The sequence below is a fragment of the Phocoena sinus genome, chromosome 17 (assembly GCF_008692025.1).
Source record: "Phocoena sinus isolate mPhoSin1 chromosome 17, mPhoSin1.pri, whole genome shotgun sequence".
Lineage (NCBI taxonomy): Eukaryota > Metazoa > Chordata > Mammalia > Artiodactyla > Phocoenidae > Phocoena > Phocoena sinus.
The window spans coordinates 44,845,129-45,998,561 of record NC_045779.1 but is presented as its reverse complement, the minus strand read 5'-3'; the positions used below and the strand labels follow the sequence as shown (position 1 = coordinate 45,998,561).

The following is a 1,153,433-nucleotide window of genomic DNA, read 5'->3' as shown; positions in this document are numbered from 1 at the left end:
AACTAAATATTTCTTTTTCTTGATGTGGACCATTTTTAAAGTCTTTGTTGAATTTGTTACAATATTGCTTCTATTTTTTATGCTTTGGTTTTTTGACCACAAGGCATGTGGGATCTTAGCTCCTTGACCAGGGATCGAACCCACACCCCCCTGCATTGGAAGGGGAAGTCTTAATCACTGGACTGCCAGGGAAGTCCCCTAAACTAAACATTTCTTAAAACAATCATGTTGGTATTTAGAGTTTTTTCATTTTACTTCTAGCAAAGGAAAAAAAAAATAGAGGGAATGTAATTGAAAAATAATTCTGAAAAATTTTCAATCCACTGCACCTTTTCCAGTGGACACAGAGGTCTGTTAAGTGGCGTGACAAGCTGCCAGCACCCCGGAGCACAGAGCTTTCCGTCAGCAGCATTTACATTAGCAACGCTGTGGCCAAAACCCTAGAGGATGCATCAGACATTTAGCGGAAACATAATCTCTTCAAAAGACCCAAAGTCAGATGGAGCCTTAAATATTTTATAGGAAAATATTTGCCAAAAAATGTGACTTGGCAATAAATTACAAGATTGTACTCATTAAGGTTACTTGCTGACAGAGACAGCTGAAATAATGATCCAGGATCCAGATTATTTTGGAGCCATGAAAAAAATCTATCAAAAATATATATATTCTTGTTCTTTAATTTTGCCAAGACGAAGTGTTTTGGGATTGCGTAAATAAAGCCCTGTTAGCTCACCTCTGAAATTCAAAGAAGTGAAGTGACATGGGAGTGACACGCAGAGCCCTCACCCTGCTTATAAGCAGACAAGATGAATAGCCTCCCTACCCCTACAGTAATGCAGTTCTCCTTAAAAACTCCACCTCTGCAGATGGGGGCAGATCTTTAAGAATTCCTTGCCTGTAGACAAACCACAGTTCTGGTTCTCAGGGCTGGGAACCTCCTGGGTTCAGAAACCCATCTGGGAAATGTACATGGCACTCTGGTGCCAACTCTCTGGGGAAAACATTCCCAACAAACACTCACCCGGAAGTTTTAGGGTCCGGATGGTGGTTGTAACTGTGTGTCTCTACTGCAGAGAGAATATCTGAGTGCCCCTACTGCCCTTGGTGCATTCTTTTTGCTTACAGGCTCCACTCTGCTACCTTGGATGCCATGGCAGATGGCAGTGGCTCTGACTGAGAGCAGTGGTTCTCAGACTTTAGCTTTAGAATCACCTGCAGGGCTTATTACAGTATGGACTGTTAGGCCCCATCCCCAGAGTTTCTGATTTAGTGGGTCTGGGGTGGGATCTCAGAATTTGCATTTCTAATGAGTTCCCAGGTTATGCTGATGCTTCTGGTCCTAGGACGGTACTTTGAGAGCCCTGGTCTGTACTTTTTTTTTTTTTAATTAATTTATTTATTTTTGGCTGCATTGGGTCTTTGTTGCTGCGCACAGGCTTTCTCTAGTTGCGGCGAGCAGGGGTTACTCTTTGTTGTGGTGCGCGGGCTTCTCATTGTGGTGGCTTCTCTTGTTGCAGACCATGGGCTCTAGGTGTGTGGGCTTCAGTAGTTGTGGCATGTGGGCTCAGTAGTTGTGGCTCACTAGCTGTAGAGTGCAGGCTCAGTAGTTGTGGTGGCGCACAGGCTTGGTTGCTCCGCGACATGTGGAATCTTCCTGGACCAGGGCTCAAACCCGTGTCCCCTGCATTGGCAGGCAGATTCCACTGGTCTATGCTTTAATCTAAGGTGCCCCTCATTCCTCAGCTTGGGTCAGCCCTCAACACAACCCTACACAAACATCTTGGATGGGAGGGTGTGGTGCAGATATAGTTAACCAGACCCAGGGTCCAAATTTATGTATAAAACAGCCCTTTTCATTTTACATTCAGCAGAACATTCCAAACTATTCTAGAGGCCACTAAGGGGCAGGGATTCTGGCGCTGCCCCTTCCCACCAGCTTGCCCCTCTTGGGGTTCTCTCACTAAAGAGGGGCTTCACAGTGACCCTTAGGCATCCAGGTGGCAGTTCCCTCCCTGTGGAAGAAGAGCCTTTTCCCCTGGACATCCTGCCCCCCGCCCCTTTCCCACACAGCCCTTCCTTTGGTCCCTTTCTTCTGCTGGGCTGTGCATTGTTCATTTCCACCTTGCTATTTAATGGCTTCAGGACCTGGGGAGTGGGAGATGGAAAAAGGGAGAAGCCTTCTGTCTTGTCTGCCCTCAGGATGTGTTGTGTATAAGGTAATCAGAACTTTCATACTGCTTGATTAACAATGCAGTGGCTGGACAATGCCGTGGCTGTGTCCTGTGATGTTATGCTAAAGGAGTCTTCCACTGTCCCAGGATACAGGACATGGTGGGGGGAGGGGCAGTCTTGCTGTTGCACAGTAATGGGTCAGTGTGCTGCTCAGCTTCCTGGTAATGCCGCCTTATGCCCCAAAGGGTAGGTTTAATGCTGGGAATCTCTGCTGTTAGTAGCTGAGATGATTTCAGACAGGGATTTTTGTTACCCTCAGACTGCACCAGGTAGGCAGCAATTACCCTTACCTATGCCTGGAGGTGGCACACACATGGGACATATTAACCCTGATTAATAAATTCCCTAGCAGTGGTTTCCCAACCTGGCTGTCATCAGAATCACCTGGGAGACTTTTTTTAAAATGTACAGTATTCTAAAAAAATATATACAACACAGAAAGCAAGAATGTACTTGTTTTCTTAATATATAAAGAGCTCTTACAAATCAATAAGAAAAATATTGATAACCCAATAGAAAAGAAAGGACAAAAGGTATGAATAGGCCATTTATACACATATAAAAGTTCTAAATACTTATCAACATATGAAAATACAATTGATATCACTCATAATTAAAGTCATGAACATTTAAACTTTGGATATCATTTTCAACTATCAGATTGGCAAATTTAATAGTATACTGTGTCAATAACGTGGAGAAAAGGCATTCTCACATGTTGTTGGCGGGACTGTATGTTGCAATAACCTTTTTTGAATTGCAGTTTGTCAGTATCTATCAAAATGTTACAGGCATATACCTTTGACGCATTGATTTCACTGCTATGAGTTTAGCATAGTGATGTCTTAAGATATGTATGAAAAAGTATGTACAGGAAGTTCATAGTAGCATTGCTTGTAATGGCGAAACTCAGAGACACCCTAAACGTTTATCAATAAACAGTGGGTAAATAAGTTATGTCGTGGCTATACACTGAAGCTCTCTGCCATTTCGAAAAGGATGATGTCAATCTGTGTTCATGTAACAATCTCCAAGATGTGTTGTTAAGTGAAAACAGCAAGGGGCAAGAGTGTTGTAGTGTACTATCATTTCTGTAAAAATATGAGTGATATATACATATGTATATATATGCATATTCAGAAATATGTATAGATTAGTTTTGAAAGGGTTTATAAGAAACTGGTAATAGGTTGCCTTTGGGCAGGAAGACTGAGAGACCCTCACTTTTAATATGTATATATATATCCCCTTTGCATTGTTTGAATTTGTTTTTACAATGAGTATGTTCTATTTCATTAATTTTTTTTTTTTTAACCATGCTGCAAGGCTTGCAGGATCTCAGTTCCCCTATCAGGGATTAAACCTGGGCCACAGCAGTGAAAGTGCTGGATCCTAGCCACTAGACCACTAGGGAGCTCCCAGTTTCATCTAATTAAAAAAAAAAAAACATTCTTGGGCTCCCTCTCTAGGCCAACTGGATTTATGTCTCCAAGGTTGGGAGGCAGAAATTCATGTTTTAGAAAGAGAACTCTACTGGGAGAAATGCCTGGTTCTAGTCTGGGATGGGGAATACACAAGATGGGCTTGGAGCATCTTGTAGTGTCTAAAGTAAAAAAGTAGGGCATGTCAAAGGGACCCAGGAGCCAATCTGAAAAAGCTTCCAATGGCCAAAGCTGGAAAACTCAAGCAATAAAATAAATAACATAGCATTGGATTATAACCCAGAGTGTACGTATCCATGAGCCCATATTGGTATACATAAATGATTAAATAAATAAATGGGCAAAAAGAAGCCCATCTCCCTTACAGAAGAATTCCAGGGATTCCAAATAATTTATGTAGATAGTCTCCACTACAGGAAGGGAAGCTTAATTTCCACCTCTTCCTTTGGGTTATGCTTTGGGGGACTCTCTTCCAAAGAGTATAGTGTTGGGGTAGGGGAGTAATTTACAGTGAAGAAAACTGGCAAACACTACCTCCAGGCCAACTAATCAAGATTAGCGTCAATAGTGATAAATCTTGCCGAGAGTATGTACCTTTGATAAGGTGCGATAAGAATGGTACTTCACCTCTGTAGTATTCTCCCCTAAAACCTGTAACCTTAGTCTAACCATGAGAAAACCATCAGACAAACTCAAATTGAGGAACATTCTACAGGATAACCCGGCCAGCGTTCTTCAAAGATATCAAGGTCATAAAAAAAAGGACATGCTAATAAACAGACACAGACCAGAGAAGACTAAAGAGACATGATGATTAGACGTAATGTGGTATCCTGGATAGGATCCTGGAACAGGAAAAGGATATTAGTGGAAAAACTAGTGAAATCCAAATAAGTATAGAGTTAATAATTAAAAACAAAAACAGAATTCTACATGGTTCTTATGTAGCCAGCTTGGCTCCAGGCTGCCATTATATACCTGAGAGTCACTTCAATCAGATGGAAGTTCTCAAACTTTAGAGTGCAGTAGAATTACCCAGGGAGTTTGTTAGCCCTGTAGATCCCACCAATTCTGATTCAGTAGGTCCATGGTGGGCTTGGGGATATGCATTTTTTAAAAACAAAAGCCAAGTTTTTTATTCATATTTTTGCATTTGAAGTACTCTCTGATGACGTCCTTGGGATTCTTTGCATAGTCCTTTACTAAAACCACCCATCTGCAACCAACCTTTCTACAGGGTTTCCCCCATCTGTCAGTATTCCAGAGGCCTACTCGTTCCGCTAGTTTCTTATTGTCACGAACCTCAATGAGGTTGAGTTTTGTCAGCACAAATGGCCTCCACCTACTTGACATACATAGGCTCATCACAGTTGGATGTGATGCACTCAAAGATGGGCTTGGCACTAAGACATTGGCACCTTCACAAATTGCATGTGCTAGGTCATCGTGGAAGAAGGCAGCCTTCAGTGCCTCTAGTAAAGCAGTGCTAACATCCATTACACCTCCAGCAGCAATACTATGGTGGTGGGTTATGGAGACAAATCTTGAATGCCCCTGAGGCCCTGCCTCTGCCCAGGGGATGGCAGGAAAATGGGATATGCATTTTAATTATTTTTTATTTTTTTATTGAACTATAGTTGATTTACAATATTGTGTTAGTTTCAGGTGTACAGCAAAGTGATTCAGTTTTACGTATATATATTTTTTTCAGCTTCTTTTCCATTATAGGTTATTACAAGATATTGAATATAGTTCCCTGTGTTATACAGTAAATCCTTGTTGCTTTTCTATTTCATGTATAGTAGTTTGTTAATTTCATACTCCTAATTTATTCCTTTTCCCCTCCCTTTCCCCTTTGGTAAACATAAGTTTGTTTTCTATGTCAGTTAGTCTATTTCTGTTTTGTATATAGATTCATTTATATTATCTTTTAGATTCTACATATAAGTGATATCATATAACATTTGTCTTTCTCTGTCTGACTTATTTCACTTAGTATGATATTCTCTAGGTCCATCCATGTTGCTGCAAATGGCAATGTTTCATTCTTTTTTACTGCTGAGTAATATTCCATTGTATATATATATATACCACATCTTGTTAAACCAGTTATCTGTTGATGGGCACTTGGGTTGTTTCCATGTCTTAGTTATTGTAAATAGTGCTGCTCTGAACATTGGGGTGCATGAATCTTCTCAAATTAGAGTTTTCATCTTTTCCAGATAAATACCCCAGAGTGGGATTACTAGATCATATGGTAGATCTATTTTCAGTTTTTAAAGGAACCCCCATACTGTTCTCCATAGTGGCTGCACAAATTTACATTCCCACCAGCAGTGTAGGAGGGTTCCCTTTTCTCCACACCCTCTCCAGCATTTATTATTCATAGATTTTTTGATGATAGCCATTCTGACCAGTATGAGGTAATACCTCATTGTGGTTTTGATTTGCATTTCTCTAATAATTAGTGATGTTGAGCATCTTTTCATGTGTTTCTTGGCCATCTGTATGTCTTCTTTGTAGAAATGTCTATTTAGGTTTTCTGCCCATTTTATGATTGGGTTGTTTGATTTTTTTTTTGATATTGACTTGTATGAGCTGTTTGTGTATTTTGGATATTAACCCCTTGTCAGTTGCATTGTTTGCAAATATCTTCTCCCAGTCTCTAGATTGCCTTTTCATTTTGTGGATGGTTTTCTTTGCTGTGCAAAAACTTTTAAGTTTGATTAGGTCCCATTTGTTTATTTTTGCTTTTATTTCTTTTGCCTTGGGAGACTGATCTAAGAAAATATTGCTTAGATTATGTCCGAGAATGTTTTGCCTTGTTTTCTTCTAGGATTTATGGTGTTATGTCTTATATTTAGGTCTTTAAACCATTTTGAGTTTATTTTTATATATGGTATGAGGGGTATGAGGGGGTGTTCTAATTTTATTGATTTATATGTAGCTGTCCAGCTTTCCCAACACCACCTGTTGAAGAGACTATCTTTTCTCCATTGTATATTCTTGCCTCCTTTGTTGTAGATTAATTGACCATAGATGTATGGGTTTATTTCTGGGCTAGGGATATGCATTTTAATAAGTGCTGCAAGGGCTTCTCAAATGCCCCATTTTGGACACACTGTACTGGAAACCAAAAATCTGATATTCTATTCATAATTGCTATGTCTATCAAAAAGTTGTGAGTTCAGTTGGAACAAAACTCTGAAGATAGAAAGATCACGAACTTCCATTCATTATGTAACATCTCAGTCTATTTGGGGCACTCAATGAGTTTCCTAATAGAATTCTTACCGCCATTTGACATGTGATAAGTGTTAAATGAACAAATAATGAAAATAAGGAATTAATAGGAAACCTCCTGACACATCATCCCTTCTGGTCATCCTGACCTATTATAACCAGAAGAGTCTATTTCCTATGGCACTTAAGTCACATTTAAGGCATATTCTTTTCATTTTTGTTGCAGGCACAATGTCAATCATGAATTTGTTTGCAGAATTAGAGCTTGATGAATATCTTATACTTCTTCCAAAGGCATCCTGTGCACTCTTTCTTCAGGTTCTCCCTGCCCATAGTTTCCTCTCCTTGAGACTGTTCCTTGTTCCAAACCAATCCACAGCTCTCTCCAACCTCCCCGTCCCCTGCCAACACATTCCTAGTTAATTCCTGCTCAAGTCTTAGCTTAAAGATCATTTCCTCATCCAGCCTCCTGCACTGGTAAGGACCCCTCCAACGTGCTCCCAGAGCACATAGTCTTTCCAGCAGTACCACCGTTACTTAAAAGGAAAGTAAGCCTAGAATTCCTTTCTTAGTGCTTTGTTATTCTTTTTTAATCTATTGCTTGAGTTTTCGTGAGTTAGTGCCAATGCTGTCCAATAGAACTTTCTGTGATAGTGGAAATGTTCTTTATTTGTGCTCGTGCTTCAATCCAAGAAATCTGTGCCTCTTGACACCGAATAATTCATTGCTTCATTATAACTTACCTTTTTGTTAGGTTGTGTATTTCCTCATATTTCCATCCATCTGGCTAAGGGAGCAGGAAAGGCTAGAGGAAACTCACACAGGAGGTGATATTGGAGAAAGTCGAGAGCAGTGAAGAAGGGTTTCCCTGCAGAACAACAGAGACAGGTCCCGCAGGCAGATGGAACACCATGGACAAAAGTTCAGAAGCATGAAACAGCAGGGCAAAGTCTAGGAGGTCTCACAGTCAAAGACAGTTAATGTCTAAGGAGGACATAAAGGGAACCCAACACAAACATTTCATATAAGATATGGAAAAAATTGATTAGAATTTGATCTTGGAAAGTGAAAAGAAAAATTATAAAATTAATCTATATTGTTATTTATATGTAACAAAAGTTAGGTAATAATTGTAAGTCTTCCCTAATTTTTGGAATAGAAAACAAAGTTAGTGTTGATTTAGGGTTTGGGAATCTACTTTTAAAAAAATGTGTCTGGTAGCACATTTGACAAATAGGTTGAAGTCCTTCATTCTTCTCAGCCGCCCCCCTTAATCTATAATTTTCAAATATTCCTCTTTTGAAGATCCTATTAATGTCCATTTTTCCCTCTTTAATTGTTAACTTGTCTAATTTTGCAAGACTTTATCAGTGTTTGCCTGTGATTCTAACATTTCTTCAACATCATCTCCATCAGTTACATGAAACCCTGCATTAGTTAGGGTTATTCATATTATGATGATTTTTGTGTCCCAAACTAACCAGACACATTTGGATAATGATTACCAGGTTAAGAAGAACCTCCTATAGTTCAGTATGGCTGGAGTGTTGGGTATGGGGCAGGGAGCAGTGGGAAAACCCTGACATTTACCAGCTTCAGCAAGTAAGTCTGACTTTCTGACCTTCAGATTTCTTATTTACCTTGAGGCAGCTGTTGCAAGAGTTCAGTAAGACAGCACAAATGGAAACACCAAACACTGTGCCAGGAGCATGACTGTCCCTCAGCAAATACTCATGGTCTTCCTCTGCAATGCTTTGGATATCCCATATTACATTTGATTGATTGATTGATTTGTGCACGGATCAGATTTCTGTCTTGTCACTCTGTCAGATGAGCACAAAACCTGATAGATGAACTTGTGTGCTGCAGAGGGGCAAGAAAACGTTTGTCAATTTTTAAGACAGGGCTTCCCTAAAAGCTAGTTTTCCACTGAATAGAGAGATAAAGCAGAACAGGAATGTGAGATATTACATATGCTGAGGATGATATCTCTGAGACTATACAGAGCTCACATTTGCAAGACATGCAAAGATTTTTTATTCTAGGGCCGAGGGATTCTGGAATCCAGCCCTTCCTACTTGTCATTCATTCTAGAGAAATAAATAAATTAGGCAGTGAAACAGGAGAATCAGCGTGCCTCAGTGCAATCTTAAAATTGAATTTATAAATAAAAATTAGAAGATGGAGCACATCCTGGGCTCTTCTGAGGAATTATTGACAAATGTGGGACTCTCCTGACAGCTAATCTGAAATGCAGTTTTTCTGTCTATTCTTAAAATAATTTTTTTGTTTTTTATGGTACGCGGGCCTTTCACTGTTGTGGCCTCTCCCGTTGCGGAGCACAGGCTCCGGACGCGCAGGCTCAGCGGCCATGGCTCACGGGCGCAGCCGCTCCGCGGCATGTGGGATCTTCCCGGACTGGGGCATGAACCCGTGTCCCCTGCATCGGCAGGCGGACTCTCAACCACTGCGCCACCAGGGAAGCCCTTAAAATAATTTTTGAATTCATATTTTAATGTATTTGTTTTAGAATGTTTTATTTCCCTCAAGAACAAAGGGATTCTTTGGAAAGAATTATATGCAAAAATTAGCCGAGTGGTTTGCAACCATTTACAGTGGAAATTTATATGCAGTGGTGGTGGTCTAAACTGTAATCTTTACTTTATCATACGATTCCCATTACTTTGGAGATACCTCAGAGGCTAAATCTCATGGGACAGTTAAAGAGCAAGGCTCTGATTTTCTAATGAGAAACTGAAAACAATAATGAGATTTGTTAACAGATTAGAATTGTAAACTCACCAACAGAGAAAGAAACAAATTTGAGATTTTAATCTTTGTGTTCCACGTTCCAACCACATTATAATAGTATCTCAAGGGAAATTTCTTCTCATTCCTTAGAGGTAATATTTGCAGCTATTTTCCTGGTGTGGGTTAATTTCATGGAAACAGATCTCAAGGATGAATGATCATGTCTAAAGGAAAAAAATGCTGATAGGCTGTGTCTTAATCATACACATCTTTCTTGGGAAATGTTTAACCAAGAATTGAACATGTAAGCATTAAAGGAAATTTAAGGGAACTATTGATTTAAGAAAATTTGTTTTGGAAGGGCAAGGCTAGATACAGGGCACAGAGAAAATCTAAGCTTCCCAACACAAATGTCAGAAAAGATCTACTTATCCTCTGTTGCTAGCCATTTCTAATTTCCCCTACGGAAGAGTGTTCTTTTAGGTTAATTTTCTTAATATATAAATAAACTTGAATAAATCAGTAGGAGAAAGCTCAACCACCCAACAGAGGACATGAATAGGCAGTTCATAAAGAAAGAAACATAAATGGCTTTTAAACATGAAAAATGCTTTAGGCAATTGTTAAGTCAAATTAAAAATAGAAAGTTATATAAAAAATGCAGTCTTAGTTCACAACTTGGCTCAGCAACAAATAACATTTACGTAGAAATAATAACCTAAATGTTGAACTTAATATACCTGTAAGTAGCTTATTGAACAAGAGCAACTTGGAAGGTTCCAGCTGCAAAACTCTGTTATCTCACTTTTTCAACCCCATGGCTGAACTATCAGACAATTTCTATCATGTTTCTAAGTACTTTTAGGTTATTAATGAATAGTCTCCATTTTTTTTTCAGGTTATCCAAAGCTCTTATATCAGAACACCAAGCTCGTATCCCACAGCTCTCCCACAGCTTGGGCCTGACACAGGCTTAAAGTTTGCAGTGGGCAAGAAGTATGGGCAGGGTTGCCAAACAAAATACAGAACGCCCAGCTAAATGTCAGTTCCAGAAAGCAACAAATGCTTTTCGTAGAATTTCGTCCCAAATAGTGCAGAGGAGGTACTTACACTAAAGAAAAGCATTTTTATCTAAAATTCAAACTTAACTGGGCTTCCTGTACTTTTATTTGCTAAATCTGGCAACCCTAAGTAGAAGGTCAATGTCACTTTATTTCTTCTTGCTCACTATGCTGCCTCTGGCTCCCCTAGGGTCAGATGAAGACACAGAAAAGGTAGAATGAAGAGGAAGAAAAGCTCTTGGCCTGCAGAGTTGTCATCTGCCATGAGTGCCCTCTTTGTATGTATCAGTAATATGTCCAAGGTTGATTCATGAGAGACCCTTCATCACTGGGATGTTTTTGCTGTACTTTCCTTGACCTAGAAGATGCCTCATTTGGCTGGCCACTGACAGCTGTCCACTCAGCACCTGGCTCCTGCCTGTCCAGTCGTTGCTGGGGTCATTTTTCATCCTTCCAGATGGTACTGTTGTGTTGGGAACTTTTGAAAGCAACCTATTGGCACCTCTCTTCCACAGAATCCAGCCTGGCCCACAGAAAACCAGATCTTTGCCCCACCAATCCCTGGAAATGCTGGCCAACCTTGACTTTTTGTCCTGCTACCAGGCAGGCTGCTCCAGCCAGCTTCTGGCTTCAGACTTTTTTTCCAGGTGTTAGTGTCACCAAGTATGTGACTGTCCCTGCAAACTATCAGTCTCTCTGAGGATCCCCTTGAAGTCCCCCTCACTCAATTCAGGATGAGTGTAAGGCGTCTTCCTCCCCTCTAGCACTAGGGATGGGGTGGGAAACACAACACTCTGCTAACTCTCTCCAAAGCAATGCCCAATACAGGCCCCTTCAGCTCCCTGGCTAATTCTGGAGACTGGAGGTAGTTAGTAGCGAAGGCTGGAAGAATCACTTTGGGGCCACCTGATTCGCAAGCCCTGCATGGATTTCTAGAATCTCTATTTACAATGTGGGGTTGCTTTGTACCTATTTTTCTTAGCTTTGGAGACTCAATTGGATTTCAGAGACTTAAGACATCTATTTTAACAATCTATTATACAACTAAAAATGGTTATATAATTAAATTGTGAAGATGAGAGGGAAAGTCTGTGTGTGTATGTGTGTGTGTGTGTGTGTGTGTGTGTGTGTGTGTGTGTGTGTGTAGTGGGCAAGGGGTTGTCATAAACCAAAATCCTCATTGATCATAACAGGAAGGCAGACAAATGTGTCTAAAACTGATAGACCAAAAAGTAACAGTATAAGCACACTGCTTAGAAATATGGAGATAAATACCAGAGAGAAGATCCAAGTAATTGAAAATGCTTGCCTTTGCGGAGGGGGACTGGGGGTTTGAAAATAAGTGGAGACAAAATACTGCTATTTTTCATTATATGCCTTTTAGTACTATTTTTTTTTAATTTTAAAGAAAAATTTATTTATTTATTTATTTTTTGTCTGCATTGGGTCTTTGTTGCTGTGCGCGGGCTTTCTCTAGTTGCAGAGAGCGGGGGCTACTCTTCGTTGCAGTGTGCGGTCTTCTCATTGTGGTGGCTTCTCTCATTGTGGAGCACGGGCTCTAGGCACACGGGCTTCAGTAGTTGTGGCACATGGGCTCAGTAGTTGTGGCTCGCGGGCTGTAGAGTGCAGGCTTGGTAGTTGTGGCACACGGGCTTAGTTGTTCCGTGCCATGTGAGATCTTCCCGGACCAGGGCTCGAACCCGTGTCCTCTGCATTGGCAGGTGGATTCTTAACCACTGCACCACGAGGGAAGTCCCAGTACTCTTTTTTTAAACAAATGTATTACTTTGATAATAAGAAGAAATATTGAAAAAATAATTTTGCATAAACCAAAAAAATTACACAGTCATCAAAAAGAATGAGGCAGACCTACATGATAATGCTAGCTAACACTTATATAGTATTTGAGGAGTATGGGACATAGTCTAAATTCTGGGTGTATGTGTATTTGTTTGCTAGAGCTGCTGTAACAAAGTACCACAAACTAGGTAGCTTAGAACAACAGATATTGTCTGCAGGTCAGTCAGAAGTCAGAAGTCAAGGTGTTGGCAGGTCCATGTTCCCACTGAAACCTGTAGAGAAGGATGCCTCCTTGCCTCTTCCAGCTTTTGGTAGTCCCAGATGTTCCTTGGCTTCTGGCAGTATAACTTCCTTCTTCACATGGTATTCTCCCTATGTGCATGTCTGTGTCTGTGTCCAAATTTCCCCTTTTTATAAAAACACTAGTCAGATTAGGGTCCATCCTAATGACCTCAATTTAATTTGATTACCTCTGTAAATACCCTATTTCCAAGTAAGGTCACTGGATACTGGGGGGTAGGACTTCAACTATCTTTTGGGGGGAACACAATTCAACCCATAACACCATGTAAGGACCCAGTGAGGTGGGGACCATTATTAGTACCACTTTGCAGATGAGGAAACCAGAGCACAGAGAGATTAGGTAATTTGGTCAAGAATACATGGCTAATTAATGGTGGTACTGGAATTTAAACCCAGGAGACCTGGCATCCAAATCCTGTGCCTTTAGCCACTAGACCACACTCTCTCTCTTACACTAGGTGTACAAAGCAAGGTGAGAGTAAAGCATAGAGTATGCTGTCATTTGTGTGACACACTTGTGTGAAAAAAAATTGGAGATGACTATTACATACATGCTTACAAATACACAGTACACTTTTGAAAGAATGCCCAGGAAACTGACAATAGTGTCACCTCTGGGGAGGAGAATTTGGGGACAGGGAAGTGAATCTTTAATATGTGTTCTTTTAAAACTTTGAAGTTTTCTGGGACTTATTTGTTTGTTTACCATATGTAGGAATTAATTTAAAATATTTCAATTAATGCACCCAATATGGGAACACCCAAATACATAAAACAAATACTAACAGACATAAAGGGAGAAATTGATTGGAATATAATAATAGTAGGAGACTTTAACACCCCACTCACAGTAGTGGACAGATTTTCCAGACATAAAATCAATAAGGCAACAGAGATCCTAAATGATACATAGAGCAGTTAGACTTAATTGATATTTTTAGGATGTTACATCCAAAAAAACAGAATACACATTCTTTTTAAGCAGACATGGAGCATTCTCTAGGATTGACCACATACTGGGACACAAAACAAGCCCCAACAAATTTAAGAGGATAGAAATTATTTCAAATATCTTTTCTGACCACAGTGGCATGAAACTAGAAATCAACCACAGAAAGAGAAATGAGAAAAAAAAATTACATGGAGACTAAAAAGCATGCTACTAAAAAACCAATAGGTCAATGACAAAATCAAAGAGGAAATTTAAAAATACCTTGAGAAAAATGACAATGAAAACACAAACAAACAAAAATCTATGGGATGCAGCAAAAGCGGTCTTTAAAGGGATGTTTGTAGTGATAAAATATTTTAATTAAAAATGAAAACGGGCTTCCCTGGTGGTGCAGTGGTTGAGAGTCAGCCTGCCAATGCAGGGGACACGGGTTCGTGCCCTGGTCTGGGAAGATCCCACATGCCGCAGAGCGGCTGGGCCCATGAGCCATGGCCGCTGAGCCTGTGCGTCCAGAGCCTGTGCTCTGCAACAGGAGAGGCCACAACAGTGAGAGGCCCGCGTACCACAAAAAAAAAAAAAAAGAAAAAGAAAAAAGAAAGCAAGAGGAATGTCCTTTCACTAATGCCATCCCCCCAGGTTACAGGAGCTCCTTGGATAATATGCTATGGAAATGTGTAAGGGATCTTTTTTGGGGAAAATGTTCTAAGCGTTGGTTCCCAGACAGCTTCTTTAAGAAAGACAATTGCTTTGAAAGACTTTTTTGGTGGCTATATAACTTTGGGTAGAACTTTAGATAGTGGAATATTATGTAGCCATAACACTTTACATTTTCATGTAGAATTTAATGATCATGGGAAATATAGTTATAAAATATTGAGTGAACTTCTGTAGATAGATATTTGTCTCTCTTTAAAAGCAATGCTGAATAGAAAAAGCTAGAAGGAAATAGACCTAAATATTAACAATGATTATTTTGTGTGAGAGTGAAAGAATTATGGGTGATGTTTATTTTCTTTTTTGCACTTTTTCTTATTTCATTTATGTTCTAAGATAGAATTTAAAACATTTCTTAAAATGTGCTAGAAGTGTTTCCAATAAGCTAGATCCATTCCCACATGGACTGACACTGCTTCCCCTGAAGAGATTCCAATGACAAGATGAGTGTGTGTGCCCTAGAGGTTTCTCTCCTTCACAGTCAGCCTGGGAATCCATTTTCACATGTAAGCACTCCTACCCTTAAACTACCACTTTCCTAACTTGATTCCCCAGCAAGATTTTTTTAAAGGAGAATGAGAGGTATGCGGGTGGTCTGCAAGGTATCAGCTGTCATCCTTGGAACTCTATTAGGATTGTTCCCTTTCAACTGCCTGCAGGATGTAACTTTGTCCTGCCGGCCCAGCCTCCTGCAGGCCCAGCTGACCAACAGCAGCTGTCACTTAAGGCTATTCGCGTTGTACACTGTACAACTCAAGGGTGTCATTCACATGGATTGATGTGAGTAGTGTCTCCTAGTGAGGTGTGTGGGAACAGCCCTCATCATAAGACTTATCTGGTTTCCTGGAGAGGTTTGGACTTCTTCCCTCCCTAGCCCATCACTTATCAGCAGACTGCTATAATAACAACCCAGTGACAGCTCTCAGCTCAGCTTCCCCACCGAGGTTCTGTGTCTGCACGTTGGGCTTTCCTCGTGCCAGCTGGCACATGACTCAGACATCATTAAACCATCCTCAGCCCAGAGTCCAGCTAATTCTCTGGAGAGCTGGGGGTCAGGCCTTCAGGTCCAAGTCAGTGGCCAGCAGTACTTTTTGGCTTGTGTACTAGAAAGGACTTTTGTGGCATTCTCAAGGATGACTACGTTAAACATCAGACGAAAATAAAACCTGCTATGAAGTAAGGCAAGAGTCCTTCAGGGACTGGAAACTCTCTGATCTCAAGTGCTTTCTTCTGATTGGGCTGGGAGGCTCCCCTCAGCCCTGATCATTCTAATAACCAGAGAGATTTACGTAGCACTTAGACGTCTACAAAGGGCTGCTGACGTCTAGGTCACATAATGGAGTGGAAAAAGTGAATTACAGAAAAGTATTGTGTGCTTGATCCCATTTATGTTATGATAATCATAAATCAATATGATCCTAAATAGATAAAGAGATATTTAGAGGAAGTTCACTTAAAAATGGTCAGTGGTCATCTCTAGGTAGCAGAATTTGGTGTCGTTTTTTACTTTTTAAATTGTAATTCTCAGTCTTATAAGAACTTTTTTTTTTAAACCGTAAGCATGCATCATTTTTATAGACTAAAACCAGAAAAATCATTTTTCTAAAGAGCAGTTACACACATCTCTTTCGACATGAGTATAACCTTAGGCAAATTAGCTAGCTTCTCTGTGCCGCAGTTTCCTTCATTATAAAATGGAGATAATGATAGTTCTTACCTCATGAGACTGTGAAGATGGAGTGTGTTAATATATGAAAGTACTTAGAAAACTGCTCAAAACATTGAAATGCTCAGTGTTATTATTTTGGTGATAGGGGTGGTTGGTGTTCATTTTATTATTATTACTCCACATTATGCAATGACATCAGCAGGATGGGAATTACCCAGAACAAAAAGCCAAATTATTTTTACAAGGCTATGAGACAGATTAGTGATAGTTGAAAAGAAAGACATCATTGTACTGACACATTTCCACTGAGAGCCGAATGGTTTGTACAACTGACAATTAGTTTGCTAGTAAAACTGTCAGGGAGTAAAAAGGCTTCAGTCAGGTAACCTTCTAGGAGACAACTTTCCAGGAAAAAATGTAGTGATTTTTAGGCTGATGAACTTCAAAGAAATGTATGAAGGTCATAATGAGACAGGAACTTCTGTATGAAATGCCTTTACAACATAGGCTACCTGCAGCTACTCAATCTGTTTCATCAACACAGAACCTTCAGTAAGAATCTGGGAAGGATGGTGAAGTGATGCTGTGTATAGTAACCCCTTGGGTTTTTATTTGCAGTGGTGGGGGGGCTGTCTCTGCCTGGCATGTGTATGTTATGAAAGGCCCAGGAAGTTATGGTTTGTAAATGTGCACAGGTCAGGGCACCAGGTTCTCTACGTGGTTGAATGCCTGGAGCCTAACCCTGAAATACTTGCTGTGAAGCTCTCCCTAAGTCAGTTCCTGGCTCAGATGCCTCTGGCTTTAGCCTTCTGGTGATGGGGACACCCAGACTTGAATCCCTTATCCAGGCTCTTTCATCTGATGACAACTGATAGAGGATGTGGCAGCAAAGGTATGTCATCATTCAAGCTCATCTGAACCAGGAACCCAGGTGAAGAAACCAGTGTGTGTCCTAATCATCGCCAATAATAAACCAAACAAAGCTGCCTGCCAATTAAGGATATACCACAACAGAAATCCATTATCATTCCACTTAGAGGAATCCTGTGCTTAAAATTCCACAGTAAATGTAAGCACTTTTTACTAGCCGTGTCACAGCTGAAAAGAGGAATTCTTGTGAGGAGCATAAATAGATAATGTTTATGAACCCAGCCACAGAAGGGCGTTCATACATCTTTCTGGTAGATGAATTGCTTTGTCACCCAATGTCACCCCATGACAAAAGTAAGACATCAGAACCACCGGTAGAAAACAGACAAATACAGACTCTTCAAAAGGGGGGATACAAAATTATCTTTGTATGCATATGTTAGTTCTTATAAAACAGAAACTAAATACAAATATTTTGAAGTAGCACTTAGCTTAGTGACCTGCATGTGTGTTAGTTTGTTTATTTACAACATACTGAGGATAGAAGTGATTACTTAGAAAATAATTTGGAGCCTGGTCTAATAGAGACCATGGCAAAAAGCCCCAAGCCTCCACCCCCATAGCAGTACAGAAATTATTTTGACCTTGAAGGGTTTTAGAGCAGTTATACCAATGACCACCTGGGTCAATAAAAGAAAAACCTTTATTGATTTGAGCCATACAGCTTCTTGGAGTGGATTCCAAGATGAACAATTTGCAAATATTTGCTTGTCAGTAGTTGTAGGCTACTGAGCTGAATCCCAAGGGTTTGGAATAAGATGGTCCTCTGAGAGCTAAACTATAATATCAAAACATAATGGGTTGAAGTAGAAATATTCAAAATCACCTTAAAGAAAGAGAATGCTACCCAGGCCGGGCTTTGCTACCATAGAAAAAGCATAGAGGGAAATGCAAACAGTGTCCAGCCAAAGGGTACTGCCTAGGGGTACAGAAATCTTAGCCAACAGGTTTTGAATCATGACTTTTTTTTTTTTTTTTTTGCCTGGAAAGGACATTCCCCTGTAGGGATAGAAGCAGAAGATTATCACCGAGTATAAATGTTCAGATTCCTAGATCAAAACCTCCCTAATGTGAGCAGGATGTATTATGCTACGTGTGCCTAATAGCATGAAACATTCTTTTTTTAAATTAATTAATTTTTGGCTGCATTGGGTCTTTGTTGCTGCACACAGGCTTCCTCTAGTTGCGGCGAGTGGGAACTGCTCTTCATTGCGGTGTGCGGGCTTCTCATTGGGGTGGCTTCTCTTGCGGAGCATGGGCTCCAGGCGCTCGGGCCTTAGTAGTTGTGGCTTGCAGGGTCTAGAGCGAAGGCTCAGCAGCTGTGGCTCATGGGCTCGGCTGCTCCGCGGCATGTGGAATCTTCCCGGGCCAGGGCTCTAACCCGGGTCCCCTGCACTGGCAGGCGGATTCTCAACCACTGCGCCACCAGGGAAGCCCCTCCTCTTGTTCTTATTGCATGTTTATAATCAATCTCTTGCTTACTCTGGCTTCCGAGGTCAGTGTCTCTACGAAGAAATTTTGTATGGAGAATGTGGATGTCATGTATTCCCATGATGACAATTATTTTTGATATTGTGAGTGAATTTACTTGCTATTCAGTTTATGATTTGGCTTCCCGCACAAGTTGACTACAGGGAGAAAATGGGCTGCCCATGCCCACTTAAGTGTTCCAGTCTACAGTCTCCACCATGTTTTGATTTTGTAGCTTAAGTCACACTGGGCACTTTCATTTCCTGGTTCTTAGAGAATAGCATCTTCGTAGCCTCGAAACATTGATGAAAGCACGTTTGGAACATGCTTTTTAGTTAATCAGCACATTGGTGTTTTGGTTTTATATCTAATCTCATATACCTGGTTAAGGTGAGTGTAACTGACAAACCTAGGTTTCCAAGCCCGTAAGACCAAGGACCACCCAGCAGACCATGGAAAATTGCCAAAGGTAACAGGTGTCACTTGAGGCCTCCTGAGAAAGAGTCTGATTGCCTTCCCTGGAAGGGCACACCTACTTGTTTCTGGTGGGGGGAGGGAGGAGGGCAGATCATGCCTGTCATTTTTTTCCTGTGTAATCTTGGTCCTTATATAAATGAGCTTACTGGTCTTATGGGATTACTTGAGACAAACTAGTAAAGAGTTGAGAGATATCTACTCAAAACAGTGAATTTGGCTTTGAATAATTGATCTGAAACTGTTCTTTTTGGCAGTAATTAGCCATTAGGACTAAATGCCTGTTAAGGCCACTCTTGGATCATGATAAGTCCACATGTGTAGTCTGCATATAAGAGAATGTGTGTTTTTCTTTCTGCATAACAGGAAGTTATGCATCCAGCTGACCCAAAAGGAGTAAACATATTATTATCTAAGTCTAAAGGAGGAGAGGCCAAAACAAATCTCAGTTTTATCCTATCAGAGATTATTAACTGATCTTTCAACTTAGTCTGGACACAACTGAGGTCCATAAAGTCACAGCCCAAGGAAAAGCCTATAAGAACCACCATTTATATTGTTATGGACAGATTTCTCTTCAAGGTAGCAAAGAATCTAATAGTGGCTCATAGTGGAATAGTTACACCTAAACCCATGGCACCTCACGTAATGTACTGGCCTGAAAAACCCAGACTTACATTTTATAAAGTAAAAACTGGTCACCTTTTGCCTGGAACATCTAACAAATTAATAGATCTGTAATCAAGCAAAGAAAAGAATTTTCCATTAAAAAAAATTATTTATTTATTTATTTTATTTTATTTTTTTGGCTGCATCGGGTCTTAGTTGCCACACACGAGATCTTTGTTGCAGCATGCGGGATCTTTCATTGCGGCACGCAGGCTCTTCATTGCGGTGTGCAGTCTTCTCTAGTTGCGGTTGTTTGGGCTCTTGCTGTGAGAGAGCCAGAGAGTGCGGGATCAGTAGTTTGCACGCGCCATCTTAGTTGCCCCACGGCATGTGAGATCTTAGTTCCCTGACTAGGGATCGAACCCGCGTACCCTGCATTGAAAGGCCGATTCTTAACCACTGGACCACCAGGGAAGTCTTGAGTTTTCCATTTAAAAAAAAATTAAACTATTTGTTTTGAGCCAGCTGTAGATTTATATGCAGTTTTAAGAAATAATATAGAGAGATCCTGTGTCCCTTTCCCCAGTTTCTTCCAACAGTAATGTGTTGTAAAAGTATAGTGAAAGATCACAACCTGGATATTGACATTGATAAGTCAAGAAGCCCTTTCATAGCCACACCCACTTCCCTCCCACTCCCATCACTCCTTAATTCCTGGCAATCAGTAATCTGTTCTTCATTTCTGTAATTTTGTTATTTCAGAAATGTTATGTAAATGGAGTCATACAGTATGTAACCTTTGGGAACTGGCTTTTTTCACTCAACGTAATCCTCTGGAGAGTCATCCAAGTTGTTGCATCTATCAATTGTTGGTTCCTTTTTATTGCTGAGTAGTATTCCATGGTATGGATGTATGGATGTATCACACTTTGCTGAACTATTTACCCGTTCAAGAGCAAATGGGTTGGGACTTCCCTGGTGGCGCAGTGGTTAAGAATCCACCTGCTAATGCAGGGGACATGGGTTTGATCCCTGCTCCGGGAAGATCCCACATGCCGTGGAGCAACTAAGCCCGTGTGCCATAACTGAGCCTGTGTTCTAGAGCCCTCATGCCACACAACTGAGCCCGCATGCCACAATTACTGAAGTCCTCACGCCTAGAGCCCGTGCTCTACAACAAAGAGAAAGAGAAGCCACCACAATGAGAAGCCCGCACACCACAACGAAGAGTAGCCCCCGCTCGCTGCAACTAGAGAAAGCCCACATGCAGCAACAAGGACCCAACACAGCCAAAAATAAATAAAATAAAATAAATAACTTTATTAAGAGAAAGGAAAAAGGACAAATGGGCTGTTTCCAATTTTGTACTGTTACGAATAAAGCTGGTAAAAATATTTGTTTGTAGGGTTTTGTATGAACATAAGTTTTCATTTCTCTTGGGTAGATGCCCAGGAGTGCAATTGCTGGGTCATATGGTAGTTGCATGTTTAGTTTTGTAATAAACTGCCAAACCGTTTTGTAGAGTGGCTGTACCATTTTGCATTCCCAACAGCAATGACCTAGTTTCTTCACATCTTTGCCAACATTTGGTATAGTCACTATTTCTTATTAGACATTTTGATAGGTATTAGTGATATGTCTTTGTGGTTTTAATTTGCATTTCCCTGATGGATAATGATGTTGAACATCTTTTCAGATAATTTTTTGCCATTTGTATATCCTTGTGAATGAAATGTCTCTTCATATCTTTAGCCCTTTTTCTAGTTGGTTTGTTCGGTTTTCTTTACTATTGTGTTTTGAGAATTCTTTATATGTTCTACATCCTGGTCCTTTGTCAGATATGTGGTTTGCAAATATTTTACCCTAGTCTGTAGCTTATCTTTTCATCCTCTTATTATTTCACAGAGCAAAATGTTTAATTTTTATAAAATCCAATTATTAATTTTCCCTTGTATGGATCTTGGTTTTGGTGTCAAGACTGAATACTCTTATCTAGTTTTAGATTCTGAAGATTATCTCATATTTTCATTCTAAAAGTTTTATAGTTTTACATTTTATGTTTAAGTCTGTGATCCATTTTGAGTAATTTTCTTGTATAAGGTGTGACATTTAAGTTGAGGCCTATTTTTTGGCCTATGATGTCCAGTCAGTCTAGTACCATTTGCTTAAAATCTTTCTTCCATCGAATTCCTTTTCCATCTTTGTCAAAATCAGTTGGGCATATTTGAGTGGTACTATTTGTTGGTTCTCTAGACTGTCCCATTGATCTAAATCCATTCCTCCACAGGCCACACAGTTTTGATTACTGTTGTTATACAGTAAGTCTTAAAGTTGGGTAGACTGATTTTCCCACTTGATGCTTCTTTATCAAAATTACTTTAGCTATTTTAGTTCCTCTGTCTTTCTACATAAGTTTTATAATAATGTAATAAAATCTATCTGGGATTTTTATTGGAATTGCATTAAACCTATATGTCAATTTGCTGAGAATTGATATCTTTAATAAATTGAGTCTTCCAATCCATGAACACAGAATGTCTCCATTTATTAGATCTTCTTTGATTTCTTTCATTAGCATTTTTAGTTTTCAGCATTCAAATCCTGTACATGTTTTATCTGATTTATACCTAAGAATTTCATGTTTTGAGTGATTTTAAATGGTATTATATTTTTAAATTTTGGTGTTCACAAGTTCATTGCTGGTATATAGAAATACAGTTGTTTTTAAATATTTATTTATTTTATTTTTGGCTGTGTTGGGTCTTTGTTGCTGCAGGCGGGCTTTTTCTAGTTGCGGCGAGCAGGGGCAACTCTTTGTTGCAGTGTGTGGGCTTCTCATTGTGGGGGCTTCTCTTGTTGTGGAGCACGGGCTCTAGGCACGCGGGCTTCAGTAGCTGTGGCTTGTGGGCTCAGTAGTTGTGACTCATGGGCTCTAGAGTGCAGGCTCAGTAGTTGTGGCACACGGGCTTAGTTGCTCCATGGCACGTGGGATCTTCCCGGACCAGGGCTTGAACCCATGTCCCCTGCATTGGCAGGCGGACTCCTAACCACTGTACCACCAGGGAAGCCCACAGTTGATTTTTATATGTTTATTTTGTGTCTGGCAATCTTGATGCACTCATTATTTCTAGGAGTTTTTTTGGGGTGCAGGGATGAATCCCTCAGGATTTTCTGTGTAGATGATTATGTTATCTCCAGATAGTTTTGTTTCTTCCTTTCAATCTGTATGCCTTTTATTTCCTTTGCATTATCACACTGGCTAGAACTTCCAGCATTATGTTAAATAAAAGTGGTGAAATTAGGTATCTTTGCCTTGTTCCTTATCTTAAGGCGAAAGCATTCAGTCTTTTACCATTAAGTATGTTAGCTGTAGGTATTTTGTTGATGCTTTTGTAAGTTTGAGAAAGTTCCCCTCTAGTCCTACTTTTCGTTTTTTCTGAGAGCTTTCACTATGAAGGATATTGAATTTTGTCAGATGCTTTTTTTGCATGAGTTTGTATGATCATGTGATTTTTCCTCTTTAGCCCATTGACTTGGTGGATTACATTGACTGATTTTTGAATATTGAAACAGCCCTACTTTCCTTGTATAACCCCACTTGATCATGATATATAAATATTTTTATACATAGCTGGATTCTCTTTGCTAATATTTTGTTAAGGACTTTTGTGTCTATATTCATGACGAATACTAAATTGTAGTTTTCTCCCTTTTTTGTACTGTCTTTGTCTAGTTTTGTACTGTTATATAAATGAGTCAGATGGCCTCTGTGTATTGGCCTCCTAGGTTGTTTTTTTCTTTACAGCAGGCTGAGACCCATTAGCTCAAAAGCCCACTGGCACCAAACTCAAATTTTTACACATCCAACATCCAGTTATCTTAAAAATAGTCCCAACAAGCAAATATTTAGCCATTTAGGACTTCCTGCTTTGCACATCCCACGAAACCTCATCTAGTATTTGCTGACTCTTGATAAGATATAAGACCCCAAGCTGCTGCCGTTCAGACTTCTCTGACCCAGAGGCTCCCCACCATGCTGCTGAGTGACATCACATAGACATGTAAGCCCCTCTCTGATCACCCTTTCTTCTGGGGGTTCCCTTGCTCCCCTCCTCTTCTGGATGGTGGCCCTCTTGCCATAAGCCTCTGGTTAGTCACGTACTGAGAGGAACTTTCCCTCACATGCAACCCTGTCCAAGCACAGCCCAATAAAGCTTGCATGTTACTTCCTTTGTGGTTATATCTTTTTTTTTGATCATCCCCCAAATCCCTCAAATCCCCTACAGACATCAGGGTAATACTAGCTTCATAAACTGAATTGGGAAGTGTTCTGTATTCTGGAAGAGATCATGTAGAATTGATGCGAATTTTTCCTTCAGTGTTTGGTAGAATTCTCCAGTGAAACTCTATCTGTGCCTGGAGATTTCTTTGGGGGATCTTTTAATTAAAAATTCAATTTCATTGATGGTTATAAGGTTATTCAGATGATCTGTTTCATACTGGGTATGGTAAGGTTGCTTTTGTTTATCAAAAAATCCAGTACTTTTTCAGTGCTGTCCTCTTTTTCCTTTCCTTCTAGGAATCTGACAGTACAAATGTTAGATCCTTTGTTATAGTCCCATAGGTCCCTGAGGCTTAGTTCCTTTTTTTTCCTCCAGCCTATTTTCTCCCTGTAGTTCAAATTGGGTCATTCCTGTTTTTCTATCTTCAAGTTCGCAGATTTGTTCCTTTGTCCCCCATCCACTGAGTTTTTAATTTCTGTTTTTGTATTTTTCAATTCTAAAGTTTCTGTTTGGTTCTTCAACTTTTTTGAAAAGACTTTTTCTTTGCTGAGTCTATTTTGTTTTGTTTTATTTCAAGACTGTTCTTCATTGCTTACTGAAGCATTTTTATATGGCTGCTGTAACATCCTTGTCAGATCATTCTGACATCTCTGTCACCTGGATGTTCGTATCTATTGATTGTCCTTTTCCATTCAATTTCTGATCTTCATGTGTTTTGGTATGACGAGTGATTTTTTTAAATTTAAACCTGGTATGTTTGGGTATTATGAGACTTTGGATCTTATGAAAACCTTCTGTTTTAGCTGGCTTTCTCTGACATTGTTCTGTCAGGGGCAGTGAGGGTGCTGCCTCATTACAGCCAAGTAGGGGTAGAAATCCAGATTTCTCACTCAGCTCTGTTGACACCCGATGCGGGGAGGTGTTCCTCATTTCTGCTGGGTAGGGGTAGGAGTTCCAGCTTTCCACCAGGCCTGCACTGGTACCTCTCTTGCTTGGAGAGGTAGGGGTACCTCAGTACTACCCCACATGTGGCCCCCACTGACACCACAGGGTGGCGAGTGGCCGTGTTACAGCTGGGCAGTAATGAAAGTCCTGACTCTCCTCCAGGCCTCCCCTGACATCATTCCAGTGGGAAGGAAAGGGGTGCTGCATTACTGTGGGTAAGGGTGTAAGTCCAGGCTCCCCACATGGTCTCCACTGATCACATGAAGGGATCTGCCCCCTATTCTGCCCTCTCTCACATCACCTTGGCAGTGACTTTTAAATTTTACATTCACAGTTTACATTACAGCCTCATGAGGGTGGACATCTAGTCTCCCTGTTTAACCTTTGTTACCATTGGTAAGGGTGGGGACATAGTTCTTTCTATGATGTTTGGCCACAGTACAGCAGTTTTCAACTAAAAGTTTTCTCTTCTTGCCAGGCTGCCTCTTTTCTGGTTCTTTGGCTGAAGAGAGCAGGCTTTTTTTTTTTTTTTTCCTAAGCTTGTTGGCATTTCTATGTTGCTGGCTTCTTTAGCTCCAAGTCTGAGATATACGAGGCTAAGAGAAGCTCAGGGAACTCACCACTGTGCTGCTCTTTGGGGCTCAGTGTCCCTAACTGGTCTGTCTTCTACTCTCCATCTCTCAGTCTTCTTATGATTGTTTTGCATATAATGTTCAGAGTTTTTCCTTGTACTTAGTGGGAAGAATAGGAAAAAGTACATCTATTCCATTTTCCCAGCAGCTGAAGTCCCTCGTTCGCCATTTTGAAAAATGGACAAAACCCACACTCTGGGTCAAGCCAGACAGCATTATTCCCATGGAATCCATAAAGGTGACTAGGTTGATAATCATCTGAGTCAGCTGTTCTAGGTGGTCCTCCAAGTAACTCTGGAGGCTGGGAATCTCCTCTAAGCATTTATTCAGCTTGAAAATTTTGACCAACTATTTAAAATGAGCCACAAATACCAGGTTGCAGTCAGAGAAGGATCTGAGCAGTTGACCTTGTTTTGTAAATCGGTAGGAGTCACCCACGTCTCAAGTGGGAGCTTTGCCTTCACCACCTCAGTCACCAAGTTTATGTCTTTGCTAACTGTCCCCAGAATCTACCCTCATCACTGTCTCTGACAGCTAGATTCACAACCTCCCACTGGGATTTATAATTCCTACTTTTTTTAGGTGTTGAGAAATTTATAATAAGCTTCAAATCTGATGATATTTTAATCATGTCTATATCCTCAGCCTTTGTCATTGTAAGTATTTGGAGAGTGTCTGCCATCTTTACCAGAACACTCTGCCAGTAGAACTGGTTTTGGCTATCAGCAATTCGTTGATAATTGGTAAGAGAAGAAATTTCACCTTCAAAGGCAGAATTTTAAGTAGATCTCAGCCATAGGTCACCAATGGTGTTGAAAGTCCTTGGGTCTACCCTCCCCATTCCAAATTCACATGCATCCAGACTCTGCATTAGAAAGAGAGAAAAGATCCCTTTCCGCTTGATCCGGAATATTCATTCTAAAGATGGAGACTTTATCAGGATTAGACTCAGCTGCGAGTGACAGAAAAATCACAGTGACAGTAGCTTAAACAAGATAGTAATTTATTTCTCTCTTACATGAAAGCCTGGAAGGGCAGTCCAGCACAGGCATGGTGGCTCTGCACTGAGCAGGGACCTGCGTTCCTTTCATCTTCTTGCTTTTCCATTCTCAACATACGGCTTTCACGTTATGGTTCGGAGAGAAGTAGGACATATCCTTTCCCTATAATGGGACTTTCTTGAAATCGTGACTACCCTTTCTCACTGGTCAGATCTAAGTCACAGGGCTACTGTTAGTTGCAAGAAAGGCTGGGTAAGGTAGTGCTTATTCTGAGTGGCCAAGTGCCCATCTGTTCTGTTAACATTACTAAGAAAGAAAGGGAAAATGAAAAAAATCTATAATGATCTATAGATCGAAAAATCTATAATCTGTCACGGACCCATAATTAGCATTATAGATTCTTTTCACTGTTAGCCCCAGTGACAGAAATTGTTATTTGCCCCGAATATTCATTTTCCCTTTCTTTCTCAGTAATATTAACAGAACAGATGGGCACTTGGCCACTCAGAATAAGCACTACCTTATCCACAAACCTTCAATTTGCCAGAGAGCCAGGCCAAAACTGTAGGAGGTTCCAGTCTCTCTGAAGCCAGCAGAGATTCAAGGGCCCAAGCCACCCTGCTCTTAATTTCCCCCCAAAACATGGAGAGATAAATCCATGAATATGATGAGATTCATTCTGAAATCTGACTCAGTTGTAAGCATATAGGGTGAAAACCCACCTGCAAAGCCAGTGTTACAGGTTTTATAATTTTAGAGTACCCACTTGCTGTGGCCCCAAGGACTCAGAACTAAGTGACAATATCTGAAATTTACCAAAATCAAAAATCATCTGCTGATCTTGGGACTTCCCTGGTGGCGCAGTGGTTAAGAATCTGCCTGCCAATGCAGGGGACATGGGTTCTCCATGGGAAGATCCCACATGCCACAGAGCAACTAAGCCTGCGCGCCACAACTACTGAAGCCCGCGCGCCTAGAGCCCGTGCTCTGCAACAAGAGAAGCCACCGCAATGAGAAGCCTGTGCACCAGAAGGAAGAGTAGCCCCCGCTCACCGTAACTATAGAAAGCCTGCGCGCAGCAATGAAGACCCAACGCAGCCAAAAATAAATAAATATATATTTTTAAAGTATAAAAAAAAATTCTCAACAAAATCTTAGCAAATCGGGCTTCCCTGGTAGCGCAGTGGTTGAGAGTCCGCCTGCTGATGCAGGGGACACGGGTTCGTGCCCCAGTTCGGGAAGATCCCACATGCCATGGAGCGGCTGGGCCCGTGAGCCATGGCCACTGAGCCTGCGCATCCGGAGCCTGTGCTCCGCAACGGGAAAGGCCACAACAGTGAGAGGCCCGCGTACTGCAAAAAACAAACAACAACAAAAAAAACCCCACAATACCACTTGCATTAGCACCCTGCAAATTAAATACTTAAGTATAAATCTAACAAAATATGTACAGGATCTGTATGAGGAAAACTACAAAGCTCTGATGAAGAAATTCAAAGAGAACTAAATAAATGGAGAGATATTCCATGTTTATGCATAGGAAGATTCAATATTGTCAAGATGTGAGTTCTTCCCAACTTGATCTGTAGATTCAATGCAATCCTAGCAAGTTATTCTATGGATATCAACAAACTGATTCTAAAGTTCATATGGAGAGGCAAAAGACCCAGAATAACCAACACAATATTGAAGAAGAACAAAGTTGAAGGACTTAACGCTACCAGACTTCAAGACTCACTATAAAGCTACAGTCATCAAGACAGTGTACTGTTGGCAGGGGGTGGGAGGAGGAGGGATTTGGATGAAGACAGTCAAAAGATACAAACTTCCAGTTATAAAATAAATACTAGGGATGTAATGTACATGATAAATGTAATTAACACTGCTGTGTGTTACATATGAAAGTTGAGTAAATCCTGAGTTCTCATCACAAGGAAAAAATATTTTTTCTATTTCTTTTGTATCTATGTGAGATGTTGGATGTTTCACTAAATTTATTGTGATAATCATTTCATGATGTATGTAAGTCAAATCATTATACTGTACACCTTAAGCTTATACCGGGATGAATGTCAATTATATCTTAATAAAACTGGAAGAAAAAAAAGCATACTGTTGGTGAAAGAATAGACAGATAGATCAATAGAAGAGTAGAGGCACAGAAATAAACCCCCATAAATATAGACAACTGATTTTTTTTTTTTTTTTTTTTTTTTTTTGCGTTATGTGGGCCTCTCACCGCTGTGGCCTCTCCCGCCGCGGAGCACAGGCTCCGGACGCGCAGGCCCAGCAGCCACGGCTCACGGGCTCAGCCACTCAGCGGCACGCGGGATCCTCCCGGACCAGGGCACGAACCCGCGTCCCCTGCATCGGCAGGCGGACCCTCAACCACCGCGCCACCAGGGAAGCCCTAGACAACTGATTTTTGACAAAGGAGCAAAGATAGTCTCTTCAACAAGTGGTGCTGGAACAACTGGACATCCACATGCAAAAACTTAATCTAGACAGAGACCTTACACCCTTCACAAATATTAACTGAAAATGGATCTTAGACCTAACTGTAAAATGCAAAACCATAAAATTTCTAGAAGGTAACATAGGAGAAATCTAGATGGCCTGGGATATGGCAATGGCTTTTTAGATATAACACCAAAGGCACCATCCATGAAAGAAATAATTGATAAGCTATACTTCATTAAAATTAAAACTTCTGATCTGTGAAAGACACTGTCAAGAGAATAAAAAGACCAGCCACAGACTTGTAAGAAAATATTTGCAAAAGATATATCTGATAAAAGGACTGTTATCCAAAATATAAAAAGAATTCTTAAAACTCAAAAATAAGAAAACAAACAACCGAATTTAAAAATTACCTGATCAGACAAATCAAGATATAAAGTTGGCAAATAAGCCTGTGAAAAGATGTTCCACATCATGTCACCAGGGAAGTGCAAATTGAAACAACAAGATGACACTACACACCTATTAAAATGGGTAAAATCTGGAAGACTGACAACACTAAATGCTGGTGAGGATGTGAAGCAACAAGAACGATCATACACTGCTGGTGGGGATGCAAAATGGTACAGCCACTTTGGAAGATAGTTTTGTGGTTTGGTAGTTTCTTACAAAACTAAACTTGCTCTTACCATACAACCCAGCAATCACACTCCTTGGTATTTACCCAAAAGAGTTGAAGACTTATATATACACAAAAGCCTGCACACAGTTGTTTATAACAGCTTTATTCATAATTGCCAAAACTTGGAAGCAACCAAGATATCCTTCAGTAGGTAAGCGGATAAACTATAGTACATCCAAACAATGGAATATTATTTAGTACTAAAAAGAAATCAGCTATCAAGCCAGGAAAAGATGTGGAGAAACCTTAAACATATATTACTAAGTGAAAGAAGCCAATCTGGAAAGGCTACATACTGTGTGATTCCAACTGTATGACATTCTAGGAAAGGCAAAACTATGGAGACAGGGGCTAGAGAGGAGGGAGGCATGATTAGATGGAGCACAGAGGATTTTTAGGACAATGAAATATCCTGTATGGCATTATAATAATGGCTATACGTCATTATGCCTTTCTCCAAACCCATAGGCTGTACAACACCAAGAGAAAGCCCTAATGTAAACTGTGGACTTTGATGGTGATTTGTCCATGTAACTTCATCCTTGGTAACAAATGTACACACTGGTGAGTGATATTGATAATGGGGGAGGCCATGCATGTGTATGGAAGATGGTATTTGAAAAATCTCTTTACCTTCCTCTTAACTTTGTTGTGAACCCATAAACTGCTCTAAAAAATAAAGTCTTTAAAAAAAATCTACATTGTTGAGAGTGATACATCTGTGAAATGCAACATTGTTAAAAGTGTTGTCTGGGACAGTTGGCTAAGGAAACTAAGAGGAGGGGGTATATGTATACATATGGCTGATTCACTTCATTGTACAGCAGAAACTAACACAACATTGTAAAGCAACTATACCCCAATAAAACAATTTTTTAAAGAAAATTTTAAAAAAGGAGAATTAAGAAAATTTAAATCTTGTTATTATCACAAATAGTAGTTTCAAATTTGTTGTCTCAGTTGAGCAGGGCTATGAAATTGAGGCTGTGATCATGGAAGAATCTTCTTGTGGGCCAGTTGGTTTTCCTGTTCCAAGCCATAGATAAATCTTGCCTGTACAGACCATGGACTGATAGCTGTTGATTGATCAACATTAAACGGTCTCTCTTCTATTAAAATAATACCTCAAAGCACATCTACTGTTGATGGTTTGTGGTAGTGGTGCCCTCATATATAAAAGACTGTTTTACAGAATAAAATTTTTTCAGTGAGCAGTAGATAAATCACAGAAGTAATTTTTTTTTTTTTTTTTTTTTGGCGGTACGCGGGCCTCCCACTGCCGCGGCCCCTCCCGTTGCGGAGCACAGGCTCCGGACGCGCAGGCCCAGTGGCCACGGCCCACGGGCCCAGCCGCTCCGCGGCACGCGGGATCCTCCCCGACCGGGGCACGAACCCGCGTCCCCTGCATCAGCAGGCGGACTGTCAACCACCGCGCCACCAGGGAAGCCCAGAAGTAATTTTTTATTGAACTTGCTTCAATAATATCTAAGTGGGAAGTTCTTGGTTATTGTATAAGAAATGTACCTTACAAATACTTCTTTGGAAGTCTTTATCTCCATCTCTCTCATTAAAATTATATCAGAAAATGAATAGAGCTGGATATCTTACATGTCTTTTGTTTTCATTTAAAAATTATCCTTAATACTACTCACTCCTTTAAATAACAAAAGATGAAAGAAACCTAAGATCATCTAAACAAAATTGGCCTACATTCCCCAACCACTGATGAAAACTAAAACCAAACATTAAAATCCAGTTGCTAGGAGGGGAAACGGAGTATGGTTTGGAGTTGGGAAAAGTAGGTGTGTATGGGTGCAAATGTGTTCCCACTCAAAGGATCCAAGGAAATCAATCTTGATTCTTACTTAGATTTTGAAAACTGGGATGTGATTTTTAGTTATGTCTATGGTTTGAAACATTTTTTGAGTCATGGACCACTCTGAGAATCTAATGAGAGTGACGGACTTCACTCCCAGAAAAATGCAGGTAAACAAATACATAAGGCTTTGCGTATAATTAACCTTATTGCCTTGAAAATGCTTTTCTTTCCCTTAGAGAATTACAAAAAAAAGTTAAGTTTTTTTCTTTATTTTTGAATTTTATTTTATTTTTTTATACAGCAGGTCCTTATTAGTCATAAATTTTATACACATCAGTGTATACATGTCAATCCCAATCGCCCAATTCATCACACCACCACCACCCCACCCCTCCACCACTTTCCCCCCTTGGTGTCCATATGTTTGTTCTCTACATCTGTGTCTCAATTTCTGTCCTGCAAACCGGTTCACCGGTACCATTTTTCTAGGTTCCACATATATGCGCTAACATATGATATTTGTTTTTCTCTTTCTAACTTGCTTCACTCTGTATGACAGTATCTAGATCCATCCATGTCTCTACAAATGACCCAATTTCATTCTTTTTTATGGCTGAGTAATATTCCATTATATATATGTACCACATCTTCTTTATCCATTCGTCTGTCGATGGGCATTTAGGTTGCTTCCATGACCTAGCTATTGTAAATAGTGCTTCGGTGAACATTGGTGAGCATGTGTCTTTTTGAATTATGGTTTTCTCTGAGTATATGCCCAGTAGTGGGATTGCTGTATCATATAGTAATTCAATTTTTTGTTTTTTAAGAAACCTACATGCTGTTCTCCATAGTGGCTGTATCAATTTACATTCCCACCAACAGTGCAAGAGGGTTCCCTTTTCTCCACACCCTCTCCAGTATTTGTTTTTTGTAGATTTTCTGATGATGCCCATTCTAACTGGTGTGAGGTGATACCTCATTGTAGTTTTGATTTGCATTTCTCTAATAATTAGTGATGTTGAGCAGCTTTTCATGTGCTTCTTGGCCATCTCTATGTCTTCGTTGGAGAAATGTCTATTTAGGTCTTCTGCCCATTTTTGGATTGGCTTGTTTGTTTTTTTAATATTGAGCTGCATGAGCTGTTTATATATTTTGGAGATTAATCCTTTGTCTGTTGCTTCATTTGCAAATATTTTCTCCCATTCTGAGGATTGTCTTTTCATCTTGTTTCTGGTTTCCTTTACTGTGCAAAAGCTTTGAAGTTTCATTAGGCCCCATGTGTTTATTTTTGTTTGTATTTCCATTACTCTAGGAGGTGGATCAAAAAAGATCTTGCTGTGATTTATATCAAAGAGTGTTCTTCCTATGTTTTCCTCCAAGAGTTTTATAGTGTCCCATCTTACATTTAGGTCTCTAATCCATTTTGAGTTTATTTTTGTGTATGGTGTTAGGGAGTGTTCTAATTTCATTCTTTTACATGTAGCTATCCAGTTTTCCCAGCACCACTTACTGAAGAGACTTTCTTTTCTCCATTGCACATCCTTGCCTCCTTCGTCATAGATTAGTTGACCATAGGTGCGTGGGTTTATCTCTGGGCTTTCTATCTTGTTCAGTTGATCTAGGTTTCTCTTTTTGTGCCAGTACCATATTGTCTTGATTACTGTAGCCTTGTAGTATAGTCTGAAGTCAGGGAGTCTGATTCCTCCAGCTCCGTTTTTTTCCCTCAAGACTGCTTTGGCTATTCGGGGTCTTTTGTGTCTCCAAACAAATTTTAAGATTTTTTGTTCTAGTTCCGTTAAAAAATGCCATTGGTAATTTGATAGGGATTGCATTGAATCTGTAGATTGCTTTGGGTAGTATAGTCATTTTCACAATATTGATTCTTCCAATCCAAGAACATGGTATATCTCTCCATCTGTTTGTATCATCTTTAATTTCTTTCATCAGTGTCTTATAGTTTCCTGCATACAGGTCTTTTGTCTCCCTAGGTAGGTTTATTCCTAGGTATTTTATTATTTTTGTTGCAATGGTAAATGGGAGTGTTTCCTTAATTTCTCTTTCAGATTTTTCATCATTAGTGTATAGGAATGCAAGAGATTTCTGTGCATTAATTTTGTATCCTGCAACTTTACCAAATTCATTGATTAGCTCTAGTAGTTTTCTGGTGGCATCTTTAGGATTCTCTATGTATAGTATGATGTCATCTGCAGTGACAGTTTTACTTCTTCTTTAACAATTTGTATTCCTTTTATTTCTTTTTCTTCTCTGATTGCCGTGGCTAGGACTTCCAAAACTATGTTGAATTGATAGTGGTGAGAGTGGACATCCTTGTCTTGTTCCTGATCTTAGAGGAAATGCTTTCAGTTTTTCACCATTGAGAATGATGTTTGCTGTGGGTTTGTCGTATATGGCCTTTATTATGTTAAGGTAGGTTCCCTCTATGCCCACTTTCTGGAGAGTTTTTATCATAAATGGGTATTGAATTTTGTCAAAAGCTTTTTCTGCATCTATTGGGATGATCATATGGTTTTTATTCTTCAGTTTGTTAATATGGTGTATCACATTGATTGATTTATGTATATTAAAGAATCCTTGCATCCCTGGGATAAATCCCACTTGATCGTGGTGTATGATCCTTTTAATGTGTTATTGGATTCTGTTTGCTAGTATTTTGTTGAGGATTTTTGCATCTATATTCATCAATGATATTGGTCTGTAATTTTCTTTTTTTGTAGTATCTTTGTCTGGTTTTGGTATCAGGGTGATGGTGGCCTCATAGAATGAGTTTGGAAGTGTTCCTTCCTCCGCAATTTTTTGGAAGAGTTTGAGAAGGATGGGTGTTAGCTCTTCTCTAAATGTTTGAGAGAATTCACCTGTGAAGCCATCTGGTCCTGGACTTTTGTTTGTTGGAAGATTTTTAATCACAGTTTCAATTTCATTACTTGTGATTGGTCTGTTCATATTTTCTGTTTCTTCCTGGTTCAGTCTTGGAAGGTTATACCTTTCTAGGAATTTTTCTATTTCTTCCAGGTTGTCCATTTTATTGGCATAGAGTTGCTTGTAGTAGTCTCTTAGGATGCTTTGTATTTCTGCGGTATCTGTTGTAACTTCTCCTTTTTCATTTCTAATTTTATTGATTTGAGTCCTCTCCCTCTTTTTCTTGATGAGTCTGGCTAATGGTTTATCGATTTTGTTTATCTTCTCAAAGAACCAGCTTTTAGTTTTATTGATCCTTGCTATTGTTTTCTTTGTTTTCTATTTCATTTATTTCTGCTCTGATCTTTATGATTTCTTTCCTTCTGCTAACTTTGGGTTTTGTTTGTTCTTCTTTCTCTAGTTCCTTTAGGTGTAAGTTTAGATTGTTTATTTGAGATTTTTCTTGTTTCTTGAGGTAGGCTTGTATAGCTATAAACTTCCCTCTTAGAACTGCTTTTGCTGCATCCCATAGGTTTTGGATTGTCGTGTTTTCATTGTCATTTGTCTCCAGGTATTTTTTTATTTCCTCTTTGATTTCTTCAGTGATCTCTTGGTTATTTAGTAACTTATTGTTTAGCCTCCATGTGTTTGTGTTTTTTACATTTTTTCCCTGTAATTGATTTCTAATCTCATAGCGTTGTGGTCAGAAAAGATGCTTGATATGATTCCAATTTTCTTAAATTTACTGTACCTTGATTTGTGACCCAAGATGTGATCTATCCTGGAGAATGTTCCGTGTGCACTTGAGAAGAAAGTGTAATCTGCTGTTTCTGGATGGAATGTCCTATAAATATCAATTAAATCTATCTGGTCTGTTGTATCATTTAAAGCTTCTGTTTCCTTATTTATTTTCATTTTGGATGATCTGTCCATTGGTGTAAGTGAGGTGTTAAAGTCCCCCAGTATTATTGTGTTACTGTCGATTTCCTCTTTTATAGCTGTTAGCAGTTGCCTTATGTATTGAGGTGCTCCTATGTTGGGTGCATATATATTTATAATTGTTACATCTTCTTCTTGGATTGATCCCTTGATCATTATATAGTGTCCTTCCTGTCTCTTGTAACATTCTTTATTTTAAAGTCTATTTTATCTGATATGAGTATTGCTACTCCAGGTTTCTTTTATTTCCATTGGCATGGAATATCTTTTTCCATCTCCTCACTTTCAGTCTGTATTTGTCCCTAGGTCTGAAGTGGATCTCTTGTAAACAGCATATAGATGGGTCTCGTTTTTGTATCCATTCAGCAAGCCTGTGTCCTCTGGTTGGAACATTTAATCCATTCCCGTTTAAGGTAATTATCAATATGTATGTTCCTATGACCATTTTCTTAATTGTTTTGGATTTGATTTTGTAGGTCATTTTCTTCTCTTGTGTTTCCCACTTAGAGAAGTTCATTTAGCATTTATTGTAGAGCTGGTTTGGTGGTGCTGAATTCTCTTAGCTTTTACTTGTCTTATAAAGCTTTTGATTTCTCCATCGAATCTGAATGAGATCCTTGCTGGGTAGAGTAATCTTGGTTGTAGGTTCTTCCCTTCCATCACTTTAAGTATATCATGCCACTCCTTTCTGGCTTGTAGAGTTTCTGCTGAGAAATCAGCTGTTAACCTTATGGGAGTTCCCTTGTATGCTGTCATTTTTCCCTTGCTGCTTTCAATAATTTTTCTTTGTCTTTAATTTTTGCCAGTTTGATTACTATGTGTCTTGGCATGTTTCTCCTTGGGTTTATCCTGTATGGGACTCTCTGCGCTTCCTGGACTTGGGTGGCTATTTCCTTTCCTGTGTAAGGGCAGTTTTCCACTATAATCTCTTCAGGTATTTTCTTGGGTCCTTTGTCTCTCTCTTCTCCTTCTGGGACCCCTATAATGTGAATGTTGTTGCATTTAATGTTGTCTCAGAGGTCTCTTAGACTGTCTTCGTTTCTTTTCATTTTTTTTTCTTTATTCTGTTCCGCAGCAGTGAATTCCACCATTCTGTCTTCCAGGTCACTTATTCGTTCTTCTGCCTCAGGTATTCTGCTATTGATTCCTTCTAGTGTAGTTTTCATTTCAGTTATTGTATTGCTCATCTCTGTTTGTTCTTTAATTTTTCGAGGTCTTTGTTAAACATTTCTCGCATCTTCTCGATCTTTGCCTTCATTCTTTTTCTGAGGTCCTGGATCATCTTCACTATCATTATTCTGAATTCTTTTTCTGGAAGGTTGCCTATCTCCACTTCATTTAGTTGTTTTTCTGGGGTTTTATCTTGTTCCTTCATCTGGTACCTAGCCCTCTGCCTTTTCATCTTGTCTATCTTTCTGTGAATGTGGTTTTTGTTCCACAGGCTGCAGGATTGTAGTTCTTCTTGCTTCTGCTGTCTGCCCTCTGGTCTCTTTTTTGTTTTTACATTGCAATTGTCTGATATGTCTCTGAAGTCTTCTTTTTAATATATTAATTTAATTTATTTTATTTATTTATTAATTTTGCTGCACCTGGTCTTAGTTGCGGCATGTAGGTTCTTTGCTGTGGCAGACGAACTTCTCTTTAATTGTGGCATGCATGCTCCAGGGCCCATGGGCTCCAGAGTGCATGGACTCTGTAGTTTGCGGCACGCGGGCTTAGTTGCCCTGCAGCATGTAGGATCTTAGTTCCCCGACCAGGGATCGAACCCGCATCCCCTGCACTGGAAGGTGGATTCTTTACCACTGGACCAGTAGGGAAGTCCCAAGCTTTTCTAATTTGGGTTTTCAAGTAAACTTAATGCCCTCTTCTTGAAAAAAATTACAATAAATAAAAGTTGTGCACATATAGAATAAAAAATAAGTTTATTCTGTTTGAAATAATTGTAATAAGATGCTGCTCCTTTGGTTTATTTTGTTCTTTGTTTTTCCAAAAAAACAGCCCCCATTTATTATTTCAAGGTTTCTGTCGGTCAGCAGTCTGGGCACAGTAAAGCTGAGAATGCTGCAGTTGTCAGCTAAGGCTTGGGGTACCCTTCAAGGCCCATTCACATTGTTGACAGAATTCCATTATGGGATTGAGGTCGCTGTTTTCTGGATAACTGTTGACCAGAGACCATTCTCAGCTCCTGGGTGCTGCCTGCAGTTCCTTGCTACATGGTCTTTATAGGCAGTTCTTGGCACAGTTGTTTGCTTGCTTCCAGATTAGCAGGAGCATGTGTCTCTGACATTCTAAAGGGCTCAGTCATTTTTAAAGACTCACCTGATAAGGTCTGACCCAGCTGGATCATCTCCCTTTGGATTAACTCAAAAACAACTGATAAGAAACCTAGTCATGGGAATGATATCCTATCACAGTCACTCCCCTGCACTCAAGGGGAGGAGATTATACAAACTGTGTACACACCAGGGGCTGGAATACTTGGGGGTCATCTTAGAATTCTGCCTACCACAGCTACTTTCCCACCACTGCTTCTAGGGAGGCTTCTTTGGTTTAATAAGAAGTTGTGTGGTTTTTAAAAAGATGAGACAAACAGTATCATACAGTTGACATTAACTTTTGTTTTGATGGACAGGAAGGTTGAAACCCTGATTCACTCAAGTCTATGGTAGCAAATAGAATCGTGGCCAGTTAAGGATGAGCTGGGATCTCGAACACCAGATTTTCTACCACTCTTCATGTTGAATTCATGTTACTTCATTTCCTTTGTTCCCAAGTCATTGAAGTCATCTTTGGCAAAGCATACTTCCCTACTGCCATCTGTCAACAAGGAAAGGATTACAGATTTACTTTCCACTTGAAGATAATTTGAGCAGAAGTAACATTCAAAAGTATTCTGAGGGCTTTCAGGTCACTACAGTTTTCTGACTGAAGCTTTCGAAAAAGCTTCTCCTTTGTCACTCTCAATGCCAGCCTGTAGAAGCATTTGCTTCAGTTTTATATTATATATATATAACTGAAAGTCTGAAGCTTCATCCCTCCAAGTTATTCTTCTAAGTGTATAGGCTTGGCCAAAAGACCTTGTAGTTTTTGTTTTGTTTTTCAGAAGAATGAGGTTGGTGACTCCAGGACCTTGAACGGAAGGATCTACATCATTCACTGTATTTACCAAAACTATCTGCCTAATGAACCAAATTGTGAGCAAACTCCTCCCAGTAGAATTGCTTGGAGAACTTGCTTTCCTTTTATCTTTCTCTTAAGTGCACACACAACTTCTGCTTCAAGTTCAATAAGCACTTCATGACCTGTCTTATTCTATATGGTCGATAATATTCTATTATTATTTGACAAAATCTCTTGAAAAGATGGTGATTCAAGGCCCTGGTTTGGAGGAAGATGAAGCTATTCAGAGCTTAGGCAAGGCTGTTTGCAGGGTCTTTGGCATTGGTGCCAAACTACTGGCCAACATGCAGAGCTGCTTTCTTCTAAAAGGCAGTGTGACCAAATGGGCAGCTGAGCTTCCCGAGGTACTTCCTAGAACCTGAGATGGGAGTCTTCTTTTCATCCAAGTTTGCTTGGCAAAGTCTTTTCACAGTTTAAAAGGACTGAGTGGTAACTATATTTTCAAACATGAGCTCAGAAAACATGTTTTTTTCCTCTGAAGGCACTGGTCAGTAATAATGAACAAAACCCAGAAGGTCACAGAGAAATGTTTGTGGTTCATTCTTTTCCATGCCAAAGAGAAATGTTATTACTTTCAATTATTCAAAGATCTGCTTCAAAATACAAAAAAGGAATATTACACATTTTGGAGTGTGGTCATCAACTGACATATTCCACCTCAGCTTCAAGCCCCCTGATGACCAATTTCAGGGCATGTGGCTTTACCAAGGTCTTTCCAGTCCCACAGGGATTCTTTGGTTTGGCATGAGCAATAGCTTTGGATGAGCGATCTTGCAGGATACTTGAAAATAAGGCTCCTGATTTGAGATGAATCCATTTGATAAGATTCTGGTATTTCCAAAACAGGATTCTTCTCATGAATCCACACTATCTGAGATATATTTTAGGATGTAGAAGTGTCAGGTGCTCCGTCAGCTTCGCTGGCCTAAGGTTTACATTGGCAGAATCCTGCCTCATCCAGAGCACCAAGACTTGATATCTGATTGCATTCAGCAATAAAGTAAACCCAAAAAGCACAAATATTTGTTCGTACTGTGATTTATTTCTTTCAACATTTCCAATTTAAGCTAGGCATAACAAAAGCAAAGGCCGATATTTTTATTCAAAATGATAGATTATGTTTTATTTAATTCTCATCAGTGGTAAACAATTTTAGAAATCCTAGAATGGCAACAGTGACAATGGTATGTTACCCAACCACACACTCACTTAGCGTGCGATAAGACAGTTTAATAAGCAAGCGGAAGGAAAAATTTGGAAATTTATACCAGCAAACTGCTCCATTCGCTAATTACTTGTGTAATCAAAGAGGCAATTGCAAAAGCTTTTTGCATCTTCCAGAAATCTCCGGAAATTCCTCACTACTGATAATGAACGATGATATGCAGTTCTACAGGTTTAAAAAGAATCACATAGCTTCCTATGTGTTACACTTTCCGCTGCATATGTGTCTTTTTATATTGCCAGTATTTTCACAGATACATGAGTAGTAAAAAACAAAGAATCAACAGGATTCAGAAAATTGTGACGTTCTTTCATTTCCCTCCAGACTCATATGAGTAATCTAGAGGATGAGCATGGCACAGGCACATGGGGAAGTGACCTTGGCTTTTCTTACTTACACTTCACTGCAATTCTCTGTTAACTTTCCATTCGGTTAAACTTCCATGTACAGTATCGTAGGCATAATCTTGCATTCTATTCATACTGACAGTGATTTACTGCAAATAACTTGATAACCATGGAGCGCTAGTCTTGGCCATGTCTTTATCGTGAATGAAACTCTTTAAATGTAGATGTTTCCTGTGATCACCTTGCATAAATCAATAGCTGTTTTCTATTTCCACCATCAGTCTTCTTGTAAAATAGAATTGGAACAAGCTGAGTAAAATGATCTTTTTATCATGTCTTGCAACTATCCTATCTTTATCATTCCAATGATTGTGAATTTGTACACTTATAGAAATCAACTCATGAGTGCTAAAAAAATTGCTTTTATATACAGACAAAATAAGCTCCTAAAAGTAAGTGCGATTTTCCAAGAAAAATAAAATATTTTTACTTGAGAGTGTCAGGTACATTACACTCTTTTCAACTTGTCTTGAATGAGTGAAGGTAATCTATTATCAATGGTTTTACCACAAAAATCAATATTCACTCTTGAGTTGCAATGTCTTCAAATTTTTTCAACTTTTTCATGCTTTCTGAAATTTTTCAGTGCATCCTAAAATTTTTCAAAGCTATTTTCCATCTGAAATTCTTTGTGACTGATTTTTTAAAGTGAGATCAATAACTATCAGTAACAGAATACTGCATTCTTTGTAACAGCATATTCCAACCATTGAACAATTTTCTTAAAGCTTTGCAGTTGACCTGGAATGTTTTGTAATCTTAAGGTAAATTTGTGTTGATACTGCCAATCATGTAATTTCATGAACTTCAAACTATATGCAGGGTCCCAAGTGGAAGCTGACTCATTCTCTGGCCAGTAGATGAACTCTGATTAATTATTGGTGACGATAAAGCCCTCTATTGCATGTTGCTGTCTTTGGTGTCGTTCTTCAATTTACAATGGAATATTAGCACATGTTGTAAATGAATATAACAGACTTTTGTTCTGACAATGTTTTAAAATAACCACAGTTCCAAAACAAACAAAACTCACACAGGCATACACACAACTGACCACAGATGAAACAATCACACTGCTAAAGAAGAATAACAACAACAAAATGTGTGTACCAAGCCTTGCAGAATGTACAGTGCTGACAGGAACAAATAAGTCCACATGAGGACACAGGCAAAACATCAACTGAGAATGATGCCAGGTCTCATCATCATTTGAGGTGAGATTCTCAATAGTGCCATCTGAGTCCATTCAGGCTACTATAACAAAAATAACATAGATGGCTATAAACAACAGAAATTTATTTATCACAATTCTGAAGGCTGAAAGTCCAAGATCAAGGTACCATTCGATTCAGTGTCTGGTGAGAACACACTTCTTGGTGCATTGATGGCCAATTTCTCATGGTATCCTCACTTGACAGAGAGCTGAGAGGGGAAGCAGACTCTCTTGTGACTTGTATAAGGGCACTAATGCCATTCATGAGGTCTTCACCCTTATGATCCCATCTAACCCGAATTACCTCCCAAAGGCCCGACCTCCTAATACTATCACATTGGGAGGTAGAGTTTCAACATGTTAATTTTGGGTGGACACAAACATTCAGTCCATAAGGTGTCCCTAGTTTTCCTTTGATTTTTTTTTTTCTGTCTACATGAAAAGTTGGATATTTTTACATTTTCACAAGACAAATAGGACCATGACTTACATTTTACAATTTACATAGCTGGTTTGAGAGGTATAATTATTGTTCCCTCTGGAATGCTGGGTAGGCCCATGCTCACTGCACCCCCATCTCTGCCACTGCCCCACCCTTGCCCTACATTATATTTACACAGTTCTTCCAGAAACCGAATGATACCCACTTAGGCATAAATCTGGGTTTTAGTGTATGAGTTTTTTATAAAAGCTTATGTATTTTATTATTCAGTAGTTAGAAGGGGAGTTCGTGGTTTTCTCCTTTGAGGAGACAGTAGATTTTAAAGTATGTTTTCAAATGCATTTGGCAATGATTTCAGAGAAGAAATGACAAGATTACAAAAGGAGCTAGAAAGAAAGAAAGTAAAACTTAGTAGCAAAATATCAAGTGTCCTTATTTGCCACAGATCCACAAATAAATGGCAGGGACATCACAGGGGTCCAGAGAATGGTTTCACAAGCAATTATAGAGTTAAGAACTTTCAGAGATGAGCTTGAGACAACATGAACTATTTCACGTGCAAATCAAAATCTCAAAGCCAATGAAATTGATAGTGTATTACCCTTACAGAAACACTGAGGAGGGATGGCAATGTAACCACCTTAAATGGCCACTGTTATCTGCTAGTGACACCTCTTAGTGAGGACTGGGAACACAGCAATATCCACTAGGCTTATGGTGCCAGGTTCCAAGGAAGAGCTCCCTGACAGGTGTTATTCCTTGCTTCATAAAGTCTCAATGTCCTTTTGGGCCTGGACGCCCATTTCTTGCACAACAGTTGTACTCTGAGTCTAACCAATAGCTGATGTACATGGTAACCAAAGTGAAAAGCAGATATCTCAAATATAGACTAAGAATTCATGTTAGAACACAAAGATGAATAACACAAACTTTATTTTTTTATACTTCATGCTAATTTTATTTATTTTAATTTATTTTTTATTGAAGTATAGTTGATTTACAATGTTATGTTAATTTCTGCTGTACAACAAAGTGACTCAGTTATACACATATATACATTCTTTTTTATATTCTTTTTCATTATGGTTTATCCCAGGATATTGAATATAGTTCCCTGTGCTATACAGTAGGACCTTGTTGTTTATCCATTCTATATGTAATAGTTTGCATCTACTAACCCCAAACTCTCAGTCCATCCCTTCCCCACCCCCTGCCCCTTTGGCAACCACAAGTCTGTTCTCTATGTCTGTGAGTCTGTTTATGTTTCATAGATAGGTTCATTTGTGCCATACTTTAGATTCTACATATAAGTGATACCATATGGTATTTGTCTTTCTCTTTCTGACTTACTTCACTTAGTATGATCATCTCTAGTTCCATCCATGTTGCTGCAAATGGCATTAGTTCGTTCTTTTTTATGGATGAGTAATATTCCATTGTATATATGTACCGCATCTTCTTTGCCCATTTATCTGTTAATGGATATTTAGGTCGCTTCCATGTCTTGGCTATTGTGAATAGAGCTGCTATGAACATAGGGGTGCATGTATCTTTCTGAATTATAGTTTTGTCTGGATATATGCCCAGGAGTGGGATTGCTGGATGATATGGCAACTCTATTTTTAGTTTTCTGAGGAACCTCCATACTGTTTTCCATAGTGCCTACACCAACTTACATTCCCACCAACAATGTAGTAGGGTTCCCTTTTCTCTACACCCTCTTCCAGCATTTGCTATTTGTAGACTTTTTAATGATGGCCATTCTGACCAGTGTGAAGTGGTAGCTCATTTTTGTTTTGATTTGCATTTCTCTAATAATTAGCAATATTGAGCATTTTTTTACGTACCTATTGGCCATCTGTATGTCTTCTTTGGAGAAACGTCTATTTAGGTCTTCTGCCCTTTTTTGATTGGGTTGTATATAAAACAGACTTTTATTTATTTTTTATTTCTTTTGCGGTACGCAGGCCTCTCACTGTTGTGGCCTCTCCTGTTGTGGAGCACAGGCTCCGGATGCGCAGGCTCAGCGGCCATGGCTCACCGGCCTAGCTGCTCCGCGGCACGTGGGATCTTCCCGGACTGGGGCACGAACCCGTGTCACCTGCATCGGCAGGCGGACTCTCAACCACTGCGCCACCAGGGAAGCCCTAGAACAAACTTTTTACAAGATGCGAAATAGAAAAAGAAGCAAGGTATTCTGTGAAACATAATTAAAGGCAATAAAAAACAATTAAAATACAATTTTAAATGGATTTTAAATGTTCATCGATTGTTACGGTTGTTTTTTGTTTGTCGCTATAGCACTTAGAAACACTGAAAAATATTCAAATCATTTTTAGAACTTACCCAAATAAAATTCTTTGCCTCAAAAGTACACCCTGTGAAGTCAGAATAGTGGTTATCCTTAAGGGTGGCAGTGCCCAGAAAGGGCAGGAGAGGCCTTTTGGGGTATTAGTAAGGTCTTTTGCCCCTGGGACTGGTTGTGTGGGTGTGTTCCAGCCATGTGCTGGAGTCTGTGCAAATCATCTCTGAAAGCCGAGTTCTTATTTCCAGGAATTTGTGAGCTAGTTGTTAAACACAGCCATCAATAAAAATTACATTATGGAAACTTAAGATTAAATAAATTATATAAAACTTCCTAATTATTTTACTATATTTAACTGTTATCCATGCTCTTGAGGTTATTTATGCACATTGTATCTGTGTGACGGAAATATATAACATATACAGATATATATGTGTATATATATATATATATTACTACATGTCTCTCCCCAACTCTGCATTCAGTGACATCATGTTGGTAGTTTGAAATGGGCCGTGGTGGCTGATTTCATTTGCATCACAGAAATGGACAAACGTTAGAAGTCAGGGCTTAAGTTTTATTGATTTTTCTAGACTTAGGAAAGTAATGGAGAAAACATTAATAATTCAGATTGAACTTAAAAGTACATCACGTCTGTAGCCGTTACATTGTAAATAGAACAGAAAAATGAGGAAATAGTCTTTCAATATTTGAAAACTATTATCCAGTTCAGCGAAGTTGCTCACATCATTGACAAATAAGTTCAGACATACCTCTTCATTATTTCACTTTTATCTTACTCATTAATACAAAGAAAAATATTAACCAACATTCATGTTGAAATTACAGTCATTAGTTGCAAACTTAGATTGTCCACTGGTATAAGAAATAAGGGAAAATCAATTTTTTTCTCATAATTTCTTCATTTCTACTCCTTTGTTTCTGTTTTCTTTTTCTGTAATTCTAATTAATTATATTAATTTAATGCAAGGCCTCATTACTCTCGTATTTTCCACCTCTCTGTTTATTTGTTATACTTTCTGGGAGATTTCTTCAACTTTATCTTCCTTCTGTTGAATTTTTAAAATTTAACAATCATTTTAAATTTCCAAGACTTCTTTCTTATTCTCTAATTCTACCATATTTACAACAATCCTTTTCTTGTTTTAGAGGTGGAATTTTAATTTTTCAGATATTTCTGAATATACAAAAGGGTATTTTAAAAAATATTTATTTATTTATTTTTGGCTGTGTTGGGTCCCTGTTGCTGCACACGGGCTTTCTCTAGTTTCAGCGAGCGGGGGCTACTCTTCGTTGTGGTGAGAGGGCTTCTCATCGCAATGGCCCCTCCTGAAGTGGAGCATGGGCCCCAGGCCCGCGGGCTCCAGACCTCAGGCTCAGCAGCTGTGGCACACGGGCCTAGCTGCTCGGCGGCACGTGGGATCCTCCCAGACCAGGGCTCGAACCCACGTCCCCTGCATTGGCAAGTGGACTCCCAACTGCTGCCGCCACCAGGGAAGCCCAAAATGGTATTTTTTAAAGTTGTCCATGATCCTCTGAATTATTTGTCTCTTGTAGGATTGATTCCTCTGTTTAATTTGGTCCTTCTTTTTTCTTGTTACAGTCTTTTCTCCAATGTCTAGTGATTCTTGGTTGCTCATTTATATTTAAAAATGAGGCAATAGTAAAGCCTGTTCCTTGGAGCTTGACTGTATGTTTGGGCTTGTTGAATGACAGCCTTTGTCTTCAGGTGAGCAGTTGGAGATCAGCCAATTTGCTTGGGGACATTAAAATGCAGGGCTCCTGCATTGTTATCTTGTTGTCTCCTGGCAGGTTGGTCAATTTCCTCAGAGAAGTCCCTCCCTATTTACGTTAACCTTGGGAGTAAACAGTAGGCAGCCTGTGACCAAGGGCAGGTAAGGTGACTCTTCCATATACAGACTCCTGTTTTCTGCCACACTTCATTTCTGCCCTCTGTACTACCTGCTTTTGTTGAGACTTTGAGTCCTGAACCTCTCTGAGTTTCTATAGGCAAATCAGCTCCCTGCTCTTTGCAGGCCACTTCTTAGGAATGTCAAGAAACAGTTTCCTACACCCTGCTTCATCAGTTACCACCCCATTTCCTGGTTTTTGTCTTGAAAAAGTTTTAGAAATTCTCATCATTGTTCACTATTTTGAAACAGAAAGCTCAACTCATTTTTAACTGTTTGAGACTTCATATATAGGGCTGTTTCCTTTGGGTGGGGTAAGAAGAGTTATGGGTATGGGGGTGTTGTCATAATGTTTTAAAGACCTGAGCTAATATTTCTGTAATTATTGGTCCATGTAAGCCCTCTGTCTTGTTTTCTTAAATGTATTTATCCCCATTCCTCACTCCTCCCCCTCTCTTTCCACTGGGCAACCATTTTACTGTATGGGATGATGTATATATCCTTCTATTTGTATGTATCCCAGTAAAATAATGTATCATTATTCTCTGTGAACTTATTTTTTAATTTATACAAATGATATTGTGCTAAATATCTCATTCTGCTTTTTTCGGTCAGCTCAAGCTTATTAATTATATTTTCAGAAATTCCCGCATCTCTCTTATTTGTTATCTGCTTGATCTGTCAGTTAAAATCTCCAACTATAATTAATGTATCTATTTCTGTCAGTTGTGATTTAATATATATTTGTTTTATTAAGTGCTTATGTGTACATGGTTATATCATTTTGTATTTCATTTTGTATTTTTGTATTTGTATATCATTTTGTATTTGTATATCATTTCTTATTATTAGTATATATTATCCCTTACTAACTTTAATTCTACTCTTTACTTGAATTTTAGTTTTTCAGGTATTAAGATTGCTACCTGAGCTTTCTTTTAATTCTCTATTTTTGCCTGGTATATCTTTTTCTATCCTTCTAACTTTTCTATGCCTTTCTGTTTTATTTATTTATATTATTTTTGGCTCCATAATCACGTGAACCAAGTCCTTACAGTCAATCTATCTAGCATCTCTCTATGGTCTCTATACAGAGATAGTTTATCTATCTATCTATCTATCTGTCCTTTTTGTTCTGTTTCTCTGCCGAACCCTAATACAGTAACTTCACCATTTACATATATTTTACTTAATATTATATTAGGATTTGTTCCTTACATGGCATTTCTACTTTCATTTTTTCTTTTCTCTTTTTTCCTGCTTTCCTTTGAGTGGAAGAAATTTTATTCTCATGAAGCAAGTATGTCCTACAGAATGCCTCTCTAGTCAATGTTTTATCAATAAAATGCTTCTTGATTTTTAATATCCAAGTGTCATAATCCATAAGTACATAACGATGAAAGACTTTTGGGGGCTGATGTTTATGTAGGAAAAAAATTGGTATTTACATTCCCCCAACTAAGTACAATTTTTAAAAAAAATATTATTTATTTTTGGCTGTGTTGGGTCTTCATTGCTATGAGCGGGCTTTCTCTAGCTGTGGCGAGTGAGGGCTATTCTTCGTTGTGGTGCGCGGGCTTCTCACTGCAGTGGCTTCTCTTGTTGCAGAGCGCGGGCTCTAGGGTGTGCAGGCTTCCGTAGTTGTGGCACCCAGGCTCAGTAGTTGTGGCTCGCAGGCTGTAGAGCGCAGGCTCAGTAGTTGTGGCGCACAGGCTTAGTTGCTCCACAGCATGTGGGATCTTCCCGGACCAGGGCTTGAACCCCTGTCCTCTGCATTGGCAGGTGGATTCTTAACCACTGCGCCACCAGGGAAGTCCCCAGTACAATAGTTTTAATAATATGATGTGAAGGAAGTGTTAAGTTACATTCCCGATAAAATTGGTAAAATGTCCAAATCACGTGTAGACATTTTGAAAAGTGCACTAAGTACCAAGTAAAGGGACGTATGTTCCAGATGTTGCAGAAACAGAGAGAAGAGAAAAGAAAAATTTCAAAGCTGTAAAGCATATGGTGGAGTGTAAGACCTAGCAGAGAGGAGAGAGGTACTTTCATGCAGGACACACAATATGAACCAGCAGAACTCAAGAAACTGGCATGAGGACACAGGATGAAGTACAGGCTGCAAACAGTGGCAGAAAAAATGTAAAAGTCTACATTCTGAACCACTGGCCCCATTCCCAAGCTTGGCTCTCATAGCACTGGATGTTGGGCTTTTTCCTATTACCAGCTCCACCTCAGACAGTTCTGGAAGATTACCCTCCAGAGAAAGTGATCAGCCACAAAGAAGAAATTTCAAACTTTAATCTGAGAGGGTTGCCAAAAAGAGGCTGGGACCCCATCCAATTACTCTTCAGAAAATGCCATCAGAACAATCCCCAACCATTCAGAGCTCCCAATCAGTGTCTATCAAAATGATCATATGGCTTTTCTCCTTTCATTTATTACAGTAGAACTCTTCTAACCAACTTACATTTAACTGACCAATTGCCTCACCATCTCTCAGGAAAACTTATTGACAAATGTTTATGATATACTGCACGCTCATGGCTAGTAGGCTACTCTCTGGTATAATCACATACTTCCATTCCCACAAATTGAGTTATTTCGTTGTTTTTTGTCCTCAAATTGCTTTTTGCCACTTGTGCTTGTTATTTTAAATATTTAATCAAATATTTCTTAATTTGGCAAAATATGAGTGTGAAGCAGAAGAGCTGTTGATTCTGTTTAGAATAGGCAGAATTCTAAAGATTTCCCCCAAGATTCTCATCCCCTGGTTATTCAAACACTAATCTAGGTACTGTTTTATAGGGACTTCACAGATGGAATTAAAATGATTAATCAGCTGACCTTAAAATAAGGAGATTATCCTGGATTTTTCAGATAGGTCCAAAGTAATCACATGAACCCTTAAAAGCAGAAGAGATGAGGTATAAGGGATGAGCAGAAAGGTCAGAAGTGTAAGAACTCCCCCGCCATTGCTGGCTTTGAAGACTGAGAAAAGACGTCAAGAGCTGAGGAATGTGGGCAGCCTTTAGAAGATGAGAATGATCCTGGCCAAAAGACCACCAGGAAACAGGGATGTCAGTCCTACAACCTCACAGAAATAAATTCTGCCAATAACCCAAATGATTCTGGAAGTGATTCTCCCATAAGAGCCTCCAGTCAGGAACGAAGCTCTGGCCAACACCTCGATTTCAGCCTTGTGGGACTCTAAGCAGAGCTTACTGAACTCTGACCAAAGACCTCTGAGATAGTAAATGGGTCTTGTGTTAAGCAACTCAGGTGGTGGTAATTTGTTACAGCAGCACTAGGAAACGAATACACTATTAAAAAGTAAATTTATTACTTTGAAAAATATTGGTAAGATGAGTTGCTGAAAAAAGCTGTTTTTGAATGTGATGTGACCACAACAATTATAAAAGATTGGAAAGAAGATTGTAAAAATCTGCAGAAAAATACATTCCATCTGCTTCACAAATGCCCTAGAGGCTTCACTCCGCTTTAACAGCACCCTAACTAGAAATTTAGGGCAATACATGATGGGCATGGCTTACGTAGGAAAGACAACTCAGAAATCCATTGATCTATACTAAAAGAAAAGAACTTAGCTCTACATTTAAAGACTGATGTTAAGTATATGTAGTTCTAAGTTAGCCATATAAATTTGCCCCTGCATTTGAAGACTGGTGTTTATATGTTTTAAGTTAAAACAAAATGGATAAGGTATCTATGTCAATTTTTAAAGATTCCATGCTCTAAGCAAATTTTTTATTAACAGACAAATTATCAATCCTGATTGCCTCTGTTAAGAGAGTTTCTCCTGTAAACCAGTGAATCATCAACTGCTTCCCTAAAGTTCTAGGCTCCTGTTGTTACTGGTTATACTAGGTGTGTGCAGTGCTGTCTTTCACTATAGCTCTCTGCAGAATAATGCCTGTTATCGCGGGGCGGGGGGTCTGGGGGGGCTTTCCTTTCCTGTGCTTCTCCATCTTCAGCTCCCTATGTTGTACATGTGAGATAGTTTCATTGGATGCTATGAATTTTCACCAGAATTTTCAGTTTCCAAGTTGGCTAGGACCTGAAGTAACTTCCCCGCTGCACAGTCCTTGAATTACATGCCTACCTTCAGCATTTCCGGTTTTTACTGTTTCTGAGGCTGCAAACTGAAATGCTTTCAGGGTGAGGCAGGTAACCTAAATAAGGAAATCCTGAGAAAGGGAGTGACATGGGCTGGTGTAAGTAACAGGGAGTGGTAAGTCCAGTGATAAACCAGAGTTAGTGCCAAAAGAAATAAAGTGCTTGTTAGTGATTGCTGATGCTAATTTCATGCCCACTACCAGCTGCCTTTTAGATCTCCTTTCTAATTTTCATTTTACCTGCCACTTTACAAACTGACAGAAATATATACAATTTTACGAATGACAAAAAGATGTCTTAATTATAAGTAATTTCCCAAAGTAAAGTTGTATTTTGTAATATAGCAGAACATTTTCCGCAACATTTTGGTGAATAACTGATATGCTATTTTGTCATTGTATTGTACTCTTGTACAATGAGAAGGAACCGGAGGGTCTGAGAGGACCTACACATTTTTTAGAGAGAAAGTTGAGAAAAGAAAAGTTAAGGGGAAGTTGAAGAAGGTAGAAATAAAAACTGAGAGAGAAGAGCAAAGTAAGAATTTTGAGGCAATAGGAAAAGGCCTTTGAAATTTGTCATCACTAACTTGGAAATACAGTTTTCTAGATTGTAGGTAACAGCCTGCTCAAAAGTAAATTCCAATTATATTCAATGACTTTTTAAATACTGTTTTATACCCTGCAGAGGGTCATGAAAAATTTCCATGTGCTTTTGAGGAATTCTTCTTGAGAGATTCTTTTCTAATCATTGATGAGAAATCAATTTTAAATCACTCCCTTTGAGAAAAAGTTGCATATATTCTTTCCCACAGCTCAATTGCATTAGAACATTAGCACGGAGATATTTGGCAGAGCAAAAATCTAGTGTATTTTGACTATTTAGGTGTTAAAAGTTTTAGGGTGAGGTTTCGTTTTGTTCTAAAAAGTCTGCCAAATTCTGACTAAAACAAATAGGCCAGCAGTATAAAACTAGATACTGGTTACATGTCTTTTTGCATGAAACCTTTTGTAAGTAGATAATTGTATAAGAAGATTACAGGGTTGTAGTGTTAAGAATTTTAAAACTAACTATGTAACTAACTAACTAACTTTCTGAAATGCATCAGAACCAAAAGCCCAGATAGAGCTCTGCTTCGTGGCTCAAAGCAAACTGACCAAAAGATATAAAAGTTAATTCCCTTATTACATTATATTCTGGAGAGTTATTGAAGTTGCTGAAGATTAAGGATATTGAAACAATTATAATTTCAGATGCTGTCTTGTGACATTATGTGGTTTGAGGCAGGACGTGGTTAGGAGGGATTTTTTTCAGTAATAGGAAACAGAGGCAGGAATAGCTAGAAAGAGATGTTAGGATAATTGCAAACTGACAACTTGTATAATTCCTGGATTGATTGTTAATATTGAGGATAAAAATATTTGATAGTGTAACCTTGGTAACTAGGTGAAAATGAAATGTTACCCATAGTAGAGGATTTTAGATTTTTGACATTTTATGACTTGCTTGGATTTAAATAAGACTTTTACCATAAGTATTGGGTTGTTGAGTTATTTTAGGCAGTTTAAGTCAGGACAGGAAATAAAAGATTAGAGTTGTGTTAATGTCAGAGGCCTACAGGGGCCAGGCAGAGGACACAGTAAATGAGGGTGGCCTGGTATAAGAACAAGGGGAAATGTGGAGAGGGACCACCTGGGAGTGTGTGTTCCATCTGCAGGCGGCAGCTGTTGACATCTGGGGATGTGGGGTATGGGATATTCAAACATTTTTAAGCGATTTGGGGTATCTGGGTTTTATGTAACATCTCTTGATGTTTAATTCAGCAAATAATGTCATTGATAATCACTCCCATGGGTAGCAAAATGTCCAATAGGAAAAATGAACAAATCAAGGGATAAATGGACCACAAATGACCTAGCATGTAACTGTTGTTCAACGGTAATAAGGGGGGAAAATCAAGCATGAAACTGGTATATTTAACAAAACACACACTTATAAAAGACTGTGTGAATAACGTCATGTTTTTACTTAGCCTTGCTTGGGCAATTTGAACATGGAAAGGGCTCTCTGCATTTGTGGATTTGATTTCTTGTTCCAAATACTTGGGCTTTAGGAGATGGCTCCAGCCTCTTTTTCTGAGCTAATACCCTGTTTTTTTCTGCATTTCCACTCACAGTGAAGAGAGGGGAATGGATCTTCAGAAATACTGTGACTTACGGCAGGAATCTCCTCTCACAGCAATGCTGAATACAAAATTCCAAAAGGGGGAGGTTTTCAAGGACCTCTAGCTGAGTTGGTATTTATAGCACCTGAAATGTAGTAGGGATGCACTAACCATATAATTGCATTAAGAAGTTGAATTCTTTGCACTTTCTGCATTTTAAACATATATTGTGTTAAAATCAGAAATAAATGCTATTTTTTAAAGTTTAATCGATAGAAAACAGTATAGAGCACATACAATTCAAGCGTTAAGTGTGTAAACAGCTTAGAGAAACAGCTTTCCTGGACAACCTGCTCACTAAATATTCATTTATCCCACCCTTAACCCCTGAGCTTCTCAGATTTCCTGAATTCCACTGACCTTGGTCTCTTTGTAGACCCACTCTGGATACATTCTCATCGAAGAACAGGTTTTCTCTTGTCTTGGGCCTGGATTTCTCCAAGAGTACTGGCCAATGTGGGTGGGAAATTCCTTCCATATCCGCTTTGGTGGAATTGCCTGTCTCCTCTCTGAGACCACCACCCCTTTTCTTCTCTTCTGGTTTAAGAATCATTTGTTCAATTTCTATTATTTTCCTGGTTACTCTTAAATTTTCAATTAATCGTATGGAATTTGGCAAAGTCTAAGTCCATAAACACTGCCACATCTTTCTCCCTCTCCTAAAGCAGATAAGGACGGTAGAGCGACTTCACCCTGATCATTCTGCCCTCGGCTTACATATTGCCCAATGTTTTAGTCTCACTTTTTTATACTCCCCAAATAGTTGCTATTATTGTTCTTATTTTATATACTTATTTGGATTTTCCCCTATGTTTACTGATTTCTCTGTTCACCACTGCTTTTTTTTTTTTTTTTTAATTTATTTATTTTTGGCTGCGTTGGGTCTTCGTTGCTGCCTGTGGCCTTTCTCTAGTTGCAGCAAGCGGGGGCTACTCTTCATTGCAGTGCACGGGCTTTTCATTGTCGTGGCTTCTCTTGTTGCAGAGCACAGGCTCTAGGCATGCGGGCTTCAGTAGTTGTGGCATGTGGGTGCAGTGGTTGTGGCTTGCAGGCTCTAGAGCTCAGGCTCAGTAGTTGTGGCACACTGGCTTAGTTGCTCCACAGCATGTGGGATCTTCCCGGACCAGGGCTCGAACCCGTGTCCCCTGCATTGGCAGGCGGATTCTTAACCATTGCACCACCAGGGAAGTCCCACCATTGCTTTTTGAGTGCTACTCTCTCTTTCTGAGTTCAGTGTCCTTCTAATCATACTTTTTACTAGTCCTTTCAGTAAAGCTCCTTGGTGGGGGGCTCTCTCTTATGCCTGGAAATGTCTGTATTTCACTGTTTCTCTATCATGATAGGTAAACCAGGTTGGCAGTTATTTTTCTCTCTGCACTTTGAAAATATGATTCCATTAGTTTCTAGTTTCTATTGTTGCTTTTGCTACCAGCCTAAATGTTCTTTTGTAGGTAAACTGTTCTCTCTCTCTCAGACTCTTTGGTGTTTTGAAATTTCCTACAACATGTCAAGGTGTGGATTTAATTTTTATTTATTTCGCTTGGGACTTAGTGTGAATCTTGAATTTTCTATTGTAATTTCATCTTCAGCAGGCTTTTACCAAGAGAGCCCCTGTGCAACCTGAGTTGAAAGTGTATTTTTCAGAGATGTGTTTTTGGGAAGTGTGTGTGTGTGTGTGTGTGTGTGTGTGTGTGTGTGTGTGTGTGTGTTTGTATGACCTTCTGTGGGAGTCCTAGGTGTATCACTGACCTAGAACTACGTTCTATGTTAATGTCTTAGCTTAAAGATTTGCAAATCACAGAAGTAGGATACACACACTGGAGCTCCGATCTCCCTGGTGAGATAAGCGTTGGTGAGAAATGATCAGTTCTGACTCTTTTTATCCCCACCCAGAGCCTGGACTGAAACCTACATGCTTCCTGTCATCTCCCTGTGCTGGTGGGTGGGTATTTTCTAGTTCTTTCCTTCCCCAAGGACATAACCCTTCAAGGTTGTAGCTATAGACAGGGCTGTCAGTTCCAACTCTCTGCCTACTCTACTGTCCCCTTGTGGCCATAAGATCCCAAGTGCCCCGATTACCTGCATGGGGGCAGACACCCCCATCCAAGCTACTGCAGTGGCAGCCTTGGCCCTTTCTCTCTCATTTTCACTTCCATCTTTCCTCTGGGCCTTTGGAGATTTCTCTTGCTTTCTCAGGAGCTCCGCTACACATTTAAAAGGATGTTTGTTGCATTTTATCTAGCACTTAAAGGAGTTTGTAGCAGGAAGGTTTCTATGTTTTCTAACCTCCTCAATAGTTCTGGAAATGGAGTTTCTCTATTCTTCCTTCTTTTTCTCTTTCTCCATTGGATCTTTCAGACCAGACAAAGACTCCCATGTCTAGAATATGGACAGGAGTTCCAAACATGGTTTGGCATCTTTCTTACTCAATAAATCCACTGCAGATCTCCTGGATTCAATATTTTATGCTAGCTACAGTTAATTGTAGAGCACCAAAAGCCACCCCAGGGAATAGATTCCAGAGAAAATATCCCAAGACTTTTTTAATTCTAATTTTTACAGGTTCATTTAGAATTTATTTTTAAAAATCTTTTTAAAAAATTCATATGACCCTTATTAAGGTTAAATCTCATCCATATTTTAGAGATTCCCAGGAGGTGGGAAGGCATATTAAAATAAGTGGAAGGGCCTAGTTCACAAAGCTACCCTTTGACACACTCCTTTGATTTGCTTACATTTACCTAGGGTGAAATTCACTTTAAAAGAGAGCCTGACAATCCTGTTTGTTTGAGGGAATTTTGTTGTTGTTGTTGTTGTAGTTGTAATTGTAATTGTTAAGGTCAAGAAACATTGCCTTAGGGTGTGTTACTTTCACTTACATTAATTGGAATGACCCAGATGAACACTAAAGACAGGGAAAAAGATTGGGAGCTTTGAATCTGTAGAGTGAGGAACAGAGGAAAGGAGGAGGGAAATGAGTTAGGATTTCAGTGAAGGGGCTGGCAGGTGGATGGGCAGGCTGAAACCTTAGGAGCAGCAGGCTTTGGGATGTACAATGGTTAGGGGCCTGCCTGCAATCACATGGCGCTCCCAGAAGAGCAATTGAGTAACATTTAATGGCGGAACTATTTAGAAAAACCAACAAGACTTGGTGAAGCACTGGGGGTGAACAAGAACTAAAAGCTGTATCACCTGCAGCCTGGAGAGGAGAGGGGACAGTGACTGGAATCTGGGGAGAGCTGGAGCTATAGGAGACGGGCTTCTGCCGGGAATGCAAGCCCTGGGAGGGAGCTGGGGGCATAAACGCCTGAGCTCTCTCTCCTGCAACCCTTTGATCTCCTGCTAGTGCCAGCCATTGGCCTAACATCACTAGAGACCGAGGGCAAGGGAGTCCCATGGATGCAGTCAGGGGAGAGGGGTGCCTCCAAGGGCAAGAGCATTGCGGAGAAGGGTAGAGAGTGGATGCGGAGAGGAAGGGAGACTGTCCCGCACGGCTGGTTGGAGGACGTGTGGGTTAGCATGGGGGCAGGGCAAGCACATAGCGCATCAGGCACTCTTTGACTTCCTTCTTTTCATTTTTCACAGCCTTGCTTTCACACTGCTTCTGCTAATGCCTTTTCGTGTCAAAAGACTACCTTAATGACTGTTGAAAAGGCCCCAGTTTTGGAGCCTGTCTTCAGGAGGTGTAAATTCTTTCCCTATTCCTCGCGTGCCCCTCCCAGCTCCACTTCTCATGGAAAGATGACAGAAATCAAGCCTGTCCCTTGACAGGTTGTTCAGCACCTTGGTGACATCAGAGTGGCACTGAACAATAGGAACAGTAGTGAATTGCCCTCACGTGGGTTAAAACATCAAGGCAAATCTAGAACTCCACCAACCTGGCCATTTCCCCAGTGTCCAGGAGAATCAGGAGTGCAGAAACCATAGGCTCTGACCACAGAATCCAGTCTCCTCAGGCCACCCGTGTCTACTACACCCTCTCCAATTTAGTCTCTTGTGTCTCCATTTAATCGTTGACCTTTCCTTATCCAGTAGCTATAGAGAAAAGAGAGTGAAAAGGGGAGGAGGAAGAAGTGAAGAAAAGAGAGCGTATGCCCTTGTCCTCTTTCTCTCTTAATCATTGAAATAATGCGCTACTGATTGCCCTATGAATGGGACCATGAGTGCTGGGACTGGTCAACGGAGGGCTCCAGAGCCAACCTTTCATCATTTGTTGATTCAATAACCATGTCCTGTAATAGTATTCTCAGCATTTGACTATGACATTACTCATAATGATTGGTATCTTTGTGTGGGGCTGTGGCTTATAGACTAAGGCTAGCCTGGTGTTCCTTCTTAGGCTACTCATATAAAATCTAATTTTTAGTCTGTGGAAACAGACACTAATTGAAGCACGTGGGGCAATTTGAGAGGCTGCCGTTTTTGCCCTGTGGTAGATCACTTCCCTTCACCCCATTTCTGGTTGATCTATCTGCCCCTGTCATGTCACAGCTAATCACAGCTATGATGTTCCAATTCTGGTAACTGTGTACCGGGAGAATCAGGAGTGCAGAAATCACAGGCTCTGACCACAGGAACCAGGGCAGGGTCTTTCTTACACACAGGGGATCAAAAACATCTGTTGAAGCATAAATGAATGTTTTTCAGGGTTGCATTTACTGCACCGAGGTGAAAGGGTATAATGATAATACGACTGAGAATTTAAAAGCAATATGGGGGTAATTAATAACAGTATCAACTTACAGGGGTTTTTGAAGATGAAATGAACTAATATTTGTGAAAATGCCTGGTAAAACCTTAAAGCCCTACACACGTGTTAATTATTATCATCATATATTGATATTGTGGCTAACTAGTTTTTCTGGAAAGAGCACAAGATTTGGAGTCAGAAGATACCTCCCCCTTGAGGATGCCCAACTGTGGGACCTTGAAAATTTGCTCAGAGTTGCTCTCTGAGCATTATCCCTCTCATCTTTAAAGGGGAGACATTAATAGTGTTATTTTCCTTCCATATACAGCTCAGATGGTTAGTTGCAAAATGCTTTGAAAATTGTAAAGCACAACTTAAATGTTGGGTTTTATTTGTTTGAGTGATTAGAACACTGTGACCCAGTGGACAGAACGTCAACAGGATACATACCATCACCCACAGGAGTGATACGAAATTTGAGAATATACCCTTCTCAGAAAGTGTATCCATTTGGGGCCAAGGCAGTGTGGTTGTTGGAGCTGCAGACCACTCAAGGGTGGATGCCACGGCCTTGCTGCCACCGTGGAAATTCCAGCCAGCGGAGCCAACGGAATTACATTTGCGGAAGACTTCTAATGGTAGTATCAGGAAACCACTCTCCCATTCAGCTCTTGCCATGACTTCTAATGGATAGCAAAGTGGAAAACTTGCATTCCCTGAAGGGTTGAAAAGTAACAACACCAGACAGAATCAGAAGCTGGGTTCAAAACCCAATTCTCGTACATTCTGGCTGTGTGATGGCGGACAAGTCATTTATCATTGCTTAGCTGCAAACAGAGAATAATGAAACCTATTCTGCAGGACTGTTAGGAGGCTAAAATAAGTTTATGTATGTAATGTCATTTTGTAGACCAGAAAGCACTAAACAGATGTGAGCATTAGTATTCTTCCCAGACACTGAGGGAGATGATACGGAGCAGTAAAATCTCCTCACATGTAAATAGCAGAAGCAGAAAGGAAAACAAGCAAAAGTCCTGGGTAATTCACAAACTGGAATAACCAGCCTCTGAATCACATAGACTTGGCCAGGCCAGGTCCAATATTGAGCCCTGGTGGCCACTTCAGTTGCTGGAAAAGGGGCCTATGAGGAAGCTGAAGGAGTTATTTCCTCTACAGAAAATATACACGGGAGGGAAGCTAATGATTTCCAAGTACACACAGGACGGCTGTGGGAAATGTGGCCAGCAGCTGTGTGCCATTTCCACAGAAAACAGGACTTGCAGGTGGCCAGGATGAGGCTCTGTCGGGGTCAGTAGGACGGGAGATTTCTGTACCTGGGGCGATGGGTCAGGCCAGAGCCAGAGCCAGAGTGGCTGTGACCTGGTTATGTATGCAGCCAGACGGCCCCGCCCATATGGGGACCAGACGCTGTCTTGGGGCTTAATCATATTGTGCAAACGTGCCCCCTAATATGGAAAGGTTTATTTTTGTGAGATGGAACTTAAAGGTCCCCATGGGACAGGGACCTTGCTATGGTAAGTAGCTCACCCCAGACCTGAACTGCACTTTAATCCCTAAATTAGTTACCTGGGACAATTTACTGCAGCCTTACATAACCTTAAAGACAAACAAAATTTGGAGATAGTTCTCATTCACTCATTCATCCGTCCATTCATTCATTTCTTCTCCATTGAGCTGGTCCTAATGACAGTCACGCATTGGCAGAAGAACCCAGGTGAATGTGACATAGTCCTTTCCCTAAACAAGCCCACTAAGTGGAAGGAAGTTAAGCCTGGAAATTACCATGTAGATGGAGATGACAGTAGATGGAGAGAGAGGTATGAAGAGTGAATGGTGAAGGTTTGAGGGAGGGAGCGATCTCCCCTGACTGTGGAGGTAATGGATAGTATCACAGAGGAAGTGGCATTTAGTAAGGGACTGAGGGCGGGCAGCTCTGGGCAGGATGTTTGCAGCAGTGGCTATAGCATGAATCTTTGTGTGGAAGTATTTGATTTTTTTATTATTCATGGTTTTTATTGATTGTGTCTGTAATCAACGTGTAAGTAACTTAAGAATAGTGATAAAAAAAAAAGAATAGTGATCATGCCTTGCACTTCTTTGGTGACTGTGCCATTTCTACACAGTGCCCTCCACAGCTATGGAATGAACGTCCCTTCTCTCCAGCCTCTCTTCCACAATTTCTCCTCAGAGACTTTGTTCTAAACAAAACCCTTCCTCTAGGCTTTTATCTGTCATTCTCATGTTCAAATCATATCCATCTTGAGACCTTCTTCCCTTTTTTTTTTTTTTTTCCTGGGGAGAGATGGCTCAACCTCTCTCTAACTCCTGTTTGTAAAGCTGAACCACATGAAATTGTTGTTTCTGTAGATCAAAAATGGTCAAATATTGACAATTTTACGCGGTTCAACCTAATGTATTCTCTTCCGCTGACTCGGTGCTGACTTGGCACTCCCTTGATCTCCCTTGTCATTATTAGAGTTTAAGTGACCTGGTTTCTTCCTTTCTTGGCTTTATTCCTGCCTCCCACCCCCACCCCGACAAATGTGAGCCCATTAGAGCAGGAACTGTACTGTCTTATCTCTGCTCTATCCCTAGCTCCTAGACTATTGCATGGTACATGGTAGGTGCTCAATATTTGCTTAAGAATGAATAAGTGCTTTGCCCCAGGGATGGGCATTAGACAGATTTTCTCTAGTTGTGGAATTGGATGAGTCTCTCCAGGTCTTGCTTATCTCAGCTCCAAAAGCCAAGTTGTGAGGTACACTAGGTCAGTGGTCCCAAAACCTGGCTGCTCACCAGAGTTGCCTTTGGAGAGAGTTAAAAATACAGATTTCAAGGCCCACTCCAGACCAATGGAATCACCAATGGAATCATAATCTGGCAAGGGCTCCAAAATCTCTAGGTATCTTTGCCTCCCGTGAAGACTTTCAGGCAGCCACTGAAACAACTGTCAACTTGCACTTGGGAACCTCCAGACTCCATGAAGCCACAGGGAAAGGACATCATCTGTCTTGTCCACTGCTAGGCTCCTGGTTCATGGCACAATGCCTAGCATGTGGCAATCAGCAATGAACAGTTGTTGAATGCATGTGGGAGGCTTTCCCATTTTTGAGGGGCATCTTAAACTCCTGAGGTCCATTGGGTTAGCTGAAGAGTTTTCTAGGGTCCCCCTGGGCTCCCAAACTCGTGTCACTGTTTGGATTTGTCACTGGGCAATTTAACCTCTCTGAGCCTCAGATTCTTCTGTAAAATGAGGGCGTTGGATTAATGACCACTAAGGTCCTATCAGACTTGATCTTTCTTTCCATGATGACTCCACTAATTACTAACTGTATGACTTTGGGCAAGTGGCTTACCTTTTGTAAAAGTATCTGCAGCCCTATTCTCTCACCCCTTGCCACTGGATTGTAAGCTCCGTGAGAACAGAGACCTTGCCTGTCCCATTGCATCTATCTGTAATACTTAGTGCTTGGCAGACAGTAGTCACTCAATAAATCATTCTTTGGATGAATGGTAGAGACATTCTAAAATATGCAATGTGAGGGACTTCCCTGGTGGCACAGCAGTTAAGACTCTGTGCTCCCAATGCAGGGGGCCTGGGTTTGATCCCTGGTCAGGGAAATAGATCCCACATTGCATGACATAACTTAGAGTTCTCATGCCACTACTAAGGAGTCCATGAACCACAACTAAGGAGCCCATGTGCCACAACTAAGAAGCCCGCCTCCTTAGTTGCGCCTGCTGCAACTAAGACCCTGTGCAACCACATAAATAAATAAGTAAATATTTTTTTAAAAATGCAATGTGGGAATTCCCTGGTTAGGACTCCGTGCTTTCACTGCCGAGGGCCCAGGTTCAATCCCTTGTTGGAGAACTAAGATCCCGCAAGCTGCGCAGCATGGCCAAAATAAATTAATAAAAATGTAAAAAGCACTGAGAAGGTAGAAGCTAGCTTAGCTAATCAAAAATTGCATAAATCAATCTGAACTGAATACACTGCTAGTGGGAGTATGAAGTCATACAACCACTCTTCTTTCCTTTTTTTTTGAGTAACAAATTTATTAAGATATAATTCGCATGGCATAAAATTAATCCTTTTAAAGTATATGATTGAGTGGTTTTTAGTATATTCACAGAATTGCACAGTCATCACCACTGTCTTAATTCCAGAACATTTCCTCATCCCCCCAAAACACCCCATGCCCATTAGCAATCACTTCTCATTCCCTCGTCCTTCCATCCTCTGGCAACTGCTAATCCATTTTCTGTCTCTATGGATTTGCCTATTCTGGACACATCATATAAATGGAAACATACAATATTTGGCCTTTTGTGTCTGGCTTCTTTCACCTATCATACTGTTTTTTATTTTATTTATCAGTTTATAGACCTTTGGGTTGTCTCCATTTTTTCCTCTATTGTGAATAATGTTACTTTGAACGTTTGTGTACCAGGTTTTTTTTTTTTTGTGGTACGCGGGCCTTTCACTGCTGTGGCCTCTCCCGCTGCGGAGCACAGGCTCCGGACGCGCAGGCTCAGTGGCCATGGCTCATGGGCCCAGCCGCTCCGCGGCATGTGGGATCCTCCGGGACCGGGGCACGAACCCTCATCCCCTGCATCGGCAGGCGGACTCCCAACCACCGTGCCACCAGGGAAGCCCTACCAGGTTTTTTTAGTTTAGTTTAGTTTAGTTTTTGTTTTGGCTGCACCGTGTGGCACGCAGGACCTTAGTTCGCTGACCAGGGATCGAACCCGGGGCACCTGCGGTGGAAGCACGGAGCCTTAACCACAGGACTGCCAGGGAAGAAGTCCCTGTGGACCAGCTTTTGTGTGGATATAAGTTTTCCATTCTCTTGGGTTTATACCTAGGCGTGGTCTTATGGTAGTTTGACATTTTGGGAACTGTCAAAACTGTCAAACTGTTTTCTGAAGTGGCTGTTTCATTTTCCAGTCCCATCAACAAGGTATGAAGGTTTCAATTTCTCTACATCCTTTCCAACATTTATTATTATCTGTTTTTTTTCATTTTAGTTATGCCAGTGGATGAGAAGTATTATCTCATTGTGGATTTCATTTGCATTTCCTTAATGATGTTGAGTATCTCTTCATGTGCTTATTGGCCATTTGTATATATTCTTTGTCGGAATGTCATTCAAATCCTTTGTCAATTTTTTTTTTTCCCTAGGATTTTTTAAACTTTATATGGCACTATGGCATATAGTTTATCTGGGTATGGAGGCTTGACTTCACTGAAGACAACTCAGTGCTCTCTGATAGTCTTTTCTTATAACAGGAGCTTTAATTTTTCACCTTCACAATATTTATTTTCCTATATTTTCCATACTGTACTCTTTGATGCAGCAGTTAGGAGTAAAACATTTTGCCTTCTCTTTGCTACTCATTAGCATGTTACAGCTTTGCAAACCAAATGCTTTACTCTTTCTTATTCTTCTTTCATAAACTTTAGCTTATTTTCAGCCTCCTCTTTCTTCTTTGTTCAATTTTGAATTGAACTTTTGTCTTTTTATTGAGTTGTAAGAGTTCGTTACATATTCTGGACGCTAGTCCTATATCAGATATATGATTTGCAAATATTATTTCCCATTCTGTTACCAACACTATTGCCCCAGAATCATACCCCTGCCCCTCCCTCAAAAGGAAACCAATTGCTCTTAACTAATTTTCAGGTGGAAGCTGCAAAGAGAAAAACAAGAGCTGGTTAGAACCAACTAGACCCAAGGTGGCAGAAGATCTAACTTCCATTAGACCTAGAGCCACATTATACATTCATTTTAATACCTTAGCATGCTAAATGATACACCCACTTGTGCCATGACAGTTGACGGTTGTTGTGACAACAACCAGAAAAGCCCATACAAGGACTGAAAAGGAGAGTTGCATCAGTTCTGGGTCCAAACCACACTCCTGTTCTGGGATAATGAATATTCTTCCCACTCTTTCCAGTTCCCTCCCTTTTACCTATACATATGGTATAGGTCCTCCTATATATATGGTGTCTCTGCTGAATTGGGTTGAGAAGTTGATTTGCAAGTTAAGTTCCTTCTTTGGCCATTGAATTAGTTTTGTTATTGGCTGTGTGAGTCCTAGTGGAAAAAGAACCTCCCTAGCCAAGACAAGGGGTCTTGGCACAGGCTAGGACCCTGGAGAGGGTCCAGCTGACCAATTCGGTAACAATTCCATGGGATGCCTTTCTACTTTCTTGATGGTGTCCTTTGAAGCACAGAAGTATTAAATTTTGATGAAGTCCAATTTATCTATTTTTTTCAGTTGTTTATGCTTTTGTCTCTAAGAAACAATGGCCTTATCTGAAGTTAGAAAAATTTACTCTTATGTTTTCTGCTAAGAATTTTAAAGCTTTAGCTTTCACATTTAGGTCTATAAGTCATTTTTACTTAATATTTTTATACGGTGTGAGGTCGAGCCACTTAAAAAAATATATTTCTATAGTGAAATACATATAGAAAAGCACACAAAATAAAAATGTATAGCTAGGGGCTTCCCTGGTGGTCCAGTGGTTAAGAATCCGCCTTCTAATGCAGGGGATTATGGGTTCGATCCCTGGTCGGGGAACTAAGATCCCACATGCCGCGGGGCAACTGAGCCCCTGCGCCACAACTACTGAGCTCACATGCCACAACTAGAGAGAAGCCTGCATGCCGCAATGAAGATCCTGCATGCCACAACTAAGACCTGATGCAGCCAAATAAATAAATATTTTTTAAAAAGGTATAGCTAAGCTAAACAGATTATCATAAGGAAAACACCCTGTAACAACACCTATGTCAGAAAATAAAACTATTAGCATTCAGCAGGTCCCCTGGTTCCACTTCCCAATCAACACCTCTCCCTCCCCATGAAGTATCTGCTACCGTTTAAGGTAACCCCCTGGTTTGCTTTCCTTAGTTTTACCACCTAAACATGCATCCTCAACAATATAGTTTCACTTCACTGTTTTTTTTTTTTTTAATTAATTAATTAATTAATTTAGTTTTGGCTGTGTTGGGTCTTTGTTGCTGCCCACGGGCTTTCTCTAGTTGTGGAGAGCGGGGGCTACTCTTCGTTGCAGTGCGCAGACTTCTCATTGTGGTGGCTTCCCTTGTTGCGGAGCACCGTCTCTAGGCACACAGGCTTTGGTAGTTGTGGCTCACGGGCTCAGTAGTTGTGGCTCGTGGGCTCTAGCAGGCTCAGTAGTTGTGGCACACGGGCTTAGTTGCTCCGCGGCATGTGGGATCTTCCCAGACCAGGGCTCAAACCCATGTCCCCTGCATTGGCAAGCAGATTCTTAACCACTGCGCCACCAGGGAAGTCCACTTCACTGGTTTTTGAAGCTCATATCAATGGAATTGTACCATCTCTGACTCCTTTTATTCAACATTACTTTTTTGACATTCATTTAGGTTTTGCAAGTAGCTGTAGCTCATTAATATTTATTGTTGTACAGCATTACTTTGCATGAACTGACCATGATATTCTATTTTTGATGGTCATTTGAATTGTTTACAGTTTGGGGCTTTTATAAATAGTGCTTCTAGGGACATTCTTTTCCTTGTCTGTCGGTACGCTGTGCATGCACATCTATTTGGTGTATACTTTGGAGTAAAATTGTTGGGATTGTATATTTCACTTTAGGAGAAAATGACAAACTGTTTTCCAAAGTGATTATATTGGTTTATGCTCTCACCAGCTGTAAATAAGTTCTTGTTCCACACTCTCACCAACACTTTTTATCATCAGTCTGTTTGATTGTAGCCATCCTGGAGGGTATGTAGTGGTATCTCGTTGTGGTTTTAATTTGCTTTTCCCCGATGATGAATGAAGTTGATAAGTTTATCGATCATTTGTGTATTTCTTTTATGGAGTGCCTATTCTAGTCTTTTGCCCATTACAAAATTTTGGGTTTTCTTTTTCTTTGTAATTTCTAAATTCCTAGAAATGTAATTTTGGGTTTTCTTTTTCTTTGTAGTTTCTAAATTCCTAGAAATGTAATTTGCAGCAACATGGATGAACTTGGATGGTGTTATGTTAAGTGAAATAAGTCAAACAGAGAAAGACAAATACTGTCTATATCACTTATATGTGGAATCTAAAAAATACAGCAAACTAGTGAATATAATAAAAAAGAAGCAGACTCACAGATAGAACAAACCAGTGGTTGTCAGTGGGGAGAGGGGAGAGGGATTAAAAGGTACAAACTATCAGGTATAAAATAAGCTACAAAAATATATTGTATAACATGGGAAATATAGCCAACATTTTATAATAACTACAAATGGGTTATAACCTTTAAAAATTGTGAATCACTATATTGTACACCTGTAACTTATATAGTATTTTACATCAACTATACTTCAATTAAACAATGCAAAAAAATTAATTTTCTTTAATATCTAATTTCTAGGAATTTAAAAATATATTCTGAATGTGAGTCCTTTTTCAGTAATACATATCACAAATATCTTCTTGCATTCTGTGGCTTATTGTTTCAATCTCTTTTTTTGTTGTTGTTTGTTTTTATTTTTAACCATTTTTTAAAATTCAAGTATAGTTAATTTAAAATGTGTTAGTTTCAAGTGCATAGCAAAACAATTCAGTTTCAAATATATATATATATATATATATATATATATATATATATATATATATATATCCTTTTTCAGATTCTTTCCATTATAGGTTATTACAAGATATTGATAGGTCCTTCAAGTAGGACCTTGTTATTTATCTATTTTATTTTATTTTAAATTAATTAATAATTAATATTTTATTTTTGGCTGTGTCGGGTCTTCATTGCTGCACTTGGGCTTTCTCTAGTTGCAGCGAGTGGGGGCCACTCTTCGTTGAGGTGTGCAGGCTTCTTACTGAGGTGGCTTCTCTTGTTGCAGAGCATGGGCACGTGGGCTTCAGTAGTTGTGGCTTGCAGGCTCTAGAGCACAGGCTCAGTAGTTGTGGCACACAGGCTTAGTTGCTCTGCGGCATGTGGGATCTTCCTGGACCGGGGATCAAACCTATGTCCTCTGCGTTGACAGGTGGATTCTTGACCACTGCACCACAAGGGAAGTCCCTATCTATTTTATATATAATAGTGTGTATATGTTAATCCCAAACTTCTAATTTACCTCCCCCCTACCCTTTGCCCTGCTATCCCCTTTGCTAACCATAGTTTTTTCCAATGTTTTAATGTTGTCGTTTTGATGAACAGAAAATTTTATTTATAATATAGTCTAACATATTATCCTTTTTCTTTATGATTAGAGCTTTTATGCCCAGTATAAGAAGTTTACCCCTGTCCTAAGGTCATATAGGTATCCTTTTATATATTATCTTCTTAGAGATTTTATTATTTGCCTTTTACATTTACATCTACAGTCCACCTGGATCTTTGTGTATGGTATGGGTAGGGGTTAAGTTTAATTTTCAAAAATAATGATATCCAATCATCCCAGCACAACTTACTGCAAACACCTTCCTTTCCAAATTGCCCTTAGGTGCCTATGTTATCAAAGTCATGTGTTCATTAACCTTTGGTGTATGTCTGAGCTTTTTATTCTATTTCAACGATCTCTTTGTTTCTTCTTACATTTCCATATAAGTTTGACAAACAACTTGTGAAGTTCTACTGGGATGGAAGGATTTTGATTGAGATGGCACTAAATCTATAGATCAGTTTAGGGAGACTTTACAACTTCACAGTATTAGTTGTACCAGCCCATAAACATGGTATATTCCTCCATTTATTAAGATCACCTTTGATTTCTCTCAAAAATGTTTTAAAGTTCTCTGTGTAGAGAGTTTATACATCTTTCATTGAATTTGTTCTTAGATATTAGACATTTTATAGTTTTTATATTATTTTAAATGGTATTTTAAATTTCGTTTCTAATTCTTTGTTTTTTTGATATGTTAAAAACAATTGATTTTTTGTTGGACATTAACCTTATTTCCAGCTATTTTGCCAAAGTTGCTTATTAATTGTAATTTGTGTGTATTAAAACATGTCCTGTGAAAATAATGATGGTTTTATATCTTCCTTTCCAAAACATATATATATATATATATATATATATATATATATATATATATGTATGTATATATTTGGGGGATAAACAGTTTTTACTGGACTCAGGTCAGGAGTCTATGAGTCTTGAGGATCTCTCTTTGTTGGTTTTGTTCCCCAAGTTCTTCTTGGCCCATTTGAGCTACTTCTTCTTCATGTAGTGAATCTTGGCCTCATCCTACCTCTTCTTTTCCAAATTCATAAGTCAGGTGCCCCAGGGATGCAAACCTATGTGTGGGCTTAAGACACACGCATTTGAACAGAAATGATCATATGCTTTTTTTGGTCAGACACCTTGAGGTGCTCTAGAGTAGCCTGGTCATACTCGATCTTGTGGGGCAGCAGGCCTTGCACAGTCTACCTGAAGATGTGCTTTGGCACCCAGAAGTGGAAAGGACCATTGCACGGGTTGGTGTCTATGTGCTTGTAGGTCAAGGCCTGCTACCTCCATGTAATTTTGTAGGAGTTTGCAAGAAATGTTGATGTCCTCATAATATATGACCACCACTTTCTGGCCGAGCAGTACTCGCCTGGCCACTCTGGCCTCCAGGTGGCCCTGGAGATGGTTTCAACCATTGATTAGCATGACCTGTCCCTCTGACAACTTTGGCAGCTGCCTCAGAAAATTAATCCCTATACTTTAAAATTATTTTTCTTGTCTCGTTGCACTGGCTGGAACCCTTGTGCAATGTTGAAAAGGAGTGGTGAGGACAGACATCCTTGTTTCCAATCTTAGGGTAAAAGCTTTCAACATTTCACCATTACAAAAGATGTTTCCTGTAGGATTTTTAGGAATATTCTTTATCAAATTAAAGAAGTCCCCTTCTATTTATAGTTTGTTAAGAAATTTTCTTCATGAATGCTTACAGAATTTTGTTCCATTCTTTCTCTTACTCAGAATGATTGAATGATTTTTCTCTTTTATTCTATTAACATGGTGAATTACATTTGTTGATTTTTATATGTCAAATCATCCAACTTGTTTGTGATCTACTCCTTGCTATATCCTGTTGAATTCGTTTTGCTAATATTTAAGATTTTTTTTAACAGACTTTATTTATTTATTTATTTATTTATTTATTTGTGGTATGCGGGCCTCTCACTGTTGTGGCCTCTCCCGTTGCGGAGCACAGGCTCCGGACACGCAGGCTCAGCAGCCATGGCTCACGGGCCTAGCCGCTCCGCAGCATGTGGGATCCTCCCAGACCGGGGCACGAACCTGTTTTCCCTGCATCGGCAGGCAGACTCTCAACCACTGCGCCACCAGGGAAGCCCCCAACAGACTTTATTTTTTAGAGCAGTTTTAGGTTCATAGCAAAATTGAGAGGGAGGTACAGAGATTTCCCATAGACTCCCTGTCCCCACACGTGCATAGCTTTGCCCATTATCAACATCTCCCACCAGAGTGACCCAATTGTTAAAACTGGTGAACCTCCATTGACACATCATTATCATCCAGAACTCATAGCTTACATTAGGGTTCACTGTAGGTGCTGTACATTCTATTGATTTGGACAAATTTATCATGACACGTTTTCGCCATTATAGATCATAGAGTAGTTTTACTGCCCTGAGAATCCTCTGCTCTGCCTATTTATCTTCCTGTCTCCACTAACCTCTGGCAACCACTGATCTTTTTACCATCCCCATTGTTTTGCCTTTTCCAGAATGTCGTATAGTTGGCATCATACAGTATCTAGCCTTTTTAGATTGGCTTCTTTCACTTAGTAATGTGCATTTAAGGTTCCTCCATGTTTTTTCATGCTTTATAGCTCATTTCCTTCCAGTGCTGAATAATATTCCATTGTGTGGATGTACCACAGTTTATTTACACATTCACCTACTGAAGGCATCTTGGTTGCTTCCAAGTTTTGGCAATTATGGATAAAGATGCTGTGAGCATCTATGTGCAGGTTTTTGTGTGGACATAAATTTTCAACTCCTTTGGGTAAATACCTAGGAGCTCGATTGCTGAATCACTTGTTAAGAGTATGTTTAGTTTTGTAAGAAGCCATAAACTGTCTTCTAAGATAGCCGTACCATTTTGCATTCCCACCAGCAACAGATGAGAGTTCTTGTTGTTCTACGTCCTTGCCAGCATTTGGTATTGTCAGAGTTTGGATTTTTGAGTCCTGTTTGTTTATTCAGTCAACATTCATATACCTACATATTTTTCCTTTTTATTCTTCATCCATTTATGCCTCTCTGAGCTTACACTGGGGAATCATTTTCCTTTTACTTGAATAACACCCTTTAATATGGGTTGACTGCTTAAAATTTCTCACATTTCTTTTTCTCCCCTTCCCCGCCCCCCACTCCCCCACAGAGTATCTTTGTTTCTTTCATTCTTTTTTTTTTATTTTAATTTTTTGGCTGTGTTGGGTTTTCGTTGCTGCACGTGGGCTTTCTCTAGTTGTGGCAAGTGGGGGTTACTCTTCGTTGTGGTGCGCGGGCTTCTCATTGCGGTGGCTTCTCTTGTTGCGGCACATGGGCTGTAGGGCGCATGGGCTTCAGTAGTAGTGGCTCGCAGGCTCTAGAGTGCAGGCTCAGTAGTTGTGGCGCACAGGCTTAGTTGCTCCGCGGCATGTGGGATCTTCCCGGTCCAGGGCTTGAACCCGTGTCCCCTGCATTGGCAGGCGGATTCTTAACCACTGCGCAGCTAGCGAAGTCCTGTTTCTTTCATTCTTGACACTGTTTTTTGGCCTTAGGAGTGTGCTTTGCCCACAAGTGGGAAAAGCTTGAAGTGTCAGGGAGTTAACAACCCAGGAGCAATCCTCAACTATTGAGAGATGGAATTAATGGATAAATACCTCCAGTTTCCTCTCCATTCAGTGGGCTACTTCTAAGATATGTCCTACACAGTCTCTCAGATGATCCCCAGTGGGATTGAATTCCAGTTGTCCACACTGGTAAAACATTCATCAGCCCATCTTTTACAGGGGTTTCTCCATTTGCTGTCTCATTTCTCCATTTCCATACAGTGCTTCCTGTAATCACTTCCTAAATAAACTATTTATAGCCAAATCCTTGTCTCAGGGTATGTTTTGGCGGAAACCATATCTAAGACATGGCTTATTTCAGAGGTGCAGTCCTTTAGGGCTCCACACAAAGTAAGAGGAGCTCATTAGCACTCACCACTGCATTGGGGAACCTTGGACATTAATCCCTGTTGTCTTAGCTCTGAGTGTTTGTCAGAAGAACTGCTCAGCTTCTTGGCTTCTCACTCGGTCTTTCTGTAATTGGCATTCATCCCAGGGGGATAAGTGGCTCCAAACACAGGACTCACTTCCTTGGGTCTTATTCATCCCTTGGTTCCTAGTTTGGTAATTCATTATTATTTTGTTAACTCTCTTGTGCCTTTAAGCGGATTTAAAGAAATATTTTTGGTTAACTTTTCAGTTGTCCTCAAAGGGAGAATTAACCCCAATTGTTAGAAAAGAAGCCCACTCCAGCCTCCTTTTCTAGATTTGTATTGCACTTTAACTCTTCAAAAAGGTTCTGCTTGAACCTTGCTTATTTCTATTCCCTATCTGTACTCCCTCCTCCCCCATCCATGTGATGGGCTTGCACAACTCTGTGCTTTTACTCTTGTTTTTCCCTGTTCAAAGTGTGACCCACCAAAGTGCGGGGAGATGAGAGTTCTCCTTAACATGCCAGCCTGGACGATGCCAAGATGGTTGTCAGTCAAAGACCAAGTGGGCAGTTTGAATGGGTTGCCTAGAGTGATGAGACCAGCCTTTGACCAGAACAGAAAGTCTCAGTGGGTAAATCAAGCTGGAAGCAGGGTGGAAGCACAATGAAAAGATGAAGAAAGACAGATGTGGAAGAAAGAGAAATGAAGCAAAGTATGGGCATGGAGGTTGGAGTTTGTCCAGGGGCGCATCTAAAATGACTGTGTTTAAGTTAGATGTTCTATTTCCCCAGGACATTCTTGAAAGTTCAGCTTAAATGACTTCTTAATTCTCTTGGTTGGAACCACTTCCTCCTTTAACTTTCATAGCACTCTTACTGTATTTATCACATCACATTTTCCCATTGGCTTTGAATAGTCTGTTCCTTCTAAATTATTAAGTAGATGGCAGCTGTGGTATAGTGGAAAGAGCAATGGAATCAGAGTTAGATGACCTGGTTTTAAGTCTCAGCTTCAGCACTTACCTAAGGTGTTTGAGCCTCAGTGTCCTTGTCTATATAATGGGGATAATATTATTTACTCCATAGTGTGATTTGAGTATTAAAAGACATAAGCGTATAAAGCGGTATGTAGTCAAATGGTACATTTGTCAAGTGGCACATAGTGAGCAACTTGACAAATAAAAGCCTCCCTTTGCTGAGACTACTAAGTGTTATGAAGTGCTCTCCATGCTTGACATACATTATCTTATTTAGGCCTCATCAAAACCCTATGTAGAGGGCTTCCCCGGTGGCGCAGTGGTTGAGACTCCGCCTGCCGATGCAGGGGACACGGGGGTTCGTGCCCTGGTCTGGGAGGATCCCACATGCTGCGGAACGACTGGGCCCGTGAGCCATGGCCGCTGGGCCTGCGCGTCTGGAGCCTGTGCTCCGCAACGGGAGAGACCACAGCAGTGAGAGGCCCGCGTACCGCAGGAAAAAAAAAAAACCCTATGTAGAGCTATTACTACGGAATAGTTCACAAATGAGAAAAAAAGATGCTATGATAGGTTAAATGATTTAATCAAGGCCACATAGTTAAGTAGCAGAAACAGGGCACAAATTCAGGTTTGTCTGGCTCTAAAACTAGCAGTATCCATTGGTCTACCCTGCTTCCCAGTGGCTCCCATGGATTTCTAATAAATAGTGGCCTTGAAATCATTTTTTAGTCTAAAGTAATCTGGGCCATTTTGGAGCTAGTGACCTACAAATGTGTTCCATTATCTGTCTCAAGGGGTACCTACTCTATCCTGATTTATAAATAAATTTTCATATATTTTGTTCAAAAGAACTTCCTGAGCAAAAGTGTGTGTGTAATGCATTAACGGAAGAAAAGTGATACTGAAAATTAAGAATGTTTCACAGGACCCCTGATTTAACTGAACATACTGGAGAAGAGGCTTCATGTTTTCACTTTTTTCTCTTGAAAGAGGTACTTGATTTTTTGAAGGTGCCATGGAAGCCTTTGAGAAGAAAGCTATGAACTGGTTCCCTAGAAAAAAGCAAATAGATCTATTCAAGAATTAGCCTTTATGATCCCACTGATCATAAGCTGAGGAACGAAACACCTTTGTAGAACAGATGTATCATCTTTCATTTAAAAGGAGTAAAAAATCATGAATCATTTAAATCAGGAAATTGGTGGAAATTTCCACTTTTTGTCTTTGTGTGGGTATGTAATAGTGGTGGTGTTGGGGAAATTGGGGAGATCAGGGTGATAAAAGAAGGTGCTGTAAAGTCAGCTCTATGATCCTACGATTGGACCTTCTGGAAAGGCCCTTACATAACTACCTTACTTTTCCAATAAAAGGCTGTGTATTTCTTCCCCTTAACTGATTTTACACTTCCACTTTAAATGTAACTGAGGATGAAGGACGAGAACCAAAAACAAAAAACCCCTAAGGGTCCGCAAAAAAAATTAGGGTTGCCCCAGGGGAAATCAGAGCGAGAGAATGAAGGACCCCTCTTCCTTCCCACCTCCCCGGGGACACACTTAGCCTCCCTCCCGGACTCCCCGCCCCTGCCGGCTCGCCCTCCCCCGCCCCCCCCGCCTCCTCTTTCCCTAACACGTGCTCTCCGGAACACTCACTCCGGAGATATCCCACCCCCCCGGGGCGGGGGCTGGGCTCGGGAGCCGAACGGACCAATCCGCACGCGCCTTACAGCGTCGTGGCCCGACAACGTTGAGCTGCCCAATCGAAAGGGCCTTACCGCCCGTTTCCCGGAGCCCCGCCCCCTCGCAGCCGTGCCCCCGCCCGCCCGTCTCCTCCCTCCTCCTCCTCCTCCCGTTCGCCCCTCCCCCGCCGCTCGGGAGCGGAGCTTGCGAGACGGAGAAACTGGGGCAGAAGTGAAGATGGCGGCGGCGGTGCTGGCGGTGGCGGCGGCTTCTCGCCAGTGACGCGCGGTGCGGGCTCATCTGCCTCCCCACCTCCCTAGTCCGGACCCCGTCCGCCACCGGGACTACACCGGCCCCGCAGCCCGCAGCCCGTCCCGCTCGTACCTCCCTACTCGGTCCCTCTCCAGAGGCCCGGCTGCCGCTGGCGGCGGCGCGCCCCGGGTCCCGGCCGCCGGCCTCGCACTCCTGCGCGCTGTCGCCGGGGGAGCGGGCGGCGTGTTGATCCGCCCTCCTGCCCGCCCCGCCGGACCGCCGCGCCGCGGACACACGCCCGGCGGGGAGGCGGCGGCGGCGGCCCCTGCGCATTTGCTTCTCTCCATTTGGGGACTGGAGGGCGGCGGCGGCGGCGGCTGTGGGTTTTGGGGAGGGGAAGGGGTTGGGGCGGGGAGCAGAGCCGGGGGGGCCGTGCTCAGGAGGAGGACGAGAAGGAAGCACCATGACGTCCATCCATTTCGTGGTTCACCCGCTGCCGGGCACCGAGGACCAGCTCAATGACAGGTAATAGGGCCGGCGGGCGGGCGGGCCGGCGGGCTGGGGGAGGGGCGCCTCCCCGCCCTCCCCTCCCCCACGGGGCCGCGCCGGGGCGGGCGCCGGTGTTTACGCGCCGTCCGGCGGTGGCGGGGGAGGGTCCTCGCTGCACCAGGCTAGGCCCCTTCCGGGGCAAACTTCTGGTCCCGGGGGCCCGGGGCCGCGGGGGCGAGCGAGATGTGGACGGGAAAGCGCACTGCACCCTCCACTCCCTCGTCCACCCCCCTCCCCTCCACGAAGGAGCCGCGTTGAACTCGGTGGAGATGGGGGGGGGGAATCCGGCTCCCGGTGGGGGGGAGCTGTAATTACCGCCCGGCCCAGGCTCGAGGAATCCATATTAGTCAAAGTTGAATTGAGACAGACAATGCGGATGGGGGATGGTGGAGGTAAAAAGAGAGGGAAGAGGAGAAGCCGGGCGAGGGGCCCCGGGTTAGGCTGGGCTCGCCCGGGGCCCTGGGAGCTGTGTCCGGTGTGGTGGTCGGACCTGCGGGGCCTGGAGATCTCGGGGGAGCGGGGAGGGTGGGGAGAAGCTGATTCCCGGCAGATCGCGGCTGCGGGGGAGGGAGGAAGCGCCATGATTATTGTTATTATTATTAAATTTGAGCCCCTGCAGTGAGGTTTGCCAGTCCGGGGAGGGGATGAATTTGGGCGCGGGTGGGGAAGTGGATTAGCTTTCCTTGGCTCTGCTACTCCCGGAATGGTGCACGCAGCTCCTGCCCCGGCCCCTGTGGTGCGAGCTTTTTTGTTTCCTTTTTTATTCTAATGATAGTGTTTTCCTGAGTTGTAATTTGACAGCTGAAAGCCGAGCGTGGAGTCAAAGGAAAACTCTTACGTTTGCAGTTCGCAGTGCTGCTTTTCTTAACACGCTGTAAAATTTCTGGGATGGGTTTTGCTATGGGCGGAGGAGGAATTATGATTTTTTTTTTTTGCCTTTCATAAGAAGGCTGTTTTGGCCCTGGATTCCTGTCCTTCCCTCCTCCACCGTCCCCTGCCAGGTTAGGATATTGAATTGCAGGGCCGCATGTTCTCAGGGAACTGAGATAAAGCAGGAAAAGTTCCTTCACTGTTGCAAAAGAGACTCCGAGGAGGTTGAGGGAAGCCTCCATTAAAGCAAGTCTTAGAATCTAGAACTCAGCTCTAATGATGGCCTAAATGTTTACAGGGTCAGAAAGGGGGACATTTTAAGTCTCTTTCTATCCCAACACTTTCGCTGCTCTCTATTCATTATAAATAGGGAAGGCCATCTGGGCCCAAGTTTAGAAGTTAGATATAATTTTTGCTAAGTGACCAGGTGACATAAATTGCATGATGCCCTTTTTGTCATGCGCTTCCCGTCGGGAGGAAGAGGCCTAACTTGCTGCTAAGATACTGGCCTCTGTCTCGGAGTATCTAACCGCCTCAGGTGGGGCGGACAGCCTTTCAATCCGGGAAGCTGGAGGCTTGGTTTCTGGCGTTAGGTTTGGATTTGTCTAATCTTTGCTGTAACCATATAGCATTTAACATGTTTGTAAAACTTTTGGAATACTTTCTGAAAATACTAACCATTTGGAATTGTCACGTAGTTCCTTTAAATACTGAAATGTTTTAAGTCATTTATTTTAACATTTTGTAATGCAATCCTTACTTCGATTTTGTTTCATTACAGATCTTTTGTTAAGACTTTCACATAAGGTTTTTTGTAAATTTTAGAACCACGCTAGTAGTGTGGATAGCTGTACTGTCTGTCATTCACAGAACCGAATTGGTAGTGCTTGTAGTGCAACTTGTCTTGTAACTTAGAAAATTGCACCGGGAGAGAAGTAGGGTATGTTTTTTATATTAGTCCTAACTTTATATACCAAGAATCCTGACTAACTTACTCAATTTACTGTGCATGCCAAAACCTATTTTGCAGTTTTGTTGGGCACTTTGAATAATTTTTGAGCATTCCTTTTGTTTCAGCTAGTCTGGAAATTGACATGTATCTTTTTGAAAGCTCCCTTTTCTTTTTCCATTCCTGGTGTAAACAATCAGCTTTATTTTTGATTTCTGTAATGTCGGTATACAATATTAAGAATAGTTGGATCATCTTCAGTTTTCATTTCATGAGAAATGAAAGAGGTGGATCTGATGAGATCATAAAATGTACATCAAGGTGGCAGATATTTGAACAGTCGGAGAGGGCTGTAGGTAAAATCTTAGGAACCTCTAGTTTTATCTAGTAGCAGTAAAAATGTCTGGTCTGTTGAGACTTACGAAGGCATCATTTGAGGTAGTCATGCTTTTTTAGTTTAGAAAAGTAGTTGACTTGTGGTGGAGCTGTTCTGTGTCTCCCCTTCAGAAGAAAGTTCATATTTGCATACCTAGTTGCAAAGTAATAGGATCAACCTATTGCTGCATTGCTTGAGGGAAATCTGTTTCCAAACGAGGTTGGTTTTCTGGAACCTTACAACTTACTAGAATAAGCCCAGAATATTTTTGTCTTCAGGTAAAAATCTACCAAGGTTTAAAGTAAGTTTTGGTAATAGAAAAGAGTGTGTTACAATGGGTTGATTTTCTATGTATGATAGTCACAAGTGAAATGGTAAATGGTAGTTCGGGATGAAAGATCTATAAATAGGTAGACTTTCGTCTTTACCCGGAAAGCAGTAAGACTGGACAGGCAGCATGGTACTACAAATAAATTGCTCAAAGAAAACTTAGGGGTCTCAAAACACCAATATTTTCTTCTACAAATAAGTTGTCTTTTTAAAATAACCACATCCTGTTAAAAGTCATATTTTATTTAGTGTAATAGTGTGATGGCTCAAACATTTAAAGTGTACTCAGCATTTAAAAAAAATACCCGTTTGTATCTGATTTTTTTTTTCTTTGTGTTTTCATACTTGCTATTTCTGATAGTCTTTGTATATTGGGTTAAAATCTTTAATTATTGGCTCTGGGAGACCAAATAATGCAGTAGATGAATATAGGTGGGGATGGCTAGGGCAGAGGAGAGGAATTCAGAGAGCGTAGGATGTTGGTTGTAGCTTTCCAGAGTGATTACAAGGTCCCTGGTGCAGAGCGCTGGCCCTCAGCAAATACTCATTGTGTGCAATTGAAACCATTCAGTGCTCAGATACTTGTGTGACATTTTGATTTTCTTTCTAGTGAATTTCTAGAGTTAGTGCTATGTTCTTGCTTAAAACATTGTCTCGAGGAATAGCAAAAACCATAACGAGAACATGGTTCTAGGCATTGAGATTAAGGGGAGAGCTGGAAGTGCCAGCTCACCAAACCCTGGAAAGTGCCAAAGAAGTCATGTAGACCAGTTTTTTCACTGATGAGCTGGAGAATCAGGCCCTGAGCATATCCAGGGTATTGACAGATGAGGTCCACATGATGGGTCTTCTGATGTTTAAAGTCCAGGGCTCTTTTCAGTGTTCCACATGGTGTGTACTCTGGGAAATCTCTGCTTTCTGAGGCATCCCAGTCTTTGAGCAGCCACCTACCTGTCTTAGAGTTTTGATTTCCCTTTCCTCTCAACTGGTCCCTCCTGGGCTCCAAATTGATTTAGGCCTTTTGTCTTGGGCTGGACCCTCTTAACCCTTTCCTAGTACTAGGTTAGGAGAGGTCTTTTAAGGTGATGGTGTCCCTGTGACTAGTCCCTGTCTTGAATTACTCCTTGGGATGCAGGTGGCTACATTGCAAACCCGTTCTCGTTTTTGGTCTGTATGTGGAATTTTCCTGTGAGCTTCGCTTTTAGGCATTATAATGTGCTGTGTGATCATAAACAGTCTTGGTTGAGATTGTTATAGCAAAGGGTTTTTCTCCAAGGAGCTCCCCCTTTAGATGCTGTAAGGCTGCACAGTAAGATAGTGTAGACAGGGGTTTGAAATTTGGAATTCCTAAATCTGGGTTTGTCTCAGCCCCACTACTTATTAACTGTGTTGTGGTAATCGAGTCATTTAACCACTTACAACCTCACTCCCTATCTCTCCTCCTCCCCACCCCCTCATACCTCAGTTTCTTTTCTTTTTTTAAAAATATTTATTTATTTATTTTGACTGCACCGTGTCTTAGCTGCGGCACATGGGATCTTTAGTTGTGGCATGCGAACTCTTAGTCACGGCACACGTGTGGGATCTAGTTCCCTGACCAGGGATCGACCCCAGGCCCCCTGCATTGGGAGCGTGGAGTCTTGCCCATTGGACCACCAGGGAAGTCCCTCACACCTCAGTTTCTAAATCAGGTATAGTACACACCTCAAAGTTGGTGAAGAATAGTTGAGATAGTGGGTGGGAAAACACAATGTTATAACGTAGGTTCTGTGGAAAATATTATAAAGAGATGGTTAATTTTTACTGCTTTTACGTGTTGTCTGGTTTCCAAATAGAAAAGCAGGAACTCAAAGAAATTGCCCTGGAATATCCTTAGCATTGAATGCAGAATCCAGACAGTTGTTCTTAGATCAGTGATTCTCAACTAGGGGCAGTTTTTGCCCCCCAGGGGATATTTGGCTGTGTTTGGAGACATTTTTTTTTTTTTTTTCTGGGACGTGGGCCTCTCACTGTTGTAGCCTCTCCCGTTGTGGAGCACAGTCTCCGGATGTGCAGGCTCAGCGGCCATGGCTCACGGGCCCAGCAGCTTCGCGGCATGTGGGATCTTCCCGGACCGGGGCACGAACCCGCGTCCCCTGCATTGGCAGGTGGACTCTCAACCACTGCGCCACCAGGGAAGCCCCTGGAGACATTTTTTGATTGTCCCCGTTGGGGCATTGTTACTGGTTTCTAGAGGGTAGAGAGATGAGACCAGAGATGTTGCTAAACACCCTGCAATGCACAGGACAGCCCCACAATAAAGTATGGACCTGTCCAAAATGTCAGTTGTGCTGAGGTTGCGAAAGTCTGTCGTAGATTATCTTGAATGTACATAGATGTAAAACTAAATGGAATAAAGATGTGGCACATATATACAATGGAATATTACTCAGCCTTAAAAAGAAACGAAATTGAGCTATTTGTAATGAGATGGATAGACCTAGAGTCTGTCATACAGAGTGAAGTAAGTCAGAAAGAAAAAGACAAATACCGTATGCTAACACATATATATGGAATTTAAGAAAAAAAATGTCATGAAGAACCTAGGGGTAAGACAGGAATAAAGACGCAGACCTACTGGAGAACGGACTTGAGGATATGGGGGGGGGAAGGGTGAGCTTTGACAGGGCGAGAGAGAGTCATGGACATATACACACTAACAAACGTAGTAAGGTAGATAGCTAGTGGGAAGCAGCCGCATGGCACAGGGATATTAGCTCGGTGCTTTGTGACAGCCTGGAGGGGTGGGATAGGGAGAGTGGGAGGGAGGGAGACGCAAGAGGGAAGACATATGGGAACATATGTATATGTATAACTGATTCACTTTGTTATAAAGCAGAAACTAACACACCATTGTAAAGCAATTATACCCCAATAAAGATGTTAAAAAAAAAAAACTAAATGGAAATTCATGAGGAAAAATTCAAGCAATGTAAGTTAGTCTCAGAACATGACTTATTTAAATGGAAATTAATTAAAATGAAATAAAATTAACAAGTCAGTTCCATGGTAGCAGTGGCCACATTTCAAGTGCTCTGTACCCACATGTAGCTAGTGGCACCGATTGGACAGTGCAGATACAGAACAGTGCCACGATCACTGCAAATTCTTTTGGGCAGCGTTGACACAGAAAGTGCTTTTTTGCACAAGGCATGGCATTTAGTGAGTGCTCCTTTTTTTTTTCTTAATTAAGTAATTTATTTATGGCTGTGTTGGGTCTTTGTTGCTGCGCTTGGGCTTTCTCTAGTTGCGGTGAGCGCGGGCTACTCTTTGTTGCGGTGTGAGGGCTTCTTATTGCGGTGGCTTCTCGTTGTGGACTCTAAGCGCTTGAGCTTCAGTAGTTGTGGCACGTGGGCTCAGTATTTGAGGCTCGTGGGCTCTAGAGCGCAGGCTCAGTAGTTGTGGCACATGGGCTTAGTTGCTCCACGGCATGTGGGATCTTCCTAGACCAGAGCTCGAACCCAGGTCCCCTGCATTGGCAGGCGGATTCTTAACCACTGCGCCACCAGTGAAGTCCGATTGCTCCTTATTTTTATTAGGAACTGTTGGGTTTTAAAGACTCAAGTGTATCCTCGTCCACTCAGTAGGAGCCAGGAAATAGGCCAGGGATTACGTGGAGCCGAATGAACAAAAGTTGTGGTGGGTAGAGGTTATAATAGTTGAAAGCTGCCTAAAGTTTAATTGTGCTGCACCAAAAAACACAAGTATTAGGGTGGAATAGAGCATCACGTCACCAAACCAGTGGGAAATCTGACTATTTGATTGTTGAGATTGTTACCTAGAAACAACAATGCTAGAGTGACTTTATTGGGAAGGTACAGGCAAGCTTCACTAAAATGATTAAGTTGTTTAAGGAAAGTAAGATTAAAGACAGGGTATGAAATAGCCAAACCAAAAATTGAAAAAACAAACAAGGGAAGATCAGTTTTATAAATCAAGAAATCAGTGACTAAATTGTAGGTTTAGGAGTAAACAGACACTTGGGAAGGAAATTACATAGTACATAGGAGTATAACTGGGAATAATGGGATGAACTTTAGAAAGGTCAGGATTTTTCCCTTAACAATTAGGTTATTTAGGAAATAGTCTCTAAAGGAAAGTTTAATCACTGAAGACTGTGTCAAATTACGGTTAAGTAGATCTTGCAGGGTGTATTGAGGGGAGTAATTTTATGTTGCAGGAGGATGTACTCATGTCTTTTTGCCCCGTTTTTATCATACATACACTTGGCCCTTGGTATCCACGGGTTTCACATCCGCAGATACTGAGTGCAGACGATTCATTGTACTGGTTATTTTATAAAGGGACTTAAGCAACCGAGGATTTTGGTATCCGCGGGGGCTCCTGGAACCCATGCCCCTCGGAGACAGAGGGACGACTGTACTTCTAGTTAAGAAAACAAACTCCAATTATAGTCCGTGTTTCTCTCATTTTGACACCTTGGCATTCTGAGCAAATGACAACAGTCTGCCCTCCTGGGTCACTATAATTATGAAATGTTGATTTGTTTTTATAATTGATTTTTAAGTTTTACTGTGAAAATTATTTTAAAGCTTTTTATTATGGAAAATTTAAAGCATGTACAAAAGTAGAGGATGGTATAGTGTATTAACTCTATGTACAAGAGTTATTACCCAATTTCAACAGTTATCTACTCATGACCAGTCTGGTTTCAAGCTTCTTCCCTATTTATTCCTTTTCCTCAGATCATTTAATTGATGTACCTTCATTATGTATCTCAAAGATGAAAACTTAAAAAAAATTACCTTAATCTCAAAGTTAAGTCTGTTTAGATTTTCCTGTTGTCACATAAATGCTTATTTTTGATGACTGACAGTTTTGAAATTTTACATAATAAAACTGAGTTTTAACGTGTTAACAAAATTTAACATTCTTAAGAGTAAGAGAAAATTTGTTTGGATAATAGCCTTAGAAGGACAGGCAGCATCACACTGGAAATCTTAATGTTCCTTACAGGTTGACTGATGCCGTCATTTCTTAACTTCCAGTGTGATAGCATTTTATCAGCAAGTCGCTTGTAATAATGGTTATGTAATGATGGAAAGACAAGATTCTTGAAATTAAGTGATTTTCTGTGGGGCACATTGAGGAATAAGAATAAGTCGTGAAAAGTTTGCAGCATTCTTCTAAGTTAATATATAGAGGTAAGACTACTGGTAAATTGAACTTGGCTATTAGAAATTATTCTCTAGTGGGATCATATTTTACATTATTTTCTTGATAGATCACTGTAGTGCTAATAAACCCCTTCAAAGTGAGAAATATGGTAAATTCTTAGATAACTGTGGTTTGTGACATTCTCATTTTTGTCAGGATATTGAATAAAGAGTTAAAAATTAATGTTATTTCACATGTAAATAAAAATACAATTTGTTTTACCCAAACAGCAAAAGTAATGTTATTTGTTCAGTTTCCAGTTGTATCATTCACCTTAATAAAATGTTTTCAACTTTCTCTCTCCTTATGTATTTTGTAACTCAGCTTTATTGAAGTATAGTTTACATACAGTAAAATTCACCCATTTTTAAGTGTACAGTTTGATGAGTTTTGACAAATGTATACAGTTGTGTAACTACTACCACAATCAAGATATAGAACATTTTCATGACCCTCAAAAACTCCCTTGTGCTCCTTTGTGCCCAAAAGTCCCTTCCCCCCATCATGCCCCTGAAAACAGTTATTATTCTTTCTCTCACTGTAATTTTGCCTTTTTTAGAATTTCATGCAAATGGAATCATGTGTTTGGTGTCTTTTCCTTAGCACGTGTAGCAGTTTTTCTTCTTTTGTATTTGTGGTAGTAGTATTTCATTGTTTGGATATAATACAGTTTTGTAATCTGTTTTCTAGCTGACGGGAATTTGGGTTGTTTTCAAGTTTCTGGCTATTTCTTAGTTTTTATTTTTTAAAAATTCCTTGCTATAAAAAACATTCTTATAGAAGATCTGGAAAACAAAGATCAAGTTATAAAGTCTAGCAAGGTTGCCATCACTGGTAATGTTTTGGTGACTTTCTGGTCGCTTTTTTCCTATACATGGGTTTTTTTTTTTTTAATATAGCTGTGATCATGCTGGATATAATTTTATATATTTTGAAATTTTTCTTGACTCTAAAATGTTACGTTATTTTTTATAGGAAAAAGCTACTCAAAATTTTAAAAAGTACATTTTTCTCGATAGCAGATTTTCATGTTAATTAAAGTACTGGTATATATATAAAGAGATTATGTTTTGAAATTTCAGTAGTAATAGTGGTAGTCTAGATTGCTAGTTATAAAGATTACGACAGTGTCCAGTCTAGGAAGCACTGTGAATTCTCTTGAATGAATCAATAGAATTTTATTTCCATTCTCATCAGTTCAGGCCCCATTTTTTGTAGTACAGAAAAAACAGTGTTGAGAACCTACCATTTCAAGAAATTGGCTCTGCTCCAGCATGAATCTGCTGTTCCTGAATTCAGACCATAAGGTGTTCTAGCTCTTTTCGTGAACTCAGATACCAGGTTTTCCTCACAGACTATCTGAAACTCCAGAGATGGGCTTTGCATGAGCGGCTCCAAGACCCTGTTAGAGGCCTGGTGGAGGTTCACCTGAGTGTTTTTTCCTGGGACAGCCTGCTCTGTGACCTGAAAAGTCAAGGAGGATGGGTTTTGTACGCTTTAAGAAAAAGCCAAATTTGAGATGTGGAAGTTAACTTGATGAAGAAAGTCAAAGAAGCAGAGACAATATAGGGTTATTTTGATGTCTAAATGATGAAAGCAGGGTTTTATATGAAAAGCTTTGAGGAGAGGGGTATGTAGGCTTGTGCAGTTCATCATCTCTTTTCTTAGGTTGTGGGAGTGACTTTGTTTCCTGTCCAAAGGGAATTTGAACTAGTCCAGTTGGTGCTGTGTGTCATCATCTGCGTATGGAAACTTTAAAGGAAGCACCAGACAGGTGATTTTTCTTGTGTGCAAATCTAGTTTAAAATTCTCTTAGTATGCTTCTGTTTCTAGTGATATTTAAACTTCATCTCCGACAAGTCCCTTGGTGTTTTCCGTAAGTGATTGCATTTTTCTGCTTATCAGGTGTTCTGATCATTATAGATAAAGAATAATGAGAAGGAGGGAGTCCTTGGATGCTGTGGACAGTGTACCTTTGCTTTCTCTGGTTGTTGTTTGGGGAAGTATAGGAACTGCTTTTTCTTTGCTTCCTGCAGTTGCCAGTAGGGATGAATACAAATTGGTGCCACATGTTCCGACTGATTCTCTGTTAGGTTTCTGCCACTGCTGGGGGGATGCAGAACCAGGAACGGGTGTCTTCTTTTGGGGAGGTTGGCAACCCATGGTCTGCAGGTCGGAGATGACGTGGGGGCTGATTTTGTTGGCAGTTGCTCATCTTTCTGCCACTTCTGAGAGCCGAAAGATACCAAAAAATAAGTACAACACTTGCATCCAGAGACAGGCGGCAGTATGCGGTTAGCAGCCACCCCATACCATCCAGAATGTTTCTGGTTTCAAAAAACTCTGTTGAGTGGCGGGGACTTTAGGCCAGTTGGTCTTTTGCTTTACTTCTCCAGGGCGCTTGACTGCTCAGAAGTCTCTTTGGAAATGTAAAAAGCTTCTTCAGTTGGCATGAAGATTCAGTCTTTTCTTTGGTGAATTCTAGGACATTCTTGAGGGGTTTTTGTTTTTGAGCATGATAGTTTAAAACCTTTTTTTTTTTTTGAAATGGAAAGTCTTTCTGGCAATAGTGTTGAAGTGTTAAAAGAGTAACATAACCTAACCAAATTGTAGTAAAAACATTTATTGTGGTAGCCTTTTCGGATTAAGAGGTTCTTGGATTTAAAGTAGTGCTTCTCATAGTGTCTAAACAGACCACCGTCATCAGGAACAAAAAAGCGTGAGGACCCCTGTATAAAAGGCTCTCACCCACATTTCTTTGTTTTAAAATTAAGTGATGACAGCAAATAGGGCCAAGCTTGCCAGTTCCTCACTGCCCCCAGCCATCTTTTTCCCCTCAGGCTATAGGTTCTGAGGCTGTCTGTTTGAGAATGGGGTATTTTCCTGCCCTTTGAGGCTAATTTATTTTTGTTTGCTTTTCTGTTTTTACAAATGAAATTTTAAAAATTCGAATTAATTTACATAAATATTAGGTCTGTCCCGGAACTATAAGACGCTGAGAGGATAGCTTTTTAAAAACAGATGTCAGTGCTCATAGGCTTACAGTCTTAGCTGGGGGAGTGATGCCGATCCACAGACCAGTAGCAAACTGTGAAAGACTGGTGAAAGAGTTAGTCGAGTTTGACCTGTGTAAGTATTTGCCATGTGTTGCCTGCACAGAGTTTGAGCACAGTGTTAGGTTAGTTTCCTTTGTTCAGTAAATGTTTGTGTGCTTCTCAGACATTGTGCTAGGCCTGGGGTGGCTGCACCAACCCTTCCTGGAACTTGGGTTGAGAAGTAGTTGGAACTTTTTCTAGCTCATTGGGAAAGTTTGGAGAAGAGTGAGTTGACAGACTTAGTGGGCCCAGGGAGTGGTATCCGGTAGGTGGGCCATGTTTATTTATTTTTTAAACTTTTTACTTTGAAATAATTGCAGACTCACAAGTAGTTGCAAAAATGATGCAGAGAGGTCCCGTGTACTCATAACCCAGCTTTCCCCAGTGGTAATATCTTGATTGTGCCAAGTATTTTTCACATCCTTGTCAAAATACTAGAGATGGGAAGGTACATTTTCTCTATATGCGCTTTTGAAAATTGTTTTTTTTTCTGGTAAGATAACATAGATTAGAAGACACAAATTTAAAGAAAACTTGGTATTCTTAGATGATTTTGAATTGATGGGATATATAGTAGGCAGTCTGTCTGTCTTTGATATGATGGTAATGGGATATAAATTGGAGGAAATTTGGTTGGGGATTTGTTTTTTTCTGTGTGTGTCTGATACTAATTGGCCATGTGACCGTGAATAAATGATATAAATAAATGATATGACTCTCATTTGTAAAGTGAAAGAATTGGACCAGATTGTTTAGGATTTTTCTGCTCCAATTTCTGTGCTCTTAGAATTGTGGTAGGGAAGAGGGTTTTTGTATCGTAGAATGGCTCAGAGGGAGAAAGGACTGTGAGTCTACGGTTGCCCATGGTTTCTTTTACTTAAATTTTGTTTAAGTAAAAGAATCAATGGAAGAAATAAACAGGTAAAGTGGGAAATAAATTTTACTCTTTTACTCAATGAGTAGTTTGCTAACTAAGTTATATACATTGGGATGCAAAGATGATGGCTTCTCCCATCACGGAGCTTTCAGTTTAATGGGGAGACACATGAAAATAAAGAATTAAGTGCTAATAGAGACTATAAGTCACAGGGAAGAAGGACCTGATGATTCAACCTGGTGCTTGTAAAGGGCTTTGAAGACAAGGTTTCAGGGTGTGGGGGCTGGTTCATCCTCTTACTTCCATTCTCTTGAGTCTAATGAATTTTCATTTATAGGCATTGAAGATGCTGGTAGCAACTAGAGGTTCATCATAGATATCTGTATCTGATATTGATAATCAGAGTTTTAATAATAGTCCAGAACTCTTGCATTGTTTAAGAACAGTTTACATATAGACAGTGGCGGGGTTTTTTCTGTTCCTTTGCTTTTTGTTTGCAAAAGATCTGTCTAGGGGTAAAAACACAAGAGGATAATGGCCTGTTGGGGTGTGAAAACAAGTTGCTTCATCCTAATGCTTTGACTTAGTTTTGGAAGAGACGATATTGGGAATTGGCAAGGAGGAGGGGATACTTGAAGAGCTTATGTGGGTAGTCTGTGCTCCTTTCTATTCATGCCTGCACAGGTTGGGATTGACCCTATGGCTGCCTCGAATGCTACCAGGAGAGTAGTGTTGGAGCACAGAGACACTTAAAAATGAGACCAAGTGTTCTCTGACTCTTTCATTGTTATTTTCGTTGTTTAAAATGAAAATTTCATGTAGTGCACTGCCGATAAATATTTTAAGATTATTTATGGTTCTAGACATTCATGTGATAGATCTGTTTTAATGGATATAGAATTTCATATCGGATTTAAGACCCCAAGGTGAGATGAAATACTCAAAAATGTGTTTTCTGAATTTAGATGTATCTGCTTAATCCTTTAAATTTTATAATATATTTTAATCTGTCTTCAGGTTTGTTTTGTGATATTGACATTCATTATCCAGTATTACAGATCTTACAGAGTTTAAGAGTGTTACTGCGTACCTGAAAGAATTTGTGTACCATAGGCAGGCCCTGATGGAGAAGGAGCGCTGAGAACTGGAAAAATACTAGATTTGGAGTCAGGAGACTTGGTCCTTCTACTAATCAGTCATGTAATCTTGGGCAAGTCATTTCCTTGCAGTGAGTCTTAGTTTTAGTTTACTCATTTGTAAGATGAGGGGGTATATGTGACGTCTGAAAGTTCATCTCAGCTCTGAATCTGTGTGACTGTAGGCCTATAGATACTGTTTTATGAGTTGTATTTAATATATGTTAGTCAGCTTTGCCATTCTAAGGTTTGATTTTTATTCCTGCCTCAGACCTGCTCTTCTATTCTTTTGTACTTGTTCTAATGGGTATCTAGAAGCAGTGGACATTCTAAACTCAGAATACCTTGTTTGTTTAACTGGAGGGGAGCTCTTCAAAACCAGCCCAACTCTTCTGTGTTTTGTTTTTGTTAATTTTTTAACTGGTAGGGCTCATGTATTTGATTTGGCACAAATGAATTTAGTATAATTATGTTATCTTTTCATTATGCTTTCCATATAAATTTAATGGGGGACGGTTCTGGGTAGCAAAAGCTTATTTGAAATAATGTGTGATAAAGCAAAAACACATTGACAGCTTATCACCTCACCTCCTGGGCTTGGGAGTGTTTGCTCACCTTTGGTTGGTAGTGGGTTGGGACTCTTCTCTTTCGGGAGGCTGTTTCGGCAGTCCTCCTACTGTCGAGTGCTCAGGATACCCATTATCATGCTATATGGTAGACTGTAATAATTGATGTTACCTTTCGACTTGACTAGACTGGAAGTCTACTTGACTTTCCTGAGTAGAAAGTCATTTTTGAGATGTTCAAAATTTTACATCAAGGAGGATTTTAGGATTTTCATGTTTTACAGCTTAGGAAATTGAGGGCTGGAGTGCCCAGATGATTAGTGAAGTGGCAAAGACTAGACTCTGCATTAATTCAGCTTTATTGTTTTTCCTTTTCTTCTTGGAATGGGCATGGGAAGTAACTTGTTTTTCTGATACACACACACCTGTTAGTATATATATATCTACACACACACACCTGTTAGTGTGTGTGTGTGTGTGTGTATATATGCACACACACGCAATTAAATATGAATATGGGGGCTTCCCTGGCTATCCAGTGGTTAAGACTCTGCACTTCCACTGCAGGGGGCGCGGGTTCTATCCCTGGTTGGGGAACAGATCTTGCATGCCGCAAGTCGTGGCCAAATAAAAAAACAATCTATCATATAGAGCTATTTGTATGGGAAATTTTGATCAGTTTTTTTAAGAAATGTATCCTGTTTGCAAAGGCACAGTAAAGTTTCATCTTATAGACTATAGGCAATAAAGCTAACAATAAACCTTATTTGACACAAACCATATTCCCATTCTCTGTTCATTTGATCTTGAGAAAAGTCTAGTATGTCCAGTAGTTTCAAGGATATCATTTTAACTTAAAAGGTTCTGATATATCTAATTTATAAATCTCAGACTGATATAATAGAGTTTTGGAAAACTATAAGAAGTGCCTTGTTAATGTGTATATTCCTATGTAAAACACATTGCTTCTCCTGTGTATATTTTTTAAAATTAAAGAAACGCACATTTGAAAAAAAAACAGTAATATGTACACACAGTGTGTATGCCATTAAATAGTATCTCATCCTTTAGTTAAGCACATTTTGTGGGGCTTCTGCTGCATGTTGGTTCTAGTCTTCGGTGTATGATGGTAGAGCTTAGTCTGTGGGAAAGACAGACCATTACAGAGCAGTGTGATAATGAGCATAGGGAAAGAGGAAGTAAAGGATTCTTCACCAGAGGCACATACCCCAGTCTTGCAAAGAAGGAACAGCTTATTGGAAGAAGTAATGTTTAAAAGGAGGACCAGGATTCTGAAATGTTTAAAAGGAGGACCAGGCCGAGGAGCTGGTGGGGAAGATGTGTGATGTAGGGCAGGGCCTGGAGGACTAGAAGAGCTTTCTAGGCAGAAGGAACAGCATGCGAGAAGACCCTAAGGTGAGAGAATGCTCAGAGTAACTACATAGGGTCTCAAATCAGTTGAATAGTTCTCTTGTAAAAAAGAATACCCTCTTAACTATCTTCAGTAATGAGCTTGGTATTATGATAAAATAAATCTGTTGTGTTATGTCATATATTGGCTGTGACTAGTTAATTTAATGGATTAGACTTAGAGTAACTGAACCAGTGCAATAAAAGGTATGCATTCCATCCTAGTTTAGGCCAGTTGCTTGATCTCATGGCTACAAATAGCATCTTTAAACCTCTATTCAGCCAAGTTGTTGGTGTTTGTTAGTGTTAATGAAGACAAACAAGTTTGGATGGATGGTTCAGTTCAAAAATGCCTTATTGCTGTTGGGAAAACAGTGCAAATCCTGTAAACAGACCAATAATATCACTGAGATAAAAAGACTCCATTTTTCTGTGTAAAAAACAGTTCATGGTCTTAACCAGGTTAAAGATAAAAGTTTCATAAGAAGTGATGACAGTGTGCTTGTTTCTGGGTTGAGTGATTGCTTTTGATGTCTCTTAATATGTTTTAGTATTTTATATACTTTTATGTGAGTATATATTATTATTATTTTTTCAAGTTTAGGTTTGTTCACATTTTATTTTATTTTTATTTATTTATTTTTGGCTGCGTTGGGTCCTCATCGCTGTGCGCGGGGGGGCCCCCTCCAGCTGCAGCGAGCAGGGGCCACTCCTCACCACGGTGCACAGACCTCCCACTGCGGTGGCCTTTCCCGTTGCGGAGCATGGGCTCTAGACGCGCGGGCTTCAGTAGTTGTGGCTCGCGGGCTCCAGAGCGCAGGCTCAGCAGTTGTGGCACACGGGCCTAGTTGCTCCGAGGCATGCGGGATCCTCCCGGACCAGGGCTTGAACCTGTGTCCCCCGCACCGGCAGGCGGACCCCCAACGACTGCGCCACCAGGGAAGTCCCTATATTATTTTAATAATAGAAAAAGGGTAAATCCCTAAGAAAGTGTTTGAATTTAGTTAGCTATTCACCTAAAGCAGGAACATGAAAAGCATTGAATAAAGAATACTGATTTAATTTCACTAAAGTTTTTTTTCCCCCCTTTTTTCCCTCTAGAGACTTCTTACAGGGAGTGTAATTCTTTGTGTAAAACTAATTGAGGGACGATTCTACAAATAATTATTTTAAAAAGTTATTTTGAACTTTGATATTGAACAAAGCCATTAGGATCAAGTAGATATATGGGCATAATTTCCTCCTTGAGCTTACAGAATATTTGTTCACAGCCATGCCTCAAAGGAATGTTGTGTGATGAAAGCCTTTTGGGTTTTGGACAAAAATTTATCATTTCCGTTTCATATTCAGAGTTCACGCAGGGAGACGCTAGCTTGTCAACAACATTGTGATAAAATTTAAACACTTCTTTTCCTCCTAGTAAATTGACCAGAATTTTCACCATAACTTGAATATAAATGGACATTAAAAGAAATTCCACTTCGTTTCATTCATTCATTATTAGTCAGCAGATATTTATTGAGGGCTTGTTTTGGGCAAGATACTTGGGCTGTATCAGTGAACTAAAGAGGCAAAAATTCCTGCCTTTGAGGAGCTTACATTCTAGTGACATGCTTTTTGTGTGTTCATAGTTATGAAACACTTCTTTTGAAATGTGTGGTATTTAATTTCCAAATGTTACATCTGTCTAAAATGTATTCCTATTAAAAATGTAATCAGTTAGAAATTATGGGAAAGCCCACTGAATTAACTGTTCTTTGTATTATCCCTAAATGGTTTCTTAAATATTCTCATTATCCTGCAGGGCCACTCCTGCAAGTCCTTCCTTCAGTTTGAGCCTGTGAGTGCCATTCGGGGGGAGCTGAGAGGTGACCTCTTTGAAGACAGGCTCATTGTGGTCTTTGCATTCCTAGTACTTGACATATGTTAGTACATATGTTTATTAAATTAATCTGAACTTCAAAAGTAAGCAAAATAAAGTACTATATTTTACTAAAAATTAGTTCTTAGAACTATATTCCAATCTCTGGAATAAGGAATGAATTAAGTGTATGGATTTTTTTTTTTTTTTTGGAATGTACTATTCCAATAACATTGAAAGATACCACAATATTTCACCTGACCTCCCCCCCCGCCATATTTCATGTAGGAGACCTTCCTTAAATGGTGATCCTTGACTCTGTATGTGTGTATGTAATTTTGGTGAGGTTGATATTCTTTTCCCATCCAACATTCTATTGTAAACATCTTCAGACATGCAGAAAAATTGAAAGAATGAACAGTGAGTTATTTGGTTATCCACCTTCTCCATTCAGTAATTGTTATTTTGGTAATTGTTTTTGCCAAATTTGCAAAATATGCATGTATATATAAATGACTTTGTCGAGCGGTTTAGAAGTTGCAGTCATCATGATGCTTTTTTCTTTTTTTTTTTGCGGTATGTGGGCCTCTCAGTGCTTGAGCTTACAGAATATAAGCTCAAGCTTATATGTGGGCCACTCAGTGCTGTGGCCTCTCCCGTCGCGGAGCACAGGCTCCGGATGCGCAGGCCCAGTGGCCATGGCCCACGGGCCCAGCCGCTCCGCGGCATGTGGGATCCTCCCGGACCGGGTCACGAACCCGTGTCCCGTGCATCGGCAGGCGGACTCTCAATCACTGCGCCACCAGGGAAGCTCCATGATGCTTTTTTAATCTTTAAATACATGGGCTTGCATTGCCTAAGAATATGAACCTTCTTCTGTACAACCACCATTATCACTTCAGAAAATTAACAAGAGTTCCTTAATACCATTACTTTTCTCCACTTGTCTTTAAAATGTCTACACAATAGCTGGGTTTTTTCAAACCAGAATTCAGTCAAGGCCTACACATTGTATTCGGCTTCCTTTGAATTTAGTCATGGAGTCATTTTTACAAAAATATTTGTAGTTTTTCCAAGGACCACATTTAATTATTGAAATACTAAAGTCATTCTATTTCAAAGCACAGTTGTGTCATTGTTTTCAATTTTTATGAACTTTTAATTTTCGTTTGTCAGCATTGTGTGTTTTAATGAATTTCTCAGTGTTGCTTTTCCTAGACCTCAGGGAATCTTGGATTTTTGTGAGATTCGAAGTTTCAGTTTGCACATGTTTTGCATTGGATTACATTTTGTTGTCAGATAACATCCTGTGATTAGCACCAGCTTGACTTCAAAGGATGTGAAAGTGATAGGCCGGGTTGTGCACTTGTTAAACTTGCAAGGATTTTTGGAGACTTTTAATAAAAGATCAGTGGCTGATGAAGGTTTTGGCCTTGTCAGCTTTTGTTTCCTTATGTGGTCTCTCAACTGCGGGGATGAGGAAATGAGAACATTCTATCAGTATATGTTACCTGGGTGATTGATAGGCGAGTTGGCCTGTTAGTGTTGTATTAGTTACTAGACTATATAGAAGATAGGTTTTCTATTGATGCTACGTAAAGATTGGCTTTTATTTGAGCAAAGATTTACTATTCAGATGAGTCTAAGGTTAGGTAGATTTGTAAGTAAGATATGTGAAATAAACATTTAAGGAAATAAACATATTTAGGTGTGGGTAATATAGAGTTTTGGTTTTTAAACTTGGCCCAGTTAAAGGAAATGGGTAAGGAAGATATCAGAGATGAACCATAAATGAGGCTTTATTCATATATCAGTGGAAATAGGACCAAAGAAAATGCGGAGATTTCCTTTGATCATCATTCTGGTTTTTAATTGCTGTGTAATCAATCATTCCAAACTTAATGGTGTAAAACAGTAATCATTTATTATTACTTCTGTCGATTGACAGTACTCAGCTAGGTGGTTCTTATCTAGATTTATGCGGTTGCTGTGAGATGGTAGCTGGAGTCATCTAGGAGATTCAAACAGCTGGGATCTGGAACAGCTGAGGTTTCTCAGGCATCTCTACCTCTGTGTGGTCTCTGCAGAATGGAGTCTTCGAGGTAGCTAGACTACTTACCAGGTAGCTCAAAGTTTAAAGGTATGTGTCCCAAGAGGCAGAGAGCCAAGCTGGAATGCCTTTTCCTGACATAGCCTTAGAAGTCATGCAGTGTTTCTTCAACCTTGATCTTTTCTCAAGAAGCAAATCATAAGGCCCATATTCAAGGGAGGATAATTATACTCCACCTCTTGATGGGAGGAGTGCCAAAGAATTTATGGAGGAACTTCCCTGGTGGTCCAGTGATTAAGACTCTGCGCTCCGAATGCAGGGGGCCCAGTTTCCATCCCTGGTCATCAGGAAACTAGATCCCACATGCCTCAACTGAAAAAAAAAAAGAAAGATCCCTCGTGCTGCAACTAAGACCCGGCACAGCCAAATAAATAAATATTAAAAAAAAAAAGAATTTATGGATTTCTTTTTTTAACTGTCACGACCATTAAAAAAGATGATAAACTAACAGTAAAGTATAATAGTTCAGAAGGAGATTTGGGTACCATGAAAGTTTTAGAAAAGATTGATACTGTGTATTTGAAGATAGAAACAGTGAAGACTTGATATTTATGGCACTGGACATAATGCATTTTGTGGCAGTAGTAACTATTAATGGACATAATATTTCCAGACAGAAGTATTGTACTGGGCAGTTCAACAGCTTAATATCACAGAGCCCCCTCCAGACGCATCCAGGTCAGAATCATAAGGGGAGCCAATGTAAATGTGTTTCTTTGACATCACTAGTATTACTCATACAGCCAGGTGGTTGTTTGGGTGCATTATTTAGGAAATGTGAAACATTTGCTATGTTCTGAGACTTAAAAGATTGAAATGTGGGCCAGTGATTAGTTCTTCACTATGTCTCTGCTCAGACACAGGGTGTATTCCCTGCGAAACAGAATTTTCTTTGGACAGGAGGTACTTGGCTTCATCATCCATTTGATTAGTCAGCTTTAGGACTGAATGTTTTCTATTTCCAGAGACACATCTGTCTTGAAATGACTAGGTTTTGCTGCAGAATCTATATATTTTAATAATCATTTGCATACCTACTATGTGCGAGGCATTGTACTAGCTACTGGCTAGATATTGGCATTTAAAAGAAACCTTACAGGGCTTCCCTGGTGGCGCAGTGGTTGAGAGTCCGCCTGCCGATACAGGGGACACGGGTTCGTGCCCCGGTCCGGGAGGATCCCACATGCCGCCGAGCGGCTGGGCCCGTGAGGCGTGGCCACTGAGCCTGTGCGTCCGGAGCCTGTGCTCCGCAACGGGAGAGGCCACAACAGTGAGAGGCCTGCGTACCGCCAAAAAAAATAAATAAATAAAAGAAACCTTACAGACAGTTCCAAAGGAGAGTTCTAAAAATCTTTTGGGCAGGTCATTATTGTTGACATAAATGTGTAGCTTACCAGTATGGTTAATATGAAGATGATATGTATTTGCATGTAAAGTTTGTTAGAAATAGGCCTTATTATTTCATAGCTTTGCCTAAGGTGGTGTATTGTTTGTGGTCAGTTTTAAAGTGATATTAGTCATGTGTCATTTTTCTTAGTGTTTTGCAGTTTTTATTAAATGGAATATGTGATGAAATTGCAGCATCTTTTGTGTGAATGTGAAAAAGACCCTGTATTTATTTTGTACATGCAATACCTTTTGTTGTTTTGTCTGTTTCTAGTAAAAAGAGGCTTTGTTGTCATTATAAAATGAAGATTGGGATTGGACAGTGTCTGAGGGCCTTCCTAGGACTAATACTCAAAGCAAGGAAGAGAGTGGATTTCTAGATGGTAAGAGAGGAATTTCTAGACGGTAAAGATGGTAGGAAGTGTCAGTGAAGTGTCAGTTTAAGTTGAATCATATTTTGGACTTTCTGCAAGCCAAGACAAAAAGCAATGGCTGAAAAATTAACTGCTTATCATGTTATATCAGAGAGAAACTTTTTCTTAATCATGCTCTGAGATACATTTTTAGTGAATCTTTTTTATATTTAGGGCTACTAAGAAAGCCCAACGGACGGTGAGCTTTATAGTCAACACCGAAGTTTTCTTTATGTGACTGTACAGAGCACTGATAAAAGCTGAAGTCCTTGTTTTGTGGAGACCCCTCTATGGGAATTGAGGAGTGTAACTTTCTGGATTAGGATTATATAATGTTTAGAGGCTGATCTGGAAAATTATGCGGTTTGCTCATTTTAAACATTTTTAGCATTGTTACTCCTTACTATATATGAAGCACTACGTTTTCCAAACATCATCTCATTTAGCAGCCTGGCAGCACTGTTGCAGAGGCAATTTGAGGTGAAGGCAATTGAGCGTGGCTCCCAGGCTACACAGCTGTGGAGTGGTAGGTCTCTAAGCACGGGGTCCTTAGTTATTAAGGCCCGTTAACAGGGTCTGCTGCTGAGGCTCATGGGTTACTGTTATGTGAACTGAAGTTTTAAACATTTGTAGATAAAAACAAAATGTCGCAGTAAAGGACTGTGCTCCAGCCTTTAAAAGCAGTACATTAACTGTTACCTTGTGCCTACATGAATAAATTTTTTTTAAAATTGCTTTAAAATTTGATCTGTTTGCAGAGGACAGGCCCATCATCATGTGTCTTTTCTTCCTCTTGCCTGGGGTTTGGTGGAGGAATGAGGACCGTAAAGTGACAGTCTCCACGCTCAGTTGAGTGTTGAAACTAGGACTGTTCATTTCTGAAGCCAGTATGCTGGTTCCTATTGATAAGCCTTTGTTGCAGTCTCCATCTGGACATGCTAGGGTGTGAGATGGTGGACTGGGGACCCATTAGAATCATTACCATAGTGACACTAAATTGTTTCCATCCTTTGTGTGTCATTTGGCTGAGAAAGGTTGTGAACAGTTAGTCTCTTCTTTGTATGATATTCTAGTATCTTTAGTCAATCTGTGCAGTACCTGTAATGTACTAATACCCGGATGTGCAAAAAGTTAAGTCATGGTTACATCCTTAAGGAGCTTACTGTGTAGTTAGGAAAATAAAATAGAAATGTTAAAAAGTAGGATAGCAGTATAGAGACGAAGCAGTAAATGATAAATTGCTAAATTGAGTAGAATTGATGAGAAGTTCTGGAGGAAGTCAAAAGAGAAAGTGTCCACTGGGCCATAGTATCTTTATTACACTTTCTGTAGATATTTGATATATAACTGGGAAGGATAGAGGTAATTCTAAATGTAATTTGGAAAGGTTTAGATAACCAGGATTTTAATAGATGCTATGAATTCACATTATTTTTGCAGTACACATGAGCTAAGAAGTACAGTTTTATCCATGAACTTCAGTTACGTCTGGTTGGTCTTATGTGTTAGTTATGAGGTCTGTTTCAGACGTCTCTCAGTGGTTTTTAATGGGGTATAACGGTAGATATTTGGAGTCACTCTTTGCTGTCTTCATCCAAAGTGGTACTGCCCACCCATAATAGCTCTGGTTCCCCAAATTCCTTTTTCACCAGTTCCTACTTAGCACTCAGCACCTCCTTTTCTTTCATTCAGTCAGAAATGGTAACGCCAGTAATAGCAGGAGCCACTAATGTTTTGTACCAGGCTTTGTACTAAGCATATTGTATGCTACAGTACCCTGTTGGTTCAATGTGTAAGTAAACTTTGTCGTTACAGAAGTGAATTTATGGTCTAAATTATTTATTGGATGTGTTGAGGGACTCAATCCTTTCTTGGTATTTCAGATCAAAAATCTTGATTTAGTTTAAAGGTCAGGCTTTTAAGTTCTGATTGCTGTGGTTAGAGTTTTTCCGGCTTGTCTACGTTATAGACTATGGCCAAGCCAGTAACTTGAGACACTACTAAGAGAGCTTGAATAAGGAGGGTCAAGGCCCTTTAGACTTGCTGGTTTCAGGGAGAGTGTGCAAGTAATTCCTTCACAAGCCCAATAGAGCTTACCTTAGTTTTTTAAAAGAAATTTTTCTCCCTAGGGGTTTTTTGTTTCCTTTTCTTTGTTTGCTTTTGGTCTTTGCTCTGGTACTTGCTCTTCTCCCTCATCCCAAGCTCTGTCTTTGTGGACATTCAGTAATCTTTAGAATATTTAAAGATGTTTAAAGTTGCACGTATACGTTTTAAACACAAATGGTATGTTTACTTTTCTATCAGTTTTGTAGATGAAATGACAGTCACTGCTGTGAGGTCTGTTGGACAAGTGAGTCCTACATACTTTCTGTATCCCAAAAGGCAGGAGAGTGGAAGTTTTTTTGTTTTTGTTTCTAACTTAGTTAACTGTTTTGGTGACGTTTTAAGGAATTTCGGATCTAGTTTTGATAGTTTTAAAAGTTCTTTTATTGCTTATCCCTTTTCTGTCTTTAGTGTGTCATTTTTAAAATTTAGTTGAAAGCAAATTTAGTTTTTGTCCTTATTGTTATTTGCTAGGTATAAAATTTCTGGTTGGGAATAATTTTTCTTCAAAATTTTGAAGGCATTACATCATCACATAGCTTCCAGTATTTCTTTTAAGGAGTTCAGTGCCATTTTGACTCCTGATCCTTTTAGCTTGACCTCCCTTCCCCCCTCCACCTCCCCCCCACCCCCACAAAGAAAAAGTGCTTTGAGAGTCTTTCCTCAGTCCATGGTGCTGAGAAATTTCATGTTGATGTGCCTTTATGTAGTAGGTCATTTTCTTATTCATTGTATTTTGGGCCCCAAACACTTGGTAGGTGCCTTTATTCTGGAAGCTCCTGTCATTCCAGGAAATATTGTTGGAACAGTTGGTCTGTTCCTCTTTGCCCACCCTGTAGACTTTAGGTTTCAATTTTCTCTTGTCTGCTAAGTCATTTGCCACTTGCTCTATATGTTTCCAGCTTCCAAAAATTTTGTTGGCATCTCTTGCTTGAGTGCTCTAGCCTTCTCTCTTTTTCTTTGTCCTTGTAACTTTAAAATTCACTTGTCGTTTTAGGGGGGTTGTAGGAGGTGGTGGAGATGACTTATGTTTAACTAGAAGTCCTACACAAGAAAATTATTTCTGTTTATTCTGGATACACTGGTTCTCCATACCTGTTGTCTTAGTCTGCTTGGGTTGCTGTAACAAAATACCATAAACTGGTACATTTACTTTTCACAATTCTGGAGGCTGGAAGTCTGAGATTAGGGTGCCATAATGGTCGGTTTCTGGTGAAAGCCTGCTTCTTGGCTTGTAGATGACAGCCTTGCTGTTGTATTCTCTTGTCCTGTCTCTTCTCTTTTTTCATTTTTAAAATTTAATTTAACTTAATTTAATTTTTTACTGAAGTATGATTTACAATGTTGTGTTAGTTTTTGGTGTACAGCAGAGTGATTCAGTTACATACGTTATGTTCTTTTTCAAATGCTTTTCCATTATGGTTTATTACAGGATATTGAATATAGTTGATCACAGGAAGGCAGTATATAGTTTATTTTTGCAGTTGTATTTTGACTAGCAGACTGCTCTAGTACTATTGACTGTGTAGATGATACGTAAGAAAAATAATTTAAAATCTTAGAATCTTCTTGGCTTCTCGAGGTGTTCTGGAGAACTGTAGCTCTTTTAGTTGTGTAAGAGCCATTTTTTTTGTTTACTAGATAAATATTTATAAATGTTTTCACCGGGATGATGCCACCTTTTTTGAGATGATGAGTCTCAACACCCTTCAAGGCCCATTTCAAAATCCTGACTCCCCTGAAGCCCTGGCCCTCACTGACTCTTCCAATGCAAAATGAATTCTGCCTTCTCTTAGTAATTTTTGGTTATAGGACTCATCTTGGCAGCTAGTTTAGTGTTTTATTTTTTATTTGTTTTCCTGTGTATATCCTTTTTTTTTTTTTTGCGGTACGCAGGCCTCTCACTGTTGTGGCCTCTCCCATTGCGAAGCACAGGCTCTGGGTGCGCAGGCTCAGCGGCCACGGCTCACGGGCCCAGCCGCTCGGTGGCATGTGGGATCCTCCCAGACCGGGGCACAAACCCGTGTCCCCTGTATCGGCAGGCAGACTCTCAACCACTGCGCCACCAGGGAAGCCCTATCCTTTGTTTTTACAAGTAGATTGTACACTACTTGAGATGTGTGCATTGTATCAGCTTTTCTTTCTTCCTCAGGCTTCCTAAGGGGTAGATGGCACAGTTTTCTGTAGCTGTGGCTCATGATTAGGGGCAGCATTTCCAAGTATGTAGAAACCCCCTCAGGTGGTGCCACCATTCGTCTACCCTCCCTCCCCAGTGTATTTTATAGTGCAGCTTATTTCCTGTAATACTTAACTCTGGGCATTCAGGAAGTATTTGTTGATTGAATTGGACCCATGGCAAGTGTGATATGATGATAAGAATAGAGGCTTGGAGAGGTTTTGTCTCCCTCTCTCTCTCTGTCACCTCTTAATTTAGTAATTACAGTTAAATCAACCTCTTGTAGTTTTTTGTTTTCTCATGGAAAACAAAGAGACCATTATATCAAGAACTTGATATTAAATGAAAAAACTGTATGATTGTTTTTCTGAGATCAAATAAAAGTTAAGAAATATCAAACTGAGTACTGTGTTGGTGCCAGTTTCTAAGAAACTTTTCACAGTCTGGGTTAGGGAGAAAATTTTTTTATTTAGATTTGTCTTTTCTACTTTATAAATTTGAAATTTATATTTTAATGAAATATTGGTAGTTCTAGTTTGTTGCTTTTTCTAAATCTAGGCAAGATGAAAAGTTGGCAACCTTATGTTTATTCTTATAATTTGAAGGAAATTTATTTATCTGTTAAGTCTAGGAGTCAGAATGTGCTTTATGCCTTAAAACCTGTGACACCCCAGTTGGGGGACAGGTTTCTATATATTTATTTGTTAGACTAAGCTTGTTAATGTTCCTTTTTTTTTTTTTTTTTTTTTTTTTTTTTTATGCGTTACGCGGGCCTCTCACTGTTGTGGCCTCTCCCGTTGCGGAGGACAGGCTCCGGACGCGCAGGCTCAGCGGCCATGGCTCACGGGCCCAGCCGCTCCGCGGCATGTGGGATCCTCCCAGACCGGGGCACGAACCCGTGTCCCCTGCATCGGCAGGCGGACTCTCAACCACTGCGCCACCAGGGAAGCCCTAATGTTCCTTTTTAAAGTTTCTATCTTTACTGATACTTTGTCTGCTTGAACTATCAGTTTCTGATAGAAGTGTATTAAATTTCTCATTGGAGTTGACATTTTCTCAAAGGGTCAGTTTTTACTAGATATATTTTTGAGGTTATGGTATTAGGAACATTCAAATTCTTGCATGTTAAATGTTCTTGGTGGATTATTCCTTTTAATGTTATGTGGTGTCTCTCTTATCCCTATAATACTTCCTTTTCCTTCACTCTGTTAATATTTGACTTTTAATATGTGCGATGAACCATTTGAATAAGTAGATTTATTTCTACTGTCTGAATTTCATATTTTCTGAATCTTTTATTTTGCTGCCTTTTTCCCCTTCTGTTAAGATTCCTAGTTTTCTGCATTTCCTTCCTTTTTTCCTCCTCTTTTGATTGGAAGCCATAGATTGTATTTCTGTTCTTTTAGTGGTTACTATTAAGCTTTTCAGCCACAGTGTTCTAACAAAACCATGAGCCTAACTCCAACTTACAGGATGAACCCAGTCTTCCACTAGGGAGCACTTTGAGCATCATTTCCCTTCTGTGGAGATGTTTATCTTTTATTTGATCTCAGCTTTGTCTTTTGGATTTCTCTTTTACGGTTGTCTTTCATGGCTGTATATATAGAGTGGAAGAGGTTTTCCAGAGTGAGCACAGTATACCAACTCTACTCCAGCCATTCTTCCATCCCGCCATCCCACTGATTTGCATACCTGCACGTAATACGCAGTCAATATTTGTTAATTGATACATATCTTATGTCGATGCATCTTGTTCCTTCTGTTTGTTTTAGTTTTACTCACTTTACTTTTTTCAGCTTTAGATGGAAAGGAAAGTGGAGGGAACAGTCCCACCCAAATCTATGGAAGACCTTTTCACTAACTACCCACATCGAACTTGATGGAGTGCTCAGTGCTAAGAGAAGAAAGGAGGTGTAGAGAATTTAGTCGGGGACAAAGCAACTTTAGAGTCCTACTGTGAATTGATAATATTTATTGATAGTAATCTCATTGTAGACTGGTTCCATTTTGTTAGGTTTGTTAACTGTTTTGCTCTGTAAACACTACAGATGCCAATTTTTTTTTTTGAGGGAACCAGGAGAGCTACACTGTACGTAGCTATGTTGTAGCTATGATGATGGTGGCTGAGTTTTGCAAGCATTGCTGTTCTGACCTAATGTTTGCTAGGACAATCTGAGATGGTGGTGATTACAGGAGTGCCGCTCTACCATGTTCCTTTTTCAGGAGGTTGAAGTTAGTTATGAAGAGAGGATTAAACCAATAAACTTGTTAGTGCCTGATGCTGAAATATTGTATCTATGACTAGGAAGTGATTTTCAGGTTAAAAAAAAAAAACCCCAAAACCACCCCGAACCAGGGGAAAATACCAGCAGCCTGGGGATGATAATTAGGGATTGGCAGATAGATGGGCTAATGTCCTTTATATTCATTCCCAGGCTTAGCTCTCTAATATCATTATCCACACGCTACCTAAAAGCACCATGTTTTTTTTGTGTGTGTTTGTTTTTTGTTTAAGTGGTTGGCCGATACAGAGTGGGGATTGAGATGGGATGAGAGCCCTCTTTATCAGTAATGTCAATCTGTAAATCAGAGACTGCCTGTTGAATCTAATTCTGTTGGGTTGAGTACTTACTGTAAGGTGAAGAATTGGAAACATTTACTGGTGGATCCCATTTATTGGTAGTGGGGGAAGCCAGCCCTTTGCTATGGTTGCTGTGTTGCCAGAGGGGAGACATTTGTGTTTTTTTGTGTGCCATAATGATAAAAGGGATCTGGTAAGCCCTTAAATTTGACTGTGGTGGTTTGTATGTTTGACTTTTTTTGATGACTTCGATTTGGATCTCTGAATTAGATACCCAGTGTTAAGAACCCCAGTAGGTGCAGATTTCAGAGAAGCCATTTATTTGATACAGCTTTCAGACCCGCTCTGGGTACACTGATGATCATGCGCCAGGTAATAAGCAAGGTTGTTGGACAATTTGATTGTAAAGCCCACTTGGTTAGTCTGGCTTTGTGGGAATAAAGATGCCCAGGAAGGTCTGCTTATCCTGTAGAAGGGAAATATTGAAATCTATTGCTGTCTCCTAAAAGTAGATGATTTTGAATCATAGTTAAAGATCTTTAATTTTTCTACTTAAAGGAATAAAAATGCTATTGCCATGTTATTTGGATTAAAAAAATTGCTATAGATAAATGTTAACAATATAATTTTAGGCACAGTAAGATTGTTTGTTTATACGGTTTATCTTTTTAATCCCAGTAAGAAAATAGGGAAATCAGTTTTGTTTAGTTAAAGAAAAAAGAGAGGACGGGTAGTTTGTCACTACTGAGCTCTACCTTTTGGAGGGGGAGGGCTTCTCTGTGCTAGGTCCCCTCCACGGTTCGGGGCTATTACTTCTGGGAGCTTAGATTTCAGATCAGTGTCCTCTGGTTCCCTAAGACCTTACTAGAAAGAATGGCCTGTTTGTGTTCCATGTTTAGTGTTTCCCAAACAGTGTTCACTTCAGTTTGAAAAACACAGGATTAAGCGTAAACATGTTTATTTTAGGACTTATCAGAATCTAATAGAGGTATTTGGATTGTGAATTTCTAAGAGGGGGCTAGGGGCTATCCTAAGCAACATTTCCAGAACTTGAAATAGTAGGGTTATTAATGTCTCCCTAAATGGACTATTAATCTTGTGACTGTTTTAAGCAGTCCTTGCATGTATTCGTGGTATTTTAGAGTAGTGATTTCCAAACTTAGTTGATCATCACTTTGGGTTGCTTAGAAATTTTTTTTTTAAATTTTGAGTTGATAATATGTGATTTAAATTCAAAAAGTGTACATTGGCACTCAGTGAAAAGCTTCCCTCCCTGCTCTGTTTCCTAGCTGCCTACTTCCTTTCGTCATAGGTGACTAAATGTTATTCCTTCCAGAGACGTTTTATGAATGTGCCATAATTTATTTAGCCAGAATATAAATTACTGAGTCTTGTATTTGGAGATTTCTGATTTAGTAGGTTTGGGTGGGGTCTGGTAATATGTCTTTTAAAATATTCCTTAGGCAGTGGATGATTAGCCAGGTTTAGACACTGTTATTTCAGATGGTACACATTACTTTTGCATGTGACATATTATCCAGTTCTTAAAACAACTCTGAAGCAGATATGGTAAGCACCATTTTTGGCAGAGGTGGAAACATGAGAGCAGGAGATGTTAAATGACCTATTCAAGGTCACGCTCCTTTTTTAATGGTGGAGCTGAGACTCAAAAAAAACCCAGGGTTCTTTTGGGTATCTAGGTAGAACTTGGTTGGCACTAACTTTGACTTTTCGTGGCTACAATGCTGATGATTGGCTAAACAACCGAAAAAACAAAAAGAAACCCCAAACAAATTAAAAATTAATTATGGGTATTTATATCCAATTCTTCCTATTTTGGCACAGCATTAAATGTTGGAATATTTTATTGCATTACTTGCCAATAGATGTCCAGTAATTAGACTTTCTCTAGTTTGCATTTTAAGGTGCTTAGCCAGTTAGACTCATGTTATCAGTTTCAGGCACTTATACAGGCGAGTTGCACACAGACTTTTATCTGTACTTTTGCTTCCTGATGAGCTTGCTTTCTCTCTTCCCTTTGCTTCCAGCTTCCTTTTAGCCCCTTCAGTACATTTCCTTAACATCAACCCAGATTAAGCCACGGAGGAGGGGGAGGAGGGAGGGATGGGGGGAGGAACAAGACTGTCCTCTAAGTGGAGGGACTGGGAGAGTATCCCCAGCCGTGAAGTACGGAGTGATTTCCTTGTCTGTCTGGTAAACTCTTTCTGGGGATGATTCTCAAAGAAAGTTAAAAAAAGTTAAAGTAAAAAACTCTTCTTAATATTGTAGGACCGTTTGATTTGGGGTAGAACCTCCGTGGGGTTATTTTGTAGGACAATATTCCTTTGGTGTGTTTTAAAAAACCTAGTCTCATAATATTGGCCTCATAGCAGAACAGCTAAAAATCTTTAGAATGACTATGAAAAGAATAAAAAAGCTGCAAATCCACTATTTTGAAGCAGTGTAGGACTTAGAGCAGGGACATGAATGCCCATTCATTTGTTCAGCCACCCATCCATCGGCTGTCAGGTGCTGGGGATTTAGAAATTAGTAAAACCCGGTTCTTGCCTTCATAGAGTTTGTCAAGCCGTGAAAGAGACAAATATTTCATCAAACAAGTAGTTACAGCATAAGTACTGTGGAAGGAAGTATGCCCCAGGGGACTCAGAGAAATGCCTAGTTTAGCCTGGAGTGAAAGGTAAGTTAACGTTTCCAACGGGTTCTTTCAGCCTACCCTCCAGGGACTAGTAGCTATAGAGGTGTAGAAGGCAGTGGGGTATAGTTTATTCTAGGCTGAAGGAATAGGTGTGTACAAAAAAAACAAAATAAGGCGCTCCCTGGTGGTCTAGTGGTTGGGATTCGGTGCTTTTGCTGCTGTGGACTGGGTTCAGTCCCTTGTTTGGGGAACTAAGATCCAGCAAGCTGCGAGGCGTGCCCTCCCCCTCCCCGCTCCAAAAAAAGAGTACTTTGTGAGTATAATCTAGTGAAGGACTTGGGAGAGTATAGTGATATTTGGGGTATAGAGTGCCCAGGAAGAGTGAGGAGATGAGATTGGAGGTAGTAGGGGCCGGAAGAGAAGGAATCTCTCACTCTTGTGAAATAACGACCCATGCGCAAAATACACAGAGTTAGAGTGCGTCTACGGATTTCTGGTTCCAAGAATTCCCAGACTTAGCTGTCATTCTCTGGTTCCTCGGGTTCCTACAAGATCTCCAGATTCAAATTGGGCCCTATTTAGTTTGGCAACCGGTTCAAGCTAGAACTTGGCAGATTTGAAGCAGCAATATATAGAGCAAGCTATCCAAAGATGAAAAATATAGTTCAGTAATAATACTAATGGCTGCCATTTATTGAATGTTTAAGTGCTTGGCTCTTTCCAAGGTACATTACAAAATTACCTTTAATCGTTATAGCAGTCCTACCAGACAAGTGGTTTTATCTCCATTTAACAGACCAAGATACCTTCCAAGCTCTGGGAGGTCAAAGTAAGCTTGCCCAAGGTTACAGAGCCAATTAATGGAAGGGATGGAATTGAACCCAGGTTTGTTAGTCCGACACCACAGCCCATTCTTTTCCCACTCCACCATGCTGCCCCTTGTTCCCAGGGCAGATGGAATGGCAGCTCAGGAATGTAAAATGACCGTTTCAGAGGCAGTTTCATCTTCGATGTTAAAAGGGCAACAAGAAGCCATCACAGTATCTGTCATTTAAAGAAGCTTTCCTGAATTTAATGGCATCAAGATCCTTGGTCAGGAACCTAACCTCCTAATTGTCTTGTTTTATGGAAAAATCAGATTTCATCACAGGTATTTTCAGTTTAGAGTTCTATCTCAAGGACTGAATACCTTGCCAAATGGTAGTATTTATATTACGAAGTGTGTCAGTTGTCTCATGAGACCTTTGATTTGTATGTAGAGTTAAAATTGGGTTTGATGTTGCAGATATTCAGAATGTGGCTATGGCCTAAGGGTGAAGAAAAACCAAGACTTTTCTCTTGAAATTTTGGCTGGATGCTACACTTTTTGGACAGGAGCACTAAAGGAAGTCTTCTCACCCTGTTAGCACACAAGTTAACCAAGTTTGAGTCTTGTACATATGTATAGTCTTACTGTTAAGCAATTGAAATTAGATGAGACAGAAATACTTAGGAAATTATCAAGAAGAATTAATGTATAAAGGCCATATCTTTTATCTTTTCCTACCGAATTTCTTGTCCATTTGGCATGTGTATTTTCCTTTTCCTGTTTTGAATGGAGCTGAAAATAACACAGTTGGTTTTGCTTTAAAGGAAAATGACTCATTTTCTTGTGTTCAGCATTTAGTTTCTCAGAGATGTGTTTATCTTTCAAATGGCACAGTAGTTTGGGATTTTGGTCTCTTTTTCATTTTATTATGAAAGATGTTATTTATGGCACTATATAGGAATTTCTAACCAGAATATTTTCTGTGTTAAGGGAAGAAATTATTTGTAAGTATAATGTCTTTTCTCTATGATAGTTGCAGAGTGTTTCTATAACATGAATTTTCTCATCTTAGTTTTATAGAAATCTTTGAGCAGTTTCAACTGAAAACCATTTTAGGAGGAAGAATTAAAAGAATTTCCCATTTAAAATTTGTATCATTTTCTCAGTTTACAGTATTTATTTAGAAACTTCTGTTTTTTGGTCTTGAATGTATCTTGAAGCTGAATGTCCTGTATTATTTATTTAGGGTAAAAGGAACACATTTTATAAACTGGTATTTGTTCTCTCCATAGCACAAAGTATGTATAAGTCCTGCCTATACCTGATTATTCAGGAAGCTGACAGATGGGTTTTTTCCTCTACAAAAGCCATCATTGTGTGACTTGGGGTCTTTTAAAAGTAAAGTCAGATGTTTGCTACCTGGCACCATTTTTCCTTGGGTGGGCAAAAAAGTGAGAAATTGTCAAGTCAAATTTAAAGAAATAAAATGTGGTTAAGACTTACGTGTAAGCTAAGATATATTAGGGATCAACTTACAAGCTGGGATTTGCATTATAAAACTGAACAGATTACTCTTCACCAAGGAAATGTCCTTTTTTAGAGTGTGGGAGGAATAATCTTCTATATCAGTGGTCTCAAACTCAAATGCCTACAGGTGCTGGGCAGGTAAGGGCACCTCTAGTCACCACTAGGCAATATAAGCTTGGTTGCTAGATCTCATTTTTCAAGAGAAGCTAGAAATCTGAAAATCTGTCTGAGATTTTCCAGTTTTACATGTTGGCCAAGAATCTTTAACAGTCCTTTAACAATTTAAAATGCCATGTGATTCAGTATCATGTGTACATCTGTAGGGCGGCAGTTTGTGACTTCTCTTTCAGGTTCCCCCCTCACTCCTTTTAGTAATTGACTATAGCTTTTGCATATAAATCTTAAAGAGGTTCTTTCTGATCCTTGCCTCTACTGCCTCCCCCTCCCCTATTGAAATGATAAACATTTAGTTCCTCATGGGTACTAATACTATCAGGAGGGCAGGATTAAATTTTTCTTATGCTTTATGCTATGTTATGCTACATTGCTGTACCATTTTACATCTAAAGAGAATCATGCATGGGGGTAAATTTATTCAGAGTGCAAGACAGACCAGGGGGTTTTAGTATTAGCAGTATTAAGAGTTCATTAATAGGGTTTCAGATTCTCCATTCTAACCAACCTTTTAGAAACCATCACTTGAGTTTTGGTGTAGTGATTTTTTTCTTCTCTGTGTGTGTTGTCTAAACAACTATATTGTTTCTCTCATTAGCCACCCTCCCCCCATCCCCGATTCCTGAGAAATCCTGAAGTTGGGAACCCATGATCAGGGTTAAATTCACATAGAAGCAGCACAAAATGGATTTTTAAAAATGTATCTGAAAATTGAATGTCTTGAAGTTAAATTTCAGACCTACAATGAGTCTTTCGTAATCACACAGATGAAGGGAATCACCCCTAATCTGCTGGTGCTTCTTGTTTCGGCCAAGGCAACCCTAATCCCTCCAGGCTCTTCCCAGCCATCCTCAGACCCATGGGTCAAGGTAGCTGCTAATATTTTAAGTCACAACGCAGAGTGGGTAGGTGGGCTGAAAGCCTTTCTCTCGTCCACGCATAAACAAATCCACAGTGCAGCATGAGGAGGAGGCTCAGTTGACTTTCTTCCATTTTACACCCAAGACGCCCTCAAGGGCCTCTCCTTTGAGCATATCTTAGGTGGCTTGCTCCAGGATTGTGTGAAAAGGGATTTGGGGTTGGGATGCCCACTGTAGTGGATTGAATAAGCTAGCTCCAGGCTTTCAGTTTGCTGGTGGGGGTGGGAATGTGCCTGGCACAAGTAAATGACCATCTCAAAATGCCCTCTGCAGCTGTGCCCAAAGTACATCCTTTTCTCACATTACAGTGGCTGTCAGGCAGGACCATCATGCGATAGCTTGAATTTATTGTTATTGTTGATGATGTGGATAGTTGGCATGCTAGGAATGATTTCAGAGGGGCAGTATATATAGTGTGGTGCAGTAGTTTGTATAAAAGAACAGTGTTGTGGACGGACTCCCTATACTCAGGAAAGTGCATGAAGATATAGTGGAAAGACCATGTTCTGTGGTTGGAGGTGGGTTTGGCGCCTCTCTCTGCCATCTATCTAGTAACATAGTCTTTGCTCCAAGAGGGGAAAAAAAAAGTGCCCTTTGATTGCTTCTTCAGTTTTAAACTTTAGATAGTTTGCTTTTGGAGAAATGCCAGAAATATTCCTACAGTATTTCTTCTTCTGCAAGAAGGTAGTCTGGGTACATTTGCATTTTGGCAATACCTGCCTTCTCTGACGTGGATGACAAGAGGTGATCTTTAAGACGTTTTCTGCAGGAGTCTATGATTTAGTGTTGTAGGTAACCTTTCACTGACTGGCTGTTGTTTCTTTGTATGGATTATTAAACCCTGTACTCCAAAATGGATCTGTAAAAGCTTTATTCCGTGGATGGTTATCTAGAGAGTAGAGTGAGGTCACTTTAAAGGTAGTTTGCTAATATTATTGGTGAGTGGTGATTTATTAAATGTTTTCGCTGTGTTAACTAGTCTGCTTACAAGATTTATATGGGCGACTATCCTAAAAGAAATCTGTATATTCACACTTTTCTTGCTTGTTCTAAACTTCAGTTTGAGGTGGAAGACCTAAGGAGTAGTGTTGTTGAGTTGAAGATCAGGAATCTTTTCTGCCTCTGAAATGTATTGTAACAAGTATTATTGTACATTTTTCACTGTTGGAACTGTTATCTAAAGAAGTGGAAGAGTGGGGAAATACTTGGTAAGTTTTTTCTCTTCTTTGCTTAAAGTCTGAAGGTAGCTCAGATTGAAACACAAATGACCGTAGAATGTCAAGTAGACAGTAAAGGTCCTTTGTGAGGGAGAAGCTGTAGATTTATGTAGGAAGAAAATCAGAGCTACCAGAAAAGTACATGGAGGAGGTAGCATTTGAGCTGGGCCTGAAATAATAATAATGTTCCTGGAGGAAATGTACTGGGGGCAGATTATGCCACTTTCTACCATTAAAGTGAGTACTGATACACGTGAAACGTGGGTGAGTATGCCTGATCTTACAGTTCCAGGGATAGCAAAAGGATCATCTTGTAGAAGGTGGGCTGTCAGGAATATCCTTGTGTCCTGGAGAATTGGAGCCTTTTAGGAATCCAGATATACCTAAACTTTTTACCTTTAGAAATTTAGCTGGGAATTTAACAGGTTTCATTTTAGGGGTGTGTGTGTCTGAACAGATGGCAGGGGATTTAGGATTAGGGCAGGGAATTGTAAAACCGAAGAACCTGTGTTAAGTGCTACTGTCAATTGAGGGTCATCAAAAGATGACTAATCTTTGAAATTATAAGGTTAAATTTGGGGGAAATGAGACTGAAATTGTAGGGAATTTCAAGGGCAGCTATGAGATACGTTACCCTCTAGCAAGTACTGTTATACTGATTTCTCTATTAACATCAGTTTGCTGTTACCTTACCTTGGTGGTCAAAAAAAATTCCAGCCTCTCAATCTGTAAAATGTCTATAAATTTGAAGGAATGCAATAGGTTATTGAATCAGAATATAGAATAAGTCTTTGGTGTAGGAGTACTAAGGATTGTCAGAAGCTCACTGCTTACCTATCCATTGTGTTACAGCCACCTCACAAAGGCTTTCCTGCCTGTCTCTGAAGTGAGATTAAACGCTGAGTTAGGTTATTTTGTAATGTTATGCTGTGTTCTTAAAATTGTTTTCCTTCACAATCACATGTAAAGATTTATTCTGAAATGGAATTTGGTGAGCTGTAGGGTGGTTTAGATTTTACTTCAAAAACAGGGAAAACTTTTGTTAATATTGCTGTGAGAGGAAATATAGTTAATAACTTGAAGCATTGTAAGCTTTTGGAAGAAGATCCTTTAAATTAGATGAGTGCCTAATACTTTTGTAGAGACATTTAGTAACTCAGTAAATTTAAATGAATATGATCAGTGGCCTGTGGTTCTGGGATTTACATGTCTGCTGAAGACTCTATAATGTAAAGGGGAACAAAGTACTCCTTATTTTATAGTTAGTACCTTTTTTTTTCCCCCTTTGCTTGAAGGTTTCTTTGTTACTGTTATCTGGGATCTGTGTAAACTAATGTGTATGGGGCCAATTTAGTCAGGATAACTATCTTGAGATTTGGAAAAATACATTTTCTGTAAATTTTTTGCGGATTGAATTTAAGAAATTAAACAAATTTGATATTTGGGGAAATATTCTAAGTGTCCATGTAAAATTAATTTGTGTGTGAAAGTTTCAGATGGGTAAGATGAAATTGAATATGACAGTTAGTAAGTGCTATTTCCATATAAACATTACATAAATATCTTCCATTGATATATTTGCTTTTCATACATTCATAACAATTTCAGGACTGAAAAGAACCAGAGAGGACTATTAGTCTTTCTTCATGTAGATGTGACCAGAAACTTAGTGGGCTTAAATGAATCCAGTTGGTAGTAGATGAACTGGGAGTAAACCCCAGATTTCTTGCTATCCAGTGGGTATTATTTCCAGTACAAATGGGTGTACATTTCAGATGGAGTCCACCATGATTTTTTTCTTTCCTTTTTTTTTTTTTTTTTTTGCGGTACGCAGGCCTCTCCCCGCTGTGGCCTCTCCCGTTGCGGAGCACAGGCTCCGGACGCGCAGGCTCAGCGGCCATGGCTCACGGGCCTAGCCGCTCCGCGGCACGTGGGATCCTCCCGGACCGGGGCACGAACCCGTGTTCCCGGCATCGGCAGGCGGACTCTCAACCACTGTGCCACCAGGGAAGCCCCCACCATGATTTTTAATATTAGAAAATTTGATGTCAGTAAACATTTCTTCTGTCCCCTTCCTAACCTGAAATTTGCTTTTGAGTTCTTGACTTGTTATTTTCTAGCATCTTGATATCCTCAAACCTTACTTTAGTTTTACAGATATTATTTGCCTGGAATGATATTTGGAGCCATGAAAGCATCATTTAATTCTTAATCTCAGTTATTGTCCAGCTTTGAAAAAGCTTTGACAAGTTTTGCACCCCAACGCCCCCCCCCCCCCCCCCCCCCCCCCCGCCATATTCTTTGTGAAAATGCTAGAGACAGTGTTGGGCTAAGAAAAAAGGAATGGAAATGAATGGGTTTAGTTGTATGCTGGTGAACAAGTTATCTTTCGAAAGTGTCACTACTATGGCTTTTGGGAAATAAAACCTTTCTTAGTCTTTTCTCACAGTCTGGCTCTAGTCTGTAGTCTGGTGAGGAGTTTTATAAATTACTCATAGTCAGTGTGGGCTGAGGAGAATGAGAACTCCTGCCTCTGCTCCGGGTCTTCTCAGGGCTGTTGTTATTGCCCAGAATGGAGCCTCTCAGTTTGGAGCCTCCTAGTCTATTTTCTTCTCCCCATTTTCTAGTCAGCCTTCTCTCAGAGCTCATGAGTTCCACAGTGCATTATTCTTATGGTGTTTTATCTTGCCTTGAAACACAGATATGTGCCTTATAAATGAGCAAACTGGGATTTGGTCAAAAAGCTTGACTTTACAGGACTGAAGAAGACACATTTTTGTTAATGAAAGGCTAGAAAAATGAAAATGTATTATTGAGGGCCAAGTCACACATGATCTGATGTTATTCTTTGGGAGTGAGAATAAAATCACTAGTGAGTATTTACTTCTTGGTAGACAAATTAAATATGGCATCATTTGAAAGTTATTTTTGCTTAGAAATACGATTTAGTGTTGGACATTTGCTTATGCATATTTTAGTGTTTGAAAGATACTACTCATCGTTGAACAGTGGTTAGAACTTTACTGGATAAAGTAAAATTGAAGGACAACTGGCTCCTATTAGAATCTCTTTATCAAAATAATTAGATTATTTGGCCATATGTTATATGATTGGTGGTAGCTTTTAAATCCTAAGCTGGCTTTAAGGCATGATTAATTTTGAGTATGTATACCACTTTTGTCTGTTAGGACGAATGATTGAAATTTGATTTCATGTATTTTTGTCACTCTCTAGAAAGCAAAACTTACGGAATTTCCTGTTGATTTACTGTTCTAATTTTTTTCCCTGTTGTTCCTAAAATGCTCAGTTTATTTTTAAGAGAATAATTTCTGGAAAAGTTTTCAAAGGCATTTGTTTTGGGAATTTAATAGAATTGAACTCTTAAAATCTCTACATTTGAATACATCTTTGTATTATAAAATGGCTTCCTTAGGTTGACAAAAGTGCCCAATTTAAATGAGTATTACAATATTTTATATTAATTCAAGACTGTTTCTTTGAGAGAAACAGCAAAATCATAATAGATAACATGAGTAAATATCTTTCTGTTACACAGCCCTTTGAGATTTTTTTCTAAGCTATTCAATACTCTTAGAAATGTGAGGTGTTATCCTTATTTTATAGATATGGGTTTTAATTTGTACAATTATGTGTCACAAGGTCATTCGAGAACTTTTGAGACTATTCTCACCTTAAGTCAATTTGGCTTTTGCATTGTTTCTGCCTCTTTATATTAAATTCTTAATATATATGTGCTTCCCAAATATTTTCATTTCATCATGTACGTGTACATTCAAGAGTCTCTTGGCATATGTAGTATGGTGTTTAAAAACTGGCTTTCCTTTGGGCATTGGTTCAAGTACCAGTTCTACTGCTGGTTTTCTAAATAAACTCTAGAAGCTTCAGTTTCCTCGTCTGTAAAATACTAAGATGATGATGACTGAAGTTGCAAATGAGGTGGTGAGGGAAGGCAACTGCAGGGTTGACTGTGATCTTTTCTGGGACAGAAATCAAAGATAATATAAAAAACATTCTTGCTTAGTAAAATTTTTGTATGCTACTGTTAGAGATCACCAAATCAGAACTGTTTTGCTTACAAAGGCTTTGTACATGTGGTTTATTCATGTTTTGTTTTGTTTTTAAAGGTTACGGGAAGTTTCAGAGAAACTGAACAAATATAATTTAAACAGGTAAGAGATTTAAGATATTTTACATTTCCTGAAAAGAATGATTTTGTTTTAATTAGGAAAAAGTACTCATATTTAGGCAGCAGCTATTAAGAAAATTTTAATCTATCAAATTTTTATGGGTTGCGTTCATTTGAATTATAGTTGGTATTCATACTGATTTTTAAAAACTCTGCCATACCAAAGAGCTATAATGACTATGTAGATATAATAATTTTTTCAATTATTCCTTCAAAATATGTCAATATTAGTTTTTTAAAACAGGGTTTACTAGCAATTTTTTTCTTTTGTTAATTGGATTTTCTAAAAAACCCTAGGATGCATTTGCCATTTAAAAAATAATTTTGTTTGCATACTTTTCTTTATTTCCCAGCCATCCCCCTTTGAATGTGCTGGAACAGGCTACCATTAAACAGTGTGTGGTGGGCCCAAATCATGCTGCCTTTCTTCTTGAGGTAAACCGTTTACTCTACGGTAGAGAAATGAAAATGGATGTTAAAATACAGCTGTGCATCATCATGTGTCTTCCTTTTCAACCGTGGAAACAGCAGTTTCTTGCAGTAGTTCTTCCAGAGACCACCCAGTTCCATTTCCTTATTGTATAAATCCTCTGGCCCGGAGAAGGCTTAAATGATTTACTAGAGGTTGAAACTAGTTAGTAAGAGAATGGAGAAGTTCCTGATATCTAGTCATTTCCTTACTCTGAATTCTGTTAGATGGAGATATTTTAAATTATTTTTACTGGTTTTATGATAATGTATACAAACCATACTTCCCCAGCTCAGGTGTGAGTGCCTTCTAGAAGGGAGCTTATTTGTTGCCTTCTGAATTGACAGTGATAGGTACATAATTTGTTTGTTGAATAAATTCAAGTTTTAATACACATTTTTACTTTGGAAGTTTCTTCTATTTTCTTTGCTTCTAGGATGGTAGAGTTTGCAGGATCGGTTTTTCAGTACAGCCAGACCGATTGGAATTGGGTAAACCTGACAATAATGATGGGTAAGACATTATGTCCTCTCCATTTAATAAATATTTAGCTCTTAAAGGTATTATATTACACCTGTGTTTTGATTTTTGGGAACCCTCAAATTAAAAAAAAAAAGCATTGTAGAAAAGGAGATGCTTAAAATAGAGTGAAATGGTTACTTTGTAGTTTGATTTTAATTTTTATGCAAGCAGTGATTTATAGCTAAAATATTTGCATTAAAAGTAGCAGAGGAGTCAGTGATCACTTAACAGAAAGAGATTACCAGAAGAATGATGTGTATGTGGTAGAGCCCAAGATCTGCTCTTTGAGTGAACTGACTTTTCGGATCTTATTTTTTCCCTTTTAATATTCCCAAGTCAAGTAGCTCAATTTGAAAATGACGGAGTCTTTAAAATTTTGGCCTTTATAAGTGGCGTCATATAAAAAAGGTTGCTAGATAATGTATGATGACTTTCAGTTGACTGCTTCTAAGGAAAATATGATTACTTTAAAAAATCTAAGGAACAATTCATTTGCAGTTAAACCGTGAAAACAGTTTCAAACGGGAACTGGATTGTTATGAGGCTAGAAATTGTTAGGTTTGCTCTTTGATCTGAAGTATCCATTTCAGTAACAGTAATCAGAGAATTGTTAGGCTGATACTGTACCACAGTAAGTCTCAGAGTAGTGAGGCCTGGCTTGTTCCTAGGGATTTTGGGACTGTTCTGTGATTTTTCTACCTTTTGTTTTTTTCCCAGGTCAAAGTTGAATAGCAATTCGGGGGCAGGGAGGACATCGAGGCCTGGTAGGACAAGCGACTCCCCGTGGTTTCTCTCAGGTTCCGAGACTCTGGGCAGGCTGGCAGGCAACACCCTGGGGTAAGTTGTGGTCAGAAGATGGCATCCGTGGGTCTGGGTTATTGCTCTGTGAGTGCTCATTTGAGAGTTATCCAGCGATGGAGTGAGGGAACTCCTGCTCTCTGAGCAGGGGCTCCTGTCGCTCATGGTGAGCCACCATGATAAAAAAAACCCACATAGGCTAATCACAGCTAACCTAGGTTTTTATCCTTCTAAAAATGTATAATGGCTGCATGCATTTATCGTGTCATTTATGTTATTTAAAAATTTTCAGTGATACTATCTTTGGTCTCATTTGTGACTAATTCTTGGGTAAAAAAAAAATCCAACATTTCTTTCTAGTGTTCGAATACAGTAGTTCTTTCTGAATTAATTTAGTGAGGCTTGAAACGATTATGTAACTGAACTTTACAGCCTTTAATGAAGTTTTTACTTAAAAAACATTATAGTGGTATACTTGACACTATATAGTGGTATATTTGTTTCAAGTGTACAACATAACGATTTCAGTATTTCAGATTTCAAGTGTACGACATAACGAAACATAACGATTCAGTATTTGTATATATGTGTGACCCTTGAGCAATCTAGGGGTTAGGGGCACTGACCCTCTGCACAGTCAAAAACCCACTTGTAACTTTTGACTCCCTCAAAACTTAACTACTAATAGCCTCGGGTTGACTGGAAGCCTTACCATTAACGTAAACAGGTGATTAATACATATTTTGTATGTTATATGTATTATGTACTGTATTCTTATAATAAAGTAAGCTAGAGAAAACAAAATGTTATTAAGAAAATCCTGAAGAGAAAATATATTAACAGTACTGTACTTATTGATACCGTAAGTTTACATCATCTGTTTATAAGATGAATTGTCTGTCATTACCTATGACAGTATTGTCCTATATGATACAAAACTCTAGATGTTATATGTATTACTAACACTAGACATCAAAAAGGAAGAGATAATGTGAAAAATTCGTATTTATTTACAGGTATAGTGATTCATGAATTGATAGCAAAGCAGCAGCAGTATGATTACCTCATGGTAGCCTAACCTATACACTAATGAATGAATTGGTATAAAAATTTTATGGCATAAGTATCACATGATATATATAGTCATATTCATCGTATAGTATTAGAAACATTGTTACACTAAAAAAAAACACGCTGGGCTTCCCTGGTGGTGCAGTGGTTGAGAGTCCGCCTGCTGATGCAGGGGACACGGGTTTGTGCCCCGGTCCGGGAAGATCCCACAGGCCGCGGAGCCGCTGGGCCTGTGAGCCATGGCCACTGAGCCTGCACGTCCGGATCCTGTGCTCCGCAACGAGAGAGGCCACAACAGTGAGAGGCCCGCGTACTGCAAAAAAAACAAAAAAAACCCACGCTTACCTGTGATGATAGGCTGATATGCAGTTTCTCCAACCAAGAGAGAGAGAAGCATTATGTATGGTAATATAATTCTATGAAAGCAAAGGGGTAAAACAGTAAGAAAACTAACACATTATTAATTTTATATTAAATATCACCTTATGCCTATGTAAGCATAAACTAGTGTCTATAAATATTTTATGCATTCATGACCTACCTTTTTCTTAATTTTTTTTGATATTTCCAGGCTACATGATTCATCTGTGAGCTTTTTCAAATCACTGCAAATCTCCAAAAATTTTTCCAATATATTTATTGAAACAAATTCACATATAAGTGGATCCACACAGTTCAGTCTGTGTTGTTCAAGGGTCAAATGTATTGTGAAATGATCCCCACAAGAAAGTTAGTTAACATCCACCACCATATATAGTTACAAATTGTTTTTCTTGTGATGAGGACTTTTAAGATCTGCTCTCTTATCAACTTTCAAATATACAGTACAGTGTTGCTAACTATAGTCACCATGCTGTACATTATATCTCCATGACTTTATTTTATAACTGGAACTTTGCACCTTGTTTTTACTTTCAAAATTATTTGTAGAGTTTTTACTTTTTAAACTAGATACTCAACTCTTCTTCCATTTTATCTAAAGTTGATATGCTGTCAACTAAAGGAATCATATACAGATTCCAAGCCAGATGATTTTATTCATTTTATACCTTGATTTTTGAATAGCCAATTTTTCTGAAATTACTCATTTAATGGTTAGATAAATGCCAAGTCAGTCAAGTCAGCATATGTGTTCAGAGGCTGATCAGAGAAATATAACTAGAAGCAAATTAAATTGTTTGAAAATATAATTAAGGAGAAGATGTTTTTTAAACATTTTATTTTGACTCTGAATTTCTAGGTAAAGTTACATTTAAAAATTGAGGTCCCAAGGTACTTATTTTCTCTTTTTTGTTTTTATGCCGAACTAAATTTAATTTGAGGTCAGAGGGAGGTCATTTAGTTGAGTGCATCCTTTAGCTCATTCTGTGCTAGAACTGTTCATAGGAAACATAGCTCTGGTTTTTATTAAAATGTTAGATAGCTCCTTTTAATGGTTCTGTGCACACACATAACATAACAACAGTGTATGATAAAGAATTCTGAAAATAATATATAATAACAAATGGAATTTTTATTTGATAAATCTGCAAAAAGTTTGTTTATATTTAAGAAAGAATAAGTTATGTATGATACTATGTGAAACTTTACCTGTTTAGAGATTAAAATTTAGTTCTTTTTTTAGTTGAGGGGTTGTCAAATTACAGGCTAAATCCGGGGCCTCCTATTTTTACTGAGATACGGCCATGCTTGATGTTTTATTTACTGTCTGTGGTTGCTTTTGTGCTAAGATGGTAGAAATGAGTTATCATGACTAAGACTGATTAGCCTACAAAGCCTAATAAATAAATGATTTACCATTCTGCTCTTTACAGGAAAAGTTTGTTGATCCCTTATTTAGTTTATACATTTATGTAGTGGCATTTGTTCCTAATCCTGTATTCTTTATTTATTTTTAAATTTAACATTTCATTTTGAAATAATCTGACTTTAAAAAGTTGCAGAATGTCACCCAACTTCTCCAAATCTTAACATTTTACATAACCATAGTCCAGTTATCAAAACCAGGAAATTAACACTTATCAGTGCTTAATCTACACAGTTAATAAAGATTTCACTGCCTGTCCCATGCGTACCATTTCTCTGCTCCAGAATTCAATCCAGGATCCCATATTGCATTTATTGTCATGCTTCTGTAGTTTCCTCCAGTCTGGGACAGTTTCTCAATCTTTATCTTTCTAGACCCTGATGAGTTTGAAAACTGGCTGGTTATTTTGTGGAATGTTTGAATTTGTCTATTATTTCCTCACGATTAAACCCAGGTGATGCATTTTTTAAAAGTCTTTATTTTTTAAGAGCAGTTTTCAGGTTCACAGCAAAAATGAGAAGGTGGTTCAGGGGTTTTACATATGCTCCCTGTCCCCACACATGTACAGCCTCCCTTGTTATCAGTACCCCGCCCCCCCCCACCCCGAGTGGTCCATTTGTTACAATTGATGAACCTACATTGACACATCATCACCCACAGTCCATAGTTTACATTAGAGTTCACTCTAGGTGTTGTATGTTCTGTGGGTTTGCATAAGTTTATAATGACATGCATCTTCCATTATAGTATCATATCAAGTAGTTTCACTGTCCTAAAAATCCATTGATCTTTTTACCATCTTCTTAGTTTTGTCTTTTCCAGAATGTCATATAGTTGGATTCATACAGTACGTAGCCTTTCCAGCTTGACTTCTTTCACTTAGTACAATAGTATGCATTTAAGGTTCCTCCATGTCTTTTCATGGCTTAATAACTCATTTCTTTTTAGTGCTGAATAATATTTCATTGTGTAGATGTACCACAGTTTATTTACACATTCACCTGCTGAAAGACATCTTAGTTGCTTCCAAGTTTTGGCATTATGAATAAAGCTGTGTCCTGGTTTTTGTGTGGACGTAAGTTATCAGCTCCTTTGGGTTAAATACCAAGGAACATGATTGCTGGATCATATGGTAAGAATATGTTTAGTTTTGTAAGAAACTGCTGAACTGTTTTCTAAAGTGGCTGTACCGTTTTGCATTCCCACCAGAAATGAGTGAGAGTTGTTGTTGCCCCATATCCTTACCACCCTTTGGTGTTGTCATTGTTCTGGATTTTGGTCATTCTAATAGGTGTGTAGTGGTATCTTGTTTTTTAAATTTGCATTTGCCTGATGACATATGATGTGAAGTATCTTTTTATATGCTTATTTACTAGCTGTTGATCTTTTCTGGTGAGGTGTCTTTTAAGGTCTTTGGCCCATTTTTCCATGAGGTTGTTTGTATATTTTGGATAAGCCTTCTTTATCAGATGTGTCTCCCGCAGATATTTTCTCCCAGTCTGTGGCTTTTCTTTTCATTATCTTGACAGTGTCTTTTACAGAGCCAAAGTTTTTCATTTTAATGAAGTCCAGCTTATCAGTTATTTCTTTCATTGTGCCTTTGGTATCATATCTAAAAAGTCATTGCCAAACCCAAGGTCGTCCAGATTTTCTTCTGTGTTATCTTCTAGGAGTTTCATAGTTTTGCATTTTACATTTAGGTCGGTGATCAGTTTTCAGTTAATTTTTGTGAAGGTCTGTGTCTTTTTTCCATGTGGATGTCCAGTTGTTCCAGCACCATTTGTTGAATCAGCCGTCTTCGCTTCTTTGTATTGCCTTTGCTTCTTTGTCAAAGATCAGTTGACTCTATGGGGGTCTATTTCTGGACTCTTTTTACTACTCCGCTGATATATTTGTCCATTTTTTTTTCTCCAATAGCACGCTGTCTTGATTACTGTCGCTTTACAGTAAGTCTTGAAGTTGGGTAGTGTCAGTTAGTCAAAAGAACTTTGTTCTTCTTCAGTATTGTGTTGGCTATTCTAGGTCTTCTGCCTCTCCCTGTAAATTTTAGAATCAGTTTATTGATACCCACAAAAAAACTTGCTGGGATTTTGATTGGTATTGCAGGTGATGCATTTCTGGCAGGAATACCACAGAAGTGATGATGTGCCCTTCTCAGTGCATCGTATCAGGAGGCACATGGTACTGATATGTCTCATCACTGGTGATGGTTATACCTCTGATCACTTAGTTAAGGTGGTGTTTGCCAGACTTCTCAACTATAAAGTTACTGTTTTCCCCTTTGTAATTCGTATGTATTTTGTGGAGAGATACTTCATGACTATGTAAATATCCTATTTTCCATCATACTTTTTTTTTTTGTGGTACGCGGGCCTCTCACTGTCGTGGCCTCTCCCGTCGCGGAGCACAGGCTCCGGACGCGCAGGCTCGGCGGCCATGGCTCACGGGCCCAGCCGCTCCGCGGCATGTGGGATCCTCCCGGACCGGGGCACGAACCCGTGTCCCCTGCATCGGCAGGCGGACTCTCAACCACTGTGCCACCAGGGGAGCCCCTTCCATCATACTTTTGCTCATTAATTTTACCATCCATTGGTGATTTTTTGCTTTAGTTGTTACTGTGGTGTTGGCCAAGTAGTGATTTTTTTGTTTTGTTTTTGGCCATGCTGCGTGGCTTGTGGGATCTCAGTTCCCTGACCAGGGATTGAACCCAGGCCATGGCAGTGAAAGCACTGAATCCTAACTGCTGGACCACCAGGGAACTCCCCAAGTAGTGATTTTTAAAAACTTTTTTCATTATTTCTTTTGTACTCATTAACTGAAATTTGACTGTAAAGAAGAACTTTCCCTCCTTGCCCACTTATGTCTGTTTCTATTGAGTTATTTATATCATTATGGTCTCGTATATTTGTTTTATTTTATGGTTTGTAATCCATTGCTGTTTATGTCGCTCAAATTGTCCTAGATTTAAATCCTCTTCTCTTTATAAATAAAACTTGGATACAACCAATTATAATACACTGCATGACAGAATGACTGAGAGTAGTGGAATTTTATGACTTTGCTAATAACATATGCAACAAATATAATAATAAAGTAGTACATTTGAGCTTGAATAAAGCCTCAATAGACCTACTCCAAAGAAGGTTGGGGCTAATTTTAAGACTTTAAAATGTGGAGAGAATCATTAAAATTTGAGTCCCCCTTACTCACCCTGGCTTGCACTCCTGTTTGACTCATGTATTTCTGTCTCCCTCCCCCTCCCCCTCCCCCCTACAGTGGACTCTGTGTAAGCTTTCTTTAGCATTGGGTTTCTGAATTGCAATTTTGAAAAATGTCACAGTGTCCCACTGGCTAAGCCATATGTTTACCTTTATTTGGTCTTGCAGATGTCCACAAAATGTAAGCACTTATTAAAGGCTGATTGTTTCTCTTGGCCTCTCTGAAATTTTTCTCAGTTTGTTGATGGTGAAATTGTGATCCGTTATTCTGTAAATTAAGAAACTTTAGAGTCAAAAATACTATCCTTCATAAAAAATTTTTTTTCTTGAGTTGTATAGTTTTTTTTCCCCCATTTGTATTGATTACAATAAACTTTTAAAGAAGCTTGCAATTTACTATATGTGATAGAGAATCTAGAACAGACAGATCTTGAGTCCCCAGAGGGGATTTTTATCTGAAAATTTACCAAATGCAGTCATATGTGAAAGGGACTGTGCCCACAGACCTTGGTCCCCAACCCCTTACCTTTGGAGTCCTGGCTTGCTCCCTATGGGTTCAGAGAAGTGTTGTGAATTAGGGAGCAAGTGGTCTCTGAGAGATGCATTTGAAAGATTTTGGGATGACTGGTACTGTTTTTCTTTTCCATCAGCATGGATAATTGAGAATTGATCATTTATTATAACTAATCATTCTTAGGAATACATAGCAGTCAAAATTCCTGGGACTTTGAATATTTTTCCCTTTGGTGTTTTCACTAAATTGGCAGGTTTACGTGCTAAGTATTTCTAGCTGCTGTCTTTCCCCCATTCATAATTACTGAAATTTATCCTGGGAGATATTTTTAAAATGTCCTGGATATTTTTGTTAAACTTATTTCAGACCAGGTTAAGGGCAAGAACACCAACTTTATTTGGAGAAAAAAAGACAGTTTGTGTTGGACTTCCCTGATGGTGCAGTGGTTAAGAATCCGCCTACCAGTGCAGGGGACCATGGGTTCGATCCCTGGTCTGGGAAGATCCCACATGCCGTGTAGCAACTAAGCCGGACTACTGAAGTGAGTGATTTAATGATTCAGTGCCACAACTACTGAAGCCCACGCACCTGGAGCCCATACTCCGCAACAAGAGAAACCACTGCAATGAGAAGCCCGCGCACCACAATGAAGAGTAGCCCCGCGCTCACCGCAACTAGAAAAAGCCCGCGTGCAGCAACGAAGACCCAACATAGCCAAAAATAGATAAATATTTTTTTAAAAAGAGTTTATGTTTAATAGGATGTTTAAAATGGAAATATTAGTATCAAAAGTCTCTTTATTCTGTTGTTTGTTATCATTGGCTATAATAGATGATAGATAAGCTGCTTTTCATTGGTTTGAGCTACCATATTTCCTTTGGAGTTTAATTTGAGCTAATAGTACAGGATTTGAAAGGAAAAAGCCAAGCAGGCCATTGTAATTGTAAACAGCTGAAGCTGGCCCCAGTCTAAAAAGGTGGTAAGATAGTAGGTTGTAGGGCTTGGACAAAGTAAGTGGACGCCCCGTCTTTATTTAATTTAATTAAATTAATTAATTTTGGTACGCGGGCCTCTCACTGTTGTGGCGTCTCCCGTTGCGGAGCACAGGCTCCGGACGCGCAGGCTCAGCGGCCATGGCTCACAGGCCCAGCCGCTCCGCGGCATGTGGGATCTTCCCGGACCGGGGCACGAACCCGTGTCCCCTGCATCGGCAGGCGAACTCTCAACCACTGCGCCACCAGGGAAGCCCTTTTCCATTATTTTTGAGTTTAGTATTGAAAATTATATAACACTGTAATTATAGATAAAAAGGGGATTCCAGTACTGTCTTTTGTGACCACTAATAAACCTCTATTAACGTATACTTAGTCTAACACATTGCTCTTTCTCTGGATAGCAAGCTGGTTAGAGGAATGTTCAGGAGCAGTTGAGGCTGGTCAGCTGGTAGATTGTTTGGATTCTGATAGAAGAAATCCTGCACTGCGGGTGCAAGTGGGAAAACGTGGTATTCTCCATGGTAACAGTCAGGTTAATGAATGGGCAAGCCAGAGATATTTTGACCTTTGTCTTTCAACTAACCTCAGGTGAGGGTTTGTGTAGCAGAGATTGCAAATTGGCTTAAAGGCAAGAATTTGAATGTTCTGGATACACAGGTATTCTCCACTCTTCCCTGTCGTCTTGACTTTACTTAGAAATTAGTAACCTATCTACCTCTCGTGGAGATTTGAGTTTGTGATACCTGTAAGGTCTGCCAGGAATAGTTGTGTACTTGGATAGTATATCTGATCAGGTTTCCAGTATTATTTGCTTAGGGGGAAAATCATGCATTTTTCGGTAGAAATATTGAGTCATTACTTATATTTATTTTGGCCATATAATGTCTAAACAGGGGCGTTTTGGAGTGAAATGAATAATAGGCTCAGACAGTAGGCTTACTCTGGCATTATCTCAGGCAAACTGGGACATATAGTTACCCTAATTATATCTTTTTAAGACTCTTTAGTGTGGTTCCTCCTGTTTTCAAGTTGAAATAATATATGTAGCTTTTGACTGTTAAACGCTTCCAAAAGAGTGGTTCCACCTGACTTAATTTTGACAACTTACAGGAAACCATGAAGTAGAAGTGCTGATTTAATGTTTGATTTGAATATCTGTTTGTATGTTTCATTGATCCTATATTATTTTCTGTTGCGTAATTGTCACAAAGCATATAAGTTGAAAAGAAAACTTGTCTGTTTTTGAGAGTACTGCTTTCTTTGATAACACATGACTATATTTTTAAAATCATGTTTAAAAACATAACACAAAATTTACTATCTTTACGGTTATAACTGCACATCTCAATAGTATTAAGTATATTTATATTGTTGTGAAAGAAATCTCTATTATAACTTTTTCATCTTGTAAAACCGAAACTTTATATCCAATAAACAACTCCCTTTACCCCTCTCCCCACCGTCTGACAGCCACCATTCTACTTTCTGTTTCTATGAATTTGACTACGTTAGGTACCTTTTATATTTGTAATCATACAGTATTTGTCTTCTTGTGATTGGCGTATTTCACTTAGCATAATATCTTCAAGGTTTATCTGTGTTGTATTGGGTTGGCCAAAAGGTTTGTTCGGTTTTCCTATAAGATGACTCTAGTGGCGCTTAGTTGTCTTTAACTTCATTTGAAACAATTTTGTTAGATTGTATTGTGACAGCTGTCATATCAGCGTGCATGTAAAAAAACTTACCAAAATTGGTGAATTTTTGTGTAGCCATTTTAATATTGAAGATGGAAGAAAAACAACACTTTCGGCATATTATGCTTTATTATTTCAAGAAAGGTAAAAACACAGCTGAAACGCCAAAAAAAATTGTGCAGTGTATGGGGAAGGTACTGTGACTGATCAAACGTGTCAGAAGTGGTTTGCGAAGTTCCTTGCTGGAGATTTCTCTCTGGATGATGATGCTCCACAGTGGAGTAGACCAGTTGAAGTTGATAGCGATCAAATCGAGACATTAATTGAGAGCAATCAACGTTATACCACGCAGCTCTTACACATAGTGCTGCTATGAACATGGGTATGCAAATATCTCTTCTAGACTCTGTTTTCAATTTTTTTGGATATATACATAGAATTATAACTGCTGAGTCATATAGTGGTTCTATTTTTAATTTTTTAGGAAACTTCATACTGTTTTTCATAGCACTGCACTATTTTACAGTCCTGCCTACAGTGCACTAGGGTTACAGTTTCTATACATCCTTGCCAACACTTGTAATTTTCTTTTCTTTTTTTTTCATGGTAGCCATTCTGATGGGTGTGAGGTGATAGGTGATTGTGGTTTTGATTTGCATTTCTCATGATTAGTGATGTTGACCATCTGTTCATATGCTTACTTGGCCATTTGTGTATTATCTTTGGAGAAATGTCTGTTCGCATTCTTTCCCGTATTTTAATCAGGTTATTTGATTTTTTTTGTTGTTGAGTGTTGGAGCTCTTTATATATTCTGGATACTAACCTCTCATTAGATAAACGATTTGTAAATATTTTCTTCCATTCTATAGGTTGCTTCCTTACTCTGTTGATTATGTCCTTTGAGGGACAAAATCCATTGGGATATTCATAGGGATTTTGATGAATCTGTAGATTGCTTTGAGCAGTATGGACATCTTAACAATATTAAATTTTCCATCCCACGGGCACGGGTGTCTTTCCGTTTAGTTGTGTCTTTAAACTCTGAATTTTACTTTTTATGCTGCAGACTGTTAGTAGTTATGTCTCATAGGTCTTTCACGCAAAGGTGAGATGTATTCTATAACTCACTTTAGAGCTGTGACTAGAAATGCTTGGTATGTGGTTCTTTTAAAAATTGTTTTAAAAGATGGAAAAGGGTGGTATATATCTTTCTAAAAAGTGAGTTTATACTTCAGCATTTAAAAAAATTGGAACAGTGTTTTTTTTTTTTTTTGTGGTATGCAGGCCTCTCACTGCTGTGGCCTCTCCCGTTGGCGGAGCACAGGCTCCGGACGCGCAGGCTCAGCGGCCATGGCTCACGGGCCCAGCCACTCCGTGGCATGTGGGATCCTCCCGGACCGGGGCACGAACCCGTGTCCCCTGCATCGGCAGGTGGACCCCCAACCACTGCGCCACCAGGGAAGCCCGGAACAGTGTTATTTTAAAGTTCAGTTCTATTGTTCTGTCAAAATACTACTATAGCATATTATGTCAATTAGAAAAATAGCTTTATCATATTCTAAGATAATGAACATGAGACCCAAAGCGATCTTTCTGAATGATTGTTTAAAATGCTGTTTCTTTAAATTCTCCAATATTTAGAAGTCGTTGGAGTTCTGGAGTGGGTGGAAGTGGAGGAGGATCCTCTGGTAGGTCGTCAGCTGGAGCTCGAGATTCTCGCCGACAGACTCGAGTAATTCGGACGGGACGGGATCGAGGATCTGGGCTTTTGGGCAGTCAACCCCAGCCAGTTATTCCAGCATCTGTGATTCCAGAGGAGCTGATTTCACAGGTATGGATCTTGTAGAACAATTAACGTAAGATAGCAGGACAAGGTGAGGTTTAACTAAATATAGCAGGCTGTAGTCATGATTTATATCATGAATTGTGAAATACTCGTTTTCTGTATTGATCCTAGGAAGCTGATTTTAATAAAGAAGTTATGAAAAAGATAATTAGCATAGTACTCTATTTTTTATTTCAGGCCCAAGTCGTTTTACAAGGCAAATCCAGAAGTGTCATTATTCGAGAACTTCAGCGAACAAATCTTGATGTAAACCTTGCTGTAAATAATTTACTTAGCCGGGATGATGAAGATGGAGATGATGGGGATGATACAGCCAGTGAATCTTATTTGCCTGGAGGTTGGTTGATCACCATCATGGTTTTCTCATCTCTGAAGGGAGAGATTTTTTTTTGACTGGGGAATGGAATTTTAAAGTGCAATAGATTTACTGACCTTTCCAAGGTGGTAGATATTTCTCACTGTAGTGTTTGATTTGATGGTAAAATTCTCTTTAAGGGAAAATGTTTTTGCTCAGTGGACTTGTGTTTGGTCCTATAAAGACATGGATGTATGTGCATGTCTTTATCACTGGCTGACAGATGACTGGAATGTTGTATTTTGATGCCCTTATTACTGAATATGGAATAACTGAACTGCATTTAGATTTTGACTTTCTGTGATGTCACAAAAATCTTCAATAGTGATCTTTTTTTCTTGTGGTAATTTAGTAGTTAGCCCAAGCAACAATCATGCAATTGATGTTCCTTAAAATCTGTGTTAATAACGTTAACTTTATTTCCTAGGTAGTTACTGCTTTTCTTCTCAGGTTATGTCAGTAGTCAGTCCCTGATTTTAATGTTTTAATTTTCAGGGATTTTTCAATGGTCTGCAGATTTTTTTCTCTATATCTGCTTCATTTATATTTGTTTCTGTTTATAGAGGATCTTATGTCTCTTCTTGATGCTGACATTCATTCTGCCCACCCAAGTGTCATTATTGATGCAGATGCCATGTTTTCTGAAGACATTAGCTATTTTGGTTACCCTTCTTTTCGTCGTTCGTCACTTTCCAGGCTAGGCTCATCTCGAGGTAATTTTGCATTTATTTCTTTGTGATTGTTGGCTGACTCTACGGAGAGATAGTGGTAGAATTCATTGTATTTGAACTTTTAATATTACAGTAGACGAAATCATTGCTTGTTAGTGTTTTTGGATGCTTTGGCATTAAAATAGTTACTTTTGAGTTTGAAGAGCCACACTAGAACTTTAGAGATGATCTTATCAACATAGTAGCATATATGTAAAGGGTTACAACTTACCTAACTGTATTTTTAATTAGGAATATGGATTCTGAAGTAAAAGCAGAATTCTGCTTTACAGTGACATGCAGCATTCAGATAACAAGTCTCTTTAGTTTATTTGATTAAAATAAAGTGATTATTTTGTTCATTTTAAACCCTGGTTAGATGGAAGAGTGAAATATGAAAAAACTTATTAGAATGAGATTGATCAATAGTAAATATATAGAAATGCTTATCATACTAAAATGATATTTTCAGAAGTTTGAAATCTTGGAAAGGTATAGTACACAGTAGAGTTTAGAAAGAAGATTTTGAAATCATACAAATATAAACCTTTCACTGTGTATGTTGATATGGATTTAGCTTGCATTTTAACTTTTGTAAGTCAGTATTTTTACTTTCCAGAATGTAAAACTGCTTGATTGAAGTAACAGGCAAGAATCAGATATATTATTTACTTATCATTAGTAAACTGGAAAGGATGCTGTTTTATATTAAGACCTTACTGCAAATACCTAGTACTTGAAAGCAGTTTTAAAATAACAGACTTACGATGATCTTTTAGTGTACTGAACCTATTATGTAACAGCTTAAAAATTTTTAAAAAATAAGTGCATATTTTACTGCCTAAAATGCATCAAGTATTGCATTTAAGATATTCAATATCTAACACAAAACTCCTTCTAAATTTCTCCCTTTTGCTTTTCCTTAGGTCATTCTATGTGGGCATCTGTTTTACTTTGAACCATATGAAATTGGTGGTACTTGACCATGTTAGATCTGCATGGATGGCAGTTTTATATGGTTCAACTTAATATTGTTTTTAATCCTTACTATCCAAGTCTTGGAAAGTTTATTTTGGTTGCCTATTTAAAAAATAATATGTGAGCAAGCTAAAAAAACTGGTTTTAAAAAGTTTGTAGGCCAGTTTCAGGGGAAGCATTTTTGTAAAGTAATCTTTCTATAAAGATTCTCAAAAGAAAAATTCTGTCTAGTTTCTCAGAAATTTTAAGACTTTTCCATAAAAATCCAGCCTATAAAATTACTCTAAACAAGGGCTTGGATTATCAAAATTTCTATAGTTAATGGATTTTTATTTTACCCTTTTCAAGATTTGGTTGTTTTTTTTTTTAAATCTGTATGTGTAGACTCTCTAACAAATACTCTTTTTTGGTTTATGTATCTAACGTGTTAAAATTTTAATTTATGAATATTTTCTAATAAATTTAAGTTACGGTAAACATTTTTAATGAAAGCCAAATATTTAAAACTCCATTTAAAAAATCCAAATTCCAGTTTAAAATAAAGCAGTTCTGCTCTAAAAGCATATAGTTGGAATTCAGAAAAGTCTGCCTCTACATAGTGCTTAAAAATACTAGTTTATAATTTTCATACATTCACTTGAAAGAGTTAATGTTTTGAATGTTGCATGTCAAACTTATTAGATATACATTTACATTAAGTTCTTGTGAGTGGATAAACTGCTGTTAGTTGCATCCTGAAGGGTCTTTACTAGAGAGTGGCTTACTTTTATCCCACTGGTGTGACCCAATTGCATACCAGTTCTCCTTCTTCCCTTAGAGAGAGACTCTGAGCTGTTGCGTGAACGTGAATCCGTTTTACGTTTACGTGAACGAAGGTGGCTTGATGGAGCCTCATTTGATAATGAAAGGGGCTCTACCAGCAAGGAAGGAGAGCCAAACTTGGATAAGAAGAATACACCTGTTCAAAGTCCAGTGTCTCTAGGAGAAGATTTGCAGTGGTGGCCTGATAAGGTATTTGAAAAGAAACCCTACCCATCCTTTCCATTTTAACTGAATTCCTGGCACTCCCCTCCACCCCCCCAAAAAAGCTTCTGTTTTATTTCAGATTTTCGTACTGTCATTTAAAATGCAGACATAAATTCCCTGGCCGTCCAGTGGTTAGGACTCTATGCTTCCACTGCAGGGGTCATGGGTTCGATCCGTGGTCAGGGAACTAAGATCCTGCATGCTGCATGGCGCGGTCAGAAAATAAAAAATAAAAATAAAATGCAGACATAAAGTGATATTTTTGTTTTGTTTTAAATATAAGTAGATCATCTTTATTTGACAGTACAGGAGTCGTTTTAAGGAGATGTGTTCAGTGGTGCTATTTCTTTTTCTACTTGATGAAGTAAATCAGAGAAATAAGGATGGTAGTTCCAGATAATATATCAGCATTCTGTTTCAGGATTTCTTTTCTGGTGGTAATTATACCAGTAACAAATGGTATATTTCTTGGTAGGAATTTGTTTTGTACTGTCAAGAGTACCCCATTTTCTGCAGGGCAGGTTTCTGGTCATTGTTACAAGCATGCATGTCAGGGCAAGATTAGGGATCTGTGTTTCTTTGATTTTAGCTTTCCCGTTTGATGGCAGTGAATTCTGACAGGCCCTTTGCTCTAAAAGCTGTGGGAGACAAAGCAGGCTGAACAGGAATGGACTGGGGGAATTATGCTCTGCATCCTGAGTGGTAGTACAATGACTAGCTTCTAGAAAGCATGCAGGATTTAAGTTGACTTGAATCTGTAAAAATCCATCACTGCTACAAGTGAAACAGAGTTGACACATTCTTTTATTTTACTTTTATTTTTATTGGGGTGTAATTGCTTTACAGTATTGTGTTAGTTTCAGGTGTACAGCAAAGTGAATCTGTTATACAAATACATATATCCACTCTTTTTTAGATTCTTTTCCCATATAGACATAGTCTATTGATGGTGTGTAGGTTTCACTGTCCTAAGTGATTGGTAATTTATCTTCAAAGGCTCCTGTAGGAAGCCATGGGTTTTTCACCTGTTTTTTGGAGTGCCTGTTTCTTATTTCCAGAGCCAGTTGGATAGGAACTTTTCTAAAGTAGAAGTAAAAGAAGATAAGAACTTGAAGGTTATCTCTAGCAGATAAGGAGATTCTGATGTAGATTTCTTTTCTTTCTTTGAAGTTGAATTTGGGATATTAAAGGAAAAATATTATTTAGTGTTCTGAATTTGTTTATTTTTCATAGTTATTGTGACTCTTGATGTAGTTCATTTATTTTCCTCTGTATTCAGCTCATGTGGAAAGCTTGAATGCAAGAAGGAACATGAATTTCAATCAGCCTCTTTGTAAGCAAAAGGTTATTCTGTTTTCTTTGGCAGCTGACAGACTTTCCCTGAATTGCATTCTCTTACTTATTTCCATAAAACTAGAAATGTTCCAGTTTCTACTTTTACTTCATATGATAGGTGATTTAAACCATTGGGCTTTTTCTTTTTCATCTCTTTTTTTTCCCCTACATTGTTCTTTGTTTCCTGTTTCTCTTGCCTTGATCATGCTAGAACTGTGTCATATTGGCAGGAAGTAATAGAGGACTCATTAATCTTGTTTTAATAGTGCCATTGCATACATATTAGTGTAGGCTTCTTTGTCACACATCTGAAAGTGTTTTGAACAGTATGAGTTTAGCAAGCTTTTTCCCTGGCCAGTGTACCCTCTGTTAGAGTTAGCCGGTCTTTGTTGGCCTTTACTGATAGGCATGGTTTTGGGTATAGCTTGTTTTCAGAGACATTTACTAAATGCATCGTAAAATCTTGACACTGTACAGGCCTTACTTACTTAGTGTGTTATTTCCTTCGTTTGTTTAGACATTGAATGAAGGAGAAATAGCAGTGTGTGCAACAAAGTATATCCTACCTATACCTTTTTTTTCCTATTAAAGAAAAATCTAATTTAAAATGTCACTGAAGAACTACTTTTTATTAGCTTGTGATTGAAATTTAGACATCAAAAATTTCAGTTCAGGGAAAGAAAACAGCATAAACCTAATTAAGCTATTAAGCATTATCCCAGTTATCAACAAACCACTAGATGATTGTTTTGCAAGGCTGAATGCTGCAGTCAGAAAGAGAATGCAGAGAGTTGTTAAAGGGAAAAAAGACCTTGCTTTTAGAACAGTGTGCAAAATGATCATACAGGGGCATAGAATACATTCCACATGAAGAAACAGGCACTATGTGGGGCCTTATTAGTCCTCCAGAATTGGGGGTAGTGATCCCTGAGGAGGAGAAAAGGGTTTTGGGGCAAACTTGATAGGAGATGGAGAGGTAGGTGGAGAGAGCAGAGAGGTATAGGGCGTCAGCACGCAGTTTGGAGGTAGTTTCTCTGTCTCTTTTGCTTTCTCTCTCTCTCCCTTTTTTTTTTGTTTTTTGTTTTTTTGGGGGGTGGGGGGGGGGTGGGAAGAGGGTGTCCCAGCTTAATTACAGAAATGACCTAAATTGTAAGATTGGTTAGTGTCCATGGTATTTTTCATTCTTCCTTTTGTTAGAGTGCCTGAGAAATTCCACTGTTAAATTATCTGGAATAATTTTGACTTTCCCACCACCTATTTAGAGGAACGGCTACTTCTTCAAAATTTCACCATTTTCTAGGCTAATAAAGCTCCCTTAATGGTGGAATGAATGTTCTCTTTAAGCCTTTACAGTATAATCTTAAATTGAAAATATTTGAGGTAACCTTAAACTTTATTTCCATAAATTATTTTGATTTAAATGTCAAAACTAGTATAAAAGCATAATTGGTAACCCTTGTGCACTGTTGGTGGGAATGTACATTGGTTCAGCCACTATGGAAAACAGTAGGGAGGGTCTTTAAAAAATTAAAAACAGAGCTACTGTATGGTTTAGCAATTCCACTTCTGGGTATTTATCTGAAGAAAATGAAAACACTAACTCAAAATACATTTACCCCCTTGTCCATTGCAGCATTGTTTACAATAGCCAAGATATGGAAGCAACCTAAGCATCCATCAATGGATGGGGACACACACGCACACGTGATTGAGTAGCCTTGATTAAATGCATATTGTGTGTTAGGCCTTTTGTTCAGGTGTTAGGGTGAGAGTTTTGTAGAAAGGCAGAACAATGATGTTAATACTTTGGTGTAACTACCATAATGGAATTAGGTATAAGAGGCTTTGGGGAATCACAGGAGGCCAGAGTGATTACTAAGAGTTACTTTGATGGGAAGGTGCAGTCTTTCAATTAGACAGTTATCTAACATGGCTCCATTTTCACTTCTCATTTTTGGAATTTACTTTTCTCAGATTAGAAATTTAGTTCTGTGTTGCTGAATGTCTACATTTACATTGTAACTATATATTATATATATATATACCAACCTACTTCCAACAAGAATCTAAAGTGACTGATAAGAGAATAAAAAATGCAGCCACAATAGTAACAAAGACTGTTAAAAGTAAGAGTGCAAAGGTAAGAGCTAAGTAGTAAATGCTAAAGGGAAAGGGCAGACAAAACTTACACGGAAATCCATACTAAGTAAATCTGAAGTTGAACATAAAAACTTCTGCTTTGTGCCCTGTAACAAAACAAACCCTTTCAGATTAGAAAATGCACACATCCTTTATTTCCAGTAAGCTCCCAGAGAAGAATTTGACAGAAGTTGTTTGGTGGGTGATGAAGAAACAAAACTGATTCAGCAAGTCAGTATTGTTAATTTACAGTCGTATCGCTTACTGTTCTGGATCTATTTTCATATAGTTTAGGGAAAATAAGAAAATTTATTCTCCACCAGCCTTTTGAATTGTAGAGTTGTGTGTTATTCTCAAGTTTCTTTGAATGGTGTTGAGAGGAAATAGTCCCATGACATTTGGCTCCTTAAATTATTTGAAGCAGCCATCACTGTTGGGACCAATTGATCCAATTTGTTGGTCATTCTGCTTCGCCTTCAAGGTTCTAGAAGTGGAAATGGGTGAGGAAGATCTTTTTTTTTTTTTTTTAAATCGACATATGGAAGCTTCCAGGAAGTATCTGTTAAAAAAGTTGGCTAGGTGTGTCACAAATGTACTTTAATAATGAAGTAAGAGCAAAAGGAGAAGAGGTCATAAAGAGGAAGAGAAGCCAGGCATAAGGAGAAAATGGAAACCTAGATAGGTAAGGAGAAGTGAAGTGTGAATAAGGACAGTTAACAAATTGTGCCATGTAACCTGTAGTTGTATAACATCCATTTCAGCCATAATACACAGCACATTGCAGTTAGAATTGGTACTTAATGGGAAAACTAGTGTTTGCTGATAGTAGGAAAATTAAAAAAAAGAAAACCAAGGTTTGTAGGGAGAAATTTGGGAATAGTAAGACCAGTTTTTTAAAAATGTAAGTAACTAGGTGAAGTTAATAGGAGTTCATGTCGCTATGCTGAATGACCTTTTTCTTTTCTTTTTCTTTTCAAGCTTTGGCTTTTTAAGGTAATTATCATATTTTTGACATTTTCCATCTGTCTTTAGGGAGGGATTCCTCATTTGGTTGATCTTTAATGTTCAGACAGTTGCAAATTTATTGATTAGATTCAGCTTCTAAAGGATTCGTTTTGTTAAAAAAAAAAAAAATAGAGCTACAAACTACTGATCTTTATGGAAATGTGCATATCCACCTTTTCCAGTTGGGTTGAAGCAGGGCCCAACTTGCTCAGAAGCAGCCATTAGTATTTCATCAAAACGATAAAAGCCTTGTCTTCTATGATATTATGAAGTGTGTGAGCTAAAATACTGTTGCTTTGTGTGTATTTGATTGCTTTGTATTTCTCCACCTACTGATCTAAATCAGGCAAAAGACAATAGGTGATTTTTCCATCATCCTTTGGTTGGTGGTTTTGCCATCTCTCCACATTTGTCCATAATGGATTTTCAGGGCCTTCAGGGTTCACTCAGCTCATTCAGGACTAATGAGCTGGGGGACATTGGTCCATCCTTGAAGGATATAGGCAAGTCAGTTCTGAGAGTGCCTCACACACTATGCTGTGGCTATAGGGATGAATTGTTTAGGATTGTACTGCTCTGGCAGAGTTTTTACTCAAAAAGTTTGAGTTGAGATGAATTTGTTCCTTCAGTTGTCAGTGTGCTCCTACTGTGTGCCAAGCACCAAGCTGGCCTGTGGGAATGTAGAGGTGAATTCGTTATGGACCTTCCCATAGGCAACTCATTGGGGAAGAGAGACATTCACATACAATGAAATGTGTTCACAGTATGACCAGTGCTAGACTGAAGGTGTGAATACAGTATTTATAGGGGCTCAGAGTGGGGAATGACTAACACCACCTGAGAGATGTGGCAAAGACTTCACAGAGGAGATGACATTTAAGCAGCATTTTTAAGGTTAAGTAGGCATTAATCAGGATGCAGAGGCATTCCAAACATGTCAAGTATGGGCCTAGAGTCAGGAAAGGTCAGGGTGTGTTTGCGGAACAGTGAGAAATTCAGAATTGCTGCTCTGTGGTGGGAGAAGGAGAAGAGCAGGGTGGAGAAGACCAGAGAGCCCTAGACAACTTGCCAAAGAGTTAGGATGTTGTTCTGCCAGCAAAGTTCTTAGAGAAATGACGTGATGAGATTGGTGGGGTTTGGTTTTGTATATTTTTAGGGAGACGAGCACTATTGGCACAGTGGGAGAAAGATAGGAATAGTAAAAATCTAGAGTCAGTTAAGAGACTGGTAGAATTGTTGTAGAAGGGAATTGTGAGGCTCTCAACCAAAGCAATGACAGGGAGGATGGATGAAGGGAAGAATGTTCGAGGAAGTTGAGACAAAGTATAGCATTGGTTTGCTAGTCACCATCTGGTTAAGAGAAGAGGAGAAGTTGAAGAGAGGGCCCAGGTTCCTTTGTTGCCCTCCTGTTACAGGGTGGGTGGTAGATGTCATTCATGGAGATAGGGACTACAGGGGACATACAGCTTTGGAGGCGACGATGAATTCATTTTGGAGATGGTAGGGTGCTTTTCAGACATCCAGGCAGTTAATCTGCAGGTTAGTCTGCAGATAGAAGATTTACATGTTGAAAAGCGTGGCACCCCAGTGGATACAGTCACTTAGGCTGAGGGTGGAACATCATTTGAATAAACGGACAAGGACAGAATCTGGGTCAGGGAGTACATGGTGGTACAAGGGAGGTGGAGAAAATACTGTAGTCATGAAGATAGGAGGAAGACCAGTAGAGAGTAGTGACCTGTGAACAAGGGAGAGGAGAGGTTCTAGAACTGGTGATGAACAGGGTCCAACGGTTCAAAGAGTTTGAAGAGAAGATGGATTGGTTCAATGCACGGGGCATCGATAAGGCTGTTGCAAGAGCAGGCGTGGCTGTCAGTGCGAGCCGGTGAGGTGAGACGGACGCCGGGTGACAGTTCACTTCCCCGGGGCCTAAGGCTGAAGGGCAGGCGGGTTTGGACGGTTGTGGAGGTAATGAGAGAGGGTTGTATCCACTGTGTGTGGTGAGTTGTCCTTAGATAGTAGAGAGGAACACTTCTTTCTCTGAGAAGGGGAGGGGGAGGGGAGAATGGTGTTTTTTCATTAAGTTAGTCAGGATGGAGATGGAAATCGGAAGCTTGTGCCTTTTGGGTGAGTAGGAGATGAAGTCAGGGCAGCAGAGTAACCAGAGTTGAATTTGACCACTTATTTGTGCCAGGTACTTTAATATATGTTACTTTATTTGGTTTTTACCGCCCCCCTCCCCATCGTGTTATTATTATACCCATTTTAGAAGTGAAGAAATGGGTTCAGAGAAGTTACATAACTTATCTGAAGTTACCTACTTAATAAGTGTTGGATCCAGGTTTTGGACTCAACTTGGTCTGATTCTATCATCTCTTTAACCAAGGGGTCGAGAAGGAAGTGTGAGGTAGAAATGTTAAGATTTGATGCAGCAGCCCTGGAGAAAGTACACGGTGTTTTTCAGATACCCATGGTGAAGGGAAGAGTAGAATTGCTAAGTTGGAAAATTTCACGTTTGATCTCTTTCCCATCCCTCCGTAGATGTGACTTGAAAATAGAGCTGATTGGCACTGGTAAAATAGAAGATTAAAATTAGTGTTCTTCAGTATCTATAGTTACTGCAAGTTACTGTATAGTTTAGATTATAACAGAAAATGAACAGAGAAATACTGACTAAACCTATTGATCTGTCTGCTTATAAGTGAAAGATTGAAACTATCAATGACATGTTATAATAAATGAATATCTATAGCTTCCCACTGCATCAGAAACAAGTTAAATGAAGTCTTGTAAACTAATAATACATCAGCGCCATTTATTGGTTTGGGGACCATTTTAATTAATAATAAATGCCCAAAATGTAGAACTTTAACCAAAGACTTGTCCATTTTAAAGCGAAATGGGGATTGAAGGGGCTTAAAATTCCTGTTGTTTCTAATAGAAGTCCCTGAAGAACATATACCAAAGTGTTTGAGAACTTCATCCAAACCTACTTTAAAGCATTATGTGCAGTTAAGTTGTTATGACATAATTACATTGCATAATTGTTGGGTCCGTTTTCTTGAGCTTATAATGTACCTGGAAAATAAACCTCTTGAGGGAAAAAACAGTTCATACTGATTATTGGAGAAAGACTATATATGCAAGCAAGATCTTATTTTAAAGAGGTAACTTGAAACTCCAAGAAAGCACTTGATGTTTTAATTGTAGTTTTATAGAAAGTATTAATGCTTTTATGTATTTCAGAAATTTCGTATGTTAAATGGAAATTGTTTTAAATGTGTAAATATTTGAGTTTATGTAAACATGTATGTACTGTGCTAAAAGTCACTTGTGTTGGGCTTCCCTGGTGGCGCAGTGGTTGAGAGTCTGCGTGCTGATGCAGGGGACACAGGTTCATGCTCCGGGCCGGGAAGATCCCACATGCCGCGGAGGGGCTGGGCCCGTGAGCCATGGCCGCTGAGCCTGCGCGTCTGGAGCCTGTGCTCTGCAACGGGAGAGGCCATGACAGTGAGAGGCCTGCGTACCGCAAAAAAAAAAAAAAAAAAGTCACTTGTGTTTCGGTTCGTGTGTAATATTAATATGCAACTTTTGGTTTAAAATTTTTTCTTAAACAATTAGTGGCTTACATTTTAAAAAAGAAAAATCACCAGCATGAAACTGCAAAAAAAAAAAAATTAGTGTTCTTTCTATACAGCTCTGAGGCATAACCTGTAAGCCTTGACAGGCTTCACAGACTATAGCTGAGCACCATAACCCATCTGACCAAATAAGATTGGAACTTGACAGAAACCTAAAACGACGCCATTAGTTTAGCATACTCTGGAGCCAGAATATCAAACAGAGCAGAGAAGTTTTGCAGTGGCAAAAATACAACGTAAAATCTGTTATTGGCAAGCTTTGCTGTGAGATTTCTGGTCATTTTGGTCTTATGTTAAAAAAATTATCACTTTATCATTTATATTATTTATTTAATTTATTGTCTGCACTTTTTATAATTTAATTGCGTTCCGACTCATTGCATGTGCATTGCTTTAAAACTAAATGAACTTTTACCTTAAAAAACAACACAGACACTTGTTTCAGCAGCTTGGAATAGCCTACAGGGAAGGAATCTTGTGTTGATACTCGACTTTCCCCACTTCAACTCCTTAGTCTGTTTTTTCTTCATTTATTCAACACGTTTATTGAGCATCTACTCTGTTCACTGTTCTAAGAACAGGGGATACAGTGGTGAACAAGACAAAGCTTATATTTGAGTGAAGTAGACTATAAATGAGTAAATACAATATGTCAAGTTGTGAAGTGCTGTGAACTAAAGAAAGCAGAGTCAGGAGATGGAATATTAGAGTGCTGATTTTGTAGATAGTGCAGTCAGGGAAGGTCTCATTTGAGCAGACTTGATTGAGGAGAGGGAGTGAGTCACCTGAGAAACAAGGCAAGAGAATGACAAGGACATGGTGGGATACTGGCAGGAGCAGGAAAAAGGCCAATATGACTGGAGGAGAGTGAGTTCGGGGGCGCGGGGGGTGGGGCGCCCAGGCCACTTAAAGGAGGGCATTGCAGGCTGTGCTGGAGACTTTGCTAAAGCGGTTTGTGTGTTCACATAATTAATCGAAATTTGATGTAGTAATTAATGTGATGTATCCGAATCTTTAGGTTTGGCAGTTGTTATATTTATACCACTGTGTTATTTCCACTCTACAGGATGGAACAAAATTCATCTGTATTGGGGCTCTGTATTCTGAGCTTTTGGCTGTCAGCAGTAAAGGAGAACTTTATCAGTGGAAGTGGAGTGAATCTGAGCCTTACAGAAATGCACAGGTATTTCATTATATTAAATCTTGCTTTAAATAGCTCTTCAAATCAGCATACAAAATGGTAATCACTTTTCTTATGCTTTCAAAGAATCCTTCCTTACATCATCCACGAGCAACATTTTTGGGGCTAACCAATGAAAAGATAGTTCTCCTGTCTGCAAATAGCATAAGAGCAACTGTAGCTACAGAAAATAACAAGGTATGACACACTGTGAAAAACATTTCTTAAATTCTTGATTTTCTTCCTCTCCCTGCCCCTTTTCCATCTTTTCATTTCTATCTGTCTATCTAACTAGATCTGCAAATAACAAAGTGTCTCAAGCCTTAGTACAGTAATCCAATGTATAATCTTTTTATTGCTGGTTTATCTCTGTATTATAATTCCTTTTCAGAGATAGCTTTCTACTTTAGGGGAAGGAAAAAATATTCACGCTAAGTCCTGGCAAAAGAGGAGATATTCAAGAACTACAATAGATAGATTGAGGAAGTATGGATATTATATCTCAGATTATCAGTGTGACTTTAGAGTCACTAAATTCGTTTAAAAATTGTTGGAGCAGATATGGACTTTCAATTAATGCCTTAGAGATGACTTTAGACATTTATTTCAATAACTACTATTTTGATTGACTTGCGTGAAGAAAGTATTTTAGTTTCTAGTCTTGTTAAGAACCTTTTCTGAATTACTTTTTTTTCTAGCCTTTAGAATTCCAGTCCAGAGTGTAGGTATTCCTTGCCCTCGTTTTGACCACAACCCTTTTGAAAAGATTACTTGTTTTAATTTAATCCTCTGACGTTTTATCTTTAGGTTGCTACATGGGTAGATGAAACTTTAAGTTCTGTGGCTTCTAAATTAGAGCACACTGCACAGACTTACTCAGAACTTCAAGGAGAACGGATTGTTTCTTTACATTGCTGTGCCCTTTATACCTGCGCACAGCTAGAGAACAATTTATATTGGTGGTGAGTATCACAGAGGGGGGTATTTCATATCAGTGGATGCTTTTAGTACGCAGATAGGTGCTTTGAGTAGTGGAATACCAATAGAGAAGGTCAGTTGAAAGATAATGCTTTAGACTCACAGAAAACAAACATATGGTTACCAAAGGGGAATGGGGTTAGGGGAGAGATAAACTAGGAGTCTGGGATTGGCAGATAGAAACTGCTCTATAGAAAATAGACACACAACAAGGTCCTACTGTATAGCACAGAGAACTATATACAATATCCTGTAGTAAACCATAATGGTAAAGAATATGAAAAAGAATATACATATGTATAGAATATGAAAAAGAATATATATATATTTTGACCACAATCCTTTTGAAAAGGTTACTTGTTTTTATTTATATTCTATATGTGTATATATATTCTTTTTCATATTCTATATATAGAATATGCATATAATATTCATATATATTTCACATTATATATATATATATATAAAATGTAATATAATAACTGAATCACTTTGGTGTACACCAGAAGCTAACACATCATTGTAAATCAACTATACTTCAATTTTAAAAAAAAGCTAATGCTTTATAGAGAGGGAAATTTTCACTTTGGAGCAAAGTAACATTGGAAAAAACCCTTAAGATAAAGAAAAGCTTATAAAAATAATACATACTTAGTGACTATAATTATGAAATTTTTAAAAGGTATAAAGTAGAAACAAAACTCACCTATAATCCTACAACCGGAATGTAACTACTATTAACATTTTGGGAGTATTTTATTAATCTTTTTTTGTCCTATATATAAACGTGTACTTTGCTTTTACTTAATTAGAAACTTAGAGTGTTTTCCATACTTTTTTTACTTAACAGCGACATAAAATATAATTTTAAAGGTTATTAAAGTATGTCATTGTATGAATATTCTGTGCCTCATTTAATTATTCCTTTAATGTTCGAAAGGGGCTTCAAATGTATTTTCTGTTGTGTTTTAGGGAATTATCAGCAACTTTGCATTGGCAGAAGTAATGTATAGGGGAATTTACTAATGAAACAGAATTATTTGGAAGTAAATATCAAATGATGAATTTCCTGTGACTTTTAATCCTAAATGTTTAATGAAAGTGGACCCAGTTATGTATTATAAACCTGTGATCAAATTATGATTATTAATAAGTTATACATGCTAATATTATACTGAGGCAAAAATATTAGAGAAGGAATATACAAGTAATACTTAAATATAATGTGTGTAATTTCAGATTTATTTAATGGGCTTCTTCGCCGCTTATTTGTCCAATTTTTGCTTTTCCTTTTCAGGGGTGTAGTCCCTTTTAGTCAAAGGAAAAAAATGTTAGAGAAAGCTAGAGCAAAAAACAAAAAGCCCAAATCTAGTGCTGGTATTTCTTCAATGCCGAACATCACTGTTGGTACCCAGGTAAGTGGTTAGAATTAAGTCTGTCCTGAGACTTCTCTGGTGGTCTTCCTTGGGTAAGTCTCCACGCTCCCAATGCAGGGGTCCCCAGATTTGATCCCTGGTCGGGGAACTAGATCCCACATGCATGCCCGCCACTGAGAGTTCATACGCTGCAACTAAGAAGTCCGCGTACCTCAACTAAGAAGTCCGCATACTGCAGGCAAAATAAATAAATACATATTAAAAAAAAAAAAAAAAACGAATTAAGTCTGTCCTAAGGGACATTGTTGCTCATCAGAATCATTTCTTCCCTTGTAATTAATTCCCCCGTAGGCAGTTTTGTAAATGAATGTCATTTGAAGGACCTGGTTCCAGTAGTATGTATGTGCCACATCACTTTTTACTCAATAGCTGAGTAACAGATTCTGCCCTGATGTCAGTTGGTTTTCTTGTGGGACAGGAATCTCAGATTAGCCTGGTTTTAAGAATCATTTGGTACTTAAATGTAGAGTTTAAAAATGTAGAGTCTGGAGCCCCTTGCCTGAATTATCCTTTCAGTTGGTTGGTGGTAGGACGCAGGCTTCCTTATGTGTCACAAACATCCCAGATGATTCTTATGACCAAGCAGTTGGAAAGATACTGCTCTCTGGCGATATTGTCAGCATTAGTCTTCGTCAAATCTTCGTGTTTCTACTAGTTTCTGAGATGGTTTTAGCCTCTTATATATATATCTTATGGAGTGTGATTTTCTAGTGCCCCAATGGTTCTCAAGGTGTGGTCCAAGGACTCCTGCTGGCTTCTCAGCCCTTTCAGGGGATCTGAGAGTCCTTCTTTTTCCAGTTACCTATCTGTGTAAGGCTGAGTTGTCGTCATATACTTTAGCTAAAGTAACATATTACAGCAAATTGAATGCAGGAGCATACATGGGACTCCAGCTGTCTTCCATTAAATTAGACATTAAGAGATTTGCAAAAAATGTAAACAATGCCACTTTTCTTGCTGATTTTTAAAAAAATGTAGTTATTTTTATAAATTATATTAACATGGGGTTTATTAATATTAAATATTTAAAATTTTCAGTTTTAATTACTAATACATAAAATACCAACTATATATGACCCACATAAAAGATTTGGGGATCCTTGGTAATATTTAACGGGGGGGGACGGTCCTGAGACCAAAAGAGTGTGAACACTACCGTTATACTTCTAATTCATTAGATTCTGTTAGAAATTTATCTTTGGGTTAAAAGTTGACATTTATATTCATTATAGCAAGTGCTGCAATGAGTGTTTAAGGACTTTATAATCCCTAACGCTTAGACAAGTGTTGGGTTTTGTGATGTAACATGGCACTAATTTCCTCATCTAGCACTTTTTTTTCAATTCAGCTTTTTCTCGTCACTATAAGGTGGTATCATGTTTACATTACCTGTGTCTTAAAAAGTAATCACTACTTTAGCTGTTACTTTTCTCCAAAACTCAGCTTATGTACTTCTTATTTTTGTTTGGGACTCCCATTTGCTTTGGTCCTATTCATGGTTGTCTTGTTCTGACTCCTTTGTTGGCCTTCCAAGTAGGAAGTTTTCAGCAATTACCCATTATTTTGAATATTGTTGTTTAGTCTTCATTATTTATATCAGTTGGTTTGGACAGATCTCTCTTTTCTAGGAGCTCCCTTTTTCTTATTCAGTTCACATACTGATTTCTCATGTTTTCAAAGTTCCTTATTTATTAGACTCACATATTAGCAGAATATCCTGGCAGATGCCTTATTAGCATGTAGGATGACATTACTATAGACAGGGAGGGTAGAAAAATCCTTTAAAGATGCACTGAAGAAAAGTTTTAAGCAATAGCTTGGCACTAAATTGGTGAAAAATAGCAGCATATTCCAATACTTTGGTATAGAATAAGATTTTGTTTTAAAGTGTAGAAAACTGGAGGTTTAAGACAGTCATGGCCACATAATGGGGAAATCGTTCATATGTTAACATCAGAAAGAATGGTCGATCAGTTAAGAGTTTGCAGCCGCACCTGCACTCACAGATCATAATTGTGGAGAGTAGTATGTTTAGCAGATATTCATTTCATGTCTTCTTATATGCTGGATATACACCTCCTTGTCTCTAAGGTGCATTTATTTTTATAAGAAGGTATTAATGGATAACTTCTAATATATCTTGCCACATTTCTTTGACAATTATAGCCTTCTTTCTTGTTGATCCTCTTTCAGTATTTAAGCTTTCACCAGTATTTTCCAAAAATTTATGGATGAAACCTCTCTTTAAGTCAACCTAAGCAGGACATACCCTTTTCAAGAAGTCGGCTCTTCTGAACTATTCATTTTATGCCACAGAGCTATATTTAGTGACACACAACTATTCTTTGACAGAACTCCTGCTCTGTGTCAGTATTTCCAGTTCCTGTACTTCTCAAATGTACCACCTTCTTAAAGACTGTGTGACTTATATTTAATTATAAATTGACAAAAAACATGATTATCATATAGTCCACTGTCAAATATAACATAATCGTTAGTCACTGGATGACTGAACAGAAAGTAAGATTGGGCTACTTTAGAATCAAAAGAGATTTCCAGAAATAATGTTCATACCTCATTTAGAGTTACTGTTGGTGCATTTGGCAGTGTCACCTTAGAGGTTATTGGTTTTAGAGTATGACCTAGGGGTGCTCCATGGCAGTGAAGATTTATAGGTTATTCACTGCTGAACTCAGTTAACTTCTAACACTAATGTCTACATATTCTTTTTCTAATTTAAGAGAAAACTTATATTATTCAGTGAAAATTCTGGCTTGTAGGAAACAACAGTCTTCTGAGGGAAACAAGTATCAGTAGAGATGAAGTTATGGAGCCTATATATAGCATCATGAATTAAGGAAGAAAATAATTTCAAATTATAAGAAACAGATAAAAAAATGTAATTGTTTTGTTCACATTTCACTTTTTAAATAATAACCTTTTTAGTTTCTTCTCTGCTATTTCTCTTCTGTGTCCTTGTGGCAGAACGGTCAGGTTATTTGCTGCATGAAATTTTAAAGTTCATTTTTAGCAAATGTGCCAATTATTCCTGCTCCATAATTTGGGAACATGTAACTCCTCTAGTTTGTTTTAAAATTGTCATCTTGATGGTGATTTTTTCTTTTGTTTGCTAGGTATGCCTAAGAAATAATCCTCTCTATCATGCTGGAGCAGTTGCATTTTCAATTAGTGCTGGGATTCCTAAAGTTGGTGTCTTAATGGAGTCAGTTTGGAATATGAATGATAGCTGTAGGTTTCAGCTTAGATCTCCTGAGAGCTTGAAAAGCATGGACAAAGCTAGCAAAACTACTGAAGCTAAGTAAGTACTATGTCCTAACTAATCTCGATTTAACATCAGTTTCTAGTTTGCTCTGTATGTGAAGGGGGGTAACCAAGGAGACTTAGAGGTGTACAGTGACTTAGACAAGTTAACGTGAGGGGGTCTTATTAAGATCCCCATGAATTTTCAAAGGAATTGGTAAAATTTACTGTTTGCAAATTGGTTAATATTTGTATATTATAGTTATTCTTAATGTTTGGTGGCCAGAATAGCAGTGTAGAGTTCTCTTTTGATGTCTTTGTTTTGTCATTAGAGTTCATCCTTGGAAGGTGTTGTATAGCAGTGATAATATGTTCAGCCATACTGTCTTAGGCAGACTTTTTCCTCCTCTCTCCATGTATAATCATCTTAATTTCTACCAAACATCTTGCCTGCATCTTGATCACTGAAAGGGTTTTACAGGTTAATGTGCTTGGGGAGGGAATTTCTATAAAGGATTTGTAAACTTTTGGGTTGGGGGGGATATGTGAACAGAAATACCACTGAATTGTGTATAACCCACATTCTGGGGCTGGCTTATTGTTTGGGAGCCAGGTACACAGATCTTAACAACTGTACTTTTAGAAGCATCTACTCATCTTTATGATTTGGTTGTTTGGTACATGATCTTAAACACTTTAGTAAAGTTTCAAAATTACTTTTTTTCTTAATGTTGTAAAAATACATGAGCATTGTAGAAACGTGGAAGAGTAATATAATATCACATTCCAGAAATAGCATTTTAAATATTTTGGTATACTATTTTCTTTTATTCTGAATTATACAAGCATTGAAGAGAAATGATTGGGACTGTACTATACATATAGATTTTTTAAAGTTTTGAAATTTTTTGCTCAAATTAATGTAATGATTGTACAAGGATTACTGTTAAGATAAGTTTAAAGATACTCTTTTATAAACCAAAGCTACTGTAATTTATGCCTAATTAAGATTTTTTGCTTATTTTGTGCTTTGTGCTCTCTGTCTTGTTTTTATTTTTTAAATTTATTTATTTTTTTGTTTTAGAATATGTTTATTCAATTAAATGGATTTATAATACTTTATATTAAAGTGCAAGACACGGTGTGGATATTTTCCAAGCACATGAATTTCAGCTGGCACTAGATTTATAAGGAACCCGTGTAAGAGAAAAAGGTTTTTTAGAATCCTCTTCCTTATCTAGCCTGTATTAGCTGATCGAATTGAGCATTCTTAATAACAGACTCTAGACACTTGCTTTTTAAAGGCTTACTTCATTGCAGGCAAAGGCATAAGTGAAAATACCACATTGCCATCTCCCCTAAACTCCCACGTGTTATCCCAGTGTAGGTCATGCTCTTGGTCTGGGTGTTCAGCACGATGGTGGAGATGCTTGTTGATGGCTAGTGATACGTGACTTCTCTTAGGTCATAAGTTGATCCTTGCTTGGCAGCTCTCTTCCTTTGCTTCTTCAAAGGGAGAAACCAAAGTGTTGAGTAGGATGTGACATGCCATCTTTTTTTTTAAACATCTTTATTGGAGTATAATTGCTTTACAGTGGTGTGTTAGTTTCTGCTGTATAACAAAGTGAATCAGCTATACATATACATATATCCCCATATCCCCTCCCTCTTGCGTCTCCCTCCCACCCTCCCTATCCCACCCCTCTAGGTGGTCACAAGGCACCAAGCTGATCTCCCTGTGCTATGCAGCTGCTTCCCACTAGCCATCTATTTTTACATTTGGTAGTGTATATGTGTCCATGCCACTCTCTCACTTTGTCACAGCTTACCCTTCCCCCTCCCCATATCCTCAAGTCCGATCTCTAGTAGGTCTGCGTCTTTATTCCCATCTTGCCCCTAGATTCTTTTTTTTTTTTTTTTTTTTTTGTGGTACGCGGGCCTCCCACCGCTGTGGCCTCTCCCGTTGCGGAGCACAGGCTCCGGACGCGCAGGCCCAGCGGCCATGGCTCACGGGCCCAGCCGCTCCGCGGCACGCGGGATCCTCCCAGACCGGGGCACGAACCCGCGTCCCCTGCATCGGCAGGCGGACTCTCAACCACTGCGCCACCAGGGAAGCCCCCTAGATTCTTCATGATCATTTTTTTTTCTTTTTTTAGATTCCATATATTGTCTTGTTTTTTCCCTCTACTTGCATTGATTGTTTTTATCCTAGAAATAAAAGTAGCAAAATACATTTTCATTGTTTATGAAACTTTGTAAAGAGCATTTGAAATCTTTTTGATGTGCACAAATAGAAAACGAGATTAAAATAGGATGTGGTATTTATATCCTGTGATTTACTAAGTTTTTCAGAACCTTCCTTGAAATTTGCCTTCTTTATTAATAAACTTAGTAAAAGAGCTAAGTGAAATTAAATGTTAAGAAGATAATCATTTTCATGTCAGTAGACTCTTACAGTCATGGAAACGTGCTGACTTTAAGCGTGCTCATGATGAGTCAGTACTGGCTTGCTTCCACTGTCACAGGATTTGCAGAGCAGCCATGAGTGTTCATGTGTGCTTGTACTGAGAACTTTGCTAAGATGCTGGTAAAAATAACGCTGTTTTTCTATGGACTATTTCTAAACTCAGGTGAAATTCCTGGTGGGGTTAATAGCAGATGAGGGGGTTAAGATGATGGCCCTGATTATAATACATACCGGCATAATCTATATATAACAAATTTCTGAGTAATATATGACTTTTCTCTCTAAAAATTGACTTCTGCCTTTTAATGAATAAAAATATATTTTTACCATCTGTAGAATATTATGTAGTTGCTATAGTTATCTTCTCGAGTATAGCATTAATGAAATAACTCAAGGAAGAGGGATAGTTTATTAATACTATAATTTCTCATTTCAGTTATAGCAGGTGATTATTCTTGGACCATCTGGTGGTAAAGTTTTGTAAGCCATTGCAAGGAGAGTTCCTTCTTTGAACTCTAGGAAATTAATGATATAGTAGACTTTTTATTTATTTGCCTTTATCATCTTTTCAGTTAAATTGCAGTGTCCAAGTCAGGATTTACTGAAGTGTGAAACTTGTTTGCTCAAGAGGCTTTTGGTAAAGCTATATTGATAAATTGAGTGTAGCTTTTGTTGTTATTCCTAGATAAGGCTTATCTGAACCATTGTTCCATGTTGTTGATAGCTTCATATAGTATATTTCTTTCCTATTTTAAAACATTAAGAAAAATTTGAAGTATGCAATGTGTATCTTTTTCAGTTTGCATCCTAAAGAATAACAATTTTGTATAAGTTTTTACTATTTCATTCCCTAATGAGAATAAACTTGAGTCTTAAAAATAAGCCATTTGACAAGTTCCTAATGTCATTTTCCTAATTATAAGGAGAATCTTATTTCTAATTGCAGGCCTGAAAGTAAGCAGGAACCTGTGAAAACAGAAATGGGTCCTCCACCATCTCCAGCATCCACGTGTAGTGACGCATCCTCCATTGCCAGCAGTGCATCAATGCCGTATAGTAAGTTTTATGTGTAGTACACATTGGTCAAAGTAAGATCCCAGGCAGAGAGCTGTGTTCAGTTTGTTTCTGATTTGAGGCAACTCAGACCATTTTTAATATCTTTTAATATAAATTGTGTTCCTACTAGTTTAATTTTTTTCAATGTGCAACTTTATTTAAATAGAAAAACAGTATTTACAGTGTTGAGTATTCTTGTTGTTTTTGCGAGTTATAATTTGCTGCAATATGTAAAGTGCCTTGCAGTAATAGAAGGAAATAATTGCCCCTCTAGAATATCTGCCTACCTTTGTTGGGACTGTTACTGTAGATTGGTTATGGCTTGGTCACAACTTTCGCTCAGAATTTGTAGAATTTAAAAACCTAGATTTACTACTGCAGCTTGGATTTAGAGAGTTTTTTTTAAAAAAGCTTTCCAAAGTACATTTATTTTCTAGTTTTAATTGCTTTGTACTTGAGGAAATTGAAAGTTTTTAATAGTCATGTGCTAGTTTTAAGAACAGCCCAACAGATCCTCCTTTTTAAACATTGGTCCGATAACCCTAATTTTGAGGGTCCAGAATAAGTTTAAAATTTTTAGATACTTCTTTGCAGTTGTTTATAGTAGTGTTAATATTGTTAGGCATTAACGAACATGGATATTTTTCACTATGAATTCATTTAAAGTGGAAGTTAGTTATGAAAGCTCAATTCATAAAGCAGTAGTTCATGAAATTTATTTAGATATCTAAGTTATGTATCCCTTTACAAATGATCTTTTTTCATATATTTAGATGAAATCTATAAAGTCTCTTTCACATTTTCTTTTTGGTACTTACCATTTTGTTGTTGTCTAAGAACGACGACGGTCCACCCCTGCCCCAAAAGAGGAGGAAAAGGTGAACGAAGAGCAGTGGTCTCTTCGGGAAGTCGTTTTTGTGGAAGATGTTAAGAATGTTCCTGTTGGCAAGGTTTGTTCAGAATGTCTAAGAATTAGTTACTCACTGAACTATAATGGTATTGGTTATCGAAGAACTTACGGTTGGTGAGTGCTCATCAGCCCTTTCCTCAAGGCTGCTTTATTTATCACCTCTAATGATCTCTTTAGTCCCATCCTTTAATCTGATGCACATATCTCCTTTGTCCCTGACAGATGAACTGAAGATTATTATACCTCTCCTTGAGCATTTATGGTGATATTCTGCTTTTTTTAAAAAGTGTTATTTTGGAATAATTTTAGATTTACAGAAAAGTTGCTAAGAGATAACATTACTTTTTGATACAGTCCATTCTTTGGGACTTATACAGTTTTAATGGAGATGATCTTCCATAACATTTAAAAATCTTGCTACTGTCTTTAAGCTTCCACTTTCTCTTCCCTTCTTCCTGGAGAGGGTCTTGCCTCCTAAGAAACCAAGGGAGTAGAGTTCATCAGCTGGAATGCCGTTAATCTCACCTTTGTCCTTTCACATTCTTAAAAACAAAATGGGACTATAGCTGTAGAATACCTGCAAAGTAACTTTTCCTGATTGCTCTTTAGTTTGTGAAATGGGATGGTCTTTCATTTGGACTTAAAGGGCAGAGTAGATACATCATGTCCTGCAATTTACAAAGGCCTTTTGATTTCAAATAGAACGGTAGTTTACGGGCAGCTGTGTTTTTCTAAGACGATCACATTGGCTTAAAATCAAAAGCAGTAAGTAGCAGAGGTATGACTCAAGTGTTCTGGTTTCAAGTCCTGTGCTTGGCTTTCTGTGCATTGCTCACTCTACCTATGTTGTCTGTGGATAATATGTCATGGAAGTAGATGTCAACAGTATATTTGGTGAGTGTGTTCAGGTTACTTTTACAACTTGACGATCATTGAAGAAACATACTCATAAGGAATTAAATGCCTTCAGTGTTAAATTGGTTCAATGACTCTAACTTGCATATTGATTTCATATGAGTTAGTGTTAACATTTATCGTATTTACCTGTATTCTAGGTGCTGAAAGTGGATGGAGCCTATGTTGCTGTAAAATTTCCAGGAACGTCCAGTAATACAAACTGTCAAAACAACTCTGGTTCAGATGCTGACCCTTCTTCTCTCCTCCAGGATTGTAGGTTACTTAGAATTGATGAACTGCAGGTAAGTGTAGAGGACTCACTCAGCAGGTGAATGTCGGGACCCTGAGTATGTTACAGATTTGAGAGCAAAATTCCTTTTGTCATGCAGGTTGTCAAAACTGGAGGAACACCAAAAGTTCCTGACTGTTTCCAAAGGACTCCTAAAAAGCTTTGTATACCTGAAAAAACAGAAATATTAGCAGTGAATGTGGATTCCAAAGGTAAAAGATTTTGTAACTTTGCTAACTGGCATACTCCATGTTCTATTAATACTTGTGCAGTAAATGGGAATGAGATAAAGTGGTTTGGCGCATTTGGCAGTTTTTGTCTCCTGTGTGTAACATTATGGAATGAAATGTATCTACATTTGAAATGTGGCTAGAGATGTAAAATTTGGTAGGTACTTACTAGAGTTCACTAAGGATGTGTAACTTTTTTTTTTTTTTTTTTTAACATTTATGTGTTTCTGAAGGTGTGCATGCTGTTTTGAAGACTGGAAATTGGGTACGGTACTGTATCTTTGATCTTGCTACAGGAAAAGCAGAACAGGAAAATAATTTCCCTACAAGCAGCATTGCTTTCCTTGGTCAGAATGAGAGGAATGTAGCCATCTTTACTGCTGGACAGGTATGGAGGCTTATTTTTGCTTTTGAAAATTTATATGACAACATTGGCATTTTTGTGATGCTTAGGGTTTGGCTCTAGTTTGCTTGTTATTAAACATTGAAGAATTTAGAATATTCAACATATTTTAATATTAAGTTTCTTATTTGGTCACTATTACAAACATAAAATCTAATTTGAAAATAAATACAACTATTTTAAAAATCAGACATAACATTTTTGATTGGGAGCCAAACTTTTTAATTTTCACCTCTATTATAGGAGTCTCCTATTATTCTTCGAGATGGAAATGGCACTATCTACCCCATGGCCAAAGATTGCATGGGAGGAATAAGGGATCCTGATTGGCTTGATCTTCCACCTATTAGTAGTCTTGGAATGGGTGTACATTCTTTAATAAATCTTCCTGCCAATTCAACAATCAAAAAGAAAGCTGCTATTATCATCATGGCTGTAGAGGTAATCTGACTTTTGAAACTACTTGGCATTTCAATTCAGAAGGCACTGCTGGAGTCTAGGGAAACAATCTTGAATAGATCATTCATTGCCGGTTCCCTATGGGAACTAATAGTCTATTAGGACAAGAGAGATGCATATACCATTGATTACAGTGTGATTTAAGCGTTTGAGTAAGGCATGCATAATGTTGTAGAAGTACAAAAGGGAGGGCTGTAAATCAAACTGTGACTGTAGAGGCTTCTCTGAGGAGGTGATACCTGGATATAGTTTTAAAGAATCAGATAGGGGTCTCCTAGACGCAGGATGAAGGTAGGAAGTGTTATCCCAGGCACAAAGAGCAGCCTTTGTGAATCTCAGAATGTACATGTTGGGAGAACATGTACATTCTTTTGATATAACTAGAAGGTAGGGCTTATACGGATCAATGAGTGGCAAGTGATAAGGTGGGAGAAAGGCACTGGGGTGCCCTGTGTGTTAACCTAAGGGGCCTGAGCATTCCCCTGAAAGCTAGGAGGAGAAGGATTTTAAGCTGGTTTTTTTGTGTGTTTTTAAAGAAGATGAGCAGTGGATGGAGAACAGAAGTTTAGAGACCAGATAAAAAAGCTAATGTAATTATCCATGTTAGAAACAAAGTAAGCTTGAACTCTTTTTTTTTTTTTGTGGTACACGGGCCTCTCACTGCTGTGGCCTCTCCCGCTGCGGAGCACAGGCTCCGGACACGCAGGCTCAGTGGCCATGGCTCACGGGCCCAGCCGCTCCGCGGCATGTGGGATATTCCTGGACTGGGGCACGAACCCGTGTCCCCTGCATCGGCAGGCAGACTCTCAACCACTGCGCCACCAGGGGAGCCCTAAGCTTGAACTCCTGGAAATAAGGAAGAGGGGATGGATTTAAGAGATCGTAAGGAAGTAGAAGCTCTAAAGCTTGGTGACAGGATGTCAGCAGTAAATGAAAGGAAGGGGTTGTAAAGCTTCTGATTTAGGTGTGGCTGATAGGGAAATGAAAAATGGGAGAAACTGGAAATTCTCTGGTGGTCCAGTGGTTGTGGCTCTGCGCTTCCACTGCAGGGGGCACGGGTTCGTTCAATCCCTGGTCGGGGAACTAGAATCCCGCATGCCATGCGGTGCAGCCAAAAAACCCCAGAAAAATAGGAAAAACAAATGGGATAAGGGGAAAGGATGAGTTTAGTTTTGAACATATTGTGGTTGAGGTGTTTGTATTTGTTAGATGTGGAGGCAACACCATTGGAAGTTATTGGAGCAATTTGAGCAGAGATTGACCTGATTTGCTTTACATTTTTAAAAGGTCATTGCTGACACGCTGAGAATACAAGGGCGATGGGTTGGAAGTAGGGAGGCCAGTTAGGAGGCTATTAAAAGAATTCAGGTGGAAGGTGATGTTGGCTTGACCCAGGAGGTGGAATAATAAGTGATTAGACTCTAGATATACTAGATACGTTTTAAAGTAGAGCCAACAGGATTTGCTTATGGCTAAATATAGGGTGTCAAATAGAGGAAGCAGAGGGCAAAAGGTTTTGAAGAGTGAAGTTGCTGTTTATCGAGATGAAGACTGTAGGATTGAAGCAGGTTCTGGGGGGTGAGATCAGGAGTTTAAGATTCTTATCAGATATCCAAGAGGAGATGTGAATAGAGAGTTAGATGTGTAAGTTGGAAGACCAGGAGAGAGGGGACCAAGCTGGAGAAATGTACTTAGGAGTTGTCAGTATATCTGTGATATTTAAAGGACTTATACTGAATGAGATTACTAAAGTCTTGGAGGAGAAAAAAGATCTAAGGCCTGAGCCATGAAAATAGTCTCAGCATTTAAATACCAGGAGATAAAAAGAAACCTGCATGAGAGACTGAAAAGGAATTGGAGGGAAACGAATGAGTGTTGTCTTGGAAGCTAAGCAAAGAGCATGTGTCAAGCAGGATGTGTTGTTCAGGTGTATCAGATGATGCCGTAGGACAGTAGGGCGTGTACTGAATACTGACTTCTGCGTTTGGCTCCATCTAGGTCATGGTTGACAGTGGGGATGCAGGCCTGATTTAGAGTGAGCTAAGGAGAAAATGGGAGTTGAGGAACTTAGACAACTCTTTTGAGGAATTTTTCTGTAAAAGATAGAAATGGAGCTTAGAATGGGAGCTTATTTACTCTCCGTTAGTTGGAGGTGATAAGCAAACTTACTAGAACTGCATCTAAAATAATCTGAATCTAGGTGCTCCTGAAAGATACCCATGAGCTTTTGTTTAGAGGCACAGTGCTCATATTCTTAGTTTAGCTTTAATTGTTAACCTACTAGACTAGTGGTTCCAAACTGGTAGGGGTATGGGGTTGAAGGAGGTGGCCGTGGCCCGAATGTGGCCCCTAGAAATAGCCTTCACATCATTTAAAAATTCTTGATTTGTTGCCAGCATTCAAAAATCACAGGATTTGGGCTTCCCTGGTGGTGCAGTGGTTGAGAGCCCGCCTGCCGATGCAGGGCACACGGGTTCGTGCCCCGGTCCGGGAAGATCCCACATGCTGCGGAGCGGCTGGGCCCGTGAGCCATGGCCGTTGAGCTTGCGCATCCGGAGCCTGTGCTCCGCAACGGGAGAGGCCACAACAGCGAGAGGCCCGCGTACCGCAAAAAAAAAAAGAAAAATCACAGGATTTGTATTTAAAACTCAGATTTTCAGGTGCTCTTAAAGAATTAGAAGATAATGGTGATATTGGGCCATTATAAAAAACATTAAGTCCTCTTAGAGGCTATATATACATGGTGTCTCCAGTTCATTGCAGTTCCCACTGTTTAAAATTTGTTGCTCTAAGTCCAAATGTTAGTCACCATTTATTTATTATACGGTTTGTGTTACCTTTCTTACAGCCAGCCTCCTCCACTCACTTATACTTTTGCATATGCTTCTGTAGGCATTTGATTCTATGACCCCTGCACTTTGTCAGCATCTCAAGGGTAAAGACAAAATGTGCCATCATCCCAAGGGTAGCGATAAAGTGTGCCATCATTTATCTTTCTAAATAGCCTTCGTTTACTAGGGCTTGGTGCACAGTAGACGTGCAAGAAATTTTTGCTGAACTCTCTGCTTTGTGTTATAAGAATAAGTGACAACATACAGTGATGCAGGATAAACATAGTAAGCGTGGTATTGATACTGTCAGTGTGAGAGCCCATGTACTGCCCAGCAGGTTGGAGATGAGAGCTCCCTGTAGAGTAGCTGCTTCAGCCAGATGACTGGCTGATTGCTTGAAAACATTCTATATATCACAGCAGTGTGCAGCAAAGTATCTTAATTTTCGTTATTTTTCAGTGTACTGCACTTTTCATTCTTTGGAGAGACTTTGACATATTCTCTCAACATATTGATTAGTGCATATTTGCCACTAGACTTTGGCACATTTAGTCTTATGTGGCCCACCTCATATTCTTGAACTGGAGCTTGCAATTTATGGGGTCACTTCAGGATCATCATTCCACAGTCAGAATGGCTTATCTCACGTGTGTCAAGTACTGAAAACAATTTTTTAGCTGTATTTTCTTGTGCCCTTCTTCCCCCATTGTTACTTCCTCTCATCCTCATAAGGTTGGGGGAAGGGATGGGTTATCTAGGCAATTTGTGGAGAGCTGCCAAGTTCAAAAGCATCTCTCTTCTTTCCTTTGTATTCCCACGCATTCTTTTCCCACCTGCTTTCTTCCAGTTCTCAATTTTAGTTAAAATGAACAGATATGCTTGTTTTCCATAACTAATGCTTTACATTCAGTCGATTAAATATCCCATAACTATAGTTTACATTCTGAAAAAAGTACATTTGAACTCTTTGGTCTATTTATGCTGTGTCTTAAGTTTGTTTAGGCTGCTACAGACAGAGTGGCTTATAAACAACCGAAATTTACTTCTCATGATTAAGGAAGGTGGGAAGTTCAAGATCAAGGTGTGGGCAGATTCGGTGTCTGATGAGGGCCCTTTCACTGGTTCACAGATGACCATGTGTCCTCACACAGTGGAAAGGGAGAACTCTGGTCTCTTCAGCCCCCTTTAAGGGCAGTGATCACATTCATGAAGGCTCCACCCTCACCACCTAATGACTGTCCAGAGGCCCTACCTCCAAATACCATCCACATTGGGGATTAGGCTTCAACATGAATGGGGGGGGGAATATTCCATCCACAGCATGCTATTTCTCAGGTAGAAGATGATATATAAATACTTGATCATTACTACCATGTCTTTGACAATGAAGTACATTAGTTGTCACCTTTGGGGATTGTGTCTGTCGTTATTTCTGGGGGGAGTTGAAGATTTTGTCTTTCATGTACCATAGTGTGATGTAAATGTAACCTTAAAGAGCACAAGAGGTGAGAATAAGCTTGGAATAAAATGTATACCCTATGCTTAATTGGTTAACAATATTAATAGAGTTCTAATTTGATAGTTATATATGATGTAAATAAGGGTGCTGTATAAACTATGATCTATAGGTCCAGTCCAGTCACTCCCATTTATGCATTGTATATCTGGCTGCTTTCCTGCCACAGTTAGAGTTGAGTTAGTTGCAGAAGCTGAAGATATTTATTGGTCCTTTACAGAAGGTTTACCCACTCTTCCATTCCTGTCAGTTGTATTCTGTGCTTAAGGATACCTTCAAGTTCAGCTTCTTTTGCCAGGCCACCTTAAATTGTCTCTGTGTATCTGCAGAGCTGATTATATTATTGTGTTGGCCATGTGAACTTTTTTACATGTGTAATGTGCTGTACAAATTCATTGAAGTTTTTTTCCTAATTTGTCTGAGCACAGAAACAAACGTTAATGCAGCACATCCTACGCTGTGACTATGAGGCCTGTCGACAATATCTTATGAATCTTGAGCAAGCGGTTGTTTTAGAGCAGAATCTACAGATGCTACAGACATTCATCAGCCACAGATGTGATGGAAATCGAAATATTTTGCATGCTTGTGTATCAGTTTGCTTTCCAACCAGCAATAAGGAAACTAAAGAAGAAGAGGGTGAGATTCAGAACTGTAACATGATCTTTAAGAGGAATTTTGGGCAATTTTGAAAATATAAAAATTATTAAAAGAAAATCACTGTAAAGAATTTGTATGTACTTTTACTTTGCTTTGTAAAATCTAGGAGTCTCAGAAGGTAAAAATGCCTGTTGGGATGAACATGTAACATGAATAAATAAAATTTTTATCACTGTGTTTCTGTTGCCTTAAATTCTAATTTCTCTGTTAAGTACAAACTGTATATATGATACTTAAGAGCTTTACTGATTTTATAATTGCAGGTGACTTTTATTACCGTGGGAATTATTTAGCAAGTTAAGTCAAATTATATTGAGGCAACTCGTATCCCAATTTTCAGAATGTAGAGGGAAAAATAACCTAGTGAGTTGTTAGATGTTTTTGGAAAAGTAAGCTTTTTGCCATAAAGTTTTTAATTGGCTAAGTGAAGGGGGAAACTGAAAACCTAAAGTGTAACTGTGTAATTCATAATGGTTTTCCTTATTTTGAATTCTGCAGATGATATTCTGGTAACTACGTTTTTGAACAGTGGTTTGCAAGTTTCTGACCTTTATCTCGTTATCGTTGACTGACTAAAGGATTATAAGTAGTGTATAAATTAAGATTGAGGTACCGATATGTAGGCCTTTTCTTCCTCGGTAGTGAAAGCTAAATTTCAGCCTACTTGTGAATAACCTTATTTTTTATCTTTGGGGGTTTAAAAGTAAGGCAGAATAAGGAAATAATTCACATTAAAGGTCATAGTTTAATCTAGCTTAAGTGTTGCTCTAAGGAGGGAAAATTAAGCTGTTATCACTAGTATGTGAATTAGAATACTAAAACACTTAGCAGTTAATGACCTGTACATACTTCATCTCTTAGTTATTTTTGAAGTTTAAATTGATCCTAATTTTTTTCTCTTATGTTTCAGAAGCAGAGCGCTCTGAAAGAAATACATTTGCAGAAAGGCTTTCTGCTGTTGAGGCCATCGCAAATGCAATATCAGTTGTTTCAAGTAATGGCCCAGGTAATCGGGCTGGATCATCAAGTAGCCGAAGGTAATGTGATTTTTACCAGGAAAGTTTAATTGGTGGAAACATAATCCAAGTACAGAAAGAAGTGTATCTCTTTCCTATCATATGCATGAATTGGTGGGTCCTTTTGTTTTGTTTTTGTTCCTCCCAATATCAGCCTGGGAAAAATACCTGACAATATCTAGTTAGAGTTTAGGTGTAAAACAGTAGGACCTAGGATCCTTCAAAAACTTGAGGTAATTTAGACAAGTAGTTCAAACTTGATTCTTTGAATGTGTTTTAAACTCATCATTCATGTTTCCTAGGAAGTTATTTTCTTTAGTTGGAGAACAAGTAATATAATAATTGAGAGAACCTCAATCTTTTATTTTCAGATTGTTTACTTAGCTCAGTTTCTCAGATGTCCTAAAGATCTGGGAAGAAATGAAAGGCTGATGTATATTGTGAATGTTTGGTATTTTAAATTTTCAGGCTTTCTGAGTTGTGAGATGGACACTTTATAACACATTAAAAATTACTAGATGTTCGAATAGATGAAGACTATAAAGAATTCAGGATACAGCTGTTTGTAGTTTTTTTTTTTCCCCTGAAGGAAAACACATTTATATTAGACATGAGAGCCAAAATTCTTGGATACTTCACAAATCATTAATGGAAGCACTGCTCACTGTGCTAATGTGATAGGTTGTAAAGTCTACTTAAAACGAAGACACTCTTTTGCTTATTTTCTGTTCTATATTCAACTTTCCCTTTAAAAATGATTCTTCTAAAATTGGTTCCAACTTGATAGCTTCCCAGGTTCAAAAACATCCTGAAGTGAGGTTTATCAAAAACTAGTTATGGGTGACCAAATTATAATTTAAAATAGTACAGAAACATTATGTAGACTATGCAAAATGGAAATTATCATTTGTTTAGGACTACACTAGGCAAAATGTTTGGTCTAAACTGGAAAGCAACTTAAATTCTTCATGAAGAAATTAGTGTCTGAATTATTTCAGGTATTTCATTTCCTCAGGGAAAATACAGGTGCAAATCAAGTTGGACTCTGATATGGTTGGTCCAATGCCAGTGCTGCCATCTTTTTTTCATGTAAGGATTATTTTGAAGGCAAAGACTAAAAGGAGCTTCAAGAGTGGGTGATGTGTTGCTCACAGAAATAATTTGCAGAGTAAGCTCCTTTGAGGCATTTGCCGAAGATTTCACTGCAGTGCTCTTAACCAGTTCAAACTCAGGGCTGCCGGTTGAACAGATGAAAGCACAGGAGTCTTATTATCCACGCCGGGCAGTAGGAAGTCCACAGACTCTGCTTCATTGAAGTGAAACCCTCCTCTAGCCTACAATGGATTTTCTAGGCGATACCCCTTGATGAGTATGCAGGCTGGGATTCATGAGCTGTAAGCTCAAAACTGATGCAATTTCAATATTGAATGGAGTACTGTTAAATGCCTTCAGATGATGATTTGACTCAGAAGTTTTGTTATGTGACTCAATAGTGCCTGAGTACAAAGGGCAGATTTAGTGGAAAGCTTGATTGATGCATCTGATTGCAGGTGTATGTACTCTAGAGATTATTAATCTGGAAGACACATGACCTTCGCTTTTTTGTCACAGTGGTATGTTTGAACATGACTGGATTCTAAGGCTTCTGTAGCATGGATATAACGTGCTTACAAAGAGGAAATTACATCAACCTTGAATTCTTCCATATTGTCAGAAAATACGATGACTCCAGGCAAGCCTATACGAAGAAATGTCAAAACTCTGAATCTTAGCAGCCAAGGTGGTATCTCCTCAGTATTGTCCTCAGCCACTGAGGATACAGGTGAATCTTCATGAATTGTGTACAACATCTTGAAGAATAATTTTCTTTTTTTTGTTTTTTTTTGTTTTTTGTTTTGAAAGAATCTGTATGAGGAGCTGGGCATTGTACTTAAAAATGTTCCCAAGACCTAATGAAGAAAAGAGGTAGAGGACAATTTTTTTAAATGACAAGGAATGACCCCCTCATATAATATTGAATTGACTACATCACAACAACAAAGTTGGGAGTTTGCAAGTTCAAGATGAGACTATGGTCTCAATTTATCTTCATTTATTCTTAATGTGCTCTAGGCTAGAGGTTGGAGAATAGCCCATATATGTTTTGTTTGGCCTGTGCAATGTTAAAATTTTTTTTTTTCTTTAAAATTCGAATGCCTTTAGATGAGCATGTATGCCTCTAGTTTGCCATGACCCCCTACTTCTTACACCTGACTGCCCTTTCCTCAGTTTATTTTACTTTCCAGGCCCAGTAGGCATTGTGTTTGCGACCCTGGTGTAAGCATTCTTCTTGATAAGCCCAAAACATGCATTTATTTTCAGGTTATTTGCAGTGCCTCCCAATTACCGCTGATTTTTTTCTCTCTGTGTGTTTTGGGTAAGACACATGAGGATACCAAGTGTCTGTGTTGAGCTTATTTAAAATTGTGTAGGAGCATCACAGTGTGAAGTCACCCGGGTGTGTGCTGTTACTGGTAAGGAGCCTGCCATGCTCTTTGGGTGATATCTTGGACAGGGACGTGACCTTGACTGAAAGAATCATAATCACTGTTCCCTGCTCCCTTCCATATCATAAAAACTCTTGAACTAAATTGGGAGAGAGAAGACACCAGTACCATAAAAGAGTTAACTATAGGTATTTTTTAATAGTGCATACTATAATAGCTAGTATATTTTTTGAGACATTAAGATTTACTTTGCAGAATCTTCCAAAAAATGTTTCTCTTCCCCAAGGTACATCATCATACACAAGCCTTATAAAATAGATGGGTTCCTGAAAGTAGCTTCTAAATGCATTTTTAAAAAAGTTTACTCATAAAACTGAAAATGTATTGCTATGGAAAAACACACTTACCCTCGGATTAAATAGTAATTAGAGATTCAAAACATTAATACAAATATTTCTGAATTACTTATTTGCAGACATATAATGCTCACCTGGTAAGGTGTTAGGTTTTTCACATCAGAAATGTCATGTCTTTGGGATTAAATCTGCCTGGGAGAAAGCAGTCCCTTATGTGTTGCCTGGCCCTTAAAATTGAATTCTTACTCTTTATTCATTTAGAAGCTCTAAAATTGTGGCCAAGTGAAAGGCTTTGCCTTATGTGCTCTCTCTTAATTGCTGCTAGTTTTTAATGTGTTAATTTTGTAGCCTTTGTAAGCTTTTATTCAGAGGTATAGATTTTTGTACAGGTAGTTTACTAGTTCCCCTAATGAGGTCTGTGTTTGTGATTATTTCTTTATCTTTTTAGCGATGTGCACACCTGTATAGCAGGAGAAAAAAAAAATCACGCCCAGATAATTAATCTAACAACACATTTTACAAGCTCCAGTTTCATTCATTAATTTCCTTGGGATGAAGTTGTACTGTTAAAAAAACTTTTTTGTATAAAAAATAAACCTAAATTGATCTTTGTTTGAAAACTACTTACTGTGTGGATATTAGTTCCATTGCTTTTGAGAGCACAGAAAAGGGGTTTAGTGGGCTAACAGTATTGGTTTTGTGCTAATCAGTATGTTTTGCTAATGTCTACTATTGAACTTAATTCTTACTGATGATAAACAGGGGACAGAATTTTTTTTTGTTTTAATGTTCAGCTGTTCATTTATCTTAACTGTATGAAAGATTATTTCCTAATCTTAACTTCACTGCAACTTTTGTTCCCGGTGCTTAAGTTTCTGTGGGAGCTTAATATAGTGGTTTTAGTGCTGAACTGGGTACTAGGGTCCCCCAGTTCCATTTCTATCCCTTGCTGACTTATTCTGTGATTCCAGAATTGGCATTTGTACTTCACTTTCCTGCCTGGAGTATTTGCTTGTAGAACAAACTTTCATCTCAGATGAGAAGTTCTGTGCACCTTATCCTTACACTTAGACGTGGTAGTGATTTTGTCCATGTTCTTCTAGTTTGAGATTACGGGAAATGATGAGACGTTCATTGAGAGCGGCTGGTTTGGGTAGACATGAAGCTGGAGCTTCATCCAGTGACCACCAAGATCCAGTTTCACCCCCCATAGCTCCCCCTAGTTGGGTTCCTGACCCTCCTGCAATGGATCCTGGTAAGATCTGTTATTTTATTCAGTGTTTAACAAAAAGACAGGGTCGTGAAAGAAAAGAAATAAACATTTCAGTGGGATATTTAGAAATCTGAAATTGTTAAAATTAGCATAATGAGTATTATAACTAGCTTACATAGATTTGGTTTAAGATGTTTGTAACTTAAAAATTAAAATTCTAGAAAGTCTTGTTAGATATCCCTCTTCTACTGAAATACATATTTCTATACTGGTAAGAAGCTAGCTAATAATATATCAAGATAAGTTAATAGTTTGCCTAGTGGATTCCTTCTATTATAGTTTGGAAAAGAAGCATCCACTTAAGCCTCTGTCCGATTTGACTTTTGGCTTGCAGAGAAAAGCCTTAAGGCCAGTTAAAAGAACATGTTAGGGATATGTTGCCTATAATGATGTACATCCTGCTGTTCTGTTTACTGAAAGATGGTGACATTGATTTTATCCTGGCCCCTGCTGTGGGATCTCTTACCACAGCAGCGACTGGCACCGGTCAAGGACCAAGCACCTCCACCATTCCAGGTGAGAATCTCTACTATTTTATCTACCTAGGCATTTGGAAGATAAAACTAAACACTTTGTATATAGTGTTTATTTTACAGTTTATCTCAAGGAGACTTCTTGGCTTGAAAAATATCTAATTCTGTGACTTATCTTCTGTATATCAGTGAAGTTGTGGTGTGTATGTGCATATATTTCATCAGTTGAGATTTATAAAATGTGTTAATGTGTTTAAATTCTCTGTAATGAAGTTATTAATTTGTTACCAATACTCAAATATTTTTCTGGTGGTTTATTTGATAGATACTTGGTATATTATTCTAGAACAGTCTTTCACTCTGTTTTGAACATTTTTGTTACCAAGTGGATCTGCTTAATTACAGGTCCTTCCACAGAGCCATCTGTAGTAGAATCCAAGGATCGAAAGGCCAACGCTCATTTTATATTAAAATTGTTATGTGACAGTGTTGTTCTACAGCCCTATCTACGAGAACTTCTCTCTGCCAAGTAAGAAGTTTAATATACTTTTGATATGAAGATTTAGCTTTACTCCTTTTACTGTTAAGTTGATCTTGCAACATATGGAACAACAATTATCTTAATTGAATTTAAAATTTATCAGAATCTAGCATTGTATTTTCCGTGTTACTAAGTAAGCTCTCTCTAGTGAAAGAGGCCTTCTTGATATAATACAGGGTACACTAAATGAATAGTTTGATTTTATGTTAGCTTGATGAGGGTGTATATTTATATGTTAAAAAGATCACAGTATAGTTGCTCTCAAATGTTGAATCCATAAATTAGTTATATCACTGTCACCTGGAGAACTTTAAAAATTATACACATTCTTCCCCAAGCTCTACACTAGAAGTATAACTCAGCAGGTCTGAAATGGGGCCTGGAATCTGTATTGTGAAAATCCAAGGATGATTCTTATGGTTTCTTTGGAAATCTTGGCTTACAGAATCATCATGAGATCATACAGAGCTTTTGATAAGTATTCTGTTGTAAGTGCTCATTAACCATTAATAGGTTACATCTCTACCTGCAACTCGATTGTTTATCTTCCTTTACAAACTCATAATGATGAGTGTTTTTATAATAGTTATTAATCAGTGTCAAGCTCTACTTGCATTAACTCTTATTCTAGATACAACTGTCTGGAGTAGATAATATTATCTCCACTTTACATTTGCAGCAGTGGGCTTAGAGGTTAATTAACTTGCCCAGGCTCACAAAACTATTGAGTGGCATAGCTGGAATTCCAGCCCTGGTATGTGTCTTTATTACAGAACTGGGACTCCCAGCCTTGACCCTTATGTCACCTTCCCTATTTAGTACAAGAAGGTGTTATGAGTTTTTTTATCTTTGAGGGCGAGGGAGTTTTCATGTTTAAGTCTTACTGCCCTTTGGATGAAAATGACCAAATTTTTGAAATTATGATTTAATGAAGGCTGCCCCACACTAGTAAAATAAGTCATTGGATTATAAACAGAGTTATTATGACAGAAGCATCTTAATAATTTATTAGTGGTTTGAGGCATAGATAAAAATGGTTTATATATGGATACATACAGTATATCTTTCTGTTTGTATTTTCTCAGTTGTCATCTTTTTGCATTTATGGTGTTTTTAATCATACTACCTTTGTATAATTTCCTCGTGGTGGTGTCTAAAAAGTTATTTTATGTTCTTATTCCCTTTCTCTTTGTTGTTAATTCATTTTATATTTCTACAATTCATTTCTATTTCACTAGTGCTTTATTTTAGTACCCTCACAGTGCTTGACTTTTTCCTCCTTTATCTAAAAAACATATAAAATATCTGGAAAACACCCAGTATGCCACTGTATTCATAAGCTGATGTTACTAGGAGAGGCAGTGTTCTTTTGTTTTGCTCTACGCGGGCCTCTCACTGTTGTGGCCTCTCCCGTTGCGGAGCACAGGCTCAGCAGCCATGGCTCACGGGCCCAGCCACTCCACGGCATGTGGGATCTTCCCGGACCGGGGCACGAACCCGTGTCCCCTGCATCGGCAGGCAGACTCTAAACCACTGCGCCACCAGGGAAGCCCAGAGGCAGTGTTCTTTTGCCTGACTTTTAGGTGATAAGTATAGAGATGATCAAACTGGCCCTTTTTGCTTTTTTATACTACAGATACAGGAGAATTTCCTAGAGTTGCTAACACAGTTTCTTAAGTGATGTATCTGGGAATTATTTACCATGGAGATGACTCAGTAAGAAAAGGGTTTTTTCTTCTTTTTTTATTGAAGTATAATTGACTTATTATGTTAGTTTCAGGTGTACAACATACTGATTTGATATTTTTTTACATTACAAAATGACCACCACAATAAGTGTGGTTACCATCTGTCACCATACAGAGTTATTACAGTCTTATTGATTATATTCCCTATGCTGTCCTCATGACTTATTTTATAACTGGAAGTTTGTACCTCACCTATTTCACTCATTCTCCTAACCCCCTGCCCTCTGGCAACCACTAGTTTGTTCTCTGCATCTATGAGTCTGTTTCTGCAAGAGGCTTCCCTTTTCTCCACATCCTCGCCAACACTTGTTATTTGTTGTCTTTTTTGATAATAGCCATTCTGACAGATGTGAGGTAGTATCTTACTGTGGTTTTGATTTGCGTTTCTAGTGATGTTGAACTTATGATGACTAGTGATGTTGATGACTAGTGATGTTGAATTTATTCACGTGTGTGTTGGCCATCTGTCGTATGTCTTCTTTGGAAAAATGTCTGTTCAGGTCTCCGGCCCAGTTTTTAATCAGATTGGGTTTGTTTGATGTTGAATTGTATGAGTTCTTTGTATATTTTGGATATCAGTCCCTTATTGGATATATCATGGGCAAATATCTTCTCCTGTTCAGTAGGTGGGCTTTTCATTTTGTTGGTGGTTTCCTCAAAAACTTTTTAGTTTGATGTAGTCCTGTTTGTTTGATTTTGCTTTTGTTTTCCTTGCCTGAAGAGGCAGATCCAAAAAAGATAAAACTAAGACCAGTGTCAAAGAGCATACTGCCTGTGTTTTCTTTTAGGAGTTTTATGGGTTCAGGTCGTAAATTTAAGTCCCTAATCCACTTCGAATTTATTTTTTTATATGGTGAGAGAAAGTAGTCCAGTTTGATGCTTTTGCAGTTAGCTGTCCAATTTTGTCAACACTATTTATTGAAGAGACTGTCTTTTTCCCCCATTATATATTCTTGCCTCCTTTGTCATGGGTTAATTAACTTGCCCAGGCTCACAAAACTAGTGAGTGGCATAGCTGGAATTCCAGCCCTGGTATGTGTCTTTATTACAGAATGGGGACTCCCAGCCTTGACCCTTATGTCACCTTCCCTATTTAGTACAAGAAGGTGTTTTGAGTTTTTTATTTTTGCAAGGCCCTCTCTTCTGTTCCATTGATCTCTGTGTCTTTTTTTTATGCTAGTACCATACCATTTGATTAATACAGGTTTGTAGTACTGTTTGAAATCAGGGAACATGATGCCTCCAGCTTTGGGTTTTTTTCCCTCAAGATTGCTTTGGCTGTTTTGGGGTCTTTCATGGTTCCATATAAATTTGATGATTATTTGTTCTAGTTCTTAGAAAAATGTCATGTGTATTTTGATAGGGATTGCATTAAATCTGTAGATTGCTTTAAGTAGTATGGTCATTTCAGTAATACTGATTCTTCCAATCCATGAGCAAGGTTTATTTTTCCATTTCTGGTCATCTTCAATTTCTTTCATCAGTGTCTTATAGTATTCCACATATTCCAAGTACAGGTCTGCTACCTCCTTGATTAGATGTATTCCTAGGTAGTTTGTTATTTTTGATGCAATTGTAAATGGGATTGTTTTCTTAATTTCTCTTTCTGATAGTTTGTTTTTAGTGTATACAAATGCAGTAGATTTCTGCATATTAATTTCGTTTCCTGCAACTTTACTCAATTCATTTATTTGTTCTAATTGCTTTTGGGTGGCATCTTTAGGGTTTTCTATATGTAGTATATGTCATCTACAAACAGTGATAATTTTACTTCCATCTTTCCAATTTGGATGCCTTTTTGTTCTTTTTCTTATCTAATTGCTGTGGCTAGGCCTTAAAATACTTTGTTGAATGAAAGTGGTGAGAGTGGGCATCCTTTTCTTGTTCCTGATCTTAGAGGAAATGCTTTCAACTTTTCACCTTTTATTATGTTAACTGTGGGCCTGCCAATTTGTGGCATTTATTATGTTGAGGTATGTTCCCTCTGTACCCACTTTCTGGAGAGTTTCTATCATAAGTGGATGCTGAATTCTGTCAGAATCCTTCTCTGCTTCTACTGAGGTGATGATACAATTTTATTTTTCAGTTTGTTAATGTGTATCATGTTGATTGATTTGTGGATATTGAACCGTACTTGCATCCTGAGATAAATCCCCTGCTTCATCATGGTATATCATCCTTTCAATTATTGCTGAATTTGGTTTGCTGATATTTTGTTGAGGATTTTTGCATCTCTGTTCATCAGTGATACTGGCCTGTGATTGATTAATTAAAATGTTTTGTGATGTCTTGGGTTTTGGTATCAAGGCGATGCTGGCCTTGTAGGATGAGTGTGGAAGCATTTCTTCCTCTTACTTTTTTGGGGAATGGTTTGAGAAGGATAGGTGTTAACCCCTTAAATGTTTGGTAGAATTCACCTGTGAAGCTGTCTGGTCATGGACCTTTGTTTGTTGGGAGTTTTTAAATTACCGATTCAATTTTATTACTGGTAATCATTCTGCTCATATTTTCTATTTCTTTCTGATTCGGTCTTGGGAGATTGTATGTTTCTAGGAGTTTATCCATTTCTTCTAAGTTGTCCATTTTATTGGTGTGTAATCGTTCATAGTAAATCTCTTATGATCCTTTGTATTTGTTTGATTTTGGTTGTAACTTCTCTTTCAATTCTGATTTTATTTATTTGAGCTTTTTTCTTGGTTGAATCTGGCTAAAGGGACACATAAGTGTGCTTTGGAGTAAACAGAAGGGAGAAGTGTGTTTATTCTACAGTAAGCAGCTTCATGAAAGTGAAGTTTGAGTAGAACCATGAGAAATAGGGAGAAGAGTAGAACCATGAGAAATAGGGAGAACAACATGGAGAAGTCTGAATATTATGAGGAACAGTAATTCATCCAATTCAGAGTGGAGGATTAGAAAGAAGAGAACAACAGCCAGTGGATCTGAAAAAAATAGGTTAAAATCACTACTTTGGTCTCTGTTCTTTGGGCTTGAATCCTCTCAATAATGGCCTTTGTTAGATTGTAATAGTATCAAAGTGGGATTATGAGAATAGTAATGAGATGGTGGTATAAAAGAGATGAAAATAGGCAAGAGTAGAAACCAGAGTCAAGGCTATGTTTATATGTCTGTCATAGCCTTTAATATGTGTGTTGTAATAAACTGAACTATTGAGTTGTTGAAAATGGAAAAGAAAGATGAGATGCAGAAGTTTAAAAATTGCTTTAGAAGGAATACTTTGTGAAGAACCAAAATTTTTGTCTGAAGTTACTTGGGACAGTGATACTGTTGGGTGACATAGATAAGTCAGGTAGAGAGCAGGTTTGCGGAGAAAGATGATTTGAGTTTTAGGCACGTTGAATGTAAGATACCACTGGGAAATCCCAAGTAGGCTTATCAAGTAAACAAGTGTAGGTGTTGGAACCGTATTATTGTGAGAGAAGTGGTAGTTGCTATGGCAGAAGAGAGAGAGAGGCACAAACGGCTGAGGACTGACTTCTGGGAAATGCGAGGGGTCTAGGAGGAAATAGAAATTCAGTGAAGAATGTTTAAATACATTTTAAAGAGGAAACTCGTAATAATAATAGCTAACACTTAACTGAATACTTGTTTTTTGCTAGGCACTGTGCTGAAACCTTTTAAGTAATAATTCATATAATCCTCCTTACAATAGCTTGAGATAGAGCCTATTACTATGCTCACGTCTAGAAAGTATTAGTTTACTCCAGAGCCCTTGCTGGTCTATTCTTTAGTGTCACTAAAGCCAAGAAAGTAGACCATGGTTTAGAGAGACAGAGGTTCCACAAAGTGGCTTTAAGTGAGGTAATATGAGGCCAGAAAATACCACTGATGGTTTTCTTTGAATGGTGAGACATTATTTACTAAGACAAAACTGTTTTTTTGTTTCATCATGAACATGTGTTACTTTCATAATCAGGAAGGACAATAATTGATAATATTTTTATATACAATTTTTCTCATTTTAGGGATGCAAGAGGTATGACCCCATTTATGTCAGCTGTAAGTGGCCGAGCTTATCCTGCTGCAATTACCATTTTAGAAACAGCCCAGAAAATTGCAAAAGGTAATTTATTTCAACTTCTAAAAGGGTTGCTTATTTTTTAATTTGAATAGATTCTCTTCTATAATTATTCAAACCTAATTTCTGTATATGGAAATGATACTGATTAGAAACTATCAAGGTAATTCTTTTGCTTATGTGTATGAAATGCATATGCTTATACTTTTTTCAAGCATATTGTACCTTCTAACTTTCCATCAAAAAGCAGCTGGTATAAATTTCCTTAAATTAAAAAAAAATTCCATAATGGATTGTGTAATGATTAATCTTTTGAAAGAAAAGATGGATTATTCTTAGAACCTGTCCACGTGTTAATTCGTGTTAGTGATAAAATTTTATGGAAAGAACAGGCCAGAAGTCTTACTGTTCTTACTGACTTGGATTTACTGCCTAACAGAAAGCATTAAGGAATATCAGTTCCTGCCAACCAGCCTTTAAAAGATTTAGTAGTTATCTTTTAAGAAATACTGGCTATGAATAAATTATGTGACTGCCTATAATTTGTTAAGTAGAGCTAGAACTTGAATCTTAACTGCATGAGGTAGAGCTAATGACTCAGAAGGCTGATGTTTGATGTATTTGTATTGTCCTCATATGTGGTTATGATATAATTATGCTTTGCTTTACTTTGTACCAGAATTGACTAGATTTCCTTGCATTGTTGACTTTGTATGTCAATTTATTTTATTAATATATAGTAGTTTCTTATTTATACTATGTAAATGTTAGAGCTTTTCCATTTGAGGAAAGGAGTAGATGGCTGTAAGTCTTTTCTTGATGTATGAACTATTATGTTTTTAATCTTTTTAGCTGAAGTGTCCTCAAGTGAAAAAGAGGAAGATGTATTTATGGGCATGGTTTGCCCATCAGGTACCAACCCTGATGACTCTCCTTTATATGTCTTATGTTGTAATGATACCTGCAGTTTTACATGGACTGGAGCAGAGCACATTAACCAGGTAAGTTATTTTATATTTCCCTATATTTATGCTATCTAGGTTTTCTTTTCTTCCCTTTGACCATGACTAGAGTTACAGTTCTTAGCTTTGGAATTGCAAGTCTGGTATTTCCTTTTACTCCTGAGTTATAAAATTCTCCAAAGAAAATTAATTTGTATTTAATTCCTAAATAAATGAGGCAAAGGAGTTGACTGTTAACACCAGTTACGGGCTGTCATAAAAATTAGAAATCTTCGCTGGGTAGTATAATCTGATTCACAGCTCTTGATTTAGACTTTATAACAGTTATGCCTTTTTTTGGATGATACAGATTATTTTTGCCCTTCTGGTAATATTTGATTCCCATTTGTGTACCCATCTGTGACTGTTTCCCAGAGCACATTAATTTTGCTCTGCTGTTGTTGTGATTGAATTGTTTTAGAAAATACCAGAAATAATTATTGTGATGAGACATACATACCATTTTTCTAAAAAGTATATCCTTTTCATTTTAGGATATTTTTGAGTGTCGTACATGTGGCTTGCTGGAGTCCCTCTGTTGTTGTACAGAATGTGCAAGGGTTTGTCATAAAGGTCATGATTGCAAGTGAGTGTGACTTTAGTTTTCTTTAATATTGTAAACTACTTAGATTCATATTCCCATATTAAAATAATCTGTACTGAGTCATGCTTTGTTTCATAATTCAGAAAGCATGAGGTTCTGTCAGGTTGCCCACGTTAAGCCACTGTGTGTATTAAAACGTAGTTTTTGATTTAAAGAGTACTTTGCAATGTTTGTTTGCTAGTTCTACTCTTTACATAAAACTAGCCTAATGTGCAAGAAATATGTGATCATACATTGTGACTAGAATCAGTCTTTTAAGAAATATATATACAGAATGTTTCTGTCTGTGTTCTCCAGCCAAAGTCTCAGGCCCCCCTGTAGTAGGGTGTATTAGCAGGAAACCACTGAAGGCATTAAGGGAATCATGATTTGGCATGTGCCTTGTTTTTTTTTGGTTTTTTTTTTTTTTTGCGGTACGCGGGCCTCTCACTGTTGTGGCCTCTCCCATTGCGGAGCACAGGCTCCAGATGTGCAGGCTCAGCGGCCATGGCTCATGGGCCCAGCCGCTCCGCGGCATGTGGAATCTTCCCGAACCGGAGCATGAACCCGTGTCCCCTGCATCGGCAGGCGGACTTTCAACCACTGTGCCACCAGGGAAGCCCGTGCCTTGTTTACTTCTTAAACTAAATGTAATAACCTTCATCCAGCAATAGAGTTGCTATGGTTAGTTTCTTAGTTTTCACAGACCTAAGAAGCAATAAAATTATCCCAGCACTAACATTTGCAGTGCCTCAGAGTCCCAGTAGGGACATCAGCTATAGCTGTGCCACAGGTGTGTAGATGTAAAAATAGTTAATAGAGAATTGGTTTGTAAAAATCATCTATTGTGCTTTATTTATTTTCTTTTTAACATCTTTATTGGAGTATAATTGCTTTACAATGGTGTGTTAGTTTCTGCTTTATACAGAAGTGAATCACCTATACATATACATATACATATATATATATATACACACATATACATATACACATATATATACATATACATATATATCCCCATATCTCCTCCCTCTTGAGCCTCCCTCCCACCCTCCCTATCCCACCCCTCTAGGTGGTCACAGAGCACTGAGCTGATCTCACTGTGCTATGCGGCTGCTTCCCACTAGCTGTTTTACATTTGGTAGTGTATATGTGTCCATGCCACTCTCTCACTTTGTCCCAGCTTACTCTTCCCCCTCCCTGTGTCCTCAAGTCCGTTCTGTACGTCTGGGTCTTTATTCCTGTCCTGCCCCTAGGTTCTTCAGAACCTCTTTTTTTTCTTTAGATTCCATATATATGTGTTAGCATACGGTATTTGTTTTTCTCTTCCTGCCTTACTTCACTCTGTATGACAGACTCTAGGTCCATCCACCTCCCTACAAATAACTTCGTTTCTTTTTCTGGCTGAGTAGTATTCCATTGTATATATGTGCCACATCTTCTTTATCCATTCATCTGTTGATGGACACTTAGGTTGCTTCCATGTCTTGGCTATTGTAAATAGAGCAGCAGTGAACATTGTGGTACATGACTCGGTTTTTTTTTTTTTTTTTTTTTTTTTTTTTGCGGTACCCGGGCCTCTCACGGCTGTGGCCTCTCCCGTTGCGGAGCACAGGCTCCAGACGCGCAGGCCCAGCAGCCATGGCTCACGGGCCCAGCCGCTCCGCGGCATGTGGGATCTTCCCAGACCGGGGCACGAACCCGTGTCCCCTGCATCGGCAGGCGGACTCCCAACCACTGCGCCACCAGGGAAGCCCCCATGACTCGTTTTGAATTATGGTTTTCTCAGGGAATATGCCCAGTAGTGGGATTGCTGGGTCATATGGTAGTTCTATTTTTAGTTTTTTAAGGAACCTCCATACTGTTCTCCATAGTGGCTGAATCAGTTTACATTTCCACCAGCAGTGCAAGAGGGTTCCCTTTTCTCCACACCCTCTCCAGCATTTATTGTTTCTAGATTTTTTGATGATGGCCATTCTGACTGGTGTGAGGTGATACCTCATTGTAGTTTTGATTTGCATTTCTCTGATGATTAGTGATGTTGAGCAACCTTTCATGTGTTTGTTGGCAATCTGTATATCTTCTTTGGAGAAATGTCTGTTTAGGTCTTCTGCCCATTTTTGGATTGGGTTGTTTGTTTTTTTGATATTGAGCTGCATGAGCTGCTTGTAAATTTTGGAGATTAATCCTTTATCAGTTGCTTCATTTGCAAATATTTTCTCCCATTCTGAGGGTTGTCTTTTGGTCTTGTTTATGGTTTCCTTTGCTGTGCAAAAGCTTTGAAGTTTCATTAGGTCCCATTTGTTTATTTTTATTTCCATTTCTCCAGGAGGTGGGTCAGAAAGGATCTTGCTGTGATCTATGTCATAGAGTGTTCTGCCTATGTTTTCCTCTAAGAGTTTGATGGCGTCTGGCCTTACATTTAGGTCTTTAATCCATTTTGAGTTTATTTTTGTGTATGGTGTTAGGGAGTGTTCTAATTTCATTCTTTTACAGGTAGCTATCCAGTTTTCCCAGCACCACCTATTGAAGAGGCTGTCTTTTCTACATTGTATATTCTTGTCTCCTTTATCAAAAATAAGGTGACCATATGTGCATGGGTTTATCTCTGGGCTTTCTATCCTGTTCCATTGATCTATATTTCAGTTTTTGTGCCGGTACCATACTCTCTTGTTTACTGTAGCTTTGTAGTATAGTCTGAAGTCTGGGAGCCTGATTCCTCCAGCTCCGTTTTTCTTTCTCAAGATTGCATTGGCTATATATGGGGTCTTTTGTGTTTCCCTACAAATTATGAAATTTTCGTTCTAGTTCTGTGAAAAATGCCATTGGTAGTTTGATAGGGATTCCATTGAATCTGCAGATTGCTTTGGGTAGTATAGCCATTTTCACAGTGTTGATTCTTCCAATCCAAGAACATGGTATATCTCTCCATCTGTTTGTATTACCTTTCATTTCTTTCATCAGTGTCTTAGTCGTTTTCTGCATACAGGTCTTTTGTCTCCTTAGGTAGCTTTATTCCTAGGTATTTTATTCTTTCTGTTGCAGTGGTAAATGGGAGTGTTTCCTTAATTTCTCTTTCAGATTTTTCATCATTAGTGTATGGGACTGCAAGAGATTTCTGTGAATTAATTTTGTATCCTGCTACTTTACCAGATACATTGATTAGCTCTAGTAGTTTTCTGGTAGCATCTTTAGGATTCTCTATGTATAGTATCATGTCATCTGCAGTGGCAGTTTTACTTTTTCTTTTCCGATTTGGATTCCTTTATTTCTTTTTCTTTGATTGCTGTGGCTAAAACTTCCAGAACTATGTTGAATAATAGTGGTGAGAGTGGACAACCTTGTCTTGTTCATGATCTTAGAGGATACTGTTTCAGTTTTTCACCATTGAGAACAATGCTGGCTGTAGGTTTGTCATATATGGCCTGTAGGTTTGTCATATATGGCCTTTATTATGTTGAGGTAAGTTCCCTCTATGCCTACTTACTGGGTGGGTTTTATCATAAATGTTGAATTTTGTCAAAAGCTTTTTCTGCATCTGTTGAGATTATCATACGGCTTTTATTCTTCAGTTTGTTAATATGTTTTGTCACATTGATTGGTTTGCATATAATGAAGAATCCTTGCATTTGTGGGATAAATCCCACTTGATCATGGTATATAATCCTTTTAGTGGATTCTGTTTGCTAGTATTTTGTTGAGGATTTTTGCATCTGTGTTCATCAGTGATACTGGCCTGTAGTTTTCCTTCTTTGTGACATCTTTGTCTGGTTTTGGTATCAGGGTGATGGTGGCCTCGTAGAATGAGTTGGGGAGTATTCCTCCCTCCGCTGTATCTTGGAAGATTTTGAGAAGGATTGGTGTCAGCTCTTCTCTAAATGTTTGGTAGAATTCGCCTGTGAAGCCATCTGGTACTGGACTTTTGTTTGTTGGAAGACTTTAAATCACAGTCTCAATTTCGGTGCTTGTGATTGGTCTGTTTATATTTTCTATTTCTTCCTGGTTCAGTCTTGGAAGGTTGTGCTTTTCTAAGAATATGTCGTTTTCTTCGAGGTTGTCCATTTTATTGGCATATAGTTGCTTGTAGTCATCTCTCATGATCCTTTGTATTGCTGCAGTGTCAGTTTTTACTTCTCCTTTTTCTTTTCTAATTCTATTGATTTGAGTCTTCTCCCGTTTTTTTGTGATGAGTCTGGCTAACGGTTTATCAATTTTATCTTCTCTAAGGACCAGCTTTTAGCTTTATTGATCTTTGCTATTGTTTCCTTGATTTCTTTTTCATTTATTTCTGATCTGATCTTTATGATTTCTTTCCTTCTGCTAACTTTGGGGTTTTTTGTTGTTGTTGTTCTTTCTCTAATTGCTTTAGGTGTAAGGTTAGGTTGTTTATTTGAGATGTTTCTTGTTTCTTGAGGTAGGATTGTATTGCTATAAATGTCCCTCTCAGAACTGCTTTTGCTGCATCCCATAGGTTTTGGGTCATTGTGTTTTCATTGTCAGTTTTTTCTAGGTATTTTTTGATTTCTTCTTTGATTTCTTCAGTGATCTCTTGGTTAGTAGTGTATTGTTTAGCCTCCATGTGTTTTTATTTTTTACAGATTTTTTCCTGTAATTGATACCTAGTCTCATAGCGTTGTGGTTGGAAAAGATAACTTGATATGATTTCAATTTTCATAAATTTACCAAGGCTTGATTTGTGACCCAAGATATGATCTGTCCTGGAGAATGTTCCATGAGCACTTGAGAAAAATGTGTATTCTGTTGTTTTTGGATGAAATGTCCTATAAATATCAATTAAGTCCATGTAGTCTAATGTATCATTTAAAGCTTGTGTTTCCTTATTTATTTTCATTTTGGATGATCGGTCCATTGGTGAAAGTGGGGTGTTAAAGTCCCCTACTAGGATTGTGTTACTGTCGATTTCCCCTTTTATGGCTGTTAGCATTTGCCTTATGTATTGAGGTGCTCCTATGTTGGGTGCATAAATATTTACAATTGTTATATCTTCTTCTTGGATTGATCCCTTGATCATTATGTAGTGTCCTTCTTTGTCTCTTATAATAGTCTGTATTTTTTCAATTTTATTTTATTTTATTTTTTATTTTTTTAAATAAAAGCCTCTTTCTTTCTTTCTTTCTTTATTTTTGGCTGTGTTGGGTCTTCATTTCTGTGCAAGGGCTTTCCCGAGTTGCGGTGAGCGGGGGCCACTCTTCATCGCAGTGCGCGGGCCTCTCACTGTCGAGGCCTCTCTTGTTGCGGAGCGTGAGCTCCAGACGTGCAGGCTCAGTAGTTGTGGCTCAGGGGCCTAGTTGCTCCGTGGCATGTGGGATCTTCCCAGACCAGGGCTCGAACCCATGTCGCCTGGATTGGCAGACGGATTCTCAACCACTGCGCCACCAGGGAAGCCTAATAGTCTGTATTTTAAAGTCAGTTTTGTCTGATATGAGAATTGCTACTCCAATTTTCTTTTGATTTCCATTTGCATGGAATATCTTTTTCCATCCCCTCACTTTCAGTCTGTATGTGTCACTAGGTCTGAAGTGGGTCTCTCATAGACATACACAGGTCTTGTTTTTGTATCCATTCATGCAGTCTATGTCTTTTCGTTGGAGCATTTTTAATCCATTTACATTTAAGGTAGTTATCAATATATCTGTTCCTATTACCATTTTCTTAATTGTTTTGGGTTCGTTATTGTAGGTCTTTTCCTTCTCTTGTGTTTCCTTCCTAGAGAAGTTCCTTTAGAATTTGTTGTAAAGCTGGTTTGGTGGTGCTGAGTTCTCTTAGCTTTTGCTTGTCTATAAAGGTTTTAAATTTCTCCATCAAATCTGAATGAGATCCTTGCTGGGTAGAGTAATCTTGGTTGTAGTTTTTTCCCTTTTGTCACTTTAAATATGTCCTGCCACTCCCTTCTGGCTTGCAGAGTTTCTGCTGAAAGATCAGCTGTTAACGTTATGGGATTTACCTTGTATGTTATTTGTTGCTTTTCCCTTGCTGCTTTTAACATTTTTTTCCTTGTATTTAATTTTTGATGGCTTGATTAATATTTGTCTTGGCATGTTTCTCCTTGGATTTTTCATGTATGGGACTCTGCGCTTCCTGGACTTGATTGACTATTTCCTTTCCCATATTAGGGAGGTTTTCAACTGTAATCTCTTCAAATACTTTCTCAGTCCCTTTCTTTTCTTTTCTTCTTCTGGGACCCCTATAATTCGAATGTTGGTGTGTTTAATGTCCCAGGGATCTCTGAGACTGTCCTCAAATGTTTTCATTCTTTTTTCTTTATTCTGCTCTGCAGTAGTTATTTCCACTATTTTATCTTCCAGGTCACTTACCTGTTCTTCTACCTCAGTTATTCTGCTATTGATTACTTCTAGAGAATTTTTAATTTCATATTTTGTGTTGTTCATCATTGTTTGTTTGCTCTTAAGGTCTTCTAGGTTCTTGTTAAATGTTTCTTGTATTTTCTCCATTCTATTTCCAAGATTTCAGATCATCTTTACTATCATTATTCTGAATTCTTTTTCAGGTAGACTGCCTGTTTCGTCTTCATTTGTTTGGTCTGGTGGGTTTTTACCTTGCTCCTTCATCTGCTGTGTGTTTCTCTGTCTTCTCATTTTGCTTAACTTAATGTGTTTGGGGTCTCCTTTTCACAGGCTGCAGTTTTGTAGTTCCCGTTACTTTTGTTGTTGGCCCCTAGTGGCTAAGGTTGGTTCCGTGGGTTGTGTAGGCTTCCTGGTCAAGGGGACTGGTGCCTGTGTTCTGGAAGATGAGGCTGCATGTTATCTTTCTGGTGGGCAGGACCATGTCTGGTGGTGTGTTTTAGGGTGTCTGTGACCTTCTTATGATTTTAGGCAGCGTCTCTGCTAATGGGTGGGGGTGTGTTCCTGTCTTGCTAGTTGTTTGGCATAGGGTGTCCAGCACTGTGGCTTGCTGGTCGTTGAGTGGAGCTGGGTCTCAGTGTTGAGATGGCGTTCTGTGGGAGAGCTTTTGCTGTTAGATATTACGTGGAGCTGGGAGGTCTCTGGTGGAACTCGGCTCTCCCACCTCAGAGGCACAGGCCTGATACCTGGCTGGAGCACAAAGACCCTTTCAGCCCCATGGCTCAGAAGAAAAGGGAGAAAAAAAAAAAGAAAAAAATAAAGTTATTAAAGTAATTTTAAAAATTATTAAAAAGAAAAAATTAAGAAGTACTTGAAAGAAAGAAGAGAGTAACCAAACCAAAAACCAAATCCACCAACGATAACAAGTGCTAAAAACTATACAAAAAAAACCCAAAAACGGACAGAACCCTAGGACAAATGGTAAAAGCAAAGCTATACAGACAAAATCACACAAAGGTGCATACACATACACACTCAAAAAAAGAGAAAAAGGGAAAAATACATGTATATCGTTGCTTCCAAAGTCCACCGCCTCAATTTGGGATGATTCGTTTTCTATTCAGGTATTCCAGAAATGCAGGGTACATCAGGTTGACTGTGGAGATTTAATCTGCTGCTCCTGAGGCTGCTGGGAGAGATTTCCCTTTCTCTTCTTTTTTTCACGCAGCTCCTGGGGTTCAGCTTTGGATTTGGCTCTGCCTCTGCCTGTAGGTCGCCTGAGGGCATCTGTTCCCCACCCAGACAGGACGGGGTAAAAGGAGCAGCTGATTGGGGGCTCTGGCTCACTCAGTCTGGGGGCAGGGAGGGGTACGGAATGCTGGGCGAGCCTGCGGCGGCAGAGGCCAGGGTGACGTTGTAACAGCCTGCGGTGTGCCGTGTGTTCTCCCAGGGAAGTTGTCCCTGGATCATGGGACCCTGGCAGTGGCGAGTTGCACAGGCTCCTGGGAGGGGAGGTGTGGACAGTGACCTGTGCTTGCACACAGGCTCCTTGGTGGCGGCAGCAGCAGCCTTAGCGTCCCATGCCCTTCTCTGGGGTCTGCAGTGATAGCTGCGGTTTGCGCCCTTCTCTGAAGCTTGTTTAGGCGGTGCTCTGAATCCCCTCTCCTTGCGCACCACGAAACAATGGTCTCTTGCCTCTTAGGCAGTTCCAGCCTTTTTCCCGGACTCCCTCCCGGCTAGCTGTGTCGCACTAGCCCCCTTCAGGCTGTGGTCACGCTGCCAACCCCAGTCCTCTCCCTGGGATCTGACCTCTGAAGCCTGAACCTCAGCTCCCAGCCCCCACCTGCCCCGGCGGCTTAGCACACAAGCCTCTCAGGCTGGTGAGTGCTGGTCGGCACCAATCCTCTGTGAGGGAATCCCCTTTGCCCTCCGCATCCCTGTTGATGCGCTCTCCTCCATGGCTGTGAAGCTTCCCCCCTCCGCCCCCCCCCCCCCGCCCCGTCTCTGCCCGTGAATTCCTAGTGTGTGGAAACCTTTCCTCCCTCACAGCTCCCTCCCACTGGTGCCGGTCCCGTCCCTATCCTTTTGTCTCTGTTTTTCCGTTTCTCTTTTGCCCTACCCAGGTACGTGGGGAGTTTCTTGCCTTTTAGGAGGTCTGAGGTCTTCTGCCAGCGTTCAGTAGGTGTTCTGTAGGCGTTGTTCCACATGTAGATGTATTTCTGACGTATTTGTGGGGAGGAAGGTGATCTCCACGTCATACTCCTCCGCCATCTTGAATTTTGGCTAATAAGTTTGTCTTCCTTGTTTTAAATATCTGAAAGTGAGAATCACCTTACTTACTGAATGCTTACTAGGTGTACTCACTGTGCTAGATGCTACAGTGGTGTTTGACAAGACAGTTAAGATACCTCTTCTCATGTGTTGCTTTACAGACTTTACACCACTAAAGTAATCCTATTTGTTGCGTGAACAGTTACACTTTGCATTTAAAAGTTAACAAGGGTTCTGTTGAGTTTTAATGAGTTACGCCTCTGTAATTTCAATATAGACCTTTGTATTTTTAAAAAAATTTCTGTTTTTGTACTTGTGTATGAATTCTTTCTAGACTCAAACGGACATCACCAACAGCCTATTGTGATTGCTGGGAGAAGTGTAAATGTAAAACTCTAATTGCTGGACAGAAATCTGCTCGGCTTGATCTACTTTATCGCCTGCTCACTGCTACTAATTTGGTCACTCTGCCAAATAGCAGGCAAGTAGTGGGATTTTTAGGACATAAATTGAGTTGTAAAAGCACAGCATAGGTAAGTAGCCTCTCCCCCTCCGCATAACAATGTGCTGTTTTGCAGGGGAGAGCACCTCTTACTCTTTTTAGTGCAGACAGTTGCGAGGCAGACAGTAGAGCATTGCCAGTACAGACCTCCTCGAATCAGGGAGGATCGTAACCGAAAAACAGCCAATCCTGAAGGTGAGTTAATTTGACAGTTATGACATATAGGAAAAGTGGTATGTTCATTTCTGCCTTACCCACTATTTCTTTTCTTTTTAGATTCAGATATGCCCGATCATGATTTAGAACCCCCCAGATTTGCCCAGCTTGCCTTGGAGCGTGTTCTACAGGACTGGAATGCTTTGAAATCTATGATTATGTTTGGGTCACAGGAGAATAAAGACCCGTATGTATTCATTAACATTTTTTTAGAGTTATTTATTTCCCACGTTAGTGTAGGCAATTACAGTGCATTCTTTCTTTCCCCTCAAGTCTCAGTGCCAGCAGCAGGATAGGCCATCTTTTGCCAGAAGAGCAAGTATACCTCAATCAGCAAAGTGGCACAATTCGGTTGGACTGTTTCACTCACTGCCTTATAGTCAAGTGTACAGCAGATATTTTGGTAAGTCATTTGAATAATTATTTACAAGCACATGAAAAGGATGTTATTTTACGTAGTTTCCCATAATTTTACTAATCAAGCTCCCAAGTACCAGTAAGCTCTAATTAAATAGTACATTAAGGGGAATGGAATTTTGGGGGTGATTTAAATTTCTCATTTTAGACCAATCAATGAAAGCTCCTTCTTTCATTCTAAATAAAAGTCCTAGAGTGTATTAAAAATACAACAGTATAGGGCTTCCCTGGTGGCGCAGTGGTTGAGAGTCCGCCTGCCGATGCAGGGGACACGGGTTCGTGCCCCGGTCCGGGAAGATCCCACATGCCGCGGAGCGGCTGGGCCTGTGAGCCATGGCCGCTGAGCTTGCGCATCCAGAGCCTGTGCTCCGCAACGGGAGAGGCCACAACAGTGAGAAGCCCGCGTACCACACACACAAAAAAAAACAGTATAAAAATGTATGAAGCAGTGTTCAAGATTAATAGTAACTCAGTGCGAATTTTTTTTAAATATCTCTCTTTGCTGTGAAATTAGAAAAGAATATAAACTATAAAACCCAGTGCTGATGAGACTTGGACACTGATGAGGTGGCATTGCATTTGGTACTCCTTTGGAAAACAACTTGTCAGTGTCAAGAGCCATAAAACTAACATTGCCCTCAGAAGTTTTCATAAAGAAATAATCTACAATATGGGAAAGAAAAAGATTGTGTCACAGAATAATACAAAATTGAAAAACAAATACTTTTATGGATCCGATAGTAGAGGACTATTGACTCAAGTCAACCACTTACTGAAATGTAATGCAGTGATTTAAAAATAAAGGTTATTTTAAGTAACATTTAAAAAACAACAGGGAAAACAATGTGGAATTGGGTGTTCGCTGTAATTAATAACTTTATGATACACCATGTGTAGAAATGCGACTAGAAAGTAATAATGGTTAAGTGAGAGGGATGGGATTATGAATATATTAATATAACTATTTGAGTCTACTCTGATATTTTGGTAAGTACCCTGTACTGAGTGAAATATATTCTTTCTCTGATTTGATATATTAGGTTTTGTTCTGCTAAATAGTAATTGATATTCATAGGAGTTTGAGACGAAAAAACAAGAAATTAGACATTTGAGAACCACTGTAGGTCAAGCATAGTGGTCGTTGGCATGTGACATAAATTAATCACTGACATTGTAATTGTTTTGGTTAAATATATTGTGATGTTTTTATTATGAAATGTTAATAGCGAAAAAGTGTTAGAACTTTTTCCTTTATGAATGTCTAAACATCTTAGGAGATGTCTCAACATTAATAGAGTGGATTACTATTTTTAAAGCTTTTAGATACTCTACTAGGTACACTAGTGAAAGAACTCCAAAACAAATACACACCGGGACGTAGAGAAGAAGCTATTGCTGTGACAATGAGGTTTTTGCGGTCAGTTGCAAGAGTTTTTGTCATCCTTAGTGTGGAAATGGCTTCATCTAAAAAGAAAAAGTAAGGCATTCTTTTTTATTTTGGCTTCTATATAATTTTGCTCACATTTTTTTGTGATAGTGATAAAATTTTGTATATGAAAGGATTCAGAAGATTCCTGTATTTCCCTTTTTGCTCTAGCAACTTTATTCCACAACCAATTGGAAAATGTAAGCGTGTATTCCAAGCACTGTTACCTTACGCAGTAGAAGAATTGTGCAATGTAGCAGAGTCACTGATTGTTCCTGTCAGAATGGGTATTGCTCGTCCAACTGCACCTTTTACTCTGGCAAGTACCAGCATAGATGCCATGCAAGGCAGCGAGGAATTATTTTCAGTGGAACCACTGCCACCAAGACCATCATCTGATCAGTCTAGCAGGTAAATTTCTGTCTGCTAACAGATTCTGATTAATTCTTTCTCTGGAAATGTCACAAATGTTACTAAAACTCTTGCATAAGCACTCAGGTCCTGTACAGGATCATTTGTGTAACCAATGGTAAAGATTTTACTTAGTTTGGAACATGTGAAAAGCACTTTAAAAACTACATGTGTCTACATATCTAAAGTAATAGATCTGTAGTTGTGGGGTTTTTGTTTGTTTGTTTGGAAAAGCACTATTTTTATTATGCCAATAAAGTAATCTGGTAAGAAAGTTTACTTTAGACTTCTGTACTTCATTACTTTCTGGTTTTTCTTACCTTTATATGTAGCCTGCTATAAGGCCAAGTTGAAGAATGAAAAGCCTTGTTAACTTTCTCTGTGTCCAAAGCCTTGGGTTAGGGGGCAGCTTGTTATTATATAATCTAAATAACAACCAGAATGGTGGCATTTAAAAATATTCTCTACAACCATATTATATAGGATAAGGCTAAAACAATTCAATAAAAATGTTTCTAGTTATAAGATTACTTATTCTTAAATCTCTTTTTTCCGTTTGTTTGATAGTTTCCCTAACTAGGCTCTAAGTTTGCTGAGTCAGAATGTTTAGAAACTAAAATGTTCTGGTGTCTTTTATCACAGTGCTTCTCAAATTTTCATATGCCTGCAAATCACTTGGGTATCTTATTAAAATGCAGAGGCTGATTCTGGAGGTCTGTGTGGGGCCTGAGATTCTGTATTTCTTAGGAACTTCCAGGTAGGACAGTGCCAGTACTTCTGCTTTAGGGGCCACACTTCTGAGTTGCAAGGTTTTAGAGATCTTTTGCAAATATTTGTTTATTTTATTTGGTTTTCTCAAGTCTGATTTTGTTACTGTGTGCATGTGTTACTAGTGTTTTAATAAGGATCTTTTGGAGCTGAAGACCCTTATTCCTCTTTTCTGGAAAACAACTGTGTGTTAATAAAGCCCTTCTTTAGTATTTGGGCCATTTCCCAAGACTTGTTCTTTGGTTTTCATCTGTGTTGTTGTTGAGTGCTCTCTCTCATTATTCTCATTATTACTCCATATGCCAGTATGTATCCCAACTTTGCCTTTATTGTCTGGTCTCCTAGGACACCCTGGAATCTAAAGTCCAGGTTTGTCTATAAAAGTTCTCCAGTGGTAGCCTTGTCACTGATACACTTCCAGGATTTGCTGAAAACTGTAATAAATTGAGCTATATGTTTTCAGACTTGCCAAACCATATCTCATTATGCTAGCAGAACCTCTCTGTGTTCCGTGTGATGCTTCTGATCCTGATCCCCTGTGAGGAGCCCTCCAATTACTTATGTGGTATCACCTTGTGAATTCTTTGTACCCTTCCCTTGGTTTTGTTCTAGAACATAAAAATTTCTATCTGTTGAACAGATTTTGGGATCATCTCATCTATAAACAATGCCCATAGCCTGTTCCTACTGTTTTCAAGATTTTTTGTCAGCTTGCCCTGCTTCTTAGTCGTTTGATTAAAATACTGTGCACTCTTAAACTTTCCTCTTCATTCTTGGTTGGTTCTTTGGCCGATCTCTGGTGTCTTCCCAGAAGGTCTCATGATAATCAAGAGATAATAGTGCTAATGTTTTCTATAACTGTTGATATAATATAGAAAGTTCTTCATTGTAATAAAGTACAATCACTCCTCATAAGGGTGTATTTTGACCAGTGTTCCAAGAATGTATTTAAAAAGTACACACTTGACCAGTCTTTGGGATTTCCCATATCTTGGATGGTAGATGGTGTATATCAGCAGTCCCCAACCTTTCTGGCACCAGGTACCGGTTTCGTGGAAGACAGTTTTTCTACGGACCGGTAGTGGGGGTTGGGGGCGATGGTTCAGGCGGTAATTCGTGCAGTGGGGAGCCCCAGATGAAGCTTTGCTTACTCCCTGCCCCCCTCCTGCTGTTCGGGCCCGGTTCCTAAAAGGCCACGCGGACCAGGAGTGGTGCTCGGCCCAGGGATTGGGGACTGCTGGTGTTTATCACTCCATTGAGTGTAAAGTCTTGAGTTGATAGCTTTGCTTTTTATGTTGCTTCCCTCCACCTCTTTAAAACTCTTCTGTCCTTATTAATTAATCTGTTTCTACTCTACCTGCCAAATGGTGTGTTATTGCAGAATGCGGAGAACTGAAGGGAGGGACTGATTGGGGAATATTTCCAAAGGATGGATCTGGTGACAGTCATCCAGACTTCCCCGAGGATGCAGACATAGATTTAAAAGATTTAGATAAAATTTTATTAATAATGGAAGACTTAAAAAAACATTGGAAATACTTTTTTTCAAATCCCAGAACTGGGAGATGGCCATTAAAAAATACACAAAAGTTTTAAGGTATGTGGAAGGCTCGAAGGCTGCTACTGACAACACAGGTACAGCAAAGCTGCAGCCTGTCGCTTGAGCTGTGTGCTGAATATCGGTGCTTGCAAACTGAAGATGTCCGATTGGCAGGGAGCAGTCGACAGTTGTTTGGAGGCCCTTGAAATAGATCCAGCAAATACCGAAACACTGTACTGTAGAGCCCAAGGATGGAAAGAACTAAAAGAAATATGATCAAGCATTGGCTGATCTTAAGAAAGCTCAGGAGATAGCACCAGAGGATAAAGCTATCCAGGCAGAATTGCTGAAAGTCAAGCAAAAGATCAAGGCACAGAAAGATAAAGAGAAGGCAGCTTATGCAAAAATATTTGCTTAATAAGGAATTCAGTTTTGCTTAAATATGCATTGATTGTATAAAGCAAATAAGACAATTTAAGGGTTTTGTCTATTAGGTATGATCCCTAATGTGTTCTACCATTGTTTACAGTCTAGGAATATGGGTAGGGATTCACTCTTAATAGACCAGTGTTACAAAATATGGTGAAGTTGATTTCGTTTTAAATGGCTCTCTGCATTACTCACAAAGGATAATGGTGTCCAGTGTATTTTAAACTCCTAGACACATCTTGTTTTAATAAATAGATGAAAACTTTAAAAAAAAAAAGAAAAAGAACCACGTCTCATAATAACAGCGGTTACTGAAATTTTAGTATGAACTTGAGGAACTTTCTTAAGCATCATATATGTATTTAATCTAAGTATTTAATCTAAAATCTGTTTTTAATTTTCCCAATAACTAATAGATACCCACTATCATCCTAATTTTAGAAGTGAGGAAACTGAGGCTCAGAGCAGTTAGATAATTTGTTCAACGTCACACAGCTATTAAAGTTTATAGATATTTGGAGGTAATTCTAGATAGATATTTTCCTTTTTCCTATATCCCTGTATATTAGATGGCAGAGTAGAGAGAGAAATTGCTGCTTTGTGCTTACTGATAGTGTTGATGCATTGGATTAACCAACACCGAAGCCCACCCTACTCCATAGCACAGATTGCAGTCCTAAACTCTCACGGGTGCCGTCTTGTAATCAGAAGTTCTCTGAAGAGACTTTCTCCTGTCCCCATCTAGCCATGGCTGATGTAGGTAAATCTCTTGAAACCTGTTGCTCTTTCTTGATTTATATTTGGCTTTATGTATGTGAGGGGGGGACAAAAGAGGGGATCTCTATGACATAACTTCTATTTTGCTTAGACCCCAGACCTTTACCTGTGAAATCTATGGCTCCTGAAACTCTAGCCTAAGAGATACCAGCAGATACCTCTGGTGCAAATGGTGGCACCGTTATCACTAGGATAGTTGTGCTTTGTTTTTGTTTAAATATTTTATTTAGTATTTTTAGGTGTTCCGTAGCAAGAGGCATTTCTCTGCACAGTCTGGCAAACTGCTGGAAATAGGAGTCCCCAAAACTTGAAAGTATTTTAACAACTTCTGTTAGACTGGATTTCAGGACTGTGGTGCTTCGTTGTGGCAGGAAGTGGGGAAGAAATTAAATCATGGTGTGAAGAAAACTGAAGCTCATTTCTAAATGGGGAGTTATAATATGTTCTGTGTATTGGCAGTATCCTACCTACTAAGTTCATAACTTCTTAAAGTAACTACTTTGAGAACACTATTGGACTTGTGGTTGTTTGTTCCAGGATGTTTTTTTAAAGAAGAAATACTCATTGACTGTGGCTTGACATAATGTTGACTTTTATTTTTTAATATTGAAAATGTTGAAATCCTAGTGCTTGGAAATATCCTTATCTATTCATATTTTCCCTTTTTCAAAAATATTAATATATTAGTTTTGGGTATACAACACAGTGATTTGATATATTTATAAGGTGATCACCGAATTAAGACCAGTTACCGGGCTTCCCTGGTGGCGCAGCAGTTGAGAGTCCGCCTGCTGATGTAGGGGACTCGGGTTCGTGCCCCAGTCCGGGAGGATCCCACATGCCGCGGAGCGGCTGGGCCCCTGAGCCGTGGCCGCTGAGCCTGCGCATCAGTCCGGAGCCTGTGCTCCGCGGCGAGAGAGGCCACAGCAGTGAGAGGCCCGCGTACCGCAAAAAAAAAAAAAAAAAAAAGACCAGTTACCATGTGTTACCTCTTCAGATTTTCTTTTAGCCTCTTCAGTCCACTGTCTCTGAATTACCAGTTACTTAAGTTTCTAGTATTAAACAGCAAATTTCTGTTTATTTGAAAGCAGAGTGTCTAAGTTGACTTTTCACTTGTAACTGGTTTGATTCTCATTTCTCAGAGCCTCTGAGGTGAGGAAAGAACACTATCAGTGTAAACACTTAAAGGTCCTTTCATCTCTTTCAGACTGTGTTTCTTAATCTGTAAATAAAGTATAATAGTTAGGTCACAGGGTTATTAAACAACAATCTTCTGATCTCTGACCTGCATTTTAAACTGCATTCTCTGGTTCTCCTCTTTTATAACGGAGGCATCTGTCCATACTTGGCTGTTTCCAAGTCACATTTTTAAGAAAGTGAAACTTTTGCCACCAATCATCTTTTGTTATGATTCTATTTTAAAATCATACTTTTGAACTTATTTTTTTTCCCAATACTCATCAGCAAGTCAGTGGTTAATAAGCTGATGCAAAGTAGGTCATGTCAGTCAAGTCTTTTAAAAAGAGTAGGTTACTTGTAATAAACACACTTTCGTTAGTGGATGAATGCTGCTGTCAGAGCCTTTGGAAGTTGAAAGGTTTAGCAGTGGAAAAGGAAAAATTTTCCCCGTAGAAATACTTCAGTGGGAAGGACTCATAAAAGTATGTGCATTAACACAGATTTGAAATGACTTACTAAAAAGTAAAAACAGTTCTGGGATTTATAAGTTAAATCTCTGGTAAAATGATTTCTTTGGGGTTCATATTATCTGATATACTATAGATTAATTATTGTCGGTTTCTAAGAAATTTTAGGTCAGATTTAAAACAGCATCCTAGCAAGTGAATCACGTTGGGTAACACTGAGAAGCATAAACATCTGAGCTGTGTATCAGAGGTGTGGCCGCAGTATGCTCATAACCTGGTTCCTTACAGCTCCAGTCAATCTCAGTCGTCCTACATCATCCGGAATCCACAGCAGAGGCGCATCAGCCAGTCACAGCCTGTTCGGGGCAGAGATGAAGAACAGGACGATATTGTTTCAGCAGATGTGGAAGAGGTGGTTTTGATTGTTTTAATTGTGGTAGATGAGAGGCTTTTATTTGGGGGGAAGGGGAAAGTAGTCACAAGTTTATTAATAGCTAATAAACTACTATTAGGAATAATAGCTTACGTGTATATGCTTCCACCTTTTAGACTTTTGTTATATGTTCTCATTTGTGGTTATACATCTTAAAATATGTTAGTATGTTGATTTACTGGATAATAAAAAATTAGAAACATAAAGTTGTTCTACTTAAGGGTTTATAGAAAAGATATTCTCAATGTTAAAAGAGTTTTTAGTAGTTTTGTGCAATGTATTCGAAGGTAGACAGGGTACTGCATATTATATAAATTTTATAATTGCAGAAGTTTAAAAAAATATATACTCCCAATACAATTTTTATAATTTTAAGGTTCTGTGTATGGACAGTAATCATAAACTTTGGGATATGTGGGCATAATTTTTGATACCAAATTATCACTAGCAACTGAAAATTTTGAAAACTGCTTAGTGTTACAGTTCCCTATGGTTAGGGATCTTTGTGTTTTAGTTTACTAAATGCTGTGGAGGAGTACTGGTAGAGAAGTGGGTTTATTATGTACTTTGATTGTCTACAAATAAGATCTGGATTTAGGTTGAGGTGGTGGAGGGTGTGGCTGGAGAAGAGGATCATCATGATGAACAGGAAGAACATGGGGAAGAGAATGCTGAGGCAGAGGGACAACACGACGAGCATGATGAAGACGGTATGCAGATTATTTGAGAAATGATTCAGTATGAGAAAGTCGGGTACTTTTAAGAGATACTAATAGAGAGATAAGTGTATTTGATGTGTAGTGAAATGTTCATATTTCTGCTAGGGGATTCTGTAGTATGTGTCAGAATTTGAGGAGGTAGCTATATACATATGTAAACATAAATGTATATACTTTTATATATTTACATGTAGAAAATAATTTATTCTCTTTCCTTTTACCTTCTGGTTCACACTTCCTTCTTAAAAGGCTTTTAGAAATTAAAATAATCATAACCACATAACATTTGAAAATTAGAGAAAAGGAAAACAAATAACCCATAATCCCACCCAGATGTTAACAGTTTGTATTTTTACTTTCAGTCCTCCCCTGTACTGCCCCATTCCCGTGCATGTCTTTTAGATATTGTATGTGTAAGTTTTTTTTACTTTGTTTTTTTGACTTCGGCCTTTTTGCTACATAGTCATCATAACCATTCTTATCAGTAGCCGTAGGATGGACTTTTGGGGATCAGCTTTATTGAGGTATAATTGACATACAATAAACTGCACATGTTGAAAATTTATAACTTAATATGTTTTGACGTGTATGTGAAGTACAAAGGATACGTTTAACCTTCCCCTCTTGGAATCCCAATATGTAAAACAGATGAAAATGGAGCAGTGGAGCTACCAGAGCTCTGCCCACTGGCTGGAGTCCTCCTGCCTAACATTTTTTACCTAAGGCTATGCAGGCCAGATTTTGAATCTGTGTCTACTGAGTACCATAATTTACCTAGTCATTCTTCTGCTAAGCAGGCAGTCGTGCATACTCTAGTAGTTATCACTTCTCTCTGCGGGGGGGGGGGGGGGGGGGGGGGGGGGGGCGGACCAGACCCCTCCCAGTTCCCACCGTTATGATATTCTAGCTTATCAGCCTGACTTGATCCAGTGAGTTTGTACCTTTTCTTATTATTTAAATATATTTGCTAGGGAGTGACATGGAGCTGGACTTGTTAGCAGCAGCTGAAACAGAAAGTGACAGTGAAAGTAACCATAGCAACCAAGATAATGCTAGTGGGCGTAGAAGTGTTGTCACCGCAGCAACTGCTGGCTCAGAAGCAGGTATGTTACCTTCTCTTAGCAACTTTCTTGCTTATAACTAAGGCTATGTGTGTAGAATTGGTTAAACTGTGCTCAGTATAATATGCACAGGGGTAGCTAACCCTTTAATTAACTTCATTTCTCCATAGATATTAGTGAAGAAGATTATTATTTCAATGACTTTTTGCTTTTCTGGTTTTTATATAATGGATTATTTCTAAGGTTCATTTAAGAGTTCTAGTTAAACTGTTTCAATGATGGGTTTTTGGACTATTGGATACAGTCTGGCATTCTGTTTAATATGTATATTTTCCTGAATGAGGGGGTACACTGTAATTTTAGATATCAACAAACTCACAATGATTTTGGTTTTAAAAATTAAAAACTTAGGTGCGAGCAGTGTTCCTGCCTTCTTTTCTGAAGATGATTCGCAATCAAATGACTCAAGTGATTCTGATAGCAGCAGTAGTCAGAGTGACGACATAGAACAGGAGACCTTTATGCTTGATGAGCCATTAGAGAGAACCACGAATAGCTCCCATGCCAACGGTGCTGCCCAGGCTCCCCGTTCCATGCAGTGGGCTGTCCGCAACACCCAACATCAGCGGGCGGCTAGCACAGCCCCTTCTAGCACATCCACACCAGCAGGCAAGTCTGTAAACTTGGTGTTCCTAAGGTTTAAAAATTATGCATGTTCCTCTAGAGAACAAATTAAATAATTTCAGAATAGTTCTTCATTGTTTTGCTGAGTTCAAATACAAAATTCCCTTCCCTGAAATTAGTGTGGTTTAAGAAAATGCTCATTTACCACATTTACTAATGTAATTGATCTTTTAGCTTATTTAAATATATACAGTGTTAGTGAAACACAGTTAGCAACTAACAGCTTATTATGGTTGTCCTTTTTTTTTCCCTTATAGCAAGTTCAGCAGGTTTGATTTATATTGATCCTTCCAACTTACGCCGGAGTGGTACCATCAGCACGAGTGCTGCAGCTGCAGCAGCTGCTTTGGAAGCTAGCAATGCCAGCAGCTACTTAACATCTGCAAGCAGTTTAGCCAGGGCTTATAGCATTGTCATCAGACAAATCTCGGATTTGATGGGGCTTATTCCTAAGTATAATCACCTAGTATACTCTCAGATTCCAGCAGCTGTGAAATTGACTTACCAAGATGCAGTAAATTTACAGGTATGAAACCACTGCAAAGTTACTCATTCAAATATATTTTTTGGCTGTCTGTTATGAGAATTCCAGTATAATGGGAATTAATGTTACAAGTACTTAAATGTCTGTATCATACTACTCTATCGAACTTAACTTTATCTGGATAGTTTTAACTGTTTTAGTTTGGTCTTTGTAGAACTATGTAGAAGAAAAGCTTATTCCCACTTGGAACTGGATGGTCAGTATTATGGATTCTACTGAAGCTCAATTACGTTATGGTTCTGCATTAGCATCTGCTGGTGATCCGGGACATCCCAATCATCCTCTTCATGCTTCTCAGAACTCAGCTCGCAGAGAAAGGATGACTGCACGAGAAGAGGCTAGTTTACGAACGCTTGAAGGCAGACGGTATGAAATTCTTTGTTTATGCTTGTGTGTTTAGACAGAACCGTTATAGCCTAAAAGTTTAGAGCTTTTTGATTGCTATTACATAGGACCTCACTCTGTTGTAAAGGAAAGGAGGAAATACGTGCCTTGCATTACTTCTTTTAAACCGTTGTGTAGTTGAAGCAAAATAAATTATAATCCAAGCTATTTTAAAAAAATTTTTTAAAAATTCATTCATGTTGTAGTAATCTGATACTAAATTCTTCTCATTTTTGAAGTAGTTGGTCTATAGCCTTGTCTCATTCCCCAGGCCTCCCCCCTTGAAAGGCATATATTCATAGAAAGACTTATTTTGATCACGATTAAATATGAATATACTTTGTACTTGGGAAGGAGAAAGTCTGTGTAATTACCTAAGCTGCTCTTTGGTTTCTAAAATCAAATTTCTTTTTCTACCTCCTGTAGAATCATAATTAAAGTATATTTGTTTATGTATTTATTGTGTTCTTTCTAGTCAGTTATAAAATGACCTTTTTCAGGACTAGAAATTAGCCCACACATTGAAACTAGATTAGTGGCAGTGCTATATAGTGAAAATGTCCCATCCCTGAAGTCGAAGTCCTAGAATTTGGTTCTAGCTTTGGCTCAGGCTAAACAACCTTGCTACTTTGGGTGGACCATAAATGGAGGAAAGACAAGGGTCTAAGGAGACTGCTTAGGAAATTTAACAAGACTATGGTTGGAGTCTACAAGAGAAGTAATAGTCACCGAAGTAGGGCAGTGAAGGGCCAGTGAGGAGAGAGCGCTGAAATCATTACAAACAGAACTTAGGGCCGTGTTGGGGTATGGAGCGGGGAGGAGGCAGAATTTACATCGTCTGAATTTAGATTCTGAATAACTAATGCAAAAATTAAAAGAAAAATCTAGAGGAGTAGAGTGGACATACCTGCTTTTGAACATGTAGAGAACTGGGAGAGGATTTAGTGGAAATGTTTAATATGCAAAATTGAATGCTTGGCAAAAAGACCTGGATTAGAGATAAAGACTTGAGAGGCAGCAGCTTTCCTGTCCTAGGAAGCCTGCTCCACCAATAGACACAGGCCTTGTCTTCATTAGGCTAGTCACTACGCCAAAGAACACAGATTTCTGATAATAGATTTTCATTGGTGATAGGGTTCCCTTTTCTGTCTTGCTCCCACTCTCACTCTAATAGAATAGCTTTATTGAGATGTAGTTCACATACCATACAGTTCACCCATTTAAAGTATACCGTTCCATAGTTTTGAGTATGCTGTGCAACCATCATCACAATTAGTATTAGAATGTTTTATTCGTTTCCACAAGAAGCCCCGTACCTATTAGCAGTCACCTCCCGTTTTCCCCTACTTTCTAATCCTAAGCAACCACTGATTTACTCTCTGTCTCTATAGATTTGCCTATTCTGGACATTTCATGTAATGGAATCATTCAATATGTGGTTTCTTTTACCTAGCATAATGGTTTTAAGGTTCATCCATGTTTAGCATGTATCAATACATTATTTCCTAGTATTCCATGTCACATTTTGTTTTTCCACTCATAAGTTGATGGACAGTTGGGTTGTTTACACCTTTTGACTATTATGAATAATGCTGCTGTGAACAGATTGTGTACAGTTTTTTGTGTAGATAATGTGTTTTCAATTATCTTGGGTATATATCTAATTGTAGAATTGCTGGATCACATGGTAACTCTCTTTAACCTTTTGAGGAACTGCCAGACTGTTTTCCAGTGTGACTGCACCATTTTACATTCCCAATAGCAGAGTATAAATAAAGTTTCTAATTTCTCCACATCCTTGCCAACACCTGTTATTATATGTCTTTTGGATTATAGCCATCCTAGTGGGTATGAAGTGGTTTCTCGTTGTGGTTTTGATTTACATTTCTGTGATGGCTGATGAGCATCTTTTCATGTGCTTATTGGCCATTTGTGTATCTTTGGAGAAATGTCTGCTTAGATGTTTTATACATTTTAACTGGCCTCTGTTTTTATTATTGAATTTTATGAGTTCTTTATATAGTCTGGATACAACTTCCTTTCAGATACAGGATTTGCAGAAATTGTGCCCCATTCTGTGGATTGTCTTTTCATTTTCTTGAAGGTGTTCTTTGAAGGACATAGGTTTTTTAATTTGGGTAAAGTCCAGTGCTCTTTATTTTCTTCTGTTGCTTGTGCCTTTGGTGTCATTTTAGGCACACTTTTAGGTTCTCAAAGTGTGGTTCCCAGAATAGCAGCATCAAGGTCACCTAAGAGCTTGTTAGAAATATAAATTTTGGGTCCTACCCTAACCCATTCTTACTGAACCCATAGGGGTGGGTCCAACAACCTGTTTTCACAAGCCCTCCAGGTGATTTTGGTGGACACTGAAGTTTGAGAACCATTGTCTCTGGGGAAGGAGTACCTGCTGCCAATCCAGAGGACGCTGGAATTTCTTTCCTTTATAAATGTATACAGTACTGTAAATAATATACAATGGTTATATTTCTAAGGCAGAGCCCAGGCGTAATGAGGTTTTATTTATGGATAGTCTCAGTTCCTAATTTTGCATATTTATAACAGTGGTACATTTCACATTTGTGTTCTTTTTGTAAACATCTTCATTTCTTTTTACTCCTATAGACGTGCCACATTGCTTAGTGCCCGTCAAGGAATGATGTCTGCTCGAGGCGACTTCCTAAATTATGCTCTGTCTTTAATGCGGTCTCATAATGACGAGCATTCTGATGTTCTTCCAGTTTTGGATGTTTGCTCATTGAAGCATGTGGCATATGTTTTTCAAGCCCTTATATATTGGATTAAAGCAATGAATCAGCAGACAACATTGGATACACCTCAGCTGGAACGCAAAAGGTAGCCATACTTGCCATGAGATTGTTTTAAGAAATACTTGCTGTGGTCTCCATTAGTACGTTGTCTGATTTTTGGAGTAAGGAGAACATTGCAAACAGGAACATTTCATGTGGGCAGGTGGGCTTGAGTCCATCCAGCCACTCTCCATAGCTACTCCTCACTTAAAACATGAAACCTAAGAATCCAGTTAAGCTTTATGCTGGAGGTAGTTTGTCCTGATTGTTTTATCATGTTTTCTATTAGAGTTTGTGTAAGCACTCACTATTTCTTGGTGTGATTAGCCTTTTGCTTCTGTTGAACCTATTTTGTAGTTGTAGTACATTTGGCTGATTAGTCTACCATTCCCAGAGTCTGAAACTTTATCCCAGTGTTTGAAATTGGTTAGATACTAAACTAACCTTTTCAGTATTTTTTGCATCACCTTTGCTCCTGTTCATACAGCACAAAATACTTCATGTAAAATGACTCACTTGTCTTTTTAAAGGACACGAGAACTCTTGGAACTGGGTATTGATAATGAAGATTCAGAACATGAAAATGATGATGACACCAATCAAAGTTAGTGTACAGAAAATCTGCTAATCTACTTCAAGAAATGGCTGCCTCAGTATTTCCCCTTCAAGCTTTTTAACTTCATTATTTTCTGTCTGGGTGGGAATTTCTCTTTTCTTCTCTATGTCCCGTTCCTTGCATTTTCTGTCCATTTTTCCTTATATATCCTTGCATTAATTACTTCATAAATAAGGATGAGTTAAAGAAATATTATAAACTTTTTCAACAGTTAATATTTTTTCTATTTTGACTTTGTATCTCTCCTTTGCATTTCTCTTAGTTTTATGTTTACCTTTATTCTTAAGTGTGTTGGTACTACGTACATTTGAATAAAGTCTTAGCAGAACTTTTGCTAATACTGATGCAAAATAGACTGAGTCAAGAAAATGGAAAATACCAGTTATAACTCCCTATTACATCAAAACTCAACAGTTAATGCAATAAAAAAGAGAAAATATTCCAAATTCAAGAAATTTGGGGATTTTCTACACTCTTTTATTTGTAGCTTTCAGGTATAATTTCAAGTAGAATTAAAATACTTTTCTAGTGGGGTCAGATAGTCTGCTTGCCTGTTTCTTATTATCATGTAGTACTTTATTCAGGCCTGGGAAAGACAACTTAACTTTAACTGCTATTTTTTGAGAACCTAGCCATAGCTCACTGCTATTTTCACAGCATACTGTAAGCACTGACAAAAGTTTTATTCCATTAATGGGAGTTGGTGCTGGTGTGCTGATTTCCTGTTGGGATGCATGAGTTGCCCAGACATTTCTCTGTTTATCTTCTTCTATAGAGGAATCAGAACTTAAAAGTAAGCAGATGCTCAAATTTTAGCCCCTTTTGTGGAGTCATCAGTGAGCCAGGTCCTGAACATGCTCAGGAAACTAGCTATATTCAGGTCTAAATCTCTAGAGAGAGAAGAGGTGGATGTGGGTAGTGTCTGTCCAATACAAAATAGAACAGTATTTGTTACTGCTAATATTTTTTGCAAGTTTTTATTGTGTTAAAATACACATAAATGAAATTTATCGTTGTAACCATTTTAAACCAGTATTTTGAATTACCACTTTAAAATATTATCAAAATTTTGGACTATCAACTTGTTTTGAGTGGCATTAAAATTTTATAAAGAGATAACAAGAATTTTGGATTGAGCAGATGTAGATCCTTTTACCCTTCCCCAATAATTAATTTTTTAAAAAAACATTTTATCTCTTTATGTTTAGGTGCTACTTTGAATGATAAGGATGATGACTCTCTTCCCGCAGAAACTGGCCAAAACCATCCATTTTTCCGACGCTCCGACTCCATGACGTTCCTTGGGTGTATACCCCCAAACCCATTTGAAGTGCCTCTAGCTGAAGCCATCCCCTTGGCTGATCAGCCACATCTGTTGCAGGTGATTCACATAAACTAGGCTTAAGGTTTCTTTTTAGTTGAATTTACTTTTTTAAAGTGTTCAATGTAACTGTAATATTTTTATTAAAATTCCAGCCAAATGCTAGAAAGGAGGATCTTTTTGGCCGTCCAAGTCAGGGTCTTTATTCTTCATCTGCCAGCAGTGGAAAATGCTTAATGGAAGTTACAGTGGATAGAAACTGCCTTGAGGTAAGATAGTAGAAATCTTCGCAATATAATATTTGTGAGTTGAACACTTATCCCAGCGTCTAGTTTTTGGGAAATGCATTCAGAATATTGTATTTACCCAAATAACAGAAGTATCAGAAATTCTTGCCTTATGACATAATTAAAGGAATTCCAGTACTGTCAATAGTCTGCTTTGAGACTAACTTGCTGTGTTTGCCTGTTCCGGAGTTGATTGTTGTAATTCTGCTGAATATTTAAAATTTTTATACATATGAGCATATATAATATTGGCTTGTAACTTTTCTTTTTGAGTCTAGAATGGGAATAAAGTAATATTAATGATGATACCTAACATTTGTTGGATAATTCTATCTCCTGGGCACTGTCTCAATTAATCTTTACAGCCATGTTGGGTAGAAAACATTATTATCCTGATTTTATGGGTAAGGCTTGGAGAGATTACATAAATTTCACGTGGGAATGTCTGTTGTTGTAATACAACTAGTGAAATGACAGATCTAGTTTTTAGATGAAAGTCCGATTTGAGAGCCTGAAATTATACTGTACTGTTTCTCCAGTGAAAAAGTAATAACACCATTTAAGAGTGGGCATATAGAAGACATGTACTTGAATAGAATTTTCTTTATTATCTAAGTGATAAAGGAGAATTTTATGCACATAAGACACTTAAGTAACCATAGATATTATAAAGGTACCTTGAAAAGTTCTCTGAGGCTGCTCTGGTAAATGCACTGGAATTGGTGCTCATCCATGGGAATCAGATAGACAAGAAATAGATTGCATCTTTGTAGTTGAAGTGCCAGAAGGGAATTATTTAACTGCCATGTGATCTCTGTGGAGTATTAGTAAGTTGAAAAGGAAATCTAGTCAGTTTGTTTTTTAATATCTAACATTTAAATGTAAAAATTCATAGGTTCTTCCAACTAAAATGTCTTATGCTGCCAATTTGAAAAATGTAACAAACATGCAAAATCGGCAAAAAAAGGAAGGGGAAGAACAGAATGTAGTGCCAGAAGAAGCTGAGAGTTCAAAACCAGGGCCATCTGCTCACGATCTTGCTGCACAATTGAAAAGCAGTTTACTCGCAGAAATAGGACTGACTGAAAGTGAAGGGCCACCTCTTACATCTTTCAGGTACTTGCTAAGTGAAGATAGTTTTTCTATGCGATTACTTTATGGCTATTATAATTTTTGTAAGAGTTTTTATTTAGAAAATTTATAATTTTCTTTGTATTTTATTTGTATATAAATAATAGGATGAAATATTATTTGTGTTTTCCTAGTTTATAAATCAGAAATTTAGAGTTTTCTGGATTTTGTTTTTTTGTGACTGTTTTGTGATTGATTGGCATTCTGATTTTCTCCTCCTTTTACTGAAGAAATTCTGACTCTGTTTTTAACGTTCAGTACTGAGTTAAAGTATATATACATGTCAAATTGTCAATTATACACTTGTTAGCAGGAGCTCAGCTATGGGAGGGGAACATGTGAAAAAAAGAGCTTTATAGATTTGTGACTTTCACATTTGTCTGGGCTCACTCCTTTGCCAGGTTCACATTTAGCAAATCTCTTGCAAGTGGTAGGTTCTTTGCTTTCCCAGTAAAAATTTGCCTAGTATATACTGTGACTCAGTATGGCTGATCACCTAATGATTTGTTGAGTGTCTGCTTTATGCTGTATGATGTTTGGTTATGTAATGTCAGATTTTTTTTTTCTTTTTGGTTTGCTTAGGAGGAGTTAAACTAGTTTAGGAAACTGTATACATCTTGTGTACACAGTCTAACAACCATAAAAGGCAAGGAAGAATTAGGGACTGGGATGGCCCAAGCTTCCTAGAGACAATATGATTTGAGCTGAGATGGTTCGAATGTGTAGAAGCAGATAGATTGAAGGAGAGAATAATTAGAGGTAGAGAGACAAGCTATTATTCCTTCTGGCTAGTTGTTAAAAAGGGGGCTGAAGTAGAATATTGCCTTTGGGGATGAAAAGGAAACCATGGTTAGGAAAAGAAAACTTATGAAGGACTTGATCACTCTGGAGGGACCAAGGGAAGAATAAATTAAAATCTGTTCAAGTCCGTGCAGTAGGAAAATAGGTGGTACTATTGAAAGAAATCAGGAGGCACTGTCACTGTGGTGAAGAGTCCATATTCAGTTTCACCATGTTGAGTATGATTGAAGTGGATATATTTCACACAATGAAATTCTGGTCCATTGTGAACTAAAGAGGGGTCTGGGAATCATCTAGTGGAGACAGACACTGGACTTTAAGGAGAGGAGGTAAAACTAAAGATGAAGATGGAAGCCAGCCTGGGGATGTATCCTTACGTAAAGGACAGAAGGAATAATGGAGTAAAATTAAGAAGTTCTCCAAGGAACGAGTAGCTATAGAAAAGTGGTTTTGAATTACTTAAGATCTCAGAATATTAAAAGACCAAGTAATTACTGTTATTGACCAAAAACCAGGAAGTTTTTAGAGTTGCCTAAACTGCTTCCCCCTCTCCCCTTAAACTTCTTACAGGCCACAATGTAGCTTCATGGGAATGGTCATTTCCCATGATATGCTGCTAGGACGTTGGCGCCTTTCTTTAGAACTGTTCGGCAGGGTATTCATGGAAGATGTTGGAGCAGAACCTGGATCAGTATGTATTTTGAGCACTTTACATTCTATTCTGCCTGATAGGAACATATTTCAGAGGATAATTCTGTCATGCATTTGTTTTGTTGTTGTTTTTTTTAAGATCCTAACTGAATTGGGTGGTTTTGAGGTAAAAGAATCAAAATTCCGGAGAGAAATGGAAAAACTGAGAAATCAGCAGTCAAGAGATTTATCACTAGAGGTAAAGGTATTTAGATTTTCTTATCCTATACATACAGTATGCTATTTATATAAAATTTAAAAACAAATAACAATTTTGTTTAGGGGATATATACTATGTAATTAAAAATTTAAAGAAAATAAATGGTAATCATCAAATTTAGAGTAATGGCTGTCTCTGGCAGTTGGTTTCCTAACATCCTGTAATGATGAGCAATGGGTTTGTTCGTTTAAGTATCATTATGAATACATGGATTAAAACTGTTTGGATGTGCTTCATTTCATTGATGCTCAAATTATCTTTTCTGTGGCTAGTGAGAGTCCAATCTTTGACAACTTCCTTACGTTTTGATATGTCTCATTTTCTGTTATTTTCTGTCACAGACCTTAAATCAGCCATTTCTTCAAGAAGCCCTGCTTCCTTTTAGCAGGAAATTGTATTTTGAGATTATAATCTGGGCTCTAGGTTGCTCACTGCCTGTTGGGTTTGTCATTGTTTCTAGGCCTTTTAGTAGGAAATGCTCCTTTAAAAAAGGAAGAAGAAAATTATTTCATGAGTTCATACTGATACTCCTAATTCAAATTCAAGATTTAGGACCACAAGTTTGTTTTATTTTCACCTTTTAGTCTTTACTTCCTTTCTTCTGAACTGAATAATATCCAGCTTCCCAGCAACACTGATAAAATTACTCATTTGCTTTTATCCAACAGCATGCATACAGTAGTCTTAGAATCATAACATCAACACCACTACCAACAAAATGATTATTGAAAATAGCCCAAGATTTATTTGCAGTTTTTGTTCTTAGAGCATATCCAGTTGGAGATGTACAGTCAAACTACATTGTTTAAAGTCACTTGAAATAATTCCTTTTGTGTGGTTTTGCTACCTACCATCTCATCTCCACACAATTAGGGCCTTTCAGTTCATTTTGCTTTCACTTTTTAGGGATTGCTCTCTCCTTTTTTTGACTTTGTTATGTTTCATAGTTAATGTAAAATATCTACAGTTGCAAGGTCAACTCTATAGAAGAAGGTTGTATTCAGAGAAATCTAATTTCCATTCCTGTCTCTTTTACTTTGTATTCCCCCTGCCCCCTTTTGGGTTTTTGGGGTTTTTTTGTTCTTGTTTTTAGCTTACTTCCCTCCCACCTTTCAAAAAATATATAATCCTGTGTGTATTCATTACGCATCTCTCTCCCCCACTCCCACCCTGAACATGCTATTGTACATTTTACTCTATCTTGCTTTCCCCAGTTAACAGTATATCCTAGAGAGAAAGCCATGGCTCTATATATAGAGAGATGTTCTGCCTTCTTTTTTTCCAGCTACCTAGTGTTAGCACCACATTTTATGGCTGTATCAATTTTTTTCATCTGGTTTCCTATTGATGGACATTTGGGTTTGTTTCCAGTCTTTTGCTGTTACAAATAGAGATGTGATGAATAATAGCCTTATGTGTGTTTCTCTATTTGGCTAGCGTGTCTTTGAGATAGATAGACATGGGTCAAAGGGCATGTGTATATGTAATTTCGGCAAATATTGGCAAATACCTCTACATAATGTCTGTATATATTTGCACTTTCAACATGAACACAAGAAGGCCTGATTTTCCAAAGTCTTGTCAGCAGTTTGTTGTCAATTTTTTAGATTTTTGCCAGTCTGATAGGCAATATAGTTTAAATTTGTATTTCTCTTATTATGAGCAAAGTTAAACTTTGTTTCATATATTTCATATATTATGGCTGCTTCTTTTTCTGGGAACTGTTTGTTGATATTTCTTGCCCATTTTTCCTATTAAAGTGTTTTTTCCTCAATTTTTTTAGAAACGCTAGGTGTATATATACACTACGCATGAATCTTTGTCGGTAATAGAAGGTGCAAATGTTTTTTCCCGTTTGTCATTTTTCTTTTACTTTGCTATGGTATTCTGCCACCAAAGGAATATGCTATGTTTTTTTCCCTAGGATTCACTATTAAAAAAAAAAAAAATTTACATTTTGATCTACTTGCAGTTTATCCTGCTATATTACCAAATTGGTAGACCTTTTAAGAAAATGTTATAATTGAGTTAAATTCCATTTTCCTGATTTAATGTAAGATATTCTTGTATGATTTAGAGTGTTATTTGGAATATAAGCTTTTGAGAACCCAAATACTTCGTAGCTATTTCAGCTGTCAAGGAAAAGCTAAAATTAGATTTTCAGATTTTACATAGAAAAATTTCAAGGTGGTTTCCAACACTGAATTTACTACTTTTTGTTGTGTTTTAATAGGTTGATCGGGATCGAGATCTTCTTATTCAGCAGACCATGAGGCAACTTAACAATCACTTTGGTCGAAGATGTGCTACTACACCTATGGCTGTACATAGGGTGAAAGTTACATTTAAGGATGAACCAGGAGAGGGCAGTGGTGTAGCACGAAGTTTTTATACAGCCATTGCACAAGCATTTTTGTCCAATGAAAAACTGCCAAATCTAGATTGTATCCAAAATGCCAACAAAGGTACTCATACAAGTAAGTACTCTACAGGTAACAAGCACATACAAATTCTTACCTTGTTTAATGGAAACAATGATAATCACGGTTATATATGTTTACAGTGGGAGAACGTTAATGTATATTTACACTTTTATACCATTTTATTCTAGATTAATGATTTAATCATGTTTAAACTACTATAATTGACAATTTACCAGTTTGCTCTTTTACTGCCACACTTATTTCCATAAATGGTTGTGATTGTACTATTTTTTTCCATCTCAAATTATAATGTCTGGGGAGTGGGAGGTTTAAGATCTATGGTAATATAAAAATTCAAAGAGCAAACTGCAGGATTCCCCCAATCCCTGTATTTAATAAGTAGAGATACTTAGAAGAAAATGCTATTGTCTAGAACAGTGCTTTTCAAAGTATAATTTGCAGAGTCGTTCCAGTCTCCAATGAGATGGAGCTTGCAACCAAATGTAAGTTGGCTGTGTCACCAACTTCACTGTTTAATTTAGCAAGACTTTGTTTTTTGGTAAGAAGGTTTTCTGTATTAACATCCTGGTGTAAGCTTTGCCTCCTTGAGGATCAGCACTTTGGGGTTAGGATTCTTACCTAATTTTCAGGATTACAATTAGCATATTAAAAATGTGTGAAAACTACAAAAGGTTGAAACTGGGGGTTCATGTAAGGTAGGGGGCAGAAGATCGTCAGTCTTGTAGGTGGATGGATGTAGTAATTGAGGGAGAAGGAGTTACTAACAAAATCCTGTGTTTTACCTAGGCTGTAGCTGTATCTTACTGGGGTTCTGTAAACTGGCACCGTAAAAGCTGACTGAGGTCTGGAAAAAAACTGAATGAGCTCTGGAAAGAATTGAGGATGAAAAGATGGGGAGAGTACCTCAGCCTTTCATCATTAGTTTCACCATTTGAATTTCTATAGTCCTATAATAAAAAATTGTCAAGTGTGAATGAGGAAACCCGGGAAGTCATGATGTTTCAGAAATAACTTTTCTGCTTACTCCTTAGGAAACCATACCCTGGTTTATGCTTAAGGTTTTAAGAATAATAATAGCTGGGTGGCTATAATGCCTTTAATGCCAAAAACTAAGAATAGAGAAGATATTCAAATATGTAAGAAATCTCAGCATTATTTATGGTGGAACTAACATAGCCCCAGTTGCTACATATTATTTTACAGCTTTGACATGACAAGGGGATAAATTCATTAAACAAATACTGAGTGAACATTTATTACCTACCAGGTTCATTCTACAGAATCACCCCCAACCCTCAAAACCATACGGAGAGTGAGAGAAAGGCACTTACACAGATGATAAGGAAGATGATCTACAGTTGTCATGTTCTTATTATGTTTGTCTCATGTCCTCACATTGACTTTAACATTTAAAGTAGCTGCATTTACATTCATCTAAACAAAGTGTATTTCATATTTTTTTCCAGGTTTAATGCAGAGATTAAGGAACAGAGGAGAGAGGGATCGGGAGAGAGAGAGAGAAAGGGAGATGAGGAGGAGTAGTGGCTTGCGAGCAGGTTCTCGGAGAGATCGGGATAGGTGAGATGATTTTGTGTCTTTTATTGAGTACCATCTTTCTGGATGAATTGGAGGTAGGCCTGTAAATAAGAGTCTCAATTATGGACTTTTAGAAAATGAAAGTTTTAATAATTGGATATATGTATTGTAACTAAAAAAGTCTAACCAACTGTTATTAAAATATTCTGCTTTAAAAACCCAGAGGCAGTTGAAATTATATTGGCTTTTTATTTATCCCACTCAAGTTCCTAATTTTTTGAAATTTTTATTAACTTCATATCATGCTTTCCTAAATTTGTTTTAAAATTTTAATTGTGGCAATTGTGTTATTTAAACCTGTAATTTTTCATGTGTTAGGATGGGTAGCATTTTACTTTTGACTAAAATTTCCAGTAAATATGGGTGGACTTTTGATTTTTGGTATTTTAAGGTCCTTTTCCCTTAGAATCAAATTAACCTATGCATTGCAGATTTATGGATTTTCGAGTGCCAAAATCTAGATAATCTTTATTTCCCCACCATCATTCTTTAGGCATTCTTCCACCCTAGTACCATAACTGGAGCTAACTGTATGCTCTGGTTTTCCAACTTTGTTACTAGTTGCACTGATATTTTCATTTTGCAGACAAGGGAATGAAGTCATAATAGCTTTGTTCATCTTTCAGGGATTTTAGAAGACAGCTTTCCATCGACACTAGGCCCTTCAGACCAGCCTCTGAAGGAAATCCTAGTGATGATCCTGATCCTCTGCCCGCACATCGTCAGGCGCTCGGAGAGAGACTTTATCCCCGTGTACAAGCAATGCAACCAGTATGTATGGTGTACTTAGCTACCTCTTAACTGGCTGTGCCCTTTTTGGTTTTCAGTTAAGAAAAGTTGCCAGCTACTGGAAAGCCATGTGGTTGAGGACTGCAATAAAAAGGAAGCTTTAGGGAGGGAAAGAAGCAGGACTTACTGGAGAGTAATTGTATATAGCTTGATGTTTTTACTACCTATGCCAGGTTGGCATTCTACCTAGTAATTTCCTTGTGTGCTAAGGAATTATCTGTTCATTGTATTTATTTGTACCCTTATTTGTACAAATTATTGTTACTTTGCAGCTAGAACACATTGCAAATAGTGTACTTTACTTTTTTTTTTTTTTTTGGAGTAAAATTGCTTTATGGTGTTGTGGTAGTTTCTGCTGTACAATGAAGTGAATCCGCTATATGTACGTTACTCTGCATACGTATGACAGGAAGATTTTATTTTGAATATTCTGTCAGAGGTTTCTTTCATGGAATATGAAACATAACCTAGTTGTGTTTTTTTGTCTTTATACATAACTATATGTACATGTTATAGCAAAAGAATAGTAAAACAGAGTCAACCAATTATATTTCAGTGAATCCTTAGCCTTAAATATAGGCATCTTTTTCTTTCTCCTTCTCCCTCCTTCACTTCTTACCTCCTTTTTGCTACACTAAATGAAAAAACTGTTTCCAGGTCTCTGATGAGGAAGGGAAAAAAATGAAAATTGAGTATTTTTATGTTTACTCATGGGTATCAAAAACCTTTAAAAAAGGCTTGTCACCCAGTATTAAACTAGCTTTAATAAGACTGCTAGTGCATAGACTATTTAATTCCCTACCAAAGTTTTCTATAATTAAGCTTCCAATTTAATAAAATCTGTTACTGGTTCAGAATTTTTTTTTTCCTATTTGTTACCCAAGTTTCTTACATTTTCTTCTTCTTTTTTTCTGATAAAAGATTGCTGATTTAGACAAGAGGTTTCAGAGTAGAGGCAAATAACATTTGTTTGTCATTTACAGGCATTTGCAAGTAAAATCACTGGCATGCTGTTGGAATTATCCCCAGCTCAGCTTCTTCTTCTTCTAGCAAGTGAAGATTCTCTGAGAGCAAGAGTGGATGAAGCCATGGAACTCATTATTGCACATGGACGGTAGTGTATACAGTTGGGAAGACATTTTAGTTTAAACATCAGCTACTTTATTTTTAGGATGTGGCTGTCACCATATCTTAAAATTTATACTAAATAGTACAAGACTTTAAATGGCTTTTTAAGAGATGTCTTAAAATCCATGAGTGAGACAGCTGACTTCACATGTATTAGAAGGGCAGAATTTTAGCAGTCACTTTAGGTTCTGAAGATTTTTTACGAACCTTATTTAGAAACTAACTTATAAAGAAGTACATCTCATTCTCCACATGAATACCCCTAATGGCAGAGGCCAAATACCTCAAGGAATTGGGTGTAATCCCTGAGTCCTTGCAATAAACATGAAATTTCTTTTAGACCTCCTGATTTATCTTAAAAATTATGCAAGTTTTTGCTTTCTGTTGTGTAGTATATTTGTTTTAATATGAAACTTAAAAATATCTAACAGTTAAGTTACTTATCCTTCCTTTCCCCAGGTGACAGGTAAAAGGGACAGGAAGATATGCCATACTTAATCTGTGCCCTACTGGGGCTACTCTGATATCCAGTTTAAGGCTTTGAAGTGTTATTTTAGATGAAAATGTCTGTTTATTTTTCTCCTAGTCATGATATTGAATGAGGAACTTAGATTAGATATAGTCCTAGAGATGGTTAAGTGGGTAGGCTAAGCCCTGAAACTAAATAGCCACTTACTTCCAGCTGTTTACCTGTCTCAGAGCCTTTGAATGGTCCAAGCCAAAGACTATTGCTAGAAGTTTATTTTCTTTGCTGTTACTACTATTTTTCTTCTCTTGACTTTCATATACTATGTCTTTATTCCTCTTCCCTGTTTCTGGAAGTATCAACACACACTGATATAGCTTAGCCCATTATAGAAAAAGTTGCAAATAATGTGTTTTTGATAAAAAAGATATTTGTAAATATATGTAAGGGTTGCTAATTTAGAAGTGTTTTCTATTGAATGCAAGAATATAATATTGACTGCTTTCACCTGGCTTTACGGATTGAACAGTGGATTTATTAGTATTCTAGAATAATTAAATACCCTAGAGCATTTGATTCCTATTGTGGTTGCTTTCTGAACATTTTTCTGTTCTTTTACAATGCTTCCCCTGAGCTCAAGTTTCAGTTCCCCTATGAAGACTGCATTTATTTTGTCTTAAATCAGGTAGCCTTTAGTTCATTGTCTTGCATCATACATGTAGCATCCTGTGTTTTTGTGTATATTATTAACATTTTTGTTCCTAGAACTGCATTAAGACTAGTAAGTGTCCTAGATATTGTTTTACTTCAAAACTTAAATGTATTTATATATTCTTATAAATTTAAATGCATATGGTTTTCTCTACACTAAATTCTAGAATTTCAGTTATCTGAAATGTGAAAGTTGTTTGTTTGTTTTTAGGGAAAATGGAGCTGATAGTATCCTGGATCTTGGGTTATTAGACTCCTCAGAAAAGGTACAGGTAAGGGATGTTTTGTACATGTGCTAATAATAAGCACTTGGAATTTAAATTACAGAAGGGAAAGGAAAGCATATTTACAAAGAAACTATGTCTTTGTCAGTAAAATGCTTGATTACAGTAGAGGAAAAAGCAAAGATTAGTATAAAGGTGTCATATACAGAATCAAGACTGGTTGAGTTAGGGTTCAGTGTAACCCCACTCACTGGCTGCCTCCACTTGAGCACAGGCTGAATTAAGCTTAAATTAGAGATGTCATTAATTAATATCACTGAAGGAGAGCAGTCCTGTGGATTCCTAGGTCTCCTTCCTCCAGTAAGCAGCAGAGATCCAGAGAAAATGTGACATATGGTATAGCAGTAAGAAGGCTTTTTTAAAGTGCATGATGCATTTCAATTTGTAAGCTACCTGAGAATTTCAGTGCCAGCCAAGATATAATCTTATCTCTTTCACTGACTACAACTAAAGACTCTGGACAAAATACAAAAAGGAACTGCTTGAGGATTCTGAAAAGTAAACAACAGCACACCGATAGGAGGGAAGTCAAAATTTGAAAAACTGTTATTTTGAAGCGTTGTTTCAGGCAGGAGAGTAAAACTGGTCCCCATTACTCCGTCTTAACTGGAAGGTAGTACATGCTTTAAGAAATAAACTATAGTATAAATCACTGTCCAAGTCCCAGACTACCCCATATGGTGCATATGCGGGGCAGACGCAATAGTATAATTAAAAGGCTTTGAAAACTTAATTGGTAATGGAACCACTGCACACAGAAGATGACACTTCCAAGCTGAACGTAACCAGGTTATTGCCTACCAAAGCCAAAAAACATCAACATTCTCCATGTCATTTTAACAAGACCCAGAGTTTTACAACTTAGTATTCAAAATGTCCAGGACACACTCCAGAATTATTCAACATACAAAGAACCAACAGAGGCTCACTAATTCTCCTGGCAAGAGAACCAATAGATACTAGCCTTGAGATGACCCACTTGTTTGAATTATCAAAGACATTATTTCATGTTCTGTGAGATAAAGGTAAATAAACACAAATGAATGGAAAGGTAGAGGTTCAGAAATAGAAACTAGAGAACCAAGGAAAAATTTTAGAAAGTACAATGTATGAAAGAAAAAATTCACTGAATAGGTCAATAGCAGAACAAAGATGACAGAGGAAAATTCATCAGTCAGTTTGAAGATAGATAGAAATTATCCTTTCTGAAGAATAGAAGGAGAAAAGATGTCAAACAAACAACAGTTTTCGGAGACCTGTTGGACCATATCAAACATGCATGTCACTGGAGTACCCAGGAGAACGAGATTGTTACAGGAAAATATTTGAAGAAATAATAGCTGAAAACTTCTCAAATTTGATGCAAGACATAGATTTATAGATTCAAGGAGGTCAGTGAACCCTAAAAAGGATAAACTGAAAGAAAACTGTGTCTAGATACATCATCAAGCTGCTGTAAAACTAATAAGGAAGCAAAGAATAGTGCCTTACATATAGATAAACAGTGATTTGAAAGGCAGTGGATTTCTTATCAGAAACTGTGAAGGCCAGAAGACAACAGAGAGCATCATCCTTAAAGTGCTTTTAGAATTGTCGATCCAGAATTCTATATCCAAGGAAAATATATTTAAGGAATCAAGGTGAAAGAAGCTACCAGATTTTCATTAAATAGTTTTACTTAAATGGATAGAGAAGTTAACAGGCACAAGCTTTGTATATCACAATTCTGAAAGAATGAGTTAAAGTTTATTTACATTTAAATATGAATGTGGCTTTACCTATCAAACTTTACATTTAAGTACTTAGCGAACCAGTTCGTATGTTTTGCTGTTAAAAATCAATCTTGGGTAATGTCAAAAATATTACTGTTATTTTTTTTGGAGGGGGTATCTGGATTATTATTATTGTTAATTTTAAAGAGAGTGAGTTATAATGGCATTTTTTAATAAAAAATAATCCTTTTCTTGTAGACACATATACTAAAATATAAACAAATAAAATCAATCTTGGGTCTTAATCTCTGATACTCTATTATTAGGAAAACAGAAAGCGTCATGGTTCTAGTCGAAGTGTAGTAGATATGGATTTAGATGACACAGATGATGGTGATGACAATGCCCCTTTGTTTTACCAACCTGGAAAAAGAGGATTTTATACTCCAAGGCCTGGCAAAAACACAGAAGCAAGGTTGAATTGTTTCAGAAACATTGGCAGGTAAAATAATCTTGTATTTGAATTTTTTTTTTAATTTCAGTTTATGAGACTTTCTAAAATATATTAGTTTGTAAAATGTGTATATGTTCTACTATAAAAATTTCTCAACATATTTTATGTATATTATATATGTGTGGGGCGTTATGTGTTCTGGAGTTATTTTTGAATTTAAATACTATTTGCTTGTTTTTTATTTTTAGGATTCTTGGACTGTGTCTGTTACAGAATGAACTATGTCCTATCACATTGAATAGACATGTGATTAAAGTGTTGCTTGGTAGGAAAGTAAGTGATTTTAATGAACCTAACTGCTTTTACATTGCAAAAAATTTGTTTCATAAAATAATTATATATATAGCATTAAATTAGTGTTAAATTTTAAAGCATTATAGCCATTATAAATCATTTTCAAACATTTAATGGCATGGGGAAAATCTGAATACATGGAGGAGAGAGCATAGAAGAATGGGTGACACACAGGTGGGTTTGGAGGGTTTGACAGACCTGGATCCTGTTGCAGACAAATCCCTTGACATTTATGGCATATTTCCCCATTTATAAAATGGTAAAGAAAACAGTATAGCGCCTGGCACATAGTGCTCAGTAAGTTCTAGCAAGTAGTGGCAATAGAAGTAGTATTGTATTGAAAAGAGCATTCCCAGTTTCAAAAATATACACAAGATGTAGGTGGCTAGAGGGACAAAAAGATGTAAGAAAATATAGCATAGTATGCTTGATAATTATCTCTGGGTGACAGAATTAGGTTATTTTCCTTATGTGTTTTGATAGTTTGACAGCTGGTACATTCCTTTACGACAGGGGGTTGGGGGAGAGAAACGACATCCTTTAAATTAATGCATAATACTAATTATAATCACAAAACAACAAAATACTTTACAGTCTCTTCTAGTGATGCACAACACACATTGGATATGATTAGCATTGTTAAAGCTGGGGTCTTAACTTTCTTTACTCAAACCCATTGGTGAATATTATTTTCTATTATTACAGCATATCATACTATGATACATATTTTTTCCTCTTCTTTTTTTTTCTTTTTAAACTCTGACTCTATTGACTTCTTAAAGTGTTCCAGCTAAAATGTTCTTGTGCAGAGAAAGAACTGGACTTAAAGCTCAGCAACATAGAAATGTTGAGCCTTTAACAGGGTTTATGGAAAAGATTAAGGAATCAAATAGACTCAAGTTTAACCCAATGATGTGACCTTCAGCAAGTTACTGGATTCCTCTGACATCAGATTTATCATCTGGAATTAATAATCTGTATTTTATGATTATTGTCAAGGCTAAACAGGATGTGTATTTAGCTTAGGACCAGTTGCTCGGCATAATCACTTTGCAATAATTAGTGCTGGTTTCTACAAATAAATTACTTTACAACTTAAAAAAAAAAACCAGTATACTCCTGGTTTTAAATTTTTTTAAAATGCATATTTTTCATGCTTTGAAAATTAAATGTATTTATCAGAGCCAAAGACTTATTAAAATTTTACCTCTTTAGATCAGTTATATTTAGTGGAAGATAAGCTGATAAAGAATAATCTTCAAATTAGATAAAATTCTTTATCATAGATTTCAGCTTACTAATGAATTCAGTTAAGATGTTTCTTGCATAATCGATTTTCATATGATTACTTTCTTAGGTCAATTGGCATGATTTTGCTTTTTTTGACCCTGTGATGTATGAGAGTTTGCGGCAACTAATACTTGCTTCTCAGAGTTCAGATGCTGATGCTGTTTTCTCAGCGATGGATTTGGCATTTGCAATTGACCTGTGTAAAGAAGAGGGTGGAGGACAGGTAAAGCACATGTGTGGTTTTCTGATTCTGGCAGGAGAATTTGGTTAGTCTGTTGTGCTTGACATATAGAAAAACAATTTAGATAAATAGGGACCAAGAAAGAGACACACACACACACACACAGAGAAAAGACACAGTAGGAGATGGAGAGAAAGAGATGAATGGATGGAGAGTTAGTGAGACAGACTGAGAGGTCTAAGAGTTTATAGTTACTTAGGCCTAGAATGTTTGCATCCCTTAGATACTTGTCAGATACAGAATTGTCTTTAGATTTAAAATTTTTAGGAAATTGTTTTATGAACTGTGAACTTATTACTGCTTTGACAAAATTGCTTTTAAACAGCACTGCTAAATTTTTCACAGGTGGAACTTATTCCTAATGGTGTAAATATACCAGTCACTCCTCAGAACGTGTATGAGTATGTGCGGAAGTATGCTGAACACAGAATGTTGGTAGTTGCGGAACAGCCATTACATGTAAGTGTTTTCTGGAAAATGTTACTTGATCTGATGAGGCTATGTGTGTCTTCTGTGTTTTAAACTAGCTTACAGTGTATTCAGCTTGCTTATAAAAGGTCAAAAATTTTAAACCAAAATGAATTTACAAAAAATGTAAATTACACATGAATCCAGACCTTTCTTTTGGGTAAAACTACTTGGAAAAACCATGTAATCATCTGAAAGTAGATTTGATAAGGATGCTTTGTGGGACTGAAATGACTACTGTTTTGGGGGTCCTGCAACCACCCATACCTCTGGTGACTCACTAGAAGGACTCCTAGGACTTGGAGGCAGTTGTACTCATCGGTATGGTTTATTATAGCAAAAGGACTCTCACAGGGGGAAAAAAGTACATCAGACAGAGTCTGGAGGAATCCAGATACAGGCTCCAAAGTTCTCTCTCTGGGGGCATGAGTTGTCACAAAGAACATACGTCTTCCTCCAGCAGTGAATTACAGCAATGCATGTGCAGTGTTTGTGTTTAGGGAAGCCTGCTGAAGAGTCACAGTGCCCAGGGTTTTTATTGAAGGCCAGTCCTGTAAGCAGTTCAGACCCTCAGAGGAAAAACACATGTTCATCATAAATCACCTTCTTTGCACAAATAATCTAGGCAAGCTGGTACAGCAGGGTTTATTGTCCCAGGCATTCAAAATAGCCACATCAGTTAGTAATGTAAGGAAAATTCTAAAAACCAAGGACCATTCCTCCAATCAGGCTCTTCTAAAGAGCAACATCAGGCCTGCTCTTTCTCCTAATTGAAGAATGTTTATGAAGTGTTTCTGATCCCTGTGCTGGGAATAATTGTGTGGGCTCTGGAATCATACTGTCAGGGTTCAAATCATGGCTGCAGCCCCCTCTAGCTGTATGACATTAGCAAACTACTTAACTATTTTGTGCCTTGGTTCCCTCCTCTGCAAAATGAGGATAGGATTAAATGAATATGTAAGGTGCTTAGAACAGTTCTTGGCACATGGTAACTTCTCAGTAAGCTTCTAGATTTTGGGTTTGTGTCAGGGATGTTTGTTTTTGTCATTATCATACTCTTCCTAGGATGTTGACAGGATAGCACATTTGACAGATTGAAGCTATTCTTAATGACTAGCCTGTTTGCTATTAACATAATTTAAAAAATTATTTTTGTTAACTCCTGATATGTATCACTTTTGAACCTGTAGCCCTTTTTTCCCTCTGCCACTCTTTTGAATCTGTTAATAAGAAACTCAGAACATAGAACTTAATTTTTTAGTATTATTTAGAATTATTTAATATTCTTAGGCTGCTAAAATTAGATGTTGGACTTTAACAATAATAAATGCTATGTAGAAAATAAAGTACTGATAGTAATAAACAGGTTATTTTTGAAATCCTCTAGGCAATGAGGAAAGGTCTGCTGGATGTGCTTCCAAAAAATTCATTAGAAGACTTGACAGCAGAAGATTTTAGGCTTTTGGTAAATGGCTGTGGTGAAGTTAATGTGCAAATGCTGATCAGTTTCACCTCTTTCAATGATGAATCAGGTATGAAATTTTTTTAATGTTTATTTAAGGAATAAACTACATAGATAATTTGGTCGGTTTTCTGAGTTTCTGGTTCTTACATATTTACAGGAGCTTAGGAAATGCTGTATTACTCAGGTGTTTTTATATATATATTTTAAGATATGTTTGAACTATGATAGTATTAGGTCATTCTTAATTCTTTTATTGTTTAATTTTTCTAGGTTTTAACAAATGCATGGTTTAGTATGATACAAGTAAAAATTCCTGGTGAGCAACTGTGTGAAAAGGACTTTTATATACTATTAATAATTAAAAAATAATCCATGTGACAGTTCTGTTGGCCTTTCCCTATTCATGTTCCTTAAACTCTAATTAAAGAATTTGACTACATGATGTTTGCTTTGTAGAACCGGATCCAAAGCACACTTAGAAAGACATCAGAGCACACAAACACATGGAGAATCTAGAAAGAATAACAAGAGGTAGTGATAATCTTAGAGTAACATTCATCTTTAGTGCTTGATTTGTTGCAACCCTTCCTTTTCAAGTCCCGTATTCTAGGAATAGACTTTTTAGCTGTGACTACACAATAAAACACTGGAAGCTCCAAGAAATTCCTGAGAGGACTATTATAACTCTAGTACAAGATTATTGCATACATGAAGATACCAGTTTTTTCCCCTTTACTTTTCATACTTTGCAAACAGCTTCAGCCAAATTATAGTAAGTTAAATTTGGATAAATTTTCTTGTTTTTCCCTCATGCTTGGCAACGTATAGATCATTGTGTAGTAGTTTTTGTGCCACTTATTAATATAATTTTCAATACTTGTGAGATAAGAACTTGGCTTATTTACAAACCAGAAACCTAGAAGTGGGAAAAAAATACCTAAAGACACTCCCAAGTATGATCCTCAGATCATCAGCATCAGCATCATCTTGAAGCTTTTTAGAAATGCAGAATCTCTGGTTCCTTTCCCCTTTCTTGCCCCATACCTAGTGAATGAGAGTCTGCATTTTAAAAAGATCTCTATCCAAGGGATTTGTGAACTCATTAAACTTTGAGAAGCACTGGTTTAAGATCATAAGAAAACTCATGACTTACAGGTGGAATTAAAGTCATGTGATTTTTGAGGCTGGTGGTTCATTTTTCTTGTCTTGGTCATCTTGGTCATTAGGATTGATTAATGAACTCTAGAGGTTTCACATTATGTAAGTGGTCCTAACTTCCTCTGTTAGGGTTAGTGCCCCCCCATTTTAATTTTATACCTGCTTTTATAAGAAGTAATATTCTAAAAATACAACTGTTATAGTATATATTTTTAACATCTTTATTGGAGTATAATTGCTTTACAACTGATATAGTATATTTATTGAATTTATATTCATTTGTAGGAGAAAATGCTGAGAAGCTCTTGCAGTTCAAGCGTTGGTTCTGGTCAATTGTAGAGAAGATGAGCATGACAGAACGACAAGATCTTGTAAGTTAAGTTTCACAAGATTTGTAGAAGAAAACGTAAAAACCTTAAATACTATGTATGACGGCATTTTGTTTTCAATTTGTAATGGTTGGTCATTTTAATTTTGGCTAAGAAAATTATTGAAGGTCAGAAATAAAAGGCAGTTTTGTTTCTCTACTCTAGAACAGAAGTATGAGTAAAACTGTAAGCAGAGTGAAATACATCTTAGCTATTAAAATGCCATCCTTAGTCCCAGAAGATAATACCAGCTTATTGTTGAGACATGTTTTTTCCCCTGTAGTGCTTATATTGTACATCCTTAATCTTTTTGCCTCTTTTGTACATCCTTAATCTTTTTGCCTAGCAAATCTTTGCAAAATTTTTGAATAGTATCTTAATTGCTCTGTATACTATGAATAGAATAGCTTAATTATGAGTACTACATCTCTGATTTTAATCTTACTACTTATTATTAACTTAGAATCATAAATTAGATGATATAAACTTTGATTATATTGAAAAGTCTGTCAAGTCTGTGGAACCTATGTCCAACCTTGAGTATATCCAAGTCAACCTGTCCATTAACCTTGAAAGGCAGTCTAGACTTTCCTGTAGAAATTTGAGGGACATTCCTTACCCAGAAAATCTCACGAGATCCTTTCTATTCATATTCCTCATAGTTCCCTGTGACATTTCCCCTGTTGATGCAGCCTTAGTTCTCAATATTCTAAACCAGACCTCTTATGGAATGTTTAAAAATGATCCAATTTCTAGATATATCCCCCAGTTTCATTTGAGAGGGAGAAATAAGTTACTTGTGCATGAAAGCACAAAACTTGCTGTTTCCAATTTACCTGTAATTCAGGCAGTAACTTATTTTTTTTTGTGGGGAAGGGGTCGTGCATTTAGCATTCCTTCATCTTGACATGGCCCCAAGAGCCTTCCAGTATTTCTCCACTATAGCAAGACAGGTTGTCCAGCAGTCCTAGCTGTCAGCTGGGTTTTGTTCTTGGCTTAGCCATATGGTAGTTTCCTAGGTTGCTCCCTAGGTTGATTCCATATAATTCCATGTACTTTGACTTTCCTGATCTTGTGGACCAACCCCAAAGTCCCTACTAATGCTAATACCGTATCTGTCCCTGTTGGCTTTAGGAGTACCTGATAACGTATTAGGGTTCTTGAGTCAATCTTTGGATTCAGAGCAAAACCAATACATCCTCAGTGCAGTCGGTCAAGTTAAGTCTCACTGCATTTCTGCCTTCTACTGGAAGAGAAAGCTGTTAACTATTCAGTCTTTTATGAGAGAGAATTTCCCTCTGTAGGGGCCTCAAAATGTCTTAGCAGTAGCTTTAATTTGTGAGCTTTACTCTTTAAACTCCTGTTATACCAAGGTGTCTTTTACCTCCTCCTCTTCCCCTTCCCCTTTTGGGAGGTTATCCTTCACATATTGTTGGGTTTTTCCTTATGTGTCTCAAGGACAGGATATAACAGCGTTTCCTAAACTGTTTTCCCTTGAATTATTAGTCCCAGGATTGTGGGGTAAGACTATATAGTTTATTTCCCTCTTGGAGAGTCACAGGTCACTAGTAAAAGTTCTGAGAAGTCCTCTGGTATTTATTTCTCTTCCTCTAACTAACTTCTTGGAGGTCCAGCGATGTAGTCATCTGTCTGGTTAATCATATTTATCCTTGGAGAAACACTTTAAGTTTGTTTTTTAAGATGAGTAGATTGGGCCAGCTTTACCTCTACAGTACCTTCCAGCTCTTTTATAGTTCTTTGAAGATTTTGGAGACCCTGACACAGAGGTTGTTTTTCCTGCCTCCTTCTATAGAATTCTAGATGAGATTTCTCACAAAACTATGCTTCAGGAAATAGTTTAGGTTTCCTAGTCATTCTGGGATAATGAATATATTTTGCCTGTTTAGTTGTACACTATAAATGCAAGATTTTAAAAGCTTTACCTTAAGAGATAGGCACTCTCTGTCAGTGAGGAATGGTATGTATTAATGAAAATATTTCAGGAAAGTATATCTTTGGTTATATTTAAAGAAAAAGTAATTTATGGTATATTACACAAATTAGATGCATTTTAAAACTCAATGTTGGGACTTCCCTGGCAGTCCAGTGGTTAAGATTTTGCCTTCCAGTGTGCGGGGTGCGGATTCGATCCCTGGTCGGGGAGCTAAGATCCCACATACCTCGGGGCCAAAAAACCAAAACATAAAGCAGAAGCAATAATGTAACAAATTCAATAAAGACTTTAAAAATGGTCCACATCCCCCACCACCACCAAAAAAAAGAAATCTAAAAAAAACCCCAGATATGTTAACATGGCTTATTGCATGGATTTTGATGTACAGTAGATGCTGTCGAACACTTAATTACTATCATAAAATTATGTATCACAATGGACCACTGAAAATACTGGGGTTTTTTTTTTTGTTTTTTTTTTGCGGTATGTGGGCCTCTCACTGCTGTGGCCTCTCCCGTGGCGGAGCGCAGGCTCAGCGGCCGTGGCTCATGGGCCCAGCCGCTCCGCGGCATGTGGGATCTTCCCAGACCAGGGCACGAACCCATGTCCCCTGCATCGGCAGGCGGACTCTCAACCACTGTGCCACCAGGGAAGCCCCTGGGTTGTTTTGTTAGTAGATAAAATACAAAATAACTTAGATAACCTCTGTGAATCTTGAACCTTTTTTGGAGACCTTGTACCTTATTCTCACTAAGGGATACTCTGTGGAACTTAGCAACTGGAAAGGCCCTTAGAGAGCATTTAGTCCAATAGCCTCATGTTACAGATGAGAAACTGAGGCAATGAAACATAGTCACTTTTCTACATACCTGACATTTTTTTCTCTTCTGACCCTGAACCTTTCCTTTTTAATACAAGAAATAAATGTAAAACCCAGTTCAAAATAATAAAAGTAGGTTTTAACACAAGAATGGGGCTCTATGTATATATTGCCAGAGTTAAGGGTTGAATGTTAATCTTTTAAAAGCCAAACTTGTAATTATTATACTCCTGTTTAGGTTTACTTTTGGACATCAAGTCCATCATTACCAGCCAGTGAAGAAGGATTTCAGCCTATGCCCTCCATCACAATAAGACCACCAGATGACCAACATCTTCCTACTGCAAATACTTGCATTTCTCGACTTTACGTCCCACTCTATTCCTCTAAGCAGATTCTCAAACAGAAATTGCTACTCGCCATTAAGACCAAGAATTTTGGTTTTGTGTAGAGTATAAAAAGTGTGTACTGCTGTGTAATATTACTAGCTTATTTTGTAGATTTTTTTCCATTTGTCTATAAAAGTTTATGAAAGTTAATGCTGTCACACCCTGTGGTGGTACCTTAAAGAGATTAAATGCAAACATTCCTTGCTGAGTTTGTAGCTTAAAGGCCTGAGGAGCACTAGCAACATTTCACTGTAATGGTTTGCTAGTCAGCAACTTCTGGGTCTAACCCCAGCCAAAGATGACAGCAGAACAACATAATTTACACTGTGATTTATCTTTTTGCTGAGGGGAAAAAATGTAAAATGTTCTGAAAATTCACTGCTGCCTTTGTGGAAAGTGTTTCAGCAAAGGTTCTTGTATAGAGGGAATAGGGAATTTCAAAATAAAAAATTAAGTATGTTCTGTGTTTTCATTTTAACTTTTTTTATGGTGTTTAATTTGTGGTTGGCTGCAATTGTGTATCATGTATATGGAACTTGTAAAAAAAAAAAAGTTCTGAACATTCAGATCTTAGAGATGAAATCACTTTTACCTATAAAAACCACTTTTATTGCGGTTTGACTGCATTGAGCTCTAGGATATTAAATGATATCACTAATATTTTGCATGTAATTTGTTCATTTGAGTGAGGGCACTTTTTTGTACATATGATGGGGGCCAATGCACAATACTTTATCACAATCAACTTTTTTCCTTTGTATCCCTATTTCAATGAGCAGTCAAGTCAGGTGTACTGCACTTCAGTTCTAACTAGACATTTGTACTAAGGCATTTCAGTTATGTAAACTCAGCCTGGGCACTTTCTGATAACTGTAAAATGTTTTATAAGATCATGATTATTGAAGATAAATTTTGGAAAATTTTAAATGTTCGTGAGCAGCTTAACTACTTTTGTATCTAGCCTTTTTTAAGTATCTTGTTACATTTACTTTTTTAAATAAAGAAATTACAGAAGAAATGTCAAGTAATACTGAAGAAACAGTTTTTATTTATGTAGTTGTACATTTTTAAACTAAGGACAATATACTGACACGGTTATGTGCATAAAAATTTTGATTTAAAGAACTGAATGTACACATGGACTATAAGAAACAGAAGAAAATCAGTCCACATTTTACAGTTAGCAGAGAATCCTGAATGGCACTGGCCAGGCCACTTTTTCTTTTTACAAATGGGGGGAAGTAAAGTGAGCCTTACTTGGCATAGGAAGTTACTTCACTTATATTTGATAACTAAGTGAGAGGTATTAATTATGTAGCTTAGGACCATTATCTCTGAATTCTTGTGGTTTTAGTAGCTTTATTCAATGGCATAATAAGGAACACTGTTTTCTTCACCATGTCTTCAATAAAGTGACTTAAACCAGTCACTTTACATATTGAAAATGAGGAGAGAAATTCTCTGGAGTCTTTCCTACTTTTCATCTCCTTTATAGGACTCCTGGCCTTTGGGATGTTTTTCACGTTCAAAGGCACTATGCTTTATTTTTTATATATATATATATATATATATATATATATGTTATATATATATATAACTTCCTTCAGAAGACTGAACCATGTGATATTTTCAGCCCTGCTGACACAATAAATATTAAAAACTAAAGTGACAGTAGTAAAATTCATTATATTACTTAAAACATACACAACGTAAGATGTATGAGATGTGTAAATTAACCAAAGGTTACTTTACAAAATGAGACATTGGTTTTTATGTCTAAATGCTATTTCTGAATAAATGAAATAGTAATTAGAGTAAGAGCTGATTTTCATCGATGTGTCTGAAAGAGAGAAAAACTGTATGCACATGACGGAATTGATAAAATATTAAATGAAAACAAACTAGATATGATTAGGACATTTGAAACCCTAATTGTGAACTTATTTTTAATAGTTATTGAAAGAATGAAAGTATTTAAAATAATGCACAATGTCTTAAAGTCTTCCTAAATCAAAATTTTGGTTAAAATGCTTTTAGAAATATTAAAAGCAGAGGTTTTTTTTTTTAAAGTAAAGCATAAAATGGTTCTAAATGTAAAATAAAGTCATGTAAAATAAAGTTCTCTTTTGGTCTTGTTTAGTGATTAAATCTAATGGACTTGAAAACAAATTTAGGAATAGAAGACCAAGAATGAACTTTACTGAAGGTTTTCAAAGTTTTGCTACTTTTATTTCTTTCCCCTGAATTATCTGAATATCAAGACTACCCAGTATAAATGGCTTCCTGGGGCATACTTGATTTTTAAATAGCATAATTTCACTATTTAGTACTTGCCCCTCAAGATACGATTTCTCTCTTAAATATATTATTTTTGTGTGTTTAGAGGTAGTCAGCAATATCTAGGTCTAAACTCAAGCTGAGATCTTCCCTAGAGGCAGTACTTATGCTTCTGAATGTGATTCTCTTGTGCTTGTTAATAGAGATTCCTAAGCTTTGCTCATCCTCTCAATCACATTCTGATTCAGTAACTCATAAGTAGAGAACAGAAATCTTTATTCTTAACAGCATCCCAGGTGATTTCTGAAACACTGCCCAAAGAGCATTCCTTTTTTTCATGAATATAAAGCCCCCTCTTGGTAAACGCCCCAGAGCCAAACCTTTCCTTCTTAAAACCTATGGGAAGGTAATTCTGTTAATCATCTGCTCCTGGATTAGGTTCTTCCTCCTGTGCCTGGGTAGTGATTGAAAATATTTTCAATGTTTACATTAACCTAAGTAGGTAGGTAAGAACATAGAGATTAATTCTTCTCTAAACATCATTTGATTAATGTAGAAATGTATTTTAAATGTGACGTGTTTACTTATTTCAAAATACCTTGGATTAAATATAAGCAAAGAATCTTCTGTTACCTCCTGAGATTCAAAAAAAATTACTGGATTGTTATCACTGCAAACATGAAGTTTCTCTTAATTTTATTATTTACTATGTGTTAGGCAGTTTGTTAAGTGCTTTACTGTATTTCATTTTATCCTGAGATAGGCACTATTACCATCCTCACAGATAGGAAACTCGACACATTAAAACTTTTGCTCAAGGTTACACAGCTGGTAAGTGCTGAAGTGAGATGTCTCCAGGCATCCTGGAGCTTGCATTCCTGAACATTGGGCTACACTATTTTGTGGAAGATACGATTATAATTGAGTTGGTTATTAAAGGTCCTGAGCACCCAATTCCAGTATGTAGGGGTGTGTGTATGGAGGGAGGTTCCCCCATACCACCAAGCAATGCACAGTTCAACTCAATTCTGACACTATCTACCTGGAGATACCATCAGATTCCACAGGTAAAGGGCTCAGTCCCACAAGACCCGCCCTCCACTTAAGAAGCCAATTGCAAGCCCAAGTTGTTAACTATACTTCTGACTGGCTATATAAATCAGAGGTTCCCATGACTCTCCTTGGGTTTGATTAATTTGCTGAAGCGGCTCACAGAACTCGAACATTTTACTTATTAGGTCACTGGTTTATTATAAAAGGATGTAACTCAGGAACAGCCAGATGGAAGATAAACACTGGGCAAAGCATGGGGAAAGGGCGTGGAGCTTCCATGTCCTCTCCCCACATCTCCACGTGTTCACCAACGCTGAAGCTCTCTGAACCCTGCCTATCTGGGTTTTTATGGAGGCCTCATGTCACAGGTATGATTGATTAAATCATTGACCACTGGTGATTGATTCAACCTCCAGTCCCTCTCCCTGCATAGAGGTCAGGGGTGGGACTGAAAGTTCCAACCCAGTCAAGGTTGGTTCCCCTGGCAACCAGCCCCCATCCTTATGAGTGGTCCAAAAGTCACCTCATTAACATAACAAAAGCAACATTGTTCTCATCACTTAGAAAATTCTGAGGGTTTGGGGAGCTCTGCACCAGAAACAGGGATAAAGACCAAATATGTACTGCTTATTATAAATCACAGTATCAGTCATAGAATAATGAAATACTCCAATGAGAGTCTGGCTGATTTATGAAAAGGCAGAGTGATTCATATAGTTTTTGCTAAAGATTTCTAAGAAAAACTTTTGTCTTTTAGTAACTTCCCCTGAGGATAATAAGAACTCTGAAGATCTGTGAATTTTCTAAAATCAACCATGGTACCTACTTTTAAGTCTTAAAAAATGAAAAGCACCATACATAATGAAAAACTAATTTCTTGTTTGCAAGTTTTCTCATGAGTTGAAACGAGCTGCTTTCTCTAAAATAGTAAATGTCTTTCATGGGTAAAATAATTTTCTGAATCTTTTTCAGAATGTATTTTTGATTATTTCTAGTTGCTGAAGTGGATTCTTCGAATCAATAGTTTGTATTTTTACGTAGTGCATGTAGGTACATGCAGGAACTCTTCGGGAAAAAGAGCAGGCTGTGTATTTCTGTTTGAAATGCTTTCTTCAAGGGGAAGATGAAATTTGACTTTATGAAGATTAAATGCACTGTCTATTGCAAAATTATGGCATAGTTCTGATTACATTTGAGTATTACGAATTAGCCCTAGGAAAGTAACTTTGTAAACAAAGTGTCAAGCTCTCAGGTAAAAATTTTCAGATTGTGTAATGAAATCATAAGGTACTGTTTACTGCTTATAGAAATGGAAGGCTTATGTGATCATTTTTTACACATTTATTTAGTACCTTTAAATAACAAATACCTATATTTGTGTTATGTTTCATCAAGAACTCTGCCCACCTAAAAACCATAAGAATCCTCTCAATTACCAAGAAATGGATTGGGGTGGGGAAGAGTGAGTAAAAATAGTGATAACAGCTGTGTCAAAAAACAGGCACCAAAATCTAAGTACAATAATGAAAGCAGAGGCTTTGATTCCTAGAATGTTTGATCATTGGGTTTCTGCTTCACGACAGATTAGAAATGGCAAATTAGGATCAAGGAAGCTAGCAAACATTCAAAAAGTAGAATGGAGCCATTTAATGTAGAAACATTTGGTAGTACCAGGTCTGAAAATCTGAATACTGCAAACAATGTATCTGCTACACAGATGACATGGCAGGAGACCCATCCAATTCAAAAACAGCACCCAAGACTAACATTTATCAATACTTCAGCTCAGGATAACTATTCATTTCACTAAAAATGTCTGTATACACTGGAAAAAGGCAGAGAAGCATGCATTTTGTTTTAAAAGATACAAAGTTGGTAAGGTTTAGGATGTCAAATGAAATTCTGTAACCTGAAATACAGGGCCTGGAACAAAGTAAGCACTCATATATGTGTTGAATGAAAGAAATAATTTATTCCTTAAAGGCTTCTAATAGATAAGGAACTACTGTATTATTTACAATTAGTGAGGTAGTAAAGCAAGATAGAGAAAAGCTTGTCTTGGATAGGTATGTAAGTTTTCTTGATCATACGAACTTTCTGGAAGCATCTTAAAGATTGTAAAACAGATTCTATTAATTTTTAAATAAAATTTTAGCAGAACTATCTTGGAACATTAAATAAGGGAGGCAAAAACTTACTAATATTATTTCAAGGTACAGCAGCTGAAGGTTTAAGTGATTTGGGAAAGTGAAGGAGGAGAACCAAGATTTTCATACAATTTTTGTCATTGTGCACTTTTCCGCTACCACAATGCCTTAGACTTCTGAAAGCTCATGAGAATAACAAAGAACTCCTAGCCATTGCTTTCCTACAGCTATGACTTTACCTTTAAAGCTTCAGAGGCACAGGTGCAATTCCCACCATTCTTGGTCCATGCATTATCTGAAACTAGTTCACTGGCTTGTTGTCTAACTTATCCAGTGACCTCAAGAGCAGAGACCATCAGTAACTATCCTTGTTTACTTCTTTTAAACCCAGTGCTTAGAATGGTGCCTGGCTCAAATATAATTTATGAATCAATAAATCATCTAGGAGGAGAAGATGGCGGAAGAGTTAAGACGCGGAGATCACCTTCCTCCCCACAGATACACCAGAAATGCATCTACACGTAGAACAACTCCCACAGAACACCTACTGAATGCTGGCAGATGACCTCACACCTCCGGAAAAAAGGCAAGAAACTCCCCACATACCTGGGTAGGGCAAAAGGAAAAAAAAAAGAACAGAGACAAGGGAATAGGGACGGGACCGGCACCAGTGGGAGGGAGCTGTAAAGGAGGAAAGGTTTCCACACTGGGAAGCCCCTTCGCGGGCGGAGACTGCGGGTGGCGGAGAGCGGAGCTTCGGGGCCACGGAGGAGAGCACAGCAGCAGGGTGCAGAGGGCAAAGCGGGGAGACTGCCGCACAGAGGATCGGTGCCGACCGGCACTCACCAGCCCGAGAGGCTTGTCTGCTCACCCGCCGGGGTGGGCGGGGCTGAGAGCTGAGGCTTGGGCTTTGATCAGAGCGCAGGGAGAGGACTGGGATTGTCGGCGTAAACACAGCCTGAAGGGGTTAGTGCACCACGGCTAGCCGGGAGGGAGGCAGGGAAAAGGTCTGGAGGTGCCGAAGAGGCAAAAGACTTTTTCTTCCCTCTTTGTTTCCTGGTGTGCGAGGAGAGGGGATTAAGAGCTCTGCTTAAAGGAACTCCAGAGACGGGCGCGAGCCGCGGCGGACCCCAGAGATGGGCAGGAGACGCTAAGGCTGCTGCTGCCGCGACCAAGGGGCCTGTGTGTGAGCACAGGTCACTATCCACAACCCTCTTCCGGGAAGCCTGTGCAGCCCGCCACAGCCAGGTTCCCGGGATCCAGGGATAACTTCCCCGGGAGAACTCAAGGCGGGCCTCGGGCTGGTGCAACGTCATGCCGGCCTCTGCCGCCGCAGGCTCGACCCGCACTCCGCGCCCCTCCCTCCCCCCGGCCTGAGTGAGCCAGATCCCCCGAATCAGCGGCTCCTTTAACCCTGTCCTGTCTCGGTGAAAAACAGACGCCCTCCAGTGACCTACACGCAGAGGTGGGACCAAATCTAAAGCTGAGCCCCTGGGAGCTGTGAGAACAAAGAAGTGAAAGGGGAATCTCTCCCAGCAGCCTCAGAAGCAGTGGATTAAACCTCCACAATCAACTTGATGTACCCTGCATCTGTGGAACACCTGAATAGACAACGAATCACCCCAAATTGAGGAGGTGGACTTTGAGAGCAAGATTTATGATTTTTTCCCCCTTTTCGTCTTTTTGTGAGTGTGTATGTGTATGCTTCTGTGTGAGATTTTGTCTGTATAGCTTTGCTTCCACCATTTGTCCTAGGGTTCTATCCATCCGTTTTTTTAAACTTTTTTCTTAATAATTAATTTTAATAACTTTATATTACTTTATCTTTCTTTCTTTCTTTCTTTCCTTCCTTCCTTCCTTCCCTCCCTCAGACAACGAATCATCCCAAAATTGAGGAGGTGGAATTTGAGAGCAAGATTTGTGATTTTTTAGAAAACTTTTCCTCTTTTTATGAGTGTGTATGTGTACACTTCTGTGTGAGATTTTGTCTATACAGCTTTGCTTCCACCATTTGTCCTAAGGTTCTATCCATTTTTGTTTTTAATTTTTTTTCTTAATTTTTTTTTCTTAATATTTTTTAATTTAATAACTTTATTATATTTTACTTTATCTTCTTTCCTTTTTCCTTCCTTCCCTCCGTCCTTCCTTCCTCCCACCGTCCCTCCTTCCCTCCCCCCCCTTTCTTTCTTTCTTTCCTTCTTTCATTCTTCCTTCCTATCTTCCTTCCTTCCTTCTTCTACTAATTCCTTCTCTCTACTTTTTCTACTTTTATTCTGAGCTGTGTGGATGAAAGGCTCTTGGTGCTGCAGCCAGGAGTCAGTGCTGTGCCTCTGAGGTGGGAGACCCAACTTCAGGACACTGGTCAACAAGAGACCTCCCAGCTCCACATAATATCAAGAGGCGAAAATCTCCCAGAGATCTCCATCTCAACACGAGCATTAGCCACTGGGGACAGACATCAACAACAATGGGAACTACGAACCTGCAGCCTGCAAAAAGGAGACCCCAAACACAGATAAGCAAAACGAGAAGACAAAAAAACACACAGCAGATGAAGGAGCAAGATAAAAACCTACCAGACCTAACAAACGAAGAGGAAATAGGCAGTCTACCTGAAAAAGAATTCAGAATAATGATAGTAAAGATGATCCAAAATCTTGGAAATACATTAGACAAAATGCAAGAAACATTTAACAAGGACCTGGAAGAACTAAAGATGAAATAAACAACAATGAACAACACAATAAATGAAATGAAAAATACTCTAGATGGGATCAATAGCAGAATAACTGAGACAGAAGAACAGATAAGTGACCTGGAAGATAAAATAGTGGAAATAACTACTGCAGAGCAGAATAAAGAAAAAAGAATGAAAAGAACTGAGGACAGTCTCAGAGACCTCTGGGACAACATTAAACGCACCAACATTCGAATTATAGGGGTTGCAGAAGAAGAAGAGAAAAAGAAAGGGACTGAGAAAATATTTGAAGAGATTATAGTTGAAAACTTCCCTAATATGGGAAAGGAAATAGTTAATCAAGTCCAGGAAGCACAGAAAGTCCCATAAAGAATAAATACAAGGAGAAATACGCCAAGACACATATTAATCAAACTGTCAAAAATTAAATACAAAGAAAGCATATTAAAAGCAGCAAGGGAAAAACAACAAATAACACACAAGGGAATCCCCATAAGGTTAACAGCTGATCTTTCAGCAGAAACTCTGCAAGCCAGAAGGGAGTGGCAGGACATACTGAAAGTGATGAAAGAGAAAAACCTGCAACCAAGATTACTCTACCCAGCAAGGATCTCATTCAGATTTAATGGAGAAATTACAACCTTTACAGACAAGCAAAAGCTGAGAGAGTTCAGCACCACAAAACCAGCATTACAACAAATGCTAAAGGAATTTCTCTAGGCAAGAAACCCAAGAGAAGGAAAAGACCTACATTAACGAACCCAAAACAATTTAGAAAATGGGAATAGGAACATACATATCGATAATTACCTTAAATGTAAATGGACTAAATGCTCCCACCAAAAGACACAGATTGGCTGAATGGATACAAACAAGACCCATATATATGCTGTCTACAAGAGACCCACTTCACACCTAGAGACACATACAGACTGAAAGTAAGGGGATGGAAAAAGATACTTCATGCAAATGGAAATCAGAAGAAAGCTGGAGTAGCAATTCTCATATCAGACAAAATAGACTTTAAAATAAAGACTATTACAAGAGAAAAAGAAGGAAACTACATAATGATCAAGGAATCAATCCAAGAAGAAGATATAACAATTGTAAATATTTATGCACCCAACATAGGAGCACCTCAATACATAAGGCAAATACTAACAGCCATAAAAGGGGAAATCGACAGTAACACATTCATAGTAGGGGACTTTAACACCCCACTTTCACCAATGGACAGATCATCCAAAATGAAAATAAATAAGGAAACACGAGGTTTAAATGATACATTAAACAAGATGGACTTAATTGATATTTATAGGACATTCCATCCAAAAACAACAGAATACACATTCTTCTCAAGTGCTCATGGAACATTCTCTAGGATAGATTGTATCTAGGGTCACTAATCAAGCCTTGGTAAATTTAAGAAAATTGAAATTCTATCAAGTATCTTTTCCGACCACAACGCCATAAGAATACATATCAATTACAGGAAAAGATCTGTATAAAATACAAACACATGGAGGCTAAACAATACATTACTTAATAACGAAGTGATCACTGAAGAAATCAAAGAGGAAATTAAAAAATACCTAGAAACAAATGACAATGGAGACACGACGACCCAAAACCTATGGGATGCAGCAAAAGCAGTTCTAAGAGGGAAGTTTATAGCAATACAAGCCCACCTTAAGAAACAGGAAACATCTCGAATAAACAACCTAACCTTGCACCTATAGCATTTAGAGAAAGAAGAACAAAAAAACCCCAAAGTTAGCAGAAAGAAAGAAATCATAAAAATCAGATTAAAAATAAATGAAAAAGAAATGAAGGAAACAATAGCAAAGATCAATAAAACTAAAAGCTGGTTCTTTGAGAAGATAAACAAAATAGATAAACCATTAGCCAGACTCATCAAGAAAAAAGGGAGAGGACTCAAATCAATAGAATTAGAAATGAAAAAGGAACAATAACAACTGACACTGCAGAAATACAAAAGATCATGAGAGATTACTACAAGCAACTCTATGCCAATAAAATCGACAACCTGGAAAAAATGGACAAATTCTTAGAAATGCACAACCTGCCAAGACTGAATCAGGAAGAAATAGAAAATAGGAACAGACCAATCACAAGCACTGAAATTGAAACTGTGATTAAAAATCTTCCAGCAAACAAAAGCCCAGGACCAGATGGCTTCACAGGCGAATTCTATCAAACATTTAGAGAAGAGCTAACACCTATCCTTCTCAAACTCTTCCCAAATATAGCACAGGGAGGAAAACTCCCAAATTCATTCTATGAGGCCACCATCACCCTGATACCAAAACCAGACAAGGATGTCACAAAGAAAGAAAACTATAGGCCAATATCACTGATGAACATACATGCAAAAATCCTCAACAAAATACTAGCAAACAGAATCCAAAGGCACATTAGAAGGAGCATACACTATGATCAAGTGGGGTTTATTCCAGGAATGCAAGGATTCTTCAACATACGCAAATCAATCAATGTGATAAAGCATATTAACAAATTGAAGGAGAAAAACCATATGATCATCTCAATAGATGCAGAGAAAGCTTTCGAAAAAATTCAACACCCATTTATGATAAAAACCCTCCAGAAAGTAGGCACAGAGGGAACTTTCCTCAACATAATAAAGACCATATATGAAAAACCCACAGCCAACATCATCCTCAATGGTGAAAAACTGAAACCATTTCCACTAAGATCAGGAACAAGACAAGGTTGCCCACTCTCACCACTCTTATTCAATATAGTTTTGGAAGTTTTAGCCACAGCAATCAGAGAAGAAAAGGAAATAAAAGGAATCCAAATCGGAAAAGCAGAAGTAAAGCTGTCACTGTTTGCAGATGACATGATACTATACAGAGAGAATCCTAAAGATGCTACCAGAAAACTACTAGAGCTAATCAATGAATTTGGTAAATGTGCAGGCTACAAAATTAATGCACAGAAATCTCTGGCATTCCTATACGCTAATGATGAAAAATCTGAAAGTGAAATCAAGAAAACACTCCCATTTACCAATGAAACAAAAAGAATAAAATATCTAGGAATAACCTACATAAGGAGACAAAAGACCTGTATGCAGAAAATTATAAGACACTGATGAAAGAAATTAATGATACAAATAGATGGAGAGATAAACCATATTCTTGGATCGGAAGAATCAACATTGTGAAAATGACTCTACTACCCAAAGCAATCTACAGATTCAATGCAATCCCTATCAAACTACCACTGGCATTTTTCACAGAACTAGAACAAAAATTTTCACAATTTGTATGGAAACACAAAAGACCCCGAATAGCCAAAGCAATCTTGAGAAACAAAAATGGAGCTGGAGGAATCAGGCTCCCTGACTTCAGACTATACTACAAAGCTACAGTAATCAAGACAGTATGGTACTGGCACAAAAACAGAAAGATAGATCAATGGAACAGGATAGAAAGCCCAGAGATAAACCCATGCACATATGGTCACCTTATCTTTGATAAAGGAGACAGGAATGTACAGTGGAGAAATGACAGCCTCTTCAATAAGTGGTGTTGGGAATACTGGACAGGTACATGTAAAAGGATGAGATTAGAACACTCCCTAGCACCACACACAAAAATAAGCTCAAAATGGATTAAAGACCTAAACATAAGGCCAGAAACTATCAAACTCTTAGAGGAAAACATGGGCATAACACTCTATGACATAAATCACAGCAAGATCCTTTTTGACCCACCTCCTAGAGAAATAGAAATAAAAACAAAAATAAACAAATGGGACCTAATGAAACTGAAAAGCTTTTGCACAGCAAAGGAAACCATAAACAAGACCAAAAGACAACCCTCAGAATGGGACGAAATATTTGCAAATGAAGCAACTGACAAAGATTAATCTCCAAAATTTACAAGCAGCTCATGCAGCTCAATAACAGAAAATCAAACAACCCAATCCAAAAATGGGCAGAAGACCTAAACAGACATTTCTCCAAAGAAGATATACAGACTCCCAACAAACACATGAAAGAATGCTCAACATCATTAATCATTAGAGAAATGCAAATCAAAACTACAATGCGATATCATCTCACACCAGTCAGAATGGCCATCATCAAAAAATCTAGAAACGATACATGCTGGAGAGGGTGTGGAGAAAAGGGAACCCTCTTGCACTGTTAATGGGAATGTAAACTGATACAGCCACTATGGAGAACAGTATGGAGGTTCCTTTAAAAACTACAAATAGAACTACCATATGACCCAGCAATCCCCCTACTGGGCATATACCCTGAGAAAACCATAATTCAAAAAGAGTCATATACCAAAATGTTCATTGCAGCTCTATTTACGATAGCCCAGAGATGGAGACAACCTAAGTGCCCATCATCGGGTGAATGGATAAAGAAGATGTGGCACATATATACAATGGAATATTACTCAGCCATAAAAAGAAACGAAATTGAGCTATTTGTAATGAGGTGGATAGACCTAGAGTCTGTTATACAGAGTGAAGTCAGTCAGACAGAGAAAGGCAAATACAGTATGCTAACACATATATATGGAATTTAAGAAAAAAAAATGTCATGGAGAACCTAGGGGTAAAACAGGTATAAAGACACAGACCTACTGGAGAACGGAGTTGAGGATATGGGGAGGGGGAAGAGTGAGCTGTGACAAAGCGAGACAGAGGCATGGACATATATACACTACCAAACTAAGGTAGATAGCTAGTGGGAAGAAGCCGCATAGCACAGGGATATCAGCACGGTGCTTTGTGACCGCCTGGAGGGGTGGGATAGGGAGGGTGGGAGGGAGGGAGACGCAAGAGGGAAGAGATATGGGAACATATGTATGTGTATGACTGATTTATTTTGTTATAAAGCAGAAACTAACACTCCATTGTAAAGCAATTATACCCCTATAAAGATGTTAAATAAATAAATAAAATAAATTATCTAGTTCCCAAGTTGGAAACATGGAATCATACTCAACTTCTTCTTCTTCACCCCTACATTCAAGTTAGCCATAAAGTCCTCTAATTATTAAACCCTAATCTCTCGAATTCACCTATTTCTCTCCAGGTCCTTGTCTAACTAAGTCACCATCATCTTGCCTACATCAACAGCCTACTAGCTGGTTTCTCTGTTGTTTTGCTCCACTTTGATATGTAGATGGAACAATCTTTCTAAAATGCATATTAATCCTGTCACTCACTCACTTGTTTAAAATATATTGATTTCCCATGGCCCTTAAGGTAAAGTCCAGGACTCCTTAACACAACAGATAAGACCCTTCACAGCCTTATCTCTACTTGGTCCGTTGTTATACTGAAAGACTTGCAGTCCCCTATGGGTATGTCCTCTGTCACCTTGAGGCCTGTACAGATATGATTGACCTTACTGCCCTCTCTTCATGGCCCCATCTTGGAATGGTTTATTCCTACTCATACTTCAAAATTCAGTTTAGCCACCTCTCCAAGAAGCTCTCCCTCCATCCTGACAAAGCTGGTTTAGATGCTCCTCCTTTGTACTCCCAGAATAGCATATGCTTGCTTGATTTCCCCCTCTAGTCTGTAAGGTCCTTAAGAGTAAGAATCATGGCTCACTTACCTGTGCCTCTCTAGTACCCAGTATGTTTATATCTATTAAATGAATGAATAAATGAATTTCAGTGACCAACTTTAATCCAGTTTAGGAAAATACTGTTGTAACCTCACTGTTGATTTTTATCATCACCTGGAGCTCTGCACCTCTGAAATTTTAAGTCATACTATGCTACTCTGTGACCAAAAAACTACTACTGTCCTTCCAGTGCTCTCACACTTATTATAATGAGTAAAAGAAAGCAGCCTTGCTTCCATTATTCTGTATTTAGCTTAGATATGGCAGCAACTTACCCTAAAATAGTTAAGGGAAGAAAAAGTTGTTTTGTACTTTGAAACCTAAAAAAAAAACCTGCATTGCTTGCCAATTCTTTTGAGACAAATGCTTTATTTTTGGTGGATGTGCAGTATAGCTCAGTATGGCTTTGAGGGTGGCAGAGCTAGATCAGATCTATGGCTGAGCCAGTCACTTCTGGCCACATTACTACACACCTCCGGCTGGGTTTGTCGTAGGCAACATGATCTCAACATACCTAAACCTGACATGAAAAATTTCCAACTAAACCTTCACTGGTGAAAGGCATTGCTAACTGCCTAATCTCTCTCTCTACTAGAAACTTGTAGGCATCCTAGAATCATCCCTCTAACATACACTCCGTATCTAATCACTGATCAAGTCATCTTGAGTGTACCTACTTAACTCACATGCATGTCTCCTCCTTACATTCCCTACTGCCTTATTTCAAGCTTGTATTATCTTACACCTGGCCTATTTCAACTGGCTTTGAACTAATCTTGTCTCCAAATTTACCCTTTTCCCCCACATTGGAGGTCTTCCTGCGTGATAAATGAATGCCTCAAATATAGAAGAATCTACTCCAGTGCTTTTCAAAATAGGGTTTAGGATCTGCCAATTTTGTGCAAGGGTTTTTATTTTTATTTTAAATAAATATATATTGGATTATCAGGATGACCATTTATGATGGCACTGATGTCAAGTAATATTCCTGTAAACGACTGAAAGCTAAAGAGGAAAACTTAATATATAAATGATGCATTTGTTCCTCATGAAAGGCAAGTGATATACAGGAGAGCTGTTGTTGTGGGAAAATGGAGTCACCTATCCTATGGCTGGAATGCAGAAGGACACACTTCATTAATGGTCATTATAAAATTCCCACCTATGCAATATAGTTTTTGCAAAACATCATCCATTGCTTATTGTCGTAAATTTGAATTTTACCCTTTCTATAGTCTTCTTTGTGTCTATTTTTATTTTTTAGTTGTATAAAGCTCTAAGAATAAGGAGTTTATAACTGGTCTTATGTTTGTACATACTTATGTTACAATACATACAGTTTAAGTCGATACTAATTTTTTTTTTCTTTAAAACAGTTTGAGGGAGAGAGAGGGGGAAGATGGCAGAAGAGTAAGACGCGGAGATCACCTTCCTCCCCACAGATACATCAGAAATACATCTACACGTGGACAACTCCTACAGAACACCCACTGAGCGCTGGCAGAAGACAGACCTTCCAAAAGGCAAGAAACTCCCCACGTACCTGGGTAGGGCAAAAGAAAAAAGAATAAACAGAGACAAAAGAATAGGGACGGGACCTGCACCAGTGGGAGGGAGCTGTGAAGGAGGAAACCTTTCCACACATTAGGAAGCCCCTTCGCAGGTGGAGACTGCGGGTGGTGGAGGGGGTAAGCTTCGGAGCCGCGGAGGAGAGCGCAGCAACAGGGGTGTGGAGGGCAAAGCGGAGAGATACCCGCACAGATGATCGGTGCCAACCGGCACTCATCAGCCCGAGAGGCTTGTCTGCTCACCCGCCGGGTTGGGCGGGGCTGGGAGCTGAGGCTTCGGCTTCAGTCGGAGCGCAGGGAGAGGACTGGGGTTGGCGGCGTGAACACAGCCTGCAGGGGGTTACTGCGCCACGGCTAGCCGGGAGGGAGTCCAGGGAAAAGTCTGGACCCGCCGAAGAGGCAAGAGAATTTTTCTTCTCTCTTTGTTTCCTGGTGCGCGAGGAGAGGGGATTAAGAGCGCTGCTTAAAGGAGCTCCAGAGACGGGCGCGAGCCGCGGCTAACAGCAAGGACCCCAGAGACGGGCATGAGACGTTAAGGCTGCTGCTGCCACCACCAAGAAGCCTGTGTGCAAGCACAGGTCACTATCCACACCCTCCTTCCGGGGAGCCTGTGCAGGGTCCGGGATCTGTTGAGGTCACGCCATTGCCAGGTCCCGGGATCCAGGGACAACTTCCCCGGGAGAACACACGGCACGCCTCAGGCTGGTGCAACGTCACGCCGGCCTCTGCCGCCTCAGGCTCGCCCCGCACTCTGTGCCCCTCCCTCCCCCCGGCTTAAATGAGCCAGAGCACCCGAATCAGCGGCGCCTTTAACCCCGTCCTGTCTCAGAGAAGAACAGACGCCCTCCAGCTACCTACAAGCAGAGGCAGGGCCAAATCCAAAGCTGAGCCCTGGGAGCAGTGAGAACAAAGAAGAGAAAGGGAAATCTCTCCCAGCAGCCTCAGAAGCAGCGGATTAAAGCTCCACAATCAACTTAATGTACCCTGCATCTGTGGAATACATGAATAGACAATGAATCATCCCAAATTGAGGAGGTGGACTTTCAGAGCAAGATTTATGATTTTCTCCCCTTTTCCTCTTTTTGTGAGTGTGTATGTGTATGCTTCTGAGTAAGATTTTGTCTGTATAGCTTTGCTTTCACCATTTGCCCTAGGGTTCTGTCCCTCCATTTTTCTTTTTACTTAAAATTTTTTTTTCTTAATAATTATTTTATATTTTAATTATTTTATTTTATCTTACTTTATTTTATTTTATCCTCTTTCTTTCTTTCTAATTTTTCTCCCTTTTATTCTGAGCCATGTGGATGAAAGGCTCTTGGTGCTGCAGCCAGGAGTCAGTGCTGTGCCTCTGAGGTGGGAGAGCCAACTTCAGGACACTGGTCCACAAGAGACCTCCCAGCTCCACATAATATCAAATGGCGAAAATCTCCCAGAGATCTCCATGTCAACACCAGCACCCAGCTTCACTCAACGACCAGCAAGCTACAGTGCTGGACATCCTATGCTAAACAACTAGCAAGACAGGAACACAACCCCACCCATTAGCAGAGAGGCTGCCTAAAATCATAATAAGGCCACAGACACCCCAAAACACACCACCCGACGTGGACCTGCCCACCAGAAAGACAAGATACCTCTTCATACACCAGAACACAGGCACTAGTCCCCTCCACCAGTAAGCCTACACAACACAATGAACCAACCCTTAGCCACTGGGGACACACACCAAAAACAATGGAAACTATGAGCCTGCAGCCTGCAAAAAGGAGACCCCAAACACAGTCAGATAAGCAAAATAAGAAGACAAAAAAACACACAGCAGATGAAGGAGCAAGATAAAAACCCACCAGACCTAACAAATGAAGATGAAATAGGCAGTCTACCTGAAAAAGAATTCAGAATAATGATAGTAAAGATGATCCAAAATCTTAGAAATAGAATAGACAAAATGCAAGAAACATTTAACAAGGACCTGGAAGAACTAAAGATGAAACAAACAATGATGAACACAATAAATGAAATTAAAAATACTCTAGATGGGATCAATAGCAGAATAACTGAGGCAGAAGAACGGATAAGTGACCTGGAAGATAAAATAGTGGAAATAACTATTGCAGAGCAGAACGAAAAAAAAGAATGAAAAGAACTGAGGACAGTCTCAGAGACCTCTGGGACAACATTAAATGCACCAACATTCGAATTACAGGGGTTCCTGAAGAAGAAGAGAAAAAGAAAGGGACGGAGAAGATATTTGAAGAGATTATAGTTGAAAACTTCCCTAATATGGGAAAGGAAATAGTTAATCAAGTCGAGGAAGAACAGAGAGTCCCATACAGGATAAATCCAAGGAGAAATACGCCAAGACACATTTTAATCAAACTGTCAAACATTAAATACAAAGAAAGCATATTAAAAGCAGCAAGGGAAAAACAACAAATAACACATAAGGGAATCCCCATAAGGTTAACAGCTGATCTTTCAGCAGAAACTCTGCAAGCCAGAAGGGACTGGCAGGACATATTTAAACTGATGAAGGAAAAAAACCTTCAACTAAGATTACCCAGCAAGGAACTCATTCAGATTTGATGGAGAAATTAAAACCTTTACAGACAAGCAAAAGCTGGGAGAGTTCAGCACCACCAATCCAGCGTTACAACAAATGCTAAAGGAACTTCTCTAGGCAAGAAACACAGCAGAAGGAAAAGACCTACAATAACAAACCCAAAACAATTAAGACATTGGGAATAGGAACATACATATCGATAATTACCTTAAATGTAAATGGACTAAATGCTCCCACCAAAAGACACAGAATGGCTGAATGGATACAAAGACAAGATCCATATATTTGCTGTCTACAACAGACCCACTTCAGACCTAGAGACACATACAGACTGAAAGTAAAGGGATGGAAAAAGATACTTCATGCAAATGGAAACCAAAAGAAAGCTGGAGTAGCAATTTTCATATCGGACAAAATAGACTTTAAAATAAAGACTATTACAAGAGACAAAGAAGGACACTACATAATGATCAAGGGATCGATCCAAGAAGAAGATATAACAATTGTAAATATTTATGCACCCAATATAGGAGCACCTCAATACATATGGCAAATACTAACAGCCATAAAAGGGGAATTCGACAGTAACACATTCATAGTAGGGGACTTTAACACCCCACTTTCACCAATGGACAGATCATCCAAAATGAAAATAAATAAGGAAACACGAGGTTTAAATGATACATTAAACAAGATGGACTTAATTGATATTTATAGGACATTCCATCCAAAAACAACAGAATACACATTCTTCTCAAGTGCTCATGGAACACTCTCCAGGATAGATCATATCTTGGGTCACAAATCAAGCCTTGGTAAATTTAAGAAAATTGAAATTCTATCAAGTATCTTTTCTGACCACAACGCTACGAGACTAGATATCAATTACAGGAAAAGATCTATAAAAAATACAAACACATGGAGGCTAACCAATACACTGCTTAATAACAAAGTGATCATTGAAGAAATCAAAGAGGAAATTTAAAAATACCTAGAAACAAATGACAATGGAGACACGACAACCCAAAATCTATAGGATGCAGCAAAAGCAGTTCTAAGAGGGAAGTTTATAGCAATACAAGCCCATCTTATCAAACAGGAAACATCTCGAATAAACAACCTAACCTTGCACCTAAAGCAATTAGGGAAAGAAGAACAAAAAAGCCCCAAAGTTAGCAGATGAAATCATAAATTCAGATCAAAATTAAATGAAAAAGAAATGAAGGAAACGATACCAAAGATCAATAAAACTAAAAGCTGGTTCTTTGAGAAGATAAACAAAATTGATAAACCATTAGCCAGGCTCATCAAGAAAAAAAGGGAGAAGACTCAAATCAATAGAATTAGAAATGAAAAAGGAACAGTAACAACTGACACTGCAGAAATACAAAAGATCATGAGAGATTACTACAAGCAACTCTATGCCAATAAAATGGACAACCTGGAAGAAACGGACAAATTCTTAGAAATGCACAACCTGCCAAGACTGAATCAGGAAGAAATAGAAAATATGAACAGACCAATCACAAGCACTGAATTTGTAATTGTGATTAAAAATCTTCCAACAAACAGAAACCCAGGACCAGATGGCTTCACAGGCGAATTCTATCAAACATTTAGAGAAGAGCTAACACCTATCCTTCCCAAACTCTTCCAAAATATAGCAGAGAGAGGAACTCTCCCAAACTCATTCTACAAGGCCACGATCACACTGATACCAAAACCAGACAAGAATGTCACAAAGAAAGAAAACTACATACAGGCCAATATCACTGATGAACATACATGCAAAAATCCTCAACAAAATACTAGCAAACAGAATCCAACAGCACATTAAAAGGATCATACACCATGATCAAGTGGGGTTTATTCCAGGAATGCAAGGATTCTTCAATATATGCAAATCAATCAACGTGATACACCATATTAACAAACTGAAGGAGAAAAACCATATGATCATCTCAATAGATGCAGAGAAAGCTTTCGACAAAATTCAACACCAATTTATGATAAAAACCCTGCAGAGGGCTTCCCTGGTGGCGCAGTGGTTGGGAGTCTGCCTGCCGATGCAGGGGACATGGGTTCGTGCCCCAGTCCGGGAAGATCCCACATGCAGCGGAGGGGCTAGGCCTGTGAGCCATGGCCGCTCAGCCTGCACGTCCGGAGCCTGTGCTCCGCAACGGGAGAGGCCACAACGGTGAGAGGCCCGTGTACTGCAAAAAAAAAAAAAAAAAAAAAACCCTGCAGAAAGTAGGCATACAGGGAACTTTCCTCAACATAATAAAGGCCATATATGACAAACCCACAGCCAACAGCATCCTCAATGGTGAAAAACTGAAACCATTTCCACTAAGATCAGTAACAAGACAAGGTTGCCCACTCTCACCACTCTTATTCAACACAGTTTTGGAAGTTTTAGCCACAGCAATCAGAGAAGAAAAGGAAATAAAAGGAATCCAAATCGGAGAAGAAGTAAAGCTGTCACTGTTTGCAGATGACATGATACTATACAGAGAGAATCCTAAAGATGCTACCAGGAAACTACTAGAGCTAATCAGTGAATTTGGTAAAGTAGCAAGATACAAAATTAATGCACAGAAATCTCTGGCATTCCTATACACTAATGATGAAAAATCTGAAAGTGAAATCAAGAAAACACTCCCATTTACCATTGCAACAAAAAGAATAAAATATCTAGGAATAACCTATGTAAGGGAACAAAAGACGTGTATGCAGAAAATTATAAGACACTGATGAAAGAAATTAAAGATGATACAAATAGATGGAGAGATGTACCATGTTCTTGGATTGGAAGAATCAACATTGTGAAAATGACCCTACTACCCAAAGCAATCTACAGATTCAATGCAATCCCTATCAAACGACCACTGGCATTTTTCACAAAAGTAGAACAAAAAATTTCACAATTTGTATGGAAACACAAAGGACCCCGAATAGCCGAAGCACTCTTGAGAATGAAAAACGGAGCTGGAGGAATCAGGCTCCCTGACTTCAGACTATACTACAAAGCTACAGCAATCAAGACAGTATGGTACTGGCACAAAAACAGAAAGATAGATCAATGGAACAGGATAGAAAGCCCAGAGATAAACCCACGCACATATGGTCACCTTATCTTTTTTTTTTTTTTTTTTTTTTTTGTGGTACGCGGGCCTCTCACCATTGCGGCCACTCCCACTGTGGAGCACAGGCTCTGGATGCGCAGGCCCAGTGGCCCTGGCTCACAGGCCTGGCCGCTCCGCAGCATGTGGGATCTTCCCGGACCAGGGCACGAACCCACGTCTCCTGCATCAGCAGGCGGACTCCCAACCACTGTGCCACCAGGGAAGCCCGGTCACCTTATCTTTGATAAAGGAGGCAGGAATGTACAGTGGATAAAGGTCAGCGTCTTCAAAAAGTGGTGCTGGCAACTACTGAGCCTGCGCGTCTGGAGCCTGCGCTCCACAACGAGAGGCCGCAACAGTGAGAGGCCCGCGCACCGCGATGAAGAGTGGGCCCTGCTCGCGGCAACTAGCGAAAACCCTCGCATAGAAACGAAGACCCAACACAGCCAAAAATAAATAAATAAATAAATGTTTAGTTTTAAAAAAAAAAAAAAAAAAAAAAAGTGGTGCTGGGAAAACTGGACAAGTACATGTAAAAGTATGAGATTAGATCACTCCCTACCATACACAAAAATAAGCTCAAAATGGATTAAAGACCTAAATGTAAGGCCAGAAACTATCAAACTCTTAGAGGAAAACATAGGCAGAACACTCTATGACATAAATCACAGCAAGATCCTTTTTGACCCACCTCCTAGAGAAATAGAAATAAAAACAAAAATAAACAAATGGGACCTAATGAAACTTCAAAGCTTTTGCACAGCAAAGGAAACCATAAGCAAGGCCAATAGACAACCCTCAGAATGGGACAAAATATTTGCAAATGAAGCAACTGACAAAGGATTAATCTCCAAAATTTATAAGCAGCTCATGCAGCTTAATAACAAAAAAACAAAGAATCCAATCCAAATATGGGCAGAAAACCTAAATAGACATGTCTCCAAAGAAGATATACAGACTCCCAACAAACACATGAAAGAATGCTCAATATCATTAATCATTAGAGAAATGCAAATCAAAACTACAATGAGATATCATCTCACACCAGTCAGAATGGCCATCATCAAAAAATCTAGAAACAATAAATGCTGGAGAGGGTGTGGAAAAGGGTACAGTCTTGCACTGCTGGTGGGAATGTGAATTGGTACAGCCACTGTGGAGAACAGTATGGAGGTTCCTTAAAAAACTACAAATAGAACTACCATATGACCCAGCAATCCCCCTACTGGGCATATACCCTGAGAAAACCATAATTCAAAAAGAGTCATGTACCAAAATGTTCATTGCAGCTCTATTTACAATAGCCAGGAGATGGAAGTAACCTAAGTGTCCATCATCGGATGAATGGATAAAGAAGATGTGGCTCATATATTCAATGGAATATTACTCAGCCATAAGAAGAAACGAAATTGAGTTATTTGTAGTGAGGTGGATGGACCTAGAGTCTTTCATACGGAGTGAAGTAAGTCAGAAAGAGAAAGACAAATACTGTATGCTAACACATATATATGGAATCTACAGAAGAAAAAATGTCATGAAGAACCTAGGGGTAAGATGGGAATAAAGACACAGACCTACTAGAGAATGGACTTGAGGATATGGGAAGGGGGAAGGGTAAGCTGTGACAACGTGAGAGAGTGGCATGGACATATATACAACTACCAAACATAGAATAGATAGCTGGTGGGAAGCAGCCGTATAGCACAGGGAGATCAGCTCGGTGCTTTGTGACCACCTAGAGGGGTGAGATAGGGAGGGTGGGAGGGAGGTAGACGCAAGAGGGAAGAGATATGGGAACATATGTATATGTATAACTGATTCACTTTGTTGTAAAGCGGAAACTAACACACCACTGTAAAGCAATTATACTCCAATAAAGATGTAAAAAAAAAAATGAGTTTGAGGGGCTTCCCTGGTAGCGCAGTGGTTGAGAATCCGCCTGCCAGTGCAGGGGACATGGGTTCAATCCCTGGTCCGGGAAGATCCCACATGCCGTGGAGCAACTAAGCCCGTGCACCACAACTACTGATCCTGTGCTCTAGAGCCCATGAGCCACAACTACTGAGCCTGAGTGCTGCCACTAATGAAGCCCGTGGACCTAGAGCCCATACTCCACAACAAGAGAAGCCACCACAGAAAGAAGCCGTACACCGCAATTAGAGACAGCCCATGTGCAGCAATGAAGACCCAACACAGCCAAAAATAAATAAATAAATTCTTTTTAAAAAGTTTGAGACATCATTCAAGTTTGAGAAATGAGGATCTATCCATCTTATTGTCACACAATAAGCCACCAGTAGCTTGAAATTATAAGTTTTCTGTACCATAGGCTAATTTGCCTTCTTCAGTCATTACCACACAAATCTATGTAAGTGGAATGGAGGCTGTTGCAGTTACTACAGTTGCATAACAAATTATCTCCAAGCTTAGTGGTATAAAACAATCATTCATTATGCTCATAGATTCTGTGGATTAGGAATTTGGACATGACACAATCATGATGGCTTGTCTCTGCTCCATGATGTCTGGGGGTTTCAAGTGGAAGGAAGACTTGATGGCTGGTAGCTGGAATCCTCTGATGGTTTGTTCATTCACACATCAAGAAATTGATACTACCTGTTGATCGGGTGCCTCAGTTCCTTCCCACATAGGCTTCCCCATGTCATCTTTGTGGGCTAGTTTTTGGCTTCCTGTAGAATGGTACCTAAGTTCTAAGGGCAAACTTTCCAAAAGAGAGAAAGAAAACCAAGCAAAAGCTGTCTATATTGTCCTTTATGAACTAGACTTGAAAGCCATGGATTCTATTTGTCAAGTCAGTCACTCCAATGCAACAGAATTGAGAGCCCAGAAATAAACTCATGCATATACAGTCAACTAACATCTGACAAGGGAACCAAGAATACTGAATGGAGAAAAGACAGTCTCTTCAATAAATGGCGCTGGGAAAATTGGATATTCACATGTAAAAGAATGAAACTAGACCCCTATCTTACACCACTCACAAAAATTAACTCAAAATGGAGTAAAGACTTAAATATGAGATCTGAAACCATCAAACTTCTAGAAGAAAACATAGGGGAAAACCTCCTTAATATGGATCTTGGCAATGATTTTTCAGATATGACACCTAAAGCACAAGCAAAAAAATAAAAAATAAACCAGTGGGACTACATCAAACTAAAAAGCTCTGCATAGCAAAAGAAGTCATTAACAAAATGAAAATATAACCCACAGAATGTGAAAACAATATCTGTAAACCACCCCAAATATATTAAGTAATCATATAATAGCCAAAAAGCAAATAAACTGATTTTTAATTGGGCAAAGGACTGGAATAGATAGTTTTCCAACAGGTACATGAAAAGATGCTCAACGTCACTAATCATTAGGGAAATGCAAAGCAAAACCACAGTGAGGTATCAACTCACAACTGTTAAACTGGCTAGCATCAAAAAGACAAGAGATTACAAATGTTGGCAAGGATGTGGAGAAAAGAGGACCCTTGTGTGCTATTTTTGGTGGGACTGCAAATTGATACAGCCACTATGAAAAAACAGTATGGAGGTTCCTCAAAAAATTAAAAATAGGTCTACCATGTGATCCAGCAATTCTGAAACCAAGCAGGACCCTACAGGGTCTTCCCAGGGACAGAACCCCTGTGACCCCTGACTCTTGTTTGTAGAAAAGCTTTAGCCTCCTAAGCCTTCCCTGAGTTCCAAAGAGCAAATTTAATCAGAGATGTGAAAAAATGCAGAAAAAAAGGAAAGCAGTCAAGCAAGACAAAATAATAATAGTTTGGCTATAAAACAAAGTCAAGGACCTTTCATTCCTCTCAAGGGCTATAGATAATATCCTAAGCCATATCATTTAGTTATTCTGCAGATAGTAAAATCTCCATCAAGTGGAGGAAGTTAACTACATGCTGACCACCAGCACTAGACCCAAGACTGGCTGGAGCCAGAAAACTGATCATTGAGGTCCCTGAAATACCACCTTGTTACCTCACCCTCAACCAATCAGAGAACTGTGCACAAGCTGATCACACACCCCATGACCTTCTCCCTCACACTGCCTTTAAAACCCTTCCCTAAAATCCACTGAGGAGTTTGGGTCTTTTGAGCACAAGATGCCCATCCTCCTTGCTTGGTGCCCTGTAGTAAATGCTGTACTTTCCTTCACCACAACCTGGTGTCAGTAGATTGGCTTTGCTGCGCATCAAGTAAGTGGACCCAAGTCCGGTCAGTAACAATTTCACTCCTGGGAATATATATGAAGGAAATGAAAACATTTTGTTGAAGATATACCTGCACCCCATGTTCATAACAGCATTATTTACAATAACCAAGACATGTAAACAATCTAAGTATCCATTACCAGATGAATGGATAAAGAACTTGTGGCATATAATTATTCAGCTATAAAAAAAAGTTTGCTTAACATGTATGGATCTTGAAGGCATTATGCTAACTGAAATAAGTTAAGTCAGACAGAGTAAGACAAATACTGTATGATCTCACTTATATGTGGAATAAAAACAAACAAAGCAACAAAAAACAAACCCCAAACCCAACACCACCAAACTCGTGGAAAAACAGATCAGATACGTGGTTACCCAAGGCAGGGGAGTGGGGGAAGAGGGAATTGAATGAAGGTACAAACTTCTAGTTATAAGATAAAATACTAGGGATGCAATGTACAACATGATGACTACAGTTAACACTACTGTGTGATATATAGGAAAGTTGAGAGTAACTCTTAAGAATTCTCATCACAAAGAAAAAAGTTTTTCTTTTTCTTTTCTTGGTATCTATGTGAGATAATAATGTTAACTAAACTTGAGGTAATCATTTCACAATTTATATAAGTCAAGTCATTTTGCTGTACATCTTAAACTTATACTGTGTTGTATGTCTATTATATCTCAATAAAACTGGGGGAAAAAAGTAAGTCATGGGGCTTCCCTGGTGGCACAGTGGTTAAGAATCCGTCTACCATTGCAGGGGACACGTGTTCGAGCCCTGGTCCAGGAAGATCCCACATGCTGTGGAGCAACTAAGCCTGTGTGCCACAACTACTGAGCCTGCGCTCTAGAGCCCTCGAGCCACAATTACTGAGTGCACGTGCCATAACTACTGAAGCCCACACGCCTAGAACCTGTGCTCCACAACAAGGGAAGCCACCGCAATGAGAAGCCTGTGCACCGCAACAAAGAGTAGCCCCTGCTTGCCACAACTAGAGATACTGCACATGGCAATGAAGACCCAAAGCAGCCAAAAATTAATTAATTAATTATTTTTAAAAAGTATGTCACTAAGGATAGCTCACATTCAAAGGAAGGTGTTTTTAAGATTTTTTTTTTTGATGTGGACCATTTTTAAAGTCTTTATTGAATTTGTTACAATATTGCTTCTGTTTTATGTTTTTTGGTTTTTTTGGCTGCAAGGCATGTAGGATCTTAGTTTCCCAACCAGGGATCAAACCCACACCCCCTGCACTGGAAGGTGAAGTCTGCATTGGATCACCAGGGAAGTCCCCAAAGGGAGGTATTTTAGTCCATTGCAGTTGCTATAGCAAACTACCACAGACTGGGTGGCGTATGAAGAATAAATATTTATTTCTCACAGTTCTGGAGGCTGAAAATCTGGGATCTGGGTCTGAGCATGATCAAGTGAAGGCCCTCTTCTGGGTCACAGACTTCTTATTGTATCCTCACATGGCGGAAAGGGCGAGGAAGCTCTTTGGAGCCTTTTATGAGGGCACTAATATGCTATATTCTCTAATCAGAAGACACAGAATGGCTAAATAGATTAAAAAAAAAAAGACCCATCTATATGCAGCCTACAAAAGGATCACTTCAGATGTAAGGACACACACAGACTGAAAATGAAGGGATAGAAAAAGATATTCCAAGCAAATGGAAACCAAAAGAAAGCTGGGATAGCTCTAATTATACCAGACAAAATAGACTTTATTTAAAAAAAATTTTTTAACATCTTTATTGGAGCATAATTGCTATTTTTAACATCTTCAAAATAGACTTTAAGACAAAGACTGTAATAAGAGACAATGAAGGGCATTTCATAATGATAAAGGGGTCAATTCAACAACAAGATATAACATTTGTAAATTTTTATGCACTCCCACATAGGAGCACCTAAATGTATAAAGCAAATACTAACAGACCTAAAGGGAGAAATAGCAATAAAATAATGGTAGGGGGGACCTTCCCTGGTGGTACAGTGGTTAAGAATCCACCTGCCAATGGAGGGGACACAGGTTTGAGCCATGGTCCGGGAGGATCCCACATGCCACAGAGCAACTAAGCTCATACACCACAAACACTGAGCCTGCACTCTAGAGCCCGCGAGCTACAACTACTGAGCCCTCAAGCCACAACTACTGAAGCCCGTGCGCCTAGAGTCCGTGCTCTGCAATAAGAGAAGCCACCACAATGAGAAGCCCATGCACTGCAACGAAGAGTAGCCCCTGCTTGCCACAACTAGAGAAAGCCCGTGTGCAGCAACGAAGACCCAATGCAGCCAAAAATAAATAAATAAATTTATAATAAATAAATAATGGTAGAGAATGTTAATACCCTACTTATATCAATGGATAGATCATTGGGTCAGAAAAATCAATAAGGAAACATTGGCCTTAAATGGCATATTATATCATATGGATGAATATATATAAAATATATATAAATGATATATGATATATATAGATCTTTTATATATATATATACACATATATGTGTGTGTGTATATATATATATATATATAAAAGATTCCATCCAAAAGCAACAGAATACACATTCTCCTCAAGTGCACATGGAACATTCTCCAGAACAGATCATATGTTAGGCCACAAAACAAGTTATAACAAATTTAAGAAGATTGAAATTATATTAAGCACCTTTTCTGACCACAATGGCATGAAACTAGAAATGAATTAAAAGTAGAAAACTGGAAAATTTCCGAATATGTAGAGATTAAACAACATGCTTTTGAACAACCAATGGGTCAAAGAAGAAATCAAAAAGGAAATTTAAAAAATATACCTTGAGACAAATGAAAATGGAAATACCAAAACTTATGGGATGCAACAAAAGCAGTTTTAAGAGGGAAGTTCATAGCAATAAATGCCTACATCAAGGCACAAGAAAAATCTCAAATAACCTAACTTTATACCTCAAGGAACTAGAAAAAGAGGAACAAATGATGCCCAAAATTAGTTGAAGGAAGGAAATAACAAAGATCAGAGAGAAAATAAATGAAACAGAGACTAAAAAGGCAAGAGAAAAGATCAATGGAACTAACAGCTGGTTCTCTTAAAAGATAAACAAAATTGACAAACTTTTAGCTAGGCTCACCAAGAAAAAAAAAGAGAGGATTCAAACTCAAATGAAAGAGGAGACATATAACTAATACTTGAGAAGTATAAAGGATCATAAGAGACTGCTATGAACAATTATATGCCAACAAATTTGACAATCTATAAGAAATGTATAAATGTAGAAACATACAACCTACCAAGACTGAATCATGAAGAAATAGAAAATCTATTTCCAATTACTAGTAAGGCAATTGAATCAGTAATCAAAAACCTCTCAACAAACAAAAGTCCAGTACCAGATGCCTTCACTGGTGAATTCTACCCAACATTCAAAGAAGAATTAATACCAACACTTCTCAAAGTCTTCCAAAAATAGAAGAGGAGGGAATGCTTCCAAAATCATTTAATGAGGCCAGCATTATCTTGATACCAAAACCAGGCAAGTATGCCACAAGAAAAGAAAATTACAGGCCAATATCACTGATAAACATAGATGCAAAAATCCACAACAAAATATAAGCAAACCAAATTCAACAATATATTAAAAGGATCACACACCATGATCAAGTGGGATCAATTCCAGGGACGCAAGAACGGCTCAACATCTGCAAATCAATGTGATTATATCACATTAACAAAATGAAGTATAAAAATCACATAATCATCTCAATAGATCCAGGAAAAGCATTCAACAAAATTCAACATCCATTTATGATAAAAACTCTCAACAAAATGGGTATAGAGGGAATGTACCTCAACATAACCAAGGCCATATATGACAAGCCCACAGCTAACATCATACTCAGCAGTGAAAAGCTGAAAGCTTTCTGTCTAAGATCAGGAACAAGACAAGGATACCCATTCTCACCACTCTTATTCAACATAATACTGAAATGCCTAGCAAGAGCAATTAGACAATAAAAAAGAAATAAAAGGCATTCAAATTGGAAAGGAAGAAGTAAAACTGTCACCATTTACAGATGATATTATATATAGAAAATCCAAAAGACTCCACCAAAAAACCTTAGAGTAAATGAGTTCAGTAAATTTGCAGGATACAAAGTTAGTATACAAAAATCTGTGTTTCTATACACTAACAATGAACTATCAGAAACAGAAATTAAGAAAACAATCTCATTTACAATTGCATCAAAAAGAAAAATATCTAGAAATAAATTTAACCAAGGAGGTAAAAACCTGAACACTAAAAACTGTAAGACATTAATGAAAGTAAGTGAAGAGAACACAAATAAATGGAAAGATATTCCATGCTCATGAACTGGAAAAATTAATATTGTTAAAATGTCCATACTACCCAAAGCAATCTACAGATTCAATGTAATTCCTATCAAAATTCCAATGGCATTTTTCAAAGAAATAAAATAAACAATCCTAAATTTATGTGAAACCACAAAACACCCCAAATAGCCAAAGCAATCTTGAGAAAGAACAACGAAGCTGGAGGTATCATGCTCCCTGATTTCAAACTACATTACAAAACTATTATAATCAGAACATTGTAGTATGGCATAAAAACAGACACACATATCAATGAAACAGAATAGAGAGCCCAGAGATAAACCCACACATATTTCATCAATTAATTTGACAAAGGAGCCAAGAATATTTAATGAAGAAACAACAGTCACTTCAATACACGGTGTTGGGAAAACTGGACAGCGACATGCAAAAGAATGAAACTGGACCACTATCTTACATCATATACAAAAATTAACTCAAAATATATTGAGTTTTGAAATATATTTCAAATCATAAAAAACAGAGGCAGTAAGCTCTTTAACATCGGTCTTGACAATAACTTTTTAGATTTCACACCAAGAGCAAAGACAAGAGCAAAAATAAACAAGTGGGACTATATCAAACTAAAAAATTTCTGCATAGCAAAGAAATCCATCAACAAAATGGAAAGGCAACTTACTGAACGGGAGAAAATATTTGCAAATCATACACCTGGTAAGGGGTTAATATCCAAAATACATATAAAGAACCCATACAAACTCAGTAGTGAAAAACAAACAATCCAATATAAGGGCACTAATCTCATTCATGAAGGCTCTACTCTCAATACCTAATCACCTTTCAAAGGTCTCACCTCCTAAATATCACCTTGGGCACTAGGTTTTCAACTTAAGAATTTTGGGGGACACAAATGTTCAGAACACAGCAGAAGGGGAATAAGACTCCACCTTTTGGGCTTCCCTGGCGGCACAGTGGTTAAGAATCTGCCTGCCAATGTAGGGGACACGGGTTCGAGCCCTGGTCTGGGAAGATCCCACATGCCGCGGAGCAACCACGCTCGTGAGGCACAACTACTGAGCCTGCGCGTCTAGAGCCTGTGCTCCGCAACAAGTGAAGCCACTACAATGAGAAGCCCGCGCACCGCGATGAAGAGTAGCCCCCGCTCGCCGCAACTAGAGAAAGCCTGCGCACAGAAACGAAAACCCAACACAGCCAAAAATAAATAAATAAATTTATTAAACAAAAAAAAAAAGACTCCACCTTTTGATGGGAACAGTGTTTGGGATGAGAAATGTTTCAAATATATTAGGAAAATATAATATGCCACAGAATCTATGAAGATGTAGAATCCTCCTACTCCCAGAGATCTTTCAGTTGCACATATAATATTTTACATTTGCTCTTCCTGTTAACTTTAAACATCTTGAGGGAAACTAATACATACTGCCTACTACGCTTCAGGCAATATAATAAGCACTGAAATGTGTTTCTGCTGTATTAAGATTATTCAATTCTAATATAAAAATGGAAAGAAACTAAGTATGGGAGCAAATAGCTTGCAAGACATAAGGAGATTCATAAGACATGTTAAGTATAAATAGTAAACAAGTTATTAACCTGTGAGGCATGTTAAAGATAGAATAAACAGAACATAAATGTGTTGAACATAGACAAAAATAATGGAACAAATGAGAGTGTCACAGATAGAAAGGGCTGCAAGGACCAAGTAATTCTTAAACATTCATACTTTAAGGATCATGTCACTTCCAGATTGACAACTAACTATGTTACCGCTAAATCAACCACTAATTGGTGACATCTATTCTGGCCTCACATAAGCTTTTCCCAAGAAACACAGATAAAACTCATTGCTGCTCAGCAGGCTAATTTAGGCAAGTTACAGCTGTGACCAGGCCTACTTGCTCCTGCATCCCTCCGAAAGAGCAAGTGTATGTTGGCTCCACTGCTGAGAACCCCATGCTCATCCTCAACTCTGGCCTTTGTAACTATACCACCAGCCAGGAAGGCTGATGCAACAAAGACAGGATATATGAATACTGATTAACATTTGAATAGTATGGTCCTTCCACTCCCTCCCCTCCCCACATCCCATCTTAAATAGGTTAGCTACTCCATCTCTTTCCCCTTAATGTATGTTTTCAATTAATTTAATAAAACATGTGATTCGAGTGACTCAATTGAGCCTTCCTGTTCCATGACCTCTAGGATGGCCTGACTACTAGTGTACTTGAAAACTATCACTGTAATTTTCCACCCCAATAGGTGCTTTACAAGTAATATATTAGTAAATCCACACAACAATCTTATGAGGAAGGAATTGAGGAAACTGAGTCTCAGAGAAGCGAAGTAACTTGTCCAAAGTAGCACAGCTAATAAAAAAGGGAGCTAGAATTCAGGCCCAGGATGATACGGCTCCAGGATCCACGTTCTTTTCCACTAGTCTCATTCACTTTTGCATCTTCAATACGAATATGATGCCTGACATATAGCATACTGTTTGATGACTTTAAATGGTAGAATCCTTGCTCTTAGTTTATTTGCCACATGGCCTACGATGAATTATCTAACTTAAGACTCAGTTTCCTCACAGTACTTATTTAACTATTATTTAAAGTTACTATTTGTAAAAGTTTTTACTCAGCACTTGGCCCCTAGCAGTTGCCTAAGTAAGAAAGGCTATCTCTCATCCCCCAACTCTAGGACAGGTTTGAGAAGGAACTTTCATCGTTTTCAAAGCTTAATCTTCTACCCTGTTTTAACCACACTTCCCTCATCAGCTAATCACAGAACAGGTGCATGTTGTTCAAGGCATGACAAGGTTCCCTCAATATTCCAGCTTCAAAATACTTAAGGAAATCTCTCTTCCACCTCATTCCTAGTTTTTGGACCCAACTATATTTTCTTTCTGTGGGCAGTTATATTTAGATAGCTCCTCTGAGAGGCGGGGCCATCGGCAGCCCCGGAGTCTGTACCCCCTCCACACTCTGACTTTCGGCCTTGAAAAGAGCGTTTCGCAGGGAGCCTGGAAGCCTACTGCCTTCGGGCTGGGTAACCTCAGGGGTTTATCCCAAGCCCGAGTTCCTGGTCCGTAAGCGGAGGGGCATCGCTGTCTACGGCACAGGGGCGTCGCGGGACCCCGCGGCTCGGTTCACAAGGCGGTACGGCGCCCGTCACTTGCTAAGCGCAAGTATCACTACAAGCTTAGTTTGCTGAACCAGTTCCACAGAGCCTTCAAACCCCATCCCCGCCTTCCATCATTCGCCCCCCTCCTCACCCCGACGCCCCACCGACCCGTTCCCGCACACCTTCCGCCGACCTCTTCTCGGTCGCTTCAGGACAAAGCAGGGCAGCCTTCTCTCTTCACCAGTGGTGTAACGGTGCGGTCCTCTTTTCTCACCGAGAGCATGGCTTCTCCTCACTACCGCTCCACACGCGAAGAGCGCTCTCTCCTCTTTAGCTCCTCCTGTGTGTGGTCCGACCGCTACCTGGCGGTCTCTCAGGCCGAGTTAGCGCGACACACCGTGTTCCTGAGGCAAGGCGAGAGCTAGCTGGAGAGTCTCGACCAAGAGAGATGACCTGGCAGGTCCGGGCACCTCCTGGACCGCGCGACTAGAGGACAGCCTCGCGGAAGGGGCCGAAAGCCGAACCCCTCAGGCCACAGACTGGGGGGCGTGCCGAGGGGGGTGCCTGTGGGAGAGTTCCTCAGGGAGCGAGCGGGGGGCGGGGCCGGCGTGGGGGCGTGGGCTGCCGGAGGAGGCAGGGCCTGGAGACGTGGGAGGCGGGGCCAGCAGGCACAGAGAGAGACCTCGCTGGGCAGGCGAGAGATGGGGCCGGCGCAGCGGGGCGGGGCCCGGAGGCGGGAGAGGCGGGGCCGGCAGGCGCAGGGAGGGACCCTCATTAAACAGTGGGGAGGTGGGGCCGGCGCCGCGGAGTGGGGCGGGGCCGGCCGGAGCAGGCGGGTCCCTGAGGCCGGGGAGGCGGGGCCAGGCCGGAGCTGGGACGGTCCTTCAATGGGCAGGCGAGAAAGTGAGGTCGACAGAGTGGAGCGGGGCGGGGCCGGCAGGAGTAGGAGGGGTCGGGGCCGACTCAGAGGACCCGCCGGCTACTTGGTTCTGTCCCAGGTGGAGGTGGCCTGAGGCACTTGGTTCCCTCTGCTCTCTTAGCTCTGGCGGAGTCTGCGCGATGGGAGACGCGGAAAGGCCGGAAGCGTCCAGGCCCCAGCAGGAGGAGGTAAACATTGCTGCTGCTTCCTCTCCCGCCCCCAGTCACGACTGGCCTCTAGATTGCGGGTTGCGGCGGGGACCTGCAAGGTGCGGGAGCGCTGTGAGAAATTTTATTCATTGCCTTCTGAAACCTGGTGTAGGTCCGGCTTCGAGTCCTCGCTGCAGACGGGTTTCGTCTTTTCGAGCGCCCGGGAGGCAGTCCCCGGGGAGGGGTGAGGAGCGAGCCGGGTTTCTGCTCCACTGCTCTGTTCCGGGGCTACCCAAAGGCGACGCTCTGAGACTTCAGACCGGGGCAAAGCGCACCCCCCTCCCATCCTTCCCTGTTCTGGAGCCCTAGCCGGGGAAATTGAGGCAAGGGCCGAGGACTGGTGGCTCTGCTGGAGAAATGCATGCCATCTCTGGGATCGGTAAAAGGACTTGGAAGGATGCCTGTGGAAATTGACACAGGTGGATGGGGTGGAGATGATAGGTAGAATGGCGTCGGGAAATCCTCATAACAATGAAATGATCAGGTTAGGAGGCCAGTTTTCTCAGACCCGGCTAAACTAGCTGTGAATCTTTGGGTATCACTATCTTCGTTTATATGGTGGAAATGATACTTCCTTCACAGAGAATTAAGTAAAATGCTTTATGCAAAGTGCCACAGAAGTTGTGGGTGCTTAATAAAAACCTTAGTTAACGTGTTCATCTTCTCTGCTTCTATATTAGTAGAGGTACATAGCAACTGTAAATAAGCTGGGATTCATTAGATTGTAGGGTTGTAGGGTAGTTCAAATTTTTGCACTATAATTTTCATACCCTGTTATTCTGTAAATACTTCTAAACCTGTTGCTGTGTGTGGTATCTGATTATTTTAATAGAGTTTCAGTTCACAGAGACACTTGCTTGGCCCTACATTTCTTCAGAAAGTTGTAGATTCCAGATTTGGGATTTTATTTTATTTTATTTTATTTTGACTTTGTAAACATTTAATAGCTAGTTTACAAATTGTAAATAGCCCTCAAACTTTTTCTTCTCCTCTTGAAACAAATATATTTAGTATCAATTTCCCCACTGTAATGGGACAACTCAGATATTTTTGTTTGTGCTAGTAGTACCAACACTTATTGAGATTTAAGACCTGGAAGTTAATTTTTATTTATTATCCCTATCTTGATACAGACCCACAAAGACAGAGGCAGTACTTTAGATCTAGAAATAATTTTAGTGAGTACCTCTTCCACAGTTTTTAACTCGAAATGCAAGGGTGCCTTAAGTACTTTTTTTCTCTAGATATATTGGTGCAGCATGGGCCACCTGCAGCAGAATCACCTGGAAAACATTTGTAAAAAAATGTAAATTACTGGGCCTATGCCCCAGATGTAGTGAATCAAAATCTCTTGGGATGGGTCTGGGACTGCATTTTTAACAAGCACTTCAGGTGATCCTGGTACACATATTTTAAGAACACTGCCTTGAAGAGTTTATACCTTGAAGGGGGTTTATGACTCTCCTGAAGTTTGTAGATTTTGTATGTGCAGCTGTGAATCTCCTGAGAAAGGGGGTTCAAAGTTTTTATAGTTTCTCAAAATTAACTATCATTAATCTAATTGATAGTCCCTATTTTCAAGGTAAGAAAGTTTAGGCCAGAAAAGATGAAATGATATGCCCAGGACCACACAAATTAGTAGCAGAGCTAGGTTTAAAACCAAGTTCTCATTCCTAGGCCAGTATTCCATCTGTTTTATTAGATTTGGTGGGAATAGGAAAATGGAAACACCTACAAATAGTGTATGGCTCTGACAGCATCCAAATATTCTACCTCACCTGAAGAATAGGAGAGAGGTGAAGGCAAGCAAATGAAAGTGGTGAAATTGGAGGTGGGTAGGAGGAAGGGGCTGTGTAGAATGCCAGCCTAGATCAGAGCAGGGTGAGTGCTAGCTGGGGAATCTTGATCTAGATGGGTGCCCTAGCATGTCCTAGTAACTCTTGGGACCAGGTGACCAGAAACAGGAAGCACCATTCTGAAAAAGACGGTGGAATGTTGCCAAGGAATGACGATGAGAAGCTATTTCACATTCTCACTTAACACTTATGCAGTTACAACAAATTTAGTTGTCTACTTCCGGTCTTACCTGCTGTCCAATCCTGTTTACCACTGCCAAATTAATCCATCATTAAACCTGTGCCTCCGCGTCACTCCCCTCAAATAAATACTCCTAAAAGGGTCTCAGTTCCCACCAAAACCTGCCCAGCTCCAGCAAAGTCCTGTTCAAGCAGCTTTTTCACGCTAACTGCCACATCTTAATTCAGGCTGTCATTTCTACCTCTGAAATCGACACTATAGTTGCTACCAAAATCTATGTTTTTTCTTTTCTAATTTAACCTACACAGGGATGTCCAATTTATCTTTCTCATGGCATCCTAATTCATGTTAATTCCTACCCAGAAACTCTCCATGACTCTCCATAGGAATGATTTTTTTTTTTGGCCGTGCCGCGGGGCTTGTGGGATCTTAATTCCCCAACCAGGGATCGAACCCGAGCCCTCAGCAGTGAAAGTCTTAACCACTGACCGCCAGGGAATTCCCAGGAATGATTTTAAACTGTGCTCCACAATGAATGCCTGTGAGGAGAGTTGAAGTCTGAGCCTCCCAGCCCCCCAGATATTTGAAAATCTTTGGCGCAGAAAACTCCAAACATCTTAGCCCAATTGAAATCCACAGTGTAGATCCTTTCTGTCTCATCTGTTGATCCTTGCTTTAGCCAAGTCAGGTCACTTCTACCTTTGCTTTACATCCATTTCAGCCAATTTTAATCCCAGCTGGCTCTTCTTCCATCTGCCCTTTTTCTGTGAAGAGAGATAGTCTGCATTCTCAGCTGTGCTGCTGCTGCTCTATATGTTCTCCCTGAATAATCACATCCATCCTCTTGGCGACTACTCATAGGATCTCCACTCCATTAGGAAGGAGGGAGGTAGTGCCTCTGCCTACTACCATAGTGTTATATTTTCAGCTGCCTTCTGGATATCTTGAAACTGAGCCTATTATCTTTTTTATTGACCAAAGTGATTTTTTTTTTTTTTTTTTTTGCGGTACGCGGGCCTCTCACTGTTGTGGCCGCTCCCGTTGCGGAGCACAGGCTCCGGACGCGCAGGCCCAGCGGCCATGGCTCACGGGCCTAGCCGCTCCGCGGCATGTGGGATCTTCCCGGCCCGGGGCACGAACCCGTTTCCCCTGCATCGGCAGCGGACACGGCGCCACCAGGGAAGCCCGACCAAAGTGATTTTTAAAAGGCTTTTGTGTTTGTAACTTGTTATGGCTTGGGTTGGTGAGGGGAGTTAATTCAAATTAAGCTTTTGTTAAACATCTAATGTGAGAAGTAAGAGTTTTTGTCTGATTCAGTTATTCTCCAGGTGCTGAGCACTTTCTGAGTCTCTTATTTCTCATTTTGATCATCCAGTTGTTGGAGCTGGAAACCTCAAGGGCATCTTCAACTCTTCCTTATCCTGTTGTCCAGAATCCAAATTTTAGCAGGAATTATTAAATCTACTTTTGAATAGCCCTTAAATCAGTCTTTTGTGTTTCTGGAGCTGATATCCTCGTTCAGGCAAGAGATGGATAGTGCAATAATCTTTTCATTGTTATCTCCACCTCCAATTTCTCTTCTAATCTAGCCACATTTCTCCAAAAGTGATTATAAAACAAATCTGATTCTGTTCCTTACCTGATTAAAAACTTTCAATGGCTCCCAGTAGACTGCATGCTAAAGCCAGATGCCAAAGTGTTATATACCAAAGCAGACCACTTTGACCTGCTCCAACAGTTTCCAAAAAATCAACATCTTAATATCCATTTAAAATGCAAAAAATAGGCACATCCCCCTTAACCTCAGATAAAGCTTGGAGATGGAGTACATATTTTAACAGCTGAAAGTTAAAAAATGTTTTGTTTGCTTCTTTTTGTCAAAATGATGACACTGAGTAAAAAAGAAATTGTCAAAATAGTTGTATCAAATGGCGATAGGAAAATAGCTATGGCAAAATTCATATATATTTACATTCAAGGCCCTTGCATGGTTTAAAACCTGGGCCAATTTTCCAAAAAAAATCATAAGTACAACACTAATTGATAAAATTGACTTTTGTCTATTTTATTAGTATAATTTTTTAAGTTAATATACATAACATATATATTATATATAATAAGTTAATTAAGTTAATATATATAACTTATATAATATAATAAGTTAATATAATAAAACTTGTAAGTTATAATAATATATATTATTATATTATAATTATATTAATATATAATTGAATTAATTAATAATATATAATTAATTATATTAATTATTAATATAATATTACAATTAATATATTGATTATTAATTGTTATATATAATTAATGTAATTAATTATATATTATATTATTATATATTAATATGTATAACTTATATATAACATATATAATATATAATAATAAGTATAAAATAAGTATAAAGTAATAATATAACATATATATTATTATATATAATAATAAGTTAAGTAATATATATAGCTTGTATAATATAATAATAAGTTAATTAAGTTAATATATATAACATATATATTACATATAATATATTTTATATATTATTTTATAATTACTTATAAAATCAATGGAATAATAAGTCTGTTTTGATGAACCCATCACTTTAAGTTGGTGTATAGATGATAGTTGAAGATTTATATCAAACTTAGTAAAGAATTACCTCACGTATTTTTCAGAAGTTCTCTTAATTCACTACTGGCCAATTCTGTGGATTTATCAACCCTGTAAAATATGTGGATACCCGTAGCATTCAAAATGCATATGGCTAGTATGCTGCTGTCTGATGCACTCACGTACTTCTGTTGCCACCAGGATCAGCTGTCTCTATTTCCAGTGCTGTTTATACCAGTAGTACTTGTTTTGTAATGACTAATTAATTTATTCATTTTTGAATTTTTATATTTATTTATTTATTTTATTTTTGGCTGCGTCTGATCTTAGTTGTGGAACACAGGATCTTTTGTTTTGGTGCGTGGGCTCTTCGTTGTGGCATGCAGGCTTCTCTCTAGTTGCAGTGCTTGGGCTCTGTAGTTTGCTGGATGCGGGCTCAGTAGTTGTGGTGCGTGGGCTTAGTTGCCCCGTAGCATGTGGGATCTTACTTCCCCGACCAGGTATCGAACCAGTGTCCCTTGCAGTGGAAGGTGGATTCTTAACCACTGGACCACCAGGCAAGTCCTGTAGTGACTGTAATTTAATTAAATATGTGGAAGCTAGTAATATGTGAGTATGAAAAGAAAGTTTTTTCTATGAAAACTTAAACTGAGAGCTTTGGAAAATTCAATAAACATGAATTGTTAACAAATTCTGTAGAATTAGATGTAAGCAAACAAGTATAAAAAGATTGGGGAGAATCATAAAAGAGATAAGGATTTTGCACTGAGATTGTGCTACCCTAAGTGTGTTAAAACTAGAAAGTATAGGTGTTGCATTGTGCTGTCTTAATGTCAGAAAGTCTTGGGACTCCAATCAGTGTGACAACGACAACGTTTTGGCCTTATAGCAGAAGATTAGCAAATAAATGTAAATGTTTTAAGTGAAATCAAATAGTTTAAGGCATATATACTTTTCTTGTGATTCCTTAATTTAACCAGTTTTCAATTAACAGTTCTTAACTTCGAACAAGAGAGCTACTATTATGTTATTGTTACTATTAGCATTATTGTTTTTTTCCTTTTTGGTTGGTTTTGAAAAAAAAATCTTGGGTCATGCCTGAAAAATAGAGACAAATGTTTACAGGGTTTTTGTTGTTGTTTTTAACTGCCTGTCTTTAATCTCGTGTTATTCTTCAGTTAAGCAGAGATAGCTAGAGAAACTTTCATCTGAGTTCATCCAAAAAAAAAAAAAAAAGGACAACCTGGAAACACAAGTCCATGCATTAGTGGCTACCTTTCTGTATGGTATAAAACATTTCTGTCAGTTACTTTCATTACTGTTTTAAATGATTAAAAACATTATTTTTTAATTGAAGTATAGTTAATTTACAATGTGTTAGTTTACAGTGTACAACAAAGTGATTCAGTTATACATGTATATGTATTCTTTTTCAGATTCTTTTCCATTATAGGTTATTACAAGAGATTGAGTATAGTTCCCTATGCTATACAGTAGGTCCTTGTAAAAACACATTTTAGAGTGAAATTTTAAATCTAATGTTTGTGACACTAGAGGGACCACATAGTTCTTAAGAGCACACTTGGAAAAGTCATTGTGAAGTGTTTTCTGCCTTTCTGGTTTATCTTCTTCTGTCGTCCTCCACATACCATAAAGTCCAGATATAGAAAGTTACTTCCAATTCTTAAAAATGTCATATGCCATCATGCCTTTTTTCATATTGTTTTTTCTTCTAAAATATGGGTTCTTAGCCCACATCCACAGAGCATACCCTGCAGAGCCTAGAACTTTGGGATATGTGGTTCTCCTGACATTGTTTTAAAATGTGTGTGGATTTTTCTTAGCTTCAGGAAAATAAGCAATATGTCATCTCTAACCCAGTTCAAAAGTCTATGTTCGTGAAAGCCCCTCTCTTTACGTGGCAGTATCTCCTAATTCAGCTTCTTTTCTTAACAACCCTCCTAAACAAGTGATGATGATCAGATTAAATGACTTGCCTAAAGACATGAATAATACTTTGTGCTTATTGTAAGTGAACACAATTTTGTACTTTAATGAACAGTGTAGAGTGAAATATGGTCATTTGGTTCACTTCACATTCTGCCGTAGAGGCGGCAATTTCCAAAGTGTTGATTTTCAATCTTATCTTTACTGTCTTATCATTCACCTGTGAAATACATCCTCATCAACAGCACACTTCAATGATCTCATTATACGTAGTGATTTTAACCTGGTAAAGGAGAAGGCGAATGCATTTTGAGAAAGTTTTACTCTGAGATTATTGAAGCTTGCACCAGTTAAAAATCACTGCTTTAAGCCTTGTCAGTTTGGCTGGTAAGAACCAAAGGATCGCTTTGGTTCTTTCAACTTTATTTATAATGAAATCATTTTTATTTTCTTGCTTTTTCCTAAAATCAAATTTGGTGATTTCCTCCTCCTGTCATTTCACTGGTTACATCAGTACCATTTGTTAAATTAATTGTGCTTAGTAGGAGATATTACAGTTGGCCCTTGAATAACCTGGGGGTTAGGGGCACTGACCCTTGGTGCAGTTGAAAATCCACATATAACTTTTCAGTTGGCACTCTGTATCCATGGTTCTGCACCCACTGATTGTCAACCAACTGTGGATGGAATAGTATTGTAGTTTTTATGGGAAAATATTCACATGTAAGTGGACCTGTGCAATTCAAACCTGTGTTGTTCAAGGGTTAATTGTAGTGTTTACTCTTTTTAACTTTAGTTATCTCACTGTTTTGAATTCTGGTTTTTAGATGTAGGTGGCCCTACTAGCTGCCATCCATACATATGTATGGATGTAGTTTAAGGCAAGGCTTTGAGTTCAGACCTATCTCAGTTCTAATCTTATTTCTGCCACTTACCACTTGTGGGATCCTGGGTATGTTATTTATGTACTTCAAGACCTAGTTGTCCCATCTGTAAAATGGGAATACTGTTACTATTTGACTGACTTGTACAGATTAAGCAGAATAAGGTATATAAAGCATCTGTGTGGTGACAGTTCAAAAGCAGCCTCAATACCGGACCCAGAGGACATGGTCTTATGTGTATCTCCTGTTCTAGAGCCTGGAACTGCAGTGTCAGGATCTTACAGCTTTTTTGAGATTGCAGAGCCCTCGATGGCAACACAAACAAACAAAAAACTTGACCACTTCCGTTTTTAAAATTTGCTTAAATATTTGTGGAATGAATATTGAGTAAGTGCCAGGTACTATGCTAGGCTCTAGGGATTCCACAAGTGTAAAGTTGGTTTTTGCTGTTAAGAAGCATGGTCTAGAAGAGACTGTAGAGAAGTAACAGGGAATTAAATTGCAGTGAGCTACGTGCTATATTAGGCACCTAATCCAGGCCTTTGGTGTAGTGGGGGGAGGAGGAGATGTGAGGGCACTCAGAGGAGGCTTGCTTTGAGTGGTTATTAGGTTATTTCACTAATGTATTGTGGTCTTATGTTAAATTTTTAAAAATCTAAAGGTATCCAGTAATCTGAGCACAAGGTAAAGAGAAATTAACAGCCCATTCACTTACTTAGCTAATGTTTATTGATGTTACACTTGACACAGTACTCTGGGAACAACACAATATATAAAAACTGGTCTCTGCTCTCTTGCTGATTATTAAAAAAAAAAAAAATATATATATATATATACACACACACACACACACACATATATGGCACTGTCCCCTTTTAGAGTGCCATCCTCTTTCCAAGCAGTATGTATTTAGGTATGTGTTTCTTACTTTATCCCATAGAGCTTTCAGACAGCCCCAGTGAGACCATATGCAGTAAAGGAATGTTAACATGTAAATAGCAAAAACCAATTGGTACATGGGAAGGGTCAGACAAACAAGGGCTACTAAGTTTTTGGTAAGGAGTTTTCAGATAAGTATTATAATTTCAGTTAATATTAGAAAAGAAAACATTAAAATTTAAAAAGTAGCTCATAACAGTAGCCTATTCATGCCAGCATTCTGTCTCTGTGAGAGGCACTGAAGGGGCATTTTGTCTACAACTTTAGAAATTTGTCCACTGTGACGTTTATGGGTCTAATTTTATACTTATCCTCAAAGTAACAATAATGACAATAATATTTTGAGAGATTACTATGCACCAGCCTCTGTTTAAAACACTTTTAATCATCACAATTAACCTCTAAGGTAGGTATTATTTTACTGATGAGGAAACCAAGGCTCAGAGAAGTTAAGGAACTTCCTATAGCCACACAACTAAGCAAACACCATTAACCAGCTACCACATAACAGTAAGGATTCAAGCTGGGGACACTGGCTCCCAAAACGATGCTGTATCCCGAACTTCCCCAGATGTGTGTTTAGATGTGAATAAAGAGGAAATCTCTCCATAAAATGGGTGCTTGTACTTTATTTTTCACAGAGGTTATCTTCAGATACCAATGAAAATGAAGAGCCACTCCTAAGAAAGAGTTCTCGCCGATTTGTCATCTTTCCAATCCAGTACCCTGACATTTGGAAAATGTATAAACAGGCACAGGCCTCCTTCTGGACAGCAGAAGAGGTAAGTAGCAGCACCGTCATCAGCAAACATGTTCTCTAGTGCAGTGTTCACATTTTCTGTTGCAGGACATTAAAAATGTTTAACTTACATTATAAGGTACATTGAATAAGATCAGTTGTATAAGATAATGTTTGAAATACAAATACTATTTGTACTAAATAGTACTAAGTACTAAATAGTACTAAATACTATTAGTACTAAATAGTACTAAATACTAAATACAGGGTTCTGCAATGTTTTGTGTTTAGATTACTGTCTATAAACATGTTTTCTGCTGCAAAAATGTCATCTCAGTCTGCCAGAATTTTACCTCCAATATATTTCAGAACATTTTCCATTTTTAAACAGAGTTTTGGTTTGCTGTGACCAAATAAGACTAGTCTTTACTTATGGTTAGTGGAATAAATAAAATTGCAGCCATAGCTAAAGCATGAAATAGTGAAAGCCTTAGAGACCCTCCTTTCAGATGAGAGGCTCATCTGATGGTGCAGAAGGAGCTGTCACATGGGGAGTTTGCCTGGGCAGGGCACTCGCTTCTGAGGTGCTGGCCTGAATTCACGGTGCTCCTCCCAGCCTGGCCCTGCCCTCAGCCACATCAAACCTGGCACAGCTGTGCCGACAGGACAGCTGTGGAATGTTTTCTTGTAGTGTGGCAATTTCCGCCTAGGAAATGAGTTGAACACAGCAAATCAGAAGATCCTCGCTGGTTTGGTAAAAGGGTAGTTGGTCATGCAAGCGGTTGCTCCATAGTCTGCAAATAATCATTGTCTTCATTTTTGAATACGATGGATGATACCTGTATAGCACTCTGTTCTCTGTGTGTGCATATTTATCTATATAGATAGATATATCTATTTGTTTAGATATATTTGGATCTATTTATCTGTTTTTTGAGAAATTGACTCTTTACATATGCTGTTGAGAATGCAGACTCTGGAACCAGGCTGCCTAGGTACAAATCCTGGCTCTACCACGTTCTAGCTGTGCCACTGGCAAAGTTGCTCTGTGAAACCTCTCTGTGTATCCTCATCAGTAAATTGGGCTAATAGTACCTAGTTCTGGTTGTTAGGATTAACTAGAAGTGTAGAATGTTACTTGGCATTTAGCAAGCACCAAATAAATGTAAGCTATTATTTTGCACAGAAGGGGGGAGATTTATACTAGAAATCAGAAGGCGCCAATTTTGAAGCTTCTTTTACATTGATTTTACCCACCTACCCATCTTTGTTATTTTATATTTGTTAACGTTATTAACATCTTTGTTATACTGTAGTTGGCATGTAGAGCAAAAAACCAACCCAAACCCAAACTCAGCATTTTCAAATTGGGCCATAGTGCTAGGCACACCTGACTGTCTCTAACTGTGGTTTTTAGAAAGTTTTTTGTGAGATGTGGTTAAGAGAACAAACGGAGTACATAGGTGGCTTTTTCATTCATCATGTTAAAAAAATACTTGTGATACCTGGGTTTTTTTAATTCATCAAAAAATTTCTTGCATCTTTTAGGAAATGTAATATGTGTAGTACTATGACTTAAAAAACACTAATTTTTAAAAATTAAAATATAAAGTTGGTACATGTTTTATAGACAGCTGATAGAAAGATTCAAATACATAATTAATTGGGAAGTCAAACACATTTTTAGTTCCACATATTATTCATTTAAACAAATTATGTAAGTTACAGTTTAATCAACTCTAGATTTCATTGTTTTATCAGTGATTTAGCTTTATTCCTAAATATGCCTGATCATCGAAGCCTTGATTCAGAAGATAAAGTTCTGGTGTTTGGGTTTTTTTTTCAAAGCTACCCAGGCAGTTCTGTTAACCAGTAGTTTGTAATCAATCTTTAGATTGTAAAATTGAGAGTTTATTCAAATGAGATAAAGCTGGGGGAAAAGTTTTACCTTTTAGGAATGGAAAATGACTAATGTAGATAAGTTTAATATTTAAGAGAGAGCATATTGTAATATTAAAATTTAGTATCAGGAGTATAATACACAAAAACCAGGAAGATGTCAGTTAAACCCGAGTGAACTCTTAATAGAATAGGACATGATTTTTGGCTTACATATTTTAAAAGATGTATACAAATATTTCCTCTCTGCTCCATTGTATCCCCAACATTTAGCACAGTGTCTGGCATGTAGTTGGTGCTCAGTAAACATTTAAAAAATAAAGTAATGAGAAAAAGGACTTTGGAAAAGAACATAAATGATTGAAAGGATGAAACTTTAGTCTTTTTTTGAAATGGTGAAAGAGATTAGGGCTTTGTTAGAATAAATAAAAGAAGGACAAAAGACAATTACATATTTCAAATGTTTATGAGGTTATTATGAAACATACTTAAGAGATCTTCCTGAGACAAAATGATATCTACAAGGTACATTTAAAGACTATTTTACAATTGTAAATTTCACCAAACTCTAGAGTACATTTCTATTAATTCCAAGGACTAGTTCTAATAAACATTTTCCAAAATATTTCTATTTCCAGAGGAAGCCATATCTATAAATTGTTTTAAAACCCAGATTGTTATGTGCCTGACATTACTTCTGGGTATAAAAGTAGATTAGTCAGCAGTAAGGTAGCAGCTACAATTGCTTAGCAAGTGCCTAGTTATCTGTCTAACACAATGGTAAATATGTATAATATGTTAAAGAAATGGCTGCTGAAAGGCATTAGTTTATTCACCTCAGTTCCTTCTTGACTGTTTCTACTCTCTCCCCATTTTGCCCCTTCCTTAATTGCTTCCAGATTTTGGCTTTCCCCCAAGCTTTATTGATATAGTTGACATATAACATTGTGTAGGTATAAAGTGTACAACGTATTGCTTTGATACACTATGTATGGCAAAATGATTACCACCATAGTATAAGCTAACACCTGTATCCCATCACATAGTTACCATTTCTTTTTTGTGGTGAGAATAGGTTAATTTTAATATTTTGAAAGGACATCCTGGCCAGCTTCTCAATTAGCTAGAAGATAGATGTCTTCATAATGTTTTAATTTTGTTCTGTTCCTTTGTAACTTTCTTAGTTTGAGCTGCTATAATAATATCATAGAGTAGATAGCTTGCAAACAACAGAAATTTATTTCTCACAGTTTTGGAGGCTGGTGATTCTAAGATCAAGGTGCCTGCAGATTTGATATCTGGTGAAGGCTTGCTTCCTGTTGCATAGACAGCTGTCTTCTTGCTATGTCCTCACATGGCAGAAGGGGCAAAGGAGCTCTCTGAGGTCTCTTTATAGGGCATTAATGCCATTCATGAGGGTGACCTAATCACTTCCTAAAGGCTCCACCTCCAAATATCATCACATTGAGGATTAGATTTCAATATGGACTTTGCGGGGACACAAATACTCAGTCTATAGCAAGAATGATGAAATTTTTTTCTTTTTCACATTTTACTGCCAATGAGATGTCCTACCTTAACTTTGAAATGGAAGTCAGTTTTCCATACTTCGAGAAGAATTTAAGTTAAAACTTTCGAAAATCTTTTTACTTCAGGTTGATTTATCAAAGGATCTCCCTCACTGGAACAAGCTTAAATCAGAAGAGAAGTATTTTATCTCTCACATCTTAGCCTTTTTTGCAGCCAGTGACGGAATTGTGAATGAAAATTTGGTAAGATTTTTGTTTCCACTTTTGTTCTCATTCAGCAGTTAAATGATAGTAATGGTGGTAAGATAATCAGACTGAGTCTGAAAAATGATGTCTTAGAAATGAACTTAACTCTTGAAAAAATTTTTTCTGATGAAGTGTCAGAGGCAAGGATACATTTCTGTTATTTGACCCCCCAAAATATCATGAAATCAAGCATATTGTACCAATCAAAACTACTTACAAGGCATAAGCATGAGTTTGAATTTACCCTTAGATAGTAATCCTAATAGAGAACCTGCACCTTAATAATCTTTCCAGAGCTCTGCAATAGAGCACTGCGTCTGGCTTCCCATTTTTAAACTTCTATTATGGTTGGTTAGAAGACATGCTTTCTTATTAAAAAGAATGGGAAGATGCAAATTTTCATTATAAGCTTGTAGGGGCTTCAGTAGATCTACTTAAGGTCAATTCTACAAAGCAAAATAATTATTTTTGGTAGATGTTCTGAAATTTATTTGGCTTTATAGGCAGCATCTCCACCTAATAGGTCAGTTTATTTAATTGCTTAAGAATATAGTATGCAACTAATTGTGGAGGGTTGATGGATTAAGTAGTACTGCTTAAAATAATTCATAAGGTCTTTCTGACCTGTCTGTGGCATGACAGGTGATTTTTAAGTGGTAATTCTGATGTCCAGATTCTGATTTGCAGTGTTTAATGAGAGCCCATAGAATTGGATATATTTGTTTCCCTTATCTTCTTAGGTGGAGCGCTTTAGTCAGGAGGTGCAGGTTCCAGAGGCTCGCTGTTTCTATGGCTTTCAAATTCTCATCGAAAATGTTCACTCAGAGATGTACAGTTTGCTAATAGACACTTACATCAGAGATCCTAAGAAAAGGTATTACTGCTGGGATTTTATTTACAAAGGTTTATCCTATTGCTTGATTATGTTAATATTAAGGAACTAAATATTAGGGAACGATTATTCAAATATGGAAGTTTAGGAGTACAATATTTTCTATTGCTTAATAATGTGTTAGATTAAAAAAAACTTGTATAGGACCAGTAAATCTTTGGATAGTATATCTTAAAAAACTGTTCACACACTGTTCTGTTTAGAAATTAAATATTCTAATTTAGTCAATTTTGTATAAGACCAGATCCAAAGCACTAATTTGAGTTTTACTTTCACTTCTATATTTTATGGACATGCAAAAATACAGAAAAACTACAGGTCTGTTGCATACCATAGAATTGCATAGAATCAAATATAGTCTGATTAAAAACAAGTAAATTGGAGATTCCCTGGTGGTCCAGTGGTTAGGACTCGGTGCTTTCACTGCTGAGGGCCTGGGTTCAATCCCTGGTCGGGGAACTAAGATCCTGCAAGCCGTGTGGCGCAGCCAAAGATAAAAACAAAAAAAAAAACCCAAAAAAACCAAGTGAATAACTTTGCCATTAATCTTTTGTTTTTACAGGGAATTTTTATTTAATGCAATTGAAACAATGCCATATGTTAAGAAAAAAGCAGATTGGGCCTTGCGATGGATAGCAGATAGAAAATCTACTTTTGGTATGTAGCTTTAATTTATATATGATCAAATTAACCTTGGGTTATACAATGCTATTTTACATGGTGTAGTATCACTATTCCTAAGAATTAATTCGAAACTGGTGAAAAATAATCTAAATCTATTATCTATTCTGTTTATTAAATTGAAAGTTGAAAGGTTAAATGTCAGCGCATAATTACAGGTAAATAAGAATCAGTCACATAGACTCTGACAAGAATATTAGAGCAAGACTATATGCTTTCAGTAATGTTTATTTTCCCTAAAATAAAGCAAGTCAAAGTCTTAACACTTTTCAGGGAACAAATATGTAAATTAGTGCACTCAACTAAGGCAAGAAACAGTTTGCAATAACAGGCTTATTTTTCACAGATAAGTTAAACGCAAACACCCTTTTGGGTGAGTTGAGATCCAATAACATTTTTTTACGGAAGCGATTAACATTGTTTCTTATAATATAAATATTTATTACATTTAATTAAAATATTCAGATATTTAATTTAAATAGCTCTAAGTACCTTTCTTATTTATTTCACAATTGGTTGTCTTTACTTTCTGGTTTTATTCATCATGTGGGGAAAGAGGCCTCAAAATTTTTGGTCTAAGTACTCCTTTGCACTCTTAAAAATTATTGAGGACTGGTTATATCTATTGCTATTTTCATATTAGAAATTAAAGCCAAGAAACTTTCAAAATATTTAATTATTAATGCATATTAAATTAACAGTAATAACCCATTGCATTTTGAAATAAATAATGTATGTTTATGAAAAGAAACACTGTATTTTCCCAAAAAATTGGAATGGTCTAGTTTTGGCCATTCCATTCTCACTGGAATGAGGATGGCCTAGTTTTCTATTTTTGCAAATCTCTTTAATGTCTGATTTAATCGGAGGATAGCTGGATTATATCTACTTCTGCATTCAATTTGTTGCAGAATGTTGTTTTGGTTGAAGTATATAAAGAAAATCCAACCTCCTTCAGATATGTAGTTAGAAAAAGGAGAAGTATTTTACCAGACTTTTCAGATTGTTGTGAATATGTTGTGTAGCCTTTGGAAAACACCACTGTATATTCATGAGAGAATGATGGTAAAAAAGATAAAAGTGTCTTATTATTACTATGAAAATAGTTTTGACTTCACAGACCTCCTGGGTCTGTGGATCTCCAGGGATCCCTGGACCACACGTCGAGAACCAGTGATGTAGTGTAAGATATGGGCAAGATGTAGTGTATCAGGGAAGAAACATATATGTCTGCATTGCTTTCAGTTCATTTCAAGAATGAGAAAAGCAGTGATTCTCAGTGTGCATAAAATCATCTGGAGAATTTGTGGAAAAATCCTGCCGATTCCTGGTTCTCACCAGAGAGTGATCTGCATTTTATACCCAGCTGATTTTCTCACAAGTGGATTGAGAAGCACATTTTGAGAAACATTGGCTTTAGAGAAAAACAAAGGGAAATGTCAGGGTGTTCAATATGCACTGAAAAGATTAGTGTGGATAGAAAATGATGGACAGGCTCACAAAAAGCATGTCTTTCATGATACTACCAAAGAAGTAACCTAGAAATAGAGAAAATAGAGGAGGGTGGCAGTCATCCTGTGACAATCTGCTTAGTTTTTTTAAAAAGTGAGATATACTGCTTAGTTTTTTAAAATATCTTTAAAGAACTTTAAAACATTAAATATATAGATTCAACCTTAATATACGTAATGAAATTACATTTCAAACATCAAAATAAGTATGAGTTACACAATCTTATTGCATTGCATCATAGAGGTTAGCTGTATCTTAAAAATGCATCCTACTTTCCTATCTCTAAAATCATGAGGCCTTTACAATTCATTACAGCTTTTAGAAGAAATGTTTTGGAACATTTGTAGCTCACATCTATTCTTGAAAATTTGTAAAATTTACCCCTCATAATCCTTTAATCTTCTCCAAAAAGAATAGCCTTCTATAATTATTTCTGTTATGATTTTCATTCTGTAGCATTCATGTGAATGCGTAGAATAGTTAAAATGACAATGTTCCTCTTATTCAAAGTTTGTATAAAATTATAGTCTAGTTCCCTTATAGATGAACATTCACATGGCATCACATTTATGTCAATTAAAAATGAATCAATTATACCTATTACCTTATTAATAGCAAGATGAAAATATACTAATCTATGTTAAATTAATGATAAATCTCCATCCTAAAACAAATAAGTCACTAGTCTAAAGAGATATTTTTGTTTTCAAAAGGGTCAACAGAGCATAGTGTTCAAACATACATGTATGTACATATTGCATTCACAAACACGTACCTGCAAAAAAAAAAAACAAAGAAAACAAACAAACAAACACGTACCTGCACTCACAGGCACGTGTGGTGCACAGATATATCACCTCTTTTTTTGCGTGTGGAAGGCTCTCCTTTGTCCACATTCCAAGACCTGCAGGAGTCCAGTGTTGGACCTAAGACCTGAAGTTGACATACCTTTCTGCTCTAGTAGGCAGAGGTGGCAAACTTCCTCCTCTGAAGACTTGGCCGCAGCACTAACTTGTTGATTGTATTTCTTGGCAAAACAGTTGTGATATTATTATTAAAAAATATATGTAAAAGTATATATTATACATATATAAGCTTGAAAATGTCTGCAGTATATGATATTTCAGAAAGTGAAACTATTTTTTGTCTCCCAGGGGAAAGGGTGGTGGCCTTTGCTGCTGTAGAAGGAATTTTCTTCTCGGGATCTTTTGCTGCTATATTCTGGCTAAAGAAAAGAGGACTTATGCCTGGACTTACTTTTTCCAATGAACTCATCAGCAGAGATGAAGTAAGGAATGAAGTATTCTTCTACTTATATTTGTAATCATAGCTGCTGTTCATTTATCTTTCCTTCTGCTGAAAATACTTATGGTGACACAAATATCCTGTTAATTAAAATAAAACAGGAAGTCATTTCTTCCTTGGATATTAAGACTCTGTGTTTTCTTCCTACCTCTCTTACTGTTCCTCCTCAATCTCTGCCCATCCTTATGTACCAATGTACTCCTGGGTTCCCACTTCGGTCGCTCTCCTTCCCTATACATGACCTCCTGGCTGATCTTATTTATTCCCATGGAATCAGCTGCCACCTAGATGCTCATAACAACTAAAACTTTATCTGTAGCCTGGTTATTCTTTCCTGAGCTCCAAACCCATAAATTCAAGTGCATGATAGACGTTTTCTCCTGGAAGGCTCCACAGATATCTCAAACCTAGTATCAAGCTCATCATCTTTCTCCTGAAATGTGTTCTTCCTGTTTTCTCTGTCTCATTGAGTGCCTCTACCTTCTACCCAGTCATACGAATTTGAAATTTGGGAGTCATTTTAAATTGCTTCTTTTTTTTTTTCTTTGCTATATCCAGTCAGTCACTAAATCTTGTCTCCCTCTGTCTGCAACACTCTTTCCACCTTTTTTACCATTTTTGTTTTCATCTGTTGATTACCTTCTCACAAGTTGCCACTTAAAACTTTCCTACCCCAATTAGGTAAAACTGACCACTCTTTGCTCTATGTATTCCTTTGAAACCTGAACTTGTCCCTACCTTAGAGTCCATAACATGTATTGCACTTCTTTTTTTTTTTTTAACATATTTATTGGAGTTTAATTGCTTTACAATGGTGTGTTAGTTTCTGCTTTATAACAAAGTGAATCAGTTATACATATACATATGTTCCCATATCTCTTCCGTCTTGCGTCTCCCTCCCTCCCTTCCTCCCTATCCCACCCCTCTAGGTGGTCACAAACCACCTAGCTGATCTCCCTGTGCTATGCGGCTGCTTCCCACTAGCTATCTATTTTACGTTTGGTAGTGTATATATGTCCATGCCACTCTCTCACTTTGTCACAGCTTACCCTTCCCCCTCCCCATATCCTCAAGTCCGTTTTCTGGTAGGTCTGTGTCTTTATTCCTGTCTTACCCCTAGATTCTTCATGACATTTTTTTTTCTTAGATTCCATATATATGTGCTAGCATACAGTATTTGTTTTTCTCCTTCTGACTTACTTTACTCTGTATGACAGACTCTGGGTCTATCCACCTCACTACAAATAACTCAATTTCGTTTCTTTTTATGGCTGAGTAATATTCCATTGTATATATGTGCCACATCTTCTTTATCCATTCATCTGTTGATGGGCACTTAGGTTGCTTCCATGTCCTGGCTATTGTAAATAGAGCTGCAATGAACATTTTGGTACATGACTCTTTTTGAATTATGGTTTTCTCAGGGTATATGCCCAGTAGTGGGATTGCTGGGTTATATGGTAATTCTATTTTTAGTTTTTTAAGGAACCTCCATACTGTTCTCCATAGTGGCTGTATCAATTTACATTCCCACCAACAGTGCAAGAGTGTTCCCTTTTCTCCACACCCTCTCCAGCATTTATTGTTTCTAGATTTTTTGATGATGGCCATTCTGACCGGTGTGCGATGATATCTCATTGTGCTTTTGGTTTGCAATTCTCTAATGATTAATGATGTTGAGCATTCTTTCATGTGTTTGTTGGCAGTCTGTATATCTTCTTTGGAGAAATGTCTATTTAGGTCTTCTGCCCATTTTTGGATTGGGTTGTTTGATTTTTTGTTATTGAGCTGCATGAGCTGCTTGTAAATTTTGGAGATTAATCCTTTGTCAGTTGCTTCATTTACAAATATTTTCTCCCATCCTGAGGGTTGTCTTTTCATCTTGTTTATGGTTTCCTTTGCTGTGCAAAAGCTTTAAGTTTCATTAGGTCCCATTTGTTTATTTTTGTTTTTATTTCCATTCCTCTAGGAGGTGGTCAAAAAGGATCTTGCTGTGATTTATGTCATATAGTGTTCTGCCTATGTTTTCCTCTAAGAGTTTTATAGTGTCTGGCCTTACATTTAGGTCTTTAATCCATTTTGAGTTTATTTTTGTGTGCGGTGTTAGGGAGTGTTCTAATTTCATACTTTTACATGTACCTGTCCAGTTTTCCCAGCACCACTTATTGAAGAGGCTGTCTTTTCTCCACTGTATATTCTTGCCTCCTTTATCAAAGATAAGGTGACCATATGTGTGTGGGTTTATCTCTGGGCTTTCTATCCAGTTCCATTGATTTATATTCCTGTTTTTGTGCCAGTACCATACTGTCTTGATTACTGTAGCTTTGTAGTATAGTCTGAAGTCTGGGAGCCTGATTCCTCCAGCTCTGTTTTTCTTTCTCAAGATTGCTTTGGCTGTTCGGGATCTTTTGTGTTTCCATACAAATTGTGAAATTTTTTGTTCTAATTCTGTGAAAAATGCCAGTGGTAGTTTGATAGGGATTGCATTGAATCTGTAGATTGCTTTGCGTAGTAGAGTCATTTTCAAAATGTTGATTCTTCCAATCCAAGAACATGGTATATCTCTCCATCTATTTGTATCATCTTTAATTTCTTTCATCAGTGTCTTATAATTTTCTGCATACAGGTCTTTTGTCTCCTTATGTAGGTTTATTCCTAGATATTTTATTCTTTTTGTTGCAATGGTAAATGGGAGTGTTTTCTTAATTTCACTTTCAGATTTTTCATCATTAGTGTATAAGAATGCCAGAGACTTCTGTGCATTAATTTTGTATCCTGCTACTTTATCAGATTCATTGATTAGCTCTAGTAGTTTTCTATTGCACTCTTGTCTCTCTCCTCTACTGGACTCAAGTTCCTTGAGTGCAGAAACCTTGTCATTTATCTTTGTGTTCTCAGTGTTAGACAGTTATAGCCATTTGGGTCACATTTATTGACTAATCCTGGCTCCTTAGCTTATTTCTAAAGTGAATTTGTCAAGTTACTTAACTTCTCTGAGCCTCAGTTTCTTCAGTTATACACCTTAACAGACTTTTGTTAAAATGCAATGAAACAATATGTAAAAGTACTTTTTGGGAATCCCCTCATAGTCCAGTGGTTAGTACTCTGTGCTTTCACTGCTAAGGGGGAGCGAGTTCAATCCCTGTTTGGGGAACTAAGATCCTGCAAACCGCATGGCATGGCCAAAAGAAAAAAAAATACTTTGTATAATTACTTTGTGTTGTTTTGTGTCTTTAAATTTCTAATAATTTTTATTATTAATGTTATATATGATTATTATAGAGAATTAAGAGAATAAAATCATTCAGTCTCAACACGCAGAGATAGCCACCTTCCATATTTTGTATTTCCTTTTGGACAATTTCCTACATTTAAACCTATGTAAATATATACAAACATATTTTTATAATTTGAGATATTCTGCGTTTTTCGTATTTTTTTGAGCTAAGATCATCTTTTTTCACTAAGCAGAATATTATGAACATTATTCTATGACATTAAGCATTTTTCAGAAACAGTTTTGTTAGATTATATATTACATATCCTAATGAGTACATGTATCATTTATTTGACTATAATTAGAAATTTAAGTCGTTTCCTGGTTTTTTGTTTGTTTTGCTATAATGCAAAATGACTATCTTTGTATATAAGCTTTGTCTCAATTTCATACTATTTTCCTAAGGTAGATTCCCTAGAAATAAAACTACTAGAGTATAAGGCATGAACATTTTAAAGGCCATCATACTCACTTGCAGATTTCTTTTCAGAAATCAGATAACAATTTGTAGCCCTGCCTAACAATGTATGAACATGTCTTTTCTTACTATACCCTTACCAGATTTACTTGTTAAATATTGGATAAATTTGATAGGAGTAGTTAGTATCTCATTATTAGTTTTAGTTGCATTTATTTGATTACTGCTTAGATTGAACATTGTTTTCATAGTGATACTAGTCATTTGTCTTTTTTTCTGTAGTTACCTGTTCTGGTCTTTTGCTTTTATTACCGTCGGTATATATTCCCAATGCACAGTAACTGATTAGGCTCTTTCAATAAGTATTTGTTTATTGAGTTTGTTATATTTATCACATGAATATAATATAAAATATGAATTTTGTTATATTTACTGCAAATATTTTCCCAGTTTGTCATTTGCTTTTTAATTTTGTTTGTTCTATTTTTTTTTTTTTTTTTTTGGGTGAAGTAGATGAGGATAGCTTTATTTCTTTGCTAGGCAAAGGGGGACACAGTGGGCTCCTGACCTCGAAGAAAACTACATTTCTCTGTTCGAATCTGCCTTTGGAACTCAGGGAAGGTCATGGAGGCTGGAGTCTTGCCTACAAGAAATAGGGGACAAAAGGGCCTCCAAGCCTGGGAGCCCCACAGGGCCTCACTCAGTTTCACTCCACACTTTTCTTTGATATTCCTCAATCTTGAGGACAGATATTGGACAAGAAAGGGAACAATCATTTTGGATAGAGATGTTAATCATAAACAGAGGAACCCTGTTTTAGGGAGACTTGGTTTTAATCCTTACTTCGGTTTTTATCTTTCCCCAAATCTTTCAGGGAAGTGGGTGATGACTGTTCTGACTACTTCCTGCTCAGATGGGGCATAGTCCTGCCTAATTTTTGGGCAATAGATACCAAATTAAACATATTTGAGTTCCACATCCTGGATCCGAGTCTTATATGATTAAGATCTCAATTCCTTGGTCCGGTTAGAGGTAAGAGTGACAACTGGAACTTTAGTAGACAGAATGGATCTCATTCCCTTAGGAATTCAGGATAGGTCTGAAGGCCAGTTTGGAACTGGTACTTAGGAGAGACTTGTTGTAGCCAGTTGTTTCCAAACTATCCCTTGTATGGTGAAAACCCATCAAGGCAATCCTGAAGACCTGGAAATAGGAAGCTGACCACATATCTAGCAGTTAGAATTATCAAAAAGAATCAGCATATGAATCTATAGGTAGAAGGTATGAGAAAGGCTAAGAAAACAGAATTTTCATTCTGCTTGTCGGAACAAATACTTGTTTCCCAAAGGGTGAGATGTCCACTTCTCGGGAGTCTGCTCGCTGGCTGTAGGCAGGCTTGGCTGGTCAGTCTCTGGTAATCTTCTTACTCTGGTGTGATGTACCCATGGCTTTACTCCATCCCATTTTAGAGAGACGTGAGTAGTAAGAAGAATGTTAATAGGATCCCTTCCTAGGATCCCTTCTGTTTCTCTTTAAGCTGCTGCTTAGGTCCTTGCTCTTTCCATACTTTCAGCAGCACCTTGTCTCCTGCTTTGAAGGGATGCAAGAGAGCTTCCAGGTGAGGGGGAGACCTGTGGAACATAAACTCATCCATGCATACAGTTAACAATTGACCAGTCTGTTGTACATAGTGTTTAATTTTTTTCTTCCTGTGTTAGATGTTTCTCTTTTTTACTGTTACTACTTTTTCCCTTCTGGCTGGAAAGCCTTCTACTCAACCTTGATCCGGATGTAATCCTCTTAAATCTTTAGCCAAAATCTCATTGAAGAGGGTGAGGGAATTTTTAAATCCTTGTGGCATCTTTGAGTTTGACATAGCTCAGAAAATTCCAAGTTTACAATAATACAGGAATGAATGTGTCTGAAATCACATCCACAATGGTCATGTAGTTTTATCATAATTACTCCATTTTGACTCTCAAATGCATTCCCCATGTCAATGTTAAGGCAGACGTACAATGCACCTCTGAAAGGCCACAAAACAGGCCGCTTTTTACCGCTTTTTAAAGTTAAACCATGTATAGGCCAGAGTGACTTCCTCATACCTCAATATGTGCAGATTTTTTTCTTTCATTTCCCCTTTTGATTGCAAATCTTTCAGTAGAAGACATTGATGATCAAAATATCTGTCCCTTGGTGCCAGGGTGATTCAGCTGTTTGCCCCAGGTGTAGATCATGTCCCTTGGTGCTAGGCCTCCTTTGTATTTACCTAGTCAATCCACATTGGGGGAAAACTGATCAAGTACAGTGAACAAGCACAGAGGTATGTTAATGAGGACATGCTTTATAGGCTATACATTTTATCATTTATACCCAATTGTCACACAAGCATTGTACATGTGCTTTCAGCAATAGACCTAAAACAAGCAGTGGTACATGATGAGTAATTACACTCTGATACCTTCACTGGGTAGTTTTCCTTTCCTCCTAAACATCAGGGCAAAAGTGTGACTAACACAATAACTTTCATAAATTCAAACTTCAATTAACAGAACTAGAATTTCATATCTATTGAAACATAATCCTTTTCTCTAAAATTACCCCCATTTTCATAACCCAAGAGTCTCCAATTTCTGGAGGGACTAGGCAGAGATAAAAGAATATTTCAGTTTTTCCTACAGAGGTGTAATTTACCCAATTGTTCTAAGTCATAAGTAGCTTGAGGGGAAGGGCTTCCCTATGTCTGGGAAAACATAAACATTATTTACCAGCCCACTCAGTAACTAATCCTTTTGCTAACTTTTTATGAAGCCATCAGATTCTCCATTAAGATTTTAAATTTCTTAACCAGCTCAGCTGTATGATATGAAATTTATCAGAGAACCTGTATTTGTCAAAAGGGGTCCTTCACATAAGCCTTCTTGAAGATGAAGTACCTTTGCAAAGCATCAGAGTACCGCAGCAGAAAAGACTTAAAAGGGCTCAGTTAAGCATCTGACTGCAATGTAATTGGTAAGAAACTTGGTTACAATAACCAGGATTACATTTAACTTGACTGGATTACATTTAATTTAACATACCAAATAATCCTAGTTAAATATTTCTCTCTCTGAGATGCCTCAGGGGCCCTCTGAAGAATCTCAAAGTTAGCTGGAGATCAAAAGAACCTTTAGAAACTGCCAAACAATACTTACCTCATTTTATACAAGTGAAAAGATTTCAAGGGCAAATAGGATCTGGTCTTGCCCTAGCCACTCCCAGCAAAATCCATTTACCCAACTAGATTTAATCCAATCTTTGAAAATCCTGATCATGCACAACTTTGAAAACATGTGCTTTCTTGTGGAGAATTATTCCTAAAGAGTTTACCCAAAAGCTCTTATCTCACTTGCATTACTTAACATTGATGACTCTAAAGACATGTCTATGTTAATCAAACCAACAAGCTTAAGCCACCTTCAATAGCAGATATTAATTCAGTACTGAATATTTCCCAGATCATGTGGTCCTAAAATTTATCTTGGCCATTTTTCTAGACATTTAGATATAATTTGTAAGTGTTTACTTTTAAGTCAATTAGATAGAGCTCATTTACAAGTTAACTTTTATGTAAAGACTGAACCAGAGATCTGAGTTTTTTTGCTTGAGTTTAAAAAGGCCTTCTTTCCCTGCCTTTTTCTTCAGTCTCAGGAACTAGAGATGGTCTAGATAAAATAAGTGTTCTGGCGGGCCCAGGCACAGGGGGAGAGAAATAACAATTCCTTTTCATGGGGGAATAGCTGAAGATCTTCCAATTTTGTAAAAATACCCTGGGTGGGGTGTTATAAGATGGAACAGAGCTCTGATCACCCATAACAAGGCTAGTCCAGAAGGGAAAATCCCAACCAACATTCTGCCACAGGCCAAACCAGACACAATAGGACGGATTCCCTGGTGTTGTCACACGTGAGCCCTGTTAGTGAGCCCTGTTATTCAAAGACGTCTCAACCAGTCAATGTACTGACATGCATACTTACAACAAACATGGTCCCACGAACAAAACATGTACAACTCTTTTCTCAGTCTTCCTTATTTTCCTTTCCCTTCAGAAACAACCAGCTCTAGGCAAAATGACTTTCCTTTCTCTTTGTACCATCAGCTTGTTACCTAGCTGCTCACTTTTATTATGTAACTGCGTGAATGCTTGAAAATATGGAATTTCTCCTGTTTTTCTATTCCTGTGACAAAACAGCTCTAGCTGGAGAATAGTGTAATAATTTAGGCTACCATTCAAAGACCATCTTTCCTCATTTGGGCTTCCCTGGTGGTGCAGTTGTTGGGAGTCCGCCCACGGATGCAGGGGACACGGGTTCGTGCCCTGGTCCGGGAAGATCCCACATGCCGTGGAGCGGCTGGGCCCGTGAGCCATGGCCGCTGAGCCTGCGCGCCTGGAGCTTAAGCTCCGCAATAGGAGAGGCCACAACAGTGAGAGGCCCGCGTACCGCAAAAAACAACAACAACAACAAAAAAAACAAAGACCATCTTTCCTCATTTTCAAGAAATGTACGGTTGGCCAAACAGAATTACAATAGAATTTCATTTTTTTCCTAGTTATAGGTTTAGAACTATAGGTCGATGAGTCTGCCAAGATTTTTCCACAGGGGGCTATCAGATGGAGAAAGAGGAGGAGAAAGAGGGGAAGGGGAAGAGGAAGAAGGAGAAGGAGAAAAAAAGAAAACGGAGAAGAAGGAGAGGAGGAAGAAGGAGGAGAAGGAAAAGAAGAAGAAGGAGAAGAAAAAGGAGGACTTCCTATATTTGATTGATAGAACACTCACGAGCGGACTGAAAACAAAACAGAACCCTCGCCAGCAGACGGAAGCCTTATGCCAGAAAAAAACAGACAGCACAAAGCTCAGAGTGGTTGCTTCCAAGTCCTACTTATCCCATGACCTTAGTCTAAGCTGCGCCTTACAGATGGGATTTCTGAAAGAGAAAAATCCCCAGATGGGAACCAAACGTTCCCCAGATGGAACCAAAAGTTCTTCAGAGGGACAAAATTGAAGGAGCCTGAGAGTGCACTCCAAGGGACTTACCCAGATTCTGGCAGAGGTGTTGCGACATCAGACGCTATCTTTTCTGCTTCCCCCAAAACAATTCCTAGGAGTAGGACATCCAGGGCGGTCCAGGCAGGAGGAAGAGAGGAAGAGAGGAATGTCCTCAAGGCAAAAAGGGCCTCGGCAGTTGCTAGGGCGGGTCCCTCTTCCTCTGTCTATTCCCACCTCAGAGTTCCAGCTGCCAGGATGGCAGACAGGGTTATGACTGGGGGCTCGGCCTCCAGGCAAGGGTCCCAGTTGATCTGGCTTCTAGGGACACCCTCCCCGGACCGTCCCCGAGGCAGTCCCTTGGTGATCACCAAAATTGTTACCGAAAGCTTGGCCTCTCTGTATACCGGTGCCAAATCGAATCTCGGGACAGAGTTTTGGGTGAAGTAGAAGAGGATAGCTCTATTACTTTGCCAGGCAAAGGGGGACACAGTGGGCTCCTGCCCTCAAAAAATTGTGGTGTCCCTTGTTTGTTCTTTTAATGTACAAAACCCTGAAATTCGTGGGATCTACTTTCAGAGATGAGTTAAATAGTCACACATACTTTGGTTTTGGCTTTTGAACATTTAACTCTTTAATGCCATTGAAATTTCTTTAGTACAAGTATGGAATGTAATATAAATAAAGCATAGGATAAGTTAGAATGTAACTTAATTTTATTTCACACACTCTTCAGAAGTTTTTCCAATTCTCTTTAAGTAATCCTTCCTTCTCCATTGACTTGTGATGTCTTCTTTATTATATATTAAGACTTCAAGTATACTAAAATCTGTTTCAGGGCTTTTTCTTTTTCATTAACCTATATGTCAATATCATGCCATAATAAACTATTTTAATTATTGTAGTTTTTTATGTTTTGATAATTAGTAGGCTAAATCTCATAACTTTTATTTTTAAAGTGTTCTTAAAAGATTCTGCCCATTTAGTCTTCCAGATTAATTTTTTAACTTAAAAACAACCCCACTAGGATTTTGATTAGAGTCGCTTTAAACCTGAAAATTAATTTTATTCCCTTATTGATTTAACAATTACAAGTGCCTGCCTTTGACTTACTCATCTCTGTAATAGATAGCTAGCTGTCGGTTCTAATCAACACTACGTTGTCACCTTTCAGCAGTTCATTTGAAATGCAGCCTTTGGTAATTTGAAGTATCCTCTTGAGTCAAGTGGAGGGGGTATGTTTCGCTAGTAAATTTTCTAAGATTAGCTATTTAAAGAGGTTTTTTCCTAATGGTTTCTTCTGGGAATGACAATTTAACTAGGTAAATAATCCTTGGAAAACAACCCTTGATTTGAGTCTTATCTTTCAGTTGTCTGGGTTTTTGTTGTTCATTTAGAAAAAGCTAAGCAGCTCTGATTTGTAATCCTCTAAGCGTGTATTCCTTCCACCTTCTCCTCCCTTGTTGGCTTACAGATTCATTTCTTTTTCTTTGTAGTTTAGAAATGTTAATTGACTCTGCCTTGTTGTCAGTCTCTAATTGTTAATTTTGTTTAGAACTCCATCATCTTTCTATGTCTCTGACCTTTCTCTTTTGTTTTTTTTTGAATTTTCGTCTGTTTTCAGCTTTATACCATCTGTTCTGTGTTTTGAAATCCCGATTATTGTAGGTTGAATCTCCTTGCTCTGTTCTCCAATTATTTAATTTCTATGTCATTTCATATATTTGCATAACTATTCTGTTCTCCAATTATTTAATTTCTATATCATTTCATATATTTGCATAACTATTCTGTTCTCAAGGTATTTCACAATTTTGCTTTCTTTTGTCGTTGAGTTATCTGCAATGTCATTTCTGCTTTATACAGCTTCAGATGGTATCCTTAATTCTTCAGTTTCCATTTTCATTACACTGAATTTATTTTTATCTTGAGCCATTCTTGTTTAATATAACTTGTGTTTTTGAAATCTCTGAGTTTCACCTGTTCTTTAAATACTTAATTGTTTTTCAATCATTTCTTAATTTTTTAAAAAACACTAAAAATGAGTGAATTTGCATTTTGGTTCTTCTTTGTTTTCCTTTCCAAAATGCTTTTGGTTGCAGATTTGTTGTTGTTAATTAATTCTTCTTTCATGTTAATGAACTGAGATTTGCTGGCATTGAAAATTTTTCATTATAGGTTATTATAATTGGCATTTTAATAAGGCTTGAAGAAAAGAAGTTCCTGACTCTGTTAATCCTTCTTCTGTCTTCCAGAAGTTCAGTGTTGCATTCCTAACTACTTTATATAATGCCTGATACATCACTGTGTGAAAATAGCTGATTAAACGTCCTTTGACAGTGATATTTTTCTTCTATTTTAGGGGCTTCACTGTGACTTTGCTTGCCTGATGTTTCAATACTTAGTAAATAAGCCTTCAGAAGAAAGGGTTAGGGAGATCATTGTTAATGCTGTTGAAATTGAGCAGGTAAGCAGGAAAGTTTACATAATTAGCACGTCTCTCTTTCTTTGATGTTTGTACCATTATTTCATTAGGTTGACGCATGAAATTGCCATTTTGTAGGTCAAAATAGGTATCAGCAATATTATATGGTCAACCTGGCAGTACCAATAGATGTTGTATTGCAGTTATTATGTCAACTTATAATTTGGTTTATAAGTCAGTCTTTATTATATATTAAGATCTTATGTATACTAAAATTTGTTTCAGGACTATTTTTTTTGTCTCGTTGATCTGTCAAATTTCATGCCATAAAAAACTATTTTAATTATCTTAGCTGTCTAGGTTTTTAGCTGCTAGAGGGCAGTGATGGTTTCTTGTTTTGTATTCTTAAACTAGCAGGGTATCTAGTTCGAAGCATGCATCAAATGTTCACAGAATGAATAAATAAATGAATTAGTGAATAGTAAAGTATGATTTAGGGCATGTAAAGATCTCTAACTAGAAAGACCTGGATGCTTCACTTAGAGTACTTTTATCATTTTAAAGAACTAGTTGAAAAGTAAAATAAGTTTTTAAACTTCTTTTTAATAGTGCATACTTTAACAGCCATAGTTTTCATATTGAGAAGAGAGAAAAGGCATAAATCTTGAATCACTTTTAGAACTAAATCCAAATGGTTAATATGTTTTTATTTTTTCTTTATTAAAACTTTACCACTGTGTTTCAATATAATTGGCGTTCAGTTTATCTCCCAATTCCCAGATGCATTTCTATTTCTTTCTCATTTTCTCTATTAATTGAGCTTTCTCTCTTTCCCAGTTCCCTTTCATAGTCACGTTCCCCACAACAGTCATCTTAGGTGAATCTTTTTCTGGGTATTTCAGAAAAAAGTATCTCCTTTTTTTCTATTGAGAAAACATATAAATTCAGGTCCTGTAAGTGCTACTTTAAAAAATACCGGTAGTGTAATAGTTTCAATTTACTTTGGCTATATGAGAATGTGAAATAATAATGTGAATAGTAACACCCCAAACATTTTTAAGCAAATGAGCGATGTTTGCCATGTTGAAGAATTTATCCTAGTGTACTTTCCTTGAACAAGATCAGTGACTTAGAAGATTAATAAAATTAGAACCCTCTTTTTATTTGGAAAACACATACAATTTATTGTTCTTTCTTTCTACTTTATTCTGTTTTTCTTTATATCTCAGGAGTTTTTAACAGAAGCCTTGCCAGTTGGCCTCATCGGAATGAATTGTGTTTTGATGAAACAGTATATTGAATTTGTAGCTGACAGATTGCTTTCAGAACTTGGATTCTCAAAGGTAAGGTGTTTAAAACGTATCACTGCTAGCTAAAATGTTATAGTGAGGTAAGGCCTCTAAAATACGTACATATTTCACTGAAAGCTTTTGTAACATACTAGTCTATTTTTTTTAATTGTCCACAGCAGCCTTGTTTTACATCAACAAATTGATTTTACAAAATCCTTAAATGAAACTTAAATGAAATTCATAACAGAAGTACATGTTGATAAATCTTAGAACTAAGATTTATTTAGTTTAACAGGACTATCTTTAAGTAATTGGATTCAATATGCAAATATATGTTTACCCTCAGATAAATCCCCATGTGTCTATGTTATAATTTGTGGGTTAATGCTTTTAAATAGGAAATCATTATTAGGAAGACATTAACTGTCATAATTTGACTCTTTGAACTCAGTTGTCTTTAAGTTATTTCTGTCATTTTGTTTATCAGAGATAATGTACCTGAATTTACATGTGTGCTTTTCACATGACTTAAGAGGTGGAGGCTGCAGCCAGACTACCTGGGTTTGAATCCTTTATTCCACCACTTTCTAGCAATGTGACCTTAGGCAAGTTGCTTAACAACTGTCTCAGTTTCCTCATCTGTAAAGTGAAGATAATAATAATCCTTACTACAAATTATTGTTGATGAGTTGGTATACTTAAAGCACTTAAAATAGTGTCAGACATACAGTAAATGAACACTAAATGGTCATGTTGTATTCATCATAAATGGAACATTCACAGAAATTTACTATGTACTATAATATGTTAATTAGAAATTATAGGTTTTGATTTCTCAGCATGGAAATGGAAGTTTAAATTAATGAGAAGAATTATGAAATCCATGATGCTGAGGTAATCATTACCTTTCTTGGTAATACATTTATTTTCTGGTAACTACAAAAATACTGTGATGAAAAAGTCAGATGGGGCAAAGATTTTTTGTAATTATAAACTGTAAAATATCACTATTTATATATTTTAGTTGCAAGATCCTCTCTTTTTACTGATCATTAGTGAGAGAAATAAAGATTATAATTACATTAATATGATCTCTGAAATTTATAAACTATGTATTAAAAGAAATTGTTTTTTTTCCTAAGTTATACAATATGTTTGTTATAGGAAAGTTAATTTGTTTACTTAAACCTTAAAGTGAACTCACTATCCTTTAACCCACCACCATATCCTCACACCCACACATCCACATTCTCCTGCTTGTTGGAAAACTACACACCCCTGAGTCTAGTTTTTCCTTTGGGAACTTGCTAACTCTAGATATATAAAACATGCCTCCTAAGAAGAAAATCTGGATGTAGTATAAAACATTATTTTTCCACAGGCCTTCAAAATATCTCAATAAATTTCAAAAAGCAGAAATTATACTGACCTCTTAGATTTAATGCAATAAAATTAGAAATTAACAATAAAAGATTACCAAAAAGTTCCATCTTCTTAGAAGTTGAGACTATATTCTTTAAAACGAGAGTAAAAATGAAAATAAACTAATAGAAAATATAAACTAAATGGCATTAAGATTACTATATATCACAACTTGTAGAACGCAGCCAAACAGATCCTCAGAGGAAAATTTGTAGCCTTGAATGTCTATTAAGAAAGCAAGGGGCTTCCCTGGTGGCACAGTGATTGAGAGTCTGCCTGCCAGTGCAGGGGACACGGGTTTGTGCCCTGGTCTGGGAGGATCCCACATGCCGCGGAGCAACTAAGCCTGTGTGACATGGCCGCTGAGCCTGCGCGTCCAGAGCCTGTGCTTGCTCTGTAATGGGAGAGGCCACAACAGTGAGAGGCTCTCGTACCGCAAAAAAAAAAAAAAAAAAAAAAAAAAAAAAAAAAAAAAAAAAAAGAAAGCAAGACAATTTAAAATACATGAACTAAACTTTGAACTCAAGGCACTACAAAAAAAATTATTCTTATAATGTTAGTTTTTGGTAAAATAAGAGATTATTTAAATTAGCAAATGGTTGTCATTTATACAGAATTCTAAATAGAAGCCACATTAATGTTGTTTTCAACTTTTCTTTTAGTTTTGGATTAGTCAATAAATATTTGAGTACTTCTATGTGTCAAAACCAAGCTACTTAATTTAAGTTGGTCTTAGTTACTTTGTCCATGACATGAACGACTTGGATCAGATTTTTTGGAAGATACCCAGTTTTAAAATCCAGTGAATCTATGACTTGTTCTGTGCTCTTTCCACTGTATCCTGCTGTGAGTGATAACTTACCTTTTCACCGCCTCTTAGCAGTATTTCTGACAGGCAATTTCACAGAGTTCCACAGCTCAACCACACCCAGCATATGTATTTTTTTTGGAAAAAAAATACATATTGCCTTTTTAAGATATAAATCACAGAACATGCAGTTCACCTATTAATAAATGTACAATGCAATGGTTTTAGTATATTTGCAGAGTTGTGCAGCTATCACAACACTTTGAGAATATTTTTATCACCCCACAAAGAGACTCTATACCCATTAGCGATCAGTCATTTCCTTTTCTTTCCTCCATCCCCACCATAGCCCTAGGCATTATTAATTTTTTGTCTCTTTAGATCTGCCTGTTCTATAAATCCCATTTCATATAAATGGAATCATACAATATATGACACATACCATATACTGGTATATGGTATATACAAAGCCAGTATAATGTTTTCACATTTCATTCATGTTAACATGTATCAGTGCTTTATTCCTTATTATGGCCAAATAATATTCCATTGTATGATTATACCAAATTTTATTTATCCATTTATCTGTCGATGGAGATTTGGGTGGTTTGCTTTTTTGGCTATTATGAATAATGCTGCTATGAACATTCATATATAAGTTTTTGTGTGAACATATGTCTTCATTTACCTTGGATATATAACTAGAAGTGAAATTGCTGGGTCATATAGTAACTCTGTTTTTAATCATTAGAGGAACTACCATACTCTTTTCCAAAGCCACTGCATCATTTTACATTAACACCAGCAGTATATGAGGGTTCCAGTTTCTCCACATCCTCACTAACACTTATTATCTTTTTTCCTTCCAGTTTTATTGAGATATAATTGACATACAGCACTGTATAAGTTCAAGGTGTACAGCATAATGATTTGACTTACATACATCATGAAATGATGACCACAATAAGTTGTCTTTTTTATTACAGCCATCCTAGTAGGTGTGAAATGGTATCTCATTGTAGTCTTGGTTTGCATTTCCCTAATGGATAATGATTTTGAGCATCTTTTCATGTGCTTATTGGCCTTTGTATATCTTTTTTTAGAGAAACGTTTGTCCATTCAGATCCTTTGCCCATTTTTAATTGGGTTATTTGAATATATTCTTATCTGTGGTATTCCTAATTCCTGCTGGAATATTCCTAATTTTAAAAAATCCTCTTTTATTGTTTTTCATGGATCACAGAAATATCTCCATTTCTATCAAGCTTTATCTCCAGGCCTGCCTCTTGAATTCAGAAGCAGTAAAAAAGTTTTGTCAACTTATGTGCCACTTTTTGTTTGGGGTTACTATGGACAGCATTTATTCTGTCTTCCCCAATCATGGTCCCTTAACATCAATTTGATGATTATATGTTCTCTTATGAACTAAGAAACATATTTATGTCCACAGTACATTGTTGGTAATTTAATATTTTGTAGTATCATGTAGATGTGACTATCTAATGGTAATACCTGTGAAAAATGCCTATAATACCTATGGTGTTTTAGATTTCTCAAGCTGTGAAGACATTTTAGTCATTTTAGTTTGGCATTAAATCTTTCATTTTAAAATAGTCTTTTTTTTTCTTTCTGCTTCTTTGAATACCAGAGATGCTCGTATAGTTTCTTTAAGAGGTTAATAGGTGATCTTAGTCATCTTAAAATGTATCAGCCTTGAGTGCTTCCAGGACCCTAGGGAATAGTGTGATCTTAAGGTGACTAGACAAGTGTTGGGAGACCTGAGTTATCTATTGTTCTTCTTGTGGGATATAATTTAGCTTCTTCAGAATGTCTAACAATATTTCTTTTCTTTTCAGGTTTTTCAAGCAGAAAATCCCTTTGATTTTATGGAAAACATTTCTTTAGAGGGGAAAACAAATTTCTTTGAGAAACGAGTTTCAGAGTATCAACGTTTTGCAGTTATGGCGGAAACTACAGATAATGTCTTCACCTTAGATGCAGATTTTTAAAACCCTCCCCATACATATCTAAACTTATCATTGGTAAATAGCAGTCTATTTTTCTCTGCTTAAAAAAAAAAAAACCTAAAACATCTTCTTTAGGGCACAGGAGTTTGCTCAAAAGGAAATCCAAATATCAATCAAGTTGGATTTATAGAAATATGCTTTAATCTTCCTGTTTAACAGTCAGAGTATGACCTCTGAATGCTTTTGTTCATCACTAAAATAAAAGATGGCATTATATTTGTTAAGAGCATGGCGTGAGGGATCAGATAAGAGTTTGAGATTCTGTCCTACTCTGTGTGACCCTTGGTAAATCAGTTAATCTCTCTAAACCTCAGTGTACTTATCTTTAAAAGGAATGTAATAGTAGGTCCTAAATTCATAAAGTGTGTATGAGGATTAAGATGCAAAATAAGTTCTTAGCCAATACTGCTATTGCAGCCTCCTCCTCCTTCCATTTCCCCCTCCTATTATTATTATTGTTGTTGTTAGTAATAGTATTAATTGCAGTGATGTGATTAAAATACTCCCATCTCCTCAAAGTAATTGTGATTCTAGGTCCTAAGATCTAGAATTAGATCTTTGTATTTTTAATGTTTTAGGAAGAACATAAAGATTTCCTTAAAAAGATTATAATTTTCATTAACATGAGAAAAACTTCTTTGAATTTCTCAGTGTGTAGTTAAGAAAATTTAGTTCTAAGTTGCTTTGGGCAGGTTACTTATGGAGTGGAATCTAAGAGGTTATCATGATAGTTGACCTTGTAAGCAAAATGATTCTGCTCCTTCAGAAATTAAAAGGGTAATTTTAGTCAGACGTAGCCCTGGAATGTTTAAAACCAGGGTGAATTAGCTAGAATAGCATTTCCCAAAGAGTATTGTAAAAGCTGTTAGCCCCTCTAGATATTTTGTGGGGTGGTGGGGAGAGATTCTGTGGTCAAATGAGTTTGGGAAATATTGTACACTCCATTCCTCTTTAGAATGTATAGTCAGTACATCAAAGACTGAGAAATTCTGCAGTACATAAACTGATTTCCCCCTGCATATTGCAAACCTACTTAACAAAGATCTGTTTTTCACCTGTTAACATCTCACCTAACTATTGTTCTTCAGAACATAGGTTGGAAAAAGCTGGCCTAGATAACCGTTCTATACATGGAGGAAGGGCCTGTGGACCAAGCAAGGGAGAACCTGGTAGGGATTATTGAACCATTTCAACTTTGTGCCAAGCTGAGGAATGTACCTGTGATTGACCTCAGCTATATTTCTTATACTCCCACAACTCTTATATGCTGTTATGAAATTTAATTCTTTTATGGAACGATGCCTGCTGCATGATAGCAGATGGGGAAAGGCCAGCATACTGAGGAAAGGCCAGCATCTGAGAAGTCTGCTCCCTCTATTGTAGGGAACTGTCAAGAGGTAGCCTGAACCCAAGCAAGCAGTGGGGTTCCCCACTCACAGCAAATTATTTTATACAATTCTGGTTAATAAGGTTTAGATATTTTCTCTTTGCATAAATTTTTGCTCCATTCATTCCACAACTATCTAATGGATTAAAACTGGGAGTTTTCAAGCGGATGCAAAAGGAACAGGCCATAACTTTATATGTTAGAGGGGATATCAGAAACTTGAGCTATTTTGGCCTATAATAATACCATTTATCTGTTCAAGGCTTCATAGTTTGCCGAATGTTTTTGCATCACCTCATTTGATCTCACAACAGCCTTATGAGCTTGACATAGCAGGTAGTATTGAAATTTTTTTTTTGCGGTTTGCGGGCCTCTCACTGTTGTGGCCTCTCCCGCTGCGGAGCACAGGCTCCGGACGCGCAGGCTCAGTGGCCATGGCTCACGGGCCCAGCCGCTCCGTGGCATGTGGGATCTTCCCGGACCGGGGCATGAACCCGCGTCCCCTGCATCGGCAGGCGGACTCTCAACCACTGCGCCACCAGGGAAGCCCAGGATTGAAATTTATAGATGGAGAGAATGAGGCTCAGCAAAGTTCAATGACTTGGCCAAGATCTGCTCATACTCACTGTCCCTACAATATATTTTTTTTTCTTAGAAGTTGTCATATTTCTGATATTTAGTCCTTTGCCATCCATCTTCACTTGGTTTTCCCTATTTTTCCATTAAACTATCACATACTTTAATTAAGGTACCATATACATTCATTAAAGTATCATAGTATCATAAACATTTTAACTATATTCAGGAAATATGTTCAAAGACATTCATCTACTGCCATACAAAAACTTACATTTAAAATTGATAAAATATCGGTAGTAACATCAGAATGCAAGAAAAAAAGTTTTATATTGCACATTCCCTTTGTTTTGAATCCAAATCTTTCTCAGAGGTGATTACAGGTGCCTTAATATGAAGCTTATTTATCGTAGCAATAAACCTAACTGTATTGAGATGACATTTTAATACTGAAATACTGGATTTTTAATACACTGGTTTATTATATTCAGTATTCTATCCCCTTTTCCTGGCTTCCAGGTTTCATATTTATTTATTATGTTTAGTGTTTTGGTTCTTAGTTCTTAGGGAATCAAGAAGTTGTGGAATCTCTTTTTAATATTATCTGACAGGCAAAGAAAAAAATTCAGAGTATGTTTATAACTTTTGTTTTAACAGCACATGTATTTAAATCATTGCTATAGTAAAGTTGGTTATTTAAGAATGTAAAAACTAGTTGTTTGATGACAAATTGCATTTATTAAAAATATTTCCTTGTAGCCATGTAGAATCATGACTTGGAAGGACTCAGGAAGACTGATCCAGTGCTTTCAGGCAGGGCTGTTTTGCTGTTCAGTTACATACAATAATAAACAATTATTCTTACAGTTTAAGCTTACCTCAGTCATGTCTTTATATAGGAAATTTTCCCCATTCTCTCATTTTGGAACATTCAAAATTTTCAGCTCCTTTTGCCACTTTGGTTTTCATTTGTTAATGGAAAACGTAATTATAGAGAAAACACAACAACTTGTATATTTAAAAAATAAATTCTTTCATATTCAGAATTTTGCATTTTACATTTAAATATGCAAACGTCATACCACAGAATTCCCAGATTGCATTTGTGAAGATTAAGCTAAGGGCTGAATGTCACTAACTGATTTTCGGTGATAAAGAGGGCTGCTGCTGCTACAAGAATGCCAGTTTAATCCTGTAACCAGCTATTATGTTTTTGAACTAAGTTGAGTGAACTGGTAGCCAACTCAGGAACTCTTCCTCAGCAGAAATCTGCATGAGTAGCACAGAAGTGAGATCTGTATATCTTTGTTTTTCCCACCCTTCAAATGGTCTGCTCCTTTTTAGACAGCAACAGGTTTGAAGGAAAATCTGATATTTCTGAGGCATTAGGACAAAAGAATTTAAGCCTTTAAATTTGGGGCTTAATTCTGTTAAAGAAAATACAGGTGAAAATGAAAGGCTGAAGAATTTTTTTTGTACAGGTAAAAGCATAACAATTCAGTCTTTTTCTAAGTTTCCAGGAACCTTAACTTATGTATCTGTTTTACAACCGTGTTTTGATTTTTTCAAATGTCTGGTCATTTAGCAAAGCTAGTATCTACTGTTTACATAGAAAGGTTTATTAGGTGTGGTGTACTTAAATATTTTTAATGTATTTTACATTATGGTCAATCCAGCCAATCCTGCATATATAGAATTTGTTTTTTTCCCCAAAGAAATTAGTTGTTCTGTTATTTTATTAGTTTAGTACATTAGAATAAACTGTATCATAGCTACATCATTTTGTGTATGTCACTTTTGAGTAAGAATGTTTCTTTGTAAGTGCAGGGGCTATTCTAGTAAAGGAATGTATATATTTTCTATTTGAGTATACAGATAAATACATATTGGTATTACTATGTTTAACTATTCCTCCTACCACTCTTCTTTGACCTAAGTGGGAACCCCCACAGCTCTCTCTCATCTACTTTCTCCCAATCCATGAGCCTGCCTTTCTTTGTGTCTCTTTGTATCCAGCTGAGATTCTACAATCTATTCTATTACTAGTCGTAACATTCTCTATCAATACCCTGAACTGTGTTCTTCATCTGCATTTCTACCTTACACAGAAAATTCAAAGAAATTCCTCCACCCTGTTATGAAGCCACAATCCAGTTTTTCCATGTTTGCACCCCACCAGCCAAATACTGCTAGAGAAAAAGTCATGTAAGACAAATTGGATCTACTATACATTCATGATTACCTACTGTCTTAGTCCATTTGGGCTGCTATAAAAAACTACCGTAGAGAGGGTAGCTTAAACAAGACATTTATTTCTCACAGTTCTTAAGGCTAGGAAGTCTGAGGTCAAGGTGCTGACAGATTCAGTGTCTGGTGAACCTTGCTTCCTGGTTTATAGACAGCTGTCTACTACTGGCTGTGTCCTCACATGGAGGGAGTGGTAACGGAGCTCACTGAGGGCTCTTTTACAAGGGCACTAATCCCATTCATGAGGGCTCTGCCCTTATGACCCAATCACCTCCCAAAGGCCCCACCCCAAATATCACCATATTGGGGAATTAGGTTTCAACATGAATTTTGGTGGGACACAAACATTTAGGTTTATAGCACCTCCATCAGCATTGTCTGACAATCATACTACAATTTCCTGGTAAACTTGTTCTCCATTCTCCTCAACTGCTTTTTCACGCTGTTTCCTCTGTCTGCTCCTACCCTCACTCCCCAAAGAGGAACCTATATCATCTCTTTTTTCTTTTTGGACTAGGGGCACACAAGAGAGATTCTCAGAGTCAGCAGAAAATTTTGACAATTTAGGAGTTCTAAATCTAGAACCTAAGAACTTGGCAGTAGAATCCAAGATACCAATTTCTATGCATGATTTCTGTTCTGTGCAGTCATTACCATCAGAGTGATTAAGGAGAATATCTGTTTTGCCCTCCCTTCTGGGAATAACAGCCGCTTGATTCTGGGAGCCGTTGCTCCCACTCCCACCATGTGGTTCTTGCAGGGCTGCCAGTGCTACTTCATCTGCACAATGTGTACTTCATATGTTTGGGCACAAGTGTGAGGCATGTGATCCAGGCGGGGCTGGGTCCTTACCTAAGGTTTTCTAATTGAAACAAAAGGAAAAGGATCACTTTTATTCTAACAACAAACTAGAGAAAGTGTCCTACCTCTAACTCCCCCTGAGGTCCAATCTTATCCCAATTCTTTGTAACCTTTCATTGTCAAGGTAATAAATGCCTACATTTTGCCTAAGATAGTTCAAGTTAAGTTTCTTGATTGGCAACCAAAAAGACCCTAAAAGCAGAAATTGGTTCCTGGAAACAAAACAAAAACAAAGTGATTGGCAAGAACCAGGGTGATCATGTGTGCATCGGTCCAGGAGCTGAGAGCCTGGAGTTTGCACCTTGAGCCCAGGGATTGCACCTTGGGTGGACCCTGAGAGCCGGGTGTTTGAGTCTTCAGTGAAAGTGAAGTACTGTCTGGAGGACAAGGTGAAGAGTAGGGGAGGGAGGTAGAACTGAGCTGTGAGTCTCAGAAGAGCAGGGTTTTTACAGAAGAATGTAGTGTCCGTGGTCTGCACACTCATCCTGCAATAAAAAAAAACAGCTGTCCTTGTTTTACGTGGCCTTTTTAGGTGACTTGTGCATCTGGGCTTTCTGCAACCGTACGCCACCTCTCACAACCACATCTGCGCTCTGTTTGTTTCTCCAAGTTGGCGTGTTTACACATCATAGGGAAAGAGAGCATCGCCAGTTTGTGTGAGTAATGGTCAAAGAGAATGTTCTTGATATTGTCTCACCAGTAACAATAGTGTCCAAGTTCTAAGAGGAAAAATGTGTGCTTCACTGTATCTTGAACATTTAATTCTCAACAAAATAATATTTTGTACATACCTTAGCATTTATAAGGTGATTTTTGCAATCATATTATTCCAATCATTTCATTGGTTCCCTAATTTTATGAGGAACTACTGTGTCATAATAATAGTTTAATAAGGGATCTGAGGCTTAGACAAGTTAAGCTACTTGCCCAAGCCCATGCAACGAGTAAAAGTTAGAGGCAGGACTCCAACCCAGCTGTCATGGCTTTAAATCCCATCATTTTTTCACTGAGTGTACCCAAATTTCTATTCCTACTACTACTGGAAGCCTTTGGCTTCCTGCGGGTGGTACCTGCTCCGGAAGATCCTGGAAATGTTTTGCCTGAGGTCGCATTTTCTGACTTCCTCGTGGTGGAGCCCTTGAGCCACTGGTTTCTCAGCCCAGAGGCTGCTCCTTCGCTGCGGAGCTAAGGAGTTAGATTTTGAAAAAGACGACTGTTTCCAGTCCAGCTTAGGCTGCTTGGTCAGAGCGAGGCCTCTGGAAACATAGAAGGAATTCACGCTCAGCACTGGCCCTTTAGAAGGGCAAACTCCCAGCAAAAGCCCACAGGGAACGTGCCCCCTGGCTGGCTGTATAGAGATGAAAGTCTAGATGACAGTGCCACAAAGGAAGCCCTGCATTTTAGCACCAACTGAGGGAGGAAGATCCTCTTTCCATAAACGATGCCAAGCAGTTATGAAACAACTGACAAACCACACACCCTTGTGAGGCATCAGAGCCTCGGACTAGTCACAGAGTCCCTTTGGCTTCTCCATGAGTTGGAGGGAGGGTGTGGTAGAGAGGAGAGGGGATGGTGGAGAGGGGAGGGTCAGAAATGGCAGAAAGGTGGCACTTACCCTCTAGTCCATTCTGGGAGGATCTGGGGATGGAGGGAACATACTAGCTCTTGTCTATTGTACCTGAATAGGTCATGTGAGTTCCTTGGGCCCTGGATACCTGCAGCTCTCCTCTGCCTTGGTCTGAGGAGGGTGATCTATGTGGTCGGGGCAGGATGGGGGTATTTTCACAATTCGGAAATGGGAAGCAGGTTTCCTGGGAGTTAGGGGCCATTAAAAGATGCCTCATCCTATGAAGCCTAAATCTTCTTTTTTCCTTAACAATTCCTTTATTTTTGAGGCTTTAGGTCTATTACTTGGGAGTGAATCTGTGTCCAATCCTGTATTATTATTCCCTGTGAAGAGCAGGGCCCCACTGGCAACACTTTACACCTGCTGCACAGCTACAGGCTTGTTAAAACACAGAGTGCCGGGCCTCACAGTGTTTGATTTGCTGGTGTGGATGAGCTCAAGAACTTGCATTTGGAAATTCCACTCCTGGGTATATACCTGCTGGTCTTGGAGAGTCTTGGGGAGAGGCAGGAGGCAAGTGCAGCTCACCCTGGGGACATAGACACTGGAGGCAGCCACCCCTGGGAGCCCACCACTGGCAGGTACCATTGTGGAATCCTCCCTCTAGCCTCAATCTGTCTTGACCCAGTTAACTCACTTGCAACCCACAGAAAGTACCTCAAAATGTGGGACACTGCTATTGTGAGATGTGGCAGAGCACAGGCTTTAGAGCCAAACTACTTGATTCAAATCTTGGCACTACCAGTTCCTGGCTGGAGTTTGGCAAGTCATTATCTGTAAAAGTGGGAAGAAAAACAGTGTGGACTTCTTGTGTTGTTGTATAAACATGCAGGACACTTAAAAGAGCGCTCAGCACATAGTAAGCACTCAATAATTGACGCTATTGTCTTATAGCTTCTGTCTAGCACTAAAATTCTAACTCTATGCCTGGAACATTCCCATTAGTTTAGAGAGACCTTAAAATCAATAGTTCCTGTAAGGCTGAGCTATGGGCCTCTGGCTTTGTCACCTCTAACAATTTCATCCTAGTATAGGTTTCATTTCCATCTTACAGACTGATTTTTCAATTTTTTAGTATAAATTTCTAAATGGTCTTAGTATCTGGCCTTTTAGTTGGCTGGGAAATATATTTGTGTGTTTCCTTAGCAAATAAGACAGTTTTACTCTGCCTACAACATTAGGAGCAAGTGAAATTCAGTTCACTGTAATTATCTATAAGGTTTAACATCGCTTTCTGCTGTTTTTACGAACATTCCCTTTTAAGGCTAATGCACAAATCACAAGCCTTCATAATGAATAATTCCCATTTGGTTCTATGGGTAGCAAAGTCAAGTAGCTGTAGTGCCACAATATATCACGGCTCTAAGAAGAAACTTCAATCCCAGTAGATATTATCCTGCTGTTCCTACAATGGATTGAGAGCTTGAGGGTCCAGGTTTGTGGCTCTTCTGCCTTGAAAGCCACTCATTGCACAAGGTGGGATTCAGACTGGCTTTCATTTGCAGTAGGGACCTCAGTTTGAGCCTAGGCACCACCACTGGGATTCAGGCATGGCTGGTATTTTGAGAGAACTGGTGTGGTGGCTCAACTGAAGTTTCTTTGCATGGGGTCTCCTGAGAGAGAATCAACTCTGGGGCAGGGAGGAGACAGATCTGATGGGTTTGACCCAAGCACTTGGATGGGGCAGAGATTCTGAATGTAGCACGGAGGCCGTTATGCAAACCCTCCCAGGTAGGACAAGGGTGAAGCTAGAGTTTGAAAGAGTGCTTTTATAGAACCTTGCCCATGTTGGGATACAAACCACACCAAGGATAATACAAAGAGGAGAGGTCCATTCCCCTTTGCAAGCCATCTTGTAATCAACTTTGGTGCCTGGCAGAGCAAGGGGGTGCCTGGTTGTTCCACCTTCTTGCTGTTGTAAATACACACACACACACACACACACACACACACACACACACACACACGCATAGACATGTCCATATACAACTTTATACGTTTCCATGATTTTCCCCTGGGACAAATTGGGTCAAAGGATTGCAGAATTCTGAAGCTGTCCTATTTTTTTTAAAAAACTATGTATGGAAGTAAAATATGCATACAAAGACAGGTCTGTCTTTTTTTTTCTTTAAAATAATAGAGATGTTTATATATAAAACTTTCTTTTTACTAAAACTATAGATATATTCTAAAACCTTTTCTTTGGCCTCAGAAGAGGAATTTTTGTTTTTATTTTTGTTTTGGCCACATTTCTATTTATTCCTATGGCAGATATGCTTAGCAGTGACCTCCAAAGCCATCCCCAACCCTTGCCTATTTCCAATGACAGAAGTTGAGAAAGCCACGCACTTGCTTTCCCAGATTCCCTTGTAGCTAGGCGTGGCTAAGCAGCCCAGTTTGGCTAATAAAACGTGAAGGAAACCTGCTGGGGTCTTACGGAGAAATAAGTTTTCCTCTCTGGTGAGAGTGAGTCTTATGAAAAGAAAATCTCTGCCAAAAATGCTCCTTTGTGCCCTGCCTTCAAAGAGTTGTGTGAGGATGTAATCCTTGGATCAGTGGCAGCCATCTTGTGACCATGAGGCAACAAGCATGAGGAGAAACAAAAAGGGCAAGATATTGATGATGGGAAGAGGTAAAAGGCAAAAGATGCCTGGGTTTTGAAGATACTGTTGTATGGCTAGATCAGCCTTGGAAACTCCTACCTCCTGTTTTCCGTTCCATGAGACAATAAGTACCAAGGTTACCTGGGCTATTCTTACTCATGGCTTCTATTACTTATAACAAATGCATCTTAATTGAAACATGCTCCCCTGTTTTAAACAATTCAAAATGAGATCATTATCCTTCTCCTCTTATCCTGCATCCCTCACCCATAGCGTGGTTTCAGTACTCCCACTCTGATTACATTCTTTACAAAACATTTAAAAATGTTAAGACACCCAGGTCCATTTTTCAGCTATTATGGCATCCTTCACAAATGTCCATTCCCACCCAGCCCTGGTGCAGCTTGGCTTTTCCATCTTTTGGCAGAGGACACAAGGTAACCCTGAGCAGTCAGCTGCCTTCCTTGTGGCTTCACCCTGCCGTCCACCCAACTCCCCATTCCCCATGGCAGCAAGGCAAGAGAAGGTGTCCAAGGCACTCTTGGGTTCTGCTACTGGGCTGCCCTGCCTGCTTTTCATTTCAGGACTGAACCCTAGCACTCCTCCTTCCTAAGGAGGGGTCACAGTGGATGGGATCTCTGTGCTACTGCCTTTTAACTGAGACCATGTTAGAAATGCTTAATGTTCAAACCAGAACCTTTGTTCTGAAAATAGTACACAAGGTGCTCGTGCCTGGAATACAAAGAGCTCAGGGATTCTTTCAGATTCAAAGACAGCTGGATTCGTTTTCCCTTCCACAGGTATGTTTGGACTGAGAGAAATGTTTGATTGTGTTACCCCTGAATGGCTGGTTTTCTGTTGTGATTTAACTAATATTCAAGTTTCCTGTGACGGGAATAAATTACAGGGCTTATTCTATCCTGTAGCCCATACCTTTCACAGGTAGCCTAGTGGGAGACTGTGGAAGTGTGTGCCCATGCTGGGTGGGAAGGGGCAGGCAGGTAAGGAATGCCCCCTTTCTGGCTTTGGGCTCAATACCTGAGGAGAGAGTAGAAGGGGGTGGGGCAGAGGCTCAGGTGGAGATACTGCAGGTGCATTTGGCACCAGTATGTGGTACAGTGAAAACAGTACTGGGTTGGGAGTCACAGAGAGCAGTAAGGTGGAAAGATGAAATACAATGGTCAGACAGATGAGGAAGATCTCAGTTCTACCATTTATTGGCCATGTAACCTTGGGTGAGTGGCTTAAACCCCTCTGAACCTCAGTTTTTCTATCTGTAAAATGGGGATGCCTTTTGATTTGAGGTTTAAAAGAGTATGAGGTGAGCAGTTCACTTCAGTAAAATAAGGAACCCGGATCTGAGCTGAGTGTACAAAGGGAAGAGTGCTGAGCAAGTGGAGACAGGAGTAAGTTTGTGCCTGAGCTGGTCTTGGGGAGTTTTAATTGTTAAATAGTTTAAAGTGGTAGCTGACTCTCCTGTGGTCAGGCCAGGCCTTCCTTAAAGCTGTGTTACTCTCAGGATAACCACTTGCAGGTTAGAGAAGGAGACTGAGGTCAGAAAAGTCAAGAACCTTGCCCAAGATTCCACAGCTATTGCAACTGGAACTAGACCTAGGCAATCAGTTTTAACTTTAAATCTTCCTTGATAACTTGGCTTTTAAAACTTTCAGTCCACCAAGTGTAAAATGAATAAATTTCAGGCAATCCCCACCCTTGGTGCCCTTTCACCTCCCCTTACCCTCCAAACTTTCTCAGCTATGAATTTTCCCACAGCTAACCTCATACTCAGTAGAAAACTTCCCCCCAAACTCAGGAACAAGATAAGGATGCCCACTCACACCACTGCTATTCATCATAGTACTGGAAGTTCTGGCCAGAGTAATTAGGCAAGAAAAAGAAATAAAATGCATCCAAACTGGAAAGGAAGAAGTGAAACTATCTCTTTTGCAGTTGACAATTTTACATATAGATATGAATTTTTAAACGTGTTCAGAATAAAGTGTAAAAGGCTGATGACCTATGAGTATTTTCTCTCAGAAGTATTTACTCTCAAATCAGTGCAGTAAATTCTGCATGTGAAATTTATTGCATCGATCAGCTGGTACAAAGTTGTTTTTTTTTTTTTTTTTTGATACGCGGGCCTCTCACTGTTGTGGCCTCTCCCGTTGTGGAGCACAGGCTCCAGGCACGCAGGCTCAGTGACCATGGCTCACAGGCCCAGCCACTCCGCGGCATGTGGGATCTTCCCGGACCGGGGCACAAACCCGTGTCCCCTGCATCGGCAGGCGGACTCTCAACCACTGCGCCACCAGGGAAGCCCCAATCTTTTTTTTTTTTATTCTTAACTTTTCCATGGCCACTGAAATCACAGTATCCATGGAGTAAACTGCCCTGCCCACATTGTCACATATTGCGTCTTCCCAGGCCCCTTTCTCCTCTTTCTTTCTCCAGTTTCCTCCCGTCCTCCTCTTTTCACCTGTTTGAGGGAAGGATGGGCTCTATGAGTGGTTCTTAAAGTGTGGTAGCTGGATGAGCAGCATCAGCATTACCTGGAAACTTGTGAGAACACAAATTCTCTGGCCCTGCCCGGGCTTACTGAGTCAGAAAACCTGGGTTGGGGTCCATAGATCTGTGGTTTAATAAGCCTGCCAGGTGTTCTGATGCACACCCAAGTTTGAGAACCACTGGACTATGGAATAGAGTTAAAGCAGTAATTTATGTCTGTCAGAGAATGTTGGAATATTAGCTAAATAACGGTAGGAAATAAGTCAGTGGCAATACAGTCAGACATGTTGCACCTAGAATGCCAACCCCGGCTTAACTTGGCATCTTGGCAAGGGCTGCCTGTTGGGCTGTTGCCTGGGCCCTGCCCCGGCCCCCTAGAGCTCCTGGGCCTCTGCCTGACTCGCTCTTCAGCCCCTCTCCCTCTTCCTGGCCCTTCATGCACTATGGCTCTTTCCTAGGCTGAGGAAGATACCAGCCACCTCAGTTTGGTAACACTGTATTCTAGATAGCTTCCTCCTACCTATCACTCCAGATTTTGGTTCTGTGTCTCTGAAATCTTGGAGGCTCAGCATCTTGAACATTTAGTTCTCTCCTACAAGCACATGCAAATGATTGCACTGGAGTTCCCATCACTGGAGATGGTTCCTTTGTGTCTTCCCTGTCATTGGGAAACCCACATTTTCTTCATCCAATCCTCAGAGCAATGGCACCTGGCTTATCTGCCTACTTCATTTGTTCAAGGATCCTTGCACTACTGATCTCATTCTCATCAAAGTGCAACTATATGGAGAGTTATGGAGGCCCTCAGATGAGAAGGTGAGAAGGTGGAACTTTTGTTACCTTTGAGACTAGCAGCAGTAAGATTTTCTTCAAAGGTTATTCCTGCTAACAGAGGTAACTTGTGTGAGGAGAGGGACCTGGATAGTGAGCCTTGGCAGTCATGGTATGCAGATTTATTTTCAGCGTGGAAGTTAAAATATCCCCAACTTTTGGCTATATGTGCAAGCCTGGTGGTGTATTACTGTAAGTCAGTGTTTGTCAAAGCTTGGGCCTTAGTTCACTGGCTTAGGAAGTGCCTGAGGGACCTGCTAGAAGATTCTTGGGCCCCACCTTATATCTGCTCATTTACACTTTCTGGGGGTGGTCCCAGAATTCTCATGCTTGGAGAGAATCTGGAAGTAATTCGTTATGTACCCCAAGATTTGAGTAGGTGTTAGATTAATTCCAGTCAGGATTTGCCCCGGAATAATCCATGTAATGTGAGTCATGTTGTAACGAGGCTCAGCTGTTATTGTAAATGCCCCTATTTTGTAAGTGCTTCTTCTTGGCTGTCAGGAAATCATGGCCGAGTCAGTTTGTGGGCACAAATGAAGCCCCACTAAAGTCAATCTTCCACATTTCCTGCTCTTGACCTCACCTGTTCCTGTGAAATCCCCAGCCCCAGGTATTTTGAGAGGCTGGCAAAGGTTGCCTCTCATGGCTCGTGATCCAGGCACAGCCACCACAGGGGTCTGTTGCCATTTCCTCTCTGTCCCTGGCTCCCCCTGACACTGTCCTCCACTCAACAAGAGACTCCAGTGGTGCCCAGTGTGAAAACACCAGTGTCTGTGTCACGGTGTCATCTCCTGGCTCTGGACTTAATGCAGAGGTGGGGAGAATAGTTCCATCTCCAACTTTGTACCTTACTCATCACCAAGGTCCCAAAGCAGTGCTCTGTATGCATAATGTCTTTCAAATTCCCTCATGAAAACAGTTCCTCCAGCATCTGCCTCAAATTTTTCTTCAGAGGGGTTTAAAAATAGTCCTGGGGATTGGGTACATATTCTCTCTCTCTCTCTCTCTCTCTCTCTCTCTCTGTTTCTCTCTCTCTCTCTCTCTCTCTCTGTCTCTCTCTCTCTCTCACACACACACACACACACACACACCAACCACACACACAAATGCCCCTTAGGTCTACCAACCCATGCAGATAACCACCCTAACCCATGAGTTCTTCAAGGATCCAGACCCCAGATTCCAGTCAGAACTAAACTAGGACATCCTGATATTTAAATACATGCTGGACACTAAGTTTATTAGAGCATTTCAGGGCAGGAACACAAAGTCTTTGACTTTAGATTTCCCAGTGCATTGTCTAGTGGTGTAGCCAGGACTCCAGTAGCCACAGAGATCTCCCTCCTTCCTATAGAGCCCCCTTGCAATTGAGAACAGCTGGTAATTTTGCTCTGCAAACTCAGTTCCGCCCAAGAAGGTTGATCACAGTGTTCTGAGCACAGATGGCATCTTTGGAGCCCTTTGATGCTGAAGTTTGGCCCACCAGAGAAGAGGTACTTTTTAGAGATAGTTCTGTGGCTAGCAGGGAGAGTCTGAGCAGGACATTTAAAAATGTTAAGTAAAAATGTAATTCTAAGAATTCATTTTCATTGCATAGCTAAGTGTCTTGGTGTACGCGTCTCTCACTCATAGGGCTTTTGATTTTGTTTTTTTTGTGTGTTTTTTTTCCAACTTGATGTATTAACACTTAGTTCTTTAGCCCTGGGACAATTACCAACTTGATAGAATCATCACAGACTGGACCCGAAGGCAGCCTGCCTCTCATAGGGCTGTTGTCTGAGAGAATCCCGCACTGACCTTCAGCTTGGCTGACCACCAGGTCCTGTAGGGATCTGGACAAAGTTCACTACCCAGTGAATTCTGCTGCTGTCTTTACTATTGAATCTAGAAGGCGGATCATGGTTTTCTCTGAAAGTTTGGTCTCAATGCTTTTGTTAGGAAGGGAAGGGAAGAGTGGAGTGACTCTAAAATGGATGTAACTGGGGCTTAATTTCAAAGGTCACAGATCTGGCCATCAGATGCCAAAATGAACGTAAGATCAATCCCCCATACGCAGCATTAAGATAGGAAATTGTGCAGAACTGTTGCATGATGCTTGGGCCTTTTAGATTAAAGATGTAAACAGGGGTTGGAGTGGAATGAGGAGGTACCATGGGTGGATTTCTTTGGAGAGAAATGCTGTTTTGTTGTGAGCCCCCCTCTTTTGCGGGGAGAGGTGAAGGTACTTCCATTTCAAATCTAGCGAGGGGCTTCCATTGCACCCACTGGCGAGCTTGACCTGTTCTCCCTGCACTAGAGAAACATAGGGGAGGTATCTGTGTTCACAAGCGAGAGAATGCAAGTGCTGTGGCCCAGAACTGAAGTGGTTGTGCTGGGGTGAACTTGCAGGAATTCCCATGAACCAGGGAGAAAGAGATGGCTTGGATCTGCCTGAATCCTACCCAGGATGGCTCTTGCCAAAAGGAAGGGCACTCCAACAGTGAGGATATGTGTGGAGTGGACCCCCAGGAAAGCAGAAGCCGAGGGGACCTGAAAGCTACCAGATAGAGGAAAGCTGCATCCCTTACCTTGTGGGATTACAATTGTCGTCCATGGGGGACCCCTCCCCAAGTCCTCCCAAAGGAAAGAACCAGTGTTAAACAGCTGCCAGTCTGGCTGAGGGACGAGCCAGTTTCAGGAAGTGATTTCCCGTTCGCTACCACACCTCCGCCCTGTACAGGATGAGAGGTAGAGAAGAAGCCGGAAGTGCCCTGCCCAACAGCTTCTTCGTGAAAATTAGGGAAAAGGCTATGAATGTGAGTGGCGGCCCTCCCCCCAACGTTGTTCAGCACCCAGTTTGCACAATTGTAAATGATGATCCTGAGACAAAACCAACCACATCGCTTTTTGCCAGCGTAAGAAAATAGATTTGAACTGGGGGATGTCGGGGGGGAGGAGGTATATTTGGTGTATTTCATGCTGAATCAAGTTAAAAGTTTTAATTAATATCTTGGACTGGACGTTCAAATTATTCAGTTGATTTGTATTTGCAACTTATGGACACAAGGAGAGTGTATAACTCAAGAAGGAATAAAAAAGTTTTCATCCAGGGGCAGGGAAATAGTACGCTCATGAAATTAATTTTAAAATGTCATTGGGTGACAAAAATAAAGTTGCGTTTTGATTGCAACTCAATTTGTGCTTACTTAACGTACGAAGGAGGAAGAAAGGAGAGACTGAAATATTAAGTGAGTTGAACTGAATTTACCCTACAGGTTTGAACAATTGTCTATATCAGAAAAATAGCAAACAGGTTTAACTCATGTACTGGGACTTTTTTAAGTTGAAGAATTACAAGCAATGGATTCCAGGTGAAGGGAGATAAACTTGGACCCCTGGAAAGAGCCCAGTTGATGTTGCTGGGAGAGTGAAGATGAGGTTCTCTAGGGAATGGAATTGTCACACTAAACGTAAGAAATAGAGATCATGGCTCAAGGCCATCATCTTCATTGTGGGAACTGGTGGGTTGATAAATATCCTATTTGGCAGAGGACTTTGAAGAAAGGTCTGCAAGGAGAATGTAACTGCTGGCACTTAGTTCTTTTGCTGCTGGCAACCAGATACTGAGATCCCTCGTACACACTGGGTACGTGGCTAACCTAATTAAAGGGAGCCCTTACATAAGACATCAAGACTAACACCAGGTGCTCGGCTGGATTTGCCCAAGGTTCACTACCTAGGACTGGTTTGTGATATCTGAAGACATTTTTTAATGCTCCAGTCTTTGAAAACAACAAAAGGAATTAGCTGAGAGCAAAAACATAGCTATGGATGGGTGATACATAGTCTGCTTAAAAAAAATAAAGAGCATTCACATGTACGTGAATAAGAAATGTAATATACGTTACAGATGTTTTTGCTTAAATATCAATTCCCTCTCAAGATTTTGGCAAACTCTTCTAGCCATGAGTGCCTAATCTCAAATCTGATTCTAGCCCATTTTTTCCAAATCCTGCCCTTCTGGTCCGGGCCTGTGTTTACTGCTAGAATTTCACACTGATCTTTACCTCTCAAGGCCACCATGCTGCAGCACATTCTTTTTTTTTTTTTTTTTTTAACTTATTTATTTATTTTTTTGGCTGTGTTGGGTCTTCATTTCTGTGCGAGGGCTTTCTCTAATTGCGGTGAGCGGGGGCCACTCTTCATCGCGGTGCGCAGGCCTCTCACTGTCGCGGACTCTCTTGTTGCGGAGCACAGGCTCCAGACGCACAGGCTCAGTAGGCGTGGCTCACGGGCCCAGTCGCTCCAAGGCATGTGGAATCTTCCCAGACCAGGGCTCGAACCCGTGTTCCCTGCATTGGCAGGCGGATTCTCAACCACTGCGCCACCAGGGAAGCCTCTGCAGCACATTCTTAGGCAGCTACTCTGGCCTTGACTTTTTTGGCCTCAGGCTTTTCCGTTCTGGGCTTGCTTTTGCTCACATTTTCTTCCCTATTTTGCCCTGTGCATGGCCTCTGAAGACTTTTTCTTAGGCACCTGCTCATGAAAGCCAAATCTTCAGCCTTCAGATCTCTAAAGAAGTATATCCCAACCTTTTACTAACCATAGAACACCAAGAAAATGATATTTTTGTTTCCCACTGTAGATATGGAGCCCAGCAGAGGCTGCGGGTGACTAGCTCAGGGCTCCAGCCACTTGAAGACTGAGGGATCAGTGTCTTAGGGTTCACTTGCAGGGATCTTCTGCTCTAGGCAAGCCTGCCTTGGTCACGTAGCTATGAGCTTAATGTCTGTGCTGGTTTTCTAGCTCTTTTTAGTCCCGCTTACCTCCCTGACTGCAGTGGGCTCTGCTGTCCCACTCCGTTCAGCCTAGCCTCTCAGCCAGCTCTGGCCTCATACCGCCTATACCCTTGCTACTCTGAGGGTGGGCCCCAGGCCGCCACTGTAGACGTCCCCTGGGAGCTTGTTGGTCATGCAGAATCTCAGGTCACACTCAGACCTACTGATCAGGAATCTGTATGCTTTTTCCTACCCTACTGGTCATATACCTACAGTTTATTCTAATTGCCTTTCCCCATTTGTCTGTTGGTATGTTTATCTTCTCTGGAAACAGAGTAATACAAGTTCTGTCTTTGAGAAAGAAAAATAGAAAACAGGAATATGAGTCTCCCTTTAAGAAGGAAATCAGTTTAAATAGGAAAACTCTGAAGGAAACACTGGAACCATTTATTTCAGCACCACTTGTAAATTGCTTTCTTTTCTGTTTGCTGATAAGAAGAACCAAAGGATCCAATATATTTTTTACCTTCAAGAGCTAAGTATTTACTCATTACTCAGATGGAGACAAGGTCTTGATTAACTTGGTTTTACTCTTCTAGGTGGTAGTTCTTTGTCATTCGGTGTAGAATGGTAAGCAGTCTCTTGATGTCAAACTTACTCATCTGATATGTAAACTTACCATGTGTTTGTGCCCTTCAGGAACCATGAAGTATGTTTTAGGTAATTATAAGAAGTCACAAAACATGACTGGTATAGGAGGTAATAATGGTTAACTGTACTTGTTAGTCAGTTTGGATATAACTGAACTTAAACCTTCCCAAGAGTTTTAAAGTCTGTTCCTGCCAAAAGCTAAGTTCCCTGTTCTAACACTCTAAAAACCATGTTCTAAGTTCTGGTATGTGAAACACCAGTTCTCTGTCTCCCCTTGTGTAGTGGTTAATATAAAATTTAAAAAGACAAAGCTCTGTTTATTCTTTAGTTCAACACATTCAGCACACTGATCCTATCACCTTTGGCAGGAAAAAATATCTTTGAGACAGAGCATTGTTAAGAAGACTGTCCCTCTTCCCACCAAACTAAATTTATTATATTTTACTGTTTCCTTTTATTTATTTTTTTTATTTTTATTTTTTTGCTGTACGCAGGGCTCTCACTGTTGAGAGCACAGGCTCCGGACACGCAGGCTCAGCAGCCATGGCTCACGGGCCCAGCCCCTCCGCGGCATGTGGGATCTTCCCGGACCGGGGCACAAACCCGTGTCCCCTGCATCGGCAGGCGGACTCTCAACTACTGCGCCACCAGGGAAGCCCCCACTGTTTCCTTTTATAAACTTTCTCCTCTGTCTGTTCAGAACCAGTGTTTTAGAGCCAAATTCTGCTCTCTATGACTGATAGAAATTATGTTTATGGCTAAAGAAATGACATATTATTTTTTAAAGCTTTATGAATAATCCCATCTTCCTAGGTTACTTGTACTACTCTGTAAGGGAAATTCTAGAGATATGCACCAAGATTCTGTTGAATGAGGAAACATGACCTTAGGGCCAGTGTAGCCAATTAGAAGGAAACCAAATGTGGAGCTGGGCCCGGCTTGGACCCCCACAGTGCACGTGAGTGCCTGTATCGCATGAAAAGTCAATGCCACGAACCCTCCATCTGGAACGCTTGCCAGTCTCTTTTGAAAAAGTTGGTGCATTTATTGCTCCTTTAGGTTTTAGACTTCCATTGTGATTGAGGGATGAGTGTTTATGGATACAGTTGTTATTTTTTCCTCCCTTCTTTGGAAGTAATACAGCATAGTGGAAAGAAGAAGGAATTTGGGCCAAACATCTGGCTTGGGATCTTAGCTTTACCGCTTATACTGTGTGACACTGGGGTTATTATTTAACCTCTGTGCCTCATTTGTTAAATGGAATAAAAACAAGGCTGCTGTGAGGATTAAATAACATAATACATGTAAAGCACTGAGAACGATGCCTGGCATTACTGAGAGCTCAACCAGTGGGTTTTTTTCCTCTCCCTTTCATCTGCCTCTCTCCCCCTGTTTCTTGGCACATGGATATAAATATTTTTATTGAAGTACAGTTGATTTACAATATTATATTAGTTTCAGGCATACAGCATAGTGATTCAATATTTTTATAGATTATACTTCATTTATAGTTATTACAAAATATTGGCTATATTCCCAACATACACAATATATAATATATGTATAATATATATAACTTATGTATATATTGTGCTGTATAATATAGCCCTGTAGCTTATCTATTTTATTGTACCTCTTAATTTTCTACCCCTACGTTGCTCTCCCCTCCTTGTCTCTCTCCACTGGTAACCACTAGTTTGTTCTCTGTGTCTGTGGGTCTGATTCTGTTTTGTTATATTCATTTGTTAGTTTTATTTTTTAGATTCCACATATAAGTGATATCATACAGTATTTGTCTTTCTCTGTCTGATTTATTTCACTAAGCATAATACCCTCCAGGTCCATCCAGGCACATGGATATTTTAAGAAAGCAGATGAAAATGGGGCCCAGCACAGCTCTCCCTCTTTGTATTTTCTAGTATCTGTGTTCTCAAGTTCCATCTTTGGACCACCTTCTTTCCCTTCCATCACTGCATACCCTCGCAGAGTGATTTCATTTGTTTCCATGGTATTAACTACTTACTAATCATATGTTGGTGACTGTCAGATACTCTTCCTCTCTCCTGAACTCCAGATCCACCTTTCCATCTACTCACTAGATACCCAGCAGACCCAGATGCCATTCAAATGGAACTCATTATCTTCCCTATCACTTGCAACATTATATTTAAATTCTTTTTATCAGTATATTTTGCTGAATTGGCTCCATGATCTTTTGAGGGCAGAGATTTTTTCTTATTTAATTTTGAATGTTTCATGTTCAGAACAGAACTTTCTTTCATGTTCAGAACTTTTTATCTGAAAAAAAGTCTTTATTTTACTTCTTTTTTTGAAAGATGTTTTGCTGGCTGTAAAATTCTGGGTTGAGGGGTTTTCCTCCCAGTACTTTAAAGATATATCTCCATTTGGCTTGCATAGTTTCTGACAAGAAGTCTCTGTAATTCTTACCTTTGTTTCTCTGCATGAAATATGTCCTTTTTCTCTGGCTACCTTCAAGATTTTCTTTTTCTGTTTGGTTCAATATGTTTCAATATGATGTGTCTGTGTGCTTTTGGGGATGTGTCTATCTTATTTGGGAATTCTCTGAGATTTTTGGATCTATGGTATGATATATTTCATTATTTTTGAAAAATTCTTAGCCATTCTTTTTTCAAATAGTTCTTCTATTATATTCATTTCCTCTTCTCCTGGATTTTTAAATATATATCTATATCTATCTATCTATCTATGATCACTGATATAGTCCCATACCTCTTGGATGCTCTGTTGTGTTTGCTTGCTTCATTCTTTTTCTTCTGTATGTTTCAGTTTGGGTAATTGCTACTGACTTACCTTTCAGTTCACCTTTTTCTTTCCTTGACTCTCAATTCTACTGACGATATCATCAAAGGCATTCTTCATTTCTGTTACTGTGTGTGGGTGTGTTTACTTTCTAAGTATTTTTATTTGATTATTCTTATCATTTCCATGTCTCTGATAAAATTTTCCGTTTGTTCATGCATGCCATCTAGCTTTTCCACTAGAACCTTTAAAATATTAATCATAGTAATTTTAATTCCCTGTCTGGGTCACCTCTTGGTTTGGTTCTATTGATTACTTTGTCTTTTGACGGTAGATTATTTTCTTGCCTTTGTGTATATATATATATCTCATAATTTTTTATTGAATGCTGCCCATTGTATGTAGATCAGTAGAGCATGAGGTATATAATATTCGTGCCTGAAAATGGGCACACAATTTCTTCTGCTAGACCATTAGTGTATGTATGTGTTGGGGGGGTGAGTTGGGAAGGATGAGTCAGTTTAGTTAGGAGATGAGCTGAATTTAAGTGCTCTTGTTGCTATTATTATGTTCTATGTATCAGTACCATCAACTTCAAATTCCTCTGGTGTTAACCTTCCTAGGGTGGGAGCTGTGGTGCCAGAGAGTTTTCCTCAATGTTCCTGCTCTACTTTTAGCTTTCTGCTTTCCTTGTTCACCTGTGCCACAAAGGGTCTCTCTTCATGCTCTTTTCCCTAAGTGGTAGACTCCGGTTGTTTCTTACTTGGTACTTCCTAGTTGGTGGCGGGGTGGAGTCAGGAGTTTTCCTCTGTTATCCTGGTCTATTTCTAGTCTTAGGTCTTCTGTGTCAGCATTTTAGCTTGGAGATTCAGTCATCCTACTCCTTCCCAAGGAAGACAAACCCTGTCTTATATGTCTGGCAGATCTTGTGTGGGAGGGAGTTTCCTACTTCTCCACCAGTGATAGGAGACCTTTAATTGTATCGACATGGTATCCTGGGCCCAGGACTGTTTCCTGTCCTTCCCTCAGGGAAGCGTTCTTTTTCTTTTATGCCTTCCCCAGCTACAGTGAATCTTCGCATGTTCCTTGGGGGCAACAGAGTTTGCTGCCCCACACTTAGTCACTTAAGGCTTTAGTCTGGAGAGGTGAAGGATCTGGGCAGGGTTTTATGTTTTTTTTCCTAGAGTCACAGTGTCAGAGCTGGGGTGGGTATGGGGAGGTAGTGTCACTCTGATCTTTCTTTCCTCCCCCCACCAGTCTTTTGCTGGTGCTTGCCATTGGCTGAACCCGGCCAGAAGCCATGTGACAAGGGAACCTGGCAAGTGCAATCCACAGGAGTCAGCCTCCCAGGCCAAGAGCAGAGCAGGGAGCGTTGGGGATTGGAAGTGCAGGTGCAGGAGTGGAGAATAACCAGTGCACATATGCTTTTATAATAACAATATGAAAGTAAAAATAAAATAAGAAAGTCAGAAGTTGAGACAGTATCCAAAGGGATGGGCCACTGGATCTGGTTGGATTGGGAAAGATACAAAGATAGAAATAATCTAATGCAGTAGGAGATAAAGTAGAGGTCCAGGCTCTGGAGGCCTTAGTGAGGAGAAGGTTGATGAAATGGGAGTGAAAAATTGAGGGAGCTGGAAGGATCAAACAGTATGCTTAGGGAGGAAGATGGAATCTAGAGTTTATAAGATTCTTTCAGAATCGAAAGCATGGCCATAAGTAAGGATGGCTGAAGTGGGTTGTGAGAATCAAAGGATTGGTGAAGCCAGGATATTGGATGGGTAGTTTGCTTAGATCTTGATGGAATCGAGGATAATAATAGCACAGAACTAGAGAGCAGAAATTTGGCACCTGATATTGTCCTCAGGAAATACAGGGATGGAAAAAGAGATCTGATGTCAGTGACAGGGAGAGAAGGAGACAGGTATAACCTGTGTGTGAAAAGAGCTGTTTTTATATTACTATTACTGCTTCTACTCTTACTACTACTGTTACCACTATGACGAGTATGCTACTGTTATACTCAGGCCAACTTCCAGATAATAGTATGTGTTTTGTGGTCTGAAAGCATTAGTGGGGGAGCTGGGAGAGTTTTGACATGCTCCTTCTGGCTTGGTAGTTCCACTACCCTCATGCATTTCACACAGTATGCTCTGGCCACTTTGAGCTTGCTTTTCTTAAATGGTGGCCATTTAAGTTGTTTTCACATTTCTCAATGCCATAAACAATTCTGTGCTGAACTTCTTCACGTATATAGAGATAACTAACATTTATTACCAGGCTCTGTGTGGTGGATATACCCTGAGATGGCACCCATAATCCCTGGTCCTGGTATTGATGGCTTTGTGTCATTTCCTTGTCTTGAGTGTGACCAGGGCCTGTGACTTACTTCTAACCAATAGAATACGACAAAGGTGATGGGATGTGATTATGTTACATTCCATAAAACTCACCCTTGCTAGCAGACTCATTCTAGACACTTTCTCCCTTGCTGGATTTGAAAGAGTAAGTGGTTATATTAGGAGATCCATGAGGCACGGAGCTAAGGGAAGTATTTAGGAGGTGAGGATGTCTGCCATTCAAAAGCCAACAAGAGACCCTTCTCCAGTTGAGCCGCTGGATGAAAACCGTCTGACTGACACCTTGATTAAAGTTTTGCAGAGGACCCAGCTAAACCATGCCTAGACTCTCAACCCACAGAAACTGAGATAAGACATATATATTGTTTTAAGTAGCACACTCTGTGGTAATTTGTTATGCAGCGATAGAAAACTAATATTCTCTGTAATAAATACTTTGCAGATATTATCTCAGTTGATTTTCACAGCAGCCTTAAGAGGTTTATGATTTTATTCCAGTGTTTATAAATGAGGATTCTCAGGTTCAGAAAAGTTGAGAAACTTGCCCAGAGTCACACAGCAGGTAATGAGAAGGAATTTGAAGGCGGGCTTCCAACTCTAGAGCCCATGGTCTTAACCTGCCTTTGATAAGATTTCCAGATTCTTGGTTTTGGAGACACTGTACCGACCTTTCAAGAAGTTTGTATCAGCTTACAGTTTTACCAACAGTGGATAAGGGTACCTATTTCTCAACATTCTTGCCAGTATTGGTTATTTGTTTTAAACATGATAAATTTACAAGTAAGTAAAATCACAATTTCTAAAATTTGCTTTTCTTTGAATATGTCCTCAGAATTTTTTGTTTGTTTTCTAGCTATATTTTCTCTTTCGTGAGCAGTCCATTAATAGATAGTACTCTCTTGGGGTATTACGGTAAGAGAGGGCAGCTAAAGAGGGATGCATCTCTAATTTTTGTCTTTTCAAATAGGGAAATAAGTTTTAAATTAAATTAAACCCTTAGTGAAATGGCCACACAGAGAACTGACATAGAATGGCATTCTGAAACCTAAATGACCTGTCCATTTATAGTTTATATCCCGATTATAGAGCCCCTGGCTATCAAAGCACCTAAGAAAAACTCATTCCTATCTCAAGAAGGCAAATACACTCCTATGGATTCTACTTAGTCACTTATTAATGTATATTTTCTGTGTGCTTGGGTGAATGAATTCTGGAGTTTTGTGATTCATTTTTCTCCACTATGCCTTTCTGAAAAACACCATCCTACAAATTGTGCTTCACCCAGTACAGTTTGAATACGCAAATAAAATAGCTTAACAGTGATTAAATTTAGAAGGCAATATTTTTTATGAATTAAAATTTGTCTTTTCCCTTGAGGGAACCCTACAAAGTTACGACGTTTTGCAAATTTATCCAAGGAGGAAATACAAAATGACTGATTTCTGTGGTAATTTTTTCCATGGCATTATTATTGAGCAGATGTTTTCTCTTTCTGAATGAGGACAAAGAAATCGTTTCAGTTCATGAAATCACAAATTTCAGACACTTTTTTTTTTTTAACATCTGTATTGGAGTATAATTGCTTTACAGTGGTATAACAAAGTGAATCAGCTATACATAAACATATATCCCCATATCTCCTCCCTCTTGCATCTCCCTCCCACCCTCCCTATCCCACCCTGCTAGGTGGACACAAAGCACCGAGCTCATCTCCCTGTGCTATGCGGCTGCTTCCCACTAGCTATCTATTTTACATTTAGAAGTGTATATATGTCCACGCCACTCTCTCACTTTGTCCCAGCTTACCCTTCCCCTTCCCGTGTCCTCAAGTCCATTCTCTACATCAGACACTTCTTAATGAGAATGGAAATAGTTTGATTATGAAGACGCTCGTTTTTTTGGTATAGTGGTTGATGCTAAATTTAATGGGAAAAACAGGATTGCAATACCCAGATTTTTCTAAATAGAGCATTCAATCATTAACCAGTTAATTAATGAGATTTATCACAATTTTTAAAAATTGAAGTAGAGTTGATTTACAATGTTGTGTTAGTTTTTGGTATAGAGCAAAGTGATTCATATATATATATGCTTTTCCAGGTTCTTTTCCGTTATAGATTATTACAAGATAGTGAACTGTGCTATACAATAGGACCTTGTTTTCTATTTTATATATAGTAGTGTGTATCTGCTAATCCCAAACTCCTGGTTTATCCCTCCCGCCACCTTTTTCCTTTGGTAACCATAAGTTTGTTTTCTATGTCTGTGAGTCTGTTTCTGTTTTGTAAATAAGTTCATTTGTATCTTTTTTTTAGATTCCACATATAAATGATATCATATATTTGTCTTTCTCTGTCTCACCTACTTCACTTAGTATAATAATTTCTAGGTCCATCCATGTTGCTGAAAATGGCCTTATTTCATTCTTTGTTATGGCTGAGTAGTATTCCACTGTGTGTGTATATATATATATATATACATACATATCTATCTATCTATATATATATAACCACATCTTTATCTATTCATCTGTCGATGACACTTAGTATCATAATGTTTTTGAAATCAGAAATCTAGGATTTGTAATTATAGTAGGAACATATTTGTGAAAGCAAACATTACTTCCCCAGCCTGTGGAATGTTTCATGATTGAGCAAGCCTCTGTACCTCTCTAATTCTTTCTGTGGATTGGCTCATCAGGATGCTATGAAGATGAAGAACTTGATGATGATTGACAAAGATACCTACAACTTATTAAGGGTTTACCATGTGCCAGGAATACTATCTCATTTAATCTTCACCACAGTCCTATGAATAAGAGCTATTATTATCCCCAATTTACAGATGAGGAATCCAAGACTCAGAGAGGTTAGGTAGTTAAAGATCACATGGCTAATGAGTGACAGAGACAGCATTCAGACTCAGGTATGCTTGACACCAAAGACTTTGCTAGACGGAGTCATGCAACTCCACAAGCTTGTATTCATTTTTGAGCTACTCACAGGACTGAATCTCACATATTGACTCCAGGGACATGGCCAAGACAGGATCACTGACAAAGATCTTTTTATTTTCCTCTGTCTTGTCAGGATCACCTTTCAGGCATTTCTCTGACACCTGAAGATACAGAGGTGTTTGTAACCCTGCCAAAATCCTTATGACTTGGAAATACCTTGTTTTTATCCCAAGTATATTTGTATTATTAGATACTGCAGGTGAATTTCTTTTTTTTTTATTTTAACATCTTTATTGGAGTATAATTGCTTTACAATGGTATGTTAGTTTCAGCTTCACAACAAAATGAATCAGTTATATATATATACATATGTTCCCATATCTCTTCCCGCTTGCGTCTCCCTCCCTCCCATCCTCCCTATCGCACCCCTCCAGGCGGTCACAAAGCACCAAGCTGATCTCCTTGTGCTATGCGGCTGCTTCCCACTAGCTATCTACCTTACGTTTGGTAGTGTATATATGTCCATGCCTCTCTCTCGCTTTGTCACAGTTTACCCTTCCCCCTCCCCATATCCTCAAGTCCATTCTCTAGTAAGTCTGTGTCTTTATTCCTGTTTCACCCCTAGGTTTTTCATAACATTTTTTTTCTTAAATTCCATATATATGTGTTAGCATACGGTATTTGTCTCTCTTTCTGACTTGCTTCACTCTGTATGACAGACTCTAGGTCTATCCACCTCATTACAAATAGCTCAATTTCGTTTCTTTTTATGGCTGAGTAATACTCCATTGTATATGTATGTCACATCTTCTTTATCCATTCATCCCATGATGGACACTTAGGTTGTTTCCATCTCTGGGCTATTGTACATAGAGCTGCAATGAACATTTTGGTACATGACTCTTTTTGAATTATGGTTTTCTCAGGGTATATGCCCAGTAGGGGGATTGCTGGGTCATATGGTAGTTCTATTTGTAGTTTTTTTAAGGAACCTCCATACTGTTCTCCACAGTGGCTGTATCAATTTACATTCCCACCAACAGTGTAAGAGGGTTCCCTTTTCTCCACACCCTCTCCAGCATTTATTGTTTCTAGATTTTTTTTTTTTTAAACATCTTTATTGGGGTATAATTGCTTTACAATGGTGTGTTAGTTTCTGCTTTATAACAAAGTGAATCAGCTATACATATACATATGTTCCCATATGTCTTCCCTCTTGCGTCTCCCTCCCTCCCACTCTCCCCATCCCACCCCTCCAGGCTGTCACAAAGCACCGAGCTAATATCCCTGTGCCTTGCGGCTGCTTCCCCCCAGCAATCTACCTTACTACGTTTGTTAGTGTGTATATGTCCATGACTCTCTCTCGCCCTGTCAAAACTCACCCTTCCCCCTCCCCATATCCTCAAGTCCGTTCTCCAGTAGGTCTGCGTCTTTATTCCTGTCTTACCCCTAGGTTCTTCATGACATTTTTTTCCCTTAAATTCCATATATATGTGTTAGCATACGGTATTTGTCTTTTTCTTTCTGACTTACTTCACTCTGTATGACAGACTCTAGGTCTATCCATCTCATTACAAATAGCTCAATTTCTTTTCTTTTTAAGGCTGAGTAATATTCCATTGTGTATATGTGCCACATCTTCTTTATCCATTCATCCGATGATGGGCGCTTAGGTTGTTTCCATCTCCGGGCTATTGTAAATAGAGCTGCAATGAACATTTTGGTACATGACTCTTTTTGAATTTTGGTTTTCTCAAGGTATATGCCCAGTAGTGGGATTGCTGGGTCATATGGTAATTCTATTTGTAGTTTTTTAAGGAACCTCCATACTGTTCTCCATAGTGGCTGAACCAATTCACATTCCCACCAGCAGTGCAAGAGTGTCCCCTTTTCTCCACACCCTCTCCAGCATTTATTGTTTATAGATTTTTTGATGATGGCCATTCTGACTGGTGTGAGATGATATCTCATTGTAGTTTTGATTTGCATTTCTCTAATGATTAATGATGTTGAGCATTCTTTCATGTGTTTGTTGGCCGTCTGTATATCTTCTTTGGAGAAATGTCTGTTTAGGTCTTCTGCCCATTTTTGGATTGGGTTGTTTGTTTTTTTGTTATTAAGCTGCGTGAGCTGCTTATAAATTTTGGAGATTAATCCTTTGTCAGTTGCTTCATTTGCAAATATTTTGTCCCATTCTGAGGGTTGTCTTTTGGTCTTGTTTATGGTTTCCTTTGCTGTGCAAAAGCTTTGAAGTTTCATTAGGTCCCATTTGTTTATTTTTGTTTTTATTTCCATTTCTCTAGGAGGTGGGTCAAAAAGGACCTTGCTGTGATTTATGACATAGAATGTCCTGCCTATGTTTTCCTCTAAGAGTTTGATAGTTTCTGGCCTTACATTTAGGTCTTTAATCCATTTTGAGCTTATTTTTGTGTATGGTGTTAGGGAGTGATCTAATCTCATACTTTTATATGTAGCTGTCCCGTTTTCCCAGCACCACTTACTGAAGAGGCTGTCCTTTCTCCACTGTACATTCCTGCCTCCTTCATCAAAGATTAGTTGACCATAGGTGCGTGGGTTTATCTCTGGGCTTTCTATCCTGTTCCATTGATCTATATTTCTGTTTTTGTGCCAGTACCATACTGTCTTGATTACTGTAGCTTTGTAGTATAGTCTGAAGTCAGGAAGCCTGATTCCTCCAGCTCCGTTTTTCGTTCTCAAGACTGCTTTGGCTATTCGGGGTCTTTCGTGTTTCCATACAAATTGTGAAATTTTTTGTTCTAGTTCTGTGAAAAATGCCATTGGTAGTTTGATAGGGGTTGCATTGAATCTGTAGATTGCTTTGGGTAGTAGAGTCATTTTCACAATGTTGATTCTTCCAATCCAAGATCATGGTATATCTCTCCATCTATTTGTATCATCTTTAATTTCTTTCGTCAGTGTCTTAGTAGTTTTCTGCATACAGGTCTTTTGTCTCCTTAGGTAGGTTTATTCCTAGATATTTTATTCTTTTTGTTGCAATGGTAAATGGGAGTGTTTTCTTGATTTCACTTTCAGATTTTTCATCATTAGTGTATAGGAATGCCAGAGATTTCTGTGCATTAATTTTGTATCCTGCTACTTTACCAAATTCATTGATTAGCTCTAGTAGTTTTCTGGTAGCATCTTTAGGATTCTCTATGTATAGTATCATGTCATCTGCAAACAGTGACAGCTTTACTTCTTCTTTTCCGATTTGGATTCCTTTTATTTCCTTTTCTTCTCTGATTGCTGTGGCTAAAACTTCCAAAACTATGTTGAATAAGAGTGGTGAGAGTGGGCAACCTTTTCCTGTTCCTGATCTTAGTGGAAATGCTTTCAGTTTTTCACCATTGAGGACGATGTTTGCTGTGGGTTTGTCATATATGGCCTTTATTATGTTGAGGGAAGTTTCCTCTATGCCTACTTTCTGCAGGGTTTTTATCATAAATGGGTGTTGAATTTTGTCAAAAGCTTTCTCCGCATCTATTGAGATGATCATATGATTTTTCTCCTTCAATTTGTTAATATGGTGTATCACGTTGATTGATTTGTGTATATTGAAGAATCCTTGCATTCCTGGAATAAACCCCACTTGATCATGGTGTATGATCCTTTTAATGTGCTGTTGGATTCTGTTTGCTAGTATTTTGTTGAGGAGTTTTGCATCTATGTTTATCAGTGATATTGGCCTGTAGTTTTCTTTCTTGTGACATCCTTGTCTGGTTTTGGTATCAGGGTGATGGTGGCCTCGTAGAATGAGTTGGGGAGTGTTCCTCCCTCTGCTATATTTTTGAAGAGTTTGAGAAGGATAGGTGTTAGCTCTTCTCTAAATGTTTGATAGAATTCGCCTGTGAAGCCATCTGGTCCTGGGCTTTTGCTTGTTGGCAGATTTTGAATCACAGTTTCAATTTCAGTGCTTGTGATTGGTCTGTTCATATTTTCTATTTCTTCCTGATTCAGTCTTGGCAGGTTGTGCCTTTCTAAGAATTTGTCCATTTCTTCCAGGTTGTCCATTATATTGGCATAGAGTTGCTTGTAGTAATCTCTCATGATCTTTTGTATTTCTGCAGTGTCAGTTGTTACTTCTCCTTTTTCATTTCTAATTCTATTGATTTCAGTCTTCTTCCATTTTTTCTTGATGAGTCTGGCTAATGGTTTATCAATTTTTTTTATTCTTTCAAAGAACCAGCTTTTAGTTTTATTGATCTTTGCTATCGTTTCCTTCATTTCTTTTTCATTTATTTCTGATCTGATTTTTATGATTTCTTTCCTTCTGCTAACTTTGGGGTTTTTTGGTTCTTCTTTCTCTAATTGCTTTAGGTGCAAGGTTAGGTTGTCTATTCGAGATGCTTCCTGTTCCTTAAGGTAGGATTGTATTGCTATAAACTTCCCTCTTAGAACTGCTTTTGCTGCATCCCATAGATTTTGAGTCATCGTGTCTCCATTGTCATTTGTTTCTAGGTATTTTTTGATTTCCTCTTTGATTTCTTCAGTGATCACTTCATTATTAAGTAGTGTATTGTTTAGCCTCCATGTGTTTGTATTTTTTATAGATCTTTTCCTGTTATTGATATCTAGTCTCGTAGCGTTGTGGTCAGAAAAGATACTTGATACAATTTCAATTTTCTTAAATTTACCAAGGCTTGATTTGTGACCCAAGATATGATCTATCCTGGAGAATGTTTCATGAGCACTTGAGAAAAATGTGTATTCTGTTGTTTTTGGATGGAATGTCCTATAAATATCAATAAATCCATGTAGTCTAATGTATCATTTAAAGCTTGTGTTTCCTTATTTATTTTCATTTTGGATGATCGGTCCATTGGTGAAAGTGGGGTGTTAAAGTTCCCTACTATGAATGTGTTACTGTCTATTTCCCCTTTTATGGCTGTTAGTATTTGTCTTATGTATTGAGGTGCTCCTATGTTGGGTGCATAAATATTTACAATTGTTATATCTTCTTCTTGGATCGATCCCTTGATCATTATGTAGTGTCCTTCTTTGTCTCTTCTAATAGTCTTTATTTTAAAGTCTATTTTGTCTGATATGAGAATTGCTACTCCAGCTTTCTTTTGGTTTCCATTTGCATGAAATACCTTTTTCCATCCCCTTACTTTCAGTCTGTATGTGTCTCTAGGTCTGAAGTGGGTCTCTTGTAGACAGCAAATATATGCGTCTTGTTTTTGTATCCATTCAGCCGATCTGTGTCTTTTGGTGGGAGCATTTAGTCCATTTACATTTAAGGTAATTATCAATATGTATGTTCCCATTCCCATTTTCTTAATTTTTTTGGGTTTGTTATTGTAGGTCTTTTCCTTCTCTTGTGTTTCTTGCCTAGAGAAGTTCCTTTAGCGGTTGTTGTAGAGCTGGTTTGGTGGTGCTGAACTCTCTCAGCTTTTGTTCGTCTGTAAGGGTTTTAATATCTCCATCAAACCTCAATGAGATCCTTGCTGGGTAGAGTAATCTTGGTTGCAGGTTTTTCTCCTTCATCACTTTCAATATGTCCTGCCACTCCCTTCTGGCTTGTAGAGTTTCTGCTGAAAGATCAGCTGTTAACCTTATGGGGATTCCCTTGTGTGTTATTTGTTGTTTTTCCCTTGCTGCTTTTAATATGCTTTCTTTGTATTTAATTTTTGACAGTTTGATTAATATGTGTCTTGGCGTATTTCTTCTTGGATTTATCCTGTATGGGACTCTCTGTGCTTCCTGGACTTGATTAACTATTTCCTTTCCCATATTAGGGAAGTTTTCAACTATAATCTCTTCAAATATTTTCTCCGTCCCTTTCTTTTTCTCTTCTTCTTCTGGAACCCCTATAATTTGAATGTTGGTGCGTTTCATGTTGTCCCAGAGGTCTCTGAGACTGTCCTCAGTTCTTTTCATTCTTTTTTCTTTATTCTGCTCTGCAGTAGTTATTTCCACTATTTTATCTTCCAGGTCACTTATCCGTCCTTCTGCCTCAGTTATTCTGCTACTGATCTCATCTAGAGTATTTTTCATTTCATTTATTGTGTTGTTCATCATTGTTTGTTTCATCTTTAGTTCTTCTAGGTTCTTGTTAAATGTTTCTTGCATTTTGTCTTTGCATATTTCCAAGATTTTGGATCATCTTTACTATCATTATTCTGAATTCTTTTTCAGGTAGACTGCCTATTTCCTCTTCATTTGTTAGGTCTGGTGGGTTTTTATCTTGCTCCTTCATCTGCTGTGTGTTTTTCTGTCTTTTCGTTTTGCTTTTCTTACTGTGTTTGGGGTCTCCTTTTTGCAGGCTGAAGGTTCGTAGTTCCTGTTGTTTTTAGTGTCTGTCCCCAGTGGCTGAGGTTGGTTCAGTGGGTTGTGTAGGCTTCCTGGTGGAGGGGACTAGTGCCTCTGTTCTGGGGGATGAGGCTGGATCTTGTCTTTCTGGTGGGCAGGTCCACGTCTGGTGGTGTGTTTGGGGGTGTCTGTAGATTTATTATGATTTTGGGCAGCCTCTCTGCTAATGGGTGGGGTTGTGTTCCTGTCTTGCTAGTTGTTTGGCATAGGATGTCCAGCACTGTAACTTGCTGGTCGTTGAGTGAAGCTGGGTGCTGGCGTTGAGATGGAGATCTCTGGGAGATTTTCGCCATTTGATATTATGTGAAGCTGGGAGGTCTCTTTTGGACCAGTGTCCTGAAGTTGGCTCTCCCACCTCAGAGGCATAGCACTAACTCCTGGCTGCAGCACCAAGAGCCTTTCATCCACACGGCTCCTTAATTTGGGATGATTCGTTGTCTATTCAGGTATTCCACAGATGCAGGATACATCAAGTTGATTGTGGAGCTTTAATCCGCTGCTTCTGAGGCTGCTGGGAGAGATTTCCCTTTCTCTTCTTTGTTCTCACAGCTTCCAGGGGCTCAGTTCTGGATTTGGTCCCGCCTGTGTGTGTAGGTCGCTGCAGGGCGTCTGTTCTTTGCTCAGACAGGACGGGGTTAAAGGAGCCGCTGATTCGGAGGCTCTGGCTCACTCACGGCGGGGTTACAGAGGGTCACGGAGTGCAGGGCGAGCCTGCGCTGGCAGAGGCCGGCGTGACGTTGCACCAGCCTGAGGCGCGCAGTGTGTTCTCCCGGGGGAGTTGTACCTGGATCCCGGGACCCTGGCAGTGACGGGCTGCACAGGCTCCCCAGAATGGGGGTGTGGATAGTGACCTGTGCTTACACACAGGCTTCTTGGTGGCGGCAGCAGAGGCCTTAGCGTCTTATGTCTGTCTCTGGGATCCGCACTTTTAGCCGCGCCTCGTGCCCGTCTCTGGAGCTCCTTTAAGCAGCATTCTTAATCCCCTCTCCTCGCGCACCAGGAAATAAAGAGGGAAGAAAAAGTCTCGTGCCTCTTCGACAGGTCCAGACTTTTACCCGGACTCCCTCCCGGCTAGCCGTGGCGCAGTAACCCCCTGAAGGCTGTGTTCACGCCGCCGACCCCAGTCCTCTCCCGGCGCTCCGACTGAAGCCCGAGCCTCAGCTCCCAGCCCCGCCCGCCCTGGCGGGTGAGCAGACAAGCCTCTCGACTGGTGAGTGGCGGTCGGCCCTGATCCTCTGTGCTGGAATCTCTCCGCTTTGCCCTCCGCACCCCTGTTGCTGTGCTCTCCTCCGCGGCTCCGAAGCTGCCCCCCTCCACCACCCGCAGTCTCTGCCCGCGAAGGGGCTTCCTAGTGTGTGGACACTTCCTCTTTCACAGCTTCCTCCCGATGGTGCAGGACCCGTCCCTATCCTTTTGTCTCTGTTTATTTTTTCTTTTGCCCTACCCAGGTACGTGTGGGGTTTCTTGCCTTTTGGGAGGTCTCAGGTCTTCTGCCAGCATTCAGTAGGTGTTCTCCAGGTGACTTTCAATGACTCAAATGGTCCTCTTACTTGGAAAGACGATAAACCTAGCTATAAACCTAGTAAACCTACTTGGAAAGGTGATATACCCAGTTTACCCCAGAACTCCACAGCTCTCAACAATTAGAAACATGGTCATTTTCTCTGCAGCAGAAGCCCACCATGAGAATTATCCATGGTGGTTCCTTGAAGAACTCTCAAGCCATATGAGGACTTTCCAGTGCTAGACATGGTGCTGACTTTCTAGCTAGGCCTCTCTTTCTCTCTCTTTTCCTCCCTCCCTCCCTTTCCCTCTTCTCCTCCCTCTCTTTATGTATTAATTATATAGAGAGGTGTTACAGGAAAAAATATGTATATCCATCTAACTTATCCCCTTACATTTCAAATTTTGAGATTCTAATTTTCTGATTATTAGAAATAAAAATATGTTTATTATATGCTAAGACAATAAAAGAATGCTCTTTTAGCAGAAAGATCATAGGATATCTACCATACATCCAAAAAAATTTGGTGTCTTTTTTTTTTTTGCTGTACGCGGGCCTCTCACTGTTGTGGTCTCTCCCGTTGCGGAGCACAGGCTCTGGACGCACAGGCTCAGCGGCCATGGCACACGGGCCCAGCCGCTCCGCGGGCATGTGGGATCTTCCCGGACCGGGGCACGAACCCGTGTCGCCTGCATCGGAAGGCGGACTCTCAACCACTGCGCCACCAGGGAAGCCCAAATTTGGTGTCTTTAGATTAAATGTCTGTATTGTTAATTCTTCCATCCCAGGAATATAGATCATTATAGTTATAGGCCTACTTTAGTTGGATTTCTGAGTATATGGACCCCTCTTTAAGGAGCAAAAGAAACCACCTTACTGTGGTAGACTATATTACTGTTTACCCATAATTTTGGTGCTCCTCTGTATGGTGTCTGTGTCTATTGGAAGATTAAACATCTCTGCCCTGTTGCACTCAGAAGTGGCCATGTGACTTGCTTGGCCAATCTAATGTGGACCACTTCTGAGCAGAGGCTGTGAGAGCCAGCTTGTGTGGTTCACAGTGCCACAATGAGGCTTCTCCATTAGACTGAGACCCAAAGTTAAATTGAGTCAAAACAGTAGCTGGCCCTCATTGGACAAGTAGAAATAAGGGAGAAACAAACCTTTGTTGTTATAAGCCACCGAGGTGTTTAGAGCCATTTACCGCCACAGTATAATCTCGCCTATCATGACTGATACTCATCCACTCCCATTTGCCACTGCAAAGCTCTCTAGGGAAGAGGCAGCCACAAAATAAATTTCTAGTGGTGATAAACAGTAGACTTAGAATTTAATATAATAGAACCCATATGGATTACAAACTCTCAACCTTCTTTTCTCTCCTGCTGGCTAGAACACAAGGCCTCTTTTCCATGCTGGGATATTTCTCATAGCCCTTCAGGCCAGTCTTTGGGCTGCCTGTATTTCTTTGAGTAGGCTGCCATAACAAAATACCATCTATTGGGTAGCTTGAAGAACATTAATGGGTGCCTGGCATGCCAAGGAAGAACTGGTGGAGGTGGTTGTGAAAATTTTAGTTGCTACGCACAACATTTCCCTTTAAAAAACAACAAAGTTGCCTAAATTTGAAATGAAAGTCTAATTGCGCCTAGTACTAACGTACAATTAAAATAATTCCTTGTTTTCTTTTCAACTGTGTTTACTTTGTTAGAATGAATGGAAGTTTCAGATCTTTTTTTTTTTTTGCGGTACTCGGGCCTCTCACTGTTGTGGCCTCTCCCGATGCGGAGCACAGGCTCCGGACGCGCAGGCTCAGCGGCCATGGCTCACGGGCCCAGCCGCTCCGCGGCATGTGGGATCCTCCCGGACCGGGGCACGAACCCGCGTCCCCTGCATCAGCAGGCGGACTCTCAGCCACTGTGCCACCAGCAAAGCCCCAGATCTTATATTGGGTTCCCTTGGAAACAGATTCTGAGACAAGGAGTTGTATGCAAAAGGATTTGCGGGGGGTTGTCTTGGGACTCACTTGCCTTTGAGGAAGACAAGATTGGTTAGAGTGAGAAGCTAACCAGCAACATGGTTGTAGCTGAGGCTTCAGCTCATCGCTTGAGGAGCCCTGGAGGTGGGAAAGCCCTTCATAATTATATCACATGGAGGCAAAAGTTCCGGCCGGCCTTCATAACCCTGCATCAACCAGTCATGGCTGTGGGATGTCCTCTAGGTAGGGGCATAGCCTTGAGCAAGGCATAACCCTGTGGCTGGGGATAATGTTCAGTGAGGGACACAACTGTGAGTTGCCAGTGGCTGATATTAGCAGATCGGGGAATAAGTGCACTAGTGCTTGGGGGAATGGCCCCCAAGAGGAGATCTGGGTCGGATGCTGTAGAACCCATTGCAGCCAACCCTTGCACCATTCATATTGACTTACTTCTTTTCAAAAAACTTTTTTTTGATGTGGACCATTTTTAAAGTCTTTATTGAATTTGTTAACAATATTGCTTCTGTTTTATGTTTTGGTTTTTTGGCCGCTAGGCATGTGAGATCTTAACTCCCCGACCAGGGATTGAACCCGCAACCCCTGCATTGGAAGGCGAAGTCTTAACCACTGGACCACCAGGGAAGTCCCTGACTTGCTTCTTATAGTAAGTTTGCCCCACTTCAAAACAGCTTTCATGGGATTCTCGTTGGTCTTGTGTTCTAGTGTGTGAGGATAAGTGGGGCTACTCCTGCTTCTAGCCCTTGGTCTCCTGAACCCATGTATTCTTCCAACTGCGACATTGCTTCACACAGTGGTCATTGATTTGGAATGGCACTCGATCCTTTCAGTTTATTTTCTCTTTATTGGCACCTCAGGTACGTCTTTAAGAGGCCATTCTGCTGCTCAGGCTGATGGCTTCTGGTGGTGTGTAACGTGAAAAGACCAATGGATGCCATGGTTATGTTCCCGTTGCTCTACCTTCTTTTCTGGAGACGGAATCCCTCATTCTGAGGCAATGTTATGTGGCATCCCAACACTCCGGTAGATCAAACACTCTGCAAGTCCTTGGCTGGTGATTCTGGGCCAAGGCTCTGCAGGAAGGAAAGACAAACTTATGTCCGAAATACGTGTTGATCTCAGTCAACATAAATTTCTGCCTCTTTCAGGGTGAAAATAGTCATTCTCTGTGAGAGATGGTGTCAGTTCAGGGGGCTTAGCTCTGCTGCTGGCAGGTTGGACATTCAGCAGTGGCAGTAGCTAGATCAGTTTTGGTAAATGGAAGTCCATGCTGTTGGGCAGAACCTCCATCCCTGCCACCATGGCTGTCAGTCACGAGCCCATTGTGTCAACACTGGGACAGATGATGTTGGAGGCTGGCTAATGATACATGGCCAGTCATTCTGTCTGCTTGGTTGTTTAGTTCCTTTTCCATTGTAGATGATCTCTGTCAGGTGTTAGCATATGATACATTGATACTTTTACTCATTCCCATAAGCCCATATGTCTCTTCCTGAGCTCTTTTGACCCTGCTACTTTAATCTTTCTCTTTCCAGTTCCCTGACCAACCAGCCAAGCTGTGGCCACTCCCTATGGATTCATATATATTCTTACCTCAGGTCCCTTCTTTTTCCACATACAGCGGGTGACTGGGTACATTGTCTGGAATGCGGCACAGTGGGAGGACTGTCCTATCTTTCAGAGCCATTACTAAGTGGTGACATAAATCAGCGGCAGACTCACACCAACATACCAAGCTGTGTTAGTCCACTCAGGTTGCCATAACAAAATACCACAAACTGGGTAGCTTGAACAATAGGAACTTATTTTCACAATTTTGGAGGCTGGGAGTCTGCCATCAGGGTGCCAGCATGGGCAGGCTCTGGTGAAGGCTTTGCTGGCTTGCAGGCAGTTGCTTTCTTCCCTTCTCACGTGGTGGAGAGTGAGGAGGCAAGTTCTCTGATGTCTCTTCTTATAAGGGCACCAATCCCATCATGGGGGCCCTACCCTCATGATCTCATCTAAATCTAGTTACTTCTCAAAGGCCTCATCTCTAAATACCATCACACTGGGGGATAGGGCTTGAATATATGAATTTGGGGAGGATACAGTTCAGTCCATAGCAGAAGCCAACCCACCCATGAGCCAAGATCAGCCTGTTTCCCTCCTCTTCCAGCTGGTAATAAGCCTCCCCTCTTCCTTCGTGTAGCCACACACATGAACTGAAGTAGAGAGATTCTGGGCCTTCTGTCTCTGCTGCTTACTTGTACCCCTTGCTGCTTGGCCTGGTCCTTCTCCCTTATGATGGATTGCTCACCTTTGAAAGAACCTGTTTCACGATGGGCAGCTCTGGCTGCACGGTCACTTGCTGTTCCATGCTCCACCTCTACTAAGGTGAGATACTCTGTCCCAGCTAAGGCCTAGTAACATGCAAGTAGCTGCTTTTGAATTGTGCATAGTGCATGTGTTATCCATAATGACAACAAATGACTTTTTTTTAATGTAATTTAATGATTCAGAAAATGGCTTTCCATTACCTTCAAGATAAAGTCTCCACTCACTCTGTACAGGCAATCCAAGGCCCTCAAAGACCCAGTTCCTGCCAACTTTCTGTCTTCATCACTCTTACCACGTGCAGACGTAAGTGCTGTGTTCTAGCCCTGCGATTTCCACATAATCTGCACACTTATGAATCAGGGTGCTGGGAGGAAACAGATGATACACACAAAAGGGGTAATTGAAGAGTTTACTAGACTATTTACAAAGGTGTGGACAGGGTTTAAGGGGAATAAGAATGGAAGGTCATTACACTTCTAGGCCGGAAGGGCCAATGTGAGGGAGCTGTTCCCAGGACCTAGAATGAGATGGGTCATCCTGGAGAGCTGGAGCTGTGGCCTCCCTGCTGCTGTGCAGGGAGGGAGCTGGGGGGCTGAATATGGGAACTTTGTCTCCTACTTCCCTCCACTGTGCACCTGCTGTATCCCATTTGGCTGAACTCAATTAGAAGTCAGAAGGCAAGGGAACCCTGAAGATGCGTTCTGCAGGGGCCAGTCCCAGGGCACAGAGCAGAGTAGACAGGGGTGGAAAGTGGATCTGGAGAGGCAGTGCAATGTCAGCATATGCACTGCACTTCCTCAGTGAGCCTCTGCACTTGCTTTTCCTTCTGCTTGAAAGGCTCACCTGACCCCACCCCCTTTCCTGTCCCTTGTTCACGGAATAAACTCATTCTCAACCATCAGGACTCATGTCCAGCCTTTCAATTTGAATAGCAACCTGTGCAGATTTCAGTTCTCGCGTGGAGCACATTGCCCTGTAATTGTTGATTACCTGTCTGTCTCCCTGACCAACTTGGGCATTCATCCAGTACAGCAGCTGGGCCTTTTGTATCTTTCTATTCTTAGAGCCCAGCACTGTGCCGGCATCTAGCGGGTGCTCATTAGTTATATATTGACGAGTCTCTTTATATTCCTGAAAGTGGAAAGTCCTTTCTTTTTGTAGCTCTTTTAAATGTAAACTGCAAAAGCTTAGTTACTTCAGGGGAACAATATTCCCTTAATTGGGAACAACAATTCCCAATATTGTTGTAAAGTTTAAAAACCCTTTCCTAGTTAGGGAACAAAGCCACTTACCCAGCATCCCATCACTAGTGATGGCTGAGAAGTGGGTAGAATCAAGGTCTTCTGCCTCCTAATTCACTGCTCTTTGCTCTCATCACTAGATGTCCTTAAATGGAAGTGAGTGCATCAGGTGGCCCTGTGGAGATGGCTCACATAATTTTAACAGGTGGCAATCTCAGAGGGACGATTTGAAATGAATGAGGTTAAATGCCTGGTTGAACAAAATAACCCCTTAACAATTTTTTTTTACTTTCAGAACTTTGCTGGGTCATTAAGAATTGAATTCCAAGAAAGGGACTATCCAGTTAGATGGACCAGATTTTTTTCCATTTTTCCTTCCAAGGTGAAAACATGTAAGCTGCTCAAGGTCAGGGACCAAGCCTCCTTTACGTTTGTCTTCTGTCAGCCTTAGATCAATGTGTCAGAGGAATGGCGCATCATACAAAACAACCATATGAGGTCAATCTAGCAATGCTTTGCGTGACTCCTGAGATGCTTACTTTGGTTACCTGTGCACTCAGAGTGGAGTAGGGTGGAGTGGAGTGCAGTGGCCATTAGTGATTCGATGCTCAGCATCCATCTCTCCTTCTGACAAAAGCATCTTGAATTTCCTGTGAGAAATTACTTCTCCTATTTCCAGCTTTGTTTTTTGGATGGAATTTACTTCAAAGCCCAGGTTGAGGGCTGATTGGCTAATTAGCATATCATACTCTCTCGGTCCCATGATCAGTTCAGAAATGAGCCAATGATGTGCAATGATACAGTCACTAAGAATCCTGGGGAAGAGACTCTTTGTCTCCCCTTGCTGGACATGAAAGAATAAGGATGTAGTTGCTGGAGCTGCTGCAGCCATCTGTGACCCCCTGGGGTCAGAGGTCAGACTAGGACCAAGGAAGTGGAGACAGAAATGGAGGGAGTGGGAACCATGTCAAACGTGGTGACATCGTTTGAGTCCTAGATCAAGTTGCACCTGAGCCACGCACTAATGTGAGCCTGCATCCCTAGTCTTTCTTTAAGCCAGCGTGGGTTGTGCTCACTGTGGTAACTGGCATGTCGAGGGAAGCAGCATTTGTGGGTGAGAAGGAAACGAGGGTTTCCTGTGGCTTCGCAGGTTAAGCCAGGGAAATGGCTGGGCCGTGAATGAAGTCATGTAGCAGAATAACTCAGGGAGATTTGCAAACCACTCTAGCTCTCCTTCTGTACCAGGACCCATTCTAGAATCACTTGGAGTGTGTGTGTGTGTGTGTGTGTGTGAAGTTTAAAAGCCCTGTGCCAGGGATTCTGATGCAAACTAGTCCAGTCACTGGACCCCTTGGACTAAGAGTAGGTCTGATTTGACTGCCTGTACCCCTACCCTGAACATAATGCCTTGTTAGTTGTATGGGATCAGTGTGTAACTGAGGCCCCAACAAACCCTAGTTGCTAACTTTATTTAGGGTATCGAATACTCAGCCCTCTCCTAGGCCTTTGGTGGTGCTAAGCAGTTCAGTTTTCCTTTCCTTGGGGAGAACCACCTTGCTGTCTTTCACTTCCCTTTTCCCCCCATCTCTCCTCTTAGGACCTTATTCAGGTTTTTCTTTTAGGTTCTATGAACTCATCCAGCCACAGAACTAGGAATTAAAGGTGTGAATTCATAGTACAATTCCTACTAACAAGAACTGATTACAAGGATGCAGAAACACAAAAGAATAGATATTTAAAGCAATGAGTGGGAAGTGAGTACTGGGAAATAGGGCTTTGAAGCCTGGAGGTTTGGTCCCTTTCCCCCTCGTCCCACAGTGTTGCCACACCACTTCTCTTTTCTCTCTCTCTACAAATTATACTTGGTTAAGATTTTTGTAACGCAGTTTGGCATGATGCAAAGCCAGTTAATTCTTCTTGCACTTAGCTGATCCATCAGAACCAAAACACTGTTTCAAGGAACAGAGGAAGGGATGTGTTCTTGTACCACAAAAGTGAAAGCAGGGTGAATCAGAAAACAAAATCGTGAGCATAGCATCCTCTATTGAAAATGCACAATTAAGTAATCAGGTTCTCGATAGGGAACGGCTTCCAGGCCGCCTCCTGCGTGGTAGACGTGGTGGTAGCTGCTGGGAGACTTCGTGCCAGCTGAAGAAAGTATGCGGAGGATGCGGAGAAGAGAGAAAAGTGATTACAGGTAATCACTTCTCAGCTTCTCTGGAGAGGAAGTATCTGAAGCTCCAGAACATCTCATTTTCTTATTGGAAAAAGACTTCACAATAGTCTCTAAGGTGACCTAGCAGGACGTTTGACTTGACCCCATCCGTGAAAGGTGTCATTAGATTTCCTGGAGAATGGTGGATACTCCACAGGTCTCGCTAAAGTACCTTGAAGCAGGAGAGCTGCCAGGTGGGCCGTGAATACCTAGGAAGGTGGAGGAGGTCCTGTCAAACTTCGCACTTTGTTCTCGGAGCTCCCCCAGAGCACGGTAGTAGCAGCAAACACAAGCAGTGGGGTTCGCTGAACACCGTATATGAAGTAACAAAAATGACAAAAGGCCAAAATGCCTTAGTAGAGTCCTCTGACTAGCGTTAGATTCATTGCTATTTCTTGTCTCAGTCTTCTCCGCCAGATCACCTACAGGTTAGCAGCCACACCGAGAGCCAACCTACAGCATGGGCCATTGCCAGAGGGTAGATCTGCTTTTCTTCCTGAGACAGGACCAACTGTCTGTTGGCATCTTCTCCATTAATTATAATGCATGGCTGTGGTGGGGGGAAGCTAACAGGCAATTTATCCCATCTGGGTAAAGAAAGTCCAGAAATACTTAATCCCTGCAGTAGACAGGTCATAGATTTTTTTTTTGTTTTTTTTTTTTTAAATACATTTATTTTATTTATTTATTTATTTTTGGCTGAGTTGGATCTTCGTTGCTGCATGTGGGCTTTCTCTAGTTGTGGTGAGTGGGGGCTACTCTTCATTGCAGTGTGTGGGCTTCTCACTGCTGTGGCTTCTCTTGTTGTGGCTCGTGGGCTCTAGAGCGCAGGCTCAGTAGTTGTGGTGCATGGGCTTAGTTGCTCTGCAGCATGTTGGATCTTCCCGGACCAGGGATTGAACTCGTGTCCCCCACATGGGCAGGCAGATTCTTAACCATGGCGCCACCAGGGAAGCCCCCAGGTCATAGTTTAATAGTACTTTTTTTTTTCTTTAAGGGGCCGGGGAGTGGTCTTTAAGGACACTTTTCTATTTTAAAATTTTTAATTTATTATTATTATTTTTTGGCCATGCCAGCGGTTTGTGGGATCTTAGTTTCCGGACCAAGGATTGAACCTGAACCCTCGGCAGTGAAAGCATGGAGTCCTAACCACTGGACGGCCAGGAAATTCCCCAATAGTACTTTTTATGTCATATTGCCTTTAGTTTGTATATTAAGATATAGAGTACCCAAATACAAGTCCCTTCAAAGTTGAAACTATGTCTCATGTTATTTCTTTATTTTGATTCTCAAGTGATTTCATTTTCCTTTTTTGTGTTATTTGTACTTTCTAATTTTCTAAAATGAGCCTATATGAAATATATCTTTTTTTGAAAAAAAATAAAGACATAGTAAATGATTTCTTTATTTACTTTATCACATATCATAAATTCCATACCATAAAATTTACCCTTTAAAATGCACAGTTTAGGGATTTTTGTAAGTAGTTTTTCAACCATCTCCACTATCTAATTCCAGAAACATTTTTGTCATCCCTCAAGAGAAACCCTGCATGCATTAGCAGTCACTCTCTGGCCACCTCCACTCTCTGGCAACTACTGATGTGCTACTTGGGACCCCAGGGTTAACTAATCAAAGCCATAGGTCTCTGTGAGTCAGACTATTCCGATTACTGCTTTTCCTCTGTTGTCCATCATGGTAACCATGTCCACCCTACCTTTGGAGATTAAGTGCCACCATTTTGCTGGCAATATTCATCATCCTGAAGCAGCTGGCTTGATAGAATAGTGGAATGGCCTTTTGAAGACTTACTTGATAATACCTCGCAGGGTTAGGAAATGACCTCTAGGTTTCTGTGTATGCTCTAAATCAGCGTCCAATATATGAAGCTATGTCTCCCATAGCCAGGATTCATGAGTCTATCAAAGGGTAGAAATGTGAGTGGCTGGTACTCTACTAGCAAATTTTTTCTTTCCATCCCTGTGTCTTTAGGCTTTGCTGGTCTAGAGATGTAAATTCCAAAGGGAGGAATAGTTCTACCAGGAGACACAACAATGATTCCATTGAGATGGAAGTTGAGACCATCACCTGGTCACTTTGGGGTCCTCATTTCTGCAAATCAATAGGCAAAGAAGGATGAGTGATCCTGATTACCAAGGAGAAACTGGGCATCCATTACACAATGGCAGTGAGGAAGAGTATGCCTGGAATCCCTCAAGGGTGTTTCTCTGTACTACCATGCTCTGTGATTAAAGTCAATGGAAAACTGCAACAACCCAATTCAGGCTGGACTGCTAATGTCTCAGACTCTTTGGAAAAGAAGTCCTGGGGCACCCTACCAGGTAAAGAACCATGTCTTGTTGAGGTGCTTGCTGAGGGCAAAGAGAACATGGAATGAAAAGTAGAAGAATGTAGTTGTAAATACTATGACCAGGTGACTAGATGCAGAAACGAGGACTAATTGTGATAAGTACTTCTTCCTTAATTTTTATGAATATGGTTGTACATATGTTAAGCAAATATTTTGTTTTCTTCCCTCTCTTATCCCCTTATCATCAAACATAAGATGTATTTGTAAAAGGTAAATTTATATCACAGTATAGTGATATACAGTATAGAATAGAATATCTATATCACAGTATAGAATATCAAAGGAGAAGAGTAAACAATACCTAAGGACTTTGCATGCTCTTCTAGAGAAAGGATTAGTGCGATTTTGGTTGTACACATGATAATTATATCATGTCAAGAAGTATGACTTGTTACTGTCTTTATCTGGAGATTAAGTATAGTTTAAAGAGGTGCGTATGGGTGCCATGTTGACAAGGGCTGGACTGTGATGGTGTTTTTGACATGTCAACTTGACTAGGCTAAACTTTTCAGTTATTCAATAAGACCCTGATCTAGGTGTTGCTGTGAAGGTATTTTTTAGATATGATTAAAATCCACGATCAGTTGGCTTTAAGTTAAGTTTAAAGATTTTTCCCTAGATAATCTGGGTGGGTCTGATCCAGCTGAAAGGCCTTTAAGAGCAGAGCTGAGGTTTCCTGAGGAAGAAGAAATTCTGCCTGTGTGCAGTTGCTTCAGCCTGTGCCCCAGAGTTCCATCCTGTCCTTCCTTATGGCCTGTCCTATTGATTTCAGACTTGTGTAATCAGCTGCCACAATTGTGTAAACAATTTCTTTGCAATAAATCTATGAAAATATCTTTCCTACTGGTTCTGTTTCTCTGGTTGAACCCTGACTAAATGAACCTGGCTGAAATGATGTTTACAAAATGTTAACAATGATTATTTCTCAGAGATAGGATTGATTTTAGGTGATATATATATTTTTTACTTTCTCCTTTGTTTTTTCCTATAATGCTCAAGCGTTTTTTTGTTTGTTTTTGCGGTATGTGGGCCTCTCACTGTTGTGGCCTCTCCCGCCGCGGAGCACAGGCTCCGGACGCACAGGCTCAGCGGCCATGGCTCACGGGCCCAGCCACTCCACGGCATGTGGGATCTTCCCGGACCGGGGCACGAACCCGTGTCCCCTGCATCGGCAGGCGGACTCTCAACCACTGCGCCACCAGGGAAGCCCTGCTCAAGTGTTTTAAAAGAACATTTTAAAACAAAGACAATAGTTAAAAATCAACATTTTAAATAAAAATGATAGGTTAAAAATGTATAATTTCACAATATTACCTAAAGCCTAATTCCATTTACAAAATACAGAACTCTAGCAAGTTTTTATAAAACTTAGAATTTCTAAAAACACAATTTGAAAATCCCTTTGAGGAATTCCCTGGCACTCTGGTTAGGGCTCTGTACTTTCACTGCCAAGGGCGTGGGTTCAATCTCTGGTTAGGGAACTAAGATCCTGTAAGCCGCGAGGGGCGGCCAGAAAGAAAGAAAAAAAAATCCCTTTGGTCTTTTCCACAGAATTCAACAAACAAAAAAAATTCATCTACGCTATAATCTACCCTGTTTTTGTTTGTTTGTTTGTTTCTTGAATGTTAATGAGCCCAGGGATAATATCTTACTCTTCTTTAGTTCTGTTGTTGTGTCAAAGGGCTGAGTATAAGGTAGGTCCCTGTCACATATATATACACGTCTTAACTTCCCTTAACTTTTTTCCTAGTAATTACCAAAAGTATCCTCTTTACCCTTTCAAACTAGGATATCAAGCACTTTAAGTTTAAAACATACCAAACATTAAATTGTTATGTGCACATTTTCTTTATTTTATTAAAAATAGATAGACAGGCTTCCCTGGTGGTGCAGTGGTTGAGAGTCCGCCTGCCGATGCAGGGGACATGGGTTCGTGCCCTGGTCCGGGAAGATCCCACATGCCACGGAGCGGCTGGGCCCGTGAGCCATGGCCGCTGAGCCTGCGCGTCTGGAGCCTGTGCTCCGCAATGGAAGAGGCCTCAACAGTGAGAGGCCTGCATACCACAAAAGAAAAAAAGAGAAATAGACAGTACTTATTTTTATGGAGTTAAAATAGCTTTGCACTTATCATTTTGTACTTTCCTCTTGATTAATAATATTTCAAACCCACATAACCTTGAGTCAACACAATCCATAAACTTGTCTTTTTAATGATTATAGAGCAGTCCATCATGTAAATATGCCACAGTTTGCTCATCCACAGCTCTATTTTTAGACATTTGGGCTGTTTCCAGTTTCTTTCTATTATAAACAATGTGACTGTGAAGGCTTGTTTAGACCAGTGGCTTTTAAAATTATCTCTTGGGGGTCATTTCCTTAGGTCTAAATTCCTAAAGATGAATTCTTTGGGAAAAAGACATGAACATTTTGTTACCTGTTGCCAGATTGCTTTTACAGAAAGACTGAAAGGGTTTTACAGCATCACCAACAATACGTTTCCCTGAAGCCACATCCGCATTGCATTGTTAATATTCTTATTTACTTTTGCTAGTTTACTAGATATACAGTGGCATCAAAGTTGATTTGAGGTGCTGTGGAATAACAACCTTAACATTCTTAGAAGCTCTCTTGTTGGGGTCTGCAAGTCATGCCCTTAAAATTTCTAGAAGTATTTTTTGTCTGGCTTAAGGGGCTCTCGGGTACAACTTAAATCTTTCTAAGGTCTTTGCAAAATATCTTGGAGCTGCACCTTTGATATGAATTTTACACTGAAGCTATGTTTTACTGGCAACACCCTAGATTTGATCTTTGCCTTAAGGCCATTTCTTACTTTGAAAATATTTTGCTGCCTAGAAGATGTCCCTGGACTGTCTGTATTTCTTCTAAATTCTGCTCAAATAGTTCTTTATTTAGCTCATTCCTTTCTTCTTGTATTTTATCGTAGCGTAGGAAACTAAAAGAGGCCAGTTGACACTTTCAACATTTTGCCTGGAAATCTCCTTAGCCGGATCCACAAGTTCATGAGGCACCCTTTCTTTTTGTGTTGTTACCCCAGGCAACAGTTTCAATAAAATCTCTTCTGGTATACACATGGCTTACCCCTTGCTCTAGCAATCAGTAGCAATCTCCTCACTGCTCTGCCAGCCTTCTCTAATAGCCTTTTTCAAAGTCTTCAGGCCTCTATCCACCTTCTGCTCCCAAAGCCAGTCCTACATGTTCTAGGTTTTGCTAATGCAGCATTGCATTACTAGGTGCCAATTTTTGTTTCAGTTGTCTATCACTTTGTAAAAAATCAAAACATCACCCCAAAACTTAGTGGTTTAAGACAACCACCATTGTATTTTGTGTGTGTGAACTTGGTGGTTGATTGGTCTTAGCTGGGAGGTTGCTTTCTTCCATGGGATGTTATGGGGCTGCAGAGGCTAGACTGGGCTGGACTGTCCAAGACAGTTCATTCATATGACTGGTAGTTGGTGCTGGCTGTCAGCTGGGAGCTCAGCTGTAGCTGTCAGAGGGCCTGGTTCCCCTCCATATAGCCTTTCCATGTGGTTCATTTGTACAGTATGGCAACTGAGTTCCAAGAGGAAGGAAGTAGAAGCTTCTAGCCTTAAGGCCTGGGCTGAGGGGTCCCAGAATATGTTTCTACTGTGTTCTGTTCATCAAAGCAGTCCTAGGTTTTTCTTAGGTTAGAAAGAAGGAAAAATAAACTCCACTGCTCAGTGGAAGAAAGGCCCGGGGAGGGGAGAAAGTAATGGTATCATCTTTGGAGTCTGTCTATCAGGCCAGGGTGATGGGATCATTTATCAGCTTTTCTCAGGAGTGTTGTGGAAGGAAAAGACACCCATTACTCATTCTGGGCTCTGTTCTAGCCATTGTGGATATAATGGTGAATAAGACAAAGTCCCTGCTCTTGTGTAGCTTACACTCTAGCAGGGGGAAATTTTTAAAAAATATATACATATATTTAAATAAATAAGAAAAATAGAAGGCAGTTAGTTGTTGTGGGTTGAATTGTACCCCCCACAAAACCCTCTTTATGTGTGTCATTCCCAATAAACATGAAGTTCCTCCCAAGACCATTCATCTTCAGTCTTACAGAGGTCTCCAATTCATTGACCCCATCGCTGTCAAACATCCCATCACGACCTCACTTCTTTTCTTATCCAGGTCAGACACAGAAGTCCATTATTTCAAACACTCCTCCCTTGACTCTATTCCTCCATCACACCCACCTGGCATATTCCAAACCTAATTAAATTCAGTATGTGCTGACTCTATGACTGAACCCAAGCATGTAACTTGCTTTGGTCAATGAAAGTGATTCAAACGGATGTGTGTTATTTCTGAATGAAAACTTTAAAAATCAATGCACAACTCATCACTCTTTTTATTTCTGGCCCACTGCCTGACAACACTCCAAATGGGGGCTGCTCTGTAAGCCTGGGTGTTGGAGTAAGAAGAAATCAGAGTAGAACCCCCAGCTGACTCATAATGGGCATGTAGTGTGATGTCACTGAGATGTCACTTTAGTTTTTTTTTTTTTTTAAATAAAACTTTATTGGAGTATAATGGCTTCACACTACCATGTTACTTTCTGTTGCACAATAAAGCAAATCAGCCTTATGCATACACATGTCCCCATATCCCCTCCCACTCGAGGCTCCCTCCCATCCTCCCTCTCCCACCCCTCTAGATCATCGCAAAGCACGGAGCTGATCTCCCTGTGCTTTGCCGCTGCTTCCCACCAGCCAACAATTTTACATTTGGTAGTATATATATGTTGATGCTACTCTCACTTCACCCAGCTTCACCTTCCCACCCCATGTCCTCAAGTGCATGTTCTATGTCTACCTGTTTATTCCTGCCCTGCAACAAGGTTCATCAGTACCATTTTTTTATAGATTCCATATATATGTGTTAGCATACGGTATTTATTTTTCTCTTTCTGACTTACTTCACTCTGTATGACAGACTCTAGGTCCATCCACCTCACTACAAATAACTCAATTTCGTTTCTTTTTATGGCTGAGTAATATTCCATTGTATATATGTGCCATATCTTCTTTATCCATTCATCTGTCGATGGACACTTAGGTTGCTTCCATATCCTGGCTATTGTAAATAGAGCTGCAATGAACATTGTGGTACATGACTCCTTTTGAATTATGGTTTGCTCAGGGTATATGCCCAGTAGTGAGATTGCTGGGTCATATGGTAGTTCTATTTTAAGTTTTTTAAGGAACATCCATACTGTTTTCCACAGTGGTTGTGTCAATTCACATTCCCACCAACAGTGCAGGAGAGTTCCCTTTTCTCCACGCCCTCTCCAGCATTTATTGTTTCTAGATTTATTGATAATGGCCATTCTGACTGGCGTGAGGTGATACCTCATTATAGTTTTGGTTTGCATTTCTCTAATAATTGGTGATGTTGAGCATCTTTTCATGTGCCTCTTGGCCATCTATATGTCTTCCTTGGTGAAATGTCTGTTTAGGTCTTTGCCCATGTTTTTTTTTTTTTTAAACATCTTTATTGGAGTATAATTGCTGTACAATGGTGTGTTACTTTCTGCTTTATAACACAGTGAATCAGTTATACATATACATATGTCCCCATATCTCTTCCCTCTTGCATCTCCCTCCCTCCCACCCTCCCTATCCCACCCCCTTTAGGTGGTCACAAAGCACTGAGCTGATCTCCCTGTGCTATGCAGCTGCTTTCCACTAGCTATCTATTTTACGTTTGGTAGTTATATGTCCATGCCACTCTTTCATTTTGTCCCAGCTTACCCTTCCCCCTCCCCGTATCCTCAAGTCCATTCTCTAGTAGGTCTGTGTCTTTATTCCTGTCTTGCCCCTAGGCTCTTCATGACCATTTTTTTTTTTTAGATTCCATATATATGTGTTAGCATACGATATTTATTTTTCTCTTTCTGACTTACTTCACTCTGTATGACAGACTCTAAGTCCATCCACCTCACTACAAATAACTCAGTTTCGTTTCTTTTTATGGCTGAGTAATATTCCATTGTATATATGTGCCACATCTTCTTTATCCATTCATCTGTTGATGAACACTTAGGTTGCTTCCATGTCCTGGCTATTGTAAATAGAGCTGCAATGAATATTTTGGTACATGACTCTTTTGAATTATGGTTTTCTCAGGGTATATGCCCTGTAGTGGGATTGCTGGGTCGTATGGTAGTTCTATTTTTAGTTTTTTAAGGAACATCCATACTGTTCTCCATAGTGGCTGTACCAATTCACATTCCCACCAGCAGTGCAAGAGGGTTCCCTTTTCTCCACACCCTCTCCAGCATTTATTGTTTGTAGATTTTTTGATGATGGCCATTCTGACCAGTGTGAGATGATATCTCATTGTAGTTTTCACTTGCATTTCTCTAATGATTAATGATGTTGAGCATGCTTTTATGTGTTTGTTGGCAATCTGTATATCTTTGGAGAAATGTCTATTTAGGTCTTCTGCCCGTTTTTGGATTGGCTTCTTTCAGTTAGTAATATGCATTTTAGTTTTTTGTATAAATGTATTCATTTATTTATTATTTTTTGGATGCATTGGGTCACGGGCTTTTCTCTAGTTGCAGCGAGCGGGGGCTACTCTTCTTTGTGGTGCATGTGCTTCTCATTGCGGTGGCTTCTTTTGTTGCGGAGCATGGGCTCTAGGCATGCAGGCTTCAGTAGTTGTGGCACATGGGCTCAGTAGTTGCGGCTTGTGGGGAGCACAGGCTCAGTAGTTGTGGCACAGGGGCTTAGTTGCTCCACAGCATGTGGGATCTTCCTGGACCAGGGCTCAAACCTGTGTTCCCTGCATTGGCAGGCGGATTCTTAACCACTGCGCCACCAGGGAAGTCAGAAGAGGATACATATTTGAAAATGACTTTCCTGAGACTCCCAACCACTAACCAACCAATTCTCCACCCCAGGAGCTTGATTCTATCAGCTACCTGTGCGTCCTGACAGTTATATGCAGTCATATGTGTGTTTATATCCTGTATTTATAAATATTTCACTTATATACACACACACACAGGAATATTCTTTTCTTTTAAAACTAATGGTAGCATATTATCCACATTGTTCTACCCTCATTTTTTTAAATTTAAAATACTCATCATTGTTCTGTATCAGTATGCACAGAACCGATCTTTTTTCCTGTTTCTGAACTTAAGCTTTTATTTATTTCTGTTGCGTCATCAAATGATTTCAGTTTGAGGTAGTATTTTTTTTTAATTTTTGGCAAAATATACATAGCCAAAATTTACATTTTAGCTATTTTTCTTTGTACAGTTCAAAGGCATCGAGTATATTCACATTGTTGTGCAACCATCACCACTGTCCAGTTCCCGATTTTTCATCTTCCCAAATGAACCTCCATACCCTTTAAACACTAATGCCCTGTGTTCCCCTCCCCCAGCCCCTGGCAATCATCATTCTACTTTCTATCTCTAAGAATTTAATTACTCTCGATACCTCATATAAGTGAAGTTATATAGTATTTGTCCTTTTGTGGCTGACTTATTTCACTTAGCATAAAGTCTTCAAGGTTCATCCATGTTATAGCACGTATGAGAATTTCCATCCGTTTTAAGGCTGAATAATATGCCATTGTGTGCATATACCACATTTTGTTTATCCATTCATCTGTCCGTGGACACTTGGATTGCTTCTACTTTCTGGCCACTGTGAATAATGCTGCTATGAACATGAGTGTTCGAGTATCCATTTGAGTCCCTGCTTCCATTCTTCTAGGTATATACCCAGAAATGGAACTGATAGATCATATGGCTAGATAGATGTATGTTTAATTTTTGAGGAACTGCCATAACGTTTTCCACAATGCCTTGTTCTTTTAAGTGACTCCTTTATATTCTGTTGTATGGATGTACCATAATTTATTTAACCAATCTTATATTGATGGATATTAAGAATGTTTCCAGGCTCTTGCTATAAAAATATTGCAATAAAATTCCCTGGAAATTTTTTTTTTGTTTTCATAGAGAGGTATATCTGTGAGATAAATTCTTCTTTTTTTTGCGGTACGCGGGCCTCTCACTGTTGTGGCCTCTCCCGTTGCGGAGCACAGGCTCCGGACGTGCAGGCTCAGCAGCCATGGCTCACGGGCCCAGCCGCTCCGTGGCATGTGGGATCTTCCCAGACCGGGGCACGAACCCGTGTCCCCTGCATTGGCAGGCGGACTCTCAACCACTGCACCACCAGGGAAGCCCTGTGAGATAAATTCTTAATGCTATTGTTGATCAGAGAATAAATGAACTTTTTAAAAACAGATTTTATTTTTTAAAGCAGTTTTAGGTTCACAGCAAAATCAAACAGAGAGTACAGAGATTTCTCATATACCCTCTGCCCCTGTATACATACAGCCTCCTCCATTATCCATGTTCCCCGCCAGAGTAGAGCATTTGTTACAATTGATGAACCTACATAGACACATCATAGTCCCCCCAAATCCAGAGATTACATTAGGGTTCACACTTGGCATTGTATATTCTATGGGTTTGGACAAAATTGTAATGACGTGTGTCTACCATTATAGTACCATACAGAGTATTTTCACTGCTCTAAATATCCTCTGTTCTCTGGCTCTTCACCTGTCCCATCCTTGCTAGCCCCTGGAAACCACTGATCTTGTTAGTTTTTGCCTTTTCCAGAATGTCCTATAGTTAGAATCATACAGTATGCAGTCTCTTTAGATTGGCTCCTTTTGCTTAGTAGTATAATTAAGGTTTTTCCATGGCTTGATAACTCATTTTATTTTAGTGCTGATTAATATTCTGTTGTCTAGATGTACCACAGATTATTTATGCATTCACTTACTGAAGGACATCTTGGTTGCTTTCAACTTTTGGCATTATGAATAAAGCTGCTATAAACATCTGTGTGTTGGTTTTGTGTAGACCTAAGTTTTCATTCCTTTGGGTAAATACCAAAGAGTATGATTAATTGTATGAGAAGAATGTATTTGGTTTTGTAAGAAACCACCAAACTGTCTTCTTAAGTTGCTGTACCATTTTGCAATCCCACCAGCAATGTATGAGAGTTTCCATATATTAGAAAAGAAGAAAGATCTAGTTTCTTAAGGTGGAAACTCTTTGCACTGATATTAATTCTTTTGCTGCATGTCTAGGGTTTACCCACTAAGCAAGGTACTGTAGTTGAGATCCTATTTTATTGTGTTTAGGGATTCCCTGGGTGATCACTGAGGCCCTTCTACCATCGCTGGTCAGATCTCTTGTCTTTCCACCAGATGTGAGCTCTGGGGAATTAAATTAAATTAATTAATTACACAATTTTGAAAGGCTATACTCCATTTACGGTTATTACAAAATATTGGCTATATTTTGGGAACTTTATATTTACAACCGTCTGGTCATTTTTTGCCTCTCTGTGAAATTCTACTCTATGCACACCTAACCCAGCACTCATCAAAGACTCAGGCAGACCCATAAGCAAATTACTGAGTCTTCTTGCATTTTTCCCTTCAGTCCAGATGCCAGGCCCACGATTCCCAGCTGCCTTGGTCTCCCCAAACTCCAACTCCATATCTATTTCAGTGAGGCCAAAATGTTCTCTTTGACTCGACCTAGCTGTACCAGTGACTATGAAATTGCCTCTAGGTAACAAGCTGAGATAAGTATAGGGCCTGGTTGTTAGTTTCCCTTTTCTCATGGACCACTGTCCTGTGCTCTTTCTGTTTAGTCTTTATTCATTGCTCTAGGGATTATACTGTGCATCTTTATCACAATTCTCTTAGACTTTATGTAGAATTACTTCAAGAAAGATGTAGAAACCTTGCAATAGTCTAGTTGCATTTCCCCCTTTCTTTTTGCTATTTTTACCATATGTATATTACATCTATATATATTTTTTGAGATACAATTCACATACCATAAAATTTACCCCCTTAATGTGTACAATTCAGTATTTTTCAAATTATATTCAAAAAATTGTACAACCATCACCACTGTTTGATTCCAGAACATTTCATCACTCCAAAAAGAAACCCCATATCCATTAGGAGCTTCCCTTGTTTCCCCTCTACCCCCAGCCTCCAGCAACAACTCACCTACTTTTTGTCTCTCTAGATTTTCCTATTCTGGACATTTCTTATAAATGGAATAGTGTATCTGTATACATTTTAAACCCAACAATACTGTTATAATTTTTGCTTTAAATAGTCAAATATGACTTTTACATAAATTAAGAGAAGAGAAAGAAAAATACATAGTTTTAATATTCATCCATATACTACCATTTGTGGTGCTCTTCATTCTTTCCTGTAGATCTGAGTGAACACATGGTGTCATTTCCTTTTATTCTGAAGAGCTTCCTTTAGCATTTCTTGTAATTTTCCCTTTGCTGTTTAAGATTTTGTGGCAAACAGGGGCCAAGAAAACTGTCATGTACCAATTCCATTACTTGATAAGTATGGGTTTTTCGAGGAATTCTCCCATTTCATCTGTTACTGAATTTTTTGGCATAAAGATGATATTATTCCCTTATTATGCTCTCAGTATTGTGGTTTCTGTAGTGCTAGCCTTTCTTTCAATCCTGCTATTGGTAATTTGTGTTTTCTCTATTTTTCTGTTGATTAGGGGTTCATCAGCTGTGATCTCTTCAAAGAATCAATTTTTGGTTTTATTAATTTTCTGTATTGTCTGTTTTTCTATTTCATTGATTTCTGTTGTATCTTTATCATGTTTTTCTTCCCACTTATTTTAGTTTAATTTGCTTGTCTTTTTCTATTTTCTTTAGGTGTCATTGATTTTAAATCTTATTCTCTCATATAAACATTTAGGTTATAACATTCCCTTTAATTATAGCTTTAGTTTCAGCCCACAGATTTTTATATGTTGTATTTTCATTACCATTCTGTTTAAAATATTTTCTAATTTTCCCTGTGACTTTTATTCCATGGGCTATTTACAAGTGTGCTGTTTAATTTCCTAATACTTGTGGCTTTTCTAGTTATCAGTAAGGTATCTCCATTCTAGCTTTCCCAGCTGTTAGCCCTTTAAGATTCAATCTCTGCAGGGCCTTATGGATCTTGTCTTGAACATGTGCAGTCCAAATATGGTAGGTTGACTTCTAAGATGGCCCTCAATGGTCCCCCACCGCCTAATATTCATACCCTTATATAATCCTCTCCCCTTGAGTGTGGGCTGGAACTAGTGATTTGCTTCTAACGGATAAAATACAGCAAAAGAGATGACATATCACTTCTGTGATTAGGTTGTAGCCTGTCATGACTTCTAGATGTTAGCAGACTTGCTGGCTTTGATGAGCAAGCTGTCATATTGAAGAGGCCCAAGTGGCAAGAAACCGAGGGTAACCTCTGGCCTAAAGCCAACAAAGAATAATTCCCTCAGTCCAACAGCTCTGAAGGGACTGAATCTTACCAACAACCAGATATGTGAATTTATGAAAATCCTGAAAGAGAGGGCCCATGAATGGATTGATTCCTGAGCTACAGAAACTGCAATAAATGTGTATTGTCTTAAGCTTCTAAGTTTTGGGGTTAAGAAGAAATGGACAGCTAATACATTAACCCTTGGCCAAGGAGGTATAGTGAATGCTTATTTATACTTCTGGGGCCCTCCTCTGTGCAGCTCGCTCTTCTCAGGTACCCTGCCCTGGAAATTCCAATGGCTTTAGTAGCCCAGGACTCAAATCTTTGTGTATGTTTGGATATTTTAAGGGCAAGGATTGAGGTATAAACATCTTTGTATCCTCTACAGAGCCTAGCTGAATACCAAATTTCTAATGAGTGTTCCTTTATTATTTTTTGATTGCATGCTTTCCAAATTGAACTGCCCCAATACAGCCTTGACCAGGGGCATATCTCAATGGTAAGTAGTGAGAGTCTTTGCAGGGCTCCCCAAATTGAAGCCCCAGACCGTCGTGGACCACATAACCCGCATACAGAGCTCATCTATACCAAGTCACTCCTACTTGCAGATCTGGATGGAGTGCTATCCTGCAGATGTGGAATTTTGTTTTCCCAGTGGCCACCAGGGGGCTGGATGACACAACATGTTGATGCAGGGGGATAGACCTTAACGAACTGGAATTGGGAAATGGAAGTGAGCTGGGCAGATAAATCCCACTTCCTTTCTTCCCTCTATAGAATTCTTTGAGATGCAGTTCCTTTTTGCAGCCCTTCTAGAGAAGTTCCATAGCACCAGCAAATGAAACTGTTGAATGACCAGCTCTTTGCAGTTCCACCCTCACTGCCTCCTGGGCTTTGCACCTCTCAAAGAAAACATCCATATTTTAATCCTTGCCTCAGGCTCATCTTCCTAGAGAGCCTGGGCTAAGAGAGATGGCACTCATGGTTTATCTTTGCTTTAAGTGTCCATCTCAACTAACGATCTCTGAGGACCATACTTTAGCATAACAAGTTTGACCATGACTCACCTTTGATAATTCATGTAGCCAATTTCACATACTGTCTTGTGTCATGTTCTGTCATGTTTTGAACATCTTCCCTCAGTTTCTCAAACTCTACGCTAAAGGAATTGGATTTTAAAATTGAATGACTAAGGAAAGAATCAATTTGAAGGAAATGACTGAATATGGAGTTGGCAGTTTGCTTTGTTTGTTTTTCACATTAACTAGCTGTAGGGAGCTAAAATACTTTTAAAAAAGGGACAATTTTCACACTTACTGAGTTAAATTCTGTGTGGTCCAGGAAAAGCTTTTGCCTGCATCCCATCTCACCATCCTGCCATGGCGATTTGCAATTTGCGCCACCTCTGTTCAGTCCAGTGAGACATCAGGGGACTTGTTTAAAGGGAAACCCACAGACAAAGAAAGGCACAGACCCCTTCCTTCTCTAATCAATTCTGATTTTCAGCAGCACACCAGGTAGAAGTAAGAACTCAGAAATGTGGCAGGGCTTTTTTGCCCTTAAATTAATAGGAGTCTAGAAGAAAAATAATTGCATGTACGTGCCTGTTTTTCTCCTTCCACAATACTGTGTGCAGTCAGATGAAAACCGTTCTTCCTAAGCTTCTAACTTCATGTAAATTAGGTGCAATTTATTTTCCCTTTAGCCTCAAAGCTTGGTAAGTGTAGCCAGACCAACAAGGCTGTTACTAAAAGCAGACCCTAGACATTAAGAAAAAGTGAGTCTCTTCTGATGCTTTTCATTATATCAGAGCAGCAAATTACAGACTCTTTCATTAGCGTACACAGAGTTGAATAGAGGGTGTCTGAGACAGTAGCAGTTACCTAGTTTCTTCCCAACTCTCATTTCCCTGCATTTACTGTGCCTCCCTATGGTTTAAAGGAGCTCACCACAGTTAGGAGGTACCCTCATGGTTCTGGCAATCAAGTGGCCACATGGTGGTTAAAAGGGCTCTGATCCCCATATGCAGGAAACATTATGGGACATCAGAGAGGACCCTAATTTAGCTTAGGAGTGGGATAGGGTTGAGGAAAAATTAAAGGGACACACTTCCAGAGTTTGACACTGTTGAACTAATTCTTGAAGGCTAACTGGGAGCTAGCCATATAAATAAATGAGGGTTGAGGGAGTTCTAGGAATTCAAAAGGTATTCTAGAAGGAGTTTTGCTTTTAGTAAGTAGACCATGGCATATAATCATTCTTTGGATGTTGAGCTCTTACTTTGCCTCAGAGGCACTTTCTCTGGATGGTAACAGACATGTACATATAACAAAAATAAAATATAAGAAACTATTGTATTACCCTGGCTAAATAAATAAATAAAGGTGTATTATTCTCTTATGTTATTCATCTCTAAATAATTTTCTACTCAACTAGGCTCCTCTTAACCTACAAACATGTTCCAGTCATTCCTATCCAGAGAGAAAACTTCTTATATCAGTTAGGACTCCTTCAGGCAGAAGTTAAGGTTGAATAGGAAACTCAACCCTAATTGACTTAACTAAAAAGGGGATTTATGGAGATTGTTGAAGATCCAGGGTTACTGCAGCCATAGGGACAGCCAGTTTCAGTGGCTCAGATAATATCACCAGGACCTGGTTTCTCTTCATCTTATAGCTCTGATTTCTGCTATGTTGGTTTTATTCTCTGCTAGGCTCTCCCTGAATAGGGATAAGATGACTGAATAACTCCTGCTTCTAAGTTCTAAACCCAAACATATCTGTAATCACATTAAATGTAAATGGCCCAAACACTCTAATAAAAAGGCAACGATTGTCAGATTGGATAAAAGGCAAAACCCAATTATATCTTGCTTACAAGAAACCAATTTTAAAGATACAAATAAGTTAAAAACAAAAGAATTAAAATATATACCATGCTATTATTAATCAAAGATAACTGGAGTGGTTACATTAATATTAGACAAAGTAGATTTCAGAGCAAAGACTATTACCAGAGATACTGAGAATCATTTCATCATGATTAACTGGTCATTTAAGAGGATACAAACCTCCTAAATGTTTATGCATCTAGTAACAGCGCTTCAAAATACATGCAGCAAAAAGCAAGAGAACTCTAAGAACAAATAGACAAATCCACAATTATAGTCAGAGATACCAACACTCCTCTCTTAAAATATTTCTAACTTCCCTTGAAACTTCTTCTTTAACCAATATGTAATTTAGAAATGTGTTATTTAATTTCCAATTATTTGGGGACTTAATTTCTAAATACCTGAGATCTTCCAGATATCATTCTGCTGTTGATTTCTACTTTAATTCTGTTATGAGCAGAGAACACACTTTGTAAGATTTCAATTCTTTTAAAGTTGCTGAAGTTTGTTTCATGGTATAAAATATGGTCTATTATTTTTATATATTTATTTATTTTTTGCAGTACGCAGGCCTCTCACTGTTGTGGCTTCTCCCGTTGTGGAGCACAGGCTCCGGACGCGCAGGCTTATGGGCCCAGCCGCTCCGCGGCATGTGGGATCTTCCCAGACAGGCACGAACCCGTGTCCCCTGCATTGGCAGGCGGACTCTCAACAACTGCGCCACCAGGGGAGCCCCTAAAATATGGTCTATTATAGTTAATGTTCCATATACACTTGAAAAGTGTATTTTGCTGTTGTTGGGTGGAGTGTTCTAGGTCAGCTAGGTCAAGTCAATAGTATTATTTTTAGGACGTCTATATTCTTGATGAATTTCTGCCTATGATTTTGTTTTATTAGTTACTGAGAGAAGAGTGTTGTAGTCTCCAGCAGAGTATAGAGAGTGGGTTGAATTGAGAGGCAATAGTTTAATAACTGACATAGTTCATTCCGTTGGCTACTCAGTATTTATAACCATCTTTCCTACATGTTCATACTTCCATACAATAACAAAAAACTTCTTTATGCTTTCACCTAACTAAATGCAACTAAATTTTGTACAACCAAAGACATTCCTCACCGTTTCCCCAAAATGAAGAAATAAAAACTTCCAGCAGTCATTGAATCAATTTTTTAAAATCTTTTTTCATTGAGGTACGGTTGACTTACAATATTATATATGTTTCAGGTGTACAACATAGTGATTCACAATTTTTAAAGGTTATACTCCCTCTGTTTATAGTTATTATAAAATATTGGCTATATTCCCATGCTGTACAATATATCCTGTGAGCTTATTTATTTTACATAGTGGTTTGTACCTCTTAATCCCCTACCCCTATCTTGCCTCTCCCCCTCCCTCATCCCATTGGCAACCACTAGTTTGTTCTCTATATCTGTGAGTCTGTTTCTTTTTTGTTATATTCACTAGTTTGTTGTCTTTTTTAGATTCCACATATAAGTGATATCATACAGTATTTGTCTTTCTCTGTCTGACTTATTTTACTAAGCAAAATACCTTCCAAGTTCATTCATATTGTTGCAAATTTCATATTGTGGCAAAATTTCATTCTATGCAGCCTGGACCTGTATATTTTGCTTATCGAGGAAACACCACCTTATCTTGGTTGTTAACTTAAAGCGTAACTGCATCTTGTCTTTTTCATTCAGAGTTTTGTTTTCCAACTGGTGCTACAGTTGAGTATTCAACAGGCCATTCCACCATCCTATTAAGCCAGATGCTTCTGGGTGGTGGTGTGCATGGATTGCATAGGCATGAATCCACTGCTGCACTTCATAATATACTAGAACTAGAAACTAAGGCATTCTAATATGAAGGTCAGCACCAGAAGTAGAGATTGTATAACTTGATGGGACAAGAGAATCCTCAAAATATCATGACCTTTAATCCTAAATTTTGTGTCTCTGTGTCAGACCATCAGTTTTACTCCCATACTTTTCACCAAGATATTAAAAATATTGACCAAATCTCATTGTAATTGAACTCCAAATTATTTTGTTTATTAGAATTTCTTGAAATAAATGGGCTACTAGATGGATGAGACTTGTCATCATACAATTTTAATTACCCTAATTAATTTACTGTAGCAGGGATTCAACTGCTAATACCATGTAAGGATTAATCAATAAGAGTATTTCTGAATCTTTTTGAATGTCAAAGTTCCTAATACCAGTCAAGATAAAATGACATGTTTCTTGATCAGGCCACGGCAGATAAAGGTTTGTGTAGGGGTGCTTTTTAAGTGGAAACAAAAGATGTGATCTGTGAAGGAATTGGTATTTGAATCATAGGGTAAGAAGGAGGGTGGGCATTGATTCTCCTTTTTTTTTTGATTCTCCTTTTGATTTGAAATAAATTACTAGAAGACCTAAACCTGTCAGAGGCAGAATGCAACATAAAAGTGTCAGAGCTGATAAGTGTACTTTGAATTTTAATGGTTATCTTTTGAATGCAGTTCAGAATATTTTACAGCTACTCCATTTATTTCAATTCACCCTTAAAATTTGGCACACTGTCCCAGGACCCAGAAGACAATTTTTTCTACCTAGATATTTAAATATATTTTCTCCATTTCCAGTTCTTTAAACATGTCCATGATATAGTCTTGTCTTTCAACATAGTCATAAACATACTTTCCAAATAGATGTATGGCTCATAGGATCCATAGGAAAGAAGAAAGAATCTATATTTCAAAAGTGTTATCTTCTTAAAAGAATGAATCTTTACTCTGCAAAATCTATATATGGTAAGGGATCTAAATCTCTGGAAAAAAGTCTTATTTAAGAAGGAAAAATAGAGTATATTTTCCCATGAGAGTTGAAAATAGAAGATAAAGAAATATTTTCATTGTACAGGAAGATAAAGAAAGAAAGATGGGACCTTTTCCCTAAATCACAGCTTACATAAAAGCACAGACAGAGAGAATAGGTTAAAGCAGAGTTGCTCTGGTTGACTGAGGCCGGGGGGTGGGGGGAGAGGGAGGGAGGTGGGGAAGGTAAATCCAAATAAACATTCATCCCTCCATCCCACTCCCAGCCAAGCTGTGTGGGAAGAGGATTCTGTAGAGCTCAATGTTGAAATCAGTCTTAAGAAAAGAAAAATTATAAAATATTTCTCTTTCCAGAATCATAGGTTTTGAATGTATGGTTGAACTGATGGCAATGGCTATGTGTCCAGTCTTTTCGGAGCAACCTCATTATCTCTTCCTCTGCTGGTTTCCACTCTCTGTGTTTACTGTTGCACGTTGTTACTCACTCTGTACCCTCTGCCTCTCAAATTCTACCCATCCTTCAAGGTTCAGCTCAAAACCTACTTCTTCTATAAAGTCTTTCTGGTTGGATGTAACCACCCCCTCCTCTGAGGTCCAATCATTGCAATTCATTTATATTTGTATTGATTAATTAAAGATTTATTGTTGAATGCACAGGCGTGGCAATAGGTATTAGAGCTATGGTGGTAAGGTCCCTGCCCTTTAGAGAACTTACCTAGTGGCAGGCGGTGGTGGCAGAACAGACAATAAAAAAGTAAACAAATAAATGACCGAAGTACAGGTTATGATAACTGCCACAAAAGAAATAAATTGAACGATGTGGTAAAGTGTATCTGTACCTCTGTATGCTTGTGTGAATGGGGGCTGCCTTACAGTGTGGTGAGGGGCTGGCATGTGAGCTGAGAACATGGAAGGCTTTGGGCATGTGATATGAAGTCCAAAAATCTGAGAAGGCAGAAGCAAAGGAACAGGTCAAGTTAGGGTGCCAAGGAGCAGAAAAACTGAAAATGGGGGAGCAGCGGGGATCAAGGAAAACCATCTTGGCACAGCTCCCAAATGAGAGCCTCGATGCCCAGGGGTCCTTCTTGGAGGTCCCTCAAGGTCACAAACTTTTCTGGGAGAGGGCCCACAACCAGATTCATCCTTGTGTCCCCACAGAAACTAGAACAGGGTTTTGCCCATGGGAAGTGCTCTGTAATTGACGGTAAAATAAGGAATAAAGCCCCAATTAATTCCTTCATGAAGACTTCTCTGATTTTTACCAAATAGCCTCTCTTCCCCCTGAACCCCAGGGAGAGCTTCTAGTGTAACATACTAGGTTTTTTCTTAATTCTTTTATAGATATTTGGTACTTGAACTCCCATAGAGATTTAAGGAATTGTTGAAGAGTAGTGCTTGGGCGTGGAAGCTGTATTTTTCTTGGTGACTGACTGTCCTTTGTTTTCTGTCTTCATGGTCTACAGGCTGAATGGCATGAATCTGTGGTGCTGGTTTTCAAAAGCAAGTAAATAGACATAATGTCTCAAAATGCATACAGCCAGCATGACCCTTTGGTGTCCTGTTAAGCCAGCTTTGGGGGCAGGAGTGAGGAGGGGAGAAACTCTGATTTGTAGCCTTTGTCTATTTCTGTTGTGTAAATATTTCCACTGCCTTGCCATATTCCTATTATCAGTCATTTCTCACGACTCCAGCACACAGCTGTGACCTCAACATTGGTGCTCATCACCTTCGGCTGCCTTGTCAGAAGGATCCTCTCAGTGAACTGCACTTCATTCTGGTTGCCCCTTGACAAGAGACCCAGAGCACGTGTTGAAGGCTGGGAGATGAACTGCAAAGAGGATGTAATGATCACTGGCTGATGCCTAAGCGGTCAGGAGAGAGCCTCCATTTCACTTGCTCTCATGGTCTTGGCAGCTCTGCAGCCAACAATAGACAGCAAACATGGTCTCCTGTACCCTGAGCTGGATTCTCCTCTTCACTCATTCTTGAAGAGCTGCAGGCAGGGCAAAGCAGCAGCCTGGACATGCAGCGAGGGAAGCTATTTTCTTCTTTCTTTGGTATACTTGCCTTGAACGAAACCAAGTATGTTTTGAGGTATAACTGAATGCAGCAAACCTCTGCCTTCTGTCAAGGTTACTAGGTACTTCTTAGGTTTTCCTCCACCCTAAACAAAAATTGCAAGTCCGGGCAGTGACATCCTGGCTGATAGGATTAGTCATGGTGTTTGATGAAAACATTTCTTGCCTCTGATCATGGCACTGTGCGTATGGTTTTCCTTTGGCAGTTTGGGTCATGTTCTAGGAGAAAATCAGTACACAATGAATCTTTGTAGTTTGCAGATGAATTAAAGATGCTCTGAGAAATGCCAAGGGGATAGGGAGAAAGTACAAGGAGGGTCTCTGGGCGATGAATGAGGGTCGGAAGGCGGGTGCTGCCTCTAATAGTGGATGAGAATGAGGTAAGGAATTTAGGGCCCAGTATTCCAAGCTACCCATGCAAAAATATTGGCTTACATTCTTCTAAGTTAAATCTCAGGAAAAGGGTTCTGGAGTCAAAGCCTTGTGCTCTTAAATGAGAAAGACCCGGGCCTGTGTATTAGCTCCCTACTGCTGCTGTAACAAATTACCACAGACTTGGTGGCTTGAAACAACATAAATTGACTTCGCTGGTGGTCCACTGGTTAAGACTCCATGCTCCCAATGCCAGGGGCATTGGTTCAATCCCTGGTTGGGGAACTAAGATCCCACATGATGCACGGTGTGGCCTAAAAATAAATAAATAAATAAATTTAAAAATCACGAATTTATTATCTTACCGTTCTGGAGTTCAGAAGTCTGGAATGGGACTCACTGGGCTGAAATCAAGGTGTTGGCACGGCTGTTTTCCTTTCCAAAGGCTCTAGGGAAAAATCTGTTTCCTTGTCTTTTCCTGCTTTTAGAGGCCACCCACATTCCTCCACTCTCGGATCCCTTCTTTCATCTTCACAGCCAGCAGAGCTGCATCTCTGTCTGACTGTTTTCTGTAGCTCAGATCTCCCTCTGCTTCTTCTTCTGCTCCCCCTCTTCTACTTCTAAGGACCCTTGTGGTTATATTGGCCCACCTGGATAATCTAGGATAATCTCCCTATTTAAGGCCTATGGATTAGTAATCTTAATTCCATCTGTATCTTTACTTCCCCTTTGCCCTGTAGGGTAATATATTTATAGGTCCTGAGGATTAGGTCATCTTTTTTTTTTTTTTTTTTTGCCGTACACGGGCCTCTCACCGTTGTGGCCCCTCCCGTCATGGAGCACAGGCTCCGGAAGCGCAGGCTCAGCGGCCATGGCTCACGGGCCCAGCCGCTCCGCGGCATGTGGAATCTTCCCGGACCGCGGCATGAACCCGCGTCCCCTGCATCAGCAGGCAGACCCCCAACCACTGCGCCACCAGGGAAGCCCCAGGACGTGGTCATCTTTGAGGGGCCATTATTATGCTTAATGACCTTATTCTGGATTCCAACCCCGTATCTTCAGAGCTATGTAACCATGGGCAAGTCACCAACCTTTTAAAAAGCCTCATTAGATAGTGGGGTAATAGTAGTACCTTCCTCATGGGCTTTTGGTGAAGATTAGGTGTGCTAACATGTGCCATGTGCTTCAAAGGGTGCTTGGCCCATGCCAAATACTCAGTGAATGTTAGCTAGTTTTATTTCAGACCTTACTTATGCTTGCTCCCCTTGGGTCTGGATTAGAGAACCCTCTTTGAATTCCCACAGAAGCCTGTCCTTCCTGGACCATAGCACATCCCACATTGCAGTGTCACCATCTGTTTATGTGTCTCTTTCCTCTATTAAACAGAGTTCCCTGACAGTAGGGGGACTAGCTTATATATCTTAGTAACTCCTTCATGTCTGGCACAGAAGAGGCTTCCCAGTAAAAGACTGGGTTGAAGCGTGTTACCATTAAGAGTGAAAAATGAGTTTTTTCCTAATCATATAAAAACCACAAAAGTTCACACTAAAGTTTTCTCAACTGCGTCAGTTTCTCCCATAACATTTGCTTCAAACTTTTGGGACATCCTACTGTGTTTTTTCTATGGACACTTTTAGACTAAACAAAAATAGTATTACTAAATGTATCAATTGATGAAATTTTTTTATTTTAGAAAGTCATTATTAATGAGAACATTTAGAAAATAACTGATCGTTCAGCTACCACTGTCAAAAAATTACTAGCCTACGTTTTCACAAAGGTACTTTGGAGATGAAGTGTAGTACTGAAGTAATACTGTGTTGGCGGCAGTGAATAAGCCATTTTAATGTAAAAACTTTTATACCCTCCCTCCCCCCAGTGATACTGTGATTTTGCTGGGGTATGTAAGCATATTCTTAGCTAGTACGCATGAGCTATAATTAAATGAGGATGTATTATTAAACACACATGTAGGAGTTAAAAAACATGATCTAGATATAAGGTGTAAAGATGTGATCACCCTGATTGGAAACGAAGGAAGAGACACTTAAAAGAGGTAAGATCCTTTTACGGAGCTTGTTGAAGAGGAAAAAAGAGTTCTGAGGGGAAATTAAAAAGTCCTAATTAAGATGACAGGCTCAAATTATCTCAAGGGGAGTCCACAAATTTTCAGGCTTTATAACAAGAGGAAGACTCCTCTGTGGGTAAAATCCAGAAAAGACTGACTCTTAGGTGGCTATGAGGAATATAGCATCAGTTAGATCTCAGTAGGCAGGTGTTCTCTTCTTCTTCAAGGATCTAGGGAATTAAGAGCAGGTAGAGCAAGCATATACCTCCATTAGAGCATTAACACTGCATTGTAACACAGGCAGACGTGTGAGTCTTCCCCATTAGACTTAAGGTGGTGAGAGCACATACCGAGCTTTAATTTTTGTGTGTAGAGGGCCTAAAACTCCACCTGGCATACAGAAAACACTGAATAAATATTCGTTGTTGAATAAAAGAGCTGGTCTCATCGAATTTAAGAGCCAGAAGTGTGCAAAGAGACTAGTGGTCTCCAGATTGGTGGTCTCCAGATCTATGTGGACATCAGAATCACCAGTGGAGTGTATGTGTGGGTTCCTTTTAAGATACTGATTCTAGAATACATAGAGGATACACCACTTATTCCCTTCATGAGACACAACCCAAAGTACCCTCCTAATCAGACTGAATACTTTCCCCCTACAATCAGGAGTAAGGCAGGGATGTCTGCTCTTGCCCCTTCAGCATAGAACTGAAAGTTCTGGAAACTACAAAAAGATAAGAAAAAGAAATAAAAGCCATAGAGATTAGAAAAGAAGAAATAAAACTCTATTCACAAATGCATGATTGTCTTCATAGAAAACCCCAAGGATTCGACAAAGAAATTCTTAGAAATAGGGAGTGAATTTATCAAATTCATAGGATAAAAGTCTATATATAAAAACCAATCATATTTCTACATGTTAAGCCTTAAACAATTGAAGATTGAAATTTACATGTTCAGTAGCACACTGGAAAAGAAATACAGTTATAAGACTAACAAAAATGTGCAGGATGTTTATACTCAATAATGAAATAAATCAAAGAAGACTTAAATAGAGATATTTATCATGTTCATGGATTGTAAGACTGAACATTTTTAAGATGTTAATTCTCCCCAAATTGATCTATAGTTTTAATGCAATCACGATAAAAATATCAGTAGGGATTTTGTAGATAGTGACACAGTGATTCGAAAGTGTATGTGAAAAGGCAAAATAAATCAGAAAGCTAAGACAGTTTTGAAAAAGAAGGACAAAGTTGGAGGACTTGTATCACTTGATTTCAAGACTCATTAAAAACCCACAATAATCAAGACAGTGTGGTACTGGCAAAAGAACAGACACATGGATCATTGGAACAGAATTGTGAGTCAGAACTAAATCCACACAGATAGGGTTAATTGATTTTTGACAAAGGTGCAAGGTGATTAAATGGAGAAAAACATAGTCTTTTCAATAGTGTTGGAACTATTGGATATCCATAAGCAAAAATATGAACCTTGACCCATACCTTATACGTTGTACAAAAATGAACTAAAAATGGATCATAGAAATAAATATAAAACCTAAAACTATAAAACTTTTAGGAGAAAACCTTTGTGACTTGGGATTAGGCAGAGTTATTAGATACGATACCATAAGTATGATACATAAAGGAAAAAATTGATAAATTAGACTTCATCAAAATGAAAACTTTTGGCGCAGTGGTTGAGAGTCCACCTGCCAGTGCAGAGGACACGGGTTCATGCCCCGGTCCGGGAGGATCGCACGTGCCGTGGAGCGGCTGGGACCGTGAGCCATGGCCGCTGGGCCTGCGCGACCGGAGCCTGTGCTCCGCAGCGGGAGAGGCCACAATGGTGAGAGGCCCGCGTGCCACAAAGAAACAAAAAAAAAAAAAAAAAGAAAAGAAAACTTTTGCTATGTGAAGGATCATGGTAAGAGGATGAACAGATACTCTGCCCAGTGGAAGAAAAATATTTGGACCTGACAAAGGATTTATATCCACTATATACAAAGGATACTTAAAACTTATCAAAAAGCAAGCATATGAACCAATTAAGAAATAGAAAAATTTTGAAAAGATACTACAATGGAATTAAATAGGTGTCAAATAAGCACATGAAAAGATGCTCAACATCTTAATTATTAGGGAAATAGAAATTAAAGCTACTACATACCATTTAAAATGGTTTAAAACAAAACAAAGAAACAAACACCTAGCCGTATCACGTCCTGGAATGAATACAGAACAACTGAACCCTCATATATTGCTACTGGGAATGCAATTTCAAAGGCAGTTTGGTAGTTTCTTTTATAGGTAAACATACGCTCACTGTGGGAGCCAGCAAACCCAGTCCTACGTATTTACCCAAGTGAAATGATAACTTCTATTCACACAAAAACCTGTAGGCCAATATTTACAGTTGCTTTATTCATAACTTCCCTGAACTGGAAATAACCTAAACTTCCTTCAACTGTGAGTAGATAAATAACTTGTAGTACATTCATACAATAAGAAGGCATAAACCACTGATGGACTCAACAACACAGGTGAATCTCACATGCCTTATACTCAGTGAAGGAAGCCAATCTTGAAAGGGTACACACTGTATGATCCCACTGATAAGACATTTAGAACAGACAAAACTATGAGGCAAAAAACACATCAGTAGTTTCCAGGGGTTAGGGTTAGGAGGAGGGCTTGACTACAAGGGACAGCAGCATATTTGGAGCGATGGCACCATTTTGAACTTTGATGGTGGTAATGGATTTATCAAAATTTGCCGAACTGTTCCTTTAAAAAGTGACTTTTACTGTACATATATTTAAAAAATAAATTTACAAAGAGTCTTCAATGGCTTTGTATTGTTCTTAGAGTAAATTCCAAATTAGAATAAATTTTGTGTTCTTTATCCTGACCTGCAAAGCAGTGCATGGCCTGGTCCTGCCACTCTCTGACCACATTGTCCCTCACTCTCCCCCTTGCCCGCTGTATTGAACTCATTTTATGCACCAACTCAATGGATGATGAGACACCAATTTCCTAGAGCAAATCCAGCAATGGTCTGTGCTATGACTGTGGTCATGGAGCCAGGTTGCTGCTACTTCTGTCACTACCTTGGGTTGAATCTCTCAAGTTGCTCTTGGGTACATCCCAACAGTGCCGCACCTCCTGCCATATGCCTTTTGCCTTCCACCTTGGAACTTCCCTCGTCTGCCCATACACCTATTTGGTGACCACTCACATGCAACCAGGAGTGCTGATCAGTTAACATTGAGCAATGAGAGAAAGGAGCCTGCAAATAAATGTTCTCTCTCTCTACCACACCAGAACTCTTTCCCCTGACCCCCGACAGATGTTTGAAGCTTCAGAAGCATTACGCTGCTTCTCTGTAGACCAGAAATCAGCATCTTCCTTTTGAATCCTTCTTTAGCCTATCCACTGATACCTCCATGCCACCTCCTACAAATCCATGGTGCTTCCTGCAGACTCTGGCAACCGTCACCAGCTGTGTAACACAGTTCTTCGTAGTTGCTTTCCCTCTCTTCCTGACTCACTCCTCTTTTCTCTCCATCCTTTCCTGAGATTTCACTTCCCTATAGTCTTGTTACCTAACCATTTGCTTGGGACCCGACTTTCTAGGTAGTTCAGCCAAAGACACCCAATAAGCTTCAGTCACGTTAGGTTTCTTTGTGTTCTCAGAATAAGCTGTGTATTTCTCCCCTCAAATTAGATCTTTGGCACTCTGTTTCCTCTGCCTGGCTCTTTCCCTAGTTGTTCCAGCTTATCACTCTATGTGAATTCTTGACATAGCACTCATTTGCTATGGATCTTATGTGCTCTATCTATATATCTATCATCTGTCATCTATTTTCTATCTCATTAAGGTAGAAGCCCCACCAGAACATGAATCTTGTCTTGTTTAGCGCTATATCCTGAGAACCTAGAACAGTTTAAAGCACATTGGAGGCCCTTAGGAAATATTTGTGGAGTAGATGAATGAATGCATGCCACTATTGACCTAGCTAGCCCCAAATTTACACACTCAGTTGCTTCCTTGACAAAAACTTGCAATTAAGTGCCCAAAGTTGACCAAATGCCATGGTGAGAGCTGTCCCAGCACATTAAAACTCTGGAAGTGGGAGACTCTGACCATGGGCTCAAGGCCAGTTGTTTCAGTGTTCCCAGTTTCCAATATCACACCGTTAAAGAGCATTGTAAAAAGTAGGGTCCAATATTTAGGCATAAATCTTGTGCCCTTGAATTAGGTAAAGCCTTTTAGATATAACACCAAAAGTCCAAGCAACAAAAGAAAACATAGATAATTCATGCTTCTTCAAAATGGAAAACTTTGTTATTTTCTTTCAAAGGAAATAGAAAGATAACCCACAGAATGGGAGGAATTATTTACAAAGTATATATCTGACTTATATCCAGATTATATAAAGAACACTTATACCTGAATAATAAATCACAATAAATAATGAGTAAAAAAGACAAATAACTGACTTTAAAAAAAATGGGTAAAGGATCTGAATAGACATTTCTGCAGAGAAGATAAGCACATGAGAAGATGACCAACATCATTAGCTGTTAGGAAAATGCAAATCAGAATCACAATGAGATACCACTTCATGGCCACTAGGATGGTATAAACTTGAAAAATGGCAAATAACAAGTGTTGGCAAGGATGTGGAGAAACTGGAACATTCACACACTGCTGGTGAGAATGTAAAATGGTACAGCTGCTTTGGAAACCAGTGTAGCACTTCCTCAAAATGTCAAACTTAGAGTTACTATGTGACTCAGCAATTCCACTCCTAAATAGACACCCAAGAGCAATAAAAACATACATCCACACAATAAAGGCATACACAAATGTTCATAGCCACATTATTTATAATAGCCCCAAAGTGGAAACAATCCAAATGTTCATCAACTGAAAAATGGATGAACATAATATGATATATCTATGCCATGGGACATTATTTGTTCATAAAAAGGAATGAAGTACTGATGACATGGATGAACCTTGACAACATTATGCTAAGTGAAAGAAAGCAGTCACGAAATACTTCATATTGTATGAAGACTTCATTTATATGAAATGTACATAATAGGCAAATCTATGGAGAAAGTAGATTAGTGGTTGCCAGAGGCTGGGGGTTGGGAGAATAAAGGGAATGAGTGCTAATAAACACAGCATTTCTTTTGGGGGTGATCAACATCAGTTCTAAAATTGATTGTGGTGATAGTTGTACAACTCTATGAATATACTAAAAACATCAAATTGGATACTTTAAATCGGTGAATTGTATGTATGAGTTATATTTTAACAAAGCTTTTTTTTTTCTAAAAAGCAGAGATCATTAAAGCAAAATTAAAAAAATAAAGTGGTTTTTTTAATCATTCTCTCTCAGAGACACCTCCACCCAAAGCACTGCCACCTTCTACTCACCAGGGTTCTTCCTGCAGTCTGTAGGCAATGACCAGGTCTAAACTGTGCAGGCCACAGGTGACAAAATGATGACCTAGGGACCCCTTGTGGCCTATAAACTCTTCTTTTTAAAAATATCTTTTTAATTAGTTACCAACATTTTAAAATTAGAAGACTTCACATTAAATGTAGGTTTTTGGCTTCTCTGTGGAGGAAAAAAAACAAAATGAAAAACTCCCCAACTTGAGTGGCCACACTGGGTCTGCATTTCTCATGTGGAAAAATGAGACTGTGCTTTATGTCCTTGAAGCCCTTGCCAGTTTGGCCCCGTGCAACCAGGCTAAGTCACTTGTTATTTCTTTTTAATCCCTTAGGGACGTTTGAGGTTTGCAGCACCTGCTCAGACCTTTCCTTGCGTCAAAACTTTTTGGTTTGTCATCCCGTTGCCTCAGGCTCAGTTTGATGATTGGCTAATCCCTGGATTTCCAACCCTGGCTGCGCATCAGAATCTCCTGGGTCCCTTGTAAAGCGTCCCTAAGCAAGGCTGCACCCCAAGCAGTTAAATCAGAATCTATGGGTGTGGGGCGAGGCCTACCACTAAAAAACGAACAAAAGAATCTGACTCCCTAGGTGATTCCAAAGTGTACCCAGAGAGGCAAAAACACTGAGCTAATCTGCTAATCCAATCTGGAACAAATTTTAGTATCCCATAAATGGTTTAGTGGCCTCTCAGATGACTTTGGTTTTGTAAGCTTTGCCTGAAGGAGTAAATGATGTGGAAATGGAAGGCAGAACTAAGAACTAAGAGGATGGCTTTGGTCAGGGGAAACTTTCCCGTGATTTTCAAATCAGAGTTGGCAGATGTATGAACCTAAATGTGACTGTCATTTCTACAACTACTAGTCATATTAAAAGATTTTGTAATCATTATAACAAGCATGGACAAGTCATGGTGCCTTTACATGGTGCCTTTTTGTTATTTTTACCAGCAAGTTTTTTAATCAATGAATTTGACTTGCTATTGAGATCCTCTGTGGGTTCTGGAAATGTTGCTGCAGTTGACAAGTGTAGGACGTTACAGTGGCTTTTTGAGAGGTCCTGCGTGGCCAACGCAGCAGGACAGGAACATGTGATGGCAATCACTTGATAAATATTGGTTGAATAAATTGTCAAGACATTTGCCTCTTATCATCTCCAGTGGAGATGGAAGATTTGGTGACATTCTGCGGTGGGCTACAGGAGGTGGGGGGAACAAGGGGGGAAGAGATCCCTTAGATGTCCTTCTTTCCAGCTTTTTGCTAAGCTCTGGTAAAGAAAACACTGATGAGGCAAAGCAGCCCGTCCCTCCTTGCGGGCTCGTCCTTCCAAGACTCCCTTGAACGTCACTGCTGCGTAGCAGGGACCCCAGGGTCTCCCAATCGAAGCCTGGAAGAAGGTGCTCTACATTGAATCTGACCTTCCCACGACCCTAACAGGCAAACAGATGGCACCGCTTAGAAAGTAGCAGTGTAGACTGCCTAGAAGCCTGGCGGTGGGCTAGGACTAGCGGGTATTACGGGGATAATAAGCCTAGCGGCTGCACCAGCACAACATCGGGGTGTCCACTGCACCTGCAAACCGCGCGCGCGCCTCAGCTTGGCCCTCTGCACCCCAGCCGTCCGCCCACCCAGGAGAGGCTGCCTGCGGGGCCGCAGTGGGGAGGTGGGTCGGCGGCCGCGAGGGGGTAGGCGGCGAGCCAGGCTGGGGAGGGGGGCGCGGCGGGCGGCGGTGCTGTCCCGGGGGAGGCGGGCGGAGGGAAGGCGCCGCCGCCGCCACCGCCTCAGGCGCGGCGGCACAGACGCTGGGAGCGGCCGAGGCGGTGAGTCGCAGCGCCTTCCGTCTGCTTCTCCGGAGCGAGAGCGTAGTCGGAGTTGCAGCCTGGCGGGTGTGCGGGGGCGGTGGCACCGGGAGCGGCTGCTAGGGGGACCGGCGCGCTCGGGGCGCGGCGGGCGCAGGGGTGGGCGCGAGGAGCGCGCGGTCCCGGAGACCTGGTCCCCGCAGCCCTTCCCGGCTGCAGCTCATCCTGTCAATTCCCCCGTCCTTCCTTCAGTGCCTCTGAGGGAAAATAAAACAAAACTAAAGACCCTGAAGATGGTGGCAGAAAAAGAGAGAGCAACTTTGCAGAGGGACGCGCAGAGGCGCACAGGGCAGGCAGGTTGGGGGCGCGATGGGTCGGAAGGGGGCGTTGGTGCGCCTGGTGGCCCGGGACACCGGAAGCATCCTTCCCGGGGTCGGGGGAGGAGGTGGGGGTCGAGGGCACTCGCGGGTTCCCGGGCCTCAGAGTCGGCCCTCAGAGGCCGCAGGAGTAACGTGCGAGGGGTGGGCGCGTGGGGAGGGGGCTTTGGGAACCACCAACAGGCGCTAGTGGAACGCAGACGAGGAAGTGGTCTGCATTTTGGACTCAGGACCTGAAAGATTTGGGTCTCTTGCCCTCGGGAACTCGGGAAGGGGTGTGCTGGGGAGATGTGTTCGAGTGTTTTTCAGTGCATACCGATTTATTTTTAGCTCCCAGAGAAGCAGGATGTGCAAAGTGGGTTGGATCAGCCCGGGAGGGGCAGGAGGTCTCCTTGTCCGCAGGAAATAACACAAGTTTCTTGCTGCAGATGCTTGCTTTAACTCTCATGCCTGGAGAAAGAAAGCCATTTGGCTCTCTGAAGGTCTCCCCGCCAGGGCCACTTTCTTCCTGCGGGTCTGTCTGAGGCTGCTGGCCAGGCGAACGTGCTTCGGTTAAGCGCTGGCCCCAAATAATGGTACACGTTCTGCTCTCTAGGGCAACTAGTGGGAAACACAGAAGTAGGGCTGCCAGGGTCTTGCTTGCTGAGAAGGATACCACACAGGCTTGCTCCAAGTTTTCCCAGTTCTGACCGATTTGAAAATAATAGACCTAAGCCTCTGGATTACCAAGAGCAGACTTTGCTGTCGGGGTTTCTCAGACGTGACTGGCAATGCTTGTGAGGTTTTTCACTCCAAATGCGCCTGCAAGGACTGCAAAGGAGAAAGGGGTGGTGGGGTGGTGGGGAGAGTGTGGGTGTATGGGGAGTGCTGGTTGAGGGCTAAATATAGACTTGGGGATGGGACTTCTTTCAGAAGTGGAGGCTCAAGAAGCTGAAACCCAAATGTTCAGGTACCCAAGCCAGGCCCCTGGAGATTGCCCTGGAGTCTCCCCCATTTCAACCACTCAGCGCCCATCTCGAATATCCACTCTCTGTGAGTGTGCTTGGGAGAGTGGGCTGTGAGGAGAGTGGGCTCTGCAGCCAGACTGCTGGATGTGACTTCTGGTTGGGACATAAATAGCTCTCAGACCTTGGGCTCCTTAATCTCTCTGGGTTTCCTGATCTGTGGTTGACAATAGGTACCAAACTTATCTCAGGCTTGTTGTGAAGGTAAAGTGAATTAATACACAAAAATCACTCCACACAGTGCTTTGTCATTAGAAAGTGCTGCATAAATGTGAGCTCTTATTTTTGTTGTTGTTGATGTCTTCCCCCTTCCCTCATTTCCTGCTGTCACTGATTTAGTTCATAACCTCATCACTTCTTGCCTGAATTGCTCCAGTTGCCTTCACACTGGGCTCCTTGCTCCAAATCAGGACTCTCTTGCTCCAGTGGATTCTCCAAACTGCAACTAGAATGCTTGTTTTGAAAATAAAAATCTAAGTCAGTCATTCGGCTTAGTTCCCTCAGAGGCTTTCTGTGGCTTTCAGGATAGAGTTTGGAATCCAAGGCCTTCATGACCTTACCCTGGTCTCCTTGCCAGCTTCATCTCCCAACTCCCTCCGCCCCCAAACCCCATGTGTAGCCTTTACTCAGGCCACTGAGTCTCAGCACCTGCCATCCTCCCATCCTTCCTTGTCTGGTCAACCCCTATGCATTCTTCCCTGCTCTGCTGCAGTGACACTGCCTTCCAGCAGACCTCCTGGTACTCATCACTGCCACAGCTGACTGAGCTGCCCTTGCTCCACGCTGGAATGTTACCCTGCACCTACCCCTCCTATCACTCTGCATTATCATCTGCAATTGTCTTTCCTACCTGCAAGTGCCTTGAGAGGTGGATTGGGATTATAAGTAATTGTGTATTGGATGAATGAATGAACATCAGTCAAGCAAAGTTCATTCCTTTTCACTAAAACCAGAAACAAACAAGGAAAATAATAAAGAGGAGGACCAACCCAACTCTTATACATACTACTCTGCAATTAAAAAAAAAAAAGCTTTGGGAAATAAGGAAAAAATAAGGAATCAAAGGTTGGCCAAAAGACATGTGGCACAGTCTCTTGGAACAATTTCAGAGGTGTTTTTTTAATCGTAAGGAGTTAGACTAACAATGGAGAAATGTAGTGATTTGAACTTTTGCTTTCCTCACATTGGCTGTGGGGAATGAGTGTGTTCGGCTGTCTGAGGGGCTGTGCGGTGAAATTGCTTCTGGAAGTAGAAGTGAAGGTCAGCACGTGCATGGGCTTTGTAGCTCTTCCTTGGATTGTAGCTTCCCCCAGAGTGTGGGTGTCAGCTTGCCCTGGGATTGGTGTGATAAGAACAGAAACTCTCCTGTCATCAAAGCTCCTCTGTACTTTTCAGGCAATTCAGTGTGTTCTGTGTGTGCACTTCTGACTGAGGTGGCATTTCCGAGTGTTCCAGTACTGAGCTCCCAGGAGCCCTGAAGAGGGAGATAAGATGGTGCCTGGATCTCTGGGACAGCCCCAGAGTCTGATTTCAAGGCTCCAGAGCAGGGGGTTTTGTAAGCCGAAAGATCAAAAAATGCTTTTTAACATTTTTAAGGGGTTGAAAACACAACAAATCAAAACACAAAGAAGAATATATATTAGAGACCATGCCTAAAATACTTACTACACTGTACTTTACATAAAAACTGCCAACTGCTGTTCTGGAGCTGAGACAATTGGTTTCATTTTGCCTGTCCTCTTTGACTGATTTGATTGGTAGTGGCTGCCTGGAGAGCTTGGTTGAAGAGGAATCCAAGGTTGGGTCCAGGCTCAGTAGGAACGAGTGCTGTGGTCAATTAGTGATGTCTGTCAGGGTTTGGGATTAGGCAATAATGACAGCCAGGCTTGGTCCTCACCATCCCTGTGTCTCTATCACCATAATAGAATACCCCAGCATTCCTGAGTTCTACACTAGTCTAGGGCTTGGGCTTGGTTGCAGGTTTCATCCCTGAGCCATAGGCTAAGAAGTAGGAGCAAGGGTGTTTCTCCAGCACAACATTGTTATACTGTCACCAGGAGACTGGCCAAGAGATTTTGGATTGCAAAGCAATAGATGTCCACTATAGTAATGTCAGCATTCCCACTTAACAGATGATAGGCTTAGGGGCAGTCAATAACTTGTCTGTGGACACATGGCTAGCAAACAAAGGAGTTCTGATTTAAAACCCACAGTTTATGCACTTAGTAGGATTGTTTGTCAACAGAACAATTTAAAGTGAGTTTAGCGTGAGGTTCTACTCTTTTCATTTCTGAAAATATAGGTAACTAACTTCAAGAAATGTTAAGTACTGACTGGCTAGAAGACTTGAGAAAAAAAAGAACATAGACTTCTTTGGCTAGATTTTTACTCACTTATTCAACCAATATTTTTGAGGATGTGCTCAACATTTTGTTAAGTTCTAGGGATTTGGATGAGTATGATCTAGTCCCTTGTCTTGAAGGAATTTGTATTCCAGCTTGAAAGTGCAAGACATAATTAGGGAACAGATTGCTGGAATGAGGGGTATATGGGGGAAGTGCAGGAGCTGAGCACCCTTGATGGAGACAGTGACCTTCCAGTTTGTGTATCCCCAGTGCGGTGCTTTGTGTAATAGGCGAGCAATTAATATTTCTTAAATACGTTTAAAAATTGTGGTTAAATATATATAGCATAAAGTTTACCATTTGAACCATTTTTAAGTGTACTGTTTTGTGGCATTAAGTACGTTCACATTGTGCAACCGTCACCACCATCTATCTTCAGAACTTTTTCAATTTCCCAAACTGAAACTCCATACCCATTATACAAAAACTTTTAATTTCCTCGTGCCCACTAGACCCTGGCCACCACCATTCATTCTACTTTCTGTTTCTATGGATTTGACTACTCTGGGTACCTCATATAAGTGGAATCATACAATATTTGTCCTTATGTGAGTAGCTTATTTCACTTAGCATAATGTCTTCAAGGTTTATTCATATTGTAGCATGTGTCAGAATTTCCTTTCTTCTTAAAGCTGACTAATATTCCATTGTATGCATGTACCACTTTTGTTTATCCGTTTATCTGTCGACGGACACCTGGGTTGCTTCTACTTTCTGGCTTTTTTCGGTACGCAGGCCTCTCACTGCTGCGGCCTCTCCCGTTGCGGAGCACAGGCTCCGGACGCGCAGGCTCAGCGGCCGTGGCTCACGGGCCCAGCCGCTCCGCGGCATGTGGGATCTTCCCGAACCGGGGCACGAACCCGTGTCCCCTGCATCGGCAGGCGGACTCTCAACCACTGCGCCACCAGGGAATCCCCTCTGGCTATTTTGAATGATGCTGCTGTTAGCATAAACCCTAGGAAAGGTTTATCAGCCACGGTCCTACAGGGAGGCAGAAAACACACTCAAAAGGGTATAACTGGGCTTCCCAGGTGGCGCAGTGGTTGAGAGTCCACCTGCCGATGCGGGGGACACGGTTCGTGCCCCGGTCCGGCAGGGTCCCGCGTGCCGCGAAGCGGCTGGGCCCGTGAGCCATGGCCGCTGAGCCTGCGCGTCCGGAGCCTGTGCTCCGCAACGGGAGAGGCCGCAGCAGTGAGAGACCCGTTTACCGCAAAAAAAAAAAAAAAAACGGTACAACTGAAGAAAGTTTAATGAAAAGACTATAGTAGTTCTCGCTTATCCTCAGTTTTGCTTTCTAAGCTTTCATTTACCATGGTCCGAAAATAAGTGGAAGATCTGGAAATAAACAATTCAAATCGTGCGCCATTTTGAGTAGTAATGAAATCTCGCGTTAGCTTGCTCCGCCCCGCCCAAGACGGAATCGTCTTTTTGTCCAGCGTATCCTTCCCGTTAGTCACTTAGTAGGTCCACTTCCGTGGTGTTTCAGTTCTTGTGTTCAGGTTATCCTTATTTTACTTAATAACGGCCCTAAAGCGCAAGGGTAGTGATGCTGGGAATTCTCATATGCCAAAGAGAAGCCGTAAAGGGCTTACTTTAAGTGAAAAGGTGAAAGCTCTCAACAAGGAAAGAAAACAAAGTCTTATGCTGAGGTTGCTGAGATTTACGGTAAGAACGAATCCTCTATCCGTGAAATTGTGAAGAAGGAAAAAGAAATATGTGCTGTGCTAGTTTTGCTATCATATCTCAAACTGCAAAAGTTACAGCCCCTAACCTGGGCCCTGCGACCCTCACGGACGGTGTCAGTTGTTGGGCTCCAGGAAGGCCTGAGTCCCCCTTGAAATGCTGTGCAAAATTTGTGCATGGGTGCATTTTTTCTGAAGAAAAAAAAAAAGTTACGGCCCCAGTGAATGATAAATGCTTAGTTAAGGTGGAAAAGGCGTTACATTTGTACAATTAAGATATTTTGAGAGAGGGAAAGAGACCACATTCACATAACATTTATTACAGTATATTGCTATAACTGTTCAATTTTATTAGTTATTGTTGTTAATCTCTAACTGTGCCTAACTTATTAATTAAGCTTTACCATAGCTACATATGTATAAGAAAAATCATAGTATATATAGGGTTCAGCACTATCTGTGGTTTCAGGCATCCACTGGGGGGGCTGGGAATGTGTTCCCCATGGATAATGGGGGACTACCATATTCATAAAGTTGTGGGCAAATTAAGGGAAGTCACCCAGACTGGCTAGATGAGTGTGCAGTCCTGAAAGGGTGACATGAAAGAGCAGTTTCTGGAATTGCCCTTAAGTAGAAGAATACAGCTACTGCCAAGGTATAGTCTGGCCGGGAGGCACCAGGTGAGTAAGTCCCCAGCCACTCTTTTCTCCCCCCTCTCATCTGCTGGTGTCTTCCAATTGGCCAAACCAACCAGAAGCCAGAGGGCAAGAAATGCAGGGACTACCTTTCTTTTATAGAAGTCAGCCTCCCAGGGCTGAGAGCAGGGTGGAGAAGGGAGGAGGTTGGATCTGGAGGGCAAAGCAGAGAGAATCCGGCAAGAGGGAGCCTTACGATTATCCTTTACAGGTAAGAGAACTAAAGCATCAAGAGGTTGAGTGACCTACCCTAGGTCAGTAGCTAGTAAGTTCTGGAGCTGGGATTTGAACCCAGGAACATTTCTTCTGTACATCTAGTTGGATCTGGAATGTTAGGTTTTTCAGAAACCGGTGTGTTTTGATTCTTTGGTAGTAACCTGATTTGTGCAAACTTAGCTAGGCTGTCAAAATTTAGAGTAAGTGACTGCTCAGAAATCACCCCCCCCTTTTTTCTAAGTAACAGTGTGTATTTTTTTTTAATATTTTTGGGCTGCGTCGGGTCTTAGTTGTGGCATGCGGGATCTTTCATTGTGGTGCACGGGCTCTTTGTTCGTTGCTGTGAGTAGACGGGCTTCTGTAGTTGTGGCACGTGGGCTCCAGAGCACATGGGCTCTGTAGTTGCGGCACGTGGGCTCTCTAGTTGTGTCGTGCGGGCTTCGTTGCCCTGCGGCATCCCCTGCATTGCAAGATGGATTCTTAACCACTGGACCACCAGGGAAGTCCCAACAACAGGTATTTTTTAGATATGTTTCATAGCTGATTGGTTATGTTTCAATAAAAAAATCTTTTCTGTATAGTTGATGGGGGTGATGATATGTCTGTGAAACACACGTGAGAAAGCTGTAAGTTTGTTTTGTTTTGGTTTTAGTTCAAAGTTTCAAAAGAGTTTATAGCATAACCTGGCTGCTTAAACATTAATGAGACTTGGCCACCTTGGAAGGAGAAGAGTGTTGAGGACAAAGGAGATGGTAGTTCCCTCCCTGCTATTCTGGCTGGGGGGGAATGCACAGGGCGGGGTCTAGTGTGTGGGAGGTGGAGCCCATCTCCCCTGAGGCATGACATGAGGGGCTCTGTAGCCAGAAGAAGCTCTGTGGGAGCCTGATTATTATGGTCTCCAAATACACGTAGTACTGCATTGCGGGAAAGACCTATTCTGGGGCCAGAACTAGGCTCACTGTGAAAACAGAACGGGCTGCTTTGGAAGGCCTCATATTTTCCATTCCCTGAGAGGTTGTGAAGCTGAGGCCACAGGTGAGAGATGTGGCTGAGGGCTTGTATTAGTTTCCTGTGGCCTCTACAACAAATACCACAAACTGGGTGGCTAAAAATAACAGAAATTTATTTTCTCACCATTTTGGAGGCCAGAAGTCTGAAATCAAGTTAACAGCAGGGCCAGGCTTTTTCCAGAGGCTCTGGAGGAGAATTCTTTGCTTGCTTCTCCTAGTTTCTGGTGGCTATCAGCATTTCTGGGCTTGAGGCTGCATCACTCCCACTCCTGCCTCCTACTCTCCTCTGTGTGTCCCTTATAAGGACACCTGTCATTGGATTTAGGGCTCACCTGGATAATAATTCTAGATAATTTCCCCCCCAGTTTTATTGAGAAAGGCTGACATACATCGCTATAAGTTTAAGGTGTACAGCATGATGTTTTGATTTACATGTAGTGTGAAATGATTACCACAAAGGTTCAGCTAACATCCATCGTCTCATATTTATACAATAAAAAGAGAAGAAAGACAAAAAGAAAAAAAAATGTTTCCTCTTGTGATGAGAACTCTTATGATTTATTCTCTTAACATGTTTCCCATACATCACACAGCAGTGTTAACTATAACATCATATTGTACATTCCGTCCCTACTACTTATGTATCTTATAACTGTAAGTTTGTACCTTTTGACCATCTTCCTCCAATTCCTTCTTCTCCTGTCCTCTGCCTCTGGTAACGACAAGTCTGATCTCTTTTTCTATGAGTTTGGTGGGGTTCTTAAAATTTGTTTGTTTTTAGATTCCACATATAAGTGATATATAATGTTTGTCTTTCTCTGTCTGACTTATTTCATTTAGCATGATGCCTTCAGGGTCCATCCGTGTTGTTACTAATGGTAGGATTTTCTCATTGTTTTATGGCTGAATAACATTCCACTGTGTATATATACCACAGCTTTATCCATTCATCATCAGTGGACACTTAGATTGTTCCTATGTCTTGGCTATTGTAAATAATGCTGCTATGAACATGGGGTTGCAGATATCTTTCTGAGTTAGTGTTTTCATTTCCTTTGGATATATTCCCAGAAATAAAATTGCTGGACCATATGGTAGTTCTATTTTTAATTTTTTGAGGATCTTCCATACTGTTTTTCATAGTGGCTGTACCAATTTACAATCCCACCAACAGTGCACAGCGGTTTCCTTTTCTTCACATCCACACTGGCATTTGTGATCTCTTGTGTTTCTAACAATGACCATTCTAACAGTGGTGAGGTGCTATCTCGTTGTGGTTTTAAGTTGCATTTTACAGGATGGTCTTATTTCAAGATCCTCAACTTAATTATATCTGCAAAGACCCTTTGTTCAAATAAGATCATATTTGCCTGTCCCTGGGTTTAGGATGCAGACATATCTTTTTGGGGGCCACCATTCAACCCACAACAGAGCTCATGAGTGTACACCGCAGTCCTTGATCCTGTGATTCTGTCATGATGCCCATAGATTTGATTTACCACCTGGGCTATAGGTTCCTTGATAGAGTATAGGTCTTGTAAATGCTTTTGATTTGATCTATTGAAATTTTATTTTAACTTTAAATGACAAACAAACAAAATTCTTAGAATCTGCCATCCCTTATTTCTGAAATGAAGGGGTGAGTGAAAAAGGCTGTCAAAAACCAGTTCAGTCCCTGCCTTGCTGGAAGTTTTCTGTGCTTTGCTTTGTCCCGTGCTTGGAGGAAATGAATGGGAGAAGGGCAGTCACTGCTCCTGTTCTGGCTTCTCACCTGGGGTTGCTAGATGCTTTTAAAACTGTAATTACTCAGAGGAAGGCTAAAGATGTTAGAGTCTTTCAGGAAAATGAAGCAGAAGCAGTAAAGTCTCAAGTTTTAGTCCTTCAGAAAGCATTGGTTTAGAAATATGGTTTGTAAATGTTACCAGCCTATCAACAAGGCTTTTATGCATGTGTTTTCAATAATGAGTCCCAAACTGGGGCCTGTGTACATCAGGCACACAAGACAAGGTCAAGGGTAGCTTTGGCAATTACCTGGCTAATTTGATGGCTGTAACTCATCAAGTGGAATATATCAAGAGAGTCCACCCCAGGGTGTAAATTATTCTGTTTGTCTGTGTTGATCACATTAACTGGGTAAGAGCCAACATCCATTCCCTCTGTGCTATGGAGAGGCAGTTGTAATTAAGGTCCATTTCTCTCCAGGGGCCAGCTAATTTTGGTTTCTCAGCCACTTTGCAGTTTGACTTCAAAAGGGAAAGAGGAAAGAAAAAAAAAAGGTAAAATGTCCCTTCACTTTATTATGTTATATATTCTGCTATAACATTGTTACTCTGGTTAATATTAACTTTGGGTCTGTTTGCTTTGAATAGTATACCTGGCATACTGTGATGCTTAGAAAATTTAGTCTCACCAGCTGAAGAAAATGGTTTGCCTTGCACAAGACTGGCTACATAATTTAGGAGGCCCAGTGCAAAATGAAAATGTGAGGCCCCTGTTAAAAAAGTTATTAAGAATTTCAAGATGGTGTCAGCGAGCATTAGATCAAGCAGGAGGCCCTTCTGAACATAGTGCCTTGTGTAACTGCACAGGTCACTTGCCCATGAAGCTGGCCTTGGAGTCACATAGATGCTGAGGATGGCGTCTTCTGACTTACTGGCATCTTCTTGACCCCCAAAGAGCGACTAGACCAGTTTCCTGTGCCGCAGTTGAAGCACACTCTTCTGTAGGGACAAGGACAGCGAGCAGGCTGGCCATCTCCTGCTGTGTCCTCCGTGTCTCTTTCCTCCCTTATCCACGTGGCTCTGTGCCCTGACAGGCTGATCTCTACCATCAGCATCAATGTCCATCTTTGTCTTCTGATTTCTAGTGTAATTCAGCCTATGGTAGGTCCAGCCATTGTTGGGAGGGTGGGAGGAGAGTGAGGTAGGGTAGTTATTTCCTCCGTGCCCTCCTGCTGGGTTGGATGTTGCAGGGTGGCTTGTCTGTTGCCCAAAGGCCACAGCTCCATCCAGGCATCCTCTGCCTGCAGCCATCCTCTCTGCATTCCTTTAGCCACTCCTTCCCCTCTAGCCCTCAGGCCCAGGGTGGTAATGCTCCCTGATGTTGTGAGCGGAGCCTTCACTGCTTTCCTAAACCCCTCATTGCCGTCTTCTCACTAGCCTCCATCCTCAGTAGGATCGCAGAGACCTCTGGGGCTTGCCTGGGCCCTAACAGATCTGGCAACCCTCTGCCAGAGCTTGACCACAGCTTGCACTGCTACAGAGCTGAAAGAGCAGCTGATGGCTCTGCTAACGCGTGACTGCTGCACCAACTCCTGGAGAAGCTGGCAGTCAGGAAGCAGTGTGTCCACACCGCAGTGGTGGAGAACGTGTGCTTGGAGCTGGGCATTTGAATTCTCCGGCGTGACTTTGGGTGAGTCATCTCATCTGCAAAATGAGCGTAATGATAGTTCTTCGCTTCTGGGGTTGTTTTGAACATGAACTGACGTCATGTGGGCATCATGCTTGGCACAGTGCCTGCTATGCAGTAAGTGCTTGTAAAGCCTGCTGGCATTTGCCATTAGTTCTCTGTAGTGCCCCACTTGAGGGGATACACTGTCTACTTTGTCTCTGATCTGAACCAAGGCACTTACAGCCTAGAGTACACCAATGATTATCAGGTTTTCATTATTTCATTGTCGTTTTGGGTGTTATTTTTGTCTATTCAACGAGATTGTAGTGTTCTGGAGATCAGAGATTCTATCTTCAGAATTGTCTTGGTGCTAATCTAAGTTCCCAACCTAGTAGCTAGCACATCATTAAGCGGATAAGAAATATGTCTTGGCTAAATATAGTGACCATATAATTTATTGTTCACACCAGGACACTTTTGAGTGTGAAGGAGGAGAGCTTTTTTTTTTTTTTTTTTTTTTTTTTTTTTTGCTGTGCGCGGGCCTCTCACTGCCGTGGCCTCTCCCGTCGTGGAGCACAGGCTCCGGACGCACAAGCCCAGCGGCCATGGCTCACGGGCCCAGCCACTCCGCGGCACGTGGGATCCTCCCAGACCGGGGCACGAACCCGCGTCCCCCGCATCGGCAGGCGGACTCTCAACCACTGCGCCACCAGGGAAGCCCAGGAGGAGAGCTTTTTAATGATTATAACAAAACAACAGGCACAAACACGGATGTCCTAGGCAATCCAGGTGAAGAGCGACATATGGTCCCCCTAGTTAAGTGGGACTTAAGATAGTTTTCCAAATGTGTTTTAAAGTTTGCCAGGCTACCCTTTTTTGTGTTAGTCTGCCTCTGTTTTATTAGATAAAAACTTGAGATTTCAACAACACAGAAAAAACATGTTTAACACTCCTAGCAGATTCTTGACCCAAATTTGAGGCAATAGGTCAGGGTTTCTTATACAAATAGAGACCTACTCTTATACCTTATTACCCTTCTTTATATTGGGCACCTGCTTACAAAACTTTCTCCTGTACCTACCTTTCCCCCACTATTTAGTCTCCTAATTTTCGTCCTTTTCTTGCAATAGTGATCATTTATGTTCAGAAGATGAAAAAATAGATTCATATACATATATTTTTCCAAACATCTCTGTCTTTGTATTTCTGGTTGCCTAGGTGACATTTCCAAGAGAATGTGTGCAAATCTGCTATTATTAAAGCGGAGATAACATGGCATCTATTTTTAGGCCCTTCTATACCTTTCTTTTTCCCCACCAGACCGGGTAATTGGTTTATTTTTTCTGTTTTCATTATTGGAAGGCCATGTATAGCTTCCTTCCTCTAGTTCTAATTTGAGGATTGATTAACTTTTTGAAAATTGACATAATAATTCAGTACTTTCTTCATTCAGCATTACTATTGATCGTCTCTTTTTAATTTAATTTAATTTATTTATTTTTGGCTGCGTTGGGTCTTCATTGCTGCGCGCGGGCTTTCTCTAGTTGCGGTGAGCAGGGGCTACTCTTCATTGCGGTGCGTGGGTTTCTCATTGCAGTGGCTTCTCTTGTTGCCGAGCACGGGCTCTGGGTGCGTGGGCTTCAGTAGTTGTGGCACTCAGGCTCAGTAGTTGTGGCTCACGGGCTCTAGAGCGCAGGCTCAGTAGTTGTGACACATGGGCTTAGCTGCTTCACGGCATGTGGGATCTTCCCGGACCAGGGCTCGAACCCGTGTCCCCTGCATTGGCAGGTGGATTCTTAACCATTGTGCCACCAGGGAAGTCCCTGATGATCTCTTGGATTAGCGGATACCAGTTGTTTTTCCTAAATGTTGTCCAAGCCAAGCTTGGGCGTGGATTTTTTTTTTTTGCGGTACGCGGGCCTCTCACTGTTGTGGCCTCTCCCGTCACGGAGCACAGGCTCCGGACGCGCAGGCCCAGCGGCCATGGCTCACGGGCCCAGCCGCTCCGCGGCACGTGGGATCCTCCCAGACCGGGGCACGAACCCGTGTCCCCTGCATCGGCAGGTGGACTCTCAACCACTGCACCACCAGGGAAGCCTGAGCGTGGATAATTTCAGTAGGAGGAAAAAGGGGTGCAGAGGCAATCTGTAGATCCAGAGTGGAAAGAGCACATCTCCTCTGGAGCTGGATTAACCTGGCTTCAGTCTTAGTGCTGCTGCTTAGTAGCTGTGTGAGCTCCTGGAACTTGCGTCTTCAGGTGACATGTGGACAATACATGGACCTGCTTCGTGGGGCTGCTGTGAAGGTTGAGAAGGTTAGGTGGGCATGAGGTGCAGCGTCTCACATAGAGAACTCCTGCTGCTGCTGGAGCTGCTCTTTAATATCCAAGGTACAATTGTACCACCTTCATTTCATACAAGAAGCTGCCAATACTTGAATTTACTAAAGAGATAAATTCGAGGGATCATTTTCTTTGCTACAATTTTTTTGTTTTAATAAGCTTTTCAGAGAATTTCTTTCAATGGTGAACACACCACTGGTTGTACTTTTAGTAGTTTTGAAATTAAAAATCTCTAATTTACCCGGCACTTTTAGGAACATAACTGTAGTATTGTTACCCATAATTCAAAGGCAGCCAGTGTTAATAATTGGATTTTTACATAAATTACCATTTATGTAGTGGTATATATGATATATATCTCTGTAGTGCTATGTAAGGGATTTTGAATGTTTATCTCATTGTTGTATGCACTTGAAGGGGAAATATTTAGCCTAATTCAGTATTAGGGTCCGGAATACTGCCCATAGGGATCCGAGATTATTAATTTGGATTTTATGGCAAGGTTGTGAGGAGGGATGGACTTTAATCTGTTGTTATTTAAAATTGTTTAATATTGGAGTGATAACGTGGCTGGGGTTCCTTTGGTTCTCACTCTTTTGCATTGTCATTTTAATAAATAGATTTATCATTTATCACTCAGATTTATCAGATTTGGCGAATGAGGCAGATGGCTGCATCATTGCCCTGGAGTTTGTCTTGCTGCCCTTGAAGATAGAGGAAGGGGGGAGGAAGCAGATGTACAGACAGACAGAAAGACACACACACACACACACACACGCACACATTTTCTTTAGGCTTGTGACCTAAAATTTCTAATGGGATATTTAAAGTAAGAGCTCTTTGATGGGATTTTGCTCTGTGACTGGTCGGAAGGGGAGGATCGGGATGTGGGAAGTCTGTGATGTTGAGTTCCCACCACCTCACCCTTTGGAAGACATGACAGCCTTTTCCATGTGAGACCAAAAGGCAAGCAGTGAGAATCAGAAGTCAATTCTGGCCTCTGAAGTTTCTTGGGAAAGCAACAGGAAGACTGTGCCTTGAATTTTTCTAATCCAGACATTTAAAGAATATGTTCCCCAGAGCTTGGGTGCCGTTTCCTTCATACCCTAATCCTCACCATTATAAAAGTAAGGCATTATCATGAAATAAAATGTGAACATTATGGAAAACTAGAAAGAAAAAATAATCCAAATATTCAAAGGCAAACAAGGCTAATATTTGGAACATTTCATTATTTTTATGAGAGATTTTTTTCTTAGCTACATAGTCATATTTATATATAATTTAAAAATTATTTTTCATTTAACTGTACTGCAAGCTGTAATATTGTGATATAATAAGAAATATATATTTGGTCTTTGCCCTCAGTTGCTGGCACAGAGCTCCTAAAACCCTTGGAGTTTCTAGTGATAGGGATAAGAGGAGCATCTTCTGTTATTCATAATGTGCCCTTTTCAGCCATATCTGAATTTATACTAATTAAGTGACTCTTGTAAGATAGAGGGTTGGAATTTTTAGTCCCTCCCCCCCACTCCTCTCCCCCAATCCTCCAGGGAGGGAAGAGGGGCTGGAGATTGAATTCAGTCACCAAAGGCCAATGATTTAATCAACACATGCCTACATAATGGAACTGTCATAAAAATCCTAAGTAATAGGGTTTGGAGACCTTCCAGGTTGCCAAACACATCAAAGTGCTGGGAGGGTGGCATGCTTGGAGAGAGCATGGAAGCTCTATGCCCCTTCCCCCATACCTTGCTGTATGCATCTCTTCCAACTGGCCTTCCTGAGTTGTATCTTTCTGTAACAGTTTGATACTCTACTAAGTAAACTATTTTCTTGAGTTCTGTGAGCTGTTCTAGCAAATTATTGAACCTGAGGAGGGGGTCTCAGGAACCCCCAATCTATAGATGATTGGTCAGAAGTACAGGTGACAACCTAGGACTTGGAACTGGTGTCTGAAGTGGAGAGCAGTCTTGTGGGACTGAGCCCTTAACCTGAGGGGTCTGCATTAACGCCAGGTAGTTAATAGTAAGAATGGAGTTATAGGACACCCAGTTGGTGCCCAGAGAGTTAGAGAATTGGTTGGTGTGGAAGAAACCCTTGCACATTGGTGTCAGAAGTGAAGGATTGAGAGTAAAAGAAATGGAAGTTTTTACTTTAAAGGACTTTTCCATTTTATTTTATATGCTTTGTAGATAATATGTAATTGGGCATAAACGATTCCATTGACTGGATATACCTCAGGTTACTTAGCCATTCCATGATTGGTCATTTGATAACCAATCTAAATAATTTTTTTGCTATTATCATTTTTGTACAGTAACTTTTACTTTATGCAAGATTATATCCTAGGATATATTTCTAGTGGATTTAATAGATTGACGTTTTGAACATTTAAAAAGGTAAAAGATGTCCTAGCACTCTTTATTGAATGGTGTTTTTTATTTTTTTAACTTTCCATAAAGCAAGTGTCTTTTCTTATTTGTGCATTTTTCCCCCAACTTAAAACAGTGGTATTATAATCAGAAGGGTCTTTTCTAAGGGAAAGAAGATTTTGCATTTCCGTGGTAGTTCCACTGAGAGTAACTTGGTCCCCTTGGATGCTAGATCTTTGCCTTGTAACTTGACCATCACGATGCTGCTCGTGAGCGTAGTCTGAGCAGCCCCTAATGATTTCTCACCCATCCCTGCTGCATTGCCCTGAGGTGTAGGGCCACAAATATAATCTTGTGTTACAGGTGAAGAGGCCAAGCAAATCTCAAAGACTCATTCAGGGTTATTCCTGCTTTTCAGTCTGGTGGTTGATTCTTTTATATTATTCTATCTCTTGTTTTGCTCTTCCTTCTGATTTCCTTTTAAAGGGATAAATTTATCTTTGAAACTTCAGGTCTAGTTTGATCACCATGTCGGGAACCTCAGGAAGGTCATAATGATAGCTTTGCTTAGAAATGAGGGCTCTTCTGGGACCATCATTATTATTAATATTATTTTTGAAAAAAACATTTGTTGCATGTCTACTCTGTCCAAGGCAATATGCCAGACGTTGTGGGAAATACAAGGTGAATAAAACACTCTTCCTTTCCTCAATGGATTTACACTCATTTCTTTAGCATTGTTTTAGTTACTTTTATTAAGTTGCGTTCTCTACTAAAGGGTATCAATATTTTGTGTTGCGCTTGCTCCACGGTCTGGAAACCCCAGGGGGTGATGTTTTTTTCTATCCAGCAAGTCTTGTGCGTCGAGTGCATTGGATGTTGTACCCTAGTCAAAGCACTACTGTGAGGTACTTTAAAACACCTGAGGACTTGACTGATGCATATTTTATCAGCTAAGATGGACCTGGAGATCTGCAGCATCTGTGTTACACTTTTCCGTCCCAGCTTCTCTTCCTTTGGGCACTTAGGTTACTCATTTGGTCAACCAGGATCTAAAAATAAAGCTAGAAACTTTGAGAGGTTTTTTTTTTTTTCCCCTTGGCTGATTGATGTGTGTTTTCGTGTCTCCCAAACTGTGCTGTGTTACTATTTACTTTTACATTATGTATAGCACTTAGCAACCAACAGTGGAAATGAAAGTTAAGAGCACAGGCAGTCCTGGCTGAGCTGGAGGAACCGGCCAGCTGAAGCCTTAGAGAATTCTCCTTCCCTCCCCCATTCCTGCACACTGTGGCCCTGGGGTCTGCCTTGCCAGCCTCAAGTTCCTGCTTTTGCCTTCTCTACTGGTGGCCAAGTGAGGACCACAAGGAGGGACAGGAAGGACCCCTCTTGCCCCTACCCCTACCCCTCTCGGTTCCCTTGTCTGGTCACCGTGGGTGAGGCGAGTCTCTTCACCCCAGGAAGGCAGGCCTTGGCCATCACTGACATCTTGGCACTGGTGACAGTGCTGTAGGGTCAGAAGCACTGTGTCTTATTTGGAGTTCTGAATGCATTTCCAAAAAGGAAGGTACGAGTTGTGTCTGGAGTGTGCAGGGCCCATAGGACAAAATTCTGTGATTCTTAAGGAAATCTGAGGTGAGGATGGCTCTTTTAGAGTGACATAAGTCAGTGCTTAGAACATTGTTCTTGGGGGAGAATACTTTCTAGATTCTAAGAATTCCAGGTTAGGAAGAAACTTAGAACATGATCAGCCTGTAAGTTGAGGGACTGGCTTTAAGGTCAAAAAGTGGCTTATCCCGGCATGGGAGTGGCCCCTTGCTTGAAACATTGGAGTGTGTTAGCCCTTCTCTCCCCCAGCTCTCTTCTGTAGCTGTCAGGATATATTAGTCTTCCAATTTTTAGAGTAGTAATTGCACTAAAAAGCTTACATCCTGATTCTACCAAAATAAGGCAGGGAGAAAGACCTCGGGAATATAGATTTAATTCCTTGATTATTGCGTTTTCGCAAAGAATACAAAACCAAATACACCAGGGCCTTTGGGGAAAGGACCTTATTTTTTTCCTAAAGAAATAAAATTTCTGTTCCTTTCTCAGGACTCCTGTATGCTTCTCATTCTTTTTTTTTTTTTTGCGGTACACGGTCCTCTCACTGTTGTGGCCTCTCCCGTTGCAGAGCACAGGCTCCGGACGCGCAGGCTCAGCGGCCATGGCTCACGGGCCCAGCCGCTCCGCGGCATGTGGGATCTTCTTGGACCGGGGCACGAACCCGTGTCCCCTGCATCAGCAGGCGGACTCTCAACCACTGCACCACCAGGGAAGCCCAGCTTCTCATTCTTAATACATTTTGGAGAACAGATTTGAAGAATATTTCTGTGAATCTTTTTTTTCCAGGGAAATAGAGAATATTTTTTTTCTAAAGAGGTTCTTTGAAATGTGTTTTTTTTAATCACCTTTCTGTAGCAAAATCCATTTTGTTTTTTTAAAGGCTGGAAAGCATAGATCAGCAGTTCGGAATGATTAAACAATACTTACTTGGAAAGGAACAAAATCTGTCCAGTTGCTTGTGTAATTTTCACAGAAGGGACAAAACAGTTACAGAGTAAAACCCTCCAGCCTGTAGGTGAATTTTTTTTCCAACCTCAGAAGGGGTGGGCCCACTCGGAACAGGAAGTAATCACAGGCCAGCGGTTTGAGTAATGAGAGAAGGCTCTGGATTTGGCTTAGCTGTTTTCTTCATCCTGAAAGCCAGGGCAGTCTACAGACGCTCTCCTACTTCTTCAGCATTGGTATCTTTTCCTGGCACACGCAGTGTACATGGGCACCTGCCTGACAAGAACAAGGAGCCACAGGAATAGCTAGAGCTGTAGAATGCAGAAGAGGAGGCTAAGCTTCGAGCAGTTGCAGACAGAGGAAGAGAAATCTGGGAAGTTGGCATATCAGCCCCGGTACATGGAATGAACTGGTCCCGAGGGGTCAGCGTGGGACCCAAGAGGAGCAGGGCACATTACAGGATAAAGACAGGGACGGGGTGTCCACTTTCACATGCTACCCATGGCTCAGGTTTTCCCGTTAAAGAGGATTTTTCCCTGTAGTTATATCCAGAGGCTGACAGTACTGTATGTATTGTTTAAGACTATATTTTTGTTTAAGTTAATCACTTAATAAATTGTTGCTTTAGTTTGGGCCCTCTCAGTGGCCAAGGACTAGGATGTCACTCAAATGAGTTTAAGTACAAGGAGCTCATTGTAACAATGACTACTTCTGTTGTTACATTGTTCTGAGTATACTGTCACATGGACTCTTCTGTCCTACTCCAGGTAGAGTGTTATTAACCCCACTCTGCTGAGGAGGAGCAGCCTTAGAGAATGTGTCCTAAGCGTGTGGGTGGTCAGTGCGAATCCGGACTCACACCCAGGTGGTCACTTGGGAGCCATAGTCTCTAACCGCTCTACTGCGCTGCCCCTTCAAAGGATTCTGAGCCTGTGAAACAAAGAACAGCTGGGTCTCATGGAGCCCAAAACAAAGGACTTTAAAATTAGGAATGGAGTCATTACCTTTCTCAGAGGTCATGTGGTCTCGCTCAGTTGGCCCCTCCCTTTTTCTCTCCTGCCTTCTTCTGTTGCTTCATTTTACATATGGTCCCTGAATGGCCAGCCCATAAGGCTGCAGCCTGGGACCTCAGTATCTTCTGGCTCAAACTTGTAACTGAGAGTTTCCTATTGGTCTAGTTCATTGAGCCAGGCTACACAGCCATTAGAGCCTGGCTAGGAAAATGATTAGCTGCCTTTGGGTTGGCTGTTCATCCCCGGTCCTTTGGTGGTGGCCTCATGCACGGACTTCTCCAGCACCATTTTCCCAAGCAGGGGATTGTGGGCAAGACGTAGGAAGTTGTTCAGAGCAGGAAATTAACATCTGATATAAGCTCATATTATACTTTAATACTTTTAAAGTTAAATAACACATTTGCTATCTTTATAAAGTCTCAAGTATCTGTATCTGTTAAGACTCTTCAGGTTGTGAATGACAGAAACTGAATTTCAAGGAACTTAGAAAAATATCAAATTTAATTGGCTCTTTTTTTTGTTGTTTTTTGAAGATGGCTACCCCCAAATTTATTAAAGATAACTCTCCTAGAATTGAAAATAAAATAGATGCAACATATGACTAACCTGGCAAGTTTTTCTATTCTAGAAGTACTGTTTTTAAAAACTTTTAAGGTTGACTGTCATCTAAATAAATCATTAATTGGTTCTTGTAACCGCGTAGGCAAAAGCTTGGCTGGATCCAGGTCTTAAACAATAACCTCGGAAATCAAACTCTTGCCATCGCTTGGCTCTGCATTCATCTGAATTGGTTTCATCCTCAGGCAGGCCCTCCCTTCATGACCTCAAGACACCACTGGAAGCTCCAGGCTTATCTGTTAGCTGAGCTGCCCCGTGGAGAGCTTCTCTTTCTCAGTAGTACCAGCAGAATTCCCAGGTTTGATTCTCATTGCTCTGGATTGCCAGCCTCTCAACCAAACATGGCAGCCAGGCTGCTTGGTCAGGCCTGGGTCACTGCCCACCCCTGGAGAGGGGTTAAACCACCTCTTTATTAAAACACATGGACAGGGTATAGGGGAGTATAGTCTCCAGAGACAATTGGGATGTTAGTACCTGAAGAAATGGGAATGGATGCTGTCCAGACAAAAATAACCCATGTCCACTTTGGAACATTTTCAGGTATATCATAAATAACTGGATATCCATAATCAAGATTTTGGGGCTCAGGGTAAGCAGTCTGGGTCACTGACTTTATCTTTTTTGTATGTGACAAATCCAAAGACCTATGAAGTCCAGAATGTTTGGAAAGGCCTAGATCACCTATGTTTTTTTAGTCATTAGTCCTGAAAAATGGTGCTGTTAAACCAAACAAAATTGTTATTAAGACTTGCATCTTTTGGGAGATTGGGATTGACATATATACACTAATATGTATAAAATAGATAACTAGTAAGAACCTGCTGTATAAAAAATAAATAAATTTAAATTTAAAAAAAGACTTGCATCTTTTTGAGAAAACCAATAGCAGGGTGGTCTTGTCTCCATTTTTTTGATTAAGTAGGAGGATAAGACTTTAAGGGCTCTTGTTAGGTGCCCTCTATTTAAAGTCTAAGCTGTTCTAGCATTGAAATGACTTTGGTGAATTACATAAAGCCTTTGTGTAAACCTTTAGCTGTGCCTAGGATTTAAGACCCAGTTTATTGAGGTAATGATTAAATTGTCCTGTTTATATATCCATGATCTTAAAACCCACTGGGAAATAATTGCTTGGTTTTTAACTATCTCATAAATCAGGAACTTCAAGGCCAGGGGAGGTTAAATTAGTAAGTCCCCATGCTAACAGATACAGGTTGAATCTATGTAACCTCGAGTCTTGAGTAGTTTGTGTGTTGTGTGTGTGTGTATATAGATATAACTTTGTGCTGACAGGATTGCCAAATCTCTTGCTTACTGTACCTACTGCAGTGGTCCCAGATATCCACTGGAACAAATGATCAGCTGCTTTTAACTGTTAAAGTTTCACAGATAGTTGCCTTAATTTCTTGTACTTATTTAAAATTTTAGGGAATTCTCTGGCAGTCCAGTGGTTGGGACACTGCGCTTCCACTGCCTGCAGGTTCAATCCCTGGTCAGGGAGCTAAGCTCATGCAAGCTGAAAGTTGCGGCCCCTCCCCCCCCCAAAAAAGTATATTAATGGGGTTAAAAAGGTTCCGTGATATGCCAAAATGTGTTTCTTCTCTCTTGACTTTAATTTAGTAGTGCAACTATTATTTGGTTTCATACTGGTTTGAAGTTCTCAATTGCAAACAATAGTGCCCACTCTGGCTAGTTGATACAGAAAGAGAGTTTTTAAAAGGATATTAAGGAGCTCACAGAATTTCTGGGAGGACCAGGGTCAGACTTGGAGGCCATGCAGCCAGGAACACTACACAAATTACACCACTGGTGGCTCCAGTAGAGACCTTGGTGTGGCTACCACAGAGCACAGGTCCCTCTGCTCATACCATCAAGTGAGTCCTTATGTGGGGACCCCATCGCTGTTGCTTCTGCAGGCTGGGCGTCTCTCTGCCATGCTCCACACATCTCCACCACAGTGAATCCCGTATGGTGACTCCTTCTGTACCCCTACTCTCTTCTGAGAAGAATTTTTGTGTGGTTGCTTCTGATTGGTGGAGCCCAGGTCACTTGCCTGTAAAGTAAGCTGGGGATCCAAATTCCTGACTTCTCTGGAAGATGTGGACTCAGAAGGTAGGAAGTTTCTCAAATGTGGGAGGAGTATTCGAAAAAAATGCTGTTTGGCCACAAAATATGACAAATTACTACACTTACCTCTGTATACCTTATTGTTCTAAAATAGTGACTGACATCTAACAGTAGGGCTGTTTCCTACCAAGTACAATTTGAATGAATCCAGGAAGGAACCCCCTGGCCTAATGCCATATAGGAGTTTCATTACTTCTCATTGAATGTAAACCTCCCACCACCCACCTCTTTACTGCCCTTGGTTGCCTCATCAGTATCAGCTAAATCAGTCTCCATCCATTCCCTGCATGAAGGCAGGAAACTGGTCTAAAAAACCAAAAATGAGTCATCTGATGCTCAAAGAAGGTAACCTACCTGCCGAAAGTCACACAGCCTGTAAGTGATTAAAACCCAAGTCTGCTCCAGAGTCCACTTCTCTACACACTGTGCAGTACTGCCTTTGGAGCCAGGTATGCTCTGACTTGAGGGTTTTCCTTGCCAGTAATATGTGATAGAGATGGCTGGACTTCTGATGAGCCCTCAACACAGTCCCTCTGCCTCCTACAAAGATGAATTATGCAGTGTTGGTGAGGGAATTGGGATTTACTTGTGTCTCTGCCACAGCTAAGCCCCTGATATAACCAGGAAATGAATATTATTAGTTGCACATGGAAGCTTTATTCAGTGGAACTTCCAATAACATGGTTTGCTTTACAATGTAATTCATTATTAGATGAATTGTGTCCCCTCCGCCTCCCCCAAATTCATGTACTGAAGCCCTCATTTCCAATGTGACGATATTTAAACAGGTTCATTAGGGACGTAGTTAAGGTTAAATAAATGTGGGGCTCTAATCTGAGAGGGCTGGTGTCCTTATAAGAAAAAAAAGAGATACAAGAGCTATTTCTTTCTCTGCATGCACAGACAAAAGGCCACAGTGAGAAGGTGATTGTTTGTAAGCTAGGAAGAATGACTCACCAGAAACCAGTTATACTGAAATGTTGATCTTGGACTTATAGCCTCTAGAACTGTGAGATAATAAATAACTGTTGTTTAAGTCACCCAGAGTGTGGGATTCTGTTACAGCAGCCTGAGCAGATGACTATGGATCCATTTGCCTTAAATCCCAAATAGGAAGGTAAGGATGGTAGTTATATATGCAGCAAAAGCTAGAGGAGCAGTGGGGCTTGGAGGAGGGTGAGAACACAGATCATCAGGGGTCATTAAAGGCTGCATCAGAGGCAATGCCATGTGAAATGGGCATTGAAGGAGTTGGAGTGCCTTGCAGGCAGGGTAGCTTCGTGGTTAGGAGTATGGGCTCTGGGGTCTGACTTCCTGCGTTTGAATCCTTGTGCTGGCTTGCTGGTTGTGAGACTGTGGGCAAGTTACTTAACCCTCTGAGCCTTCCTTTTTTTTTTTTTTTTTTAACATCTTTATTAGAGTATACTTGCTTTACAGTGGTGTTTTAGTTTCTGCTTTAAAACAGAGTGAATCAGCTATACATATACATATATCCCCATATACCCTCCATCTTGCATCCCCCTCCCACCCTCCCTATCCCCCCTCTCTAGGTGATCACAAAGCACCAAGCTGGTCTCCCTGTGCTATGAGGCTGCTTCCCACTAGCTATCTGTTTTACATTTGGTAGTGTGTATATGTCTATGCCACTCTCTCACTTCATCCCATCTTCCCATTCCCCCTCCCCGTGTCCTCAAGTCCATTCTCTCCGTCTGCATCTTTATTCCTGTCCTGTCCCTAGGTTCTTCAGAACCTTTTTTTTTTTGATTCCATATATATGTTAGCATACAGTATTTATTTTTCTGTTTCTGACTTATTTCACTCTGTATGACAGTCTATAGGTCCATCCACCTCACTACAAATAACTCAATTTCGTTTCTTTTTATGGCTGAGTAATATTCCATTGTATATATGTGCCATATCTTCTTTATCCATTCATCTGTCGATGGACACTTAGGTTGCTTCCATATCCTGGCTATTGTAAATAGAGCTGCAATGAACATTGTGGTACATGACTCCTTTTGAATTATGGTTTGCTCAGGGTATATGCCCAGTAGTGGGATTGCTGGGTTGTATGGTAGTTCTATGTTTAGTTTTTTTTTTTTTTTGCGGTACGTGGGCCTCTCACTGTTGTGGCTTCTCCCATCGCGGAGCACAGGCTCCGGACATGCAGGCTCAGCGGCCATGGCTCACGGGCCCAGCCGCTCCGCGGCATGTGGGATCTTCCCGGACCGGGGCAGGAACCCGTGTCCCCTGCATCGGCAGGCAGACTCTCAACCACTGCGCCAGCAGGGAAGCCCTCCATTATATATTCTTGCCTTCTTTATCAAAGATAAGATGACCATATGTGCATGGGTTTATCTCTGGGTTTTCTATCCAGTTCCATTGGCCTATATTTCTGTTTTTGTGCCAGTACCATACTGTCTTGATTGCTGTAGCTTTGTAGTATAGTCTGATGTCCGAGAACCTGATTCCTCCAGCTCCGTTTTTCTTTCTCAAGATTGCTTTGGCTATTCGGGGTCTTTTGTGTTTCCATACAAATTGTGAAATTTTTTGTTCTAATTCTGTGAAAAATGCCAGTGGTAGTTTGATAGGGATTGCATTGAATCTGTAGATTGCTTTGGGTAGTAGAGTCATTTTCACAATGTTGATTCTTCCCATCCAAGAACATGGTATATCTCTCCATCTATTTGTATCATCTTTAATTTCTTTCATCAGTGTCTTATAATTTTTTGCATACAGGTCTTTTGTCTCCTTAGGTAGGTTTATTCCTAGGTGTTTTATTCTTTTTGTTTCATTGGTAAATGGGTGTGTTTTCTTAATTTCACTTTCCGATTTTTCATCATTAGTGTATAGGAATGCCAGAGATTTCTGTGTATTAATTTTGTGTCCTGCTACTTGACCAAATTCATTGATTAGCTCTTACAGTTTTCTGGTAGCATCTTTAGGATTCTCTCTGTATAGTATCATGTCATCTGCAAACAGTAACAGCTTTACTTCTTTTCCGATTTGGATTCCTTTTATTTCTTTTTCTTCTCTGATTGCCCTGGCTAAAACTTCCAACACTATGTTGAATAATAGTGGTGAGAGTAGACAACCTTGTCTTGTTTCTGATCTTAGTGGAAATGGTTTCAGTTTTTCACCATTGAGGATGTTGTTGGCTGTCAGTTTGTCATATATGGCCTTTATTATGTTGAGGTAAGTTCCCTCTGTGCCTACTTTTTGGGGTTTTTTTTTTTTTTTTTTATCATAAATGGGTGTTGAATTTTGTCAGAAGCTTGTCTGCATCTATTGAGATGGTCATATGGTTTTTCTCCTTCAGTTTGTTAATATGTTTATCACATTGATTGATTTGTTTATATTGAAGACTCCTTGCATTACTGAGATAAAGCCCACTTCATCATAGTGTATGGTCCTTTTTTTTTTTTTTGCGGTACGTGGGCCTCTCACTGTTGTGACTTCTCCCGTTGCGGAGCACAGGCTCCGGACACGCAGGCTCAGCGGCCATGGCTCACGGGCCTAGCCGCCCCGCAGCATGTGGGATCTTCCCGGACCGGGGCACGAACCCTTGTCCCCTGCATCGGCAGGTGGAGTCTTAACCACTGTGCCACCAGGGAAGCCCTGTATGATCCTTTTAATGTGCTGTTGGATTCTGTTTGCTAGTATTTTGTTGAGGATTTTTGCATCTATGTTCATCAGTGATATTGGCCTATAGTTTTCTTTCTTTGTTACATCTTTGTCTGGTTTTGGTATCAGGGTGATGGTGGCCTCATAGAATCAGTTTGGGAGTGTTCCTCCCTCTGCTATATTTTGGAAGAGTTTGAGAAGGATAGGTGTTAGCTCTTCTCTAAATGTTTGATAGAATTAGCCTGTGAAGCCATCTGGTCTTGGGCTTTTGTTTGTTAGAAGAGTTTTAATGACAGTCTCAATTTCAGTGCTTTTGATTGGTCTGTTTATATTTTCAGAGTCCAGAGTGCTAACCATTACACTATGGAAGCTGTTTATATTTTCTATTTCTTGTTCAGTTCCAGAAGATTGTGCTTTTCTATGAATTTGTCCATTTCTTCCAGGTTGTCCATTTTATTGGCATAGAGTTGCTTGCAGTAATCTCTCATGATCCTTTGTATTTCTGCAGTGTCAGTTGTTACTTCTCCTTTTTCATTTCTAATTCTATTAATTTGAGTCTTCTCCCTTTTTTTCTTGATGAGTCTGGCTAATGGTTTATCAATTTTGTTTATATTCTCAAAGAACCAGCTTTTAGTTTTATTTATCTTTGCTTCTGTTTCCTGCATTTCTTTTTCATGTATTTCTGATCTGATCTTTAGGATTTCTTTCCTTCTGCTAACTTCGGGGTCCTTTTGTTCTTCTTTCTCTAATTGCTTTAGGTATAAGGTTAGGTTATTTATTTGACATGTTTCTTGTTTCTTAAGATAGGATTGTATTGCTATCAACTACCCTGTTAGAACTGCTTTTGCTGCATCCCATAGGTTTTGGGTCGTCGTGTTTTCATTTTCAGTTGTTTCTAGGTGTTTTTTGATTTCCTCTTTGATTTCTTCAGTGATCTCTTGGTTATTAGGTAGTATATTGTTTAGCCTCCATGTGTTTGTATTTTTTACAGATATTTTTCCTGGAATTGATATCTAGTCTGATAGCATTGTGATCGGAAAAGATACTTGATGTGATTTCAATTTTCATAAATTTAGCAAGGCTTGATTTGTGTCCCAAGATATGATCTGTTCTGGAAAATGTTCCAGGAGCACTTGTGAAGAAAGTGTATTCTGTTGTTCTGGGATGGAATGTCCTATAAATATCAATTAAGTCCATCTTATCTAATGTGTCATTTAAAGCTTGTGTTTCCTTATTTATTTTAATTTTGGGTGATCTGTCCATTGGTGAAAGTAGGGTGTTAAAGTCCCCCACCAGGATTGTGTTACTGTCGATTTCCCCTTTTATGGCTGTTAGTATTTGCCTTTTGTATTGAGGTACTCCCATGTTGGGTGCATAGATATTTGCAATTGTTATATCTTCTTCTTGGATTGATCCCTTGATCATTGTGTAGTGTCCTTCTTTGTCTCTTGTAATAGTCTTTATTTTAAAGTCTGTTTTGTCTGATATGAGAATTGCTCCTCCAGCTTTCTTTTGATTTCCATTTGCATGGAATATCTTTTTCCATCCCCTCACTCTCTGTCTGTATGTGTCCCTAGGTTTGAAGTGGGTCTCTTATAGACAGCATATATACGGGTCTTGTTTTTCTATTCATTCAGCCAATCTGTGTCTTTTGGTGGGAGCATTTAATCCATTTACATTTAAGGTGGTTATCGATATGTATGTTCCTATTACCATTTTCTTAATTGTTTTGGGTTTGTTATTTTAGATCTTTTCCTTCTCTTGTGTTTCCTGCCTAGAGAAGTTCCTTTAGCATTTGTTGTAAAGCTTGTTTGATGATGCTGACTTCGCTTAGCTTTTGCTTGTCTGTGAAGGTTTTAATTTCTCCGTCGAATCTGAATGAGATTCTGATTCATTCAGAAAATCATTCTGAATGATTTGCTCTGTTGAATCTCTGTCCTTGCTGGGTAGAGTGATCTTGGTTGTAGGTTCTTTCCTTTCATCACTTGAAATATGTCTTGTCACTCCCTTCTGGCTTGCAGAGTTTCTGCTGAAAGATCAGCTGTTAACCTTATGGTGATTCCGTTGTATGTTATTTGTTATTTTTCCCTTGCTGCTTTTAATATTTTTTCTTTGTATTTAATTTGTGATAGTTTGATTAATATGTGTCTTGGCATATTTCTCCTTGGATTTTTCCTGTATGGGAGTCTCTGTGCTTCTTGGACTTGATGAGTATTTCCTTTCCCATATTAGTGAAGTTTTTAACTGTAGTCTCTTCAAATATTTTCTCAGTCCCTTTCTTTTTCTCTTCTTCTTCAGGGACCCCTATAATTTGAATGTTGGTGCGTTTAATGTTGTCCCAGAGGTCTCTGAGACCATCCTCAATTCTTTTCATTCTTTTTTCTTTATTCTGCTCTGCAGTAGTTATTTCCACTATTTTATCTTCCAGGTCACCAATCCATTCCTCTGCCTCAGTTATTCTGCTATTGATTCCTTCTAGAGAATTTTTAACTTCATTTATTGTGTTTTTCATCATTGTTTGTTTGCTCTGTAGTTCTTCTAGGTCCTTGTTAACATTTCTTGTATTTTCTCCATTCTGTTTCCAAGATTTTGGATCATCTTTACTATCATTACTCTGAATTCTTTTTCATGTAGACTGCCTGTTTCCTCTTCATTTGTTTGGTCTGGTGGGTTTTTACCTTGCTCCTTCATCTGCTGTGTGTTTCTTTGTCTTCTCAATTTTCTTAACTTAACTGTGTTTAGGGTCTCCTTTTCACAGGCTGCAGGTTCATAGTTCCCATTGTTTTTGGTGCCTGCCCCCAGTGGCTAAGGTTGGTTCTGTGGGTTGTGTAGGCTTCCTGGCAGAGGGGACTGGTGCCTGTGTTGTGGAGTATGAGGCTGGATCTTGTCTTTCTGGTGGGCAGGACTGTGTCTGGCGGTGTGTTTTGGGGTTTCTGTGACCTTATTATGATTTTGGGCAGCCTCTCTGCTAATGGGTAGGGTTGTGTTCCTGTCTTGCTAGTTGCTTGGCATAGGGTGTCCAGCATTGGAGCTTGCTGGCTGTTGAGTGGAGCTGGGTCTTAATGTTGAAATGGAGATCTCTGCGAGAGCTTTCACCGTTTGATATTATGTGGAGCTTGGAGGTCTCTGGTGGACCAGTGTCCTGCACTCGGCTTTCCCACCTCAGAGGCAGAGACCTGACACCCGGCCTGAGCACCAAGACCCTGTCAGCCACATGTCAGGTACGTGGGGAGTTTCTTGCCGTTTGGGAAGTGTGAGGTCTTCTGCCAGCGTTCAGTAGGTGTTCTGTAGGAGTGGTTCCACATGTAGATGTATTTCTGATGTGTTTGTGGGGAGGAAGGTGATCTCCACGTCTTACTCCTCCACCATCTTGAAGGTCTCTGGATTGCTGTTGGCTGGTGTCCTTAGGATAGCCAACTTTCTGTGTTTCTGAGCCTTCCTTTTTTTCAAAAGGAGAATAATGAGAGTGCCTATCTCACAACGTTGGGGAGATTAAATGAGACAATGCATGTGAAACTATTTAGAGCTGTGCTTAGCTTGTAGTAAGCATTCAATAAGTTATTAATATTAGTTATTAATATTATTTTAAGCAGCAGAGAACGGAGTAAGGTGTGTTTGGGGAGAAGAGTGGTGGTAATCACAGGCTGAAGAAGTGTGTGAGCAACAGAGGGAGGACATGGCATGCATTTGGTGAACAGCTGTGGTTTGTCTGGAGCCCAGTTCACCAAGGCTCCCTTTTTCCGAGTCTGTGTTTTTCAAGGAGTCTCCTCTTGGAAGAGATTTCCCGAAAGGGGCTTCGAAGCAGCATAGAAGCATGTTCTGGCCTGTCTGATAATGTTTCTCATTGTACATGAGCAGAATGGCCTTCTGGTTTATCAATCAGTGTCTTGAGCATTTGGTTGGTGTGACTCAGTCCCTCAGAGTCTCATCATCCCTGAGGGAACTGATAAAATCAAATTCCTGAATGTGCAGAACTGAAGACCAGACATTGGACCTGCAGTGACCCCTTGGAGGTGCAGACATTGTGAGGCCCTGCTGCAAACAGAGAACTCGCCCACCACTGTCTCTCTTCCGCCTTACTCTAGCCTTTAAACTTTTAAACGGTGTGACAAACTTAAGCCCAAATGTCTGGTGGGATTGGGCAGAGCATAGTGTGCCAAAGGAAGAAGCCCATTAAATGCTTGTTGGGCTAAGGAAGAGTACTCGCTGTTGACGATGCAATGGGCAGTGGACTGGGGCAGGAAGAGTCGTGCCCTGCAAGCAGGAGTCTGCGTCCTGGTCTCTTCTCCCACTTACTGTGTGCCTTTGGACGAATCCCTTAACTGATCCTCACATGCCTTATCTGTGTAATGGAGATAAAGTCTTTCCCTACTGAAGGCAGAACATGACTGAAAGGCGTCTTGGTTTCTCTTCTGGCTCTAATACTCATGCCCTGACAAGATGACTCCCAACAAGGGTTGAGGATATTACGGCACAATATTTTTCTACCATGTGAAAACCAGGGTGAGCTACAGGTAGATTCTACCCTCTCCTGCCCTCTGATGGTTTCATGTTTGCTTTCCTTGTTGGTCCATTTGAAATGAAGCTAGGTTGTGTAGGTGGGGTGTTGTTGGTGGGGAAAGTGGATGGACATAATTCTCATGTATTGTTCACTATGCCCATCACATCACTGAGTATGTGAAAGGTGCTCAATAAACATTGTTAAATTGAATTGAATATTACTGCCTAACAACCAATTAATTCAAATTACATTCTTACACTAAAGACATTATTTGCCTCACCTACAGAATAATAGTAATAAGATAAACAAAAATGAAAAATAAAACTGGTTATTTTGAAGAACAAAAGATGTATTATGAAGGCTCTTAGTTCTGTTCCAGAGTTGCATTTATTTAATAATGACTCTTGTTAGTTTATTCTAGGATGTTTTATCATTTTGGAATGATCACCCCCTGCCTCCCCAAATTCATGAGACAGAAAATTAAAACATGAATTTTCGTTTAAAATTCAGCCTCCCACAGCCTTATTGACAAGAATTGGGGGTGTTAATACTGCAAAGCCATCCTTCATGTGATTCGGATAAATGCTGCTCACATCTTTATTCGACTGTTTTGTAAATGGAGGATTCATTTCTTGTCTGAGACTAAACATGGGAATCTATTATACTGGCCCAAAGTGGACAGCCTGTTCTCACATGTGCAAGAATTCTAAAGGTTCTCATTTCAGATACACAAAAGCAAAGCAAAGCACACACAGAAACACCCCTTTCCCACTTGTTAGTCATTTCCTAGAATAAGGTTATGGTTGTGATGTACTCGTATGCCTTCCTTCCTGAATGCATAGGCTGGCAGCACAGACTGGAAACAGTTCCTCTGCTCCAGCAGATGCCGTTCAGGACTCGGCTTGCTCCCCTGCATCAAGCGTGGCCTTTGTATATAAAAAGAATGCTGTTAATTCACTTTCTAAATCAAAAGATGCACTCTGGAGGCCAGCAGACATGCTTTATTTGACTTGTAGTGTTTTTAAAACTTAAAATTTGCTGCCAACTTAAAAAAAGAAAGTAGAATATGTCTCAAAAATGTGGATCTCAAGCTTCTCTTGAAAAATCATCATATCTGCCGGGAAAATGGCACATGGCTGCAATCAGCGAGCTGAGCAGCACCTGCTCTCTTTAGCGAGGACACCTGCACACTCACCGCTGTGAATCTCCACTCTTCCTACCTTCACGAACCCTGACCTGCTCGGCTCACCCACAGGCCTGCCTGCCCCTGTAAGCATTTGCATTTTTTTTAAAGGTAAAATATACGTAACATAAAATTTACCATTTTAACTATTCTTCTTTTTTTAATCCTGAGTTTCCCACTTTGTAGCTAATTGACTATTTATTTATTTATTTTTTATTGGCTGCGTTGGTTCTTCGTTGCTGCGTGAGGGCTTTTCTCTGGTTGTGGCAAGCGGTGCGCGGGCTTCTCATTGCGGTGGCTTCTCCCGTTGCAGATCACAGGCTCTAGGTGCACGGGCCTCAGCAGTTGCAGCAAACAGGCTCAGTAGTTGTGGCTCGTGGGCTCTAGAACACAGGCTCAGTAGTTGTGGCGCAAGGACTCAGCTGCTCCGCGGCACGCGGGATCTTCCCGGACCAGGGCTCGAACCCGTGTCCCCTGCATTGGCAGGTGGATTCTCAACCACTGCACCACCAGGGAAGTCCGTAACTATTCTTAAGTGTATAGTTTGATGGTATTAAGTACTTCACATTATTGCACAACCATCGTCACCATCCATCTCCTAAACTTTTTCATCTTTCCCAACTGAAACTCTGTTACTCATTAAACAACAACTTCTCATTTCCCTGCCCCTCAGCTCCTGACAGTTATCATTCTACTTTCTGTCTCTCTGAATTTGACTACTGTAGGTACTTCATATTAGTGGAATCATATAATATTTGTCCTTTTGTGGCTGACTTATTTCATTTAGCATAATGTCTTCAAGTTTAATCCATATAGAATTTCCTTCCTTTTTAAGGCTAAATAATATTCCGTGTATGAATACACCATAGTTTATGCACTCATCTGTCAGTAGACAGTTGGGTTGCTTCCCCATTTTGGTGGAATAATGCTGCTGTGAACATGGGTGTTCAAATATCTGTTTGAGTCCCTTAAGCATTTGCGTTGTTTGGACAATTTTCTTGACCATTTCCCCACTATGCTCTTGTTACTCCAGCTTTCCTCTCTTTCACTGGTCTCCTTAAGGCAAGGGACTGACTTCAGCTTAATGAATTAACTTCTTTGAGAAGCAGTGAAAACTCCTCAAGCCATCTCATGACAATGACTTAGGTTTTTTAAAATTGTAAAAAGTAGTTTCTGTGGGATTTTCAAAATTTAATGTCACATTAATAAAAATATCTGTAACTAACATTTTGTGATCTATTTAGTCTTGAGTTTCGCTATGAAAACTCCTGTTTTAGGAAGAAATTTGCAATGTATTTGGTTTTCTTGATCTGAACGAAGCTTGTTCATATTGCTTCCGTGTGCTGTGTATGCTAATGAGACCTTTTCCTTGTAGGTGCTGATGAGAAATATAAAAATAATTTAGATTTTATTTCCGAACTTTCAGATTGCATTAAGCTAGGAAACATGTAAATTTTTCCCACTGAGTGCTAAATGGAAAGGTCAAAAGATTTTGCTCTTCTTTTTGAGAGAGTACTATTGTTGATCTGTTCTTTCTTAATGACAACATCAGCCTAAATGTTATTATCTGACATAGGCATATGACAATTCCCTTGTATTATTATGAGAACAAAAACTTGATGTCAACGTGGAATTTTGGTTATTTAGGTAGGCACTGGGCCAGAATTTGCATTGCTGATATTTATTTAGCATTTCGCTCTAAAGCAGTTGTGGACATAACTTTTTGAAATCAAGAGTGCAACTAATTATGGTTTTCTCAGGGTATATGTCCAGTAGTGGGATTGCTGGGTCGTATGGCAGTTCTATTTTTAGATTTTTTTCCCATAGCTTTTCTTTAATCATATGAAAAAGAAGGGAATTTACATGGCATAACAAAAGATATGCAAAACTTAAGGAAACACAATTTTCTTAAATTTCTCAAACTTATTTGTATATGATTCAGAATGCACTTAAAATGATTAAATGACTTAAGCTAATTCTTTTTGTTTGTTTGTTTCTGCTTTATAACAAAGTGAATCAGTTATACATATACATATGTTCCCATATCTCTTCCCTCCTGCGTCTCCCTCCCTCCGACCCTCCCTATCCCACCCCTCCAGGCAGTCACAAAGCACCGAGCTGATCTCCCTGTGCTATGCAGCTGCTTCCCACTAGCTATCTACCTTACGCTTGGTAGTGTATATATGTCCATGCCTCTCTCTCGCCTTGTCACAGCTTACCCTTCCCCCTCCCCATATCCTCAAGTCCATTCTCTAGTAGGCCTGTGTCTTTATTCCTGTCTTACCCCTAGGTTCTTCATGACATTTCTTTTTCTTAGATTCCATATATATGTGTTAGCATATGGTATTTGTCTTTCTCTTTCTGACTTACTTCACTCTGTATGACAGACTCTAGGTCCATCCACCTCACTACAAATAACTCAATTTCGTTTCTTTTTATGGCTGAGTAATATTCCATTGTATATATGTGCCATATCTTCTTTATCCATTCATCAGATGATGGACACTTAGGTTGTTTCCATCTCCTGGCTATTGTAAATAGAGCTGCAATGAACATTTTGGTACATGACTCTTTTTGAATTATGGTTTTCTCAGGGTATATGCCCAGTAGTGGGATTGCTGGGTCACATGGTAGTTCTATTTGTAGATTTTTATGGACGCTCCATACTGTTCTCCACAGTGGCTGTATCAATTTACATTCCCACCAACAGTGCAAGAGGGTTCCCTTTTCTCCACACCCTCTCCAGCATTTATTGTTTCTAGATTTTTTGATGATGGCCATTCTGACCGGTGTGAGGTGATGCCTCATTGTGGTTTCGATTTGCCTTTCTCTAGTGATTAGTGATGTTGAGCATCCTTTCTTGTGTTTGTTGGCCATCTGTATGTCTTCTTTGGTGAAATGTCTATTTAGGTCTTCTGCCCATTTTTGGATTGGGTGGTTTTTTTGCTATTGAGCTGCATGAGCTGCTTGTAAATTTTGGAGATTAATCTTTGTCAGTTGCTTCATTTGCAAATATTTTCTCCCATTCGGAGGGTTGTCTTTTCATCTTGTTTATGGTTTCCTTTGCTGTGCAAAAGCTTTTAAGTTTCATTAGGTGCCATTTGTTTATTTTTGTTTTTATTTCCATTACTCTAGGAGGTGGGTCAAAAAGGATCTTGATGTGATTTATGTTATAGAGTGTTCTGCCTATGTTTTCCTCTAAGAGTTTTACAGTGTCTGGCCTTACATTTAGGTCTTTAATCCGTTTTGAATTTGTTTTTGTGTATGGTGTTAGGGAGTGTTCTAATTTCATTCTTTTACATGTAGCTGTCCAGTTTTCCCAGCACCACTTAATTGAAGAGGCTGTCTTTTCTCCATTGTATATTCTTGCCTCCTTTATCAAAGATAAGGTGACCGTAAGTGCGTGGGTGTGTCTCTGGGCTTTCTATCCAGTTCCATTGATCTATATTTCTGTTTTTGTGCCAGTACCATACTGTCTTGATTGCTGTAGCTTTGTAGTGTAGTCTGATGTCCGAGAACCTGATTCCTCCAGCTCCGTTTTTCTTTCTCAAGATTGCTTTGGCTATTCGGGGTCTTTCGTGTTTCCATACAAATTGTGAAATTTTTTGTTCTAATTCTGTGAAAAATGCCAGTGGTAGTTTGATAGGGATTGCATTGAATCTGTAGATTGCTTTGGGTAGTAGAGTCATTTTCACAATGTTGATTCTTCCCATCCAAGAACATGGTATATCTCTCCATCCATTTGTATCATCTTTAATTTCTTTCATCAGTGTCTTATAATTTTTTGCATACAGGTCTTTTGTCTCCTTAGGTAGGTTTATTCCTAGGTGTTTTATTCTTTTTGTTTCATTGGTAAATGGGTGTGTTTTCTTAATTTCACTTTCCGATTTTTCATCATTAGTGTATAGGAATGCCAGAGATTTCTGTGTATTAATTTTGTATCCTGCTACTTGACCAAATTCATTGATTAGCTCTTACAGTTTTCTGGTAGCATCTTTAGGATTCTCTCTGTATAGTATCATGTCATCTGCAAACAGTAACAGCTTTACTTCTTTTCCGATTTGGATTCCTTTTATTTCTTTTTCTTCTCTGATTGCCCTGGCTAAAACTTCCAACACTATGTTGAATAATAGTGGTGAGAGTAGACAACCTTGTCTTGTTCCTGATCTTAGTGGAAATGGTTTCAGATTTTCACCATTGAGGATGATGTTGGCTGTCAGTTTGTCATATATGGCCTTTATTATGTTGAGGTAAGTTCCCTCTGTGCCTACTTTTTGGAGGTTTTTTTTTTTTTTATCATAAATGGGTGTTGAATTTTGTCAAAAGCTTGTCTGCATCTATTGAGATGGTCATATGGTTTTTCTCCTTCAGTTTGTTAATATGTTTATCACATTGATTGATTTGTTTATATTGAAGGCTCCTTGCATTACTGAGATAAAGCCCACTTCATCATAGTGTATGATCCTTTTTTTTTTTTTTTTTTTTTGCGGTACGCGGGCCTCTCACTGTTGTGACTTCTCCCGTTGCGGAGCAGAGGCTTTTTTTTTTTTTATCATAAATGGGTGTTTAATTTTGTCAAAAGCTTTCTCTGCATCTGTTGAGATGATCATACAGTTTTTCTCCTTCAGTTTGTTAATATGTTTTATCATATTGATTGAATTGCGTATATTGAAGAATTCTTGCATTCCTGGGACAAACCCTGCTTGATCATGGTGTATGATCCTTTTAATGTGCTGTTGGATTCTGTTTGCTAGTATTTTGTTGAGGATTTTTGCATCTATGTTCATCTGTGGGCATATACCCTGAGAAAACTGTAATTCAAAAGAGTCATGTACCACAATGTTCATTGCAGCTCTATTTACAATAGCCAGGACATGGAAGCAACCTAAATGTCAATCAACAGATGAATGGATAAAGAAGATGTGACACATATATACAATGGAATATTACTCAGCCATAAAAAGAAATGAAATTGAGTTATTTGTAGTGAGGTGGATGGACCTAGAGTCTGTCATACAGAGTGAAATAAGTCAGAAAGAGGAAAACAAATACCATATGCTAACATATATATGGAATCTAAAAAAAAATGTTCTGATGAACCTAGGGGCAGGACAAGAATAAAGACGCAGACGTAGAGAATGGACTTGAGGACACTGGAAGGGGGAAGGGTAAGCTGGGACAAAGAGAAAGAGTGGCATGGACATATATACACTACCAAATGTAAAATAGATAGTAGTGGGAAGCAGCCGCATAGCACAGGGAGATCAGCTTGGTGCTTTGTGTCCACCTGGAGGGGTGGGATAGAGAGGGTGGGAGGAGATGCAAGAGGGAGGTGATATGGGGATATATGTATACATATAGCTGATTCACTTTGTTATATAGCAGAAACCAACACACCATTGTAAAGCAATTATACTCCAATAAAGGTGTTAAAAAAAAAGAGAGTGCAACTAATGTTGTGCAGAGAACATTAAACTCTTTAAGAAAACAAATTGTTTTCAAGTACTTACAGAAAATGAAACGTACGAGTTTACAAATAATTTGACATGCAAATCAGAAATCTTCTTCATTAAAGCTGGACCCTCATAGCTCCTGTCCTACTACGTAAGATTTGTTTTAGAGCCTGGCTCGTTTTAGAATTTTCTTGAAAACTTTATGATTGCATTTCTTTAAAATGTTTTATAACCTAGACTTTTAAACTGATACAGCAAACCTTCATCTGAATTAGTAAATTTCTGCTGTAATTATTTTTTATTATTTTCAATGTATTTGCAGTTTCAAGAAAACATGCCAGGGACTTCCCCTGCAGTCCAGTGGTTAAGACCCTGAGCTACCACTGCAGGGGGCGTGGGCTCAGTCCCTGGTCAGGGAACTGAGATCCCCGCATGCAGTGCAGTACGGCCAAAAAAAAAAAGAAAAGAAAACACGCGAGTGTAAATGTGTGTGGGCACATTTTTTTTTTGCTGTTGTTGTTAGTGCCGTGGCTTGCAGGATCCTAGTTCCCTGAGCTGGGATTGAGCCTGTGCCCTCTGCAATGGACTCGCGAGTCCTAACCACCGGACGGTTGGGGAATTCCCTTTTCCTTTTTTTTTTCTGGGGGGGGGCATGTTTTAAATTTCAAGTTGGCTTAACTATTAAAGCACAGTTCAAGGACAAATTTTGTATTTTAATATAGACCTACTGTCTCTTGATAAGGACCAATGTCTTCCTATTTACTTGTTTTAAAACTAATACATTTAAATTTTAAGACATGTAGGAGAAATCCCTTAAAAGTTAAGATCCAAGATTCTTGTCTCATCTAAGTGTTTTGTAGTTTAAGTTTCTTTCCACCTGCCCCCACCCCATTCCCCCCAAAGATGTTTGTAATGATTCTAAGGAATTGACTTTCCTATGATAAGTCTTAGGTGCCTTGGATTATTGGTGAGCATGGATTTAGCAATGCAGGCCATTTTTACTACCCAGGACTGTTTTTTTCCAAGTGACAGATACTGAACTTAAATTGGGCAAAATAGCGCAACTAACTGAAAATTCCAGGGGTGGAATTGAGACCCATTTATGGTGTTCAAAGAATCTGAGGAATTTGTCTTTCTCACACTTTCTACTCATCTCTGCTTTCATCTGTGTTGATCTAATTCTCAGCAGGCTCTCTCCACATGGAAGCCAACATGGTTGCCAGCAGCTCCAGGAATACATCACCCTGGCAGTTAGCAACCTTAGAAAAAGGAGAGACATTTTCTACAGAAGCTCTGACAAAATTACAAGGGAGGGATGAAGTTAGTCTTGGGTCACGTGCTCATCCCTGAGCCAGTTACTGAGGTGGAGGAGTAATGAGTGATTGGCCAGGCCTGGGTCATATGATCATTCCTGAACCAATCATTGTGGTGGGGAGATGAATTGGCTAGGTTTGAGTCCCACGGCCATCACTGTGTCAGGGGCTGGGGAATGGTTGGTTAAATTCCAAGTGCTTGAGATGGGTTCCTCATTGGAAGGACAGGGCTGGTGTCAGAAGAAGAAGAAAGATGTGCAGGACATCATTTAGGTGTCCTGAAATCTCTCTATAGGGAAGGACTGGTTTTACTCATCTTTGTTTCTTTTAGTTGACACAAGCCTTAACAGAGTTGCTCAGTTAATGATTGGTGAGAGTTTAATTAAGGAATTATTTATAGGGTGTCATCAAGGTCAAGGGAAACCACTGAGGAATGACAAGGCACCTTAGGGCCAGAAACTGCTGGAAGTTGTTAAAATCCTCAGACCTAGAGGAGTAATGGGAGGAATAGCTCCTGGAATCAGAGAGAACAGTGGCTGTGGGAGAGGGAGACCTGACAAGAGCCAAGGCCTTGGGTAGAGGGATGCACTACTGTCAAACGATGGCCTGGTAGGGAAGAAATGGGAGGATGAATACCCCAATCTCTCTCTCATCCTGACCTCTCTCATATCTCTGCTGTGCTTGATTCCCATTGGGTTCCCATTGCTTGAACCCACTGAGAAGCCAGACGACAAGAGAGCCTAGTTCATTTAGTACACAAAGATAAGTCTCCAGGCACCTAGGAGGACAAATAGAGGTCATCCCAGTCTTTCTCATTCTCAGTCTTCTCCAGACCTTATTTAAATGCAGATTTTCTTAGATGTATTCATCCCCTGCCTCCAACTCCTACCCCAAGCACAGACTATACTTATTTTACTGTCTTAACACCACATGCCTTTGCCAGGGGTACAGCAGAGGTCTGTGTAGGAAGCACCATTCACATCATGTGAATGGCGTCCTCTGAAATCCTGCAATGCACAACCTGTTCTGTGGCCCTGTCTTTGCATTGCATTCTGAATTGTGTTGTCTGGGGGTGGGGCTGGGGGTGTGGCCCAATAAAAGAAGAGAGAGAGATAGCGTGAAGGCTTATTATGCCGTAATTTTAAATTTGGAAATAATGACCTATGTACCTGTCAGGGCTGCAGATCCTGTTGGGGCAAAAAGCAGGAGGACTAAGGTTTCAGTAGTAAAAATAATGGGCTAAGTTGATGAGGGTCCAGAGTAAGGAGGTACTTTTTTTTTTTTTAATTTTTATTGGAGTGCAGTTGATTTACAGTGTTGTGTTAGTTTCTGCTGTACAGCAAAGTGAATAAGTTATAAATATACATATACCCACTCTTTTAGATTCTTTTTCCGTATAGGTCATGACAGAGTATTGAGTAGAAATCAGAATAAGGAGGTACTTTGAAAAGAGGTTATTGACTATTGCCAGAGGGTGGGTGCTAACAGATTAGCTGTATCCAGCCTCATCCAGAACTTCTGGCCTTAGCCTTCACAACTGACTCAACTTCTGTTGAAATAGCATCTCTGTGTGTCAGTCTTAACAGGAGTAAGGGATATGGAATAAACATCTTGTGATATTGTGCAAGAGAGGGCACAAATACAACAGCAAGAGATAATGAAATCACCTTGCACTTAGTCATCCTTGGGGTTGGTACAGGTTTGGGGCCCCCTGGTTGTGATTAAGGACCTTGGCTCACAGGCTTGCTATGCAGGTGAGTGAAATAATAGGTGGGAAATACGGGCTGTCAAGTGTGGTAGGAATGAATGTTAGATGTAGTGAATGGACCCATTTTTTTTCCTGTGCTAGTTCCTATTTGGTTCCTAATTCTTTTTTTTTTTTTAAGTTTTTGGCTGCACCCCACGGCATGTGGGGTCTTAGTTCCCCAACCAGGGATTGAACCCATGCCTCCTGCATTGGAAGGCAGAGTCTTAACCACTGGACCACCGGGGGAGTCCCGGTTCCTAATTCTTAGTCTTACCTTTTTGTAGTGTCTTAGACTATGGGACTCAGGTAAGCTGTGACTTATGTAAGCTAAGACTATGGAGCTTAGGTAAGCCAATCTTCTCAAATCCCTACACATCCATGACTTGTGGCTATGTCCGTGTTTTCAGGTTAGAAGTCACCAGAGAACCAGTCCATTGTGTCTGGTGTGTCTTTTCCCTAAATCACACTGGAGGAAAAGTGGCGCCTGCCTTGGATGTGTAACTAATTGGCTTCAATAGAAATAGCAAATATTTACAAAGTACCTACTCTGTGCCATCCACTCTTCTAGGCACTAGGAATATGGGGGTGCCAAAAACAGGCAAGAGTTTTACCCTCAAGAAAATAGAATTAAAGTAGAATTGAAGAGAATTAGAGGTAGGATTCTAATTAAAGTAGAATTAAAGTAGAATTTTATGACCGCTCATATAGAGTAGAATGATGGTGGCACCACATTTTGTTGGAAGGTCAGGGAAAACCTCTTTGAGAAAATAGGATTGAAACTTAATTACGATTAATGAAAAGGAACACGTCATGAGAATAGCAGGGCAAAGAACAGTGCAGGATGAAGGAAGAGCCGTGCAGAAGCCCGGAGATGGGAATGAGCTTGATGTGGGGAAGGAGCAGAGAGGTCAGTGTGTCAGAGTGTTTGGCCCAGAAGGCAAAGGGGAAATGCTTAAGCTGAGGTTGCCCAGGTGCACCAGGAGCTTGGCAGCCAGGACAGTGCGTTTGGAGTTTTCGTAAGGGCAGTGGGAAGCTATTGATGAACTTTACACCGGGAAATGGCATATTCTTTTTTACATTTTAAAAGTGGTTGCTTTTGATGGAGAACACTATGGAGGTTCCTTAAAAAACTAAAAACAGAACTACCATATGACCCAGCAATCCCACTACTGGGCATATACCCTGAGAAAGCCATAATTCAAAAAGAGTCATGTACCACAATGTTCACTGCAGCACTATTTACAATAGCCAGGACATGGAAGCAACCTAAGTGTCCATCGAGAGATGAATGGATAAAGAAGATGTGGCACATGTATACAATGGAATATTACTCAACCATAAAAAGAAACGAAATTGAGTTATTTGTAGTGAGGTGGATGGACCTAGAGTCTGTCATACAGAGTGAAGTAAGTCAGAAAGTAAAAACAAATACCATATGCTAACACATATATATGGAATGTAAAAAAAAATGGTCATGAAGAACCTAGGGGCAAGATGGGAATAAAGACACAGACCTACTAGAGAATGGACTTGAGGACACGGTGAGGGGGAAGGGTAAGCTGGGACGAAGTGAGAGAGTGGCATGGACTTATATATACTACCAAATGTAAAATAGCTAGCTAGTGGGAAGCAGCCGCATAGCACAGGGAGATCAGCTTGGTGCTTTGTGTCCACCTAGAGGGGTGGGATAGGGAGGGTGGGAGGGAGATGCAAGAGGGGGGAGATGTGGGGATGTATGTTTATGTATAGCTGATTCACTTTGTTATACAGCAGAAACTAACACACCATTGTAAAGCAATTTTACTCCAATAAAAATGTTTAAAAAAAAAGAATTGACTGTAGAGGGTAGGAGATGAAGCAGCAAGACTCATTAGGTTTTGTTTTAAAAGTAATGGTAGGGGCTTCCCTGGTGGCGCAGTGGTTGAGAGTCCGCCTCCTGATGCAGGGGACACGGGTTTGTGTCCCGGTCCGGGAGGATCCCGCGTGCCGCGGAGCGGCTAGGCCCATGAGCCATGACCACTGAGCCTGTGCGTCCGGAGCCTGTGCTCCACAACGGGAGAGGCCACAACAGTGAGAGGCCTGTGTACTGCAAAAAAAAAAAAAAAAAAAAAAGTTATGGTAGTGGCTTGAAAAGAGCTGTAGTTGTAATGGAGGTAGAGAAAAGGCAGAGCCAATGTACGGTCCTGATGGCTTAAAATAAGGAGGGAATTGGAGGAGGGAGGGGACTCAGGAATGATTCCCGGTTTTTATATGTAGTGCTTTGGTGGATGGTGATGTCTTTTATTCTGAGCTGGAGAAGCCTAGGGGTATCTTGAGGAGGTATTGTGGAGGTGGGTTGGTGGATCAGGGTTCTGTGTTGCACTGTGTTCCCACAAAGTTCATATGTGCAAGTCCTAACCCCCAGTGCTGCAGAACGTGACTGTATTTGGAGATAGTCTTCAAAGAAGTAATTAAGTTAAAATGAGGTCATTAGGGTGGGGCCTAATCCAATACTGGTGTCCTCATAAAGAAAGACTAGGACACACACACACACACAGACACACACACACAGGGAAGACATGAAGACTTAGGGAGAAGATGGCCATCTGCAAGCCAAGGAGAGAGAGCTTAAAAGAAAAATCCTGCCTACACGTTGATCTTGGACATCTAGCCACCAGGTTTGTGAGAAAGTAAATATCTGTGGTTTAAGCCACCCAGTCTGTGGCACTCTGTTATGGCAGCCCTAGCAAACGAACATATGTTAAGTTAAACACCAGTTACACCCCCAGAGAGGATAAGTCACCAATTGGTTGTATGGACCTGGAGAGATGGTAAAGCTAGCGAGAGATTTGGGGGTCATCAGCATAGAGGTGTATTTAAAGTCCTGGGCTGGATGAGATGAGTGTGGATAGGAAAAGAGGGCCTGTGGCTGAGCCCTGGGTTAGTGAGCGCTGAGCGGAGAGGTGAGCGCAGGGAGTGGTCAGTGAGAAGCCAGTGTGTACAGTGTGCGCGTGCTTGAAAAGCCACTTTTGGTCTTCAGCTTGTTAGCCTCCTTTCAGACTCATCCCTTGGACCTGTTCACCTCATAAGATTCTTCTTTGAGTACACAGTTTAGATATTTGCATCAGTTTCCCTGAGGTGCTTGCTCACATGACCATTACTGTTGTTCACTAGAGGGAGGTGACAAAGTGTGCCAGTTTGCCCAGGACTGAAGGGTTTCTGGGATGTGGGACCTTCGGTGCTAAAACCAGGACATTCCCAGGTAAACTAGGACAGGTTGGTCGCCCTAATAAGAGGGAAGCTTTGGCAAGATTTATTTATTTCATCTCACTGGTTTCATTGAAAGGTGACTGGTTTAAGAGAATGTCGTAACTATTGTTAGTATTATCATCTTAGAAAAATTTTTCCCTAGAAAAATTCATATTTTTCCCTAGAAACTATCTAGAAATGGGTGCTTCCACCGTGAAACAAGCCTAATAATGAAAAGCAAGTTTGAGATACGTTCCTTTCAGTTCCATTATCTCCTATCAGTTTCATTTAAACAAGAATATTTTCTTGGCTTGGGTTTGTATTATTAAAAATGTCATACATTTCAGGGTGTACGTTTTGAGTAATTATCTCCCCAATGATTTTAAGCACTTGCTTCAGCTAATCCGCTTAATGAACCCACTAACAGTAACTTCAGCATTGTATAAAATACAAAATTGGAGCCAGCTGTTGTTCAATGGGTTTTAGCTGGTTCAAACCTAACAGATGTTTCAAATCTAAGCACAGGACTAAATTGGTTTACCTTACATGGCGCCATTTTGGGTGAGTGGAAGAAAGGAGGTCCTCCAGGTCTTTGGAGGCGGTAATGATGAGGACTCCTGCATCACCATCCTGAATACTTGTTACTTGTTCGCGTCTCGCTGGACCAGCTCAGTTCTTAAGCCCAAGCCACCCACCGCACCTGGCTCTGCCTCCCTCGCTCCATCTGCTACCCGCCATCTCTCGCATCCTTCTCAGCGCCTTCCGGGACTGGGTGGGTAAGTGTTGGACACATTCTCGGCTCCATCTGACCAGTGCACCAGCCCCACGTCACATGTCATGGGAATAACTTCACACTCAAGCAGACGGGTTACTGCTAAGGCCAAAACAGCCTTAAAAGTTAACAGGGTTGGGCTTCCCTGGTGGCGCAGTGTTTGGGAGTCCGCCTGCCGATGTAGCGGACGTAGGTTTGTGTCCCGGTCCGGGGGGATCCCATGTGCCGCGGAGCGTCTGGGCCCGTGAGCCGTGGCCGCTGGGCCTGCGCGTCTGGAGCCTGTGCTCCGCAGCGGGAGAGGCCAAAACGGTGAGAGGCCCGCGTACCTCAAAAAAAAAAAAAAATTAACAGGGGGCTTCCCTGGTGGCGCAGTGGTTGAGAGTCCGCCTGCCGATGCAGGGGACACGGGTTTGTGCCCCGGTCCGGGAGGATCCCACATGCCGCGGAGCGGCTGGGCCTTTGAGCCACGGCCGCTGAGCCTGCGCGTCCGGGGCCTGTGCTCCGCAACGGGAGAGGCCACAGCGGTGAGAGGCCCGCGTACTGCTAACAGGGTTGGGCTTCCCTGGTGGCGCAGTGGTTGACAGTCTGCCTGCTGGTGCAGGGGACGCGGGTTCCGTGCCCCGGTCTGGGAAGATCCCATATGCCGCGGAGCGGCTGGGCCCGTAAGTCATGGCCGCTGAGCCTGCGTGTCCGGAGCCTGTCCTCCGCAACGGGTGAGGCCACGACAGTGAGAGGCCCGTGTACCGCAAAAAAAAAAAAGTTAACAGGGTTAACTATTACGTTAGTTTCTTAAGGCTGCCCGAAAAAAATGTCACTATAAACAGGGTGGCTTAAAACAACAGAATTTTATTTTCTTACAGTTCTGGAGGTCAGAAGTCTGAAATCAAGGTGTTGGCAAGGCCATACTCCCTCTGAAGGTCTAGGGGAGAATTCTTTCTTGCCTTTTCCCAGCTTCTGGTGGTTGCTGGCAGTCCTTTTGCCTTCTTGGCTTTTGGACACATCACTCCCATCCGTGTCTCTATCTTTATACAGTGTTCTCCTCTCTGTATGTCTCTGGGTCCAGATTTCCATCTTCTGAGGACACCAGTCATTGAATTAGGGCCCTCCCATGTTCAGGATCATCTGATCGTTTTTTTTTTTTTTTTTTTTTTTTTTTTTTGCCGTACGCGGGCCTCTCACTGTTGTGGCCTCGCCCATTGCGGAGCACAGGCTCCGGACGCGCAGGCCCGGCGGCCATGGCTCACAGGCCCAGCGGCAGTGCGGCATGTGGGATCTTCCCGGACCGGGGCATGAACCTGTGTCCCCTGCATCGGCAGGCGGGCTGTCAACCACTGCGCCACCAGGGAAGCCCCTACCGTTACTTTGAAAACAAAACCTAATGAGTCTTGCTGCTTCATCTCCTACCCTCTACAGTCAATTCCTTTTTTTTTTTAACATCTTTATTGGAGTAAAATTGCTTTACAATGGTGTGTTAGTTTCTGCTGTATTACAAAGTGAATCAGCTATATGTATACATACATCCCCATATCTCCTCCCTCTTGCATCTCCCTCCCACCCTCCCTATCCCACCCCTCTAGGTGGTCACAAAGCACCGAGCTGATCTCCCTGTGCTATGCGGCTGCTTCCCACTAGCTATCTATTTTACGTTTGGTAGTGTATATATGTCCGTGCCAGTGTCTCACTTCGTCCCAGCTTACTCTTCCCCCTCCCCGTGTCCTCAAGTCCATTCTCTACGTCTGCGTCTTTATTCCCGTCTTGCCCCTAGGTTCTTCATGACCATTTTTTTTTTTACATTCCATATATATGTGTTAGCATATGGTATTTGTTTTTAAATCTTTCTGACTTACTTCACTCTGTATGACAGACTCTAGGTCCATCCACCTCACTACAAATAACTCAATTTCATTTTCTTTTTTATGGCTGAGTAATATTCCATTGTATATATGTGCCACATCTTCTTTATCCATTCATCTGTCGATGGACACTTAGGTTGCTTCCACGTCCTGGCTATTGTAAATAGTGCAGCAGTGAAGATTTTGGTACATGACTCTTTTTGAATTATGGTTTTCTCAGGGTATATGCCCAGTAGTGGGATTGCTGGGTCGTGTGATAGTTCTAGTTTTAAAAAACTGAACTCTTAGAAACAAGAAGTAGATTGGTGGTTGCTAGGGATGGGCGTGGGGCACAGGGTGGGTAAATGTGGTCAAAGAGTATAAACTTGCAGTTATAAGATGAATGCAAGTTTTGAGGATCTAATGCACAGCATGTTGACTATAGTTAACAATGATGTATTGTATATTTGAAAGTTGCTAAGAGAGTAGAACTTAAAGGTTCTCACAGTACACACTAAAAATGGTAACTATATGAGGTGATGGGTGTGTTAACTAACCTTATTATGGTAATGATTTTACAATATATATGTATATCAAATCATCACTTTGTGCACCTTAAAATTACACAATGTTATATGTCGATTATATCTCAATAAAACTGGAAGAAAAAAAAGATAATCTTATAGTCTAAGCTGTCTGCTGGAGCTGGAGCCATCACATCCATCCTCTAGGTAGAAGGGTGGAAAAAAGAAGTAAAAGGCAAACGGCCATGCTTCCCAGCTGAGTCAACATCTTATCATCTTTACTGAAAGCTTTACCTTCTGTTTTGTTTTTTAAATATCACTCACCACACTTGTCTGTAAGGGAGGCTGGAGAAATGCAAGTATTTTTAGTTGGGCACTTTGTTACTCAGTGATATAGATAGGATAGAATTGATATGTTGGAAACTAACAATCTCTGACTTAACTCCCTCAGCTCATTTGATTATCCCCTTCATGATTAAAATGCATTTCCTACTATCCAACAAAAATGATCAATCACAATGAAAAGAGTCACTTAAAAAACTAAAAAGTAGTTCTTTCTAGAGCATCTAGGACAGTTTTTTAACTCATGGGAATTAATGAAGTTATTCATTTATGCAACAAATAGTAAGCTTGTGTTTTTCCTAGATATCAAGTTGCGACGCTTGAGGGTAGAGCAGTGAGTTAGGCAGGCACAATCCCTTCTCTCCTAGTTATAGTCCAGTGGAGGAGTAGAGACACATGAATCAAAGAATTGCATAAAGACAAGAAGAATTTCTGATGACAAAGAATATGTCTTAGATACAATAAGAAAAACTCTCTTGGTCGTAGCGTTAGGGAAGGCTCCTGACTCCATAGATGAGTTGAAATTTGATGGATGAGTAGGAAATACATAGTTGAAAGGGATGTGTGGGTAAATAGCATTCCAGGAATTCCAGGCATTCCGGAAAGAAGGAGTAGTACAGATGAAGGCCAGTGGTGGAAGGACCATGGGAAAAAGGCTAGTTGGTTTGGCTGGAGCACCAGAAGCAAGAGGAAGCACATTAAGAAATGAGGCTAGAGAGGTGGGCAAGGACCAGCCATGTGGGAAAGTGTTAGACATGTTAAGGATTTCAGTCTTCTTCCCAAGAGCAATGGGAAGCCACTGAGTTTTAAGGTAGGGGTGGAGGTTGAGGGTAGGTAAAATGATCTTATTTGCTCTTTGTAAAGATTACTGTGATGGAGAATGGACCAGACTGGATTGAATGGTGGCAGACAGACCACGCCAGAGCCTAGATAAGAGATAATGGTGGCTTGATCCAGAATGATGATGATTGTAGGTGTGGAAAGAAGTATATGGATTTAGTAGTGTGTAGAGCCATTTGACTTTTGAGGGCTGATGATGGTCCAGCTGTGTCTTTCTGAGGTACATGCTCCAGGTAGAAAGCATTAATATGGAAGAGAACTGTTTACATTAAATTTATTGGTAGTAACAGTGTTCTGTTCTAGAGGTTTGTTCAAACTCGGAAAAACCCAGACCTGGGTTGTGGTGAGATTTGGTCCTGGTTTGGTCTTAGAATATTTGTGATTTCGTATATTTTTCTAATCCTAAAATCCGGTGTTTTAATAAAATGTACACCAAAGATGTGTAGGTTCTTGTACACTAAGATGAGAGATGCTTAGGTGGTGTTTTCCTTGCCTCTGAGAATCGTTAGCTTTTTTTCACTTATCAGAATTTGAGAATCAAAGAATTGGGAGGTTTCAGATTAAACATGGTGCCCAAATGCAGTGTTTACTGTGGACTCTCCTACATCCTTAACATCACTAAATGTCAGAAAAAGGATTAAGCAGCATTACCCTATGAGGACAAAGAGAATAAGGAAGGAGATGACTGCATACAAAAGAGGCCAGCAAATTGTTGAGGTATGGAAGGCAGATAGATGAATGATAACTGATTTGGGTTTTAGTTTTTTCTACTTGGTTAAAGCCTGTAGCCAACAATAAGCAGGCTGATTTGTGCCACAGAACCCCAGACAGGCTCAGATATTGGTGGCGCTAGATACCTCTGAAGGTGGGGCTGATAGGGGGATTAGCTTAAAAAGGATCCCCTCCCTTCAGTCATGATGCTAGGCAAGTGCCCTTCCTCTGCTCTGCAAAGATAGGAGTTTACTGCCTAGAGAGTTTGAACTGAGGAGCTCCCAGACTGTGGGACAAGTTAGCGGATACTTGGCAATACCTGTTGTTGTCACAACTTGGCAGGAGTTTGCTACTGGCATCTAATGGGTAGATTCTGCTAAATGTTCCGCAGTACTCAGGGCAGCCACCACAACAAAGAACTATCTGGCCCAAAATGTCAGTAGTGCTGAGCTTGACAATTTCTGAATTAAGTGCAAATCTAGGGTGAGACTCCCTGCCTCTCCACCCAACACAGACATGTATATGCGCAGGCGGTTCAGGAGATGGGAGAATATTTCTGTTAGGAAGTTGACGAGCAAAGAGAAAGATACTGGCATCTATAAATCTCCCAACATTCCAGGTCCCTGCCAGTCACCCACTGTGAATTCTACCCACTTTGCAAGAATTTTCATTCATTTTTTGAGACTTTCTTAAATGTGAATGGAGAGCCACAACTGACCATATAGTTGAGGACAGTCTCATAATGACAAATGGAGAGAAAAATGAAGAGAGAAAAAAAAAAAATTTAGTAGAAAAATAAAGAATGCAAGAAACAGAAGAAAACAAAAGTAACTGGATTATAGTACCTCTAGAGAGGTAAGAGATGCTATTGCACTTCTTAAACTAGAACAGTATGCTATTAACAAGAAAGGTATATTGAGAAAACAAAAGAAGTTATTGGAAATTTAAAATATGAGAGTGGAAATAAAAATGAAGGGTTGGAAAGTACAGTTGAGGAATGCTTAGAAAGTGGAACAGAAAGACCGAGAGATGGGGAAAAAAAAAGCAATGGGGGAAAATCCAGGGGATCTATATCCAACTACTAGGGATTCTAAAAAGAACATGGAAGGAAGGAAATCAGAAGAGAAAAAATACAAGAAAATTCCCCCAAAGGGTATGAGTTTCCAGAATAAAGGTTCTACTGGGTGCCCAGTACCAGAGGTGCAAATCACAATGAAATTTTAAACCAGCAATAACGGAAAATCTTATGAGCTTTCAGAGAGAAAAAGCAATCAGTTATGAGGGGCACTAGATTTTTTAACAGAAACACTGGAAGTTAGAAGGTGATGGAGCATTGCCCTCAACATTTTGAGGGAAAATTATTTCCACTTTGAATTCCATATTCTGCAGAACTTCAGGCACATGTAAAGTTAGAATAAAGACATTTTCAAAGTTACATGACTGAAGGAATTTACCTCCTTTATACCTTGTGTTAGGAATATGCTAGGGGATGTGCTCCATCAAAAAGGAATATAATCAAGAGGTAGAAAGACTTGGGACATGGGATTGTGTAAAAGGAGTAAAGAATGCCTGATTTAAAGTGTGCCTCAGGCCCACAGAGTTTGGGCAGATTGTAAGAGGATGATGGACCATTCCAAGAAGGATGTCTTTACGAAAAGCAAACAAATACTACATAATGTGATATCTCCAATGAGAGGAATTTTAGTTTTATGGAAGTTTTCAAGATACATTAGTGAAAGTTATATAGAAAATTAAGTAAATGAAAAATGAGACAAAAACGAAAGGGAACGAACAAGAAAGGAAATCTATTCTGATTGTGCATTTAGAGAGCACTCATTTTGTACTAGGCATTGTTTTAAGTATTTGTACAAAATGACTTATTTAATCCTCACAGCAACCCCATGAAGTAGGTGTGAATACTGTTTTCATTTTATAAACATGGAAAATGATACACAAGGTTATATAGTTTGTGCCTGTTGGAAGCAAGATTTGAACCAAGGCAGTCTGGGTTCATAGTCATAACAATGTAAATACCACATTGCTTTAATCAAAAGAGTGATAGTCCTATATAAAGATGATGGTGGGGTGGAGAAACGGGGGGAAACTATGTAACTGCTAAATTCTAATCACTGATAGTAGGAAGTAGTAGATAATGTCTAAATAGAAAAAGGAAAAAGAAATAGCAGTGAAGCAGTTAACATGAAAATAAGGCGTTTATGATCATAGGGATCATAGGAAATAGGTACAAAGTGTTGAGAGTGGTTACTTGTGGGGAATGGGACTGGGAAGTGGGTAGGGGTGGGTAAAAATGAGCTGCTCTCTTTTCCTCTTAGCCTTATGAGTGCGATCTCACTTTTTAAAACAATATACAAATGTTAGCTTAATTAAAAATATGAGTCAGACAAAGGTAAAAAGAATAGAGGAGTCCTTTAGCCTTATGTTGGGTCACCCAGTTGGACTCTAAGCTGCTGCATAGGAAAGGATCACTGTGCCCATCCAGAAGCACTGCACCTTCCTTTTTTTTTTTTTTTGCATTACGTGGGCCTCTCACTGCTGTGGCCCCTCCCGCTGCAGAGCACAGGCTCTGGACGTGCAGGCTCAGCGGCCACGGCTCACTGACCCAGCTGCTCCGCGGCACGTGGGATCCTTCTGGACCGGGGCACGAACCCGTGTCCCCTGCATCGCCAGGCAGACCCCCAACCACTGCACTACCAGGGAAGCCCTGCACCTTCCTTTTATACTCATGACTGCAGCTGTCGCACTGTGACTGGTTATGGGCAGGCTTATAAAGGGTTCCAGAACGGTTTGTTTATTGCCAAAGTTAAGCCCAAATCATGCTGAGTCAATTTGAAATACCGGTCTTCTCTTCATGGGTTATTTCAATGAAAGGAAAGTATCTTCTTGGCTTGGATGTGTAGATTTAATTAGACAACTTCAGTGTTAAAGTTGTGGGGCTGGCTACCATTTCGGGGTTGAGTCACACTTCATGAACTCATTGGTGGGGAGACACTCAGGTGGTATTTCTCTTTTATAAGTATTGCCTCCTGCAGTTATTTTTTTGTTCCTTATGCACCAAAAGAAAAAAAAAGTCACTGTTAATAAGCACAAGCAGTGAAACACATTGACTTTTCTTTTGCCCTTTTGGAAGTAGGGGGAGGAGATGTTCACATCTCAGTAGCAATTCTTGGTTTTTCATCTAGCTCTCTATTGTGTTCTTCTCTCATGGACTAGAGAATGATTTGTATCAGAGCCATAGTAGGAATGGCCGCAGCCAGGGCCTGAGAGGCAGGCCAAATGCTCACATGAATTTGCCCCTTCCTTACGAATACATCCTGCTGGGAGGGAGTGCTCACTTTCTTATTGCCAGGAAGTCTTCTGAACTGAATAGCCTTGTATTCAACCATATGTTATCTCGAAGACTCCTTTCTCTCGTTCTTTTTTTTTAAGTTGGTGATTTCTTTCCTGATGCCTCCAACATAAAGACAATGATTCCTGCAGTGACTGAAGAAATAGTAATTTCAAGTATTAAACAAGGCATAGGGATAAGTTTTCTTTGTGGAGCATTTATGGAGGTTGCATACTTAGACCCTTTGGAATGGGATTTGGGAGGGGTGTGGGTGCTCCATGTCTATTTTAGTCAGAGGGGGATTTGGGGAGAAGCTGCAATTTGAAGAGGCCTTTTAATTCGTATCAATTTCTGGTAGGGACAGAGAGCTCATGTGTCAATCATATCTCCAAAGGGAGCTTTACCTCTCAAATAACTGCCCATCTAAAGGGCTATTATTTGAAAATAATAAGCACCAAGGGAAGGTGTCTCAGGACAAATAATTACAAAGTATCGTAGGCATCATCAGCCTCCTCATGCTCTTCACGTTTTCTTTTCAATGCATTTGGTGATTCCTTGGCAGTATTTTGTGATGACACCATGTTAGTGGTGATAAGAATGCTTTTGGACCCAATTAATGATGGACTAATTAGAACATTCTGAACTTCTCATGTTGCAGGAATTGATGCTTTTACAGCTAGGGATTGTGAAGTGGGCATCTGTACTGTGATGCCTTTTTATTCCTTTGTGTACCCTTAGAGGTAGAAAACCAGCAGCTAACTTGGCTGTGGTAGCATTAGTGAGTATCCTTACAGAGGGGGTGGGAGCATTGGGCTGTGAAGGTACATTTAGGATGCAACACATGTTCAGCGACTACTGGCCACTACTAGATCACATTCCCACTCACAGACTAAATTGTTGCCTCCAGGATTGGTCCAGCGGTTGGTGGGTTCCGCGAGGCTTGGTGTCAGAGAAAGCCCTAGTCATGCCCCGCTGAGTGTTTCTCCAGTGCCTCGTAAAGGGCTTGCAGATGAGCGTTTAACTTTTTTTAATTGTTATGTTTACCAAACTATTTCTGTATTAGTTAGCTAGCAAATGCCATAGACTGGGTGACTTAAACAGCACACATTTATTTCTCACAGTTCTGGGGGCTGAGAACTCCACGATCAAAGTGCTAGCAGATTCAGTGTATGGTGAGGGCCACTTCTGGCTTGCAGATGGCTGCCATCGTGCTGTGTGCTCAAATGGCCTTCTCTCTGTGCTGTCTGGTGCATCCATGAGGAGAGAGAATTCTTTTCCGTCTTCTTCTTGTAGGGCATTAATCCCATTATAGGGGCTCCACCCTTATGACCTGGTCTAACCAAAGGCCATACCACCTAATACCATCACATTTGGGGGTTAGGGCTTCAACATATGTTTTTTGGGGAGATACAATAATCAGTCCATAACAGTATTCTAGCTGTTTTTCTTCTAATGATGAAAAGGGGATCATCTTCAAATATCAGCATGATGTCTCGCTTAGAGTTTGGGCACAGAAATTTAGCTGGCTGGCTGACTGACGCAATGGGAGAAATAATAGAAAAGGAGTGCAGATTCGGAGAGGAGAGAGAGTGTGCTTGTGTGGAAGACCAATGAGCTTTTACCTTCCCATTATCTGAAAGCTCCTCAACATTAAATCAATAATAGGCATGAATGAGCTAAACTGTTTTTAAGCCCAGGGACTGTTTGTGCCACAGGATAGAGCTTTTTTCATCAGTGTGATCCTAATAATATTAAAGAGCAGTTTTCTGTATGGAAGGGACTTTGTTGGGATAGTGAAAACCAAATGACTCATGAGAGATTTAACCTCAAAAATAATGTGCTAATGCATTTGAATTCTAAGCAGACCTGGCTTAGGCTGGTCCTGCTGCATTTGTGTGATTTATTGACATTGTAAACAGTACATTTTCTTACATTATTAAAATGATATTTTGTTCTATCTTTTTTTTTGACAATAAGGGATGAACCACCAAGAGAAGGGTCATAGAAGAGCCCCTTTATTGCTTCTGTTCTTAAGGGAGCAGTTCTCAAACTTGGGGAGTGTGCATAAAATGCAGATAACAGGCCCCTGCCCTTGATTTAGATTCAGAACATAAGGAGAGGGGCCCATGAATCTGAATATTTAACAGATACCACAGGTGGTTATGTTGCAGGTAGTCTGAACAACATACTATGAGGAAAAAAACCAAAACAAAAAAAAAGAAAAAAACTCCAAACCTTCTCTAACCTCAACACTTTTCTCATATCTCAAACTCTTAAACCTTTGCATGCTCTCAGAAGCTTTGCCTTAATGCCTAGTGAGTGAGCTGAAGACCTAGTCTCAGCTCGAGCCCCCCGTACCCCAAGGGCAGAATGTAGTTTGACAACCAGTGATTAGGAATGACACACGCCAGTCCTGATATCTCCTTGTGATTGCAGTTTTTGTGGGAGCCCCAGGCCCTTCATGCCCCCTGTGCGAATGGTCACCGACTTTTAGTGTCCCCCAGAGGCTCCCTGGAGCCCATGCTTTTATTTGAGGGCCTTCCTTCCAGGTGAAATGAAACTCCCAAGGTGTTCCCTTTGATTAGTGGGAACACTTGGTGAATTCCCTGCCTTGTCGAGCCTCTGAGAAGAAAACGTTAATCCATTTGGGTTGAGGTCCCCTGAAGTTCCATGATCAGCTCTGACAGGAAGAGAACAATGATGTACTCAGGAGCCAACCCATACAATCCTCAGTGAAGCATCTGGCCCACTTTCCCCTGCATTCGTGCTCTCTGAAAGACTGTGGTATGACACGGTGGATTGTTTTTGGATAATTCTGCAGGTCAGTCTTGAAATGAATGCTTACAGGAAACTGCCAAGATGAACCTAGTATTAGGCTATAAAGGTCAGTTGGGGGTAGTTTAAATAAAGGTATTTGCTTGGTATTGTTCAGAATAATGGAACTCTTAAGTAAGAAGTCCAAATAGCAAACACTGCTGGCTGCTGGAGCACATGAACTTTTCATGTGAAGTCACTGGAAGAGAGGTGACTGCTTCCTGGGTGGATTATTTTTTTAAAAGAAGGTGGGTGGCAGCAGGGATCTATTTTTATTAAAAAGGTTTGAGAAGTGCAATGAAATGGCTGTGTGTTTGCAATCAGGTCTTTCCCATTATTTGACAAGACATGAATAACTGGAGGCAGAAGACGCAGTAGTCTTGCCTCACTGCTGCGGCACTTCGCTGGATGTGCTTTATAATATTTGGGCAAGTTTGCCATTATCTCTCTGTCTTAATTTCTCACTTCTTTAACTTTGATTTAACGCCTCGTGGCATGATGGAATTTCCTTAATTGGTGGCAGATTGCTTTGTATGTTTGCATGGGCAAAGGGAAAGTAATCCAATTTATTAATTATGCATTGCAGTTAATATTCGTTTTGAGCTGTCAAGTGATTAGCTGTAGGAGGTGCGTGAGAAGAGGACTGTTAAAACCGCAGCAGTTGTTTCTGTAGATACGGCCAATTGCTGTTACGCCCGTAACCTTTTAAAGAAATGCACAATCGTAACTTTAAATAAAGCCTTATTTAATGAAAATTGCGTCCTGGGTGACAGAGTTGCTTATGTTCTCCCTTTTTTGGAAAGTGAAGGCTATCATGCCGTGATTGTCTTCCAAAGAGTGGGTTCCACGTACTGGGTCTAGACACGGTGGATCTCATGTTTCATGAGAGGAAGAGTTAATCCTTCCTATCTTCAAATTCTAACTTTGCCGGGGACTAGCTGGCTGTCATGAGAAAGGCACACACACTTCTGGGTCTCAGTTTCTCTCCCTGTAAAGTGGAGAAATACTATGATTGTGCAGAATATCCTCTTTGTCCAGCTCACTTCCCAGGAGGTTTTAGCTTTGTGGGGGTTAGAAAAGGAGCAAAGAACAGGCAGCTGGTAGCTTTGTAGTCTCTGCTCTCAGCTGCATTCAGTGCTGTTGGTGTGCATGAAACAGATGTCTCCTGAAGCTAGTGCAGGTAAAGGAGGAAAGGATACAACAGATTAACTCCCAGACATACATCCTGGAAGCAGCCAGGCCACATGCGAGTTGCAGCAGGAAAATGACTAGAAACTGAAGCGTGGCCTCTAGCCCTTAGGGGTTGTCTGGCTTCTTTCACCTTTGCCCCTGTCTTCTCTCAGCCAGCTTCCTCTGCTAGGTTCATTATGGCTCCCAATCTTGAGTGTTTGTGACTTACCAGGTCGAACTCACCACTGACTGTCTGTAGATTCTAAGACTCATATGCATTCATTTAACAAGTATTGATGAGCACCTACTATGCTCCAGTCCGTGTTTTAAGTCCTGCCCTCTAGCAGAAGGTTCTGACAATAATCAGATAAACAAGCAAACAAATGAATGAACAATATACTTTCAGATATAGATGAATGAACAAAAAATAAAATAAGATGATGGGATAGAGAGTGATAAAGATGGAGGATGTTATGCCACTTTAAAGACAGGGGTCAAGTAGTATTTGACTAGACTTGAGTGATGAGCAGAGCCAGCAATGTAGAGATCTAGGAAAGATAATTCCAAGCAAAGGGATCAGCATGTGTGAAGGCCCTGAGTCAGGAATGAAAGTGGTGGATTGAAGGAACAGCTAGAAGTCATAGTGGCAGGAGTGTAATGAATGAGGGGTCAAGTGGTGGGAGATGGGGTCTGCAAGGTGAAGAGTGGGGCAGTTTACAAAAGGACTTGTCATACAGTTAGGAGTTTGGACTTTTTCTAAGTGAAATGGAAAGCCACTGGAAGGATCTTAAGTTGGAGAGTTATATGATCTGATTCACATTTTGAAAAGATCACTCTGGTGGCTATATGAAAATAAAATGTGAAGGGGCAAGAGTGGATGCAAGGAGACCAGGTAGGAGACTATTACAGTCATCCCTGCAAGAGGTGATGGTGGCTGGATCAGGGTGGAGGCAGTGGAGCTGGTGAGAAGTGGCCATTTAGGGATATTCCAGGATTGTAGGTGAGGTGGATGTGGGGTGTTGAGATGGAAATAAATCAAGGTTGATGACTATGTTTTTTTTCTAGAGGAGTTAGCTGCAGTGGAGTTGACATTGGCTGACATGGGAAGACTGGGAAAGGAACAGGACTGAGGGGAGAAATTAAATTTATGTTTTGGACATGTTGAGTTTTGAGATGTCTCCTAGACATCCAAGTGGAGATGTCAAGGAGCTACTTGACTATTTAAACCTGGAGCATGGGAGAGCTCAGGAATTTGGGAGCTACTTCTAACCAGGGGCCTAATGAAGATCACATAGAGAGACTGTGTTTATAGTGCAGAGAAGGAGGCCCAGGACTAATCCCTGGGGCACTCCAGCCATCTAGAGGTGAGGAAGAGGAGGGGAGCCAGCAGAGACTGAGGAGGAAGTCAAATTCCAGAGACAGTGAATTCAGTTGATAAGTAGTCCACCAAGGTGCAGGTCACCTTCACGTTTGCTAAGTACCCCTGGTCCAGTCAGTAGTGGCCCAAATGAATGGGGTATGAAGCCTGCTGAGGTCCACTGAGTTTTGTGGGCAGGATCAGATATCCTGAGAAGGAGAAAGGGCGGGTTGGAGATTCTGAAACCTGCCTAAAATATAATTGAAATTCTGTTGACAGACTCTTAAGGATATTACTTCTCTCTCTCTCTCTCACATCATAGCTTTCTTTTAATTTATCTCACTTTTACAGACTTGTTACTAGTTCTATTTTTTACTTTCCAAAGGATCTTAGAGGCCCTTGGTACCACCAGTGTCTGGATTTCTTCTCACCTTTTTGTCTTTTCTTCTTTCTTGGTCCAGCCTTAAAATTCCTTTCCACGTCCACATCCATGGATACAATCCAGTGTCAGTAACCCCAAGTATCAAGTATCTTGTGCCCCATGGAGGAATCATAGGATGGGGCCACCATCGTAGTCAGCACTTCTCCAGGCAGTTGTGAAATAATCCTCTCAACCTCATACAGGTTCTGTTGGAATAAATCTTTCACTCAGAGAGTGCTAAGGCATCCCAAGTTCCCCTCAGGAGAGAGACAGAGAAGGGAGCACGACTTAGGTTTGGGAATGCTGTGAGTAGATGTTGATCAAAGAGACTCGGTTTCGGAGGGATGCTCTAAGGGAAGCGGGTGTTTGGGGGAGCTGGTTTAACATTGCTTCACTCCATTCCTGGCCAGCAGGTTTGCTGTGCAGATTTGAGGCATAATTGGGTTCCCTCGATTCTTCTTGCTGTGAGAGGATGTATCCTCCCTGGCAAATTTTGAGCTTCTGTTTCTACATATCAACTGTGATAATAGAGTTGACCTTTCTCACTCAGATTGTTGAATTTAATACCCTTGAAATGTGGCAAGTGCTACACGGCTGCTAAAATCTTATTCCGTTTCTCTGTTCCCAACCCCTCAGTCTCATTTTCAGGGAGACATTCTCTTAGAACCAGCAAAGCCATGACCTAGAAGCCAGGTGGTTCAGCACCTTCCTGGGGATGACACTGATTTCCCTCATCTGCACACATCTATGATCAGCTCAACTTGGTTACTAACCATAACTCAGCAGTGTTCTCTTAGGATATTTTACAAAGATTATCATGATATTTCAGAAGTTGAGAAGGAGAGAAAATCTCAGATCTTGCCTAATAAACACAACTCTTTTTCTTTCCTTATTTCTTTTTGGTTTTCCTGCTATTTGTATATATTTTTAGTGTTTTAATTATAGCATACACAAAACTTGCATATGCTTCTGTAATTTTAAAAATAATTTAATGCGTTTTTTTCCCCTGTGTACTATTCCATAGATTAGAATGACCAGAGTTTATTTACTGTTCTCTTCTTTGAGGGCATTTACTTAGTTTTCAGTTTTCCACTATTATGTCACTGCAGGGCTCTTTTCCTTACTTTTGCATTCTTTCCGTAGGATAAAGTCCCAGGAGCAGTAATATGGGTACGGTTGCCACATAAAACACAGGATGCCAGTTAAATTTGAATTTCAAATAGACTATGAGTAGTTTTTTAGTACGAGTATGTCCCATGTAATATTCGGTACATACTTATACTAAACAAGTATTCATTTTTATTTAAATTTCAAATTTAACTGAGTATCCAGCATTTTTATTTGCTAAATCTGGCAACCCTAATTATGAGTCAAAATGTAGGAATATTATGTGTCTTGATACACATTGTCAAACTTCTCAAGTTTATCATTAAGATTCTATTATTGATTTAAATAAGGAGGGGAAATTTTCAGAAGGGAGAGATAAGAAGGAGAAAAGGGGAACTCTAAGATGTTCTGTAAGTACTTATCTAGGTTATTGAGTTTTAATTTTTAGCAGATTGACATAATCATAGAATCATATAATATTATATAAATATTCACATAAGGACACATAAGGACAAATTTTTTGAACCATACAGACTTTGGTGACATCTACATGGTTTGTACTTTCCTTGGTGTGGCACTTGCTGTTAGTTGGCTACTTGCTATGTGTCACCCTTCTTTCCTACAGAACCCTGATTTTGTACAGGGCAGCAGTGGACCCTGTTAAAAACTCAATTCTGTACCCTTAAAGGTAGCCATGGGACTCAGTTCTGAGCAAAGACAGGTTAAGTAGAAGCCTGTGGTGCTGTCTTCACTTTCCTCTCTCCTTTTGCCTGGAATGCAGCTATGATGTTGAGAGATACAGCAGCCATCTTATGAGCAGTGGAAGAAAGCTATACATAAGGAATGTGGAATAGCAGTAATCAAAGATTCATAGCTGAATGTAACCAAAACTGAAATGCCCATAATTGATTAAGAAAAATTCTAGTTTATGCATATATTTTATAGCTTCTTCAAGTCCTTTGTAGAAAGAGGTGTGCCTCTTTATTTATGTATGCCCATAAATCATAAATATTGTGTGTAAGTCAGTATGCCCACAGCAAAAGGTTGAGGATTTCCTGTGAACTGACATGAAAATTGCTGATACAAGTTCAGTCAGGGTTGAAGACCATGAAGCCTAATTCCTGAAACCCAGAGACCAATGAGGAGAAGGATACAGGTAACCAGTCTGGCTTTGGGGCGCAAGGATTAAGGTATCAAAGGAAGTAAATGTGACAAACAGGAAGTCAGGTCAGACTCTTAGGGGTTCAGAATGAGTTGTTATACCAAGGTCAGGAACTTCTGAGGTAAAAGTTAAAGACAGGGAGAACTTCACAGATTAGAACAGGAATTTGTCCAGATGCGTGAATCAACACTACAGAAGCAACCTGTGGACGCTAGGCTTTGCTTCTGGTGCCATTTCCTTTACCAGATCTGTCTGCTAGCTTATCCTCTGCCTTAGTACCTCTATAGTCCCATGGAGTCCTGAAAAATGACTGTAGATGTCAATGAGAGCTGAAACTTCTTTTACACCTCTGGTGATTGGAAGATTTTTTTCTGTAGACTAGCTTCTGGCTCTGTATGTTTCAAAACTTGTTTCTCCTTCAGCTTACATACTTCCAGTACTGGGCACCCTGAAGTGCCTAAGGTCCTAAGACATGCTCACATCTTCTGGCCTTGCACCTTCATCAAATGACAATGGGTGAGTCAGCGCTGTGGGTGGTGGGAATATTCCTGAAAACCGTATCTATCCTGGGACAGCCAGCAATAACTTAACTATACCTGGAAATGATCATAAACCTTATTAATATGTCCTGTGAAGCCCCAAACTAAATATATCCCAACTCAACTTCCTTTTATCCAGACCCAAAAATGCCTGGGGCAATTCCGACACCACCTAAACTGAGACAAAGTTTGATGGAGGAGAGATTGTGGTCGAGACAACTGTTTTAACCAGTTGCTCTTAAAATAGCTTATTTGTGCAAAATTAAACAAAGAAACAAATGACCATGTAGGCACACTGTTAGGACCCATCTAGAGTATTGGGAAGGCCCATGTGCCCTCAGAAATGGTCCTGAAGCTTAAAGCTAAAGAAGCTTTGTGGTAAACCCATCAGTGTGCCTTTGGACTGTTTTGTATGCTAATAGTTCTTTTCAAAATAAATAAAGTTTAGTTTGTTTTAAAATTAGGTAATCCATGCTGTTGTTAAAAACAAAAAAAGAAAATGAAAAATTAAAAAAAATTTACCATAATACTACTGTGTGGGGATTTTGGTGTATTTTCTTTCAGATGTTCTTTTTATTGAATATATATGTGTATTTATATATTTATATTTCCTCACCTGCAAAAAGGGGACAACTTCAAAGTGTTATTTTGAAGATTAACTATATAGTGAACTTTCTCCTATATTATTGAATAATCTTATAAAAGGGTGGCTTTAAAAAAATAACTGTATAATATTCTAAAATTCCCTATTATTGGAGCTTTAGGTTACTTTAATATGTTTTATATTATAAATTAGGTTGTGGTAAACATCTTTCTACATATATCTATATATGCATATTTTTTACTATACACATAATAAATTTTTTACTATACACATAGTACATTTATACACAAAATAAATTCATAATAAATGTGCCAAATTTAAAGAAGTTTTACATACAGATAAGTAGCTCTCTAGAAAGTCTGTGTGAATTTATATTTTTTAAAGAAATGTGTGAGAATGTTTTCCTAAACCCTTGCCAGAAACAGGTACTGGTATTAAAAAAAAAGTCTTTGGAATGGTATCCCATGGTTTTAATGCTTATTTCTCTGGTTATTGTGATGCTGAATATTTCTTATATGAATTTTGTCTTTGTGTATCTTCTGTAAATTGTCAGTTCATACCCTTAGGCAAGAGTTTTTACTTAGAAAATTTTAAATTAAGGCAATACATCTGTTATTACTGTTATCATTATTATTTTGCGTTTTCCCCTGTCAGCTCTTTTCTCTGGCTTTTCCTTCTCTTCTTAAGAAATACTCTTGACCTCTATCTTTTCTTTCTCTATTAGACCGAACGATATGAAACTGCAATTTTTAGAAGGTTGAAAAGTGGTTAGATACCAGCAGTTTTATATGGTTAAGCCTGGTATATTTCTTTTGACAATCTGATTCAATCTCCTATCTGTCTATCCTCTATGTCTATCCATCCACCCAACAAATATTTATTAACCAGCTGTACACATCACCTCTCTAAGAATGACTCTCTCTCTTAACCATCTTTAGGTCTGACCTTTCTCCTGAGCTCCAGTTGTTGTGTTTTATGAGTTGGCAAATCAGGTACACTCTGGCTCTGTAATATTCTTCACATCTCTGTTCCTGTCATATCTACCTCAGTTCGATTCTCACTTAATGTGTGTCTTAGTGTGTTTGGGCTGCTATAACAAAAATACTATAAACTGGATGGCTCATAAACAACAAACGTCCACTTCTCACAGTTCTGGAGGCTGCAAGTCCAAGATCATGGCACCAGCAGATTCAGTGTCTGATGAGGGCTTGCTTCCTCATAGATGGTACCTTCTCACTGTGTCCTCACGTGATGGAAGGGGAAAGCTAGCTCTCTCAGGTCTTTTTTAGAAGAGCACTAATCCCATTCATAAGGCTTCACCCTCATGACCTAAGCATCTTCCAAAGGCCCCACCTCCCAGTACTCATCTCGGGGTTTAAGATTTCAGCACATGAATTTGGGGGGAACATAAACACGCAGACCATAGCAATGCGTAATGTTTTCTCTCCTGCAGTATCCTCTTCCTTCTCTCACCTTCACTCTACATTTCTTTAGATTCAAGTCTTTTCCCTCTTTCAAGAGTCATTTTAAATGTAATGCCCCCACCCCCATTCTTCACTACCACCTCAGATAGAAATTTCACCATCTAACACCCATTTATATGCACATCTTTTCTGGAACTTCTTATCCTCCTACCATCTGGTTATTTCTATATTTTCTCTCATGTTGAGATATCATTTATGTATAGTAAATGAAAAAAATCTTAATTGTACAACATAGTGAATTTTTACAAATGCATATTCTTGTGCAACTACCACTCAGATCAAGATAGAACATTTTCATCACCTCAGTAAGTTCCCTTATGGTCTTTCCCAGTTAATAACTGCTGCCAGCAGCTACCAAAGGTAATGACTGTTCTGATTTCTGTCATCATAGATTAGTTTTCATGTCCTTGAACTTCAAATTAGTGGCGTCATATAGTATGTACCCTGTTTTGTCTGGCTGCTTTTGCTCAAGATAATGCTTTTGAATTTCATCCACGCTATTGTGTCTATCAATTATTTGTTCCTTTTTTTTACTGCTGTGTAGAATTCCATTCTATAACAATTTGTTTATACATTCCCCTGTTGGTGAAGTTGTGTTGTTTCTAGTTTTTCACAATTATAAATAAAGATACTATAAATACTCTTGAACAAATTCTTCTTTCTCATGCACATATACCTAGAAAGGGATTGCTAGATTATAGGGTAGGTGTATGTTTAACATTACAAGAAACCACTAAATAGTTTTCCAAAGGGGTTATTTGATTTTACATTTTTACCAGAAATATATGAGAGTTGATCTGTACCCTCACCATCATTTGATGGTGGTACACATCTTTTCCATTGTATTGTATGTGTAGTGGTATCTCACTGTGATTTTAATGAAGCATGTGGTTTTAATTTCACCATCAATAATGTTGAGCACGTTTTCATATACTTATTGTCTATTTGTATATCATCTCTTGTAAAGTGCCTGTTCAAGTTTTCGCTCGTTGTCTTAATTACTATAGTTTGCTAGTATATCTTAAAGTCTGGAAGTTTAAGCCCTCTAACTTTGTTTTTCAAAATTGTCTTGGCTATTTGGGATCCTTTGAATTCCAATATAAATTTCAGAATAAGCTTGTCAGTTTCTGAAAAATAATTGCCTGCTGGGATTTTGATTGGAACTCTGTTGAGCCTATAGGTCAATTTGGGAATTGATATCGTAACAATCTATTTGCTTAGGTCTTCTTTCATCATCAGCAGTATTTTCAGTGTAGGGTTCTTGCACATCTTTTGTTAAATTTATTCCCACGTATCTGATTCTTTTATGCCATTGTAAATGGTATTACTTTTTAAATTTTATTTCCTGATTGTTGATTTCTAGTATATAGAAGTGCAACTGGCTTTTGTATACTAATTTTGTATCTTGTTTCTTCCTTAATTCACATACTAGTTGTTATAGTTGTTTGTAGATACATTCCTTTGGATTTTCAAGGCACATAATTATGTCAGCTGCTAAGAAAGAAGTTTTCCTTCTTCCTTTCTAATATTTATGCCTTTTATTTTTAAAATTTTCTTGCCATATTGCGAAATTCTTGTACACTTCTTTCTTCCCCCACCAGATTGTGAGCTACTTGAGACATGATTCTTGAGGCAAAGCCATAGTACATTAAACATGGGAGATATTAAGAGAATTTTGGTTGACTATTTAAATGATGATGGGGAAAACAATGAAATTAAAGCTGTAATTTACTATCCTACATGATCAGTAAACTACTACCAACAGAAAGGATGCTGGTTAAAACCCACTTTTTGTGAGTTGGTACATCTAGATTTGTAAGGGTTGCTACAGGTACTTTGAAGATTCTCCAGGTCATTCTGCCTGGTTTGTGGTTCCCAGTTCCAGGATGCTTCTCTGATGGTATGTTCGTGTTATTTGTGTTCTATACGACTCCTGCTAAGCATTCTGAGACTTCTGAAAAAGCAGTGACTGCTTCTCCCCAGGATATCATGGAGCAGATGGATTCCTGGACTTCATTGCCTTCAGTCCCAATTCCCCAAGCTTCTGTTGGTGTAGGAAAAAAAAATGTGCATTTTTAATATTACTGGAGTGAAGCCTGGGAAATTTTCAGTTTTGAGCTTTTAAATTCCAGGAGCAATGTTATTTTTAGATTTCTAGTATGCACTTGGATTTTGTGAGTGAGATTGTGTTACAGAGTGAGGATGAGGGCTCACGTGAGTGGGTGGTGGTCTTTTCCCAGTATGCAGCAGCTCTTGCCCATTCTGAAGATTCATGGGACTGTGAAGTGGCAGCCTGGGAGCTGCGATGACTCCTAGGAGGAAAAGCACTGATAGGACTTTGATACCTATTTTTGCATTTTGATTGCAAGTAGCCATTTCTTTCATGGATTCTGTTGTCCATGTGGCTGGAAAAAGATGTTTCTTCCATTGCATGATGAGTTTGTTTCTAAGGAGGTAATTCCATTGTTTCTTTGTTTCTTTGCAAGCAGCAGAGATGCTGTTAGAAGTTTAAGCAGTATGTCGATAAAATATTTAAGGCAGTTTTGAATTGAGGCCACAGGTCTTCTTCTGATCTTCTTCCATATTGGTTGACATTTTACTATCAGATTAGGCTCACACATTGATTAAGAGCTAGCATATGAATAAATATGTTATTGCTGTTAAATACATATGGATCACCTTGAAACAAATGAGAGTGGTAGAAATAATAGAAAAGAGAAAAATAAAAGAATGCATACCCTTGTAAATTTGGATTAAATAATATAAATGCAGGGTGATTTTTTTTCCAAATAGTTGAATTTTTCAACATTTTATATATTTGGTTCTTTTAAGCATTTACATACTGACATTAAAACAGTGTTCTATAAGTATTTTTATGACATTTGTTTATTTCTTTAATTGAAATGTAGTTGACAGACACTATTATGTTAGTTTCACTGTACTACATAGTGATTTGACCTTTGCATACATTATGAAATGATCACCAGGATAAGTCTAGTAACCATCTATCACCATACAAAGTTATTACAATATTATTGACAATATTTCTTATGCTGTCTATTATATCCCCATGGCTTACTCATTTTATAACTGGAGGTTTGTACCTCTTAATCCCCTTCATCGCTTTTGCCCCCTTTCACACCCTTGCCTCTGGCAAATAAATACCCATTTATTCTCTGTATCTATGAGTCTGTTTTCATTTTGCTTTGTTTGCTTTCTTATTTTGTTTTTTAGATTTTACATATAAGTGAGAACATATGGTATTTTGCTTTGTCTGACTTATTTCACTTAGTATAATACTCTCTAGGAGTATCCATGTTGCAAAGAGCAAGATTTCATTCTTTTTATGACTGAGTAATATTCCATTGTGTATATGTACACGCATCTTCTTTATCCATTCATATATCAGTAGACACTTAGGTTGCTTACATCTCTTCATTACTGTAAATAATGTTGCAGTGAACATTGGGGTGCATATATCTTTTTGAATTAGTTTTTTTGTTTTTGTTGGGTAAATACCCAGAAGAGAAATTGCTGAACCATATGACACTACTATTTTTAATTTGGTGGGGGAAACCTCCATACTGTTTTCCATAAAGGCTGCACCAATTTACAGTCCCACCAGAGTGCATGAGGGTTCCCTTTTCTCCACATGCTCACTAATCTTTTTGGTGTTTTTTGTTTATATTTGCGTAGAATACCTTTTTCCATCCCCTCACATTCGGTCTGTGTATGTCTTTAGATCTGAAGTGTGTCTCTTGTAGGCAGCATATATATGGGGCTTTAAAAAAGTTAATTCAGCCACTCTGTGTGTTTATTGATACACAAACACATACTTACTGCCATTTTGTTAGTTGTTTTCTGGTTGTTTTTATAGTTCTTTTTTTGTTTCTTCTCCTTTTGTTGTCTTCTCTTGCGATTCAATGACTACCTTTAGTAGTATGTTTGGATTCCTTTCTCGTTTGTGTGGGTGTGTATCTATTTTAGATTTTTGGTGTGTGGTTACCATGAGGTTCATATATAACAACCTATATATCAGTGATTATTTTAAGCTGATGATATCTTAGGTTTGAATGCATTCTAACAGCCCTACATTTTACTCCTCTAGCCCCACATTTAATGTTGTGGCATCATATTTTACATCTTTTTGTTTTGTGTATCCCTTTGCTACTTATTGCAGATATAGATCATTTTACTACTTTTGTCTTTTAACCTTACTACTTGCTTTATAAGTGATTGATTATATTACCTTTATTGTATGTTTGCCTTTACCAGTGAGATTTTTCTTTCATAATTTTCATATTTCTAGTTGTAGCCTTTTCTTTTCCACTTTGAGAAATCCCTTTAACATTTCTTGTAAAGCCAGTTTGGTAATGCTGAACTCTTTTAGCATTGTTTGTCTAAAACTCCTTATCTCTTCCTCAAATCTAAAGATAACCTTGCTGGCTAAAGTACTCCTGGTTGTAGTTTTTTCCCCCTTTTATTACTTTGAATATGTTGTGCACTCTCTTCTGGCATGCAAAGTTTCTGCTGATAGCCTTATGGGAGTTCCCTTGTGTGTAAGTAGCTCGTTTCCTCTTGCTGCTTTTAAGATTCTTTAATTTTTGGCATTTTAATTTAATGTGTCTTGGTGTGGACCTCTTTGGGTTCACCTTGTTTGGGAGTGTCTGTGCTTCCTGGACCTGGATGTCTGTTTCATCTCCCAAGTTAGAGAAGTTTTCAGCTATTATTTCTTCTGCCCCTTTCTCTCTTTTCCTTCTAGGACCTCTATAATGTGAATTTTAGTATGTGTGATATTGTTCCAGAAGTCTCTTAAACTATCCCCATTTTTAAAAATTGTTTTTTCTTTTCTCCGTTCAGCTTGAGTGATTTCCTCTACTCTGTTTTCCAGATCACTGATCCATTCTTCTGTATCATCTAATCTACTGTTGACTCCTTCTAGGGTATTTTTAAATTTCAGTCATTGTATTCTTAAACTCTGTTTGGTTCTTCTTTATATATATATATATATATATTTGCAGTATGTGGGCCTCTCACTGTTGTGGCTTCTCTCGTTGTGGAGCACAGGCTCTGGATGCCCAGGCTCAGCGGCCATGGCTCATGGGCCCAGCCGCTCCACGGCATGTGGGATCTTCCCGGACCGGGGCACGAACCCACGTCCCCTGCATCGGCAGGCGGACTCTCAACCAGTGCGCCACCAGGGAAGCCCTTCTTTATATATTTTAACTTTTTGTTGCAATTCTTGCTGTGTTCATCCATTCGTCTCCTAAATTCAGTGAGTATCTTTAAAATCATTACCTTGAACTATTTATTAGGTAAATGGCTTATTTCCATTTCATTTAGTCCCTTTTTTGAGGTTTTGTCTTGTTTCTTTGTTTGGAACATATTCCTTTGTCTCCTGATTTTGCCCAATTCTTTCTGTTTATTTCTAGGTATCAGGCAGGTCAGTTGTGTTTCCTGATATTGAAGAAGTGGCCTTATGTAGGAGAAGTCCTGTGGGGCCCAGCCGCACACTCCCCTCTGGTCACCAGAGTTGTATGCTCTGAGGGTGCCTCCCTTATGGGCTGTGTGTACCCTTCTGTTGTGGAGGGGCTGACTACTTTGGCTTACTGGTAGGGCTGGCCCCTGGCCTGGTTGGCTGTGAAGCCTAGTGTGGAGGCTGTGGGCCACTGGTTGCAGAGTAGGCTTCCTGTGTGGCCTGGGGAGGCACTAGGTAGCTGCCCACCTACAGGGTGTGACTATGTGCCCACATGGCTGTTTGAGCTGACCATGGGGCCATGGGGCTGGTTCTGACCTGCTGAAGGGCAGGGCCAGGTTGCCCCATGGCTATGTGACTATTACTAATAGAACACTTCTCTTTGCCCCAAGGCAACTGGCACTTTGTCTGATCACCGGAATTCCTACACCCAGAAATAATTACTTTTTGTACTTATTTGTTATGAAATAATTATAATTATTTTCCACATTTTTTTAATGCTATACCTGCTATTTGGAAATCTGCTTTTGTCATGTAATGTTCTGTGATATGAGTATATTTCCATGTCAAAAAATATAGAGCTCCATTATTTTAATAGCTTCTTAGGATTTCTTGTGTGTGTGTTTGTGTGTATGTGTGTGTGTGTATGTATGTAAAATAATTTAACTAATCAGTGATTTGTTGATGGACATCTTTGGTAAATTTTTTTTTTTTTACTATTATAAACAACATTGCAATGGACATACTCGTACATGAACCTTGAGCATTTATCTGATTAGTTCCTTAGGATACAATTCTGGCAGTGGGATTCTAGGACTCAGTCTGTGTACATTTTATCTTTAGATTCATTTTCCTAAACTTCCCTGCAGAAAATTTGAGTTAGTTTTTATTCTCATCAACATCAAATTGGGAGTGTTTACCTGCACCATTGCAAACATTATTTATCGTGAATCTTGACCTGCTTGTATTTTTAAAGTTTTGCATATTTGTCTCTCCATGGGGGTTGTAAGCTAAATCGGTCAGGATTCAGTCAGAAAACCCAAAACCACACTAAGTATTTCAGATAGCAGAGATTTCACACAGGGAGTTGGTTCCGCGTGTACTGGAAATCAGAAAGTGCAAAAAGGAAATGCTGAAGTCACTCAGAGGTAGTAACTGCAAGAAGCAGCAGGGAAGAGGTAGGAAGATGAGACCTAGGAGCTCTGGGGAGGGGCCTGGAGGGGATGGGCTGGACCTCAGGTGGGTGCAGCCTGGCTGGTGATGTTGTGCAGTGGCTGGCTGTTTGACTGCCAGGAGGGTGTGGCCCAGCTGCCAGCACATCCAGGGAGACATGGGATAGTTAGTGTTGGCACTGTGGAGAGAAACTGGGGACTGAGGCCAGCCTTGTACTGTTGTTGGTGTAATGCTGACGGAAACGAGAAACCAGAAGGAAGTCCCTTCTTTCTCCTCTCAGCTTCCAGTCTCTCTCTAGTGCCTTGTACTGGCAGAAACTTCCAGGAAGCCAGCTGACAAGAGAGTTAGTGAAATCAATTTTGCAGAGTCCTATCCTCAACGTCACAGAGGAGAAAAGAGAATGCTGGGCTTGGAGCTAAGAGGCAATAAGTAAATAACTAGTTGTGTTAGTTTGCTGGGCCTGCCATATCAGAGTACCAGGAACCTAGTGGCTTTGAACAACAGAAATTTATTGTCTCACAGTTCTGGAGCCTAGAAATCAGAGATTAAGGTGTTTCTTACCAGTCTTACTGGATTAGGGGCCCACCATACTCCAGTATGACCTCATCTTAATTTAACTAGTTACACGTTCAATGACTTATTTCCAAATAAGGTCACATTCTGAGACACTGGGCATTAGGACTTCAACATATGAAGTTTTGGGGCCCAGAATTCAACCCCAAACACCAGTATATAAACTTCTTTAGAACAGAGCCCTTTCAGCCCTAAAATACTATATTAATTCCTTTGCATTCTTCTAGTTTTGGGTACAAAGAATATGCTTAATAATTGCTAATAAGTGAATAAGTGCTAAATTAAATGATGCACATTCACCTTCAGACTCTTAAAGTCATCATACATTTTAAACTGAAATTTAAAAAAATCTGTCAGATTTTAAAATGTCAGATGTTCTTAAGTTTTACAAATAAATACCAGATGCATGCAGAGTGTTCTGATGATTACAAAGCTTACTCCTAAATTTAACACGTTAAGTGTAAGTTTGAGTGATTTCATTCCTATCTTTTTTTTTTTTTGCGGTACGTGGTCCTCTCACTGTTGTGGTCTCTCCCATTGCGGAGCACAGGCTCCAGACGCGCAGGCTCAGTGGCCATGGCTCACGGGCACAGCCGCTCCGCGGCATGTGGGATCTTCCGGGACCGGGACACGAACCCGCGTCCCCTGCATCGGCAGGCGGACTCTCAACCACTGTGGCACCAGGGAAGCCCTCATTCCTATCTTTAATTCTGAACTTTCCTGTGGTTGGAAAATCACTTATCCTATAAGCAAAAAAGAGATTTCCAACTCAGGTGAACTGAAGTTATCATCTTAAGTGGGTGGAAGCTACTTGGTCAGCAACTTAAGACTACAACACAGTTGCTTATTGGTTAGGATTTGAGTCTGGGTGTAAGGGCCTATCTTTTTTATTTTAGAGTTCCCTCTGGGGATCCAGGCAAATGTAATGTAGCATGCTCTGACCACCTGCTGGCTTCCACAGCATTCAGAAAGCTTTGTTGGACACTCATAGAATGGATGTGATGGATGAATTGCTAGATTTTTCACAGCAGTGAATCTCAAACTAGACTTCCTTAGAACATTGATTTCATGAATTGGACTCTCTGTTTCCCAGCCTGAACCAAAGAATGATATTTTCCACATGTTAAAGAAAGAAGTTAACTTACTTAATGGAATTAAGTTTGGTGACTACTATTGCTTATTCTGTCAGCAAGTGACATGACAAAATGAATGGATAAGAAGTTGCAACATTTTTTAACATTAATATGCAGAAGTAGCTAATCTTACTTATTAAACAGTTCATATTTGTGGCCTTGTGTGCTTCCTGCTGTAATTTCATATCACACAGACACGTATTACGTTAGTAACTTGTTCCTAATGTGTTGGTTAGAATTTCATTAAGTTCTGCAAAATACATGGAACACTGTACTATCTGAGGAAATGAGATAAACTTAGTTCTAGCAATCAGATCAGCTATAACTCCCACCCCTAGGGATCTTATCAAGGAGTAGAGAGTTAGGACAAACTCTAGTTTAAAATGCCTGTGCACAAAGTCAAACCTACCATGGAGAAAACTAGTGGTCAGTGTCCCGGACTCTGTGGTTTGATGTGGAAACCATACGACTTACCTTTGACTGCTACCCTTCCTCCTTTACCTCTTTCCTTTTGTGATGCTCTGAACTTGGAGTGAGGGGACAGAGCGAGTCTTTACCCTTGAAATCCTGTCAGTTTAGTGAGGGAGATAAACAAATATTTATACTCAGTACATGCTGGAGCAGAATTAGATAAGCACTGGGGAAGACTGTAGGCTCTGGGAGGGCCAGGAGTCTTACGGTCTTTGTTTCCTTGGGTCCTAGCATAGGGCCTGGTGCCCAGTCAATGTTTATTTGTTGAAAGAGGCAACACAGTCCCAAGAGTGTTCAGAAGAGAAGTTACATTTGAACTTGGTGTTGAAGGAGAAGGAAAAGATGGTGATGTAAGAAAGGAATTCCCTTTACCCACATCTTCTATCCCTAAGCCCCCTTCTCTGGATACTTCTAAAATTTGAGTTATGGTGATAGGTGTGACCATGGCCTACCTCTGTAGCGTGTTTCTAGGGTAAACTTATCTCTAGGCCTTGCACAGGACTGACTTAGCAAGTTGTAGGAGCCCTGGGAAAACTGGACTCAACAAGTTGTAGGAGCCCTGGGAAACTGGACTCCAGTCTCAGCTTCATCACTAACTTTGAGATGTTGAACAAGCCATTTAACTACTTTGCTATGTGTGTTTATGGATAATAAGCTAAATGATGTGGGTAATGCATTAAAATGAATTTAATACCATATAGTTATCAGGAATTATTGTGAGTTAGGAGGTTCATCTTACCTTAACACTGTCTTCTTGTACATGGATTACATGCAAATTACCTTCCAGGAGATGGACATCCAAATAAGAGAGCAGAATCATGATCTGGGATTATGTGGGAGTGGTGAGTGATTCCAGGTTAATTTGGTAAGGATTCATTTATTACTAATGGAGTGCTGAGAATGGACTGCTGCCATCATAGGGGTCAGGCTGAGCCAAGACCCAAAGGCAAGAGGAGAGAGAATTCAACAGTGTGTGAGTGATAATGAGGTTATATGTTCATTCATTCTCCAACTACCTATCAAGTTCCTACTGTGTGTCAAACAGGGATTAAGACAGAGACAGTCTCTTCCCTTTCAAAATGTCCTATCTAGCAGGGAAATCAGGCACGAAACAAATAATTAAACAACTAATTAATTATAGCTATTATAAGAAATGCTAGAAAGGAAAAGTGCAGTGTGCAATGAAGTATAGTATCGGGACCTGATCTGATGTGTGCTGTGACGGCAGGGAGCTAGAACTAAGAATAAGGAGGAGCTGGCCAGTTGGGAGAAATCAGTGCAGCAGAAGCCTCATATGTGAAACCTGAGATGAAAAAAAATGGGTGTCTTCAGGGACCAGAAGAAGGCTGGGGGCAGAACACAATGAAAGTAGAGAAAAGTGGGCAGTACAGGTTTAGGTAAATGATTCTGGACTTTGTTCTTGGAGCACTGGGGACCTGGGGTGTGGTTGAGGTTTTGCAATTTTGGCCTCTATCAGATAAGTGTTGGCTGTGGAGATGAAGAAAAGTGGGCAGATGTTAAAGGAATTTCAGAGGAAAAATTGTTTGAATTAGGGACTGATTTTAAGCAAGTGGGAATGAAAGGAGGGAAATGTCTAGGTTGACTCCAGGTTCCTGGGTGGACAGTGAGACCACTGATGAGAAACAACCAAAAGAGGTCCAGGCTTGGTGGGGGAAGATAGTCGCCTCAGATTTGGATGCTATAGATCTGTGTACCTGTGAGACATTCAAGTGGAGATGCCAAGTAGACATCCAAATGGTTCTCAGGTTGGGGGTCTGTGTGGATTGTGGAGTCAGGGGTCTTTAATGTATGATAGATTGTAATGGTAACCGCCTGACTGAATGAGACTGGGAGTGAAAGAGAGAGTTATGTCTGGTGGGAGTAGAAATAAAGTGAGGGTCAGAAGGACAACAAAAGTTATTTATTTCAAACCTCAGACCTGGAGCTAATCAATTCCTCCTTAATCAGATACATTCTTGCTTTGGGGGCTGCTGTGCTTTTCTGATCAGACTTAAATTTTCCTTCTTCCCTTAGGAGTGGTCTCCTGTGGAGATGACCCATGACACTGGGCCTACTGGAAAGAGTGGTTTATTATTTTTAAATTATTTATTTATTTAATTGAAGTATAGTTGATTTACAATGTGTTATTTTTTGGTGTACAGCAAAGTGATTCAGTTCTTTTCCATTATAGGTTGTTACAAGATATTGAATATAGTTCCCTGTGCCATAAAGCCATTCCTTGTTGTTTATCTCTTTTATGTATAGTAGTGTATATCTGTTAATCCCCAAACTCCTAATTTATCTCTCCCTCTCTTTCCTCTTTGGTAACCATCAATTTGCTTTGTATGTCTGTGAGTTGATTTCTGTTTTGTAAATAAGTTCATTTGCATCATTTTTTAAGACTCCACATATAAGTGATATCACGTGATATCTGTCTCTCCCTGTCTGACTTACTTCACTTACTATGATAACGTCTAGGTCCATCCATGTTGCTGCAAATGGCATTATTTCATTCTTTTTTTAAGGCTGAGTAATATTCCTTGTGTGTATATATATACATTGTATATATATGTATATATATATACACATTGTGTGTGTGTATACACACACACACACACACACACACACACAGAGTATACTTTCTTTACCCATTCATCTGTCAGTGGATGCTTAGGTTGCTTCCATGTCTTGGCTATTGTACATATTGCTGCTATGAACACTGGGGTGCATGTATCTTTTTGAATTAGAGTTTTCATCTTTTATGTTTATATGCCGAGGAGTAGGTTTGCTGGATCATATGGTAACTCTATTTTAGTTTCTTAAGGAAACTCCACACTGTTTTCCATAGTGGCTGCACCAATTACATTCCCAACAATAGTGTAGGAGGGTTCCCTTTTCTCCGGAGGGTTCCCTTTTCTCCAGAGGGGTTGGTTAATTTTCCCTTGAACTTTTGGTGTGGTTGAGGAGTCTTTGCATTTCACATTCTTTTTTAAAAATAAATTTATTTATTTATTTTTGACTGCACTGGGTCTTTGTTGCTGCACACGGGCTTTCTCTAGTTACGGCGAGTAGGAGCTGCTCTTCGTTGCGGTGCACGGGCTTCTCATTGCATTGTCTTCTCTTGTTGCGGAGCACAGGCTCTAGGCACGTGGGCTTCAGTAGTTGCAGCACGCAGGCTCAGTAGTTGTGGCACATGAGCTTAGTTGTTCTGCAACATGTGGGATCTTCCCGGACCAGGGCTCGAACCCGTGTCCCCTGCATTGGCAGGTGGATTCTTAACCACTGTGCCACCAGGGAAGCCCTAACATTCATTTATTTATTATTGTTTTATTGGAGTATATGGCTTTACAATGGTGTGTTAGTTTGTGCTTTATAACCAAGTGAATCAGCTATACATATACATATCCTCATATCTCCTCCCTCTAGCATCTCCCTCGCACTATCCCTATCCCACCCCTGTAGGTGGACACAAAGCACCAAGCTGATCTCCCTGTGCTATGTGGCTGCTTCCCACTAGCTATCTGTTTTACATTTCATAGTGTGTATATGTCCATGCCACTCTCTCACTTCGTTCCAGCTTACCCTTCCCCCTCCTCATGTACTCAACTCCATTCTCTACCTCTGAGGCATTATTCCTGTCCGGCCCCTAGGTTCTTCATAGCCATTTTTTTCTTTTTTTTTTTTTAGATTCCATATATATGTGTTAACATATGGTATTTATTTTTCTCTTTATGCCTTAACTTCACTCTGTATGACAGACTCTAGGTCCATCCACCTCACTACAAATAACCCAATTTCGTTTCTTTTTATGGCTCAGTAATATTCCATTGTATATATGTGCCACATCTTCTTTATCCATTCATCTGTCGATGGATACTTAGGTTGCCTCCATGACCTGGCTATTGTAAATAGAGCTGCAGTGAACATTGTGGTACATAACTCTTTTTGAATTATGGTTTTCTCAGGGAATATGCCCAGTAGTGGGATTGCTGGTTCATATGGTAGTTCTATTTTTAGATTTTTAAGGAACCTCCATACTGTTCTCCATAGTGAGTGTATCAATTTACATTCTCACCAACAGTGAAAGAGGGTTCCCTTTTCTCCACACTCTCTCCAGAATTTATTGTTTGTAGAATTTTTGATGATGGCTATTCTGACAGGTGTGCGGTGATACCTCATTGTAGTTTTGATTTGCATTTCTCTGGTGATTAGTGATGTTGAGCAACCTTTCGTGTGTGTGTCAGCAATTGTATATCTTCTTTGGAGAAATATCTGTTTTGGTCTTCTGCCCATTTTTGGATTGGGTTGTTTGTTTTTTTGATATTGAGTTGCATGAGCTGCTTGTAAATTTTGAAGATTAGCCCTTTGTCAATTGCTTCATTTGCAAATATTTTCTCCCATTCTGAGGGTTGTCTTTTCATCTTGTTTATGGTTTCCTTTGCTGTCCAAAAGCTTTTGAGTTTCATTAGATCCATTTGTTTATTTTTGTTTTTATTTCCATTTCTCTAGGAGGTGGGTCAGAAAGGATCTTGCTGTGATTTATCTGATAGAGTGTTCTGCCTATGTTTTCCTCTAAGAGTTTTATAGTACCTGGCCTGACATTTAGGTCTTTAATCCATTTTGAGTTTATTTTTGTGTATGGTGTTAGGGAGTGTTCTAATTTCATTCTTTTACATCTAGCTGTCCAGTTTTCTCAGCACCACTTATTGAAGAGGCTGTCTTTTCTCCATTGTATATTCTTGCCTCCTTTATCAAAGATAAGGTGACCATATGTGTGTCGGTTTATCTCTGGGCTTGCTATCCTGTTTCATTGGTCTATATTTCTGTTTTTGTGCCACTACCATACTGTCTTGATTACTGTAGCTTTGTAGTATAGTCTGAAGTCCGGGAGCCTGATTCCTCCAGCTCCATTTTTCTTTCTCAAGATTGCTTTTGCTATTTGTGGCCTTTGGTGTTTCCATACAAATTGTGAAATTTTTTGTTCTAGTTATGTGAAAAATGCCGTGGTAGTTTGAGAGGGATTGCATTGATCTGTAGATTGCTTTGGTTAGTATAGTCTTTTTCATAATATTGATTCTTGCAATCCAAGAACATAGTATATCTCTCCATCTGTTTGTGTCATCTTTAATTTCTTTCATCAGTGTCTTATAGTTTTCTGCATACAGGTCTTTTGTCTCCTTAGGTAGGTTTATTCCTAGATATTTTATTCTTTTTGTTGCTGTGGTAAATGGGAGTGTCTCCTTAATTTCTTTTTCAGATTTTTCATCATTTTTGTATAGGAATGTAAGAGATTTTTGTGCATTAATTTTGTATCCTGCTACTTTACCAAATTCATTGATTAGCTCTAGTAGTTTTCTGGTAGCATCTTTAGGATTCTCTATGTGTAGTATCATGTCATCTGCAAACAGTGACAGCTTTGCTTCCTCTTTTCCGATTTGGATTCTTTATTTCTTTTTCTTCTCTGATTGCTGTAGCTAGGACTTCCAAAACTATGTTGAATAATAGTGGTGAGAGTAGACTTCCTTGTCTTGTTCCTGATCTTAGTGGAAATGCTTTCAGTTTTTCACCCTTGAGAACGTTGTTGGCTGTGGGTTTTTCATATATGGCCTTTATTATGTTGAGGTAAGTGCCCTCTATGCCTACTTTCTGAAGGTTTTTTATCATAAATGGGTGTTGAATGTTGTCAAAAACTTGGTCTGCATCTGTTGAGATGATCATATGGTTTTTCTCCTTCAATTTGTTAATATGGTGTATCACATTGATTGATTTGCGTATATTGAAGAATCCTCGCATTCCTGGGATAAACCCCAGTTGATCATGGTGTATAATCCTTTTAGTGTGCTGTTGGATTCTATTTGCTAGTATTTTGTTCAGGATTTTTCCTCTATGTTCATCAGTGATACTGGTCTGTAGTTTTCTATCTTTGTGATATCTTTGTCTGGTTTTGTTATCAGGGTGATGCTGGTCTCATAGAATGAGTTTGGGAGTGTTCCTCCCCGTGCTATATTTTGGAAGAGTTTGAGAAGGATAGGTGTTAGCTCTTCTCTAAATGTTTGATAGAATTCTCCTGCGAAGCCATCTGGTCCTGGGCTTATGTTTGTTGGAAGATTCTTAATCACAGTCTCAATTTCAGTGCTTGTCATTGGTCTGTTTATACTTTCTATTTCTTCCTGGTTCAGTCTTGGAAGGTTGTGCTTTTTTAAGAATTTGTCCATTTCCTCCAGGTTGTCCATTTTATTGGCATAGAGTTGCTTGTAGTAATCTCTCATGATCCTTTGTATTTCTGCAGTGTCAGTTGTTACTTCTCCTTTTTCATTTCTCATTCTATTGATTTGAGTCTTCTCCCTTTTTTTCTTGGTGAGTCTGGCTAATGGTTTATCAATTTTGTTTACCTTCTCAAAGAACCAGCTTTTAGCTTTATTGATCTTTGCTATTGTTTCTTTTGTTTCTTTTTCATGTATTTCTGATCTGATCTTTATGATTTGTTTCCTTCTGCTAACTTTGTGGGTTTTTTTGTTCTTCTTTCTCTAATTGCTATAGGTGCAAGGTTAGGTTGTTTTTTTGAGATGTTTCCTGTTTCTTAAGGTGGGACTGCATTGCTATAAACTTCCCTCTTAGAACTGCTTTTGCTGCATCCCATAGGTTTTGGATCGTCGTGTCTCCATTGTTATTTGTTTCTAGGTATTTTTTGATTTCGTCTTTGATTTCTTTAGTGATCTCTTGGTTATTAAGTAGTGTATTGTTTGTCCTTCATGTATTTGTATTTTTTACAGATTGTTTCCTGGAATTGATATCTAGTCTCAGAGCATTGTGGTTGGAAAAGATACGTGATACAATTTCAATTTTCTTAAGTTTACCAAGGCTTGATTTGTGACCCAAGATATGATCTATCCTGGAGAATGTTCCAGGAGCACTTGAGGCAAATGTGTATTCTGTTGTTTTTGGATGGAATGTCCTGTAAATATCAATTAAGTCCATCTTGTTTAATGTGCCCTTTAAACCTTGTGTTTCCTTATTTATTTTCATTTTGGATGATCTGTCCATTGGTGAAAGTGGGGTGTTAAAGTCCCATACTATGATTGTGTTACTGTCGATTTCCACTTTTATGCTGTTAGTATTTGCCTTATGTATTGTGGTGCTCCTATGTTGGGTGCATAAATATTTACAATTGTTATATCTTCTTCTTGGATTGATCCCTTGATCATTATGTAGTGTCCTTCTTTGTCTCTTGTAATAGTCTTTATTGTAAAATCTATTTTGTCTGACATGAGAATTGCTACTCCAGCTTTCTTTTAGTTTCCATTTGCATGGAATATCTTTTTCCATCCCCTCACTTTCAGTCTGTATGTGTCCCTAGGTTTGAAGTGGGTCTCTTGTAGATAGCATATATACAGGTCTTTTTTTTGTATCCATTCAGCCAGTCTGTGTCTTTTGGTGGGAGCATTTAATCCATTTACATTTAAGGTAATTATCAACATATATGTTCCTATTACCATTTACTTAATTGTTTTGGGTTTGTTATTGTAGGTCTTTTCCTTCTCTTGTATTTCCTGCCTAGAGAAGTTCCTTTAGCATTTGTTGTAAAGCTGGTTTGGTGGTGCTGAATTCTGTTAGCTTTTGCTTGTCTGTGAAGGTTTTAATTTCTCCATCGAATCTGAATGAGATCCTTGCTGGGTAGTGTAATCTTGGTTGTAGTTTCTTCCCTTTCATCACTTTAAATATGTCCTGCCACTCCTTTCTGTCTTGCAGAGTTTCTGCTGAAAGATCAGCTGTTAACCTTATGGGGATTCCCGTGTATGTTATCTGTTTGTTTTTCCCTTCCTGCTTTTAATATTTTTTCTTTGTATTTAATTTTTGATAGTTTGATTCATATGTGTCTTGGCGTATTTCTTCTTGGATTTATCCTGTATGGGAATCTCTGTGCTTCCTGGACTTGATTGACTATTTCTTTTCCCATATTAGGGAAGTTTACAACTATAATCTCTTCAAATATTTTCTCAGTTCCCTTCTTTTTCTCTTCTTTTTCTGGGACCCCTATAGTTCGAATGTTGGTGTGTTTCATGTTGTCCCAGAGGTCTCTGAGACTGTCCTCAATTCTTTTCATTCTTTTTTTCTTTATTCTGCTCTGCAGTAGTTATTTCCACTATTTTATCTTCCAGGTAAGTTATCCGTTCTTCTGCCTCAGTTATTCTGCTATTCATTTCTTCTAGAGAATTTTAAATTTCATTTAGTGTGTTGTTCATCACTGTTTGTTTGCTCTTTAGTTCTTCTAGGCCCTTGTTAAACGTTTCTTGTATTTTCTCCATTCTATTTCCAAGATTTTGGATCATCTTTATTATCATTACTCTGAATTCTTTTTCAGGTAGACTGCCTATTTCTTCTTCATCTGTTTGATCTGGTGGGTTTTTAACCTTGCTCCTTCATCTGCTGTGTGTTTTTCTGTCTTCTCATTTTGCTTAACTTACTGTGTTTGGGGTCTCCTTTTCGCAGGCTGCAGGTTCGTAGTTCCCGTTGTTTTTGGTGTCTGCCCCCAGTGGCTATGGTTGGTTCAGTGGGTTGTGTAGGCTCCCTGGTGGATGGGACTGGTGCCTGTGTTCTGGTGGATGAGGCTGGATCTTGTCTTTCTGGTGGGCAGGACCACATCTGGTGGTTTATTTTGGAGTGTCTGTGACCTTGTTATGATTTTAGACAGCCTCGCTGCTAATGGTGGGGTTGTGTTCCTGTCTTGCTAATTGTTTGGCATGGGGTGTCCTGCACTGTAGCTTGGTGGTTGTTGAGTTGAGCTGGGTCTTATGGTTGAGATGGAGATCTCTGGGAGAGCTTTCGCCGCTTGATATTACGTGGAGCCGGGAGGTCTCTGGTGGACCAGTGTCCTGAAGTTGTCTCTCCCACCTCGGAGGCCCAGGCCCAACACCCGTCCAGAGCAATAAGACCCTGTCAGCCCCACGGCTCAGAAGAAAAGGGAGGAAAAAGAAAAGAAAGAAAGAAAAAGAAAATAAAGTTATTAATATAAAAAATAATTATTTAAAAAAAACAACCCCCCCCAAAAACTGAAAAAAAAAACAACCCAAAACAAAAAACAACTGACAGACTCAACCCTAGGACAAATGGTTAAAAGCAAAGCTATACAGACAAAATCACACAAAGAAGCTACACATACACAGTCACAATAAGAGAAAAAGGAGAAAAAAATATATATCGTTGTTCCCAAAGTCCACTGCCTGAATTTGGGATGATTCGTTGTCTCTTCAGGTGTTCCACAGATGCAGGTACAGCAAGTTGATTGTGGAGATTTAATCTGCTGCTCCGGAGGCTGCTGGGAGAGATTTCCCTTTCTCTTCTTTGTTCGCACAGCTCCCGGGGTTCACCTTTGGATTTGGACCTGTGTCTGCCTGTAGGTTGCCTCAGGGCGTCTGTTCTTCACTCAGACAGGACGAGGTTAAAGGAGCAGCTGATTCGGGGGCTCTGGCTCATTCAGGCCAGGGGGAGGGAGGGGTATGGAATGCGGGGCGAGCCTGCAGAGGCAGGCTTGACGTTGCATCAGCCTGAGGCACGTGGTGTGTTCTCCCGGGAACGAAGTCCTAACATTCTTAACTGAAACTGAAGTCTCAGTCTCCCTCAGAACTGCATTTCTTAGCAGACATTTTATAACAAAAATGTTTCATTTGGTTGCTATTTTCCCCATCAGAATTGCTCTCAGAATGTACTTCCGTTTATATATGTTATTTTTATTTATTTATTTATATATTTTGTGGTACGCTGGCCTCTCACTGTTGTGGCCTTCTCCCCTTGTGGAGCACAGGCTCTGGACGTGCAGGCTCAGCGGCCATGGCTCACAGGCCCAGCCGCTCCGTGGCATGTGGGATCTTCCCGGACCGGGGCACGAACCCGTGTCCCCTGCATTGGCAGGCGGACTCTCAACCACTGCGCCACCAGGGAAGCCCTATATATGTTATTTTTGCTTTACCTAAGAACAGCAACAATTTATATTTTTTGTGTAAGTTTTCTTAGTTTTTACTTCTTCTAAGGGTTCTGTTTGGCTTGTGGTTGTACATTTTATAAAAAATGTACATTGCATTTGGCAATTGGAGCTTTTACTTAACAATTAGAAGATAATGTGGATTATTTTTATGTACTAAAGTCACTGCTGGTCTAACAAAGTCTTCTATCAGTTCTGTAGATAATCTCAGTTTATTCTAAAAACAATAAGTGATATATATATTTTTTTTTACTACTGCATGAGTTTAAGCTCCACAGGGGAGCATTTTTGCTAGCCTCGCACACTGATATATCTCAATCTTGTAGAAAAGTGTCTGATATATAGTAGGTGCTCAATAAATATTTGTTAAATACAGTTGACACTTGAACAACACAGGGGTTAGGGGTACCGACCCTCCAAACAGTCAAAAGTCCACATATAACTTTACAGTTGGCCCTCCAAATCCATGGTTCACATCTGCAGATTCAACCAACTGCAGATTGTGTAGAACTGTAGTTCGTATTTAGTGAAAGAACATCTGCATGTAGTGGACCCACACAGTCCAAACCTGTGTTCGAGGGTCCACTGTAATTGTGTTCAGGAATCCAGATAAAGGGGTCTGAAAGACAGCAGCATCCTGCTCCATCCATTCTTCTTCCAAGTTGATGAACATCGTTATGACCATGACTTTGAGCTCTCAGTCAGCACCTAGATCAGCACCTGCTTGGAAGCCAGACCCTCAAAGTATGCACATATATACAATCCTGTGGGACCACAAGGGTAAGCACTGTTGGCCACCAGACCAGGTGATTTGGAGGTGTCCCCTGGGTGACAGTCACAAAAATCAGTACTCTAGAAGAGCATATAAGCTCCTTTCTGGGAGATCCTGGTGAGCTGTAGTGAGGCAGAGGGAGAGCGAAAAGATGGTGTCCCCTAGACTATGTTCGCTGAGAGCCCCTCTGTAGCCTCCAGCTGTGTGCCAGCCTGAAACCTGACTCTCAGGCTGAAGTGCCCAGGACAAGCAAATAGGCCTCTTTTCACAGAGAGTCCGGGGTTGTGTTTCAGTCTGCTGTCTGTGCAGTCCTGGGTGGTAGCCTGCCAAGAACTGTCTCCCTGATTTTTATAGTCCTATGGGACCCAGAAAGGAAAGCCTCCCTGGTCACTAGAGCCAGCTGTCCAAGGGATGTCCCCTGGGTGGAAGCTGCAAAAACCAGGACACTAGATGAAAAACTGAGATACTGGACATAAAACCCAGTACACCAGACGTATATAACAACTCCCCTCTGGGAGACAGTGGTGCTGTGGAGCCTGGCAGAGGGAGAGTACAAGGATGACACCCTCCAAGGAAAGAGAGAAAAAAAAAAAAACATGGTGCCTGCTGGCTTTACCTAGAGGGAGAGTGCTGACACGGTGCCCTCCATCCCCGGAGAGGATCCCAACTGGCCCCAGCCCCTCAGGCCAGTGCTTTAATATTTGCAAATGAACTCTTTGACATAAAGTCTGGGTGCTTCTCAAACAGCTGCTTCTGAGCTGGACCCTGGCGAGTGAGTGTGTGCCCTTAAAGAGGCGTTTCTCAGTTTGCTACAGCACTTTGTGTCTCATGGATATGAGCCCCATTGGTTTTCAAAGCCAGATGTTTGGGAGGGTCATCTCTCAAGTGCAGGTCTTAAATGTTGGGGTGCTGATGTGGGGTATGAACCCCTCTCTCCTCAGGGGGATGCTCCGGGTTTGTGAGTTCCCTCCCGATTATGGGTCGCTGCCCTGGGGTGGGGTTTATGGAAGTACCACGGCTTAGCCTATCCTGCCTGCCTCGATGGGACTCTTTTCTTGTTTGTAGATGTGAAGCAGCTGCACAGCTAGTTTTCAGGTCTTTTTCAGAGGGAATTGTTCCGTATGTAGCTGTAGACTCAGTGTGTGCATGGGAGGAGGTGAGCTCCGGACCTTCCTATGTCAGCACCGCCCCGACGTACTTGCTCCAGTTAGGAAATTCTCCCTGCTGTGGCATTGGGGGACTAGTGATTAATTGAATTTCATTAATTGTATACTCTTTTTTTGCTAAGAATGTTCTGTTTGTTTTGGCTTTCTGATCTTTGTGACTGTGGGGTTACTACTCTCAGTTTATTTATTCAACTAATGTAGCAGGTAGAAATTTCAGTCTGAAAAATATAGAGGTGTAAGAACTATTACATGCTTGTTTTAAAAATTAATTTAAATTTGACTTGGTTGAGAGTGTAATCTTAGCCATTCTTGAGGCCCCTTTCCTTACAGGGTTACACCAGAATCAAGGAGGCTTATGGTTAAAGCACTTAGAAAACAGGCAAAAAGCCTCTAATTACAAACAGTGGAACCTGGGCCTGGGCATAGGGCCCAGACTTCTTAGCTGTACCACACATATACCTCACCACATCCTCAGGGCATTGTTACCAGGGGGTGGTCTGGTTCTTCCCTGTCTCCCAGCCCTGCCCAACTTGTGCTGGCCGTGGTGGGCAACTCTTGAGGCAACTAACTAATGAACCTCAGTGCTTACCATAATAAATATTTATTTTTTCCTTGGTGCTGACTCAGGGACCCAAGGTGTTTCCATCTTGTGAATTCACCATCCTCCTGGGCTTCAGAGTCCTTTGCTTCCCAGTATGTGGAAAGAGAAAAAGAATATGGAGGATGAAGCCCTTGGCCAGGCAGGGACCCAATCACTTCCTCCCACTTTCTATTGGTGAAACTGCTCACATGGCCTCGCCTGGGTGCCGGGAGGGCTGGATATGGGGTCCCTGGCGAAGCAGTTGCTTCCCAGCAGCCATTCTACACTGTAGAAAGGGGATTAGGAATCTTTGGTGGTAGGTCAGCTGTCTCTGCCACATCCCATCTCTTTTTGCCAGTGTCAGTTAATTTTTTTCTCTTGTCCCTTTGTTGTATTTAAAGGCATTTATCTAATACCTTCAACGAACTCAGGCTTTAGGGGAAAATGTCAGGAAGGAAATATCTTCCTAACAGCTTCACTTTGCACTTTGAAAAGCAAGATTTTTCTAAGAGAAGTTGACTTAGCTACTTTCATGGAACAAGGGAGAGAGAAATACAAAGAGAAGAAACAACTTAATTTCTTAATTATCTTGTCATGCAAATATTTATTGAGTAGCTACAATGAACTAGACATTGACATACAGCAGTGATCAAGACAGACATGTGGGGAAAAAAACTAGATTATTTCAGAAATAATACATGGAATGAAGGAAATCAGCAGGGTGATAGAATTGAGAGTAACTGGGCTGGGGTGGGGAGGTGACTTCATGTTGGGTATTGGGAGAAGCCCCTTTGGGGACTAGAGGATGAGTTTTAGGCTAAGATCCAAGACACAAGTAGCTGTAGCCTTCTGAAGAGCAGTGGGAAGAACATTCTAGGCAGAGAAAACACCAAGTGCAAAGGCCCTGGGTGGGGTACAGCTTAGTTTATGAGGGGAGTAGAAGGGAGGCCAGAGTGGCTTGAACATGAAGGTAGAAATTGTGCATGTGAAGTGAGGCTGGAGATAGAGGTGAACACAGGTTACCCAGGGCCTTGTGGGCCGTGGAAGTAGTGGAATTTTCTGGGTGCAGCAGGCAGCCTTTGGAGGGTTAAAGCTGTGGTGTGAGATCTCCCTGATCACTCTTGGTCTGCGCCTGTTGGTGGGTGTCCAGCCTCTTGATGAACCTGATAACCCTCAACAGCGCGGACCCGGCCCAGGAATGCAGGAAGTATCATCTCTCTCTCCTTTAAACATTTAGGGCTTTGGATCGTGGTAGACCACAAAATTAGTTCTCGTGTGAGTCTGTGGCTGAAGCACCGAAGATAAAGCCAATTGTGTAGAACAAGAGTGATAAAACTGGAGGACTGGAAACGTAAATTGTAATTCAGCAGAGTGGAGCAAACGTGGAGCATGTGATGAAAAGGATTCTGGCGTTGGGAAGCCAGATGGAAAATAATGTTATTAGACTAGGAAAGATAGAAGGGCAGGAAAAACAGGCTCCAGTATAATATGAAAGGGGAAGTCTGTTTGCTAGCTGTGATTCGGTTTAGTTCTCTGTTCTATATGTCTGCTCCCTCTTTCGTTGGGCTCCTGCTTCCTGCTGCAGGATTGTGAGGTGTATTAATGTAACGATATCTGGAATGAGATCTTGAGCTACAAATTCCTCAGTGAAGCCAAGGGACAAATGATACTGCTTAGGCTGCCTGAAAGGTTCATAGTTAACTTTTTGAATCTGGTTTATATTATTTCATGGTTCAAAATACTAGTGTTCTGTGGTATCAGAAGGCAGTCGTGGTGATTCAGAAAGGTAACTCCTACTGGTACTTTACTAGATTCTTTTCCTGGAAAGTCCTTGTTAAAAGGAAATTATGTCAGGGTCATATAAGGACAATTTGTGTGTGTGTGTGTGTGTGTGTGTGTAACAGGATGATTCTGTGTCACTTAAAAGTACACAGTTGAAGGATGAGAAAAAAACCATAGCAGAGTTAAATGTTTGAATTATGTTTTTTTAGTGTTACCTGATCTGAGTTTGACATCCTGACATTGGCTGTAGATTTAGATTCAGTTTTTGTTTAAAATGGCTTCATGTGTTTCCTTGTCATTTTAGGTGCCCCAGAAGCCAGTGTGCTGGAAATAAGCAGAAATAGAAATAAGGGAACAATCAAGGGTTTGCACAATGGGAGGCAGAACTCATGGGGTGAACCTATTTCTTGATGTGGGTTAGGATTGGACAGCAGTTTGGGGGAGGTTTGATGGGTTCAGCAGACAACATCATTTTATCATTTTAATTTCTAGAATCAGAAAGATTTCTTTCAGTCTTCAGGAATCTTCTTTTAAAATGCAAATTCAGAGCCAGGCCATGATCACCCAGTACACACGTTATCAGTTAATGTTTCTGCTGGAATTACTAGAAATGAGCTTAAGGGTAGGTGTCCAGGGGCAGATGGAGAGGGGTAAAGCTTAAAGGAGGTCAGAGCAGGACTTTCATCCAGTATTTTAATGTAACATAAATTTGTGCATTTTGCAACTGATGATGTGGGGTGCAGTGCTCCTGCTGCTTTCTCAGAGTATGAGAAAAAATTAAGTGGAAGGTTCCTTTTCAGACATGTCTCATAGTCAGACATTAACCTGTGGACATATGCCTGCCCCACTGCTGATTTTCTCACTCCTCCCTAAGCACACGTCTTGAAAGGAAATGGTTTTCACTAGTGTTCTGTTAGAACTATTTCACGCTTGTAATTAAATGGCTATTTATGTAATTAATGGCTGCCTCCCAGGCTATGCCCCAAGCCTCACAAGGGCGGAACTCTGTCTTGTTTGTGGTGTGTCCTCTGGGCCCAGCACCACGCCACTCACAGAGTAGGGGCGCAATAAAGGTTCTGGAACTACTGAACAAAGCTCTGATGAACTGCAGCGTGATATTAGAGATACAAACCTTCTCTTACCTTGGGCCAGAAGTTTCAATTGATCTTCACAGCAAATAAATAAGGTCCTAGGAAACCAGAACTCAAGACATAAAATACATTTTAGAGAGAGTAAGTGAGGAGGGAGCTGTCCTTGGGGCAAGAATTATTTCTGGTTCAACATCTTCATGGTAATTCCCAAACACATAACCTGCCATGTTTTGGACTTCTCTGGGCTGCCTGCATTTTGATCATTTCCGTATTTATTGTCTTCATGGTCAGGGGAAAGGGAGTGTGAAGAAAAATGACTCATTTCATTACTTGTTAGCAACTGTATGTTGGGTACAGGAAGGTGAAACTAATAGCTCAAAGAATTTGGGTGGGTTTTCTAAAGACTTATTTGTCTTCTCTTGAATAATTGAGGGTCAAGTATAGTTATAAAATTATATATATTTATAAAATTATTAAAAACTGCCAAGAAAAACCCTGCAACCCTATCTGCTTGGAAATGTGGTGGGGTAGAAATGTGCTGGATTTTTTTTGGGAGGGGAGGGTAGTGGTGGTGTTTATAATATTAGTGCCACAATAGATGACTCCTATAGCTCAGGAGGAGTTTAAAATTGGAGATGAGGTCAGGAAGGAAGGATACAGGTGATGGGGGTAAAAAGCTGAACACTGTTAGCGGGAATGTAAATTGGTATAGCCACTGTGGAGAACAGTATGGAGGTGCCTGAAAAAACTAAACATAGAGTTACTGTATGATCCAGCAATCCCACTCCTAGGCATATACCCAGAGAAAACCATAATTTGAAAAGATACATGCACCCCAATGTTCATTGCAGCACTATTTACAATAGCCAGGACGTGGAAGCAGCCTAAATGTCCATCAACAGAGGAATCGATAAAGAAGATGTGGTACATATATACAGTGGAATATTACTCAGCCATAAAAAAGAATAAAATAATGCCATTTGCAGCAACATAGATGGACCTAGAGATTGTCATACTGCGTGAAGCGAGTCAGACAGAGAAGGACAAATATATGTGGAATCTAAAAAATATGGTTCAAATGAACTTATTTACAGCAATAGAGTCACAGATGTAGTAAACAGTCTTATGGTTACCAGGGGGAAAGGAGGGGAGGGATAAATCGGGAGATTGGGATTGACATATAGACACTACTATATATAAAATAGATAACTAATAAGGACCTACTGTATAGCACAGGGAACTCTACTCAATACTCTGTAATGGCCTATATGGGAAAAGAATCTAAAAAAATAGTGGATATATGTATAACTGATTCACTTTGCTGTACAGCAGAAAGTAACACAACATTGTAAATCAACTATACTCCAATAAAAATTAAAAACAAAAAACAACAAACAAAAAAACCCCAAAGGTTCACTGCCCCTGCCCTTGTCGTTTTCCATTGGATAACAATAGAGGCCTCAGCTTTATATTTATGCCATTGAAAATGGAGGAATAACCTCTCAAAGGTTTGATGTGAACATTCCTTGGGGATCTGCCAGTAGCTGGGACAGGGGCTCGGGTGGTTCCGGGAACTGTTCACATCCCCACCCTACCCACCATCATTCTATCCCTGTCCCCTCATGTTCTGGAGGAAACAGGCAGCCTGCAGATGCGCTTCACTGGGAGGTGATGCCTGTGTATGGGGCAGTGGAAATACCGGGACGGATATGAAAAAAAAAGCCTCACTGATTCACATCAGGACAAAGTAATGTGACTTTTCAGATTAGCAGATTGAAATCTGTTGCCTCCTCTCAGCATTTCTATTTTGGGTCTTGAGAGCATCTCTCCAACTGTTTCTTTCTTCTTTTTTCCACTTCCCCTTCAGGCCTCAAAGCCCCTTCTGCTTTTTAGCTTTTTCATTTTCCCAGTGCTGTGGAGTCTCTTGCCTGGGGTTTTTCAGCTGCCTGGGGTGAGAAGAATTGATGAATCTGATATTTTATCATAGGCTGGACTCCACTGAAGGAGTCTCAAATTGAAGCGGGCTGGGTCCTCCGTAAATGCTAGTTGAATGCATGAGTACATGAGCAGATGAGGATACACATACAGAAAGGAACAAAGCACGAAATTCTATTAAGAGACTCATTCAGTCGTGGGCACTTTGCAAGAGCACCGCCCACTGACACCATTTAACTTTACACACTAGTTCAAACATCCATGACAGAAAGTTTGTGTTCCTGTGTGGTACGTAATTTTTGTGCTTTTCATATCATCAATACAGCAGAAACTCAATTTAGTTGCTATAGACAATGGTTATATATATATGTCAATGTCTATGTCATATATATATATACACACACATATGTATATATATATATATTTTTTCCCCTCTCTGTGCCTCTGCTGGCTTGAACAGCTGTGCAGGTGTTTGGCCATTTACTAGGATGGGACAACTGAGAGAAATAAAACTCAAAAATTGTTGAATTGCATTTCATGAGCAATGAAGTACTGGCTCTTTTTAGTATTTCAAACAAGGGATAAAGAAATTGGGTATTTAGAATTGTTTTTAATTTTGACATTTTATTTCTAAGGAACACTAAAATTTCCCAAACTCCTTATCTTTTCCTTTCCTTTTGCTCTCAAGGGACAATCTTGCTAACTTTGCTAAGTTAAAGTACCGTAGGGTTAATCTCTTACATGTATCTGTCTGTTAACTTGTACTGAGTGCTTTTTGATTTAACTTTTCCTTTAATTGGTTAGTTACAGTATTAATGACAGTAAGAGATGCTGGAGTTTCTGGTTCAGTTCCCATCTTTAAGCCACAATTAATGAAAAGACTTTTCTCTCGTAGGAGGGTGTTTATATATTCTCCCTTTTATCTATTTTAGACATAAGATGAAAATAATAAATATTCTCATGTTATCCAAAAATAACAAAGTAACTTCAGCTTTGGCTTAATATCTATTACATTTTATTGTGTCTCTCAATGATAGATTCTTAGAACAGTGCCTGGCACAGAGGAGTTGCTGTATCAGTGTTTGCTATGATGATGATGATGGTGGTGATGATGATGATGTTGTTGTTCCAGAAGTGCCTGTGTGTATCCTGGGGTTGATCCAGTAATTGATCATCTAGTACCATGAACAGGTTCATTGAACAGGTACTACACGTAGGCACTGTGCATGACCCTGAGGTTTCCAAGGCCAATAAGATTTAGTCCCTAACCCTAAGGGGCTCTCTATCTGTGGAATGCTGTTTGTTTTTGACCTGCATCAATTGTAGAAGTAGAAATGGCTCTACAGATGTGCAGGAGGGGAGGGAACAACGTTCCTAAAAAGAGTGAAAGAATATAAGATGATTCAGCAGTATTTTTTGTATTTGAACCTAGTTGTGCCATGGAGATGTGGGGAGCTATCCATTGGTTCCCCCTCAGCCCTCCTTGCCCCAGTAGCACATGTTTGAGGGGTCTGGGGATGGGTTAGAAGACCATAAACCTGTCTCACATGAGCATCCAGTGACTTGCCCTGCACCCTGGCAGCGTGGAGGACTGACCTTCGTCAGTGTCCTCTCCTCTTGGTGGGAGATTCTCAGAGCTCTGGGGCCGGAGGGTGGAAGAAGAAGGGTTAATCCTGGGGTTGCAGCAACTGAATATACAGCATAAACAGCGTTTGGGGATGAGATCACTTCTGTTTTGGGAACCTAAAGGCAAACACAGTTGCATTTGTTCGTGTAATCATGGCCCTGTTTGAGATTGTTTATATTTAGAAATTCATGTTGGAATATTTATCAGTTGGAGTACAGAAACCAACTCTGGCTACTTAAGCCAAAAAAGGATTCCACTGGAAGGCTATCAGGCAGCTCCCAGAGTTGAAGGAAAAGAATGAATTGTACATGACCTGGCCTCAGAAAAGAAGTTGGACAGTTCTGGGGTTCTAAATGTTAGGCAATTAAGGGATAGTCTTTTCAGCATTCACATCGGGATGAATGGGCAACAACTGTTTTCCATCCTGACATTCTTTCCCTGGAGATTCAAATTCCTGGAAGAGCGAGTCAGCTGGGTCATTCTGCCCATCCACTTACCAGAAGGCGGAGACTGCAAGCAGCCAAGGAGCATTGTCCCGGTGGATGCTGGGAAGGCAGACACGACAGATGTCCACCCCTGACCATGAACTGATGGTGTATTTCTCAGGCTGCCTACTTCCTAGTCTTTCTGGCCTATTTAGTTGTAGGTCATCTATCAAGAGTACTTTTGATCTTTTAGTGCATGGCTTGGGGTTTTAGTGGACATTCTGGTAACTCTGAATGAGCAACAGGAGGTGACAGGTGGAGCTGTGGACCCCAGAAGGGGAGGCTGCACTCAGAGTGGCTTCATAATGCACTATGGTTAGGAAGCCATAGAGGAGATGGTGGGCTAGCTCAGTGTTTCTCTAACGGAGGTCTGCATTTCTCTGGGGGACTCTCAATGAGAACTTCAAAAATTTGATGTTTCACTTAAATAAGAATCATAAAAAGTGGTCCCTTTATCTACTTGTTCTGGATCATCTGTTGATATTGAACACCATGAGCACTGAGCTCCCTCTTCATTCGTTTTGGTGCATTGGGTTTTCTGAAGTACTGGTTCTGATAGAAATTTGTTAACTGTCATGGTCTAACGAGAGAAAAATAGAAGCAGGCTTAATATAAAAACAATCTTTGCGTCAAGTGCAGACCAAATGATACCACAGAGTGCTGTTTTTAGAAGAGAGAGAAATGTTTGGGAAATGGTGTTTTCACATGGCATGTAGCAGCACAGGCATGCTGAATGCAAGGGAAATTGGGCTGCAGCAGTCAGCACCATGGTCAAATTGAAAGCAGCAATTGAGTTTCAACAAAACAACACAATCCTTTACATGCACTAATGGTATTTTGAGTTTTATTGGCTTTGCAGTTTTGTCTGAGTTTAATTTGTACAATTTTTTTATAGTGGTATGAGACTACAGCACAAGATATAGATCTATATATAAATATAAAGTCATTTTGTATTTCTGTATATTTAAGTGAATTATAATAAAAATATCTTTGGTCAGCACTGGAGGTCCTTGAGGAATATTTTTTTCTTTAAAAGGAAAGTCTCTTAGTCAAGTTTTGGAAATGCTGGTCTGTGGGAGACACTTGCTTTCCCACCCACCCCACCTCTATGGGGGGAGTATACTTCCCCACCCCGGGGGGTACTGGGCGTGACCATGTGACTTGCTTTGGCCACGAAAGCAGAGGCTTGAAAGGAGCTGATAGTTTGGCTTGGCCTCTTGTATTCCTCCCGTTCTCTGGGAAAAGACAATGGCTCAGGTGCTGCTGGTCCAAAGAGAATGACAGACACGTAGAGTTGACCTGAATTCAGCTGAGCCCAACCTAGGTTAGCTGAGCCAACCAACAGATGTGTGAGCAAAAGAGAAATGCTTATTGTTGTATGATATTCCGTGGTGGTTTGCGACACAGCGTTATTGTAGCAATAACTGACTGATAGGGTCTAGCACATTGATTCGTTAGCCACATTAGGGTGTATACGCTTGGATTTTAATGAACACTTACCATGTGCCAGTTATTGCTGTAGGTGCTGGGGCTACAGCAGTCTTCAAGACAGACCAAGTCTCAGTTCTTAGAGAGTGCACATTCTAGTGGATGTTCAATAACTTTTGCTCGACTGTTTATGTATCTGATGGATGCTTTGTTTTTTCTGCAAACTAACTTTGTACTGACATGTTTGGAAAGTGACCATTATCTGGATAGAGGTGATCTTGTCTACATGTGTGATCTTATCTACATATATGTCATATATTGAACAAAAAAGTCAGGGAATAACTTGACTATTGATGTTGCCACCATTATCATCAAAACTGCCTTTGTTAAGGCATTTACTTCTCCCAACTCATGTCCAGAAATGTCTGCAAAAGAATATAAAAATGGATGAAAAAATAAGAGCGTCATCACTTTGTCTACCAATTTTGCTCTTGCTTGATTTTGCTTTATGCAAAGTTTTGACTGGGTTCCATAACTAAAAATAATCTCCCTGTGTACGTGAAATTTCATCAGGGTAAATGGCTGTGTGTGTGCTTATATTTATGCATGTCTGAAAATTCTGCCGACTGTGGAGGTCTGTGGCGGCTGCTCTGGAATGAAAACATCATCCTGGGAAGGGAATTTGAACGTAATGTTGAATACATTTAAAAATATTATTCAAATGACGGAAAAGTTCAGTTTTATGACTTTTGGGACTGTTGGGAATCAGTAGCAAAAATTCACGTTTCTTTTTTCATGGAGAGCAGGGCTGAAATGCGGGTATGTGTATTCAATTCTCAGAGGCCTTAAACCTGCAAGGCCCGTTTAGGTTTAACTCTAAGGATGTAAGGCTTGCTTGTCCAGGTTAGTCCTAGATGGATATTAACAAGTAGCAGGGAGTTTGAAAAATAATTTATTGCACTTTGGAATGTGGTGAAATTTGGTGTTTTTTGCTTTGATGTCCAACTCCCTTTTGTCTAGGTCTCAAATGTCAGTGGTCTAGGGCAGATGGGGTAACACTATGGACAGTCATGAAGTACTTGAGTGTCCCTCAGAGACATGAAAGGTCTTTCTCCATCCACTGTGGAGATCCACTGGTAAGTGGAAGTCTGATTCGCAGAGAGAAGCTAGCTTCCCCCTCTGCCCATTCTATAGATAGTCGTACTCTTGGCCATAATCTTTGGGATGATGTTCCTTGTTCTTTCTTAGAACCTCTGCTTTGTCTTTTTTGGGGAAGTGGGGAGGGAATGGTTTGCAAGCATGTGGGTGTGTTATTGGGGTGTGTCTTTTCAGCCATTTAGAAACAATGTTTTATTTTTATGTTAAGACATTAATGGTTTCTTCCTGATTGAGTTAAGCCCAAAGTACTCAGGACAAGATGTCGAATTGTAATGTGATCTTGTAGGATCTGCTCTCAAGGCTGTTGAATTTCCTGGGCTCTCTGGTAGCCCACTGCTTCCCAGGGCGTGGATGCTTTGGTTGATCTGTTTCAATGATCAGGTTCTGGGTTGCAGTCAGGGTGTTGCAGCGACAGGAAGAAAGGATCAAGCATTGGAGAAACTGAAGCTGAACTGAGTCTGGTTTCATAAGAAAGACCTCCATGTGCTTGGGAAGGGGAAGGAAGGAAATAATTTTTTACCTAATCTCTCCTCCCACAATGGCCTGGGCCAAGTGATTCTGGCCAGTGCCTGGACTTGCAAGTGAGGTCTCCTTAGACTGACTGTCAGAGAAGGGGTCAGAACCAGAGGCCTGGGGTGAGCCTTCCTTGCCCTACAGCAGTGGTTCTCAAAGTGTGCTCTCTGACCAGCATCTTCTGTATTGCTGGGAATTTATTAAAAACACTCCAGACCTGCTGAATCAGACACCCTTGGTGTGGAGCTCCAGACAGGTTGTTCTAACAAGCACTCTGCGGATCCTAAGTTGAAGAATCATAGCCCTAAAAAGAGCATCAGGGATCCCAGATCTGTCACCCAGGGTTGGAGGGTGGTTGTCCAAGGCTAATCGTGAAAAAAATTTCCCCCTCCTACCTGACAGTTAACACATTTAGCAGAACGGTCACTGTTAAGAGACCACTAAATACTCATTCATTTATGCCCCCTAAGTGTTATACTAGCATGGCAGTGATTCATGGCACATTGCAAACTTAGAAAAATTGGTACGTAGATCATATTTTGGTATCTCACTAATAGCTTTACATTTTTATAGCCTGATTTCTTTCATGGTTGCCCTGAATTCTTTCAGAACTCAAGCCTGTGACTTCAGTTTTTTAAATACTCGTTCATTCATTCACGCATTCACTCACATGCCGTGGAGCAACTGTTATGTACTAGACCCCGTGCTCTGCTGTCAGGGATAGGTAGTGTAAGGGGTATGATGTCTGTTTATAACGATAATCACAATATGCTCAGTTACAGTGAATACAAAGAGATTTGGGAGCAAAGAGGATGGAGTGACTCACCCTCCATCACCCATCCTGAAGTGAGGATGGCCTTTGGGAAATTTTCATGGAGAAGGCAATATTTGAACAGAGACCTAAAGGAACAAAAACACTTACCAGGTAGTCAAGATAGGTAGGAATGTTTTGCGTGGAGAGAATACATCTGGGACTGTATTTGCTGTAAGAAATTACCATAAACTTGGTAGCTGAAGCAATATAAAATTATGTATTATTCTGTAGATCAGAAGTCTGACATGGGCTAAAATCAAGGTGTTGGCCGAGTCCATTTCTCTCTGGAGGCTCCGGGGGACAATGTGTTTCTGTGTCTTTTCCAGCTAAAAGAGAGGCTGTCTGCCTTCCTCGGCGTGTGGCATCCTTCTTCCATCTTCAAAGCCAGCTATGGCGGATGGTATCCTTTTCATGCTGCCACCTATCTGGTGGTCTGCATTCATATGATTAGATTGGACCTACCTACAAAATCTAGGATAATCTACCCCTCTCAAGGCTGTTAACCTTATTACATCCGCAAGACCCCTTTGCCACGTCAGGTAACATAGTCTCATGTTCTGAGGATTAGAGCATCTTCGGGGACCATTATTCTTCCTCCTGCAGGGACAGCATGATGCCTGAGCACGGAGACTATTTCAGAAAGAACAAGAAAAAGCCCCGTGCTGCGGTGCTATGGCCAGGAGTGAGGGAGGAAGTGCTGCTGAGAACGGAAATGGAAACATGCATATGGCAGAATGGAACAGAGATGCTTTCAGCAGAGGCCCAAGTTGAAAAAGTTTTAGTGACTGAGTTAATTCTGTTGCCTGCTATTTTAGAAAAATAATTCCTTTCTTTGTAGAAGAAAAAAAATGGATGCTGGCCACAGGAACAGATAGAGATAGGTAGAAAAATTCCATTTCTTCTTTTTCTAGTTTTTCTTACTTTGCTTATGTGTCTCACCCACCAGAAATTTATTAGGTAAGCCACTGTGAATCACAGGAGCTTTGGTACAGTAGACTTGCTGGTCAGTAAAAACTAGCATTGCATTGCTATCTATAGTTAAAAAAAAACAACTTTATATTCACAGTACCTGAGGAGTATATCCAGGCCAGACAGAGTATCCCTCTGCAATGAAATAACAGTAAATCTTGCTCACCTTCCTTTCTTTTTTAAAAAATTATTTATGTATTTTTTATTATTATTATTATTATTGGCTGTGTTGGGTCTTCTTTTCTGTGTGTGGGCTTTCTCCAGTTGCGGCGAGTGGGGGCCACTCTTCATCGCGGTGCGCGGGCCTCTCACTGTCGCGGCCCCTCTTGTTGCGGAGCACACGCTCCAGACGCGCAGGCTCAGTAGTTGTGGCTCATGGGCCTAGTTGCTCCACGGCATGTGGGATCTTCCCAGACCAGGGCTCGAACCCGTGTCCCCTGCATTGGCAGACAGATTCTCAACCACTGCGCCACCAGGGAAGCCCTCACCTTCCTTTCTAACCACATTTGACCTGTGTCCTCATTCTTTTAGCTGCTTTCCCAGGTAAAGATGGCATATCGTAAAAGGAGAACTTGCTGACTGTATTAAGGTGCCTAACATTTAAGTCCCTTAGCTGAGAAATCATCTACCTTAGTGTGATCTAGAATGCAACTTCAAGTAGTCATCAGCCAACATTTATCGAATACTTATGAGCAATAATGGACTTCAGGTTGGCCATAAACTACACACTCTCTTCTGATCCCATCTCCATCAAATGTTTCATTGTATTAAAGCTCCAATTTTTACTTGGTCTTCAAGTGCTTCATGCAGCAAAACTGTCCGGAATGTAAGTAACTTATTATTATTATTAAAAACTATTTTACCCTTAATACTTCACCACTGAGAAGAGATAAGAGAGAAGAAAATCAGACAGTGAATGTTAGATGGGTCTGAGAAATAAATGTAGATGGTGTGGAGTCAAAAGAAGTAATTTACACCCAAACTGAGAAGAATAGTAGGTCAGGGTAGGGAGAAACTCATAAACACAAGAGTGTGGGCTTGGAGGACACACTGACTTGAATTTAAATCCTGGCTCATCAAATGTAAAATGAAACAGTTATATTTTTTAACAACTGTTTTAGTAACTGGAATTTGAAAATTTTAGCAATACATGTTTCTAACAGGAAAACTATAACATATAGTCAAACTTACTTACACAGAGATAACTTCTATTAAATATCTAGTTGCGCTTTCTTGTGAACCCTCTTCAGTATACTCACAGATGCTGAGGTCAGAAATTAAGAAATTCTATAAATAACATTCTTTCCTGCGTGAGTTTGGAGCTAATTAAGAAAGAGACACAGGAGGCAGACAGATGAAAAAAATAAGCGTCTCATCTAAACCCGCTTAACCTCAAGTCTAAAGCCAGATTCTTCAGTCTAGTTTTTATCAGCCTTTAAGCATGAGGCTCGGTGGGTTTGCGGATTCCTTCCCCGGCATCTGTCACAGGCAGTGCTAGAATATGAGAGATGTGTCCACCTCAAAGGCAGAGGGAAGAGGATTGGGGACACACATTGTCTGCGGATATAGGCACATCTGCAGAGAGGAGAGAGCAGAGCCTGCTACCCACTGCTGCCCAGCTGTCAGTCAGATAATTCACTGCTTCTTTCAATAAAGAATAACCCCTCCAGGCAGCCCCTGTCTTCCCTCATGTCACCCATGAAGGTAGACTTGGCACTTCTTTGCATTCCCTCCACAGAACCCATTTAGATTTTATTGACGATTTCATGATGGAGTCCAGGGATGGGATGGGAAGTTACATCACATAATCTATAGGTTTTTCCTGTTCAAAAAAAAGAAATCCCCGTTAGACATTTCACCTCAGTCTCTGATTTTAGCTCATCAGTAACTGAATCTCTTCCCATCCCTTCCACCATTCTTCCTTCCCCTTCCAGATCTTTCCATCTCTCAGTTTTTCCCTTTTCTACGCAAAGTAGGTTTGCATAATCCAACCTTATTTAAACTCATAAACTCATACCCTTCACCCTATTCAGCAGAAAACAAACCCTTTAAGGGTCAAGACTCACTGAAGATTATTTAAATCTAGTAGGGGTTTATAAACAATTAATAATTATTTCGTATATATGACTGTGAGATATTAAATCTTAAAGGAAAAAGCATAAAATTAAAGCTTCTAAAGGTAGCTCCTCATTTTGCTGTGGTTTGGAGAAAATTGGCCAAGTAGTCACAAACTTCTATACACTGTAGAGTTGCCCAGCATCACCCAGTTTCATGTTTTGTTTCATCTTTTAAACAATGGCCTCTGGGGTGGTCTTGACTGAATGGCAGACGTTCGTGGATCCTAGAGTGGCTTAAATACTGCCCAGGCTATGCCTCACGTCTCCCACAATCCTTATTTGTTTCTTTTTTTAAGTGTAATCAGAGGGGTGACTTACATATAGTGAGTTTTGGAAGAAGAAATTGATATACCAGGGCTGACATGTACCAGACAAGCTTGATAGGCTTTTCCACCCTGAGTGTGTTGATCTATATCGTTCCTCCCACTTTGAAGCCGAGGAGATTCCTATGAGCTCCCGAGGTGTTGAAGGTCTCAGAGCTCTTGTGTGCTGTTTCTTTCTCTTGTCCCACTTGCTGCAGGTTACTGTGCACTCATTTTAACAAGTACTTCATTTTCATTACTACTTATGAAGGGCCAACCCTATGCAAGCCGCTGTACAAGGCATTGGGGGTCCAACGTGAACGAGCTCCCGTCAATTCTCAAAGATCTGCCCGTTTTCACTCCAGCCTTTTCCAGACTGTCCCTTGCACTGCTGCCCGAGTGCCTGTTTTAAGCCCCAAGGATGGTCTTGTGACCCCTGCACTCCCAACCCCTGCCACTGCTCCCACTGCTTTTAGGGGCAGGTTAGGTTCCTGAACATGGTCTGCAGGTGACAACCCATGTTATCCCCAGGTACTTCCTCCTGCTGCTTCTCCCTCCCGCTTCTCATCCTGGGCTTCTGTGCTCCTTCCCACTGGCCTCCTTTCAGCTTGTCAGGTATGGCTTTTCCCCTCCATCTTGAGAACTTGGGGTGTGTGCGTTCTCTGCTGGGGGGCTCCTGCTTCTCCCTGTCCCCTGGGTAACTGCTGCCTCATTTGAGGTGACCACCTCTCAGGGCTCTTCCTGACTAGGTAAAATGTGTCACAGAGCCCCGTGTAGCACTTTGCAGTTGTAGTTTTGTGTTTTGTTTTTTTGCAGTACGTGGGCCTCTCACTGCTGTGGCCTCTCCCGTTGCAGAGCACAGGCTCCAGACGTGCAGGCCCAGCGGCCCCGGCTCATGGGCCCAGCCGCTCCGCGGCATGTGGGATCCTCCCAGACCTGGGCATGAACCCATGTCCCCTGCATCGGCAGGCGGACTCCCAACCACTATGCCACCAGGGAAGCCCCAGTTGTAGTTTTATATTTGTTTGAGAGATGCTTGTCTCCTCCACTAGACTGTGAGCTGTCCAAGGGTGGAGTTTTGACTATGTACGTCATGGTATTCCCAGTGCCCAGTACAGCGTAGGCTCTCAGTAAACATTTGTCAACTGGATGAATGAACATAGATAGGTTCTTGCCCTCCAGGAATTTACAGTCTAGTAGTCTATGACTCAAACATAAAATACGATGTAGTAAGTGCTATCTGTGACAGAGGAAATACGGATTACTATGGGAGCACATGGCTGCTACCCTAGACTTAGGGATGGTGAGGAGGAGGTGGAAGAAGTATATAGTGTGGTGGTTATAAAGCACTGGCTTTGGACCCAAGCAAAGCTATGTTCATATCCTGGTTTTACCCCTTCTTAGCTGGGTGGCCTTTAGGAAGGTCATTTAACCTCGTCGTACCTCAGTGTTATTATCTGTAAATTGGGTCCAATAATAATACATACTGAAGTCTGAAGACCTGTTCTACTTGGAATGGTGTATTAGTTATTTGTTTATTAAAATTTTTTAAAAAAATTATTTTTATTTTTGGCTGCATGGGGCTTTCTCTAGTTGCGGCGAGTGGAGGCTACTCTTCGTTGTGGTGCGCGGGCTTCTCATTGCAGTGGCTTCTCTTGTTTCAGAGCAGGGGCTCTAGGCGTGTGGGCTTCAGTAGTTGCGGCACGTGGGCTCAGTAGTTGTGGCTTGCGGGCTCTAGAATGTGGGCTCAGTAGTTGTGGCTTGCGGGCTCTAGAGCACAGGCTCAGTAGCTATGGCACGCAGGCTTAGTTGCTCTGTGGCATGTAGGATCTTCCCGGACCAGGGCTCAAACCTGTGTCCCCTGCATTGGTGGGCGGATTCTTAACCACTGCGTCACCAGGGAAGCCCTGTGTATTGGTTATTTATTGCTGTGCAACAAACTACCCCAAAAGTTAGAAGCTTAATACAACAAATATCAATACTTGTTATCTTATACAGTTTCTGAGGGTCAGGAATCCAAGAGTGGCTTAGCTGGGTGGTCTGGCTCAGGGTCTCTCATGAGGTTGCAGTTACACTGTTGGGTGGGACTGAAGCCTTGAGTAGGGTTGGAGGATCTACTTCCAAGCTCAGTTTCATGGCTACCGTCAGGAGGCTTCAGTTCCTTCCCTAATGAGCCTCTTCATGGGGCTGATCATGACATGGCTTCCTCGAGCACGAGTGATCCAAGAGAAGACAGCCCCAGATGGAAGCTGCAGTCCTTCATAATCTAACCTCAGAAGGGACATACCATCACTTCGGTCATATTCTATTGGTTACAGAGACAAATGGTGATCAGCCCTGCTCTAATGTGGGAGAGACTTACGCAGAGGTGTGAATACAGGGAGGTGGAGACCATCTTGGAGACTGGTTACCTGGATGGTCAGATCTCAAGGACACCTGGGATTGGTCTTTGATTTGACCTGCTGAGGTTGCTCTGAAATGTGAGTGGTCAGGCTCGAGCTCACTAGTGAATATTTTCAAGACAAGGGGCACTTATACTATGATAGTGTTGATTTAGAGTTTGTGACAGTTTTCACTATTGCCTGCTGATCTGTTCTTCTCACCACCACCAACCAGCCCCGCATAGAGCCTCTGGGATTGTTCAATTGTTTGCTCACTCATCCATCCCTTCTTTCAAAAGTACTCTTACTGCATTTATTGATAGTGAATCCTCTTTGAGGGAGGTGTATCTTATCCCCATTTCTCAGATCTCAAAGCTGGCACTCAAGAAGCCAGGTAGACTTCCTCAAGGTCGTGTAGTTATTAAGGGGGCAGCTTCTGAGTTCTGACTCAGGATTGTTTCATCCCAAAGTTCATGCTCTTAAAACAAACAAAAAAAGCATAAGCCCCATTGTTCTTACTAAGGAAGTGACACACATTCTTTGTAAAAAATTTTAGAAAATGAACAACATAGTTACGTCTTTTCACATATTTTATGATGTTATTTTTCCTTTTGGATAATTTCTGAGAAGTGTAATTGGTTAGTTAAAAGGTATACAGAGTGTTAAGGCTTTAAAAATGTATCTGGCATACTGACCTCCCAGAAGAGTACCAAGTTGCTCCCTAAAATGTATATTCTTCATACAAACCTGTATCCAAAAGATAACTAAGGATGTAATGAAAGTCACCTCTGAGTGTTTGTTTTGTGCCTCCTGTGTGCTCATGGGCTCTGTTTTGTTCTACAACAAAAAGAGATGGGGAAAATGGGGTTCTAATAATAGTTTGGTTTACCAAGATCCACTCAGAAATAAAAAGAGAGCCGCAAGAAAGCTGAAAGAGAAATTAGGTGTTGGTTTGCTTTGGTTCTTTCAACTTTTCAGTGTGAAATTTCAGACAATGGTGTGTTGTGTGTTTAAGAGTAAGATGGTGTAGTCCACACCAGCTGATTAACTGATGACTAATCATTTCTTGCTCTTCGTTAATTTGGTGAAAAGAGAATCAATCCAGCCATGTCTGAGTAAATTGATTATTCAACAGAAAGGGATGATTCTATCAAAAGTCCTCATTTGGTACCACTGTATACAGAGTAGACCTGCCAGGGAGAAGGCGGGCATTTTATTCAGCAAGTCACTTAAAAGGAAAACAATTACATGTGTATTTTTATATCCTTAATAATAGCTAATGTTTAGCAAGCACTTGTTATATGCAGACACTGCTCTAGGGTCTTCTCTTTCTGTCATTAACTAGGCTCTTCACTTTGGGGTGTGGGAACAACAGGTGACTTGTAGGTGTCTGGAGAGTGTGAGAAGCTGCTGCTACTGTGGTGGGGAGGGTGCAGCGGGGAGGGGCAGTGGGGTCCGGAAGTGTTGGACATGGTTCTGTTGGCTTTTTTCAGCTTATTATGAATGAATGTGACTTGGGTCTGTCTTGAACGATTTGAGATAGTTTTGAAGCTGTCAAGCTAAGTTCAGTTTTTCTTTATGAACTCGGCAATTATTTCTGTCAACAACGATTCCAGGGGGTTCTGGCTATGCGGTGCCACGTGGTTGTTCTTCTGGGGCTGGGCATAGGATGAGGGCACCTTTATCTTTGCTAGATGTCAACTGATTGCACCCCACAGTGGTTGTACAGCTTACATTCCCACTAGCAGCATGGGAGGGCTCCCTTTGTCCGCGGATCATCAATTCTTGGTGAACTTTCCGTTTTTTTCCCCAGTCTGATGGATCTGAGGGGATGTGTATTAGTCAGGGTTCTCCAGAGAAACAGAACCAATAGGATGTTCATATACATGGTACATAAATATATATTATACAGATAGATATCGATAACACATACGTATATATGTATATCTAGTTATCAGTCTATCTATGTATTGATCTATGTATCTGTGTAGGTATGTATGTATTTGTGTATCTATCTATCTATCTATCTATCTATCGAGATTGATTTATTTTAAGGAACTGGCTTAGGTATGTGTGGAGCTGGCAAGCCTGAAATTTGCATGGCAGCCCAGCAGGCTAGAGACCCATAGAAATGCTGATGTTGCTGCTGGATTACAAAGGCCGTCTGGAGGCAGAATTCCCTCTTTCTTGGAGGACCTCAGTTTTTTTCTCTTACAGCCTTCAGCTGATTGGATGAGGCCCACCTACATTATGGGGGGTAATCTGCTTTACTTAAAGTCTACTGATTGAAATGTTAATCTCATCTAAAAAATACCTTCACAGTGACATCTAGATTGGTGTTTGATATGTGGGGCACTGTGTGCTAACGAAGTTGACACATAAAGTTAGCCATTACTGGATGTTTTTAAATATTTCTGCTGCAGGGACAATGCCTTGCACATAGTAAGCATGTTCAGTGCAAGTACTTTTGGATGAATGTGTGAAAGAATGACTGGAAGAAAGATGTGACTCCGCTAATGTCTTAGTTCATAACCTATAAGAGATGCCATGAGGATGGGTGAGAAAATGACAGTTAACATGTTCTAATATCGTAGAAAGCAAGATCTTAAAGAATCTCAGTTTGTGTAAGAATTGCATACTGGTAGAATTGGAAAGGATACAATTTGTATGTGAATAAAGAGTTAAACTTTTGTGAATGCTTTGGTGGGGTCCTTCTATATATTTTACCTTAATTGGTGAATCCACAACTTTAAGACTGAGAGTCCTTTAAAAAATAGGCATTCATGTGTCCGTAATAAAAACCTAAAGGAATGAGAGGCCTTTTAAACTGTAAGATATTACTGAATCAAAGAGAAATGACATCTAACCAACCTGACATGTGTTGGTATTGCCAGGTGGTTAACGATGCCAGCTTCGGAGTTAGACTGCCTGGGTTTGGTTTCTGGCTCCCGTGTTGATTAATTTTGTGCCTCAGTTTCCCCCATTGTAGAATGGGGATAACCGTGATCAGCCTCTGGAGTTGCTGTGAAGATTAAATGAATTACGTGTGGAAAATGCTTAATCCAGTGCCTGGTGTAGAGTAAGTGGTCAAGCAGTGTTACTCATTAGCACTCTCTTCATATTTATGTTTTAGTATGCTGCTTTTCATAGCCAGTTAAGAGTAGAGACAATATGTTTAAATATCCCAATTTTAAGCATTCAGTATTTAAATCAATATTTAAAATATTAAATTCATATTTCATATTAGTATTTAAATATTTAATATTTTTCAAATAACCAATTTTTAAATAAAGAGGGTACAGTAAATTAGATTTTAAAGAAATCGAGATTTCGTCATTGGGTTTGAATTTCATAGCACATATGAAATGAGATTATAACATATATGGTAACTTCTTAAATATACATACCAAGAATTTCTGGGGCATACTGTTCTTTATGTTTGTGGGTTGGAAGCTTGTCTCCTTATAGGATTCCACAGATTGTTCTAATAGAAGGGTCTGGCTCTTGTTTGTTTTGTGACTATCAAATTTTTTGAGATTTCTTCTAAGGCAAACTGACTTGTGGGCTAAATCTGGCCTGATGCTTGTTTTTGTATGGCCTTTGGGCTAAGAATGGTTTTTACATTTAAAAATCAAAAGAAGGGGGCTTCCCTGGTAGCGCAGTGGTTGAGAGTCTGTCTGCTGATGCAGGGGACACGGGTTCGTGCCCCGGTCCAGGAAGATCCCACATGCCGTGGAGCGGCTGGGCCCGTGAGCCACGGCCGCTGAGCCTGCGTGTTCGGAGCCTGTGCTCCGCAACGGGAGAAGCCATAGCAGTGAGAGGTCCACGTACCGGAAAATAAATAAAAATAAATAAATAAATAAAAAATAAAAAGAAGGATAATATTTCATGACGTGAAAATTCTATGAAATTAGAATTTCAGTGTCCATAAATAGAGTTTTATTGGAATGCAGCCACACTGATTCCTGTACGGGTTGTCCATAGCTGCTTTCCTGGTACAGCTGCAGAGCTGAGTAGTGGCAGCAAGGACTGTATGGCCCACAAAGCCTAAAATATTAACTACCCGGTCCTTTATAGGAAAAGTTTGCCAGCACCTGTCCAGTTCCAAATGTGGTAGAACAGAGAGGTCAGATTCAGCTTTGTTCATTTTGGAACCTGTTAGCAAGTGAGGTCAGAGACGGAAGCTTTTAGGCAAAATAAACTTCCTGGATTATGTGTGGATTTAACTACTTTAAGTCATCCTTACTTTCCGAGGTAGCGCAAGTGAGAACATTTAGAGACTGGAGCCCTGGATGAGAGAAAGGTCAATGGCTTCAGAGCTGATATCAAAAGGTTGTCATGGCAGGTGGGCCTGCTACTTAGGCAATCAAGAGGGAGTCTGTGAATAGAGGTCTGTAATCTGTAATTTTTTTAGGCCCAAATGCATTAGATAAAAAGGGCACCACCCAGTGGGAGTGTTTTTCCTTTTCTTTTCTGATATTCTTAGGCTGTAATCTTCTCAACTGCTTCATCAGGGTTTATCTGCTGTAATTACTGAAATCTGTGGTACATGTTATCAACATGTCAAAAGAACTAAGAAACCCTTTCCTTAAAAATAAGAAAAATTGGGCTTCCCTGGTGGCGCAGTGGTTGGGAGTCTGCCTGCCGATGCAGGGGACACGGGTTCGTGCCCCGGTCTGGGAAGATCCCACATGCCGCGGAGCGGCTGGGCCCGTGAGCCATGGCCGCTGAGCCTGCGCGTCCGGAGCCTGTCCTCCGCAACGGGAGAGGCCACAACAGTGAGAGGCCCGCGTAACGCATAAAAAAAAAAAAAAAAAGAAAAATTATCTTAAGCTGTCAACCATAAAATGCTTGAAACTTATTTCTTTGTGTAACTTCATAAAAGTGCCTCTGAGAAATTCTTCCTGTTTACCTTGCTGCTGATAAAAATACAAAGAACATTAAATTCAGTTTCTTTCCAGATAGAAAAATTCTGGCGGATGTAATTCTCTGTGGCAAGTTGCAGTTTAGAAAGTTCATTCTTCTGCTCTTTTGAAGACCTACTTTATTAAAATTTTTGTTGAAAAAAATTTTTTAACATAGCTCCTCATTATTGCTTAGAATGAACACTCTAGAGAAATGATATCTTCAGGAAGTCTCATGTTTTAAAAATATTGAAATAATGGGGCATTGTGTTAACCTGATACACTGTAGTTTGGATTCTGCGTGGTGCAGTGTGGTTTTTGACTTCTGTGTTCTGATGGCTTGGTCACGGGCTAAGACTTCACAAGGCTTTGTTTAGATGATTCCCTTATTTCTTCCAGTTGTCCTATCCCTATAGCCCTTTGGAGTACAGTGCTGTTCAATAAGAGTTTTAACTCAGATGTCGACATAGAGCTCTGCGACATTGGAAAACCAGCAGTTGAGTTATCATGTCTAGTTGACAAAAGCAGGAAGAAAATTAAAGAGCAGAGAGCAAGGCTTTATGTTTTTTTTTTTAAACATCTTTATTGGAGTATAATTGCTTTACAATGGTGTGTTAGTTTCTGCTGTATAACAAAGTGAATCAGCTATATGTATACATATACCCCTGTATCTCCTCCCTCTTGCGTCTCCCTCCCACTCCCCCATCCCACCCCTCTAGGTGGTCACAGAGCACTGAGCTGATCTCGCTGTGCTATGCGGCTGCTTCCCACTAGCTATCTCTTTTACATTTGGTAGTGTATATGTGTCCATGCCACTCTCTCACTTCGTCCCAGCTTACCCTTCCCCCTCCCCATGTCCTCAAGTCCATTCTCTACATCTGCGTCTTTATTCCTGTTCTGCCCCTAGTTTCTTCAGAACCGTTTATTTATTTATTTTTAGATTCCATATATATGTGTTAAGGCTTAATGTTTTTATAACAATGGAAAAAAATGAGTTTAAGTTCCTAAAACTCAACAATAAGAAAACAAACAAGTAAAAAATGGACAAAAGAGCTAACCGATCTAACTTCACCAAAAAAGATATACAGATGGCAAATAAGCATTGGAAAATATGTTCAACATTATATGCCATCAGGGATTGCAAGTTAAAACACAATGAGATACCACTACACACCTAAAATCCAAAACGCTGACAACACCAAATGTTGGCAAGGATGTGGAACAACAGGAACTCTCATTCATTGCTCTTGGGAATGCAAAATGGTACAGCTACTTGGGAAAACAAGTTTGGCAGGTTCTTATAAAACTTAACATATTCTTACCGTATAATCCAATAGTCACATTCCTTGTTATTTACCCAAATGAATTAAAAACATATGTCCCTCCGAAAACCTGCAGATGAATGTTTATAGCAGCTTTATTTATAATTGTCCGAACTGGAAAGCAACCAAGCTGTTCTTCAGTAGGTGAATGGATAAACTGTGGTACATTCATACAGTGGAATATTATTCAGTGATAATACATATTGCTAAATGGAAGAAGCCAATCTGAAAGGGCTATATACTGTATGATTCCAACTATATGACATTCTGGAAAAGGCCAAACTATGGAGACAATAAAAAGGTCAGTGATTTCCAGGGGTTAGAGAGAGGGATGAATAGGTAGAGCACAGAGGATTTTCAGAGCAGTGAAACTATTCTGTATGATGCTATAGTGCTAGATATATGTCATTATACATTTGTCAAAACCCGTAGAATATATAACACGAAAAAGTGAACCCTAATGTAAACTGTGAGCTTTAGTTAAAAATAACTTATCAGTATTGATGCATCAGTTGTAACAAATGTACCACATTAATGTTGGATGTTAACAGTAGGGGAAATTTATTGTGTGTGAGGTGGAGCAGCAGAGGAGGTGTATATGGGAATTTTGTACTTTCTGCTCAATTTTTCAGTAAACCTAAAATTGCTCTAAAAATGGAGTTATTAATTAAAAACAGTGTACAATAGCAACATCTAGGTCTTTATTTCCCTTCTTGTTGATGCTTATTAATTTTTACAACTCTCAACCCCGTTTATGGAAGAACAGCAATTCAGCCACTCTTATATATCCAAGAGACATAATTTTTAGAATGTATATTCCCACTGTTGCTCACATTGTACTGAAATATTTGTTGAGTTGAATGGATAAGAATGGGCTAGAAGAATGAATGGAGTAGATTGGCAGATCCTTTTTTCCTTAGAATAAAGAAGACTCTTGAAGCTTTGTAAAGTGTTTTAGCAATAATTGGAAAATTTTTTGAATTTTTATTCCTTTCAGGTTAGCAACTTAGAGCACAGTTGTGGTAAAAGCAAAAAGATGCAGGGGTAAAGAACCCTCAGCTGGTCAGTCTGCCAATATTGGTTGAATGCTACTATGTGCTGGGCCCGGTGCACAGGTATTCAATATAGACAGGGTCCCTCCTGTCAAAGACTAACAGTTTAGTGACTTTGATCATGATATTTGGGGTGGACAATCTTGGTTTTTATTCTAGCCTTGACGCCTATGGCCTGTGAAATCTTGGGTGATTTACCTCAGTTTTTCATTTCTCATTTGGCAATAAGGACCATACCCTACCATTGACAGACTTGTGAGGATTCAATTTAGGCATATAAAGCACCTCACATTAATAAGCATACAAATTATAGATTAGTTTTTCCTTTTATTTCCCTTTGGAATTGAAAGTACAGTAAGGCTGTCAAAGACTCTGCATTTCTTTATCCTCTTTAAGTTAACTCTCCCTCTATAACCAACTCCAGGAACACAGGAAGGAAAAAGTGGGTTAGAGGCAGCTGTGAACTGAAGGGTAAGTGACAACCAAGTTCTTTAACTGCCTGATCTGATAAAGACAAAGCCTCACTCCTTAGAAAATCCCCATAGAAGTTATTGTTTCAAGTTAGAAAGTGTGTGTGTGTGTGAGTGTGTGATTATTGTGATTATTTTTCTTCTCCAAATAGGGAGAAGAAAGTACATAATGAGACAAAACCCACAAAAAAATTCAAAGCACACTTAAAACTTGCACACACACACACACACACACACACATACACACGCACAAATTCAGTTCAACTGCAAGTAAATGACAACAGGCAGTTCTTCATTTATAAAGATTTCCCACGTTCACATGAAAGAACATACTTGTAGAGCCAAGTGGCCACTTTTCTTAGTTGGTCTCCTCCTTTCTGGTAGTGGAGGAGCCCACTAACCCCCCAGTCCAGTTTTGAGTGGTCAGCAACAGCAATGGACAGAAGAGGCCATTCAGAGAGGACCTGGCAGGGAAGCCATGTCTGAATTAGTGCTGGATGGATAGAAGGACACTCATGCGCTCTCAGAAAAAGAGTTCTTGGGCTATGTGGCTTTCTCCTCAGAGAATTGCCTTTACTGAGTTGTATTTTCCTGCAATATTGTCTGCTTTTTTGGAGGAAGAGAGATGAGAATTACATGAGCAACTCATGTCTTTAGTGAAAACCGCACACCAATTTGATTGATTTCATTGTCTAGAAAAAAAACAAAGAACAACAGACTCTGTGTATAACCTAATACCCCTACATTTTTATTAATTAGTTAATAACAATAATACATTATTATTCTGCCTTAGCTAGAAGGCGTTAGTCAATCCTCTGTCTCAGAAATTGGATGCTTAAAATCTTTAGCCCATTAATTTTTTTTCAAGTGACCTCTGCTCTTTATGATCCTTAAATGTCTTAATCTATAAGCCCCCTCAAATCGTCTCAGAAGCAGACAAGAAAAAAACCTTAAGTAAATGTAAAGATAGTAACATATCCTCAAGTGGGAAAAGAGTCTCCAAACCATAAATGCAATTTGAATTCTAGTTCACCTCTTGATCTCAAACCTTTTATTTAAATCACAGAGACATTTGTTTTTAGAACTGGAAGAGTCCTCACTCAGAGAATTTTCCTTTCTTTAGAGGCCAGTCTGGGGCACTAAGTAGAGGAAATTTTTAAAAGGATAGAGAAAAAGTCATTTATTTGCCAGTCTTTTGCACAGCTCTTTTTCCTTTCCATTGAAATTAAAAATAGACACAACCATGTCCAGTGGCTATTGCGTGGGAAGGAATACAGCTCTTCTGCTCTGTGCTCTGGAGGTAGACCTGGTTTAGAACCTCAGCTTCGTGACTTACTACTGGCTGTGATCTCAGTTTTTTCAATCAAAAGCGGGGAAGAATAATGATAGTCCTTACCAGGTAGAATTGTTGTGAGAAGTAAATTACATAATGTATATAAAAAGGGCTTAGGCTAATGCCTGGCCCCTGATAAATGTTCAATAAATGGCACCTTTTGTTATCATTTTCTTTTTCATCAGGATCATTAGTATGTACTATGGATAACTGTTCTAGATCTACACTAATAGAGTAGCTACTATCCACCTGTGACTCTTTAAATTTAAATTAATTAAAATAAACTAAAAGTAAAAATTCAGTTCCTCATTTGCATTAGCCACATTTCAGTGGCTCAGTGCACATGTGGCTAGTGGCTGCCATAGTGGATAGTGCAGACATAGAACCTTTTCATCATCCAAGTAAATTCTATTGCTGCTCTGGAGTATACCCGATGGCATTATAAACTCATAAGCCAAGGGTTGTCTTTCAAATATCAGATAATTAATGATTTACACCATGTCTGATATGACCTCTATAACATTTAAAAAAAGTACTCATTGTGAGATGAATCAGAGTGAAGGTATAATAATAATAAAAAAGTGTGGCCAGAGGTTAAATGTTTCTTTACCTGGTAAAACTTTTTGGACAGTGGAAGGCATTGCAGTCACTCTTCTAGTTTGTAAATACTGTCTAAGAACATGTAAGGGAAGTACTTATGAGTATATGATTCAGACACAGAAACTTGAACAGATAAGGGGAGGTCAGGTACAGTAAAGGAGAGATCAACATCATCTTGGTAAAGGGCTGAGTTTATGTCTTTTAGGAGGATCCTTTAAGGTTCTGGGAAGGTTTATCATACATTGTTCTCAGCTGGTGAAGTAGAGTTTATAGATGCTTGGTGCAATATCAGGGAACATCAATCCAACAGTGAATTATTTAAATGTATTTGGTGGACAGGGTTCAAAGTAAACAGTGACCTATAAAAGCAAGATTAATAGCAGCACTGTTTATTTATGAAGTATCAAGAATAATTTTTATCACATAGGCTAGCTAGAGTATTTGGGGGAGTGGATTATATAATTTAAAGTTATTTAAACTTAGCACATTATAGCCTCAATGAACATGGGGGAACTAAATCATACATCCCTGTGCATTCCTAGAAATGACTGGCAGAAACGGTGCAATGCAGCATGGTTCAGACTGTGCGTGGTGACCAATTTGTGATCATAGAATCAGTTTAGTGAGTTATGACCAACATTTAAAAAATGAAATGGAATGAAATAGAATGGGAAATACCAGAGTATGTTGCATGTATTAAGGGAAAACATTGTGCTGTAAAATATTTGCTTCAAATAAGTGTATATGAGCATACTGAGTCACAGTGAATTCTTTTTTTCCTCCGTGGGTTGCGGTGAGAAATGTTTAAAAGCCAGTGGTGTAGAGGAAATTCAAGTATCAATTGGATAGTTGAACCCTGTTGTTTTTGATGATGACAAGAACAGCTAAAATCTGAATGTTTACCATGTACCAGTGCTTTTATTTCTTTACACAAATCACATTTTACTTGCAAAACATTATATATAATTCAGTTATGCTCAAAAAGACACATGTACCCCAGTGTTCATTGCAGCAGTATTTACAATAGCCAGGACATGGAAGCAACCTAAGTGTCCATCAACAGAGGAATGGATAAAGAAGATGTGGTACATATGTACAATGGAGTATTACTCGGCCATAAAAAGGAACAAAATTGAGTCATTTGCAGAGATGTGGATGGACCTACAGACTATCATATAGAGTGAAGTGAGTCAGAAAGAGAAAAACAAGTATCATATATTAACACATATATGTGGAATGTAGAAAAATGGTATAGATGATTTTATTTGCAAAGCAGAAGTAGAGAACAAACGTATGGATACCAAGGGGGGAAGGGGTGATGGTGGGATGAATTGGGAGGTTGGGATTGACATATATACACTATTGATACTATGTATAAAATAGATAACTAATGAGAACCTACTGTATAGCACAGGGAACTCTACTCAGTGCTCTGTGGTGACCTAAATGAGAAGGAAATCCAAAAAAGAGGGGATATATGTATATGTATAGCTGATTCACTTTGCTGTACAGTATAAGCTAACACAATATTGTATAGCAATATTGTAAAGCAACTATACTCCAATAAAAATTAAAAAAAATAAAGATCATTGGGATAAATAAAAATTATACTGCTCAAAAAAAATTCAGTTATGTAGCAAAGAATAAAATGTAAGGATTTTTAAAATGTTATTCTCACATACACCCACCCAGATGGGCACATTATACTCCTAGGCTATGTTTCAGTGAGGTTAAAATGCCTTCCCAGGGTCATAGAGCTGGTGCAGAAGTTGAGCTGAGATTTGAACCAAGACTCTCTGTTTCCAGGGTCTGTGGACTAGAGTCACCATATTTTCCTTTAAGATGCCTTTGAACAAGGCAGTGCTCAACCTTTTGGTCATTACTCAGTGACCCTGCCATCAGAGTACAGCCATAGAAGCAAAAGGAGGTGAAACCAGACTTGATCTCTTTTACTTATGGCCCCTTGGTTTCATGGCAGCAGTGCATTATGGTAGGAAGCCCTGAGTTTAGAAATAGAGACAGTTGCTAACCTTTGTGAGCCTTGGATTTCTCCTCTATTTTCTAAATCCATTTTTTTTTGTAGAGCTGTTGTCTATTGAACCTATGCACGTAAATGTACCTACTCTGTGCCAGGCCTTGTTGTAAGCACTTTGCATGTATTAATGCATTGAAATCTCACAGAACCCTACCTAGTAGATTCTGTTAGCATCTCTGTTTTACTAGTGTCAAAACTGAAGGCTTGAGAGGACCAGTAACTTGCCCAGACTCACAGAGCTACTAAGTGACATTACTCAAATCCAATCTATGTAGACCTGCTCCAAAGCTATGTACTTAACCATGACAGTAAAGGTCCTCTCCAAATGTTAAAGAATCCTTAAATTTCCCCCATTCAACTATTAGAGGTCAAAAAGACCTCTAATAAATCCTTAAATTTCCCCCATTCAACCCTTTGAACGCCTTTCTGAGCCGCTTCTGATTGGCCATGAAAGTTCTTTCTAACTTATAGAAACATCCGTTCAGTAGTGTCAATCATCACTCTTCTCCCTGCTAACTCCGTTTGTGGGATGAATTATGGTCCTTTCCGTCCCATGCCTGTAGACCTTATGCTAGCTTTTTCCTCAGCCCAGAGGAGCAGTTTCCCAAATATTCCTCTCTTCCTGAACCCATTTCTCTGAGTCCTCAAATTCCCTAGCAAGGATTAACTATTGTTTTGGTCAGTTTATTCATCATTTAAAGTTGTAAATAATACTCTTACAGCCTCTCCAACTGTCTTCTCAAATTCCTCTTCTCTGTCTCTTCTAGTATTTTATCAGACTTAAATTAGACTTAAAATTTTAAAAAAAGAACTATTTTTACGTAACTCATGTAGCAATTTTCCATGTGTTGTTTTAACATGTCCTGCTTAAAATGAAGGCCGTAACTGACCGCAAGTAACTGAAAATATGTTGAAATTCTAACATATTTCTGAGTGTTGATGCTCAGAGATTCTGGTAATATTTTAACATCAGTCATTTGAGGCAAACTGGAGTCCTTGAACCAATGATGGAATTATTTTTCCTCCCAGTAGAGATGCAACCAGAGTCCTAGAGCTTAGGAGTAGCTACCAGGTGTCTTCTTTCTGGCTTGGCCTTTCAGGTAGGGACAAGGAAGCAAAGAAAGTGAGCAGTTACAAAACGTTCCCCTTCCAACCCCTTCTTATTACTCCAGCCCGATTTAGTACAACATAGGTAGCCTTATTTTTTATTTTAAAAAATTGTCTTGTCTGTAATAGAAATGGAGAACAGCTGCTTGCTAACCTCCTCACATTTTGCCTTTTACACTTTAATTCCAATTTCAGGTCACTTCTTAATAGTCCCAACTCCTTTGACTTCTCCTTGTCCAAGCTCCCAATTCTCAGCCTTTCATTATCTTTACAGCATTTTGCTCACATCCAGATTTTCAACCTGTGACAGCCTATTAATATTTAATCAACAATACAGATACTTGCTGCTGGATTAAGGACAAGACAGCTTTCAACTCTATGGCAACAGTTATAGAAAGCAGCAGGAAGAACATCAGAAAAATAAAACAAAAAACCCTCTCTAAACTCTTTTTCATTACAGAATTTTCCAAAGCTTAAACTTCAACAAAATATTATCCTCAAATGGAAATGAGTAAAGGACTCACATGGGCCATACACTAATTGAGGAATCCAGTTAAATTTCCATAATTGTGTAAAGGAAATTTAAAATATTCTAAGAACAAGCAGGTGTGCCCAAAGTGACTTCCTTGTGTGAGAGGTGAGTTTATACTTTGCTTTTAATACCTTGATGACAGCAAGTCTAAGATAAGTCTCAGGAGATCTTGTTGGAGCAGCATTTTGTTGGTGGTGGGTCCACTGCTAGCACACACGGAGAAGGGGTTTGGTTGGCTCCTTCCCTTGTGTTCCCTTTTTCCTCCTATCCCAGGGACTCGCCAAGTCCTCTGTGTTGGGATGGAAAGATAAGGGGAGCTGGAAAGTTTTGACTTGATGTCCCTGCTGTTAGACGGCTTTATACTCTCTGGACCTGGCTGGTGTTGAAGGCCAACTTTTTTTCTCCTGGGTGTTTTTATGGATGTTCCAGAGACCACCCACTTCCTCACCTCCACCACCATCCCCACTTGCTGCCCTAATCATTGAGACCCTTTCACCTGTAGCTCTCTTGATGCACATGATGCATGGTCTCTCCTCTGGTTCTTCATTTACTCCTTCTTCATCCCAAGGAGTCTGGAGTCACATCCAGCTTTCATCAAGCATCTAGGAGACCCTACACAACAGGCCCTCACGTGACCTCACACCAGCCCTCTTGTGTGTGGCCCCATCTCCACCTCATCACGGGAAACATGCAGGCATCCTTTGGACTGATGAGCTCTAGTGCAGGCCTATCTGGATTCTAACAAGTCTACCTCCCGCACTTTAGGATTTTCAATCCACGGTGACTTCTGTGATGCAGGAGTGAACTGCCCTTAACCAGGCTTGAAGTGAAAATAGACACCCTCCACCCCTTTCCCGAGGGTTAAAGTACAGCTCTCTCCAAATAAGTCCTTCTCACACATTCTTTTCTCAGTTGTTTTCCTCTCATCTCTCTCTTTGATATTCTTGTTGTAGGTGAGGGGTCTGAGTCCTCTAACTACTTCTTGGACACTAACTGTAAAATTCTGCCTTGGGTTTATTGTCTCTAAACTGAGAGAAGAGTTTCCACGTTGACATGCTGTTACACATGTAATAAACCCACCAAACTCATTGAGGACGGTATGTACTTTTAGGCCTAGACCAAGCTCTGCTAGAGCGAAATATGCTCTCAAGGGATTTGAGCAGGGACTTCCTCCCAGGAAAAAGACCTCTAATCAATGGGTAATGCCCTGATTAGTGGAGCTTGCTGCTAAATGGCTTGAAACCCACCCTACCATAGTAGGTGATTGGATTTTTTTGACTAGAAAAAGGAAACCTTTTTTCCTTGATCAAAGTCTCAAGGGTAATTGGGTGCCAGCAGGGAGGCATTTCCTCTTGATTGTGGCCCTCTGTGTCTAGACTGGTGTGTTATTGCAGCCTTCCTCTGGACTTCCAGGCCATGCCAAGTGGAGAATTCTGAGCTCGCCAATCAGCTAGGATGGCAGTTTTCAGAGAGCAGTTCCAGTTGCTTTGACTTTCTCTTTGAGGTCCTCATGCCTTGGCCTGGGGGGGGGGGGTCTACATTCCCTGTATCAGACTGGCCTTTGAAAGAACCTCCTACTCTCTAGGTCAGGGGTCATTACAAATGTGGCCCCAAGCCACACATGGCCCACTGGAGAGATTTTTGTTTGGCTGTTTTGTTAGGTCTGCACAGTGTTTTAAAAGGCAAGTCATCTAGGCCTGTTCCTTTCAACCTAGCTCGCACAGCTCCTGTGTGCTAACTGCACGTGCCTGTAGGCATTCAAGCTTTACTACCTCTTTTTGGATCTTTTAGGATATCTTCCAGTGTGAATTAAGGTAAACTCACTGAAACAAACCAATATGCCTTTGAGTAATCCGGAGATAAGGTAAAAGCACTTTCTGTTGTAGTTTTCCATTTCCTTTGTCAATGATTTATTTGTTTTGGGGGAAGAGGAGTGATGGGAGAGTACCAAAAAGAAAGGGGCATGTCTCTTTCTGTGGCATGAAGGCTGCACAGGTAAGGGCTAAGACAAAAGAGGGGCATTTATTACAACAACAACAACAAAAGATATACCCACGTATTTCCCCCCTACTGACAAGAATTCTTTAACACTTAAATTGAGAAATTAGTAAAACAGATGAGGGATGACTAAGTAGGCCTTTGGTCAATGATACTTTAATGGGACCAAAACCACATTGGGAAAATACACCTTTAACTCTGCCTTAAACTTTTCCAGAGTATAACCACAGCAGTGCCCATGAACCAAAACACCACCATGTCCACAGCAGCCCTGACCTATGGGACAGCTTGTCGGGGTACTCTTTGAACTAGAAAGTGTCTTTTTATGAGCCTGTCTCCATGTTATGAAGGTGGGTACACGGGCAGCTCACCTTGAATAGTTCCAGTGACAAGACGACTGTTGTCTTTGCCACATATGGAACTGGCAGCCCTTCAGGAGGCATTACCAACCCTCCGCTGCCCATCCCAACTGCCTTTTAATGGATTTACTATTACTAAGCTTACCTGGAAGGAACACCTGTTGGAGCTGGTCAACATGACAACCCGTCTGGGCTCCAGAATGTGTGTGATGTGGGCTGTGTGAGTCTAATTGTAGCAGCAGGAACCCACTTGTGTCTGTATTCTCATCTCAAATCCAGAATTCTGTTGGAACCAGGGTTTGATTTACCTGGCCACCGAAGGAAACCATTACACTCCCACTTGCTCCTGGATCTGTGGTCCTTTCTAGGGACTGCAGAAAGCTCATTCTCTCTTGCCTGTGCTCCCCCCATTCTACTCAGGACAACAGCTAGATGGTGGAGATCTGTTCTTTCCTTGCTGTGGGTTACTTTTCTCCAGGATAACACACAAGCTCAGTGTTGTAGAACCTGTTAAAACTATAGGCTTTAATTCTTGCAACATATTATAGTGGGAAGTGAACAAAGCTAGTTGTGCTTTTCTTGTGTGTTTAGATACTACCATTGATTACAAGAATGATGAACACTTATCCAGTGCTTACTAGGAGCTAGACTTTATGCAAAATCATTTAATCCTCACAGCCCCCTAGGAGGTAGGGATTATCACATTGTTGTTTTACAGGCACAGAGAGGTCAAGGAACTGGCTTGAGCTCATCTGGTGAGTAAGTGGCGAGGAGAGGGAGTTGAATCCAGGCAGCGTGGCTCCTGAATCTTTGTTTCTAATCATCACTGCCTGGACTTTCTCAGATTAATGATGCAAAATTTAAATGAGATTGTATTTGAAAGTTAAATAAACTCCCAACAATTATACAGATATCAATTATCACTCTCCTTTGGCTTCCTTAGGGGAGAATGTTATGGACAGGCATTCCTTCTGAAGACAGTGGAAATGTGAGAAAGAACAGCAGAAACATGTTCTGACAATGTCACCATCATGGTCATTGTATTAGTTTTCTATTGCTGGGGGCTTGGGTTTCAGACAACACAAGTTTATTATCTCATAGTTCACGAGGATCAGGAATCCAGCACAGGCTAGCTGGGTGCTGCTCAGGGTCTCCCCAGGCTGAAATCAAGGTGGTAGCAGGGACTGTGATCTCAGCTGGGGCACAGGGTTGTCTTCCTAGCTTATTGGCTGTTGACAGGATTTATTTCCTTGATGTTGTAGGACTGACATCCCTCTTTTCTTGCTAGTAGTTGGCTGGGACCGCCCCGAGCTCCTCGAGGACACCTGAGATTCCTTGCCAGTCGGCGCTTTGCAACACAGATGTTTGCTTTCTTCCAGGCCAGCAGGAGTGCATCTCTCTCTAGTTGGCTAGGATGGAGTGACAGTCCCATCTCCATTAGTCATATAATGTAACCTAATTGAGGAAGTGACCATCCCACCATATTCACAGGTTCCCACTTGAAGGGAGGAGATTACACAGGTGTGTACACCTGGGTGAGGGAATCTTGGTGGACATCTTAGAATTCTGCCCACTATAGTTGTTGTGGTTTGGGAGCCCATAGGAGTCTCAGCAACACTGCTAAAGTGAATGTTAGAAAATTGTGGAATGGGTTACTAATGAATATGGATACGTCACCCAAACATACTTACGTGCTATTCTGGTTAATGCTGCAGAATCTGGAGCCTTCTGCCTAAGTCTTCTAGGGGCTTTGCTGCCAAGGGAATAATCAAGGCCACCAAATGCCAGGTGGTAAGAATTGTCAGGGGAGTTTGTGGACTTGATTCTGATGAAAGTTGATGCAGCATCCTTTGCAGGCTCGCAGGCTCACCCTGTTTCTTACATACTCTGCAAACCCCATGCAGAGTACTATGTGATAAGCATTCCTTATCCAGAGCAAGGATTGTTCTTTGCGAGAATATAATTATTGCCTCTGTCTCACAGGCCTATAGGCAATAGTTTTCTTTCTGCATGGTGTGGGCAGAGCCTGTGTGGGAAGGTGCTGGTTTCATTTCTGTCACATTTCACTTGTCCATTTCCTGAGGGCAATTTAAATCCCCAAATCTGTTCAGTTGAGAATTACCACAGAGCAGCTCAGGGTCAGTTTAGTACAGTAAGGCAATGGCCATCGGGAAGTTCCGGTGAGTCAGGGGCCCTAGAAGGCCCTGTAAGAAGCAGCACTGCCCTCACCAGCTGGAAATTTTGTTGGCAAGGTTAAATACCTGCGCACTGACGAGCTCAGATCACCTAGGCTTGAAGGCAGGGAAGCGAGACTTTATCTGGACACAGGTCGAGTGCTTTGAAACTTCAGGTATTGAAATAACAAAAATACTTTATTGATATAAGATGTTTATATACAAAGTGCTGTCAGTTCAGGTCAAGATCCTTTATTTAGTTTTCCTCAAGATTTAAAAACAACAACTGTATCTCATGGTCAAGAAGGAGGCAAACATGTGAAGCACTTCAGTTTGCTCAAATAATTGGGTCCCTTCCAGTTCTAGGCTAAAGGCAGTGGCCTGTCAGGAATATTTAAGTGATGGTACTGAGAGCATTCTTTTATCTTTAAAATTATGAATGTAATATAGTCATCCCTTGGCACCCGTGGGAGATTGATTCCAGGACCCCTGCAGATGCCAAAATCCACAGATGCTCAAGTCCCTTGTATAAAGTTGCCTAGTACAGTGGGCTCTCTGTATTGGTGGGTTCCTCATCTGTGGATCTGCGGCTGGTTGAATCCGTGGATGTGCAACCTGTGGCTATGGAAGGCCAGCTGTACATGCTCATTGCAAAAAATAAAATTAGAAAAATAGAAGAAAATAAAAAAAATGCTTATAATTCCAATAACAGTTGTTGATATTTTGGCATGTGGATGTATATTATAGACACACACACCAATTTGGTAATTTCATTTAAAAGATTTTTACAAGTATTTTTTGAGATTTTTAACATGGCATTAAATATTCTTCTATAGTATAATGGTATGATGGTTAAGAGCACGGAGTCTGGGATCAGATCAGACCTCCTGAGTTTGAATACTAGCTCAGCGCTTTCTAATTTGGTGGCCTCGGGCAAGTTACTTAACTTCTTTGCCTTAGTTTTCTCTGTAAAATGCGGGCAATAATAATACTTACATCATAGGATTCTAGTAAAGATCAAATGAGTTAATTTATTTACAAATTGTTTAGAATAGAGCCTGCTACATGGTAAGTGCTATATAATATTTGCTTTGATTATTAATGGTTGCATAGAATTCCATCTTCTGGGTGAGCCATAACTTATTTATCATCCGTTGCTTGCTATTTGGATGTTTTTGATTTTTGATTATTACAAATTATGAAACCCTTGTATACACGTTTTGTGTGCCCATTTAAAAAAATTGTTTCTGTAGCCTATGTTTCAGGAAATAAAGTTTCTGGACTAAAATATATTAATATTTTTATGGTTTCTGTTATATATTGGCAAATTAATCTGAAAGATTGTACCAGTTTACACTTCTACAGTACTGACAGTGTCTGTTGTTCTCAGTTGTTGAGGCAAAAGTAGTACTTTACATTGTTTTCATCAGCATTTCTTTGATTACAAGTCAGAGAGAGATTTTTCCAAATGTTTATATCTGCAATTTACATTTATTCTTTATAAATTATTGCTTCCTGGCCTTTACTGATTTTTACATTTCTCTCTTAAACTGACATTAAGTGCTTCTGTATCAAAGGCATACTGAGTGCACTTAATGATGATGAGGGGGACGGTGAAGACAGTTGCCCAAGGCATTTATCACAACCCACAGAGGCAGCTGCCTCCTATAGTTAAGTTCTCGTGCAAGGCTGGCGCAGCCCCTAATCTTCCATCAGAGGCATTTTGTCATAGCCTCCATGTTCTTCACATTCGTTATTATTATTATTTGGTTTTATTTCTATGGCAACAGCATAAATTTGTCATGTAAAGAACTTATGGTGCAGTTATTCGGGGAAGAGGTTGCCATTAGTGTTGGTAGAAACACTGCAAGAACAAGATGATATCCTGCCTCTGTAACTTCAGAAATCATTTCGAGGTGATGGGCTTTTCTGAATGAGATTTCATTAGCGACAATTTTTGCCTTTACATTTTGGTAAATATTGTGACTACCTGGGAGAGAATCCCTTGGTTTATTAAAGAGCTAAGAAGTCACCTAATGAGAAACTTGTCAGTAATCTTGTGAACGTGTGGAGAGGAGTATTTATTTTTAAAGGCCTAGATGTACGGCGGGTCTCAGGAACAAGCACTGATTCACTGTTTAAATTAGCTCCTGAATTCTGCTGCCTTCCCTTTGGCTATGGAGACCTCTGGCTACATGATACGCTGTTGCTGAGTATTGAATATCAGCAGCAGTTGATAGTCTTAATTTGTGTTACTGATTTTCTCCATGCAAATCTTGCCATGGCAGGCTAAACACATGATAAAAACGTGTTTTTGAAATAGCACAAAAACATGTAAACTTTGATGAAGGAAAACTTGTTCTGTTCTGGAAAATAGACCAAGATCAATGGGGAGCAGTTCGACATTTTTGTTTAATGCAGGGAAGAACTTTTTTATCACCTTTTTGAAGCAGTCACTAGGATTTTTCCAGCAGAGATAAGGTGATCAAAAGGTAATGGTTACTGGATTTAAGATGAAAAAGGTGTGACCCATGCACTGGGTAAGACCCTGGACTAGATTACTTCTAAGGTTTTTTCCAACTCTGAGATTCTACAATTATGTTAATTTTAAAAAGTCATGTGCTGGGACTTCCCTGGTGGTCCAGTTAAGACTTCGTACTTTCACTGCCAAGGGCTGGGGTTTGATCCCTGGTCAGGGAACTGACTGCATGGCGCGACCAAAAAAAAAAAAAAAAATCATGTGCCTACTTTTCTGAAGTAGTAAAATTCATAGAAACTGGAAGTGGAGTGGTGGTTACCAGGGACTGGAAGGAGGAGGAAAGGGGAGTTGTTATTTAATGGGTGTAGAGATTTGCAAGACGAAAAGTTCTGGAGCTCTGTTTCACACAAAGTGAACATACTTAACATGACTGCACTGTACACCTAAAAATCGTCAAGATGGTAAATTTTATTTTATTTATTTATTTTACCACAATTAAAACAAAACAACCATGTGCCTACTATGGGTTTCGTCCTAGGTCAGGCACTATAGGGGAGCCATAAGTCTAAGTCCCTGCTCTCAGCTGGCTCACAGCCCACCTCTGCTGTGAGAAGCGAGGTGCCTGACCAGGAGCCCAGGGCCCTCATTAGCTGTGACGACATCACTGCCCCTGCTCTGTGGGCACTGCCAGAAATCCAGAGAAACAAAAAGGCGTCTCCCTTCTGCTGTCTTCCAGTCTCCTGCTAGTGCCTCAGCCGACAGAACCCAATAGGAAGCCAAGTGGTGAGTTAGTCTGAAAAACATGGTGTGCCGTCGGAGGAAGGTACGTCGAAGAGTGAGCGTGGGGTTGAGCACCGTTAGGCACAGTCCACACCTTTGTCTCTTCTGCATCCGCACTCAGCCTTCTACCCACATACGAACTTGATAAAACAATAACAGCAGCATGGCAGTGCTTCTGCTGATACAACTGTCCCTTTCACAGTGAAGGCATGCTCACCCTTTCCCCGATAAGGCAGATGCAAAGTCTCATCAGTCAAGTGCGTCCATATTTGAATGATCTTAGTTATTCTCACAGGTTAGTCAAATCCTATTTTATAACCCACAAGACTAAACTGTAAAGTTAACTATCAACCAGCAGTCCTTATATGACATATCAGGGGAAAGGAAAAAGGAGAAAATGATTTCTATATACAAATATGTACATAAAAATCTAGGAATCAAATACACATAGTTGCTACAGTTCTCACTTCTGTAACTGATCACAAGGCCATAATTGATATATAGCGATAAATAAATAGGTAGGGGATCTACATATATAGATCTATATCTGTAGCTACATATTTTCCTTCTTCCCTTGTCCACTTTCATGTTCCTTTTCCTTTTATCTAGTCCTTTGGTTTGTGAGGATTCTTTTTCTGGTGAGTTGATGCTTCATTCCTGAAGAGTCTGTGTCCTTAGTCGTCTCTCATTTATTGGACTGGTAAAATCTTTTATCAACTTTATTACTGAACGTGTAATAAATGGTAATAACAGAACAAGTAATAAACAGAACGCCAGAGAATCCTTTGAATTACAGACATCCCTCTTTAGGTCCCCATTGTTCAGCAGCAATCCTATTTCATCTTTGCAGTTGGGACCAATCACCTCAATGTGGACAGTGAAACCTTTCTTTGTCCATTGGTTCAATGGCATGAGGAGTCTAAAATGACCAGGAGGATGTCTCAAATTTGAGTTCAGTAGAACCATTTTTGTGCCTGTAATGGAAATGTTTTTCTTGAGAACTAATAACTCTAAACCAGTGGAGCCCCACATCTCAGGGATGGGAAGCAAAATTTTTGTGATTGGTTATTAGGTGTAATAATAAAAGCAGACCCTTTAACTTTAATCCTTGGTTTCCAGATCCATGTATTCTAGTTAGGGAGAAATAGCACTTTATATGGGTTGTCGATTCAAAGCATATACTGCATCCTGTAAGATAGTTCCATAAATTGTCAAGGTGTTGTCTCCCAGTTGGTGACATTATTGAGCCTTCAGTTGGTGATTCCACCTTTCCGTCAGGCCAGCTGCTTCTGGATGATGGACATGTGGCAGGACCAAAGAATTTCATGGTCATAAGCCAGTTGCTGTACTTCTTTTGTTGAGAAATTAGTGCCTTGTTCAGAAGAAATGTTGTGAGGGGTACCATGATGGTAAATAAATATGTGGATGGTGGTGCTTGCAAAAGGCTAATCCGTATCCAGAATGTATTTATTCCAGTGAGGACAGATCTTTGCCCCCTTCTTTCTGGAAGGGGACCAAGGTAATCAACCCTCAGCAGATGGCTAGCTGGTCTGCCAGGGCTCACTGTTGGCTCCTGCTGTTAGGAGGTTGAGTACTCAGCAATGGTGGTAGCAAGATTTGCCTTGGTGAGTCTATGCACAGCCTGATTGACTGCTGCCATAGATGCTCTGAAGATAAGTCCTTGGAGAAAGCACTGGTGTAGCTGGGGGAAAAAAGGCTGACTGTCATCTGACATCCTCAGAATGTGTTATCTTGTCTACCTTACCATTGAGAGCCTCTGCAGTGGGTGCTCTTTTGTGGGTATTCACATGGGATACAAATATTTCATACTCTTTGCCCATTCCAAAATCCATATACCTATTCCACAATCCTCCTTTTTACCAATTTTCCAATTCTCTTCTTTCTAATTCTCTGACCATTTGGCTAAGTCATTAACTACTACTTACAAGTGAGTATAGATTTGTACTTCTGGCCATCTTTCAGCCTGGACAAAGTGGATATCCACAGGTACTGTGAAGTTCTACCAACTGGCCGGATTTTCTTTCTCCACTATTTTTCAGGGCCACCCCTGAGTGAATATGCAACAGTCTGTTTCCAGCTAGTGCTGGTATATAATGAAGAATTATCTATAAAACATACCCAAGTTTTTTTCCCAGCATTAACTGGTTATAGGGAATCCCTTATGAGGTCGTAGGTGTGGACTGGGAAAGAGAAAGCCATGTAGCACGAGTAGGTGGCCATAGGAATCTGAGTTCCTAATCATGCAACTTACTGTACCTTCTGGACCTGCTACAGTCCTATCTTATATACATCACTTCCACTTGGTGACAGAGTGTGACTGCACCTAACTGATTTTATGGATTGCTGGATCAAATGACATGGTTGGTTTATGGTAGGCAGCTCAGGTCATGTGGTCATCAGGTGTCCAAGGCCAGGAGTTCTGCCTCCACAAGAGCCTAGGAATGGACTTGCAAGGGGAAAAATCAGCAGCTATTTCTCAGAGGGTGAAAATTAGCAGAAGAGGCTGGTTTTGCTCTAAAATATTAGTATTCAAAGTTGTGATTTTTATATGACTTGCCCCAGGATTGTTAAACTGTCCCCTTTTGTACCTGAGAGTTGAGCTATAACACTTCTGGGGATCACGAGGAGATTCATGGGGAATGGAGGCCATAGAGTTCTACATATCAATCAACATCTTTCCTTTCAAGTTTTCTTAGTTGAATTATATTCCTTCCTAGTCGACTTTTTCTAGTATTGATTACAGAAATGTATTGAGTATATTTTAACTCACCTTCCTCAAATATGAATCTTTATTGCCTTATATACCTATCATACTTCTCCCAAATTTGGAAATTATCAGATGTTTCTTTAGATCCTTTTTCATGCTTCTAAGGACTTTACTGGAAATATTTTTTCTTCTTTTTAAATCAAGCTACTTTACTGTAAAACAAGACACAGATAGAACCTCCCTTCCAAATCAAATATGTAGCTTAGTAAAGCATATATTTGATAAGGCAAAAGCACTTGTAACTACAACCCGGGTCAGGAAATAAAAATTTGCCACCCACTCTAGAAGCCCTTTCCATGTGCCCCCATCTCAATCATAATCCCCTACTTCGCTTTGTAAGTAACCATTATTGAGGTTTTAGTAGTAATCATCCAAATGGGCATCCTTAGGTACTATAGTTTAACAGCTTTTGAAAATGAATTTACTCATCAAAAAAACTCTGATGCACCATTCTTTTTATCTATAGATTCCTTCCTGATCCATCCTTTTCTTTTCCTTATAGTTTATCTGTGGATGAACCCAGCCTTCTGATCCATAGAGTTTCTCATAGTCATGGCACATTTCACTGTGTTCCTCTGTCTTCTGTATTCCTGTAGAGTGGTAGCTGGATTTAGAGGCTTGATCAGACTCAGATACAATTCCTTTGGCAACACTGTAAGAGTGTTCTTCCGTCTGGAAGCGTGTGATATCTGTCTTGTCCTTTTTGTGATGTTAACTATTGTTGATGCTCAATGCTTAGATTCATTTATTTGTTGGGGTTGGTAAAATGGTGATATTGTAATTTAGACTTTTTTTTTCACTTATCAGGTGGAATACTTTTATAAAGAATTGCTTCCCCTCATCTATTTTTTGATTATCCAGTGGTATAGTTCACATAGGCGAGACAAGATAAATATTTGACTCCTTTATTTATTTACCAAGTTTCAGAATCATGAATCTGGTTCCCTTTCGTCCTCCGAAGGGGTGTGTGTGTGTGTGTGCATGACTTTGTGGACTTAAGCATATTTGATGGGTTCCATTTAATTGCAGTTATCTTTTTGAAAGCTCAAAGCCCAGTAGAAGCCTCTTAAAGTTGGCTCCTGTTTACTTTTCCTGGATGCCCTTTATAGATATAAAACTCCATGGACTGAAAACTCAAGAACTACTTCTCTAGACCAGCCTTTTCTCCATTCATTTATGGCCTTAACTGACCAGGGAATATATTTAACGAGCGGGGCACACCCTCTATAGAAAGGGAATATGTGCTTTCTGTTTACAAATATTCCTGGCTTTGTATTTAGAGCCCAGAGCACTGGCTTCCTGTTGGGCTATTCTCCTCTGAAAAGGAGATTGCTTTGCCAGTGTTGTCCACCTTTTCCGGAAGGATTTGATATTAATAGTTTTTCTCTAGAATGACTTATTCTTCTATGAAGCATGTGCTCTTGCCTAGTCAAATATCTGGAATAAAATTAAAAACAGCTGAAACACTTACTCCCCCCACCCTTAAAATTCTCTGTGTAATCCAATAAATATCTGTGAATTAACCTTTGGGAAAAATAAATTAATCTTATTAAATGTGAGATTGCCTCAGGCTTCTTTGTGTGTGGTAGAAGGACTTGCATTCAAAATGTGCTGTGCCTTGAAAATGTAATTTCCTATCCTCCAAGGAGATTTATCATATCCCTCCTCTCTTGGTAACTTGCTTTTCCTTTAGCTCAAATGCTGTGTTTTCTGTTTTCATCTTCTCAAGCTTGGACAATTCTGAACATTTTAACCCTCTCAGTTCTGTTTCTGTGACAGTCACTTTCTGGCAACAGGGCTCCTGTGAGTTTAAGGTGAAAAATTGACAGAAGAAGTAATACTTGAGCCAGCATACAAAACAGAACCTCCCACAGGAGAGAATAAAAGTGGTTTTGAGAAGCTTATGGCATCAGTATCTGTGACAGTTTTCTTTTGGTTTATATTATTCATGTTTCCAGGCCGGGTAATATTGATTTACTCTTCTGGAGGAGGTCTATCTGATTCTCCGGGCTTAAGTCCTTAGCCTGACATTCAAGGCCCTCCACAGTCTTATTACCATCCTCTCCCACAAACCCTCAGTGACTCCCTATCGCCTGTTGGACTGAGTGCGTACTTTCCCTACGGTTCCAATTTACCTCCCCAAGCTCATCTCCTTGGCTTTCCTGTGGATACCTCTTCAGATCAGCTATATTAGATTGCTTCCGTTTCCCTGGTATACCCCCCACTTTCCTACCTTGGCTTTCACTCACATAATTCCTTCCATTTGGAATGACCTTGTCTCCTATCTCTACCTGCAGAAATCTTATTATTTTAAAACCAACTTGAAATTCCTCCTCACCCAGGAATTTCTTTCTGATTCCTCCAAAGGAATGACTTCATTCCTCCTTTGAACTCCCAAGCAATTTGTTTATGCAGTTGCTTTGTATTATTTTGTTATATGGGTAATGATGGCTGTTGCCATCATTTATGTATTTGTCTGATACGCTTGCTTATGGGGTACAAATAGGATGAACATATATCCAGATGTTCTTGAGACAGTTCCAGTTTTCCTTGGACAGTCTCAGTATAGGCGCTGTACTACTACCCTGTCTGGTTAGTCCCCTCTTGCATTCTCAAAAGTGTCTTGATTTGAATGATAAATGACCAGTCACCCTTGGAAGAAGTAACTGGGGGATTGAGGCTGCCTCATACTCATGCTTGAATCACCGGTCATTTAGCAGGAGGGGTGGTGGAATCCATATATGGTGGGCAAAGAAGTTCACAAAAAGGAGACTGTCTTGTGCTGTGGGGCAGGGACCACGTTGCAGAGGCCATCAGGAAATGCTAAGGAGATTAGTTTTGACTCCTGCCAGAGCTAGTCCTCCTAATGGCACTGCCCAGAGCTATTACTTTCCCATCAGAAAGTTAGATTCCCCGAGGGTTTAATAAACAATTTCTCCCAACATGAAAAGCTGTGGGCATTGTTTCCCCCTTGGGTCAGTGCAGTTAGAGCTTCAAAGGAGAATACTTGGGCATTGTGTGGAATATTTACTACACAAGTGAAAGGCATCTTATTTATTTACTTATTATTTATCTATTTTCCACTCCTTTTTATTTTTAAAATTAGCCTACAGAAAAGTTGACAGAATAGTACACAGTCATAGTCCCTTCATTTTGCTACATGTGCTTTTCCTCTCTTGCTTGTTCCATATATAGACGTATTGGATTAAGTTTGTGTTAAAGTAAGATTTATGTATAAATGTTCACATTCTCTTTCTGAATCACTTGAATATTGGTTTGAGGACATCATGATACTTCACCCTTAAATACTTCCACATGTTTCTCCTAAGAATATGGACATTCTTCTACATAACCACAATGTCATTACTACACCCAAGACAATTAACTGTAATTCCACAAAAATCATCTGATATACAGTCCATATTCAAGTGGCTTCAAACAGGTTTTGGATCCTGAATCCATTGGATCCATTATGTCTCTTTCATCTCTTTTAATCTTGCATAGTTTCTGTGCCTGTTTTCGGTGTTTGTGCGACACATATTTTTGACATACAATGTTTGAAATTCTTTCCCCCTTCACCCTTTAAAGAATTTTGCCTTTACCCACTTAGATTCTTCTAAAGAAAGTTGCATCATTGCCAGATCTGCTCTCTCCTTTTTTGAATTCACTGATGAAGAATCCAGAGATAGGTTAATGGGCTAGAGGAAATGAGGGGTGGGAGGAGGGGTGTGTTCCTTGGAAGTTGGTCCTGAGGCTTTAGAAAAGCCCGAGTTCCTCTCCTACCGCCCACCCCTCACTCTGTAGCTCTGAGATATGGGGGCTTGGAGAGGAGTGGAAGGAACTTGGAAGAAGTGTTGTTGTGAGTTAGGTATTGGATTCTCTTCAGTGTTCTTCCAGAACCAGGAAGCATGATGCTTATTAGTCACTTGTGGACTAGATTTCCCTGAATGTGACATTCCCCCAGGATGAGGCTTCAGGGGAAACCAGTATTTATTCTGCTCAGTCTTTTCTCTTCAAAGGAGAAATAATTAACTCCCATAGAGAGAGAAAGCTTTTTTATGGCTGTGGTCTTAAGCCTTAGAATGTCTTAAGAGGATTTTATCAGATCACAGAGTTTTATCATCCAAATTGGGACACGTTTGAGTGAAACATTTATAGTGAATATGAAATAATTATTGATAGTGGAATAATTATTTCGGGGCCATATGCTTAAGTCAGAATGGTGTCAGGCAAACCAAAATATATGGCTACCCTGGTTATATATGCCTGTTGTTTGCACCACAATTTATCTTGTCCAAATGGATAAAAGTTATAAATAAACATGATGAAAAAAATGAATGCAGGTACACTACTACACATAAGTATTCGATTAAACCATATGAAACTGCCTTATAAAAGTAGCAATTTCATGAGCTATCTATAGAGATTTCAAAATTTTGGCGTGTCTGCTGTTTATTTCTTTGAGTAGTAAATTCTTTGAGGATAAGAATCATTCACTTTTCACTCTGTTATTTATTTTTCATTCATTTATTCGTTAAACATTTATTGAGCACCTACAACATGCAGGCACTATGCTAGATGCTGGGGATAGATCAGTGGCACAGAGGGGATACCTGCTACGCAAGAGCAATACAATGTATTTGTGCCCTTTTCTCTGTTCTAGTTAGAATTGAGCATAAATATCAAAGCATCGTAGGTTCATGTTTGTTATTTGATGTCAAAAAAAACCTAAAATACAAATTGAAGTACAAAATTTTTTTGCTGCCATTCTTGTGGCACCCTCATAAATTGATATCTGAGGACGTATGTCCCTCTGTATCCTTTCATGTATCATTTCATGTATCATTTCATTATGCCATAAGGATTCAGATGCCTCCAAGACATGACAAGATTTTTGCAAGGAGAACCGCAAGGAGCTTAGAGCAGAAGAAGAATGACATGGAAGTGCATTAGACATCATGGGTGCTCTGATTTAAGTCTGCTCAGGGACCTGTCTGAGCTGCAAGGGAGGACGTGATCCTTAGCTGCTCGGTGGGAATTAGCGGAAAGTTATTCATAGGAGCACTGAGGCTGGAGATACCATGCATTGGCTTAAAATTTTTATTGAGTGCTAGGCCTCTAGGGATTAACTTTGGGCCTAAACCATCCCTACTTCACAGAGGTAAGTGTCCATTGAGGATGGTGGGCTTTGAACTAACTACCACAAAGTAAGCATATAGCTATCAGTCGTGATAAGTGCAATAAGGGAAAAGAATAGCAGGTTGCAGAGTACGTAGGAGAAAGACCAAACTTGGGGGTCAGGGAAGGTCTCTCTGAGTGAACCACCTTGAACTTGAGACTCAAAGGAGGAGGGCAGCAGACCCTACAGAGGGTTGTACAGCTGGAGCTGAGCAGTGGAGGAGGAGGGTAGTGCCAGGTGAGGATAAGGAATTTTCATCTTGAAAGAAGTAGAATTGTTAGATGGACCCTTTTGGAGGTGTGGTGGCAAGGGGTTGATCAATTAGGGCATGGAGACCTGAATATAGCAATGGGAATGAATCAATGGAAAACTGTAAGTAGTTTGACAAGGCTGGGATGTGGAGTGTGAAGCAGGACACCATCTTGAATATTGAGTTCTTAAGATAAGTAACAGGGAGCCATTGAAGAGTGGGTATGAGTGGGGGAATGACGTATCAAATGTGCATTTGAGAAAGAGAACTCTCAAGGATGGATGAATTAGTTGAAGACATCAAAGGCTGGAAGACCTTGCAATTGTCTAACAGATAGGGGATGAGGTTTGATCTAAGGTAGTGGCAGTAAAGAGACAGAATAGGAGACTAAGATGCTCAATAAGCACAATCAATAGAATTTGGTTATTGACGAGAGGAGAAAGTGGAGGGGTATTAAATGATGTTCAGGTTCCTGGCTCGTGTGATTAGTGCAAAGGGATAACAAGAGGGCGACCGGTTTGGGCAACAGACGATGAGTTAGATTTGTCCCTGATAAGTGCCAAGTGTTTGTGGGAGATCCAGCCTGATGTTACCTAAGTAGCTGATTGGTTAATGTTTTCTGAGGTCGATGAAATTCTCTCTTTACATTTTTTTTTTATTTTTTATTTTTTGCGGTACGCAGGCCTCTCGCTGCTGTGGCCTCTCCCGTTGCGGAGCACAGGCTCCGGACGCGCAGGCTCAGCGGCCATGGCTCACGGGCCCAGCCGCTCCACGGCTTGTGGGATCCTCCCGGACCGGGGCACGAACCCGTGTCCCCTGCATCGGCAGGCGGACTCTCAACCACTGTGCCACCAGGGAAGCCCTCTCTGAATATTTTTGATATGTTAACATGGTATCTTTTGAGAGAGTTGGAAGCATTCAAACTCCTTATAAAAGGGTTCTTGAATTTTACAACTGACAGATTGCTTTATTTTGAATTACTCATGACAGACTTATTTTTTTGTGTTTGAGAGACATTTGACTTTGTCACAGTTCTGAAAATATGTTATTTCTGGTATGTTTAGATGGTGGGTTTTCAAGAATGGTTAAATGTTACAACTAGGCTTGCTGCGTTTTGTTTTTCCCATTCAGTTTCCCGTTAAATATACAAGCATAACATCTGGCAATCTTCTTTTTAAGGACTGTAGAAAAAGAATAGCGAGGATTAGATTTAGCACTTGACAAATCATCCAGTTGTAATATTTTCGTCTCGAGTTGAGTTCGAAGCTGACTGAAATGTCTACTTCAGGAGCAACACTGTGTAATGTCACAGAGGAGTCACTTAGGAGAATTCCTAATATGGTCGGGCATTCTTTAGATGCATGGAATCGCCCATTTGTGCGGTATTATCCGAGATGGGAATGCAGCCCTAACACATCAAGGCCAGAATGACAGAATCTGCAGAGTACTTCCTGTCTGTTATTTGTCAGGCTACAGCCTTGTTGGCTGATGATGGCAATTCTTCCTTCTTTGCTTCATTTTTCAATGGCAGATCCGTGGACCCTGAGCTGGAATGTCCCTTTCCCAGTTTGAAAGTCAAATATTCTTAGAAATGGAAGGGACTTTGATAATCATCTTCATCCAGACCGCTGGCATTTTTGCAGATGAGGAAAACGAGACACAGAGAGGTTACACGATTTGACCACAGCCATCCAGCTAATGACTGAACCCTCTGGCCCAGCTAGACGCCTCTTTCAGAATGGGCAGGATGGCAGCCTCCCGCTTCCTTTTAGTTTGTTATTTGCCAGAACTTAGAGTCTTTCTTCACTTTACAAAGCCTCTGGGAAATAGTCTAACTCCTTTGAAAGAAGAAAAGACATGTTTACTCAGAAAACTTATTTTTGTTTTTTTCCATATGGGTTTTTGTTCTGAGGCAGTGTGACTGCCCTCTCTTCTGAGAGAACTTTCACCACACAGCGTGACATCTCTCTAATGGCTGGTGCAGCCCAGTTGGACATCTGTATAACAGTCACAGCAAAACCCCGTGCATTTTGGAGCATGGCAGTGCCTCTGAACTCAGGATGCTAGATGCTAGAATGCTAGAATCTGGTCAGCACCGTTGCCTGGGTCTTTAGGGCGAGTGATACCAGGAACTTCTTTAGAAGCAACTGTTTATCAAACTTTCAAAAGGATCATTGATTGCTAAAATTAAAAATCTCAGAGCTCTGTCCTAGGACTGAGCACCCCTGTGAGTCCTGAGCACCCATGGGGCTTCGCTGCTGCTGCAGGGCAGGCAGGCGGAAAGGGGGGCACAGCTAAGGGAAAGGGGGGAGATTCAAAGATGAGTTATGAGTGGGAGGAGGAAAAGAGCCCCTACGGTGCTGACCATCTACTGCCTCAGCATGGTGGGGAAAGGATTTGGGGGCCCTTTTCTCAGGACCCACAATGTCTACTTTGTCCCAGCTTTCTCTCCATACTTTCTGGCCTGGGTGTGGGGTGGTGGGCCGGAGCAGGTGGTAAGCATTGCTCTGGCTCGTCATGTTGTCTGTTCTCTGAGACGCCAAGTGCTTGGGTTTAGAACGCCAAGAGACTTTATTTTGCTTCAGTTGGAATGTCTCTTCTGTGAGACAGTGGACACTGCAGGAGCCTCCTTCCGGAAAAAGGGAAGAATCTCAGGGGATAAGACCAAGAGGGAGAAGCATCAATTACTAGCTCAAAACAGAATCCCACATTTGTAAGAGCTCAGTTAAAGAAAAACGGGCTGTCGAGAGTAATCTTCTCAACCTGAGCTGTTTCCAAAAGCAGCAAGTGGGTGCTGCTATCTGAGCTAAGCATAGAATGATGAGAAAATGCATACTGGTGGATTTTCCTCAAATCTTTAGAGTAAACAGAATTTTTTTCTTGCTATAGCAAACTTAATTCTGTACCAAAATGGTCACAGAATATTGCAGCTCTGTGGCAACTCAGACATGATCCTAGATGAACATGCTCTGTCCTTCCAGATCCCTTCTCCCCGCTTCTGCACGCTGTTTTGGGTCCTGGGAGGCTAGTGTCCATGGATCACATCAATCACTTATTTGGCCAATGGGAAGTCCTGCTTTACCATCCCTTGATGGTTTCTTTAATCCTGTCTACACTTTGTAAATAATCCCCTTAATAAAAACTCCCATTTGAGTGTGTAATCTCTTTCATGCTGGGACCCTGAACTGATAAATCATCTAATCCTATATGACCATACTACAGATGAGGAAACTGAGGCACAGAAAAGCCCACTGACTTTTCCAGTGGTGTCCCTTTCCTCCTCCTTTTCCCAGCCATGATTGAGTATTCACAAGTGAGACCTTGAATGCTGGACTGAGGATGAGATAACCTCTGACACTAGAGTCTGCTCTGTTCTAAGGTGATGACACATTTCTAAAAAACTTCCATTTATTTAAAAACTGTGCCCTTAAAAATGCTATTTTAAAAGACACAGACATAGAGAATGGCCTTGAGGACATGGGGAGGGGGAAGGGTAAGCTGGGACGAAGTGAGAGAGTAGCATTGACATATATACACTATCAAATGTAAAATAGGTAGCTAGTGGGAAGCAGCTGCATGGCACAGGGAGATCAGCTTGGTGCTTTGTGACCACCTAGAGGGGTGGGATAAGGAGGGTGGGAGGGAGATGCGAGAGGGAGGGGATATGGGGATATACATACATATGCATATAGCTGATTCACTTTGTTATACAGCAGAAACCAGCACAACACTGTAAAGCAGTTATACTCCAATAAAGATGTTAAAAAAATGCTGTTTTATGTGGTATATGCATACGATGGAATATTATTCAGCCTTAAAAAAGAAGGTAATCCTGTCATATGCAACAACATGGATAAACCTTGAGGATGTTATGTGAAGTGAAATCAGCCAGTACTGCATGATTTTGCTTACATGAGTTATCAAAACAGTCGAACTCATAGAAGCAGAAAGCAGAGTGGTGGTTGCCAGGGGCTGGGAGAGAGGCAGAAAAGCAGAGTTGCTATTCAATGGGCATGAAGTTTCAGTTATGCAAGGTGAATAAGTTCTAGAGATCTGTGGTACAGCATTGTGCTGGTAATTAACAAGACTGTATTACACAGTTAAACATTCAAGAAGATAGATCTCATATTCTTTTTTTTTTTAACCACAAAAAAAGAAGCAAAAAATGTATTTTAATAGGTCAAAAAGTAGTTAGAGAAAGGAGTCCCCCTGGGAGGACACTGTCCATGGGGGCATGGCTGGGCCAGCGGAGAGGCAGGAAATGCCTTCTTCCTCCAGGGTTGGAAGCACCTGCTGCAGGACTGGGCTGGAGGAGCATGGGCTGAACTTATCTCCACCCTCCTCTCAACTCATGCCTCCTGCACCCATCTCCCAACATGTGAGGAGCCTCTGACCATGAGTGAGTGATTGAGTGTGTGTGTGTGTGTGCGTGTGTGTGTGTGAGAGAGAGAGAGAGATAGAGAGATAGAGAGAGAGTGAGACAGAGAGACAGAGAGATGGGGAGGGAAGGAGAGGGAGAGAATGAGCTTGCATTCTTCCTTTTATTAACTTTCCCAAGTTCTCTTGAAGAATCTTTTTTGACCTCTCGTATTTCATTGATTCTAAGACACGTTTTATTTTTTTCACATTTTAATACTCTGATACCAGGATGGGTCATACACTCGAAAGCATCTTTCATTGCTGTTGGTCAGGCGATGGTTGTGCTGTAGCTTCATTGTCTATGCGTGTGTGAACTTGGTAGTTCTGGTTGCATGATAACACGAGTGAAACTGCTCATTGTTTCAGTCAGCAGTCCATTCCATGATCATCTGAGGAAGGAATGTGGTCCTAGGTGTTGACTGAACTCTTCTGCTGACACCTGTTAGCAAGATTTTCTTGCCAGCATCAACACTGTGGAAAAGCATTAGAAAGCTTTGAAGAAAATCCCAGATGCAATACTTGAGCACTCCTTTAAGAAATGCGGCATCACTAAATCTCTTGGTGGTATAGAGGACAATATTGTGTGGAAAAACACAGTCATTGGACCCTGTGGCAAAAGTGATTCAGAAGAGTTGGTTTTAGATTTTTTGATGATGGCCATTCTGACTGGTGTGAGATGATATCTCATTGTAGTTTTGATCTGCATTTCTCTAATGATTAGTGATGTTGAGCATCCTTTCATGTGTTGTTGGCAATCTGTATGTTGTCTTTGGAGAAGTGTCTATTTAGGTCTTCTGCCCATTTTAGGATTGGGTTGTTTGTTTTTTTGCTATTGAGTTGCATGAGCTGCTTGTAAATTTTGGAGATTAATCCTTTGTCAGTTGCTTCATTTGCAAATATTTTCTCCCATTCTGAGGGTTGTCTTTTGGTCTTGTTTATGGTTTCCTTTGCTGTGCAAAAGCTTTTAAGTGTGGAGAAAAGGGTACACTCTTGTACTGTTGGTGGGAATGTAAATTGATACAGACACTATGGAGAACAGTATGGAGGTTCCTTAAAAAACTAAAAATAGAACTACCATACGAACCAGCAATCCCACTACTGGGCATATACCTGAGAAAACCATAATTCAAAAAGAGTCATGTACCAAAATGTTCATTGCAGTTCTATTTACAATAGCCAGGACATGGAAGCAACCTAAGTGTCCATCATTGGATGAATGGATAAAGAAGATGTGGCACATATATACAATGGAATATTACTCAGCCATAAAAAGAAATGAAATTGAGATATTTGTAGTGAGGTGGATGGACTTAGAGTCTGTCATACAGAGTGAAGTAAGTCAGAAAGAGAAAAACAAATACCATATGCTAACACATATATATGGAATCTAAGAAAAAAAAAAAATAGGTCATGAAGAACCTAGGGGCAAGATAGGAATAAAGACACAGACCTACTAGAGAGTGGACTTGAGGACACGGGGAGGGGGAAGGGTAAGCTGGGACAAAGTGAGAGAGTGGCATGGACATATATACACTACTAAACGTAAAATAGATAGCTAGTGGGATGCAGCCGCATAGCACAGGGAGATCAGCTCGGTGGTTTGTGACCACCTAGAGGGGTGGGAGGGAGGGAGACGCAAGAGGGAAGAGACATGGGAACATATGTATATGTATAACTGATTCACTTTGTTATAAAGCAGAAACTAACACACCATTGTAAAGCAATTATAGTGCAATTAAGATGTTAAAAAAAAGAGTGGGTTTTGAATGTGATATCTAAATCAAATTAAATTGGAGCAACTAACCAATTTATTTCACTAATATTTTTACATTTTCATTTTTATGAATATAATAAAACCCATGCCTAAGTAAATCTAATAGAGCTTTTTCAATAAGTACAAGATAAAAATTCTAAATCTTAGTATTGTATCACAGTTTAATTTGCAACCATTTTTTCTTTCCTATTATTATGTAAAATAGCATTGTCTCTTACAACCAGTGAATCTTAATCAATGAAGTATGGTAATGAAGTAGGAAGTCAATTAAATTATCAGTATGAATCAAAAGATGAGTTGGAAAGCTAAGACCTGAGGAATAAGTTTAGTAATTCTTTTGCTCAATAAATGTTTATTAAGTGTCTACTGTGAGACCAGTGCTGGGATGGGCATGAGGATACAGCTGTGAAAGAGGAGATACGATCTCTGGGTGCACAGGGAAGACAAGATATATTGAATAAGTAGTTGCATGTACGATATTACAGAAGAAGACTTGCAGGCTTATTTGAAGTGTAAATAGAGGAGCTTAAGGTGGTCAAGGGGAGCAGATGGCCTGAGTGAGGAAGTGACACTTAAGTGGAGAATGGAAGGACAAGTAGGAGTTAGCCAGGGGAAGAGGAGGGCGGTCCTGGCAGAGGGGGTGGTGTGTGTGAAAGCTGGGACGTGCCAAGGAGTGAGGGGCTGAAGCACGTCCAGTGTAGTAGGAGCCCAGACAGTGCTACGGGGATGAAAGACAAGGCTAGAGAAGTAGGTAGGCATCAGATCATGAAGGGCCTTATAAGTCATGCCAAGGAGCTTGGCCTTTATCCTGTGGATAAGAGGAAGCTGTGGAAGGGGTTTCAGGAGGGGTGTGGTATGTCATGCTCAGATTTTAGAATTTCACTCTGGCTGCTGTGCAAAAATGGGGTGCTGTAGATCGAGGGCAGATGAAGGGAGCATGGTTGTAGTCACCTTCACTTGATTTGAGACATGGTAGCTGGGAGGGGTAGAAGATATCAAATGATGCAAGGGAATCCTGCAGCAAGCAATAGCCCCCATCACTGACTGCCTTCCTCAGATATTACATCCTTAGTTCCTGATAACCTGAAGATAATAACTTTATTTTTGACAGAGTGACGACTTCTGACTTGAGCCTGCAGTGTGCTTTGAGAGATCTTCCGCCAGGTAAGTGCAGAACAAATTTCCTCAGATTTATAAACCATGCTTTTCTCCCAAGACTTTCCTAAGACTCAAATCTAACATCTTATTTAATCCTTACAACAGCCCTATAAGTTAGGTGTATTTTATTGAGACACAGAGAGGTTAGGCAACTTGATCAACATGCACAAAGACGTTTATCACAGCATAAATTATACTTGCCAAATAAAACGAAATAAGGAGAGAATCTTAAGTATCCAACAGTAGGCAGTTATGGTACATCATTTGATGGAGGAACTTTAATAATAGTCTATATCAGATTAAGAAGTTTCTTTTCTATTCCTAGTTTGCTAAAAGCAAGTTAGTTGTCTTGGGTGTTGAATTTTATTGAATGCTTTTCTAATCTACTGAGCTGATGAAATGATTTTTATTCTTCATCTAATCATGGTAATTTATATTAATTGATTTTCTAACATTAAATTACCTTGCATTTCTCAGACAAAATCAACTTGGTCATGATGCATTATCCTTTCTATATTTAGCTAAGATTTAGTTTTATCCTGAGATTGGATAAAATTTTTTTTTTCTGGTGTTTTCCTTGCCAGGAATGGTTTTCAAAATATTGGAATTGCTTGCTACTTGAATGTATGGGGGACTATGAGAGTAAAACAGTTGAGACCTGTTGTTTTCTTTGAGGGAAGAATTTTTACCTGCTGATTTAATTTCTGATTTATTTAGGTTTTCTGATTTCTTCTTGAGTCAGTTTTGGCAAATTTTGTTTTTGGTTATATATACACATTTCTGTTGGATATGTATTGCAGCAAGGGAATTTCTGGATCATGGGGTAGGTGTATGTTCAGCTTTAGAAGATACTATCAGTTTTTCAGAATGGTTCTATTAATTTAAAAATTTACATGCTAACCAGGAGTGTGTGAGAGTTCTGATTTCTCTGTATCCTTTCCAATACAAGGTATTTTCTGTTTTGTTGTTTGTTTTTTCATTTAGTCTCTACTGCTAAGTGTGAAGTAGCATCATAGTGTAGTTTTGATTTGTATTTCCCTGTAGACTAATGAAGTTGGATACTTTTTCATATGTTGATTGACCGTTTGAATATCTTGTTTTGTGAGAAGCCCTTTCAAGTCTCAAAAAAAAAAAAGTGAAGTGCGTATTCAGGTCTTCTGAAAAAAAATTGTGTTGCCTTATTGAATTGTAGACATTTTAATAATATGTATTCTGGATTTGAGGCCTTGGTAGGATATATATGTTTTAAATATCTACTTTTTTTCCTGTGGTTTACCTTTTTACTCTTTTTATGGTCAGAAATTTCTTTAAAATAGTGTAAATTATCCATTTTTTATTCTTTGTGGTTGGTACTATTGTACCTATTTAAGAAATCTTGGCCTTATTCTAAGATCACAAAGAACTTTTATGTTTTCTTCTGAAAGCTATATTATTTTTCTTTTACACTTTGAGCCACGATCCATCTGGAATTGGTTTTATTGTATATGATGTGAGGTAGAGGGTCAAGATTAATTTTTTCCATGTGGATACGTGCTTGACCAGAAGCCATCCTTTTGTCATAGCACTATTTACCTATTTATTTATTTTGGTCAGGCTTACTGAGGTATAATGAACACATAGTAAAATTCATGCTCTTGAAATTTATGGTTTGATAAGCTTCACCAAAGTGTACCATCCTGAAACCGCCACCACAATCAGGATGCAGAATGTACCTAACACCTGAAAGAATGCTCCTTTGTAGTAACAATCACTGATCTGATTTCTGTCCCTAAAGTTTTTTCTTTTTTCAGAATATATAAATGGGGTCATACAGTATGTAGCCTTTTGTTTTAGATTTCTTTAAAAAAAATCTCAAAGACTGTCAAAAATTCATCCATGTCATTGCTAGTACCAGTCATTTGTTCTTTTTTATTGCTGAGTAGAATTCCATTGTGTGGATGTACCACAATTTGTTTATCCATTAACCGATTGATGAACATTTGGGTTATTTATAGTTTTTGGCTCTTATGAATAAAGCTATTATAATTACTCATTAATAGGTCTTTGTATGGATGTATGTTTTCATTTCTCTTGGGTAAATTACTAGGAGTAGGTTTATTGGGTCATATACTATATAGTATACTGGATTGTATACGTTTAACATTATACAAAAAAAATCCCTCCAGCTGTTCCCAAAGTGACTGTGCCATTTTGCATTCCATTCGGCAATACATAAAATTTTAGTTGCCCCACAGTCTCTCCACCACTTGGTATAATCAGTCTCCATAACTTTAGCAATTTTGAGTTGGTTTGTAGTATTATCTCGTTGTAACTTTAATTTCTCATTTCCCTAATGATTAATGATGTTGAACATCTTTTTATGTGCTTCTTTGCCATTTGCATATCTTCTTTAGTGGAGTGTCTGTTGAAATCAGTCACCCATTTTAAGAATTAAGTTATCTATCTTTATATTATTGAGCTATAATAGAATCTATTCCGGATACAAACCCTTTATCAAATGTGTGCTTTGCAAATACCTTTTCCCAGGCTGTGGCTTGTTTTTCATACTCTTAAAAGCATCATTCAAAGGGCAGACATTTTTAATTTTCATGAAGTTCAATTTATCAATTTTTTCTTTGATGGATAGCAGTTTTGTGTCCTAAGGAATCCTTGCTAAAACCAAAAATACAGAGATGTTCTTAATTTTTTTCTAGAAATTTTATAGTTAAAACTATAGTTAAACTATAGTTTAATATAGTTAAAACGTAAAAGTTTTGCATTTAGTTATATGACACATTTCAAGGTAGTTTTTATATCTGGTGTGAGGTAAGGGTCATGGTTCAATTTTTTACATGAGTGTCCACATTTTCCAGCACCATATGTTGAAAAAGCTGTCCTTTCCCCCTTTTAAATACCTGCACACCTTTCTCTCTCCTCCTCCTCCTGGTACTCTAATTACATGCATGTTAGACTGTTTAATATTGTTCTACAGCTCTTGGACACTTTTTTTTCCTTTTACTTTCTTTCTTTCTTTTTTTTTGTGGCTGCGCTGAGTCTTCACTGCTTCATTGCAGGGGCTATTCTTTGTTGCAGTGCATGGGCTTCTCATTGTGGTGGCTTCTCGTTGTGGAGCATGGGCTCTAGGCATGTGGGCTTCAGTAGTTGCAGCACATGGGCCCCAGAGTGCGTGGGCTTCAGTAGTTGCAGCGAGTGGGCTCAGTAGTTGCAGCTTGCGGGCTCTAGAGCATGGGCTCAGAAGTTGTGGCTCATGTGGCATCTCCCCAGACCAGGGATCGAAACTGTGTCCCCTGCATTGGCAGGCAGATTCTTAACCACTGGATCACCAGAGAAGTCCACTTGGACACTTTTTAAAATTACCATTTCTCTTTGGGTAATTTCTATTGAAATGCTAAGTTCGTTGCTTCTTTTCTTTCACTGTGTCCTGTCTCATCAGCCAATCAAAGAATTCTTCACATCTGATATTGCATTTTATTTCTAGAATTTTTCTTTCCTGTAGTTTCCATGTCTCTGCTGAAATTCTCCATCTTTTCCTGGATTGTATCCTTCTTTTCCATGTGAGCCTTTTACATATTAATCATAGCCATTTTAAAGTCTCTGATCATTCCAATATCTGGGTCATCTCTCTGTCTAGTTCTGTTCGTGGCTTTATCTTGACAATAGGTTGTTTTTCCTTGGTTTTTTGAATGTCTCATAATTTTAATTGCATGTTGGACGTTGTTGGTAGAAGAGCAGTAGGTAATAAAGTTGATAATATTGCCACCCAGAAATGGGCACACTTCTTTTGCAAGGCTGTTAATGTAAGAATGGTTTGGTCCCTTGTTAGCAGTTAATAAGATTAGTAGTTAGTAGGGAGTTTGGGTGGGGTTGGCCTCCTGGTTGCTATGGTTCTCTTCAGCCAAGCAGACTGCAGAGATTTCCAGTGGTGGACTGAAGTTACCTCATGCTTAGTGTGTGGCCTGGTGTGCCAGAGGGTTTTTCTCACCGTCCAGACTCCATCCTCAGCTTTCCACTGAGGGGATAGCTCTCCATGTTGATGCTCCTCTCCTAGCTGTGAATGGCTCTTGCTCATTGCTCAGTGCAAAGCTGTGGCTATGTTAGGGGGTTCCCAGTTCTTCTGGTCCAGCTCCAATCTTGGGCAGGCCTTGGGACTGCAGGTTTGTCCATGTTCCTGTTCCTCTTCGTGGCATTCCATTTCTGCCTTGTATCTGTAGGTGGCTTGGGTGGGAGAGAGTTCCCTGCCCCTCCCTCAGTGGTAGCAGACCTCTTCTTTGTGTCAGTGCAGGATTCTGGGCCTGAGAGTCCCTTGTTCTTCCATCAGGGCAGGACCAGCAGCATCAGTATCACCTGAGAGCTTGTTAGAAGTGCAGAATCGCAGGTCCCATGCTCAGACCTGATGAATTAGAGTCTGCATTTTGACAAGATCCCTGAGGGATTCTTGTGCACTTTGAGAAGTAGTGTTTTACCGCAGTGGTCCCCAACATTTTTGGCACCAGGCACCGGTTTCGAGGAAGATGATTTTTCCACGGATGGGGGTGGGGTGGGGTGGGGGGAGGTTCAGGTGGTAATGCGAGCAGTGGGGAGCGATGGGGAGCGGCAGATGAAGCTTTGCCCGCTGGCCCGCCGCTCACCTCCTGCTGTGTGGCCTGGTTCCTAACAGGCCATGGACTGGTACTGGTCTGCGGCCTGGGGGTTGGGGACCCCTATTTTACCCAATCACTGTTTTCTTTTCTTTCTTTCTTTTTTTTTTTTTTGCTAACTGTGCTTTTAATAATGAGATTAAAATCCTTCAAACTCAAAATATTGTGAAGGTAACCCTACTTTAAGAATAAACTGGGGGACTTCCCTGGTGGCACAGTGGTTAAGCATCCGCCTGCCAATGCAGGGGACACGGGTTCGAGCCCTGGTCCGGGAAGATCCCACTTGCCGCGGAGCAACTAAGCCCCGTGCACCATAACTACCGAGCTTGCGCTCTAGAGCCCGCGAGCCAAAACTACTGAGCCTGCGCGCCTAGAGACCATGCTCCGCAACAAGAGAAGCCCCCGCAATGAGAAGCCTGCGCACCGCAACGAAGAGTAGCCCCCGCTCGCCGCAACTAGAGAAAGCCCATGTGCAGCAACAGACCCAACACAGCCAAAATTAAATTTAAAAAAAATAAATAAATTTACTAAAAAAAAAAGAGAAATACATATAATGTTAAAAAAAAAAAGAATAAACTGGGTTGTAGTGCACACATATTTAAACACTAAGGCATTTAAATGTTTTTTTCTAGTTAAATTATTGAATTTAATTGAACAATTATCATCGATATGCATAGTTAAAGCTTCTTAGTTTCAAATTCTTCTTTGAGCTTTGTGTTCCTAGCACCCAAAAATCTTGACTCTTTCTTGTAGCAGGGATTTTTCTGTTGCTTCCTCTTATAAAGGGATTTCTTAGACCTTTGAAGCCTGCCTCCTAGGGGCAGTTCTTTCTTCCTCTCCACCTTGGGTTCAGCTCAAGCAACAGGTTCCTACATTGATGCTTCAAAGCCTGGCCTAAAGGGTTCTAGCCAGTACCCATCCCAAGAACCTTTGGAGACAAGGATCTTGCTGAGAGACCCTCAGCTTTTGAATCTTCCCAACTTTGAGTATCTTGTGATGCAGTGATGCGACTGTGCTGCCAGAATTCTAGTTTTCTCTATTTTTTCTCAACTTTCAGTAAAGGTTAATTTTACATTTATCCCAGTTCTTAAGTTGTCCTCTTTCCCTGGATTTCATAAAAAAATGCTGGCCATGATTGCTGGATTATAGCATCTGCTTTCCTTTTGTCTTTACCTTTGCTTTTGTATCCAGGTATTTTGAAGCCTCCCCCCACCCCCTGCCCCCATGTCTCAGTGAGAGATATCAAGTCAGAGAGTTCTGGCAATATCATTAAATTGTTTTAACATAGCTTGTTCAACTTGGGACCATCATGGAAGTATTCCAAGCAGGTGGACACAGAGGGGCCTCTTAGCTGAGTCAGCCCAGGTTAAGAGCTGTCCTGGTTTCCTGGGACCAGTGAATTATGCTTTAATCTTAGTGGTCACCCTTAGCTGCAAGGGAGGCTGGGAAATGCATCTTTGAGTTGGGCGTATTGTTGGTGCAAAAGAAATCAGGGCTGGGTTTGCTGTGGATGGAGAACTAAATGCAGACATCAGACAGACAGGGAGCTTTATTAAATATCAGCTTTATTCCCAGTGATCCTGGATTGGAGAATGAGCTTAAATTATGGACAGAATCAGCTAGAATCAAGGCATCCTATTACGTTTATTGCTGAAGTCTTCTTTCATGGAAAAGAAAAATACATGCTGCTGAGGCCAGGAATAGAAAGGAGGGTGTCCAGACCTCCATGAACTTTCCCTCACTCAGTCTGAGCAATTCAAGGAGTCACTCCCTTGAGGAGGAGTGAAGGGATGTAGTGAAGGGTAGAAGTCACCTTCCAATAGTCACCTTCTTTTAAGAAGACACACAGTTTTATTTTATGTGCCCAGGCAGGGATGCTGGGAAGGCGAGAATAATGCCCCTCCTAATAATTGTTACGTACACGTGTGTGTCACACACACACGCAATGTCTTATGTATTATGACATATTGTGACAGTTGTGTTATATTTTTCCCAACTCCTACAGTTAATGACTTTGTAATATAGATGGTAACCTCTTATGAGAGTTGAGCAAAGGGAGAATTCACATGTGTTGAAGTTGTGAAACCCTCATAAAGGAGATGGAGATGAACTGCTTATAGATTTTAAAGATTTGTAGAATAGTTTCAGGTTGAGAAGAAGAATGATTCAGTGCAAATAAATAGCATGGGCTGCAGCCAGTAGACTTCCAGCTGCTTTGGAAGCTTGCTGCAGGATTCTTTATAGCATCCCCCCCACTTCATTGCTGCACAGAAACCAACCAACAAGCTGCTGCCTCCGCCCCCCCGCCCCGCCCCGTCCCCCAACCCGAGGGTTTTGCTGCAGACTTCCTTGGTGTGCAGCAGGCTCCAGCCCCTCTTCTCGCCTGGTCACCCTTGACTCCTGCGGTCACGCTGATTGGAAACCCATAGCAACCCCCCTGCTCACTACACAAGGCTCAGCTCAGGACTGAGTTGACAGCTAATTGTTGCTGCTGATTGCTTTGCTGACGGTGCTTTGTGGCTATTTTGGTTTTTCTCAAGAGTTCCTTAATTAGAGGAAATGACATTGTGTGCTGTCCAATCAGCCTCTTATCAGACATTATTCCATTTGTAGGATAATCAGGTGACATTTGGGTTTGTTCCTGCCAAGCCGGTATGAGGATTGTGGCCTGTGGTGCAGTTGGCTTGGCAGAGCAGAAGTCCCTACCCAGCTCTGAGACAACGTTGCCCCTGGTATGAGGAAGGAGAATTCTGCATTCCCAGTGTGGTCTCAGAGACCCAGGGGTGCACTGGGGCCCCTGTTCAGGAAGCAATGTCCCACTGAAATCTTACACCTCACAGCAGCCATTCCCTCAGAGGATGCTGACTTTCTTCTCTTTGAAACGTGATGTTTCAGGATTCCTTTGATATTTGCCTTTCTGGCCAACATGGAGACCCTTTCATTTCTCCCTGGGAGAAATACAGATATGACCTGAGGATGGCCTCTATTTGGTGAAGTTTTAGAGGTGGTTTGCCATTCAGTGTAGTGAGATCTCACTACATTGCTTTAATTGCCAGGAAGAACCATCTTAAGTTATAAAAGTTCTAAATTATAAAAGAAGTTTGAAGAGATTTACAACTCTGAAATCCACAGAAGAACTTTTACCAGCTGTTTTTAAGGCTCTTTTATTGAATGCTTTATTTTAAAGCATTAATAAAGCATTGAATAAGTAGCTGTGTTTATTTGCATATAAACCATGTGTGAACGTTTAAAAAATCTATTTGTCCAAGTATGAGTATGGACCCTTCTTTTCTAATTTTTTGTTTTTGGTATTAACTTATTGCAACAAGGATTTATTGAGCCTGCTGATGTGCCCTTGGGCTTATTAACAAAGCAGCGTGAGACACAGTCCCTCCTGCAAGCAACTTACATTCTAATCAGGGAATCAACATTCTCCAGTGGTCCTTTCTTCATGGTTTCATTGAAGGCATCTTCATGGTTACATGGTTTTTCTCCAAGAGTGTTCAGTGTTAGAGGGGAGGACATAGAATACAGGATTATCCAGTGTTGGGAAGAGGAGAGAACAGAGGTATTGAGGGGTCTAGGGAGAGACTGTAATCATCTCATATTGGGCACAGAGGAAGGGAGGCCAAGATGTGTGTGCGGGGTCAGATGGGGGTATCATGAAGATGGAGACGATGGTTAATGGACATGGTGGGTGGAGGCCAAGGCCAGGAGAACTCCATTAGGTCAATAAGGAAATGGAGAGTGGCTAAGAGACAAGAGAAAGAGAACAAACTGCTACCTGACTGTTTCCTCTGGGTCTATCTTCCTCTTCCACCAAAAGGTAAAAAAGGGCCAAGTATGATGTTTCTTTTGTTTCTCCTTCAGCTCCTGGTTCAGCATGTTGCTTATAGCATGTGCTTCCTAAATATTTCCTGAAGAAATTCAGCTCACTCATGGGCTTTCTTTGGAGTCATAGATCAAATTTCTTTCACATATATAGAAATGATTGAGGTGGTCATTGGTTCATGTAAATGGTGAGCTCCAAAGTGACTTCTGATATAATCTGACAGTGGTGTAAACACACACATGTATACTAACCACGGTGAAGAGGAAGTCTCCATCATCTGACACTTGCTCAGTACTTCAGGTTAAGGGAAAGTATCATCTTTAGGGAGACAGTCTGAGGAGACTTCAGAGGGTCCCACATGCTGGATGTGATGCTGCCTTACCCAGAAAGCCAAAAATGCTGTTGCTTTGCGTAGGCCAGTAGTTCTCCTTTGTCCCTTCATGATTTTGCAGGCTAAGTGCATTTGAAGCCCCAAATGAACAACTTAAACTTCTTTCCGATCCCGTTGCTGTTCCCATGCTCAACGGTCAACTTTTTCTCATGTCTGTATTTAGCTGAAGTAATCTTCGTGAAAGTCTTCCACACTTGAAATCACAGCAAAAGCTAGAGAATAAAATTTACATTTTGGAATAAAAGCTAAAACTTGATGATATCATTCCTATATATATATATATTTTTTTTTTTTTTTTTTTTTCTTGTGGCTCCCTGGGGACCGCACCTACTGCGAGTTCTTTGCGAGTGTCTTCCATTCACTGAGTTACCGTAGTGCTGGCCCGGTGCTGGGACACCGTTGAGGCGTACAGGTGTATGTGCCCCTGAAGAGAGTGGGTCGTGTGTCCAGTTCAAGCATGCCAGCAGGGCTGTCACGCATATTTTCTTAGGTAGCATTTGAAAGTTCCTTAAGCTGTACGCCAGACACAACAGACTTGACCAGAATCATGCTGTTACCATGGCATCCAAAGAGAGCCCTTAGAAGCTCATCGACTTCTCCAGACAGAGAGGAAGATGGTAAACTGCTCTGATAGAACATTTTCTACCTTAGAAGCTGAGAATAGAAACTGTATTTATCTGAAACAGCAAATCTGATTTTCAAAATTTCTCTCCAAGCATCATTTTTTATAAGACATTTTTGAAGACTGCTCACAGGTTTATGTGCTCTAGCACAGACTTGGAGAAGCTTTTCTTTCATCTCTGATCTGGAAGCTTCTCTTTGAATAAACTAGAAATGTTGAATGGCTCTGGCTAAGAAATCCCTTTCAATTTCAGACAAGAGTTGCAGTAACTGAGCCCTGTTTATTCAAGGAGAGTGAAGCCAGATGGGTCTGCTGTGAATAAAAGGACAGGCCTGCTTTCTTCACAGGTGACTTCTCTCCTCTGGCCCAGTTCTTTGGTGTTAATCTAATTCTCCTTAATTGCTAACTCCAAAGCAACAGAGCTTCGATCTTTGAAAGGATTGCCTTTTATAAATGCTTATTGTCTGAAATTTCTGCTTAATGGGAAGACCACTGAACCACTAATTTTTTGGTTTAGAGTTAGTGGGCAGGGACAGTTTAAGTCATTACCTTCTATTGCTTGACATTTTGTATAACATTTTGCAGTGTTCAAAGCACTTTCACATCCATTGTTATTTGAGATTTTTAACAACCCCTGGAAGACAGAAAGACAGATTTTTTTTTTAATTCCCGTTTTTTTGAATGAGAGCTTATGCCTCCCTTAAAATCATTCTTACCAGAGGTAGACCAGGAACTAGAACCTACCTGTCCTATTCCTAATTCCTCTTCTGGTTGCCCTGTCATGATGAGCTAAGTGTGAGGATGGTAAGGGAGAACCTATAACTTGTTTGGCAGTTATCTGCTTAATCGTCTGTCTCCCTGGTCTGACGTTAAGCTCCCTAAAGTGGAGATTATTTTATTCACTGTTAGATCCCCAGTGCCTAGAGCAGTGCCTGGCACATAGTAGATTCTCAGTTAACATTTTTGTTGGTGAACGAGCAATAATAATGCCAACATTTTCACCTCTACCCATCCCCTTCTTACACGTTCCAATGGCATAATAAGAATTATATCTAAAATAAGTAGGCAAAGATATGAGCATAGTGGGGAAGTGCAGGTTGTCAATCCATCAAAGTAGTAGATGAAGAACATTCAACTGAGCTGTAGAAAAACACAGAAGAAACTGAAAATAGAGCTCCTGCCTTCGGGGAGCTTAAAGCTTAGGGAAACAGGATAACCCATGATGGAAAAGATGAGGAAAATCACTATCCAGCAGTCTGTTTGATTGGCCCTGCTCTTTTGGAAACTCAAAGTTGGGGGACATAAAAAGGACGCGTACTGCAAAAATACCCTTGATCTCAGAGGGAGGAGGAAGTGGAAGGACTTTACTGTCACTTTCTTTTTTTGGTTCTATAATTACCTGTACCTTTTCAAGTGTTTTTATGCAGGAAACTAAATACGGAGACTGGTCGAGGGATGAATCATTCTAATTAACTGGAATAGAAGGTGAACTTTGACAAAGCTTTGATTAGTTATTTTCCTTAAATAGTCAAGTAATTATGCTGCAATTTGGCATTTGTAAACAATTGTTTCCATCCTTATCTCAACCTGAGATAATAGTTTCCAAGTCCTTTAGGGACAGTGATTTTCAAAGTTCAGTTCTCAAGCCACCTGCTTAAATATCCACTCCTGAAATTCTGATTCAAGAGGTCTGGAGCAGGGTCTGGGAGTCTGCTTTTTTAAAAAATAAACACTTTATTTTGGAATATATTTCTAGAAAAGTTGCAAAATAGTACAGAAAGCTCCTATATTTCCTTCACCTGGCGTCCCCTAATGTTAACGCCTTACATAAGCAGAATATATTTGTCAAAATTCACCAACTAATATCAATGCGCTAATACTAATTAAGCTAAGTCTTTATGCAAATTTCACCAGTTTTTGCACTAATGTCCTTTTTTCTCTTCAGTGCAGGACATCACATTGCATGTAGTCATCATGTCTCCTTAGTCTCTTCCAATCTGTGATAGTTCCTTAGTCTTTCCTCGAATCTGCATTTTTAATAAGCTCCCGGGTGGTTCTCAGACACTAGAACTCAATCGCCATTGCTCTTCCAAAGCCAGGGACAGACTCTGGGCACACGGGACAAGTGCTCAGAAACCAGTGCCTGGGAGACCTCCCCTTGCCTGAGGGGTACCTTGTGTTTTGCATCCCAAGTCCTGCTTCTGTCAGTCCAGGACAGGTCCGGAAACAGAAAGCACACTCTGGAAGAGCCTGGAGAGAATTTAGCAAAAGTGCTGTTTATGGAGATGTAGGCAGGGTGAGAGAAACAAATAAAGGATATTAAGGCAACCAGGAGCTTTCAACAATGAAAAGCTTTCCCCTCTTTGGGACCAGCCACCAGGTGCAGCAGTAGTCAGGGATGTGTAGTTGGAGAACCAGCCACTGCCACAACCTAAGACTCCAGTGTTCAGAGGACATGGGTCTTTGTGCTCCTGTGGGTACCCCCCATTGGCGACACTTAACAAGAAGCCAGAGGGCAGGGAATGGACAATACAGTTGCTGGGCACAGAGGAAGAAGAGAGGGTGGAGAATGGATGTGGAGAATGCGTTGAGAGAGGGGTTGAGGTGAGAATAAGCAGCCCTGTGTTAAAGAAAAATGCAGGAGAGAGAGTCTGATTAGTTAATTGTGCCTGGGTTAAAACATGTGCTCTGCTTATTAATTCATAGCTACAATGTTAGGAGGGGCCCATACCTTAATTTAAAAAAAAAGAGGGTCCAACGAAAACATTACATTTAGACTCGAAAACTGTACAATTGATCAACTTGTTGCAAATTCAACAAACATTCTTTTGGTGGGTTAATGATAGTAAAAGAATTGTAGCCTCCAGCTAAATAAATAAATACCTAGACTGAAGAAAAAGAATGGCTGTCTGAGATATAATTTTAGAATTGATAACAGATTTTAAGAGTGTCATATACCACCTTCTACAATTTGGATGAAACCGTGCTTTTATTTATTTTTTCCCTATTTTGTTACTTGATTCTAGTTTTTGAAAGGCAATATCATCACCCATTCTGCAGTATAGTGAATTAAATTCTGGACACCAAAGAAAAAGACTCAGAAAATGTTCCTTTTCTTTTTGTAGTTGCAAAAGGATAAGAATGGGAAAAAAGCTCATCTGTCCTAAGCATCCATGGGACTTAATGGAGAATCACTAGTCTTTAGAATTAGGCTTTCCTGGGGTTTATGCTGTGGAGGCTTTTTTGATGGTGGGAGTGAGTGGGTGAGATTCTTTTCCCCTTCATTTCAAAAAAAGGAGTAGAAGTTAGCAAGGAGGAATATTAGCTGTATTTTGCTGTTTTTGACATTAAATACATCAAGGTTGCCAAAACAGGTTGGTGGAGGTTTGTTTTGCTCATGCATGTTTTTTTCATAGATACTGGTTTTTTTGTGTTTGCTCACCGTCTTCAGTGAGGAAACAAGCACTGCTATATTTATTTTGCAAAGTGGTTGCATTGGGATCTTGGCAGGAAACAGAATTTACCTCGGAGGGTTTGAATGAAGAGAGTTTAGTGAAGGAAGGGATTATTGCAAACCCGTGGGCAGGGTTATGAGAACAAACAAGGGCTGGTCTAGCCCCCAGGAACTAGTGGCAGCGGGAAGCCGTTGCTATCCCCAGGCCAAAGGGACAAGAGGGACAAATAGTGGAGTCCAGGGAGGGTTGTAACCATGGCGGAAGGGCCACTCGACAGGAGCCGTAGAGGTGAAGGGCCATAACTGTGGTCAGACACTGAGGTGAAACAGGGAGAGAGCAGGGGAAACAAAACCCCGTTGCTCTCCTCTCAGCCCTCCTGTCTTTTCCTGGTGCCCCCATTAGTCAAACCCAACAGGAAGCCAACAGTATAGGTGACATGGGGGCAGGAGAGGTGGAGTAGGGTTGTGGGTGTTGTAGCAGGGATGGGGAATAGCGAGCAAAATGGTTTGTTGCTATTTGAGCCCCTGAAATGATTACTCGTGACATTACATTGAGAGGAAATTCAAAGTAGGTGCATTCAATTAATGAGCAAATCCGTTTTCTATAGAGCCAGTTTTATTGTTTTAAAAACTTGCTACTCCCTTAGCCTGTTCTGAAGTTTTTTAGTGCACAGACCCTGATCTGTCGTTTCCTCGGCCTCACTGTGTCGTGAGAAAGGTATTGCCTTTAACATGATGCGGAGCCTGAATTTGACCTCCTGAGCCCTGAGGGAGGAGGAGGACTGGCATAGCTTGCATTGTTGGTTGCCCCAACTGGCATTTTCAGAGTTAAAAATGGCCATTGTAACGTGTGTGCTCTTCTTGTCCTAATGAGTTGTGTCTGTTGGAGCTAAATGTAATTACTAAATAATCATTTCCAGTTGTTCATTGATTTTTCGGTACATGATTATTTAATGAAAACAGACCCAGATGACCAAGAGGTAGAGAGGCCTGCTTCTGGGAAAGCATTCAGTCTAGCCCGGTACCTTCAGTTGCAGATTATTTGAAAATGAAAGCAAAGCAACAAAACCATCTTAAATGCTTCTGGCAACTTTAACAAAACCTGGCCCCAGGATCATTTAAGAACTTCTGCTGTGAGTCTCAGAGAAATAGTGCTGAAAATAGATGGGTTGCAGCAATTTCAGCGAAGGGATCCGAAAATGTTTTCTTCAGCTGCGGGTTTTTAGTGAGTGATGAATCGACAGTGCCCAGAAGATTGCATTCTTGGGAAAAGAAATTCATATTTGATCTTGCTTTTCCTGGTGGACTGTCTCTCTGAAATACTTCATATCGAATCTTAAATATGATGCAGTGGAGGCTGTCAGTCTCCTATTTGCTGTGATGTTTTCTTCCTATTTAATTAACCCCACTTTTCCTTTCCATATTTGTGATGGATTCTTGGGCAAAGCTACCTTCACATAAAAGGCTCTGGAAAAAATAAAATAAAAACATGCTCTTTAAAGGTATTATTTATGTATTTATGTCATTTAGTTAGTTTTCACTGTTATTCGTCTTGACTGTATTTCCTTTTTCCCTAGCTTGGAAAAGTGTCTGGTCTGGCTTTGTCTTCAGTCATATTGGCTGCTCTCTTTAAATCACAAAAATGTTAAAGTAAAAAAGTAAAAAAAAAAAAGGATCATAAGCTATTCATTCTAGTGGTCAGTTGGCTTAAATTTCAAGTCATTGACTCTCATAGCTTAAATTAGTTTTATTGCGATTTTGAGCAAAGTTAGGGGAAAAAAAATCTGTGTATCATGCCTTATGAAGGAATGTCATGGTTTTGAGTAGCTAGGATCAATGAGGTGCTTATAGTTAGTGACTCTGGATACAGAGATCTTTTCACCCTTATTGATCTGACCTCTTCACAGTGTTAGAGCAGTAGGTAGTGGTTAATGCAATGCTGTACCTTTGCTTTAACCTAAGAACCCAAACCCCATGATAATAGGCATTAACACTGATGAAAAGATCATCTCTGTCCTTGGCAGCTGTTCCCGTCTGTATCAGGATCATTTTCCAAATCGCTGTGGTGCTAAACATCGATGCATCTTTACCTCCGCTGCCCTCCACACTCCCTCACGTTCACTTAGTCATCACGGTCATCCCTTCTAGCTCTGCAAGACAGACTTGTTTCCTTTCCCACTGTTACCCCCATAGGCAAGGACCTTCCTAATGGTCTGGTTATTGAGATACCCTCCCACAAGCCTGCCTGCTCACAGAATTTCTTTGCTTTTGCTACATGAGTTTCCTAGACTCTCATATTTATCAGGATCTGCCTCCACTCAAAAGCTCTCAGCCAGTTATTACTGACAGAGTAAAATCCCTGTCAGTAACCAATAAATACGTTTCTGTGAGCAACTGCTGTGAGCAAGACCCTCTGCTAGGTGCTGTGGGAACACAGACCATGTCCACTTGCTTGTTTACCTTGTGTGTCCTCAATTAGTTTATCATTTCCAGTAGAGCTTGAATTATACTTGATGTGTATAAGTGCACAGCAACAAGACTGTTTTTTTAAACTTTTTTTTTTAATTTTTATTTTTTGACCACGCCGTGCAGCATGTGGGATCTTAGTTCCCCAACCAGGGTTCGAACCTGTGCCCCCTGCATTGGAAGCTCGGAGTCTTAACCACTGCACTGCTAGGCAAGTCCAAGACTGGTTTTTAATCAGTGTTCCCGATTATATATTTTCAGTTGAGATGGCTCTTTAAGGTATACAGCTTGGAAAATGATATACATAGTCTCCTCAAGGCTGCTTGATACAGTTCTTAATATTTTTGAAACTCTCTATTTAGAATTATCTTCAGAACTCATAAGTTACAAAAGCAAAAGAGTCTCATCACCCCATTCTTTTGTTCAAGATGCAATTTATTAAATGCCTGCTTAGTCCCAGGTGCTGCTCCAAGGCCTTGGCACACCAACATGTGTTAAAGCCCACCAGACAAGACTCCCAGGACACACCATCGTCAAACAAGCTTAGGTTTATTAGCTGGCTGCAGTAAGGGAGAGCACACATCGTGGAGAATTGTAGGGCATTTCAACAGGTGGAAGTTAGGGAAGAACATCTGTAGAGTTTGCAGGACTGGAGTTAGTCAGAGGATGGCTTTGGCAAAGATCGGCCAGAATTTGTAACGTAGGAAGTTGCTGAAACAGTCTGTGGTCTTATCTTTGGGGCACATAACAGTGTGGAGTTACTGTTAGGTTAGTTTGCCTGTGGTCTTGCTTAGAATACCATGCATCTGAATGAGCTGGTGTTGAGTCTGAACTTAGTTTGTCTTGCATGTCATGGTTTGGTACAATTTTTCTATTTTGTGCGTTACAATACAGTTTTGCAAGTTACGGTTTTTGTTTCAATTTTCAGTTTCCCCCCTAACAGCCTAGTTGCCAGCTGAACAGGTTTTCCCTTTATCAGAAGAATAATGACACAGTTCCTGTCCTCCAGGAGTTTCCAGTCTAGGTTATTATATTTGATATGTGCCATAGTAGAGATACAAATAAGGTGTTATGGAGTTCAGAAGAAACAACAGTTTAAAAAAAAAACTACTGTTTTGTTGATATCATATACAAGGCTCTACATATGTACTAAAATAATATATGTATTATTTTATTTAATCCTCAACAGTCATACAGAGTTGATGCTATTTTTTTTTACCCTCATTTCAAAGTCAAGAAATTGAGATGCTAAGAGGTTAAATAACCCACTAAAAGTCACCCAGCTAGGAGACAGTAGATCTAGGGCTTTATTAAATATTTGTAGGGTACTGTTCTAGGTGCTTTATATAATCTCCAAAACAGACCTTTGAGGTAGCTACTATGCTTTATTCTATCTCACTGTTGAGGAAACTGAGACATGGGGAAGTGATGTAACTCATCTAAGATCACAGAGCTCATGGCCACATCGTAGGGGCAGGATTCAGACCCAGGCAACCTGGCTCCGTGGTCCATGCACATCACCAGCTGGGCTGCTGCTTCTCTTGAGCCGTGTCATTGGACCCTCATGTCTGTGTTCTTACCCTCTGTGCTGTTCTGTCTCATTGGCAGAGGAGAAGCGTCACAGAAGGGTTGAATGTGGGCTGGGGCATGGTGGATAAGTAGGATATTTCCAGAGGGATCAGGGAGAAAGACTGTACCATTCCATTCAGGAGGAATAGCAGGCGCCGAGTCTGGAGAGCAGCAGGAGGTGAGGCTTGAGAACTCTAGTGTGTAGGATGGGAGCAGTGGCAGCCGATAGAACTGGACATGTGTACTGGGACCAGATTGGAACTTCACAGTTGCCCCTCACTTTTGACTGGAAGGACGCTCCTCTTCTTGACACTGTGCTTGCCTCTGAATGATCATTCTGGTCATAACGCATCCCCGAAGAAAAGAGGTTTGTCGTCACCAGATATTCCTGCTGGAGGCCATTCCAAAGGAGAAGTTCCAGAAACATGTTAAGCAAAGGAAGCTTCAGGGAAAAAATGCTGCCTGGAGATATTCTTAAGGTGATTGCTTTGGAGAGCGTAATGAACATTTGAATGTGTATGTCCTTGTAATTAAAGAAAAAAAATGTGTCACCACTTTCAATCAATACAGAGTGTTGAATAGCAACTTTTATTTATGGAGTTCTGGAAGCTGACATGCATCTAATCTTTACATCAATCCCATTAGATAGATACTGTTCGTGTCCCAGATGTATAGATGAGGAAACTGAGGCTAAGAAGTCTCTTGGGGTTTTTGGCAAGTCACACAGTGGGAGGTGGTAGAGCCAAGATTTCGACTCAGTTGGACTGATTGCAGAGCCCATTCATTCTGTCATGCGTCCTCAAGAAGTCTGTCCTTTCAGCTGTGAAAGTGAAGGTTGTCCCCAATGCAACAGGCAGCCAAATGGCATGGAGAACTGGTAGTCAGGAGCGGGAAGGACTGTAGTGGGACGAGGAGGACAGGACTTGCTGGAGCTTCATCCATGCCTCCCCCGCTCTGTGTCAGCCCCGCTTCTCTTTGCATGCATCACTGGAATTTACTGGCTTAAAATAGTATCCTCACCCAGTGTTACTTCTTGGACAGCAAGAGGGAGTCCAAAAAGCTAAGGCCTGAAATTCTCATCTTTCCCGGGCAGTGAAATTGCCTCAGATTTGCTGGGACGTGGGCCTATCAGCCGATTAGCAGATACATTTGTGTTGACCTTTCTATTATCAACCTACTGGTTTGCTTATTTAACTAATTACATGTGCCCTTGTTAGGAGCTGTGGGCACAGAAAGATCTTTGTTGACTCTGGACAAGTGATGCTCTTTGTTAATTCTGGATATGGCTCCCCATTTCACAGCATCAGGGGGAAGGTGGTGGCAGCAGCTAATGATCCCTGGACTGCATGTTCTGGAGACGAGGGAGTGATGTAGCCTTTTTTTCCCTATAGAGTGTGCTTGTGGATTAATTGCATAAACTAGTCGATTTAATCTAAGAATGACCTGGTCCCTTCCTTGTCTGGCCAGGTGGTGTGTACAGAGAGCCTGAGCTGTAGTTAGGCACCCAGGGTCTGAGTCCTGATGTCTTGGTTTATATTGGGTAAGTTACTTAAACTTTCTGCACCTCAGTTTCTTCATTTCTAAAATGGGAATAATAAGAGTACCTACCTCATAGGGTTATTCTGAAGATTAAGCAAGAAAATCTTTGAAAATTGTGTGGCACATGACTTAGTACACAGTAAAGACCCAGTAAATGAGAAGAACAGCAAATAGCACTTGTTCTGTGCCAGGCCTGGGCATGAGCTGTGTACCACACAGCTCCCAGGGGCACCTTCCTCATAGACAACCCTGGGAATGTCACCCAGAAGGTGTGCAGTGCAGTGGCCTTGTGCCAGGAACTGCTCTGAGTGCTTCATGTGTTTTAACTCTTTAATCCTCACAACAATCCTTTTATTTTTTACATCTTTATGGGAGTATAATTGCTTTACAATGGTGTGTTAGTTTCTGCTTTATAACCAAGTGAATCAGCTGCACATATACATATATCCCCATATCTCCTCCCTCTTGCGTCTCCCTCCCACCCTCCCTATCCCATCCCTCTAGCTGGTCACAAAGCACCGAGCTGATCTCCCTGTGCTATGTGGCTGCTTCTCACTAGCTATCTATTTTACGTTTGGTAGTGTATATATGTCCATGCCACTCTCTCACTTCGTCCCAGCTTACCCTTCCCCCCCCCGCCCCCATGTCCTCTAGTCCATTCTCTATGTCTGCGTCTTTATTCCTGTCCTGCCCCTAGGTTCATCAGAACCATTTTTTTTTTAGATTCCATATATATGCGTTAATATACAGTATTTATTTTTCTCTTTCTGCCTTACTTCACTCTGTATGACAGACTCTAGGTCCATCCACCCCACTATAAATAACTCAATTTCGTTTCTTTTTATCGCTAATATTCCATTGTATATATGTGCCACATCTTCTTTATCCATTCATCTGTCGATGGACATTTAGACAACAATCCATTATTAATCCTGCTTACAACTTAGACACAGCTGTTAGTTACCTTGCCCAAATTCAGCCAGCTGGTAAGTGGCACGGCTGGGATGTTGGCCATTTGTATTATTATAGTATAGCGTCTTTCCTGTCAATCACAAAATGGAGGGAAGATCTCCATGATAGATTGATGTTCTTTATCAACCTGCATTCATTGTCCTTCCCTATTTTAATATATTGTAATATTTGTTGAAGCAGTTTACATTTTCAGCCTTTATAGTTAATACATATATTTTAGCTTAATAATGGAAATTCATGAATTCACTTGACTTTGGGAAAAGGTGACACACTTTCCTTATCGTAATTGAGCTCTTTGTGATTAGGGTCGATGGAGGGAAGGAGGAAGCGGGAAGAGGAAGAACAAGCCCACTGAACATTTGAATAACACCGGCACTTCTATCTGCCCTTCCATCAGGGCGTCACCGCCCACACTCTTTGCTCAGATGGCTTTGCCTCTCACATGACTTACATGGTATGAGCATCTTGCCGCATAGAGCTTTAATAATGTGCTTTTCATCCAACATGGCCAATAAATGAAGCCAGCTAGTTCAGCTGGTGCTCAACCAAAGATTCACTCCAGCGCAAGAACCCAAACTAGCTGTGCTGAAATTTTTGACAAGCGGCATGGCAAGGCCCCAGAGAGACACGTTCCTGAGGGATTTTCAAGGGGACTGCCTCTTCAAGAGACCCTTTTTGCCCAGGATGGTGGACAGTGTGCAGTTGGGAGGAGCATGGCCAGGGTTTTAATTGTATTGCCTGTGCCTTCTGAAATGGTTCTGGGCCCTCCCTGGCTCTTGCCTTCTCCACAGACACCCTATAAATAGTACCTCTAGATTTGTTCCATTCTCCTTTGTTTTCTCCTATTCTCTACCTGCATCTCCCCTTTACCTAGATCCTTTGCATTGGGTGGTTGGCTGGACTCTTTCTTGCCCTGTTTACTCAGCCCTGTCTTTTCTCTCTGTTGCCCTCCTTGGCCCTCCCTGAACTCCTCTGGATCCCCGCTGCCTTGGGGGAGAACTCAGGCACATGAGTTAGTACTATTTATGTGAAGTAGATAACTTTTGCAAACTTCTCCATGTTTCAAAATTGTTTTTTCTCCTGAAATTTTATTGGAGTGGCTAAAATCAGATTTCAAGGTTAGGGTTTTTGTATTAGTGGGATTACAATGGAGATGGATCAATGTTGACTCCCTTTCTTCTCAAATTCCCATCCTGCATGAAGCTGTAAGGGTCTCAGCCTCACGGGAACAAGCAGCCTTGGTAGTTTTTCCAGGAGAGGTGAGGGGCACCTGATAATTTATTGTGTTTGTGACAAGTCTGTGTCACTGTGTAGTTTCTCCGACTTGTCACACTGAGGCTACTCAGGACACCATCAAAATTAGAGAAGATGAATCTTTTCTATAAAAATAGCACATTGTCTGTACGATGTCAGGCAAAAGAAGATGATTCAGCGTGCCCTTTGCCACTCTTAAAAAAAAAGCAAAATATGTCTTCCTTTCTACTTAAAACCAAAATAAACTACTTCCTACTACTGTCATTCACAGAGCTAAATTAAAACCATACCCGGATGGAGAGAGAGAATATTTTCATCCAAGACAGAGAAAATCAAAATGGCAAGGTTGGCAGTTGGATGAGGGCCTGGCCCACAGTGGGTTGTTGGAGAATGTTAGCTTATCTGCTATTTGCTGAGGGGACTTTGGTTCTCAGATTACATTGATGGTGTCTGCTTTTGAAATGGTATTTGGAGGCGGTGTTTAGGAGAATAGAACAGGACAGGCTGAAAGAATATGGCTTAGAAATAAGAATACAAAGTCTGAATTGCGCCTGTTTCTTCATCTTTTCTACGATTGATTTGAAATCTTTCCGACTGAATCCAGGGAGAATGTTGCCTCCTCTTCCCTGACTTACTGGAAGCTGGCTTAGCTGTCTCCTCTGTCTCCCCACACTTGCTCTCTCAAGGCACACATCCCATTTCATGAGAATTAACTGTTCTCTGCATCTTTTGCAGCTTGGGACTGTGACAGTCTGTGCTCCCAGTGGTGTCTGGCACATTGTCGGTGCTTATTTGTGGAATGAATGAATGAAGGAATGAATGGTGTTAACATGTTATGTTTCTCTCCTTTTCTGCAAGTTCCTTAAATAAAAACCCAGGTCTGATTCTACAGATTATGTGGCAGAGATCACACAGGTTCTCAGCAAGAGCATTGTTCCCAGGATTCTACTTACTGTTCCAGGCGTGCTGGGACTGTTATTTAAAGAAATGGGTTATCAAAGGCTTTATTAACCCTCTGAATCCAATAGAGGATGTGAAACTTAAAAACCTTCAAAACCAGAAGAATAAATGCAAAAGTTTTATTTGTTATTCTTAAACTAGAACTAAGGAGAATAAGAGGGGCCAGGCCCAGATCTCTTGAAACTAGTGGGCAGTTGCAGATACTAGGTTAATTGTATGAGGGTTAATCTAAAGTCATTTCTGAGGAAAATAAAGGAGTTCTGAAAGCCTGGGTTACCCAGAAAGCATCAGCAAACAGGCTATAGCCCATAATTCTAAGGGCAGTGATCTTTTCTGTGTCCTTAAGCTGGAAGCGGACAGCTCCAGGATCAGCATCAGTATTCTGGGTTTTTAAGACATTTTCCCAAGTGTCAACATTACCACTTTAAACAAAGTTGTATCATTCTATTAAATCAGTGCACTTTATTTTGGTTAGTTGGTTGGTTGGTTCCTTTTTTTTTACTGTTATAAATAATGTTGCCGTGAGCATCTTCTTGTGTACAGCGTTTCTTTTTTTTTCCTTTAGGATGAATTAGTACCCCGTGGAGGGGGATAAATGTTTTTATGGCTCTCGATGCCTACTGCTAAAATATTTTTTAAAGGCCTCTAGTGAATACATGGAGGGAATGTTTTAGCTTCTTTTTAAAGCTGTGTGCTCTGCTCAGTGATGTTTACCGCTTTGTGATAATCTGTTCTTGTAAATCTGAAGCCATGTAGTGCAAATTGTTCTGTCTCCCTAACTTGCTCTGCACCCATATGAAATTGAGGCTCAGTCTCAGTACAGCCTCACATCCAAGGGAACAATGTCCCATAGTCCAAAGCAATTACAAAAAAAAATTAATTCCTATCTTTATCATAACTCTCAAAGAACATGAAACGAACATGAAGTTCTTAAATATACCTTTTCTCTTCTTTTCAATTCTATTTCATGCCGCAGTTGCTTGAAACTTCCTCTCTTCATATTGCCATCTCATTTCTAAATGGCTTCCCTGTTACTTTTCTGCTGACACGTACTGTCTAGCTCATACACTTAGCCATCTTCCCCGAAGCCCACACACTCGACCCATGACCCTTTTTCCTACATAGAACCTCCCCCCGGGAAACAGAGTTTGAATGCTCTCTAGTGGATTTTCTCACACCCAGACTCAGACAGTGCAACAAGAGAAAACCCTGGAGCTGACCTGACAAGCAGGAGGGGATAGGGGAAGACCATCTGTAGTCACATGTTAATAATTTTGCCCCTCTCCCAGATAATAATAACAGCTAATGTTTATGTGTTTACTAGGCACTAAGTCCCTTCCATGTATTGTCACTGATTCCTAATAAAAACCTTGTGAATTAACTAATAATATCAATTTCATGTTTTAGATCAAGACACTGAACTAGAAAATGTTTTAAGTAACTCTCCCAACGTCACACAGGAAGTGACAGAGCTGGGATTTCAACTAGGTAGTTGGCTTTAGAGGATGGGTTCTTAACTACTATATACCACTGTACTCCTTAAATTTCTATTTTGACATATGTGTTGACAAGTATGTTTATCTCAGATACAGCTATAGCTATAGATAAATAACTTTTCCTTATTTAATCAAAATATAGAGCCAGAACTTGAAAACAAAGTGGAGTACTCATTTCTCATGAGTTACTTTTTTAAATTAAAAATTACTGGGGGACTTTGTTCTGCTGTCTGTGTCAGCCTACCCGTCTGATCTTATTAATCTGGGCCATGGAGTTGCCTTTATTACTTCTTGTTATGAGAAAGGCCTATTTTGACAAGGTCAGTGGAAAGATTTAATCCATCTTAGAATCTGGAAGGTAAATCTGGTAAAAAGGATTTGCTAGTATACTAACAAGGAGTGATTGCTGAGCCTCTTAAAGAAAAGGGTTTGTAATTTAAGCTGCTTTTTATCAATTTCTCAAGTAAATGCACACATTTACTTGAGAAATGTCCTGGGTTCTGGGTTTGTTTTTAATGCATCGGCATTCATCTTTTATAGTTTTCTTTTGGCTATGCCAATTACTTGGTCTGGTTCGCTGTTTTCATCCCAGAGACACTGTATGATGCAGTGCTCAGATAAGAATCCCCTTTTCCTTTGGAGAAATTGCTTGCAAGTTAGATACATGAACGCATCTTTCTCAGTCAGAGGAATAAAAAAGTGGATTTTTTTTTTCTTGAGAAGAAAATGTCTAGCAATTGGGGTCATTCTTCACAGTCAAAATTGACTTTAAAAAGATCATTTAAATGTTCAATTTGAAATACTGTCTATAGGCTGCTCTTCAAAGAGGAGTGCTTATTGAGAAAAGGCAGTAGTCCTCCAGTTTTCTGTAGTGGAAAGAATGCTAGAACTCCTGGAGTCAGGAGAAATTAGGTCAAGGCCAGTTCTGCGGATAACCAGCTGCTTTGGGACTTATTACTTACCCTCTCTGAGTCTTACTGTCTTCATCTCTAAATTGAAGGTTTAACACTAAATAATTTCTACACCTTTCTTCATACATAATAAACAGAAGATAAATTTCCCTGGGCAGGTCTGACATAGGCAGCCACCTCCCCATTTGAGTGTTCCTCAATCCCTCCCCCACCAAACACTTATCAACCCCAGCTGGCTGGCTCAGGCTCAGAATTGCCCAATTAAAGCTTCATTCCTTAAGAGTAGTTACTGGTTAAAATAAAAGTATTACTAGATGGAACTTTGCAGGCTATTTGCCATATTATTTAGTTCATTTAACTAATATAACAAGCAGTAATTGAACACATAAGATATTCAAGATGCTGAGTGGGGCTTGTGGGTATGTTTGGAGTGATGGGGAGGAATGTAAAGTTGAATAACATATGGTCCTGCACTTGAAGGACCCATAATGAGTGGTGGAGAACGGGAAGATCTGCATAAATACCAGATGAGCCCCGTGGATTGTGAGTGCCGCGAGAGTTCAGATGGAGAGGGGGATTGCTGTCAGCTGCAGTGGTCAGGGAATTTTTTTTTTTTTTTTTAATTGAGATTAGGCTTGAATATGGCTTTGAAAGACAGTTGGCTGATCAAAAAGACATAGGTAAGGGGCTATGGCTTGGCATGAATCAAAGCTTAAGGTGAGAATAACCAAGGCAGATTGGGAAGTATAGTTCAATATACAAGGGGAAGCCATGATACCATAAAAGATAGACAAAGAAAATTAGGTTTAATACAGTAAGTAAAAGGGAGTGCTCATTTGTTTTTGAACAAGGAAGTGACATGCTGCTGGGTGAATTTCAGGAACTTCATGTGATGGAGTGTGCAGAATGATTTTCAGGAAAAAAACACGCCCTAAGGCTTCAGAGCTTCAACCCTTCAACCCTCACCCCTTGAATGTTATTGAATGAGCATTTTGGGAATTTGATCTGATGTCCTTCTAGGAAGAAGGGTTGACTGTAAATAATCTTGCCAGCAAAAATAAGGAGCTTGGGAAGAAAAAGGAAGTATTGCAAGGGTTTTTAAAGTGAAGGGGCAGAGATAGGCATGCCTACTCTGGCTCTCCAGTCCCAGCATCATTAGCATTCATCCTCTTTCCTCTTCCATTTTTTATAGCCCTTAAAAGTGAGTAAAATGTCAAGTGTGAAAGGTCACGCGTACCTTTTTTGGGGGTTATATTTGGGTTCTCATGGTTTTAAAAAATGTAGAAGCTATAGAACCTGCCCTCTCCCTCATTTTTCTGTCCTCTCACTAGATGAAGACATATTTAATAGGTTCCATATTGGAATTACTAGTAAAAGTTTTAGAGTCTAAGCGTCTTTTCTGATATTGCTGCATAACAAATCACCCCAAAACCACGGGGCACAGCAATCACTTACATGCCTCACGAATCTCTAATCGGAGCTGGGCTGGGTGGGAAGGCTCATCTCTGCTCCACACGGTATCAGCTGGGACAGGTCAACTGGAGGCTGGAGGACCCACTGCCATGATGGCACCCTCTCGTGGCTGGCAAGTTGGCTCTGGTTTTTGGCCGGGGGCTTGAGGTGAGGGGCTTGCCAGAAGGCTGGGATGGGGAATCCTGGTTTCTCTTCACATGGGCCTCTCCATGGGTGCTTGGCTTCCATGTGGCTTGGTGGCCGAGTTCCACAAGTGAAGATCCTGAATGAGAAAAAGAGGCGGGGCGGGGGTGGGGGGAAGAGAGAGAGAGAGAGAGAGAGAGAGAGAGAGAGAGAGAGAGAGAGCCAGACAGAAGTTCTACTGCTCTTTTCATCTAAATTTGCAAGTTACCAGCACAGCTTCCACCACATTTTATTTGGTGGATGTGAGTAAGCCATCCCAAATTCAAGAGTTGGGGAATTTGACTCCACCTGTACATGGGAGAAATATCACAGAATTTGCCAACAAGTTTTAAAGCCACCACAGCATCCATAGGATTCTCTGCCCCCACCCTGCCGCCTGGCCAGTTCATCTTCCTCTCTCTTTAATTGTATCTTTAAATGTTCAAAGGAGTGAACCTGGGGCACCGTCTAGGACAGGGCCAGATAGGTCACGTTTGTGAGTGAAGCAGGGTGTGGGGATGGTGATGTAAAGGAGAGAATTTTCCTCACCTAAAGGAGACAGACCCAACCTCCCAAGCCACCACTCTGGAACTTCTGGCTGGATGGAGAAGCAGAAGTAAACTTCACCTTGTCCCACTAGACTCTTTCTTGTTGTTGTTCAGTTAGTCTTCCTGATTATTTTTTAAGGACAGGACAGTGGGTGATATAATCTATATGTGTCAGGAGTGGAAACATGCTTTTAGAGGATGTCCTTCATCCTTGAAGCTGGTGTCTAAATGACAGTTCTCAGCGAGGGGCAGGATGCTGGATTAAAGGGAGCATGGGACTGACCTTGGTTAGATATTTTATGCTCTAATAAAGTAGATAGTCTGTGGATAGGCCCTTCAGCTACATCCATGTCCCTGACTCTGGTGTCTGCTGTCACATGTTACTTAGAAAGCTGGTATTCCAGCCCCCAAAGTGTGTGGGGTGCCTGAGCTCTTGGCACAGATGAGAAGCTGAACTGCAAAGACCTGATCTGAGACGATGGTGGAAACTCTCTGGGTAGAGTTGTCTTAGGGGGTCACAGATTCAATCATAAAATACCATTCCCTGTGATTTGAAAATGTGGTGGTTTTTCAGCACTCCTTTATCCTTGTTCTTAAACGGAAGAAACGTGACTGTATTCTCTTCAGATGGGTTCTGCATGGCTAAAGTTACACTTGATAGCTTCTGGCTTGCCTTTGATTTCAAATATGGGAGAGAGAGGATATTATTTGGAGAGTCCTTTAAGCCCTTTCCACTGATGGAAAGAGCACGATGCTTCAGTGCTTGTTGATCTCCTAGGTTTCCAAGAGTTGTTTTTGAGTCAGTTAGAAATAGCTGAACAATTTTGGTATTAAATTGCAAACTCCTTTCACTTAGGAGCTCCAACATTTATTAGTCAGCTGTCCTATAGAACAGATTTTTCGCTCTTATTCTTAAAGGCCTTGCCCATTTCTTCTATAAATCACACTATCTGATGTCAATGATATATTTTATTATACTGATATTTATTAAAACTATTTATGTCATGGAACCATATGCTGGAAGAGGGCTACCTCTATACCCTTGGTTTTGGAAGCAGAAGTTTGTTGTATTGGATGCAGAGCCTGGGATGGTGGTAGATGATGTTTTAATTAAGCAGAGATTTTTCCTTCTTTTGGGTTTTTTTTTTTTTTTGCATTAAAACCTTTAGAAAGGTTAAAGACTTAGAGAACTGTCCAAAGAATGAGTTGTTTTTATAAACAGCATATAACCAGTTGGTTTCTTTCCTCTCTCCTGGTTTCTTGGGTGCTCATGGCTTGTTGAATCCTCAGGTGGAGGCATTTCTGGAGAATGCTAGATTAAAATAGTGCTGCAGAGTCCGGCAGGAAAGAGGCACACTCAAGCAGGAAGTTCGGGAGAGTTTAAGGAAAGTTCTATTTACAAAAGTGTAGGCAGGTTAAGGGAAACCAAAAAAGGACAATGAAAGCACCCTGAGGGGACAGAGGAAGGGAACGAACTTCAGGTGGGAGAGGCCGCTGGATGGGGCTGTGCATAGAGCAGAGGAACATATCCACCCACCAGGAGAAGACTGAACAGTAAACCCTCCGGCTCTCTTCCTTCTGCTCACGAGGCCTTCCATTGCAGACCCCAACCGGAACCCAGGGAGATGGCAAGAAGCCCAGCGCTGCATTCCATAAAATGTAGCCTTCTGGGCTTCTGAGCAGGGTGAAGCATAGAGAGTGGACTTGAAGGGGCCAGTGGAGAGGAGCTATCACAGCAGATAAACACGACCCTACAGTTTTGGTTAGTTAACTGTTTTTTCACAAAAACAAGCTCATCTGGTGGGCCTAGTTGCGTGATGAATTTCATACAAGTTTCCCTCTAATAGGAAGGTGAAAATTCAGATGCATAAAATCCCCCCCCCCCCCATATTTTCATGAGCCTGGGGACAAAGGGGATTGGAAGCTTTCAATTTCTGGTTTTCTTCAGGCCACGGTGTGGAGGTGGAGTTCTGCGGGTCGATAGCAGAGGTGGGCTAAGGTATTTGGAACTAAACTTTCTTAAAGAAAAGGAGATCCTGGTTCTGGACTAGGGTAGTGAACCCTTGGCAGAGCCTCTGAGAGGGCCAGGGATGGGGATGAGGAGACAACGTGCCCGTCAATTAGATTTGCAAACCCCTCACTGCCTGGTGGCAGAGGGACAGGACCTCAGAGGCAGGGGAACTTCTGTGGTAAATGTGCTCAGAAGGGAGAACGAGTTCCAAGAAGTGTTCAGCCTCTGTCTCAGAAGTGTATTTATCTGGTAGCCTCTGGCCATTTGGGGGTTTAGAACCGTTCACACCGTGCTTTATTTCTCTTTTAAAAATAGAATTGTCTAACTCTGCATACCCATGGGGTCATGTCTCAGTGTGGAAGCAGCCGGAAATAGAAGGGAAGAGAGCCCTTTACAGTTTCCAACATATGCTAATTTATGTGTTGTCATGGAAAATCCATTACATGAAAACAGTATGTGCAATTTTTTACGTATAAGAAATCAGAGGGATTTTCAAGGCTATAACCTTTTACAAGAAGCCTAACTGCATACACATTGGCTCTCAACATATAAAGTGGGTCTGTGGTGTTTCCCATTCAGTCTGCTCCAGTCTCAAAGTATCAGAAGGACTTGGTATAAGGCAAGCTCATGGTGCTTGCTCAAAAGCAGCATCTTGGGGGAGATTTCAGCTTCTGAGGCTTTGGCTCCTTCTCCAAAGGAAAGTTCACATCCAAAATATGGTTGTGAACTGCCCTCCGATACTGGAAATTCGTATAACTCAAAGGCTGCATTTAGAAAAAGGAATGACCACTTAAATAGGTTATGGAAGGAGCCACATTCAACAGGTGTATCCATGTAAAGACCCAAAGGGGCTGAAAAATTCCTACAGTCATTCAGTTTGAGAGGCACCTTAATTTGTTAATTGATCTGTTTGTTTGTTTGTGGTATGAGTTGGTGATCTACCTCTTTTTCAAATGGATAGCCAGTTGTCTCAACATCATTTATGGAGGAGTCAATTTTTTCCCTATTGATTTTATTTATTTATTTATTTATTTATGACCATGCCACACAGCATACAGGATCTTATTTCCCTGATCAGGGATCAAACCCATGCCCCCTGCAGTGGAAGTGTGGAGTCCTAACCACTGGAACACCAGGGAATTCCCTGTTATTGGTCTTGAATTCTAATATTCACAAAGGCAACCTCTGTGTGGGAGAATAAATCAGTAGTGTTAATTGCACTTGTTTTAATTCAACCATGAGAAAAATTAGGCCTTTCATAAGTGGCTGATTTTCTGGATGACAGTTTCTGCTGCAGAACCATTCCTTTTATTTTGTGATGGAAAGAAAGGTTTAAAATGTTTTCAATTAAAAGTTTCATTCTTGTTTTTCCCCTTCTCTAAAAATATGCTGTGGAAGAATACTGTTTTAATTGGAAGAAATATTTAGCTCAATACAACTAAAATATAACTGAGTATAGTCAGAAAATGAAATAATCAGGATCAGAGATCTGAAAGAACCCACAAGGTTTCTTGTATGGATGCACACAAGAAATTTACCTTGAGACCTGCAGTTTTACGGGGTAGGTACTGAGGAGTCTTGGTAATAAGCCAACAGGCAGGGCATTTGCTATGTGCAAGGCACAAGACTTGTTCTGTAAATATAAGATGAGATTATTGCCTTCCAGAAGCTATTGTCTAATTACAGAGATAAAATCCATGAAAACTAATTGATATACAAGAAATAGGTAACTGTTCAATAGAAACAATGCCACAAAGCTGTGCAAGCTTATCTCCCAGATAAATGGTACAAGTAATAAGTGTCTTATTCAGAAAAGGGAGAGACGATTATGGAAAGGCCTGGAGTGACTTGGAGATGGAACTTGAGTTGTGTTTTTCAGGACAGCTATGAGTTGATAGACTTAGAAAGGCCTTGGACATTGATGGAGGAAATCATGAAATAATAGAGCATAAAATGGACAAGGATTGGGCTTCCCTGGTGGCGCAGTGGTTGAGAGTCCGCCTGCCAATGCAGGGGACACGGGTTCGTGCCCCGGTCCGGGAAGATCCCACATGCCGCGGAGTGGCTGGGCCCGTGGGCCGTGGCCGCTGGGCCTGCGCGTCCGGAGCCTGTGCTCCGCAACGGGAGAGGCCACAACAGTGAGAGGCCCGCGTACCGCAAAAAAAAAAAGCAAAATGGACAAGGATTTCATGGTCATGTAATCTGGACCGTACTTGAACACCACCAGTGAGTCACAGCCTTCATGGGTAACCTGCTCTATTTTTGCTTAGCATTAGTCATCAGAAAGATCTTCTGTTTGGTCACAGGTGAAATCTGTATCTCTTCCCCATTCCAACTCTTTAACTTCCATTCTAGTTCTTGCAGAGAACTCTGAATCCCTCTTCCATATGAGAGCCTTGAAGTATTAAAGAGTATTTTATGTTCCCTATGTCTCCTCCCTGCCCAGTTCTTTCAGCTGTTTCTCATTTTTCATCATTTTCAGATACTTTGCCATCTCAGTCACTTTTCTCTATGCATCTTGAGACCCTGCCTTTACCAGTACTTCTGTCTCCTGTAAAGCACAGATCTGATCACTCCACTGTTGAAAAGCTTCAGTGGCTCTCAAGTCCCCATGGAATGAATGCAGGCTCCTGTTTCCCCTTCTGTAAAATGCCACCTTAACCAGAAGATACAGTATGATGCAGCATCTGATGTGTCCCTACCTCCACCTTTCCTGGGAGTGGACCTGGCTGGGCCTGGTCAGGTTCCTGGTGCAGGCAAGGATGGAGGGGAGTGAGGTCTTGTCATTGTGGTATTTATTTATTTATTTATTTATTTTTGTGGTATTTATTTTTCCTCTGGTGAAGGAGCAAAGCCATTGCCTGTGAGCTGTAAGTAGTGCACTTCTGTTGTCCTGGTATTACATACGGCTTCCAGAGATGCCAAAGCTGATGTGGAATTACCAGGCCTTCCTTTGGCTCTGGCCTCAGCCCAGTGCAGTGTCTTTCTCCTCACGGCTGCCAAGCCTCTGACCAAGGTGGTGCCACCACCACCACCCCTGTCCTGAGTGTGAGCTCATTAGGGCCTCAGGCCCCGATGTAACACAAAGGCTATGCTGGCTGAGTTTCTTTTTTTCACCTTTCCACGAAGCTAACAGGGTCTTTTGTGGCATTTAGACTGGCTGGGAAAGTAGGTTAGTTCCCAGAAAGAAAGATGACTGAGGCCTGCAAAATGCATTCCTTATACTATATGGATTGAGTTTCATTTACTTGTTTCTATTTGCTGTTCTCGCTCTGTCTTATAAGGATTTGAGCTCTTATAGTCCAACTCAGTACCCTTATCACAGCATTCTGAAAGGAAAAGTCTATCTATAAATTCAGGGAAGAAGAGTAGAGTGTAGCTTTTGGCTTTATTGAGAAAACTCAGAATGACTTCTTGTTTTTATTCTGCGTCATTTTAAAGTCAATCACATGGCTTCTCTGCAGAGCCCTTATCCTACACTGATATTTCCCAGATTCATTTGTTGATTTGCTATAAGCTCCATGACAGCCTCCAGCACCCCGTTTTAATTCTCTGCATAGCACTTATCACTTCCTGGTACTTCTCATGTTTATTTGCTGATTTGTTGTGAGCTGCACGAGAGTGTAAACCCTGTATTTGTTCATTACTCTGTCCTGTGTTCAGGAATGAATGTTACATCATTCGTGGTATAAAATGCATTCTTCTCCGTACTTTGGAGTTGGAGCGGCCTTATGAGCCTCGTTAGGTTTTAGCAAAAAGAGAAAAATTTCCAGAATGAGTGCTATCCAAAAGATGCCTTCCTGCTTACTTACTAGTCCCTTATGGCTGCTCCCAGGGTCCCACTACCAATGGTCATCCACCCACCCCCACTGGAATCTTCAGGAATGAAAAGCTGCCCACTGCATTGTACTTCCCTGGGGTTTTGCTCTCTGAGTATTTTTTACAAATTTATATGTGGCCTAAACCGATTGGTCTGAGTACCCTATTAACCGTATGACAAATATTTTGCTGCCAATCTTGTTCATTCTTCCTTTATCTCCCTGAACAACTGGAAAACTGCCTCCTTATTTCTTAAAGGGCCACAGCATTCAGATACATGAGCTGAGCTACAGACCCTTATACATTTCTATCTACTTTACCAAATGTACTGTTTTCTTTGAGAGTCAGCCTGCATTCCTTCCTTCCTTCCTTCCTTCCTTCCCTTACTCCCACCCTCCCCCTCTCCCTCCCTTCCTTTTCTTCAGGCTTTTGTTGAACACCTGCTGTATGCCAAGTCTTGTGCTAGGATCTGGGATACCATGGAAAATAAGACACGTAGGATGCCTGCCCTCTCAGAGCTTACAGTCATGAAGGTTTATTAGAGATTACCAATAAAACAGTTCTCCCCTCACTCCCTCTCCCGCCTGCCCCACCACATACACACAATACATGCTTCGACTGAAGGGTTAAGTTCTGTTTTAATGAACATCATTATGGTGTAGAGACTGGCTTGTGGAATCAGATAGGCCTGGGATGACATCCCAGGTCTTCCATTTATTACCGGGGTGACGTTGCCCTCATAACTTAATCTCTTTTCAGCTTCTCATTGGTAAAATGGGGAGAATACAGGGGAAGGCGAAATGAAATATAATTGACTTAAAGCACTTAAGATAGGACCTGACTCAATAAATGACAGTGATGAGAATGAAGATGGTGATCATAGCTGGGAGCCTGGATGGGGCATTTGGAAGGAGTTTGACCTTGGCTCTGATACACATGCTCTTAATCTCTAGTTTCTTGACCAAGATAATAGGATCTGTTTAAATTAACAAAAAGGAAAAGGAGGTAAACATAGTTGGGATATGTATGAGTATAGTAATCATATTTTCTGAACTCAAAAGATCATCCCATGTAGACTGACAAGCATGTATATGCATTTCTCTGGAGAGGGGGCAGAATATTTGTATCTGGGCCACTGGTCACTGTGTAACATGGGCTGCCATCTCCTGTAACAAAAAAGCTACTGAGAAAAGACAAGGGACTTGTTGGGAACGGGTGCAGAGTGGGGAGAGAAGGGAGAGAGGACAAAGCCTCTGGGCTTTCTCATTTCCTGCTCTATTTACCATGACTTGCCTGTAGCTTTTATAGCCTGGTCCTTAAATAATTGAAGACCATCTTAAGTACCAAAATCTTCCATAAATTTCATGAAAGTGAGTAATGTGCCCTATCGCCCTGTGCTGAACTAGGATGGAAATTCTATGCATCGCAGTCTGCTGCGAGGACCCCTGTGAGTGGTAAAGAGGGAGTTCATTGTAGCAGAGCCAAGGTCCGCCTGAGAGAAGCCGCCAGAGTAAATGCACCTGCCTGTGAGTGTTCACCTGTGGGGCCTTTAATGGGATTTCTGTTTGAAATTGGTTTTCAGTGTCTGAGGGGCCACGTTGAAATCCCCTCATTAGCACCAAGTTTGTTGCTTGGAAAATTCAGTTTCTGTGAAAATTTGTTCATTATTTTTTTAGTGCCTTTTAGCATTTTGAGCACTTAGAATGACTCTTCAGGAAACAACAGGTCCAACAAAAAATGTCCTAAAGGAAAGAAAAGCAGCCTATCAATTCTCTTAGAATACTTGTTTTTCAGCAGAGGCATCTAAACAAAGTAGAGTGTGGACATTGAATAAAAATAGTTTAGGACAGAAATAGAAAATAGAAGCTTGTTCTCCTGCTATGAAAACACGTGTAACGATCACAGCGTTGCTTTTTTTCCACCTTAACCATTTCTGAGTAACATTTCAGGCTGGGCAAACAGTTGTTTCTCCTTTCCATCTTCTAAGACCCTCCCTCGGCTTTTCAAAGGACTTGCATTTCTGTCTTTGTTTCTTATTTAAATGTGAATTTCCATTAGTTGAAGATTCAGAAAAGACTATAGTGAGATGAAATATGTCCATGTAAACCTGCTATTTTCTCCACTTAGTCAGGATACCCACCCCAACTTCCCAACCCTCCCCTCCCCCACGTTCCCCTCCCCCATCCCACCCCTTTGCCTTGTGTACTCAGCATTGGCATTTCTCCTGCATAGCACCTATCATAGTAATAACCTAAAAATAAATTTTGTAATTTATTTTAGAATATCTCCTTTTTTTGCTGGACTGGAATCTCCATGACGGCAGGAGGGGAGATTGTCCTGTTCACCTTGGTACATACTGGGCCTGGCTCAGTGACTGGCACATTGCAGGAGCTCAGTTTGTATTTTGAGTAATAGCTAACATTTATTGAATAACAGGCAAAGTGCTAGTGAAAGAATCAGCCTTCAAAATACTTGCATCCATTAAACTTCAAAGTCTAAAAAATCCACGTGAGACTTATTTGTATATTGCTTTGAATGTTTAAGTCATGGTATATATCAAATGCTACAACTAAGTTGGATATGAACATTTGAGTTTCTAAAAGTGTGCATTGATTTCAAATAAATTATTGTATCTTATCCCTGTGTGAGATAGAGAAGAGGTAGGTAGTTTTTCTAAATTACAGCTAGCATAGGGAGAGTAAGTCATGGGTGAGGGTAGAGCCCCAAGCCCTGGCCTCTCATGAGAGCAGTCAAAGAAACATCCTTATATTACCGGTTAGGGTCCCATCAGGAAGTGAAGGCACCCTTGAACTGGCCATTCAAGCAGAATTTAACAAAATGAAAGTGAGGCTAGGGTTTATAGAAACTATTAAGAGATAATGCAGTACCCCAGGGCTAGCTACAGCTGGGAGCCTTTACTCCCACTAGTCCTGAAAGGTCAGGGGATGGACAGTTACCAGAATCCATAGAGGGTGGCTGAAAGGAAAGGGCCATCCAATATGAGCTGTGCCCTTTGGTAGGAGCACTGCCAGCCCATGGCATCCTGGCAGGGAGGAAGCTGGGGCAATGCAAACAGCACCTTCAACCTTCTCCTACTTCCTAACCTCCTGTCAGTGCCTTCTATGGATACAATCCAACCGGAAGTCAGGGGATAAGGGAACCCATTGATTTAGTCCATAAGGGTCAGGTGGAGCAGGTTGGAGAACGAATGTGAGGTGCAAAGAGAAGATAAAAGGTAAAGGAGATAGAAGACACAGCCGTATTCTCTTCACTGAAACCCACCGGAGGACAAAGAAACCCTGGAAAGTGTGGAATGAGGTTATTTATGTGAAGTCCTTGGAGTGTCAACCTGGGCACTGTTCCAATGAGAAGTGTTATATCCAATGCCATGGAGCAGCTCACTTTACAAACTAGCTGTCTCAGTAACTGGTCATTTGTTCAGCAAGTGTTTGCAAGCCCTTTGCTGTGTTGGGTGGGAGAGCTTGTAAGGGAGGTTTTTGGTGCCCTCATTTTCCTTTAGTGCAAGTCTGTATCTGTAGGCTGTCCTTGAGTGCAGGTACTCAAGGTGAGGTTCCCAGACCAGCAGCAGAGCAGCAGCACCTTGGAGCTGGTCAGAAATGCAAATCCATGACCACACCCTAATCTTCCGGGTCAGCATCTCTGGGTTGGGGTTCAGAAAACTGTGTTTTAACAACTCTCCAGGTGATTCCCAGCAGGCTTAAGCTTGAGAAGCTTTAGCAGATATTATAAACTTTTGGAACATGAAAAAATAAGTGCATGGCTGTTGAGTAACACACACACACGCACACACACACTACTGCAGTTCACACAATTTTATCTTAATCTTGGCATATTTTCAAACAGTCCTGTAAAATAAGGAAATTGGATGAAAGAAGTGGTTTTCAAACAGTGTGTTTATCTGATCTCTTTCAGAGCCAAGGGGGTCACTGGGCCAATCCATTCAACTAAAATGATACACTTATTTTTATAATATTTCATTTGGACACGGGGTTCTAAGGCTTAAGAAGCTTTGAAAACCCCTGTTTGAGATGATCAAAGATTCCCTCTTGTTCAAATGTTCCATGGTGTTGTATATATGTGTCAGTTGCATCGATGATGTATGGAATCTATATTTATAGCTTACATAGATGCATATTTTGTTTTATTTCAAAATATTAGAATTGACTTATGGCCAGAGGTGTTATTTTTCTGTTTCCTGCCCTTTGTGGTACAGCTGAAGTGGTGTGCCCATAAACCTTTCACCATGCAAATGCATGTGTGATTTCCAGAATGGCAGTTACTTCTCAGCAACATGTCCTTAGTTGTTTTAGCTCTTATTGCTGTTTTGAACACAAAGAAAGCATTTGCAGAAAGTGTCACTACATTTCTGCTTTCATTAACTCTTGCGTCTGAACTGTCCATGTAAGCATTAGGCTGTTAAATATTTAAAAATGGAAAGTGGTATGGTTCAGCAGGCAGGCTCAGAGTTGTTCTCATCCTGGTCCTGTATTTGGCCTACAAAACCAAAACCTTGGGCAATCACCCATTATTTCTGTACTTGCATTTTATTTGTCAAAAAGCCATAATAATATATTGCCTGCCTATATTAAATGTGGTGGCTCCAAAATTTCTGCTTAGAAGGGTGTTTGCGGCAGTAGCCTTGTTGCTAGAGGTGGGGAGTAGAATAAGGGCTTACTTGTCTTGAGGGCAAATTTGTAAAGCAAGCACACACTAGTTTTCTTAGTTTGTGTATCAAAATTCATAAAATTAAAAAATTTCCAAAAAACCTTTTTTTTAGACTATATGGAAAATTAATAAAATGGCGATAAATTATATCAAAGAATACTCTTTAAAAAATTAAATTGGCTTTTGAGGAGAAATTATTGGGGCAGGAAGAACTAAAGTTTTTGCCCCCAGCCACTTCTTTTTTTATTGAATATAGTTGATGTACAATATTAATGTTAGTTTCAGGTGTACCATATAGTGATTCAACATTTAAATACATTACAAAATGATCACCGTAAGTCTAGTAACCGTCTGTCTCCATACAGAGTTATTACTGAACATATTCCTTATGCTGTATATTACATCCCGTGACTTATTTATTTTATAACCAGAAGTTTGTTCCTCTTAATCCCCTTCATCTATTTCACCCAGCCCCCCATCCCCCACCCGTTTGGCAACCACCCATTATTCTCTGTATCTGAGTCTGTTTTTATTTTGTTTGTTCATTTGTTCTGTTTTATAGATTGCACATATAAGTGAGATCATACAGTATTTGTCTTTGTCTGACTTTTTTCACTTAGCATGATACTCTCTAGATCCATCCATGCTGTTGCAAATGGCAAGGTTTTATTTTTTATGGTTGAGTAATATTCCGTTGTTTATATATACCACATCTTCTTTATCCATTCTACTGATGGACGTTAGGTTGCTTTCACATCTTGGCTATTGTAAATAATGCTGCAGTGAACATAGGGATGCATATATCATTTCAAATAAGTGTTTTGTTTTCTCTGGATAAATACCCAGAAGTGAAATTGCTGGATTGTATTGTAGTTCTATTTTTAATTTTTTTTAGGAAACTTTATACTGTTTTCCATAGTGGCTGCACCAATTAACGATCCCACCAACAGCGTACTAGGGTTCCCTTTTCCCCACACCTTTACCAACACTTGTTATTAGTTGTCTTTTTGATGATAGCCATTCTTACAGGTGTGAAGTGGTTTCTTATTGTGGTTTTGGCTTGCACTTCCCTGATGATTAGTGATGTTCAGCATCTTTTCATGTGTCAGTTGGTCATTTGTATGTCTTCTTTGGATAAATGTTTATTCAGGTCCTCTGCCCATTTTTTAAATTGGATTGTTTGTTTTTTTCATATTGAGTTGTATGAGTTCCTGATATATTTTGGATATTAACCCCTTATTGGATATATTATTTGCAAATATCTTCTTCCATTCAGCAGGTTGCCTTTTTGTTTTGTTAATGGTTTCCTTCACTGTGCAAAAAGTTTTTACTTTTATGTGGTCCCATTTGTTTAGTTTTGCTTTTGTTTCCCTTGCCAGAAAAGACAGATCCCCCAAAATATTGCTAAGACAGATGTCAAAGAGCATACTTCCGCGGGCTTCCCTGGTGGCGCAGTGGTTGCGAGTCCGCCTGCCGATGCAGGGGACGCGGGTTCGTGCCCCGGTCGGGGAGGATCCCGCATGCCGCGGAGCGGCTGGGCCCGTGAGCCGTGGCCGCTGAGCCTGCGCGTCCGGAGCCTGTGCTCCGCAACGGGAGAAGCCACAACAGTGAGAGGCCCGCGTACAGCATAAAAAAAAAAAAAAAAAAAAAAAAAGAGCATACTTCCTAGGTTTTCTTCTGGAGGTTTTATGGTTTCGTATCTGACATTTAAGTCTTTAATCCATGCATCTGAAAAGAATATGTATTCTACTGTTTGGGGATAAAAATATTCTATATATACCTATTAATTCCATCTGATCTAATATGTCATTTAAGGCTGATGTTTCCTTATTGATTTTCTGTCTGGATAATCTGTCCTTTGATGTAGCTGATGTGTTAAAGTACCCTACTACACTAAGTCCCCTACATATGAACCTTCAAGTTGTGAACTTTCAAAGATGTGAATGTGTGTTCACATGTCCAGTCACGTAAGTTAGTTCACGTGTCTGGTGTATATTGTCACGTGTGTGCATCCTCTATAAGTGGTTGTGCTTTTGTGTACTCTACAGTACAGTACTGTACAGTAGTACAGTATTTTTATTTCAAGCCTAGGATGTCCAGAAGCAAGCATAAAAGCAGTGATGATGTAGCTGGTACTGCTAAGAAGTGCCAAGCGATAACAGTGGAGCTTGCTGTGCAACACAAGGAGCTTACTAAAGAAGACCTGATGGAATTGGAGACACAGAGAAAGGATGAAGAGAGACAAGAGGAAGAAAAAGTAACTGAAGAACTGAAGTGATTCACTATGCAGGAAATGGCAAGGGGATTTTCTTTATTTGAGGAGGCACTATTAGTTTTTGAGGCACAGGACCCGAATGTAGAATGGTACAGAAGGGTTGTAGCAGCTGTTCAGAATGCAATCCAGTGCTACCGTGTCATCTATGATGAGAAAAAAAGAGCTACTACCCAGACATCACTGGATCATTTTTTTCAAGAGGGTAGATAGAATTGAATCTAGCAAGGAACCAGAACCTGTGCCATCAACGTCAGGCGTGAGATTGCAGCTTTCCCTCCGTCTCCTATTGCTGAGGATCCTTCAGCTCTACCATCTCCCACCTCCTCTCCCTCCTCCAGTCAGTAACTCTTCTTGCCTGTTCACTTGATGCCAACCCCTCTATGCCAGCTGTTGTACTGTACTACTGTACTTTTCAAGGTACTGTACTGTAAGATTAAAAATGTTTTCTTTATTTTTTTATGTATTATTAGTGTGAAAAGTATTATAAACCTATTATAGTACAGTACTATATAGCTGATTGTGTTAGTTGTGTACCTAGGCTAACTTTGTTATACTTATGAACAAATTGGACTTATGAACTTGCTCTCAGAATGGAACTTGTTTGTATGTAGGGGACTTACTGTATTATTGTGTTACTGTCAATTTTTCACATTATGTTTGTTAATATTTGCTTTATGTATTTAGGTGCTCCTATGTTGGGTGCACATATAATTGTTCTATCTTCTTCTTGGATTGATCCCTTTCTCATTATGTAATGTCCTTCTTTGTCTCTTGTTACAGTTTTTGTTTTAAAGTCTATTTTGTCTGATATAAATATTGCTACCCCAGCTGTCTTTTTAATTTCCATTTGCATGGAATATCTTTTTCCAGTCCTTAATTTTCAGTCTGCATGTGTCTTTACATCTGAAGTGAGTCTCTTATAGGCAGCATATATATGAGTCTTGGTTTTTTTTTTTTCATTCAAGCTCTCTGTATATTTTGATTAGACCATTTAATTCCTTTACATTTAAAGGAATTTTCTACAGGTGTGTGCTTATTGCCATTGTGGATTGTTTTTTGGTTGTTTTTGTAGTTCTTCTCTGTTCCTTTCTTGCCCTCTTCTCCTGTGATTAAATGACTGTCTTTTGTGTTATGTTTGGATTCCTTTCCCTTTTTTTGTGTATCTATTATAGATTTTTGGTTTGTTGTCACCATTAAGTTTATATATAATAATCTATATATAGACGTAATGATTTTAAGATGATTTTACTACTTTTGTCTTTTAACCTTTCTACTAGCTTAGTAAGTGGTTGATATATTACCTTTGTTATATGTTTGTCTTTACCAATGAGATTTTCCTTTCAAAATTTTCATATGTCTAGTTGTGACCTTTCTTTTTTACTTTAAAAAAGTCCCTTAAACATTTCTTGTAAAGCTAGTTTAGTGGTGGTGAACTCTTTTCGTTTTGTTTGTCTGTAAAACTTCTTACCTCTTCTTCAAATCTGAATGATGATCTTGCCAGATAGAGTATTCTTGGTTGTATGTTTTTCCCTTTCATTAACTTGACTATATTGTGCCACTCCTTTCTGTGCTGCAAAGTTTCTGCTGAAAAGTCAGCTGATAGTGTTAATGGGAACGTCTGTAAGTAGTTGCTATCCTCTTGGTGCTTTTAATATTTTCCTTTTATTTTTAATTCTTGACATTTTACTTATAATGTGTACTGGTGTGGATCTCTTTGGGTTCATCTTCTTTAGGACCCTCTGTGCTTCCTGGATGTCTGTTTCCTTTTACAAGCTAGGGAAATTTTTAGCTATTTTTTTCTTCAAAGAAGTTATCTGCACCTTTCGCTTTCTTTTCTCCTTCTGGGACCCTTATAGAGCAAATATTAGTACACTTGATGTTGTCCCAGATGTCTCTTAAACTATCCTCACTTTAAAAAAAAAAATCTTTTTTTTTTTCTGTTCAACTTGGGTGATTTCCACTTCTTTGTCTTCCAGATCAATGATCCATTTCTCTGTATCATCTAATTTACTGTTGATTGCTTCTAGTGTAGTTTTCATTTCAGTTATTGTATTCTTCATCTCTGATTGATTGTTTTTTATATTTTCTAACTTTTGGTTGAAATTCACACTGTATTCATTCATTCTTCTAAGTTCAGTAAGTATTTTTATAATCATTACCTTAAACTCTTTATTAGGTAGTTTGCTTATCTCCATTTTGTTTAGTTCTTTTTCTGAGGTTTTGTTCTTGTTCCTTTGTTGGGAACATATTCTTCTATCTCTTAGTTTGCCCAGATCTCTTTGTTTATTTCTGTGTATTAGGTATGTCTGTTACATCTCCCAATCTTGGAGAAGTGGCCTCATGTAGGAGATGTTCTACAGGGTCCAGCAGTGTACTCCCCTCTGGCCACCAGAGCTTGATGCTCTAGGGGTGTCCCTTATGTGGGCTGCCTCATGCTTCTGTTGTGCTGGGGCTGATTACTGTGAGTGTGCTGGTAAGCAGGGCTGGCTCTCGACCTAGCTGTCCCATGCAGTTGCTGTCAGTGCACTGGTGGGTGGGACAGGCCTCCAGCATGAGTAGTTGTGATGCCTGGTGATATGCCTCAGCTGTAGACCTGCTGGTGGGTACTACTGGAGGCAAGCCCCCAGTGCTAATTGGCTAGAGGGAGGATTCCAAAATGGTGCTTGCCAGCACCATTGTCAGCATGGTAGATCGAGATCCCCAGAATGGCTGCCACCAGTATCTCTGTCTCTAGGGGGAGTTCCAGCTGCCTTCTGCCTCTCTGGGAAATTCTCCAAGATCAGCAAGGGACTTTGTCAAACTACTGGGACTCAGAGAGTGAGGTTTTGTGCATGACCTTTAAGACTGGAGTCTCTGTTTCCTATAGCCTTCTAGCTCTCTTGAACAAGCCCCACTTGTTTCAAAGCCAGACATCCTGGGGGCTCATCTTCCCACTGGGAGACCCCTGGGCCGAGGAGCCTGATGTGGAATGGGGACCCCCTCACTCCTCAGGGAGGGCTTCTGCAGTTGTGATATCCCTCCCGTTGGTGGGTTGCTGACCCAGGGGTGTGGGTCCTGACTAGACTGTGTCTCCACCCCTTTTACTTGTCTCATTGAGGCTCCTTCTTTATATCTTTAGTTGTGGAAAATCTTTTCTACTAGTTTCCAGGTCATTCTCACAGATAGTTGCCCTATAAGTAGCTGTAATTTTGATGTGCCCATGGGAGGAGGTGAGCTCAGGGTCTCCCTACTCCACCGTCTCAATCTGTCTCCCCTACCCACTTCTTGGCATAGCTCCTGGTTGACCCTGGCATATTATGAAGGTAATAAACCAATGAAAGAACTGAGCAAGTACAAGAATGAAAGGATTATCAAGTTGGTAGTAGTTAGATTTCCTTAAGTTTCTTTAAAGAAGAAGCAGTGTTCAATTCATCTTTGTGTCTTTCCCCACCAACTCTGCACCAAGTGCAGTGCTGGTCTTTTAGTAGCTATTTAAAGAAATACATAAAGTGCAGATAAGTGTAACTCAGATGTTCCTTAGGTGACTTTGTTCAGTGAAATGTACATAAAACAGACTTGAACTCCATCCTGGGTGCTCTGAAGTCCTGGTGGCTTATGGTCTCAGGGTCCTCTCTTGCTCTGATTTCTAGCTGCTCCTGAGCTCTTGGTCACATGTGTGGCTCGTCTGTAGCTGTGCTTCGCTCTCTGCCCTGTGTGGATCCACAGAGAGTTACCAGCCCCCTCTCCTTGGTTTCCCCTAAATAATTCTCATGCCTGGCATTTGTGTGCAGCAGACTTCTCCTAACTATTCAGAGATACTAACTGGAGGATAGCAGCACGTAGATAATTTAGTATTAAATATTAGTTTTGTCCTAAAAAATACCCCTGGGGTGCATAACTTCTGTTTTCTTAATTTCACCTTGTGACTTCCTTCTAAAGAGGACAGTATGGAAAAGGTGGTGAGAAAATAACTTTGCAGTGGAGAAATCTGACAGGTGATCAAGGTCAACATCAACAGCCTTAAAACATTAATAGTATGTACCCTTGATATGATAATACATTCTTAACTCTACGATCATCCTCCTAAACCTACCCAAACCTCATAACCCCATTGTTTTTTTTTTTTTTTTTTTTTTTTTGCGGTACGCAGGCCTCTTCCTGTTGTGGCCTCTCCCGTTGCGGAGCACAGGCTCTGGACGTGCAGCCTCATGGGCCTAGCCGCTCTGTGGCATGTGGGATTCTCCTGGACTGAGGCACGAACCCGTGTCCCCTGCATCGGCAGGCGGACTCTCAACCACTGTGCCACCAGGGAAGCCCATAACCCCATTCTTTTTTTTTTTTTTTTTTTAAGATCTTTATTGGAGTATAATTGCTTTACAATGGTGTGTTAGTTTCTGCTTTATAACAAAGTGAATCAGCTATACATATATCCCCATATCTCTTCCCTCTTGCGTCTCCGTCCCTCCCACCCTCCCTATCCCACCCCTCTAGGTGGTCACAAAGCACCAAGCTGATCTCCCTGTGCTATGCAGCTGCTTCCCACTAGCTCTTTTACATTTGGTAGTGTATATTTGTACATGCCACTCTCTCACTTTGTCCCAGCATACCCTTCCCCCTCCCTGTGTCCTCAAGTCCATTCTCTAGTAGGTCTGCGTCTTTATTCCCGTCCTGCCCCTAGGTTCCTCATGACCTTTTTTTTTTCCTTAGATTCCAAATATATGTGTTGGCATACGGTATTTCTTTTTCTCTTTCTGACTTACTTCACTCTGTATGACAGACTCTAGGTCGATCCACCTCACTGCATATAACTCAATTTCATTTCGTTTTATGGCTGAGTAATATTCCATTGTATATATGTGCCACATCTTCTTTACCCATTCATCTGTCAGTGGACGCTTCGGTTGCTTCCAAGTCCTGGCTATTGTAAATAGAGCTACAATGAACATTTTGGTACATGACTTTTTTTGAATTATGGTTTTCTCAGGGTATATGCCCAGTAGTGGGATTGCTGGGTCATATGGTAGTTCTATTTTTAGTTTTTTAAGGAACCTCCATACTGTTCTCCATAGTGGCTGTATCAATTTACATTCCCATTAACAGTGCAAGAGGGTTCCCTTTTCTCCACACCCTCTCCAGCATGTATTGTTGGTCGATTTTTGGATGATGGCCACTCTGAATGGTGTGAGGTATACCTCATTGTAGTTTTGATTTGCATTTCTCTAATAATTAATGATGTTGAGCATTCTTTCATGTGTTTGTTGGCAATCTGTATATCTTCTTTGGGGAAATGTCTATTTAGGTCTTCTGCCCGTTTTTGGATTGGGTTGTTTGGTTTTTTGATATTGAGCTGCATGAGCTGCTTGTAAATTTTGGAGGTTAATCCTTTGTCAACTGCTTCATTTGCAAATATTTTCTCCCATTCTGAGGGTTGTCTTTTGGTCTTGTTTATGGTTTCCTTTGCTGTGCAAAAGCTTTGAAGTTTCATTAGGTCCCATTTGTTTATTTTTGTTTTTATTTCCATTTCTCTAGCAGGTGGGTCAAAAAGAATGTTGCTGTGATTTATGTCATAGAGTGTTCTGCCTATGTTTTCCTCTAAGAGTTTTATGGTGTCTGGCCAGACGTTTAGGACTTTAATCCATTTTGAGTTTATTTTTGTGTATGGTGTTAGGGAGTGTTCTAATTTCATTCTTTTACATGTAGCTGTCCAGTTTTCCCAGCACCACTTATTGAAGTGGCTGTCTTTTCTGCATTGTATATTCTTGCCTCCTTTATCAAAAATAAGGTGACCATATGTGTGTGGGTTTATCTCTGGGCTTTCTATCCTATTCCACTGATCTGTATTTCTGTTTTTGTGTCAGTACCATACTGTCATTTTTTTTTTTTTTTTTTTTTTTTTTGCGGTATGTGGGCCTCCCACTGCTGTGGCCTCTCCCATTGTGGAGCACAGGCTCCGGACGCACGGGCTCAGTGGCCATGGCTCATGGGCCAAGCCGCTCCGCGGCATGTGGGATCTTCCCGGACCGGGGCACGAACCCGTGTCCCGTGCATCGGCAGGTGGACTCTCAATCACTGCACCACCAGGGAAGCCCACCATACTGTCTTGATTACTGTACCTTTGTAGTATAGTCTGAAGTCCGGGAGCCTGATTCCTCCAGCTCCATTTTTCTTTCTCAAGATTGCTTTGGCTATTTGGGTTCTTTTGTGTTTCCATACAAATTTTGAAATTTTTTGTTTTAGTTCTGTGAAAAATGCTAGTGGTAGTTTGATAGGGATTGCACTGAATCTGTAGATTGCTTTGGGTAGTATAGACATTTTCACTATGTTGAGTCTTCCAATCCAAGAACATGGTATATCTCTCCATCTGTTTGTATTATCTTTAATTTCTTTCATCAGTGTCTTATAGGTTTCTGCATACAGCTCTTTTGTCTCTGTAGGTAGGTTTATTCCTTGGTTTTTTATTCTTTTTGTTGCAATGGTAAATGGGAGTGTTTCCTTAATTTCACTTTCAGATTTTTCATCATTAGTGTATGGGAATGCAAGAGATTTCTGTGCATTAATTCTGTATCCTGCTACTTTACCAAATTCATTGATTAGCTCTAGTAGTTTTCTGGTAGCATCTTTAGGATTCTCTATATATGGTATCATATCATCTGCAAACAGTGACAGCTTTACTACTTCTTTTCCGATTTGGATTCCTTTCATTTCTTTTTCTGCTCTGATTGCTGTGGCTAAAACTTCCAACACTATGTTGAATAATAGTGATGAGAGTGGGAAACCAGGTTGTCTTATTCCTGATCTTAGTGGAAATGGTTTCAGTTTTTCACCATTGAGGACGATGTTGGCTGTGGGTTTGTCATATATGGGCTTTATTATGTTGAGGTAAGTTCCCTCTATGCCTACTTTCTGGAGGGTTTTTATTATAAATGGGTGTTGAATTTTGTCAAAAGCTTTCTCCGCATCTGTTGAGCTGATCATATGGTTTTCCTTCTTCAATTTGTTAATATGGTGTATCACAATGATTGATTTGCATATATTGAAGAATCCTTGCATTCCTGGGGTAAACCCCACATGATCATGGTGTATGATCCATTTAATGTGCCGTTGGATTCTGTTTGCTAGTATTTTGTTGAGGATTTTTGCATGTATGTTCATCAGTGATATTGGCCTGTAGTTTTCTTTCTTTGTGACATCTTTGTCTGGTTTTAGTATCAGGGTGATGGTGGCCTCGTAGAATGAGTTTGGGAGTGTTCCTCCCTCTGCTATATTTTGGAAGAGTTTGAGAAGTATAGGTGTTCACTCTTCTCTAAATATTTGATAGAATTCGCCTGTGAAGCCATCTGCTCCTGGCTTTTGTTTGTTGGAAGATTTTTAATCACAGTTTCCATTTCAGTGCTTGCGATTGGTCTCTTCATATTTTCTGTTTCTTCCTAGTTCAGTGTCAGAAGGTTGTGCGTTTCTTCCAGGTTGTCCATTTTATTGGCATAGAGTTGCTTGTAGTAAGCTCTCATGATCCTTTTTATTTCTGCAGTGTCAGTTGTTAATTCTCCGTTTTCATTTCTAATTCTAATTCTAGTTCTAATTCTAATTCTAGTTCTAATTCTAATTCTAGTTCTAATTCTAATTCTAGTTCTAATTCTAATTCTAGTTCTAATTCTAATTCTAGTTCTAATTCTAATTCTAGTTCTAATTCTAATTCTAACTCAAATCTAATTCTATTGATTTGAGTCTTCTCCCTTTTTTTCTTTGATGAGTCTGGCTAATGGTTTATCAATTTCGTTTATCTTCTCAAAGAACCAGCTTTTAGTTTTATTGATCTTTGCTACTGTTTCCTTCATTTCTTTTTCATTTATTTCTGATCTGTTCTTTATGATTTCTTTCTTTCTGCTAACTTTGGGGTTTTTTTGTTCTTCTTTCTCTGATTGCTATAGGTGTAAGGTTAGGTTGTTTATTTGGGATATTCCTTGTTTCTTAAGGTAGGATTATATTGCTATAAACTTCCCTCTTAGAACTGCTTTTGCTGCATCCCATAGGTTTTGGGTCATCGTGTTTTCATTGTCATTTGTTTCTAGGTATTTTTTGATTTCCTCTTTGATTTCTTCAGTGATTTCGGTTATTAAGTAGTGTATTGTTTAGCCTCCATGTGTTTGTATTTTTTACAGATTTTTTCCTGTAATTGATATCCAGTCTCATAGCATTGTGGTCAGAAGAGATACTTGATATGATTTCAATTTTCTTAAATTTACCAAGGCTTGATTTGTGACCCAAGGTATGATTTATCCTGGAGAATGTTCCATGCACTTGAGAAGAAAGTGTATTCTGTTGTTTTTGGATGGAATGTCCTATAAATATCAATTAAGTCCATCCTGTTTAATGTATCATTTAAAGCTTGCGTTTCCTTATTCATTTTCAGCTTGGATGATCTGTCCGTTGGTGAAAGTGGGGTGTTAAAGTGCCCTACTATGAATGTGTTACTATCGATTTCCGCTTTTATGGCTGTTAGCATTTGCCTTATGTATTGAGGTGCTCCTATGTTGGGTGCATAAATATTAACAATTGTTATATCTTCTTCTTGGATTGATCCCTTGATCATTATGTAGTGTCCTTCCTTGTCTCTTGTAACATTCTTTATTTTAAAATCTATTTTATGTGGTATGAGTATTGCCACTCCAGCTTTCTTTTGATTTCCATTTGCATGGAATATATTTTTCCATCTCCTCACTTTCAGTCTGTATGTGTCCCTAGGTCTGAAGTGGGTCTCTTGCAGACAGCATATATATGGGTCTTGTTTTTGTATCCATTCAGCCAGTTTATGTCTTTTGGTGGGATCATTTAGTCCATTTACATTTAAAGTAATTATCAACAGGTATGTTCCTATTACCATTTTCTTAATTGTTTTGGGTGTGTTGTTGTAGGTCTTTCCTTCTCTTGTGTTTCCTACCTAGAGACGTTCCTTTAGCATTTGTTGTAAAGCTGGTTTGGTGGTGCTGACTTCTCTTAGCTTTTGCTTGTCTGTAAAGGTTTTAATTTCTCTGTTAAATCTGAATGAGATCCTAGCTGGGTAGAGTCATCTTGGCTGTAGGTGTTTCCCCTTCATCACTTGAAACATGTCCTGCCATTCCCTTCTGGCTTGCCGCATTTCTGCTGAAAGATCAGCTGTTAACCTTATGTTAATTCCCTTCTATTTTATTTGTTGTTTTTCCCTTGCTGCTTTTAATATTTTTTCTTTGAATTTAATTTTTGATAGTTTGATTAATATGTGTCTTGATGTGTTTCTCCTTGGATTAATCCTGTATGGGGCTCTCTGTGCTTCCTGTACTTAATTAACTATTTCCTTTCCCATATTGGGGATCTCTTCAAATATTTTCTCAGTCCCTTTCTTTTTCTCTTCTTCTTCAGGAACCCCTATAATTTGAATGTTGGTGCATTTAATGTTGTCCCAGAGGTCTCTGAGACCGTCCTCCATTCTTTTCATTCTTTTTTCTTTACTCTGCTCCAGTAGTTATTTCTACTATTTTATCTTCCAGGTCACTTATCTGTTCTTCTGCCTCAGTTATTCTGCTCTTGATCCCTTCTAGAGAATTTTTAATTTATTTATTGTGTTGTTCATCACCGTTTGTTTGCTCTTTAGATCTTCTAGCTCCTTGATAAATGTTTCTTGTATTTTCTCCATTCTATTTCCAAGATTTTGGATCATCTTTACTATCATTATTCTGAATTCTTTTTCAGGTAGGCTGCCTATTTCCTCTTCATTTGTTAGGTCTGGTGGGTTTTTGCCTTGCTCCTTCCATCTGCTGTGTGTTTTTCTGTCTTCTCATTTTGCTTATCTTACTGTGTTTGGGGTCTCCTGTTTGCAGGCTGCAGCTTCGTAGTTCCCATTGTTTTTGTTGTCTGCCCCCAGTGGGTAAGGTTGGTTCAGTGGGCTGTGTAGGCTTTCTGGTGGAGGGGATTAGTGACTGTGTTCTGGTGGATGAGGCTGGATCTTGTCTTTCTGGTGGGCAGGTCCACGTCCGGTGGTGTGTTTTGGAGTGTCTGTGGCCTTATTATGATTTTAGGCAGCGTCTCTGCTAATAGGTGGGGTTGTGTTCCTGTCTTGCAAGTTGTTTGGCATAGGGTGTCCAGCACTGTAGCTTGCTGGTCGTTGAGTCTAGCTGGGTCTTGGCGTTGAGATGGAGATCTCTGGGAGATTTTTGCCTTTTGATATTACGTGGAACTGCGAGGTCTCTGGTGGACCAATGTCCTGCACTTGGCTCTCCGACCTCAGAGGCACAGGCCTGATGCCCGGCCGGGGCACCAAGACGCTGTCATCCACATGGCTCAGAATAAAAGGGAGAAAGAAAGAGAAAATAAAATAAAATTATTAAAATAAAACATAAATATTAAAAAAAATTTTTTAATAATAAAAAAAAGAAAGAAGAGAGCAAACAAACCAAAAAACAAATCCACCAATGCTAACTAGCGCTAAAAACTATACTAAAAAAAACCCAAAGAATGAAAAGGGACAGACAGAACCCTAGGACAAATGGTAAAAGTGAAGCAATACAGGCAAAATCACACACAGAAGCATACACATACACACTCACAAAAAGAGAAAAAGGAAAAAATATATATATATCGTTGATCCCAACGTCCACCGCCTCGATTTGGGATGATTCGTTGTCTATTCAGGTATTTCACAAATGCAGGGTACATCAAGTTGATTGTGGAGATTTTATCCGCTGCTCCTGAGGATGCTGGGAGAGATTTCCCTTTCTCTTCTTTGTTCGCACAGCTCCTGGGGTTCAGCTTTGGATTTGGATCCGCCTCAGTGTGTAGGTCACCTGAGGGCGTCTGTTCCCCACCCAGACAGGATGGGGTTAAAGGAGCAGCTGATTTGAGGGCTCTGGCTCACTCAGGCCGGGGGGAGGGAGGGGTATGGATGCAGGGCGAGCCTGTGGCAACAGAGGCCAGCGTGACATTGCACCAGCCAGAGGCGCCGTGTGTTCTCCTGGGGAAGTTGTCCCTGGATCCTGGGACCCTGGCAGTGGCAGGTTGCACAGGTTCCTGGGGGGGCGGTGTGGAGAGTGACCTGTGCCCGCACACATGCTTCTTGGTGGTTGCAGCAGCAGCCTTAGCGTCCCATGCCTGTCTCTGGTGTCCGGGCTGATAGCCGTGGCTTGCGCCCATCTCTGGAGCTCGTTTAGGTGGTACTCTTAATCCCCTCTCCTTGTGAACACGAAACAATGGTCTCTTGCCTCTTCGGCAGCTCCAGATGTTTTCCCGGATTCCCTCCCGTGTAGCTGTGACGCACTAGCCCCCTTCAGGCTGTGTTCACACCACCATCCCCAGTCCTCTCCCTGGGATCTGACCTCTGAAGCCCGAGCCTCAGCTCCCAGCCCCGCCCACCCTGGCGGGTGAGCAGACAAGCCTCTGGGGCTGGTGAGTGGTGGTCGGCACCGATCCTCTGTGCGGGAATCTCTGCGCTTTGCCCTCCGCACCCCTGTTGCTGTGTTCTCCTCCGCGGCTCCGAAGCTTTCCCCCTCTGCCACCCGCAGTCTCTGCCCGTGAAGGGGCTTCCTAGTGTGTGGAAACCTTTCCTCCTTCACAGCTCCCTCCCACTGGTGCAGGTCTCGTCCCTATCCTTTTGTCTCTGTTTTTTCTTTTTTCCTTTGCCCTACCCAGGTATGTGGGGGGTTTCTTGCCTTTTGGAGGTCTGAGGTCTTCTGCCAGCATTCAGTGGGTGTTCTCTAGGAGTTGTTACACGTGTAGATGTATTTCTGATGTATTTGTGGGGAGGAAGGTGATCTCCACACCTTAGTCCTCTGCCATCTTGAAGCTCTTCCCCCTCCATTCTAATCATGGGAAAAACATCATAGAAATCCCAGTAGAGAGACATTGTATAATATACCTGACCCGTACTCCTCAAAACTCTCAAGGTCATCAAAAGCAAGGAAACTCTGAAATATCATCAAAGCCAAGAAAAACCTAAGGAAACGTAACAACTAAATGTAATGTGGTACCTGGAGCAGAAAAAGGACATTAGGTGAAATCTTAGGAAATCTGAATAAACTATGGACTTTAATTAATAACAATATCAATACTGGTTTATTAACAAAGGTGCCGTATTAATGTAAGATATTAATAATGGGAAACTATATGGGGACTGGTTGTGGTACATGCAACTCTCTTCACAACATGCTCAATTTTTCTGTAAATCTAAAATTGTTCTAAAAAATAAAGTCTATTAATCAAGAAAGTTCCCCTCGTCATGCACCTGGAACAGAATATTTCTCGCTACCAATTTTCCTCCTTGCATTCCCTATCAAGGTACTGCCCCCAGTATCCTGCCCATCCACATCCCTGGGCTCTCTTCCTTGTATCTCTCCTGCTTTGGGCGCATCTCTCAATACACTTCCCCCACTAATCCGTATTCAGTCCTTTCACAGAGCACTTTGCGGGTTCTTTGTTTAACTGTAGTTCATCCAGATACTCTTGAAGTTATAATTAATGTCTCTTGAAGTTATAATTAATGTTTCTTCCACTGCAAATGAACAAAAAAACTGACTCCATTTGTTGAGAGCTGTTCGCCAGCCCAGATCCAGCTCACACTACACAGTTCTTGGGGATTCTTGGGTCACAGTCTGTGTGACCTAGCTCAGGACAGATGAATTGTACAAAGGGGAGCAATGTTCATTGTGGAGAGAAGGGTTTGCTCTTTTTCAAGACTTTATCTTAATATTAATTACATGATTTCTCCCCCAGAGTTCACATTGAAATATTTCTAAACTGTGTAAGCAGGTTGGGGAAAAGTAATTTTCAGTGCAGTCAGACAGAGGACACAAAAATGTGCTTGGTGACAGACTCTGGAGATAAGTTGCATTCACTGAATAGCAGATTTCACATTGGCTTCCTTAACTTCATTGTTCTTGTAGAAATTCTCCTCAGGTTGCAAAGTAGGTTTTGTTAGTTTCCTTATGGTCATTTTAAGAAAAATTAAGGGGGAAAAGGGGAAAGGATATTTACCCACATTGTACTGGAGCAGTGCACAGATGATCTCATTTCATCTCTGCATTTTGAACTGAGTGTTTTTGTCGCAGTTGTAGCCCAGGAAGCTGAGGTGAATGAACTTGTGTGAAGGTTCAGCCCATGTGTGGCCCAGCCAAGTCTGGAGCCCAGGACTGCCTGCCCCCGCAAGCCTGTGCTCTTCTCACAGGGCTGCCTCCTGATGCAGCCCCTCCAGGGATGCTGCCTGTGCCACTGGAAGTCCTGGATCTCGTCCTGGTCCTTGGCTTGAGCTTCAGTTTGTTGCCAGTGCTTTCCAGAGGTAGAAACGTTTATTTACACATCGTTTGTCATCCTCATCAGAGTTATCATTCTCTTCCTCCTCACATACCCCTACTGAATTGGTTGATTCCTGCTGGGGATTTTGTAAAAATACATAGAAAGGCTATTTGGACATGATTCTCTTCCCACACAAAACAAGTTTAAGGATCCACTTTCCCAGGTGCAGAAGGTGGCAGGGCTTTCTTCTGATCCATTACATATTTTCTCATACCTTTCCCAGCTTTCTCATACATGGTAGCTACAAGATGAAGGGAAAAGGGAGCATGATTGGGGTCAGGTGGGCAGCCAGGTGGAGAAAAATAGAGTTGGGAAGGCCAGGTTAGTCCTTCTGGGGTCCCCATCTTTTACTAAGCCATTTCCATAAACAACAGAGGCAAGACTGACTGGTATCCACTGTGGGTCCAGTACCACTTTGGACCATCATCTAACCTTTGCACTCTGAGGGAAGGGGTGATGTTGCAAAGACAGCAGAAGTTAAGTTGAAGACCATGGCAGACACTGAAGCCTTATGCTTTGTATCTTTAGAAGCCTTCAGGGAAATGATCTCAGCAGGGAGGAGAAATTAAACAGCGTTGTAACTGACACAGTTGATCCAATTTAGTGGGTTTATGGGTTTCTTCTGAATTATTATTTTTTTAAAATCAAGACTGATACGACACTGGTAGAAGCTGAATTCTATAATACGCTTTCTTAAGAAGTACCTAGTTTTCGTTAAACCACATGGGAAGTTCGAGCCCTGAAACTTAACAAGTATATAGAGGAACATACTGCTCAAATATGGTTATTTCACACAATTTGTAAAACTATTTTGGAGGCAGATAGAGCTTTACTAGTTGGGGCCACAGAAATTCTGCAAAATGTGCAGACTCTTTGAATGGTAGAAATCTACCATCTGGGAAGGGGCAAGCAGTAGCAGTGATGGGAAATTAGCATGGAATCATTTTGTTATTACAACACTATTACAATGCAATACATAATGCAGTTAAAATGTCCATGTGGCTACAAAGAGGTTGGAAGGAAAAGTAGAAATCAGAAAAATCAGTTTAAGTGAATAAACGTCCATAATTTTCTTGTTAAGAGCTTACATAAAAGGCATAAAGGAAGTTGTTATTACTTGCATTCTGAGTATCTGGAAGTGGGCTTGGAAATGGTTTGTGTTAGCTAAGTACCTACAGAGATAATCCATTGATTAGAAAAATGAAGCTAATAAGAGGCAAGTTTGAGGCTAGGTACTTAATGTTTATAGCTTCTTCTTTGTTTGTTTATATTCTGGGAGCACTTTGGGAATTGTACCTAAATGGCTAAGCAAAATGATTTATGCTTGATTATCTATAAACACACACATGTAATTAGATTCACTCCTGCTGTTTACATTTCCCAGATCTGAAATAAACTTAACAGCTTGGACCTGTTTATTCTACAGAAGGTTGAAATTTGTAAAGTATTAGGTCAAAATCATATGAAATTGCTTTTGAAAGTCAAAAACAGCCAAATATTGGCAGTTTCATGTGATTCAATCTAACATGTGAACGCACTTGGTAAATTCTAGATGTGTCACAAAATGCAGTGAAATATCATCCATTATCTGGTGTTAGTTATCAAGGATGAAGCATCATATTGGAAGAAATTTAAAAGTCCTCCTGAGGTTTGTCCTGAAGCTTTTTTTTTGCCAGCAGAAGCTGTCCTGGTCTCTCATAGCCAGTGGGCCCACCTAGGAGCTGGCAAACCTGGGCTCTACTTATGTCTTCGTTAAAAGAGATGATAAATAATGTAATTAATACTTTCCCCAACCTATGTCTTTTTCAGGATTTCTTTTATGGTCAAATGAAATAAGCATTGAAGGGCTTTGAAAGGTTAAAAATTATGTTGGGTAACATAGTATCATTATCATCATGGCTAATTATAGGGGAATCCGATTGAGACTGTTCAGACAGGAGAACATAATCTTGAATAAGACAAACCACCCAGACTCCTCTGTCCATTCTGGGAAGTAGATCCATCAGCTAATGCAGGTGGGAGATTTCTCCCCTTAATGTGATAACGGGTTAGAAGAGCTCGGTTTAGATAGAAATGGAGACATCATTTGGGTGGCACCTTATTTTTTTTTAATTAAAAATATCTTTAGCTATGTGCTGAGAACAGAACAAATGGTTCTGTATGTCACCAGATCTAACGAGACAGGTGGTGTGTTCAGCTTTGCCGTGGGTGTTTTTCTCACGTGCAGAGAAAGCCCATGTTGGCAAATTCCAAGGTGGCTTAACGAATGAACCAATGGAAGCTTCAACCTGCTGTCCCTCCTGTGAACACAGTAGAATCAATCACAGTTCACCTGGGACTGTATTCCAAAGTAACCTGGGGACCCAGAGATGCTTAAATTACACGTTGCAGGGGCTTCCCTGGTGGCGCAGTGGTTGAGAGTCCGCCTGCCGATGCAAGGGACACGGGTTCGTGCCCCGGTCCGGGAAGATCCCACATGCTGCTGAGCGGCTGGGCCCGTGAGCCATGGCCACTGAGCCTGCGCGTCCGGAGTCTGTGCTCCGCAATGGGAGAGGCCACAACAGTGAGAGGCCCGCGTACTGCAAAAAAAAAAAAAAATTACACGTTGCTATCAGGTCTTTTTCATCAGGCTGTGGAGCATCAAACAAGCTGCTTCAGGAACATGTTCATCAGTTCTGTCTATTTACCTTTTGGGGTTTGCTGATATTTTGTTTGGAGGGGGAAATCACTGATAGACTTTGAAGAGCACAATGTAGAAAGCACATGCTATTTGGGTTTTTCTTGGTTGTTTGTTTTTTGTTTGTTTTACATAAAAGTGTGTGGAGGGTTTGGGGGTGAGTCTTCTGTTAAGAAGACTCAGGTAGCTTTATGACTCACCTTACAGATAAAAAGACTGAGCTTCAACAGCACAGCACTCTAGGCAGTGCCTTGGTCTCAGCCACTGACCTCAAAGAGATGACCTTCATTTACCATGACTTAGTCCTAGATGGTTAAAACTCCAGCATGGAAAAATCTATTTGTCACAAAAATTATGTATTGATCTCCTTGTTGTATCCAGAAAAGTTGCTCTGAGCTACAGGGGGCCTGGTGAAGGGGGAACTTAAATTTATTCTTCTTCTTTTAAGCAAGACAAACTGTCCTTTAAAGTTGTTGGCCATTTCTGTTTCCAGTTTTTGTGATTCTTCACCTGGAAAGAAAACTTTTTGATTCTGAGAAGACCCACTTGAGTAGTCCCCTTTAGTTGTGTAGATATCAAGCAAACACCAAGCCACCCTTCTGAGAATGTAACAGGAGAGTTTGGGGCTTGGAGAAAACTGGAGGTATAGAAGAACAGAGGTGGTTGTAGATTCTCCAACACGTTATTATGCAGAACTGAATGGTTCCTGGGTGGAGTGATGGGCAGATTTGCATATGGTCTCTTAAAGGGCCACCCTCTATATTCTATTTCCCTTTGAGGATCTAACTTGTTTTCCTGGCTAGCAATCTGGATTCCATACTACTCCAGAGCTGTCAGAGGGAATGTTCTGATGGTAGAACCTGAAAAGGGTTCAGTGTGTGTGTGTGAGTGTGTGTGTATGTGTGTGTGTGTGTGTGTGTGTGTAAATTGCAAGAGCTGTATCAACAAGCTGCTCTAATGCTGGGAAACCAGGCCTGCTTTGGAGGAGTGTGTCCAAGAAAGTGAGACTGGGAGAGAATCCTCACCCTCAGTTGTCTAACTGGGCTTCAGTTCCCATGACTCTCACTAGCATGGGTGAGCCCTTAGGCCCTCGGGTTCTGGGCCACCTGCTAGTTGACAGGCCCTAGCAAGAGTACTACATTCTGCTTTAGCAGTGTGTCACTGTGGGTTGTCTACAGTGGCAGAGAACGGGACATTTCAACCCATGCATCCAGCTTTCTACCTCTTCCTTTGCAAAGGGACAGTAACCACATCTGACTGCTTGGGTTGAATGAGGGTCCCCAGGATTCTTGTCCCATCCAGGTAGGGGTTCCCCAGGAAGAAAGACCTCCTTACCATAACAAGAAGTGATCCTGGAGTCATTTTGTTTTCACACCAAAATGTGGTGAAGAAGCACTTAAGTGTTCCCTAATAAACATCTTTAAATTCCTTGATTTTGTTTGCTCCCCTCCTCTTGGAGAAAGGGGAATTAAGCACACAACTGTAGTAGCTTCTGTTGTGGTTTATAACACTGTTCAAGGCCCAGTGGTAAAATTTTAAGATCCTAGTAAGCACCATGTTATCACTAACAGATGGATAAGAAGTGGAAATAATTAGAATTTAGTTTGTTCCAGAAAATTTCAGCAGTTATTTGGAAAGCTCTAGTTCTTTCTTTTCATCAAGCATTCCAACTACTTGTTATATACATGTGTTATCATATACTAAACACACTCATGTGTTCTGTAAAAATAGAACACATCATGCAATATATATTATTTTGCTTCCTAATTTGTTTTTTTCCACATAAGTATTTTGTGTTGTTAAATATTTTTCAAAAGTATAACTTTTAATGGGTACTTTGTATTCTCTTGTATAAATGCTCCATAATTTATTCAGCAATGGATATTTTCATCTTCACTATTAGAAATAATGTTATGATGAACATCCTAACAGAGAAGATTCTGTGATTTTCCTTTTAAGGTAGACTCCCAAATACGAATTTTGTGGGTCAGAAGGAATTGTAAGCCTCTTCATGCCTATGGCAAACAGTTTTAGATGAGAATGCTAGGTTTAGCACATTGTTGTCAACATAGATACTGACCTCTAAAAGAAGTTTTTACCAACTTGATCAGTTAAAAATGGGTAACTTTTTCCCATTTTTTTTGCTTTGATTGCTGTTGAGTCAAATATCTTATTATAATGATAATTTATGTTTTGTGAATTGTCTAATCATGTTCTTTATTTGTTGAAAATAAATACATTAAAGTATTTACTTTTCATTATTTCATTATTTGTAAGAATTCTTTATATTTTTAGGAATGTTAGCTCTTTGTCACAATCATTGCAAGTATTTTCCTAATTTTTATACTGTGTGTTGATATACCAAAGCTTAATTTTTACATAGTTAAATCTATCAATTTACTCTTTATGACTTTTGCTTCATATTATTAAATAATGAATAAATATGAATAATGTTCTGAGAGTAACATAGTACAGCATTGCTGTTCCTTATAAATAATTCAGGCCACAGAAAATATTTTCTAAAAATGAGTGTTATTACTTTTGACTTGCTATTGCTCTTTTGTTATGCTTTGGAGGAAATGAGTTTTCCTAATACACTCTTTAGGAAACTTTGGGAAGCACTCTTTTTTAGGTGTTTCCTGTTCCATGCCAAAATATTTTCTATTTTTATGAAATATACAGAATGTGCTGTCATAACTGTTGTCCTGTGGGACTCCACTTTTTGTCTTTCCACTTTAGGCAAGTCCTTCTTTGTCCTTATGGATAATTTGGATTTCTGTAAATATTTAGACATTTAGACAGATGTTTTCATATGGTATTTGTGGCAGAAATTGACTGGCTGCTCACCAAGATTGTGTCCTTTTCCTCCTGGTCACACAGCTAAATATGTTTCTTAGGCATGTGTTTTTAGTCACACAAGGCATCTCACTGGGTTATAGTCAATGGAATGTGAGTAGAAGTGATGTGCACCACTTCCAGACTTGGACATAACCACACCTTTTACCAGATCCTCTTTGTTCTTTCTGTTTCCGGGGTGGCTTTGGAAGCCACGTGTTGAAGTTGGTAGAGCCCTAAGACAGTAAGATGCTGAGACCCTGAATCCTGAGTCCTGAGACCAGTCAGAACTTTGAGTCTTTGTGAAGGAGAAATAAACTTCTATTGGATTAAGCCACTGAAGTTTGGTTATAGAGCTGGTGTTACCTTGACTAATACTATATTCTTATGGTCAAGTTAGAGAAAATTTAAATTTGTGACAGATTGAACATTGTGTGCAAAAAAAGTAGATTGCTGTAGGCTGATGTCAGTGTGTAGGGATCTGTCTAGAGGCATGCCATTGTACTTTGTCCTTCTGTCCGTGGATAAGAGGTGGTGAGAGGTCTGGAAGGTGGGGAAGAAGATACTTAGAAGAGACAAGCCATGATCGATAGTTTCATATATCTCAAGGTCTTTTCATGTGTGATTCAAGAGAGGAGAATTATGACCAGTGACTAGAAATTACACAAAGGCATATTTTAGCTTGTCACAAAGAATTTAAAATAATAAATAGAATAAATAATCAAATAGAATACACTGCCTTGGAAGAATATGAATTCCCATTCATTTTAAAAGTCTGATAATTACCTGTCATGGATGCCTTTGGTGGGAAGTAAAATTATAAAGCCATTAAGATTCTTTCCATATCTAAGATTCAGTGAGATTATGAACTACTGTAACATATTGTTGTCATGGTCAACTCCCCACTGATATCTTTCAGATAGTTTCTTTCTTCCTCAGATTATAGCGCTGGCAGGAACCACTGAAGTCTGTGTTGGTGATGGCCTCATTTGGGTTCACAGTGATGTAGCTTGTTATTCCATCAATGAACTTTCTCTCTCAGCCTACTGTTAGTTTTGCTTTCAGTTGCATGTATAAAATCTAGATATTCATTCACTCCTGTAACAGAAAGTCTGCAAGAAGGGTGACTTCAGGGGAGGTTGATTCAGCAACTAAAAGACGTTAACACTCAGATTCTTTCCACTTCTCCATCTGCCACTTGCTGTGCCAGTTCTATACCCTGTGTGGTCTTATGCCTCGTTGTTGGAAGTTAGATGCCAGCAGCAGCTGGGGTAATATATTTCCTCAAGCATGACCTCAAGAATTGATGCCTTTCAGGAAACAGAAGTGGGGAATATGGAGTATGTTCAGGAGAACTAGAAAATTAAGTGGGATAAATGGTGTATGAGGAATGAGAGGGGGTTTTGAAAAACAGAAAAGGAGGTTAGATGTGTGCACTCAGTGATTAATAAGGAAGCTTCTTAGGTTCTGGAGCAGAGGCATGAATGTCATAATGAAAAGGATGTTTAGGAAGTCTAGCCTGACATCGTATCATAGGTTCGAGCATGGAGTGGCCATGACTTGAAAAGAGGTTTTCTTTTTGAGGATCTTTCAGTGGTGTTGAAGTGGTTCATAACAGTTTGTAAAAGCCAATTATTAAATTTTCTGGAATTTTTCATGGCAGTTGTTATATCATTGGTAGCTTTAAATTGATCATGAATGAACATTTACAGCATGGAAATTGGCAAATGGTACAAATCAGGGCTTTTCTCTCCAGAAAACCAATTTACCAGTACACCACTGGGTATTGTTTAATACATCTGGGTTTCTTACCATGCTCCACGATTATGAGAAATCCTATTACATAAAAAGGGAAAATAAATCCTAAGACCAAAATAATATTACAGAAAGTCCCCATAGGGTTAATTATCAGCTGCTCTAAGACAAACAAGCCTACTAATGTATTCCCCTCTTCCCAAATGAATAGGCTGATTGGGAATAAGTTTATTTCATTTGAAATAAACACCTCAAAGGCAATATTCTAACTTAATGCTTCTCAAAGTTTAATGTGCATGTCAATTACCTGCAGATCCTGTAAATGCAAATTCTAATTCAGTAGGTCTGGAGAAGTGTCTGAGATTTCAGGTTTCTAATAAGCTTAAAGGTGTTGCCATTGCTGCTGGTCTAGGGACTTCTGGTAACAAGTCTTCAACCCTTATTTTTGTAATATGTTGCAGGAGAAAAGGGTGAGGGTGAGATGGCTGTTACACAACAGAAGCATTGAATCAGAGGGATCCTTTGTCCTGGTGACATTTTGCAATGATGATAGGGAACCATGCTTTTCGTGTGTGGCCCTGCTGGGGAAACTGACTTTGGTTAAGTCAATTAAATGGAAGGAGATTATCCAGATACTAACCAGGGAAGCAGAGCACTGGAAGCACTAAAAGGGATTTGATTGAAGCCAGTTACCAAACAGAGCAGCAGGCAAATTGGCCTGACTGGCATAGGCAATCAAGGAATGAGAGCACACTGAATGGAAAGACATGTTTATCCTTCTTCTTCTGTATTTATTTTTTGCAGATAGATCATATATTCTATTGGACTATTAAGGTAAAAGATGAATGCGGGCTCCCAACTTGAGTTTGGCACACTCTGCCACGACACAGCTTTGTCTATGAGACACATTGCTTTGTTTTAAACCTGTTGCCCAGGAGTCATTTCTCAAGGGTGGATGACTACTAAATCACTGAGGAAATTGTCATGGGCTTTTGAGTGGGTAGTATAGGCTACTGCATTTTTCTTGGAAATAACAAAATGAATGATCCACAGTTTGGTTCTCTGCTTTAATAATGTTTCTAGGTGCTCTCTCTTTGGAAATAAACTGACGTCTTCAGGATTGTAAATTTCGACCCAGGGTCCAGAAATTCCACTAGGAATATCTGGGTGAAATGCCAAATTTTTACTGCTCTCTCTGAAATTTTCCCAAGTTCTATTTTGATAAATCTTTCTTTATGGTTCAGGTCAGATGACTGTTAAAGCCAGCCTCTGTTTCATGCCTGGAAATTAGGGTAGGGGAAGAGTTGAGGCACAGTGGAAAATGCAGGAACTTTGCAGAGTTGCCTAGAAACCCTTGTCAACTTGAGCTAAAAGTATAGTTAGCAAATGGAAACTGAAATACTCAAGCAACACCACAATTAGCCTTTTTGAGTTGCTACTAAGGCAACAGTAGTTCAGTTACCATCGGGCAAGGCTGGAAACTTTGACCATTAGATATGCAAAACTGTGGAACTTTAATTCTGGAAGAGACCTCGGAGATGCTCTAATCCATCCCACAGGATTTAAGATGAGAAATTACAGCTCAGAGAATTTATGGCTTGCCCCAAATCATCCTGCTAATTGAAGAAAGGGCCAAGACTAGAACTTGGGTTCCTTGGTATTTTAATTATACCTCAGATTGTTGATTTACTATGTACCAGGTTCTATGATAAATATTTTACTTTTATTATCTCATTTAATACTCATAAAGCCTATAAAAAGCTACCATTCATTTGTTTATGTCATTTATACTTATTATACACCTACTATGTGTCAGCCACTGTCCTAGATGCTGGGGATACAACCAGAATCACTATATTCATATTCTTATATTCTAGTGGGAGCAATAGACAATGATGAAATAAACGAACAAATATGATCATCAGACAGCGATGGCTGCTACTGTGAAAATAAAACTGGCTAGTATAGTGCATGGTGCCTGAGGTGGAAGAGGATGGCTTTAAACTGAGGAGGTGACATTTGGACTGAGGCCTTAGTGACAAAAAGAGTGTTTCAGACAGAGGAAACAGCAAGTGTGAAGCCCCAAGGAGGGAAGGAGCTTGGTATATTCAAAGAATAGGAATCAAGTCAGGATGATCAGACCGTATTAGTGAGGGTAAAAGTGAAATAAGATAAGAACCATGAAGGGTCCTCAAGGCCAAGGTAAAGAGTTTAGAAAAGTGAAAAGCCTTTGGGGGTTTAAAAAAGCAGGGAAGTGAAATGATCCAATTTACGATTGTTATTGTCACTTTTCTATCACTTCCTCATTTTACAAATAGGATACCAAGGTACACAGAGGTCCTGTGACTTGCCCAAGGTCATTCAGTGATTAAGTGGCACAGGTGGTGGCATCAGTTCTAAGTTGAACAACTCCAGATTCCATGCTGTGCTGTTTCCTTTTTTTTCCCCCTGTACTCACGCTATTCCCACATTTAAAACAGTTATACTAGTAAATTAAATGATTTTTTTTTTAACTTTAAATGCTTGAACTAATGTTTTCCTCCCTGAAAAATGGGTCAGGGGCAGTGTGCTACACTGCATTCTGCTCTTAAAAGAGTGAAGGAACTCTGATTTTGATGTTTAAAAGTCTTCCAGCAGCTACTTCAATAAATTTTGTTCTATCTGGTTTGCCATTATTTTTGGAAACTGGCCAGGCTAATGCAACAGAACAGTGTGGTGGGCACTGGAGCATCTCGATGGAAATGTACAGAAAATGGAAATTAATAATGTGGGAACCCTTTAGTGTTCCCTCCTGTGAACCTGAAAGAATTAGCAAACATGGTGATCTAAAGGCAGCTAATTCTTCTTTGTCTGTCCTTCTGAACAATCCAGTCCCAAAGCCAATAGATAGGGCTGATCAAGGGATATTCAGTGTGCCCAGCAGGTGGGCATCATGGGAGGAAGGCTGAGGTGGCTCAGGAAGAATGTTGCAGCCCAGGTGGGGTGAGGGGAGGGTATTGAAGCCAGAGCGGGGTGAAGAGGATGTCTACACTGGGGACAGGGAGGGCAGTGGAAGCGATGAGCAATAGTTATGAGCAAAGCTAGTGCCCAGATACTGTTCTCTAAATAACATGGAAGTTGGCTTAAAGGGTCTTCTACTGGCCAAATCTGGGGTGCTTTGAGCATAAAAGATGATAACAGATTGTAACCTAATGAATAAAACAGGAATTTATGAGTCCATATTAATATAAACAAGCAAATAGCTAGAAAGTTTCTTGAGGAATGGGATATTTACAGTCTCATGGTGCCTTCTTATGAAATACTTATACATCACCAAAAAAAGCGTAATTTACACTGTGGTCTGCCAGGTTTCTCCAGTGAACATCACCAGTAATAGAACAAGTAAAAATTATGTGCCACCTGGTGAGTACAGTGAGAAGAACACAGCATCACTTCTGTGATATTCCTGCCAAAGATGTCTAAACCCAAATCTAACCATGAGGTTTCAACAGAAAACCTCAAATCAAAGGGCCACTCTTTAAAATAACTAGCCTGCAATCTTTGACAAATGCCAAGGTCATGAAAGTGAAGGAAGGATCCAGAGGCTGTTGCACACTGAAGGAGACTAAAGAGCCAGGACGATTGAGTGCACTCTGCGATGCTGAGCCGGCTGCTTTCCCTAGAAAACACTGACTGGGACAAGTGGGTAAACCTAGGTGGCATCTGACGCTGAGATGGCTACAGTGTTTCAGTGTTAATTTCCAGATTTCAATGGTTGCATTACAGTTACAGAATAAATACACTAAAGCCTTCCTGGAGGTGGTGAGGCAGAATGCCAGCAGCTTACTCTCAAATGGTTCAAATGTACTGTTTTTGCAACTTTTCTATATGTTTGGAATTGTCTCCAAATAAAAAGTTTAAAAAATTAAAAGCGGACTAGAAGGTCAAGGGACCAATGTCCTGCATACACTGTGCAGCTGTATTTAAAATGAAACCTTGTTTGAAGTATGATGGCTCTGAAACCAGATTGCCTGTGTTCAAATTCTACTTCTGAGTGTCCTTGGGTGAATTATTTATCCTCTCTGGACCCATTTTCCTTATCTATTTGATCACATGGTGGATAACAATCCATTTTACAGGGTTGAGAGGAGAATTTAGTGAGATAATCATGCAAAGACCCTAGAGCAGGTCCTAGCATATGGTAAACAGTCAACAAATACTAGCTACTATTATTATTCCTTAAGGCGTAAAAACATCTCTGTAGTTTATCCTTCTCAGTCCTTTAATAACACACCTCCCTTGAATGAGCTCCAAGAAGGTCCCTCCTTGTACTGAACTGCTCCCTATGTTCAGTGGTGCTATAACTAAGCTCCAGTGTATATGACCAATTATGCTCTAAAAGTGAATATCCACAAGCATTCTGAGATTATGGTGACAGGGTTATAGGCTTCCTAAGAGCTGCTGGGGAGGCTTATGGTCCATCTTTGGCCAACTAGACATAATTGTGAGATTTGGCCAGATAAAAACATTTCTCCAAAGAAGATATACAGATTGCCAACAAACACATGAAAGGAAGCTCAAAATCACTAACCATTAGAGAAATGCAAATCAAAACTACAATGAAGTATCACCTCACACCAGTCAGAATGGCTATCATCAAAAAAATCTACAAACAATACATGCTGGACAGGGTGTGGAGAAAAGGGAACCCTCTTGCACTGTTGATGGGAATGTAAACTGATACAGCCACTATGGAGAACAGTGTGGAGGTTCCTTAAAAAACTAAAAATAGAACTACCATATGACCCAGCAATCCCACTACTGGGCATATATGCTGAGAAAACCATAATTCAAAAAGAGTCATGTATCACAGTGTTCATTGCTGCTCTATTTGCAATAGCCAGGACATGGAAGCAACCTAAGTGTCCATCGACAGATGAATGGATAAAGAAGATGTGGCACATATATACAATGGAATATTACTCAGCCATAAAAAGAAACGAAATTGAGTTATTTGTAGTGAGGTGGATGGACCTAGAGTCTGTCAAACAGAGTGAAGTAAGTCAGAAAGAGAAAAACAAATACCATATGCTAACACATATATATGGAATCTAAAAAAAAAATTGGTACTGATGAACCTAGTTGCAGGGCAGGAATAAAGAGGTAGACATAGAAAATGCACTTGAGGACACAGAGTGGGAGGGTGAAGCTGGGCGAAGTGAGAGTAGCATGGACATACATACACTACCGAACGTAAAATAGATAGCTAGTGGGAAGCAGCCGCATAGCACAGGGAGATCAGCTTGGTGCTTTGTGTACACCTAGAGGGGTGGGATAGGGAGGGTGGGAGGGAGATGCGAGAGGGAGGAGATATGGGGATATATGTGTATGTAGAGCTGACTTACTTTGTCATAAAGCAGAAACTAACACACCATTGTAAAGCAATTATACTCCAGTAGAGATGTTAAAAATATATATGTGTTGATTGCTAGCACCCACAGCCAAGACTGTGGAGGGCCCCAAATTACTTTCTCTGGGTTTGAAATCTAGAATTGCACATTGTAATTCCATTTTTAGATCTGCAAAGGCCTTTGGAGATCATTGGGTCCAGCCCTCTCATTTTTATAGGTGAGGGGACTGAGGCCCAGAGAGGTGAAATTTACCCCGCATAGGACCACACCACTGGAGCTTGGAGGTATCCCGACACAGAGGTTAAAATAGTTTGGGTGATGCTGGGGTCCCATGACAGAAGGAGAAACGATGTGGAGAAATGCACATCTTTCAGGTGATAGTGGAGGAATTTACCAGATTCTAAGTGGGGACCTTTGCTGGTGGGGGCGGGGGGCCCTGACCTACTAGATTCCAGCCTGGGGGACCCATTCTGACAGGCTAGTAAGGTCTCAGCTCTGGAATCCCCTGCGTTTTCTCAGTGCAGCTGTATAGTATGCCTTGCAGACCGCAGACAAAGTGCTGCCTAGTCTTTTGACTGCCAGCACTGTGTCCCAGCAGGTTCCTGTGTGGCCAGGCAAGGTGTCAGGCCCTTAGCCCTGAGCCCCTGACTGTTCTTCTGATTCAATAGTTGAGTCAGATTCCTCAAGTGTTCTGATCACTTTATGTCCATTCCACAGTTTAGGAGACTCCAACTATTTTTGGTAGGAAAACAAATATCCTCGGGGCTGCTAGTGAGTTTGTCAAGACACATCCTGATTCATCATACAACCACCAAGATACAAAGCCCTAAAAATAGGGAACTTGCTTTAATATTTCGTTTGGCATCAGAATACTAAGTTCATTAACTGCAGTCAGTATTTCAGACTGATTTCACTTGATTTCCTGGGTAGGATGCTCTTTGGCCGGGAAGGGCAACTTTTTGTTTATCTTCGTCTCTGCTTGGCTTCAGATTAAGGCTTTATGCATTTAAAAAAAAAAAAAACAACTTTTCACCACCCATCTGTTTAATAATTATTTTCCCTTTTCTTTTTTTAACTCGTTATGCTAACATTACTGTGTCTAAATAGAACGTCTATATTTGATTGCATTGTTAATTTTAAAACTTTTTTCCTTGTTTGTTTAATTAGAATTTAGAGTATACCAGAACTAGATCCCTTTCAATAATGCAAGGATCAAAATTACTTTCATAAATCCCAGTAGATTAACTGTAGTGTCTGTGTTTATCTCAAAGATTCATTAAGGAGCAAACCTTTCCTGTTTTCATTTCTTTCTTTGGAGGGAAAAAAATCATTAAATTTTTACTTAAATATGGTTTGTTCAGAATTTAGCTTTTCCCCAATTGGTATTTCTATGTTTTATTAAGCTGCACAATGAACTCTGGGTAAAATGTGTTTGTAGGATGAAATGAGAATGAAGTTTAATTGTTACATGTTACATGATTATATCCTTCCAGCTGGGCATGATGGTGTGGGTTATGTAAAAGGGTTTTCTGCGTTGTAAAGAATATTCTTCTTTCAGTCATTTTTCTTGTCAGTCCTGTGAAGTTAGGTACTGGACTACAGAATTTAACTGTTTGTCCATATTATTTCTTGGCTGTCATCCAAGTAAGCAATGTCTTATAGTCCATAATAGTAGGTGTCTCTCTCTCTTTTTCTCTTTCCCTCCTCCTCACAACCTGTGTATACAATGTATACAAATACATTCCTGCATTGCTATAATATTTCAAAGACATTGCCTTTGGTGTATGTTTGCTGCAGCAGCTGTAACTTAAGGACAGTTGGGGGTTAATGATTTTTGTGACTTGGATAGTCCTGCTCTGATTAAGGTGTTTCTTTCTACCAGCTGTGTTTGGATAAACTCTTCAAGAAACTGGCTTGAGTTGGTTCATTTAAACATAATCATTTGACCCACATTCTGAAACATGTTACCTTCCATGCTTGGCATGCAACCAGCCTGAGATTTTCCTGTGTTTTGGTTGCAGAAGATGGGAAAAACCATGATTCAGGCGCAGCACCAGCCGGAAGGAACCTCTTTGGGGTTAGGTGATGCTCCATTAGTATCTGTGGTTTATCCATTATATCAATTAAGGGGATTTGGGGACACTTAAATTGTCATATAATTTTAAACTTATTGAAAAATTTCAGGTATAGTACAGATAGTTCTAATTCTATTACTTAGATTCTACATATGTTTACATTTTGGATTCTCTGCTTTGTCATTTTCTCTCCCCTCTTCCCGCACTGTGTGTGTGTGCGTGCATGTGTTTGTGTATATTTTTCTCTGAACTTGGAGACATCACACCCCATTACCCTTAAATACTTGAGTGTGCGTTTTCTAAGATGAAGCACATCCTCTTTCATAACCACATTATAAAAGTAGGAAATTTAACATTAATGTAGGACTACTATCTAATCCACAGTCTAGATATAAATTTTGTCAGTTGTCTCAAGATCTTCTCTAATTATTTTGATGTTTCAAAACACAGACTCTTGATTTTGCTACCTCTGTGTTTGACCGTTTCCCCCTCATTATCATATTTCATTGAAACTATATTAAGAATTGTTTGGTTTCTAAAGCGCTGCTTTATGTTTTATTGAAAGTTTTCATAAGTATGTGAGCCCAAGTTTCTTAAGGGCAGAGCCTGTTGTGTTGTTAAACTTTGTTTTGTTTTTTATACATTTATTTATTTACATTTATTTATTATTTTTGGCTGTTTTGGGTCTTCATTGCTGTGCACAAGCTTTCTCTAGTTGCGGCGAGCAGGGGCTACTCTTCCTTGTGGTGCACAGGCTTCTCTCGCTGTGGAGCACAGGCTCTAGAGTGTGTGGGCTTCAGTAGATGCAGCACATGGGCTCAGTAGTTGTGGCTCACGGGCTCTAGAGGACAGGCTCAGTAGTTGTGTACACGGACTTAGTTGCTCCGCGGCATGCGGGATCATCCCAGAGCAGGGTTGGAACCCATGTCCCCTGCATTGGCAGGCGGAATCTTAACCACTGTGCCACCAGGGAAGCCCATAAACTTTGTATCTCCTAGATCTCTTAACTCACTGCCTGTATTTGCTAAATGAACAAATGGATAAAAGCCCAATTTTAGATCCCAGGTATCTCAGCTTTCTAATTATTAATCACTATGACTTTTTTTTTTATGAGGGTAACTTCTTGTGCATCAGCTTACCTCTTGTTTTGTGTGGCCTCTGACATAGGCGCATTAAGTCTAAACTCTTTGTGAGGTTGTATGTACTCACATTTGCCTTCTCCACAAAAGGGATATGTTGGGGATCCATGGGAAGCATTTCCCTTCTGTTTCCCCAGAACCCACATCTTCCTTCCCATTAAAAACATAAAACTAGGTCTAGGGACTTTATTGTTCCATCTCTAAATTCCCATTTAATTAACTGTATGAGGCATTTGGGGACATCTCTTCTTGAAAGTTTTTCTTCTCTCGCACGACATTTATTGTTTCTGCCATTTAGTCACTTGGCAAAAGACAGCAGTGATTTGAAAGAGGACAGAGGGAGTTGTGGGGCGGATGAAAGGTCTCTGGGCTCAGGGTCACATGATCTAAGTCCTGGCTCCTTTACTGGCTGTTTGTGTGACCTTGGGACATGGTTCTAAGCTTCATTTTGCTGATAAAGAACTGAGGCTCAGGGGCTTCGCTGGTGGCGCAGTGGTTGACAGTCCGCCTGCCGATGCAGGGGACACGGGTTTGTGCCCCGGTCCGGGAGGATCCCACATGCCGCGGAGCGGCTGGGCCTGTGGGCCATGGCCGCTGAGCCTGCGCGTCCGGAGCCTGTGCTCCGCAACGGGAGAGGCCAGAACAGTGAGAGGCCCGCGTACGGCAAAAAAAAAATAAATAAATAAAATTAAATTAAATTAAAGAACTGAGGCTCAGAGGGGATCAAGGACTTGGATGAAGCTGTAGATAGACCATTTCAGAGATAGGACTCTTTGTCCTAGCTTTGCCACTTACTGGAGCAAGGGTTAACCTTTCTGGAATAATCATTTATGAAAACATTAATTGTCTCTCTAGAGCCATGCCTGGCACAGAGTCAGGGCTCAGTATTCAGATTTACGGTGATAATGATGAGTCTAATTTCTATATTATCTGTAGCACAAGTTTAAGTCTTCTAGTCTACTTACGCCACCAGGAGTGGCAGGCAGGCTTCATTTCAGGTGCTAATGGGATCACTTTGTGGACCCTGCCCAGAGCACCGTGCGGGGAGAATTCTGGTCCCAATTCTGTCTTCTCTTCCTCTGTCCTCTCATCTTCTCCTTTCACATCCAAATCACTATTGATAGTTAGTGCAGAACAATTTAGCCGTCCTTTAGACTGAAGGAGGAGGATGATTGCTGCCCCCGTAAGTGAGACTGGCTTTCTCTGATGAGAAAGAGAGAGAGAGGGAGAAAGAGAGAGAGGGAATGAGAATGAACGAGGAAAGGGGGGAAGTGGGAGGGATGCACTGAGAAGGAAAAGAAAAGCAGAGGTCAGGGAATTCCCTGGCGGTCCGGTGGTTAGGATTTAGTGCTTTCACTGCCGGGGCCCGGGTTCGATCCCTGGTTGGGGAACTAAGATCCCACAAGCTGTGTGGTGAGGCCAAATTAAAAAAAAAAAAGAAAGAAAAGCAGAGAGCGGACAAGCCAAAAGAGGTCAGGGGAAATGAGAAGGCCCTCAGGGGCGAGGATGTTCCTGGTTTCCGTGTGGCATGACCCATCTGGGCAAGTGAGAAAACGGGTCACTCGCCTAGGAATTTTCTGGGTAGAAACTGTCCTGAACGAAGTGTTGTGTTATTCCATTGACTTTAGGAATAATTTATCGAGCACCTCTGAAGGCCAAGTCTTCATCCTCATTGTTGCAAAATGTAAATGAATAAGAGACAGGTCCACTGCTATGTCCCTAGGTGCCAGGGGCTCCTTCTGCCATAGGCCCCACCATGCCCTATAATTCACTTCAAACAAAGCTTCCCCACATGAATTGCTTAGTGTGTGTCTGCCATCTTGGCTAGGCTGTGAGCCCCATGAAGGCCAGAGTCTATGTCTGTCTTTCTTACCGTGTGTCTACAGAATTGCAGTGTAATTCTGACACCAATTACCTGGGGTTAGGTCAAATTTCACAGGTTAAGGGCTCAGTCCTCCACAGGACTCCCCTCCCTTCAGACACTAGCCATAAGCTCTGGGGTTCCTAGGCCACCTGGACTTTTGACCAACTGGCTACAAATTCAGGGCTTTGCACTATGCCCTGAGGTTCAGTAATAGGCTTGAATGACTCAGAGGACTCAGGAAAACACTATATTTATGATCATGGTTTTATTATAAAGGACACCAAACAGCCAGCTCAATGAAGAAATGCATAAAGTGAGGTCTGGGAAGGTCCCCAAAACAAAGCTTCCTTGTCCTCAGGAGACATCACCCGCTTGGCACATCAGTGTGTATCACCAACCAGGAAACTCAGCCAGGCTTCGGTGTCCAGAGTTTTTACTGGACACCAATATGCAAGCATGATTGATTAAATTATTGGTCATGTGATTAAACTCTGTCACCAACCTCCTTTCCCTCCCTGGGGGTCAGCTGACTGTTGGGTGGCTCAAAGCCCCAACCCTCTAATCACATGGTTGGGCTTTCCAGCCTGGCCATGCCCCATCCAGAAGCCACCTATGGGCCCACCATGAGCCACCTCATCAGCATGAACTCAGGCATGGTCTGAGAAGTGTGACGTAATCACAGTTTCAGGTGAGCATGAAAGTTGATTATGTGAACCCAAGTCTCAGACAGAAGCTAAGTTTGAAATGATGCAATCATGCAATGATGAAATCCCGCCTTCATCTAGATCAGTAAACGCAAATATCTTAAGAGCAGATAGACACGAGGGCCCTGTGGTTGTGATGTGCGATACTGAACTGAAAGCCACAGTTAACTTTCTCAGTTTGGTCAGGTTGGGGAGCCCATTCTTCCTTCATTCTTTTCTTTTACCAAACACTTTATTGAGATATGATAGACATACAAAAAGAGCTGTGCATATTTAATGTATACAACTTGATGAATCTAGAGTAGATATTTTTCCAATATATATTTAGTGAGTGAGCGCATGAGTCAATTTCCTGTAAGAGCTCTTTACCCCGTCCTTTATGTTTTAGTCCATATGTCAACTGACCCTTCTCCCTTCCTCTGGTCTTCTCCAAAATTCCACCTCCACAACTTGTAGCAACGTGGAAGCAATGTAGGGTGGACAGAAAAGGCAGAATAGGATGGTGTTGGACATGGAGACTAGAGGAGTCTAGAACTGGACCTGGCTCCATTATTTACTAGTCGTGTGACCTTGGACAAGCCACTCAACCCCTCTGCACCTCGGTTTCTTCATCAGTAAAGTGGGGATAATGATCGTTTCTATCTGGTAGGTTTGTGATGTGAATCAAACAAGCTTATATAGATAGATCACAGCACTGCCTTGGCACATAGTCTGTGTGATGTAGTGTTACCTGGTATCATCATTACTTACCATTTCAAAGAGGAGAAGGAGGGAAAAGTTTAAGTCCTTCGATTTGAAATTGTTTGGCTGTTCTCTGAAGCCTTGCTTTTCCACCTTGCAGCTGCTGAGTTACCTCTCCATTTTTTCCCTTCCCACACTCAGCCTTCCCCTTCCCTGCCTTCCCTTCTCAGATTTTCCCTCCCTGGGCCTCTCAGTCTTTTACTCCAAGCTTGTAGACCCCCAGCCTCTGCGGCATCCTGTCTTGTTGAATGCCAAAGGCTTTTTTTTTTACTGAGAATGGAGATGTTGCTTGCATTCGTTGACATTCTTTTTAGGTATCTTTTATGGACTGGATGTGTAGCTGACCTGCCCCTTAATGTGACTCTGAGCATGGAGGAGAGAAGGGAACAGAAGGAGACAGGCAGCCAAGAGCCGATGGAGTCAGATTATGGACAGACTTGAGTAGACAGTGCTTAAATCCATTGGCAGTAGGGAACCATTGAATGTTTTTGACCAGAAGCATAGGCACAAGGCAAGTATTTCACAAACGGTCTTCTGGGTGTGATTATTCCAAAACCCTCTGCATCAAAACAAAAGGTAAGGCAGCCACAGTGCTGGAAGACAAAGAGGCTGTACCCTCTAAAATCCACATGGTCATTTCATAAAAAGCACCACAGCCCGAGTTACCCTCCTTCTATCTCATCGAAGGCAGCATACATTTTTCTAGTGCCTGTCATCAACCAGGCTCTGGACCAAGCCCTATTCCTCTACATGAGTGGTTCTTCTGAACTGTTTTTATTGCAGGAACTCCTTGAGGTCTCTGATCCTTCATTTCAAAACAGCAAGATTTCTTCAGCTCTTGAAGAGGGCAGTTATCACCGCCCTGACATCTTTATTGTACAAACCACTTAGTGCAAAGCAGGTTTTTGCCTGATTCTCAATGTCTCTCCAAATTGGAGACAAGAGAGACGCTGACAGAGATGGCTGGATTAAAGTAGGGTTCCTAATAGCCACCAGCTGTCCCTTAGTTTTCATCATGAAAACATCAGAGGGTCTGCGGCAACCCTGTGCTTCCTCTGATGTTCTTTAAATTGGGAAGAGAGCCAGCAGTCGGATACTCCCAGACTGAGGACCATATCACCATCAGCAGTGGCTGTTCTTCCCTGGTGACAGATGAAGTGGGTGACAGAGGGGTAGCCACAGCCCCACATCTACCTCAGGTTGGAAAAGACGCTGTCATTTTTCCAAATGTGAATACGTGGTTGTCCTGACAGCTCCTCTCCCCTTAGTGAGAAATCAGTGTCCTGGGCCAGCAGCGAAAGTTTCCTGAAAGAAATCCAGGCTCGTTAGAGAGATCCAGCATGTACAGTCACCCAGATTCCTTAGAAATTGTGGGGATGAAGGACAGAAGGAAGACAGAAGGGAAATTGGGAAAGAGAAGGTGTGATTTCTGAAAAGAAGAGTCTTGCTGCTGCTTCCCGACAGCCGGTTCCGTCAGACACGTCTGCCCGGCTGGCAGGTGGGGAGCCTGCTTGGAAAGCTGGACAGGGTGGAGATCTCTTTGCCCCCTTAGCACCCACGGAAAACTTAGCCCCAGGGAACCGCTCGGTGCCATCCACACTTAAATCTCTCTCATCATCACAGCATGCGTATGCCCAGCGTCTCCCCGCCTTCCTTTCTGCCTCTCCTCAGCCAGAGTATGTGAGCTCTGAAGCTCTCCCTTCAGCCTCTTGGTGCTCTTGGAGCTGTTGAGGAGCCCCCATCACGAGCCCGCTGATAGCAAGTGTGCTCTGCAGCTGTGATCAGAGATGGGCCGGGCGAGGGGGCCCAGGGGCATGGACATTAGGAACATTTCTCCCAGAATGAGGGCTGAAGTGTGTCTAATCAGCGCTGCCTGCGTGGCCCTTGCCCGGCGTCTGCAGCCAGGGGACCCAGGGGGCAAGAGGCAGCTTGGCCCTGCCGGCCCAGGCCCTGTGAAGATGAGGTCTCAGGGCGAGGGAGATGCTGGAGACAGAAGGAGAGGCCAGAGCTTCGCAGAAGAAGAGATGGTGGGGTAGCTCGGTCCGTCCTCAGCTGGTCCAGAGTGAGGTGGGCATGTGAAGATGTGAGCTGTTTAGTGGTTTTTACATTTGCATTCTTTGCATGGACGACAGCTAACACTCTCAGTTGCCTGAGGAATAGAGGACGAGGAGGGGCCGCTCTCTGGGGCCTTCTCCCAGATCCATGCAGCGGCCAGTTCCCACTTGTCTCCTGCCCAGATCTTCCAGAGATGCTAAGAAGTGCTTGGATCTAACACTGCCCTCTGAAGAACTTTCTGCTGAAATGACAGAAGATTCTTGGCTGCTAGAATAGAACTAAATAAGGCTTTTAAACAATACATAAGCAAAATTATCCTTCTCTTCTCTCTGCTTTAGTCAAGTTTGGCTGTGGTGCCCTGACTTTGGGAGAAGCAGGGGCTCAGCCTGGAGGGGACTGACCGCTTGGTCCCTGCCAGCAGATGCCCGAGGGACTGCCTAACGCTGACCAGCAGCTCCCAGAAGTTCCCAGGCCTCCCTATAGCTTGAGGATTAGAACAAATATCCATTGTAGGAGCTTAGCCATGGAAGAAACCAAGGAAACTAAAGTCAGGGGGGTTAAGTGACTTGTTTAAGATCATTTATTTATTTGTTCAAGAAACAATTGCTGAGTACCAGGCACTGGAAGGAATGTTAAAATATGGTATGCACAGAGTGTTTTGGAGTCACCAGTTCCAGCATGTTCTTGTCACACACAGTGTCACACACAAGAGCCTTTTCAAACCCAGATGCCTTCATGTCGAGCTGGAAACATCATCAACGCCCCAGCCTAGGGAAATGGGAGTCTGGGGTCTGTGCTCAGTCTTATGCCCTGACTCCAGCCTCCCTCTGCCCACATGTGCCACCCCCCCATCCACGGAGCTGCCACCCCCCTGCAAATCCTTGCATATTTGCCCATTCTTTCTGTGCTTTGGCCCAAGATTGCCAAGGATGCTCCAGTCACCTCTGTCAACGTTCTGTCTGGAAACCTCCTTGCTCAAGGCTTTGAGTTCATTAGGTATTTTTTCTAGCCTCCAGGTTACTTTCGGTAACAATTATACCAAGTGTCTTGCCATTACAGAACATGGGCACCATTTTTCCATCTCCTATAATATTTTCCTTATCATTTTTTAGCTCTCACAATATATATCGCAATATATAAAAACATATTGCAATATATGAAACATACATATTGCAATGTATAAAAATATGTATATACCTCACCACCTGTGATCTGTTCCCAAAGCCAATACCACATACTTTAGTTTTATTACAGCAGCATCCGCTTGTGTGGACCTATTACCGTCTCAGCCAACTATGCTGAAGAACAGATAGCCACAAAATATCGGTAGCGTATTGCAGCAACAAGCAGTGTTTCTAGCTCCTGTGACTGCAGGTCAGCTGGGCTTGGCTGGGCTGGGATCCAGGCTGCGTGCTTAGATCAGCTCTGTTCCATTCCATGTGTCTCGTTCTTCTTGGACCAGCAGGCTCCTGGGGGCGTAGCCTCTCATGGCCACAACCGAACTGGGGTTTGGGGACAAGTGGAAGCACACGGTGTCTAGTAAGGCCTCGGCTCAGAACTCGTTCACTGTCAAGTCGGCCTGTACTCCATTGGCCAGACACAACATCAGTGAGACGAAGATGCATGTTCTCTTTCCAGTAGAAGCAACTACACAACCACGGGGCAGAGGGAGGGATGAAAACTCGAGAAGATAGTGAAATCTGCTCCAGCTATCCTGCTGCGTAGGAGGGATATCTGGGCATCTGACAGTCTCTCAAGAAGACTTTCCTCTTGCTTTTAGCCCCAGCATCAACCCCTTCTTCCAGAAACCCCTTGTCCTGCCAATTCCTGAGCTGTTTCTGGGTTATGCGATGTAAATCTTGCTGCTTCTTCCCTTCCTCACCACCTCCTTAGGATTCATATTTTCAGGTTTGTTAAGTCAGCTACCACTTGCCCATCTGCTTTCCAGCTTTCAAATTTCATTGCTTCTGTCTCTTTTTTCACATTTTCTTTGTCCTTGTGGGTTTATGCCTGTAATAAAATCCTTTTACTCTCATTTTCGTGGGGTTTGGGGAAAGAATAAGGCTAAATGCATGTTTTCAATCCATCATCATTCCCACCTGTCTCCTTCTTGACACCTTAATGATCAGCCTTCCTTCCCTCTTCAGCTCATCTGGCTTTAATTACATGCAGCTTAGAGCCCCTTGTTGCCCGGAGACAACCGAGTAGAGGAACTGTGATGGAGTGCCTGACCGGGTGGTGACTCACTTCTCAGTCTGTCTGGTTGTTGGAACACAACGTCAGCTGCAGAATAACCATTTCTGACTCAATGTTGTGTCCATAAACACAGATATATTTTAAGAAATCATCTACCTCTTCAGAGTCCATAAATATATAGTATCACTATTTTTAATCTGAATCTGAGGCATAAGAATTATTCACTTGAACACACACACACATACACACACGTACATGCGTAACACACGATAACAAGCTGGATTTTCTTATACTAAGTCAGAACGCAAAAGAATACAAAATATGGCTACCTAGTCTGTTTTGACTGCCTTCATTCTTTTCCTATCAGTTCACTAACAGTGATAGGGGTGGGAAAGATACTCTATAACTCCTGGTTTGATCAGCTCTTTCATGTTTTCCAAAATATTGGTTGACCAGTAGAGCTTCCCATTGGATGGACGGCAGGGCTGAGGACAAGAGTGCTCCAACAGTAGTGACATTTACATCATAAACTGTTTGACCCACAGCCTCTCTACCTCACTGGGTGTGTGCAGCTAGAGTAGCAGAAAAAGTTATTGCAGGTGAAAATCATTTCAAAACTTAATGGAAATATTTTGCAGTGCTATCGGAACAGGGACCTATAAATATATTTCCAAGCAGGAGAAGAAGGGAGAAAAATGATCTGTAACAATTAGCAAACCTTGAATCAGAGAACTGGGGTTCAAATCCTGATCCCACTTCTTACATTCTGTATAACCTTGGGTAATTTTCTTGATCTCTTGGAAGAGGAAACAGGTCTCCTTGCTCATGGAGTCATTGGAACAATGACGGGAGACAATGAAAGCTCTTCGTTAAATAAAAGTTCTATTCAGTACAGGTTTTATTTGGGGATAGTTATGAATATAAGTAGTTTATACAAGGTGGGTGGGTAGTGAGAAATCTATTTCTATGTACCTTTCATTACTTGGAACACATTAGTCCTGGAAAGCTGAATGAACTCTCAGGTGTTCACTGTAAGGTACAGTTTATGATAATTAACAACCTGATGAGCATTTGGTAAGTGCCGTGCCCCCTGTTCTAAGCACTTTACATATAGGTCATCTAATCCTCAGAACAAATCTATGAAGTTGATTCTATAGATATTATGTTCACCATTTTAAAATAGGAGGAACTGGAGATTGGTTCAAGATGGTGGAATAGAAGGATGTGCATTCACTCCCTCTTGTGAGAGGACCAGAATCACAACTAACTGCTGAACAGTCATTGACAGGAAGACACTGGAACTCACCAAAAAAGATACCCCACATCCAAAGACAAAGGAGAAGCCGCAATGAGATGGTGGGAGGGGTACAATCAGAGTGAAATCAAATCCCATAACCACTGGGTGGGTGACTCACACACTGGAGAACACTTATACCACAGAAGTCCACCCCCTGGAGTGAAGGTTCTGAGCCCCAGGTCAGGCTGCGCAACCTGGGGGTCTGGCAGTGGGAGGAGGAATTCCAAGAGGAATCAGACTTTGAAGGCTAGCAGGATTTGTTTGCAGGACTTTGACAGGACTAGGGGAAACAGAGACTCCACTCTTGGAGGGCACACACAAAGTAGTGTGCATCAGGACCCAGGGGGAAGGAGCAGTGACCCCATAGGAGACTGAACCAGACCTACCTGCTAGTGTTGGAGGGTCTCCTGCAGAGGTGGGGGTTGGCTCTGTCTCACTGTGAGGACAAGGACACTGGCAGCAGAAGTTCTGGGAAGTACTCCTTGGCGTGAGCCCTCCTGGAGTCCGCCATTAGCCCCACCAAAGAACCTATAGGCACCAGTGCTGGGTCACCTCAGACCAAACAATCAACAGGGAGGGAACTCAGCCCCACCCATGAGCAGACAAGTGGATTAAAGTTTTACTGAGCTCTTCCCACCAGAGCAACAGCCAGCTCTACCCACCACCAGTCCCTCCCATCAGGAAGCTTGCACAAGCCTCTTAAATAGCCTCTTCCACCAGAGGTCAGACAGCAGAAGCAAGAAGAACTGCACTTCTGCAGCCTGTGGAATGAAAACCACATTCACAGAAAGATAGACAAAATGAAAAGGCAGAGGACTATGTACCAGCTGAGGGAACAAGATAAAACCCCAGAAAAACAACTAAATGAAGTGGAGATAGGCAACCTTCCAGAAAAAGAATTCAGAATAATGATAATGAAGATGATCTAGGACCTCGGAAAAAGAATGGAGGCAAAGATCGAGAAGATGCAAGAAATGTTTAGCACAGACCTAGAAGAATTAACAAACAGAGATGAACAATACAGTAACTAATATGAAAAATACACTTGAAGGAATAAATAGCAGAATAACTGAGGCAGAAGAATGGATAAGTGACCTGGAAGACAGAATGGTGGATTTCACTGCTGCAGAACAGAAGAAAGAAAATAGAATGTAAAGAAGTGAAGACACCTTAAGAGACCTCTGGGACAACATTAAATGCACCAACATTTGCATTATAGGGGTCTCAGAAGGTGAAGAGAGAGAGAAAGGACCCGAGAAAATATTTGAAGAGATTATAGTCAAAAATTTCCCTAACATATGAAAGGATATAGCCACCCAAGTCCAGGAAGCACAGAGTCCCAGGCAGGATAAACCCAAGGGGAAACATGCCGAGACACATAGTAATCAAGTTGACAAGAATTAAAGAAAAATTATTAAAAGCAACAACGGAAAAACGACAAATAACATACAAGGGAACTCCCATAAGGTTAACAGCTGATTTCTCAGCAGAAACTCTACAAGCCAGAAGGGAGTGGCACGATATATTTAAAGTGGTGAAAGCGAAGAACCTACAACCAAGATTACACTACCCAGCAAAGATCTCATTCAGATTTGACAGAGAAATCAAAAGCTTTACAGACAAGCAAAAGCTAAGAGAATTCAGCACCTCCAAACTAGCTCTACAACGAATGCTAAAGTAACTTCTCTAAGTGGGAAACACAAGAGAAGAAAAGGACCTACAAAAACAAACCCAAAACAATTAAGAAAATGGTCATAGGAACACACATATTGATAATTACCTTAAACGGGAATGGATTAAATGCTCCAACCAAAAAACGCAGGTTTGCTGAATGGATACAAAAACAAGACCCATTTATATGCTACCTACAAGAAACCCACTTCAGACCTAGGGACACATACAGACTGAAAGTGAGGGAATGGAAAAAGATATTCCATGCAAATGGAAATCAAAAGAAAGCTGGAGTAGCAATACTCATTTCAGATAAAATAGACTTTAAAATAAAGAATGTTACAAGAGACAAGCAAGGACACTACATAATGATCAAGGGATCAATCCAATAAGAAGAAATAACAATTATAAATATTTATGCCCCCAACATAGGAGCACCTCAATGCATAAAGCAACTGCTAACAGCTATAAAAGAGGAAATTGACAGTAACACAATAACAGTGGGGGACTTTAACACCTCATTTACACCAATGGACAGATCATCCAGGCAGAAAATTATAAAGGAAACACAAGCTTTAAATTACACAATAGACCAGATAGATTTAGTTGATATTTATAGGACATTCCATCCGAAAACAGCAGATTACACTTTCTTCTGAAGTGCACACCAGACATTCTCCGGGATAGATCACATCTTGGGTCACAAATCAAGCCTCAGTAAATTTAAGAAAATTGAAATCATATCAAACATCTTTTCTGACCACAACACTATGAAATTAGAAATCAGTTACAGGGAAATAAAACTGTAAAAATCACAAACACATGGAGGCTGAACAGTGTGCTGCTAAATAACCAAGAGACCACTGAAGAAATCAAAGAGGAAATCAAGAAGTACCTAGAGACAAATGACAACAAAAACACGGTGATCCAAAACCTATGGGTTGAAACAAAAGCAGTTCTAAGAGGGAACTTTATAGCAATACAATCTTACCTGAAGAAACAAGAAAAATCTCCAATGAACAATCTAACCGTACACCTAAAGGAACTAGAGAAAGGCGAACAAACAAAACCCAAAGTTAGTAGAAGGAAAGAAATCTTAAAAATCAGAGCAGAAATAAATGAAATAGAAACAAAGAAAACAATAGCAAAGATCAATAAAACTAAAAGCTGGTTCTTTGAGAAGGTAAACAAAATTGATAAACCTTTAGTCAGACTCATCAAGAAAAAGAGGGAGAGGACTCAATAAAATTAGAAATGAAAAAGGAGAAGTAACAATGGACACTGCAGAAATATAAAGCATCATAAGAGACTACTACAAGCAACTCTATGCCAATAAAATGGACAACCTGGAAGAAATGGACACACTCTTAGAAAGGTATAACCTTTCAAGACTGAACCAGGAAGAAATAGAAATATGAACAGACCAATCACAAGTAATGGAATTGAAACTGTGATTAAAAATCTTCCAACCAACAAAAGTCCAGGACCAGATGGCTTCACAGGTGAATTCTATCAAACATTTAGAGAGGACCTTACACCCATCCTTCTCAAACTCTTCCAAAAAACTCCAGAGGAAGAAACTCTCCCAAACTCATTCTATGAGGCCACCATCACCCTGATACCAAAACCAGACAAAGATACTACAAAAAAAGAAAATTACAGACCAATATCACTGATGAAAATAGATGCAGAAATCCTCAACAAAATACTAGCAAGCAGATCCCACAAGATATTCAAAGGATCATACACCATGTTCAAGTGGGGTTTATCCCAGGGATGCAAGGATTCTTCAATATATGCAAATCAATAAATGTGATACACCATATTAACAAATTGAAGCAGAAAAACCATATGATCATCTCAATAGATGCAGAAAAAGCTTTTGACAACATTCAACACCAATTTATGATAAAAACTCTCTGGAAAGTGGGCACAGAGGGAACCTACCTCAACATAATAAAGGCCATATACAACAAACCCACAGCAAACGGCATTCTCAATGGTGAAAAATTGAAAGCATTTCCTCTAAGATCAGGAACAAGGAAGTCCACTCTCACCTCTATTATTCAACATAGTTTTGGAAGTCCTAGCCACAGCAATCAGAGAGGAAAAAGAAATAATAGGAATACAAGTGAGAAAAGAAGAAGTAAAACTGTCACTGTTTGCAGATGATATGATACTATACATAGATAACCCTAAAGATGTCACCAGAAAACTTCTACAGCTAATCGATGAATTTGGTAAAGTTGCATAATACAAAATTAATGCACAGGAATGTCTTGCATTCCTATACACTAACAACGAAAGATCAGAAAGAGAAATTAAGGAAACAATCCCATTCACCATTGCAACAAAAAGAATAAAATACCTAGGAATAAACCTACCTAAGGAGGTAAAAGACCTGTATTCAGAAAGCTATAAGACACTGATGAAAGAATTCAAAGCTGACACAAAGAGATGGAGAGATATACCATGTTGTTGGATTGGAAGAATCAGTATTGTGAAAATGAATAGCTAACTAATAAGAACCTGCTCTATAAAATATAAAATTAAAAAATTAAAAATATATATACTGTGAAAATGACTATACTACCCAAAGCAATTAGCAGATTTAGTGCAACCCTTATCAAATTACCAAGGGCATTTTTAACAGAACTAGAACAAAAGTTCTTAAAAGTTATATGGAAACACAAAAGACCCCGAATAGCCAAAGCAATCTTGAGGGAAAAAAACAGAGCTGGAGGAATCAGACTCCCTGACTTTAGACTATACTACAAAGCTGCAGTAATCAAGACAGTATGGTACTGGAACAAAAACAGAAATATAGATAAATGGTATAGGGTAGAAAGCCCAGAGATAAACCCATGTACCTATGGTCAACTAATCTATGACAAAGGAAGCAAGGATATACAATGGAGAAAAGACAGTCTCTTCAATAAGTGGTGCTGGGAAAACTGGATAGCTACATGTAAAAGAATGAAATCAGAATACTCCCTAACACCATACACAAAAATATACTCAAAATGGATTAAAGACCTAAATGTAAGACCGGACACTATAAAACTCTTAGAGGAAAACATAGGAAGAACACTCTTTGACATAAATTGCAGCAAGATCTTTTTTGACCCACATCCTAGAGGTAATGGAAATAAAAACAAAAATAAATGGGACCTAATGAAACTTAAAAGCTTTTGCATAGCAAAGGAAACTTTAAACAAGATGAAAAGACAACCCTCAGAATGGGAGAAAATATTTGCAAATGAATCAACGGACAAAAGATCAATCTCCAAAGTATATCAACAGCTCATGCAGCTCAATATTAAAAAATCAAACAACCCAATACAAAAATGGGCAGTAGGCCTAAATAGACATTATCTCACGTTGCAGTCCACATGATCTTTCTAAAACATAATCATATGTTTTCCTGCTTAGAACTCTTCAAGGGACTCCTAGTGATCTTAAGGTAAAGGCCAGCAGCCTTAACTTGGTTTCCAAGGCTGATCATTACCTGGTCAGTTCCTACGTTTTCAGCCTCAGTTCCTGTCTCTTTTTTTCTTACGTCCTTTCCTGTAGCTGAACATCTTTCAGCATCTCTCCACACCTCTTGCTCACCTCCATACCTTTGCATATGGAGTATCTTTTGCCTAGATCAGTCTCAATCCCTTACCCACTACACTTTTCTGTCCAGCTCCTATTCATCCTTCAGGTATTAAAGTAAGAATGTTCTCTGGGAAGCCTTCCTTGACTTTTATAGTCTAAATTAAATGCCTTAAAAGTAGCCTATGTAACCCTTACTATGACATATTGCAATTGCTTGTTTAGTTGTCTGTCTCTCTGGCTACACTGGAAATCCCTTAAGGACAAGGATCATGTAGGTCTAGCTCATAAACTATCCTCTGAGGTTAGCACAATGACTAGCACATAGTAGGAACTCGATAATTATTTATTAAATATTAAGTGAATATTGTATAAAACATCAAAGTTTATAAATTGCCCCATTCCCAAAATAAGACTCCTCCCCCAAAATTCAATGCTGTTTTGTCCCTAACGGATCACCATGTAAGAAGGCAAACTGAAGACGTACCTTTGCTACTTGTTGTTCAAGACATTGGGGAATAAATGAAAATAAGGGGAAGACTTTCCTCCTATTTTTTCCCAGAAATTCTGATGCCCTATTAATTAGGATCACTTGTCCCTCTAGGGAAGCTGTGAGATGATGAGGAGACAATAGTGGATGAGGTAGGAGGGGTTCTGGAGGGTGTTTCTAAATGCTTTGTGCCCTCAGAGAAAGGAGAATGAACTTTTCCCAGACTGAATGAAGGAAGTGGCTGGCGCAGCTTTTGGCCTCAGTTCACCCCTCTTCAAACACTAAAATCCTTGCCTCCTTAGAGACAGGTTCTCTGAAGATGGGAAGCTTTGAAAGCGTGGATTGAGGACAGTATCTGGACTAACCTTGGCCATCATAAAACTTGTCCTCGGGCTTCCCTGGTGGCGCAGTGGTTGAGGGTCCGCCTGCCGACGCAGGGGACACGGGTTCGTGCCCCGGTCCGGGAAGATCCCACATGCCGCGGAGCGGCTGGGCCCGTGAGCCATGGCCGCTGAGCCTGCGCGTCTGGAGCCTGTGCTCCGCGACGGGAGAGGCCACAGCAGTGAGAGGCCCGCGTACCACACACACAAAAAAAATTCAACAGCAAAACTTGTCCTCCACGGAGCATAGTTATCAAACCCCAGCATCATCTGTTTTCAGCTGCGGAAGATGCACTGATGGAGGTGACATGGCTTCACAGTATCAGCCCAGGCGTTTTTACCTAAACATGCTTATCTCACATTCCTTTCCACATTCCCTGAGGCCTGGTTTCCTTTTTATCAGTCTCTTCATCCATAAGATGGATACTTTGGCCAGTAGCAACGCCAGTCATTAAACAGAGTCGATGTTCTAGATGAGATCCCCTGTTATTCTCTTAGCTCCTTTCAGTTTTCCTCTGAATCGCTGGTCAGGGTTTGTAATTCTCCACTTATTTGCCTGATTATTCGTTTGCTGTCTGCTCCCTTCCCTGCTTCAGCCCCTGCCTCCCCGATGCCAACCACTGTAAGGTTCATGGGGGCAAAGACTGCATCTGTTCTGTTGTCACCTGGGTCCCAGAGCGCAGCATGCTGCCTGGCACACGCTAGGGCTCAATGAATGCTTGTGTAAAACATCACTGGTTGAGTGACAGTCGTAACAGGAGAGGTGTGTGGGCCACTCCCTGACACCCCGTAGGTCACCGAGCCTCTGCACAGAGTCCTGCTCTGCTTACCGCAGGTGAAGAGGAGCAGGGAGGAGTATGATGGCTTCTGAGCAGACCTCGTGCAGAGCATGAACCTCGCCCTGAGACTCCTACGGACATTTCGCTCGTTTCTGGTTCAGTTGTGCTCTGTTTTGTGTTCTCCCACACCTCAGCCCCCACGGAAAGAGGAGGCTCCCAGGCTGGGATTTGAAAGAAAATTTCACGAAGGGATCGTTTATAGAGGAGTGGGCAGGAGCAGGGGAACCAGCTGGTGGCTGGAGCTTCCTGGGACCAGCAATAGAGGAGCTGTTAGCACTCTTGGGCCTGAAGGGAAAAGCTGGAGCTGGTGAGGCCTGGGGCATGGAGAGGGCCATGGCCAGGGGCACGCTTGTAGAGGGATGCGGCCACATCAGGATACAACGCGAGGCGGGAGAGGAGGAAGAGGAAGAGATGCCTAAACTCTCTCCTCCTTACCTTTCATCTCCTGCTGAGTCTCCACTCGGCACAGCCCCATGGGGAGCCAGGAAGCAAGGCACCTCAGTGATGTGTGTGACCTGTAGAGCCAGCCTCCTGGGGCTCAGAAGGAGGAGGCATGGACCTGGCGGTGGGGGACAGGAGAAAAGCTAGTGTGCGCCATTGTTTTTGGTAAGTGATTCTCTCTTTAAATAGAGAGTGGTTGCTTGTGATCAACTTTATTCTGCCTACCCCCACTCCAATCTATTACGGTGCCCAATGTTTCTTGACATCAGTTTACGGCATCCGTCTTTTCTGCATCTCTGCTACTCTGCTGTCTACTATTCTTTATATGGCTTGCATTTAAACTCTTCCAGAGAAAATCTGATGGTATTTTCCTCTAATATTGGACAGGGCACTCACAGGGAAGCCTGTGAAGATTGTCCTTGGGTCCCACACCTATCTCTGGTTCAGTTAGCTGCCAAACAGGGGGGCCTGTGATGAAAAATCTCTCAGAACTGGTTATGGGTTGCAGGTTCCTCAGAGGAAACAGTCTGACTGGAAGCCACCTTGCATGTCCAGTACTTTGTCACCCCCAAGGTGACCATCCTCCCATATGAAGGCTAATAATATCAATGTTGGGCTGCTGGGAGGGACCAGCGAACGCTCACCGTTAGAGTCTGTGAACGCAGGACAAGTTGCCTCTGTCAACTGGATTCACCAAGTGTGCCCGGCATTGGGCTCTCCTGTTGTGTGATGCTGCTTCAGTCCCTCCCCTACTCCAGGATTAGCTGGGCAGCTGTGGTGCCCCAGATGTTGTGTTCAGAGTCTGGTTCCTGAGCTGATACTGTTCTGCTTCTAATCAGAATAACCATGTTCATTTGTCTTCATAAAAAGTAAATGACTCTGTCAATCAGGTTCCTGATAAAAGAAACAGGGCATGATGCTTTTTAGTCATAATCAGTCCTGCAAAACCTCCCACAAATAGGAAATGAGTGTTTTCTGGCATTTTGGATTATGTGGAAAGTTGAATTTATGAAAAATGACAGCAATTGTTTGTTGGTAAAGTTCCAGGATGGCAGCCTTGATTGGTGGCCAGGATGCTATTCTCTTTGAGTGCTCATTTCTCCCCAGTGTGGAATATCTTCCGCGCTACCCCGTTCAAGAAGAGAACCAGTGGGGCATCCCAGTTACTTATTGAGCCATTCCAGACCATTTGTCAATGTCAGAACTCTCCACAGTGCTTGGTTCTCTGCACACACTCTTTCCTACCCCTGAGAACACCCTTGCCCTTCACCTCCACCTTGTGAAAGTCTTGTCTTTCAAGTTTCAGCTCAAATGCCCCTTTCCATGAGATAGTCCCCATGAGGGTAGGCTCTGCAGTCAAACTACTTGCACTTTGTATCTAGTCAGCCTCTCAACAGGGGCCCTGATTTCTGCATTTGTAAATATGGAGTGGTAAATGGGTGAGGCTGCATATTTCAGTGGTTAAGCCTAAAGGCATCAGAGCCAGATTGCCTGGCTTCAAATGCTGGCTCAACCACCTACCAGCTATATAATCTTGAGAAAGTTAATGGACTTCTCAGTGCCTCAGTTTCTTCATCTGCAAAATGAAGGTGATAAGATCTGTATAGATTTGTTGTGAGGATTAAATGAGCTCGTTTAAGAAAAAGCCCTTAGAACAATGCCCCATTTGTGGTAACTCTTCATGAATACTGTAGTGTATTATTTTCTATCTCATTGTTAAGGATAAGTTAGGTAAAACATGTAAAGCACTGGAATTATGCCTGACCCGAAGTCAGTTCTCAACAAATGATGGTGGTAGTTGTTGTGGTGCATTTTTCTTATTATTCTCGGACATGTCAAGGAGAGGTTGTCCATCCCCTGTGTTCCCATAGTGTGTTGATCATACCTCTAGTAGCATTTTTTACATTGTATTGTCAGTTTGGATTCTGTCTTACGTATTGGGCCTTGAGGTTCTTACAGGCAACAGTAGGCAATCAATTAATGTTTACGATTGGTTGAAATAAAGAACTACCATAGCTCAGGTTTTTGGCCTCAGGATTGATGCTGATAGCTTGCAGTGAAGTTCTTTGTTCAGCCAGAGGCCAGTAGCAGATGCATTAAGGCTTCTGGATTTGGGTGCCTCTGCCTGCCTTCATCAGCTCACATGATTTACCAAGTGCAGAGTCAGAATGTGAATTCTAGTGCCAAGAGGAGTCTTCCCCTATTCTCTAGGTAAGCTCTAGACAGCGTTTGAAATGAACATTAAGTGAGACTCGGGGCCTCCCCTTTTCGCTCCCCTTTATGTAATAAAACATTTGCTTGGTTTCAAATGTAGCTTTCATGACCTTGACGCAAACTGGAATTTTACCACCGTGAGGAAGTGCTTGCTGTGAAAGTAGCCACATCCAAGAGATGACTCATTCTGATGATGGCTAACTAAATTCCTCCCCAAGCTTTTGACTTGAGATGTTTGGGGGAATAAAAGGAAAAGGCAATAAATAACGAGTTATTACTTCCTGTTTTGGGTTTCCCTTAAGCAAAAAGAAATACATCTTTTTCCAGCTTGAAACCGTTTCGCCTATGCTTGTGATATATTAATGACTGTACAAGAATTGACATCAAACAATGATTTACTACAGAAATTGCTGTAGTTACGATGAGAATGTGCTTTCAGTCAACACCCCACGTCAACCTGTCATCCTGCTCGCTCATAAACACCTTTGCAGGTGCAGGTGCATGCACGTGACAAGTGCACCGCATAATGCCCAGTGTGAGCTCCTGCTTGTATTAGTTGGAAAGATGCACAGATGTTATTTTTGCAATCCGATTCAGAAGTTTATGTTATGCATCAGAATAATCATAAACATTAGCTTGTATAGATAGGGAATGAATGAATGCTCTGTTCGATTTCTGATAAAAGAGAAGCATAGACTACTTTTGAGGTTTAGAATGTGTTGTAACTTAGACTGCAGAGGGAAGTTTATCTAATAGAATGTCTCCACTATATTTTAGTTACTTGAGATTAAGGTAAACTCTTTTTCTTTTTTTAACATCTTTATTGGAGTATAATTGCTTTACAATGGTGTGTTACTTTCTGCTTTATAACAAAGTGAATCAGTTATACATATACATATGTCCCCATATCTCTTCCCTCTTGCGTCTCCCTCCCTCCCACCCTCCCTATCCACCCCCTCTAGGTGGTCACAAAGCACCGAGCTGATCTCCCTGTGCTATGCGGCTGCTTCCCACCAGCAATTTATTTTATGTTTGGTAGTGTATGTATGTCCATGCCACTCTCTCACTTTGTCCCAGTTTACCCTTCCCCCTCTCCGTATCCTCAAGTCCATTCTCTAGTAGGTCTCTGTCTTTATTCCCATCTTGCCCCTAGGTTCTTCATGACCATTTTTTTTTTTTTAGATTCCATATATATGTGTTAGCATATGGTTTTCCTTTTTCTCTTTCTGACTTACTTCACTCTGTATGACAGACTCTAGGTCCATCCACCTCACTACAAATAACTCAACTTTGTTTCTTTTTATGGCTGAGTAATATTCCACTGTATATATGTGCCACATCTTCTTTATCCATTCATCTGTCGATGGACACGTAGGTTGCTTCCAAGTCCTGGCTATTGTAAATACAGCTGCAGTGAACATTTTGGTACATGACTCTTTTTGAATTATGGTTTTCTCAGGGTATATGCCCAGTAGTGGGATTGCTGGGTCGTATGGTAGTACTAGTTTTAGTTTTTTAAGGAACCTCCATACTGTTCTCCATAGTGGTTGTATCAATTTACATTCCCACCAACAGTGCAAGAGGGTTCCCTTTTCTCCACACCCTCTGCAGCATTTATTGTTTCTAGATTTTTTGACGATGGCCGCTCTGACCATGTGAGATGATATCTTATTGTAGTTTTGAGTTGCATTTCTCTAATGATTAATGATGTTGAGCATTCTTTCGTGTGTTTGTTGGCAATCTGTATATCTTCTTTGGAGAAATGTCAATTTAGGTCTTCTGCCCATTTTTGGATTGAGTTTTTTGATATTGAGCTGCATAAGCTGCTTATAGATTTTGGAGATTAATCCTTTGTCAGTTGCTTCATTTGCAGATATTTTCTCCCATTCTGAAGGTTGTCTTTTCATCTTGTTTATGGTTTCCTTTGCTGTGCAAAAGCTTCTAAGTTTCATTAGGTCCCATTTATTTATTTTTGTTTTTATTTGCATTTCTCTAGGAGGTGGGTCAAAAAGAATGTTGCTGTGATTTATGTCATAGAGTGTTCTGCCTGTGTTTTCCTCTAAGAGTTTGATAGTGTCTGGACTTATATTTAGTTCTTTGATCCATTCTGAGTTTATTTTTGTGTATGGTGTTAGGGAATGTTCTGATTTCATTCTTTTACATGTAGCTGTCCAGTTTTCCCAGCACCACTCATCGAGGAGGCTGTCTTTTCTCCACTGAATATTCTTGCCTCCTTCATCAAAGATAAGGTGACCATATGTGCATGGGTTTATCTCTGGGCTTTCTGTCCTGTTCCATTGATCTATATTTCTGTTTTTGTGCCAGTACCATACTGTCTTGATTACTGTAGCTTTGTAGTATAGTATGAAGTCAAGGAGCCTGATTCCTCCAGCTCCGTTTTTCTTTCTCAAGATTGCTTTGGCTATTCGGGGTCTTTTGTGTTTCCCTACAAATTGTGAAATTTTTTGTTCTAGTTCTGTTAAAAATGCCAGTAGTAGTTTGATAGGGATTGCATTGAATCTGTAGATTGCTTTGGGTAGTAGAGTCATTTTCACAATGTTGATTCTTCCAATCCAAGAACATGGTATATCTCTCCATCTGTTTGTATCATCTTTAATTTCTTTCATCAGTGTCTTATAATTTTCTGCATATAGGTCTTTGGTCTCCTTAGGTAGGTTTATTCCTAGATATTTTATTCTTTTTGTTGCAGTGGTAAATGGGTGTGTTTTCTTAATTTCACTTTCAGATTTTTCATCATTAGTGTATAGGAACGCAAGAGATTTCTGTGCATTAGTTTTGTATCCTGCAAATTTACCAAATTCATTGATTAGCTTTAGTAGTTTTCTGGTAGCATCTTTAGGATTCTCTATGTATAGTATCATGTCATCTGCAAACAGTGACAGCTTTACTTCTTCTTTTCCGATTTGGATTCCTTTTATTTCCTTTTCTTTTCTGATTGCTGTGGCTAAAACTTCCAAAACTATGTTGAATAAGAGTGGTGAGGGCTTCCCTGGTGGCGCAGTGGTTGAGAGTCCACCTGCCGATGCAGGGGACCCGGGTTCGTGACCCGGTCCGGGAGGATCCCACATGCTGCAGAGAGGCTGGGCCCGTGAGCCATGGCCACTGAGTCTGCGTGTCTGGAGCCTGTGCTGCACAACGGCAGAGGCCACAACAGTGAGAGGCCTGCGTACCGGAAAAAAAAAAAAAAAAAAAAAAAAAGAGTGGTGAGAGTGGGCAACCTTGTCTTGTTCCTGATCTTAGTGGAAATGGTTTCAGTTTTTCACCATTGAGGATGCTGTTGGCTGTGGGTTTGTCATATATGGCCTTTATTATGTTGAGGAAAGTTCCCTCTATGCCTCCTTTCTGCAGGGTTTTTATCATAAATGGGTGTTGAATTTTGTCAAAAGCTTTCTCCGCATCTGTTGAGATGATCATATGGCTTTTCTCCTTCAATTTGTTAATATGGTGTATCACGTTGATTGATTTGCATATATTGAAGAATCCTTGCATTCCTGGGATAAACCCCACTTGATCATGGTGTATGATCCTTTTAATGTGCTGTTGGATTCTGTTTGGTAGTATTTTGTTGAGGATTTTTGCATGTATGTTCATCAGTGATATTGCCCTATAGTTTTCTTTCTTTGTGACAACTTTGTCTGGTGGCCTCATAGAATAAGTTTGGGAGTGTTCCTCCCTCTGCTATATTTTGGGAGAGCTTGAGACGGATAGGTGGTTAGCTCTTCTCTAAATGTTTGATTGAATTGACCTGTGAAGCCATCTGGTCCTGGGCTTTTGTTTGTTGGAAGAGTTTTAATTTCATTGCTTGTGATGGGTCTGTTTATATTTTCTATTTCTTCCTGGTTCAGTCTTGCAAGGTTGTGCTTTTGTAAGAATTTGTCCATTTCTTCCAGGTTGTCCATTTTATTGGCATATAGTTGCTTGTACTAATCTCTCATGATCCTTTGTATTTCTGCAGTGTCATTTGTTACTTCTGCTTTTTCATTTCTAATTCTGTTGATTTGTGTCTTCTCCCTTTTTTTCTAGATGAGTCTGGCTAATGGTTTATCAATTTTGTGTATCCTCTCAAAGAACCAGCTTTTAGTTTTATTGATCTTTGTTACTGTTTTTTTTTCATTTCTTTTCCATTAATTTCTGATCTGATCTTTATGATTTCTTTCCTTCTGCTAACTTTGGGGGGTTTTTTTTTTGTTGTTGTTCTTCTTCTTTCTCTAATTGCTTTAGGTGTAGTGTTAGGTTGTTTATTTGAGATGTTTCTTGTTTCTTATGGTAGGATTGTATTGCTATCAGCTTCCCTCTTATAACTGCTTTTGCTGCATCTCATAGGTTTTGGGTCATTGTGTTTTCATTGTCATTTGTTTCTAGGTATTTTTGATTTCTGCTTTGATTTCCTCTGTGATCTCTTGGTTATTAAGTATTGTACTGTTTAGCCTCTATGTGTTTGTATTTTTTACAGACTTTTTCCTGGAATCGATATCTAGTCTTATAGCGTTGTGGTCATAAAAGTTATTTGATACAATTCCAATTTTCTTAAATTTGCCAAGGCTTGATTTGTGATCCAAGATATGATCTATCTTGGAGAATGTCCCATGAGCACTTGAGAAGAATGTGTATTCTCTTGTGTTTGGATGGAATGTCCTGTAAGTATCAATTAAGTCCATCTTGTTTATTGTGCCATTTAAAGCTTGTGTTTCCTTACATATTTTCATTTTGGATGATCTGTCCTTTGGTGAAAGTGGGGTGTTAAAGTCCCCTACTATGATTGTGTTACTGTCGATTTCCCTTTTTATGGCTGTTAGTATTTGCCTTATGTATTAAGGTGCTCCTATGTTGGGTGCATAAATATTAACAATTGTTATATCTTCTTCTTGGATTGATCCCTTGATCCTGATGTAGTGTCTTTCTTTGTCTCTTGTAATAGTCTTTATTTTAAAGTTTATTTTGTCTGATATGAGAATTGCTCCTCCAGCTTTCTTTTACTTTCCATTTGCATGGAATATCTTTTTCCATCCCCTCACTTTCAGTCTGTATGTGTCCCTAGGTCTGAAGTGGGTCTCTTGTAGACAGCATATATACTGATCTTGCTCTTGTATCCATTCAGCCAATCTGTGTCTTTTGGTTAGAGCATTTAGTCCATTTACATTTAAGGTAATTATCGATATGTATGTTCCTATTCCCATTTTCTTAACTGTTGTGGGTTTGTTATTGTAGGTCTTTTCCTTCTCTTGTGTTTCCTGCCTACAGAAGTTCCTTTAGCATTTTTTGTAAAGCTGGTTTGATGGTGCTGACTTCTCTTAGCTTTTGCCTGTCTGTAAAGGTTTTAATTTCTCCGTCAAATGTGAATGAGATCCTAGCTGGGTAGAGTAATCTTGGTTATAGTTTTTTCTCCTTCATCACTTTAAATATGTCCTGCCAGTCCCTTCTGGCTTGCAGAATTTTTGCTGAAAGATCAGCTGTTAACCTTATGGGTGTTCCCTTGTGTGTTATTTGTTGTTTTTCCCTTGCTGCTTTTAGTATTTTTCCTTTGTATTTAATTTTTGATAGTTTGATTAATATATGTCTTGGCTTGTTTCTCTTTGGATTAATCCTGTATGGGACTCTCTGTGCTTCCTGGGCTTGATTAACTATTTACTTACCCATATTGGGGAAGTTTTCACCTATAACCTCTTCAAATATTTTCTCAGTCCCTTTCTTTTTCTCTTCCTCTTCTGTGACGCCTATAATTTGAATGTTGGTGCATTTAATGTTGTCCCAGAGGTCTCTGAGACTGTCCTCAGTTCTTTTCATTGTTTTTTGTTTATTCTGCTCTGCAGTAGTTATTTCCACTATTTTATCTTCCAGGTCAGTTATCCATTCTTCTGCCTCAGTTATCCTGCTCTTGATCCCTTCTAGAGAATTTTAAATTTCATTTATTGTGTTGTTCATCAGTGTTTGTTTGCTCTTTAGTTCTTCTAGGTCCTTGTTAAATGTTTCTTGCATTTTCTCTATTCTATTTCCAAGATTTTGCATCATCTTTACTATCATTATTCTGAATTCTGTTTCAGGTAGACTGCCTATTTCCTCTTCATTTGTTAGGTCTGCTGGGTTTTTGCCTTGCTCCTTCATCTGCTGTATGTTTCTCTGTCTTCTCATTTTGCTTAACTTACTGTGTTTGAGGTCTCCTTTTAGCAGGCTTCAGGTTCGTACTTCCTGTTGTTTTTGGTGTCTGCCCCCAGTGGGTAAGGTTGGTTCAGTGGGTTGTGTAGGCTTCCTGGTGGAGGGGACTGGTGCCTGTGTTCTGGTGGATGAGGCTGGATATTGTCTTTCTAGTGGGCAGGTCCACGTCTGGTGGTGTGTTTTGGGGTGTCTGTGGCCTTACTATGATTTTAGGCAGCCCCTCTGCTAATGGATGGGGTTGTGTTCCTGTCTTGCAAGTTGTTTGGCATAGGGTGTCCAGCACTGTAGCTTGCTCGTCGTTGAGTGAAGCTGGGTCTTGGTGTTGAGATGGAGATCTCTGGGAGATTTTCACCGTTTTATATTATGTGGAGCTGGGAGGTCTCTTGGGAACCAGTGTCCTGAACTTGGCTCTCCCACCTAAGAGGCACAGCCCCGATGCCTGGCTGGAGCACCAAGAGACTGTCATCCACATGGCTAAGAATAAAAGGGAACAAAATAAGAAAGAAAGAAGAAGATATAATAAAATAAAATAAAGTTATAAAAATAATTATTAAGAAAAAAAATTTTTTAAGTAAAACAAACAATGAAACAAAAAAAACGGACAGACAGAACCCTAAAACAATTGGTAAAAGCAAAGGTATACAGACAAAATCACACACAGAAGTATACACATACACACTCACAAAAAGAGAAAAAGGGAAAAAAAAATATATCGTTGCTCCCAAAGTCCACCTCCTCACTTTGGGATGATTCGTTGTCTCTTCAGTTATTCCACAGATGCAGGGTACATCAAGTTGATTGTGGAGATTTAATCCACTGTCCCGAGGCTGCTGGGCTGAGATTTCCCTTTCTCTTCTTTGTTCGCATAGCTCCCGGGGCTCAACTTTGGATTTGGCCCCGCCTCTGTGTGTAGGTGGCCTGAGGGCCTCTGTTCTTTGCTCAGACAGGACGGGGGTTAAAGGAGCAGCTGATTCAGGGGCTCTGGCTCACTTAGGCCTGGGGGAGGGAGGGGTACGGATGCGGGGCGAGCCTGTGGTGGCAGAGGCTGGCGTGACATTGCACCAACCTGAGGCGCACCGTGCGTTCTCCCGGGGAAGTTGTCCCTGGGACCCTGGCAGTGGCGGGCTGCACAGGCTCCCGGAAGGGGGGTGTGGATAGTGACCTGTGCTCTCACACAGGCTTCTTGGTGGTGGCAGCGGAAGCCTTAGGGTCTCGTGCCCGTCTCTGGGGTCCGCGCTGATAGCCGAGCCTCGCACCGGTCTCTGGAGCTCCTTTAAGCAGCGCTCTTAATCCCCTCTCCTAGAGCACCAGGAAATGAAGAGGCAAGAAAAAGTCTCTTGTCTCTTTGTCAGCTCCACACCTTTTCCCCGCCTCCCTCCCGGCTAGCCGTGGCGCACTAACCCCTTCAGGCTATGTTCACGCCGCCAACCCCAGTCCTCTCCCTGCAATCCGACCAAAGCCCGAGTCTCAGCTCCCAGCCCCGCCCGCCCTGGCGGGGGAGCAGACAAGCCTCTCGGGCAGGTGAGTGCCCGGTCGGCACCGATCCTCTGTGCGGGAATCTCTCCGCTTTGCCTTCCGCACCCCTGTGGCTGCACTCTCCTGCATGGCTCCGAAGCTTCCTCCCTCTGCCACCCGCAGTCTCCGCCCGCGAAGGGGCTTCCTAGTGTGTGGAAACCTTTCCTCCTTCACAGCTCCCTCCCACTGGTGCAGGTCCCGTCCCTATCCTTTTGTCTCTGTTTTTTTTCTTCTTTTCTTCTTTTGCCCTACCCAGGTACGTGGGGGAGTTCCTTGCCTTTTGGGAGGTCTGAGGTCTTCTACCAGCATTCAATAGGTGTTCTGTAGGAGCTGTTCCACATGTAGATGTATTTCTGATGTATTTGTGGGGAGGAACGTGTCTTACTCTTATGCGTCTTACTCTTCCGCCATCTTGAAGCTCCAAGTGTAAACTCTTAAATGTGTTGGCCTTGTTTGTTGGTGAAAAGTTGGTATTTCCCCTCTTCTTAAAAAAGCATTTGTAAATAACATTTGTAATATTTTATCTTAAAATATTTTATAGCTCTGGAGATGGGTTCTGTTCAGAAGCCTCTGGATCTATCCAAATGTGCTCTCTGTGGCAATGGGGATTTGGCTTTTGTTTGTGATGTGCCGTTAACTTACAGACCTTTCACCTTTCTTCTGTGTTTTCCATCCTGCAGCTGCCAGATTAGGTTCTGTGAACTTTGTCCAATATATTGTAATACTTTTGTTCAAACCTAGATCTTGTCTCATTCTGGGTTTGAATTGTCTGTTGGCTTAACAGCCGTGTTCATTATACTGTGTTTGCTCTCTTGAGTTACCCAAACCAGCTGTGCCTACTGCTGTTTGCACAGGCTCAGTGGGAGACAAAGGCTGTCACATTGCAGGTTAAACTAACGCTGGAGCTCTATCCAGATTCAGACATATAGTGCTTTTTAGTATATTTGTCTCTGGTCTAAAGTTTTAATTTTCTATATATTATGATGTTCTCACACCTTAAAAACCTTTCTGACTGGGGAGAGATTGCCCCTCCCTGGGCTACCCAGTTCTTAGAGATAGCAAAGGGTCAGTGGGATCATACCTTTGATATGAAAACTAATCAATCCAAAGTCTTAACCTCCTGCATCTGGCAGATTCACACCACGCCCGTATTTCCCCTCCCCTAAGTCATCCCAGGGCCTGCTACCACGCAACCAGAGACCACCCCTATATAGACCCTAAAGCCCCACCTGCAGGAATTATTCAAACTAACCAATCTTAGAACTGTTTATTTTCCCCTGCCTTGCCTTTCCCACGGAAACCCCTATAAAGGCTCTGGCCAATCCCCCTCGCTCCTGCTTTCTGCCTCCTGACCACCCAACTACCCTGAGGCTTCCCCATGGAGCCCTGCATGGCCTGGTGTGCTTCCTGTTCTTAGGACCTGTGAATATAATAAACTTTTGTTTTCCTGAGCCTCTCCTATGTTTCCACTTATGGCCACACCTGACTGACCATCCCATAAAAGAACACAGAACAATTTGTATTTTAACTGTTAGTGTCAACATTTGATAAGGGCATGTTGGGGTCATTTAAAACGGATCATCTTTTTGCTTCCATACACATTTCCTCTGACAGATGATGGATTAATGATTGTTATGTATTTTCATCCAGGAGTGTCACTAAATTTCCTTGGTTCATCTCAGTGCTTATCTTATTTGTCAGGAAGTACTTCTTGATATCGAACCCAATCCCTTCCTATTGCTACCCAAGGCAACCGATTTTCCCTGGATCTCTGCCTTAATAATTAATTTTCTAGAAGTATTTGAGATTCATCTCAACATGCCAGCTCAAGAATATTCTTCCAGGTACTGCTCTCAAAATTGCAAATGAAACAAAACCTGCTGCCCTTAAGATATGTATTAAGTGTTCAAAGAATACAACTTTAACCTTGAAAAGAATGTTAAGTGATGAAAAAATAGCAATAAATGCATGCTGACTGCCACTCTCCTAAAAGCTCCTTTTATGCACTGAATTGGCTCCCAGGGAATTGGATCTTATTTTACAGTGTGATGAGGAACGTACCCATAGGTTTTAAAGTAAGACTGACATATATACACTCTACCAAATGTAAAATAGATAGCTAGTGGGAAGCAGCCGCATAGCACAGGGAGATCAGCTCCGTGCTTTGTGACCACCTAGGGGGGTGGGATAGGGAGGGTGGGAGGTAGATGCAAGAGGGAAGGGATATGGGGATATATGCATATGTATAGTTGATTCACTTTGTTATACAACAGAAACTAACACAACATCGTAAAGCAACTATACTCCAATAAAGATGTTAAAAAAAAAAAAAAGTAAGACTGACCTAGGGTCATATTGGCCGCTGCCACTTACCAGCTGTCTGATCGATCATGAGGCCATTATTTCACGTCTCTGAACCTCAGTTTCAGCATCAGTAAAATAGGGATAATAGTAGGTGCTTTATGGAATTGTCATGAGGATCAAATGACACCATCAAACGGAAACTACCTTGGAAATGGCAGGTATTCCACAATATTAGTTTCTCTCTGCCAGGATTGTTGATGCAGTGAGACTGCCAGGTTATATGTTGGTAAATATACTAAATTTAATTATTACAAAACATCATTAATTAAATCACAATTTGTAGTTGTTCAGACAGGGCTAAGCAGAAGTTAATTTTTTTTTTTACTAAGAAGAGGGGCTTTGCTAAGCAAATTTTTCTGTCAGCCAGAACGGTGATAGGGAGAAAAGTTAAGCTACTTAAAGCTTTTAGAATCTCCTATTTGCAAATAGAGAGAAATAATTAATTAAAAATAATTGTTATCTAAGTCATTGAAAGGGTTGGGGAAACAACCTACTTAGTAACATTTGCCACTGGTTTGTGTACAGTTATCTTCTGTGTGATTTACAAAGGCGTGCCTCCCTTAAAACTTGTCTCCATTTCAGACATTTCATCAATTAAGATGTGCTTTCCTTTCAATTAATCTGAATCCATAAGTTTCTCTAACACTGAAAAAGTGGAACATTAAGTAAAATGCTATCCATCTTCACCAAGATTGTGGGAAAGAACTTCATTTGCTTATACTAATTTGTGCTGTGGTTGCACTCCTCTTTCCTATCCCTTCATTAATCCATTGAACAATTATTAACAGCCAATCAGTGACCTGGCATGCAATTACAGAAGAATTTTTCTTCTGGCATCAAGGTACAGAGATAAAGCTTGCCTTGTGTAGTGGTGAAAATGTGCTTTCTCCCTCTCCTTGGGAATCCTGGTCAAATGCAAGCACTGGTAGATACCAGATTTAACTAGGTATGTAATGTCATCACCTGCATGTTATACTCCATCCTTTGAATGAGTAAGGACAGGGCAAGAATTAATTATTGCACACTGGTCAGAATGGCCATCATCAAAAAAAAAGTTTACAAATAATAAATGCTGGAGAGGGTGTGGAGAAAAGGGAACCCTCCTACACTGTTGGTGGGAATGTAAATTGGTGCAGCCACTATGGAGAACAGTCTGGAGGTTCCTTAACAAACTAAAAATAGAGTTACCATATGATCCTGTAATATCACTCCTGGGCATATATCCAGAGAAAACTCTTAACACCCCAATGTTCATAGCAGCAGTGTTTACAATACCAAAGACATGGAAGCAACCTAAATGTCCGTTGACAGATGAATGGGTAAAGAATATATAACAATATATAATAATACCTATATATATATACCAGTAAATATATATATATAACAGAATATTACTCAGCTGTAAAAAAGAATGAAATAATGCCATTTGCAGCAACATGGATGGACCTAGAGATTATCATACTAAGTGAAGTAAGTCAGAGAAAGACAAATATCATATGATATCACTTATATGTGGAATCTAAAATATGATACAAATGAACTTATTTACAAAACAGAAATAGATTTACAGACATACAAAACAAACTTATGGTTACCAAAGGGGAAAGGGGGAGAGAGGGAGGGATAAATTAGGGGTTTGAGATTAACAGACATACATTACTATATGTAAAATAGATAAACAACAAAGACCTACTGTATAGCACAGGGAACTGTATTCAATATCTTGTTAACCTATAATGAAGGTTATAATAAAGAAGAATCTGAAAAAGAATGTATATAATATGCATATGTAACTGAATCACTTTACATCTGAAACTAACACAGCACTGTAAATCAACTCTACTTCAATAAAAAATTAATTTAAAAAAAGATTTAATTATTTGACTTTCAGAAGTGAATACAAGGATGACCCAGCCCTTCAGTAAGGCCAGTCAGTCACTGGTGATCACAGGTAATGACCAGGGATCTGTGGGGTCATGTGCCTGTGCTCAGCATAAGGTGAAGGTCTGACCTCAGCCTCAGGCTTGAGGATACACTGTAGGTCATTATCATTATTTAGACTTTTTCAGGATGCAATTACTTGTTGCATGTTTCTGTTGCCACTTGCAAATTTAACCATTATTTCTTTGCTTGTTCAGCAAAGAAATTACTATCAGAAAATGATTAGAAATGACAACACTGAGTTGGATCGTGCTCTTTGCCTGTCCATCCTGATGGTACAATTTTGATCTTTTCTTCACAAGATTATCCAGATATGTGTAACCAGAAAGCTACCATAACCTTTTGTTAAGGTCCCCAGTGACCTCTGTCCTGCTAACTGGAATGATTAGTTCTCAGTGTTCATTGTACTGGGCTTGTTGACAGCATTTGACACTACAAATGATTCCTTTCCTCTTGTTCTTTATTTTCCTTGACCATTTTAATCACTTGTTTTCTGTTGTGGGTTTTAAGCTCTTCACTTTTATACTAGATCCATCAACATCTTATCTGGCTACTGCGGTTGCATGAAAAGAACATTTTAACATCCTCCTTAAACTCAATTTTTCATTTTGTGTTTATTGCTGTTAAGTTATGCTGTTATGGAAATGTAATTCTGTCCCCTTAGGTCAGTCCTTAGGAAATTTTTGCTAAATTTGAAAGTGACTGTAGAAATTGGTTTTTTGTTTTGTTTTGTTTAGTTTATTTTTTTGCGATATGCAGGCCTCTCACTGTTGTGGCCTCTCCCGATGCGGAGCACAGGCTCCGGACGCGTAGGCTCAGCGGCCATGGCTCACGGGCCCAGCCGCTCCGCAGCACGTGGGATCCTCCCGGACGGGGGCATGAACCCGCGTCCCCTGCATCGGCAGGTGGGCTCTCAACCACTGCGCCACCAGGGAAGCCCGAAATTGGGTTTTTAAAATATTCCTCTGTCTTCTGCTTTATCATTGTGTCTTAATTCTTCAGAACTAAGAACCTACTTAGTAACACTCACCACTGGTTTGTGTGCGTTTAGCTTCTGTGTGCTTTACAAAAGCGTGCCTGGTTAAAACTAGTCTGCATTCCAGACACCTCATCAATTAAGATGAGCTTTCCTCCTTTATTTTTTTACCTTGTAGTTTTCATAATATTTTGTTTAATTATTTTTCCCCTTTGATGTAGAATCTACTTCTTTGTCTTAAACTTCGTAACTTATTTCCACTTATTTCTCTAGTTCATCTGCTTCCAGATCTCCTTATTTCTTCTTGGGATCTGTAATTTGAGACTTCTTTGATAATTTTTTTAATATGTAGTCTCACACTTTTAAAACATTTTTCTTCTCCCCAGCCAGCTTGCCCCACTGTTCTTGTGGTGATATTTCCACTTATTTCAGCTTTGCCTTAGTCTGAGGAGGATGGTCCAAGTTGATTCTTATCTTCTCATTGTGTATTTAAATCGTATCTATTCTTTTCAGTGCCGGCTTATGAAGCCTATTTTGCTCTCCAAAGTTTAAAAAGCTGACGAGTAGGCATGGTTCTCATTCCTGTCTCAACCAAGAAACTGGAAAGGGCAGACTGAACATGGTGCATCTACTTCTACTTCGTTACTTCCGTTTACGTGAAAGCCCCTTGCAGTCCGGTGTTTACAAGCATCATCCAGTGAATCCGTTCTGTGAAAATTCCCTCATGGCTTCCTCTGGTCCTTTTAGCAGTTATTTCCTCACCTCCTGCCTACCTGAAGCTCTCTACCCTCACCGATTTTTTCCCCCAGACTTCCCTCCTGCTTCTCTTTTTCTTTTTGGACTAATTCGTGGGCTTCTTTTCCTTTGCCTTCTCTAATCCTTCCTCCTCTCCAGGGCTCTGTCCTTGCTCCTGTTTTTTTTGTTTGTTTTTTTTTCATTATGCATTATCTTCCTGGGCAAACTCATCTACTCATATTCATTTAACTACCTCCACTATTCTGTGCAGTTTCTTCTGCCTTGAATGTTCCCCTCTCTCTCCCTGTTCTTTTCATCCTTCAAAACTCCTCTTAGTTATTCCTTCCTCCAGTAGGGTTTTCTTCAGTCCATAAATTGGACCAACTGTCCCCTCCCCCACCCATAACACTTGGGGACGCCATTATCATACCACAAATTACATTATAATGAAATTATCTGTGATTTCCTTGAGGGTAGGAACTATATTTGTATCCTTGTGCCTAATAACAGAACTCAAGAGCTTCCTGTGAGGCTTGCTTTTCTCTAAATGAGACATAATCTTCTTCATCAGCTATCTGAGATTGCATTTCAGCTCAAGAAAAATTTGTAAAAATTATACTCCAGATCACGTTTTCTTTTGTTAATTTTCTGTGGATCTCTGATAGGGTATCATTTGCAAACTAAACCCCCTATCCACTTCCTAGTTCTACCAAGGCTGCTATCATATATTTATGTGGCATGGCTGTGGTTTGACTTCAACCATCACCCATATGCCAATGACTCCTAAATCCTTTTTTGTAGCCCCGACTGCTGTCCTAATCTGATTGTTTCTGTACATCTTACCCCTTGTATGCAAGTGTTTCTTGTCCTCATGGTACAGGGTTCCTAGTGCTGTGAGGTCTCCAACACCCAGGACATGTCATTCAGGGTTGATGAGGAGGAAACTACTCTCTGATTTCTCATTTGGATGTAGTGTGTAGGTTTAGGGAGGGGAGCAAAGGAGTGCTGGTTAGGTTAGCATAGAAATGAAGTAGCAGAATGAAAAGGTGGCTCTATCAGTTTCCTATGGCTGCTGTAACAAAGCACCACAAACTTAGAGACTCAAAGCAACACAAATTTATTCTTTCATAGTTCTGGAGGTCAGAAGTCTGAAATCAGTTCTGTGGGCTAAAGTCAAAATGTCAGCAGGGCCGGTTCCTCCTGGAGGCTCTGTCTGAGGGGAGAATCCATTTCCTTGCCGTTTTCAGCTTCTAGAGGCTGTTGGAATTCCTTGGCTCCTGACTGTGTCACTCCAACCTCTGCTTTCACTGCCTTCTCCCTTGGCTCTGACCCTCCTGCCTCCGTCTCATGAGGACCCTTGTAACTACACTGGCCCTATCTGAATGACGCAGGATAACCTCCCCATCTCAAGATCCTTAGTTTAATCATATCGGCAATGTCCCTTTTGCCATATAAGATAACACCTACAGGTGCTGGGGATTAGGACATATTTGAGGGGCCATGATTCAGCCTACAGCAGTGGTCCGGGGTCAGGGTGGAGATACAAGCAAAAGTCTCGCCACTTATAGTGGATAGAGATCCAGAATCATTGACTTTTAGCAGGTGTGAGGGTCATGGGGTGTGTGTGTGTGTGTGTGTGTGTGTGTGTGTGTGTGTGTGTGTGTGTGTGTGTTTGTGTGTGTGATGGAAGAAAAAGTGTTGCTATTAATGCTGTTTCTAGGTAGTAGAAAATTAACAATGCCACGGGGAAAAATTCTAGATAGCTTTTTTGTGTAAAAGTAAACCTTAGAGTCATTTATATGAACTGTCTCTGATTTATGCCTAAATATCTGACAGCAAAATAATATTTTCTAACTAATTAACTTGTCAGATTATCATTTAAGTTTTGTTTTTAGCTCTTTTTAAAAATAATTAATTAATTTGTTTATTTTTGGCTGTGTTGGGTCTTCGTTTCTGTGCGAGGGCTTTCTCTAGTTGTGGCAAGCGGGGGCCGCTCTTCATCGCGGCCTCTCTTGTTGTAGAGCACAGGCTCCAGACATGCAGACTCAGTAGTTGTGGCTCACGGGCCCAGTTGCTCCGCGGCACGTGGGATCTTCCCAGACCAGGGCTTGAACCCCTGTCCCCTGCATTGGCAGGCAGATTCTCAACCACTGTGCCACCAGGGAAGCCCTAAGTTTTGTTTTATTATAGTATGTTCAGGTGTCTGCTTCCTACCTGAACAAAGTAGGAGGTGTTGTCAGTAGCTCTGATGATCTCTCTTCTTAATGGGACTTTGAGCCTGGGCTTCAGGACTCCGAGCAGAGGAAGAGGGAGATGTTTATAGCGTGCTTGTTTCTCTTTCATCCCTTTTTCTTTAAAAGGCGGTGTAGTTAAGGGAAATGACTGGTTAATGAAAAAAAGTGGGAAGAAATTCCTTCATTTGAGTAGCTTGATAGCCATATAAAATGCATGTACATCGAAGCAGAAGGTCTGCTAACAAGGCAAATGGAATTAAGGGGATCATTGGAAGATGTCTTAGTTTGATTTCCCCTCCAGAAGCAAATTTTGAGGCAGGCATTTGAGTAGGCAAATAAGGATGTGATTACTTTAGACTGTCTCTGGGAGTTGCTTAAGGAGGACAGCTGGGCATTTATCCATCCAGTCTCACTCTCCCCTGGCTGAGAACCAACCTGGAGCTTTCGTCCCCTGTGCTTCCTGGCTGCACATGCAGACTGTAGGGCCTCAGCACTGGGGAAGGACTGGAGGCAGAAAGTTGGAAGATACCTAGGAGAGCACTGTCAGCCCCAGGGGAGTCTGCACCCCCTCCACCAGTCCCCCAGTTGCAGCAGAAAGCAGAGGGGCGGGCAGGATGTAACGCAGGGTGCCAAAGGAAAGACCTCTACTCTAGCCTATGATGGCATCTGTCTATCAAGAAAAAGATACTGAATGTTCCTAATAGAACAGGCTTGGCACACCCATTAATAGAGCTGTCACCTCCCAAAGCCTCTGTTCCCTCATGTGTGAAATAAGAGCAATGATTCCTCCTTTTTAGGACTGTTATGTGAAATAAAAGAGATAATGTATGTGACATGTTCTGCATGGGACCTGCCTGTACCCACAAATGAGAAGAGCTGTGCTAAAAAGAAAAAAGAGACAGCAAAAACCAACCAAACAAAAACAGAAGAAAGAGAAAGGAAAGAAAGAGGAAGAAAAGAAAGATTATCAATTGTTATGTGAGATATCTGTTAGGAGATACAGTCACGCATGTTCGTATTTCTTGCCAAATAATGTTTGTGACTGTTTCACAGCTCAGGGCTTAGAGTCACACATGTTTCACTCGAGTCCCCAGCCCTGAGTTCTTTCTGCTCCCCGACTCCACTTTCCATTTTTCTGGCAGAGTTTCTGACTTCAGATGCACACAGGGTGCTTTAGGACCGGCAGCATGACCCAGCCAGCCTTGTGGACAAGGGCCCAGCCCAGCTCTAAGGGAGGAGTTCTGGCTTCTTACCCAGACCTCAGGTAACGGAGATGCTCTAGGTCATCGACCAGGTTCTCATGTAAGGTCCAAATCACCACTAGGTAGTAAATGCCCTTTTCGCCTTGGGGTGGACATTCGCATGTTCACTGATCCTTGGAATACAGATAGTACTGAATCTCCCGTGGGCCGGCTGACCCCAAGACCCATAAAGAAAGTTGGTGGAGTGGTCCAGGCTGATTTCAGGCTCAGTGATGCCAGAAACACTGATGCTGGGGGCACAACCTGCTCCTGATTATATGACACTGATAAGGAGCTGCCAGTTCAGAAGGCCAAGTCACTGGCAAAACCTGCAAAAAAGGAGTTGTACAAGCTTTGCAGTAGAAACAAATAGAGGCTGCCAGACCAGCCATGTCACCACTTCCCTGGAATAGGAAAAGCTGAAGTCATGGCCAGAGCACTTGACGTCCTGGCTGCAGAGGGACACACCCATGCCCCACACATGCACACGGGTGCTGATGAAGGAAGATTTGGGCGCAGCTATTTTCATGACCGTCTCAGAGAGAAGATGTAGAGCCAAGACTCCATAAAGCTCCAGTGGGATCCATGTTGCTAATCGTCTTGCTGCACAGCTTCCCTTGTGTGCCTTGTGGGAGGTGGCACGTTTTGATGAGTCTAGATCAGGAGACCTGAGCTCTCCTGACTGATTAAAGCAGGAGCATGGACTCTTTTCTGCTTCCTCTTGTGATGATATGAGACGAAGAGAGCCCTCTGATGACGGGAATAGGGCGGACGTGGGGGAGGGAAAGGCACAGGATCTACCCTGAGCTCGGATGCTTGAGGCACCCTAACCTTGGGCTTCCTTGGTCATGTGTTTTAGTAAGATTTTCAAAGGAGACTTTGACTACAGTTGGTTAAGAGCACTGTCTCTTTCCACTGTGATTGCCTTTACCCTCACGTGGAGAGGTGTTGGCATAGCCAGAGGCATTTTGGGGATCAGTCAGGGGAAGCTGAGTTGGGGACACATTTTATATGGGCTTAATAAGATATATTTATGTGATTTTACAGTCACTTCCATATATACATGTATCTGGTAGTTAATTACTAAACATATATTATTATGCTAAGCTATTTTTCAGTTATTAAAATTTGTAATTTCTATAATATGCTTTTCTCATTCTAAAAAATATCCCCATTTATATTTAATTTTGTTTTATAATTTGTATTTATTTAAAAAGGGCTTCTGGGCTTCCCTGGTGGCGCAGTGATTGAGAGTCTGCCTGCTGATGCAGGGGACGTGGGTTCGTGCCCCGGTCCGGGAGGATCCCATCTGCCGCGGAGCGGCTGGGCCCGTGGGCCATGGCCGCTGAGCCTGTGCGTCTGGAGCCCGTGCTCCGCAATGGGAGAGACCACAGCAGTGAGAGGCCCGCGTACCGCAAAAAAAAAAAAAAAAAAAAAAAAAAAAAGGGCTTCTAATTGTATAAGCTCAGACACCACAAACCTGGATCTGCCCTCCTACACCCCCGTACAAGGAAACACCCGTCCCTCCCTTGCTCCCTCCCTCCCTTCTTTCCCTCCTTCCTTCCTTTGCCTCTCCTCCTCCTTTTTCTTTTAGAGCCTATGGCCTTACAATATTTACCTGACTTTCTGATTTCTCGCTCCTATTTCACTTTCTCATAGAATCGAGGGGAAAACGTTTTCTGTATATAAGATTTTAAAGAATGGTTTGACAACCCAACCACCATGTAAAATGCTGTTCCCATAAAAGAGTGTGCCCTGTGTTATAAACTGCGAACTCAGAAGGACCTTCTGGATGATCTGTGGCCTACACTGTCTGGCCTCTGCTCTCTGTTCTAGCTCATTCCCTACCCTCCTCTGAGGATACCCTGCAGGCCTGCCCTTTGAAGTCAGGCCCCCAGGCCACATTATCTTCCACAGCCCTTTGTTTCTGCATTTAATATTCCTTGCTTGGCTTCTCTTTATTCTTCTTTTACTAAGAATGCTAACAAACAAAGTGGTCAGGTTTCTTAATCCCAAGTAAGTAGCAAATAGCATGTTACTATCCAGGGAAAAGTTTCAAGAGGCAGTCACACTGAAAATTGCAAGAAATAAAGTCTCGAAAGTGAATAAAGAGACAGGAAAAAATAAAACACAGAAAACTAAAATAATAATACAGTGTTCTGAATCTGTAATATAGGCTCATTTCCTTTCGGAGCAAACAGGTGTTTACATTTCAAAGTGCATGAGGGCAGCAACATGGATCAGTCATATTCATGTGACTAACATGGGCGTTTGGTATACAAAGTGCAGAAAATGTGAAAAATTTTCATCCAACAAGGTATATATTCTAAAGTTTTTTTTTTTTTTTTTTACAGAATCTCTGTGGTGCAGGAGGCTTACATAATTCTTCAGTAATGTTGATCAAACAACATGGTATTTCATTAAATTGAATCTGGGGGAAGTGTGGCATTATGGTTATGACTGAGATTTGATGTCAGACAAGCCTGGTCATAAGTTCTGGTTCTTCCACCTAATTAGCTATGGACCGCTCTGAACTTCATTTTCCTTGTATAAAATGCAGATCATCATCTACCTCGTAAGATCTTGGAGAGATTGTCCATTTCTTAATTCATATCTGCTAAGGATTCATAGAACAGTTGCCATGTGAAGCTTTTTGCAGGATCATTTTCCATTCGGTTCCTGGCTCGTCATTCAATTTGCAGCCCAGCATTGCAAGAGTATAGCACTTTGTCAGCTGCTTCGGCATTAATAGACATGAAAATATTTGTTAAAATATGTTCCTTGTTTTTTTAGGTTTGTTTTCTTTGATGTGTTTTCTTATGGGAATAATGGGAGAATAAGTTGCACTCAGAATAAAATCCAAACTCCCTTTGGGCCCTGCCTACCTCAGTCAGCTCACCTATGCCCCTCTGAGCTAAGCTCAGATACTTAACGTCTGTAAACGTCAGAGTCCTCATTTTTAAAGTGGGAATGGGCACCCATAGAGATGGTTCTGTTGATTAAATTGGATAACTCCTGTAGAGAGCTTAGCTCAATACCTGCACATGGTCAGTGTTCGAGAAAAATTCTTTCCTGAGAGTCCCTGTAAACCACATTCATCTTTAATCAGATCCTGTGGTCATAGAGAGCTTTGGATGTGACCAACAGAAATAAATGGCAATTACTGACTGGAGCCTGAAAAAAATAGCTTATAGAACTGAGGCAAGAGCTGACTGAGGGAAGAGGCCTTGGGGGCCTGCAGGAACCAGGGCAACTGAGGGTCTTCAAAGCGAGAACGAGTGAGTAAACCATCCTGTGAGGTGCTGCGCTGCTGACCGTACAGCCTCTTGTCCTGTCGCCCCTGAATGCCCATGAGGGAGGTTCAGATGGCCCAGCTCGGGTTTGGGCCCTCCCCCGTGGTAAGAAGAGTGAAGTCTGGGGTTGGCCGCCCCACCGAAGCCTTGAGTACAGGACGCTGGACAGACAAAACTACCTATTGTTCTCCACAGACCTATAGCTGGGTGTTTCTGAAGACCTGCTAAGCCAATTTCTCTCAACTGACTTCTCAACTTCCTCTTTGTCAAAATTTAATTGCCTTTTATAAGAACTCAACCTCATTTCCTCCCATCTTTCTAGACAGTCATTCCTTTTTCTGAGTAACTTCTATGATGTTTATTCACTCATACATTCATTTAGTAAACAGATATTTACTGAGCAACTACTAGGTGTCAGTTTCTCTTCTGGGGGCTGGTTTACCTCAGTGAACCCAAGAAATCAAGGACATACCTGAGTTGGGGGGGGCAGACAACCAAACAGAAACAAATAAATAGATGACATAAAGTGGCAACAGGGCTAATGACAAATCACTAATGAGAACAACCATAAGACAGGGAAAGGAAGGAGTGAGGAGTGTGTGGAGGTGTTGCTCAGATTGGGTATGCATGTTTGGATGAGTCTGTCATTCAACTGCTCCCATTCTGATTAGTTTATTTGCTTACTTGTCTGTCATAAGTGACTAGCTGGCTTGCCCTGTCTAGCAGGTGAGCCCCTTAGGGGTGAAGTCATGTCATTCATTTCTAGGGCTAGCCCCTGCGTCACTGTGGATGCTAAATTAGTGTTTGTTGAATGAATGGATAAACACACACCCCTTATGTGTGGCTATTGGATGACTGTATTTTTCTGCTTGTGAGCCAGCCAGCCTTTCTCCCAAGAGGGGCATCGCAGGTGGCTTGGAATTCCTGCACTCGTCAGTTCTCTGTTGTTGACTGACCAGTTAGCTGAATAAGGCATTTCTCTAACCCCCTATTTAGGGGATCTCTCTTCTCTGGAATCAGGTTGGTTTCTTTGTGCTATTATTGTTTTTATTTTCTCATAACGTGCCTTTTGAATTTACGACCAGGTCTGAGAAAGAAATGAGAAAAATATCTATTCCTCACAACTTGAGCCCCAGAGTCATGGCACCAGAGTGAATCATGGCATCCGAAGGAAGCTCAGGAGAGCACCTAGCCCAAGTGAGGTTGTGCCGTGAGAAACAGGGGCAATAGCAATGGTCCTTTGAGGGAAACTGGATTCCTATTAAATTTGCTGCCTCCATACTTAACGTCCGTGTTTCCTGAAGTGGAAAGTACTAAAGTACTAAATTAATCCTCATTTAAGTACTCAGTCTAAAAGTAGAAAACAAGACAATGAAGTGCTTTCAAATATTTTTATTAAACATTTGTGTAAAGTAGAGCCAGTGTTGATTACACAATGTTCAGACGTGGCCTCCACCCTAGCAGGATTCATGGCTTTTTACTTCAGACCAGTGAATGGACTGCCATTGACACAGCTCTCTGGTTGTGATGGTAGCTGCGTTTATAAATGGTCAGCTGTGCTGTGAATATATTTAGCTTATGCTAAGTGCCGCTGAGAGGATGAATATCATCTGTTTCCAGTTGAATTCTGTTTTGGAGCACGGTACATTTTTTTCTAAATGAATAAATATTAAGCCTTTTTCACTTCCAGAGGAAAGTTAGGGTTAGATGCTGAAATTCAAATTACTAGACTTATTAAATCAAATTAAAATGAAATGTAAAAATCCATTTGATTCTATGTATAAGTACTTGTCAGAATACACTGCTCAGTGAAAATGCCATGTTTTGGGTAAACAATTAGATACCAACACTAAGATCAGAAACCATTTCATTCGTTGTTAGCATGAATGGATGGTATGGCTGACTGACCAGGTAGTTAGAAATAATGGTTAAATGGTGTTGGTAACTGTACAATATCTTCATATAACATTTAAAACCTTTTAAAGCAGTTTTTATCCAAATGTTTTCAGACTTTCATATCATAGACCTTGAAATTTGTGTATGCAAACCAAAATATATACGGTGACTATTTTAAGCACTATCACCATTAAAAAAGGATTCGCTTCAGCCTTCTGAAAAAGCTGATTTGGCTGGCCGTGTTCATTTGTTCAAAAACAATAAACTTCCTGATAGAGATCTTAAAGGAAAAGTAAGAACCAACTTGAAATGGATGTCAAAAGGGATTTTAGAGTGATTACATACATTCTCGGAGTATAGAGATCTAGTGATGCTAAGTGACTGCTCCAAAGTTAGCCCCCTGCTAACTAACGGCCACACTGGGGTTAGACCCCAGGATTCCTGACTTCCACACCTGTGTTCTTTCTACCTTATCCTCTTGTCTCCCTGACATGATCGTTTGAATTAGCAAGATACGCATGTAGTCTACAAAATTTCTCTTCTGTTTCTGTTTCAATGAAATCAGCTATTATATAAACAATGCATATATATACCCTGTGGATTATTTACACCTGCTTTCCCATGTGTCCTTGCCCCTCCCACCCCACCTCCATCATTTTCTTATCAATCTCTGAGAAAAACTAGGTAAGATAGGCTGTTTCAGTGTGCCTCTGTGAGCAAATCAATGAGACTTGTCCAGTGGCATAGAGAACAGGCAGAGCTTTGATAGCTCTCGGGTGGTGTCCTCTTCTCCTGGTCTCACCCAGCTGACTTGGATGCCAGCGACAGGCTTGGTTTTTAATGGCCTGTCCACTCTGACACTAAAGAAAGCCTTTGGGGCCCTATGTCTGGTCAGCTCTGGTAAACTGCTTATTTATTTACCTTGACACTTTAACTCAGCATCTGTGTTTTGTTTTCAGTAAAATCTGAAGCTCTGGAACAGAGTTAACTATTATATATTTTAAAATGTAAAACACTGTGAATTCATTTGACTTAATTCCACATCTTAACAGTGGAAAAGCCTAAAATATCACTTTTCAAATTGTAATGCGCTTATATGTTAACAAAGTAACTCTGAGATAAAGGAAAATATACAAAAACCATTTCACAGATTTTTTGTTTTAGTTAAAAAGAAATCATGCTTGGAAAGATTACATTATATTAAGCCAAAATATCTTTTAAATATCTATATTATTAAAATGTACAGATTATTGTAGTAAGAAAAAATTAAGAATCTGTCTTACATCAGAACTCTTATATTGCCAGAACTAAAAATAGCATAATAACTATTATTTGTGGTACATCCAGAGGTTCAGTATTGCCTGAGGGTCCTTACCACTGAAATATATTGCCTCTAACTATGTTCAAAGGGACAAATCTCTTAACTCTTTGGTAAAGTTCCTAGTTTTGCTTTAACTGTGTTCAGTTCCCTGTTAAATGCTTGGAGGAATATGAGTCCTTGGTTTATTGACTGAGATGCATTTTGCAATGATTAGTACAACATCAAATACACAGAAATTGGTAGAATATTATTTTTTTCTAACATGTCAGTTGGAACATCTTTTCTTCTTGAATTACTCCAATTAATTCTTTTTAATAAAAAGGAGGATTTTTAGAAACCCCCAAATTCTGCATTTCTTGGTATTTATTCCTAATACAAGTAACACTCTGATATTTAAGAATTAAATGATATGAGTTGGGAATTTTTTTTCTTTTTTTTTTACAGATCTCCCAAGAGGGCTTTGACCCTGTTGATAGTTTTGAAACTGTAGTAGGTAGACTAATTAGATTGTCTAAAAACTAGTGTTCCCAGAGTTCTAAAATACACTTTTTCTCAAAGAGAGGTTATAAATGCAAGAAACACAATCTGAGAGACCACCCCCTCCCCGTGTCCGTTGGCGATGGGATTCAGCAGACCACACCCCCTTCTTCCTAGCCTTCTCAGTCAGACACACTGAGCCGCACTCCTCACAGGCTCCCTCCCATACAGCCTCCTCCTGGCTAACAACTTTGATCATTCCTTTCTTCTGAACTATGAATCTAACCAATACATTACTCTCACTTATTGACCTATTTATCGTGATTTCTTATTGTTACATTATGGCACTGTGTCTGCTAATTCTTTTTGGAATGTACCTAAACTTTGGTACATCTAAAAGGAGGCTCATTTGGTGCTTGTTCTGAAGTGCAAAATGAAGACCCGTGTTCCTGACTGTCCCTTCCCTTGGATCTGTATTCTCTTCCAAGGAGTTTATAAATATCAACAAGAGGTCAATGCCAGACTCCCCATTTCTGCCTCTGATGCCTTTTCTAGGCAAGTCCTTTCTGGAGAGCTCTACCTCTACCCCACTTGCACTCCCTTCCCCAAAAGGGTTGTTGATAACTAAGGCCAAGTCATGGGATGCCTCGCAGAGTTCTGCCAGTAAATATGTGGGGATAAATGACCTTTAAAAAATCCTTTAAGATTTTTTCATTCAGCATATTTATTTTGCCTGTTTTCTTTTAGATCATCTCAGCTTTGGTCCCTTGGAACCACCCACTAGCGACAGTCATAAAGTAAGTATACATTTTAAATTTTCTTTCAGTTGCTGTAAATGGAAATCTCAGTTTTCAGTGGTTTTCACCAGAGACAGTTTCATTCAAATATTTTATCAGTGAATAGTAGTATAATAAATGGGAGTTTTGGGGCTTCCCTGGTGGCACAGTGGTTAAGAATCCGCCTGCCAATGCAGGGCACACGGGTTCAAGCCCTGGTCCGGGAAGATCCCACATGCTGCGGAGCAACTAAGCCCATGCGCCACAACTGCTGAGCCTGCACTCTAGAGCCCACGAGCCACAACTATTGAGCCTGCGTGCCTAGAGCCCATGCTCCACAACAAAGACAAGCCACCACAATGAGAAGCCTGCACACCATGACGAAGAGTAGCCCCCGCTCTCCGCAACTAGAGAAAGCCCGCACGCAGCAGCGAAGACCCAATGCAGCCAAAAATAAATAAATAAATTTATGAAAAAAAATGGGAGTTTCATATACAGGAAAGATAATAAACCCTCTCTTTAAAATTTGTGAAAAGGATAATGGATAGAAATTAAATAAATAAGGCACTGCTTATCACTTTTGAATATTGCCCATAGCATAATAAAGTATATCTGCAGCCACCTAGTGGAGTGTTTTTTATGTACCATCTTCATCCCAGGCAGCTGCCAGAGTCCTCTCAAGGGGCACATTACAACAACTTCTTCTTCCATTTTAAACTGGGCCATGGTCCAAGAAGTATCTCAAATGGCATTAAGCACCAACTAACATCTGGCAGAGGTTAGTTTAGCACCTAATAGGCACATAATAAAAATTTGTTGGAGAATAAATGGGTGGATTAATTAATTCATCAATTTTATGCTCTTTGAGGTCCTCACTAGTGTGAGGCAATGTGGTGCACTGGTTAGTGCCCCAAATCTGGAGGCAGATGCTTGTGTTCAGGTCCTGGCTCTGCCACTTACTAGCTTCATGACTTCTGTCACAGGTCCAACCTTTCAGTGCCCGGGGTTTTCCATCCACAAAATGGGGCTAATAAAACTACCTCTCTTGTTGTTGTTGTTGTTATGAGGTTATTACAAGAATTAGATGAGTGAATATTTACAAAATGCTTAAAATAATGCCTGGCATGTGGTAATCTCTATAAAATGTTTGTTGAATAAATTAAAATATATTAAACATATAGGGATATTTTGAGGTTCCAGATTTAGAGATTGAAAAACTGGTTTAGCCTAGAAGCAATAATGCTCTAGTAGCAATAAATATATCTACCACTCAAATCCTGGTTTCAATATTATTTCCCAATAAAAAGAACCAGAGAAATGGCTGATTGAGGACTGGGGCAAGAAATGTACAAAATGAGCCTGGAGTATCTTATAGTGCCAGAAAGTAAGGAAGTACTAAAAGAAAAAAGGTAAAACAAAAACAAAATCTCGTAATGATGACTGTGACACAATGTATGTTGAAAGGATATAGGAGCCAACTAAAAGTTCTCCCAGTGGCCAAAATTAGAACAATTTGAACCATGAGATAAATAACTAGTATTGAGGTATAACCCAAATCTGATAACTATCTATTCTGATATAAATAAATGATTGGATAAACATATGAGGAAAATAGACAAATCTCTTATGCAGAAAAATTCCAAATAATGTATGTAGATACTCTGCTTTATGGGAGGTAAAGCATAACTCTGGATGGGGCTGCACAGAGTTTCTTTCTTCCAAAGAGCACAGTATGGAAAGAGAGTGAGATTTTTTTTAAAAAAAGAGTAACTTACGATAGAGAAACCTGACAAACACTACCTCAAGCCAGTCAAGGTTAACATTAACAGAGATATGCCATATTGATAGTAGGTATCCTTCACGTCATGTGAGATGAGAATGGCATTTGACCTCTGTGATCTTCCTCCCAAAACATATTACCCCAGTCTAATCATGAGAAAAACATAAGAGAAATTTCAATAGAGGTGCATCCTACAAAACACCTGAATAGTCCTCCTCAAAACTGCCAAGGTCATCAAAAACAAAGAAAGTCTGAGAAATTGTCACAACCAAGAGAAGCCTAAGGCAACTGGCCAGCTAACTTGTAAGGTGGTGTCTTGGATGGGATCCTGGAACAGAAAAAGGACATTAGGTAGAGACTAAGGAAATGTGAATAAAGTATGGAGTTTAGTTCATAAACATGTATCAATATTTGTTCACTAATTGTGAAAGATGTACCACCCTAATGTAAGATGTAATAACAGTGGAAACTGGGAGCGGGGTATACAAGAATTCTCTGTTCTAGCTTCACAATAATTCTGCAAATCTGAAACTTTCAAAACTAAAAACTTTATTCTAAAAAATTATGAAGTATGCACATTAAAAAAAACTGGTTTGAAGGTATACTCTCCAATTTTCAAGTACCAAGATAATAGTTTTTTGAAAAATGTTGAGTTCAGCTAATTTATGTTTTGAGACTCATACATGGATAATTATATTCTGCATTAAAGTTTTTGTTTTTTTTTTTTTTTGCGTTACACGGGCCTCTCACTGTTGTGGCCTCTCCCGTTGCGGAGCACAGCCTCCAGACGCGCAGGCTCAGGGGCCATGGCTTACGGGCCGAGCCGCTCCGCGGCATGTGGGATCCTCCCTGACCGGGGCACGAACCCGTGTCCCCTGCGTTGGCAGGCAGACTCACAGCCACCAGGGAAGCCCTGCATTAAAGTTTTGAATTGGACAGAGGTGTACACATCTATAAAGCTTTAGGTTATATTTCTGCTGTCCTCAAACGGAGGAAGAAAATAGCACTGGCAACACAAACCTTTTTGCAAGAATAATTGTTATTGGAGTTTGAAGTGGATTGTCAAATTTAACAGCATAACAAATTTAGTGGCGTAATACAACATGTAACCGTTATCCTGCAGTTTCTGTGGATTGGGAATCTGGGTGTATCTTACCTGGGTCCTCTGCTTAGGGTCTCATAAGGGTATAATCAAGTTGTTGGCTGGGTTGTGTTCCTTTTTGGAGCCCGATTTTTTTTTTTCTTCTAGGTTCACGTGGTTGTTACTAGGATTCACTTGAGGTTGTAGGACTGAGGTCTCTTGTTTTCTTGCTGGCTGTCACCTGCAGTGCTCTCACCTCCCAGGTATCACTTAGGATTCCTTGCCATGTGGTCGATTGCTTCTCACAGGCCTTGTCACAACGTGGCAGCTGACTTCAAAGCCAGCAGGAGAATCTCTGACCCCAGTCTGCTAGGACGGAGACTTACATAGTGTAACCTAATCAAGGGAGTGACTATCCCCTATGGCTTTGCAGTATTCTCTTGGCTTGGGAGCAAGTCACAAGTTGTGCCTGCACTCAAGGGGAGGGGATCATCCTAGGACGTGTCTCACTGGGCAGTCACGTTGGGGTGTGTCCACTACAACAGGAGAGTTTTGAAACCGACACAGGCAGCTGGGCATAGAGGATCAAACCAAATAAAAGGAGAACAAATCAGAAATGCTTGCTTGTTGCCTTCAAGCAAACTACAACTTGAAGTAACTAAATAAGTTTCATCCCACCCATCCACACACAAATACACAACATTATATTGAACTTGGATGACTGTTTTTAAACTCTGAGGAGTATTTGAAGATGAAGGAGTCAGAGAAATATATTTGGAGATAGCTCATAAATACATCACCATTTTCCTGATTAGGGTGTTTTTTTTTCCTATTCAGTGAAGAAATTCGCACAAAAATATGTTCTCAGTGGCAACAACATTTATGCCCTCTCATTATAAAAGTCCAAATAATATGATCTCATTTTCAACATATCGTAACTTAATTTTTTTCATTTTTGAGACTGTTTAGTTTTTTAATACTTTACACTCTGCCTACTAATAATTATTAATAGGATGATACTGTTTAATTTATAATTTTACATGATGCTTATAAATTTGTATATTTTAGATGTATTAAATATCCATTTTCATTGATTTCTTTTTATGGGTTCTGAATCCTTTTCTTATAAAGTAGTAAATACAGGAATTCTGCTATTGTCATTTTGCTCCAGTTTTGTAATCACCACCCAGATTTTCAGGAACACAATTTTTTCTTTTCTTTTTCCTGATTGCTCCTTATAAGACCAAAATGTCCCAGAAATCCTAACATTTAGTCATTGGACCTGCATTTGCCAAGCTGCTGCTTGCGTCTGGAAATAAAGCACAAGTACCCTTTGCTAGACCCTGCGTCTGAATTGTGGGTTTGGATAATGTGTTCACTGTCTGTGCATCTCCATGGAGGTTAATACAAACCTATTAGCAGATTGAACCAGAGACCTTTGCAGTTTGTCTCAGATATGCAGCCACCTTAAAGAAAACAGGCAACTTGTGGAAATGAAGCTCATTAGCCCCCAAGTTGGCATGAAAAGAAAATATGTATTGCAATAATTTAGTTAAGAAACTCAAAGGAGAAATGATTTCTTGTGGCTCCTCCTCCCGTACCCTTCACCCTTTTCCTAGTCTTTTTCTGCCTGTATTTTTCTGCTCACTCACAACTAAGCCTTATGCTGCAGCTATTGGTTCTCTTATGCCAAGGGGTGCAAAGGGTTGTTATTCAGAATAGTGAAAACATAATCACTTGTAGCTATTGGTAAAATAACTCATGTAGCAAATAAAGGTCAAAGCTTGCTTGCTTCCTTCCTTTCTTCCTTGGAGATGTTTTCTTTGTAGGAATTAAATAAAGGGAACTTTTAAAAAAAATACAAGATAAGTTAGATTAAATAGAAGTAACCTTTCCTGCTTAGGAAGGAAGTATTAAGTGAAAGCCCAGAAGAAGAGCATTTGTCTTTGGCTGGAAGGTCACAGCATAAAGCATTCTTATCAGAGCTGAATCCAGGGGAATGTCTTGGAATTTGCCAATGTTGTTGGCCTGTGGTGATCATCAGATCTCTTCCTCCTGGTTTTAAAGGGATTTAGTCTTGCCTAATGATTTCATCTGATTTATTCACCATGTACCTTAATATATAAATCTGTTATTTTCACCTATTACTGAAATTCTGGGTTTTTTAATAGTACGATTGGAGCAACCATTCGATCTTTTTATCGAAAGACCTGAGTTTAATTTGAAGTAGTATATATTCTAAATAGTATCTCTGTACATTATATCTGTCTTCAGATTTTGTTTCTAGACCATCTTAACATCATTTTGCATCATGGTGATCAAATCGGAGCTGGATTTCCTTGTTTGGGAGTACCGAGGTAGCAATTCGTTGTTGTCACCTGGGTCTTCTTTTGGCATAAGACAGGCATTCAGCAACTCATTCATCATATCTCTTTATTTGGTACTGTCCTTGGGGTCCTGTGTCCCCAGTGATGCCCACACCACCTCCTCCCACACTGAGCTCTCTTTTTCCTGAGTTTCCTATCACACGTGTATTCTGTTCTTGGTCATTCCTGTCTTGTCTTATTTACCTATTCTTTGCTAGGGATAGTTCTTCTCCCCAAAGAGACTGTTAGCGCTTTGAGGGCAAGAATTCTGCCTCTTGTCTTTTGTGCCTTCACAAAGCTCAGGCTCCTCAGCACTTGATGACTACCTGTCACCATGCCCCATGTCTCCTACTCTTACACCTGATCAAAACAGTGTTTCCTCAGATCGAGACTTACGTACGCTCCATTTGGCTCGCCCTGTGCTGGGGACCACAGAAGTGGGGTCAGCCAAGCAAAACGATCACTCCTGACTTTGGGACCTCTCATCCTCCTCTCAGGACCACTTTGCTATTCCCAGATCCCAGGCTCCTTTCTAGGCATCTCTCCTGTGACTCATTCTCTGAGGCCCTGATGTCACTGAGGTCTCAGCTGAGTATGACACTACTAGGACAATCTTGTTCTAATAGAGAAATCCTGAAAACCAGAAAGACTTCAAGACCCAAAGTAATGTATCTCCAATGGTGAAATTCCAGACACTGTGATAAGCAACAGTGAAGATACTTTTAACCCATCCTTGTCTGGCCTCCCTTAAATAACACCACACAGGGAGATTCCTACTCTGCTTGCTTACAGGTGTACCTGCATAGGAACTGTTAAAAGAACGGAAATGTTGATTTCTGTCCTTATAGTGTAAATAACCTAGCAGGGCAGTTGGACCACACGTGCCTGTGGAGCAGACCAGTGTACTGTTTAAGAGTCTTTCTGATCACACAGTTCTGTCTTCTAATCTCAGTTTTTCTACTTGTCAGCTGTGTAGGCTTGCACAAGTGTCTAAAATTTTCTGGGGATCATTTCCTTCATTTATAACACCACAATAACAAAGGCCAAGGATGCCATGAAAACTCAACAAGTGAACGTATGGGCCGTTCTTGGCACATAGTAAATATTCATGACACGTGTGACCGCAATAATAATAACTAAAGCTAGGGAGGATTGTAAGTCCAAGCAAGGCAGTTTGGAGGTCTGAGGCTGAGAAGAGGTATACAGAGCAAGGCAAGGATGGAGGTGGAGGAGGATGGAGGATAGCTTCCTAGAAAGGACCTCCTCCCTTCATAGGAGAACATGAGTAGTGTCCAATATCTGTGCTTGCTTAGCCACTGGTACCTAATCCCCTGATTGGTTGGTCTGCACAGGCATTTTTGGCCTGGAAGCAGTCTGCTAGGGAGTGGAAAAAGTCTGAGTGGAACCCATGCACATTATCACTGTAGAGTGGAGGGATAAAGGTAGCTTCACACCTTTTCATAACTGTTTACTTCTAGGTCTCTTTCCTCCATTGGACTGTGTGGTCCTCAAACCCAGGTTCTGACAGTTCATCCCTGTTATCCCCAGGCCACTGTCTAGAGCACATGCTCAGTGCTTAATTATTGGTAGAAAGATTGAAAGGACAGAAGATGCTGGAGTTTTGCTGCACTACATCTTCTAACAACACAAGACTTAGTACAAGTATGAGAACATATTTTCCCTGCATGCAAGAACAAGATTCTGTCAAATGAAAGATGGAAACATTGTGGTTTGTGGTTCTTTCTCCAAAGCAACATTGTTTGTGGGGTCAGAGACCAAGAAAGATGTGACTTAGGAAAGCTGCAACAGCCTTAAAAATGCTGGTTGTGGTGCATGAAAGAAAAAGAAAAAACAAACAAACAAACAAAAACCTAAGCATATAAAACTGAAAGAGGGGTCCGTAAAATCAAGCTTGATGCTAAAAGGGATGAGTTGGCAGATTGGAACGGGTCACTGCAAATTCCTGCAGCCACCTAGCTTGTGATTTAACACTTCTCTGAGCTTTTGTTCCAGATATTTGAGGCTCAATTTATTCCCATCTTATCGTCCTTGTCAAAAGCAACTTTTTTTTTTTTTAAAGGCTGTATGTTTTCTTTCCATTCTTGTTTATACCTTACCATCCTGCTGTTGACAAGATTGGTCTCTCACACTCTGCCTGGGGTGTCTTCTATTTTTGTGTAGTTAAAATTGCCAGAGGATTCTTTCAGCGGCTCTATTTTGATGAATGGGGAAGCCATGCTGCCCTGTGGAATCCCAGCATGGCGTGGCAGCTCCCCCAATGAAAGAGGCACATGGCTGTTATGAACATGTGACCAACTGTGAAACTTTGCACATTCAAGTACTTTAAACACTTGAAAGTGCCTGTTGTACATCTCATTACAGAGATATAATACCAGGTGTGACCTCTCATGTGGGTTGATGCCTCCCTGGAAGTTGTTTGGAGTAACATGAAATGTGATTTCTTTCCAAAGTGGAGCACCTGCCATTTTCTCCCTGGCTCTGGGCTGGAAGTGATATCCTAATGCCTCCTGTCCCTCTCCTCAGCTCCTGTATCCTGTCCTCACTTTGGTCTGAGCCTTCTCTCCCATCTGAATGGTTTCCTCTGTGCCCTGTGTTCGGATGGTGTTCCTTCTGATCACAAAATCTTGGTGGCACCTGTGGCAAATGGGAACTGGACGCTGGAAATTGCTCTTTGCTTTCTTTTTTTTTTTAACTTTTTATTTTATAGAAAGTAAAAAAAGTTGATTAACAATGTTGTGTTAGTTTCAGGTGTACAACAAAGTGATTCAGTTATACATATACATGTATGTATGCTTTTTCAAATTCTTTTCCCAATTAGGTTGTTACAGAATATTGAGCAGAGTTCCCTGTGCCATACAGTAGGTCTTGTTTGTTATCCGTTTTAAATATAGCAGTGTGTACATGTCAATCCCAAACTCCCTAAGCATCCCTCCCCGCCTTCCCCCCGTCCCCCCGCCGCCTCCCCATAACCATAAGTAACCATAAGTTCGTTCTCTAAGGCTGTGAGACTGTTTCTGTTTTGTAAATAAGTTCATTTGTATCTTTTTTTTTTTTTTTTTTTTAGATTCTGTATATAAGTGGTATCATACAATATTTCTCTTTCTCTGTCTGGCTTACTTCACTCAGTATGACAATCTCCAGGTCCATCCATGTTACTGCAAACGGCATTATTTCATTCTTTTTAATGGCTGAGTAATATTCCATTGTATATATGTACCACATCTTCAGAAAGATTGGGGGGTTTGAGCAGAAGTTGCATTACAGTTGCTTTAATTACAATTACAATGAATCCTAGCACCAAGAGGATGACCCTTGGCAAAGGGGTGAAGCAGGCCAAGGTCGGCCTTGTCCTGAGCCTCATCATGCCTCCATCCTTCCAGGGGTTCGTAACACTCCCTCCACTCCCTTAACCCCCTGTTTACCTCAGGTCTTCCTTATCAGGGTAGATAGCACTCAATACTTCAGGATCCTTCCCTTATGTGCTAGTTTCCTTCTATCAGAATTTCTAGTCCCAGATATTATTCCTTTTGGGAACTCTCTATGATATGAACATGAGTGGTACTGGGTCAAAGATACCTATGCTGGGGGTGCTCCTCTAGGGTGGGAAGGATATGAAAAGCACAACTCACCAGGCCTTAGATGACCTAGGTTTATAATTGCAGTTTTGCCACTCATTAGCTGGTGACGTTGGGCTATGTTTCTTAACCTTTCTGAGTATGTCCTCATCCATATAATAGAATTGATAAGTCCATGCTAGCATGTCTTACACATGAGACTTTTACCTCCCAGGTTTATCATGAAGCTCAAATGAGATGAAGCGCTGGAACGCTCTTTATGCATGAGAGAGGTTCTGTGCAAATGTTAGAGAGAGAGGCAAAAAGGTGCCTTACCTATGTCCACAGTGTTAGCTTTTTGATAGGTAACGAGTTGTAGCAGGAAGCTTCCACATGGCTTTAATATTTTCTGTAATCCTCGTTTATTGAGCCTCCATTTCCTCATTCATACAAAAGAATGTATACAAAATCTCATTGGCTTGTCATGAGCAATGATGGTTAGAAAGTCCCTTACCCTAGTGTCACTTGGGACTTAGTGTGTATTTTATAAAACGTTAGTTTCCTTTTCACCTTAACATGTTCCTCAAGAAGTGACTCTAGACATTCAGGTACGAGAGTTTCCACACGCTTCAAATCTGTCTGTGTATGAGGCAGGTCCGGTAACCGAAATGGTATCAAAGCAGCCCAGAGGAATGATCTAGTCCAAAGGTAACATTAAAAAGGTGTACATCGTCCTCTGAAAGGCAGTGGGTGCTGATAACGCACCCATAGGGTGACATGGGGCTGGTTCTAAGGAATGGGGAGGGAGGTGACTAGGGCACTCGCTTTGTCACAAAATTAAAGAAGGCACCATAAAGCTCCATAAAATAACGTTTAATGCAATATTTTTTTTAAAAAATCAAAATGCAAAAATACCTATGACGAACAAAACATCAATTCAAAACAATGTTGACTTTCTAAAGTATTGCATTAATATATTTACTTTGATTACTGAGTTTTTTGGTGCCCCCCGTTAAAATTTGTGCCCAAAGAGAGTGAGCTCCTCACTCCATTGGCCTTGCCCTGCCCCCACCCTGGGGTGGTGTCCACAGGGCTTGGGGGGAAAGTCCCAGGGAGAGCTTCCAGTACCCACTCCTGATTTCCCCTCATCCACTTGGGGTCCTGAATTTGGTTTAATTATAACCTTGTGAAAAAAGAAAAGACCGTATCAAATGAAATTCTGGTATCCTTTCTAATCAAGTGACCACAATGAAAGATAGAGTTTGGAAAGAAAATATGAAGCCAGTTGTTGACCAGAAGCTTGATTTAGGTTGGGGGTTGGCAAACAATGACTCGCACACTGACTGCCTGTTTTTGTAGGTAAAGTTTTATTGGCACATAGGCCTGCTCATTTGTTTTTGTGTCATCTAGGCTGCCTTGGTGACACAACAGCAGAACTGAGTAGTTGCAGCAGAGACTGTATGGTCTGCAAAGCTGAAAATGTTTATTATCTAGCCTGTAGCAGACCCCTGATTTAGATTATCAAAGGACTTAGTTTTCTTTTTTTAATAAATTTATTTTATTTATTTATTTTTGGCTGTATTGGGTCTTCATTGCTGCGTGCGGGCTTTTCTCTAGTTGTGGCAAGCGGGGTCGACTCTTCATTGTGGTGTGAGGGCTTCTCATTGCGGTGGCTTCTCTTGTTGCAGAGCATGGGCTCTAGGTGCACGGGCTTCGGTAGTTGTGGCAGGTGGTCTCAGTAGTTGTGGCATACTTAACAGTGAAAAACTAAATCCTTTCCTCATAAGATCAGGAGCAGGCAAAGGATGCCCTCTTTCACAACTCCTATTCAACATAGAACTGGAAGTTCTACACAATGCAATAAAGTAAGAAGAGAAAATTAAAGGCAGATCAGAAAGGAAGAAAGAAAACTGTTCACCATTCATATTTTTCTTCTCTGGGAGGTGTCAGATCTGTTGCTCATTTTTCTCTTGTGTTGTCTTTTTCTTACTGATTTGTAACATTTCTTTATATAATCTGAATACCGGTCTTTTGCTGATTTCACAGGTTGCAAACTTGTCTCAGATATTGGCATGTCTTCTTTCTTTATTGTACCTTGTGATAAACAGAATAACTTAATAGTAGAGTAGGCAAATTTATCAATCTTTCCTTTTGTGATTAGCACTTTTGGACTTAGCTTTAAGAACTCTTCCCATTTGGAGGTCAGAAAGATGTTATCCTATATTTTCTTCTACAAGTTTTAACATTTTGCTTTTTCAGCTAAGTCCTTAATCCCTCTGGAATTGATCTTTAGGTATGGCTCCTCCTTGACTTTTGGCTCAGTAAATTATTCCAGCCTTTGTGAGAGCTCTGTTATCTTTCAGTTCCTACTTCCCTGCCATGCTGGTTCTGATGCTCTGTCTCTAAAAATTGTGTGGCCTTTTCTTTTCTTTTGGTATGCCTTATAATTTTTTTCTTGATAGCCAGACATGATGTACCGGGTAAAAGGAACTGCTGTAAATAGATCTTCAGGAATGTGGTAGCGAGTTTTCAGGGAAAAGAAGCGTTCTATGCATCCTACAATTAGGTCTCAGTCTTTTGGTGAGCCTGTGCCTTTGGACTGCCAAGTTCACAAGTATTTCTCAGTTTTTTTCTCCTCGCTTAGGTGGGACAGGATGGCTAGAGTGGGCTGCAGTTGAGCAGTTCCCTTCTCCTACAGTGGAAGCCTAGAGGAGTCTAGAGCTGAGTATTTCCCTTCCCCAGGTCAGTTAGGCTCTGAGGATATTCTAGCAGGTTAGGCTCTGGTTAACTAGTTTCCCCTGAGGGCAAGAACAGAGTGTTATGGCATATCAAAAAATGTTCATTTTCCCCTCCCCCTTCCAGAAGCCTGAGGGGATTTTTCTCTGGTATTTACTGTGGGCATCTGGTAGAGCTATGGGAAGTAAATCTCACAGTATTGTAAGGACCCCCCCGCAGTGACTGTGTTCCCCCTGGAGTGTTTAACTCTCAGAGTTGTCCCCAGGGAGACTCCAGCAGTTGGTCAGTTCACATTTTCCTGTCCTGGCACTGCTTCCAGCGGCGCTTTCTGTTGGCAAGTCTCTGCTCAGTTTCAGGCATAGGAACAGGAAGGGCAAAGAGCAAAAAGCAAATGCCAGAGCCCTTTAAAGAGCTTTTCCAGGAGCTCCTAGCACCTCCAGCTTACATCTCCAAGGCCCAAACTGTTCCACCCGCCCATCCTTAGCTGTAGTTTAAACAGGGCAGATTGCTGCCCTGAGCAAAATCAAGGTTCAGTTAGGACAGAGCGCAGACTGGGTGTTGGGTGGTTAACCAGCAGTGTCTGCCCCGCTCTCTAAGCTCCTGCCAGGGTTGCCTGTCCCCCTAGCAGGGTTGTTTGGATAACAAAATGGAAGATCACATGCAAGAGCATTTCATACATTATAAAATGTGTTTCATAAACAAAGCGGAAACATTCTGAACTGTTTTCTCAGAGAGCAAACCTACTGTTAATAGAAAGTCTTACTAAATGCAAAGACTTGGGTAATCAATATCTCTTAAACCTCAGCTCATTCTCTTTCAGACATCTTTGGATAGCCCAAGATCCAGTGTTTTCATAGATACACATCCTCGAACACCAGTCTTCAGATTCAGATTATTGCCGAACAGTGTTGTAGTGGACATTTGTTGATTTCCTCCAATACTCCTTTCCTCCTTTTCTCTTCCTCTTAGTAATCTGAATGCCTTTCCATGTGAATTTTCTCTGGAGTGTCCTTCCTCACCCTCTCCTCTAAGGATAAGGCTAGGTTAAAGTCATTCAGCAAAGTATCGTGACATTCAGTGATGGGCAGTCAGAGTGACTTCAGAGCTTGAGACTGGCAGCATGCTAACACTACACTCTAGGGAGATGGATGTGTGGTCTTAAACTGCTGAAGCTATTTTTTTGCACCATGAGGAAAGGCAGCCACAAGATGAAGTCAATCTACAGAGAATGCCATGCTAAGAGAATTGCAGAGAGTCAAATGATATACATAGTAAACCCCTGTTTTCCAGAAACCAACCCTACATCCAGGTTTTTCTTCCCCAGCTCAATGAACCAAAATATTTCCATGTCTTGTTATTTATTTGTTTAAGTGAGTTTGAGTTGGGTTTTCTGTTATTTGTAGCCAAAAGATTCCTGAATGATAGTTTCCACATCTATTCTAGGAAAAAATTATATATATTATTTTAATGTTTATTATTTTAAATAATGTATATATTTTATATAGTATATTACTTAGCGTATTATATGTTTGTGTTTATATATACACACATATGTATATACATATTCATAATATATATATATAAGTATATATTCTGAAATTTATAGTCCTTCCAGGATTAAGGCCATAAGGCCTGAATATTACTAAGAAAGCTTGTAATACATTTCCTGCATGGCATCTGTCTAAAGGATTTTAAACTTTGACATGCCAGGACCTGAGTCTTGCTCTTTTAGTGACTGTATTTATCACCCCTGCAGTACAAGATTTAGCCCTGAGTACTTGGAGGCAAAGACCAATTAGGCTGAGATATGTCAGTGTTCTTGTAGGTGTGTTTCCTGTTTCCTGTTTGCAAAGGCAACTACAGAAGAAATAAAAGTAACGGCCTTACATAAACCGCTTACTGAGCTGTCAAGTATTCAAGTAAGTTATTCATTAATTATGAGTGATTTCAGTCGCAGGGCCAGAGAACTGCGGGTGATAAAATCTGTCGTGATAACTGCAGAAGGCTCTGAGATCCGAGGCGCTGCGTGACTGCATATCGTGAGTTACTTTTTTAACCTCTCAAATGCCTGGGTTTTAAATTGTGTAAATTATGATTCAGAATGCAGAGATGTTGCATCCTAGTTAAGTTGTTGTGTGTTTATATGTTTTTGGCATTTGTTAAACAGAAAATGGTAATTTATATCTGCCATGAAAACTTTGTTGTGACGTATACATTTCCATTTTTAACTGTAGATGAATTTGTATGTTACCAAAAAGAAAACTATGCCGCCATTCTACTTTTGTAAAAATTCTTTTCTCTTCTGTGGTGCCTCTGATTAAATAGAAGGCTAAGGAAATTTACTTTAAAAAATGTAGGAGAAGTTATAAAGAAGTAAAAGCCTGACTTGCCTCCTGGAAAAAAAGGCAATAACTATGTGCCCCTCCTTACTTTCCAAATCTACTCATTTGGTATGGAAAATTGAAGAGGCTATTGTGCAGCAAGTAGATGGAATGTTTTCTAATTCAGAAAAGATTCTTTTGAAATTCTAGTGAGGGCAGCAGCACCCGCAGTAGTGAATTTACTGTTAAGATAGGAACATTATTACTTTCCTACTTTGTTGGTGTGGCTCTCAAAAGCCATCTCATTGAATGTTTAGGAAATTGGCTTTTCAGGAAGGGAAATATGCTGATTTATGAATTTCTTGGAAATTTTTCAAAATATGCTAATGGCTCCAGATGAGAGCCAGCCAAGATTTGTAGGTGAGATAATATCGCTTAAGCCCTGGTAATACTATTTGTGACTGTTTAAATAAGGCATGAATATTTACTTGGCTAAATAGTTTTATATGAGGAAAAAATGGCAAAAATATTAAAGTAAATGTGGGCCAGAACAAAGCTTTAGTTTGTATTTTGCTGATATTGCAGGGAAGGGAGATAAGTCAATATAAAATGAAACTTAAATGTACTTAGCTCTTTTTCATCCCATTTCCTTCATCCCCATTAAGTCTCTATGGTTTAATTATTAGGTGAGCAACATGGCTCATCTGGATGTAATGTGAAAGTGAAAGTGAAAAGTCTTTATTCCAAATTGGATAGGCCAGTTCTTTTAATGAGATCTATAGGAGAGTAATAAAATATTTGAAGTCAAGCTAACCAAAATCTTTTTTTTTTTTTCCCTCATGACATTGATAACTAAGCCTCAACCCCAATGCATTTCTCCTGGAGCCCAAGAAAGAATTGTGCATTTAAGTTGGCAGTGATCAGGCAGCTTGAGATATTTTGAAGTACTTATGGATCTCAACCCTAAACATGATGGTAGCCATTGCATTAGTTCCTTGGATCTTTCTGATATCGAACTAAAGGATGATAGAAAAATGTGCATTCTTGTCCCCAAAGACAGTAAAGCATGGCTATGATCCAACATAAGAACTCTTCCCCTTCACGTGAAGGTGTAGAGAATCAGTATATCTGCTGTTGGCTGGTTGTTTCTTCCCCTCCTCAAGCATCCAAGTTTCTCTTCTGTGTCTGTGATCTCAGGGACAGGTGATTCCTCACTGCAGATTCCCTTCTTGAGTGAGCCCCAAATATACTCTACTTGATCTCTGCTTTATGCAGAGCAAGTTTGTGCTGCAAATTTGAGGCATCTGCCAGACCCAAAGGAGGACGATTTGAATAAGAAATTGACGAAAAAGCTCTTGAGGCAGTGAAGGAGCCACTTCCTGCTCAGCTACTGTTGCCTCGAGAGAGGAATGGGCAAGGCAGAGATGAGGACGACCCCTTAAACAGAGACTAAACTGTCTAACTGGGGCTTTCCAAAGGAATGGCCTAAGTTAGCAAACGCTGCCCCAATTTCCTGGGCTTTCTGGAATTTTGTTCAAGAATTCCAGACACTCTTGTAAAAATTACTTAGTGACAGAGTTCCTGACAATAGATAGGAAAGATATATGTAAAGAAGCTATTTTAAAGTAAAGTATATGAATAGACTCTAGGTTTACAGTCATTTTTGATTTCCTTTTGTCTGGGTATCTCTCTTTAGCTCCCTTAGGCTAGAGTTATTTTGTCTGGATCCGCAAGAAATCCATACTCTTCCCCAACGCTTCCTATGTGACTAGCTTCTCAGTTACATGATATTACATGGAATTATATTTTTTCTACGGTTTTCTGCACTAAAGACCTCTTTCCTTGTTCTCTTAAAAAAATGCTATTTTAATCCTCTTAGCCTAGGAGCTTACTACTCTTTAATTTCAATGTCTCAGAAATCCTCCTCTATCAAAAAAACCTACTTTGTCAATAGCATACCTTTCGTTCAGGAGTAGTAATTGGGAGAGATTATCTCAGAGGCTGAGAACACAAGATACCAAATATCTAAAGGATAATTAAAGTATCCTTCCAGATGTTTTCAAGTAGAGACAAATACTGATCATTCAAATAATTGATTCCCTGACAACGATTTTTCACTCAGTCTCGTTCTCAACGCCAAAACAGCTAATAAATTCAATGGGAAAAAACCCTGCTCTTTTATTAGTTTGTAGAGAAAAGAAGAGAAAGAGAGTAGTTGACTTCTCAGCAATTTTGCAACAAGTTCTTTTAGTGTCATGTAGACTTAGGAGAATGCAGTTTGTAGTAGATAACTGATGATTCCAATTAACCAAAAAGTATTGATTAAGCACCTACTAACTTGAGCCCTAGTGGAGAATGATATAGTATAACATGGACTCATATATTTAATAATAGATCATGTTCCTAGAAACCTAATTCATTTACTCATTCAATAAATACTTATTGAGTGCTTGCTGTATGACAGGCACTGTGTTAAATGATGGGGATTTTAATGGGGAACAAGGCAGGGATGGTTTCTGTCTACAGTTGAGTGTGGGGTGTAGGGAAGATGTTAATCAAATAATTCCACAAATAGATTTTACAAATGTGATCAATACTATGATGGGGGGAAAAAAAAAACAAAGAAAAATGGGCAACCAAGACTATGAAATACAGGCACTACCTACATCTAGTCTAAGTGGTGATCAGGGAAGACTTCCCTGAAGAAATCTGAAGAGGTCGGGAATGGGGAGGAGAATGTTCTGGGCAGAGGCCCTGAGGTAGAAGGGAGTTTGGAGCTTACTGGGAACTGAACCAAGGCCAGTGTCGCTGGAGAACGGGGTGGGCAGGACAAGCTAGAGAGGTGGCAGGGGCAGATCATGAAAGACTTAGTACAGAATGAATGAATGAACGAATGAACATGCGTAGTTAATAACATGGAGTTAGTCCTGTCGTCTCCTGTCATTATTGTGAAAATAAAAGGAGTTTGCAATTGTATAGTGACTCTGCTGTTTGGGAGATACGGTATTCATTCATTCATTCAGCCATTCAGCCAGTAAACCCAAGACAAAAATCCCTGTTCACATGGATCTTAAATTCTAGAGGAACAAGCAGCAAATATATAGGTTTTATAGTAAATTTTTGTTTATGAATAAATGGTGTTAAGTGGTCTTTCGATGGAATTTTACAAACAATTTCAAATGTATATCATATTGCATCTATGTATGGTTATTCCTCTGTTTGGTTAAATAGAGTTATATCCTTTAGCAGATCTAGGACCATGCTCAGCACAGGTGTTCTTCACAGTACTCAATTCACAGTCAAAGACTTCGGAGAAATTCCAAGAGAATAAGATAAGAGAGGGAAGCTAAGAGATTAGCATTTGTTCTTGTTTCTGAGGAGCTAGTGAGGCCACTGCTCACCAGCACCTTACCAGCTCTTCCTGGAGTGGTGGGGGCAGGAGGAGGGGAGCGATGGAAAAAATGAAAATAACTGAGGCTAACACTGATGGAAAAGGATCTCAGAGGGAGAGTATTCCAGAGTCTTGCTGTTTCTTTTTATAAAAAGAGCTTAAAACATCTTATTATATACTTAAAATACTTTATAGATTTTGTACGTTTACCATCTCTATAAAAGGTTCACATTTTACAATCAATGTACACATTTAAGGAGAGATGTTTCTTTGTCACATTCCCCAAAGCTCTTATTTAATTGATGGCGCATCTTAAAATCATCAGTGACTTACAGTCAGAAAATAGTACTTATCTGGAACCTTGTTTGAGTTTTCAGTCATGCCTGTCTTTTCTGCTTGAAGATTTCCTGGTGACAGTGTTTTGTATCTGCATATAAATTATTACCATAGATGGAATTAATAAACCAGAGCACCTGTGAGGGTCGCCTTCAGGTCTTGTTTGCAAAAATCAGAGAGTAGTTCATAGTATCAAAGGGAGGCATAATAATTATCTGTTTTAATCTTCAGGAACTTCCTTGCTTCTGATTTCTAGATTGCATAAATCAAAGTGATTATTTCTATATAATCCAAGAGGAATAATAGAAATGTTGCTAGTGTGATCCTTTAGTGCAGGATTTCTTAACTGCAGCACTGTTAACATTTTGGACCAGGTAATTTTGTTGTGAAGGGCTGTCCTATGCAGTATAGGATGTTTAGTGGCAACCTGGTACCAGTAGTATCCCGCCAGTTCTGACAGCCATCTCTAGACATTGCCAGATGTCTTCTGGAAGGGGCCAAATCATTCTCAGTTGAGAGCCATTTCTTTAGCCTGTCATAATCACGGACTCACCATGCTGCTTTAGCTTTTGTATTGTTGTGTTGCAGACGTGTCCAACTCTAAATGCATAGCTTTCAGTTTAACAAGATGGTATCTTTCTAATTCTATAGTTCTTACATCACAATTGAAAATAATGTTATGAAACCAGAATTAGATTTTTATTCAGCCAAATGTGTGAAATCCTGACACGGTAATATGTTTTTTGGGGGGAGGCAGGGAGGGAGGCGGGGGGTGGTTTACACTTTAAGGGCCTTGTTTTATTTGTTAAAGCCTGACAAAATTTTATCCTCAAAGTTTAAAACTTACTTAGTGGCTCAACTGTTTTTTTAAAGATACATTTATGGGAATCTTAATGCCACAAAAGACTCCTGCTCAGTCAGCTGCAAGAATTAATAGCCTTTTGGTGACACATAAAAACTTGAATGAGGCACATTCAGCAAGTTCATTTCTAGTTTTATAGGAAGCCGAAAACAGCAGAGAGAAAAAAGTGCTACCCTCGCATCCTTTGGTGATGGTACTTGACATTTTAGTGTAAGTTATTACAATAGTATATTGGTTTAATGTTCCCTTAATATCAGTGGTTTACTCAGAGTTTCTGAAAACGCGAAGAATGTGTGTTCTCTCTGTCACTGTTAAGCTAAGAAATGGCATTTGAAAATCACTTTAATCGTACATGATTAAATCTTCTAAAGTGGTATTTTACTATGCTGTGGTGCCTGGGAAGACTTAAGATGACTAAATTCACTTAGACGTATGACTAATATATGATACCATTAAGAGAGAGATTTTAAATTCCTTTTACTGTTATTATTTACTTCACCTAAAGGCCTCTTGACTCAGTGCTTTATATAGCTCACATGAGACCAATGTTATTTTGTTAAATAGAGCCTTCTTTCATGTCACTCTTATGTTCAGGAATACTTAAGAACTTCCAGTTGTCTCAAAAATAAAGTTCTAATTCTTTTTCGTGGCACTTAAAGCCCTCTACTAACTGGACTGCAATCGATCTCTTCAGATGTATCTCCTTTACCTCCATTTGCCCCTGTCTCCATATCACACTCCAGCTGCAATGAACTAGGTTGCCCAGGGCATCCTTGCATTTTTCTGCCTTTATAGTGCTCTCATGCTACGATCTCTACCCCTTAGATTCCAATCCATGCTTAAGAACCATTTCTTCCATGAAATTTTCCCAGATTTTCTCAGTTGGAATTAATCTCTCACTCTCTCCTATAATGTTTGGAAAGCACTACACGAGTGTTCCCCAAACTACCTATGAGAAGGACTAGATTATTTTTAAATTTCCAGTTTATTACAGGACAATATGTATCTTCCTGTCTATGACCAGTACTTAGATCTCGCCCTGTGAAATTTGCATATCTGATCTGGTCTGAACCCCATTCAATGAGCCAAGTCCACTTGATCACACATTTGAGTAGTGCAGCTGTGTCCAATGCTGTAAAACTGTCTGAACAATTACTCGCGATCTCTGTACTTGTGCTGTTGCTGATAAGAATAGTTCATGAGGTGCTGCTGGTCCACAGACCACACTTTAGGTAGCTCTGCCCGAGACTATAAGCTCTACGAGGACAGGGCCCAGGTCTAGCTTTTTTCATCATTATAATTCTAGCACCTGGCATTGCCTGTCACATAGTAAGCACACTTATTCCACCTAGAAGTATCATATTACAGATAACAGCACCTAAAAGCACCAAAGTAGCTTGGATCAGATCGTGATCACTTTTTAGCACCTACAGGATTATCATGCCTAACCTGTATGAATGGGAATATCAGACTGTTTTATTTTAAAAACACATGTTCTTTAGTATAAAATCTACTGAAATGAAACACCCAGCCTGCTAGTGCTGGTATAGGCTTTATAAATGAAGCTCACTTAATCAATAATTCAATTTTCTTTCCCTAAATAGTTGCAGAAACTCACTGTATTCAACTTCATTTAAGTAAACTAAATGGAGCTTAAAAGAAATCTAAAACACTTTGCCTGTTAAATAGCAATATTGAGAAATTGTCTAAGGGAAATATATTCCTCATAGAAAAAAACCCCACAGAAACAAAACTATATTTGAAACCAAAATGGCTTTCTTTTATGCAGCTCAAGGGGGGATACATTGAAACTCTTAAGCAGTCCAAAATTGTATTTTTGAAAATGAGAATCACATGGAGTTAGTTTAACATCTACCACTGTAAATTCTACTGGGGAAAACACCTGGAATATGAGTAACATTTTTCAAAATTTAAAATGTAAGAGATTCAGAATACTTGACAGTGCTATCTGAACGTAGATTTCTAACTTTCAGTAGTTCAAGAGTGTCTTTCTGAAGTGGTAAGAAGTAGTTGCTGTTGAATGTTCATGTTTTTCTTTGACTATTTCATTATATTAAAATTGACAGCCAAGAAAAACAAGAACATTTACTATATGTTTTTCTCACCATTATTGGCCACTTACTTTTCCATGGAACATTTGTTATTTCTGGGAAACATATGGCATATGACCAGAACCATAATTAGTCACAGTCTGATGTTATAGGAATTCAAATTTTGGCAATTTCTAGCTTCTTCCTCTGAAACATAAAAGCAGTAAATACAGTTCGTAAGGTGCATTTCCCTCCTTCACAAATTGTGGAATTTACTTGTTTTGATTGGGGAGGTGTTTGAAGACTCACAAACACTTTTATAGCTCTGCCTCAGACCTAGAATGTTCCAGAAGGAGGCACCGTTCTAAGCACTTTACACACATCAGCTTATCTAATCATTGCAATAGCAGGTGAGAAACCAGAGGCATGAAGACATTAATTTGCCAAAGTCACTTCAATAAGAAACTGTGGAGTTGAGATTCACCTCAGGGAATCTGGCTCCAGATTCTGTGTTTTAACTTTCATAGAGTAGTGTCTTTTGCTGCATTGCTCCCATAAGTAGAGATTCCATTGGTAGAATCCTGCTGAAGATGTTATTTTCTTGCAGACTGTCTCTGCCTAATACTTCATAGCTGAGAAATGCTGAGTAACTGGGGAATATTAGATAACTATGAATGATGGGTAACTAGAGAATGCTGGGTAATCAAGGAATCCTGGGTAACCAGGGAATGCTGGGTAACTGGGGGAAAAGGGTGAGAAGCTATTAGTTGACAGTTTACTCTGAGAAACTTTCCAGCATCTGTAAACCAAAGGGTTGTCATCAATATAAGATCTGGGACTGTCCTGCAGAGTCAGTCACTCTCACACAGGATCCCTGAAAACAGTGTTATCTTTGAATCAGAAGGATAAATATTTGCAGTAATCACTTTTGCCTTGTGTTGGAAGCCATGGTTGCTGAGGCTGATTATCACAGAAGTAAGGCATCCTTTGTTACTAATGGAGTTATTGAGGACTGAAAATGCAACATTGCTTAGCAACATGCATCATAGTATTTACTCTTTTGAGCAGGAACAGCAAAAGCAAGTAGTATGTCTTATAAATGTCCTGGCAGGTATTTTTATTTTCCTTTCCAACTAACATTGCTTGTATCCATTGTCATGGTATTAGCAAAGTGCTTAGACTGTGGCTTGGCGGGGGTAGGTTTAGGTATATTCCCTTAAGTACAGAGATCAGCCCTGAAAGCTGGCATTAGCCCAGTGTAGAACCAAAAAGAAATTAGGCTGCAGGTAAGAAAAAGTAGTAAAAGATTCCTACAACTCTAATGTTCTATATAAGGCTCCTGATTTTCACTGCTGGCAAGTATGTGACGGTAGCGATAGCACCCCTGTAAGATGTGGGAACTTGCTGTAATACTCTTCAGACTTCTTGTTTTGTTGGCTCTGATCTTTCAGGCGCTGAGAGTCCATAATAACTAAAACGAACATAATCCCTATTTCCTCCTAATGAAAATTTAATAGTTTCACGAATAACAGTGCTAGCACTCCCCTGTCATTTACCCTTTGTCATGCGTGTTGGAGAACAAGTTTGTCTCTGGGGAGAATTTGATCTGGATGCACTTCTACCTAAGCCCTCCTTTCTTCTCCAAATTAAAATAGTAACTATACATTGGAGAATCCTGGCATTCTTTTACTATCTTTTCTTTCTCTGCCTCCAAAGTCATCCTAGCTTGGTGTCTTAAATTATGGTGTTCTAACTTGACTTCCGCTCTGATGAAGAGCGAGAAATCCCAGGGGTTGGGGCCATCTTAAAGGAAAGACTGTCTCTGCAGTGGCTTGAACAATTGTGGGAGAAAAGAGAGGCTAACCTTCCTGCATGAAAACAATGGGGAAAGAATCAGTTCACCCCTAAAACAGAGGCAGCTGTTCATCCTGGAGGGGGAGATGTTCCACTTGGGATTGTCATCCAATGATTAATGTCTGTTCAATCCCAAGATAGGTGGAGAAGCTTGGAATCTGAGTGACCATATTGTTCGATTCTTTGTCCCTCTTGGGGAAGGGTCCTGGAATGTGTAAATTTTCCTCCTGCAGTTTCACTTTTCAGGGCTTTCCACACTCTTGGCTTTGCTTTTGCTTTGTTGTGTCCTGGAATAACTAATTAATTATGGACCCAGTTCCTTCTATGCACTTGTAATTGGACGTCTTGAAAATTGCTCCATGCTGGCTTAAATAATGAGGAGAGAATTAAAAGGCTGAGAGGTGCTGGGAAAGATAGAGAGACCATGACCACTGGAAATCCAGCAAATATCACACCAGATATCTGTTACGCCAGTAACCAGGGGAGACAGAGCACTGGGGCAGTGGGGCTAGAAAAAAAACACAGTGAAGTGATAAAAGGGACAGGGGCAGCAAGAGGGTCCATTGTTGAGAAGAACATTTTTGTGGAAGGAAATTCTGTTTGAAGGCTGTACAGGCTGGGCAGGTCTAGCCAGCTAATGCCTTCTCTTGGGGAGGTGTGTGGGGTGTTCCCTGAGAACAGGGGAAGAGCCAGGACTTTGGAGTCCAACGTACTGACATCTGTGTCTGGACTCTGCCATTTACTAACTGTGGGATTTGGAGCAAATGACTTTACCTCTCTAAGCATCCAGCTCTTCATCTGTGAAATGAAAAATAATAGTACTTGTCTCAGAAGGAGTGAGTGGGATCAAATTGGTTAGTGTCTAGACCACTTCCTGGCACATAGCAAACTCTCAGTACTGGCTAGCCATTATTATTATGCAGTTATGTTGTCAACATAATGATTTAATAACAATAAAGATATTAACAACAGGTAAGGTAATTAGCCTGGCACAGCTCAGGAAGGGTTGGCTTTAAAATGCATTGTAGGAGAATTACTATTCCCATTCTGTCTTCTCAACTCTCTTCCTGGACAGTTTGGTTTTTCCCCTTATTATATCCCCCCTTCACTCTTCCACTTAGGGAAGGAGAGGAATTAAAAATTGGATAAGAACAGTGCAGCTGTTCAGCTGGGGCCTTTGGTTGTTGGAAAGGAGGCCACCAGACCACAGCTGGCCAAATAACCCATGGAAACCATTCCCAAAATACATTCTGTTATCCTGTCCTGCTATTTACGTCATTTAGACATAAGGTGACTTGCAATTTCAGATCCTAGATCCTTCTCCCCCCATTAGAATGTAAGTCTTCAAGATGTATGTGTCCAATGAATATTTGTTGGAGGGAGGAGTGAAGGAAGGAAGGGAAGAAGAAAGGATGGACAAATGAACTTCACCTAGCAGAACTTGAAGGCAAAAAAAAAACATCTTGGAAAGGAGACCTCCTGGCTAGCCTAATGGGTTGACAGAGAAGGCCTGTAGGTATTCAAGTCAACAAACATTTAGTGAGTACCTACTCTGTACCTGGCACTGCACCAGGTTGTAGGGATATAACAAAAAATAAGATACCATCTTCGCCACCAATGACAGACGTCTAGGTGGGATCCAGACAGTCTTAAATGTGATGTAACTGAGGTAGCTTTAGGAGTAAAGCGGATAATTTCTGTATTATCATGTTATACAGGGTAAAAACAGTATCAACTTGATAGGTACTGTATTAGTTTCCTAGAACTGCCATAACAAAGTATCAGAAACTGGGTGGCTTAAAACAACAGAAAGTTATTCTCTCACAGTTCTGGAGACTAGAAGTTTGCAGTCAAGTTGTTGGCAGGACCATGTTCCTTCCAGAGGCTCTAGGGAAGAATCTTCCTGTCTCTTTCAGCTTTTGGTAGCCCCAAGTACCAGGTACTTGGCAGCATAACTGCAGTCTCTACTTCTGTCTTCACATGGCAGTCTTCCTTTTGTGTGTCTGTCTTCTCCTCTTCTTATAAGGACTCCAGTCATATTGGATTAAGGATTCATCCTACTCCAGTATGACTTCATCTTAACTAATAAAATCTGCAACTACCCTATTTTCAAATCAGGTCATTCTGAGGTACTGAGGGTTAGGACTTCAGCATGTCTTTTTGAGGAGACACAATTCAACCCATAAGAGTTGCTGACTAGGATTTTATTTATTTATTCTCACTAGGATTTTAGATGCAAGGTGGAGGCTTTAATATGACACTGTGTGTCAGTATTAGGCGAGTTGATTCAAAGTAGCTGAGTAGTATCTCAGGATATCGGTATAATCTTATGTTTATACTGATAGATAGATAGACAGATATGTATGTATATTTACACAAATACATATATGTAGACGCAAGTATATATATCACACACATATATAGACTCCTATACACACACATATATATATATATATTTCACATGCAGATAGATACAGAAATTAATATTGATATGTGTGTATTGATGGGTTCATGTACATACATGTATTTTCTAGCTCTGTCTATTGAGAGAGCCTAGAAGCAATGATACCCTGTAACAGTGAACACACCCAGCTCCCACATCTTGGTTTCTAAATACCATTCTCCAATCAAAAAAACCAAGGCTCTTTGTAGGAATGGCTGATTGTAGAGCTGAGGCAGGGAAAATAGAAGATGAATTTGGAGCACCTTGTAGTGCTAGAAAGTTTGAAAGTGCTATTTTTTAAAGGATAGAGCATGTCAAAGGTTACAGGAGTCAACCTGAAAGCTCCCTATAGCCAAAGCTATAATTTAAGGGAAAAAAAGTGGGAATTCCCTGGTGGTCCAGTGGTTATAGAACTCCACGCTCCCACTGCAGGGGGCACGGGTTTGATCCCTGGTCGGGGAACTAAGATCCCGCATGCTGCGTGGAACGGCCAAAAAAAAAAAAAAAAAAAGTAATGATAGTATTAGTATAGGTTATAACCACAAGAATGAAATAAATATCCATGTGTCCATACTGATATAAACAAATGATGGAATAAATAAATAAACAAACAAACAGGAGTGAAGGAACAAATCTTTCTTACAGAAAAATTCCAAACTAGAAATGTAGAAGAAACGAGGGCAAAAAAATCATCCTTAGAACATTGCAGCAATAATTGCTGCAGGCAAGATCCAGTGGTGAATCCTAAGATTAATGGGCAAAATTTTAGGAGAAAAAGGATATTTGCATAGCCTCAAAGTCTCTCTCCCAAAATATTTCCTAATTACTGTGGTAGTTTTAACCTCTGTCACAAGTTGTTTGATACTTCTCCATCCAGGAGGTGGAGCTTAATTTTCTTTGGGTGTAGACTGGACTTAGTGACATACTTCTAACACATAAAGTATGGAAAGAAAAAGAGAGGAACTTTTCAGTAATAAACTTCACAGACACTACCTTAAGCAAGGGGTCAACATTAATATCTTTGTTGATAAGTCATGTTGATAGCATCTATCCCTTGAAATGAAGGGCACTTTACTTTGGTGGTATCCTTCCTCCGATTCCTTAAACTAATCATGAGAAAATACCAGACAAACCCAAACTGACAGAAAGTTTACACAACACTTGACCTATTCTAAAGTGTCGAAGTCATGAAAAACAAGGAAAAGTCCAGAAACTGTCACAGATCAGAGGAGACTAAGGAGATATGGTGACAGATGCAGTGTGGTATCCTAGGTTGCATCCTGGAACAACAACAGCAAGATAATGGAAAAACTGCGGAAATCCAAATAAAGCCTGTAGTTTACTTAGTAGTATTGTACCAATGTTAATTTCCTAGTTTTGATAAATGTACCATGGCTGTGTATGGTGTATCCTGCAATAGGATAAGCTGGGAAACTCTCTGTATTACCTTTGCAACTTTTCTGTGTGTCTAAAATTATTCTAAAATTAAAAGTTAAGAAAGAAGGCTCTGAGAAGAGGACTCTATAGCAATAGTATCAGATTGTCCCAGTGACTGTTCTCTGAGTGCTTATGTCACTTACTCTGGTTCTGTTGCATAGATGAGATACAGCAATCAGCTCCATCTTTGAGCTGGACCCCACAAAGTCCTCATACTGGCCTGAAGTCCTGACACTGTCTCCCTCCCACCATTCACGTTACCTCTCTGATTTTATCCCCCACTACTCTCTTAAATGTAGCTAGATATAATCAGGAATAGATAAGACTTGTTGGCATCAGAAAGACTCGTCTAGCAGCAATAACGTAGTAGAAAGATTTAGAATGAGCAAACTTTGCGGTTTGAGTTCTAGTTCTGCTGCTATTCACTTAGGGAGATACTGGCCAAGTCATGTAATCTTTCTGGCTTTTTAGCCTCTAAACTGAACGAGTTGGACCAGAATGCTTCTAATTGTAAATTCAATGGCAGTGTTATCCTTGGTTTACAGCAGGATATGAATTTGATTTATCCATTCGGGAAAATTTCTGCATATTTTGATCCCTGGTGTGCAATTGTGAATCTCTGCCTGGGTAACAGCTGTGTTCCCACTCTGCCCCAAGCTCAGGGCTTTGCAAGGAAAGAGGAAGTATAGCCAGAAACTGACCTCATGCCCCATTCTTCCTAGTTCCAAGTCATTTCTGTTAAATGGCTTCCCAAGTTTTAATTCATGTTCTATCTTCATGATTTTTACTATATCCATATTCTCTGTGTACTATTTTTACTTAATATCTTTCTTTAAACCACCCTCTCTTTATATTTTAACTTACATTTGCCTTAAGCAGTAATAGCTGTGAAATTGCAGATTTGATGCGCCAGCTACATTTTTTCGAACGTACACTGCAACAAATACACAACCCCAATCCACCATAACTATGCACTGCCTAAAATGGTCTCACGGAATGCTAGCGGTATGCATTCCACACTTTGGGAAACCCCTCCATGAAGGTGAGGGGCAGCACCCTAGGGGTCTCAGTGCCATCCGTGTCTTTCCCCCAGTGATCTTAGAGCGTGGGAGTATATAAAAAGGCATTCCTATCAGTGAAAATATTGGGAGTCCCATTCTAAGACACTGGAGACGTCCACTTTATTTTGGAATGAAGTAACAGAAGTGACTAAGCTTTTTCTCTTTGAGGGAAAGGCCCAAAAGGAGCTGGAATGAGGGAAAAAAGGTATTTTTCTGGCTTAAAAAATAGGAATGAATAGCAGAGGAAAGGGCTGGAGAGAAAGAGCAATTAACAGGAGTAAGACAGAGTAGCAGGAAAACAATGGGGGTGAGGTGATGGTGAGGGAAAACACTGGAGGGAAATGCAGTTTCTCAAAGAGGCAGAGTATTAAATGAAAGGTTAGAGATTTTGTAGAGGTCCTCATATCCTCCTCCTTTTTGACTTTTGGACTCTCATTCATGGTGTGAGAACTGATTAGATACACCAGAGGGCCAACTTGAAGGGCCAAAGGGATTGTAATCTCCAAGAAACTTCCTGCTAACGGAATCGTGCTCTGAGCAGGTTAGTTTCTCCTTGACATATGACCTTGGCATAAAAGATAGATTTAATACTATCAGAAGGAGTTAAAAAAGAGTCTAGATTTTTCCCTAGCATGCTTTCCTACTTAATAACAAAAGGAAAAGACCTTAGCCTTTATCATAATACAGATCTGATTGATTCAAACCCACACATCTGCAAAGGTCAGTCAGATTTAAAGAGTAAATATTTTTTTCAAAAATCTGAATTCCAGAGGATTAAAATATCTCTGTTTGGGCACGTGTTCCCTGGCACACAGCTGAAGTAAGTGCCTGCAGATGGTCACAGCCCTGTTGGGCAGAGGCATAGCGTTGGGGTACAGCATGCATTGGACTGGACTGGTAGAAGCTGATGATCCTAATACCACAGAATTTCAATCGGGGATGAGGGTGGGGGAGAGGGGTATGATAGGAGCCAAGGCAGCTGCACAAGGGGCAATTAGGAAAATTTTCCATGTTGTTCTGTATTTTTCCAGATTTTTCTATTTTAAAATAAATAGCGCTTTCTGAGAGGGAGTGCTGATATGGTTTCCATCCTTTCCAAAAGGGGACGGGAACTGGGAGGCTCTGAGGAGACTAGGTATGGTCTACACATCCAAGAGAACAGATTCAGCCAAGGGACAGCACACTCTTTGTCAAGCTGCACCAAGAATGCTGTTGATTACCCCTTCCTGAGATGAATTTAGGAAAAGCCCAAGAATTAGATTGCACTCAAAGCACATGACATGCAGCCTCGTATACTGTTCTTCCAAAACCTCAACTAGGATAGTTATAAGGTTTTGGTTTCTTTCCAGACTTCAGAGAACACTCATCTGAAATTACATTTTCACGTCACTTTCTGCCAGATGTACTTTAGGTGACTTATGACAGCTTTTTTCCTTCTTCATTTTTCTTTTTTGCTCAGAACGTTGTCCCTGGAAGGTCCTCTTGCCTCTTTCCCTATTTATTTTCTCTTCTCCATTTTATAATTGGTTCTCTTTAGAGGCGGACCCATGGATAAAATCTTAGTTCTCCAGGACTTTCACCTCCAGAGGAAAAAAAAAAAAAGACCATTTTTGTGTATGCCTTGACTTTTTCAGAATTGTCGAGACGATGTCAAGGCCTTGACCAAGTCAAGCCTCTCTCAGCCTCCGTGGTGAGTTGGCTTCTTCCAGAAGAAGACTCATCACATGGTGTGGGCCACTGAGCTACTGTGGATCTGACAGCTTAGCTCACTGCCCTTGGCTGGCTCCTGGAATGATTCAACCAAAATAACAGCTTAGATTATTGGACCAGAGGGAAAAGAAGCAGATTCTTTCATGTGGTTTGGATCCTTGTTTGTTTGTTTCGCATGAACTTTATGTGAACAAAGTGACTTGTGGTGAGTATATATACAATCAAATCAAAATTTAAGAGACTACCCTAAGATAAAATGGAAACTGTGGGAAAATGGATTTTTTTTTTTTCCATTAGGTATTTCTTTTGCCCATCCTCTGAACACTCATTTCTAGCACTTCTTTTGAGTTGGGAAAAGAGTCATTGTTCTGTAGATCTAAACCACTGAAGCAGTCACATTTCTGATGGGGAAAAAATTTCAAGTGTATGAATTGAGGGAAATTGTCAGAGTCTGAGTTGAGCAAATCAGGACGTTAATTCCCTAACCCTCGTGAATTAGCATTGTGCCCATGCCGATGGCCTGCTTTTATTTTCTGTTTTTAATTTCCTCAATATTTGACCTGTAGAACAACATACTATGGTGTCTGTTTCCTGGGAACAGAAAACACAAGTAAATATTTGAGAAATTTGATACAGGGAAATTTGGGTTGAAGCTTGTCAGAAAGATGCATGAAATCAAGCCCCAATAAAATATCATTCTTCCTTACATCTGGTTTATCATGATTTGATGAAATTCTTCTTTGTGGCCCACTCCTCAGTAATTTCATGACTAATACATAAGTGGATGGATTACGCAAATACTGTTGTTCTAACAATACCCGGCATTTTGGCCACTGCACAGATGTGACACATAAAACTTAGATTGCGTGTGTAGACTTTGGTTTAAGTCTTTCACTGAAACAATATCTTTTGAGTCTGTATTGTTACAAATTAATATTTGAGCCTGCCTGAGACAAGAATACAGATGGAAGCCTTAGCCTGCAGCCCTTCACCTTCTGGCCTCTCAAGAGAGGCCCTTCCATGCAAGCAAGCTGTATTAGTTTTCTGTAGCTGCTGTAATAAATTGCCACAGACCTAGTGGCTTAAAACAAGGCCAGTTTACCATCTTGTCATTCTGAAGGTCAGAAATGTGAATCAAGGTCTTAGCAGGGCTGCGTTTCTTCTGGAGGCCTTGAAGGAATAATCCATTCCCTTACGTTTTTTAGTTTTTAGAAGCTGCCTACATTCCTTAGCTCATGGCCCCTTTCTCTCATAATTCCAATATCTTGCTTGTCATTATTTCCTACAACTAACTCTTATCCACCTGCCCGCCTCTTATAAGAGGTCTTATGATTACATTGGGCCCACCCAGCTAATCCAGGATAATCTTTCCATCCTAAATCCTTAACTTCATCATGTCTGTAAAGTCCTTTTATCATGTAAGGTAACATATTAACAGATTCTGGGGACTGCGAGGTAAACACCTTTGGGAGGCCTAAGATACACGTGAACTCTCCAGTCCTGCATTTTCAAGCTCCATCCTCTAACTGCCCCCTCCGTGCACATACACAAGGGATGCTCTGTCTGCCCGTGGGAATAGCAGCAGTACTGCCTGTCTGCCCTTGGGAGGGCCAACCTGGGCAAGGGTTCACATAGGTCCTATTGGTGGCTTGGAAAAATCGGACGGGACGTTCTGGGATCCTGAGTCCTTGGAATGTAGTCTGGCTTTGGAGAAGGTCAGTGCCAGCTCAGTGTGGACACATGCTCTCGGCTCTCGTGCTCCTTGACCTATAAGGAGTGGTGCAGCCGATGGAAGGGCAGAGTAGGGCCCTCTGGAGCTAGAGACTCAGAACAGGGCCAGTTGCTGACATCTACAAGCAGCATTACTTCCAGCAGCCAGACAGGTGACAGAATCGAACGCCTGGAGCTGGTCTGTGGGAAAAGAGAGACTGTCTGCCCTTCTAAAGAAGGTAGATACAATGTCCCAGAGGAAGGGGACCCAGTGCTGCTACATCTTCTGAATTTTTTGAACAAAACCAGAAATCTGTTTTTGTTTTATTTTAAACCCTGTGTGAGGAAAAGAAAAACGTGCACAAGGGCCATTCAACTCTCCAATTTGCAACTGACCTGTGGTTTAAAGGAAAAAGCACAGAATCCCTAGGAATAGACACTATATTGAATGAGTGAACAGTGAATGTCAATGCTAAGTTCAGAGATGGTGCATTAATTAAGTTACTCAAAGCTGAAAAATTCATCCCTAATCACGCCACATTGTCCAATAGGCTCATCAGAAATTTGGCAGGGAGATTAAATGACAATGTTAAGATAAATATTAATGAAATGCCAACAATGTGATGATGCCTTCAGTGTGGTATAAACTTTTTTCACATTGTGAATTTCACAGAGAAAATGTAAAGTCTATCAATTAAAACTCCAAAATCAAAGCCCCAAAGAATTAAAGTTCAAAATCCGAAACTTTTGCTCTTGTGAATGAAAAACCTAAAGGAATCAAAGCTTCTGTCATTAAAGCAAAGTTTAAAATTACTTCAGAAATTTCTGAGAAATTACTTCACAGTCGTTTAGTCATTCAACAAATAATTATCGAGCTTCTACTATGTGCCAGGCCCTGTATTAGGTACTTGAGATAGAGCAGTGAGCAAAACACAAGAACATCATGTTCTTATGGAGTTTATGTTTAAGACAACATAAATAAGATAAATATATAGCATTTTAGTGATGGTTGCTAAGGAGGAAAAAGAGTAGGGGAATGGGGAGTAGCAGCAGTTTGGGATTTCATGTAGAATGGCCAGGGATGGTCTCATGGAGAAGGTGACTTTTAAGTAAAACTTGACGGACATGAGGGAGGAGCCTGGCAGAAATTTGGAGAAAGGCTGTGCCGGGCCCAGGGAGCACAAAGGCCCAGGACCTGCAGCAGGTGTGGGCCTGGGATGTTTGGGCAACAGCGGACGTCCAGAGTGGCTGGAGCAGAGAGGGTAGAGGGGAATGTAGGAGATGGTGGTCTGAGAGGAAATGGGGGCCAGACCACATAGGGCCCCAAAGAGAAGGACTTGGGCATTTACTCTCAGTGCGATGGGGGCACGGGAAGATTTTGAGCAGAGAATTGACATCATCTGACTTAAAGTGTAAGTCAGACCCCTCTGGCCACTGTGCTATGAAGAGGCTGAAGGAGATTAGGGACAGAAACAGTGACACCAGTTAGGAGGCCATTGTAATACTCCTGGTGATGGTTTGCGGTGTTTAAACTCGGTGGTGAAAGGGAGGTAATGAGAAGAGTTCAGATTCTGGGTATGTTTTGATGGGCCAGATAACAGAATTTACTAATTTGTCTGGGGTGTGAGATAAAAAGAAGTTGAAGATAACACCGTGGTTTTTGATTTGAACAACTAGAGTGGAGTCGCCATTAAGAGACTGGGAAAGACTGGGAAGGAGACAGGTTTAGAAGATCAAGGGGCCAGTTTTGTATATGCTAAGTCCTAGATGCCTATTAAACATGCAAAAATAGATGAGCAGGCATTTGAACATAGGGGTCTGGAGTTCAGGGGAGAGGGACCAAGCTGGAGATACAATCTTGGTGATTATCAGTGTGTAGATTTTAGTTAAAACTATGAGGCTGCATGAGATCACCTGGAAGGTGCATGTGGACAGAAACGAGAAGGATTTCGAGACCTAAGCCCTGGGGGACTCCAACACAGAGATCAGGAAGATGAGGGGGTACCAGCAAAGGAAAAGGAGTGAAAGCATCTGGGAAGGTGGGGGAAAAACCAACCAAGTGAAGAAATTGTTTCAAGGAGAAGGGACTGAACAATTGTGTCCAGTGCTGCTGGGAAGTTGGAGGGGGAGGACTGGGAATCGCCCATTGGATTTAGCAACACAGAAGCTAATGGGAACTTTGATAAGATTGGTCTCAGCCAGACCAATGGACACTCTGTGCCTGGGTGGGGCTGAAGTTCCTTCAGCAGCTATAGACTGGCTGTCTTCCATGGATGTTGTTTCTTCAGGTATTAATGTACTAAGTAGTAGAGTTAGACACAAAATCATCCAAGTGGATTGCTTTTTAGTAAATATGAAGAGTTGATGGGACACTTAAAAGTATTATAGCACTGGCCTCATACACATGAAATTAGAAAACAAGATAGTCTACGGCTCCTGAAAAATTACTTAAGGCACAAGGATATTCCCCAAGCCAAGTGTTTAGTATTGCCAAATACCACAGCAGAAATCCGCTGGCACTGAGTGAAGGAGGGTAGTTGGAGAGAATGTTGATATCTGTTTCACCAGAATCCAGTACGTCAACAAAACTGGAGACCAAGACTTGTGAACTCAAATTGAATGGGAGAAATACACACCCACTCCACCACCACTACCATCAGAAAGAGGAGAGAGAGAGAGAGAGAGAGAGAGAGAGAGAGAGAGAGAGAGAGAGAGGGAGAGAGAGAGTGAGAGAGAGAGAGAGCGAGCGAGCGAGTGCCTTACAGTGATAAGCCCCACATCCCTAAGCATATGCTGAGAGCATACAAGTGTTCATGCTTCCTGCAGGCAGTTAGTATCACAAAGAGGAAAAACAGAGTGAGGGACAGCTGAGACTACACATGCTCAGTTCCTATCCCCAAGGGTCTGATTCAAGAAAACACTGCTTCTCCCTATAGGACAGTGAGGCAGGGAGGGAAGAGGCTAGGAATATCCCTCCAAGAGTTCTCACATAAATGCAAAATCAGAGGAAAAGGGATTTGACTTCCATACCCCCAAGCCCCAACAAACACAACAGGGAAAGAAATTCAAACTATCGTATTTGGTTGCTTCTTTGGTATCAGTTTGATTGGCAACAATGATAAAATTTCATCGGTTAAAATGAAATTAGGAACAGGTGAGTATTCATTATTCGAAATCTCTCTTATTCTGGGAAATCAAGAACTGGGTTTAGAATATTTAAGCCACAATCTTAGATGCATATGTGTACAGGTCTGTTGATGATCAGGGAGAAACTGGAAGCCCCTGACTTCTTGTTTTTGAGTCCTTGAGTCTCATCTGCAGTTGGGAGCTATTGAGTTACATGGCTGTAACCAATCTTTGTGATTACCTGATGGAACAGTTCTATTTTTAGTCCTCCATTTAAAGTAGATAAAAATTACAAGTACTCTATATCCTTCTAGGAAATTAGAACAATCCTATAGGGCATGTACAGGTTTTTTTTGGTCAAATTTTTATAATAAGCTGTTTCTTGTTACCTTAACATGTTTAGCTCACTCCCCTTTCCTGGTTGTGCCCCTTTTCTCCATCAGCATTTAAGAGTCCAGTCATCCATGCAGGTGTCTGTCGTTAACCCCATCGGCCTTAGTCAGCACTGACATTCCAGCATTCTAAAGTGCAGGGGGGATCCTGGTGGTCATAGGTTGTTGATATCCATGTGTAGCAAGTAGATGCATTTCACTCACTGTTAGCTTCTTGGAGGGAGGCTGGAGCTCAGAGTTGCCTTCGGGAGTGATTTGACACAAAAAGCTTCCTGAAAATGTTTCCTGAACCACCATATGGCAGTAAGTAGTCTTGCTTCACGGGTCTTATAAGGTTGAATGAGGTTAATTGAGGTTCTATGAAGTATGTAAAAATGCTTTCAGAAGTATACAGTACTCTCTGATTGTCAGGTGGTGTTCTGATCGCTGATTCATGTAGTTCAGTTCTCTGTCTTGTTGCACGTTAAAGTCACGGGTCTCTTCAAAGTGCTTTTGTGTTCTTCAAAGCACTTAATGGCTCCCCGACACAATATATGTGGAATGATAAGGCATTGAATTCCATTTCCATGGAGGAATGGGGTCCTGCCTGCTAAGGCATCATCCCTACATTTCCAATCCCCTATTATTTTTAAGAATACCAACCACAGAATGGAATGCTAGCCTAAACCCTCCTGGCTGCTGGGGAAAAGCAGATGATAGAGGAAGCCGGAGTTTAAAAAAAAAAAAAAAAAAAGTGAGAAACATGGCTTTAAGACATTCCAAAAAGAAAAAGGAGGAGATCCAATCTTTCTAAAAATTGAAAGCAAGTCTTTGGCAGAGGCCAAACTGACAAATGACAAGAAACCTCATCCCTGTAGTTAACAGAACCAATATCCAGGTTGAGGGAATAAATCTGGCTTGTCAAAGAAAAACCTCAGAGTTGAGAAAAAACGGTCACAAGCCACAGAGATGCTGCATTTGTCCCTGTCATGCCTCACACCTGATGAAAGGCAATGAGAAGCTATGGCGTGGGGCGGTGGGGGTGAGGAGCTTGGTGGGTGTGCTGAGGAGGAAGCAGGGTCCAGGGTCAGCCTGCGTGGATTTGAACCCAGGCCTATTGCTGAGCAGCTGTGAGGATTTACAGACTTGACTTTCCTTCCTGAGCCTTCACTTCCTGTAAGGAGAGAACAACAGCCCTGGCCTCATTGGGTTATTAGAAAGTTAAATGAAAAAATATGGAAAAATTTGCAGCAGAACTGTTGGGAAATATCAAGTGCTTACAAGCATCTATTATAATTAATGGCCTTTTTTTAAATTGAAGTATACTTGATTTACAGTGTTGTATTAATTTCTGCTGTACAGCAAAGTTATTCAGTTATACATACATATATATATATATTCTGTTTAAAATTCTTATCCATTATGGCTTATCACAGGATATTGAATATAGTTCCCTGTGCTATCCAGTAGGACCTTGTTGTTTATTACTGCCATTTTAAAAGTATAAACTGCCGGAGAAAGCTGGAAAAAGTTTTCTTTTAGTCATATGGCATTAATCCCAGGGGGCCAGGAGCAAGACATGTGACCAGACTTTGACTCTTCCCAAAATACTGGAAGGGTTCTATTGTCCCCATTAGGGAAAACTAGTGTTAGATTTAAACAGTAAGTGACGGTAGTCAAAGTTGTGAGAAATGGGCAAAGCTATACTCGGGTATTTGTCATTTAAAAAATGTTTATCCAAATTATGTTCCTTCTTTATTATGCTGTTAGAAATTAATCACTAGTTAATATTTGCTTGTAATTTGAATAATTTACTTTCAGAAAAAGCATGTGCTAAACATCTTCTAACTTTTGTCCAAGACTTAGAAAGTTCAAGCCAAAGAAAGGCTTCATGGTCATAATTAAGAAAACACTATTCATTTGAAACCGGCCCGGACGTTACAGGCTTTGTATCTGTGGCCTCAAAGGGATAACTTAGGGGAAATCAGCTGTGTCCCAGAATACGTCACAATTGTGTAGTAGTTCATTAATTACTGTTCAGATACACTTTAATTTATATAGTAGCTATGTCCTGCACAACTGTGCCTGAAACGAATTTTTATAATTTGATTCATTTCCCCATTAACTTATAATATCTGTGAAATATTTTCTTGGTTTTGATTGATTTTAATTCACAGTAACTTCTAATTCGTTGTCAGGTGTGGTAGTTAAAAGCCTATAAATGAATACTTAGTGGTATCAGGGAACATAACAGTCTTCTTTACTATTTAAGGGCAGCCTGGTAATGAACCCTTCTGCAAATTTGAGGGATTTTTTTTTTGCAATGACAATTACATAATTATGAGATAATAAGTGATAATAAGTTCTTTAAGGGCAAGGATTATATCTTCTATCCATCACAGCATTCTACAGTGAAAAACAAAAGCACTTGTACATGAAGCCAAGACCCAGGTACACATGCAGCCCTAAGAACTAACTTGCTGTGGATAAGGCTTCTTCTTTGGGTGAACACTAATTTTCTCATCTCCCTTTCTATCTCATGAAACCAGAGAGTTTCAAATGGAGTCATATATGTGAGAAATGCAATCAAATATGTGAGAACAAGTGGCAGTCTAAGATTGTCTTTATAGCAGGTACTCACCCAGTTATCCAACGATTCATTACCATTTAATGTATTTGTTCTTTTACATTGCAGTTTTCATGTTTACTTTTCTTGAAGTAGAGCGCTTATATACTTTGGTTAGTTTTTTCCTTTTTTAAAAAAATATCATATGTGTGGTCTTAAAATCCCAGTTTTGCATTGCTCAGTTTGTGTCTTCAAGTTTCTTTATGAGTTCTTTGTTCCCTCTGCTCCTCCCATCCAAATGTTCAACCCCTGCTTTTTGCATCTGTATATATTGTGCTCTACCAGCAAGAACCACAGTGGGACTACCCGGGGGGTCGGGGGGGGGGGTTGCTGAAAACCCCAGTGACCCAGAGGGAAAGGGCAAGGGTTTAATGAGCTCTTCAGTGAACTTCCCCTGTGGGCAGAGCTAGCCCGGTCTCTTGGCTCCTCAGCCCTGATAACTAACTCAAGCCAAGAAAAACTAAGCAGCCTGTATTGGTTTCCTTTGGCTGCTAATAGCAAATTACTACAAACTTAATGACTTAAAATAACACAGTTTTATCATTTTACAGTTCTAGAGGTGAGAAGTCCAAAACGCACTTCACTGGGCTAAAATCAAGGTGTAGGCAAGGCCGGTTCCTTCCGGAGGCTCTAGGGGAGAATATGTTTCCTCATTTTTCCACTTCTAGACGCCACCCAAATTCCTTGTCTCCTGGCTCCCTTCCACCATCTTCAAAGCCAGCAACAGTGGGTTGAGTCCTCCACATATCACATTGCTCTGACCTTCCTTCTGTCATTACAGCTCCTCTCCTGATTTTTACTCTGCCTCCCTCTTCCACTTTTAAGGACTCTTGTGATTGCACTTCCCAGTTAATCCAAAATACTTTTCCATTTTAAGGTCAGGTGATTAGCAACCTTAATTCCATAAGTAAACTTAATTCCTCTTTGCCATTGGGACGTAACAGGTTCTGGGGATTAGGAAATGGGCATTTGCGGGGAGGGGGCATGTTCTGCCCCCACAGCTCCCCAGAGCAATCATTCTCAACATGTGACCGTCAGGACCGCTGCATGGGAATCACTGCGTGGAAGCGGAGGGAATGTCAGTGCTGATTAAAATAAAGAACCCTGGGTCCCATGAAAGCCAAAAGAATCAGAGTGTCTGGGAGCAGAGTCCAGGACTACATTTTTACAGGTTTCTCTGGTGATTAGTATACTCACTAGAGCTGAGAATCATTGTATTCAAGCATTTAGCCTACCTTAAAAAAAACAAACAAACTTGTTTTATTCAATAAGTTCATTATAGATTATGTTGTTTCATTGTAGAAAAATTAAAATATATACAAAAGGGGTTTTCTGGGATATGGATTATTCAGTACTAAAACGGGCAAACCAAATGCATTAATTATGCTACTGATTTCTTTAATTTTGTTGACTTATCATGATTTCCCCAACCTCTTTGAAGCAGAGATAGTTATTGACCCTGGGAGAGAAAGAACTATATCTTGTCCTCCCTCTTTCACCTCCATTTCCTCGATGTCTCCATCTTCTCAGCAGACAACAGAATTTGACTTGCTACCCTATTCAGCACATAAATCTCTTTCCCCTTTTCCTTTGGAGATAGAAGAGCAAATTAAAGATACTGTAAGAAGTGTAATAGCAAGATCAATGACATTAGCAGAAAATCGGAAACCAGTGTTACATTACATTATTTCTTCTGGCCTTGTTCTTGGAGACTAGAACTCAGTGAAAAGTCAGAGTTCTGTAGGAGAGAGAAGTCAGAATATCTCTGAATGAGTAGATATGTGCATTTGTATTGTCTTGGCTGTGTCAGTATTAGATTGTTTTTGGGATGGGAGCCATGTTGGAAATTCACAAATGCCAAAGAGAAAATGAGTAGTTGTGCCTCCAAATAGGTCTTATTGAAACTCTATTATCCGAAAGAACTATGAATCAAAAAGGAGACAGAGTTTGAGGAGGAAGATGGACATTGTGTAGTAAGGGCAAGTTAAAATGAAATCACATCCTGGCATCTTATTATTTATTCCGTGTTTTGCTATGTCACAATCGTATGGTAGCAACGCTTGGCTCATAAGCAGTTTTGATATTGTCTTCATTTATTAAATCAGTAGGCACTGGGACCCAGAGTTGGAAGAGCTCACAGCATGGTGGGGAAGAGAGTCAAAAATATATAAAACGGATTATGACAGAGATGTTAGCAAAGTGCTATAATTATAAACAGAGTGGAAGGAATAACTTATGTGAGGAATAGGGAGGGAGTTAAGAAAGGCATCACCGAAGGTAGACATCTGAACTGACTTCTTAAACAGAAAGCAGGAATTTGCCAGCAGATGAAGGAGTCAGGACATCTTTTATAAAAAAAAAATCTGTGTGTGTCATGACACAGTACTTTGAGAGGCTATTTTATGTCTGGAGAGTGTGTCTAGCTTGGTGGAAAGTGGCAAGCCACAGAGCTGGGAAAGTAGGATGACCCTGGATTCCAGGGGCCCCTTATACCTTGGTAACAAGGAGGATTTTCTACCCCAGAGGAAAATTTTTTGATTCATTAATTATACCATAAGATTTCCTATTTATGTTAAAATATTGTGATTTTTGGTTCACCAAGACCAGTAGTTTTCTTTGTCTTTTTTTTTTCTTAATAGCAGAACTCTTTCTTCAAATAGAAACTTACACATAAGCTCAATATAGACATAAGTAAGATCAGAGCTGCTGTAGTATATATTGCAGGGATGGAGCTTAGATTCCATTCTTCATCTTTTCCTATCCTCAAAGTGCCTTTAGGTAACCTCTAGTGTCCTGCAAAGATTATTTCAAATGCAGTGACTCAACCTGAGATGAAACCCTAAGAATGTCTCAGTAAGAAGTATGAGTGTTCACGAAGATATAAACATTTGATCACCTATAGGCTTCAAAGGAAAGAAGAGAAAAGTATTGCTAAGTATAAAAGTATTGCTATCATTAGAAACAAGTAATGTGGCATCAACAATGCAATAGACTTTTAAGAGCATTGAGTTTCTAAGATACCACTGTCTTTTTTTATTTCCAGATTTTCTATTCTGGGGATCTTCCCTTTTCTCCTCTAATCCATTTTTCACATTATATGTTTTTTCTACACCCATGGTTTCATTTTCCTCTTTCCACTGGTGACTGTCCAATTAGCCTATATATTTCATCTGACCCCCTGACATGTCTCCATCTGGACACGCCATAGTCATCTCAAACTTAATGTTAGTTTAAGTTATGGCATAGCCATGTGAAACACTTTATCTTCCTTTCTAAATTTGAGCATCCACAGTGCAGAGGAAGCAGGCAAAAAAGCCTGTCTCCCAGTTTCTCCTTGGAAGGGGTTTGACTGCATACTTTCCCACCTGCTACCTGAGAATCAGGCTTCTAATTAGCCTGTATCTAGGTGCTGACTGCAATCCTTTCCTTTGGGACGCTCATGGGTCTTGAAATACACTCAACTCCTGGGAGTTACTAACAACAAAGATGGCAGTTTAGACAATTACAAAGGTTGGAGAGGCAACTTGAGCTTGGGCCAGGCTGATTGATGAGGTTCATCTCCTACATGAGACCAAAACTAGAAGAGGTGGCTGTTTTACCTACTGTGCAGAAACAAGCACAGAAGAGTCAAGGAAAATAAAGAAATAAGGGAATATATTCTAAACAAAAGAGCAAGATAAATCTCCAGAAACTGATCTTAATACAAAGGAGATAAGTGATTTACCAAATAGAGAGTTCAAAATGATGGTCATAAAGATACTCACTGAGGTCAGGAGAGCAATGCATGAACAAAATGATAATTTCAATAAAGGGATAGAAAATATTAAGAAGTACCAAACAAATCATAGACCTGAAGACTACAATAACTGAACTGAACAATTCAATAGCATGTTCAAAAGCAGATTAGATCAAGCAGAAGAAAGGATCAGCAAATTCAAATACAGGTCAGTGGAATTCATCCAGTCAGAGCAGGGAAAAAAAAAAAAGGAATGAAAAAGAGTCAAGATAATTTAAGGGACCTATAGAACACCAAGTGGACCAATATATGCGTTATAGGCATCCCAGAAAGAGAAGAGACAGAGAAAGGGGTAGAAAGCTAATTCAGAGATAATGGCTGAAAACTTCCCTAACCTGAGGAAAGAAACAGACATCCAGGTCCAGGAAGCCTAAAAGGTACTAAATAGGATAAGTTTAAAGAGACCTACACCATGACACATTATAATTAAACTTCCAAAAGGTAAAGACAAAGAGAGATTCTTAAAAGCAGCAAGAGAAAAGCAATTTGTTATGTATAAGGGAACCCCATAAGACCATAAGCAGACTTTTCAGCAGAAACCTTTCAGGCCAGAAGGAAGTGGGATGATATATTCAAAGTACTGAAAGAAAAAACTGCCAACCAAGAATACTCTAACTGGCAAAATTATCCTTCAGAATTGAAGAAGAGATACAGAGTTTTCTAGACAAATAAAAGCTAAAAGACTTTATCACCATTAGGCCAGCCTTACAAGAAATATTAAAGGGAGTTCTTTAAGTTGAAATGAAAGGATACTAATTAATAACATGAAAACATATGAAGATATAGCTCACTGGCAAAGTAAATATATAGTTAAATTCAGAATACTCTAATATTATAATGGCGGGGGGTAAATCACTTATAACTCCAATGTAAAGTATAAAAACAAAAGTATTTGAAATAACTATAACAACAATAATTTGTTAATGGATACACATTATAAAAAGATGTAAATTGTGACATCAGAAACATAAAATATAGGGGGGTAAAAATGTAGAGTTTTTGTATGCATTCAAAGTTAAGTTGTTATCAGCATAAAATAGATGGTTACAAATATAAGATGTTTTATATAATCTTCATGGTAACTACAAAACAAAAACCTATAGTACATACACAAAAGATAAAGACAAAGGAATCAAAGTATACCACTACAGAAAAATCATCAAATTACAAAGGAAGAGAGCAAGAGAGGAAAAAAGGAATAAGAGGAGTTACAGTTGGCCTTCGAACAACATGGGGTTAGGGACACTGACCATGGATTCAATCAACTGCAGATTGTATCATACTGTAATATTTACTGAAAAACATCTGCATATAAGTGGACCCACCCAGTTCAAACCCATGTTGTTCAAGGGTCAACTGTACAAAACAGCCAGAGAGCAGTGAACAAAATGGCAGTACTAATTCCATACTTGTCGATAATTATTTTAAATGTAAATGGGCTATTCTACAATCAAAAGACGTAGAGTGGCTTAATAGATTTTTAAAAAGACCCAACTATATGCTGCCTAGAAGAGATTTACTTCAGCTTTAAGGGCACACTTAGACTGAAAGTAAAGGGATGGAAAAAGATATTCCATGCAAGTGGAAACCTAAAGAGAGCAAGAGTAACTATACTTATGTCATACAAAATAGACTTTAAGCCAAAAACGTTAACAAGAAGAAAGGTCATTATATAACAATAAAGGAGTCAATTCATCAAGAAGTTATAACAATTGTAAATATTTATATACTCAACACTGGAGCACCAAAATATATAAAATAAACTTTAACATACCTGAAGGGAGAAATAGATAGCAATACAACAATAGTAAAAGACTTCAGTACCCCACTTTCAACAATGAATAGATCATCCAGACAGAAAATCAGTAAGGAAACATTGATCTTAAACTTCATATTAGACCAATGGACCTAATAGACAAATATAAAACTTTCCTTCTCAGTTGCACATGGAACATTCTCCAGGGTAGATCATATGTCAGGCCACAAAACAAATCTTAATAAATTTAAGAAGATTGAAATCATATCAAGCATCTTTTTCGACCACAGTGATATGAAACTAGAAATCAATTACAAGAAGAAAACTGGAAAATTCACAAATATGTGGAGATTAAACAACATGCCTCTGAACAACCAATAGGGCAAAGAAGAAATCAAAAGGGAAATTAAAAAATACCATGAGACAAATGAAAACAGAACATACCAAATTTATGGGATGTAGTAAAAGCAGTTCTAAGAGGGAAGTTTATAGTGATAAACGCCTGCATTAAGAAAAAAGATAGGTCTCAAACTAACAACCTAACCTTACACCACAAGGAACTAGAAATAGAAGAACAAACTGAGCCCAAAGTCAGTAGAAGGAAGAAAATAAAAAGATCAGGGTGGAAATAAATAAAATAGAGACTAAAAAGACATTAGAAAAGGTCAATAAAACTAGGAGCTAGGGGCTTCCCTGGTGGCACAGTGGTTGAGAATCTGCCTGCCAATGCAGGGGACACGGGTTCGAGCCCTGGTCTGGGAAGATCCCACATGCCGCGGAGCAACTAGTCCCGTGAGCCACAACTACTGAGCCTGCGCGTCTGGAGCCTGTGCTCCACAACAAGAGAGGCTGCAATAGTGAGAGGCGCGCGCATGGCAATGAAGAGTGGCCCCCGCTTACCTCAACTAGAGAAAGCCCTCGCACAGAAACGAAGACCCAACACAGCCAAAAATTAAATAAATAAATAATAAAATTTAAACTAGGAGCTAGTTTTTAAAGAGCTAAACAAAATTGACAAACCTCTAGCTAGACTGGTGAATTCTACCAAACATTTAAAGAATAATAATACCAATCCTCCTCAAACTGTTCCAAAAATAGAAAAGAAGGGAACACTTCCAAACTCATTTTATGAAGCCAGCATTACCCTGATACCAAAGGCAGACAAGGACACTACAAGAAAAGAAATTGCATGCCAATATCCCTGATGAATACAGATGCAAAAATCCTCAACAAAATATTAGCACACTGAATTCAACAGTATATTAAAAGGATCATATACCACAATCAAGTGGGATTTATTCCTGGGATGCAAGGATGGTTCAATATATGCAAATCAATAAAGATGATATAGCACATTAACAAAAGGAAGGATAAAAGTCATATGATCATCTCAAAAGATACAGAAAAACCACCTGACAAAATTCAACATCCATTTATGATAAAAACTCTCAATAAAGTGGGAATAGAGGGAACGTACATCAACATAATAAAGCCCATTTTTGACAAACCTACAGCTAACATCATACCCAATGGTGAAACCCTGAAAGCTTTTCCTTTAACATCAGGAACCAGACAAGGATGCCCACTCTCACCACTTTTATTCAACGTAGTACCGGAAGTTCTAGCCAGAGTAATCAGATGAGAAAAAGAAATAAAAGTCATCTAAATCAGAAAGGAAGAAGTAGAATTATCTCTTTTTGCAGACGACATGATATTATATGTAGAAAATCTTAAAGACTCCACCAAAAAACTGTTAGAACTAATGAATGAGTTCAGTAAAGTTGCAGATACAAAATCAATATACAAAAATTATTGTGTTTAACAACCAACTATTAACAACCAACTATTGGAAAGAGAAATTAAGAAGAATCCCATTTACAATAGCATCAAAAAGAATAAAATACTTAGGAATAAATTTAACCAAGGAGGTGAAATACCTGTACAGTGAAGACTATAAGATAGTGATGAAAGAAATTGAAGATGACACAAATGAAAAATGTTCTGTGCTCATGGATTGGAACAATTAATATTGTTAAAATGTCCATACTACCTGAAGCAATCTACAGATTCAGTGCAATCTCTATCAAAATCTAATGGCATTTTTCACAGAAATAGAAAAAACAATCCTAACATGCAGTGAAATAAGCCAGACAGAGAAAGACAAATACTACACAGTATCACTTACGTGTGGAATCTACCAAAAAAAAAAAAAAAAAAAAAAGTTGACCACAAAGAAACAAGAGAGTAGAATGGTGGTTGCCAGGGGCTGGTGGTGGGGGAAATAGGGAAAATCTGGTTAAAATGCACAAACTTTCAGTTATAAAATGAATATGGTCTGAGGATCTAATGTATAACATAATGATTATGGTTAATAATACTGTATTCTGTTATTGAAATTTGCTGAGAGAGTAGAACCTAAGTGTTCTCACACACACACAAAAAAGAAGGGTAAATATGTGAGGTGATGGATGCATTATTTATCTTGATAGTGGGAATCCTTTCACGATGTATACATGTATCAAATCATCATGTACAAAACCGAAATAGAGTTGCAGATGTAGAAAGTAAACTTACGGTTACCGGAGGGTAAGGGGGAGATAAGTTGGAAGATTGAGTTTGACATACACACTACTATATATAAAATAGATAACTAATAAGGACCTACTGTATAGCACAGGGAACTCTACTCAGTACTCTGTAATGGCCTAAATGGGAAAAGAATCTGAAAAAGAGTGGATATATGTATTTGTATTACAGATTCACTTTGCTGTACACCTGAAACTAACACAACACTGTAAATCAATTGTACCCCAATAAAAATTTTTAAAAATCATCATGTACACTTTAAATATATTAAAATTTTTTTCAGTTATTATACCTCGATAAAGCTGAAAAAAATATACACTTTACAGTGTTTTGAGATCATGCTTTGTGGAAGTACATCCTATTATCATATACATTCTTATTCTGGTGAAACAGATGATTCAGAATGATGAAGGATATTGGTGCTTTGAAAGTTATGTTTCACCCACACAGATGAAAGTTTCCATTTCACCCACACAGACAGGAAAGCCTCCCTGGGAGAGAGCTTCGAGATAAGAGGATATAACTTAATGGTTAAAACTGTGAGGGCATTGAAGTGGACATTCAATCTCTGAGTAGCCAGAAGGAGCCCAGAGTGGCTGAGTTCTTGTGTGGCAAGTACAAGAATGACCTGTACTTATCTGTGCGTTCATAAAAGGCAGCTGTTTTATGAGCGGTACATACAAGTTAAAATGTGAAATAAATGTGAAATAAGAATAGAAATAATACCAAGAAATAAACCTTTTAAACTAAAAAAGAAATTAAAGAGTAAGTAAATGTGAGCATCCATTTACTGAATGTATCCATTTCTCTAAATATAGCTGACTGTTTCTGTCATGATAGACTATATTATGCTGCTATTAAAAAAAACACACACGACCCCTCAAATCTCTTGCTTAACACAGCTAAAGTTTATTTCTCACCCACATATAATCCATTACGGGTCCAAGGGACTCTCCAGGGTAGCTCATTCCATGCGTAGGCTCAGCATTCCAGACTGCTTCTCATCTTATGGAATCTTCTTATCAGCATATGCTTCCAAGGAAAGATAAAGCGGAGGATCTCGCATTAGCGATCAAATGATCTGGCTCAGAAATAACACTCGTTACTTCTGGTCACAGTCCGTTGACCAGACCTAGCCATGAGGTCCTACCCAAAAGCAAGAGAAGGGGGTATTATCCTCCTGTGTGTCTAGAGAAGAGACCCAGACGTGGAAGAACAATAGAAGTTTCTACCGTATTACCAAGCCACATAGTTAGGGTCATCCTAAACTTCTCTTTCACTTGCTACATATAATCAGTCACTTAGCCCAGCGTCACTGTTGCTCATTCCCTCTAAATATCTCCTCCAGCCATCTATTTCATCCCCATTACCACTGTCTTCATTTTGATCGTTATTATGTTTCACCCACATCACAACAATAATTTCTTAACAAGTGTACCTGCCTCCCATCTAGTTTTCTTTCCACTCACCCTCTACCTGCCTCCAGGGAGATGCAGAGTGTCTGAGTGGCTCCCGTCTCCTTCATTATAAACTCTCTTCCCTGACTGTGACCTTTCAGGAGCTGACTGGTGAAGGCTTTACCTGCCCGGCTTCATCTCTCATCACTTTCCCACATGCTCCAGCCAGACCCAATCCCTAGAAGATCTTGCAAGAAGCCATGAGTGCTCCCTGACCTCTTTGCAACTGCTGTTCACTGTATTAGGGATGCCAGTCCCCTGTGACTTTGCTTGACACTCACCCTTCCTGCTCAGCTTGAGCATCATCTCCAGGTGTCTCCAACTACTCCCCCTCGTCCCCAGCAACCTCCTCGGGAGACTCTGACCCCTACTTCCACTGTGCTCTGTGCTTCCCTGTATCCCAGCCTGTTCCCACTGCTGGTCCACTTGTGTGGAACACGCAGGTCTCCCGGTTGGACCAGCTCAGTGGCTGCATCATTGATCGCACTGTCCCCCGTACTGAGAGTGCTCGCTACATGGGAATACTCGTTAAGGTTTGCTGTATGAGGTGAATGAATAGTGTTGTAAATTCCTAAAAGAATGATTCAGGTGCCCAGTCTTAATCCATTATCTTTTTTAAAAAAGTCATACGATATTGTATCAAAACCTGTTGTTATACTCTAGGATAATAGCTGTCCTAGCTCTGCATTTAAGCATGAGGCTCATGTCTTCTTCCATGGCAGACTGGAAAAACCATATGTTTATTCAGCAGTAAAATATAGTTTGGGATTTAAATAAATGATGGATCAATGGCTGGTCTTGTGCTATAAGGAATGAAGCATGAAGAATAAGAAAAGGCTTACTGGAGGGACCGGGGAAATTAGAAACAGACTAATAAAATGCAGGACATGAGGGGAAGTGGAAAGGCAGTGAGTGGGAGAGAAAATGTCCATGGTCAGTAGAAAAATTAGTGTAGGGGCTTCCCGTCACGTGCACTTCAGGATTGTAGTTCTACCATCCCGGCCCCCCGCCCCCAAATGCTCTCCCATGTCTTAGGTTGCAAGTAACCAAACTGTTTGAAACCAGATTGGAAGTAGAGTGGCTCCAGCCTTGTTGTCAGGAGAATCGTTTGATCCGTTCAGTGGAGTCCACTTGTCTTCAGGCACCGTCTCGGGGCCGGCAGCTTGTGTTACTCAGACCCTCAGAGGGCGCCAAGCAGCACCTGCTGCCCTAGTTCAAAACATTCACAGAGACCTCTTTGGCACAAGGGAATGCTTTCATCTTTCTAAGTAAACAGCACATACAACTAGAGGTTTCTTTCTTTTTTTTTTTTTTTTGAGGTTTCATTTTTTAAATGTACTTTATATCCCTCATTTTAGGCAGCTCAAGCTGGCTCTTGGGCCAGAGCAGATGTTAAGTCTCTGACTTATAATCCTCGAAACAGCAGTTGTTCCTAAATGTCCCTTTTTGCTTCTTTGTGTCTCATATGGTGACCTGTAGGTCAACCAGTCCTCTCCCATGACTTTTGATGTGTAAAGGCTTGCGTTTCAAATGGGTTTGGTTTTCTTAACTTCACACCGGGTTTATGGAAGGTGGTTAAGTGGGATATCAGGGGTTCCCAGGGGAGGTTTCAACAGATGGAAGTTAATTGTCTCTTGAGAAGAGAGGAAGCTGTTGAGCTTTCATCCCACAGTCAGCTGCCCCTGTTCTGCCTGTTAGCAGAGAACAAGCGTCCACTCCCAGCCACTGTGCCTCACCTTCCACTCTGCCTCCACTCAGAACCTACAGGCCAACTTAGTTCAGTCCAAATTCAGAAATTAAACAAGTATTCCTTTCTTCCTGTGTACAGGAGGAACCATTTGCTTTCTCTCTTTCAAAATTGCCCAGGTCTTGTGGAGGGTTGTTAAGTCCACAGAGACATTTCCCATTTCCATATAAAACCAGCAGACCCTAGTGCTGGAATATTTAAGTCCCTCTGTCTTTTAGGCTATGACACCCCAAATTTTATACTGCAGTTTCTTCACCTTTCCCCATCTATTTTTGTGGAGTATTTTCTCCCAAAATGTTTTTCCATCCTGGTGAGCTTAAGCATGAGGGAGAAATTCGAATATATCTGCCATCCAGGAAGTTCCAAAGCTGGCCTGGGTCCTTGGGATATATTTTTTAGAACTTTAAAAGAAAAAGCAAACACTTAATTTAGCATTTAACTAAATGCCTGATACCACTGAAAGCCCTTTATGGATGTTAACTCATTTAATGTTCATTAAACTTTATTAGCAGGTACTAATATTATCTTCACTTTATAGATAAGGAAACTGAGGCAAAGAGAGATTACAGGACAGCCAGCGAGGGATGGGGCCAGGACTCGGACGTGGGCAGTCCGCCTCTAAAGTCCATGTTAACTACCATGCTCTGCAGCCTCTCAAGCAACTTACCTTCCCAGTCAGTATTCTAGATCAGAGAATGTAGACTGGCCCCCAGATGTACTTTACATGGCTCATCCACAGTCCGAAATTTCAGAAAATTTACACAGAAATCTGGATTTTCTGACTTCTTTTGAAAACAGGGACACCGGGAATCATTCTGTTTACATTCCCAGCTCGTGCCGAAGCTGAGAACAGTCAGCTGCGTGGACAAGGCTCGCACGCTCCAGCTTGCCGCAGTCCTCGTCACAGTGGGGAGACCACAGTGTCCACTGAAATTTCCTGTCTGACCCCTCCAAGCTTGTGAGCTTGTGACCGCTAGTCTAGCTGCTGCGTGTATGGGCACTTTCAGTACAGCAAGGGCCAGGTTTAAAATGCATTGCTCGATCTTCTAGACATTTAATTTCCTCACTTTTCTCAGTAATTGGGTTTCTGGTGAGTTATGTCTAGTGGTTGATCTTGTCCTAAAGATAAAAGTTGAAAGGGAGTGAATCACTCCCTCTGGCCTGGGTTCCCAAACCCCTACCATTCTGGAAAAGGTTCTAGCCAAGTGGCTGATGGTATGGTTTGGTTCCCCCATGGTGAGCTGGATTATAGGATATGTCAAACTTGTGTCTAGTAATGAAAAGCAAGGTTCCAAGGCCAATATGAGCCCTAGGTCTGGAGGCTCTGCACATTTTTGCACTTCTCTCTCATCATTTACTTACAGAAAATATCTATCAGAAAGCAATGTGCTCTATGTTAGGTTCATTTACACAGCAGGTTAGCTGGTGTGTCCTGGCTATGTGCGTGGGCAGCCATCTCTCTGTATCTTGGAAGTGCCTTGACTCAGGGTTCATCTGGGTTATGTTCCATGGAAGAAGTGTTTCGGGGTATTAGCCCAGAGGAGACAGGACCCTGGCTATAAGGAGAGGCTTCCTCTACAGGGCCGGTGGCTGATGCCAGGGCCTGTGACACTCCTTTGGCTCTTTCAAAGTCTAGGGCCCTTTTAGTGACAAGCACCCCAAGGGGCAGTACCAGGTCTCTCTGAGTGACATCCGAGCTGGATTGTGTACGTGCTTGGTCCGGAGGCCTCTTCAGTCGTGGCAAGGCTACTTCCGCAACCAGATGTGGAAAGTACTTTGAATTAATATCATCCGAAAAGAAACCTTCTACATTTTTATTAGCTTTATTGAATTTGGAAGAGCTTCCTGAATCGTGTGAGCACTTGGGGGGCCACAAGAAAGGGTGTCTGTCGCTAATGTGAACGTACCACGTTGCCTTGCTCAGAGCCCTTTCAAATTCCTTGTCTGTCACAGTGGCAAAGATGAAAGCTGGTACTAGCTTGTCTCTGTTCGCTTATAATTCTATCCAAGACAGGTTTATGAAATAGATGATTCTTTCCATCATAGTGGCTAGTGGTACGTTTTAGAAAGGTTAGGATGCAGGAGACTTACGTTCCTGTGCTAGTGCAGCCAGGCAAGTTACTACCATCACCCAGCTGTATTAAGTGAATTTTACCTTGTTGCGTTTTCTGGTTTCCTATCTGGAAAATGGGCAGAGAAATAAAGACCTTCTACAGAGTGACATTATGAATAATTGACAAAAATAATTATTACAGGTCATTTTACAAATCAGTAGCTCTGTATTCATGCTAAGTGTCAACATATAATTTTTATCTTATTAAGAAAACAAGGGGGGTCACAAATTCTCAGCACACTTTGAATCAGATACCAAATTCTATTCATTTATCTTAAAATTTTTAGAAACAATAATGTAGAACATTTTTTTAAGCTGGATTTTATCTTTCTCTTTTGTTACTATCTGATTTATGTACAAATTCTAAGTTAATGTCATAGATTTTATTACTTTAAAACAGAAAGTAGAGAAGGGATTCAGTTAAAGAAACTTTTAACTTTCAAGAGCAAAGAGCAACTGAACATTAAAAATCTTAGGACTATTTCAGTGCAACTCTTTAGGTAAAATATACAGCCTCTGGGAAACATGACCTCTTCTTTTCTAAATATAATTTCCCCAAACTTAGGATAAAACACTTTTAGGGCTGGAAAGCACCTTGAACTTGGAATTTCTAAGAGGTCCAACAGCATTCTTGTATCAGTCTGGGAGTTAATAGTTCAGCAGACCTAAAACATGTTCAAGAAGTCTTGAATCCCCAAACAATACTTTTTTCCAGTTTTCTCTTGCTCCTTCACCTCTGAATTATTTCATGGTATCTAAACCACTCCATTTTCCACCCGCACCTTCAACTTGTTTCCCTAATTTGGTTCTTGTAGCCCCCGGTGCTCCACGGAAACCCCAAGATGCAGTGAGAAAGGAAAAGTTAACTAAGGTTCTCTTACGACTTATTAACCAGAATAGCTCCATTTGGGGCTGTTTTTCTTACGATGCTTTCCTGAAATAAGGGCTCCAGGGCTTTAAAACGTTTGCAAACTCCTGCTCTCCCCCATCAGAGCCACGTGCTTGTCTTGCTCAAGTTAGTCTCCCAACTTCCAAAGTCTCTTTATGTCAACTTTGGATCATTTCCCTTCTTACTTGAGACGTTGCCTTTCTCAGACTTTTGTAATGCTTGTTCCTCCTCATTTTCCTTTTGCACCATAGATAGTTCTTTACCATTTCCCATCCTTGTGACAGACCTGAACATGTCCCGGCATCCTCTTTTCACATAGGATCATTATTTCCCATGAGCTTAAATGCCTGGAGTTAAACTCTCTTATCTCAAGGTCCCTAAGTTCAACCACATATCAGTACCTCACCCCATATTCTACTCTGATCTAAGTCTCTCTAAAATGGTTACGCAGAAAGCATTAACCTTCGGGTCGCTTGAGTCTCACGTGCACCCAGGAGCAGTGTCTGTTTTCTGTCTTCATTGCTGTACTATAAACTCCTTGAAGGTAGAAGACACATCTTATTTTTCCATCTCCACATTGAGCATTGGTCTTTAATGTGGTAGGTGTATTAGTTAAGAATTCCATTGGCTTCAAATAACAATGGCTTGAATAAATTAGGGGCTTTCCTTTACTCACATAATTAGAGGTCTAGAGGGGAGCAGTCCAGAGCTGGCATGATGACCCATTATGTCATCATGGACCCAGGTACCTTTGTCTATTCAAGAATCCCTAGCATCTGCTTGTCACCTGTGGTCCCCAGAGAGCTGAAGCTCCTCCAGCATCGGGTCCACATTCCAGGAAAGAAAAAAGGGAGGGAGAATGGGCAATTTGTCATAGACAAACTTGTTGGTGGTCGACACCAGCAAAGCAACAATCAGCCAACCCTCTTTAATCACTTTCTCAGAAGTGCTATCCAGTGAGTCCACTTACATTTCATTCATGAAACTGTGTCATATGGACACCTATAGTGAAAGGAGTCTGAAAATGCAGTGTTCTTGAAATTGGGTATGTTTTTATTAATAAAATTGGGGTTCAGTTGGGAAAAAAGAGATAATGGATATTTGGTAGGCAGCCTAACATCTCTGCCAGGGTAAGTATGCAAAAATACTGCATATGGATGGAGTGGTAGGCTTCCCCCCACGAATGGACTGTATTGAGTCCCCGGAAGTGTGATTGTCCAACTGTAGTCCCCAGACCACCTACATCAGCATCACCTGGGAATTTGTTAGAAACGCAAATTCTCAGGCCTTACCCCAGACCTACTGAATCATAAGCAAATGGAGTCAGTAATCTGTTTTAACTACCCTGCAGGGGATTCTGATGCATTCAAAAGTCTGAGGACCACTGGACCAGAGTGACCAAACATGGAATCCTAGCCTTTCGGGCTCTTCCTGTCCTGACATCACCAGTGTAGGCTGCATAGGCTAGTGGTCCAGTTAGGCACCAGAAAGTCTTTATAAAACAATTAAGCTCACCCAAATAGGGCCAGAACAATCCAGGGTCATGAAGTTGCTGGGTTCGGGAAGAAATTGAAGAAAAACCTGTGTGGAATAACCAGGAAGCGAAGGAAACTTAGCATGCCAACAGATGCCAAAGGCCTCTTCCATTCAGATGGCCATCTTCCTTCCTGTGCAGTTGAAGGGCTTCTATCCTGTGTGACAACAAAGCATTACTCTAGGATTTTGTAATTAAAAATTATTTGAAAGGTACAATTCTTTCTTTTTTTCTTTTTTTAATTGGGGTATAGTTGTTTTACAATGTTGTGTTAGTTTCTACTGTACAGCGAAGTGGCATCTATTTTATACATATTAGTGTATATATGTCAATCCCAATCTCCCAATTCATCCCACCTCCCACCCTCCGCTTTCCCCCCTTGGTGTCCATACATTTGTTCTCTACATCTGTGTCTCTGTTTCTGCCTTGCAAACCAGTTCATAAAATGTACAATTCTTAAGCTTCCATGGGGCCACTAAAAGGTAGCTTTTGGGGAGGGGGTTTTAGCCATCCTGTAATATCCATGTACATTTCCTCCAAATAACCCAAAACTAACTAATGCAATTATGTAAAAAGTGCTCACAGAGCACATGCAGCTCTAAGTTAGGCCTTGTGGCCCAGGCCTCCCCAAAGCCTGGTTCACAGGCAGATCCAATCCAAGGACTCTTTGTTACTGGTCTGCAACAAGCTAAATAACTTGAACTCGAATGTAAATCAAGTACAGTCATCCCGCAGTATTGCTAGGGGATTGGTTCCAGGACCTCCTGCAGATACCAAAATCCATGGATGCTCAAGTCTTTTGTATAAAATTGCCCAGTACAGTCAGCCCTCCTTATCCACTGGTTCCTCATCTGCAGATTCAGCCACCCACGGGTGGAAAAGGGCCAACTGTATGTTACTAAGCTCACTGTTTAGTTCAACTGACATTTTTTTCACACTAAGACTTTCTTAAAGAAAAAATCAGTGCAGGAGAGAAACAAATGGTTTGCAGACCTCCTCCTTTGTGAAGCATTGTTCTAATAGTCCCCTTCCAGCAAGACAGCCACCCTGGCCCTTTCTTCCTGGGAATTCTGGATCTGACACTTTAGGCATCCTTCTGTCCTTCATTTCTTTAACAAGCATTTAGTTGGTGCCCACAGTGTACGAAGTACTGTGCTGGATGCTTGGGAGACAGTGGCCAACAGGGCAGTCTGTGAGGATGTCAGCTGTCATCAAATGGTAGTATCAAATGAGCAAGTATATGTGGATGTACTTTATAAACCTAATTAGATTTCAGAATCAGATAGTGTTCTCTTTCCTCCATTAGCTGGAATAAAAGGTTCAAAGAGAACAAGAAGATAACACTGGCCAAATTAAAACTCACCACTCGCCAGCATCCCTGCCTTTAGCGGAACTTGCTTATTAGTTCTTTTCTCTCTCTATGGTAGATCTCATCTGAAAGAACATTGTTCTTGAGCTTAAGAAGAGGAAAAAGAATTTAGAGTTATGTTTTGGATGAGAAGCATACAATATTGACAATTCAGTTCACAGTCAACCTCCCTCCTGGATGTCTGAACATAAAGCCAATCTCAGTATGTATCATCGGAACCTAAGTGAAGGGGTAATGAAGCTCCAGGTCATGAAAATTGCTATTAACTTGGCCTCTGGGGGAGCACCAGTGAGAATATGCTTCTCCATCACATTGCTTGCGGTCTCTTAGCCTAGGGATTTAGGAAGCAGCAGAAAAAGGCCAGGATGCTTAGGAATGGAGACGAGCTGTCAGAGAGGATTGGAGGGATGGGAGAGAAGAATGCTGGGCCTAGCAACTTTAAAAGACATGCAAGCGGGGCTTCCCTGGTGGCGCAGTGGTTGAGAGTCCGCCTGCCGATGCAGGGGACACGGGTTCGTGCCCCAGTCCGGGAAGATCCCACATGCCGTGGAGCGGCTGGGCCCGTGAGCCATGGCCGCTGAGCCTGCGCATCCGGAGCCTGTACTCCACAACGGGCGAGGCCACGACGGTGAGAGGCCCGTGTACCGCACACACACAAAAAAAGACATGCCAGCAACTATGGCAAATGTTAACATCTGTTAAATCCTAGGAGTTTATATTTTTATCTCTACTTGTCTTTACATTTTAATATTTTGTAACTTAACATTAAAAAAGTTAAACAATATCCCTAAAACAGAATAGTGTCTTCAGATGATCAGTGTAACACAGAAGAGATATTGCAGTAGATAAAATATTCATGGCCTTAAAATTATGAAGGACACAGCTTAGGTATGTGTGTGTGTGTGTGTGTGTGTGTGTGTGTGCGCGCGTTCAGAAGCTTTAGCATGTATCAGCATCCCCTGTAGGGTGTTTTAAACACCGATTACTAACTTCTCCTTCTGATTCAGTAGGTCTGGGGTGAAGCCTGAAAATTTGCATTTCTAACAAGTTCTCCAAACAAATCCTGATGATGTCTTGTTGAGTAGACATTATGTGCTCTTCCCACAGTGATCTGGATTGCTTTGATTCATTTATTCAATAGATATTTAGTAACTACCTACTATGTGCCATGTATTAAGTTACATGCTGGAGATATGTAACTTAATACTCCTTATTGAGAAGCAATTGTTAAGTACAGTTTATATCAATATGTTTACACCAAAAGATGAGCATTTAGGCACTGAAGCAAGCTGTTGGATATTATAATAGCTAATCAGCAGGCTAGGGGAACTCCTTAGTGAGGGCTACGTATGAAAACTTTGCTTTTTTGTAGATGGTAATTAATAATGATTACGATAATTTTCCTTTGCTCTTCTTGTCTCCCCCCGCCAATCTTCTCCTATTCTTTTCTCTCTTTCTGCTCTTCCTCCCTTGGATAAACATGGTTGATTGACTAATTTGATAGCTATCTCAACCCCCGTCTTCCTTGCTGTGTGTAACCATAGGTTCTGGAAAGCCAGATATTTGCTGTGCCAGATTCCCTGGCAGCCAGGGCTGGCCACGGGACCCAGTTACAGTCAATGAGACATAAGTGGAAGTATGCTGGGGGGGTCTTCTGGGAAAGGCTTTGCTTCTATACAAAGGGAACAGCAGTAAGAAGAAGATCACTGGTATAGTCTATTTCCCTGACTTTCTGCCTTGAAGGTGGACATGATGTATGGGGTTGCAACAGCCATCTTGTGACCATGAGGCAACCAAAATCAGGATGAAAAATCCAAAGGTGGCAGAGTAGAAATAGTGAAAGAGCCTAGTCTTTGATAACATTTGTGACCAGCTGAACCACTGTTAGCAAACCACCCATATTCAGACAATGTTAGTGATAAAAGCAAAACCCTATTTTAATACAGTTAATTTCTATCACCTGCAGAGGAAATCATTCCCAACTGATACATCTGCCTCTCTGCCCACCCCGCCCCCTTTCTTGTCTTCTCTTCTGGCTTCCTTTTTCTTCTTTCCTTGTTGTGGGATGAATTGTGGGCCCCTCCCCCACCAAATTCATATGTTGAAATTCTGACCTCTAGTACCTCAGAATGTGACTGTATTTGGAGATAAGGTCTTTAAAGATGTAATTAAGTTAAAATGAAGTTGTTAAGGTGAGTCCTAATCCAATATGACTGATGTCCTTAAAAGAAAAAGAAATTTGTATACAAAGATGCACAGAGAAAAGACCATGTAAAGACACAGGGAGAAGATGGGCATTTATAAGCCAAGGAGAGAGACCTCAGAAGAAACTAACCCTGATGACACCCTGATCCTGGACTTCTAGCCTCCAGAGCTGTGAGAGAATCCATGTCTGTTGTTTAAGTCACTTAGTCTGCACTGCTTTGTTAGGGCAGTGCTAGCAGACTAATACACTTCTTCCTTCCCTTTTTTTCATTCTCTATTCTTTTTCTTTTCCTTTTCCTTTGTTGACTGGTGTGTGTGTGTGTGTGTGTGTGTGTGTGTGTGTGTGTGTGTAATATCCAAGGAACACCCAAGAGTGAGGAACCCTTTCACTGGGGCCCCTTAGCAGACTTTACATGCCCTTGTGTAAACCAGTAGCTGAGAAGAGGACTGGGTCCACCATAACTGATCTAGACCAGTCAGGATTGACCTCTTTTAACTGGGAGTGGAAACTGCCTTTCTTACAGCTCATAGATGCTCATAGAATGATGGGGACCAAATTACAAACAGTGTTCTGTAAGAAGAGTGGTTATCATCAAGGGATGATCTTTGCCCAACTCAAGGGGCATTGGTAATGTCTGGAGACATTTTTGGTTGTCACACCTAGGGGGAGAGTGCTGCTATTGGCATTTATTTCAGAGAGACCAGAGATGATGCTAAACATTCTACAACGCGCAGGACAGTCCCTACGACAAAGAAGTATCCGTCCCAAATGTCAAAAGTGAAAGATTGAGGAACCCTGTGATACAAGGGGCTGCGGGGAGCTGTGGGGAAGGCAACAAGTAGTTGCCCTCAGATCTGCCACAGATGGAACTACGTGTGTAGCACCTCCCTGTTGGTCTAGCCAGCTGCAGGCTACAGCACCCCGAGTGATGGAAACGGATCTCATTACATTGGCTGGCCAGCCCTTAGTCTACAACTGTATGTCAGACACCTGAGTGAGTCAGAAAGATTTGTGCAGACTAAAGTTAGGAGAAAACAAATGATGATTTTAAAATAAATTAGAATAGGCCTATTTAGATCCTCTGAGACTACAGTCTGATACATATATAGGACTAAAAATATGGTACTCTGTCACTCGAATCACTAGATTTCACTAGCTCTGAGTATAATAATGCCTTAATCACCATGTAAAGTTAACGCCTTTTAATATTTAAAATATATTAATAACCTTATGTTGGTATATTATTGGTATATATTTAAATTAATTTCATAATTTCTAGGAGTAGCTCTTTTTAGCATTATAATCAATGACTAGATTTTTTTGTATCCATCCATCTTGACATTTTGCAGTAAATAAGAAATGATGTCGTAAAATATATTTATGGTTTAAATAGTAGTTCAACAATTTTTAAGCTTCCTTTGCAAACTTTACTTAAATATGGTTTATATTATTGAATGATAGGCACACTTGTTTCTACAAAGGTCGCTAGATTTAAAAGAAATCAATGCCATGACCTGTAATTTCCTTTACAAATAGAATTTGTTCTGTTTGCTTATGGCCTCTGTTTGCAAGATCACAATTTCCCCTCAAATAACAATGAAAGAAGTGACATAGAAGACTTTGGCCAAATTTGCTGACAGTTTTGTTAAAAGTGATCGTGTACCTACTTTTATATATATCATAATGTATCAGCTTTGGATATAGCAAAAAGCATTAAACTGTAAAACATTTTCTGTTTTATAGGCTATAGTTTACAGGGCCTCCCAAGAAGTGCTTTTGCTTAAACATTCTTTAATCAGTTCATGAGGAGTTTGCCCTGGACTTCATTTTTAAAACAATGACCACTAATATATTCACTTAGATGTGCTCCTTTGCATTCACATACATTTTTTTTTTTTTTTTTTTAAACATCTTTATTGGGGTATAATTGCTTTACAATGGTGTGTTAGTTTCTGCTTTATAACAAAGTGAATCAGCTATACATACACACATGTTCCCATATGTCTTCCCTCTTGCGTCTCCCTCCCTCCCACTCTCCCCATCCCACCCTTCCAGGCTGTCACAAAGCACCGAGCTAATATCCCTGTGCCTTGCGGCTGCTTCCCCCCAGCTATCTACCTTACTACGTTTGTTAGTGTGTATATGTCCATGACTCTCTCTCGCCCTGTCAAAACTCACCCCTCCCCCTCCCCATACCCTCAAGTCCGTTCTCCAGTAGGTCTGCGTCTTTATTCCTATCTTACCCCTAGGTTCTTCATGACATTTTTTTCCCTTAAATTCCATATATATGTGTTAGCATACGGTATTTGTCTTTTTCTTTCTGACTTACTTCACTCTGTATGACAGACTCTAGGTCTATCCATCTCATTACAAATAGCTCAATTTCATTTCTTTTTAAGGCTGAGTAATATTCCATTGTGTATATGTGCCACATCTTCTTTATCCATTCATCCGATGATGGGCGCTTAGGTTGTTTCCATGTCCTGGCTATTGTAAATAGAGCTGCAATGAACATTTTGGTACATGACTCTTTTTGAATTTTGGTTTTCTCAGGGTATATGCCAAGTAGTGGGATTGCTGGGTCATATGGTAATTCTATTTGTAGTTTTTTAAGGAACCTCCATACTGTTCTCCACAGTGGCTAAACCAATTCACATTCCCACCAGCAGTGCAAGAGTGTCCCCTTTTCTCCACACCCTCTCCAGCATTTATTGTTTCTAGATTTTTTGATGATGGCCATTCTGACTGGTGTGAGATGATATCTCATTGTAGTTTTGATTTGCATTTCTCTAATGATTAATGATGTTGAGCATTCTTTCATGTGTTTGTTGGCATTCTGTATATCTTCTTTGGAGAAATGTCTATTTAGGTCTTCTGCCCATTTTTGGATGGGGTTGTTTGTTTTTTTGTTATTGAGCTGCATGAGCTGCTTGTAAATTTTGGAGATTAATCCTTTGTCAGTTGCTTCATTTGCAAATGTTTTCTCCCATTCTGAGGGTTGTCTTTTGGTCTTGGTTATGGTTTCCTTTGCTGTGCAAAAGCTTTGAAGTTTCATTAGGTCCCATTTGTTTATTTTTGTTTTTATTTCCATTACTCTAGGAGGTGGGTCAGAAAGGATCTTGCTGTGATTTATGTCATAGAGTGTTCTTCCTATGTTTTCTTCTAAGAGTTTGATAGTTTCTGGCCTTACATTTAGGTCTTTAATCCATTTTGAGCTTATTTTTGTGTATGGTGTTAGGGAGTGATCTAATCTCATACTTTTACATGTACCTGTCCAGTTTTCCCAGCACCATTTATTGAAGAGGCTGTCCTTTCTCCACTGTACATTCCTGCCTCCTTTATCAAAGATAAGGTGTCCATATGTGCGTGGGTTTATCTCTGGGCTTTCTATCCTGTTCCACTGATCTATCTTTCTGTTTTTGTGCCAGTACCATACTGTCTTGATTACTGTTGCTTTGTAATATAGTCTGAAGTCAGGGAGCCTTATTCCTCCAGCTCCTTTTTTCGTTCTCAAGATTGCTTTGGCTATTCGGGGTCTTTTGTGTTTCCATACAAATTGCGAAATTTTTTGTTCTAGTTCTGTGAAAAATGCCAGTAGTAGTTTGATAGGGATTGCATTGAATCTGTAGATTGCTTTGGGTAGTAGAGTCATTTTCACAATGTTGATTCTTCCCATCCAAGAACATGGTATATCTCTCCATCTATTTGTATCATCTTTAATTTCTTTCATCAGTGTCTTATAATTTTCTGCATACAGGTCTTTCGTATCCTTAGGTAGGTTTATTCCTAGATATTTTATTCTTTTTGTTGCAATGGTAAATGGGAGTGTTTTCTTGATTTCACTTTCAGATTTTTCATCATTAGTATATAGGAATGCCAGAGATTTCTGTGCATTAATTTTGTATCCTGCTACTTTACCAAATTCATTGATTAGCTCTAGTAGTTTTCTGGTAGCATCTTTAGGATTCTCTATGTATAGTATCATGTCATCTGCAAACAGTGACAACTTTACTTCTTCTTTTCCGATTTGGATTCCTTTTATTTCCTTTTCTTCTCTGATTGCTGTGGCTAAAACTTCCAAAACTATGTTGAATAAGAGTGGTGAGAGTGGGCAACCTTGTCTTGTTCCTGATCTTAGTGGAAATGCTTTCAGTTTTTCACCATTGAGGATGATGTTTGCTGTGGGCTTGTCATATATGGCTTTTATTATGTTTAGGAAAGTTCCCTCTATGCCTACTTTCTGGAGGGTTTTTTATCATAAATGGGTGTTGAATTTTGTCGAAAGCTTTCTCTGCATCTATTGAGATGATCATATGGTTTTTCTCCTTCAATTTGTTAATATGGTTTATCACATTGATAGATTTGCGTATATTGAAGAATCCTTGCATTCCTGGAATAAACCCCACTTGATCATGGTGTATGATCCTTTTAATGTGCTGTTGGATTCTGTTTGCTAGTATTTTGTTGAGGATTTTTGCATCTATGTTCATCAGTGATATTGGCCTGTAGTTTTCTTTCTTTGTGACATCCTTGTCTGGTTTTGGTATCAAGGTGATGGTGGCTTCGTAGAAGGAATTTGGGAGTGTTCCTCCCTCTGCTATATTTTGGAAGAGTTTGAGAAGGATAGGTGTTAGCTCTTCTCTAAACGTTTGATAGAATTCACCTGTGAAGCCATCTGGTCCTGGGCTTTTGTTTGTTGGAAGGTTTTTAATCACAGTTTCAATTTCAGTGCTTGTGATTGGTCTGTTCATATTTTCTATTTCTTCCTGATTCAGTCTTGGCAGGTTGTGCATTTCTAAGAATTTGTCCATTTCTTCCAGATTGTCCATTTTATTGGCATAGAGTTGCTTGTAGTAATCTCTCATGATTTTTTTTATTTCTGCAGTGTCAGTTGTTACTTCTCCTTTTTCATTTCTAATTCTATTGATTTGAGTCTTCTCCCTTTTTTTCTTGATGAGTCTGGCTAGTGGTTTATCTGTTTTGTTTATCTTCTCAAAGAACCAGCTTTTAGTTTTATTGATCTTTGCTATTGTTTCCTTCATTTCTTTTTCATTTATTTCTGATCTGATTTTTATGATTTCTTTCCTTCTGCTAGCTTTGGGGTTTTTTTGTTCTTCTTTCTCTAATTGCTTGAGGTGCAAGGTTAGGTTGTTTATTCGAGATGTTTCCTGCTTCTTAAGGTGGGCTTGTATTGCTATAAACTTCCCCCTTAGAACTGCTTTTGCTGCATCCCATAGGTTTTGGGTCGTTGTGTCTCCATTGTCATTTGTTTCTAGGTATTTTTTGATTTCCTCTTTGATTTCTTCAGTGATCACTTCATTATTAAGTAGTGTATTGTTTAGCCTCCATGTGTTTGTATTTTTTAAAGATCTTTTCCTGTAATTGATATCTAGTCTCATGGCGTTGTGGTCGGAAAAGATACTTGATACAATTTCAGTTTTCTTAGATTTACCAAGGCTTGATTTGTGACCCAAGATATGATCTATCCTGGAGAATGTTCCATGAGCACTTGAGAAAAATGTGTATTCTGTTGTTTTTGGATGGAGTGTCCTATAAATATCAATTAAGTCCATCTTGTTTAATGTATCATTTAAAGCTTGTGTTTCCTTATTTATTTTCATTTTGGATGATCTGTCCATGGGTGAAAGTGGGGTGTTAAAGTCCCCTACTATGAATGTGTTACTGTTGATCTCCCCTTTTATGGTTGTTAGTATTTGCCTTATGTATTGAGGTGCTCCTATGTTGGGTGCATAAATATTTACAATTGTTATATCTTCTTCTTGGATCGATCCCTTGATCATTATGTAGTGTCCTTCTTTGTCCCTTTTAATAGTCCTTATTTTAAAGTCTATTTTGTCTGATATGAGAATTGCTACTCCAGCTTTCTTTTGGTTTCCATTTGCATGGAATATCTTTTTCCATCCCCTTACTTTCAGTCTGTATGTGTCTCTAGTTCTGAAGTGGGTCTCTTGTAGACAGCATATATAAGGGTCTTGTTTTTGTATCCATTCAGCCAATCTGTGTCTTTTGGTGGGAGCATTTAGTCCATTTACATTTAAGGTAATTATCGATATGTATGTTCCTATTTCCATTTTACATATTGTTTTGGGTTCGCTACTATAGGTCATTTCCTTCTCTTGTGTTTCGTGTCTAGAGAAGTTCCTTTAGCATTTGTTGTAAAGCTGGTTTGGTGGTGCTGAACTCTCTCAGCTTTTGCTTGTCTGTAAAGGTTTTAATTTCTCCATCAAATGTGAATGAGATCCTTGCTGGGTAGAGTAGTCTTGGTTGCAGGCTATTCTCCTTCATCACTTTCAGTATGTCCTGCCACTCCCTTCTGGCTTGTAGGGTTTCTGCTGAGAGATCAGCTGTTAACCTTATGGGGATTCCCTTGTGTGTTATTTGTTGTTTTTCCCTTGCTGCTTTTAATATGCTTTCTTTGTATTTAATTTTTGACAGTTTGATTAATATGTGTCTTGGCGTGTTTCTCCTTGTATTTATCCTGTATGGGACCCTCTGTGCTTCCTGGACTTGATTAACTATTTCCTTTCCCATATTAGGGAAGTTTTCAACTATAATCTCTTCAAATATTTTCTCAGTCCCTTTCTTTCTTTCTTCTTCTTCTGGAACCCCTATAATTCGAATGTTGGTGCGTTTCATGTTGTCCCAGAGGTCTCTGAGACTGTCCTCAGTTCTTTTCATTCTTTTTTCTTTATTCTGCTCTGCAGTAGTTATTTCCACTACTTTATCTTCCAGGTCACTTATCCGTTCTTCTGCCTCAGTTATTCTGCTATTGATCCTATCTAGAGTGATTTTAATTTCATTTATTGCATTGTTCATCGTTGCTTGTTTCATCTTTAGTTCTTGTAGGTCCTTGTTAACTGTTTCTTGCATTTTGTCCATTCTACTTCCAAGATTTCGGATCATCCTTACTATCATTATTCTGAATTCTTTTTCAGGTAGATTGCCTATTTCCTCTTCATTTGTTAGGTCTGGTGGGTTTTTATCTTGCTCCTTCATCTGCTGTGTGTTTTTCTGTCTTCTCATTTTGCTTATCTTACTGTGTTTGGGGTCTCCTTTTTGCAGGCTGCACTTTCGTAGTTCCCGTTGTTTTTGATGTCTGTCTCCAGTGGCTAAGGTTGTTTCAGTGGGTTGTGTAGGCTTCCTGGTGGAGGGGACTAGTGCCTGTGTTGTGCTGGATGAGGCTGGATCTTGTCTCTCTAGTGGGCAGGTTCACGTCTGGTGGTGTGTTTTGGGGTGTCTGTGGCCTTATTATGATTTTAGGCAGCCTCTCTGCTAATGGGTGGGGTTGTGTTCCTGTTTTGCTAGTTGTTTGGCATAGGTTGTCCAGCACTGTGGCTTGCTGGTCGTTGAGTGAAGCTGGGTGCTGGTGTTAAGATGGAGGTCTCTGGGATATTTCCACCGTTTAATATTATGTGGAGCTGGGAGGTCTCTTGTTGACCAGTGTCCTGAAGTTGGCTCTCCTACCTCAGAGGCAGAGCCCTGACTCCTGGCTGGAGCACCAAGAGCCTTTCATCCACACAGCTCAGAATAAAAGGGAGAAAAAGTAGGGAGAATTAGTAGAAGTATGAGTAAAGAAAGAAGAAAAGGAGGAAAGGAAGGAAGGAAGAAAGAAGCAAAGAAGGAAAGAAAGGAGGGAGGGAGGGAGGGAGGGAGGAAGGAAGGAAGGAGGGAAAGAAGGAAAAAAGACAGAAAGAAAGATGATACAGTAAAAATAAAATAAAGTATAATATAGTTATTGAATTAAAAAATATTTAGAAAAAAAAAAAAAAAAAAGGGACGGATAGAACCTTAGGACAAATGTTGGAAGCAAAGCTATACAGAAAAAATCTTACACAGAAGCATACACATACACCTTCACAAAAAGAGGTAAAGGGGGAAAAATCATAAATCCTGCTCCCTGAGACCACCTCCTCAATTTGGGGTGATTCTTTGTCTAAAGGAGGGAAGGAAGGAAGGAAAGAAAGAACGAAGGTAAAGTATAATAAAGTTATTACAATTAAACTTAATTATTAAGAAAAAGAATTTTTAAAAAAAAGTCATGGACGGATAGAGCCCTAGGACAAATGGTGGAAGCAAGAGTATACAGACAGGATCTCACACAGAAGCATACACGTACACATTCACAAAAAGAGGAAAAGGGAAAAAAATCATAGATCTCGCTCCTAAATTCCACCTCTTCAATTTGGGATCATTCCTTGTCTATTCAGGTATTCCACAGATGCAGGGTATATCAAGTTGATTGTGGAGCTTTAATCCGCTGCTTCTGTGGCTGCTGGGAGAGATTTCCCTTTCTCTTCTTTGTTCTCACAGCTCACAGGAGCTCAGCTTTGGATTTGGCCCTGTCTCTGCGTGTAGGTCGCTGGAGGGCGTCTGTTTTTTCGCTCAGACAGGACGGGGTTAAAGGAGCCGCTGATTCGGGGCCTCCGGCTCACTCAGGCCGGGGGTTGGGGGATGGGGGTAGGAGGGGCACTACGTGCGGGGCGGGCCTGCGGCTGCAGAGGCAGCGTGACGTTGCGGCAGAGGCCGGCGTGATGTTGCACCAGCCTGAGACCCGCCGTGCGTACTCCCGGGGAAGTTGTCCCTGGATCCCGGGAACCTGGCAGTGGCGGGCTGCACAGGCTCCGCGGAAGAGGGGTGTGGAGAGTGACCTGTGCTCGCACACAGGCCCCTTGGTGGCGGCAGCAGCAGTCTTAGCGTCTCCCGCCCGTCTCTGGGGTCCGCGGTTTTAGCCGCGGCTCGCGCCCGTCTCTGGGGTTTGCGCTTTCAGCCGCGGCTCGCGCCCGTCTCTGGGGTTCGCGCTTTCAGCCGCGGCTCGCGCCCGTCTCTGGGGCTCGCGCTTCCCGCCGCGGCTCGCGCCCGTCTCGGGGGCTTGCGCCCTCAGCCGCGGCTCGCGCCAGTCTCTGGGGTTCGCGCTTTTAGCCGCGGCTCGCGCCCGTCTCTGGAGTTCCTTTAAGCAGCGCTCTTAAACCCCTCTCCTCGCGCACCAGGAAACACAGAGGGAAGAAAAAGTCTCTTGCCTCTTCGGCCGGTGCAGGCTTTTCCCCGAACTCCCTCCCGGCCAGTCGTGGCGCACCAACCCCTTCAGGCTATGTTCAAGCCGCCAACCCCAGTCTTCTCCCTGAGCTCCGTCCAAAACCAAAACCCGAGCCTCAGCTCGCAGCCCCGCCCGCCCCGGTGGGTGAGCAGCAAGCCTCTCGGGTTGGTGAGTGCTGGTCGGCACCGATCGTCTGTGCAGGAATCTCCCCGCTTTGCCCTCCGCACCCGTCGCTATGCTCACATACATTTTTTGCATTCACTTCTTTTTTTCTTAACCAGTGTCTAGAAGCCAGAACTATCATCTTTCCTTCAGCCCTATTATAGACCTAGGGTCTTCATAGGAATATTCCTTCAGTTTGAGGACGATCTTAAGCTGTGTTTTTCTGTTTAGTTGCCTATGGATGACAGATAATGATGTTTTACACATTTAAGAGTGCTCCAGTTCCCTATTTCATGGACATATTTCTAATTGGCTCCAAGCTCCTTGCTATTAATAGCCGTGGAAGATACACTGTACATCTACTTTAGTGCTGCCTGGGGTGACACAATTGGTTTTGTTATTTTACTGCCAATATGTACAGCTTACGTGACAGGGAGCCTGGAGCTAATTGACAAGATCCCTGCCCTCAGAGGCCGAATCCAAGCCAAGCTTCTCAGATGGTTTCCCTTCAGTGACCTCAGCCCTCCTCATCACCCAAACTACCTTTGGTTTGGTGCCACGACTGAATAAGGAAGGCAAGCCACCTCGTAGGTTCCACTTTATTCAAGACTCATTTGACTTTATCCAAGCCCACCCTGATGGACTGTGCAAGTCCTCAGGGGCAGCTCCTGAGTTCCTACATATTTTGAGGTAGCAGTATAGAAGAAGGCTAGGGGATTTGTCTTGAATGAGTGTCTGCAGGGCAAACGTGTTTTATTTTATTTGAATTGTATTTTTTTCTTTTTGAGTCAGCTGTGTAGAGGCTGACAGATATTTGGTGGGGAGGGGAGTACAAAGCCCCCTGAGTCACCCTTTGGTGCAGACACGGGTCATTCCCCTCGTGGAAAGCCCCTTCCAGTGGCGTCTCTGAGGGCTGATCTCTCTGCATGCCTCTTTTGAGTATAATAGCACCCAATCTCTCTTATATTCCACCACTCAACCCCAGCTTCCCACTCAGCCAAGCTGCAGCTACGCAGGGCTTGTGACTGCTCCAGGAACTGGACACACAGCTTTCTCTTTTCTTCTGCTCCTTAGTTTTTGGTGTTCCCAAGGCCTAGACTCTCTCCCCTTCCCCAGCATCCATGACCTGTACCAAAACCCAGTGTAAACCCTACTTCTAACCCCCTTTTTTCCAGTTTTGTTAAAATATAATTGACATACATCTCTGTATAAGTTTAAGGTGTACAGCATAATGAGCTGACTTACATGTACCGTGAAATGAATACTGTAATAAGTTTATTTAGCATCCATCATCCCATATAGATACAATAAAAAACAGAAAAAGAAAATAATTCTTTTCCTGTGGTGAGAACTCTTACGATTTACTCTCAACAACTTTCACATATATCATACAGCAGTGTTACTCTAGTCATTATGTTGTACATTACGTCCCTAGTACTTATTTTCTTATAACTGGAAGTTTGCACATTTTGAACACCTTCCTCCAATTCCTCCCCGTAAGATGTCCCAATTCCACCGTAAGATGTTACAGAAAAACCCAGACAAACTTTCTGGCCAAGCCAATACCTTTTGACCATCTTTCTCCTATTCCCCCTCCCCTCACCCCCTGCCTCTGGTGACCACAAATCCGATCCCTTTTTCTGTGAGTTTGGATTTTTCTTTTCATTTTGTTTTCTTTTGTTTTTAGACTCCACATGTAAGTAAGATCACACTGTATCTGTCTCTCTATGTCTAATTTATTTCACTTAGCATAACGCCCTCACATTTCATCCATGTTGTTGCAAATGGTAGAATGTTCTCATTTTTATGGTTGAATAAAATTTCATTGTTTATATATACCACAGCTTCCTTATCCATTCACCCATCTATGGACACAGGTTGTTTCCATGTCTTGGCTATTGTAAATAATGCTGCTGTAAACATGGGGGTACAGATATCTTTCTGAGTTAATGTTTTAGTTTTCTTTGGATATATTTCCCAGAAGTGGAATTGCTGGATTATATGGTAGTTGTATTTTTAATTTTTTGAGGATCCTCATACTGTTCTCCATAGTGGCTGTATCAATTTACATTCCCACCAGCAGTGCATGTGGGTTCCCTTTCTCCACACCCTTGCTAGCATTTGTTGTCTCTTGTCTTTTTGTCGATGGCCATTCTAACAGGTGTGAGGTGATATCTCACTGTGTAAACCATACTTCTGAGAAATCATCTTGAAGCCTCTCCAGACAGAATTAATCACACCCTCTCTCATGTATGCTGACAGCACTTCCTCTGCACTACTGGTCGCCCCAGGTCTGGCATGGAATTCTTTTTTTTTTATTACTATTTTATTGGAGTCTAGTTGATTTACAATGTTGTGTTAGTTTCAGGTGAACAGCAAAGTGATTCAGTTATGCATATAATCCTTCTTTTCCAGATTCTTTTCTCATATAGGTAATCACAGAATATTGAGTAGCGTTTCCTGTGCTATATAGTAGGTCCCTTTTGGTTATCTAACTTATATACAGTAGTGTGTGTATGTTAATCCCAAGCTCCTGATTTATCCCTTTCCCCCACCTTTCCCCTTTGGTAAACAGTTTGTTTTCCATTTCTGTAAGTCTGTTTCTGTTTTGTAAATCAGTTGTATCATTTTTTAAAATTAGATTCTACATATGAGTGATATCATACGATATTTGTCTTTCTCTGATGGCGTGGAATTCTAGTTGTCCAACACAGTTTTCCTCAGCATTTGATTGTGAGCAGTTTGAAGGCAGGATCGTATCTGACTCACTTCTATATCACCAGTGCCCAGACAGTTTCTGACATTTGGGTGGGCTCAGTAAAGGCATGTTGCATTAATCTCTTGTTGTTACTATGGTGTCTATCTTTACCAGCATCAATGAGAAAGGAGGTGTTCCCCAAAGGAAGGGTGAACAGGTAGCTAAAACATAACCCTATGAATGCTGAACCATTTTCCGGATGAAAAAAATTTTATGTACATCCCTGCCTTAAGAAAAAGGTCTAACGTAATGCTTTGCTTCATGACTAGGGATCTTCTTGTGAGCATTGGTTATCTCACTGAGCTCTAATATTATCAGTGTTCTGCATCCTATGAAAGTACCATGAAATAATGGTGTCAATCAATGCTCTTTAAATAAAACGTATATATTAACAAAACAAAGCATTTGTCCAGTCAGTGACCTTCCAGTGGAGCACCAAATGTTAGCCTGTCGGATTCTGATTTGAATGAATGAATACAGGTTGACTTGGCTTACAGAACATCTGGAATACACTGATCTTTCCTTAGATTGTTTAGTGTGAACTTCTCCAAAAAATTTCCTGTTTCTGAAAAATATTAATTTTCAGGAAGGAAACTTTTAAAATACTCAATGACTACTGAAGGGTATACGAACTTGAACTATATTACATATTTTCACCTCCTTTAGAGAACCAGGTGTTGCCACACCAAAATGGCTATACATTGCCTTTTATCCATCCAGTCATTCAATAAACACCCTGTGCTAGGCATTGTGCTAGGACCTAGGGACCTAAGAGCGAAAAATGTAGACCTAATTCTTGCCTTAAGGTCTTTATGTTTAGAGAGGAGAGACAGAGCAACAAACAGAACTGCAATAGTGAATGTCTTTCAATTTTGAGAACTTCACCAGCCCATAAGACATTGTCTGCCTCTGCCACGTCACTTGACATTACTACAGCTCTTCCATCACTGGTTTAAGAGACCATTGTAACCCAGACAAGAGCCAGTTGTATTGCTCTGGTGGTGCAGTTTGGGGTTTTGAAGAGGGTCTGCAGTGATCTCTCTGGACTTGGTTATTCTTGGTGCTTTTGTGGTAGGGTTGTGGAACTAGTTAAGGGGAATAAGATTTATATTTGTAATCTCAGAGGTTTGGAGGAGAATAGTGATGCCTATCAGTAATGGGAGGGGGCTGTCACCAGCGGCAGCTCCAGTGGCAGTGATTGTGTTCAAGTAGAGAAAGTGAGAAGTAATTGCTGCTGCCAAAAGCTGGAGCAATATTTCCTACTTGGGGAGTTTCTAGAAGCACATTTTGTTTATACAACAAAATATGATTGAGTCACATGGATATCCAAATGTTAGTAAGTAATGGAATTAAATTGTTTGATTTACATCTGTTGGTCTTTGTCACATGTGTCTTACACTAATGTTTAGTTATTTATTTCTATTGTATGCAAAGAGCCATGCTAGATACTGAGGGGGCTCTGTTTTGTTCTCAGTGGGTTTATAGCTCAGGAATGACATCAAGCAAGGACATAGGGCATGCAGATTCAAGGTCACAGGGAGAATGCCAACTGTGAATGGAAGTAGGTCTTGGTTCCTAATGGGAAAATAAGAGTATTGTCGTGTTGAGATGTTTTAAAAGCTCATTTCTGTGGAGTGATGGGCAATGGAGAGTTTCCCCAGGTCTTGGTGCAGGACAAAGGGTCCCTTAACCCTATCGAAGAAGTGTCATTGATAATAGCAGGTGCTGGGGTTGAGAACAACTGTTAAAGGTCACACAAAGATCAAATTTATTATAGATTTTTGAGATCAGAGTATATTTGAAATGTAAAAATTCAGTTTAACTAATAATTATTTAGAATCTGCAGAAGTTCTCTGCAGGCTGTGAGGGGTTTCATTGTATATTCTTCTACATGAGACTAACTTTAATGTATACAGAGAAAAAAAAAAAGATTGGGCCAGACTAATTTTGCCTTTTCACTGGTAATTTAAAATTTAGAAGTAAGACATTGACTTATATTGTGGAATGAATAGAGGTTTTTACGGAGATCGTTCTTGTCATGTGAGCTAATCATGGACTGTTAGAATTGGAAATGCGTGATGATCTCTATCAGGGGTTTTCAAATGTTGTAAACAATATTTTATACCGATACCGATATATAGTATGTCAGACAGACAAAAGTGGAGCTGGATATGGGGTCTGATCCCCATCGACTTGCTCTGTTAATGTCTCCAAGAGGTTCCCTGCGACACAGTTTGCAAACTGCTGCTCCAGGCCTGTCTCCACATTTTGCCAAGGAGGGTGCCAGGGCCCAGGAAGGGAAAGTGTATTCCCCTGTAGTACTGCTTGTCAGAAGCAGAAAGGGGTCTGGGTTCAGATATTTTGACTTATTTCATTGAGCTTTCTTCTGAAAACCTAACACAATTTGCATGTCTTTTCATTTGTGTTTCCAAATGTCCGTGTCCTTTGAAACTGGGTCACACTCTGATTAGTGATAGTAACTGAGGAAAAGAATGACTGTGGTGTTCTGGGCTGAGAGGCAAAGAGGTTAAATCCACTGTGTCATTTTTAATCTCCTTATTGTATTTGACTGTATTCATCTTTGCTCTTCAAATAGAAAAGAGAGCTTTGCATGAAGCCCAGCCCCGGTCCCTTCCCTACAGTGGGAAATGCAGTTGCACAGAAGATGGTAGATTTCCATGTGCATCTTCTGTGTGATCCCGGCAGCCAGTCAGTGCTTTTTATGAGCACTGGTGGGGGTCCTTTGTAGACTCCCAGGTGTTGCCACACTTTGGGTAGCAAGACCCTACACAATTCAGTCTTAGCACCACTTAGGTAATCTAGATCTGTCGTGTGTAATCTTTGTCATCAGGTGTGCTCAGCTGAGGAGACCAGGCGGCAGACAGCTAACTTTCCACTAGCTCTTCAAGCTCTCCTTTGTGTAGTACAGGTTTGTTTCTGGGGGGGTGTAGCTTCTCAGTCAGAAACCACATCTCTTCCACTCCCCCCGACCCCGCCCCCCCCCCCCCCCACACACACAGTTAGGGACAGCCACACAATCAGGCTTAGCTCATGAAGTGTGAACAGCAGTGATACACACCACTTCTACGCCTGGCCTATCTGACTCCCATGCAATGTTCCTCAGTGCTCTTTCCCTATCTGTTGGCTGGATATACAGAATTTAAGGACCTAGACCAAGGTTTCTTAAGTTCAGCACTGTTAGCATTTGGGGCTGAATAATTCTTGGTGGTGAGAGCCTAGCCTGTGCATTGAAGGATGTTTAGCTGCATACCTGGCCTCTACTCGCTTGATGTCAGTAGTACTTCCCTGCTTTGTAGCAACCAAAATTGTCTCCAGACATTACCAAATGAATGTCCCCTGGTTTGGGGGGAGAGGGCAGACAGAATGACCCCTGATTGAGAACCACTGCCTAGAGTGTTACAGAGCCACTGATGGAAGGAGCATGGGTCCCTGCATCACTGTGGAGTAGAAAGTCAACTGGGTATTACTGCACTGGATTATCAGCTCTGGAAAATGTGAGGTTTATTTGTTAAAACACATGGTGGTACCTAACCAAACACACTGCTTTGATCTGCTTTGCAAATTGGACTTCTGCATAAGATTCCTTTTAAAGAAGGTTTTCCCTCAAAAAGAATAAAATGAACAAAACCTTCAGAAACTTTGGACCCAATTCGGCCTCTTCCCTTTACAGATGAAGACCAGGTACAAAGATGTGAAGTGACTTGTCCAAGATCACCCAGCTAGTGAGCTGCAGAGGCAGACCCAGGCCTCAGGCCTCCAGAGGCTTTGTCCAATGCCTTAACCAGAAGTCACCCACCTCTAACACTTTCCAGTCAAAACAGATGGAAGTGCGACTTCCCTGGTGGCACAGTGGTTAAGAATCCGCCTGCCAATGCAGGGGACACGGGTTCCAGCCCTGGCTGGGGAAGATCCCACATGCCGCGGAGCAGCTAAGCCCGTGTGCCACAGCTACTGAGCCTGCGCTCTAGAGCCCGTGAGCCACAACTACTGAAGCCCAAGTGCCTAGAGCCCCGTGCTCCACAACAAGAGAAGCCACCATGATGAGAAGCCCGCACACCGCAACAAAGAGTAGCCCCCACTTGCCGCAACTAGAGAAAGCCCGCATGCAGCAACAAAGACCCAACACAGCCAAAAATAATTAATTAATTTTTTCAAAAACGAAGGGAAATGGTGAAACCAGCTACACTGAAAAGTAGTGCTATCTCAAAAACCTGGTACAGTTTAACTTGGCCAAAACTTAGGCTGATGTCAGCCTAGTCCTGCAGGTAGGATAGGTGTATAAAGCACCTTTAGTTCATCCCTCCATGTGTTTTTTCTGCCTGTTCATTGTGTTATATTATCTAAGTCACTATTTGGGGGTAAAACATCGCCTCAGTCTTCAGTTATGCTGTTCAGTGGGGTCCCAAGGAGGTGAGTCCCCAAAGCAGGGCCAGCATGGAGTTCCAACTGGGAGGAGAAGAGGACTAAGGGACCAGGAAACCAGGGAAACAGAGGTCTACCAGGTGGCCCAGCCACACCTGCTGTGTGCTCTGAGTGGGGGGACAAGCCCACTTGCTAGTGGAAAAGATGTTTCTAGGAGAACTTGAAGCCTGGCTCTCTTTGGCTCAGGCCCCGGGCACGCTAAGCTTGCAGGCCATTCCTGGGGCAACTGGGTGAGGCTAGTCCTAGCAGGAGACGTTGGCATCTCTTCCCATGTGAGAGAGGCGTCCTTTGGAGGAACTGTGGAGTAAGCTCACCAGTTAATGCACCCGTACATATGTTTACACCCCACTTCCTCTATTCTACGTCTCTTTATCCCCTGAGCCAGTTCTGACCATGTGGACGCTAGTACTACTTCTGCATTTACAAATTCCCTCCTAGAAGACATCTATAATATGGCCCCTTATTAGCTTTTTCTTACCAGTTACGGAGAGAAGAATGGACTTACCTTCCCTGGGGTTTTTACAAAACAGTGATCATCTGTCCCAGGTGGTTAAGTTTCTGTAAATTCTCGCAGGTAGCACAAGCCAGGCTCTCACCCACCAAGGAAGGCTGAATGTCTGCCTTACCACTGCCTCATTCACTCGGATCAGTAGTTTCTTCTGCAAACTAGTCCTTCCAGACAAGTCTTAAATTGGGAGAAAGGGAACAACTATTCTCATTCTTTGAGAATTACAAATTTTATTTTAAGTTGGGATACTCACCAATTTTAAACACTTCTCTCTCTCTCCTTTTTCCTCCAGTTTGGATAACAGTTCTTGGAATTAAACTTAAGGTCTCAGGATGTCTGAGCTGGGAGTTAATTGTTGAATTTTCCTGAGTTATTGTAAAAAAAAAATTTTCATCTTAATTGCTCATGGGGAATAAGTAAAAAAAAATGTGTAGACATCTGAAGTCCTATATGCTTTGTCAAACTAAACTGTTAACAGTCCTGGCCAAAGTGTTTGGACAGTCTGCTGAACTGGGTTATTGTTAAGAGACTTCAGTCTTTAGATATTTAGGTTTTCTTTATTATTATTACGTTGCAACATTTGTGGCTTAACCTTGTGGCATCATTCTGTATAGGAAAAAAACGCAGCACGAAAAGTTTCTTTAGAAGCCATCTAACTCCTTGCTACTGAAAGTGTGTCCACAGACTAACCAGCAGTACTGGCACCCCTGGGAGCTTGCTAGAAATGCAGGATTTTAGGCCCCTCCCCAAACCTATTGAATTAGAATCTGCAGTTCAAGAAGGCCCCCAGGTGATTTGTGTACACATTAAAGTTAGAGATGCACTTGTCTAGTCCGGCTGCTTCATCTGCCATGTGAGGGAACTGAGGCCCAGGCAGGTTCTCAGCATCTCAGAGCGCGAGGAGAAGCCATGGCACAAGACCAGGGGCTGCATCTTGAAAGCAAGCTGCCACAAACCATGTCATCTCTCCAGATGCGGGCTCACGGGGTGGCTGAAATCTCTGTGATATTTGCTCTCAACCATACTTAATCACGACCACAAAGTAAGAGAATGTTCTAGAACTGCTTCCATGGTGGGCATTTTTCTAAAACTAACTGAAAGACACCCTTCTGGGACAGATATGAGCTGATGTGGCCATTTCAGACCAGACAGGTAAATAGTGAGTCCCCATCTATTCAGTCCCTGGCTGTGAACAGTTTCTCAGTGGTAGCGGGAGCATGGTTGTCTCCTCTACAAGGAAGCAGGAGGTCAGAATCCACAATATTTATGTTGGGATTTTCACTGTTTATATGAGGAAACATCCTCATTAATCCCAAACATGTCTATTATTGAGTAGGTCCCTAAAGTCAGGTGTTCCTTTAAAACAGTAAACGTAACCTGTGTCTCATATTTCAGGTTTGATGCAATTACTGCCTCAGGCAGCCTACCTAGTTCTTTGGGGCTACAGTTTTCAATGTAAACGGGACTAGAAATTCAATAAAACTGAACACCCATGTATAGGTTCTAACATTTGCTGTCATTATGAAAAAGAAATTGTTTTTGATTGTCAAACCTTGCTATATGCTAGGAAGCAATGAAAACAATTATGTTAGACACCAAGATGGAGAGAATAGAATGCTGTGTATTTCCAGTGGGAGAGGAAGACGTTCAGATGCCCTGTCACATACATAGGTCTGAACTCTCTGCCTGCGGCAGAAGCGTCAGGCTGTTAGAGACCTGACAAAAGGAGATCCCAAGGGTTTATGGGCCGGAGAGAAGGCAGAGAAAGGAGGATTCGCATTCCTTTGTTTTGGGATGGATGCATGTAAATGAGCTGTAACGTACCCAGACCAGATCACGAAGTCTGGCGCACAGGAGCCACTTAGTGTACGCTCTTTCTTCAACCCCTTCTCTCTTTGCTGCGGGGAGTCAGGCTGATGACATAGCCCTGGCAAGGCCCAGAGGTAGATTTGGTTTGCTCAAGATGGCTTTATCTGTAGTGGCAAAACATAAAGGAGAACGTTTCTGTTGTTACTAAATAAAAGAACAGCTGTATGAATCACGACTGCTTCATGAGAACAGTAGCAGCAGATGCAGAATCTCCATGCCTCTGGGGTCAGGAGAAATTTGGATTTCCTGACAAGGACTAGGGTTTCTGTGGGTTTAACCTGAAATGATGGGAGTGGAGCCACCCACAATGCATGCTTGGCTGTCTAGATCTGGAATATTCCAGATCAAGTCAGAGGGAGCACATGGCAATTCTGACCCAGTCTGCTGTGCTGAGACTGCTGGGGCAGAAGAGAAGATGCCAGGAGAAGGCAGAGCCACGTCAGGAGGTGATTCTCAGGGTTCATAGGAAAGGTTACAATAAGCCCATAACGTTTTAGGGGGAAAGAAGTCTGTCTAATGCATCCCAGTTTTTCTTTAAAGGAAAATATATAGGTACAGTAATGGGGAGGGGACAGAGGGGCAACGATCTTGGAGGTTCAAATACTCTTTGATCAGTTTCTTCTATCAGATTATGACAGTTCTGATTTGCCAGGGAATTGGAGATAAATTTGACATTGGGTCCGTGCGAGGTAATGGAGTTAGGTTAGGATAATCCAGATGACACAGGTAGACCTTCCTGGGTAGTAATAGTCATTTCTTTCTTTTTTAAATTTTATTGAAGTATACTTGATTTATAGTGTGTTAATTTCTGCTGTACAGCAAAGTGACTCAGTTATACATATATATTCGTTTCCATTATGGTTTATCACAGGATATTGAATATAGTTCCCTGTGCTATATAGTAGGACATTGTTTTTTATCCATCCTATATATACTAGTTTGCATCTGCTGTTCCTAAACCCCCAATCCTTCCCTCCCTCACCACCCCCTTGGCAACCACAGGTCTGTTTGCTATGTCTGTGAGTCTGTTTCTGTTTTGTAGATATGTTCATTTGTGTCGAATTTTAGATTCCACATGTAAGTGATATCATATGGTATTTGTGTCTCTCTTTCTGACTTACTTCACTTAGTATGATAATCTCTAGGCCCATCCATGTTGCTGCAAATGGCATTATTTCATTCTTTTTATGGCTGAGTAATATTCCATTTTGTGTGTGTGTGTGTGTGTGTGTGTGTGTGTGTGTGTGTGTATGTATATCTATCTATATCTATATCTATATATATATACCACATTTTCTTTATCCATTCATCTATTAATGGACATTTAGGTTGTTTCCATGTCTTGGCTATAGTAAATAGTGCTGCTTTGAACATACAGGTACATGTATCTTTTCAAATTATAGTTTTGTCTGTGTATATGCCCAGGAGTGGGATTGCTGGATCATATGGCAGCTCTATTTTTAGTTTTCTGAGGAAGCTCCATACTGTTTTCCATAGTGGCTGCACCAGTTTACATTCCCACCAACAGTGTAGGAGGGTTCCCTTTTCTCCATACCCTCTCCAACATTTGTTATTTGTAGACTTTTTAATGATGGCCATTCAGACTGGTGCGAGGTGGTACCTTATTATGGTTTTGATTTGCATTTCTCTAATAATTAGTGATGTTGAGCATCTTTTCTTATGCCTGTTGGCCATCTGTATGTCTTCTTTGGAGAAATGTTTAATTAGATCTTCTGCCCATTTTTTTGATTGGGTTGTTTGGTTTTTTGTTATTGAGTTGTAGGAGCTGTTTGTATATTTTGGAAATTAAGCCCTTGTTGGCTGCATCACCTACAGATATTTTCTCCCAGTCCGTAGGCTGCCTTTTCGTTTTGTTTATGGTTCCCTTTGCTGTGCAAAAGCTTAGAAGTTTGATTAGGTTCCATTCTTTAAGTAATAATCATTTCTTACATGGGCATGGATTGTCAGTCTATAGACCGTCCTCATGGCAGTATTGTGAGGAATGTCTCTCTAAGGCTAGTGCTTCTCCTACTAGACCAGTGGCCTCTAAAATGGACAACCCACTACACCCTGGAGGGTACACACGATAATCCATTGCTTGCAAAAAGAAGCTATTTAGAGTTTTTCCCCCTAAAAATCAGAAAGAAATTCAGCTTTACCAATATTGACTACACAGATTGAGCTTGGCACGTTTTGTCAGTTTTTATATCAGACAGCCCCACGTTACAATGTCCAGGTGTCCATTACAATGTCTCCTGAGGATTGAGGGCATTCCCATGTCTCGGATCAGAGTGACCCCCAGCTTGTTCACTTTCTGCCTCCTGTTGCCCCTTATTCACCTGTAGTGAAGTGAATTGATAGATTTCAGGGTCTTCCTTCCTCTGACAGAGAGGAAAAGCAACTTAGAATGAATCTTGCAAAGAATGGGATAATATTAATGATGGAAACACACACCAAGCCCAGAAAGCAGCAGAGCCGGTGTTTCTGTTATTTTTGGTATGCGCTCATCGTCTGCCATAGTGTGATATTGAAAACAGCAGTCTCATCTGAGCTAACAAGTTGCCAAAATATTTTCAAGAAGATGATTTGAAATGTGAATTACCTTCGCTGTCCTCGATGATGAATGTCACCCAGGTATCCATTGTACCTTAATGTAAGTTCAAGGATATTAGGAAGCCATCATGATAAGCAGTTCATTTAAAAGCAATACATGTAGGACTTAAAGACAAAACCCTGTAGTCCCCCTCCCTCCACCCCTCCCCCAGGTGGTTAAAGGCATGCGATTCTCACTAGTACTTAAAAATTTTGCCAAATTTAATGATAAATCTTTAAAAGCCTCTCTTGAGATTTCCTACTTATTACTGAAAAAGCCACATATGACTGGGTAAATCTGTTCTTCTTGATGCTGTTAAAAATGGTTGAAATAATGCCTAAAATATATTTAGGGACAAACAAAATGCGTTTCTTGTCAGCTGATACTGTTGGAATAGAAATAGAAAATATTGTTGAATATCTGAAGAAGCAAGGATTAGAACAGGTGTTGCAGTGTAGGATGTTTGCTATGTAGTTGTATAAAAGCATTTATTTTGTCAATATGTTTCTACTTAGAGTATTTGCTAGATTCTGTTTCAATAATTCAGAACCTAAAGAACTACTTTAAATTTGTGTGTGTGTGTGCATGCGTGCGTGTGGTGTGTATTTTGCCAGTGTGCATACCACATATGAGAAAATATATTGGAAATTATATACCTTCAACAATTATTTCTTTAATTAAAAAATGTTTCATGGAAAACCTAGGTAACTATGACCACTAAGACAGAGATAGGGCCAGATGAAAGTCATTCCCCAAATCGTACAGGGAAAGCTTTTATAGCAAAGTAGTTAATGCCAGAAGTGCACAGAATGTTATAGGATGTTATCCATATGGGTTAACTTTATAAAAACAAGACCTTTAAAATATAGTGGAGTCCTTAAGCGCTGCATAAAGAGATGGATAGTGACCATGAAAATCTTTTGTAATACGCAGAGTTTCCTTTTAAATTTCTTGTAAGTTATCTTCTGTCAACATACTAAAGGAATTGTTGAACTTAAGATGAGACCCAAAGAGGTTGATTGTTTCTGTGATGACAATTATGCTATCTAGAAAAAATAAAAGTGTCATGAAGAATGAAGGTGGGAAGGAGGCATATTCATTGACTAATTGACACATGGAGGGTATGACCAGGTGAAATGAACATTTTGCCTTCCCAAAGCATATCATCTCGGGCTGCATTTAGAACTCTCCTCTTCTTTGCGTTCCCATAATACCTTTTGTACACATCCACCCACCCATCCACCCACCTTTCCATCTCCCTATCCTTCCATTCATCCATCCATCCATCTAGCCGTTCATCCATTTATCACCCATTAATCCAACAAATATATATTGATCATCTACTAGATGTCAGCATTCTAGATGGTGGGTGTACAAACAGACAATGAACAAAACTATCAATAATCCCAACCATCATGAAACTAACATCCTAAGGAGGAAAAAGAGATCATTTGAAAAATAAGATATATAATAAGTTAGACGGTGATAAATATTATGGGGAAAAACAAAGGAGAAAAGGAAATTGTGACAGGGAACACACTGCAACTTTTAATTCAGTAATCAGAGAAAGCATCACTGAGAATATCACGTTCGAGTAAACACCCAAAGGAGGTGAGAGGCTGAGTCCTGCAGACACCTGTGCAGTTTACTGAGCAGAGGGAACAGTAAGGATAAAAACCCCAAGGAAGGATTGTGCTTCAGGTTTTAGTTGGAGCTGAATGAGTGAGGGGAGAGGAAGCCCTGAGGTCAAAGAGGTGACAAGTCAAAGGAGAGGGCCAGTGGCAGACTCTGCAGAGCCCTGCAAATATTTTGGCTTTTATTCCAAGTGCAGTGAGAAGCCCCTGGAGGGCTCTGTGCAGAGGACATGACTTGGTCTGACTTAACGCTTTAACAGGATTGTTTTGTCTGTGTTATAGAGAATAGACTAAACGGGGGCGTCTTAGTCTGTTCAGGCTGCTGCAACAAAGTACCATAGACTTGGTGGCTTGAAGCAAGTCCTTTCGAGACTCTTGTAAGGACACTAATCCCATTGAGAGGGCTCCACCCTCATGACCTCATCTCATCCTAATTACCACCCAAAGCCCCTGCTTCCTAATAGCATCACATTATGGGGTAGGGCTTCAGCATAGCAACTGGGGGGTGGGGAGGGTGGAGAGACACAAATATTCAGACCATAACCTGGGGCAGTCACAGAAGTGGAGGCCTATTGGGAGATACTGCAGTAATCAGGGTGTGGTAGTGAGAGGTGGTTGGATTCTCAGTTATCATGTTATATTGAAATGATCCACTTTTTTTTTGTCTCCTCCACCTGTATAGGGCATTCCCAGCACCTATCACAATGCCTCACTCATAAAAATCATGAAGTATCTCCTTTTGGTGAATGAACTATGCTCATTTTGAGGGTAGTATAGGGCTAATTGTCTCAACTTGTAGATGAGATGGAAGTGAGGTAGAAAAGGTTATTTATTTAAGGATTAAAAGAAGAGTAAGTGGTTGATACTGGGTTATTATGAGAAATAGGATGCTTGGGGGAGTATATTCTTGGTCACAGGGGATGATTTTAAGGAAATCCTTCCTTTCCCAACACAACTCTGGGAATTTGGGTCAGACTCAAAACTGTTTCCATCTGATGTCATACTTGGAACCACTGCATTGCACGACACCTGGACATGCTTTTCCCACAAAATACAACATGTCTCCTTGAAGTTGTGCAGTGTGCTGATTTGTGGATATGTATCTATCTATATTTTTGAGAAGTCTTCAGCCATTGGGGGGGGTCATAAATTCACATAATCATAGAAGCAAAGCAGAAGCCATGATCTTAAATACTGTTTGTTCAATTCTGTCACCTATAAGATGGGGATAATACTTTTACCTCACAGTGTTCGTGTCAAGATTAAGTAAAAGAGTTAATATAAAGATTTCCGCACTGCTAGGTAAATAGTAATCACTGAAATCTTTGTCCTTTTCAGCCGATGCTATTGTTGAGCTAAAGAAGGTTCACAAGGAGAGGATCAGGCATACCTCAGTTTATTGTGCTTTGCTTTATTGCACTTCACAGTCACTACGTTTTTTGCAAATTGAAGGTTTGTGGCAACTCTGCTTCCGGCAAGTCTACTGGCACCATTTTTCCAGCAGCATGTGCTCACTTCATGTGTCTGTATCACATTTTCATAATTCTCACAATACTTCAAATATTTTCATTATGACTGTATTTGTTCTGGTGATTTGTGATCAGTGATCTTTGATGTTACTATTGTAATTGTTTGGGAGCACCACAAACCACGTCCATATAAGACGGCAAACTTAACTGGTAAATGTGTGTGTTCTGACTGCTCCACTGACCTGTTGTTCCCTCATCTCTCTCCCTTCCCTCGGGCCTCCCTGTTCCCTGAGACGCAGCAATATTGAAATTGGGCCAATGAATAAACCTACAATGGCCTATAAGTGTTCAAGTGAAAAGACAAGGCACATGTCTGTCAGTTTCAATCAAAAACTAGAAATGATTAAGCTTAGTGAGGAAGGCATGTCAAAAGCCAAGATAGGCCAAAAGCTAGGCCTCTTGCACCAAACAGTAAGCCAAGTTGTGAATACAAAGGAAAAGTTCTTGAAGGAGATTAAAAGTACTACTCCAGTGAACACACGAATGATAAAAAAGCAAAACAGCCTTATTGCTGATACAGAGAAAGTTTTACTGGTCTGAATAGAAAAAAATCAAACCAGCCACAACATTCCCTTAAGCTAAAGCCCAATCCAGAGCAAGGCCCTGATTCTATTCCATTCTGTGAAGGCTGAGAGAGGTGAGGAAGCTGAAGAAGAAAAGTTTGAAGTTAGCAGAGGTTGGCTCATGAGATTTAAGGAAAGATGCCGTCTTCATAACATCAAAGTGCAAGGTAGATACCACAGCAAGTGCTGGTGTAGAAGCTGCCCCAAGTTATCCAGAAGATCTAGCTGAGATAATTAATGAAGGTGGCTACACTAAACAATAGATTTTCAATGTAGATGAAATACCCTTATATTGGAAGAAGATGCCATCTAGGACTTCCATAGCTAGAGAGGAGAAGTCAGTGCCTGACTTCAAAGCTTCAAAGAACAGGCTGACTCTCTTGTTAGGGGCTAATGCACCTGATGACTTGAAATTGAAGCCAATGCTCATTTACCATTCTGAAAATCCTAGGTCCTCTAAGAGTTATGCTAAATCTACTCTGACTGTGCTCTATAAATGGAACAACAAAGCCTGAATGACAGTACATTGGTTTACAACGTGGTTTACTGAATATTTTAAGCCCACTCTGGATAACTGCTGTTCAGAAAAATAATGCCTTTCAAAATATTACTGCTCATTGAGAATGCAACAGCTCACCCTAGAGCTCTGATAGAGATGTACAGTGAGATGAATGTTGTTTTCATGCCTGCTAGCCCAACATCATTCTGTAGCCCATGGATCAAGGAATAATTTAAACTTTCAAGTCTTAAAATTTAAGAAATACATTTCATAAGACTATAGCTGCCATAGATAAGTGATTCTTTTTTTTTTCTTTTTTTTTTTTGCGGTACGCGAGCCTCTCACTGCTGTGGCCTCTCCCGTTGCGGAGCACAGGCTCCGGACGCGCAGGCTCAGCGGCCATGGCTCACGGGCCCAGCTGCTCCGTGGCATGTGAGATCTTCCCGGACCGGGGCACGAACCCACGTCCCCTGCATCAGCAGGCGGACTCTCAACCACTGCGCCACCAGGGAAGCCCGATAAGTGATTCTTTTGATGGCTCTGGGCAAAGTAAATTGAAAAACTTCTATTCACCAAAACTTCACCATTCTAGATACCTAAAGACCATTTAAGTATCTAAATGATTCATGGGAAGAGGTCAAAATATAAACATTAACAGGAGTTTGGAAGAAGTTGATTCATGGATGACATTGAGAAGTTCACGACTTTAGTGAAAGAAGTAACTGCAGATGTCATAAAAATAGCAAGAGAACTAAACTTAGAAGTGGAGCTTGATGAAGTGACTGACTTGCTGTAATCTCAGATAAAACTTGAATGGATGAGGAGTTGTTTCTTATTGGATGCACAAAGAAAGTGGTTTCTTGAGATGGAATCTGCTCCTGGTGAAGATGCGGTGAAGATTGTTGAAATGACGACAAAGTGTTTAGAATATGACATACACTTTGTTGATAAAGAAGCAGCAGTTTGACTCCAGTTTTGAAAGAAGTTCTGTCGTGGGTAAAGTACCATTAAACAGCATTGCATGCTACAGAGAAATGGTTTGTGAAAGGAAGAGTGAATTGATGTGGCAGACTTCATTGTTGTCTTATTTTAAGAAACCTCCACAGTCACCCCAGCCTTTGGCAACCACCACTCTGATCAGTCAGCAGCCATCAGCTTCAAGGCAATACCCTCTACTGGCAAAAAGGTTACAACTTGGTGAAGGCTCAGATGATGGGTAGCATTTTTTAGCAATAACGTATTTTTAATTAGGGTATGTATATTTTTCTTTAGATGTGATGCTGTTGCACATTTAATAGACCACAGTATAGTGTAAACATAACTTTTACATGCACTGGAAAACCAAGAAATCAATGTGGCTTGATTTATTATAGTATTCACTTTATTGTGATGGTCTGGAACTGAACCTACAGTATCTCTAAGGTACACTTGTAGTATATTTAATGAGCTCATCGTCTAAAGTGGTGGTAGGAGAAGTGGTTCCGCCAAAAAAAAAAAAAAAAATTGTAAGAACTTATATAAAAATAAGAGGATGAGTCTATAGTGAGTTATTAAGGAAAAATAGAGTCTGTACCTATTTGTACCCCAGTATAGTGGGTTTATTTGTAATTTGGAAGCTGTTGTCAGCCTGCGAGAACAGCAGTAATTCATGGGTGCAGCTTTGGTCCCCATCAGGACCAGGGTACAAAAGGCCAGTAGAAACTGGGAGGGCTCAGTAGATAGGGAGTTTGATGCTGATCAGTACAAATACTGCCAGTAATAATACCGTATTCCAGCTTCTATAGAGAGGCTGGGAATGGGCCAAGATGACAGTTAGAAGAGAGCATAGGTCCCCTGCTCTACTTACAGAGATTATTTTTTTTATTTCCTTATTCCTTGAGATCAGAACAAAGAAACAATTGACTGGATATAGAAGTTTCATGACAATTAAATGACATTTTGTTCAGATAATTATAGGATTTACACTGTTTCCTTCTGACAGTTGATCAAAGGGAAATGAAAATTTGTAACACAGACTGCCCCCATGTAGATCAATAAGTAAGCTGCTGCATTTAATTTTCTTCCTAGGACTTTGGAAGGCAAACAGGGATCTCTCCAGAATTTTCTTATTCTCTTGCCTCAGTTGGCACTGCCCTATGTAATCGCTCCACTGATGCTTCCAGTGGGTTGTTGTCAACTTTCATCATACTCAGAAAATGGTCTGGCTTCTCTCTCGGGCTTTCCTGTATTCTGATCTTAAACCCCAGTTAAAGAGCAATGTATTTTGAGTACAGTCTTGAATTTTCTAGTATTCTGAGAACCCATCAACCTGTAAACATTCATTGGCTCCTTCCCTTTTTCTAGAAATGTTTTTATCCCCATGCTATTGACCTTAAGAAGCCTGGGTACTGATGGTTTTTACATTTTTATTTCCTGAAAATCTTGTCAGGATTGACGAAAAATATTGTTTTGGTACCTTTGTCCTAAAAAGCGCTGTGAAATTCCAAGGCAGGCCAAACTCAGGAGGTTGGTGGGAGTGATTTTCACCAATGGGGAGGCCTTGTGTATAGAAACTTAAACTTGAAGGAAGAATATTGAAAGATCCTTCTTGTCTTTCATGTGGGTGCATCTTACAATTGCAGCCTTTTAAACAGAGGTTCTAGGACCTAGTTTTTCAGCCAGTTCTAAGATCTCTTTTTCTTCTCTTTTTATTAAGTAGAACATTTCATGGCCTTGCTAACAGCAGGAAAAAAGTTTTTTCACATTCTACATACTCACCATATCTTTAATTTTCTAAAACTGTAACTAGTTGCCAAAACTATTCTGGCATTCCGTGAAGCGATGCCGTTTGTCATCAGAAAACTTTTGAACTCTACGTAATTGCAAAATATCAAAGAACATTTCTATATCCTGACAAGGCTTATAAAAACAATTAGACTGCATTTTATGGGCTTTGTTTGGGTTAAATATGATTCTGGTCATCAGAAAAGGATTTTTCATTCTTTTTTTTTTTTTTTTTTTTTTTGGCTAAATGTATCAGTAAAGGTTTAATCAGGAAAAGAGAAACCACGTTAGGTATGTCAAATAAAGGAGGTTTAAAATAGGAGACTGATTCCAAAAGTAAGGGCTGAAGGAACAAAAGAAGGGAAGGTGGGATAACACAGAGGTTAGTGTCAAGCTGCTATTACTGGAAGAACTAAAGAGCCGAGGTGGTGCCCCAGAGCTGAGAAGTGCACTCCTTGGAATTATCCAAGTGTGCATCTGCTCCTGGACCCCCTGATGCTACTGCTGGAACTGCAAAGGCTACTGGACCACAGCCACTCAAGGCTGCTTCTGCTGCACCCGGAACAGTCAGCACCAATGGAGTCCAGAGCCACCTGCTGCCTCCATGGCTGGACATGGGGCTGGAGGCAGAGAGAGGGTGAGCAATGGCTTCTCTCCACCTTGCATCTTCCAAACACATGCCAGTGTGTCTCACTGCTTGGATCTAATTGATAGTCAGTTGGCAGGATTCTGGAGAATGTAGCTAGCTGGCAGAGTCCAGCTCGCTGCAAAACAGAGCTGAGCCTAGAAGGGAAGGAATAGAATTGAGAGCAAACAGGCAAATGACAGCTCATGTCTGTCCTTCACACAGAGGAAAAATGTGTTCTAGACAAATCTGACATGGAACAGCACAATGTGTCACATCCCTCTTTCCAGCTTCATGAATGAATAAATGTTCACTTGGCTTTCTTTTCACTTCCCCAAATATTTTAAATTTTAAATATCTTCCATTTTTTAAATATTTAAAGATGAAATATGAATGAAGAAAATCAAGCAATGCATGCTATAGTTTATCTTATGTAATTTGTTTCTTCAGCAAGTTTTGGAGGAAGGCAGCTTTGGCTTATGCTTTTACAAAATGCTAGGTGATATACAAATATTTCTCATTTAATACTTACAACAGCCTTATGAGGTAGGAATTACTTATTTTTTAACATCTTTATTGGAGTATAATTGCTTTATAATGGTGTGTTTCTGCTTTATCACAAAGTGAATCAACTATGCGTATACGTATATCCCCATATCTCCTCCCTCTTGCGTCTCCCTCCCACCCTCCCTATCCCACCCCTCTAGCTGGTCACAAAGCAGCGAGCTGATCTCCCTGTGCTATGCGGCTGCTTCCCACTAGCTATCTATTTTACATTTGGTAGTGTATATATGTCCATGCCACTCTCTCACTTCGTCTCAGCTTCCCCTTCCCCCTCCCCGTGTCCTCAAGTCCATTCTCTAGGTCTGCATCTTTATTTCTGTCCTGCCCTTAGGTTCTTCAGAACCTTTCTTTTTTTTTTAGATTCCATATATATGTGTTAGCATATGGTATTTGTTTTTCTCTTTCTGACTTCACTCTATATGACAGACTCTAGGTCCATCCACCTCACTACAAATAACTCAATTTTGTTTCTTTTTATGGCTGAGAAATATTCCATTGTATATATGTGCCACATCTTCTTTATCCATTCATCTTTTGATGGACACTTAGGTTGCTTCCATGTCCTGGCGATTGTAAATAGTGCTGCAGTGAGCATTGTGGTACATGACTCTTTTTGAATTATGGTTTTCTCAGGGTATATGCCCAGTAGTGGAATTGCTGGGACGTATGGTAGTTCTATTTGTAGTTTTTCAAGGAGCCTCCATACTATAAAACTCTTAGAGGAAAACTCTTAGAGGAAAACATAGGCAGGACACTCTATGACATAAATCACAGCAGGATTCCTTTTGACCCACCTCCTAGAGAAATGGAAATAAAAATAAACAAATGGGACCTAATGAAACTTAAAAGCTTTTGCACAGCAAAGGAAACCATAAACAATTCGAAAAGACAAACCTCAGGATGGGAGAAAATATTTGCAAATGAAGCAACTGACAAAGGATTAATCTCCAAAATTTACAAGCAGCTCATGCAGCTCAATATCAAAAAAACAACCCAATCCAAAAATGGGCAGAAGACCTAAGTAGACATTTCTCCAAAGAAGACATACGGATTGCCAACAAACACATGAAAGGATGCTCAACATCACAAATCATTAGAGAAATGCAAATCAAAACTACAATGAGGTATCACCTCACTCCAGTCAGAATGGCCATCATCAAAACATCTACAAACAATAAATGCTAGAGAGGGTGTGGAGAAAAGTGAACCCTCTTGCACTGTTGGTGGGAATGTAAATTGATACAGCCACTAAGGAATTACTTTTATAGGCACCACCCTCACTCCCCAAGAAAGCAGAGTCTCAGACAAACCTTCACATCTCTTCGTCTCCAGAGCGGGGATAAGAACTCTGCCTAGCATTTTCCAGCCAGCACATGGTGGCTTTGTAGCCTGGAAAATAATGGCAGTTTTTTACTTGCAACCCAAGAGAGACCTTGATGTGGGAAAAATAGGATTTGTAAATAGGTTGCCAGAATATTTTTTTCTACTGTAATACTACTGTGAACTCAAGGAAACAGTGTACACTCCAGTGCTTACTGGTGCCCATCTTGAATTTCTAGATCTCTTTGCTTGAATCTCTTTATAACACAGGTTTCATTGGCCTTTTATAATATTCATTTGCTTCTCTGTCATTTCCTCCCAATAGATTATTGTAAGCACCTTGAGGACCACCGCGGTGGTTACATTCATCTCTGAACCCCACACAGAGCCTGGTGGAGGGCTAGCACTTAGGAAGAGCTCGAGAAATGTGTGGCTATTGGATTGTGGGTTTTGGAAGTTCCTGCCCTCGTCATGGGCTGTGTAGAGCCAGACCACAGGAATCATGACTTTCAGAGACAACTTAGTTCAGAGACAACTTAGTTCTTCACTACTTACTAGCTATGTGACCTGGGAAGGTTATTAATTTTTCTGTACTCTCTTCCATAAAATGGAAATAATACCTACCCCTCAAGGGTCATTGTAAAAATATGTTGGTTCATGTACAAAAATTTTCAGATACTATAGCTAGCATAGGCTAAGTGCTTAATAAATACCAGTTTACCATTGTATAATTTTTTATTGGTTAAAAAAACATAATAATTTCATCAGGACTCAATAAAAGTATATTAAGTGATTAACAAAGAGATCTGTAAATGAGAAATCAGAAAGACTTAGCTCATTTATATGTTGAATATCTGGAAGCTTTCTGGGGGAGAAAGCAACTGGTTGAACTGAAGTGACCTGAGTTTTCAAGCACAGGTGTAGGTGTCTTAGTCCATTTGGGCTGCGGTAACAGAATACCATAATGCATAGCTTATAAATAACAAATATTTATTTCTCACAGACTAGAGCCTGGAAAGTCTAAGATCAAGGTGCTGGCATATTTAGTGTCTAGTGCAGGCCCACTTCCTGGTTCATAGACGGGTGTCTTCTTGCTGTGTCCTCACATGGCAGAAGGGGCAAAGGGGCTCTCTAGAGCTTCTCTTAGTAGGGCTCTAATTCCATTCATGTGGGCTCTGCCCTTATAACCTATTTACCTCTCCAAGTCCCCACCTCCTAATACCATCCATTGGGGGTTAGAATTTCAATATATGAATTTTAGGGGGACACATTCAGTGTATAATAGTAGTGGATAAATCACATCATCTCTGTGTGTATGTGTGTGTACTTGCACACATGGTATCACAGTATTCACTTCCTCTGCAAAACTATCCTCTGGAATGTCACATGCAGATTTACTCTTACCGTGAATTTACTATACACTTGATGATTAAAAGGTCCCTATTTGGTTTTGCTCCCCTGTTGCTTTCCCAAGTAACTGGGTATTTGCCATTTCCTGCTATGAAAGCACTAGAAGGCTGGTGCCAATGTAGATAGTTCAGATATTGGCTGCATATATTCAAGTGTTTTGTTTTGGAGAAGTTGAGGGTCAAGGATCAACATACTCTGACATTTGTAGCTTTGGTTTAACCTGGAAAAGCTACTTTGAAATTAGCTTTTTCATGGATCACGCCATGGTCAGAATGCCTTTAGAGCCTATCCCATTCTTCATCAGGGATTCCTTTGTTACCAGGGCACATGTTACTTTGGCAAAAACTGAAGAAACTGGATATGATTTTTCAGAAAATTCAAAGCTGATAAAAACTGGTTTTCCTTAATATTTCACATCCCTAGACCCTAGTCCAAGTTGAAGAAACCACACTTGAGTCAGTTTTCTAAATTCAGATCATACATCTGTATCTTTTTGCGGGGTCTTTATCCTCAAAACTGAATTTTAGTTCATTCATTCACCTTTCCATTCATTCATTCATTGAACAAGTACATTTTGATCACTTGCCACGTGCCAGGCACTGTTCAATGCTGTGAATACAGAGTGAATAAAATAGGCAACGTCCCGAGATTAGAAATGTTAAAGCTAAATAATCCCTAACTTCTTAAGACTTCAAAAGCACCTTCATTTTTGATGCCATTTTTCATTAAAGCAGGATTACCACTATCTGTGTACAAAATTCCTGGAGGTCAGCAGGTGAAGGGTGGAGGATGGTGGTTGTCTTACAGATGGCCAAGTGGCTTCATACTTGAGTCCCTCTTAATAATAAAAAATAAATGAAAATACCTACCCTTATAGTTATGAAGGGGACTGTTCTACATTAGTCAGAAGCCTCTGATTGCTAGTAGCAGATAACCTAATTTAGAATGTCCTAGACAATAAAGGGAGCCTAACAAAAGAAAAGTTGAGAAGAAGGGAGGCTTTCGACACTGTTTCATTCACAGGTTTGTGAGATGATAGGGCCTCATCAGCCCCATTTTTCTGAAATTCTTGTGGAACCTCAGCCCAGTGCCCTAGCTTCTTCCCTCACTGCGGTGTGTTTACTGCTGGGACGTGGGTCATCCTTTCCTCTTCACTCTGTTTAAAGGGCGCCGTGCTCTTTATCTCACCAGGCGTGACTTATGGGAAGCATTAGAACAGTGTAACTGCAAATAAGGTCATTCCTTCATCAAGGTCTGAAATCCTTTAAGGAATATATACAGATGTACATGAGTAACAACGTGTCAGAAAATGGCGTGGCACTGCCGCAGACTCTTCTGGTAAAAACTAGCGGGGTGGGAAGGAATGTAGGTGGAGCTTAACATAAAGCTGGAATCATCATTACCATCACCATCTCACTGAGCAGACTGGGAACTGGGGAGAGAAAGATACTAGTTTTGGAATTATACAAAGCTGTATCTGGTGAGGATTGAAATCTGGGTCTCAATGAATACAGAAGTACTAAATAGAATTTTAGACAGGGAAATACAAATGGCAAACAAATATATGAAAAACTGTTCAACTCTCCAGTAGGGCAAGAAATAAAAATCTGAGTGATGACAGGTTGTTATTTGGCACTTATAAACGAAGAACAATAGATAAATTATAGATAGATCAATCGATCTAGATCTATCTGATGCAGTGCTAACAAGCCTGTGGAGATACAGTACATCCAGTTCTTGCTAGTGGCTAGAAAAACAGTTACAGTTCATTTAAAAGTCTGACGAGAAGTAGTATCAAAGGCCCAACTTTCAGTACCTATGACTCGGTAGTCACTTTCATTAGTCTCTTTTGCCCAAGGAAACAGCTCAAAGGAAAAAAAGCAAACGTATAAAGATGTTTATGTGTTGCTATTTATAACAGAGAAAATCTAGAAGCAACTGAAATCTGAAGCAGTCAGAGAATTAAATATTAAATATACCATGGCATATCAGTTCATTGGAATTCATGTAGCAACTGGAAAGGATAAATATGGAGGCTCTGAAGGCTTCAGAAGGTATTCATTAGCCCACGATGAGTGGAAAGAAGGGAAGACCTTTGGCTTCTGGATGTGAGTACCAGCTCTCCTGTGAACTAACTCCACGGATTAAGTCAGGCACCTCAGGCAAGGATGGTCACTCTTCTAAAACTCAGTTTCTTCATATCTGTAATAATGGGACTTACCTCATGGGGCTGTTATGAAGATCAAATGAGGTAACTCACATAAAGCACTCAGTGCCAAGTGCAAAACAAGCCAATAAAAGAATCATACCTAAATATTATCTTTGTAACTGTGTTCATTTTTCTCTCTGTCAAAATTAAAGGTTAGAAGAGAGCATGAGAAAAACATGGGGGGAAAGTCTTAAGCAGGATAATGGAATGGGTGAATATTTTATTGTTGAGTATTTCCCTTTATAATGTTTTATATGTTGACATTTTAAAAAATGTATTTCTAAGTTCAGACACCTCCCAGGGCAAAGTCCTCATATCAGGGCCCCTCCTCTTTCTGGCAGCTGGAAAGCCCCATTTCGCAACCCTGCCACAGCTCTCAGAATGCAGACATTAAGCCGGGGAGTCCACTGCACAGATTTTAAATGGACCAATTGTATCTTTATCCTTTCCGCAGCTGTTTTTGGAGAAGCTGCTGTTCTTAGATGCCTGATTATCCCACACCTGTGAGGATATGGTATCGCTCCCTGAGAACCAAATCATGTTTGAAATTTCTGGTGTCAGAGGGTCTTTTAAAAAATGGTTGGCTTAGCATTTCCTCAGAATGCTGCATTCATGGGAGGGGTCTTCCACCTGACCTGTCGGGAACAATGCGTCTTTCAGGCTGTGGCCGCAGTGAATGGGACGCTCTGAACCTCCTCTCTTTAGGGTTATTATTCTAAAATCCTCATTGTCGGCAGTGCCCCCTTGGCAGCTGGATAGTAAAATGCATCTTTCTATCAATTCAGTCTCTTTCCTTTTTTTTGGTAGTTGATTGGCTAGAGAAGCAAAAGCCAGCATAGCTACATTTTATTTCTGTGCACCTGCATTATTTATGCTGTCAGAATCTCAAGGCAATAGGCTGAAACCGTGATTATCATTAGGCTTGGGAACTGCAAAGACAGGCAAAAGAGACTTTCTTTTAATGTGGGTGGCAGGAAAATAAAATGACAATCCAGAAAGAACGAATTCTAAGGCATGAACTCTAAAAACGATCTGCCAATTAACTATGAAGAGGAGGGCATCTTAATCAAGCACTTTATCTGCTGGCCAGGCTTCCTGGGGCTCGTTTGCTTGCCGCTCCAACTAGGAGGGAAAGGTTGATTCCGTAGCCTTGCAGAGCGCCTTCCCAGGAGGAAGGACAAGGGGCTTCTATTCTGGTGCATGAATCCTTATGAGAAGTGCTCAGTTTGGGTTTGACCAAGGAATTGGAGCTGCTGGCAGTGCGGAGAGAGGCAGAGACATCCTAAAGGGCTTCTGTGGTTGGGTGATGAAAACACCATCTTCTGATTTTGAAATGGACAGAGACGTTCTGGAGACCAGGCCATGAAGAGACCAGGGAATGTGCAAATATAATTTATCAGATATCTTTCTGAGTATAATCACTCGATTATCTTCAAGTCTACATTTTCATGCAGTAAAAACGGGCAAGCAGCTGACATATGGGAAAGAGTGTGGGGTCCTTTGTGTAATGGACAGATTTTCATCATGAACCCTAATCCTGTGACTTTTGTATGGCTCAGTCTGGACAAATCCTATAATTAAAGACATTCTAAAGATGTCTAGTGTCTGGGGATAATGGATTTGCTGAGGGTGATCATTTGATGTTATACATCACGCAAGGTGTGTACTGGGTACCTGGGGGCCATTTGCATAGTGCCCTTTGTGCCAATAGAAGATACATTCTCTCTACAATCAGCATGTGTTACCGTTAGAATCAGAAAAAAACTTTTAAAAGATTACTTTAAAAAGTTTAGTTGGTCTCTGAATTAGAGCTCAGATGACCTAGGGTCCAATCTGCCACCTGTTAGCTGGGTGTCCTTGAGCGAGTGCCTCAGTTACCTGTTTACATTCGTTTACAAAGCCCTCTATAAGCTGCCCACAACCGGCTTGCTCATCGTGTGCCACTTACTTTTCTCAGCGCTCTGCCATCCTGGCCTCTCAGTTCCTCTAACACGCCATGTGGCCTCTCGTCTCTGAGGTTTTAAACCCACTGTTTTCTCTGCTCAGTACATCTCCCAGCTCCTCAACTGGCTCACTCCTCTTTATTCTTCACTCAAGGGTCATATCTTCTGAGAGCTTTTCTGTGAAATCCCAGACGGCATTATGTTCTCCTGGGCTGGCACCGGGTAGCTCTCCTTCTATGTCACTCATTATTTACTAAATGTTGTAATTGTTCAGTAACTATAAACTCCATGAGGCCAAAGTCTGTGTCTTTCTTATTCATTGCTGTGTCCTCTGACACACAGAGAAAGCACTCACTGAAGATTATTAGGTGAATGAATGAACAAATGAGTGCGATGATCGAGGTAATGAAAGTCTTTTCCATTTTGAGGAATCAGTGACACTAATTGAGTGAAGGACAAAGATGATTGTGTTTATATTAGAGATCACTTGCTTCAAATGATGGAATGCCCACTCAAGCTGGTGAGGCAAAAAGAGAAGTTACTGATTTGATGTTGCGGTGCGCCTAGGTGTAACTATAGGAACTAGAGAGGCCCTGCAGAGCTCAGAGACTACCTGGGGACTCACGCTGTAGGACTCCGACTCCAAGCCTCTCATCCTTTTTTTTTTTTTTTTTTTTTTTTTTTTTGCGGTACGTGGGCCTCTCACTGCTGTGGCCTCTCCCGTTGCGGAGCACAGGCTCCAGACGCTCAGGCTCAGCGGCCATGGCTCATGGGCCCAGCCGCTCCGCGGCATGTGGGATCTTCCCGGACAGGGGCACGAACCCGTGTTCCCTGCATCGGCAAGCGGACTCTCAACCACTGAGCCACCAGGGAAGCCCCTCTCATCCTTTTTTAGAAGGTTTCCACTGATACTCATTCCCAAGTGAACAGCCTTACTGAGTCAGAAATCTTCCTTTCATCTTGACTTCATGCTTCTCCTCCTTTGGTGAGGGTCCCCCCGCCCTCCCCCCGAGCCCCTACCAAATTGCTTCTCCTCCCATTCCTGTTTCAACTCTGTTTACTGGGAATTATTTCCTCATGAACTTCCTTATAAAAAATTTCTCGGAGAAAAGGCCGATGTCAAGTCTTGTTGCTCTGGAAAGTTTTGAGTCCCTCCAGCCCTGGCACAAGTGTATCCAGGCACTGTGGGCTCTCACTCCTTTTTGGTGAGGTTGCTGATCTCATGACATTCATCCTCATGAGCTCGGAGGATGCTGACAACTTTACACCATGGGAAACTTAATAATTGAACGTCTCATTTTTGATAGGTTAAATATGATTCTATGCTGTGGTTTCAACTGTCATTAAATGCTATTAAGTGGAAATATAGACTATGAAAATATAAATGCATAGTTCTCTTGATGTTAGGAACTATTATAATTTACTTACTAAGGAATTCCATGAAAATAAGAAATCACACTTTAAGTAAATTTGTTCTTTAGAAAGCGTAAACTTAGGTAACCTGGACCCTAATTAGCACATTTGTTGATTATTCTTCGTAATTGTGAAGTTTAGCTTTCTGTTAACTGTATCAGATGCACTACTAAGCTTGAGCATCACTCTTTATCACCACCCTGCAGGGCCATTAGTACTGCTATTTCACAGATAATAAAATGAAGACTCAGAGGTGTTAAGTAAGTTGTTTGAAGTCACAGAAAAGAAAAAGTCATGTTTTGGGTGCCCACTTTTAAATCTGAGTGTCCCCGATTCCAAAGTTCATACCCTTTCCATTATAATGCAGCAAGAACCCTTGATACCCACGTTTTGTACAAAAACTCAACAAAATGCATGACTTGGGGCTGCAGATAAATTTCAGGATTGATTCTCTCTTCTTGTTTATAGGAGTTGCATTTCAACACAGGCACCACAGAAAGCATCTAGATTCTTCATGCTTTTCAGTCTATTTCTTTATCTCTTGGAAGTAGGGAGGAATAGAATCCTTGATGATCTGTAAAAATCAGGTTTATAGATGTACAAGAGTGTCTGACAGCAAGGAGAGAGTTATGATTCTAAACCAATCTTTAAAAAGAAAAAAGCAAAAACAGAGATCAATGTTTGTTCTAATTGTACTGGATGTTGCTGATGGAAAATTAACATTTTGCAGCTTTCCTTTTTGTATGAGAAAGAGGTGATTTGTCAACCATTTTCCCATGAAATCCTTAGTTTCATGTGAAAAATTGTCTCTCTTTAAAAGTAAAGAATTTATATCCCTCATGCAATCTATGAAAAGGCAAGCAGGGTGAAAGGAGAGCCCATTTTTATTCCCTGAGTAATTTTGTTGTTTCTTTTCTCCTTTTTCTTTATCTTCAACCCATGTGACTCCTCAGTGTCTAGAAAGACTTTAAAGAATCTTCACATGATTATTACCAAATATTAATTAAAGGTTACTAATTTAATTACCTGGAGAAATGAAGAGCTGTTTTCTAGGATTTCTTTTGCAATGCTTTTGCAAAAAGCAAAATGCATTGCATTCTGTTTTCTAGATGGATTCCTGGAATTTCATGAAATTTCATAGCTTATTTAACATCTGACATTTCACTTGCACAAAGTTCCCTCCCCTCCCCCTTTTTTTGATGGTGGAAACTCTAACACTTGGGAATAGGTTTGACATATAATAATAGTGCCTTAAGTATGAGAGAACTTCCTCCCTCTCTCTCTCTCTCTCTCTCTCTCTCTCTCTCTCTCTCTCTCTCTCTCTCTCTCTCTCTCTCTCTCTCTCATCTAAAAGTCCAGAGGGAAGAAATGTAGGACTGGATTGACAGCTTTTTTCCATGAAGTCTTTGGGAATCAGGCTTCTTCCAGCTCATAGCTCCACCATCCATCTCTAGGATATATAGCCCGCTTCCTCATGGTCCACTGGTGGCCATCACCTCCATGCTCCCAAGCAGTAGGATGGTAAACAGAATAAAACAACGAAAAGGGCTCAGACACGTGTGTTTGCTCATTTGTTTTTAAGGAAGGTTCTGGAAGCTACACATGACATGTCTATCTACATCCAGTTGGCCTGTTTTAATCACAAAGCTACAGAGCTAGACGGGAGGCTAGAAAATGTCTTTATTCTGGGCAGCTATATCCCAGCTCTTCTTTGCCCAGCTACTTGAGGTAGAAACTTAGATCATGGATTTTTAAACCTTTTAAAAAATTAATGTTTTTATTGATTCAGCGTCAAATGAAATAGAATCGTGGAAGTGCTATGTGAACCATAAAGCACAATACAAGGGTGCTGTTTCAGTGACTGTGCCCAGTCAGCTTGCAATGATTAGTTTTAGCGTGGCTCTCTTTAACTGTCTTTTCCCCTGATCTCTGTTATACTGTCTGCCACATTTGGTATCACACCCAGCTGTTGGGCTTCACTAATTTTCCGCTAATTGCTCTAGTATTTCTTACAATGCTCTGGGGCATAAATTGCTCCACATTATGATCCAATTAAATTCATTAGGGGCAGTTTTTGAGGCCAATCTGTTTGTTCTGATCCCAGAAGGGCTCTTTTTAGCCGTTTCTTTCCCTGGTTCTCTCTGGTAAACTAGCTGGTCTACAGGTTAGCTTTTGCTCTTCTATCAGTCTCCTCTCAATTGTTTACCATCAAAATCTCCATTATTTTCAAGAGCAACCTTAAGCTTGAACTTCCCCACATTCTATTTAATAAAGTCAGTTCCTCTGGGAAGATCTACAGATCTCTCTGCTCTCACGGATTGTCTCTCCCTCTGGGAAAATCCTCTGGACATGGAGCAGTGTCGGTAGCCTAGTCTCAGATTGCCTCTGGAATAGAACCTCTGCCCTACAAGTGAGCTGGATTGAGGGTAATAAGGGCCTCAGGATTTTTGACCTATTGTGCCTGGAGTAGAGCATCTGCCCCTACGAGTGGGGGCTAGGTAGAGGAAGGGTGCCCCCAACCTCTTGGCTGCACTGACCAGGAATTTAACACTAGAGCTGGAGAAACGCTGATGGCCTGCCTTTCCCAGTGAGATACTGTGTCCCTTTATCAAGAGCTGAGGGGAAAAGGAGCCCAATCTTATTGGTTACACCTTTCCAGGATGGAGCATGCATGGAAGTGACTCAGAAGTGCCACAGATTCTCAATGTTCTTATCAAGTTTTAGTATGTTTTCTTGAATAAATGTTTCTTCATTGGCTCTATACCCTAAGGACAATTCTCAGAGACTTTCTATGAAATTTAAAAATACTTTCACAAGTTATGCTTGTTTCACTAGGGAACAGGGCCACGGAGGTCCTCAAAGTACCATGCTAAAAGTGGAACCTCAGTATTTTTTTTAAACAGATATAATAATTTCCATTAAGTAGTGCTTTAGGTGCATGTAAATTTTGATACATTATATTATTGTTCAGTTCAAAATATTTTTACATTGCAATGTAAATCTTTTTAATTCATGGATTATTTAGAAATGTATTGCTTGGTTTCCATTTAGAGATTTTCTGTTTGTCTGTTTAATACTGAGTCCTAGCTTTGTTCCACTGTGTACAGAGTATACTCTGTGATTTTGATAATTTATAATGTATTGAAAAACTCCTGTAGCCCAGCATATAGTCAATATTGTTAAATATATTTGAGAGGAAAGTTGTGTATTTTGTAATTCTTGAGATCATCATTCTTCATGTGTTAATCAAGTTGGATTGGTTAATTGCATCATTAAAATATTCTATACCTCTACCTTATCTTGCTACTTGTTCTGTAAGTTATTGAAAACAATATGTTAAACCAATACTATGAGTGAATTTTTCTATTTATCTTGATGCTATTTTATTAGGTGCATGCATATTTAGAGCAGTGAATTATGAAGTGTTCTTCTATGTCTCTAGTAGTATCTCTTGCTTATATTACAAGTAAGTACTATTGCTTGCTAATAATGCTGCAACAGTTTTTGCTTGTTAGTTTGTATATCAATTTTCATCCCTTACGTGAAGAGTTAGAATTTTCTTATTAATACAGTCTGATGTTTTTGTCTTTTAATTAGAATATTTGGTCAGTTTATATATTATAGTAATCTCTGTAATTATTTACATGTTTGCAATTAACTCTTCAATGTTACTATTGGGTTGGCCAAAAAGTTCGTTCGGGTTTTTCTGTGAGATGTTACAGAAAAACCCAAACGAACTTTTTTGGTCAACCCAATATTTCTACCTATTTATCCTATCATTTTCTCTCCCCCCGCCAACCTTTTTTTGCTTCTTTTGGGAATCAAGTAATTTTTAAAATCATTTTCCTGCTGTATTAGTTTATTACCTATACATTCTTTTGTTATTCTTTTAATGGATATTACAAGGATTACATTGTGCACCCTTATCTTATTAGAGACTATTATTAATTAGTACTTTGACCAGAATACAAGAGTCTTAGAAAACTTTAATTCTATTCATCCTCTCTACCTTTTGTGCTAATGTTTCCCTATATTTTGAATCTACACACACTTTAACCCCTACAAGACATGGGGGTTTATAAAGTTGGTATTCATTTAAATTTATCTGTATATCTGCCCTTTCTGTATCTCTGTGTTTCCATGTGGGATCATTTTTCTTCTGCTTAAACAACTCTTCAGAAATTTATGTAATTCTATTGGAACAAATTCCCTCAGTTTTTGACTGAAATGTCTTATGTCACCTTCATTTAAAAATTTTTAATTAAACTTTTATTTTGAGATAAGTGTAGATTCACATGCAGTTGTGGGACACAATACAGAGAGAACCCATATACCCTCTACCCACTTTCTCCTAAAGGTAACATCTTGCAGAGCTGTAGTACAATGTTACAGCCAGGATATTGACATTAATGCAGTCAAGATGCAGAATGTTTCCATCACACTATAAGCATCCCTCCTGTTGTCCTTTTACAGCCATAGGCACTTCCCCTAATTCCCTCCTTAATCTCTGGCAACCACTGATCTATTTTTCATTTCTATAATTTTGTCATACTGTTATAGAAATGGAATTGTACAGTAAGTGACCTTTTGAGATTAGTTTTTTACACTCGGAAAAATTCTCTGGACATTCGTGCAGGTTTTTGTGTGCATCATAGTTTGTGTCAGTTTACTACTAAGTAGTATTCTATAGTATGGATGTACTAAAATGTGTTCACCCATTCACTCATTGAAAGCACCTGAGCTGTTTCCAATTATTGACCATCACAAAGAGAGGTGCTAAAAGCATTTGTGTACAAGCTTTTCTGTTAGCATAAGCCTTCATTTCTCTGGAATACCCAGGAGTACAATTGCATGAGTACAAACAGTAGTTGCATGTTTAATTTTTCAAAAAACTGCCAAAATGTTTTCTATAGTGGCTGTACCATTTTACTTTCCCACTAGCAATACGAGTGATTCAGTTTCTCTGCCAGCATTTGGTATTGTCACTTTTTTATTTTAGTCATTTTGACAGGTGTGTAGTAGTATCTCATTATGGTTTTAACTTGCATTTCCCTAATAGCTAATGATGCTGGAAAATCATTTTGTGTGCTTATTTGTCATCTTTATACATTCTTGGGGAAAATATCTTTTCCTGTATTTTGCCAATTTTCTGATTGCCTTGTTTGTTTTACTGTTAAAAATTTTGCCAATTTTCTAGTTGGCTTGTTTGTTTTACTGTTGATTTTTTTTGCTCCTTATAAATTAATATAATTTTTTTGTTTCACTGCTTTAAGATTTTGTCTTTGTCTTTAGTTTTCAGCAGATTGGTCACGATGTGTCTATGTGTGGTTTTCTTTGTAATTATCCTGTTTGGGATATATAGGGCTTCTAAAATCTGTTGTTTCATATCTTTTATAAGTTTTGGAAACTTCTCAGCCAATTCTCTTCAAATATTGCTTCTGTCCTATCTCTCTCTCCTCTTCTCTCCTCTCCCTAATATACATGTTAGCTTTCATATGTCCCAAATGTCTCTTACATTATTTTCAGTATTTTCCATTCTTTTATTCTTCAATCTAGATATTGTCTGCTAATCATTCGTTTCACTGTTTTTCTCTTTTGCTATATCTTCTGTGTTCTTGAACCCATCTGTTGTGCTCTTAATTGTATTTTTCAATTAAATTTAATATGTTCTCCTTTTTATAGATTTTACTATTTTGCACGTGGAACTCTCCATCCTGCTATTTCCTTGAACATATTAATTATACTGTGGACCCTTAAATAACACAGGTTTGAACTGTGTGGGTTCACTTATGTGGGGTTTTTTTTCCACTAAATACACAATACAGTACTACACAATTCATGGTTGGTTGAATCTGTGGGTGTGGGACTGCAGATATGGAGGGCCGACTGTAAACCTAGACCCAGATTATCAACTGTGTGGACAGTCAACTTCCAGATTGTTCAAGGGTCAACTGTGGTCATTTTAAAGTCCCTGTCTGATAACTATAGAAGATAAATCACCTATGGGTCTATTTCTACTGTCTATTTTTTCCTCTTGGATTTTGGTCAGTTATACCTACTTCCTAGCATGATTAATGATTTTGGAGTGAATTGGAAATGGTATATGAAAAATGGCAGAGGCTCTGTATGATGTTATCTTCCCTTAAAGAAGGTTAATTTTCTCTGGAAAATAGTAAGAATAGGGGTGAATTACCTTGATCCAACTAGGTATTGTAATGATTCTAGGATGGATCCAGGTTTTTGTGAGGATGCATCTATTTTCTGTTTTCCATTACTTCTGGGGCCTTTCAGTTATGAGGCCTGAAAACTTAGGATGTTCACAAGCTCCAGCTCCTTGAAGGATCCTGAACTCCCAAACATAAACTCACCCTTTATGTTTTTATCTTATTTGCTGCATATTAATGCTTTGTCTAACACCATCTAGCAATTGGCAGGTGCTTTAAGGGGAAAACAGTTCAGAATGTTGGGATCTCTTCTCTGTGATTCCTTTTTTTAAACCAGGATCTCAGTCCCTGAAGTCCTGGATGTTTTTGAATATTTGAATCCCCAATTTTTGTCTCTCCAGTTTTGAGAATGCCAAAAACCCCATACCACTTAGGAATTATCAAATAATTTGAGGAGAAAAGCAGATAATATGGAGAATGCTGGGCTTACATCAATATATATTCCTTTTATCTGGGATCTTGGCACTTAAAGGTTTTGCTGCCTTTGCTACTCTTTGATGCCTTCCAACCACTTTAAAAAAATCCAGCTATTATTATCTCAGTGAGAATATTAGTTTGAATACAAAAAACTCCATCATACTGGGAAACAGAAGTTACCCAAGCCTGTGTAGTCCAGATGTTTGCTTCACTTAAGACTATAATAATTTGGGTGATTTCATTCAGGATATTTTCAGTTACTTTGCCCATTTTCCTTTATTCAAATCTTCTGAATTAGATTTTTCTTGCCATATTACACCTTAGGACAAACCTAGATTAAGATCACCAGAGTTCCCAAATGCAGAAAAGATAAGTTGGCCTTCTCCCCCTCATAAGAAATTAAAAATAAAAACAACCTTCAAGTATAAAATAACCTTAAGAAATAAATCAATGCTTTCTAAAAATATATCAAATGTAAATTATTTCCAAAATTTATGGAGCCAGGTTTCCTGGGTGTAGATCCTGGCTCCGCCATTTGCTAGATAGGCAAGTTACTTAATCACTCTATGCTTAAGTTTCTTTAGTTATGAAATGTGGAAATGAGTCATGCCTACCTCATAGTTATTATAGTGAATAATTTAATATACGTATAGCACTTAGAACAATGCTCCAGATATAGTAAGTGCTCGATTAATCAGTTAATGTAAAAGATTATCCAACATCAACAGCTATAACCATAAAATACATCAGCATATAACTTATGTGCACTCATAACAAATATGATTTAATGGAGATAAGTTTGATTTATTTGGCAAATTTACTTGAACCCATTCATCGCTAGAAAATTTTGTGATAACTCAACATTTTTGGTTTTGTTTTTCCTTCCTTTGCCTTTTTGGGGGGTTGAGGGGAGGCTCTCTCTTCTCTGTTAGCAGGAAGAAAAAGGAAACGTTTCTTTCTCAGCATTTTGAGGAGTCACTCAACATTTATTGAGCATTCGTGTCCTGTTCCTTGTGCTATTAACCATAGAGTTGCAGAGATGAATTAAGATTCATCCTTTCCCTGAAGGTCTTAGACTTATCAGAGTCAGACAGATAAGTAAGAAATTACATATACATTGAGCCACTGACCCTGTCACAGGGTATCAGAATTTTAAAATCCTCACAACAACCTTAGGATGTAGGCACTAAGGCTCAGAGCACTTGAGTAACTTACCCAGATGAGATTTGAACCCAGTGCTTCCAAACAATAGGTGTATGGCCTTCCCACTAATGCTGAGACAGGAATACAGCAAAATTTCTACCTAGAAACATCAAATAAAAGGCTGATTATAGTTGTCTACTCATTGCCTAAAACACCTGTTAATTCAGGTATGTGAACCCAAGTCAGAATGCTTGTTTAGTAGCACTTAAGTGTTATTTCCGACAGAGTGGTCAAACTAATAATAAGGAGCCCTGACATTCATACAGCATACACATTCTATGGTGCAGAAGTATTTTTGAATGGGTATTTTTAAATTAAGTGAATCATTTTTACCTAAAAATATGAGTTATTATTTTAAAAAGAAAATGACTCATATTGTCTTCAATGCAGTGGACTGTGATTGGAAAAGGCCCTCATATGTATTTCCTATGATATTTTTACCTACATTTGGATTAATTAGCCAAATGGGTGGAAACCTGAGCTCCAAAGAGATCATCGTCACAATTTCAACTCTGCAAGAGACCAGTGACTTCCTTAGCTGTAAGAGGAACCTCTAATTCTAGACAGTTTGCAAAGGGAAATGAGTTGATGGCAGGTTGGAAGCATGCTATAGAAAAAAGGATTACATGTATCCACTTTTCATTTTGAAGGTCAGTCCACTGATAATTTTAACTTAGAATATGAGTGCCCAAGTCAGTATACAATAAAGTATACTAGTCTTTAAAACAAAAAACTTTATTGGAGTATAATTGCTTTACAATGTTGTGTTAGTTTCTGCTGTATAACAAAGTAAATCAGCTATATGTATACATATAACCCCATATCCCATCCCTCTTGTGTCTCCCTCCCACCCTCCCTATCCCACCCCTCTAGGTGGTCACAAAGCACCAAGCTGATCTCCCTGTGCTATGCAACTCCTTCCCACTAGCTATCTGTTTTACATTTGGTAGTGTATATATGTCGATGCTACTCTCTCACTTCGTCCCATCTTACCCTTCCCCCTCCCCGTGTCCTCAAGTCCATTCTTTATATCTGTGTCATTATTCCTGTCCTGCCCCTAGGTTCACCAGAACCTTTTTTTTTTTTTTTAGATTCCATATATATGTGTTAGCATACGGCATTTGTTTTTCTCTTTCTGACTTACTTCACTCTGTATGACAGACTCTGGGTCCATCCAGCTCACTACTAATACCTCAATTTCTTTTCTTTGTATGGCTGAGTAATATTCCACTGTATATATGTGCCACATCTTCTTTATCCTTTCCTCTATCGATGGACACTTCCATGTCCTATCTATTGTAAATAGTGCTGCAGTGAACATTGTGGTACATGTCTCTCTTTGAATTACGGTTTTCTGAGGGTATGTGCCCAGTAATGGGATTGCTGGGTCGTATGGTAGTTCTATTTTGAGTTTTTAAGGAACCCCCGTACTGTTCTACATACTGGCTGTATTAATTTACATTCCCACCAACAGTGCAAGAGGGTTCCCTTTTCTCCACACCCTCTCCAGCATTTATTGTTTGTCGATTTTTTGATGATGGCCATTCTGACTGGTGTGAGGTGATACCTCATTGTAGTTTTGAGTTGCATTTCTCAAATGATCAGTGATGTTGAGCAGACTTTCATGTGTTTGTTGGCAATCTGTATATCTTCTTTGGAGAAATGTCTGTTTAGGTCTGCGCATTTTTGGATTGGGTTGTTTGTTATTTTCATATTGAGCTGCATGAGCTGCTGGTAAATTTTAGAGATTAATCTTTGTCAGTTGCTTAGTTTGCAAATATTTTCTCCCATTCTGAGGGTTGTCTTTTCATCTTGTTTATGGTTTCCTTTGCTGTTCAAAAAGCTTGTAAGTTTGATTAGGTCTCATTTGTTTATTTTTGTTTTTATTTCCATTCCTCCAGTAAGTGGGTCAAACAGGATCTTGCTGTGAATTATGCCATAGAGTGTTCTGCCTATGTTTTCCTCTTAAGAGTTTTACAGTGTCTGGCCATATATTTAGGTGTTAAATCCATTTTGAGTTTATTTTTGTGTACGGTGTTAGGAAGTGCTCTAATTTGATTTTTCTACATGTAGCTGTTCAGTTTTCCCAGCACCACTTATTGAAGAGGCTGTCTTTTCTGCACTGTACATACTTTCCTCCTTTATCAAAGATAAAGTGACCGTATGTGTGTGGGTTTATCTCTGGGCTTTCTATCCTGTTCCATTGATCTATATTTCTGTTTTTGGTCCAGTACCATACTGTCTTGATTACTGTAGCTTTGTAGTATAGTCTGAAGTCAGGGAACCTGATTCCTCCAGCTCCGTTTTTCTTTCTCAAGATTGCTTTGGCTGTTCAGGGTCTTTTGTGTTTCCATACAAATTCTGAAATTTTTTGTTCTAGTTCTGTGAAAAATGCCATTGGTAGTTTGATAGGGATTGCATTGACTCTGCAGATTGCTTTGGGTAGTAGTCATTTTCACAATGTTGATTCTTCCAATCCAAGAACATGGTATATCTCTCCACCTACTTGTATTATCTTTAATTTTTTTCATCAGTGTCTTATAATTTTCTGCATACAGGTCTTTGGTCTCCTTAGGTAGGTTTTATTCCTAGATATTTTATTCTTTTTGTTGCAGTGGTAAATGGGTGTGTTTTCTTAATTTCACTTTCAGATTTTTCATCATTAGTGTATAGGAATGCCAGAGATTTCTGTGCATTAATTTTGTATCCTGCTACTTTACCAAATTCATTGACTAGCTCTAGTAGTTTTCTGGTAGGATTTTCTATGTATAGTATCATGTCATCTGCAAACAGTGACAGCTTTACTTCTTCTTTTCCGATTTGGATTCCTTTTATTTCTTTTTCTTCTCTGATTGCTGTGCCTAAAACTTCCAAAACTATGTTGAATAATAGTGGTGAGAGTGGGCAACCTTGTCTTTTTCCTGATCTTAGAGGAAATGGTTTCAGTTTTTCACCATTGAGGACGATATTGGCTGTGGGTTTGTCATATATGGCCTTTATTATGTTGAGGTAAATTCCCTCTAAGCCTACTTTCTGGAGAGTGTTTATCATAAATGGGTGTTGAATTTTGTCAAAAGCCTTTTCTGCATCTGTTGAGACGATCATATGGTTTTTATTCTTCAATTTGTTAATATGGTGCATCACACTGATTGATTTGCTTATATTGAAGAATCCTTGCATTCCTGGTATAAACCCCACTTGATCATGGTGTGTGATCTTTTTAATGTGCTGTTGGATTCTGTTTGCTAGTATTTTGTTGAGGAGTTTTGCATCTGTGTTCATCAATGATATTGGTCTGTAGATTTCTTTTTTTGTGACATCTTTGTCTGGTTTTGGTATCAGGGTGATGGTGGCCTCGTAGAATTAGTTTGGGCGTGTTCCTCCCTCTGCTATATTTTGGAAGCGTTTGAGAAGGATAGATGTTAGCTTCTCTCTAAATTTTTGATAGAATTGGCCTGTGAAGCTGTCTGATCCTGGGCTTTTGTTTGTTGGAAGATTTTTTTTTTTTTTTTTTTTTTTTGCTGTATGCGGGCCTCTCACTGTTGTGGCCTCTCCCGTTGCGGAGCACAGGCTCCAGATGCGCAGGCTCAGCGGCCATGGCTCATGATCCCAGCGGCATGTGGGATCCTCCCAGACTGGGGCACGAACCCATGTCCCCTGCATCGGCAGGCGGACTCTCAACCACTGTGCCACCAGGGAAGCCCCTGTTGGAAGATCTTTAATCACAGTTTCAATTACAGTGCTTGTGAATGGCCTATTTATATTTTGTTTCTTCCTGGTTCAGTCCTGTAAGGTTGTGCTTTTCTAAGAATTTGTCCATTTCTTCCAGGTTTACATTTTATTGGCATATAGTTGCTTATAGTAATCTCTCATGATCCTTTGTATTTCTGCAGTGTCAGTTGTTACTTCTCCTTTTTCATTTCTAATTCTGTTGATTTGAGTCTTCTCCCTTTTTTTCCTGATGAGTCAGGCTAATGGTTTATCAATTTTGTTTATCTTCTCAAAGAACCAGTTTTTAGTTTTATTGATCTTTGCTGTTGTTCCCTTCATTTCTTTTTCATTGATTTCTGATCTGATCTTTATTATTTCTTTCATTCTGCTGACTTTGGGGTTTTTGTTCTTGTTGTTGTTCTTCTTTCTCTAATTGCTTGAAGTGTAAGGTTAGATTGTTTGAGATTTTTCTTGTTTCTTGAGGTAGGACTGTATTGCTATCAACTTCCCTCTTAGAACTGCTTTTGCTGCATCCCGTAGGTTTTGAGTCATCGTGTTTTCATTGTCAGTTGTTTCTAGGTATTTTTTATTTCCTCTTTTATTTCTTCAGGGATCTCTTGGTTATTTAGTAGTGTATTGTTTAGCTTCCATTTGTTTGTATTTTTTACAGTTTTTTCCTGTAATTGATGTGTAGTCTCATAGCACTGTGGTTGGAAAAGATACCGGATATGGTTTCAATTTTCTTAAATTTACCAAGGCTTGATTGGTGATCCAAGATATGATCTATCCTGGAGAATGTTCCATGAGCACTTGAGAAGAAAGTGTATTCTGTTGCTTTTGGATGAAATGTGCTATAAATGTCAATTAAGTCCATTTTGTCTAATGTGTCATTTAAAGCTTGTGTTTTCTTATTTATTTTCATTTTGGAGGATCTGTCCATTTTTGAAAGTGGAGTGTTAAAGTCCCCTACTCTTACTGTGGTACTGTCGATTTCCCCCTTTATGGCTGTTAGCATTTGCCTTATGTATTGAGGTGCTCCTATGTTGGGTGCATATATATTTATAATTGTTATGTCTTCTTGGATTGATCCCTTGATCATTATATAGTGTCTTTCTTTGTCTCTTGTAATAGTCTTTTTAAAGTCAATTTTTTCTGACATGAGAATTGCTACTCCAGCTTTCCTTTGATGTCTGTTTGCATGGAATATCTTTTTCCATCCCCTCACTTTCAGTCTGTATGTGTCCCTAGGTCTGAAGTGGGTCTCTTGTAGACAGCATATACATGGGTCCTGTTTTTGTATCCATTCAGCCAGTCTATGTCTTTTGGTATAATCCAAACCATTTAAACCATTTACACTTAAGGTAATTATCGATATGTACTTTTCTATTACCATTTTCTTAATTGTTTTGGGTGTGTTATTTTAGGTCTTTTCCTTCTCCTGTGTTTCCTGCCTAGAGAAGTTCCTTTAGCCTTTGTTGTAAAGCTGGTTTGGTGGTGCTGAAATCTCTTAGCTTTTGCTTGTCTGTAAAGGTTTTAATTTCTCCATCGAATCTGAATGAGATCCTTGCTGGGTAGAGTAATCTTGTTTGTAGGTTTTTCCCTTTCATCACTTAAACTGTGTCCTGCCACTCCCTTCTGGCTTGCAGAGTTTCTGCTGAAAGATCAGCTGTTAACCTTATGGAGATTTCCTTGTATGTTATTTGTTGCTTTTCCCTTGCTGCTTTTAGTATTTTTTCCTTTGTATTTAATTTTTGATAGTTTGATTAATATGTGTCTTGGGGTGTTTCTCCTTGGATTTATCCTGTATGGGACTCTCTGCACTTTCTGGACTTGAGTGACTATTTCCCTTAGCATGTTAGGGAAGTTTTCAACTATAATCTCTTCAGATATCTCAGACCCTTTCTTTTTCTCTTCTTTTTCTGGGACCCTGTAGTCCAAATGTTGGTGCATTTAATGTTATCCCAGAGGTCTCTGAGACTGTCCTCAATTCTTTTCATTCTTTTTTGTTTATTCTGATCTGGTGTAGTTATTTCCACTATTTTATATTTCAGGTCACTTACCTGTTCTGCCTCAGTTATTCTGCTATTGATTCCTTCTAGGGAATTTTTAATTTCAGTTATTGTGTTGTTCATCATTGTTTGCTCTTTAGTTCTTCTAGGTCCTTCTTAAACACTTCTTGTATTTTCTCCATTCTATATCCAAGATTTTGGATCATCTCTACTGTCATTACTATGAATTCTTTTTCAGGTAGACTGCCTATTTCCTCTGCATTTGTTTGGTCTGGTGGGTTTTTACCTTACTCCTTCATCTGCTGCATATTTCTGTGTCTTCTCATTTTGCTTAACTTACTGTGTTTGGGGTCTCCTTTTCGCATGCTGCACGTTCATAGTTCCCATTGTTTTTGGTGTCTGCCCCCAGTGGGTGAGGTTGGTTCAGTGGTTTGTGTTGGTTTCCTGGTGGAGGGGACTAGTGCCTGTGTTCTGGTGGGTGGGGCTGGATCTTGTCTTTCTGATGGGCAGGGCTGCCTCCGGTGGTGTGTTTTGGGGTGTCTGTGAAGTTAGTGTGATTTTAGGCAACCTCCCTGCTAATGGGTGGGGTTGTGTTCCTGTCTTGCTAGTTGTTTGGCATGGGGCATCCAGCACTGGAGCTTGCTGGCCACTGGGTGGATCTGGGACTTAGCGTTGAGACTGAGATCTCTGGGAGAACTCTCGCCGATTGGTAATACTTTGGGCCGGGACGTCTCTTGTGGTCCAGTGTCCTGAACTCAGCTCCCCCTCCTCAGAGGCTCAGGTGTGACACCAGGCCAGGGCATCAAGACACTGTCAGCCACACGGCTCAGAAGAAAAGGGAGAAAAAAAAGAAAGAAAAATTATAATAATAATAAAATAATTTAAAACATTTTTTAAATTTATTAAAATAAAATTTTTAAAAAGAGAGCAACCAAACTAATAAACAAATCACCAGTGATAACATGTGCTAAAAACTAAACTAAGATAAACATTAAAATTAGAAACAAATTAGTCACAGCAAACCCCAAGTCCACCACCTCAATTTTGCGATGATTCGTTTTCTATTCAGGTGTTCCACAGGTGCATGGTACATCAAGCTGATTGCGGGGATTTATTAATCTGCTGCTCCTGAGGCTGCACAGAGAAGTTTCCCTTTCTCCTCCATTTGCACAGCTCCTGGGCTTCAGCTTTGGTTTTGGCCCTGCTCTGTGTGTAGGTCACCCTCAGGTATCTTTTGGGAAGTCTGAGGTCTTCTGCCAGTGTTCAGTAGGTGTTCTGTAGGATTTGTTCCACATGTGGGTGTATTTTTGTTGTATTTGTGGGGAGGAAGGTGATCTCCACGTCTTACTCCTCTGCCATCTTGAAGATCCCCCTCTACTTAGTCTTAAAAATGATAGAAAATTCAAAATAAAAAGGTGTTAGTATCTGTTGAATTTTAAACTAATTTAAGGCCAGAATTTTAAGAACTGATAACTTCTTGTTTCAGAGGACATCACCTATTGGCAAACTGTGGTACTGCAGTTTCACTGCATAAAGAGGAAGAGATGATTAGGCAGCCATGGATTTGGAGTCAAAGAGATGGTAAAGCAGGCAGCTCAGAGAACATGGGGCCCTGGAAGTCTAGAAGGAAGTGCTTTCTCTGCTCTCTTCCCATTCCCCTCATTGCTGTGATGTACATTTCTGACAGAAAACCAGAACTATAACTGGAACAAATTACAAATTTGTGAATTGTGACTGTTGCTGAAATCTACCACTGGTGTGACATCCTCACCCATTTAGATAGGCATTGGATTCAATGAGCCAATTGTCCTTGTGCTAACAGGTAAATTCCTAGCTATCATTGATACGTAATTAAACGGGGGAGCGTTCATTATAGCATTACATTTTGATTTTACTTTTGCAGTGCTATAGCTAATAGCATCAGGAAAATAACTTTGCAAATAAAAATGTATCTTGTCTCCCAGGTGGGGCTGGGACAGAAGTAAAGGAAGAGGAAGATGGAATAGGAAGATTCTATGGTCAGTTTGAACATTAGTCTTACTGTGCTAGAAGTAATTCCTGACTCTTAACTGAAGAAATTTCATTCTTTTGCAGTGATATAAATGTAGTCTGCTCAGCTGGTTTAGTTTCCATTTATATTTTGTAGCACCCCAGAGCTACTTTTTGTCTTTTTAAAGAAGCCAGCCAGAAGAAATCCTGAAAACTTTAGCATGGGAAGGTTTTGAGAGCAATCTTTTCTCCCCGCCTTTTAACCTCTTTCCCCTTTGAATGGTATATGTTTCAATGGATGTATTTTTCAGAGTACGTTCCTCTGCATTTTATTTCATCTTATTTAATGGACTTCCTATTAATTAAGAGGGAGAATGAACTAGGAAATAAGCACTGTGTGGAGTTAGAAGTAAGGTAGGGTTGTCCTAAAGGAAATGAAGCTGAAGTTAGAAAATGTGCCGGACCTTCCTTTTATTCTGCTGTCCTAGGCTTTCACTGAAGTTTGTGTTTGGGGACACCCATTTACTCCATGCTGAGTCCCAAAGGGATGTGGACAAGAGCATTTAGAAGGGGAGGATTTGGCACCTCTGTGGTGACCCCCAAAGTAAAAATCCAGAAAAGTTTAAAATGTAAAGTGTTTTAAAGTAGCACTGTTTTGAAACTGTTTTGGTCATTCATCCTTGCGTAGACATTTTCCAATGCAGGGATTCTGAATCCATCTCACCTGATTCCCCATCCTAGTTGATGTGAGGCTCAGTAGACTCTCATCTGACTCAGGGCCGGCACGCCCCACGTTTCTTCTCTTTCTTTCCATTACTAGCCTGGTCTCAGTACATTGATGTGGATTCTTATATCATTTTAAAAATATCTTTTCTTCCAGCTCCCCTTGAGCTTCTGTTTTTATCCATTTACTTACAAATAGATTTAATTAGCTTAGAATACTATCCCCAGAATTTCTTAGTTCTTTCCTTCTGTTCTATAGAGAGAGACACAAACTTCATGCTGGTGACACTGAGACCAATGGGAACTTCAGAGGGGCATGCATTTTCTCGCCAGAAACTGTAAGGAACAGCCTTGAAGAGGAAAGTTGTAGGCACTCTGTAGTCACAACTTCAAGGGTTGAGGTTGCTGGGTAGCTGTCCGTGATGGTTGTGGGGTGTGTGCGTGCACGCACACGCACACACACACCCCCTCACATGCACTCACAAACACATACACATCACAGTTGACAGATGACCTATTGAAATAATTTCAGAGCTGTTCTGTGGTTGCTACGACAACCAGTGCTCTCTTGGCTTTCATCTGGCCATGTGACAGGGACTTTGACGTCAGCCGGAGGCAGAGTCTGTGGCTGAGTCCACACAGTCAAAGGCCTGTGAGAATCTGGTGGATGCTGGCCGCCGCTGCTGCTCTTAACGCTGCTGCCGCTGCTGCCGCTGCTGCTTCTGCGTCCCAGGGGCTGCAGAGCATGGACTGTTAAATCTTGCACTTCTTCTGTGTGAGGTAATTAGTTTGCTTTATATACAATAGTTAGATGTGTTTGTAGATCATTGTGGTTTGCCCCTCTCTCTTACCTCTTACAAGTTTGTCTTCGTGAACAATTACTGTTGTACCAGGAGAAAAATGTGAAGCAGCTTCTAGTTGTTAATTTCGGGTGGAATCTCTGGCATTTGGTTAAATTTGGATTAGTGTTCTGTGAAGTAGGTTAAAATATTAGCCGCCTTTCTTGTTCAACACTTGCTAACATGACATTATTTAGAGATACAGGTTTTGCGGCTTGAGCCAAATATTCCCCGTTGAATTCCAGGAATCCTCCCTTCAGTATTGTTTTGGGTTTAAAGACTCCAGCATAGCCTTGCAATATGTTGCTAACTTTGCTTTTTTTATATTTGCTACCATATTCTGAATCAGCCTAGAGTAGTTTGGTATTTGGTTTCTGTCTTGTTTGTAGCATTCATAATTAGCAACAATAGGCACGGCGGGAAGGAACATTATACTTTGAAACAAAAGTTGGGGTTCTTCTAGTAAATAGAGTATTCTGAAAATACCAGGGAAAACTGTCAAGAGCTTCCTGTTTAGAGAAAAATAATCTGGAATATGCCAAGGAAGTTGGGGTGGAACCTCTGACATGTGCTCATGCAGTTGCTTTTTGGTTCTTAGAGCAAAGTGCACATTTTCAGTATCTTCCTCTGAAAATTCAGCTGTGAAGAGAATAGCATTGGATGGTCTTCATTCACTAAAGAGGCATGTAAGCTATTTTTATATTTAAAAATTGAAATAATTACCTAGAGAAGAAAACAATAGCCCTAAAACTAAATTATCATTGGTAGATCTACTTTAATTCAAACACAGATATAAATAGCCACTGAAAATCGCTCTAGATCTTGAATGAGTAATTTGATAACTGTGATTAATAAAGCTTTTAATCTCTATTCCTATAACAATATATACTACAAATGGGGGGTGTTGCATTGTTGTAGTTCCTTTCTTTCCCAAGTTTAGTAATTTTGAATTTTCCATCATTGCACACAAGTTGGATGGTTTTCGTAGCTTGTAATTCAACAAAAACCTCTGGTACTGAAGTTGATCGAGCCTAGATTTATAAGCAGGTATCTAAATCTTACAAATTTCACTGGAAAAAAAGGCAAATTTTAGAGCAGCACATGTAATATACCTACTATTTTGATGAATAGAAAAATAATGGTTTAACTATGTAAATGAAGAATACACATTTTATAGTATGTGAGTTACATATCAATTTTACAGTATGTGAGTTGTATATCAATATAGCAAGAATCTATTATTCTTTTCTATATTCTTTATTAGTTTCTGAATTCTGATCACCTTTATTTTACTCTTAGAGATGAACATTTTGAACAGTATTTAGCTTCAATAATAAGTGAATAATTTTGAGTGCATAAATAATTTCTCAGTAGCTTTCAATGAGTGAATATTCATTTAACTTGCTGGCATTTGATATGTCTATTTTTGGCCAGAGTCTCCATGGAGGATTTTCCAAAAAGTCTTAATGTGCTTACACTCGAGGCACATCTACTGAGGCGTTATCTCATTGTTTAATTTACCTCATAATTATAATAACTCAGAGGCCCTATTCTTAACACTCCTAGAAATATGTTAGTTGATTTGCAGTATTTCAAGTGACCATGAATAGGACCCATAGCCAGTAGCACTGTCATTTAAAAGCAGTCTTTGATGGGATACTTTGATGTTTGCTTCTTTTACTCAAAATAAGGAATTTTCGTTATAGTTTTTCCAGGTAGTGAAGATTTTCTTGATGCTCTCTCTGTGTTTTAAAGTTATAAAATGATTGTATTCAGTGCCCTAATAAAACAGACTGGATTTCAGCAATACGAAATAAGTGAATATTTTAGTGTTGATCGGCAAAATGACAATGATAAAGTTTACCATTAGAAGAAAACACCCTATGCTATGATGGCAGAAATACTTTAGAATCGACAGGTCTTTTCTTACGGCAAAATAAGGGGAAAAAATGACTCTTATCAGAATCATCTATTTACAGCAATGAGACTGTGTTGATTTCAAGGTCAAGTTTGCTTCAACTTCAAAAGATACTAGCAAGGAATAATTTACTCTAGAAACCTGGGTGTTGCATTATTAAATGCTTTATGTACAGTTTCAAGGGATTTTAATCTTTTGGGTGCCATGGACCTCTTTGGCAGGCTGGTGAAGCATATAGGTTCTTCTTACAATGATGATTTTAAATGCATGATAAAGTATGCAGGATGACAAAGGGAATTACTTTTATTGAAATACATTAACCAAATTTTTAAAATTGTGTGTGTTGTCAATAATTCACTATCAAATAAAACAAATTAGCAGCAGTTATAATTACTACCATAGTTATAATAACTACCATAATTTTGAAGTAGTGATGAACATAAAAGGTATTTCGAGATGGCTACGGTGACTGTAATGTGATGTGAGAATATCTGTGATTTCTCTTGGCAACAAAACCGCAGGTACGGTGGTTTATGCTCTACATTTTAATCTAAATTTTACTTTGAGGTTAGTGAAACTAAAGATAGAATATTTTTCCCCTCCAAGTTCCTGGATCCCATGAATTCTCTCCACCCCTGAGTTAAATGATATGTAAGCTTGTGATGCTAAAAGGTCTTGGAACTGCACTGGACAAAATCCACACCTCCATTTCCACATTCAGCTCTACCACATCTGATTTTGTTCTCTGATGGTGTGAATTTCACAGTATTCTCTAATTTTTGTGTGAAAGGGGTGGTATCCACTTTGCTACCAAATTGTAAATTTCTTTTGTTTTCCTCCTTAATCCATAAGCAGGCTTGTGTACTTGGACTGAGCTCATACCTAGTTAGATAGGGGTTAAGAGGAAAAACTTATAGTGTTAACGCAAGTTAAAACCGTGGACCATAGAAGTAAGACTATAGCTATTTACAAAGGGACCTTTATCCAGTCAAAGAAAATAAGCAAGTAGTACTTTCATGAAGAATGCAGGATGTTATATGAGATCGTAGCTGAAGAAATATTCTAGAAGGTACTTTGTGTGCTCACAACAATTGAAATGAGCATTAAAGAATTTATGTCACTTTTCAGTTTGATGTAAAGCACATACATGCGTAAATTGATCAATTGGAATGTAAATTTCAGTTACTCTGGATAGAGCCTGCTGGTTCACCTGTCAGAGGTCCCTGGAACAGGAGACATTGATTCAAAATGAAACGAGGAGTGGAGACACTTCCCAAGTAATCTGAACGCAAAATCTTATTTGACTTATTGGATATTCAAGAACAACACAGGAAATATTAATATTATTGTTTAGGGTGACTTATATAAGAATTGTCTCCTTTCCCATGTCACTCTTAACTTGCAGGAGATACTGCCTCATTTTCCTCTGCAGCTAACTAGGTGACTTTGCAGTTAGTTGGCTGATGTCGTGTATCGCTGCCTTTCCAGCTCTGCGTTTAGTCCTTACATCCTTTTATTACATCAGCACCATCACCCCAGCATAAGAAAATTGGAGCTATGACATTATGCACAAGCTGGTGTTTAAACTCAATCCAAATCCCTAACATTTGAAATGGAAGCTTAGCAGTTTTTCTCATGTGTTCTCAGGGGAATTACAAAAGAGGATCTTCCCAAACATTTCTTATTCTTTGGACTAGAAAAGGACACCTTCTTCGGGGGCTTTGAGTGTCTTTGATAAAGAAACTTGGAAAAAGTCAAAAATCTCAGACTCCAGTTGGTAAGGAATGTGCCATTATTTTTCATGAAATCAAGTGTTACTTTAATGGTGCCCTGTGATGGAAATCAACTAGAAATAGCATTCCAAAATGCAGTATTTTTTATTGTTTCCAGAAGTGATGCCATAAAAGTTAGTGCTCATTAAGACTTCGATACAAAAATTATATGATAAATATTTAAATCCAACGGAGGCATCTACTCCAAACCAAAAACAGTCTGCTCTTTTTATTTCTGCAGTGAACTTTAGGGAGTTTTTGGACCTATTTCTGTAAATGCCTTTAATTAGAGACATAGCATCCCTTCAAAACTTAGTTTACATTAATGTAAAACATAGTATACTTACATCACATGAAAGTTCTATATTTGATTTTCAAGAAAGAAATCTCTAGTCTGAAAGATAGTCTAGCTGCTGCCTGTCCTAAAAGGAGGATTGTCCATATTTTCTGATTTCTGAATTCCAATGAGTGCAGGAAAACCAAAGACTGCAAACTGCTTTCATGCCAAGATGAATTCTCTTATGGATGATTCTAGAATTGCTTTACTTTTATGAATTTAAACCCTATCCATGAGAGGTAAATGTTGAGAAGAGTGTTGTATTCTTTGGCTGACTGCTCTGCTGACTCCCACAGACTTATGTATGATTCATACAACTAAAACCACGACCAATTTTGTGACGACCATATTTACAATGTCCTTGGAGATAAATTTAAAACTAGCATCCCACAATAGTTATCCGATCCTGTGCCTTCCCACGTTTTGCCATGGATCAGGTGAAGCATTAGGTCGCATCACTCAATCAGCAAGCATTTTATCAAGGGGCTACTGCATCCACAGTATCGTAGTAGGCATTTGGGGCTCCTCCCTCATGTGGTCTTTGAGGGATATGCCACTGGCATAAAGAGCCCAAGTTACTTTATAGACTTCTGACTTTTGTTTGCTTGAGCTTTTATTCAAACATTCAGTCTTTCATGCATTCAATAAGTTTTGAGCACCTACTGTGTGCCAGACATTAGACTAGACACTAGGGATGCTATGGTGAACAAGACAGACAAGGTCTCTGCCATCATGGAACTTACAGTCAGGGGACCTTCCCAGAGACCTAAGTGTAACAGCAACCAAGGTTTCTCCCTCACAGCTGTGCTGGTCAGCGTAGTCAAAAAGAGAACCTTCTCTATAAGGGAAAAAAATCAAAACAAAAGAGACAAGCAAACAACCTGGGAGCCATTAGATCTTACACCAGAGTCAAACCTTAGAAGAGGCATTCCTCAGCTGGTGAACAGTCAGCCTAATTCGTGAGCAGTCTGTTCATATCAGTGTCAAGGATTCCAGATCAGTACACCCAGCCCTATTTCCTAAGGCTGCTTGTCCTCTCCTGTTCAGAAGATGCATGAGACTGGTAGGGACTGACCTAGAGAATAATTTTCTTTCATGCATATACCCTGCCTAATGCAAATAACAAGAGCCATTTCATCTTATGAAAGGAATCCTTAAGTTAGTTGTGCTCAAGCATATCAATCCCATCTTCCTTGTACTCACCCAGTCACGATAGGTTCTCTGCTCTAATAAATAACCCCAAGTCCCAACGGCATAATACAGTACTGTTCCTTTTTCACTCAGCCACAAATCAGATTTGGGAGACAGGCTCTGCTCCATGCAGTAATCCAGGGATTCAGGCTCCTTCCATCTAGTTAAACTGATCTGGGGACAAATCCCATCTCTACCACTTGCAGGTGTCACTTTGGGCAAGTTACCAAAGTCACAGTTTTCTTACCTGGATAGTATTAGTACCTACCTTATAGATTTTTAAGTCAGTTTACTTGGCATGGTAACTGACAGGTATTAGGTACTCAATAATGTGAACTGTTATCATTCATTTTCTACCTCTTGTTGTGCTGCCACCACCACTGTCCCCCCAGGAGCCAGGAAGTACCACTGCCAAAGTTGGAGGACGTGTATCCCTGGTGTCATGAGAACAGCTGACACTCAGAGAGCTAGATAGTCTTCTAAGCTTTTTTCAAAATAACTATTGTTTTTTCTTCACAACATCCCAATTTTATAAATGAGGAAACTAAGGAACAGAGAGCTTGAGCACATTGCCCAGCATCTCACAAGTATATAACGGAGCTCTGGGAATTTGGCTCTAGAGTCACTATGCTGTATTACCTTTTACACTGGAATATTTTTTCTAGAAGTAATGTTATATGTTGTGGCAGACTGTACACTATTGTGGGACGCTATTTGTAAATTTCTCTCCAAAGGCCTTGTAATTATATCTGCTCCCCCTTGCTCTTCTGGAATATTGCTACTCTCCCTCAAGAGGTGGAGTCTGTCGCCTTCCCCTTGAACCCACATGAGCTTTGTGATTGGTCCAACTGATAGAGCACAGTGAGAACAACGCTAGATGACTTCCAAGGCTGGATTTGAAAAAGAATTCAATTTTTTTTTTTCTCTCGGCTGTTCTTTGTTTCTCTTACACATGACATTTGCCCTTGGAAACCAGCCACCATGAGGAAGCCCAGACCAGGGCCATATGTAGGTTTCAGCCAACACCTCCAGCTAAGATCTCAGCCAGCATCAACTGCCAGAAATGTGAGTGGGCAAAGCCTTCCGAGGACTCCAGGCCCCAGCCCCAGGGCCCCCTTCCCCTTCCTGACGCCACGTGAACCAGAGGTGGACTGCCCCTGCTGAGCCACGCCCTAAACTGCAGGTTCATGTGCAAAATAAAAATGGGGGTGGTTTTAAGTCCATAAATTTTAGAATGATTTCATAGGCAACCAGAGTAACTGGAATGTATGGGGTAATTAGAAATTACTCAAATACCTGTGTAAAGGACTAAACTGTAAGTACATGTGGATTAAATAGGTTTGGGGGATTTGGCATAAGTATCTAACCTAATTAAAATAATTTCTGGAGGAAAATATATTTCAGTTACCAGTTAAATTACAGATGGGCTTTGGGTACATATTCTGTTCATAAATTTGGAAGAGAGTCCCTACATAGTAATGCTATAGCTGGTTCTAGGAGAAGATTTGGGCTACACTGTGATGGACTATGCATTAGTGAAATCTCCCTCGTTGCCTCCTCCTGGCTGGGACCCTCTCAACAGGAGAGTCCTGTGTAGACAGCAGTACTTGTGCCATTTTCCCTCGGTCACTGCTTAGTCTCTGTATCTGCTTTTGTCTCTCTCACACCTACTCTGTCTAATCTACTGCCTAGTTTTCTATTGTTAGATCCTGCTGTCTCCTTGACACTCTCTTTTGGCCCATTTCCAATGCTTTCTAACCTATTTTTCTGCTCTAATGATTTATAGTAAAGCTAGGGAATTTCTCTTGGGCAGGTAAGATTTAGCCCATTCAGCAAAGTCTTTTTTTCTTTTACTAAAGCTGCCAAAATGGCAGCTGTCCCACTGGCTTGCGGCTCCATGTGTTGGTCAAACCTAGTATTTGAAATACTCAGAAATGTAGTCCTTAGGTCCTGACTCAAAGAAGCATCTGTCTCTTCTGCTGCAGAGAAATCAATACCCCTGACTTTCCTCTTGCTTAAACGTCACCCCATCCTGAGGGTCTTCCCACCTTCCCTTTAGAAGGCTAATCAGTTTGTTCACTTTTGATGTATTCATTCAACATGTATTAATTCCATATAGTGGGCCCTGTTGTTGAGCACCTATGAAAAGATTTCCTTTGTGTCCAAGGACTAGTAAGGTTCCTCCAGTTGTCTCTCATTTGCTCACCACTAACACCAGGAAGATGTGGTCCAGTCACCTAGACCTTTCAATGACCAACACATGTCCCACCTCACCCAAGATGTCCCAGCTAAGTAGGATACTACGAGGGTAACATAGGACCAGCCAGTCTTTGAAAGGGTTACAGTCTAGTTGGGGAGGCCAGACAGCATATGCAGCTGAGGTCCAGAGCTTTGTCTTCCATGTTGGGTACAACTTCTTATAGTGCCTAGTATAGCACTGGACGCATAGTAACCACTTATTAAATCTCTGGTAGGTGATTAATGAATACATTAACTATAGAAAGGTATATGGCATTGAGATGACTTCAGAGGGGAAGTGAGCTTTGAGTTGGGCTTCAAAGGATATAGAATATTTGGCATGAACGGGAGTGAAAGGATTGCCCATGAATAAGAAACATCATAAGTACATTCCTAGTAACAGAAATAGACACTCACCCATCTGAGATCAAGAAAATGGCTAGGAAAAAACAAAATGTACAACCTGTAAGGTGGGTCTGTGGAGGACCTAGAATTTATCAATTTAAAACAAACTGGGGACTTCCCTGGTGGCGCAGTGGTTAACAATCCACCTGCCACTGCAGGGGACATGGGTTCGAGCCCTGGTCCAGGAAGATCCTACATGCCACAGAGCAGCTAAGCCTGTGCACCACAACTGCTGAGCCCGTACGCTAGAGCCTGAGAGCCACAACTACTGAGCCTGCGTGCCACAACTACTGAAGCCCTTGAACCTAGAGCCCGTGCTTTGCAATGAGAAGCCCACGCACCTCAAGGAAGAGTAGCCCCTGCTCGCCACAACTAGAGAAAGCCCATGCGCAGTGACGAAGACCCAATGCAGCAATAAATAAATTAATTAATTAATTAAAGTCCCTGTTAAAAGTCCCCAAATAATTGGAAATTTCTTAGGTTTACACTGAGCAAAGTTTACACGAAGTTCCACGATGTAGAGATTTCAGATATACATGTGTTCAACCCACCTACTTAAACCATATTCAATACAATTTTTATATAATCACTTAGCTTGCCACCTTGCTTGTCAAAGAGAAAGCCATGGAACCTGAGATTTTCTGGTCCTGGTAATATTCTCAAATAGTCCTATATTAGTCTTCTCTTCTAAGAAACTTAAGTATAGAATCAATATATGTTTATGATAGAACATTCAGAAAATACAGAAGAATATAAAGAAAATAAACCTGACTTTTAATATTCTACTGCCTAAAATAGCCACTATTAATGTTTTAAAATTAAAAAGCATTATATTTCAGTTTACTTTATATTTCATCTTACTTCACTTCAACAGAAGAAAAAGAACCCTGAAATGAACTCAAGCATTTGAACTTGAGATAACTGTTTCTTTAAAGCAGGAATTAACGATTTTTAACTAAATTAAATTGCCAAGTAAAAATTGAAATTCAGGGCTTCCCTGGTGGCGCAGTGGTTGAGAATCTGCCTGCCAGTGAAGGGGACACGGGTTCGAGCCCTGGTCTGGGAAGATTCCACATGCCGCGGAGCAACTAGGCCCTTGAGCCACAACTACTGAGACTGCGCGTCTGGAGCATGTGCTCCGCAACAAGAGAGGCCGCGATAGTGAGAGGCCTGCGCATAGCAATGAAGAGTGGCCCCCACTTGCTGCAACTAGAGAAAGCCCTTGCACAGAAACGAAGACCCAACACAGCCAGAAATAAATAAATAAAAAATAAAAATAAAGGAATTCCCTTAAAAAAACAAAAAAATTGAAATTCAATCGAACAGTAAGAGATTGAGGAATCAATGTTTCTTAAAAACTAATTGTTTCTCAATGGGTATAGGGTTATATTTTCAGTTAGTAAAGCTTAGTTTACAATCTCATAAAGATCAGAAAAGATCAGAGATAATCAAAAATACCTTTGGGGAAATAAAAAGTTTTTAACCAGAGATCACCTTTAGGAATGGTCTCCTGGGGAAAACATAGATAAAAAAGTTAATATGTAAGGAATATTAGTTCCTAAAGTCAAAACCATTTTCAAAAGCAAAACTAAATCATACAATAGGGAAGCAGTTACTTTACCCAGTGGCCTAGAACTCACAGAGAATTTAGAGGAATTCACTATATTTATTGACCGTCTCCCTTGACCATAGAGGTTTAACTTTAATTACTTCAGACACCAGTGGGTTTTTTTAATGACATTTTATTTATTTGTTAACATCTTTATTGGAGTATAATTGCTTTACAATGGTGTGTTAGTAGCTGCTGTATAACAAAGTAAATAAGCTATATGTGTACGTATATCCCCATATACCCTCCCTCTTGCATTTCCCTCCCACCATCCCTACCCCACCCCTCTAGGTGGTCATAAAGCACTGAGCTGATCTCCCTGTGCTATGCAGCTGCTTCCCACTAGCTATCTGTTTTACATTTGGTAGTATACATATGTCCATGCCACTCTCTCACTTCGTCCCAGCTTACCCTTCCCCCTCCCCGTGTCCACCCAACCATTCCCTACATCTGCGTCTTTATTCCTGTCCTGCACCAGGTTCATTAGAACCTTTTTTATTTTTTTTAGATTCCATGTACATGTGTTACCATATGGTATTTGTTTTTCACTTTCTGACTTACTTCACTCTGTATGACAGACTGTAGGTCCATCCATCTCACTACAAATAACTCAATTTTGTTTCTTTTTATGGCCAAGTAATATTCCATTGTATATATGTGCCACATATTCTTTATCATTCATCTTTTGATGGACACTTAGGTTGCTTCCACGTCCTGGCTATTGTAAATAGTGCTGCAGTGAACATTGTGGTACATGCCTCTTTTTGAATTATGGTTTTCTCAGGGTATATGCCCAGTAGTGGGATGGCTGGGTCGTATGATGGTTCAATTTTTAGTTTTTAAAAGAACCTCCATACTGTTCTTCATAGTGGCTGTATCAATTTACATTCCCACCAACAGTGCAAGAGGGTTCCCTTTTCTCCACACCCTCTCCAGCATTCATTGTTTGTAGATTTTTTGATGATGGCCATTCTGACCGGTGTGAGGTGATATCTCATTGTAGCTTTCATTTGCATTTCTCTAATGATTAGTGATGTTGAGCAAACTTTCATGTATTTGCTGGCAATCTGTATATCTCCTTTGGAGAAATGTCTATTTAGGTCTTCTGCCCATTTTTGGATTGGGTTGTTTGATTTTTTGATATTGAGCTGCATGAGCTGTTTGTAAATTTTGGAGATTAATCCTTTGTCAGTTGCTTTGTTTGCAAATATTTTCTCCCATCCTGAGGGTTGTCCTTTCGTCTTGTTTATGGTTTCCTTTGCTGTGCAAAAGCTTTTAAGTTTCATTAGGTCCCATTTGTTTATTTTTATTTCCATTTCTCTAGGAGGTGGGTCAAAAAGGATCTTGCTGTGATTTATGTTATAGAGTGTTCTGCCTATGTTTTCCTCTAAGAGTTTTATAGTGTCTGGCCTTACATTTAGGTCTTTAATCCATTTTGAGTTTATTTTTGGATATAGTGTTAGGAAGTGTTCTAATTTCATCTTTTACATGTAGCTGTCCAGTTTTCCCAGCACCACTTATTGAAGAGGCTTTCTTTTCTCCATTGTATATTCTTGCCTCCTTTATCAAAGATAAGGTGACCATATGTGTGTGGGTTTATCTCTCGGCTTTCTGTCTGGTTCCATTGATCTATATTTCTGTTTTTGGTCCAGTACCATACTGTCTTGATTACTGTAGCTTTGTAGTATAGTCTGAAGTCCAAGAGCCTGATTCCTCCAGCTCCGTTTTTCTTTCTCAAGATTGCTTTGGCTATTCGGGGTCTTCTGTGTTTCCCTACAAATTGTGAAATTTTTTGTTCTAATTCTGTGAAAAATGCCACTGGTAGCTTGACAGGGATTGCATTGACTCTGCAGATTGCTTTGGGTAGTATAGTCATTTTCAATGTTGATTCTTCCAACCCAAGAGCATGGTATATCTCTCCATCTGATTGTATCATCTTTAATTTCTCTCATCAGTGTCTTATAGTTTTCTGCATACAGGTCTTCTGTCTTCTTAGGTAGGTTTCTTCCTAGGTATTTTATTTTTTTTTGTTGCAATAGTAAATGGGAGTGTTTCTTTAATTTCTCTTTCAGATTTTTTTGTCATTAGTGTATAGGAATGCAAGAGATTTCTGTGCATTAATTCTGTATCCTGCTACTTTACCAAATTCATTGATTAGCTCTAGTAGGTTCCTGGTAGCATCTTTAGGATTCTCTATGTATAGTATCATGTCATCTGCAAACAGTGACAGCTTTACTTCTTTTCTGATTTGGATTCCTTTTATTTCCTTTTCTTCTCTGATTGATGTGGCTAAAACTTCCAAAACTATATTGAATAAGAGTGGTGGGAGTGGGCAACCTTGTCTTGTTCCTGATCTTAGTGGAAATGCTTTCAGTTTTTCACCATTGAGAATGATGTTGGCTGTGGGCTTGTCATATATGGCCTTCATTCTGTTGAGGTAAGTTCCCTCTATGCCTACGTTCTAGAGAGTGTTTATCAAAAATGGGTGTTGAATTTTGTTGAAAGTTTTTTCTGCATGTATTGAGATGATCATATGGTATTTATCCTTCAGTTTGTTAATACAGTGTATCACATTGATTGATTTACATATATTGAAGAATCCTTGCATTCCTAGGATAAACCCCACTTGATCATGGTGTATGATTCTTTTAATGTGCTGCTGGATTCTGTTTGCTAGTGTTTTGTTGAGGATTTTTGCATGTATGTTCATCAGTGATATTGGCCTGTATTTTCTTTTTTTGTGACATCTTTGTCTGGTTTTGGTATCATGGTGATGGTGGCCTTGTAGAATGAGTTTGGGAGTGTTCCTCTCTCTGCTATATTTTGAAAGAGTTTGAGAAAGATAGGTGTTAGCTTTTCTCTAAATGTTTGATAGAATTTGCCTGTGAATCCATCTGGTCCTGGGTTTTTCTTTGTTGGGAAGTTTTTAATCACAGTCTCGATTTCAGTGCTTGTGATTGGTCTGTTTATATTTTCTATTTCTTCCTGGTTCAGTCTCGGAAGGCTGCGCTTTTCTATGAATTTGTCCATTTCTTCCAGCTTGTCCATTTATTGGCATATAGTTGCTCGTAGTAGTCTCTCATGAATCTTTGTATTTCCACAGTGTCAGTTGTTACTTCTCCTTTTTCATTTCTAATTCTATTGATTTGAGTCTTCTCCCTTTTTTTCCTGATGAGTCTGGCTAATGGTTTATCAATTTTGTTTATCTTCTCAAAAGAACCAGCTTTTAGTTTTATTGATCTTTGCTATTGTTTTCTTCATTTCTTTTTCATTGACTTCTGATTTGATCTTTATGATTTCTTTCCTTTTGCTAACTTTGGGGGTTTTTTTTGTTGGTGGTGTTCTTCTTTCTCTAATTGCTTTAGGTGTAAGGTTAGGTTGTTTATTTGAGATTTTTCTTGTTTCTTGAGGTAGGACTGTATTGCTATCAACTTCCCTCTTAGAACTGCTTTTGCTGCATCCCATAGGTTTTGGGTCATTGTGTTTTCATTGTCATTTGTTCAGATATTTTTTGTTTTCCTCTTTTTCTTCAGTGATCTCTTGTTTTTTTAGTAGTAAATTGTTTAGCCTCCATGTGTTTGTATTTTTTACAGTTTTTTTTTTCTGTGATTGATATCTCGTCTCAGCGTTGTAGTCAGAAAAGATACTTGATATGATTTCAATTTTCTCAAATTTACCAAGGCTTGATTTGTGACCCAAGTTATGATCTATCCTGGAGAATGTTCCATGTGCACTTGAGAAGAAAGTGTATTCTGTTTTTTTTGGTTGGTATGTCCTATAAATATCAATTAAGTCCATCTTTTTTATGTATCATTTAAAGCTTGTGTTTCATTATTTATTTTCATTTTGGATGATCTGTGCATTGGTGAAAGTGGGGTGTTAAAGTCCCCTACTAGGATTGTGTTACTGTCGATTTCCCCTTTTATGGCTGTTAGCATTTGCCTTATGTATTGAGGTGCACCTATGTTGGGTGCAAAAATATTTACAATTACCAGTGGTTTTTATATTCCATTAATTGTTTAAATACAAACTGAATTTTAGCTTGTGTCATATTTAGACCATGATTGCCTTTTATGTATATTTATCTTTCTAGAGTGTCTAATTATCTTTTTCTTCTCTGGTTGACCTGGAGAAACTTGAGTCTTTAGTACATATGTGGCATGTCATGGTTTACTTCTTGATTCTTTTTATTTGGTTTTGTTTTTCTTCCCGATTCTTAGGTATCCAGTTTAATCATCATAATCTTTTGCTCTGTTGAAGATGTTTTTCACCAAGCATTCTGTCCCACTATTGTAATTTGGAGTAAATATAAGCTGTTCCACTAGGATTTCTTTCCATCTGAACTGGATTATATCCATTGTTTCCAGGTCTTCCTATTTCTTGGATTCATTTTCAATTTTGCTAGAATATATTTTTTAATTATTTTTTCAAAATGGCAGAAGAAGGGCTAAGTCCTTGTAGATCTTCATTTTGCCTTCATAGTTGAAAAACAGAGGTAGGATAGGTAAACTTGGAAGCTTAGTCTGCCATCTTAAAGTGAGATTGTACTACCATTCCGAGTGGCATGAGGCCGTGGCACATGTCTTACTCACCACAAGGCCATTTCTCTTTCTTTCATGGCCCTGCACAGCACTCCCAATGCTGGTTGACCATATGATCAACATGGATCGTTTTTACAAAGAGAGCAAAGAGTGAGAGGATGGATCACATGAGCCAGTTCCATCACCAGACCCATAATATCTGCCTCCAACAGGTACTGCCTCATCCTGCCAGACACCAGTCAGGCCCCACCTCCTCTAGGAAGCCTTGCAAACTTCCCCAGTACTCCTGCATAATACAAACCCCAATTATAACACCAGCCCCACAGCTCAATTTCCTACTTGTCTCTTCCACTAAACTCTAAGCTCCCTGAAGGTGAATGAGGTGCCTTATTTCACGTCTGCATCCTTGCTACACTCCATAGGGGCTGGCATGCATTAAATGCCCAATACAGATCGATTAACCAAGCAACTGAATGCATAAACAAGGGAATGAACAAGCTTGATGTTGACCTTGGAAACAGGTTTGTTGACCTTCCTTGTTGAAAATGGGGCCACTGACCTGCTCATTAGTCAAGAGAAGCTCCGGAAGGTTGTTTCAGGCAGAAAGAGCAGTATGGGGAAAGGCTTGAAGACAAACTGGGGCATGGCTTTTTGGGGGGAATGATGGAGGTTGTTCCCAGAGGGCTGTAGATTTTTCATTCATCCAAGTTCAATCTCTAATCTTTGCTGTGTCCTTTTGTTCTGAGTGGCAGTCTGATTAGAGGGTTCTTCAACTTTGCCAGTTCAGTGAATGTAGGTTTAATGTTTTGTTTTAGCAGAAATGCTGGTGCCTCAATTCCATAGGTGTCAGTAAAGGCTCCTTCATGGTACTTTACAGTCATGACTTAAAACCTATATCAATGTTCTTTGCACGTTTATATTACAGGATCTGCTTACATTTGTATTAAGTATCATGAATTGTGTTGAGGCCTCACTTCACAGGAACAACATGAAACCCCAGATGGCTTAGAATGGAGCTTTTCCATCATCGTTGGGCTCCTGAAGCCTGCTGGAAATTGGTGAAGTGCAGAGCTGAAGTTACAGATCTCTGCCGTTCATGTGATTTTCTGGCAGAACTTCCTCACTCAACATGCCTCTGATTCCAGTCGCCACTGGAAGTCCTCCCCAGAGGTCTGAGGGCCTCACCTCCTATGTCTGGTTACTTAATTAAAAACTACTAGTTGTCAGAAGCAAGTAGGCTCTTGATTCCTGGTTAGTTAACATGAGGCTTTCAGTTTTGAGATGTGTTATTCTGCCCACATAGCAGGAGCTCTGTACATATTTGTCAGCTGGGTGAAAGAATGAATGAAACATTCATGAAGAGATGGGGTTTGCCTTTTCTGAAACTAGAGTTAAGGAGCACATTTGCTGGAAATTGTCCCCGGTAAGTGAACGGAGCTGTTTTAGATTTCAGGCCACTTGCTCTTTCCATTTCAGCCATTTTCTGTTCCATCATGTATTGCACACATGATCCATCTCTTGTCTTTGGGGATAATTCATTCCAGGATTTAGAATGTCACCAAAGACGTCTCAGCAGGGTCCTTTTATTTGTCCATAACACAGGATTGTCTGGCGGATGTGCTGTTCCCCGTGGCAGAGACCCTGACTCAAAGGGCACATCCATCACACACCAACTTCTCAGCATCGATCTGGGTTTGTTTTTAAGAGTAAAGTTGTGTGGCCCCTCAGCAGTCCGGTGTTAGATGTGAGGTGTATAAACCAGGGTGTTCCCAGCTGTCTGACTCAGGAGCTGCCTTGGCAACCATCAGTAAAACGCCAGGCCATGCTAATAGGAAAACAGGTCTGGGAATGCTAACGGTGTAAAATGACTGGCAAAAAGGGACACAATTTTTGGCAGCCCTTGTGGTAATCAGGGCCAGAGACATCAGGAGAGAGATGACTGCATGAAGATCACGCAGGAAGAGCAGCTCAGGTCTTCTCATTATTCAAAATTCCAGAGCTGGATCTGAGCTGCTGGGTCAGTGGAGAGGAACACCAGCCCAAACTGACCCCCAGGGGCTCTTGGCTGGAATCTTCCCAGGAGCCTGAGGGGAGAGGTGCAAGGGCTAAACACAGTCCCCCCAGCCACTGGGGTTAGAATCACAGCCCTGTGGTTGAGATGCAGATTCCTGAGTCTGAATTCAAAACTTTGGTGCAGAATCTGGAGGGCTGGGACTTGGGGTCTTCCTCTTTACAAAACTTCCTAGGTGATTCTTAACTTACACCAGCTAAACCTTGAGAGCCACCTGAACTTACTAATCCTCTCACTCTCCAAGGATCTCTTGCTGTGGACAGACTGCCCAACACCAGGAATTTCAGCCAAGCATGTGGCTGGTCAGTACATGACTTGAGGAGGCAAGTTCTGTGCCCTTGCATTTATTTAACGAGTGATTCTAGAACATGGGCACTGCTTTAGGCCTTGAAGGCAATTCTTCCTTTCAGGGGTTATTAAGTTGTGAAGTCATAATCTGCACCCTCAACCCAACAGGACCACCTAGTATCACTGAAAGCTCCTTTGATGGCTGTATGCCCCTGGTCACGGAGATCTGATGCAAATAGGAAGTCATCAGTGATGACTACCACAGCTAGAAAACAACTCCAAATTCCCTATTTGTGAGGAGCAACCTAAGGGTGGGGCTAATTCACAAAGTTCACAACAGGCCTTACAGATCCCTTAAGTAAGATTGTCAAATTTAGCAAATAAAAATACAAGACACCCAGTTAAATTTGAACTTTCCAACATGGAGTAGTTTTCTTCAGTGTAGGTATATCCCATGAAGTATTTGGGACATACTTATGCTAAAACATTATTGGTTGTTTATATGAAATTCAGATTTAACTAAGCATCCTATATTTTATCTGGCAGTCCTACCCCTAAGCTTATTTAGGGACACTTCCTAAAAGATCGAGGCTGTCAAATTTGGGTATCTGGTCGCCATAAATTGATGAGAGTAGAGGGGCAGGGGGCTTGCCCTATTATCGTCACCTTCCTTAGCAAGCCTAGCACAGCACTCAGCTTATAATAGACACATGGCGTGAGGAGCGGGGTGTCAGTGTTAAATGGTTCTTATTCAAAGGAGACTAACCTTGGTGCTGGCCACTTAGGAGTGGTAGGAGGGGAGAGCCTGCCTAGCAGAACTGATGTGCTATGGTAGACCTCCTCACATCCCCAGCAGTGAGTGCCTCCACCCTGACTCACTGACCAAGCTCTCCATCAGTTATGAAATGAGCTGGTGATTGGAAAGCGCTGAACATTGTATGTCTAAATATGTCTTTTTTCTCTTAGAACTCTTTATAGCTTCATGGGAATAAACCTCACTTCAAATATCGTGAGTTACTGTAAAGGTTTTGTAAATTAAAGCACACTTCCCCACTGGATAACATGGTCATTTCGGAGTTACATTTCCATTTTGAATTGATTGTTTTCTCCCAAGGGTAATAAGTTAATGAACTATGCACAAGGGAAGTTCCTATTTCAAGAAAGCTTTCTAAAGTGGAACAACACTTTGGCTATAGCTTTCATTGTAGATTCACCTTCTTTAAGTTGAGGCACACCTGTTTCCAGGAAACAGTTTGTCAGCACGACAGTATTGGCATTGTGGGAGTGTGCCAAAGAAGCTTCAAGATACTATGTTCTTTTCTTTTCAAATTGCTCTCCAGAGGAAGGATATTAATGGGAGGAGAGAGTAGCCATCTGTAGGTAATCAGGGGGTCTATGCTGCCTGCTTCATTGCAGTCCATTCTGGGTCTTTATTTACAGTTATTGGGCTATCTTGACAATATTTAAGAGGCAAATCACTCAAATTCCCTTGCTTGTCGTAGAAACATTTTAACTTTGCCTAAGCAGTACCTTATGGCCATCTGAGTTAGTCATTTCTCATCACCCACCTTCGAGGCAAGTTAGCATTAACCCCTCATTGCTGGCTAAGAAAACCAATCTCCAAAGAAGTCGTTTCTGGCCCAAGAGCACGTGGTGATCAGAGTCAGACCCATGATTCCTAAACCTCTTCCCTCCTCTGAGTATGCACACTCGCCATCTTTCACCAGCTTCAGTGGGATGTACAGAGACCAAAATTTAGACACAGGGTTTCTATTTACATGGCTAACTCTATCTTTAAAAAAGGAGTATTCAGCTCTAGTCTCATATAAAATCACCCAGAGAGCTTTAATATCATGCCAGTGCTAGGGTTCCACTCCCAGGGATTCTGAGTCATTTGGTTTGGGGTGTGGCCTGGACATAGGTTTTTTGCTAGATAGATAGAGAGAGAGAGAGAGAGAGAGAGAGAGAGAGAGAGAGAGAAGCTTCTGTGGCGCTCCTGTGCAGGGAGGATTGAGAATGCTGGTCCAGGCAAAGTGACCAGAGGTTCGTGGGATGCTAAGTTCCAAACCCGACTCAACAGTCTCCCCACATAGGTGTCCACCATCCTACCATTACAGTATACATTTAGCCTGGGTTAAAGCATGTTGTTACCAGAAAGGAAACATTAGCGCAGGGTTAACTTTAATAGAAATACATCACTCTGACAGAGGGACAGGGAGAAGAGAGCAAACCCAGGGTATGGAGTGCTGACCAGACTGGTGAGGGAGGGGTGGTACTGGGAACCCTGGGCTGTCCCAAGACCCCAACCCCATAAGAGTGCCATGCTCCTGGGCGGTGGTTCTGGAGGGTGAATAGGTAGACTTGGATAAGAGGTGGGGAATCAAGGTAGACTTATTGGCTCGGAGCAGCATGTACTCTGAGGTCAGACTGCCTGGGTTCAAATCCTGGCTCCCTTAAGCTCTGTGACCTTGGGCAAATTACAGACCTCTCAAAGGATCAGTTTCCTAATTAGGAAAACAGAGGTAAAAATTGTAATTACCTCATCATTTGTTGGGGCAATGAAATGAGATAATATGTGATGCAATCGTCAGTGGCCCCTGGCCTTCCCAGCATCACTGGATCACTGTTAAGTTCTCTTAGTTAAAACGGGGATGAACCATAACCCTCTCCTTCAAGGTAAAACGGGGATGAACCATAACCCTCTCCTTCAAGGTAGCTAATTCTCACAAGGAAATATAAGGTTAGATTTAAGGTGGTGACTTAACATGTTGACTCAGAAGCAAGAGTGGACAGAACCTTACAAGGGAGCCCCTTGGCCTCAGAGCTGTAGGGTCAGGCTGTAGACTTGAACTAAAGAATGAGAACAGGTACCAGGAAGCCAAATGGGGTTGTCATAAGACGTGGCTCCCAGAGCACAGAGAGCTACCAAGTCAGAGGCTATGGGGCCAAGCCCCAAGAAAATCCATGACCCAGAAACCAAGGGGGGTACCCAAGGCTGAAGGAAGTGGTCTCAGGAATAGCCTTCTAGAGTTCACTGTTGGGAACCAGCAGGGCCTTGGTCTCTGCCTGATTTAAGACTTGCTTAAGCCTGGAAGGTCTCAGATGTGAATGTCTTCGCAGGCCATTCTGACAAGCATGTGTACTGCTGGGAAAATATGGTTTCTAAATCAGAGCCCCCTGACTCTGCTCTAAGACTGTGGACTTGTTAGCATTTCTCACAACAGGACCCACAAAAGGATGATTCTATGGGATGTCCCATGGTAAACAGACTTCCTGGGTAGATGAAAGTTAGCATGTTTCTTAATGGGAGAACTTTTCAGTATTTTTAATTTGCTTGTAAATTTCCAAGAGGAAAAGATGATAAGATGGGTTTCCCAAACTAATTTGATCATGGAACCCTTTCTTCTTGGGAAGAATTTCCAACTCCTCTGGCTCTTTTGCCTTCTTAACTCCTGGAGCTTCTGCCTTGAAGTCCCTTCCTCACTTCTCAGGGGTGTGTAGAACCCTCTGTGGGATGTGGCCTCATTACCAGGTCCCTACTACTCAGGTAGGGGCATAAGATGAGGCTGTAAACTGTACAAGGGCAGGGCCCATGCCTGTCTTGTTCTTCTCTCTGGCACATAGTTGAGTCTCAAATACTGCCTATTTGTGGAATGACTATTCATTGAATGAATGCATGAAATCTAGTTATGCCAAACTTCAGCTGCTGCCACAGATAGCACCTTGGGTGTTCAGAATTAAATACTCAACTGACGCACGCTTGTTGGAGGGAAGTGATTTCTGAGGTGATTTTGTATAGGACTAAGGATCAGGAGATGTGAGTGATTGTCCCAACTTGGTGTCTTTCTTTTTCACCTATCCAAAATGACCTCATAATAATCCTGCCCATCTTACTTCAAAACAGTCATGGAAATATAATAGTTTGCAAAAATTAAACTCTCCACACATATAAAATATGTCCTTAATGACTTGCTTAGGAATTAGTCCCGGCTGTTAATGGTTTAGTAGGCCCTTCAGTGTCTAGTCTGATCCTTCTTGAAAGGCATATGCTGGTTCCCAACAGTGGACTTCCTGGCATATGACAGTAAAGGCTGCCCCCAAGTAGGTTTTGTAACCACAGGCTCTGCAAGTTTAAAGGGAGAAGAGAGATGGAGCAAGAATGGGATATTTTCTTCGACTCTTTTATAGTGGGTGGTGTGTATTTTAAGCAGTTTCCCAAATAAGTAAAGTGTTTCTTCTGTGCTACTGCACCCCGGAAATGATGCGTTTTTGTGAACGTTTTCACCTGCCCCGCCCCACCCCTACCCTGAACTTGTTCATCTGGAGGTGCCATGAGCTTGTTATTACTTGCGCATCTCATCCATCTGCACCTACCCTACAGCGCTTCATTTTTATTTTTATATTTTGGAGAGTGTGCATAGAAGGAAAAGCCAGCTACTTTGATGGAGAGGCATTGGGACTTAGATCAGATCCACAGCTTCAGTGACTAGGAAAGAGAGCTCATTTGTCCAGACTCTGCATTGTAAGTTATGTTTGATTTGGGGAGTTAAATTTAAACCTCATTACTACACATAATGTATGAAAACATAGTGACCTTATTTGCTTAACCCTGAGTCATCAAACAGTCTATAAAGAGTTTATCTATTTCTTAAGCGTTTATGTGAACAGTCTTCAACCAGCATAAGGATTAAACCACATTTAGATTTAAACAAATCACTGTGTTGAAAAATGAAATTTTTTGAAATCAGGACTTTGGGAAATCTGAACTCTGGCCCTGTCTGCCCTGTGCCCTGGGAGAGAAAAAGAGACTTGGAAGTTCGTGCCATTTGCCAAGTGGTTCAAGAGGCCCCGCTGTCCCAGATGACAGCTGGCACACACAGACATGCCACTTGCTCTAACTTTATTTTTTCCTGGTAAGGAAATAGCAACTATATTTGCCAGCCTCCTTCTTCTTTGCAGGAAGGCAGCAAGGCGTTTGCATAGTGATTCTGGTATTTTTAGTCATTTCTTCAGTGTCAATTGCTACTATCAGAGAGTAAGAAGGAGCCTGTTTACAAGGAGACCGTAGAAAATCCAGGAAAAAATAATAATTACGGTAATTTTGGCTAATGAGTATAACGTCAGCTCTAGATGAAATTTCTTTAAGGGAGTTAGTCTAGTACGCCGGGCACATTCAACTGTTCGGAGCACTCGATTGGAGAAATGAATAATATAGGAGAACCAATAAATGTTGCTTTGGCTATTCCAAAGCAGTTTAGTATCTGCACAGAAACAGTGATGATTGTGATGTCCTGTTGGAGAGCATAGGGCTACACAGCAGGTTTCCAAAACCCAAAACTTTCTCTCTGAAATGTATGACCACAAAGGATGCATTTCTGGGATCTGCTGTCTCCTGGCTTGTTCAAATAACGATGATGTTAAGAACCTTCCAGGGCTACAGGACTCCTCTCCACACTCAGTGACAAGGACAACAGAAGCCTCATCAATCAGCCAATGACCTTCCTTCCCATTATTTGGATTCTGTTCCTGGGCTGCTGGCTGCTCTTCAGTGCTTATCTGCTCTCCCTTCAGCTCAGATGGCCAGTGTTACCCAGAGTCCTGCAAATGGCTCAGCCTTGGTTAATTAGGTTATCTGATATTTTCTTTCTGCCGGTGGCTAATTTTGTTCGAGATTTCACTATGCTTCTAAATTTATATATATAAACAAACAGGGACACACCTTTCTTCAAGTCATTTATTAGAATCAAAATTAGGAAGAGTTTTTAACCTTCGCACAGTTGAGCCGACGGAAGTAGCTATTGGAGATAGGTGTTGAAGATGTTCACAAGTGTCTCCACAGAAGAGGGAATTCACATTCCCTTCCCGTCATGCTTGCGTGTTTCAGATTTGTCACGCTGAGGGTCAACGAGTGAACGTGTGTCAGTCAGAGGACAGCATGCCTAGGTCATTTTCCAGGGGAAAGGAAAATGGCCTTCCTCTCTTAGGTTTTGGAGATCTCTAGAGTATTTAGTGTGAGGTTCACTTCAAAGCTCACAGGTGGTATATTAGAATTCATTTTCTCTACGAAGAGGAGGAACCAGATCAATCAGAACATCACTGATAGGCTGTTTGAAATATCAGGAAACATTAATCTTAGGAACTTTAACAAATTGGGTATAGGACTTTAATACGGACAATATTGTTATGAGATACTTGGGATGTGGACGTTGTATTAGTGTCCTATTGCTGCTGTGACAAGTCACCACAAATCGAGTGCCCGAAACAACAAATCTGTTATCTTACTGTTCTGGAGGTCAGAAGCCTAAAATAGGTCAGCGAGGCAGAGTTCCCTTCTGGACCCTTTAGAGGAGAACCTGTTTTCTCACCTCTTGTAGCTACTAGAGGTCGCCCACGTCACTCCAGACGCTGCTTCCGTTATTACATCTTCTCCTCTGAATCCAGCCTTCCTGCCTCCCCCTCGTCATGGCATGGGGCCCACCTGGGTCATCCAGGATAAGCTTCCCGTCTCCAGATTCTTACTTTAATCATGTCTGCAATGCCTTGTTTGCCATATAAGGCATATATGCACATATATATGCATACACTCTGCCCTCGACTGTAGGCGGAGGTCTTTATGTGAGAACTAATGGGATCTTTAGGACTAGTGACGTGTGCTCTGTAAGAACTGAACAGTAAATGAGGTTAATGCAACATAGCAGAGGAAAGGAGCAGAGGATGCTGTAGGAGAGATCTGTATGCTAAGCAAATTATCCTTCAGCTATCGTTTGAAATGACCTCTTAATCCTTATTTCAAGTCAGTCTGGCACTAATTGAAATGGCTGTTTCCAGGGCGCCCTATGCTTAACCAAGGGAGTTTTCTTTAAGCTCTTCACCTGCTCACTTGCTGTTCGTTCGAGTTGGGGTGTCAGGCTCATCATCTTCCACAGGAACGCTGGGTTTGGAGGACACTTTCTCTCCTCATTCCTGCCCCTCGCCCACATGTACACCCCCTGTCTCTTCAGAGCAGGGAATTTCCATACAGTTTTACAAGAAAATTGTATTCTGAACATGAACAAAGATTCCAGGGGCCTCTGACTTTTCACGAAGGTAAGAAAAATTTTTTTCATCATGCCTTTTTATAAGGAATCCATAATATGCAGTCTGATGTAGTCCTGGTATGATAGGTTTTCGTACATGTTGGGGTTTGACATGGCTGGAGACCCCAGTAATCCTCACTGCCAAGGATAGCGGTGAGCCTTTTCCCATCCCACCTCCAGAATGGTGTGTCTGTCCCTCAGTTTAGTGTAGCAGCTGCAGGAACAGCTAATATTCATGAAGTTCCTTGGATCGATACCAGGGTGCTAGGTAAGAAAGGACTTTATCACCCTGCCCAGTCTGAAAATAGAATTCGCACACTGCTGTTTGTTCCTCTCCTTGGATATGATGTAAGTACCGCTTGCATGGAGCAGCCCGTGTCAGGGTATCGTATTATACACCTCCTTCCTGAAGGTTGGGACCAGAGGACGATACGGATCTGTCTGCTCCCAGGCTCATCCTCTACACCCTGACAAGAATCCTGACAGTTAAGCTTGGCCTGGTGTCTTCGCAGGCCTGCTTTCCCTGTGGGAGGCAGTCTCTTACTACCTCCATCACGCGAGGTAGTAAGTCTCCTGGTGTAGTAAAGAGTCCTTGATTTCAAGTTCAAACAGCCTGGGTTTAAATCCTGACACAGCCACTTACTAACCATGGTTTTGTAAAGTTTCTCACTTTCTCTTAATATCTGTTTCTTTGTATGAAAGATAGAGGTGGTGAAATCCACACTGCAAAACCACTGGGAGGGTGAGATGGGGTGTTAGGTACGAAGCACCTAGCATCACGGTGCTGTGCTCCACAGATGGCAGCTAATGATATTAACAACATGCTGTTAGCTTGTCCATTAAAAGAAATGTCTTTCGACCCCCTGTTCCCCTGCCAACAACTGCCCTGTTTTCTTGCACCCCTTTTGAGTAGCTTTTGCAACAAGGGCCCATATTCAGTGGCTCCAACCTCCCTCCTTACATTTGCTCCTAAGACCACTCCAGCAGGTTTGGCCCACCTTTCTAACGCTCTGTTTCTTGTCAGGTCACCAGTGGCCAGAGCATTTACCAATGGTGGTGACCGATCAGTGGCATTTGATAGACGAGGTATCTTCTTCATACTTGATGTGATTTTCCCCTTGGCTTCAGGACAACACACTTCCTTGGCTTCCTCCTGTCTCACTGGCTGCTCCTTCTCTGTCTCTGTGGCTGAGGGTTCCTGATCCTTAGACATTGTGGGCACCCAGGACTCAGTAATTGTTCCTCTTTTCTATCAATATTTATTCCCTCGATGATCCCATCCAGTACTCTGGCTTTGAATAGCATCTTTGCCAGTGAGTCCCAAATATATATTACTAGCCCTAAACTCCAAATTCCTCATATCCAGCTGCCTCCTGGACTCTCCACTTGAATATCTAGTAGGCATCTCTAGCACTGTATAATAGTCAGGGTTCTCCAGAGAAACAGAACCAATAGGATGGATGAATGTATGCATATATTATAAGGATGATGGATACAGGCAAGTCCCAAGATACCTGCAAGATGAGTCAGCAAACTGGAGACCTAGGAGGGCTGATGGCTTGGTTCCAGTCGGAGGCAGAAGGCCTGAGAACCAGGAGAACCAATGGTTTAGTTCTTGTCTGAAGGCCAGTGGGCTTAAGACCTAGGAAGAGCTGATATTTCAGTGTGAGTGTAAAGGCGGGGGAAAAAAAGCCCATGTCCCAGTTCGAAAGCAGTCAAGCAGGAAGAATGCTGTCTTGCTCGAGGGAGAGTCAGCTTTTTGTTCTATTCAGGTCATCAGTGGATTGGATGAGGCCCACCCACATTGGGAAGGGCAGTCTGCTTTACTCAGGCTGCCAATTCAAATGTTAGTTTCATACAGTAAAACCCAGAATAGTGTTTGACCAAATACCTGGGGACCCTGTGGCCCAGCCAAACTGACACATAAAATTAATCATCTCACACAGCATGTCCAGAAATTGGACTCCTGATCTTTCAGACAAAAGTTACTCTACCTACACTTTCCCCTGTCGTTGCTTGTCAACTGCATCCTTCCAGTTCGTCTCAAGTCAAAAACCTTGGCGTCATCCTTGACTCTTCTTTTCCACTCACGCCTCACAGACAACTTGTCAGAAAATTCTGTTTACCTTCAAAACATATCCAGAATTCAACCACAGCTGGCCACTTCCATTGCTAATAGCCTAGTGTGAGCCACCATCATTGCTCATGGGGACCTATTGTGGACGCCATATTTGAGACTGCTGCCACCAGCACCCTTGCTCTCCTTTGCTGTGATTTTATCCCTAAGCACGCCTCACCTCTTATATACCATATAATTTCCTTATTTGTTATGACCGTCGTTTTTCTGTCTGCCTCGGGTAGAATGCCTAGAACAGTGCCTGAGATGTAGTATACTTGCAGTAAATGATTTTGGTTGAATTGCCACTGTAGAGACGAGAAAACCGAGGCTTAAAGGAATTGAGTAATTTGCCAGGGTGACACCATTAGTAGTAGTAAAGCTATTCTAAAACAGTACTTTACAGAGTCACAGGCAAGAAGCACTGAGGTTAGCTAAATTTCTGCAAATGATTATTGGACACTTATTTTCCATTTTTTAATTAAAAGTAGACCTTATCCAGATAGCAGTGTCTATAGACCAGTGCTAATTTCCATGATTATGCTTGACCGTAGGAAAATGTTTATTCTCTTATTCTTATCTCATTGCCTTTCAGTCATCTGATAAAATCTCCTTGCTGTGAATTATTTCCACCTTTTAGACACTAATAGATTAACATTGTGTCCCCCACCCTTAAGAAGCCAAGCCAGCCGTCAGTTACTTATAAGAGCTTTCCTTGTAAGGTAATCCTTTTATCTTCTTATAATACTTACAGTGGGATTAAATTATTTCTCCAGAGCAAAATGGAGTTTTTCTTAACTATATCTTTGTATCATCATCCGCAAATATAAGGTGAGCAGTTACTCTCTGTGGCTCCATGATGGGGCTGGGGAACTAAAGAGGCTTCCAGAAAATTCTGGTCTGTTAGGGGAAATGTGTATGCATTAGTTGGAATCTTGATTCCACCGCTTTAACAGAGACTAAATAACAGTGGCTTAAAACAGATAGAAGGATTTCCTTTCACCATCACACCCCCAGCCCATCTCTCTCTCTCCTCCCCCAGCTGATAAGCAATCAAGAGAGAGAAGGTTGTCTCCCCAGGTTATTTGGGGCCCAACTCCTTCGCACCATCCCCTATTGTGTTGTTCTCAAGAGGGCAGAATTTGGCTCCCACCCCCGCCTGTACGTTTCAGGCCCTAGGAAGGGGGGAGTAGGAAATGTGAGCAAATGGATTCCTTTTAAGGACGCGACCCAGAACCTGCACATCTCACTTCTACTCATATCCCATTGGACAGAACTTAGTCACATGAACGTACTTAAGCCAAGCCAAGAAACATAGTCTGTAGGGGAGCCACATGCCCAGCTTGGGGGATTCTAGTACTAAAAGGAAGGAGAGATTGACTGTTGGGAGACAAATAAAAGCCCTTGCTTGGACATATCTGTAAATATTTCTGTCACCAACTAAATAATAAGGTCTTAAAGGGCAGGGCTGAATCTTACACTCTCAGCACCTTGCACATGGTGGGTATTCAATAAATATTTGTTGATTTTGGGTGATTTGGTTCATGCACTTTCATCCAAGAGATTTTTGTGGAGAGTTTTTATTATAATGCCCGAAACAAACACTATTCAATCCCAGGGTAAATACTGCAGGGAAATAAATGTCAAAAGGCAACATGGTCATAGATTGGCACTCTACACTTACACACCCCTTCAAGCCAAGCTAGAGGGGCCGTCTATTGTAAAACAGATGCAAAAGATAGACTCGGACTACAAAGGACTCATGTTCCAGCTGAGAGGCTGCTTCATTAATGTACCCAGAGATCAAGCGCAGATTTGCTGACCGAATTTTGGGAACAGAAAGCCAGAGGTAAATGTGGTTTCATGGCATACTGCATTCCTTTCTTAATTCATCATGCTTCATGGGAACCAGGATCCCAGACTTCCCCTCCCCCAGACAGCAGTTAAGCTGGCAGAATTGTTCTGTCTAGTCCACAAGGAAATGAAAACGGATCCTGCTGGGGGAAGTAAGTAGAGCAGCAGTAAAGTGCTCTCTCCCCCTGAATCTGAACATCTGTTCAAACTTTTCACAGCTCCCATGAGGAAGGGGACAAAACACAAGGCTTCGAGCTATCAAGGAAAAACCTCATCTCCTAGCACTCTGCTTAATGATTTATACTCATTTGACCTGAACTGGGCTGGGTTTATCTCTATGATGCCTTTGAAGGAAGGCCAAGCTGGGTAAATAAACAGGGTCAACAACAGTATAAGGGGTGATGCTTATCATATTCATGAGAGCAAACATTTGCACGAGTTAAGTTCATGAACGGCTGAATTTAAATGACTGCTGTTTATGCCAAATGAGACACAGATCCGGTAGCAGAGGGCACAACCGCACCTCAGCGTGAAGCTTACAGTTAAGATAAAGTTGAGTTGCTCTGTTGGCTTGAAAAAAACAGTCTATGCTCTACGGTTTTGGAATTTCACTGATGCACACTGGCCTTTCTTCATTTATCTGAATTAGCAAGAAGTAGACTGCATCTCGTTAAGCTACCCAGACGCTCTCCTGGAACCTCAGCTACCCTTAATCTGTCTGTCAGTTTGCATTTGTTTTAGGATGAATGGAGGTCCCGTCCCCCTTGTCTCGTCATCTACCTTTCCCAGAATATTTAGCAGTATGGCCTTTGGCCAGTTCTTTTCTTCTGCTAGCATAGAAGGTTCCAAGTGCCTGGCTGGTCGGCTGGGCCCCCAGCTGGCTCTGTTTCCAGCTGCTTCAGGGCCCACTGGCCAGGAGGGAAAGCCGCAGTAATAAGCATTGTAAAACTAAAGTCGGTTGCTAGCCAGGCCAGCCAAGCAGCGTGGGAGGAGTGGAAAATCCAGGCTACATGTTCTTGTCATCACAAATTGTCAGTATCTGAGGTGTTCCACTGGGAGAAATGGGATGAGATGTTCTCTAACCAGACCTAATGTGTGTATTATCAGTCGGTAGCTCTTGGAGAATCATGTCAGGACCGGGCTAAGGGGACTGAAGCCATAACTGTGGGTCAGCTTGTTTATGGGCCACCATCTTGACTAACTTCTTGAGGTCTAGTATGGCCTTGGAAATTCAGTATCAGAATGCAGGAATGGTTGCCCTTTATTGAATTACTAAGGGAGAGTAAGCATTGGGAACTGTTTAATCAGGGACCAGGCCATCCTCTCTCCTTTGATGTGGCCTACTGATGATACATTTTTATCCAGCATTCTGAGTGTCAGATTTTGCTACCCAAGTCAAGCTTTAGGGGTAGCTGTACATTTTCACGTCTTTCCATACAAGGGAAGGAAATAATAGTGGCTGTAACTCCTGGAAATTCAGGATTTGGGTGACCTGAAACTTTGATGACTTTTTCTGGTCTTCTAGGGGATGTATGTTTAGCTCCCCACTCCTTGCTCTCCAGAAGTCTTTGTCTCATGGTTGAACTGAAATAAGAGTAGAAAAGAAAACATTGTTGTCCCTCACTGAGACTAGGCAGGTACTTGGTATTTTCTCAAGACCTACCTGGAATTCAGGTGAGAGCTCCTTGGGGTGGGGGGTAGTGGGAATGGCACGTTGTCTTAATTTTACTACTTACAATTTCTCCTATGTACCGGGGGATTTAATGTAGCGGGGATTAAAGCCAAGTCTCTCCCCCCACTGCTCCTTCACTTCCTGCTTCCTTCCCTGCCCTTTCCTCTCTCCCTCAGTTTCCTTGTCTTTAAAGACTCTGACAACCTTTCTGGCATGTTGCCTAGGCTTTCCAGCGAGAATCTTTAGAAAAATTCCTTCTAGTCATTGGCATGGAAGCACTGTGTAAATCAGCAAGACACTTTGTTGTAAAACTTTCTCATTATCAACATTCACTACTGTTTCGTTTTATGAATGCTTCTTTGTCTTCCAAAAAGCATTTCAGATTAAGCAATGCTGTTATTGAAAACGTGGGTGGTTTCTGCTTGTATGCTTGGTCGAATTGCAGATGGTGAACATTACAATGCCAGGTTCCTATAGGTGAGTTACAAATATGTATGAAGTAGGTAAGTGATGGAAGAGGAGATTCAGCCTCCTTCTTATCCAGCGAGTCCCTGGATTTATTCTTTCGAGGTAAAAGAGCCCTGAGACCTACGTGTGGCTCAACTACCTGATTTAATTGGGGCAGAGCTTTTTCCTATTATTGGATGCACAGAATCAAATCCAATTACCAAAAGAAAAAGTGTTTTGCACACCCTGTGTGCCAGCACTACACTGAGCACCAGAGATGTGCAGATCTGTAAGGACCAGCCTTGCTGTGCGGTGTTCATAATTCCTCCAGGGAACTTTCATCTGTCGACAGCAGCTCTCCTGTAAGGTAGTAAGCACAATTGCAAAGATACGTGCTAGAGACACATGGTGAGGGATGCGGTGGGGTAGAATGAGTGGGTTGTCACTTACCTGGTGGGTAAGAGCACCTGGTATTTGATAGCAGATGTATGGGGTTAAATCCTGGATCTGTCCTTATTAACTGGGTAAACAAGTTAGTCAGTGAATTAATACCTAACTTTCATTGTTATTATTGGGATTAAAAGGAATACTGGAATGGTATATAATGTCCTCCAGACAGTGTCTGACACCTAGAACATGCTCCATGAATGACCATTTGTAACTGAAGAGTAATCAGTTGATTCGGGTTTTATCGGGTGGACATCTGGGCAGTATGAGGAAGGGTAGTGGGGCTGAGACCACAGCAGGAGACACCTATGGTGAGGCAAGAGCTCAGGGCCACGTAAGAAGAGCCTGCCCCTCTCTAGAGTTGGGGCAGGAGTGAGTGGAGAGAGGGTCAAGAGCTTTAGAAAAGACAGGTTGGGACCAGATTGTGAAGTGATTTGTAATGTCAAACTGAAGGATTAGACTTGACATTAAAGACCAGTGGGGTGTTATTGGTGTTCGCAAGCAAGAAGGCAGCACAGAGATGTGTTTTAGAAAGTAGCTTTTCTGATATCCATATGGGGAATAGTCTAGAGGGAAAACTACTTAGGAAATGAATACGCTAGTGCAAGCAAGCATTGACGTTCTCGTTCACTCTGTCGGTACTCGGTGAAAGCCTGTGCATCTGAGCATTTTGCTGAGAACCAATGAAGGCAGAGTGTAGGCAAAGGATGGAAAAAGGGGAGACAATGCCGTACATTTTTCCGAGATAAAATTGATAAAAACTGGTGACTGTCTGGAAGTGGAGGTGATGGAGAATGACAAGTGAGAAATAATTTCATGGGAAAATGAGACCTTTCAGACCATTGGAATTCAAAATACTTCATCAGCGACAGGAAAGAAAGACAGCCATTTCTCTTCTTGCCTTTCTCCTCCACTGCATCATATTCTCTGGAAAAAGAAATCACAGGGCCAGTAATGGCAAGCACTCTCTGAGCAGTTGGTCCAGCAGCCTTCGGGGGTGAAATCATGCTCTCTGTTATCTTCCAGAGAGATAATGAAAATTGAGTGAACAGTGAGAAAGTAATGAACAGCTTTTCACAATATTCTCATGGTACCTTGAATGTTCAACTAATTTGCTTTTTAAAAGAGAGACCAGCACTTGACTTTGGAAAGTTGTTTTCCCCATCAAAGTGGAAGTGTTATGAGAGGCGATATTAGGTAATGGAAAACATGAGGTTATCTGATGAGAGGCTGAGGATGGGATCCAAAGGCCATCTTAGGTAAACAGTAGGAGTGAGTGGTGATATGTAAATATTTACATGAAACCCAAGAGGAAACAAGGAGAGGAAAGCAAATTACAGCATGAGATGGCTTCTGCTTATTGGAAAGATGTTCATGAAGGAATAGCAGAATCTTCAAAAGAAGACAGAGACGTATGAATCTATTGCCTTTGACTTTGTTAATTCTTCCAGAAGTTACTAGCAGCACCCTTATTGGAAAGACAGCTGTGTGGCAGGATTCATCACCATGGATAAATAAGAGTCAATAACTTACATATTAAGTAGTAGAGATTCTAATGGGATACAGTTAATAATCATGAAAGAAAACACACTTTGTATAGTGTGTGTTTGAGCCAGGTTCTTACCAGAATAATCTCATCAAGCCAGATTCTCGTCAGGTGCATTTGTAACTAGTGAGAATTATTCTACAAACTGGGGTTCAAGTGAAATTGCATTCCTCCTAATTTTTACTTAAATCTTTGAAACTCTCATGCACCCCACTCTATTAGCAGGCAGGCCAACGTGTCTCTCTTGATCTGAGCCCTCCTCTTAATTGTTCATCACTCTCTAGGGCTCGTTCAGTCCAACAACAGCCCTTGACTTCCACATGCCTCGCCTAGATTGCTGAGGCCTCGTTGGTCCACCACGTACTTGCTCCTCACTGTCGCGCAGCGGTGATGTTGAAAACTGGCCCCATGCAGCCTGACAGTCATTGCTGTCCATTGCTGCAGGGAATCCTAGCTGGTCCTGTTGGTCCCTCGGGCCAAGAGGGTATCCCAACCAAGAGGGTTCATCTATGCAGCCACTTCTCAGAACACAGGTCAGCCCCAGTTGTGCTGAGTCAAAGCCTCTTAAGCATCTGCCACCTCATGGAATCTTTTCCCCGAGGTCTTTCACCCAAATAGTGGACCTGATTTTCTGTTAAGTCCTCAGAATGAAAGATCTTGAAACACTTCTTTCCATAGACAGTAGGGCCACTAGCCCTGCATTTATACTCATAAATGAGGCCACTTCTGATCTGATTTTTCCATTTGTGTTAATAAAAAAGAGGGGGAACGCAAAGCTAATCTCTGACAGGTATCCTTTGATAAGACACTCAATATGTATAGTGTGTTTAGGAATTATTTTGCTTTTATTCTCCCCATATCAGTCATAATTCCAGAATTCAAAGTAGTTCGAGCTGAGCTCACGATGGCATTAATCCATTGGGAATCTCTTGATGCTACTACCGTACATTTTCACTGGTTAAAACAATAACAGCAACAGCTCTGGTTTACCATGTAGCCCTGCGTTCCCAAGACATACACATATACTTACACACAACATAGAGGCCAAAAGGTACATGTTTAGCCACAAAAGGTTTGTTTCTTCCTCTTTTGCTGTTTACAAGGGTGTGTTGATCCTCAGTTGAAAGGGATTTCAGCCAAGAATAGCAGCTAGACAGTAATGTATTTCCCTAGCTTTTCAAAACCTGTTACCTCGTTTCTGCCAGCAAGACTTAGGATGTGAGGTACAGTCTAGAAAGTGGCTGCTGGAAGGGAAACCAGTAAAACAAAGAAAAAGATTTTTGAGAGAAAGAAGAGTATGGGGTGAATGGTAGACAAAAGAGGTGGTGAAGTTTGGTAGGCACTGTGCTTGAAAGCTCTCTGTGTTCCACTGTTAAATATGGACCTTGATGGCTGTTGGATTCATCTTTATCCAGAGGCAGCTGTGTCGGGCATTGTTGAGAGAGCATAGCTGGACAGGACAAACCAAGCTCTTATTTACCATGATTAAGGTGACCATTCAATTTATTGTTCAAACAGGAATATTTTGGAGTGTATTAATATTGCTCTATTACTAATAAAGCCAGGGTAACCGGTGTAAACCAGGACATTGTAGGTACACCAGGAGTCATGGTCATCCTAATCATAATAGATCTATAATTTGAAGACACAATATTTAAAAATCGAGCTATTAACTGTGAAAAATACATTGTCTAGATTGTTGTGGGAGCTACAAAAAAGCCGTGCCACTTCCAGGAATTGACAGTCCGGTCGCAGAGAAAAGACTCATACGCAAAGAAATTGCCTGGGATCATTCAAGGTGATGTGTAACCAAGTGCCAAAGAAATGATAGTCATGGGTTGTCAGTTACACCTCAGTAAAGCTGGAAAAAATGATAGTCATAGGATGTGGTAGGAAGGGCAATGGCCTTGAGGGTAGGAGACTGGCATCAAGTCATGGATCTGTCTTTAGCTGGATGACATTATGCGAGGTACTTCATCTCCTTGAGCATCCCTTCATTCATTCATTCATTCAGTAAACGGAGGGACTTGCTCTGTGCCATTGTGTCATGGTGATAAAGAGCATAACCTTTACAGAGAGACATACTTGGGGTCAAGTTGTGGCTCTGTCACTAACTCTGAGACTTGAACTTATCATCTAACCCCTCTGAGCTTCAGTTTTCTCATCTGTTATGTGGTGATAATAATAACCCAACTCACAGAGCTGCTTTAAGCTCCTGCAAATGAGGAAATGAAGTCAGATTTTGTATATAAAATATTGAACAGTTTCTAACACATAGCAAAACTCAAGAATTGATAGCAGTTATTATTATTCCGGGTACTATACTAGTTGCTGGGGATGCAAAGGAGAATGGGGGAGAGGGATACTGTGCAGGTGAAAGTAGACAATAGTGCCTGCCTAAACACCTCCCTGGGCTGTTCAGAGGATTCCGTGAAGACATCAGGTGCAGGAGCTTCACATACTATGTAATATGCTGAACAAAAGAAAGCTGTTATGGTTGTTACCAGTGGTTGGGGCGTTGTCTAGATTCTTCCCTTTTCCTATCTGTTAAGAAACTCTTACTTGCAAGTAAGAGATAACCCCACAGGTCTTAAATAATCCATACAGACATTCTCTCACAAAACAAGATGTCCAGAGGTGGAGTGTTTCCAAGATTGGCTAATTCCGTGGTTTGATAATGGCATCAAGAGTCCATATTTCCACTCTGTCATTCTCAGATGTTGGTGGACTCACTTCAGGATGACGTTGGCTGCCGTAGGCCAGGCATTACCTTCTCACCACACACTAGAGACAGCAAGAAGCTATCTCTTCCCTGTATCTTTTCTTAATATCTAAGAAGCCCTTCTCAGAGTCCCACCTTGCTGTCTAACCAGTAAGCCTCACTGGCTAAAACTGGATTCCGTGTTCCTTTCTAAGCCAGTCAATGATAAGATAAAATTATTATAATTGGCTTATGCTAATCAAGATTCACCCTCCTGGGGCTGGGAAGCCTCTCATCTCCCCGCCCCCGCCTCCAAAAAAAACAAAAAGAACTCAAGGTATTGCAGAGGTTGCAGGGCACCTGAACAGAATCAATTTCTTGTTAACAGGGAAGGAAAGAGAAATGGCTGCTGGGTAAACATGTACAGTGTCTTCTACTCTATTTCTAGTCAGCCGCCGTGTCTCCTAATTCCACCTCCAAAAGATCTCTTAAATCCACCCTGGCCTTTGCCTGCCTTCCCAGCTCTCTTGCCTAGACTCTTGATTCCTTCTGTCCTTTTCCCAGCCATCCAGTCAGCTCTTCATATAATGCAAGTCTGAGTATAGCATTTCATAACTTAAAGACCTCTCAAGACTCAATTCAGATGCAACCATCTCTTTGAAGATGCCCCAGATGTTTTATTTATGGCTCTTTATAGCCCTGCTGAGGGACAGTCTTGCTTTTGAGCTATTTGTATATTTTCTATACTTCCCAATTTCCTCTCTGTCCAATATAGTAGCATTAGCCACGTGTGACTCTTGACCATCTGAAATTTGACTGGCCCAAACTGAGATGTGTTGTTAGTACAAAATACACTTTGAATTTCAAAGATTTAGGACAAATAAAAGGAGGAATGCAAAGTATTTAATAATTTTTAAATTGATTACATGTTAAAATGATCATTTCAAATGTGTTGGCTACATTTTGGTTAAATGAAATGTTATTTAAATTTATTTCACCTGTTTCTTTTTCATTTTTAACGTGATGACTAGAATTTTTAAAATTCCCTGCATGGTTCCCATTTGGAGCCCACGTCGCATGTCTGTGCACTAGACTGTTAGCTCTTACAGAGTAGGGGCTTCATCTTCTTGATCTGTTATTCATCGTGTAGCTCCCTTTCCCCACCTCGGGGTCCATCAGAGTTAGAATCTAGTCAAAACACATTACTTGGTTAAAATAAAGTGTAAGATAACTCCATTCGGAAATGAAAGTGCACAGGATGATTTATCTGACTACTGCCTCTGGATTTTCGATGCATGGGTTTCTTTTCTGTGTTCTAACTAGTCTGAAGCTTCTTTTTAAGTTTACCAGGTTTGGAAATCACTGTTTGTTGTGGTTACTTCCGAGCACTGAGTTTTTATGAAATCATCCAGATTGAAAGAGGAGAAACTAGAATTGAAAGATTTTGATTAAGTTTGCTTCTCTTTGTTAGTTTTCATTCTGTCTTATTAGACCTTCCTCGACAAATTATATTGTACACTTTAGAGGTAGTGCTGTCTCCATGACTACAACCTCCAGAATATTTTCGTTACTTTTACAGTCATTATCAGGAATAAAGATGCAGATATAAATTATGCACTTTCGCTTCAACTCCACTAAGTTACAGCTGGCATTTTTTTTCATGGATAAAGAATTATATTTACATATTTTATCATTTATTGTATTCTTAGCCAGGATTTTTTAGAAGGCCAAGAAATTAACATAATCCAGAAAATATTTAGCAGGAAATCTGTTTATAATGGCACAATGAAGTCAGAAAGTTTTTTATATTCCATGAGCAGAAATGAGGGAATTCAATTTTATAGTTATGGTAGCCCCAAAATGCCATTGTTTGAGGAAAATCTTCTTTTTTAGAAATGTCTGGAGAATTTATAGCTGTAATTTGGAAATAAATAATATCTATGGTCATAAATCATGTGCTGAAGACAACAGGCTTACTTGGTTACTGTTTGGTCAAAGGGCTGAGGGGCCTTTGGAGGCGGAGTCCTCTGCCCCTCCCTGTCTCTGGGGCGTGCTAATCCTCCTGCATGAACAGAAACAATTGCAGAGTCCATTATTTTGTCAGTTAACACTGCTTTAGTAAGTGCCCTTTGCCAGGTCTTGTGAAGACCATTGTTTCCTCTGCCTTTGATCTTTCTTGATCACTCAGAAAAGCTCTGCCCCAGTGACATCTAGATGCCGGAAGCGGATTGGAATTCTGGGACCCTCCCTTTCCATGGAATTGTTATCCCAAGACTGCTTGGTGGTTCGTTCTTTCCTTCCTCCCTCCCTCCCTCCGCCCCTCCCTCCCTCCCTCCCTTCCTTCCTCCCTCCCTTCCTTCCTTCCTTCCTTCTTCCCTCTCCCTCTCTCTCTCTCCCCCTCCCTCCCTCCCTCCCTTTCTTCCTTCCTTTCTTTCTTTCTGTCTTTCTTTCTTTCGTGGTAAAACATACATAACATCAAATTAACCACTTTAACCATTTTTAGGTGCAAAATTTTGTGGCATTAAGTACACTGACAATATGGTGTAACCGTGGCCGCTATCCATCCAGAACTTCATTGCCCTAAACAGAAACGCTATACACAGTAAGCACTAATTCCTCACTCACCTCCTTTCTCCTTGCCTAGCAACCTCTATTCTACTTTCTATCTCTGGAGATTCACCTATTCTGGGTACTCATATAAGTGGAATCATGCAAATTTGTCCCTTTGTCTCTGGCTTCTTTTATTTAGCATAACGTCTTTAAGGTTCATCCATGGTATAGCAGGCTGAATAATATTCCACTGCATGTATACAGCATATCTTATTTATCCGCCGATCTGATGATGGACGTTTGCATTGTTTCTCCCTTTGGGCTTTGTGTAGTTTTTAATAGAGCATAGAAACATGTGATGGCACTCTGGCCGTTTCTGCATTTAGATCTGTTTCTGATGAAATAAACCTAGATGTTATCACCCTAAAAAAGTCTGACTGCCTGCTGACAAAGACAGCCTGCTAGTATGGGAAGGTGTCATCGAGTGGAGACACCTTTACAGTTCATATTATTTCTCAGAGTCAAGTGCAGACACCTCCCAGGAAAGACAGCCCTGCCTCATTGCCTGGTAGAGACGAGATGCAGGGGCTGCCCACTTCCCACCAGCCACTTCCAGGCAGGAAGAGTCGCTGAGGGTGTGTTGGAAAGCTCCAGCCAAGTGCTGTCTGGTTGCTATTGCAGGAAAGGGGATTTTTAAAAGGAGAGTGGAAGTGCCCCTGTCTCTGGAATTGAAGCAACTCGGAGGAGGATTTTGCATAGCCTTCTTTTAGGAGAGTGGGCTTCCTTTTGGTGTGTGCTGGCTGCCATTTTATTCCAAGAGATAGTTGATGTTGTAGCCAAAGACCTGGAAATATCCAAATCCTGCCCTTGCAATCCCCTCTCCTCCCCCTTGGGGTTTCCCTGGGAGCTATTAATACACAGACCTCAAGGAATCAAAATGCCTCTTATCATTAGCCAGACAAGCAGGGCAGGCCTCTCTGGTGATTGGGTCGGAGTGGAAGGCTCAAGGCCCAAGTGAGGCCTCCTCCACCCTCTCGGCTCAAATCTCAGTGTCCCCACCATCCAGCTGCTATAAGCCGGGAGGGATAGTCTCTGCACTACGAGTAAGCAGAAGGGATGAGGGAGAAAGTGCCAGAGATCTCTGCTTGTCTCTGGAGCCAGGGCAAAACAAGAAGCAGGGGGAAGGCATTGGACCTCAGCAAACTGCAGTCCTTGCTTCTGGCAAATTAGTAGCCTGGAAACTTAACCAGTGACGTAAGTGCTTCTTGGGGAGGGACCCGAATAGAGGCAGAGGGAGGGCAAATTTTCCTCGTCCCTCTGTATATGTAAAGACCCTTTATGTACGTTTCTTGTGTACTGCACGCTCGTTATTATTGCTCTTTTGCCGGAGACAGTGCCGAGGCTCTGAGACTGCACATAAATGGCCTGCCATACAGCTGAGTGGCAGAGCAGGACTTGGACCCAGATCTGTTGGACACCGTGGTCTGTGATCGAACAGTTATTCCATAATATTCCTTTTTTTCAAACTTGGCCCCAGATGGAGTTCCACAAGGCCCTGCAGCACTTGCCCCCATCAGCCCTCTTCCGGGTCCTGTTCAGTGGGGAGAATGGACTCCTGTGTCAGGTCTCTTCCAGTAATTCGTTTTGGTTCTTTGGGGAAACATTTCTGACCATGGAGACCATCCATTCTGCAGAGCCATTTATGAATCCTAATCTAGAAACAATTGAAGTGATTATAACATGAAAATTGTTTTAAAAGAAAAAGACAAATGACCTTATTTCAGAATAATGTAATTATTTTAAGGGCTTCTTTCTCCTCAGCAGTCAAAGCCTGGTTAGAAATAATTGTTACAGAGCAAAACAATAGCTTTGAAAAGTCTTACTGAGGAGATTATAAGAGCAAAGGGAGGTAAACCCACATCGCTGACAAATGCTGCTACACGATTACGTTGACGCCTGGTGTGCAGAACACACACACGAGCACGTGCATGTGTGCACACACTTCAGGGTGAAAGGAGAAGAGACCACACCCACCTTACACAATGATTATACTGTGACACCAACAAGTCTCACATGCTCTCTGGCTTTGAAAGAGCCTTACCCGTTCTGTCCTCCAGGTTCACTTCTCTTAACCCCCATACTTTTACGGTTGTATCAGCACAGAGACTGCATAATGGACTGGTTAAGAACATGAGTTCTGGAGCTATGGCCCTTCATCTTAATCCTGGCTCCACCACTTATCCACTTATTAGATGTGTGGTCTTGAATAACTCACTTAACCTCTCTGTGTTTCAGTTTCTTCACCTGTAAAATGAGGAGGATAGTAGGACCTCCTTCAGAGGGTTGTTCTGAGTATCAAATGAGTTAGTGTCTAATAGGGAGTGCTCTATAGAAATATGGTAAATAACAAAAAAATCACTGCAGCCAACCAGAGTGAGTGAGATAGAAGGCAGACGGGGAAACGTTTTTTGTTTGTTTGTTCGTTTTTAGTAAACTACCTCATATTCACAAAGGCCCACACACTCAGACTTTTGTCATTATTGTCTCCAGTCAAGTTTACACATCAACTCACAGAGTTAGACTGATGAGATTGATGGGTGGGAAGTTCATTATGCCACTTTAATTGAGTCCCTGGACCACAGCATCTATGATGCACTATGACTTAATATTCTTTATGAATCCTGTAATTCACTGCTAAATAGCATAATTTAAAGTGCTTTGAATTTTTACATGTATTATAAAAGCATAATTTGCTGAACATCAATACTTAAGAGTACATCACAATTTTTGGAAGTCTGTTTTGGCATTTCTTCACTTTTTTACAAGCCATTGGGACACACAAAAAAAGGAAGTTGACCAGACCTCCTTCACACTCTGGGGTCAAACCCATGCCTTTCGGGTATTTCATGAAATGAACATCTCATTTCATTGGAGGAGGAAGCTGGGAGTTGCTGGTGGCAAGTCCTTCAAATCAGAGCTTTTTTTCATACAACTATTAGTGTATAGCCGTTTTCCCCCAAGCCCAGTGGGAATAGGGGCCCCTGGAAAATAGACTTAAGGAGGAAGAAATAATCTACATGGCTGTAGAACTGTGGTTGTTCCCCTGGTGTCCCAGTTAGGACACTTCCAGGTGTGAGGCTCAGAATCTCCAACCGTGACTTGCCACGGGGAAAATTTATTATCTCACACCACTGAAAGTTTTGGGCAACAGCCCAATGACTGGCTCAGTAATGTCATCAAGGATTTTTCTTTTTTCTCATATCCTCAGTATCACATCATCTTAATGTTTTATGGTCACAAGATGACCACAGCAGATTCATCCATCACATGGAACTGTGGGAAAAGGCTGTTTTCTTTTCCTGTGCTCCCGTTTTATCAGCAAGGAAAGCCTCTCCTTAAGGCCTCTAGCAGCCTTCCACTCAACATTTCATTGGCCAAAACTGAGGCTCAAGCCTTGCTCAAATCATTTCTGTGCAAGAGGAATACAACCACCATCGTTGGCTTAGACTAATCAGAGTTTGCCCAAGTTACAGTGGGGAGGAGGAGGTATCAGAACTACACCAAGGCTTCGCTGGTGTGGAAGAGGGAAAGAGCTGCTGGTGTGCATCCAACAGTACATGCCTCAGTGGCTTGCAGAAGTAGAGGCGTCTAAACTGTGCTTCTTGCTGGATCCTGTTGGAACAACTTCAGTTGGATATTGTAGAGGTGGCTGCTTTGGGTGCTGTGTTAGTCTTGACTTAATTGAGGTTGAGTCGTGTCTATTCCTCAGCACATATTCATTGTCTTCAAATGGATCTCCTATCCCATTAACACCCACTGGAATGACGGGAACTACTCTACAGCCAGGTTGGAGTTCCTTCAGGGGGTCATAGCATCTCAGCTTTGGCATGTTTGGGTGGGATTTTAGGAAAGATCAAGTGAGAAATGAATGGTAGCTAACAACAAGGTAGTCATTATGTTCAAAGGTTTATCTAAATTAATAATTTATCTAAATAAACAAATTAGATTGAAGATGTAATGTAATGTGAAAATTACGTTAAAGAGGTGCACGATGATGACGGTTTGGGGTATTGGTTTTGGTGGATGAAAAGAGGACAGTGACGTCCACCTAGCAGAGGTTCAGGAAAAATACTGTGCTTTGCATTTGAAGACCTGAATTTGAGATCTCATCACAAGAATCTGAATCCTCATGAGCTGTTTGAAGGTCTGCCTTGAGTGTCTTCTTGTGTTTGCATCCTGCAGAGGCTGAAATGAACACGTAATAACACTAACATACTCTAAGCATCACAAGTTTTATTCTTGTTGCTGTTGCTATTATTAACATTCGTATTGCACTGGATAATTTACACAATATTTTTACGCACAGTACCTCACTGGATCCATACCTTATAAGATATTATTGTCATGCCCGTTTCACCCATGCAAAATGGAGGCTCAACAGGTTAAAGGCCTTGCTCGGGGTCACTTAACTGCAAAGGGACAGAGCAGAAAATCTAATTCAGATCTTTGACCTCAAAGTCCATGTTCATTCCTTACCATCATGTAACCTCATTGTGTGTTAGTGTTTTTGAACTAATTTCATCTTGTCTTAGGAAACCTGAAGTTTCTCTAGATTTCTGGCTCAATGACTTTCCCTCTCTGAGCCTCGATTTCCTTACCTATAAAGTGGGGATCATAATAGTTAGCAGAGTTATTGCGGAGGATTAAGTAAAATAATGGATGTGAAAGTGCTTCGTAAAACTGTCAAGCATTATACCAGTGAAGGTTATTCTTCATCGCTAGCTGCTGTTCTTTAAATATGACACAGTGCTGCCTAAGGTAAAAGCAGGTCCTGGGAGTCTGGGGATTCAAATCAGCCTCCACCGTTTACTATCTGCCTGATCTGGGGGAAATTATTTAATCTCCTTAAACCGAGTGCCCTCATCTGTGAAATGGGTGCGTTGTTCCCCCCTCATAAGATTGTTATAGAGATTAAATGAAGTAATGTACTTTTAGCATACTGTGGACATGTGACCATAACGATGTGGGAGTGATCATTGGCCTGGGGACACTAAGAGGACCTCGATGAGTTGGAGATTGATCACATAGCAGGTGATTGCGATAATCCCAAAGAGCAAGGAAAGAACAGACTTAGGAAAACAGGGCCTACTCACTAACTACACTGTGATATCACTTTGTAATTAAGTCTTTCCCCACAGAAGAATTGTTTTAACTGAGTCCTGGCTATAAAAGATTCTAATTAGCTCCAGCCACTACACAGTGCGTAGAAAGACTGCTGTGCTGTATTCTCTGTTTTCAGTAGATCTGATTTTGTATGTTGAAAGAAAACTTGACTCACATGAGTCAGGCTGTGAGATGAAAAGAAAATATTCTGTTGACTGAATTGTCTTCCCCTAAATTTCAGTGACCAAATTTCAAAGTCCATTTCTACATAATTGGAACTGCTGTTTGCTAGCGCGTGACGAGTGAGCGTCACAAGTCTGGCTTTATGTGTGTTTTATGCAATATGGAACAGGCTGAAATGGTGAAGTGGATTTAATCAGAAGGAAGGCAACCGAGTTCTTTGGAGTCAGTGGTGGGGCATTCGTAGTGGAGTCATGAGATGTCCTCTTTTCTACAAATACTAAATTTTACTTTGATCGTTTAAGTTAGGACTTCTCAGCCTGGGTATGGGGCCCACGGGTGAGCTATGGGTGGGGTGGTTTTGATCCCTCAGCCCTCCGGGTGGCACAGGCGCCTAGGCCACCCTCCCCAGGGTGTGGCGAAAATAGCGTCATCTTCCACAGGTGCTATGAGACATTACAGGCCAGGAGACACTGCTGTGTCCTGCCTCCACAATAGGGACACGTGGTTAGTAGAACTTCCCACAGGTAGTGTCTTTCCTGAGCTTGACCTTAACAATGAAGATACGTGGTAGGTAAACTAGGAGGAAACAGGATCCCTGCTCAGCCTGAAACTTTGACCCTAAGATTTTTAAACCTTGATAGGGAGAAGCTTTTTTTAAAAAGTCACTTTAAAGTCTGCAAGCACGCTCTGTCTTGCTAGCGTTGGAGCTTCTCTGTTACTTTGGGGTTGTTTCTGTGACCATGAAAAACACCCAAGTGAGGTTTGAATTATGCAAACGTAAATCCATGATGATTCTCTTTGGAAATGGAATTGTTTAAAATGCTCCAGTTTCAAAACGCTAACTTTTTTTTAGCTCTGGGAAGAGGTGGTGGTAAGAGATATTCAGCTGGCAAAGCAGAGCTAGGATTCCAGTTGAGGTCTAAATAAACGTAGCTCACAACTGCCGTGCTACACTGCTTGCAGCAGGTGAACACTGGTGGGATGAGGTGAGCATGGCAGAAAGAAGGTTGCATGGAGGAGGATTGTGAGGACCCTGAATGCCAAGGATGGTGGGAGTTGAGGAAGGGAGAAAGGGGACATGGAAGTGGAGTGGTGGTTCAGGGACTGAGCCTTGCTGGGTCTTTGATCCTTCCACCAACAAATTGTATCCTCCTTGGAAGACATATGGGTACTTCTTCCAAGTCAATGCCACGTGCTCTTTGCATTTCAGTCTTCCTGCCTTCTCTCGGGAGTTAAGTGAGGACACACGCCCCACGCCACCTCTGTGATTTCCCATCCAACACCTCATTCCAAGGGATCCTTTCCCACTTACTGTTGTTATTCCTAGAGTTAGAGGGAACCTCTGTTCACCCCACTTGCATTCCCACCCAAGGAGAGAGGAGCAGATTTCACACAAAACTTGGTCTCGAGATGCTTGTCCAGAGCTTTACCTTTAGCTGCATCCTCAGGGTGTTTTTATAATTCGAATCTGATATGATGTCCTCACAAATCCAAGAAGAGATTAGTTTATTGTCATCCTGTTTCTTCTGGTATCTGTGACTAATGAAAACAGCCTCAGGATTCGTAGTGTCACTCACAGCACGGTGTTATTTGAGGGAGTCAGAGGAATGAGGGGCAGAGAAGTTTCAAGAGAAAAGCATCACTTTCTCTTTGTGTCACCTGTATCCACTTCCCATGTGACCACAGAGCCACCTTTGCCTCTTTTCATGGGTAGGGTTATAGGCGAAATTCAGTCATTCTAGATACTTCTTAACCCAATCACACAGTGAAAAGAACACCTACCCTCATGGTTTATGTGTGATACGTGATTACCTTGTTTAGATTATGCTCCTTGAGTATAGAGACCATGTCTTTTATGTGAAATCATAGTCTATCTGGTTTACCAGCTGACCAGTCTCCCTGCCATTTCATCCTATATAATAATTATTTGAATCCACTGTCTTGGACAGTCCCAGGCGCATAGTGCACTCTCAGGAAATTCTTGTGAAGTAATTCAAAAGGAATTGGGATCTCCTTGAGTAAAGACATTACTCCAAGCTTTTCCTGTATACACAGCTCACAATTTTATTCTAGGAATAGTGTTCGTTCCAACTTCTCAGTTGCATTATTTGATCTATTGGGGATAAATTTAAACATTTAAAAGTATACCTTTTAATGCATATTTAAGATTCTTGTAATCTAAATGAAAGAAATGATTTAAACTACATGCATACCACTGTTGAAATTTAGATGTTTGAAATGCTGGAGAGGGTGTGGAGAAAAGGGAACCCTCTTGCACTGTTGGTGGGAATGTAAATTGATACAGCCACTATGGAGAACAGTATGGAGGTTCCCTAAAAAACTAAAAATAGAATTACCATGTGACCCAGCAATCCCACTACTGGGCATATATCCAGAGAAAGCCATAATTCAAAAAGATACATGCACCCCAATGTTCATTGCAGCACTATTTACAATAGCCAGGTCATGGAAGCAACCTAAATGCCCATCGACAGACGAATGGATAAAGAAGATGTGATACATGTATGCAATGGAATATTACTCAGCCATAAAAAGGAACGATATTGGGTCATTTGTAGAGACGTGGATGGATCTAGAGACTGTCATACAGAGTGAAGTAAGTCAGAAAGAGAAAAACAAATATCGTATGTTAATGCATATATGTGAACCTAGAAAAATGGTACAGATGAACCAGTTTGCAGGGCAGAAATTGAGACACAGATGTAGAGAACAAACATATGGACACCAAGGGGGAAAAGCGGCAGGGGGGTGGGGGGTGGTTGTGAAATGAATTGGGCGATTGGGATTGACATGTATACACTGATGTGTATAAAATGGATGACTAATAAGAAACGGCAGTATAAAAAAACAAGTAAAATTCAAAATCCAAAAAAAAAAATTTAGATGTTTGTCTTTTTTATTTTAAAGTGGATCCAACTCAGTTTTGATTACTGAAGTGTGTTAATTCTAATGCTTTTACTTCACTTCTGTGTTCTTGTACTATTACTTCCTGTACGAATACAATCAAATTCTAATTTTGCATAATTTTCTTATAATAGAAAATGCTGCTCTAAAGAAACAAGCGATCAGCTCAGAGGATTGGAATAATGTTCTGTATCATTTTATATACTGTTGCACATCGTATAATTCATTAGTGAAGGGAAAGAGGAGTACTGGCAAATTTATCTTCCTTATTATTCAAATAGAATAGTTACATATAATACAACACTCTCCCATTATTGCTTTCTCTTTCAATAAAATTATTGGATAAATTTGAGATTTTCATTATTTTTTTACTATAACCGTTTTTGTTGCAACCCAACTCATAAAGCCCAAATTTTATGTAAGAGTAGGCATATTTGAATCTTTGGATGTGTTAACAATGAGAAAGATTTAGGTTGTCAGTTCCAGCCATTTGTTATACGATTCCATTGGTGCTTCTGAGTCCACACTGCTTGCCTGTTTCATAAATGTAAGGCGTTTTGCTAGCTACACATGATGAATGCATAGCCCAACAGTCTCCTCTCTTTAGTTCATCTCGGCAGCTTCACACTGAGGCTGTACTTGCTGCCGCCATAACTACTAAGCTATGTGTACTAATAAGCCCTTTGGTGCTGCAAGATAAAATAGAAAAGGGCAGAAGTCGCATTATTCAGGAAAAGGCAGAACGTGATTTTCTTTACAACGTCTTCTGCTGAAGTCGGGGCACGCTGTGGTTTGCCAGCACAGGTACCGCGATGTGGGTTTTTGTGCATGTGCAGGGCGTGGAGTGCAGGATGCCGCCTCTGCTGTCCTTGCCGCATTAGCCAGTGTGACGTCTACCTGATATGACTTCCGCCAACCCCACCCCAGTAGTGACATGCCAGGAAAACGCTGCCAGCTTTTCGGAACAACTTTAGAATATTTTGAAAACATTTTTTTGCACTGATTCTACATTGTTTTTAAATGTATGCTATAATGTAAGAGAATATAGAGGGAGAAAACGGTAGCTCCATAGAAGTGACCCACTGCTGTCGAAATTTAGAAATAGGGAAAAGCTTAGGGCGTCCCCACTGGCAAGGGGGCAGGTGGGTGTGCAAGATAAGTTAGAAAACTCTCCCAGGCACACACACAGTCTAAACAAGGAGGGGCTCGCCTAGTTGGACACAGAACCTCTTTCAGAGCTGGTGGGGATCCTTTGTTTGAATTTGTTGCATTTTTATCACGTTGTGGATATATTTTCACCTTCCCTCTTTTCAGATTAAGCTTCCATTTTCATTTTCTCTTAACAAGAAATGGAAATAGTAGGCAGAGTGTAAATAGCTAGACAGGAAGGCTTTTCTTAAGCACACAGACCAACACTTGGCAACATACCCCCTGAGGCTTTGCTCTGTTTTCCACCACGAGGTGCTGTGCTGAGTGGACAGAGGACGAAACTCTGTGTCCTACATCCACCTTTGAAACTTATCAGCCATGGTACCTTGGGGAAATACTTATATCATCACCCTCAATTTCTTTAATATAAGTAATTGATCTTGCCCCTTCCTTTCTCACGATATTTCAAGGATCTGCTGAAACAGTATATGTGAAAGCCCTGTAAACATGCAAGAAGGGGCTATGCTTTATTTCAATTTGTGGCATTGGGTCGCTGGTGTAGTGCCCTGCATACCCTTGGCATTCTTTAAATATTAGTGGAATTCTTTAAAGTGACACAAGCAATGTAATACTCTTTAAGGTCAGTAGAAAATAAGCTCAGTGGAATAGATCCATCGTTTCTTAGGCATCTACCACATGCCAGCATCGTTCTCAGAGCTGTAAAGAGACATGCCAACAAAACTCCATAGATACGCTTAGTGCTCACTTAGAAGAGAAAGGGCAGCTGAATGTAGGAAGTAATAATCTCCACCTGACACCAAGTAAGATTTCAACAGGTAGAGAAGGAGAGACTCATGGTTATAATATTGACTATTGGGAAACACTTCAATGTTTACAAAGGGTTTTAAGTTTATTCTCTCATAAGCTTCATTCCCTGGACCAATGTGAGGATTGGAGTGGAAATAAAAGTGTGTGTCAAGTTCAGGATAGAGTGACGAATTCGGTGGTTCTGGTGAGGTTGGGATGCAACCTGGAAGGGCCCTGAGGACCAAGCTGTGGGCTTTAGCCTTTAATCTGTCATCAATACGGAACATGGAAGATTTTTGAGAAATAACATGACATGATCAGATGCAGAGCCTTAAGCCTGGAGAGCAGTTAACATTTCTGAATTCAGGTGGGAGATGATGAAGTTCTGCATTAAGAAATGGCAGCACTAATTGGAAATAAGTTGAGAGACAAGGATTTTCCTATGGCTGTTTTTTTCCCCCTAATGATAAATGGAGTTTTTTTTAAACCAGTTTATTCCTCTTTTTCACCTCTGATCTTAGAAAAGATGGTTTTAAAAAAGTAATAAAACAACGGAGAATCATTTCTTACCCCAGGTAGAGAAGAATTGATTTGGCGAGTCATTGATACCCGATGTTTGTTAGTGGTACCAATTTGAATCCAGTTTGTTCTGAAAATAGCATTCTTGTCCAGCCAGACTCTGAGAATGGGTTGTAAGTCCTCCTTAGAGCAGTAGGACCATCCCATTGCTGGAAGGCCGATTCGCCATGGGGCTTCTCTGAGCCTGCACTGATTCTGCCCCAACCCCACTTCCCAGCCTCAGGAGGGAAGACCAGAGAAAGAAACAGTGTCCTGCTCTCCATCAGCTGCTTCTCCAATGGGACCTCTTTGCTTAATTTCTGGTTAAAATAATGCCTTCTATGCAAGGAAAACATTCAGCCAGGGGTCTGGCAGGAGTCCTCTCTGGGTGCAAACCCACAAATGTCTTTCACATCTGGCAAGTGATCCAAGGGGGGAGTCAGGCAGGAAGCTAACAGTGGTTCTCTTTCTTTCTCATGTCACATTCTTGCTCTTGTTCTTTCTAATTCTTCATGGAAAAAAGGGGGATGACTCTGGAGGGCTCATCTTTGTAAGCAACCCACCAAACTGAATCCTTATCTCATTCAGATTAATAGTCAGTGTTTACTGAGCACCTGCTAGATGCCAGACACAATACTGAGTTTTTCCTCACTCATCGGGATTCCTTTTTCTCATTTCCTGTTTTCTCACCAAACAGCCCCATGAGAGAGGTGTTACTACGTCTATTTTACTGTAGAAGAATGAGACCCTTAGAGAGGTCAAATGACTTTCCCAAGGTCACATAACACTGTATTATAATAAGGACTTTAATTCAGTTCCTTTGCTACCAAGTCCAATTCTCTTTCCACATGCCTCGCTGGAGGACACAAAAGGTGCAAGAGGTTAAAAGAAGTTACTTCGCAGTCTCTCCTTGTCAGCCAATTGTTGTACTTCTGACCTGTACTATAAGTTTGATGGATAAACGTTAATATTTTAGCCACATTGGCCAGGATAGAGATTGATTGATCACCACCTTCCAACAGAAGCATTCGAATACCAGAAGTGATCCAGCCAGAGATGTGGACGGGATGAGAGTGGGAGGGTGGGTCCCACGCTCCTCCCCTGGGACCACGAGCTGCATGAATTTGTCATGATGGTGAGCTTCTTAAGCCCCGTGGAGTAAAACCAAGATATAATATCCCTCTCACCAACAAAACTGCAAAAAATTGTAAAAATAAAATATTAATGCAAATACTCTGAGCTGCAACCAGAATACCAGCCTCCCTCCCTTCCTTTCTCTATCTTATGTAGGATGCTATTTTTGTAGGAATACTCATTTTAAGCCAGGAAACAGTAGATGTTAAGCACATGCTTGCTGAATAAATAAAAAAGAATTATAAACTATTCTTAGACTCTGTGGAGGGGCTTGTATCAATTAGCTAAATGCATTTGTGGCCCCTGGAGAATGTCTAAAAATGGACACTTGAGCTTCTCTTGTGCCTCTCTGGCTGCTGATTACATGATGAGGCCTGGATCCCCATAGCTGATCTATTTGCCCTCCTGAGTCCATGATGGCTCACTCTTCTGCTTTACAATTTCATCAAAACCCGAAGTAGTACTTCCTGTCTTTTAAATAAGAGAATATTGGACTTCCCGTGTGGTCCAGTGGTTAGGACTCCACACTTCCACTGCAGGGGGCACAGGTTTGATCCCTGCTCAGGGAACTGAGATCCCACATGCTGCACAGCATGGCCAAATAAATAAATAACTAAGAGAATATTTAGTACATTTAGCTAAGCAGAAATTTATCAAAATAGGAATTCCATGGAAGTCAGCCAAGGTAGGGTCTTAACCTGTGGCAGCCCTGGAGAATTGTTGAGGGCCCTCAGAGCTTCCCCCTCTTTTCCTCCCTGCAGCTGGCCCTGACCTAGCATCTGCCACGAGGTGGCCCGGACAGGCAGCTCTGAGGCAGTGGCCTGACGGCCACGTGCACTGATGGCAAGGGGACACATATACTTCATCCGAAGACCTTGACTTCAGGCACTCCGACAGTTTCTTTCTCTGGATCAGCTTTGTAGTTTCTGCATGTAGTTTAGTATGGCCCCTGTCCATTTACTCAAGGCCACTTAACTTAAGGGCACTTTAAGCATGCAATGTAAGTTCACCTCCAATTGCCAGCAATCTAGGAGTGGGTGGGGCGTGGGAGTCAGCCATTAGCGAGACTTGAAGTGGGGGGAAAGGAGTGGGCATGAAAAGTCAGGAGTTGAGTATTAAGCCACAGAGGATTTAGAGTGCTGTTTGGGTAAAATAGCTCTTCAGGCTGAAATGAGAGAGGGGGCATTCACGTGGTGGCAGTAGTGACAGGTGGACATGGCCTCCTAGGTACTAGAAATAGCTAATGCCAAATTTGTGTGTGTGTGCCTGTGACACAGGCAGAGGGGGTGGTGTGCAATTCCAAGTCCAGTTTCAATTCTAATTCAGTTCTAATCCTAGCTGGTGTATAAACTCTTACAAAATGCACGGTTAGCATATAAAGGCTCTAGAGGAAAATGGCTTGTTGGAGAATTTATAAGGGAGAGTCTAGAGATCATGGTACTTGTCAGAGACATCAATAACATGTTTGTAATAATTACTACCGAAGGAATCCAGGAACCATGACTAAGGTAGATGCCAAGGGAATGAAAGAAAAGTGGAATCAACCGAAATTGCCTTCAAGGGGGATTAGTTAAATAAATGTCATGCAATGGGCTGTAAGCCTCATGTCACTAATTATTCTGTCAGCTACCCAATTCAATGCTTGGCCCAAGGTCAGTGCTCAATACTGTCTGTTCAATCACTCAATCAATCAAAATTCAGCAATTTGAAAAGATGAGATACATCCATATGTATAACATGGAAGAATGCCCACAATATACTTTTAAGTGAAAATGATCCTCTTCATGGTTAGAGTGTACAGATTTCATATATGTGCATTTAAATGTCTAATATATATATATATATATATATATATATACATATATATGCATATATAAAACTGTTAATAGTGGTTATTTCTTATGGAGTACTACTGGATCAGAGCGAGGGTGTTCACATTCTAGTTTCGATATCCCTTTATTACTTACATTTTTTATAATAATAATAATGTAGCACTTTGGCAGTCAGCAAAACTAAAAATGATCGTTCCCATTTTGGGAAACAAAGGGAAGGGTTGTTGTTGGATAATGTTCTCTAAAGAGTCTATCAGAAATGTATGTTTTATTGGCAGTAATATGGGTTGTACTTTATTTTTTATGGAAAAATAAAACTTGGAAGAGAGCCCAAAGCCAGGCCCTCTCAGTCTGAACTTCAGGCTCTCTAGAACAAAGGCCCAGATATTTCAGAGACCATAAGCCCTACTCACCCTGGGAAGACCAGATGGGTTTCCCGGGCTTTATCTCAGAGCCTGCGGAAGGCAGAAGGCAGAGTGGATTTGTTTCTAGAGAGCCTTCTGCTCCCTATCTATTTTGTACCAGTTAAGTTCTCATCTCAAACCCCATCACCTCTCTGCAGGGGGAGTGAGTGCAGGGGTGTGACCAGGAGCACAGGTATGACCCCACAATCAGGAGATGTGGGTCCGAACACCCAGTCCTCATTGGGAAGAAGGCCTCCCTGCAAGCAGTGGCTTTGTGACATAGTTCAAGCAGTTCCAGCAAAGCCATCTTGTGATCCACATGAGGAGGTAGGGAGCACATTTTGCTCCCTTATATGAGCTCATCTTACCAGAGGCTGGAGGAGAGAACATTCTTTGGTCGAGGCAACTAAGTTAGCGAGATTATTACATAACTTCGGTTTTCCCTCGGTAATGTTTTAATTTTTTTCCCCTCTATGCACCACTGTGTTTCATTTCCTAATTTCCCCACTATATGTAAATATGCCAGTTTATATACATGGTCTCCTTTCAGACTTCCACTGAAAGGAAAGTTCCATTGAAGAGAAATTTCTGAAACAGTGTGCTCTTCAGGTTTTTATTTAGTCTTTTTTTTTCAGTGAGAATTAAGGACAACTGACCTTGAAATGAATTTGCTGGATTTTAGCCACCTGTAAAATTCAGATGGCTAAAACATCTGATGTCCCAGTGATGGTAAATGAATACTTCCTCCCATTAACCTATAACTTTTATCATTTTCTTCCTTACATTTTAGGAACTTTTCTTCAGTTATGTTTTCATAATTTAGACATTCCATTGGTTGAAAATTCAAAGCAACTCTTAGAGGACAAGGTTACATGTTCCAAACAGGCAAACGTTTTAATTAACCCGGCCTCTTTCGGAAACCACTGTGGGCTCTGTGTTCCTCGTTGCTGCTAAACGTGACTTTAGCTGCTAGCTTCTTGTCTATTCCATTTTAGGAGACCTCAGTGCACTTTGCATTGAGACTTCCTCTGAAGTTAACCAGGCTGTCCAGGGTAAATTATGGATTTTTTCCTGGAAAATCTAACTCTGGGCATTGAAGAATTAACTCACAGAGTTATGGGGAATCACAGAAATGAAATGCTGCAGCTCTTTCCAATCCACAGGTACAAAATATAAAGAAGGGAGCACATGCATTCCAAAAGGTTGTTCCCTACTCACCATTTCCTTTCCCTGTGGCATCATTTTTAGGAGCTATTCCTTTTTTAGTTCTTTTTAGATGGAAAGTTAACTTCATAGTTTAGATTCCTGTGCATGGTTCTTTGTTGGTGGTTTGGTGTCTTGTATATTTTTCCTTTTTCATCCATGGTCATTATTAACCCCAGATTTATTTTTTGGACACGGAGCGACTGGATGTGACTTATATTTCCCAAAATAAGTTGGGAAATTTCACATTGCCCAGCTCAGATTAAACTACTGAGTAACAGAATGCTGATGTTTAATAGAATACCACATGTATTTCATTTAATGAAATGCAGTTGAGATTCAGCAAAAATTAATGTATATTGTATATGATATATGTTATATATATTTTATAGTAGATAGATAGATAGGTAGGTAGGTAGATCTTACGGGGTATTTAAACGAAAGGGTGAGGACCCAATTGCTATTTAAAAGTATTCTTCAATGCCCTGAAGCAGAAGCCCTTAAGAGGTAAAAGCTGGAGCGTGCAGGAGGCCAGGGTACGTGGGCAGGGGGCCTGAGAAGAAGTCAAGGATGGCCAGGGCCAGCTTCCACAGAGCCTTGTGGGCCAAAGGAGGGAGTCTGGATTTTCTTCTCAGTGTGTTAGGAAGCCCATATGGAGCTTTAAGCAGAGGAGTGCCCTGGTCTGTTTTGTGTTTTTTAAAGGTCATTCTGGGGAGCTGAATGGAGAGCAGATCGGGGCCAGGTAGGGAGAAGGAAGACAATAGTCAAGAGTGAGAAGCCAGTGAGGAGGGCATTGTAGACATTCAGGAAGGAGGCGATGATGGTTCAGACTGAGGTTTGACAGTGGAGGTGGTGAGAATGAGTGTATCTGAGACCAGTTTTAGAGACAGAGGCAAGTTTAGACAGCACCTGCTGTTGGAACAAAAGTGCAAGGAATCATAGGTGAGTCCCAGGGGTTTGGAGTGAACAGCTGGGTGGAAGCTGATGTCCTTTACGGAGACGGGAGAGGCTGGGGTGGGGGAGTGAGCACAGGATTCAGAGAGGAAACCAAGAGCCTCAGTCCTCACTGTGCCGCTGCTTTGAGCACTTCCGTGTGCCCCCTCGAGCTGGCATGAAGGACACACGACGGAGTGGGCACATTTTCAGTCTCTGTGTCTTCCTGCCCCCTCACTGCCCATCCCCATCATCCTCCCCGGCTGGTTCCTTCTCCTCTTTCAGATTCTAAACGGCAGCACGACGGAGGACTCAGTCCTTATCCCCTTCTCTTTTCCATCCACATTCACTTCCTTGGCATTCTCATCCTGTCTTTTGCTATAAAGACTATCTATCTACTGATGACTCCCAAATTTATATTGCCTCCCTGGACCTCTTTCTCTAACTTTAGACACATCCAACTACCTGCTCAACATCTCCAATCAAATGTATGATAAGCATATCAGAGCTAACACATGCACAACTAACTTAGCACTGATACCCATGCCCCCTGCCTCACCCCAAACCCCTGCTTTTCCTGCATTTTTCTTAGTTCAGTAAATGTCAACTTCATCCTTTACTGTTCGTCTTTTTTTTCCACACCCTACAGCTGAACCGTCAACTAATCCTACTGACTATACCTTCAAGCTGTGTCCAGAATCCCACTAAGTCTCACATCTTCCACTGCTACCCTGGCTGCGCCATCTCTTGCCTGGGTCATTGCGGTGGCCTCCGAACTGGTCTTCTCACCGCTGCTCTTACCTTTCTTTAGCTTTCTCTCAACACAGCAGCCAGAGTGATCCTGTTAGAATATAAATCACTCCTATCATTCCTCTGCTAAAAATCCTGCAGTGGCTGCCTCTCCCTGAGTATAAGCCAGTTACTTCCTGGTCCCACATTCTGATCCTCATTACTCTTCTGATCTCATCTCCTTCCTTTCCTCGCACCCTTGCTCCAGCCCTGTCCTTGGGCGTGCTAATAAGCATATTCCCTGTGTAGACCCTTCTCATCTGCTGTTTTCTCGGCCTGTAATAGTCTTCTCTCAGTCATCTCCATGGCTACCTCCTTCCCTCTCTGGTCTTTTACAAAGGTCACTTTCTTAACGGGGCCTTCCCTGGCTTTTTATTTAAAACGTCAACACCTACCCACCCATTCCTGGCATTCCCCACTCACCTTACTTTTCTCCATGGCACATCTCCTTCTAACATTTCACTTACCTTATTTATTGTCTGTCTCTTGCCACTAGGCTGTAAGCTGCATGAGAACAGGAGCTTTGCCTGTTTGTTCCCTGCTGAATTTCCAGTGTCTTGAGCCTTGCCTCCCTCCTGGTAGACGCTTAGCCCGTATTTGTAGAATGGGTGAGCTCTAATAGGAGGTCGTCTCTTCCCTCTAACTACTTCTTTCTGACTTCGTATGGAACTGTTGTCTTAATTTCTATGTGTGCTTATCTGTGAAGCTAGTAGGGCATAGTGAAAAAAAAGCAGTAGACAGCCCCATGCAAATCAAGCTTCCCACTTGGCTCTCTCATTCAAAAGCTGTGTAACTTGAGACAAGTCACTTTGCCTCTCAGAGTTTCCTTCCTTCCTTCCTGCCTTCCTTCCTTTCTTTCGCTTATGAAATGGCGAAAGCTACCCTGCCGTCACTCAGGGTTGCTGTGAAGGTTCAATAGAATAACGTATGAAGTGCCATCAAGAATAAGATGCAGTTTTCACTGACCATAGCATCTGGCCTTGACTCAACGCCAGAGCTTTACGTATATGACTGTCTCGTTTAATTCTCACGTAGAATCAGTGAGACATGAGCTTGTACAGCTGAACTCATGTCACAGATGAGAAGACTGAGGTGCACCAAGAAATTAAGTGAATTACCTGAGAGCTAGTCAAGGGTAAAGCCAGGCTTTGAACCCAAAAGCATTTTTATTCCATGGCCTGAGTTTTCCTCATTGTGTTCTACTGGCACAAGATAAATGTTTTAATGACCAAATATGGAGTGATTAAAAGGATGTGACCTGAGGTGCAACTTCTGTCTCCAGATGATTTGTTTTCTTGACTGCTAATTAATGTAGCATTTCCCTTAATGTTATTTTTTCCCCCCTCTTCAACTCAAACAGCAGAAATTCCTGTCTTCCAAAGAAAAAAAGGTATTGTCCGGCATTTTTCTATCTTTCCCTTCCTCCCTCAAAGAATGAAATGCCATCCTGTGTCCCCGGAGATTTCTGTCATACAGCCTAACCAAGTCCAGATGGTTTTCTCAAGTTCAGACATCATACTTAGTAAAGTGTGTGTAGTTATCTACAGAAACACGTTCTGGACTACAAACACCCGCTTCCCAGATAACTTATTCCATGCTCTTCTGCCTTGTTTGTGTTATGGCCTGTCTGTGCTAATGAATTTGTAAATGTGGTTTAATTACTGTTTACCGGAAAAATAGCTGCACACAGATCAGTGTCAGTGGGAGTCTTAGCCAAAATGTTGAGGCAATTTGTTTCTAGGGCAAAACCAGCTAATAAATGAGAAGCACTTTTTAAATGTTGGGAAGGGAGCTTCAGTTCGGTTTTGAAGAAACAGTTTTTTATATATCCTGGGAAATAAATCATTCTTTAAGAGAGTGGATTTAAATATCAAAGTGGCATTTTTTTTTCCCAAGGCCTTGCACTCGGTAATTTGCACGGAACCAAAGTATTCTAACAGTGATTTGATTGAATACCACACCAAAGGGCTATCCTCTAAAGAACTCACCAAAAGGAAAACTCAAAATTACTTGTAAATTCCAGAAAATGTTTCGGAGCTCTGTAAATCCATGTATTATGTATTACCTCATGTTTCTGAATTTTTGCCTCAGGCAAATTGCCAACTTAGCAACTAAATGACAGTTTTAAAATTCTAATAGAAACCAGCCTCTCCAACTTTTCTCTTTTTCCTCCAGGAGAAAAAAAAAAACGGGACACGAGAGGGAAGTGAAAGTTATTGAAAGGTTCAATTTATAAATTGTTTGTGCTCTGCTTGGAGTTGTAGTTTAATTTTGCTCTTGCGTAAAATGGTATTTGCCTGTCTGCGTAAAGGGGCACCTTTGAAAGTAAATAAATTCTCACGGGCAACTGTTGGTCCTGCTAATAGGGAGGAAGCTCTGTCACGCTACCCTTCGGGGGATGCCTTCCTCAGAGCCAGAGTGGGCCGGTTCTGCCTTCAGTGAGAACTCAGAAAACAAAAGCAATCAACTTGGCAACTAATAAAGATGTTTGTCATTTCCTGAACTGTGGATATAACAAAGAATTTGAGCAGTGTGAGATGCAAACCCTGCCCTCAAGAAGTTTATTGTTAGTGGGGGCAGCAGACAGGTACACAGGCAATTCAATCTAAGAGATCCCAAGGCCGGGGGAGGGGGAATCGAGTGAAGGTGGTCAGCAAGCACAAACTTCCAGTTACAGTGTAAGATACATAAGTTCTGGGGATGCAGTGTACAGCATGGTGACTATAGTTAACAATATTGTGTTGTATATTTAAAAGTTACTAGGAGAATAGATCTTAAAAGTTCTCATCAGAAGAAACAAATTCTGTAGGTATGTGAGGTGATGGATGTTAACTAGACTTATTCTGGTGATCATTTCCCAGTATATACATATATCAGGTCTTATGTCATATACCTCAAACTTATTCCGTGCTCTATGACAATTAGATCTCAATAAAATTAGTGGGCAAAAGAGACCCCAAGACCAAGTCTTAACTACCAAATACCTTTAGTGTCTCAAATAACCGTATGAAAGCCAGGGCCTCATCTTTGGGGCAGAAAGACTCCTTTTCCAAGAAGGTTATTGCATATTTCCACATTGTAATTATTTATCTGTCTATCAGTCGTTTCTTCATTCATTAACTCACCCAATGTTATTTGTGATGGGCCCTAGAGAGACAAAGTAACTTCAACAAGACTACATCTCAAGGAGCTCACCCTGCAGTGGGAGGGAGGCAGACATAAACACCACAAAGTGAAAATCTCAAAGAAACTGGGAATCATTATTAAAATGGGGATGTGTTATCTTTTATATATTCTATGTTTCCAATACAAGAAAAATGTAAAATATAAGTGCAGAGCCCCTTTATTAAAAGGGATTTACCTTAACCATGCTTAAATCATAAGACTTTGGACATGAGAACTAAGCTCAGATATCACCTCCTCCAAGAAAGCTTCCCTGATAGCACCCATGTCCCCTTTTGGCTTGAGTGTCCTTTCTGTGTACTCTCACTGCACCATGTCCATTCCCCTGATAACATGTTTTGAATTTTTATTGTGTTGTCCTCTTACTGCCACTACCACCTCCATAAATACACAACTGGGTACCCCTTAAGGAGGAGGGGACACATCTTACTCTTTGCATTCACAGCGCTAGAAGCATACCTGGTATATGGCACTCGGTTAATGTTGAATAGCTCTGTGAGTGGGAAGATGATAATTACAGGTTTTTTCCCCATCTAATAAAAGTTGCCTTTTATTCCCCACATTATATTAAGTTTTAAAATATGTAACAAAGGGTATATATTCTTGTTTTTTGAAATGTAAATGTATTAAATTGTAAATATATTAAATGTAAATGTATTAAAACATTTATTAATAGCATATTTAGATAAGGGCGCATACAAAAAATCTAGAAGGACACACACCGAAATGCTGGTGGTGGTTATCTCTTAAGTGTTAAGGTTTGAAATGATGCTAACTTTGACTTTATGCATCACTGTGTTGTTTAAGTATTTTACTATGGATGTGCTACTATTATGATAAGAAAATATGAAGTTATTTGTATTTTAAAAAGGAAAATTTGGCCCATTTCATAAGCCACAATCATAGGACATAAACAACTTTATGAAACATCATCTTTACCATCTAACGCAATGTTGACAGTGATTTGACTTTGGATTTAAACAACTGACCAAGCTTGGTGGCATTTAATGGAATTACTCACGTCTGTGTTTATAATATTCAGAAGGTACCTAAGCACTTTATTTGCAGTTGTCTAAAACGTGCGAAATTATCTCTTTTGCTCGCTCTCTTTTGTTCCTTTCCTTTAATTCTCCCTGCTAATACTTGGATTGGGTGTTAGAACCCCAGTCTTTTTAAAGCCAGGCTTAACCTCTTGCAGATAGATAAGGCAGAACTAAGTAACCAATTAATCCCCCCTCTCTCTCTCTTTTTCATTATAAGTCTCCTGTTTTTAGGGTGGCTCTGTGTAGAAGAAATATCAGTTTTCTGGTCCGTGATAGTGTTCTTCTGTGCATCTTCTGCCTGCCCGTCTTTCAACATTTTGTCTGGCTGACCAGAAAGTTGGAAAACCCTAGACAATGTTATTGGACTAACAGTTTATTTCTTTTTCCCAAAGGAACAATCACAGATTGTAAAATGCGCCTCTAAAGAACAGGTTTAAAAAACTATATATACTATATTCTTTTTTATCTGCAGCTGAATTCTTGCTACCAAGATGGGGAAACAGAACAGCAAGCTACGCCCAGAGGTCATGCAGGACTTGCTGGAAAGCACAGATTTTACAGAGCACGAGATCCAGGAATGGTATAAAGGCTTCTTAAGAGACTGCCCCAGTGGACATTTGTCAATGGAGGAGTTTAAGAAAATTTACGGGAACTTTTTCCCTTATGGGGATGCTTCCAAATTTGCAGAGCACGTCTTTCGCACCTTCGATGCCAATGGAGATGGGACAATAGACTTTAGAGAATTTATCATAGCCCTGAGCGTAACGTCAAGGGGGAAGCTGGAGCAGAAGCTGAAGTGGGCCTTCAGCATGTATGACCTGGATGGGAATGGCTACATCAGCAAGGCAGAAATGCTCGAGATTGTGCAGGTACGTGGACCTTGCCCTTTACAAAGAGAAGAGTGTGAGTCACAGTAAGAATTGGGAAGTCCACAGTGCAGCTTAGTGGAGAGGTTGCAAACGGGTGGTCCGCCTGGGCACTGATTTGGCCTAGCCAGTGTCTTTGAAAATGTGGAACCCATATACAAAACAGGGAGGTTACATATAAACGTGCAGATTGGTTAGTATCTCTTGGAAACTCAGGAGCTCTGGCCACACTGGGCCCACGTTCTTGCCTGGCATAGGTGCCCTGGGGCTTTGTGGTGACTCCTCCCTACAGAGGGACATGCACTCTTCAGCTGGTCATGCTCACTGTGGCCACTCCATCTATTCAGTGCAATGACCTGCCTGGACCTAGAGCCTGGAGTGATGTTTAACGATCGAACTCTGACCTGGGTTCAAATCCTGCCTCTTTCAGTCACTACCTCTGTGACTTTAACCCAAGCGAGCCTCAGTGTTCTTATCTGTAAAATGGGACTATCAGCAGTGCCCACTGCTGTGGGATTGTTTTAAGATTAGACTGACTCTCCGTGTTCAATGCTTAGCACAATGCCAGCCTTACAGAAAAGCTCATCATCACTGCCATCACTAATTTCCAACTTTATTAGACACTTGAATAAAAGTAGGGATCTCTAATCTAGCTTCTGTCTCATCAGAGATACAAACAGTGCAGAATCAAGGCCTCCATCATTTTAATAGGAAGCACTCCATTTTATTTCCCCAAATCACTCACCCAGAGTAAGTTTCCCAAACAGAACAGGAAAAGGGGTCGTTTTTCCTTTCACCACGCCGTCTTCTTTGCAAGTCCACACTCAGGCCTTGTCACTGTCCCAAGAAGCTGTGTGCCTTTGTGGGAATTCTCACTGTTTGGTTCTAGCTGGTCTGCACCATTTAGGAGAATGCATATCTGCAGTTGCTACAATCGCTTCAGAGGCGGCATTGTCTTTTAGGTGTCTGGGAAAATACCTGTTAGAAAGTGATAAGATGGAGGCAGGCTGTGGGCCGGCAGAATCATACAGAAATTAAGGCTCTATTTGTTAAAGTAAGTGAAACTGCAGCTTGATTACAAGTGTCCGCACATAAATTCCTTGCTGAACTTCTGTCCCTCCAAGAATGAGAAATTCAAGCCATTTAATGTAAAATGCAAATTCTTGATGTTCACCTGCAAATACTAATAAGTGGTCAGGGTGAAGATCGAGGCTTGTCAATGAATGGAGGGTGGAACTCCATAAATTCTCTAGTTTTTCTTCTTTATTGTTGCTTTCTGTGGTGTAATTTTGGTATCCACAGAATATTGGTGGTGGTAACAGACTGGAATCCTTTTGTTTTTCCTGGCATTGGTAGCAAGGATTCTATTGTGGACTCTGTAACACTGAAATACACGGTATTGGTTTCCTCTTGGAAACCAATTGGCTGCTGTAACAAAGGGCCATAAACTTAGTGGCTTAAAACAACACACGTTTATTATCTTACAGCTCTGGAGGTCAGAGATCTGAAATCGGTTTCACTGGGCTAAAATCAAGGTGTCCGCAGCTTGCATTCTGTCTGGAGGTTTTAGAGGAAAATCTGTTTCCTTGCCTTTCCTACTTTTTGAAACAGTCCTTAGCTTGTGGCCCTTTTATATCCATCTTCAAAGCCAGCAACAGTGGATTGAGTTCTTCTAACGTTGCCATTCCCCTGGGTATCTCATTCTGCTTCTCCCTTCCACTCATAAAGACCCTGTGAGTACACTAGGACACCCCAGATAATTCAGAATAATCCCCCCTAACTCAAGATCCTTAACATAATTACATCTGCAAAGTCCCTTTTACTGTGTAAGGTAACATATTCACAGGTTTCAGGGATTAGGACATGCACATCTTGGGGGGGCCATTATTCAGTCTCCCACGTATGTCCAAACGCAGTTATGTTCCTTTTTCCAAAAAATAATTTTGTGCTATATCAACATCTGGGTGAAAAAGCAAAACCATATGCAGATTTATTTTTAGAGTCTTACACAAACATTTTCACATTCATGTGTTTGTTTTTTTAAAGTGACAAACTTAGGAACATGATTTAGGTCCAATATTTTATTATTGCATCAAAACCATCTCTCATGAGTCTTAAGCCAGATCACAATTCTGACGTTTCTCCCGTAACGGCAGGTCCTCTCCTGGGGCGGGGAGGGAGGGTGGGGGGGGGTGGGGGGAGGGCCCTAGTCTCAGCCCCCGGCTGTGAGAGGAAGGAGAATCCTTCCTGCCCCACACAGTTCTCTGTCCCTGAGCCCAGCCAGAGGCAGGTCTGAGCACCCACACCCAGCCCAGCACAGGCTGTGTTTCAGGAAGGGGGCAGCGAGCATGTGAGTAGCGTTGCGCATTGAACCACAAGTGCTCAGATGCTCTCTGGGATCTTGGGGGTGAGGGAACATGAACTTAGGGATCCATCAACAGGACCTCAGGGAGAGAATGCAGGAAGAACAGAGAGTGAAACTGACCCCTTCTGTTCTCAGAAAGTAACTAGCACCCTTGAAAGAACACGTTTTAACTACAGGACTGTCATTGGGTAGGAGTACACAGTCTGTGTTGCTTTGCTCTTATGATTGAATGAAAATCACAGGCTTAGACAAAAATTGATCACCGGGATCCAAAACAAAGATGAAGAGGGAGTCAAGGGAAGAATTGGCATGTGAGAGCGGTTGTCTGAGCAAAGCAGGTCAATATCACCTTGCCCCTCTCCTTTTCAATCTCCTTTTCCTTCTTTTCCTCGGGTAAATTATTTAACCTTTCTGTGCACTGTTCTCATGATTTGTGAACTGGAACCAATCATAGCACCCGCCTCAAGAGTAACCGTAAGGGTTCAACATTTATTACAAGTAGAGTACCTAGAACAGTGCCTCTCAATGGGTATCCTTCAGTAAATGTTGACTACTATTATTCTATAGAGGTTTCTGGAGCTGTGACAGGACGTTTCCCTGCAAAATAAAGGGAGGTCATTTCCCATTCAAAGGACAAAGTAATAGAGTCTCCCATTAAGTTTGGTTTGTTTTTTTTTTTCATCTTTATTGGAGTATAATTGCTTTACAATGGTGTGTTAGTTTCTGCTTTATAACAAAGTGAATCAGTTATACATATACATATATTCCCATATCTCTTCCCTCTTGCGTCTCCCTCCCTCCCACCCTCCCTATCCCACCCCTCTAGGTGGTCACAAAGCACCGAGCTGATCTCCCTGTGCTATGCGGCTGCTTCCCACTAGCTATCTACCTTACGTTTGGTAGTGTATATATGTCCATGCCTCTCTCTCGCTTCTTCCCAGGTTACCCTTCCCCCTCCGCATATCCTCAAGTCCATTCTCTAGTAGGTCTGTGTCTTTATTCCCGTCTTACCCCTATGTTCTTCATGACATTTTTTTTTCTTAGATTCCATTTATATGTGTTAGCATACGGTATTTGTCTTTCTCTTTCTGACTTACTTCACTCTGTATGACAGACTCTAGGTCCATCCACCTCACTACAAATAACTCAATTTCGTTTCTTTTTATGGCTGAGTAATATTCCATTGTATATATGTGCCACATCTTCTTTATCCATTCATCCGATGATGGACACTTAGGTTGCTTCCATCTCCTCGCTATTGTAAATAGAGCTGCAATGAACATTTTACTACATGATTCTTTTTGAATTATGGTTTTCTCAGGGTATGCCCAGTAGTGGGATTGCTGGGTCATATGGTAGTTCTACTTGTAGTTTTTTAAGGAACCTCCATACTGTTCTCCATAGTGGCTGTACCAATTAACATTCCCACCAGCAGTGCAAGAGTGATCCCTTTTCTCCACACCCTCTCCAGCATTTATTGTTTCTAGATTTTTTCATGATGGCCATTCTGACTTGTGTGAGATGATATCTCATTGTGGTTTTGATTTGCATTTCTCTAATGATTGATGATGTTGAGCATCCTTTCATGTGTTTGTTGGCAGTCTGTATATCTTCTTTGGAGAAATGTCTATTTAGGTCTTCTGCCCATTTTTGGATTGCATTGTTTGTTTTCTTGCTATTGAGCTGCATGAGCTGCTTGTAAATTTTGGAGATTAATCCTTTGTCAGTTGCTTCATTTGCAAATATTTTCTCCCATTCTGAGGGCTGTCTTTTGGTCTTGGTTATGGTTTCCTTTGCTGTGCAAAAGCTTTGAAGTTTCATTAGGTCCCATTTGCTTAGTTTTGTTTTTATTTTCATTTCTCTAGGAGGTGGGTCAAAAAGGATCTTGCTGTGATTTATGTCATAGAGTGTTCTGCCTGTGTTTTCCTCTAAGAGTTTTATAGTGTCCAGCCTTATATTTAGGTCTTTAATCCATCTTGAGTTTATTTTTGTGTATGGTGTTAGGGAGTGTTCTAATCTCATACTTTTACATGTTGCTGTCCAGTTTTCCCAGCACCACTTATTGAAGAGGCTGTCCTTTCTCCACTGTACATTCCAGCCTCCTTTATCAAAGATAAGGTGACCATATGTGCGTGGGTTTATCTCTGGGCTTTCTATCCTGTTCCAATGATCTATATTTCTGTTTTTGGTCCAGTACCATACTGTCTTGATTACTGTAGCTTTGTAGTATAGTCTGAAGTCAGGGAGCCTGATTCCTCCAGCTCCGTTTTTCTTTCTCAAGATTGCTTTGGCTATTCGGGGTCTTTTGTGTTTTCATACAAATTGAGAAATTTTTGGTTCTAGTTCTGTGCCAAATGCCAGTGGTAGTTTGATAGGGATTGCACTGAATCTGTAGATTGCTTTGGGTAGTAGAGTCATTTTCACAATGTTGATTCTTCCAATCCAAGAACGTGGTAAATCTCTCCATCTATTTGTATCATCTTTAATTTCTTTCATTAGTGTCTTATAATTTTCTGCATACAGGTCTTTGGTCTCCTTAGGTAGGTTTATTCCTAGATATTCTTTTTGTTGCAATGGTAAATAGAAGTGTTTTTTTAATTTCACTTTCAAATTTTTCATCATTAGTGTATAGGAATGCCAGAGACTTCTGTGCATTAATTTTGTATCCTGATACTTTACCAAAATCATTGATTAGCTCTAGTAGTTTTCTGGTAGCATCTTTAGGATTCTCTATGTATAGTATCATGTCATCTGCAAACAGTGACAGCTTTACTTCTTCTTTTCTGATTTGGATTCCTTTTATTTCCTTTTCTACTCTGATTGCTGTGGCTAAAACTTCCAACACTATGTTGAATAATAGTGATGAGAGTGGGCAACCTTGTCTTATTCCTGATCTTAGTGGAACTGGGTTTCAGTTTTTCACCATTGAGGACGATGTTGGCTGTGGGTTTGTCATATATGGCCTTTATTATGTTGACGAAAGTTCCCTCTATGCCTACTTTCTGGAGGGTTTTTATCATAAATGGGTGTTGAATTTTGTCGAAAGCTTTCTCTGCATCTATTGAGATGATCATATGGTTTTTCTCCTTCAGTTTGTTAATATGGTGTATCACGTTGATTGATTTGCGTATATTGAAGAATCTTTGCATTCCTGGAATAAACCGCACTTGATCATGGTGTATGATCCTTTTAATGTGCTGTTGGATTCTGTTTGCTAGTATTTTGTTGAGGATTTCTGCATCTATGTTCATCGGTGATATTGCCCTGTAGTTTTCTTTCTTTGTGACATCCTTGTCTGGTCTTGGTATCAGGGTGATGGTGGCCTTGTAGAATGAGTTTGGGAGTGTTCCTCCCTCTGCTATATTTTTGAAGAGTTTGAGAAGGATAGGTGTTAGCTCTTCTCTAAATGTTTGATAGAATTCGCCTGTGAAGCCATCTGGTCCTGGGCTTTTGTTTGTTGGAAGATTTTGAATCACAGTTTCAATTTCAGTGCTTGTGATTGGTCTGTTCATATTTTCTATTTCTTCCTGATTCAGTCTTGGCAGGTTGCACATTTCTAAGAATTTGTCCATTTCTCCCAGGTTGTCCATTTTATTGGCATAGAGTTGCTTGTAGTAATCTCTTATGATCTTTTGTATTTCTGCAGTGTCAGTTGTTACTTTTCCTTTTTCATTTCTAATTCTATTGATTTGAGTCTTCTCCCTTTTTTTCCTGATGAGTCTGGCTAATGGTTTATCAATTTTGTTTATCTTCTCAAAGAACCAGCTTTTAGTTTTATTGATCTTTGCTATCATTTCCTTCATTTCATTTTCATTTATTTCTGATCTGATCTTTGTGATTTCTTTCCTTCTGCTAACTATGGGGTTGTTTTGTTCTTCTTTCTCTAATTGCTTTAGGTGCAAGGTTAGGTTGTTTATTCGAGATGTTTCCTGTTTCTTAAGGTAAGACTGTATTGCTATAAACTTCCCTCTTAGAACTGCTTTTGCTGCAAGGTTAGGTTGTTTATTTGAGATATTTCCTGTTTCTTAAGGTAGGATTGTATTGCTATACACTGCCCTCTTAGAACTGCTTTCGCTGCATCCCATAGGTTTTGGGTCGTCGTTTCTCCATTGTCATTTGTTTCTAGGTATTTTTTGATTTCCTCTTTGATTTCTTCAGTGATCACTTCGTTATTAAGTAGTGTATTGTTTAGCCTCCATATGTTTCTATTTTTTACAGATCTCGTCCTGTAATTGATATCTAGTCTCATAGCGTTGTGGTCGGAAAAGATACTTGATACAATTTCAATTTTCTTAAATTTACCAAGGCTTGATTTGTGACCCAAGATATGATCTATCCTGGAGAATGTTTCATGAGCACTTGAGAAAAATGTGTATTCTGTTGTTTTTGGATGGAATGTCCTATAAATATCAATTAAGTCCAACTTGTTTAATGAATCATTTAAAGCTCGTGTTTCCTTATTTATTTTCATTTTGGGTTATCTGTCCATTGGTGAAAGTGGGTTGTTAAAGTCCCCTACTATGAATGTGTTACTGTCGATTTCCACTTTTATGGCTGTTAGCATTTGCCTTATGTATTGAGGTGCTCCTATGTTGGGTGCATAAATATTTACAATTGTTACATCTTCTTCTTGGATCGATCCCTTGATCATTATGTAGTGTCCTTCTTTATCTCTTGTAATAGTCTTTATTTTAAAGTCTATTTTGTCTGATATGAGAATTGCTACTCCAGCTTTATTCTGATTTCCATTTGCATGGAATATCTTTTTCCATCCCCTCACTTTCAGTCTGTATGTGTCCCTAGGTCTGAAGTGGGTCTCTTGTAGACAGCATATATATGGGTCTTGTTTTTGTATCCATTCAGCCAGTCTGTGTCTTTTGGTGGGAGCATTTAATCCATTTACATTTAAGGTAGTTATCGAGATGTATGTTCCTATTCCCATTTTCTTGATTGTTTTGGGTTTGTTATGTAGGTCTTTTCCTTCTCTTGTGTTTCTTGCCTAGAGAAGTTCCTTTAGCATTTGTTGTAAAGCTGGTTTGATGGTGCTGAACTCTCTCAGCTTTTGCTTGTCTGTAAAGGTTTTCATTTCTACATCAAATCTGAATGAGATCCTTGCTGGGTAGAGTAATCTTGGTTGTAGGTTTTTCTCCTTCATCACTTGAAATATGTCCTTCCAGTCCCTTCTGGCTTGCAGAGTTTCTGCTGACAGATCAGCTGTTAACCTTATGGGGATTCCCTTGTGTGTTATTTGTTGTTTTTCCCTTGCTGCTTTTAATATGTTTTCTTTGTATTTAATTTTTGACAGTTTGATTAATATGTGTCTTGGCGTGTTTCTCCTTGGATTTGTCCTGTATGGGACTCTCTGTGCTTCCTGGACTTGATTAACTATTTCCTTTCCAATATTAGGGAAGTTTTCAACTATAATCTCTTCAAATATTTTCTCAGTCCCTTTCTTTTTCTCTTCTTCTTCTGGGACCCCTATAATTCGAATGTTGGTGTGTTTGATGTTGTTCCAGAGGCCTCTGAGACTGTCCTCAGTTCTTTTCATTTTTTTTTCTTTATTCTGCTCTGCAATAGTTATTTCCACTCTTTTATCTACCAGATCACTTATCCGTTCTTCTGCCTCAGTTTTTCTGCTATTGATCCCTGTAGAGTATTTTTAATTTCATTTATTGTGGTGTTCATCATTGTTTGTTTCATCTTTACTTCTTCTAGGTCCTTGTTAAACATTTCTTGTATTTTCTCCATTCTATTTCCAAGATTTTGGATCATCTTTACTATCATTACTCTGAATTCTTTTTCAGGTAGACTGCCTATTTCCTCTTCATTTGTTAGGTCTGGTAGGTTTTACCTTGCTCCTTCATCTGCTGTGTATTTCTCTGTCTTCTCATTTTGCTTAACTTAATGTGTTTGGGGTCTCCTTTCTGCAGGCTGCAGGTTCGTAGTTCCCGTTGTCTTTGGTGTCTGCCCCTAGGGGCTAAGGTTGGTTCAGTGGGTTGTGTAGGCTTTCTGGTGGAGGGGAGTAGTGCCTGTGTTCTGGTGGATGAGGCTGGATCTTGTCTTTCTGGTGGGCAGGTCCACGTCTGGTGGTGTGTTTTGGGGTGTCTGTGGCCTTATTATGATTTTAGGCAGCCTCTGTGCTAATGGGTGGGGCTGTGTTCCTGTCTTGCTAGTTGTTTGTCATAGGGTGTCCAGCACTGTAGCTTGCTGGTCGTTGAGTGAAGCTGGGTGCTGGTGTTGAGATGGAGATCTCTGGGAGATTTTCGCCGTTTGATATTACGTGGAGCTGGGAGGTGTCTTTTGGACCAGTGTCCTGAAGTTGGCTCTCCCACCTCAGAGGCACAGCCCTGACTCCTGCCTGCAGCACCAAGAGCCTTTCATCCACACTGGTCAGATCACAAAAAGAGGAAAAGGGGAAAAAATAATAAATCTTCCTCTCAAGGTCCACCTCCTCAATTTGGGATGATTTGTTGTCTCTTCATGTATTCCACAGATGCAGGGTACATCAAGTTGATTGTGGAGCTTTAATCTGCTGCTCCTGAGGCTGCTGGGAGAGATTTCCCTTTCACTTCTTTGTTCTCACAGCTCCCAGGGCTCAGCTTTGGATTTGGCCCCGCCTCTGTGTGTACTCGCAGGAGGGCGTCTGTGCTTCGCTCAGACAGGACAGGGTTAAAGGAGCAGCTGATTCGGAGGCTCTGGCTCACTCAGGCCGGGGGGGAGGGAGGGGCACAGAGTGCGGGGCGAGCCTGCGGCGGCAGAGGCCAGTGGGACATTGCACCAGCCTGAGGTGCCCCGTGCGTTCTTCCGGGGAAGTTGTCCCTGGGCCCCGGGACCCTGGCAGTGGCAGGCTGCACAGTCTCCCTGGAAGAGGGGTGTGGATAGTGACCTGTGCTCACACACAGGCTTCTTGGTGGCAGCAGCAGCAGCCTTAGCCCGTCTCTGGGGTCCTTGCTGATCACCGTGGCTTGCCCCCGTCTGTGGAGCTCCTTTAAGCAGCGCTCTTAATCCCCTCTCCTCACGCACCACTCTGGACCCCACGGCCACTGGCTGGCCCACTGTGTTCAGGAAATTCAACAGGAACCCTGGCAGCTCCTCAATGTCTGCTAGTGTTGGAGGGTATCCTGCAGAGGCGGGGGGTGGCTCTGTTTCGGACACTGCCAGCAGAAGTTCTGGGAAGTACTCCTTGGTGTGAGCCCTCTCAGAGTCTTCCCATTAAGTTTTAAGTTAAGTTTACCTAGTCGTATAAATGTATGTTCACAAAACAAAGGGAGGTAACCCAGCTAAACCTCCAATTGGTGGAACTCACAGAAGAGAGATTCTTGTGCAGGTGACTTTAGGAGTTCCCAGGCTTCTTCAGCTGTTGTCTCTCCTACCAAACACCATCCCAGCTGGGAATAAGCTAAAACTTCTGGGCTGCTCTGATGCTTACGGGATTTAAGTAACAGAAAGATCACCTTTCCAGGAGAGAGTGTGGTTGGCACCAGGAATTCCCCAACTCCGAGCTGTTGCCCTGAGCCCATAGGTGCACTTCATGCATCGGGACTTTTGGGGCACAGCCGGTCTGGACTTGTTCTCAAGTCCTGCTAGAGACTTTCCGAAAGGAATATATAGGCTAACACAGTGTTGCCTTTAGCAGTTCTCAGGGAACTCACTTTAATGACCAGGCTGCAATAATTTCTAGTTAGCATGTTCATTCCTTGGATGGTAATGATTGCTTTAAAGTAGTTGGTGTTCAAATACGTGTTGTCTTAGAATCAGACTCTCCCTCCTAGTTGTGATTCAAGGTTAATTAGCACTTTTGATAAGGCAGAGTAAACTTCATAACACCCTCAGTCTACATTTTCACACCCTTTGAATGAATGAAAACTAAAGGAAGGAGGTTGGGCTTATGCTGGCAGCCCATCACAGAAGACTTCATTGTTTTGTTTGTTTCTTTTAGCAATATGGGAATTTTTTTTCCTGATTCACTCATCAGAATAAGGCACATATATCCGTACAGCAACCAGATGAAGAGGAAGGGAGACTATGGTGTTAGCCATGCAAAGGTTTGCTGTCCACAAACACCAGACAGACTCACAAATTAATCTGACCTGGTCTCAAGAGCACCAACTGTGACCAGTTCAGACAATCAGCTTGTGAGTATTTGTGCCATGACGGATCAAAATCAGGACCAGAAAGACTTGGTTACATTCTTTCTAAAACCACTTCCTGAGTGGCATTTTTTTTCCCCAAAGATCTTTCTAAGTTGGTGTCGTAGACACGATGTCACTTGTGATATGTGCCTTGGAGACCTGAAACACTGTGCTCTTCTGATGGTGAAAAAAAAGGCAGGGGGTGGATGGTGTTGTGGTGAAAGCTTCTCGTCCATCTTGATGTGGCCCCTGGGAATTCAGCTGCAAACCCTTGCCTAATTCTCAGTTATGAGTGTGGACCACAGGTGTTACTCTAGAATGCAACTTGGATTTCTCTCCTGGAGAAAATTCTTTAAAGCAGTTGCCCAGGTTAGTGACTTTCTCTAAGAACTGACCTTAGTGTTTGCTTATCAGTTGTGTTTGGCTTATCCCTTTTTTATCGGGGGATTACTCTTATCGTGACAAAAGCCACATTATAGTTTAAGAGTGGAAGTTAGGCATCTAGCAACACAAGTGAGTGCCTGCTACCCAAAGGCCCCCCACTCGGCTGTGCCCTCCGTCTCCTTTGTGCACTATTCTTCCTTCTCCTGTTTCCTAAACAAGGATATTCCCAAGCAGAGGTCCAGCCTCAGCCCTCTTTTCCTTTCATTAGTTCTGGGAAGTCATCTTCTCAGTGCTTGTGTGGGCCAGGCATAGTGTTAAGTATTTTCCACACTGTATTAGTTTCCTAGGGCTGCTATAACAAATTACCATAAACTGGGCAATTTCAAACAACAAAAATTTATTCTATCGCAGTTCCAGAGGCCAGAAGTCCAAAGTCAAGGTGTGGGCAAGGCTGGTTCCTTCCAGAGACTCCTGGGGGGATCTGCTCCATGCCTGTCTCCTAGCTTCTGGTGGTGGCTGGCGATCCTTGGTGTTTTGGGCCCGCATCTCTCCTATCATCGTGTGACATTTTCCCTGTGTGACTGTGTCCAAATTTCCTTCTTCTTCTACGAACACATCATTGGATTAGGGCCTGCCCAAATCCAGTATGATCTCATTTTAACTTGATGACATCCGCAAAGACCCTATTTCCAAATAAGGTCACATTCACAGGTGCTGGGTGAACATGAACCTTTGCAGGACACTAGGCAACCTGGTACATGTGCATTTTCTCATTTAATCCTCACAATAACCTTATTAGCCCCATTTTATGGATGAAGAAACAGAGTACCTCCAGATCTTCACCTCTACTATGTCCAGCTGTTAATGGACATCTCCACTAAGACATTGCACTGGTACCTCACAGTCAGACATTCCAAAAACAAACTCAGTATTGTCCCCCAAAATGTGAAGTCCTAAACCACAGCAGCTCCAGAATGTCTTTTTAGGAGAGTGAACGGGATCTTTGGAAGGGGCTGTTGGAAGCAACCTTTGCACAGCACTTTATATAAGAATGAAATAAATAGTAACTGCCCATATCTAAAAATGATGGGTACCACCACTTACCTGAAACAAGACAGTGGCTGAGGAATGGGCAAGGATGATAAATTTAGAAAAATATGAAGGAGGCAGATCTGATAGGTCTAGTTGACTGCCTGCACGTGGAGATGGGTGGCAGAGCCGTATAAAGATGTCTTTGACTTGATTACAGGATGGTGGGTGGTAGGACTGTTTACCAAGAAACAAACAAACATGAGTGGGGGCAGGGGCCTGGGCAATAATGAGTTTCAAGTAAAATCTTCTGTGAAAACTAATATAAGAACGGAGCTGCTTTGGTTGAAAAAAGGGGTAGGGCCCTTATTCTCCCCCCATCCTCTCCCTGCCTGTGAACGTATCTACAGCACTTTGGGAGAACATTATGGATTTACTGACTTACTGTATTCTTCTGGCTCTAAACAAGAAAGTGCTTACGCTGTTCTAGATACATAGATATTGATCCCATTTTAAGAGTATTTCCAAGGAAGGTTCTCATGGCCTCTCTCTGCCCTCCTTTCCTGGTATGTAATACCCTCCTCAGCAGGGTGCTTTCCTTTATCGATCATCTAAGAACAGCCCTATACTGCTTAGCTTCTCTTACCCTTGGTGGGTTGTCATGGGGCCTTGGGTGTCCTGTTGGAAGACCCTGCATCTTCTGATGAAAAGCCAGTCTGGTTTCCTTCAGAGAGAAGAGTGAACTTTAGCTCTTGGAATTGTGCCTGCCCTTAGTTAATCCCACAACCTTTATCAGTTCAGACATGAGCCCTTCCTTTCCAACATTCCGAGAGGTGGTTCATTCAGAGGGAAAAAGAAAAATCACATATATATATATATATATATATATATATGTCAAGAGGAAGCTGGTAATTCCCCTGGCCGCAGGTGGTGCTGTCCTAAGCCTGCCCTAAGCTGGGTTCCTGGGTGCCCCATAGCGGTTGTATTTACCCGGAGACAAGAATAGGGCTCTTAAAGTTTAATTAAAAACAGGATGTCCCTGCTGGGCCTCTCATTGACATTGCTAAAAATAAAGTAGGGAAGTAGCCTGGCCTCTCCATGGTTTAATCCCATTAAATTTGGGGGAGGGGTGTGGGGAACTGGGGTTAATAAAAGACACGATTTGTTTCAGATTGCTGTCTGGAGTTGTGTCTTTTCTCTCCCTGCGCTGTGGAGTCCCATGTCTAATACAATCAGTGCTGGCTTGCTGAGGCCATGAGAGAGGGGCAAAGGGACAGGTGATTCCCGACTGAGGTTTTGCAGGGCTGTCTCCCACTTACTCACATTGGGACCCCTGGGGCTTGTCACCTCATCTCTTTGCTCACTGCTCTAGTACCACCCATGTTCATAGACCTGGTTTTGTAAATAATCCACTAATCCCTTTCTGTGAGCTGATGCACATTAAAAACAAACAAATGGGGCTTCCCTGGTGGCGCAGTGGTTGAGAGTCCACCTACCGATGCAGGGGACACGGGTTCGTGCCCCGGTCCGGAAAGATCCCACATGCCGCGGAGCGGCTGGGCCCGTGAGCCACGGCCGCTGAGCCTGCGCGTCCGGAGCCTGTGCTCCGCAACGGGAGAGGCCACAACATTGAGAGGTCCGTGTACCGCAAAAAAAAAAAAAAAAAAAAAAACCAAACAAATGAACAAAAACAATCTAGCCTGAGTGCTATGAAAGAGCCATCTGGAAACGTGAGCATCTTAAAGGTGCTCGCACTTCCTCCTCAACCCCTCAGTATACTCAGACCTTACATCTCTTGCCCAATTCCAGAAGCCTTGTTTGCAAATAGCCTTATATAAGGGGATCCTGACTTTCTTCATTTTTGTTTTGTTTTTATTTATGGGTGTTTTGTTGTTGTTGTTGTTGTTTTGAACTAACCTATCCTCATTTCTGTGCCCCAGCCCTATTCCTTTAGTCTAACAGCTAAAGACTAAACCACTGAAGACTTTCTGTTGGGTTGTAAGAGCCTTGTTTTCAAACACACATTCATCTGTTTGCTTGGTCTTTCGTTCATTTGTTCAACCAGAGTATTAAGAGAATCATCCCTAGATTATTACACAGTTGACTTCCTTCAGAATCCCAAGAAGGAGAATTTCATGAACCTCAACTCTTAGAGGCTGAGAGTTCCAAACCAGTGGGTTTTACTTGCTACTATGGGACCTTACTGAGGCCAGAACAGATTTGGGGAAGGAGCAACGCAGCCCCAAAGAAGGTTGATTACACAGCATCCTTAAGACTTCTAGCCAAAGTAAACTTATTATTTGTCCATAAATGCCCCTCCCACATCACCTCTACAACTCCTGAAATGTACCAGCTCTTAAACCTTTAAAGAGGTGTACTTGTGATTTAGTGGGACGCTGATATCTAGATACTGTTTTGTTGTTGTTGTTCTAAGATTCCTGGGCTTATGAATTCACAAAATATTTAGATTGTATAAGTCTGAAATCCGTGTGAGGGGTGTGTATGTGTGTGTGTGTTCATCAGTTGGTGCCACCGATTCCTCTTTGAATTAAGAGTTACAGAAAAGCTTCCATGTCGGAGCAGAGAAAGCTGAGGAGAGGATGCTGGACCTCAAAACGTGGGTGGTATGGAGAGTGTCCTGCTTTCCACTCTTGTTACTAAATATTCACATGGCCCTGGAAGTTCAGCACCTCTGTTTCCCATTTGTAAAAAAGTCTCTAACTCTATGGCCTTTTCTAGCTCCCCCAGGGAGTCAGGTGTCCCCAGCGGCTTGGCGCATGGCGCTATAACCCCAGCACAGATGGTAGTGTAGTCCTGGGCTGGAGGGGACAGCAATAGGGATCCAGGAGGAAGACAGAGTATGGCTCACCTCTCGCCTCTGGAGCACACTTCAGTGAGAGTCTCTTGGGACAGCTGACTGTGGCCAAGCTTACTTACCCCAGTGACACCCGTCATCCCAGACAGAGCCATGACTCCCAGTTTGCCCTTCCTCCCAGACAGAATCACCGTGGAGGCAGCTCCAGTTCAGCGAGGACTCTGGGTGGGTTCAAGTTAGACTTGGGGAGCCTGGCCTGAGGGGTCCCTAATGGGGTGGGATCAGCCCAAGAGTCAACACACTGGGTGAGTCCATTTTTCACTCCTGTTTTATCAACGGAGATTATAATATTTACCCCCATTTCTCCAGAATATTTTAGGAACTTGAGGCAGAGTTGATCCTGAACGAGACTGTAAAGTGGAGAAGTTAAGCCTTTATCTCTTTTTGCAACCCTTTTTGTTTCCACATTTCCCCTTTGGAGACTACTTTCCTTCAGCTGCCTTCCTTTCTCTCCTTCCACTACATCCCAAGTTCCAGAACTTTCCAGATTCCTCCGCCCACCCTCTGGCAAAATCTACTTTTTCTAAAACTCCTTCCCAGGGCTAATTTTCCCCAAGTGAATCTGAGTACCAGAACCATGGTCTGGGGATAAAAACAATGACTTTACATTATGCTTCCAAAATAAAAACATTTGACCGCTGAGGCCTTCCAGGCGCTTACTGGGTACCATGGGGGGTCCACGGTAGGGGAGATAGTTTCAGTACTGTTCACAGAACCTTTTCAGTAGAACCCTCTTTTGCCCATCAGATTTCTGATGTACCCAGTTGATCTCAAGCTGAGATTGTATACTTATTTCATCCAAAACTTGGATGGTAGATTGTTCCCATCCCGGGGATACTTGGCAGCTTGCTGAGAAGGAATGTGAGACGATTGCCACATACAAGGAGAAAGAGCACTGGGATGGATTGGTAATGTCTGCCCAGGAGAAGAGGAGGGCAGGCCCTTACAGACCATCAGTGTTTGTCACCCTTGAGGGACCCAGGGGGAGACCACAGTAGACCCTGACCTGTCTCTGGCCTGAGGAATGTCACCTACAGCCTGAGAGCAGGGACCTCAGAACAGCAGCAGCAGCACACAGGCACCTCATTAGAAATGCAGACTCTCAAGCCCCCCATCTCCCCAGCACACCCTACTCAATCAGCTTCTGCGTTTTCACAAGATTCCCAGGGGATTCATAAGCACATTAAAGTTAGAGACACAGGGGGCCTAGTGGATCTTCCTGCCAGTTGTCGCTCCTGAAGGTTCTTGCCGCTGGACAAGCTCTGCTGGCCTGGCTGCTCTCACCAGCAACTGCACGTCTCTCTTCTACAACAGATGGTCAGGAGCAGAGCTGGGTCGCTGTGTGATGGGAGGCATTCCCTTCAACCCTGTATTTGGGAGATTTAATAATAGGGCCATTGTGTGCGAGAACAAACCATGTTTCTGTCTCACGCCATGTTGCTTCTGTTCCCAGGCAATCTATAAGATGGTCTCCTCTGTAATGAAAATGCCTGAAGATGAGTCGACCCCAGAGAAGAGGACAGAAAAGATCTTCCGCCAGATGGACACCAATAGAGATGGTAGGAGGCCATGGCTGCTTTGCTTTGCTTTGCTTTGCTTTGCTCAGAGGGGGGGCTGCTGGAGGGGCTGGGGTGTCCGGGCAGGGAAATTCCACTAGAGGTCAAGATATTGGCCATAAGGACCTGGCTTGAGGCCCTTTGTGAAAGTGGCTTATCCTGCTTTCTCCCTGTAGGGGGAAGATGGAGGCTGGATCCTGCAGGCCAGCGAATCAGAAAGTGGGGAGGGGCTTGTTATGCACCCAGACCCTAGTAGCTTTCATCCCAGCCTGCCCAAGGGGTTTTGTTGGGGTTTCGTGCGCAGGCTCCAAGGTGTTGGGTTTCCTGGAGCCAAGTGGGACCCCTCAGCTGTTGGCGGGTGAGGTGGCCAGCAGATTCCACCCTGAGGGAGCCACCCACAATTCAGATCCAACAAGGGGATGCAAAGCAAACCAAAATAAAAGGAGAGATGGATTTCAAACTCAAGAACAGTGGATTTTAGATGTTGGATTGCCAGACAGAATGCAGGAGGCACAATTAAATTTAATTTTTGGACAACTAACAAATGACTTTTCAATGTAAGTATGCCCTATTCAATATTTGGGACATACTTAAAAAATTGTTGTTTATTTGAAACTGAAAGTTAGCTGGGCATCCTGTATTTTATTTGCTAAATCTGGCAACCCTAGTTAGATGTGATATCTGAGTTTAAAGTGCTAACACAGAGCTTGGTCCATAATAAGCCCTGAGTCATCTATAGCTCTTGCTTTTATTTCCAGCTTGCCTGTTCTGCTGGGCATCCCCAGCAGTTCTTGTCAATGATGAGCAAATGCAGTCATATACCCCCAACGGAAGGCTTTGTCGTAGAGCGAGCCTCAGTTTCTATCCCTATGCCCTCTGGGGCACCAGCTGCTTGAGAATCCAGGTTTGCAGGGTACAGGCCAATCTGTTTGCTTTGTTTCTCCACAAAGGTGCCATTACATCCTGTTTCTCTATGTGCCTGGATTCACAGCGAATAGTTTGTTTTGCAAAGACTAAACACGTGGGATTCTTTGAATAGAATAATAACCTCGCTGACATTAAACTACACATTTTGCTGATGCTCCAGGGGAGCACAGGTGGGCTTGTCTGCTGCCCGAGGCCCAGCCTCCTCTTCAGAATAGGGCTGAAAGATGGGAGAAGATCCAAACACTGCAGGATCGAACGCTCACTGCGGGAAATGAGACCCTGTGCTCTGGGACTCGGCCACAATGGGGTCACAGAGCCCTGACGGGGTCAGCATTCCCCAAATGCATCTCGTTGCTGAAAGCCCTGTGCTTTCCTAAGGGAAAGCCTTGGGTTTAAAAAAAAAAAAAGGGCGGGGGTCCGTGGGGGGGGCGGAGTGGGAGCCGTACTGGGAGGGGCTTTAAGTCTGCAAGGGGCCAGGCTCCACCCAACTAGGAGACTTGGTGCTTTGGCTCAGGGCTCCTGGACCCCAAGGCGGGACGCCACACCGGAGCAAAGGCCTCATCTAGACCCTCCCGCTGTTAGAATCCTCTTGGAGAAGCTCTTTGCATCTAACCCCTGGCGGCTGACTTGAAGAGAAAAGTCTGGGCCCCCAGCAGGTTAGCTGGGAAGCCAATCCGGGAGCATGCGGGTAGTTAGCCCGAGGGAGCGGATACATACGCTGAATACAGGGTTTACCCTGCCGCAACAAGAAAGCGGGGGAAGCTTTGCCTCCCCACCAACAATATGAGCGAGGAAACTTCCCGAAGGGAATTTGATACATACTCTAGCTTGGGCAAGAAGGAGAAAGACATCGAGGAGGAGTGGAATCCCAGGCAGCCAGTCTCCCCCATCCAGCCCATTGAGGTAGGAGGAAAGTGCCCTGATTGACGGGAGGGACCCCCGCGGCACCTCTCTGCTTCTCGGAGCACACAGCCCTCGCCTGGATGGAAGGGCAGCCGTCCTCACACCTTGGCCCAAAGAAGGGGCCCTCTCCCCAGATGTCTCTTCGGGCCCCTCTGCCCACATGCAAACGTAGGTGTAGCCAAGTGACCCTGAGGAGCCCAGAGGGCCCAGTGAGCCCGTGGGGACGGCCTTGGCGCTGCAGGAGCCCAGCTCAGTCTCTGAAAGGCGCCATCTGATCCACAGACACCGAGTCCCTCCGGGGCGCCTGCAGCTGGAGGGGCCACGAGGGCAGGGCCCACGTCGCGGCCACCCAGCAGCCCCCGCAGCCCAGGGCCGTGCACACAGAGCTCTCAGGAGGCCGCGTGCTGCGCTGTGCGGTGCTCAACGAGCCCCGGGGTCTCGGCTCGGAGAGACGGAAGGTGGGCCTCACGGCGGGTGTGAGACCCCAGGAAGAGGTGGGCCGCCGCCGCCAGCCCCAAGGTGCAGCGGGAAGCCTACGTCTGTGCGGCGGCCGCCAGCCGCCACTCACCGGTCCTCTTGCTTTCTAGGAAAACTCTCCCTGGAAGAGTTCATCCGAGGGGCCAAGAGCGACCCGTCCATAGTGCGCCTCCTGCAGTGCGACCCCAGCAGCGCCGGCCACTTCTGAGCCGGAAGCCCCACCAACTGTAGAGCTGCTTGTGTTCCCTTTGGAGTTTACTTTTTAACAAAAAAATTTTTTTTTTTGCCAAACAATATTGACGGTGATGCTGTTCCTCGTGTGGTCGGATGCACCTCCCTCCGTGCCGCCTGCAGCTTCTTTTGTCGTGGACGCTTCATGGGAATGTCTAGAGCCCCCCGCGCTTGTGGAAAGCATGAACAGTGCTGCCGTGCACAGACTTTGTGGTGTTCATTGTTCTGACGATTTTTCATCGTTATTATTATTACTTTCCCTTTGATTCGAAAGTCTGTGTTCTAAAACCGAAGACTGGGGGAGGCAAGAGAAGAGAAGAGAAAACAATCCAGTCCAGTGATTCTATTGCAAGCTTAAGGGCCCTGTTTGGAAAACAAAATTCCCCACCTGGGTCTGGAGTGACACATGCCCTAGGGGTGATGGCACCAGATGCTTGATTTCCCAGGGACCAGGAATCCTCCGGGGCCATGCTATTAAAGGGGCCTGGGGGATTCCCGCCTGGAGGCCCACCCCATCCTCTTCCCCAGCAGGCTTTAGTTTCTAAGCTGTGAACATTTCGACGTAAATTCATAGAGGAGAGGAAAAAGATGGCTCAGCTATTTCTTCCCAGGTTTACACTAGTTGAGCTAAGATGAGTTTCTCTGGAAATTAAACACAAATGGTAATTTATATTTCAAAGCCAGACCCATCTTGTTGCCTATTGTAGTTTAAAAAAAAAAAAAGATTGCTGTATATAAAATACTGGGTATTACAGACGAAATTAAGTGTTTTGCCTTGTTTAAATGAAATGCATGTTTAGTGAGCACTAATACAATCTTATTACAGGAGACTGTTTTTAGTAGCTTGTTGTGAAGTAAGCCAGCTATAATGAATGTCTATGTCTTATTTTAAAGTCATATCCGTCTTTGCACAAATGCACCAATCAACAGGTATATTTTATATATTCCAGAAAAGTACAAAGTAACCATGACCAGGGCCCAACCTTAATTTTGAATGCTTTTCCAGTGGTAGTGCCTAGGCAATAGAAGTGGGGCAAGTTTGAGTGGGATGTGTCAACTGGAGCACCAGAAGGTTCATATTTATTAGAGATGTGGGTTTGCCCACCCAGCCCGGCAGCCCGTTGACAGTCCTGGATCAGAGGTGCGGTGCTTTTCCGAGCAGATAATATTCTGTAGCTGTTCCCACCCCCACCCCAAATAGCATAAATTCTCGGGACTTCCCAATGCTTTAATCCACATGGATGGTTAGGAAGCCATAGCTGGCATGTTGACTTTTCCATGCCTCTAGCGGCCCTGAAAAGAGTCAGAGGTTGGGCATCATCTGGTTCATCCTGAAGAAGGCATAGGCAAGTGTGTCTGTGATTTCCAAGGCCCACCCTTGGGAATACAAAAGTATCTTGCATCATCGTGTTCTCTGAATGCAAATTTCTATTTACAGAAGTGACAGTACAAATTTGAGTTGCAGTTTGGTCTGATGACCTCATACATCCTAATTTGAATTGAAAGGTAAGAGTACAAGTTGCTGGTCACAGGTAAGTCATATTTTCACAAGCAGTAGGTATGGGGAAGTCCAAACACTCAAGGATGTAGACGGGGAGACCCTGCCCCAAGAGAAGGCAGAGAGGTCTCCTTGGCTGTGGCCAAGCTACTTCCTGTAGACCATGAACCACAGAAAGATAAACTTATAACCATGAGGAAAATGATGCTGAGCCCATTTCTAACCTCTAGATTCCTATTACTCGATTCCATTTAAACTGATAGTAAAAATCTGAATTTGTATGGTTGACCAAAACGAACCAACTTGACAAGGTGAAATTTCGAGACCTGGACTCAGTAAAATAATCTTCATCTTCCTCTGAGTGTCAGTTTTTTTTACAGTGGTTCTACACTGAGACTTGCTGAGTCCCTCCACTGGCCAAGTGGTAAAATCTGGTTTTGAAAACTAGGGAATTAACCTAAGACGCGGTGTGCACAGTGGCAAGGGGACCCGGCACCTCTGTAGGTGATGTTCAGGAGCTGCCTTCCACTTTCTCCCGCTCTTGATTGAAGACCTAATTCCTCCTTTAGTTCTCCTTAGATGGCGGAGTTAGTTAATGTTGGGGAAAGCCCGCCTGGGCTCTGTCCTCAGTCATGACATCTTACTGAGCCAGACGCAATCCGTTCCCTAGAACCTAGAGCTGGAGTGAGATGCAGGGGAGCGTGTCTCCAGCTGTTAAGAAAACAAAGCGGAAACTAGTCCTCGTCCTTGCCTGCCATTGACCCTGTCTGTATTTTCTTGAGGGTTGTTTTCTCATTCTCCTCCTTCCCGGGAAGCACCTTTGTATGTCTGATCCAATGCACTCGAGTGTGGCCAAGGGACTCGACAGCACCCAGAAGGCTGAATGCCTAAAAGCTTATGTCACTCCTGTGCTGGGCTGTTTGTCATTGCTGTGTTGAGGGACCTCTGGAAATGGAGTCTGTTCTGTCTGAAATCAGGCCAGCCTGTGATGTTCAAGGGACTGGAATAAAGTGGCTTACGACGTGAAGGATGATAGAGTGGTCGACTGTTCATATCCTTGTTTAGGGCGGGGAAGGGGTGTTGAGGGCGCAGTCCCATCCCATTGATATGCCCTGGGGGCACTTTCCACAAGTGAATTTAGTAATTTATGAATCCCTCCCCGTGGAGTGGGTCCTATATCAGGTGACTTTTGTGTTACTCTAGCTTGGCATTCAAGAATGTTGCTGGGCTTCCCTGGTGGCGCAGTGGTTGAGAGTCAGCCTGCCGATGCAGGGGACACAGGTTCATGCCCCGGTCCGGGAAAATCTCACATGCCGCGGAGCGGCTGGGCCCGTGAGCCATGGCCGCTGAGCCTGAGCGTCTGGAGCCTGTGCTCCGCAACGGGACAGGCCACAACAGTGAGAGGCCCGCATACCGCAAAAAAAAAGAATGTTGCTGATTTAATATGATGGTCTGGGACATGAGGTTTCCATGCCTAAACTGCTGCTCCAGCTGAATCTGTGCCCGGGTGAGGGCCCAGATGCTGTGCTGGCCACCTCCTGGGTGTGGTTTCTGCTCTCCAGGCACAAGGAAGCAGGGTTTGTGAAAGTGGGGTTGAGAGGATCTGCTGGACCCCAAGCCGTGTCCGGAAGCATCCTTGGTCTACATGTGGGCTAACTTTCCCCTCATGGCCTTCACTTTCTTACCTCCTCTCCTTCCTCACAACTGGAGCTATAGATTCTAGTCTCAACATTAGGTGCACCAGAAGGAGAAACTGAGGCAACTTCCTCTTCAGTGGGAAATTAACATGCCCGTCTCCCCTCTCAGGGCCTCTCAGGCTGGAGAAAAGTCTGTAGGAAAACTGACATGATACAGAGCCCATGGCCTCAAAGCCAATTCAGATCAAGGTGCTTGTTGCTGCTGTCCTTGGCCTTGCCTCCAGCACAGAGGCCATGAATGTAGTCAGCTACGGTAGGTGTCTCATGGGCCAACCAGACCTCATGTAGGAGCTGAGTTGGCCTGGAGGGGAGTCGTTTTGTACCTCACAGTTTCTCTCTATAGACCAGCAGTGGCCCTGAGGCCCGTGAGAACTGAGCATGAGTAATGCATGTCACTCACAGCAGTGATGGTAAGGAGGTGGCTGGGGCCCTCCAACCTGATCAGGAGCCTCTTCACTCGCACACCTGTTGGAGGTGAACCTGTTAAATTTCCAGCACATTTGCAAGCCTGAGGCTCCTATTTTCAGGGTACTGTCCCAACCCAGCTCTGGACCCCCTGACAGCCTAGTTCAGGCATGGGGGGCGGGGCAGGCATAGGCCAGGTGAGGAAGAATCTGCCTGTTTTCTCAGTCGAGGCAGGGGGAGATCACGAGAGCTCCCTTTGGAAGAAATGGAGATGCTTCACGCAGGCCTCTCTTATCTTTGTCAGGAGTATTCTTTCACTTTCCTGAAATTTTCTTTTTTTTTTTTTTTTTTTTTTTTTTTAAGGTGGCTGAAGAAACAAAAGAAAGAAAATTGAGCCCAGTATTTTCCAAGGCAGTAGAGTATCAGTCAGATCCACCTAAAGTAGAAAGATTGTTGCAGAGTGAAAAGATGTCCACGCCAAGGGTCTAACCAATGGTATATTCATTGCAAATAGATTTCTCTACACTTGAATGATGACCACATGTCCAGGGCTCAGGTAGGTCCTGGGCATTTGCTGCCCTGGGTGTTAATGTGCCATTGACCCTCAGAGATACAGGGGCTCAGACACTCGAGTTGGCAGCCTTCCTAAAGTGAGATTAGCGTTTGGTGACCTCTCATCACATTGTGAAAGTCTAAGGGTAAGAGGAGATTGTATGCCTTAGGACTGGGGTGACTGCTGAGCCCTGGCTCTCCCAGAGTGAACCCCTATCCCGGTGCTGACGATGCCAGGCTGTTATCACTGGGCACATCGCAGCCTCTGAGGATGGGCTGCATCTAATGTGCCTCTTATTCCCCAGCACCAGGCACGATGCCCGGTCCATAGTAACTGAGCTGAGCTGGCATAGCGGTGAAGGCAAGAGCTGGTACTGGACCCTGTGGCCCTGACAGCTTTACCTACCCGGAGTCCCAGTACAGGGAGGTGGGGGTGGGGCGGTGTGTGGCACACATGGGGAGCAGAGTTCACAGCAGGACTGTGGCTGCCATGGGTCAAGGGAGGACTGCCTCAGGGTAGAAGTGGAGACCAGTGCATGCCCGGCAGGACGTCCTCGGGCCTGTGGGGAATACATTCAGACCTCCTACTGAGACTGCGGAACACGGATCGTGGCAAAGAGGCCTTTGGCCCATTTCTAATCCCAGGATCTCTCCAGAAGCCTCCTCAACGAGCACTTCTCCTGACCTCTTTGCTGCCCACTGGTCCAAGCACGGAGGCTGCTGAGGATGCCAAGGGGGTCAAAGTTGGTCAGAGAAAGCTTTCCCTAGGCGAATTTTTAGCCAAGATTTGAAAGCTGTGGACGTGGACAGACAGACAGGTGGAAGAACATAGAAGCGCTCCTTGTTTGGAACAGAGAGGCTCTCGGGAGCTAATCGTGGAGGATGGCTGAAGGAGTGTGCGTGGCCACTGAGGAAATGCCGAGAAGTACTGGGATTTGAATACAGAGTGAAGTAAGTCAGAAAGAGAAAAACAAATACCGTATGCTAACACATACATATGGAATCTAAGAAAAAAAAAACAAAACAGTCATGAAGAACCTAGGGGTAAGAGGACACAGGAAGGGGGAAGGGTAAGCTGTGACAAAGTGAGAGAGTGGCATGGACATATATACACTACCAAACGTAAAATAGGTAGCTAGTGGGAAGCAGCCGCATAGCAGAGGGAGATCAGCTCGGTGCTTTGTGACCACCTAGAGGGGTGGGTGGGAGGGAGGGAGATGCAAGAGGGAAGAGATATGGGGACATATGTATATGTATAACTGATTCACTGTGCTATAAAGCAGAAACTAACACACCATTGTAAAGCAATTATACTCCGATAAAGATGTTAAAAAAAAGGAAACCCTTCAGCAGAAGCATGTGCTTGGCCCTACAGGGCTTCTTCAGATGAGCCATGTGGCTGTAAGGTTGGAATTGTCCATGGAAAAGAGGAACAAGGGGTCAGGGATACTTACTTTCTCCCTCCCATATTCAGTTTCCCAGTGATCAAAGTTTGTTCCATGGGAATTAGCACACCACACTTAAAAAAAAAAAAAAAAAAAAAATACTGGGATTTGAGCTGACAGATACTAGCGAGGCTGTGGGTTCCAGGGCAAGAGACTGTCATGATGAGGTTGGCGTTTCAGCCACGTGGTTTTAGTCTCTGTGGAGAGGTGGGTGAGATGAACTAAGGGACGGGAAAGCTCTGGTGGTACATTTAAGTGGTGGTGAGGGAGCTGGGCGTGAGGAAGGCAAATGCAGATGGACAGAGCCTACTCCCTGCCCTGGGAACTGGAAGAATAGCCATGCTGGTGGCCTGTCACGATCACACCAAAGGCCTCGTGATGTCTTCAGCCCTCTTCTCATTTAACCTTGGGGTTGGGCACAACAAAGCAACCAGAAGAGGAAACGTCTGCTTGTTGGAGCCCAGGACCTGAGGTGCCCAAGGGGAGCCTAGAACCTTCCGCGCTCACACAGAGGCTTCTTTCCAGTCAGGCAAAGAGCCCCAATACCAACCTCACCGAGAACATCAGACATTCGAGTTGTTAGGAATATTTATTTTTTTCTTCTTAAAAATGTACAAAAAATAAAATAACTGTATTTATAGTTTATAGATTCCCCCTCTCCCATTTACAAAACTATTAAGTTACATTTGCCTTTTTTTTTTTTTTTTTAACACGAGAGCAAATTGTCCATCTAGCAGTCTTCCTTGCTTGTCTTTAAGAAAGGGCTGTTCATAGAATTTGGCACAAGCCCTCTGCTTCTGTTGCATTTGCGTAATTTTAAATAAGAAGGAAAATAAGTGTTTGATTCAGTTCATGCTTCTTAAGTTTCTGGGCTGGGGACGTGCCTTAGTCTTTTAGGATCCAATTCCAAGATGATACCCGACTGCATTTTTCTGTTGGACCCAATTCCTAAACACCCATAAAGTCTAAGCAATTTGGGTAAGTATAAGAAAAATACTTGTTTCACATGTCCCTCGTCTTACGTGAATTTTTTCTTTAAAGCTTATTTATTAAGGGACATAAAAAGAAGAGGAGGCAAGTTTTCCTATCTCTCTGGAGTGTTTTTCTCGGACAATTTTGCTCATCAAAGCTCTGCTGATATACATAGTGAAGGCCACATCGAAGCTAAGCCATGGGCACACTGAGAACGCAGAGGGGACATGGTAAGATGGGGACGGATCAAATGAGAGGGGACACTGCACCACCCTTTGCTGGCACTGACCTCATATGCTTTGTTCTGGCAGTGGTCACCGCGATCACTGCCCAGGGACCTGGGACAAAGGCAAAAGCCTCTTTGATTCATCTTCTGCCTAGGGCAGGATTAGCCAACATTTTTTTCCACAGAGGCTGGAGAGAGAAGGCTTGGTAACCCGTATCAGATTGCCAAAGATTTTCTCTTTCTCCTATTCTGGAGTGCTGTGCCCCGGCCCAGTGGTATTCGCCATTACATCTGCCGATCACGTCTGGAACCAGCCCTCAGGCAAGGAGCATGGGAGGCGCATTGTACATCATGCACTCCCAACAATGAGCCCCATTAGTACCCAGGAGGGTCCCCAAGATGCCAGTCCAGGGCATGGCAGTCACAGAGTGGAGGAGGAGGCGACAGACTGGAGCAGAGGTGAATCCAGGATGTAACCTTTGGCACCACGGAGAGGGTGATGTGTCCAGAAGACACGGAAAGGTGCCTGCTCACCACACCCAGAGATCTTCCTAGGCTCTGCACCTGCCCACCATTCCATGCAAGTCCTCTGCAGCCTCCAGGACAAACAGCTGGACTGGAGGCAGCCCTTCTGTCCAGCTCTGGGCCTCAGGGGCAATGGGGTGGGAGGGCAGGGAGCCCTTGAAGAGAAAGCCCCCAGGTAAGACATCAAAGTGCTTTACAACCAAATGGGTCCTTACAGAGAACCTGTCCTAGTCCTGGGACCTTGGGTGGAGGGTGTGCTCGCTAGTAGAAAGCTAGCGCTTCAACCCACAAAGGTGAACACAGACCCCTAGACCACGTTCCTGTCCCCTCAAAGAGAGCTGTGGCCTGGACGGTCCATGACATCGTGATCGTTTGCGGAAGCATTTCTTTTCATCTGCTACAGCACCCAGCAGAAGGGCAAACCACCTCTCCGTCCTCCTCTGGACGCTGCTTTCCGAAGAGCCAGGGCTCTCGGGGCATCCTCGCTTGCTCCCTCCACATCCAGCATCTGGGAGCAGAGGCGGCAGAGCCCGGCCTCTCCCGTGCCGGCTGAGCCCCAGGAGGCCGCCGTGGCCTGGAGACTCAGAGCTGAACTGTCGGCCTCGCTCTCGGGACCACAGTTGGGCTTTAAGGGGGCCACTTGTGATGAAGGACGTGCTTGTAAACTGCGAGGCACTCACAGTGGCCAGGATCCTCACGATAGCCAAGGAGTTCTGCAGCGGGCCCAAGAGACGCGGCCCTAGTGGCAACCCCCCTGCGGTCTCTCCAGAAAGTTCAGGCGGTGCTGACACCAAAGCGGGAGGAGCTGGGGCCTCAGACAATCTCACCTTTGCCACGACACAGCTCAGAAGGAGGGTCAGGCAAAGCGCATCGCCGTGAGATAAACTCAGTGGCCTCCGGGGCGAGCAGTGCCCGTGGAAGGGGAACAGGGCGCCCTCTGCGGACAGGGACCGAGGCCCACGCATGCCCACGGGAGTAGCTGTCTCGGCGCCCACCGCAGTCACCCGACACCCCGAAGGCCACTTCCGTCGCCCAGCGCGTCTCCTGAACAGCACAGAGGCAGAAGCCTCTTGGAGAAAGCAGGGTCTCCAGGTATGTGCCTCCCCCGGCCAGTGGCAGTAAACATGCCCACATAGCACAGGTAGAATATATTATTGCCATATTATAAACACTATGTACACGGGTAGCCAGGCACACCTTCTAGGTTACTTACTAATTACACAGTGGCTGAATGTCTTCCTGTACACGGCCTGCTGGCCACTCACCGGGAACCCCTGGGGGTATCGGCGAGATGACCGTCCCCGAGCAGCCTGAAGGTTTCTCACCAGGAAGGGGCGTCCACCTCTCCCCCGACCTCTGATGAAGGAAATGGCTCGTTCTGTCCGTCCACTCAGGAGACGTAAGGAGGCGAGACGGCAGGGGCGAGCATCCTCAGGCCCTTCGGGATGAATGGATTGAAGGGGAGGGCTCTGGACAGTGGCACCTGGAGCCGGCAGTGACCTGCAGAGCCCTGGCGGGCCTGGGCCCTGGGCTCCGTAGAAAGGTGGACAATAAATAAGGATCCAACAGGCGCAAGGCCCTTTCCCGAGGCGCTTGGGCTGCGGCTCCATGGCAGGAGCCGGCGGGTGGACCAAACGCACGGACCAAACACGGGGCTTCGGGCCTCGGCCCGCTCCCCAGCGCGGTCGTGTAACAGCAGTTGTGAGATGGGCTGGGTGGGTCTGCAGGGCCCGGGCTTCCGGCTGCCCTGGGGAGAAAGGCCCTGAGGGCTGCTGCCCGGAGCAGGGCTCAGATCTCCATGAGCGTGATCTTGAAGCCCTCCACCGTGCTCTCCATGTTGAGGATGAAGGTGTCCTCATTCGAGTAGTGCTCGATGATGTTGTCGTCCATGTTCACCAGGATCCTGCCGGGGATGGGGGAACAGAGGTGCCGTGACCAAGGCGCTCGGTGCAAGGGCAGGCTCCCGGCTGGGGGCTCCCTCAGCCACGCTTTTGCAAGGGAGGCCAGGGAGGGGGGCGGGGGCTGGAGGGGAGAGGAGACAGGCAGGGAGAGAGGCTCCCACTCTGCAGCAGGCCCCAAACTGGCCCCCAGAAGCCACTTTGAGGAAAGCAAAACCTCGCTTTCTCAGAACTAACTCCTTTATGAAACAGGATTTCAGAGCTCATTCAACCCAAACCTTCTGCTTTCTAGATTGGTAAAGTACAGCCCAGAAGTTAACAGAGCCTGAAATCACAAAGTTAGCTATTGACAGGGCCAGGTCCCCGAACTATTTTCATTAAACCATATTGCCTCTTGAAAATGCATTTTAAAAAAGTACTCCACACTTAGGAGAAGAGGAAGATAAACAAGAGCTGCAGGTACCCTTCCTCAAGCATGTAGTGTGTTCCAGTGTTTTGGAGACCTTGTGTTCAGTCCTCAGGGCAACCTTGAAGGCAGGTGCGGTCATCACCACTTTGCAGATGAGAAACCTGAGCTCAGCAAGGTGAGATCGAGTCCCCAGGTTCACTCAGCTGCTTCACTGCTGAGCTAGGTTTTGAAACTGGCTTTGCCTCACTCTGAAGTTCATACTTTGACCACATGTGACCTACTCCTTGGTTAACCATCTGTGTTGGGCTTGGTTTTAAGAAAACCAACAACTTCCAGGGCCTGTCTGTGATTTAGAAGCCCTTTAACCAATCCCCTTCTCTGAAGTCAGACAGATCTTGTTTTGAGAACTGACTCTCATTTTACAGCTATGTGTCATCAGGCAAGTTGTTTAGCCTTTCCGCAAAAATAAGAATAACAACGCTGCTTTAGACAGTTGTTGTCAGGATTAAAGTATTTAGCCCAGGGCCTGAGACGGGGCTCAGTGGAAGTGAAATGTTACCATCAGCATGTGCATCGACACTGAGGGTTTCTGCTCAACGTGAGACCGTGAGACACCGCTCAAATCTCACCGGCGAAGGAATACCCTCGGCCTCTTGCACTGACTTTGGAAAGAACTGTAACGTGCATTTTAGTGAGCTTTTCAACCAGGGCTCAAGTGGAAAGGGTTTCCTGCTTGGCTCCAAATTAACCGAGAGACCGCATCACTCAAAACGCCTGAGTATCCCAGATAATCAACTTCCTTTACGAAAGAGGCCCAGAGAGGAGTTTAAAGACCTATTTTCTGCTTTTTGTAAGAAGATAGCTCCAGAAGCTGACTCTAATGGAGACCCTCTCCTGGCACTAAATCCAGCTCCGTGGCAACTGAACTTGGAGCCTCATACACAGGAGGCCCTGGGAGGGCTGGAGACAGCAGATGGGCGAGCTAAACACTAGGGCTTTGGAGCCACGGACCTGGGTTAAATCTGCGCCTCACCTACTGAACATGAGACTTTGGGCAAGTTGCTTAGCCTCCATCAGCAATAAATTATGGATAAGAATCTACCTCACTGAGTGGTGAGGGATAATAGAACAATACACATAAAGCACTTAGCAGGGGACCCAGGACCTAGTGAGCACCAGATAAATGAGAGCTGTTGTTCTTAACAGTGAGAACAAGCAGGTCCAGTAATCATTTCGATCATTATGTTAGTAATGACCTCGGAAGAATCCTCTATGCCCTGAATCCTTTGTATTTCTACCGTGCTGCCCTGAAACCAGCCCCAAGGGCAGCACGCGATTCCCTATAAACTCTGCTCTCTGCAGAAGGGCGACCTTGCCACTGTCCCCAGGGCCACTCTCACCACTTCCAGACCCCTCTATTCTACCCACTAATCCTGTCATTGGAGGGGGGCATCTCAGCTGACGTCATGACAATGCACTCTCACCCCCCGCTCTCTCTCATTAAAGGTCTTCAAAATGCGTGGCACACGTAAGCTGCTCAGCACGCCTTTGGAAGGATGACAAATTTTTATAAAAGGCAGACAACAGAACTAACGAAAGACAGGCACCATCTTGTTTTTTTTTTAAAGGCACTGTATAGACATATCTGATTGGGAAATCAATTTAAGTTCCGTTTCTTTCTTACCCTTTTTTGCTTTTCTTGTAAAGCTTTGTTATCTTTTCCACGGGCAGCCCGTATTTCTCAGATATCTGCAACCAATAACAAAAAGGCAGGTGAGTGTGGAAGGGGGGAGCCAAGCGGAGACGAGAGAAAATTCCAACTTCACTGTCCTGGAAATGTTTCTGGGTGCCAGTGGTCTTCACTCATGAGTCAGACTCAAAAAGACTTATTTCTTTGGACAAACCATAAATCAGTCAACAAAAAATTCACCCACAGGAGAATTTAATCTATGATGAAGGTGTCATTTCAGGTCAGTCAGAAAAAGATGGACTCTAATCATGATTTTGGATTAAATAGGTAGCCATATAGAAAAAAATCAACAAGTTAAGTCAGATCCCTTCTCCACGACTTCCATCAAAATAAATATCACCAAAGATTTACAGGGAAAAGATGAAACCATGCAAGAAGAAACCATGAATCAATTCTTTGTACAGATATCATCTTTAAGTAAGGAAGATGCCAAGCAAGCTATGAAACCTGAAGAAAAAAGGCCAAAATGTAGATAAAGCAGCATAAAATGAAAAATACCAGTATAGGCAAAACCACCCAAAAAGCTGAGGACAAACAATACACTGGGAAACATTTTTGCAGCACAAATGACAGACATGGAACTAAACTTTCTTAAGTTAGAAAGAACACCTCCAAATTAAAAAAAAAGGACTAACATGCTCCCTTTGGCAGCACATGTACTAAAATTGGAACGATATAGAGAAGATGAGCATGGACCCTGCACATGGATAACGTGCAAGTTCGTGAATTGGTCCATATTCTTTAATACAAATGAATGTATTTACAAAACAGAAACAGACTCAAACAGACACAGAAAACAAACTTAGGTTACCAAAGGGGAAAGGGGGGAGGGAGGGATAAATTAGGAGTCTGGGATTAACAGATACACACTACTGTATATAAAACAGATAATCAATAGGACCTACTGTATCGCACAGGGAACTATATTCAATACCTTACAATAACCTATAATGGAAGATAATCTGAAAAAATATATACGTATAACTGAATCACTTTGCTGTACACCTGAAACTAACGTAATACTGTAAATCAACCGTGCTTCAATTAAAAGAAAAAGACTAACAATTCAATGGGGAAAGGAAGGCAACAACATAAAGAAGTAATTCACAGAAAAAATACAATAGGACAATAAGCAAATAAGAAAATGCACCACCTCACTATTAATTAAAAATTCAAATTAAAACAACAGCAGGATACTACCTTTAATCTATGAGACTAACAAAAACTGAAGAATTGATAATACAGTGCCAGCCAAAGGATAAGAAACAGCAACTCTCATAGCCCACAGACAGGAGAGCAACAAGCTCAACCTTTCTGGAGGGAAATCTGGCAGAAGCTATTGAAATTTAAAAGGCATATATCTTTTTTTTTTTTTTTTTTTTTTTTTTTTTATAAATTTATTTATTTTACTTATTTTTTTGGTTGAGTCGGGTCTTCGTTGCTGCGCGTGGGCCTTCTCTGGTTGCGGCGAGCAGGCTTCTCATTGCGGTAGCCTCTCCCGCCGCAGAGCACGGGCTCCAGGTGCGCCGGCTTCAGTAGTTGTGGCTCTCAGGCTCAGTAGTTGTGGCTCACGGGCTCTAGAGCACAGGCTCAGTAGTTGTGGCTCACAGGCTCAGCCGCTCTGTGGCATGTGGGATCTTCCTGGACCAGGGCCCGAACCCGTGCCCCCCGCACTGGCAGGCAGATTCCCAACCACTGCGCCACCAGGGAAGTCCCGGCATATATCTTTTGACCCAAATAGTCCACATCTAGTAATTTGGTGTACAGAAATACACTCAGATGTATGCAAAGCTCTTCAAAGCATCACTGTTCATAACACAGATAACTGTGTATAACAAACATTCATTAAGCACATTTTGATATTTGCACAGTTGAAAACCACGACGTCATGCAATCATTAAAAGAAATGCAGGACGCCTATATGAGAAAAATGTCCTTAACATACTAAGTGAAAAAACACAAATTGCAAAACACTGTATATAGTGTAATCCCACTTGTATTTTTTTTAAAAAATATATGTAAGTAAATAGAAAATATCTGAAAGACCCACCAATCTATTAACAGTGGCTACCCTGGAAGAATGGACAGAAACAAGGAGATTCTTTTTCTTTTCACATTGTACAATTCTGTACTATTTATTTTTACAGTGACCATGATCCAGTTTTATAAATATAAAACTATAAAGTAATATAATAATAGTTTAGAGATGGATTCTGGAGACACCTACCCAAAATGCTTTTTCTCTCCCAAATCCAATCCACCCACCTCTTGTGAGCCCAGTGGCTGGCAGGGCTCACAAACAGCTAGGGCAGGTGAGGTTTGGGACTTGGATTACTGGGCAGTCTAGCAGGGCCTAGGAAAAGAAGCCAAAGAGCCCTGGGACAAAGGTGGGATAGGTTTGGCTCCTGGGAAGAGCTTATTCTCCAGAGAATCGGATTCCCACCCATCCATCCCTTACACTGCACAGGAAGAACTCCCACCCCCTCCCCCAAGCTCCAAAGGAGCAGAACAGGTGGGCCGAGGAATGAGACAGCAAAGGTAGACTGGGAAACAGGTGGCCTGCCTGTCGCACATCACTGCTCCGTCACTGATGGAACTGCCTCATGGCCATACTGGAGCCCAAATGAGCCCAGCACATAAAATAACATGGCCTGTGGGCAGCAAAGAAAATGGACAGAACTTAATGTGGACGGCATCTGTGTGAACAGAACATAAAAGAGCACTTATGAAGACTGCTGTACAGCACACAAGTATAAAATTCTGATCTAAACATATGATTATTGAACTAAAAAATCTGTAAAGGTCAATAAATGAATTGAGGGCCAGGTGGTCGATCCAGCAAACCAATCGGCGTTAGGAAAGATCGACTAGAAAAATCATTTCAAGTGCAGAGCAAAGACACATAGCATAAATGGAAATCATGAAGGGAAAAAAAAGAGAGGTTTGACGAATAGAGACAGCCATACCTGATGTGACTATATCCAAAGTCCCAGACAGAGAAAAAGGAGCAAATGGAGAAGAGGAAACAATTAGACAAATAACAGGAAAGACCCATGTTTTTAGATAGGAGGGGTATCCTGAATCCCAGGAAGGAGCAATGAGAAAAGACCCATGCATCTGGCCACTCTGAAAAGTGCCAGATCTCCAAGGGTAATGAAAATACAACATCCTGGAACCTCCCGGACAGAAAGTACAAGTTACCAAAAAAAGAAAAGAAAAAGAATGAACCTGGCTTCAGTCTTCTCATCTGTAGCACTAGAAACCAAACCGGAATAACCCCTACAGACTACTGAAAAAAGGGACTTTACCCCAAGAATTCTGTACACCAACAAGCTCTCCCTCACTTCTCAGGTTAAAGAATGGCATGTAAGAAACGCATTTCACCCAGATATTCCATCTGAGGAAAATACTCACAAAAGAACTCTAGCTAAACTGAATATGCATCAAAACAAAGACTTCAGCAAAGCAAAGGGGGAAGAAAACAAGCAATCAGTGTTGTACCATAAATATATATATACGTATACACACACACACAGACAGACTATACATACTCTCTATATAACTACAGATTTATAGTTATATCCATATATAATGTATATACATATAGATATATATGGTCCGTATATAGATATATAGAGTTCTAGGTATGTATAACTACCTATATATAGTTAAATGGACTGGGAATGTGAAATAAGTGTTAAATAAGGATTCTTGAAGTAAAAAGAACATAATGGAATCACAGAGCAATAAGGAGAAGAGACTGAAACAATTTAGGGAAAGTAAAGAAAAGATGAAAAAGTGACTTAATCCAACTGCAAAACTAAAGAGAAAGAGGAAACTACAAAGTAAAATAAATAAAAGCCAAAACATTTATCGTTGTGAGTTGCTTGGCCTGCAAGCGTTGGGTTTTGAACTTTGGTTGGTGTCATTTGGAACTTCTTTTTAAAATGAAATGGAAAAATAAAGTGTGTTCCTTTTTCGACTCAACATCAGCAAGTTCATATCTCTTAGTCCCCCTTTTCTGAAAGAGAGGTGAATCTGATTCTTGGTTCTTCTCTTTTCAGGGGTTTGACTCCCAGTTTTTCCCAAAGCATGAACGCATATACCTCAGCTCACAGATAAGTTGATAACAGTCAGGAAATTTGCATAAACCTGCATATCTGCCGGAAGTTATGGCAGCAGCCAGCATTCACTGAGTGCTTACTAAGTGCTTAGCATGTCAGCACAGGGAGTTCTGCATCTATTAACTCACTCAATTCTCACATCGTTGCAACAGAATAGGTGTTTTTAGGAGACCTGTTTCTCGGGCAAGGAAACTCAGGCTTAACACCCAGTAAGTAATCAGGGTCCCTCAGCTAGGAAGTGGCAGAGACAGGATTTAAAAGGTAACAGTCTGGCAGTCTGGTTTCAGATTCTAAGCTCATAGAGAAAAGGGGCATATGATGGGCCTGTCTGAAGCAGGGCTCATGGACCCCATCCAGTACCAAGAAGCAACTGGCAGAGTTGACACGGGCATCAGGCTGCCGAGGGCAACGGTCTCCAGGAGGACAAAGCCCTGCCCTCTGTGCAGTTGGCAAAGGCAAAGGCAGAGGCAGCTGGATAAAATGCCACCCTGACACGGCGTCCTCTGCCTCCACGCCAGGCAAGGAAGTGGGCTTTGCCAAATCCAGAAGCCTGGAAAGAAGTGAGACCGTGCAGGATAGCATGTGGAGGAAGCTGGCCATCTGTCGGGAGATTACGGAAGGAATCCTTCTGCCCAGGAGCTGGATGGTGTCACCACAACACTCCCCTTCCGTGTGCGTGGCAAGCACACGCTTCGTGATAGTTCTCAGAGCGGGGGCATTAGGACTGCTTGGTTTTTTCTTTGTGTTTTTCAAGTAGTCTGGACTGCTCGTATATGTCCATCATTTTTAAAAGCTCATGATCAATATTTTTAAGGACCCCCTAAGACTTCCTTGATGCCCAAGAGGATCCTAGGTCTTGGACATATCTCATCAGTGTGTTACTGGCTAGCTGATGATCTGGAACTTTTAGACTTTTACTTTGTGGAGAGTTCTCTTTGCCCAGAAACCTCAGATATGTGACAGGCAGAACTAGAGATTTCCATTGGTTTTCACCAATGTAGGACTCTGTCTGCCTGCTCTAGAGGCATCCAACACAGCTGCCAGCTCTGGAGGCCGATGACTTTGATGTGGAGTTATAAACTGTTCAATGTGGGCTCCAAGGTGCACTTTTGAAAAAGGGGTAGCTCTTGCTTATAAATACTTCCTAGGTGGCTACATCTGACCTGTCAATAGAATTGGGGAGGACAGGCCTGCATCTCCATGCATGAATGACTCAGCTGCATAGAAGGGGGTGCTACCGGGGCCACGAGCCACCTTTTTTCCCTGTGCACCCAGCCAGCTTCACCAAGGGAGAACACCCTTCTCTAGCCCCTTTGGCTTGAGGGAATCTCAATCTGCCTCTCCACCCCATAGCACTTACAGCCGTCTACTACATACATATATATATATATATATATATATATATATATATATATATATATATTCATTTATACAGTGTTTTTGTATTTAAAATTTTATTTATTTTTATGGCTGCATTGGGTCTTCGTTGCTGCACGCGGGCTTTCTCTAGTTGTGGCGAGCGGGGGCTACTCTTTGTTGCGGTGTGCAGGCTTCTCATTGCGGTGGCCTCTCTTGTTGGGGAGCACGGGCTCTAGGCATGCGGGCTTCAGTAGTTGCAACACACGGGCTCAGTAGTTGTGGCACATGGGCCCTAGAGCACGTGGGCTTCAGTAGTTGTGGCGCGTAGGCTCAGCAGTTGTGGCTTGCAGACTCTAGAGCACAGGCTCAGTAGTTGTGGCGCACGGGCTTAGTTGCTCCGTGGCATGTGGGATCTTCCCAGACTAGGGATTTAACCTGTGTCCCCTGCATTGGCAGGCGAATTCTCAACCACTGTGCCACCAGGGAACTCCCTATATACAGTGTTTCTATGTGCTACTTTAAACACCTTGTATAGGAACTCATTTAATCCTCGAAAACAACCCTACATCTGATTTTATCAGTATCTATCTTCATAATAATATCCCATATTATTATTACTCTCATTTCTGAAACGATGAACCTGGGGTACAGAGAGGTTGAGTAACTTGCCTAGGGTCACACTACTCTGAAGTGTCAGAGCTAGGATTTGAACCCTGACTGTGTGGGATCAACCATCATACACACTACTTCTTGCCTGATGGCTTACTATTGCCTAAGCTTCTTTCCTTTAGTTGTTGTGAGCTGTGACTTGGAATGGTTATTCTTCTTGTACTAACTTTTCATGTGTGGACGTCTCCCTAAGTGGACTTAAGTTGCTCAAGGGCTTAAGCTGGCTCTGCCACTCTGTGGAGCTCAGGAAACCCCACATCTGTAAATGACGGTGATGACATCTGACCTGCCAAGTTCACAGGGATATAGTGAAGCTCAAGTGAAGCAATGCATGTGAAATACATGCCACCCATAGCACTTGGCATGGTGGTACATACACAGTGGATGCTCAATTCAGTCAACAAATATATATGCTCAAACACCTGGGGATACACAGAAGACAGCAAGAGACAAAGCCCCTGTTCTCATGAACTTTACATTCTACTGGGGAAGAGAGAAACAAAAAAGCAGAGTTAACTCAGGGATTGTTTGGGTGGAAGTGAAGGTGACATTTAACCCCACTGTGATCCAGCGAGACCACAGCTACAGAACACTTGTAGAACTAGCCAGATGTCACAAACAGGAAAGGAAGACACCAAGGAAAAAGGCGTAATGAATCAGTTCAGAATTGGTCTAGGTCAGTTGTTCTCACACCTGGCTGATCTCAGAATACCCTGAAGAACTGTTAAAAATACAGATTCCTGGGCTGCCCTGGGGGCGCAGTGGTTGAGAGTCCGCCTGCCGATGCAGGGGACACGGGTTCGTGCCCCAGTCCGGGAGGATCCCACATGCCGCAGAGCAGCTGGGCCCGTGAGCCATGGCCGCTGAGCCTGCGCGTCCGGAGCCTGTGCTCCGCAACGGGAGAGGCCACAACAGTGAGAGGCCCGCGTACCGCAAAAAAAAAAAACCCCAAAAAATGCAGATTCCTGCTGCTCCACTGCCCTCCCCCACCTCCACTTCAGCAGAACGGGAATCTGGGGTTGAGGACTGGGAATATGCATTCAAAACAGCTGCTAAAGTAATTTCAGCTTCACCACCATCCTAGGTAAGTCAGTTTCAGTAATATGATCTTAAAGGCCAGATTAAAGGTATGAAATTTGTTCAAAGGGCTTCTGTAGCTCATAAATCAATCTTCCAGTCATTTTAGGGTCACTTTAAAAAATCCTAGTTAATTTGAAGAGAGATAGATGATACCTTTTGTCGTGTTCATTTCTGTTTTTGTTTTCCCTTTATGGGGTTGGGGGCAGATTCAGTAACAACAAACTCCATGCCAATGACAGATCCTGAGAACAGAAGAGATGACCAAACCCTCCAGCCAAGTGTTTCTTAGAGGGTGGTCCTCCGTGCCCTGCTCTGAATTGCCTAACAATGCCAACCACATTGGTAACATTCTTGTGCTTTTTAAAAAAAATTTCAGGTGAACAAATAATTTTTTTACATATCATATGAATTCCCCACTTAAACCATTTAAAGTGTACAATTCGGTAGCATTTAGTACATTCACGATGTTCTGTGTGGTTCCAGGACAATTCATCACCCCAAAAGGAAGCTCACTAAGTAGACTTTCCTCATTCGCTTTTCCCCCAACTCCTGGCAACAACTAATCTGCTTTCTGTCTCAACGGATTTGCCTGTTCTTGATATTTCCTATAAATTGTATGGTTATACAATGTGACCTTACGTGTCTGGCTAGCAATTCCACTCCTCAGTATACACCCCAAAGAATTGAAAACGAGTATTCAAACAAACACCCGTACCTGGATGTTCTTTGCAGCACTATTCACAATAGCCAAAGGGTGGGTGGGGGGGGGGCGGAAATCCAAATGTCCATCAACGGGTGAATGGAAAAACGAAATGTGGTATATCCATACAATGAAATATTATTCAGCCATAGAAAAGAATGAAGTACTGATTTATACTGCAACATAGATGAACCTCAAAAACATTAGGCAAAGTGAAAGAAATCATCCACAAAAGACAACGCAGTGTATGATTCCACTTATAGTCACTGTCCTACACATTTTCACATATTACTCTATAGCCCAATACGCTGTTTCAATGCAGCAGTTTTCCAGACCAACAAAAATTCTAGACTGTCCCTTGCCAGTCCTGCTGTCTTCATCACCACAAAAACCCTGGATCTTCTACAACATAGCTGTACAGGGGAGTCAGATATCATTTTCAATGTAGAGTCATATTCAGATGGATAATACATGGATAAAACATAAAATAACCTCCTGAGCCCAGGTTGGGTAACGCTAGACTAAACGGGATGAAAAGGGAGGGAGAGATTTCAGAATCTTACTTAAATCATTTTATAACTCTGCAATTTATATTTTTTTCTTAACCAAAAGAGGTCATATTTTATTTTGGATTACACTATCGCAGCTGGCAAGACACTTCCTAATCGTCTTTGTTCTGTATAGACTTGGAAGTTAAACGTATCTAATTTGGTTTCATGCAAAGAGACAAATGGAAACTCACAGTTTAAACTTTCTCTGTGGCATCTGACTCTGATTAGCCTTAAACTGACAGGGAATTGGCAGTTTTACAAAGTTTCCTTCTCCTTAAGATGCTAATAATAAGCCAGACAGGGTGGAAATCAGTGTCCCCATAAATCTCTGCTTTTTCTTTTTCCTTGAGAAAGCTCATTCCAGGGCCATCTCGAAGGCTGCATTTTAAGAAATGGATTTCAGCTCAGGAGACTACATGCCGGTTTCTCGGAGGCTGAAGGGGGTTCATTGCTTACCGCTTCCATCAGGCCCCTCACGGTGGGGGATTTCAACATCAAGGCGTCAAACACATCGTCTGTCTCCTTCCTCACGTACAAAAGCACTGAAAGAGAAGGGATGGGAAGCCGTGACTGTGGAGCCCACGCAGCTGCCCCAGAAGACTGCTTCCCACCAGTGGCTGTTACAGATGAACATTCTGTAACTTCTTCCTGTAACCCCCAACAGAAAAATGTAATTTCCAGCAGGCTGACCCTAAGGAAACCCCAAACCATGTTCTATTGGGTTAGCCAAAAAGTTCGAACCACCCGAACGAACTTTTGGGCCAGCCCAATATTTAAATGAGGGCCGCTTCCATTGGATTTACAGACCTCTTCTTGGAAAAATCATTGTCTTTAAAATAGTGTGGCTGCTACTTCTGCTGTAGGAGCCCCTGGAATGGGTTAAAGGGGGCATGGCAGCAGGTTGATGGGCTGCAGTGCCACCATCTCCTGCTGGGCTTGTTGATAGCCACACCTGCATGCTGGGCTTACAGCTCACCCCCAGGGCCTGCCCAGAGAGGCAGCTCTCATTAACTGTGTATCTGTGGATAGCAATCACTCCGCTAACATAGCAGTAACCATTATCAGGCATCCCAGAGCTTGTACAGACAAAGGCAACCGACTCCCATGACTTTGAGAGAGCCACCCTGAGAAGTGGCTACAAAGGCAAAACAAATAACGGCATTGGTGATAATTACAGTCATTCTCTGTCCTGGAGAACTTTTAATAAACAACGGGCACTGTCACTGACCCTGACTCCTTGTGCCTCTCAAAGCCCAGCTCAGCGTAGGAGCTCCAGGCGAGGGGCTCAGTAACTCCACTGTCCTTTTCCAAAGAAAAGCCACTCCTGGGAGAAGGAGTTCTCTATTGCTGGAAGGCTGCAGTGCCCTCATGTGTCCCTATGACTGAGATGTTTCAAAGGCCGTAACTTTGCATTTTGTCACAGCAATTCCTGATGGCAATTTTTGTGCAGACTTCGCAACCTCAAAATATCTGAAAAACACAAGCTTTGGACCAGCCAGCATGTACTAAATATGGATGTAAGCTACTATTACTTTGGCCCGTGTGATCCTTGATTTCCATATAACATTGCCCTCATTCTAAAGGATGAGATATAAAAGGCATGCAGGAATGGAGCTCAAAATGCACTCGAATATTTGACGGTGAGCCTGTGAAGTCGGAAAACCCTTTATAGGTTTAAATATTACTACTGTAATTAACACTACTCAGGTGTTTACACTCTGAATTCTGAAATGCTCATTACTCATTCACAATTATGATAATATTCCTTAACTAGATCCAGGCCTAAAAATAAAACTAATAATTATATTAGTGAAGATGGAGTGCTTACTATGTACTGGGCACTTGAGTTTGGTGTTTTACATACATTAACTCATCAAGCCTCCCTCTGTGACGTAGGTACTCTTGTCACCCCATTTTACAAGTGAGGACTCCAAGGTGCAGAGGACCTTCCCAAGGTCACGTGACTCGATGTGGCTGAGGGAGGCTACACAGGGGATGCTCTCGACCATTATGCAAATTCCATTTCAACAAATAGGAAAAAAAAAAAATTCTCAGTAACAAAAACCTCAAGCCTGTGCAGATGGTGGACGTACGGTAACCTGACTCATTAAAAGTCCAGTGCTGTAAGCAGAAGGTCTCTGGAAGCTCTTGGTGTTGGCTACAGCAGGATGTGGGGAGAAAAGCCACCACCTCCCCTTTCCCCTTACTCCCAGGAGGGACAGTGAGTCAGCACAGCATCGAGCTGCTGAGCAAGACACTGACAGGCCTGTGCTTCGTTTCTTATTCTCTCGGTGAAGCGGGATAAGATCCCTGACTGAGAGAAAATGAGTAAGTTGTGATGTCACAGAAAACAGGTTCCCTGACTTGTACTGTGATTAATCGTTTGCGTCTGTTGAAGGTTTCCCAGCTGCTGATGCTTATGAGAGGGTATTGTCAAACACAGCACGAGTTTCTCTTTAACCTTATATCTCACTGCTGGATGAGTCAGTACATTCACTACATTTCCCTAAAGGTAAAGGAAAGAATCAGTGCCCAGGAAGAATAAATGTTTGCTTAGGGTGTTTAAAAAGATAAGGTTTAAAGCAAAGGAGAAGACCGTGGAATTCCTGGGTCAATAAAAGCATCCCCAGGCTAGCGCGGAACCACAGGGACATGGGCCGGGCTGGGGGCTCTTCTCAGTGACATGTCCCCACCAGCATTCCTAATTGGAGCAACACCGGGGAAGGGCCTCAACGGGAACGGTACCTCGCTTCATCCCTTCTTCCTTCATCTGCTTAGAAGGTGCTGGACCAAACTCCTCTTCCATGGGCCTGAACATCCGTTTCACAAGGACACTGCTGCTAGAAAAGGTGAGGAGAAAGTGTTAATTAAGGAAGGCACCCGGGGTGCCAACACAAAGGTGTATGGATGTGTCAGTCCCTATCTTTTCCCTTTGTTTACGCCATCCCTTATCACAACTGGATCCACACACCAACCTCCTGCGTCCCCCTCACAGGTCCCAAGTCTGCATATGGGGCAGAACACACATGCCAATATCTTTCATGCATGGCCCTGAGACATCCTCCTTGCTGCTGAACATGGATCCACCGAGGTGAGACCTCTGGGTTTTACCCATTCCGTTCTGCACCTAACCCCCCTTCCTGCTCAGAAGACCAGGGCTGGGGATGCGGGCCTGAGCCCTGTGTTTGTGTGGTCTGCAAGTTACACAGCCCGTCCCACCTAGCTAGGGCCTGGGTGTCCTGCACTTTCTCGCCAGCCCCGAGGGCACAGCGTGACCTCTGGAAATGGCACAGGCCTGCCTCGCTGGTTCTAAGTTATGAGGCTGCCCTCGGTTCCTGCTGTTCCACAACTCCATCAGCTTGGAACAGAGGAGACTGCAGTGGCTGAGGTTCCCTAGACCCGGCCCTTCCTTCCTCATGGGAGAGGGTTTAGGTCCCCCTTCCTGAGGGCCCACGGGCCCCCAACTGGCCAGTTCTGGTGGCTCTGCATTTCCTCCCAAAGTCTCTGTCTTTCTGGGCACTCTAGGGAAGGGAGGGCTGTTCCAGAGGAAGGAAATTAGAAGAACATATTGTCACTGAGGAGAAGTCATTGCCGCTGAGTGTCCCCTCAAACTCATATGCTGAAACCCTAACCCCCAGGAGGATGGTATTCAGAGGTCCGGGCATTGAGTGGTAATTAGGCCCTGAGGGTGGAGCCTCCATGATGGGAGTGTCTTTATAAGAAAGGGACACCCTCTCTCTTTCTGCCATGTGAGGACACAGCAAGAGGATGGTGATCTGCAGGCCAGAAAAGGGTCCTCACCAGACACCGACCATACTGGCACCCTGATCTCAGACTTCCAGCCTCCAGAACTTTGAAAAATACATTTCTGTTATTTAAGCCACCCAGTTTATGGTATTTTGTTATAGCAGCCCAAACTGACTAAAACACTGAGAAAATGCCCCTGCATGGACTCTTACGGTCCTTTAAGCCCTCAAGAGAGCAGGTGTAGGTTTTTAGAAGACTTTAATCTCTCTGGGGATTCCTGGAACCAGGCACATGAAGCAATGCCAGATAGGCAGTTCAGCAGAATTGTTAAAACCTGAGATCTGGGTCCAGACTACCTTGGTTTAAACCCCTGCTTTGCAGACTCACAGACACAGAAAACAAACTTATGGTTACCAAAGGGGAAAGGGCGGGAGGGATAAATTAGGAGCTTGGGATTAAAATATATGCACTACTCTATATAATATAGATAACCAAAAAGAACCTACTGTATAGCACAAAGAACTGTACTCAATATCTTATTGTAATAACCCATAACCTATAACGTAAAAGAATCTGAATTATATGTATAACTGAATCACTTTGCTGTACACCTGAAACTAACACAACACAGTAAGCCAACTATATTTCAATTAAAAATTTAAAAAATAAACCCCTGCTCTGCAATCTGCTAGCTACGGAAACATGGACAAATTCTTCAACTGCCCTGAGCCAACAGCCTCTTTAAAAGGAGGCTGTTGAGAGGATTAAATGAATTCAACATAATGTAAATTCAAACTCACAAAGTTGCCTGATACATTGTAAGTACTATAGAAGTGTTAGTTAGAGATGATGATGTTCATGGTGATCATGATAATTAAAGTTGGAGAGATCTGAGGAAGAGACATACGGGGAAGAGTACATAAGGCAGACAGTTTGAAAGAGCTCAAAGTTTCCATTCACTATCAGATAGCAAACAGTCCAAACTACCACTTTGGCCCAGTTTAAGGGCTAAAGTTGGAAAAGCTTCCTGCATCAGAGACTGACATTATATCAATCCCAAGCTTCCAAGATAATACAAAACCCTGCTCCGGGGCTTCCCTGGTGGCGCAGTGGTTGAGAGTCCGCCTGCCGATGCAGGGGGCACGGGTTCGTGCCCCGGTCTGGGAAGATCCCACATGCCGCGGAGCGGCTGGGCCCGTGAGCCATGGCCGCTGAGCCTGCGCGTCCGGAGCCTGTGCTCCGCGACGGGAGAGACCACAACAGTGAGAGGCCAGTGTACCGCAAACAAACAAACAAAAAAACCTGCTCCAAAGCCAAGTCCCTCTTGGCATCATTGTCATTAAGAAGTTCTTTTTATCAATTCTCAACTGGAGCTAATGGTGGGGTCCAGTGGTAGAAAGAACACATGGTATAAAACTGTGGACAGTCCAGAAAGTACTTCTATTAATTCTAATAGTTTAAAGTATTACACCAACAAGGCTTTAAATTACCACCTTCTACTCTAGGTGGTCCAAAATTATGTTTATGAGCCCTTAATAAGACCAGGCTTTTCATCAAAGCACTTTACATCTCCTTGGTCAATTAAGCCTCATGAACACTCTGTGAGCCAGCAGCACAAGGACCAATCTTATCCCTATTTCGGTGATGACCAAACTAAGGCTCAGGGCGTTATGTGTCTTATGCAGGGCAACGCAGCTAAAAAAGTGAAACAGGCTGTTGAGAGAACCCAGCTGAGGAACAACCTCATGATAAAGTACTCGATAAATCTGAGATGATGATGAGTGAGGGTATGAGAAATGATATTCAGAGTCAGCATTCTATTTTATTCCATAGTAAGTCAAACTATGGAAATAGCCAGAAGAAAAACTCAAACTCAAGTCCCAGCTGAAGGTGGTAATAGGTTTTTAGAGCACTGTTCCCTCTATCTTTCCCTCACTTTTCTTTAAAACCATAAAAGCGGGTCATATTATTCTGTCATGTCTTGGAGCTGGACTGACCATGACCCTGGGAGCAGAAGATTAAAAATCTATTGACATTGCTGTCAATGACCAGTAGGTTAATAATGGGTAAATAGCCTGAAACATCACCAGACACTCTTTCATGCTGTGTTAGGGTTCCTAAACTAGGGATTTTCTTTCTCTCAAGAAAGACTTATTTACATTTTTCCAGGTCTGTTGACTTTTGACAGCACCCCATTCTGAGCATGACAAACTTTGCCATTAAAATAACATCTTGGATAAACCACATTTCTCCTGGGAGTTCAGAAATGTTTTTTCACACTTTCAAATCTATAAACCCAGTAGGAGTCAATAAGCTTGTGTGGTCTGAACTCAATGGTTTCATTTCTTCTTAAAGCAAGGTGAGAAAAGAAGGGCAGAAATGACTGCCCAATTGATAGAAAGAGTAAGGATTTCAGGTCTCCTATTGTCCTGTTCAATTACACTGGCTTGTAGCACAAAAGGACAAGAACAAGGAGAAGGTGCTTTCTTTGACATCAATCTCCATCCCGTGGGCACAACATGTTAACATGTAGAGGGACTCCAGGTCCAGCAACATATGAAATCATTGCTTTGTGGGGTCAATGTCAGGGAAAGCAAGTCCCTGAGGTGTAAACAAAGGATGGCTAAGTTTCATCAGAAGAAAAACTGGGAAGGTGTTTGGATCTGAAGCCTGCCTCTGGACATACTTGGCAATGTTGAGCCCTACCTATCAGGCTGAACCACACTAGGCATCAGTACCTAGGTGAGGAGGTACCAAAATAAAGCATGGAAAGGAGGTGCAGGCACCATGGAGACAATAGTTTATCTAGTTCACAACTCTGCTTATGGCCTGTGTAGGCTGATGACCACGTCTGCCCTAAATAAATTAACATCCTTACCCGTTGTTAGCCTCAGAAAAGAGGAGGTGCTCTTATGTTCAAGTCCTCACAAAGTCTTTCACATTATGGAGTAGAATCTCAATTAGTTTATTTTCAACAATAAATCACTCTGGGGAAGAACCTATCATCCCCAAATGACTTTAATCAATGCTAGTTCAGGGTCTTGATAAAAGTTCATCTGATACACTCAGTAAACACAAACCAAAATCAACAAGCAAACCCCACATATGTTTATAATTATGGTAGTTAAGAGCTTACAATTGAAAGTAGTAAATAACTAGGTCAGTAGGCCCCAGAAGGATCATTTTAAGAGGAAATACAGATATTTCTGTTTCTGGCTAAGATGTTGTATCTTGTGGCAAACCAAGCAATGTTCCAGCCAAGAACAATGTAAGTAACTGTAAATATATATATATATATATATATATATATATATATATATATATATATATGTATATATTTAATCTTATTGAAGGTATTGGACACTACTGTTGAGTCAGCCAGAACCTGAGAGCTGAGATCTCAGAGGAGAAAAATGCGAGAGGTGAGCTGATAGTCAATGGGCCACCTTCCTCTCGAAGCATTTGCCATTTCTCAGCTGGGAGTAGAGGATGGTGATCTCAGCAGAGGCACATACTTAATGGCAGAGAAGTCTGCACAGCTTTTGGCAATCTTACGGTGTTAGAGAAACAGAAATTGGTGTTTAGGGCTGCAAAGCTATTCAGGACTAATAGGAAAACTTCCAGAGAGTAGAGAAGCGCAGAGAAGTAAGCCAGACACTGCAGTATTCCTTCCCAGTTACTTGCCAAGTTTTTAAGCTGCACAGGATAAGAGAGTAAGAAGTTAAGCAGAAAGCCCTTGAAACTCATAGAGGAGACTTGGGTAGTCTCCCCATGCTAAGGAGACAAAAATTGAACTTCAAGCTCCATGAAGGAAAAAGACCCATAGAAAGTCCCTCAAAGGTACAATCTATGCGATAGGATGAATGAGAGGTCATCTGAGGTTAAAATAAACTGCAACCCAGCTTTGGGTCAGTTCTGTCCCTGACTCAGTTATGGTGATCTGTTAACTAAGGCTACATACCAGAGGATAGGGAAAACCTTCATAAGGAAAAATATGGTCATCCAGATCCTCCGTAATTTTTATGTATATTGTTCATCATTCAATGATTATCAAATATTAAACAGGACCAAGGGAAAAACATACAATAGAAACAGACCCAGATAACATACTTATAGCACAGTTATTATTATGTTCATGAAAATAAACGACAAGACATTTAGAACTGAAGTTCATTAAAATAAACCAATTAAGTGGAAGTCCTAGAACTAAAAAGTGCAATAATTGAAATTAATAACTCAATAGATGGGTTTAGTATATTGAACCTAGCAGAAGAGAGGATTTGAGAGTTAGGTCAATAGAAAATATCCAGGCTGGAGCATGGAGTAAAGAAGACGGACAGTTTAGAAAAGAACATAAAAAACATAGGGACAGAATAAAAAACTCTAATACACATTTAGAGTCTCAAAGGAGTGGGGAGAGAACAGGGAAGAGCACTATTTGAAGAGATAACAGCCAAGAATGTCCCAAAACTGATGAAAGACATCAACCCACAGATTCAATGAGTGGTATAAAATACCAAGCAGGGGGAAAAAGAAAGTACAAAGAAAACCCACACGTAGAAACATCATAAAAAATTTGAAAACCTGAGAGGAAGAGAAAAATTTTAAAGCAGTCTTTCCCAAATGAAAGAAAAAAGAAAGGGAGGAAGGAAGGAAGGATGGAAGGAAGGAAGGGAAGAAAGAAAAGATTACATTTTAAATAGCAACAATAAGACAGCTGACTTCTCAACAAAAAATGATGGAAACCAAAACTGAAAGAAAGTAACTGCCAACTTGGAATTTGATACCTAACAGAAATACCCTAGAAAAGCGATTACAAAATAAAAGCATTTACAACAAATAAACAAATATGAGAGAATTCTTTGCCAAAAGTTCCACAACAGAAGAATTATTAAACAGAATTCTTCTGGCAATAGGAAAAGGATCCCATGTATAACAATCACTTTGCTATACACTAGGAATTAACACAACATTGTAAATCAACTATACTTCAATTTAAAAAAAAAAAAAATAGGAAAAGGATCCCAAAGAGAAACAGAGAAATAAAGGAAGGAATGAAGAGCAACAGAGAGGGCAAATGTTGGTTAAATTTATAAAAGAAGGCAAAGCTTAGTTCTAAGAGTCTTCAGTTCAAATCTTCTAATTTGCAAAATGGCTAACTAGTATACAAGCAAGAATAACTGGTACTAATGTAAGAAACTGATAAAAATCTGCCAGTCTGAGGGATGGTAAACATGATTTTCATTTCCTTAAATATTTTCTAAAAATCTTCCTTGTATATCTGATGCAGATTTGAGTATTATTGGGTGGATTTTTTAACTGCAATATCTAACAGTAAAAATAAAAATACATCAATTGAAAAGGGGGTGGGCCTGGAAATTCCCCAGTGGTCCAGTGGTTAAAACGGTGCTTTCACTGCCGTGGGCCTGGGTTCAATCCCTGGTCAGGGAACTAAGATCCCACATGCTGAGCAGTGTGGCCAAAAAAAAAAAAAAAAAAGAAAGAAAAGGGGGTGGGCTTCTTACAAGTGCATGTGAATCAATAATTATCTTGAAATGAAAGGTTTGATTAAAAACAGACATGAGGATGCCCAAATTTGCCAAGAATCCCTGTGCCCCAAATGCAGTGCAGAAGCCACAGAGCTGCTAGACTTGAGGGGACCTCACAATAGACTGGAACGGGGGACACCTCTGTGGGGACCAGTGTGGACAGAGGATTAAGGCAAGAATGGTTTTCCAGGAACTAGAGGTCAGATGGAGATGGATACCAGATCCCCAGAAATAATGGAAATAGAATTTCTCATCATGCATGATATTTGCATATCAATTTAAATACTGTTTCAGGGAGCGTAAGGCCCTTCCCTCTTCCCCATGAGAGCCATTCATGAATCCCCGGTTAAGGGCTCAGCTCTACAGAAAATTCTTTTTGTCTGGTTTTTCTTTCCATTTTTCTTCATCTTCCTCTCTTCCATTTCTCAATGAAGTATCATTTATTTAGGGCCTGAAAAGGAACCTTGGCAACAATAATAGCTCTGTTTTTTTGAAAGCATCTTCCATGTGTCAGGGCACTTTACGTATTAATGCTTCTAATAATTCTAGCAGGTAGGTATTAATATTTGCTATTTTTAGATGAGGGAACTGAGGCCCCAAAAGGTTGTTATCTTAAGTTACACAGCTTGTAAGATCAATGCAAGACTCAAATCATGGCTGACTGGCTCTAGAGCAGTGGTTCTCAAACATTGCGTGCATTAGAATCACCTGGAGACTTTAAAAAGGTCTCCATGCCTGAGCTGCACCCATCTGCCAATTAAGTCAAAATCCCCGGAGACGGTCCCTGTATGTGAGTATTTTTTTAACTCCCCAGCTTGATTCTGATATGCAGCGAGAGACCTGCTGCTCAGAGATGGTGTCCAAAAGCCTCTGTATCTGCTGTAGCCCCTGCCTAGGAAACAAGCCTGCATGGGGTCTGTGATCCCCAAATTCAGCACCAGAAGTCACCCCGAATACTTATCACTGGACAGGGAGGCAGGAGCCAATAGGTGTTCCTCTTTTTGTTTAGTTTAGGTACTTAGCTGATGATGGCTCCCCATCCCACCTCATCCGAATTTTCTCTAGTTTCTCTCTTTAATTGCACTCAGGTTTGCCGGCACTTCAGGCCAAAAAGCTCTCCTCCTCATGAACAAGTCCGTGTCTGGCCACCACTCCAGCTTTGGAGTAGTCGGGAGAGGGCCCTGGTGCACCTGGGCAGGCTGTGTCCTCCAGCTGGTGGCTGCCTGAATGACGCTCTCCAGCACTCAGTTAGATGCTTTAATACTAACTGATTTATGCCTGGCAGGGAGAGAGAAGAACTGGCCAGATAGTCCTGATCTGATGAAGGCTAAGCGAATGCCCATGAAGGTGGTTCTCCCCAGGGCTCGGTGGACTGACCCCCTCCGCCAGGTACACTCTTCTAGGCTTTCACACCTGGGTCCGAAAATCCAAACGGTGTGCCTTTGTCAAGGCCAGAGAGCCATCACGATGAGGGCCTGTCTCTGGATGCTTCCTTGGCAGCCACAGATCAAGAATTACGAGGGTTAGGTGATGGGGCGTGATGGCTAAAGGCAGGCGATGGGAGTGCAGCTAGACCCAGGTTCAAATCCTGCCTCTGTCACTCACCAGCTGTGCGGCTTAGAAGTTTCCTGATCTTTTGAAGTTTCAGTTTCCTCATTATAAAGTGGAAGTAAGTATAGCATCTTCCCTAGGGGAATTTTGGAAGAATCCAATAAAATAATCCATAGAAAGCACTTAGGACAGTGCCTAGCCAAGGTATCCAGTGACTGTTGATTACCACTTTTACATGCAACCATAGCCAAGTCCTACTATGTGTTAACACTGGGCTCCAAGGCCGCCCATATTGCTCAATCGAACTCTAATTAGAAGATGGTTAAGAGTAAGAGCCTTGGGCCTCAGGCCTCAAGGTTCTGCAATAAAAGAGGGGAATTGTTACAGAGAGGCCAGGCCAAAAGAGGTAAAAGTAGGTCAATTAGCCACCTAAATGTTGCCGACTTGCAGGGAAGGACAGTTAGGCTGAGGGAGATTCACAAGCGCAGCCTGCACATGCAAGAGCATTTAGGTCCCAGGCACTTCTTATTCATAACACTCAATTTTCTCACAAGAGATCTTACAGATCGTCTTATACAAAATCCTCATTTTACGATGGAGGACACCGAAGCCCAGAGGTCAGGGAGGTGGCCCCAGGCTTCACACTGGTGAGCGGCAGCCCAGGAGTAGAACGCGGGCTTCCTCAGCTCAGAGTCAACGTTCTTTCCATGACACCACCCTGTCCTTTGTAAACTGTGTGAACAACAGATTACAATTGCTCGTGCTAAGCGTTTCTGTTCATTCCCACCACTGGAATATATTGCCTCTGTACCAAGACAAAAAGAACAATCTAATTATGTATTTAGAAAATTTGGAACTCAGAATTTAGAGGTCAAATCCTGGACAAGGCTCTGTTCCTAACCAATTAGGGAATTATTAGGCTCTTTTGAGATTCTCTGTCCTTTAGAGGGTGGCACACTTTTTCTGTAAAGTAAATATTTAGTCTTTCCAGGCTAGACGGACGGTCTCTGCTGCAACTACAGCAGCGTCTCTGTACTCAGCTCTGCTGTGGTAGCACCAAGGCAGCCAGAGACAAGACACGAAGGCATTGATGCGGCCGTATTCCAATTAAGCTTCATTTATGGGCACTTGAATCTCATAATTTTCAAGTGTCATGCGATATTATTCTTCTTTGGGACTTTTTCAACCATTTAAAAATGTTTGCAGACAGTACAAAAAGTATTGGGCCTTGACTTGGCCCTCAGGCTATAGTTCCCTGAGCTCTGCTCTAGGAAATGAGCTCACGAATATCTGCTCCACTTACTTCACTTTGAAATGTTTTACAAGTAAATATGTTAATTGCATAGGGAAGAATAGGGAAGCCCTGGTTTGACTATAGTTTGAAAAACCAGTGATCTAGAGAGTTTAGTTATACACACGTAATTAATGCAAACCAAGACTTTAGTTGTATATAAGTAATGTTATGTAGATGAAAAATGAACGTAGATCTAGATTGCTTTAAGAGAAAAACAGTATCCGGGTCATAAGAAGAAATTATCCCAATATAATCTCCAACTCATGTGGTTCAAGAACATGTGTATTTCTGAGAGCCAGCTTTAAGGAGACTGTTAACAAATCTGGCGGTACCCCCTGGAGGGGGAATTAAGATGTTGAGAGGTAAAACTATGTTTGAATGAGGAGGAAAGGTTGAGACTTATCCAGAGAGCAGAAATAGAGCCAACGGGTCAAAAGAAGACAGACATCAGTTCAACAGACAAACTTCCTGGAGCTGGAACTGGCCAACAGTGTCATGAGTATCAGAACATTCCCATCACTGGGAACATTCAAGTAGAAGCTGGCTGACCACCTGTCAAGGATGCAGTACACTGTGCTCCATCTGCCTGGAAGGAGAATGGCATCCCCCAGCCTCCTTCCAGACAATCCCCAGAGTCAAGCCTCTCCTAGCTCTGAGTCTGGAGGCTGAGCAGACATTCTCACTCCCTGCCCCATTACCCTGTGCTTGGAAACCCATTTCTACTGACATGAACTGACTTTGGGTGCTTGAGTGAAAAGACCGAGTGTCTTACCCTTCTCGTTCATCATCCGTGTTGTAATACACCTGTGGAACAAAACAACAGGCTGACTGTAGGTTGGACACAAGAAATGGAAATATATTACATGATGCACAGACTTTCCTAAGGCATTACACTGTCTCAAAAAAGACAAAAGACAAATCTGTTTAATGATGCTGCACACCTGTGTCTGAGGAAATACAAACTTAACCTCTTCACAGTCTCCCTAGGGTTAATTCTTAGAGTTTAATGAACTAAAATTGGAAATCAGATTACCTATAGCCCTAAGCCAAATCTTGCTTTTGACATTAAGGAAATATTTTAGCAAGATCTAAAAATCATTGTTTACAAAGGCCTTGGAGCAGGGCCTGTGAGTAACCAATCCCATCCAGTCCACAGGAGAGCTGTGGAGAAGAGAGCAGAACAGCAAGTCCCCACGGCAGTAACCCCAGGCCTCTGTTTTTTCCCCAAAGGGACCTGGGTTACCCTGGCATCCCACGACCACAAAAATCTAGGCGTCAACTACCCTCCGGCCAGGAAAGGTCATTTAGCTCTAGGAGGTGTTCTGGCCAGAAGGAAAAGACACTTCTTTTGGTGGCCAGCATGGCAGCAGGCAGAATCAGATTTAAAGACATTATGAAGCATCCTTATTTTATGCAACTCTGGAAATCCAGAGGGTATCCGCTATGTATGTTAAGTCCTCTTCATCCAATTATTTATGACAATTAATTGTGGGCCTTTTGTGAGCTTTAACTATGTGTTGCAGGACCATTTCCATTTGGGTGAAGAATGAAACTCAAGTTAGTATCCAACATTCACACATTAACTTCAAAGTCACCTCTGGCTCTAGTCCATTTCTTCACTGTCCCTGCTGTAGCCACCTGCGAGAGAAACAGCTGTGTCTAGACTGACACTCTCCGTGGAAACTTTCTCAAAGGCTCGTGGCAGTTCCTGGGATGCTGCCAAACCCAAACTTAGTTATATAACAAAGCTGGTTACCTGGAACTCTTTGGGAATGAGTCATTCTAGACATTAGCTCGGATTTCCACAGGGAACTTTTTCCTCTTAAACTTTTTAATGTCTACGGTTGTACTGTATACTTTGTTTCTTCTTAAACAGAGAACAATGAAGGTGACACGTTTCCTCCCCAGACCCCACGTTTCAGCGTGGCATCAGAGCACTGACGTGTGCTAGTAATGGGACTGTCTATTTAGATGCATATAGAGTGACCCACATAAGCAAGGGAGCCTGAGCCGTAGCACTGGACACACAACTGGATGTGGAGGAAAGGTTCCTGATGTTGGCTTGTCTTTTGCTCGTTTCTTTAAACGTGGCATAATACATCCACTCCGCTGCACCACCCTGGTAGGGTAATGGACAGCTCTCTGCAGAGGTGACGGGTGACCCAAAGCTGGAAGCAGCCTTCTCTTAAGTGCCCTCCTGGCCTCCTGAGCAGCCTCTGCCGCACCGTCCCTATCACCTCCTTGCACTGTCGCTTCTCCTCGCATGTAATGACCCACTGTTTCTTCCTGGTTGGCTGTAGGGCTTATTGCACAAATTTAATTTTTAGACAGTGTTTCTCAAACTTTAGAGTGCATAAAAACTATCTGGAGAACTTCTCATAAATGCAAATTCCCAGAGTCCCCCTTCAGAGATTTTAATTTGAAAGGCCTGGAATGGAACTTGGGAACATGCATTCTTATCAAGAATGCCTATACTTCCCTGGTGGCTCAGTGGTTGAGAGTCCGCCTGCCGATGCAGGGGACACGGGTTCGTGCCCCGGTCCGGGAGGATCCCACATGCCGCGGAGCGGCTGGGCCCGTGAGCCGTGGCCTCTGAGCCTGCGTGTCCGGAGCCTGTGCTCCGCAACGGGAGAGGCCACAGCAGTGAGAGGCCCGTGTACCGCAAAAAAAAAAAAAAAAAAAAAAATAATGCCTCTGATCTGGGGGATCGAGGGTTTACAAGCCACAAGTGGGGAGACGGTTCTTGAGGGTGTGAGGGAGGAATGATGTCCTCCCTGTGTTCAGGTGGCTTGAGGAAGGCTCATACCCGCCAAGTACATGTTATCCAGTGGGATAATGCCTCTGCCTCCCACAATTTCTCCCAAGCTCCCCTTGTCACTTCTTTTGAAAGGCATTCCCGACAGAAGCCACAGTGCGTATCAGGACTTCAGTGCGAGGAGAGGGAGACTGAAGATCTCCACAGAGCCTGCACGTTGGGTTCATGCCCTCATATGAGGTTTGGATAACCGTCTGGTGAATGTACCAACCCACAAGTGAATCAGTGAGATAATGAGGGAGCAGGGGACATGTGGGCTGATAGTGAAAAGCCTGCTCCCCGGGCCACGTGACCGGAGCTGAGGGGCCTTCAGCGTGGCTCGGAGAGCTCACCGACCATGAAAGCTAAACAGCTGCTTGCTCCGCAGTTGTGCAGGGCTGCCGCGTGGCTGATTTTACCAGGCTCACGCCTGCAGTGGGTACCATGGCCCTTCCTCCCCTACCCGCCCCTGCTCCCTTATGGTAAAACTGGCCCAGCTTTTGATCTGCCACAACTAGCTCTCATTTTGCCTGTCAAAGTCAGCCAAGCCCTGTCCCATGCCCACTTCTCACGCCACGGCATTGCCCTCTTCCCTCCTGCCTCTGGACCCATCTCCCAAGGCTCCCAGCTTTTCTAAGAAAAGGCAGCCTTTAAAGTTCCAGCCAGCTACACGGTAGGCGTTCCTTTCCTTCGGCCAAGCAAGCTGATCAACCACAGGACATTCACCCATTGTTCTAGAGCACAGAAGGGTGTGTTCCTTTGTTGCCTGAAGCCCAGGCAGGCTCCCTAACTGAGCCCCTTAACTCTGACTCCAAGGCCCCGGGCGAAGCCTGAGGCTCTTCAAGAACAGCCCCAGACAGCAGGACTTAACTTCGCAATGCCCCAGGGGACGCTGATTGGGCTGCTTTGCAAATTGCTGCAACCAACCCACGGTAAAGTCTACACGTTTCTTCTGATTCAGCCACAGGCTAGGAGCCCAGCTCAGGACACGGAGGGAGCAAGTGAGGCCAGAGGACTGACAGTCACGAGCAGTCAGATTTGGTCACTTTTCCTCTTAGGATTCATTTACAGCTTTGTGTATTTCAGAGAAATCTTGCCAAGAGAACAGGTCAGGCTGTCAGTCTGGACACCGGGCTGAAGCCAGAATCACACCACTAAATAATAAGAGCAATTTAACTCAGTTTCCCCCTCTCTCCTGGAAGGTGTGGACACCTAGCTTCAAAAAATCCCATGTATTTACGAAGACTGTAAATACACAAATCACCATCATGTTCTTGGGAATTAAAAATAATAAAAATAGGTGCTGGCCCTCATAGCTTAATAAATCATAATATTCTTCCTCCTTGTGTCCTTTTCCTATCAAACAAGTAAGACAAGATGGGAATGCTACATTTTAGTGGAATGCACTCTAAGAAAAAACTATGGGTATTTTATTGCCATGTTGTGTCAAAAACAGCAACTTTAAAAAAAAGCCCTGGTTGTACAACTGTTTTGTCTCATACACAAAATATTCTCCAGAAAGAGAAAGTCAAGCTGATAATGATTTCTGCTCCTAGACTAAGGTCAATTCTAATGAGTGTCTGAACACTTAGAATGGAAGAAAAACTGGAATGTGTCATTATGCACCTATTTCTCAACAGACCTTTCCTCAGAGGACTCTGTGTTTAAAGGAAAACTAATCAATACAAGAGTCACTAAACCCAACTGGTTTGGTGAAAGACAATTCTGGCTAGTGCTGGGGAAGTAATTATCTCACACAATTTTAATTCATAACATAAAAAAAATAATACTAAAGACATTACAAAAAATCATCCATCTCCTAGCCCTACTCATCAAGTATTACAATTTGTCTTGTTCAAATTCAGGTATATATTTGGAATCACAGTATAGATACAAATGGCTATTGTACTTTTTTCCCCTCTGAACATTATCGTAATGAGTTCCTATGTTGCTACATAGTTTTCATAAATATAATTTTAGTGGCTGCATAACATTTCATCAACTTGAGCTACCATAATGAGTTAGTTATTGGATCTTTATATTATAATATTATTTCTATAATTTCACTTATAGATATACTTAAAAGACAGGAACTTTTTTTAAAAGGCTTGTCTACAATCTCAGTTTTCCCTTGGTGTGAAATTATTTACCTATTCAATGGAAACTGTTAATTTACTAAGGGAAAAATTGTTGATAGAGTTTTTTTTTTTTTTTTTTTGATAGAGTTTTATTTAATCAAAGAATTTTTCCTCTTGGGCAACTTTCTAAAGTTATGGGTGCAGTTCAATTTCCCACCATTAGATGGAGCTCCATCGCATCAGGTGGATCCCACATGACAAAACTAACAAAACAAAACTTTTCTTACAGGTTATCAGCCTTCTTACTTTCTTCCTCTTTCATTGCTTTGTCAACACTTGGAGATTATCAGCTCACTCTCACCTTCCCCTTAGTAAGTTGGTTTCCTCTCCCGAGACATTCCTTTCTATAAAATTCCATTTTCTGTAGGGAAGAGCTGACTTTTTGTTGAATTCATGGGTTTTATTTTTAAGATCAACAGTGCCTGAAGTGATGCTGTCTTAAGGCTCTACCAGCCCAGTGAATGGATGGCAGGCAGATGTTAGCAGGGAGGCCATACCTGTCCTGTCCTCTGCAGGTTTGCAAAGTGAACATCGGGTATGAAGAGGACGGGCTGGGAGTGCAGATCAGGCATTGTCTTGAAGTAGGTGATGTCGCTCTTCTTCTGTAACGGTATCGCCGCCAACTTCCCATCAGAGGCTGGACACAATCACAAAACCCATAAGTGAGAGGGCTGTGAATGACTAAACTCTCACCTGTAAGATCTAATCTTAGCTACAGTTCATGATGGTCTCCTATGAAGATTCCCAAACACCATAGATGTGAACACACTTCAAAAGCCTCCCCTCTCCCACCACCAAACCAGCAGAAAGAGAGTGGACTTGGCGTGAGCAATCCTGAGGGGGAGCTCCGGTCCCCTCTTGCCCTCCTGTCCCTCTCTGTGCCCTAGATTCCTTGTCTGGAGAAGGAGGATGTTGGTCTCCTTGACATTAGAAAATCCCTCCTAGTTCGAACATTGTGATCATGTGATTCTATTTACGTTTAACAGGGACAGTTCGCCCCTCCTCCACTGCTAGGGAAAAGCAAGCCATCCCTTGCATGCCCATATTTTACCCGCAACCCACTTCTTTTTTTCACCCATTCCCCAGTGGACCTGGCCCAGACAAAGCCTACCCCTTCGCAGCCACACTCACAGTTGTTGCACTGGGTTTGGGAGGCCTGGCCTTTCCCTTTCTTCCTGTTCTGCTTCCTCTCTTCGTCTCGGATTTTTCTTTCTGCTCCCTGACAGGGAAAAACAAATGCAGACAACGCTAGGCATGTGACCAGAGCAACTGTCTGCACACAAGCCACAGGGATAAGAAACAACACGTGGGGAGGTGAGCCAGGCAGCCCCGTTTCCATCCTCCGGCGAGGTCAGGCCTCCACTCTGAAGGCTGAGACTGCTCCTTAGTTTACAGTACATTGTTGACCTCCAAGGGATCCCACTCTTCCCAGAGTTCCCCCTGTTCCCTATCGCAGTGAAGCCGGTTAAGTAATTTTACTGATTATAATAAAATGTTGTAGGATGAAGCATCAGCTCGTTAACATCACTCCTGGGCACGGAGGGGGGGCATTAAAGTTGAGTGCGAATTCCCTATAAAATGTTTCCTTTGCTCGTTGGTATGGAACTATAAAAAATCATTACAGTAGAGGAAAGGAGGGAGGGCATAAGTAAACTACAGAGGATTTAAGATCATTTTGTACATACAAGTATGATTTGGGGTTTTGTCTTAATATGTTCATATGCTCTTGGAGATGGTGCTCATTTGACCGAATAGAAAAGAGGCTGGTCTATTTGCCTCCTTTTTGCTCCTCTGTTCCTTGTATTTTGACTTTTTCATTGGCTTCTCTTGCCAAATCCATCTGGCTTAACCAGTTGACCGTCACCTTATGTCTCTTGCCTTCTTGGCCGTCCATGATTCTTTGAATATCTTCTCTTTCTGGTCAGCTTTGCTAACTCGTTTTCCTCTTCTCACTCCCCAAATACAGACATTCCAACACAGTTTCCTTTTCTTTTCTCTCTTTCCATTCTTACGACAGAAGAATTCATCTACACCCATATTTCCATGATGCTCTAGACAGGTGACATCCAGATACACACTCCCAGCCTAGACTCCTCCCCTAGATTTCAGATCTGCATTTACTGGTCCTGCCCTTTGTGGATTTAAGGAATAGTAAAGTAAGGACTGGCCAGCAACCTCTACCCCTAGAGACTGCCCCCAAGTTATCACACACAAAAGAGACAGATTTGAGAGTATACAACTTACTCCTTCTGTTAAACACACACACAGATCGATTAAAAAGGAAAGGATGAGGGGACTTCCCTGGTGGTGTAGTGGTTAAGAATCCGCCTGCCAATGTAGGGGACACAGGTTCAAGCCCTGGTCAGGGAAGATCCCACATGCCGCAGAGCAAATAAGCCCATGAGCCACAACTACTGAACCTGCGCTCTAGAGCCCGTGCGCCTAGAGCTTCTGCTCTGCAACAAGAGAAGCCACCGCAATGAACAGTAGCCCTCACTTGCCGCAACTAGAGAAAGCCCACGCGCAGCACTGAAGGCCCAACGCAGCCAAAAATGAAAATAAATAAATATATTTTAAAAAGAGGCAAAGGACAAATTGGTGAAAATACTTGCAATAAAATATCATATAAAGTGTTAAATCATTAATATATAAATAATGATTCAAATGAAAAAAACAACTAACATACCAATAAAGAAATAGACAAGAGCCAAGAAATAGGCAATTCACAGAAAAGGACACACAAATGGTTTGAATTAAAACACTGAAATATAGAGTTTGCTTATCAAACTGGCTTTTTTAAAAAAAGCTGATTCCCAATTCTGGCCAAAGTAAGGCCATGACACAACAGGGATGTATGGTCAATCAAGGTATCCATCATGGCTTTAGAGCCGATTCTTGAAGAATGAGTGATTACAGCTAATCCTTATGGGGCACTTCCTCTGTGGCAGGTGAGTTCTAAGAGCTTTACATAGGTAAGATTTGGATAGTTATAATAGTTTAATCAGATATTTTAAATACGCATTTTTATGCCAAAAAACTTACTACCAAAAGGGAGTAATTATTTCACAGTGCTTCAAGTTTTGAACTGTCACTGATGTTTATAAACCATAGAAATTCATAGAAAGAGGGAGAAAAAATATAGAAATATTTCCTTTGCAAGTCTCTTCAAGATATACTAAGGTTTTGTAGAGTTCTTTGTCTAGATAACGTATAATATTTTCAGAAAATAAAGTGTTAAATGTACAAACATGACTTTGTTCAAATGGGTGTGAAATATAAGCAAAAGGCCCCTATTATTCATTTTTATTGTGTCCAAGTAAGACATTTTTCTCTGTATTTGAAAGTCTGTACAATACAGTATTTAATGTAAGCAGAAATATGGAAATTCATCTATATAAATTACAACTCACCAAAGACATACCCTAAGGTTTGTCAAGCAATTTTATTTTTAAATTGGTGTTTTATTTTGCACAACTGCTATGAGAAAAGGGTCTGAAATTAATCTGTTTCAGGAATTCTATATGTTCAATGTCAATTACTAGGAAATAAAGTCACCTGCTTATTATTTTACAGGTATTCTTTGATATGCCAAATCCAAAGGATTAACATAAAACACAGAGTAGCTCTCCATAGAGCCTAGTCCTAGTACCACATCTACGTAAGAAATTTCCTGCCCAGAAGTCTCAGATATCAGCACACCAAAACAATTCTGAGAGTATCCAAACTTCGAGAGCCGCAGTTCTCATATCTAAAATAAGGCTTTGACTTCACAATGACCCAGGGCAGCTTTGATACATTCAATTAACATAGAGAAAGCATCCTTGAACATGACCTTCCAAGAATTCCTTTCCTTCCTTTGATTATTTGTGACTTAAAGCTTCTAGAAAATAATCTTTTCACTCTCATTAAAGCACAAAAAAGTCTAGTTCTTCCAGAATAGTATATTTTCTGCAAACACCAAATTTACCATTTGAAAATAAATTCCCCAACTTATATGTTCACTATGGAGTGTTAAATTAGAAAAAAAAATTATGCCTGAGGATTTCCTGATTATATTGTGATCACTTTTGCCACCTTTTGAGAGAGGATGGCTATCTTTATTTTTTTATTTGACACTTATATTGTTTCTCTTAAGTTTATTTTAAGAATGTGGCCTTCAATAAAATGGATAACCTGGAAGAAATGGACGAATTCTTAGAAATGCACAACCTTCCGAGACTGAACCAGGAAGAAATAGAAAATATGAACAGACCAATCACAAGCACTGAAATTGAAACTGTGATTCAAAATCTTCCAACAAACAAAAGCCCAGGACCAGATGGCTTCACAGGCATATTCTATCAAACATTTAGAGAAGAGCTAACACCTATCCTTCTCAAACTCTTCCAAAATATAGCAGAGGGAGGAACACTCCCAAACTCATTCTACAAGGCCACCATCACTCTGATACCAAAACCAGACAAAGATGTCACAACAAAAGAAAACTACAGGCCAATATCACTGATGAAGATAGATGCAAAAATCCTCAACAAAATACTAGCAAACAGAATCCAATAACACATTAAAAGGATCATACACTATGATCAAGTGGGCTTTATTCCAGGAATGCAAGGATTCTTCAAAATACACAAATCAATCAACGTGATACACCATATTTACAAATTGAAGCAGAAAAACCATATGATCATCTCAATAGATGCAGAGAAAGCTTTCGACAAAATTCAACACCCATTTATGATAAAAACCCTCAGAAAGTAGGCATAGAGGGAACTTTCCTCAACATAATAAAGGCCATATATGACAAACCCACAGCCAACATCGTCCTCAATGGTGAAAAACTGAAAGCATTTCCACTATGATCAGGAAAAAGACAAGGTTGCCCACTCTCACCACTCTTATTCAACATAGTTTTGGAAGTTTTAGCCACAGCAATCAGAGAAGAAGAAGAAATAAAAGGAATCCAAATTGGAAAAGAGAAGTAAAGCTGTCACTGTTTGCAGATGACATGATACTATATATAGAGAATCCTAAAGAGGCTACCAGAAAACTGTAAGAGCTAATCAATGAATTTGGTAAAGTAGCAGGATACAAAATTAATGCACAGAAATCTCTGGCATTCCTATACACTAATGATGAAAAATCTGAAAGTGAAATTAAGAAAACACTCCCATTTACCACTGCAACAAAAAGAATAAAATATCTAAGAATAAACCTACCTAAGGAGACAAAAGACCTGTATGCAGAAAATTATAAGACACTGATGAAAGAAATTAAAGATGATACAAATAGATGGAGAGACTTACCATGTTCTTGGATTGGAAGAATCAACATTGTGAAAATGACTCTACTACCCAAAGCAATCTACAGATTCAATGCAATCCCTATCAAACTACCACTGGCATTTTCCACAGAAGTAGAACCAAAAATTTCACAATTTGTATGGAAACACAAAAGACCCCGAATAGCCAAAGCATTCTTGAGAAAGAAAAACAGAGCTGGAGGAATCAGGCTCCCTGACTTCAGACTATACTACAAAGCTACAGCAATCAAGACAGTATGGTACTGGCACAAAAACAGAAATACAGATCAGTGGAACAGGATAGAAAGCCCAGAGATAAACCCACACACACATGGTCACGTTATTTTTGATAAAGGAGGCAGGAATATACAGTGGAGAAAAGACAGCCTCTTCAATAAGTGGTGCTGGGAAAACTGGACAGCTACATGTAAAAGAATGAAATTAGAACATTCCCTAACACCATACACAAAAATAAACTCAAAATGGATTAAAGACCTAAATGTAAGGCCAGACACCATCAAACTCTTAGAGGAAAACATAGGCAGAACACTCTATGACATAAATCACAGCAAGATCCTTTTTGACCCACCTCCTAGAGAAATGGAAATAAAAACAAAAATAAACAAATGGGACCTAATGAATCTTCAAAGCTTTTGCACAGCAAAGGAAACCATAAACAAGATGAAAAAACAACCCTCAGAATGGGAGAAAATATTTGCAAATGAAGCAACTGACAAAGGATTAATCTCCAAAACATACAAGCAGCTCATGCAGCTCAATAGCAAAATAACAAACAACCTAATCCAAAAATGGGCAGAAGACCTAAATAGACATTCCTCCAAAGAAGATATACAGATTGCCAACAAACACTTGAATGAATGCTCAACATCATTAATCACTAGAGGAATGCAAATCAAAACTACAATGAGATATCATCTCACACCGGGCAGAATGGCCATCATGAAAAAATCTACAAACAGTAAATGCTGGAGAGGGTGTGGAGAAAAGGGAATGCTCTTGCACTGTTGGGAATGTAAATTGATACAGCCACTATGGAGAACAGTACGGAGGTTCCTTAAAAAACTAAAAATAGAACTACCATACGACCCAGCAATCCCACTACTGGGCATATACCCTGAGAAAACCATAATTCAAAAAGAGTCATGTACCAAAATGTTCATTGCAGCTCTATTTACAATAGCCAGGACATGGAAGCAACCTAAGTATCCATCAACAGATGAATGGATAAAGAAGACGTGGCACATATATGCAATGGAATATTACTCAGCCATAAAAAGGAATGAAACTGAGTTATTTGTAGTGAGGTGGATGGACCTAGAGACTGTCATACAGAGTGAAGTAAGTTAGAAAGAGAAAAACAAATACCATATGCTAACACATATATATGGAATCTAAAAAAAAAAGGTCAGAAGAACCTAGGGGCAAGACGGGAATAAAGATGCAGACCTACTAGAGAATGGACTTGAGGATATGGAGAGGGGGAAGGGTAAACTGGGACAAAGTGAGAGAGTGGCATGGACGTACATACACTACCAAACATAAAATAAATTGCTGGTGGGAAGCAGCCGCATAGCACAGGGAGATCAGCTCGGTGCTTTGTGACCACCTAGAGGGGTGGGATAGGGAGGGTGGGAGGGAGGGAGATGCAAGAGGGAAGAGATATGGGAACATATGTATATGTATAACTGATTCACTTTGTTATAAAGCAGAAACTAACACACCACTGTAAAGCAATTATACTGCAATAAAGATGTTTAAAAAAAAAAAAAGAATGTGGCCTTAACCTATTTAAGTTGGCTAAGAAGGTAGTTCAGAGGGATATCTTTAGCTTTTCATAATCTCCAACAGTCATTGTCTCCAAGATCATTCCAAACAAGAATTAATAAAGAGAAAAAAATTCTTAAGAGAATGTGGCTTTATTCTCAAGTTTTGAACAATATATAGTCACTGTCTTCAGCAATATAATTCTTGTCTTTCAAAAGATAATGGAAGTAATTAAATACGGATATAAAGATATAGACATAAGTATTGATATAGGTACAGCCATATAGCAGATGCTGAATTTTTAAATCCATAAACATATGTATTTTAATAGAAGTATCATAATATCAAAAAAAGGTAGAGAAGGACTTTATCTTCATCTGCAATCTCACAGGTGCATTAATTAGAAATCAAGCTGGGGAACTATAAATAGTGCAGAATACCATCTGTTTAAAACTCTAGACTGTGACTGGGAAATTTACAGTTTTAAATGGAATAGCTCTTAATTCTTTTGCTTTAGAGGAAAATTCAAATTAATCATTTGCATTTACACACCCATTTGAAAAGTGCAAGAATTAAACTTTTTCTCTTTTTAATTTCCCAGGCGTGAGTTTTGCTTGGGTTTTGAAATCAGAGCTACAAATATGATGACAAATTATAGCAAAAAAATTTTGTTTCTAGCTTATCAGAAAAATTAATAGCAGTTAAGGTTAATACACCCTGCTTGTCCCATGAGATTTCTTCCTTATGAGTTTCCTAACACGCAACATTGGGAAACGTAAACTAAAAACTACCCACTAGAAACTCTTTACGTCACTGGTTTCTTAGAGTTCCTCTCATTCTAGGGCACAGGTGAACAATACAACTCTATGTATTCTGCATTTTTGCTTTGTTTTGATTTTTAGTATTTATGACCTCAACACTGGAAAAAAAAATTATATGAGTATCCCTTAAGCCCTCTCTTTCTTACTTTCAATTCCAACTATGACATAAAGGCAAATGGATTGCCCAGGGCCTCCATTCAATCCTTCCCTCCCTTTCTCCTTGATCCTAATCTTTCTCGTCCCTTCCAAGAAGGAGATTCACTGAGGGGGATTCTACCATCTCCCTTGAAACTTCTGGAATAAAATAAGGAATTCAAATTGTTTAAACGTTCTCCCACATGTGGTTTAAAAATTCCACGTTGTATGTCCTTTGAAAACGCTTTCTTAATGTTTAATATGCTGAATTAAAGATATAAGGAGTATGAGTTTGGAATCAGATGTGGATTTGCATCCAGCTCCTCTACTTTTTCGCCGTGTGACTCTGGAGAGTTACTTGTGCTCGCTGGCAGGTTTCTCTTCTACACAACAACCGTGTCTTACTGACTTAACTGTGTCTCCTCTGTATCGTGGGGGCTGCCTAACTGTCCCCGAGAGGGCTGTGCTGCTCTGACGAGTAGCACTAGCTGAAGTCATCATGACCTGAAAGGCTATCGAGATTTTAGAGGCACTGCTATGCCCCATGTCCCTAAACTCAGTGCAGTTCTAGTTAATGTGTTTCCTTCTCTTTTCTCATGACCGTCTCTGCCTCTGTTCACAGAGGCCCACTTCTTCCTACTCTCTATCTCTGCTAAACTACAACTCGGACATTTTAATGGCGTGGTAGATCTTTGATCTACATCTGACTGTAGCACCTTTAAGAGTGCTGGCAATTCTGAATTAGCCACTAACCTCTTTTTCCCCTTCCTCTCCTCTCCCCGGGACCTATCTGAACTCACCCTTTTACGTCCAGTTAACACCTATAAGCAGTTGCCACCTTATTCTATTTTTCATAGTGTCTCCCCACCCTACCCAATTTTTAAATAATTGTACTATGTCTACATATCACATTGCCATTACTGTCTTTCCCATCCTTTAGAATTAGATCCAAGGTAAATATACACATAATGCTCACCATCAGTCCTTTTATCAATGTCTTTACAGTCATACTGGTGTCTAAAGCTTGTTCTTTAATAGATTCCTCAAGAAGAGATATTCCCTGGATTTTTTGATTGCTTGTTTGTTCGTTGGTGGTCTTATTTCTTTGTTTTATTTTGTTTTGCTTTTGCCTGTCATCTTTATAATTGAAAGTCAGCTTGGCTGGATATAAAATCCTTGGCTCACATCTTCTTTATTTGATTACTTTAAATATCATTGTCTTCTGACAGGGTGTTGCTGTTGAAAAGTTTGATGATAAAAGTTTCCTTATAAATGACTCCTTATCTACTATAAAATAGATGGCTAATAGGGACCTACTGTGTAGCACAGGGAACTCTGCTCAGTGCTCTGTAGTAGCCTATATGAGAGGAGAGTCTGGGAAAGAGTGGATATATGCATGTGTATGGCTGATTCACTTTGCTGTGCACCTGGAACTAACACAACATTGTGAATCAACTATAGACTCCAGTAAAAATTAGTTTAAAAAAATAAATGACTCATTGTCTATTTTATTTTTCTTAGATGCTCAAAGAATTTTTTTTTAAAGACACCAATTGTACTTGAACATTTGTTACTTTTTTTAAAAAAATTAATTTATTTTTGGCTGTGTTGGGTCTTCGTTTCTGTGCAAGGGCTTTCTCTAGTTGTGGCAAGCGGGGGCCACTCTTCATCGTGGTGTGTGGGCCTCTCACTATCGCGGCCTCTCTTGTTGTGGAGTACAGGCTCCAGACGCGCAGGCTCAGTAGTTGTGGCTCATGGGCCCAGTTGCTCCGTGGCATGTGGGATCTTCCCAGACCAGGGCTTGAACCCGTGTCCCCTGCATTAGCAGGCAGATTCTCAACCACTGCGCCACCAGGGAAGCCCTCAAAGAATATTTTTAAAGTCATCCTTGGTCAACTTTCCCAGATGCATGGTAGCCCATTTTAAAATGTATACTTTTTATTTTAACTTTTCCTGATTTATCATTTTTAGCATTTCTTCTGTTCCATTGTTTTAGCTTTCTTCCTGAAAGATACGTATTATATGTCTCTTGGATCGTCTTTACCTCTCTTCTATATCTATTATTTTCTCTTAATTGTTTCTTCATTTCTTCTGACTTTTAAGAATTTGCTGTTTTCCAACTTGTATTTCTATTAAGGCATTCTCTTTTCTTATTCACTCTTGTGTTGCTTGTAGTGTAGTCTTTTCTTCTGAAATATTTTAATCTTTTACTTCTAAATTCTTTCCTGAATTCTACCATATCTCTTTTCAAATCATTCTGTTCTCCGAACACCTCATGTCTAAGTTTTTCAAACTGTGATTTATGTTGCTCTTTATAATTTCCATGATTTTGTTAATTTCAAAATTTTTAAATTATGTTAATTTTAAGCCCATTTTTGGAACATTAGGCTATAGGTTTCACCTGTTTTGTGGGCATGTCTTTCTGGCACGCATCCACTGTCCACAGGAAGTCAGTCTGATCTTAATTATTTTTTTCATGAGACTGTATGGGATTCAACTGTTTTTCTTTTCTGCTGGTCATTTCTAAGTGAAATGAGAGAACTAGGACAATTCTTTTAGCTTCATGGCTCTCATGCTCCTCCTTCAGTTGTGTTCACAAAGTGATAAAAGAAAATAGTCCTGTATTTCCTGAGATCTGCCTACTCTGTATCTTTTCCCCTCTTCCTTTTTATTTGGAACTTCTCTTTCCTTTGAACCTTTGTTTTTGCTTTTGTTCAAGTCAACTTGGATTCTACTCCCAGCAGCCTCTTCTCAGAGCAGGATTTTATCCTACCAGGGAGCTTCAATTTATAACTTTCCGGAGTTTATAGAGCCCAGAACACTTCCATGTTCTGTCCCCTTGCACCCACCAGTAAACTGAAGTCTGTATAATCCATCCCCTCCCACCCTAGTTTCACATACTGTCCTCTGATGGCCCACTTCTCTCTCTGGTACCATGGGTCACTTTGGTAGGTTCCCTGTTCTTTGGTCATCAAGTGGGCCCACTACTTTCTCTCACGATGCCGACATCACACAGGTCTTGAAATTGTTGATGCTTGGTCCCATTCACATCTGGGATTTTGTAAGGGTCTCTTGTCACATAATCACGGGATTTTAATCTTTGCCATTTTAATTGCTCTGTCTTTTATGAGGGGTTTCAAAAAGGTTCAAAAACGACATCTTCTGCTGAAGCATGTTTGCTAATGAACTTATTTTAGAGGTGCCATTTCCATTCCAAAAGGCTCTAGCTGAGACCCCAATTAACCCATATATTAATAGCGGTTACATCGATATGTTCTGGGACAGGATCTATATATCCACTAAAAACAATCTATTATTTCAGTTATCTAACTGAATCAGACTCATAGCACGGTGCAATGTCAATCAGTCATTAAATTAGTGGTAGAATGATTGACTGAAAAGAAAAAATACAGTTGATTGATGACTCCCTAGATATCTAATAGGAACTGAGAATGAAAGATTACCACTCCCACTGTGATTAGTAAGTGATTATTTTGACACCACTAGACAAGAGAAGGTGACAAAGGGGAAATGTCATTAAAGCAATATCTAATAACAAAAATACCTTTATGACAAACTGTCATCTTTACTCACTTTGTCGCAGAAGACCTTGATCTGGCAATAAGCTCTATGAATGGGTTTATTGCTACGATTATTATAACTGTATGTATCAATCTGAATCATCAAAGGAAGTCCTTTCACTCCTTTTTGGGAGGAGAAATCTGTACTCAGGCAATTCACAGTGATGAAAATCTGAGGGAGGAAGAAAGAAAGGAAAAAGTTCACAAGTCACCATAAAAAAGATCTATTTTAAAAAAATGCATAACGCTTAGACTTAAAGTCAAAATATTAAATAAACCTATAAGGACAACTGAAGAATATCTGGATATTCTCACATAAAAACTTATTAAACACATATAACATGATTTATTATATAATTTATAGTTATAAATTTATAAAAATTTTTCTTTTATACTTAGTCTCGAAACAGACAATTTAAATTACTTCTCTTTAACTATATTAGCAAAGTCTTACTTATTTTTCAAACATGCGTAAGTTAGCTGGGTAAAATGCTGTCTCCTCAATGTATCAATTTCTCTAATCTCTGACTGTGAGATTAAAAAAAAAAGAAAGCTACACAACACCTTCCTTTGCACCTTATTGCACTGAAACATAGTTATTTGTTTACACATCTGTCTTTCCTGTTTGTATGACAGTATGAGACTTGAGAGAATTTCTTATTATTTTTGTATTACTGGTACCTAATGTAGTGCCTGGCAGAGAATAAGCATTCAATACACATCTGATGAATGAGGTCAACGAGTTTATCTAGAAAGCCCACTAGATTGGGAGTCAAAAGCCCCAGGCTTTAGTCCCAACTCTAACATTAAGCAGACCTCAGGCAAGTCACTTCTTGTCTTTGGTTTTCAATTTTCCCTTTAAATCATCTTTAAAACCCTCCCTGAAGAACAGAATATAAATACTAAGATACTTTCATGTTAGTGAAAAAGTAAAAGCAGGGCTGGCAGAGGTAAGACACGGAACAGGAGGAAGGACAGGTAGTAAAGTCACCAGCGTCCTCATCTTACATCATGAGATAGCAAGAAAGACAACAAAAATGACAATGAATCCGAAAAAATGGAAACTCAAGCAAATAATTAAAGGTTATAGCACTGCCCAACAGAACTAAAAATAATAATTTTATTACGAAATATTGGCAGGAATAGAAGGAGAAGTACAAACGACTCAATTTATCCTCCTTTTCTATAGTGTGTAGATGTCAATATATACCATTTAAAGTTGATTTATCACGGACTAGGGATATGAGGACGGCACCCAGACTTATGTGGTAACTACATGAATAGTAAGAGGCAGTCTCTGGGAAAAAACAGGCATACTATATTATATCCTTGATAGTATTTCCATTTAATACCATATGTATTACTTCTATTTAACAGAAAACTTTAAACTCACTGTTTTAAAACTGTACAGTTATTTATCCTGAAAACCATTTCATTGGATGTATTATCTGACTCTTGTTTTACTTCATCTCCTTGGAATTTTTATTCACCTTCAAACCCTTGACCTGAAGCCTTTCGTATCACAGCAACACCCCAGAGAAGAACCCTGCAGAAAGCAAAGAGCCACTGCCATGAGCTGCATTTTAAAGGCCATTCAAATTTCTGACCTAATTCATTTTAAGTCCTATGCCTGTAGACCTTTGGTAATTTATACAACCAGATCTCTCATTTTTAGTGCTATATCTATAGAAAGATCATTTTAATCATTTAATTTTTGAGCCCCTTACTTGGAGCCGAGAAACACATTAGCAAGGCACCACATCAATAGCAGTCAAGGCCAGATACAGGTCTCAGCGACATGCTAATCACAACAACTATGGACACCATGCCACAGGACCTCACTTCTCCAGCTGCATCTGAAAATGAGTGCCTAAAGATGATCTAACATCGAATACGGTCATCTTATTCATTCATTTCTTTAATCATTCCTTCCATAAATATCAACACAAGTCCACAGTAGGTCAAACAATTAGAAACTGGGGATACAGAAGAAAGTAGGTCCCAGCCTCGTGAAGCTGACAGTCCAAGGGGAAGGCCAATGAGTAATCCAGCAACGACCAACACAGGGTGGTCAGGGCTCCCCTGAGAGAGATGAGTACAGAGGCCATGAGAACACAGAACAGAGCACTGAACTTGGAGGACACAAGTGAAATACAAAACCCACAGAGACACTGGGCTAAGACCAGGGATTCCATAAATATCTGTTTATTATTTAGGAATGGTAAAGACAAAGAGTAACTACAGACGCAAATGTCAAATGATTTAGGAGAGCTGAGTGATGAAGACTCAGCTCAGAAAGAATACGCCATGTTTCTTATGCCTGTTTCTCCTGCCGAACTTCCAGGGTAAAAGTCGACAGAAAATGCTGTCTACTGCTCCTGCAGATGCCCCAACTGCAGAGAACATTCATTCATGCCACAGATATTTTTAAGTATCTACCACGTCCCTGAGACTGTGCTAGTTACTAGTACAGATGCACCAATTATGGTCCCTGCAATCACAGAAGTTGGAGGCTAGATGGGAAAGAAAGACAACACGATGGTGCTCTAAAGATTACAATAGCTTCATTAAACCCCGATCATTAGGTCAAAAAATAAAAGCATACTTTTCTGGGAACACTTGACTTCTTTTATTTTTATTGTCATTATTGACAATGGGGTTATCTTGGCCAGAAGCTATAAATAAATACAGCTTTATGTCAGCAAATCAAATGATCACTCTGGGATCAAATGACGTGGTTGTTCCTACCTAGGGCTACGTATTTCACGTAGAAATCTTCCAACGTGTTGGTGATTGTAATCCACAGGGTCCTCAACCAGACCAGTTTTTTTCCTCACCCTCATAAAGCCTGCCTAGTCCTGCAGAAGCCAGAAGAGAAAAGTGTTCTGTATTTCCTAAGCTAATAGGAATCATGGTTGGGCTTACTGATACATCCATACGTCACTCACAGTGAACATACACTCAGACAGGCAGGAAGCAATATTAATTGTGGCCTTGTCAGCTCCAAGTCTCAATTAAGAAAGCTTAGCTGATGGAACATGTATTTTTATAAGGGTCACTTGAGCAGGACAGATCCACTGAAATAACAGATGCTTACTGGCAATATCCTACAATACATACACGAAATCCTCCTTGGAGGAGCTGTAACGATCAGCCATCCAGTAGACAAGGTCTACACACTGGACTCTACCACTAGGAGACACTTAGACTTAGGTCCCCGTAATGGAGAAAGGCCCTTAGAAGAAGATCCAGTGGGCCTTCTTTGCTTCATGGCATCCTAATTCCATAAAAAGTAAACAACACGAGAATCTGCCTTCTCTGCTACACTGTGTTGCCAAGCTCCCAGAGTTACCCTAACGAGCAGGGATTTTATAATAGGGTTGGCACTGCTTTCTTCTTGCCTGGCTGTCTGACCCAATAGCAAAGCACAGTCTATGTGCCTGATGGTATCGATCACAGTCTCGCTGTGCTGCACTTAAAACCTGAATGGTTGAACTTTAACTGCAATTGCGGGGGTTGGGAAGGCATGGAAGGACATTAACTAAAACCTCGGGTTGGGACTGATAAGCATTAATTTGTTTCATCTTGCAAACCCAACCATGTCTGAGCTCTATACCCAGCAGGCAAATGTGACAACAAATTTCTTGGAAGTTTATCTACAAAGCACTGTTTGTAAATGTGTATTACAGAAACTTAGGGAAAAGGTATGCTTTCCCTCACCAATGTTCATCCAAATGTCAAGCACAGAAAGTTCTTTTTAACTTTAGTAGAAGCCCTAATTATGTAAAGAAATGCCGTGAACAATTGGTCTGCCAACCAAGAGTTATGAATGTTATTTTCCTATAATTCTTACAGCACATAATTTATTTTTTAGAAAAATTTTAATTGAATCAGGTGTATCCAGGCAGATAATAGATACAATTTTAATTTTGTCATTGGTTCAAAGACTGATTCAGATAGAAAGAGCATTTGTATTCCAGAAATAGAGGCAGTCTCATGAAAACTGATAATTTTTAATAAAATCATTTTTTGACACGTGAATTGCAATTCCCATTTTGTAGTTCCTACACAAGAAAAGTGACTTTACCCAGGTTATAATACCTCTCAGTTGTGCATTATGTGTGTAGTAAGATTTATTAAAACAAACACAGTATTTGTCTTTCTCTTGCTAACACATATATATGGAATTTAAGAAAAAAAAATGTCATGAAGAACCTAGGGGTAAGACAGGAATAAAGACACAGACCTACTAGAGAACGGACTTGAGGATATGGAAAGGTGGAAGGGTGAGCTGTAATAAAGCGAGAGAGAGGCATGGACATATATACACTACCAAACGTAAGGTAGATAGCTAGTGGGAAGCAGCCGCATAGCACAGGGAGATCAGCTCGGTGCTTTGTGACCACCTAGAGGGGTGGGATAGGGAGGGTGGGAGGGAGGGAGACACAAGAGGGAAGAGATATGGGAACAAATGTATATGTATAACTGATTCACTTTGTTACAAAGCAGAAACTAACACACCACTGTAAAGCAATTATACCCCAATAAAGATGTTAAAAAAAAAAAAAAAAAACAAATACAGATTAATGGGCTTTAGAATTGCTGCATTAACTTGATTATTAACTCCCAAGAGTTTTTCTGAGAGCTTGCCATTAAAACACATAGGTCAATCTTGATTTACAAAGCAGTTTGGGATTTTAAAAATCATAAGGCCCATGATTTGATGGAAGTTGTTTATTTTCCCCTTTAAACAATTGCAATTTGTATTTTCAAGAAGATCCTCTGATTAGAACCTAAGAAAGCTACTTATTTCCTAAGGTTGAGACTCTTAAGAGCTCTTTTACAAGAAACTGCACACACATTAGCCTCCAAATTACAGACATGGCATATCGCAAGAAATCAGCATTTTCACTGTAAAATGCAAACAATATATTAATAGGTTAAGTGTGCTCTTGCCAGTTTCCATACTCTATCTTCTTTCTGGTTCTTAGAATTATTAAAGACCTTATAGATGGTTTTCTCACATTTCAGCATTTTTTCCCGTTTATATGATTGCATTTGGTACAAATGCAAAGCTAAATTGAGACAGAAAGACAAACTAAAAGTAAATAATATTAACATATGAAATCTCAGTCTTGGGCAATTATTCATTTTCTCCATGCGTTAATTCATCAAATATCTTCTCTCTGTGCCTGGTGTCATGCTACGAGGTGGGACACAAGAATACTGAGATTCCCTGCCCTCAGAGAGTTTGCAATTTTGTTGAGGATCTAAGAAACTCCTAGATTTCCTGACACCTCCGTTATATAGATATAGCTCCTTTAGGGAATGATTTAAAACCTGAGAATAGATTCCTTCATTTTCTCCTACAGATACTGTGGGTGTGCACAGATGCACTTTCGGCTTACTCACATAGTCTACCACATTTTCCATATTCCTTTAGTACTCAATATTCTCCATTGCCAGAATATGCCCAGCTTGTTCGCCGTTGCCAGTCTTTGCTATGTGCTGTGCCCTCTACCTCCAAGGCTGCCCCCAGGATCATCACTGCCCGCTCCTTCTTCTCGTTCAGGTTTCAGTCCAATGTCAACTCTTCAGCAATCCCCACCTTGGCCATCTAGAGCTGTCTTTGTCCTCCTTCTCCCACCTCTGCCCGTGACGAGTAGCACACGCCCTACCGTGCTTCTCTTTTCTGGTTGCCTCATAGGACTGAACATTATTTGGATTTATCTTGTTTCTCTGTTTAGTGCTTAATTATCTGTCTGCTCCATGCGACTCTAAACACATAAGAGGAGGGCCCTTGTCTGCCTCAAGCTCACTCTACTCCCAGTGCCAGGCCCATGGGAGATACTCAACAAATATCTGTCCAACGAATTAAGAGAAAATTACTTTTCTAAATACACATTTCCCTCTTTTTCCGTGTTCTTGCTTTCATAAGCAAAACATCCTAAGAGTCAGGACTGCTCTGTGTAGCTGAAGTTGTCAAGATAATGCAGCAGAGTTAGCTGCTCTGACCACATTTATCCTCAAAAAAATGTTATCTATCTGTATATCAACAAACACAAGTCAAGCACCAATTATATAATCAGTATGAATGTATGTATGTACATATGCATGTATGTATTGATACATGTATATATGCTACTGAAGATGCTACATACAGATGCTACAGGAGATATAGAAATCTATGGTAGGGCCCTGCCGTCAAGGAAGAGGGGAGATATAACATCTCTCAATACACTGGTGGGGTGTATAGAAGTAGGAACTAAGTTGAATATCTCAGGCTGTACGTACTGTAAGAACTTGAAAAAAAGGAGAGAGCTCAACAAGGGAAGATTTCCTATAGGTGTCCTGAGATAGAAAAAAGAGAGATGGAGAAGCAAGTGAATCCTGGCTCTCAAAAGAGGGAAGAGACCAGCCTAGTGGGAGGCTCAGAGGGGGTCGTTGGGGAGAGAAGAGGCCAACCAAGATGCTTGCATCACTGTGATAGGTCAGGAACACTTGATGAGGTCAAGGGTGTATCACTGAGGCCAAGGGCAGATAGAACTGTGGCCCCAGTATCCAACATCCAAGTTACCAAGAGGACAGAGTGAGCACAAAGAAAAGACCATCAGGATCAGAAGCAGAGGGTCTGCGCCCCTTCTGGAGGCCAGACTCCTGGAGGGAAGGACAGGAAGCTAGACTGCTGGGGCGAGGGAGCCAGGACACCAAATGGAGAGGGAGAACCTCGGCTGGGGGGTCTGGCAGAGGCAGGAGGCTGGGCAGGAACACGGGCAACAGGGCCACGCACAGGTGTTCTTCCAGGATGGACAAGGTGTTCGCACAGCAGGAGAGGATGAACGTAAGGCTACAGAAGGAGGCTCTGTGGGAGCTAAGAGCCCTGGAAGCAGGGATTAAATGGGATCAACTCACAGGAGAAGTTCTGTAAGAGGAAAGAGCGTTCTATGAAGCTGGAGGGCGAAATGAGAGAAAGCACAGCAAGAAAAAAAAAGGTACAGGAGACTCAAAATTATGTCCCTGGTGCAAATCCTGACACTATGGCCTTGGACTAATTGCAGCTTTCTGGGCCTCATTTGCCTCATCTTTTAAATAGGTATAACAATCCCTAGCTTGCTACTGTGACACTTTAAAATGAGATCACGTTTTTTGTTTTGTTTTTTGTTTTTTTTTTTGCAGTACGCGGGCCTCTCACTGTTGTGGCCTCTCCCGTTGCGGAGCACAGGCTCTGGACGCGCAGGCTCAGCGGCCATGGCTCACGGGCCCAGCCGCTCCACGGCGTGTGGGATCTTACCGGATCGGGGCACGGACCCGTGTCCCCTGCATCGGCAGGCGGACTCCCAACCACTGCGCCACCAGGGAAGCCCCTGAGATCACGTTTTTAAACTGTAAAGTGCTACGAATCTATGGCAGCTTCCTGTGCCCACCATGATCTCCATCCTCTCAGATGCCCGGTCACCCAGCCAGCCCTACTCTCTGACTCCAAGCTCCTCCTCAGGCCCACAGCACAGTCCACAAAGCCCCATCCAAATTACCTCCCCAACTGTGCCACGAGGCTCGCTTCCTCAGCGTCCCCCTGGCCCCCAGTTCAAGCTCTCCTTCCTACCAGACTACTCTAAGAGCTTCCTGTCCGGACTCTCTCTCAAGGCATTTTGTGATGTTCTCCCCAAATGATTCCAAAGTAGATTAGTTATATTCACAGAACTCGAATAGAGAGATATCTTATGAAGGTGAATTGATTTTTAAAACATAAAATCTATCTCTGTGGGACACTTTCAAGGGGGAGAATCATAGCCTTTGGTGGGGAGAGAGCAAGGGCGAACTCTCTCGGGCAGAACCTTCATTGCTCTGCCAATGGCCAGTCTCTGCCACTCAGCTCTGTCACCTGAACAGGTCTTGTGAAACAGCACCTCAGGACAAGGAAAAATTTGGACATTGTGTAACAATGGGTTGGCCTGTTTCATAAATAATGAGCTTTCAGTGGGAGGAAGAATTTACGCGGAGACTGAAAGAGACACTCACTCAAATTTCTGATCATTTGTTATTATTTTAAACCTTTTTCTGTTCATGTTTAATACTTAAAACTTGTTTGGAGTTCGTAATATCTGAATCTAGCACAAAGTTCAAAAGGGCAAACATGGAAACCACACCCCCTCCCCCGCCAGCATTGTTCCCCAACCAACAGCTTCTTGAGTATCCTTCACACTTTCTTGTGCATCCTTCTAGAAACAAGCTATGCAAATTCATATCCTTTTCTTTTCTACACAAATGGTAGCACAGTAAACACACAGTTCTGCAGCCTGCTTTCTCCACTTGACAAGGTATTTTGAAGACAGCTCTTTCTTTTTCTTTTTTAAAAGAACCATGATTATGGAATAACAATGTCTTTACCATGAGGCTGTTTCTAGTCTTTTCATCTTGTAAACGATGCTGCAATGCATGCTTTCAACATGAGCATATATAAATCACCCGCTGTAAGTAAAGGCCATGTCACCGACTCTTTTGAATCTGACTTAGGACTTCACTATTCTACCGAGATTGCTTTCTTCTGGGTCAGCCTTCTCAGTGGCATCCTTATAAGCAGGGGTATGCAACCAGGAGGCCCTGTTACAACATGTTAAGACTCTGCCCCCTTGGCGTTTCCAATTCAGTAGGTCTGAGGTCGGAGGTCCTAGCATCTGCGTTTCTAACAATTTCCCAAGTTGCTGCTGCTGCTGTTTGTGGAGGCTCAGGCTGTGAGAAACCACTGCCTACAACACCCATTTCACCGGCCACTTCCTCCTCTCCCCATCCTTCTGTCCTCTCCTTCCCGACCACCCTTTCCTTCTCTCTCCCTACCTCCCCTAAATGGGTGGGTCTAAAGTTCCCACCTTGACCCTCTTTCGCCCACCCTCCAATTCTCTCCGCGGCATCTCACCCCTTCTCCTGGCATCTCTCCTCCCCTCCTTGCAGCCCACTCGAAATTCTCTCCCGAGCTCCACCACTCCCAGCTCTTCTTCTGCGGCCAGTCTCTGCACCTTTGAGCACCCCGTCCTTCCACCTGGCTCCCCTTTCCAACCCACACTCGTCTAAATTCCACCCGACCCTTAAGACACAACTCCCTCCCGTGCCACACCCTCCCTCGAGCCTTCCCTGATCCCACAGAATGGCGCCCTCTCTACGTGCTGAAGTCTTTAGTAGAGAAAAGTGTGTGTATGTGTGTGTGTGTGTGTGTGTGAGAGAGAGAGAAGAGAGAGAAGAGAAAGCAAATCTGGCAAAAGACTGACAATGAGTCATCTAGGTGAAGGGTATGTGGTAAGGACTGTATTATTCTTTCAACTTTTCATTTGCAATTTTTTACACAAGAAATTGGGGAAAATTTTTTAAATAGAAAACTTAATAGGAATGTTTTATAAAAATAAAAACAAATTAAAAAATGAACTTATTTACAAAACCGAAATAGACTCACAGACATGAAAAACAAACTTATGGTTACCAAAGGGGATGGCAGAGCGGGGGCGGGGTGGGGGGCAGGGGAGGGATGAATTAGGAGTTTGGGATTAACATGTACACGCTACTGTATATAAAATAGATAACCTACAGGGACCTACTGTATAACACAGGGAGTTATATATCTTCTAATAACCTATAATGGAAAAGAATCTGAAAAAAAAAAAAATATATATATATATAACTGAATCACTTTGCTGTACACCTGAAACTAACACAACATGGTAAATCAACTCTACTTCAATTTAAAAAACGGTTTAAAAAAATAAAGTTAAAAAAAAAAGTTAAAAAAAAAATAAAAATAAAAATAAAGTTACCATAAAGCTCCGGGCTACTAATCTAGTAGGTGGATGCTTATTTGTGCTCAAGAAAATAAATCTTTTTATGTTGTGATTAAAAAAATAAAATAAAATAAAAAACAGGGCTATCTCCCTCTCCAGAACTTTCCTGGCCCTTTAATTCTGTTTTCATTACAGTCTTTGTCACTTTCTTCCTCATATTACAGTCATTTACAGATATGTCTGAGTTCTCGGCCCAGCCAAAATGTCCTCTGAGAGCGGCAGACACTCTGCTTGGCTGGTGTGTCTGTAAATTCCCACTGCCTGGCCCAGCACGTGATGTACAGCAGGCAAGCTGCTTGGAGGGGATGACTGCGCCTTTGCCACAGATAATACAGAAGATACTATGACTACCTCTTCCCAAGACGAAAAGGCACTATGGAAAGAGCACATACTTCAGACAGACATTCCCAGGGTGGGAATCCCAGCTCTGCTGTCCATTTGCTGTGTAAGCTCTCTGGACTTCAACCTCTCCATTATTTAAATGAAAAATGATATCCACTTAAAGTATGAATATTGCATAAGGTATACAAAGCACCTGGCAGAGTGCCTGGTATATGGTAATCACTGAATAAATACTAGCCATGGTACACACACACACACACACACACACACACACACACACACACACACGTCAGTCTGTGAAATCCAAGTATGCGATCTCAGTCTCTGTATACACACAACAGTTGATACATGTGAGTTACAGAGCCCTCAGCAGAATTCAGGCCAGAAACCATGTATACTCCACATTCTAACAAAAGATCAAGCCGTAGGTAGCTTGGATGAGATGGTTTCCAAAGATTATTCCTTCTATATATGAATTAACTCCAGCTTTATAGCTTTTCCTGCCATCCATTACCTTATAAAACTGGAACAAAGGCGTGGCTTTAAGTTCAATACCAAAGACTCCAGCAAATGTTTACCTTTCCCTTTTAAATCTTCCTTCACCCACACCACGCCCCAGCAAACGCACAAAAATGCCATTTGCCCTGCTCTGCAGTGTGTATCTCAACCTTTCAAGACCCCTCCCAGGAGCCTTCCCCACCCCTTCTTTACTCTGGAGAGCATGGAAGATGCCCTATAATATTCTCTATTCTGCATATGATGACCTGCTGAAACCTGGGCTCTATTTAGTCAAAACATTAGGATATAACTTCTTCTTTATCAGTAATATCCATCAACTCCACTGCATCCTGGACTGTCTTGTAAGCAGAAAGTGGACTCCCTGGACTGCTGATGGGAGGTGGAGGTCAGGGAAACAAACTAGGTCATGAACCCACAGGGCACTCAGGAGTATGGCTTCCTTTGGTCGGTCCTTCGGGTACTCTTTTCATCTTGAAAATCAATATTTACGCATCTCCCCTTCTCCCTGGTGACCAACACTGGAGTTTGGCAGAAAGAGAATACAGTCCATTTAGAAGCATCCCCTTGGAAGCCGTGATTCGTCAAGACTAACGAAAGTGTAACTTTCTAAAGCACTTTGCTTGACACACAGTGGAGCCCCATAAAAACTGATTAAATCTTTTAGACCGAAAAAAAATGTTGAGGGAGAGAGAAAAGGAAGGAGGGTGAGATAAATTTGGGACAATTTTAATGGTTCTGCTGTGATTTGGTACTAAATGTCCAAACAGTCTTTCAGGGAGCATTAACATGTTTTCCACAAAGAGAGACTGAATAGTTTACAGGGTACAAGAAGGTTAGAACACTTACATTTTCTCTAGTTTACTGCCTTTACATAGGCTGTGATCAAAGCACCGCCATTTGCACCATCCTGTCTTTGAAGCTACTAACATTGAGATCTGAGGACTGAGGGGCTGTTTCCTACCCCTTAGCAACTGATAGAGTAAAGAGCTAGGTTTGGCTTGCTGACCACTTGTTGTACCTTGAAAAGACAGCACTGGGAAGAGAACGGGCTGAACCACACAGGAAGAAAAGGAAGAAACCTGGACTTAACATGACAGAAGTAAGTCACCCGATATGAGAGCTTTATTTATGTCTCACAATATGGAGCAATTCATGACACGGGCCCCATCAAATGCCCTTATGTCCAGGGCAGTGCTGGGGCATTCAATCAACTTCATTTTCTTCCTTAAGGACAGAATTGCAAATCTGGAAGAGAACTTTTTACTCCCAACTTTCACTTTTGTTCTCCTGCTCGGCCAGCTGATTCCTCTTAGCACATCCATGTTTCCATCCCTCAGACCGGGTCTCAGTTCTCAAATGACATCTCCTTGGTATTAGTGCAAAATCAGACACAGAGGCAAGAAATAAGGCAAAAATATTCAGGGAAATAGGGCCTAGAGGGAATATCAACATGCATCCTCTCATCTGGCATTTTCTCTCAATTTAAAAAATTACATGGAAACTGAATCACTGCGCTGTACACCAGAAACTAACAAAACACTGTAAATCGACTATACTTCAATAAAAAAAATTACATGAAAATCTCTTTTGTAAATGCAATTCATTTATAGCATCCAAAGGGACCCAAAGTGAGAGGAATCTAAATATAAAATAAATATTGCTTATGTGTAAATGTTTACTTCCAATTTACCAGCTTGGTAAATATGGGTTTTCATTTACTGTATTTCTTAAGTTGCAAACGTAAAGCAGGGAGCCATTGTGTACCTTCTGCAACCTTCATTTTCTCGAATAATAACTGTCATCCTTGCTTCGAAATCTTTCATGCTGTGCTTCCTACATGGTATGGCAAAAAAGAGTAAGGAACAGTCTTCACTGTTCATAACAGGAAAAAACCAAAGCATAAAAGAAAAGTGTACAGAAATAATGTAAATGAGTGGGAAAATGAAATTCAGGATACCAGGGAAAGGAGCTAGAGAGAAGTGGGGAAAATGGAGAATAAATGTGTAAGGTATGGAGGAGAAAACGCTGCTATGCTTCAGAGCTGCACTATTAGAAAGCATGCACTGATCTCCAGTTAACACAGAGCGAGGTCATAATTAGGCCAATGAGATCCCTAATGTTAGCTAATACACACACATACACACACACTCAGTTGAAGAGGGCAAGGGATCCAAACAGTCCTCACTCCCCTATGCATTCTGGTCAATAATATGTATGACATCAACCGGGAACGTACCAGGGCAGCCAAAGACATGGATAGGAAGAGACCTTTGTGCTGGAAGCGCTGGGTCAGCGGGCCCATCTTTGTTGGTGGGGATGGGGGAGATGGGTGGCAAAATCAGGGTGACTTGATAGAATTGCTTTGCTCAAGGAAATGAGATTCATTTGATTTCTTGCTTTCTAGGTTGTACCCTATACATTTCTTTGAGAAGGAAAGTCATAGCATTCTTTGGTCTAAAAAAAATTACAGATATCCCTCTGTTGGGATGGTTTAAGAACATGGACTCTGGACTCAGAGGGCCATGGTTCAAAGTCCACCTTTTCCACTTGCCCAATCTTGCAGAGCCTGCTATGAAGAAAGTTGATATTTAGTGGAATCAGAATCTGAGATGCACAGGAAAATGATCCATGGTGTCTCTCAGCCTCTCTACTTCCCACCTCACCCCAACCAGTTTTCAGCCCTGCCCACCCCCAGTTTCACCACAAAAATCTGTTAACAGGGATGAAAATATGCCTTATCTGTGTCCTTGACTCTCTCTAAAACTGCAACAACTTCTGGTCTGAAAGTCCCTCCCAAATACCAAAACGCAGGAAGAACGTTTCCCACCTGACCTTGCAAAGCAGAGGGCCTGACAGCTCCTCTCTCGAAGCCCCTCCTGCAACTCAAGAGAGAGAGTGTGGTGGGGCGGGGGGAGGTAGACATCCCTCCAAGCGCAGTCACTGCGCTTCCGCAAGCAGAGGCGCTGGGCTAGACCGCAGCAGAGTGACACAGGGCAGACAGAGCTCCGTATTACTGAATTACAATACATTTTCTTTTTAAATCATAGAGACAGGGAAGGGGCTAGGAGCGGCTTTCCTTGTTTGCTTGATTATTTAGCAGTGCTGGTAGTGAGGGAAAAGGAACATTTCACTGACTCAAGATCATTCCGAAAGGCTTAGCAGCAGAGGGCTCATGGAAATAGGCCTCCTTCATCTCAGGTAGTCTATAAACCACAAGAAGGGGGAGGCATAGAAACAGGGGGAAATTGGTATGGTGTTCCAGTGAAAAGACACAAAAAAGAAACTCGTTTCTCAGAGCACTAAGTAGTATCTTAACGCTCAAGTAATTCTCTGTGGTCACATGAGAGAGGCCTTTGTAGCACGTCGAGGTTGGTTTAATCTTGAAATCACTGCGAACAGAGAAAAAGGCTCTGGACACAAATAAGGGGCCCGGTTTCAAGAATCTCCTTAGAAATCGGGGAGAAAGCGGAGCCTATAATTAGGGTTTGTGTGCTCCCGCTTTGGGGGTGATGTCATCCCCGGCGCTCTGTGCCAGGAATCTGAGCTCACCACCCTTCAATAATTCAATAGGGGCTTTGCCTGGGAACTTCTCATCTCGGGGATTAGTGACCAACAGATCTACTTTGTGGGTACCTGCGTTTGGCTGAGGGGAGAAAGAGAAATCGAAATGACCTTGTAAGTGGGAGTCATGTGAAAGAATGCAGCCCTCTGGTGCTCCCACTAGAATCTTACGGATGGGACCTTAATACTTTGTCAGCCCCTCCCTGTTCCGCTTCCCGCCATTTTCCGGCTGAGAAACCGAAGCTCAGAAGGAGGAAGACGCAAAGCTGGCTATTCCCGCGCCGGGACGATACCTGGTTGCCTGAGCCCCATTTCAGCGCTTTGTTTTCTCTGTCACCCTGTGCCCCAACCTCATCAACTTCCAAGCTTCCACCAGCATGGATGCTCAGAGCCTCACCCACCTGGATGCCACCTGAGTCATTCCCAGGGGCCCAGGGACCCCGGTTCAAGTTACAGGAGCTTCCAGACTGCACAGACCCTGAGGGGAAACGAATGTCCTGCCGGAGACTCTTTCTGCTGAGGGCGTCATTGTGCAGAGACGCGGCAGCGCAACCAGCAAAACCGGTTCTGGGAGGAAGAAGTCTGCAGTAGTTCTGCCAGAACCGTGCTGCCCTTGAGACTGGCGATCTGCAGTTAATCCCGTAACCTCATTTTCTTTTTTAACACCTTTATTGGAATATAATTGCTTTACAATGGTGTCTTAGTTTCTGCTGTATAACAAAGTGAATCAGTTATACATATACATATATCCCCACATCTCCTCCCTCTTGCGTCTCCCTCCCTCCCACCCCTCTAGGTGGTCACAAAGCACTGAGCTGATCTCCCTGTGCTATGCGGCTGCTTCCCGCTAGCTATCTATTTTACATTTGGTAGTGTATATATGTCCATGCCACTCTCTCGCTTCGTCCCAGCTTCCCCTTCCCCCTCCCCGTATCCTCAAGTCCATTCTCTACGTCTGCATCTTTATTCCTGTCCTGCCCCTAGGTTCTATTAACACCTTCCCTGGCCAAACTTTTCCTGTAATTAAATTAAACTAAATGATTAGAGTTTCACATTCTTTCCTTTCTTCTGTTCCTGCTAAACGAGAGGTAAGAATAGAATATAGGTCAGCAGCAAAAGAAAAGAGTAGTGTCCTGGAAAAATCCATAAATTTTGTCATCAGGCCTTGATGATGCATATGTGGGAAGACTAACAAATACGGGACTGTTTTATTTTTTTAATAAATGCACCAAAACCAAATATCCAAATAGAAGCTATCTTGGGAAGACACACAGATCTCTCAAATGATACTGCCATGGCTCAAAGTATATTCGTAGTGTCTCTCGGGATATTACCCACTTCAAAGCTGGTCTTGTGCCAAAAACTACACATTATTTTTACCCCTGAAGTGATATTATCCAACTTGTTGGTACACACTCACATTTGGACCCAAGTGGTTTCTGATTTTTTAGAAAATATCCTCAAAGATCAAGATTTACTACCTTTCTTTCAAACAAAGAAAGGCACAGCAGCTGTCCGTAACGGCACCAACACAAGTCAGCCTCTGTGTGGCCCGTTGCCAAAGGAACCCGGGGAGGTTGGTGGGGTTCCTGACTGGCCCATTCCTCTCAGCCACACGGCGTCACTTGTGTCACTGCTTTCCCCAACACCGAGAGCAAGTAAAGATATAAACGGCATATTCAGTCGTCTGAGGGGGGTGCGACTGGGGCGTGAAACTTCAAGTGTCCATGAGGACCAGGCAAGGAAAGTTCCACGATGGAGAAGGCTAGAGAAAGCATTAAAGAGAACAGCTGGTACCTCACAAGAGCTACTCGTGGGCTTGCAAACACTCGGGCTCATGTTGCCAGAATCTCTAATTACCCAAAAGAATCTGGAAACTTAGGTTTTTGTTTTGTTTGTTTCTTGAATCTCCTGATTATTAAATGTGGGCAAAATATTTTAAAACTTGGAATATAAGTACATAAATGCATGATACACACGTACATATACGTTCTGTGGAATATATAAGGCTGCGGGTCACAAATTTGTGTCCTCTGGCCACATGAACTAAAACAACATGTGACACTGAATGAATGTCACGATCCTAAAGCCTGCAACAGATTCCTGTGTGGATGTTACCAAGAGGAACTCGAAGTCAAATGCAACTGCTCCCGAGAATAAGTTCACAGTATGAAAATCACAAACAATCCCACCGTGAGGGGATTTTATGCCTTGCTTTGTTGAAAACCTTTTTCCCAATCATGTAATTTTGGGTTTTTTTGCAGCCTGCTTATTATAAAATCAATGATATGTTTTTTGGGTTTTTTTTTTGTGGTATGCGGGCCTCTCACTGTTGTGGCCTCTCCCGTTGCAGAGCACAGGCTCTGGACGCGCAGGCTCAGCGGCCATGGCTCACGGGCCCAGCCGCTCCGTGGCATGTGGTATCTTCCCGCACAGGGGCACGAACCCGTGTCCCCTGCATCGGCAGGCGGACTCTCAACCACTGCGCCACCAGGGAAGCCCAAAATCAATGATATTTTAAAGAAAAACCTTACATCCTGCAGGTTGAAAAAAATAATCTTCTCAGCCTACCTAATGAAATGGATTTAACTTTTATGGTTTTTCTTTAAAAGCTCTTCCAGTAGTTTGGCAGAAGTATTTGGAGCTATTTTTATTACTCATCGATTAACCCAAACTGCACACAATTGCAACTACCAAATAATAGTTACTGAAAATATGTATTAAAGAAACAAGTTTTACTACAGCAAGCAAGCACTGCCATTTGTCAAAGCAGATGTGACCTTAAATGTGTCAGCCTGGAACAATACACGTGCACAAACATTCATATTTCAACAAGAAAAGTAAGCCTTACCTATGGGAAATGCAAGAAAAGTCAACTCAACCCCCAATTAACTACCCCACTGGTTGACCATAGAGCCGCCATCATTCAAGATGTCCCTTCAGGTTTAGGCATTTTCTTTAAAAGGTCCTTATTGACTGGTAACAGTTAACGCATTCACCTTCTAGCACGTGTTATCAGATTGCACGATAAGGAAATTTAGGGCTGCAGTTACAGCTCACTTTACAGCTTGCTTTACCTTGACAAGGCACTTCCAAGTATAGGATCCCATTGTCTTCCCAATGGATGGCTCTGCTTGGGCCTGCCTCTCACTCCTCACACACACTGCTGTCCAGCTAATGATTCCCTTACCTCCCTCAGAGACTGGATTTTCACACATCGTGCTCCCAGCACATGCTTGCTACAGCAGGGACAATTGGAAAAGTTTGTTTTGTTTTGTTTTGTTTTGCTTTACATGAGCGAACTGAGGCCCAGAGAGGTCAGCTGACTTGCCAGGATTCCAACCCTGGGCCCTGATACCATGGCACACACTGCCTTTTCCTTACCCAGCCCAGTAATCTAGCCTCTGGGAGAAGAGAAGCGGGCACGAGGAGAAAGCCTGGGGCTTGGGCACGAGGAGAAAGCCTGGGGCTTGGGTGAGGAACTTTAAACAGAGGTGGAGTGGGGCCTCGAGGAGAAGCTTTTCCTGCACTTCTGTGCCCATCACATCACAAGGCCTCCTGCCTTCCCTCAGATGCACTGACCCACTGGAACATTCTCCCAGCTACTATGGAGCTCTGTTTCTGCTTGCCCATTTAGGTCACCTTTCTTGGGCCTAAAGCCAATTTCATTTACTTTGTTTTATACCTGAGTGAAATGAGACACTGAGCAATTCATCTTCTTCTCTAAGTCATGCTCACAAACTCCCATCCAGTTTCCTTTCTCACCTGGCCTTCCCCTGCTTACAGACAATGAAGCATTGAAAGTAGTTGTTTACATTGACCTTTTCATTAATTCCAAGACAAAGTCTTCTAACGCCCTCCTAGATGGTACATAACCGAAGCAGAAAACAAGCTTTGGGTTCACCTGGAACCTTCCCTTTGGTGCAAAATAAGGACCGAGAATCAGAAGGTACAGAACACAGGAAGGAGAGTGGGCATAGCAGCAAAGTTCAGTTTTCATAAACTCAGAGACTCATGGTTGGAAAGCAAATCTGAGTATCATCAAGTCTCACTTTTTTACCCGAATCCATGCAACGGTGGACATCTATCCTCAGAATGCACCTGGCCAGAGATTTTACTGTTGCCCTTCTTAACCATGCTGGCACCAGACAGAAATAAGAAAAGCTTAAGCTTGAGGTTAACAGGAAAGAAATGGCTCAAGGTCACAGTGGTCGCTCTTCCTCAGGGAGTCAAGTTCAGAGACCTGCAGCCCTGCTTCCTGCACCCTCCTTTGACCAGATGAAGCCTCAAAGGGGCCGGGGGTCGGGAGGCTTGCCCAGCTGCTTACCTGTGCAGACAGTAGCTCTGAGCACCTTCCTGCCTCTGAAGAAGGCAGCAGTTGGAGAGGTGTTTGGGGAAACTGCAGTGCAGGTAGAAAAGATTTTTCTGGCCCAATCCTGTCAGCCCCAAGTGCTAAAATGGAGCTTGGGGGCCTGGAAGATCTGGGAGGGACAAGGGGCCTGGCCCGTTCAGCGGGAGGCCACAGGGGAATAGGTACACCCCCTTTCTCCTTGCTCCACAAAAGGCAATTTAGCTGCACGTAATTGAAAGTGTGTGACTCAAGAGAAAGATCATAGGTTCATTTCCCTTTTTTCTGGCTCAAGTTAACAGATCTTTCCCTACTCAGAGGCTTTTGTAAAAGAATCCTCTGCAGAGAAAGGACACGGTATTTAAAAGGTACGACCAATGAATCAGTGCTACTTTAACACTCACCTTAGCTTCTTCATTCACGTCCCAGGTGAAGGAGACAGCGTTATACGCAATCTCTTCAATGTTGCCAATCGTGTTAAAGCTCTCCTTGTAATCGGCTGTGACATGAAAAAAGAAAAAGGTATTAAAAGAATCAGCGTTACTGGGCGACATGTATTGAATTATCATTTTTCCAGTGGGGAAATGGCAACTTTGCCTATTCTTCTGTCTGTCTCCATGGCAACAGTTAAGGATTTGTGCTTGCTGATAATCTTTTACTAATATTTACTCCATAAGAATGTAAGCATGTTCCTCTATTAAAAGAGTAAACCTAGGTGAAGCAATGTTCCTAACTGATTTGTTCATTAGTTTCCTTTTTAACTCGGTTTATAAATTTCTTCTTCCTGACAAGGTTCCAGATGAACCACCTGCCTAGTCTCTCTCCTACTCACTTTTCTGCCACTGAATTTTGCCGGCAGTGCCAGAGTATTCCATAGGGATCGTTTCATAGGACAGAATATTCTCTTTATCAGCCAGGCAGGGTCTCCGGGGCTTCAGTGAAGAAATCCAAGAGTGCAGAAAAACTTATTTTTTACTTCTTTTCGGATTCAGGTACAGAGAACTGAGTCAATCGTACTCAGCTCATTACCACCACCTGTCCCCTCAAGGCCCTCTCTTATTTCTTTATTTATGTAATATTTATTTATTCCTTTTTATTGTCTCTATCCCCCACCCCCAAACACAATAGCTATCAACATGTTTGCTCTGTATCCTTATGAAGTAAGTTGGGTTGATTTGCCTGTGTACATAGTTTTCATTTTCACAAATTGTGCCGTACTGTGACTAGGGTTGCCAGATTTAGCAAATATTTGGATCATACTCTAAAAAAGTATTTGTTGTTTAACAGAAATTCAGATTTAACTGGGCACCCTGTATTTTATCTGGCAACCCTCGCTATGGGCCTTTTCAGACGTATCCACGTTGCTGGTTGTAAGCCTAAATCCTAGCTGTGGCTGCATAGAATTTAGTGGTGACCACCAACTACAATTTACTTATCCCCTCTCCCCAGAGATGGACCCTTCAGTGGTCTCCAGCTCTCTGGTACCACAGACAACACTGTGATATTCCTCTGTCTCCACTGTCACTGCCTTAGTTGGTCTTCAGGTCTAGACACGACGTTCCTAGTAGCTTAATCCTCACTACTTCCTGAGGCTTTTAGCTCATGCTTACCATCTAGATTTTTACTCTTGGCCTCCTTCGATATGACATCCTACCTCCATTCCATCCCTTGTGTACTAAGTAAACATTGGCCATGTCCTGCTTGGCTGGCATGACGGTAAGGCCCATCTGCTTTCCTTTGAGGTCTGGTTCACTCACAACTTGATCACCTAATCACATACGTTCTTTCTTTCTAAACTTTCATAATTATTTTTCTAAAATGAAAACTCTAATCACGTGCTTTTATTAATTTTTTAAGGCTAAAACTTACACCATGACCCATCATATGCTTTACAATTAGACCCTGCACACTTCTCTTGGAGTCATCACACTCCAGCCCCACAATGGGGGCCAGAGGAAGGTTCAATACTAATGATATTGGAGGTCTTTTTGTTTATAAAATCTTTTTGAATATGTTTCTGAGTTAGGATGAGTTATTATGATTGACTTCCGGTATAAAGTATAAAGTGTTCACTGTCTACAAAATTTGACATGTTTCTGGCCAAATGGGCATTTCCTCAACCTGTGTTCTAAGTGGCCCTATCACTCCAGGGCTGGTGGCTTCTTGAGGCTTCAGCAAGTTCTCTATGTTAATGCTGTAAGATTTTGAAGTGGGCTTTCCTAAAATTCACATATCTGATCATTTTTAGATCATTTCCTCCTCATTTATCACAAAATCTAAATTCATGTGATCCTTTACCAAGATTTTAATTACCTTCTCTTACTAATACAACTCATTTTGTTCGTGTGAATTAGGCTGGGAGAAGCAGGGCTCCTATTTGATTTTTCTATCCATAACACAAATAATAATAAAACAAAGTCCATAGTAATAATATCAATAAGTTTAGGGGAATTCCCTGGAGGTCCAGTGGTTGGGACTCAGCACTTTCACTGCTGGGGCCCCGGTGGATCCCTGGTTGAGGAACCAAGATCCTGTAAGCCAAAAAAAAAAAAAAAAAATCCTATAAGCCGCATGGCATGGCCAATAATAATAATAAATAAAATAAGTTCATAATAATCCATAATAAAACAAAGTCAGTTTGATTTTGTGTTTTTAAAATAACTCCTTATTACTGGGACCTGGATTGCTGGTTAACTTCAGAAAAACCTACTGAGATGTGCTCTCCAGAATGGTCCTCAGACTCACTTCCTATAATGGGTTATGTCAATCTATACTCTGACCAGAATTCTATTTCCCCTCTTTCTCACCAAATTTTGACTTCTGTGGCCAATCCAGTGGGTACAAAGTGGGATGTTAATGATATTATAGTTGCATTCTTCTATCACCTATGAATTCAAGCGTCTCTTCACATCCAGGATAGCCAACGAGGTGTCTCCTTATACAAACTGCCTATTCATGCCCTTTGTCTATAATTTTATTGGCTTCCTCAGGGAAACTTTAAAGCAAAGCTATAGATCTTTACATTTTAAATAAAGCACACACCCTTTAACATAGAAGCTCGTGTGTTCACCATAGGAAAGTCGTATACCATGAACAAATAAGAAAAATATTTAAAAGCAGGCACAATCTACTCACCCACTACAAACACATCTGTGTAGACTTCATTTTTCCTATCTCAGTCTCTGTCTCCCTTTCTCGAAAATAGGTAAATACTTTTACACAACACTGTAACAATTATTTTTTAATTTGCTTCTTTTCCCTTTAATACATCTTCAGCATCTTTCCACGTCACTAAATAAAATTGTGGAAAATAGTTTTAATGTCCAAATACTATTATCTTGGGTTGAAATAAAATGCTATAACTTTATTTTGCTCCTATTGGACCCTTAAATGATGTATAATACTTTGCTACCTTAAATAGCGTTTCATCTAATTATCTTTATGGCAAAATAGTCATATATACTTCATTATTTCATTAACATATACTCTCAGAAGTGAAATTAATAGGTCAAAGGCAAATATATTTTTGAGGCTTCTAATTCACTTTGCCAGATTGCTCCTAGAAAGGTTAAAACAGTTTATATTCACAGTAACAGTGTGTGACTTCCTGTTTCCTCAAACTGTCTCTTTCCAAGTTGGTATGCAAAGCATGCTAACATTATTTTATTTGCAATGCCTTGATTGCTAAAGAATAGAACAGTCTTCTATTTGCTTTCTGGCTGTTTCTTTGTATTCTTTCTCTTTGCTTTTAAAATTTATTCATTTATTGTAACAGTTTATTGTTCTGTCTTTTGCTCATTTTTCTCTTAGGGAATTCAAATTTTCTTATCGATTTAAAGTAAATAAAGCTAAGCGATAAAACAGAAAGCAAAGGAAAACGATTTTATATCCTACAAGTTTAAAAAAAGGCTTTATCATATTTCAGATGATTTTAAATGCAAAACTGTGCTTTCAGCAGGCCAGCCAGTTTCTTAAAATTTTGAAAAGAAAATAGATCACTGAACTTAAAGGAACTGAGTTCCCTGATTCTTCTTAGCTATTTGTTTTAAAAGATAGTCTTACAATTTTGTTTTGCAATTTTTTTTTTTTTTTTGCGGTACGCAGGCCTCTCACTGTTGTGGCCTCTCCCGTTGCGGAGCACAGGCTCCGGACGCGCACGCTTAGTGGCCATGGCTCACGGGCCCAGCCGCTCCGCGGCATGTGGGATCTTCCCGGACCGGGGCACAAACCCGTGTCCCCAGCATCGGCAGGCGGACTCTCAACCACTGCGCCACCAGGGAAGCCTTGTTTTGCAATTTTTAACAAGCATTTTTAAAATCATAAATCAATCATAAATTTAAAAAGCAAATGCCATATCTAGCAATAAAGAGAAATCAAAATGGTTTGGTCAAACACTTAACCTAGATCTTTTTAAGTTTTTATTTTTCCACACCTTCTCTACCTGAGAAATTCCTCCCCTAAAAAAATATCTTAGCTTAGAAAAGTAAAGAATTTTAAGAACAAATGCAATACAAACACAAATAAATGCTTTCTGGGTCTTGCACAGGGTCTCTGTCAGTTTCTCTCTATCATGTTCACTTACTCAATCAACAAAGGTATTGAACAAATATGTACTGTGTGTTCCCTATATACTGGGCAGCATCCTCACGCTTAAGAAACAGCAGAAAATAAGACTAGGTCCCTGATCTAATGGCGCTTACAGCTCAGAAGGAGACAGAATACAAATAATTAGACAAATAAATGAAAAACATATTACGTTTAATATGCTTTTTATGCCAAAAACAAAAAAAACAAGACTGGTCAGGCTACTTTTTATTGGGTGGCTACATTACCTTGCTTATTTCCTTCATACTACATATCAATGTTTTATTTATTTGTTTATTTATTTAACACTGCCACTTCCCATTAGCTATACATGCTATGTAAAGGCAAGGAACTTAAATACTGCTACTTTCTCAGTGTTTAACATTATCCAGATAAGATGCATTCCATAAATTTGTTGAGTAAATGAAGGAATAATGGATCCATGAGTAGTCTAAACAAAAATATAACTAAGAGACTAATGTCACACACTCCTCTTTAACCTTATAAAAGACATACCTGTTCTTCTCTACCCCCTTGTTTTTAGTCTCTAAGCCACTCACCTATAGATGGTGAAACAGCTCTGCTATCATGTGGTGACTGTCAAAGTTTTGTACACGACTTACACACATTGATATTGCTTTGTCCACATGCATTTTAGTCTAATAAACAAAATGCTAATAGATGTGTCTCCTGTTTCTGAAAACTGTCTTAATGTCCTTTGGTAACTGTTGTTTGCTTAAGGGTTCATGACCCTTGGTGTAGGAATAAAACCTCCACAACCTGTTGTTAACTCTTCCTGAATTTATTTCCTCAAGAAAGTTTCTCAAACCCAAATTTTGTAAATGCTGATAGCTGCAACCAGTAAAAGGTATTGTAGGACTTCCCCAGTGGTGCAGTGGTAAGAATCCACCTGCCAATGCAGGGGACACGGGTTTGAGCCCTGGTCCAGGAAGATCCCACATGCTGCGCAGCAACTAAGCCCGTGCGCCACAACTAGTGAGCCTGCGCTCTAGAGCCCACGAGCCACAACTACTGAGCTCGAGCACAACAACTACTGAAACCCGCTCACTCTAGAGCCCGTGCGCTGCTACTGAGCCCACACGCTACAACTACTGAAGCCCGTGTGCTTTAGGGTCTGCGTGCCGCAACTACTGAGCTCACATGCTGCAACTACTGAAGCCCACGTGCCTAGAGCCAGTGCTCCGCAACGAGAAGCCACCGCAGTGAGAAGCCTATGCGCTTCAACGAAGAGTAGCCCCCGCTCACCACAACTAAAGAAAGCCTGTGAGCAGCAACGAAGACCCAACGCAGCCAAAAGAAAAAAAAAGGTATTGTAATGAGCTTAGTTTCCTAGAGCTGCCATAACAAATACCACAAACTTGGAAGTTTAAAACCACAGAAATTTATTCTCTCATTGTTCTGGAGCCAGATATTCCAAATCAAGGTGTTGGCAGTATTGGTTCCTTTTGGAGGTTCCATGCCTCTCCTAGCTTCTGCTGGTGGCTGGCAATGCTTGACACCCCTGGACTTGCAGACATATCACTCTAATCTCTGCCTCTGCCTGCACGTGATGTACTCTTGTGTGTCTCTGTGTTTCTTCCCCCTTTTTCTTCTCTTCTAAGGACTTGTCATTGGATTTAGGGCCCACCCTAAGCCAGGATGATCTCATCTTGAGAAGCTTAACTCATTACATCTGCAAAGGCCTTTCTCCCAAATAAGGTCATGTTTACAGGTTCTGCGACTTAGAATATGAACATACAATTTTTGAGAGTTACCATCAACCCCTGCATCTGAGATTCCCTCCTATGATTGGAAGTCATGTGATTTGAGTGTATGGCTTATTCTTGTATGAGAGCCACTGTAGCTAAAAAGTAATCACCCTACTTTAAAAGAATTTTAAAGTATTTAATTGTGAACATACAGGCATGCCTCCGATATATGGTAGGTTTCATTCCAGACCACCCCAATAATGCCAATATTGAAATAAAGTGAGTCACACAAATGTTTTGGTTTCCTAGCGCATACAAGAGTTATGTTTAGTCTGTATTGTAGGCTATTAAGTATGCAATAGCATTATGTCTAAAAAAATGTACAAACCTTAATTTAAAAATACGTTATTGCTATAAATGCTAACCATCATCTGGGCCTTCAGCGAGTCATAATCTTTTTGCAGGTGGAGGGTCCTACCTGGATGTTGGTGGCTGCTGACTGATCAGGGTGGTGGTTACTGAAGGCTGGGGTGGCTGTGGGAATTTCTTAAAACACGACAACAATGAAGTTTGCCGAATTGATTGACTCTTCTTTTCAAGAATGATTTCTCTGTAGCATGCAATGCTGTTTGATAGCATTTTACCCACAACAGGACTTCTTCCAAAACTGGAGTCAAACCTCTCACACCCTGCCGCTGCTTTATCGACTAAGTTTTTTCCTTTGCTCAACCGTAAGAAGCAACTCCGCATACATGAAAGTTTTATCATCAGGTTGCAGCAATTCAGTCACATCTTCAGGCTGAGTCGCTAACTCTAGTTCTGTTGTTATTTCCACCACATCTGCAGTTACTTCCTCCACTGAATCTTGAACCCCTCAAAGTCGTCTATGAAGGTTGGAATCAACTTCTTCCAATCTCCTGTTAATGTTGATATTTTGACCTCTTTCCATGAACCACAAACGTTCTTAATGGTATCTAGAATGGTGAATCCTTTCCAGGTTTTCAATTTACCTTGCCCAGATCCATCAAAAGAATCACCATCTATGGCAGCTATAGCCTTACAAAATATATTTCTTAGATAATAAAACTTGAAAGTTGAAATTACTCTTTGGTCCATGGGCTGCAGAATGGATGTGTGTTAGCAGGCATGAAAACAACAGTAATCTCATAGTACCTCTCCATCAGAGCTCTTGGGTGACCAGGTGCATTGTCAATGGGCAGTAGTAATACTTTGAAAGGAATCTTTTTTTCTGAGCAGTAGGTCTCAACAGTGGGCTTAAAATATTCAGTAAACACATGTGTTGTCATCCAGGCTTTGTTGTTCCACTTATAGAGCACAGTCAGAGTGGATTTAGCATATTTCTAAAGAAACCTAGGATTTTCAGAATGGTAGATGAGCACTGGCTTCGACTTCAAGGCACCAGCTGCATTGGCCCCTAACAAGAGAGTCGGCGTGTCCTTTGAAGCTTTGAAGCCAGGCATTGACTTCTCCTCTCTAGCTATGCAAGTCCTAGATGGCATCTTCTTCCAATATAAGGCTGTTTCGTCTACACTGAAAATCTGTTGTTAAGTGTAGTCACCTTTATTAATTATCTTACCTAGATCTTTTGAGTAACTTGCTGCAGTTTCTCCATCAGCACTTGCTGCTTCACCTTGCACTTTTATGTTATGGAGACGGCTTCTTTCCTTAAACCTCATACACCAAGCTCGACTAGCTTCCAACTCTTATTCTCTAGCTTTCTCACCTCTCTCAGCCTTCACAGAATGCAAGAGAGTTAGGAACTTGCTCTGGATTAGGCTTTGGTTTATGGGAATCTTGTGGCTGGTTTGATCTTCTATCCAGACCAGTAAAACTTTCTCCATGTCAGCAATAAGACTGTTTTGCTTTCTTATCATTCGTGTGTTCCCTGGAGTAGCACTTTTAATTTCCTTCAAGAACTTTTCCTTTGCATTTGCAACTTGGCTTACTGTTTGGAGCAAGAGGCCTAGCTGCTGGCCTGTCCTGGCTTTTGACATGCTTTCCTCACTGAGCTTAATCACGCCTAGCTTTTGATTTAAAGGGAGAGATGTGAGACTTGTCCTTTCACTTGAACACTTAGAGGTCACTGTAGGATTATTAATTGGCCTAATTTCAATATTGTGTCTCAGGGAACAGCGAGGCCCGAGGAGACGGAGAGAGATGGGGGAATGGCCTGTCGGTGCAGCAGTCAGAACACATACATTTATCAATTAAGTTTGTCGTCTTGTATAGGTGCGGTTTGTGGTGTCCCAAAACAATTACAGTAACAACATCAAAGATCACTAATCACAGATTACCATAACAAATTCAGTAACAATAAAAAAGTTTGAAACACTGAGAAAATTACCAAAATGAGACACAGAGACATGCAGTGAGAAAATGCTGTTGGGAAGATGGTGCCAATAGACTTGCTCCATGCAGGGTTGCCCCAAACATCCAATTTTTTAAAAAGCAGTATCTGTTAAGCGCCATAAAGTGAAGCCCAATAAAACGCTTCGTATTGCATTTCGAATGGACTCTCATTTCTTTAAAAAAATGATGAGGCAACACAAAAACTACAGGTTTTGTACACGGGTTTGTAAATATCTATGGAATACTAGCATCTACTTGGTGAGCATGGGGATATAAATAGAAATATGGCTCAGATGTTTCCAAAAAGTGACATGATGGCACAAAACTACAATTGGCTAAAACAAGTTTCTAAAAAATGTACGTCAACGGAATCTGAGTTACGAAGGCAGTTCTTAGTAATCTCAGTCATTCACACAAAGGAATAACCCTAAAGTACACAACCAGCTCAAACCATCAAAAACAACGCATCCCTGGGAAGAAGAAATGAGAGTTTGTCTAATGAAATAAGAGTGAAGTTGATCTCACTGTTAATGTCATGTTGCCGGCGATAGAGTCAAACTTTCCAGGGTCTGTTCTCAGGCTGAGTGTGTCCTTGGCATGTCAGAGTGAGGCATATGGGAACGCACAGCCGTAGAGATTCTCTAGGGCGTGTTAGGATGTCCTCCAAAGACGCAGACGGATGGTGTCTGGATTCTCGTAGTTTATAGGCTTGTGTGGATGTTCTATAACAGGGATAATCAAATGCAGGGGTGCATCCGAATCACTGGAGGGCTTTGGTAAAATGCAGATGTCCGAGCCCACTCCCAGAGATTTTGATTCAGCAGGTCTGGGACGTGGCAAAGAATCTGCCTTTCTAATCAGCGCCCAGGCAGGGCTGTTGCTGCTGCTCTGGAGACCATCCTGGGTAGCATGGATCTACGGCAAATTGAAATGACCGAATCCTTGGTGTGCATTTGATTTATCCCACATATAGTCTTGGAAAGCGCTAGGTATGCCTTGATGTCCTACATCAACTACCCATGACGTCCATGAGACAGATTGCTCTGCTTCCTCAAAGGTCTCCCCTCTTGGGCGGACATCAACACCACATACAGGAGGACCAGGCAGTTACCTACGTGGTGAGACGTGGGTACCACCTGCTCCAAAACATTTGCTATTCTCTTGCCTGGAATCCCATCCTAGAACTCACTTTCCTTTAGGAACAGACACTGTCATCTCCTGACGTGAAAACGCAAATGCTCCTGGGACAGTAGTAACTGCCACAGACTGAGAGCTTACTGAGTGCCAAGCCTTCCACTGACATTACCTCATCTAATCCCCACCACCGCTCTGGGAGGTAGGTAGGTATCAGCATCCTCCTACAGGGAAGTTAAGCTGCTCGTGAAAAATAACGTGGCTGGTAACAGACCAACCTGTGATTTGAATCTAGGTCTGTTTAATGCCAAAGGCCATACTTTTAACCACTGCCTATATTTATCTTGCAAATTAAACACTAAATGGCCACCAGATAGTAATATCTTACAGAGAAAAATCATAGCATAGCCTACGTGGCAACTAACTGGTAGAGAAGTGCTGGGGAATGTAAGTTTGATGATGTGGAGAGACTGGACATTTTTGGACCACTGCAAATGCCTTGACAAAGGAGGGCAAAGTCAGGGGTGTGTGCTGCAGACCCCAGGAAGATGGAGCTCACACACTAGCCCTTCTGAGAAAGCAAGGGATGTCGGGGCAAAGATGATAAACTTGACAGTGTTTCAGCAAAGGGCTGCTAGGCACACCCTTTTGGATGTACAATGCTTTCTGTATGTTTTTGGCAAGTTATATTCTATGCTGAAATTATGGGATTCAATTCTATTTTAATTGTGATGGAAAGCAGGACGGTGAATCCTTCGTTATCTTTAAAATTTTTTTTGCATGAAATCAGTGGTCTGTTAAAAGGTCTTTAAATTCAGACTTTTGTAGATTGAGTTTTCTTCCGACTGATTGTGTAAGTGTGATCCTGGAATGCGGTCAAAGGAACTATTAATTCCTTCAACTTAATTAAGCTTCATGTGCTTGGTAAATTATAAATACCCCTTTCAATTATTTTTTGTATGTATTGTTGGAGATAAAAAGAAGTGCTGTAATTAAAGTAAAAACTGCTTCTCTTTTGAAAGGTGTAGATTCTGCCTGGACTAGTGTAATAATGAAGCTGAATGCTGAAAATGGCTCAGGGCGCTACTGCCAATTCAGTGTGCAACACACCACAGCCTAAGAAGATGCCTATCTTGAAAAGCCAAGAACTTGGGGTAGTTCATGTATTTGGGGTCAGGATGCTACAAGGAGTCCATTTATAGAGTGGTGCCCAAAGCACAGAGAGAAAGGACACTGGTGGGGACCTGAATTTAATTTCTATCCTCCTCTCACAAGCCCTAAGACGTCCAGTGAAAAGTTACTGAACCTCTCTGCACTTGTATTTCCTCAGCCACAAAATAGAGGCGATGTCTAAGGGAACAGACCCTGCTAGTCCTGTGGTCAGTGACAGAAACAACATTACTCCCCACTTTCCCCCATCCCTCCCGTCCTCAAACATCTGCTTTTCTCTGTCTGCAACGGCCAGATGGGATCAGCTCAAATTCAGGAAACAGTTGAGGGTCATTCTAGGAGTATTCGCCCTGACTTGAAATAGGTAAAATAAATAAACCTTAGTCCAAGTAGGTTCTGAGATTTTTTTTTTTCTGTTTTCAAAATCAAAGAAGCAGCTTCTTAAAATCTGAATGACTCACGAGACCACTAATGAGTCCATGATTTCTTTTATGATACTTTTACCAAGTCAGAGGTAACCTGGGTTTCCTTAAGTGTGTTGACACTTGAGCTGATTTTTAGAGGCACTAAATGTATTTCCATCACTGGGTCCTGGGCCCTGAGCAAATAGTAGGAACAGCCACCAGTTTTTGAGAGCTTAGTGTGTGCTAAATACACATACTTCACAAACACAACCTCAGGCAATTCTGATCAGTAGCTTTTTTTATGATTCCTACTTGGTATAACAGGCAAACGTGTCAAGTACCTCTCCTCCCCAGCAGTCACTTAGTTTTGAAAGGGCCAAGCTGGGATTGAAGCCTAAGAAGTTCTCTCTACGTACAAAGCAGAGCCTTTTGCTTTCTGTGATATATAACGTTTCCAACGAGCACCTTTCCATACATAATCCAGAACAAAGGGGGCTGACATTATGAAAACATTAAGTTGTGACTCACAGAATGTGATTGGCATAGAACGACTCTTCGGCACTATTAAAGCTGGAGCTATTAATAATATTATTGATATTTACTCTCCATACATCATTTAAGATGAACTCTTTCTTGGAATTTTCCCAGTAGGCTAAACCTAATATTTTCTTTGTGTTTGACTCACCCTTCTATTTCTTGAGAAGGAATTATATAGGCCCATGAGATAGCTTTCAATTGCACTGACCATAAACTTAGAGGAAGAAAAGCATTTTACATTGTAACCCATTACTGCATTCAGATATGCTAGTATTTTTACTCCATTTGACTTCATTGTTTAAATGCTGGTCTTGAAGACCTAAACAGATGTTCCTCCAAAGAAGATACACAGATGGCCAATAGGTACATGAAAAGCTGCTCGACATTGCTAATTATTAGAGAAATGCAAATCAAAACTACAATGAGGTACCACCTCGCACCAGTCTGAATGGTCATCATTAAAAAGTCTATAAATAACAAATGTTGGAGAGGGTGTGGAGAAAAGGGCCATATGATCCACCAATCCCTCTCCTGGGCATGTATCCGGACAAAACTATAACTCGAAAAGATACATGCACCCTTATGTTCATTGCATCACTATTTACAATAGCCAAGACATGGAAACAACCTAAATGTCCATAAACAGATGAATGGATAAGGAAGATGTGAGATACACACACACACACACACACACACACACACACACACACCACACACACACAATGGAATACTACTCAGCTATAAGAAAGAATGAAATAATGCCATTTGCAGCTACATGGATGGATCTAGAGATTATCCTACTAAGTGAAGTAACTCAGAAAGAGAATGACAAATACCATATGATATCACATATGTGGAATCTAAAATTTGACACAAATGAACTTAGCTACAAAACAGAAACAGACTCACAGACATAGAGAACAGACTTGTGGTTGTCAAGGGGGCAGGGGATTGGGGGAGAGATGGATTGGGAGTTTGGGACTAGCAGATGCAAACTAATATACCTAGAATGGATAAACAACAATGTCCTACTGTATAGCACAGGAAACTGTATTCAGTATCCTGTAATACACCATAATGGAAAAGGGGAAAAAAAGAATGCTGATCTTGACCCATAAAGTTGATTTCAAATTGAAAGTAGGTCGTAGTCTGTGTGTAGACACATATACACACATGCATATGTGCCTATACACACACCATGGCCTCTAGCTCTGAATTTAATTCAACTTGGATGAGCTTAAATTTTAACTCTTCTCATCAGTCTGTTATTCAGTGAGATTTAACTTCAATTTACCTATTTTGTCTTTTCAAACTATTTATCTCTTAAATTCGTGAACAACACAAAAGTACCTGACATATTCTGACAATTTACTGAATGAAGACACGGTGTTGCTTCCGTAAATAATTTATTCTTGTACACTGCATGAACTACTCATGTTTTATTCCATTCTTCATTTCATTACTTAATACGCTAACAGTCTTAGAGTGAGGAAGGGGACAAGATGTTATAGGTACATAGGATTAGAAGTTAATCAGCCCAAATCATCTCAGACCTACAAACAGGGCTCTCTCCCTCCAGCACAAGTTCCCAAACTTTCCCCACCCCAGTTATTTCCAGAAACTGTAACACTTCCCAGTTAAACCAACTCTAATTTATAAAAGAAAATTGAACTCTTTCTCAAATGATGATACTTTATTATTAGCAAGAGTCTTGAGAATTGCTGTCCTGTCATAAGACATTCCACGGTCTCTCTCAAAGACGCATTCTAGTGTCTAGTAGCCCTAAATATCAGAAATAATTTTCCAGCTCCTATAATTGTCCTTTTGAGTTGCAAACTGAATAGATTCAAACAAAAGAAAGAACTTTTTGGTAATTGGTGGTGCAGGACACAGACACACTACAAGAAGTATAAATCCTCAGATGGATTACCTTTTGATAAATTGGGAATTATAAACCCAATTCCTTCAGTGGCTCAAGATCCATTAAAATTAACCTCCATTTTCAACCTCCCCGATAGCCCGTGGCTGCCCAATCACTTACCAAACTGGTCCACAGATAAAGGAAGCGAAGTTTGTTATGTAGACGATAGGGTTGGGAGGTGTTTGTTCTACGAGGGATTTTTGCATTAACTGCTATTTGAATTACTCATGTTGCTATTCCTGTTTACTTATTTTCCAACGATTATTAGAGGATTTAGATGTTATTTCAAAATTGAAATTCCAATTCTCTTAAATATATTTCTTCAAGAAGGTAAATGTGTCCCTCAAAGGAGGGAAGCAATTCCCGCTCTTACTATTTTCTTTGGTGACGCTGAACCACAGCATCTGGGGATTGTAGGTGTGAGCACAGCAGAATCAGCAGCCACCTTAGAAAAGCTGGCTTCACAATCTGTGAAATGGAGATAACACAGGGCTGGCCTCACAGCATCTCTCAACAATGATGAGATGCTCATTTATTCGGCTCTCGGTTTTTTCAATACTCGCCTTTTCAAGAGAAGAAACACTTAGTGGCAGCTCTGCGTTCCTGGAGCCAATTCAAAGAGTTTTCTTAAGATTGGATCCTTATTTTGGCTTCTCCAGCCTCAAAGAGCTTAATTAAATTTGGGGAAAAACTTTCTCTTGGCAAGTTTTAGATTTTGTAAACAGGGGAAAAAAAAACCTTTAGATTTGCCTAATTCCACACTTGCGGGTACTGCAGAGGCAACGAAGACATACATTTGTTCCCGCTGAAAGGCAGAGTGAGAGAGAGGCTTCCAGCCATCACTGGAGGACAGCTGAAAAGACCAGCTCTGTAGTTTTGTTCAGTAAATAGATGAGTCTCGTGAAACTATCAGACTGCATTGCCAGGGGTTTTTTGTTTTTTAAAAATTTTTAAGCCAACCAAATAATATGAAAAAATGTGAGACTATCAGGTTATCTGAGGTGTCATTAAATGCATCTCTAAAGAGAGAAAATAATTAGGCCCCAAGCAAAAAACATAAACTCAAATAAAAAGCATAGATTACATGTTTGAGATGAACACATGGTCTTATTACATCAGTAAAGATATAGAATAACGGCCCACCAAGTAGGGGTAGACAATGTGGTGGTACCCGGTAAACGTGAAAAAGAAAAAGATGCGAGACAGGAAATTAAAGCATTTTATGGTATTAAGCACGGTGGGTCTATTAAGAGGTTTTAGTTATCTCTGTGTGTGTGTGTGTGTGTGTGTGTGTGTGTGTGTGTGTGTGTGTGTTAATTCTGAAACCTCATAATCTAAACAAGTATCTCTTTATGGGACAGCTTTAACCTTTCGTTAAAACAGATTCTCAGAGCATCCATTCGGTGGATGCTCTTCAAGCACCCATTCCCTGCTTTAATCCTCTGCATAACATTCCTTCTGGTTAACCACTCAGGGCTTCAAATTGCCAGCAGTAGGGAAGAACTTTTCCAGAAAAGGTTTATTAAACAATAATGCCTAGAGCCAGACAAACACAATTCCTGGAAGCGGTGAAGAAAAATTAACCCAAATGAAAGACCACATTAAGTATAATTTTTAATTTCCAAATCTAGCTATCTTTTCTTGGGAAAGTTTGCTTTAAAACAACTTTCTATTTGTTTGCTTCAGGGAAAAACAATAATTTCTAGTTAAGTTAAAAAGGAGAAATTTCCCCTTGGTTTATTAGTGTAGGTATTATATTTCTATGTTAGCAATGAAGTCTTCGAGTTGTTAACCAAGTTTCATCAAAAAGTCTACAGCGTAACACAATAATATATAAAATATGAGAAATTAAAGTACCAAATGCACATTTAGCTGGCATCCAGAAAAATACTACCAAAATTGATCCTTTCATCATGGAAGAGGACACAGCCCGACCGCACCCTGACTGCCCTGTTAACAAGACACATGCCCGCTTACCAGGGTATTACCTACATACACAGAACCATACATGGAAGTTTGTTCATCAACTAGTCAGCACTGGTTGAGCATCTTTTCTGTGCCAGGCTCTATACCAGGTGCTGGTTATACAAAAGTTAAAAAAAAAAAAATCTTCTCTCCCCTCAAGAAGCTTGGCATCTAGTGGAATGGACAGAATGTAAACTGATAAACCAAGTGAAACACAGCAGAAGTGTTACTGTCTAGACATAAACTAAAACTCGTGGAGGAAGCAGCTGACTATGCCTGAAAGATGAGGAAGATCTCACCTAAGTGGGGTCGGGGGAAAAGGTCTTAGGGGTGAGATGTCAGCCAGGTAAAGGAGAAGAGCCCTAGAGAAGGAATAAAGGAGAGGTTGGAAGTAACTAGGAAAACTAGTGAGGGGTGAAAATATACCTGTAGATTTGGCATGAAGAAATTTTAATAAAAGGCAGGTTATGCTGGATTCAGACATGAGTAGTAGCTTAGGATGGGGGGTAGGCATTGACTCCTCTTTTAAGAAACATGGATTGGAAGGAAAGAGGAAGATCCAGCAATAGTGTTTTGCAAGGGAGTCTGCCAGGATCAGGGCCTGTAAGTGTGGGCGGTCTCAACTCTGCCCCTGTCCTGGTCCATTCCCTGGGGGAAGGCTGGGGGTAGCCCCGGATCACCCTAGGCACACGTGCCAAGGAGGAAATGATTCTCCCCAGAGGTGTTTGTCCCCAACAGAAGGAGCTTCTAGGACTCATACACAGACATGCACGCAATAAATAAAAACCCGCAGTGGCTCAATTTTTATTGAAAACTAATTTGTTCTGCCTGAACTAAGATTAAATTTAAAAAAATATTTGCCGTTTGTAATCTTTTAAATATATAACATTAATAGCCTACCATTTTTATCACATAAATATTGTATAACCAAAGTAGAAGATGAAAAAAGTTTTCCAGGAGCTGTGGCTACGGTACTTCTCTATAAAACTAGAGGCGCCCTACACTGCCTGTACCTGTGGCAACAGCCAAACCACGACGCCACGTGAACAGCGGGTCGGGCGGAGCCTGGCCCATACCCCAGCCTGTTCCCTCTTGTGCAGGGGGCAGGCTCAAGGCTGCTCCTCTAGTGTAGCTCTGACTCACTGCCTTGACTCTCCAGGCAGCCCTGGTTGGTTTTTGCTGTTTCTTTGCTTTTTTAAGTTGAGGGCTCTCAAGAGGTGGTGTTTTATTTTGAATCAAATTTCCTTTTCATATCTATTCAGAAGTGTGGAAAGAATCTAGGAAACATCAAAAATCAAAATTCCATTTACTTGAGTTATTCTGAAAGGAGGGAAGTCCCACACTTTCTCGACTGCAGGAGAAAGTTTATACAGTTCTGGGGGAGGAGGGCTCTCCACGGAACACAACTGAGTGGCGGAGTGGGAAACCCAGAGGAAAAGGAGAGAGTGGCAGGTCACACTTGTCTCCCAGGCCTATGTGAGCCACAGATTCACTCTGACTACTTGGCTACCTGACCTCTTGAAAGGCAGCAGCTGCCTCGCCCAACCCCCAGTCTCTACCCTCCCACTTTTCTGCACAGCTCTGAGTAGCCCAACCCAGGTTTAACTATAAAAACTGCAAGAAAGCACACTTCTAGGGCACATCCAAAGCCAGCCTCCTCTAGAAAGCTCAAAGCAAAAAGGAAGGAAGGAAGGAAGGGAGGAAGGAGGGAGGGAGGAAAGAAAGAAAGAAAGAGAGACAGAGAGAGAGAGAGAGAGAAAGAGAGAGAGAGAGGGAAAGAGGGAGGAAGAAATGAAGGAACGAAGGAAGGAAAGGTGTGACAACTTTATTCGCAATTCCTATTTGAAAGTGGAGTAGGATTTCAGAAGAGAGCTCCCAGGCCTGGACAGACAGTCAAGCTGAATAAGTCCCAGTGGTCAACGAAGTTCTGTATTCAAAAGTCTTCTGAAAGGCTTCTCTTTGACTCTCAAAGAAAACAATTTAGAACTAAACGTGAAGAAATATTTTGATTTCATTGGAATTTAAGTGTTCCTGAAAGCTTTATCTTAATATAAGATTGCTATTAACAACACGATTTAAAAATAAAGAGATAGATTTGCGTTAGGGCACAGACGAAAATCCTATAATCACATGCTAATAACCCAAGATGTACTATAATTGCCTACTAATTACCATGGAAAAGTATGGGATTAATATTAACAATGTAACTAATACAACCTGGTACAGGGAAAGATTACTTACTGGGAACCAAAATTAAAGACAGATTGAATAAAGAGCAAACGGTTAGTTTCACAATTAACTACAAAATTATGTCAATATTGGTCACATTGGACGTGACTATCACGTAATGGTGCTTATTTGGACGTGCTTGTGGAGTAAGTCTCATTACATGACAATCCACACCACCCGTTCTGAAAGTGCAAAAACTGTGATGTTCATTATTTTGAAACATCTGCATTGTAAAGCAAGACAGTAATTCTGTTCAGTAGAGAAATTATATTTGAATGAGTTTCAGTATATCTGCTGTAGCTTCGGATTTTTCATTTTATAAATCAATATTAGTTGTTGAACGTCTTATAATTTTCCTTCCCTGTTTGAAAGGAAACAAAGAGAAAAATATCCCTTCCCAGGAAAGTGGTTTTGGAATTATTCATGGTTTGAGTAGACTTGGTATGCAGTCTGGTTCATTTTGTGATTTGTGGTTCATTTCAAATGTTTTTAAAATGGCTTACATCGTGCAAAACTGGATCCCTCCACCGTGCAAATGAGTCCCAGGTAACTCCCAGCCTGCTCCATGTGTACGCGGTGCCTCCAAGTCATCGTGTCCCTGGCTGGACTCAGCACTGGCCGGCCTCCACTCCCCCGCAGCTGGCCACGCTGCCCTGCCCGACCCCCTGCCTCGGGGCGGGACACCCGCCTCGCCTCGCTAACAAAGCTGAGCTTTTCTTCTGTGATTTTTATCTTCTCCTTTATTCCCACAGCCAGCCAGTCCTGGAGAGTCCACCAGTTCTAGAATTCATCTCTCATTCCTGGGTTAACTTTGCATCTCTCCTTTCCCAGCCATAACCGTCTCTCCCTCACTTCATCCCACCCCCATGCTGGCCCAGAACTACCTCTCTGAAATACAGATATCACTGCATGACAGTCCTGCTAAAAATCCTCAGTGGTTATCCAAAGCCTCCAAAATCAAATACTGCAACTCACTGAAGAGAAATACCGCCTCATCACCATATTCCTTTTGCCTTTATTTATTCCCAGTCTCCTCCTCGTCAGAGTTCTAGGAGGACTGAAAAGTGAATGCAACACATCCACCTGGGTGAGTGAGAACTTTTACGAACCCTCACTTACGTATTCCTGGGTGTCTGAAGCCCATTCTGTTCAACAGCAGAAAAACTGCATTAGCAAGATACAAAGTATGCATGTTACACCTCAGTATAAAAGAGTATAAACACACACTTTTCAACGGCTCCCCAACAGGACTGCAAACCAAGACTCTGGAGCCAAGCTAATGTCAAAGCAGCAGAGGACGAGAAACCCTGAGCTCGATTCCCCTCAGCATCTGGTGTGGTGAGGTTCCTCTGCAAAGACCCACCCCACGGTCTGAGAGAGAGCATTTCCCCAACTTTCCACCTGCAGCTCTGGGCGTTACCACCAGGACACACGTGGTATTTGTCGATGGCCCTCTAATACCTGGAACCTTCTGGGCCTTGGACCCTTAAACACCCAGCTGGGCCCGTTCAGTCTCCAAAGTAGACCTGGAGCTTCAGCCCGTACCTCATGGAAACAGCTTTAAATGGGGCTCCTCTTAGAGCTTGAGACCAGCAAATTCCATCTATACTTCATATCCCTGGCGCTCTAAGAGTCCCCTTAAAAAAGCAAGCGTCTCCACGGCTACCATGGCCTTCAATCTCATTTTCTCAACCCAGTTTACTCGGGACTTCCCGCCTTCTCCCCACTCCCTGTGTAAGTTGAATCGATGACACTCCCACCAGCAGGCTCGAGAGTTTCCACCCCTCCCACCTTTGCCAACAGTCTTACCAGATTTTATAAAATTATGCACCAAGCTCACTCTGGTTTTTCTGTCTGGATTCCCGCACCTCCGCGTGGGCTGCTTCCTCAGCTCACAGCACTCTCCACCACCTTTTCGAGCTCAGCCACTCTTGTTATCTTTTCCAAGGGGTCTTAGAAACATCTCAGGGAAGTGCTCTTCCCATGTGCCCCTCACGTGTGGTACCTTAGCTGGTCATCTTCTTGCCTCCAGACTCGAGCAGTTCGAGGAGGGGGCTCCACCTTATTTATGTATCTCTGAATTGCCTGTTCCTAACAAAGGGTCCATTTGCTGAGCGAATGTGGAATCACTCTGCCTTTCTGCAAGCTGGTGGTAACTAAGATGGGACCGGCACCAACTCCATGTCCCCTTGGAAAGGGGCTTTCACACTCAGAGAGGAGCAAACGACAGATATCATCAAAGCGGCGATTCCGTACAGTAGGTACAATTGGCACAGGGACAATCTCTGGGCTGCAGAATGTAAACGTATTTATGACCTGGAATAATTCTGTTATCCAATGAGCTCACAAGAAAGAACTTGTGAAACTTGGAGAACTCTGCTTGTGTGCTTTGCCAAGCAGCAGAAGGCACTTGGGCTGGGGTTGGTTTGTTGTATTTATATCCAGTAAGAGCTAGTTGCTAATGTTTCCTTCCCCACCAACATAGTTTACGGCCTAATGTGCAAGAACCACGTCTCTGAACTGGCTTTTAGAAATATCACAACTAGTAGTGGCCCAGAGTCCTACCACCCAGAGTGCAAGATGTTCTCAATGTCTGGAGAGAAAGCCGCAGAGGAGAGAAGAAGGACCTCAATGCAAGGTCAATTCGTGAATGTGTGCAGTTACTCTGCATGTAATCAGGGCCTGATGGCGGCCAAGAACTATCTAGAGGTCAGGATACAAAGACGATAGACAGTGGAGTAAAGTCATAGAATAATAAAAAATAAAACAAGGGATGCAAACTCCAGCATTCCTGGGTTTCCATCTTCACTTACCAGGGATTTGACCTTGGGTAAAATTCTTAGCCCCTCACCATCTCAGTTTTTAAACAACAAAGTAAGCTGTTTTCAGGAGGAAGGACCAAATGTTTATGTCTGATGCACAAAAAGAGCGCAGTACAAAGAGGGCAACAGACACATGGGAGCTTTTATTAGGACACAGTTCACTCCTTCGAAAGCCTGCCTCCTGTCACTGTAATAAGAGTTTCATCCATGCATTTGTTCATTCATTCATTCATTCACTCACTCATTCATTCCTTCAGGAAATATTTATTGAACACTCATGATGACTTGGGCTCTGTGCTAAGCATTGGGGCCGGAGCAGAGAACAAATCAGACAAGTGCCTGCTCTTACGGGCTTATTCTAGTAGGAGGGGGCACACCATAAGAAATAGAAACATATATTCATAATAACATGTTAGGTGATAACAAGCAGTCTGCAGTAAACTAAAGTTAAGGGAGCTCGAGAGTGATGAGGGTGTGACTTTGGGTAAGGTGATAGGGAAGGTCTCTCTGATAAGGTTACAACAGGCAAAGGCCTCCAAGAAGTGAGGGAACAAGCTGGGCATCATGGGAGTATCCACCCAAGGAGGGATGTGACTGGTGTGAGGCAGGGATGGCCTCACCGGGAACTCCACTCAGCACACAGGAAGCTGGGAGCTGAGGCGCCACGTGCTCTGAGGGGCAGCCTCCTTCCCTGGCCCTCAGGCTCTCACTCTCCTTTCCATGGATCCACAGACAGAGCTCCATCGGGGACGCTGAGGGTCCTCTCCCGCCAGGCAGCCAGCACACAGGGGTACTCAGAGCATCAAGAGTATGTGGGAGATGAAGAGTAGCCACAAAGAACAGCCAACAATCTTATCCAAGGGAGACAGACTTATGTCAGGAAAGATGCAGAATGTTCTCCAGGCATGATTATTTCAGGGTGCAAGAGATGACAGGAGAATCCTTGAGTGTGAGTGCTGAGGGGATGTTGAAGGAGGAAAGACACAAAGAGAGGTAAGAGCTCCATCGGGCTTCTCCTGGAATGGAGGGAGGGAGGCCGCGTGCCGGAGACAGGCTGGTTGTCCCAGGCACCCCCGGAAAGGAGAGGAAAGGGTGCGCACACCCATACGCACAAAATTGTGTAATTTGAGGAGTTTGAGGTTCCCCTATAGCCCACACCCACAGACCCCAAGGACCAAGGTTATGAATGCTTGTTTTAGCAAAAGGGGCCTCATCTCAGTCTCTAACGTGAGCTTCAAGTTCACTACCTGCAGGGCTCAGCTGAACCTGCTGACCACAGTGGCTGGTGGAGGCGTGGGAACTGCAACTTTGGAGCCCTGACTTTAACCTCCAGTTCATGGAGGTGAAGAAAGATAACACATTACATAATTTTGGATTCTTCCTTTTCTTTTGCAGGCTACTAGAAGGTTCTCGACCCAAAATGACAACGGTATAGCATACACACTCTTGGGCCTCCCTACCCCCTCAGCAGCCAAGATGCAGCCACACGACCATTCTCTACACTGCCCTGCATAGTTACTACCGGTGACGGCTACCACACACAGACATACGTGCCGCGGCAGCATCAGCTTCCCCGTTCTATTGGAAATGGCGTTAACCACCCACTGGCAGAGGAACAAAGGGCTTGATTTTTTTTTTTTTAATCTAGTACAAGAATGAATTAGACGAGATTTTTTCATATTTCCTAATCCCGTCAGGTTGAGATTAGGGGTAGAGACTGTGGTCTGAAAATTGATTTTCCATTTGAAGCTAAGGGGCTGATTCAGTGTCTTCATCTCAGATTCAGAGCAAGTAGCCCAAGTAGCCATGAAGCTACTTAGTAAGAGTCACACATCTCAATGGTACACGTGTGCACACACGCATGTGTAAAGGGTTACATGAGGGAGAAAAGGCAGGCAAGAGGTGATAAAGAGGTAAGATCTGAAATCGTATGAGACCTGAGAGATCATTCTGGTCTAAGAAAAGTAAACGTTGTGATGACATCAAATTTAAACCAATAGGTAAGCCAGGAAAATGCTTTTATTATTTGCCTTATTTGGACCTAGTCCATATTTCTATTTAACTGCTCCTCTCATTTTCTTGGGCAATAATGATAAGGCTAAACTTTTCAAGGAAAATAAAATTGTTCCTCTGCTCTGTGCAGACTGGCTGCAAAGCAGGTTATGGCAAGTATCCCCAAGTCCTTCGTCCTAGTCTGTCAGTTTTGGGGGTTCAGGGTATGACCTGGGTGAGGAAGACTGTTTTTATCCCAGCTCTTGCACTAATTCCTGCCCTAATTATCTGAGGACAAGTCACTTGGAAAGGTGGGTCAGTGAGCCCCTCTAGACCTCGGCTTCCTAGTTCATTAGATAAATAAGCTTGATGAGTTTACAGATGTGTATGTGTGGCAGGGGGGAAGGGGGAGGAGTGGTGTAGCCATTTTGCAAGAAAAACCAGCAAGTTAGTTTCCATATGTTCTACAGTGAGTCTCTAACCCTCACCTAGTTACTGACTTCTCTGCCATTGGTCAAGGGGCCCTAGCAAGCGTGAGATGGAAAGTCTGAAAAATCCTTCATTACAATGTGAAAGAAATCAAAGTAAACATCCTTTTAATGGCTCATTAACACCTCTGGTATCCAAGACAGTGGAAACCCTCGCTTGGCCTATCCTCACTGGGGCTGTACGCTGTTGGTCGGCAAAATGTGAAAATAAAGCCTATAAATGAGAAATGATTTATTTCTCATGGAAGCAGCAAGTAGATAAAGTGTTAAAATTACTTAGAAACACATATACGTTAAGTCCCCTGCCTTCAAGTTGTGAACTTTCAAAGATTCGAACCTGTGTTCACGTGTCCCGTCACGTAAGTTAGCTCATGCGTCTGGTGTACCTTGTCACCTGCGTGCGTCCTGTGCAAGTGGCGGTGCTTTTGTGTACTTTACTGTACAGTACCGTACAGAGTACCGTAGTACAGTATCACTGGATCGTTTTTTCAAGAAGGTAGATAGAATTGAATCCAGCAAGGAAGCAGAACCTGTGCCACCAGCGTCAGGCGTGAGTGAGATTGCAGCCTGCCCTCCGTCTCCCATTGCTGAGGATCCTTCAGCTCTACCATCTCCCACCTCCTCTCCCTGCTCCAGTCAGTAACTCTTCTTGCCTGTTCACTCGAGGCCAGCACCCGTAGGCCAGCTGTTGTGCTGTATGTACAGATTCCAGAAAATGCACTTGGCAGGTCCATTCCTTCTCTGCTGCCGGGAAAGCTCTCTCAAACACTGCATTTGTCTGATCACCTAGGACCATTGGCACTTAGACATGTGTTTGGATGGAAGGAACATGGGATGGAGAATTAGAGAACGAGAATGCCGTATCTAGTCACGTGACCTTCGCAAGTACCCTAGAACCAAGTGAGCTGAGGTTATTCGCGCCACAGGGGGATAACAGTTCCTCCGGCCTGCCTGCCAATTATTAGGCTCAAACACAAGAGGGCATGGAAATATGTTTTAGAAACTGGCACGGCCGTTGCAAAGCTAAATCTATTATTATAGGAGACACAGTTGACTTTTATGGAACGAAAAGTGTTTTGCTCTCAGCTTAGCCTGATTTTGACTTCTCAGCCTGATTTGTACTAAATGTACTAAAACATAGGAAAGGTGCACAGACAAGTGCCTGGCACATCACGAGAGTGATGTGGGTCCCAGCTGTGATTTCTGGGCTGGGCTCTCCTTTGCATCATGACAACATGGCAGTTTACCAAAGGCCGTGCCGGGAGGTCAAGGTCAACTTACCGATGTCGAGGACCCTCTGCTTGGCCGTGTGCTGTCGAGAGTGCCAGTACTTCCAGTATTTCAGCTGCTCGTCCCGGTTTTTGTCTTCACTGAAGACCACCATCACCACGCTCTGCAGAGGGGGAGAACCACGGAGCTTACTTTCTGTTCAGCACCTCCTGCTTCACACACTCTCCAGTTCTAGAAGTTCTATCAGAGGTGGGTTGCTGTAATTTCTGTAAATTTGCTTTTCTTGCTTTAGAAAAGCCCAATAAGCCCAGACGTATGGTTTGTCTTGTTTGAAAATGGGCCTACTTTAAAAAAGTGAATGGGAAACGAGAACAGCACATAGTGAAAAAGAATGCTACATCATTTTCACCGTGAATCATAAACAAACAGATTATCCAATTTACCGGCAAATTTATTATTGTGTGAGCTGAGTGGGCATACCAAAAAAGATTTTTTTCTTGTATTGGAAACAAGAACATTTTTGAAATTTCATATCCTTAAACATAGAATTTGGTGCTTTTGTAAAGGAGCAAACATCTGTTTCTGGCCTAATTAAGTGCCTCTGGCTGGATTCGCGGGAATAATGAGAGAAATACTAAAAGATGAGCTCATATTGACGAACGAAGATCTAAGCTACAGATATTTCAGAGACCAAAAGCTACAAGGTCAACTGTGTCCTTTATAAAAATATGTGGATGGACTTTTAAAATGGGCATGAGAAACTAATAATGTCTTGTAGAAATAAGTATCCCAAACTGCTTTCACTTCTAAGTTACAGCCCTGTTCAACTAAATACATGTTAATTCATTGTCATTTACGAGATGGAGGAGGTACCAAAAACAAACAAATAAACAAACCAGAAGCAAAAACCCTTTCGTTACAGCATGAGGAATACCGTATCCAGGAATATACTGCCCCCCTCATTCCATATGCAAAATACTTCTTAGACATTTTTCTGCTATTCCAGAAGAATGTTTCAATGACTCTCATTCTTTAATAACTTCTCCTTTGTAGCATTTCACATACTTGTAGTCATCTACCTAATTATTTACAATTATTCAGTCCACGGCAACGTCTTCCCACTGATGCCTATCTCAACCAGGGCTGGGACAGAGTCACTCACCACGGGGGGCCCTGGTGCCCCGACAAATAAGAGATACCAAATACATGTCTGTGACTGAACTGTCAAGTCAAAACCTGGCTTATTCCCAGTGGTATGTAAACATTTGTTACACAAGAAAGCAGATGTTTGTTAGAAAAGCTAGTTTAGAAATATGCATCCATACTATTTGCATTCACAAGCGGCATGACCCTCAGGCATGGAGGAGAGCTGGCAACAAAGGGATCCACTGGCTGGGCTGGTGGAACTCTGGGCTCAGCCCCTCTCCATCCTCCCTCCCCCTTCCCCAGGCTTTTCCATTTATAGGTAAGAGTTTACTGCCCAGCCTCCTGGTGTTTTTTTCTGTCTGTTCCAAAATAAAAATAACATTTCAGGTAATTTTTTCTAGCACACGACTAAAATGGCATATTCTTGGGATGGAAATGTATTTTTCCAGTGGTAAGGAGACAGGCCGTTTGAAACTGCTATTACCACGGCTAAGCTTCGACTCGGGATGCAACACGGTTCTCAGAAATCAGCGCTAGGAGGTTCCAAGTGCATCCCTCATTTCTCCACACTGCTGGCTCTAACAGAGCCTAGGAGTAAGAAAGGTCCATTCTGAGAAGGGCCATCCTACTCTCCAAGGCTGTTAGACTGAAGTCCTTAAGAGAAGGAAGGCTCTTGGTTTTAGGCAAAATGCAACAGAAGGAAATAAAATTTCTATATTCGATCACTTCCATGATTTCAATGAAAGAAAGTTCTTGGAAAAGTTCCTGCACTACAAAATGTTGTCATAGCCTCAGATTACTAACCATGTGTCGTCATCTTTTCAGGGTGATGGTCACAGTGTTGTTACCAACAAGGTGTGTACGTGAGTTATACACTTGTAATTTACAAGATTTTTTTTTTTAAGACTTTGTATCCAGTGCCTTCTTACCGGGCATCCACATGTGAGGGTTTCGGATACAAATTCTAGGATATATTTCCAGAGGTGGATCCCATGCTAAAATCCGTCTGCCTTTCAGGCCTCCATGCTACACAACACAGTACACTTAGTGGTTAAGAGAGTAGGTTCAGGGGTCTGACGGCTTGAGATATAACCCAGTTCCCTCACGTTTGAGCTATGTAACCTTAGTCAGTTGCTAGCTTCTAAAAGGCCAAGTTTCTTCATCTGTAACATTATTAAAGGAAGGCCTGTCTCATAGGGCTGTTGTTAGTTTCAACGAGTTACTAGATGTACAGTGCTCAACAGTGTCCAGCACACAGAAGATACACTCAATAAAGACTAGCTGTTACTGTGGCCCTGGTTGTCGTGATGATGGGGACGATGATGACTGATGATGACGACGCTGCTGCTGCGGCTGACGGCGTACCTCCACGGTAGCCTTGACCTCAGGGCTGGAACATACTAACTCCTCTGGAGGGCAAACAGCACTTTTCCACCGCCACGGGTTCAGCCTCAGGTGGGTCGTTAGCCCCACATCCTCCCTGTCTTTCCCCTCACTCTCAACCGCCCTGCCTCCTGTCACTCCGATCTGAACTGGGATGGCCTTGGAGGGAGAAAGGCCTGCTGGACAAATGAGCAGCCATTCTTCCTTGTCTTTCTCATGGAAACAAAGCCGTAAAACCGGGTTGATTCAAGAAAGCAGCACTGCAACGATTTTACCTAAAAGCTAGTAACAGGCAAACCGGCCAGCAGGCGCCTGGACACTCTTTTCTCTTCTACCTCAGGGGTTACCTTTGCCTGGGAATCTGGGTTGGGGTAAACTCACTGGGCTCGGCACAGCACGGCGCTCCTTTCTCAGTATGCAGAAGAAAGAGCTTAGGAGTGCACACCACGCACACAGCAGCATAAATCATTTTACAACAGGGCAGGAAACTCCTTCAACCTCTTTTGAGAGCTCTGCTATAATTTTCCTTTTCAGTCGACAGGGATTACCAGTTCCCTCCCTTCTTGGCAGTATCGAGAATGCCAGAAGCTGGCAGGCTTCCAAGGCAGTTTCATGTCCCACAAATAGAACTAATAACTCGTGAATGTGAAAATTCCTCCAAGTCACTCCTGGTAGGGATCATACCATGCCCACCTCTTGACTCCTGAGTAAGTGCCAGGCTGCAGAAGTCTTTTAGCAAAGCTGCGGAGGGCCCAGGGACGCAGAATGAATTGCATCCTCCTTTTCAGAAGAAAGCCCAGCTCTTTCCTGCCCACACATACGCTCTGACTTACGGCTGCTTACCTGAAAACTGCACATCATTTGATTGAAAACGACGACGACAACAACTAGGTAGCACATAGGCAATGAATGAAGCTGGGGAAATTCCTTGGATACAGTCAGAAAGCATGTTCCAACCACGCCCCTTCCCTGGGGTTTATTAGTTACTGATTAAGATGATAAACTGCAAGCCAATAAGTTCTCTTGCCCCAGCTCTCTGACATTTGTTCTAGAATTATTTATTTTGGGATTTTTTTCCATGCCCTTCCACAAGGCTGGCAGGTAGTCACTGCTTTCACCTGATCCCTCTGTGCTTTATTGGAGAAATGAGGCCCTTACCCTGACTTTGCTGATGGGGTGTCGGAAGCACTTGTTGTCCCCCGTCTCGCTGAGCGTGATGGCATAGAACTGTCCCTTGTTGAGGTAGGTCATGGGGCCCTCCCCCTGCTTCTGACGGAGAGATTTGGTGGCTTCCAGGGTGTATTGAAATGTGCCACTGTGAACAGAAGACAAACAGCGGTCAGATTCATTCACTTGGACATTTCTGGCTTCTGGATCAATTTCACATCAATAGCATTTTGTATGAATATTAACCAACGTTTACTCCATTTCAGAGACAAAACACGGCACGTGGCAAAGGAGATGAGACCACACCAAAGGTCACTGTTAGTACACTGCACACAACATTTCTAATAGTGGCCCATAAACCAGATGGTTTAGAAGGGGAGAAAGTCCACAATGTGCCCGTCTACTTGTGCCAGGCAGAGCCGGGGGAGCCTCTGTTAGGTTTTAGTTGGTCCTTGGTAATGCCCCAACTTAAGAATCGCTAAAATTTGCCACTTTCATCCTAGCAACAAGCCAAATATGTGAATGGTTTTGTTCAATTCATCCGTATACCAACTTTCTTTTGTCTAGCCAAGGTGTTGCAAATAGCTACATCCCACTTTAAAATAGTTCAAAACGTAAAAATCTAGAACTCATTCATTATTGAAATCTATATGGACTCTAGCTCCATAACAGGGAGTAATTTTTGATTTGGGGGTTTTGTTTTTTAAGCCTGCAAAAGAACTCATGACAGGGTTACTGCTCTAAATCAGGAGCTTGCAAACAACGGTCTGGCGGCCAAAGCCAGCTAGCTGCCTGTTTTTTGTAAATAAAGTTTTACTAGAACACAGCTACACTTGTTTGTTTGTGTTGCCACAGCAGGGTTGAGTAGCTGTGACAGAGACTGTGTAGTATGCCAAACCTAAAATACTTAGTATCTAGCCCATTACAGAAAAAAAGTTTGCAGATCCCTGCTCTTAATAATCTCCCGAATATTTTACAAATACAAGTTAACTTATAAAAGAAAAGCACTGATTTTCCCAACTTTGAAGAATATACGCATTGTTCGAAATGAGCAACGGATATGAATCACATCTATTTAAGATGCTCATTCAGAATATTTATTTCTGTCACTGCAGGATGGCACGCAATGATGATCCAATTCCAAGTGCTTTGTGTGTTTTCTGAGAATCATCAGAGGCTCTTCACTGGGTCTATCTATTTTTTTAGCTCTTTAATTTCAGTCTGTGAAAGGCTGCGTGCAAAAATGAAGTTTGCCTCTTAAAATGATCTACTTACAAGATTATGGGGGACTCTTGCTTTCTATGTTGAATATTTCTGCAACGTTTGGGTTTTTTTTTAACTTTTATAATGAGAAAGAAATTTGAAGGGCAAAATAATATTCCTCTTCCATGATAAAAATCTTAGGCTTAAGCTGATAAACAAAGCAAATTCCAGAATATGTGTCTTAGAATAAGGTGGGAAATAAATCATGCAAGACAGAACCAATTCCACTGTCATTTTGCCTAGAAAAAGCAATTTCAAGATAACCCACTGAATCATAAAGTTTGAGACCTGGACAGGATATTAGGAATCACCTAGACCAGGAGCGTGCAACTTGTCTAGGGCACAGACTGCTTGGAAAACATGAAGAAAGCTGTGAACCCTCTTCCCAGATAAAAGCACATATGAACACTAATGATTTTTAATATAATTTCAAGGGATTCACGTCCCCCAAGCTCATCCACAACACAAGATAAGAACCACTTTCCTCATTTCACAGCTGAGGAGAGACTGAGAAACTTGCTCACCCCTGGAGACAATGACAGCAGCAGAAAGAGACACCAGGTCACATGACTGGTAGGTCGTTGCTCTTTTCACTGGCCTGATAGCTGGCTGCATGGTTATCTGGATTGACAGCATGCAAATTATACATGTATTTCCACGTTTTAGAAGGTGATTTGGAACTTTATCTTCTCTGCCTCTCCCCTACCCTTCATCCCCACTGCACACCCAAATTCTGGCTGGGAGAATCTGGAGAGGGTGACTGGGGAGCCTGAGGCTGGAGCAAGACCCTGAAGGGGCAGGAGGGCTTCAAGCAGAAACAGAGAGAAGAGAAGAGGGCCATACATGTAAAAGCAAAGGGCCAAGAAATACAGTGGGGGACAAGGTTTACAGTAAAAAGGGACCAGCACATAGACGGCCCCAACTACCTTCATAAGGAATTTGTGTCTTATTCTGTCGGAAATGGTGAAATCACTGATAAGTTTTGTAAATGGGATGGATTAATTCATCCTTGCCATTCTCTCCTGTCTACAGGCATGATCATGACCAAGGACTTTGAACATGTGGCCCCTCTACCTAGAATGTTCTTAATCCTCCTTCTTTCCCTGGAAAACTCCTGATAATCCATCAAGATCCAGCTCAAGTGCTACTTCTTGTAAAGCTTTCCTCTGGTCCCATCCCACTCACACCCCACACACCCCCAGGCCTGCAGGTCATCTCAGCTGTCTATTCGTGTATCTCTGTAGCAGGACTCATCACTTTGCAACTGTATTGCAACTTGTATGACATCACACAGGTCTCCTGCAAAAGTCTATGGGCCTCTTTTAAGGACAGGTTATAACTTATCCTCAATCCCTATCTCATTGCTGGAAGATGGAAGGCAGCAAAGTCTGTGACAGCTAGTAGGTAGAAATGTCCAAAGTGGAACGGAAGGGAAAAGAAAGTGCTGGCAGGGCAACCTGTTATGTTGCAACAGCTCAGAAGCATACGCACAAGAGTAAATTGGAAGAGACAGGTCAGGTAGAATAGGACACCCAGCACTTGGCAAATGCCATGAACGTGTAGCAGGAAGGCAAGCACCTTGCACCTCTGGAGTGTGTGGCTGCGAGGATGGCATCATTAGCAAAACAAGAAATAAAAGTGGAGGAACAGATGTGAAAGAAGTGAAGAAGGAAGGAAAGAAGAGGAAAAGACACGTACATGCTGTGCTGGAGGCCCAAGTGCCTAAGGTTTAGAGGAACACCTAAGAAGGGATGTCTAGCAGCAAAAGGACAAAGGAAGGGTACAGGTAGGTCTCAGAAAATTGATCAAGACTGGAAATAGTAATTTAGAAGTCATTGTGTAGAGAAAAGAATTTTCTTTTAAAGGTGTAAAAGTATAACTTGACGATACATTTAAACAGTTATCAGTTCATCAGTTTCTAGGGGCATCTCCTGTAACCTACCTTGATGTCTGGTCATACATGTACTCCTCAGCCCCAACTGAAGCACTCCGAAATTTCTGCAAAATTTAAAAGTCATCAAAATTAAAACAAATAGGTGAGTCATTATGCAGGAAAAAAAAGTGACAAATGTATCCAAACTGTTTTATCCCCATTTTAGAAAGGAAAATTACACATTTTTTTGGTATTATGTTTTCAACTACAGTGAAAATGATTACCATTTGTGTATAGAACTTGCATACCACCTGCACACTGAGAATTACATTCAACAGAAAATGCATTTGTGCTTTTATTCACATGTCCACATTGACATGTCCACAGGTGTTCCTAAATTGTCTCCAGGTACTGGAAACTGTTTCCTCAAACATGTAAACATCTCTTCCATTTTCTTCTCTCCAACACTTATTCCAAAAGTCACAAATTCTGAGTTAACGGAATACTCATTACAGAGAAGCCACATAGCGTATCATAAAGCAGTATTTAGAGTTCTGGGGCATAGTTTTTGGAGCAAGACTTTCTAGGGTCAAGTTCTAGGGTCAAGTTCTAGCTCTTTTACCTGCTGCCTATGTAGACTGAGGCAAGTGCCATATTTTCTTCAGCTGTAAAATGCCTACTTATAGTGATGAGAAGAATTAAATGCATTAGCAGAGATAAAGTACTACAAACAGTTCCTGGAACGTGGTGAGCTCTATCTATGTGTATTAAATTCTGTTCCATACCCAGGCAAAATTGTGAAACTGAAGTTCACACTGACATTTTTTTCTTCCAACAACAACAACAAAAAAAATTCTGTTCTATAGTAATCACTTGATCGTACTCAATGCCCTTCTCTAAGATCTTCATTATCACAACAGTGTTAAAAGTAATTTTGCGGAGGGAAATTCTAAGTCTTAGTATTACATGTGAAAAGGCTTGGGTCCACAGACATTCAGTTGTTGTATATTTAGTGCAAGTAGGATGCACTTTGCTACATTTTAGAACCTTCTTAAAAGTAGATGCACCAAAAGCCCTAACTCTTGATCCTAAAGTAAATATAATAGAATATTGATGAAAAAGCACTTGGTGGACCACACAGATCTGGACCTTCCGCTGTGGCCTTTTTTCTAGTGTCTCTTTCTAAGAAACAACCGTCTTGCCTTTCATTTCTCTGCCATAAACTTCCATTCTTTGACAAGTAATTCAAAGATTTCCTTCTCAGGAAAGGTTTACTCACAGCTATTTTCCAAATTTCCTTCACAATCTCTAACCACCATCACTTGAATGCAGTGTGCCCTCACCTCACACTTCATATGTACATACATAGGATCTTTCTTTATATACAGTCTTATAAACTCCGTGGATCCGAGAAGACAGTTTGCCCTTCAAAGTTTACCCAAACGCAGCCCAGGAGCATCTGACAAGTATTTGTTAACTAGCTTATTAATCATGACAGAGACTCAAAGATACAGATTTGTGTTTCTTTTGCAATCAGTCAACCCATCAACAAGGCATTAAATGGAAATATTCTGGGGCTTCAGCATCTGACTGGTGCCAAGAGACATAGAGAAAATATATAAGGCACTTTCTTTGCCTCAAATATATAAAACTTGGTTGAGGAGGTGAGTAAACTCATATGAAAAATGACAACAAAAGAAACTGAAATACAGTACATGACTAGATATGAAGGTCTATGTTAAAGCATTCATCCATTCATTTATTCAGGTGTCCTGACTGGAAAAGTACAGAATGAACATTACCAGGAAAGGAAGATCAGCAAAATTCTGGAAAGATTTTATGGCTGTTGTGAACTTTGCTTTGATCCTTAATATATTTAAGAATTAGGAAATTTTGGAGTAGGAAGGTAGCATGATGAAAAGAGCATTTAAGGAAATGACTCCAAGACAGAGAAGATGCATTTCAAAGGTCTTCTTTGAAGGAATATGTGGTAACCCGTAACAACACATGGTGAACCAGTATTAATAAGCAAGGCCCTGAATGAGTTCATTGCCCATGCCATAGGTCCGTGCAGCCTGAGGATAGACTTGCTTACTAAAACATATTGGACTGATACATTCTAGGGTTCTAATGTCCCAGGGGATGTAAGAAGATGTGATATACTACAACTATTCAGACTCAGAGAGACTGGCAACTATGGGCTAACAAATAAAAACTCTTAATCCAATAATATGAGCATGTAAACAAGAACTATGAAAAAACTAAAATAGTTGACAAATTACTGACATGGATATTACTTTTTCCGAGTTTAAACATTTATCCTTAATTCGGTTACATTATCTTTATAATTAAAAAAAATTAAATGTATACTCTACCTGGAAAACATCACAATCCTTTATGATGGCCCTAAATGACTGTTGATATGGCCAAAGGGAGAGAGGCCTTTTAAAAATATATATATATATATATATATTTATCCTACAGTAAAACTGTAGGCTACCCTCACCCTTGGCATTTTCACTGTTGCTGTACAAGGCTGCTTGGCTTTCTTTTTGTTGCCAAAGTCTAATAAACGGGAGAGACTGTCATGCTTATGCATGAAATAGAATTTAGTCAAATAGAAAATTCTGGTCAAAAAAAAAAAAGAATTAGAACCAAAACACTCAGGCCATTCTGACTACAATTACCAAGTTTCCACAACTGTTTGGAAACATTTTAATATAATTTGTAGGATGCCAAAAGGCAGGCAGACAGCCAACATCACCATACCTTGCTGTGATTTGATGCAGCGCATCTATACGTTTCTTAATCATTTGGCCTGAGAAAAATGGTAGTAAAGGAAGTATGGTAACATATATTTTCTAGATTATCCTTAAAGGACTTTAGACATCAAGGAATATTAGAATGTTATATTTAAATTTTGAATATTAGAATTCTAGTTTTCTCCTTGGGTGGGAGGAAAGAGACATCTACTAAGAATCTACTACGAAAAGACAATGATTCTTAACAGTGGTAAAATCAGATATAGCGAAATAATTCCACGTCTTTGATCAGCCACCAATTTTTTAGGTCTTATGATTCATTTATTCATTCATCCACTCTTTCAATAAATATTTGCTGAGCATCTACTTTGCATCAGACACCATGCTAGGTGCTATGGATACCACAGTGAACCAAAAGAGAAGCAGTCCCTGCTGTCATGAAGCTTCCGACCTAGTAGATGAAAAATATTAGTCAAATAATCATTAATTTAAAAATTTACAAACTGTGTGCAAGCACTCTAAGAAGAACAACAGAGTTCTAGGAGAGCACATCACCACCGAGAAAGTAAAAATCAGTCCCGCTGACAATCAGCCTTGATGCTTCTAACAGAATGTACTGCTTCCAACAGCACACGGACAAGGCCAACAGAAGATAAGCAATGCTCCCAACAGAACCCCAGAAGACAATAACACAGGTACAAAAGTGAGTAACATCCCCCCCCTTCTGCGGGATTGATGCCTTCTTGGCAAAGATAGCCTCAGCCCTGCTTTGTTCATCCCATCTCCTGAACAATGACGACCGAGGTACCCAGTTTCTAGACTGCCCCAACGTCTTGACATATGAAATCCAGAGCTGGTTGTCACTTCCATGATCCCTTCTTAGATTCATCCATAACAAGCCCAAACACTACCAAGAGCTCCTCCCAACTCTCTCTTGCTGAGTTGTCCCTAAGGGCCCCTTGCAGGAGCAGGCTAAATAAATGTAACTTTGACTACAGACGTGTTCACGGTAGTCTCTGGCTGGTGGACTTAGATACAAAGAAAACTGACTTTACGAGGAACCGAAAGGGGAGGACAGGGAAGGCTTCCTTGAGGTAGTCACACAGGAGGAAGGGTGTGGAAGGTAGTAAAGAATATTCTAGAATAGCACTGTCCAATAGAACTTCATGCAAAGATGTAAGTGTTCTGTATCTTCACTAATATGGTAGCCACTAGCCACATGCACCTTCTGAGCACTTAAAATGGAGATAGTGGGACTGAGGAATTGAATTTTTAATTTTATTCGAATAGCCACAGGTGGCTAGAGACTGCAGTATTGCACAGCACAGTCCTAAAACATGGAGTAGCAGGCACATGGGTCCTGAGGCAGGAGGGAGCATATCAGGTTCACAGAACTGAATGATGCTCAGAGCAGAGAGCACCAGGGGGAAAGATGTGCAAGATGAGGTGGGAAAGGCGGAGGAGAAACAGCATGTGCAAGGCCTTGTAAACCCGTTAAAGATTTACATCTTAATCCTAAAAACAATGGGATTTCAGTGAGAGGGTGTCACGATCAGATTAGCATTCTGAAAAGACCATCCCAGGTACAGTGCACAAAAGTGGACAGTATTATAGGCCAGAGATAATGACAGCTTGGGTCAGTATGGTGGAAGTAGAATGGAGATAGATGATTTCAGAGAGATTTAAGAAAGTGAAGTTGACAGAACTGATAATGACTTAGATGGGGATTATCGCAGAGCAAAGCATCAAGAAAAAAATCCTCGTTGCTTGAGAAACCGGAAGGATGGTGGTGCCACTCCACTAGAGCAGAGAACGTGAGGGAAGATGTAAGTCAGATTTTGAGCTGGTGGTGAGTCAAACAGGCAGCTGAACATAAAGGTCTGGAGCTCAGAGAGAACTGGGCTGGAGAAAAATAATGTGAAAAGTATTCAGGACATAGATGATAACTGAAGCTGCGGACATAAAGCTAAGAGCATTTTCAAGAGACAACAGTGATCAAAGCATTAAATGGTGCTGCAAAGTAACAGCTTTAACAGCACGGAGATTTCCAGAGCCCTTCTATTCAAGAGCTGGGTAGATGGCCCCTAGGAACCTAATAATAGGCCATCCAACCTCGTAAAATTTGACTATGTATAGAGAAACCTAAATCCTTCCCAAGTATAAAATGTGTATGCTAAGGATTTTCCAAAATTTTGCTTGGTGCAAAAACAAACTAATAAAATAATAGAAGTTTTAGTGGTACCATATGCACTATAACATGTATTTAAAATAAAAACAACAAAATTGGTTGCACTGATCAAAAAGTGAAGCCATGTTCCACTTCAGTACTTGAATCAACATTTTTAAGATTGTGTTCTTTAAGTTTGTGGTGGGAAGTGAACTGTCAGTTAAAAATTAGTCATGTTGGACAGGGTTTAGATCCAGAGTAACTTCCAGTATCAGTCTACAGATGAATATAACATCAATGGATATAACCATCATATGTCTGTTGGGTATAACAAATAATAATTCTTTGATTTTATTTCAGGATTCTCTGCAAACTATGTTAATTTGACAAATAACATACCAGGGACTAAATAATGAAATACATGGTAGAGATATCTGGTGCTCACACATAAATCATTCTCATTCCTGAGCACATGGGAAAACTAGACTTCTCTTAACCTCTTGCAGTTAGTTAAGACCATGTGACTGGTTCTAGCCAATGAAATGTGAACAGGGGTAATAGCAATACTTCCAGGTCATAGTTATTTACAACTCAGTGTGCCATCTCCATGGTCTCTCTTCCCCAGCTGGGATGACCCTAAAGCCACATATAGAGATGGTAATGTCACAAGATGGAGGGAACCTGGATTCCTGATCAAAAGACAGGTCTGCAGACATCTATCAAGATTATTATTAGCAAGAAATAAACATTTAGTGTATCAAATCACTGAGATCTGGTGTTCCTTCATTCATACAGTTAGACTTATGTTAGCTGACATACAAAATTGTAGTACAGAATAGCAAATTCTTTCTTCTACTCTGATTCTTATGATGACAATACATATGATTTTTCTATAAAAACTCTTTCTTGCATCTCTCAAGGTTTACATGTTTCCTAAAAGCATTCTAGGTGTTAATACTACCCTGTTTTATATTTATCAACTATACTCTTTGCTTATTAGCTGTGTGACCTTTGGCACGTTCATAACCTCTCTGAATCTCTGTTTTTTCATCTGTAAAGTGGGAAGAGTAATACCTTCCTTGCAGAATTGTGGTATAGTAAATATTAGAAATAAAGCGTGTAAGCCACAGTGCCTGGCACACAGTAGTACTCAATAAATAGCAGCTATATAGATAGTAACCTTCTAGAGCATAGAAACCAAGGCACACCTCCTGCCGTCTACTCCCACGTCTAGCACAATGCCTAACACCCAGTATAAACAAATATTTACCAAATGTTACTACGAAGAGGATACAAAATAAAATATAAATCAAATTAGCTAAAATAAATTCATTAAAGAACTTTTTAATGCTACTAGCCTCAGTTGAACCAAACTGCTCCCTTCCCTGGTATCACTATACACACACACACAGAGAGAGAGAGAGAGAGAGAGAGAGAGAAGAAGTCATCTCTAATAGCAAATGAAACTTCCTAATTCAACAAGTAGTAGACATTTTAGTAGTTTGCCTAAAGGAAGTGCTAGGTTTTAGACAAATTTTCCTTAGTGAAATTTACTTGGTGAAATCACTCTGAGCTCACCTGATCTTATAACCGGTTGACAGTGCCATGGCTAAAGATCATGATAAATCATTCCATTTAATTTACATCAGATTGAATTATAATATGCAATGTAAACACTGATTTCCAAGACTAGGAGAGCAGCTAAACCAAACTCGGTGGAAATAATTTTCACATTTAGTTTCTGGTAAGTTGCTTTCTCATCCACTCCAAAATAAAACCCCAAATACAACTGCGTCCTTTCATAAGCCTCTTTACCTACAACACAAACACAACTCATAACGCATCCTCCAAGTAGCATGGTGGTTCCGCTGACACTGGACCACATCCACGGACTCTTCTGTGACTAATGTAATATTTCTGCACTGTGTGAGAAAAACGTTAGTAGCAACCCTTTAGTGAAAAAGCATGCACCTCACATTCCTACGTGGAATGACTTGCTTTTCTCTACAAAAGCACCCCTGACTGCTTGAGGGCAAATCAAATATTCAACAATACCAAAAACCCTACGAGATCCCTTGCTCAGTTTGAAAAAAAAAAAAGCAGCAGCAGCAGCGAGTTGTTGACTCTTTTAAGCCACACCACACAGGAAGCTAAAGGAGCAAACTTTAAGATAATATTTTTATTACAAGGACACTGAAGGTTTGATATAAAGCTACCAGAGCCCAAGAAATACGGAAGCCTGGTAAGGGCGGGGAATTTATTGTGTCTCACTCTGCTCATTCCCCAATTTCACAGAATGCAGCAGGCACTCAGGAACGACAGGCCAGGAAAAGAAGGGCTGCTAGTGTGACTTGTCTACTGTGAGGCCCTCCCAACGCTGCAGAGAGCTGGCTCCTTTTGTTCCTCTTATTCTCATATGAAAGATGAGAAATAGCTAATGACGTAGGCAAAGAATCCTCATTTAAGAAAACAAACACATTTAAGCAAGGCACTATGTTCAGTTATGGAGCTCCTAAGAACTGGAAGGTCCCACAGTGTCTCCGAGTGTAGAGGTAACGGCTAAGGACACTGGCCCTGGAGCCCGACAGCTTGTGGCAAGTCCCATCTCTGCCACTTACTACGGTGCGACCGTGGGTGTTCTTAGGCTTTCTGTGCCTTAGTATCCTCATTTGGAAAACACAGATGACAATGACAGTACCTCATAGGGTTTTTGTGAGGATTAAATGAGTATATATCACTTAGAATGATGCCCAGCACAAAGTAAGTGCTCATCAAATGCTTATTATTTTAAAATATGATTATTTAGGGTTACAATTTCAGCCTCAGGTGGCTGAATTTTGTCCCACTGGCAACTAAATGGGTATCGGGCTGCAAGTATTTGGTATACTGCCACCACAGTCACTCCTCTTTAAGAAATAAGAAACCACAAGTTTTCTCCTTCTGCCATTGTCTTTTATTGACCCAGGTGGGGTGCAAAATGAGATGTCAGTGACCATCGACTCAAGTGTAAAGGCACTGCTCCTAAATGCTGAAGCAGCTGACCTGAACTAAAGACAAGAAGAAAAGCATTACATATTCTGGGTCAAAAATTGGAGAGGTGATCCACAACTATATCAGCAATTGTTGTTCTACAAAGATCCCAAGGCAATTAAATGGAAAGAATATTGTCTTTTCAACAAATGATGCTGGAACACTGGATATCAATGTGGGAAAGAAATGGGACTCAACCCTTCTCTAACACCAGATATAAAAATTATCTCAAAGTGGATCAAAAACCTACATGTAAGATGTAAAACTATTAAATGTCTAGAAAAAAAACAAGAGAAATCTTTGTGACATTAGGTTAGGCCAAGACTTCTTAAACTGTACATCGAAAGCAAAAACTCTAAGAGGAAAATATTGATTAACTGGACTTCATCAAGATTAAATATTGTTGCTGTTTGAAAAACATAGTTAAGAAAATAAAGTGGCTATCAAACTGCAAAACGTATAACTGATAAAGGGCTACACTATTTAAGGATCTCTTACAACTTAATAAAAGGGAGACAAATAACCCAATTTAAAAATTGGGCAAATTATTTGAACAGACATTTCACAAAAGAAGTTATAGGAATGGTCAAATAAACACACGAAATAATATTCAACATCACTGACACCAGAGAAATGCAATTTTAAACCACAATGAGACACAATCACATATGCACTAAAACGACTACAGTTAAAAAGATGGACAATATCAAGTTTGGGCAAGGATACGGAAAAGGGGAACCCGCCTGTATTGCTGGTGAGAATGAAAATGTTCCAGCCACCTTGAAACACTGTCAGCAGTGTTTCACATACATTTACCACATGACCCAGCAAGTGCAGTCCTAGGTATTTAAACAAGACAAATGAAAGCATATGTCCACAGCAGCATTATTCATAATAGCCAAAACCTAGAAGCCAAAACCTAGAAGCAATCAAATGTCTACCAACTGGTGAATAAATTGTGATACATGCTTACCATGGAATACTACTCAGCAATTTTAGAAACAAATTATTAACACAAGCGATAACATAGATGAATCTCAAAAAGATTCTGCTAAATGAAAGAAGACAACATACAAGACTCTATACTCTACCATTCCATTTATATGAAATTTTAGAAAAAGCAGAAGTATAGTGACAGAAGGCAGGTTAGTGTCTGCCATGAGCAAGAGGAGACGGGAGGGCTTCAAATTCAAACTCTTAGGATGAGGAAACTTCCCACTGATTCTGATGTTGGTTACATCATTGTAAACAATTAGCAAAATTTTCAAACGTGTGAATTTGAAACAAACAAGCAAGCAAAGATCATTGCTTCTGTAAGTTCTTTGGGCACACGAGAAGAATACATAGAATCTATTTGTAAGGTACAAAGTACACATACATGTACACACTTGATTATTGATAATACCGATTCTTTCTTGAGTATTCAATCAGACAAGGTCTTTAAAGAGTTATATTGTTTTAAAAAGTGATGGGCAGGCAACATCTTTGGCTGCCATTTGGCAAGTTACAAACTAGAAGAGGTCAAAGTGAAAACTTGACAAAGTAGGAAATTTCCACGCAAACAGCCCTTTGTTCTTCAAAAATAGTTAATTTTAAGACTAAAACTAAAACCAGTCAAGGAATCTGTCATCTAAGAGGCAGGAAAACGGAAATATTCCGCCACACACCTAGGCCAATGGTCTAATAAAACCCGTTTATGAAGAAAGATGCAGGCATGTTTTAAAAAAAAACAAACAAAATCTTAAACTCACAGTTGAATTCACTCATCCCACTTAAAAAGCCAACAGAGAAAACAAGTTAGGTGGTTTTGAGTTTCAGTTCCAGCTGCTGATGTAAGAGCCAGGGACTCACCTCTGTGTTTCCGTCTTTGAAGCTCTCGCTGTAAGTACTGTCCGGGGTGCTGCGCTGATCATCCTTGAGGTAGGTGCTATGGCTGGCCACGGACGGCACACCATACTGAGTCTGTTCAAAGATAACCACGCGTTGCTCTTCACCATCTCCCCGGGGATAGTGCACAGGTGGGGCCGTGAAAACCGGTGTGAAATCTTCGGCCTTCACCACTGTGATTCCCGCCATGGGGATGACGGCTGGGCTCTCAGAGACGTTCGTGCTATACTGTTCCCGTTTTGAATTCTCCAGGTGGTCTTGATTTAGGGAAAGGTTCACTGGAACAGTCTTTAGGACCTGCACTCGGTTTTCTCCTCCACTCAAACTACTCTGGGCTCCACTGGTGCCAAGACAGTTTCTGTGTGTTTAAACCCACACCCCGCAACAGAACAGAATTAGAAACAGCGCCCTTCTGCAACTCCTAATAACTGATGCAAGCAAGAGTCAGTGGATGCTAATGCACTAGGGGGAGAGCTGATGGCAAACTTTACAATGGAATGCAATGAATCTTTGTAGCACTAGAAGGAGGACAACTACACATATGTGCCTCCTGGTATCATGCAATGACCCCCACCTAGAAAGTGCTATTGCCCACCCCCACCCCCCAAAACAGCTGACTCTAAATCAAGCAAGCCTTTACATCTAGCTTCCAGTTCTTAGGATATATGGGAGCTGGAAGAATAATTTAAACAACATTGAAAAGAAACAATCATACAAACCAGAATGTCACACATCTTACTGACCTGGTTTCTTCAATAAGTCAGAGGCATGAAAAAAGAAAGAAAAGTGGGAGACTTGTTCTAGGTTAAGAAACTTAAAAGACATAATCAAATAGGATTAGCAGATCTTGTCTGGATCCTGATCTAAAAAAACCAAAAAGGCACTTACGAGGCAGTGGGATTTTCGAGACAACTGAACATGAACTGAGAGGTAGCTGATGTTAAGGAAGTACTGTTAACTCACCTAGATGTGATAATGATTTTGAGATTAGGTAATAAAATGTCTTTATTTAGAGATACAAATCATAAGTTGTTAGAGGTGAAATGACATAAAGTAAGCCAGGAACTTATTTTGAATACTATTGCAATAAAAATTTAGAAAGAAAGAAAAGGTCAAGTTTAAGTAGGTGTAACACAAAGTTATCAGTGCTGAACCCGGAGGATGGGACGGGTATCTGGGGGTTCATTATACCATCGTCTTTATTTATGGGTATGTTTGAAAGCTTTCAGAAGAAAACATTTTAAGTAGCTTTTTTGAAAAAAGGTGGGAGCAGGACAATAAGTTAAAGGAAGAGAGCAGAAAGAATATTTTTCACTCTTCTGCAGGCTAAACTCCTTGCAGGAAAAATAATATAATGAGAGGGCTTCCCTGGTGGCGCAGTGGTCGAGAGTCCGCCTGCCGATGCAGGGGACACGGGTTCGTGCCCCGGTCCGGGAAGATCCCACATGCCGCGGAGTGGCTGGGCCCGTGAGCCATGGCCGCTGAGCCTGTGCTCCACAACGGGAGAGGCCACAACAGTGAGAGGCCCGCGTACCGCAAAAAAAAAAAATAATAATAATAATATAATGAGAATTTATCATTAGAATATTTTCACTAAATTGAGAAGTGCCATCAGCTCATTGATGTCCTTAGCACTGAATTACTTTCAGGGCTTAAGGAAGTGGTATAACTGGGCTTACGTAAGACAAGATCTCTCAGATCTCAGACCTCCTGTGCTACAAAGAGAAAGGAAAGGATTCAGAAGATTAATTCTTGCCAGTATGAGATGAAATACTTTCATCTATACTATAGAATTCTGGGAGAGAGCAGAAGCAAAGAGAAACTTCTTACGAAAAGAGCGTGATTGACAGCAAAATGATTTTACTAGCAAAGTCCTTGTGGTCAGTAAGATTTGAGGCCACCTCTTATTTTTAGATTATTCTGAATGACACAGAGAGAAAATGCACGTTTTGCATGGAGCCCCGTCCCCAATGTCTGATTTTTTAAAACTAGCATGTGCTTTCTGGGGCTTACAGTGATCTCTCATCGAGAGAAATACTTGAATAAGATTGGTTCTTCCAAGAATTGGGCCCTCGTGGCTCCTCTCTGTAAAGGAAATCCACTCGCCTCTGAGTTTGCCTCTCAAACAGGACTCGGTATTTTTAGCTTTGATTTTTCAAATAAAACTTCAAAGTGAAGCTTGAGGAAAGAATGGCTCCCCAAGAACAAAGCCAACAGAAAAATACCTGGGCCTCTCTGAGTCAGTCACAGACCTGTAGAAATCATTCTAGAAACAAACCCTTTAAGGAATGAAATCGTGAGTCTATAAACATTCTGGCGTTAAGTAATAACCTGCTTTCATGGCTATACCAATACAATGAATCTGCATCTAAGACACAGTGAAAATTTAGAAATTATGTTCAATCTGAATCCAGTAAGCTGATGATGCCAAAACCCAGGCCACCCATTTATATCAGTATTCCCTAAACCTTATTGTTGAGAACATTGCATAGAATGTTAATATATGTTCCTCAAAGAAAGGAGACCATGATAAAATCAGTATTAAAAAAAAAAAAATTGCCTAAACAAGACCACCCTGGTGGGTCACAGTCGTGAACACAGTAAAGGCCCCCAAGGGTTCCTCCACTTGTTTAACTGTAACCCAGAATTTCTCAAACTCATTTTATCCGGGACCCTTCTGGGGAGGAGTAACTACTAATACTTGGGGGTAATGTCCTGCAAGTTGGGTGTAGGACGGTTGGTCTACGTTCATTAGCTACCAGAGCAATTATCCACTTTCAGCACTTCTGGGCTTTGCACAAGCACGGTCTTACTGGCTTTGCCAAAATATTCAAAATTAATCAACTCCTCTACAGTTAGAGTCCACTTCAGTCCAAATTTCTTAAGTCTTTAACTCATGCAAAACACTTGGATTCTAAACAAGAAACACACGTCAAGATATTTCTGGTGTGCTTATAAACAAATACATAAGCAAACTAATAGAGTTGTGCAAATCTAGCTGAATCGTCACTACCATGAGACAAGGGAACAACAGACTCGGCACCATCCTACAATGTGTAAATGTGCCTCTATAGAATAGCACCGACCTTAAAAGCCGATGCCAGAGAACTCTGGAAGTCATCCAAAAAATGGGTGATCAGAACAAAGTAAGAATTATTGTGAGATATACTGACTCACCTGCAATAGAATTTAAAATGGAACCAAACATTATAATGTGAGAAAAAAATGCAAGGCTAAGAATGGTTCATTGAAATATACTTTTAAAAAATTGGGGGTCATGACATTGAGATTACTTTTCAAAGTGGCGACTTCTGTATACGACCATTTGTAATGATATCACGTCAGCACATGGCACCGTAATGCGTGAGTACATTGCAGACCAAATGCTATCCTTCCAAATTACATTCAACCGGAAGTCTACTAAGTCATAATCAGTCCGTACAAGGTGGTCTGTCTATACCTCACCGCCAGTTTTTTTTTAAGGCACTCCATTGATATCACAAAAATGGCCTTTAAAACACAATGAGTGGCTATCAGTCTTTAATGTTGTTCTAGAAGATACTTTACCAAAACATGGGCTCTTTTGTCTATTATGATACATACAGAGCACACATCTTAGATTCGTTCCCCTCCCCACCTCCACCCCCCACGCCTCCCCCAACTTTTCTGTGATTACTGGTATAGGTCTTAGGAGACAGCACTTGCTTAGCCTAATAAATGCTGGTTGGATAGTGGAAAAGTTAGAGGACCTGAAGAGCATCAGCCTCTTTCTCCCTGTCATCACTGCTGCTCACTAGTGCCCAGGGCCCCAAAGCAGCATAGGGCATCAGAAGATCCCTGTGGAACCACACATCAGATACAGACAGCCTTGATCTTCTGCTGGGGATGTGCCTTAGAGGTGATACGCAGCACAGGGCCACTGATGGGCGGGGTGGCCCCCACTGCTAGTCGTATGACAAGATCACAATGTCACAAGCAGTTCCTATCAAGGCCAGGAAAGATTCTGACATGTGTTTTAGCAGGAGACTTCATTTCTCCTGGCTTCATGTTTCCAAGTGGAAAAACCCCCCAACAGAAAAGCACTGTGGCTTCTCCGTCCCTCTGCAGAGGAAGAGATGTATTTGATTGGTGAGTTTGGGAGAAGTAGCTGAGCAAGGTGGTTCAGACCCTTGTGGTTCCCTCTTTATGTCTGGATCATCTTGACCAAAGAAAGGGGACACTCCAGTCACCGCGGCCATGCCATCAGTGGCCTGTCCCTTCAGGGAGGCCTGAAGTCCTGCTTGGGACTGGATGAATAGCCATATCTAAGTCAGGACTGAAATGTTACAAATTGCTGGTTCAAAATCACATTCTCTAATTAGCTTCATCAGAAGTAAAATTGATTTTTTTTCCTTTTTAATTTCAATCTGTCTGTTTCTTGTTTTTCAACTGGTTCTTAACTCAGGATTGAAGGAAAGGAGTATGACCTATGGTCTCCTAACACCTTTCCTGCCCCTGCACCCCAACAGTGTCCTCTGCCACCCATGGCTCCCTACCAGCTCCTCCCTGAACTGAGATCAGCCTGGCCTCCTTCCTCTCCCCCTTATCAAAGACAATCTTCAAATGTCTCACTCCCTCAAGGGCCTCATCGCAGTCATACAGCCATCGGACGGACAGAAAAGTTCACGCCAACAGGAGGCCGTCTTGCCTGTATATCACCTCTAACTCTTGGGATCTGCAGCCTCCTTGGAAGATACTGAATGCCCTTTGCAGAATTGCAAAACCGAAAAATACAATTTTCTCTCCCGCTTGAGAGATCCAGTTTTGTTCCAGACTCCAAAAACAGGTAGCAGACATGAAGCTTCTTGACTCCCATATCCTCTCAAGAACAAAAGTTATAGTTTAATACTATTGTTTTCAAAAAACATAGAAAAAGAGTTATCTGGGGAGTCAGGCATATTCCTGTATATATTATCATACCTTTTATCCTGGTCTTCTTGGCTGTCACTTGCTTTGCTTACAGACAGCAGCCTCTTGTCTCGAGGAACCTGAAAACATCACCAACCATCAGTCAGACTTACGTAGATGCAGAGCTTGACACCAGCAATAAGCAAAGAAAAGGAAATGGAACGTTCTCCAGAGAACGGTGGCAAATTTGCAATGGCCAGGAGATGGTTAAAGGTAACCAGCCTGATTGGCAATGCCAGTAGACCGGATACAAAAGGGTGATGATCAATGTAGGGCCACAGCAATCCTGATTCTGCTCTGCCCTGCTGACACTGGCAACTCTCTCTCGCTGGACCTGAGCACCTTCTGAGCCCTCCCCACCTCGGCTGGGAGTGGATGAGGGGAAAGGGTAAGAGGATCTGTGCTCTGGAGCAGATAGAAAATATCTTGGAACTACAACAGGTAACCCGTTAAGGAACAGGGACTGATCCTCCACTCTGATGAGGGACTCCAGGTGCTGACATGCAGGGGAGCAAACTGGGTAGGGGGCTGCACTGTCCAGTGAGGGAGCACCATCTAATACCTGAGCCAGCCTTCACCTACCCTCCCTAGCTCTCGAACTGGCTCCCACCCTGCTTCTTCTAATGCACTTTTATTATTGACTTCACAACCACAATGCCAACATATTACCTGAAAGATTATTGAAAAAGTGCTACTTGAGAGAAGGGATCCCCCTACCAGCTGTGTTTCTGAACATCATATGACCGCCCTACCGCATTAAGGATCGCTTACCTATCTCTACCATAGTTCTCGAACACATGAATGGTGGGTTTAGATTTGTTTGCCTGGTTGGATGTTTTGGGTTTTTTTGGTTTTGATTTTGTTTTTTCCTAAATCTCCAGATCCTCCTTCTAGCCAAACACCTTTGCACTCAAAATACAGCCTTCGCTATTTTGACATAAGAGAGCGTTTATGAGAAGCATCTCTCTTCTGGATTCCGGACTAGCAATCCTCATGGATAGTTTCCACTCACCTGAATATGTATGCAAGCCCAGCTAGCTGGGCAAGGGAGGCAACATAGCAGGGTGGCTAAGAGTCCAGGCCTAGACCTTATTGTTTGGGTTCAAACCTCAGCTCTACCACTTACTAATTCTGCCTCGGTTTCCTCAGCTGTAAAACAGGCATAATGGTAGTCCTATACCTCACAGGGTGTTTAGTAAAATCAAATGAGTTAATTTTTTTAAAGCCACTTAGAGTGTCTGGGAATTTATAAGCATTGGTTAAATAAAAATAAAGTAAATCAATTGTCCTTCACTCACATGTCAATGACGAGGGTCTACAATGTAGCAGGCATTACTAAGTGCTAGACAGAAATGAAATGAATAAAACATAGCTCCTATCATCTACTGAAAACGACAGATAAACATAAAATTTTAATACCCAGCACACCCATGTTCATAGCAGCATTATTCACAATAGCCAAAAAGTGGAAATGACCCAAATGCCCATCCATCTACAGATGAATGGATAAACAAAATGTGATATATACATACAATGGGATATTATTCAGCCTTGAAGATGAAATTCTGATACATGCTATAATACGGATGAAGCTTGAAGACATTACACTAAATCCCTTGTGACTCAAATCCATCAACTTCCCTGTGGATGCCTGCCTCCTGGTTCAGCCCCCGAAATCTCTTACCTGAGCTACGGCATCAGCCTAACTGGTCTCTCCTCTCCTTCACTTAACCCCTGCAAATCCATTTGGAATCCATTAAGAAGATCCACAGTGATCTTTCAGTCTGACCCCACTATGCTCTTACTTAAAACTCTTCAATGCTTCCCGTTATTCTCAGGAACATGGCCTCCAAAAACTCTTCTGCCTCAACTTGGGCCACCCCCATCACTGCTGTGTGTACAGCCACACTGCATCCCTGACCATGCAATGCTCCTTCTTGCAGCAGAACCATCACATAGTCCCCTGCCCCACCCTACCCATGCCTTCTCTAAGCTAACTTGTGAGCTTACTTCGAGAACCATCTAAATGTTCATATCCAAGATTAGACTACAATCTCCACGAGTGTCCACCTTGTGCATGGTTATGTCCCAAGCGCCTGGAATGTAGCAGGCCCTCACTAAATTCTTGTTGAAAGAATGACTGAATCAATCAAAATGGCCTGCAAAAAGGAGAATCAAGGAAATAGGAGAAATAGGGATTCCAAACACTGCTCTGAGCAGCCTGCTCAGTCTACAGTATTGGGCACAATGTGACAAAGGGGAACCTTTGGGTCTGCTCCCATCTGGGCCAGGCTGAACCATGTTTACCTTTGGCTTCCCAAAGACTGTCCTTCTTAGAGAAACTGAGACCTCTGAACTCAGGCCCCGTTCTCAAGTCTAGACCCACAATACTGTCTATCAGACATCCCTACCTAGACATCCCACAAGCGCACCAAACTCAACATACAATTATCCTTTTCCCCAAAACCCTTCTTCTGTACTCTGCCTTCGTTAATCTGAGAGTCAGCTTAGATATTATGACCCTAATTATAGGGTTGTCCCACCAAATCTCACACACACACAAACACACACACACACAATCAGTTGCCAGCTTTTTTTTTTTTTGCGGTACGCGGGCCTCTCACTGCTGTGGCCTCTCCCGTTGTGGAGCACAGGCTCCGGACGCGCAGGCTCAGCGGCCATGGCTCACGGGCCCAGCCGCTCCGCGGCATGTGGGATCTTCCCGGACCGGGGCATGAACCCACGTCCCCTGCATCGGCAGGCGGACTCTCAACCACTGCGCCACCAGGGAAGCCCCAGTTGCCAGCTTTTATTCAAACAAATACTCAGTGATTTCTTGAACATACTGCTTTGTCTCTATGCAGTATGGCTGACTAAACAGAGTGGCTGATTCAGAGAGAACCTCACAAATGCTGACCCAGGAACAGCTACCATCATGTCTTACTTTAGAGCTTCATCATTTTTTATCTGGACTATTGCAACGAACTGTTCACTGGATTCTCTGCTCATAACCCACCTCCCTGCTGTTGCTGCTGTTGCTGTAATATGTATAAATCATTTCTCCAATCTACCAGGCTTATGTTCAAAATCGTTCAGCGATGGAGAAAATGATGCCAAATAATATGACAGAAAAATTACAGGAAATTTCACTTTCTTCTTTAAGCTTCCCTGAATTTTCTATAATGTATATGTATAAGCCAAAAATAAAAAGCTGATTTCAACAGCTTATGAATATTTCAACAGCTTATGAATATTTATTAAATCACTTATTCACTCATTCATCTAGATAATGCAAATTTAAATCATTAAAATACATAAAAAACAGGACTTCCCTGGTGGCACAGTGGTTACGAATCCATCTGCCAATGCAGGGGACATGAGTTCAAGCCCTGGTCCAGGAAGATCCCGCATGCCTCAGAGCAGCTAAGCCCGTGCACCACAACTACTGATCCTGTGCTCTAGAGCCCGTGAACCATAACTGCTGAGCCCGCGTGCCACAACTACTGAAGCCCGTGCGCCTAGAGCCCGTGCTCCACAACAAGAGAAGCCACAGCAATGAGAAGCCCGTGCACCGCAACAAAGAGTAGCCCCCGCTCGCCGCAACTAGAGAAAGCCTTCGCCTGCCGATGCAGGGGACGCGTGCCGTGGAGCGGCTAGGCCCGTGAGCCATAGCTGCTGGGCCTGCGCGTCCGGAGCCTGTGCTCCACAACGGGAGAGTCCGCAACAGTGAGAGGCCCGCATACCGCAAAAAAAAAAAAAAAAAAAAAAAAAAAAAATGTCAGGTGTCCAACATAGAGACTGCCAATTTTTAAAGGCTATATTCCATTTATAGTTATTATAAAATATTGGCTATATTCCCTGCATTGTACAATATATCCTTGTAACTTATTTATTTTATACGTAGTAGCTTGTACCTCTTAATCCCCTACCCCTATCTTGCCCCTCCCCACCTCCCCTCTCTCCACTGGTAGCCACTAGTTTGTTCTCTACATATTGAAGTCTGTTTCTGTTTTGTTATATTGACTAGTTTGTTTTCATTTTTTAGATTCCACATATAAGTGATATCATACAGTGTTTGTCTTTCTCTGACATTCCACTTAGCATAATACCCTCCAAGTCCATCCATGATGTTGCAGGTGACAAAATTTCATTCTTTTTTATGGCTGAGTAGTACTCTACTGTATTTATATACCTCATCTTTATCCATTTGTCAGCTGATGGACACTTGGGTTGCTTCCATATCTTGGCTATTGTAAATAGTGCTGCTATGAACACTGGGGTGGATGTATCTTTTCAAATTAGTGTTTTCATTTTTTTCAGATATATATCCAGGAGTGGAACCTCTGGGTCATATGGTGGTTCTATTTTTAGTTTTTTGAGAAACTGCCATACTGTCTTCCATAGTGGATGCACCAATTTACAGTCCCATCAACAGTATACAAGGGTTCCTTTTTCTCTACATCCTCAAATTGAGTTTTATGTAAACTCTCTACCCTGCATTACAAAATATTTACAGAAAGCAGTATTTCAACTTTCCTCTAAATCTTAAAAATGTGCAAGGGGAGAGGTAATCCAGGTACCATACTTACTAACACTTTATCCTCTGAACCTGTGGGAAATAAAATACGTTGCTTTCCTAAATTACTAATGATTTTTGTTTCAAGGTGTGTTTCTCTTTTTCATTAATACAAAAGAATTGCCATCTAATACAGATACCTGAAATTATATCCATAAGAATATAAGATATAAAGAATAAGAATATAAGATATAAAGAATATAAATATAAGAAAAATATATTTTTTCAAAGTGTATCCTAATGTATTTCTTCAAAGTCTTATAAAAGCATTAACTAACGTATTTGTTTAACATAGTTATAAAAGTTACCAAAAAATGTAGTAATGACCCAAGTGATTAAATCAGGGTCACTTTAATATGTTACTAGATTTTAAAGATTGATAAAGGTATCAATTTTTCACAGCAGGGGAAGGAGAAGAGGGGGCAAAGTGAGAGAGTAGCATTGACATATATACACTACCAAATGTAAAATGGATGGCTAGTGGGAAGCAGCCGCATGGCACAGGGAGATCAAGTAGGTGCTTTGTGACGACCTTGAGGGATGGGATAGGCAGGGTGGGAGGGAGGCTCAAGAGGGAGGGGATATGGGGATATAAGTATACATATAGCTGATTCACTTTGTTGTACAGCAGAAACTAACACAACACTGTAAAGCAATTATAATCCAATAAAGATATTTTTTTAAAAGGTGTCAAGTTTTAACTATTTTTTATAATAAAGGAAAATTGCCTTGTGATTCCTTTCTAGGGATGAGACCATTTCTGAACATTACATACTAACACAAAAGTCCAATAAAGCTGAACCCTCAAGAAATAGCCTATAATGTGAAGCAGTCTAAAATGATAAGTTCTGTGTTTCTATACCATCCTCAATACGTTCTGAAAATTTTGACTCCAAAACGTTTAGAGTTCATCCTTGTGTTTTTCAAATAAGCTCCTTAGTCAAAAAGGATTGAAACATATAAAACAACCACAAACAAAGAAAAGAAGAAAGGAAAGCCTGCCAAGAAACCATCTTTGTTTTTAGGCTCGTTTTTCTTCAGGCGATTCCTGTTCATTGTAGGAAACTGCCCTGCTTACATGGAATGGAGGTTAGACCCTAAAATATCCTTTCATCTGGACCCCAATTCCCAAAGTTAAAGCCCTTTCTTGCTATGTCAGGAGACGTGATGGGAGCTGTACAGCTTCACAAGAGAGCTGTCGAAATCGGCCAACTCCAGCTCCGTTGGTAAAGGGAAAAAAAAATCAGCCTAGACTGGCAAGGGTACTAGTGGAATGCCCTTCCCGTATTTCTCCAGCACTTTCCAACCATAAAAAATGCATTTATTTGAGTTAATAATATCCTCATTTAAAGTAGCCTGGATGGGCCAACCTATCAGTTACTCATACCTCGTGTTTCATCTTAAATAAGCACAACTTGGCTTGGCTTTCATTCTTCTCCCCATGGAGGGAGCCCTCCTGAGTGTTTTAATAGAGAAAATGGGAAGAAGCTGGAAAAGGAATGAGTACGTTTAGAGAACTTTGGTGAAAGAAATAGGCCCGGGGGCAGTGTCAGAGTCAATGGTGGTGGGAAATCGTTGTAAAGCACAAAAACCCTGGTTTAGGAGAGACCCAGGGGACAACACAACTTGCAGAAGTGAGACCACTGGGAGGAATCAGGAACTGGGAAGCAGGGAGGAAACAGGAAGCTGAGACTGGTGCTTACCCAAAGAAAAATGATTCCTCTTGGGTGATTTTCTCATGATGGAGGGAGAGGGGAAGAGGGGGATTTAGTTCTTATTCTAAAATACAAAGTTCACTGTCCCCAACCAGCAAAATAAACACGGCCATTCTCACCTTTGTGCCAATAGCATCGTAAGCCCACAGTGTTTACAATCAAGTCAGGCAATAAATATCCTCATTCAGTAAATACCTGTTGATTTTTTACACTTCATTGGTTCTAAGGGAGCAGGTCATACCAGATATAGTCCTTTATAGTTGAGGCGGACCATTGTTTGTTGTTCGATTTCCTGAAATACTCCTATTTTGAAAGTAACTATGGCAGGTATTTTTGTAATGCAAGCGAATTACATTCATTTTGTTTTAAGGGTTTTTCAAAATAAATATTGAGTACTCATCGAAACAAATGGAGACAGTTAGATTTTGGAATTGCTGCAAAAGCCTACCACTAAAGTATTCACTGGTGTATTCCTTACAAAACTGAAAAATCTAGAAATCCTGATGTTTCTTATAAAATGGAAAATCTAAAAGCAACCTAGGGAGTTCCCTGGTGGTCCAGTGGTTAGGACTTGGCGTTTTCACTTCTGTTTTCACTGCCGAGGGCCAGGGTTCAATCCCTGGTCGGGGAACTAAGATCCTGCAAGCTGTGTGGCACAGCCAAAAAATTAAATTAAAAAAAAATTTTTTTAAAGGTTCTCATTACTTAATTAAAAAATAAAATAAGAAAAGATAAAAGCAACCTAAATGCCCCAAAACTGAGCAATGACTAAATTATGGTACAGCCACACGATGTAATATTCTTTATTCACCAAAAATCATAAAGTAAAAATGGCAGCAAAGAAGGATCTGCAGTATGATATGAAGTAGAAATTAAACGTAGATAATATGTATGCTTGTAAACAGAGGGCACAGAAATAATTATCCTAAAATGGAAACTCCCTCGGGGTGGGGTGGTAAAGTCGTGCTTTATAGATGGGAAAGCAGAGACGCAATGAGAACAAGAAGAGGCTGAATTCCAGAGCGAGTGTGGCAATGCCATTCATTCTCTGGCCTGGGATGAAGAATCTGGCCCCTCTGCCCACTAGAGAGGGGAGGCCCTGGAGGCGGAAAGTGGAGGGAGGCGGGGCTTCAGGTCCTACCTTGTAGTAGTCATACAGCAGGCCAAGGGCGGCAGCGCTGTCCTCATCACCGTTGATACTCATCATCGCCTTGGTGGCCGCCGTCAGGGGGTTCTCCAAATACGACTTCCAGGCTTCATCCTCACTGGTGTAGGCTCTTCGGGTATTAAATGGAGGGTCACTGGGCATGGGCACTAAGGCCACCAGTCGTTTATTACTGTGAAAGCAAGAAAAACACGAGGTTCATTATCAAAGAAGTATTCCTTTGATATCCGCTAAAAAATACACATTATTTGGTTAATTTGTACTTCCCCAGAATGGAAGAGAGGGAAGATTAAGACGAAAGTGACTGCCCCATTGCATTGATAAAGCCACTGATTTATTTCTCTACTGCCCATGAGAAGTAATAATGGTCTTTCAAAGGTAGTACAGAAGTAGTGTAAGTTGGTTTCCTTCACACTTGGCTTTTCACATCCAATCACTTCAGAAGCCAAATCATTTTCTTTGATTATTCTTCATTAGTGAATATTAAAATGAAAAACTGAGAGGGAACAGCTTTCATTTAACTCTCTGAGTTCTAATGTATAAATATGTGCGATACATTAAATGTAATCAACATGTTAACGGTTATTAAAAACTATTTTATCCAGTTTAATTTGTACTATAATTGCTAGCAAATTATAGACCAATCCAAGTCCCTTAATTTAAAAAGGCAATAGAAGCTACTCTGCAAACAAGACGTATTGCAGATATGCTGCATAACAGGGATACAAAGCAACAGGAAAGAGACGAACTCTGTATATGAATCCCGTGTTGCCTACTGTATTTAAAGGACGTAGAAGCTACAGGTCGTAAAAAATCATCATGGGGAGTGAGGAGGGCATCTGGAGAACCTTCAGCAGAGGCAGGAAAGGAGGCCGGAGTCATCTGTCCGTCCTAACCAAGCCAGGCTCAGGTAAAGCAGCAACTGGCTATCAAAGCGATTTCCTAAGGAGGATGCGATAGTAACTTAAATACTCACAAACCATGACAGTCCTCAGCAGCTCCCCAGCCTTGTTGATTGAAGTGAAACCAAAAAGTAACCATGAGACCCTGTATTTCAGTAACACCTATGTCCACGCATAGTAACATGACACAGACAAGTAACAGGTTTGCAGAGGCAACATGTATACCGATCAGTGGAAATTCAGTCACCAAGAGCCTTCTGATGGGCATTCAGTCACAGACGTCCCTTTTTGCTGATATTTCTACAGGGCCTTCTGATAGTAGATGGTCTCCCCGTTCACTTTGTGATAGAAAACTGGTACGAACTCCCAACAAAGGCCGTGTTGAGGGCCCTTTATGTGGAGGCAATGGTGCCACACATTGGTGTAGGGTCAGAAAATGACACTGACATTGGTAACATATGTTTGGGGGCCGGGTGGGAAATCCACACTGAGCACAGTGGAGTTTCAGACTATCTCCAGGCCCCTGGTTTGAACTTTGTGCCAGGGACTTGGTGGAACTGATTGGGAAGAAAGAGAAAATGACCCAACTGTAAATTAATTGGATTAAAAGGTAAAATCAAGTTTCTGGAAGGAAACAGGAAAACCCTGGTAGAAGGCCTTTCTAACCATTAGGTAGTCTGGTGACATGGAACAGCACAGGCCCTGGAAGTGAGTCTTTGTTCACCACTTACAGTGGAGGAAAACTGCCTGAGGTTAGGTTTCTTCGCGACTTAAGTGAGGACAACACTATTTTTAGTTTCTTAAGGAACCTCCATACTGTTCTCCATAGTGGCTGTACCAATTTCGTTCCCACCAACAGTGCAAGAGGGTTCCCTTCTCTCCACACCCTCTCCAGCGTTTATTGTTTGTGGATTTTTTGATGATGGCCATTCTAACTGGTGTGAATGGATAACCAACAAGGACCTACTGTACAACACAGGGGACTCTGCTCAGTATTATGTAACAACCTAATTGGGGAAAGAATTTGAAAACGAATAGATACATGTGTATGTATAACTGAATCACTTTGTTGTACAACTGAAACGAACACAACATTGTTAATCAGCTATACTCCAATATGAAATTAAAAGTTTTTTTAAAAAAAGACAGCAATGCCCACCCTACTTACCTCACAATGCGATTGTAAGAATGGAATAAAATAATGAATAAAACAGAGGTCTGTAAACCGCACAATGTTACACAATAACAGGTATTACTATCACAGCACAGTTCTATATTCCCGTAAAGTTTGTGGGTATAGCAATTCTTGGTTATAATGCAGAAGTGCTAAAGATAATCATTAATTAAAGGGAGACTGAAGTGGCTCATTTAGCTATTTTGATTGAGAGCCCAATAGATGCCAGACACCATGCTATTTGTGGAGGATGCAATGGCAAATGACACAGGCACTGCCCTGTAGCCCAAGTAGCTTGCAGTCCAGTGGGGGAAAGAAAGCACCACTGTTGGGACTTCCCTGGTGGTGCAGTGGTTAAGAATCCGCCTACCAATGCAGGGGACACGGGTTGGTCACTGGTCCAGGAAGACCCCACATGCCGCGGAACAGCTAAGCCCATGTGCCACAACTACTGAGCTTGCACTCTAGGGCCCATATGCCGCAACTACTGAGCCCTCATGCTGCAACTACTGAAGCACATGTGCCTAGAGCCCGAGCTCTGCAACAAGAGAAGCCACCGCAATAAGGAGTCCACGCGTTGCAACAAAGAGTAGCCCCTGCTTGCTGCAACTAGAGAAGGAAGATCCAACGCAGCCAAAAAAGAGAAAGAAAAAAGAAAGCACCGCTGTTACAAGAGCAATGAGTGTGAGAAATGAACAGTGTCATGAGTGAGGTTATATGACAGAGGGGACTAACCTAACCAGAAGATCAAGGAGGAAGCAAAGTTTCGACAAAGACCTGAAGGAAAGGCAGGAGTGTGCCGGTCAACGTTGAAATGGGCAGATGTGGGAAACATCTTTTTTTTTGGGGGGGGGGGAACATTTTTAAAGTGAAGACCATATTGGTAATGCACAATAATGGAATTTTCTGACAAAAGGAGCACATTGGTATTCATTTTGGAGAGTCAACTAAAGAAATTTATGTATTTTATATACAGTGGAATATTACTCAGCTATAAAAAAGAATGAAATAATGCCATTTGCAGCAACATGGATGGACCTAGAGATTATCATACTAGGTGAAGTAAGTCAGAAAGAAAAAAACAAATGCCATGTGATACCACTTACATGTGGAATCTAAAATATGACACAAATGAACTTATCTACAAAACAGAAACAGACACAGAGAACAGACTTGTGGTTGCCAAGGGCAGGGGAGGTGGGGGAGGGCTGGATTGGGAGTTTGGGGTTAGCAGATGCAAACTAGTACATACAGAATGGATAAATAACAAGGTCCTACTGTATAGCACAGGGAACTATATTCAGTATCCTGTGATAAACCATAATGGAAAAGAATATAAAAGAGAATATATATATATATATATGTATAACTGAATCACTTTGTTGTACAGTAGAAATTAACACAACATTGTAAATCAACTATAATTCAGTGTAAAAAAAAGAAATTTATGTACTTTGATTTAACAGTAAAATAGTATTTCCATGTTGTGGAAATTACTAATCACAGAGGATAGGGCTTGATTTAGAGATAGAATTTTGGTGGACTCCTAAGAATCTACAAGTGGAAGAAATGAAGTCTCTGGGAGGACCACGAAGGCAGAGGTGATAGGCCCATGTGTGGCAGTGCCACCAGCACCCCTCTCAGTCATTTAGTAGGAGCCACCCTGGGTGCCCGGTCTGCAGCCTTCACTTAGAGGGAGAAGTAGAGGAATCTGAACCCTAATTGTTGCATGAGCACCCAGGCATCATGTATACTTCCCAAAACGCTCAGTCTTACAGGAAAGAAGGGCTTTAAGTTATTTGCAGTGACCTCACCATTGAAAAAGATGGAGATTTTACTCTCTTTCTTACTTAAGAAAAGCTGGGAGGCGGGGGGAGGGTTAATTACAACACTGGCTAATTTCCAAAAGTTTAGCAGGAAGCGCCAGGGTGAAGGATAAAAGCCAACTCTTGATTTACACTAAGTAGTGCCCTGATTCACTTGAGAGATTTTTCTTTGAGTCTTCCTTCAAGTCCCTACTCCCTCCTGCTGAGTCTCCTGGATTGCTGATTTTATCTGTTCCCAGCACGAATGTTCACTCATAAATCTAGATTCGTCAGCTTTTCCCCTATGATGAAATGGTTGATGAATCCTTACATGATCAATGGAGAAAAGTACCCCAGGAAAGCACATCCTTACTAGCTGTTTCTGTTCACATTTTTGATGGCCAAAGGGCTTTTATGCTCTCCCCTTTAACTGCATAATGACTTTGGACTTTTTGTTTTTTCATAGATTATAGTCTCTCTGGTACGAGCACTGTTGAATAAAGCCTGGTTTAGTAAAAACAGAACAATCTCTCTGGTACACTGAGCAAAAATGTAGACTTGTAAAGAAGGACAGTTTCACAGAACAGCTTTTACCAAAGTTTGGAACACTTTCTGAAGGTGAGTTTCATCACTGTTCTTTTGGAGTGGCAATTCTAATCCTGCTCTGGTCAGCTTTCTAAATATCTTTTCAGTAGCTTCAGGTATGTAATTTTCTGGGTTGCCTTGAACACAGAGCACGTCAACTATAAACTTGATCTCTGTTCTTCCTTGGTGGAAAGTTTAAATTAGCACCTGAGTATTCACAGCAAGGCTAAGGCTGGGTTAGATCACAAATATTTTTTTTTCTTTCATTTGTTTCTTTAATCCGCTACTTCATTTTGTTGATGTTGGGAGAAAAATTAAGAGATGAGTCATCAGCTGAAGTAATGAAAGAGGTGGAGCAGTCATGCAGCTGAGATCACAACCAACAAGTCAAGAAAAGCTCCAGATCGCTCTACCACATGCCCTGGGGCATTAAGAAGAGTCTAACAGGGGCTTCCCTGGTGGCGCAGTGGTTGAGAGTCCGCCTGCCAATGTAGGGGACGCGGGTTCGTGCCCTGGTCCGGGAAGATCCCACACGCCACGGAGCGGCTGGGCCCGTGAGCCATGGCCGCTGAGCCTGCACGTCTGGAGCCTGTGCTCCACAACGGGAGAGGCCACAACAGTGAGAGGCCCGCGTACCACAAAAAAAAAAAAAAAAAATTTCAATAGACTGCTCTCAGTTCTTAATCTCCTTGGATTTTCTTGGCCATTTCTCACTTCTGTAAAATCTTTCCTTGCTTGGCTTCTAAGATACTGTACAAGGGTGGTTCTCCTCTGTAGCCAAACACTCTTTTCTAATCTCTACTCTACCTCATCCTAGTCCTCTAACACTCATCGTTCCTGGGCCCTTTGCTCTTTTCTCTCCATTGTTGATTCGTATGGCTTTCATTGATCCTCTATCTTTTTTTTTTTTAATTTATTTTATTTTTATTTTTGGCTGTGCTGGGTCTTCGTTGCTGCACACAGGCTTTCTCTAGTTGCGTCGAGCGGGGGCTACTCTGTTGCAGGGCGCGGGCTTCTCATTGCTGTGGCTTCTCTTGTTGCGGAGCATGGGCTCTAGGCACACGGGCTCAGTAGTTGTGGCTAGCGGGCTCTAGAGTGAAGGCTCCGTAGTTGTGGCAAACGGGCTCAGTTGCTCTGCGGCATGTGGGATCTTCCCGGACCAGGGATCGAACCCGTGTCCCCTGCATTGGCAGGCAGATTCTAAAGCACTGCGCCACTAGGGAAGTCCCTGATCCTCTATCTTAATGACTAATAGATGGGTGTCACCTAAGAGCCAGTTCTGCCTTCTCCTTAGATGTCCTGTCGTCACCTTTAACTCAATCCAAAACTAAGGTAATCATCATTTCTCAATTGGGCACACCTCCTCATCATCTGTCCCCAGTCATCTAGAGCCAAATCTTATGTACTGGTTTAAAATATAGACTCTGGAGCCAGACTGCCTGGGTGTAAATCCTGGCTGCACCACGTACTAGCTGTGTAACCCTGGACAAGTTAGTTAACCTTTCTGGGCATCAGCTTCCTCACCTGTAAAATTGAGATGTGCCCCCAAATGAAATTGACACGGTATAAAAGCCTCATGTGTGTTGGCTGTTATACTTTCTCTTTGTCACTTATATGGAGTCAGTCGCCATAGCCACGATCACAGCTTTGGTCTTATCTCTTCATGCCTCCAACTGGTCTCTTTATCCTTCAACTTTCCCCTCTTCAATCCCTATTGAAGCCCTATGGAATCATCTTCAGAGAGAATCATTTTCAAGAGTGTACTATGATTCTTTACCACCTGTAATATCAAGTCCAAAATCCTCCATCTGATATTTAAGATTCTCGATTATCAGGCCCCTACATACTTCTCAAAATTTCTTTCTTTCTACTTACTTAACGTAAGGAGTTAAACCATTTATTTGCAGTACCCTAAAGAAGCCCATTCCTATGTCCATGCCTTTGCTCAGACTGTTCCCCTGCCTGAAATTCCCTTCCTGCTTCTCTCCATCTAAATTCTGCTCTAATCAAAGTCCAGCTGCAAGATCCTATCTTCCAGAAAATACTCTCTGATTGTTTCTATTTGGGCTCTTAAGGGCCTCCCTGTACTAAGGACTCCCAACAGTATGTATATTATTTACTACATACATTCTACCATTTAATTTTTACTACATAAAGAATACTGACTATGGAAAGAAAACTGTCATTCAGCTGTCAGATCCATCAACTACACCAAGAAAGTAGCATTCATTAATCAAAAAGCCCAGCAGTCCCCAAACATAATCCACAGTCTGTCCTGCACCACGTCCCTTACCTGCCTTGGATTCCCAACCTTCCTGGCTTCACTCAAAGATCTGCAAACCCCTCCTCTCCAGCTTTGCAATGGCTTTCTTCTAAAAGCACCAGTCCCCACACCATCACACACACACACACACACACACACACACACATCTCCCTGAGTCAATTAACACACCTAGACACCCTAGGCACTTATCTTTTAAAAGGCAGCTAACAGAGTCATCCATAGGTCTTCATTTTCTTACATCCACTTCATTAAAAAGTCCTACCTATTGATCCTGCCTTCAAAATATATCCAGAACTTGACCACTTCTCACCATTCCACTGGAAACATGCTGGTGCAAGCCACCATCATCTACTACTTGGATTATTGCAATTGTCTCTGAGGTTGGCAGCCTCCACTATGGGCCCCCATTGATCCTCACCTCCTAGAACTCACACCCTTGCGGAGTTCCCTCCCGCATTGTATCAGACTTGGTTTATATGACCAACAGCATATAGCAAAAATCATAGTATGGCACTCCCAGAATTAGATAATAAAAGTGTTCCATCTTGGTAAGTCAGTCTCTCCCCCTCCCCCTCTCCCCCCCCCCCCCATTTCTCTCTCTGGGGAAAGCAAACTGCCATATTGTGGCGAGGAACTGAAGCCTTGACCACCAGTCAATGAGAAACTGAAGGCCACCAACAACCCGTGAGGGAGCTTAGTACATTCTGCAGTCAGAGACAAGTCTCAAATCACTTACAGCCCCAGATGACAACTTGACTGCAACCTTATGAGAAACTCAGAGTCAGCACCAACCAGCTAAGTTGCCCTTAGATTCCTGACCGTCAGAAATTGTGCAAGATAATGCTTGCTATTTTAGCTGATAAGTTTTTAGATACTATGTTACACAGCAGTGGATAACTAATACTGTCTCTAAATAAATCTCCCTGCTTTTACCATTGTCCCCTCCTCCCTCCAGTCTATTCTCAACAAAGCATCTATAGAAATCCCATTAAAACATAAATCAGATCACGCTACTCCCATGCTTAATCCTATAATGACTCCCCATTTTCCTTAGAGGCCAAGGTCCTTCCACTGGCCTTCCAGGCCCTGCAGAATCTCTCCTCCTTTTTGTCTCCGACCTCCTGTCCTGATACTCTCCTTGTCATTCTCCTCACTCATTCGGATCCTCTGCACTGGTCTCCATGTGTCTCCACCTTAGGGTCTTGGCTCCAGCTGTTTCACCTTCCTGGAGTGTTCTTCCCCCAAATTCCCCCAAATAACTCTCTCATCTCCTCTAAACCTTTGCCCAAATCTCACCACAATGAAATTTACCCTGACTACTTTACTTGGTGCAGTGACCCACCTCGACCCCCCCTAGAACTTCCCATTCCTCCAAAACTTTCCATCTCCCTTACACAGCTCCTACTCTTTCTCTCTTCCCTGGCAGTCACCATCTTCTCACACACAATGTAGCCTACTTACTGTGTTCAGTGTTCATGGCTTGTCTATCCCCACAAGAATGTAAGCTCCACAGAGCTGGGATTTTTGTTGTTGTTCATGGATGGATCATAAGCAGTTTGAACTATGCCTGCCACTCAATTAAATTTGTTGAATGAGTGAATAAAAGTTCAGTTGAAGAATTGAAGTATAAGTTGGGGTTTAAAGTACTATGAAGGAAGGGAGGGAGGGAGCTATATTTTTTACGTTTTCATAAAATCAGTTTATAGTGTGTTTTTTAAATTGGTTGTGAGCTATAAAATGCTATATAAATGCAAGTTGCCTTAATTTTAAGAAGCATAATTGTAAAATTAATTTAACAAGGATTGATCCTAAACTGTTTTTCTCTCACCTCCTACTTCTCACCTTCAAATTAAACAAAATGAGGATTCATTTTTCTGTTCTCCTAAAATGTGAGCTACAAACAAGGAAACGAAGCAGAGGTATGTGCCGACCAGAGGCAAAACTAGAGGAAGACTGAACTCCAATCAGTAAAGGTCTGCAATCCATGACCCTTTCTTCCACCTGTTGTATATCATTCTCAACATTGACTTGAATTGGGGGCAAAAGAATTTTTTCCACCTCTCTTTAAGAAGTTTTACCTAGAGATTATCATACTAAGTAAGTCAGACAGAGAAAGACAAATATCATACGATATCAGTTACACATGGAATCTAAAAACATGGTACAAATGAACTGATTTACAAAATGGAAATAGACTCACAGACATAGAAAACAAACTTACGGTTACCAAAGGGAAGGGTGGGGAGGGATAAATTAGGAGTATGGGATTATTAGATACAAACTACTGTATATTAAATAAACAACCATGAACTATTGTATAGCACGGGGAACTATAATCAATATCTTCTAATAGCCTATAATGGAAAAGAATCTGAAAAAGAATATATATGTCTAACTGAATCACTTTGTTGTACACCTGAAACATTGTAAATCAACTATACTTCAATTAAAAAAAAAAAGAAGTGAAGCTTTTACATAATTCTTAGGATTTCATGCTGTGTTCTCTGCCTCAATATCCCCCTCTTCTCTGTCCCATCTCTCTCTCTGTCTCTCTCTGTCTTTGTCTCTCTCTCTCACACACACACATATACTGAGACTTTATCTTGAGATTGAATTATGAATTCTGTTTTCCAAATAGAATATCTCATCTTATGCTGAGTCTTCAGCACTTGGAGTTTAGCCTTTATCCACTTCAATTTCTTGTAGCTGATTTACTGTAGCTAGTTACTGACATACAATCACTTCAGCTTCCCAGCCAAAAAAGAAAAAAAAGACTATATTCAGACCCTCAACTTAAGAGCAAGATTTCAACAACTAACAATTATTCTTTCTTTGGGAATCTTGGCATTTCCTCCAGTTATAGAATATGACTTTCAAATGGAAACTAATGAACCAATCATCCTAATCAGGGTTAATGTCACAATTTAAATGCCAATGATGTTAGTCATTTCACTAGTAGCTACTTTCAATAATATCCCTCCTTTTGGTGCTTGCTAGAGGCAAATCACAAGAGATAACAGATACTTTCCATGTTAGAACAAGGGTTGAAATTGATTAGGAAGTTTCTACACTGAGCCCTTGTCCTTAATGACTCTAACCTTTTGCCCTTGACCAAATCCATATACAAGTCCAAGGAAATAAAATGAATCCAAAAGCCTGGAATGATATTGATCATCTTATGTTGCAGATGGTTATATTTGAGAAAGAGGGAATTCAATTAATTCAGTGAAAATATTATAATGCTCTCCACCATATAAAATGCAGTTTTTAAAAATAATAAATTTTAAAACAAAACTTACGTCTATTGAAATTAGGATAGTTCCACTTTGGATATATTAACTGCAAAATATACTGATCCATTGACTGAAGAATAATCTCTCTCTCTCTCTCTCTCTCTCTCTCTCTCTCTCGCTCGCTCGCTCAGGGGTGCCCTAGCTTTGATAGTGCCCTAAGCATGTTTAGTCCACCTATTAAGTAATCAAGGACTGAGAGGGTTAGGGATATAATTAAGAAGCTGCTGGAAAGGCACATCATCAAGCACTAGAAACAACCATGAGGAAAAAGATGTCATAATGGAAAGTAGAAGAAAGAGGACAAGAAAATAATATTTTAAACGGAGATAATTTGTAGTGCTCACAATCTATGAAATAACTAATATTGGTTAAAATTGTGTGTGTGTATGTAAATTGAAATTCAAAATGTTAACAGTGATTAGAGTTGAATTTTTATTTTCTTCTTTCTCCTTTTTCACTTTTCAAATAGTCTTTAAGTTACACATACTTAATGAGCCCCTACCATACGCCAGATAGTGTTCTAAGCCCCTGACATGGGTTAACACATTTATTCTTTGTTATAGCCTTAAAGTTAGGCAAGGTGACCATGCCCTTTACATAGACAGGGACACTGAATAGAGAGTGCTAAGTTGCTTGCCCAGGGTTATGCAACAGTTAGCTTAGGCCAGGATGGCATCACAGAGCCTGAGCTCTTAAGCAACCTTCTCTGTTGCCAATTCTTCACTATGCTCTATTTTCATAATCAGAAAAAAAGTTACTTGAAAAGAGGGAACTAGAAAACAGACTGAATACAAGAGATTAATATGACAGGGAATTTTCTTACATGGAAGTAAATGAGATAATGTCGAAATTCAAAGTTCTAGAGAAACTGTGCAAAGGGGAAGTCTATAAGCACCTTGAAGACAAAGATGACGTGTTTAAGTTATTTGTAGAATTCCAAGGTGCTGAAACATTCTGTAGGGTACACATGAGGCAGACAACACAAATAAATTGTATATGGGGAGGGATAGCAACTACTCCTTATCTACCTTTAGTTTGACACAGTCAGAGGCCATCTGTTTTTAAATATCCTGTAGAAAAATATTAAATAATTGATGTAATAAAAATATACATTAAATAAGCAGGATATATTAAAAAACATTATATTTCAATAGTGACCAAAATATAATTTTTAAAGAAAAGAATCATCTTAAAACCAAATTAGCTTCAAAAATTAAAAAGAGAATCAGTTCTTTGGAGGAACTTATCATGCTCAAATCTTTAGCAGCAAAAAAAGAAAACAAAAACCAAAAAAAACACAAGAGCCTCTTAAAAGGCTGTAGGACAGAGTTCTATCTCATGACCATTTCACGTGTTTACTTTTCCCTCAAAGATTTCCCTGAACTGAGACACATAATAACATGTAGTCAATGTAAAAACAGAAATTTTGTTTTCTGAAGATTTTGTTTTGTTTTCAAGAAGAAAAATTTTGTTTTCAAGAAGACAGAAAACAGAAGATTGGAATAGAGGAGAAACCAAAGTCAAGAAGGCTGCACCCCTACACTGGTGCAGGAGAGGTTAATGCATAAGTGAAGACTGGTTTTCCCACTGAGCCTGGTAAACTCTAACTCAGAGTCTTCAGCATCTATAACCAAGCCAGTCATAGGAACTAGCTACAGCGTTCACTTCTTAAACACAGGAGTTGGCTTTTGGCGGGGCCTAGCACCAGAAAGAAATAACTCGGTAAAACACCTAGAGTAACTTCAAGATCCCAAATGGAAACAAAGGTGTGTGGGGGGGGGGTGTGGATACTTAGCTTAAAACAACGGGAAAACCCTCCAATGTGTCCTACCCAAGTTTGCCCCCTGGGACCTCACCTGTATAGATGCAAAGGAAACCTCCAGGTACCCTCAGCACCCGTGACCACTCCTTCCACTTAAGAGAACAGCCCACCCTAGGAAGAGTGAGCTCCGCTCTGCTAACAAACCCTGGCAGCTCTGAAAGGTGAGCAGTCCAGCCCTTTATTTTATTTTTTTTTTGCGGTACGCGGGCCTCCCACTGTTGCAGCCTCTCCCGTTGCGGAGCACAGGCTCCGGACGCGCATACCCAGCGGCCACGGTTTACGGGTCCAGCCGCCCCGCGGCATGTGGGATCCTCCCGGACCGGGGCACGAACCCACGTCCCCTGCATCGGCAGGCGGACTCTCAACCACTGCGCCAACAGGGAAGCCCGCAACTCTTTATTCTTAATAGGAGAACTAAGAATAACCAGATATTTAAGGAAAACTAACATGAACAAAAGAGAGGCCCAAGATGAACAAAATGTCTTGTTGATGAGGAAAATAATTAATGTCAGATATAGAAAATAATGTTAAAAAGAAGATACTGCATGTGCAAAGCAGGCACTATGAAGAAGAAATCATCACAAAACAAGATACATAATTTCTGAAATAAAAATAAAACTTTGTTTGAGAGTTGCATAGAGAAGAGCTGGAAAAAAAAGTCATGATCTGGGAGAGCTAAGCAAGCGTTTTTCCAGTTTCTAAAGAAAAAGAAAGAATTTATGAGACAAAGTTAAAAGGTATGCAGAATAGATTCAGGGGTATAATGTTCAACTGATAAGAGTTACAGAAGAAAGCAAGAGGATGAAAGGGAAAAATAAATAATTAAAGAAATAATAGAAGAAAATGTCCTCCAGCTGACAAAAACTTGAGCCTTGGGAATGAAAGGCCCCAAAATGCTAAAAAGGATAATAAAAAGAAACACATCTATCCATATCCTAGCAAAATTTCTATGTTAAAGATTAAATGAAAAATGCTACAAATACCAAGTAACTTTCAACAAAACAAGAAACAGTCAACCAATAAACTTCTCATCTGCTAAATGCTGCAAGACAAGAGAAAGGGGATTTGAACATAGAATTCTGAACACACCAAAAGATCAATTAGTGTGATGGCAAAATAAAGACATGTTTGGTCATAAAAGGATTCAAAAACTATTCTACTCCTATATCCCTTTTGAAAGAATTATCTCTCAATTCAAAATGAAAAACAAGGCATTCAGGGTAGAAAAGAAAACTGATATAGCAATCAGAGTATCAAATAAATCAGTAAAATGTTAAATTACTTGTAACTAACTTCTGATCATGGAAATGAAATTTAAGCCACTAGGAAAGAATTCTTAAAGATAATAATACCAAACTGGAATGAAATATCTGAGAGGGGATAGGAGATTGTTTAAAAGTGTCCTGAAGATTTTGGGACTTCCCCCGCAGTGCAGTGGTTAAGACTTTGCCTTCCGGGCTTCCCTGGTGGCGCAGTGGTTAAGAATCTGCCTGCCAATGCAGGGGACCTGGGTTTGAGCCCTGGGCCGGGAAGATCCCACATGCCGTGGAGCAGCTAAGCATGTGTGCCACAACTACTTAGCCTGTGCTCTAGAGCCCATGAGCCACAACTACTGAAGCCCACGAACCTAGAGCCTGTGCTCTGCAATAAGAGAAGCCACCGCAATGAGAAGCCCGCGCACAGCAACAAATACCCAACTCAGCCAAAAATTAATTAATTAATTAAAAAAAGACTTTGCCTTCCAATGCAGGGGATGCAGGTTCGATCCCTGGTCGGGGAGCTAATATTCCACATGCCTCGTGGCCAAAACATAAAACAGAAGCAATACTGTAACAAATTCAATACAGACTCTAAAAATGGTCCACATCAAAAAAAATCCTGAAAAAAAAAATTTTAACATAAATAAATAAATAAAGTATCCTGAAGATTTTGCTTCGTATGGAGGAAGAGCAATGGATAATGATTAATTCCTGATATTGACAGAAAATATTTTTAAATGTGTTTATTAAAAATTCAGTGGTAACAATTACTAGGATAAAGATAGGATGGAGAAATTTTAGAGCAGCAATTTTCATTATATGGTCTGCAGACCTCTAAGGGTCTCTTAGATTTCAGGGATCCATAAGGTCAAAACTATTTTCATAATGATACTAAGACATTTGCCTTTTCACTATATTGACATTTGCACTGATGGTACAAAACTAATAGTGGGTAAAAGTTCTGGTTCCTGACATGAATCAAGGCAGTGACATCAAGGTGTCCCTGAGTCACTGTATTCTTAGCAACACACATTCACAATAAAAACAAAACAATCAAACACAAGAACAAAAGATGCTAGTTTCGTTTCAGAATGTCCTTAACAAAGTAGTATAAAATATTAATTTTATGAAACTCAAACTTTGAGTACACATCTTCTTAATATTCTGTGTGACCAAGTGGGCAGTACACAGAAAGCACTCCTTTTGCATACTGAACAACAATGGTTGCCTCAGAGAAAGTACTTGTGCAATTGTTTAAGTTGAAAATGAACTGGATGTTTTTTTCATAGAAAGACTAACAGGCCAACATCTATGTTTTCAGACTTGGGTGTTTGGCCAACATTTTCTCAAATATAAACCAAGTGTGAGTCTATCACTTCAAGGAAAACAACTGACAGTCTTTGTTGCCAATGATAAAATTTAAACTTTTAAGAATTTTTGAAAACTTGTTTGCACCACTATTGACAACTTCCTAATACCTTAAGATTTTCTGATGGGCTAGAAGGAGATATTAGTGCATGTGATTTTTTGCTAATGTATCATGAAGCATGTTAACATTTGGAAGGTATGAATAACTCTGTCAACCAACATTTCCAAACGTCAATGTCTGACATTGCAAAAATCACACACAGGTAAAAGAGCCACTCAAAGTGCAAAACAGACATAGGGATTTTAATGTAAGAGAGTACAGAAAGTTCACTGTATGATTTCAGTTTCCACATTGCAACTAACCTTTAAGAAACTATCATCTGCCAAATTTTGATGCAGTATCCAAGTATCTACAATTATCTGAAAAGGCTATGAAGATACGTTTTCCTTTTCCATCTGACTATCAGTGTGAAGCAGGATTTTCTTCATATATATTTCAACCAAATTAACATTTTGCCACAGACTGAATGAAGCAGATATGAGAATCCAACTGTCATCTATGAAACCAGACATTAAAGAGAATTATAAAAATGTAAATCAATACCACTCTTCTCACTAAATTCCTTTGTTTTGGAAATTTTAATTAGTTTTCATTTTTAAATGTTATGTTAATAACATTTCATTTTTAAATGTTATGTTAATAGCATTGTTAATATGCAATGGGTTAATATGCAATCATTATTTTAACTGAATCATAAAATATATTTTATATTTCTCATCTTTAATTTCTAGTATGGTAAACTGTAATAGATATATATAAATAACCCACACAAACACATGGTTTTTAGGGACTTCAACAATTTAAGAGTGTAAAGCGATTCTGAGAACAAAAAGTTTGAGGACCACTGTTCTAGAAAATCACTAGAGAAAAATAATGGAAAAAAGAAATATTGATCAATGAAACAAAAGTAAGCAAAAATAAAAGTGATGACATGACATGGGAAAAATAAGTCCTTACAATTTCAGCATTGCAATAAGTAAAAATGAGTTAACTCTACTTTTAAAAGAGATTTTTTCAAACTGAATTTTAAATCGAAAGTATTCTTTTTAAGCACCCATGATACATAAGAAAATTGACCCTGTAGCAAGCCATTAAGCAAGAATATCCATTTCAAAGAATTCTTATGAAACTGACTAAATTCTCTGACCACAGCATAATTAAATTTTAAGCCAATAACAAAAAGATGAACTTTAAACACCATATGTTTAGAAATTATAAGATATTCTTCCAAATATTCATAGATCAAAAAAATCAAGGGAATCTTAAAAATTAAAACAGAATAATAAAATAAATCCCACATGTGATGGGATACAGATAAATCAGCACTTAGAGGTAATTTCATAGCTTTAAATGCTTATACTAGAAATGAACAAAAGTGAAAGTTAAAGAGCTAAGCATACAATATATTAGAAAAAAATAATAGAATTAACCCAAAGAAAGAAGGATATACTAAAGATAAAAACATAAATTAATGAAGTAAAGGCATGAGAGAAAGGGCAACTTACAACAAAAGTTGGTTCTTTGAAATGACAAAGAAAACTATCAAACTGGCAAGGATAATCAAATATTAGGGAAATAAAGGAGACTTTCAGATGGAGCACAAAAAAAGAGAATACCTTGATGTTAATAAATTTGAAACTTAGACAAAATGGAAATATTTCTAGAAAAATGTAAATAATCAAAACTGATTCAGTGGAGAAACCTGGCAGCCACTTTCTTAACCAAGCGATAAACGTTAATATCATGAGTGATGTCAGGAACACCGTGACATGATATGATGAGGACACTTCACCTCTGTGGTCCTCTTTGCAAAAATCCACAACTCCAGGCTAAATAAACGTTGAGAAAAACATCAGACAAACCCAATGGAGGGACATTCTACTAAACTCCTGAGTCTGGATGACTATCACATCGACCATGTTAAAACTAATAATATGTGAGTAAATAAATAAGGTTATGAAACAGAAAAACAAAAAAAAAGAGAAGAAAATCAACTTTTGGAGGTGAAACTGAGTGATTTGCCTTCAGTAATTCTCCTTTGATTTTGCTTATACAACTGTATATGAATGGAAGAAAAGACCATCCAGCTAACAGAGAGAAGTACTGTGCTTCTATAAGCAGTCTCTGTAAGTTTGGGGGAACTAACGAGTTTGGGCATTTCCTTTCTGTGGCATCCAGAATTCTTATTTCCCTTTCTCTGTTCCAGACATAAAAGCTGATCACAGCAACCATTATATAATTCCCCACTCTAAAGCACGAAGCTTCCACCTTTCTTTCTCCCTGTTTTTCTTTTAAAAATAGATTTCTACTCTGTGAACCTTCCCAGTTTATGACCAAAAGGCCTACTTAAGAAAGAAATGAAACTCAAAAGAGCGTCTTGTATTTTATGCAACTTAAATTCCAAAAGTACTCAAAGCTAGATATAACTTTTATATATGGGTATTTGCAAGGATTGCTGATGGTCTGAGGTACAAGTTGTTTTTGTGTTTATAAACAGAATCATAGCATGTAAGTGCTGAAAGAAATCTTCATGATTACTTCCCTCAAACTTTTCGTTTTACAAATGGGGAAACTGAGGTCCAGAGCGATCATACCACTTCCTTAAGACTACACAGGTATCTTTGTTAACATCAAAATGATTAAAGCACAAGTTGCTGGAAGACATATACACTACTGTCTAATTTGAAGCACTTGCGGACACATAAACGCTCTTCTATTTGAGGATAAAGTGGAAATTACATGCATCTTCGGGCAAAAGGTTCCCTCCTCCACCCACCCTCTCCCCTTAATCTCCCCCTCAATTAATTGAACAAACCTCTCTTGAGCTCCTACTGTGGAACAGGCACTGATCTAGGTGCAGGGGATACAGTGGTGATCAAGAGAGGCAAAGTCTCTGCCATTTGCTCATTCATTCATTCATTCATTCAAGTAATCTTACCACCAGAGCTTCCTCTAGAAGCTAAGAAAAATCTCATCCCAGTGCTCACACTTTGAGGTCCTTTTATAACAACAGGCTCTCACTCTTAGATATGTGAGTCCAGGTATAAAGACATAATAGAAAATTGTATCATAGAGGGCATGGATTTTCATATACTGGAGGCACTTCTATTTATAAATCTTGGAAATTAAAAATACATTGATGCAACAAGCTTGAGTGCTTACTACGGGCTGGTATTGCTCTGAGTACTGGGATACAGTGATGAAAAGACAGACCCAACACCCTGGCGAAGTTTTTACAGAAGAATACACAGTTGTAGATGTGACAAGTGTTAACAAAGAAAAAGCCTGGGGTGCTATGAGAAAACATGTCCTGAGGGTTCCTGTGGTGGCCATGAACACCTCACGTCCTCCAACCACAGAAAACGTTATTGATCAAGAAGCCCACTGCTGACTCTGAAATCAACCACGTTTGTGTGGAGGCCACACTTCCTCATAGCTCCTAGGCAGTGAAGACACATGGCAGGACTAGGAAGGCAGGTCCAATCTGGGAAGGCAGGGGACCCCTCTGACGGCTGACTTTGGCTTGAAGACTCCCGGTGCCCTTGCCAAATCTTCCTTCGATTGCAAGCAGTCGTGGAGGCTTCCACGCAAACATGCCTTCTCTCTCTCCTCCCCTCGGAGTCAGACTTGGATCATGGTCTGACAGCCCTTCCCATCTTTACCAGTTCCCTCCCCATTTTTTCACACGAGTGGTTACCCTAATAAAATCCTTGTATGTTTAATCCCTTCTTGGAGTCTTCAGCTTGGAGAGCCCAGACTAACACAGATCTAATTTAGATTGAGATGGGGCTGCATAAGGGTGGATTACTGGGGAAGTGACACTTAAACTGAGACTTGAAGGAGGAGGAACTAGTCAGACAGAAAAAAAAAAAAAAAAAAAAAGGAGAGGTGGGCAGCTTCCCTGGTGGCGCAGTGGTTGAGAGTCCGCCTGCCGATGCAGGGGACACGGGTTCGTGCCCCGGTCTGGGAAGATCCCACATGCCGCGGAGTGGCTGGGCCCGTGAGCCATGGCTGCTGAGCCTGCGCATACAGAGCCTGTGCTCTGCAACGGGAGAGGCCACAGCAGTGAGAGGCCCGCGTACCAAAAAAAAAAAAAAAAAGGAGAGGTGAAGGTGTGGCATGACAGGAACAGCATGCACTGAGGCAGCGTGGAGCTTCTTCCAGTTGAGGAACTAAATGAAGGGCAGTGTAGCTGGAGCATAAGGTCTCAAGAAGGAAGGGAGCTGTGTCTGATGAAGCTTAAGAGATAGGCAGAGGCCAGATTACGCAAGGATTTGTAATTCACTTTAAGGATTTTAAATTTTATTCTAAGTGCATTGGAAAGGCAGGCAGGGTCTTTAGCAACAGACCAACTTGGTTAAATGTGTGTTTTAAAAAGAGCACCCTGGATGCAGTGAATGGATTAAAAAAAAGAAGAAGAAGTACTAGGAGATCAAGAAAGAGGCTACTGGGACTTCCCTGGCAGTCCAGTGGTTAAGACTCTGTGCTCCCAATGCAGGGGCCACGGGTTCAATCCCTGGTTGGGGAACTAAGATCCCACATGCCATATGGCATGGCCTAAATCAATAAATAAATACATAAAAAGAAAGAAAGAGGCTACTGAAATTGTCCAGGAGAGAGATAAATTAAGGATTATTTTCTACCTAATGAAAAAAAAAATCATTTTCATAGGGTCTCCCTTAAGAGTACATAGCCCTTTTCCTTATCTGAAGGCATTCGATATTTTATGCCTTATTCTTTATTTAGGTATAAGTCTTAACCTCTACCATCTTTATGCAAGTGGATATTATGTCTTACTCAATTTGTAATCTCACATAGCACGTGTTAGTCTATTTTCTCCAAAATTAACAGAAATATTCAATGGTAAAAACATTAGAATCAGGGCTTCCCTGGTGGCGCAGTGGTTAAGAATCCACCTGCCAGTGCAGGAGACACAGGTTCGAGCCCTGGTCCGGGAAGATCCCACCTGCTGCAGAGCAAGAAAGCCCGTGCGCCACAACTACTGAGCCTGAGCTCTAAAGCCCACGCGCCGCAACTACTGAGACTGTGTGCCACAACTACTAAAGCCCACACACCTAGAGCCCGTGCTCCACAACAAGAGAAGCCACTGCAATGAGAAGCCCGCGCATCACAACGAAGAGTAGCCCCCTCTCACTGCAACTAGAAAAAGCCCCCAAGCAGCAACGAAGACCCAACGCAGCCAAAAAAATTAAATAAATAAAAATAAATAAATTTATAAAAAAAAAATTAGAATCCAACTCCATCTGTAATAGATAAGGAAATAAATCAGAGATCCACATTACACAGGAAGTAATGGGAAAGCCCATACAAAGTCCACACTAAACACAATGATTACACAAGATGTCCCTTCTGCAAAACAAAATAGGGCATGTGAATGGGTTTACTATATAATAAACTTGACCTAAAACAAAAATGCTAGAAAAAACAAAAATCAGTTAAACTTTAGTTTGCCTTATTAGAATTTAGACGGGCTTCTAAAAACACGATCAGGAAAATAAGAATCGAAGTTATTCCTTTGGCCTTAGATCTGTGCTTGAAGTTAAAAATTAACTTTAAAGCTGTACATGTTACATGAATGTATGAATATGTGAATGTATACATACATGAATCTTTATACATACATACTTAGGGTTGGGGTTGGTTGTGTGACGTGGGTGAAGGGGAGTAGGGTGGAGAGAAGCGGCAAGAAAAGGAAAGAGAAAGACACAAAAAACACTGTATAATATGATCACACTCAAGCATTTACATAAATTATGTGGGTATGCCAAATTATGCACATGTAAAGAAATTTTACAGGAAGAAAGGAAAGAAGGAAAGGAGAGAGGGATGGTGGGAGGGAAGAAGGAAAGAAGGGAATTGAAAGAATTTCTCTTCCAATGATACTGGAATATAAATGATATTGGGGCAAATAGTTGGGGAGTTTGATTTCATTTGTGTATTTACTTATTTAAATAAGACTCTTACTTGAAATCATTACAATAAATCCCAGGCAATTCTTTAGTTAGGTTTAGTATTCAACTACATATACAAAAACAGCTTGAATACCAGCTTAGGAAAACTCTTTGAGAGAAATCATTATCTCCCCTATCAGACTTTAGGAGAAACGGCAAGAACTTGGGGTATTTCTAGTCTGGGAGAAAAGAGAAGAAACACAAAATGATCTCAACCACGTGGAGGTAGCTGTCACTGGCTAAGAGTGAATCATTCTGTATTGAAGGGACGTTGATAGAAGGATAACATGTTGTTCTGATGACCAGGCAAGGAAGCACTGGCAGAAATGTCTTAGAAAGGACCAGGAGCCTGCAGAATGGGTCTTGGGAGCAAACACGGGGGAGAGACAGAACCAAGTGAAGAGGAGACTCTGTGTGGGCATCACTTATTAAACCATACTTATAGTTTTCTAATGGGAAGAGTCATATGTAAGTATAATAAGTACTGATTAGGAGCAGGGCAATGTGTGATGTAGGTGTCTCCACCTTGGCGGAAGATGTGCAGGAGAGTTCAGAAAGGGCCATGCTCTACCGTGGACAAAGCACGAGATCACAGGGGATGAGCCCGTGTTGTAAATAAGGCCATCTTGAGCCTGGAAGTTCTAGAACATTTAGGATTCTACAGACACATTGACTCTCCTGCTGGCCATGTGACAGGGTCACAAGATGTTGGTGAACTCAAGTTGCCTTGCCTCTTCTACCTGGTTTCACTGCTTCATGAAAATATGCAATTCTAGTTCCCAACCTTAGTCTCTCCCAGCGGACGCTAGCCAAACTCATGTCAAGCCCATTAGAAAGAGGCGGGGTTGCACGCGGCAGAAAACTTGCCAGAAATTGTAGCCACTTAATTGCAATGCTTATGAAACTTGTATCAGACTACTTCACATGTACATGGAAGTCTGAAGAAAAAAATATCAGTGTTGTACGTTTTATATTATTTGACCTTCTTCAACCTTTGTCTGCTTTGTCTGCCTTGTCACTGAGGAAAGTGAGCATTTTTTTAAATTACACAGACTCCTCAACAAATGTTAGAATATTGCCCAGTGAACGTGTCCTGCAGAGCTCAGTCAAACACAGTGAGCAGCCTGGTTTCTTTGACAGAAAGAGGTCACTGGAGTGACAGCACAGCCCTTTGTCCCAGTGGCTTCTGCAACCTGTTGGGGTTATAGAGGCAGCTGTCTGGACAGTCCCTGCTGGCTTCATCCTGGGTGCTCTGGTCCAGCCAGAGAGGTCAAAGGAGTGGAAGAAGGAGCTAGCACTAAATATCCCTAGTGGCGAAGAAAGACAGAACTGAAAACAAAATGGCAGATAAATGCAGCAAGACCCTCTGGAGGAGGAAAAACCAGGGAAGGGGCAGGAAGAAGCCTGTCGAAAGCTCCAGGTGACGTTTCATGACAACTTTCCACTGTGAACTATGAACAATGGTGCCAACACTCTCAGGTACCCTTTTCTTTCAACCTAGTGACTGACGGGAGTGAGAATGGAAAGGACGTGAACAACCAAAGCAACTGTCTCCAACAGAAACAGAAGCCCCAGGACCCCGAGGTCAAGTAGGAGACAGACCTAAAACCCAAAGGCAGGAAAGAGAATGCCTTCCTGCAGATGTGGAGTGAACTCGATACAGAACATTTAACCAAGTCACTCAGAGGCTACACAAGGCCAAGCTGAGCGTTCCCACCCTGCCCCATCTTCAAATGCCCAGGCTCCAAGCCAGCCTTGAAAGGGCATGCAAACATGTCTCAGGTGGCAGAAAGACAGTAAAGAAATCATTCATTTTGACTACAGCATAACCAAAGAAGGTCTGACTAGAACATATCAAGCATAAACAAGTCAAAAAGAAATGGCATAGCAATAGCGCAAAAGATGCTACAAATAAAAAGATGTTCAAATGATACAAGAACACAGCATGCGTAAGAAAACTAAATTAATCAACCCCCCCAAAAAATCTCAGAAATTGCTTTATGCTATAAAACATAATAACATGAATTCAAGAAAAAAAAAGTGCACACTTGATGGCACAACAGAATTAGGTAAAAAAGGGAAACTGCAGAGCTAAGAAAAGAGACCAAAACAACAGCCATTATAGACCAAATAATGCCAGCAGAACTGAAAAAGGAATTAATGACAAGAAAGGCTTGATAATCACAGTGAATGCAGAAGAAAAAAAGAGAAATTAGAGGCATTAGATAATAGATAACCAGAGACAAAGAGGAACAAATATAGAGATAATAAATGTCCCTGAAGCAGAACACCAAACAAAGAAAACACAAACACTATTCAGTTATAGTACTGAGACTACTGGTTAAATGTGGCAGGATGAACACCTTTTCTGAAATCCCATTAAAACGATAGTTGAAGAAGAGGCCAAAGGATTTGGGAGAGGAGATGACAGTGTCTCAGCTTTATCAGTTAAATGGGGGAACTGTACATCAGAAGAGTGGCAACTGGGCCAGCAGAGTGGAGTGAGAGGAAGCTTAAATGCGTGCAGAGGGCTCTCCAAGCAGGAGGGCAGACAGAAACGCAGAGTATGAAGGGCTGAGCAATTGCAAGCCATTAGGGACCTTAGAATGTGGGAGTGTGGGGAGTGGCTGGAAAAAGATTCGTTAAAAGTACATAAAAGAAGAAACACCCCCCTCACCCAGATCTCTTTTCCCACCTCAAATCGCCAGGCTTCTACCTCTCCAACATCCTAGCATGGATGGAAGCCTAATTCCCTGGTAACACTGAACTCAAAAGGCCCAGGGTTTGGGAGCATCAAGCACAGTAGAAGGAGAAGGTAGAGGCTTTAACTGAAAAGAGAGGGTTTCAGTGAAAGGACAAACATAATCAACTATGAGACTCCCCTCTCCCCACCAGTTTCTAAAATCCCATCCCATACCTACAACCAGAAAGGCTTCCCTGGAGACAATCACTAGCTCCAGAGAAAAGTCCTAGAGATACTGACATTTGGGGGTAACACAAAGAAAAGGGTCACTGGCCTATCACCACCTAGAGAAATGAGCCTGCAATCCACAAGCCTGCCCTGCCTGCCCCTCACACACAGGAAGCTTCCAGTCACCGACTGCACAGCTGTTACATTCACCTACTGAACAGCCCAATGGAGAGGCAAGGATCACGAAGATTAAAACAAAAGCAAGCTAGAAAACACTAACAAGAAACTTCAGGGGACAGAAACAATGCAGAGAACAGAGAAAAATATGTAACATCCTCAGAGAGGTAAAAAGAAGCTGCTGCATCTACGTAGTTAAAAAAAAAAAAAAAAAAGGGAGGCTGTTTAAGAGAGAGAGAAAGCCAGAATCTTGTAAATTAAAAACAGGATGGCTGAAATGACAAAAATTCTACAGAAGGGCTGGATAATAGAGGCAGGGACAGCTCCAGAAAACAGAATACATAAAAGACAAAGATGGACAACAGGAGGGAATTATGAGCAAATTATAAAATCGATCCAAGAAGCCCAACATGAGAATAATATGAATTCTGAAATGAGAGAAGAGAGAACTTAGTGGGAAGTAATTATTACAGAAATAATATTAGAAAATTCCCCCAAACAGAAGTACCTGAATGCCCAGATCAAAAAGTCCATGGAATACCAAGTACAAAAAAAGTGAAAGGAGAAAAGAATGACTAACGCATAAAACTTACGGAATTTCGAAAAGCCAAGGATACGAAAATGATCTTAAAAGCTTCCAGAGAGGGGGCTTCCCTGGTGGCGCAGTGGTTGAGAGTCCGCCTGCCAATGCAGGGGACGCCGGGTCGTGCCCTGGTCCGGGAAGATCCCACGTGCCGCGGAGCAGCTGGGCCCGTGAGCCATGGCCGCTGAGCCTGCGCGTTCGGAGCCTGTGCTCCGCAACGGGAGAGGCCACAACGGTGAGAGGCCCGCATACCGCAAAAAAAAAAAAAACAAAAACCTTCCAGACAGGAAAAAAAGTCACATATAAAGGAGCAGCCTCTTCGGAATCTAGAAACAACTGAAACAGTGCCCTTCAAATTCTAAGGAAAAGTTAATTCCAACTTAGAAGTCTGCATCTCACCAAACTATTAGTCAAGCGTGATGGTAGAAAAAAATACATTAAGATAGGCAAGGACTCGAAAACATCACCTCCCATTCATTTACCCTTTCTCCGGAAGCTACTGGAGGCAGCGAGGGGCGACGCCTCAGACGAGTCACAACGGTCCTGCTCCACCAGCTTCCGAGTCTCCTGGGCGACCCGCGAGCTGGGCCGGTGGGTGGCCACCCCCGGGGCGGGCGGGTGGGAGCTGTGCCCTGGGCCTGGGCGCAGCCGCGCCGCCTGCCTAGGGGCTGCCGTGCCCGCAGCCACAGCGGCGGGAACGCGGACCCCTCAGCCAGTAGGGGGGGCGGCGGCTGCACTTCACTCAGCAATAACCCCCCACCCCCCGTGGCACACCCCACCCTAAGAACGCAGCCCGCGGTGGCGACCGACCCCTCCCACCAGGCTCCGGTTGGGGCCCGGTGGCCCTCCCTGGAGCGGCTGCGGTGAGGGGCGCCCCCCTTCCCTGCTGCAGTGGCCGCCTCCTGGTCTCCCTGGACGGCCCGCTCCTCTGCTTCGCCGGTCTCCCACTGAGGATCCCTGGCCCGCTCTCCTCAGTTCTGAGGGTCCCAGCGGGAAGCGGAGCCTGGCGAGTCAGGAGGGGCTGGCGGGACCAAAGGAGAGCCAGTCTCAGGGAGCCCCAAGAAGGCACCCCCAAATTTCAGGCGCCCCTAGACCTCAGCCTCAGCCCAAATTCAGCACTGAAGCCTCAGCCCCCAGAACAGCCCAGGACATCCCTTGCTTGGACAGCACTGCTCCTCTTGAGTGGCACCCCACTGCGGCCACCGGCAGCTGGCCCGCCCCTGCTGAGGAGCCCCGGACCCGGCGGGCTGGACTCTGATATAGCACCAGTACCCGGAGGGCTAGCGCCCTCTGCATCCCAGCCTAGGATTCAGTAACTCAGACTCTGGCCTGTGGCCCTATCTGGTGGACCACAGAACCCAGTGGCTCTGGCTCCCACATCTGAACCCTGACCTCTGGCTGCCTTAGCCAGAGCACCAGAACTGAGTGGCCCAGACCTTTGACCCTGACCCCCCCCCCCCATCTAGTCCAAGATCTGGGCTCCCCAAACTGAGGCAGACAACCTGCCAGCCAGGCCTAAGAGCCAAAGCATGGGCTGGTCCAGAGCCCTGCCCAGGACTGACTTGGCCCCTGGGCCTACACTGCCTGCAGGGTTAGCCCCTTGCTCTGGACCTGGGGCTGAAATATGAGAAGGGTAGTTTCCTTTTCTTTTCTCTCTCTCTTTTTTTTATCCATGCTTCAGAAACACAAGAATTAACTAATTTTTATTTTGGTTAGCAAAAGAAAAAAAATCTTTATCTTCATGGTTGGAAGTCAATAGATAATACCTTAAATGGATAGATGGAGAAATGGAAGTATTTATTATTGAGACGTATGGGGCTAAGTACTAAAGCAAAGAGTGGAGCATAGCTGCCTCTGGAGACCAGAAACCAGGGAGCAGAGCGGCTCTCAGGAAACCACTATTTTTCTCAAGTCCTTTTAGTATTATTTGATATTTTAAACTAAATACATTTCTCTGATAAAAATACAAAATAAGGGGGCTTCCCTGGTGGCGCAGTGGTTGAGAGTCCGCCTGCTGATGCAGGGGACACGGGTTCGTGCCCCGGTCTGGGAAGATCCCACATGCCGCGGAGCGGCTAGGCCTGTGAGCCACGGCCGCTGAGCCTGCGCGTCCGGAGCCTGTGCTCCACAACGGGAGAGGCCACAACAGTGAGAGGCCCGCGTACAGCAAAAAAAAAAAAAAAAAAAAAAAAAAAAATACAAAATAAGTGTTAAGCAAATGCTACGTGGGCCCTATGAAACATATCTGCAGCCCAGAAGCCGCTCGTGATTGCCAGTTTCACCCACTAAACTACCAAGCTTCTGGCGAGAGCAAGTAGGCAAGGAATCTCCTGAGAAGGAGGTCCTGAGAACCACTAACTGTTCCCTTTCAACAGGCAAGGAAGCATGATGACTAAATACAGATGGCGTCATCCGACCACAGGGGTTCCAACCCCAGCTCTGCTGCCTGTCATCTATAGGACCCTGGGCAGATCACTTAACCTATCTGTGCCCCGTTTTCTCATCAACCCTCAGGGGTCTGACTGAGAAATAACTGAGTTCATACATGTAAAGTGCTTAGAGTAGTACCATAGCACAATAAGCATGATACCTGTATTAGCTAGTGACGTCATTTTAAGGTTCAATAGTATTACGCCGTCTCTAGTAGACTGCAGTGGTCCCAACGCCAGTCAGCTGGTAAGTGATACCAGGAGTTTATAGTGGGAGCCTCACCCAAAGGACAGAGGTTGTGCAGGCTGATGACTTGGATGCAATCACCAGGTTTTCCTGAGCGCCCTACCTGCCAGATGATGGAAATCCTCGTGCCCTAGCCTCTAGCAGGATGGGCACGCATGGGGGGAAAAGAGGTCGTGTCTGAGAACACAAAATGCCTCGCCTGTCACCTGAATATTTAGTGACCAGCAAACAACATGCCTTGGTTTTCAACAGCAACCCCAAAGGACCACAAAAGCAGAAAGTGCAGGAGAGATCAAGGCTCCCTGGCCTGATCTCACAGGATCATTTTCCTGTGAAAATAATATGATTTCCTATTCTTTTTCTTGTAACCAAGACTAAAACCTTGACTTAAGTAAGTCACTATATTCATGAACTTAATGAAGAGACAGGACCCTAGGAAAGGGAGAGGGAGGGGGTGGGGTGTTGGACTGCTGAATTTCAGGATTAGAAAGAGATTTTTTATTCGTAAACAAAGCTCATGAAGTAGGAAGAGTGATGACACACATCCCAACCACATACGTAAGTGTGTGTGTGTGTGTGTGTGTGTGGAGAGACAGAGGCAGGAAGAGGGCAAGAAGAAAGACGAGGGGGAGACGGTAGGAAGAGGTGGGGGGGACGGAGAAGGAGAGGAGAAGAGAGAGGAAAGGAAGGGGTGGGAAGGAGGGGAGGGGGCGGAAATGGTACTGAAGGTTGAGACTTGCTCCCTCAGATGTAAACACCTCCCTGCGCCCAACATCCTTCTGCCTAAAGTCTGCCCGTAAGAAGTCCCTATCCTACAAAGCTATTCATGCCATTGGTGGAAAGCTCTCACTGTCAGGAAGCTTGCCCTGCAGATCTCCAGCAGCAGCAGGCAGAGAACTGACAAGGGCCCGGCAGCCGCTGAAGCCAGGCCTTCCCACACCACCCCTAGAGCCAATAACTGAACTCAGCCTGGAGGCTCAGGCAGGCGCACAGCCCCTCTGGTGGCACAAAGTAGAGGACCCCAAGGCTCTGAGGAACTCCCGTACACGGCTGGGCAAGCGAGAGGCTTCCACCCAATCTCGCCTCCTCTCTCCTGCACGAGAAGCCAGACTGGCCTCAGGGCCTGGCGCTGCTCACCCAGCCGCCTCCCCACACTCCCTCACACAGACATTCCCCTAACAGAACCCTCGCTTGTTTAAACTCATCTTGGTGACAGCTTCTTGGAGGCTTGGAGCTAACACACAGTCTTACGTAGATTTAATACCTACACTGAGACAAGCTCAGGAATCACTGCACCAATCTGTTCACTGTGGCCCAATTTTTCTAGTGAAATATTCATAAAGGCAGCGATGAGCTGTCCTCAGTGTGTGAATATGTGCATGAGTGTGTGTGTAAGGGTGGGGCTGGAGTGAAGGTGATGGTAGGAGAGGTAAAATCAGACAAAGAAAGAGTGAGAAGACGTAACCATTGATAAAAGGAGATCTGAAACTGATGATTTCCTGGAAAATATAAATGCTCAAACTTGGCCTGGAATAGAAGGCCTGAAGAGACAAAGGAAGCATAGAAGAAACTGAAAGGTTAGTCAAGGACCTTCAATGGGCCCAGGCAACCTTTAAGGAATAGATTATTCCAACACTGTTTGAATTATTGCAGAGTGTAATAAGACCTGGAAAGTTTCCTAACTCATTCTAATCAGCTAGCATAACATGGATATCAAAACACAACAAAGATAGCACTCATCCACGTACATGCACCCCCGCACACAAACCCCAGGAAACAAGAGACCAGGGTCAGTTACAATGAGGATAACAATGATATCTAACATTTATTGGGTGTCTACTATGTACCACAGACTGTTATAAAAGTTACATACCTCACCCCAATGCTAGGAGGCAAGATCTCTTAGTATTATCCCTGTTTTGTAGAGGAGAAACCATGACACAAAGGATTAACTTACAAAAAGTCACGTCGCCAGTAATCAGTGGGATTGGGATGAATATAGATATAGAAGCCTCAAAATAGTAGAGATGAACGGAATCTACTGATATGTTTTTACAACATGACCACACAAGGCTTATCCCAGGAATACAAGACTGCTCTGAAAAAAATTAGTAAATTTATTTATGAATATCATTACATTAAGAGAATAAAAAATGGCCTATATAGGGAAAAAATCCCCCCCCAAAAAATAGTGGAAATATGTATATGTATAACTGATTCACTTTGCTGTACACCTGAAACTAACACAACATTGTAAATCAACTATACTCCAATAAATTTTTTTTTAAAAAAGCAACCCAGAGATTAAAACAAAAGAGAATAAAAAAGAAAAAAATCCAAAATGAAAATCATGCTTGATAGCCAAGAAACCTAAAGTACCATCACTCTTAAAAGTGAGACTTTAAAACCACTTCCTTTACAGAATGTCCTCTGCCATCTGACTTTTCAACATTGTACTTGACATCTTGAGCAATGTAATAAAAGAGAACAATCTAAGAAATCTAAATACTAGAAAGGAGGAAAAAAATAATCATTATTTGTAGACAACATAATTACTGGACGATTTGAGATTCAGTAAAAGAGAGAGAGAGGAAGGGAAGATGAATGGCTAGATAGATATTAGAACAGAGCAGTTCAGTTGGGTGGTCAGATAGAAGATCATATAACCAAAAGCTTTTCAAAGACCAGATCATATTTAATGCTGAAATCCTAAGGACATTAGACAAGGATGTCAACTCTCACACCTAGTAGTATTAGCTAACATTGTTCTACAGTAATAGGTTGATACACTTAGAGATGAGAAGGAAATAAAAGGTGCAAAAACTGGTAGAGATGAATAAACAGCATTTGCACACAATATGGCACCATGACTGATACCCAAGAGAATCAGCTGAACAACTATTACCAAAAAAAAAGGAAATAATGTAAAGTGGCTGAATACAAAATAATATTTTAAAATAACTTTTCTAATAAGAAAACTAGCTAAACATATAAAAAAAGAAAAGACCCCACTTAAAATAGTACCAAAAAGATAATACTTTTGAGTAAACGAATGTTTTCAAGAAACTTAACAATAAAAGTGCAAGATCTATATGAAGAAAATGTTTTAATGATACTGAGGAATATCAAAGATTAAATAGAGCAAAACATAGAACTCTATTCTTAAATAGGAAGATACAATATTAATATGATATCAACTCTATACCAAAGTTACCCATAAAATTTAATGTATTCCCTCGTTCCTCCCCACCCTCAAATCAGGATTTCTTGAGAATTACAGAAGCTGATTCTAGAGTTTATATTTTAAAAAATGCAAAAATAACCAGGAAGTTTCTTTAAAAGAAGAGTAATGAGATGGCACAGCACTTTCAGATATTATTAAAACATTCTGGGGCTTCCCTGGTGGCACAGTGGTTGAGAGTCCGCCTGCCGATGCAGGGGACACGGCTTTGTGCCCCGGTCCAGGAAGATCCCACATGCCGCGGAGCGGCTGGGCCCGTGAGCCATGGCCGCTGGGCCTGCGCGTCCGGAGCCTGTGCTCCGCAACGGGAGAGGCCACAACAGTGAGAGGCCTGCGTACCGCAAAAAAAAAAAAAAAAAAACATTTTGTAAGGATAAATAAATAGGTAGTTAGCTGCTTCTGAAGCATAAATAAGTAGATTATTGTAATGGAATAAAGACCTAAGAAATAGCCCCAAATACACACAGATATTTAATACATGATAAAGGCTGAATTTTTAACAAGTGGGGGAAATATTATTATAGTATGAACAGTATTATTCAATAAACACTATGGGCAAAACAGGGGAGCTATCTAGAAAAACAATTAAGTAAGGATCCTACCTCATTTCTTCATCAAATAAATTCTAGGTGGATCAAAGTTTTCAATGGAAATGTGAAATGATAAGTCATAGAATGATAGAATAAAACTGAGGAGAAGTCAGTATTGGGATAGGGGTTGTTTGTAACTTTAGAACAGAGAAATCCTTCCTAAGCAAGGCATAATATCTAGAAGCCATTTAAGAAAACAGATGAATTTGGCTACCTAAATTTTAAAAACCTCTGCAGAGCAAAAACACAACATAGTCAAATGACAACAAACTGGTAGACAACAGGCTAATCTCTCAGTACAAACACAACTCTTAAAATTCATCAAGGAAAGACCAAGAGCACCACATGATCCAGCAACTCCACTTCTGGGTATATATCCAAAAGAAGTGAAACCAGGATCCTGGAGAGATATCTGCACTCCCATGTCCACTGCAGCACTATTCACAACACCCAAGATATGAAACAGCCCCAGCGTCTACTGACAGGTGAACAGAGAAAGGAAATGTGGTATATACAAAATGTGGAATATTATTCGGCCTTAAAAAAAGAAGGAAATCCTGCTATTTTCGACAACATGGATGAACCTGGAGGACATTATGCTAAGTGAAAAAAAGCCAGACTCAGAAAGACAAATACTGCATGACTCCACTTCTGTGAGGTATCTGAAGTAGTCAAACTCATTCATAGAAGAGAGAATATAATAGTGGTTGCCAGCAACTGCAGGGAGAGCAAAATGGGGAGTTGTTATACATGGGTTTAATCTCATGTTATGTTCTTAACACACACACACACACACACACACACACACACACACACACAAAGGGACACAAGGAAACTGAGATGTGCTGGATATGTCTATTATACTGATTGTGGTGATGGTATCACAGGTGTTTGCACATGTACAAACTCTTTGATTGGACACATTATTAAATACATGCAATTCTTTGTGTGTCAATCATACCTCAATAAAACCTTGTTTTCTAAAAGGCCAACAACAAAATAGAAAAATAGGCAAAGAACATTAACAGTCCACAGTGGGGAAAAATATAATGGCTTTTAAATATGTGAAAAGAATTCAAGAAATGTAAATTATGAGACTAATTTTTTGTGTTAGCAAAAACTTTGAAGACTGATAAGATCCATTGATTGAGGGTAGGCAGAAATGAGCATATTCTAACATTATTGATTGGTGTATAAATTAAAGTAGCATTTTTGGAGAACAATCTATCTAAGATTTCAATATGCAAAACCTTTGCCCCAGAAGTTCCACTTCTATGAATTTATCCTTTAGTCACTCGTATGTTCGCACTGCAGACCAGGGTGCAACCAAAAAGGTGATTTGGCATCACTGACATAGAACAGTCAAAATCATAAAACAATATATAAAATAATCTACTTGTGAAAACGTTGTAGATTCTCAAACACATACACATTCATATGGGATATAATGCCTAGAAACACATCTATAAGGCTATCCAACAAATTGTCAAAATTCTGTTGAAAATGGTAGGAGATAAAGAAATATAAAAGGGGCATTTATTTTCTTCTCCCTAAATTTATTTACAGTTTTTGTGTAATGAAATAATTTTTTTAATATTTGTTCATTTGAATCCAGTAAATTCCACTTGTAGAAACTCATTCTAGGAAATACTCTAAAATCTTGAAAGATTTTATGTCTGAAGATTTCATAAAAGTATGATTTTATAATAGTGAAAACCATGGCAACAAACTACATGTAACCTATGTGTAAGTTGATGACAGTAAGTCCACAGCGCATAATGCTCTGCACCTATTAAAATATTTAGAAAAAAATCATAAAATCATGGCCAAATATTTATGTTGTAAAGTTAGGTTGGAAAAAAGAGAAAAATACGCAATATGACCAATTACTTAAAAACTTCCCTTCATCGGCATAGTGGTTTCATGGAGGAAGGCCATTATTTATAGCTTGCAAATGCTAGAATTCCTAATCAAACAATCCTTAGTTTTACAGCTTCAAGAACATTTGAAAAACTAGAAGGTGTAACACGTATCACATGAAATCCTAGATAATCAAAGAATGTATTTAAAATGAGTTCAACCTTCTACTGGAATTAGATTTTTTTTTCTTTTAATCAGTAGCCAAACTAATTAAGCTGAATTTTCCTTTTCACGCCCTCTCTATTAGATATGTACAGGAAAAAAAATTGTATGTCTAAAAGGTTAACTATAAGAGGAAGATAGAAGAAAACAGCCTGGATAATTCACAGACCAGATAATGAGTTCCTGATTAGCACAGCTGGCTCTAATGTCACCAACGATTTTAAAATAAATTTCTAATTGTCCTAGATGTTTTAATGTTATACTTCAGTTTAGAAGAGTACCAAATTACTTCCACAAATTCCCCGTTCCCACAGATGTCATCTTTAACACTACAAGCAACATACATATGACAGAGAACATAAACAGAAGTTTTCACCCGTAGCTCTAGAAAAGTTTTGAATAAAAAGTTTAATTACAGAGCCCTGGAGATTTACCTCTAAAAAGTGACTCCACTTTAAATAGCCGGACTGTTTAGATAAACAACCAAACTGTTTCTTAACCACTAATAATAGATTAAAAAAAAAGGGGGGGGGGGAAATGGATGCAAGCCTAATCAAACCTGAGAAATGAAAAATAGTGGAAGATCTTTTCAAGTCAAAATAAAGCAGAAAATTGGAAGACTCACAGGATTTTGGACCTGCCTGCCTCCACTTTTCCCACAACTAATTACCTCAAGAATGAAAGGTAAATGTGCATTTTTAAAGTAAATTGTGTTTTTTTCTAATTATATTGTTTAAGGTCCTCAGACCTTAAACTAGTAGTCTGTCTAATCTTTGTGGTCTCCGTGCCTGGCATGGTGCCCGGCTCTGTACCTGGCCTGTAGGCACTCAATAAATCATGAAGTGGAAGAGGTTTGTATGTACGGTGACCATTTGTTGTTTGAACGTATTCATGCTGAGCTTAGTCATCACCAGTCAGCTTGGAGACATGGGCTCCCTAACCCTTGACTAAGTTCCCTGAACTTATGGCCTTTGATTAAGGAGCCTGAGTGAAGGCCTGGGGCACTGCTTTCATTGGCAAGGGATGGGAGCTGTGAATTAGAGACCGTTCTCAGACACAATGACTTGTACCAAGAGAAGAGACCACGGCTGGGCCTTCTGCTGATAAACTCATTTTACTGATGCTGAACTCTCTATAAAACCCTAAGAAGAGCTTTTAAAATATCAAAATACTACATATATACATTAAGAAAACAAAACAAAGTTCTCCTGAGAAAATACAATTTGAGTAAATGGAAAGAAATGCAATTCAAAACAAGTTACCATTTCACCCTAACAAATTGGCAAAGACTAAAAAGAACATAAACACACTACTATATATAAAATAGATAGTGAACAAGGACCTACTGTATAGCCCAGGAAACTATGCTCAATATTTTGTAATAACCTATAAGGGAAAAGAATCTGAAAAAAAGTATATATATGAATATATATAAAACTGAATCACTTTGCTGCACACCTGAAACTAACACAACATTGTAAATCAACTATACTTCAATTTAAAAAAATAAATTAAGAAAAAAGAGGATAATATGAATTGCTGGAGAAGGAAGGTGAAATCCTCTCTCAGATACATTGTTGGAACATTACTCAGCCATAAAAAGGCACAAGATTGGGTCATTTGTAGAGACGTGGATGGACCTAGAGACTGTCATACAAAGTGAAGTAAGTCAGAAAGAGAAAAACAAACATCATATATTAACACATATATGTGGAATCTAGAAAAATGGTACAGATGAACCTGTTTGCAAGGCAAAAATAGAGACACAGAAGTAGAGAACAAATGTATGGACACCAAGAGGGGGAAGGGGGGTGGGATGAATTGGGAGATGGGGATTGACATATATACACTAATATGTATAAAACAGATGACTAATGAGAACCTGCTGTATAGCACAGGGAACTCTACTTAGTGCTCTGTGAAGACCTAATTGGGAAGGAAATCCAAAAAAGAGGGGATATATGTATACATATGGCTGATTCACTTTGCTGTACAGTAGAAACTAACACAACATTGTAAAACAACTATACCCCAATAAAAAATTTAAATGAAATAGAATAAAATATAAATTGTAAAAATAAAATTTTTAAAAAGAGGATAATATGTATTGCCGAGGAAGTAAGGTGAAATCCTCCCTCAGATACAGTGTTGATGGGAGTGTTAATGAGGAGAGGATTTTTGGATGGCAATTTGGAAATATGAACCAAATATCTTTAAAAAGAGGATGGCTTTTGATCAGGGATGTCTATTCATTGGAATGTATATCAAGGACAAAACTAAGAAGTGTGTAAAGATTTAGCTATAAGTCATACAAATATTGACTTTAATAGTAAAAATCATGAAAAATTTAAATGTACAATAGGGAACTGGTTAAATTAATCTGGACATTTTGATTCAATGTAAAACTATGGGCTATTAAAAATATTTACCACCATGAAAAGCTATGATCAATATTAACTTAAAAAATAAGTTACTAAACAGTATATAAATTACTATCTCATCTCTGTATACATAGTGTATTTGTATGTACAGGCATAGAAAAAAGTAAAAACATAGATGTCAGAGTGTTAGCAAGTGTTACTGTTAGTAACTTTGAGTGATAGTTTTGAAAGTAGCTGTATTCTCTAATGTTTTTACAATTAAGTATGAATTAATCATCTTTAAAGGGCCTTTTAAATAACCTTAAAAATAAGGCTAAAATAAAGGAAAAAATTTTAATGAGTTAAGTCCACAAAGGTTGATCTCAAACTTTCCACATTTGAAAGTAATGAAAGTACTCTCACGCATAAGAACAATACACTTGACACCAAAAAATCTAAAGCTCTGGGACTTCCCTGGTGGTGTAGTGGTTAAGAATCCGCCTGCCAATCCAGGGGACACGGGTTCGAGCCCTGGCCTGGGAAGATCCCACGTACCGCGGAACTAAGCACGTGTGCCACAACTACTGAAGCCCACGCGCCTAGAGCCCGTGCTCCGCAACAAGAGAAGCCACCGCAATGAGAAGCCCGCGCACCGCAAGGAAGAGTAGCCCCCGCTCGCCACAACTCGAGAAAGCCCATGCACAGCAACAAGACCCAGTGCAGCCAAAAATAAATAAATAAATTTATATTTTAAAAAATTTTTAAAAAATATCTAAAGCTCTGAATATTTTTAAATCATGAAACTAAATGGTAACCAAGAACTTGAGGAAATTATAGCCAGAATTTTGACGAGACAGTTAATAATTTTAGGTGTGTAAAAAGCGCTCACAAATCAATAATAAAAATATCAGCATCCCAATTCAAAAAAAAAAAAGAGTGAAAATTAAGAACAGACTACTTCTAACCCATATGGTACATTTGTACAGATGTTGTAAGGTGCCCTTTTCCCCGGGCAGAGGCCAGAGGGAAGCATAGCTCGATCTCAACCCCAAGGTCCCCTTCGTCCAGGACACAACAAAATAACTGTATGTAGTAGCCAAGGCAAAAACAAGATCTTTGGTAAAAAAGAAACTTAAATGACGAATAAACATCTGAGAAAATGTTTAACCTCATTAATTATCAGACTGCAATTTAAAACAAAAATACACTTTTTTTGCTGTTCAAATTGACCAAAAAATTATAAATCTCATAGACTGGTGACAAGATGTGAGAAAGACACTCTCAAACACTGTTGGGAGAAAACAGAAATTTTTACAACCTATCTAGAAGTCATTTTCAAAGTATGAATCAAGAACCTACAAATATTTATCTTTTGTTCTTATACTTCCAAAAACTTATTCTAAAGTAATAAGCAGAGATACAAAGATTTATATATAAGCATGATTTATAATAATGAAAAAGCAAAACAACCTGAACATAAAAAATAGGAGGTGGTAGATTTCATCTTCAAATGCTATGTAGAAGTATACTTAAGAGACTAGTAAAATGCCAATAATAAAGCATTAAGTAGAAAATGCAGAATGGCATGAATGATGTAAAAACGTGAGATTATAATTTGTACACTTTTATAACCACATTCATAACTGTAAGAAAATATATGAAGTGTTAGGGCCCTGGAATTGTGAGTGGCTTCTCTTCTATATACCTTTCTCTAGTTTCCAGTTTTTTCTCATGGCCTTATAGTATCTGCATAATCAGAAAAAAAAGCCTCCCCAAGAAACGGTGCTTAAAAAAGAAAACACACTGCAAGTGCAAAACTGCACCATAAAATAACTGCAACAAAAGTCGGCCTCCACCATAGCATTGAAAACAGTGAGGTAGGTCATTCAGAAATGCTTCAAAACTGTGATTTATAAAATAACCCATCAAACAGTAAATACAATAAAAATCTCAGATTCATAAAAACATTTTCAATTTCTTCCATATTCCAGGAATATCTGGCACAACAACAACAAAATCTCTGAATATCGTGTTCAATTTGGTTCACCTGGCCAACCGTAGGTTTATGTTGCAAGAGAAAAACTCCCAACTTGTAATTAAATGTGCGCTGGGTATTGACCACATAGGTATTTTATTGTAAATTAGGATCAGGAACCCAAAAAAAGGATGTGCGTCTTTTAAATGAGGAAAAGAGAAGAGAAACAGGTACAACCGCCAGCCGATTCAACTTCAGGATACTAGGAGTGATAAATGAACTGTGTCCCAAGATTTGTGGGCAAATTCAAAAAGCAAATTTGTGGTCCTGCGTGGCTGAATACAAACCACACCTTTCAGGCTATTTACTGAAATTGGATAAACACAGGATAAAAAGACAAACTGTAGCCCTTCCTAATCTCCTTCTCGCAAGCCCTACAAGGATATGCACCTTTATTTAGACTTTGAACGACCAAAATCGATAACGATTTTTGAAAATGTAAGGTGCAGTATTTGAGATCTGATGAATTTCTGCACAATGAGAAGGAAAGTATGGGGGAGGGGAAGCCAGGTAGGCATGGGAGAGAAGGGGACAATTGCAAATTTCACTTTTGAATCCACAACCAAAAAGTATAATCACAAACTCTGTGTTGATTCCCACAACCTAACGTTGCTTTGGTTTTGCTCACATTAGCAAAGTTCATTTCCTTTTTGTTTAAACCTCGCCCCTCCCCCGTCTTTTCCCTGACATATTTTTGGCAACTTAAGTGATTCTGTGAGGCCACGTTCTCCCTCCAAGTTCACATCGTGTACTTTCTGTTCCCTGGTGGATGCTCCTCGGATAGGTTGATAAGTAAATAACTTCACATTTGTGACAAAGCTTCCATTAAAGACGCCTGCAGGAAATTCAGTGATGCAATCTCACACAGCTTAACAGACTCCATCTCGCGTCTGGCATGATCTATGTACCAGCTTGTAGAAGCAGGTACATGACTCACACGCTTGGCCCTCCAGGGAAAAGCAAGTCTATGTTACGGAAAAAATAAATTGTTTAAAAAAAAATAATAAAAACTCAACCGTGCCTACAACTACTTTTTGTTTTTAAAGGAAGTCATATTCCGCGTTCTCCCTGTTCCTGAAAAAAGATTAAATACAACTGGACCTACCACCGAGTCGTTCCCAAGAGCACCCACTCAGGTTAGGTCAGAGATGGCATGGAAGGCAGCCCCGCCTCCAGAGAATGTTCTCCAAGGTAAACTGCGCAGGACCACGCAGCCTACTGAGTGGATGAAAAGGTTTCTCTTCTGCTTAGTCACCACCACCGCTCCCCCCCCCCGCCCCCTCCCCCCACGCCCCCAGCTGCAAGTTATACAAAGGCTGGAAACTCCCACACCTGGGTGTACTATTTTGAAAAATAGGTGCACTTGATAATTGGTCAAATCCAAAGAGACAGGGTTGTTGAGACACTAACCCAAAAGTGTACAGGTGAGTGAGGCATAGTGCAGAAGACACACGTGGCATACCAGCAGTGAAGAGCTGAGTGACATGCCTCTATCAGCAGGGAGGGAACAGCTGAATTCTACCAGGAACAAGCAAGCAGGCTTTCCCATTTTATTTCAGCTGTGTGTGTGTTATTTTTAAATATCTCCATGGCCAAATGACTATTTTTTTTAAATAACCTTAAAATTTTTCTAATTACAAGAACAGTACAAGCTCACTTCAGCAAACTAGAATACAGAGAAGAACAAATAAGAGACAAAAGCATCTATAATTTCTCCATGCAGAGAGCAAACCACTGTTAACCTACTGTGGTTTTATTATCATAGTTTATTATTTATTTTCTATGCCTGAAAACATAATACACCATGAACATTTTTCCTGTCATTAAATATTTTTCCGTAATCTGATATATAATGCTTACCCCTGAACTGTGATTTACTAAACCAGTCCTCTGTATCTGGGCACTTAGAGCTTTCCTGATTTTTCACTTTAAAAAATATTCCTACAATTAATATCCTTGATTACTTCCTTAAGATAAAGCCCTAAAACTGGAATTCAGGTGTCAGAAGGTAGGCCCATTTCAACCAGTTTTGCTAAACTGTCTTCCAGAAAGTTTGTAAGAATGTATAATCCTCCTAGAAATGTATTTTACCCAAACCCAGGTTTGTTAATCTTGGCCAATTTGACAGGGAAACCTTGAGCTTCCCTCTTCTGTAATCTGTATTTCTCGGATTATTAATAAACTGAATATTATTTTATATGTCTATTAATCACTTGTAGCTTTTGTGAACTGTCTACTCATGTTTGTGGACCATATTTCTATTGAGACGTTTGTCCTTTTTTAAAATGTTTTCAAAACTATGTAAGATAGACATAGTTTTAAAAGTAGCCGCCACGATTCCGAAGCAGCTAAAAACCGTGGTCTACACAGGAAGCATAAATGTACTTAAAGGCTCTTCTAACCTATCAAAATCCTCCACCTGAGAACTTCCAGGGGCTTCGATCCATTTTTTCCTGGTACCAACACTGGCTTCAGAGAAAATGGACTTCAGAGACTTCTAAATCTTATAACACAATAGGATACCAGAGAAGGAGATTTTATTCCTGACCTACATGAATAGTCATTTGTGTGCCCTGGAGTGAAATCATATATTGTCCTTTTTTTTTAACGTTTTATTTTATATTGGAGCACAGCCGATTAACAATGTTGTGAGAGTTTCAGGTGCACAGCAAAATGACTCAGCCATACATATAGGTGTATCCATTCTCCCCCAAACTCCCTTCCCATCCAGGCTGCCACATAACATTGAGCAGGGTTCCCTGTGTATATTGTCTTACAATCGAAGTGAAACTGCAGGTGCAATTCTTATATTATTTAATACCTTTTCTGAACACTTATTAAACCATTGGCTTGGCAATACTGGTTGACGGTAGGTGTCCCTGAATTATGTTTTATTAAGAGGAGGAGGAATCTGGAAGTGGGGCATGGGAGGGGAAGGATGAAGGGAGGAGGAAAAGGGGGAGGAAAGGGCAGCAAAAGGCAAGAGGAGAAGGCCCATTTGTTGCTGTTTTCATTTTACTAAATTTTATACAATGTTCCGTCCATTCCAATACTGCCTCTCCTTCACTCTACGAGCCTGCGCAGAGTAAACCACTTCCTGGGTGCTGTTCTGGAAGGGGGTTCTCAGAGTAGCTGCCAGCCCTTTTTATCTGATTTTCTTGTACCTTTATCTACCAGCCCAGTGAGGCAGTGAGGGGGTCCACTAAGTAAACCATTGATCTTACCGCTTAGATGCTGAATTCCGTGTGGCCCTCTGAATTCCTCTCGCCGGCCAGAAGTCTGTTTCTTTGTCATCTTAAACCACCTTTTATTTTGCTAAAATAAAATGATTTGAGGGGGGCCTGGGAGCAGAAGCAGGTCCCACTGTGCCCCGTAGTCTCCTATCTTGTTAACATCACCATTCTGTGAGCCGCCACCAGCCCAGACCCCACTGCAAGGGAGAAAATGAGACTCACAGAATGTTGGAGCAGGTGATTATCCTCAGAGATCATTTAGTTCGACTTCATTTTACAGGTGAAAAATAATGAAAGACAAACCCTCTGATCTTATGTTAATTATCTTATTGGCAATACAGGGAAGAGGCAAAAGCTACCTTTGTTCCTTGCTGCTTTGAAAAGTTAGATCCAAGAAGTACAGAAAGCAGTTATTTTCTGAGGCTCACTGAACTGAGAACTAAAACCAATGATTTGGGGTGAGTGTGGGAAGGAAAGGCAATCTTAACTCACAGAAATGCTGTCGGAACCTTAACCACGTGTTTCATATACTCACGTTCATATCTCAAGAAGCAAATAGGCAATGCCTCCCCTGTTCTCAATCTCCCTACCAAAAAAACGGAGTATATTTTTTTAATTAACCAAAACCTCAGATTTTCAATTCATACAACGCCAGTATGCAACACACAAGAAAGAATGTAAGGCACTTTTTTCCTCAAATCAAACTTTTAGCTCCAAATCCTACTCTTGGTTACTCCCAGACTCTGTACGATCTGTAAGGCTCGTCCTAGATCTAGGATTCAAGGCATCAAGTTAAAATCAGAATCAATCCGCCAGGAGGATAAACAGCACACGTCATCCTCTCTTAGAGCCCAGCTCTGCAGCCAGAGCATGGCAAATCTCATGCTACTGAGAAAAGGCTGGCAACTCAAAGGTGGCTAAAGCATAGTTTCTCCCTGCTCCTTTTTAATTCCTCTCTTTTCTCCATTCTTGTCCCCTTCACTTCAACCTTTCCCCGTTTTCTGAAACCCCGATCTAAATTCAGAAGCCTTAGAAAAGAGACTCTGGCCCTGGGGTGTTTGTTACACGTGCACATTCAGCATTTGGACGAAAGGCTGGCGCCAAAATAAAAAGAAGCAACAGGCGCGTCTTGCTTCCCTTTCTGCTCTGGGGGGTTGTCTGCATTCACACTTGTAAAGGAAGCATTTCCTTGGGAGTGAATGTGAAGTCAGATCACTTTAAAAATGCTCCCCACAAAGTTCATTGCCCTGTTCATTACAAAGTAAAATAAGGCTGTTCGTCGCCACAGGCAGCGACTGCTTTCCACTGAAGGCCCATTCAAATGCTCGGTCAATCTCCATAACCCGGACAGATTCTCAAAATGTACATCGAAATCCCCTGAAATGTATCAGCTTTTTAAGTACTTTCCACAGAGCTCTAAAAATGTGTGCTTGGTGGGCATTTTATATAGCAAATCAAAATGTGCTGTTTTAAAAAATAGTATTGCTTTAATCCTGCTACTCACCAGAACACATCAAGCTAAAACACTTAATTCCCTTCCCAGTATAAATGGGGGTGGAAGTTGGGGGTAGATCCCTAAAGAAGTACTTCCTTGCTTCTACCCCACTTACCCCATTATAGCCCAGTCCTTTCTACCGCAGACCATTGAAAGACTTACAGCATAAAATGTAATTTTCTGGTGATGGAGGATGGATGGATAGATGGATGGATGGATGGATAGGTGGATAAATAAAATGGAAGCGAGGAGCCAGGACCTCTCTAATGGATGGAAATATGCAGGGCAGGTGGAGGGTAGAGTGAATCTGGATTTTGGAGGCTTCCGGTTGAAGACCTGTGAAGCTGTCTGAGGGACTTCCAGGTATATGTTGCTGTTACTAAGCAACCCACCCATCCTCCTGGGCCAAAGCAGAAATTCCTATTCAGCCTGTTGCGGCTCGCTAAGGAATTTTTCCTGGACAAGTTTGCCAAACCAATCACTACCCTGTTTCAGCCTAGACCTCACTTTTTATAATTGAGCAGGAATCCTTGAATACCTTTTGAAAAGGAAGAGAGTGCCTGCACCCCGAAATGAGTATCAGGGATCATGAGTGAGGACTCTAATTTAGGACAAGGCTTGCCTTATACTAAGAAGAACTTAAAAGTAAACATTTTCCAAGGTTAAGCTCAGTTGACTTGAATTAGATAAGGTGCCATCACTTGCTGCCATCATCTTAACTCTTGGCTCAGGTGACAAGAACGGGTTGCTGTTGCTATAAATGCTAAGAGAACACAGCAAAGTTCACTGGCTAAAAGAACACCTAAAATCAGATTCATATTTATATCACTGCATGGAAGAGGTGCATGTGTCAATTCCTATCAAGTAATATGGGAGGGAAAAAAATCAGCAAAGTGGCATCAGGAGACAGACCAAGGAGGAAAAGAAGGGAGGGAGGGAGGGAGGGAGGGAAAGAGGGGGAAAAAATGTTGCTTCAGACTAAGGACAAAATAAGAGGAAAAATACAATTTAACCAAATTGTTTATCTTTTGACCTGAAACGTATGCCTGGTTGTATCAAAGTCACAGAGAGGAACCAAAGCATTTGCTTGAGTTACCTAAGTCTTTAAAAGAAAACTAGATTCAATAACCAAACATCAAAATAATAATCTTGTTTAAATTATCTATAGATTTCAAACAAATACTTCTTGGGGTTCTTGGGTGGTAGTGTTGTATAAATGTTATGTATGTTTGACTTACTTGACTATATGTATAAATTCTCTGTTTGACTTTGCAGAGTATAGTAGAAATTGCTAGATACAGCTCTTCGTCACTGCTCCAGCACTTACTTTTAATCCTCCTTAAATCAGATGGCACTGGGTCCATTTGGGTGGCCTAGTCTCTGCGGTTGGTTTAAAACAGGACCTAATTACAGATCAACAGAAAGCCTAGTACCATCTTATTAGGGTAATACTTAAAGCTACCATTAGCCCTAGAGATGAAACTGCAACCATCATCCCATTAAATATTTCACCAAGGACCAGCATCAGATTGTACAGATCAGAACTCGTTATCTTTGACTTTGTGCTACAAAATAGAATCTAAATTCAATGAAATAACTGTGCCCAGAAAAATGAACACTAGTTTTATCTTCTAATGTAAAACTATGGAAGGACAAGGTTGGCCTTCTAACTCCAACCCAGCTCCCTAGTGAGTGGGATCCAGCCTAAAATCTGAGTTTGACCTTTTAACTCTGGGCCTGGCAGAAGGCCACATGGGTGACATCACTCCAAATCAGGTGTTTAGCAGCTCTGGAAATATGACTTGTCAAAAGGATCCCACTCTTCCAGAAGGGACAGTTCAGCAACACAATAAAAGTAAACAACATTGAGAGAAGGCCTAAGAACTCTTAGACCCTAGTTAAGATATCAGAAGCTGCTCATCCAAAAGTAGCATAATGAACATAAAGCCTACAGGTTTCATTTCACTTATATGCTGGATATACACCTGAGAAGGGATATATAAATTGAATTTATTATGTAAAGTACTCACTTAAAGCATTATTTTGCTAAATAACCCAATGCAGATGCCCTGGCCCCTCTCTGAAGAATCTGATTCCATAACTCTGGGGTGGGGCACAGGGAGTGTAGTTTTACCAAGTGCCTCAGGTGATATATTTTTGTAATCAGATGAGTTTGTGTTGCAGTGATTTAAAGAATGCCTATGGACATTCCTATTACTAAGCACATACATAATTATCTTCAACCTTTTTTTTTTCAATCAATCCAGACTTCTATATTGTTGTCTAGCATTTTCTTATTTTTCAGGTAAGTTAACTTTGCCTGTATATTAGTTTATTTCACTGAAGATGCAAAACTAACCAAAACACACTGTTTGCAGTGTCTCACTTCCAAACACAGTGGCCCAGTCTGTCTTCTGATGGATACAAGTTTGCAGAAATTGAATGCGGATGAGAGAAAGAAAGGGCGAACTGGAGGCTAATTTAGGGTTGAGATAGACAGGAAGGGTGGCAGGTTAAATTAAGAGGTTTAGACAGGAATGAGTGTCAGAGCAAACACCATGTTGGTCCCTCTTCTTCAGTTCTAATTCCCAGGGGTCATCCAGTATGTGTGCATTTTTTTCATCTCTAAATTAAGGAGCATGCAAGATTTAATCCATTGTAGGGAAGAGAACACTGGACTTTAGCCATTAAGCTGGTGATACCTGGGGAAAGATACAAGACTGACACTATTAGCTGATTCTGTATTCATAAGTATAGTGTTGTCTGGTTTTGAGTGTACAAGTGTCTGGACTATTAAGTAGAGAACTGATTATCTTAGTTTACTTAATGGGACCACTGTCTCTCTAAGTCTCTGATTCACCCACACTGGGCTCCTTTCTGATCCTAGAATATGCTAAGTACTCTCCCACCTCAGGGTCTTTGCACTTGCTCATCCATCTGCCTGTAACACTCGTATCCCTAGTATCTTCAGTGCTTGATCTCACTTCAGGTTTCTGCTCAAAGGTCATCTCATCAGAGAGGCCATCCCTGAGCACCTTATATAAAATAATTCCCCGTTATTCTCAATCCCTTTAGCCTGCTTTGCTTCCCTTTTTAGCATTTATCATCATCTAACTTGCTATGTATTTCCTTCTTTATTGATTCACTGTTTCCTGGAACTACAATGGTAGCACCACAATGGCTGGCAGTTTGTCCTATCTGCTAATGAATCTCAGTGCCAGGATCAACGCTCAGTATATAGTGGCACTCAAGATATATTTGTTGAACAAATGAGTGGGTATTTTTATTGCTTCGAGGAAGATATGATTAACTCAGTATTGGTGATATTAAAAGATAATATAGGGAACTCCCTGGTGGTCCAATGGTTAGGATTCCATGCTTTCACTGCCGTGGCCCGGGTTCAACCCCTGGTCGGCGTGGTGTGGCCAAAAACAAAAAACAAAAAGAAAAGAAAAAATAAATTATATAGCTAAATGGAAACATATCCATTTATAAAACTAAAGAGTAGAAAGATTAATTAAAATATTTCATCCCATTACTTGAAACGCTACCCACATGAGGTATTTATAACTTCGGACATTTTCCTTTCTAGAATAATGGCTGGACTCCTTAAGACAAAACACACAGAATGACTAAAGGTAATCGTCCTAAGGCAAAAGCGGGGTGGGTAGGGAGAAGGGGGATTTATGTAATATCTGTTCCTGTTTCATCTTCCACTAGAGTGTAAGTCCCTTGAGGACATGGCCCACTTTATACGTCTTTTTATTCTCCTATGATACCTATCTGAATGTGTTGCAAATGGTAGGTAATCAGAAAACACATATAGGTAATGAAAAACACCTGTTTCAAATAAATCATATATATATATTCTGAATATTTTGGCAATAAAATAAGAGTTTCTAAATCTATCATTGGGCGGCTAGAATACACATACTTGTTGACAAAGATCATAAATCTCCATAAAATGTTAGAAAGGGGGAGTAGAAAAATTCTAAATATGTACAAAGACAAACTGTCCTAAAAATACTTTGTTTTAAATAGCGATAGCATCAACATTGCAGAACATAAAAAGCAGATCGTGTCAATCTGAAAACTTCACGACTATAAAAAAGATGATGCTACTTCAGTCCAGACTTGCTAACTGGAATTATCTTCGTATGCTATCCAAAAGCTTACCTATACTTTGATGGGTTTATAGAAAAAAAAGTCCTTTGTGTATTCCTTTAGGTTAGTTCCAGAAAATACAGACAAGCCTCCTACAGGGATTTACCGAAAAGTTGATAAAGTTCAAGCTCCAGGACTCCCCTTTGCTCTGGCAGGAAGCTCCAGAAACAGGCTTACATGGGTTTTTTTTTTTTTTTGGAGCCCTCACCCCTACTCCACCTAACACAATTGCATAAGCTTCAAGCTTACAAAACCTGGGCCCACCCCTGCCAGCCAGCCATTAAAGAACTAGGCTAGAATCTGCAAAATTGATCCAAAAATCATTTATTAATTTCAAGCATTTCTCCATAGTCTTGGCAAAGAGACGTAAATGGGGTTCAACAGTCTCTTTGAGGTATTGTTAGTATTACTTTTCCCAGGAAACTAAATGAAGTCTTGGAAACCATCACTAGATAAAAGTTACTTTCATTAAATGTAAGTATACATAACCCTAGATAGTTATCACCCATAAAAATTAGGCAATGTATCGCAGTGAACTAGATTGCTAGTTTTATTGCTTATTTTCTTTCTTTAAATTTATTTTTAATTGAAGTATAATTCACATTCAAATATTTTCAAGTGTACAACATAGTGATTTGATGTCTATATGGGTCACGAAACGATTCGCACAATAAATCTAGTTACAATCCGTCACCAAAGTTAACACAATATCGACTATATTAGAACTTATTTTCAATACTAAATAAATTATCTTCATTGGTGCTAAGTACAATCGGTTAAAAGCCAACCTGTTTTCATCCTAAATTCATTTGAGTCCCGTTGTATCACAAAACGAAGTGGTGCAACCGAAGGTTAATCGTGTTAAATAAGGAATTACAGTAAGACTTATCCAATAGTCACTAGATTTGCAACCATTTTTGACACGAAGATCAAAACAAACCAAAAACACCGTGCTGCCATCTCGGCTTTTGGCTACTGAAGTTTTCAAACTCGAGGAGTGAGTTCTTAAAGGTTACGGAGAGAATTGGGGGTGGGCGCGGGGGTACACTCAAACCCACACTTTCCCAGTCCCACCCCTGCTCCCGACCTCGGCCCGTGTTTGTACTGTAACTAGGTCCTCCCCTCCGGTGTGTAGCTCGCACTTAATTTTTCATTAGTGGGTAAAGTGGTACTAATATCTGGTAGTTTTTCTTAAGTATGATAGCCTGTGACGTTAGCTACACCAACCCTACCCGGGGCTTAACTTTGAGGATGGTCCCCTCCATCCCTGGGCAGGTCCACAGGGCATTCCTGCTGCCCCCCTCAGGGTCCCTCGATTTGGGACGGGTCCCAGGCCACTTCTCCAGGAAAGGCGCCGGCAGCCCGCGGCCTACGACCCTCCCCCCACGGAAACACCCTGTGGAAGGTCTCCTTGGGGTGGCCGCACACGCCGGGGTAAAGCGACCAGGAAAAGCGGAAAGGCGGCCTCCACGCACTCCCGATAGGACGCGCCCGCCAGGAGGGGGAAGGCAGCGTCGCCACCGAATCCCGGGCAGGGCCGCGGGACCCACCTCCGGCTCCCGCTCGCTCCCGCCCTCCGCCCCACCTCCTCCCGGCAGCACAAAGCCGGCCGGGAGGCGGGGGCCAGGCCTGCTGGGAGGCCCCCTGGACGAGACGGGACCCGGGCCCTGCGCCCCGCGGCTCAGGCTGCCGAGCCCCGGCGCGTCTAGAGTTCCCGTCCCGGACGGGGCGGACGCGCCCCCCGGCTGGCCTTAGGAGGCGCGGGAAGCCGGGCTCCCCGCCTTTTCAGGCGAGAGTCGCCTAGGGAGGCCCCGGCGCACTCGCTCCGTCCCGCTAGCCACGCCCGAGGTGGCGGCCTCCGGAGCGGGGCGCCTGGACCGGCCGGGCCTCGGAGGGCGGAGAGGTCGCGGGGCCGCGGAGGCTGTCCGGGCGGGGCTGACTCGAGAAGTTGCAGGCGCCCCTTAGCGCCTTACCGTGGCGCAAACTCGGGCCTCAAATCAATCCCCTTCGTTCCCGAAAGGCCCAGTCCTCCCGCACCTGCGTAAGGTGGCCAAGCCATTCGGGGGCGGGCGGGGGCACGGGGGTGGGGGCGGCCCCCGCTGCCCCCGAGACCCGGGCCGCTCGGCGCCTCGCCTCCCGTCGGGGGCGCACACGCGGACGCGCACACGCACACCATCCGGCCCAGTGCGGGAAGATGGCCGTTTCTGCTGCAGGATAAAGGCTCTTTGTTGCGCTCGCACAAAAGCCGCCAAGACCCGCTTTTTCCAGCAGGCCCTTTGGGCAAATCGAAGGAACTCAGCTGAATTTCCAAATGGCCCTAGGAGCCTGAAGCGGTGGGAACAACTAAAAGAGAGGGGGAATAACAGGCCTCCCGCCCTCTTCTACCAAAACCTCTGCCAATATACAAGGATTCGTCCTGGGAGACCGGGGCTGAGATCATTCGTAAGGGAGGAAGGAAAGAGGAAAACCTACTTTTAGTATCAAGGCCCAAAGGGGGTATTAAACATTCATATTCTTGCAGGGTGTCTCCCCTTAACCAGGGTAGAAACATAATCTGGAAAAGTTTGGATACACCAAAAAGAAAAAGAAAAAAGAAAGAAGAAAAAAAAAAAACCAACAATAGCAACCTAAAAAAAAAAAAACCAAAAACCAAAAAACATAACAAACCAGTTGCCATCAGCCCAAAGTGGTAGTAGCAGCAGCCGGCGCGTGTGATCCACTTACTTGTCCGACTCTTGTGACATGTTTGATCCAATGAACTCGCTCCCCTTTTCCTGGAGCCTCAGCCTCTGGTGAAACTGGACTTTCAAGTCTGTGCAGGTGAAGGTGTGTGAGAGCCCGAGATGGCAGAACAAGAGCTACAGGTAATTCTGCTTTTCCGTCCCCCCTCACCACTCTCGCTCGCTCGCCCGCTCGCGCCCTCACCTAGCCGGAAAGGTGGGATAAGGGGGGGCCCCCTCACATGGGGCCCGAGCTCGGAGGCGGCCGGGCGGCGCGGAGTCCTCCCGGATCGTGGCAGTGGGCAGCCACAGAGCACAAAGTGGCGGACTTGGGCGGCCACAGGTAACTTTCTCGCAAGGAGCTGAATTCTTTCACTAAAGGGTACAAGCCCGAGGGACGAGCTGCGCGGTGATTGGCTGCGGGGCTCCCTCAGGTGAGCTGCCATTGGCAGAGGCGCGCTCAGGTAAGGCCCTTCTCCAAGTGCAGGTAACTCACTCCGAAGTTTACCTGAGAGCAGCGGCGGCACGCTTGCAGCTCTGCGGCAGCCCGTGGGAGCCGAGGGTCAGTGCTTCGAGTAGACTTCATGCTACGTTCCCCTTCTTCCCGGAGGCCGGCCTGGGAAGGGGGGTGGGGGGTTTGGCGGGGGGTGGGGGAGAATTGAGGGAGAGAAGTTAACAGGAAAAAAAGCAACACCTGCAACCACTAGGGATTGTGGGTCAAACGGAAGGACTAAGGAGAGCTGAACTCGGGGATCCCGAGCCAACCGGAATCAAACGCAACCGCACCACCACAAGGCTTTTAATACCCACATTAAGAAGACGGTTTGACAGTGTCGGAAGAGTACGGGACTGAAGTGTACGTTGTGCTCAGAGGGGGAGAAAAACACAAAGATCGCCGAGTCTGTTACGTAATTGCATTTTTAACATACTTATCCACAACAAACACTTTTCGTGTCCCGATGTGTAACAGATACGGTAGATTACTAGATTTACAAATAGGTGAGCATCCTTTCATGACCTAGACGGATAGGGAGTGGCATGGTTTTGCTGGGGTGAAGAAATTTGGTTGAACAGACCCTAATATGGCTCAGACACCACTTCCATCTTAACTCTGCAGCCTGGGATTCCAGAGCTGCAAACCACTGAATCCCTCCCATAAACATGTTGTCATTTGACGTTTCCAGGCAAGCATCAACATTTACATTGTAATTCAATAGAAGCAGCGATTACAAAGGAAATTTATCCTTCCAGCTTAATATGGTTGCTACGGAAACAATTCAGAATGAAACTGACTTTTTTGCAGTTTTGTTTCTCCTGGTTGGGAACAACGAATTTGCAAACGTGTAATTTATAACCACTACTTCCAACGAGTATCTGTGGAAGTTCCGACAGTAATCTAGCCCATGCATATGAATTGTAGAAATAAAGAGGGCATGGAAAGCTTATCATGATTTATTTCGAATTAATACTACATTGACAGAGATGAAACAACTTCTATTTTAACCTGCATGGATCATGTATTTCCTGAAAATTACATTATGAGACAAGGTTTGGATGTTCTGTGTTTCATTCTCAACAAATGAATTTCAAAAATTTTTCTTACTTTTTAAAGACAGTATAAGCACACACGCTTACTTTTTAAAGATAACATGATACTTTAAGATAATGCAGTACCCACCTCTCATTTGCCTTCTTAACCTCCTGTCTAGAGGCTACCAAATTCCACTTTTAGCCATCTATTCTGTCATTACCTTCCTATTTCTAAATAATTTACACAGCTATCCCTTGGTTTATCAATTTAGATGGTGTGTTTTGTCCACCTGTTGCCTTAGATAAGGACTTAACTCTATCAAGCCCCATCTAGTTTCATCTTCCACCATTCAGCCAATATATCTCTTTCACAGTTTAGGGATAGCAAGCAGTCAGTGACTGTGCAAATACTAGTCACAATAGAGCAACTATGGTTGTTTTCTTTCTTATAAAAACCTTTTATCTGTTTACTCAGTTTGTGATGTTTTCCAACCTGATATTTTTTCTACAACATGTCTATCAAATAACTGTCACATTTATTTTCCAAATGATCAATCGATCCCATTCCCCACCCCCCCACCCCCTCCAAAGTCCACTGTCCTTCTCTTCCAATGGAGATAAGTTCCTCTCTGGACCTGCTACTCCGTTGTCATCCTGGGACATCTCCAGAGTAAGAACCACATTTCTCTGCCCTGTGCCTTTTTTCTTGGTTTGCTGCTTCATTTTCCATGGCATATGTTCCAGTAATAGCCCAAGAATGGGTACAGAAGGTAAAATTTTAAATGTCTTTATTCAACTCTTACTTTTTAAAGAGTTTGACCAAGTGTAGAATTCTAAGTTGAAATGTTTCGTTCATAAGTTCATAAAAATTGCTCTTTTATCTTCTAGCATCCAATGTTGCCATTGAGAATTCGGATGCCATCTTGATTCCCATTCCTTTGTGATCTGGAATTTTTCTTTCTAAAAACTTATAGAATAATCTCTTTATCTCTAATATTCTGAAATTTCATGATTATGTGCCTTGGTTACCTAATATTCTGAAATTTCATCATGCTGGAGGCTCTCATCAAATGTTTGCAAACCTTTGACTCTCCCTTCTTACTTAAGAATGAGGTCATAAAACCCCACTGGAAACCACACATAGGGGTGGGAGGGAGTGTGCTTCCTCACTGGTGGGCTCGCTGTGTGGTGATCAGATAAAAAGTTCACCTTTCCTTAGGAAGATCCCCTAAATATCAGAAACTAGAGGTCTTTTCTTCTGGGCTCTTCAGTGTCTCAAGAGAAGTATCTGCTATCTCTTGCCTGAGGGAAAACTCACCAGGCTGCCAGTATTCTCAACTCGGTATGCAGTTTACCATTCTTTCTTTCCTGTAGGTGCCTTACTCCTGCCCTTCTTTCTGCCTGATGCACAAGCCTCTCTCCTGTTTTTCCTGCTGGAGTTGTAATCACCTGGCTCCAAGAAATGGCACAGGGGACCTGAGCTGAGGATCTAACAACTCCAAATACCCACATTCACTCAGCTCTTGGCCTCTCACCTCTCCCTCACTTCTGGGATCCTGAGACATCTCATCAGCATCTCTCTCTCTCATGATCTCTGGCATGTCCAAGACCCAGGCCTGTCTGGTGTTTTATAGAATAATCTCCTGAGCTGTTTCTGTACTGACCTCTAGGATGACATTAGAGTAGCTTCCGATGTTCCGTTAAACCAGTTTCCAGGGCTTCCCTGGTGGCACAGTGGTTAAGAATCCGCCTGCCAATGCAGGGGACACGGGTTCCATCCCTGGTCCGGGAAGATCCCACATGCCGTGGAGCAACTAAGCCCGTGCGCCACAACTACTGAGCCTGCGCTCTAGAGCCCACGAGCCACAACTACTGAAGCCCACGTGCCAGAAGTACTGAAGGCTGCGTACCTAGAGCCTGTGCTCTGCAACAAGAGCAGCCACCACAATGAGAAGCCCGTGCACCGCAACGAAGAGTAGACCCCGCTCACCTCAACTAGAGAAAGCCTGTGCGCAGCAACGAAGACCCAACCCAGCCAAAAATAAATAAATAAATTTATAAAACAAACAAACAGTTTCCACTCTTCCATCCAGACCATCTTCCAGAATTGTGTTGAAATATATCCATTGCAGATGACCCCACCTCCATCCTCTTTGTCCCTGTGGATTTATCCTTTTACGTTCCTTTAGTGTGCTTTTCAGAAGACAGTGAACATAAACAAATATGGGTCAATCTGCCATCTTTAATGGGAAGCCATTTCCAAAACTATCCAAAAGCTTTTACCAAACTGTCCCAGGTTTGTTTGTGCAAACAAAACAAGAATTTGTGGGCAACCCTTTCCTCTTTTTGGTCAATGGTGGCCAAGATTCCTTTCTTCCTCTCCAATATCTAATAACTCAAGTTTGATTGCATCACTTAGTATCCCCTGATTGGCTACCTACTGCTACATTGATTGGTTAGTTTATGAAGGATAAGGTCCTCCCTGGACCATTTTAAATAATCGACCATGAAATTACCTCTGTTACCCAATTGTTTTAATTCTTTTGGCAAAATAGTTGTAAGTGACTACGAAACCCTGCCACACCCATCATGAGAATGTACTTCTCTCTCTCATTTTAACAGTCTTCACAGGATCTTCACCAGGAGTAGATTCCATCTCAAGAAACCACTTTCTTTGGTCAACTCAGCATTCATGAAAGTTTTATCATCAGATTGCAGCAATTCAGTCACATCTTCAGGCTCTACTTCTATTTCTAGTTCTCTAGCTATTTCTACCACATCTGCAGTTACTTCCTCCAGTGAAATCCCGAGCCCCTCAAAGTCATTCGTGGGGATTGAAAGCAACTTCTTCCCAACTCCTGATAACCTTAATATTTTGACCTCTTTCCATGAGTCACCTCATCATGAATGTTCTTAATGGCATCTAGAATGATGAATCCTTTCCAGAAGGTTTTCAGTTTACTTTGTCCAGATTCATCAGAGGAATCATTGTCTGTGGCAGCTATAGCCTTATGAAATGTACTTCTTAAATAGTAAGACCTGAAAGTTGAAATGACTCCTTGATCCATGGGCTGCAGAATGGATGTTGTGTTAGCAGGCATGAAACAACATTCATCTCATTGTACATCTCCATCAGAGCTCTTGGTTAACCAGGTGCATTTTCAGTGAGCATCAATATTTTGAAATGAATCTTTTTTTTTCTGAGCAGTAAGTCTCAACAGTAGCTTAAACATTCAATCAACCATGCTATAAACACATATGCTGTCATATAGGCTTTGTTGATCCATTTGTCGAGCACAGTCAGAGATTTAGCATAGGGCCCTAGGATTTTCAGAATGGTAGATGAGCACTGGCTTCAACTTCAAGTCACCAGCTGCATTAGCCTCTATTAAGAGAGTCAGGCTTTGAAGCCAGGCGTTGACTTCTTTCTAGCTATGAAAGTTCTGGTGACATCTTCGTGCAATACAAGGCTTTTTCATCCACATTGAAAGTTTGATGTTTAGTGTAGCTACCTTCATGAATTAGCTAGAGGGACTTCCCTGATGGCACAGTGGTTAAGGATCCACCTGCCAATGCAGGGGACACGGGTTTGAGCCCCGGTCCGGGAAGATCTCATGTCACAGAGCAACTAAGCCCATGTGCCACAACTACTGAGCCTGCGCTCTAGAGCCTGCGAGCCACAACTACTGAGCCCACGCACCTAGAGACCATGCTCCACAACAAGAGAAGCCACTGCAACGAGAAGCCCACACACCACAACGAAGAGTAGCCCCTGCTCGTCGCAACTAGAGAAAGCCCGCACGCAACAAAGACCCAATGCAGCCAAAAATAAAAATAAATAAATAAATAAATTTATTTAAAAATTATTTTAGCTAGACCTTCTGTACAACTTGCTGCAGCTTCTACATCAGCACTTGCTGCTTCACCTTGCACTTTTACGTTACAGAGATGGCTTCTTTCCTTAAAGTTCATGAACCACCTCTGCTGGCTTCAGACTTTTCTTCTGCAGTGTCCTCACCTCTCTCAGCCTTCATAGAATTGAAGAGAATTAGGACCTTGCTCTGGACTTGGCTTTGGCTTAAGGGAATGTTGTGGCTGGTTTGATCTTCTATGCAGACCACTAAAACTTTCTGCATATCAGCAATAATTTTGTTCCACTTTCTTACCATTCATGTGTTCACTGGAGTAGCACTTTTAATTTCCTTCAAGAACTTTTTCTTTGCATTTACAACTTGGCTAACTGTTTGGCACAAGAGGGCTAGCTTTTGGCCTGACTCAGCTTTCTACACACCTTCCTCACTGAGCTTAATAATTTTCAGCTTTTGATTTAAGGTGAGAGATGTGCGACTTGTCCTTTCACTTGAACACTTAGAGGCCACTGTAGGGTTATTAATTGGCCTAATAGCAATGTTGTTGTATCTCAGAGAATAGGGGGGCCTGAAGAGAGTGAGAGAGATGGGGGAATGGCCTGTCAGTGGAGACAGGCCTGTCAGTCAGAACACACACAACATTTATCTAAGTTTGTCATCTAATACGGGCATATTTCATGGTGCCTCAAAACAATTACAATAGTAACATCGAAGATCCCCTATCATAGATCACTATAACAAATATAATAATAATGAAAAAGTTTGAAATATTGCAAAAATCATCAAAATATGACACAGAGACACAAAGTGAGGAAATGCTGTTGGAAAAATGGTGCCAACAGACTTGTTTGTTGCAGGGTTGCCACAAACCACCAATTTGTAAAAAATACAATACGTGCAAAGCACAGTAAAGTGAAGTGCAACCAAATGGAGTATGCCTCTACTGAGGGTTAGGACCTCAACATATGAACTTAGGGAAGACACAGTTCAGCCCATAACACCATGCCTCCTCCATGCTGGCAGGAGACAGAAGTGTATTCTAGACAAATTGAACGAGGAAGACCACAGGCTTGGGTACATCGAAGGAACCATCAGGAGTGAGGCATTGGACCTCTAACAAGGAGAATACGTGAAGGCGACATGCTAATCAGTGAGATACCATCTCCTAGCTTCCTCCATCCAGCCCAGTGAGCCAGGAATATACCACTTGTACCACAATATACCAGCCAGCTTACACCACTACCAGCCACGCCTCTCCTCAAGGTAGGAGATGACAGGATCTTTCTTTGGATTAATTATTAACCCCTAGAGAAAAGACCTACAGATACTGATGTGGGTGTTTCCCAATCAGAAAAAAAGAGAGAGTGAGAGAGAAAGAAGGAAGAGAGGAAAGAAAAGTAAAGAAAAGAGAGGAAGGAAGGGAGGGAGGAAAGGGACTATTCTCTACCAGATCCCCTTTCAACAAAGTCCATCAGTCAATAAGTCCCACCCTCACCCATAGAGCTTCTAAGAAGCTTTTTTTGTGACACTCTTAAATATAGATTATGAGGTTAGGGGTCATCAGACATTTGAGAAAAGCCTCCAAAATGAAGTATAAAGACCAGAACAAAAATGTAACTAAAACAGTGATTTTGAGGAAAACAGGTGGTATAAGGATGGAATAAAGATTCTATAATTAAAATATGAGACGATATTGCATACATGAAACAAGAACAGCATACTTTTTTTTATGGAATGCTTCACGAATTTGCGTGTCATCCTTGCACATTTGCCATGTGCTGCCAAAGTGAGCACCAACATACTATTTAAAAGCAATAAAACAACCAGCAGAGAATCAGAAAGGGCTTGTGGACATTAAAATATAAAAGCTGAAATAGAACCTCTCTATATTTGGAGATAGAATCTAGGAAGCCTCCCAAGAAGTAGAACAAAAAGACAACAAAATAGAGAGTGAAAGAGAACAAATAGGAAAATTGCAGGCTCAGTCAAGTAGGTCTAATATGTGACTAAGAGGTGTTTCAGAAAAAGAGAATGGAAAAATGTTGGGGAGAGAATTATCAGAGAAAAGATAAAATATGATTTTTTAAAAACCCAAGTATTATAAGTCTTCTGATTGATATGACCCACCTAGTGGTCAACACAGTGGGTTCTAAATAGTGTAAATTGAAGCAATTCTCATAAAATGTCTGGGCTGACCTTTCTAGCCCAGATGAATGAAATGAAAATAAAATGAAATAAGCAAAGAGGAAACTGCTTAGACACAAACGATCAAGAATAAGAAAAAAGCTTCCTTCCTCCCTCCCTCCCTCCCTCCCCCCTTCCTTCCTTCCTTCCCCCTTCCTTCCTTCCTCCCTCCCTCCTCCCCCCTTCCTTCCTCCCTCCCTCCCCCCTTCCTTCCTTCCTTCCGTGTCCCCCCCCTCTTCTGTCTGTCTCTCTGTCTTTCTCCCTTTCTTCTTTCTCTCTTTTCCCTTGTTCCCTCTCTTGGGACAAAGCTCTCCCTACCAACTGCAGGAATCCCTGAGGCGATGGGACTTCTGGCTGTAGACTCCAGCCGGCACAGTCGGGCTGACCTGAGCCGGGGGTGCTGCTGGGCACCTTGGAGAAACAGCTGGGGCTGTTGGTGCCTGTCACCCAGATAGCGAGCTGTTCCGCAGGAAAAAAAATAGGCGGCAAGAGCGGAGAGTGTTAGAACTGCCACCTCGGGAGCAAGTGATTCTCAGCATAAACACAGCAACGTATGGGCCTCTTGGTAACACCCTGGACCTCCTTTTATCTTAGAACTTCTTGCCTTTTCCTCATGGATGTGTTCTGGCCACGAGAGAAGACCAGAAGGTCAATTCCTTGGAGTGCTCAGATCTATCCAGACTGTTTCCCAGAGCTCGTGGATGGGTGGTGTATGCCCCAAGATACAAAGAGCCACCCAAGGAAAAGCAGTGCCTGGATGGAAACGCTGAGAACAAACACCTCCAAAGACATTCCTCCTGCCTCCTGCAATGACATGCCTACTTCTGTTGGGTTTTTGTGGAGATGGGTTGGGCTGCTGATCAAGGAAGGGTTATGCAACCTTAAAATTAGTGAAAGGTTTTTGTAAAAAAAAAAAAAAAAGAATAAGAAAAAAAAAAAGAAAAACTTGGGAGTTCCTTGGTGGCCTAGTGGTTAGGATTCTGGACTTTCATGACCCAGGTTCAATCCCTAGTTGGGAAACTGAGATCCCACAAGTCACATGGCATGGTCAAAAAAAAAAAAAAAAGAATGTATTAGCTCACTCAACAACACTGCTGCCAGCTTGAAGATATTGGGGGTGGGGGTGGAAATACGTTTAAATACTGAATTATATGCCTAGACAAGTTATCGATGAAGTATAAAAGTAGAATAAAATTCAATTCCAGAAGCTCAGGTTCTAAGAATTACCTCTCATGCATGCTTTCTCAAAAAGATATTAGACAATGTGATCCATTAAGACATGGGAGAACACAAAGAAACAAGAAAGAGACAGTCTTAGGACTCAGAAAAGAGGTGAAGCAACAGAGGAGAAAGTTCAAGGGATGTCGGAAAATGATGGCTTTTTAGCAGGCTTAGAGAGCAACTAAACTCTCATCCAACAGAGGCCTCCAGGTGGGAGGGAAGTGCGGAAGGTTGAATCCATATATTAAGTTTAACACTGTGGAAAATTATATTGAGAAACTCTTTGAGGGTGTGAAAAGTATTAGGAATACGTACAGAGAAGATTAAGCAAATATTTAGCATTCAGTAGCTCCAGGGGGAAAATTATACAAGAATGGAAATATAATCAAATTAATCTTCTACATACTTGGCTCAACAGTGAGTAATATTCATACGATCTTCATAATAGAATTACTGAATGATAATTTATTAAAACTGGTGATAAACCTCACCTGAGAAGATGGAAGGAGGAAGATACTGGTATTGTGTGGGTAAGAGGATGTGGAAGGTTGTGAAAGAGTTAAATCATCATCTACTATAAAAGAAAGTCAATAGCTGTTGCCTAAAACTGATACATCAGGATCTAGCAACTAAACATCAATTAGGAATTCTTTGGGCAGCTGGTAGTTTAGAAAAACTACCAGTAGTTTAGAAAAATAGGATTTAGTTTTTCTCATTTAAAAAAAAAAAGGTCTGGGCTTCCCTGGTGGCCCAGGGAACTAAACTACCAGTAGTTTAGAAAAATAGGATTTAGTTTTTCTCATAAAAAAAAAAGGTCTTGGGCTTCCCTGGTGGCCCAGGGAACTAAACTACCAGTAGTTTAGAAAAATAGGATTAAGTTTTTCTCATTAAAAAAAAAGGTCTGGGCTTCCCTGGTGGCGCAGTGGTTGAGAGTCCACCTGCCGATGCAGGAGACACGGGTTCGTGACCCGGTCCGGGAGGATCCCACATGCCGCGGAGCGGCTGGGCCCGTGAGCCACGGCTGCTGAGGCTGCGCGTTCGGAGCCTGTGCTCCGCAACGGGAGAGGCCACAACAGCGAGAGGCCTGCGTACCGCACACAAAAAAAAAAAAGTCTGAAAGTTAGCAGGCACTTGCTTTGGTGCTGACCCTCAGTTCTGGCATCTCTGAGATTCTCTTGGCCTTCTTAATGTGGACACAAGATGATCCCTTCAACGTTAGCTGTTACATCTATGCTTAAGGCAATAAGAAGGGGGAGAAAGTGGTGCTCATTGCAACTCTGTCATTTGTGAAGAAAGAAATGCAAGTGCTGACATTAGAAGCCTCCTAAATACCTTCATCTCATTGGCCAGAAATAGGTCGCGGAAACGTGTTCTGGGTTAGCCAACCGACATAGTATTTAGAAATATGGAAGTAAATGCTAGAATTTGAAAAAGAAAGCTCAAATAATGAAAAAGAGTTGCCCTTAGGAGTGGGATTGGAAAGTGGGGAGGAGTGAGGCATGGATTGATAGTTTTCAATAATATTAACCAATATTATTTTCAGTATTATCACTCAAGGTAATTATTTAACTTTTAAAACTATATATACTTTTATACATATGTGTAGTTTATATACACACATATATATATACAATTTTGATCAACTAAAATTAATTTCCAAAATAAAAGTACAATTGCAAACATATCATGTTCCCTCTTACCCAGGGTCTTTGCGTTTGCTATTCTATAGCCCTAAAACTCTTAGTCTCTTTTGTCCCTCATCTAACTAGCTCCTAACCTTCCTTTGGATCCCTGCTCCATCATCTCATCCACAGAGAAGCATCTTTGGCTCTCCCAGATTAGGTGTAGGTATATTGGGGAGATACATTTCTCTGTGATTTATTAATACAGCAACATGCTCCTCTTTTTGAAAACACTTGTCACAGTTGTGATTTCATATTTATTCGTGTGGTGTCCGATCACTGGCCATCTCCTTCCACTAGACTCTGAGCTCCAGGAGGGCAGAGATGATGCCTGTTACCGGCTCATCGCTTTCTGTGCGGCACTTAACACTATTGCTGGCATTTGGTCAGCAGCTTCATAACTCTGAGCTCTGAGTCAGCGTTTTTGCACTTTCCTGCCTCTCACAGTAAAAAGTTTCATCTTCTCACACAACGAAGTTCAAAAGCAGGAAGAAGGTAGAGCACTCACTTTAGGGATGAAAAAATCTTTCCCAGAAGCCCCCCTCAGACTTCCCCTTCCATCTCATCGGTCAGAACTAGGTCACATGACCAGTAGAGATCAGGAGCTGGATCCACCTTCTGTGAGATCAAGGAATCTCCACTCAATATTTGAATACATCTGGGTTATCTTAACAAGAAAGTAGTGGGAGAATGCCGTTGGGTTAAAAATATATATCAATTAGTGATACCACAGTGTTGATAGCTTCATAATATAGATGATAAATTTGACCTTCGTTTTGGATAATGTAAGTAGCAGATCTGGGATTCAAATCTTTACCTGCCTTATTCCAAAATCTGTACCAGGCCACCTCCTAGCTTTAAATGTAAAGTTCTTCCTGTATCAGGATGTGGTAGATTTAGTCATGAATGGCTTTACAGAAGAAAAATACTTTAGGCATGGTCTTGAAGGAAATTACACAAATTGGGCTGATGGAGTGAATGAGAGGGCAGTTGTGAGGTATTATATTAAAACCACCCTCTTCATTTTCACTCTGTATTAAAATGCTTTTCATGTATCCCGTCGATCATGAGAGCATCCCTCTCTATTTTGGGGATTATTATTGCTTTGATGGTCTAAATGAACTGGGAAGAGATGACATTTACCCAAGGGAAAATGCCAAAATGAGAACCCAGAGACCATGGCTGGGCTACGACAGAACAGAATGTTCTCTCTGAGATTATTAATGAGGCATGTTCATTTTTGATACCTCAAAATACTCTTTAAACTGTCTCGACCTGGAAAAACATATTCAAAAAACCTCATATCATGAGACTGCCCCTTTCCTGTTTGATAACCTTCAGCAATTCTTCAGTACACATAGGGCCACCTAATCTATGAATTGAGATGTTCCCCACTCTAACTCCAATTCATCCTCACTGGTCTTCTGCAGAAAGAGACTTGAGTTGAATATGGCTGGATATGGGGTCTGTAGGGCTACAGGTTGGAGGGAACTGTCTTTGTCCAAGGCTTGGCACCCCCTCAAATCACAAGCAGAGCCAGAAAACATGAATGAAAATTGGAAGGTGGATCCAAAATGCCAAAAAGGATATTTGGAGAGAACTTAAAGCTTAAGTGGGACAAAGGAGATATTAAAACTGGTCCATGATCTAGGATATCAAGCCAAGAGATACGAGTAAGTGGATGCCAGTTGGGAGCGTTGAGATTCGGACAGCAAAAAATCTAGAGCAATTGTCTGTGGCATTTGCTGCTGGGGATGATTTGCTTTTATTATCCACCCTGGTCTTGGTACAGCCCCTCCCTCCCCTGCATCCTATGTTGTCAGTTCTTCCTGGGTGGTCCTGGCAGAAAGCCCTGACCTTTCCCAGGGTACTTTGGAGATAGCAGGCAGACCTCTGTGGCACAAGCTGGTCCATGCAGTCCCCAGTATACTAAGTTTTGGAGACAATCAGAGCACAGGACATTTTTCACTGTACTTTTTCCATCTCTTGTTGCAGAATTTCAGGCAGAGATGTGCGTGAGGAGAGGGGAAGGAGGTGGTTAAGTCTAAGTGGTCCAGCCCAGTGGGAAGGGGCTCGTCATGGGCTTGGGCACTGGATGCAGAAGCCATATGAAGGAGGCCATGATTGGTCTCTAAGCAGTAGTTTTCCAGATTGAAAGAGAGAAGATTTGCCAGAAAGACAGCCCTATAGTGTTGCCCAATTTAGATGTACACCCTCATTCTTAGGGCCAGTTTCTTGAAACTCTCTGAGTGGCCTATATGTAGCTCCTTCTGGCTCCTGTGGGATTTTAGGCATTAGAGATGCACCAGGGCCTTGCTTTGTAAAGTGTAGCCACAGGTCAGTAATATTGGAATAACCTGGAAGCTTGATAGAAATACAGAATCTCGAGCCTCCTAAATTAGAGTTACATTTTAACAAGGTTTAAATGCACATTAAAGGCTTAAGAAGCATTTTCCAGGGCTTGAAAATACAGCCACAAGTGAAAGCCGTATCTCCTGGGGGTTCAGAGCAAAGAAGTACAATGGATGGCTGTGGGTAAATTGTAACCAGTGGAGCAGCTGTGTTGTTGTAGCAGAAATTCCTCTTCAAAATTCACTTGGGATTAACAGTGGATGAAACTAACGGGATGCACGGTTAATGGGAAACTTTAGGATGAGCTATCAGGTGGTCACCACATAAACCCATTGAGCAATCCTAGCATCATTAAAAGCAGAACAGGCAGATACTGTAGGTATTCCACGGCAAAGCCTGTGGCATCACCTTTGAGGTGCTATTCCCTAAAATTGAAGCGATCTAATCAAGCCTCTGGAAACAAGGAAGAGACGGAAACGAGTTGAAAGACAGTCCAAAGGAGCCAGACAGACACATCTAGAATATTGAGAAGCCTGAGGGAAACAGACTTATCTGCAACAAGTCAATGGCAAGAAAAAAAAAATTGTGGGTTGGGGAGAAATCTACATCAAAATGAATATAAAAGACAAACAACTAAATGTAATTTGTGGACCTGGTTTGGATCTTGATTTAGAAAAGAAACATGTTTAAGAAATGTATATGGACATACGCGGACGCACAATGACATGATATCTGAAACTGGCTTTAGAAGAATTAAAAGAATTCAACCAAAGGGGGAAAAAGAGTAGATAAAGCGAATGTGGCAACATTTTTCATAATTATTGCATTTGCGTGATGGGTCTATGAGGATTCATTGTATTGTTCTCTCCACTTGCTGTGAGAGTTTAATTTTCTTATAAGCAAAAAATTGCTTTTGAAAGCAACAAAATCCAGAGCTCAGTGTCCATATTTGTCTAGCCAAGGTGCTATAGGGAAGGGAGCGGACAGATATAAGTGGGTATGGAGGGCTTCAGACAAGGCTTTCAAGAACCAGAAAGTGGAACCAGCTGGGGTCTCCATCCTCCACCGGCCCCTGCCTGGGTGGGTGAGAGCTTGGCAAGTACGTATGTTTGGTGTGTGTGTATGTGTGTGTGTGTGTGTGTGTGTGTGTGTGTGTGTGTGTGTGCGCGCGCTCAATGAGGGGGGCACTCAATTTGAAAATATGATATTTAAGCAAAATGATATGATTCTTCCCTGAGAGCTGGTGAGGACCAAGCTGAGGATGAAGTTCCCAAGGACCAAGTCTGGAGTAGGGAATTCCTTTCCCAAAATATCTGGTGATGCCCAAATCAAAAAAAACAAAAGGAGCAGAAACTGTATAAGAAAAAAAGTGCCCAAAGGCCAGGTAGGTCCCCAGAGACACAGGAGCCTCAGGAATTAACAGGGGCAGGTTCAGGGGCAGGCCTTGGAGTAAGAGATAGAATGAGCACCTAAGACTTGGGGATAACAGGGCCAGCCCACGGAGAATCACTTAGAACTCTGGATCTTAAACCTGGATGTCCATAAAATCTCCATAGGAGCCTGTCACAAATGTACATTTCCTGGCCCAACCTCTAACTTAGTGAATCAGAATCCCCAGGGGTGAGTCTCAGGAATTTGTATTTGTAACATGCGCTTCCATATGCACAGGGATTTTTACCACACCAGGCAAGCACTGGTACCAAGACCAGCAGGTCTGAGGAAATATCAACCCAGGTTGCCTTTAGAATCTACCACTTCATTGGGCCAGCTGGTGCATGGCTCCTGTATGGCTCATCCCAGCTCTAACGGCCAAGAGCAAAAAGACATCAATTTACCAAAAAGACATCAATTACTCAGTCTGACCTCCTAACACTTCCCTTCATTGACTCTGTGCCCCAGGCAAACTCTCTGCACATTGTATCTTAAATGCTCATTGCATTTTCCAGCTGGTATTTAAAGCAATTTAACTTTAATAACTTAAGACTGATGTAGGAATGAAGAGAGAGGAAGAAATGTGATTGCTTTTTATCATAAGGATTTTAAGGAAATAGAGTTCTTAGGCTTCCACCAGAATCATAAATTGTCCAGAAGGATGGACCTACAAAAATTATCCTGGAATCCCAAATTTAAGCTTGCATTTCTCATTCTGTTGCTGCCACACATTTTCTGTATCACTGATGGCTCAAAGTCAGAACTGCCTGTAATTTTGTAACACGTAAGGCATTAATCCTCAGGCAATCCTCTGCTTTACAAGTGCCTTTGACATTTCAACGACTCATAAAAAGTAACAATTTTAGGAAGTCTGTTTGTATTTTTGAATATGTAAACATTTTAAAATGAAATAATGGTGTATTTGTTATCTATTGCTGTGTAACAATCTACCCCAAATTTAGCAGCTTAAAACAACAAACAGGGACTTCCCTGGTGGCACAGTGGATAAGGCTCTGCGCTCCCAATGCAGGGGGCGTGGATTCAATCCCTGGTCAGGAAACTAGATCACAAGTGCATGCCGCAACTAAGAGTTCCCATGCTGCAACTAAGGAGCTGGCGAGCCGCAACCAAGGAGCCCAGGAGCCACAACTAAGGAGCCTACCTGCTGCAACTAAGACCTGGTGCAACAACGACAACAACAAAAAAAATCCACCACCACCAAACATTATTATCTCGCTTGGTTTCTGAGAGTCAGGAATCTAGCAGCAGCTCTGCTGGGTGCTTCTGGCTGAGGGTCCCTTATGAAGCTGTGGTCAAGCCATCAGCCAGGTCTTCAGTCACCTGAAGGCCAGAGGATCTCTTTCCAAGTTCACTCACGTTCTTGTTCCATGGGCTGCTGGACAGAGGGCTCAATTACTTGCCATGTGAATCTCTCCTCAAGGATGTAAGTATATCCTCCAGAAATGACTGCTGGCTTCCCCTAGAACAAATGAGAGAGAGAGACCTTAGCATCTTTTGTTTTTGTTTTTGTTTTTGCGGTACGGGGGCCTCTCACTGTTGTGGCCTCTCCCGTTGCGGCGCACAGGCTCCGGACGCGCAGGCTCAGCGGCCATGGCTCACCGGCCCAGCCGCTCCACGGCACGTGGGATCCTCCCGGACCGGGGCACGAACCCGTGTCCCCTGCATCGGCAGGCGGACTCTCAACCACTGCGCCACCAGGGAAGCCCCTTAGCATCTTTTATAACCTAATTTTGAAGGTGGCATTTCATCTTTTCTGCTGTATTCTGTTGGTCAGACAAGCCAATCTTGCTGCGATGTGAGAGGGAACTCTGCCAGGGTGTAAACATCAGGAAGTGAGATCTTTGGAGCTGTCTTGGAGGCTGCCTACCACATAGGAGTAGTTTTCAAAGCTTAAAAAACATTAAAAATTAAAAAAACTTGAAAAACTAATAGAATAGACTCACACATCTTCATTTATGACAAAGCTATATGAAGTGTAGTGGAAACAGGACAGTCTTTTTTTTTTTTTTTTTTTTTTTGCGGTACGTGGGCCTGTCACTGCCGCGGCCCCTCCCGTCGCGGAGCACAGGCTCCGGATGCGCAGGCTCAGCGGCCATGGCTCACGGGCCCAGCCGCTCCGCGGCATGTGGGATCTTCCCGGACCGGGGCACGAACCCGCGTCCCCTGCTTCGGCAGGCGGACTCTCAACCACGGCACCGCCAGGGAAGCCCCCAGGACAGTCTTTTCAAGAAGTGACTCTGGGCCAGTAGGATATCCAGATGAAGGAGGAAGAAAGGAAAGAAAAAGAAGGAAAGGAAAGGAAGGACTTGACCCCTACCTCACACAAAACAAGGTAATTCCAAGTGGATTATAGTTTTGAATATTAAATATAAAACAATAAACCTTCCAGAAGATAACAGGAAAATATCTTTATGACCTTGGAGTAGGCCAAAAAAAAAAAAAGAAACAGAGAAAGACAGAGAGAGAAGGAAGGAAAGAAAGAAAGGAAAGAAGGAAGAAAGGAAGAAAAAGAAAGAAAGGCTTCTACAAATCCATGAGAAAAGACAATCTAATGTGAAATAAGCCAATAAACTTGATAAGCAATTCCAAAAAGTGGATATCCAAATAATCGGTATACACAGAAATGTACTCAAAAGCAAACAGAGGGACTTCCCTGGTGGTCCCAGTGGTAAAGAATCTGCCTTCCAATACAGGGGACAGGGGTTTGATCTCTGGTCGGGGAACTAAGATCCCACATGCCGTGGGGCAACTAAGCCCACACGCCACAATTACTGAGCCTGCGCACCTCAACTAGAAAGCATGCGCACTGGTGCCCATGCACCGCAACTAGAGAGAGAAAACACCCGCACACCACAACTAAAGAGATGCCCGCACGCAACAGTGAAGAGCCTGTGCGCCTCAATGAAAGATCCCACATGCCGCAACTGAGACCCGACGCAGCCAAAAAAATAAATTTAAAAAATAAAAACAAACAAAAATAAATATGATTTGCCTAGATTAGATTAACGTTGACCCTATGGACCAGTCAGTTGTTGCCAGGCAGGCAGGAGAAACGGCTACACTCCCTATCTGACCCCTCACCAACCACCAGCACCAACACCAGTTTGGATGGACTGGGCTCATAATCCAGTAGGTTTCCACTAGACTGTGTAGTGGTGTAGTAAGTTTGTGGGATTTTTCTCCTAGCTAAACATACAGACACACACACACCGCAGCTTTGAAAGGAAGTATTGAATCTTACTCCTTTTTCTGTTTTCCGTACTAGCTCAGTGGCCTAGATGTTAGTGAAAGAAATATATGTGATAAACTGAATATATGTTTGTTATTTGATTGACTATGAAAATGTACAGACCCAGGCTTCTAGGGCAGAACACACTTGTGTGTGCATATGTACACACACACACACATACACACATACACACACACCGCTATGAGTTATGCCCCTCAAGATTCTTCAGTTACAATCAGAAGTATTTAGCTCTAGCTTCTTTAACAGAAACAGATTTCAGTGGAAACCTATAGATGTTGGACAGAATCAAAGAGAAATCTGTATATCCAGGCTCAGGAAGGACAGGAACTGGGGCTGCTCTCAGGTTCTCAGTCAGCAGGAATGAGTTGATGATCTCCTTAGGATGCTGTCCCACCATTTTCTGCCCTTAACTCGAAATCCAGATCCCAGGGAGAAGGCATCTAACTGGACTAGCTCTAGTCAAATGGCCCCACGCCTCCCACCCCAGCACCTCGACTTATTGTCCCACCAAATGGCATCCAATGGGACAAGGACAGAGTCCCCACAGCAGTACTGTGAAGAGGGTTATGGTCCAGATAGGCAAAGACAACAGAGCCCGCTGTGAGAGCCCTTTGGACTGTCAGGGCAATGATGCCTATGGTAAGGTGGATGCCTGGTCCATTCATTTTGCCAAGAAGTCTCTGGGAAGCTCCCTACACAGGCACCCAGGAGAGATGGAGGCCTCTCCAGCCGTGGCACCTAGCTGGGACTCCATCCAGGAATGTTTCCTGACTTCCAACATTCTTAAATAAGGTGTCTAGATGGCAATCTGAACCAACATAGCTTTGGTTGAGTATGACTCGTCCTTAAACATCCTGGGGCACTTTCCAAATCATGAAAACTAAAAGGAAAGGCAAGGTCCTTTCCCTGGGGCAGCAGGGGAAAACTTGAGCTGGTGCTTTGTTAAAGCGGAAAGCAATTTAACCAGCGTGTCACTCACTTGAAGGGCCTGGAGTAGATCCTCAAAAGTGTATGGAATGAGATTTGGATTGAGAAATGAAATGAGAATTTATTTACAAGTGATAAGACAAAACTAAAAATATTATTTTTTCCAATGAAAAATACACCATCTTTTGGGTCAAAAAAAAAAAAAAAAAGTGTATGGAACTAACAGACGCCCTTGAGAGTCTCTCCAGCCCTCGAGATTTGGAGATTTCCGGTCCAGTGGTCCTATCTCAAAGGGGGGGAAGGTGAAGTCACACAGTGTTCACTTCCAGATCCCGAATTATTGGATGGAGGTGACCAGCCAGCAGTCTGTGATACCCCTCGTGGCTGCCTCAGCCCATGTGCCCACCCTGCCCACCGTGGTCCTAGAAGGTGGGATGCAGTGCCTGGGACAGGGCCATCTCAGTCTCAAGACGGACCCCTACAAGGCCACCTGAGTGCAGAATCCTTTTTATTTAAAAAATCTTGCCTCATGGTGTCTTTCCAAAGCGTTCACTCTAGTTTGCATAGAAACAACAGCTCCCTTTGTTTTCTCACTCATATTTCCTTAATTTATGTGGTGTTGAAGTAAATCACTTCCATTACAAGGGGCATAAACAGGTCTGGTGACAAGCACAACTCGCCCTGGCCCATGCTTGACCCTCAGCTGAGAGGGCCCAAGTCTTCTGCAGAGAAGCCCCCAGCTGTGGTGGGCCTCTTGCCTATTGCACAGGAATGTTGATAAAGGTTGATTCCAGTTGGTAGGTTTTTGGGTGATTTTTAATTTTTAGATACTATTTTATAGTTTCTAACATTTGCATGGGCTTTTATTACTTACCCCTTCCTCCCCTTCCCCGTCCCCCTCGCCCCTACCATGCTGCACGGCTTGCAGGATCTCAATTCCCTGACCAGGGGCTGAACCCGGGCCCCAGAAGTGAAAGCACCAAGTCCTAACCACTGGACGGCCAGGGAATTCCCTGTATTACTTTTTATAATCAAAGAAAAAATGTATGTATATTATTCATCCTGTATAGATTTTTGGTGTCTGTTAAAAATATACTAGAGATAATTTTCAAGGATTTTGTTAATAAAAGACTTAGAAAAGGGGAAAAAGTCTATTTTTTGTTAATGGTTAATAGAAGAGAGGTTTTATACATTTTTGGAATACCTTTATGGGTCTACCCTGCGTTTGCAAGCCTCTATATACAAATGGAAATTGGGATGAGAATTAACCATTATAAAATTCCCTTTAAATAGGCCAATTAAGATAGGATTTTTTTTAAGTTACCTTATGTAGCGTCATGTATTTTTCTAATTTCCTATTCTTTTACTATAAAAGTAATGAAATTCATTTCAATAATCATAATCACCATGGAGAGAAAGAATATAATGGTCATTTGTAATCTAATCACCTAACTGTTGGCATTTTTGTTTCAAGTTATTTTCTGCCCTAGACCTTCAAACCGTTTAATAAATCTTGCCCCAGTTTAGTCTCAAAACAGGATTCAGAACATCAGGGAGATGTTCGTGTTCCCATAAGCGAGGCATAGAGCCCACTCCTGACTGCTCGGCCAGTGGTTTCTCCAGGGAAAAGGTGGCTGTGTCGTGTGAGGGACACCTGTACACTGGCAATGATTAGCACAGTCCCCAGAGATAAGTCACCTTACTAACTAGACTCCTCTATGTGGATCACTAAGGGCCACAAAGAAAGACTAAGGTCACTTATTTAGATGATTTTTGTTTCTTTGTGTTTTTTGTTTCTTTGTGTTCTTGTGTGTTTTTAAGTCCTTAAGTTCTTGTATCAGAATTTGATGTGAGCATGTGAAATATTTAATCTACCATTTGGGATTTTCATTTAATGACCTGGATACTCGTTTGGCTAAAATTAACATGAATTCATTAAACGTGAATTCATTTAACATGAATTTTTAAATTGTTTACCTTTTAATGGAAATACAAAGCAATTGGAAATAGACCAAACGATGTACCCTCAACCCCCATCTCTTTATTTATTTATTTATTTAATTATTTTTTTTTTCACTACGTTGGGTCTTCATCGCTGCACTCAGGCTTTTTCTAGCTGCAGCGAGCAGGGGCTACTCTTTGTTGCGGTGCACGGGCATCTCATCATGGTGCTTCTCTTGTTGCGGAGCACAGGCTCGAGGCGCGCGGGCTTCAGTAGTTGTGGCACATAGTTTCAGTAGTTGTGGCTCGCGGGCTCTAGAGCGCAGACTCAGTAGTTGTGGTGCATGGGCCTAGTTGTTCCACGGCATGTGGGATCTTCCCGGACCAGGGATCGAACCCGTGTCCCCTGCATTGGCAGGCGGATTCTTAACCACTGCGCCACCGGGGAAGCCCCCATCTCTTTAATTGTAAAACCTCTGGATTTTTTTTCTATAATATTTCCTGAACTATTATCATACCACAGGACAATTCTGGTACTTTTGTATGTTCTGGTCCAGAGAAACTGAAGGGTAGAATGCAAACAAAACTTTGTTTGCTTTTTCCACACTTCAGGAACCAGAGTAAATTCAGTGCAAAGAACCCTACGGGGAAAGAAAGAAAAAAGGGGGAAAGAATAAAAGGCCCTTCGTTGTACACAGTTAAAATTAGCAAAGAAGATTTTATTTACACTGGATATTATCATCTTAATTAACAAAAGCAAGGCATCAATAATGGTAGATAATTGTCCTTGAGAGCAGCTAGTGATGAGATGTGACAGGCAAATGGTTTTTCAGAGGCATTTAGATGTTAATAGAGTCGAATTCCTTGAGCTACCCAATTTTTGCATTACTCCTCTATGTGGATCACTAAGGGCCACAAAGAAAGACTAAGGTCAGCATTACTGACCTTAGGGAGCATTACTCTGGGGCAGAGTAGACTTTTCCTGGTTATCACCCTTGACAGTAGTGCTTTGCCCGGTTTCCGACTGGGAGTGTGATCTCTTGGGGTCTTGTCTCTTGGGTGGACTGGCTTCAGGGAAGGAGAGAGGCCAGCAGCGTGTCCCTGCCCGGGTGGAGCTGGTGGCTGCGGTCAGTCTGCCCGATGGGCAGCGTGCCCCAGCCTCCTCTGCTGCTCCGTCTTGCCCTTGTTTCCAGCCTTGTTTTGGCTCCCAGTGAGGGACACTGCTGCTGGGCTCTGGTTTTCTACCTCGGTGAGCATTCCACGGTCTGTTTTAATGCCTTGTTTTTAGAACTGGGTTTAACAAGGTAAGGAATGGAATTGCCATACTGGGAAGTCAAGAAAAACGAGCCCACTCGAGCTTCCACTGGGAGGTTGCTGCTACTGCTGTAACCCAGGCAGGACTTCTCCTTTCTGTGTTATTTGGGACCATATGCAACTGCCGCTTTTTAACCATTTTTTATTCTAAATATGTCAATTTTATGTGATTCAATTGAATAGTTGAACCCTGCGGAGCACAGTGGGATGAATTAGGGCAAAGGAGGAGGGAACTGGTATTTATTGAAGACATGCTATGTGCTGGGCATGCTAACCCCCTCATACCTCAAATTACCACCAGAATACAAGCCCCATCAGGGAAAGTGCTTGCCTTCTTCACTAATCATATCCCTGTTCCCAGCACAGTATATGGTTTCATAGATATTTGCTAAACAGGTAGAGATGAATCAGTGGTGTAAAAGAGACGGGGATGGGCTTCACTGGTGGCGCAGTGGTTGAGAGTCCGCCTGCCGATGCAGGGGACACGGGTTCGTGCCCCGGTCTGGGAAGATCCCACATGCCGCGGAGCGGCTGGACCCGTGAGCCATGGTCGCTGAGCCTGCGCATCCGGAACCTGTGCTCCGCAACGGGAGAGGCCACGACAGTGAGAGGCCCGCGTACCGAAAAAAAAAAAAAAAAAAAAAAGAGACGGGGATGTTCATAACACCTTACAGAGTGCCTGTGAATGTGTAAGCCCTCTTACATAGTATATGAAATACATATATATATATATATATATATATATATATATATATGATCAACAAGGTGCCTGGCATACGATAGCAGCTCAATAAACATTAGGATGGAGAGACTAAGAGTCAGAGAGGTGAAATAATGTGCCCCCAAATAAATAGCTCATAAGCAGTGGAGGCAAACTCAAGTATATTTGGTTAAATTCAAAGCCCACGTTATTTCCATTGTGCTCATACAGTTGTATTTTACATAAACTCCAATCAGGTAGCCCCCTCTGCTCTGCTCCCTCCAGCCCTCCAATCTCCATCCCCAATTCTTACTCATGTTACCAGGGAAGTCTCTGGAGCCAGAGAAAATGGCAAAAACAAGAGGGCTTGCCTCCACCATCCCGTGCTCAGCTTCCCTGAGAGCCTACGGCTGGCTGAGACCTGGCAGGCCGGACTGCGGCATCTTGGCAGGTCAGACATACAATTCTGTACCCCTGCTCTGCCTCCCAATTTCCAGGGGAAATAATAACAATAATAAAGAGGAGAAGGATAGGAGGACAAACATTACAGTGGCGCCTTCTACGTGCCAGTCAGCGCTCTAAGCTCTTTGCATTATTTCATGTACTGCTGACAAAAGCGGGTGATTATCCTCATTTTACGAACGGAAGTCACTGACACAGAGCCACACAGTGCATTTTAGCCTGGCCCTCTCACTCCAGAGCCTAAGCTTTTAACCCTTATGACCTAAGATGGAAAAGAAATGTCATCATATCATCAAGAAGAAGCATAAGAATAGCTAGAGAAAAGCAAGATTGAAATATCAGAATAAATATCATTTATTATTTCTTCTGATCATAAAATATCATCAAGAAATTGTTCAGAAATTCCCACACTCTTAGTAAGGCCCTCTGTGGGGTCAGTCAGGGACAACTGCCCTGTTACTAGGGATAAGAAGAGTATGGGGAAGACGTTATTGGAAAAACCACCCTTCAGGACAGGAGGCAAGAGAACTGGAGAAAGATAATGACGGGCCCAGAGAAAATGGCAGGAGGGAGGCTGCCTAGTATTGAGAACAGGAACGAGGATCCTGGAATCCAGGAAACTTAGGCTTGAAACCTGGCTCCACCGTGGGTTTACTGTGTGACCTTGGAAAAGTTACCTCCCCTCTCTGAGCCTTAGTTTCAGATAAGTATAAAAGGGAACGAATAGGACTTCCCTGGTGGCACAGTGGTTAAGAATCCGCCTGCCAGTGCAGGGGACATGCGTTTGACCCCTGGTCTAGGAAGATCCCACATGCCGCGGAGCAACTAAGCCCGCGAGCCACAACTACTGAGCCCGTGTGCCACAACTACTGAAGTCCGTGCGCCTCGATCCCGTGCTCCGCAACAAGAGAAGCCACCGCAATGAGAAGCCCGCGCACCGCAACGAAGAGTAGTCCTCGCTCACCACAACTAGAGAAAGCCCGTGCGCAGCAACAAAGACCAAACGCAGCCATAAATAAATAAATTTATCAAAAAAAAAAAAAAAGAGAAGGAAGCTGTGACAAAGCGAGAGAGAGAGGCATGGACATATATACACTATCAAACGTAAGGTAGATAGCTATTGGGAAGCAGCCGCATAGCACAGGGAGATCAGCTCGGTGCTTTGTGACCGCCTGGAGGGGTGGGATAGGGAGGGTGGGAGGGAGGGAGATGCAAGAGGGAAGAGATATTGGGAACATATGTATAACTGATTCACTTTGTTATAAAGCAGAAACTAACACACCATTGTAAAGCAATTATACTCCAATAAAGATGTTAAAAAAAAAAAAGGGAAGGAATAATGTTGACCTCGTTGGGTAAGTTACAGGATTTAAAATGAGGGTGTTTGTAAGGGACCTGGCACGCATTAAGAATTTAATAAATAATGAATCTCCTCCCTTCTCCTAGGGATTAGAGAAAGTAAATTCACTTTGCTTAAATGCATGTAAAAGGCTTCAGATTGCTTCTTAACAATCAGGATCTTTGTTGGTGAATATGCAAACCAAAAATAAAGAGAGGTTAAGAAACCTTGGCCAGTGGCATCCCTATCTTTCCTTAAGATCAGCCTTATCTCTAGTGTCTTCCACCTTGGGAAAAAGCAGAGGCTCCTGTCTGAGACGCTCTGTCTCCAGTGGTGGTAAACCCCCTCCTTCCCTGACTCCAGCCCATGCTGGGCACCGAAGGAGCTTGGCGTGGAAAGTCCTCCTTCTTGGGGCTCCCTTTGTCATTAGCACAGAAGCCAAACTTAAAAGGAAGGAAGAGGGTTGGGGGGTGGGGAATGGTGACGTTGCAGCTTGGTCTTCCTGTATGCTACGAAATGTGCAAAAAAAAGAGCAATTCATAAAAATTCACACTGATTTCAGAATCCAGAGACGCTCCGTTCAAGAATCGTTCAGGTCAATAACGTATTACTGTGATCATTTTATTGATACCCTCTCTCATCAATACAAGCTGATCACAGGTACAACTCACTGAAACATTTACGTTCTTAGCATACATTGTGCTTTTCATTTACAAGTATAAGAAACAACTTTGGCTACTTTTTTCCAATTGCAATTGTTTCTTTGGACCCAGATGCTTTAGTCACTGTTCATCTCTGCTTGTCAGAGAGCTTTCATTAACTCCTGTCTTCTGGCTAATTCTGTCTTAGCAGACCAGTTGGATTCCAACAAGCTTCCTCGAGTCCCTCAGGGATTGGTGTTAAACCCTGTGCCTCTCCCTACCGTATGGTGCTGTGGGAAGCTGGGAGAGCCCTGCATTGCCCAGTGGTGCATGTTCTGCTTTCCCTCTTTTCCCTCTCACATTACCCAAGGCAAACATCTCAAATGGACCATTTAACCCCCGCCCCACACTTCCCTTCACCTCTGTTTGATCTCAGCCTTAAAAAAATTTTTTTGAGTCATTCAAATTGACTTATTCAAACTGACCAAATGCAGTTTTATACCACTCTAGCCCCCAAACACTATAGGGATGGTCTTTATCGTTGTACAGAATAAAAAGGAGAAGTAAAGTGATTCAAATGGCTGTTTATTTAGTGCAGGAGGGCTGGGGTGGGGGACAGGCTTGGGCCTTGGCATTCTATCTCCTCCCCACTTCATTCCTCTGCTCCTAGACCTTAGTACTTGCCCTCTGGGCAAGCGGGCTCATTATTTCTGTGGGAAGACAGACTGCCGTTCATTTGGCCCACACTTTACTTTTTTTTTAGATAACTAAATATCTAGATTTTAGCCTGATTGTAGCTTGGAGCCAGATGGTTGGTCTGGGACCCACAGGTGTTTGCATGCCAAGGGAGGGAAAGGCCAAGGCTGGGACGTGTGTGGATATCGGACAGAAATGCATCTGCTGGTGCCTTTCGGGATTAGACAAATACACGCCAATTTACCTCCAAAAGCTTGTGTTTTCTCCAGCACACTCATCTCCTTGAACTTAACGCCAGGGTTGATGGAATACCAGGAAGGGGTTACACACTATGGAAGTGATTCTTAACTCACAGAAAGAATTCAGGACACAACAGCCACAGTGCCTTTGCTTTTCTAAGATGCCCAGATGGTTGTGGGAAGAAGTACCTATGGAATAAAAAACGATTCCACCATCACCAAGAACCCATCAAATATTGACTAAATAAATGATTTTCAGCCCTCACTATGCATGGGGTTCCCCTGGGGGTGATAATAAAAGCATGCAGTTGTCCAAACTCTGTCCCAGGTGTTCTGATTCAAGGGCCCCAGGCCTAAGTATGCATAAAAAGTGTTTCGGGACTTCCCTGCTGGCGCAGTAGTTAAGAATACACCTGTCAATGCAGGGGACAGGGGTTCAAGCTCTGGTCCGAGAAGATCCCACATGCCGCGGAACAACTAAGCCCGTGAGCCACAACTACTGAGCCTGCACTCTAGAGCCCGTGAGCCACAACTACTGAGCCTGCATGTCACAACTACTGAAACCCGCACGCCTAGTTGCTCCACAACAAGAGAAGCCACCGCAGTGAGAAGCCTGCGCACTGCAAGGAAGAGTAGCCACCGCTCACCACAACTAGAGAAAGCCTGCGTGCAGCAATAAAGATGCAATGCAGCCCCAAAAAAACTCTTTAAAAAAAAGTATGAGTATTTAATGAAAAATTTCACGTTTGTTCCCTTTTTCTTTTAAAGTAATTTAAAATATTTGAATCTATATAGGCATTTAGTCTTAGAGTAACATGTATTTATCATTATACTTACTCCATATTCCCTTGATGAAGAACAGAGCTATTCCAGCTGGAAAAATAGAAAGCCATATGAGTTTCAATAAGAACAGAAAGGCATAATAACTTAGTCACCTTCAAGCTTCCTTGGCTAACTTCTATCCTCCTATCAGATAACAGCTTAAACATAATTTCCTCGGGGAAGCCTACCTCGGACTCATCAGCCAAGTTTAGATCTTTCCATCATGTCCTTCATTGCACTATAGTATCCTTTGTACTGTAAGGCTTGATATTATTTTTGTGTATGTCAATGTCCTTGCTAGATTGTAAATCCCATTTGGAATGTAGGATAGAAGCTATGTCTAACATTTTCTGCAGCATCCTTAGGACCTAGGACATGGCTTAAATCACAGATGATGCAATTGATAAATATTTTCTTGGTAAATGTAAATGCAATGGCTGTGTGTTGTCAGTGAACATTCTTTCCCAATCTCTATAACTTTAACATGTATATCCACTGTCTTTTGTACAGAACGTTGATTTCCAGAGTCAAATACTTTCCATTCCATTTAAAGGAAGAGCCTAAAATATGTATCTTCCCAAAAAGATTATAAAATATAATTGCAATTCTATTCTTCTTTGTATTTAGCCTAAAACATGAATGTTCCTTCTTTTGCCAAAGTTGAATATAATCCACAAATTATTTTAAACTTCATTTACAAAGTGGGTATATTCTTAGCAGACATATTGATCATTTTTAGTCCTCTTTTGAGACAAAGGCTGAGGTTTTTTGATTGTTAGTTTTTGTTTTGTTTGATTGCCATTTTATAACAAGCATTCAGCAGTTGCTCAATAAAAATTAATTTCATTTTCCCTAAAAAAGAGTACAGACTTAATGGATCTCAGCCTCTTGTGACCTTGGGCAGATTACCTAACTTCTCTGCCTCAGTTTTCTTACCTGTAAAATGGAATCAATGATAGTACCAGCATCATAGAATTTTTGAGATTGAATGAGTTAATCCATGTGAACACTAATTGGCAATATTACAAGTGCTCAATAAATATTATCTATTATTATTATGACTCTAAGACTCCTTCCTTTGACCTAAGCTCATTTAACTACAACTACCAACCCCTCCCTACCTTCAGGTTCTACTGTCTCATTAGCTGAATAAAATTTCCTATCAAGGAGAAGAGCAAGCTCAGCTGGTGTTGTGGAGGCATGAATGCTGGTGGAATCCTGTTAGGAAACTTACTTAAAGGGGCAAAATCTAGATGTGGAGTTGTCATGCTCCCACATGGGGCTGCCGTAAACTACTTGCTCAAGAAAGAGAACAATGTAGGGTCCCCCGTTAGAACACTATTCTAAGATTTTAATTGCCTTCTTAGAAGTACTAAGCTCATCTTTCCTCAAGAGAATCAAGCATTCTCTCTAAAATCACATAGAGCAGGATCATCTCAGCTTCTGCCACCCACTCAGTGCTACTAAATTACTACAAGAAACACAGGGAATGCTCTAGGGATCCTGATTCCCTAAACTAGGCCATATTCTCCAATACAGTGCATGCCCTGGCTCTTCCACTGCCCAGCTGTCTTCCTGTCCAGGATTATATTTCTGAAAGAGTCCCCATGACTGTGAAAGAGAATTGCTGTTTATAGTAGCATGATTTCACTTCTCTCCTATTATAGCCTTGGACTGTTCTTCAGCAACCAGAGAAAACAGGTCCAATGCTTGGGGGACTAATCCCTACTTCAAATAAGTCAAAATTGGACTTTTTTTTTTTTTGCGGTTCGTGGGCCTCTCACTGTTGTGGCCTCTTCCGTTGCGGAGCACAGGATCCGAGACCATGGCTCACGGGCCCAGCCGCTCCGCGGCATGTGGGATCTTCCCGGACCGGGGCACGAACCCGTGTCCCCTGCATCGGCAGGCGGACTCTCAACCACTGTGCCACCAGGGAAGCCCTCTCCTTTTAATTTTATTGAGGTTTGTTTTGTGGCTGTATTGGTTTGTTTTGTGGCTGCCATAACAAAATGTCATAGACTGGGTAGCTTAAAACAACATGAATTTATTTTCTTGGTTCTGGGAAATCCAAGATCAAGGTGCTGGCCTATTCAGTTCCTGATGAGAACCTTCTTCCCGGTTTACAGGTTGTCACCTTCTCCCTGTGTCCTCACATGGTAGAGACAGAAAGCACGAGCTCTCTGGTATTTCTTTTTTTTTTTCTTCCAGTTTTATTGAGGTATAATTGACAAACAGCCCTGGATAACTTTCAGGTGTATAGTATAATGATTTGACTTCGATACATCATGAAATCATGACCACAATGTTTAGTGAATATCCATTGTCTCATATAGATACAACATTAAAGAAATAGAAAAGATTTTTTTTCTTGTGATGAGGACTCAAGATTTACTCTCAACTACTTTTATGTATAACATACAGCAGTGTTAATTATATTTATCATGTATATTACATCCCAAGTACTTATTTATGTTATAACTGGAAGTTTCTACCTTTTGATTGCCTTTATCCAATTCCCCCTCACCCCACGCCCTTCCTCTGGAAACCACAAATCCTGATCCCTTTTTCTATGAGTTTGTTTATTTGTTGTTTTTAAGGTATAACTGACCCTCAACACTATGTTAGTCCCTGGCACAGGACCTAGTGATTCGATACTTCTATACATTTTGAAATGATCACATGATAAGTCTACAATCAGTCATCATACAAAGGTATTACATAGTTACCAACTATATTTCCCACACTGTACATTTCATTCCCATGACTCATTTATTTTGCAGCTGGAAGTTTGTACCTCTTAATCTCACTCATCTGTTTCTTTTCTCTCTCCACCTTCCTCCCCTCTGACAACCAAACATTTGTTCTCTGTATCTATAACTCTGTTTCTGTTTTCTTATGTTTGTTCATTTGTTTTGTTTTTTTAGAGTCTACATATAAGTGAAATCATACAGTACTTGTCTAAATTATTTCACTTAGCCTAATAGTCTCTAAGTCCATCCATGTTGTTCCAAGATTTCATTCTTTTTTATGGCTGAGTAGTATTCCACTGTATATAATACTACATCTTCTCTATCCATTCACCTATCAATGGGCCCTACAGTTGCTTCCATATCTTGGCTATTGTAAATAATGCTGCAGTGAACATAGGGGTGCATATATCTTTTCAAATAGTAGTTCTATTTTAATTTTTTGAGGAGTCTCCAAACTGTTTTCCATAGTGGCTGCACCAATTTACATTCCCACCAACAGTGCACAAGGGTTCCCTTTTCTCCCCATCCTCACTGACACTTGTTATTTGTTGTCTTTTTGATACTAGCCATTCTGACAGGGGTGAGGTGATATCTCACTGTGGTTTTGATTTGCATTTCCCTGATGATTAGTGATGTTGAGCATCTTTTCATGTGCCTGTTGGTAAAAACTCTCAACAAAGTGGGTATAAAGGGAATGTACTGCAACACAGTAAAGGCCATATATGACAAGTCCACAGCTAACATCATACTTAACAGTGAAAAGCTGAAAGCATTTCCTGTATGCTCAGGAACAAGACAAGGCTGCCCACTTTTACCACTTTTATTCAACAAAGTATTGGAAGTCCTAACCATAGCAATCAGATGAGAAAAAAGAAATAAAAAGAATCCAGATTGGAAAGGGAGAAGTGAAACTGTCACTGTTTGCAGATGACATGATACTATACATAGAAAATCCTAAAGATACCACCAAAAAAACTATTAGAATTCATCAGTGAATTTGATAAAGTTGCAGGACACAAAATTAATATACAGAAACCTGTTGAATTTCTATACACTAACAATGAACTATCAGAAAGAGAAATTAAGAAAACAATCCCATTTACAATCACATCAGAAAGAATAGAAAACCTAGGAATACACCTAACTAAGCAGGTTAAAAGTCTGTACACTGAAAACTATAAGACACTGATGAAAGAAATCGAAGACAACACAAACAGATGGAAAAATATACCGTGTTCATGGACTGGAAGAATTAACATTGTTAAAATGACCATACTACACAAGGTAGTCTACAGAGTCAATCTCTATCAAAATACCAATGCCATTTTTCACAGAACTAGAAGAAATAATTCTAAAATTTGTATGGAACCATGAAAGACCCCCAAATAGCAAAAGCAATCCTGAGAAAGAAAAACAAAGCTGGAGGTAACATGCTCCCTGATTTCAAACTATACTACAAAGCTACAGTAATCAAAACAGTATGGTACTGGCACAAAAACATACATGTAGATCAATGGAACCAAATAGAGAACCCAGAAATGAACCCACACTTATATGAGCAGTTAATCTGTGACAAAGGAGGCAAGAATATACAATGAAGAAAAGACAGCCTCTTTAATAAATGGTGCTGGGAAAAGTGGACAGCTACATGCACATGAATCAAACTGAGCTATTTTGTCACACCATATACAGCAATAAATTCAAAATGGATTAAAGATTTAATGTAATACCTGAAACCATAAAACTTCTAGAAATAAACAGGCAGTATGCTCTTTGACACTGGTACTTCTTATAAAGACACTAATCCTGGGACTTTCCTGGTGGTGCAGTGCTTAAGACTCCACTCTCCCAATGCACAGGGCCTGGGTTCGATCCCTAGTTAGAGAACTAGATCCCACATGCATGCCGCAACTATGAGTTTGCATGTCACAACTAAGGAGCCGGTGAGCTGCAATTAAGGAGCTTATGAGTTGTAACTAAGGAGCCTGCCTGCCGCAACTAAGGATCCCATGTGCTGCAACTAAGACCCAGTGCAACCAAATAAATAAATATTTTTAAGAAAAGGGGAGGGGGTAACCTTCTTAGCCATAAATATGGCTGTAACCACAGTTTAGAATATGTCATTAAAAAAAAAAAGACACTAATCTTATCAGATCAGGGCCCTACCTTTATGACCTCATTTAACCTTAATTACTTCCTGACTCCAAAATAGCTGTGCTGGGGGTTAGAACTTCAACGTATGAATTTGGGGGTGGACATAATTCAGTTCATAGCAGTGGCCTAGCATATGGTTTATCCTGGAGAATGTTCTGTGTGCACTTGAGATGATGTATATTCTCTTGTTGCGTAGAGTGTTATATAGATGTCTATTATGTCTAGTTGGTTTATAGTGTTTTTCAGGTCTTCTATTTCCTTTTGATCCTCTATGGATCATTGAATCCTATAGCTGACTTTGAAGAATACTTCAGCTGTGTGAATCATACAGGAGTTCAGCTTCTAAGGATTGTTTCTATCTATGAGGTTATGTAATCACAGCGTCACTGTAAAGCAGATAAATAACGATATTAGTAATACACTCTTCATACGTGGACAGGTATAGGTCTGGAGTGATTAACTGATGGATGCAGAATCACAGTGAATGAGTGGCTGAGCAGGGACAGTGATCAAGTCTTTTGACTTCTCCCAGTGTTACCTTTCCGTCAGACTAAACTGCCTTCCTTGTGAACCACTTACAAGGTAGCAGATGTGCATAGTGTGTGCGCTCACACATGCACGTGTGTGTGTATGTGTGTGAGCGCACATGCAACAGAGACAAAGTGTACTAGGCAGGTGCAATGTTAAATTTTTGTTTATCCTGGAGCCACAGTCAGGTTTAATCATTCTTGGAATTCTTGTACGTGAACAGGGTGTAGTGTGGACTCATTATTTACACAACATTCTCCTCTCCCTCTAGCCCGAGGGAGAAAGGGGCTTTCTCTGGAGCCAGTAGAGACCCTTCCCCCACCCCCTTATCTTTCCTAGCTGAAAGCCCACAAGCATTCCTGCTGCCTTCTTGGACTGTTCTATGGACGTGACCTGGGTGTCAGACTGACCGTTAACAAGGCAGATAAGCTGCACATAGCTTCTCTCTTCTGTGCTTCCTGCCTTCCCTCGTTCTCACCTGGCTGTCGACATAGGAGACACTCAATCAATATTTATTGATTTGGTTTGTAATGAGGCTGGGCTAGGTTGAACCCTGGTTGTTAACGAACTAGTGATTCAGCAAGAGGAGGAGCTGACAGACACCCGGGGAGACTGCCGGAGTATCTCTTGGAGAAGAGTGATAGATAGATGAAGACTGAGAGGAAAAATAGAAGTAGCACAGGGTCACAGCAACAGTGGGACACCTGGACTCCAGTCCTGCCATTGGGGCTCGTCACCTTTTAGGGAGCTGCAGCCTCTGTCTCCTTGGCTGTTGTTATATGTGGGTGCTCAACCAAACAGCCTCCAGGGTTTATTTCTGCCTTAATATTTTTCTCATTCTGTGGAATGCTTTATGCTTTATTCCTTTGTTCACATGCTTTCATACTCACGCTCTAATTCAACAAATATTTATAGAGCACCTATTAAGTGGCAGGCACCAAGTACACCTGGGCTGAGAGATGGGGAGGGAGATGCAGAAATAAATAATGAATCACTGAAGACCTTTGAACCCACCTGGCTGGGTGGAGGGAGAGAATGGGAGACAGACACCCACTTGGAAAACAAATACTGGGCAGGATGAAGTTGATGGCTCTTGGGGTAAGTCCCAAGTACATCCCTGTCCAGCCGGTGCTTGCCTCAGGAACCTGGGAAACTGAGGCAATGCCAAGGGGAAGCTGGGAGATAGGGCGTGGTTCTTGAATGGGTTGGAGGGCTTGGTGGGATTCTCTTGAGCATTTGATGACATTTGAGGAGATCATAGAGCCCTCTCACCTGCCCACTGGAGACATGAGAAATGGATTCCTCCTGTGTCTAGGTATCTTGGGTTGAGTGGAGAACCCTCATGCAAGTGTTTCTGCTATCGGCTGTGTTCATCAAATAGGCCAGCAGCGTTCTCTGAGATTGGCTGCCCCGAGAGGCTCGTGGTCTTCCAGGGCCATGACCCCGGCATAGTCTCAGTGCAGCCTGACCTGCAGCTGAACACATGGCATCACCTCAGCTCAGTTCATCTCCACACCTGGTGATCCTAGAGCCCACAAACCAAATAGCTCATGCAAATGTCCAACAGAGCTTGCAAACAAAACCAAAACTATAACGGAAAATTAAAGAAATCCCGAGTCATGCAGTCTCCCATGCAACCTGAAGACTCTCGTTGCCATGTGCAAGAGCAGGCCATACACGGTGCCCACTCTCGGCTATGGATGACGGGACTTCACTGCTCTTCACATCAGGCCAAAGAACGGGAGATCCCCCCGCCCCGATCTGTGCATGCAACCCAAAAGAGATGCAGTGAGGGTGTGAGTGAAATCCCACAATGGCAGTGAAAATGACAACAGCACAACCAAGTGGATTGCTTGTTGCGTCCCAGGCACTGTGTCAAGTACTTTATGTACATGACCTTACTTTGTTTTTGATCCTATGAGGTAGGTATCGCCGTCGTCCCCATTTTTAGTGATGGGGAAAGTGAGGCTTGGAGAATTTAAGCAAACAGCACAATAATTAAAATCCAGACAGGGTAACTCCTAAAGACACATTCCTAACCATTACCCGGTGTTGCACTTCTCATGGCTCAGTTTTACCAGACGTGAAAATTAAGTCATGGAACACACACATTGGAACAGCTTCCCCATCCTATGGCTTGGGTTTCGATCTGAGTGTTGTGTGTTTCTGAAGCATTTCTTTTGGATGTGTGTTTTTCACATTGTTAAGCCTCCACAAATCCTTGTTGCAAGCAGGCACATCACAAAGCACAATTAAATAAAAAAGCAACAGAACACACACAGAGATCATGGGAACCGGCTCCAATCTCTGTCTGATTAGAACTGTTTTGGGGTGAGGGCTGGGGCCATTGTCTTCGTGGCTGCCAGACAGAAGGTTGTTTGAACTTGGCTGGTTATGAGAGCCAGCGGAGTGAACTTGAAGAGAAAGATAAACATACAACAACAGCTCAAAGCTTCAGGTGTTATGATTGCTAATTGAGAAAGGCTCTAAATGATACCTGCTGGAGTGTAGGAATTTCACTCCGGGGGATTAGTGGCTCAGGTAACTCTGGGACTGTGTTCCTTCAGATTTTCCCTTCATGAAAATTAATAACAATCGTAGTGTCCTAGTCCAGCAGGAGCGGGTGTGCCTCAGAGTATAGCCCAGGGCAGCTAAAGCATCTTTATCTCTGAACATCTTCAGGTGGACTCTTCATACAAGAAATCTCTCTCCCTCTCTCTGTCTCTCTCTGTCTCTCTCTCTCTCACACACACACACATGTTGTCACACACACACACTCTCAGACATTTTACAAACAACCCACGTTTCACATCCATACTCACACACATGCTCCCAGACACATACACCCATGAATACATGCTGGCTTATACATACTTTCTCTCCACGTGCAAAAACACACACCAGCTCACGTAACACTCATACATCTATGCATTCACATGCACACATTCTCCCTCACACACACACACACGCTCTCAGTCTCTCTCTCTCTGACACACACACACACTCAGTCTCTCTCAGTCTCTCTCACCTGCACTGTGTACTTCTGACAAAACTGTCACAGCTGTACTAACCTGCCCGCGTTTCCTTCCAGGCTTTGCCCCCACTGCATTTTCCCAGGCCCATGCTCCCTTCAGCTGCTGCCCTGCTGTCTCCCCCTTTCCCTCTGAGCCTGACTCAAAGCCTGTGTGTGTGGGCCTGGGGGCTGCTGCGTGAGCAGTGGTTGGGGTGAAAGGTGGGAGCCCGGGGCTGACCCCTCCCAGGTCTCCCCCAGCATCTGGGTCCCATGCTGGCTTCTTCCTCTTGCGGAGACAGCTTGGTGTGGTGGACTGGGCTTTGGGAAACGTGCGGCCTGGGTCCAGCCACAATCCGGGCCTTTGGGTGAGCTGGTAAGCTGCTCTGACTCTCCATGTCCTTGGCTGTGCTGCAAGTACGTGTCAGGCGTCGTGGAGAGTGTCACATCCCATACTTGACGTGAACACGCTGTCCCAGCAGGGGTTGTTACTGGTGACTCCTCTGACTGACAGGTTGTAAAATGCCTTTCGTACTCACTCCCCATGCATACTGGTAAATTTTACTTCTAAATGAATCAGCTTTGTGTCAATGTTGTTCCAAAATTTTTTTAAAAACAAAAGAGGCGGCAAGGTGCTACACAGATTACCATCACAAGAAAGCATCTTTGTGCTGCTTCTAATAAATGAATGTCCGAGGAGAAAATGCTTTAAAAACCTTTGTTCTTATGTGTAAGAAATTCAAGAGTGAGTTGACATTGAGTGACAGTGTAGACTACCAATGTTCTCTGAGATTGTTGCCCCAAAGAGCAGCTTTGAAGACCCTGAAACAATGCCCTCTCCGTCCCCATTCTGCTCACTTCTTCCTGGAGGTATTTAATGCCAATTAAGTACTAATTTTGATATGAAAAACATGAAATACCACACTTCCACAGGAGGGGAAAATAACAGAAAGAGGTAAGCTGCAGGTACTGAATGTAAAATATCTCTTTTCACAATTTTGCTGAACATGGTCTCTTTAAATATCTTCCCAGTGGTGAGGAGGGTTGTAAATATCATTTCTTCAGCACCTACTATGTCCCAGACATTACATGTTTGACATCTAACATACTTAGTCTTTCTTCTCCCTTCTAACAATGGTAGGGGTGAACAGATGTGCCATTTACCTACTGCTGCGTAACAAACCACCCCAGAATGCAATGGCTTAAAACAACGACATTTACTTTGCTCATGAATCTGCAGTGTGGGCCGGGCTCTGGGTCGGGGAATGAGCAAGGAGGTTGTTCGTCTCTGCTCCACTCAGTGTCTGCTGGGGTGGCTTGAAGGTTGGACCTGGATGCATTCCAAAGCTCACTCCCTCTTGCACGTGTCTGGCATGTGGACTGGGCACACTCACAGTGTTGGGGGTCAGAACCACTGGGCTCCCTGGGCATCTCTTTCTCTATGTGGTCTCTCTCCAGCACGGAGGCACTAGGGGAGCCAGACTTCTTACTTGTTGACTCAGGGCCCCTAAAATGCATATCCCAAGAGAAGAAGCCAGGAAGAAGCCGTATTGCCGTTTATGACCTAGCTTCAGAAGTCATGAAGCATCACTCTGGTTGAACAGTTACAGAAGGCCACCCGGGTTCAAGAGTGTGGAGTGTAGACCCCACCTCTCCATGGAGGAACATCAATGTCACACTGTAATAGAATGGGACACAAGTGGGTGTGGCCATCTTTGGAGAGTATAATCTGCCACAGCCATGGCCACCATTAGGCGGGCCCTGCATCTCAGTTTTTCTCTCTGCCCGTGCCTGTCTTCTTCCCCTCTTCTCTGTTGGTGTAGTCCTCAAAAGCACAGCTAAAAAAAATTATCCTGCTGGGCTTCCCTGGTGGCGCAGTGGTTGAGAGTCCGCCTGCCGATGCAGGGGACGCAGGTTTGTGTCCCGGTCCGGGAGGATCCCACATGCCGCAGAGCGGCTGGGCCCGTGAGGCGTGGCCGCTGAGCCTGCGCGTCCGGAGCCTGTGCTCCACAACGGGAGAGGCCGCAACGGTGAGAGGCCCGCATACCGCAAAAAAAAAAAAAAATTATCCTGCTCACCAAACTGTGTCTCAGAGCCTACTTCCCAGGAAGACTAGTCCCTGTAAGACTAGTCTCCCAAAACCAACATGTTCAAAGCAGAGTCATCATCTTCCCTACCCCTCTCTTCTGTGCCTAACCTCAGTGAGTGGCACCTACTCTGTCTAGCACCTTCCCACCCTCAGGCACTCTCTGTATTCTGTCTTTCCCAGACATCTTTCATACACGTCCAGTTCCCTTCATCCCGAGGCCACTACTCCCAACCAACCTCCTCCATCACTCACCCCCATCGGCACAGTAGTCCCATAACCGGTCCTTCATTCTCCCTGCAGCCTCAGCTCCACTTGTTGCCAGAATGCTCTGCGTCTCGTATTTGATGAGCTCATTCCCCGTTGCCCATGTCATAAAGTCCAGACTTCTTAACTTGGCCCACAACACCCCTTGTGACTGGACCTCGCCTTCCTTTGCAGTTCCCATTTCTTAACCCCGCCCATCACACGCACTCCCTCTGAGTTTCTTTCAGTTCCTTTGTTACGTTATGAGCATGGTAGAATCTCCCTGCCTTTCTGGGACGTTTCTTCTGGATGAACGGCATCATCCTTCTCCCACACCTCCCTACATTCTTATCCTTGGGCTCAAATTCCATTTCTTCTGGCAAGCCCTCCCTGACCCCTAGACTGAGTGAGGGGCCCTGACCCGAACTCCTGAAGCGTCCCTCCAACCGTAGCACAGCCACACTTCATAGAAACCACGTGTGTGACCGCCTTCCCTGCAGGATAGATGTTCCTCAAGGGCAGTGATGACATCAGCTCGTTCACCAGCGTAGCCAAGATGCAGCCCAGCACATGGCACGCAGTGGGCACTGGAACAGGCTTCTAGTACACAGAGCAGGTTGTGCTCTGATCAGCTCCAAGGGGCTCCATTTGCATAAGCTACACCGTGAACATATCCCCTAGAATTATGCAGTGCCCACCCTAAACACAGAGGCCCAGCTGAAAGTTTTAATTGTATGATCAAATGAATAAATGAATTATGTTATCCCTTGTGCTCTCTGTTAATTAGTGAATTTATGTTTGGTAAGGGGAAAATAATCTGATTTCATGGTCTCTTTTCAAATGCCAAAGAATACAACATTTGCAACTAGAAACAAATGCAAAAGCCTGAAGCAATGGTTCTCGAGCCTAGATGCCCATTAAAATCACCTGGGGAGCTCTGGAAAAATACTGATGCCTGGGGCTCACCACAGGTTGCTTAAACAGAATCTCCGGGGTGGGGCGCAGCAGCGGGATTTTTTTACTTTGCCCCAGCTGTCTTTCAGGCGCAGCCAAGGTTGAGAGCCTCTGGCCTAAGGAGTATCCAAGCACATCCAAGGAGCTTAAGAAACCCACCCGGCAATCATTAACCTCACTGTTAAAACACCTAGTTCAGGAGCCACAGGGCTGAGCACCCAAGATGAAGACATTGTTGGGTTAAATGTCTTTCTTTGCTAGTTTTTGGACCTCAGATGCAGAGCTGAGTTTGTCGTATCCATCAGTTCAAGCACATTGCCTTCATTAGTCCACGCAAGGCACTCTCGTCCAAGTGTCTTCCCCCTACCACAGACAACCATCCTAATATACTTGATGTCTATACAATATTTACTTGTGTGTATATGAATTCTTGTAAAAATGTGTTTCACCGGATTTTATGCCTGCACTTTTACTTTATGTAAATGTATTGTGCTCTAGACTCATTCTGGTTGGTAATTTTTCACTCCATCCCTGTTGCTTTGGGTACATCCTGTCTGTGCTCCTAACTGCTGCAAAGGCTGCCAGTCCGTGCTTCTACCATTTTCCCCATCCACACCCCCAGTGCTATTCACCCATATTGCTCCCAGCTCCCCGGCACTACCGCACTACAAGAGCCATTCTTGTGAATGTGTCCTTCTGCACCTGCGTGAGACTTTATCTGGGATAAGTACCCTCTCTGATCTATTAGCTATATACTTTAAATCTCATTGCTTGTATGTTTTTACATGATGGATACTTTTACATCAATACGTACCCAAGAGAAAAATCCAAGTGATTCGTAATACATTGACTTTAATAATGATGCCCAAACATATGTGTAATGGCTATGAGAAAACAATCTAATACACCCCTAATGTCACAGAAAGGGCTGGGAATCTTGGGATCTCAGTGTCATTTACTCCCTATACTCTGTCAAGCTGGATTTTAGTAGAGGAGGTGGTCTCCAGCAAGGACTACTGGATCACCTCAAATGAAATCTCAGTGAAATTTCACCATTTCTTGGCTTGTTCCAAAATGTCATTGGGTAAGGCTTCCAATCCTGTGGATCTTAGCTGAACCTCTTACAGGTTCAAAAGGGGCAAAGGCTAAGTCTGCTTCAAGAAATCAGGTTGTATGTGTTAAACCTAACCTCTGCTGACAAAACTAGGCAGAATCAGATGTTCTGGTTTGGGAAAGAATGAAATTTTGCCAAAACTCTACTTGTTATAATCAACATTATAAGCTGAATGGAATGTTTAGAGAAGACTTCAACACTTAATTAGCAAATATCCTGAGTGATAGGAGTCCACTGAAAATCCTTCGTACAATAGCTATGTTGTGTGATGCACTGATATCCATGAGATTTCCAAACCAAACTTCTACGTTTTAAAGCAGTTGTTACTTTAGCAGAAGTATTAAGATTAAACCTAAAATTTGTGATAGTTTTTATGCTTGACCAGAAGCCTCAATATTCATTAGCATTTACTGTCTAGCTAGTAGAGAGCAGTGGTTCATGTTGCAGGCCACTTACTAGTTCTGTCACTTAGGGCAAGGTGATTAGCCTCTCTGTGCCTCAGTTTCCCCATCTGAAAAACAGGGTTGGTGTTAGGGCCTGCCTTTTGGTGGTGGTATGAGAATTAAGTGGCATGACACACAATAAGTACTTTGCACGTAGTAAGCCCTACAGTGTAATAAGCCCTGGAGATACTCAGCCTGTATCCTTGTGATGATTTATTTGGGCATCCTGGTCAGAACTGGCACATGTCAAGTCCAAGTAATATCTTTAGATTCACTAACTTAATGGGACTCTCCTGGCTAGTCCCAGAGCACATGCTCTTCTGCTCTCTGACGCTCTGTGTCCCCATGTAATCAAACCCCACAAACTTCCTTCACTTACCCAATGTTCTAGACAACTTAGACTTTAACGTGCATTTGTTTTGTCTACCCAATTAGATGAAAACTGGAGGGAAGTGATGGTCTCTTCTATTTCCTCTATCTCAGAAAGCCCTTGGCAAGTTGAAGGACACACAATAGACTGGTGGGATGTTTCTTTCTGCATGAATTTACAAAATCCCTTTGAAATTTTGCTAGCATAAGAATTGTACTTTCTTAATATATTCTATAAATGTATTAACAAAAACTCAGAGAGTGTAACGTTTCCTTTCCTCTTCCCTAGATAAGTTAGACTAGAGTTTCTCTATAGCCAGCTTTAGCCAATTACTCCATGATATGGTTCCTTTGTCTCCAAAGCTCCCATCAGAGTCAGCATTAATTTGCCTTGGACACGGATGGATCTTTGGTCCCATTACGTTTTCCATGGAGGGACTTCCTGTTGAAGTAATTGAATAGCACAAACCCTTGTGTGTGTGTGTGCGTGTGAATATGTGTGCATGTATGTGTTTATTTAAAAAAAAAAAACTTCCCTTTGACACTGGTTTTTCAGCCAGCATTCACATACCATCATAGGTTATTATCATTCATTATTATGAAACATTATTACCTTTACCAGGTAGGAAGTTGGATGCATTTCAATTGCTTCATTCAGCTGCTAATTGATTCACATAGTTTGCTGACATTCAAGTTTAGACGGATTGCTTCCATAAACAAGAGCAATACCTTCCACTTGGGGATATGGCCTGCACGTTCTTATATGGTGCTCACTCTTAAAGCACAAACTGATTTCTGCAGATCTTCATCGTTTTTTCTGTAAAGAATGTTTCCCCTTCTGACATGATTTGTTTCTTTAGCTAACCCAATGGGTGCTACTGATGACTTGGTGGATTTTAGTTCTATATGCCTATACTCAAGGAATTTTTATAAACACCATCACCATCTTCTCTTTTTACTTTCAATATTTTTATTTTATTTCATCGTTTTGTACCTTACCTTGTCTCGGAAAGGACTTAGGATGGCTAGTTTAAGAAAAATGCTCTTTTCTCTCACCGTTTGTTTAGCAAATCCGGCTACATTCTGTAAGTTTCTAATCAATAATCTTATTCAGCTCTGAGGGTCTTGAACGCTCTCCTGAGCAGAAACGAGAGGTCGCGCAGGAGGACAAAGAGGAGGCGGGGGCTTCCCTGGTGGCGCAGTGGTTGGGAGTCCGCCTGCCGGTGCAGGGGACGCGGGTTCGTGCCCCGGTCCGGGAAGATCCCACATGCCGCGGAGCGGCTGGGCCCGTGAGCCATGGCCGCTGAGCCTGCGCGTCCGGAACCTGTGCTCCGCAACGGGAGAGGCCACAGCAGTTAGAGGCCCGCGTACCGCAAAAAGAAAAAAAAAAAAAAAAAATAAGAGGAGGCGGGACGGGAAGGAACCAGAACAACAGGGTGCGGCTCCCTTCGCGCTTAGAATCTTAAGCTGTCCGCTTCTGTTCATACTTATTTCTAACCAAAGCCCTATGGCTAAATACTGCTGACTCTCATTCTCTTCAAGGGCGGGAAGCCAGATCAGTTGATGTTCTCCTGTCCTTCGAGGCTCTAACTCAGACATTTAATCCTGAAGACCTCTCAGGAGTACCTGGGTGAGACCTTAGGAAGCCTTTGGTTCATACTCGTTTCCCGTGTCCTTTCCCAAACACCCCCATCCAAGCTCCCTCTGCTATGTCTCTAACCATCACTAGTCTAGGACTGTTTTGTTTCTTTTGCACCAAATTTAGTGTCCTCTGAGGTCGGGAGCTCTGGGGGTTTCCGGAGGGTGGGCTATTAGCATTCCTGCATCCTCTGTACACTGCCCAGAGCTCTTCCACTGTCACCCTCCCTCCCTCGGGCTCTGCCTCTTCCCTAAGGCCACTCCAGCCACCGTCTACATGTTTGCATTGGGAGGACTGCCCTTCAGACCTCATTCTTTCATAAAACTTGCTAACTGCTAGTGTCTAAACTAAAAGCCAAAAATGTGCATCTGCATTCAAACTTCTTTTTCAACCATTATAATAAAAAGGTTTTTCAGAATGTGGCCTTAAAAGAGTCTTTTCGGGGCTTCCCTGGTGGCGCAGTGGTTGGGAGTCCGCCTGCCGATGCAGAGGACGCGGGTTCGTGCCCCGGTCCGGGAGGATCCCACATGCCGCGGAGCGGCTGGGCCCGTGAGCCATGGCCGCTGAGCCTGCGCGTTCGGAGCCTGTGCTCCGCAACGGGAGAGGCCACAGCGGTGAGAGGCCCGCGTACCGCAAAAAAAAAGTCTTTTCAATACATATGAGAGTAAAAATGGCTCCTCTAGTGCGCCTCACACAGCAGCTGCTCCCGGGGTGGGGGCCACACCTTCCTCTGAGAGGTCACAGGTTTGCTTGAATTTGAATTTGAGGGGAGCCAGAACCTTTTGATTCTCTTCATGACTGACTCAGAACCTCATTAACTAACTGTTTGTCCCCTGACTTGTTTAATTATGGAGTGAATTGAGTATTCCTGGGGCAGCTTCTGGTAGAAGTTAAAAGCGTAGGCCTGGATTAAAACACGGACTGCCTCTGTCCTAGATGGGTGACCGCGGGCGAGTTATTTCATGTTTCGAAACCTCAGTTTCTTCATCTGTCGAGTGGGCATGGTCACACACGTGCTCTAGGGCGGTCATGCAGATTAAATGAAAAAACACACACCGAACAGCATGTTGAACAGTCTGTCGTAGTGACCAATATGGAAGGCGTGCCCGTCATCGCGCTGCTTAGAGCCTGGGAGGGGGCTACAGACAGGTAGTGGTAGAATGTAGTTGTTGCTGTAGAAATGGCTGTTTAAGCAGATACCTGAAGGCTGGGGGGTTGGGCAGGGAGGATGTTCCAGGCAGAGGGAACGTGTGCCCTGGAGCAAAGAGGAGGCAAGGCCAGGAGCAGGGCTGGAGAGAGAAATCAAAGGGCACATAAACCATTCTTAGCAGGCCAGTTAGGAGGCTGCTTCATTAATTCAAATGCAAAACCTTAGTGCTCTAAATGGGACACAAAGCCAGGAGGATGTGGTCAATGGATTTGAGAGAGATTTAGGAGGTAGAACTGACAGGATTTGGTGATTCATTGGACATCCTGGGTTTAGTCAGCAAGGATTCAACAACTGTTTGTTGAGGACGCCATCTGTTCCTTGCGAGACCTTGACTGATTTACTTCCTTATCAAGCCCTAGGGCGAATGTCCAGCAAACCTCTCTCAACCTGTCCATCCTCATCCATTCTCAGAGGCCGGGTTGCTTCTGCTGGGGGCAGGCCCTGTGGAGGGTACTTGGGGTAGCCCTGGGGCCATTCCTCTTTTAGAAAAGCCAGGACTTTAAAGAGAGCTGTCAACACTTGAGGATTTGGGAGTTAATTCGCTTGCTAGTGGATTCTCTCAGTCTTTAGACGCTTCTTTCTTTGAAACACTGCTTTGTAATCAGTATGGTGGCCTAAAGAAAGGGTTGGAGAGGGACAGTCACCCAACACAGCTACTGCCATGCGGTCATTTGAATGAGCTGAGTCAATAGAGGAGGACCATAGAGGTGGAAAAAGCCCAAGCCATAATCCAAAAGTACCCTCTCCTTCAGAGTGCCTGTTCCAATCGTGCTCTGGATTCTTGGATGCTAAAATCTGTTTAAAACCCCGATCCTTTACCAACAAATGGCAAGTCGAGGCAGTGAGACGTGTGAGGAGTGGCAGGGGAAGGTGCCTAGAATTTAAGGGAGTACCTCGACGGGGAACAGCTATGTTGCATGAGGAACAGACCCCCCTTCCCTGACAGTGTTGGAGAAAATGAGTAAAGAACTCTGAGTTATTCTGTAGTTACTTTTATTTTTTAAGTCGAGTTTTTTTTTAAATTTATTTGTCTTAATTAATTTATTTTTGGCTATGTTGGGTCTTCGTTTCTGTGTGAGGGCTTTCTCTAGTTGCGGCAAGCGGGGGCCACTCTTCATCGCGGTGCGCGGGCCTCTCACTGTCGAGACCCCTCTTATTGAGGAGCACAGGCTCCAGACGCGCAGGCTCAGTAGTTGTGGCTCACGGGCTCTAGAGCTCAGGCTCAGTAGTTGTGATGTACGGGCCCAGTTGCCCCGCGGCATGTGGGATCTTCCCGGACCAGGGCTCGAACCCGTGTCCCCTGCATTGGCAGGCGGATCCTTAACCACTGCGCCACCAGGGAAGCCCTGCAGTTACTTTTTGATCATCAGAATACCATTCTGAAACCAGACGATGTGGGTCACTATTTTACTAAGCTTTTTATCAACCATGGCAACAAAAATAGCTGATGTTAAATGTATAATATGTGTGAGGCAGCACACTAGGCAAGGAACTTTATCTCATCTATTCCACACAATGGTTCTATTAGGAAAATAGGACAAGTGTTCCCATTTTGCAGATGAGGAAGCTGAGGTTCGGAAAGCCAATGTGACTTGCTCAGTGTTCCACAGCCAATACATGGTGGAGTGAACCAGGGGAAGAGCATAAAAATTAGGACCTTTGGGTTGAATAGAAGCTGATAGCTAAACAATTTATTATTTGTGAAAGATTTTGTGTTTGGTAATGAGAAAATAATTCTAGGGGCTTCCCTGGTGGCGCAATGGTTGAGAATCTGCCTGCTAATGAAGGGGACACGGGTTCGAGCCCTGGTCCGGGAAGATCCCACATGCCGCGTAGCAACTAGTCCCGTGAGCCACAACTACTGAGCTTGCGCGTCTGGAGCCCGTGCTCCGCAACAAGAGAGGCCGCGATAGTGAGAGGCCCACGCACCACGATGAAGAGTGGCCCCCGCTCGCCACCACTAGAGAAAGCCCTCGCACAGAAACGAAGACCCAACACAGCAAAAATAAATAAATTAATAAAAAACTCCTGCCCCCAACATCTTCTTTAAAAAAAAAAAAAGAAAGAAAAAAAAGAAAATAATTCTAATCAGGTATATTGTGTAAATACCGTTTAATATTTATTTTACAGCAACCATACTGTGATCTCCATGTTCCCGGACGGCTTCACAGGAGGAAGTGCCTGTTCATCCAGTTTGACTTCTGAAGGCCCCTGCAGGACATCCAGCCCCTTGGTGGGGGGGTCATGACCCCCACAGCATAGGACAGCCCCCATGAGTTAATGGTACCCCAGAGAACAAGCCAGGGAGTCTTCTGGTTGAATGTCCCCTCCGCAAGTCCATGCACTGTACACTTTGCTCTCCCTAAAGCGAGCAGCTGGCGAGAAAGATGCTAAGCAGGCCTGCACACTGCCCGACTCCATTGTCCTAGAGCCTCAGGAAGTTTCTCTCCTGGGAGCCAGCCCCACCGGTTTGGCTCTGGAGGACAAGTCTGAGCTGGGTGAACGAGCAGGAAGTGCCAGTTCCTGCTCTGCACACAGTGATCCCGAGCTCTTTGTAGAATAACCTGTCCAGCTCAGGAGGCGAAACCCACCAGCAAACTGGCCTGACAGCACCGCCCATCTCAGAAACCCCGCTCCACAGCTCGGTTTTGAAATTCCTTCATTGGAGCAGTCTTGGGAGCATCTTCCGATGTCACTTCTCTGGCAACGATTTTGCCAGCCGCAGTGTTCACGAACTCCCACGGTCCCTTGAGTGAGGAGCCTGACTCCTTGCACAACATGCGGCGACTTAACCCCCTCCATGAGGCTCTTCATCTGTAAAATGAAGTGGTTGCGTTCAGTGAGCCTGTAGTTTTGATTCTGAATTTATTATCAGTAGAATAAAAAGGGTAGTCTGTGCTACCAAAACAACAAAAATCATCACACCTCCCAACAAAAATGATTGAACTCACTGGGTGGGATACAGAGGGGAAACTGAGGTGAAGATGGATATTCTGTATTCTATCCAGATGTCCTAAGAGGGGAAGCCCAGGGTTTTTCCTTACTTGAGGGAAGACTCTAGACCTGGTCAGCTAATCAAAAGGGGCTGTCAGCTCATCCAGGGTCCCTCCAACAGTGCTCAAGCCCCCCACCCAGCCCCAGATATTAAGGGTGATATCATGTCACAGCATTCCTGTGACATGATCCCCCTACCCTGAGTGACATCAATGAAAGGAAAGGAAATAGAAATGGTGCTGGAAGAGGCTTATAGCCTGTGTAGCCTCCCGCTTGTCTTTACTAGAGAGGGGCTGCTGAGGCCCCCACAGGTCACGTGACTTGCTCAAGGTCTTACCTGTCTTAGGTTTGGGGCTGAGCACATAGGACACAGTCTCCGCTGTCAAGCCAGTGCCAGAAAGGGGAGGAAGGGAATCTTCGCCTGTGAGTCACCTCTGTTTTTATCCACCCAAGGGAATTCAGTCTCCATTTGGTCAGGGTGGACAGCCTGCAGTTCCTATGAGTGATTTAGGACTCGTGGATTTTATTTCAGGAGCCTTAACTACTCTGACCTCTGATGTCCAGATGTCTTCTGGACATCTTGAATTACCACGGTGTTCTAGTCCAGAAACCCCAAACTGTGTGTGATCGGCTTTACCATCCATGGTGAGGGAGAAAAAAGAACCTGTGCGCCTGTTAAAAAGTCATCGTTTGGATTTAAATCAGCCCTGGTTAAAATAATCAAGGGAACTCGGGAACTATGGAAAGGTCAAAGGTTTGCAGGTTTAGGGTTTCGTGGGAACATGCGCGTGTTTGGATCAGACCCAAGCGCCTGGTTGACCTGTTTGACAGGTAACAATTAGAGAGTAGGAACTTGCCTGGCTGGAATGTGGCTGCAGAGGCGGGTCGGAGGATCTGGTTTACCTGCTCAGCGGGTGGGGCCTGCTGAGTCTAACAGGCCTGTGCACGCACAGCATTCCAGAGAATCGCTTTTCTTTTAAAGACACAGAGATGACTGCAGGGCACAAAAGGGTTGGGTTGAGCCCTGGCTGCAAGCCGTTAGCTGTTTGCAAGGTAAAGAAGCAAAATAAATAGTTCCCTCTAGACAGCTCAAGGAAGAAACTGCAAAGGCATTCAGAACCTCTGTTGTTGTTGTTAATGTCTAAAATGAATATGTTCTTCTTGTCTCCAGACCTGAGAAACCCCAGACTGGTGCAAAACGCCAAAGATAATAGAATTGAAAAGTCACGTCCCCCTCCCCCCAACTTTTTGCTCCCTTTTCTTTTTAAAGAGGTCATAATATTATTGAGAGGGAAAGATAGGCTCCTTAGACGGCAGTGTCTGGCTTAAGACAGTCTAGAAAGGTTTGCTGGATCTCTTAATACAGCTGCAGAAGACACTCGGAAAAGCAAAGTTCCAGGGTTTTTTCCTCAATACATAATCTGTATATCTTTTGAAAGTTAAAAATACTGTTTCGATAAATGTAATTAAAGAAATTAATTTGGTGTTTAAAATAATAGAAGGAGATTAGGATGATATCACCTACATAACATACAGTATAATGGAGCATCTCTCTGGACGCAGACCCACATACATAATGTGACTTCTTTCTGATTCAGAGGGATTTGGGGTAGTATCACTTCAACTTCCTGTATCATATTCATCACTGATGAGAAGGGGAAAAACCAAGCCAAGGGAGATTGGGACCTGAGAATTGCAATGTTGTAGGGAATGTTGCTCAAACGAACTCAAAACTCTGAAAATTTCCAAGTAATTAATGTTTTAAAAAAATTTACCAAGTTAGTTTTCTATTTTTTTTTTCCTTTTTGGCTGTGTCACTCAGCTTTCGGGATCTTAGTTCCCCGACCAGGGATCAAATCTGGGCCCCCAGCAGTGGACGTGGACTGCCAGGGAATTCCCATGATGTTCTGTGTTGTTTTGTTTTGTTTTACCAAGGTAGTTTTCTAAAAAATAAAATCCCCCTTTCTTTCCCATTGTCTCTCTTCAGTGCAGAAATTATTTACATCCCTCCAAACGAATGATCGGTGCTCCCCATCGCTCTGAAGTCCCAAGGCAGAGTCCCAGGATACCATCACCGAGGCCCTTGGGAGTGTGGTGGAAGAGGTAAGCAAGAATGGGCATCTGGTGATTACCCTGAAAGCTCCTTGCCAGTTCAAAGAGTTAATTATAGGGAAGCGGAAGATCTTAAAGTTCAATTGGCAGAAACAAACAAGCAAACAAAACCTTAGCTGTCGCATTGTTGACTATTGCTGGTGGTAAAACAGCTGCTAATGTGGCAATTTAACTCTTTAAGTATTTGTGTAAATGTGAAGGTTATTGTGTACAGACGTTTTACCAGAATTGATCAAAAGTCAGTAATAATAATAACGATGAAAAGTCAGAACGGTAACAACCTACGGTTATTGAGCTCTTACTCTGTGCTGGCTACATTTTCTCATTTCATCGCCACAGCAATCCTGAGACGGGTATTACCATTCTCTCCGTTTTATAAACAAGGAGACGGAGGCACAGAGAAGTTCCAGAGCTTTTGCCGAAGATCATACCCTCGTTCAGTGACAGAGCTAGGATCTGAACCCAGGCACTTCATTCATTCATTCACAGGTTTGAACTCCTGTTCTGAGACAGGCACAGTGCCAGGGATTCACAAGACCACGATGAACACTTGGAGTTGGTCCTTCACAGACAAATTGGACTCAATAGAGTCTGATTACAGACGTTCCCTGACTTACAATGGTTCAGCGTTTGATTCTTTTTACTTCATGATGGTGCAAAAGCAATACTCATTCAGTAGAAACCATACTTCGAATTTTGAATTTTGATCTTTCCCTGGGCTCGCAATGTGTGGTGTGATACTCCCTGGTGATGCTGGGTAATGGCCTTGAGCTGAGGCTCCCAGTCAGCCATGCGATCAACAAAGGGTCAACAGCCGATACACTGACAACCATTCTGTACCCAGACAACCATTGTTTTTCACTTTTAGTACAATGTTCAATGAATTATGTAAGATCTTCAACACTTTAGTATGAAATAGACTTTTTTTTTTTTTGCGGTACGCGGGCCTCTCACTGTTGTGGCCTCTCCCGTTGCGGAGCACAGGCTCCAGACGCGCAGGCTCAGCGGCCATGGCTCACGGGCCCAGCCGCTCCGCGGCATGTGGGATCTTCCCAGACCGGGGCACGAACCCGTGTCCCCTGCATCGGCAGGCGGACTCTCAACCAATGCGCCACCGGGGAAGCCCTGAAATAAACTTTATGTTAGATGATTTTGCCCAACTGTAGGCTCATGTAAGTGTTCTGAGCACGTTGAAGGCAGGCAAGGCTGAGCTGTGATGTTCGGTAGGTTAGTGTGTTAAATGCATTTTCGATTTGCATTATTTTCACCTTACAGTGGGTTTACTGGGATGTAACCTAGCGTAAGTGAAGGAAGATCTGTATTGTTTCTGACTCCAATACAGTTCTCTTGACTATCTCTAGACAGCCTCTTAGTAGTACATATACTTTAAAGTCTGCCATTGTCTCTGATGCCACTGAGTACCATACCAGAAGCCATGACCTTCACCTCTGCCATGACCCAGCTATGCTGAGAAACCCTCAGTAGCAGAGTCTTAGTGCAGCGAAGGACAATGGCTATTTTCTAGGCCACATACTACATGTATACTCCAGGCCTGCTTTGTTTTATTTCCCTAATTTGTGTGGGAGCAGTAAATTCAAGTTTGAGAGAGCTTACCGTGGGTGTGAGAAGCCACTCCGATTACTAAGTATCTTATCAATAACTAATATTTGCATATTGGTTTTTACCCCTTGATAGTTGAACTTGATCATCACAGATTCAGACATAAGACTGTTTCCTGCAAATCCTGAAAACAATAAAGCAAAGTTAGCTTGCGCTTTACCTACTCAAAGGGAAGTACTTCAGTGCGGTCTCCTTACCCTGTAGCACTACACATTTTCCTGCAAGGTTGTTCTTATTTCCTTCTGATAGTGTGTATAAATCCTGAACACTGTGCTCTTTGACCAAGCCATTCCTCATGTGCCTTTGAGCAAACCCTGAAGGATAGATATGGCTTCTCTGGCAGTGACCCACTTTCAGTGACCATGGAAAGGCTGAATGGCCACTTACTTAGGGTAGAGTAATAATAATGACAAATGGCAATAGTAATAAGTGCACTGAGGGTCTGCTATGGGCCAGGCACTGTGCCACTTATTCTACGTGCATTCTCTCATTTAATAATTACAGTGGCCATAAGTATGTGTTATGATTACAGGTAACAGTGAAGGAAGCCTGCTCGTGAAGCATAAATGCAGCTAACAAATGGCAATGCTAAGATGCAGAATAGACCCATCAGGCACTAGAACCTGCATTAGGCAGGAGGTGGAAGCAAATTTCCATTTGGTCTTTAAGATTTTGTGATTCTGAGATGCTCTACCCTGCTTTGAACAAATCATATCAGAAGTGACATTTTGGGTTCCTCTGATCACTGTGCTTTAAGTGGGAAAATAAACAATCTGAAGCATGTTTTAAAAGAAAAACCAGGGTAGAAAGATACTCAGATAATGTCATGTGAAGGAAAGTTTAAGGAACCAGAAATATTTATAGCCAGGAGTTGAGGAAGCTAGGACGGGGGCTTGTGTGTGTGGGGGGGAGTATGCTAATTGCCTTCAAAAAATTGAACGGCTGTCAGAATATGATGGTGCTGTGTAGCTCTAAATTGGAAAACCAGGACCAATAAGAGGAAGTTGGAAGAAAACAGATTTTGATCCCATATAAAGACGAATTTGTTATCCCTTCAACTGGAAAGCAGTGGAAGGACTGTTGGAATGCCAGTTCCATTGCTGCGGTAAGCATTTGTTGTTTTTGTTTTCCAGAGTCCATTCCTCTTTATTCTGAAAGCAATGGCCTGATTTTCTCAGGGGAAATAACATTTCCCCATTGTGAACAGTCTTGGCGGAACAATTCATCAAGTTGTACTATTCACCTCTCATCAAGAGTTGAACATGCGACCCAAGTTGGCCCAGTCAGAGTCTTTTTCCCAGGACACTCTATCTTGAACTGAGTAACATGAGGGTAGAAAATGGCTGGAGCTGATTCTTCCCTGAGCAGTGCACTGACCAAAATACAAGATACATTCTTATATATTAAACATCTCCTTCAAGCTCAATTTCCCCACTATTTTCCCAGCCTTTAAAGAGACTCTCCAAGAATTATATCTCCAATCTAAATTCCTTATGATGCTGTTTGCCCTTGAAGAATAGAATTATTATCATCCCTGGTCCTGTTCTTCAACATTCTCTCAATTTTATGAGCTTCCTATGTTTTCCCAGTAAATTCTATTTTTGCTTAAGTTAATAGGAATGCTTTTCTACTGTGAGCAAAAAGTTCTGACACAACCATTAACTAGATTCATGGCTATGATTGTGGGAAACAATTTTACCTCTCTGAGCCCCAGTTCCTTCATTTGAATATAATCCCAGTAGGTTTTAGAGTATAACATGAGATAGCATCTGTGAAGAGAAAGACATATCGTAGGTGCTCAATAAGTGCTGGTTCCCTTCTATTTCTCCTTGAAAACATAAATTTTCTGTTTTCAGAAAAATTAAGAGAGAATGTATGTGAAGTATTTAGCATAATGCTTAGCACGTAGTAGGTATTCAATAAATGGTAGCTATGGAAATGATTTGATTAAATTTTTCTGTCTGGGACTTCCCTGGTGGCACAGTGGTTAAGAATCTACCTGCCAATGCAGGGGACACAGGTTTGATCCCTGGTCTGGGAAGATCCCACATACTGCGGAGAAACTAAACCCGTGTGCCAAAACTACTGAGCCTGTGCTCTAGAGCACGTGAGCCACAACTACTGAGCCCACGCACCACAACTGCTGAAGCCTGTGCACTCTAGGGTCCACGTGCTGCAACTACTGAGCCTGCATGATATAACTACTGAAGCCCACGTGCCTAGAGCCCGTGCTTTGCAACAAGAGAAGCCACTACAATAAGAAGCCCACGCACCGCAATGAAGAGTAGCCCCCGTTTTCGCTGTAGCAACGAAGACCCAACACAGCCAAACGTAAATTTTAAAAATTAAAAAAAAATTTTTTTCTGCCCCTGTAAGTACTCAAGTCTAGACTTGAAAATCACTGGCCAGGAATTTACGGGGTGATTCAACCATGGCAAGGGTGGTTGGACATGATGGCCTCATTTCTTTCCCACGTTGAGAGTCTATGGTATTATATGAGAGAGATTTAAGGATGTGCAAAATGGTAGAGGCAAGAGTCTTGGTATGAGGGCTGAACATGGTTGGGTGCATTCCCTGGGCTGATGTCCAAGCCAACACTGAGCAGGGTCACTAACCAACCTGCCCTTGAAGGGGCTCTGATGGTCACCCAGGTTAGTGTCCATAATGACTAACTCACTCAGTGCTTCCGCCATGGCTTTGTCTTAATAAGGAACAGAGACTCAGTCAAGTTGTTCCAGAAATAATGGGGTTTATTGAAAGGACATGTATACATGGGAATCCTGGAAGAGTCAAAAAACCCAACCTCAGGAAAGGCAGGAATCAGGGCAGCTCTGTGCTATGCTCTTTTCACATTTCCAACTCTCCCCCTCACAGCGAAGTCTCGCTCTGTATATTCCCTCCTTTATCTTCCTTGCCAGCAGGCAACTTCTGACCATTCAGTCCCCAAATATGCATGATCTTCCAGGTTCAGTGACCATAGCTAACTTCCTTCTGGGCATCTTTACCTAAATCCTGAGAGAAGAATTTGACTGACTTAGCCATTGAGCCGGCTATGTCATGGGCTACCAATGGACCAGCCCTCAGACCTGTGCCCTCACCAGGTTCAGTCAACTGAGTGTGGAGGAACAGCCTTACCTGGTTTGTTGCCCACTCAGCAGGAGATGGGGACTGATCAGGAAACTAGCAAAGTCTGGTAGGAGACATTTTACCTGTGATGATACCAAAATACAAGACACCTCCTTATAGATTAAACATCTCCTTCAAAGTATATTTTCTCACCATTTTCTTCCAGTCCTTATAGAGAATCTCCAAGGGTTGTATCTCCAACCCAAATTCTTTAGGATGTGGTTTTCCCTTGAAGAAGATCTCCTGTGAGAACATGGAAATTTCCCCTCTGAATGTTGACTTGAGGCAACTGGGTCTTCCAGTCTGTCGTGTAAAATTCTTGAGTTAACACTAAAACGTTTCAACTGAAAGGCTCTGGTTTCCATTTGAAGGAGAGGTGAAAGGAGGACCTCAGACCATGGGAATAGGAAGATGACAATAAGAAGAAAAGGGGGCTTCCCTGGTGGCGCAGTGGTTGAGAGTCCGCCTGCCGATGCAGGGGACATGTCTTTGTGCCCCGGTCCGGGAGGATCCCACATGCCACGGAGCGGCTGGGCCCGTGAGCCATGGCCACTGAGCCTGCGCGTCCGGAACCTGTGCTCTGCAACGGGAGAGGCCACAACAGTGAGAGGCCCGCGTACCACAAAAAAAAAAAAAAAAAAAAAAAGAAGAAGAAGAAGAAGAGGGAGCTGTATGAAAGAGCTGGGTAGGAATGAGAGCCAAGGTGGGAGCTGTAGGTTGGAGTGGGAAGAAAGCCAACCAAGACGAGAAACCAGACAAGAACTGCTGCTTCCACTTCGGGTCTCAGGATATCTAGAGTGAAACTAGAAACTGAGTACAGAAAGCATGGATGGACCTAGAGAATATTATGCTTAGTGAAATAAGTCAGACAGGGAAAGACAAATACCATATGATATCACTTATACACAGAATCTAAAAAAATAATACAAATGAATCTATATACAAAACAGAAGCAGACTCACAGACACAGAAAACAAACTTATTGTTACCAAGAGGGAGGGAGAAGGAGGGACAAATTAGGAGTAGGGGATTAATAGATACACACTACTATACATAAAATAGATAAGCAACAAGGATGTACTTGCACAGGGAATTATACCCAATATCTTGTAATAACCTATAGTGGAATATAATCTGCAAAAAAACAGAAAACAAAAAACAAAGAAAACCCAACCTGTATCAGTATACTGTATAGCTGAAACTAACACAATATTAAAAATCAACTGTACTTTGATTAGAAGACCTAAATAGACACTTCTCCAAAGAGACATACAGGGACTTCCCTGGCAGTCCAGTAGTTAAGACTCCATGTTTCCACTGAAGGGGGCATGGGTTCGATCCCTGGTCAGGGAACTAAGATCCCACATGCTGTGTAGCAAGGCCCCCCAGAAAAGAAGACATACAGATGGCCAAGAGGCACATGAAAAGATGCTCAACATCACTAATTATTAGAAAAATGCAAATCAAAACTACAAGGAGGTATCACCTCACACTGGTCAGAATGGACATCATCAAAAAATCTATAGACAGTAAATGCTGGAGAGGGTGTGGAGAAAAGAGTGCCCTCCTACACTGTTGGTGGGAATGTAAATTGGTACAAACATTATGGAGAACAGTATGGAGGTTCCTTAAAAAACTAAAAATAGAGCTACCATATGATCCAGCAATCCCACTCCTGGGCATATATCCAGAGAAAACCATACTTCAAAAAAATACATGCACCCCAATGTTCATTACAACACTATTTACAATGTTCATTGCAACACTATTTGCTTCCAGGACATGGAAGCAACCTAAATATCCATTGACAGAGGAATCGATAAAGAAGATGTGGTGCATATATACAATGGAATATTACTCAGCCATAAAAAAGAATGAAATAATACCACTTGCAGCAACATGGATGGACCTAAAGATTGTCAAACTGAGTGAAGTAAGTCAGACAGAGAAAGACAAATATCATATGATATCACTTATAGGTGGAACCAAAAAAAAGGGACAAATGAACTTATTTGCCAAACAGAAATAGAGTCACAGATGTGAAAAACAAACATACAGTTACCGGGGGGAAAGGGGTGGGGAAGGATAAATTGGGAGATTGGGATTGTCATATACGTACTATTATATATAAAATAGATAACTAATAAGGACCTACTGTATAAACAGGGAACTCTACTCAATATTATATACAGGAAAAGAATCTAAAAAAGATGGATATATGTATATGTATAACTGATTCACTTTGCTGTACAGCAGAAAGTAACACAACATTGTAAATCAACTGCACTCCAATAAAAAGTTAAAAATTAAAGAAAAAGGAAGAAAGGAAGGGAGGGAGGGAAGGAGGAAGAAAGAAAGAAGGAAAGAAAGAAAGAAAGAAAGAAAGAAGGGAAGGAAGGAAGGAAGGAAGGAAGGAAGGAAGGAAGAAAGAAAGAAAGGAAGGAAGGAAGAAAGAAAAAGAGTAGAGAGAGTCAGAGCACCAGGTAGAATGAGAGTGGTGAGCTGAGTGAGGTCTCCACTCCAGTGACTGTCTTGAGGGCCAGCTATGTACAAGGCACATAAGATCTCTCCCAGGCTTGGAGCTGTATTTATCTTGTGAGACTCTAATAGTCAACTTGCATTCAGTTTGAAAACTTATAAGTTCTTAGCTACTATATTCTTATAACCTCTGACTAAAGGGAGGTTCGGCGGGAAGAAGGATGTGTTTCTTAGACCAGGAAAATGTCTTGAGCCATATTTAACACAAGGGAGAGTGAAACCTTCTAGAAATGCCTTGGAAATAATGTCCCCTGGGAAGTTTTGAAGACCAACCCAGGGACTGCCCTGTGGTTTGCTGTAGTCTTGCATGCCATTCACATGCCTGTGAGATCCGACCCCAGGACTGGACTTGCATCTTTCCAATTTGTTTTGGGATACCACGTTGAGTAGCATCTCCAAGAAAACATTGGCGCAAGTCTCTCTGCAGGAGGAGGAGGTTTAATAGATTACTCAAGAGCCTCTGGGGACTGTGTTAAGAAGGGGATTCTGAGCCCAGAGTTTTGGGCCCACGCACTTCAAATCTGAGGATTAATGATTGGTCCTCCTCTGAACTGGGGTTAAGTCTTTGCTGGTTGATTACAAATGCTCCAGATACAAATCTTTGAGGTGGAAACTTTGTGAACAACATAAATGATCACAAAACAACTCTACAGAAAGCCTTACCTTAATTCATTACTCAATGTTGTGAATTTTGAGGATTTAATGAGATATTTTAAATAAAGAAAGGAATTACTTAAAGGTTAAAGATATCTGAGACCAGCTTAAATTGGGCAATGAGAAACCTAAGTTGCCCTTTCAGGATATTACTCACCCTATAAAAACCAAATGCATTTGTTTGCAGTAAACATGTCAGAGCAGCAGCTATAGAGGACAAGTGTAGACTGGTTGCTGTCCGATCTGCCAATTTTCAGTTAAAAGACCGGGATCTGGTAAGTGACAGATTACCGTGAGAACATGTGCATCGAGATCTTTTCTGGTTCAACATTTCATCACCAACCATATGAGTGTATCAATCAAAGTTCAAGACAACTGCTGTTCTCACAGTGTATTTATATTTATAATATTTATCTAAAGGGGGAAAAAACCCTCTGTTTGATGGCAACCCTCAAGACCTGTCAAACATAAATGAGCAGTCCTAGTTCTTGCTTGTAAGGGCAGGGCAAGGCCAGATCCCTCAACTCTAAGTAAAAATATTTTTGTCCTATTCATGAGCAGATCCCGTCTCCTCTCCACACATCAGTTAATGCATCGATAAAAGGAGAGAATTATCTTACTTCAGTGTGTCCCACACTATAACAACTTGCACACTACCTCACAGTTTTTGCTATATTATCATGCCAGCTGTGATGTTACTTACTGATTTTTTTGTCTTAAATTCAACTCACCTTTTTATCTAAGTAGAATATTTTTTGAATTAAATCGTCAGTGTCTTCAAAATCAGTTTTGCCTGTGAATTCATAACTTTATGGGCTCATTTTTTTCTAATATCAATTGAAAAAATACATAGCTATTAAGAGAAAAGAAGTGTTGGCCCATTAAAAAAAAAATAACTAAAAACATCTTGTGAAACCATCACTGGCATGCAGACCACATTTTGGAAAATCCTGCTTAGTTATAAGAAGGGTGCTAAGTGTGAGTGAAACTTTATGCTCTGCCCAATTCATCCCTGGAAGAGGCTGATTGGTTCCAACACTCTCCTTAATTGGCTGATCTGTCCTGGGTTAGTCACTCACCTCCTACAACTTCATTTCCTCATCTGAAGAAGTTGGACTAAATAGGCTCTGAGTTCCTCTCTAACGATCTGTGGGTTTCCAAGATTCTGTTGCCAGGCCCAGACACTGCCAAGAGCCGTGTGGCCTTGAGCTCCAGTCGGTTCCCTAGCACCGGTCCATACATGTGCTCGATCTTCCTGGGAACTTTGCAGGACTCTGCTTTTCCTTTCATTAGCAGTGGTTAGGGAATATGCCTCCCAGCCAGTGTATGAATGCAAAAGTCCCCTTTCTTTAGTTTGGATGAATTGCGGTGGAAGAAAAGGCAAGTGGACAAAAGGAATTTGGAAGGTGGCTTTGAAAGATTGCTGATTTGACCCCTCCTATTGCCTCCTCCCAGGTCTCACCCCAACTACTCTGGAATGATCCTGGGGAAAAGGAAAATGTAATTTGATTACTCCACACCTAAGGGCCCAGTGATGATAAATAATGAGAAAAATAGTGCATAATTAATAATGTGTTATCAGTCTAATAAAATAATGGCAAGTCAGCAAATCTTACTGAGCCTTTATTTCCTCATTTGGAAAAGACGGAATTTGAACTGGTATTTCGTGAAACTTCTGCCGTCTCTGAAGTTCTTTGATTGTATGACTTCAATTTTGATTTTTTTAAACAAAAAAGTGTTAGATTTTAAGTTCGATAGAATCCTTTTAAAAATCTGGCATTAGAAGACAAGAATAAAGTTACCTTTGGGATAATCATCTATGTGTAATTTTTGTAAGTTTCCTTGAAACTATGATACGGTCTATGGTACAACTTAATTGAAATGTCACTTGTCCATATTAATCGTTTTTTCATCCATTTACCTGGTCATTTTTTCTTCAGAAATGCACTGCACGCCTATTCTGTACCAGGTAGCAGAGCGTGATGATGAAGAGTGTAATTCTGGTGGCAAAATAATTTGGGATTGAATCCTATTTCCACCGCACATTAGCTCTGTGACCTTGGATAACTGACTTAATCTCCATAAGACTTGGCTCCTTTATCTATAAACCAGGAGTGACAATATATCATAATTATAGCATAATGATGGGGTTATTGACAATTAAAAGAGATATCAGGTAGAAAGTCAAGTACCCAGAATACACTAAGCATTCAGTACATTGTAGCTGTTATCATCCTCTTCATTACCACTGTTATGGACTGAATTGTGTCCCCCCGCAAATTTATATGTTGAAGTCTCAACCCTCAGTAGGTCAGAATACGACTGTAATTGGAGATAGGCCCTTTAAAGAGGTGATTAAGGTAATGATGAAGCCATATGAGTGGGTCCTGATCCAATATGACCAGTGTCCTTGTAAGAAGAGGTGATGAATGTGCCACAACTACTGAAGCCCACACGCTCTAGGGCCCGTGTGCTGCAACTACTGAGCCCGTGTGATGCAACTACTGAAGCCCACGTGCCTAGAGCCCGTGATCTGCAACAAGAGAAGCCACCCCAATGAGAAGCCCACGCACTGCAACAAAGAGTAGCCCCCGCTCGCCGTAACTAGAGAAAGCCTGCACTCAGTAACAAAGACCCAATGCAGCCAAAAAAAAAAAAAAAAAAAATTAAAATTAAAAAAGAAACAAAGAAAAAGAGATGATGAGGACACAGACACACACGGAGGGGAGACCATGTGAAGACACAGGGAGAACACAGCCATCTACAAGCCAAGGAGACAGGCCCCAGAATGAAATTAACCCCGCTGACATCTTGATCTTGGACTTCTAGCCTCTGAATTGCAGGGAAATAAATTTCTGTTGTTTAAGCCCGCCAGTCTGCGGTAGTTATTATAGCAGCCCTAACTGACTAATACAATTGTCTTCTACATCATTGATATCATCATCATCACCATCATCATGTGCTGGGATTCAAAGACGATTATGCTAGTAACTCTTTTTCAGGAAATTCACAATATAAGAGAGGGAGACAAGCACATAGACAAATATACTTTACAATACAAGCTAAGGACAAAAATAAACGTCTGTTTGGGGCTTCCCTGGTGGCGCAGTGGTTGAGAGTCTGCCTGCCGATGCAGGGGACATGGGTTCGTGCCCCGGTCTGGGAAGATACCACATGCCGCGGAGCGGCTGGGCCCGTGAGCCATGGCCCCTGGGCCTGCGCGTCCGGAGCCTGTGCTCCGCAGCGGGAGGGGCCACAGCGGTGAGAGGCCCGCGTACCGCAAAAAAAAAAAAGTTCTGTACATCCCCATAAGAGCACAAGAGAGGGAAGGCTTTACCATATGGAGGTGGGGGGTACTTAAAGAGAAGTAAAGGAGAAAAAGGGGGTTATAAAGTATACCAGTCCTGAAAAGACCAGGGAAGGTCACTTGATAAATAAGGTGGGCCAGGGCATCTTAGGCAAAGGGACAGCACATGCAGTGGAATTCGTGGGTGACAAGGACATACTTCAGGATTTGTTATTTAGGAGTCATTTGTTCTGTAACATGGAACCTGACCTGTCTGTGATGGAGAGAAAGTTAAGTCCTAACCAAAACCAAGTGAGATGCCATTAATCAGCTGGATAAGCTGGTGCCCGGACATTCATTTCCACTGTCTAGATAATGTAAGGATATAGGCACAAAAAGAGAAATTCCCATTTTCATCCACCAGAAGCATTTAGCAAGCCTAGTTTTTTTTGTTTGGAAGCTAAGGTAACGTGACACCTCAGCTTTAGCTCAGAATGGGTAACAGGACAATGAGAGTGGAGGAGAAATAACCTAGTTCCGAAGAGGTAGTTAAAACGTAATCCATTTGTTCTGGTGTGTACATCTGTGGGGATTTATAACATACAAAAATACGATTATCACTTGCCTCACATAAATCCCTCATTATAAATTCAAAACAATTATACCTTTAAATGAACCAGAATAAGCAACGTGGGGGAGGTAATATTATTCCCTGCCTGCGTGGTGGATTGTTGAGGATTAATGAGCTAATGTCTGTAAAGCTCTCTAGCAAAGCAGAAGAAAAGAACTGGAAAGCTAGCAAGTGTTATTATCTCCTCCCACACCCCCTGCAAAGCTAAAAGACCAAACACAGAACAGTCTGTCTCAGCTTTTTATCTTTTCTAATATAGCAAAAAATGATTAAAGAACATTTTGTTAAAAGACAGAAAGCAATTCCCCATTTTGCTAATATGGCACCTTAATTGCTCCAGTTTCTTCATCTTTATTCTCATCCATCCATGGTTGTAATCATTAACCTATTTTGTATTTTAACTACTTCTGTATTTTGCAGTAGCTTGTTTGTGTTTCCATAAGGTATCATATGATGTGTTCATGTTGCTACACAATCTTCATAACAGTTTTTAAAGTATTATGTTGATGTATAATTCATATACCATTAAATTAACCCATTTTAGTGTATGATTCGGGGACTTTTTTTTTAAGTTTTTAAAATTTTTATTTATTTATTTATTTTTGACTGCGTTGGGTCTTTATTGCTGTGCGCGGGCTTTCTCTAGTTGTGGTGAGCGGGGGTTACTCTTCGTTGCAGTGTGCGAGCTTCTCATTGTGGTGGCTTCTCTCACTGCGGAGCACAGGCTCTAGGTGCACAGGCTTCAGTAGTTGTGGCACATGGGCTTCAGTAGTTGTGGCTCATGGGCTCTAGAGCACAGGCTCAGTAGTTGTGGTGCGTAGGCTCAGTAGTTGTGGCACACAGGCTTAGTTGCTCCGCTGCATGTGGGATCTTCCCGGACCAGGACTTGAACCTGTGTCCCCTGCATTGGCAGGTGGATTCTTAACCACTGCACCACCAGGGAAGCCCAAGAGTTTTTGATATGTTCTGAACTTATGTTCTTTGTTAGATATGATTAGCAAGTACTTTCTCCCAATCTGTGGCTTTTCATTTCCGTAGTAGTATTTGTTTGAAGAAGAAAAGTTTTTCATTTTGATGAAGTCCAATTTATCAAATTTTTACAGATCATGCTTTTGGTATCATACCTAAGAAATCTTTGCCTTACCCAGGGTCACAAAAATATTCTCCTTTGTTGTATCCTAAAGTTTAGTTCTTATATTTAGGCCTGTGATCCATTTTGAGTTAATTTTTGTGTCTGGTGTAATACAAGGTCTAAGTTTTTTTGTTTTGTTCTTTTATTTTTGTGCATGTGGATAGCCAGTGGTCCCACTACCATTTGTTGAAAAGACTGTCCTTTCCCTATTGAATTGCCTTCACACCTTCATCAAAAGTCAACTGACCATAAATATAACAGTTTATTTTTAGACTCCCAATTTTGATTTATTCACATCTATCCTTATGCCAGTACTGTACTGTCTTGATTTCTGTAGCCTTAAAATAAGTTTTGAAATCAGGTTGTGCAAATACTCCAACTTTGTTCTTCTTTTTAGACTTTCTTTTGTCTCTTCTTTGTGACAATTTTTTTTTTTGGGGGGCCATGCTGCCCTGGCATGCTGGATCTTGGTTCCCAGACCAGGGATATAACCTGGCCCTGCAGTGAAATTGCCGAGTCCTAACCACTGGACTGCCAGGGAATTCCCTCTCTGTGACAATTTTTAATGGTTGCAGGATAGTTCATAAAACAGATGTTTTACAATAAATGTACTTCCTCATTTAATTGTTCCAGTCTTATTTTTTGTATTGTTGTTGTTAACTTTGTAAAGAATATCTTTATGCCTATATCTCTTGTTTCCTCTTGGTTGTAGAGTTTCTTAAGGTGAATTCCTGGGAGAGGGGCTACTGGATCCAAGGCTACGAGTGCGTGTTCCCTCCTGTTTTGTGTAAAGGGGCAGCCCTGACAGGGAGGGCAGTGATTTTCACACTGAGCCGCTAACGCTTGTTGAGCACTTAGCAGATGCCACGCATTGCGTTGTTAAATGCTTCACACCCTTTATTTCACTGACTCTTCACAACTACTCTTAAAGTAGATGTGATTATCTCCACTTAACAGAAGAAGAGTCAAGTACTTGGACCTAGTTTGACCAGCAGATAGATGGCAGGGCCAAGACTGCAGCCCAGAAGTCTCCCTGATTTCCAGCTGAAATATCTTGGCTCGTCGTAAGCAGTTGTGATTTGCTCGCTGGGAGAATCATTTGGGAAGGAATTCACTCATCCGCTTCCTCAGTCTTCACCAGACATCATCTTCCCTGAGTGTCTTTATCAACACTTTCATTACTTGTCACAATAGCTGCATGAGGACTTGTGGACTGAGGTGACCCATTTTATAGGCAGGAAAAACTGTTAGGAGCTTAATAGAACTACCAAGAAATTAAAGATCAACCACCGGAGGAGGCCGGGAAATGATTCTGACGCTTTAATTAAGGCCTCCTAGCCTTCTTCGGTCTCTCATAAGTGACTATTGAACAAAGGGACAGCTTCCTATTTTGGTTTCATGTTAAATTTTGAGAGAGAGGATTCAGCTGAAGTCTTTCCAGGCTTGGGGCTGGGCTTTTGCACCCTCTATAGATATTCTAACTCCATATCTTTTTCCACACTCTCTTCCCACCCAAGATCTCACAAGCCTGTTAAACTGAGGACACGGTATCTCTTGCTCCCTTGGCCTGGAGTGTGTACCGAGAAAAGACTGGGACGTGACGGAGTACACAGCGGAGGGGCCGTCCCACCGAACAAAGCGAGTGTCTGGGCCGGGGAGGACATACAGCATCGCTGTCCTCGCTCAGAGGAGCAGCCGCGGACAAAGCAGCTGGGGCCTTGCCTGCGAGCCCGCAGCTCCGAGTAATGGAGGCTCTGAGCTCAGCTGAGCAGGCCCTATGCAAGTGGCCCAGGCCAGGAGAGCCTGGGTGTCTGCTTTGTCCAGGTGGGAATCTGGGCTGCCTGGCCCAGGTCTAGGCCACGCTCAGTCAGAAGCTGGCACGGATGATGGCACTGGGTCTGGTTTCATTCCAGGGCTGTGCCCTGAAACAGCATGAGGCTGAAAGTAGCTCTCCCTTCCCTGGGGAGATGCTGAGGACATGCAAAGCTAACGCTTCATGCTCCCCGACCCCACCCCTTCTAACCACCTACAGCAGAACTAACCCCGCATCCAGGCTATTTAGTTTTCAAATATAGTCCTCTGCCCAAAATGACCTTCCCATTTCCCTATCTGCATTCTTCCAAGAGAGGCTCAAATCCTACCTAAATCATTGATTCTGCATGAACACCTTCTGCCTGCTAGGGGCCCATGCTGATCTGGGGGTTGTCCTGGGGTCCCTGGTACGTGAACCATCTCTCCTTCCCCAGTGGTTGCTCAGCATTCTGTCTCTATCGCTGGTAGAGTTTTTACGCAGCTGGGCTGTCATTCTGCTCCACCATCTGAGGCCCGGCTCTGGAGCTTCTTCTCTTTTTTTTTTTTTTTGCATCACGCGGGCCTCTCACCGTTGTGGCCTCTCCCGTTGCGGAGCACAGGCTCCGGACGCGCAGGCCCAGCAGCCACGGCTCACGGGCCCAGCCGCTCCGCGGCATGTGGGATCTTCCCGGACCGGGGCACGAACCCGTGTCCCCTGCATCGGCAGGCGGACTCCCAACCACTGCGCCACCAGGGAAGCCCTGCATCTTCTTTTCTTTCTCTTGATTCTGAGCTTCTCTCTCTCAGCCTCTGGCTCAGCAAGCTGATTCTCATCTCCTGGTTCTTAATATTTAACCACGAGATTCTTTTGTTGTTGTCGTTTTCCTCATCACCTCCCTGTAACAAGGGAGGTAAGTGTTTCTTGTCATGTGCTCTGGGAAACACTGTTATACTTGTAACCCCAGCTTGGAGGACTGGCTCAGATTCTGATTGCTCCCTTGACTCAGTTTGATTTTGGCCTTGTTATCCCAGGACAGACCTAAGCTATGACCATCCAGCCATACATCCTCTGCAGCAAGAACTGTCTTCCTTCCTTAAATATATATAGATTTTAGTTGTAAACGGCTTTTGCTGTAGAAAAAATTACCTTATAGCGAAGGAGGTAGAGTTGCGATGGTAGATGGAGCTGGGTGTGGAGAATAGATTCCTCTGAACTTCTGGAAAATGTTCTTTTTGCAGAGGGGATTGAGAGTGAGGATTGGGGTTCAGTTCAACGGGTCCCCCATAATTATAGAGACTGGTCAAGAGGGGACCAAGCAAAGGACCCTTCTGGCCTCCTTGTATCTTTTGAGTGCTGACCACGTTTTCCTTCTGAAGCTCTCTCCTGCCTCAATTCTTTTCCTACTTTTGCATACCTTCTCAGTCTTCCTTGCTGGGTCCTCTTTTTTTACCCACTTCTTAAATGTTGGTGTTCCCTAGAGCTCCCTTTTCTTCTTTTCTCCATTGACCCACTATGTGATCTCAATCTATCCATCCCACCAATTTAACTTCCACATATTTGTTGAGGATCCTCAAATGTACCTCCAACTTAACCATCTTCTGGAACTGCAGACCTGTGGATAATCAGCTGTGTCCTGCTCTGCCTTTCCCTTTCCCCTGGGGACACAAACATGCCCAAACAATCTAATCCTCATTTCTTAGAGACGGGCTATGGGAGCTGAGGACAGAATGAGGCATTGGCTCATCTGTCTACTCATCCATTCCGCAAACACCATGCCTCCTGCTGTTTGCCAAGCACTGGATCAGACACCAGGAAACGAAAGAGGAGTAACGCACGGTGCCCATTGTCAAGAGCCCAGATCTGTGTAACATACAGAAACATAACATATAATACAATGTGGTTAACGCAATACTTGACATATATAAACAAAGTAGGATGGGCACCAGATGTGGGAATTACTAAATCTGCCTGTAGAATACTTCAAAGGTAGGGTACCTGGAGAAATTCCTGGAGGCCTCTGGGTTCTGATGCATGTGGGCATTCAAGCACTTACAGACAGGTGCTCAGTAAATATTTAGCACCTGTGAGCATGGGCACCAGTGCTAAGAATGGTGGAACAGGAAGAATGAAGGTGAAGGCATTGCTGATATCGTGGAGCACCCATCCTGACCCTGATCTCCAGACTTCTTTCACATGACGGAAGAGTAGACCACTCACTCTCTTTTTAAAGCCCCTGCAAACACTTTCCTTGCCACCTAACAAAATTCTTAACTGACATGGAAAAGAATCTTAGAGGTCAACTAGCCCTGTGTAGAGCAGAGCTCTGAATCTTATACCTACTGTTAAACCTGAGGTTCTCTGCAGTTGGACATGGGGCTGTGCCCCCCATTAACCTTCCTACCCTGTGACTGCCCGTGATGCCCTTCTGCAGACCCCTAAGTCTCCAGGGAAGATAGCCTGCAGACCACCATGTCCTCTCTTTCTCTCTCTCTCTTTTTTTTGTTTTTTTTTTTTTTTGGTTGAGGAAATAAAAACCCTGAGAAATCAAGTAATATGCCCAAGGTCACACAGCTAGATTGTGCTAAAGCCAAACCTGGATTAAAATTTTAGTGCTCTGCCCACGGTTTTGCTTTAGTTTTTTTCCCTTTACAACTCTGATTTGCTGAGATTGAAAGAGATAAAGCAAAAATGCTAATGAAGAATGGAAGTTTAGACTCCGAAATGTAGGAATTAAAAAGAGGGGGAAAAAAGGAGTAAGGAAGAGACAGGAGAAAACACCGGACTGCAGCGTAGAGACTGTTATCTGTTAACTTACTATTTGTCCGGGGTTACTTGGGGAGGCTGAGAAATCTTGGTCCCCTAATACTGCCTTGTCACTGCTGTGGTAGATTTTCTTTCCTAGCGTAAAAATATTACTGTAATCAATCAGGCATTCTGCAGATTCCACAGATCACGTGTATGTGCACAGCACTGTGTGAGGTGCTGTGTAGATACAAAGGAATAACAGAGATGGCTCTGCCCAGGAGGTACTGCTCTGGGGATTTTTGCCCAACTTCAACGTCCACTTAACTTCCCGCTCTGCACCCATTCACAGAAAGCTGACAGCCTACAGAAATGCACCCTGGGCCCAGCTGATTGGACCAGAGGTGTCCATTTGACCCACAAAGAATCAATCAGTAAGGTAAAGTAAAGTAAAGTAAAGTGGTACTCACCACTGGGACCACTAGTGGTGAGTAAAACGGACACAGGCTTTTGCCTTTGCAAAATTTATAGTCCGGAGGAGAGGGCCTAAATAATAAACAAATCCAAATTATAAAACTGTGAATTATAATCGTCACTTTGCGGGGACAGTGGCGTTGGACCTCGGGAGTCATCCATTCAGATCACTATCTTTGGGAGGCCCTGAGGTGAGGGCAGGGGTGTGAGGTACCCGGCAAGGCTGGCTTGAAAAGACCGCTGGGTCAGAAACAGCTCTGCTCCCTGAGCAATAATATGTAAGTGTCGGTCTATGCTAAGAGATACTGCCCTGGAGGAAACTGAAGGTGGCCTGAGAAGACAGTGTTTGGACCCCGGCTGTGTCCTCGTCCTCGGGGTGTCAGGGAGTGTTCGCAAGGTCAGCTCCAGGCCGGACCTCTTCCTGGACCCTCAGGTCTATGCTGGGCCGCCTGCTGTGCCTCTCCGCTTGGATGTCCCTTAAGCCCCTAACGCCCAACACCTCCAAAGCAGAAGCTGTCATCACCCTGGTCCTGCCTCTCTCTCTATTCTCCTCCATTTCAGCCTTGGGCATCACCATCCACGCCGCCTTACAAGCAAGAATCTCTAGCCTGCCCCTCTAGCCCTTACTTCCCACTTCAATGAGTCTCCCAGTTCATTCATTCATCCACAGAGGTGAACAAAATCCAGAGGTGAACAAAACAGTCCCTTCAGCTTCTGGAACTTTGCCGCCCACATATAAGTCTTTCCTCTGCCCTGTGCATCCTGCCCTTCCGGTCACTGCCCCGGCTTAGTCTCCTCCACACTTCAGCTGCGGCTCCAGCCCCCTCATCTCCCTGCCACTGCCCTACCCTCCTGATCTCATCCTCACACCCTGACTAGCTTTCACTCCAAAATGCAAATCTGTGTCTCTCCCTTGCTAAAAATGTAAATTAAATTAAACTAAATAATATTGGAGCTGCCAACTTTTTCTTTTGCCAAATAAATCATTCGAAATGATAACCATTTAAAGATCACTATCTTGACTTCCCTGGTGGTGCAGTGGTTAAGAATCCGCCTGCCAATGCAGGGGACACGGGTTCAAACCCTGGTCCGGGAAGATCCCACATGCCACGGAGCAACTAAGCCCGTGTGCCACAACTACTGAAGCCTGCGCACCTAGAGCCCATGCTCCGCAACAAGAGAAGCCACTGCAATGAGAAGCCCGTGCAATGCAACAAAGAGTAGCCCCGGCTCGCTGCAACTAGAGAAAGCCTGCATGCAGCAATGAAGACCCAACCAGCCAAAAATAAATAAATATCACTATCTTTTCATAAAAAAAGGTCATTGTAACCAAACAGTTAAAAAAAAAGGAATATAATTTTAGGGAGGAAGAAATGTCCTTTAAAGGAGACAGATGTCCATATTTTTCTCATTTCAGCAGGACCTGTGAAAACTCCATCATGGCAGACTGGGAACCGTGGGCCTGTGGATGGACAACCAGCCTCCCCAAGATGCACCCAAACTCCCGGCCCTGCCCTCCTCTACCGACCCCGCCTCCCACCCAGCCCTGCCTGGAATTGGCAATGCAGAACCCCTTTGGCTTCTCCCACAGACCCTGGTGTTCTTGCCCGATGACACATTTGTTCTCTCTCTTCCATTTTGCCGGGAAGGCTCATGCCACCTTGCTTGGCTGGGCTACTCTCACTCACCTCCGAGGCCCAGCCCAAGCATGAGCTCATCCAGGAAGCCCTTGGCTGTTGAAGCCTCCCCACAGCCTCCATACACACGTACACTCTGCGCTCCATAGCACGCGGCAAATCTCTTTTTAGCTCTTGCTGACCCAAGTCCTTAATTTATAGCCCAGATTGCCTCCCCCTGTCCCCATTGTACGGTCTGCAAGGTCACCCCGGTCATCTAGACTTTAGAAGTACTTCTGCTTCTGCAGAGATGGAAGTTACCACCCTCCCAGCTCTCCTGATTCCTGACCCTTGCCACGCCCCCTTTGTCTATTGCAGCCCACCCCAACCCCCTTAGGGTTTCTGAGCCTACCTGGGGGGCTGCCGGTCCCACACTCAGTCTGCATCCTGCTTCCCTGCTGCCTCTTGGGTCCTCACAGCAGCTTTTCCGTCTCCTTCCCACAAGTAACAGCAGAATACCAGACTTACAGAAGGTTTGAGGGAGAGAGGGATTAGTCTGCAGTCAAGGATCGTACAGGCAGCAGCTTAAAAGTATGTATGAAATAGCAGTGTTCCTTAATTCTACCAAACGTTCTGTGGCTTCAGCTATGGCCCACAGAGAGTGCCCTTAGATGTCTGCCCTGGGGTGAGGTTCGTCTCTTCCTGAAGCCCATCAACACATGCATATTTTCTTTTCACTCACCAGTCCCCATTCCTGTCATTTCCCTGTGTTTCAGTCTGCATTCGCTCCCCTCACTGGGATCTGGGTTTGTCTTCGGATGTCCAACACTCACGAATGAATAAAAGAGTGTGCCCCCCATGGCAGCATACTCCAGCAGCAGGAGCCCTGAAGCCAGTTTCCCCGCCTCCTTAGGCAGGGGTGAGCTCCCTCTGCCACCAGGCTCTGTGAGTGGGAAGGGGGCAGTCCAGAAAGCAAGTCCCTGGGGTCGGTGGGATTTGGTTTATTTGTTTGGGTTAGTGATTTTTATTTTTATTTTTTCTTAGCGATTTGTCAGCACAACTTCTCTGCTAAGCAGGAGCTTCTGGGGACAGGGACTTACTTATCTTTATCTCTCCAGGATGAAGCATTCAGTAAATGTTTGCTGAACGAATTAAAGAGCTCATGAGAGGAACTAACTGAGCTTAACAAATAGTGAGCAAGGAAGAAATATTTGCTGAAGAATAGAACGAATCAGTGGCTTGGTGAATACATCCTAAACGGCTGTACCCTTACTCCACTTCTTAGCAGACTCATCTTTCTGTTTGACTCAGGCAGTTAACATGACCCCAACTCCTCATGACATTCAGCTTGGTGTGACCTTGGGTTGCATACAGTCTAGTGGCTAAGGACTCAGGCTCTGCAGTCAGATAGATGAAGGTTCAAGTATCTGTTGCTTGGGAATTCTACATGACCTTGAGCAGGGCACACAGTTTAAGTCTGATTTTCCTCCTTTTAAAATTCAGAATGGTAACAGTACTGACTCAAAAGGTTTGAAGAAGGATCAATGGGGATAACCCACCTAGCGTGCATAGCATAACGCTTTAATGCCTAGCACATAGCAAGCACTCAATAAATGTGAGTGCTGTTATTAAGTATTGCCATTGTATTCTCATTATCATCCCAGGTGTCTGGGCTCAGTGAGAAGGCTCTAAGCCCCTTCCCAGGACAAAGGTTTCACCTCTCTGGAGATTATAGTTACCCCTCTTTGCCAGGTACAGTGGCACTAGGTAGAGATGTTCTGATAATTCTAAGTGGGTGGTCTTTAAGCCTGGTTTGGAGAGTGGGTGGTTTGTTTAAACAGCCTAATCTATTTTTTCTCTTTTAACAAAACTTTACAAGAAATGCCAACACACAACAGGATCAAAGAGAAGTGTTAATGAGTGCAGCTTCTAGGGTCATTTGCTGGAATTCTGACTCCTTCAGTTACCAGTACGTGAGATTGCCCAAATTATCCAGCTAAGCCTCAATGATCGCATCTTCAAAATGGGCATAATAATGGTACGCACATGACAGGGCAGTTGCATGAGCTAATGAATATAACAAAGGCACCTGCTGTGTGCTCAAAGGTTAGCATTTATTATATGAGCATCTGATGGTGGAAGAGAGGATAAAGCAGCTCCCAAGCATGGTTCAGGCGTTTCCACTGGAACCATGTTTTAAAACTCCAGATCTTACTAGTTACATTGTTCTGATTTTGTTGCAGGAAGGGGGACCCCTTCCAGGGTCCCAGAGTGGGCTGTTGTCTAACACTCGGAAATGAATTGTCCGAGGAGACACACGTGCTGACAAAGCAAAAGACTTCATTGGGAAGGGGCGCCCGGGCAGAGAGCAGCAGGGTGAGGGAACGCCGGAGAGCTGCTCTGCCACGTGGCTCGCAGTCTCGGGTTTCATGGTAACGGGGTTAGTTTCCAGGTTGTCTCTGAACAAGCATTCTGACTCAGGGTCTTTCCTGGTGGCGCGCACATGGCTCAGCCAAGATGGATTCCAGTGAGAAGGATTCTGGGCGGTTGGTAGGACATATAGGCTGGCGTCTTCTCTCTCCTTTTGACCTTTCCGGAATTCTTCCAGTTGGTGGTAGCTTGTTAGTTTTGTGTTCCTTACCAGGACCTCCTTTTGTTAAGATAACTCATGCAAGTAGCTAGTACATTGCCTGGCCAGGGTAGGCAGTTTCAGTCAGTGGTTCCCCTAACAATTTTACATCTGTCTAGATTGGTGCCACGATGCCCAGGAACATTGCAGAATGCCTTTACTATGACCAAGCTCTTAGTTTTCTCCATGAACCCTAATATGACAGAAAACTGCTTTGGAAAATCTCAGTTCTTCCCTAAGCTGAGGGTCACGTCATTCATCCTTGACTTTAAAAGCTGTATTTATAGATGGGAAGGGAATCGCATCTAAATCATGCAGGCCCTGCCCGTGTCACACTCAGTTTAATTGGACTCACTCTGAAAAGGATGGCCCTGCCTTTTTATTAGTTAATCAAGAAAAATAGAAACAATTATATGGTCCAGGATGCACCCTGAACCCTTTTCAAGGGCAGTAATAACATGTCCTGCCTGAATCAATTTGAACTAAACTGGATTGCTTTGATCTAAAAAATACTGCAACTTTTACAAATGTGTCATTTTTGCAGACATATTTTTTCCAGTTATATAAAGACCACAGATGAGTCACATGTCATTTGTAAACCCAAAAGGAACTAGATTACGGAATAGATATACCTGAAATCAAAACAAGATTTATAAAAACCACACCAGGATTTTCTCCAGTAAAAAGAGATGATTTTCAAAAATCAGGAAAAATAAATAAATATTAGCACTATTTCCTAGATTTTTCAGTCTAAATAGTCAAAGTAATAAGATCCAGGTTTAATTGGTTCCATGGATCCTTGATTAGCTGGAATTCTTTGGGAATAGCATGCTTTGGTTCATTGGATTTTCTCTACCTTGTAAGAAATTTTTCTAGAACATAGCTTTATCCTTCCCTTCCTCCTTCCTTCCTCTCTCCCTCCTATTTTCTCTCCTTCCTTTCTTAAAAATGAATATAAGGGATAGAATTTAATCTTTCAGATCTTCTGGACAATCATTCTGAACACAAAAATTCACTGTTCAGTCTTGAAATAAGGAAGTTGGCTTGATTAATTCTCTGGACAATTGAATAGCAAATAAGTTTATGGTTATTTGACAAATCCCTAGTCTTTCTCTGTGATATAGTCTTCATTTATTTTCTTTATGGCATGCAATACTCTCTGAAAATAAACTATTCATTTTTGTGTGTGTTTCCTATCTGCCTGGCCCCCTCAAATGTAAATGCCATGGGGCAGGGAGCCTGTCTACTTCCCACCTGAATCTTTAGCGTTTCGAGGTGCCTGGCATGAGTCAGCCACTTCATAAGTATTTGCTGGATAATGAATACCTTGGTTTTTATCACCAAAAAGTCGAGTCTAAACATTTCTCCTTGGCTCTGGCTCAACGACGCCTTGCCAAAATGCCATCCCAAGAAGTCCTTGCTTTTCACCACGTGAGGCTCCAAAAACTATATTATAAAGTTGATCAATACAAAGCAAATTCTATTTTCTCAGAAGGAGGGGGAACCTCTTCTGAGGTAAAGGTATTCAATTTGAGAATATCTTAAAAGAACCCATATGTGTACCCAAAATAATAGCGAAAGGACAAAAAAACCTCTCTAAACCACTATAAACAGCTGCAATATTAAAATTATCTGCTCGATCACTGGTCTTTAAACTGTGCTCCTCAGCCCTGCAGGTTCAGCCCGGGACTTCCTTGAATGGCAGAAGGGGAGTCTCACGAATGGGCCCCCACTCCCTCAACTCTCCCCCGACACCCAACCCTTCGGTTATACTTAAAGAAAGACTTCCGTGGTTAAGGAAGGCTTGAAAACCAGAGTTCTAGATCTAGATTACCACCACCTCTCACTGTACGCCACAGCGCCCCAGTTGATTTCTATTCACTTAGCCATTCAGAAGTATTTCCTGAGCGCCTCCAGTGCACCGGCCTGGATATGCATCTTCAGATCAAGCAAAGTCTCTGTCTTCATGGCGCTAGTCTTCCGCTGGGTGAGACTGCCAAAACCAAACCAATAAATACGTGTGCCAGATAATAAGTGGAAAGGAGAGCAAGAAAGCAGGGTGAGGGGCTGGGCAGGGGATGATGGGGGAAGGCCTTACTGATAAGGTAACATTGGAGTCAAGGCATGAAGGAAGTGAGGGCCCAGCTGGTCAACTTTTGTTTTGGCCTCACCACCCAGCTTGCGAGATCTTAGCTCCCCAAACATGGATTGAACCCAGGCCCACAGCAGTGAAAGCACCAAGTCCTAACCACTGGACTGCCAGGGAATTCCCAATTTCTGAGGCAAGAGTGTCCTACCCCGAGGGAAGAGCAAGGGCAAAGGTTTTGAGGCAGAAGTGTGCTTGATGCCTTCAAGAAATAGGAAGGAGGCCCGTGAGGCCACGATGGGGAACAGCAGGGGATAAGTCGGAAGGTCAGGTCGGGCCGGGCATGACTGGCCTGAGCAACCTACCACCACCTTGGGTAATGGCAGCCCCAGACCCGTCTACTCTGCCAGCCTCATGGGAACTTCCACAGAGAAAAAGCATACAGAAAGATGATGATACAAAGTCAAGCCAAGACCACAAAGATGCCAGAGCTTCTAACCTCTTCCAACCTCACCCCATAAGTTGCACTCCGATTGCTTGGGCTTAAGAAGATCATTGACTGGGCCATATCAGTCCATCTAGTGCTCAGAGACCAAACAGAGAGGGAGCCGCAAAGTGCTGTGGCCGGAGGGGTGATCTGGACCGCAGCAATCAAATCTCAGTCAGACGTGCATCCTTTACCTCCCAGACCCCTCTTCTCCACTGAGTGCTAGGCGTTTGCTAACTGCTTCAAAAATAGTCTCATACAGAATCTTCATTGCAACCTTTGCAGGATACCTATCAGTATTGTCATGTGACAGATGGAGAGACTAAGACTCAGAAAGATGAAGGAATTTGCCCAAGGTCAGACGGTGTGAGATGTGAGCTCCAAAGCTCACTCTCGTCCTCCGCCAATGCATTTCCACTCTGGGAAGAGGGTGTGTGGGCAGAGATGAGCAGGAAGTTCTAAGAAGCCTTTCCCACCTAAGCCAAAAATAACTCCAACCTCTATTTGTCATCCAAGATTATCATTATGAATGCCCTCCATTGAAATACATTATAATTCAGTCACACCCCATGACGTGTCCGGTTCAGTTTACCCGTACACGTTGTCCCCAACTAGCTGTGCATTTACTGGTAGTTTTCCTTCTAGCACTACTTGCTGCCATCTGGGTTTCTCAGCAACTTCTGGTCTTGTCAGTAGCTTCACGCACTACTGCTGTGAGCAGGCCTGAGGGGGAGTCTGCCTTTCCTATGAGTTCCTGAGAGCTTTTAGCTGCTCAAAGACCTTTTCTCTGATTTCAGTGTTCAGAGTTGTACTCTGAATGGCTGGCGTCACCAAACACCCAATTTCAGCAAAATAGAGGTACTTCTTCTCAACAACTTGCTAATCAAATTGAGCTGACATATTGAACTGCTTATTACTTAAACTTTCAATTTTACTTAAAAAAAAATTTTTTTTTGGCCATGCCCCACAGCATGTGGGATCTTACCTCCCTGACCAGGGATCGAACCTGCAACCCCTACAGTGGAAGCATAGCGTCTTAGCCTCTGGACTGCCAGGGAAGTTCCTAAACTTTTAATTTTAGATTTACAGAAAAGTCGCAAAGCCAATACAGGGAGCTCCCCTGTACTCTTCACCCAGCTTCTCTTAATGTTAACATCTTACATAACCACGGTTCAGTTGTCAAAACTAAGAGATCAACATTGGTTGTGTATGTACTTTTAATACGCTATAGACGTGAATGCTACATTATATATTGGATATTTTCTGGTTTTCTAGAAGATCTCATTTGTACATAATAGTCTAGGAAGCCAGTTTCCTCTTGATGACTCAGCTTGTGAAGCTGTTTGTGAAAAGGTGTTCAATTTCCCCCTACCCCACTGGAAAGTTTACAGCTGTTGCAAATCCAAACTTTTGGTCCTTTTCTTCTTTATTTTAGAGCTGAATTAAGAGAAATAATAGAATGTACTTACAACAAAACAGCAGCTAAGTACATAATTTCACCTCACCAGCTTGATTTGTGTATCAAGTCCGCAGGTTTGCACCTATGTGTAAATACTACTTACCTAAGCAATTATGGAAGAACAGATAATGCTGCATTTATTTTATCTGATCCAGTGAATAAAATCCATCCTGCAATTTCTCTCTTCCTTAGATTTCAGAAAACTTGAATACAGTCATTGGTTAGTGTGAGTATTTCTAAGGAAAACTGTTAGAGTGGGATGACTTTCCTAGTTCTCTAAAGCGTAACAACCAGGCAATACAAACAAACAAAGAAAGCTAAAGAGAACAGAAGGAGTGAGAGGGAGAGAGAAAAAGAGGTATTTTGAAATTGTTGAGGCAGAAAAGAAATCAGGAATGAACTTGTAATAAATTCGGGTGGCAGAAAATGGGATAAGAGGAAAACCAGGAGACTTTGTTGTCCTAGATCAGGTCCCTGGACAGAAATTCTGAGACCGAGATTTGGGAGATCTCAGGAACGGCACCTTGAAGGAAATGAGGTAAGTGGGACTGGGCAAAGGAAGAAATTCGAATGCGATGCTGTTGCAGCAGAAGCCTTGGCCTGTCCGGTCCAGCTGAGAGCTCTGGAACTGAGCCAGTCCTTTAGAGTTGTCCCAAATGGATGCTTTGTACCCTCACATCAACCAGTCCTCGGATATGGGCTATCCCCAGGAAGGAGCAAAGCAGTTTGCCCTTCTGAGAGCAATTCCCAGAGATGGACTGAGCCCTGAGTTGTCAAATACCAACCTGCCTGACAGCTGGGGGAAGGAGTTTCTTGGCCCTGCCGGGAAATCTGGGTAGCACGCCAGAGCATCGACCACATATGGTATCCTCAACCGGGAGAAGACAATGTTGCAGGAAAGGAGTGGTCATCTGTATGGACTGTATCTGAAAGGTTGACAGTTGAGGATAGAGACGTGCCCAGATGGAGGACTTGGTGACCTGAACCAGAGAATTTTGGTGGAACTGGAAGTATGCAAATCCAGTTGAAGGGACTGAGAAGAGAATGAAGGTGAGGAAATGGAGACAGAGAAGAGATCATTCTTTTGAGAATCTTACCAGTCAATAGGAACAGAGAGATTGGGTGTTAAATAGAGAAACACATGGAGTCAAGGGAGGTTTGTTAAGTTGAAAGATACCCAGAACATGTTTGCTGATAAACAAGAGGACATGAACGATGGGGGAAATTGAAATGCAAGAGAGGGAGGGTGTGGTTGCAGGAACCACGTTTCTGAGAAGGTGAGAAGGAGCGGGATGCAGGGCACAATTGGAGGGTGTGGCCTTGGATCAGGGAAGGACACATCACTCATAGTAGTAACGGGGTGGGCCTCCAGTGAGTACTAGGTGACTTTTACCTCCCTGACTGTATTTGACAGATAGAGGAGAGCTATACCAGGCCTAAATGTAGCCATCAGATTCCCTCTGTCTGGAATTTGGAATAGGGATTAAGAGACAGAGATCAGTTTCTTGAAAGGTGATTTGAACCCAGGAGCTCAGGAGTGGCTATTTGTCATCTACCACGTGTTCTGGGAAGTGGAGAGAGCAAGAAGCAGGTGTTCGTAGAGACAGAAATGAGACAGGTTGCAAATCCAGGATCTGGGACAGAGTCTTATCTACCCTACGGAGCACTGGCTGATATTGATGTGCAGTTAGCCTCAGTCCAGATACCCCAGAAGGCATCCTTGATTTAAGTCAGCCTTCAGCAGAGAGAGTTATTTTGCCACATAACTCAGGCTCTTTCCTGGGACTGTATCATGGATCTTGTACAAAAAGGGTGCTTCCAGTGCCATTCCACGTGTAGAAAAACTGGATGTAAGAAAATCTAAAGCCGTAAGGAGCAATTAAAATAAATATGAGCTAGTCTTTCAATAAATAGTATCTAGCCACTCCATTATTATGAAGACTGGATAGAAGCAAAAAAAAAATCAAAATAGGACACGATTCAACACACATTATTATAGTATTGTAAAAAAGTGCGTTTGAAAAAGATGCACGAAAATACACCAAAATGGCAACAGTAGTAAAATATCAAGGTAAACGAGATCATGTGTGTTTTCTCTTAATTTTCTCACTTTTATTTCTAAAATGTGGCTATATTATACAGATGATTTAAAACAATTCTTTCTCCTAACACTCAGAGCTGAGCAGTTTCTGGGAGCCCCTCAAGTCATCACAGATCATATACCTAAAAGGAAGGAAAGGGTCAACTTGAGAATTGGGAAGTCGTTGTTGACATCAATGGGACGCCCACCTACCGACTGGGGACATGAATGACAGTCCCTCCGTCAAGCCTAGGAGGAGAACAGGATGACCCCTTGAACACGATCAGATCTTGCAGCTTCTTCCCACTGCAGGAATACTGCCACGAAACAGCTGTGAAACAGATAAAGAGGCTGGGCCACGTCCTCCTCCCAAGTGATTGCAAGTGGCCGGCTGCTGGCCAAGCACCGCCCTCCCTCAGCCCCTCCCTGGCCGGTCTGTGGAGCATCTTACCTTTCCTCAGCAGCTCTCCTCTTCAAAGCGCCAAGGTTTTTATTAGGAACCCCGCTGCGCACTGACCCTGAACTTCAACTCTGCTAAGTGTCTCCAAATTGTCTTAATGAGGATCCTGCCCCCCCCCCCCCCGCACCCCCGGAAAGTGAGCCCAGGGCTGGCCTGTGACTCTCCTTGTAGGCGACGTGCAAGGGTCACTGAGTGGTTGCTCAGACCCGCCCTGGGAGGAGAACGGCAATCAGAACTGTGTGTTCCAGGGGCTCGGAACGCTCCTTAGTTCACAGAGCCTGGCTGATGCTTCAGGTGAGAAAGGATTGAAAAGAATAAGTAGTAAAGGGGGATGAGAGCGGGGGACCCAAGCTCTCTGCCTGAGCGAGCAGCTGCGTTTCTGCGCTTCCTATTGTTACAAATCCCTCAAGCTGTGTGTATTCCTCCAGTTTAATCTCCCAGCTCCCCAAACAGAGGCCAGGAAATACATGTGCTGCTGAAGTGAGCACAGCAGAGGCCAGGAAAGATGGACCGCTATGGGTTTCAGTTCATCAGAGTAGTGAGACACCCACCCCAGAGGCTACAGTATAAATTAGCAACTGGCCTTGTGTTGGTGGACAGTACATAGCTACTGCAGATAGGAGTAAGTTAGCAACAAGTTCTCCCCAGAGGGCAAAGGAATGTGAGAATAATGTGAGAGGAGACCCCCAAGCACAGAGGAGCAGAGCTAGTTATCAAAGCTACGGCAATTACTTACTTTATATTAAATATCCATATTTAGTGAGTGACTACTACGTGCAGGCCCTGTGCTAGGTGGTGAGCAAAGCTGAAGCAGTCGGGTGGCCCACGTGTCGGATACCCACTGTCAGGGACCTTGGGGTAGTCCCAGGGGAAGGTTTGGGTGGTTCCTTGGCAACACCAGATACAGGCAAAAGGCAGGGGCATCACACCTACTCCTGGGTATATGGCGGAGAAGCCAAACAAGTTAGCTGAGCTTCAGGTCTCTGCTTCAACACCATTACCTCCCAGAATCCACTGGGAGCTGACTCCCAGGACCCTAGGTTCCCCTGCTACATCCTCAGAATGTAACTGTAGCAGTCATGAGTGTGATTGTGAGGTTAATGGTCTCTTTCCATGAAAACAGGCATGGGGATATCTCTTTTTTTTTTTTTTTTTTGGGTACGTGGGCCTCTCACTGTTGTGGCCTCTTCCGTTGCGGAGCACAGGCTCCGGACGCGCAGGCTCAGCGGCCATGGCTCACGGGCCCAGCCGCTCCAACGGCATGTGGGATCTTCCCGGACCGGGGCACGAACCCGCGTCCCCTGCATCGGCAGGCAGACTCTTAGCCATTGAGTCACCAGGGAAGCCCCGGGGATATCTCTTGATGATGAACACTGTGCCCTCGGCCGTGCACGAGTAGGTTCTCTACAAATATTTAGTGAGCAAATATCCTTCACAGCACTCACCACACAGTAAGGGTATAAATCCTTAGGTAATTATTTCTCAACTACCTCGTTCATTGCTACACCTCCAGTCCCTAGCACACAGGGACCTCGTTTATCTTGTCTCCACCAACATTGGCCTGCACATGGCGGCACCCAACGTTGGTGGCAGAAATAAATGAATGAATTAACAAACATGAATAGAAAGTCACAGATCTAGAGATGAGTAGGAAAAGGGGGATAAAACTGAGAGCTCAGGAGTCAAATATGCCCAAGAACGGACCAGGTGAGCAAAAAGTGAGAATGTCTAGGACTTCTGTCTGAGTGGACGTGGGATGCCCAGATCCTCCTTCCAGGTGTTGACTGGGTGGTGTGTGTGTTTAAGGGAACACGGGAGGAGATGATAAACTAAGGCCAAGGGCCTCTTCACTCCAGAGGAAAAGCTAAACCACTCACTTCCTCCTCTGCAAAGTAAAAAGCCTAGATCCTTTTCTTTTGTGAGATGGAGACTTGAACTCCCAAAGGTCTGGGGAGCAGGGAAAACGGTTTGGCACCTGCAAGAACAGGTTCACATATAAGGCTGGATGCCAGCGTTGCTGGCTGGGAGCGTTTAGTGCATCTTGCTGACTAGTTGTGAGGTCAGCTTGGTGTCTAGTAGGTAGAGACCTGAGCTCACATCAGCAGGGCTGCCTCTGCTACAGGGGATGCCTCTTCTTCCCAGCTGTGAGTGCCAGCAGGCTCGGGGAAGGGTTGGGGAAGGTGAGGGAGCCAACAATCTACAACAGGGTGACGAGGGGAAGATGTGGGCCTCCTGGAGAGCTACTCACTGTGTCTTTGCCTTCTCTTTGCTGTCATGTCTCTCCTTGGACCACTTGCCAGAGTTGGCTGCTAAGGCAGGGACTCTCCTGGAAGCTGAGAGGCTGCAGAAATAGTGTGAAGATTCAGGAAGCATGAACTGAGTTCCAGATGGGAATTGCTGAACAGTCCTCCCTTTCTGGACTGCCTCCTCCTCTCTCCACTACCATTCTAAAACTTGTTTTCGTGGACTATTTTAAATAAAATTCCTTCTTATCCCAACTTCCACTTCCTGCCTTCCTGGGCACCAAAAAAAGGAAGTGGGAGCACTGGATTTTTAAAATTATTATTATTTTTATTTATTTATTTATTTTTGCGGTACGCGGGCCTCTCACTGACGTGGCCTCTCCCGTTGCGGAGCACAGGCTCCGGACGCGCAGGCTCAGCGGCCATGGCTCACGGGCCCAGCCGCTCCGCGCCATGAGGGATCTTCCCGGACTGGGGCACGAACCCGCATCCCCTGCATCGGCAGGCGGACTCTCAACCACTGCGCCACCAGGGAAGCCCAGCACCGAATTTTTAAAGCAGCTGCCCAGTCCCCACCCCAATACACACACAGAGATACATACACACACCCCTCTATCCATTTTTAGCAGATAAACAGGGAAAGGAAAATGCAGACTTTTGCAATAACCTAGCTTATTGCCTGGTCAATCCATTTGGATGGGGACCGATAGATTTTAAAACAGGGCTTCATATTTTAAGCTGGCTGCTCTGTGATTGACTCAATCTTGCTGCCAAATCAGGCTCTTGTCAAAAGTACTTTGCAGGGCTTCTTGGAGGTTAGAGGCGGCATACCCTGTACACAGCTTATCTAGGGGTAGTTTTTTACTTATCTGTGCTAACTTTACCACTCTTTGAGGGGACACACCAAAATTTTCCCTTTTGTGTGTCTGTGTATATGTCAGATTATTCTTCTATTTAGTACTTCCATCCAATTCATCCAAGAAAGTTTTCTAGATACATTGACTTTACTTATATTTTCATTCAAGTGTCACAAATTTTGGATATCTGTAAGTTGCTCTGAGTTGATTTAAGCCATTATCTAATTTGACCTTAATCATAACAACAACAAAGGCATATTCTATACAAATTTTTTAGTGTTTCACAGACGCAGGTAGTTTATATGTTCATTTGAATAAAGTGTTCACAGTCACGTTTTTATTTAAATATTGAGGTGTAAAATTTCCAGGCACGAGTAAAGAGTGGTCCCCAAACTTGTAACTCTTTAAAATGATCTCATTCTGCTAATAAATACAAGCCAGTGTGTATGTTTACGTTCTGGGGGGCAGTGCACAGGGGTGGGATCGACCCAGACTGTGAGCCAGCAGACTCACGCTGTGGTCCTGAGCTGCCCCTCACCCATCAGCTGTGTAAGTGTGGGTCAGTCAGTTTGTCTTTCTGGCCACTCTTTGCTTCTGTGGCACCCAGGGCAATTGGACTTGATGGTTTCTAACGGCCCCCCTACACCCCCAGTTCTGAAATGTCATGTTTCGATATTAAGGAGGAAACTTAGAATCATCTAGTCCGAGGTCAAACCTGGCCCACTGCTTGATTTTATACATCCACAAGCTAGGAATGGCTTTTACATTTTTACATGGTTGGTAAAATAGTATTACATGAAAAGCAAAAAATTACACGCAGTTTTAATTTCAGTGGCCATAAATAGTTTTACTGGCACACAGCCATGCTCACTTATTTATGTGTTGTCTGTGGCTGCTTTCCCACTACAATGGCAGAGCTGAGTAGTTGCTATAGAGACATCATGGCCCACAAGCCGAAAATACTTATTATCTGGCCCTTTGCAGAAAAAGGTTTCTGGCCCTGATCTAGTCCAACTCTTTGACAGATGAGGAAATTAAAGCTTGGCCAAGTCCTGGTCCAAAAAGACAAAACACTGTTATAGAAAGAAAGCAAATGGCCATTTTGAAGCCTCCAAAGGGACAAAGACAATGAACAATAAACAAAAGGTTAAGGATGTAAAAGGAATTTCTTCCTCAAATGACGAAGGATAAGGCCTTAGACAAGAGATGAGGACAAAGAAATTGTGAAACCCTTGGGGCAGGCTGCACTCATTTGTATGGAAGAACTGCTGTTTTCTTAATCTGGAATCAAATTAAGAGGACTTGAGGATGCGGGAGGCGGGCAGAGAACACCAGAAAGGGTTCGAGATTCTCCCTGCTGATAAGACTCCAGAAAACTTATATCCAAGCACGCAGCAGGAAATGGAGGTTGACATTAGAAATGCTTTAGGGGCCCTTTTCTAAAGTGTAGGAGGTCTGGAAGGGGTGAGGCAATGCTGCTGTAACTGGGGAAAGGAAGCCTGGGACAGATTGGAACGTTCAGTCAGATGGAGGCCTAGTGCTGGGAAATCCCAAAGCCCTTTAGATCACAGACTCGACTTAGAAGCCCCAGCATAGCTCTGAGAGCTCGGCCCTCACTAGTGACAGGCTCACATACCGCCAGGGTGGTAAATAGGGGGCAAAGTGTGGAGCTGGCCACGTAATGACTTTAGAAGGTTTAAACAAAGCTCCATGGTAGGGGGTGGGGAGGAGGGTGTCAAGCCCATCATCCTTCGATTCACATAGGAGCATCGCTTGGGAAATTACTGGGGGTGGGCAATAAATATTTCAAGCCCAAGAGAGAAGAAACTGCCCCAAGATCTGTCCCATTGGTGATCAACCAGGAGCCAAACATTACTCCGGTGGGAAAGGCCCTAAGCAGTTAAAATAGGTAATTGAACTTACCCAACAGATAGGATTTACCCTGGAAATTCAAATTATTGGCAATACAGTGTGTGTTCCCCTGGGTCAGTGAGTTGGAAGGGCACTCTCTAATCTCACTTGGTGGTTAATGGCATGAGCCTGTGAGTCAGGCTGCCCAGGGTTGCATCCAACATCTACTGCTTGAATTCCTTGGGCAACTTACTAAACCTCTCAAGTCTCGTTGTCTTCTTCTGTAATAATAATTTTATTTTGATTTTTAAAATGTATTTATTTTATTTTTGGCTGCGATGGGTCTTCGTTGCTGCACGCAGGCTTTCTGTAGTTGCGGCGAGCAGGGGCTACTCTTCGTTGCGGAGCATGGGCTCTAGGCACGCCAGCTTCAGTAGTTGTGGCACCCGGGCTTAATTGCTCCACGTCATGTGGGATCTTCCCGGACCAGAGTTCGAACCCATGTCCCCTGCATTGGCAGGTGGATTCTTAACCACTGCGCCACCAGGGAAGTCCGATAATAACAATAATTTTAAAAAGAATGATAATAATAGTACAGCTACGGGCGGCTGTGAGTATTTAAATGAGATTATTGATAGTGCTTGGGAGAGCTGAGCATTCATGTTTATTAAATGCTCCTGCCCATCGTTGGCTGCATTGTCAAGCATATTAACTATATTATTAACTGTCCATAAGAATATGGATTTGAGGGCAAATAGTCCTGGGCTGGACTTCCAGCTTCACCACTGAGTAGCCTTGAAACCATGAGCAAATTACTTCAACTCACTGAGCTTCTGTTTTCTTATTTGTAAAATAGTGATAATAATACTAGTTACCTTAAGGGGCTGCCGTGAGGATTTAGTGAGAAAATATACTTAAATTGCTTGGGAGAGTTTCTGGTACTTAGATATTATCATCATCTTCTTCATTATTATTATTCATTGGTTCCCTAATAGCCAAATATATTCTGAAGACAAGCTGAAACAGTAAGCCTGATAAGATGCATACTTGTGGCATAGACACATATAAAGAATTTTCACATATAAAGAATTTTCACGTAATTTGATCAAGTGGTGGTGAAATGGGTTTGGATTGTCATGAAATTCCTCCGATGAGCTGGGGAGACCAGGTGTAGGCTCAAGGGAGGCTGTGGAGATGCTCCCCGTGGGCGCCCCCCACCGGCCGGGACCTCCTCCTGCCCCAAAGCCCTCCGTGCTGAGCCCAGGGGCGGGGTGTTTGGCTCCTTTGATTTCCTCCTTGAATCTTTCTTCTTGTCTTCCCACCTCTTTTCTGCCAAATTCCATGATTCTTGTTTCCTGTCAGGCTTCTCAACATTTGGAACATGTGGCTACAATACCGCCTCGTGTTCCAGGTAAAATTAAACGCCTGACTCATCCTCTTTATCAGCAAGAAGATAGAAATGATGGCCTCTGGAGAGGAAAGGGCTCTTTAATAGCTGGCCCAATCTCTCTTCTTAGTTTGCTGAGTCCAGACTTCGTTTCCTACCATTAAGAGATTGGTTTGCTTATCTGATATTCTGCAGGTTAAATTACCGGGCATCCTCGGTGATGGGGCTTGACAAACCTGCTTTTCCTATTGCTTGCTACCCACACCCTTTCACTTCTGCTAACTCCTTCACAATGAACAGAAGGGAGCCTATCCGCCGAGATCAGGAATTACAAGAACATGTGTTATAGATATCAGCGGGGTACTGCTTAGCATAAAATGTGATAAGGCCGAGGTGTTGCTTCCACTCAAGTTCTTAAGAACTGAGGGTCTCTTCTCCCAGATAAGCCGGATTGGAAGCCTTGTCTTTCCTTCCATTTTCCCACGTGCCCATATGGGGGCCACCGGGGAGTAAATAACACGTGACTCAAGCTCTTGTGTTCATACATTCCTTCTTGTGAACCTATGGGGTCCATGGGATCACTTCATCCAGCCTTTTCCTTCTGCTGATAAGGAAGCCATGACATATGGTGACAGCTGGATTCTAGCCGAGCTGAGACCAGAGCCCAGGTCTCCTGACTCTCAGGCCACCACCCTTTCCTCCTTACAGCTCTGCTTGCCATCCCTGCTCGTGGCTGGAGCGGATTCTCCATGGTGCCTTTTGTGATTGTTCTGGGCAGCCAGGACTCATTCGGGAGGAGCCCGACCTGTCTTCTCATGCTGGTGTCCTAGCTATTGTTTGGCCTTCTCTGTGCATGCCATCCTCTGCAGACCTAAAGATTTTCCCCAGTGGCTTGTGGTCAGGACAGATGCTTATCTGGGTGAGGAATTGGGCTGCCTGAATATGACTGGCAGAAGGCTTTAGGGTGAGGAACAAGGAGTCACTGCAGGTTTTTTCAGCTTGGGTAGGGCCCACAACCCAAGTCCCAGTAGGAAGGCTGACTTTGAACCTGGTCAGAAACCAAGCAAGCCACCAGGCCTGAGGCCTACCTGCCACCTTCCTCTCCATCAGCCAGAGTCCGGCAAGGCCAGTCTGAGGAGCGACCTGACGCCTTTGACCCGTGGTTGTGGTAGGTTGAGTCAAGGGGTGATGATCAGCATTGTGTCCCAGGAAACACTGATATTGGGCCTCAACGATTTGTACAAAGTGGGTGACCAAAGACAGGACGCCCGGGGTCAACGCTGGGAATCAAAGCACAAAAGGCTGTCAGAAAACCAGACAAGAGCTCCTGGAGAATGTTGGTTTGAGCAGAACTGTCCTTTCTAGGCCAAGACAACTCGGCATCTCACTTCCTCTTCCCTACGGTTCTCTGAGGGGGATGTTATTCTCCCCATTGTAAAGGTCAGAAAACTGAGACTTGGAGAAGTTATTTGCCAAAGTCAGGAAGCTAGTAAGTGTCAGAGTCAAGACTAGAACCCAGGTCTTCTGATTCCAAAGCTCTTCTTCTGTCCACGTCACCTTTTAGAGAAGTCCATCTCCATTCACCAGAGGACTCTGATTGCCATGTGTGGTGTGGCATTTTTAATCACGTAATCAAACATGCAGTCCTGGATGGGTGTCCCTGACGGCGCTGTCCAACTCAAAATACCTTGATTTCCTTTGTCACGGTGGTACTCAAATGGTGCCCTGAGAAGGTCCCCTCACAGGGACTTGAGTGGGGACAGAAAAGGAGGATGGGATGGGCACAGGCCACCTGCTGTCTGTACTCAGCCCCCAAGTCCTCTCTCCACTGTCCCTTCAATCAGAGCTGCTCCATTTCCATGGGTTAGGATCCCGTGTTTGAAAAAGGTTTCAACAACCTCTGTTCTTTCAGATGATCCAGCTTCTGGTTCAACATTTGCATGAGAGGAAACTCACAAACTAGGTGGACTTCAGGGTCTTCCAGAGCTGAGCAAATGAAGATGTCCGGGAAGTGACCATGACATTGTCTTCTGGGTTGAAGAGCCCTGCGACACCAACAGAAGTGTGATGCTCCGAAGCGAGCACAGCCACAGGAGTTAACAGCTGCCTTAGAATTTCCTCACATTCATTCGTTCACTTGAGAATATTTAAATTAGAACCATCTACATCTGGTCCAGCAATCTGACTTTCGCAGAGCCCCAAGTAGATACTGTTGTGGGACAAACAGGACAATCTCTCCAATGTCACCCTCGAAAGACCAGAGGAGAGCACCTCAAATCCCAGTGATCTGTCAGGCATGAACTTTTTTAGCTAAACTTTTTAATAGTGATGTTATTCATGTTTTTGGCTGTCATCACTTCTTGACCGAACAAGCTCAGTAAATTTCTCCCACCTATGCAATTCCTTCCCTGTCCTATATTTATGTCCCTCACTTTCCAGGGGTAATTCTAGGTGTCGTGAGCTGGGAAACAAGCTCAACCTGATGTGCCTGAAGCACCAGTTGAACAAATAATTCTTGAACTGACCGTTCTGACCGATGACATCATTGCAAATGCACACTGGCTCAGGTTTTCAGTCCCTTAAAACCCTTCCTCTCAGCACTGTTCTGAAATCTTAGGCATGCGAAGTCGTTTTCCTATTCCTTAGACAACTGAGCCTCTGGAGTATTTCTGAGCAACCAGAGTAGGGTGTGTTGACTGTTCCCCCCTCTTTTACCTGGGTTCCTTCACATAGTCTCACCTTTATCAGTCTAGCCAACCCCACGCACATTTAGAGAAATGCAAACCATCTGCTATCTTTCCATATTCTGAGGCCAGAAATTTTCATTTTGACCATTTCTGTACAAGCTGTTGGCAATTCCAGAACCTCTTTGATGCCCTTTAATATCTTCTACTGTAGAGGTACCTCAGCTGACAGACATCATGAAGGAATAAGGGCAGAGTTTTGGATAAAGGAGCCCAGATAACTAAGAGTATAACTCTTTAAGCCCCAAAGAGTTTTAAACTTTGTAACCATTGCAACCCAAATTTCTCCATATAGATAAACACAGGCCTGGGGTTAAAAATCTGGTCTCACAGACTGTAACAAATGATATTTCTCTGTGCTGGCCTCATCTGCTGGTACGGGGCCATGGTGACCATGAAGATGAGCTGCTTAGACTTCTTTCCATGGGAATATGATTGTCTGAAGGCTCCAACGCTGCCCCTCTGTGTCTACTACTGTCACGTATGTACCATGGCTGTGTTTCCCATGGGCTGCTCCCAGCCAGTGACTGAGCAGGATGGGGTTCCTGAGCATGGCACGACATGGGACTCCTCAACCAGGAGATGTTGGCTCAAGGACTCCCCATCAGCCTGGCTGAAACCATCTGAGAACCGGCCTGAAATCTGAGACTCTTCCTACATCACAGGGGTCAGACATGCACCATGGTGTGAAGGCTTTCCCCACCTTCCCCGACTCCTTCTTTTTTCCCTTCACAGGCATTGCTGTCAATGAATTCCTTGCACATTTAATTTTGACAGGATGTCTGCTTCTTTGAGAACCTGAACTAACACAGGAACCACTATTCTGCTCTCCTTTAGAGTCCACTCCACCCACTCCCAGATGTTTCCAGGAGGCATCTCACATGTAGATGGCTGAGAGGTGTAGGCAACGGTATTTTGAGAGCCTTGAGGAGTTAAGGGAATAAAAATTGGAGTATAAGGATGATTGAAAAAGAGAGCCTCTAGTAAACTTCCAATGCATTGGTTTCAGATCCTGAAGGGCTACACTTGCACAGCGAATATGGAAATAGATGAGTCTTCTCATAGAACACAGCTTCCAATCACCTCCAGCCCTGAAATGGGATTAGGCTGATCCTTGATTGTTAGAAACAAATATAAATTCTCTCTGTGGAAAGATGGCATTCCTTTTTTCTTTTTAAATTTATTAAATTTATTTATTTTTGGCTGCATTGGGTCTTCGTTCCTGCACGCAGGTTTTCTCTACTTGCGGCGAGCAGGGGCTACTCTTTGTTGCGGCGTGCAGGTTTCTCACTGTGGTGTCTTCTCTTGTTGTGGAGCACGGGCTCTAGGCCCGTGGGCTTCAGTAGTTGTGGCATGACAGCTCAGTAGTTGTGGCTCGCGGGCTCTAGAGCGCAGGCTCAGTAGTTGTGGTGCATGGGCTTAGTTGCTCCGTGGCATGTGGGATCTTCCCGGACCAGGGCTTGAACCCATGTCCCCTGCATTGGCAGGCAGATTCTTAACCACTACGCCACCAGGGAAGCCCAAGACAGCATTCTTGTAGGACTTAAATTATCCTATAATTTTGCATCTACAATGTCTGAAATTCAACAAAAGATAACCAAGCACACAATGAGACCAGATAACATTACTAAAATCCATGGGAAACATGAGACAATAGAAACAGAGCCAGAGGAGATACAGGAAATGGAGTTGCTGCAGATTTTAAGATAAGTGTGCTGACTATATTCAAAGAGATCAAATACAAGACTGAGAATTTTGTAGAGAAAAATGGGTGGCAGGCATAACATTTGCTCTGGGATAGAGGTAAACAAGGTAGACTCCTCTACCTACCTTCAAAGATTCTTCCCTGATACCCTAGGTAGTCAAGACGCTTCTTCCTCCCTCTGGCTCCTATATGGGAATGGTTTTTGTTTCGTTTTATTAGCTGCCCTTAATCCACTTCCTATTCTTCAGTCTCCCCCAATTTTCTTTTGGATATAGCCTGGTGGGCTTGTTATCAGCTGTCCTCTTCCAGCCAAGGGAACAGCATATGACCCAGGCTAGACCAAGCAGACCCTCGCTCTCCCGTGTGGAAATTGACTCTTGAACTGAATGACCAAGATAAAAAATGGTTGTTTTGTCCAGCAGCTCCTGCCTGGTGACCACCCGTCCCACCCTCCCATCCCCCCACCTCCCCACCCTCAGAGCTGATGGGTGCTACTTATTTTCACCCCTGGTCTCTATGTGGGGCTCTCCACATTCTTTCCATAAGTCCCTTTTTCTGCTTAATTGTGCCAGTGTCAGTTTCTGCTGCTTGCAAACAAAGAACCCTGATGTAGCCCCTACTTTAGTTTTAATCACTTAAAAAGTGTTTATTGAGCACGTACTATGCGTCAGGCACCACCACCCCCCAACTAGACATGGGAGATGACACAATAAAAAAAAGAATATCTGCCTTCCTGAGGCTCTCAGTAAAATGGGAAAGAAAACATTGAATAAATACTCCCCCAACAGGCCATAGAGTGACAAGTGTGACAAAGGTCAAATTCAGGATATTAAGCAAGTGTGTCTCTAGGATCTTAATTTAGGTTGGGCCCAAGGAGATAGCATAAAGGATGACACATGTAAGCAGAGACCTAAAGACTGAGTGAAGAACATCCCAGGCAGAAGGGACAACCTCTGTAAAGGAAGACCTGAGGCAGGAAGTAGGGTTGCCTGTCTTGAGCTGACCTTGGCCTTTGCTCCTTTATCTGGTGGGACTTGACCAGACCCATTCCAGCCTCTTCCTGGTCTGCCACCACCTGGGGCAATAGTCTTGGTGCAGGAACTCAGCTATCTTTCTTCAGGAGCTCCCTGCCCTTTATACTAAGGCTCAAGGCGACAAGTCAAGTCGGTCACCTCCAGTGAATGTTAGCAATGTGAGAGGTGTGGTGAATGCTGAGCTGCGCCTCCCTGACCCCCGCCCCCCCCTTCATGACTGAAGGACTCACTCCCCACCCCTGCTGTGAGGCCACAGGCAGACAACCTTCAGCTGTCAGTCTTACTTCAAAAGCAGGCAGGTCTGGGGCACCATCCCATGTTCAGAACTCTTAAGACTTCCTTTAAGACTACATTGTCTCAGCTTCTCCCTCTGCCCAATGCTGCTTCCTCCCCTCCACTTCTACAGGCTCTGGTCCCAAGAGTGTTCCCTATAACTCTCCTGCATGCTAATTGTCATCTCAGGGTCTGCTTCCTAGGGACCCACCTTGCAACAGATGGAAGGCACCAGAATCAAGGGTGAGAAGACTGTGTTTGAGCCTGTCCCATCCTTACCGTGTTATCTTGGACCAGCCTCAGTACTTACCACTGTGGTTGGTACCAGGCGCCATGCCTATCACACAGAAGGCAGGTCCACAGTAAGTGTTTGTTGATTCAGACAGTGTATGGAACTTTCTCTGTAAATGTTTTTAAAACCCACACAATTGTCAATCATTATTATTTAGAGTTGGAAAGGGAAAAAAACATAAGACAACTCTAGTGAAAAAGTGAAAAATGAGCTTATATGCGGAATCCAAAAATTTTACAAATCAATCTACATACAAAACAGAAACAGACTCACAGACATAGACAACAAACTTCTGATTACCAAAGGGGAAAGGGAGGGAGTTGGGAGGGTTAAATTAGGAGTATGGGATTCACAGATACAAAATACAATACATAAAATAGACCAGCAACAAGGATTTACTGTATAGCACAGAGAGCTATATTCAATATCGTGTAATAACCTATACTGGAAAAAAATCTTAAAAAATATATGTATATACAACTGAACCACTTTGCTGTGCACCTGAAACTAATACAGTATTGTAAGCCAACTATACTTCAATTAAAAAAAAATGTGAAGGAGAGAACTAGATTAAAAGCTGGAGATCCTGGAGCAGGGAGAGCGGGAAGAAAAAGCCACAGCTGTCCAGAGGAGACATAATGAAGACGAGAAGGAGATCCAGCACTCAGAAAAATGAAAACTGGGACAGGTCAGAGGCACAGAAACCAAAGGGTGAACAAGTGCACAAAAATGTTAAGTGATGACATAAAGCTTCAGATTCCAGAGCAACGTTCACATTCTCTCTTCCAGAAATGATCCACTGGTCCTCAGCAGTCTACTCAGAAAACAGGGAGGGTGCAGGAACATATCTGTCTCTTTTGCCACTGTGGACCCAGGGCTTTAGAAGCTCTTGGTACCCACTGGCACCTGACAACTAGTTATTGTTGAATAAGTCTTAGGGGCTTGAAAATAAAGTTGGTAATTTATTGTCACTAATGAAATAGTATGTTAGAAAAAATCTGTCTGCCACACACACACCTACGTACCCCATTCTATCCATTCGATCTAGCCGAGTTGCTGAGTATAAACAAAGCTGTTTCCTAGTATACCAGAAGCCGTTTTCCCTATGCACCAGCCCTGAAAGGGAACCCTTGAGCCCCTCCTTACACTTATTTAAGGCCTCTGTACCTCTTTTGATAATTCTTTAAAGAGTATGTAAATGAACCACTAATAAGATGGCGCACTTCTCAATTTAGTTGGGAAAGGGTAAACACATGCTATAGAATATAGATGAGAGATCTGAAGACACATTTTGAAGGGTGTACTAACAGGATACTGGAGGCCGTAGGATCGTTTCAAAATAAAACAGTCTCCCTTTGAAGTGAGAATACGTAAAAGCAAGTTATGACCTTTAAGGATTTGGACCTTCTGAGTGGAGACTGTGAATCCACGTGCCCATTTGGATGGGTGATCACAATATAATCTCCCCTTCCCATTGCAGCCTGATTGTGGTGGCCTGTCATTTTACTAGACATGACTGTGACATTTGGTGCATCATTGCACAATGATTTGTCTTATCTCCCCCCTGGCATGTGAACTTTTTGAGGGTAAAGACTTTTTCTTTAATCTCTGATTCCCTAGCATATTGCAGATTACCTGTTGCGTGGGAGACATTGAAAGCATATTGAAGGAAGGGAGAAGAGGAAAGGGACGAGGGAAGGAGAGGGAAAGGGGTCCGGTAAGACTCCAGGAACTCATTCAGAGTTGTTGAAACACTTAACTCCTGCTGACCTTCAGGTATTATAGCATTCTGACTCCTGGAGTCCTGGGGCATAGTGAGAAATACAAACAATTGGAAACAGGAAACTGTTTTGTGAGGAGCTCTCACTTAAAGCATGTATGTCAATAGAGGAGGCATTTAAACTCCAAGCCTCAGTATCCCCTTCTGTAAATTGGGAATGATTATTTCTCCTTAAAGAAATCTTGAGTAAGTGAAATAAGGTATGTGACACCATTCAACAATCTATTAAGTGCCACGTAATTGTTACTTGTAAGTATTATTACTTGGGAATCAGAACCATCTTCACCTGAACCCTCTCATCTGTTTTATTTGGCAAAACATTGTACTTTGAGAGAGTATTTTGAAGGAGGGGGAAAGGTCTCATCCTTCCTTCTTATTTTCAGGATTTTGCTAATGTGGTTAATTGCGTTGGATGGCTGTCGTTTTTAAAAAACGATCTGGGGGCAACAGTGATTCCAAAGATTGACCAGTGATCTCCAGTTGAATCAGAATCACTTAAGAACTTTATAGGCACTTCCCTGGTGGCACAGTGGTTAAGAATCTGCCTGCTAATGCAGGGCACAAGGGTTCAAGTCCTGGTCCAGGAGAATTCCACATGCTGTGGAGCAACTAAGCCCGTGCACCACAGCTGCTGAGCCTGCACTCTAGAGCCTGCGAGCCACAACTACTGAGCCCGTGTGCCACAACTACTGAAGCTTGCGTGCCTAGAGCCTGTGCTCCGCAACAACTGAAGCCACCGCAATGAGAAGCCCGTGCACCACAATGAAGAGTAGCCCCCATTTGCCATAACTAGAGAAAGCCCATGTGCAGCAATGAAGACCCAACGCAACTGAAAATAAATTTATTTTTTTAAAAAAAAGAACTTTATAAAATACAGATTCCCAAGTCCCAACCCCAAGCAAGTCAATTCAATTGTTCTAGAGTGGGGATGGGAATTCTGTAGTTTGAAAAGCTGCCCAGGTGAGTCTGACGAGCAGCCAGGTCAGGAATTCTGGGCAGTCTTCTTTTTTCCATTTAAAACTGTCAGAAGACCTTCAAGGTCAGGCCTGAGAGCTTATGAATATGACCCTTATTGCTGGCTGATTGCCTGGAAAATTCTATGAGGGTTCATGGCATGAGACTTTGTTATTTGAAACTAATAATGTTATAGTAGAAATGCTAGCATGAGCGTGACATTTCCGTAACAAATTCACAAGTAGGCATTTGGACCTAAAATCAAAGCTCTGGGGTTAGAGTGGGAGATAGGGAGCTTAGCAGGGCTTAGAAAAAAGCATTTCAGTTGCTTCTGTAGTATTTCCTCAGCTTCAGGAGGAAATGGCATAACACATACTTCCATCCATTTCCCAGGGATGTTTTGATCTGAAAATTAATGTGAAAAATGAATGGTGCCTTGGACTTCTTGGAAAGACTCACGTGCGTTATCACCTGTTTGTTCAGGGACATACTTCTCTCCAGGGTTGCTATCCATCACAAATCTTGTAAAAAAAAAAAAAAAGCTCCGTTCAAATTCTCATACTTGGCTGGTGGGAATGCAAACTGGTATAACCACTTTGAAAAACTATTTAGTAATACCTAGTAAAGCTGAACATTTGCATAACCTATTTCGCTCCTATACGTATACCGAAGAGAAATGCAAACATATGTTTATCAAAAGACATGTATTAGAAAGGTCATAGTCTCCCTGATCATAATAGCTCGAAACTGTGAACTACCCCAATGACCATCCACAGTAGAATGGATAAGTAAATCATCGTCTGTTCACACAACAGAGTCCAATATAGCAAGGAAAATGAATTATTTACAAGTACATGCAAAATTAGATGAATTTCAGATTCATGAGTTTAAATGAAAAAAGCTAGACTTCAATGCAAAGTTAAAATCAACCCCAAGGATTTAGAGACAAAGTATAGTTGATGATGTTCACTAAGGGAAACTGACATTTATTTCCAAAAGGACCCTTTTCTTTTCAAAGATGCCCACACACTGGGAAGAGCCCACGCACTGCAACCCCTGAACACTCCTTTCCCAGTTGACCATTTTGGTTGACTTTAGAGACATCTGACCAATAAAGTGCTTAAAACAAGATAAGCCCATAAGGCATATTTTACAAAAGCTTATGAGTTGATAATTCAGCAATGCCTTACAAAACAAGGAAAATGTTTCCTCCATATTCAGAGTAACTTTCTTTTTCACCTCAAAACCCACCTTGAACAGAGCTCAGAAAGAGGTGCTGTTTAACTGGACAGCTGAGAAAGGTGTTCAGAAACTACCATGGAAAAAAAAAGTCACATTTCAAAGCATTTAAAAAAAGCCTTGCCATATTTTTGTGTAAATGCTTTTTAAAATTCCTTCTCAAAATGTCTTCTCTTTTTACAAAAATGATGTTCATTTTTAAGTCAATTGGTACAGAACATTACAAAGCAAAAGTCAATATATTAAATAAAAATCACCCACGTCACCTCCCCAAGTAACTATTATTAGCATTAAGTGACTATCATTCCAACAAGTTTCTAGGCAGAGGTAGGAATTATTTTGTAAACACGGGTGCAAACTTTAAAAATAAATGACAAAGGAACATTGCTTGGGAAATCTCTATTCATCTCTGTGGTGGAGGAGAGAGAGGAACTTGTGCTTTCAGAGGTTGTAAAAGAGCCTCTTTCTGGTCCTTCCCCTGATGAGATGAGCGCTCTGATAACGAAATAGTTGGAATTCTAAGGAAAATAGTGCCTTTTCGATCAAACAGTTGGCCTAACTCAGAGGTGGGAGGAGGGATGGAAAGGAGGGAAACAGCCTCTAGTTCCCCTTGGGGACTTTCTGAAAGAAAGGGCCGAGGTGTAGACCATCACAGAGCAAAGAAGGGAAGAGGAGGTATGACTCTGAGTTACAGCCAAAGCAATAAACTGCCAGGGGGCCTGAGGGGACTTCAGATGACTGGGAGAATGAAGACTTGGAGGTTTTGAAAAATGATCCTGGATGCGATCAAAGAAAAGAAACAGAATAAAATAGTGTGTCATTGGTCTAACTGCTTTCACTTAAAATGACTTCAGCGTCTTCTATCATTTTTAAGAGATGTCTTGGGGCTTCCCTGGTGGCACAGTGGTTAAGAGTCCGCCTGCCGATGCTAGGGTAACACGGGTTCGTGCCCTGGTCTGGGAAGATCCCATATGCCGCGGAGCGGCTGGGCCCGTGAGCCATGGCCGCTGAGCCTGCGCGTCTGGAGCCTGTGCTCCGCAACGGGAGAGGCCACAACAGTGAGAGGCCCGCGTACCGCAAAAAAAAAAAAAAGGGATGTCTTGGAACCGCAGATTAAATGTGCTAATTCTTAGACGTCATCTGTTTACAAGTAAACTGAGCACAAAAATAAAATTCCGATTTGTTGCATGGATCCTTCTCCAATTGGGTTGAGCAAAATTTTCACAAGATGAGGATCATTTTAACTGAGGGGATGGGGGAGAGTAAGGTGCAAATCCTGCCTTTCCAGCAATCTGAGATGCTGCCCATCGAACCCAGGGGACTGAATTTATCCCCTACTGGCCTAAGGCATCAAGGACACTCTGAGATTGAGAAGGAAAAAGTTCTCTCCTGCCCAGAAGTTTTTCAAGTGTAAGGGTTTACAAATTGCAGCCATTAGAGCAAAAAGAACTTACAACTTCATTTTCATACCAAAATCTCAAGTTGATGTCCAACTTTGGTACTGTTCTCACTGGTTAATGATAGAGCTGACCCAAGTCGCTGAGAGCCCACTGTCCCTGAACATGTATGTGCCCTGCACGGTCCATGAGCTTCACACGTCTTAGCCCAAGTAGCTCATAACTCTCTAAGGCAGGCACTACATTAAGTCCCCTACATACGAACAAATTCTGTTCAGAGAGTGCGTTCGTAAGTCCAACAAAGTTAGCCTAGGTGCCCAAATAACACAATCAGCTACATAGTACTACTGTAATAGGTTTATAATACTTTTCACACAATAAGACATAAAAGCAAACACAAAAAAACGAAGAAAACATTTCTAATCTTACAGTACAGTACCTTGAGAAGTACAGCACAACAGCTGGCCTACGGGTGCTGGCCTCGAGTGAACAGGCAAGAAGAGTTACTGACTGGAGGAGGGAGAGGAGGTGGCAGATGGTAGAGCTGAAGGATCGTCAGCAATGGGAGACGGAGGGCAGGCTGCAATGTCACTCACGCCTGATGTTGATGGAACGCACGTTTGCATCTTCGAAAGCTCGCAACTTGAAGGTTCGTATGTAGGGGACTTACTGTATTACTATCCCCATTTTACAGGTGAGGAAATGGAGGCAAAGAGAAGTTAGGCTACTTGCCCAAGGTCACAGAGCTAGTGTGTGAGACTCCAAAGTAGACACTGAGCAAAGGGTCTGGTTCCAAAAACCTGACTCGTGAACACTGAGGGCGATTAAAGTTAGGAGAGAGACCACATTTCCTTAGGACCAATCCGACGTCCCCACTGTAAGCTCTCCAGTTATCTTTAGTGGCTTTGGAGTCGCCAAATCCCACAGTACACTCCCCCTCACCCCCCGAGGTTTATTACATTGGGTGTTGGCCTCCTGACCTTGCACCACAGCATGACCTCAGCTCCTCCGTAGGAAGTGAGAGGTGAACGCGTGCGGGAGTGTAAATACCTGTGTATGTGTGCATGTGTGCGAGTGTGCGTGAATCACGTATGTGTGTGAATGAGTGCATGTGAGCGTGTGGTATGGATTTATGTAAGTGCAGGGGTTGTGACTGAGTGCATTTGTGAGTGTGTGGGGGTGATGGATGTAAAGGTGAGTATTTGCACTTGTGAATGAGTGTGTGAGTGAAAGTATTGAGAGTAAACGTGTGTGGTTGTGAGTGTGTCTGGATGCATGTGGATGTGCGTGCATAAATGTGTTTGAGAGTGGGGATGTGAGTGCACGTAAGTGTGCCTGAGTGAATACGTGTGCATGTGTGCCCGTTTGAATGACACAGGTAAGTGTGCTTGTGTGTGTGTGTGAGTTTGTGTGCTGCTCCCAACTTCCTTTACTGGCGGCCAGATCAAGTGACACATGAGCTCTGCCCTCTGACGAGAAAGCTTGAGGAAGTTGTCCAAGGACAGCGCCGGCCACGGAGAGGGAGGAGGTCAGCTCTGGGCCACGTGGACTCTGACGGTGGGAGCATAGCACGCCCACAAGGGCCACCACCGGCCTAGCTTCCTGGACCACTCCCGTGAGCACTCCCTTCCCTGGGGTCTCGTGGGGTTTCCTTCTCTCCTAGTCGAGTGGGGTGAAGAGGGAAGTAAGTGGTCAGGTGCTAGAGAGGGGGGCAGCTCAGGCTTCGGAGTCAAACAGACTTCGGCTCAAATTCCCGCTCTGCCTCCGGACACGAAGGGGCTGTGGGCAAGCTCCTTCATGCATCTATCCTTGGCTTCCCGACCTGATAAGGGAGAGCAATGATACCCAGAACAAATGTTTGTGGTGAAGATCAAAGGGGCCAGTGCACCTAAAACAACAGCAACAACAAAAACCAGAAAAAAAAACAAAACAGCAACAACTAGGCATAACACTGCACCAAGTATATGCTCATCTGATGATATTACTGTTCCAGTGAACCGCTAAGATCACCGTTTCTCTCTTCCAAGTTGCCACTTTGGGTCAAATCCATGGCTCTCACAGTGGAGCCAGGCACTACTGGAGGTTTAGAGAAGCACTTTGGTTCATCTTAATTATGCATTAGGGCGCTTGGGAAGCCATTTGCAAATGAGGCCCCAGGCTTGGGAAGAGTTAATATTACCAAAACGGTGACGACAGGAAATCAGCTCTTTGCTTTGCAAGAGGAAAGTAGAAAAGCTCCTCTTACCCAACAAACCCAATTCGACACTGAAAATTCTGACTGGAGTGAAATACGGCTCTTTAAAATTGAAACACTACACCTGTAAGTGGGAGTTGATTGCCCAGCTTTTCAAGGACCAGAAAGTGAAATAAAGAAGGGAACTCTCGACGGGGAGGCCACCGTCACTGAGGAGAACTGAGTCAGAACAATGGCTGACGAGGCCACCTGCCTTCGAGGCGGGAACTGAGTCAACACAGGCACTGAGCAAACAGTCGGGCTTTAGTGTTCTAAATCAGTTTGAACAGTGGTTAAAGCTTGTGGGCCGAGGAGCCCTGAAAGCCTGCACACATCCTCTATTAAGTCTGAGCCAGTCTCCTGGGGCCGACGCTTTGTTTACTCAGTGTCTTTCATTGCAAAATGGCCGCCCCGCTAGGGTCGTAAGCTGAGCTGCGCGGAGCCGGGCTGGAGGAGGCTGAGGAGACGGGCAGCGTCTGCCTCCACAGCGGTGCTGGCTCCCCTGCCCGCAGAGAAAGTGTGGGCTGCACATTCTTCACAGAGCGGGGCTTGGGGTTCCATAACACCAGTAAAGTGGAAGTCTGAGGTGAAGAGAGCACAATGGAAGGACATAAAGGCATAAAACACACCCTGTCGGGAAGGGGCCTTGGAAATAGCTTTTAAGATTCTTGCTGCAAGGTGGGGACAGGGCCTGAGAAAAAGAGGGTGGATTTCCCAGGTTCCAGGTCGCTCTGAGCCACGCTCAGCCGGCAATGCTCTTCCGTCTGCCATCTGTGTACTTGAGGATGCCTCCACTTCAGCGATTCAGAGGCCTTTAGAATTGGGGCAGATTAGAACTAAAGAACTTCAGGAATGGGCATTATGGTCTTGCAGGTGGGGAGTGGCGGGGCAGGGTGGATCCCATAAGAAACCCTAATTTCACAGCATTTCATGTTTTTCGGGCGCTAAGGAAGTGGAGACGTGACCAGTGGGGCACCAGAGGACACAGCGCCCATGCAGGTGCAAAGTGCTATTCCACACAGACGGGCTTTGTCCTCAGTGCCTTCCTATGTCTCATGGTGACCTGACTCCCAACCCAGAACAGTGAGGAGGGTTTTCTGGGGCTGACACCCAAGTAGATCATGAGAAGTAAGAGGGTATCAACACCCACTCCCAACCTTACTCAGGCCTGGCCTCTTCTAAGTCTTCCTATGTTGCAAAATGTCTTCTTCCTCCCTTCTTCCATCAAAATCCCATTCCTTCAGTACAGTGGTTCTCAGCTGGAAGGGATTTTGCACCCCCAGGGGCACTTGTCACTGTCTGCAGACATTCACAGTGATTCCAGCCAAGGACCGGAGGGCTACTGGCACCTCCTGCAAGTAGAGGCCGGAGATGCTGCTAAACATCTTACAGGGCACAGGGCAGCTCCCCACATCAAAGAATTATCCAACCCAAAATGGCACCAGGACCGAGACTGAAAACCCTGCTTTCGTGTACTGAAATCACAGCTACATTCTTGAAAAGCATCTATTTGAGCTAATTCACAATATGTTTTTTTTTTTTGCGGTACGCGGGCCTCTCACTGCTGTGGTCTCTCCCGCTGCGGAGCACAGGCTCCGGACGCGCAGGCTCAGCGGCCATGGCTCACGGGCCCAGCCGTTCCGCGGCGTGTGGGATCTTCCCAGACCGGGGCACGAACCCGTGTCCCATGCATCGGCAGGCGGACTCTCAACCACTGCGCCACCAGGGAAGCCCCGCAATATAGTTTGAATGGCTGATAGTCCATGTATAACCTTCCAGAGTGAGTTGGTTTTTAAGAAAGGTTCTCACTTTTTGGCAAGCTTTTAAATCATATGAAAAAGGAAGTGAAGACTTTTGAGAAGTTATGGGGCAAAATGTTTTGTATGTATGTGTGGAGGAGGCCCTCCTGGCTATTCCTTCCTTCTCATCGCGAAGGCACCTAACTACTTGTTCTGTGGGTAGAAAGACCAGTTCTGTGCACTCGTTCTGGCGAGAGCTGAAATAAGGACCCAGGAGTGCTGCCTCTTCTACCTGCACTCAATGGGAGGCACAGCATTGATTTACATAACATCCTGGTCCAGGTCACCGTGTGATGGGAACGATGCGAAGTACAAAGCTTGAAGGGATAACAAAGGTTGGCATGAAGAATGTGTACACTAGCCCCTAATGCTTACTCCCACACAGTTCTCAGTCAGCTGGTTGCAAGAAGGCACTAAAAGCATCTCTTAGGTCAAGGTTTCTCAATCTTAGCTGCATGTAAGAATCCCCTGAGAAGGCTTAACAAATTCTGATGCCCAGAGTGACCTCAGGCCATTTAATGAAAATCCCTAGAAGTAAAATCCAGGCATTAACGTTTTGAAGTTAAATTTTTATTGAAGTATTACATACATATATAAAGTGCATGTATCTTTAGCAATTCCATTTCTGGAAATACACTCCCCAAGACTGCAAGCAGGGTCTCAAAGAGATATTTATAAATCCATGTTCATAGCAACATTATTCCCAAGAGCCAAAAAAGTGGAAGTAACCCAAATGCCCATCAGTGGATGAATGAATAAACGAACTGTGGTCTATACACACAATGGAACATTACTGAGCCTTCAAAAGAAAGGAAATCCTGACATATGCTACAATATGGATAAAACTTGAGGGCGTTATGCTAAGTGAAATAAACCAGTCACAAAAATACAAAGACAGGTGTTAACAATCCGACTTATATGAGGTACCCAGAGTAGTCAAATTCGTAGATGTAGAAAGTAGAGTAGTGGTTGCCAGGGACTGAAGAGAGGGTCAAATGAGGAATGATTGCTTAATGGGTATAGAATTTCAGTTTTGTAAGATGAAAAGAGTTCTGGAAATTGGTTGCACAACAGTGTTATGTACTTAATACTACGGAACTATATACTTAAAAATCGTTAGGATAGCAAATTTTGTGTTATGTGTATTTCACCACGATTTTTAAATAATGTATATATAAAAAAATACAGTTTGATGAATTTTCACAAAGTTAACACAATTGTATAACCAGCACCCATATGAAGAAATGAAATATTACAAGCACCCCATATGACCCCTTTATTTCCCCTATATACCCCCTCCCTGTCCTATCCCTACCCCAAGGGTAATGATATTCTAACTTCCAACCCATAGCATAAGTATAATTTTTAATGGAGCTGCAATAGTTTATGAATGTATCATGTTTTATTTAACCATTCCCCAGTCCTTTAATTGAACTTGGAAGATACTTTTTAAAAAATACATGAGGGGCCTTCCCTGGTGGCGCAGTGGTTAAGAATCCACCTGCCAATACAGGGGACACGGGCTCATGCCCCGGTCCGGGAAGATCCCACGTGCCGCGGAGAGGCTGGGCCCGAGAGCCATGGCCACTGAGCCTCCGCGTCCGGGGCCTGTGCTCCGCAATGGGAGATGCCACAACAGTGAGAGGCCCGCGTACCGCAAAAAAAAAAAAAAAAAAAAAGACAGTTTAATGAGTCTGGAAACTGGATAGTAGTTTTGAAAGGACAAGAAAGAAATTCATTTCTTCAGAGACAAAACGATTTAAAACTACACATTTCTGGGTATTACTTTGTTAATGTCATTTTGCTAAGTGGATTAAATCCATCATCCTCTCTGTTCGGTTCCAATAACGTCAGCTGGAATGGAAGCAGCACATTTAGATTGTATATCAGTGGAGTAATAACGGCAAGGACAGACTATCCAATAAATATTTAACTCTGAATTTTTCAACATTTATTTAACCAGCAGATATTCATCCATCCAAATCCACCAAGGGTGACAGTGCTTGTATCTTCATACGGTTTCCGTTTATACAGTCTGCTAGGATGCATAAACACATGCAAAGGCAAAGAAAAAAATAAGGGCACAACTTCACAACATGATAAAGACGTGACAAATGCTATGTGCAAACCTTTTCTTCTGTATCAGTTTTGATTCAGGTTTTTTCCTACCCTTTTCAAGTAAAATTTAGTTCTTTACCTAATTTTTAATTTCTTCATTGATGTTGAGACACAGAAGAACCAAAAATGATAACTAATATCAAATGGGATCATATGGTTTCTGTAAAAAACAGGGAGCTATTTTCACTGTGGGGTGCCTGCTGACATCTTTTTTTTTTTTTTTTTGCGGTACACGGGTCTCTCACTGTTGTGGCCTCTCCCGTTGCGGAGCACAGGTTCCGGACGCGCAGGCTCCGAGGCCATGGCTCACGGGCCCAGCCACTTCACGGTATGTGGGATCTTCCCGGACTGGGGCATGAACCCGTGTTCCCTGCATCGGCAGGCGGACTCTCAACCACTGCGCCACCAGGGAAGCTCCTGCTGACGTCTTGTTAGTTCTCATGAAGGCCAGGTCTGGTCCTTGATGAACAAGTGCTTCCCTTCTCCCAAAACAGCTGGGTGGGAAATGAAAGGCATATTTAACAAATCCACTTCACCCTTAGCCTGTAAGCGTCAGCCAAGCTGCTGCTTTGTGCTCTCCAGAACAGTCCTGACAGGTTTGTCCTTATGCTGATTTTTTTTTCCTGCCATGTAACCAGCTAAATCATGGCTGAAGGGACGTCAGCCCAGCCTTCCTGAGGTCTGCCACCCCTCATCTCCTAATAGCCTGTGGTCTTAGCTCTGAAGACGTCAGCCAGTGATGTGCTGGTAAATGTTTAACATCAGGCTCTTCAAAAAGAAAATTCCCTCAGTGTAAATAAACCCATCATGGCCAATTTCAAGCTATCAACGTGAGGTCACTGAACACGGAATTGGGAAGAGATTTGTGTAACTGGCCTGGCATTCTGGCACGATCTGGCTTCAGCACACCTCTTGCTTTAGGCCTGGAGACCAGCTCCCTGAAAACTGTGCCAGAGTTTCATACCTTCTCTTCCTACTGAGCTGGGAGGTGGAGGGGCCAGGCCCACTGCTGACTTAGCCAAGCAGGAAAGTACCTGAGACAGAAGGCGAATCTCACAGGCTGTGGTACCTTATTTTATAACCTTAATGACTCTTCTGTCCTACTTCTCCCCCAGAGAAAATAAGAAACCAGCATCATGGAAAAAGTAGCCCATGAATATCATTAGCATGTAATTCTGCCCACTGTGTTACCACTACTGGAAGTCATTACCTGGAGCATGGTCTGTGGGTTAAATGTGGTAGGAAATTACATTCAAATTCAGACCTGATGGGAATTGGCTTGTCCATTTTTTAAAAAGTGATTCAGTTATATATATACATTCTTCTCAGATTCTTTTCCATTATAGGTTAGTACAAGGTACTGAATATAGTTCCCTGTGCTACACTGGCTTGTCCATTTTGATCTAAATTAATAAGTAAAAATGATTAAACTGTCACAGAAAAGAAAGAAAAAGATCTAGAGTCCTACCAAGTATCAAGCAAAGCAGAGGAAAAGGTTTTGATTAGCTAGAAGTAGAAAATTTTCTCTTCAAACCTTATCTCAAATCTATAGATGAACTGCAGTGTAGATTTAGGACACCCTGGATATCATATATTCATGTTTGCAACATGAATCATAGCCAAATAATAAATATACTTTTTTCATCATGTGTGTGTGTGTGTGTATATATATATATATACTTTTTTCATATATGTATCTTTTACATTATATATGTAAAAGATATATATATGCTGCCTAGAACTGTGAATTTTCTCTAAATTGTTTGGAAGAACAAATTGTGAAATAAATCTGTATTGTGCTTTCACAGTGTTGGAGGACTGTGTGGAGAAATGACTTAAAAGTAGTTTGCCTAATTTCTTTTTTTTTCTTTTTTTAAAAATTGAAGTATAACTGATTTACAATAGTATATTAGTTTCAGGTGTACGACATAGTGATTCAGTATTTTTGCAGATTATAATAATTTCAAGATGATGGCTACAATTCCCTACGCTACACAATCTATCTTTGTTGCTTATTATTATGTTAGTAGTTTGTATCTCTTAATCCCATACCCCATCTTGCCGCTCCCCCCTTCCCTCTCTACTTTGGTAACCACAAGTTTGTTTTCTATATCTGTGAGTCTGTTTCTGTTTTGCATATCCATTCATTTGTACTACTTTTAAAATTCCACATATAAATGATATTATACAGTATTTAACTTTCTCTAACTTATTTCACTAAGCATAATAATTTCTAGGCCCATCCATGTTGCTGCAAATGGTATTATTTCACCCTTTTTTATTAGCTTATCTAATTTCTTTTTTTGATATAATCTCTTTATTTTTTAAATTGAAGTATACTTGATTTACAATATCATGTTAGTTTCAGGGGTACAGCACAGTAATTCACATATATAAATATATATATATATTAGTTTTCAGATTCTTTTCCCTTACAGGTTACTACAAAATATTGAGTATAGTTCCCTGTGCTATATAGTAGGACCTTGTTGGTTGTCTACTTTATATATAGCAGTGTGTATACATTAATCCCAAACTCCTAATTTATCCCTCCCCCCACCCTTTCTTTGGTACCCATATGTTTGTTTTCTATGTCTTTGAGTCTCTCTCTGTTTTGTAAATAATTTTATTTATTTATTTTTTCAGGTTCCACATATAAGCAATATCATATAATATTTATCTTTCTCTGTCTGGCTTACTTTACTTAGTATGATAATCTCTAGGTCCATCCATGTTGTTGCAAATGGCATTATTTCATTCTTTTTTATGGCTCAGTAATATTCCATTATATATATATATATCTCACATCTTCTTTATCCATTCATCTGTCAATGGACATTTAAGTAGCTTCCATGTCTTGGCTAGTGTAAATAGTGCTGCAATGAACATTGGGGTGCATGTATCTTTTCAAATTATGGTTTTCTTTGGATATATGCCCAAGAGTGGGATTGCAGGATTATATGGTAGCCCTATTTTTAGTTTTTTAAGGAACCTCCATACTGTTCTCCATAGTGATTCTACCAATTTTCATTCCCACCAACAGTGTAGGCGGGTTCCTTTTTTTCCACACTCTCTCCAGCATTTATTATTTGTAGACTTTTTTTTTTTTTGCGGTATGCGGGCCTCTCACTGTTGTGGCCTCTCCTCTTGTGGAGCACAGGCTCCAGACGCGCAGGCTCGGCGGCCATGGCTCACAGGCCCAGCCGCTCTGCAGCATGTGGGATCTTCCCGGACTGGGGCACGAACCTGTGTCCCCTGCGTCGGCAGGCAGACTCTCAACCACTGCGCCACCAGGGAAGCCCTATTTGTAGACTTTTTGATGATGGCCCTTCTGACTAGAGTGAGATGATACCTCACTGTAGTGTTGATTTGCATTTCTCTAATAACTAGCAATGTTGAGCATTTTTTCATGTGCTTGTTGGCCATCTATATGTCTTCTTTGGAGAAATGTCTGTTTAGATCTTCTGCCCATTCTGGATTGGGTTGTTTGTTTTTTTGATATCAAGCTGTATGAGCTATTTGTATATTTTGGAAATTAATCCCTTGTTGTTCACATCATTTGCAGATATTTTCCCCCATTCTGTAGGTTATCTTTTCATTTTTTTACGGTTTCCTTTGTTGTGCAAAAGCTTTTAAGTTTAATTAGGTCCCCTTTGTTTAGTTTTGTTTTTATTTCCATTACTCTAGGAGACGGATCCAAAAAGATATTGTTGCGATTTCTGTCAAAGAGGGTTGTGCCTATGTTTTCCTCTAGGAGTTTCATCGTATCCAGTCTTACATTTAGGTCTTTGATCCATTTTGATTTTATTTTTTTATATGGTATTAAAGAATGTTTTAATTTCATTCTTTTACATGTAGCTGTCCAGTTTTCCCAGCACCACTTATTGAAGAGATTGTCTTTTCTCCATTGTATATTCTTGCCTCCTTTGTTGTAGATTAATTAACCATAGGTGGGTGGGTTTGTTTCTGGGCTTTCTCTCCTGTTCCTTTGATCTATATGCCTGTTTTTGTGCCAGTACCATTCTCTTTTAATTACTGTAGGTTTGTAGTATAGTCTGAAATCAAAGCACCTGATTCCTCCGGCTTCATTTTTCTTTCTCAAGATTACTTTGACTCTTTGGAGTCTTTAGTGTTTGCATACAAATTTTAAAATAAAATAATTGAAATTAAAATGACCGACAATATCAAATCTTGGTGAAGATGTGAAACAATGGGAATGTTCACACACTTCTGGAGAGCATGTAAATTAATAGAATCACTTTGAAAAATATCAGTAGTTTGGCATTATCTACTAATGTTAAATGTATGCATGCCTTATGACATAGCAAGTCTATTCCCATAGATATTCTAGAGGGAAATCTATGTCCATGTACACCAAAATCCATGAGCAATAATGTTCATAGGCAGTATTATTCACAACAGCCCCAACCGAGCAAGAATCCAGATATTTATCAATAGAAAAATAAATAAACATGATATAATCATGCGATGAACTTCCACACAGCAAAGAAAATGAACAAACCACAGCTAATATACCATAACATACTTGAATCTCCCAAACATGACATTAATCAAAAGAAGCCAGACACAAAGGAATAATATTGTATTGTTCCACTTGTATAAAGATTAAAAAAACTGGCAAAACAAATTTATGGTTAAGTTGGGAAAGTGGTTGCTTTGGGAGAGGAGGGAATAGGCAATAGTTGGGATAAAGCATAAAGAGGATTTTGAGTACTGGCATAGTTTTATTTCTGAACATGAGTGGTAATTACATGTGTTCACTTTGAGAATTTTGTGTTATATATATGTAACTTGTGCATTTCTCTGTATGCATGTGTACTTAACATTAAAGAGTTTAAATAATAAAGAGATAAGTCATTCATTCATCCGTTGGTTTATTCATTGATTCATTCAGTAAACCTTTGCTGAGGGTTGGCTGCAATATAATTGGAGGACCTAGTACTTAGTGGGTTGCAGTGTAATTTTCTTATGGAAAAAGAAACATGTGCTTGTTTTTCTTTTGATCCCATGATGCTTTGCAGAGGGCTAAATAAAAGGCAAGTGTTCCAGAACCATTTATTCACTAAACTTGGTTTAGTCTTCACTCTACCAAAACTTGATGGTAAGTGTAGTCAAGCCATTTTGCCTCTCTGTACCTGGGATAACCTCTGGAGTATATGATCTTTCCTTCAGCTTTGAAATTCTAATTTATTAATTCAGTCAGCTTTAGTAGAGCATATATTCTCTGTGCCAGTTACTTTGCTGAGGATTGGGGTCACAAAAGCAAGCAAACAAAAACATGATCCTGCCCTCTAGAAGTGCAAAACCTTGCCAATAGAAAAGGGACCGTTGTGTTACAGTGAGATGGTGCTTTGGTGGTTTGCCCGTCCGGGATGCTAATGTAGCACGTGTGAGGAGCAGCTAACCCAGACTCCCAAAGGAAGGCTGCCCAAAGCTGGGATGCCTGGTTTCACTTAGGCTGTGCAGGAAGTGCTGCTGTGTGGAGTAGAGTGATAGCCAGGCTGGGCCAGCAAGGTTTCCCTGAGGCCTGAAAGCAGGAGGAAGCTTTCACCAGGCAGAAAAGCAGGGGGAAAGGGAATCCAGATGAAGACCCAAGTGAACAACATAGAGTTGTTGTTTTTTTTAATGCTTATTTTCCAGCTTACTATGGGGAACCTAATGGTCTGTGAAATACAACGGTGGGGGGCAGTGTACAGAAGGAGTGGGAGTCCAGCGTGTGGCAGGCCAGGGCAGGAGAAGCCTTGATGGCCATGATACCAAACCATAAGTCAATATTTACCCAGCGGGAAAGAACTCCTTCTTCTCCCCCAGTTACAGATTCTGGGCGTCTGTCTGGCTGAGCCAGGCTGTGTGAAAGCAGGATCCTAGGAGCGAGTCTGGGATCACCTGGTCGCTGGTGGCTTGACAATCTTGTTCCAAAAAGTAACAATTCTAAGGGCTCTCCCAAAACCCAAGGGCATACAGGCCCACTGAGAATGTGGGTCATTAGCAATGCAGATGTGAAGTTAGTTGCACTTTGGAAAGCATAATAAACAAAGCTAGGGACCTCACCTGGAAGGTCTCCACCAGACATCTTGATTTGTGGAGTTAGAAAGAGAGCAGCCAGCAGTTCTCCCTCGGGCAAAGATCTATGAATTTTGCTTATCCGACTCTCTCAGAGGCTACCCAAGCCTTTGAAAGACCTGAAGGGCAGCTTTGCATTTGGGCTCAGCAGATGTGGCCATTTGCATACAGGTAAATTTCTATATATAAACATAAAGAGCTAGCAGATCTTCAAATTATTGTCAGATTGAAACCTAAAGTCTATTTAGCACCCATCAACTTAATGAACAAATAAGCATCAAGATTTATACCAGAGAACCAAGGTCTGCAGTTATTTTAATGGTTGGGAATCATCTTAGAAATGGGACTTAGAAAAAAATCCAGAGAAAACAATACAAGCCCCAGTGCTCTGGGTACCCTGCCCTGACTGCTGCATACAGGATGGCTCACCCTGCTTCTCTCTGAGGGAAGGGGCATTCGTTCCCTGGCCCACTGCCTGTCCCGTTCTGCTCAGAGAGGTGCCCTCCATTGTCACTGATGGGGAGGCACTGCTGGTTTGTAAGGGGGGCTGGGGCTGAGCCATTCTGCAGTGTGTGGGCCAGTCCTGCTGGGTGAAGAACTGCCCCTCCTCCTACAAGACTTTTGACTGTTCACTTTAATATGCACAAATCACAACCTGGAATTGCACAGACACATTTAAATTATGAGAAAAGTAACAAGAAAAGAAATGTATATAGATCATAACTAAAATATTGAAATTCCATAGGAAAATAGAAGTCAATTTCTGATTTGGATATAATTTTTCAGAATACCTGTGGGATTAACGGTACTACATTCCACTTTGGGGCATTCAAGTGTGTGTGTGTGTGTGTGTGTGATGGGTACACTTTAGGTGCTAAAGGAGTTTCGATAGGCCTGAAACTGGTGGAGCTGGTGTGATACACAGAGGCTGGTGAGGCTGCAGTTGGATGTTCATGGTGTGACATCAACATCCAAGGAAGCTCACTGGGGCCTCAGCCCGGCTCCACAGGTTCACGGGGACCAGGGGCTTTCCTAGTGGAACTCATAGGGCCTTGGTTTGGGGAAATTGTGTGGCATGAGGGTGGCTGCAGAGTGCCTCCTGTGGGCAGATCTTGAGATGCTAAAGGTTTTTCATTTTTCCTGGGTTTTTTTGGCTGCGATGTGTGGCATGCAGGATCTTAGTTCCCTGACCAGGGAAACTAAGTGGAAGTGCAGAGTCTTAACCACTAGACCACCAGGGAAGTCCCCAGATACTAAAGATCTTTCCAATCTGTTCTTAGCTTGCATGAACATGGCCTGGATTGGTGGAGGACACTGGGAATGAGGAGAAAGAGGGAGGTGGGCTGAGTCATGGGTGAGTAGATACCTCCAATGGATTCATGTGAAAGCCTGGGAAAATCATTCAAAACCAGAAACTTCAGAGCCATCCTTTGGGGCTCTCCCCCACCTTCAGTGAGCATCAAGACATTGAGTGTGTAGTGGGTTGAATGGTGACCCCCAAAATATACGCCCATGACCTGGAACCTGTGCATGTGACCTCATTTGGAAAATGGGTTTTACAGATGTAATTAAGTTCAGGTTCTAGAGATGAGGTCACCCTGGATTACCCTGGGGGATCCTAAATCCAGTCACCAGTGTCCTTATAAGAGACAGAAGAAGGAGGATGTGGACACAGAGGAGGAGAAGGTCATATGGAGATGGGGGCAGAGATAAGCCACAAGCCCAGGGACGCGCCCAACAGCTGTTGCAGAGAGAAACCCAAGGTGTGTCTGTGGTCCTGGGATCCCAACAGCAGTGGAGGTCATGGCCACACATTTACACTTTGGCTTACCTGGAATAAAAAATCTTTGATGTGTGCCTGGCCTGGGCTAAGTAAGCACTGTGCACACTCACCCCAACACTTTTTTTTTTTTTTTTTGCGGTACGCCGGCCTCTCACTGTTGTGGCCCCTCCCACCGCGGAGCACAGGCTCCGGACGCGCAGGCTCAGCGGCCATGGCTCACGGGCCCAGCCGCTCCGCGGCACGTGGGATCTTCCCGGACCGGGGCACAAACCCGTGTCCCCTGCATCGGCAGGCGGACTCTCAACCACTGCGCCACCAGGGAAGCCCTCACCCAAACACTTTAACCCCCATTTTACAGATGAGGAAACTGAGCCTTAGGGAACTCTGAGTAACCTGGCGATGTTCCTGTAACACATCTCAGCTAGGGTTTGTGCCCAGGTCTGTCTGCCTCCAGAGCCCAAGAGTCAGACTGCTTCTCACTGGGCAAGGGGTTCATTTTCCCAGTCATTGGAACTGTGCTCTACCAGTTTTTTCTATTTCCCCAGCTGATAAGAACTCTCTTCATCTCCATGTCATTATACACTTACTTGCCTTATGAACCAAGTGTTACAAACATAACTCACACACAGATCAATGGCTCAGGGGTCTTCTTTTTTTTTTTTTTTTAAACATCTTTATTGGAGTATAATTACAATGTTGTGTTAGTTTCTGCTGTATAACAAAGTGAATCAGCTATATGTATACATATATCCCCATATCCCCTCCCTCTTGCATCTCCCTCCCACCCTCCATATCCCGCCCCTCTAGGTGGTCACAAAGCACCGAGCTGATCTCCCTGTGCTATGTGGCTGCTTCCCACTAGCTATTTTACATTTGGTAGTGTATATATGTCCATGCCACTCTCTCACCCCGTCCCAGCTTCCCCTTCCCCCTCCCCTTGTCCTCAAGTCCATTCTCTAGTAGGTCTGCGTCTTTATTCCCATCCTGCCCCTAGGTTCTTCATGACCATTTTTTTTTTTTTTTAGATTCCATATATACGAGTTAGCATACGGTATTTGTTTTTCTCTTTCTGACTTACTTCACTCTGTATGACAGACTCTAGGTCCATCTTTATAAGCAGGCTGAGCTCTGTGACAAGTGATGCCCCCGGGGGCTCTCTGTCCCTGTACTGTAATCCCAGGCCTTCAAGTTCTTATCTTCTGTTCTTTTCATGTTTCTGTTCCCAGTCTTACTACCCTGATTTCTGAACTTGAGTCCATCTTTGTACTTATCTCTAACAATTTTCCCCGCTTCCAAACAGCTGTTTTTCAATCTGTATATACCAGAAAACTAAACAGCCTGATTAGAATTATGCCCAAAATAATAACAGCCCCTAAGTAAAAAGCCCCGCGTCTCTTTCAGGCATAAGTTACACAAATTTTTCTCTGTGCATCAACTCTGCAACCATTTTTTGTTGTAAATGCCTTTTTCCCCCTCACCTTATTTCACTTTTATTGGATTGGGGATCTCTATAGTGAGAAGTTGTTGCAATATCTATCGTCACTAGAAGAACCTACCCTTCCATTAGGTGACTCTGAACCCTGGGACTAGCACCTGCTTTCAGGAGGCAAGAAGTTGTCATCAGTGTGCAGTGGCTCTTCTGCAGGAGGTTAAGAATACTGGTCCCATTCCTCAGACAACAGGCCATTCCTGATGTCTGAACACTGCTCCAAAGGAACGGCCTGAAATGTCTGTGTTGCTTTTTTCCTGTGAAGAGACAGGATTCAAGCGATCAATTGTAGCCCATTATTTTATTTTAAAATAGAACTATTCGGTGCTTTGTGACCACGTAGAGGGCTGGAATAGGGAGGGTGGAGGGAGGCCCAAGAGGGAGGGGATATGGGTATATATGTATACATATAGCTGATTCACTTTGTTATACAGCAGAAACTAACACAACATTGTAAAGCAGTTATACTCCAATAAAGATGTTTCTTAAAAAATAAAATCTCACAAAAACATAAAATAAAATAAAATAGAAGTATTAATATGGAAATAAAACCACCATTTACCTCTTCGGCTAAGAACGTTAAATGTCCCTTGTGACACAATATTGCCACCTGCTGACCAAAACATCACACTGCAATTGGGTGCATAAAATAGTTTGTGCAGAATGTGTGTTAGCTACTACCTTTAAACTAAATACAGATTATGGCAATTTGCGTTCCAAACCAAAATAACCACGACAGTTTGCAACATCACCCAGGCAGGCGCCAACTTCAGATTACATTTCCTTTATTGAGCTCTTCAGAAAGATACATACTTCCATTTAAAATAAAAAACCACACAGTTGTCTTTTATTTTTTAATTTGCTTTAGCCTCTACAGTTAATAAATAAGAATTGTAGAAAGAAAATAATAATGGATTTTTTAATCCATTTAAGCTAGAGACAGCATGAGAGAGACCTGGTGTCACAATCCCCCCTCCCATTAGCTGTGTGAATCTGAGCCTCAGTTTCTTCACCTGTACAATGGAAATAAGAATACCTATGGTAAAGTCCTGCAAGATAAATAGATTTCAGATGGTGCATAGCACAAGTAATTTAGCACATGTTGATTTAGTCTCCTTTCATGAAAAGAACAATCATTCTGTTAACGAAATATACACCCATCCGCCAACTTTCCTCTAGAACTATCATCATCTCTTCGTCAGCAATTATTAGAAATCTTCACCTATTTTCCAGTCTATGTTTATGGATTTTTTTTCTTTGAGTTCTTTAGGTATGGTTTCTGAGGTTCAATGCCTGGGTACTTGCAATTCCATACCTTTTTATCCCAAAGCTTTTCTCATTACCAAATATTTTGATAGTTTATTTCGGTTTTTTTAATTGAAGTAGATTTACAAAATCATATTCATTTCAGGGGTACCGCATAGTGATCGAATTTTTTTTTTGCGGTACGCGGGCCTCTCACTGCCGTGGCCTCTCCCGTTGCAGAGCACAGGCTCCGGACGCGCAGGCTCAGCGGCCATGGCTCACGGGCCCAGCCGCTCCGTGGCATGTGGGATCTTCCCAGACCGGGGCACGAACCCGTGTCCCCTGCATCAGCAGGCGGACTCTCAACCACTGCGCCACCAGGGAAGCCCGTGATTGAATATTTTTACAGATTAGACTCTATTATAGGTTATTACAAGCTAATGGCTATAACTATCTATACAATGCACATACAATGCTACACAATGTATCCTTATGGTTCATCTATTTAATACTTAGTAGTTTGTATCTCTTAATCCCATTCCCCTAATTAACTCTTCCCGGCTTCTTTCTCCCCTTTGGTAACCACTAGTTTGTTTTCTATATCTGTGAGTCTGTTTTTGTTTTGCATGTACATTGATAGTTTACTGTGAAACGCAGTTGGCTCTTTTCCTTTTCTCAGAACCTTTACTGGATCTTCTCTTCCCTAAGGTAAAATTCCATTTGATGCCCTATATCTCCCAGTACCTTGCAGTTAGGTGGGGTCACTTGACTAGTTCTGGCCGTGAAATGTAGGTAAAAGTGTTGAGTGTCACTTCTCCACACCCACGTGCAAACCCTCATGTGTTCCCTTCTCCTGCTGTGGCTACCTAGGAGCACATGTGCCCAGATGGTGCAGCTACAAGATGAGGGCATCTCCTTCAGCCTGAGCCCCTGAGTGACGGTGTGGAGCAGAGTCCCTCACTAACCCACGCTGGATATGTTCCAACCCACACATGAGTTAGAAATAAACTATAGTTGTGTTAAACCACTGAGATTTTTGCAACTGTTGGTTATTGTAGCATAGTCTAGCCCTTACATCCTGTACCACAGGATGACGCTCTTGCAAACTGATTGAGGAAGTACCAGGAGCACAGTGAGATTCTTGAGGGGAAAGGAAAAGAAACAAACAAGCAAACTTTGGTTGATGTTACAAACCACTCTCCTATTACAATTTTATAAGGCAAGGATGTTATTCAAAATGTTTAACAACTTGTATGGCATGAGTCTAACTAATCAAAACAGACATCCAACAAGTAAGAAAGGATATCAGCTGATATGCCATGCAGGGAGGTATCAGCTGAAGATTCTAGGCATATTATCAGAACAATGTTAGTATCAAACATCTTTAGAAGACAGAATAAGTAAATGAGTAGCCAGGATAATTATAAGCTGAGCTCATAGCCTCTGTACTTAAAATTTTCTGAAAACAATGAAGGTGGACTCCAGAGTCTGGATGGCTAAATGGCTGCATTTTCTTGCTACCCCATCTTGCTGCTTTCCACCCTGAAAAGGAAAATTAAAGGAATTAAATCTGATCATCTGTATCTGTTTCTCTGTTTTAAGGCCAAATCATTTCTTATCTGTTAGCATTTAACCTGCTCAGAATGTGATCATTTATACATCAATACATTTGCTGATGTGTTTTAGAATAAAATTCCAATCATCCAGGATGCTAACGTCTAGGAGGCTCAATAATTAAGACACTCCTTCCAATGTGGATAACCAACAGTCTATTGATGCCCTGAGTAATACAGGGCAAGACCGAGAAGACTTCCCGCATCATCAAAGAAGGATCCAAGAATGTTCTGGGTGGTTCTAGGATTAAGTACACTTTGTCATAGGCTTATTTGGACATTGGTCATCATTGATGCCATTTTGGTAACTTTCACATAGCCCAGAGGAACAATTCACCGGGAACCCCATTTCTCAGTCACTGAAAGAAATGGGAGTTTTCATGGTGTGACTAATGAAGGTTAAAGCCCTGTGTGGAGCCATGAACTTGTGAATAGCTGGGATGGCTGAAATTACAGGCAAAAATTCTGTGGCTCTGTATTTACTCGCTGGGCAGAGCGTGCATGTATTTATAGCTTCATATGTGTCCCAAGAATATTTTTAGGGGATGAATAGCCCCCAAGTTAGAAAGATAATTTCCTTACAAAGAAGGAGCTTTGTCTGACTAATCCAAATGGCAAAACAAAAACAGGAGACAGGAAGATTCGTCTTTAAATCCTGAGTAGCCCTGCAGTACAGTTAAAAGAAAATCAAAGCCTCAGATGGTGAAGTTGTAATGCATTTAAATGAAAATTAAAATGAAGAATGAAAGAAAACACTAAATACTCCTTCTCTGGTCGAGGCAAGGGTTTTGCTTCCTGCAACTTGGCTGGGGGTGAGAGGAGGGAGGAGATGGCCTCTCAGAGACCCTTCTCCACTTCTGAGTCACTGGGCTTGGGCAGGAGTGTGGCAGGAATGTTACCCTGACGGGGAGAATAGAGACGGGTTCCAACCAAGAAAATCATTGTAGGCAGGGAAGGCGAGATCTCTGGAATGGAGATTCCTTAACTTGGAGGAGCAGCAGCTGCTTCTAAAGATCCAACTGTCCTTTCATTCATTTTAGAAGAAATAAAGGAAGATATTGAAGCCTGAGAGTTTGGGGATTGAATAGGAAACCCAGATCTGAAATCAGAGGATGCAGACCATGAAATAGCTACTAGAAATTTATTTTAATGGAAGCCTTTAAGCATTGGGAACAAATTCTTTCTTTCCTCCCCAGCACAGGGAAGATTGAAGGAAGAAAGTCTAGGTGGAAGTTTTAGGAGAAGCCTCAGAGTTCATATTCCTTTGCAACTCCAATGTCCCGATTTATTTTAAAGGTATTAACAAGTCTGCCATAAACACCAGGCCTGGATGGTCCAGCTGGGCTACCTTTCACTGTGGAACAAACTCAGTCTCTGACCAAGCAAACTTGCCCCATGACCTTTCATAAGCATAAAATTTAGGATTATAAAATAAACTTGAACCAGTGTTTAAGGAGTGGGTCTGAAGGGCAGCTCCTGTAGACCTGAAGTTGGGTCACATGTTATGTCTGCAAAGTCTCCTTCCTCTTTGCTCTTGGAAACTACCCCCATTTCCACCACACACCACCACCCTCACTCTTTCCTCCTGGCTTCTCAGAGTCCCAGCCACAGGCTCACTATCTGCCCCAGGTATACAGAGGAGCTGAGGAAACTTCCTGTGAAGAAGAGGAGAAGGGAGACTGGGGAACAACTGGCCATCTGCCAGCCTTGCCACTTTCTCTTCCATGTTTCACTGTCTGTCTGTACAGACGTACAATTTCTTAGCCACTTTTGCATTCCCAGAACCTAGCCCGGTGCCCAGCACACAGTAGGTGCTCAGTAAATGCCTACAATATAAATGACCTTTATGTCAGAGAGTCACAGAGGACAAACTCTTCAGTGTAAACTCTGTGAGTATAAAAATAAAATGACTTTTATCTGAATAGTACATTGAGGATACTCATCACCTGTACTGTAACCCAGAGACTTCTAAGTCCAGACGACTTCTCACTTAAGGGTGGAGGCCTTTACATTCAAACAATAGACAAGAGGTAGAAAGTGAAAAAACGAATGGGGCTACAGCTGAGCTTAATCTCACCTTCCTGAGTTCTGATCTCACCCTCTTTGCTTACCCAAGAAGACAGCTACAATCCCCAAGGCCTTAGAAGGAAGCTTGTCTTTCCTTTGCCACCAGAGAGCACTGGGCACAATTGTCTGCCTGTCCCAAGCAAAGGTGGCACCAACAGGAGAAAGGAGAGGGGCACGGGGATGAGGTGAATTCCGGACTTGTGATGTTCAGGAACGTCGTGTCAAAGAAAACACCACTGGTTTCATAACAAAGAGCTTGGGTTACCTTTCAAGCAGATGTGTAACACCCACATGGAATTCAGGCTTCTCCCAGGGGGTTTTAGAGTCAGCGCTAAAAGCAGGTCTTAGAAAAGCTTCCTCGGGGCCCCACTCAGCTCCCTCGCTCTGGCTCTCATGGCGTCCTCTCCTTTGTCCTCACAGAGCTCACGGTCTGGTGGGAAGATCAACAGTTACAGTCCAGAGTGTTGGGCAACATCTGGAGTGCGGCCAAGGCATCCAGGACATGCACAGGAGCTGGGTGCAGAGTGGCTGGGAGGCTCCATGGAGCAACTCCAGGTTCTGGAGGGCCAGTGAGAGTTAGGTAGCCAGGGCGTGAAAAGGGAAGGGGTCCTAGACTTGAGAACAGGTGTAGAGCAGCGGGCAGGAGAGAGCACAACATACAGAACTGGGGCGCTCCCGGTGGTTCAGTGAGGCCCATGAGGGAGGCAGCATGCAGGGCAGGGAACAGGCTGGCCGTGCCACGGGGTTCAGATCTCATCTACTGGGCATAGGGAGCCGCTGACAAGTTTTAAGAGAAAGAGTCCCATCGTTGGGTTATGTCACGGAAAAATTCCTATGAGGGATAGAAAAGGGAAGGCTGGGGAAAGAAGATGAATGTAGTTGTCCAAGAGAGGCAGCTAAGGCCTAGGCTTCATTCCCACTGCCAGCAGGTAGGAATGGAGTGGGGAGGACAAACTTGGGGGCTGAGGGGAAACCTAACGGACTTTGAACAATGATGGGCGTCGGGGAAGGGAGAGGGGAGAAGGAGGCTAGGGGACTTCTCAGGTCTCTGACATGAGCCGTGAAGCTTGAGGGTGCCATTCCACCTGCGAGGAGAAGGATTGGGGAACACGGACACTTTGAAAGTGATGAGTCTGGCTTTGTCACGTGGAATCTAAAGTATCTGAGGGCTGTCCAAGTGGAGGTGCTCAGTAGCGGCTGGCGCTGCAGTCTGTAGCTCAGGAGAGGCCTGTGCTGGCGAGGGACAGCTGACGTCGGTCTGACATCTGTCTAAGGTTCCCAGGAAGCAGGCCCTGGGAGGAGGGTTCACACGTGAGTGGTTCACCACAGCAGTGCTCCCAGAGGGAGAGTGGGAATAGGAAAGGGAAGGGTGAAAAACAAGTGCATGGGTTGCCCAGGGCTGCCACAACAAAGTACTACCATCTGTGTAGTGGGTGGCTTGAGCAACAGAAATGTATTGTCTCACAAGTCTGGAGGCTAGGAGGCCAAGATCAAGGTCCAGGCAGGTTGGTTGCATGCCTCTCTCTTAGCTTCTGGGGGTTTGCTGGCAGTCCTTGGTGTTCCTTGGCTTAGACGCATGGCCCCAATCTCTGCCTTAATGTTCACATGGCATTCTGTGTGTGTGTGTGTCTTTCTGTCCAAATATCGACTTTTGATAAGGATACCAGTCATATTGGATCAGGGCTCGCCTGACTCTAAAATAACCTCGTCTTAGTTAATTACACCTATAATGACCCTATTTCCAAATAAAGACACATTCTGAGGTACCAGAGGTTAGGACTTCAACACGTGAATTTTGCAGGGACACGATTCATCCCACTACACCAAACAAGGGCAAAAGGATCTGCAAGGCTGCTTCAGCCTCACCCTCCGGGGGAGCCGTGAATGTTGAGGCTTACCCCAAAGCTGTCCCAGCCTGAGCTGGGCTCCCATGCTCCTGCACTGACAGTCTAATGGCCTTGGGGCCGTGGAGGAGGGGACGGACATTCCTAGGAACTTCTAGTGCTCTGTGTATCTTTCTGTGGTTAAAAACACACCAAAATAATTTTTAATTTTTTTATTATTATTTTTTTACCGGTACGCGGGCCTCTCACTGTTGTGACCTCTCCCGCTGAGGAGCACAGGCTCCGGACGCGCAGGTTCAGCGGCCATGGCTCACGGGCCCAGCCGCTCCATGGCATGTGGGATCTTCCTGGACCAGGGCACGAACCTGTGTCCCCTGCATCGGCAGGCGGACTCTTAACAACTGTGCCACCAGGGAAGCCCCAAAACAATTTTTTAAAGAGGCCCAAGGAGATGGAAGAAAAGCATGACATTGCCTATTACAACGGTCATCAGGATAGAAGGTCATCAGTTTGCCAAAAGAAAGGCTGAAAGCCAAAGACCCACATTCCAGAAGTGGGAAGAACAAGGGGGACCCAAGAAGGAGAAGGAGAGGTGTGGTGGAGGAGCTAAGAATTCAGGTGATGACACCAAGCGCTCTAGTTTTTAGATCCCAACCCAAACATCAAGACAGCTGGCTGACCAAACATGGTTGGGAACAAAGGGATATTTTAAAAATCAGGAGTAAATAATCTGAAATTATCTATGGTCATCATTTCTGGGCTTCACATCTACTGGGAACTTGGACGATAGAGCCTGGGAACCAAGATGAAGAAGACGAAGGCTCCGGTTCCAGTCAGTGGATGTCACCTCACAGCGGTGGGCAATGTGGGGACACTCACACTGTCCGAGGGTTGGATTCCAGCTACTGGAGAGTTTGAATGATAAACAGTACTGAACACTCTGGTGATGACTGCAGCTTGAGTCACATTAAAAGAATAATCAAATAAAAGCAAAAAGCTCTGATTTGAAAAACATCATCTGAGACAAGAAGTCTGATGTCTGGACACACTCATCCCATCCCCATGCCTGACCAGCAGACTTCTAATCAAACCACAATGAATAACAAAATATTTTTTTCTCTGTCTTTTTGAAAACTCTTCAAAGATAGGACCATCCAGGAGATCAAAGTTGCAAGAACAAACGTTGTTTTTACATATTTCTTTTAAGAGGAGATGTGCTTCTCAGAATGGTTCTCTAAATAAATAATTATCCAAGGGGCACCATCCTTACCCGAACCATGTGGTCTGAAACAGGGAAGGGGTCCAGGGAAAGTCAGGAAGCTGCTGCCTCAAGTAGCGGTATTGGGTTCTGGACTTGCAGAAATGATGGATTTGTGAGCATTTGTGGCTCATTATGACCAAGTCTAGACCTTCCTTTAGAGACGAATTGGAAGGGCATATGGGTCCAGAGGTGCAGCTCAACAGACGACTCAAGTAGTGGTAGAGGTCCTTCACAGCTCTTGTACCTCATAAGAAATTTAAAAAGCTAGAATATTGCCGGCACTTACTATTTAAGGATTCACTTGTTAAGTTGCTAAGGAAGTTACAGAAACAGATGGACCATACTACTCAGGAGATGAAATCTTAAGAGTTCCTGGGGGTTATGGGGCCCCACTTCCATCCCTCCCTCATTCCATCTGGACTTTGATGTGGGCTGTAGCAAAAATACCACCACTTTCCTGCAGAACTGCAGACTTTTAAAATATGATAATGCCACGTAGCTACACTGATGACACATCTCAGTGTCTTAGATGTCAGATCTGTCTGAGAACCTTGCCTTTCAATTTCTTTTATGGTGCCAGGCAAGTAAACATTTATTAGATGAATAGAAGAAAACATGAATTAGTAAACAAGCCATTGACATCTATTGCACATCTATATACACCAAACTCTGGGGTGGATAGTTTCACCAGCAATTTAACTTAATCTTCATAATATTCCTGAACTGATTATCAGAGAGGTATCTTCAAGGAACTTAGGCTCTAGTTTGAATATAAAGCATAATGGAAAAAAGTTAAACATAAAAATAATAGATAGTGGTATTGGTGTAAAGATAAGCATATAGACCAACAGAACAGACTAGAGAGCTCAGAAATGGCCCTACACATATATGGCCAATCGGTTTTTGACAAAGAAGCCAAGGAAATGTAATAGGAAAAGAATAATCTTTTCAACAAATGGTGCTGGAACAGTTGGTTATGTAAGAAAACGAATCTTAACCCTTATTGCATACTGTATATAAAGATTAATCCTGAGTGAATTATAGACCAAAGGGAAAGAGCTAAACATTTAAAACTTTTAGAAGAAAACACATGAAAATATCTTAGTAACTTGGGTTGGGGAAAGATTTCTTGAATAGGACACAAGAAGCATGAGCTACAAAAGAAAAAATTAATAAACTGGAGACTTCATCAAAATTAACAAGGACTGGGGCTTCCCTGGTGGCGCAGTGGTTAAGAATCTGCCTGCCAATGCAGGGGACATGGGTTTGAGCCCTGGTCCGGGAAGATCCCACATGCCGCAGAGCAACTAAGCCCATGAACCACAACTACTGAGCCTGCACTCTAGAGCCCATGAGCCACAACTACTGAAGCCTGAGAGCCACAACTACTGAGCCTGCACTCTAGAGCCCACAAGCCACAGCTACTGAGCCCGCATGCCACAGCTACTGAGCCCGCATGCCACAGCTACTGAGCCCACATGCCACAACTACTGAGCCTGCTCTCGAGAGCCTGCGAGCCACAACTACTGAAGCCCACAAGCCACAGCTACTGAGTCTGTGTGCCACAACTACTGAAGCCTGCGCACCTAGAGCCCATGCTCTGCAACAATAGAAGCCACCGCAATGAGAAGCCCGCACACCCCAATGAAGAGTAGCCCCCACTAGCCGCAAGTAGAGAAAGCCCGCGCACAGCAACAAAAACCCAACGCAGCCAAAAATAAATAAATAAATTTATTTAAAAAAAAATTAACAAGGACTAAGGGCCATGAGGGAATTTGGGGAGATGATTAAAACGTTTAATACCTTTACTGTGGTGGTGGTTACACAATTATAAACATAATGTAAAACTCTTCAAATTGAATACTTAAAATTGGTGAATGTTTATTGCATGTAAATTACACCTAAATAAAACTGACCTGACCCCAAAATGGAGCATGTATCATCCTCAATTCACAGATGAGGAAACTGAGGCTTATAGTAGGTAAGGAACACACCTAAGTCACAGAACTAGCAAGCAGTGGAGGCAGGATTCAAACCCAGGTGTCCTTTTGAGTCCACAACTCATCTTCCTTCTTTTGCATTGTTTCCTTCCTTGCTGTTCATTCTATAACTAATTATTAAAGGCTCATATTAAAAGAATCTAATAACTAGCAGAATAAGACATGTCCCACGAGGGTCCCTTGCCCAAGGACGTATGGGGTAGTCTTCCCCGTCGAATACTTACATTGAAGCCCTGCCCTCCTGCCTCTAGGACGTGTGTTTCTCCAAGGCTGTCCTTATTCCAGAATCCTCAAATCCAAGTCTTTGCTTCCCTTATCTCCAGACTCAGATCCGCCCCATCTCACCTTCAGCACTTTCGCCTGGTATTTATCAGCTCCACATTGATTTTGTGCTTATTTATCTTGCACCCCTCGTGGGCCTTGTCACCTACAGGTCTGAGTCCCTAACTAACCCATCAGCTTCATGGAACACTATTATCGAGCTCGTGTGCCCCGCAAAGCACCCGCGACAGCATCTTTTACTCACTATGAGCTCCAGGCTGGATTCGAATCTTCGCATTGCCATATAGTTCAGGTGCGCACCGGGTGTTACAAACACAGATGAGGTCCTTGGGCTGGCAGTGCAGCGGGGAGACAGGTGTATAGAGATGTAACTACCCACCAGCACAGTGGACGCAGCGATAGAAAGAGGAGTGAAGCCCAGGTTGTCACGGTGGAGGCGCACCCACTCTCTGGAGGCGGGGTAGGGGGGGTCGTGATGGAGGGTGGTGGGAACAGCCCTGCCCAACAGTCCTTACAGGGAAGATGACCTATACTGCGTTTGAACGACTGAGAGGAGATGTAAAATCCTGGGAAAACATGTGCGAAGGTATTGAAGCGTGAAGGAGCGCCAGGGAAGCAGAGCTTGGTAACGTCGGGTGTGGACTGTAAAGAGAGCGGCTCCACCTGAGGTCTAGGAGGTAGCAGGAGTCTGGCAAGAGAGGGCTTTGCGGCAAGAATCAAAGCCCCAGGCCACCTGAGAGCCAGGTATGACGTTAACAAAAGAGGCTGACTTTGACCCAAGGACAGGAAGTAAAATAATGGAAAGAGCATCTACGGGGCTTTGACTCTGCCTGAGGCCCTGTTTTAATCACATGTACTCAGTCACTTATCAGGTAATAGTACCATATTATGGCCATTTTACAGATGAGGCAACCGAAGCCTAGAGGGCGTAATTAATATGCCCACAATATGCTTTTTAGGATGTGAAGGCAGGGAGTCTGACTCTAAAGCCCAACTTTAACCACTTGGCTACTCTTACCTCAGAAATATCGAAAAGACTTCGTTTTTTAAATGCCTCCAAATAGTACCAGGCCTATTAGAGGGAGCAAATACAGTGTAGGTGGAAATCTCAAATAAGGGAGATAAACCACCCTCAAAATACCTAAGGAGGCTATTCCTCCTAGAAAAATAGAGGCTTGTAGACCTCTCAGTCCCTAGGATAGCAGGTTTATTATCTGTATAAGGTTATAATTTACAAACATAACAAAGTAGAAATCTGTTTATGATGCTTTCATGCAATGCTGATTTGGTTACACCTCCTGAGCTGGGTTTCAGGCGAGCTTGGTGGATCGCGCATCTTCCTGTGTCCCAGCTGCTGTGTCTGCTGAAGAAGGCTCCAGCAGTCTCTCCTGTGCTTGTTCCGAGATATGCCAGGACACAGAGGGGACCCCTGGGAGTCCCAACACCCAGCAGAATAAAATGTAGACTCAGAACGTATGTGGGTCATACCATTCCTTTTGACCATTGGCATCTTTTTTAAAAATTTACTTATTTATTTTTGGCTGCACTGGGTCTTCGTTGCTGCACGCGGGCTTGCTCTAGTTGCGGCGAGCAGGGGCTGCTCTTCGTTGAGGTGCACGGGCTTCTCATTGTGGTGGCTTCTCTTGTTGCGGAGCACGGGGTGACCCCAGAACAGAACCCTACAAAGTGGATGCCCCCATGGTGTAACTAGGCCCTCGCATTTCAGTCCTGTTTCTACCTAATCAAGGCCTGCTCTCCGTTTTGAAGTTCTATTAAATCAATTTTCTCCTCTCTGGGTTGAATAACCTCAGTTGTCCCAGGTATTATTTCTGGCCTTGTCCAATATTTTCAAGTGGAAACAGAAAACACTATTCTTGTAAGGGTCTAAGAGAAGCTTCTAAATATATTAAATTGTTTGTGTGTGTGTCTGAGAGAGAGAGACAGAGACAGAGATTATGGAGGTTTCATTCTAAAGATCAGGTTACAGTATGAAAAGCAAATCAGTCTAAAGTTTAATGAACATAAGGTAAGCATCTGGAAACCCACTTAAATACTTGGAATAACTCTTCTAACAGCTGGGTCCTCTGTCATTTCAGCTCTAGAAAATTGATCAAAGACGACAAATTAGCCTTCATGTATCTCCCACTGAGTTCAAGCTCGGTATTTTTTACTTTTTAGAGTTATTTGAAGATTTTTAAGTTTGACTTTTCTGGCACAGACCCAGAGATTCTTCACTGCCTGGATCTAGTCCTAAAAGAGTAGTGGGGATTGGCTTTGCATTTGTGCCTTAGGTAAAAATTTCAGTCACTATCAACATGTACATAAACCACACACACACACACACACACACACACACACTCACATCCACGACAGTTTGCACCCAAACTAGTGAATGTGTCCAAGATGAGGCTTGCCTGCTGCTCTAGTCCAAGAAGAGCTGCTTTGAAGTGACCGTCCAGGCTTAGAAGAATAAACTCAGTGCTACGTTTTCTCCAGCAGATGGCGCTGTGCACCGCGCTCTGTAGAGCGATCGACAGGTACTCAGTATTTTTGAGGGACTCTACCAACCCCCAAACAGGAGGGTTTGACCCCCAAAGCCTGGAGTTAGGACCAGTCTCCACTCTGATTCATTCTCCTCTGCAACCTTACAGACACTATTCATCTACCACAAGCCTGTGAGTGGATCCTAAATGTATAAAACTGCTCCCAACTAATGAATTCGTGCTTTCAGCGACGGTTCAGTGGTGCCTTCCATGTGCCAGGTACAATTCTTGGAGCTGGGGATAGAGAGCTGAGCAAAACAGATGATTAAATGAAGTCCAATAAAAACACAAACAGCTCTATCATGTGATGCTGTCATCAACAGGTGCTCTGAAGCAAGCTCTTTTTTTTTTTTTTTGCGGTACCCGGGCCTCTCACCGCTGTGGCCTCTCCCGTTGCAGAGCACAGGCTCCGGACACGCAGGCTTAGCGGCCATGGCTCACGGGTCCAGCCGCTCCGCGGCATGTGGTATCTTCCCGGACCGGGGCACGAACCCGCGTCCCCTGCATCAGCAGGCGGACTCCCAACCACTGCGCCACCAGGGAAGCCCTGAAGCAGGCTCTTTTAATGGGCAGGTCTGAGAGAGCCTCTCTGGGGAGGCGACAGGGGAGCAGAGCCCTGAATGATTGATTCCAAGTAGGTGGCTCCAGCCTCGGGTGCACCTTGAAATCACCTGGGACGCTTTAACCAGGCTGATGCCCGGGGCCCAGCCCCGAGCATGCTGCCTTAACTGGTCAGGGGTGGGGTCCGGGCACTGGGAGTTTTAAGTCTCTCAGGTTATCCTTGTGTACACCCAGGGTTGAGAACCATTAACTCTAAACATCTAAGCAGGAAATCACACACGTTGGTAGGGAATTATCCCAAAGCTAAATGAAAAGGGACTCATGTTTTTCTGCTGCCTGATGTAGGGCTGGCTGCAGCACAGAGGCCCTCCCCCCAGCCGCTCCCCGGAACCCAGGCGAGCTGGACAGCAGAGCTCACTCAGCAAGCCAGAATACGCCTCGTGCTCTGCCAGTCGTCTGGGCTGCTGAATCATCTCGCTTTTCTGAAGATCAGGGGAAACGTGGCCACTGCCCTGTCCTGCCCCGGCATGGGTTCCCTCGAGCGGCCTGCCTGGGAGCAGGGAGCGGTCCTACCATCTCTGTGTCTTAGCGTAGGGCGCATCCTTTGTCTCCCCAGGTGGCCCCTCTGAGCTGCTTCTCTGACACCCCGATCTCTTCTGACCTTGTACCTGAACTGCCTGCCTCTCCCCCTTGTCTTCTGGAACTCATCAAGAATCTTTAGGGGAGAGGGGTCTTAGATCCTGGAGCTGATGAGTGGGCACAGCTGTGCTCTGGGAACCTGATGGATTCCAGCCCTCAGCTGCTGACCCCAATTCTGCCTTCTTTAGGACCAGGGGTCCCATCTCCCCTGGTGCCCGACAGAGAGCTGGTGACAGATGCTGCTTGGCCGCCCCGTGAGCATTTCCTTGTTTTCTCTTTCAGACAAGCTGGAGATTGTCTTTCCCTCCTTTGAAATGCTGACCGGGAGCAGCTCGCCACCTCCACCATCCTCAGACTTGTGCTCCTGGTAAGATCTTTGCTCTCAGGCACTGAGGTGTTCAAGGAGGCCAGTCTGAGGATCCAGGCTTGGGATGGACGTGCTAGGAGAAGAGACCCTCTGTAATGGGATCTCCATTGGTCTTGTCCTGGGACCCAAGGCCACAGTTCTCTCTCTTTACTTTTAATCATGGAAAATTCAAAAACATACCCAAAAGTAGAAAGAATAGTAAGTGAAGCCTCATGGACCCCATCACCCAGCTGTGACAGGTTGCCAATCTTGTATCGTCTCTTGTTATTAATTCCGGGAGGCAGGGGTGGGGAAATTTAAAGCATGCTTCAGACAACCTATAATTTTACTCATAAATATGCCAGAGGGACATCTTTTTATTTTTAATTTATTTATCTTTGGCTGCAATTGAGTCTTCGTTGCTTGCACGTGGGCTTTCTCTAGTTGCGGCGAGTGGGGGCTACTCTTCATTGCAGTGTGTGGGCTTCTCATTGCAGTGGCTTCTCTTGTTGTGGAGCACGGGCTCTAGGCACATGGGCTTCAGCAGCTGTGGCATGTGGGCTCAGTAGTTGTGGCTCGCAGGCTCTAGAACACAGGCTCAGTAGTTGTGGGGCATGGGCTTATTTGCTCCACGGCATGTGAGGTCTTCCCGGACCAGGGATCAAACCTGTGTCCCCTACACTGGCAGGTGGATTCTTAACCACTGCACCACCAGGGAAGTCCCAGAGAGACATCTTTAACTGATAGGACTTTTAAACAGAACCACCAAGTCTTTTTTTTTTGGCTACACAGCATGGCTTGCAGAATCTTAGTTCCCGACCAGGAATTGAACCCGGTCCCGGCAGTGAAAGAGCTGAGTCATAACCACTGGACCATCAGGGAATTCCCAACCACCAAGTCTTTATCATCTAATACCATGTTAGCTCATACTCATATTTCTGTGTTGTCTCAAAAGTCAGTACTCTTAAACTGAGTTCAGATTGTTACTTGATACACATCTTATTGATTTTCCATTTAACCCACTTCAATTCCCCAACCCTTCTTGTTGGGTGAGGGGCAGGGAGTTAGGTGGGAATGTTTCCCTTTGCCATTGAACTGAGAGGTTTAGTGGAAGGCGTGTGGGTCTCAGGCTCAGACTCAATCCCAGATCTCCTCCTTTGTGACTTAGTCTGGGATCCGATGAGCCTTCCCTTCCCAGCCTCTCCTAGGGGAAGAGAAGCTTGCTTGTTAGGAGCCTCAAACTCAAGAGACAGGTCTGTGAAAAACACTCACCAAAAGTAAACATTATTACACAAACCTCCAGTATTTCCCTGTAAAAAATTTATTAGTTGACCTTGGTGTGAAGTCAACTGAACCACCAGATCATTCTGAATAAATGTATTCAATGTTTTTTAAAATTAATTTATTACTTACTTTTGGCTGCATTGGGTCTTTGTTTCTTCGCCCCTTGGAGGGAGGGGGGCCCTGGGGGGACTACTTTACATTGCGGTTGTGCGGGCTTCTCATTGCAGTGCCTTCTCTTGCTGGGGAGCACGGTAGTTGTGGCTCCTGGGCTCTAGGGCGCTGGCTCAGTAGTTGTGGCGCGCGGACTTAGTTGCTCCGCCGCATGTGGAATCTTCCCCGACTAGGGCTCGAACCTGTGTCCCCTGCACTGGCAGGCGGATTCTCAACCACTGCGCCACCAGGGAAGCCCTGTATTCAATGTTTAATGGCCTTATTCTTAAAAGAGAAACAACACCCACCCCCCCATGCACACACATTAAACCACTCTCTTAAGTTCAGAAGTTGAAATAAAAGCAAAATCCACTGTTCTTCCCTCCCTTGTCATTAGAAGATGGTCTTTAGCTCTTGGTTAGTTTTGATTCTTTTCCCTGAAAGCTGTTCACTTGGAAAGAGGAGAGAAAAAGGAGAGCAAAAATCAAACAGTGTGTTAACAGGGATTTAGTCAGAGGCGGGATGCTGAATTGTAATTTATCTCTGGGCAGAAAGAGATTTTACTCTATTATTTATTAGGTCAAGCCCTTTGTTGACATAAAGCCCGTGAGGTGTTGTAGGTAATTTCTTAGCAATGCTTTAGGGGAGCATATTAGTTTCCTATTGCTATTGTAATGAATTACCACGAACTTAGTGGCTTAAAACAACACGGATTTATTGCCTTACAGTTCTAGAGATCAGAAGTCCAAAATGAGTCTCACAGGACCGAAATCAAGAGGTTGGCAGGGCTGGTTCCTTCTGCAGGCTCCAGCGGAGATTTTGTTCCTGGCCTCCTCCGGCTTCTAATGCCCACGTTCCTCGGCTTGTGGCTCCTTCCTCATCATGCAGACCTCTTGCCCCTGTCATCACATCTCCTCCTGTCCACTCTGATCTCCTGCCTGCCTGTTAGGGGACCCCCAGATAATCCCAATTAACCTCATCTCAACATCTTTAACCTAAACACATCTGCAAGTCTCTGTTGCCATGTGTGCTGACATTCATGGGTTCAGGGAACTAGGATTCAGACTTTCTCAGAGGCCATTATTCACCCACCACAGGGAAGGAACAAGCTTTTGGAAATCCAGGCCTCACAAAACACCTCAGAACTGTCTCTTCTTTTAAAGTCCTCCTGGGGATGGTCAATGGACACTTATATACACTGTGCTCTGGGGAAATCCAGAGCTGGTCATTTGTGGGAGGGTAGGAATTTGTGGGCCCCAAAGCAGACAACAATGTATTCTTTTCTCCCCTGTGAGCGGAAATTCCCCAAAATGGTGAGCATTCATTCCTAGACATGTATTCAGTTATCAACATCAAATAGTATCCCTTTTGGAGCTCCCTGGTTTCTGTGGGGTCCTGGAGACGTTGGATACATTTGCCATCCCCCTTGAATCTGGGCAGGCTCTCCGACTGCTTTGACCAGGCCCAGGCCTTAGGAGTCAGGCACTGAAAAAGAATATATATAAAAAACTGAATCACTCTGCTGCCCACTGTAAATCAACACTGTAAATCAACTACTGTATATTTCAATTAAAAAAAAACACTGTAGGGTTTCCCTGGTGGCGCAGTGGTTGAGAGTCCGCCTGCTGATGCAGGGGACACGGGTTCGTGCCCCGGTCCAGGAAGATCCCACATGCCGCAGAGCTGCTGGGCCCGTGTGCCATGGCCGCTGAGCCTGTGCGTCCGGAGCCTGTGCTCCGCAACGGAAGAGGCCAAAACAGTGAGAGGCCCGTGTACTGCAAAGAAAAAAAAAAAACAAAAAAAACACTGTAGATCAACTACTGTATATTTCAATTTAAAAAAACACTGTAAATCAACTACTGTATATTTCAATTAAAAAAAAAAAGAAAAAAGAGGCGATGTTCACGTCCTGTCTCTCTGAACACTGGCTCTGGGGGCCCTGATCTTCCCCACATGAAGTCCAACTACCTTGCTGGAGAGACCCCCATGGAGAGCACTGGAGAGTCCTGGGAGGAGAAGAGAAGCCTACCTGAGCACAGCCAGGGAGCTGTCCCTACCAAGGCACCAGGTATGCGGAGCAAGCTGCCTTGGACCCTCCAGACCAGCACAGTGGGCAACCGAATACCACTGAATGACCCAGTCCACGCCACAGGCAGAAGAGGAATCACCCAGTGAAGTCCTCCCTGAATTCCGGCTCCACGAAGCTGTGAGATGGAAGAAATTGATTGCAGTGTTAAGTTTCAGGGTAGCCTTTTGAGGCTCAGTAGGTAATCTGGTGACCACCACATACACTGCACACCAGTCACTTTCCATCGGGTCTGAAGGTAGAAATTTAGGGGGTATCCATCCACAAGTCCCAATCCAGTCATCAGATATCATGGATTTGGACTTCCCGTCTCTCCACAGTGATAAACGGATGAGGCGACTCATCTCTGAAGTGGAGACAATGGAAATGAGGGCTCACAGAGTTGTTTGTGGTGGCACATGCAATAAGAAGAGCTTTGTAATCTGAGAAAGCCTATTCCAATGTCATAGTTTGTAGTGGTAGTTATAGTAACAGTACTACAGGAGAAATCAAATGGAGGACAGTCATTCCCTGCCTGTTTTAATATTGTCTCCAAGTGTGGGTGTTGATCACCAGGTTTGAAGTAATCTGATTTTGCATCGTAACTCATTTTCAGCATTTAAGAGGGGAAAAAAGGACGAGGGAAAAAAAAAAAAAACAAATTACTTTTTTCCTCCCCGAGAGTTTGGGATGTCACGTGGTCCTTGCTAATGCATTATGTAATTGTGGATTATGTAATTTGTGGAACAGTGTATGCTCTTCCTGTCCTGAGCTGACCCTCCTCTCTCTTGCCTTCTATGAGCCATGCACAGTTTTACATGTGCTCTTCCACAGCAGTGGAATAAAAATGTGTTTTGTAGACTTCACTTAAGCCTGTGACTACTTATTTAAAATCAGTTGCCCTTCAGAAAGTATGATCAAGCCTAATACGAATAATGATTAAAGAGCTGGCGCAGAAGAAGTCTGCCTCTCTAGGGAAGATAGCTCATTTGATCAAGGAACAGAAAACAGGCAGCCCGTGCAATGCTGCAATGCCGCGTTTGAAGACATTTTGCGTTTAGTCTGTCCACGGTGAGGCCAGTAAGAGATCAGAAGCTGGAATTCAAGGGCTGTCAGGAACCAGACAGGTGTAGCCTCTGGGACCCGAGGCCTTTGGTTACAAGACCTGGGAGTCTGTTCTCAATCACTGAGACAGAATCTAGACAAACGTACACGGTATCCTCTTGCACAGTAAGATTCCCGGGCCGAGCGCGCAACTTTGAGTTTTAAAAACTGGTTTGGGGGCTTCCCTGGTGGCGCGGTGGTTGAGAGTCCGCCTGCCGATGCAGGGGACGTGGGTTCGTGTCCCGGTTCGGGAGGATCCCACATGCCGCGGAGCGGCTGGGCCCGTGAGCCATGGCCGCTGAGCCTGCGTGTCCGGAGCCTGTGCTCCGCGGCGGGAGAGGCCACGGCAGTGAGAGGCCCGCGTACCACAAAAAAAAAAACAAAAAAAAAACGGGTTTGGCATTTCCATACATTTTTAGCCGCATGGAAAGACTTTGCTCGTGGTTGACTAGCCTACTCTGACGGGAAACAGATGAAACCTGGGCAGTTGAAAACAATACAAGCCAGGCCTGTCACTGCTCCACACCCCGCGGGACCACCACTGCCATGTTTGCAGAGGTGGAGGAGGTCGGTGCCACCGGGGCATTAGCTGTTCCGTGTCTGAGGTCTTTTCACTTGTGGGAGTTGCTGTAAGACTGGGTAACAGGCTCTTCCAAGGTCAGGGCACCATCTTCCCAAGAAGGGCCCTTGGCTGTGAGAAGAATCGGCCGCACCTTGGGCCTGATATTGAAGAACTGAAGCCAGAGCGGGAGCTCCAAGCCAGTCCCATGGCCTGGAGAGAAAGGGAAATTGCCAGTACTGTGAACCCCGGCCGTGATCTTTGTTAATTTAGGCTGAGAAAGGAACGGAAGGGTTCCCTTCCCCCAACGAAGTTGAAATTTCTCAAGACCAAATTGACCGGTACCCAGTGATTACAGCCCTGAAATGTTCAAGTCACAGAACACAGGAGGCAGCAGTGAAGTGCCCCAGAGGGTGACACAGGGGTAAACCTACAAACCAGCGCTGAGCCAGGGAGGGCAGAGGGCGGTGGTGGGAGTGGGACTCACCCGAGGGGCCCAACAGAAGCCTAGGGATGCAGGACAGCACAAACATCACAAGGGAGGGACTGGGGACAAGCGGGCTTGGCTTGGTCACTTGGGTGGCCTTTGGCAAGCCCTCCGACCTAAGTTAGGGTTCCCTCATTGAGAGAATGGGGATGTCATCGTCTCCCTCTCGGGGTTGTCTGGTGAGTCCGTGCGGAGGATGCCTGTTGAAAGTCACGGTAACATGGCGGCGGGGGTGGGGGAGGGGCTGAGCCTCATAAGAAACAGTGGGGCTGAAGTCAGTCGGTACAAGTCACCCGGCACGGGAGTGAGGAGGGGGTTGTGCGCAAAGCTTAGGGCCTCCATCAGGATTGCTCTGGGACCCGAGGAGGGGCTGGCGAGAGTGGTCCTGGTCTCTGCAGCATCACTGGTCTTCTGAGCTGTGCCACAAGGCAGGCAGGGTTTGGGACACCAGGTCATAGTTGGGCTGACGCCCACTCTAGGCTGTGCTCACCCTCAGTTCCTAACCACTGCTTGTGCACATCCAGCGATTCCGGATTCCAGGTTGTGCCGCCTTCCCATTCTTCACGTCCCCATCGGGCAAGATTTCGCCCATTAAGACCAATCCCATTTGATCAAAGTTGGACTTTAATTGAATATTTAGAAAGAAGATTAAGTAGCAGGTCTTTATTTCCCATTTCTCTTTGCAGCTGTTATTCCAAGTCACCAGTCCCCAAAATAAACTTGCTTTTTCGCTTTGAACCAAACATTTCTCTTGCAGACAAATGATGCACAAACGGTGACCTTTCTGAATTGGCAGAATTCTTTGGGTACATTATTTATGAGCACACAGGTGCTGCATCTAGTTATAAGACAGAGGTCAGGAAGGCCAGAGAAGAAAATGCTAAAGGAGATTTCTGTTCGTGAGTGTGGTGTCTCTGAAACCCTCCTCTCCATTTGCCTCGTGTCATATCAAATGTGTGTGTGTGTGTGTGTGAGACATCAGGAGTAGGATTTCAGAACATGTTGTGAATCCTGTATTTCAGCCTTACATTTTGCTGCATGATGGCCCTGCGTGTTAGGGTAAACAAGTAAGTAACTTGGCTTCACTTTTATTGTTTTGAGGAAGTCGAGTTTTTTCAGGAAGACAACAGCAATAATGCCCTTTTCCAAATGCTTTGTAACTGCTCACTCGTGAGATAATCACGGCAACCTTGTGAAGTAGCAAGAGTTAGGAATGGCGCCAACATGGACATTTGTGGAAACGAAGTCACAGAGGTGTCTAGGGCTTGGGCAGATGTCAACGGTGGATAGTGACACAGGACGGTTAGAGCCCAGGTCTTCTGTTTTCGTAACTCTTACTGGTGAAATTTTTTTAAATAACAATTTTAAAACTTTTCCTATAAAAGTAATGCATATTCATGGAAAAAAAATTAGAAAGTGGAGAAAATTAGGGAACAAAAATCACCCTTAGTTTTACCACTCAAACACAATTATTTTTAACATCATGATACTGTTTTGCAGGTCAAAAGGGAATTTTTTAAAATAATTTCATAAGCTTTACTTATAATTACCAAAAATTAGAAACAACCAAGATGTCCTTCAATAGGTGAATGGCTAAACAAACTGTGGTACTTCCATACAACGGAATATTATTTAACAATAAAAAGAAATGATCTGTCAAGTTACAAAAAAGACATGGGGGAACCTTAAATGCATATTGCTAAGTGAAAGAAGCCAATCTAAAAAAGTAACATATTTTTCATATAATTCATCCCAATTATATGACATTCTGGAAAAGGTAAGACTATGGAGACAGTAAAAAGCAGCTTAAGTATTCTGTGTGATACTGCAACGGTGGATACATGACATTATACATTTAGCAAAGCCCATGGATTTATACAATACAAAGAGTCAACACTAATGTAAACCATGAAATTTAGTTAATAATAACGTATCAATATTTGTTCATCAGCTGTAACAAATGTAACATATCATTGCAATATATTAGTAACAGGATAAACTGAGGGCAGGATAGGGAATGTATGGGAACTCTCCGTATTTTTCTGTTCAATTTTTCTTTAAATCAAAAACTGCTCTAAGAAATAAAGTCTACTAATTTCTTTAAAGCTTCAAATACATTTTTAAAAAGGAAATGGACAATAATGATATTTATTTAAACACGCATGACTGGAAAAGAGTGAGGTTTGGGAAAAGATTATTTTGGTTTTAGATATGTAGAGTTTAAAGTACCTGCGGAATACCTAAAGGATATGTCAAAGAATAGATGAATATACAGGTCTTGAGTTCAGAGAAGTCTAACCTGGAGATACAAATGTTAATCATTTGCAAAATAGGCAGTAATCCATGTTAAAAGCAACAGTGGACTCTCCCAGATGAGATTATACTAAAGCATCGGAGGCTTCAGCTTCTATCCATGCTTTGGCGCTGGCTACTAAAAACATTTGGACAAGAAAGGAAATAAATGAGAATTGTTGTGTTTCGTATTAGGGTTTTTGTTTGTTTATTTGCTTGCTTTGTTTCTTGTTTGATTTTGGAATAAGTGGATGCTGGAGAAATTTTGGAAGTAAGGATCTCAGAGAACAGGCTGAAAAATAAAGAGCAGATAGTGGGGACTGGAAACGTCTTTCCTGGGTTAAGTAAAAGTCACAGAGGAGAGAGAAACAAGGTGATAAAGAGCAGTAAGAGAAATAGTTGCCCTCCCTTGTGATAAAATTAAATAGAATGTTGGTGATTTATTTAAAACCAGAGTGGGCTGGGGCTTCCCGGGTGGCACAGTGGTTAAGAATCCGCCTGCCAATGCGGGGGACACGGGTTCGAGCCCTGGTCCGAGAAGATCCCACATGCCGGGGAACAACTAAGCCCGTGTGCTACAACTGAGCCTGTGCTCTAGAGCCCGAGAGCCACAACTACTAAAGCCCTCGAGCCTAGAGCCCGTGCTCCGCAACCAGAGAAGCCACTGCAATGAGAAGCCCGTGCAACCCAATGAAGACCAAAAAAAAAAAAAAAAATTTGAGAGTTCTATAAGCCAGTGGGGAGTTAGACTCAGTGATAGTGGAAAGGGAAGCAAGAAGGTTAACTGGTATGGATTTCAGTGGATATTCCTATGCTAGGATTTATTACATATATGAAGGCTAGCCCTGAAATAGATGTGCTATATGCTCCTTTGAGGATATATTCAGTTGGACTTCTGAGGGGAACAAAAGTCAATGCACATAAGGGGATCTTTGGAAATTTGGGAAGATGGGCAGCCCAGAAATACAATCAAGTTGCACCTCCTAGTTTGACATACCAGTTTAAGAAGGCTTACATAATCACTTCAAGGTGAGGTGAGCTAAGCTTAAAGTCTCTGATTTCCAGGAATTCTCAAGTCTCTAGATGTAGCCTGTAGCAGTTATATCCCCCCAAAAGGGAAATTTTTGACCCAGAAAATAAATGACTTCTCTAAGCTCATGTTGTAGGGATACTTGCACTTAGCAATCTTGCGTTAGTTGAACTGTCACACAGATCCTAGTTTGCACTGGGGGAGACAGGTGGCTGCTCACACAGTATGAACTGAGTGGCACCAAAGAGAGCCATTTGTGCCCACTCTCTTCCTCTAGGGCATCACGAAGTCACTTTCTAGGCTAAGTAATCGTATCTCCAGGAGGCAGATCCCTATTAGCTGCGATTAGGTCTCCTGGGGTGAGTGACCCATTAGCACCTATTAACAGTCATGAGTTTCTCAGATTAACTGGCTCAGAACAAGGCTCTGGTGGAAAGAGATATAGGATGGGTAACTGTTAAAAATAGTGTTGGGGTCTTTCCAGAACCGGGGTGGGTAGTCTCTCTGGTAGATGTGGGAAGGATGGTCAAGGCTCATTCAGCTGCTGCCGCCATTACTTCTACTGCGGCCACAATCGTATGATGGGGCAGACCATATTTTCCAAAGATGGAGATACCTATCTCATCCCACGTGCTCTTCTCATAATGTGACTGATGCCCCGCCCACTGAGAAGTGGGGTCTGTTTTTTTCTCCCCTTGAATCTGGGCACCAGCCTAAGCCTGCTCTGGCCCCTGGAGAATGGTGGGAGCAATGCTATGGGCCTTCGGAGGCTACAGCATAAGGAGGTTACAACTTCCACCTGACGCTCACATTTCTCTCTCTCCGCCTCCCTTCCCCACCACCTTCTCAATGCTCAACTTTGGAACCCAGCCTCCATGCAGTGAGGAAGCACAAACTAGTTTAAGCAGGGAAACCACATGGAGAGGAACGGAGGCCCTTAGCCAAGAGCCAGCCTCCACCACCACACGTGTGAAAGAACAAGCCTTCAGAAGGTCCCAGCCCCTGGCCTTCAAGGCTTCCAGCTGAGGCTCAGATCCTGTGGAGTGGACACATGCAAGCCATCCTCACTCCGCCCTGACCGGCTTCCTGACCCACAGAACCCGTGAGCATGATACGTGGCTGTTTTATACCACTGAGTTTAGGGGATAATGGTTATGCAGACCTAGTACTGGAACATGTGCACCCAATGGCATTTAATGAAGAAAGACATCTAACCAAGAAAGTCATATGTTCACTTTGTAAAAACATATCACCAGCCCTGACTCTCAAGCTATAAACCCTGCAACCTAAGAGCCATGATAAATACTCTGCCCAAGCTCAGCTCCTTGTCTTTACTTGACTAATTTCTCCCTCCATTCCCCCAAGTCAGAGGTGTTTTAGCTAAGGTTATCCAGGGACCACATGAGCACTGCAAACTCTTACTGTGGAATGCACCCCTCATCTCTCCTCTTCCAGCCTCTCATGAGTTGGGAGAGTGGTGGAGGTTTGTAGGCATAAGACATGAAGGCGTTTATGAAGGATAACACAGCAGAGGTTAGGTGAATAGTCTTTAGACACAAACTCCCAAGAGTGTGTGCTGGCTGTCACATCTAATATTTTTAACTCAGCAAAAAGTAGTACATGTTCAAGATTTTAAAAATCCATACCATGCAGAGAGAGAAGCAAACATCTCTCATCTGCTCTTCCCATGCCCAACAGTGAGAACTGTTAACACGGGGAGGACAGTGTCGGCACAAACTCTGGAACTAGACTGTCTGCTGTTGAATCCTAGCTTTGTGGCTTTGGTCCCAGTTCCCTCATCTGTAAAATGGGGATAACTAACCTCAGAAGTTTGTTGTGAGAGTTAATGAGTTAATATATGAAAAGCATTTAGAACAGTGCCTGACACATACAAAGTCTCAATATGGATTGGCCATCTCTACTACTACTACTGTCATCATCGTCATTATTTATGAATAGTGCTTCCTGTAGCCTCAATGGGCTCAGGAAATAGAAAGTGTTGGAAGGAACCCAGAATTAGGGAGGAGGCTCCCAGACCAGAGGGTGCACATCTGGGCACAGTGGCCACTGGGAATGCAATGAACACCCTCGACTTCATCCCACTGTAGACCCTTCAAGGGTGTCTGGGTCCCCAGTACCTCTGCCGGGAGTCACAAATCACATTTTCTAGCATCTTGTAGAGTAAGAGGGTCAAATATGGCTAAAATGTTGATACGAGAAAGGAAATGAGCAATAAATGGCCTAATCCTGACAGCTTAGGAATGCTGACAGGTTTTGAGAAGGAAATGTGACCTTTTCCAGAATCAGTCCCTTCAGTTTTCATCTCTGGAATTCTGGGAGGCTGTCACTAAACACACAGCCTAGTTCCTCCTGCTTGTAGCCAGGCGATGGTTGCAGGTGAGGGTTGCACGTGTAGGTACTGGCTAAACATTATGGAATGAATATGCCTGTGACCTGTTTCCACCACCTGGCCATAGCAAGAGAGAGGCAGAGTCTTCAATTTGGTCTAGATAGAGCAACCCTCGAGGGGCAGCCAGCCTGTGCCCACTGATGGGTGAATAATCTGATCTCATGAGTGGAGCATGGTTAGAGACCCAGAAATATTCTTTTTTGTACCAGTTTGGGCGCTTTTGATTACAAACAACAGAAACACTAGACTAAAATTAGCTTGAGAAGGAAAATTGATTATCTCACCTAACCAGGGGCAGACAGCAAGGGGCCCAGGATCGTTAGCTCTGAGACTCGTAATGACATCAAGATCCAAGACCATTTTTCATCAAGGAAAACTTTCCCAGAGTGCACGCCCCTGCCCCAGATTTTATCTTACATCTTATTGGCCAGAGTTATGTCCCATGACTGTGCCTAACCCAATGCAAGTTATGTCACATGACCACGCAAGGGGAGTGGAATTACCATGATTGTTTTAGACCAATCAGCATTCACATGAAAAGTAGTCCAAAGCCCGGTGGGCCTGGGAGTACAGGGAAGAAAGGCCTGCGGCCATTAAGCAGTTAATGGCTTTCCTCTGTTATTCCAAAAAGCTCCTTTCAGTGATTTTCAGTGCAATTTAACAAGATAATATTTAATAGGATTAAGTGATGAGGATGGATTTAAAAAAAGCAAGGATACACAAAAGGAAGCTCAAAATACAATCAAGTACAAAAAATGTATAGCGTGACAGCCTCTGTGGCTTGCGAAGTTAGGCCACCAATGTGGGTTTAGTAGTCGGTGCAAGGAGATCTTGCCAGAAGATGCAAATGGTAGCTTGTGGGCCAAACGTGGCCGATGCATCTATTCCATTTCGGCCTTTCCAGGATCGTTTGTTTATTTTTCAGTTGGTTGCTTGCCAACCTTAAAAAAATTGAGAGATTTTAAGCTGTTCAAAAGTATTTCTTGCTCCTCATTAAAAAAATCAGAAGATGCCTCAGCACTGGGCCTACTTTCCCACCTGGCAGCAGTCAGCTGGAGCTGACGTAGCCGTCCCCTCTGAAGCACACACGTGCGCACTTCTCCCTGTGGCTTCTCATCTGTTAACCTGCGTTGTCCCATGGGCCTTTGAGTCTGTGACCCTGGAGTTAGTTTACAGGGTCCCCAGGATAGAAGCCAATGAGTTCCTCAGGATAATATGGGTGTCCCGATCCTAAGCCAAAGTGACCATTGTGGGCTGTAGTGGACACTCCCCACCCCCCATCTCAACCTCACTGAAGACCCTGGAAAACCCTCACGGACTCATTTCTTATTAAGGCTTTCTACAAAAACCGGGGGGCAAAAATGGAAGGAATGGGCACGTGAACAGATGGAGAGAGAGGTGGCAGAGACATCTACCACTTAGGGATAACCTCTCAAGAGAAAGTTTCCAAAGGTGCCTCCTATTTGAAGAGGGCTGGAGTTTAGTGCAGAAGAAGAATCTCTCCCAACAGTTGTGGGATTAAAAAGAATAGGAACAGGTTTGGAATTAAGACTAGATTTGGAGAATGATTCTCGCTCTGCGAATAATTTTACAACCTGTGACTAGTTTAACCTCTGATGTTTCACTCCACAGTTAAAGAGGTCCTGGATTGAAAGAGAAGCTTTGTACCTTCTGATTCAGCCTTTCATGGCAGCTCTATGCCTTCCAGTCCAGAAACTCCACTGACTCCAATGAGGGATTTAGAAATCCAGACAAGAAGTTTTCAGTCACGTTACTTTAAATGCGAAGCTCTTTCCCCAGAAACAGGTAAAGAGGTCCCGAGCAGATGTGCACACAGATGGGGATTATCTGATTTCCTGTCCATCTACGCCCACACACTGCAGCCTCTCTGGAAAGGTTAGGTAATGACAGTGACTCAGGAAGCCAAGAATGTGAATTATGTGACATGCAGCCCGGATCCAGTGCATGCATGGTTAGCGTTCAACCCACCACAGCAAGCCTGGGAATAAGAGGCCATCTTGCTTTAAAAGAAGGGATATTGCCACACTTGTGCTCATGAAATAACATTCGTTCAGTTTGCTGGAGAGAGACAAGAGAGAGACAGAGAGAGATTAGACCCAACCAACAACCTTGCTTTTGACTCTGTATCACGCACAGCACACACCCTGCATCCCCATTTATGCACAAATTATCACCTACCTGGTATTCCTCACAATGGCAAAGGCCTGCAGTGGAACTGGATGGAAATCCATTTACCAAGATGTTACTAAAGCAATTGGAAATTCATGATCACATTGTATGCTTCACTGAGCTCTTTAACTGCAGAAAAGCAAGCACAGGAGCTGTCCTCATGGGGTGGCAAGTGGGGACAGCTGCTGTCCACCTAGACCTTGAGGAAGGAAGGGCCAGGGGCTGAACTGCTGCTGGGATCCAGCAGTTCAAGGAGAGGAAAGAGCAGAGGAACTCAAAGGTGGGCTGATGTTGGCATGGCCAAGGTCAGGTCTCACTCGAGCCCCGGGGTTGAGCACGAGGGAACTCTGACCCTCCTTGGGCTGTGCAGGGCTCTTTGGTGTATGTCTTTGAGACTCATTTTGATAAGATTTTGCCAGAGTAGAGATCCTTGAGGAGGAGTGTAGGGAATAAGCAGAGTGATGAAGAGCTAAGGCTCTGGAGGGAGACAGCCTGGCTCTGCAACTTGGCTTTGCCCTGTGTGACCCTGGACCACCTATTTAACAGCTCTTTGCCTCAGTTTCTCTATCTGTGAAATGGGTGCGATAATAGCCCCTTAGAGGAATAACAAAGGATCGCTATAAAGACAAAATGAGATTGTACAGGTAAATCTAGACCCAGTGCTGGACACAAAGTACTCAGATAATGTTTGTTTCTTCCCAGTCCAGACTCCTCATCCCTGAAATGGACTTGAGTATGCACAAAATATGGCTGAAATATAAATGTAAAATACAAAATTTATCCCTGATTATAGTCAGTAAAAACAAGAAGTCAAATGAGAGAATATCCCCAACATATCTTCATAGAACACTACATAAATTTTGGAGTCCACTAAAGTGATTTCAAAGAGGCCTGGTATTTTTCAGCAGAAAGGGTAAAAAATCAAGTCAGAAAGCATTTGTTACATGCTTCCCATGTGACTATCACTAGAGGGAAAAAAAGATATGATAATAATTAGTACCTTTTACATACCAACTACTGCCTACAGATTATTTTTATTCCTTACAATCCTTCAAGCTCGATATTATCTCCATTGTAAAAGTGAGGAAATTCTGACACAGGTTAAGCAACTTGGCCAAGGTCACACAATAAATGGTTGAGCTGGGATTGGAACCTGGATCTGCCTGATGACAATGGGGGAGATGTCTGTATTTGCTGAGTGCTGGGGATGTGCTGGCCTGGGTATTATTATGATGTCTATTTCGCAGATGGGAAAAGATCAAGTAATGAGCTCAAAGTCTCACAGTCACACAGAGGAAGACACAAGCATCCACTCCAGGTCTGGTTGACCCCAAAGCCCAAGCTCTTATCTGTCACCATCCTGCATTCTTTGTCTCAACAACAGCAAGACACATGACTGGTCACAACACAAAACTGCATAATGACGAGGGCCCTCAGTCCGTATGGACAGCCTGACTTAACCCTTCATGTAGAACAGACTGTGATTTCTTTCTCTACACTACAAATGTTATAAGCCAACATTCTCTCCTAGGAAAATGTGTTCAATGTTCCTCCAAAGGACATGGCTCTCAACCTCTCATGACAACCTAATAAACTCAAGGTCATGGGAAACAGTGTATCTAAGAACATGTGGCTAAAAAAGAACAAGGGGTATTAAATTAACTTGGATTTGGAAGGATTTTACCAAGAGAACACTGGAGTAATTCTTTTTAAATTTAATTTTATTTTTGGCTGCGTTGGGTCTTCGTTGCTGTGCACGGGGTTTCTCTAGCTGTGGTGAGCAGGGGCTACTCTTCGTTGCGGTGTGCAGGCTTCTCATTGTGGTGGCTTCTCTTGTTGCAGAGCACGGGCTCTAGACGCACGGGCTTCAGTAGTTGTGGCACTTGGGCTCAGTAGTTGTGGCTTGCGAGCTCTAGAGCACAGGCTCAGTAGTTGTGGCACACGGGCTTAGTTGCTCCGCGACGTGTGGGATCTTCCCAGACTAAGGATCAAACCCATGTCCCCTGCATTGGCAGGCAGATTCTTAACCACTGTGCCATCAGGGAAGTCCTGACATAATTTTTTAAAAATATTTATTTATTTATTTGGCTGTGTTGGGTCTTAGCTGTGGCGCAAGGGCTCTTCATTGGAGTGTGCAGGCTTCTTTAGTTGTGGCATGCAGGCTTCGATTTGTGGTGCACGGGCTCCAGACCACGCAGGCTCAGTAGTTGCAGCACACAGACTTAGTTGCCCCGCAGCATGTGGGATCTTAGTTCCCCAACCAGGGATCGAACCCGCATCCCCTGTGTAGGAGGGCGGATTCTTAACCACTGGACCACCAGGGAAGTCCCTGGAATAATTTTTTTTTTGCGGTACGCAGGCCCCTCACTGTTTTGGCCTCTCCCGTTGTGGAGCACAGGTTCCAGACGCGCAGCCTCAGTGGCCATGGCTCACCGGCCCAGCCGCTCCACGGCATGTGGTATCTTCCTGGACCGGGGCACGAGCCCATGTCCCCTGCATCGGCAGGCGGACTCTCAACCACTGTGCCACCAGGGAAGCCCCCTGGAGTAATTTTATTTGAACTTATTATAGGATCTGCCAGCATCCTAGGTGACACAAGTCTTATAATTCGTGCAGGTAAGTCTATGATTTGTGAGTCCTGCCAGTGAGATTCACTTATGAACAGCATCTGCGTTAAGTGAATCATGGTCCTCCAATCTCACAACGTTCTTCCAGAGAAACAGGTGAAAGGGATTGTCAAAAGCCAACGTTTTCACCCTACCCCGCTTCCTCATTAACCCTCAACCTTTGGTTTTTAACAAATCAAAACACGTTTGAATCCTATGAAGGGTGGACAAGAAAGAGGAAAGATTGTCCTCTAGACACATGCCGATACAATAGTCACAGGGCAAATGTGACTACTCACATATAGATTCGTTCAGATTAAACAAAATTAAAAACGCAGCCTGTCAATCACACGAGCCACATTTCCAGAGCTCCACAGCCACCTATGGCTAGTGGCTAGAGATATGCTTAGTAGAGATCTAGGACGCTTCCATCATTGCAGGATGTTCTATCAGACAGCCTCATACAGCACACGTGCGCCCCCTTCCCAGCCCCTGACCCTGCAGAACAGCCTTCTCCTGAATGAGCACCAGTCCTACTGTCCCTGCCTCTAGCTCATGCCCAGCCTCCCCTGCCTCCTTCAGCCCCTTTTCAAAAAGTCCCTTGGCTCGTCCTTCATCCTGTATTTTAATCTAATGGGTGACTAGATCAATATCCTTTACCCCTCTCCTTCAGAAAGCAGAGTCCTTTTTAGAGACCTAGGTGTTATGCTACGTCCTGACCTGGCTTGGGAGTCAGGAGACCTGGGCTTGACACACCTCAAAAACGAGATGTTAACATTTTTTTCTTTTAATAGGATTTACTCTTTTTTTTTTTTTCTTAATTTATTTATTTATTTAGGGCTGTGTTGGGCCTTCATTTCTGTGCGAGGGCTTTCTCTAGTTGTGGTACGCGGGGGCCACTCTTCCTCGTGGTGCGCGGGCCTCTCACTATCGCGGCCTCTCTTGTTGCGGAGCACAGGCTCCAGATGCGCAGGCTCAGTAGTTGTGGCTCACGGGCCTAGTCGCTCCGCAGCATGTGGGATATTCCCAGACCAGGGTTCGAACCCGTGTATCCTGCATTAGCAGACAGATTCTCAACCACTGCACCACCAGGGAAGCCCAAAACGAGATAACTTGATTGTTGATTTTCAACTTAGACAATGGGGTATCAGAATCGTGGGGTGAAGGGGGTTCAGGATTTCCTCCAACTATGTGGTCCAGACTATTCTTGATCACATTTATTAAAATGCGTCTGTCCTATGGCACCTCTGCCTTCTAGATGACAGAAAGCACACCCGACAGGTACCAGCACCGCTCCCCCCCGCACCGAGAGTCCAAGTGTGACCTCCTCGTCCCACCCCAGGTGGCGTCACTGCTGTAGAAGATTTTCCTGCTGATGGAAGTGTGTCTCGTCCCCTTAGAGTGCTGGGTGGAAAAAAGACTGTGAATCACCCACTGGTCCAGACGATAGCTAAGATCCATGGCAGTGCTTACGTTCTGTGAGACTATGATTTCTACAAAACGCTGGTATGAACAGTTCAGTCACCTCCCTATGATTTTTTTTTTTAATATTCCAACCCCTTTATTTTTAGAGTAACCGCACCACTCCCAGAAAATTAAGTTTACAGCAGTTTCTGGGTACCATGATTTTTGGGGGAGAAAAACAAAGCTCCCAGGGTGATACCTATTATCCCCGTATTCAACTTCCCCTTCTCCTTCTCTCCCCGCTCCTCTTCCTTGTTCTCCTTTGTTCTATCCTCTTGGACAGATACTTCCCTATGATTTATACTGCCAAGCAAAGGAAAAGATAATTAGCCTTAAAAACGGGGAAAGGGTGGGGGGACTGGGATGGAAGAGATATGGCGGTGGGTCCTGTCATGAGTCACAGAAATGTTTTGCATAATAGAGTCATCTGGAACTGCCCTGGGTTGCCTGGGGAAGGAGACGGTGGTCACTTTCCCAGCCTCTGTAGAGCGATGTCTTCAGACTCATGCGATAACCGATAACCCAAGGCTCCTCTCATCCCAGGAGCTCCGCTCAGACAGGTCTCTGCAGAGGAGGCTGTGCATTTACCTAACTCCCTTCACAGCACTGCTGAAACCTTCTCTCCTGGTCTCCAGTGCTGTGCGGTAAGTCAACATAAGCATTTATCAAGCGTCCACTGAGCCTAGAATGGGGGCCAGATGAGGAACCGGGGAAGAGGGGGCAAAACCCAAAGAAGCTTCAGGTCCCGGTATCAGGAGGCTCTCCATCCAGCCTCCTCTCCCGATGCAACTCTTCAGGGGAGAAAGAAAGCAAGGGGACGAACAGAAAGCGAGGTCCCGTGCTCATTTATTCACCTGCAAAGATTTCTCAGGTACAGGGCTGATGAGCACGCCCGGAGGCTGACAGTTTACCGAGAGGAGTGAGGGCCAGGGCTGTTGTCCCCTGCTCTCCTCTAAGCCATTTCTGGTTCACCCGGGCCTGACAGTCCATTCTGGTCCAGCGGCCCAGGCAATGACCCTGGAAACTCAGCATCCAGGCTCCCATTCCCATAAAAAGATAAACACACCAGTTTCATGCTTCTTCCTGAATTCTATTTTACAAAATTTCTAACACAACAGGGATTTTCTATTACCATAGTAACCCTTGCGTGTGAAGAGCAGACTCCAGAGAGAAGCGGGTAAAAATGTAGAAGAAAACCAAGCTTCAGAACGGTGCAAGGAGAGAGGGGTAGGCGGGCTGGGCTGGCTGGCCACAAGCCTGACCCTGCCAGGAGGGCCTGATCCGGGCCCTGAGGATGCGGTGGTCTGTGATTTCTTTTGCAGCTGTATTTGCTTGTAAGTTACAGTACCTGGAGGCCCAAGAACAGTGACATTGCCCTGGTTTTCACTTGGCTGACGTGAGGACTTTCTACCTCTTTCTTTCCTTTGTTCTTTCTGTTTCAGGAGATCTAGGGGAAGATACATTTGTTTTCAGATGATGTCATTCTATGGCATAGTTTGAAAGAGACAGGATGCAAACAAAGGTGAATACGATATAGGGATGAAATCAAAGAGTCGGAAAGGAAAGCTGCAATGTCCCAAGACTGAGAGCATCCTGTCCCCTTCACCAGTGTGAACAGTCCTTTGGTCACTGTCCTTTCCAGGTTAAAAGGCCACGGGTACAAAAAAGCCTCCATTCAGGCTTCAAAAACAACAAGAGCAACAAACAAACAGGCAGAAACCCCAGTTGCCGAGTCAGGCATGCCTTGCCCGTGAAACATTCTGCGTCCACAGGAAAGGAAACAGCCTGCAGACTGAGTTAGGGAAAATGGATAAAGACAATAGCATAGCTGCATCACGCAGGTAAAGTGCTGTCCACGGGGCCTGGATCTTGGGTTTGCTACTTTAAAATGCAGTGGAGAGACTTCCCCAGTGGTCCAGTGGTTAAGACTCTGCACTCCCAATCCAGGGAGCACTGGTTCGATCCCTGGTCAGAAAACTAAGAACCTGCGTGATGCACGGCGTGGCCAATACATAAATAAAAGCAGTGGAAGTTTTGTTCCTGTTCCTTTGATGCAAGCGTACCTGCATCAAAGAGTCAGTTGGCTTGCTTCCTCCAGGTCACAGTTTATAAAATAGGTTCTGATTCCTGAGACTGGAATCACTGAACTTCTGGAGAATGTTGCCTTAAAGTAATTGTGTTTAACTCTGTGTGTATGTGTGTGTCTTGCCCACATACACATAAACTTTTCCAAGCACTTAAATCTCTAAGTGATACAGATGGTGACACTTGCATGTGTTTTAAACTCCTACACGCATTCTTCTAGACATCAGGGCAGGTAAAACACAAAGGACTTAATTTTCAGCAATAACAAACCACAGAGCACAGGGGACGCACCATGTCTCACCTCCTCCGGGCCTTTGCACATGCTGTTCCTTCTTCCTGGAGCCGCTTTCTGCATTCTTTTCTTCTGCTGAGTCCTGTGCATCCATCAGTGTATCTCTGAGCCTCCTCTCCTACTAGAAGCTTCTCTGACGCGACCAGGCTTGGTTAGGAGCTTCACCTAAAAGGTGGTTTCTTAGGAGATGTGACATTTCCTGCTTACAACTTGACTAAACCGCCACTGGGGCATGGAGGTAACTCTGCTAGAATTTGGCAGACAGTTCAGAGCAGGAAAGTATCAGCTGCAAAAGCAATGTAACAAGAGTTGTCCCTTATCGAACAAATACCGAGGGCTAGGCGATTTAGTATCTCATTTAAATTCCCTCAGAGACAGGTATTCATGTGCCCAGCTTACAGATAAGAAAACTGAGGCTCAAAGAGGGTAAAAAAAAAACTTCCCTAAATGGGGATGTAATGTACAGCACGGTGACTATAGTTAATACTGTTAAATTATATATTTGACACTTGCTAAGAGAGTAGGTCTTAAAAGTTCTCATCAAAAAAAAAAAAATTCGTTACTCTGTATGTGATGGATGTTAACAAAACTTATCACGGTGATCATGTTGCAACATATACAAACACTGAATCACTATGTTGAAACTAATATAATGTTATATGTCAATTATACCTCAATAAAAAGAAAAAGATCACTACTCAATTATATTTAACTTGTAGCAGTGTAACAGTGAATGAAATAAAGTTGTACCATTTAAAAAAATACTTCCCTAAGTCAAACAACTATCAAACAGGAAAGCGGGGGTTTAGACACAGAAGCTGGGCCAACGTCTGAGGTCTTTATCGCTGCGCCAAGTTGCTTCCCTTATATGTTCACCAGGCTTTCCGTGGTGCTCTCTTGGTCGACGAGTGTAGACAAAGATTCTAAACCAAATTGATACGGCCATTTTGTGCCAGTAGCTTCCTGTCTCCTTTGAAAGCTTTGGTCAAAAGCCTGGCCGCAACCAATCAAGAGCTAAATCCTGAAGAAGCGATGCCAGGCGTCATTGGCCGGCGCTGAGGCCTGGGCGATTGGCCCAAGGAAGGGGTGCGCTTTGCTTGGGGGGGTCACTCAGCATTTCTGTTTCATGCTCCATTGATTTCTAGCCAGAATGCATGCAAGTCCTGAAAGCTGGAAGCTCTGCCTCAGGTCTAACCCCCACACAGTCTCTTCTTTCTGGTTCTTGAGGTTTAAAATTAATCTTCTTTTACTCAAAGTTGTGCTTCCAATGAAGGCGTCTGAAGGCTAATTTGAAAATGTCAGACCCCATCAGTCACGAAGAGAGAGGCCAAGCGGGGCTGTCTGATGCGCCAGACGAGTATGGCTTCGCAAGCCGGGGTAGCCTCCTGTTTAATGCAAGGAAGTATGTCATTCCAAGAGGTGCCTTTGTTGTTCCTCACCGCACCCCCTCCACACGCCCCCTGGTGAGGTGATAGCCAGAGGCAAGATGAACAGACTGACCTCCTCTGCTTGCTGCCTGGGGGACTCATTTTGAGTCTCAGGTTCTTTGTCTGTAAAATGGGGCACCAATGCTCCCCTCATAAAGATGTTGAGGGGATTCAATAAAATCATGTACCTATATAAAGCATTTAACGGCAGTACCTAGAACGCAGTAAGTACTATGGTGCGGAAAATAAATCTGGTAGACTTCAGATTAGCCAGTGAGGGAGGTTCAGGTCTATTTGTTTTTTGTTCTTTGGGTGTTTTTATAAATTTATTTATTTATTTTGGCTGCGTTGGGTCTTCGTTGAGGTGCGCGGGCTTCTCATTGCAGTGGCTTCTCTTGTTGCAGAGCATGGGCTCTAGGCACGCGGGCTTCAGTAGTTGTGGCATACAGGCTCAGTAGTTGTGGCTCGTGGGCTCTAGAGCACAGGCTCAGTAGTTGTGGTGCATGGGTTTAGTTGCGCTGCGGCAGGTGGAATCTTCCCAGATCAGGACTCGAACCCATGTTCCCTGCATTGGCAGGCAGATTCTTAACCACTGAGCCACCAAGGAAGTCCCAGGTTCAGGTCTATCTGAAATCCTTTGATTCACTTAAAATTCCCTTTTGACAATAAAACTCCTATCCTAGAATATGACTCACATGTTTCTAGAGGCAGGAAGTACATAGAGATTAAGTCCCAAAAGAGTGCGGAGAACGGGGAAAAGAAGAGGTAGGGAGGACAATGGGTTTAGAGGAGTCAGAATTCCCCAGCTTCCACCTGGTATGCCCCGTATGACCCCCTTCTCTTCTGTGAGTGGAACCTGGGAATGCGATGGGATAGTCATTCTGGGATTACTTCGGTTACATGCAACTCCATCTTAGCAGGTAGGCAAGACAGATTTGTCCTGCTGGCCCCAGAGAGGGAAGCATGCTGCCATGTTGAGGACTGCGTATGGGGCCTGTTGCCTAGGACCTGAGACAGGCCACTAGGAGCTTAGAGCCACCCTAGCTGAGAGCCTCAAGAAGGCAGAAACCTCAGTCCTACAACCCCAAGAACTGAATTCTGCCAACAAACTGAACGAGCTTGGGAGAGTATCCCCAGCTCCAGGTGAGATCACAGCCCCAGCTGACTGTCTTGATCTCAGCCTGGTGAGCCCTGAGCCCAGAGCCTGGCTACACGGTGTCCAGACTCCTAACCCACAGAAACGCCCAGATGATAAGTGGGTGTTGTTTTAAACTGCTAAGTTTATGGTAGTTTGTTGTGCAGCCTAGAAACTACTTCAGTGAGAAAGGGCAGAGATTAGAATTTCTTCTTGCCCCTCTCCTGCTTCCCCTACATACACAGACGGTACTTAGAGAAGCCTAGGAGGAGCTGCCGAGGTTAAGAGTCTTCCAGCTTCGAGCACACAGTCTCTCCACACCTCTGGCTCCACCCGGAACTAAAGCCTCTTCACAGGTAACCCCAGACCACACCGTCACATCACTACCTGATGGGTCTGGGAGACCTGGAGGGCATACGTGGCGGGGGAACAGGGTATGGAATTATTCAGAGCAAAAAAATCTACCACCTTCCAGTATCTCATATAACCTCTCTCTTTAACAATATAAACAAACATTTGGCAGACGTCCCAAGGCCTTGAAAAGAAATGGGCAAGTTGTCATCTATGAGGAGAGTCCAGTTGGGAGTGGAGGTGGTGATAAAAAGTGGACTCAAGAACTGAGTCACGGAGTTGACTGAGAAGACGTGGGGATGGCTGGCTGATGATGGAGAGACGGCAGGACATGAGGCACAACTCATGCCCCCTTTTTTTTTCATGCTAAAACATCTTTTTACTGATTGGGGTACAAGATCAAAATTTTGAAACCATCAACCTAAAAGAAAGTGAAACTCATTTTCTTCATTTAAATGCAAATTTTAGTACTCAAAGTTTTAGGAGATAAAAAAATAAAGCCGAATGCTTTTCCTATTAACTAGTAAAAGCCAAAATAAAAGCTACTGCAATAGCTAATAATACATGTAAAAAAAGAGAAAGTTAACAGGGAGACAGCATTGGAATGGAACGAGAATAGCATCTTTCAGCTAAAGATGCAGTGACACCTTACATGCATCCATGCACACCCATGCACATAGGTAGCAGTTATTATATAATCCCCTTGAACAGTTCAGGGGAAAAAGAATGTACCAAAATGCACAGCTTCTTGGCATTTTGACATGGCCTTTAGTATTTGGTCTCTTCAAGAAAGGCAACTAGTTTGATAGTTGACCCTACAATATTTAGGAAATGAAGCCATATGTGAGCTTAGAGAATCATTTAGTCATAGTGGAGGCACAACTCCAGGATGGAAGAGCAGTGGGTACCTGGAAACTACAGCACATCTCCTTTACCGACCAGAAGTTTCTTGGGGCCACGTGGTTTTAGGCTGGGGTTTTTCCAAGGGAATAGACTACACATTGTCTAGTCTATACAGTTCAGAGAGAGTCACAGTGGGACTAAGCCATAGGCAGTGGGAGGATAGTCCCACTATCTAAGCAAGGATAGTCTGGTTCTGGACCTTTCAAATCAGTCCTCTCCCTCCTTCCTGCCTCCGGCTTCCTTTCGCAGTAGGAAAGTTTTATAGATTCTTGTCAAGTCCCTCTCTTTCCTCCCCATCTCCAGCTAGTAGATGAAGGTTAAAGGGAGCCCCCTCCAGGGGTATATGCACTTCGGCCGGAGCATACGGAAAGGCTTAAGGTCTTCAGGACCCAAAGGAAGAACATGACTATTGGTGGGTCTTCAGGCCCCATAATGTAGAGTAGAGGACACTGTCTGGAGATGGTCAGCCTCCAGGGGCTGCCCCCTAGCCCAGCAGCCACCCGTCTGCCTGCTTGTTAGGGCCAGATGTCTCCAGATTAGAGACTGTTAGAGCAGCATGGGACCCTCTATTTCTACACCCTGATCTTAGAGTAAAGGAACCCAGCCTGCAGAGGTTAAAGTAGTCTGTCCGAGGCTCCTCAGCACGATAAAAGCAGGGCCTGGGCTAGAATCCAGCCCTCCAAACTCTTAGCAGGGCATAGTCACAATTGTGGGTGGATGAGGCCAGAATTCGGGAAGGGTCACGAGGGGAAAGGGAAGGCAGACACAGCCTCCTGCGAGGTTGGCTGCGGTGGGAGCCTGCGGGGAGGCCCTGCACGAAGGGAAAGCAGAGGGCCGGAGGGGACAGGCCAACAGGACTGCGAGAAGCACCCCTCGCTGCCCCCACCTTAAGCTCTGCTGATTGGGTGAGGCAGCCTCCTCCTGGGCCTCCCTGCCTCCAACCTCTAATGCAGCTCCATGTTGCTGCCAGAGGGATTTTTCTAAAATAAAAAGCAGATCACGTCATTCCCCTATAATCCGTTCGGCGATTCCCCACTGCCCACAAGTCTGAGCAGCCCAGCAGGATCTGCAAGGCTCTGACCCCATGACTCAGGAATCCTTGGGACACTTCAAGAACATCTGACTTACAGAGACTTAAGCAAGCAAAGACCTTTCGTCATCTTACATACGAGCGGTCTAGACGTAGGCGATCAGAGCTGGAGCAGTGGCTCACCCTCATCAAGTCTCATTCTCTTTCCAGCTTCCCACTTCCCTCCTTGCAGGTGGGTTTGCTGTCTCAAGGCTGCAAGCTGTTTGCTGCAACTCCACATCAAGTCTGTATTAGAGGAACACAGGACAAGAATACAGGAATATGAGTTTCTCACCAGCAGCCACGGCTGTCACCTTCATTAAGAGAGCAAAGCACGTTTCCGCTGCAAACCCCAGCCAGATACAAGCTTATGTGACATTGGCCAGAACTGTGTCATCTGGTCACTCCAACCTGCAAAGGACATGGTGAAGATGGGGATCTAGCTTTCCCAGCCATGATAAGCTGCCAGGGGAGGAGGAGGTGGGAAGGACTCGTGGCTCGTTCTGGCAACATTGAAGCCACACTGGCTTCAAAGTCATGGGAGGCCACTTGCTTGCTGGCCCAGTGTGCTGGACTTGACCCAGGGCTCCCGGAACTCCCTGCCCTTCTGTGGGGTTTCAGCTTGGACTCCACTCCGCACCTTGCCAGCCTGGCACATCCCTGCTCCTCCCTCACAGCTCAGCTCAGTGCCTACTCTGTGCCCACCCAGACCCCTCCCTGGTGTCCTGCACAAGCTCTCCCCCAGCACGTGAGGCCCTCGTTAGACTGTGGGCTCTTCAGGGGCAGTTATGGTGTCTCAGTCTTATTTCTCAGCTTTCAGGCCTAAAATCTTAGTCATACCTCTTCTCTTTTTTCCCACATCCCATATCCGATCCATAGCGAATCCCGTCAGCTCTATTTTCAAAATTTACCCAGACTTAGGGTGGTTCTCACCACTGCCACCCACTCCTCCATCACCTCTCCCTTGTGTCACTACAGTGGCCCTGTTTCTATCCTTCAGGGAGGGCCCTGTTCCCCCTCCCCAACCAGCGAAGTGTCACCACAGCAAATCTGTCCCTCCTTTGCCCTGAACCCCCAAGTGGCCCCCATTTCACTCAGAGGTGAAGTTAAAGTTCTTATAAGACCTATGTGACCTACCCCCACCCTTTATTTCTCTGATCTCATCTCCTACGACTGCCCCCCTCACAAACGCAGCCCTTGCCACGTTACTGACTCCTTTCTGATCTCACCAAGCACCTTCTGCCTCAGGGCCTTTGCGTGGCTTTTCCTCTGTCTAGACAGCTCTGCCCCAGATGTCTACGTGGCATGCTCCCTCACCTCCCACAGGTCTTCATTTAAGTCGTTACAGTGAGACCTTCCTGACGCCCCATCCCTCTTCCAGCTGTGTTTCTCTTCAGGCACTTCTCTAACGTAGTACACATTTATGTGTGTAATTTGTTCCTCTGTCTCCACCACCTTCCCTGTAGATTATAAACTCCATGAAGGCTGTTTGGTTTTCTGCTGTATAATTGGTGCCTAGAACACATAAGAGTGGTTTAACAAATATCGATAACTGATTGATTGAATGAATGGATCCTTGCCTCCCCCGCGCAATGCCTGGCCCATAGGAAAAACCAGTAAATGTGTTGAACTCACAAATGACTGGCTGGACTGGAGAGAATGTTGTGCTGTGCAGAGGCTCTGGAGGGAAGCTGTCATTAGGACTGTGTGTCGGGAGCCAGGTGTCACAGCCTTGGGGACAGAGTGTGGGGCAGGAGAGGGCTGGGCCGGGGAAGAGGAGAGCCGTGACATTCAAGCCGTTCATTCCATCCAGGATTAATTTCAATTAACCTCCCAAAAGGCAACTCAATTCTGTTTTCTCTTTCATCCTTCAAGTTCTATTAGCAAAAGCTGCTGCCCACGGCATGAATCTTGATTTAGAGGCTAGGAGGAGGGTTGTTTCTGTGCAGATGGAGGGAAAACACAAGAATAGGCAGCCCCGCTGACTTTGCTGGGTGGGCAGCCAAACAGAGGCCCAGTGATGCTGATGTAGAGCCTTTGGTGTGGCTAAGAGATAAAGCGAGGAGGAGAAAAGGGAAAAAGGAAGATGTTGCTGCACTGGCCACTTCTGTAACACAAACTGTCTGGGACCCATTTTAACTGCAGCTGGTTGTGTGTTATCAGAGTCAACTCCGGGCAAATCTGGTGGCTGTTTTTAGAATCCGATTCCACCTGGATACATTTGGTACCAGGTTTCTCTCTGGTGTGTAGTTACTAAAGTCTCATCACCCCAGACCTGGAAGAGACCACGTGTCTCACCTGTTCACATTCGGAACAGGTAACACCAGTCAGATGCAAGCGAGGTGCAACTATCTTTGTAAAATATAGCCATGTGCACCTTGCGAGTTCTGAATATGTATGTAAATAAGCTTCACACGGGGCATCTCCAAAGTGGAAGAAAATTAAGTTCCTGGACATGTGGCCATGAACGACACTGGACATGGCAGTTAGTAATTTACAATTTTAAAGGTCAAGCAAGAACAAACGTGTATGTAAAGGTGGGAAAGCACTGTAGAGCTTTAGCGTCCACGACATTTATTATGTTTCTGAGTTTTCATTCTGTTGTTTTAAAAAACATTTTTTTATAGTCACCTGCAGAGAGAATGCAAATCTCATTTTTTTTTTTTTGTCAATTGGCCACACAGCACAGCATGCGGGATCCCAGTTCTCTGACCAGAGATTGAACCCGTGCCCCCTGCAGTGGAAGCACGGAGTCTTAACCACTGGACCACCAGGGAAGTCCCGCAAAACTTACTTTAAAAAATTACCATGTGACTCTGTTTACTTACATTCCCTTTAAAGCTGTAAAACACTTATTAAAGCTTAAGAATGGCTTCTTGGGGCTTCCCTGGTGGCGCAGTGGTTGAGAGTCCGCCTGCCGATGCAGGGGACGCGGGTTCGTGCCCCGGTCCGCGAAGATCCCACATGCCGCAGAGTGGCTGGGCCTGTGAGCCATGGCCGCTGAGCCTGCGCGTCCGGAGCCGGTGCTCCGCAGCGGGAGAGGCCACAACAGTGAGAGACCCGCATACAGCAAAAAAAAAAAAAATCTTAAGAATGGCTTCTTGCAAAATAGTTTAGGTTAAGACAAACAGGAAGCTTAATTTTGTTGATGTTGTAAAATAGGCAGCTTAAAAGTGTTTAGCGTTATATTGGAGGTTGAATTCTTCCAAGAGCTGCATAAAATGAGAGAACTCAAATAATGAAGCCCATTTTCATATTTATATAATTATAGTTTTATAAGCAATATAGAAATGTCATAAAATTATATTGCAATTAGGTTTTTATTAATTTTAAAACCTATAAGAAATATGTGATTGCCGGTGTTTCCGGAGCAGAGCTTAATCAGATTAATAATAAAATCTCACTATTTCTAATCGTCATAAAAGAAAGTTGTTGGCCCATTGCCATCACCAGCCTTCCTTCTAAGGAGCGCTCTGGTGCCAAAGAATTTACAGCCTCATTCTTAGAAATTCCAGACATTTACCTGACTTAGATGTTTATTAAATCCTTCCAAAACTTCCTTGAGAGGAAACCAGAAAAAAAAAAACAACTGAAAACTAGGATAAAATTTCATTTAAAAGCCTTGACAATGTATCATGACATAAATCAAAGATCACATTTTTTTTTCAAGTTTGAATGGTCAACTTTACTAATTTCCTAACCTGAATTTTTAAAAAGGTATAATTAACAATCAGAATTCTACAGTTCTCTTAAATATTAATTCTGCCCGGTTTCTTTGAAGAAGCCTAGTAAGTAACCAATTTCTACTGAACTCAATTTCAATAGTCACAAAAGGATACATAGAAGTCGTTCATAAATCACTTTAATCTCCCTCAGAGAATTTAAAAACTAAGTTAAGTATGGCTATATACCACATAGCATCATAAATACAGTCAAAATTGTCCCAAACTTTCTGAGGTAATCCTGATCAAATTCATTTTATTTTTTCTACTGAGTGCAATTGTTTAAATGTATAGCTCAGTGAGATTTCAATTTTATGAGCTTTCTTTTTCATAAAACCAAATTCAGAGAAATTAGCAAGAATCCTTGGTGAGACCACATGTCTTATTTTTTGAGTTTGGAAATATAATCACTGTGGCTATAAACTATTTATTGAGAACTATACTACTAGAGCTGACGGAATCATTTTAATTTCTTCCAGTTTCTCTGAAAGAAAAATTCTACCCCAGGTAGAAGGGATATGCCAAGTCTCCTCTGCAACTGGATGGCAAATGTGGCTTTGTCAGGACCACATTCCCAGGTCACGGGATCTCCCGGAGAGAGGAGATCCCAGGCCTCAGGACCCGGGGCGGCAAGGTCCAGCCAAGGCTCCAAGCTAACAAGAGGGCTGCCCTGTTTGCCCACTTGCCAAATGAGCCTGAGAATACCTTCCTCCCCTCCCCCTTGAATTTTTGCAAGATCATATGTGATGCCTGTGAAACTGCTCTGCTGTGAACTGAGCAGGGAGCCAGGTGCCCTGGACCCGAGGGCCTGAGAACCTGTGCCCGGCTGAGAAAGCTGTGCAGCTGAGCTGGGCCGAGAGGCCACAGGCAGAGCGGAGCCGGGGTCCAGGCTCTCCTCCTGGGCTGCAGGAGAGAGCTGAGAGGACGGCTCAGGGCCAAGCACCAGAGGACTGTGGGTTGAGGGCCTGCCGCTTCTGCTCAGATGCCAGTATCTGGAGTGAGCTGTGTGTCCCTTGAACTACAAGCTTGACCTTGGCTATCTTGGGGGAGATGGTCTGTGGGACCCCAGAAACAGTACCCAGGACTATGAACTATACCGCACTAAGATGCCCCCATCTCTTCTTCTTTTGTAAGTTAACGTTACTGAATAAAAAGTAATAAAAATATTCATCCTCTCTCTCCATCCACCCTCTCCTCAGCTCTCCTCCCTGCCTTTAAGAACACACTTTCCTTACTCCTAGGGAGAAAGCTCTCTCTGTTGACTGAGGAAGATCACATGAAACACCGCAAAATGTTCCTGGTTATAACCCTGAGCTCTAGTTTTACAAATGAAAGGGAATCTCGTGATCAGACTCAGATTTGCCGTGTCACCTGTATATACCTGTATACAGTTAAATCTTCCTCTCATCGAACCAACCATAGATCCATATGTCCATGTAGTAGGTAGCAGTTGTCTGAACACAGTGTAACCTTGGATACCAGGAAACCCAACTTTCTCAATCTTGTTGCCAAGGCAACGGGACAGTGTGGGTGTGGGGAGCCCAGCGTATCTACATGCTGTGCTGCAAGTAGGAAGTAAATGGGATGGAAGGATAGGGATGCCCATCGCTCCAAAGCCTCCCCTGAAAAGGCCACAGGGACAGCACAATACCCTGTGTCACCAATGGCCAGGGAACTTCTAAGGGGGACCCTATTACACACTCCTAGAGGGTGCAAGGCAGACAGGGGAGGCTGGGGAGGCACAGATTATGAGCAGAAGTGGGATGAAAGGGAGGGATGGATGCTCGTGAGCTGGGGAGTCTGGGGTAGGGGGAGACAGGAGCTACCTCGCGAGATAAAGGCTGGATCCAGAATATCACTGGCACAGAACAAGAGCATCCAGGACATCGTCCCAGCCACAAAATTCACACCAGCCATTACGTGTATTAGCCTGGCTAATCCTGTAATGAACCCCCAGAAGTGTGGTTGAAAGATAAAGCTGAAGGTTTTAGAATATTCTAAAGATCAGATAGAAGGAGACAACTATATTAAAATGAGAAAGTACCTGCCTCTGCTCTCACTACTAGTCTGATCAGAGATCCTGTTTACTCTGTTTCCATCAGATTTGACCTGCAGAGCCCAACGCCCTCTTCAGGCGTAGAAAGGCAACAGCCCTTGCTCTCCTTCAGGGCCTGGAGTATAGAATCATTCTCAGGTACCCTCAAGCCAGGCAGTGCCTCTGGGGCCAGACCTTCGTGGCCGTGAACCATCTGTCTCCACGCTATCATTTATGACTGTTATTATATTGTTAAGACGTAACTTTTTGAAGGTATAGGGAACTTCACAAAGACACAGAGGCAATGGGCCATTAAAATAATCATTAATGAAAAATTCATAAAATTTTGGGTGGAGAGGACGGTCAGCCAAGGAGCAGATAGGAATGCTTGTATAGGAAAAACCTAAGCCGGAGATAGCTTCTAAAATTAAACCCAACATTCAGATCTGTGCTTTATAGCCGCCAAGTCTAAGCCAGCAACTCAGTGATGTTCTAGTGATCTCACAGACACTAGAGACGTCAGTCACTGTGCCTTATGCCTACTGGCCCTGCAAAGGACGCTGCCTGTGCCCAGGGCCCTTGTTGCCCTCTTGGGCCCACTGTCACTTATGCCCATAGCCTGAAAAATGAAGGCAATCCTTCCATAAACTGGCCATCATTCATGTAGCAATTATCTTTTGAGGACCAACCACATGCCAAGCTCTGTGACGAATATCGGGGATAGAGTGGTGAACAAGAGTCTCAAGTCTCTTTCCTTGGGACATTTATAGTCAACAGAGAGGAAAACCCTAAACAAATAACTCCCCTTTGGCCTAGCAGGATCAGATGAACTGGACCAATCGGATTCTTCTCTCAGAACCTGGGGATTAGACATTGACTAGGGGAGCCAGGGAGATGTAGACCCGGAGCTGAGACGGTGCCACTATTGTAACGTTGAAAAATCCCGAGTCAAACCGTCATAAATCTGGGACCACCTGTACACTAAACGCCTTAGTCCGTTTGGGCTGCTATAACAAAATACTACAGACTAGGTGGTTTATAAGCAACAGAAATTTACTTCTCACACTTCTGGAGGCTGGAAGTTCAAGATCGTGGTGCCAGCATGGTTGTATTTGGCAAAGGAAAGCCCTCTCTTGGGTTGCAGACTGCCTACTTCTTACTGTGTCCTCAGATGGTGGAAGAAGCTAGGGATCTCTTTGAAGACTCTTATAAAAGCACTAATCCCATTCAGGAGAACTCTGCCCTTATGACTTAAGCAGCTCCCAAAAGCACCACCTCCTAATACCATCATCTTTGGAAGCTAGGATTTCAACATATGAATTTTGGGGAGACACAAACATTCAGACTGTAGCACTAAATGACCTCTCAAACCTGACATGGTGAAGGTCTCTCATTTGTGCCCCCCAGCAGCCATTTACCTTCTGTGGGTAATTTAATAGAGCACCGATTTTCCTCTGGGAAATCAGCTCCTTCCCCAGGCTCATCCTGTGCTCTGGTTGGAATGGTGGATCATGTGACCTAGGCCTAAGCCGGTCAGAACATCCCATTCCCTAGACCCAGGGACTGGACCCAATTAGAGCCCATGAGATTCAATGGTGACCATTGCAAGGACTTCTGGGTGTGAGACCACTCTATCTACTGGACTTGGGATTGGAGGAGCGCGAGGAAGAACTGCAGCCATCTTGCCATGATACGGAGCTCGAGTATGAAGTCAACACACAGGGCAGTAGAGCCAAAAGATGGAAAGAGTACCTGGGCCTTTGATCACCTTGTTTGAGGTCCTCTCAAAGCTGTGCGCCTGAAACCAGACTCTCCTAAACTTTTCAGTTAGGTGACCCAATAAATTCTATTTTTGTCCAAGCCAGGCTTTGTTTATATATTTCATTTTGTTTGTTGCCAGAAGTGAAATAGTCCTGAACAAAATGATATACCTTACCTGAGATTGGGATGAGGCACACAGGTGGGGATAATCTCAGTGGCTAAGTACATAGCCTGACCGAAATGTGGAGGGGCTTGGGGGAGAGGTACAAGCTACTTGGATTTAGCAGTGAGAAGTCTAAACAAGGCAAAAGTGAAGCACTCATAGCTTTCTTTTTCATTTTCCATGTGGTTAAACATTTTGTGATGTTTGTATACTGTTGCAGAAATACATAATTGGGCCTTTATTTAATAATTTATGGCACTGGCTTAATTTCTTTGCACAGTTCTACCGTATTTCCAAAAAGGTAAAGAGAGGAATGTCCCCCCCCACACACACACCTCTGTGCCCCCTCCCCCATGCCATGTTGACATGACATATACTCTCTTTAGGCAAACTTTATTTTCCCTTTCCACAACAAGAACCAGAAAAGTTCTCTACATTTGTGCTGCTTTGTCTCCAGAACTTGCTGCCCCCATTTGACTGGCTGGTCCATCAATAACCACTGTCCTCTCCTCCCTCTTAAGGACCCTCCTGGCAACAGAAGGACAGATTCTCTGGCTGTCCCCATGTATATCATTTTCAGCTTTACTTCCACTTTTCATTTGATAGAATCGTCAGTAAATGTGGTTTCATCTTCCTTGGGTTGATAGCTGTTTTCCAAAGTGGATTTAGAAGAGCACGAGTCCTATGACAAACAGAGCTTGCACTCTAATTTGGAAAATATTGCATGCCACGACGCCCCTTAGACATTTGCAGTATCATTTCAAAGCTCTGAGAGGTCCTACAATTTAGATTTTGTTGAGCCCACCTTTTCTTATAGTTTACTAGCGAGGGATTCTTTTTAATGTTGTGTTAACTCTTAATATTCTTCAGAACAGGTATTTCACAGAGCATACTTTGAGAAATGCTGATTTAAAATAGAGTAGAACATGATCAAAGAATTATAAGCAAATCTTTTGCCTATTATGGTTATAAGAACGGAACTTCAAATAATTTGAAGCAGATTAGAAATGTTCTTTTACCTTCTGCTTTGATGAAAGCAGGTGCTTTTTATGTGCAAATGATATGAATTCATCACTTTCTTTTTCTGTTGTTTTTTTTTTGCGTTTTTTTTCATCATTTTCATTCTTTATCTTAAATCCTGCAGCTCCAAGTGTTCTTCATGCAATAACAGTGCAAGAGGCCAAGTAAGAAAGGGAACAGGGGTAATAGCTAAAAATATGCAGCTGAGGTAGGGCACAGTGGTTAAATCTACAACAAAGGCAGGGAGACTGCTAACAGGGGTGCTGTGGTCTCCTCCATTATTGCTTTCCTCTCCCCAAAGTTCAGAGGCATATGGAACCAAGGGGATGGGGAGGCACAGCTCTTAGAGTTTTCAAGATGGCGGTCACAATGGACATCTTTTCTCTTCTTGTTCTCAGTGTGAAGCCGCTCAGAATGCCTATGTTTTGAGCACTGCGTGTGCCAGGTAGGGTGCAAAGAGATTTCTTATGGGGCTAAGAGTTTCATATACATTATCTCACATAATCCCCACAAAAGCCCTGAGAAGACATTCATCACCATTTTGCCGATGAGGAAACAAATTAGAAGCTGGTCTAAGGCCATAAATGTAGTAAAGTGGCAGAGTCCCTGTCTCTCTTTCCCAGGAAGCTACAAGGTCTCACGTCGCCCTGGCAGTGTCCAGCCAGCTCATTCCACTTTGCCCCACAGAGCTGACATGGGAGTGGGGCAGGTGGGTCCAAGGCCTCAGGCCCCAGTCTGATAAGATTTATTTGTGTTAACTGAGAGCCATAGCTTGGGACTTGGGTACCTGAGCCCCTGGGAGGCTGGAAACCAGTTTGTGCGCAGTTTGCAAAGCAACCTAATAGGTGCTAAGAGAGAAATGTATTTGCCTCTGGTATATTTGACTCATGTTTTCATTTTGTAGTAGCATCAAAATGAATTACAGGACTTCCTTGGTGGCAAAGTGGATAAGACTCTGCACGCCCAAAGCAGGGGGCCCAGGTTCGATCCCTGGTCAGGGAACTAGATCCCACATGCATGCCACGACTGAGTTCGCATGCCACAACTAAGGAGCCAGTGAGCCGCAACTAAGGAGCCAGCCTGCAGCAATTAAGACCCAGTGCAACCAAATAAATAAATAAATAATTTTAAAAATGAATTACTTTTATAATGAGGTGAAGCTCTTTTATTTTAATAAAAATACAAGGGGATGAGAGAGGAAAACTGATCTTTACTGAGCTAACAACTGTGTATTAATTGACCGCTGTTAAGAATAAATTAGGAACCTTAAAACCTTTTAAGATTTTATATGAACTAAGGAATTTTGCTGGGGATGAGATGAAAGAGGTTCTGGATCATCCAGCCTTGTCTTTAGTGAGGGATGCTCAGGATGAGTTAGGGGTGTGTCTACTGGTGGAAAAGAAAATTGAGGGGAATCTTGGGAAAGTATTATCTCCCAGCCTGCTTATTTCTTCGCTTTCAACTGCCGTCATAGAGCCGGGGTTGAGTCATCCTAGAAAGGACACAAACTTAGCTTGTTATCCATCTGTTTAGCTTGCCTGTTATCTAACTTTGCCAGGTAGTATTGTTAGCTGTGTGTATGTCTGACACACCCACTATTGCATACTTGCACATTTGACCTACATAAGCAGTGATAAAAGTGAGGGTCTGCAATGCTGGCTTTGCATTTGACCTTGGATAAATTGCTTCACTTCTATAAGCCTGTTTTCTCATCTGTAAAAGTGGGGATAATAATTATCCTTTTCTCAAAGGCCTGTGAAGTTTAAAAAGCATAATGCATAGTTCTTAGTGCAGTATCTGGAACATTGGAAGCACTCAATAAATGAGAGTTTCCCTTCTTAAGAGAAATCTCTGTTTTATAATGAATTAAAAGTTAATAACTATTTGTAAAGTATTGTATGCATATTATCTTGATCCTAATACAGAGCCTTGCAATTAGGAGGCAGCTTGCTGGGGAGAAACTGACATTCTTTTACCTTATGGTGGAAGAGTAATTGATAAATCTTTCTGGAAGGCAATAAGGTAAAGGGATCAAAGATATAACCTCTGACCCCACAGGACATGCACAGAAAGACGGATATGCAAAGAGTTAATTCATAATCTTGTTAATAATACTGAACTTTCAGAAACAACCCCAATGTCTTACAAAGTTGGTCAGTAAATTCTGATACATCCATACAGCATACACAAGGAACTTCTTAGCTGCAACTGACCGTATCATCGTTCATAATGGCTTAAGTCAAAAAGGTGATTTATCGGCTTAATCAGGAGGGGCAGGCCCAGCTCAGATGTCACGTCTCTGTAAAGCCTTCTCGACCCACCAGGCAGAAGGAATTGCTGCTCTCTGTGCTGCCAGATTATGAACTTTATGTATCTTTTTATCTACATTGCTGAGAAAAGTGCCAAATCCAAGCTGGTAGTTTAGCAAATGAATGAATGAATCCGTCCATTGATCAATGATTTTATGTGATGGGTCAGAGGGAAGCAGTGTGGTTTGTGGAAAGAGACTTGGAGGGGAGGAGTCTCAGTACTCTCTGCACTGCTTACTAGCTGTGCTACCTTAGGGAAGTCACTCAACCAACCTGGGTCTCACGTTCCTCATATAAAATCATAGTCATAGTAAACACCTGAACCAATAACTGCAGAGGACCAAAGAAGTCATTTATTTAATACTTGAACATATGTTTTTCTAATTATCAATGTAAGGAAATTAAATATCTTTTGATGCCCCCTACGGAACTGGAAGGTTTTAGCCTACTTGTACTCTTCATAGTCCTCCTTGACCCATTTGCAGCTCTATATGAATATAAGCTGGGATTGTAAATATTTCCTAAAGTAACATTCTTTCATTGATTCATTCCACAAACACTCATCCTTTATGTCAGGCACTATTCAAGTTCTGAGACCCCAAAATGACCACAATATGCAAAGAAATAATAGCAAGCCTATGTGGAAAGCGCTGTCAAAGAGGTGTGGTTAAGAAGACTGTTATGAGGACTTCCCTGGTGGTCCAGTGGTTAAGAATCCGTCTTTCAATGAAGGGGACACGAGTTCGATCCCTGGTCCGGGAAGATCTCACATGCCATGGAGCCACTATGCCTATGCGCCATGACTACTGAGCCCGTGCTCTAGAGCCTGCAAGCCACAACTACCGAGCCTACGTGTCACAACTACTGAAGCCCGCGTGCCTAGAGCCTGTGCTCTGCAACAAGAGAAGCCACCGCAATGAGAAGCCCGCACACTGCAACAAAGAGTAGCCCCTGCTCGCCGCAACTAGAGAAAGCCCACGTGCAGCAACAAGACCCAACGCAGCCATTAAATAAATAAATAAATAAATAAATAAATAAATAAGAGGACTGCTATGGAAACACAGAAGGACGAGCTACAACTCTAGGGCAAATGGAGGAGGGTAAGTCCTGCCCAAGAACCGCTCATCTATGAAGCCTGAAGGCTGCTGAATACGATGTGGGTCTTTTTTACAGTGGGCAAGACCTTGCAGGGATGATGGCCTTCTGATTTCACCATGCAGTGGTAACGACAGCTGAGAAGAAGTCCCTTTGATGGAACAACCAGACCTCTGGTTCCCACGAGGTTGGAATGAAAAGACTGATCCTTTGCACTGGGGAAGCCCCTTGGGGCTCTGGGATATCGTGAAAGATGACCTGGAGAGAGAAAGTGTGGACTTCCTGCTAATGGAGGCATGAGGGGCTTCAGGGGTGCACCTTGGGACACAGCTCTAGGGAGTCCTCGTCCCCAGCCCGGTAGAGAAAGAGACTGTGGTTACACTAGGAAGCCTTGTCCCATGGGTGGGAACTGGCACCCCCAATTCCCAAAGCTCTAGCTCAGGAATCGAGTCTCAGGGAGGGGTGAAGGCCGAGTCAGCTGGCCGGTAATGCACTCCAGTTCCATCCTGTCTAGCCTGGATTGTCCGTTTTCCTTCCCAGCTTCTTCAGCTTCCAAGGCCCCAGACTCCTGAAGCCCAGGTTATCTGTCTTGGTGGCCACCGAGTTGGACATTCTAGTCTCCCACCATCCTGCCGGTTAAAGTAGGGAAGCAGATAGCCTTCAATATTTGACACCTGGCCTCAGATACCCCATTCCGATTGTCCCCAGGGCACATCCTCTTTTCTGGTTTCCTCATTGTCCTAAATCCACACCTAATTCTTTACTTAAGCTGCTAACACCTTCCGCTCTGTCCTTCTGTTCAGAATGTTAAGAACTTCCAAGGTGGCCCCCCTCACACCCACCCCCTGGTGCTGGGGCCTATGAATGAAGGTTGGAGGAGCTGCATTTTGAGCTGAATCCCTCATCTGCCCACTCTCTCCTTTCCCTGTAACCAAGATCCATCTGCCATTAATCCCACAGCGTCTCACCATGAACGGGACTAATGGATAAGCAGAGATACAACTTAGGCCATTACTGCATTCATCTCATCTGGGATTCTCCATCATCTCCTGCTGGATGCTCTGAGAATGCAGCCTGTGCAGAAATAAAAACCAGCAAACACTGCACAGGAGTATTTGGTGGGCACTCAGAAGTATTTCCCCAAGATGCTCATGATGGCAACTCAGCTCTATGAACATTGTCAGCAAAAACATTTAAGATTCCTGCCATGTCTTTCGAACATTTAAAATCCAGGGACTTCCCTGGTGGTCCAGTGGGTAAGACTCTGTGCTCCTAACACAGGGGGCCCGGGTTCGATCCCTGGTCGTGAAACTAAATCCCACATGCATGCCACAACTAAGAGTCCGCATGCCACAATGAAGATCCTGCATGCCGCAACTAAGACCCGGGCAGCCTAAAGAAATACTTTTTAAAAAAATCAACTGTCTTTAAAACAAAAACAAAAACAAAACCAACAAAACATTTAAAATCCATATACCGAAATTTTTTAAAATAATAAAAGATTAAAAAAGTGCACATTCTCTAAAATTGCAGCTTCAGAGTGTGTCTTAGTTACCGGAAGAGAACTGAAGCAGGAGGGAGAAAAGATCTTGGTTTCATTCCCCTTCTTGCCCCCTCTTCCCACAGGTTTCACATTTTCCAAACCACCTGCCATTTGTTTCTGAATTTTCCTTCTACATTATTTAGTTTTTTCCTCCACCACTTCCCTTTTTGTAAGATTTCAGTTCACTGTCAAAATGGGGAGGTGGCAAAGTTGTAAGATTACCGCAGGCTGCCGATGCCATGCTCAGCGGGGGTGTCTCTGTGCCATCCACGGAGCGTTCAAGTGTCCCCGTGAGCTACCAACAGAGCCAGCCTGGGGAGGCATGTGTCTCTACATTTCCTTCTCCAGTGCACCAAAGTACTGTCAGTGGAAGGTAGATGGAGCTGTAATTATAGCTAATCATTTGCTATTCAAAAGATATCTTTTTGGTATCCTCTATCTTTTAGAAGAAAATGAAGGAAGACGACAGCCGGGTCAGATTTGTGCTTCAGGAAGATGGTCCTGGAAGCTATGTGAAAACAGATTTGAAGTGTGCGCAACCCCAGGCAATTAGAGGCTGTGAACTGGGAGATACGGTGTGGTTGATCATTATCGTAATGACAATCCAATAAACCATGCCTCCCTGTGTCACACCCTTTTGTGATATGACAACCACCACTCCTCCGATCAAGAGGCTGAGTCTGTTTCTTCACACCTTTGAGTCTGCCCTAGCCTCGTGACATGATTTTATCAGAATGCTGCAGATGTGACCTTAGGTGACTTTCAAGGCTGTCCCTTAAGAGGCAATGCAGTTTTCATGTTCTTTGTCTTGGAACTCTGAGACCACCACACTGCAGAGAAGTCAGTGTAGCCAGCTGGAGGGTGGGAAACAATGTGGAGAGCTGAGGCTCACCAGTCAGGTGGCCATCCCAGCAGCTCTCTGACTACAACGATATACGTGAGCCCAAGCAAGACCAGCTTAAGGCCCACCCATCGGAAATAATAAATTAGTGTTATTTGAAACCACTAAGTTTTGGGGAGGGTTCGTTAGTGTAGCACAGATAACTGATACAGGTAGCATGTGCTCCGAACTAGGGTGTTAGTGGTATTTATCATTCAACAAACATGTTCTGAGCACCTATTATGTGGGCAGACTCTATTCTAGGCACTGGGGATACTGCAGTGAGCAAATCAGATAAAGATTCCTGCCTACATGGAGCTTATATTCTAGTAGGGGAGTGGACTGGACAGGGGGAATGGATTTGAGAAGTATTTAGGAGATTTATTTGGAAGGCCTCATAATTGCTTGGAGATGGAAGGCGCGAGAGAGGAGTAAAGAATGGATGCTCAGGCCTCCAGTGTGGGAGATCAGGGCAGTGGTGGGGTCATCCAGAGAGAGGCTAACCAGGACTGAGAGTTTTTTCAGTTTTGGACACATGGGCACCTATGAAACAACAAGATGGCAGACGTAAGGAAACGTCTGAAGCTCAGGAGGGGTGTCAAGATAAATATTCTGGAGCCATTATGTCTTGCATAATTTAGCAAATATTTACTGAATGACATTCAATAAATTCATTCTGACGGACCAGGAAATACAGTGACAAACAAGACATAGTTTAATGAGGAGACAAAAAACATTCACTGTGGCAAGTTGTTTAGCAGGGCTCTGTCTGACACAGACTTGGAGAATAGGAGAACTGGATAGACTGTGGTTGAACCATGACACTGAATACGGTTATCTTTGGAGTGTACAAAGGGAGAAAGTAGAATGGGCCAAGGACAAAATCCTTGGAAAACGATAACGTTCAGTGGGGTGTTTAACAGTAAGGGGATAAGCATACAAGAAAGGGTAGGAGATACATGGGATGAGGGGGGCCAGGAGAAAAGAGGGGGCCTGGGGAAAGGGAGACAAAGTGGGTTGCCTTTGCCCTTGACCAAGGATTATAAGGGCAAGAGGTTGGCTTAGAAGTACCTAGCTAACCAACATTCAAGTTGTTTTGGAGGTAGAACATCTAAGCTGTTCAAGGTTAATGTCTGACTTGGCCTGAGATGTGTGGCAGACTCCCAGAAGCTCTGCTGCAGGTGTTGAAGGCTGCTCTGGGCAAAGACTGCCTCCAAGAATGTCCGGAAGGGATAAGCTTTCTGTAAGCCCCTGAGGGGCCCTGTGTCCTGCTGCTACCGAAAATGTGGAGTGCTTTGTCTGGGTACTTTGTTTTCTCACGCTCAGCCCTCAATTACCTCTAAGCTGGTTGATTTATACTAATTTTGCCCTTATTCTTTGTTTCTTGAAGAGTATCACAGAGTCATCCCATTTGGGACCCGGCACTTCATGAAGCTCCCCCTAGCTAGAGGCTATCATTCCACATAGGAAGATGCTTATATAGCTCGATGTAAGTAGACACAGAGCCAAACCCACAGCCAGCTCTCATTATGTATCCTGAAGAGGAAGCAGTGGTCCCAAGAATTCTGTTAGGTGTTGAATTATATCTCCCCCATTAAGATATGTGTTGGAGTCCTAACCCCCAATACCTCAGAATTTGACCTGATTTGGATATAGGGTCTCTACAGAGGTAATCAAGGTAAAATGAAGTCATTAAGGTGGGCCCTAATCCAATATGACTGATGTCCTTATAAAAAGGGAAAATGTGGACATAGAGACAGAGCACTTAGGGAGAACGTCATGTGAAGACTGGAGTATGCTGCTACAAGCCAAGAACTACCAGAAGCCAGGAGAGAGGTCGGCCCAGGTCCTTTCCTAGCGCCTTCAGGGGGAGCATGGCCTTGCAGACATCTTCATCCCAGGCTTCTATAGCCTCCAACCATGAGACAATGAATTTCTGTTCACTCGGTTTGTGATACCTTGTTATGGCAGCCCTAGCAAACCAATACAAATTCCATATTTGAATATTCCAGAATCATTTGACTGGATCTTTGAGATGTATCAGAATTTTTTTTTTTTTTTGGCTGCGCCGGGTCTTAGTTGCAGCACTCGGGATCTAGTTCCCTGAGCAGGGATCGAACCCAGGTCCCCTGCCTTGGGAGCTCGGAGTCTTAACCACTGGACCGCCAGGGAAGTCTTGAGATGTACCAGAATTTTTATTCGTTGTGTTCAACTGGATCAGGAATTATGATGAATTCAGAAGATCACTCAAAATTTTGCCCCTGTGTTATCTATGTGTTTGCTGAATAAACAAGATAAAAGAGAAAGCATACATCGCTAAAGAGAACAAATTGTTTTCAAACTCTCATTTAGTTTAGAAGTACTATTTGCATACAACTGAGGTACTAGTTAGAAGTGGTTTCTTATTCACTTATTGAGGTGAACCACCAGGGAACTCTCCTGTTTCCCATGCTGGATCTCTGTTGGCTAGTCAGTGGTTCAGATGTCTCTCTAACCTAGATTGACTAGTTGTCTCCTCAGCTAGTTGGAACAGATGAGATTTTGTGTGTGTGTGTGTGTGTGTGTGTGTGTGTGTGTGCGCGCGTGTGTGGTACGCGGTCCTCTCACTGTTGCAGCCTCTCCCATTGCGGAGCACAGGCTCCGGATGCACAGGCCCAGCGGCCGTGGCTCACGGGCCCAGCCGCTCCGCGGCATGTGGGATCTTCCCAGACCGGGGCACGAACCCATGTCCCCTGCATCGGCAGGTGGACTCTCAACCACTGCGCCACCAGGGAAGCCCCCAGATGACATTTTTAACACTAATTCTACTGAGTATTTTCTGCTTTGTCTCTCTATCCTACTCTGAGCCGTGGGAGGCTGACCCACGTAGGCGGTAAAAATAGGTTCATTTCTAGTTGGGTTCAGCCAAAAGGAGGAACTGAGGGAGGGAGAGAAGAGAGTGAAGGAGGAGTATTTATTCCCCAGGGTCTGAGGCTCCCTCCCTTCAGATCACGTGGACTAACTGTGTTCTTCTAAGAGGGCCACAGCTGCCATGGGGGTGGCCTCCCCACGCAGGCCCCCCTTTCTGGGTTCTGTGAGCCACTCCCGCCCAACCCCTTTGGTGGTTACACTGTCAGGACCCTCGCTGTACTGCAATGTCCCTAGTCCTTAACCCTTAAACCCTGCCAATACCTTTGTAAGCGCCCGAAGACCCTTTACTAAACCCTGCTCAGATGACCCCGTTTGCATGTGCTGTCTGGCTCCTGCCAGGGCCCCCTCTGACGGATAAACTGATGCGGTACATCAGTGCCTCCCATATGCCTGAGTCTGTGCTAAGAACTTCATATGCATTTGCTCATTTAATCCTAATGACAACCCTGTGACTTAAGTAGCATTGCTTTAGAGTCTCCACTCTAGAGACAGGAAAAAGCAGGCTGCTAGGTTAACAAATTAACTGGCCTGGCCTCACCCAGCCAGGAGGGACCTGAGCTGGCCTGCACACCGAGGTCCCTCTTACTTTAGATACCCCGCTCTCACAACTCTGGTGTTTGGCCTGTCTAAAAGGCGTCTTCGCACAGAGCAGACTCACCTTCACAGCGGGTTTTACTCAGACTAATATTAAAATGTTCTTGAGGACTTCCCTGGTGACGCAGTGGTTAAGAGTCCGCCTGCCAATGCAGGGGACACGGGTTCGATCCCTGGTTCGGGAAGATCCCACACGCTGTGGAGCAACTAAGCCCGTGCGCCACAACTGCTGAGCCTGCGCTCTAGACCCCGTGCACCACAACTGCTGAGCCCACGTGCCACAACTACTGAAGCCTGTGCGCCTAGAGCCCCGTGCTCCGCAACAAGAGAAGCCACCGCAACGAGAGGCCCGTGCACCGCAACGAAGAGTAGCCCCCACTTGACGCAACCGAAGAAAGCCCACGTGTAGCAACGAAGACCCAACGCAGCCAAAAAAAAAAACCAAAAGTTCTTGGGACTTCCTTGGCAGTCCAGTGATTAAGACTCTGCGCCTCCACTGCAGGGGGTGTGGGTTCGATCCGCGGTTGGGGAACTAAGATCCCGCATGCCACACGGTGCCGCCAAAAAAAAAAAAAAATGTTCTTGCGTCCACTGAGCAACAGTGACAGAAACCCGGAGAAGACTCCAGAATCCACTGGGGCACAGGAGATACCACATTTGGATTAGATATTTGCCGTGAAGATATATGGAGGATATTTTCAACCGTGGATAACCAAAACACACCTTTTGTGAAAACAAGAAGTTGACTGTCTAAGTCAAGAGGCCGCCTCGGGGGTGTGAGGCGGGAGAGAGTGAGTGTCTGGGAGGATGCAGTTCAGTGAGGTGCAGGGATTCCTTTGCAGCCAGGTAGCAGCTTGTGGGAGAGTGTGCCCTCTGCTACCTGTGCCCTCTGAGTCTAACACATTAATGGTTCTTCATAAATACTGATGCCTCGGATAGCCTCATGAATATTTACTTCCCCTTGTCATCATTCTTCACCCAGGGTTTAAGGAGTGAGCCATCAATTTGGTGCTGTCAGCGATTTTATGGGCAAGATTCCTTAGTGAGAAGCAATCGGATGGGCTCCCTCTAACCAGTATCCTGAAATCCTTAAAGCACCACTATCTGTTCAGGGGATTTTAATAATATTATTGTATTTTTCATTTTGTTTGACTCTTCTTTACATCTTCAAGTTAAGAAATCTCCCTAACCTGACCCTGGTGGCTTTTGCTGTGACCGGGTTGCAAAGTCTGAATCCCCAGAGGTTACCTGACTGCTAAAGCAGAACCATTCAGGCTCCGCAGCAGAAAAAAAAATGCAAAGGACAAATCCAGGCACTATTTTCAGCCCCTGGGTCTGTGGGTGGGCAGAACGACAAAAGCCGCACATGCCCTGGCCCCATCCCACTCCTGTTCTCCGTGCCGGGGCTAACATCCTGAAATCGAAGCCAAGTGTCCTTTTTGAAACAGTTGCTAGAACAGGCTTTCACAATCCGTGATCCCACTGATTGTGACTTGTGCTCCAAATCCCGTTTGTCTAAATACAAAGAAGCCTTCTTCCATGAGCAACTGCTCTTTGCCATTTCATGTTCTTGCTGTTGAAATGAGTGATAGTAACACAGGATGTTAGTCTTATAGGACTAACAGTTCTATCGGGGCTGAGAGGAGCTGAAATTCCTGTTTTCGTAGGACACAAGAGGTGAAGTGATTTGCCCCAAATCACACAGCTGTGTTTCATCGCAAAATGGAAACTAGAACACTTGATTTCAAGTCCAGGACTCTTTTTACATTCACCAAATAGTGAGATACATGGGGAACCCATTTAAAACATCACCAGAAGTCCCAGGATTAGCTCTCATATTTTTTTTTTATTTTGCCATGCCACATGGCATGTAGGATCCTAGTTCCCTAACCAGGGATCAAACCAGCGCTCCCTGCATTGGAAGCACAGAGTCTTAACCACTGGACATCCAGGGAAGTCCCAGCTCTTTTACTGGTGCAGTTCATTCATAATCTAACTCTGACCATCGATTAATCTACATATATATCAAAGAGTTTAGCCAGAAAAAGAACTAAGTTTCAGGAGTGTGTTGGATAATTTAACAAAACATAAAAATTTCAATAATGCAAAATATACAAATAATGCAATATGAACCACACTTTTGTGGCCCCAGATATTTTGTCCCCATTGCTGTTAATGTTTGGATGGGATATCCAGTTCACGAGGGCAGGGATTATATTGGTCTTTTCCACGTCTTCCTGGTGTCAGACAGAGTGCCTCTGATATAATTAGCACTCAAGACATATTTGTTGTGTAGGGGAATATTGACACAAAATTTAGAAATGAATAGGTTATATTATACAAAAGATATTAGGGTATTCGTGGGATTACATCACTATTCTCAGATTTTGTTTTTCACCTTCAAATGCCTTTATAGCTCATTGCTGACCTTAGGAAAGATTTTCTTCTGACTTTAACTATTACTGCTTTTACTCTCTGTTATAAATTCCATAAGGTTAAGGACTTGTTCTGTGTTATCACCTCTGTACCCCCATAAGTGAGCCCAAGGCTTGGCACAGAGTAAGCGCTCCAGAAATATTAGCTGTTTTGTTTCTGTTTTACGACCCAGTGTGAGCATTTGCCAACTCGCCATTTTGTCACTGGCAACAAGATTTGCAGCTCTTACCTTAGAACACTGCCTGGTTTCAAGATGCTGTAGCTAGTTTCACTCTTATATGGCAATGAATAATAAAGTGTCAGTGAGAGTACCAGAGTGCTCAGCTATGGGACGTAGGAAACAAGAGTTCCGTAAGCGCTCAAAAAAATCAATAAACCTCCCTCTCAGTAACAGAAGAACAAATAACTTTGGCAGCCCTCTCACCAACTCTACTTTTTTATCTGAGCTGAAAGTGTTTTCTAAAGTATTTGTTCTTTTGAGAGCTGACAGATGGCAATGCCTTAAAAGCCTTTTTAATACTAGTAACTCACTGAATGATCCTAACCAAATTCCAAATGGCATCAAGTTGACTAGGCTTGGGAGCTTGGATGCTCAAGCAAGTACATGCCAATTGCCTGTCAATTACATTCTGAAATAGGAGGCACAGATGTGAATGGAAAAAGCACTCCAGATACAGCGATGACATGGAGGAAAGTACAGTGATGGGAAGGAACAAAGATTGCCTGGGTGACATGACATAGACCGGTATAGGGCTTCCCTGGTGGCACAGTTGTTAAGAATCCACCTGCCAGTGCGGGGGACACGGGTTCCAGCCCACATGCCGTGGAGCAACTAAGCCCATGCGCCACAACTACTGGGCCTGTGCTCTAGAGCCCGTGAGCCTCAACTACTGAGCCCACGCGCCACAACTACTGAAGCCCGTGTGCCTAGAGCCCGGGCTCCGCAACAAGAGAAGCCACTGCAATGAGAAGCCCATGCACCACAACGAAGAGTAACCCCTGCTCGCTGCAACTAGAGAAAGCCCACGTGCAGCAATGAAGACCCAACGCAGCCATAAATAGATAAATAATTTTTTTTAAAAACAAGAAATAGACCAGTATAAGTAAAACAGTTCTAAACAAGAGATAAGGTGGGATATGTGGATTGGGCTCATGAATTCCTACTCAAAGGCCTTAAATTCCACGCGATTTAGCCAGCTATTGCTACATAACAACCACCATAAAACTCAGTGGCTTAAAATAACAAGCATTTATTATTGTCCACAGTAATAATTGTGCGGAGAAGTGCTTTTTGTCTTGGCCGGGCTCACTCATAGCGGGTTGGGTTAGGCAGCTCTGCTGATCTTGGCTGATCACTCTCACATGTTTGGTAATTGGCTGGCTATCAGCTTGTATAGGAAACAGTTAACGCTGTAGGCCTGATGCTCTTTAGAAGGACCTGCTCACAGAGCTGCCCCCTTGGCTGGGAACTTGGTTTTTGAAAACTTCCCTGTGTTATTAACTGCCTTAGTTTTCTATTGCCGATGTAACAAATCACCAAAAATGTAGTGGCTTAAAACAACACACATTTATTATCTTACAGTTCTGGAGATCAGAAGTCTAAAATAGGTCAGCAGGACTGTGTTCTTTCTGGAAGTTTTAGAGAAAATAATCCATTTCCTTGCCTTTTCAAGCTTCAAAAGCCGTCTGCATTCCTTAGCTCATGACCGCTTCTCCTCCCTTTTCAAAACAGCCTCGAATCTCTTTCTCACCTTTGCTTCTGTCATCACCTTTCTTTGACTCTGATCCTAGATAATCCAGGAAAATCTTCCTATCTCAAGATCCTTAACTTTATCGCATCTATGTCCCTTTTGCCATGTGTGGTACCAGAATAACAGGTTCTGGGCATTAGGATATAAACATATTCAGGTGCTTTAGGTTCATTAACTGATGATGGAACATATGATGAGTTAACAAGCAGGAAATCCTAGAGATACAGTTAGAAAGCTATGGGCAATTGTTCAGGACACACTAATCAGTGATTGGAGTACCAGACAGAAAAACAAGTTATGTATTTGTAACTGATAAAAGACTGTGTTAACCAAGACCAGTTTGGTAGAGCTTGTGGTATTAGAAAGAGGGAGTCTTACAAGAAAAGGGGGTTCCAAGGAGAGGAAATGGCATGCACAAATCCCTGGGGTTGGGGTGAATGTGGTCCTCTGTAAGTGCAGTCAAAGTCCAGTGTGACTGAAGTATAGAGAAGGAGGGGAAGGGTGAGCCTAATGTGGTGAGGAAGGTTAACAGATGTCAGTCCACACAGCAGCATTTTTCTGGCCACAATAAGGAGTCTAGATTTCATTCTAAGCATAACTAGAAGTCACTGAAAGGTTTTACGTTTTCAAGATGGTAACTCTAGTGTTGAGAGGCAAGGGCGGAAGTGAGAAAACTAGAGTCTTGCTACTCATTGTGGCCCACAGACCAGCAGCACAAGTTGACTTAGGAGTTTGTTGGGAAGGCAGGATATTGGCCCCTCCCCAAACCTGGAGTCAGAATCTGCATTCTAACGGTATCCCCAGTGATCCACTTGCACGTTAAAGTTTGAGTAGAGCTAACTTGGGAGACCACAGTAGGTAGCTTGGCCTAACATGGTGGCTGGGAGATGGAAAAGTAGAGGCGATATCTTAAAGATAGTCCTAGGCAGGCAGAATTTGCTTTAGAATTAAAAGTTGGAATAAGGAGAACAATGTTCAAAACACAGAGAACCATTAGTTAGATGCAGACATGGGACATTAGTCTTCTGTATTAGAGATGTTTTTGGGAAGAAGTCCAGTACCCTGGAGAGCTCCCAGAAACCAAGGGTTTTATAAAGATGAAAGTCTAAGGGTCTATAGAGAGAGCCTTTTAGACTCCAAACCTTGAAGTCATCCTTGACTGTATTTTCTTGGTGAAGCTCTGATGATAACTGGATTAAGTTCTCTAATTCCTGGGAATCAGCTTCAATACCCAAAGAACTTCCTGTTCCACATGATAGAACAGCCATGGTGTCTGCTTGTCTTGCACATTCCAGTGAAATTATAACCCTGAAGGAGGCCAAAAGGCTAAGATGAGGTGGAGGTGAGAGGGAAGCACCTTTTTTGATATCATTTCCCCTCAAGGACCCCGTCTCTCCTGGAACAGGAGCTGGAGTTTGTCTTAGGTTCAGGGATTTAACTCCAAAATAGAAACCATTAGAGCGCTAAGTATAGTGATAACACTGAAAATGGAAAAGGGCCAAATCTGTGGGAGACTATGAAGGAAAAAGTTTGCGGAACTTGGTGAAGGGTAGGGAGAAGGTGAGTGTAAAGTACCAGAACCCTTGACTGCTGCCAGGGTCCTCCTATTGCTCTCATCTGTCCAGCTTAGAGCTGTGTGTAGCAAATATAGAAAATTCCATTAAGATCCCACTGATCCAATGAGATACCAACCATGTTACATACCACTGAAATGATTAAAATGAAAGACAAGTGTAAGTGAGGATGTGGAACAGCTGTAACTTCATACATTGTTGGTAGGAATATAAAATTGTACCACCATGATGTGAAAAGGTCTGACAGTTTCTCCTGAAGTTAAACAGACACTTACTGTGTGACCCAGCAATTGCACTCCTAGGTAAAAGATACTTCCTCAAAAAGACTTTTACAGGAATCTTTATAGCAGCTTTATTCATAATAGCCAAAAACCAGAAACAACTCAAATGTCCTTCGACAAGAGAAGAGATACACAAATTATGGTGTATTTGCATAATGGAATATTACTCAGCAATAAAAAATAACAAGAGTTTGATACGCACAAAAACCAGAATAAATCTCAAAACATTATGGATAAACAAATTGTGGTATGTTTACATAGTGAAATATTAGTCAGCAATTAAAAAATAATGAGCTATGGATATATGCAACAGCAAGGGTAAATTCTCAAAAACAAGACAGACACACAAAAATAGTAGATCAAAAAAGGACACCCTGCGTGATTCCATTTATATGAAATTCTAGAAAAAGCAAAAACTGCTGCCTACTGGGTGGGGCAGAGATTAAAGGGGACAGAAGACAACTTTCTGTGGCGACAGAAATGTTCCACACCTTATTTGGGGGGTTAGTTAGGTATATACAGTTGAAAGAATTCATCCAATTGTACACTTAAGATCTCTGAGTATTATTGTATATAAATTTTACCTCAATAAAAATAAATTTTAATTAACAACAAAAATCCAGTTGGCCTTTGCCTCAATCCAAGGGTACATATACCTATATCTGCTGGGTTGTTTCACCCAAGAAAAATCTGTGAGGGATACTCAACAATCTTTTTGGTTTGGAAAGAATGTGGCAGAGAGGCTGACACTTTTGCCCAAATGGTTGATGCAAAGCCCAAGGCAGCTGGGCTTAGCAAAATCTTTCACGCAGGCTTTGAACAATGCCCCTAATGTGTGACCGTGAAATTGTAACATCCCCACTGGAGCCTGCGTGTCATTAGAAATCTCATCCTAGCAGCTCCTTCTAAGCCACAAGAGCCTGATGAATTGCTCAGCTGTTCTTTCAGGCAGTTCCGATTTCAACAGCAGCTGGGGGAAGCAAAAAAACCCAGGTTTTCAGTGTTACAGAAACTCAGCCCAGTGTAAAGGACCCTGAAAGAGGAGCTAACCAATAAGACGACGGAATAATGAAGCCACGTGCTCCCAGATCTACTTCTTTTTCCCATCACCACTTTAGTCCCAATTCTAGTTGAGCTTTGGAACAACTCCCACCCAAAGTGGATGAATTCAACCAATATGTTGTGAGTGTTTGCTGTGAACCAGGTGTTGTGCCATGTACTTGGAATGCAGGCAAAAGACAAATCTGATCCTTGAGAAACTCAGAATGGATACTTGTATGGGTGTAAGTGAATCACTTTGTTGTCCACCTGTAACTAACACATCATTGTTAATCAACTAGACTCCAATATAAAATAAAAACTTTTTTTAAAAATTTAAAAAAAGAAACTCAGTCTGATACAATTAGCTGCTGTCACATCCATCATCTAATTTGATCCTTACAACCTCTTTGAAAGGTTAAGTAAAACAGGAAAAATTACAACCCCTATTTCACAAATGAGAAAATTGAGACTCAAGAGAAATTAAATGATTTGCTCAAAGCTACATAGCAAGTAGTAAAGTTGAGATTTGAATTCAGGTGTTCTTATGCTGGGTCCCATGTTCTTTCCAATGCATTATGAAGATGTATATAAAACGGGTATATGTCCTTTCTCTACTATAAGTGTACGGAAGTCTTGAAAAATGGTGGGACTCATAAGCACAGGACTGGTGGGGAGGGAAAGGAATCGGGACCAGGCTGTACTTAGTCCTCAAGGAGGCATCCAGGATATTACTTATATCCTGGATATTACGTATACACTGTCTGAATGGACACTGAGGGAGAAGGCTTGGCCCAGAAAGGTGATCCTTATGTACAGTGATGTGATCTGATGGATGGATGCTGGATGTTTAAACAGGTGAGTTAGCTGGAAGTCAGGTTAATTAATTCTATCCATTGTCCATCCACAATGTTATTCATAAGTCCCTAATCTATGGGTTAGAGTCACAAGAGTCCCAACAAGACAGGGAGAGCATCAGAGTTCCAGCCAATTAGGAGGTGGCTCAGAGCAGCTTTCCACATCTCTGTCCAAGTTCTTGGTCAAAAGCAACAGATTCAGACACTAGCTCCCTTAAGCAAAAAATAATTTATTAAAAATACAGGTGGTTCACAAATCTATGGAAAACTTGAACATTCAGCCCTCAGAAGGGACAGGAATTAGGGCAACTCTGAGAATTCAGGTAGCAAGGACAAAGGGAAAAATCTCTCCCAGTGTCAACTTCAGCAGTTTTCTATCCTTTCCTCTTTTCAACCAAGATTCAGTTTCCAAGGGGAGAGATAGCCTGATGGCTTAGCTTGGGCCACTCACCTTCACTTTGGCAGGTGATGGACAGAGTACCTTGAATAATAGTCCCCAGAAAACTGCATGTACTTAGTTAAGAGTTGGTTCCTCAAAGGAAAATCAGAATGCTGTTAATGCTGTTTCCAGAAGCAGCAATATGGATGCTGAACACGCAAAAAACTTGGGTGGCCACTACTGGATTCACAGGAAACTGAAGGGTTAGACAGGGAAACCAATAAGGAGACAGGGTCAGAGAACGTAACAGCAAGAAGAGCTCCTTGAAGCCCAGAGCTCACCACTATGCACGAATTCCACGTAAATAGCAGCAAATATCTTTCTAGCCCCCACTGGGTTCTAAGCTAAGGTTCATGAGATATTTATTGCCTGACTCAAAACAAGCTCAGGAATTGGAAGAATTTGAGAGTGCAAATAGGATGATAATAACATTAGCCATAACATCTTGAACAAGCTGAGCAAAGCAGGATCTGGCCAGAAGGAATGAAGTGTAGTGTTAAGCTCATTGTATTTTGCAGAAAGTAGACACCAAAAATTAAATTACTTGGATTTAAATAATTATGCTGCTTATGATACAAAAAAACATGATGAAATGACTTTGAAGAACATAGAAAGTAAAAACAGCTGAAAATGTTTCAGATACAATTTCATCAGAGAAAAAATAGTCTATTGATTTGAACCTTGTACCGTGCTGTATCATTTAGAATGCTTTAGGCTGTAAGCCATAATAAACCTTCACTGACTCTGACTTAAACAAGGAAGAAAGTTAATATCATTCAGAACAAGATAACAGAGCTAGGGCAGGCTCCAGGAACAGTAAAATTACTGATTCAATGATACCATTATGGCTTAGACCAGCGGTTCTCAAAACTTTTGGTTTCAGATTCCTCTACGCTGTTTATGTGGGTTATATCTATTAAGATTTGTTGTAGTAAAAACGAAAACTGAGGAATATTCAACGTTGTTTTGGTTGAAGTATATGGGGGGAAACTGGTCTTATACAGATACATAATTACAAAAGGGAGAAGTATTTTAATAGCCTTTTCATATAGTATACTCAAACTCAAGATTAGTTTCCTGAAGGTTAGTTATAATGTGGGTCTGAAACCATATCAATAACTTTTTATATTCTGTCAAACGGTATTAATACCCATTGGTCTGTATCTTGCACCTTGAATGGACCTTTAGCCCATGCATAATTTTGTAAAGTCTTTGGTCATTTGAAAAATATTAGTCCCCTGCGTTAGGCAGGTCTTCCAAATATTGACACATTTCATTATAACATATCAAAATAATCCAATTAACTAATACCACCACTGATCTTAGAAAAGTCTTTACATTGGGAAACTATCAGTAAATATTGGGAAGCTGTGCACATGCAAATTTTCCAAAATTCAGTTTTGCTCAACAACTTGACTTTATCACTGATAACAAATACTGCCCATTGTTTACCCTGAAGTGGCTCACTTTGTCCAAGTTCCAGATAGCGTCCCCCAAATACTCAAGTATAAGTAACCATAGTTTATCAGTCATTCTCTCTCTTTATCAGTCATTCTCTAAAAGAGGAACTGAAATAACTCACGGCCCAATCACACAAGTGCTTTCCCTCGAGAGGACCATCATACTTTAATATGCAGAGAAGGGATTTATGAATACTTTAAAATTTTTTATACAGAGATCTAAAAGATGTGTACTCAAGGATCAAATTTTCATAGAATTAAATTTTTTTTTACTTCATCAAGGACATTAAGTGAAACTAGTTGCTTTTTTTTTTCCCACTGCCAAGTGCATGGTGGAATGCAAGAATACGTCGATACCACCATGGAGTGTACAGTATGTGCCACTGACCTGCTTCACGCTAAAGCACCAGCAGTTTTACCCATCAGTGCTTTTGCATCATCCTTGCAAATGTCAGCTAAAGTGAAAAGAGCAAATAATGCCTTAGTATGATTATGAAGATGGCTTTGATCTCTCGGAACTCCTGAAAGGGCCCTAGGGACTATACTATGAGAACAGCAGGCTTAGGTTTAGCAGGATCTAGGGCACACAGTGGGATCACTTTACCCTGAATCACGTGGGAGAGAAGTAGATACCTAAACAAAAGTAGGATTCTGTTAGAAAGAAAGAAGGAATAATACTGATAGGCAACCAACGGTGTTCACTACACATGGCCACAATATATGGAAATCATAGCACAGTTGGTTAGCTGCTGTGGAATTAAACCAACAGATGTAAACACCTTCCGAGTGTTGCTAGGACAACTACATGTATACATGGGAAAGTATGAAGTTGGACCACTACCTCAGACCATATACAAAATTTAACTTAAACTAGATCAAAGACCTAAATATAAGAACTAAAATTATAAAACTCTTAGAAGAAAACATAGAGGTAAATTTTCATGACTTTAGATTTGGCAATGATTTCTTAGATATGACACCAAAAACACAAGCAACAAAGGGAAATAGATAAACTGGACTTCAACAAAATTAAAAACTTTTGTGCCTCAAAGGACACCATTAAATAAATGACAAGACAATCAACAGAATGGGAGAGATATATGCAAATCATATATGTAGTAAGTGTGATTATCCAGAATATATAAAGAGCGCTTACAACTCAACAACAAAAAGACAAACAATTCAATGAAAAAAAAATGGGCAAAAAATTTCAATGGACAGATATACAAATGGCTGACAAGCACATGGAAAGATAACCAACATCATTAGTCACCGGGAAAATACAAATTCAAACTAAAATGAGACACTACTTCACACTCTGAAGGATGGCTATAATCAAAAAATTGGAAAATAATGAGTATTAGTGAGGCTATAGAGAAAGCAGAACCCTCCCACGTTGCTGGTGGGAATGTAAAATGGTTCACCTGCTGTGGAAAACAGCTTGGCAGTTCCTCAAAAAGTTAAACATAGAATTACCATATGACCCAGAAATTCCACTCCTGATTATATACCCCAAAGAACTGACAGAGGTGTTCAAAAAAAAACTTGTACACAAGTGTTCATAACAGCACTATTCACAATTGCCAAAAGGTGGAGAAAACTCAAATGTCCATCAACAAATGCATGGATAAACAAAATATAGTATATCCATACAATGGAATATTATTCAGCCATAAAAAGGAATGAAGCTCTGATACATATTACAACATAGATGAACCTTGAAAACATGGTAGGGGAAAGAAGCCAGACACAAATTGCATGATCCCATTCATATGAAATGTTCAGAACAGGCAAATCCATAGAAATAGAAAGCAGTTGAGTGATTGCCAGGGGCTGGGGGAGGGGGAAATGGAGGGTGACTGCTTAATAAGGATGGGATTTCCTTTGGGGATGATAAAAACATTCTGGAACTAGATAATGATGATGATTGCACAACATTGTGAACTGAACTGTACACTTTAAAATGGTTAAATGGTGAATTTCATGTTATATGATTTTTTTTACCACAATTTAAGAAAGAAAAAAAACCTTCCTAAGGTTGCAACAATAACAAATGAGTCCCAGAGATGGTTTAGCAAATGAACTAGCACAGTGCTGGAAGTCTAGTCCTCTCACTGTTTTAGAAAGTAACCCAAATCCCAGAGATGCCACCTTTTAATCTAGAAGTCTACTAGAGCTCATCAAGGAATTCGGTAAAGTTGCAGGATACAAAATTAATATACAGAAATCTGTTGCATTTCTATACACTTAACAACGAAGTATCAGAAAGAGAAATTAAGGAAATAGAAGTAACCATCACACGATGCGCTAAGTTCAATCCCTACCAGGAAAGCAGTACACTGACAGAGTCACAAGGATTCTAATAAACTTGGCTGAGAAATCTGTGAGACTGACTGACACAGCTGTCTTCCTGGCAATACACAAATGTATTGACTGAAAAAAACAAGCAAGTATACCACCCTGGGAAAGGAGACAGAGCAAATCAAAGCACATCTCGCTATAGCTGTCACAGGTAAAACACACCTTGAAAATATTCTCGTTTTAGATACTTTAAAAGATGGAAGTTGCAGAAAAGTTATGACCTGCTTAAGGGAACATAGCTGGTTAGTGGAAGAACCTGGCCCAAGAGAAATAATGTCCTGCATCTACCACCTGATCTTCCACAGTTGGGGCAATTCTGTAAATATCTTTCAGAATAGTTGTGATCTGAGTGTTTGTTAAGCCAGGGATGATTGTATTTCCCCTGCATGTCCCCCCAAACCCATGTACAAAGAGAAACCTGCTATCTACACTCTTTTTTTTTTTTAATTCTATTTTATTTATTTTGGCTGCGTTGGGTCTTCGTTGCTTCACACAGGCTTTTTCTCTGGTTGCCGCGAGCAGGGGCTACTCTTCGTTGCGGTGCACGGGCTTCTCATTGTGGTGGCTTCTCTTGTTGCAGAGCACGGGTTCTAGGCGCGAGGACTCAGCATTTGTGCGGCATGCGGGATTAGTTGCTCTGCAGCATGTGGGATCTTCCCGGACCAGGGCTCGAACCCCTGTCCCCTGCATTGATAGGCAGATTCTTAACCACTGTGCTACCAGGGAAGCCCTACGCTTTTAATATAGCTCCTATCTTTGTGCTCTAAATCTTGGTTTGTGTCACAGCCAAGTTAGATTGCTGGCTTACCTGGGACTACTCACCCCATCACACTTTATCCAGAAACCAGTCATCAAACCTGCCAATTCTCACTTTGGAACATCTGATGAACATGGGTGCTCCTCTGTTCCCATCATGATTCCCTAACCTTCCACTTGGACTATTTCGTACGCCTCCCAAGTACCCAGTGTTACCTCTGGCTGCATCTGACATTGACTCCAGAGGCACGTGAGCCTTAGATGGGAATGGAGATGTTTGCAAACCCCATTACGCTTACTTTTGCTTCAGAGGGGATAGAATCTGGGCCTGGTTCCAGATTTACAGTGACCATGGAAATAAACTGTAAATCAGTTTAAAGACTCTGACCTCAAAAAGGCAACTGTGACAAAGTCTTTTTTTTTTTTTTTAGAACTGAGTCATCTCTTTTTTTTTTTTTTAAGGTGCATTTATTTATATTTGGCTGTGTTGGGTCTCTGTTACTGTGCTGGCTTTCTCTAGTTGCGCTAAGTGAGGGCTTCTCATTGCAGTGGCTTCTCTTGTTGTGGAGCATGGGCTCTAGGCACGTGGGCTTCAGTAGTTGTGGAACACGGGCTCAGTAGTTGTGGCGCACGGGCTTAGTTGCTCCGCGGCATGTGGGATCTTCCCGGACCAGGGCTCAAACCCGTGTCCCCTGCACTGGCAGGCGGATTCTTAACCACTGCGCCACCAGGGAAGTCCCTGTGACAAAGTCTTGATACTTTATTCCTTCAGATGCACAGAGAACAATTTTGACTTCATGTTACAAACAACACTGCATTCTCTGGTTTCCTTGGCAACCTGCAGTTCCACCCTCGGTGACAATCAAAGACTAAACGCTCCCATTTCCTTCTAGCTCTAAAAATTCTCATTCTATGAGTAGCTGTAGGTTTAGAGAGCCTACTAAAGGGAGACTGGTGCCAAAGTCTTAAACTTAACCGTTGAACTATTAAACCACTAAACTTAAACTACTAAAACAGAAGCAGAGACAAAGATGGCTGCTTCTTTGACCGGTGGAGACAATCTGGTGGAATTCAGGGAAAAGACAGGCCATGTTCCTCCACAGGCCGAATAGGATATCAACAACAATCCTAAATTAACAGAAGTTCAAATTATACCCCATTCATTCTGTTAACTAAGGCAGAGTAGTGAGTACGTATTGTTGAAAGCTTTCTTTCTAAAATGGCTACAAACCATGAATTTCAGGAATTAAATTGTCATGTTTCAGAGAAAACGTCCGTATCTAGGACCATTCTCTGCTAATGCATGATGAGCTATCATTGTATTGTACCATTAGGGGCACCAGCTCAAAGCACAGACATTCAGACTACAGGGCAGAGGTTCACATTCGATCTGATCCAGCCCCATCTGGAGAGACAGGGGGAGAAGTAGCAAAAATGTCAAAGGGGGCCCTGAAGTTCGCAGCATCTGCAGTGTCACAGACCATCTTTCTTACAGGAACGAAGAACACAGTAGAGAGTGACCAGCATTCTTGAGCGAGAAAATCTAAGTGTGCTGTTCCGTTGTCTATTAGATATATGTGGTTTGTACCAAGGGAATACGAATGACATCCACCAGTCCCTTGCTGAGGGCCTGTTTTGTTTACTCTTCCTGTTAGTTTCTCTTTTGATCCAATTGTCTCCCTACAGAGTTTGGGAGAAACTTGTGCATGTATATCACCAATAAGGCAAAAAGCCAGTGTCAGGGGATCTCACCCCAATCCTGAGGGAGTACCAAAGTCCCTGAGGGAGTCAGGACGTCTTCCTCTTCTGCCGGAAGCCAAGGCTTGCCTACATGTAGCATTCTCCAGGTCTTCCCAGGCCTAAGAACAGCAAGTCCCCAAGTTCTGGACTGGAGAAGTGGCAGAGAGCGAACCAAAGGCCACCTTTGCTGCCAATGAAGGCTACGTTAGGGAGCACAGCTCAGGGCCTGCTAACCCCCGTCCAAGGTCAGCCTCCACCCAGGGGAAGGTGGAATCTGCAAATGCACTTCCAGGTGGCAGCCTCTTGCCAGTCCAGAAAGAAAATGAAGACCAGGGCTTCCCTGGTGGCGCAGTGGTTGAGAGTCCACCTGCAGATGCAGGGGACACGGGTTCGTGCCCCGGTCCGGGAAGATCCCACATGTCGCGAAGCGGCTGGGCCCGTGAGCCATGGCCAGTGAGCCTGTGTGTCTGGAGCCTGTGCTCCGCAACAGGAGAGGCCACAACAGTGAGAGGTCTGCGTACTGCAAAAAAAAAAAAAAAAAAAAATGAAGACCAGGAACAAATTCCACCCATGCATGCTTAGGAGCTGGTGGGGATAGCTCCCCACAATAAACAAACACAGACCACCGACTGTCACCTACTAGCCAAGGAGGAAGGGGTGGACTAAGAGGCCAGCTGAATTGAGGGAAGTCCTTCGCAGCACCGTCTGGCTCAGAGAGCGGAAGCAGCACCCATGTTTGTCGAACCCTAAAACAAATGAATATTCACAACGGTTAGGAAACCTTATTAAATCTTGCCAGTTTAGAAAATAGGAATATTTCAAATAGTGGTCCCCTGCCTGCCAAGCTTTGGGTTTTCAAGGCTGTTCACTTCAAGATCTGCTTTTCCGATGCCCTGAGCTGAAGGTCTGGAAGTGGGACCTACACACAGCAAGTGGCTCCTATACCTTTGTGCGCCTGGGGACAGGGTGGCTGCCCCCTCCACTGCTGCCAGTGTCTGTGAGAGCCTTGAACTGCTGACATTCTATTAAACAGCACTTGGATGTGCCATGGACATTGGTCATCTGCCCAGAGTCCCGATGCTCTGTTCCCATTCCAGCTCCCTCAGGGAGAGGACCTGGCCCTGAACCTCTGCGAAGTTGGCTGGAGGCTCTCCCCTCAGCCTGCCTCCTGCCAGCTCTTTTCCTGCCTGGATTTCACCTCCCCCGTATGGTCCGGATGCTCCTGGGAGACCCACGCGAGCCTGAGAAGTACTATGCTGCACTTCTGCCCGTCCTCCGCCCCTCCCCACCACCCCTGCTTCTTGGATCAAATACTGAAACCAGACTTCTCGCCTTGAGTGTTGCTGGCACTTCACCCACAGTGGCAAAGAGAGCTGGCAGAAAATGAGCCCCTCCAGCTGGCATTGGCCTGGCCTGGCACAGTGAGAATCTCTGTAAGAGCCTCTTGCCCCCGTCCCCCATGCCTCTGCACCCCTCTGCCTTAGCACTTCTTAGCATCCTCCCCCTTTATACCTTTATACCTTCATCTTGTTCTGACTCACTTCTTTCCTTTTTTCTGTCTCCTGGTCTACGTTCCTTCCTCTCCTCTTTTTCTCTCTAGGTGTTTGGGTTTTTTTTCTGCCCTTCCCTTCCCTTCTTCCAACTTCTTACCGTCTCCCACACATAACTGTAATCTGGTTGCCAGGCTTTGTATAGCAGCCTCCTAGAAATCCCTCTGTGGTGGCAGCGTCCACCTCCAATTCTTCCTCCACTTTCAGTACAGTGACCGCTTTATGTCACTCCCCAATTCAACACCCTGTACGGCCTTCTCAGTGCCCACAGAACTGAGTCTAAACTCCGTCACCTGCCTGCCTTTCTTTCATCCACTCAATTGTTTATTGGTTCACCCAACAAGTCTACTTAGTTACTGAGCACCTACCACGAGCAGATACTGTACCAGGAGCTAGAGAAGAAGTAACACAGAATAAATAAAAGGATATTTACAAATGAAACAGTACCTGAGATGTGCTTCAAAATAACCCAAGGAGTGGAGGAGGGGGGGTTGGTAAAGCAGAAGAGGTACAGAGAACACGATTGACCATGAGTTGAAAATTATGGAAGCTGGGTGCTGGGTTTAGGGGTTCATTATGTTATTCTCTCTACTTCAGTGTATGTTCAAAATTTTCCTGTTAAAAATGTAATGGGCGGGGCTTCCCTGGTGGCGCAGTGGTTGACAGTCCGCCTGCCGATGCAGGGGACACAGGTTCGTGCCCCGGTCCGGGAAGATCCCACGTGCCGCGGAGCGGCTCGGCCCGTGAGCCGTGGCCACTGAGCCTGCACGTCCGGAGCCTGTGCTCCACCACGGGAAAGGCCGCAGCAGTGAGAGGCCCGTTGTACCGCAAAAAAAGATAAAAAAACAAAAACAAACAAAAAAAACCCTCTGTCGTCTCTAACAGATCGGCTGGCACAAATCTGGCCTCATGTAGGGTCTGATGGGGGATGGGTGAGGAAGGGGAGGAGCTATTGTGGCACTGGCTGGGTGCCCCGGACACCCTGCCCATCTCCCCAGCCAAAGTCGGGCATGTGTGCCCTGAGCCGGCAGCTCTGGGACGGAATCCACTTAGAGCCGTATCCTAGAAATTTTCTGGGCAGAATTTTGAAGCTCACTTTGTAAAGTCCGAAATTAATCGCCTGGCAATATCTTTTGCGGCTTTTTTTTTTTTTTTTTTGGCGGTACCCGGGGCTCTCACTGCCGCGGCCTCTCCCGTTGCGGAGCACAGGCTCCGGACGCGCAGGCTCAGCGGCCATGGCTCACGGGCCCAGCCGCTCCGCGACATGTGGGATCTTCCCGGACCGGGGCACGAACCATTGTCCCCTGCATTGGCAGGCGGACTCTCAACCACTGCACCACCAGGGAAGCCCTTTTACGGCTTTTTGGTGAAGTTTCACCAAAGATCACTTTGAAGTGATCTAATTGCAGACGACCAAAGAGTCAAGAATGACATTTATTGAAAATTTTTTCTCAGTAACACACCACCTGCATCATGTCATACTTTAACCCAGAGCAAATAAGTATAGATTGTATGAAGTGACATGCTTTACTATTTTATAGAAGTATCAAGTGTGGGATACTTCCTCTTGGCAATGACATATATGGCTGGTTATATATCTGCTTCTCAGAGAGAGTACTTTCCTGAACACTCTGCCCAAACAGCCTCCCCATCCAGTCTTGCTCTCTCCTGTTCAATTTTTTAATAGCATCTATCACTACTACAATACTGTATGGTTACTTATTGGTGGTCTGTCCCACCCTCCCCCTTAGAATGTAAGCAGCCTGTAACCAAGAGTTCTGTTTGGTGTTAACCAATGCTGGGCACATGGCAGGTGTTTGATGAATGACTGAATGAATGAAAGTGGATTTATTACTGAGCAGGGCCCCTCTCCCCTCTGCAATAATAGAAGCAAACATTTTAATACAGTCTTTTGCCTCTGCATTTACACAAAACTTTATAAAAGTGTTCTTTCTGTAAAATATACAAAGGTAGTAAAATACTTTAATATCGTAAGATGAAATGAGTGAAAGAAAGACCCCTCTTATCCCATGAGCTTACTCTGCAACCAAAAGAAGTTCTGAGTAACGTAGATAGCTTCAGATATAAAACGTTGGCAGTGTAATCTCCTTTGATTTGTTCTGTGGAGTACTTGCATATCTAACCAAGGAATAGTTGTAGTATATATAAAAATGGAAGCATTTTTACTTACATGCCTCTGCGAATGCTTCCACGACAGCATTTTTAATGGCTCCAGTTATTTTGCTGGATGGATATCCTTATTGTTGAGCATTTAAGTTAATCATAATTTTTTTATTATTTTAAGCACTGTTGTTATAAGAATCTTTGTACTAATAGTTACATCTTTATGCTAAATAATTACTTCTGTGGAATAAATTCCTTATCAATAAGTTTTTATATTGAAGTATATAATTATTATCAAGGCTTTTGATAGCTTTCCCAGGCACTCTCTCTCTGTGCTCTTGATATGTGAAACTGAGTAAATCCTTAGCTCTGTCCTGGAATTGGAGTCCTACTCTGTGCTTCTCGCAGTGGGTGGGACCTTGCCCCTCATATGTAAGCCTTCCGGGTGTCTACTTCCTGTCTGCCTTTACCTGTCACGGCTAGAGGTAATGTAACACAGGTAGAACTGTCTGCCTGTCTGTCTGTCATGGCTCCCTTTCTAGATTACCTGCCCACTGCTCTGACCCCTGGGGCAGACCATTTTTCTGAACAAACCCAGGGTCACCATTAGGCTGCCTTTCCCTACTGTCCTCTTTGTGTGGGAACACACACATTAGCCCCAAGTTGCGACAATTATTGTAGTGTCCTGGCTTTTACGGCATATTTCTGGTCATCTCTGCAATTTACTTAATACTGCTTCCTTGGTCGTGTACCCTGAAATGTAATTTTCAATTATAAAATTGTTCCTTTAATAAAACATTACCTTATTTATAATGATCAACTCTGTGGTATGAGTTCTAGGATGCCTTGTGGAAAAACTGCATGGCAACTACAAACAACCCATTGAAAGACTAGCAACTCTAATTGTCCTAATCGCAAAAAGAATGATATTTAACCTGCTTTTTAAAAAAGTTTTTATTGTGGTAAAATAGATATAAAATGAGGTTCACCATTTTAATCACTTTTAAGTGTAAAATTCAGGGGCATTAAGTACGTTTACAATGTTGTGTAACCATGACCACTATCAATTCCCAAAACTCTTTCATCACTCCAAACGGAAACCCTATGAACATGAAGCAGTAACTCCCCATTTCCCTCTCCCAGCCCTGATAACTTCTATTCTACTTTCTGTTTCTATGAATTTGCCTATTCTAAATACTTCATACAAGTGGAATCATACAATACTTGTGTTTTTGTGTCTGGCTTCTTTCACTTCGCATGTTTTCAAGGTTCATCCGTGTTGTAGCATGTATCAGAATTTCATTTTTATGGCCAAATAATATTCCATCATATGTATATGCCACAGTTTGTTTATCCATTCATCTGTCATGTGCACTTAGGTTGTTTCCACCTTTTAGCTATTTTGAATAATGCTGCTACTATTAAATGCCTAGCAACTCTAGTAACCCTAATTACAAAAGAATGGTATTTAATCTGTTCTAGTGATTCATCTCTGTTACAAACGTTTCCAGTTTCTTATAAAGATATACATGGAAATTACTAGCAACATTCTCTTTGAATAATCAATGCTTTAAACAGTATACCAGACCAGCCTAATTTTATTTTAACCTTAGTCCAAAATTTATTTGAGGAAGTTTACAAAATACAGAAGAAGCAAAATAGGTGTTGGGCTTCCCTGGTGGCGCAGTGGTTGAGAGTCCACCTGCCGATGCAGGGGACACGGGTTCGTGCCCCGGTCCGGGAAGATCCCACATGCCGCGGAGCGGCTGGGCCTGTGAGCCATGGCCGCTGAGCCTGCGCGTCCGGAGCCTGTCCTCCGCAACGGGAGAGGCCACAACAGTGAGAGGCCCGCATACCGCGAAACAAAAACAAAAACAAAAAAAATAAATAAATAAAAATAAGGATGGACAGAAGGTTAGGTATATGCATGATATGTGACAAGTAAAGTAAAATGTGAATGGTAGAATCCCTGTGGGAGTATACAGTGATGTACTGTAAAAGTCTTTCAGCTTTCCTGGATGCTTGAAAGTTTTTGGTTTTTTTTTTTTGCCTTTTAAAAATTCCGAAAGAAATCAGAAACCTTAACCAAGGCTCTTGCCCAAAGTTATGACCGCTCTATTTCTGCTTAGAAATGGGCCTAAGTAGAAACTAATCTAATAATAAAAATTCTTTAAAAAGAGTCTTAAAAGGGACCTATGTATCCCTGGGATTTTTATTACTAACCTATGATGGGCTTTAAAAGTGTTTATTAACAGTGTCAATCATTTGGAAAAATTCAAATGAGATAAATCATAAAACATAAACATCAGCTGACATACTCATACCCAGGACATTACTACTGCAGTTTTAAGTATAATCCACCAGGGGGCAGAGAAATGGAATCACAGAAAACTTGCACATTTCTAATTTAAGTGAGTAGTGGAAAATATCTTATTACTTCTGTTAATAGAAAAGATTTGCAGGCTTTTAACATGAAATTCACTATACAGGACACAGAATTAAAGGTACAATCTAGGGCTTCCCTGGTGGCGCAGTGGTTGACAGTCTGCCTGCCAATGCAGGGGACACGGGTTCAAGCCCTGGTCTGGGAAGATCCCACGTGCCACGGAGCAGCTGGGCCCGTGAGCTACAAATACTGAGCTCTGCGCGTCTGGAGCCTGTGCTCCGCAGCAAAGAGAGGCCGCGACAGTGAGAGGCCCGCGCACCGCGATGAAGAGTGGCCCCCGCTTGCCACAACTAGAGAAAAGCCCTCGCACAGAAACGAAGACCCAACACAGCCAAAAATAAATAAATGAATAAATAAATTTATAAAAAAAAAAAAAAAAAAAAAAAAAAAAAAGGTACAATCTAAATCTGAAGCAAATATGCCTGAGGATATTTGCTTTTTAAAAAAATGGTGATTATTCTAATTTGCCATGCTCATTTGCACAATTTCTCTCTCTCTCAGAGGTTATCTTTTATTTATGTGTGAGAGAATGACTATGCAGTTATCCTTTCTCACTGCTCACATGATGAACCAAGCGCATCCATCACTCTCATTCATCTCACAGTGCTTTCAGCCTCCTCTCTTACGCCAGAACTCAGAAGCCATGGAGCTTCTAAACTCTTTACCACTGTTAAGAGATCTTTAAGTACTCCTCCTCTCAAATGCTTAACCTGCTGTGCTGAAGATTTCAAAGTAGCTATGTAAAGAGAAAAAGAAAAAATATTCTCTACATATAATTGCAAAGAAGCTAATACGTAGACTAGACAATTTGAGTTATTCATAGAAGTCAACATCCATTTTATACATAAGATGGAGCTCATGATTATTGCATTTAAGCAGGCCCTGATTTGTCTCCAGTAATTTTCCAGAGGGATTCCTAATTGGTCTGCACCCTGATTTAAGACAATCCCTCCTCTGACACATGCTTTAAGATGGCAATGAGGACATCCCTGGTGGCGCAGTGGTTAAGAATCTGCCTGCCAATGCAGGGGACACGGGTTCAAGCCCTGGTCCACATGGCGTGGAGCAACTAAACCTGCAAGCCACAACTACTGAGCCCGCATGCCATAGCTGCTGGAGCCCCCACGCCTAGAGCCCTTGCTCTGCAACCAAGAGTAGCCACCCGCAATGAGAAGCCGGCGCACCACAGCGAAGAGTAGCCCCCACTCGCTGCAACCAGAGAAAAGCCAGCGCACAGCAACGAAGACCCAATGCAGCCAATAAATGAATAAATAAATAAATAGATTTATTAAAAAGCAAAAAAGATGGCAGTGAAGCAATGATGCATTAAGAAAATGTCAACAGTTGCCTAAATTCTTTTTTTTTTTGGAAGGAAGAAGAGGATGAATAAGAAAGTAAAAATCAAATTTATGGAGCCAGAATTCTGTTTAGCAAATAGACCGATCATCTTTTTGGATGATGGAAAATGACTCTCTGTTAGTAATTCTGCAGATGAATCATGATACTGGGATGCTCAAGAGATTTTTGGCATAAAGGAGTCAGTGACATGGCCTGTGGAGTATTGAGCTATAAGATGAAAAACATCAACCAACTGCTCTCAGAAACTAACTGCACTGATAATACCAAAACTCCACTTTAACATTAAAATCCTACAGTCTGTTTTATGTTTTGTTGAAAGTACATTGCATGGCAATTTTTTCTTCTTTTTAACCTGACAAATGCTATCCTATGGGAACAGAACGTGAGAACATTCTCACAATTTCAGGGCTTCGAGTTAGTCTCTGCTCAACTC

The 1,153,433-nt window shown here is 41.4% G+C and overlaps 4 protein-coding genes, 1 non-coding gene and 1 pseudogene across 21 annotated transcripts; 5 read left to right on the top strand and 1 right to left on the bottom strand.

Moving 5' to 3' along the window:
* Positions 1-73,130: 73,130 nt before the first annotated feature.
* UBR5 (ubiquitin protein ligase E3 component n-recognin 5) lies at positions 73,131-215,931 on the top strand. Of its 7 annotated transcripts, none has more exons than XM_032609399.1 (59): positions 73,131-73,739; positions 112,667-112,711; positions 113,082-113,163; positions 113,634-113,710; positions 114,437-114,556; positions 125,459-125,648; positions 125,841-126,000; positions 126,582-126,731; positions 128,524-128,717; positions 137,919-138,035; positions 138,120-138,230; positions 138,840-138,994; positions 140,308-140,425; positions 143,581-143,765; positions 147,121-147,230; positions 148,068-148,180; positions 149,196-149,339; positions 149,427-149,538; positions 149,790-149,944; positions 150,203-150,400; positions 155,194-155,404; positions 156,336-156,462; positions 160,387-160,538; positions 160,977-161,072; positions 161,435-161,558; positions 167,302-167,399; positions 168,207-168,355; positions 168,850-168,941; positions 177,867-178,013; positions 178,111-178,229; positions 178,311-178,437; positions 178,524-178,653; positions 179,984-180,144; positions 180,265-180,504; positions 185,953-186,076; positions 186,696-186,807; positions 187,788-187,919; positions 188,289-188,546; positions 188,819-189,087; positions 189,260-189,471; positions 192,112-192,342; positions 192,827-192,900; positions 194,121-194,293; positions 194,389-194,502; positions 195,416-195,636; positions 197,023-197,143; positions 197,243-197,341; positions 199,596-199,839; positions 201,273-201,384; positions 202,029-202,173; positions 203,175-203,305; positions 204,708-204,768; positions 206,819-206,994; positions 207,195-207,279; positions 208,658-208,813; positions 209,177-209,290; positions 210,687-210,831; positions 212,208-212,293; positions 215,303-215,931. In XM_032609399.1, the coding sequence occupies exons 1-59, from the start codon at positions 73,678-73,680 to the stop codon at positions 215,513-215,515; spliced, it is 8,379 nt and encodes a 2,792-aa protein (XP_032465290.1). In that variant the 5' UTR covers positions 73,131-73,677; the 3' UTR covers positions 215,516-215,931. The 7 variants fall into 7 exon arrangements, with proteins under 7 accessions (XP_032465290.1, XP_032465288.1, XP_032465285.1 ...); XM_032609397.1 differs by having other exon boundaries at positions 197,243-197,347; XM_032609394.1 differs by having other exon boundaries at positions 73,630-73,739; positions 128,506-128,717; positions 156,339-156,462; positions 197,243-197,347.
* Positions 182,626-184,961, top strand: LOC116742686 (annotated as a pseudogene).
* Positions 215,932-249,100: 33,169 nt separating the features above from the next.
* On the top strand, positions 249,101-287,048 carry RRM2B (ribonucleotide reductase regulatory TP53 inducible subunit M2B). Of its 2 annotated transcripts, none has more exons than XM_032610427.1 (9): positions 249,101-249,371; positions 258,457-258,597; positions 262,109-262,225; positions 262,969-263,102; positions 263,683-263,777; positions 266,468-266,601; positions 277,697-277,801; positions 278,989-279,102; positions 283,138-287,048. In XM_032610427.1, the coding sequence occupies exons 1-9, from the start codon at positions 249,324-249,326 to the stop codon at positions 283,288-283,290; spliced, it is 1,041 nt and encodes a 346-aa protein (XP_032466318.1). In that variant the 5' UTR covers positions 249,101-249,323; the 3' UTR covers positions 283,291-287,048. The 2 variants fall into 2 exon arrangements, with proteins under 2 accessions (XP_032466318.1, XP_032466319.1); XM_032610428.1 differs by having other exon boundaries at positions 249,367-249,451.
* Positions 287,049-356,273: 69,225 nt separating this feature from the next.
* Positions 356,274-796,135, top strand: NCALD (neurocalcin delta). Of its 9 annotated transcripts, XM_032610471.1 has the most exons (9): positions 356,287-356,347; positions 492,792-492,844; positions 591,516-591,575; positions 599,106-599,163; positions 604,486-604,535; positions 618,004-618,091; positions 774,337-774,733; positions 790,969-791,074; positions 793,489-796,135. In XM_032610471.1, exons 7-9 carry the CDS (start codon positions 774,356-774,358, stop codon positions 793,584-793,586), a joined length of 582 nt encoding a protein of 193 aa, XP_032466362.1. In that variant the 5' UTR covers positions 356,287-356,347; positions 492,792-492,844; positions 591,516-591,575; positions 599,106-599,163; positions 604,486-604,535; positions 618,004-618,091; positions 774,337-774,355; the 3' UTR covers positions 793,587-796,135. The 9 variants fall into 9 exon arrangements, with proteins under 9 accessions (XP_032466361.1, XP_032466367.1, XP_032466362.1 ...); XM_032610470.1 differs by lacking the exons at positions 591,516-591,575; positions 599,106-599,163 and having other exon boundaries at positions 356,274-356,347; XM_032610476.1 differs by lacking the exons at positions 591,516-591,575; positions 599,106-599,163; positions 618,004-618,091 and having other exon boundaries at positions 356,286-356,347.
* A 3,646-nt stretch (positions 796,136-799,781) lies between these two features.
* On the bottom strand, positions 799,782-963,502 carry GRHL2 (grainyhead like transcription factor 2). Of its 2 annotated transcripts, none has more exons than XM_032610589.1 (16): positions 963,193-963,502; positions 914,373-914,568; positions 906,953-907,020; positions 901,958-902,351; positions 892,217-892,272; positions 889,003-889,159; positions 885,367-885,478; positions 861,165-861,259; positions 842,177-842,335; positions 831,674-831,761; positions 831,040-831,179; positions 826,383-826,414; positions 816,215-816,309; positions 813,926-814,011; positions 804,921-804,985; positions 799,782-802,832 (listed from the first exon to the last, which is right to left on the bottom strand). In XM_032610589.1, exons 1-16 carry the CDS (start codon positions 963,210-963,212, stop codon positions 802,718-802,720), a joined length of 1,878 nt encoding a protein of 625 aa, XP_032466480.1. In that variant the 5' UTR covers positions 963,213-963,502; the 3' UTR covers positions 799,782-802,717. The 2 variants fall into 2 exon arrangements, with proteins under 2 accessions (XP_032466480.1, XP_032466481.1); XM_032610590.1 differs by having other exon boundaries at positions 816,215-816,306.
* LOC116742810 lies at positions 805,622-805,728 on the top strand. Its single transcript, XR_004346590.1, has one exon. It is a non-coding gene; the product is annotated as a U6 spliceosomal RNA (small nuclear RNA).
* Positions 963,503-1,153,433: the final 189,931 nt, after the last annotated feature.

Bases quoted from the DNA above. Each gene is read 5' to 3' on its own strand.
- UBR5 (XM_032609393.1), top strand. From the start codon at position 73,678: ATGACGTCCATCCATTTCGTGGTTCACCCGCTGCCGGGCACCGAGGAC. The intron at 138,036-138,119 runs GTATTTCATTAT...ATGCTTTCAAAG, and splicing joins AGCCTTACAGAAATGCACAG to AATCCTTCCTTACATCATCC. The intron at 178,438-178,523 runs GTATGTATTCAT...TTTCCCCTCAAG, and splicing joins TCACAGGAGAATAAAGACCC to TCTCAGTGCCAGCAGCAGGA.
- RRM2B (XM_032610427.1), top strand. From the start codon at position 249,324: ATGGGAGACGCGGAAAGGCCGGAAGCGTCCAGGCCCCAGCAGGAGGAG. The intron at 262,226-262,968 runs GTAAGATTTTTG...TTATCTTCTTAG, and splicing joins GAATTGTGAATGAAAATTTG to GTGGAGCGCTTTAGTCAGGA. The intron at 266,602-277,696 runs GTAAGGAATGAA...CTTCTATTTTAG, and splicing joins AACTCATCAGCAGAGATGAA to GGGCTTCACTGTGACTTTGC.
- NCALD (XM_032610470.1), top strand. From the start codon at position 774,356: ATGGGGAAACAGAACAGCAAGCTACGCCCAGAGGTCATGCAGGACTTG. The intron at 774,734-790,968 runs GTACGTGGACCT...TTCTGTTCCCAG, and splicing joins AAATGCTCGAGATTGTGCAG to GCAATCTATAAGATGGTCTC. The intron at 791,075-793,488 runs GTAGGAGGCCAT...CTTGCTTTCTAG, and splicing joins GATGGACACCAATAGAGATG to GAAAACTCTCCCTGGAAGAG.
- GRHL2 (XM_032610589.1), bottom strand. From the start codon at position 963,212: ATGTCACAAGAGTCGGACAA. The intron at 889,160-892,216 runs GTAGGTTACAGG...TTCTGTTCACAG, and splicing joins ATGTATGACCAGACATCAAG to TGGCACATTTCAATACACCC. The intron at 831,762-842,176 runs GTGAGTAAAGAT...TTTCCCTGTCAG, and splicing joins TCAAGGTCTTCTGCGACAAA to GGAGCAGAAAGAAAAATCCG.